The sequence below is a fragment of the Rhineura floridana genome, chromosome 3, assembly GCF_030035675.1.
Source record: "Rhineura floridana isolate rRhiFlo1 chromosome 3, rRhiFlo1.hap2, whole genome shotgun sequence".
In the NCBI taxonomy this organism is placed as follows: domain Eukaryota; kingdom Metazoa; phylum Chordata; class Lepidosauria; order Squamata; family Rhineuridae; genus Rhineura; species Rhineura floridana.
The window spans coordinates 107,361,017-108,514,449 of NC_084482.1; the positions used below are offsets into that span (position 1 = coordinate 107,361,017).

The 1,153,433-nt window shown below is 41.7% G+C and overlaps 9 protein-coding genes and 2 long non-coding RNA genes across 61 annotated transcripts; 4 read left to right on the forward strand and 7 right to left on the reverse strand.

Annotated features, from left to right (window-relative positions):
- The first annotated feature begins 1,814 nt into the window (after window positions 1-1,814).
- On the forward strand, window positions 1,815-67,301 carry PKD2L2 (polycystin 2 like 2, transient receptor potential cation channel). Of its 3 annotated transcripts, XM_061617236.1 has the most exons (15): window positions 1,815-2,324; window positions 4,967-5,068; window positions 6,508-6,641; window positions 9,813-10,069; window positions 12,155-12,376; window positions 16,099-16,327; window positions 17,424-17,594; window positions 25,041-25,222; window positions 27,101-27,221; window positions 34,757-34,858; window positions 37,508-37,584; window positions 39,706-39,760; window positions 52,566-52,639; window positions 58,884-58,997; window positions 67,239-67,301. In XM_061617236.1, the coding sequence occupies exons 1-14, from the start codon at window positions 2,261-2,263 to the stop codon at window positions 58,984-58,986; spliced, it is 1,893 nt and encodes a 630-aa protein (XP_061473220.1). In that variant the 5' UTR covers window positions 1,815-2,260; the 3' UTR covers window positions 58,987-58,997; window positions 67,239-67,301. The 3 variants fall into 3 exon arrangements, with proteins under 3 accessions (XP_061473220.1, XP_061473219.1, XP_061473221.1); XM_061617235.1 differs by lacking the exons at window positions 58,884-58,997; window positions 67,239-67,301 and having other exon boundaries at window positions 52,566-53,100; XM_061617237.1 differs by lacking the exons at window positions 1,815-2,324; window positions 58,884-58,997; window positions 67,239-67,301 and having other exon boundaries at window positions 4,988-5,068; window positions 6,480-6,641; window positions 52,566-54,078.
- Window positions 67,302-83,386: 16,085 nt separating this feature from the next.
- Window positions 83,387-183,230, reverse strand: FAM13B (family with sequence similarity 13 member B). Of its 4 annotated transcripts, none has more exons than XM_061617238.1 (24): window positions 182,880-183,230; window positions 171,736-171,902; window positions 168,555-168,744; window positions 165,337-165,549; window positions 148,304-148,478; window positions 147,076-147,217; window positions 145,487-145,644; window positions 135,262-135,303; window positions 132,395-132,544; window positions 131,260-131,386; window positions 126,901-126,965; window positions 125,897-125,951; window positions 125,321-125,468; window positions 122,538-122,603; window positions 120,982-121,189; window positions 112,193-112,325; window positions 104,637-104,718; window positions 104,139-104,368; window positions 102,197-102,280; window positions 96,482-96,577; window positions 95,644-95,727; window positions 94,840-95,012; window positions 87,633-87,734; window positions 83,387-85,749 (listed from the first exon to the last, which is right to left on the reverse strand). In XM_061617238.1, exons 3-24 carry the CDS (start codon window positions 168,709-168,711, stop codon window positions 85,632-85,634), a joined length of 2,808 nt encoding a protein of 935 aa, XP_061473222.1. In that variant the 5' UTR covers window positions 168,712-168,744; window positions 171,736-171,902; window positions 182,880-183,230; the 3' UTR covers window positions 83,387-85,631. The 4 variants fall into 4 exon arrangements, with proteins under 4 accessions (XP_061473222.1, XP_061473224.1, XP_061473223.1 ...); XM_061617240.1 differs by lacking the exon at window positions 182,880-183,230 and adding an exon at window positions 182,644-182,738; XM_061617239.1 differs by lacking the exon at window positions 182,880-183,230 and adding an exon at window positions 182,397-182,614.
- A 70,621-nt stretch (window positions 183,231-253,851) lies between these two features.
- WNT8A (Wnt family member 8A) lies at window positions 253,852-261,083 on the forward strand. The gene is made up of 6 exons (XM_061621929.1): window positions 253,852-254,016; window positions 254,137-254,170; window positions 254,383-254,521; window positions 256,819-256,944; window positions 257,266-257,408; window positions 259,655-261,083. Exons 1-6 carry the CDS (start codon window positions 253,946-253,948, stop codon window positions 260,222-260,224), a joined length of 1,083 nt encoding a protein of 360 aa, XP_061477913.1. The 5' UTR covers window positions 253,852-253,945; the 3' UTR covers window positions 260,225-261,083.
- Window positions 261,084-268,899: 7,816 nt separating this feature from the next.
- On the reverse strand, window positions 268,900-274,427 carry LOC133382246 (uncharacterized). Of its 4 annotated transcripts, none has more exons than XR_009761870.1 (4): window positions 274,338-274,427; window positions 270,865-271,058; window positions 270,408-270,542; window positions 268,900-269,202 (listed from the first exon to the last, which is right to left on the reverse strand). It is a non-coding gene; the product is annotated as an uncharacterized LOC133382246 (long non-coding RNA). The 4 variants fall into 4 exon arrangements; XR_009761872.1 differs by lacking the exon at window positions 274,338-274,427 and adding an exon at window positions 271,630-271,766 and having other exon boundaries at window positions 270,865-271,054; XR_009761871.1 differs by lacking the exon at window positions 274,338-274,427 and adding an exon at window positions 271,630-271,766.
- A 7,105-nt stretch (window positions 274,428-281,532) lies between these two features.
- NME5 (NME/NM23 family member 5) lies at window positions 281,533-301,419 on the reverse strand. Of its 2 annotated transcripts, none has more exons than XM_061621931.1 (6): window positions 301,292-301,419; window positions 300,517-300,676; window positions 297,901-298,106; window positions 296,563-296,663; window positions 291,067-291,185; window positions 281,533-281,710 (listed from the first exon to the last, which is right to left on the reverse strand). In XM_061621931.1, exons 2-6 carry the CDS (start codon window positions 300,643-300,645, stop codon window positions 281,630-281,632), a joined length of 636 nt encoding a protein of 211 aa, XP_061477915.1. In that variant the 5' UTR covers window positions 300,646-300,676; window positions 301,292-301,419; the 3' UTR covers window positions 281,533-281,629. The 2 variants fall into 2 exon arrangements, with proteins under 2 accessions (XP_061477915.1, XP_061477916.1); XM_061621932.1 differs by having other exon boundaries at window positions 281,635-281,710; window positions 291,093-291,185.
- Window positions 301,420-317,426: 16,007 nt separating this feature from the next.
- On the forward strand, window positions 317,427-335,810 carry HNRNPAB (heterogeneous nuclear ribonucleoprotein A/B). Of its 5 annotated transcripts, none has more exons than XM_061617272.1 (9): window positions 317,707-318,137; window positions 318,278-318,610; window positions 321,087-321,255; window positions 321,342-321,500; window positions 322,942-323,073; window positions 325,975-326,062; window positions 326,156-326,308; window positions 326,387-326,473; window positions 330,023-335,810. In XM_061617272.1, exons 2-8 carry the CDS (start codon window positions 318,303-318,305, stop codon window positions 326,455-326,457), a joined length of 1,080 nt encoding a protein of 359 aa, XP_061473256.1. In that variant the 5' UTR covers window positions 317,707-318,137; window positions 318,278-318,302; the 3' UTR covers window positions 326,458-326,473; window positions 330,023-335,810. The 5 variants fall into 5 exon arrangements, with proteins under 5 accessions (XP_061473258.1, XP_061473256.1, XP_061473257.1 ...); XM_061617273.1 differs by lacking the exon at window positions 330,023-335,810 and adding an exon at window positions 328,614-328,944; XM_061617274.1 differs by lacking the exons at window positions 317,707-318,137; window positions 330,023-335,810 and adding an exon at window positions 317,427-317,663 and having other exon boundaries at window positions 326,387-327,031.
- On the reverse strand, window positions 329,060-345,880 carry PHYKPL (5-phosphohydroxy-L-lysine phospho-lyase). Of its 5 annotated transcripts, XM_061617270.1 has the most exons (13): window positions 345,164-345,507; window positions 337,014-337,132; window positions 336,098-336,257; window positions 335,367-335,441; window positions 334,654-334,741; window positions 334,441-334,557; window positions 334,001-334,083; window positions 333,427-333,652; window positions 333,074-333,228; window positions 332,801-332,890; window positions 330,849-330,979; window positions 330,108-330,158; window positions 329,060-329,880 (listed from the first exon to the last, which is right to left on the reverse strand). In XM_061617270.1, exons 1-12 carry the CDS (start codon window positions 345,346-345,348, stop codon window positions 330,136-330,138), a joined length of 1,452 nt encoding a protein of 483 aa, XP_061473254.1. In that variant the 5' UTR covers window positions 345,349-345,507; the 3' UTR covers window positions 329,060-329,880; window positions 330,108-330,135. The 5 variants fall into 5 exon arrangements, 2 of the variants coding, with proteins under 2 accessions (XP_061473254.1, XP_061473253.1); XR_009761399.1 differs by lacking the exon at window positions 345,164-345,507 and adding an exon at window positions 345,516-345,880 and having other exon boundaries at window positions 330,108-330,979; XR_009761398.1 differs by having other exon boundaries at window positions 330,108-330,979.
- On the forward strand, window positions 344,871-359,583 carry LOC133380281 (uncharacterized). Of its 6 annotated transcripts, XR_009761403.1 has the most exons (6): window positions 345,117-345,455; window positions 345,978-346,090; window positions 347,445-347,471; window positions 350,370-350,458; window positions 352,681-358,906; window positions 359,224-359,583. It is a non-coding gene; the product is annotated as an uncharacterized LOC133380281 (long non-coding RNA). The 6 variants fall into 6 exon arrangements; XR_009761405.1 differs by lacking the exon at window positions 345,117-345,455 and adding an exon at window positions 344,871-345,077 and having other exon boundaries at window positions 352,681-359,583; XR_009761404.1 differs by lacking the exon at window positions 345,117-345,455 and adding an exon at window positions 344,871-345,072 and having other exon boundaries at window positions 352,681-359,583.
- Window positions 355,656-941,755, reverse strand: COL23A1 (collagen type XXIII alpha 1 chain). 24 transcript variants are annotated; one of them, XM_061617248.1, is made up of 39 exons: window positions 708,136-708,228; window positions 541,952-541,996; window positions 433,162-433,188; window positions 431,862-431,888; window positions 431,036-431,062; window positions 422,015-422,083; window positions 418,138-418,254; window positions 417,210-417,245; window positions 415,551-415,577; window positions 413,083-413,145; window positions 412,777-412,839; window positions 410,935-410,997; window positions 410,780-410,842; window positions 410,631-410,693; window positions 410,477-410,539; window positions 410,323-410,385; window positions 410,169-410,231; window positions 410,015-410,077; window positions 409,861-409,923; window positions 409,709-409,771; window positions 402,356-402,400; window positions 399,073-399,150; window positions 396,442-396,465; window positions 394,691-394,744; window positions 392,937-392,981; window positions 391,927-392,016; window positions 390,346-390,435; window positions 384,658-384,708; window positions 382,997-383,053; window positions 381,359-381,385; window positions 379,743-379,769; window positions 376,591-376,662; window positions 376,348-376,401; window positions 371,783-371,809; window positions 370,570-370,623; window positions 365,664-365,750; window positions 360,075-360,137; window positions 358,572-358,610; window positions 355,656-356,588 (listed from the first exon to the last, which is right to left on the reverse strand). In XM_061617248.1, the coding sequence occupies exons 1-39, from the start codon at window positions 708,136-708,138 to the stop codon at window positions 356,586-356,588; spliced, it is 2,058 nt and encodes a 685-aa protein (XP_061473232.1). In that variant the 5' UTR covers window positions 708,139-708,228; the 3' UTR covers window positions 355,656-356,585. The 24 variants fall into 24 exon arrangements, with proteins under 24 accessions (XP_061473232.1, XP_061473227.1, XP_061473231.1 ...); XM_061617243.1 differs by having other exon boundaries at window positions 355,656-356,225; window positions 708,136-708,226; XM_061617247.1 differs by lacking the exon at window positions 415,551-415,577 and having other exon boundaries at window positions 355,656-356,225; window positions 708,136-708,227.
- Window positions 941,756-951,241: 9,486 nt separating this feature from the next.
- On the reverse strand, window positions 951,242-972,988 carry CLK4 (CDC like kinase 4). Of its 6 annotated transcripts, none has more exons than XM_061617277.1 (13): window positions 972,911-972,988; window positions 968,670-968,821; window positions 966,832-967,051; window positions 958,906-958,996; window positions 958,463-958,529; window positions 955,732-955,845; window positions 955,470-955,636; window positions 955,282-955,376; window positions 954,360-954,489; window positions 953,877-953,959; window positions 953,374-953,453; window positions 952,769-952,856; window positions 951,242-952,692 (listed from the first exon to the last, which is right to left on the reverse strand). In XM_061617277.1, the coding sequence occupies exons 1-13, from the start codon at window positions 972,977-972,979 to the stop codon at window positions 952,546-952,548; spliced, it is 1,503 nt and encodes a 500-aa protein (XP_061473261.1). In that variant the 5' UTR covers window positions 972,980-972,988; the 3' UTR covers window positions 951,242-952,545. The 6 variants fall into 6 exon arrangements, 5 of the variants coding, with proteins under 5 accessions (XP_061473261.1, XP_061473262.1, XP_061473263.1 ...); XM_061617278.1 differs by having other exon boundaries at window positions 972,854-972,981; XM_061617279.1 differs by lacking the exons at window positions 966,832-967,051; window positions 968,670-968,821; window positions 972,911-972,988 and adding an exon at window positions 959,718-961,204.
- Window positions 972,989-998,818: 25,830 nt separating this feature from the next.
- RASGEF1C (RasGEF domain family member 1C) lies at window positions 998,819-1,145,028 on the reverse strand. The gene is made up of 14 exons (XM_061617282.1): window positions 1,144,770-1,145,028; window positions 1,056,229-1,056,414; window positions 1,047,782-1,047,904; window positions 1,044,849-1,044,986; window positions 1,033,285-1,033,497; window positions 1,031,376-1,031,450; window positions 1,016,017-1,016,112; window positions 1,014,224-1,014,326; window positions 1,014,049-1,014,128; window positions 1,011,358-1,011,453; window positions 1,004,351-1,004,446; window positions 1,003,235-1,003,358; window positions 1,001,256-1,001,328; window positions 998,819-1,000,095 (listed from the first exon to the last, which is right to left on the reverse strand). Exons 2-14 carry the CDS (start codon window positions 1,056,406-1,056,408, stop codon window positions 1,000,071-1,000,073), a joined length of 1,422 nt encoding a protein of 473 aa, XP_061473266.1. The 5' UTR covers window positions 1,056,409-1,056,414; window positions 1,144,770-1,145,028; the 3' UTR covers window positions 998,819-1,000,070.
- Between the last annotated feature and the right edge of the window lie 8,405 nt (window positions 1,145,029-1,153,433).

Here is a 1,153,433-nt window from a genome sequence, read left to right on the forward strand (position 1 = left end):
TTTTTTTGTATTTCTGCATACCTTTGGGTTAACCTGAGTCTACCAGTACTCTTCTCTTGTGTTGCGTGTAGTTTTGGCTACATAAGCATGAACACAGGAATATTCAAATTAGTATGTCAGTTAAGGTATATACTGTACATAACATACTACATAACCATATAATAAAAACCTTTCTAAAAAAATACAACCAATGCTTAAAGCAAAACTTAGCAACAAGAGTAAAAGATGTCAAACATTAAAACTTGCAATAATGATGATAGGTATTACACATTAAAAGCTCAACAAAATGTGTATTATGCTTTTAAAATTTATAAACTGTATAAAGTGGGATTGTACATACCATAATAGGATAGGGCAATAATTCCATTCTAGTGAGAATGTTTGAAAAAAATTGAGCTAACTGTGAACTGTTTAATTTATTGACTGAACACTACGTAAGTTCTGTGTGTGTTCTCTGAGTGCCTCTCTCACACCCAAGAGCATAATATGTAATTGTGTGTCTAAGAATATGTAATTGTGTGTCTAAGGCTGCAATCCAACACATGCCTACTCAGAAATAAACTTTATTATCCCAGGTAAGTGTGTGTTGAATTGCAGCCTACATCATGCCATCTGAATTCTCAAAGTACAGAAACAATGTGTATCTGAAGCCATGTGCCAAATAAGGTGGAGTGACAAAATGAATATGCTGTCCAATGACTTACAATAATATAACAGACTGCCTTCAAGTCGATCCCAACTTATGGCGACCCTCTGAATAGGGTTTTCATGGTAAGCAGTATTCAGAGGGGGTTTACCATTGCCTTCCTCTGAGGCTGAGAGGCAGTGACTGGCCCAAGGTCACCCAGTGAGCTTCATGGCTGTGTGGGGATTTGAACTCTGGTCTCCCAGATCGTAGTCTGACACCTTAACCACTTTGCCACACTGGCTCTCAGTCCAATGACTTAGTTTGACACAAATTTATATAGGTGAGATAATTCTAATTTAGGTTTGTATAAGCCTGGTTCACATATAAGAAAATTTGTCACTGTGGATTGACCCAACTAGACTCAGGAATCCAACCACATGAAACAATAGCTCACATGAGCCTGAAGTCTGAGCACTAGTTTCAGACTTCATAGTTATACAATTCACTGCTGCAAAATAGCAGTTGTAATAGGATGCTGGGACTCAGATATTCCTATTTATGAGTCTGCCTCTAGGGATGCTTGGGACGTGGAGATACTTTCAAATACCTAAAGCAGCTCCATTTGCTCTCCCACCTGCCCTACTTAGGTACTTGTTATTAAAGTTAGAAGTGAGTTCAGTAAGTGATTTCTGAACGCTTAAAAATTCAGAAAGGAGAAAAACTGAACAGATGACTCAAAATTACATAATGAAAAAAGGACTTTTCAAGAAAGTAGGCATATCCTTGTTCTTACGTCTTAAAAAGATGTTAATATTTTAGAGTTAAGTGACAATCTGAGACATCCACATCAATTAACCTCACTATATTACCCTGGCAGCATGAAAATGACTTCCAACTCCAGACCTTCCCAGGATTAAATATAGCATGTCTCTGAATACCTGTTGCCGGGAGTCACAAGCAGAGCAAGGGTAACTCAGGTCCTGCTTGCTGGCTTTCCATAGGGATCTGGTTGGCTGCTATGAGGAAAGGATGCTGCTGGGTTATTGTGGGCCTTTGGCCTGATCCAGCAAGCTCCTCTGACCTTCCTAAGGCAGTCCTGGACTCCTGTAACTTTCACTGATGAGGTTGGAATTTCAGCAGGTGGAGGTGCTGCTTTAAGCGAGCAAAAGCCCCACTTATGGAAATTCCCACTTCCACACAACTCTTTATACGCAACTTCTGCGCACTTGGTGGGCTATCCTACCCCCCCATCTTTTATCAGCTGGGATATTCGCACCGCAATCTTACGCGCATCTACTCAGAAGTAAGCTCCACCGATTTCAGTGAGGCCTACTCTCCGGTATACTTTGCAGCCTTATTGTCTCACTGGAGTTAGGGGTTACAGTTCAGATTCGTGTCCTGACGCGGCGATTCCTCTTTGTGGGGAGGAATTTCGATTTGGCGTTGCTGGCTTTCCCGCCGCCGGGACACCCTAGCCGGGTGAACCGAAGGTGTGTCCCGTGGAGCAGCTGGACCCCGCCCTTCACCAAGGCAGCGGCGTGTTCGTTATTTCGAACCCAGAGAGGGGGAAGTGGCGCGGGCGGGGCGCCACAGGAAGAAGCTGCAAAGTTCGTTTCTCTTCCGAACACAGCCATGGCCGTGTCGAGTACTAAGGCCAACCAGGATTCGTCAATATTAGAGCGGCGAAGCAGTCTTGGTGTGTATGTCTGCGGGATGGAGCTAACACCTGGCGCAGCGGGGTCTAGGGCAGGCCTCGGCCGGCCGCCTTTTTGGCGGCATGGCCTAGCCCTGTCCCGTGGCTTGGCAACAGCTTAGGCCCAACTTCCCGTTCAACACACATCGCCTGTAGTATGGGCACCCCGCCCAGCAGTTTATTTCAGGGCACTGCCATTCCCATTCATTCCCGTTCTACACCGAGTTATAATTTAGGATGGCTCGAAGAAAGGGAGGACGGGGAGTCGCCTGCCAGGGTGCGCATATCTTCAAAGAGAATTTGAAGTCAAATAAACAGAAATGCTGGTGCTGTTCAAAACGTAGCTATCACTTTGACACCACGCTGCCACCATATTTCCAATCCCTTTGCTGTAGGAGTGGGTGACAAGGTGTGTTTTTAATGTATAGTTTCCAGCACCAAGTATCTGGTGCTGACTATGGCTTCCCATGTAAATGTGCTGCTGTTAAATACGTACGTAAATGTAAATAAGTTTATTTCGGTCGAAGACCAGCCAGTACAAGTGAACAGCGTACTCATATAATACATAATTACAAAAGGCAATCACCCAAAACTAATAAAAATGATAAAATCTTTAAAAAACTTTAGACCAACTTTTCCCTGCTGGCAATGGCGGCTACACAAAATTTAGCCACCATGTTAGTGACCCCTGGTTCTCGATCCTCCAGAGGTTGGTAGACAACTGGTGTCTCGAAGCCTCTACACATTTTGTACATGGGGAAATAAATGAAAGTGTCACGAAGATCTCGATAGAAGGGACAGTAGTTAATTAAATACGTACAGTAACCCTCACTTTCAGGTTTCTAACCAGAAGAATCTTTAGAGTACATATATGTTCTATGGGAAGTTCTGCTGTTGGCAATCCAAAATCTTGTACGTTACCCACTGTTCACAAGCCTTTATTTATTTATTTATTTGTTTGTTTTAAAATAAATAAATAAATCCAAAGTCTTTTACGTTACCCACTGCCCACAAGCCTTCAACAAAGGCAATGTCATTTCCATCTAGCAATCTAAAGGAATAAGGGGTGGGAATAAAAAACGCAAAAACCCACAAATCATTGATCTGTCTACATACACTACATCTATATATAATCAAGTTCATACCTTTTGTATGAGAACATAAAACAAGAAGAGACTTGTTGGGTTGCTCCAGACAGCACCTACTGGAACTCACAAGCATGACATGCTAGCAGTAGCCCTCCCTTAGTGGCACCTGGTGTTCACAGACTGCCACTGAACTGGAGGCTTCGCCCATCTAGCTACCATGGCTCTCCTCCATGAACTATCTCTCTTTTTTTAACTATTTAAATGTCTTCATTACATCTTGTGGTGGTGAATTCTGTAAAATGCAATGGCTTCTAGCTTCCAGCACAATCCTAACGATGTCTACTCAAAACTTGAAGTAAATTCTGTTGAATTCAGTGAGGCTTACTTACTCCCAGATAAATAAGTTTAGGTTTGCAGCCTTAGTTGCATTCTGTGCAGTCAGAAACTAGTTGATACATTTGGATTTACATTTGTCTTTTTCTGTGATCCACAGATAATTGAGAATTTGTTTTTCTTGCAACATAGAAGGTTACTTTTGCTTGCTTAGGTTTGATCATTCAGAAACTATGGGTGAGGATGATCTGCTCAGTCCTCCCCAGGACACAAGCACAGGGTTAGAAGAGGTCATGGAGCAGCTCAACAATTCTTTCCCAAGTACAAGAGGAAGAAATGCCCCTGGAAAGCCAGTGAGAGAGGCCACAATGTAAGGCAGCCTCTTCCACATGGCAGATGACTTGGGGCAAGCAATGGAAACCTTAGTGACCATGATGACAGACAACAATGTGTTAGAATAGCAAGATGTGTTTACTCGCATGGTTTTTATAATATCCATATGACAACAGGATTGGACTGTAAGAATTTACATGAAAACAAATCTATATTTTTGTGAAAGGTAGTGGTACTATACTGTAGATTTCAGTAGTTTCTTAAGTCTGTTATTGTTTTGTTAACAATGGCAGGTTTTACACATCTATGCAATTGTACAAAAAAAATAAGAAAACTACATGTAAAATCTTGATAGCTACATAACTTGCCATTTCTTTATATGGAATGCATTTTGAGTTATTAAAAATTTATAACCGTTATAAAGAAAGATTGTAAACAAAGTGTGCTTTATAAAAATGTTTATATAAATCCCTATTAAAAAACAAAACAAAAAAGAGGCAGTGCGTTTGTTTAGCATCACTTCAGCTCTGTAATTGTACCAGACATATATTCATGTTCTGTGTTCTTTTCTTTACCAGAGAATTTCTGCAACACCAAAATTATCAATGTACATTTCTCATTGTTTTGTTTCTGACTAGCACTGGCTTAAAAAATAATATTGTCCTGAACTTCCAGTTGAGGTAGCTTTTCCACCTCCTTCCAAGTAGAAATTAAGTCTTATAGGAATTTATCCAGTTAGTTTGATTGTAAGTCACTTTGGGTTCACTTTTGTGAAGAAAAGTGACTAATAAATTAAATAAATAATAAATAAATAAATCATTCATATCACAATATTTTAATTTGTTTTTCACATTTTCTTTGTGTTCTTTCTGAAAACCTCACATTTTATAGGTAGTGTGAAACCTCGACTGACTCATAGCAGAGAACTAGAAATGAAAACTACCCTTCAAGAGCTATTGATCTACATAATTTTCCTAACAGATCTATGTATATGTAAGTCCATGAACAAAAAGGGAATTGTTTACATGCAAACATTGATTTTTCCCTCCAGCAAACATTATTTCAAGAGATATAAAGAATTAATAACTTATTTTTCAAGCTGCATAGAGAAAACCTTGTCTGCAAACTATGATAAATGTAGGATGGGGCACAGAACCTCAGGCTTTGGGGCCTAATGTGTCCCTCAAGGCCTCTCTATCCATCCCTTTCAACTCTCCCCAGCGTACAATCCTCACTGTCCCTCCTTCACACGCTCCTTCAAAACTGTGTCCTTTCACTGTGATAATGTCTCTTGCTTGCCTAAAAGGATGATGAAGATATGTGTGTGTAGGTTGTATGTAGAAATCTCTAATCTTTAGCATAACTGAAATATAGCCTATTGTACAACACCACATCTGTTGCTCCACCCATTTTTGCCTCCAGATCTGCCTACCACTGATATTTGCTCCCTGAAAGATTGCCCATGAAGGAATGTGGCCCTCCTGCTGAAAAAGGTTCCCCACCCCGATATATGATATAAACCACCCACTGGTGTTATTCGCTATTGTTTTTCAAGTACTTCCTTGATGAAACCTTGACATTAATCAGGAAGGTGTTTGTTAATGAGATTTTGAATGTGATGAAATTCTATTCTACTTGTTCTATTTACTAGTTCTGTTTGCTATTCACTACCTGTTCTAACTATAAAAGAGTGGTTATAGTATGTGAGCAGTGGCTAGAGCAGTGTTTTCTAGACATTTGATATCAGGACACAGTTTCCCCACCTCTGACATTAAAACGCCATCCATACTTTACTCTAAACGTATATATTTGCATTTTCTTGATGAGCTCCCTGAACAATAGGCAAATATTCTCCCAACAATTGCAGAAACATAACAGCTGCCTTAAACTAGCTGTGTTGAGGCATTTGTAGTGTGGTGGTTAGATGGTGAGCAAGGTTAGTTACATGCTATCAAATTGTACCAGCTGAGTCATGACGGGATTGCTTCCAAATCTAGTTGTAGGGTAGTATGAGTCAGCGTACAGAGTAGTGAGAGAGAACTTCTCCCACCCAAGCTGGAGAGGATATTGTGATTTAAAGCTGGAAAAGCATAACTTGTGAATGCACATTAACTAAAGTGGGGTATGATTCCCAAGTGTTCATTCAAAGCATACAATATAATTTTGCCCTAACTTTCACACATGCAAAATCACTCCTTTATCCATTATGGCTGGTGGTGACATGTGGTTGTGTAAATGAGGGTTCTGTATAACACACCGCTTCAAGAGCTGCATATTTTCTACATTGGTGGGGTGATAATTGCCTTTTTGTTCTATTTGGCCTATTAATAAGACTCCAGAATTTTTATGACAGATGTGGTATTTGCTAATTTGAACAATCTTTCAATTTCTTTTTATTGCATAGGATTTCATCCTGGTTTCTTTCTTTTTAGTAACATTTGGAATGGTGAGCACAGATATGTATTATCTCAACAAAGTTATGGCGCATCTTTTTCTGGAAACTCCTGTATCTGAACAAGATACTACTGTCTTCAAGACTATGGGAAGCATTGCTGACTTTTGGCAGGTAACAATTTTTGTTTTTTTTAAGTGGAAAAGCATAACTTGTGGATAATGGTAACTGAAGTGGGATAGAAACAAGGGAGAAGGCATACTTTTAAAAAATTGCTGTTCTACAACCGTGTAGACTTTGGCCACTTTTTGTTTCCTCAGGCAATTTTATTATTGTTGTTGTTGTTATTGCTGCTGCTGCTGCTGCTGCTGCTACTACTACTACTACTACTAATAATAATAATAATAGAATTTATATCCTACCCTTCCTCCTGAAGGAGCCCAGGGTGGAAAGCAAAAACAAAACAATTGAAGAAGAAAAAGAAAAGAATACTAAAAACAGTTTAAAACATTCCAAAACATAATTACAATTAAAAATATTCCTCAACGCAGTTATAAGTATTCTAAAACACAGTTAAAAACATTCTTTCATCAGTGATCTTTGGGTTGCCAGGAACAGTTCCCTTGAGCCATTAATATTAGCATATAAAGCCCTAAATGGCTTGTGACTCAAGTATCTAAAAGAGTGACTTTCCCAGTATCAGCCACCTTGGACACTATTATTAGCATGCAAGGCCTTGTTGGTGCTGCCGCCACTGTGCTACCCAGTTGCTGCTGACTGTGACAGGGCATTTTAAGTGGTGGCTCCCCATTTGTCGAATGCCTTCCCCAGTGAAGTACATCTGTCTTCATCACTATTGACTTTCAGGAGGAATTTGAAAACATTCCTGTTTACCTAGGCATTTGATAGCTGAAGGAGACTGTTCCTGGATGAAAGTATGCTTTTAACTATAACTGTTTTTAGGATATTTTTAACTGTAATCATTTTTAGAATGTTTTTCCTTTTGTTGCTGTTAAATTGTTTTGTTGATGTGTGTGCCACCCTGGGCTCTTTCAGGAAGAAGAACGAGACACAAAGTCTAATTCTAATAAATCTAATTAATTCTAATAATAATAATAATAATAAAAATAATAATACATTTTGCCACCTAAGGCAAATGACAAGTGCCCCCTCCCATTCTATGTACAGATGCTGACTGAACTGGCAGTTGGATCTTACTTCAATACTGGCAATGGGGCAGCATCCTCCACTGTACCTGAGGGCAGCAGTTTAGTTTAGGGGATGAATGACAGGGTGTGTGGTAGAGGGGAATAGCCAGGAAGCTCAGGAGGAATGGCTGGAGAAGCTGCCATTGCTGCCTCCACTATTTACTGCCTGTGGTGATTCCCTCATTTTCCCTAAAGCAGTAGTTCCCAGTCTAGGGGTAGGAACCCCCCAGGGGGGTCACGAAGTCATCCCAGGGGGGGTGCGAAGAGCCAAGAGAATAATTATTTATTTTTAAAAAAAATTAATTAATGGCTGGTCTGTGCACTACCAACTTGCAAGCAGCCGCTTCCACCGCCCCTTCCTTCCTTCCAGTTGGCACAGTCAGTTTCTGCCACACAGAGAGCTGCACTCAAGCACCTACATCAAGAGAAGGGGCCAGCTGGGTTTACTTAAACTCCAGTGCTTCTCCCCTGCCTTTTGTCAGCAGCAGGGAGGGCAGATTGATCGAGCTGTTTGGTTATGGCTGTAGAGACAGAGGGATTCCCGGAGGGGTCTGCCTGCCAAAAAAGTAATGGGGTGGAGTTGCAGAGCGTCCCTCCATGAATTCATACCTGGGCACTCATTAAAAATTCAGTGTATAGTTAACTTATAGTACAATCAATGTATACATGTCTACTCAGAAGTAAGTCTCTTAATATTTAATGGAGCTTACTCCCAAGTAAATCAAATTGCAGTAATCAGACCAGACTAAGATTCTGCTGAAGCGCTGAAGCTGTAGTACTTTTTGGGGAGGGGACATGAGGCTTCACTGGTTAAAGGAAGTAAAAAATTATGTCTATAATACAAGGACTTAGGCTGCAGTCCTAACCAGGTCTACTCAGAAATAAGTCCTATAGAATTCAATGGAGCAACATCCGTATGGCGTAGGTTAGGCTGAGAGTTAGTGGCTGACCCAAGACAGCAAGTGAGCAAAAAGTGATGGGTAAAGTAAGTCTTAAAAATGTGAAGTTGCACACACTCAGTGTATTTTGTTGTTTATCAAGGCTTTGCATGTGTTTTTATACAGTTGTATATGTTCACTATATTTGAAAATATTTTGAAATACGTTAGCTTGCCCAAATTTTGTTGTTTTGACTTGAGTTCTTTACATGGTTTAGGGTTGGCATTAGGGGAGAGCAGGGCTTTTATGCCTTTATTATTTATTTATTTATTACATTTATATCCCGTCATTCCTCCCAGAGAGTCCCCGGTTTTAACAGCTGTGTGGCAGACAGAAATTAAATCAAAAATTGTCTTGCATAGTAATACAATTATGAGGGAAGCTTCACCTGTTGACATTCTGTCTGTTAGATATAGTATTATTATTATTGTCATATGGAGCTTCCTGAGCTGAGTGTTGAAGAGGAGGCATCGTTGTATATAGGTGGAACACTTAAAACCAGAGTCCAAATGCCCTGGCATCAACCAAACACTGCACTGGGTGGTTTATTTTATCTCCTTCCTTTCATTTCCTTCAAAAATTGTTGTTTATATTGCTATAACCTGTTCTGGGACCTTCTAGTGAATGGCAGGTAATAAATATCATCACTATCATATTTGTTTTTGTGATGAATAAAAAGTGACATTATTTAAGGATTCATAATGTATTTTTTCAATTAACAGACTAAATTACAACAATTAGCATGTAGAGGTTGCAAACATTTTTGAGGTTTCAAAAGGGGTCCTGCACTCATAAAGGTTGGGAACCACTGGCCTAAAGGTAGGGCTGGCCCTCCTTTTTGATCATGGTTTGTTTGAACAAAACAAACCTTGATCCCTGATTCAGACAACACTGAGCCAGGGATCTCAGTTTATTTCTTCTGTGGTCTAGCAAGGATGAGCAAAACAGCCCAGACTGGCGCATTCACAGTAAACCATCAACTGTGATTTACGATAATGGGGATAATGAGCCTATACCTCTTACTCTGCCAAGTGAAATCCAAACTATCAAAAAAAGGTAAATAAACATTTTACAAGGCCATTGTATCTGCTAGGTTTCTAACTATGGAATTTCAAACCATTTTTGATTCCAGGTAAATGTTTCAAAGGATGAGCTTGTTCTATTAAAACTTTAATCTCTCCTTATTTCATGTAATGTAGTTTGTAGAAGGACCACTTCTGGATGGCCTTTATTGGGACACATGGTATAATGATAATTCCACATCCACTCACAGAAACAGCAGCCATATCTACTATGAGAATTTACTGTTAGGAGTACCTCGAATTCGGCAGCTGAAAATTCGTAACAACACATGTTCTATCTATCCCTCTTTCCGGTCATTTATGAAAGTGTGCTATGGTAAATATCTCTTTGTACATGAGGATAAAGAAAGCTTTGGTCTTAAGAATGACTCTGAGTAAGTATATCGACATTTAATTTTCCTTGCTGTTCTCACTGTATCTCACGTATTTTAGCAAAATAAGATTAGCAGTAGGATTTGGCTTAGAAAGCACTGGGAAAATCCTATTAATAATGCATTTGTACTGTAAAGCAACATATGAGCTCAAGTAGTGCCATCCTGCTGATTTGCACCTGCATCAGTTTGTTCTGTATAATAGTGAACCACATAATACCCTGGTTTGGACAAGATAGGTACAAGTCTTGTGCCTGTGCTGTCTCTTCCCTTCTTGCTTGCTTCCAAAAGGAAATTTATTGTGAAAATGGTGCCACATGCTACTCATGCACTTTTTTTATTGTTTACACAATATCATAACCAAATATCAGACCATGCTTTCTCCTCATTTAATCCAGTTTTTTCACTACTGTGGGAACTCTGAAGTAAAAATAAACCAATATACACCTGCACATATTTTTGGCAGGCAGTTGGCCATGTGTTGGGTGACATTTTGTTGCTTTCCCTACATTACCACATTCCCTACTTCTGTTTGCTCCTCATCTAAGTACTACCTACTCATTTTGGTTCTGGTGGCAATGCAACCTTGCCTATTTCCACTGATTTCTGCGTGCAGAAGGCAGGTTTGCCGTACGCATTTTGGGCTCTGGATTTATTTTTAATAAGGTCTTGTGCAAAGCAATACTGCTTTGCCCAAGACCTCTGTTTTAAAAATAAAAATTGGCTTATCAGAAACTCCACTGACTAAGGCTGCAATCAAATACTCACTTACCTGGGAGTAAGTGCCATTGAATCCAATGGTCCTTACTTCTGAGAAGACATGTATTGGATTGCAGCCCAAGTCCCTTAGCCAGCTGTTTGCCACATGAGTAAAGAGCTTGAATGAGATGGTTACGGGGCCCCATGGCCACTATCAGGTGTGTGGTTCTCACGGAGACCTGCTAGCCAGCCCAAAGAATGATATGGCTGTGGCAAACTCACGGAGTTGCTGGGATCAAGTGGGGGCCAGCCTGCTTGGAACAAAGGATGGTCTGGTGCTATACTTCCTACACGTTTTCTTGGAATAAATGTTGAGCTAAGTGGCCTATAATTTTATGTTCCCTCCCAGATCCCTTAAGCATCTTTTTTTTTTTCATTTTAGGGTATAAATTTTAGAGTTTTAAATGCGTCTGGCTTGGAGAATATTAAATTAAAAGCAATGGAATGCATGATACCTAACTGAATGCTGCCACAGTAGATTGCGATAGAAATGAATCTGTGTGTGCGACAGTATCACTGCCTCCCCACTAAACCCCTACAACCCTCCCATTTGCCCGCTGTGAAAGAAGCTGGGAATATTCATGGAGTTTTTGTTGTTTTTAAAAGAAAAAGATACACAGGAACAGAATAGCTGCATGAATGCCCAGAATGGAAATGGGCAGTAGACAATGACGGGTGGAAGACCAAAAGAAAATGGATTCATTCCATCAAGCTCCACTCATTAGTGTGGATGGGAACTGGCGGAATAGCAATGAATGGATTATTATGACTGAAAAAATGGGAATGGGTGGAAGCTAATGTGCCAATCGCATATACAGAAAATTTGGGTCTGCACAACTCCCTTGCTTTTCAATTTGCCATGATTGAAGACTTCCAGGTTTAATTTATCATGATTTCCTATTACATGTAAATCAGGAAATTATGGTTACCATGATGGGAACAGATATGAACCACGGTTTCAGCTACTGTTTTATTCCAGTACTGGTAAACATTGTTTTCCACTGCCTAAAGAGTTATTTTAAATTCTCCTAAATGATGGATATTTGCTTTACGTTTTTAAATTTGCTAAATTCTGTTGGTTAACATTATTTGCAAAATTGTTTTGGCATTGTCTTAGGCTGTCATCTGCATATAAATAGATAGGTTATACATTTATTAGACAACTGATATGATATTTCCTTACATGGTATAGTGCCTGTGCACTGAGGGTTCAACAGAAAGTTATTTCTCCCCTTTTCCCCATCCCCATCATTTGCCACAATAAATAATTCAAATGGGGGAAAATGCTGTCTGTAAACTGAAGTGCCTCATTTCCCTTGTTTCCAACAGGTGGCATTATTCTACTTCTAAAACACTATCTCCATGGCATTGGGGCCTTATTGGTCTGTACAGTAGTGGAGGATTTATGTTCACCTTGCCCAAGTCAAAGACAGAAAGTGCAGAGAAACTTGCCTTTCTCAGGGACAGTAGCTGGATCACTAGAGGAACGAGGGCTGTCTTCATTGACTTTTCAATGTATAATGCCAATGTAAACCTCTTCTGTGTAGTCAGGTGAGTTCTTCTATTCTTAACATTAAATTTTCAAGGAAAATTAATTGGAATACCAGTCCTGTTGGGGCTGGCTTGGGGGAAACTCCATATAAGACTCCATTGAAAGGTCACAGCCTTACAAAACTTCCAAGCAGCGACAATCTTTGGAGGTATAGTTGGGCACTGCAGGGGCGTCACAACCGGGGTGCGGAGGGTGCGGCCCGCACCCGGGTGTCACCATGAGGGGGGTGACACCCAGAGCCGCCCCGCCCCATGCCGCCCGGCAAGGCTGCTCCAACTCCTCCTCGGAGGCGGGCGGGTGGGCGAGACCGGGAGCAGCATCGGCGGGGCAAGGGAGGCGCACCGGCGTTCCCAGACCTTCTCCAGCTGGGTGCCCCTCCGGCACGCGCCCTCCCAGGGGCATGGACGGGGTGCCTGGCCTCGAGTGTGCACGCAGTTGCGCGCGCACACAAGCCCAGCCACCTTGTCCATGCCCCTGGAAGGGCGCGCACCGGAGGTCCGCACCCCCCCGCACTCCCGCTAGTGACGCTGCTGGGGCACTGTGGTTACTTCAACCCACTTCCCTGTAGATGCCATTCCTCACTAAAAGTTACAAATGCTTCTGACACTGGAGATGCTGTGTCATCCATCTCTGTGCCTTCCTTCTTCCTCTCCCATGGGATCCAGTTCCCTCTTCGCTGTCCTTCCTATATCAGACTTGGGCTTGTACCTCCATGCACTGAGTGACTTGTGCCCAGTCATTAACCCCACTTTTCCAAACTCCACTCCTCTCTGTCTTACTCCCACTTCCCACTTTTGTCTGCTCACACTCTCCTTCCCATTCAGTGGCACACAGCCCTCCTGATCATTGGCCCCATCCTCAGGACCTCATTCTTCCTGACAGTCTTTCTGAGTCTTCTGTCCTGGGCTGTCCTCCCCTGACTGCCCACAGTATCCTTTATCAATCAAATTTCAAGTATATTTAAAGTTCAGATGCATCTTTTTTCTATGTCAGTACAACTTCTTTTCTTGTACTGTCCTGTTGATTTTTGTATTCTGGGTTTGCCTTTCACTGGAAAATCTTTTATACTTTTATTTCTTTATAAAATTTATATTCCACCCTTCATCACTCAGAAGATCTTCGTCAAAGCAAATCACATTCCAATAAAACAATACAAATACAATAAAATAATCCAATAAAACATTAAAACAAAAAAGCAGTAAATTAATCATCCCCCTACAACAAAACCTGATTGCTCGGTATCTGATCATACATACTTCCCAGTTTTTAAAATAATAGTAAAAAGCTCAAAGACAGCAAAGCCCATATTGTGCATGTTACTGTAAATCATAAACCAACAAGTACACAAGTAGATTGGTCTCACATCACTCATCCTGACTTGCACCAGGAGGAAAGAAATTATGATCCTTGGTTTTGCATTACATCTGAACCAGGGATTGTGGTTTGTTTCACTCTCAACAAAGCATGATCTAAGGCCAAAATTTGTGCTCGGCTTAGTGAACCTGGTTTGTTGAATCACAACAAAACATTGTCCCTTTTTCAGACATAACACTAAGCCAAGGATTGTTGTTTGTTTCTTCGCTTTGTGAGCATCAAGGAGTTGGGAACAGCAAAGTGGATACAATTTGGTCATGCACACAAAGCCGTGATTTGTGTCAGTGTCAGTTAACCTTTTCTGTGGCCAGTGGATCACACTGCATTGTTGAAAACCACTCCAGTGCTGCATGCCAGTGCCACCCCACACTCTTGCATACATATACACCATGCATAAAGCACATTGTATGGACACACACACCACAGCACACATGCACATCCATCACAGCATGCACACGGACAGCTTCCCTCGCAGTGATCTCCTCACTTCCTGCTCTTCACTGCTGAGCAGTGGTGAAGCTAGGGCTGTTCCTTTGGGAATGCCACTTCAAGGCTCTCCATGTACTTTCAGGCAATGATTCACAATGTTGTCAGCTTCTCTTGCCCCTTTCCTTTTCAGATGGGACAAGGGAAGCCTTATCTTACACAGTAGGACCCCACTTTTCAGCGGTCCACTTTTCAGCATTCCACTAATATGGCAGTTTTCAATTACAGTAAGGCTCCACTCATAGGTGCTTGTTCTGCTTTTATGGCATTTTTTGGGCATCGGGTGCCATTTTATTGACGGAGTTCCGTTTTTAGGCACGTTTTGCTTTTAGACGGGGGTCTGAAATATAACCTGCGTACCCATTTTGGAACCTGGAGTTAACTGGATATTCTGCATAGCCCAAGGATTTGTCCTACCAGCATGCCAGATCACTCATGCCCATGCTTGCCACGGGAGAGGGGAAGGGCCTAGCAGACTGAATTTTGTCTGGAAGTGAGCTAGAAATTTACTAAGCCCCCCCCCCCCCGCAGTCTCAGGTAATTAATCTGCAAGTTTTCAAAACATGGAGAGTTGTAAGTAAATCATGGAGGCATGGTCCAGCCTGGTCCTGCATTGGAAGCAGAGTAGGTGGAGTGGCTTCTTCCACATTGATTTTTAGCTGTGACAATGAATTTCTGTATTAAGGCACATGTCCCTTTTCAAGCCAGTAACAGATTCATGTATTGCTCTCTTTAAAATATTTAAAAAATGTAAGTGACTAACAGTCTGTCACCTCCCCTTGATTACACAAGCAGAGATGGGGATTTAAAAGGCTATTATTGTCATTATATCCAGCTGTGGTCTACATGAAAATATGTGCTCCTGCCACCAGTGTAGGATGGCTAAGGAGAGGGTGAGAGGTTAGGTCCTGTGCATTTGTGGCTGCCACGGCCAAGCAGCAGTTGAGGAGGGGGCAAGCCAAGACCAGGGGTTTGCACAACACCAGTGCTGTGCCTGTGCAGCAGTCAGGGTAGTATAATGAGATCATCTACCCTGTTGCTGAACGGATGAAACTCTTCCTCCATTGGCCACTTCAAATTGTGGTATATCCTTGGCACAAATCAAATCCCTTTTCCCTCCACTCCTTCTGGTTGCTGCAGGTTTAGCATACAAATTCTTCTATCCCTTGGTTTCTGTCTTGTTTTATAAGGCATTGAATTTAGGGTACTGCTCCTGCATGGACTGCATCTGATTTCATCTTCCTAAAAATACCACTGATGTCAGAATTTGAAATCTTAACTGAATGCTATAGAGTGGCAGCTCTTCTTGGATCCAGAAAACCAAATCATGTTCAAAACCTGTAAAGAAACAAAACCATCATAATATTTAGAGCAGGGGTGACTAGCCTTCCTTGGCTCAAGGGCCACATTTGTCTTGGTCAAGTCTCTGGGTACATACTAGCAGTGGATGTGACCAAAAGTCTGTGCAGGTGCCCCACACTCTTATATACACTCACAAACACAGGATGCATTTACGCACACAAACACACCCTCCAAATGTTTGATTGATGACCAGGGAGGGTGTGATTTGCATCCCCACCAGCACTGGACTGGGCTAAGGGATTTAAATTTCTCAGCCCACTACAGTGCCATGTCTACTTTATTTTTTTTCTTTTTCCCACCTCCTGCTACAAATGAGTGGGTCCTTGGGCCAGAAACTTTACTGGGGGGATCACATGAAACCCACAGGCTGGTAGTTAGCCACTCCTGATGTAGAGGTAATGGTGCAGGTGTCTTTGAAATTTCAGCAGGTAAACTTTATGGTTTTGGAACAGTCTGTATGTGTTACTGGACAGAATCCTTATTTACTTTCATTTCACAGGCTGGTTATGGAATTTCCTGCAACAGGTGGCACAATCCCCTCCTGGCAGTTCCACTCTGTAAAACTTCTCAGATATGTCACTTATTACGATTATTTCCTGGCCTCTTGTGAAATCATTTTTTGCCTCTTCATCTTCACTTTCATCTTCCAAGAAATTATAAAACTGAAGAAACAAAAAAAAGACTATTTTAAAGATGCCTGGAACTGGCTGGATGTGTTACTCCTCCTGGTAAGGCTCAGAATTTACAAAAAGGGAATAAATAGAGAAACCATATTTGGGGTGAGGGACAGGAAGCTATTGCTTTCTATTATGCCAAAAGAGAAAAGAGGAAATATTAGGTAGAGGGACAGATGTTCATTGGGCAAGGTAATGATGGTGTCTTATGTTAGAATCAGAGAAGGATTTTAAATGTTACATCCCTCATATGGCTTGTATGTGATTTACAGTGGGCATACTGGTTATCAGAATCATTTTGTATTTCTGCTTTCCTTAAAGTGCTTGAAAATGCTTAGTGTTTTATTATTGCATGATTACATAAGAGCCTGAATACATTGGCTGCATACACACCATTCATTTAAAGCACATTCCCCGCCCCCCCATCCTAGGAACTGTAGTTAAGAGTGTTGGGAATTGTAGTTCTGTGAGGAGTAAACAGTGCCTAGATTTTTGCGGGGGGCATGGTAGTGGTGTGTTTTAAATGTATGGTATAAACACAGTTTAAATTGATTACATTCAGTGTGGTCCCGTATGTCTGTTGAGTCCAGCAACCTCTGTTTCCCTCTCCTTCTGTTACAAGCTAACTACAGTTTAGTGTTATATCCAAAACTGTAATTTAACTGTTTTACTGAAAGAAACCAGCTTCAGACCTTGGCTTATTAAGGTGGTTTTATCTGATAAACCATGGCTAAGATCAATCATTGCTGAGAGTTCACACATAATGCTAAAATGGCTAATTGAAAAATGAAGGGAAAGCTTCCAATTCCCTCCTTGCAGTGTGCTTCTGCCCATTTAGGATTAAAGATGGAATTATATGGCAGATGTCATCTTCCTTTTGTGGGGAAGATCACTGCCTAAATTGAAGCACCGCAATGATCCAGTCTTATACCATCATGCTGAAGAACAGCATGAGTTATGGCGTTTCATAAAATAAAAAGGCTTTCTATATATATCCCCTTCTCACATACATTTCAATATATACATGACGTGCAGGCAGACATGATTTGCCTCCCATAGTCCTTTATTAAACAACTTCATTAAGGTGTGAAGAATATTTCAGATAAATCTAAATTGTAGCCTCACAACCCTTTTCTTTTTTTCTGCCCAGTTGTCTGTTTTTGCTATTGCCTTCAATGTTTACCGAACTATTGAAGTATCCAGGTTGATGGAAGATCTGCTCTCCAATTCAAATGCTTATCCAGACTTTTATTTCCTTGCATTCTGGCAGACCCGTTACAATAATATGATTTCGGTGAATGTATTCTTTGCATGGATAAAGGTATTGCTGCTCAAGTTACTAAATATACTGACAATATTGTCTTTTTATACTTCTTGGGGCAAACTTTAACCGTAGAGATAAATGCTGCAATCCTGTTTTAAATTAACTGAAGAACTTTTACATAGGTGTCTATAGATATTTCCCTCTTAACCTCTACATTCATAATATCTAAAAAGGCTAATCCTGTAGAGCAGGGGTACAGAACCTCTGGTCTGCAGGCTAAAATTAGTCCAGGAGGTCCAGTTTGGACTGCAAGGCCATTTTCCCCATGCCATGCCCACCCCATGAGCTGATGACACTGGTGACATCAGCTGATGGCAGGGAGAAAAGGGTTAAATCCTTCATTGGCTGCACACACCTCTTCCCATTGGGATAAAAGGCTCCTGCAGCCAAGGCAACCAGATTTAATCCCTGCTCTTTGGAAGATGAGTGGGGCTTAAATCAGCGATTCCCAACGTGGGCGGTAGCGCCCCCCTGGGGGGCCGTTACAGCCTTTCAGGGGGGCATTGGCGTCACTACAAACTTTAGGGGGGCGTTTGGGTTCATTAGGGGGGCGTTGATATTTGGCAGTCTGAAGTTGAAGCATTTAAGTTTGCCGTCCACAGATAGAGTAGAAAGAAGGGCAGAAGCAGAGCATCATTCTTTGCCCCACACTAACCTACCACAGCTAAAGTACTGAAACATAAGGAGGATGTAGCCAATCCAATCTAGGCTTACTTAACTGTAACTGAAGTCACATGTATGCTACTTAAGAGTAAAGCGGGTTATTTTGCCAGTAACATCGATGGTGGCTATAGATATGTTTGGGGGAATGGAGGCAAGGGTTGCCTGCGGGAGGTCTTGAGCTGTAGGGGAAAGGCCCCATGATCTGCTTATATCCCCAGAGACAAAAGAAGGGAGACTATAGGCTTGGTCTGGTAAGTACCCTACAGATTACTTTGGGCAGGGTGGAAAAAATGAGGGGGTTCTATTATTACCTTACAGTGTTGATTTTGCCCTGTGCTTTGAGGTAGGTTTCTCTCCTACGTTCTGATTTGCCCTAATTTAAGTATCCTCATACCCTCACTCCTTCTATGAGGATTTAATGAGAAGCCAGGATAAGAAGGCATTTCAAAGCTGAGAAAGCTGTGTTCTTTTGGAGGCTTGGGGTGAGGAGAAGTATGTTTATTTATCTGCTTTGCAGCTGTTTTCAAAACATCTCACCTTCTCAAGACATGTAAGCTGGGGGCTAGAACTACAGAGCTGTGAACTCATCAACATATGACGGGGTCTGAGGCAGATGGCAAGACCCTGCAGGAGCGGCATGCACCTTTGCAGTAGGAAGTTTTTGCGGTACGCAGGCTCTTGCCGCTGCAGACGCTTGCAAATCTTGCAACTCGCGCACCTCCCTCTGCCTACCTCCCAGGCTTGGTAGCACTAAGTCTAAGAAGTCGTTACTGTGTCTGACTGACAAGGCGTTATTTGCCCAGGCTGTTGTAATTCTGTCTGTATCATTGTGCTCTGTTTGTGGCAGTGAAGAGACACGGTGCTTGCTTTGCTTGTGTTAGCAGGTCTTTCCTTGCCCCCGCGTGGATTTTTCTTCCCGGTAAAGGCCTTATATGTGTTCAGGTGTCTCTAGGTCAGCGATTCCCAATGCTGAATAGCGGCCAATGTCATAAGTGTGGACTTAATTAGTTTTTCCTTATGTTTTTAGGATTTGTGAAATAAGAAACAACAAGAATAGGAAGCATTGGCATATAGTTAATCTGAGGGGGGCGTTGGGCACAAAAAGATTTTGCAAAGTGGCGTTGGGTTGAAAAAGGTTGGGTAACGCTGGCTTAAATCCTGCCCAGTTCAAGCAGCCCAGCATTCCTGTTTGAGCCTCTAGTGTTCAGAGGCTCAAACAGGGGTTGGGGTTGGGGTGGGGAATGTCTAGAAGCCTTTTGCAAAAGTGCTTTTAATAAGGCTATGCATAGACACACACACACCCCGCAGCATGCAGCATGCAGGGACTTAGGGGGACTTCAATGCTGCAGGGCTGCTTTTTAAGATCTGCAGAGTGCTGCTTTTTATGACAAGCAGCACCTGCAGAATTGAAGCCCCCTGCTCTCAGTTTGGGGGTGGGTGGGAAGGAGCATTTATATATGGCTACCATTCATCTTTACATCAATACCCCTGATCGCTTGTTTAATCCAAGTTTAAAACCCTGATTAAACATGCCATCAAAAGGGGATAGGAGAAGCTTTCAAGCAGCCCAGCATTACTGTTTGAGCCTCTGAAATGCCCCTTTCAGTGGACAATTCTGATGCACACCTATCCCTGAATCCTGTTGTTGTATGCCTTCAAGTCTATTTTGACTTAGGGTGACCCTATGAATCAGCGACCTCCAATAGCATCTGTTATAAACCACCCTGTTCAAATCTTGTAAGTTCAGGTCTATGGCTTCCTTTATGGAATCCATCTCTTGTTTGGTCTTCTTTTTCTACTCCCTTCTGTTTTTCCCAGCATTGTCTTTTCTACTGAATCATGTCTTCTCATTATGTGTCCAAAGTATGATAACCTCAGTTTCATCATTTTAGCTTCTAGTGATAGTTCTGGTTTAATTTGTTCTAACACCCAATTTGTCTTTTTCATGGTCCATGATATCTGTAAACCTCTCCTCCAACACCACATTTCAAATGAATTGATTTTTCTCTTATCCCCTTTTTTCACTGTCCAACTTTCACATCCATACATAGAGATTGGGAATACCATGGTCTAAATGATCCTGATTTTAGTGTTCAATGATACTTCTTTGCATTTCTAGTTCACTCATAGTTACCCTCCTCAGTCCTAGCCTTCTTCTAATTTCTTGACAATTATCTCCATTTTGGTTAATGACTGTGCCAAGGTATTGATAACCTTTGACAAATTCAATGTCCTTATTGTCAACTTTAACTTTACGTTAACTTTATGTTAATCTTCTGTTGTCATTACTTTAGTCTTCTTGACGTTCAGCTGTAGTCCTGCTTTTGTGCTTTCCTCTTTAACTTTCATCAGCATTTGTTTCAAATCATTACTGGTTTCTGCTAGTGTTATAGTATCGTCTGCATATCTTAAATTATTGATATTTCTCCCTCCATTTTTCAAACCTTCATCTTGGTCCAATCCCGCTTTCCATATGATATGCTCTGTGTATAGATTAAACAAATAGGGTGATAAAATACACCCCTGTCTCACACCCTTTCCTATTGGGAATCAATTGGTTTCTCCATATTCTGTCCTTACAGTAGCCCCTTTCCCAGAGTATAGGTTGCACATCAGGACACTCAGATGCTGTGGCACCCCATTTCTTTTAAGCATTCCGTAGTGTTTCATGATCTACACAGTCAAAGGCTTTGCTGTAATCTATAAAGCACAGGGTGATTTTCTTCTGAAATTCCTTGGTCTATTCCATTATCCAACGTATGTTCACAATATGATCCCTTTCTAAATCCAGCTTGGACGTCTGGCATTTCTTGCTCCATATATGGTAAGAGCCTTTGTTGTAGAATCTTGAGCATTACTTTATTTGCATGGGATATTAAGGCAATAGTTTGATAATTACTGCGTTCCCTGGGATCCCCTTTCTTTGGCATTGGGATGTATATTGGCCGCTTCCAGTCTGTGGGCCATTGTTTTATTTTTCATATTTCTTGACAAATTTTTGTCAAAATTTGGACAGATTCAGTCTCAGTAACTTGTAGCAACTGTATTGGTATGCCATCTGTTCCTGGTGATTTGTCTCTTCCAAGTATTTTAAGAGCCAGTTTTATCTCACATTCTAAAATTTCTGGTTCTTCATCATATGGTTCCTCCGTGAATGAATCTGTTATCCTTACATCTCTTTTATAGAGTTCTTCGGTGTATTGCTTCCATCTTCCTTTTATTTTATCTCAGCCAGTCAGTGTGCTCCCCTGCTGATTATTCAACATCCCTAGTCTTGGTTTCAATTTCCCTTTAATTTCTCTAATCTTTTGGAATAGGGCTCTTATTCTACCTTTTTTGTTGTCTTCTATTTCTATACAACTATTATAATAGTTCTCTTTGTCACTACATACTAGTCACTGCATAGTTGCCCTTAGTGTTCTGACCATGTTTCTGTCTCATTTTGCTTTTGCTTTCCTTCTCTATTTAACTATTTTAAGAGTTTCATCAGTCATCTATTGAGGTCTTTTCTCTGTTTTTAACTGGAGGTATTGTCTTTTTGCATTCTTCCCTGATAATGTCTATGACTTCAGTCCATACTTCTTCTGGTTCTCTATCAACTAAGTTTAAAACCTCAAATCTGTTCCTTATTTGATCTTTATATTCTTCTGGGACGTTATTTAAATTGTATTTTGGCGTTATGATTGCTTTGTTGTTTTTCTTTAGCTTTACTCTGATTTTCGATATTACCAGTTCATGATCTGCAATCTGCTCCTGGTCTTGTTTTCGCAGAAAGTATAGAACTTCACCATCATCTACTGCCAATTATGTAATCAATTTGATTCCTATGTTGACCATTTGGTAATGTCCATGTGTACAGTTGTCTTTTTGGTTGCTTAAAAAATGTGTTTGCAAGAAAAAAAAAATTGGCTTCACAGAATTCAATAACTTCTGTTTCATTTCTATCTCGTAAGTCTCATTTCCCCACAATTTCTGATTCTTCTCTGACTTGGATAGATGATTATGTTAATAGGTTTCCCGTTAAATCTCATTGATACCACTCGCTCAGACCTTGCGTTATAGCTCCTAATTGCTTTTCCTACATCACTTCTCACTATTAAAGCAAGCCTGTTTCTTCTTAATTTCTCATTTTCTGCATAAAATATTTTGTAGTTGCCTGGTTGAAAATTTCCCATTCCCGTCCATTTTAATTCACTCACTCCAAGTATTGTAATGTTGATGTCCATTTCTTGCTTGACAATTTTTAACTTCCCCTGGTTCATGCTTCTCACATTGCATGTTTCTGTTGTGTATGTTGTACAACTCTGTACTCTCCTTTTGCATCTGTGCACATCAGCCTCTGGGCTTCCATTCTGCTTTGATCCAGTGGCATCATTAACCACAGTGCATTAGTCACAGCCACAGATGACTGAGTGCCATCAGACCTGTGCGTCTCATCTTCCAGCACTATCTTTTGTTGCATTTTGGATACTCTGTTCATAGGGTTTTCATGGTAAGAGGTATTCAGAGGTGGTTTACCACTGCCTTCCTCTGAGTTTGGATGCATCTTAGTCTGGTGTTTCAGCTTTGACCATTCCGCCCTGGGTGACTCTGCTAGGAGTCTAGCCTCTTGGTCTAGACCAGCCTTTCCCAACTAGTGGGCCATCAGATGTTGTTGGACCACAACTCCCATCAGCCTCAGCCAGCATTGCCAATGGTCAGGAAAGATGGGAATTGTGGTCCAACAACACCTGGTGGCCCACTAGTTGGGAAAGGCTGGTCTAGACTCCTGATGTCATTGCTGTCATCTTCTTTGACACTCTGAACCCCTCTTTCCACATTAAGGTGTGCATCCTAGAGGAGACTGAATCCTGTTAAAAGGGTAATCTTTCCCATGTTTTAGCAAGGGATTCCCATGCTAAAAAATGGAAAAACCTCTCATTTAACAGCACCTTGCAAGATGCTTTAAAGTCCGATGTCATGTGATTAACAGATGGGTGTCTCTGCCCACCTAGCAAATTTGGCCTGCAAGGCTAATCTTGATAAGGATCTGACCTGTACAGCCAAAACAGTTCCCCATTCCTTGCTGTATAGGCCAACAGGCACTCAGTAGATATGATTTCTGCCACATTAGCAACATGATGTACATTCACTATTATGTTCTTTGTCATCTTCCCCTCCTGAAAGTTCTTTTAGCCACAGAAGGGAAAGCATACTGACCTAGTATAGGTGCTGTATATTTTCCCCACAGCAGCTAACAGCACCTTTGTGCTTGCACTGAGGAATCAACATGGGAGGAAGACATAACCTCCTCCTCTTGTGCCTTAGCTGTAATCCAGATTGGCAACCCCCATGGCTGCTTTTAGCACAAGAAAAAACATTAGGAGATCCATTCACAGATCTCCCACTTTAAGTCTTTTTTGTTCCTTCTGTAGGGAATTGGCCTTCAAACATCCTTTGCTCATTGTCTCTCTCTGTAACAGTCTTCCCCAACCTGGAGCCCTTCAGTTATTTTGGACTACAACACCCATCACCCCCAGCCATCATGCGCAGTGGTCAAAGATGATGGAGTTATGGTCCAACAACATCCATCTGGAGGGCATCAGCTTGGGGAAAGCTGTTCTTGTAGTATTATGAGCTGCTAATGTCACAATGACATAACTTTTGCATTGATTTAAAAATTATCATAAAGTGAATTTTTCAAGATTGGTCACACAGTCACACTAGCTCAAATAGTGTTTGTCCACTGCATGTTACCTACAGTCAGCAACAATTGGTGCATGGATAACTAATACTACTACATTTCCTACTTCTAGGTTATATGAAAAGGAAGAATTTGCACATCTCCCTAAGTCCCCACTGATAATGAGATGTGGAAGCCCCAAACATGTGGAACTCATGGAATCTCACCAGAAGAAAAATATGCAATATATGTGACAACAGGAATATTTGCCGATCTGATGTCACTGCTTTGCCATAAAATCTGAAGAATATAATAGGCATTACACAACTTATTTTTCAGCACTTATGAAGCCTAAATCATGTGATCTAATTCTGTAAATGATCTCAACTTTTGTAAGAACAGAATTACACCTTCAGATGCTGTCTCCTGCTCTTTTAGATCGCTTGCAATCATTGTGTGTTATGCACTGTCCCCATGACAGCCATTTTGCGACTAGCACCCATGGCACTTACTTAAAATTCAAAATGTGCCTGTTGGCCCCAAAAGGTTGAAGCCCCCTGTTCTAACATAATGTTTGGAAGGGAATTTCTATGGACAGAATGTCATGTTCTAGATGAATTAAGAGCTTGTGCATTTCCCACATGTATTTTCCCTCTTGAATTTTATGCTGGAAGCACTACAAGAAAGTGTCTATCTCTTGCTCTTTCCTTGCAGCTTAGTTAGGTTACCTGAGTGGCTTGGGATCTCACCCCACAGAGCCAATAATGTTTGTAACTGGGCCTAAAGGTCCACCAAGTTCAGTACTACTTATATAGATTAACATAGCTCTTTAGAATCTCTAGCAGAAATCCTTATTCTACAAAAGGAGGTTAAAGTATTAGCCACTGTGAGTGGCGTAAGCACTAGTGGGATCGGATGGGATATAAATCTTCATATAAATTAAAATAATAAATATTTGTGTGGAGAACTTTGTTTCTCCAGTTATTTTGGGGGGCCCACCTGAATCTTCATGCAGTTTAATATTGATTTCCTGACAAATTTAAGCAGGTAATTTTAAGCCTTTACTGTTGACTTGGTCTTCGTCCTATCACAATGTAACCTGTTCTGTTCTCTTCCAGATATTTAAATACATAAGCTTTAACAAGACCATGACCCAGCTGTCTTCCACTCTGTCCCGCTGTGCTAAAGATATCATCGGATTTGCTATTATGTTCTTTATCATCTTCTTTGCATATGCACAGTTGGGTTACCTGGTCTTCGGATCTCAAGTGGATGAATTTTCCACTTTTCAGAATTGCATGTATGGAGCCTTCCAAATTGTCTAATACAGTTTTTTCATTAGTTAGAGTAGTATTTCCTTAACTGGAGCGCTAGAGGGTATGAGATGTTTGATGGTGTGTTGTGGGAGATCTACCTGGTAAAAGTGTATGGGTGGAATGGACAATGGCAATGCATAAATTGCTGCCTGGGCTCCTGCTGGGAGGAAGGGCAGGATATAAATCTAATAATGATGATGACGATGATGATGATGATGATAATAATAATAAAAAAATGAGAGGCAGGAGAGGAAAGCTGATCCTGGTGGAGTGGGCAAAGTGTCCCATTTACTCACAACAATGTGTCTCATGGGATATGCTTTGAAATTCAAAGCACATTACCTGATGCTAATCATATTACTATATACTCCAGGGGTGATTCAGTCCTTTTGCTCTTTCCCTCCTTCCAATGCAGAATATCAGTGAACCTTCCCACTTCAGATCACATCCAGGCACAGGGAGGTGTGATGGCTGTGTGAGAACATTGCTGCATGCAGGGCACAAAGTGGATCATGCTCTGAGACAGCCTTCCTCAGCCTGGGGCCCTCCAGATGTTTTGAAGTATAACTCTCATAAGCCCCAGCCAGCATGACCAATGGTCAAGGATGGTGGGAGCTGTAATCCAAATCATCTGGATTGGGGAAATCATCAGGTTGGGGAAGGTTGCTCTAATCTTTTTCAAAGTATATCTAAATGTCTGGATTTGCCATTATACTGCTTTAGGAGCTCTTAAGGCCCCTCCAGACATCCTTTCCATTGTGCATTCAGGTTGATTGGTGCTCTTTAACATTATCGGGGTGGTCACACATGCTCCTGCATTCAAGTTATGCCCTCAAAACCTTTGGAACTATCACATGGCATGAATGGCAACTTATACATGGTCTGTAACTTCCAGAAAATATCCTGAAACTTTTCATACTAGAAATGTTCTAGGTTTGCTTTACTGCCATCTTTGGTGCACTATGGCACCATGGCAATGTGCCAAATTGAAGTTGCTTCTTTGTGACGTAGCCACTCCCACATACTTCCTGAAAACAAGTGAAGGCTTGGTACAGCAATCACAGACTGAAAACTGTAAAAATGAAGTTATTGATGTCATGGTGTCATAACACCTAATAATTTGTGCTTAAATAAAAAAAGGGAGGAGATAAAATCGCTGCACACCTACTCTCTTTTGCTGCATGGCACTGGCCTTACTTGCATTTGGAGGATCAAAGGGAAACTTTGCAGCTGGAGACTGAGAAGGTAGGGTGGTGTGTGTGTCGGTGGAGGTACAGAGGTAACTAAGTAGCAGGGACCAGGTGGGTCTCTCTCCTTCCTTTTCTCCTCCTTTCCCTCCATGCCCACCGGCACGGTGCAGGAGGAAGGGAGAAGAGCCTGGATTTCTTGCTGCAGACAAAGGAGAGAGAAGAGCAGTAACCATGCTGCTTATGCCAATGCCAGCTGCAAGGGCTGGGGGAAAGAGCAGAATGCATTGTGGCATGGCATTATGCACAACCAACTTATGTCGGGGGGGGAGTGGGGGAAGGGCAGACAGCAGGGGAGAAAACAGTGGCCTTGAAAGAGTCAAAGACGTATCAAATAACTTTTATGTAGTGGGAGGAGGAGCAGATGGTTCAGTATAAATCCATTATAAATCCACAATGAAAGTGTAAAACACCAGCAATAAAATGACTGTCTGGAGATGCTCGTCGTCAAAATCATGTCAGATAATTTCAACATAATTAGATATGGAAGCTCAGAATAATCTATTGGAAGTCAGAAATTAATATTTTTAAATTAAATATAAACTGTATCATATAACAATATAAATTGTAGAAGAACATTGTATATTGACTGTTTCTATATTTTTGCTTCTTAAGCTTTACCCAATTCCGCATTGTGCTTGGAGATTTTAACTTTGCCAATATAGAGCACGCAAATCGAATTCTTGGACCAATTTATTTCATCACATTTGTATTCTTTGTATTCTTTGTACTGCTGGTGAGTGGTATTTTAGATAATTCATATAAAATACAAAGAATTAAAACAAAAAGTAATTCAATCTCCCTAATTTTGGGCTGTCTCAAAAATATTAAAATAATTTGTTCATGGTTTTCTATGACCACATTTAAATGGTCATATCTCTGCTTCATCTGCTGATATATGAATGAGCCTTCTGTCAGCGCAGTCAGCTTTACTTCTCCATTTATGGTGCAAACAAATAAACCAGGAAAGCTTCAGTCAACCATAGTTTCTCATTTTGTCTGAACCATGATTTGAAGTAATGTGAAATACTGTGATTTCCCCCAAAGGTGGTAACCATAGTTTCCTGCTTTAGATGAAATAGGTAATTATGGTTAATTAGAAGCTTTCTTCATTAATCACGGCATGTGCAAAGGGAGGAGTGAAAGAGCCCCATGTGCAAGCAAAGGTCTTGTTCATATCTTTGGTTACTAAGTTGAGAGACAATTGTCTAAACTCTTCTGTTATTTGGTTTGTAGATTATATCGGTCATATTTCAGTAAATTTGTCATATTTTAATGCAAACCATAGGTACCAGAAAACCAAATTTAAAAATTAACAGTGCAATTCTTTGCATGACTATTTAGCGGTAAGTCCTATTGAGTTCAGTGAGGCTCCCAGATATAGCAGGAGCTAGAGATCTGTGGCCCTCCAAGTGTTGTTGGAATCCAACTCTCTTCAGCTCAAGCCAACATGGTGAATAGTTAGGGGTAATAGGAGTTATAATCCAGCAATATCTGGAGGGGGCCAGGTTACAGCTGCTGCATAGGAGCCTAAGAAAATGGAGGATGTTTTCAGCTGCACAGTCATATAAATGTATTAATGTTAGTCAGTCTCCCAACACATAAGAATATAAAAAATTCTCTGAATGTTGTAATATTTATTAAAAGTTGTCAGTGTTTTGTTAAAGAACTATGGAATATTCTTCCTGAAGAGATACGCCTGGCGCCAACATTATTATCTTTTCGGCGTCAGATAAAAACCTTCCTCCCAGGCATTTTCAGCATTTTAGTAGTATTTAATATGCATTTTAGTGTGTGTTTAATTATGTTTTAATTCTTGATATTTTAACTTATTTTTAAATTGCTTAATATGAGGTTTTAATTGTATGTCAGATGTTTTTTTACCTGTTGTAAACCGCCCAGAGAACTTCGGCTATGGGGCGGTATATAAATTGAATTAATAAATAAATATAAATATAAATAAATAAAGAGAGACATCCCCATACAACAGATTCTTGTGAATATTCAAGATTCTGGTGTTTTATCAAGTCTGAACAGCTTGGGTCCAGGATACCTTAAGACTACCTGAGCCCTCATATCCCAGCACACTCACTGAGATCATCCGGAGGACCACTGTAAGTTATCCCTCATGTTACAGAGACCCAACTGACCTCAACTAAACGTAGGCTATTTGCCAGTCCCATGCTGTAGAACCCTCTTCCAGCAGAAATTTGGCAGGTATTCTCACTTTTGACATTCTGGTGTCTCTTGAAGCCTTTTTTATGCTGACAGGCCTATGCAGTAGTTTAGAATTTTCTTGAGTAGCCACTCATTTTATGATTGTTCTGTATTGTTTTTAAAGTTTTTTTTTAATGTTGTACACCACCATGATGTTTTGTAAGAAAGCAGTATATAATTAGTTTTACAAATAAATAAATGTAGAAGCTGCAGTGCACAACAGTCCCCCACCTTCAAAGGCTTCTCATTCACTTGAGGGCCAGCTGTGCATACACAAAGATGGGAGAAATGCATTGTGACGTTGATTACTGAAGTGAACTGCTGAGAGAGCTGCCTCTGGAGAACTAACACCCCAAAAAGTTGGCAGGCATGGAGGCTGTCTTTCAGGTATTTGCAGCCTAAGTCCTTTAGGGCTTTAAACACTAATGTGAGTACCTTGAATTCATCCCAGAAATAACTGAGAACCAGTGCAACTGCTTTCAAATGGGGGTTATATGAACTCTCAATTGAACCTCAGCTAGCAGTCCAATTGCTGCATTTTGGACAAGTCGAAATTTCCAAATAGATTTCAAGAGAAGCCCCATGTAGAGTGCATTGCAATAATCCAGTCCGGAGGATACCAGAGCTCAGAGTACAGTGGCTAAGTCATCTCTGTCCAGCCGGCTGTAAGCTGATGAACCAGCTGGTAACAGGCACTCCCAGCCACCAAGACCAGCTGAGTCCCAGTGACAGAGTTGAATCCAGGACCACGCCCAAACTGTGGTCCTGTTCCTTCCAGGGGATTGCAGCCCTGTACAGAACAGATCATCTCCCCACTTCTTGGACTCAAGAACTCGGAACATATAACACCTCTGTCTTTTCAGGATTCAGCTTTATTTTATTGGCCTATATCCATCCCATCAGTGTCTTCAAGCAGTGGTCTAACACTTCAACCTTCTGTTCTGATTCAGATGGAACAGAGAGAAAGAGTTGGGTGTCATCTGTGTATTGGTGAATCCTCACTCCAAATCTCCTGATGACAGATCCCAGCGGTTTTCACATCAGAGCTCTGTTTACACATTAGAACATACCCAAAACTCCAGGAGCATTAAAATTATTACTTCAATCCTACTGTGGTGTGGTATAATGCCTCTGCAAGTTTACATGTGCAGATCCTCAGCTGGATAAGGAACCATGTACAGAGATAGCTGCCACACATGTGATTCTTAACTCAGTCCAGCAATTTGGATTATACATGTGTAGTGTCAATCAGAAAATTGATGATAATACCTGTCCAAGAGGAAGAAAGAATTGAGAGCTAGATTTAGTTTGTCCTACTGTTTCCATCTCCCCTTGCATAACTCATTGTAACTAATTTTCTGACTGGATAGTGGGTATGGGTGTAGCTGGATTGGGGTGTCGCCTTTCTGATTCTTCACCTTTAAGGACATGACATGGGTCATGTTAGATTTGAAAATCTCCCATTCCAGAAGTATAACTTCATTAAAGTGAAATCCTATGTACAACTGGTGGAATTTACTTCCAAGGCTGTAGGATTGGGCTGAGAGCACCCTCCCTATCTACAGCAGTGCAGTGCAGATTAGAATTAGGCCTACCTTTTGATTGAATTTCTCTTGAGAGAGACATTTGTGAAGCAGTATCTGTGGCATTAAATTATTCTGTTGCTGAAGCATTCAGGCCTGACTTCTGTTTCAGCAGTCATTGCAGTGCAAGATTAGTAATGGTTTGTTAATGACTGAGGGAAAAAGGAGAAGTGGCAAGGAATCAGGGATGCAGTAAGAGGGAGAGGAGGTGTGTAGGGCAAGGATCTAAGTTTAGAAAGGCTTATCATTCTTATTTGTCTATTCCCTCAGGTTCAGAAAGTGAAATTAGAGGATTGGGGGTGGGGTATGAGTGTTCTTTTTAAATACTTTGTTTTGATTATGTAGCCCCATCAATTTACGTAGATGAGCCTTAATATGCTTGCAGGGAATAGCAAAGCCAAATTGCTTATTTAAAAGTAGACATGATTATAAAATGTAGATGTAACTTTTGTTAATTGTCACTGAGACTTTAGAACAGCCTTTCCCAACCGGTGTGCCTCCAGATGTTGTTGGACCACAACTCCCATCAGCCTCAGCCATTGGCAATGCTGGCTGAGGCTGATGGGAGTTGTGGTCCAACAACATCTGGAGGCACACTGGTTGGGAAAGGCTGCCTTAGAAGATGAGACAACCAAATCAAGTCAGGCATCCCAGCCTTATTTTCTCCAAACAGAGGTGTAGACATGGCAAGTATTTCTTAAGGCTGCTGTCCTATGAATACTTACTTGGTAGTAGTAAGCCCCATTGAATTGCACTGTAAGGCTCTGTTTACATCAGTGTTGTGTTACTTTTCTATTAGCTTTTTCAGTCTGGCCTATCCCCTTTCCTGTTCCAGTACATACTTGGGATGTTTGCAAATTGATTCACTAACAGGCAAAAAACCTTGCGGTTTAAGAATGTACCTATAGCCCACAGATATTTCTGTCAAACAAAGCAGGGGAATTCGGCAGCTATAGTGAATGCACCAGGGGAGCAGGAGACCTGAACCTCCTCTCTGAGATACTGGACTGCCCTACAAATTTGTCAAAATGCAAACACAATTTAGGTTGGTCTTTCCCAGGCCAATCCACTTCCTGTGTAGCTTGGAAGAATTTGGTAACATGTGCCTCTGAGCATATGGTGAGTGGTGGCAACACCTGCCATCTCCAAAGATGGAGAATTATATTTTTGTATGTTTGTTGGTGTTCTTCTTACTTTGCTTCTTTCCTGCGTTACTAATGTTTCTACAGAGAATCTAATTAAGAAAATTTTATTTCCCTCATTATTCATCCTAGAAATCTGTGTCAAATTTATTTTTATTAATTTCAAAGCCTTTTTATTGGTCAATATCATATGATTATGAAGACAGGCTTATTTGTTTCAAATTGGAGATTATGTTCTATTTCTATTTTGGGTGCATTAACAATTGAATCTGAAACTGCAGTTTGATGTAAAATCAGACACGTTGCAATATGTTGATATTTTAGCAATGACTCTAGCTGTTGGAAAAAAGAGGATGCATGTTTTCAACCTGCGATGTTTAAACCACTTCATTTAAGGCAAGGTGGGCACGGTCAATTAAAATCATAGGGCACACCTAGAATTTTGCTAGAATATATTTCACTTCCCACTGTTTCATCTTGTGCAAATTGAGACACTCCTGATGTCCACTGGAGACTATACTGCAGAATAGTCAGTGCCAATTATTCCACAATTATTTTTGGAGTTTTTTTAGTGTAAATTTTGCAAAGTGTTGTTGTACTTCACATATTCACAGAAATAGAAACAAAAGAAAATGATTTCCTATAGGAAACTTCACTAAAATTACAAAGTAAATGAGACATATTTAAAGTGACCATCTGAACTATGTCTTAATAATATTGCTTCCTCCCTGCTAAAACAAGATCAGCACAGCACATGTCTTGTTTCTATTATTTGGGCTGATTGCAGGTTTTGCCACCACTCCGCATATGCTCAGAGGCACATGGTACCAAATTCTTCCAAGCTACACAGGAAGTGGATTGGACTACGAAAGACCAACCCAAATGGTGTTTGCATTTTGACCAATTTGTAGGGCAGTCCAATGTCTCAGAGAGGACCCCTGGTACATTCATTATAGCCATTGAATTCCCTTGCTTTTTAAAGTTTGATAGAAATATCTGTGGGCTATAAGTACATTCTTAAACCGCAAGGTGGGTTTTTTTGCCTATTAAGTGTTTTTCTTTGATTTTTAATCCAGGAGGTAAAAAATGGGATCCTGTGCAAGTTTATTCAAAATGGACTGATCATTTGCATGCTTATTGAGTTCAGTGGGATTTACTCCCCTGCAATCATACTTAGGATAGGTGAAACTGACCACAGGGGATGAGGAGGGGAGGAGGAGGAGGAAGAGGAGGGGGAGGGGAGCAGGCAGGAGGGGGAGGGGAGGACAGGCATGATCATTTGCATGTTTATTGAGTTCGGTGGGAATTACTTCTATGTAATCATGCTTAGGATAGGTAAAACTGACCTGGGCCGGGAGGGAGGGAGGGCTGGAGTGGGCAGGGGATGAGGAAGAAGAAAGAGAGGAGGGGAAGAGGAAGGGAGAGAGGAAGGGAGGGAGAGGAAAGGCAGGTCTGATCATTTGCATGCTTATTGAGTTGAGTGGAATTTACTCCTATGCAACCATGATTAGGATAGGTGAAACTGACCATGGGGGAGGGAGAAGGGAAAGGAGTAGATTGGAGGGGGGCAAAGGAAGGGGGAGGGAAGGAGCAAGAGGGAGGGGATAGGAGGGAGGAGAAGGGTGGGTGGGTTTGAACATTTGCATACTTTTTCAGTACAATGGGATTTATTTCTGTGCAATCATGCTTGAAAATGGAAATAGACTGCCTTCAAGTTGATCCTGACTTATAGCGACCCTAGGAATAGGGTTTTCATGGTAAACGGTATTCAGAGGTGCTTTTACCATTGTTTCCTCTGAGGCTGAGAGGCAATGACTGGCCCAAGGTCATCCAGTGAGCTTCATGGCTGTGTGGGGATTCAAACCCTGGTCTCCCAGGTCGTAGTCCAACACTGACCTGGGGGAGGGGCAGGGAGGGGAGGAGGAGGGGGAGGGGAGGAGATTGGATGGGTGGGCACTGGGCAGAGGGGAAGCCCCTTTCCTTTCCAAAAGGAAAACACTGTGAACAGTATCATTGCTTTTCAGTGTTTCCTTCACCTTTTTATTCTACAACAGGCACATGTAGCCTTCCACCCAAATTTCAACCAAAGCTGTCCCTGGCCACATCCACACCAGACCTTTATTTCACTTTGGACAGTCATGGCTTCTCTCAAAGAATCCTGGGAAGTATAGTTAGTGAAGGGTGTTGAGAATTGCTTTTATATGCCCTGTTCCCCTCACAGACCTTAAATCAGAGAGGCTGACTGTTAAACCAGTCTGGCCACTGGAGCTCTGTCAGTAGAATAGAAGTCTCCTCTCAGCACCCTTCACAAACTACACTTCCCAGGATTATGTGGGGGAAACCATGACTCTCACGAGAAATCAAGGTCTGCTGTGGGTGTGGCCCCCTGATTAGCCAATCCCAGGAGCTGTGAGTCTGGCTTTTAGACAGTTGGTTCTTATTGAGCATGCCCGACACTATCATTGGGTTCAAGCCAAAATTTCTTAAATTGATTAAAAATTAGCCAGGCATTTTTTTAACTTTTAAACTGCAGAAGATGGTCAGAGTATGGGCAAGGTCAGTAATAGGATTACAGGTACTCTGTGAACATGGCTGATTTTTAATTAATTTCAACAGATTATGAGAACTCTTGACGGAAAAAAGTCCAAAAGGGGTCTGGGTTTTCTCTCTCTCTTTTTAGACTTTGAACTCTCGATTCTCTCTGACTGTTTTTTGTATCACCATGAAAATTTACAGGGTTGTTAAGCAAGCGTTTCTGAGTTCAGGACTGTAAGTTTTGTAAGGTTTTGTTTTGAAATGAGCTTATGGGAAGCATCAGAATGGTATGGGGGGTATTTTCAATTTAACATTGCGAAATGTGAAAAATCCACGCTGGCTACAGTATACAGCCACTCTTGTGGCTGTGTTATACCATAGAACTTTCCATGTAAGCCAAAGTGAAATCAACCAGCAATTGTTGTGTTGCCCTGACACACAACCAGGGAGCAATTATAGTGCACAGTCAGCATACTAATAAGGCAACACTGGAAGGAGCTGTCAGCCAGTTATAAATGTCTTGAAAAATAATAAAAACTAGTTCATGGTAAATATTAGCCAGGTATCCTGAGGGCTGGTCTAGCTCTCTTCTACGATTAATGTAATTCTAATATGAATGCACTGTTTTTTTCTTGTTCACTACCTCTTACAGATAATTGACTCTAATTGTTGTGCTGCTCTATTATATTGACTAACCTGGCAGCATTGCGTTTGACTGCAATGGATCACAGACCCTTGCCTGTGAAGTCAGTCTCTGATTCCTTGAAGACTCAACATTCTTTCTTTTTGCACAGAACATGTTCTTGGCTATCATTAATGACACATACTCTGAAGTGAAAGCTGATTTTTCAGTTATCCCAAGTAGAGAATTTGAGATCAGTGATCTTATTAGACAGGTAAGCATCTGAAGGTGTCTTGTTCATATAAACATCCTCAGCAAGAAAATAATGGCTGTTTGGAAGATCATGTGTCAGCTTAATATGCTGATATATGAAGATGTTGTATACTGTGCATGCAGCCGCTTTGCTTCTCCTTTGTGCCAGCGAACAAATAAGTCAGGAAATCTTCTGTTAACTGTATCTCCCATTTTGTCCAGACAGGGAAATTGTAGTTAACAACTTCAAAACAAACAAATATATTAATGGTTTGGTGTTGGTTTAATATCCTGGCTTGTTCCATCGCCATTCTTCAGACAAAATGGAGAATTATAATTAAAGGAAGACTTCCTGGCTTGTTTCCTGCTTGTGTGAAGGATGGAGTGAAGCAGCTAAGTGTATTGCCATAAGGCTTGCTCATATCTCAATAATGTGACCAATGATTATTTTAGGTAAAATGAGTAGTTACTATCTGCTTAGTCTTTCTGAATATTTTATTTTAAAAGTCATTTAAAGGACCATCTCAATGAATACCTCCTATAATTCCAAAGGATTAAGATGCAATTCATTTGGCTTCAGTAGGTCTATGGCTGCATAGATAATGAATGGGGTTTTGTCACCACATGGTATGGTTGCATCTCATAATATGAGTAGTCATTTTGGTTGGCTGTACCTGTGAGGTAAAGAAAAACTGCACATGTTTAAAAATATTGTCAAAAGGAAGCCATGGACAGTGTGGAGATAGGCAGGGTGCTTTCACAAGTCACAAAATGTACACCACATTATCCCAATGTAGGGATGGTCAAGACCATGTTTTTAAACATGTTACTAGCAGTTGCCCATTCGGTTGTGCAGAGCCTCACACACAAGACAGAAACATGTTTCATATGGCTGATGAACATGCAAATCTATCTTTAGTGGCACAAAGAACTCTAGTTTCATTAAAAATCTCATCTGGTTATTTAAGAGCAGGTGGTGGTGTTTCCAAGCCTCGAGAGTGACTGTTTTATCAGCCTCGAGAGTGACTGCTGTTTATTGTCCATATGCAATCCTTACATGTTCAAAAACTACAAACGCTTTCTGCCTCATACTTCTCTCTCTACTCAAAGACTGATTAAGCCCAAACTCACATAATATGATCTTCTAAAGATGGGATCACATGTCTTCCAACTGCTAGATAGTACCAATTTGGTTCCTGTTGACTTTTTTCTTGTTGAATTTTGAAGAAAGGCTGCATTGTTTTAAACAGTTGATCCCTGAGGAGACAAATGATAGAATACATTGATAAAAAATTATGTAAGTCATTCCAGCAATTGGACATTCCAGTAACAGGTATTATAATTTTTAACTTCTTGAAAGAAGATCATTCCCTCATTTTAAATCTGAAAGGTTGCTTATTGCTCAGATATGATCATGAACTAAAAATGAGAGACTCCTTTTTAAGAGACATCATAGGCATTTCTGTTACATAGAAATCCACCCACATTCTTTAGAGATTTCACAGCTCAACCTCTACAGATGACCCCTCAAATAATAATTTTTCCTTGATAAATACACACAAAATTGAGGTCTACAAGTCATGACAATTGCAAGAATGATTGCAAACGTTTTTCTGACGTTGCTTCGGTTGACTTTTTTTAACCTAGTACTTCATCTAAAATTAACTTCCAGAATCACTAACTTGGGGGTGGTATTCAACTAATGTTTTGTGCTAGCTTGTGGGCTAACACTAGCAAAACAGGATCCCCCTCCTTCCCTCTATGCATGCCCTGCACCATCTGCTCTGGCACGTGGGGCAGAAGCGGGGATGATGGTTCCATTGCATAAAGAAACATCCTTGCACTAATGGCATGATCTACTTAGCACTGTGTTGAATACAACCCATGAAGACATATTTTTTTTACTTCTGCTTTCTGCCTTACAAGAGACTTGTGTGTTCTAATTTGTTCTGGAGACAGACCTGAGTGCTACAGTTTTTAAATATAAGAGCCAAAGATGGTGTATACTGAAATTGTTTTGCATCTCCCAGAGACTCATCCAATTAATGGTGTAATCCTATGGTTCCTGGCCTGGAGGGGCATCCCACAGGCCATAGGATTTTGTAGCTTACCTTCTGCCCAGGTAGAGCAGGAAATCTGCACACAGAAGTCTGTTGCTGTAGCCATGGAATCCTCCATAGCTATCCCTCCCCCAACAGCAGTACAGGGGGGAAGGGGTATGTGGAGCATGGGGGGTGGATCCAAAGCCCTCCTGTTTCTCCTACTACACCCCCAGAATGGGGAAACAAGTATGTCAGCCCAAGAGCTAGTATCCTATGTTTCTCTCCAGCCAGTCCCCTTACTTCTGGCCTGCCAGCACAACACAGGCAGGGCTCAAGATTTGATGAGTATACTTCCTCAACTCACATTGGTTCCCTCTGCCAGTCTGCTTAACTCTTCAGCGTTCCATCTTAAGGCTCATACAAACTGCAGGCTTTGGGGCGTCAACATAATGTCCAGTTTTTTCTCTTTCCCCACCCTGTTTTGCTTAATATACAGACTGAAGAAGAGTTCCGGCAAAGCCCTCAGAAGCTTGCTCAGTATTTTGTGATATTTTAGTGAAGCATAGTATTGCTCTGCTATAGCTTTTGGATATTTTCACTTAACAGTACTGTCTTCATCTTATACTTAGAGTTACAATAAAGCTCTAGTCAAACTCAAACTGAAGAGACAGACATCACAAACAGAAGACCTGTACGGCATAGGCAGGTAGGAAATGAATTTCAGGCATGAGGCTGCTTTTGTTTAACTTTCTACTCGTATGATAACAGGGCTAAACCAGCTGGAGCTATATTATTTAGATATAAAGATGACTCACAAGACAATTGTGTTGCTATTGCTGTGGGTGGAATCCATGCTCTGTTGAATTCAAATGATAAAACATCTACTGATTTCAGTGGTGCCAGATTGCATGTTACTGTTTTAACAGAAGGGGGGAAATCCACCCCTGTCCCTGTTCCGGGTAGATTAAATGTCAAACTAGATGTTTCCTGAAATTTATAGCCATTGCCAATCTAAGGCTGTTCTTATATCTTGGCAATATTTAGTTGAAGCAGATACGCAGTGTGATTTAGTGTTTTCCTATCACCCCCCACTTCATTGGCTCCTCTGTGTAACAGGTAGGAAAATGCTAGATGCTATGATACCATGCCATGCATCTGCTTTGACTAAACATAACTGGCAGAGGAACAGATGTGCATTAGTAGTGACCACAACCTTTTAAGTAATATCTGGTGTGGGCCCCAAGTTTATGGATTTTTGGTTAGTCATCTTACAGAAATCAACTGATTCAGTCATTTTAAGGGTTTTGTTTTTTTGGGGGGGGAACTTCCTCTTTTCACACAAAATAAGAGCTACATTTCACCTGAGGTTCCATTTTGTAGTTTGCCAACATTTCTTCTACTCAGGGCTGTATCACATTAGTGGGGAACCTCCACCTGCAAATCAGATTAGGCCTGGCAGTCTGTTTTCAGCCAGTGTTGCCCACTTGTCACTCATTTGAAGTTATTATTTATTTATTATTTAATTAATATCCCGCCTTTCCTCCCAGCAGGAGCCCAGGGCAGCAAACAAAAGCAGTAAAACATTTTAAAACATAAAAACAGACTTTAAAATACATTAAAACAAAACAACTTTGAAAACATTCTTTAAAAAGATTTAAAAACATTTTAAATAAAAAGGGTTAAAAAATATTGTTTAGAAAAAAAATGTTTTAAAAAAAACATACTAAAAGCAATTCCAACACAGATGCAGTCTGGGATAGGTCTTAATTTAAAAGGCTTGTTGAAAGAGGAAAGTCTTCAATAGGCACCAGGCCTGGCAACCAAGAGGTCTTCTGTATCTTTAAAAGGTGTGCAGGAGGAAGGGAGAATTCCACCTTGTGGTTTTTCACATTACAGTGTTGCAAGAACACCTGCACTTGGCTGACTTTCTCTTCTCGTAAAGATACAAGATCAGTCTCAGGCCATGAACCTGGCAACCCTACGCCGAAAAGATAACAGAGATGGTGCCTGCCTAATATTTAAGGGGAGGGAATTCCACAGGGTAGGTGCCACCACACTAAAGGTCTATTTCCTATGTTGTGCAGAATGGACCTCCTGATAAGATGGTATCTGCAGGAGGCCCTCACCTGCAGAGCGCAGTGATCAACTGGGTATATAAAGGGTAAGATAGTCTTTCAGGTATCCTGGTCGCAAGCTGTATAGGGCTTTGTACACCAGAACTAGAACCTTGAACTTGGCCCGGTAGCAAATGGGCAGCCAGAGCAATTCTTTCAGCAGCAGGGTGACATGTTGCCGATACCCTGCCCCAGTGAGCAGTCTTGCAGCCACATTTTGCACCAGCTGCAACTTCCGGACCAACCTCAAAGACAGCCCCACATACAGCGCATTACAGTAATCCAGCCTGGAGGTTACCAGTGCGTGGAGACAACAGTGGTCAGGCTATCCTGGTCCAGAAACGGCCGCAGCTGTCTTATCAGCCAAAGCTGGTAAAAGGCACTCCTAGCCATGGAGGTCACCTGAGCCTCTAGCGACAAAGTTATATGGCATCAGGAGTGGGACAGGGAAAGCTACGGCTGCCAAGGAATAATCAGAGTACACACTAAGCTGTGCTTTCCTGATTGCTTCTATTTGTTGGGCTTGCATTTGGCACTTTCAGCAGGGACCTGATCCACCTGATATCCTGGATGTCTGTTGATTGGCATGTGGAGAGTTGGCCACTTTTTGATCTCGCCCACTGGGCAAAAGTGGTTCTCCACTCCTACTGTATCAAGAAGTTGTACTTACATGGATTATTGTTGTGTATTGTGTTTTCTTGCATGACCATTAGACCCTCCAGAACAGATATGGCAAAGAATGTCTCCAGAGTCAGTAGTTTGGATAAGGTAAGATGCTTCTTTTTTCCACTGGAAAACTTGGTTCATTTAGCAAGACGGCAAGAAAACAACATGGATTGGCTACGTGCTGTAAGATAGAGATGAGGAACTATGACCCTCCATATGTTTTCCCATCAGCCCCAGCCACCATGGCCAATGGTCAGGAATGATGGGTGTTATTGTTCAGCAACATTTGGAGGGCAATAAACTTCCCATCACTACCATAAGGTGAAAACAGCAATGGTGTAATTTTTTTGTATCCCATGGGTAATCTCATAGTTTCAACATAATAAAAAGATATTGGTCCTTTTCCTCTATAGCAAAATTTTCTTCTACAGAATATTTGAAGTGCTCACAATTTGTAATTGTTAAGTTAAATACCTGCATAGTGGCATTTTAAAATTGGAATAACTCATGCCTTCTGCCCCAAAACTGAACCTGCACAGGAATCCCATCTGTTTTTTTCCCCTTGCCAATACAGAAGCTTTAAAAAGTGTTGAGGAAGGGAAAGACAAGAGATAAAGCTTTGGCCAGTTAGCTCTCTAGCTTTCTTCTCAAAGTGGCTCTTCAGCCATTATCATTACTAATCATGGCTTTCAAAATTTCACATTTTAGCTGTAACCCTGCTCAGAAAAAATCTTCACATATTGAATCAGCTTACGATTGAAGAGCAAGACTGCCCCAACTAGGCCCACCTAGGTGCTCATACTGTATGCACAAAGTCATCCATCTGATTAGGGACCCTGCACAGCTGTACATGCAAAGGCTTTCTCCCTTGTGTATTGGGTATCTCCAAGTGTATTTAAGCTCCTCCTGTCACTTGAAGGCAGGAAACCCAACAACTTTAGAGGAAATTGTAAGCCCTCCCTTGCTTTTGAAGTTCCAGACTCGCTTGAGCATAGCTCTCCATTTGTCTTCTCCTACTCATCTCTCAGACCTGTATTATCCTTCCTTTCTTCCTCTCTTTCACTCTTTACAGCATCCTTTATTTTTGAAAAAAAACCCACCTCTTTATATTTATTTATTTATTTATTTTATTTTATTTATATACCGCCCTAAGCCAAAAAGGCTCTCTGGGTGGTGTACATAAGAGATAAAACAAGCACAATATATAAATACAATAAGTATAACAAAATCAAAGATCAAAACAAACAATAACAAAGAACCAACAACGTCAAAATACAACAGTAATGAAAATACTGATAAAATACACTATAAAATACAATTTAAAATACACTTTAAAATGCCTGGGAGTATAAAAAGGTTTTCACCTGGAGCCGAAAGGATAGCAGCATCAGCGCCAGGCGTACCTCATTGGGGAGACTATTCCACAGTTCGGGGACCACTGCCGAAAAGGCCCTAGTTCTAGTCACAACCCTCCGGGCTTCTCGATGGGATGGCACCTGGAGGAGGGCCTTAGATGTTGAGCGCAGTGTACGGGTAGGTTCATATTGGGAGAGGCGTTCCACCAGGTATTGCGGTCCCATGCCGTGTAGGGCTTTATAGGTCAAAACCAGCACTTTGAATTAAGCCCAGAAACAAATAGGAAGCCAGTGCAGACGAGCCAGAACAGGTGTTATATGAGCAGACCTTCTGGTCCGCGTCAGTAATCTGGCCACTGCATTCTGGACTAGCTGTAGTTTCCAAACTATCTTCAAGGGCAGCCCAACGTAGAGCGCATTGCAGTAGTCCAGCCTAGAAGTTACCAGAGCGTGAACAACTGAGGCGAGGTCGTCACTGTCCAGATAGGGACGTAGCTGGGCTACCAGTCGAAGATGGTAGAAAGCATTCCGTGCTGCCGAGGCCACCTGGGTCTCGAGAGACAAGGAAGGATCGAAAAGAACTCCCAAGCTACGAACCTGTTCCTTCAAGGGGAGTGTAACCCCATCAAGAACAGGATGAACATCCTTCATCTGGGCAGTGAAGGCACTCACCAACAGCGTCTCGGTCTTGTCAGGATTGAGCTTCAGTTTGTTAGCCCCCATCCAGTCCATTATCGCGGCCAGGCAACGGTTCAGCACGTTAACAGACTCACCTGAAGAGGATGAAAAGGAGAAATAGAGTTGCATGTCATCAGCATACTGATGACAACACACCCCAAAACTCCTGATGACCGCACCCAGCGGCTGCATGTAGATGTTAAAAAGCATGGGGGACAGTACCGATCCCTGCGGGACTCCACAATGGAGAGTCCAGGGTGTCGAGCAATGTTCCCCAAGCACTACCTTCTGGTGACGACCCACCAAGTAGGAGCGGAGCCACTGCCAAGCAGTACCCCCAACTCCCAACTCCGTGAGTCTTCCCAGAAGGATACCATGGTCGATGGTATCAAAAGCAGCTGAGAGATCAAGGAGAATCAACAGAGTCACACTCCCCCTGTCCCTCTCCCGACAGAGGTCATCATACAGGGCGACCAAGGCTGTTTCAGTGCCAAAACCAGGCCTAAAACCGGATTGAAATGGATCAAGATAATCAGTGTCATCCAAGAGCCCCTGGAGCTGGCCGGCAACCACCCGCTCCAGGATCTTGCCCAGGAACGGAACATTCGCCACAGGTCTATAGTTGTTCAAGTTGTCTGGGTCCAAGGAGGGTTTCTTCAGGAGTGGTCTCACCACCGCCTCTTTTAGGCAGTCAGGGACCACTCCCTCTCTTAAAGAGGCATTTATTTGTTGGGCTGTTGACCCATAGGCATTACTGTCTCTAGTTGTTTTCCATAAAGCCTGCAAGTTTGGAGAAGTAACTGTTATCTCCTGGCCTGAGAGAGAGCAGATATCCAAGGCCAGCGGTTGTCATGGTAACATGAGATAGCAACTGGGAAAGTTCTAACAGAGTTTGTAAGTTGTGTCTTCTGTATTTTGCCTCTGAACTGAGAGGGTGTCTTCTGTATATTGCCTCTGAACTGAGAGATTGTCTTCTGTGTACCTTTGGAGAGAGATGTACCGGGGGGGGGGGTGACTGAAGAAACTCTACATGTATTTACTCTTAAGCCTGTTGGCCCTAATGTCTTAATAAAGACTCTTAACCTGATCTAATGCATCTGAGAAGTTTCTTGCTCAACTTAACTCCAAAGTAACATATGCTGTGTCACGCAAGAACCGCCACCATCAACAGGGTTATGGGCCCAGATCCACAGCGCATTACACAAGAGTAAGTTGCTGGTCTGAACGGCAGACGGAGTTCCAGAGAGGGCAGCGTGATTGATTGTGCCAGACAGAGGTGAGCAGGATGGCTGTAAACATGTCTGGAGGCTTGCCGATGGAACGACTTAATGAAAAGAATTATGGCAGTTGGAGGCCAAGGATGCGTGCTTTGTTGATAAAAGAGGATTTATGGGAAGTTATAGAAGGTTCCGGTCCTGCCAGCTTTCACCAGCCAAGAGGGGCAAGGATCCAGTACAGACGTGGTCGCCCGCACCAGTCCAAGGATCCTGTCAACATCCTCAAGCTGCACAGACTGAAACTCATCCAATAAATGAGGACAAGACCGTGATCTGGATACTTCATTAGGTCCAACTGCTATAATATTGGAGTCTAAGTCCTGGCGAATATTCCTTCCTGGCCCATTTTCCTGCCTTTTCTGCTGACACACATCCCCCAACAGCTTTGCCTCTACCTTTCTCATCACAGATCACATTTCAGTGGGGGGAAAGGGCAAGAAACAGACTGCTGCACCTGCAAGCCATCCATATGAACCACAGCAACAAATACTAGGTGATATACCACAGCAACAGGCTAATTCTCAACATCTCACAAAGTGACAAAAAATCCTCCACTAAACAGCACATGGAGCACTCAGATGCCCATTACTCTGAGCACTGCAGTAGCCACAGTCCCAGCAGCTTCTCCCATGCTCAGCTACAGGCCCCCTCACAGGATGGTGGACATGGAGGAACTGGCCAACTCAGTATCTTCCCTCCTCCATCAGTGCTGTTCTTGAAAGAAAGGGACTTGCCTCAGCACTGTATCTTGCCAGGATGAGATACTAGTGTCCCTCTCACCATCCCACTTTGGCCCACGCTCATTTCCTATCACACCTTTTGTCTTGAATAAGCCCATTATTAAACAGGTAAAGGAAGCATTATCGGCATACATCCTTTCTGAAGTGAATCTAACAAAGCATTCTAAATGTCACAGGTCCACATCTTCCTCTCCCCATAACCTAGAGGGATTACCAGCCAGACATATGGGGAATCTTGAGGTAGAGCTTATGGCCAAACATCCTTTAGTGATTCAGCCCTTCTCTTCAGCTGATGAGGGAGACGAATCAGCAGATCTTTATGTAGCAGCTAAAAGCTCCAGCTCAAACAATCCAGGCTATGATCGCATTAATCCCTAATTGACCCCATTGGATATACAACCTGCCTACCTGCACAAGCTGGAGCAGAGTGAGTTGGAGGAAGGCTCTGAATTAGATGACCATATTGCTACTAGACTATTCCACAAGTCTCATTTTCTGCTTTAATTGTGTAAAGCTGTTAGATCTGGCCTCCAAACCTCAAGAACCAGCCACTATGGCATCTGGGAGGGTAACTGTCCTACTCAAGCCCAAGCGCTCAACCAGAACAGTTCCCATCCCCGTCCCATTAATATCTATGGTAAAATCTGAATTGGATACACCACCAGAATGTTAAAAAGCCATTAACATCACCAACAGGTTTTATGTTTTAGTAAAACATGTCATGGATATGCTGAAATTGCTGGTTGTGTATTGTCCCATTGCTGCTCTGATTTTGCAAGCTTTGCTTCCTCAGGGTGGGGATGCCCAGCTAAAGTATCCTACAAAATGCAGACCCAACCTGGTACTCAAGCACATGCATGAGGCAACCACTCTGTTTCTTCTGCTCTGCTTCCATTTTTTAGAGGATCCCTGCTCTTAGTAAATAATCTTTTAGACCACCATGGACTCCACCTAATTCTCAGCAAGAGTTACAGCAGCAGAAGTGATTGCCAGGAGAAACATATACTACATCCAAATCCAACCTGGCCTTGGTTCCTTATTCAGACTCCAAACTACTTGGTGATGTCATGTCCTACTTCAGGTGGCACACAGAGTAGCTGTAAACTTAACTAGTCCCAGAATCAGAGCCTTACAGCACTCTGAAGTAAAAATACAGGGGCAGTATAAGAAACAAGGTACTAACAGCAGGAGGGGTTAGTCCAGTGACCAGCTAGGTAGCAGAGAAACACCAGTGAGGATACCACACAAAAATGTTGCTCCAGACTCTGTGCCTGGAACTGAAGGCTTTTGAACGTGAGCCTTCAGAACCCACCCAAAACACAGCTGCAAGCCATCCGTGTTGCTTGCAGACTTAATCTACTCTTGGCTTACTCAAGAGTATTCCTTTACTCCTGAGGAGTCCTTTTTCTTGAGGTGGGCACTTTGGCATCTGACAACTGATTAAGCCTGACCTTTAGGCGTTTGCACTCCCTAGGACTCAGGGGCCACTTGAATTCCTCCTCTAATTCCATGAAGTGGCTATTTGTGTCTTGAGGAGGAGCGTGGTTTTCTGTGACCCCTAAGGGCTCCAAATCCCTTTGGTTTCCCTCATGGTCTCTTAACATGGGCTGCTCCTCTGTGATATCTGCCTTGTGGAGCTCCAGGTTATCTTCCAAAGAGGATTCCTCTTGGGGGGCATGACTTGATGACTTAAAGGAAGTGTTAATGGAATCAAGAGATAAGCACAAAACCATGCTGTCAATGCCCTAACCAGGTAAGAAATGCCAGATCTGGTCTACATTTTCATCCTACCAGTCTTTTTGGACCAACAGATATGCCAGCCTCAACAGAGACTTCATTCTGAAACAAAACACACTTCTCCAAAGGCCAGTACTTCCCCTCTGCTGAGACAACCACCACTCATTCATTCATTGGCGATCACTCGTGGCCAAGTAAGATTGTCTTCCAAGATAAGGTATTTAACAGTGGGTCCATAAGTGACTGTGGAGGCCAATTCTGGATCCACATAGGCTCCCACAGTGAGGACATAGGTTTCCAGATGGAAGATGGTCACGATGAGGATTTGCTTGACGTGCCTTCCGCTTAGCTCATTTGTCCCTTTCGCCCTGTACTCGTGCTTCTTCAAAGTCCATAGCACCTTTGATAATAGCCGACCTCCAACTGGGACGCTCATGGGCCAGGGCTTCCCAGTTCTCAATGCTTATGCTACATTTTTTTAGATTCACTTTAAGAACATGTTTAAATGTCTTTTGCTGTCCACCGATATTCCATTTTCCATCCTTAAGTTGGGAGTAAAGTAGCTGCTTTGGAAGACGGTGATCAGGCATTCAAACAACATGGCCGGTCCAGCGAAGTTGATGTTGGAGGATCATTGTTTCAACACTGGTGGTCTTTGCTTCTTCCAATACGCTAACATTAGTCCACCTATCTTCCCAAGTAATGTGCAGAATTTTCCAGACGCAGCGTTGGTGGAATCTTTCAAGAAGTTGGGAGTGGCATTTATAGATGGTCCATGTTTCACAGGCGTACAGTAAGGTCGCTAGTACAATGGCTTTGTAAATAAGCATTTTGGTCTCCCTGCGAATATCCCGATCCTCGAACACTCTACGCTTCATTCGGGAGAATGCGGCACTCGCAGAGCTCAGACGATGCTGAATTTCAGCGTCGATGTCAGCTTTTACAGAGAGATGGCTGCCAAGATAAGGAAAGTGATCGACATTCTCCAGCGTCGCACCATTAAGCTGGATTGATGGCGCTACAGAGGGATTAGTTCGCACTTGCTGATGAAGCACTTTGGTTTTTTTGATGTTAAGCGAGAGGCCAAGCTTTTCATATGCTTCTGCAAAGACATTTAGGATAGTTTGACGATCTTCCTCTGAATGTGCGGAGACTACATTATCATCAGCATATTGAAGTTCTATGACAGAGGGTTGTAATTACCTTACTTTTTGCTGTCAGCCTACTGAGATTAAAAAGCTTTCCATCTGTTCGATATGTGATTTCCACGACAGTGGGAAGTTTCCCCTCAACAAGGTGTAGAATCATGGCAATGAAAATAGCAAATAAGGTTGGAGCAATGACACATCCCTGTTTGACACCTGATCCCACTTTGAATGGATGACTTTGAGAGCCATTGTTATCCAAAATTGTTGCCATCATGTTGTCATGGAGGAGTCGTAAAATATTCACAAATTCATCAGGACATCCAGTTTTCAGAAGGATGGTCCAGAGAGCAGTTCGATTTACAGTATCAAAGGCCTTAGTCAGATCAATAAACGCTATGTAGAGAGGTTGGTTTTGCTCCTTGCATTTTTCTTGAAGCTGTTGTGCAGTGAAGATCATGTGCACTGTCCCCCTGGATGGGCAGAAACCATTTTTGGATTCAGGGAGGATGTCTTCTGAGATAGGTAGGAGGCGATTTGTGAGGATCCTTGCAAGGATTTTACCTGTGGTAGCAAGAAGAGAGATGCCTCAGTAGTTCCCACAATCTGTTCTATCACCCTTCTTGAAAAGAGTGATAATTATGACATCCCTAAAGTCTTCCAGGATCTCCTCCCTCATCCAGATTTTTTCAATGAGCTTATGAAGTTGTTGTGTAAGTTCAGGCCCACCTTTAAAGACTTCAGCAGGAATCCCATCAGGTCCACTAGCTTTGTTATTCTTCATTTGATTAATGGCTTTACTGACTTCATCCAAATTAGGGGATACTGCAAGCTCACCTCTAATTTGTTGTTGTGGGATTTGCAAGAAGACCTCATCAGCCACATAAGAGTTACAATTAAGGAGGTCGTGGTAATGCTCTTTCCAATGCAGTGCAATAGACTCTTTGTCCTTTAGAAGTTTGGTACCATCCACTGAACATAACGGATTTGTACATAATTTGTTGGTCCGTAGATGGCCTTTGTGGCATTAAAAAAGCCCTGTGCATCATGAGCATCTGCAAAATGCTGGATTTCTTGAGCTTTCTTTATCCACCAGGCATTCTTAAGTTCTCTAGTTCTTCTTTGGACCTCAGCCTTTGCACTAGCATAGATTCTTTTCTTAGCAGCACAGTTAATGTCTTTTTGCCATATCTGGAACGCTTTCCTTTTCTTGTCAATGATACGTTCAATCTCACTATCATTCTCATCAAACCAGTCCTGATGTTTCTTAGTTTGGTATCCAATAGTTTGTTCACATGCTGCAATAATGGAAGTCTTCAGTTTAATCCAGTGTTCCTCAACGTTTTCAGGGAGTTCCGTAGGTAGATGTTTCTTGAGAGTTGTTGAAAGCAAGCTCGCTTAATAGGATCTTGAAGGGCGTGGATGTTCATTTTACACCTTTGTTTTCTTCCTTGGAGCCTACGTTGAGGAACAATATTAATGGCCATAGTGGATCGAATTAATGGGTGATCTGTCCAGCAGTCATCAGCACTCGTCATGGCCCTGGTAAGGAGTACATCATGATGATCTCTGGCACAGACAATTATGTAATCCAGGAGATGCCAGTGCTTCGACCGAGGGTGCTTCCATAATGTTTTAAATTTATCTTTCTGGCAAAAGAGTGTGTTTGTCATAACAAGATTATGTTCTGTACATTTAGTCAGAAGTAGAATTCCATTTAGGTTGCTATTGCCAACTCCTTTCCCAATCGTTTCTGGCCATAAATCAAAATCACACCCAACTCTTGCATTGAAATCGCCCAGGAGGATAGTTTTATCTTCTTTAGGTATCTCTGATAAAATGGTGTCCAGCTGGGTATAAAAATTTCCCTTGATGTCTTCATCAGCATCTAATGTTGGTGCATAAGCACTTTGAATAGTTGCCTGCTGGTTTTTGGCGAGTTTTAATCAGAGAGTTGTTCATTAATGCCAGTAGGAACTTCTGACAAGAGCTTCACAAGATCATTTTTAATAGCAAAGCCTATTCCATGTATTCGTCGTTCTTGTTCAGGCAGTCCTTTCCAGAAGAAGGTGTAACCTCCTTTTTCTTCCTTCAGTTGTCTCTCTCCTGCTCTTCGAGTTTCTTGGAGTGCTGCTATGTCAATATTAAAACTTCTCAACTCCCTCGTGATGATGGCAGTCCTGCGTTCAGGACATTCACTATCTGTATTGTCCAGCAATGTCCATATATTCCACATTCCAAAGTTCATTTGTCTTTTGCGACCGCTAAGTGGTGTCCCCGCTGGATGCGGTGGTTCAGTCAGGGAGAGAGAAGAGGCAGACTATGTTTAGGGCACCTTTTCTACCCCCTCCCCATATGGGGTGAGCAGAGTGGATCCTGAATAGGACTGCTCAGTTGTGGATACAGCTGCTGAACTACTCAACTGCCTCGGTCCTTGAGCCAGGACGACTGAGTCTGTATCCACCGCCCATGTGCCGGTCCATGACTAAGGGCTTCCAGATTTCACAGTCCTGCCCCCGTTGCCATTTGCCGATCATCATGGGACTTTTAGTTTAGTTTGGTTTGGTTGGAAGATGCCTGTGCATGAATTTGTTTTATGTGGGGAGATCGGTGTACAATGATCAACACACAATCTTGACAGAAAAAGGCTTTGATCCAATGGCATGGATACCACGATGATTGGAAGCCTTTTATCTGCTGCAGCCTTCATCCATCTTCACAGCCATTGTAACATACACATTGTTATCTTCCGCCCGTTCTGCCGTTGAGGACTTTCTTGGATCGTTATTTTCTGGTTCCTCTCCCTTCACGTTATCGCCATGGGTGACCCTGCTGGGAGTACATGACTCCTGATGGCATCGCTCACAGGGTTCATTGGAAAACGCAAGCCCACTCACCACGGCAAGGTGACGATCCAGCGAGGGGAACCACCACTACCAGCACCCTGACCAAAAACTTAAGGCAGCAGCATTTCTGATGCCCATCCTCCTCCAGGTGGGCCCGGTAGGCCACATCAAACCACTAGGCCTTATATACCATACAAGATGGCTACCTAATAGAACTCCAGTTGACTCCTCCCAGCAGGTTTGTTCCACCTTTGGCCTTGCATTCCACTGTTAAGATGCAAGCAATGTTAAGCCAAGCAGTGTTAGAGATAGGAGCATAAGAAGGTGCCTTATACTGAGTCAGACCTTTAGCCCATCTGTCCCAGTATTGTTCACTCTGGCAGTGGCTGTCCAGGCTTTCAGACGGAATATTTTCCAGCCTTACCTGGAGATGGCAGGAATTGAAACTAGGACTTTCTGCATGCAGACCAGCAGCTTTGCCACTGAGCAATATATATATATATATATATAAATGTACTGCCTTCAACAAAGCCAGTGTGGTGTAGTGGTTCAGGTGTTGGACTATTACCTGGAGACCAGGGTTCGAATCCCCACACAGCCATGAAGCTCACTGGGTGACCTTGGGCCAGTCACTGCCTCTCAGCCTCAGAGGAAGGCAATGGTAAACCACCTCTGAATACCGCTTACCATGAAAACCCTATTCATAGGCCCATAAGTTGGAATTGACTTGAAGGCAGTCCATTTTTCCCCACTGCCTTCAAGTCAATTCCAATTTATGGCGACCCTATGAATAGGTTTTCATGAGGCTGAGAGGCAGTGACTGGCCCAAGGGCACTCAGTGAGCTTCGTGGCTATGTGGGGATTCGAATCCTGGTCTCCCAGGTCATAGTCCAACACCTTAACCACTACACCATATATCAAAACCATAGAGGTTGGGCTCCCAGGGGAGTTCTTCTGCAGCAGCTTTTTGTTCCATTGTTCCAGACACTTCAATAACCTACAAGAAGTTCAGGAGAGAAACACTTGCATCCATCAGAGGCACTAGTCAGATCTTATTGCCCCCATAGATCTTACGGAAGCTTATTTACACATGCCAATACAGATGTTTTCTGTGCTTCTCCTACAACAATCAGCTCTACCAGTACCGGGTCCTGCCCTTCAGGCTGGCAGAATCTTTGCAAAGATAATGATCTTGCTAGTTGCTCACCTCAACCTGCAGGGCATACACATCTAGCCATATTTACACAATATTCTCATCCGCTATCTATCACTGCCTCAAGCTCAGCAAGACATTCAGTTTACTTTAAAATGTCTAAAAGACCACAGCTTCCAAGTAAACAGAACAAATAAACACCTATCATGATGCCTACAATACCGAGGAGCACTGAAAAATACCACCTGACAGACAATCTCCTGCCACAAGAATGGATAAAAAAAAAAATCAGTTTAGTGGTTTATACTCTCCACAAAGTCTACAGATAATCATGATTTTTGCCCATGTACTCAGCATTATGTCATGAACACATCACCACTCCACTCCACTGGGCTTTGTTGCGAGTCAGTCCAATATCACACAGTGGTAACATCACCAAATTCTTCTAACTGGCCCTCTGCTGGTAAGCATCCACCTGCAACCTGGGCAAGGCTTTCCCTTAAGAGACCGAACATGAGTGACCCTAACTGCAGATGCCCATATGCCCCAATGGGGAGCCCACTGTAAAAGTCAGTTCATCCATAGTTGATGGTCCTGGAGAGAAACACATCAAAGTATCAACTGTCTGGAACTACATGTAGCACCCCTGGCTCTATGGTACTTTCCCCCAGCAGTCAGACATCTGTGTAACTTTATTGGGATGAACAATAACCATCACCAAGGCCCACATCAAATGCAAGGTGAGCACCCACTTGATGTTCCTGCAGCTTGAAACAGCGACACTGCTGGACTGGGTGGAACCATATCTGCTCCCTCACAGCAGAACACATAAGTGGCAACCTGAATATGCAATCCAATTGGCATCATGCCCCATTAATGGCTTTCCTACTTACCACAAGCTTGACCTTATGCCTCTGTCTAGCATCCAGGGTTACCAGACACTGGACTCTACTGATTTCTGCTCTGTCCTCCTGTGCATGTTAGGGTTTAAGTTAGCTTGGCCACAGAATGGAACTGAGGTTTCAACAGGGAGGGCTTACAACCTCTTCTGAAGTCACTGGGTTTCCTTCCTTCAAATGATAAGAGGAGCTTAAGCCCAGGACACCCAAGGACACAGACTTTTCAAGGTAATACCAATGGTTCCTTCTCACTGGATGTCATGGGTGATGTAAACCACCATACATGATGTTGGGGGCAGGTTTAGTTGGCATGGCCCTACTCACATTTTGATTCAATCCATGAATGTTTCTTCTGAATAGACTGTGTTCATGTGTGTTCATACACTAGATTCATTTAGAAAATTAGTTTACTCATTCATGGTGAGCAAGAGTTTCTCTGAGAATTCCTCACCCCATTTCAAGGCAGACTTTTCCAGCTCTAAAACTCTCTACCCAGGCTGTTCAGATTTTATGTAGAAAAGTTGAATTCTACAACCCGTATAAATTATGTAAATTGAGAAAATCTCTGTAACCTCCCTTAGTTTATTACTTTCCCCTGCAATTTAACCTTCTTTATTTGGGCCCACCACCCCAAATCTGATAGCACCACATCTCTGGTTTTGGTTTCATAGCCCACACAGTTTGAAGCCCTTCTTTGAAGCAAATATGGTGACAAATGCAGTTTTAAAAACTGGTGAGCTTTTCAGGAAGCTGAATTCTGCACCCAATACTACAGTCCATTTCTCTCACTCTCTGTCTCTGTACATGTGTTGTTATGGAATCATATTATTCACCCGCCCTGCATATACTCTTTTCTTCAAGTAGTGTTTGCATGGCTCAATAATCTTGTTTTAAGGGCAGAAAATGGCTTTAGCAGAAAATGTCTTACCATTTCAGCTATTTCATTCTTCCTCTATTTCTTTATACATGTGTACTTTGTATAATAGGATTGCTTGAGCATATGTGTGATGCAGCATGTGTACACGGGGCTTAATGATGGCCATTTTTCTTTTTGTAAACAATACTGTGTCTCTACAGGATTTCACCAGGAAGCGGAAAACTACCTCATCCTCAGGATTTCACAGTGCAGTTTCTTACAATGAATTTCAAAAGTATGGTGCTACAGAGTGTCGTAGTCACAGTTGTCTTCAACCTTTCAGACCAGGATTCATCTTTAGGCCAGACATGTATTCAGGGACCCACTTCTCAATTTTTGACTGTGGTAGTGCTGCTGCTGTGACCCAACTTAGGCTAGGCTGTGACCCAGCAGTGGGGCCCTGATAATACCAGTTGAAAACCAATTCATGATAAGAGAATGTGGCCCTAAGCTTGGGACAATTTTCCACCCTAAACATCCCTTTTATTTATTTGTTTTTAAAAGGTTGCTCCTGATTATTCCTTTGCAAGCAAGGCTTGCTTCAGTTGCACCATGGTATTGGAACTCGAGCACAGTGATCCTTGCCCAGCCAATCAACTCAGTGTTGCTTACAGCAAGCCCCACAGGGAAATGCTTCCTTTGACTATGTGTTTTGATTTCAAACCTTGAATTAGTCATTGAATTTGTCATTGTAATGTCAGGTGCTTAAAAGATGGGCAACCCACTGGCTGGATTCAGTTCCATATCCCTGTTTCAGATTGGCAAGGTTTGAGGGAATCTCCTTGCAATTCCCCTAGAACACTCTGGGGGTCCAGATAACTATAGTCTGACACACCAAATAACCAGAGTTTCCAGCACATTTTGCAGCAGCTACACAACACAAAACACTATTTGATCATACCTCTAGATACTTAGGGTTGGATGACAAGGAGGAAGGAGATTCATTACTTCCTCTGGTGGCTTTTGCATCATGAGTCGAGTGATTCACTGACTGTTCCAAATCCCTGATTAGCATCTGTTTTAACCAACTCAACAACTTGGTGAAGGGAATGAGCATCAGCCACAAGGGCGGAAAAAGGAAACTAGGCTTATTTGTGAAAGAGATCTTACTGCTTGGCTCCACTTGCCATTTCACACATCAATATAGTGACTGAATTGATGCTGCACCAAAATGGACACCGTGCTAGGCCAGCTTTTCCTGTGCAGCTTCTACTGAAGCATCAGCCTGCTAACAACCAGAGTAAATACCCAAGTTGGGAATTTCCTTCTTGACAGAACTAGACTGGGAGCTATGCCCCTCTTACCAGATACAGCTGGTTTCTCTACTGTACTGGAGAATATGGGCTGAGAGTACATCATCTGTTAGGCCCAGAGCTGATGGGAAGAATAGGAAATTTCCTGTTCCTTTCCCTGACAGTCCTGGTGGCTCAGTAAAGTCCCATATGTGCTTAAGAAGAGGAGAAGGGAATGGTGATGGAGCATCCCACCTTTTCTTGTGCTGCACCTCAGGGAAAACCAGGCATCTGTCGCTGATTCTGCCCCACAACCTTGATCATGACCTGCTAAACCCAGTGCCAGACTATGGCCTGTAGAGCAGTGTCATCATAATGGATGTGGAAAAGACTCCAGTGGATTAATGCCACCCAACATTCCCTTCACCTTTGCTGCCTTGGCCTTGGACACACCACACTAAGCATAATGGGCAGATTATATGCTTGTCCACAATGACTGCCCAGCACCATTCAGGCAACTGCAGCTGTAGCTGCAGTGAGCAACAAAGTGCCCTCCAATCACTCCCAAGTCTAACTGAGGCTCTGAAGGGGCAAGGCACAAACCTGAAAGTGTTCCTCATTGTGTTGGGCTGGTTCAGGGTAAAACCCGGTGACAAGTGTAAGGGCCCCCCATTTCTGCTGCTTTCTGGGGCTACATCTCTCATCCTCACATTCCTGCTGCTTTCTGGGGCTACAACTCTCATCCAAATTTGTCACACTGGCAAAACTCTGGGTATAATCTTGGGTGAAGTAAAGAATGCTTAGATAAGCTTCCACATGTAACACCACTTACCACTGCAATCTCCACCACCAAAGATACTTTCAAGATCGGGAGGGGAGAACTGGTGCCCACCAACAACAGCCCTCCGCCACAAGAGTTCTGGGTTATCTGGCAATTTATGTGATGGCATGAGTGGGTCAGAGGCCAATGAAGGGATTGTTCTGCCTAACCAGGTGAGCAGCCAAAAGCTTAAACCCTGCCAGTACCAGGTTCAAAAATCTCTCTTGAGGCTCCTCTAAAGAGACTGGGGAATGGGCTTTGTCCCTAGATGTGAAGGCAAATGCCTAACTCTGATCTCCTCTCCTATGCATGTAAGATGCTTTCAGGTGGGATGTGAGCTCCCCTTACTGCTTGATGGCAGGATTGTTCTATTGCTTCAAAGGAAGTTAACCATCTGTCTCCCACTGAAGCACTAGTTTTTAGTTTCTGCCTGACTTGAGCAGTTGCTGAAGCTAGTTCTCTTCTTCTTTTGTATTGTGTGTATTGTCTGCTGTGGATGTGTTTGATGTGGGGAGGTTTCCGTGAGGCCCTTTGAATGTTTGGTGAGTAAAGAATTTTCCCCTTGGTGTTTCCCTCAGCGTGTTTATGGTTTGGGGGTTAAGGTATTCTTGTTTTTGACTGGTGATTTATTTTGAATCATAGTCATCCTTAGTCCAGCCCATTTTCCTCTGTGTGTCTTCCTAGCAGAAAACAAATGATAAAAAAGTCACTTTGTGTCTGTCCTGTCTCCACAGTATCTGCAATCCTATTTCCAAGTGCCCCTATAGTCTGGTCTTTCTGTTCCTTCCCAGTTCCCTTACTGTTTAATGGGAAAAATAATTAGAGTTCCTCAGTGCCTACAACAGTGGCATGGGAGGCAGTGAGAGATCAACACTGCTCAGTAGACCTGCCAGTAGCCACAGCTAGCACAATGGGTAACCACTGCCATTATGCAGATCTCTTAGGTTGGCAACACCTGCAATTCAGAGACAATTAGAGGTGTAAATGGCACTGTTCAAGCTGGCAGAGCCATGGCTTGGGGGTTCTCAGAACTTAATTAGATCATCCCAGGTCAGCAGTAGCTGCACTTTGGACTCAGTAGAGGAAAGCATAGTTTTACCACTCATACCAGTCATCCAGTTTCAACATAGCCTTAGGCCAAGACAGAGATTTTGGGGCCCTGCACCACTCCTGGAATAGGCGATGATTCCAAATGCAAGGATAGCAGCAGAGTTCATCACGTTTCACCAGTCCAAATCAGACCAAAAGAAGCGAACAAGCATGACTTGGAAAATACCTCCAGTAGGGGGAAGATGTATTTGTTTCTTCAAAAGTTAGAAGAGAACCATGTCAGACTGTTGAACTTTGTGCTATGGTCTGTGGTTGGAGCTTCAGATGCAACCCCCTCACTGATTTCTGCTGTCTCCAATCTCAGCCAGAGTGGAGAAGAGAGCAATAGAGCAATAGAGTTAGTGGCAATTCAGCATCTTCTAGATATCTCAGCAATCGAGGTAGTGCCACTAGGAGAATCTATTCAATTTACTTTGTCATTTTTTAAAAAATGGCTCCTGGAAGACAGTACTTGAGTTAAAGCATCTAAAACAGTTCCTAATATACAGGAAATTCTACATGGAGACCTTATTGTCAATCAAGGAAGCTCTCTGGTGTCACAATTATCTGTCATTGATTGGTTTAACATGTACCCATTCATAAGTGCCACCTGAGGTTCAGCTACACAGGGGCACACTACCAGTACAAAACCATGCCTTTCAGGTTGGCGTCTGACACCAAGAGTATTTACAAAGATTGCAGTGGTGCTGGTAGCACATCTTCACCAAAAAGCCATCCATATTTACCCTTATTTGTATGACTTCTTAATTTGTTCAATATCTGTAGTTCAAGCATGGGAGGACATCCAAGTGACTCTGGCGTGTCTGAAGAATGTAGATCATTGTAGCTAAAAGCCACTTAACTCCATCAAGACGTTTAAAATATTTTGGAGCTCTTAATAGACACTGAATAGGAAACCATGGCTTTAGTCGTCGATCATATTTTGAAGATCAAAAAGTTAGTAAGTGCATTATTAGCATCTATGGACATAATGGAGTTTAGCTCAGGTTCTAGACATGATGAATTCAGCTATCCAGGTGACACTTTAGGCACATCATCATCCTTGCCGTACAGGGGGCTCTTTCCATGGCAGAATGCCATAGCAACAAGGCATTGTGTTTTGCATGTGACTGGCTGTCTTTTCGATGGCAATGTCAGGAGGCTCATCTCACAAAGGAAGTTCCTCTACAACAGATGTGGGGAACCTTTGGTCCTCCAGATGTTGCTGAACCACAACTCCCATCATACCTGGCCTTTGGCCATGCTTGCTAGCTGATGAGAGTTGTAATTCAGCAATAACAAGTGACATCTGCCCATAAGACCCAACATGCAATCTCAGGGACTGCTGCTACATCACAATCTATCTTGGTTGAACCTGACTGTGTGGAAGTTGAGCAGAAGTCTTTGTTGAAGGAAGGTCTGTCATGGGATGTAGTAAATGTGATTCTAACATTAAGGCAGCCATCAACAATCCATATTTGTCAATTTGGAGACAGCAGAAAATGGACTATTTTTCTGTTTTGGTGCAAGGGAAATCAAGTGCAACCAAATTAAGGTGGGTCGTAAACATACCCTGTCCTTTCTGCAGAGTGGACTTTTAAAAGGCTTGCATCCAAATACCTTGCACAGATAGGTGTCACTATTGTCTTCAGTATTGACTAAGCGACAAAAGATTCCCCAAGGAGCACATTCTTTCCTAAAGAGATTTCTGCGAGGTTCCACAAGGTTGAACCCACCTGTTCAACATATCTATTGCAGTCTTCATATGGTTATAAAGGTTCTGCAAAACCCACATTTGAACCACTAAAGCCAGTGCTTCCCCATCTTTTCATATAAATTTTTATCCCTTGTCACCATTAAGTCAGCAAGAAGAATTTCTGAACTGAATGCTTTGTCTGCAGCCAAATGTGTGTTTTTCATTGAGACTGGATGGTTTTAAGAGCCAATCCTTCTTTCATTCCAGTTTCAGCAACAGGAAGTCATTCTCTTTTCCCTTCCCTGTCTGATCCATCTGAAAAGGCATGGTATTCACTGGACATGTGAAGGGCTTTAAAAGTTGATGCTGCACATACAGAGTGACTGAGATGGTCAGAGTTCAATTGTTTGTGTTTTTCCATCCAAACACTGTGGGGAAGAGAGTCAAACTCCACTCTAGGGAGGTGGGTTAGGGCCTGTATTAATCTGGCACATAGTGTGTTGCACTTGAAAGTGCCATCTAAATGCATAGCTCACTCCTAGGGCAGCAGCCACTACAGCATTTTCTTTAAAGGCTCCTCTCCAGGAAGTATGTCACACTGACATGGGCAAATCCATGTCCATTCATTAAACACTATGAAGACTTACATGCTTCAACCAAGGAAGCTTTTGGGAAAATGCTGCAGCACGTGCTCCTGGAACAGTAGTTAGCCATTATCCACCATATATGCAGAGATTGGAAAAGTTACTTTTTTGAACTACAACTCCCATCAGCCCAATCCAGTGGCCATGCTGGCTGGGGCTGATGGGAGTTGTAGTTCAAAAAATAACTTTTCCAAGCTCTGCATATATGGGTAAACATTTGGACATTTAAGTGCATGGGAGAAGATACTGTTGTTCTTATATGAAATATATTTTTGCATGCCTGGAAAGATACTCTCAGGAGCACACCCTGTATTAAAAAGAAAAGAAAAAAGGCTGCCTTCTGAAGTGTAGTTTGGGATCAGTGATAGATACAGGTTTCAGGTTCTTGACATGTTCAGTTGAAGGCATTTGCCTAGAGTTTATGTTGATTGGTGTTGTTTGTTTTCTCTGTGCATTCCTTTTCTGCTCTTTAGCTTTATCATGCACAAAAACTGGTGCTTCAGAGGAAGAGAGATGATTAACTTCCTTTGAAGCAATACAGTGATCCTCTTATTGACCACTAGGGGGAGCTTGTCTCACCTGAAAGCATATTTAAATGCATATAGAAATAACTTTCAGATATGATCAACATTGCTTCCCCCCTTCCTCCCCTGCCTTAAAGGTATCCAAGGACTTAAATTAGATGGAATGCTGATAGAGCAGTAGAGGGCTTTGATGCTTGGAAGACATCAAAAGATATAACCTGAACAGCAATGCAAGAGACCCAATAAAGCAAGAATGGGAACCTGTGGTCTTCCAGATGTTATTGAACTACAACGTGGCCAATGATCACAGTTGATGGAAATTGTCCAGCATCTGATCGACTACAGGTCCCCAATCCTATGGCAAAGGAAAGGGACCACTGGAGCTACCCTCAATAAAAACAAGGATTACAGGGCCCCACAAATGGCTTATATGCATGTACCTTTTGGTGGGCTATTATTTTTTCCTTGTTCTAGGCTTTCCAGATATACAGTAGAACTGGAGAGACAACTGAAAGATGTGAACTTTAAGCTCAACATGCTTGTGAAAACTATTCCTGGAGCCATGGAGAAAAGCTAAAACAGGGAGAGGTAAGACGAGGGGGGTAATTTTACAATTGGGGCATATGATGCTGTCAGAGCATCAGGATACATCTTTCCCTTAGTGCTGCTGCTACATCAGCATTCTTCCATTTCTGTTGTGCCACACAAAGTATTTGTTGGAGTAAACTAACAGTGCAATTCTAACCATTCTATTCAGAAATAAGTTTCACTGAATTCAATGGGTTTTACTCCTGGCTAAGTAGAATTAGGATTGCAGCCAAAATCTATTCAGCCAGAGGCATTATTGTGCCATAGTAAATTTGTAATTGTGTTTGGAGTATTTTTGACACAAATGGTGCAAAGGACACATTAATTCATTACCACCATACCGATTATTCCAGTGGCTTTCATTGTAGCTACATCAACTAGATAAAATCAGATTGAGATGCACAGTTAGGTGTATTTCTAATGTGTATCTGGAAAAAATCTAGTGACCACTAATCAGTTCTAAGTATGCCATTATCTCAGTATTTTATTTTAATTAATAGGCTATCTGCAGATTTCTGTATTGGCTCAAAGGCTTCTGCAATTAACATATAAACAGCTATTCGTGGTCTTTTTTCTTCAAATGCCTTTGGCACATGCTTTAGCCTATGGGGCTTTGGCCTTTTTGAATTGCTGTCATGTGTATTGAATGCTCGCTGCCTAATTTTACCCCACAATGATCATAAAATATTTTCACACCCCCTCCTGTAGAATCATTTGTTCTCTGGTGGTTACTAGGACACACCTTAATTGGTCATATGTTCCTCCTGTTGCTTGAGGCAGGAAAACATTGTCCCTCCACAGAAAGCTCTCTGGTACCTGTCAGTTCATTTTTGTGCTCCACTTGAAGCAGTTCTACATTTACCTTGCTCTTGCATTCTGGTCTGTGATTTTTAAATTGTCCATGTAACTAGTCTTCATTTTATGTTCAGTAAATTTTGTCCATCTGTTGGTGCAATTGAGAGAGACTGCTGGTTTGTGAAATTAATTCTGAAGATGTCTAATGTGTGTAAGTCTGTTGGTTTCCATTTTCTCTGTTGGCCCTGAATGTCAGTTATTCTCCTTAGTGTGTCCTATTTACCAAGGTGTGTCTCCCTTATCAATTATCTTCAATGTTACTCTTAACTATTTAATTACTGATTTGCCCTTAATTTTGATCATGATTCTCTCAGAAACTGTTTTTAAAAAGGATCTTTCATGTTTCCTAGCTCTGCCACTTCGCCTTTCCTGCTTTCTGTCCATAGTTTCTCAGCTATTTGGGCTCCTGCTGGTGTCAAAATGCCAAAAGCTGTCACCTTGGAAGAGGCATGAGTGGTGGTGACAACTACAGTGGGTGACAACTACCGCAGGTGTAGTAGTGCTGACAGCCTGTTCTGGAAGGGAAAATGCATTAGCAGTTTGAAACAACTCTGGCATGTTCAGTGATGGCTGCCATTTTGAGAAATGAAGCTGCATGAAGATTGCAAAGCATAGCCTGATTGGCTCCGTAGCAGAGATGGTGGGCACGCAGAACATGCAAAGCCCAATTGGGCTCATATTTTGCTAATACGTTTTATCTTCTAGACCCTGAGTTTATGGAACAGCTCAGGGATCCAGCTATTGATACTTCAATTTCAGCGTTAGTCTCCAGAAATGTTCTGTCAAAGAATGGAGATGCATAGCTTAGAGATCTTATGGAATGTAAGCTGGATCTAGCCTTAATTATGATGAGGCTACTGCACTGGTTGTGTGCACCTCTAGGGCAGCTCTTCTCTGGACATGATATTCTGGATGATCCAACTCAGTATCCAGATAGGCTCCAGAAGATTGCAGTAAAGATTTCCCAAGTGGCATCTTTCATTGCTGCTGATGCTACAGTGGATACAATGCAATTTGCATCCAGGGGGGCAGAAGTGGTGGCTAGATGCACTTTGTGTCTTCACTATTGAGACATGCAGATTCCCATTTGATTTTGGCAACAGAACTTTAAGTTAAGAAATTTGGTGAAGAGGCTTAAAAAATATGTTAGTGGAAACAAAGAATAAGAAGGCAATGCCAGCAACAATTCAAAGAGAGGACCAGCACTCATTTTGTCGATTCCAGCCACACCAGCTTTTTCTTGCCTTTAAATTCAGAGATTGAGATTTTCAACCCAATTTATCTAATTAGGGATGTTGCAGATTTCAGTCAAGAGGTCAACAGCATTTCAGTTCAAGATTTTTTAATTCTGCAACTGCCAGATACGGCAAACAGCAGAGGCAGTTCTGACAACCCACAGGCACCAGTGGGTGGCAGGTTGGTACAATTGGCTCCAAGATGGGAAGCAACAACGTCCAACTGCTGGGTGAAGGATACAGTATGTCACAGAATTTCAGATTCCAAGCCACTTCATAGCATCTCCAGTTCCTTTGAATTCAGAGAAGCACAGACTAGCTCAGGACCATGTTGTTCAGATAGCTACAATAGAACCAGTGATGTCAGAGCAGAGATTATCTGGTATTTATTCTTGCCTATTCATCATTCTAAAGAAAGTGGGTATATTGGTGACAGTATTGGATCTGATGTTGTTGAACAGATTCATGAAGTACCACAAATTTCATATAGAGAAGTTGACTTCCATTTGGGAGCTGCCGCAAATCTCAAGATTATCTGGCATCAATAGATCTAATTGAAGATTATCTGGCATCAATAGATCTAACTGAAGCTTATCTTCATGTGCTAACACACCCAGAGCACTGCAGGTTCTTGTGTTTTGCCTATGCAAGTCAACACTATCAGTATAGAGTGATGCCTTTCGGCCTAGCATCAGCCCCAAGGGTCTTCACAAATATCATGGTGACCCTTGTGGCTCATCTACTACGTCAGAAAGGTATACACTTATACCCCCATCTAGAGAACTTGCTGATTCATTCAGTGAGTCAGCATATCAAGATATATAGGTGACCTTAGCAGCCCTGAGTCAAGACAAGAAACTATGGGTCTGTCAGAGGAAAGAGTGAGCAAACTTAAGGTGGCTATCACTCTCCTACTCTGGAAAACATTGGAGGACCTCATGCTACAGTTGGAAAAATCTTAGGGATGTTGGTGTGTGTTGTTCAGGTGACACCATAGACCAGATTCCACACATGTTCTCTTCAGTTGGTGTTTCTGTATCAATTGCAGACTGAAAACTCAGCACATACAAGTTCATCTGACCAGACAGTTTCAAGTATCCTTGTGGTGGTGGATGAAAGATTGCAACCTATATAAGGGTCTGCCCCTGTAGGAGCCCCCAAGGGAAATGGTGATTATGGATGCAAGTCGGGTGGGTGGGGCACACACTGCAAAAGGCAAATAGGGCAAGGAACTGGTTGCCAAAAGAAGCAAGTCAAAGCATAAATTGGCTAGAGCTGAGAGCTGCACAGCTAGCCCTACACCACTTTGTGCCAGTGCTTAGGTTGAGGAAGGGGATATTGAGGACAGACAGCTTCCCTACAAAGGCTCATAAATTCTGCAGGGAAACATGCAATTCTGTGTCCTACTTTTCTGTTAGCTTGGGAGGAGAAGCATTTGAAGTCCTTAGAGGTGGAGCACTTCAAGGTGTGCACAGCGTGCAAGCCAACTGTCTATTTCACTGTGTCATTGCTTAAAGTACTCTTTCTGGTAGCCATAACATCAGTAAGGACCATTTCACAGCTGGGCCATGTTTGTCACAAAACACTTGGGTGTTTCACAAGGACAGAACTGTACTTTGGACTGATGCAATCTTTGTGCCAAAAGTAAATCCAGCTTTTCACCACCAGCAGGAGTTGGTATTACCTACTTTCTGGCCTTCACCATCCTATCATAAACAATGTGCATGGCACTCTTGATGTCTGCAGGACGCTGAAAGAATATATAAACAGGTCAAAGCCATTCTGACAAACATATTGTTAGTTTTCCATCCAGCTTTTTTAGAGAGAAAGATTTCAACATCTACTCTTAACTAGATGGATTAAAGATTAGAGTTTTTTCATGTACAATTCCCTTCATTGAGTTACCAACTGGTATTGTGACATACTCAATAAGAGCACTTGCTGTAACTGCAGCATTTTCTACAAACACGCCTCTTCGAGAGGTTTGTTGGGTAGCCACTGGGCTACTCCAAGTACATTTACCAGACACTACAAAATTGACATCGGTGCTTCCACAGAAACAGCATTTCGGAGGTGTGCCCTTCAACACATTCTTAATATTCATTAAGCAGCCATTACCCACCCACATACTTGGTCAGTTATAGAATATCCCAGTTGGGGTGTCCTAGTGCCCACTAGAGAAGGGATCATTGGACTCACCTGAAGGATATTTCCCAGGGGGCACTAGGACATCACTAAGGTCTGCTCCGGGCTGCATGACATAGTTACTTAAAGATGGGTTACAAGTGGATAGGCCAGAGACTGACTGTGCAAGTGATGGAGAATTTTTCTCCATTGGGATCTTTTGCTGGGGGTCCTTAAAGAAAATATTTTAGGACACAGGCTTGAAGCAAAAAGGTAGGCCTTTATTCTTTACAAGCATATGCAGGGTCACCCTTCCAGAAACATCCAGGAGAGACTGCACTGAGGCACTGTGTGCAAGCTCTTTTATAGAGTACAGTTACAGCATGTGACAGTGATTCACGAATCTCATGAGCTCTTGCCCACGTAACATCACAGTTCCTCCTCTCTACATTCGTTCCAAACCAATCAGAAAGCATTAGGTAACTCCAGTGGTGATTCCAAGATTCTGTCAATCTCATTAATGTCTCCATTGTCCTACTGTCTTTTCAAGACTAATGAATTTTGGGACTAGTTGGAACAGTTACTAATGTGAATATGCTTTCAAGCATACCTTGGTACATTCCATATGCCATTGTTTCCTGATCAGTCAGGCTGACCCAGGCACACCTGAAATATTTGGACAAGTTCCCTGAGTTAAGTTTGCCTCAGGGTGTTTGGGAATGTATGAGCACCCTCAGTTCTATTCCTTTGCCATAGGGGTTCTTATGTCCTTATACCTTCTCAGAAATCCCATTCCCTTACTTATGAAATACATAGCTCAAGAGAGGGAATTATATTTAAAACACTTGAGCTCATTTTGAAGCCACACAGACAAAGGAAAGGACTGGTTAACTCTGGCTAACTAGTATTTTTCAACCTCTGATATATAGAGGAGACAGGCGACCCAGAATACCCTTTTCTTCATAAAAAACACACTTAGAAAGTTATAGATATAACACACTGGATTGTTTTTAAAATCATTATAAAATCTTTCTATTTCCCTTCATTAAACCCTTTGATTATGCTGTAAGGCTTTTTCCTCTCCAGATGGGGCTCTTGTTTTACACAAGAAATTATTTTCTTGGAACAGAATAGTAAATTATTAATCATACCTTCACAAGTAAATTACTTACTTGAATGAAAGACAATAGAGTAATCAATCTCTGACAGTCACACACTGGCTGAATCTGGCAAGGAGCCAAGAGTTCAAACTCTTTGCCTGCTTTTCTCACAGGCCTGCACACAACTTCTAATATCTGGTTTTCTGGGGGTCCCATGGGATGATCTTAGGGTCCCTAAACAGGCCAGTGGGCTGTTTGTTTAGTTCTTTATGATTCTAAAACATCGTTCTTCTATGATTATGTATGTATGGATATATAAAATTCCCCATTATAAGTATGCTATGTTGTTGTTAGATGTGTGTTATTTTCTTGGTCATTGCTCTGCCATCAGAGGTTTCAGGGGTGGTGGCCCAAGAGAGGACATTTTCTGTGGTGGCTCTTGGGTTGGGGAATTCCCTCGCCACAGAGATGCATCTGGCATCATTATGTAGTTTCCGGCATATGCTGAAAGTGCACCTCTTTACCTTGGCCTTTGACACTTGAGAAACAGGTTTTCAGGACCCACCCTATTCCAGTGACTCTAATTTGTTTTAACTGTTGTTAATATTGAATTTTAAATTGTTGTAGCCCACCCTGGAACCTGCTGGTGAAGGGTGGGTAATAAATAAATTTAATGGTACTAGTAGAAGTAGTAGTAGTAATTGTTGACTGTTTAAATAGTAGATAATTACAAGCTTGGCCAGATAGTGAACTGACATTTCAAGGGAGGGGTACAAAAGAGTTTCCTATGGAGTAACATTTTTATGCCTCAAACAATGGGAGGAACACATTACCCACCTGTTCTAGTGCCCCCTGAGAAGAAGCGAACCCTTCAGGTATGTCCCTTCCAAACTGGATGCTCCTCAGCTCCCCATACCCACCCCTGGCAATAATTTTTAAAGCTGCTCTTCCACCCTTTTGTTGTTCCAACAATCTTGTTCCATCCTAGATACAGTGGAGCCTATTGCTTTTGTGCAGGCCAGGCTTGTCCCAAAACATGCCCCACTGTCTAAAAATTCTTATCACCTCCTGCCAATCCCACCACCTCATCCACATTGAGACTACTCAGCTGTACCTGTCTAACTAGTACTGCACATGGAATTGATAACATTTCAGATAAAGCTATTTTGAAGGTCCTGGTTTTCAACATCCTACCTAGCAACCTAAAATTTCACTTCACAACTACATTTCCCCATGTCATTGGTGCCAACATATGCCACAACCACCAATTCCCCAGTTTATGTATTCCCACACCACTTGCTGAACACCACATGAAGTTTTTTTTAAAAGGTCTAGTCAACCATCTACAAGTCTAAAGATGGGACTGCCCAGGCACTATGATCCCTTGCCTCTTGCTACTAAATCTAAGGCAGAATATCTTCTTTTGACTTAACTATTTTTATCAGTAACTGCTTAAAAGGTAGTTACAGCAGGCATATGGCATGTTTTAAGGGATAGAAAAATGAGGCCATGAATGTGCTTTGAACACCTCCACCTAGTGTTTTATTACGTGGCTATTCAAAGTTATTGTGATAGGCTGGAGCACTGGGCTGAAAACAACAGAATGAAATTTAACAGAGGTAAGTACAAAGTTCTGCACCTAAAAAAAAGAAACCAAATGCAGTTCTAAGATGGGGAATACTTGCCTCAGCAATATTACAGGTGAGAAGGATCATGGAATTGTTGTTAATCACAATCTCAATATGAGCAAATGGTGCAATATAGCTACAAAAAAAGGCAAATGCTACATTAGGCTGCATTAACAGAAGTATAATTTCCAAATCACAAACTACTAGTTCCCTTCTATTCAGCACTGGTTAGGCCTCATCCTGAGTACTGTGTCTAGTTCTGGACACTGCACTTTAAGAAGGATGCAGAAAACGAACAGATTCAGAGGAGGGCAACAAGGACGATCAGGGAACTGGAAACAAAGCCCTATGAGGAGAGACTGACAGCACTGGGCATGTTTAGCCTTGAGAAGAGAAGACTGAGGGGAGATATGATAGCACTGCTCAAGTACTTGAAGGATTGTCACACAGAGGAGGGCCAGGATCTCTTCCCAATCATCCCAGAGTGCAGAACATGGAATAATGGGCTCAAGTTACAGGAAGCCAGATTTCAGCTGAACATCAGAAAAAACTTCCTAACAGGGCTGTGGAGTTGGAGTCGTGGAGTCGGAGTCGGAAGCAATTGTGGGTGGAGTTGGAGTCGGTAGAAATGTACTGACTCCGACTTCAAAATAAAATCAATATTTTAATATTAATATTAATTTATTAATATTAATACGTTAATATACATTTGCCATTTATGAAGGAGTCAGAGTTGGAGTCAGTCAGTAGAAAAATTAATATACACTTGCCATTTATGAAGGAGTCGGAGTCGGACAGTAGAAAAATAGAGTTGGAGTGGAAGGTTTGACGTACCAACTCCGCAGCCCTGCTTCCTAACTGTTAAAGTAGTATAACAATGGAACCAATTACCTAGGGAGGCGGTGGGCTCTCCAACATTGGAGGCATTTAGGAGACAGCTGGACAGCCACCTGCCTGATATGCTTTAACTTGGATTCCATTGAGCAGGGGGTTGGACTTGATCACCAACTCTACTATTCTGATTCAATAAAGTTCAGTGCCACCAAATATGTTTCAGCCATGGAAAAACAGGTAATAGCAATGTTATGCAATATAGATTACTACTTATTATGTACCCATGAGACAAAATTGTGTACATATAATTGGTAGTTGTCCTCCCATTGTTTTGTGGGGTTGCTTTTGTTTTTTGTATTTGCTGCTTTTGTTTCTTTTACATATGCATAAAACCCAACAAAATACAAAAAAAATAGAAATGTTTAAAACGAGAAAAAGTGTGTTAATTTTTTTTTCATTCTTTAGCACAGGATAAAAGGGGCAAAGAATAAATGTTTCATTTTGGAATGACTGGGAGCTGGCATCCATTCATCGATACCAAAGAAATGTTTTGCAATGAAAGTTTGGCTATGCTAGCAACACATTAAGCTGTCAAATGTTACTGGAAACTAAATAAAGTTATTTAGTTTTTTATCTGTTAAGTTAGTAAAATGTATTCCAATCCAGGGAAGGCAATTCAGAGTAGCTGGTTCCACATGCAATCAGAAATTGTGGGTATACCTTAGAATCTCCCAGGATCAGATGAAAGTATCATTCAACAGGGCACACATTCAGTACACAATGCCATCCCTGTGTGAATGGTACTGTGTGTTTCTGTCTGACTACCACTGAAAGTAATGCAGTACTCTCTCATTAACTGTGTATGTGTGTATGCACATGTTTCCCACTGGTGAAGCAATCTGATTTACACTCCCAACTCATGAATGTGTGATCTCTGCCAGATTAGGGTCAAAGGGACCAATGTCCTTACCTGAAAGGTGTTTCTCAGAGGTGTTGAACACATGACATGGTGGGTTACATCACCTTCCCATGGCCAGAGATAGGCAACACAAACTGGTCTTTGTCCATTAGGCACCCACCCAGTCCATTTCATGGTAAAGAGAAGGAGCAACCTCTTAAAACACTCACACAAGGCAGGAACACTGTTCAAATAACAAACCCTCAAAAGCTAACCTGAACAACAGCATCTCTTTACTACCCTCTCTCCACCTTGTCATGGGAGGGCCCAAGTCTTATGTTCAACACCTCTGAGAAACACCTTTCAGGTAAGAACCATGATCTCTTCTCCAGAATTGACAGCTTGTGTTTCCTGTCTTTGGCCACAAGAGGGCAGTGTAACCCACCATGTCATGTATTCAACACATCTGGAAAACTGGGGAGGTCAATTGCTAGAGACAATGGTGATTGTCTTTAACTCAGGATATTTAAAAGTAGGTATTTTCAGACAACATTTAGAATATCTTCCTATTTACTGCAGTAACCATATGCCACCTGAAAAATGATGCCTCCAGATAACGTTTAGGTTTGACATTTGATCCCCAGGGAAAGTTTCACAGCTATAATACCCTTCTTTGTTCCTTTTTCCAGCAGTGGTAAAAGGATACTCTCAGGTTCTTGTAATTGCTGCAGGAGGTTATAATCACGAAACAATATATTTTTCACTAAAAAAAGGGTAGGACCACCCATCTCCTGTGACTTGTATAGATTAAAGAAATGCACAAACACATAACTCCTTGGAATTTATTCTTCTCCTACGAGTCATGAGGATGATCAGAGCTATGGAGGTGAGAGACTAGAGCATCAAGGCCATATTGCATCAGATACTTGTTTCCAGCAGCCATCTCCCAAGTATATTCTGTTCATATAAAAGGACTTTGTTCTAACAACTAGGTCCCATTTGTGCACAAGATCTTGAGAAAACGAGCAAGTCAATAGTTTATAAAAAAATTAAACACACAAATCATCTTCACCAAGAAATTTAGACCCACATGGGGCTAATCAGGTGGCTGGGCTAAGTTTGATGAACGTTTTAAAAACTGATCAGCTGAATCACCATGCAAATATACATAGGTGGGGCCCCTCATTTTAGCAGGTACTGCTAAATTCTAAGTCATGCCAAAGTCCTGCCTTTGGTTCTTGACAGATTTATTTGATTTCTTGCCACTGTAACATCACTTGAGATAGATGGAGTAAGAATGAATAAATGGGATCCCTATGGACCTTGTGGCAAGGTGTATTGCCATCTTTGCTGCACAGTCAGCCATTTAATTGCTTTTAATCCCAGCAATACCAGACACACGCCTCCACATACACAAAGTTTATCTGCAGGAGCTGGAGATAAATGAACTAGAAAGAACTCCAGTGTGCATATTGAGGTCACCAACCTGGCACCAGCAAAGGCTTTCAGTGATGCCCCTGGCAGGTGGCCCAAACTCTGAGCTTTAATTTTTGAAAAGTAAGTCTCTTTCTAGTCCTCCTAGAAAGTTATAAAACAAACCATAAAGGTATCCTTCTAAGAAATTTCTGTGAAATGAGCCAGCCTGGCTGCTCCCACCTGTCAGCATTATTAGCCAGTCAGTGAAGTCACTGATAAGTTGTTTGACACCAGGCAATAGGGATCTGTAGCAGCTGGGATGCATCTTTCCTGTGACAGGTTCACCTGAGATAAGGTAGTGCCCAGAAATTACCACATAGTAGTATTTGCAGAAAGTAAGTGTGGGTGAATGTTAAAGAATTCCCCTTACCCCAAAAGGCAAATGTGAAAACTACAAAGAGGCTTAGGCATATCACTTTCTAATACTAGAACTCGTGGACATTCAAAGAAGCTGAATGTTGGAAGATTCAGGACAGACAAAAGGAAGTACTTCTTTACTCAGCGTATAGTTAAACTATGGAATTTGCTCCCACAAGATGCAGTAATGGCCACCAGCTTGGATGGCTTTAAAAGAAGATTAGACAAATTCATGGAGGACAGGGCTATTGATGGCTACTAGCCATGATGGCTGTGCTCTGCCACCCTAGTCAGAGGCAGCATGCTTCTGAAAACCAGTTGCCGGAAGCCTCAGGAGGGGAGAGTGTTCTTGCACTCAGATCCTGCTTGCGGGCTTCCCCCAGGCACCTGGTTGGCCGCTCTGAGAACAGGATGCTGGACTAGATGGGCCACTGGCCTGATCCAGCAGGCTCTTCTTATGTTCTTATGTTCTTTGCAGCAGATAAATAGCAGGAACTCATTAAAAATTCACTATATAGTTAACTTACACCCCATACAGAGCAGAGTGGATCCTGAATAGGACTGCTCAGTTGTGGATATAGCTGCCGAACTACTCAACAGCCTCAGTCCTTGAGCCAGGACGACTGAGTCTGTATTCACTGCCCACTTGCCCGTCCATGACTAGGGGCTTCCGGATTTCACAGTCCTGCCCCAGTCACCATTTGTAGATCGCCATAGGACTTTTGGTTTGGTTTGGTTGGAAGATGCCTGTGCGTGAATTTGTTTTATGTGGAGAGATCGGCACACAACGATCAACAATCTTGACAGACAAAGGCTTTGATCCAATGGCATGGATCTTTTACCTGCTGCAGCCTTCATCCGCCTTCACAGCCGTTGTAAGATACACATTGTTATCCTCCACCTGTTCTTCCATTGAGGACATTCTTGGATCGTTCTTTGTCTGGTTCCTCTCCCTTGACCTTACTGCCATGGATGACCCTGCTGGGAGTACATGACTCCCGATGGCATTGCTCATAGGGTTCATTGGAACACACAAGCCCACTCACCACTACAAGGTGACAATCCAGCACGGTGACACTCAGTGACTCACTCAATCTGCACAAGTTCCTGCCTCAAAGTGCTGGCAAACACCAGAGAAAGAGACACTCGAATCCGACTAGCTTCCCCACTCCCCCATGGACCACCACCAGGGCCAGAGGAGGCAGAAGCCATCGATGCCACTACACAAACCTTCCTGCACAACCAGGGGTGGGGAGCAGCCAGCCACATGAGAACACTACCCACATGCGGCTCAACACCCCAGGAACCCCATGGCCGAGGATGCTGAAAGGGCAAGAGACCAAAGCTCAAAGTCATGTCAATTGATGATGCAGGGAGTTGTGAGCAATCAAGCAATCCTGCAGGGATCTGGTATGCTCAAATGCTTGACCAATGGATGTTTGGGGCAAACCTTAGGCATGAAAAGATGTATCAGATTACACCACCACCTTAACAGGATGGAAAAAACAAAACACAAGCTATGCATGGGAAGGCATGACCTCTAACACTAAGAACCTTCTGGCAGACATTTATTGCCACCAGAAATACCATCTTAAGGGACAGAATTTACTGATTGTGGCCATCAAAACAATGATGACACAGTTCAAACCTCAAGACAGAAATTGGTGTGCCCCTGGAGAGAAACCAGGGCCAAACATTTCATGAGATGTTTCTAGAAGAGGTGTAAAAACAAGGTTGGATCGCCTAAACTGGCTAGAACACTGCTTAAAATGGCTGCCTGTATTTTAATAGTGCTGTAGCCCAGCCCCTTATTGACCCCTGTCCTGGAGAAAAAAACCCAACACATTCTTAACATCTGGAGCTGTTGGATCAGCCACAGAAGAGAAAACACCTCCAAGTGGAGCTGGACACCTAGTTGCTTGAGACCCACTTTGAGGCAGGCAGAGTATCTAAAACTTTGGGTCAACAGACAGGCACCCTGAACATCCAAAGCCAAGGACTTCAGCTCCAGGTAAATGACCTGAAACCCTAGGCTACTGACCCCAGGGTGACTACCTGGATGGGAAGAGCACCCCAACTGAACAGGCTGGCATCTGTAGTCAGGATCAGTCCCCACAGCTCGTCCCACTCCATTAATTGAACAACTACCACTGTAGCTCCCTCAACTCCAGGTCTGGAATACACACTTGAATTCTCACCTTTGCTGGAATAAGATCTTGGGATGGAAGCAGAAACTGCTGAAAGAACAAACAGGAACCACAACCATCAGACCAGGTTATCACCCGAGACCATCAAGTGTTGAGACGCCAAGTCCCATCCTGCAATCAGCTGAGAAAGAACACGTCTAATGCCTACCAGTAAATTTAGCTACTATACTCCAGAACCGTTTGACATCAGCCAAAACTGAGAAAGAAGCTTCTCCAGCTAGATAAAGCTTCTCAAACATACGTGTGCTGTCAGAAATATGCCATGCCATGGAACCTGTGCAGCACCAAGTATCCCAATAATCAATCCTTTGTTTAAAGGGATATAAAGGACTAGAAGTGTTGGGGCTGCTTTTCCTCTTAATTAGACAATATAGAAACAAGCATCTTCTCCTTGATTCCAATAAAAATATCCTCAGAAAGGGATTATTTGTGGGGGGGAAAGGAATAAGGAAAATTTATTTTATATTTATAACATACACTTTAAAACAGAACTGCCAAGCTTTAGGCAGAAAAAACAGAACATCACCTGAGACTGTGTACACCATGTGCAAGCCAAGTTACACATATTGTACACAAAACAGCTCTACTGGTGTATACCTTAAGCCAGTATATTGAAACCCTCATAAAATAACCATTGAAAAGGCACAGTTGCCCCTAGGAAAGAACTTCATGAAACTAGAAAAAAGGACAAACCCATATCTGTGTTTCATCCACCAGATTAGCTAACCACCATCCTCTATGGAAGGCACTCAAACTCCTCATGGACTCATGAGGTAATCATCATAATTTATTACAAACTGTAGCTATTGAAAAGAGCCAACTGCTCTTGTTAATACATCCATATATACGTATTGCATGGCCTTTCCTAGGGGTCAGGGTAATAATCCTCATAGAGCAGTGGTTCCCAACCTTTAGGAGTACGGGACCCCCTTTTTAAACTCAAAACATTTTGTGACCCCCATGCGCTAATTGTTGTAATTTTAGTGTCTGTTAATTGAAAAAAAAATACATAATGAAGTGTTAAATAATGTCATTTTTGTTCATCTCAATAACAAATATGATATTTATTATCTGCCCTTCACCTGAAACCTATAAAAAACTGATGTAGTGGCCACCAAAATACTGTCGTATAAGTCAAGTTGTTCAGAAGGCAGGTGGCCATAGGGTCTAAGAGTGAGCCTGCTAGTGCCAACAACATCCAGTTTAGGTTCCAGGTTGAAAACCTGTGAACCGTCTGTGAAGAAACAAGAACCACCCCTTTAAGGAAATGCTTAGAGCAAGTGGTTTGAACCCAGACTAGAGGACATACTACTGAGGGAAACTGCCTGGCACCTGAGGATAGTTGCACTAAACCCTTTGTCCAAACCTGGGTGTAAAAAACCCAGGAAGACCTGAATGCTTTAGGACAATGGATCCACCGAGATTTTTGAGCACCAGCTCAAAAATACCCTCCAGGTGAGAGAGAAACCCCTATTGGTTGACTGTTTACGTGAGGCCAATAATACATCCAGGGCTTTCCCCAAAAAAACCTTGTCCCTCGACCTGATCCACTTAGCCTCCAAGCTGTCCATCATATACTCCATTAATTGGAGAGAAACAACTGCCACTGTAGCTCCCTCTGAGGCACGTCTGGAATGGACGCCTGCATTCTCCCCTTTGCTGGAATGGGATCTTGGAATGGAGGCAGAAGCTACTGAAAGGGCTGGGGGACGAGCGTCACCCATCAGATTATAGCCCGACACCCCCCTCTGATTAAGTCAGAAAGAGCATGCCCAAAGAACACTTGCAAAGGTTGTTATTTATGTGTCAGAATGGTTTGACCTTATACCCAACTCTAAGGCAAAAGCTTCTGCAGCTAGATGCAGCTTCTCACACTTGTGTGTGGTGGCAGATACTGGCAATGTCACATAGAACTGTGCAGCGCCAACCATCCCCATAATCAAACTGTGATTAAAGGGACATAAAAGAGTAGAGGGATAGGGGCTGCTTTTCCTCTTGATTAGACAATATAGCGGCAAGCATCTTCTGCTCCCTGATTCTATTAAAACAATCCTTGGACATGGATTATCTGTGAAAGAGACGTATAAAGAAATTTATGTTACGTTTAACACATAAAAGGAAGTGGACTGCCTCCAAGCCGGTTCCGACTTGTAGCGACCCCATGAAAACTTTGGTTGAGTTCATAGGGTTTCTGTGGTAAGCGCTACTCAGAGGTGGCCTACCACCATCTTCCTCTGAGGCTGAGAGGCAGTGACTGGCCCAAGGTCACCCAATGATCCCCACGGCCGTATGGGGATGTGAACCATGGGCTCCCATGTCATAGCTGAACACTCCAGCCACTGCCCCACACTTAAAGTATTAATTAAAACATACATTTTAATACTGAACTGCCAAGGCTCAGACAGAAAAACCAGAGTAGTCTCTGAGGTGTGCAGACCAAGTTACACCTGTGGTATAGAAACTGAGCTCTTCTGAAGCTGTGTATACCGTAAGCCAGTATACTGAAACCCTGACAACACAGAGGCAAGTGGAACTTTTTCAATGTCTAGGGATATAGCCTCATCAAACTAGAAAAAGAGACAAGCCCATCTTTCAGTTTCATCCACCAGGACACTTAACCACCATCCTCTGGGGGGGGGGGCGCTCAGACTCCACAAGGATTCCTAAGGTCGAAGGGGATTGCCTTCAAGTCGATTCGGACCCATGACGACTCCATGAATAGGGCCTCATGGCAAGCGGCACTCAGAGGAGGCCCACCATTGCCTTCCTCTGAGGCTGGCAGGCAGTGACTGTCCCTACACCACACTGGCTCTTTATGAAGTAATAATCTGAATTTATTCCAAACTGTGGCTATTGAGATAAGCCAACTGTTCTTGCAAATACTACCACATGTAAGGGTTGTGGGCCTTCTCCTGGGGGGAGGGGTGTAATAACTTTTTGAATCCTCAAGAAAAACTTTGAGGGTTTTCCATTTATATACTTTCCAACTGTGGCCCCCTAGAGGAGTCAACGGGCTCCTCTGTTGTTGTCCCGGCAACGCTCCCTGGGTCTACCTTTTCAGGCCTTTAAGAGAGAGAATCAGCTCTCTAAATGTCTCAGCCCAGATTATTCATGTCCCTGTCTGTTCTGAGGAGAAAAATCTAATGTTTCCACAGGAACAAACCTGCAATACATAAGATTTCTTCAGATATTTCACCCCTTATGTTTCTGAGGGAGAAGGGAACAGACATAGCCAACCTGAAGGTTGACTAGGTTTAAGGGAGTCACTTTGTGTAACCCTTCTACATAAAGGGAACACACTAGGCCTTCGGATGACCACCATCTGACATGATCTATAACCTTTCTCCAGTGAGTACAATACACATATCCACTGCCCCACGCCTTGACCTAAGCACCTGGCATCAGGGCTAGAACACAAGGAAGAGGGAATACCTTGTCACCAAAGCTTAGGCATCCCCAATCCCCAACAAGATAGGTACCCCTTTCTCCTCATCCATGTGGGCACGAACGACACAGCCAGAAACACCTTGGAACAGATCACCTCAGACTATGAGGCTCTGGGTAGGAAGGTCAAGGATCTGGGGGCGCAGGTGGTCTTCTCGTCAATTCTTCCCGTGAAGGATAGACGACTACAAAGGGAAAGGAAGATACTGCAGGTCAACGACTGGTTACACAGATGGTGTCGACAGGAGAGGTTTGGATTCTGGGACCATGGTCTAAGCTTCTTGGAGGAGGGACTGTTGGCAAGAGATGGGCTGCACCTCACGAGGACTGGGAAGAATCTCTTTGGCAGAAGTATGGCAAAACTCATCAAGAGAGCTTTAAACGTAGAGATCAACCTCAAAAGCCTGTTTTTGTTGGGAGGACTGGATTTCATTAATTTATGAGACAAGGTCCAGCCAACAATGCCGGACGGACTTCCTAACAAGCTCTATCTGCTTAAGCGATACGTTTATCTTTTCTTGAAAGAGAGAACGGACTAACAGGCAAGCACCCTTCTTTCTATTATTTTTTTTACTTGGTTTAAATTGTTGCAGCAAAAGGAGATTTGTCAGATTGATCGGCTTTGGACAACTTCTGGGTGAGATATAGCTCTTCTCTGTTATTCACGAAATTAACAGCTTATCTCTGTTTCTGTCGCAAAAAGCTGTCCTGGAAGTGCATTCTAAAGATAATAAACAGAAGAGGGATTTCTATTCCTGATTTCTATTCCGAGGAATATTATATTGTCTGGGACTATTCTCTTTTTGGTCTATTTTATTTTGACGAATCTGCTTCTTCACGACGCCACTAACTGTTCTGATGCTGGGAACTAAATTTGTTTTGCATTCTTGAACATAGAGAGATAAGGCAGGTTGCTCTGTTTATACTGTGATGTCATCAAGCCTGGAATATTAACCCAATTGTTGCTGAAATAAGAAGTGGTTCTTCTTTATTTTTGTTTTGCTTTGTTTTCGTGGTTTTAAAAATGGCAATCAAGAAAGTGGCTGAGAATCTGGAAGTAATTATGTTTCAGAAAATAATGGATGAGATTGAGATAACGAAACAAACCATGCGACAGGGTAGTAAGGAGCTGAAAATTGAACTGAGCAAAATGACGCAGGAGCTTAAAGAAATAGGGGATCCTGTGAGAGAGGAGAATGAGATCAGAGATGAGAAAAGAAAAAATAAAGGGAAGATACAAGCCCTGGAGATTGGAACAAATGTGGAATTGGAAAAAGATCTGGAGTTTATGGATTTTAGAAATAAAATCTACTGTTTGGAATTTAACGTTATCTCTGAAGAAATTAATGAAGATATTAGAGATAAAGTTATCAATGGCTTGGATAATCTTCTGGACTGGAATGATGTGATGGAGCTTGATATAGAGAAAATCTATGGAATTAACTGCAGCCATGTGACAATGGAAAAACTCTTAAGAGATGAGCCAGTGCATTTTCTAAAAAAGAAGAACACAGATATGACTTTACAACAGTATTTCAGCAACTTATTCAGAATGGATGGCAAGAAAATATTTGGGATAGAGGAAATTCCCATCAGACTCTTATTATATGACTATGGCTACAACAGCAAGATTATTATGGAATACTGATAATGGAAGATTGGACACTGAAATTACTGGACTTAACAGGACTATTGAAGATGGAAGATGGAACTAATAGGGATAATGGAATAATGGCTATTGAAATTATTGGACCTAACAGATTCTGATGAGATGGATTAATCGAAATGTTTATTTGGACTATGGTTATGACAATAAGATTATTATAATTATTAACGAGATGGATTAATTGGCATGTTTATTTGGAGAAAAATTGATAGATATATTTCTTAAAGAATTGAAACCTCTCTTTGACTTTTTGTGGAAAGAATAAAGTAATGTTTATGAGATTTGATGATTAATTAAGATAACTACTGGAGGAAAGTGATTTTATAATATGATTTAAGAGACAGGATTGTTATATATTGTAGACCTATAACTGATTTGATCTGTGACAAATGGGAAGTCAATATTTTATTTTATTTTGTTTAATCATTTTTGTTTTGTTTTGTTTTTTGTCTTTGAATGTTTTATGATTTTGTTTTCTATGTTTTATGAAAATTTGAATAAAAATTATTGTAAAAAAAAAAAGAGAGCTTTAAACTAAAGCCTCTGGGGGATGGAGATGATAGCTTAAATACCGATCCCAAGACAGCGGGTTGTAAACGCAACGATTTGAAGGGTACGGGAGACGCTGGGAGAGAGAAAGGGATGCACGGCAAAGCTCACAGTATATTAACAGAGGAATCCAATCAGGACAAAAGAGACTTCTGGTGTCTATATACTAACGCGCGGAGCTTGGGAAACAAGCAAGGGGAGCTTGAAGTCTTAGTGCATCAAGGCAAATATGACTTCATAGGGATAACAGAGACTTGGTGGGACAACTCCCATGATTGGAATATAGCCATTCAAGGATATAAACTCTACAGAAAGAATAGAAGCAACAGAAAAAGAGGGGGGGTAGCGTTATACATCAAAGACAAATACACCTCTATGGAAATCCAAGAGAGCGAACAAAGGGGTCCGGTAGAGACCATTTGGGTAAAAATAAATGGAGAAACAAAACCGACATGGTAGTAGGTGTCTACTACAGACCCCCTGGCCAAGAAGAGGTGGTAGACAAGGCTTTTCTCAAACAAATCTCTGAAATCTCAAGGAGGCAAGAAGTAGTAGTGATGGGGGACTTCAACTACCCGGATATCTGCTGGGAGACAAACTCTGCGAAGCACAAAGCCTCCAACAAATTCCTGATGGGCCTTGCTGATAATTTCCTCTTTCAAAAAGTAGAAGAAGGAACAAGGGGATCGGTAATCCTGGACCTGATCTTAACTAACACGGACGAATTGGTCACGGGAATTAAAGCGGTCAGTACCTTGGGGGAAAGTGACCACGTAATGCTGGAATTCATGATTCTGGGGAAAGCCAAAGAAGAATATAGTCAAACATGGACCTTGGATTTCAGGAAAGCCAATTTTAGCAAGCTCAGGGAAATGATGGGTAGGATCCCGTGGCTAGATAGACTAAAGAAAAAAGGAGCCCAAGAAGGGTGGGAGTTCATGAAGAAGGTATTACAAAAAGCGCAATCGCAAACAATTCCAAAGAGGAAGAAAAACAGAAGACATCGGAAAAAGCCAATGTGGCTACACGGAAGACTGGTGGAGGAGGTAAAAGTAAAAAAGAGCATGTATAAAGAATGGAAGGAAGGACGCATCACCAAGGAAGAGTACCGACGAGCGGCTCCGGCTTGCAGGAATAGCGTAAGGAAAGCTAAAACCCAGAATGAGCTGAGGCTGGCGAGGGAAGCGAGGAACAACAAAAAGGGTTTTTTTTTTCAGATATGTTCGAAGCAAGAGAAAGACCAAGGAAACAGTGGGACTGCTGCTCAATGAGGATGGGAAAATGTTGACAGATAACAAGGAAAAGGCAGAACTGCTCAACACCTATTTTGCCTCCGTTTTCTCCCAAAAAGGGAACAGTGTGCAACCTTGCATCGGTAGCAATCTCAGTAAGGGGTCGGGATTGCAGTTCGAGATTGATAAGGAGATAGTCAGGGAACACCTAGTTAACCTAAATGAGTTCAAATCTCCAGGGCCTGATGAACTGGATCCCAGAGTATTGAAGGAACTTGCAGATGTACTCTCGGAACCTCTTGCCATCATCTTTGAGAAATCCTGGAGAACAGGAGAGGTGCCGGAGGATTGGAGACGGGCAAACGTCGTCCCGCTCTTTAAAAAAGGGTAAAAAAGAAGATCTGGGGAATTACAGGCCGGTCAGTCTGACTTCAATACCGGGAAAGATATTAGAACGGATAATAAAAGAGTCCATTGGCAACTATCTAGATGACAATGGACTGGATGAGAACTAACAAACTGAGACTCAATCCTGACAAGACTGAGATGCTGTTGGTGGATGGTTTCTCTGATCGGATGGTGGATATATACCCTGTCCTGGATGGGGTTACACTCCCCCTAAAGGAACAGGTGCGTAGTCTGGGAGTCATCTTAGACTCTTCCCTCACACTTGAGGCTCATGTAGCCTCGGTGGCCCGGAATGCGTTCTACCAACTTCGGTTGGTAGCCCAGCTATGTCCCTATCTGAGTAAGGAGGACCTCACATCAGAGGTACATGCTATGGTAACCTTGCGTCTGGACTACTGCAATGCGCTTTATGTAGGGCTACCTTTGAAGACGGTTTGGAAGCTACAGCTAGTGCAAAATGCGGCGGCCAGACTGCTAACAAGAACCAAGCGGTCTGAGCATATAACACCTGTGCTAGCTCGCCTGCACTGGCTTCCAATATGCTTCCGGGCCAGATTCAAAGTGTTGGCACTTACCTATAAAGCCTTATATGGCGCGGGACCACAATATCTGTCGGAACGCCTCTCCCGATATGAACCGGCCCGTACACTACGGTCTACTACGAAGGCCCTCCTCCGGGTTCCGACCCATAGGGAAGCCCGGAGGGTGGTGACAAGATCTAGGGCCTTCTCAGTGGTGGCCCCCGAACTATGGAATAGTCTCCCCAAGGAGGTGCGCTTGGCGCCGACACTATCATCTTTTCGGTGCCAAGTTAAAACCTTTCTCTTCTCTGAGGCATTTTAATTCATGTTAATTTTAAACTATTATAATCTGATTTTAGACTGTACAGTTTTGCATTGCGTTATATTATATTGTGTTATCTTTTATTGTATTTTTAATGTTCACCGCCCAGAGAGCTGTTGCTAGTCGGGCGGTATATAAGCTTAATTAATTAAATAAATAAATAAATTAGTAGGAGCCAGCATGGGTTTGTCAAGAAAAAATCCTGTCAAACTAATCTCATCTCTTTTTTTGACCGGGTCACTAGCTTAGTAGATAGTGGAAATGCTGTAGATGTCATCTATCTAGATTTCAGCAAAGCGTTTGACAAAGTCCCCCACGACCTTTTGATTACCAAACTGGTCAAATGCGGACTACATGGAAATACTGTCAGGTGGATTCACAACTGGTTGGAAAACCGTACTCAAAGAGTGGTCGTCGGTGGCTCTGCTTCGGACTGGAAGGAGGTTTCGAGTGGAGTGCCACAGGGTTCTGTCCTGGGGCCGATACTCTTCAACATTTTTATCAATGACTTAGATGATGGGGTGGAGGAAAGCCTTATGAAGTTTGCGGATGATACGAAACTGGGAGGGATAGCTAACACAATGGAAGACAGGAATAAAATCCAAAGGGACCTGGATAGACTAGAAAATTGGGCTGAAATTAATAAAATGACAGTCAATAAAGACAAATGCAGGATTCTGCATTTAGGCCACAAAAACAAAATGCACGGGTACAGGATGGGAAATACCCGGCTTAGCAATAGTGCGTGTGAGAAGGACCTTGGAATTGTAGTGGATCGCAAGTTGAACATGACCCAGCAGTGTGATGCTGTGGCAAAAAAGGCAAACGCGGTTTGGGGCTGCATAAACAGAGCTATAGTTTCCAGGTCAAGGGAAGTAATAGTCCCACTATATTCTGCATTAGTCAGGCCTCATCTGGAATACTGTGTTCAGTTCTGGGCGCCTCATTTTAAGAAAGATATAGACAAGTTAGAGCGGGTTCAGAAGAGGGCGACGAGGATGATAGCCGGTATGGAGAACAAGTCTTATGAGGAAAGGTTGAAGGAACTTGGCATGTTCAGTCTGGTGAAGAGAAAGCTGAGGGGTGACATGATTACACTCTTTAAGTACCTGAAGGGCTGTCACATAGAGGAGGGTACAGATTTGTTCTCTGCTGCCCCAGAGGGTAGGACTAGGTCTAATGGTTTTAAGTTGCAGGAGCGTAGATTCAGATTGGACATTAGAAGGAACTTCTTGACAGTAAGGGCAGTTCGGCAATGGAACCGACTGCCTAGGGAGGTGGTGGGATCCCCTTCGCTGGATGTCTTCAAGCAGAGGCTGGACAGCTATCTGCGGGAGATGCTCTAGCTGTGGATTTCCTGCTGTGAGCAAGGGGTTGGACTCGATGGCCTACAAGGCCCCTTCCAACTCTATGATTCTATGACTCTAATCCCCCCAAAAATCTTGATAAGCACCCTTTGTTCCAGCTGACAACCTCTGGGTAAAGGGGCCTCACATCAACCATCAAGGCAGAAACCAGGGAAAGCTAGACCAATTCAAAAACATCATGAAGAGAACCCACTCAGCCCTCCAGACAGTACTGAAGGGGTGTAGGAAAATAAACCACCACTGCGGGCTGTTTGGCAGGAGCAAAATGGAACATTTTAATTTTATTTTATGCCCTGTGGCCAGGAACTGGGACAAGGGCTTGGGTTTTACCGGGAAAACTGCCTGGCCAGAGCCAAGGAGCCAGGGTAAAATATCAGGTGCTGATTCCAATTCATCCCCCGAAAACTTAGAACACAAGCAGCCTCAGATTTCTGGTTCCATGAAAACTGGGTGCAAACTGCTGGAGGAGCTCAAAGGGTGAGATCTCACAAAATGGCTCCCAAAAGAAGATCTGTTGGATTTTCTCCAAATATAGCTTGTAGCTCCGAGTATCCCTGGCTTGTATGTCTCCTTCATGTAGGATATCTCCCCCAGGGGGAGGCCCCTTAATATCCTGGGAATATATATAACATCTAACCAAGACAGACTAAGATCCTTGCTGCAAACATGAAATGCTTCTTTGTTTATTTAGCAGGCAGCTCTGATTTACATGGGAACGCCCATTCTGCATCCCACACATCATCGAAAGCCTGACAATAACCAGCTTCCAACCAATCGATGGAAAGCCTTTTTAGCTCCCGCTGAATTCGACTGGGCATGGGCATCGCCTCCCCCTTCAGTTTCTGAGAACTGCAGCACTCTGTACGCCTTCAGAAGAAGGGGTTGAAAAACCTCTAGGGCAAAGAGCCTACGTTGCGCCTGGGTCACCTCTAGATCCTTTCCCGACGACTCCCCCTCTTCCCTGTCAGGTTCAGGGGAATCATCCAAATCAGACAATGCCCCCTGTTGGTCATAGACCACTTGGGCAACTGTCCTTGTATCTGCAACCCCTGGACAATAGTGGGTGTGGGGTATGTGTGTGTCTGAGCATCTGATCAGTCCTGTTAACTCATAGCGCCCTTTACCAGTCCACTGCATCCAGTGAGATCCTTGTCCATGGGCACTACCTGAACCCCCTCCCCCACTGCACAATATGACAGGGAATGGGAGTATGTCACCCAGGCTGATGTCAGGGGATGTACCACCCCGGCTGATAGCTAGGGTAGAATGAGAGGGGGATCTGGTATAGCTGTAGCACTATGGCAAACTGCTATATCTCCTCTCCCTGCGTGAGTCGCTAGAGTGACATCTATGCCTCCGCTTTCCCTTATAGGCTCGCCTGCTTGAGAGCCTGCCCCGCTTACTTTTAAGAGCATGGTGAATGGGGCCACTGATTTCAAAGAAGATAAACTCCTTGACCCCAGACACGAACTTGAGAAACTGAGAATGGGGGGGGGAACATCCATACCTTCATCAGGAATACTCATTCCCCCGCTGCCCCCGCTTGGGGTTGGGGAGAGTGCAGGCTGATAGCTTGTTGAGCCTTGCGCTGGTAGCTCACGAGAATCCATCACATCTCCTGTGTGACAGAAGTCTTGGTGGGGGAACGAGGAAGAGTCAGGCGAAGCCATAAAGTGGCGGCTACAGCTGTTCTGCACTTAGGAAAAAAGTGCAGGAAACCGCTGCAATGGCATACCGCCATAGCGGGCGCAGCTCAAACCCCTGCTGCCGTGCACAATCCAATTTTGGGGTAGATACCCCCAGGCAACACACCTTACTGGTTCTTCTCCTTGGAAAGGGCGGGAGCCGGATCCCGCGATCCCGCTCAGCACGAGTGTGGCAAAAAAGCAGCTCCACGGAGCAAGAAGTGAGTCTCCCTTCAAAAGTGGCTGCCGCTGTTGCAGAAGCACTGCGGCTAGCCACACTCCGTTGCTCTGAAGAGAGGAGACTAAAGTTTCTAGACCCTGCTTGTCACGACCAGTAGGAGGAGCCATCCCTAATCAGGAATGTCCTCCAGCCCTATCTAGCAAAAAAAACAAACCCCAAACCAACACTGTTAGGATCTTGTTTAAAAGCCTTAGCCGATTAGAAGCGGAAAATGACACACACAACACAAACACAATAGAGTATGACAATAAAAGATCCTTTTATTATAAAAATCTATACAATGAAATGCCAGACATAGCAATCATTTATATCTGGTTTATTTATATATATTTATATATCTATATATCCACATATATAGTTTTTACTTATACCAAAGTAAAACTATGTTATATCACAAAATGTCTAACGCTACCATTTATTGCTCAATAAGGATGGCACAACACACAGTCTTAGCATAACTGATGCCATGCTAGCTACGATACTGAACAAACAGCCAAACACTGCATAACACACACAAGCAGCTGTTATTCTGAAGTGGAACCAGTCTGATCACTCACTTTATAAAAATATTGGAATCATATAGATTTAAGCATTATAAAGGAGGAATATATTATTTAAAACATTTAAATAGTGCATATTGACATTTTGCATGTGGTATATAAAACATTCATGTACAACACTATACAGTACACATAAGTTTCAATATTTGGATGCACCTGTGTCTGCAGATAGAAAAGAAACTGAAATGAACATTGCACAATGAAGCCAAAAAAAGCCACAGATTATCTCCAGATTAATTTCCAACCTTGCAATTTCACTACGGTCCACTAAAAACCTAGTTGTATAAAAAAAGCAAAGCATCAGAATATAAACTCATCTCAGCGCTCTTGGGTTCCAAAATTACATGCCTATAATAGCCGTAAGAACAGAGACAGAGCAAACGGGCAAGTATGGAATATTGAAAACATATTTTCTATCTATTCCATGTTCACACACCAACCCGATGAATTTACATGCTAGCCACTTACTTCACATACATTTGTTTTTTGGTCTTTCAGAAAGCAATGAGAATCAATACCTGGTGTTGATGTTAGCTTTTCATAACACATGCAGCAAATAAGCACATATAAAAACATGGCCACAGCACAAAATTTGGGTACAAAAGGCACCCAAATCCCGCCAATTTCAACATTTAGGACTCAGTCTGGCTGTGCCACAGGTGCAGCACCCACGTGCAAAGGAATTCCGTAACAGAGCCCTCTTCCTCCCCATTCAGTGTTCTCACACTGAGACACAATTCATCAAGCTGTCTGTAAAGGTCTGGGATACAGTGCTAGACACATGCCATAAAGACAGGTAGTGAAAAAGGAGGCTCTGACCTTTGGTGATTCCTCTACGTGCACATACTATGCCCGTGGAAGGCCTGGACAAAGCCTTTCAGAATATGCAAATCTATTGAGGGGGGACCATTAAAGACTAATGCCATATATACTGGGCAAAGTGTACATCACCAAAAATGTTTCAATTCTGAAGCTTCATCATGCAAGAACCATTTGATATCTGCTGAATGCAACAAATATTAAGTCACTTTTCCTTCCATTTCTACAATAGCGACATAGCAGAGAAGCTTCTTTCAAAGTTGGCTCTGTCCACCTTAAGTCCATCACATTAATGATTTTATTTTAGCCCTTTATAAGAAATGCTTATTTCAGATACAGCAGCGTTATATAAATGACATAAGCCTTCTGAGTTTTACGCATCCGTGCACTGACACTCTCCCCTAAAAGGTAAGATGCAATATCCAATTCAGATTACACACTAAATCACCATTAGCAGATAAATTGATAGATGTTAACAGTAGTATAAGTCTCATAGGCAATATGTGATATAAATGTTCAGATTTTTCCAAGTTTTAAAAATACAACAAGCAAGGTCACTTTCTGGTTTGTCCATTGTCATCTGAAACTGAAGCGCAAGGAGCTTTAAAGTTGCAATATCTACAGACTATAAACTATTCTCTTACATGACAAATGTCATTTGAAAAACAAAGTTATTCCATAGCAGTCCTTTGAAAGGCATTTCACTTCAGTTTGGTGTTTAAGAACATGCTTGTGTTCTTCAGATTTGCTGCCATTGTTCCCCATCATAAAAAGGCAACAGAGGAGTTCAATATAACACTAACAAATATGCAGATGAAACGAAGTTAGCAGGTCCAGAGTTTTTGAATGATTCTGGTTCTACAGTCTTTTGGGAAGAAGATTCATTTTAAATTAAAAACAAGAACGAAAATGTTTGCTAAAGTTGGACAGAGCAGTCATTTTTTTTCATTAGCTTTCTAGATAGGACCTACTTGCCTTTCAAATGTGGCACCATAGAGTATACAAAAACTGCATTCTTTCAACAGCGCAACACAAAGGTGAACACCTAACAGTACTATGAATAGCACAGGAAAACAACCTTTCACTGTTATGAAGAAAAATTATATTTATTTTGAAGAATCTTGTTTGCTGATAAGGACTTCAAGAAGCCGCAGTTTGGCTTTAACTTTCTTGTACTCTCTGTACTCATCAAGCATGGGAGCACGATCTTCTTTCTGAACATTTCTGGAAAAAATAAAGCCCATGCAACATTTAAAAATCCTGACCAACTTTGCTAGTTTGAAATAGATTGGGGATGCACACAAGCTACTGGTTTTTCATGTTATATTGGTGAACTTGTGAGGTGGTGCAGTCCACACCACATTCTGTAATTCTTGACCCAGTGCTTCATTCTAAACATTTTCATGCAAAAGCTTGTACCTCATGAAAGAGGTACAAACTTCCAAATCCTGGAAGGCACCTGGTGATCAGAGGTATATTGCTTCTGGAAATGTAAGGTCCATTCAGCTATAATAGGTAATAGCTGTTTATTGCATGGATTAATCCTATTTGAAGAGGCAACAAGAAAATATATCTGTAGCACTTTACTCCTAACAGTCTGCCGTTCATTTTACCGTAGGGCCCTGCTTCTTGGTGCCCTGCTTCTCTGCGTTCCGCTAATACGGCGCCAGCGACGTGATCAGCTGGAGGGGGGCCTGGAGCTCACTACAGCTGATCTTCTCCTCTTTTGGCGTGATCAGACTCCCCTGCTCGAGCTAATCGTGCCGGAAGAGGGGAAGATCTGATCTTCTCCTCCTCTGGTGCAATCAGCAGGTTTGGTTCCAGATCCCCGTGCTACAGCTGATCCACTTTCTGGAGGTTTTTGCTTTTCGGCGGGGGTCTGGAATCTAACCTGCCGTATGAGTGGGGCCCTACTGTATTCTTCATAAGGTTGTACAAATTGATTATAAAAAAATTAACCCATTTAAATGTAAGAGTGGCATAGGACACTATCCACATTCCAGTGAAATCAATGTAAAAATATCACAGTGTTTACCAAGGTGCTCGAAGTGGTGTATATGGTTCTCCCCCTCCTCATTAAATCCCCACAACAACCCTGTGAGGTAGGTTAGGCTGAGAGGCAGTTCCTGGCCCAAGGTCACCCAGTGAGCTTCATGGCTGAGTGGGGATTCGAAACCTGGTCTTCCAAGTCCTACTCAAACCCTCTAACTAGGGCTGTGGAGTCGGTACGCCAGACCTTTGACTCCCACTCCTATTTTTCTACTGTCCGACTCCAACTCCGACTCCTTCATAAATGGCAAATGTATATTAACTAGTACTAACAAATTTACTGTAGTAAAATGGTAGCACAAGGCATTTCATCACCACCATGTGAATCCAGAGCTTGGAAAAGTTACTTTTTTAAACTACAACTCCCATCAGCCCCAGGGATTGCCTCTAACCACTATGTCATAAATCCCAGGCCTCCTTCAGCCTCTTACAGAGAATCTATTTCTTGCTGAATTGGAATAAATGGCTAGAAATGAATGGAAAACATTTTAATTGGCTATTTTTATTTAAATGAATTTTAGTTGAAATAACTATTAGAATGGTTGCTGATTCTAACAAAATATATAGTCTGTGGCTGCATTCACACATCAAATCTGGGAACTGCTGCTTTCCATTATGAGCAAACTTGGAAATGGCTTTGTCCAACTTTAGCAAACATTTTTCTCCCTTTCTGAATTAAATTAACATATGGTTAATGGCTTCCAAACAAGCTATGATATAAAGCCACGGTTCAAAGTTGACTTATTAATCCTGGCTTGTTTGGAAGCCATTAACCATAGTTCCAAGTTTGCACATAATGGGAAGCTATGATTAGCTGCCGTTTCCAGGTTCCCCATCCCCCTTGCACAAAGGGAGAAGAGAAGGAGGAGGGACGGGGCTGTGTGTGAGCACACAGAGCATACATATCCTCGCTTAGTAAAGTTCATGTGAATCAGTCACTGTCATGTTGTGTGTTTTAATTAGTATCACATAGCACATTACTAGCATTACTGCCTTCATCAACACACATGTACCTTTTTTGTCTCATTATTTCCATTAACAGTGTATATTCAACTAACCTTCCATTCTGCTGATAAAATCCTTCTTCAAATTCCCTTAGAGTTTTGCGCAATTTCTTTTTTTCAGCTCTGGCTTTCCAAAGTTGCTCCAATAATTCAGGCCTATAACATTGTAAAAAATGCACTGGGTCATCAAAACCATCATGGATATTCCCTCCATTAATGAAGCAGTAACACTGGGAAGATAATAAATGTTTACTCAGAAATTTGTCTGGGTGCTTTATCAAGCAAGTGCTTTAGCTGTTGCCTCTTGCAGTTGATGTACACAGACCAGGGGTGAGGAACCTTTCTGGCCTCATAGGCCAGATCATTATCTGTCCCCAGCCTACCTGTTGTTACCTGATGCCATTATGACACTGGATAAATAATAGGAGGGCTGTCACACCCATCTGTCAAAGTCCCTTTCTCAGTGCTTCCCAAATACCCAAGAGCCAGCAGGTTGTTGGGTGCTTGGTAATCACAGCACAAAGAGCTGCCAGCCCTGAGCTTGACAAAGCAGCAAGCACAGGGCTCACAAAACTGCTTTCTGCAGGGATTGGACCATTGGTCTCACCTGAAGGGTGATTTTCATAGGAGGAATGCCATCATGCGGGTTATAGCTCGACCTATCGTCCGAAGGCAAGAATGTTTCTGAAGTCAAGACTAGGGGCGTCAGGCCCCTCCCACTCTCCAGTTCATTCGCAGCGAGTCCAGAGAGATATCTAAAAGTGCAGGAAAAAGGGCCAACTGGCCTACCAGCAAAGACATAATACAATAACAGTATTCAGAATAACATGACTCTAACATAGTGATATAACATTAATAGCAGTCTCGACTTCACTAGTGAATGTAATAAAATAGCGTAACAGGAATATATAAAAACCGTAGAAAAGAAATCTAGGTATCCTCCAACTAGGCATCCAAATTTCCTCCAACTGGGAGGGTCGTGATGGCATTCCTCCTATGAAAATCACAGGTGAGACCAATGGTCCATTTTCCATAGGAGGAATGCCATCATGCAGGATGTACCAAAGCAACCCATAACAGGGAGGGACCACCCACATCCTAATCATCATTAAGAACCTGTTGCAACACTCGCCTGCCAAAAGAGGCATCAGCAGAGGCATAACGGTCTATTTTATAATGCCTTATAAACGAGTGTGGGTAGACCAAACAGCAGCTCTGCAAATATCAGCAACAGGAGCGTTGGTAGCAAAAGCAGCCGTAGTGGCCGCTGACCTCCTGGAATGAGCTATTATACTAGCTGGAACCGGAAGCTTAAGAGACTCATAAGCTAAAGTAATACATGCACGCAACCAGCGGGATAAGGAGAAATTAGCTACTTTATGCCCCATAGACCTTGGATGAAAGGATACAAACAAAGACTCGGTTCGTCGAATCTCCTGGGTCCTGGACAGGTAGGTCTTGAGAGCCCTCCGGACATCCAACGAACGCCAAGCCTTCTCGAGAGGATGGGTAGGATTCGGACAAAATGAAGGAATAACAATGTCCTGGTTGCAGTGGAAAACTGAATTGACCTTGGGACGGAAGAAAGGATCAGTTTTCAGCACAACAGAGTCCTTGTGAAAGACACAAAGATGGCGAGCAGAAGACAATGCGCCCAGTTCCGAAACTCGTCTAGCAGAAGTGATCGCGATCAGGAACAGGACCTTGAATAACAACAAATGTAAAGGCACAGTCCTGAGGGGCTCAAACGGAGGGCGTTGTAAAGCCTGCAGCACCTTTGACAAACTCCATGAGGGAAAACGGTGAACTACAGCCGGTGAATGTAGGGTAGTGCCTCTGAGGCAGCATTTGATGAATGGATGTGAGGCAATAGGGGCACCAGTGAAGGGCACTGAGAGAATGGACAACAGAGTGGACGCATGTCGACGCCATGTGTTGGATCTGAGTCCCATCATGAGGCCCCTATGAAGATATTGCAGCACCTGTGTATTGTAGCCTGTGAAGGATCGAGGTGCTGAGTCTGACACCACCTGGAAAATGCCACCCAAGTATGTTGATAAATACCAGCAGTGGATGGTCTTCTCGAGGGCAAAATAATGTCAATTACAGCATCAGACAGGCCAGCCGATCTCAAATGTCCCCGTTCAAAAGCCACGCTGCTAGCTTGAGCCAATTGAGATCCTGATGCAATATTGGACCCTGGGATAAGAGGTCTGGCCTGACCGGGAGTGTCCATGGATCCATTACTGACATGGCAAGGAGATCCGAGAACCACGGTCGACGGGGCCAATATGGAGCTATCAGAACCAGTTTGGCCCTCTCGCACCGCGCCTTCCTCAAGGTTCTGGCTAACAGTGGTATTGGAGGGAAGGCGTACAATAGGCCATTCGGCCACGGTTAGCGATAGGGCATCCACCGCTTCCACTGTCGTGTCCAGGTATCGCGCGAAGTACCTGGGTAGCTGGCAATTGCGACTGGAGGCAAAGAGGTCGACTGAGAAGGCGCCAAAACGACGCTGGAGAAGATGGAAAACGGTCGGATGAAGCTTCCATTCTCCCGGAAAGACCTGTTGTCTGCTAAGCCAGTCTGCTGTCACATTCCAAATTCCTCTTAGCTGTTCTGCTTGCAAGGATTGCAGATGTTGTTCTGCCCCGTCGAATATGAAGGAAGACAGGTTCTGCAGGTCGGGACCTGGTGCCTCCCTGTCTGTTTAAATGAGATTTGGCACACGTGTTGTCCATTCGAATGAGGACATGGTCCAAGTGGAAGAGAGACTGAAAATGAAGTAGAGCTAAGTGGACAGCCTTTAGTTCCAGCCAACTGATGCTTCGAGTTTGCTCTGCTGTGTTTCAAACTCCCTGAACTAACTGGGAGTTGCAGTGGGCTCCCCAGCCAAAGAGTCTGGCATCTGTGGTAATGACAGTCCTGTGGGGTTCTCTGAATGGAGTGCCCTGGGTGAGATGTTGTACCCTTGTCCACCAGCGGAATGACAAGCGCCATGTGGGACTCAAGGGGATTGCTCGAGATTTGAGCTGGCAATGTCGTGTTGGAACGGTAGTAAGGCCCACTGTAGCTGGTGAGTATGAGCTCGAGAGCATGGCACAATATGGATGGTGGACACCAACATTCCGAGAGCCCTGGCGAGAAGCATGACGTCTGCAGATGTTTTGTGCATCAGAGATCTTGTGATGTCTGTGATAGCCGTTATGTGATCTGGTGACAGGAGCACAGTCGCTTGCAGGGTGTCCAACATTGCACCTAGATGCTGAAGACGTTGGGTTGGTTGTAGATGGCTTTTGTCGAAGTTAACTAGCCAACCGTGGGCCTCTACCCTGGAAATGTCTATTCCAGCCTCCTCTGGAGGAGCAGAAATCATATGTTGGGAACTCGCGGCCTCGTCCCCCAGGCCGCGTTCCTCGAAGGGGCTGAGACGTGCAGTACGAAGCGAAACGTCTAAAAGGTCTGCGCTCGATGTTTCTGACGGTGGCCAAGACAGGTTTTCGAGTGTCCTTAGGGTCAACAAGCACTGCCTTTAGTGCCTCCTCGCCGAAAAGTAATGACCCGGGGCATAAGGTGCCCATGATAAATTAACTCTGGCAGTAAAGTCGGCCTGCCAGTGACGAAGCCAGAGGGTCCATCGGGCAACAACTTGAGCCGCCATGGCGCGTGCTCCTAGCTGATTCGCGTCCAAGGTGGCGTCAGCCACGAAAGCAGCTGTTTTGCACAATTTTATAAGCGATCTGCACAGAAAAACAGGATCTGGATTAGAATCCTCGATGAGGTCATCCAACCACATCATCGCTGCCCTGGCGAAAATAGAGGCTGATGTAGATGCACGCATAGGAAAGGCGGTGGCCTATGAGTCTTGCGTAAGGCCAAGTCCAGTCTCCGCTCAGTGGCATCCTTTAAATGAGATTCTCCTTCCCTTGGCAAGAGGGATCTGGAAACTAAGCTGGAAATTGGCTCGTCTCTGCCAGGGACGGCCCGTTTGGTAGTAAAGTCCGGGGCCAAAGGATAAAGTCTGTCCGCAATGTTATTAAATCGGCGTGCTTGTAGAGGGTGAGACCATTCGTCCTTGGCCAGTTTAGCGATGGGATCTGGCACGGGTGTTCAGCACTCTGTACGCAAGAGGTTGGTAATCTGAGGCATCGAAGAGGCGATACGATGTATCCTGCTCATGTTCCGAATGGTCACTCCAGTCGTCTCCTTCGTCTTGCAGCGCAAATGCGGACTCCTCCGCACAAGAGACGTCATCAACAAACCTGCCCCTGGCAATGTCAAACGGATTTGGAGAACATGAAGGATTCGTCTCACTGTGTACAAATTGGTCCCCACTGTGTTGAGGGATAGCGGGAACTTGTGATGGTGACTGTCTCTGAGCGAGAAACAACAGCACGCCCTAGAAGGTGTGAAATGAACTCATGGGACAGCTGCAGTCCTGGAGATGTAGACAGTTGCTCTTGGATAGGCAGAAGTGCGGACGGCCCTACAGGTAGTGAAGAAGAGTAAGCCCCGGGTTGGGTGACTGTTGGCTGTTCAGGAAAACCCGGAAAGTCCTCCTCATGAAAGGAAGCGGCAGGAGAATGAAAGAGGGTAGTTAGCTGTGCACGGGTTGACCCCTCTGGAACTGGAACAGAGACATAGCGAGGCTGCTTGGTTGTGCTGTGGCTGGAAAGATGTTTAGTTTTGGCAACCGCTTTAGCATGCTTATGTTTGACCGCCTTAGGTGGTTTAGGCTTGGTCGTCTGGTTTGTCTCTGGCTGTTGTTTCAGCATGGTTGCCTGGGTTGTCTCTGGCTGTTTTGCCATCATATATATATTAAGGGTAGCAGTACACTGCCACAATGGGGCAGAATGCACTGTTCCGCCATCTTATATTTTCTATGGGTATCAGTACACTGCCACGATGGGGCAGAATGTACAGACCCGAACAGGCTCAGTACACGGCACACGACTGGGGCAGAATGCACTGGCTGATGGCTAAGTACACTGCCACGATGGGGCAGAATGTACACTATGAACAGTCTTAGTACATAACCAGAATGCACGTCCAGATATCTTGGCACAGTATCTGCAGGTGTGGTACAGTATGGAGCAGAATGTAATATTTGCACAGCTTTGCACAGCATCAACAGCCTGGTACACGACCACGGATGGGGCAGAATGTACAGTTCAAACGGCTTTGTATATTATCAATAGCCTTGGTACACAGCCACAGATGGGGCAGAATGTACAGTTCAAACAGCCTAGTATAGTATCAACAGCCTTGGTACATGGCCACGGATGGGGCAGAATGTACAGTTCAAACAGCTTTGCATAATATCAACCGCCTTGGTACACGGCCACGGATGGGGCAGAATGTACAGTTCAAACAGCCTTGTATGGTATCAACAGCCTTGGTACATGGCCACGGATGGGGCAGAATGTACAGTTCAAACAGCTTTGCATAATATCAACCGCCTTGGTACACGGCCACGGATGGGGCAGAATGTACAGTTCAAACAGCCTTGTATGGTATCAACAGCCTTGGTACACGGCCACGGATGGGGCAGAATGTACAGATCAAACAGCCTGGTGCACAGCAAGTGCAGTAGCAATAGTCTTGATGAAACGGTCACAGTGAGATTGTACTGGCTCAGATAGTTGCAGTAATCAAACAGTTGCCAGAGCCAGCAGCAGTAGCAGATTTAATAAAGGAATCTTGTATAGTAGCAAGAGCCTCTGCACACTAAGATTGATCAGCCTGGTGCACAGTCAGTGTAGTATTAATAGTCTTAATGAAACAGTCACAGGTGCACAGTCAGTGGAGAGAAGAGATTATACTGGTTCAGATAGTAGCAGTAATCGAATAGTTGCCAGGGCCAGCAGCAGTAGCAGATTTAATGGAGGAACCTGTGAAGACTATAGGATCCTATCTGGAACACACACACAAAGGGCAGGTCACACAGTGGGAGCTGACAGAAGGCCTGGGCTCTGCTATCCATAGCCCGTGGAATAGAGACCCCCCTTTGCAATACTAATGGGCTAGCAGAAGGAGCGGGAAAAATTGACCAATCAGAGAAGGCTTGTGGAGATGAAGAAGCAATGGCGGTCCCCTGGGAGCACCAGCGAACGAAAAAACGGCCTCCAATTTAAAAAGGAGACGCTCTGGAGCCGCGGGGCTGAAAGGCTCGATCGCGGCTGTAAAAGCCAGGGAAAAGAGTCTGCCAGAGAGGCAAGACAGCCAGGAGAATCCCCTAGTGATTGTAGGCTTAGGGAGACTGAGTCAGCCGCAGCCGCAGCCTGCGGGCGACTGGCGCGGCGAGATTTAAAACTGCTGCAGAGCGAGCTGGGGGAGGCGGGGCAGTGATAGTATGAGGAGCCGCAGCTGCAGGCTCTAGGCATAAACCGCCGCGACGGAAAAAGGCGTGGTCGTACCGGGAAGGCGGCGACCCAGACGGCCAGGAACAAAAGATAAAAGGAAGCCTCAAGGGCAGGCTCCTGTGGGGGACGTGACTTCGAACGGGCACGAAAACAAGCGGTGTGGAGAGGCCGGGAGCTGCAGCCGCAAGCTCCCGCCTGAGAGAAGAGAAAACCGCGGCCGCGGTCTCTCTGAGAGCCGAAAAAGGCAGAAAAACGGCCCGGGCAAGGGAGAACCCCCCCCAAGGATTCCCCAGGAAAACGAAACAAACGATGTGAAAAACAAGACAGAGGGAAGGGAAGTGTGAAACACACAGACAACAAAACTTCCACACCCTGTCAGACAAATACACAAATGACTTAGCTAGAAGCTACGCTATCAATATCAAACTTGTTCGGTATGAAGGCAAGAATGAACTGGAGAGTGGGAGGGGCCTGACACCCCTAGTCTTGACTTCAGAAACATTCTTGCCTTCGGACGATAGGTCAAGCTATAACCCGCATGATGGCATTCCTCCTATGGAAAATGGCTGTGTGATGTGCAGCTGATCTATTCACATCTCTATCAGACCCGCACCTAATATCACTTACAATGAGTGTGGGGCAGATTGGCATGCTTTGGGGAAAACAGGCTTGCAGGCCAAATTTGGCCCATAGGCTCCACACTCCTGAAATAAGCTTGGCAAGTAGAACAATTTGGCTGAACTGATACACTGACACATTACATGAAAATACCTCCCTTTCATGCACCACCTCACACCCCACACCATCTGCAAATATTTGTTTAAAAAGTATCAAACCACTACTTTGATTACAAAATTCTACATTTGTTGTTTGGTGCAGACATGGTCATGTTTACATACATGGAAGCTGCACGAGTACCAGACAGACGGAGCTCTCGAGTTAAGTTCTCTTGACTCTCTTCAGCATCAGATTCTGAGTTTTCAACTGGACTAGCAATAACAGACTGCATTTGGGTATTAGATTTTAAGAGATCTGTGAACTCTGATGACAGATCAACTTCCTCCTCCTCTTCCTGAAAAATAAAATAGTTGTTAAAACAAACATTAAGTATTCCAACTACCTACCCGTAGTCCCACTAGAATAGACATTGATTCTGCACACACATTATAGCTTACATTTTTGTTACAATTTGAGGTGTGGAGATGTGTGGACATTAACGTGATACTTAGTGGTTTGATATGAACCTGCCCGTACACTACGCTCATCATCAAAGACCCTCCTCCGAGTTCCTACGTATAGGGAAGCTTGGAGGGTGGCAACGCGGAAAAGGGCTTTTTCTGTGGTGGCCCCCAAACTGTGGAACGACCTCCCAGAGGAGATACGCCTGGCGCCAACGTTACTATCTTTTCGGTGACAGGTTAAAACTTTCCTCTTTGCCCAGGCATTTTAATATGTTTAGTATGCACTGACATTGTTTTAATCTTTTTAACATTTTAAATTTTTAATGTGTTTTATATTGTTACATTTTTATTGTATTTTTTTGATGTTTTCTTGTTCTTGTGAACCGCCCAGAGAGCTTCGGCTATGGGGCGGTCTATAAGTTTAATGAAATAAATAAATAAATACACTGCAATGACGTTCAAGTGTACATGCTCTATTCACTCATAGATAGGACCACTGTTGTCTTTGGATAGGCAAAATACCTTAATTTCTTCAAAAAAGTGGGCTGTCTCTCCTTCTATGATAGGTTGTAACATCTGACTGCGTCTTTTGGTTGATGGTGACCCCTAAAATATGCATGACAAGATGGTAAATATACAAGAAATACATTGCTTTCAATTTAGTTCAACTTATCTTTAGGACATGGATGCAGTTTCATTTTATATGCCTTTCTATATTGGCAAAACAGCACACTGGAACCTAGACAACATCTGTCTTCAGGCTTTTTGTTCCCAGCAAACAAGTGATAACACTAAATCTTACATGCCACCAATGTCCTAGTGCCAGCTATTGCAAATGGAATGAAGTTGCTGGTCTAGTTTTACAAAGTAAAGACTATTGCTTTAAAAAAAATGATAGTCACTTCAAACAAAGGTTGATATAACAAATATTGATGAATGCAGGCAAAGGAATACATTTAGCATTTGCTGTAGCTAACAAGTTAAATAATCTCTTCAGAACTCTTGAGAGTTGGAGCTAATTCAGTCACATAAGTACGACTACAACCACTATTATTGTTATTTCCCACCCTTCCTCCCGAAGGCGCCCAAGCAGCAAACACCAAAAACTGCTCCAACAATACTATTAAAATGTATAAAAACAAAAGCCTCTAAAAATATTAAGATCAAAATCAAGGGACCATATAAAGATAGGGTTACGGGTAAAAAACAATCACTACCTAGCCTTGAAACAACTATCTTTAGCATAAGAACTAGCAAATGTCTCCAGAAGGGAAACATAGAGCAAGGCATATTCTTATTTTTAGGGGCAAGTAAACATCAATCAGTTAGAAAATGTATGAAAAACAGATCGTCTACTCACAAGAATAGGAGTAATGCTCGCTCGAGCTAACATTTGTTTCACAAGTCTGTATCTGTCATAGAGGGGTTTAACAATATGCCTTTCTTCTTTGGAGACCTGAGAGAAAAAAGTAATGGGTTATTCAACACTGAAAATAAAAAGTATCTTCAACAATGAGAAAAAGGATCACATTATGTCAGAGTCATTGCCTATGAGTTGTCCAAGGTAATGCTAAACCATGGTTTAGTACTATGTGGCCAGGTTTCCAAAAGCCTGAGCAAAGTGTTGTAAGTTTGTATGCTTTCCTTTCCTGCCCCCATGTGGCTGGGAGTAGGACATTGCCAAGTTTAGTTTCACTTCAAACCATCTTGAATGTAAATCATTTTGGGTCACTTCTATATGAGAAAAGTGACTAATAAATATAATAAAAAATAAATAAACCTTGGCTTACCATTAGGTCTGATCCTGGTTTAAAACAAAGGCTGTGTTCACACAAAACAGTAAGTCAGACCGCCCCCCGCACTATCAGCTGTGTTTTAAATTTGAAGTTGTAGTGAGGTGTTTTTATATTTAAATTGAATTTGTTTTATTTTCTATTTAAATTATTTTTTTACTTATTTATTTTAAGCAACCCAGAGAAATCCCATATTATGGGGTGGCATAGAACTGTCACCAATAAAATAAACGTCTGACTGCTCCTACTTGCCTCCCTGGCATAAATGGGATAGCAGACCAGAAGGACTTGACTTTCTATTATGTTTGAACATGGGATTGTGGTTCATTGCTCCCTACCAAATCAAATAATAATAAATAAATTGCTAGCTAGCCTCAAGCCATGATTAGCTGTTTGCTTGCTGTTTGTGGCTTGTTAGTGAGCAACAAACAATGATGTCTGGTTTGGATGTACCTAGAACCCAGGACTTTTCATTTGTTTATCCTGCCCTTATCAGGGAAGAAGCAAAACAGGAGTGATTACATAGCATGTACGAGCACACTGCTCATTAACAAAATTCATAGTGAGTCAGAAAGTCTGGCTGATGAGCAAATGTAACCAATGGTTAGTTGCTGAACAAGCCAACTTTGAGCCATGGGTTATGAAGCTGGCTTTTTAAAATATTGTTTATTTTAAATTAGGGTCTCTGGTTCACACACTATGCTAAGCAAAGGTTGTTTTAAAGTGAAAGTAAACTCAGCACAAGTTTTCCTCCCAGCTGCATGGGAGGAATCACAGAATAGTAGAGTTGGAAGGAACCTGTAAGGCCATCAAGCACACAAGGAGCACGTGACCCCAACACTTGAACTCAGGTTAATGGAGGGTCATTTTCATAGTGCTAAACCATGGTTTGGCATTACATGTAAACATGACCGTGCTCTGGTGACACTCTAAACAGATGGAGCATATCAAAACTATACAAGTTCAGAATTTAGGAGTGGAAAAGAATCACAGAAAAATAAACCTTCCCAAAAAAGGAAATCTTATATCCTCTCATAAAGAACAAAAAAAGTACCAACAATGCAATGAAGAACACTGCACCTGAAAGCCACATCTGTAGGAAGTACAAGTTTTTTAATGTTTAATAAAAGAATGTAGAGGGGCCTAAATCACCTACTACTACTAACATCCTCCCAGGATGCTCTAGTTTAAATGTTGCCAACCCAGCACCACAGGTGCACCTGCCAAGGCCTTCCCTGGGACTCCTCAGAGGGCCTTCCTCCCCCCGCTGCAATAAGGCTTGGGAAAAGCCATCTACTGTAGCCAATAGAAGGCTTATTTCAAATCGTAGGGACATAGGAAGCTGCTCTATACTGAGTCAGACCATTGGTCTATCTGGCTAAGTGTTGTCTACCCTGACTGGCAGCGGTTCTCTGGCATTTCAGGCAAGGAATTTCTCCCAACCTTACCTGGAGATGCTGGGAATTGAGCCTAGCGCCTTCTACATGCAAACCAGATGCTCTACCACTGAGCTATGGTCCTTCCCCAAAGTCTAAAATGTGTGGAGACTCAATACATTATGTTCCTTGGTATCCTTACATGTGCGTAAGCAGCTAAGCAGAAATCCTTAATTTCACAGTTTCTGCCCCAAGTAGATACAGATTTTCTAGTGCAAAAGGCATGGGTACTGCCCAACAGATTTTGGATGACATTCACAGGGAGTGCAAGCAACATAAATGCTACTGAATCAGAGCCTCTGCAGGATGAAATTGACTTGGAAAGAGCAGCTGTTTGACTCTCAGTCCTCACAGATAACAATGGCTCTCAGTCCAAGAGAAAATAAAGTTTCCAGAAAAGGTTTGGGACAAAAAAGGTCCAGCCAGTAAAGAATGCCTGCTGCCTTCTGCTGAGGTAGCAGATGAATGGGTGACTTCAAGAAGGGGTGGAGTACTCCTAGAAGCTCCCCCCCCCATGACTTTATTAGCTGTGGGCCGTAACCCATCTGCCTGAAATATCACCACAGATCATCTGACAAATAAGATGAGCAAAGTAAAAGATGTGGGGTATGTTTGAGCAGCAAGAAACAGTAGAGGTAACATAGATGGCCTTCTGGGAATTAAGTGAAAATCAGACAGTGAGTCTGATGAGAGTAAGTTACAAACACCCAGCATCAGACATATAAAAAGGTGACAGTCAATGGATCTCAAGATTTATAGACAGCAAACTGAACTAGGAAGTGTGAAACAGAAGTAGATCTTTTTTCATTTAGCAATACAACTTATGAATAAAACAACAAAAATATAGCTGTGCCTCTTCCACTTATTAGTGAGCATGAGGCACCAATTTAAGCCTGGGATAAAAATCGGCAGCAACTTTATTCCAGAACATATGGCATCAACACCACTTGATAATTAGAGGGGAGGGAGCCAAGCATTAGCACCATCCAACCCCTCTGCAAAGCAGAGAACAGGATGGGAATGGAACAAGATAAAGCCTAAGACATATTGATTACTGATGCCTCGGCCCAGAAGTGGGTGATCTTTTTTCTGTCAAGGACTGCATTATCTTGGGGTAATCTGTAAGGGGTTGCACATCAGTGGTAGGCAAAGCCAGCCACAAAAATATTTTGGATTAGCTAATTCAGAACAAGCACCACCCCTGCTTCAATCTTTACCATGGCTACCTTAGATTAGAACTTCCAATCCTATGCAGATCTATTAAAAAGCAAGCTCCACTGGGGTTGATGTGGCTATTCTCAACTAAGAATCCTGGAGAAGGGATGTTAGTACAACAACGTTCTAGACACATATACATAACAGAAGCCTTACATTTTGTTTTCTGACAGCTGAGGTAAAAACTTCTTTTCATTTAGCAATACAACAACCAGGAATAAAATACTGTCCCTTCCAATTGTTTTGAAATGGGGGGGCGGGCTTTCTTCCCTTGCAGCATATGAAAGTGCTACTTTTATTCAGAGGCACAAAACATAAATACTCTTGAGATCTGGGAACTCTACTTGGAGCTGTTTGCATGATCAGTACACCATGTGGGGGAGCCTATTCCCTCCCTTCTACTTCCCTTCCAACCCCTTCCCTCCCAATCTATTTCTTTTATTTTTTTCTTTCTTCTCTCTCTTTAAAAACTTATGTCTGATTTTCTTAGCGGTATTATAACTTGACATATTTTGCTGCTATTTTCCTCCTTTTATTATTCATGCTTGTTGCGAGTCATGTATTGTTATTGAAAAAAATTGAAAAACCAATAAACCATACATAAAAAAGCAAGGACAAATCAGGAAATGAACAGGAAGGAAGGAACTCTGATAGAAGAATGGAGTAGCTTTAGGAGATCTCTGGGATCACATAAAATTAGGTTGAGGTCAAATGCAGCAGGTGTCCCACGTGGGCCTTAGGCATTCACCTGGAGCTTTGATTCTTGCCCTTCCTGGTTGTGAGACTAATTCAGGTGCTTAAAACCTCAACAGGCTTCTCAAGGACTACCTCTTTTGGAGATTCATGTTTCTAATTCTTCACCCTATTTCGTCTATACATGTCCCTGCCCAGTATACAAATTGGGTCAAAACTGACATGTTCCATAATTTTCTCATCACCCCTCCCCCACGGAACACATGGAATCACAAAAATCTGACAGTAAGCCTAGAATTCAAGTAAAAATTCCTTTCTGGCGTGGTTGACTAGTGGCCGGCATTTACTCACAGTGACCTTGTTCAGCGTAACATAGGATAGGACAAGGCAATATTACTGTTAAGGCCCCAGACCCCTCCCCTTAAGTGCTCCATCCCAGAGTCCTTGAGTAAAAGTTTAAAAAACACTATAGGACAGAATATCAGCAGAATTCAGAGTTGCACTTTGCTCCTTCTCAAACTAACTTTTCAATAGTTTCTGAATTCAGATGCTGTAACTACATACAGTAGGGCCCCGCTTTTCGGCATTCCGCTTCTTGGTGTTTCACTAATACGGCGGTTGTCCCCAGGTAGCATGTGTATGTGCGAGAGAGTGTGTATTGGGACTGGGGCTGCCGCTGTTGGTCCTCTGTACCCAGCTTCTTTGAATTCCCCTCCCTCCTCTTTCACCTTTAGTGTTTTCTGCTTTTTTGGTTGGGTTGTTTCAGGGGTGGTTTTCAGTTGGTGCTCCCCCCCCTTTTTTCCTTCTACCAGGCTGTTTCTCTGCCTGTCCTCCTCGTTTTTGGGGACAGCAGAGGCTGCTACGGCCACCTTTGCTTTAGCGACAGCACCACCACCCCGTCCTTAGCTGGTTGAAGCGGCGAGTCAGAAGCTCGCAGCGCCGCTTCTGATCTCCCCCCACCAGGCGCTCAGCGGCAGCTCCTCCCCCCGCGGCTCACTACTCCATTGGCGCTCGCCAGCTACTGAAGCAGACCTCACGGAGGCGGCTCTCTGTCTAGAGCTTGCGGCAGCGGCTTTCCGGAGCTTGCGGCAGCGGCTCCCTTTCTTTCACTCCTGGTGGCAGTGTCTGTGGGGGTGGTTGTCTGTTTCCGCTCTCCCCCACCCCAGCTGGACTTGGTTTGGTGGCTGCTTTTTCCAGCCGCTTGGCTCCGAGAGAGAGAAACGCCGCACTGCCTTCTCCCCTAGCTAGTGCTGTGCACAGCATGCGCCTTCCCTCGGAGCCGCAGCGACGCTCTGTTGATAGTTTAATGGAGCTCAGCAGATCACAGGTTCCCTGGCCAGAAGAGGTGGAGACTTGGAAGGTGGCGGGGGGGTTGAGGGTGTCCCGGCTCCACACGTTTCGTACACGCCCAGCTCCTCACTCGGGCAGCCTTCACCGAGCTGCTGGAGCTGGATGTGGCAGTGCAAGAAGAAATGGGAGGAAGACAAGTTCAATAAGGAGTACGGTAGGCCCCGCTTTTCAGCGCTTTTCACTTTTTGTCAGGGGTCTGGAACCTAACCTGCCGTATAAGTGGGGCCCTATTGTATTGATTAAGTCCCTGTCCTTCCAAAATAAAATTTCAATACCACAATGCTGAGCTCATTCTTGGAGGAAGGGCAGGATATAAATTTAATAATAAATAAATGTGAGTTTGAGAAAGAAACAGTTTAATCATCTGAACTCTCTGCTGAAGTGTTTAAAGGGCTGCCCTTTGAATAATATTTTGCAGCTCATTCTTTGGGCCTCAACATGGCACACATTCAATCAACATGCTATTTTAAGACTCATTTGGGAATCAAAAGATATGAGAACTATTTGGGGCAGGTGTGTGATGATCTTTCATAGCCAAATTAACTATTTTAAATAATTGCAGGCTGGAAGGAAAGTAAGAAATATTACCGGTCGTCCATGCTGATTTTCATAGTATAGGAGACTTTTTTGGAGTGAAGTTTTTTCTTCTGCCAGATGGTCTTTCGTCATTTTCTATAATGAGAGAGAAATACAAGTGTCTTATCCTAAATCCAGTGTAAGCTTGCTTCTGAAGTTAAACCCGTAAGAGACTAGAAGGCTATATGGAATAGGTTATATACATATAGCCCAAAAAGCTCCAAAGAGTTCCAGCCCAGATAGTTGCTCCTGCTGCATGAGGCTTCCTGCATCACTTCACTGACTGGTAGCATTTCATGTTCCTCAACACCAAAGGGAATGACAACTCTTACTTGTGCATAACTCATGGTGGCGAAGCAGTTGCAAGTGCATTTGGAGGAAGCTGATTATCTGGATCCATTTCAATCAGGCTTCAGGCCTGGACATGGGACTGAAACGGCCTTGGTCGCCTTGGTGGATGATATGAGGAGGGCGTTGGATAGGGGCGAATGCACCTTCCTTGTCCTCCTGGATCTCTCAGCGGCTTTTGATACCGTTGACCACGCTATCCTCTTGGACCGCCTGCAGAGCTTAGGCATAGGGGGCACTGTATTGCAGTGGTTCCGTTCCTTCCTCTCTGGTAGGTACCAGAGAGTTGGCATTGGGGGATGAGGTTTTGGATCCTTGGCCTCTCACTTGTGGGGTGCCACAGGGCTCCATCCTCTCCCCGATGCTGTTCAACATCTATATAAAGCCGCTGGGGGCTATCATCAGAAGATTTGGGCTGCAGTGTCACCAGTATGTGGATGACACGCAGCTCTATCTCTCATTCAAATCTTCACTGAGGTTGGCTGTAGAAACCCTGTCCAAGTGCCTGGAGTCGGAGAGTGGCTGGATGGGAAGGAATAAGTTGAAGCTGAGCCCTGACAAAACCGAGGTACTGTCTGTGAGAGACAAGGGAAGGTTGGGGGATGTTGACCTGGTGCTCAATGGGGTACAATTGCCCCTGAAAGACCAGGTCCGCAGCCTGGGGGTCATTCTTGACTCCCAGCTGTCCATGAAGGTTCAGGCTCAGCTGTGAGCAGGGCGTGCTGTATCAACTCCATCTGATACGGAGGCTGCGCCCCTACCTTCCCAACCATCTGCTCCCATCTGTGGTACATGCCCTGGTCTCCTTTCGCCTAGACTACTGTAATGCGCTCTACGTGGGGTTACCCTTGAAAACGGTCCGGAAGCTGCAACTGGTACAGAATGTGGCAGCTTGCCTGATTAAGGGCAGCCGCCAGCAAGATCACATCACTCCAGTGCTGAAGGAGTTGCACTGGTTGCCGGTTGTTTTCCGGGCCCAATTCAAGGTGTTGGTTCTGACCTTTAAAACCCTATACGGTTTCGGCCCAGTCTATCTAAAGGAGTGCCTCCAACATCATCAGGGATGCCACTCAACAAGATCAGTCTCAAAAGGCCTTCTCTCTATCCCACCAGTTAAAACAGCTAGACTGGTGAGAACTAGGGAGAGGGCTTTTTCAATTATGGCCCCCACTTTGTGGAATTCCCTCCCAAATGATCTCTGCCATGCCCCCTCTATGATGAGCTTCCGCCAGGCTCTTCAAGCAGGCTTTTGGGGTGGGTTAGGTTTTATTATTATTGTTGAGATTTTTAATGTTTTAATGCATCTGTATGTTTTTATTTTGTATGTCGCCCAGAGTGGCTGGACAGCCAGCCAAATGGGCAACTAATAAATTTAATAAATAATAATAAATAATAATAAATAATAAACAATTATGCACATTTGAGACTCTGCATCAGAGCAACAGTTTGTAAAAGTTTCTGCTTACAAAATTAATATACAATGGAAGATTATTATTAACCAGTGTTGCATGATATATTGGGAAATTTAGAAGTGTCATCAAATAATCTTGACAGGTGTATTTCTCTCTTCTCTTCAAGTGCAACAATACTAACTGGGCACACTTACCTTTATATCTTCTGGTAGGCATCTTTCAATTCGTTTTTCCTTCAGCCTTTTAAAAATAAATTCAACTGTGACCTCCTTGGTAGGCTTCTTCTCTTTCTGTGCAACACGCAGATCATCTTCATTTTCTTCATCTTCATGATCCAGAGATGAGCCAAAGCTTTTTGGGAGAGTGTTACTTCGTGGACGTGTCTGAGGTATGAATTCTCCATCTGAACTTTTGTGCTTTGCATCTATAGTCCAAGAAACAAATACGTAAGTAAAAGTCACTCTGTAATTATTGTTCAATCATCTGTCAAAATAGAAGTGAGAAGGATTCGTGTATGTGAGTGAGTGTGTGAGTGTGTAAGTGAGAGAGAGAGAGAGAGAGAGAGAGAGAGAGAGAGAGAGTCACACTTGTATTTGGAATGTGGGTCAATATTCACAGTTCTTTCCAATAAGGTCAAATGAAAGATTCAAAACTTTCAAAGCTGTTTATCTTCTCAGATGCAAACATCTTACCTTTTATTTGCTTTTTCAGTTTGGTAAGCTCTGTCATCCACTTTAAAACCTTTGGATTTGCTGCAATATCAGAATATGATGGCTGCAATGAGAGAGAGAGAGAATGTTTGTTATGCTCAGAAATCAAATATACACTGAACTTAATAGCTTAACCATTGGAAGAGAGTTTTCCATGCCCCATGCCTGACAAAATCACTAACTCAAGCAAAATCTGGCCCTTTTTTCTTTTTCATATATCCTAGCATACAGCTTCGCTGGCAACAAACTAAACGTAAGAACCACCAAGTTGGAATAGGCCAAAGACCCATCTAGTCTAGCATCCTATTCTCACAGCAACCAGCCAAATGTCTATGGGAGCCCACAAGCAGGATCTGAGTGCAATAGCACTCTTCTCACTTGTCAGTCCAAGCAACTGGTATTCAGAGGCATACTGTCAACACAGTCATCATGGCTAGTAATCTTATCCTCCATCTTGTGGGAGCTAAGGTTTAACTATGCACTGTGTGAAGAAGTACTTTTTTGTGTGTGTCATAAATTTCCCACCCTTTGGCTTCATCAGATGATCCCAGGTTCTAGATTTGTGAAAGAGGGAGAAAAACCTCTATCTACTTTCTCCACACCATGCATAATTGGTATACACGCTGGGCCCTATGGTTTATAATAACTATGATGAGGGGAGAGAGACTCTGTTGCCATCAGGGGAGGCCGTTTCCACCTGCCTTGCCCCACCCTCCAGCCTTCAAATGCAGCTTCTTTAGGAGGACTTTCTGATCTTTGGGTTGGGCTGTGTGGGTTGGGGGATAGCTTCTACTTTGTTGTTTAGTTTTATTGCTTGCTTTTTGATGTTTATATACTTTTATGTTTGATGTTTATATGCTTTATTTAGTACGTCACTCAGAGTGGCTGGGTTTCCAGCCAGATGGGCGACTAATAAATTGAATAAAATAAAATAAATAAATACCGCCTGGTTGTGAATACTCTCTTTTGGGTAAGGTGGTGAAACAGCTGCAGGAGTTTGTGGAGGATGGAAATTATCTGAATCCATTTCAAACTAGGTTCAGGCATGGTTCGGGACTAAACCAGCCTTGGTCACCCTGATGGATGCTGACCTGTATTGAGAGCGGGACAGAAGAGTATGACTCTGCTTCTCAATCTCTCAGCAGCATTGACCATGGTATCTTCCTGGATGAGTTTTGTGGGATGGGGACTGGAGGCAGTGTTTCCACTCCTATCTAAATGGCTGTGTCCAAACAATATTTGGAGATTTTGTTTTGGCCCTGTGGTCATTGTGCTACAGTGTACCACAGGGCACAATCTTGTTCCTAATGCTGTACAGTATCTATATGAAGCCATTGGGAGCAGTCATTAGGAGTCTTTGGGGCAAAGTATAATCAGTATGATGATGCCACACAGCTCTATTTCTCCATAACATCTGAGTCAAGAGAGGCTGTGCATGGTCTGGGTGCAGCAGTGGACTAGATGAGGGCCAATAAACTGAGCTGGAAGACAAAACCACTGTGGGCGAGTGGCTCCAAGAGTCTGTCGAGTTGCCTGCTCTGGACGGTGCTGCATTCCCTCAGAAAGAACAGGTTTATAGTTTGGGGGTGTTCCTAGAGTCATCTTTGTCACTGGAGGCTCAGACAGCCTCAGTGGCTAGGAGTGCCTTTTACCAGCTACATCTGGTACACCAAACACAGCCATCCTTAGACAGAGATAAAAGCTTGCACTGGCTGTCCATATGTTACTGGACCAAGTTCAAGGTTCTTCAGAACTTATATGGCCCATAACAACTTGGGTGCAGGATATTTTAAGGAATGCTGCCTTGTTTCTTATATCCCTGCCTGATCACTGAGATTTTTGGGAGAATTGCTGTTAATGGTCCTCTATAGCTCAGATGCACCAGGACCTATGCTTTCAATACTGTGGGCCCAATTCTTTTTTTTTTTTTTCAATAATTTTTATTCAGATTTTCATAAAACATACAAGACAAAATCATAAAACATTCAAAGACAAAAAACAAAATCAAAAATAGTTAAACAAAAAGAAAAAAAGAAAAAAAAAACAAAAATAAAAAATAAAGAGTAAAATATTGACTTCCCATTTGTCAAAGATCAAATCAGTTATAAGTCTATAATATATAACAATCCTGTCTCTTAAGTCATATTATAAAATCACTTTCCTCCAGTAGTTATCTTACTTAATCATCAAATCTCATAAACATTACTTTATTCTTTCCACAAAAAGTCAAAGAGAGGTTTCAATTCTTTAAGAAATATATCTATCAATTTTTTTTTCCAGATAAGCATATCAATTAATCCATCTCATTACTAATTATGATAATCTTGTTGTCATAACCATAGTCAAAATAAACATTTCAATTAATCCATCACATCAGAATCTGTTAGGTTCAGTAATTTCAGTAGCCATTGTTCTATTATCCCTATTAGTTCCATTTTCCATCTTCCATCTTCAGTAGTCTTGTTAAGTCCAGTAATTTCAGTATCCAATCTTCCATTATCAGTATTCCATAATAATCTTGCTGTCAAAGCCATAGTCATATAGTAAGAGTCTGATGGGAATTACCTCTATCCCAAATATTTTCTTGCCATCCATTCTGAATAGGTTGCTGAAATACTGCTGTAAAATCATATCTCTGTTCTTTTTTTCAAAATACACTGGGTCATCTCTTGAAAGTTTTTCCATTGTCACATGGCTGCAGTTAATTCCATAGATTTTCTCTATATTGGGCTCCATCACATCATTCCAGTCCAGAAGATTATCCATGCCATTAATAACTTTATCTCTAGAATCTTCATTAATTTCTTCAGAGATAACATTGAGTTCCAAACAATAGATTTTATTTCTAAAGTCCATAGACTCCAAATCTTGTTCCTGTTCCACGTTTGTTCCAATCTCCGGGATCTCCTCTCTCACAGGGACCCCTGTTCCAGTCTCCAGGGTCTCCTCTCTCACAGGGACCCCTGTTCCAGTCTCCAGGGTCTCCTCTCTCTGTGGGCCCAATTCTGTGGAACTTCCTCCTGACTGAGATCAGACAGGCCCCCATCCCTGTTGAACTTCAGATGTTTGATCAAGACTTTTCAGCAGTCATTTTGAGCAAATTTCTAATGTTATGATTAACTGATTTTATCTTTTGTAATCTCATTGTACACAGCTTAGAAACCAGTGTTAAGCAGTATATAAACTGGTGATAAATACATGCATTCTACCATGTTCGCTTACTCTCCTTTTTTCTGAACTAGAACTTCCAAATGTTAGAACCTTTGCTCATAGGAGTCACTCCAGCCTTGTGATCATTTTAAGTTCTGCTTTTTTTAACCTTTCCCAGCTCTACAAAATCCTTTTTGAAGTGATGTGACTGGAACTGTATACAATATTCTAAATATAGTTGCACTATACATTCGTATAATGGCATTATGATATTGGCATTTTCTTTTCAATACCTCGCCTAATCCCTAACATGGAATTCACTTCTTTCTTGGCTACCACACACTAGGTCAAAATCTTCACTGAGCTTTCTCCCTAAAAAGTCAGTTGCCAAAATTTATGGAAGAGATTGACACAGATGAAGCTGCTCATTTTGTGAAATGTACAAGAGTAGTTATGCTTCCTCTAGCAGTGTGTAGATGACATCATGGGTAAAGTTAAAAGGACACTACAACGGATGGGCTCAAATACTATAAGTGCTGCCTCTTTCTACAGCAGTGGTTCCCAAACTTTGTCCCCTAAAGACCACTTGAAAATTGCTGGTGATCTTGGCAGGCCACTTAATGATTTTTCTGCCTGTAGTAGCAGTTGTCATGCTGTGTGATAGATTATTCTCAATTGTATTTTTATTGCTTCTTTGTTTCTTATACTGTATTTTACTGTATTAAAAATGCATTCTATGGAATTCAAATGGTAATACAATAAAATACAATATAAGAAACCAAAGAAGCAATAAAGATACAGTTAAATCAATATGAATATTTAATGTGGATATCCAAAGGACCACGGGGTGGATCTGAGGGGGAAGATTCCAGAGTTACATCTGTGGGGAGAGCTTTGAAAAAAGAAAAACCAGAAAGAGCCAGTTTGATGTAGAAGATAATGTTATATTTCCTGCATAATCATGAGCCTAACTAGAGGACCTTGGGCCAGTCAGTCATTCCCATGTTCTAATAATGCTGAACACCCTTCCTCATACCTAAGCAGCTATTATCCACTAGCACCCTTATTTGTCCCATCATTCTTTCCCTTTTTACAATTGTAATAATAATAATAATAATAAAACTTTATTTTTACCCCGCCCTTCTCCAATAGGACTCAGAGCGGCTTACAACTAAAAACAACATCATTAAAACATACAGAGTATATTATTAAAAAAAAATTAAACTATAAGGGAAAATTAAAACTATAAGATATAGGTTAAAACAGCGAAGAATTTAAAATAATAAAATCATATAATATGATCACCAAGCCTAAAAGACATTAATCTTGGTCATTCTCTGTCCCAAATGCCCGCTGAAATAAAACTGTCTTTACTTGTCGCTGAAAAGACGGCAAGGAGGGAGCTGATTGTACCTCACTCAGGAGGGAGTTCCACAGCCTAGGGGCGACCACCGAAAAGGTGCTTGCGAAGGTGTAGGGAGCACAAGAAGGGCCTCACCTAAAGATCTCAAGTCCCGGGCAGGTTCATGTAGGGAGATACGATCTGTCAAATAGTCTGGACCTGAGCCGTATAGGGCTTTGTAGGTCAAAACCAGCACTTTGAATTGTGACCGGAAACAAATTGGCAGCCAGTGGAGCTGTTGTAACAGGGCAGTTGTATGGTCCCTGTAACCAGCCCCAGTTAGTACTCTGGCTGCAGCTCTTTGTACCAATTTAAGTTTCCGAACAGTCTTCAAAGGCAGCCCCACGTAGAGCGCGTTACAATAGTCTAAGTGGGATGTAACCAAGGCATGCATCACCCTGGTCAGATCAGGCAGGTCCAGGAACGGGCGCAGCTGGCGCACCAGTTTTAATTGGGTAAATGCGCTCCTGGATACTGCCACAATCTGGGCCTCCAAATTCAAAGCTGAGTCCAGGAGTACACCCAAACTGCGAACCTGAGACTTCAGGGGGAGTGCGACCCCATCCAGCATCAGTTGAACCCCAATTCCCTGATCTGCCCTCCAGCTGACCAGGAGTACCTCTGTTTTGTCAGGATTTAATCTCAACTTGTTTACCCTCATCCAGTCCATCACTGATGCCAGACACTGGTTTAGGGTCTGTACGGCTCCCTTGGCTTCAGGTGGAAAAGAGAAATAGAGTTGAGTGTCATCAGCATACTGATGGCACCGAACACCAAAACCGCAGACAACCTCTCCCAGTGGTTTCATGTAGATGTTAAATAACATGGGGGACAAAACAGAACCCTGAGGGACCCCATAGGTGAATGGCCAAGGGGTCGAGCAGGAGTCCCCCAGTACCACCTTCTGGGTTCGATCCTCCAGGAAGGATTGGAGCCACTGTAAAACAGTGCTCCCAAGTCCCATCTCGGCAAGGCGGCCCAGAAGGATACCATGATCGATGGTATTGAAAGCCGCTGAGAGGTCCAGTAGAACCAGCAGAGACACACTCCCCCTGTCCAGTTCTCTGCATAGGTCATCCACCAAGGCGACCAAAGCCGTCTCTGTCCCATAGCCAGGCCTATATAGTCATTCTACACACCTTGGCTTACTAGCCAAACCCTGAAAATAATGTTGTCTCTCCTTTCTCTGCCAGTTCATTTCTAGGCTCCATCCAATGTGCTCATATTAGCGTTTAAAGTCCTAAATGACTTAGGCCCCAAATAACTGAAAGATTGCCTCCTTCCGTACTGACCCTCTCTGATGTTAAGATCAGCAGAGGGAGCCTTCTTGGCAGTTTCTCCACCCTCAGAAGCTCAGGGTGGTGGACATTCTCTGTGGCAATCCCTAGGTTGTAGAATTCCTTCCCCACAGTGATGCATTCATTATGTAGTTTCCATCATATGCTGAAGATACTCCTCTTGAGATATATATATATATATTTAGGGCCCACCCTATTCACTAGTGTGTAATTTATTGTAAACTGATATTAATATTGTATTTTTAAATTGCTGTAACTGGCCCTCAGACCTTATGGTGAAGGGCTGCTAAGAAATCAAATAAATAATATCTGTGTCACATACAGTGAATGCAGGTAAGGGAGGGCTGGTTGTACTGGATTCTTACTGCCGCTGCCTCCACAAAAGCATAACAGGAGGGTGGGACTACTGCTCACTTCTTTTACGTAGAGCTTGGGGGTGAGGTGATCTCTCTCCCGTGAGTTGTCCTTTTGCAGAAAGAACCAGCAATGCATCACTAACGCTGCCTCTACAAAACCCAAAGGAAAAGAGGGAGTGTCACCCCTCTCCCTCACCCCAAACAGAGAAAGGGAGCTGTTTCTTTCTGTTTCAGCTGGGATTTCACAGAAGCAGCACTGAGTTGCAGTTGGGTTTTTTTTCCTCCCAAAAAACCAGCTTGCAGTACAGAAAGCTACTCTCCTATCCTTTCAGTTGTTTGTGGAGGAAGAGAGGGGTTTTTTTCCCCTTGAGAGCTGAATTCTTGGAGAAAGCACCACCCCACTGCTTTCTTTCTGCCTACAAATTGGCAGCTTAATTCACTCTGAAACAGCTTCTGTGCCTGTAAATTTCAATTCAGCAGAATTCTTGCTCATCTCCACTCAGAATGCAGTAATGTCCTTTTACTATCCAAACAAGTTTGGATACAAATCATCTTCCATTGAAGTTGGTGAAATAATATTCACTAGGGGTGTACATTGGCTCTATGTGTTCTCCAGGTTCTGTACCACTCTGTGTAAAATGAAGCTTGGTGTTCCCCATTCACTCTTATGGGAAGTCTAAAAATGGCTATAACTTTTCCCCTTTTGGCAAAGTGGGTGAAATTATCATTATTTTTCAAAATATTGCTATTTTCTTTCATTTATCAATATTTTGAAAAAGTATCAGCATTTTGAAATAAAATACCAGTATTCATGTCAATATATTGGAGAGGGGGGAAATCAGAACAGTAAAAGGAGCTGCACAAAGAACGAACTCGAACTGATACTGCCTGTTAGGTTGACAGAATGCTTTTGAAGCAGCACCAGCTAGCAGATCCCATCCCTAGTTCTGAGTAATGAAAAGTTCATGAATAAATGTGCACCACTTTTATTAGCATAATTAGGTTTTTCAAGGTAAACTTCAAGGTTGCTTTCCTGGTCATCAAACAAGAACATGTGTTTTTCTTATTTACGCTTTATATAATCTATAAGCCCTAGCTGTTTGCGTTGCTGTCATCTGCTACAAAGAAAAAAAGATGTGCGGATCAACAGGAAGTATCAGCCTAGCAAGAATTCAATTAAGGAAAAGAATTTTTAGAAACACTGAGGGTAGAGAATGAATGAGAATGGACTGGTGAACAGTACAAATGCTGAGACTGAGAGCACTTTTCTTAAAAACATGATCAAATATTTTGGGAGTGCTAGCTAGCTATCAATGTGTAATAGCAGCTTACCTTGAAATTTTTGTCTTTTTCAAACTGCTCCTCAAATTGCCTTATTTTTTTCTGCAACTTTTTGACTAGCTGATAAGGAGTCTTGTCTTCCCTTCTGTCATCCTTAGAACTATTATATGATGCTCTTCGAGTTCTGGATTTAAAGAGAAGGGGCAAGATTTTAGATACAGAATACAGATATTGTAAAACACACACACTGAAAAACAGCAAGAGAATATGCATTTGTATTTCCATCACAAAGTCCATGGAGCAAACGGAACAAAAATAGTCTCACCTGTTAACTTCTCTCACACAATATTGTCACTAATCCTCACTATAAAGTTGTATTTTGCTCAGATGAGAACATGGCAAGTGAAAAAGCAGTCAGTCAAGTGCTTGAGTCACTGATAAGAGCCAACCCTTCCTCTCGCCACAAGATGATTGATATCTTCCAAAAGCTGTAAACCATAACATCTAAAAAGCTATTAAACCATTGCAAACCTTTCTCTATGGGAGAAGCACAGCTTTTTCACACCACAGCTTAAAAGGAATCTGGCTGGTAAAGGCAACAGACAATGATGCATCATCTCTCTCTGAAACCATTATCAATCCCCTTAATACAAAACTGTATAAAACTGTATAAAATTAATGGTACAAAAGCATGAAAGCTCATTTCTACCATTATATTCACAATAGTATTTTTACTTAGTTCATCTGAATAAAGGCTAAACATTCAGATTTAAGGCCAACAACTCCTATAATGTTGGTGATGCATTCTACTCATGTTTCTAGTTCTCTGGCTTTGAAAGCATCAGAGGAAGAACTGCAAATCAAACTGGAGCATGACCAGAATATTCCTGACACAGCTTCAAAACTCTCCCATTCTCCATGTATTGTGTTCCTTCCTTCCTTCCTTCCTTGTAGTGATTTGACTTGCAATAGTTTCCCCATTTTAAAGAGCATATCTAAGCAAGCACTAAGTGTAAAGATTCTTTGTCAACCTCGCTCTATAAATTCTGCTTCAGTATATATCTTTTTACTCCGAGATTTGCAAACGTCCCAAAGTTTCAAGTTTTCTATAAACTGCATATTCAGAATATATAATAAAAACAATTCCAGTTAAGAAATTGTCCCCATTTTCACCACTACTTCTATGATTCTAGCAACGTTTTATTTTTCTTATTACAAATGGAGATCATTTGATATGTCAGCACTCAGGGTAGTATTCAACTAAATCACTGTGCATGTAGAACTTCCCTCACCTCCCCCTGCACATGCCCCATGCCATCTCCAAACCTGTTCTGGAGAATTGGGTGAACCCCTAGAACAGTTTAAGGGGCCACACAAGGAAGAGGAGAATATTCCATCACACAAGGACAAACCCTTGCACTGATGGAACATTCACCTTAACACTATGTTGGATACAATCCTCAGTAAGAAGCCCTCACATCTGAATCCCCTTTGCAGCTGAATTTCTATATATTTGAAAGGGGAATTGTCTCAACTAGTTACAAATTTCACCTCAGTGTTATCAACAATTCACTCTTCCTACTTTGCCTACTTTTAAACTATTTTACTCTCTGAATAATACTTTGATCAAGATACCAAAAAAGTTAATCTCTTTTCAGTCTCCAATTCTACTGAAAAGTGAAGACACTGGAGGCTCATAAAAACAGGAGGAGACAGCAAGACTGGAGAGCAAAAAAACAGTCAACAAATAGCGATAAAAATAAATACCACTTATCTACCTGGAGAGCCAGTGTGGTGTAGTGGTTAAGGTGTTGGACTATGACCTGGTTGACCAGAATTCGAGTCCCCACACAGCCATGAAGCTCACTGGGTGATCTTGGGCCAGTCACTGCCTCTCAGCCTCAGAGGAAGGCAATGGTAAACCCCCTCTGAATACCGCTTACCATGACAATCCTATTCATAGGGTTGCCTTAAGTCGCAATCGACTTGAGGGCAGGCCATTTCCATTTAAGAACTGTGAAGATATGCATCCAAATATATAAACCACTTTGTCATTGGATATCCTGAAAACTGATTTTTTTTACTCTCTAGAATATGTGGCTGCCATGTATCTTTGACATAATGTCTCCCCTACAAGCCTTAAGGTGCACTGGAGACAATTTTCTTAACTACTAATTCTTTTATCTGCACAGGTCTTGCCCATTCTGGTGTATATTTACTCCTTATGATACTATGCTGAAGTATTATGATTGTTATAAGAATTCAGTGTTTCAGTTTTGCACAAACATCTTCTAGACTTTCTTCTATTTTATTGTCCATCTGCCTCAGAGAAATAATTGACATAGAAAACTTCACCTATAAAACAGCTGAAAATAAAAATGGGCAGTAGTATAGTCCCGTCAGCATAGTTCTATGAACAGCAGATAAAGATCAACTACCACCTCCCACCACACATCTGAGGCCAGGCAAGTGTAAAACAAACCTAAAATAGTTACAACAGCTGCAGAGGGAAACTGTCCAGCACGTATCTTCATATTATCCTGTGTACACTAATGCTCTCCTTTACATCACAAGCTTTAATGAGATACCTTACTTCAATAAACAAAGAAACAGAACATATTTAAAAAGCCTTTTCAGGTTAGTGTGGTATACCACAGTGATGGGGGAAGGGAGGTATGATCCAGCTGATGCCAGTGCTGCTTAGACATGATTACCATATTCAGATCAAAATCTCTCTACTCAACGTAAGAGCAGAACAGCACCTCCATTTTACATAACAGTAAAACCCCTTCCCCATCTTCCCCAGAGACTAGTTATGAATCCTGTTATACAACTGAGGCAGGTATTATTTTACCTAAACAAGAGAAAACAGGATTCATACAGAGGGGAGACTGTGTTCGCCATCAGGCAACAGTTATTTCCACTGCCTTGTCCACCTTCCAGCCCTGAGAGTCTTCATAAGGGAGCTGCTTCCAGAATATAAGAGCCTGCTGGATCAGGCCAATGGCCCATCAAGTTCTGCATCCTGTTCTCACAGTGGCTAACCAGATGGTTATGGGAAGCCTGCAAGCAGGACCTGAATGCAAAAACACTCTCCCTTCCTGTGGTTTCCAGCAAATGATATTCAGAAGCATACTGTCTCTGTGGAGGCAGAACATAGTCATCATGGCTAGTAGCCACTGACAGCACCTTCCATGAGTTAGTCTAATCCTCTTTTAAGGCCATCCTAGTTGGTGGCCATCACTGCCTCTTGTGGGAGCAAATTCCATGGTTTAACTATGTGCTGTGTGAAGGAGTACTTTCTTTTGTCTATCCTGAATCTTCCAACATTCACTTAATTGGATGAACAGGAGTTCTAGTGTTATGAGAGAGGGAGAAAAGCTTTTCTCTATCCACTTTCTCCATGTTATGCATAATTTTATATATTTCTATGAAGTCACCTCTCACTTGCTTTTTATTTTAACTAAAAAGCCTCCAAAGCTGCATCTTTCTTCACAGAAGAGTTGCTCCATCCTATTTATCATTTTGGTTGCCCTTTTCTGAACCTTTTCCAATTGTACAATATCCTTTTTGAGGTGATTTGACTAAAACTATACACAGTATTCTGCATACAGAAGAACTTTCTCTGATGGGACTTTCTGGCTTTTGGCTTGAGGCATAAACCATGACGGAGGGTTGCTAGATACCAATGCAGGTGTGGGGATCCTTTGGCCTTCCAGATGTTGCTGAACTAGAACTCCCATCAGCCCGCAACAGCATAGCCAATGGCCAGGGATGATGGGAGTTGTAGTTCAGAAACACCTGGAGGGCAAAAGACTCCCCACACCTGTACTAATGTCATTAGCTATTTTTGAATGTGATGCTATTGGGTATTGTTACTTAATATATTGGTGAGCTTTATACTCACTCACATTTTGATGCAAGTTAAATGAAGTGTCAAATGACTATTGATTGTTTTTACTTTGTTACTTTGTTACTTTACATATACTTTGTTATGCATTGTTATTGTACAACTGTATTTAGAATGTTTTTATGTGAACTGCTTTGAGCACAGATATATTGGTGGAAAATGCAGTATATAAATAAAATGACTATGATTAAAATTGTCTCTAGCAAGTGGTGAGAATCTGATAGAAGCCAATTGTCCTAAGGGGTCCAAAATATTGTGAGTGCTCAACTGCTAACTACAGAAAATCTCACATACTGGACCCTTTCAGTCAAACTCCCCCTCCTCCCCTGAATATAGCCGCTTGGAAGATGAAAGTCATTATATATTAAGAGGAAACTGACTACATGAATGCATCAAAATGTCTAGATTAACAGAATAGCCACTATCACCATGTCAAATTGGAATCTTGAGTTGAAAAAGCAAGCATGATTTGGCAGAAAAATTAGATTGGTTGCTCTCTATGATAGGATAGAGTAACATTATAGATATGGAATGGGAAAAAGCAGGCTACTTACCTATAACTGGTGTTCTTCCAGGTGTATGTAATCACACATACATGCTCTGTGCTTGTACAGAACTATCAGAAATGTCTACATTTCAAACCTGGAAGCTGGTGCCCAGGCTAGTCTGTCTAGAAGGAAGATTTTGCCTTGTGTGCATGCCCTGAAAAGGTAGAGCAAGCCCTTTTCTGTTCAGTACATTCATGTCTGCCACAAAAAAAAGCCCTCAAGAAGGAGACATCTGAAGCATGGAAGGAGGACTGCACAGATAGCCACTTGAAGAACACCAGTTTGGTTTTTTTTAGAAAAGTAGCCTGTTTTTCTTCTTCACAGTCTATTTGCAAGCATAAATGTGAGCAAGTAGACAACTCCAGGAGACGATGCTGGTACCCTCAAGACAATAGACTATTGAAAACTTTTCTACTGCAGGCTACATATAACCTTGCTCCAACATTTTAGAGATTTATAGCAGAAGGCTAAAACATCCCTGCCCTGCAGAGCTGGGGGAGACAAATTCCTCTGTAGAAAGCAGAAGATGCTACACTGTCTCTGGTGGAATGCCCTCTGATTATATCTCAGTGAGATTGCTATGTTAACCCATAGCATAACGATGGTAAAGACAATCTAGTAGGAAAGATGCAGAGAGGAAACCAGCTAGCCTATGTTAGATTTACAGTAGCAAAGAAAAAGGTTGGTACTCATGTAGAATTAAGCTATGGAAAGTGAGGAATGTAGTCCACTATCATCACTGGCACCTAGCCCAGGCCCATTTGTGCAGCAGCCAGGCCTTCCAGAGAGATAAGGAGAGGGAATCTCTCACAGAGAGAGACAGTTTCCCCAAGGTCACGCAGGTGGGAGAAAAGACAGTTACAACTTGAGAAATTATCCTCTTGTCCCAGGAGAAGCCCTCCCTTGCTTCAAAGACTTGAAAGTACTAGCTCATTCAAGTGGAGTGCTTGCCCGAGAAAGCCTTGTTGCGACAACTCTCCATTGCTTCCGCAGCATAGTGCATCTGCTGATGTCCTGTATCTTGATTCATGCCTAGTATGTTTTGATGCTAGGTTCCTGTACTAACCTCTGGAATAAAACTGTGCAAAACCCAGTCTTCCCACCTCTCTGGTCAGGAGCCAGGATACAAAGTGCCAGTACAGAGAAGGGGGAGGAGATCACCAAAGACGTTATGGAAATTAACTTTATGAAACTGCAGACATTCTGAAAGGTTTGATACAGGTCAAACATCTTTTTTCTTCGGAAGTATCAGTAGCAGAATTACTAGAGACATTGTGATGGGGTGGGGAGAGAAACAAGAGAAAACTAACTGAATGAGTATAGCATGATAAACTGGCTAAGACGGAATTGTAACTCTCTGGTATATCTCACCTGGACAGTTGTCAGACTGTAGTGTGTCCGAAATGGTAGTGGAGACTCTGCTTTTGGATCATGAAGTGGAAGATTTAGACTTAGATTAAGGATAGGTTTTCTTAGGACTGCACCATCTGAGGAAATCTGATTAAGTTGGGATCAAAAAAGTGTACACTGCTGAAAGAACTGATGTGTGAAGATGGTGATGATTTTAAGTGTGCCAAGCACTGACCCAACACCGACAACATAGAATGAAACAGGATTTTCTGGAGCCAAGGACAGGAAAATCCAGGGGAGTAAAATTAAATTGCTGCTTTGGAAAACAAGTCACAAATTTGGACAACGAAAGACATGCTGTGATCTAGGTAGATTAAGGAGTTATTTCCTACTGAACAGCTTATGGTACACAACTTATGGTACACAGCTACCACACTATGTACCAAGGTACCATAAGAGACATAAAACCTTCAGTATGACACAACTGCCATTGTTTGAGTCAAAGCTGACACAGAGGGTGCAGTCAGATGTCAGTTGTCCTTGAAATGCTGTCTTTTCTGACTCAGAGAGAGTTAGGATCTCCAGATGCGTTCAAAAACCTCAACCTTTAGGTAGTTCAGAAGCATTGAGAGTGGAGCTTCAAAAACCAGTGCTGTACCCACAGTACACTTATGGTAACAATGGTCTCAGAAGCAAACTTGGCATCAGGTAAAAAGCAAAAGCAGGCAGCAGAGGAACAGACGTACAGCACCAGAGTGCATCATTATGCAACACCTCAGGAGCTTGGATATCCAGTAGCGCCTGCTTCCAAAAATAAGTTCTCCAATTCGCCAAAGATTTTCTCAGACCTCTACCACTCTGAGGCAAAAAAGCTCATTTTGGTTTTAATTAAAGCCTAAGCCTTATTGCTGTTAACATCAAGATGTAGGCTTACAAATCAATCATCTGCACAGCTCTTATCAAAGGTGCTTGAAGAACAGTGTGAAGAATGGTAGTCAAACATACAAGAACCCAGGCAAATAAAGCCAGAGAGCAATGAACAATTTAGTTAAAACACTGGGGGGGGGAACTGTTGATGTGTTAGGTAATAAACAATGCTCCCTAAGTTCACACCAAAGGTTGTATCTAACTTCCCCTCTGCAGCAGATTTTGGGGGTGCACAGAGGGAGGAGGAGAAGGGGAAGTCCCAGTATTTGAGTGGAAGTCTGTTCCATTCATGTAACAGCAGTGCTGGACACAACCTTAATAGCTTTTTTGCAGCTATAAATATATTTACAAGAACTAAAGGCAGTGATAGAATTATGGCACTTTTAAACTGTCCATTATGGAGAAAGCTTGTGGCAAGAGCTGGTTTAGGCCCACATGAGGATTGAAGCCTTGATTGAGTACGCTTTTCACACATTTTCTGAAGTAGAGGAACAAACTTGAAGCTACGTTGTAGTGACAGTGGTTGGTTTATATATATCCCTCATAACCAGAAAAGTATTCTTGAACAAAGCCCAAGAACTAAAATTAGCCAGAACTCAATGCAAGGCAAATCTCCACTATAAAAATGTTGTAACTTTTTACCTTTCACAGGCAGGTCTAGCATATCATAGAATGCCTCTCTCTACGCCCACACTGTTAAATTTGCTTTACATTAACTGGAAAGGGGTGGGGGGAATGTCTATATACTTAAAGTCAGACTAGATAGTATCATAAGAACTCCCATGTAATTCAAGAGTAACTTGATTAGATCCAGACTTAGTCATTAATACAAGATCAGCCCTGCTGGATTATGTCAGAGCCTATCCAGTTTAGCATCCTGCTCTCACAGTGGCCAACCAGGCGCCTATGAGAAGCAGGACTAAAGTGAAGCAGCACTCTCCGCACTTGTGGTTCTCAGCAACTGGTATTCAGCAGCATAATGCCTCTGACAATGGAGGGAGAACAAAGTCATCATGGTTAGTAGCCTTATCCTCCGTAAATTTGTCTAATCCCCTTTTAAAACCATCCAGGTTTGCAGCCATCACTACATCATGGCGCAAATGCCATAGTTTAACTTTGTGCTGTACGAAGAAATAAGTCCTTCTGTCTGGATGAATGGCCCAGGATCCGGCATTGTTAGGGAGGGACAAAAAACTTCTTCCTATCTACTTTCCCCACACCATATGTCTTATACACCTCTATCATGTCCCACCTTACTTTCTTTTTTTCTTAACTAAAAAGACTGAAATGTTGAAACATTTACAGCTATGAGTAGACACACTCAATCCAATGGGACTTAAGTTAGTCATAACAAGATTTCAAAGAGCCCACTCTAAGCATAACTGTCTGGCTCCCAATTAAAATCAGGTTTGAAATTTCTACAGACTAGATACAGAAGTCTGCCAGCATGCTCAGTTTTTACTCCAAAAAGCACCTTTCCTAAACAGAACTTACTCCACACTTCAGAACTTGAGATATGCAAAACTTCTCTTGGTAAGGCAAATCCTCTTAAGCTGAACCTTTTGGGTTGTGTCCAATCATGTCCTTTCACTGACACAAGGCTCATTGATCCACTGGAGGCTTCTCTAACTGGAAAGGGCAGGAAGGAGGAAGAGGCAATTTTCACCAATTTCCCCTTACTATTTGCAGCCCCCTGTGCCTCCCATTTGCCCCAGAGGCTTGGGGAACCCTTTGGAACAGTGTGGTGGGTAGTGTAGGAAACTGTAGGAAAAAGTGTGCATTTACAGAAAAGTCACTTCCACCACGCCCACTGTGACTCATGGAAGCCTCCACTGGATAAATGAGTTTTCTGTCAGTGGAGGAACACAGCTGGGTACAATCCTATCTGCATTTCTTCATTCATGCTTTCAGGTGGGTATTATATAGAACCAAAAATGTTTCACAAAGCAATTTTATAGAAAAGGGTTACAGGATTAGCTGCACACCATACCATGGCACTCATGATTTTAGTTTACAGACGAAGATGAGATGAAGAATTCTAGATCCTAACACATGCAATTGGAAGAATTTGTGTAGTTTATTTGTGAAAAACATTAACTACCAACCTAATAAAAGAAAGCGCTTTAGATGAAGAATCTACTTTTTCTGGATCATGCAGAAAACGCTGGCTTTGCCCAAAATCCAAACTCCGATGTGACAATATAGGATGACTGTCTTCTTCCAAAGGATGATTCATTCTTCCAGCTTGTGGAGAAAGCTGAGCCTCTCCAGATTCATTCTCTTCCTGCCAAGATTTAAAAGCCGGAAATGGCTCTACAGAAGACAACAGAATAAAAAAACAAATGGCACTGAGATATTAGAGGGTCACAGGGAAAGGCAAGTATGCATTAAATAGTATCTGTTCTAACAAAATGAATAGTGAAATGCACTGGAAAGCTACATGTCATAAAGCAAAAAAAAAATCAAAATACATATACAACAACCTTCATGAGTATATACCACTTATGCATTTGATTGGATAATCAATATGTATGAAGATGTACAAATTTGCATGCTAAACTATTAATTTATTCATTAAATCTATATCCTGCCCTTCCTCCCAGAAGGAGGAATTATGTACAGTGTGCATTTTATATAATTGAAAAAGGCAGTGTAGATGTTTAAGCCATCAACCAAGATACTTTTATGTATGCAGAAGGCACACTGAAACAGTTCAAGTTCAACAAGTGCATTGATCTGTCTGCATAAATGTTTAAATAATTAAGAAAATGTTTTACAACTCTTAGGCTGCAATCCTATACACACTTAACAGAGTAAGCCCAATTAAACTCAATAGGGATTACTTTTGAGTAACCATGTGCAGTACTACACAGTTAAAACAAAACATTTATGTTGCAGTATATAAAGAGTTCTGACCTCCATGTGCTGATATATAGAAATAGCTGACTTTCTAGAGTGATGCTGAAGGAGCATAATTGTTTTCAAACATGGAAGAAAATAAGAACCAAATAAAATTTCAAATCAGAAAAAAACCTATTTGTTGAAATGTTTCCTAAAATAATTTGACTTCTATAGAAACTGAAAGGTTAATTAGGGGAATCCAGGAATAAAAATCATTGCTCATGTCCCTTAACATTTTATATCTACATCTATGTTAAAGGCTTGTTAGCTGTTTGTTTAGATGCTATCAGAATAAATATGGTTACTAGAATTTCCAGTGCAATTCTTACATTTAAATGTTAGGTTCAAATAATACAGAATGACAACACAACAAAATGTCAACTGACCCACTTGTACCTGCTTGCCACTGAGTACAAAAATGCCTTTGAGGAATCGCTTGCTTAAAGCAAAAGACATTGGGTTTAAAAAACACAAACCAAGCATCTTCTCATGGTGTGAACATATGAAGCTGCCCTATACAGAGTCAGACCACTGGTCCATCTATCTAACTGACAGCAGCTCTCCAAAGTCTCAAGCAGAGGTCTTTCCCAGCTCTGCTGGTTGGGATTCTTTCAGTGAACCTGGCACCTTATGCATGCAACACATATGCTCTATAAGGAAGTTATGGCCTTTCAGAAGGCAGCAGGTAAAGGAGTAAGCTGAAAGCAAAAAGAAACCATGAAAAAGGCATATAACTAAACGTATGGCGAACCATACTTACCCTCCCCTTCTGTCTGTAGATGCATTGTTTTGAAATCAATGAGGGGAAAAGTGATAGGGCATGGCGCTAATAAATGAAAAAATGGCAAAAAATACTGAAGTGAACACATCGCACAGTTAGAACAAACCATACATAACACATAGGAACTACAGCACAAGGAAAGTCTTCCAACTGACTGGGCCACGTGTGAACACTCATTTCTTAATGATGTGGGACAGTTGAAGGTGCCCAGCACGTCAAGATTAGGCCCTTTATTAATTAAAAGCCTTTCCAGAAGTGTTGGATCAGAGGTGACACACAAAAAGCCACATGATTTCTAATGTTTTAGCAAAACATGTTTTAAACACAGAGGATTCACACACAAGACAGTTTTTGCTTGCATTTTAAAAATGCAGGGAAAGTTCACAACACTAAGGGTTAGATTATTTGTGCACTCAACACATGCATTTGTTTAATTAGAACAGTAAATATTAAGATAAATACTGGTTGGAGCAGATTTTTAATTATAATATACTGAACAGGCCTCGCTCTGCAAACTATTGATCTAGACCAGGATTACATAAGCTTACAAAGGAAATCCAACTAGTCTAACGTAAAAAGCTTAGCATACAAGAATTCTGACTGATTTAGAATTAGAATTGATTTCAACAGGAGAATAGAGAATGACAAGATCTAGTCCAGGATCCAAAGGACCACACAAAATCTTCCAAGAGCATTCAGGAGGCTTTCAGCTTCTGTGCTCCAAAAGAAAGCACTAATGCCCCCTCCCTCAGGGGATTTTCCGGGGCAGCATTCCAACATGCACCAGAAGAGAAAAATGGGAACCTCTCCCCCAATCCCAATGCACATCTCTGGATCCTGGCCCTAGAGTATAGCAGCAAACAGAGCAAGAGGTCTTACTTGTCACAATCTTTCTGCTAAAAGCAATGTGAGACACTGACATTCTTACCATCTAAACAAAGGGCTGGTTTTTAAAGCAGATACATAGGTACAAGGTACATCTCTTATGCTTAGATTCAGGATAAATTTAGGATGGAAACTATCACCTATTTGGAAATTAATTTCAAATCAAGGTAAATATTAGTACTCATCAACACACTGGTTCAGCTACATGGTTTGGGTGCATGCACTTTCCTCCATTCTCCCTTTGTACTAAGTAGTTACTTTCTAGTTTTCAGCAAAATATAGTTTACCTTTACATCCAAACCAGTAAACAATGGTTTGTGTTTGTCCTGCAAATACATGTGCAAATCATAGTTTGCCATCCTCCAAACTATGGTTTGCTAAAAATATGGAAGTGCCTTCCAGGCTCATTCTTATAGTACCAAATTATGGCTTAGTATTATATCTAAATTAAGCCATTAGATGCTTAATATTGTGCAACAGTGGACATTAATTACTAGAAGAGTATATTTTATTCAAGCATCCATAATTAAAATATGACCACCATTTCATTATTCAAAAAAATTAACAGATGACTGAAAGTTTAATATCTTTGTATTTCTGGTGTACAGTTATCCATCTTTGCCTTCTACAAGAAATTCTAAGCATTTTTGCTTTTGCCATCAGGGTAAAAATAATAGCCCAAATACCTGATACTACATATTATCACCAATATTATTTTAAGATTATAACTTAGGGTACAAAACAAGGTTACGGCAAAGTTTAGTTAATATTTACTTTAGATGGATATTTAGCTGATGTTAGCTGAATGAGTTTCCAGTTTTGTTTGTTATATAACATGGAAGTACTTTCTTTGTCAAGCATGCATTAACACTATCTGCCATTGCATACAGGAGTGCACAATGTTTGATTGGTCTTTGTAGGCAAGTTAAAAAATGTGATTGCCAAGCCCTTGCTGATATGATTATTATGTGGCTGAGGGGCTCCTTTCCTGTAGGAAAGGGAAGAAGAGAGGTGTGCATACTGCTTGGCCAAGGGAATCTGGACACTTCAGCTGTACAATGTGCAAGAAAGCCCAGCTGCCTCACCTCCCTTTCCAATAGTAAAAGGCAAGGAGTGTGTTGTTTTGGCTGCTGCTTGGCTCAGGTGCTCCAGGCACTTCAGCTACAGAGTGGTCTGGGAAACCCATTCCATTCCTGCTTGTTCTGCTCAGGAGAGTGGTGTTATGCTCAGGTCCTGCTTGTGGGTTTCACACAGGCACCTGGTTGGCCACTGTGAGAACAGAATGCTGGACTAGATGGGCCTTTGGCTTGATCCAGCAGGACTCTTATTATGTTCTCATGCTCCAGGGCAAGAAATGATTGGGAGGGGGTGCTGGTTTGGCCCTGCCAACTTGGCACAGACAACCGCCAGTCTTAGTCCTAATCCTGGAGGAACTGGGAAGGTGGGATGGATCACTGCACAACTGCTGGATGATCCCCACCTACCTCATAGCTCAAAGGTTGGATTTACCAGAGGCACATTCAGCAGCACACTCACCATGCCAACTATATACAGAGTCCTGTATATTATATGTACTTTTAAAAAGGTAACTTACTTACTATAAGTACATGCATTTTGTGCACAAATATTAATAGGGTATGAATGCTTGTTTAGAGCTTGAATAAGCATTCATGATTTTTTTTGTTATGGCTATCAAAAATATAGCTATCATTCTAGCCATCTCTTTTCCTGTCATATTTACTTCAAACAGCTCTCTATTAGTCCATTTCCCAAAGTGCTCTATGAGATAAACTAAAATTAAAGAGAAACAAATGCAAACTTCTGAAAAGTTTCAGAATTACTTTGTTCTTCAAAAGCGTCAAGGGAGTCAGAATTACCTTCCCATTTGTCACCACCATTCACATTCTTCAAATCAAGATGTGGTACAGGGACAGACAGTGTTGCTTCAGGAGCATTGTTATTTTTGTTTTTCAGTTCTTCCAATTCATTTTTGATATTTGGATCACAAACTTTGCTAATAAAACCCTGTAAATAAGCAGCAAAGTTATTTTAATCACTCTACTGTGGAATCAACAAGTTTCAGTCCCCAGCAATCTTTTCTATGCACTCTAACTTCACTGTAAATGCATCAGCCTTTGAAGGTAGAGCAATAGTGATATCTAAAACTATGGTTTGTCAATTCAGATGTCCTGCCAAACCATAAATTAGCAAAACCAATGGTCAGATATTGAATGTCTATAATTGAATGTGAATATAACTAAGCATTATGCCATTTAAATTCTATATACATAAACAACCACCTCCTACACACATAAACAAACACTGACACAAAATCAAACCCTTATGAATAAAGAGCAAACACACACTTAGGTGAAAGTGCAAATTTAAGCATGCATGCATGTTTAACATTAAGGCCTAAGTATAGAAGGAAAAATAAAGAAGCAGTTTCTCACCAGAATCACATGTGAAGTCATTTTGTCGCCATCATCAAATGATGTACAATCTTGCCTATAAACAGAGTCTTATTATTGTTTGAGCAGATTATTACTTCAAAGCATCTGTGAAGACAATTTATTCTTTTATACCACACATATAGGCTCAATTCAGACATCACAGTAAACCACGGTTTGTACCAATCATAATTTAGTACCCCAAAGTACAGTTTAAGCTTCCAAACAATCTGGCAAATCATCAATTTGAGATATTCGTTTGCTTTCATTTTTCATCTGCCCAGCACTCCCATCTCTAGATGCAGCAGTCTTTGAAGGTGGAGCAATAGTGATATCTGTAATTATGGTGTGTCAATTCAGATGTCATGCCAAACCATAAATTAGCAAAAACCATTGGTCAGAAACCCAGAAAAATTGTTATCAGTTCTGGTTTGTCAGCTGATTGCAAACCATGGCTTGTCAATTCAGACATCATCCCAAACCATAGTTAAACTTCCTTAACCATGATTTATCTGAATTGAGCCAGAATGTATAGCAGGAATCTGGACAGACTGGACACTTGCAGTAAGAGCCACAAGATCTCCTAATAAATCAATTCTTCTATTTTCAATTATTAACATAACAGAAAGGGGGCAGGTTGCTAGGACAGATAAAAGGTTTTATATTAAATTATTATCACTTTGCTTGGATTTTCCATTCCCCTACTCTAATAAAATACTTAAATCACAAGACTCTGGAAACTTAAGGAGCCCACTTCTAAGCTATAACAGAAAATAAGAGTGACAACAACACCGCTTCTAAACGCACATGACTTCCAACTCTATGCTTAAACACAATAACTAACCATTTTCTCCACTGTTCTGACAACAAACAGAAGTTCTCATGCTGGGAAAATAATTTCTAGAGGATGACTTTTTAAAAATTATCTGATATTCAAAAAGTTGGAATTAGGAATGAAAATGGTCACAACTCTCCCAAATGTTCAAATATATACTAAAAATACATACTTGTCTCCAACAGACACTTCAGCTTCTCCTGTTCCATCACATGGCTTCAACAATATGCCTGCTTCCTATTAAGGAAAAAACCCACACACACTTAGCATGATACTTCAAAGTCTGAAACTTTTACCTTTAAAAAAAAAGAAAGAAACCAAACCAAATCAAGTATTTCGTGTGTGGCTCTAGGTCAACCCAAACCAGTTAAAATAAACATGTTCCTTAAATTTGTAAAAACATGGCCAAAACACAACATATTGGAGAACATTACCATGGAACAAAATATATTCTTCATTTTTAGCTCATTTCTATGTTTCTAGGGAACAGATTTTTGAAATGGGCTACTGACACATACAAATGGTAGATCAAATTTGAAGCCTAGAGATATGAACAAAATAATAATGACAAACATAATGGGGACTTGTCCTCAGCTTATGTAAAATGAATCATCTGTTGGACATACTAAAAGGTACAATTAATCCTTGTTGCTAAATAAAGCAGCAACAAGGATAGGATGAGATGCAAAACTGCTGGCAGCAAGTACTCATACTATGTAAAGCAACAACAGAGGAACACACAATTTTGTTCATTAGTTAAAAGATCAGATTACAGAAGTGAATCTGCCTACTTAGTAATAATTTTACTAACAAAAGATCTAGTTCCCCTACAATGCATTTTGTGACCTCCCTGATTGTAATTACATACAGCTAGTTGGAAGCTGCAAAAAATCATGAACTATTGAGCAGGTGGCAGAACTATAGCCACTAGTAGCCTATATTAAACTTATTACAGCGTGGCCAGCCCCTTGTTGACAGCTTGGAGAGAAAGGTGACAAAGGAATTCATAAAGCTGCCTACCAAATTCAGTGCCAAGCAGCTGTCTAGATTGTTAATATAGTCTCCCACTGCAGCCCTCAAATCCTTTCAGGGGAGCTACACAGACTTCAGGTTGTTTACATTCAACCGTTCTGCTACTTTTGACCCTAGCATCCATTCCCTTCCCTCTGCTGACTCCCTTGTGTCGGTGTCTACACTGCAAGCCCTTACATCTAGAACCTGTTCTCTCATTCTTTGTCAAGTGCCATATATATTGATGACACAACAACAACAACAACAACCAGTCATCAGAATTTGTTTCTCCAGGTTTAACATTATGGGTTCTGGAGTACCACCACTTATATCATAGAGCCTAGTTACAAAAAAGGCCAAATTACTGCGCTGCCAGATGGTAGTTGTGTGCACACAAAAGGCTGCAAGTCTCCCAGAGATGGAGTGAATGGAACACTTTCCCATGTGACCCCAGAATGCAAGTGAGGAAGTCCCAAAGAAGTCCACAGAGCAGGAGCAGCCAACAAAGTACCCTTCTTCCAAGCTACACAGGAAGTGGATTGCACTGTGAAAGACCAACCCAAAATGCGTTTGCATTTTGACAAATTTCTAGGGCAGTACAATATCTCAGAGAGGAGGTCAGCTCTCCTGCTCCCCTGGTGCATTCACTGAAAAAATGGACTGCCTTCAAGTCGATTCCGACTTATGGTGACCCTATGAATAGGATTTTCATGGTAAGCGGTATTCAGAGGGTTTACCATTGCCTTCCTCTGAGGCTGAGAGGCAGTGACTGGCCCAAGGGCACCCAGTGAGCTTCATGACTATGTGGGGATTCGAACACTCCAACACCTTAACCACTACACCACACTAGCTCTCACTTAATTCCTGGAAGGTTTAGAAATAGATGTTTCCCTGCTTTTTAAAGTTTGAAAGAAATATTTGTTAGCTATAGGTACGTTCTTAAACCGCAATATTTTTTTTGCCTATTAGTGAATTTATCTGCTTTTTAATCCAGGAGGTAAGAAATGGGATCCTGCACAAGTTTGCTGAGAATGAATTATTTGCATGCTCATTGAGTTCAGTGGGATTTATTCTCCTGCAATCATGCTTAGGACAGGTGAAACTGACCACAGGGGATGGGGAGGGGAAGAGGGAGGGAGGAAGGGCAGAGGGGAGGAGGGGGATAGGAGCAGGCAGAAGGGAGAAGGCAGGATGATCAAGGGGAGGGGAGGAGGGCAGCAGGGAGGAGGAGGGCAGGTTTGATCATTTGCATGCTTTTTGAGTTCAGTGGGATTTACGCCCCTGCAATCATGCTAAGGATAGGTAAAACTGACCAGGGGGGGGGGGAAGAGGGAGGGAGGGCTGGAATGGGCAGGAGAGGAGGAAGAAGATAGAGGGGAGGGGAAAGGCAGGTTTGATCATTTGCATGCTTTTTGAGTTCACAATCATGCTTAGGATAGGTGAAACTGAGCTGGGGAAAGACAGGGAGGAGAGGAAGGGGGAGGGGAAGCCCCTTTCCTTTCCAAAAGGAAAACACTGTGAACAGTATCATTCGTTTTCAGCGTTTCCCCCACCTTTTCATTCTATAGCAGGCACATGTACTCTCCCACCCAAATTTAAACCAAAGCTGTCCCTGGCCACATCCACACCAGACCTTGATTTCACTTTGGACAGTCATGGCTTCCAACAAAGAATCCTGGGAAGTGTAGTTAGTGAAGGGTGCTGAGAGTTGCTAGGAGATGCCCTGGTCCCCTTCACAGACCTTCAATCAGAGTGGTTGAGTGTTAAACCACTCTGGCCACTCAAACTCTGTCATGGGAATAGGAGTCTTCTCTCAGCATCCTTCACAAACTACGCTTCCTAGGATTCTTTGGAGGAAGGCACAACTGTCTCAAGTGAAATCAAAGTCTGGTGTGGGTGTGGCTCCCTGATTAGCCAAGTCCAACAGCTGTGATTCTGGCTTTTAGAACACTGACAGTTGGTTCTTACTGAGGATGCCTGGGCTTATCATTGACTCCAATGCTAAATTTCTTAAATTAATTAAAAATCAGCCAGGCATTTTTTTTAACTTTTAAACTGCAGAAGATGAAGGTCAGAGTATGGGGCAAGATCAGCAATAAAATTACAGGTACTTTGTGAACATGGTTGATTTTTAATTAATTTCAACCAATTATGAGAACACTGACAGAAGAAAGTCCAACAGGGTCTGGGTCCCCTCCCTTTTTACTTTGAACTCTTGATTCTCTCTGAATGTTTTATCGCCATGAAAACTTACAGGGTTGTTAAGCAAGCATTTCTGAGTTCAGGACTGTAAGTTTTGTAAGGTTTTGTTTTGAAACGAGCTTATGGGAAGCATCAGAATGGCATGGGGGGTATTTTCAATTTAGCATTGCAGAATGCAAAAAATCCATGCTGGCTATAGTATACAGGCACTCTTGTGGCTGTATAATATAGTACAACCTCCCTTGTTATGCTTACTCTGCAAGCCTCCACTTCCTTCCTTAAGATGTAGTGTGCAGTGTTCCAGTCAATCAGCAAAAACAATGGTGACTGCTGATACCTGACAAGAGGGAAGAAAAATCTGGCTAATTTTGCCAAGGCAAGATGCAGGCATGAATAGAAGCAGTGGGCCGACTGGTGAAAGTAGCAGTGGCAGCAACAAGTAAAAAAGCAACAGGCAAGTGGGTGGCTATGGTGGGTAGGCCCCAATCCACTGCTCCTCCTGATCTGTCTAACAAAGGTCTCTCCCTAGTTCATGAGAGGGACAGGCTACAGGCCTGTGCAGATGGCAAAGCATTGGTTTAATAGGATTGTATCAGCAAGTCCCATTTAATCTTGCTGCCCTATTTTGGACCAGTTGAGGTTTCTGGGTTGCGTTAAAGGGAATACACACACTCCCAAGTATGCATGCATAGGAATGCAACTTAAGATTAAGATACATACCTTTGTAAAGAACTCTTACTACTCAAGGGAAGTTTGGAATGAAAGATGAACTAGATTCCTAGATAATAAATGCTTATTTGGGTGAACTGATGGCCTAGTCCTGTGCTGTGATAGTTTAAACTTTAGAACCTGAATATCACATTATTCTAAATTTTCTAATACATCTTTGCTACACGTTTTACCAGATATGAGGTAGATTTTATAATAATCATTTTTAGGTGTTATCACTTTCCCGTTATCCTTAATTATTTCATAATAACTCCTACAATTTTCTAAATTCTATGATGTTTCTTTACCGTAATATGTATGGTTGTAAACTACCCAGAGCAGAGATTAAAAGAACATTTTCTCAGCTGTCAAAAAACCAATATACTAGGTAGCAATCTGCACTTTAAGCTGCATAAGGTAAGTTTGTTTTTACATATATCTAGATCACTGACAGCACAACACTATACATCTTAATTCTGAAGTGCAACTGTATGCTATGGGGCTTACGTCCAACTAAGTAAGCCTAGGATTGCACCCAAATATTTTCAAATTACAGCCACAGAAAATAGTATTCTAATATGCACCAAGCACACCTCTGTGCTACTCTTACCTGACCATTTTCTTTTTCCTCAGACACAGGCTGAATAACTTCACTGTCTAAATTAGTGCAATCCACAGTTTTAGAGCAGTCTCCAAGATTCTCACCATCTTTAGTAATATTCTTTTCAGTATCATCCCTAATAAGATGAACAAGGTGCAAAAAAGCTATCGATATTCAACACACATTTCAAAAAATATGCTGCAAATTACTAGCTGTTAAGATTTAAGAACATAAGTACGTAAGAAGAGCCTGCTGGATCAGGCCAGTGGCCCATCTAGTCCAGCATCCTGTTCTCACAGTGGCCAACCAGGTGCCTGGGGGAAGCCCGCAAGCAGGACCCGAGTGCAAGAACACTCTTCCCTCCTGAGGCTTCCGGCAACTGGTTTTCAGAAGCATGCTGCCTCTGACTGTCTAAGCATAAAAGAATTTTTTGCAGTGAGAATATCCTGGGACATAATTCATTAAGTCAGAATAGGTTTATAAAGTAAGTCCAACGACTTTCAGAAAAGAAAAAGGTTATTTAAGGAATATAGATACTCTCAAATTGTCTGTTCTAGGACAACTCTTCATTTGGCATTATTTACAGCTGTACTCTTGGAAAAGACCTGTATTGCTCCTACAAAGTACACCTAAAAGCTGCAGATAATGGAATGGCCTTCTAGGTGTGGTTTTACACAGTAATTAGGGAGATCCAGCTAGTAAGCAGTTTGGACCAAAAGTGGCAATACTAGCTTATGGTAAAATTAACTGGGTGACATCATTATCTTTATGAAGTATCCACATAACCATCTGAAATAGCAGGTTATCATAAACAAGTCTACCACCCTCCTACACCCTAAGGTTCCTTGAAGTTTACTGTGATTCTAGCAGTCAAACAGGAATATTATAAATTAGGGACATAGGAAGCTGTTTTATACTGAGTAAAACTACTGGCCCATCTAGCTCAGTATTACACATACTAACTGGAAGCAGCTCTCTGGGGTTTCCAGATGGGAGTCTTTCCCAGCGCTACATCAAGATTCCAGAGATGAAACCCAACTCCGACTCCACCCAAAATTGCTCCCGACTCTGACTCCACGACTCCAACTCCACAGCACTGTTTACCACTGAGTTATGGCCCTCTCATAGTAAAATAAAATCTTACTTGTTGTTAGATCCTTCTTCACCCTCCTTAGTATTTGCTTCTTGGCACACCATTTGGTGGTGTTGTAAATTCTTGAGATCTTCATCTATGCTGCTCTGCAGATCAAACAGATGTTGTTCTACAGCTGCTCTAATTGTTCTTTCTAAAATGCTGTAAGGAAAGAGGTTATGTTTTAGTAGTAATCTAATTTATCAATATGGTTTACTCTCATTTCCAAATTTTGTACCAAGCATGCAGAGGGTATTAGTGCAAAACAGAAAGCAGACTTGATAACTAGACCACTCAATACATACATAGGCATATTCATATTTCAATTAACTATAATCTACTTACTTAAACTCTATTAATTTGCCTTTTTCCTAGCCCACTCATCCAAAGTGACTGGGGAAGTAACATACATAATTGTCAAAGACGTAATCCAAACTATATTTTCATATATTGTTCATCAGATTGACAAGAGGATATTTACTACCACATTGTGGTGTCATTTGGGTATCTTAAGTCACATGAAGATGCTACTCTACTAGACATTTAAGAGAGCCTGCAAAAAAACACAGTATAAACTACATTTTTGGGCAAGATCTTGGAACGAGTGGTTGCTGACCAGCTCCAGGCGCTATTGGATGAAACCAATTATCTAGATCCATTTCAATCGGGTTTCAGGCCCGGCTTTGGCACTGAGACGGCCTTGGTCGCCCTGTTTGATGATCTATGTCGGGAGAGAGACAGAGGGAGTGTAACTCTGTTGATTCTACTTGATCTCTCAGCGGCTTTTGATACCATCGACTATGGTATCCTTCTGGAGAGGCTTGCAGACTTGGGAGTTGGAGGCACTGCGTGGCAGTGGTTCCACTCCTACTTGGCGGGCCGTCTCCAGAAGATAGTGCTTGGGGAACACTGCTCGATGCCGTGGGTACTCCAATGTGGGGTCCCGCAGGGCTCGGTTTTGTCTCCCATGCTTTTCAACATCTATATGAAGCCGTTGGGTGCGATCATCAGGAGTTTTGAAGTGCGTTGTCACCAGTACGCTGATGACACGCAACTCTACTCCTTTTCATCTTCTGCAGGTGAGGCGGTCGATGTGCTAAACCGTTGCCTGGACGCGACAATGGTTTGGATGAGAACTAACAAACTGAGACTCAATCCTGATAAGACTGAGATGCTGTTGGTGGATGGATTTTCCAATCAGGTGGTGGATACATATCCTGTCCTGGATGGGATTACACTCCCCCAGAAGGAACAGGTTCGTAGTCTGGGAGTCGTTCTAGACTCTTCCCTGTCACTCGAGGCTCATGTAGCCGTGGTGGCACGGAATGCGTTCTACCAACTTCGATTGGTAGCCCAGCTACGTCCCTATCTGAGTAGGGAGGACCTTACATCAGTAGTACATGCTCTGGTAACCTCACGTTTGGATTACTGTAATGCGCTCTACGTAGGGCTACCTCTGAAGACGGTTCGGAAGCTACAGCTGGTGCAAAATGCGGCGGCCAGACTGCTAACAAGAACGAAGCGGTCTGATCATATAACACCTGTCTTGGCCCGCTTGCACTGGCTCCCTAAATATGCTTCCGGGCCAAATTCAAAGTGTTGGTATTAACCTATAAAGCCTTATACGGCGCGGGACCTCGATATCTGTCGGAACGCCTCTCCCGCTATGAACCGGCTCGTACACTACGGTCTGCTACAAAGGCCCTCCTCCGGGTTCCGACTCACGGGGAGGCCCGGAGGGTGGTGACAAGATCAAGGGTCTTCTCAGTGGTGGCCCCCGAACTGTGGAATAGTCTCCCTGAGGAGGTCCGCCTGGCGCCGACACTGTCATCCTTTCGGCGCCAGGTTAAAACCTTCCTTTATTCCCAGGCATTTTAATTTTAATTTTTAATTTTAATTTCTGTTAATGTATTGTAATGTCTGAAACTTGATTCTGAGCCTTTGCTGTTTTAGACTGTGATATTTGATTTTAGACTGTGATTTTTTTTGTACCATACTGTATTTTATTGTATCTATGTTCACCGCTCAGAGAGCTATTGCTAGTCGGGCGGTATATAAGTTTTAAAAATAAATAAATATAAATAAATAATTAAATCTCCTATGTGTTAGATATGTAATAGGTTAGTTTCTAAGTTTCTGCCAGGCTGGGCTTGCTAAAATGTGTAGGAGCCTGCTTGTTTCAGGGATTTTTCTAATGCTATTTGTAAAATTAGCAACATGGGCCCAAGTACACCTCAAATAACTCTGAATGTGAAGCTACTGCCTATCATCAGAAACCATCTTGGTCACTGGCTCAGTTGCCGTGAAATCATGAAATCTTCTGATGCTCAAAGTAAAGGTACCAGCAATATAATATTGGCAAACAGTGCAGTTTATAAAACAGAATGGTTCGTTAGGCAAGAGGAAATGTTTCAGTAGGGTACATGGAAATTCAAGGCTGACAAGGAAAAGAGAAAGCAGAGGCAGAAGAGCTGATAAGTGAAGTCAGAAGCAGACACAGGCCAGCATAGCTGAAGATGGCAATGAGGCTGAGAAATAGGGGCATAAATAAAGTATTGTGGCATATATGCTTGAGGGAAAGGAGTGCAACAGTGTAAGAGGAAAGGAAGACTGAAGGCAAAAATTCACTCAAAGGCTACATGCTGTTAGATAAGCTAATGAATAAGTAGTGTTACCTGGAATATCAGAAAATATGGGATACAAAGGGGGTTAATTTTACATATCTCTTAACTAGCCACTCCAGTCTTAGCTAAGGGTGTCTGGTTATATCAAAATCAGCCAGTATTTATCAATCCAAAGCTCAAACAGTACAATACTTTCATAACAAAACACAGTTCAATTATGAGTAGCTTCTATTCCTATGGGGAATTTATACTTACTCTGCAGAGGCTGGCAAGATGCTTAAGGGGGAGAGATGAGCACTGCAATGAAAGAGAAATAATGGTTTCCGTTTGCCAAAGAACATTTCAATATCAAACAAGGGTTCTATATTAAATCTAATGGCATTTTTAATAATGGTACATATCCCTACCTTAAAGAATATAGATCAGCTGTTGCCGATCTTTATGGGTTTATGGACACATTTGGTGTTTGTGCCATGGGTGCTTCTCTCTCCCCTGCCCCAGGTCACTCCTCCACCCAGCAGAGAAAAAGCACATCTACATGAAACCGCTGGGTGAGGTTGTCCGGGGGTTGGGGTTCGGTGTCATCAGTATGCGGATGACACCCGACTCTATTTCTCCTTTCCACCTAAAGCCAAGGAAGTTGTCCTGGTCCTAAACCAGTGCCTGGCATCAGTGATGGACTGGATGAGGGCAAACAAATTGAAATTAAATTCAGACAAGACAGAGGTGCTCCTGGTTAGTCGAAAGGCAAATCAGGGAATAGGGATTCAGCCTGTGCTGGATGGGGTTACACTCCCCCTGAAGACACAGGTTCGCAGTTCGGGTGTGCTCCTGGACTCAGCTTTGAACTTGGAGGCCCAGGCCTCTGCAGTGGCCAGGAGTGCTTTTGCCCAGCTAAGACTGGTGCGGCAGTTGCGCCCATTCCTGGAGACGCCTGATTTGAGTATGGTGATGCATCCCTTAGTTACATCCGGTTTAGATTACTGTAACACGCTCTACGTGGGGCTGCCTTTGAAGACTGTTCGGAAACTTAAACTGGTACAAAGAGCTGCAGCCAGAGAGTGCTAACTGGGGCTGGTTACAGGGACCATACAACCCCCTTGTTACGACAGCTCTACTGGCTGCCAGTTTGTTTCTGGTTACAATTCAAAGTGCTGGTTTTGACCTATAAAGCTCTATACGGCCTAGGTCCAGGCTATTTGTCACACCGTATCTCCCTATATGAGCCTGCCCGGGCATTGAGATCCTCAGGAGAGGCCCTTCTCTCAGTCCCAACACCTTCGCAAGCACGATTGGTGGGGACGCGAGATAGGGCCTTCTCGGTGGCTGCCCCCAGGTTCTGGAACTCTCTTCCTAGGAAAGCACGAATGGCCCCTTCCTTGCTATCCTTCCGTTGGTAGACAAAGACTTTTTTATTCCGACAGGCTTTTGGACCAGAAGATGTTTAAGATAGGGCCTCATAAGGTCTGTTGTATTGTTCTATTGTCCTATTCTTAATGTTTTAAATTGTCTTAGTATCTTCAGTGTATGTTTTATGGTTTTAATGTCGCGAATAGTTTAATTCTATTTTAATGGTATATTTCTGTATGTTTTTTTACCTATGTGTAGTTTTTATTTGTAAGCCGCCCTGAATTCCAGTTTTGGAAAAAGGCCGGGGTAAAAATAAAGATTCATTCATTCATTCACCTGTACATGTACATACAAACACTTTGCTTCTCCACGGGGTCTGAGCAAAAGTCAGATCCAGGAGAATTAAAATATAGTCTTGAATTTGTATGATTTTACAACAGGGCCTCAAAATACCATCGTCTAATTAAAACTTACAATGGTAGATTGCACTGTAAAAGATATAGGTCCAATGCTTCCCAGCACCATAAAAACATTTATTAAAAGGTACAGATCCTCATGGCTTTTACATAGGGTGACAATAAAATTACCAACAAATCACAGAACACAACTGTGGACACAGCTGACCTATGATTTGATGGTGTCTTTGAGGGGATCCCTTGTAAAAATTACGAGGGCCCATTAAAGGTAGATAATTTTGTTTGGTCTGTGATTTTAAGCAAATTGACCTAATGTCCAAATCCCAGACTAATATATGGATCAGAATATGATTATCCCCACAGCTTGGAAGTAATTCATTACAAGTAACTAATTACTTGTAATTCATTACTTTTTTGAGTAACGAGTGGGTAATTCCCTTACATTTTGATTGTAATACAACTGGGAGTAATTTTATCACTTTTGTGGAGTAATTGTAATGTTTCCAGCATTACTTTTGGGCATTACTTGGGAGGGGGAGCAGGGGAAAGTCTTCTACTCCTCTGATTTGTGGATGAAAATCATGTGCCTCAAGCTGGGCTTCTGTGCAGCGTCGCTCTTCCCTCATGCTCTGTGGGTGGGTAGGAGGCAACGAAGGAGGTGGAGAGTGAGACGGGGTGGAGTGGAGAAAACAATTGTTTAAAAAAATGGACGGCGGTGGTAAAGAATGGAGTGGAGGAAGAAAGGAGCTGGAGGGCAAGAACATGGATAAAGGAGGAGAAGGAGGAAGCAGCAGAATGGAGATAAAGAACTGTGGAGATAAAAGATGAAGACGTGTGTGTGTGTATACTGTGTTTACACTTGGCACACAAAGTGGCCTCCACCACCCTCTCTGGCTGCTGTGCTGCATTTGCAGTATTTTAACTTTTTTGAATCTCAGGGGAAAATGTTTGCTTGGGAGAACGTCCCTTAGTTGGTGGCAGGGCAGGGTCCGGGAGGTGGTTAAGTGAAAGAGATTATGCTCGCTGGCGGGGGGTGGGGGTGGCACTTGGTTTGACATCCAAAGATCTGAGTAGTGGCCTCTGCCTCCCTCCCCATCTCCTTTACCAGCAGAGAGACCACCACTGCTATCTTATGGATAAAAAGAATTATTCTACTACTTCTGTATGTTTGTGTTTATTTTTAATGTTATAGGCGACTTAGTGTGCAGCAGCCAAGGCCAGCACTTTGTAGGCGTTTTTTAAAAAAAGTAACTTAAATGTAATTGTAGTTATTACTTTTGAGAAAAGTAAAATAATCCGTTACTTTCAGAGCAATTGTAATTGTAACAGTAATTACTACCTTTTTTGGCCATGTAATTGCAACTGTAATTTATTACTTTTTAAAAGTAATCTTCCAAGCTCTGATTATCCCTTGGATTTCACACTTCCCCAAATTTTGAGATACAGTTCTCCACTGGAAAAAACATACCAAAATGTGTGAAAAATCGGGGCTTCTTTTAGGAAAAGATGCATTTAGAAATGTGTACATTGAGATGAAATATTCATTTAAAGTACTATTTAAATATATATTTTCTCGGCACTCTATTATTTTTTCTTACACCCATGACACCCCCATTTTCCTCCTCCAAATCCACAGAAGTATAGCTGCTCATGTGCCAATTTGAGCCTTGGAAAGCACATAGAGATAAAAGAGGAAGTAAGAGCATATTGTTTTCTCCTTCAGCTTTATGTACTTTTCAAGAGGGAAAGGTAATCACTCTCGCCAGCATAAGGCTTTGCAGGTGCTGGGGAAGCCCTCAAGGGCACCACTGCACCCACAGTCAGCATGATGGTGAGCCTAGATACAGAACAATACATGTAAGCCAATTTGCAACCATGATACTTCAACTAAACTCTTGGAGTGGTATCCAACACTAGCCCTACACAGGGTAGACCCACTGAAGTTAATAGACATGACTAACCTAGGTTCATTAATTTCAGTGGGCCTACTGTGAGCAGGACTTGGTTGAATACAAGCCTTAGCAAAAAGCCACACAGGAACCATGCATGACAGTACCAGAATAAGATAATTAATATTTATATAAAGCACTGTCAGAATATAAAGGTTACATGCAACTAGGTTTTATTCAAAGTAGACCCACCGAAATTAATGGACCCATCCGTCTTGCTCATTAATTTCAATGGGTCTACTCTGAATAGGACTAGCATTCTAAGATTTTCCCAAGAAAGTCCTTTCAACAACATTTAAACCCCATACCTTCATGACAAAAAAAATGTGTAGAGGTAGTCTTAGCTGTTGATGAGTTGGGAATTCCATAATAAATGTGGAATGCAATCCCCCCAAGACACTAGCCAAAGCATCAAGATTTTTCTATGAACACAGCTAGACCTTCTTCTCAAGCTCATAGCTACAAATTGATAAAGATAATTTTACATATTTTTGCAGGAAATCCACAATAAGCAGCAAGTAGCTTTATTTGGTAACTTTAAAACAAGAGGATTATTTATGCTGCTTGTGTTGCTGCTAAAACCATTATACAATATCCAAATAAATAAATGATCCTAATATAAGATATATTATTGTCAGCAGGCTTCTCAGCTCAATGAAAGCTTACATATGTTTGCATGCTGAGCACAGGGAACTCATTATGACACCCTACGCAAAACTCTCCTGACTTATGGACAAACTGAAATTTTAATAGGAGGCAAGATTAATAGATTCATAAATCCTGTCTTAAACAGGAAACAGAAAGTTGAGTTACTTAACTATATTACAGAGGTATTGAGCATTTTCAATTAGTGGCGGCATGGAGGTATCATAATTCCAGTACTGATAGTTGTATAAGAAACTACAGGTTCTGCTGATAAAATTGTGAAGTAAATAGCAATATACTACTCGACACGTAAACATTTCCAGGAAGACTGAAGCCACGGAACTCCACCATCACTACTGTGCCCCATTACATGGAGCTGTGTGTACTGTCTATGGGTTGTATCCAATGAACCTGTCCCATTAGAGCAGGGGTGGGGAACATTTTCAGCCTGAACAGAACAAGATCTTTATCTTCACAAACCTGTCCCCTCCAGGCCACATTTGACTGTTGGGTGGGGCCACTCACCTGATGTTACAATGACATCTGGTGACAACGCCTTTCAAGTATGCACTTCAGAGTGCCTCACTTCAAAGTGCCTCCAGTGCAGATTAGGGAGGGGCTGGGAGAAAAAATCCCATTGCACAGATGTAGTCCTTGTGCTAATGAGACAACCCTGGGTATTCCCCATGTGTTTAGTAGGGTGAAGGGGGGTGTTACCAAGGAACTGGCAGTGTCCTCAATTTGGTTAATCTTGCACATCAGCAAATGAGGTAATGATTAAAATTCAACTATGTAGTACAGAGATGTTTATTGCTTATCTTGCATCCCTCCCTGCCTCTTTCTCCCTAGCATAATCGTATGCATGTTCACTTAGAAGTCAATCCCACCAAATTTAATAGAGTTTACTCTCACGGGCTCAGTTTGCAGAAATGTTGCACCTAAGAAGTGTTACAACTGAAATAAAGAGGATGGAAATCTGTTGTAACAGATTTTACTCAATATTCTTAAAAATACAACTGTTTGGGGAATAATGATGGATGGATACAGTATGCCAAGGATCTGGATTTATCAGGAATCCTAAATGAAGCTCAGCATATTGCTTTTCCAAATAGAGAAAGCTTCGCCGAGCTTGAAAAACTGCATCCAAAATGCAGATTCATGCCAGAATGGTTAAGATGCCTGAAAGTCCTTCACTTTTGTAATAAAAATGTCTTAAGACAGGGAAATTAAAAATATGTATCTCATGCACTAAAACCCATATTTTCCCAACATGTGTAGTTTTCTATCAGAAAATGTAAATGTTATATAAATATTTGAACTTTTAATAAAAGATCAGGAAGTCAAAACTTCAGTGTCTTACCCTCAACTAAGCCATTAGAAACCAAATTTTTACAAGGGTTTTCAAAAAACAGCGATTTTGAACGTTCTCTTTCAGTTATTTACTGTGCACTTTTCCTACAGCATCATTATGTAAACTGAAGCAAGTTACCAGAAAGAATGCCACACACCTTCCTGCACTAAGTAAACATGTTAGGAGAAAAGAAAATGGCAAGGAGCAGGAAACCACTTTTACAGGGAATGAATCAAGGAGCAGTGGACGTATACAGTACAGTTAAACTCTGGCACCTGGCAAAAAACCAGAGCAACTGAGAGAAGGGAAAAGACTCAAAATTGTTTAGGAACCTGACAAAGTGAAAAGAATGGGAGATTACCTTCTGGGCGACAAAAGGGAGGCTTAAAGCCTCAGTATGAAAGTATACAGTCAGAGGATAGTTCTTGTGGGGGGAAGCTCTGATCAGACCTAAGTATATGACAGCACACCATGAGGCCTAACAAGGGAGAGGGATCACTGTATGAAAGCATTATCAACTCAGTAACCTAACAGTAAGTGCCTAGGGTTATAGTCCATTCTACTCACAGGAGACCCACTGAAATTAATGAAACTAAGTTAGTAGTGTATTAACTAACTGGCTCTTTGTTGTATTTACATCGGGGGAATGAACATGAAGATTTTCTGCTCTATTCCCTACAAAGTGGCTAGGAATGTCAGTAGCTTTTCAATATCATTAATATACCATTGTGTTCTCTATCAAGTATTTCTTGCACATACTAACATACTTACAATTTCACAACTATTTTTATTCCTTAGAGTTTGTACAAATTATTGTTATTGTGACTAAGGCCATCAAGCCCAGTGTTCCATTTGTTTTTTAGTTCAGCTTATCAAAAAAAATATCCCTTTTTACGACTTACCTTGGTTCTAAGTTAACCTATTCTGCTTTTGATAACCAGCTGTGAGTTTCAGGAAGGAACATTTAGAGTAGCTGATGTTACATTTCATTTATTGCATTTGTAATATGAACAACCCTTAACCCACAAAATGCTTTAGTTTATTGCAGTTTTTTTCTTCAATTAAGTAACTGCACAGCATGCTAGGTTTCATATTAGCTATTGGTACATGGGACCAAAATGAAAGAGTAAAATGCTTAGGCAAAACATGAAGGGAACATTAAAAGTAACAAATTCTAAATGAAAACTTTAATATTAAACAATATGGCATTTATTTAAAATACTACTATATAATATGCACTCAGCCACTGATACTATGTATTACAAATGCTATAATATTATACAAAAGTGCTAAATTGACATAACTGAGGATAAGGGACTAGGCAAAATTTAGTGTTCTTACTGAAGGCACCGCTTTAAGGCAGACATTCAAGAAGCACACAGAAAACAAACTGAATCAAAATAAAAAACAATCCTTACTTGTAGGAATTTTGATTTTGTGTTCTAAAATGTCCAAGTCATGCCAGACATGGTGCTAGACTACTCAACATTAGAACTAAACGTTCTACAGTCTTCTTTCTCCCTCCCTCCCCCCACAACTCTACCTCTTCAATGCAGTTAAGGTTCTAAGAAAAACAAGTGTATTAAACCAGCACTATTTCATAGTTAAAAGTCTCTCTAATCAGTTTAACAGATTTTGATAAGATGCCATGCAGCTTCAGTTCAAAAAAGTAACAAATGATTCTATCTCTTATCAGTGCCCTTCCAAACATTTGTATCATTTTGGTGGTCTGCTGATGCAGGATGACACAGCAAGATACCAGGATAAACATTTTAATGGAAATGCATTGTAGATTCTCTCACGCACTGTTATTTTCAGTATCAAAAATAAGCAATTAGGGAAACATTCACATGCTTGCTTTTCTTAATTTGGACAGCTTATCACTGCATGCAAGTAGTTTTACATTGCAGGTACACCTTCAAACACATTTAGTTTGGCTTTTAAAAAGTTATTCCATTCTTTTCAGCTATCCTTTTAAGTTGATTTACCTGTGCAGTAGAACTTTGTAAGCCATTCTAATTATTTTTGCTATTCCAAATGAGCATTTCATGTAAAAACACTTCATTTGAACAGCTATACAGAATGGCAGTCTCTGTTGACTATTCATTCTCCTTGCTTGATTTCAATAGCTGCCTGTAAGATGGCACTTTTGGAGTGCTGCACTAAGCCCTGCAGTCTACATAGAAATAGACTGCAACATGAGGTCACTACTGACAATAAGCTGCCCAATCAACATTTTAGCTCTAGTATACTTTTCATCCTACTTCTTGGTGCAAGATGGAGGATCATACAGACTTCTGACCAGATTGCAATCCATTCACCCACTTTGCTCACCACATTTAAGAGAAACCAGATAATATTCAGAGGAAATATGATATGGGATAGATATGAACATATAATAAGAAACTGAATAGTTATCCTATTTTCAGGTATTCCCCACCATTATTTGTGAAAGAGTCCTTGTGATGCAGCTGCAAAGAATAGTGGGAGAATAACAGCCTCAAATTGCAATAGAGCCAGCTTTAGTTAACACAAGAAAAGTTCTTAACAGTAAGTAGTGGACTATGAAACAGATTTATTTCAAGCATCGCAGATCTTCTAGCTCTCAAATGTTTTAAGGGGGGATGAACACCTGTACAGAAGTATTTAGGTATAGAAAATCCTGTTCATGCAGGATTTAGATACTAGTTGAAATGAACATGAACTGCCTTCAAGTCAATCATGACTTATGGCGACCCTATGAGTAGGGTTTTCATGGTAAGCAGCATTCAGAGGGGGGTTACCATTGCCTCCCTCTGAGGCTAGTCCTCCCCAGCTGGCTAGGGCCTGCTCAGATTGCCACAGCTGCACAAGCCAGCCCCTTCCTTGTCCACAACTGGGCTCCTTGGAACTATGCAGCTTGCCCACGGCTGCACAGGTGGCAGGGCTCGTAACCCCTGAGCCACTCACTGTGGGGGTGATCTTTAGCTGGCCTTGACACCCAGGAGACACGAGCGGGGATTTGAACTCACAGACTCTGGACTCCCAACCAGGCTCTCCTCCCCATTGTGCTATACCAGCTTCTCAGACACTAGTTAGGTGCAGGGAATTCTGCCGGTACATAAGAATTCAGATTCTGTCTCATTTTTTTGTTAAACCAGTAACAGCATCAGCAAAGGAAGTGATTATTTAATTCAGCCATGATTTTTACAGTACATAAAACTATTTAGGCTGTGAAAACGAGATTTCAAGGAGACCATGAACCACTGCCAAAAAGAATTGCAAAGCATCCATGCTTTCTAAAAAAACCAAATGATTAAATTATAATTCTTATAGAAAATGGGTGAAGCTATATTGTTATACAGATGTTAACCAAGCGTCTTTATGCCATGAGTAAAACACTCATGGATTCTGGTAACTGAAACACTGACCCAGTTCAAGAAGTAATGACCAGACCACAGCTGGACATCAGGACCAGGCCTCTGGTATGTATGCTCATTCCTCTCCATGTATGCTCTCATTCCCTGACTTCTCAGTTCATGACAAACAAGTTTGTTGTTACATTTAAACCAGGAAAGCTACAGTACATGAAAGCCATATTTTGCCTTCAAGCCAGAATTTTAAAAAAAAGTTGAAGTGGCTTCTAACCTGGAGCTCCCCTATTTTAAAATTTTGAGCAATTACGGATGTCAAAAAACTTGAGCAAGTACAAGGGCCAAATGTGGAACAAATATGGGTTGTACTGATACAGCAATATATGGAAAGGATTGTGGAATGGTATAGAGCTAGATAGAATTAGATAAGTTACCCATCTTGCTTTGTGGAATACTACATAACAAAAGTGTATAGACCAGTGGAAAGGACAAACTGATGAAACCCAGTAGGTGATCTGAAAGTTGGGTATTATTTTGACTTCACCTTATGTTTGTGTGTTTCCAGTACCCATCTCCCAATTTTTTTTAAAAAAAACTTCCTCTATTATCATGAAGCCCCACTATATGCATCTTGAAACATCTACACCTCAGACAGTACAAGTGTTCATACCCATGAAGTCAGAAATTAAAATCTATGATCATTTTTATATTATTTTCCTTCCAGTGTATATAGTATAATGCCCATTTCATCTCAACAAAATTAGTTTTTAAAGACATATAGGACACAATCCAGACAAAGTTGAGCATTGTTAAGTTCCAATCATTTAATGAAGGAGATTGAAGCACGTTTAATTGTAACTTAAATCAATGGAATATAGAACTGCTAGATTGGGCCACGCCCACTGAATTCTTCAGTACTGATAGAATCAAAAGCAGAATAACATGTAAAATTACTTTGTAATAGATTCTTTGAACTCCTCGTAGACAAGGCATTGACGTAGTCAATACAATATAATTGTCATTTTTGCTGTGAAACATGAAACTGAATTATTTTCATATACAATACCATGACAGTTAGTGACAAAAGCACTTTGGGTTTGAATGTGGGAAACTCAAGATTCAAGTCACTCCTCAAATGTTTAAGAGCTCACTGTGTGGCCTTGGATATGTTACTGTCTCTCAATCTGACTTCTCTAACAGGATGGTTTAAAAGCTAAATTGTTCCTGTGAGCTCCATAGAGGAAGAGTGGGATACAAGATGTAATAAATAAATTCTGAAGAGCTATTTTCAAAATGTTGCACAACTGAAAATATAAACAAATCTCAAAAGCCAAAAGGGAAAACATAAGCAGCTATACTGAGACAGTCAGGAAGTAGCACATCTAGTGATGTTGTCTATACTAAGAATTCTTGTACCTTGTTGATGCTGAAATGCTACATGACTCCAAGATGCTCTCCATCATATCTTGAGGCTCTATCTCTTGCCTGTATTCTGGGTCCTCCATGTTTTCTTCTTCTGGCAGTTCTTCAGACTGTTCAAGCTTTATTTCTTCTTCATCCAAGATATCATTTATCTTTTTTAAACACACACACAAACACCAGAGCAGTAAGATCATGATTTCTTAAAAAGCCAGGCTATTAAATTTCAAAACTGGAAAACTGTGTTCTAAAAATAAAGTTGCTTAAAATGTATAGACAATCAGCACTTTGTGACTTAGATCTCAGCCCTAACATAGGATATAAAAACCAGCTACCAAATATATTTTCTAAACATTTTCCACAAAGCCACATCACCTGTCCTCATAGCCCAGATATAAGATATTGTAAATCAGCTATGATATTCAATTTTAAGCCAGCACACAGATGGAGAAAAAACCAACTCCCTTTCATGGAGCTAAAACCACCAGGACATCTAATCCAGGGATCTCCATGTTCTCACACAAAAGTATTTCCAGCTACCAAGTTTTTAACTGGTAAGGCCAGGGAATCAACCGAGGACCTTCCTAGGTTCCTTGCTTTACCACCAAGGAATGGTATCTCCCTCCACACTTCTTTTGATGCAGAGGTCACTGCAGTTTCTGAAAGAGATACACTTCTTGCACAACTGAACAGCAGCTTCTTCAGCAGTGGGAACCCTATATATAAAATAACCTAAGATTTTTTGTTGCCACATCACTACTGTAGCAGCCAAATTCAATTCCTAATTTATAACAAAATAACTTAAGTAGTTAAATAGAACCACCAAATAACTTATTTGTGAAACTCCTTTCTTCAGGTTTCACGCATGAATAAAGAGCAAGAACAAACTGCAGACAGGTGGAACTTGCATTGATGCCCATGCTGCAGAAATTGTCACTGAAACAGCAGTAAGTTGCCATTCAGTCTTAAAGAGACTCTTAGCATCAAATGAAACATTGTCTGCTCAAGTGTAATTTTGGCTCTGAATACCACTTCTTTAGAAACTAGTTCATAACACTAATTTATTAACTTTTCCATAGAAATAGCTTTGTTGCCTAATTTCTGAGCCATAAACACAATTACAGTTCCTTATAACAGTATACAACAAAGGTAGCCAACGTGATGGCCTCCAAATGGATTACAGCTTCTGGCATCCCTAGCCGTTGGCTATGCCGGTTGGGGCTAATGAGAGTTGAGAGTCTGGAGGGCACCACGTTGGCTACTCCAATATACAACAGTTAAGTATCCACAAACTTGTCTGGTAGGGTCAAGTTACTCTGGTGAACAGAATACAGAACATATCTCTGTTCCCCAGAGCTCTCGTTTGCATTTCAGTCTTGAAAATATCAACCATCTCTTCCCCAGGTTCTCTGCAAATACCAGAGGGATTTGGGAGGAGTGTGTTGGGTGTAACCTCAAATAAAGAGACTGACTGGTAAGTCAAGTCACTATTAGTAGACTCACTCCTCCTGTTAACATATAATTAAAATTATTCCATTTTTGACAGCAAATTATTTTATTAAACTGAGAGTATACAAGATTCTTACCTGCTCAGTTATTGAACTTAAATCATTAGATGAGAAATCTTCCTCTTCATTTTCAAAGAGTTCATCATAATTCTCCAGCAGTCCTGCCATTATTCTGCTAACAAGTTCTTGCTCTTTCTGATCCTCCACATCTGTGTAGATGCTAGGAAGAAAGGTAAAAACTAAATTTATGATTTATGAAACTATTTAATTCCTCAAAAGTGTATTGAAATGTTCCTACTAGAGAGATGTAAGGGGCTTTGGGGAAGAGACAGGGATGGGTGATGAGCACTCCCTCGACACCCCCCAATGAAAAGGCCAGGTAGGGGACCATGTGCTATCAGTCACTAGTGCCTGAAGACCCTTAATGCTTTCTGCTAAGCCTTTCCCAAGGGAATGGCTAGATGGGCCAGAGTATGCCTTTTGGCATCAGTGCCTAAAGGTGTCAGAACAGCCCCGTTTGTCACAGGTTCTTCCATCATCTTGGCCGCACAGCTACTATATAATCCTTAGCCTTCCTCGCAACTTGCAGCACCCAAATAATACCCGCCCTCTTCTGCAGCTTCAAAGTTGGAGGGCTAGCCACATGTCATGCTCATCAGAGGGACGCATCACACTTGCTGTGACATGGTGAGTCGATGTATTGAGTATCCAATGCAACAGGAAGAACTACACACAAAAGCACAAACGGCCATATGCCCAATATATGGATGTAAGCACCAGAATCTTGGGATAGCAACCACAAATAAAATTTATTTTTTGTGAAAAAAAAGTCTGCCTTTTAGAGTTTTGTACAAAAATTTGCATTTCGCAATACACAAGACTACAATTAGTACTATAAATATTGAACTGATTAAAACTGGGCTCTTGCTGGGAGGAAGGGCAGGATATAAAGTTGTAAGTCGCCCAGAGTGGCAGATTAACCTCTGCCAGATGGGCATCTTACAAATCTCATAAATAAATAAATAAAATAATAAATAAATAAATAATAACAATCAAGCAGGCTGTTAAATCACCATAATTTTTTGTTTTGTTTTAGATTCAATAGGTGAATTTGGAAATTTACAAGGAACCATGCAAACTTTGGTTTAACCATTTTCACTTGTTATAGCGGTCAGTACAGGAATAAAAAATAGTGGAAATAAGCGTTGAAATTAGTGATGTAATTGCTAAATTGTGAACAAAACTGCAAGCTTACTGCAAAGTCACATTAAAAGCAGGCAGAAAATGTTTGCAGTATCTGACTTACTGAAAGACATCAGGACCAAAAACTGCAGCTAAAGAACTTGCAGACCAAATCTCTTCATGATGCGCTGCTACATTAGCTAAAAATCTACACAGAAACTTTAACAAACTGTAATTAAGAGGTGGAAGCTGCTGCAAGAGGAACCTCAACTTTCTTCCAAATTCATCTTCATTAAAATCTGTAAAGTGTGATAGAAGAATAATCAGTATTGAAGTATCTTTCAATATTTAACAAGACAATTTTCACTTCAGCAGTATGAATATGTAACTAGTATAATTAAAATCCTACCTGTTCCTTTGAAAATTCTCAGTTTAGGACTTCCGGGAAGGGTGACTTCGCTTGTACCTGCTTTTGGGACGGGCTCCCGCCTCAAAAGAAGCTTATTCAGATATAAATCAGTCAGAACATTTTTTTTTTTGACTGATGAAATTTCTCCCGGGCAGGGAGAAACGTAGAGATCAACCTCAAAAGCCTGTTTTTGTTGGGAGGACTGGATTTCATTAATTTATGAGATAAGGTCCAGCCAACAATGCCGGACGGACTTTCTAACAAGCTCTATCTGCTTAAGCGATACGTTTATCTTTTCTTTAAAGAGAGGACTAACAGGCAAGCACCCTTCTTTCTATTATTTTTTTTACTTGGTTTAAATTGTTACAGCAAAAGGAGATTTGTCAGATTGATCGGCTTTGGACAACTTCTGGGTGAGATATAACTCTTTTCTGTTATTCACGAAATTAACAGCTTATCTCTGTTTCTGTCGCAAAAAGCTGTCCTGGAAGTGCATTCTAAAGATAATAAACAGAAGAGGGATTTCTATTCCTGATTTCTATTCCGAGGAATATTATATTGTCTGGGACTATTCTCTTTTTGGTCTATTTTATTTTGACGAATCTGCTTCTTCACGATGCCACTAACTGTTTTGATGCTGGCAACTAAATTTGTTTTGCATTCTTGAACATAGAGAGATAAGGCAGGTTGCTCTGTTTATACTGTGATGTCATCAAGCCTGGAATATTAACCCAATTGTTGCTGAAATAAGAAGTGGTTCTTCTTTATTTTTATTTTGCTTTGTTTTCGTGGTTTTAAAAATGGCAATCAAGAAAGTGGCTGAGAATCTGGAAGTAACTATGTTTCAGAAAATAATGGATGAGATTGAGATAACGAAACAAACCATGCGACAGGGTAGTAAGGAGCTGAAAATTGAACTGAGCAAAATGACGCAGGAGCTTAAAGAAATAGGGGATCCTGTGAGAGAGGAGAATGAGATCAGAGATGAGAAAAGAAAAAATAAAGGGAAGATACAAGCCCTGGAGATTGGAACAAATGTGGAATTGGAAAAAGATCTGGAGTTTATGGATTTTAGAAATAAAATCTACTGTTTGGAATTTAACGTTATCTCTGAAGAAATTAATGAAGATATTAGAGATAAAGTTATCAATGGCTTGGGTAATCTTCTGGACTGGAATGATGTGATGGAGCTTGATATAGAGAAAATCTATGGAATTAACTGCAGCCATGTGACAATGGAAAAACTCTTAAGAGATGAGCCAGTGCATTTTGTAAAAAAGAAGAACACAGATATGACTTTACAACAGTATTTCAGCAACTTATTCAGAATGGATGGCAAGAAAATATTTGGGATAGAGGAAATTCCCATCAGACTCTTATTATATGACTATGGTTACAACAGCAAGATTATTATGGAATACTGATAATGGAAGATTGGACACTGAAATTACTGGACTTAACAGGACTATTGAAGATGGAAGATGGAACTAATAGGGATAATGGAATAATGGCTATTGAAATTATTGGACCTAACAGATTCTGATGAGATGGATTAATCGAAATGTTTATTTGGACTATGGTTATGACAATAAGATTATTATAATTATTAACGAGATGGATTAATTGACATGTTTATTTGGAGAAAAATTGATAGATATATTTCTTAAAGAATTGAAACCTCTCTTTGACTTTTTGTGGAAAGAATAAAGTAATGTTTATGAGATTTGATGATTAATTAAGATAACTACTGGAGGAAAGTGATTTTATAATATGATTTAAGAGACAGGATTGTTATATATTGTAGACCTATAACTGATTTGATATGTGACAAATGGGAAGTCAACATTTTATTTTTTTTGTTTAATCATTTTTGTTTTGTTTTGTTTTTTGTCTTTGAATGTTTTATGATTTTGTTTTCTCTGTTTTATGAAAATTTGAATAAAAATTATTGTAAAAAAAAAAAAGAAAATTCTCAGTTTAGTTTTGTTTGTTTCCTAACCTGAACAGTATTCAGCACTTACAAATTTCATATTAAAAACACTTTCCCCCTTACTTTTTGTCTTCTCAGTCCATCTGATATTCCAGCAAGCCCTTATACATCCATGCACTTATTCTTTGTGAAATTCCAGTAGTATTCTTTGACCCAGTTCACACATAACACTAAGACAAACCATGATTTAGGAATGAGAAGACAAGTGGGTTCTTGGAGAGAAGACTGTTGCGGCTTTGTTCCACTTCCAGGTCTACTGCTGCTGTGAGTAAGCCATGGTTTGGGGCATAGCAATATGTTCAAATTCAGGCTCATGGTTCATCTCACTCAAGAAAAACCACAAGTTATAGCTGAGGTTCTTCCTATATCATACCACTTGTGATTTGTCTGGGGAAGATAAACCATGAACCTGAGTTCAGACATAATGCTTGGCCAAACCATGGCTTAGCTCACAGCAGCAGCAGGACCAGAGGAGCAGCAAAGCAGCCACAATCTTCTCTCAGGAAGCCCACAAGTTTGTGTCATTGTTTGGCTTAGCATTGTGTGTGAATTGGATCTTTGACAAATACTACTATAGTGGCTATTAAATGAATGCATACAACAGTCTTGGAAAAAAGATTTATTCTGTTCAGATACGCACATAACGTTTTAAATTCCCCATCACCCCCCCCCAAGTTTCAACCATTCCATATACAAAATTTACTTTTCAAGTTGTTACTATAATTTAGTAATTTAATTTTTTTAATGAAAATGTATATTCCACTTATCTGCCCAACAACAAGCTTCACAGCCAGCTGACAACAAACAAAAACACATTATACAAAGCTGTCAGTTATAACCAGGACACTATAACCAGCAGAAGTAGATAATTTGGACTAATAAACTACACTTTTCTTTTAAAGGAAATGTACTAGAAGCATATAATGTCAGCTTTAAAAACATTAGGAGGATATGATGTTTTCTCCACAACTAAACCAAATTTTCAAGTAACAAAGTTTTAATGTATAAAGCAACAGCCAAGCAATTTCAGCCATATTCCTAGGCCACATTAAGTTAAAAGGAAAAAAAATTGCACAGACATTTGGACTTCTGTAATGCACAGCATACAGGCCTCCCTTCAGTTCAAAAGCTACAGCTGACACAAAACTGTACAGCCACCAGAAGTTTTGTGGGGTAAAAACCTACCCCAGAAGCAGTTCTCACTGTGTAATTTACACTTTAGGAGACCTATAGGATAGTCTTTCTAAGACATTGTCACAAGTTGTCACCCATACTACGTCCCCAAATTTCAGCCAGTTACCACTTACCTTTTCCTTTTGGACACAAAAACTAACGAGGCCATAAAATGCCCCAGAATTGCATTCAATTTTGCCATAGGGTGTATTTATACCCCAGCCAATGTTAGGGGATTGAGGTAGTAAAGCACTCCATTCTTTTTAACCTTGATATTACTATCTGCCTCATTAGTACAAGACGTAAAACTGCACTATTCTGTGACGGATGTGTCCTTTTGTTTTCTAGCATTTGCAAACTTCACATTTTGTGTAAGTTTTTCTATTATTATTATTTATTTATTTACATCAATAAAACAATACAATTTACAAAAGGTAAGTTTGCCAAAGGCCCTCAAGGTGGCTTACAAAAAACACAAATACAAAAATACAATATACATTTCTTTGAAGCCCTATAGTACTCAAGTGTTCATTCATTCATTCATGCATACATTCATTCAATTTATATCCCACCCTTCCTCCCAGAAGGAGCCCAGGAGAACAAACAAAAAAGCACTTTAAAACATCTAAAAAACAAAACACTTTAAAACATATTAAAACAAAACATCTTTAAAAATGTTAGAACAAAATATCATAAAAACAACTTTAAAAACATCTTAAAAAGCAATTCCAGCACAGACGCCGACTGGGATAAGGCATCTACTTACACAGCTTGTTGAAAGAGGAAGGTCTTTAATAAGCACCAAAGATAACAGAGATGGCGCTTGCCTAATATTTAAGGGGAGGGAATTCCAAAGTGTCAGTGCCACAACACTAACTATGCTTCCTATGTTGTGCAGAACGGACCTCCTGATAAGATGGTATGTGCAGGAGGCCTTCACCTGCAGAGTGCAGTGATCGACTGGGTATATAAGGGATAAGATGATCTTTCAGGTTATCCAGGTCCCAACCCGTGCAGGGCTTTGTACACCAAAACTAGAACCTTGAACTTGGCCTGGAAGCTATTGGGCAGCCAATGCAATTCTTTCAGCAGCGGGGCACCAGCTGCAACTTCCGGACCAACCTCAAGTGCAGTCCCACTTAGACCGCATTACAGTAATCCAGCCTACAGGTTAACAGTGCATGTACAACAATGGTCAGGCTATCCCAGTCCAGAAATGGACGCAGCTGTCTTACCAGTGGAGGCACTCCTAGCCACTGAGGTCACCTAGGCCTCTAGCAACAAAGATGGATCCAGGAACACCCCCAGACTACGAACCTGCCCTTTCAGAGGGAGTACAACCCCATCCAAAGCAGGCAACTGACCAACTATCCAAACTCAGGAACCACCAACCCACAGCACCTCTGTCTTGCTATGATTCAGACTCAGTTTATTGGTCCTCATTCACGTCACCACTGATTCCAGGCACCGGTCCAGGGCTTGCACGGCCTCCCCAATTCAGATGTTACAGAGAAATAGAGCTGGGTATCATCAGCATACTGCTGACACGTCACCCCAAACCCCTGATGACTGCTCAAGGGCTTCATATAGATGTTATATAGCACTGGGGACAAGATGGTACCCTGCAGCACCCCACAGCACAACTGCCAACGGTCCAAAAGACAACCACCCAATGCTATTCGCTGAATATGACCCTGGAGATAGGATTGGAAGCAGTTTAAAACAATGCCTCCGATATCCATCTCTCCAAGATGTTTAGAAAGAAACCATGGTCAATAATATCAAAAGCGGCCAAGATATCAAGTAAGAATAACAGGGTTGCACTCCCCTTATCCTTCTCCCAATAAAGGTCATCCATCAGAGATACCCAGGCTGATTCAGTCCCATAACTGGGCCTGAATGCAGATTGGAATGGGTCAAGATAATCTGATTCATCCACGAGTACTTGTAATTGCTGAGCCACAACCCTCTCAAATCACCTTCCCTAAAAAGGAAGTATTTGCGACCAGGTGATAGTTGTCACAAACCAATGGGTCCAGAGTGGGCTTTCTCAGTTGTCGGATCATCGCCCCTTTCAAGGCGGCTGGGATCACTGTTTCTCAGAAAAATGCACTGACCACACCCTGGATCCACTCAGTCATACCCCCTCAGCAAACTTTTATAAGCCAAGAAGGGCAAGGGTTGAGAAATCTTTTTCGCATTGGATGGGAACCAAGAGACTCAGAATCTGGTACTTTCACAATCGAGGATAAGTTCGATGCTTGCCTCTTTAATATATTGGGATGCAGGCCCATTTGTAGACCACACGCCAGGTTCCGTCCTTCTTCCCCAACAAGATGATGACTGAGTAAAGCCCTGAGAACAATTCTTCTGAAGCTTGTTGTTTTGCAATGGATTTGGAGATGAGAGAAGGAAGAAACCTGGTGAGCAAGTACTCCATCATTTCTATCTTGTACCCCTCCTTGACTACCTTCAGTACCCACTTGTCCTGAGTAGTGTCCTGCCACCGGTGGAAAAACCTGCTTAGTCTTCCCCCCACCGGTGGCAATGCAACTGAGTCAGAACTGGTGCTGATGCTGGTGTCCCTGATTGGATGGATGTCAGGCATAAGAGACTTGTTGGAGTTTATTATTATTATTTATTATATTTGTATACCACCCCATAATCGAAGCTCTCTGGGCGGTTTACAACAATTAAAAATATTAAAAACAAATAAACAAATTTAAAAACACTTTTTAAAAAAACAATTTAAAAATACATGCTAAAATGCCTGGGAGAAGAGGAAAGTCTCCCACAACAATATGCTGACGACACTTTATGCTGGAATCTTGGTCGACTGCATGAGGGATGGCCACTTCTGAAATAATCACCACTTCCTGTGGATCTGGACCTACAAAAGGACGGGTAGGATGTGGACTGGTAGGGTGTGGATGGGCGCCTGTAGAAACATTTATCCTCTTGCTTCTATGAGGGCATCTTCTTCTTATCCTTCGATTCCACTAAGACATCTTTTAGTGCCACATCAGCTAATAACTTAGATCCAAAAAAAGGAACCAAAGCCAAATCAGAGCATGAAGCATCCACATCCCAGTGGATAACCCATAGGTGTCTGCAGGCAACCACTGCTACCACCATAGCTCTGCATGAAAATTGGCAGAGTCCATAGTAGCATCTGCTATCAACGTTAGGGACTTTGATACCTTTTAGCAGAGTCTTCCAGACTCTAGCAGGATCCTGATTAGGATTGTCCAACAGATCTCCACCCACAGCAGGGCTGCACTAGCAAAAACAAAGCCTGGCATGGAGGCATGTATTGACAGGGCATCCACATCTTGATAACACTTGACGGCCAAATCTGACCTGCATAGATTGGGGTCTCTCAGCTGTGCGTCTCCATCCTGGGGGAGAAGGGCATGGGAAAGTAGGGCCGAAACAGGACCATCCACTGCTGGAGTTTTAAGTTGCTCCATGATATCAGCATCTAAAACCTAGAACTTATTTGCATAGTTAATACCCTTTTTACACTGAAGTGGTGAATCCCACTCTGACTTCATTATTTCCTTAAAGGGAGCTGGTAATGGAATATACTTACTTAACATTTTTGGAACAGGCAGAAGCAGGGCACTTTTGCAAGGTGGTTCCTGCTGTTGCTGCATTGAAGTTAAATTCAGCTACTACTTTGCAAAATAAAGGAGGATAACATACCTCTACAAATAGCCTAGATGAAATTAACTCATCCACTCCCAAGCCATCACTCCATTCTCCTTCCTCTATGCCATCCTGATTGTTAGGCTCAGACTGAGTATCATACCCAGCCTGCAGTTGTTGTCTAGACATTGTAAGAGAGCCTTGCCCTCTAGAGGTTCTAAAGGGATTGGGAGAAGACAACATTTCTTGGTGCTCTACCCCTATGCGCCTCTTTGACAATGGGGAATCTGTTCCCCTATCACCCTGAGAAGGAGTTAGAATTCATTTTGCTGGCCCTCCCTTAGCCAACTCAGTTGCTAGATCCCCAATCATGGCATCTTTAAGTTGTTGGAGCACCTCAAGCAAAAAGAGATTAGGCAACAGGACCTGTTGTGGCTGTTGTTATGCTATTGAAAGGGTTGAGATGGGAGGGGCAGCCTGTTGATCCATTACATGGCCAGACTGACTGTGTGGCAATACCATCCCTTCCTCATCCAAGGACAGCGACTCTTGCTCCCTAGCCATACTTGGCAACAGATACGGAGGATCTGGAGAACGTGGATGCCATGCATTGTCAGGGCAGAAATGCATGGATGAGCATAAGCTACTGCTCTGCTGTGTGCAGAAATGGCAGGCGAAATGGCGGTCACAGCTGCTTCAGAAAAGGCGGGTAAAATGGCGGTTGCGGCTGCTCCACTATGACTCAAAAGGGCAGGCAAAATGGTGGTCAAGGCCATCCCACTCCTCTCCAAAATGGCAGGCACTGCTGCTTTGGGCGCCAATGCTTGCCTCAACCCCTCAGATCTTTGGATCACCTCTGTGGACTCACCGACCAGGGATACATTCAAGCCCTGGCAATTTCTTACAAGCCACAAGCTAGATCCAGATGAAGTTCCCTCACCGGGATTAGCAGGACCCAGATTTGGCGCCTGCTGCAAAGTGGCAGAAGCAGCTGTGCATGAAGCAGCTGGGCATTGATGGCAGCTACCACCGAGCGCTGCCCAAGCCTTTTAAAATGCCTTTTCTTTGTAGACTACATTTTGCTTTTCTCCATCTTATTTCTTTCCATCAGTAATTTACGGGAGTACAGATAAAAGAAAGGTTGTTGTTTTTTTAAAAGACAAATGGAGGTAAATATAGAGAGACAAACGAAGATAAATATAGACAAGAGGTATAAGGGCGTAAGAAACACATATAAATATAGACAAGAACTCAGTAAGGAGATAGAGATCACCAATAGGATGTACTTGGAGCTGAGACAGGAAACAAACTGAGCCTCAACAAGAGGAGAGGGGCAAAGTGTTAGCAGAAGTGTTTCCTGTCTCTTAACTGTAGGAGGAGCTACACTACCTACCGTATATTCCGGCGTATAAGACGACTTTTTAACCCAAAAAAATCCTCTCAAAAGTTGGGGGTCGTCTTATACGCCCAGTCGTCTTATACGCCGGAATATTTCTCCTGCTCGCAGCCTGGCCCGGCATCCCCTCCCCTGAGGGGAATCCCCATTGCTCCTCTGTCCCCGCCATCTCCGCCTCCTCCACTGCGGCGAAGGCGGCGCCCTGCGCGGCCTCCTCCGCCTCCTCCTCCTCGCAAAATGGCGGCCGGGGTGGGGAGCAGCAACAGCAGCAGCCTCCCCGCGTCCTTCTCCTCCGTGGCGGCCTCGCCTGCGCCGCCTCCCGCCGCTGCTGCTGCTCCTCCGCCCGCGGCTGCTCAGGCGAGCGAGGGGGCCGCGGCGGCCACGGCTGCTCCTCCTCGGGCGGCCAACGGCGGGCCGCTTTTGCTGCCTCCACTGACGCACAACCACCGGGCGGTGGCAGCAGCAGCAGCAGGAGGCGGCGGAGGCGGGAACCCGCTGCCGACAGCTGCCCCTGCGGCCGCCGCCTCCGGCCCGCTGGCGCCATAGGAGCCGGCCTACAACTGGCAGGCGACAAAGCCAACGGTGCAGGAGCGCTTCGCCTTCCTCTTCAACAACGAGGTGCTCAGCGACGTCCACTTCTTGGGGGGCAAAGGCCGCGCCGGGGCGCAGCGCATCCCTGCCCACAGGTCGGTGCAGGCTATGGGGCGAGGGGGCGCTGGCCACGCAGGGAAGAAAGGGGAGAGGGACGCTGGCTTTTTAAACGGGGATCAGGGTCAAAAGTTGGGGGTCGTCTTATACGCCCAGTCGTCTTATACGCCGGAATATACGGTACTTGGATACTTCTGTCATCCATGAGAGAACTGGGCCTTCTTCACCACCCTCACCACCACACAGTAGACGTGTATATGATATTTTACTTGTGCCCGATCAGCCTCATAAAACGTCTTTTGCCACTTGCACTCTAGATGTTTCATTATTCTTAGTTCGCTGGTGTACCAAGGTGCAATCTGGGCTCCACAATGCCAGAGAGGGTGCTCAGGGGCAACAGTGTTAAGAGCTCGACGTGCCTCGTTATTCCACAGCATAACAAGGACTTCAACACCATCACCTGCTCTATCTATTGGAAACTCCCCCAGGGCGTTCAGGAATCCAGTGGATCCCATTAATCAGGGACAGACCATCTTAATCTGTCCACCACCCCTACAGGGGAAGATTGGAGCCATAAGTCTAAACTTCACCAGGAAGTGGTCTGACCACGACCATAGGGTGACATCTACCACCACCCCATCTCCAGACCACCCTTTCCTCCATCTGGAGCAAAAGCCAAATCAAGGGTGTGCCCTGCCCTATCTGTTGGAACCGTGAGAACTTAAGACAGTCCCATAGTCATCATGGAGGCCATGAAGTCCCAAGCTGGAATACTAGAGGCAGTCTCAGCATGGACACTGAAATCACCCAGGACTATTGTTATGGGCTCCTCCAATACCACAGCTGAGACGGCCTCTGCCATCAGAGTCAGAGAAGCTGCTGGGCAGCAGGGTGGATGGTACACCAGCAGCAATCCCAGTTTACTGTCTGCTTGGTTCAACACCAGTCGCAGGCCCTCACAGACAGCTCTAAGTCAGAGTGGTTTCCTGGTGACAGAGATGGAAGTTCTGTAAACCACGGCAACCCCTCCCCACCTCTGTCTCTGAAGACTGTGCTGGTGTTGCACCAAGTATCAAGGTGGGCAAAGCTGGGTCAGGTCAGGTCAACTCCTCCCAAGTCACCCACTCAGGTCTCAGTAATGCACACCAAATAGGCACCCTCATTCATGATCAAGTCATGGATGAGTGTGGTCTTATTGCGTAACCAATCTGGCATTAAACAACAGCACACGCAGGGCGGTGGGCACAACAGATGAGCAACCAGGAACCCATCCGTGGAACAGACTGACACCTCATTAGAGCAGCAGTGAAAGAAATGCAACAATGTTTTTCACATGACCTGAATTTAGTTATCTTGACATGAATTATCTCAAAGAAGAAAAGTTCAGCTTTTAAGATAACCACTGTTCCCAAATTCCTACACCATATCAAGGAAGAAAAGCCACTGAAAACTGTGCCTAACATTACTAGTTTTAGAGATAGCATCCCATATCAGCCTATAAATAAATCCATGGTGAATTCTGCAATTACATTTTGTATAAATGTCAAATTCCCAGTCTGAATGAACACAAACACTATATGCTAAGGGAGAGCAGGAAGTACTAACCCCACCCACCGAACATTCCCGTATTTTCCCTAGACCTGCCAGTCGTATACATAGAATCATAGAATAGTAAAGTTAGAAAGGATCTATAAGGCCATCAGGTTCAACCCCCTTATCAATGCAGGAATTCATGTGGCCATAACATTCTGTATATCTAGTGAATTTAAATCAAACACACACACACACACACACACACTAAAATTACATGGTTATTAACCTGCATAAAACCCAGTAATAAACTATATACAAGCAAGCCAGCTCTCAGAGTATGAGTGAACGGAGCCAGCAAACAGCAGTTTGGCAGTGGAAGTGTAGGGAGGAAGAGACGAAGGCAAAGAGGCGAGTGTGTTCTGATTGTGTGCTTAGCTGTTTTGAGTCACTGTGTACTCAGTAGGGTAGGTGGAAAGGCTGAAGGGCTCAACAGCAGCTTGAGTGGAAGAGGTTTGTCCTGATAGCTGTTGACTGAAAAGGCGTAGCCTGATAACTGCTGAGTGCAACTTGCAGCGGCTGTGTGTGCTGGGAAGTTCATTCTGTTTGACTCCTAACTGAGCAGAGCAGAGCTGTTTCAGCTAGTCTGGAGGATATAAAAGCGAGCCAGCTCTCAGAGAGTGACTGAACAAGGAGAGCTAGCAAGTATAGCAGTGGAGTTCAGTGGCGAGGTCCATGAAAAAAAATTCTTGTAGCACACACCACATACCAGTGGGACTCTTCTGTTTATCCTGAAGGAGGACAGGACAAAGCACAGGCCATTCCAATACAAGCGGAAAGAAAAAAACAAAAGGTAAGAGAGACTACGGATGGAAAGAACACTGCAGTGGTGGTGATCTGCAAAGGTGTGTGCAATGTCTGTTTTCTTGCCTGAGAACAACATGGCATACACATGCAACAAATGCAAGCTAGTGACACCATTGGAAGAAAAATAGAGAGGCCTGGAGCTGTGGGTGCCCACACTGAACGGAATAAGATATGACCAAGAGTTCTTAGACAGAACACTGGAACAGCAACAGCAAAGAAAAGTACAGAAGGTGGAAGCAAAACAGCATGTTGCAGCAGAAGAGGAGAGTATTGTGGAGAGGAACAATGAAGAGGAGGAAACTCTGTGGAAAAGGGTGAAAAAAGAGGTCGAAGACAGCCTTCACCAGAGGAACTATGGAACCGCTTTCAAGCACTTGAGGATGAGATTGGAGGACAGCCTGCAGAGGAAGAAATTCAGGAGACCCCATGCGACAGCGAGCAACAGGCTGAAGCTCAGTTAAGTAGAGGCAATGAAACCATGCTCCACAACAATATGCTGATGACACTCAGCTCTATCTCTCCCTATCACCTGATTGCAGGGAGGGAGTGCTCATCCTAAACCAGTGCCTGGAGACTGTGAAGGGCTGGATGCGGGCTAACAAACTGAAACTTAATCCAGACAAGATGGAAGTACTGCTGGCCAAGGGACAAACTGCACCAGGGATGGGGTTGCAACCTGTTCTGGATGGGGTTGCACTCCCCTTGAAGGAGCAGGTCTGCAGTTTGGGAGTCCTCCTGGATCCTGCCCTGCTGCTTGAATATCAGGTGGCTGCAGTAGCCAGGAGTGCTTTTGGCCAACTCAAAGTGGTCTACCAGCTGCATCCGTTCCTGGAGGCAGTTGACTTGGCCACAGTGACACATGCACTGGTGACATCGAGGCTTGATTACTGTAACACACTCTATGCGGGGCTGCCTTTGAAAATGGTTCAGAAATTACAGTTGGTTCAAAATGCAGCAGACAGAAGGTTAACTGCAGCATGGCGCAGGGAGCATATCACCCCTGTGCTTTATCGACTCCACTGGCTCCCAATGTGCTTCCGGGCCAAATTCAAAGTGCTGGTTCTGACCTTTAAAGCCCTAAACGGCCTTGGACCAATGTACCTGAGGGACCGCTTACACCCATATGTACCTGCCCAGGATTTAAGATAATCTGCCTGTGGTCTCCTCTGCATGCCTGGAGTGAAAGATGTTAGATTGACAGGCACACAGGAGAGCTTTTTCAGCTGTGGCCCCCACGCTCTGGAATACCCTACCCTGAGAGGTCCGCTCTGCTCCCTCCGTGATGGTTATCCGGAGACTTCTGAAAACCATCTTGTTCTGGAGAGCCTTTGGGAGGGACTGAAGGCAGAGCCTGACACTGATTTGATGTCTTCTACGTTACATTTTACCCTTATATATTTATGTATTATTTAATTTGTATCCTGCCCTTCCTCCCAGCAGGAGCCCAGGGCAGCAAACAAAGTGCTAAAAACACTTTAAAACATCATAAAAACAGATCTTAAAATACATTCAAACAAAACAGTGTTAAAAACATTTTTTAAAAAACTTTAAAAAAGGGTTAAAAACATTATTAAAAAACATATTAAGCAATTCTAACACAGACTAAAAGGCTTGTTGAAAGAGGAAGTGCCCTTTAGTCCCACTCCCTGTGTGTGTGTGTATTGTATTTTATGTATTTTAAGTATTTTAATTTATTTTAATGTTTCTGTTATTCTGTTGTTTACAATTTTATTTTGTACGTGCTTGACTTTATTTTTGTAAGCCCCCCTGAGTGCCCTATTATAGGACAGAAGAGTGGGATAGAAATATTTTAAATAAAATAAACAAACAACAAAAAAAGTAGCAATACTGGGAGATTCCCCTACTGAAACCCAAATATGCCATGACCACTCATGGACTCGCCAGGTATGTTATCTCGCTGGAGGAGATGTGACTGAAGGGTTGCCATCACTCATAAAGCCCACTTACACATATCGCTTTCTTCTCATTCATGTGGGAATGAATGATACTGCCAAGTGGAGCTACAAAGAAATCACATCAGACTTTGAAGCTCCATGAAGGAAACTCAAGGACTTTGGGGCCCAGATAGTTTTCTCATACATCCTTCCAGTACTAAGAAGAGGAGTAGAAAGGGGGAAATGACTGACTATGAAGATGGTGCTGGTGTGAGAGATTTGGATTCTGGGACCACAAGCTATACTTCCTAGAAGATGGACTACTGGCAAATAACGGGTTGCACCTCAAAAGGACTGAGTAGAATGTGTTTGGCCACAGCATGGAAAACATCAGGAAAACTTTAAACTGAATCCTAAGGGGGAGGGAGATGTAAACTTGGAGGTAACAACTGATGAATGCTTATACACAATAACAGGAACTGAGAGAATGGTTCTAATGGGGCTCGATAATAGTCTTCATAAAAATGTAGGAAGGAAGTCACACTGTAAATCACATGGTCTTCAATGTCTGTATGCTGCCTAGAGTATGGGGAACAAACTGGATGAACTTGAACCCTTAATACAGGAGAGTAAATACAACTCAACAGGTATTATTGAACCTTGGTAGGATGACTCCCATGATTGGAGTACAGCAACTGAAGAATATAACTTGTTCAAAAAGAACAGGAGAAATAGAAAGGGAGATGGAGTCACTTTGAAAGTTAAAAATATATATGTTGCACAGTAATACAGGAGAATGAGCTTGGTAGGCCCACCAAGAGTATATGGATTAAAATAAATGGGACAAGGAATAAAAGGAACATGGCGATTGGTGTCTACTACCGACCACCCAATCAAGGAGAAGATGAGGATGAAACTTTGGAAAAGGAAATTGCCAGTAATGGGGGACTTCAATTACTCTGATATCTGTTGGGAGACAAATTCCACCAAACACAACCTCTCCAAGAAATTCCTGGCTTGTGTTGAAGATAACTTTCTCCTGCACAACGCGGAGGAAGAAAGTAGCAGACCAGTTATACTTGAGTTGATTCTAATCAGCAGAGATGACTTAGTGGATGACGTGGCAGTTACAGGAACTCTGGGGGGAAAGTGAACATGTTATAGAGTTTTTTATTTTAAGGAAGCAAAAGCTTAGGGTAGCCATATCCATACCCTGGATTTCAAGAAAGCCCATTTTAATAAACTCAGAACAATGATAGGTTCCATGGCAAGCAACACTAATGAGAAAAGGAGCCCAAGATGGGTGGGAGTTTCTAAAAAACAAAGTTCTAAGGACACAATGGCAAACAATTCCAACAAAAAAAGGGGGGAAGACAGCAGCAGAAGCCATGGTGGCATCACAGAAAGTTTAGAGATGACCTGAAAATAAAAGGACGCATACAGGAAGTGGAAGGAAGGCCAGGACACAAAGGAAGAGTACAGACAGGTAGCATGGAATTGCAGGGATGGCATCAGGAAGGCTAAAACTGAGAATGAGCTGAGGTTGGCAAGAGATGTCAAAAGCAACAAAAGCTTTCTTGAGGTACATCCACAGTAAAAGACAGAAAAGAAATGGTGGTACAGCTACTCAATGAGGATGGCAAAATGACAGCAAATGACAAAAGGAAGAAGTGCTCAATTCCTACTGTGGCTCAGTCTTCCCACAAAAGAGGGTCTATGACCCTTCTGGGAAACATGAAGTTGAAGGGGGAGGATTGCAATTTAAGATTATAGACAAATGGTCAAGGAATGCCTAATTACTTTGAACAAGTTCAAATCTCCAAGGCCCAATGAAATGCATCCTAGAGTATTAAAAGAATTGGCTGAAGAACTCTCTGAACCACTTTCTATTATCTTTCTGAAATTGTGGCAGATGGGTGAAGTGCTGGATGACTGGAGGAGAGCTAATGTTGTCCCTATCTTCAAAAAAGGCCAAAAAGGAGGAACCTGGTAACTACAGGCCAGTCAGCCTGACATCAATCCCTGGGAAAATTCTGGAGCAGATTATAAAGCGGTCAATCTGTAAGCACCTTGAAAACAATCCAGTGATTACTAGAATCCAACATGGATTTATCAAGAACAAATCCTGCCAGACTATTCTTATCTCATTTTTTGATCAGGTAGCCTCCCTGGTAGACTGTGAAATGCTGTGGACATAATAAATCTCCACTTCAGCAAAGCTTCTGACAAAGTGCTCCATGATATTCTGATTAGCAAGCCAGCTAAATGTGGGCTGGATGGAACAACTATCAGGCGGATCCAGTTGGCTACAGAATTGTACTCAAGGAGTATTTATCAAGGGTTCCTTCTCAAACTGGATGGCGGTAATGAGCGGGGTACCACAGGGCTGAGTCCTGGGGCCTGTACTCTTCAACATTTTTATTAATGACTTGGATGAGGAGGTGCAGGGAATGCTCATCAAATTTGCAGATGATATAAAATCGGGATAGCTAATACCTTGGAAGACAGAAACAAAATTCAAAGTAATCTTGATAGGCTGAGACCAGCAGAATGAAATTTAACAGGGATAAATGCAAAGGTCTACACTTAGGAAAAAGAAACCAAATACAGAGTTATAAAATGGAGGATACGTGACTAAGCAGCACTACATGCAACATGGATCTTGGAACTCTTGTTGCTCACAAGCTGAATATAAGACAACAGTGAGATGCGGCTGCGAAAAACGCAAATGCTATTTTAGGCCGCATTAATAGAAGTATAGTTTCCAAATCACGTAAATATTGGTTTCCCTCTATTTTGCACTGGTTGGGCCTCATCTTGAATATTGTGTACAGTTCTGGACACCGCATTTAAGAAGGATGCAGATAAACTGGAACAGGTTAAGAGGAGGGCAACAAGAATGATCAGGGGACTGGAAACAAAGCCCTATGAAGAGAGACTGAAAGAACTGGGCATGTTTAACCTTGAGAAGAGAAAATTGAAGGGAGATATGATAGCACTCTTCAAGTACTTGAAAGGCTGTCACATAGAGGAGGGACATGAGCTCTTCCCGATCATCTCAGAGTGAAGGACACGGAATAAGGGGCTCAACTTACAGGAAGAATGATTTCAGCTGAACATAAAGAAAAACTTCCTAACTGTTAGAGTGGTGTGACAATGGAATCAATTACTTAGGGAGCTGGTGGGCTCTCCAACATTGGAGGCATTCAAGAGGCAGCTAGACAGCCATCTGTCAGGTGTGCTTTAATTTGGATTCTTGCATCAAGCAGGGGGTTGGACTCGATGGCCTTATAGGCCTCTTCCAACTCTATTATTCCATGATTCTATGATATGATTCAGGGCACTGAATGTTCGATTATACTTTAGGCCCTAGCAAATGTTCTGTTCAGACATGGATAATTGGTGGACCCAGAAGTGGAACAAGTGAATGGTGGTGAGCTGGTATTGTTTCCTGACCGTATCTGCCTTCAAAGTTTGGGAACTCCATCTGGTTTGGACAATCATCTTCAAACAAGCATGGGGTTTCATAGAAAAGAAAACCCATAGCCATTTTAAATTATTTCTCGGAGCTATTTAACCCTTAATAAAAGTATTCCAATACCTTGAGAAAGTTGTATCAAATGCATACGCAGAGTGCCAGGAATAACTGGTTCTGGAAGTGCTTGAAGAAAAAATCTAAGAAGGCTAATAGCTGAAGGTACATCCGCTTCTTTAACCAAATCCACCTCTTCTCCATTATCATATCTTTGCCGAAGCCACTCCACTGCTTCTGCATTCCCATTGACTTGAAAAAGTCCTTCTTGCTCTAGACCTCCTTAAGTTAGAATGAAAATAAAAAGTTCAGTACTCCTGCTTATTTTAAAACTAAAGGTGTAATTCTTAAAGCACTATATATTTTGATCCTTTGAGAAAGAGGGAACACAGACATTCAAATTTTTCTTTAAAAATAATATAGTGCTCCTACAATTATACTACTGATTCACTCAGGCAAAAAAACTTGCGGTTTAAAGAACGTACCTATAGCCTACAGATATTTCTATCAAACTTTAAAAAGCAGGGAAATTGGGCAGCTGAGATATTGTACTGCCCTACAAATTTGTCAAAATCAAACACAATTTGTGTTGATCTTTCACAGTCCAATCCATTTCCTGTGTAGCTTGGAAGAATTTGGTAACATGTGCGTTTGAGCGTATGGGGAGTGGTGGCAACACCTGCCATCTTCAAAGATGGAGAATTATATTTTTGTATGTTTGCTGGTTTCTTTATGTTCTTAAACCACAAGGTTTTTTGCCTATTAGTGAATTTCTCTGCTTTTTAATCTGGGAGGTAAGAAATGGGATCCTGTGCAAGTTTGCTGAGAATGAATTGATCATTTGCATGATCAATTCAAACCAGTAGGATTTACTCCCCTGCAATCATGCTTAGGATAGGTGAAACTGACCACAGGGGATGGGGAAGGGAGGAGGAAGAGAGGAAGGGAGGAGGAAGAGAGGAAGGGAGGAGGAAGAGAGGAAGGGAGGAGGGGAGGAGGGGGATGGGAGCAGGCAGGAGGACAGTTCTGTGGGATTTACTCCTATGCAATCATGCTTAGAAAGAATAGGTAAAACTGACCGAGAGGGAGGGCTGGAGTGGGCAGGGGAGGAGGAAGTAGGGAGAGGAGAGGGGAAGAGGAGAGGGGAAGGAAAGGAAAGGAAAGGCAAGTCTCATCATTGGCATGCTTATTGAGTTCAATGGGATTTACTCCTATGCAATCATGGTTGGGATAGGAAAAACTGACCGGGGGGGGGAGGGGAGGGAGCTGATTGGAGGGGGGCAAAGGAAGGGGGAGGGGAGGGCAGCTTTTGCATGCTTATAGAGTTCAATGGTATTTACTCCTGTGTAATCATGCTTAAGATAGGTAAAACTGACCATTGGGAGGAGGAAGGGGAGGGGGAGGGAAGGGGCAAGATGGAGGAGATAGGAGGGAGGAGAAGGGAGGGTGGGTACGATCATTTGCAAACCTTTTGAGTTCAATGGGATTTATGTCTGTGCAATCGTGTTTGAAAATGGAAATGGACTGCCTTCAAATCGATCCCAACTTATGGCGACCCTTTGAATAGGGTTTTCATGGTAAACGGTATTCAGAGGTGGTCTGAGGCCGAGAGGCAGTGAGTGGCCCAAGGTGACCCAGTGAGCTTCATGGCTGTGTGGGGATTTGAACCCGGGTCTGACCTCGGGGAAGAGCAGGGAGGGTAGAAGGAGGGGAGGCCCCTTTCATTTCCACAAAGAAAGCATTGTGAACAGTATCATTCTTTTCAGGGTTTCCCCCACCTTTTTATTCTACAGCAGGCACATGTAGCCTTCCACACAAATTTAAAGCAAAGCTGTCCCTGGCCACATCCACACCAGGCCTTGATTTCACTTTGGAGAGTCGTGGCATCCCCCAGAGTCCTGGAAAGTGTAGTTAGTGAAGGGGGCTGAGAGTTGCTAGGAGATGCCCTGGTCCCCTCACAGACCTTCAATCAGAGCGGCTGACTGTTAAACCAGTCTGGCCACTGGAGCTCTCTCAGTGGAACAGGAATCTCCTCTCAGCACCCTTCACAAACTACACTTCCCAGGATTCTCTGAGGGAAGCCATGACTGTCTCAAGTGAAATCAAAGTCTGGTGTGGGTGTGGACCCAATTAGCCAAACCCAACAGGCTATGGTCTGAAGACACATGAAGCCAGCACCCTGCTGAAGCTAAGCAGAGTCGGGTCTGGTCAGTGCCTGGATGGGGGACCACCTGGGAACCATAAGTAAGCTGCCTTGGGTTTCTATCATGAAAAGAAAGGCGGGGTATAAATGTAATAAATAAATAATAAATAAACAGCTGTGAGTCTGGCTTTTAGAACACTGACAGTTGGTTCTTACTGAGCATCTCCAACACTATCATTCAGTTCAATCAATGCAAAATCAGCAAGGCTTTTTTTAACTTTTAAACTGCAGAAGATGAAGGTCAGAGTATGGGCAAGGTCAGTAATAGGATTACAGGTACTCTGTGAAGATGGCTGATTTTAATAAATTCCAACAGATTATGAGAACTGACAGAAAAAAGTCCAAAAGGGATCTAGGGTTTTTTTCTCTCTTTTTAGACTTTGAACTCTCGATTCTCTCTGACTCTTTTGCATATCGCCATGAAAATTTAGAGGGTTGTTAAGCAAGCGTTTTGAGTTCAGGACTATAAATTTTGTAAGGTTTTATTCTGAAATGAGCTTATGGAAAGCATCAGAATGGTATGGGGGTATTTTCAATTTAACATTGCAGAATGTGAAAAATCCATGCTGGCTATAGTATACAGCCACTCTCGTCACTGTATAATATACAATCTCTGATATAGCTACTACCTCCCTATTTAGCTGATTATTCACTTTCAGAATACCATAAAGTTCCACATACTTCTGACTGTGCTGTCGCACCTTATTTACAGATATGAACAACTTCTATATGAAGACAGGCCAATTTTCAGACAGAACCTGGGAAACTAGATTAACACACCATTGTCTTTACAGTGCTTCATCTTTAACTCATTTCTCATATGACCTATGAATGCAACTGCATACAAAAACAGATTAAGAGATATTACTCCAGCCATCACCCTAAAAGTACTCTTTTAATGTTAGTAAGAATGTATTTTTTTGGAACCAAAGCAGAGCTGCAGGACAGGATAAGTTACCATTCACTTTCACAAAGCATAATGAGAGAAATCAACATTCATAAACTCAAGACAAGATTACAAGTGAAAAATTTGATATTTCCAGACTTTAAGTTTGTAGTAAAGACACAGAATGAAAACACATACCATGTTCCTCAATATAGTCCACAACATGGCGGACTATGAATGGAACTTCACTGCCTGGCTGTCCTTCCCGCTGGAGTTCATCAAGTGGAATTCCAAATATTTTGTTAGTGAGAACAGAGTTGCAGTTACTCAAAGAAGGGGAGGAGCTCTTCCTCATATCTTTATGCAGCCCAGTATCAAAGCTGTCTTTCTATAAAATAAAATGGTCAGATTCAACTCTTTTAATATATACTGATTCACATAAACATTCATCAATTGATGAATAAATGTTAATTAGAAATCAGATCCCACATTAAAGATCTTCCTTTTAAAAAATAAGAATTTACTGTAAGCCTAGAATGTGAGAAAACTGAATAAGAATAATCACAATTATGCCCAACTCCTCCAAAACTAATAACTTATTATTGCAAATAAGCAAATTTAAGCACATGCAGTGGCTCTGTTAAAAGCCCAAGAATATTGATGTGCCAACTGTATGAACCTATACTGTATTTATTGGTTACTGCCACATTAGATTACACTAGACATTGGAAAATGGGTTTTACCCCTAAACAAGAATGGTTGAAGAGACTGTGGAAAACATTGTCCAGGTTTGCACATCACATTAAACCACAGTTAAATAAATTATGGTTTAAAGTGAGCAAGCAACATGGTTGTGCATACTGCTGAAATCATGGGTGCTTTGCTCTTCCCTTGCTTCTGCCGCCCTGCCAAGTAACAAGCCACAGTACAGCTTACCATGTCATCCAAACCCAAGCTTGTGGTTTCTTTCACCCAAACAAACTATGAGCAGCAAACCAACAACCTTGCCTTCCCGTTTATAATATGTTTGGAGAGAAACAAACCATGAGCCCTGGTTCAGATGACACAATACACCGGATCACTGCTTGTTTCGCAGTAGCAGTAAGAGCAGGAAAAAAGCAAAATACTTGCTATTTCAATAGCATCCAGCAGCAGTCGACTTGCTCACATTAAACTATAGCTTATTTTTACTATGATTTTATGTGACATGTGAAGCAGGCCATTGATTGGACTAATAATCTCAATAGAAATAAAGATGGAGCCCTGAAGAGTTCTCTCCATGTCTCAAGATAACTTTGAATGGCTTAATCCAAATAATCTTAACTGTTGTATTTCTTAAGTCATATATTACAAAAATATTTTGGTAACTTTATTATTTATGATAATATTCATCATGTGATGAAAGAATCTTCAAAGTGGCAGTTTGTATATATGAATAAGCCATCACAGTTCAACACCAGATGAGAGTCTATCGCCTCAAGCATAAAGATTTTCAAAGGAGTCAGTTCACACATTCAGCTGCAAATCTTTCATCAAGTAATGTGAAATTACATGTGTGAACTTGCCCTATATTATGAAAATATTACTACCTGCTCTAAAATATTCAGTATTTGAAATTAAGTAAAAGTGAGCTACAAATGAACAGCACTGTTTCTATGATACTTCCATACATAAAAATCTTAACTGCTTTCTAGATGTTGACAGGATTATGATGCAACATTTGGCTTCTTGTTTTGGCTTTGCATCTTGCTGCCTAATTTTACAACAGAGCCTTTGGGTAATCACCAAAAACCTGGCAGTGGCACCTTCTGTGAGAAGTACAAGAGGCTTGGAGGATTGCAAAGCAGAGGATGTGGAAAAGGTTCCCTTTGCCAACCCCCTTCCACTGGTGCTTCTCAAGATCCAAGTTAAAGTGTTGTTACATTGTTTAAGCATCAAATGGTCAGAATGTAATTTTAAATACAACATTCTAGCATTTCAAAACAAACAGCACTTTATGGATACTAGCTAGAGTTGAATCCAATGTTGCCTGCGTGTGAATGGAACAGACTTTCACTCTTGCAATGGGACTTCACTTTCCTCTCCTCTCAGTTGCAGCACTCCACAGACCCTCAGAATTTGCTCCAGGGGATTGGGGAAACCTTGAGATCAGATTCTGGAGGCATGCGGGTGAACAGAGAGGAAAGTGAAGTACTGTTGACTGAGTGGCCTGCTCATGCAATGTTGGGTTCTGCCCCAAGTATAAGAGAAGCTATGTTCCCACAACAATTAAATGACCCAGCTCCTAATAGCTGCTCTGGGTGTATGACCTTCCAGCTTTTATTATAAGAGGTAGGTCAGTGTTGTAGTCCTTAACTAGTTACACCACCAATATTTTCAGTCCTTCACAATCTAAAGCACACTATGGACCAAGTTAATGATCATCTGGATTATAACTATGGAGTGTTCGGGAAGCAGGACATGGGCTGACACACTGCCTGTCTCTGGCAATCTTTCCCTGTATAATTTAACTGATCCAGAAAGATCCTATATCTACCCAAATGTGGGGTTGTCCTGACCCAGCAAGTTAGAACACCTAATAAAACAGGGCCTATCCAATAGAGTCAAGGAAATGCCACATTCAAAATGTGGGATTGCTCTAGTTTATGTTGTAGAGAAACAGGAAAGAAATGCAAGGAGGGCATGATGCAACCTTGTGAGCCTCAAATCCACTTCCAAATCTTCAATGAGCACAATTCTGAAGACCGAGATTCAACAGACTAGGATCTACAGCTCTAGAATAGATATACCTCAGTACTATGAAGAACGATCTTTACTAAAATCCCCTATTTTTACAATAAACTGCATTGTTAAATATCTCTAATATCTTAAAGTTAAAAGAAAATCTAAAAATACTGTGGCTTAAGCACTTTTTCTAAGTGTAGGAGAGTTTACATCAATTTTACATTCCAGTCACCAGAATTAGAAAAAAGGGGTTCAGGCTACCCATGCTTGCAATTCATAATGTATATTACCAAATTATTGTAAAATGCCTTCAATTGTGCTCCTGTTTTGTAGGAATAATACAACTGAGAAAAAATAGTTTTGGATCACAGGGCTGTGGAGTCGGAGTCGTGGAGTCGGGAGCAATTTTGGGTGGAGTCAGAGTCGGGAGCAATTTTGGGTGGAGTCAGAGTCAGTAGAAATGTACCGACTCTGACTTCCAAATAAATTTTAATTGACAAGAAGCAATTTTGGGTGGAGTCGGAGTCGGACAGTAGAAAAATAGAGGAGTCGGAGTTGGAGTCGAAGGTTTGGCGTACAGACTCCACAGCCCTGTTGGATCACCATACCCTCAAATAATAATTTTGTAAAAGAAAAAAAGTTGAGAAAAACCTACCTCAGAGCGCTTAAACACCTATGTTTACAAAATATTTTCTATGCCAGCTACCTTTACTGACCAAGCATCCTTTTGTCATTTATGGTTGCTTAAGGTTATGGCAGAAGATCAGCCTGTAGTTCCTCATTGAAGAAGAGCAGAACTCGATCAGTACCTCAGCTGTTAATCTGAAAAACATACAGAAGCATTTGAGTACCCTAAATTTTGTGAGTATTTAACACAGCAGTCCATGGAAGTTGGGGGGGGGGGAGAAGAATCCATGAGGAAGTTACCGGCACTTCCTATGCCCTGCTTGGCTTGATGCAGTGAGGGCAGGAGATGGGGAGTAGATTTTCCTATTCTCCCCTCCTACTGACCACAATTTATTTACTTCCATTCATGAATTGCTTTCTATAAGATATCTTGAAGCAATTTAAGAATGAAAACATCAACAGCAAAACAATTACAACAATTTCACATACAAAACAGTCAAAGGAATTAATTATACCATCTCCAGGACTGGGATACTTCGGGAACATATCAGTGGAACAAGGGGGCTAAGGATTCTGTGGATCAAAAGCTACTGTCGACATGCCCAATTTTGTCCCCCAGCACCGGCAGAGAGTGAATGCTTTCTGCCACACTTGGAGGCAAAAGGCCTACTATCATGCTAGCAGGCCTCCCTCACCATTGGCAGAACACCACTTTGGCTACATCTAATGGCCCCTAAGCCACTCTCCTAAGGAGTATACAATTGTCCCTAGGTTATCTGAATATTTTATTTAAAAGAGTCTCAGAACCAAATTTAAAACAAGAATACCAAATCATATTATGTGTTTCCCTAATAGAAATTAGTCTGACATTAGCTGTGGGCATCACAGAGAGACCCTTTGAAGTCTTTGCAGAGGGGAAAATGCTCCTAAAAACAGAGTATTTCCCTCTCTGTATACAAAGCAATTTTGATTCAACGCACTTCTTCCTCCAGCACTTTGAATCCAAACTGCTTCCTCTAGCCCTCTTAGTTGCAATAGGAAGTTTCCAATGGGGAAATTCCTAGTGCAATCCTGGCTGATTGTCAGGACTGCACTCTGCTGTCAGCTGTACAGTGCTCTCTTTAACCCCAACAATTAGCTGACTTTACCTGCCTCACACCCGATGTCTTATGAAGGGCAGGCCAACTGGGGAGGGAGTCCCCACCCCTGGTGTAGACAATATTGAGCTAGATGAACCGATGGTCTGACTAAGTACAGGAATACCCCGCTACACGGACCTTCACTTAACGTACACTTGCTTTTACGGACATACTCCATACTCCACCTTGCCCGTTTACGTACACTTGCTTCACACTTACGGACACTTAACGGTGCGTGGGGGTGGAAATAGATGTGATTGCGCCACTGCAAATCAGCTGGGAGGTGAGATCGCAATCAGCTGAGATGTGCGGCAGCGCAACAGCAGAGGCTTTAGTGCGGGGCTTTGAGGCTCCGCATTAAAGAGAGGTAAAAAAAGCTTTAAAAGGTAGTGCTTCACTTTAAGGAGATTTTCGGTTTACGTACTCGCTCTGGTCCCACTGAGTACGTTAATGCAAGGTATTCCTATATAAAGAAGCTTTCTATGTTCCTACGCAGGAGAATTCCCTCCCTCGCCTCCCATAATTGGGATGGCTCAGGCTTCAAAGCATGCACAGGAAAAGGGACTGTGCATAACTATGAACTCTTCACAAATTAAGAAAATACAGATCTATCTACCAACTAAGTAACATGGATGTGTCTTTCCCCATCACATGAAAAATACTGCTCTGCTCAAAACCTACTAGCACATGTTTAGGAAAGCTCTAGCACACAATCACCAAGACACATACAGAATTTAAGCCTCCGCATGTATGTATACAATAGAAAAAACAAATCTATACATTTTGGGTTGTATCCAATGCTGTGTGAACAGACTTCCACTCGTGCAAGGGGCCTTCAATCTTCTCTCCTCCCTCCATACACGCCCAAAATCTGCTCGAGAAGGTCCCTGAACTGATTTTGAGTATGTGCAGGGGGCTAGAAAGCCAGGAAATTAAGAGAAAGTTCCACTGTTAGCACAGAAGTCCATTGTGCGAGTGGAGCTGCAGTGCTGGATACAGACCAATATCTTTATTTCAAAATATGTTAGTGTATGTAATTAGTTTACCATCCTAATGTAATTTGACAGAAATCCTGAGTAAAACTTATTTCATTTATTTAATAACCTACCTAGAGATGTATAATTTCTGAAAATTCTGAAGCCATGAAAAACGGTGGGTCCCCCCCCCAGGTTTTTTTGGGGGGAGGGGATTGGAATTGGTGGGAAATTGAAAAATATGCAGTACTTATTAGCATTTTTTACATATCAAAAGTCACTTTGTTATTTTAGGAACATAGAATGTACCATGGATAACTTAGCTTGTCATTAAATTATCATGTATGGTATACTGAAAGTACAGTTTTTTCAGACAACTACAAATTCAATTTACTTTTTTAAAAAACATTAACATTTTGTTGCAAAGGAAGCTACAAGCTGCTGCTGAAATGCAAAGACCCTAACATCTCTTTCATTTTGCCAGTTTATGAGGAATAGGCAAAAAACAATAAAAACAGGAGAAACTATCAGTGTTATGGTAGAAGAAGAAATGATGGATTCTGGAAACTATTATGTCTTCCCTAGTCCTCAATAGTGTCAAGCAGACATAAACCACTCATTTCCATAAAAAGAGCTGAGAAAAAGGGGAGAAAACTAAGGCTCATTAACTACTACATGAAATTTAATCAGTCTCATTTTTTCTGCTGCTTTTTTCATATTTGTAATCATATTTATCATGGACTTCTAAAACCTGAAGGTTTGCCCAGATTTAAAGACACTTCTATACCTTTTCACATGTCATAGTCCATTTTTTTTCATTTTTTCAAATTTTTCAAAAACACAAAGACAAAAAAGAATTTGAAAAAAATGGGGATCTTTTTCTGTTTTTTTCCAGGCCTTCCCATCTCTAATGCTACCTTTCAGGATACAAATCCTTTCAAGGCAACTTACAAGAATCAGTAAACCTTATTTTTAAAGTTATTAAATAAGCAGTGTACCAATGGTTGGCAATTTCTCCAGCACCAACAACAAGATACTAGGGTTTTGTTGTTATGTGACCTTAAGTCGATCACAACTTATGGCGACCCTATGAATCAACGACCTCCAAGAGCATCTGCCATGAACCACCCTGTTCAGATCTGGTAAGTTCAGGTCTGTGGCTTCCTTTATGGAATCAACCCATCTCTTGTTTGGCCTTCCTCTTTTTCTACTCCCTTCTGTTTTCCCCAGCATTATTGTCTTTTCTAGGGAATCATGTCTTCTCATGATGTGTCCAAAGTATGATAACCTCAGTTTCATCATTTTAGCTTCTAGTGATAGTTCTAGTTAACACCCAATTATTTGTCTTTTTTGCAATCCATGGTATGCACAAAGCTCTCCTCCAACACCACAGTTTAGTTTTCCATATTTGTTGAGATGCTAGGGTTACCAGGAGCAAATTTAGACCATTCAACTCCCATCTAGAGAGAAAACCCAACTTTGATTATAATCTTCCCAATAACAACATTCTGCCTCAATCCTAACAGCTAACAGACGATACGCAATTAAAAAAGGTTATTCTGTATAACAGCTTATTGTATGTATATGGGCACAAATACTTCTGCTGCTGTCACAAAGTTAATAAAATGTGCATATTTGAACACAAAGTCAATAAGCCTATGCAATATGATATCCTGAAAACAGAAAAGTTTAACATTTATTACAACAGGCTAGTTTTCAGATGGTTCTTCCACTGTTTTCACGATTACCACCACCAAAAAAGCAATCATGACACCTACTTAAGAGTTGCTCTAATGCTCATTAGTTTCCTATCACGATCAAACACAGTTCCTAAAACTTCACCACCATGTGCTATATGTGCGTATTCCATCACAATTATTGTGGGGAGCAGTATTCAAGAAATCTGAATACTTATTCTAATTATGATCATTTACAGCACACTTCTATGCATGTTTACTTGGAAGACATCCTACTATGTTCAATGGAGTTTACTCCCTAATAAGTGCATTTAAGATCACAGCCAGACTACTGGAAATCAATCTGCATATTTCTTAATGAAAATTCCAGTACAATATTCAAAGAAGCCATCAGCTAAGCAAATTGGTGATCACTGTAATCAGTGAACAGTTTCCTTTTTACACTTAGCCTGTAATAGGAGGAAAAATACTATACAATTAAGGGAGGAGAGAAAGTCAGTGAAAACGAACCTAGTAGCAGTAACCCACAGCTTTTATTTTTAACTCACCTTCTTTATATTGCCCTTTTATTAATTATCCAGAGTCCAATGCAGTTTAAAAATGTGGACTGTGTGGTATTTGTATTTGAAGGGCTAAAGAGCTTGTCAAAAGGGATAGGTTGCAGGATCAGAACCAAAGTATTCCAACGCTCATTCCTTCCAAAGCCTTATTTCTAAAAATACATACATTAGTAATTGCTGGATGTTTAATCATGTTTTCAAAGTAATAGCAAATCTATTTCTTATATTGAACAGCTCCTCCTGCAGGCCACAGGGCCCACATATGGAACCTTGCAGCATCACCCTACGTCCATATCACCATTCTCCAAGCACTTTGTTAGAATAAGCAAACTTGCATGTTCCCTTTAAGGGATATTTGGGAAATATCCCATGTACCTCTTTACCAGTGATGTAACTTCCTAAAGTGTGGGGTTACCTGGCTTTCTCTTCCTCCTCCTTTGTCTGGGATTCTCGCATATTCTCCATTAAGCTTGAGGTGAGAGAAGCGTCTACTTGCTTCTCTTCCAAGATGACCATTACTATGGACTGAGACGCCTTTTATTTCATCTAAGCTAGAGCCTATGTTTCCTGAACATATGAAAGGTCATGAGTAAACATTCTTTATGTTTTACTTAAGAAGATTGTGTCTGTAATTATTTGTGTCTGAGGGAAAGGGTGGACTAGTTGATTCTCATCCCGCTGCTTGCATTTATATCTCTGCTAAGAAATAGGACCATGACAGTATTCCTATTTCACATATATTTTTAAAATACCAAACACACTTTGCCTATAACAAAAGCAATGGCTTGCCATTCTTCGTAGGTCTGTTTGCACTTCCCGTAACTGTAAAAGCACTTCTTAAGAATCTGAGCAACACATATTCACTAAAAGGAGAAATCAAATGATCACTGCATTGAAGAGACTGAGTTAAAGTTCAGTATACTAAGAATCCTAATAAAATATTAATCCCAAACATGAATTAGTAGGCTAATTTCCTACTAGCATTTTCATTATACCAAAAAGCAGCACTAACATATAAGAATAGAAAGTTGTCCTTGATGGGAAAAAGGACTTTTGGATTAAAAGCAACACATAAATAATAACCTAGCATAACATAAATCGGGCACACAGTTTGTAAAGTCTTACACAGTAAAACACAATAATCTAAAAACATTTCCATGTCAATCTAAATTCAACCCAGAAAATGTCTTAATATTCAGTAAAATGCTATAATCTTATTTCACTATCACAAAAGCTTCCAACAGAAACACTGAGAAAGAAGATACTGCCCATTTACAATATTTGGATAAATTATTGATGCTTTTGTCTGGAATAATAAGAAAGCCAGGGTCAATTTTAAAACCATGCCAAATTGTACTGATAAAGGTCTTGCATTTCCAGATATCAGTCAGTATTACCAAGCTGCTATTCTTGCAAAAATGACACACTGGTTTGATTCTGATGGCTCGAAAGTATTGGAAGAAGAAATATTTTCCGTAGACCTGAAAAATATGTTATGGTATACTGCTCAAGTGGATAAGAATCTTTTAAAATCTAACCCGTGTGTCAGAGCCATCTTTATCATCTGGAATAAATTTAGAACTAAATCAAGTCTGGATTTATCCCCATTAACAGCCTTGACCTATAATGAAGAAATAACTATCATGCTTTGGGGAATATTGATTTATGGGGAAAGATTCACTTAGGGCTCAATCCAACTTGTAGGAAGCTGGCAGCAGCACAGCAGGCATAAGGGGCCATCACATCCAACCTCTGTTCAGATGCCACTGGGAGGGGATGACACTGGCTGTGGCAGCATGGCACACCAGAAGGAAACACAGTGCATGTTTCCTTTCACCACCCCTTTTCCTGACATACCAATTGCCAGGACAAAGGGCCAGAGGACTGAGCCAAACAGGCTCAGGCTGCGGCAGAAGTACCGCTCTCCTTGGTTCCACACCCTCAGAACACCCCTTTTTCAAGTCTACTGCTTGCTCCACTTGTGCAGGTCACAGCTAAGCCAGCTGGGTCCTGGCTGCACCTGGGTGGTGGAAGAGTTCCGTGGCTGCTCCACAGCTGTACCTGGATGTGGAACTTCTGCCAGCAGAGCCCAGCGCCACCAACACCTTTCCTCCTCCTCCACAGCTCAGCCACTTCCTTATGCCCCTAAGCCATATCTACCAGGTAGCTTGCACCCAAAATCTGGTTTAAAAACAGTCTGGATGGTGTAGTAAAATCATATTCTATCAAAATGCAAGGAGCTCATCCTTATTTCTTTCAGTACCTCCAATTTAGAAACATTATATATAAGTTGCAAAATAAATATGGTAACCTAAGAGATCCAACTGAGTTTGAACTTATTTCTACTCACAAACCCACAAAAGTGCTAAATAAAATATGTAAGATTCTCCTTTCTACCAGTTTAAGATCCAGTATATACCAAACTAAATGGGGGAGAGGTGCAGGTTATCAGATCTCTTTAGAAACGTAGAAGTGGATTTGGAGATATATACCAGATTTCACAATCAGTGTAAAGGAAAACCTCTACAAAATCACGTTTAGATGGTATCAGACCCCTAAAAGACTTGGTCATATTTATAACTCAACACTGGATGTTTGCTGAAGATGCAAAGCTAACAATGCAAGATTACTCCATATTCTATGGTCCTGCCATAAAATCAAAACATTTTTTGTCATGCAGATAAAAGATATAACTGGGTATGATCTTCCTATGGGTCCTCTAATCTTACTTTTTTAGTTATAGAATCAAGGAATCATAGAACAGTAGAGTTGGAAGGGGCCTATAAGGCCATAAAGTCCAACCCCCTGCTCAATGCAGGAATCCAAATCAAAGCATTCCCGACAAATGGCTGTCCAGCTGCCTCTTGAATGCCTCCAGGGTCGGAGAGCCCACTACCCCCCTAGGTAATTGGTTCCATTGTCGTATGGCTCTAACAGTTAGAAAGTTTATCCTGATGTCCAGTCAAAATCTGGCTTTCCGCAACTTGAACCCCTTATTCCGTGTCCTGCGCTCTGGGAAAATCAAGAAGAGATCCCGGCCCTCCTCCATGTGACAGTCTTTCAAGTACTTGAAGAGTGCTATCATATCTCCCTTCAGTTTTCTCTTTTCAAGGCTAAACATGCCCAGTTCTTTCAGTCTCTCCTCATAGGGCTTTGTTTCCAGTCCCCTGATCATCCTTGTTGCCCTCCTCTGAAATTATCTTAAGGATGCTATCCCATCTGATGATAGAGACATGATTAAACACTTTCTAACAGCAGCCAGATTGACTACAACCAAAAACTGGAAAAAATCAAGCACTCCAATTCATGACCAGATTATCAAAGTATAGAATACAGTCAATCTCATAAAATTTACCAATACAGTTAGAAAAGGGGACAACAATCATAAGACTTATATGGAAATGCAGTTATATGTAATGTAATACAATGCCACCCTAGGCTCCTTTTGGGAGGAAGGGCAGGATAGAAATAATAATAATAATAATAATAATAATAAGGCTCATGATAATATTAATTCTTCTAAGATCCTAGAAACTCTTTGAACAGATGTAATAAACCATATCTTCTCCTAATTCCTTTTCTTGTTTCAAACCATAAAGTATTTGTTAATCAAGTATACTGTTTTATATATATATAATATAATTGAATATATATTTATATCTGATTATTATTTCCTTTCTCTCTTGTTCTTTTTCGTAAAACTTTTGTTGGCCATGACAGTTTTGTTGATCTGTTGTTACTTTTGTATTTGATTTTATTTGTAAATAATTTAAAAACCTAATGACACCCAAGTGGAATGACTTCTGCTCATGCAAATGAACTTCCATCACCTTCCCACCCAACGACCCAGTACTCTCATAAGCCTGCTCTGGGTTTCCCCCAAATCCTCTGGAGCAGATTTGGGGTGCAGAAGCATGCAGAGGAAGAAGTGGGAGAGGGAACACTGTTGCATTAACAGAAGTTGTTCCTCTCATGCAGAAATTTTGTTGGATTCAACCCTAGGATATTTTAAAAGAGACAATACAACTGACAGTTAAAACACCTTTTTTTAAAAAATGGTTTTTATTATTCACCCAGGAAAAAGTTATTTTCTCATCAATAATTAATATTAATAAAATAATTTGGTTTGGTGATTAGGGAGTTGAGCTGAGATGCAGAGAACCATGTATGCCATCTTGACCACTTGAAGGAAAGGCAGAACAGAAATTCAATAAATAAAATAAATGAATGTCAAAGCCAGGGTCAATTCCCCACCCAGCTATGAAGCTCTTGGCGTGGAATTTTGAGCACATAACTGTGGCAGGCACAACTGCTGCAGGTATATGGTGTTATGCTGGTGGCTCTTGCAGAAAACATTTCAAGTACAGATTCACTCATGCGTCTCTAAATATGCATTATTACTTACATGGCATAGCCAGACAAATGCCAAGCTCCAGGGGCTTCAGACAATTTATGAGGGTTGATGTAGGCATCCTTTTATTTATTAATTTATTTTTAGCCTAGCACTGATAAAATAAAGAGGTGGATGAGGTGGTTGTAACTGCCCTCTTCTACACTAACCCCAACAACGTATCCCATTGATCCTCAACTGGTGGGTTGAAACCCACTACCAGGTCACACTTATTTTTTGTAAACCTCTTAGAGGTTCTATTTACAATCAGGCAGTATATAAATTTTGTTAAATAAAATAAATTAAAGGCCTGATCTAACAGCAGTACTACCACAAAAAAGGGTAAACAATTAAGAAATGAGTCCTCACATGCATGTTTGTTTAAAGTGGATCGCAGATCTCAAAACTTAAAGACCACTACCCTACCCACAAAGCTGTTACAGATTTTTTGTGTAAATACCTTGCCTGTTAATACCGATAGTTGAAAAAATAAAGACTTAAGGTTTATAACTAAAAAGAGGTAAAGTCATACATGCTGAAGCAGCCATGTGTCCTGGATTCAGGGAGCCATCACCAACTATCTAAGAACAAAAACAGGAAGAGAGGGGACAAAGGGGGGGGAGCAAAGCCTGCAAAACCAGCAAACACTTTAGAGAAGGAATCAACAGCAGGAAGAATAGACTGCCTTTCTGTCTACTGTCCACCACTGGTTCAGGTCACATGCATTGGTGTTTTACTTCCAACAAAAATACACTATATCCAATCTTAGAGGCATTCTGGGGAAATGAAGACGATGGCAATTACAGTAGCCAACTTGCCTAGCACTCCTCCACTCAGAGCTAGGCTGAGGTAGTACCAGGCAGCTGGAGTTGCACTGCACTCATCCCCACTACAGACCACTCATCATCCCTCCATGCCCTAGTAAGTGTACTTTGGGGATGGGATCAAGGTGGCACTTGATGGATCCTGGAGGAAACCTGGCACTAGATCCCTTATTTGAGCAGGTAATTTTGTTCATGTCATTCACACTTTATATGTTTGCTGCTTGAAACACATGTCGGTCTAATTTAACTGGATTTGGAGAAAGACAAATGAACAACTCGCACGTACATGCTTTCCTTGGTGGAAGAGAAAAATACAAGTGTAACAGCTGTAATATTGACAGCAGGGATATCTAGTGGATTGATTTTGCCCATAGAAGGGGTCAAAGTAGCTTAAGCTTCCATGCTCAGGTTAGTCTCACATTAATATGTTTGCTACAGAAATCATTCTGCTTTTATCATGGAACCTTTATGCATTGCAGAGGACTGGGATACATTCTTGAGGACACAGTTCAAGTATTGTACTAGCCACCTTGCTTAGTCTCACTGACTTAATTCAGCCTGACAGCGCACCCTAGAACATATCCTATACTTCCCTACAGAAAAAGATCAATAGTGGTAGAAAAACTGGTACACCTTTACTGGCATCATTGGGAAACTCCAGAAAAACCCTCATGGATCCTCAAGCTTCACAAGAACATAACAAATTTATCTTATGATCTGTGCACTGTGAAGTTTTCTGGTATGTCAGATTGACAAGCCACCCAGGGGATGGGTGCCTTCATTTGTAACATGTGACTTGCCTTCCAGTGAGTCACACAGGGCTATTTTGTTCTGAGGAAATATTTCTGTACTGCACCTGCTCTCTGTTTATGACACCTGATCTGAATTACAAAGTTTAATCTGCAGAGTCTGATAAGACTAAACCGTGCATGGGGTTTCGATGCTTAACTAAATGGGAGCTTTGATTCTACCAATTCTATTATTCTAATTCCAGAAAGAGACGACTGCTTTAACGGTCCTATTTCTGGTGTTGGAGATCTCCGGGAGCATATCAAAACAACGCTAGGAACTCCACATACCAAATGCTAGCGGTGAATTTAATTACCTTTCTGGCAAATACATCCAACTGTTTCAATGCCCCTTCAGAGTGTCCGGGTTTACCACGTTTACTGGAACCAATCTCCCTTTTAAAGGGATGCAACGCCACCCATACCCATAAGTTATACACAGTTACACTTTGACCAAATACGGTTTCGGGGGGGCGGGTGTTCCCATTTCCTCGATAGCCTAAACATCGACCACCCCTCACCCTGAAAAGTATAATCTCTACTCCTGGCTGTATAGCCCCGTACCGTTCCCTGCCTTCTCCAAGGCCAGTCACGATCTGCTCTACCGACAATCTACCTTCCCGAGCTCGCCGCCTTTTCCAGTATCGAGCCCTCAACCCCACCCGTCCAGCTGGATCCCTCCTCATATGCCGAGTTCCAACCCAAATGAGTGCTTTTCCTTTACCCACAACACCCCATCCCTTAACCACCACCCCGCAAGCCACTACCCTAACGCGCATGCGTGGTGGCAGCTTCCTCACCGTTGCCGGGTGATTCTCCCCTCGGCCCTCAGTTTCAGCAGCAGGTTCCGCCGACTCTTTCCGTTCGGGGGGCCGGCTCGGCTGGGCCTCGTTCGGCTCTTCAGGGCTGGCGCTCCAACGACGACAGCTGAGGTTAACGAATGTGAAGCTGCCGTCCCGGTCCCGGTCCCGCCCCTTGAGGCCAGACAAATACACAGTATCTGGCGCGCGCGTAAGATAACCTCAGTCTCCGTAGCTGCAGCTTCTCCGCTGAAGGTTTCTTCAACGGTAATAGCAAAAACGAGCAGGATAGGAAAGGAAATGACGTGTTCCTGACTGACATGGGATAACGTGTAGGCATCGCCCCTCCATTTATTCCCTGCCCCCTCGGCAGGAAATGACGCAATATAATAAGGGAGGTGCTCATAAAGGAGCTAGCTGCAAGAGAGGCTGTTGAAAGTTGTGTGGTGGATAGGATGGGAAGAGGTTAGTGAACAGCGCTTATAAACCCTGTATATGTTATACATCTAAACCCACTCTTTGGCCTGACAAACAAATCCAACAGGTGCAGCTTTCCCTGAGATTATGAGGAAGGCGTCACCTGCTCAATTAACAGAAGCCCATCTGGAGCAAAACGACTTTATTTATATAGCAGTTTATGTCGTTATATTCTGCAGTAATTATAACAAATCTGGCCTTTCCTAGCTGTGTATTCAAAGCTGTTAATGGGGATTAGATTTTCCACTAAGTTTCTAAAAAATATCAAAAAGTCTACTTATGACCACTGTGATCTTGAGGATGGATCAAATGTTATTTATTTATAACTATTTTGAACTCTGCTCTTTCGGACAAAAGGCTCCCAAAGCGGCTTACACATCAGCACAAAGCACAAGATGGCCCATGTCTTCAGTTTTACAATCTAAAAAACATGATACAAGGGTAGAAAAGCAGGCTCCAATATTTAATATTAAAAAGTCTTTAAAACAACCAGGTGGGATGGAAACAATTAAAAGAGAGGAGATCTCTCAGCAGAGCCCACAGGAACATAGGAAGCTGTCTTATACTGAGTCAAACCATTGCTCCATCTAGCTCAGTATTGTCTACACTGATTGGCAGCAGCTATCCAGGAGTTCAGATAGGATTCTCTCCTAGTCCTCCCTGGAGGTGCTCCAGATTGAACCTCGGACCTTCTGCAAGCAAGGCAGATGCTCTACCACTGAGCTACAGACCTTCCCCTAATGGAGTGGCCTGTCTTCCCTTCTCTCGTTCTACTGTAGCCTGTTGAAGTGATTACTACACAGTGACAGTTCATGGAGAGCCAAGGGAGATGAAGAATTACACCCTACAATAACTTAGTACCTGCCAAGTGATAGGTGCTTGCACCTGATATGCCTCTCTGGGGTCTCCCCTAGATACTAATACTACCACTGTCCACAACTATCTGGTGGTTCTACTGCTGAACACCAGGTCGGTCAGTAGTAAAACCATGCTGATCCATGATTTGATCATGGATGAATGGGCTGACCTGGTGTGTATCACTGAGACCTGGGTAGGGGAGCTGGGCAGCCCAGATCTGACTCTGATATGCTCACCTGGGTACTCAGTATGACATCAGCCTGGGCTGGTGGAAGGTGTTGCTGTTCACCCTCTATCACCGGGAAACCCATCTCTCTTGCAGAGGGACTGGAGGACCTGCATGTGATGTTGGACCAAAGAGACAGATTAGGGATACTGTTGGTGTACTGCCCATCTTGCTGCTCAACAGCCTCCCTGACCGAGCTGGCTGAGGTTGTCTTGGGTGTAGTGTTGGAGGAACCCAGAATTGCTTTTTAATATGTTTTTAAACCTTTTAAAATATATGTGTGTGTGTGTGTGTGTGTTTAAAGCTTTTAAAAAAAATTTAAATATGTTTTGTTTTAATATGTTTGTAATGGTGGTTTTGTTTTAATATATTTTAAAGTCTGTTTTTATGATGTGTTAAAGTGTTTTAGTGCTTTTGTTTGCTGCCGTGGGCTCCTACTGAAATAAAGGGTGGGAGATAGATAACAACAACAACAACAATAATAATAATAATAATTTTAAAAAAGTGATTTGGGTGACTTCAGCATCCATGCTGAGGCCGTCTCAGGTCTAGCTCCGGAGTTCATGGCCTCCATGGCAGCTATGGGCCTGTCTCAAATGGTCATCAGTCCAACACACAGAGCAGGGCATACCCTCGATCTAGTCTTTGCTCCAGGTGAGGAGAGTGGTGATGTGGAAATTGGTGGGATGGCTATCAACCCACTGTCATGTTCAGACCACTTCCTGGTGAGGTTTAGTCTTGCAGTGGCAATTGTCCCCTTCAGGGATGGGGGACCACTTAGGATGGTCTACCCCCAGAGACCGACTGATAGATTCCTGAACACTTTGGGGGATTTTCCAGTGGATAGAGCAGGTGATCCTGTTGAGGCCTCAGTCTCACTATGGAATGGTGAATCTCTTAAGCCATTGACACAATTGCTCTTGAGAACCCTCTCTGGTGCTGTGGAGCCCGCTTTGCTCCTTGGTATACTGAGGAGCGGCGGTTGATGAAACAGGCCGGGCGAGGGCTAGAGCATAAGTTGCGCAGATCTTGTTCCGGAGCAGACCAAGTATGTGCTCGGGCTCACAGTCGGGCCTACCATATGGCAGTGGGGGCAGCTAAGAGATCCTAAGTGGTTCCCATGTCCAGGAGATAGGCAGGTTATCTTTTCTGTATGGGGTTACGCTCCCTCTGAAGGACCAGGAATGTAGCCTTGGAGTACTCCTGGATTCATCTTTGTCACTAGAAGCCCAAGTATCCTCTGTGGCTAGGAGCACCTTTTACCAGCACTGTCTGGTTTGTCAGCTATGGCTGTTCTTGACAGGGATAGCTTGGCCTCTGTAGTCCATGTGTCAGAAACCTCGAGGCTGGATTGCTGCAATGCACTCTATGTGGGGCTGCCCTTGGCTCTGGTTCAGAAGCTTCATCTGGTGCAAAATGTGATGGCCAGATTGCTGATGGGAGCATAGGGCTGACAACATGTGACACCACTTTTAAAACATCTGCACTGGCTGCCCATCTGCTACTGAGCCAGGTTCAAGGTCATTGTATGAATTTACAAAGCTCTAAGCAACTTAGGTCCAGGGTATCTTAGGGACCACCTGAACCCATATATCCCCGCTCGATCACTGAGATCTTCTGCAGGAGCGGCTTTGGTTGTCCCCCAAGTTGGCGAGGCTCATTTAACATTGACATGAAATCAAGTCTTCAATGTCATTGCCCCAGTTCTACCAACAGAGATTCAGCAGGAGTCTTCTGTTTTAACTTTTAAGCACCTGCTGAAAACCTTTCTGTTTTATCAGGCTTATGCAGGCAATTAAGAACATGCTGTTTTGCAACAATTGACCTTCGTTTTTTTTATATTTTTTATTTTATGGTTACTGTTTTAAACATGTTTTCAACCGCTTTGATGTTTTTAACAAAATAGTGGTATACAAATATTTTTGTAAATAAATAATAAAGTGTCTATCCATAAGAGGTTAACTCTGTCACATTTTCCAGCAGTATCAGGCTGTGGGCCCTCTTTAAATTTTAGGATATGAACAAAACCCAGAGATCTCCTGAGTTAACCTGGAAGAGCATATTTATTTCTGATCCCTGGGATCTATCTATCTGGCAAGAAATCACTGATTTGCTTGTGAAGCAGTCTAGCCCCAACTGTAGTCTCATGCTGGCCAAGGTCATTGTCTTCAGCACACTCCATTGCCTAATCTCACCTGGAAAGGATTAGAATAGGGTTGCCAGGTGTCTGGTTTTTGCCCAGAGACTCCAGTTTTGGGGGGTCCTATCTGGGTCTCCACGTGAGTCATCTTAATCTCTGGACTCTTAGCTTTCATTTTTTAAAAAAATTAAGTTTCTAGGTAGTCTGGTTCAAAACATACAAACCAAAATATCAGCCACAGCCCCCTGCAACTTCTGTTAGTAACGGCTGCTCTAATCCTTGCCCTTTCAGGTTTTTAGCCAATAAGTGAAGTCAGGGTTCTGATTGACAATAGCAATAGCTAAACCCCATTTCAAGTTCTGAAAACAGTTTCCTTTTCCTGTTTGTCTCACATCAGCAATTTAGTAAATATATAGCTTCCAGCAGCATAAAGAATACTTTCTCTGTACAGGATTGGGACTTGCTTCTGAGTAAACATGCATAGGATTGCACTACAACAAAAGATCACAACAGGTTCTTGGTAGGCATAAAAATGTACACGCAGGTTTTTTTAATTACTTGCAAAAATGGCATATTTTAACTTTCCAATAATTTTTGAACAGAAGTTTTAAAAAGTGTACATGCTGCAGTGTTATACTTTTCTAATTAAGGAGTCAGTTTAAAATTTACTGTGCTGTTGAAGGGGGCAGTTTATTTGTCTTATTCATAACCTGTTTTGAAAACCTTCCCAATATGTAACTTTTCTGGGAGTAAAGCTGCAATGCTAATTCCACATACATAGGAGTTAACCCCATTGAATTCAGTCAGACTTACTTTTGAGTAGACATGGGTAGGATTGTGCTGAAAATCAACAGGACATTTGAGTGAACATAGAAAAGGATTGCATTCTAAATCTTTATCTTCCTTTCTGATCCTTTTTTTTTAAGCAGTTAGGCAGGGTTTACAGTGACAGTTTTTATTTGACAGGAAACTAATACTTTTTTTAATGTTCTGCAGTAGCCAACTGGTTTTGACAATATACTATTATATGGAGTTTATGTATTTTTATATCTTGAGAGTGTGTGTATATGTAGTCTTTCCAACAACACTGTGAGGTAGGATTGGAAACCAAGGCAGCTCACAACAAGAAATAAAGCCATTAAAAATCCAATAACCATAAAACAAATATAAAACAGTTGCAAAACAGCTTAAGTGGCATGATGCTGAATTTTGGATTGGGTGAAGTTCCTTATCATTGAATTGCAGTCCTGTGCATGTTTTCCTGTCTAAGTAAGCCCCACTGAATGCATTTGGATTTGCTTCTGAGTAAACATGCATAGGATTGCACTATAAATATCTTTACAGGTTGTGTAAATAATAAACATCTTTGACATTCATGCTTATGTAAATATTTCTTCATACTACGTCTTTATATGCCTCTTACCGATCTCAGAGGATGTCCTCCCAGAATCTCAAAATGGTTTCTGCCCTGCCAGGGGGACAGTGGACATGATCTTCACTGCACAACAGCTTCAAGAAAAATGCCAGGAGCTGAATCAACCTTTATATATGGTGTTTGTTGACCTGACTAAGGCCTTTGATACTGTGAATTGAACCGCTCTCTGGACCATCCTTCTGAAAACTGGCTGCCCTGATAAATTTGTGAATATTTTGCGACCCTTCATGACAACATGACAGCAACAGTTTTGCTCCTACCTTATTTGCTATCTTCATTGCTATGATTCTACACCTTATTGAGGGGAAACTTCCTACTGGTGTGGAAATCATATATCGAAGAGATGGAAAGCTTTTTAATCTCAGTAGGCTGAAAGCAAAAAGTAAGGTAATGTCAACCTCTGTCGTAGAACTTCAATATGCCGATGATAATGTGGTCTCTGTACATTCAGAGAAAGATCTTCAAACTATCCTAAATGTCTTTGCAGAAGCATATGGAAAGCTTGGGCTCTCACTAAATATTAAAATGCTTAATCAACAGGTGCAAACTAGTCCCTCTGTAGCACCATCAATCCAGCTTAATGGTGTGACGCTGGAGAACGTTGATCACTTCCCCTATCTTGGCAGCCACCTCTCTGTAAAAGCTGACATCGATGCTGAAATTCAACATCATCTGAGCCATGCGAGTGCTGCATTCTCCCGAATGAAACATAGAGTGTTCGAGGATCGGGATATTCACAGGGAGACCAAAATGCTTATTTACAAAGCTGTTGTACTACCGACCTTACTGTATGCCTGTGAAACATGGACCATCTATAAATGCCACTCCCAACTTCTTGAAAGATTCCACCAACGCTGCCTCCGGAAAATTCTGCAAATTACTTGGGAAGACAGACGGACTAATGTTAGCATTTGGGAAGAAGCAAAGACTACCAGTGTTGAAACAATGATCCTTCAACATCAACTTCGCTGGACTGACCATGTTGTTCGATCACCGTCTTCCAAAGCAGCTACTTTACTCCCAACTTAAGGATGGAAAATGGAGTATTGGTGGACAGCAAAAGAGGTTTAAATATGTTTCTTAAAGTGAATCTTTAAAAATGTAACATGAACATCCAATTCAATTCAATTCATTGTGCGGTCACAGACCCAATAAAGCAAATCATCAGATAAAAGAAAACAGTCTATAAAACATTTAAAATATACAATAAAGTATAAATATAGATATGACTTTAAAATGGATTGTTACAGTTTGAAAAAGAGGACCATCTTACATGTTCTTTGAACAAAAAAGGAACTTAGGTACTAGCTCTGTGGTCACCTTGTTGGTATCAGCCAAAAGATGTTTCAAATACCAGTCCAAAGACCTACCAGGAAAATTTTCCATATTAGGACCAAGGAATCTAGTAAGTTCTTCCTTATAAAAATTACAAGCAAAAAAGACATGAGCCAGGGATTCAGCATCTGCATCGCTACAGGAACATAACCGATTTTCATAAGGCACACCTTGATAACGTCCTTCTAGTATTGCTGAGGGGAAACAATTAAATCTGGCTCTGGAAAAAGCATGTCGATATTTTGGGATGGTCAGATTATCCAAATATGTAGCGTGTTTAGGAAATTCAAAGCTCAGATCTAAATACAAAGGTGAACAGGTTTTACAAGCATTTGACATATATTGGAAATCAGTATCTTTAGTCCATTTTTCTATAACCAATTTTACTGTCTTAAACTCTTGTGTAGAAAGAAAATCCATAGAGAAAGCTAACAGATGCAGTTTATCAAGAAAGGTTTTAGACCATGAGCTAATAAAAACATCCTTCCAAAGAAGGTTTAAGTAACCTAGGGAAGGGCCAGCATAAACCACTTTAAGCCAATATCTAAAGGCTAGGGACCAAGCAGTACATTCAGTCGATGTGAGGGCAGCCTCAAGTCGGAGGGCTGCAATAGAAACACACCTTGGCATTCCGAAAATAGATCTTAAAAAGTTTGAAAGGACGTTTTCCACATTTGAATGAAAACCTTGTACCCAAATTGGAACTCCATACAGCAGTTGAGACAGGATCTTAGACTTAAATATCTGAATAGCAGCAGGTATATAGTGGCCTCCCTTAACGTAAAAAAAATGAATAATGGCCCTAGTGGTGTTCTGTGCTGTCTGGGCGGCAGACTGTATATGGGTAGCCCAAGAAAGTGTGGAATAAAACATAACACCCAAATATCTGAACTGCTTGACTTGGTCTATACATTGTCCATTGACTATCCACTTTTTCACTGATGTACGCCGTGAGAAGACATAATGTTTGTTTTACTAAAATTGATGGTAAGTAGGTTGTCTTTGCAATAGGTCAGAAAAGCACTAAGTAGGCGTTTAAGGCCTATTTTTGACAAAGACATGAGAACAGCATCATCAGTGTATAACAGTAATGGGCATTTGATCTCAACCACTTTAGGTGGATGAAAATCTGCAGCTAACAGTGGCGTCACTAGCGGGAGTGCGGGGGGGGTGCGGACCTCTGGTGCGTGCCCTCCCAGGGGCATGGATGAGGTGGCTGGGCTTGTGCGTGCGTGCGTGCTTGCGTGCGTGCACTCGAGCCCAGCCACCCTGTCTATGCCACTGGGAGGACGCGCGCCGGAGGGGCACCCAGCCGCAGAAGGCCTGGGAACGCCGGCACGCCTCCCTCGCCCTGCCGACACTGCTCCTGCTCTCGTCCGCCCGCCCGCCTCTGAGGAGGAGTCGGCGCAGCCTTGCCGGGCAACGGTGCGGGGTGGGGTGGCTCTGGGTGTCACCCCCCTCATGGTGACACCCGGGTGCGGGCTGCACCCTCTGCACCCCGGTAGGGATGCCCCTGGCAGCTAAACAATTTCTGCTCAAATTGTTTAAATAAAGATTGAATAATGTAGGGGCTAGTATGCAGCCCTGCCAAACCCCTTTGGTGGCAGGAATAGATTTTGTCAGACTTCCACATCTTACACGGAGCGTTGTACGCTGATAGAGACATTTAATGAGATAAAGCAGTCTCTTATACATAGAAGAGTGGGATAGCTTAACCCATAATTTGTCTCTCGGGATAGAGTCAAAGGCAGATTTCAGATCTATAAAGGCAACAAACAGGCCATTTCCAAAAGAGCTCGTACATTTTTTAGCTAGATGGTTTAGCACTATACAATGGTCAATCGTAGATCTGCCCTTTCTGAAACCTGCCTGTTCCTTGCCGAAAATGTTTTCATCCTCTAACCAGGAGACCAATCTTGTATTTAAATAGCTGGCATACAGCTTTCCCACTACTGACAATAAGCCAATACGTCTATAGTTTGAGGGATCTTCTCTGTCCCCTTTCTTAAAGACTGGTATCACAATGGCCTCAAGCCAAGCCAAACGAAATTTGCCAGAATAATTAATCTGTGTAAATAGATTTGCCAATAGGGGGACCCACCAATCTATATGAACCTTCAACATTTCGGGGGGTGTAGCATCAATTCCCGGCACCTTACCAGACTTAAGACGACTAATCAGAGACTTTATCTCAGATTGTGTGACAGGAGGCCAAGGTAGAAGAACATTTAGATCTACAGTGGGTAGGCTGTTCGATGGATACTCTCTTATGTCCGCGAACAATTCAGAAAAGTGATGTTCCCAAATACCAGCAGAGATATTACAACAAACTGAGCTTGAGGAACCTAAAGCATCAGTGACTAGTGACCAAAAGAGTTTTAAATTACTATTTATAGAGGAATCTATCAGGACCTTCCACCCGTTTTGAACTGCTTGTCTCTTTTTATTAGCTAGAAGTTATTTATACTTTTTTTAAATTGTATAATATTCTTGGGGTAAAACATTGGAATTTTCCTTTCTATATTAATTATATACCATTCTCAGTTGCGTCTTGACTGCATAACATTCCTTATCAAATCATCTAGGATCACTCTGTTTTATTGAAGGCCTTAAATTAGTAATCCAATTAGACAAGAATTGAGAAATCAGTACATAATCAACCACACGGCTTCCATGCCCAGAAACATAAGTGAATTCTGCACAGTTGTCAAGATATTTATGTCCATTCAAAATCAAAAGATCAAGGTGGTCCACCATTTGTGTCAGGCATATTCCACCGTAATTCACCTTAAGATCCTTTGAACTTCTATCGTATCTAAAAATATAGTTCTCGATGTCTGCTGCCCCCCATAGACCAGATGAAAAAAGTATATTATTAGGGCCAATTTTTGCATTAAAGGCTCCCATTATAATTAAATATACTCTGCAGGGCTGGATTAAGCTGAGGAGGGCCCCTAGGCAGATTCTGAGCCGCCCCCCCATCCCATCCCATCCCCCCCGCTTCACCTACCTTTCCGCTTTTTTGCGGCTGCGCGCACTGCACGCACAGGTTTGCCATTAATCAAGATGGTGGCCGAGGTTTCAGCCCCTTAGGGAAACCTCGGCTGCCATCTTGATTGATGGCAAACTGCAAAAAACAGCGGAGAAAAAGGTAAGTGAAGCGGGGGGATGGTGGGCAGTTCGAAAGCTCTTGTCTCGTGATCCGCGGCTCCTGTCCTGCTTCCGCGGATCGCGGGCCCCTAAGAGCTCCAGGCCCCTAGGCTTCAGCCTACTAAACCTAATGGATAATCCGGCCCTGATACTCTGGGATATGTAGATTCTAGATCTATTATATATTTCTCCAAATCATCCCAGGCCTGTTTTATACCATTCGTTGAAGGGAGGGCAGATGGATATGAACATTAATCAACAAAAAGGACATAATTCTGAACTCCAGTAAGCCAGCCACTGCGATTTTTCCACATGGGCCAAGCCACTTAATATTTGATTGAAGAGATGTAGGTATGAATATTGCCAAGCCTGTTTTAGGTCTACCTTTTTGTTTGCTGGGCTCAGCCAATACATCGTTTACCAAGAACCCATTCAGATAATTTTTTTTAGTAGACCAGGTTTCCTGGATAAAAATCACATCATAATCTCTTAAAAAGTTCAGAACCTCAGGACGATTTTGCTTGAAGGCCCATCCAGCTACATTCCATGTGAGTGTTTTAAACTGGTCGTTTGCTGTATCTGTAGCTTTCTGATTAACCCATGGGCAGACATCTGATTGAGAATTAAGGGTTCTAGTTAAGGGACCGTCTTGATAAGGTGCTTGTCAGTTTAACTCAATGATCTGGTTCAGCTCCCCAGTCTTGTCCACAAAGACAGAGCCAATTACCAAGCACCTTTTCGACCGTTGCACTTGATGGTATAATTGTAGATATGTATCCCAATTCATCTGGGTAAAGATACCTTCTTTGTAACCATTCTGTACTAGTCATTGAAGCCCTCACAGGGGCATTGAGATTATATTCCTTGGGAGGAGGAAAGTTCTCTCCAGATCTATTGTTCGATTATTGTTGACAGTCCTCCTCCTCTCTTTTCCTGTAGTCTGCTCTTATTTGACGGCAGGTTGTCTCAGTGCCCCATATCTGGGACTTCACATCTTTATCCGGCATCATGGAATGGGTATCTCTTAAAAATGAAAGTCTGGCAATTATTTCCTCCTGTGACTGAGATGGCAAAGATAAAAATGAATTTAAAAGTTCTTTTTCTTCTGGAACAAGGCTGATTTTGGACTCATATGGTGTTTGATGAGGTATCCATTTTGCACTGTGTCTGGGACTCTTACAATGATCATTATGCTGAGATCTTCCAAGTTAATGAGTACACCGGTCCCATTATCTTTTTTGGTAAAACCTGGCTCTTTGTGGAATAGGTCAATGGGATTTTTGTTCTCAAATAACCTAGTTATTATCAGTCCCGCATTATAAAATTTATTTTTTTTCTCATATAATAATTTTGCAATTGCCCAGCTCCCAAATGTCACTACAGATCGATCACGCTGGTAATCGTAAAATAAATACTCAATATCAAGAATATCGTCAATACTGAGGACCTGTGGGGCAATTTTGCCCACCAGTTCCAAAAACTGAACTTTACGTTAGAAAAGAGAAAGCATGCCTTTAGGTTTCGGAAAGTTAGAGAAAACTAGCTTTTGGCAGTTTAGATTCAACTCCCATTTTTGCTCTATTTTAGGCTTTAATGCATTTTTCACTGTCTCCTGATCCTTGGTCATAATTTCTGGCCCCACATCAAGTACGTATTGCCATGGATCTGGTATTATATCTGCTGTGGCCATTAATTCAGTTTTACCCTTTGGCACTACCTTTACGGTGTCTGTAAGTTTTGTTTTCCCAATAGGAGATTGAGGTGACTTAAAGTGGTTCTAGCTCTCTTTGAGTGGTGTACTCCTCATTGATCAGTTGTGATGCCTTACTTTTCTTAGAATTTTTAATTGATGCCCTTAGTGGGTCCTCCAACAAGTTAAAAAGCTTTTTAGAATTCATTACCTTACATTGTTTAGTCGTTTCTTGGCCCTTCCCTTTAGACTTGATGTTTTTACTCTTTTTCTGTGCTACTTCCTTTTGCTTTTCTTTACCGAGTTTTTTCCTTACTACACCCTTTTTATGTCTTTCCTTCACATCCTCTTTGGTCTCAACTGTGATCTTGGCATCATTTCTTTCTGAATATACTCTCTTTTATGTAATTTAGCTATAATAACTAGCAGACCATAACATTCTGACAGAAATTTCTTGATTGAATCCAGTTCTTTAGTCATTAGCTCCAAATGCACCTTCACTTTGGATGAAGCTAAATTATCCTGGCTTGAAATGATATCTCGTCTATCTGAGAAGGAACAAACAGTTGGGTTTATGTCCTTAATAATCTTGGGTTCCTCAGGAGGTTTTAGGTCCTTGCATTAATTCTGGATCAGTTCAGTGGTTATAATCCCCCCATACTGGATATGGGAGCTATCTAGGTCTGGATCAGGTACAGCTGCTTGTGAAGAGGTGTCAAGACTTCTCCAAGCCCCAGGGGATGGACTCACTAATGATTCCGCTTGGGCAATTTCAGTTGCCAGTTCTAACCCTTGTGAAGTCCTCTCTATCAGATATGAAGGCCATTCTTTGCATAGTCCACAGACCAATCAAGGTTAGTGGGATGAAGATTTGGTACTTCTTTCTTACATTCCTCTTTCAAAGGGAAATAGGAAAGGATTTTGGTTTCTCTCTTCCTTGTCTTTTTTGGAAGGTCTAACACTGGGGGTAAGGAGGCCCTAAGGTCTTACTTGCTTGGCATGTAAGAACCATAATTAAAAAACTCCTTGCAGCCTTAAGTTCATCTACAGTAGACTTAGTTTGCTTCTTTCTACTGCCGAATACCCCCAGCACAATTTAAAACTTGATTGTATAAAATATATACCAACTTCTTACTCAATCGTAGCTCCTTGACCTTTTCTCTCCAGAGGCAGAGGGAGGTTTCCTTGGTGTCTTTAATGTCTGTGGGCAGGAAGGGGTTCTTTCTTTGCTATTATCTCCTTCAACCTTCAGCCTTCCTCCCATCTCCGCTGAACAAGAGAAATAAACAAGTTTCCAGAGCTGTTTTGGTTTAATTTAAGTTGTTGTATTGTGACTGGAGCTCACCAAATGAGATTAAAAGCCCAATAATGACCTAGAGCTGTTCCAAACACTGCCGATACAGCCGCCATCTTTCTCAGCAACATGAAAATCAAGAACTGGGAAGTCTTGGCCCATGAATGTCCCAAATGGAGGTCGGCTATTATCAAAGGTGCTATGGACTTCGATGAAGCACGAATACAGGGCAAACGGGACAAATGAGCCAAGCAGAAGACACGTCAAACAAATCCTCATCGCGACCATCTTCCATCTGGAAACCTATGTCCTCACTGTGGGAGGCTGTGTGGATCCAGAATTGGCCTCCACAGTCACTGTTAAAGACCTTATCTTGAAAGACAATCTTACTTGGCCACGAGTGATCGCCAATGAATGAATGATGTGATTTTACACTATGGTTGTAAATTATTATTTAGAAATGATTATTTCCTCTACATTTTAAGTGTGCCCTTCTTCCTTCGGGTGGTCATGGTCCCCCTCTGTTGTTTTCATCCAGTGCAGCAGATTAGGCTGAGAGATTATGCGTAGCCCATGATTACCCAGTAAACATTGTAGCTTATTTCCATTTTAAAATTTAATTAAAATTATTTATATGCAGGCAAAGTTTATGAAGTAATGCAGATCCACACAATACATTTAAAGCACATCCAACTCGCATTTAAAGCACAGGACTTCCCCCAAAGAATCCTGGGAAGTGTCGTTTCCCTCTCACAGTTATAGTTCCCACCACCCTTAACAAATGACAGTTCCCAGGATCCTGTAGCGGGATTCATGTGCTTCAAATATTTGTTCAGTGTGCTTTAAATGCATGGTGTGAATCTGCCCTAGTATGCTGTGCATTCATTAATGAACTGAAAAGAACAATTTTAAAAGATATGTTTTTAAACAGTGCTGTAGCTCACTAGTAGGGCACATGCTTTGCATGCAAATGTCCAGAGTTCAGTATCTGGAAGAGACTATTGTCTGGAATCCTGGAGAGCCAATGCTAGTCCATGTCATCAGTACTGAGCTAGATGGTACCAAATAGCCTGACTCAGTACAAAAGAGGAAAGAGACCCAAGGGGCACAGTAATTCCAAAATTTATTTATGTATTTTATTTACAACATTATATACTGCTTTATTGTAAATACATCAAAACAGTTTATAGAAGGAATTAAAACAATAAAATTATTGGCAAAAACAGTTAAAGACGGGTATTTAAAAACATTCAAAATAATAAAACTAACAATGAGTTAAAAAGAGATAAAAAACGTAATCACTCCTACATGGCTGGGTAGGCTTGCCTAAACAAAAATGTTTTTGCAGGTGCCAAAATGAGTTCAATGAAGGCATCTGCCTAATCTCAGTAGGCAGGGAGTTCCAAAGCATAGGTACTGCCTCTTACAAGAGCAGAACAAGTACTATATGGAACCCCTAACATGGAAAGCACACCTTGAACTTGGCCTGGTAGCAAATTGACAACCAGTGCAGATTTCAGAGCAGAGGTTTTATGTGCTGATAGAGTCTCATATATGTCAGTGATCGTGCCACAGCATCAGAGCTTGGAAGATTACTTTTAAAAAGTAATCAGTTACAGTTACAGTTACATGGCCCAAAAAAGTAGTAATTATGGTTACGATTGCAATTGCTCTGAAAGTAACTGATTACTTTTTCTCAAAGGTAATCACTACAGTTACATTTCAGTTACTTTTTTAAAAAAAGTCTGCAAGGTGCTGGCCTTGGCTGCTGCACATCTAAATAGCCTAAAACAACATTAAAAATAAACACACACACATACAGATGGAGTAGAATAATTCTTTTTATAGCAATGGTGGTCTCTCCACTGGTAAGGGAGGGAGGCAGAGGCCACTACTCAGATCTTTGCATGTAAAATCAAGTGCAACCCCCCCCCCCACTCAGCCAGCAAGCATAATCTCTCTCACTTAACCACCTCCTGGACCCAAGCAAACATTTTCCCCTGAGATGCAAAAATGTTAAAATACTGCAAATGCAGCACAGTAGCCAGAGAGGGTGGTGGAGGCCACTTTGTGTACCAAGTGCAAACACACACATGTCATCTTTCACTTCCACAGTTCTTTATCTCCATTCTGCTGCTGCCTCCTTCTCCTCCTTTATCCATGTCTGGCTCCTTTTCCCCTCCACTCCATTTTTTTAAACAATTGTTTTCTCCACTCCACCCTGTCTCATTCTGCACCTCCTCCCTTGTCGCCTCCTACCCGCCCACAGACCATGATGATAATTAAAGTTAAAGAGTAAAGCACAAAAGCAGGACTACAGCTCAACGTCAAGAAGACTAAAATAATGACAACAGAAGATTTATGTAACTTTAAAGTTGACAGTGAGGACATTGAACTTGTCAAGGATTATTATCAATACCTCGGCACAGTCATTAACCAAACTGGATATAATAGTCAAGAAATCAGAAGGCTAGGAGGGCAGCTATGAGAGAACTAGAAAATATCCTCAAACACAAAGATGCATCACTGAACACAAAAGTCAGGATCATTCAGACCATGGTATTCCCAATCTCTAGGTATGGATGTGAAAGTTGGACAGTGAAAAAAGAGGGTAAGAGAAACATCAACTCATTTGAAATGTGGTGTTGGAGAAGAGCTTTGCACATACCTTGGAGTGCGAAAAAGACAAATAATTGGGTGTTAGAACAAATTAAACCAGAACTGTCACTAGAAACTAAAATGATGAAACTGAGGTTATCATACTTTGGACACATCATGATTCACTAGAAAAGACCATAATGCTGGGAAAAACAGAAGGGAGTGGGAAAAGAGGAAGACCAAACAAGAGATGGATTGATTCCATAAAGGAAGCCACAGACTTGAACTTACAAGATCTGAACAGGGTGGTTCATGACAGATGCTCTTGGAGGTCACTGATTCGTAGGGTTGCCATAAGTTGTAGTCAACTTGGAGACACATAACAACAACAAATATCTCCCAAATGTGTCCCTTGCTTCTGATTGCATGGGACAAGAGAGTATGTGACCTATAGCTGTTCATTCACACAATATGCCACCATGGTTTAGCATTACATCTGAACATAACTACTCTGTCTTCAACAGCAGCCAAACAAATTACTTCAAATGCCCATAAGCAAATCAGGATGTGCCAACCAGAAGTATACAGCCTCTGAATGTAGATTCCATTTAGCTATCATGTGCTTGATACACATAATCCTTCATAGATGCATCTTTTTTTTTAAGCTATCCAAATTAGTGGCCATCCAGCCCTGAATTCCTTAACTTGATTGCATGTTGTACAAAAAGACACTTTATTTTCTTTCTACTTCTAACCAGAGATGTAGTCATCCAGGGTTGTGGGGGGGTCATAGACCCCTAACTTTTTTGGGACCAGGGTCCCAGCCAGATTCCTATATATGTGTCAATCAGCATGAAAGGGGGGACATTAGCCACTGAATCGAGTCATTGTCCTTTTATGATGATTGGAGCCAACAGAGTGAAAGAAAGTGAGCCAGGCCCTGAGAAGACTCTTCTCAATGGCTAACATGCAGCCCCCCTTATTAGCTCCAAGTGACATCTATTGTAGTGAAGTGCGGACTTGGAGATGACAAGGAGAACAAGGAAGATGAGAGAAGATGGAAAGTGGGCATAGCTGTGAGAGGGCATGGAGTCACTATTATGAATAGACCCTGCACTTTTGAATTTGCCACTATTTGCTAAGACTCAGGCCACATTCACACCAGACATTTAATTCACTATTAAACTGCTACATCAGACAATAATTTGCATTAATTAACTTATTTTGTAGAACCCAAACTTTCTTGTAGACCTGTAGGAGTTTCATAGGCACTAATGCAGGGGCCTAGTGGGTAATCCAGCCCTGCACACAAGTATGCCACAATGCTGCTGGAGGAGCCCTGTTGGATCAGAGTAAAGGCCCTTCATGTCACAAGCTATATGGCTCTGTGTACCATTTGCTGGGAATCACAAGTGGGGACAGCGCTGCTGCACTCGGGTCCTGCTTGTGAGCTTCCCACAGGCATCTTGGTGGTCACTGTGCAAACAAGATGCTGGACTAAATGGGCCTTTGGCTGATCCAGCAGGGCTCTCCTTATATTCTTCAAACCCAGCATCCAACCCTGGCCAGTCAAACGCATCCTGTAAGCTCACAACCAGACAGCAAGACAATAGACCAGGGGTTTCCAAACTCACCACCACCACTACTTGAACATTACTGAGGGTCTTGGCAGACCACTTAATGACTTTTTTTGCTTGCTGAAGCAATTGAATGGTTTTTAATTGCATCAAGATGAAACGTCTTATAAAAGATTATACAAAATAAGAATCTTTTATAAAAGATAATAATGCTTGGGAAAATAGCAGGGAGTAGAAAAAGAGGAAGGCCAAACAAGACATGGATTGATTCCATAAAGGAAGCCATATGATTCCATAAAGGCATGCCTACCAAGATCCTGCTGTGCATGCTTCTTGGATGTTCTGGACCTCGTCCCGGCTATCTACAGCAAGATAAAGGTGGAGGGACAGGCACATCAGCTCTGAGAATTGTTCAGCCCACAGCCGCCGCCCCTCTCTCTGAGGTTATGCAGCCCATTGCTCTCTCTGCCCCCCCTCATTTATTTATTGCTACATTTATTGTAGCATGATGAACAGAGGCCCCCTGCTTTAGAGTCACAGAGAGGCCAAAAGGCCAAGAACAGGACTCTTGTTTTTCCTTCAAGACACTAACACACATACCACTCTGAAGCTAGTCACTTATAAGTGCATCCAAAACAGCATCTTCAGTCTAGTTTGGTACTAAGAAGCATGCGAGTTGGTCAAAGCAGCCCACATTGCACTCCACAATTCCCATTTACTACTACAGTTAGGCAGTTTTTACACAATAACAGGTTCAAGTTATCAAAGGTACAGTGAGAAAATTGATTAAAAAAGAAATGCGAACATATAAATCTGCTTCTACTGAGCTAGACCACTGATCCATGTAATCCATCCAGTATCATTTACTCTGACAGGCAGCTAGCTGCTTCTCAAGATCTCAGGCATGACTTTCTCCCAGCTCTGCTAGCAAAGATCCTTTAAAACTGGAGATGCATGAACTTAGAGACTCCTTCATGAAAAACACATGCTCTATAGCTGAGCAACAGCTCCTCCACAAGATTCAAATTTGGACCTTCCTGATTCAAAGTGAAGACTGTCACCCTGCTTTTCAACATATGGCATTTCACTTACTAGTTGGCATGCAGGTGCAACTGGGCAAGTTCAGTTTTAGTGCATGCAGTTTCTGGAAGCAAGGATTTAGAAAGAGTCTAAATTCTGCCTTGGGCTCCTTTAGAAAGAAGGCTGGGATATAAATTTAATAAATTTTAAAAAATTAGTAGGGGAGAATGTGAAGTGGTACAAAAAACAATGCTAACTGCACACTGAGAAGTTCTATCCATCATTTGCATATTTATTTATTATAAATATTTTATTTCACCCTTAAATTATATTACCAGGACAGTTTATCCTCAGCAAACTATTCGACATTACATTTCTAAAAAGATTTTGACAGAAGACACTGATTTCCCAGCAACCAGCAGCCAGATAAGATTTGCCTGCCAGTAAAAAAAAAGAAAAAGCCCCCACTCACACACCTAGTAAAAGAAATATGTTCTTGTTAAGGGGGTATTCCTAAACTTCTAGGTACATAAAACTCCTGAGGATAGGAAACCACCCATTCTCCTGTGAAGGGGATTTCCATTTTTCAGGAGGTGGCAGCTCCCAAACAAGGAATAAGAACTGTCTATGGCTGAGGGAGGAGATAAGGTGATGATATGAATAGATAAAATTTCATTCAAGGTTCAAAGAACACTAAAGGCTCAGCTAGCCCTAATGGGGTGGAAGACACTTCAGTAAATGCAACTGGAGAATTTCTCATTATGAGAATGCAGGGATCTCATGTTCCCCAGCCCTCCCCTGCACCAGGGGTTGGTTAAGAGCTGTGTACAAATAAAGACAATGGTTTCCTGTCACACTGCAGGTAAGGGGTCTCTCCCTCTCTCTCTCTCTCTCTCTGGTTTCCTGTCCCATTGCAGGTAAGGGGTCTCTTTCTCTTTCTCTCTCTCTCTCTCTCTCTCTCTCTGGTTTCCTGTCCCACTGCAGGTAAGGGGTCTCTCTCTCTCTCTCTCTCTCTCTCTCTCTCTCTCTCTCTCTCTCTCTCTCTCTGGTTTCCTGTCCCACTGCAGGTAAGGGCTCTCTCTCTCTCTCTCTCTCTCTCTCTCTCTCTCTCTCTCTCTCTCTCTCTCTCTCTCTCTCTGGTTTCCTGTCCCACTGCAGTTAAGAGCTCTCTCTCTCTCTCTCTCTCTCTCTCTCTCTCTCTCTCTCTCTCTCTCTCTCTCTCTGGTTTCCTGTCCCACTGCAGGTAAGGGGTCTCTCTCTCTCTCTCTCTCTCTGGTTTCCTGTCCCATTGCAGGTAAGGGGTCTCTCTCTCTCTCTCTCTCTCTCTCTCTCTCTGGTTTCCTGTCCCACTGCAGGTAAGGGGTCTCTCTCTCTCTCTCTCTCTCTCTCTCTCTCTCTCTGGTTTCCTGTCCCACTGCAGATAAGGGGTCTCTCTCTCTCTCTCTCTCTCTCTCTCTCTGTGCATGACACCGCCCCATCGGTGACGATGATGGGCGGTGTCAGTGATCAGAGGTGCCAGGGGGATGGGCAGCATTGGCGATCGGAGGTGCAGGGGGGATGGGAGGAGGCGGCAATCGGCAGCAGCGGGGGGGATGGGCGGCGGTAGCGATCGACAGTGGTGGCAGGAGGATGGGCAGCGGGGGGGATGGGTGGCAGCGGCAATCGGCAGCGGTGGGGGGATGGGTGGGGGCGGCAATGGGGGCCAGCAGGACACACGAGGGGGACGACAGGAGGTGCGGGGAGCACAAGGGGGGTGACGAGCGGGGGGTTGGCAGGACGCGCGGGAGGCACACACTCACACACACACACCATCATCACTTACCTCCACAGCTCTTCACCTGCATTCTGCTGCTGCCTTCTCCACCACCGTCCATTTTTTTCTCTCCAGAGCTCCACGATTCCCTGCCTCTTCACCTCCTCCCTCGTGCCTCCTAACACAGAGCACGAGGGAAGAGAGAGGCTGCGCAAAAGCTCAGTGTGAGGCACATGTCTTGTGTCCACCAGCCACAGGAGCTGAAGACATGCGGTTGATCCCACCCCCAAGTAACGTCCAAACGTAACGCTGGAAACGTTAAAATGGTGGTTGAAAAGTAGGGAAATTACTAGTCGTTCTATTACTTACAAAATGTAACGGAATTACCCATTCGTTAGTTAGAAAAGTAATAAATTACAAGTAACTCGTTATTTTTAACAAGTTACTTCCAAGCTCTGCACAGCATTTTGCACTGACTGCAGCCCCCGGGTCAGGTTGTGCTGCATGGGGATTTCTGTGACCTTGGCTGACTGGCTGCTAGGATTTATTTAGTTTTGGTTAGGAATCCTGACTGTTTGTGGGATGCTGAGTTTTCTGCCTTACTCATAGGAATTTTGTTGTGGTTGGTATGGTATTGCGTTTAGGAAATCATCACTGTCTTTTTCTATTTGCATTTCATTTACCTCTGACCTTGCTCCCTTACATCCATAGAAGCAACAACAGTGGTTCCATGGGGTCAGCTCAGCCTCCTTAAGCCCACTGATGATGCACCCTGTTGTTTTCATGATGGTCTGATTCTTGCCCAATAGTGTTAAAAGAGAATTGACATACTGGAAAGTGTGTCTTCAATTGCTGTTGTTCCCAAGCTGCTGCCTGTGAAGGTAGACCAAACCATATGTGTTTTCTCTCTGTCAATTATTACTCACTGGAATTGGGTTGGCTGTCAAAGTGAGTTTATAGCAGCCCACAGAGTAGGCAGGAAAGAATAGAGAATCTTACTCATTTCTCAAATCACTCTCTGTAGTAAAGTGGCAACTCTGTGAAGAAGTTTGGAGCAGCCATGTTAAAAGGCAGGCAGGGCATTCCAGGCAGGGGTTGCCAAGCCTGCTTGGATATGGATATTGTTGCAGAGGATCCCTAGTCAAGCCTTACCAACAACACAATCCTAACAATATCTACTCAGAAATTTCCTGTTCAGTTCTATGGGGCTTAGTCCCTTAGTAATTGTGATTAGAATTGCAGCCTGCAGGAGCATCCATCTTTACTCCTGAGTGCTCCTGTCTAACATCTCCACAACACTAGGCTCCCTTCTTCTTACAATGGCTTTCTGGTGGCTGGCCTGAGGGCACTTAAACCCTTCTTGCCAGAAGCAAGTCGGCTAGATTAAATGTTCGTTAGCCAAGTTGTGTAAGCAGGTGAAAAGGAATCATCCCGTCACTTCAGCTGGACCTAGAAACTAAGATTCTATCTTACCTAAGATTTCTATCTTAATTTCCAATCTGTTTTTTTTTTTAGTGGTATGCTCCAAGTAACTGTGGTTGATGTTTTATAACGTCACTAGGGTACCCCCTATGATGTCACTGGGACTCAGCCCCATGGCATCACTAGGGCCTGCCCCTGAAATCTCAGGGTTTGGGATGCTTCTGACCTGGCAACCCTACCTAGGAATGACAAGGGGAGTGAAGATCACAGGCTAAGCTACTCAATCCTCTTCTATATCCTTCCCTCCCTCTGTTGCAGCTTTGCATTCCAATGAAGAGCACCCACCCCAATCATCCCCAGCCACCAAGCCTTCCCTGTGGCTGGCTGTCAGGGCTACACAGCAGATTTGTTGGTTTGTTATCTGTGATTTTTCTTTGCAAGAAAAAGTTGAATGTTTTCCTTGGTTGTGTCAGCGAGTATGTAACCTTTCTGAGGTTCTTCTAATTCTTGAAAGCTTAGTATAGTCACTTGTTATTCAGATTTTGATCTGGCATCTTAAACAGGAAATGGAAAGCAGTGATGAAGGTTCTCTTGAAAATATTGAATCAAAATATGATTGGTATTGAATCCATTCATTATGCTACCCATTAATTTATGAAACTGTGCATTTTTAGAAATGGATTTTAGATTTTTTTTTCTTTGAAAAAATAAAGAAGCACAAAATGTTCCATACCACATCACTCCTGGAAAATGATCTGAGGAAGTGATGAGAAGGAAGAAAGTAATTTACAGCCCTATCCTAAAAACATTTACTTGAAAATAAATTCCATTCGTGTCCATGGAGTTTACTTCCAAGTAACAATTTGGGTATATTGGCAATTAATACTTTTTTACTTAATTAATACTATGTGACTTGTCCTAGTCCACAGATCTGTATTGAACCATATGTTGTGGTTTCATCTTCTTGTGTGTGTTTATAGAAAGGGCCATCTTGTTGCTATAGGCAACCCCCAAGAGCATTTCAGTTCTAGAGCAAACATTTCCAGGGAGCCAGTACAACTTTTTTTATTCATTTGTTTGCTGCATTTATACCCTTCCTTTCTGCTAAGGTAGTCAATGCTGTTTACATTTTAAAATATTACGACAAAACACAAAAAAGATACAAAACAAACGACAGAATTGTCTTGTGCCATTGGTGATCTCTTTGAGACCCTCGGCTTCTGTTTTGCTCCTCTTCAGGTCTTGTAATATGATGATAACAGTGAGAGGTTCGCTGATAAGTGCCAGACATCTTCTGGGATATTCAGTCTCTAAGGGCCACACATGACACACAGCCTGCCTGTGCCTGTAAGGAAAACTCAGTTCAAAACATTTGTTTGCTGCAGCCACATACTACACATTTGTCTGGTGGACATGTAAAACCTGTGGCCTTAACTTGTCTTCTGAATAAGGTATAGGAAAGTTCTCCGGCATGGCACAGTTTGGGGTCTCTAGGGAAAACTGACTGACTTGTACGGTAAGAATAAGTAGCCTTGTTTGTTGTGTTTTTTTATGTCTAGCTTATAGGTTTTTCACATTATAACCCTCCCTTCCCATTTCCTTGACCTCTCTTTACCCTCATGCCCTTTTCATTTTCTTTACATATGTTTTCATTTCTGGGGTTCAGTTGTCTGATATGTTATGCAGTGTTCAGCTTCATATGCTCAGATGTATTGCTCTTATGTAAGCCACTCCAGGAGCTTTTTTGGCTGGGTAAAATTTATTGAAATAAGTCGGGTAGCAAATGTAAGATTTATTCGTTGTTGCTAATCTCTTATTGTTTCTCACTAGGATATGGGATAAACCTCACAGTGTTCTTCTTTTACTTTTGAATTTAGCACATCCTAGTTTTATTCTCTTTTAAATTTCTGATTGCTTTCTGATTTGCCTTTAAACATCAAATGAGCGCCTCAGCCATTGGGCTGCAGAAGTAAGAAAAATACAATGGTACTAGCTACATCCTTCCTTTGTTTTCTGTACCGCAAAAAAAAAACCATGCACCTCAGTTATATCAGGCTAGATGGACTGAGGGTGGGGTGGACTTTGATTTGACTTAAGGATGACTGCCAGAGACAAGCAGCCATCTGCGTTAGGGCTTCCGCCTCAAGACAAAGGCTCTACTGTTTTAACTCAAGCAAATCCAGATTGGTAGTGGCAAGAACAGGAACTAGAAGACAAAGGTCAGCAACATGGGGCAACATGACCCACATGCTGCCTCTTCTACACACCCATGATTCATTGTCTTCTTGTCTGGGAACCTGTTTCTGTTCTCAAGATGAGATATTTTTTCTGGCAACAAAAGAGAACAAAAGACACAAGAAGAAATAAGATCCTTTCTTGGAAGATGGTCTTGTTCTGTTTTTCTTGTCTCCATGTAGAAACCTTATTAAGCAAGCTAGCAATAAATGCAGGCATGACAGGAGTTCAGTGTATCCAGGAGATACTGAGACCTTTTTGTTTTCTGTGTAAATTAAGCAATACAGACTTTTGATTCATTAGTCCCATTTTTTTATTTTTGAAGATACACATTTCCGTAGGAAAATACCATACTCATTGTGAGTGTAAAATGCTTTTTTATCAAATGGGAGTGTTATTCCAAGGCAGCATTAATGTGATTACAAAATAACTTGTATCAGCTTATTGGTTCAAGTGCTTTGATGATCTATCAGAGTGACTGGCTAAAAACCTCATTGAAAGACTTTGTCCCCTGCTTTTCCTCTGCTAGAAATACTAGCAATCTGATGCATGTAGTTCTATCCCTCCTTTCCTTCTTTTACATCCATTATCTATAATACTTATAAAAGGACCTATCCTTTTTGCCTTCTCACTATTTATTTATGTTATTTAATAAATTGCTATCACACAGGAACCTGATAGGCACAACATGGAGAGAGAGAGATGAATACAATATTGTGCAGGACTACCGACAGCTGTACTGAATTACTGAAGTGCTCTTAATTTTCTATTGAGAAAAAAAGACCAAAAAATCCACTAGGCTCAATGCTAAAATGCGTCATATTTCTGAGACCAATCCTCTCCTTAATTGCCCGTGGATGAATCTGCTTCCTTGATGCCCTTCAAAACCTTCCCCTCACCCTTGTTTTTGTAAGCTGATATTTTTCCTCTTTGTTTCACACAAAGCATTTCCTCATGATTATCAGCACAATCATATGATTTATATTGATTGCATAATGCCTAGCCATGTGATAATAAAAGCTGGTGGTCAAGGACATATCCCATTTTAACTTAGCTGTACCTATGGGTATCTCATGATATGGGGCCTTTTGACTAGCTCCCCAGTGTGATGGTTGCAGATATTAGATGGCTGCTGATAACACAAGTCAGCATTAAAACTACCAGAAAAAATGATGCAACACTCTATTAAGCTTTATTTTGTTTCTTAGGAACCACAGAGTCAAATCTTTGGTTGACTGACTTTGACCTTCATCCCTCTGAAGCAGATCAATTAGTAATGCACTTTTTTCTGTTCAGGAGAATATCTTTCAGAGCTGCTGTTTAGATAATGTTATCTTTGTGACTATAAAATACCGCTGCAGTTAATCTTTCTATAAGGACTTTCTATAAGGAGCTGCTGTAGAGAGACTAAATAATCCATAAATGTTTCCATTGTTTTGTATCTTAGGTTTTAAATTGTTTTTATGATTTTAACTGTGAACCACCTTGAGAGGGCTGTTGGCTCTGAAAGGGTGTATAAAAATACCTATATTATATAAAATAATAAATACTGCTATACTAGATTGTCAGCTTTGACAGCAGGTCTTGCAGCTAACGAGAGGTTTTCCGACTTCCTAATTTTGTATGTAAAGTCATTTCACTTAAAGCTTTTTTTAAACTCACAGAAACAGTAGTTGTCACCTGCCAAATAGGCCTTAATATTTAATAATACTTTTCTCTCTGTCAACTAAGCATTTGTGGGCAGTTCAGCTCCTCATATAAAACTAAAATATCCATTTGCCAGTAGCTTGTAGCACAGCAAAACGTTTTAGCACATAGATAGGAATAGGACATCAAAGCCACAGATACATTAATTTCAGTATATAAACATAGATTTATTATTAGGAAAAAAGTCTCTTGGTCTCTTGGGATTAAAAATGTAAAGGGAAAGAGGATATTTTAAAATCTGGCTAAAAACAACAACTTTCTCTGCCTTATGATTGCACAAAGGACAAGGCAATTGCATGTTTGAGTTACCCAGGCTATTTCAAAGTGGCTGTGTCTATATGCATACTAGGCTACTCCTGTTGTGCAGCAATTTCAGTCAAGCCATGTACCTTCTAAGCAGGCCTCAAGAAAGATGTGAAACCAAAGAAAAAAATTCCTGCCTCCATTGCCCCCACCTTTTGTTAAAACTTAATTTGAGGACATTGACTAAGTAGCTTAAAAAATGGCAAGAGGCAAAGAATCATAGGATCATAGAGTTGGAAGAGGCCTATAAAGCCATCGAGTCCAACCCCCTGCTTGATGCAAGAATCCAAATTAAAGCACACCTGACAGATGGCTGTCTAGCTGCCTCTTGAATGCCTCCAGTGTTGGAGAGCCCACCAGCTCCCTAAGTAATTGATTCCATTGTCGTACCGCTCTAACAGTTAGGAAGTTTTTCTTTATGTTCAGCAGAAATCATTCTTCCTGTAAGTTGAGCCCCTTATTCCGTGTCCTGCACTCTGAGATGATCGGGAAGAGATGCTGGCCCTTCTCTGTGTAACAACTTTTCGAGTACTTGAAGAGTGCTGTCATCTCTCTCCTTAATCTTCTCTTCTCAAGGCTAAACATGCCCAGTTCTTTCAGTCTCTCATCATAGGGCTTTGTTTCCAGTCCCCTGATCATCCTTGTTGCCTTCCTCTGAACCCGTCCCAGTTTGTCTGCATCCTTCTTAAAGTGCAATGTCCAGAACTGGATGCAATACTCAAGATGAGGCCTAACCAGTGTTGAATAGAGGGAAACCAATATTTACATGATTTGGAAACTATACTTCTGTTAATGCAGCCTAAAATAGCATTTGCCTTTTTTTGTAGCCACATCACTGTTGGCTCATATTTAGCTTGTGATCAACTACAATCCCAAGATCCTTCTCACATGCTGTATGGCTGAGCCAAGTATCCCCCAACTTATAACTGTGCACCTGGTTTCTTTTTCCTAGGTGTAGAACTTTGCACTTATCCCTGTTAAGTTTAATTCTGTTGTTTTCAGCCCAATGCTCCAGCCTATCAAGATCCCTTTGAATTTTGTTTCTCTCTTCCAAGGTATTAGCTCTTCCTCCCAATTTTGTATCATCAACAAATTTGATGAGCATTCCCTGCACCTCCTCATCCAATTCATTAACATTGAACAACACTGGTCCCAGGACTGAGCCCGGCAGTACGCAGCTCGTTACCTCCCCTCAGTTTGAGAAGGAACCCTTGATAAGCACTCTTTGAATACCATTCTGTAGCCAACTGTGGATCCACCTGTTAGTTGTTCCATCCAGCCCACATTTAGCTAGCTTGCCAATCAAAATATCATGGGGCACTTTGTCAAAAGCTTTGCTGAAGTCGAGATATATTATGTTCGCAGCATTCCCACAATCTACTAGGGAAGTTACCCGATTAAAAAATGATATAGGATTAGTCTGGCAGGATTTGTTCTTGATAATATACGCTAAAGACAGATTTCAATTTCTCATGAAAATTAAGAATAATGTGAATTTAAAGTGTTATGGGTTGACTCCATGATTAATGTACATAATTTTCCCCTCTAAGACTTTTTAAGATATATGTATTAATTCTAATGCATAGAATATTACACATCCAGGTATGCAGACCTCCTCATACAGTATACAGTCAAGCCTTAGAAATTGAAACTGGATAAAGTTTTTTGTCCCCCCCCCTTTGTTTACTTCTGGGCAGTCTCTTGCTTGTATAAACAAAGGAGATAACAGCTTCTGTGAGCTGGACCACAAAAGGAAGCTTCTTATATGATGTTGGCAACACCTGCCTCTAACTATCTTATCAGTATCTGCCATCAGTGATGGACTGTAAATGATGCAGCTCAGAACATACAGCTGTTCAGCAAGATCACAGCCTGAATATACTCCTATATAAGGAGTAGGTTTGCCAAGTCAAAAGCATCCCAAACCCTGAGATTTCAGGGACTGTCCCTAGTGCAATCATGGGATCAGGCTCTAGTGATGTTATTAAGGATGATACATTAAACATTAACCACAGTTGCCTGGAGCAAACAATTCAAACAAAAACGTTTCTCTGACTGGAAATAAACATAGAAATCTTAGCGAAAAGATGAAGCCTGAGTAGGAAACATTTAATCTAGCCAACTCGCTTCTGGCAAAAAGGGTTTAAGTTCCCTCAGGCCAGGCCAGTCACCAGAAGGCCATTGTAAGAAGAAAGGAGCCTAGTGTTGTAGAGATGTTAGATGGGAGCACTCAGGAGTAAAGATGGATGCCCCCAAAAGCTGCATTTCTAAACATACTAAGGGACTAAGCTCCATAGTATTCAACAGGACTTACTTATTAAGAACATATAAGAACATAAGAAGTGCCTGCTGGATCAGGCCAGTGGCCCATCTAGTCCAGCATCCTGTTCTCACAGTGGCCAACCAGGTGCCTGGGGGAAGCCCACAAGCAGGACCCGAGTGCAAGAACACTCTCCCCTCCTGAGGCTTCCGGCAACTGGTTTTCAGAAGCATGCTGCCTCTGACTAGGGTGGCACAGCACAACCATCACGGCTAGTAGCCATTGATAGCCCTGTCCTCCATGAATTTGTCTAATCTTCTTTTAAAGCCGTCCAAGCTGGTGGCCATTACTGCATCTTGTGGGAGCAAATTCCATAGTTTAACTATGCGCTGAGTAAAGAAGTACTTCCTTTTGTCTGTCCTGAATCTTCCAACATTCAGCTTCTTTGAATGTCCACGAGTTCTAGTATTATGAGAGAGGGAGAAGAACTTTTCTCTATCCACTTTCTCAATGCCATGCATAATTTTATACACTTCTATCATGTCTCCTCTGACCCGCCTTTTCTCTAAACTAAAAAGCCCCAAATGTTGCAACCTTTCCTCATAAGGGAGTCGCTCCATCCCCTTGATCATTCTGGTTGCCCTCTTCTGAACCTTTTCCAACTCTAGAATATCCTTTTTGAGATGAGGCGACCAGAACTGTACACAGTATTCCAAATGCGGCCGCACCATAGATTTATACAATGGCATTATGATATTGGCTGTTTTATTTTCAATACCTTTCCTAATTATCGCTAGCATGGAATTTGCCTTTTTCACAGCTGCCGCACACTGGGTCGACATTTTCATCGTGCTGTCCACTACAACCCCGAGGTCTCTCTCCTGGTTGGTCACCGCCAGTTCAGACCCCATGAGCGTACATGTGAAATTAAGATTTTTTGCTCCAATATGCATAATTTTACACTTGTTTATATTGAATTGCATTTGCCATTTTTCCGCCCATTCACTCAGTTTGGAGAGGTCTTTTTGGAGCTCTTCGCAATCCCTTTTTGTTTTAACAATCCTGAACAATTTAGTGTCGTCAGCAAACTTGGCCACTTCACTGCTCACTCCTAATTCTAGGTCATTAATGAACAAGTTGAAAAGTACAGGTCCCAATACCGATCCTTGAGGGACTCCACTTTCTACAGCCCTCCATTGGGAGAACTGTGTGTTTATTCCTACTCTCTGCTTTCTGCTTCTTAACCAATTCCTTATCCACAAGAGGACCTCTCCTCTTATTCCATGACTGCTAAGCTTCCTCAGAAGTCTTTCGTGAGGTACCTTGTCAACCGCTTTTTGAAAGTCTAAGTACACTATGTCCACTGGATCACCTCTATCTATATGCTTGTTGACACTCTCAAAGAATTCTAATAGGTTACTGAGACAGGACTTTCCCTTGCAGAAGCCATGCTGGCTCTGCTTCAGCAAGGCTTGTTCTTCTATGTGCTTAGTTAATCTAGCTTTAATAATACTTTCTACCAGTTTTCCAGGGACAGAAGTTAAGCCCTATATCTTCCACTGTGAAGATAGATGCAAAGAATTCATTTAGCTTCTCTGCAATCTCCTTATCGTTGTTTAGTACACCTTTGACTCCCTTATCATCCAAGGGTCCAATCGCCTCCCTAGATGGTCTCCTGCTTTGAATGTATTTATAGAATTTTTTGTTGTTGGTTTTTATGTTCTTAGCAATGTGCTCCTCAAATTCTTTTTTAGCATCCCTTATTGTCTTCTTGCATTTCTTTTGCCAGAGTTTGTGTTCTTTTTTATTTTCTTCATTCGGGCAAGACTTCCATTTTCTGAAGGAAGACTTTTTGCCTCTAAGAGCTTCCTTGACTTTGCTCGTTAACCATGCTGGCATCTTCTTGGCCCTGGTGGTACCTTTTCTGATTTGCGGTATGCACTCCAGTTGAGCTTCTAATATAGTGTTTTTAAACAACTTCCAAGCATTTTTGAGTGATGTGACCCTCTGGACTTTGTTTTTCAGCTTTCTTTTTACCAATCCCCTCATTTTTGTGAAGTTTCCTCTTTTGAAGTCAAATGTGACCGTGTTGGATTTTCTTGGCAATTGGCCATTTACATGTATGTTTAATTTAATAGCACTGTGGTCACTGCTCCCAATCGGTTCAACAACACTTACATCTCACACCAGGTCCCAGTCCCCACTGAGGATTAAGTCCAGGGTTGCCGTCCCTCTGGTCGGTTCCATGACCAACTGGTCTAGGGAATAGTCATTTAGAATATCTAGAAACTTTGCTTCTTTGTCATGACTGGAACACATATGCAGCCAGTCTATGTCCGGGTAGTTGAAGTCACCCATTACTACCACATTTCCTAGTTTGGATGTTTCCTCAATTTCATATCTCATCTCAAGGTCTCCCTGAGCATTTTGATCAGGGGGACGATAGATCGTTCCCAGTATTAAGTCCCTCCTGGGGCATGGTATCACCACCCACAATGATTCTGTGGAGGAGTCCGCCGCTTTGGGGTTTCAAGCTTGCTGGATTCAATGCCTTCTTTCACGTATAGAGCGACTCCGCCACCAATACATCCTTCCCTGTCTTTCCGATATAGTTTATATCCAGGGATAACCGTATCCCACTGGTTTTCTCCATTCCACCAGGTCTCCGTTATGCTCACTATATCAATGCTCTCCTCTAAGACCAAGCACTCCAATTCTCCCATCTTGGTTTGGAGGCTCCTAGCATTAGTGTACAGGCACTTGTAAGCAGTGTCTCTCTTCAAGTGTCTTTGGCACTTGTGGTTTGGCCTGTGGTAATTTTGCTCTTCTGAATTTATATCCTGTGCCCTCTACTTCTGAGTAGATATAGTTTGGATTGTGCTGTTGGTAACTCCTGACTAGGGATCCTCTGCAAAGATATCCATATCCAAGCAGGCTTGGCAACCCCTGCCTGGAATTCTCTGCCCCTACCTTTTAACATGGCTGCTCCACACTCCTTTACAGATTTGACCCTTCAATTCAGAAAGAGGTCCGAGAAATTAGTAAGAGTAAAAAGATTCTCTACCCTTTCTTGTCTACCCTGTGGGCTGCTATAAACTCACTTTGACAGCTAACCCAGTTCCTGTAAGTAATAATTGACAGAGAGAAAACATACATGATTTGGTCTACCTTCACAGGCAGCAGCTTGGGAACAACAGCAATTGAAGCCACACTTTCCAGTATGTGAATTCTCTTTTAACACTATTGGGCAAGCAACAAACCATCATGCAACCAACAAGGTGCATCATCAGGGCATTTAAGGGGGTTGAGCTGACCCCATGGAACCACTGTTGTTGCTTCTATGAATGTAAGGGAGTGAGGTTAAAGGTAAATGAAATGCAAGTAGAAAAAGAAAAAAGACAATGATGATTTCCTAAATGCAATACCATACCAGTCACAACATGATTCCTACAAGTAAGGCAGAAAACTCAGCATCCCACAACCAGTCAGGATTCCTAACCAAAAACCAAAACTAAATAAATCCTAGCAGCCAGTCAGCCAAGGTCACAGAAATCCCTATGCAGCACAACCTGATCTGGGGGCTGCAGTTAGTGCAGAATGCTGTGCCATGATTGCTGACATGAGTGAGACCCTATCAGCACATAAAACCTCTGCTCTGAAATCTGCAGTGATTGCTGACTTGCTACTAGGCCAAGTTCAAGGTGTGCTTTCCATATTATGGGTGCCACATAGCACTTGTTCTGTCGGAACGCCTCTCCCGATATGAACCAGCCCGTACACTACGTTTTGCTACGAAGGCCCTCCTCCGGGTTCCAACTCATAGGGAGGCCTGGAGGATGGTGACAAGATCTAGGGCCTTCTCAGTGGTGGCCCCCGAACTATGGAACAGTGTCCCCGAGGAAGTGCGCTTGGCGCCGACACTGTTTTCTTTTCGGCGCCAAGTTAAAACCTTCCTATTCTCTGAAGCATTTTAATTTAAGTTAATTTAATCCTAAAATTTTGTTGTATTGATTTTAGACTGTTTTTATGTTTTATTGTTCATATTGTGTCATTTATTGTATTTCCTATGTTCACCGCCCAGAGAGCTATTGCTAGTCGGGCGGTATATAAGTTTAATAAATAATAATAATAATAATTATTATTATTATTATTATTATAAGAAATCAGTGCTTTAGTGTGGTAGTACCTACGCTTTGGAACTCCCTGCCTATTGACATTTAGGCAGATGCCTTCATTGTACTCTTTTCAGCACCTGCTAAAAACATTGAGGGGGAAACTACACTTCCCAGGATTCTTTAGGGGAAGTCATGTGCTTTAAATGCAAGTTGAATGTGCTTTAAATGTATTGTGTAGATCTAAATGTATTGTGTAGATCTACTTAATAAACTTTGCCTGCATATAAATCATTTTAATTATTTTTTCAAATGGAAATGAGCTATAAAGTTTACTGGGTGAGCATGGGCTACACACAATCTTTTAACCTAATCTGCCCCTCAGGATGAAAATAACAGAGGGGAACCATGAACAGCCCAAGAAAGAAGGGTACACTTAAAATGTAGAGGAAATAATAATGTACAACCATAGTGTGAAATCAGATACTTATGAGGACAGTATGAAGAAATATTTATAAACATGACTATAAAAGATGTTTACTATTTATACAACCTGTAAATATATTTATAGTGCAATCCTATGTTTGTCTACTCAGAAGCAAGTCCAAATTATATTACATGGGGCTTACTCAAATGGAAGCTTGCAAGAACTGCAACCTCAAGTGATAAGGAATGTCATTCACCCAACCCAAAATTCAGAATTATGTCACTTTAAGCTGTTTCGCAACTGTTTATACTTGTTTTTATGGTTACTGGATTTTAAAGGGATTTATTTCTTCTTGTGAACTGCTTGGTTTCCACTTGGTAACCCTACCTCACAGGGTTGTTGGAAAGACTCCTTATATACACACACACTGGAGATGTAAAAATATATACACCCCATATAATAGTTGATTGTGAAAACTAGTTGGTTGGTGCAGAACATTTTCAAAAAATAAAATCAGTATTTGTTTCCTGCATAATAAAAGCAGTGATACCTAAGTAAACTCTACCTAATTGCTTTAAAAATAGGATTGGAGAGGGAAAGATTTACAACACAAACACAATCCTTTGCTATATTCACTCAAAAGTCCCATTAATTTACAGCACAATCCTAACGATGCCTACTCAAAAGTAAGTCATATTGAATTCAATGGGGTTTACTCCGGGTATGTGGGATTAGCATTGCAGCTTCACTCCCAGAACAGTGAGTATTGAATTAAAGCTTCATATTGAGAACTTTCAAGACACTGCCCTCTTTAACAGCCCTGGAAATTTAAAGTTGTTTGACTCCTGCACACAAGAGAGAAAAAGACTGAAAGCTATATACTTACCCAATTTATGAGCGTTTCAGATAAGTAGGAAAAAACAGTTTTCTGGCCTTACAATGGTGTCTAGCTACTGCCTGTAGGTCAACAAATCCCTTGTAAATCACAGCCCTGATTTCACTTATTGGCTACAAACCTGAAAGGGTGGAATTAAAGCAGCAACTACAAGCTCATTTAACAGAAGTTGTGGGGGTTGGTTGATATTTTGGTGTATATCTCATGAACCAGACCACCTAGAAACTTTTTTTTAATGAAAGGTGAGAGTCCAGAGATTAAGGCAACTCACCTGGAGACCCAGAGAGGACCCAAAAAATTCAGTGTCAGTGGGCAAAAACTGGAGACCTGGCAACCCTAATAAGGAGAGAGTTACACAGTAAGTGACCAGTCTCTTGAGAGATCTGGTGGAATACATTACTGGTCTGCTTGCTGCTGGGAGTCCAAGGTGTGGTTTGACTTGGTTCACTTTGGGTGAAAAATCATACTAATTCTTTTCTGTATGTGTTAAGATACCTAGACTGTGTACTTTGCTAATACTGAATAGTATACTGAATTATTGCATTTATTTATTTATTATCCTTTCCTCCCGGCAGGAGCCCAGGGCAGCAAACAAAAGCACTAAAAACTTTAAAACATAATAAAAACAAACTTTAAAGCACATTAAAACAAAACAGCTTTAAAAACGTTTCTTAAAAAAAGCTTTCAAAACATTGTCTAAGATTAAAAACATTTTTTAAAAAGAAGGTTTAAGAACATATTAACAGCTTAGTGTAATTTTATTGAAGAAGGCACTGCATTCTAGCCTTATTTTATATTGTATTCAGTGATTCTGATTTACTGGCCAGCTATATGTGTAACTTGTATAAATAAAATACAAATGTGTATGAAATAAATAACATAGATTATATAACATAGAGCTGTTGAAGCCTCATTATTTTCTTGATACATCCTAAGGAATTCTTGGGTGGGATTTCCAGTCATAGCCCACCTATCCCAGACTACTACTGTTGGAGACAGGGCAAGCTTAGCCAAACACATCTGACATCATAAGGTATCAGGATAGCTCATGGGTAATGGGGAGAACATAGGAACTGTCAATCCTGTGCATTTGCAAGAAAGATGCCATCCAGAAGGTTTCAAAATGTTTAATCATTTAGTAGACCAGGAAAGAGATATTTTTTGCTTGAAACTTCTCTTTCTGCAGTACATAGTTTAACTGTGGAATTCACTTCCACAAGGCATAGTGATGGCCACCAACTTGGATAGCTTTAAAAGAGAATTGGCCAAATTCATGGAGGATGAGGCTTTAAGTGGCTACTGGCCGTGATGTTCTGTTCTGCCGACACTGTTGGTGGCAGCATGCCTCTCAGTAGCAGTTGCTGGGAATCACAAGCAGGTAGAGTACAGTTGCACTCAGATCTTGCTTGTGGGCTTCATGTAGGCAACTGGTTGGACACTCTGAGAACAGGATGCTGGACTAGATGGGCCTGATTAGGAATTAGAAACTTCCTTAAAACAATTCAGAACATTTAAAGGGATTGACTTTCCAAAAGGGTACCCAAATTTGTATGTTGCCACAACAATGACTAAATGTCTTACAGCACCTTAAAGTCTAACAGATTTATTATGGCATAAACTTTGATGGACTAGCATCCATATGTATTACACAGTGGAAAGAAAGATGGAGAGATAGCTTTTGCACTCTGAGCAAAAGACTGAGGAATTTGCAAAAGGAAGAGAACAGGCTCATGATGATTCTCCAGGTGTGAGTGTTGCTCTTTTAAAAATGGAGGCTAGTCATGTCAAGCTGTCAAGTATAAACCCAGATCATCACAGGTCTCACAATAAGTTTTTCAGGTAAAGATCCTTTGGGTGATTTTTTCAGTGGGGATGTTAGGGAACAAACCTGGGAAAATGATATACATAAAAAGTATGATTTCTCTTACTATGTCATGAATTATTTCTATAGATAAATGTTCCCATTTAGTGTTGGTTTTGGATTTGTTTTTCCCTTTGTAATCGGAGGTAATCACTTCTTTGTTCCAAATCTGCAATCTTTTTACTCATTATGATTACTCAAAATTTAATGAAATTGTTTTATTATCAAATGGATATTTTGCTTTATTAATGATGGTTTAATTAATCAATTAGTGATATTCCCTGCAATTTTAATATATTTTTAAAAGCTCATATAAAGTTGAGGAAGAAAGAAAAATCTAGACTATGGAACAGACTTCAAAACCATGTAAAACACAAATGTAGTTTTCTTCTTCCATTGTAGACAGCTAATCCACGAAACAAGATGTTCATGGAGAAGTTGAAACTGTGCAAAAAACTATTTTATTCACATATGACTTTGGGTTAGTTATTCAAATTGTATTATTCTGTTTTCGTTAACTCTCCCCAAGACCTAATAATGAGGGGTGAATAATAAATCCAATCAATAAATAACCCTTGCATATTTCAAATGACATGTTAAATTGCCAAAATTGGCACACTGACATATCCTGAAGAGTGTCCTATATATATATATATTCTATTTCAATGCTTGGTTTCTAAGCAGTTCTGATCCTTGGATGCCTATATACTCCCCACTGACTTCAGTGGCTAAATATTCTGTGAATAAAAAGCTGTGATTTGACCATCAGCTACTGTATAATCCCCCCTTTAGGATGCACACCTTAACATGGTGAAGGGGTTTGAGAGTGTTGAAGAAGTGGAGAGCAATGCTATCAGGAGTCTAGACCAAGAGGCTAGACTCCTAGCAGGGGCACCCAAGGCGGAATGGTCAAAGCTGAGACACCAGACTAAGATGCATCCAAACTCAGAGGAAGGCAATGGTAAACCACCTCTGAATACCTCTTACCACGAAAACCCTATGAACAGAGTATCCAAAATGCAATACGAGATAGTGCTGGAAGATGAGACCCCCAGGTCAGAAGGCACTCACCGAGCTACTGGGGAAGAACAAAGGACAAGTACGAGTAACACTGTGACCAATGATGCAGCTGGGTCAAAGCCGAAAGAAAGCCCAGAGGCTGATGTGCACAGATGCCAAAAGAGAGTCTGGAGTTGTACGACGCACACAGTAGGAACATGGAATGTGAGAAGCATGAACCAGAGAAAGTTAGAAATTGTCAAGCAAGAAATGGAGCATATCAACATTACAATACTTGGCGTGAGTGAATTAAAATGGACTGGAATGGGACATTTTCAATCAGGCAACTACAAAATATTTTATGCAGGAAATGAAAAATCAAGAAGAAATGGGGTTGCTTTAATAGTGAGAAGTGATGTAAGCAAAAGCAATATGGAGCTACAATGCAAGGTCTGAGTGACTGATATCAATTAGATTAAACGGGAAACCTATTAACATAACCATCATCCAAGTCTACGCTCCAACGTCAAACGCAGAAAAAGAAGAATTGGAGAGATTTTATGCAGAAGTACAGGAGGAAATTGATCACACACCAAAACAAGATATGATGATAATCATGGGGGACTGGAATGCAAAAGTAGGGAACAGAGAAGAACTAGAAATTGTGGGGAAATGGGGCCTAGGAGACAGAAATGAAACAGGAGAAAGACTTATTGAATTCTGTGAAGCCAATAATTTGTTTCTTGCCAACACATTTTTTGAGCAACCAGAAAGATGACTGTACAGATGGACATCACCAGATGGTAATTATAGGAATCAAACTGATTATATAATTGGAAACGGAAGATGGAGAAGTTCCATACTTTCTGCAAAAACGAGACCAGGAGCAAACTGCGGTACAGATCATGAACTGGTCGTATCGAAAATCAGAGTAAAGCTAAAGAAGAAGAACAAAGCAATCATAATGCCAAAATACAATTTAAATAACATCCCAGAAGCATATAAAGAATATAAGGAACAGGTTTGAGGCTTTAAACTTAGTTGACAGAGAGCCAGAAGAACTATGGAATGAAGTCAGAGACATTATCAGGGAAGAATGCAAAAAGACAATACCTCTCGTTAAAAAGAGAGAAAGACTTTAATGGATGAAACTCTTAAAATGGTTAAAGAGAGGAGGAAAGCAAAAGCAAAAGGAGATAGAAACATGGTCAGAACCCTAAATGCAACAATACAGTGACTAGTACGTAGGGACAAAGAGAACTATTACAATAGTTATTGTATAGAAATAGAAGAGGACAACAAAAAGGGAACAACCAGAGCCCTATTCCAAAAGAGTAGAGAAATTAAAGGGAAATTTAAACCATGAGTAGGGATGTTGAATAATCAACAGGGGAACACACTGACTGACCGAGATGAAATAAAAGGAAGATGGAAGCAATACACTGAAGAACTCTATAAAAGAGATGACAGGATGACAGATTCATTCACGGAGGAACCATATGATGAAGAACTAGAAATCTTAGAAGGTGAGGTCAAAGCTGCTCTTAAAATACGTGGAAGAAACAAATCACCAGGAACAGATGGCATATCAATAGAGTTTCTACAAGCTACTGAGACTGCCCAAATTTTGACAAACATTTGTCAACAAATATGAAAAACTAAACAATGGCCCACAGACTGGAAGCGTTCAATATATATCCCACTTCCAAAGAAAGGGGATCACAGGGAATACAGTAATTATTGAACTATTGCCAGAGCTTGGAAAAGTTACTTTTTTGAACTATGCTGGCTGGGGCTGATGGGAGTTGTAGTTCAAAAAAGTAACTTATTGCCTTAATATCCCATGCAAGTAAAGTAATGCTCAAGATTCTACAACAAAGGCTCTTACCATATATGGAGCAAGAAATGCCAGACGTCCAAGCTGGATTTAGAAATGGAAGAGGCACCAGAGATCATATCGCAAGCATATGTTGGAAAATGGAATGGAGCAAGGAATTTCAGAAGAAAATCACCCTGTGCTTTCAAAGCCTTTGACTGTAGAGATCATGAAAAACTATGGAATGCTTTAAAAGAAATGGGGGTACCACAGCATCTGACTGTCCTGATGCACAACTTATACTCTGGACAAGAGGCTACTGTAAGGACAGAATATGGAGAAACTGATTGGTTCCCAATAGAAAAGGGTGTGAGACAGGGGTGTATTTTATCACCCTATTTGTTTAATCTGTACGCAGAACATATCATACGGAAAGCGGGATTGGACCAAGGCGGAGGAGGTGTGAAAACTGGAGGGAGAAATATCAATAATTTAAGATATGCAGACAATACCATACTCTTAGCAGAAACCAGTAATGGTTTGAAACAAATGCTGATGAAAGTTAAAAAGGAAAGCACAAAAGCAGGACTACAGCTGAACATCAAAAAGACTAAAGTAATGACAACAAAAGATTTATGTAACTTTAAAGTTGACAATGAGGACATTGAACTTGTCAGGGATTATCAATACCTTGGCACAGTCATTAACCAAAATAGAGACAATAGTCAAGAAATCAGAAGAAGGCTAGTACTAGGGAGGGCAGCTGTGAGAGAACGAGAAAAGGTCCTCAAATGCAAAGATGTATCACTGAACACTAAAGTCAGGATCATTCAGACCATGGTATTCCCGATCTCTATATATGGATGTGAAAGTTGGACAGTGAAAAAGGTGGAAAAGAGAAAAATCAACTCATTTGAAATGTGGTGCTAAAGGAGAGCTTTTCGCATACATGGACTGCGAAAAAGACAAATAATTGCGTGTTAGAATAAATTAAACCAGAACTATCACTAGAAGCTAAAATGATGAAACTGAGGTTATCATACTTTGCACACATGAGAAGACATGATTCCCTAGAAAAGACAATAATGCTGGGGAAAACAGAAGGGAGTAGAAAAAGAGGAAGGCCAAACAAGAGATGGATTGATTCAGTAAAGGAAGCCACAGACCTGAACTTACAAGATCTGAACAGGGTGCTTCATGACAGATGCTCTTGGAGGTCACTGATTCATAGGGTCACCATAAATCGTAATCAACTTGAAGGCACATAACAACAACAACATTCTGTATAATCATTTCAGCTAGCTTCTGGAGGTAAAACCCACTCTCACTCATCTTTATTTGTCTGAGTAGTGGAGGTCTAGGAAGAAACTGATATAATGTATGTGTTTGGATTTTTTATTATGTATATGTGTTGTTTGGTATGTATTAATTTACCTTGTTTTTACTATGTTTTGCTGAAAAAGATAAATATCAAGTACTTCTCAGAAGAAGATTAACAGGTAGGCAGAGAATACATTCCCATACTTCTACCCAGACCATTGCTGGCAAATAAATAAATAAATAAATAAATGTAAAGCTAGTTCTTGAAACATCCCCCTGTACAAGCAGTTCATGCACCACAAAATGTGGAATCCATTTGTGGAACCATAGAAGGTAGGCTTTGGGAAGGATGTATTACAGTTATCTATCCTCAAGATTGCCAAAGCATGAATGACAGTCAGACAACATTAGCGCAGCCAGCTCAGTTCCAATATCTGCATTAAATTACCATGGTACTTTTTGCTACCCAGAGGCATATTGCTTTAATGTTTTTAAAAAGTTCCTAGCCCTGATGGTTACAAGAGAAAACATAAGAAAGCAAAACCAGTATTAATGACAAGCCTTGAAATAGACAGCAAATGCAAGAATTCCTCATTATATTTATGTCTTCAGATCTAACTATTACAGTCTTCAAACCTAACTATACATCATATGCAAATACCTGTCACAACAGCCTGTAGGCTATTTACCCTGTTTGTATGTGGGTGTCCATGTATTTAACCTTTCCCCTCCCCACTGCTTATCTGCTGCTTTTACCCATAGTGGATTCCAAATGCATATTTGCCTCTTCAAAAAGCGTTTGCAGTTCTGTAACTTGGGGGCAGTTTGGAGCAGAAAAGCAGCAGGCACTTAAAGAGTTAAACACCCCTCCTCTCCATTACATTTCCAGTTCAAACTGCCTCCCCAAAAGTACTTTTAGCTACGAAAAGCAGCTCTCAGTTTTTTGTTACGAGTATGCATGTAACTTCTATGTCTACCCTTTGGCTCATTATTTTGAGATATTAATATATAATTTTGCTCACAGAAGCTTCTGGAAATGCTAGCTCACTGTGAATGGGAACGCTGTGCTAGGAAAAGGAATTATATACTGAGGATGGAATCCATACAAATCTCATTTCCACCTGCCGCTGCATAAGATGAAATATATTTACTTGGTTCAAATTCTATGATATATTTAACAAAATTTATATACTGCTTGATTGTAATAAAACCTCTAAGCGGTTTACAAGAACAAGAATTCTACTTATGTTAATGTGTATAACTTTGCAACATGCCTTTGCAGAAAATCAACAGTTTTCTGGCTTAATATAACCTAGGAAACAACCTAGATTGGTGCTATTTATGTCATATAGCGGAGAAAATCAGATGTCTCCTTCCAGCTCATTATATGTATGTGATTAACAGTTTAATTATTAATTTCTGAATAGATTCTAGGTAGATTACAAATCCCTGTGCCATCTCTGTCTACTGAAATGACACTATCAAAGGACCCAATAACATTGGGGATTAATTCACCTGTGCATCCTCTAATGTGATATATGCCATCATGTGCTAACAATCCCCTTCTATGTTTTATATAGGGCAAGCCAGATAATATTTGCACAAAAATAAATGGACACAGACATAAAAAATGGTAATATCCAGAAACCAACAGAATAGCATTCAACTATCCTAGACATTCTTTAACAGACTTGAAAGTAACATGCTCCAACAAAGCAGTTTCATCAAAGGGAAAGTCCAGTATGAAGCTGCAGAGTTGGAATTCTTGTGTAGATTTGACACTATCATACTTGGCCTCAATCAAGATGGGGAGTCGCTAGCTGAATAGATCAGGTAACTTTCTCTCTTTAGGTGTATATACTGTTCTGCTGTTCATTTGCAGTTGCCAATTTATTACTTGCTGGGAGTGGCTCTACCATTCTGATAGGATGTTTTACTCCTTTGAATGGATGTTATTTGCATCAGTGCTCTCTGCATAGTAACAATATACCCCTGGATTGCTGAGCCTTCTGGCTCATTGGTAATAACATTCTCTTCACACATCCACCCCCTGATCTGTCTGATTTGGAGGACAAGTGCAAACCATAGTTTTCCCTTTTTATATTTTGCTGTGAAAGGGAAAAAGACAAGTGAACAAGGGAAGAAAGGAGGATATACTGTGTTAAATGCCAAAATGGTGTGGCATTACATAAAATACATTTATCTTGTTAGCTTTAAACCTAAAAAATGTGTTAAAAAACATATATGGTCTCACCGGTGGGTCATCAGAATGTGGATACAGTCATGTATTCCTTTCAAATTCTAACAATGGCAACCCAGGACCTATAAAATTTACTGGATTTTTGTACAAGTCTGTTCACTTGTAAAATTGTTACAAGCATCTATAAATTTTTCCACTGTAGTGACTTGCCATACTTTGTCTTTCCACATCACACACTGCAGGATGGCAATGCATTACAGTAACATCCTTTTCATTAGCAGATGGTGTGACAGTAATGGTTCTACCTATCTACTACCACTTTAGAAGCCTAAAGCGAGAGGGGGCTTATGAATGATTGCTTGCTACCAAAAATGTGGTTCCTGTGATCCACCCTTCCTTTCCATAAGATGGACTTCATCATTTCCATATTACAACCAGAAAGCAAGAGCAAAATATGCTAGAGGGCACCTTTTTGCCAGGTTTTATTGTCTTAAATCAAGACCATTTACATCAGTAACCAGGGAAAAGGCCAGTTTAAACCATGGATTTAAATCAAACCTCCCATTTTCAGATTCAATGATTTCATTTCTAGCTTATAAATTCAACAGCAGAAGAGGAGCTGAGCAGTGACTAAGATGGGGTACATTGTGGTGTGATTCTACAAACATAAAAAGTGTACCACACATAAGGCATATTGCACCAAGAGAGTAATGTCCAGTTAATGAGTACTGGCTTTCCTACAAAAAAATGAAAAAGGAGTTGGGAACCAGCATTAGCATATATTTGTGGTCTATGCAAGTTACTCTCAGTACGTTCAGGTACAAATAATATTTTCCTATCTATGTAGGAACGGCTCCCAAATGTGTTAGGCTTAGCGCAGTCCTTAGGCTTAGCGCTGACTAGCAACTCTCCTTATGACAGAGAGGAATACTGTGTATTGTGAGGAAACCTCATCTACTAGAGCTACAAACAGCAAGAGCCTTTCTACCAGCTCTGCGATTCCCCACTCAGCAGTAGGAGGTGTGTGTGTCTTATTTCTCCCAGAAAGGACTACTCTTCTGAGTAGCATTAGCAACTTTGTACTTTCTGTTTCCTGCAGTGTACTGAACTTTCCACTTGGGAATCAGATCTTTATTAGTTACGTGGAGAGGGCAATTCTCCCTGTTCTGTACCACCACTCATATTTCTACTGGGCTGGTTGTTGTTTTACTTTTATTTGCCTCCCACTCTTTCATAACATTTATACTATTTCTGGATCATCCCATTGCAGGAGCCTAAATTTGGACTTAAATGACTTGTTTTTGCAAAGCCCATGGTTAAATCCATCCCTAGGCCATTAAATGCTTCCCTATGAAATGTATATGGGAACCAGCTCCAGGAATGAACTTGAGGCCTCCATACGGAGGTAGGGATCTGAATCTTCTGTATAAGAAAAGAGGTCCCAAAATTGGGTATTTATTTATTTCATTTATATCCCACCTTTCCTCCAATGAACTTAACGCAGCATGCATGATCCCTCCTTTTATTCTCACAACAACCCTGTAAGATAGGCTAGGCTGAGACTTGGTGATTGGTCCAGGGTCATCTAGTAAGCTTCATGTCTGAGTGGAAATTTGAATCTGGGGCCGCATACATGCCATATATTTAATGTTGGAATATGTGGTTCAACTTGAAATGGTGGGTTGGGACTGCATGGGATTAAACAGGGTAGCTAGACAGGAGACCTCCTGATTGCTAGGCTAATACCTATCCCTTGATCTCCTGCTGACTCTCCCTGCTAGACTGATATGCTTAGGATGTTGACCACATATTTCGGTCTCCTTCCTTCTTCTTTCTCTTGAGAGGGAGAGCAGACATCTCTTTGTCTCTCCCTCTCCTCCGAGCATGAGAGCAAACACTAGGCTTAGTGTTTGCATCTCCAGCTTAGCTAGTTAGCTAGATGTAGAATTCTTTCCTATCAAGTATGTACTTCCAAAATGAGGTAGTTATTTCTTATTTTAAAGCTTAAAGTCTCTGTGTGACTAATTCGCAGGGAAGGTGTAATCTTTAGCAAAGATTCAAATACACAAAGCTCACTCAGACGCTCAAGTACCTAATTTCGCTTGTTGTTGTTGTTGTTATATGCCTTCAAGTTGATTATGACTAGAGTTACCAGGTCTCCGGTTTTTGGCCAGAGTCTCCAGTTTTTGGGGTGGCCCTCCGGCTCTCTGGCTAGCACCCCTTAATTTCCGGACTCAGCTTCAATTTAAAAAACAATTAAGTTTCTAGGTGGTCTGGTTTCCGAGATATACACCAAAACATCAGCCGCCCCCCCGCAACTGTTTAATCTATTTAAATGATACGACGCTGAAGTTGGTTCCTAGTTCCCAGTTCCTTATTTGATTGAAAGTTCAAAACACTAAAAAAGAAGAGTTGACAACTACAGCAACTTCAAACCAAACTTAACATGTCTCTGAACCCCAAAATATATGTTGGGGTACCCTGTATGATATATCACTGTGATCAGGGGACTCTCCCCATCAAGAATAACAATACATTTATGCAATCAAAATAATCAGGCTTCTGATATTATCATAAATACATAATGATGTCATAAAATCATAAAAAATAAGTAACTGGGGGTGCCCACCCCAAAATTTGCTCTGGGCCAGGACAAATCATACACCCCATGAAAGGGGAGGGTGTCCTCTACGAGATGCCACTGCGTCCTGCCTGGGCCAGAGCTTCTGCTGAGCGCAGGGCACGGAGGAGGGCATCTGTGCAAAATCAAAGCAGACCAAAACATACAGGAAAAAATAAGTAACTGGGGGTGCCCACCCCGAAATCTGCTCTAGGACAGCACAAATCATATACCCCAGAAAAGGGGAGGGTGTCCTCTATGAGATGCCACTGTGTCCCGCCTGGCCCAGAGCTTCTGCTCAGCGCAGGGGAAGGATGAGGGCATCTATGCAGACAGAAAGGGTAGAGAATCTTCTTACTCTTACTCATTTCTCAGACCTCTTTCTGAAGTGAAGGGTCAAATCTGTAAAGAAGTTTGGAGCAGCCACATTAAAAGATAAGGGCAGGGCATTCCAGGCAGGGGGTTGCCAACCCTACTTGGATATGGATGTCTTTGCAGAGGATCCCTAGTCAAGCTTTACCAACAGCACAATTCAAATTCTACTCAGAAGTAAGTCCTGTTGAGTTCTATGGGGGCTTAGTCCCTTAGTACGTGTGTTTAGAATTGCAGCCTTCAGGGGCATCCATCTTTACTCCCGAATGCTCCCATCTAACATCTCCATGACACTAGGCTCCTTTCTTCCTACAGTGACCTTCTGGTGACTGGCCTGGCCTGAAGGCACTTAAACCCTTCTTGCCAAAAGCAAGTAGGCTAGATTAAATGTTCCCTACCCAGGCTCCATCTTTTAGCTATGATGTCTAGCTTAATTTCCAGTCAGATTTTTTTTTAATTGTACGCTCCAAGCAACTGTGATTGATGCTTAATGTATCATGCTTAATGACATCACTCGGGCCAGCCCCGTGACATCACTCGGGCCCGCCCCGTGACATCACTTGGGCCTGCCCATAACATCATTAAACACTTTACCTCTTTCAGCTTCCTTTGTGCTAATTGCGGGTGGTTTTCTCTTATAGAAACAAAGGACACAACACAGCCTGGGGGTATGGATGTTTCAACCAGGAATGAATTTGACCCAAATATTACCAACAAAACCTGCTCTTTCATACCAATAGTGAAAGGTGACATGTTATTTTCCCTATAGAATGCTGGGAAAGGTGGTTTATCACTCACAGACCTACAATTTCCAGCAATCTTTAAAAAACTACAGTTCCCTTGGGGAAAATAACATGCTTTAAATGTTGCAGAGTAGACAATAATGCTGGGAAAAACAGAACGGAGTAGAAAAAGAGGAAGGCCAAAGAAGAGATGGATTGATTCCATAAAGGAAGCCACAGACCTGAACTTACAAGATCTGAACAGGGTGGTTCATGACAGATGCTCTTGGAGGTCGCTGATTCATAGGGTCACCATAAGTCGTAATTAGGGTTTAACCCGGGACTAGCTGTTAAGATATAGTTTCAGTACATGGAAAAATCAAGATAAAACATGACTTTCTGCTTTTTCATTATGCAGGCTGATATCCCCATCACTGTTCCCACCTCTGGCTATTCCCAGTCTGCTCTGTGAAATAATAAATTATCATTTGCTGAGCTTATCAATATTAATTGAGGTGGGCTGAGATAGGGAGGAGGGATTAGTATGACCTTTTCACACCCATGCTGGCTCAGACGGTCAAAAAGCAGCTGAGGAGAGAGAAGCAGGGCAGGTAATGGCATGTGGCTTTAGCATCTTTTCTGCCATCGCAATCCAAACCAGAAATTAAATCATGTCACCTTTCACTATTGGTATGAAAGAGCAGGTTTTGTTGGTAATATTTGGGTCAAATTCATTCCTGGTTGAAACATGCATACCCCCAGGCTGTGTTGTGTCCTTTGTTTCTATAAGAGAAAACCACCCGCAATTAGCACAAAGGAAGCTGAAAGAGGTAAAGTGTTTAATGATAGAATGTTTACTTAATCCAAATCATTCTGCATGAAGTGTGGTGAACAGTGAAGAGGGTGAGAGAGAACAAAGCAGTCCACATCTGTCATTCTATTGTTGAGCACAGTTGTTCACAGTAGCTCATCCAGGCGTTTATTTTGTGGTTTTACTTTTTTTAAAAGAACCTGGGATGTTTTGATCTTACTACAAACAACATCCTTTGAATAGGTTTGTAACATTATTGTTGATTGCTAGAGGATATTCTAGAAAAGAACTAAGGATGTCAGAAATCTGATTACTGTGCATTAGCGTAATGCTTTTCATTTAATTTTTCTAAAAAAGTATTTTTGTCTCTTTGTTTTCTCCAAGAAAAAATATAATAGCTGTCTTCCCTTATTCTTTGTTTTTTATTGCTGTTTAAATAAATAAATAATCTCTGATGTATTATGATGTAAAACCTTTATTGCATGGTGGATTTAACAACAACAAAGATCCAAAGATATTTACAAGTATTCTGTGTATGGTCTGTAATGTGCAGTAGCTAACAAAGCCTAGGGTGTGTTTCTCCTCTCTTTGTCAGGATCCATCATGTCTGACAAACCAGATTTTACAGAAATTGAAACATTTGATAAGACCAAGCTGAAAAAAACTGAAACCAGAGAGAAAAATCCACTGCCCACTAAGGAAAGTAAGTAACTCTAATTCAATCTGGATGTACAATTAATATTTTTCTCAATATGGATGTACAAATAATACTTTGCTGATAATTAATAAATACTCAGGAAACACATGGTCCCTAAGGAATATATTCTTAATAGCACTTTTAAACAATTTTTATGTTGATTTATTATTTATATGTATGCAGCTATAATTTATCTTTGTCAATTAAATTATATATTGTGACTTTTAAACTGCACTCACAGTTTGCTAAGAGAGATAATGTAACATGGACTTTCAACAAGTTATTTCACCAGTATGTCCAGAAGCGTGGATTATATACTTGAATTTCAGATCTAAGTTCCTCTAATAAATACCAGAGAGGTAGACATGTTATATTATTACATCTCTCACACACAAAGAATGTTGTGAAACAATATAGACTGACAAATTTATTGTAGCGTAAAGGCTTATACAAACAGTCCTCAAATACTTATGCTACAATAAATCTCTGCTAGTTTTTAAAGTGATACAAGACTCTTATTTTTGTATTTAACAATAAATAGGACATAATATTCCTTATTACCATATGAGATACTTACACTCCATCATTCCCAAGATTGCTTAGTGCTGCCCTCTTCTGGATTGTGTCTCTCAAATCAAATAGATATAGCATCGAATGAAATAAACCCCTGTGCTACAATCAGTCTTTAAGGGGCTACAAGACTCTTTGTTGTACTTGTACTTTGTTGTACTTGTACTTGTTGCAGTGGAGTAACAGCAGAGCTACTCTTCTAGAATTAAACCAGTGTAGCATTAATCATGTTATATATTATCTCTATTTTACTAGCCTAAAAATTAGAAGTTTAATTTTATTCTGCAGTAGCTGTCAACAATTTTATAGTCCCAGCCTTCTGAGCTGCTCACATAACATTTAGAAGAAAACTGATCTAATCTCTACTTAGAATAGGCTTCAAAAAAAATCGGACAAATGGTCTAGATTGCTCACTCTTATGTAGCTAAAAATGTCTCTTACAATGTGCTCGGAAGCTACTATGTTTGGGAAAGTTGCTATCATTCTTGAGCACAGATCCGCACTAGATCTGCCCTTTACAATGGGGGAAGGGGAACTTGTGGCCCTTGTTGGCCATGGAAGTTCACTTTGTCTAGAACAATGCTTATTTTCCTGGTCCAGGAGTGAGGCACCTGCCATCATCCAGATATTGTTGGACTCCAGCTTCCTTCAGCCCCAGCCAGCATGGCCAATTATCAGTGATGAAGGGAGCTGTAATCCAGCAACATTTCGAGGGCCACAGGTCACCCACTCCTGCTTCACAAGCATGCAACAGGGTAACCCCATGTTGTCATATGGTAGAAATAGAAGACTACTTCCAGCAACCAAATTCCTCAGTACACTCAGTGTATGCAATCATCTAGAAAGAGACTGGGGCAAACTGGTTATACAATTGGGAGAACCAGCAGCCATTTTTATTATGATGACTACTGGGGACAGCTTAGTTGTCGCCAAAACAGCAATGGCAGCTAGCTTTCCAATAGCTTTTCTGTGCACATCAGGGCATCCAAATTCATGATCATGTGGAGAAAACTGTGTGAAGTAGCCTATTTCCTACTTAGAGTAGACACATTGAAATTAATAAACCTTACTTAGTCATGTCTATTAACTTCAATAGATATATTCTGGGTATGACTAGCATTGAATGCCACCGAAGGATCATAAACAATGTTTGCTATCAGTTGTAGAAGATACTGACATGAAGGATTGGTGAACAATGAAATGACTTGTGCTGTCGACATGCGTCAAAGCCTTTCTGATTTTGGGATCTTTATTTTTCTGAATCTAAAACAAAAAAACCAGGAAATTATAATCATTAGAACAAGTTATAATTTTGTTTTTTTTGTTTTTTGGATAAAATTCTGAAGACGGGAAGGAATGAAGACAAACAAATATGATTTGTGCATGACTTTTACACACTCCTGTGGAAGGCAAGAGTTGTTGATATAAAGAAATGTACAATGTGCTGTTTTTTGATCCCTCGTGCAGAGCTTGGAAAAGTTACTTTTTTGAACTACAACTCCCATCAGCCCAATCCAGTGGCCATGCTGGCTGGGGCTGATGGGAGTTGTAGTTTAAAAAAGTAACTTTTCCAAGCTCTGCTCATGTGTCCTTACATCTGTCTAACACCTTCCATAGTTGTTGTTGTTATGTGCCTTCAAGTCGATTACGACTTATGGCGACCCTATGAATCAGTGACCTCCAAGAGCATGTGTCATGAACCACCCTGTTCAGATCTTGTAAGTTCAGGTCTGTGGCTTCCTTTACGGAATCAATCCATCTCTTGTTTGGCCTTCCTCTTTTTCTACTCCTTTCTGTTTTTCCCAGCATTATTGTCTTTTCTAGTGAATCATGTCTTCTCATGATGTGTGCAAAGTATGATAACCTCAGTTTCATCATTTTAGCTTCTAATGACAGTTCTGGTTTAATTTGTTCTAACACCCAATTATTTGTCTTTCTCGCAGTCCATTGTATACGCAAAGCTCTCCTCCAGCACCACATTTCAGATGAGTTGATTTTTCTCTTATCTGCCTTTTTCACTGTCCAACTTTCACATCTGCATATCTTAAATTATTGATGTTTCTCCCTCCAATTTTCACACCTCCTTCATCTTGGTCCAATCCCACTTTCCGTCTGATATGATCTGCATACAGATTAAACAAATAGGGTGATAAAATACATCCCTGTCTCACACCCTTTCTGATGGAGAACCAATCGGTTTCTCCATATTCTGTCCTTACAGTAGCCTCTTGTGCAGAGTATAGGTTGCGCATCAGGACAATCAAATGCTGTGGCACCCCCGTTTCTTTTAAAGCATTCCATAGTTTTTCATGATCTACACAGTCAAAGGCTTTGCTGTAGTCTATAAAGCACAGGGCAATTTTCTTCTGAAATTCCTTGGTCCATTCCATTATCCAACGTATGTTTGCGATATGATCTCTGGTGCCTCTTCCCTTTCTAAATCCAACTTGGACGTCTGGCATTTCTCGCTCCATATATGGTAAGAGCCTTTGTTGCAGAATCTTGAGCATTACTTTACTTGCATGGGATATTAAGGCAATAGTTCGGTAATTACTGCATTCTCTGGGATCCCCTTTCTTTGGAAGTGGGATATATATTGAACTCTTCCAGTCTGTGGGCCATGGTTTAGTTTTCCATATTTCTTGACAATTTTTTGTCAAAATTTGGACAGACTCAGTCTCAGTAGCTTGTAGCAACTCTATTGGTATGCCATCTATTCCTGGTGATTTGTTTCTTCCAAGTATTTTAAGAGCAGCTTTCACCTCACATTCTAAAATTTCTGGTTCTTCATCATATGGTTCCTCTGTGAATGAATCTGCCATCCTGTCATCTCTTTTATAGAGTTCTTCAGTGTATTGCTTCCATCTTCCTTTTATTTCATCTTGGTCAGTCAGTGTGTTCCCCTGTTGATTATTCAACATCCCTACTCGTGGTTTAAATTTCCCTTTCATTTCTCTAATCTTTTGGAATAAGGCTCTTGTTCTTCCCATTTTGTTGTCCTTTTCTATTTCTATACAATAACTATTGTAATAGTTTTCTTTGTCCCTACGTACTAGTCGTTGTATAGTTGCATTTAGGGTTCTGACCGTGTTTCTATCTCCTTTTGCTTTTGCTTTCCTTCTCTCTTTAATCATTTTAAGAGTTTCTTCAGTCATCCATTGAGGTCTTTCTTTTTAAAAAGAGGTATTGTCTTTTTGCATTCTTCCCTGATAATGTCTCTGACTTCAGTCCATAGTTCTTCTGGTTCTGTGTCAGCTAAGTGTAAAGCCTCAAATCTGTTCCTTATTTTATCTTTATATTCTTCTGGGATGTTATTTAAATTGCATTTTGGCATTATGATTGCTTTGTTCTTCTTCTTTAGCTTTGATTTTCGATACGATCAGTTCATGATCTGTACCGCACTCTGCTCCAGGTGTTGTTTTTGCAGAAAGTATGGAACTTCTCCATCTTCTGTTTCCAATTATATAATCAATTTGATTCCTATAAAGACCATCTGGTGATGTCCATGTGTACAGTCATCTTTTTGGTTGCTCAAAAAATGTGTTGGCAAGAAACAAATTATTGGCTTCACAGAATTCAATAAGTCTTTCTCCTGCTTCATTTCTGTCTCCTAAGCCCCATTTCCCCACAATTCCTAGTTCTTCTCTGTTCCCTACTTTTGCATTCCAGTCCCCCATGATTATCATCATATCTTGTTTTGGTGTGTGACCAATTTCCTCCTGTACTTCTGCATAAAATCTCTCCAATTCTTCTTCTTTTGCGTTTGACGTTGGAGTGTAGACTTGGATGATGGTTATGTTAATAGGTTTCCCGTTTAATCTAATTGATATCACTCGCTCAGACCTTGTGTTGTAGCTCCTAATTGCTCTTGCTACATCACTCCTCACTATTAAAGCAATGTTTCTTCTTGATTTCTCATTTCCTGCATAAAATATTTTGTAGTTGCCTGATTGAAAATGTCCCATTCCAGTCCATTTTAATTCACTCACGCCAAGTATTGTTATGTTGATACGCTCCATTTCTTGCTTGACAATTTCTAACTTTCCCTGGTTCATGCTTCTCACATTCCATGTTCCTATTGTGTGCGTTGTACAACTCCAGACTCTCCTTTCGCATCTGTGTACATCAGCCTCTGGGCTTCCTTTCGGCTTTGACCCGCTGCGTCATTAGTCACAGCGCTACTTGTCCTTTGTTCTTCCCCAGTAGCTCGGTGAGTGCCTTCTGACCTGGGGGGGCTCATCTTCCAGCACTATCTCGTGTTGCATTTTGGATACTCTGTTCATAGGGTTTTTGTGGTAAGAGGTATTCACAGGTGGTTTACCATTGCCTTCCTCTGAGTTTGGATGCATCTTAGTCTGGTGTCTCAGCTTTGACCATTCCGCCTTGGGTGCAACTGGTAGGAGTCTAGTCTCTTGGTCTACACTCCTGACGGCATTGCTCTCAACTTCTTCAGCACTCTCAAACCCCCTCACCACGTTAAAGTGTGCATCCTAAAGGGTGACCTTCCATAGACTACTAGGTAAAACTAGATTCATTAGAAGATCACTGGAACTATAGTGTTGTACAAGCACTTCCTTGCGGTGGCATTACTGGGCATAAGCCCAGACCTAATTCATAAAAATGACTACATATATACACACATGATTTTGTTTAGGCCACTAAGCTAGGCTGTGGAAGCATATTTATGTATGCCATATCAGATGATATTAGCTCCTGGTTATTCATGCAAGGTTGGCAACCTTGCTTCTTTATTCTAATGCAGAAAAATAAGAAGAGGTCAGGCACAAAAGATGTTTGTGATGCATGGAAACTACTTCTAACACCTCCCAATATAAGATAAAGCCTTACTGCATTACCCACCCAGTCTGTGACTTTAGGGCAGAAGTTCAGTGTCCCAGTTAGCAGAATGAGCTGGAGGGCCCACAAAGGCTGACTTACCACCTTTTTGAAGTAAGTGATGTAATCTATATTGCTATCTAAAGAAGGCCTCCAGGGAAGATCATTGTCAGAGTCTAAAACTTACCTAACTACACCACTGCTACCTGTGCAATTACTTGGGGTAGTGACATGGTGAAGCAGAGACTATTCTTCATCCCATGGTATAAGCCATTTATCCTCACAACAAGACTGTGAGGAAGGTAAGTGTGAAAAGGGCCTTTTTCCAGTAGGCCAAAATCAGCCACTGTTTCTCTAACTATATAGGATTCTGTTTTCTCCAAATTTACAGAGATTCCCTGTGCTAGTCCCAGAGCAATCTATAGTGGGCTAGCAGTAACATGTGGTTCAGTAGAGAGTAGGAAATTATGAATGACAGCTGATTGAGAATGGCAGGCACATGACACTTCAGCTACATTTGTTTTGACAAACTAATGCTAATAATTAGAAAATAAGATTATTTTTTATAAGTGCTTATAAAAAACAAGGTGCTGTACCAGTGTCAGATGTTGACAAATGGTTTTTCTCTTGTTTTCTTGGCAGCCATTGAACAGGAAAAGCAAAGCAAAAACACACCCTGAAGTTGGACCAGAAGATATGGCTAACATCTCATCTCCTGCTATGGGGTTTTCAGTTCTACGTTTTTAAACTTTGCTATTAGATGATTTGGCTCTCCTTTTTTTGCTTTCTTGGTGCACCAGGAATCTTGTTCAGCAAATGCTCTGAAATCAGTCAAATCCATTTTTTTATAAATTCCCCAAAGAGATTACAATCCTGTGTCCAATATACATCTGAAAATTTGCCAAAAAGGTATACTTTTGTTTTCTGCCAATAGAAAATTTTTTTCATAAGTATCTGTAGAATCTCACAATAAACCACTTTTATCTTTATTTTCTATTGAAAGATGCTGATACAAAAAGAGTTTTGCAGATCCCAAAAGCATAAGCTCTCAGAAAAAGTTTATAACTTTTGGGCCACAGTTAAATATGAATTTGACTGTGTAGAGGTATGTTTATATTCCCAAAAAAGTTTCACCTTTGGAAATTGGAAGTGATAGATATGTCACACATACTGTAGCAAGTGATCATAAAAAGAAAAATGAATTAAGGTTAGTTTATTTATGAAAAAAAATGGAAATGGACTGCCTTTAAGTTGATTCTGACTTATGGTGACCCTATGAATAGGGTTTTCATGGTAAGCGGTATTCAGAGGGGGGTTACCATTGCCTTCCTCTGAGGCTGAGAGGCAGTGATTGGCCCAAGGTCACCCAGTGAGCTTCATGGCTGTGTGGGGATTCAAACCCTGGTCTACCAGATCGCAGTCCAGCACCTTAACCACTACACCACACTGGCTTTCAGTTTATTTATAGAGCAATCCAATTCAGGGGAAACCAGTGTAAATGCAGCTGGCACAAGAGAAGCTGGTGTAAAGTCCTGCCACATCCAATTGCTGTTCAGGAGCCTCTGGGTTGGCTAAACACCAACTAGCTAGGAGCTGCACGCAGGGGCCAGAAAGTAAAATCCTGCACTCACAAATACCCCTACCTGGGAGTAAGTCCTCTCCATTGACTTCTATTGTATTTATTTTCTTAGACCAAGCTTTTCCCCAGTGTAACTTTTGCCTGAGTTGGAACCTGCAGGAGCACTCCAAACAAGAGTTGGGTGTGGCCTAAGTCCGATCATCTCAGCCCCTACTCCGACATGCCCACAGAATGCCCCTTTTTGGGAGGCTTGCTCTAGCTTCTCTTATGCTGGTTTCATCTGCGCTGGCTGAGTCCCAGCTGAGCCCCAGCTGAGCAGGGACACAGCGAGCTCAGCTGGACATCAACTGCACCCAACTCCTCTCAGCCTGGTGTAAATGCGAGTTCAGGGGTATAGTCATCCAGGGCCTCAGGGGATCTTAGACCTTTTACTTTTTTAGGAGCAGGGTCCCTGTATCTTGAGCATGCTACAAGCCAATCAGCATGATAGGGGAGTGAGTTAGCCACTGAGAAGAGTCTTCTAACATGCTTCCTTATTTTTCTTGCTGATTAGAGCCAAACAGAGTGAAAGGAGGTGAGTCAGCTACTGAGAAGACTCTTCTCAGTAGCTAACACTCCTATTTCCTGCTTATTGGCTTCTAGGAGTGTCTGTTGTGGGAAAAGGCATTAACAAGGATCCCATTCTCAACCCCACAGCAAAAAAGGGAGAAGGGTATGTAGCTGTGACTAACATGAAGGGACCCTGCACTTCTGAATTTGCCACTATGCTACTATGCAAGTTGGATTGCGCCAACTCTACAATATCTTTTTTGAGGTGAGGTGACCAGAACTGTACACAGTATTCCAAATGCGGCCGCACCATAGATTTATACAACTGCATTATTTATTTATTATTTTATTACATTTCTCTCTCTCCCTTCCTCCTAGAAGGAGCCCAGGAAGGCATCAGCAGTTTTATTTTCAGTACCTGTCCTAATGATCCCTAGCATGGAATTTGCCTTTTTCATAGCTGCCACATACTGGGTCAAAATCTTCTTTGCGCTATCCACTATGAACCCACAGTCTCATTTCTGGTCAGTCATCACCAGTTCAGACCCCATGATCATATATGTGAAATTAAGATTTTTTGATCCAATATGCATAACTTAATACTTGTTTACATTGAATTTCATTTGCCATTTTCCCACCCATTCACTCAGTTTGGAGAGGTCCTTTCAGAGCTCTTTGAAATCCGTTTTTGTTTTTAACAACCCTGAACAATTTAGTATCTCAGCAAACTTGACCACCTCACTGTTCACTTTACCTCACTTTAGACCATTTGTGAACAAGTTAAAAAGCACTGGTCCCAATTCCAATCCTCGGGGGACTCCATTTTCTACAGCCCTCCACTGGGAGAACTGTCAATTTATTCCTACTCTCTGTTTCCTGCTGCTTAACCGATAACTGATCCACAAAAGGACCTCTCCTCTTATTCTGTGACTGCTAAGCTTACTCAATCATCTTTGGTGAGGTACCTTGCTGAAAGCTTTTTGAAAGTCTAAGTACACTGTGTCCACTGGATCACCTCTATTTATATGCTTGTTTCTATCTCCCACATAGTCAGATTCATACTTAACTATGAACCAGGTGATTTTACTTTCTGATAAATTATCACAGAAGCTAAACATAATTCATATTTTATTATTCTTTTGTTAAATGGGAAATGAAAAACTATCGTCTGATACTTTCTGATTATCTCTACTCTTAGAACCTAGGGTCATTCAATGAAGCTGAATGGTGGGATATTCACAAAAGGAAGTACTTCTTCACACAGCCCATAATTAACTTACGGAATTCATTGTCACAAGATGTGATGACCACCAACTTTTTAAAAAGCTTATTAGAATAATAAGGCTATCAATGGCTAGAAGTCATGTTGGCTATATATATATAGCCTCCTGTATTGGAGGCAGTACGAATGAATGAATTAATGAAAGAAAAAATACTACCTCCAATATCAGAGGCAGTATGAATCCCAGTTGCTGGGGATCACAAGCAGGAGACTGCTATTATGCTCATGTCCTGCTTGCAGGCTTCCTAATGGTATCTGGTTGACCACTTTGAGAAAAGAATACTGGACTAGAAGAGGCTTTGGTCTGACCCAGCTTTTCTTATGTTCCTATGTACCTACAATTCACTTTTTAGATTTTTTCCATTCTAAAGCATAAATGGTCCCTGCTATAAAAGTATATGTGACATTGCCTTAGAAATACATATACAAGTTTCCATTATCTCAGTATCCTGCATAACACAACAGATTTTCTAAAATTGTCCGTCCATTTTAATGGCTTAGCCACAAAGGCGGGGGAGGCAATGTAGTATGACATTGTTCCACTAGGGGGTGGTTTGTTATCATCATAGGAGATGTTTCTGAAAGGTCTTTTAGAAACTAAAAATAGGGAAAATAAATTCTAAACCTAGAGTGAGTATTGGATTCTGTTAATAGGTGGGGGAATACTCCTGGCTTGGCAGACCATGACCATTCATCAAAAATAAAACCTGTATTGAATCAAGAAAGTAGAATCCAGTTTTTAAAAAATTAAATAGTATTCTTTGTAAAACAATTCATACTAAAATAAATCACATAACTTCTTTGGCCTAACATGTTTTTCAACATGTGGATATGGAACTCCAGGGTTCTTAATTACTCTGACTGAGTTGCAACAGCAGAGATTATCATCTACACATAGTTCAGAGCAACTGCTTGTATGCAGAAGGCTCCAGATTCAATCCCTGGCAACTCCAAGTAGCGCTGGGAAAGGCCCCTATGTAACTTTGGGGAGACACTACCAGTCACTGTTCACAGTACTGAGCTGGATTGTTCAATGGTCTGACATGGTATAAGATAGCTTCCTATGTTCCACAACCACACTTTCCTGGATTTATGCAACACATTTTTAGCATAGTATTGAGTGAGTCGTGGCACTTATGTTCTCTTTTCTAAGCAAACATTATTAAATATAAAGCTACCACCATGCTGAAAAGCACATCCAACTACCAATAATCACACATACTTACAGTAATAGTAGCATTCCTCTTATAAGTTGTCACAATTGAGGCTTCTAGACATGAAAATTGAGTTTGGCAGAGAAGCACTCTAACAAATACATTTTATATGACTGGGGTTCCCAAACTGTGGTCCGTGCGATTCATTGAGGTGGTATGCGACATGTCTAAAAATACAATTAAAAATCATATAGCATCTAGCACAGTGTATTACAAATGGTACAGCAGGCAAAAAAAATAATATTAATGATGCAGTCTGTCAAGACCCTCAGTAATTTTCAAGCAGTCCATAGGAGGGAAAGTTTGTGAACCATTGTTATAAGACATGTCAGTGTTGTTCTGCTAAGGCTGCAGTCCTATGCACATTTACACAGGAGTAAGTGAACACAGTGGGACTTGCTTCTGAGCACACATACAGGTTTGTGGAGCATGTTTATTTTTGCTCTGGTACTACGAAGGTAGGTTCAGTTCAAACCTTTATTTATTTTAGTTTATGCATAAAATTTTTAGACTGCTTTTAACCAAGGGTCCCAAAAAGCACTTTCCAATAGGGAGAGAAATACAAATTAACACAAAATACAATTAAAATCAGATCATATAGTATAAATACACAACAGAGCAAACTAAAAATCTCAAAGGAAGCTAGAGAACTCCTCCAAAAACCTGGGGAAAAAAAGATAGGTCTTGACTAGACAATGGAAAGCCATCCATGATTCTCGAGGGAGAAAGTTCCAAAGTTGGGGTGCAATCATGCCAAGTCAAGGAAAGCAAGACCCCAAATTAGTTCCACATCTGCTCTGATACATGAAATGGGAGTAGTGGATCCCACCTGTCATCATACTGTTTCATGGGTTACTTACCCCCACACACACACAAGTTGCAGTGATGGTCAAGCAAAGCCATGCTACAAAGAGATGCAAAAGGACTGGGATGGATTTTTCTTCTGGTTCTCTGTTGTTGTTATGTGCCTTCAAGTCAATTACAACTTACGGCGACTGTATGAATCAGCAACCTCCAATAGCATCTGTCGTGAACCACCCTGTTCAGATCTTGTAAGTTCATCATGTTAGCTTCTAACTATAGTTTTGGTTTAATTTGTCCTAACACCCAATTATTTGTCTTTTTCGCAGTCCATGGTATGCACAAAGCTCTCCTCCAACACCACATTTCAAATGAGTTAATTTTTCTCTTATCTGCTTTTTTCATTGTCCAACTTTCACATCCATACATAGAGATCGGGAATACCGTGGTCTGAATTATCCTGACTTTAGTGTTCAGTGATACATCTTTGCATTTGAGGACCTTTTCTAGTTCTCTCATAGCTGCTCTCTCCAGTCCTAGCCTTCTACTATCGTCTCCATTTTGGTTAATGACTATGGCAAGGTATTGACAATCCTTGACAAGTTCAATGTCCTCATTGTCAACTTTAAAGTTACATAAATCTTCTGTTGTCATTACTTTAGTCTTCTTGGATGTTCAGCTGTAGTCCTGCTTTTGTGCTTTCCTCTTTAACTTTCATCAGCATTCGTTTCAAATCATTACTGGGTTCTCTAGTCACAGCTTTCTGCATGATATAACAGATGAAGGTAAATGGGTGGTAAAAAATAACAGACCATTTCACTTTTGAAATTTTGCTCTAGTGGATATACTTTAAAAAAAATAAAAATTAAAATGGAAACCTTGTTAATTTTAAGGAGATAATATCAACTTGCTTTTATAACTTTCCCCTCAAACCATCCATAAATTAAGGCTCTTCTAAAATTAGGAGAATATTCACTAATAGGCAAAAAACCTTGCGGTTTAAGAATGTACCTATAGCCCACAGATATTTCTATCAAACTTTAAAAAGCAGGGAAATTGTGCAGCTATAGTAAATGCACCAGGGGAGCAGGAGACCTGACCTCCTCTCTGAGATATTGGACTGCCCTACAAATTTGTCAAAATGCAAACACAATTTGGGTTGGTCTTTCACAGTCCAATCCACTTGTTGTGTAGCTTGGAAGAATTTGGTAACATGTGCCTCTGACCCGGGGGAGGGGAGGGGGAGGGGGAGGGGAGGAGATTGGGTGGGTGGGCACTGGGCAGAGGGAAAAACCCTTTCCTTTCCAAAAGGAAAACATTGTGAACAGTATCATTGCTTTTTGGCGTTTCCCTCACCTTTTTATTCTGCAGTAGGCAGATGTAGCCTCCCACCCAAATTTAAAGCAAAGCTGTCCCTGGCCACATCCACACCAGGCCTTTAGTTCACTTTGGGCAGTCATGGCTTCTCTCAAAGAATCCTGGTAAGTGTAGTTAGTGAAGGGTGCTGAGAGTTGCTAGGAGACACCCTGTTCCCCTCACAGACCTTCAATCAGAGTGGCTGACGGTTAAACCAGTCTGGCCACTGGAGCTCTGTCAGTGGAACAGGAGTCTCCTCTCAGCATCCTTCACAAACTACACTTCCCAGGATTCTCTGAGGGAAGCCATGACTGTCTCAAGTGAAATTAAAGTCTGGTGTGGGTGTGGCCCCTTGATTAGCCAAGACAAGCTGCTGTGAGGCTTTTAGAACACTGACAGTTGGTTCTTACTGAGCATTCCTGGGCTTATCATTGGCTTCCAGCCAAAATTTCTTAAATTAATTAAAAATCAGCCAGGCATTTTTTTAACTTTTAAACTGCAGAAGATGAGGGTCAGAGTATGGGGCAAGGTCAGTCATAGGATTACAGGTACTCTGTGAACATGGCTGATTTTTAATGAATTTCAACAGATTATGAGAACTCTCAGGGGGGAAAGTCCAAAAGGGCTCTGGGGTTTTTTCTCTCTCTTTTTAGACTTTGAACTCTCTGTTCTCTCTGACTGTTTTGTGTATCGCCATGAAAATTGAGAGGGTTGTTAAGCAACGCTTCTGAGTTCAGGACTATAAGTTTTGTAAGGTTTTGTTCTGAAATGAGCTTATGGGAAGCATCAGAATGGTATGGAGGATATTTTCAATTTAACATTGCGGAATGTGAAAAATCCACGCTGGACTCAGATGTTGTTATAGGACATGCAGAAGTCCCATGTTCAATCTCCAGGTATGGCTGAGAAAGATTCCAGCCGAAAACCCCGGAGCCACACTGCCAGGCAGGATAGACGGTACTGAGCTACACTCTCACCTCCTCCTTCAGAAAAGGCCCAAAGAGCAAACAGGGTTCCCCCCCATTTTAGCCAAGATATAAAGTTATTAAGATAACTGTAGAGAAGGGGGAGGTAAGCTGTATTGGCCCAAGGGCCACATTCTCCATTGGCCAACCCTCCAGAGGCTGTATGTCAGTGGTGGGTATAGCTGCCCCGCACATTCTCACGTGCCTCTCTCCCTCACACACACAAAATGAGACACACACAGTACACAACTATCATTCCTCAGATGATCTATGCAGATCACCTAAGATGTGGCGGGGAATTGTGTTATTGCCCCTTCCCCACTCATCAAATAATCAATCTGGTGCCTGGGAAGGGTGCAGTTGGCATCACCTTCAGAGGGCTAGTCTGGGTGGAGGCAGGGCCGGCGCCAGGCACGACTGGGCTCTTCACCAGGCCCTCAGCGCTGTACTGACACACCCACCCACCCACCCGATAGAGGCGGTTTGGGACCTAAGCCGGTCAGCCCACCCTACCTACCTGTCACGTCAAAACATCAGTGTGCATGCTGTGCACGCACACCTGCCATCACCCAAGATGGCAGCAGGCACATCAACCTCTTAGGGACTCCCCCACTACCATTTTGGGTGATGGCAGACATGCACATGCAGCCTGGGGGCATGAACACTGACATGAAGGTGGGGTGGGTGGGCTTATTTAAGCCTCCTGCTGCCTGTATTGGGGGTGGGGGTCCCTTGGAGCTCCTTCAAGCTCCCACTTTGCTATCCATGGCAGCACTGGGTCGCTGAGTCCCACAACCCAATGCTGACATGGATGGCAAATGGGAGCTTCATCCTCCCATCATAAGGAGGAGCCCCTCTGGGCTGCAGGAGGCCTCGGCCAGGGTCCAACTTGGCCACATGCTGGTGCTGGGCCTATGTGGACAGGTTTAAACCTGTCCACCAAGTATAGCTCCACCATGGTAATGCAAATAATCTTCTCCTTGTTCATCAGATTGATGAATGGGACAGGTGGCAATTTGTATGGCTCATCAGGAAGCTGGGCTGTGTCTGCCTTTAATTTTTTTCCTTTTTGCCACTGCCTACATTGGTGGGGTTTTGAGATAATCTGAAAAAAATCACTGGGGGTCTCATTAGACCCTGGGCTCCTGGTTAGCCACTGCTGCTGTAGAGCAAACTTTTCCCCCCACAGACCACTTGAAAATGGCTAAAAGTCTTGGTGGACTACTTAATTATTTTTCTGCCTATTGCAGCAATTGTGATTCCATAGAATTCAGTTGTGATACAATCAAATACAAGAAATAAAATAAACAATATTTGAAATAAAAATCAATATGAATATTTTTTTCTTGTTGATATACAGTTAGGGGATATACACCAAATAATAATTGTTTTCACTATTACATTGCAGAGCCACTCATCTAGTATTAACAGTTGAACAAGATCAATAGAGAGCAATTTTTATAAATCAGTTATGATGTCCAAATTTTCATGCATATATAATGCCATGGATATGCCATCTCCCAACTTGTGGAACAGCTTCTGTAGAGGAAATTTGGTAAAGATGGGGCAAGTGACTTTCCCCTGGAATTTCACCCAAATGTTGCTGGGGTAGCAGCACTGCAGAGGAATGTGGGCAGATTTGATCAAGGAGGCCACTTATCTGCTTATTGCAACTATCAAGGGAAAATAGAGGATGTTCATTTTTCCTTTGTACGGAGAAGGGAAAGTAAACGGAATGAAGAGTATGAGCAGCTTTGGAGTGTAGAGCCAATATATATATATGAAAGAAAGAAGTGCAAAAAATAGTTTCAGTTGGGAAAAGCATAGAAGAGATGCCTGTCAGATTTTTATTTTGTCATTGAAAGGGATATCCTTCACCTTATTGGAACAAGGGTGTTATTGGGCTTAACATTAGCAATGTCCTACCTAGGCTGATGGCTATCTGGCCTTAGGCTATAGACTACCACCCATCACGTGCCTTAGGATGATGAATGTTTAACATAATTCAGTTTGCACACTAGATACATCTTATCACAAAGCTTCAGTCCATCTCACAAAGTTCAGCCCAAAGCTGCAGATTCCTGTAGATAACATTTCTATAGAATACATCTTCAGGGACAGCGTATATTATCCCCTAAGACAGCCAGGACAAAGACAAGTCCTGTGTTACTCATGTCAAAGAATTAGACATTTCATTGTACAAATACAGTAAATAATTGTGGAGAAAAACATGGTCAATTTCATTTTTGCATCAGATGTATGGTGGTTTTAAAGGATACTTATTTGGAAGGGTATAGTAGTTATTTTAGGAATCTGTTTTTTTCCTATTGGCTTTGCCAGCAGCACCAGTATTCTCCCACACTATGCATCTAGACAGCAACTGTATTTGATTTAACGCTGTACTGTAGTATGATGCTGGGATTGGAGAGAAAAAGGCACCTTAACTAGTATTGTAGTCTTGAACTGCATCTGCTGTTTTAGACCATTGTGCTATCTGCAGTGACTCTGACAGTCTCAGGTCTGCTGTTTGGACTGCAAGAGAGCAGCATGGGAATCAGCACTGATTCAAAAATCCCAATATCTGGGAGCACTTGGAGTCATCTGGAAGCTGTATATCCTAGTGCCAGTAAAATTAATCAAAGGATAATATCTTGGGAGTGATTGCATTAAAAGTATTATGTGCAACTAAAGATTTGTCAGACTTGAAGTCCAGCCTCCTGAAAAATCCTTTTGTCATAATGTTTTGAATTTGAAGTTTGATCCTTGGAGATATTCTGAAGGGTGTATACAAGTGAAAACATTTCATGTGAAATGCTCATCTATATACCCTGCTGCCAGATCAGGGGTGGGGAGCCTGTGGCCCTCCAACGTTGTTGGACTACAACTCCCATCGTCCCTGACCATTGACCATGCTGGCTGGGGCTGATGGGTGCTGAAGTCCAACAACATGTGGAGGGCCAAAGGCTCCCTGCCCCTGTCTTAGATGATCCTCTGAGACTAGATTTCTGGAGGGATTCCATCCATGAAACTATATGCTAACCAGTTGTGTTCAAATGTTCAATTCAGCAAAGCAATTTCATCTATAAACACCCAGTGGGAATCTCTCAGCCATAAGTTTATTTAAAAAAAAACAACCACCATACTCACTAAGAACAAAATATTTAATTGTGCCAAAGAGCCATGTTTAGATTACAGCAAAGAGAAAAAAAGAGCAGGTAATCACTCTTTGTGTAAAATTAGATATTCTAACATGTTTCAAGATAGTGGTCTTCCTCAGGGTCAGGATCTATAAAATAATACCTTGTCAATAAAATTATATTTTACAAGTGAAAATCAACAGATAATGTTAAAATGGTTGTGCTGAAAGTAGAGATAATTATAGTGCAATCCTATATTACCACCCAGAGGTAAGTCCCACTGAGCTCACTGGATTTTTTTCCAGGTTAGAAGTATGGTATTGTAGCATAAGCACCTTTAAATGGGAAGAGCACACATTGCTCCTAAATGTCATAAGATGGTCTGCTCCAGTTATGTGTCATTACAAGTGGTTAAGCTGAAAACAAACAGCACTAGGAAATGAGTCATCCAAGATACCCCCTTCCCAGTTATGAGTCTTTGTATACAAATAAAGTATATGGCATCACATATGGGATGTACTCTGGCTTCCCATGGAGAGCAATGCAGATGAACACAATAAAAGCAGGCCTTGTTATAGAACGGGTGAATCTTGCTAATTATCCTGCTGGTGTTTATTATTATTGTTATTATTGTTGTTATTATTGTTATTGTGAAATTTTACAATGCAGGATCTGATGCCAGGCAAGGAAGGAAAGGTCAGATTTTTTTGAAGATGTCACTTGCTATATTTATTTTTCAAATGTTCCTTTCCACTTTTCACACATTGGTACCATATGACTGGCCTATAATAGGGTGCTAAATAATGGAACAATTGTAATACAATTACGTTTTTGCCAACTATATCCCTATATCTCTGCCAGACTGAGGCTGCAATCTTGTACAAGCTTACCTGGGAGTACATCCCATTGGAATCATTGGGACTTACTTCTGAGTAAACCTTGAAAGACTCTGATTTCTCATGGCTAGCTGCAGTGTCACCACCTTCTATGGACTTTGGGTAAAAGTGAGCATAGATAGATTAGATTGATCGATTGATCGATAATGTGGAATGCACCACACATAGAATTCATTGCCCAGGTGATGGCTACTGGCTTCATTCATTTATTAATGTAGTCAGTTAACAGTATTTATGTGCCATCTGATAACAACACTGGCTTACAATACCAATAAAACCATTAAAATACAATTATGAAACGGCTTTAGAAGGGGATGAGGAACTCACAGAAGCAACTCTATCAAAAGGTATTAGCCATGATAACTCAGAATGCCATATTCTGAGAACAAACAGGGATGTTGCCTCTGTGTCCTGCATTCCAGGATCCGGGCTGGCCACCGTTGGAAACAGAATTTTGGGTTCTTGCTCTGATCCAGCATGACTCTTTTTTATAATCTTAGATTTTGTCTAGTTCTGCTACATAAAATCTTCAAGCTGCATGTTCACTTTCAGGAATTGTTTTTATGCCTTTACCTTTTTTACTAGCATCAGCCAAACTCAGGACCACAGTTAAGGAAATAAAAACACAGTAGCAGCAGGTGCTTTTGTTGTATTTTTGGAGACTGTAAAGCAGGGGTGGGGAACATGCATCCCCACAGATGTTGTTGGGCATGGAGTCTTCATTTGACTAGAACAATACCATTATTGCCCTAGTCTAGGGATGGGAAACCGTATGATGTTGTGCTCCACACACACCCCAGTCCCCCCTAGCCAGCATGGCCAATGATGCTGCAGTCCAGCATCATTTGGAAGACCACAGGTTCCCCACTCTTGCCCTAGTCAATAGGCTGCGTTCAGTAGATCCTGTTGTGCTATCAGTATGCCATAGAGAGAGACATATCTTTGTATCAAAAGGTATTGCTTCCTGTGCATAAACACATTTACTTGGAGGTAAAATACTTGAATGGAACTTCCTTCCCAGTGAACATACTTATAAGGCTGTTTTTCACAATCTGCCACAAGCATGGTAACTGCTGCTCACAATTCATCCCGAGAGAGGTGTGTGTGTAAACTGCCAGTCTGCACAGAATTTTGTGGGCACGATGCAGTGTCATGCATTCTGCTGAATACCACAATCAGAAGCTAGCAGAAGATGCTGTTGCACTAGCCAGTCATGAGAAGTGGTCGTAAGTGTCAAAGACCTGACTTGCAAAACCCTAAAGTGAGTAAGATACATTAATAATTAAAAATAAAATTAAAGACATGTATCAGAGTTCATAAAATATATCACGGCAGTTTGCAAATTTAAAACATGATAACAATAAAACAGTATTTCATTTAAACCAGAAAAAAAAGAAAAAGCCTTAAAACATAGGATACAACAGTCATTTTCAATTTTTGCAGGCCAGTTGAAATAAATAGGCTTTTGTTTGCCTGGAAAAAAAAACAGCAGGGAAGAGGCAGCACAAAAACCTTCTTGGAAGGCAGCTCCATAGTGTTGGGGACACAACAGCAAAGGCCCAGTTCCTGATGAAGACAAGTTTATTCACCCTATATGATGGAATCCAGAAGAGGACCCCATCAGAAGACTGTAAGTGCTAGAGAGGCTCATACTGTGAGGAAATGTTTCCTGAGATAATCAGGACCCAAGTTATGTAGTGTTTGAACTAGGTAAAGAAAATGATATATAAGTCAGATACTTCTTTAAAAAGCCATTACAATTTCTAAACAAAATTATATTGTATGTTTTTCAGAAGTTCCTGTGATTACAAGGTCCACAGTTCACTTCTTTTCAGCGCAGACGTGGGGTCTGTAAACAACGTGTTGCACTGTTCCTTGGTACAGAACATAGCCATTGCTCCTCTGCTATGTGATAAGGAGAGACCCACTGTGATCTGAGCTGATAAATGTTTTAATAGGCAATTTGAGAACATTATAGCATATCAGTTTCCCCCTTCCCTGCCCAGGCCCCTCGCTTGGCAATGGGCCACCTTAGGATCTAGCAGATCCTAAACCAGCCCCGCCATGCTCCCCAAATACCCCATTTCCTGGTCTTGCACCAGCTACTGCTGGCAGGCCCACACCTTCAGCATGTGCAACTGGCACTTCTGCTGTGGACGATTCTGCCTAATCCAAACCACATCCAGGAGTGCAGAGCAAGATTTAGGATTGCTCCCCTAAAGAAGCAACCTTATAATCCTGTTGCCATTTTAGTTCACCATTTTCCTCAAAGTGTTTCTCCCTGTCCTCTAACAGCAGAGCAGGATTACCAGAATGAAATGTAGCAACTCTCTTTGCTACCAAAACCAAAAAACCCTCCCCCTCCCTGGCTTCCCATTGGTGCTAATTACTTCATCACCGGAGGGCTGTGAAAAGCCTAGATTGCAACTAGATTAACTCACCAAAAACAGTTAGCATTTTTATCAGAGGAGTCAGCTACATTCCACTGAAAGTCTCTGCAATCAATATCAATGGGTTTTCAATTCCAATTAAGGCTGACCACAAAACCTACCTGGCTTCAGGCTAAAAGGAATGTCTGCAAGGCTAGTCTTCAGTTAATTTATTTATTTATGACATTTATATCCTGTCTTGCTTCAATAATGGAACTCAAGGCAGCATACCTGGTATACCCTGGTAGTCACCCATCGAGCCATTGATCAGACCCAAACATGCTTAGCTTCAGTGAAATTACACGAAGCTTCATCATGTGACTTCAGAGGACCCCTGAGTCCTTGCTCTTACACAGAATTGAAGAATATGTGCCACTTTGGCCATGCTGATTGGGGCTGATGGAAGTTGGGGTCCGTCAACATCTTGAGGTCCACAGGTTCCCATCTCTGCTCTAGCAGGACAATTACATTTGCCCTGAGTACAGCAATGTTTCCCACAATAAACCCATGACATGTGAACAACAGACAGTGGTACAGTTAGGTAATTTTAGTCTTTAGATTTAATGGTCCTAGACTGCCACCACACCCTCCTCTTCTTTAAATAGTTAAATGGTTACTTCAAAATGTGGTCTACATTTGGACCGCTTATTACTCATTTTGCTGAGTGAGATCCTAGAATTCTCCTGCAACATTCTGACCTGATGACACCAATGACATCAGCGTGGCACTATTAAACACCTGTGTGAACACATACCTGGTAGCAAATGATTGGGCCATGGTCCCACAACATGTCATTAAGGACATGTTGATGTGTTTGCCATGGAAAACACCAGTGTACACGAGATGGATTGATTCCTCTTTCAACAAGCCTTTTAAGTTGAGACCTATCCCAGTCTGCATCTGTGTCAGAATTGTTTAATATGTTTTTTAATAATGTTTTAACCCTTTTTTAAAGTTGTTTTTTAAAAAAATGTTTTTAATGCTGTTTTGTTTTAATGTGTTTTAGGATCTGTTTTTATGATGTTTTAAAGTGTTTTACTGCTTTGATTGCCGCCCTGGGCTCCTGCTGGGAGGGGCAGGATAAAAATTAATTAAATAAATAAATAATTCCATAAAGGAAGCCACAGACCTGAACATACAAGATCTCAACAAATGCTATTGGAGGTCACTGCTTCATAGAATCGCCATAAGTTGTAATTGACTTGAAGGCACATAATACACACACAGTGATTTAATAATTGCTAATGAAACTGTGCATGGCATGGATGTGGGACTACTATATATATTTTAGACAAGAAAAAATAGTCTGGGAAACTTTGAAGTCTCATGGAAAACTTTGAAGTAAATAGACCACACATGCTTAACTGTATGTGCAGACTTCTACTGGGAGCTCATAGACTTGCAAAGCAAAATATCTTTATTAGTTCAGAGCACACAATGATCTCCACCATATAGATTTCAAATATTAGAAACCACAGCTACTTGGTTTTTATTTGGTCCCCCTCTCACACACACCCAAAGGTGGGGGTAAGGACATATATAACTTAGTGATAGAACACATGCTTTGCATGCAGGTTCAAGATTCAGTCGCTGGTATCTCCAGGTAGAGCTGGGAAAGACTTATCTTACCTCTGAAACTATAGAAAGTGGTTGCCAATCAGTAGTAGACGATACTAAGACAGATGAACCAATGGGTTTGACATAGTGTTGGGAAGCTTCCTATGCCCAAAGTCTTAAGTCTTAACAGAAATACATATTTTGAAATACATTTGCAGTGATTAATTTCTGACACAATTATTCAAGTACTACTGATTAGAAAATTGTTTGGGGCAAAATCTCATTAATGAACTCAGATATAGCCTATATAAGATAGATAATATCAAGATTTCAGACACAGACACAAAAATTTGTTTAGAAGGAACTAAATCATGACTTCTACATGAAAACTTTTTTCGGGTTCTCAGTCATGATCCCATCAAGCTCTTTATTGTAAACAGAGGTCTTTTCCCTGGCTCTCTGGAAGGAGTGCTATCTTCCCAGGATGTTAATGATTAAGAGAGTGACTCTGGGCAGAGTTTTGTCTTCCCTGCAGGAATAAATTCACTTTGTGAAAGCTCTGTGGTCATTAAGAGGTATTTTGCATTCATTACATTCTCACTAACCCACCATTTTAATCCTCTGGTTGCAAATGTTTGTTTGCAGCTTTGCCAGACTGGCTCCAGGTTTCCCTTTCACATGATCTTGGGGGATGATAAGTTCCCTCTATTGCTTGCTAATAAACTCGGAGTCAAGGGGAAATTGTATTTCACATGGAAGGGACCTTGGGCCTGCCCTGGCCATGCAGCGTCTGCTGTGATATGGAACTGGGCTGGCTACCAAAATGGTTAAATGTTTCACTGTTACTGTGTTTTATAGGCAAGGAATAAGCCATTTTATGATCTACACATTATGAGAAGTAGTCTCTTCTCTTTAACTACAGTTGTATCTTTTTTACAGAGAGTCCCCTTGGAAGCAAGTTTAATTGCAGATACACCACTTTTTCTGGAGTTATTTAATGGAGGTCAATTAGGTTATTATGGAGTAAGTTATTTTAGGAGTTCAGCCAAGTGGTGTTAGTCCTGGGTTCCAGTCCCAGCTGTAATTAGCTTAATAGGTGATCTCTGACAAATCATCCTGTCTCATTTTCTCATCTGTAAAATTGGAATAATAGTCTTCTGCCTCATAGGTTTATTAAGAAAATAAATGGGGGAAAGAAAATGTTATTTATTTAAAATAAATAAGTAAATTTAAATGAATGAATTAATATTGCCCAGTATCAACCTTAAATATAGGGTGGTTTTTGGCATCAAATAGTGTCAAATCAAATCAATCAAATCAAATCCACTTTATTACGGTCATAGACCCAAATACGGAAAAGGAAATGATACACATGTTAAAACAAATATACATGGGAGATCAAAGGTTAAAATATAGAACAATTACCAAATGCATTACAATACGATAGGAAATACTTCTAATCATCCGAAAGAACAGTAGAAGAACAACCTCTACGAATTTGTTGGGCGATAAAAATGAATTTAGCTACCGGTAAGGTTATATCTTTAATAGAACCATATAGTAGGAAAGCAAGTAAATATTTATCTGATTTATGGGGAAATTTATTAATTATTGGGGTAATAAGCTTAGTACGTTCCTCATATAATACGCAATTGAAAATAACATGATAAAGAGTTTCGATCGCATCAGCTTTGCAGGGACAGATTCGATTGTTAAAAGGGATACCTAGAAATCTCCCATCAAGCAGGGCCGAGGCTAGACAATTAAATTCAGGCATCAAATAGTGTCTGAAATAATCTTAAGGACAGAGATGAACTTTATCATGGTTATACTGGGCTAAGACAGCCTGTGCGGTGTAGTGGTCAGAGTGTTGGACTATGACCGGTAGACCAGGGTTCGAATCCCCACACAGCCATGAAGCTCACTGGGTGACTTTGGGCCAGTCACTGACTCTCAACCTCAGAGGCAATAGTAAACTACCTCTGAATACTACTTACCATGAAAACCCTATTCATAGGATCCCCATAAGTCAGGATTAACTTGAAGGCAGTCCATTTCCATTTCCATACTGGGCTAATTAATTACTGAGCTATCAATAGAATACTACCATAGTGACCCCCCAAAAAGGGATTTATCCTGCAAAATACCCAGAAAAGCAGATAGCCTTAAGCTTTACATAAATAGCCTTTACAGAATAAACTAATGCTGCAACCCTGTACACATCTACTTAGGAGTAAGCTCCACTGAACAAAGGGTATTTGCTTTGTGTAGACTTGCACTTCCCCCCCCCACCAGTGCCAAATGGTGCCCCCAGTCACAGCCTTCCATAGGCGCAGAATACAGTGTCCTGTAACACTTTGAAGACTAATCTGTTGCACGATGAGCAGAATAAACCATTTCTTTTTGAATATGCTGGAGAAAAGTCAACCGATGATTTCTTATTTTCTTTTGCTTTAGATGTTTGTGTGCAAGGGAAGATTTTTTGACTGCCTGGGTCTCTATGCTGCTCACTTAAGAAAGCCTAGTTAGTTACTGAATGGGGAGGGGGTACTTTTGCTGCAATCCTTACAACTGCCCACTTTTTTTTTCCTGAAAGGAATCCAAGGACTGCATGCCAAGCAGAAATTAATCAGGTAAAACTAGGATTGCCAGAGATCCTGGGAGACCAGGGTTCAAATCCCCACTCAGCCATGAAGCTCGCTGGGTGACCTTGGGCCAGTCACTGTCTCTCAGCCTAACCTACCTCACAAGGTTGTTGTGAGGATAAAATTGGGAGGAGGAGAACTATTTCTGTATGCCACCTTGAGCTCCTTGGACAAAAGATGGGATATAAATGTAATAAATAAAAAAAAATAAACTTCCTAAAGCATTGAGTGAAGATGTGGCTGCTTGTTTTGTTTCGTTCCAGCTGAAATTTAAAGGCTGTGGCTAAATCTACAGCACACTAACTCTGGAGTAGCTTCCCACAAACAATGCCTATTGGGCCTTAATTGGAATGAACAGTTTTTAATTGTCAAATAGTGTACCCATTTTTTTCCAGACAGTTAAAAAAAAGTGGGGTGAAAGAAAGAGAACCTGATTGTTGGAGAACAGCAGGAGAGCTGAAGTGGTGAGAGACCTTGACTAAGGGAGGGTGTGTGTGTTTGTTTGCTTTAAAGGAGAAAGCAAGTGCACCTCTGCTAAAGTCAAAGAGCTCCCTTAATTGAATTAAAAGTTCTCTATTGTTAGGCAAGTTTGCCCTTCATCAGGATCACTACAGAGATTCAGATGGCCACTGCCTCCCTGCCTTTTGAAGTGCACCATCAGGCGGTTCCTTTCGCTATCTTGTCAAGCATTGGATCAGAAGCTCTTTTATCATTGGTCAGCAAATGAACGCCCTTCAGGAGTTCAGGTTATAAGTAACTGGAGATTTGGGTTGCTGTAACTTTCCTTATTCTGGATTATTTGGCATAGAAAAAGAAGGAACAGAACTGTGTTCCCCCCCCCTCAAATCTAGAAAAAACCTATGGGATGTGTGTGTGTGGGAGAAGCTTTTAGGTCAGCTAGTGGAACACAGAGTCATCATGAAGAGGGACATCTTTGCCATCCTTACCATTCTTGGGATATACAGTGCAATTTTCAACATATCCGCATGGTAGGAACTCAAGACTCATTATCACTAGGTGGTTCCCACACACACACCTTAAATGTGATGGCCTTAAAATTATGTTCAGTATGGTATTTTATTGTTTTTTTGTTTTTTCTTTTCCTTCAGGTCAGTCAACAACTTTCTGATGACAGGAACCCAGGTATTTCCCCCCCTTTTCAATATTGTGAGTTTAAACAGCTTTCAGCATAGCCTGCTTTAAATTACATCCACAGATTCACTTATGAAGCTACGACTTCTTGTGCAGAATGCAAGGAACTATATATAAATGGGCTGTTTCAAGGGTTTTTTTTTTGATGGTTTGAGATAAAATAAATACTTTTTATTTTATTTTCTTATTTTGGTCTATTCAAGGCATATCTGACATACTCGTCCAGTGTTGCTGCCGGTGCCCTACGTGGGATTGAAGAATGCAAGCACCAGTTTGCCTGGGAACGCTGGAATTGTCCTGAAAGCACACTGCAGCTCTCCACTCACAATAAACGTAGAAGTGGTAAGTGGATTTCAACATGTCCTTTCCTATTGACCATTTGGGTTCTACGATGAGCAACTTCTAATGAGGAAATGTGGAAGCGATACATGCAACCTACACCCAAGGCTTAACTTGTGTCAGGGCCTCATCAGGATTGTGCCCAGGCTTCAATTTCCAATGTCTGGGCTTGATTTTGGAATCTGTGGAGAGAGGAACCAATGAAAAAACTCTTCAATTGATTCAGAGGGCATTTTTCTAAAAAAAATCATTATTTATCAACCTGTCCTTCCACTAAGGGACTCATGGTGGCACACAAAGTTCTCCTAGTCCCCTTTTATCTTCAGAACAATAACCCTGTGAGGTAGGTTGGACTGAAAGATAGTAACTGGCCAAAGGTTACCTAGTGAGCTTCAAGGATGAGGAGGGATTTGAAGTAAGGTTTCCCTAGCCCTTGACTGATATTGTAGCCTCTACACACCAAGCTGGCACTCATTTCCTTCACCACTGGGAAAATAAAAGGAACTGCCACACACTAGGGAACAGGGGAAGTGCTTCCAGATCACAGGGTGTTATCTCCAGATAGCCTTGACCCCCTGTAGCCCCCCCTCATTAACTACTGTTTTCATCCAAGGACTGTATTTATTTATTTAAAAATATAACCTTTTGTTCTGTTTATTTCATTTCAAAAAACCTTCAAAATACCTTACAAAATACAAGCAAAGCTATGCAATCTCCAGAATAATAAGAGCATAATAAATAAAATAAAGAACATCCCTTTCAGTGAAATCCAATGCAAGTTTTTATGTTGTTGTACACCACTCTGATGTCTTGTGGGAGGGTGGTATACAAATAATTTTATAAATGTAAATAAAATAAATAATTAAGTTCCGTTAAGTTCCATGGGATGTGCTTCTGAGAAGTAGGAATAGGATTGCAGCTTCAACTGTAATACATGAACTGCTCAGAGTACCACATGCTGGGCATTTAATGTTGCAGCTCCAGCCCTTTAGAATCGGTTGCCAACAGAAATTAGACAAGTGCCTAGCATCTTGATATTTAGGTGGCTACTAAACATGTTTTTGTTTACGAAGGCTTTCCCTGAAGTGTGACTCACTCATTTTATAGAATGTTAGCTGTGCAATTTTAGAAATTGTTTTTAGTTCATTGAGTCTGTATATTTTGTATTTTATCGTTTCGTATGGTACACCAGTTCAATAGCTATAAGCTAAAAGCTTATAAAATGGTATATAAATGTGCACAATAAATAAATATTGGCACTAGCTGTTTCCTTCCCCAAGAACTTTTTAAATAGTACTTTCTACTTACCATTCAAAACAAGGCATGCCAACATTGTAAGCTCTCGCCCTAAAGCAAGACAGTATTACTAACCAAATAGTTGGGGTGGGATGCTACAGTCATGGACTTCTTTTGTTTTTCTGTTAAATGATCATTTGTTGATATGTATATATTCCATGATACTCCATTGCTAGTAATACACCATCCACATCTTGTGCAGGAAAATAAAATCTGATCTAATGCTTACTGCTAAATATTATATATTAATGCTTGTGTTGCAGTGGATTTGTAAAAGGGATCTAGAGACCAGAAGTAGAAGATGGACAAACAGATAAACATTAAGCATGCATACTTGGAAGCATGTAAACTCTATACTTGGAAGCAAGTCCCCAAAGGATTTACTCCCTAGTGAAGTTTACATAAGAATTGCAGCCTCAGTCTCACAAATTAACAGAGAATTTGGCAGGATATTTGAATGTCAGCTGCCAGTGTTTTCACCAAGGACCCTATCTGGACTGTCTGTGTCATTATATACTCCAAGCCCAGACGTAGGACATTGATACAGGACTATGTGATCAGGGAAGCAATTGTAGACGTTTTTTGTGTATTTTGTTAAAAGCACAGTCTCTGACAGAAATTTTTTTGTAAATAATTCAGCACATTTTAAAATAACTAAAAAATCAGAAACTGGGGGGGAATCTACAACATATTTTTATAATGAGACAAAACATTGGCAACACATCCACTGTCAATATTTTGTGTCCTTCCTCTCAAACTTATCCCATCTTACTAATGTTCCGAAAGAGAAAACCCAAATATCTGTACTGTGATCTTCTGCCTTTTTTTTATTATGCTCCCTTGTTACATTCCCTAACATTTTTGCAGTGCCTCATCTCGGGGATGAGCTGGCTTATGCAGAGCTATATTAACTTATATTAGGGAGTTTAGAAAGGAAGAAATGTAGTGGAGGGTTTGGCGTGGTTATTTTGCTCCTGATGGTGACAGGTCCTCCTTTCTTCCAGCTACCAAGGAGACGTCTTTTGTTCATGCCATTAGCTCAGCTGGTGTAATGTACACTCTTACCAGGAACTGCAGCATGGGGGAGTTTGAAAACTGTGGTTGTGATAACTCAAGAAAGGGGCGCGCAGGTGAGACAAAATCCTGGTGGGAGAAAGGCATCATTCTCCATTGAGTTGATTATAGCCTTCACGCTTCTAGACAGCAGAATGGCTATTTACACATTCTGCGCTATCTGTTTCTGGTTGCCAGTCTGGCTTCCCAGTAGCATGAGGCACAACTGAAACTAAATTACAACTAAAATATATTTCTTAGTTCTCTCTCTCTCCCTTCTGCCAGTCCAAACTTGTCTACTCTGCCTTTCCTTTTCTTCTGTGATATCTCCCTGTGCTCAAATCCATCTCTGTTCTAAGATTCAGACCAGAACAATTTGCTATTTTTCTCCCCTCCAGGTGGAAAAGGATGGGTTTGGGGAGGATGCAGTGACAATGTGGAATTTGGTGAAAGAATTTCCAAAACATTTGTGGATGCTTTGGAGACAGCACATGATACCAGAGCTTTAATGAATTTGCACAATAATGAGGCAGGAAGACTGGTAAGTGAGAAAATATGTAGTCTTAATTTGAAATATATTTCTTTTAGAATGGGTATATGGGCAGAGAAAAGAGAGACCTCAGAATTGCCCCTTCAGGCTGTGCTTTTCTGAATGAGCTGTCTCCGCTGACTTTATGGGCTGGGGCTGCTCAACTTGAACAAGGGCAGACTTACCTTATCAGGCTCTCAGGAAGAATTCATGATTATTTTAACCTACCTCTTCTTTTCAGAAATAGAGATTAGGTGTAACTGATTGTTTTAAACAGGATGGTGTCTCCTAACTGCTTTGAAATACTGCCTTCAGTCTGCTACTTTTGGGGAAAAAAACTTTCAATTAGATTCATTTTGATTCAGTTACAACACAAGAAGGAGAGAGCAATAACAAATGAAATTAAAAATTACAAAACACCTACACTTTTCTTTGCTACTAGCCATACGGCTACCAGAGCCTTAAGCCACTGAGCAAAATTGTTCCCTCTTCTCCCTTAGGACCCAGACAGCAGGATCTGTTTTCTAGTCCTGGCTCTCTGATGGTTCAATGAGTAGCCTTGGGCAAGTCTCATCATGCCTCCTTCTCAGTCTGTTTCAAAACAAGATAATGTTTCTATACAAGGGGTAATCAGTTCTGTTTGATTAGTGTTACACAAGTGAAATTTTGAAAAAGCCATCTGATCTAATCTTTGTTTATTGATTACATAGGTTTTAACAATTGGCTATGTTAAGCACATTTTTGGTGTCACTTTAGACTTAATCTCTGAATGCACAAAAGGGAAAAGGAAAAGCTGGGGAAGAATTAGTGCCATTGTGGGTAACAGGCAATGACAGTGTGCTGTGTACCCTTTTCACCATCAATTGAAAGGATGTTGTCTGTGAGGCATACAGGTACTTTATATATCAGCCTTGGTCATGTCAGTGTGAGACATAGGTCAGGTTGAGCCAGTGTGGTATAGTGGTTAAAGTGCTGGACCTGGACTAGGACCAGGGACTGGATTCAAATCCCCGCCCAGCCGTGAAGCTCACTGAGTGCCTTTGGGAAGGGCATTTTTAAAGGAATTATTTCTGGGTATCAGTTTTTTCATTCAAATGGCTTGCACATGGAAGCCTCTCTACCATGTATAAGCCCTGGCATTGGACTAAGGCAAAAATGGTTCAGACTGAAAAAGGGAGTGAAAACAGCCTTGCAAATGCGTTTCCATAAGTTACTAGCCTAGCAAAATTCTCACTAGCCTGCCTACCCACCAGTAAATACATGAATTAAACTGTTGGTTAAAAACACAACTGTTCTGGTATTAATAAAAATATATATTTGGGGATTATTTTTATTTTTGTTTTGCAGTAACTTAAAGAAGGTGTTAACCACAGAGCACACAATAAAAACTAAAAACACTGACTGTTCTAATGCCAGAACTTTAAGAAGAATTTGTCTGGGATTAGACAAGACTGAAAAGAAAGTGTTTGTTATTTCATGTTTATATTTTGTAATAAAATTTATTTATATTTATTATTTATTTATTTAAAATATTTCTATCCTACCCTTCTACCCTATAATAGGGCACTCAGGGCGGCTTACAATAAAATCGAACACATACATAATAAAATTGTACACAATAAAGATCACAAAAACATTAAAATAAATTAAAATATATAAAATACAATACACACACACATATAGAGGAGTGGTAGTGAAGGGACTAAAGAGGTAAAATTAAAATAGAAGGCTAAAATCAGAGCCTTGTTTTACCTTTAAAAAAGAGCAATGCCTTACCTTTCTCCAAAGGAGGTTTTCTCTCTCCTCCCCCCACCCCCCAACATCTGTTTAGAATCCAATCTGAATTTGTTCTTGGTTCATTGATTCAATTTTAAGTGTTCATTTGTGTCTACTGGATGTCCAAAAACTAGGACGGGGGTCCATTTTGACACATAACTACGTAAAAAATGCTTTGCCCTTGGACTAATCACTGTCAGCCTAACCTACTTCACAGGGCTGTTGTGAGGATAAAATGGAGAGGAAGAGAACCATGTATGCCACCTTGAGCTCCTTAAACAAAGGTGGATATACATGTAATAATAAAAGTTATGGACAGATCCTGTATCATAAACTGTGTATGTGGCTAGGTGGCAACTCTTACCAACCTTCAAGGAGTGAATTTAAGTTCAGCTGCCTTTTCTCAACAGTCTTCTATGATGTTTAATCGAAGTGCTGTAATTTTCTGGTGTTCCTAATTTTTCTCCTGTCTCTCACCCAAGGCTGTAAAAGCAACCATGCAGAAGGCTTGCAAGTGTCATGGAGTCTCCGGGAGCTGTAGCATCCAAACCTGCTGGCTTCAGCTTTCAGATTTTAGAGAAATTGGAAATTACCTGAAGATCAAATACCGCCAAGCTCAGAAGCTGGAGACGGACAAGAAGAGGATGAGAGCAGCAAACAGTGCAGACAGTCGTGGAGCCATCCCCGAGAGCTTCAGTGCTTTGCTAGCCAGTGATCTTGTTTACTTGGAGGACTCTCCAAACTACTGCATCAGAAACATGAGCTTGGGCCTCCATGGCACCGATGGACGGGAGTGCCTGCAGGGTGGCAAGAACCTGTCCCAGTGGGAAAAGAGGAGCTGTAAGAGGCTCTGTGTGGAGTGTGGGCTGAAAACAGAGCCCAGAGAGACAGAAATTGTCACCAACTGCAACTGCAAGTTCATCTGGTGTTGCACGGTGAAATGTGAACAATGCAAAGAAGTGGCCACCAAACATTACTGCTCCAGAAGAGACGGCTCTTCTTCCAATAACACCCGGAGGCGGAACAAGGGACAGAAACCAGTGACTCTTTAACCACTGCCTATGTCTGTCTTCCAGCAGACTGATTCAAAGGGTCTTCTGAGTGGTTCATTTGTTAAGTTTGTTAACTAAGTGCCATATTTCAGGCATTTTCCCCCCATCGGAGTATCCAGAAAAGCTTAATATACCTAGATCATGTTCACCCAAGTCCTTTTTATTCTATTCTGGACACATCTTCAATATTCTGGTCCAAAAAGGTACTCATTCTGAGTATCTCCCATATAAAATTTTATACCTCATACCACCTCTACTCCAGATGCCTTATTTCCACACCATTTAGACAAATATTCTGCCCTACAAGATGTCCTTATATGGGGGTCTATGGTTCAGACTGTAGCCTTGGATTTTGAGGGTTTCACTTTTTTCTGCTGCTTCTGAGGGACAGGCTGTTAGGATAAGAAAGCCACATATCCCATTCTTTCAATGTAATGTGATCTTTAAGCTTAGATTGTAGACTTCCATGGCTTCATCCTTAGTTGTAAGCAGCAGCCCAACACACACGTACACACTTTTGTCACTTTATTTTGTATTTCTGGTTGAAAAACCTTTATTTTTGGAAGTACCAGATGCAAAGGTCTGCAGGCCAGATTTCAGTGTTGTTGAAGCTAAATTTGTAAAATTAATTTTCCCTCATTGCCCCGGGCTGGTTTACAAAGTCAGTGTCCCCATTAAATCCATTAAAATTCCACCAAAATACCACCACTTGACGGGAAAATATTGGTTGTCTGAATCCTTACAACATAAGCTATTTTTATTTTGGAATGTATCCTATAAAATTTACAGGAATTCTGGGAATCAGAATTTGGATGGCTTACAAATTCTGTACAAAGTGTAAAGAGGAAGCTTGTTTGTAATGCTGCATATGCATGGATTGTAAATATATTTTTTAAAATGTGAAACATATGCACTTTTGAAGAATTTAGAAGAATTTAGTTTCACTAGTTCTTACTAAGGTGATAAAATATGTGTCTGGGCTGTACCACTTTGAACTGAATGTGTGCGTGAGGCCCACATGATGGAATGACTCTCCATACCAAACACAACAGCATTTAATTTCATATAGAAAACAATTATAGAAAAAGTTTCTTTATAGCCTTCTTTCAGCATGCAGGGTGTGTTTTTGTATGGAGAAATGTTAAATAATGGGAGCTTCTACTTGGTACAGCCAAGACACAGTTTTACCATCTCAGGCCCTGCCCACATTGTATATTTAGAGTTCCCGGGGAAGGTGGATTGTTTAAACCACTCTGACAACTGTAGCTCTGTGACAGTAATAGGGGTTTCCTAACAACTCTTAACACACTACAGTTTATTTATTATTTATTTTGGGGAAACCATAACTAGTTACAGTGGTATGATACTACTTTAGGTCTATAGCACAGATGGGGCCTCAGTCAGAACTAGGCCATATTTTCCCCTACTTTCCCTCACCACTGCGACCACAAGAATGGCTTTGTGGGCAATATTTATTAATGCTTCATCCCCACTGCATTTTAAGTGTACTTTTTACAAAGGCATTTGTATAAGATAACTAAGCAACTTTAATTCTCTGTACTGGGGAGAAACGGTGTGGGTTTTGGTGCTCTTTTGTAGCTGATCAACATGTACTGATTTGAAGATATTGTTATGAGACAAGCAGAGCTGAGGCTTATTTTGGATGTTATTTTGCAATAAACCCTTTTTAATAAAATGACTTATTTTTAAAGCTGATAAAAGTCTGTGTCTGTACCATGGGCACATACATACACACAATTATGCTACCTTTAAAAAGGGGGAGAAGAGAGTTGCTGTGGGCTTGATCACAGCCCACAAAATAAGCTAGAGACTGACTTTAACGGTCTTTTTTTCTTGAGGATATAAACTGAGCAGAATACTAGATTGCAAACATTGGCCTGGTAAAAGTAAATTTCCCTTGTCACTTTAATTTGTCTATTGTCTAATGTTCTTCAAACAATGCAAGCTCCAATTGTGTTTGATGTGGTAAATATCAGGGCTTGTTGCAACATTCTTTATTCTAAAGAACAAGATTAACCCTTTGAACTAAAGAGTATAAGCGAAACCTTGGAGGCAGTTGTGAATGTATCTGTGGGCTCCCTGCTGTGGGCTCCTATAAACAACCTGATGACATGCATGCCTGGAAGGGCAAAAGGAGACACTGGCTTCAGCCAAACTGGCTTCTTGCTGAAATGTGTATTCCAAATCTTATCCTGGGTTCAGCTGATTACTTTTCTGCTTTTACAGGCTATTTTTCTACCAGGTTTATTAGCCATTCACCATGTTAGATATTTGCTAGATGACCTATGTCAAGGAGCAACCAGTTGCTCTAACCTGTCTAGTTCTAAAAACCTCCCTTTGGGCTCTCAGATTCCATTTATATTAAGGTATGTCTGAGCGTCACAGCTCCAAAGAAGAATAACCAATGGGTCCCATCCATTACTGGTTCCAGTATATTGTATATAATGTTTGGTGTATATTCCTAAAATGTTAATCCAGTGAAAGGTTGTCACCTAACTTAGTATTTAACCAGCTTGTTTTTCTGCCTCTTGGATGGTTCCACACCCCCTTCCCCCTCTTTGCCTTCAGTGTTAGCCAGTGGGCAACTATGAAGGCAAATATACAAGCATTCAAAATGTGCATGATTCTCCCCATCACCCACTGAATCTGGGAGAAATGGCAGCTTTAATTTTAAAGTAATATTTACTGTATGAATGGAAATGGACTGCCTTCACGTCGATTCCAACTTATGGTGACCCTAGGAACAGGGTTTTCATGGTAAACAGTATTCAGAGTGGGTTTACCATTGCCTTCCTCTGAGGCTAAGAGGCAGTGACTTGCCCACGGTCACCCAGTGAGCTTCATAGCTGTGTGGGGATTCGAACCCTGGTCTCCTAGGTCATAGCAACACCTTACCCACTACACCACACACTGGCTTTCATTTACTGTATAGCAAAAGCCTTCCCCTAGCAAAGCAACTTTTATTTAATAATGATTTTCCAGTGAACCATTCTTTCTCCAGATGGGGTTAGCATTCCCTAACGAATTTCCTCCCAAGTGTATGAGAAAACATTTGTATGTCATACCAGGAGGAAGTTTTTGCTCCAGCTTGGAGGTGATGTACCATCTACTACTGCACACCCCAGGTGTGACTGAGTTCTGCTTGTCTATTTCCCCTTTCTATCTATAGTCATTACTTAACAGAGATTTGCTCTTTTCTTTTCCTCCTTTTCCTTTCTTTTTGGCCTCTGTACTCCACAGCTTTAGACTTGGAGTCCTTTAGCTCCAGTTCCTCATATCAAAGGCAGGAGAGTACACAGGCAAGTAGACCAGAACACACAGCCCTCCCCAGAAGAGATATGACAACCCTCTTTTCTAAAATTCCTTTTTATTTCTTTATGTCTGTCCCATCTTTCTTCTGTCATGGAACCAAAGGTGGTGCACATGCGGTTGCCAGGTGGTGGCCTATGGAGGTACAAACCAGGTTCAGACCTGCTTCGCTTCAGCAAGATGGTGGCCTCATGTACCTTGGGACCCTCTGTTATTGTTTAGTAATTAAGAGTGGAATTAAACAATAGAAGAGACACTGAGCCCCATGATTCTTTTCCTTCCCTCCTACATGGTAATGGCTAGTGCAACAGTGAGGAACCCTTTTCAGTCAGAGGGTCACATTTCCTCCCGAGCAACCTCCTAAGGGCTGCATAGCTGAGGCAGGTGGGGCCAGTGGCAAAAGTGGGTGGAGCTATGGATGTGACATTTACCTTTGTACAGTACATTCCAGCCATGCAAAAATCAGATATATCTCAATGGAAAAATAAATATTACCATTCTTTGTATTGTAAAAGGGAGCCAGACGTGTTCTCGGGCTTTCAGTAAGAACAGACACAGCTACTTACTAAGGCTGCAATCCAGTACGTGTCTACTCAGAAGTAAGCTCCATTGAGTTCAATGGGACTTACTCCCAGGTAAGTGTGTATTGGATTGCAGCCTAAATGAATGTATTTTAGTATAAAACAACTGAGCTGTCTTCAGTCAGCTGTCTTAACAGTAACAATGATGGGTTCTTCACAAGCTCCCTTTGCAAGGCAGATAGTCCAATTTACAATGACTAGCTCTTCCCCTCACCACAGTACCATTGCATGCACTTTTCCACACTTTGGATTCCAGTGTCCTGTTGTCATTTCCAGGAACAATCAGCCCAAGTACATCCTAAGTGTTTGTGGCTTCAAGCTTCAGAGAAGGTAGGAAAAAATTGTGCCACTGACTTCAAAGTGACTGGTTGTCAGTAACGGAACTATAACTTGAAAGGGATACAAACTAAGTCTGTAACCATATTGATCAAGTGGAGATAACAGGACCCCTATGGGATCAGGAATAGACCCAGCATCACAGCCACTTTCCTGGGCTGGAATGGTTGTGTCATGTTACACAACCAAGCCTACCCTAATGAATGTTATCCCAGGTTAATTGTTCAGACCAACACATGGATGATTTTTATAAAATATAGTCTAGGTTATGTTACTGTTCAGGGTTAAACCAAAGGTGGAACCTTAATTTTCATCTTACCCATGTGAGCAAGAGTGGGCATATATTACATTAAAGGTTTATAATATCAGGGGAAGTGACTCCAGGAATATTCCCTCAGGATATCTGTGATATTTGCAAATGAGCATAGGGGACTATTGCCACTATTTACATAAGAAGGTTAGGCAGGCAGACAGGCTGAATGTACAGTGACCACTGCTTCTTCTCTTATATTCACACCCATTAAAATGGGCCCTTTGTTGTGGGGAAGATAACTATAATACGTGATTAACAATCCACAGTTTAACTAAAGAAATGCCAGAAGATTAATTTCTGCTGTCAGCAAGTATCCTGTTATATTCATTTGATATTTGTTCCTTGATGCCAATGACCCACTCATGATGGGTGCCTTTTTTTAAGAACAGAGACAGAAGAATGTATTTATTTTTACACCATTCATTTCCTGCATTTCCACATGGGGTTGGCAATTGTATGAAGTGAATATTATGGCTCCCAATGCAAAGGCTTTCCATCACTCAAGGTGACATCTCCTCTCTCGAAGAGAATAACGAATCTTTTCATATGCAGCTTAACTGGCCAGTCACACTGCAACTAAATTAGGAAAAGCCATGGGTCACATCAATTCTTGGAGGCCTTAAAAACAAAAGTGAGGGTTCTTTTCAACTTGCAAAAATCTTCCTTAACATTACAAAGTTAAAGGGTCCTAATGGCCATTTCTGATGGCCTCTTTTCCTCAGTGTGTCAGAGGCAGGTGGACCACACAAAATGGTGGCCAGGGAATGGTTATCCACTGTGCAGGGTTTTCAGATAAAAGTTCAATGATGCCCAACATTGAAATCACACTCATGAGGATGTAGTGAAGGCTGACCGGATCACTGGGCTAAAAAGAGGATGATAAATGAGTCCCTTTCAGATGAGTTTAAGAAAGAAAGAAAGAAATTTCACTCCACAAAAGTAGAAGGAGTAGTGGGATTTAGGCACAAGCCCTGCCACACCCTTCTCCAGTCCAGCTGATGGTTGGAAGAGAGCTTCACACCTATACAATTATATGCATTTAGCTTGTCTTCTTTGTCAATGACTGTCCTTAAGAAGCAGTGTTACCAGTTGTGGAGAGAGCCTTATAGTAGGTTCTGTTCTGCCTTCCAGCTGAAAATACGTAGATCAAGGCAGGGACATTAAACACCAAGAATAGGAAACCTCAAGTCTGGATCCCAGGCCTCTGTATTTGGCCCTTGGGATTCTCCATGGGCTGCACCCCTCTCCCTTAGCCATCCCTCTCACTAGTCCTGCTCTGCACACTCCTTGAGTGCTTTAGTCTTGTTGGCATGTGTCCTTGGATTGTGCTAATGCCTCTTGCCTTGCCTGGATGGAGAGAGATGTTTGTTTGTGTAATCCTCCAACTTTTGCATGGCTGTTCTCTGCTCACTTTTGCCTCTAGCCCCATCCACCACTGGCCTGTGGTCCCTGGAAGTTACCTGTGATGGAACGTGGCCCTCAGGCTACCCATCCCTAGTATACACAATTCCTCTCCTCCCTATTCATGTTCATATTCTGAAGGCTTGAATCATGGAGATGCCTTGTGCACACTTGCATGGTCAGGGTGGCTCTGAATCTGGATCTCTGCAGGGTTAGGCCTTTTTTTCTTTCACTTAGCTGATTGGATGCTTTTCCGTCCAAGGAAGAAGACAGATTGTAGGTCAGAGTGGCCAAGCTAAGGTCTATTCTCCAAAAGTCAGCGAAGACGTGTAAAGCAAGTATGGAAAGATAAGGAGATAGTAGGAGGACTAGCAGGACTAAGGAGCGAAGAAAATATTTGCAGTGTCAGGAAGCAAGCTAGGAACAGGCAGGGACAACTCAGATAGGTTCTTTGGACAATAAAGTTTGCTAGTATATTGATCTTCAGTTGATAGACCTACTGGCGGGTCGTAGCCTGAACTAAACCAACTTGCAGCAACAACACTACCACCCTACAAATATGTAGGGTAAAATTAAAAAGTGTGTCCCCAAATGCATGTTTGGGCTAAGGATGCCCTGGTTTGAAAAGGCTGAGGACTGTTGCTAGCAGAAATATAAGTCTACACAAGGACAAGAAATGGCAGTAAGCAATGACAATGGGGGGGGGGCAAGGAAAGCAGCCAATAAAGCTACTTGCATCTTGGGTGGGTAGGTGTTCCATAACCTCCCACAAAAATACTAGGGTTTTCAGAACTTCTTAGAGGCTTTAAGATTAAGCAGTACTTAAAGTTTTCTAGAGAGAGCCAGTGTAGTGTAGTGGTTAGTTAAGGTGTTGAACTACGACCTGGGAGACCACGGTTCAAAATCCCTACACAGCCATGAAACTCACTGGGTGACCTTGGGCCAGTCACTGCCTCTCAGCCTCAGAGGAAGGCAATGGTAAACCCTCTCTGAATAATGCTTACCATGAAAACGCTATTCATAGGGTCACCATAAGTCAGAATCAACTTGAAGGCAGGCCATTTCCATTTTCAACGTTTTCTAAAGAAATAAACAACATAATGGCTCAGTTTAGAAGCAGGGGTTGAACCTAGCTTCTTGAAGACTTGTGGTTTTCCATCTGTGGCTAGATGACCCTAACAGAGAACAGCAAAGAATATCTACCTAACCATTTATGATTGGTTGGAAAAGAGTGTCCTAATTTTTTAACTGTGCAAAATTTCTACCAGTAGCCAGGAGGAGCTATTAAGGAACAGATCATTCTATAACTGCCATATTTTTACATCCTTCCAACACATATGAAACACTGGATACTGGAGGTAAGACCCTAGTTACAGTGCTGGAGAACTGAAGTAAATAATTGTCTGGAGAACCTACATAACTATATGGGCGAGTCATGCATTCCATGTCCTGCTAACACTGATTGTTCAAGTATAACAGGTGTGGTAATTAGACTCCTCATACCTTAAGAAGTACTTAAATCATTTGTGAAATGGCCTTTAGTCCAGACTTTTAGTAGAAAAGGCTGTGTACTGGTCTTATTCCCTTCTTAGTCATTTTGGTACCTCAGGTGGAACAGTAAAACATCAGGCTTTGAGGTTAAAGCGTTTGCAGTTTTCAGCCAGTAAATGTGTCTCAGTGGTGTTCCTAAAGAACAATATGTGGGTCTTATGTGTCCACCCTCAGCTAGGTTGAGATGAGAAAGTGTAGGAATAAAGCAACCAGTTCAAAAATGTACCAATGGGTATAGATAGGCAAACCTAAGACTAGGCTCAAACTTAGAAACCATTCATTGACATCACTGGGTTTTGTCTGTCTTTCCAGGGTTTGCTCCATTTTCCTCTTGCACCATGTTCTGTTTCCTTGTGGTGGTATACATTAATATTAATTGATAGTGTAAGCCAATACATGTCTCTCAGAAGGCCCACAGCTTTCAAGTGGGGCTTACTCCCAGGAAAGTGTATATTGCAGTAGTGGGGTGAGGTGGGGCTGTGCTGCTTACCTGGCTTCCCAATGCTGGGGTTGCTGCCATTTACTGAGAGGGACAAGGTGACAAGAGTTCAGTGCTGCTGCAATGGCAAAGCAAGTCTGATGTTCCTGCCATTGAACCTGCTCCTTCAGGGGAAGTACGACCCTGTCCAAAGCAGACAATTAATCAATTATCCAGACTTGGAAACCATTCATCCACAGTGCCTCCATCTTGTCAGGATTCACACTCAGATTTTTTGCCCTCATCCACCACTGAACTCAGGTATAGTCCAGGGTTTGCACGACATCTTCCAGTTCATATGTAACACAGAAATACAGCTGGATATGATCAGTGTACTGATGATACCTTACCACAAATCTCCTAATGACTGCTCCATACAGCTTAATGTAGATGATTAATTGCATTGGGAATAGGATAGTACCCTGCCCTAGAGATGTGAAGGCCTGGAAAAAAAACTAGGAAAGGGGGGGGGGAAATGGGTCAGAAAAAACATGACTTGTAACCACCATCAATACACAGACTTTTATGGAGGGATGCAATGAGATAAACCCATCAGGGGGACTCTTGATGAACAAATGAAGAATACAAAGCAAATAAGCCTTGTATTACTATTGAAAATGGGTGTCTAGCTGAAACCGTGATAATGTGCTGATGATTTAGTATCTCACATATTGTTCTTTGTTATGTTTTATTGTAACCTGAAAATAAACAAACACAATTTTAAAAAAAGGTTTGGAAGGAACCAATCAGATTCAAGATAAATCTTCACTGCTATATTTTAAATGTGCAGCTGTCAGCTGATAGGATGTGTGCTAACTCCCAGTGTTTGTAATCAGGAGCAAGAAAGAGACCAAGAGATATACTGTAGCTTTATCTCATTATATCACCAGAGAGCCACCACAAATCACTGCATAATTCCTTCTCTGACAGTTGGAACCACTAAACTGTTATCCAGAACTCCCCATATTTATAAATACAGGACAGAAACCTGAAAGAGAAAGATAGTGTAAATCAGTCTAGAGGACAACTACCAAATCCGTAAGGCTTCCTGGCCTGTAATAATAATAATAATAATAATAATAATAAAGGGACACAATGAAGAATCTAGTGTAGGCCATTACAGCACCCTTCTGGGAGAGATTGCCCAAGACAAGGGGATTTTACTTAATTTTCCTGAACTCTGGCAGCATTGAGGCAACCATGCTAGTACCAAATATCAGAATTAAAAATGGTTTTAAAATACTAAAGTAATCTATAGCTTTATTTTGCATGGAGGTGCATTCTGGTATGTAATACCTCTCCAGCAGTCTGCAGTGGTACAGCTAAGACACAGGTTTACCCCTTTGATGAGAACTGGGACTAACCAACTTTAAAAAGCCCATTCTGCTTCTCTCTTTTTTCAGATTATAGCCTAAAAATAACACAAGGAGGAGGAATTGCTGTGGTGGTGGCAGGCCCTGCCCCTTCTGTAAATCCAACAATCATATGTTTTATCATAATGTTTGTACTTTTGCATTAACCATGGTTACCTTTAACTTCTGCTGTGGGCAAATATTTAAAGTCCAGTATTTAATCTAGGGTTGCCAGGTCCATGGCCTGTGACTGATCCTGTATCTTTAGGAGAAGAGGTCAGCCAAGTGCAGGTGTTCTTGCAACTCTGTAATGGGAAAAACCACAAGGTAGAATTCTCTCTCCCCCTCCCCAACTTTTAAAGATACAGAAGACCTCTTGGAGGCCGTGTCTGGCAACCAAGAGGTCTTCTGTATCTTTAAAAGTTCTGGAGGGGGGAGGGAGAATTCCACCTTGTGGTTTTTCCCATTACAGAGTTGCAAGAACACCTGCACTTGGCTGACTTTCTCTTCTCCTAAAGATACAGGATCAGTCTCAGACCAAGAACCTGGCAACCCTAATTTAATCTCTCTGTGAATCAGCCCAGTTTTAGCAGTATGTTAGCATTCCTTGCAACACATTATGCTGAATTAATCTCTAACAGGTCTGGGTTGATATTCACTGAGTGCAGAAGCAGGTTTCTCTGGTTGGGCAGTATGTTTCATTAGTTTTTTAAAAACAAACAAAACATATAAATTACTTCAGAACTATCAGGCTGATTCTAAATGCATTACCATAAACAACAATATGATTAGGTATCATTTACATGCATAGGAAATTGAATGAAATTTCATTTCCCTCTACCTTTTGTGCTGTTTCAGAATTGAGATGATGGTGCTATTCAAACTAAACAGCAAGGTGCTTGTTCACTATTTGCAACACAACGCCGTGGATGGTCAAAACTCTGTTGGTCATTTTCACATATTTACATAGAGAAACCTAGAGAAAAACATACCATGGGATGTCCTAGTTAAGCATAGCTCTTTAAGAAATGAATTAGCCTGCAGAAACCTAACAGATTTGCAGGGTTACCAGGCACAATTTTTTTAAAGTCATCAGGCGAATAAGGAGGCCACCTTTTCTTTAGCTTTACTCCTGTACCTTTAACAACAGCCTGATACACTGACATTTATCAGGTAAAGTTTTTTTCTTATGTTCTCTATAAAAGCAGATATGGCAAACCTATCTAGAGTTAAGGGGAAACATTTTTTAAACAAAGATTCCAGTACCGTACATGAGAAATGACTGAAGAACTAAGTACCAGCATAGAGGTATCAGTATAGAGGTCCAAGGTGTCAAGTTCTGGGCCATGGACAAGGGAGCCTTGAGCCTGAAGACTCTTCCTTGGACCACTCATCCCCATCACTCCCAAAGGCTCATTACTTTGTGTTATGTTCCAGGTGCACCACTTTTCTGCTTTCTGATAAGTACTGGGTGATACCATTCTCCTCCTCACTGTGGTGTTGAAAAACAATTAATTAAATAAATAATAATAAATACATGCAAAAGTTCCTAAAAGCAACCATTTCATCCACCTAAAACTCACAAAAGTTTCCCTATAATCCTTCAATCCCCTCCTAGCCCCTCATAGAACAAAAGTTAACCCATCACACCCTAGCAGAGGAAGCTTTTAATGAGGGAAACCAAGCAAACAAAGGGACCTCAGCTTTTAATGGCCCTTATCACTGCCCCAAGAGATACGAGCTATTTTAAAAAATGATATTCCACAGAATGGGATTTTTCTCTAATATCAGCACGTTTATTTTAAAATTACTGCAGCTTTTTAAAGATTCCTGCCTGGCTAATCTGAACTACAATAGAGAGCATTTCAGTACAAGGAAACACTCGATTCCATTTTAAGATTTTTTAAAACTGTAATCCTTTGTTCTTAAACTGCAGGGAAATACAGTCTTGCAGAAACACTTATCCTTGTACAGATATGCTAGGGAATCTCAGAGAGGAACGGCTGAGAAAATCATACTGGAAGTACTTTCAGAAAACCCACACTAAAAAAATTAAAACACACCTCCCTTTTAATTCCTTCCCTAACTTCAGACATGCTTTGCCTGTCAAAATGACACTGGATTTCCCCTTGTATTACAGAAGCATCCCCCTATTGCTGCTTTAGGCAAGAATCAGATTCACTTGGAAGCAACCAGAAGTTGCTGATCACTGCTGAGTGGGTCTGATCCCTGCCAAAAGCAGTATGACAGAAAAGGGTGCAAAGCTCAAACAGCATCAAAGTTAAGCTGCATCTGCAGCTTTAGAATGTGTTGCTGATTGTCCTTTTGCAGCCACAGCTTTACTTTTCCCATGCTTGATGACTTACAACATCAGAGGATTGACAGGTGGGTGTGGTTAGCCCAAAACAATTTGTAAGCCAAATTGAGAGGCTTGGCAGGCTTAATTAGTCCTATGGGCCAGAGGATCTTCACCACTGGAGTAGCCAACCATTCCAGTGGTGTTTTGTCTACATTTTCTTTTCTTCCTCAGAAGAGGAGTGATGGTAGGCTATGCCTTTTGGTCCCTATTGTCTCAACAGTGTTGCAAAGGAACAATGGTATCTATAGCACCAGAAAACAAGAGTGAAGTGCAGCAGGAACAATGCAACTCTTTCATGGGAACAACTTTCAGAGGAGTAGCCATGTTAGTTATGCGCCATCTGCACTATATATTTAAAATAGTATCATACTACATTAAATAGCCATGGCTTTCCCCAAAGAATCCTGGGAAGTGTAGTTTGTGAAGGGTGCTGAGAGTTGTTAGGAGACCTCTATTCCCCTCACAGAGCTACAATCGTCAGAGTTCACTGGGAAGAGGGTTTGAATTGTTAAATCACTCCGAAATTTGTAGCTCTGTGATGAATAGGGATCTCCTAACAACTATCAGCACCCTTCACAAACTACCCAGAATTCATTGAGAGAAGCCATACTACTTTAATTAAACAGTAATTATACTGCTTTAAAGGTATAGTGCAGATGGGGCCTAAGTTATAGTACAAGAACAACTAGCAGCCTCATAGCACCCTATTTATTTATTTATTTATTATATTTATATCCCACCCTTTCTCCCAGGAGTTCTCTGTAAAGATTAATACATTTAGAGTCCACTTCATTAGATGCAAGTTTTATTTACAGGAGTGTAAATTACTCTGAAACTGGTGGAATTTACTTCCAAGTAAACATGGGTAAGATAAGGCTACATGGAGTGGCAAGGCCTGGATGCTATACCTGGTTAGGCAATTGGCTGTTTGGTACTGAGCATCTGAGGTTGGAAAAGTTAATTTTAAGTATTAGAATCCACATTTAGTTATCATTACTTTTTCTACAAAGTATATAGTACTGATTTTTGACATGCTACCTAAACATATCATGGATTTTACATTTATAACCCACTTCATACGAAAGCAGAGCACTCAAGAAGACTGCAGAAAATTGGTTGAGAAAGGAAAACAGCAAAAAGATTCTCTTCCTTTTTTATTAATAAAAAAGTCTCTGATAAGAAACAAAGAAGTGAGGGCCAGGACTGATGTCAGTTTGTTTAGCCTTAATATTATATAAAATGTTGGTTTCTGGTCATACTAGAACATTGAACAAGATAGCCAAATCCCATGGTAGCCAGATTGATTGTCTCCTAGCCTTGGTTTATTCTGATTCAGAATAAGGAACATGCACTTATATTCCTTGGGCCTCTGAAGTTCTAGAACATGGCAGTCTTTTAAAATAAGGCACTCCCCCATAAAAGATGGGGCATCAAGGCTCCGTATGGGAAAGAAATTGGTTTTCAACAGAATAACTGTGATCCCAACGTTTTTGCACAAGCAATGAATATCTGCTGAAATGTTCCTTCTTTTAAGAGTGTTTATGCAAGAATAGCCCTGGTATATGCATGCCTTACTCATGTACGTATTAGTGGAGACTGATGGCAATTTCTCCATAATTCAGGGACTGTACAGTACTGTAGTTGGCCCTAAACCAAGTGTGACCAAACCAACAGACTGCAATCCTATGCACACTTGCTTGAAAGTAAGCCATACTGAATGCAGTGGGACATATTTCTGTGTAAACATGCATTGGACTGAGTAGTGAAATGCCAGTAGAAGTAATTCTACAGTTGTGCTGATTATTTTCTTAGCAACATAGTGAAAGTGACATAGCAAATCTAAATTACAGACAGGTGGTATTAAGTGCAGAAACAGGCCTTGTGCATTTTAGCAGTTTGTTTTGTGGCTACGGCTTTTCACAGTTCATTTGCTAAATTAGGTATTATAAAAATAGTTGGTGTGATTGAGAGGATGCGTTAATCTCAGTGGCTTTACCATTTCCCTGTAATAACTGTTTTATGTTGGGTACATGGTAAAATGTTTTAAGGAGCAAGCAGGAGATTTATCCACATATATATGTTAAAGACTCTTTGGAATGTTCTCACATACAGAGGAAAGAGCCCCCAACACAGAAACTAGATACATTCAAAATGTTGCTGTCATTTGTACTCCCAACACAAATGCCACCCAGTAAGAAGAGACTTTTACAACCCATAAAGAAGGAAAGAAATGTCGGCAAGCCCAAATAAATGCTGCTTTAGTATTTATTTACTTATTTGCACAATTTATATTGCTCCTTCCTTCCAATTGTTCAGGGTAGAATAATAAAAACAAATAATTCTTTCTGCTCAAAGAAAGCATAACTAGAAATATCTGAATTGAAAATAAAAAGGAAGGCACAAGTAACGTACTATTTTCAAATGGTCAAGAACTGAATTCACTGTGTAGCAGATGTCCCGCAACTATTCAGATCAGCTGGGGTTTTGATACTGACATCAGTGGCAGAGCTTCTTTGCCTTCAGAGAAGGGGGGATTTCAACAGGTGAAGCTTTCCCCATCATTACCTAGCTGTTGCAGGTACAGGAGATGTTAAAGGGGGTATAGGAGGAAATTACAAATCTATTTCAACTGTTTTTAAAACCTCTGGATCTGTTTAAATCATGAGGTCATAAACAAAATAATTTGAAGAGATGGCATATTGATTTCTGGCATACCATTTAGAAAGAAATGGTGTGAAGCCACAGATACAGACTTCACTACATCATTATGCCTTTTTAACAATAGCTTTTCAAAACAGTGTAATTCATATACCTAGGGCTAGACTAGTTTGTGCGTGTTTAGCTTATCACTAAATGATGCTGAGTGAGATAATCTGAAAATGGAAATAAATACATTGAGGGAAGGGAGGGTCAATATCTGGATGTATTCGTATCCTTCAGGTAATATATATGATTCCAAATGGTTCAGGTGAGTTTACCCAAGCCAAACCTTGTGTGATACAAGGTATATAATCTGAGCTATGTATGACTCTGAGTCTTATGTATATTTACTCATCCATGGGGTTTACATCATGTGTTTATGAGAGTACATCTTAACAGCACAATCTTATGTCTACTCAGAAGTAAGTCAGTGGGATTACTCCCAGGTAAGTAGGTATAGAATGGCAGCTGTCTCTTGTTTTTCTTTGGGTTCAGTGTAGCAACCACTCATGAAATTATGTTCCGTGAGATCTTCTAAAGAATGTTATACGCTGCCATTCTACAAAGGGGAAATTAATGCGATAAAACTGAAGACATTCTCAGCCCTTTAATGTTTTCATGATGAGTACTATCATTCTCCCATTTGTCTGCAAGCTGTTCTTCCCGCCCACTTGCCATTAACTGCTGTCACAATGCTGAGAAGAACAACAAAGGACTTCCCTCTGAGTTGATCGTAGTGTCACTCCATCATGAGCTAGCAGGGAGTGGGACCGCAGCAATTTAGTTAGCAGCCATTCTGTAGGGCACAATACTTATCAATCAAGTCTCTGACATGTTTGGGTCTCCAGGGGGCTGGATACTTGAAGGCTGAGACTTTTCTGAGCAAGAGGCAGAAATTGAGAGTTTAGAACATTGGAGAAAGGGAGAACAGAGAAACCACTCTACATATGCACATATAAGGGCACAATATGTAGCACCGTGACCTTGTTTCAAGGCAGGTTTTTCACTTTCCATAAACAGAACAATAAGGAAGAAGACCCCATTTTCTGAATTTCTCCATCTCTCTGACTCCTTGCCGGTAACATTTTGTGAACTAATTGAGATCGCATTGTCGTGTCTGTATGCTCTATGTTTTTGGGCTGACACTTGCAAATAAACATCTGGTAACTGCAAAAATGCTCCAAGGCGATTTTCTAATTCATTCACATACTGCAGATGCAATGCCAGCCATTTTTTTTAAGGAAAGGAGGGTGCATTTCATTTTTGAAATGTTTAAGGATGTTCAAGGCCTAAAACTAGTAGGCAGACACTTCTGCCCTGTTTGTAGCCAAAGGAGTCTCCTTCTAGAGATTGTACCCCCACTTCTCTAGGCCTTCCATCTATCACTAGAATTAAGGGCTCATCTTCATTGCTCTGGAACAGCAAGTTGAATGAAACTTAATTATGTATTTGTCTCTAGATAACATCAGCTATTCAAATCTTGACTTAAAGAGCAAGTAAGTTGATGTATTTAATTTGGTCCTTTCATGTCAGCTACTTTAATCTATTTATTATCAATACAGTAGTCAATTTAGGATTATAATTTCTAAAGGATGGTCAAGATTAGCCAATTTAGGATTGTAATTTCTAAAGGGGGTCAAGATTAATGATTACAATACTGGGAGAGATAGGTGATATTAAGTGAGGCAATAGATCTAAATCTTTCTCTGGAGAGTTGTTGATAATCATAGCCTAAGAATTAAATTTCCTGAGTTTGGCTTCTTTGCACAGGTTGGGAATAAAATGTATAGCACTTTTGAGCCCCTCAGAGGGCACAGATAAATGAATGAATGATTAAATAAATAAATGTAATATAATTAACAGGCATAGCCAGCAGGTGCAGACCTTGAGAAGGCTCCTTAATCTTTAGAAGACAGAATTTAATCAGGTGTAGATTTTCCCATCATGGTGCAATAGTGACAGATGTCACACCTGGAGGCATTTTCCCTTGTTGCATCACTTGAAGGTATTGGATACCTATGAGGGTCATGGCTTAGTACTCCTATTATCCTAGACTGAGATGAACGTTTAATGTAAGCTGCAATTGTGCATTATTTTTTTTGGTTCACTGCATTCTTATCATTTGGTGTTTTTATTATAGTATTAGATAAACACATAGAGAGGGCAGTGGACATAACTACTAATGGAAGGGAGATGGGTGACCATTTTTACAGATTCCTCATCAGCTCCAGATAGGTGGGGGACCTCCTTATATCTAGGGCTATTCATAAACATAGAAACTTTAAAGGTGACACAGATGGCTGCAGGGGGAAGGAGGAATTGGTGAAAATATCACCATCCCTCCCCCTTTCATTAGCAGAGGTGTCTGCTAGATCATTAGCAATTCAGTGAATGGAAGGGCTGGATTCCACTCATATTGCTGGACTGTTTTAAATAAAGAAGGAGCTTTTGTAGGAAACAAAGCAATTAGAGTATATATATTTAAGGTCTACTGTATTGTTGTTGTATTTCAATATTTAAGAAATATGTTTTTAGACAAAAAGTCTAAAGAGTTTAAAAAGAGCATCTATGGTCTTCCGTCCTTGGAGGAATAGTTCTCTCTTTGGGTAACAGAAAATGGATTGTTTTCCACTTATGCCATTCCTGAAGCCAGAGTTAAACAGAGGAACTACTTGGAATGGAAAGAGAACATAAGTAGAGCTCTTCTGCATCAAATCCAAGGGTCCATCTAGCCCAGATTCCTGTTTTCTGCAGTGACCAACCAGATGCCTCCAGGTAACCCACAAACTGGACATGAGGGCAATAGCCTTACTCTGTTATTTCTTTGAAGAAACTGGTTTTAACAGCATACTGTCTCTGAACATGAAGGTTCCATTAAATAATTGCAATCTACATCTGTTGAAATACCTATCCTTCATGAATATGTCAAATTCCCTATATATATAGTGGCTATCACATCTTGTGGCACTGAATTCTATAAATTAACTATGCATAATGTACTTCTCTCTGTCTTGAATCTATTGTGAAACCATTTTATTGGGTGATTCAAGTTCCAGTATTATGCGATAGAATATTCCCTTTGTTTCTGATATTCAGGTGTGAGTGCCGTTGCTTATGTAGCTAAAATGGCATACATGGGAGAGACATCAGTAAGCCTGGATGAACTCCCAAGTTTTGCAGAAGCAGAGCTTGGAAAAGTTACTTTTTTAAACTACAACGCCCATCAGCCCCAGCCAGCATGGCCACTGGGTTGGGCTGATGGGAGTTGTAGTTCAAAAAAGTAACTTTTCCGACTTCCGGGAAGGGTGACTTAGCCTGTGCCTGCTTTTGAGACGGGCTCCTGCCTCAAAAGAAGCTTATTCAGATATATCAGTCAGTTTTTTCTTTTTTTTTTGACTGATTAAACTTCTCCCGGGTAGGGAGAAACGAAGAGATTAACCTCAAAGCCTATTTTTGTTGGGACGACCAGATCTCATTAATTTATGGGACGAGGTCCAGCCGACGAAGGTGGGACGGATTTTCAACAGCAAGCTCTATCTGTTAAAGCGAACGTTCATCTTATCTTCTAAGAGAGAACGCACTAACAGGCAAGCACCCTTCTTTCTATATTTTTCTTTTACTTGACTTAAATTGTTGCTGTTTAAAAGAGATTTGCCAGATTGATCGGTTTTTGACATCTCACTGGGGAGCCGTAACTTCTCTCTGCTACGCACTAATTAATAGCTTATCTCTGTTTTTGTTGCAAAAAGCTGTCCTGGATTTGCATTCTAAAGATACACACAGAAGAGGGATTTCTATTCCAGATTTTTATTTTGAAAAATATTATACTGTTTTGAGACTACTCTCTTTTTGGTCTATTTTATTTTGACGAATCTGTTTCTTGACGATTGCCATTAATTGCTTCGATCCTGGGAACTGCATTTTGTTTACTTAACTATTGGAGAGATAAGGCTGTCTGCTCTGTTTATACTGTGATGTCACCAAGTTTGGAGTATTAACCCAATTGTTGCTGAAATAAGAAGTGGTTTTCCTATATTTTTCTTTTAAAATGGCAATTAAGAAAGTGGCTGAGAATCTGGAAATAACTATGTTTCAGAGAATAATGAATGAGATTGAGATAACGAAAATTGAATTGAGTAAAATGAAGCAGGAGATTAAAGATATAAGGGTCCCTGTGAGAGAGGTGACCCTGGAAGGGGTCCCTGTGAGAGAGGAGACCCCGGAGATTGGAATAGGGGTCCCTGTGAGAGAGGACACCCTGGAGACTGGAATAGGGGTCCCTGTGAGAGAGGAGATCCCGGAGATTGGAACAAACGTGGAACAGGAACAAGATTTGGAGTCTATGGACTTTAGAAATAAAATCTATTGTTTGGAACTCAATGTTATCTCTGAAGAAATTAATGAAGATTCTAGAGATAAAGTTATCAATGGCATGGATTATCTTCTGGACTGGAATGATGTGATGGAGCCCAATATAGAGAAAATCTATGGAATTAACTGCAGCCATGTGACAATGGAAAAACTTTTAAGAGATGACCCAGTGTATTTTGAAAAAAAGAACAGAGATATGATTTTACAGCAGTATTTCAGCAACTTATTCAGAATGGATGGCAAGAAAATATTTGGGACAGAGGTAATTCCCATCAGACTCTTATTATATGACTATGGCTTTGACAGCAAGATTATTATGGAATACTGATAATGGAAGATTGGATATTGAAATTACTGGACTTAACAAGACTACTGAAGATGGAAGATGGAAAATGGAACTAATAGAGATAATAGAACAATGGCTACTGAAATTACTGAACCTAACAGATTCTGAGGTGATGGATTAATTGAAATGTTTATTTTGACTATGGTTATGACAATAAGATTATCATAATTAGTAATGAGATGGATTAATCGATATGCTTATCTGGAAAAAAAAATTGATAGATATATTTCTTAAAGAATTGAAACCTCTCTTTGACTTTTTGTGGAAAGAATAAAGTAATGTTTATGAGATTTGATGATTAAGTAAGATAACTACTGGAGGAAAGTGATTTTATAATATGACTTAAGAGACAGGATTGCTATATATTATAGACTTATAACTGATTTGATCTTTGACAAATGGGAAGTCAATATTTTACTCTTTATTTTTTTTTTTTTTCTTCTTTTCTTTTTTTCTTTTTGTTTGACTATTTTTGATTTTGTTTTTTGTCTTTGAATGTTTTATGATTTTGTCTTGTATGTTTTATGAAAATCTGAATAAAAATTATTGAAAAAAAAAAAAAAAAGTAACTTTTCCAAGCTCGAAGTATAACTTCCCCCAAGACCTGGACCACTTGAAAACTGCTGAGGGTCTTGGCAGACCACTTTATGATTTTTCTATCTGTTGGGGCAATTGTGATGCACTGTACTAGATGCTGTATGATTTTTAATTGTATTCTTATTGCTTCTTTTTTTAAATCTATTGTATTACACAGACCTCAACTCTCTTAAGAGCTGGATTCTCCAGGGAATCATCTATCATGCAAACTCTTACTGTACAGAAAAACGAAAGCTTCCCTGTAAAAGGGTACCTTAGTGGGATAGGGTTAAATTCCTAATTTTGTTTATGTATTAACTGAATTTATACATTGTGTTACATCTTGGTTTCATCTGTTCATTTGCTGTCTACTAATCTTATAGCATCCAAACCACAAGGAAAAAACTAGGTTAAAGTTCACTGAAATTCATATGATTAAGCAGCAATAGGATCTACTGGCATTCCTCATGACTAAATTAGTTTTACAAAGTAATATCTGTGAAAAATACATGTTGGTTTAGAGGAGCTGAGTGCAGAAAAGAGAAGTGAGGTTCCTGAAGGGAAGTACAATATTCAGTAAGAGGACAAATTTGTATCTGTGACTCAGGAGATACTGAAGACACGCCTCCTTATTTATTTAATAGTATACCCATACAACTTGGCTTGAAAAGTGTTATTGCTCTTGGTTGTTGAAGGAGCTGTGCGGGGCAATAGCTCAGAAAACATATTTCTGTTAGTGTCAATGAGAATATATTTAGGAAGAGGGCAGAATTCACTTGACAAAAGCATTTTTGATGTAGTTTAGTATACTGTGTAAGAGTTGTGTATTTTTAATACCATACTGTAAAAAAGCTTCTAACAATGGCAAACGTTTGCTGAAAGTTTCCTGTTTGTAAAGCATTTTTTCCACTTTGTATTGCTGTATCACATAGCTAACACATTTTATTATTTTGACTATTTCGAAACTGAATCTTGAGGACATCCACGAAACAGTACACTTTTTATGTTTTTAGAAAAGTCTGACTTTGAGTAGATGCTGTGGCTCAATATTATATTGCACAGCTATAGATCAAATGTGACATTTGTAAAGAGCTGTACAAATTAATTAAGAACATAAGAAGAGCCTGCTGGATCAGGCCAGTGGCCCATCCAGTCCAGCATTCTGTTTTCACTCACAGTGGCCAAGCAGATCCCTATGATAAGTACACAGCTCTCCCCTCCTATGTTTTCCAGCAACTGCCTCCAACAGTGGAGGTAGAAAATAGCCATAGTTGTGATGTTAATAGCCATTGATAGCCAAATCCTCTTTGAATTTGTCTAATCCTCTTTTAAAGCAATCTAGGTTGGTGGCCATCACTCCCTCTTGTGGGAGTAAATTCCCTGGTTTTATTGTGTGCTGAGTGAAATAACTATTGATTTACAACAGTATAAATGAAAAGCAGTAACCTCTCAGCTGACAGCAAACCCAAAAGCATTAAAGGGCACCGTACTTCAACCCATCTTTTATATATTATTTGGCGTCCATTACTTACAACTAATGGTTCTTTATTTGAGTTCCAAAAACAGCTTCATTTACAAATGATTTTAAAACTACTATTTCATTTTAATATTAGTAAGAAATGCAAGAGACAGACAGTGAAATCAAAATCATTAGATTTTTAACTGAAAGTTTTTCCATGAGTGTTAACATCTTGCAACTGAGTTTTCCTCTTTAAGGTTCCTCTACAATCACATTATGCCGCAATCTAGGCGTGTTGGGATTATGTTCAATTAGCCAATCAGCCAGCCAACTCTATAGAACAAAAGAAAGATAGAAACAGGTCATCTTCAATTTCATTTTCACATGAACATAAGATTTGCTGATAGGAGCATTCAAACATTGCATCCTTGCATATAGAACCTCACTCAGAATGAACCCTATTTCTCTTAATAAGAAAATTAACCAAACAATAACGAATTTAATAATAAGAATGAACCAATTTTCTCTTAATAATTCCAATTTCCTCAACTGATATTTAAAAGGGAAATGCTTCTTAAAACTAATAAACTTTGCTTGCAATGATTCTCACCTTTTGCTTTTGAAAATGTACCTGCTTGTCTGAGTAGTCGATGGGGAAGGAGGCAATCAGTATAGATTAAGAACATAAGAAGAGCCTGCTGGATCAGGCCAGTGGCCCATCTAGTCCAGCATCCTGTTCTCACAGTGGCCAACCAGGTGCCTGGGGGAAGCCCGCAAGCAGGACCCGAGTGCAAGAACACTCTCCCCTTCTGAGGCTTCCGGCAACTGGTTTTCAGAAGCATGCTGCCTCTGACTAGGGTGGCAGAGCACAGCCATCATGGCTAGTAGCCATTGATAGCCCTGTCCTCCATGAATTTGTCTAGTCTTCTTTTAAAGCCGTCCAAGCTGGTGGCCATTACTGCATCTTGTGGGAGCAAATTCCATAGTTTAACTATGCGCTGAGTAAAGAAGTACTTCCTTTTGTCTGTCCTGAATCTTCCAACATTCAGCTTCTTTGAATGTCCACGAGTTCTAGTATTATGAGAGAGGGAGAAGAACTTTTCTCTATCCACTTTCTCAATGCCATGCATAATTTTATACACTTCTATCATGTCTCCTCTGACCCGCCTTTTCTCTAAACTAAAAAGCCCCAAATGCTGCAACCTTTCCTCGTAAGGGAGTCGCTCCATCCCCTTGATCATTCTGGTTGCCCTCTTCTGAACCTTTTCCAACTCTATCATATCCTTTTTGAGATGAGGCGACCAGAACTGTACACAGTATTCCAAATGCGGCCGCACCATAGATTTATACAACGGCATTATGATATCGGCTGTTTTATTTTCAATACCTTTCCTAATTATCGCTAGCATGGAATTTGCCTTTTTCACAGCTGCCGCACACTGGGTCGACATTTTCATCGTGCTGTCCACTACAACCCCGAGGTCTCTCTCCTGGTCGGTCACCGCCAGTTCAGACCCCATGAGCGTATATGTGAAATTCAAATTTTTTGCCCCAATATGCATAATTTTACACTTGTTTATATTGAATTGCATTTGCCATTTTTCTGCCCATTTACTCAGTTTGGAGAGGTCTTTTTGGAGCTCTTCGCAATCCCTTTTTGTTTTAACAACCCTGAACAATTTAGTGTCATCAGCAAACTTGGCCACTTCACTGCTCACTCCTAATTCTAGGTCATTAATGAACAAGTTGAAAAGTACAGGTCCCAATACCGATCCTTGAGGGACTCCACTTTCTACAGCCCTCCATTGGGAGAACTGTCCGTTTATTCCTACTCTCTGCTTTCTGCTTCTTAACCAATTTCTTATCCACAAGAGGACCTCTCCTCTTATTCCATGACTGCTAAGCTTCCTCAGAAGCCTTTGGTGAGGTACCTTGTCAACCGCTTTTTGAAAGTCTAAGTACACTATGTCCACTGGATCACCTCTATCTATATGCTTGTTGACACTCTCAAAGAATTCTAATAGGTTACTGAGACAGGACTTTCCCTTGCAGAAGCCATGCTGGCTCTGCTTCAGCAAGGCTTGTTCTTCTATGTGCTTAGTTAATCTAGCTTTAATCATACTTTCTACCAGTTTTCCAGGGACAGAAGTTAAGCTAACTGGCCTGTAATTTCCGGGATCCCCTCTGGATCCCTTTTTGAAGATTGGTGTTGCATTTGCCACTTTCCAGTCCTCAGGCACGGAGGAGGACCCAAGGGACAAGTTACATATTTTAGTTAGCAGATCAGCAATTTCACATTTGAGTTCTTTGAGAACTCTCGGGTGGATGCCATCCGGGCCCGGTGATTTGTCAGTTTTTATATTGTCCATTAAGCTTAGAACTTCCTCTCTCGTTACCACTATTTGTCTCAGTTCCTCAGAATCCCTTCCTGCAAATGTTAGTTCAGGTTCAGGGATCTGCCCTATATCTTCCACTGTGAAGACAGATGCAAAGAATTCATTTAGCTTCTCTGCAATCTCCTTATCGTTCTTTAGGACACCTTTGACTCCCTTATCATCCAAGGGTCCAATTGTCTCCCTAGATGGTCTCCTGCTTTGAATGTATTTATAGAATTTTTTGTTGTTGGTTTTTATGTTCTGAGCAATGTGCTCTTCAAATTCTTTTTTAGCATCCCTTATTGTCTTCTTGCATTTCTTTTGCCAGAGTTTGTGTTCTTTTTTATTTTCTTCATTTGGACAAGACTTCCATTTTCTGAAGGAAGACTTTTTGCCTCTAAGAGCTTCCTTGACTTTGCTCGTTAACCATGCTGGCATCTTCTTGGCCCTGGCGGTACCTTTTCTGATCTGCGGTATGCACTCCAGTTGAGCTTCTAATATAGTGTTTTTAAACAACTTCCAAGCATTTTCAAGTGATGTGACCCTCTGGACTTTGTTTTTCAGCTTTCTTTTTACCAATCCCCTCATTTTTGTGAAGTTTCCTCTTTTGAAGTCAAATGTGACCGTGTTGGATTTTCTTGGCAATTGGCCAGTTACATGTATGTTTAATTTAATAGCACTGTGGTCACTGCTCCCAATTGGTTCAACAACACTCACATCTCGCACCAGGTCCCAGTCCCCACTGAGGATTAAGTCCAGGGTTGCCGTCCCTCTGGTCGGTTTCATGACCAACTGGTCTAGGGAATAGTCATTTAGAATATCTAGAAACTTTGCTTCTTTGTCATGACTGGAACACATATGCAGCCAGTCTATGTCCGGGTAGTTGAAGTCACCCATTACTACCACATTGCCTAGTTTGGATGCTTCCTCAATTTCATATCTCATCTCAAGGTATCCCTGAGCATTTTGATCAGGGGGACGATAGATCGTTCCCAGTATTAAGTCCCTCCTGGGGCATGGTATCACCACCCACAACGATTCTGTGGAGGAGTCTGCCTCTTTTGGGGTTTCGAGCTTGCTGGATTCAATGCCTTCTTTCACATATAGAGCGACTCCGCCACCAATACGTCCTTCCCTGTCCTTCCGATATAGTTTATATCCAGGGATAACCGTATCCCACTGGTTTTCTCTATTCCACCAGGTCTCCGTTATGCTCACTATATCAATGCTCTCCACTAAGACCAAGCACTCCAGTTCTCCCATCTTGGTTCGCAGGCTCCTAGCATTAGCGTACAGGCACTTGTAAGCAGTGTCTCTCTTCAAGTGTCTTTGGCACTTGTGGTTAGGCCTGTGGTAATTTTGCTCTTCTGAATTTATATCCTGTGCCCCTGCTCTCACAATGCCTACTTCTAGGCCTACCCCTTTTAAAATTTCATCATTTCTTTGTTTTTTATCCCAGGGGGGAGGTTTATTCCGAACCGGACCTTTCTCAGCTCCTGTCGGGTTTCCCCCCAGTCAGTTTAAAAGCTGCTCTGCCACCTTTTTAATTTTAAGTGCCAGCAGTCTGGTTCCATTCTGGTTCAAGTGGAGCCCGTCCCTTTTGTACAGGCCTGGCTTGTCCCAAAATGTTCCCCAGTGCCTAACAAATCCAAACTCTTCCACCCGACACCATCGTCTCATCCATGCATTGAGACTGCGAAGCTGGGCCTGTCTGGCTGGTCCTGCGCGTGGAACTGGTAGCATTTCAGAGAAAACCACCTTGGAAGTCCTGGCTTTCAGCATCCTACCTAGCAACCTAAATTTTGCTTCCAGGACCTCACGGCTGCATTTCCCCATGTTGTTGGTGCCAACGTGCACCACGACCACTGACTCCTTCCCAGCACTGTCTACCAAACTATCTAAACGACGGGCGATATCCGCAACCTTCGCACCAGGCAGGCATAACACCTTGCGGTCTACACGCCCATCACATACCCCACTGTCTATGTTCCTAATGATCGAATCACCCACTACAAGGATCCCTCCCCCCCTGGAGATATATCCTCGGCACGAGAGGATAGCTGCTCATCCCCCAAGGAATGGGTCCCTTCTAAGGGATCGTTTCCCTCATCCTCAGCTGGATGTTCTCCTTCCCCGAGACCATCGTTGTCCATGATAGCAGGAGAGCTATCATCGTTGGAGTGGGACACAGCTATAACGTCCCTGAAGGCCTCTGAAGATTGCTCCTGATGTACAAAGAATAATTGATTATGGGTATTCTAGCTTAATTGAGCCAAACTAAATATACAGATAAAGAAGTACTGGTCTTATCAGCCGTTAATTTTTCCTTTGCATTACCATTCTTGATACTGTTATGGGCTGAGTGCCCTATATTTTCCTATTGTTGGCCATCACGAGCTATCTACAGTCATTATAGAACTCAGACAGCACCCTGGTACTCACCACGGCTGCGGGGTCTGAGACAGGAGGTGAGACGACTAGAGCGCCGGTGGCGGAAATCTCGCTCTGAAGACGATCGGATACTGGTCAGAGCAACAATAGCTGCCACCAGGTGACAACAAAGGCAACGAAGAGAGAATTCTTTGCTGCCTCTATTGCGTCTGCAGAGTGTTGTCCCAGGAGGTTGTTCCAAGTGGTCTGAAGCCTGGTCGGTCCAGTTGCTCAGGAACCCATGGAATACTCTAAAGCCTCCTGTGACATATTTGCTAAACACTTTGCCGATAAAATCGAGCGCCTGAAAAGCATGATTCTGTGCGCCGTGGATACAGGAAGTGAGCTAGAGTCGGCCAGTTGCATTCCGGTCCGCTGGGATCGATTTCAGCCTCTTCCCTCTGAGGAAGTGGACAAGGTGCTCTCTACGGTGAAGCCAACCACTTGTCTTCTAGATCCTTGCCCATCATGGCTCATTATGAACTGTAAAGAGAGGCTGAGCGAAAGGATCAAGGCAGTGGTAAATGCATCCTTGGAAGAGGGTGCAATGCCATCAGCCCTCAAAGAGGCAATAATAAATCCCATCTTGAAAAAGTCCTCCTTGGATCCTCAAGAGCTAAATAACTTCCGCCCAGTCTCTAACTTACCATTCTTGGGCAAGGTGATTGAACGAGTGGTGGCCAAACAGTTGCAGACACACTTGGATGAAGCAAATTATTTGGATCCATTCCAATCGGGCTTCAGGACTGGACATGGAACTGAAACAGCCTTGGTCGCCTTGGTAGATGATATGAGGAGGGCGTTGGATAGGGGAGAACATACCCTCCTCGTCCTCCTGGATCTCTCAGCGGCTTTTGATACTGTTGACCACGGTATCCTTTTAGACCGCCTGGAGGGATTAGGAATAGGGGGCACCGTTTTGCGGTGGCTTCGTTCCTATCTTTCTGACAGGCATCAGCGGGTGGCATTGGGGGATGAGGTTTCAGACCCTTGGCCTCTCAATTGTGTAGTGCCACAGGGTTCTATCCTCTCCCCCATGCTATTCAACATCTATGTAAAGCCGCTGGGGGCCATCATCAGGAGATTTGGGCTGCAGTGTCACCAATATGCGGATGACACTCAGCTCTATCTCTCGTTTAAGTCCTCCCCAAGGTTGGCTGTGGATACCATGTCCAAGTGCCTGGAATCTGTTAGTGAATGGATGGGAAGGAATAGGCTGAAGCTTAACCCTGATAAGACTGAGGTGTTGCTCGTGGGAGACAAGAGTAAGTTGGGAGATATAGACCTGGTGATTAATGGAGTAAAATTGCCCCTGAAAGACCAGGTCCGTAGCCTCGGGGTCATTCTCGACTCCCAACTGTCCATGGAGGCTCAGGTTTTGGCAGTGGGTCAGGCAGCTTGGTATCAACTTCATCTGATACGGAAGCTGCAACCCTACCTTCCTGTTCATCTGCTCCCACAAGTAGTACATGCCCTTGTCTCCTCTCGCTTAGACTACTGTAATGCGCTCTACGTGGGGCTGCCCTTGAAAACGACTCGGAAACTACAGCTGATACAAAATGCGGCGGCATGTTTAATTAGTAACTGCCATCGCCGTGATCACATCACGCCAGTGTTAGTAGATCTACACTGGTTACCAGTTGTTTACCGGGCCCAATTCAAGGTGCTGGTACTGACCTTTAAAGCCCTGTACGGTGTTGGCCCAGTTTATCTGAAGGAGCGCCTCCAGCATCACCAATTAGGCCGCCTAACTAGATCAGCCGCACAAGGCCTTCTCTCGATTCCGCCAGTTGAAACAGCTAGGCTGGTACGAACCAGAGAGAGGGCATTTTCGATTGTGGCCCCCACCCTCTGGAACTCCCTTCCTTTCAATCTTCGCCATGCCCCCTCCTTGATAGGCTTTCGCCGAGCCTTAAAGACCTGGCTATTCAGGCAGGCCTATGAGAATTCTGGGGTATGTTAGTTTTTAATTACCTGAAAGAGGTGTTTTAGTTTTTAATATTAGTATGTTTGTATTGGTTTTACACTGTATTTTGTTGTGCATGTGCATCGCCTGGAGTGGCCGTTGGCTCTGCCAGATGGGCGACTCACGGGTGAACTTTTGTTATTATTATTACTATTATTATTATTATTATTATTATTATGGGATTGGGGTAGATTAGTTTTATGATGTTAAATTGGTTGGTTTTAGTCTGTTTTTGATTGCTGCTGATATGTATACTATGTTTTTATATTGTTGTACGTCGCCTAGAGTGTCCGTTAACTCGGACAGATAGGCGACACAGAAATAAAATTTATTATTATTATTATATCTCTCATCTATCGTCTCTCGTCTCTCATCTCTCTAATGTCTCATCTATCTAATCTATCATCTATCTATCTAATCTATCATCCATCTATCTATCTATCTGTCTAATCATCTATCTATCTAATCTATCATCTATGAGAAAAAATAAGTGGTGTTAAGATATAGTTAAAATTCACTAATAGGCAAAAAAAACTTGTGGTTTATGAACGTACCTATAGCCAACAGATATTTCTATCAAACTTTAAAAAGCAGAGAAATTGGGCAGCTATAGTGAATGCACCAGGGGAGCAGGAGACCTGACCTCCTCTCTGAGATATTGTACTGCCCTACAAATTTGAAAAAATGCAAACACAATTTGGGTTGGTCTTTCACAGTCCAATCTACTTCCTGTGTAGCTTGGAAGAATTTGGAATTTGGAGGGGGAGGGAGGGGCAAAGGATGGGAGAGGGAATGGGCAAGAGGAAGGGGATAGGAGGGAGGAGGAGGGGAGGTTTGATCATTTGCATGCTTTTTGAGTTCAGTGGGATTTACTCCTGTGCAATCATGCTTAGGATAGGTGAAACTAACCTGGGGGAGGTATAGGAGAGAGGGGAGGGGAGGAAATTGGGTGGGTGGACACGGGGCAGAGGGGAAGCCCCTTTCCTTTCCAAAAGGAAAACATTGTGAACAGTATCATTGCTCTTCAGGCTTTCCCCCACCTTTTTATTCTACAGCAGGCACATGTAGCCTCCCACCCAAATTTAAACCAAAGCTGTCCCTGGCCACATCCACACCAGACCTTTATTTCACTTTAGACAGTCATGGCTTCCCCCAAAGAATCCTGGGAAGTGCAGTTAGTAAAGGGTGCAGAGAGTTGCTAGGAGACACCCTGTTCCCCTCACAGAGCTTCAATCAGGGTGGCTGTCTGTTAAACCACTCTGGCCACTGGAGCTCTGTCAGGGGAATAGCAGTCTCCTCTTAGAACCCTTCACAAACTACATTTCCCAGGATTCTCTGAGGGAAGCCATGACAGTCTAAAGTGAAATAAAGGTCTGGTGTGGGTGTGGCCCCCTGATTAGCCTAGCCAAGCCAAGCAGCTGTGACTCTGGCTTTTAGAACACTGAGAGTTGGTTCTTACTGAGCATTCCTGGGCTTATCATTGACTATAATGCTAAATTTCTTAAATTAATTAAAAATCAGATAACTTTTAAACTGCAGAAGAGGAAGATCAGGGTATTGGGAAAGGTCAGTAATAGGATTACAGGTATTCTGTGAAGATGGCTGATTTTTAATGTATTTCAACAGATTTGAGAACTCTGACAGAAAACAGTACAAAAGGGGTCTGTTTTTTCTCTTTTTACACTTTGAACTCTCAATTCTCTGTTTTGTGTATCACCTTGGTTGTTAAGCAAGCATTTCTGAGTTCAGGACTATAGGTTTTGTAAGGTTTTGTTTTGAAATGAGCTTATGGGAAGCATCAGAATGGATGGGGTATTTTCAATTTAACATTGTGGAATGTGAGAAATCCATGCTGGTTATAGTATACAGTCACTCTTGTGGCTGTATAATACAAGCTGGATTTGGTGCTTTACTGTTTACCCACCTTAAATTCTCAATTTCTGGACAGACAGTCAATGTGTCTTTGGGTAGTACACAAAGAGATAAGACAACCTTAGTTTCATTTTATGACTGCAGCTGCCCATTGCAGATTGCAGTAGTGTGTTGAGACCTCCGAGGGAATGAAGTAGCAGACAGAGTTCACGTCATATCAAATGTTAGTTAACAGATAGAAGCAGTGCCTAGACTGAGATAAGCAAATGCTATAAAAATCAGATAGCCATAGCGATTGGAGTCAGTTGTCTCTGACACTGACTGAAGACAGAAGAGAACATCTGCTCTGAGTGTTGAGGTCCATGAACACCATGGGTGAGAATACTCTTTTACTGAGATGAAGTGATGTATGCTATACCTTGAAATGTAACTTATTAGTGTACATTCCCTGTGTTTGTAATGTGTAAGATTGTTGTTCCGGTATAAAGTTGTTCACTTGCAGCTGTGAATATATATCTTATATGTTTATAATAAATAGAAATCTATGAGAATTTCCATTATTGTTCTTTCCATTTTTTTTACCTGAGACATCCTTAGACTTGAGAAGGCTCTCAAGTGGGATCTCTGCCTACCTGGTTCACCTGATCAGATCTAACTGATGGCAAAAACTGTGGAAGCTTAGATGACGACAATGTTTGTCATGGAAGTTACCTGGGTAGATTCGGACCGAGGGGAGATGCAAGAATCCTCAATATTGTGCACATCTTCACAGACGAAGATGGTTGAAGCCCATCTCAATACAAAAGGGTCAATTGTATTGGTTTTATGGTATTCTGTGTTCCATTGTATTTACATAAATTGCTATACACAACTTTATATTTTAAATGGGTAGGCAGTTTATATTTTTATATTTTTCATAAATAAACATTTTCAGAGGCAGTGCGGCTGGAATTAGGTCCCCAAACCAACAACAAGTTCTCCGTTGTTCTCTCACATTAGCATTAGGACCCTAACGCTTTGATGCTGGCAGTCATTGTGATACATACGAAAGGATCTGCTGGTTTCCTCTTACACAGTTCTGTAAGTCCTTTCAGCAGTGTAGGAGTGACATAAAGGTTCAGGTAATCTTTAGCAGCTTGTCCAACAGGGATAGGTTCAATAATCACTAGAAAAAGGAATTACACATTTTTAATGTAATTCTATTTCTTTAAAACTAATCCATTACCTTCAAATGTTGAACATACTCTGTGCTTGTTTTCAAGGTTGAGAATGGGAACACACACACATTGCATAGAATGTAATGTCTGAACTAGAAGGCACCATCTTAAGAATGTAAGAAGAGTCCTGTTGGATCAGAAAAGTACCATCTAGTCCAGCATCCTGTTCTCACAGTGGCCAACCAGATGCCTATGGGAAGCCTGCAAGCAGGACCTGATGCAATAGCATTTTCCCTACTTGTGATTCCCTGCAACTGGTATTCAGAGCACTACCGCCTTCGATAGTGGAGGTAGATAGCAACTATGGCTAGCAGCCATTGACAGCCTTATCCTCCAGGAATTTGTCCTCTTTTGAAAGCTTTCCAGGTTGGTGGCCATTGCTCTGTCTTGTGGGAGCAAACTCCATAGTTTAAAAGTTGTGCTGTGCAAATAAGTACTTTATTTTGTTTGTCACAAGTCTTCCAATTTTAAGCTTCTCTGGATGGCCCCGAGTTCTAGTATTATGAGAGAGGGAGAAAAACTTCTGTCAGCTTACCAACCTTTTTTCTAAACTAAAAATTCCCAAAGTTATAATCTTCCTAGTGTCTTGATAATTTTGGTTGCCCTTTTCTGAAACTTTTCCAACTCTACACTATCCTTTTTGAGGTAAGGCAGCCATAACTATACAAGTGTGGTCACACTATAGAGTGTATAGTGGTATTATGATATTGACAATTTTATTTTTAATACCTTTCCTAATAATCCCTAACTTGGAATTTGCCTCTTTCACAGCTGCTGCACACTGGGTCAACATCTCCATTGAGCTATCTACTATGTTCCCAAGGTCTTGTTCCTGGTGTGACCTCGCCAGTTCAGACCCAATAAGCATGTATGTGATTTATTTATTTATTGTTCCAATGTGCATTGTTTTACACTTGCTTACATTGAATTTCATTTGCCATTTTGCTGCCCATTCACCCAGTTTGGAGAAATTCTTTTGAAGCTCCTTGCAATCCATTTTTTTTAACCACCTTGAACAATTTTAAAGTGTTTTTAGCGTTTCTGTTTGCTGCCCTAGGCTCCTGCTGGGAAGAAGGGCGGGATATAAATAAAATAATAAATAAAATAAAATAAATTTAGTAACACCAGCAAACCTGGCTGTCTCACTGCTTGCCCCTAATTTCAGATCATTTATGAACAAGTTAAAAAGCACAGGTCCCAATACAGATCCTTGTGGGGATTCCACTTACAAGATCTGAACAGGGTGGTTTGTTACAGATGCTGTTGGAGGTCACTGATTTATAGGGTTGCCATAAGTTGTAATCGATTTGAAGGCACATAACAACAACCACTGGGAAAACTTTCCATTTATTCCTGTTCTCTGCTTCCTGTTCTTTAACCAGTTACTGATCTATAAGAGGGCCTCTCCTCTTATTCTGTGACAGCTAAGCTTACTCAGGAGTCTTCCGTGAGGTACTTTATCAAAAGTTCTTTGAAAGTCTAAGTATACAATGTTGACTGAATGGCCTATATCTAAATGCTTATTGACAGCCTCAAAGAACTCACATGTATCCAGTCTGTGGGAGGATATCTTATTTAAATGAGCAATCTCTCTGACTCTGCCAACCAAACTCTGTGGGGTCTGGATCACGGGTCCACAAATACATAATAATTTGGGTGTGTGTCTCTGTATTATGTTCTCCAAGTGATTAAAGGCAGGGAAGATGTGCACATGCATGAGCCCACAGTTCATTTGTCATGTTACTATAGAGAGAAATATTGAGGCACACTCAAATTGCTTTTGTTATGCGGTATTGCATTTATTTTACATTTATAGAACAATGTTTTGGAAAATCTGTTACTCTTTCCCCAGCAATCAATGTTAATTCCTACAGTTTGGTTGTGCAAATTATCATGGATGCTACTGAATAGGGTGCCCCACATATTTATGGCATTTTACATCATGCCTTCTTTTGTGACTAAAAAAATCTGGTTACTACAAAAATTATGCCCTCTGCAGCTGTGCGATCAGATTCTATGCAAAAACAGTATTAAAGTGTGCAATTGGCATTACCTTTTCTAAACACATAAAAGTTCTAACAGCAGTAATGTCTCCACGCTACTGTGTCACTTCAGGACCCTGAATATACTTTTCTTGTTGAATGTGCACTGAACTGCAAATCTGGTGGTTAACATTAATTTAAACAAAGACAACCCAGCCCAGCATAGCGCTCTCTCCTGCAATAAAGTCTCTCCTCCCCACACCTTGCATTTCATTATATTGGAATGAGATATTATACTATTAGCTTGGGATCTCAAGTAGCGTGACCACAGTACATGAATAAACCCTAGACATATTTCTAGAAAGACCTTAAGGTTAAAAGGAGCCATGAGGTTGATTCTTCAGCACACTACTGATACAGGGTAAAACTGATTTGGGGTTATCTCCTGTGGAATTTGTATCAAAGGGGAGGATTAATATATAATCTATACAATTTATAAGAGAAAACATATATTATCTCCAGGGGAATGTAGCTGGCGTCAGCCACGTTAAAGTTTTGTACTATTATTTTGATCATGTTTAAAAATGGCCTGAATTATAAAAATTGTCCAATACAGACAAACTGTACCAACTTTGAGTGTTTATAGAAGCTCAAACCTCCTCTAGGATGCACACCTTAACATGGTGAAGGGGTTTGAGAGTACTGAAGAAGCTGAGAGCAATGCCGTCAGGAGTCTAGACCAGGAGGCTAGACTCCTAGCAGGGTCACCCAAGGTGGAATGGTCAAAGCTGAGACACCAGACTAAGATGCATCCAAACTCAGAGGAAAGCAATGGTAAACCACTTCTGAATACCTCTTACCATGAAAACCCTATGAACAGAGTATCCAAAATGCAATATGAGATAGTGCTGGAAGATGAGACCCCCAGGTCAGATGGCACTCAGCAAGCTACTGGGGAAGAGCGAGTAGCGCTATGACTAATGATGCCACTGGGTCAAAGCTGAATGGAAGCCCAGAGGCTGATGTGTACAGATGTGAGAGTCCAGAGCTGAATTTATTTTTAGAAGCAGGTTCCTTCAAATTCAATTGAACTTATTCCTAGGTAAGGTTTCTTGTTTTTAGCTGATTTGAGAGACCAGGTGGGCTAGTTTAAATCTTTAAATAAATATATGTATTTTATTTACCTGTGAATGCTTCAATAAATCTACTAGGTCTACATGACTTTTATTGTAATGACAACCCAATATCATATAAACAATTTAGGGTAGATTTATGTGGCCCAGGGTTGGGCTGGCTACAGGTCCACCAACTGAATTACTTTTTAACAAACCTAAATATGTGAATATATACTGCTAGAAACCTTACTAAATGTGAACTGCTACTATTGAACCAGGATAATATGGGAAGGACCTGGTGTCAGCTATTTATAGAGAATTGTTGGATATCTCAACTGGACGTCTTCTAACAGGTCTCAAAAATCTCTGTGAAACAGATATGATCCTGACATAACTGAATCTAGATGGAAAAATCTTTGGACCTCTGAACCGTATAAATCTGTGTCCACCTATGTGAGAGAAAGTTCTTAAAAGATTTCCCATAGATGATACTGCACACTAGTGCAGCTATCCCATATGACCTTAGGTTTGGCACCCGATTGCTGCTGTGGGTGTGTGCCAGGGTCACATACTTCTATTTATGTTGGGAGTGCCCACTTGTTCACAACTTTTGGACCAAGGTTTATCACAAAATCACTAAGATTATCTGGGACCCTATTCAGATGACTCCACAGTTATCATTGTTAAATATGCTGGACAATCAAACTTCAGGCATTCATTTGAAATAACTATTAACGTGTCTACTGGTAGGTGCTCAACTTTCTATTGCTCAGAAATAGTAAGTATTACAACGTTTACATCTTTCTCTGTAGTATAACAGTGTCTCAAATCTGGTAAAGTCTGAGAAAATAACTCACAGCTTAAAAGCCCTGAAAAGATCTGAAGACCCAGAAACTTTCTAAACCATTTGTGGGAATTTGTTACTTATATCACTGCAAATAACTCACAACATTCTTTTCCTGTACCAGTGTGTGAAATTTGAAACTCATAACTATGATCTATGCAAATTATTTTCCTGTACTGATCTTACTCAGCTGTTAAAATTGTGTAAGTGGCCCTGAGATGGAATAGTCAAATATTCCCCTTCTTTGTTTTTGTTCTTGTTTTCTACTTAAATAAAAAAGTTTTTTTAAAAATCTAGGAGTAACATGGAAATTGTTTACTTTGGCAGCAGCCCTCCATGATCACAGGCAGAGAGGGGTCCTTCCCATTGCAAGCTACTTGATCCTTTTTTTTTTTACTTGAGATGCCAGGGAATGAATTTAGGACCTTCTGCATGCAAAACATGTGATCTCTTACTAAGCTGTGGCCCCATCTCTAAAATGGCAGTCGTCTTTGTGTTTCTGATAAATTAATAAAATGCCCTTCCTCCAAAGCAGCACAGGGCAATGTACAGCAAACATAAGCATAGCATCATAGCACTAAAAGAAATGTTTGTAACTCAGTAAAACACTGATTTAAATATTCCTGCTGAGGATTAAACATCCCATCATCAAGCCACAGAAGTCTATGCAATTAAAAATGTCTTCAGTTGATGCCTGAAGACTAACACTGAGGGTGACAGAGGTACTTCTGCTGGGAGATCATGACAGAGTTGGGGACCCACCACAGAGATGGTCCTGCTATACATCATTTTTCCTCTTCCCCCACTGAGTCCTGATGGGGACCATGAGTAGAACTCCCCCCAGCCAATCATAAGGATTGAGTTGGCTGGTAATGGAGGCTGTGCTACTGCACATATTTGAGTAGTGAACTGTTTATAGCTCTCTGGCTGTATAGACTACTGCCCTACTTCCTAAACCACTAAGAGTTGGTAACAGTGCAAACGTCTACCCAGAAATAAGTCTCGCTGAGTTCAGTGGGACTTACTCGGGTATTATTATTATTATTTTATTATTATTAATTTTTTATCCTACCCCTTCCTCCCAGGAGCCCAAGGCGGCAAACAAAAGGTAAGAGGGAAAAGGTTTGCAACTTAAGAATCTCCAAATATCAGAAACTGTAAATATGAAGAATATCTGGCAGACAAGGAAGTAATAATGTCCTAGACAAAACTCGATTGTTCTTTAAAACAGATTTTGATCACACAGGATCAATATACTGTTAAATATGGGGTTTGACCTATATACCAAACTGAAAGCTAGACAATATCTGAATAGGGTAGGTGTGGAGGGAGGAAGGGAACAGACAATGTTTCTCAAAGTAATGTAAAGGCAATAATTATGTACCTTCAGGAAACATGAACCGGATCTCCCTTTCAGCTGAGGAAAAGTTAATACTGCCATGAAGTCCATTTCTTAGATCATCTGTTCCATAGATTGCTCTTAAGCTACAAACCATAGTGACATGTTAGCGTGCTTAGTCACTGATACAACAATAAACTTCTAATTAACCTATTTGGTCACATGGACAACATAAAGGCTGCTGTTCTGCCACCTCAACTTTCATCCAGACAACTCTGTTCCTTTCTCCAAGAACAACCAACCTCATAGATTGAAGACGTATAGGGTGGCACAGGCTAGTGGGCCTGATACTGCATCTAGGCCTTAGATGCCTGCACTGTGATTTGCTAAACTTGCTTGATCTGCTGGTCCAGAGGGGTTAGGATACAGTGTAATCAGGAGGGCCACTGAAAGGGAGGCATACCATTGGAACATCACCTCCTCCCTACCAGCAGAAACCCTGCCAATTTGCCTGACAGAAAGCCCCCAAAAGGGATATGGCAGGGCAGAAAAGAGGTATGCCTGGCCACCACATCAAAGCCCCCCTTGGACCATGGCCACACCCTCACAGCCACGTGGATCCTATGCCAACAAAATGGCTGATGAAAGTGGGACATATCCCATAAGCAGCAACAGGCAGACTTGAACTTAGAATGAGACTGCTCCCCTCTCTGTCCATGCTGTGCCAGTGTGGGAGTGCTCCAGATGCAGCAGAGCCCCATATCCAATTGATGCACAGCACCAGAAGTAGGTTCTAAACCCTGCATGTGCCAAATATAGCCCTGCATGCATTCAAATACAAGCAGAGGTGGGTGGGGTGGCAGCAAGGACTGTGATGACTGTGCACTTGGAATGTGGCTGTGGCAACGTACATTTGCTTATGGTGTCGCCCTGAAGCAAATGAATTCTGTGTGTGGCTTCATGTGTGTTTGGATGAGGAGGGCATGCCTGCTGGGTGGTGTGTTTGGTTGGCTGCTGGTGGTGGAATTTCTATTGATGCCATGGGCGTGTCTTTGTGGCATGTGCTGGGCTTTTTCTCCAGCTGTGTTCCCCTCCAGCTGTGTTCCCCTCCAGCCACTGAGTGGGGTTTGGATGTAGTGGTTTTTGCACTGACGATTGCCAGCGATTGCACCACCTGATGGATTCCCATGATTTGGTTTGCTCAGTAAACCTTAAAAATGAACTTGTGTTAAGTTGGGCTTATGTATTATTTTAAATTGCACTGTCGCAATCCAATACCCATTTTGTGAAAGGAAGGTTGTAACATCAAAAATATTACTTTCATTAACTTCAGCTGGGCTATTTGGTGGTGGGTGATTCTTAAGTACAATGAACAGACGTTACCTGTCAGGATACGTTTCCTTAGCTACTATGCTACTTGAGGGTCCAAGCAGCTCCTTCCAGTATGAGATAGCTTTATGCCGAGCAAGAACCATCGCAACTAAAGGCCCAGAACTCATATAAGCTGTCAAGTTAGGAAAGAACATTTTTCCATACTGTTCTACATAGAAGTTACTACACTGCTCTGGGCTTAGTTGGAGCTTTCGTTTCTATTAAAAGAGAGAGAAAAAAACTTCTTAAAACCATTGTTCCAGGATAACCAAATACCGCAGTTAGCATTGACATATCACATTACAGATACATAGCACTTTATTTTCCAGCAATCTCTTTCTCAGGGCTGGCTCTAACATTAGGCAAGGTGAAGAGACCACCAGAGGCAGTAGGTGCAGGGGGGCAGCAGCGGCCCCCTGGCTGTTCATCCCAAGCCTCCCCCCATTTCCTTCCATTGTATCACAGAGCTGTGTGTGCTACACAGCCAGTTGTGGGCTCCCTAAACTAGCCTCTGCCTCATGTGTAGTGGAAGATACCATCCCTTCACAATAGTTAAAGTAAGATCCAACTGCTGGTCCAGTCAGCTTCTGTAGATGGAATGGGGAGTGGGTGCCTTCTTGTCTTTGCCCCAGACAGCAAAGGTATTGTGCAGGCTCCCCTTCTTCCAATGTTTAGATAGCACAGCCTGATGCCTTCTGTGCTCAAAGCTGCAGTGGGGAGAACTATACAGACCAGACTGCACTAGAGACCTTGATCAATGATCTCCACCTAGAGTTCAGTGCAGGAATTACCAATTATCCAGTTTTGTGGCCTTTGATATTGCTGATGTTAACCATGGGGTGCTGGGGACATAAACTGAAGATCAGACATGTATTGTTCTTCAGGTACCTAAGCAACCCTAGCAGAAGAATTGGATTATTCCCATCTGTCCCTCACCATGGGGCCTGTTGGCAACTGGGTAAGACTGTTTGGAAACACGGAGTCTGATGCCACCAGAAATCTGATACCCAGAATCTTTCCCTGTCTTTCCTTTTCAAGGTAGAGCACATGCTTTCCACATGGAAAATCCCAGGTTCAATCCCCGGCATTGCCTGGTGGGGCTAGGAAAGACTCCCCAGACTGAAACCCTGGAGAGCCACTGCCACTCAGTGTAGAAAATCCTGAGCTAGATGGGCCAATGGTCTGACTTGGTATAAGGTAACTTCTTATGTCTAATCGGGGATCATAGGAAGGCCTGTCGCAGCACTTGAGGTTGGAGTTTGTAAGAAGTGACATCCTCAATGTTCACACAAACTGTTACAAATCAAACATATTAAATATCAACTCAGTTCGCTCCACTCTCTCATGCCAAGTTTTCTTTATCAGGATCCTTAAAAAAATAGCCTATATTTGTAGAAAAGCATATTACCATTCAAATTTGATGCTAGTACTTTAATAACTGAAATGTGCTCAGAAGAGATAATTTGGGAAGAACAATGATTACCTACTTGTTTGCAAAAGTGGAATGGCATTTTTTTTTAAAAAACACACAAGAGGCTATAGCTGTGCAGTAGCGACATCAAGTGGTCATTTTCAATCAGTTCTTCATCATTGCAATACTTTCTCCAGAACTGCAAAACTGACATGGTTATGGAAGCATCATTCTGCTTTAGCAGTCTAGCCAACAGCAAACATTAGCAAACATGTCTGAACATCAAAAATATTTGTTATGGTGGTGTGCGGATGATGGCATATAATGAGTGTGAACTAATGTTCACCTATTAGATTTTATTTTCAGTATTGTTAGATAAGAATGTTATTTTGACAAGGAGGGTGCTTATTGTGGTATAGGTGCTGCAAGTGTTTGCAGCAAATGTACAAGATACCTGTAGCATCAAAGTGCTAGCCCATACTTCCCACCACTCATTTAATTTGGACTTATCTTTTCTTTGAAAAAAAAAAAACCATGTTAAAAAAACCTGTTGCCCATGACCTATTTGTGATATCTGAACAACCTGTTTTTAATATTGAACAAATGGAAATGGACTGCCTTCAAGCTGATTCCAACTTATGGCGACCCTATGAATAGGGTTTTCATGGTAAGCGGTATTCAGAAGTGGTTTACCATTGCCTTTCTCTGAGGCTGAGAGGCAATGACTGGCCCAAGGTCACCCAGTGAGCTTCATGGCTTTGTGGAGAACCCTGGTCTCCCAGGTCGTAGTCCAACACTCTAACCACCATGCCACACAACCAGATATTGGGGGAGGTGGGGAAAACACTAGGCACTGGCTTCAGCAGGACAGGGCTATCTGCCACTATCTGCCCTGTGGGAAGTATCCTGACTTTTGATATTTTTATTGTTTTATTAATGTATGTACATTGATGTTATTTGTAAGTTGCTTTGGAAAGATATGTCCTGTAAGGGAGGATATAAACAATGTAATAAATGAATAAACAGAAGCATATTGTATAAGTGTTTTACTTGAAGACAAGAACAAAGAGGTTATAAAAGTTGCTGGGTTAGGCCAGCAGGTCAAAAGTATATTAGCATTATTCTGAAGATGGGCAACTATAATTATATTATTTGCTAGTTTTAAACACAGTTCAATTTGCTGCTGATTACGTAAAACGTAATGCTTTTCAGGTTACCTGAACAATGGTGAATCCTGATCTGAGAATGACATCTTCTATTTCTACTTCTTTGTTGATGATATCTGGTTTAATGATTGCCAGGGTTCTTTCAACATAAATCTGTGGACTGGGCATTAACATCAGCATTTTGGCAGTTAAAATTCGTCCTCTTCTCTCACTGAAATGATAAATTTGTTATCCCATTCCAATTTACTCTCTGGTTAGTAGAGTGGATGAACTTTAATCGGGTTCTTCAGAGTTATTACTCCAAGATTTTTTTTTTTGGCCAATGTGGGTTAACACACAACCTGATCCTATGTATATATTTACTTGGAAGTATGTCCTGTTGAATCCCAGGGAAATATGTTTAGGATTGTTGCGTTTATGCTGACACCTTTGTATGGTTATGTTTCTTGAGCAGCTGTTTAACAGCCAGATATCAACCAGTGACCCTTGCTTAGTTACAGAGCTAGAAAAAGCGTCATCTGCTGATCCCTACCTCTTAGCTGCTTGCCCATAAAAAGCACCCCAATCCTATTCACTATAAAGTAAGTCTGGCTATGTCTGGGGTTGTGTGTGCGTTACTCCTTGGTTATCGTGCACAGGATTACACAGCCTTAAACATCACTCTCCTTCTTTGCTCCCCCTTCCCCAGGCCAGTCTCTTCCATTTTTACTTCTGCAAGCTGCCCTTATGAGAATGAGGGGTGTCGGTCGCTACCGTTCAATGGCAATCTGCCTCGCCTCGGATCATCTTGCCCCGAAGGCCACGCTGGGCAACTTTATGATCTTACCCAGTTAGGAGATCCCAGAGTTCTTTCTCCTTCCCCGCCGCCACACAGACATCACTCCGACCCGCGAGGAGTCTTATCTACAAACCTGCTAACGAGGCCACCAAACCCCATATACGGTTGCCTGGCAACTAGGGAAACTGAGATTAAAGCCGGCCCTACGGCAGCCGGCAAGGTCAGTTTTCGTCGTTCTACCTCGGGTCGGCTTGACTGCAGAGCGGTTGAGCTGGGTGAGAGAGTCTTGGATGGTTTTCTGCTCCTACAGCCGCAATGAATAGAAAGATGTGACTGGGCATGTGTCATCATCAGTACTTTACTACAACTGCAACAAAAAACCAGAGGAAAGACCATGACTCTGTGGTAGCGCATATGCTTTGTATGCAGAAGATCCTTGGTACAACCGGGGGTGTCTCCAGCCACGGCTGGAAAATACTCCTGTCTGAAACCCTAGAGAGCCACTGTCAGTGTAGATAAAACTGAGGGAGATGAACCAGTGGTCTGAATCAGTATAAGGCAAATTCCTATAATCCAAAGAGAAACAGTAATTCAGGTACGAACATGAGCTTTACCAACAATGAGAGCAGAGAACCTTGCCTCCAGAGTTAGAGGCTTACAATCTACAAGAGAGACAACAAAAGAACTGGTGGGATGCTTAATCAATTTTTTGTAACTGTTTATTTTATTTATTTACATTTCAGTTTAAGCATATAGCGGGAGAAGGACTTGATTTTAGGAGACAATGTGACTGAGAACCCAGCCTCTGGCTTCATTCATGGTTGAAACCACAAGTAAAGGCGGGGAGGGGGATGATTTTTGTAACATGTGGAAACAATCTATCCCTTCTTTAATAATAAGTTGAAGCCCAAGATGTGAACAACTCCAACATAATTTATCTTTATTTATTTAGTAGTAAATGTGTACCCTACCCTTCCTCCCAAAGGAGCCCAAATGGCAATCTTAAGACTTCTGTTTTAATATAAACCCTGTTGAAGACCTTGTCATGCTGTGGAACAGCAAGGCATGTTGGGCTCTTGACATGGTTGCCCCAGAGCACCCTCTCCAGCATTGTGGAGCCCAGTTTGCACCCTGGTACACCAGGGAGTTGGCAGTTAAAGAGGCTGGACGATGGCTAGAGCGCAAGTGGCAAAATACGTGCTGTGAGGCTGATTGGGCACGAATAAAACATCAAAACCGTGCCTACTGTGTGACGGTGAGGACGCCACCATCGCATCCTCAAGTAGCTGTCCAGTGGAGCTTTGTTGTATTGTCAGGGGTCTGTTAACATCAACTCCAGGAAATGGAGTTTTAGACCCTTTGAAGGCTCACTGTGAATTGTTTGCAAGGCACTTTGAGGGTAAAGTTGCTCACCTCCATAGCAGTGCATCATCCACATCTCCTGTAGCCCTCAGTGAGGTGTCCAGTGCAACGTCTGCTGCAAATTCTTGGGAACAGTTTCAGTTGATGCGGCCTGATCACATGGACAAGGTGCTTGCGACAATACAGCCAACAACGTATCCTCTTGACCCTTGCCCTTCTTGGCTTATTAAGGCTTGCTGAGGAGGATTGATCAAGTGGATCCAGGGTGTGGTTAATGCATTGTTGTGGGAGGGAGTGGTTCCAGCTGCCACCCTGAAAGAGGCAGTGACCGCTGCTGAAAAAGCCCACCCTCGGCTTGGACCCATTGGCTTGTGACAACTACCAACTGGTCGCAAATACCCCTCTTAGGGAAAGTGATTGAGAGGGTTGTGGTGCAGCAATTGCAAGGACTCTTGGATGAAACAGATTATCTTGACCCATTCCAGTCTGGGTTCAGGCCTGGTTATGGGACTGAATGGGCCTTGGTCACCCTGATGGATGACCTTTTTTGGGAGAAGGATGGGGGAATGCTACCCTTTTATTCTTACTTGATCTCTCAGTGCTTTTGATACTATTGACCATGGTATCCTTCTGGGCTGACTTGGTGAAATGGGTACTGGAGGCATTGTTTTACAGTGATGCTGATCCTATCTCCAGCGTCATTTTCAGATAATAGCATTCGGTGATTGTATTTCGGCCCCTGGCAGTTGTGCTGTGGGGTGCCGCAGAGTACCATCTTGTCCCCCATGCTGTTTATATGAAGCCCTTGGGAGAGGTCATCACAAGATTTGGGACAAGGTGTTAGCAGTATGCTGATGATACCCAGCTCTATTTCTCTGTAACGTGAATCAGGAGAGGTCATGCAAGCCCTGGACTGGTGCCTGGACTCTGTGATGGGCTGGTTCAGGGCCAATAAACTGACTCTCAGTCCTAGCAAGATGCAGACGCTGTGGCTTGGTGGTTCCTGAGTTCGGATAATTGGTCAGTTGCCTGCTTTGGATGAGGGCGTACTCCCTCTGAAAGAGCAGGTCCGAAGTCTGGGGGTGCTCCTGGATCCATCTTTGTCACTAGAGGCCCAGGTGACCTCTGTGGCTAGGAGTGCCTTTCACCAGCTTCGTATGGTAAGATAGCTGTGCCGTTTCTGTACAGGGATAGCCTGACCACTGTTGTCCATACACTGGTAACCTCCAGGCTGAATTACTGTAATTCGCTCTATGTGGGGCTACCCTTGAGGTTGGTCCGTAAGCTGCAGCTGGTGCAGTAGTGAGACTGCTCACTGGAGCAGGTTATTACCAACATGTAATTCTGCTACTGAAAGAATTGCACTGGCTACCTATTAGCCACCGACCTAAGTTCAAGGTTCTAGTTTTGGTGTACAAAGCCCTACATAGCTTGGGACCAGGATACATGAAAGACTGTCTTATACCTTGTATACCCAGTCAATCACTGTGCTGTGCAGGTGAGGGCCTTCTGCAGATACCATCTTATCAGGACATCTATTCCACGCAACATAGGAAATGGATCTTTAGTGTAGTGGCAATAACCCTTTGGAATTCCCTCTCCTTAAATATTAGACGGGCACCATTATTATTATTATTATTATTATTTATTAAACTTATATACCACCCGACTAGCAATAGCTCTCTGGGCGGTGAACAACAAAAAATATAATAAAATTACACAGTAATACAACAGAGCATATAAAAAGTACAAAATCTAAAATCAGATTACAACACATTTAAAACTAAAATTAAATTAACTTAAATTAAAATGCCTCGGAGAAGAGGAAGGTTTTAACTTGGGGCCGGAAAGATAATAATGTCGGCGCCAAGCGCACCTCCTCGGTGAGACTATTCCACAGTTCGGGGGCCACCACTGAGAAGGCCCTAGATCTTGTCGCCACCCTCCGGGCCTCCCTATGAGTCGGAACCCGGAGGAGGGCCTTTGTAATAGACTGTAGTGTTCGGGCGGGTTCATATCGGGAGAGGCGATCCAACAGGTATCGTGGTCCCGCGCCGTATAAGGCTTTATAGGTTAATACCAACACTTTGAATCTGGCCCGGAAGCATATTGGAAGCCAGTGCAGGCGAGCCAGAACAGGTGTTATATGCTCGGACCGCTTGGTCCTTGTTAGCAATCTGGCCGCCGCATTTTGCACTAGCTGAAGCTTCCGAACTGTCTTCAAAGGTAACCCTACGTAGAGCGCATTGCAGTAGTCCAAACACGAGGTTACCAGAGCATGTACCACTGATGTGAGGTCCTCCTTACTCAAATAGGGACGTAGTTGGGCTACCAACCGAAGTTGGTAGAACGCATTCCGGGCCACCGAGGCTACATGAGCCTCAAGTGAGAGGGAAGAGTCTAAAACGACTCCCAAACTACGAACCTGCTCCTTTAGGGGGAGTGTAACCCCATCCAGGACAGGATATATATCCACCATCCGATCAGAGAAACCATCTCGTTCTTGTCAGGATTGAGCCTCAGTTTGTTAGTCTCATCCAGTCCATTGTCGCGGCCAGGCAACGGTTCAGCACATCAACAGCCTCACCTGAAGAAGATGAAAAGGAGAAGTAGAGTTGCGTGTCATCAGCGTACTGATGACAACGCACTCCAAAACTCCTAATGACTGTGCCTAACGGCTTCATGTAGATGTTAAAAAGCATGGGAGACAAAACCGAACCCTGCGGGACCCCACATTGGAGAACCCACGGTGTCGAGCAGTGTTCCCCAAGCACTACCTTCTGGAGACGGCCCGCCAAGTAGGAGCGGAACCACTGCCAAGCAGTGCCTCCAACTCCCAACTCCGCGAGCCTCTCCAGAAGGATACCATGGTCGATGGTATCAAAAGCCGCTGAGAGATCGAGGAGAATCAACAGAGTTATACTCCCTCTGTCTCTCTCCCGACATAGGTCATCAAACAGGGCGACCAAGGCCGTCTCAGTGCCAAAACCAGGCCTGAAACCCGATTGAAATGGATCTAGATAATCGGTTTCATCCAATAGCGCCTGGAGCTGGCTAGCAACCACTAGTTCCAAGATCTTGCCCAGGAATGGAACATTTGCCACTGGTCTGTAGCTGTTGAAGTTTTCTGGGTCCAAGGAAGGTTTTTTCAGAAGTGGTTGCACTGCCGCCTCTTTCAGACAGCCAGGGACCACTCCCTCTTGTAAAGAGGCATTTATCACTTCCTTGGCCCAGCCAACTGTTCCATCCCTGCTAGTTTTTATTAGCCAAGAGGGGCAAGGGTCCAGTACCGAAGTGGTTGCACCATCTCTGTTATCTTTTCGGTGCCTACTGAAGACCTTCCTCTTTCAACAAGCCTTTTAAGTAGAGACCTTATCCCAGTCTGCATCTGTGTTGGAATTGCTTTTTAATATATTTTTAAACCTTTAAAAATGTTTTTAAAGCTTCTTTAAAAATGTTTTTAAAGATATCTTGTTTTAATATGTTTTTAATGGCTGTTGTGTTTTAATATATTTTAAAGTCTGTGTTTATGATGTTTTAAAGTGTTGTTAGTGCTTTTGTTTGCCGCCCTGGGCTCCTACTGGGAGAAAGTGCGGGATAGAAACAAACAAACAAACAAACAAATAAATAGGGATGCCTTTTCTGAGTGACCACAAACTACTTCCATTGTTACTCAGAAATCTGTATTTTTATTCTATGGCATTGGATTTCCTTCTTGCCTTTCTCTTTACACTGCCAAGGAATTTGCAGTGCTGTGGCTTCAGTAGAAATGAGGTGCAGACATCGAAGCTGAGCAATGCTCCCCCTCCCTGATGTAGTTATTTTAAAGCCAATAACGATTTGAGGTTACCAAAGTTTTGCCACAGCATAAAACTCCAACAATTAGTATATCAGAGAGAGCAGTTCATAAATCTGAGGATCTTTCTAACATGATATTTTCCAGTGCACAGTGACCTTTTCTTTTTCACTGGGGAGCATGAACATACCCCCACTGCAGCCTGAAGATAACCATTAAAAAAAAAATAGTGTTTGCACTTGATTCTGCAGATGATATAATTTCATTTGCTATGGAATAGTTGAAACTGCCCAACAATACAGTGATAGATTGGTATACCCCCAATACATTTCAGGTTAAAGTTTAATTTTATAAGTGCAGCAGATGAAGAACTATTACTCTGGATTGGACTGGTCATCTGGTTTTTGCATGTGCTATCTCTCTCTCCCCTCCAGCTGTAGCCTAGACCTATGTGTCTGTGGGAAGCTCATAAACAGACCATGAGGGTGATGGATAGGATATCCCATGTTGTCTGTCCCCATCAGCATTTAGCAATCAGTGATATGTGGCCTCTGATAATGGAGGTTCCATTCTTAGCACCCATGGATCAAGTTTGGTTCCTCATACTGTGTTGAAAGGGCAATGGTACATAAAATAAAACAGCCGATATCATAATGCCGTTGTATAAATCTATGGTGTGGCCGCATTTGGAATACTGTGTACAGTTCTGGTTGTCTCATCTCAAAAAGGATATTATAGAGTTGGAAAAGGTTCAGAAGAGGGCAACCAGAATGATCAAGGGGATGGAGCGACTCCCTTACGAGGAAAGGTTGCAGCATTTGGGGCTTTTTAGTTTAGAGAAAAGGCGGGTCAGAGGAGACATGATAGAAGTGTATAAAATTATGCATGGCATTGAGAAAGTGGATAGAGAAAAGTTTTTCTCCCTCATAATACTAGAACTCGTGGACATTCAAAGAAGCTGAATGTTGGAAGATTCAGGACAGACAAAAGGAAGTACTTCTTTACTCAGCGCATAGTTAAACTATGGAATTTGCTCCCACAAGATGCAGTAATGGCCACCAGCTTGGATGGCTTTAAAAGAAGACTAGACAAATTCATGGAGGACAGGGCTATTGGTGGCTACTAGACATGATGGCTGTTCTCTGCCACCCTAGTCAGAGGCAGTATGTTTCTGAAAACCAGTTGCCGGAAGCCTCAGGAGGGGAGAGTGTTCTTGCACTCAGGTCCTGCTTGTGGGCTTCCCCAGGCACCTGGTTGGCCACTGTGAGAACAGGATGCTGGACTAGATGGGCCACTGGCCTGATCCAGCAGGCTTTTCTTATGTTCTTAAGTATCCCAGGTTAAGCCAGCCTGGAAGGTATGTTACCTACTTCTGAAGTTTTTACCTCTAATTGTAAATGTGTTAGTAGTTCTGGGTATTAAATGGTGAGGAAAAGGTGCTCTGTGTATACTCCATAGCATTATCATCTTTACAGCTGAGCTTTCTGTGATCAAGTTAATTTTCTTAGTTTTAGGTTTGATTTCTGTATTTTGTTTGTTTAGTATATGTTGTGATGGTATTTTATGGATTCTGTTTTAATTGCTTTAAACTGGGGTGGTGGTGGTAAACTGTGGCCCTCTAGATATTGCTGGAGTACAACTCCCATAATCCCTAACCATTGGCTTTGCTGGCTGGGGTTCATGGGACCTGGAGTCCAACAACAGCTGGGGGGCCACAGGTTAGCCGCTGTTTTAAATAGCTTAATTGTTGTATCTTGCCCAGAAAACCCAGATTATTGGGCAACTAACAAATGCATAACTTAACATGATCAAAGCTCAGCTTCACTTTTGAAGCACCCTGAGGTGCTTACTCAGCTTACATGCTGGCTTTATGTAATGAGTCCAGGGCTGGTCTGTGTGTAGATAAAGGGCAGGACGATGCCCCCCATCCTATTGAAAGCTGCCTGGCCTGGCCATTGTACCTTAGTTCAACATTTCACCTGAAGGTAGCAGGCTAGCTTAAGAGGCTCAGGGCAGGCCATGTGACACTCAAAGCTTGGTCCTCTAACTTTGCTGTGGCCCCCCACTCCCAGCACCTGGCACCTGATGTGGCTGCTCCATCCTATCTAATGGTAGCCCTGGAACTGGATGAGACTGTGGTTGCCTTTTCACTTGAGAAGTGGAAACTCACATATTAGTGTTTGAGACAAGATGGCATTTTAAAACAGGCATTTTGGCAGCTATACCTTTATCTATGTAAAGGTTATTTTAAACCCGGCTCATCAGCTGGAAAAAAAAGGCTCCCAGAAATGTTATTTTTATTTAATGTGTTCATATACCCTTTTTCATCACCAAGTGACTTCAAAGTGGTTTACATAAAAAATAGTAATTTTAGTAATGAGCCCCTACCTTCAATCCTACAGTCTAAAAACACATGACACAAAAGGAAAAGGAACTGAAAGGTGTCCGGGGGTGGGGGGAGCAAACTGAGGCACTAATTCTCAGTTATAGAATGATGGTGACCATCAAGGGCAATCCTCTATTTGAAGGTGTCTTTTAATTGAAGCCGTGTCTGGACCAAGTCCAGTTCAAAGATAAAAAAACTAAGAAGTGAGATCAGGGGCCTTTACCACTTGGACAGCAGACTGAGTAAGCATACTGATCACCTGGCACACAGACAGGGGTGTAGGTGTCTGGGTCTTGGGGCAGGATCATAGACCTCTTACTTTTTTGGGCACAAGGTGCCAGCCAGGTCCCTATGTATGTGCCAATCAGGATGAAAGGGGAGCATGTTGGCCACTAAGAAGAATCCTTGTCCTTTTGTGTGTATTGGAGCCAGCCAGAGTGAAAGGAGACTCTTCTCAGTAGCTAACACATAGCCTTCCCTTCCATGCTTATTGGCTGCTAGGGACTAGGAGACGCTCGTGGACTAGGAGATGACACAGATCACAAGGGAGATGTGGGAAAGTGGAAAAGGAGGCATGGCTGTGAGGGGGCATGGTGTGACTAGGGGTGGTGTGTGACTATCATGAAGGGACCCTGCACTTCTGAATTTGCCTACACTACACTACTGCAAACAGATCACTTAAACTTACACACCATACATGTATAGCCCCCCCCAATCCTTGGAAATGTAGTTTACCTCCTCACAGAGCTACATTTCCCAGTACCCTTAACAAACTACAGTTCCCAGGATTCTATGGGCGAGAAATGTGCTGTAGATGTATGGTGTGTACGGAGGTGAGGCGTACTGTGCTTCTATTTAAATTACAGTCATTATTTCTAAATTTGCATCTATGTGCATAAATTAGTATATTCTTTATGCAAACTTATGTCCCTCTTTTGTCCTCTTCTCTTCCCTTTTTCTTTCCTCCTGGATTCAATCCCTGTCATCTCCAGGCAAGACTGGGAAAAGCTCCTGCCTGAAACCCTGGTGAGCTGTTCCCAGTCAGAGTACTCAGCTAGATGGACCAGTAGTTTGATACGGTATCTTATGTAGAGTTCTTGCAGAGACTAGCAGGAATGCAAAGAACTCAAGGAAAGGTGGAGCCAAAAGGAGATACAGTATGGGATGTAAATGTAGTCTAGTGATAACTGAATAACCGCATTGCAGTGAATGAGTCTTTTGGTTCGGTTTCAGTTGGGTTCTGGCTTATGTGGGAAATCTTAAGAATGAGGTGGCAGATCAGACGGCTAGGAAAACTTTGAGACATAGGGACACTGACTTTATGTGTTGCCACTATCTTTTTTTGGAAGTTAACAGTTGGGTTAAATAGCAATTGTTAGGTGAGTGGCAAAGGCAGTGGGAGGTGGGTAGGAGGGTATTCTCCTTTTGTCCATCACTGGAGGATTTTTAACTTTTTAAACTGAAAGGGCAGCAGAGACAGTATGTTCAGAGTTTTGATGGGGCATTGTGCTCTTCAGAGTGGTTTGTGCAGGGTTAGAAGAATTAACTCGAGGTGTTGTGAAGTTTTTGGGGTGAAGGAAATAGTTGTTCATATTATTTGGGATTGTTTGTAGTATCCAAACGATCTCTCCTTTGTAGTTTTAATGATTTGGGTCTTACAACTTTATCTGTGGGGGCTGAGCTTTGGAACAAGAATCTCTAGGGCTCAGCATTGGTGATTTTATGGAGATTTGTGAAATATATGAGGCTTTCGGAAAGGCTGTGAGTGAAGTGTGATAATATTGCTGCTGGTAGGTGGTAGTAATAGTGTTGGGAGTAAAGCACCAATGCCTGAACCAGTGCAGGGAGAGACAGAAAGGCAGCCTATTCTTCCCTTGCTGATTTCCTCTTTAAATTACTAGTTTGTTTTTCCCATCTTTTCATCCTCCATTCTCTTCTTGTCTAGTCAACCAGAGATAGTGCCTGGGAGTACAAGCTTCAAGGCTCCATAATGGCTGCAACAGCATCTATGATTTTATTTCTTTGTAATAATAAGTTCAGGGCTGGCACCAGGTGTGACTGCGCCCTTGGGCACCAGCCTGCCCCAGACCTGGAGTGCCCACCCGCACGCCCCACCTATCTCTTCAATTGCTTCATGTAAATGTAGTGCACTGCGTGCGCATGCCTACCATCAACCAAGATGGGGGGGCTTCCCTAAGGGGCTGATCCCTTCGTCACCATCTTGGTTGATTGAACGCATGCACGCTACGCTATACGAGTGCACATGCTTGCCATCAACCAAGATTAAGCTTTTAGTTTGTTACACATTTCTTTGTGAGAGCAACACTGAGAGTACTGAGGCGAGAAAGACGGACAAAAGTTTTCATTCAACTAAGGCCTATTCTGAGAAGACCTATTGAAATTAATGAGCCCAAGTCAGGGCACATCCAACTGCTATTTATGCCGGCCTGAGGGGAGTTGGATATGGCAGATCCCCGGCTAAGCTGACTGGTTCCTGGCTCAGCTGGGCTATGCTGGCAAAAGCCCCTCATCCTGGCTCAGCCATGTCTGCCAGGGAAGCCTAGCCCAGCATAAGGGGAGCTGGCAGAAGCCAGTGGAAGGCCTGAAAAAGAGGAGTTATGGGGGCGTGTCTGCCAGGGAAGCCTAGCCCAGCATAAGGGGAGCTGGCAGAAGCCAGTGGAAGGCCTGAAAAAGAGGAGTTATGGGGGCGTGTTAGAGGAGGGATCAAGGGAGGGACTTATGCAATATCCAGGTCCTGTTCAGCTCCCTCCTACAGCCCTCTGTTGCAGCAGCAGGTACACTGGTAAAAGGGGTGGCAGAAGGAAAAAGGTATTTTCTTTCCTTACACCACACCTTCCTCCAGCTGTGCATACACCAGCTTCACTCCTGCTGGCCTCCAATAAGTTGGATTGCTCTGTTAGTCATGTGTATTAACTTTAATGGGTCTACTCTGAGTAGGACTAGCATTGAATACCACCCAAGGTATTGATTTTTTTAGGCTGCATTCCTTAGCACACTAACTTGGGAACTGAGGTCAGTGGGACTTACTCCTGAGTGACTTACAGTGCAGTCCTATATCGGTTTACTTAGATGTACGTCCCAGTGAGTTTCAAGGGACTTACTCCCAGGCACGTGGCATAGGACTGCAGCTTAGGTGAGCATATATGGTTAGACCAGCCTTTCCCAACCAGTGTGCCTCCAGATGTTGTTGGACCACAACTCCCATCAGCCTCAGCCAGCATTGCCAATAGTCAGGAAAGATGGGAATAGTGGTCCAACAACATCTGGAGGCACACTGGTTGGGAAAGGCTGGGTTAGACTATTACAGGCCAACACCTATACATGCTTACCTGAAAATAAGTTATATTAAGAACAATGGAACCTACTCCTTAGTAAGTGTGCATAAGCTATTGTAGCCTTCAGAATGTTTCTATGCAAGTTTAAGTAGAAGTAAATCCAAGTTCAATGTGCAATTGAACTTACTTCTAAGTTGGCCACTTCCTGTTTCTTCTTATCACAGGAGAACTTGTATAAATATTCTTTGTGCGGTAAATGTTACTCCCACTTATAATGAGATGTACATTTACATGATTTTCAACTGTTATGTAAATACTACTAGTTAAATAACTGAGGCTGCATTCCTATGCTTGGTTAGGACATCTCTGCTCTGTACTGATCTGTCAAATACCTTTAATTTGTGCAAACCTGATATCCACTTGACTGTACGGAGTGTACCAGTGGAGGCTGGTTCACTGGGGCTACTGGGCGGCAGCCCTACTGCTGATAATATCAAACAATTAAAAAAAATCTGCAAAATCTCAAAGCTTCACACTCTTTCTTGTTCTACACACATTTTATAATTTGTTGAAATTACATAGGCTTGTGAAGGCCTTCCTGTCAATCTTTTTTTTGTCTGGCCAATCAGCTCTTTGTATCACTCAGCCAATCCTAATCCAGGAGTGTAGCTATGGCAAAGAGGTCCTTCCCAGGGCTGCCTGTTTTTCAGCCCTACTGTGAAGGTTTATGAGAGCCGGTGTGGTGTAGTGGTTAAGGGTTCGAATCCCCACACAGCCATGAAGTGCACTGGGTGACCTTGGGCCAGTCACTGCCTCTCAGCCTCATGAAAACCCTATTCATAGGGTTGCCATAAGTCAAAATCGACTTGAAGGTAGTACACACACACACACACACACATGAAGGTTTATACTCCATTTGTTGGTATGAAGCTTATCCAGCACAGCCAGTATAGTAGATTAAGGAGGAGTCAGGCCTGCTTCAAGTACAGCCTGATGTGGTAGCCTTAGCTTGGTTTTGGGTGTGCTCAGAGATGTTTCCCTGAAGGCCAGATCTTTTTATAGGCAACCAGAGAAGCAACAGGGAGTGTTTCCTATTTTGAGGAGCTTTTTTTGTTTAGCTTAGTATTTTGTGAGTGACCTTGACTTCTAAAGAGAGTGCTTATAAGCAAGCAAACAACAGTGAGTCTCTATAATAAATGTCACTTTTTATATAATCATTTTACATTTATGTTAGTGAATTGGGAGAAGAAATAGTGGATGGCTTGTGTATGTGTTGCAACAACCTCTGTGTTAATTATTTCCCTGCATTCACTCATTAAAAGCTGGGTGGAGCAGGGCAGGTTGATATGAACCACATGCAATTCCAGAGTATATTCCAGAGTATTTCCAGAAAATGTGTGTGGATCTGCTTCCAACAAACCCCTCCTTTAGGTTCAGTTTAGAATATCTTGAATGTAGAGGGAAATGCATGGTGCTATTATTTCTAGCTTTTTGGTGAGTTTTGTCAGTAATTTCTAAAATGACATTTGGGCTCTATGCCCTTCTGGATATGACTGCATCCTTCCCCAAACCTGGAAAATATTTCCCCTAATCTCAGACATAACAGAGGGTGATTACTCAGGTGTGATGTACTCTGCAGATGAGCAGAGATTATTATTTCACATTTTCAGGACTGAGCAAGTATGTTTTGCTCTCCTCTGATACACCTTGGCTCAAATGAATGCTTTATTCTTTAATTTAGAGAAAAATATTTTGGATAATGAAAAGTTAAATTGATTTTTTGGGGGGGAAGAAAACTGCATGCAACTGGAAGCAAGTGTTCTTCACATTTTAAAAGTTTTTTTTTAAAAAAAGTTTAGTTTTTTGGCAATGGATGTGTAGGTGTAATCAATACATGAAATAAAAAACTTTTATTTAAAAATAAAAAACATATGGTATGGCTTAATTTTTAAATAAGATGGGTGGAGTTGATCTTGTCTGAAAATCATACTTGGCCCTCTTACATGGAAGTTCTTCCATTATCCATTGATGTGCGGATAACTGATATTTTTAGTGAGGAGACAGTGGCACTCTGCACATGTGTAATGGCACACTTTCCTAAATAAGTGCTGTACAATCCTGTTGTAATGAAAACAGCAATGTTACAAATTGCAGCAGCCCTACCAGGTCAAAATGTTACCAGCCACCACTGTGTATGCCATACACAAATCCAAATTATGTTTACTCAGCAGTAAGCATTATTGATTTCAGTGGGGCTTAAGTCCCAGTAAGTAAGTTTTGGATTGCTCCATCAGCCACAGATCTCTGAAATATGGGAGTAATTTGAGATACTATGTGTTACTGGCAAAGTACTCATCATAATGCCAAGCTCAATTTAAGTCAAAGGGAGCCATTGGCATCTAGGAGAGAAAGTAAAGCAACTGCAATCAAGGTCACGGTTCAGGTGGGAACAAAATTTGTCCATTGTCCCAAAACTGGTATCACTAGAGAGCCAGTTACGTTTGTGGAAGCTGAGTAACCTCGGTTATAATTTTGACAGGTTGGTAAAGTAATACCCTTATAGCTGACAATTTAACTGAGCAAACTCATGTTGCACAAACATTCTGAGTGCCACTGCACTTATACATATTCTAGAATAGGCTCAGAGGAATACGTCTTCAAAATACTATTCTTGCTGAACCCACCTTCTCCATATCCATTGTTCTTTTCTTCCCTCCCAGTTCTACAGCTCTACAGACTTCATGTATCTAGTTAGCAAGCAAAGATAGATTTGGTCACAGGATACCTGCCTGTGAAGACGTGGAAGAGAGAAATGTTTTGCTGACTGGGCTGATGGCTGCAGTTGCTGATGTCTGGAGCAGGGACCAGCTCCCAGTGCTAGGATGAAGAAACCCTGAGCAATTTCATGCTGTTTGGAGACGATGTTGTGAGAAAGATTTCAGGCATAAAGCAAAGAATTAAGAGTAGAAAGGAAGGGCTGAGCAGGGCATGTAATGGACTATGAGGTGTAAAGAAAATGACCAGGGATAAAAATGGCTCTTCTGAGGTGGAACAGTATGTATTTGTTTATTTAGATTAGATTTAATATTTATATCCTGCTTTTCTATTACAGAAATACTCAAAGCAGCTTACAATATAAAACAAAAACATAATATAAATACAGAATACGTAAAATATAAGATGCAATATAAAATATTAAAATTACATATTGAAAAAATAACAATAACAATTATATTCCAAATGCTGTTTCTCTTGATATCTTTAGTGGAACAGAGGATCCAAGATTCCATTCCAGATCCACTACAACACTTCTTCAAAATGCTGTCTTCCCCCCTGTATCCAACCAAAGGCAGCCATCCAAGGCACTAGCCTTTAGAAAACTAAATCTCAAGGCTATTAACAAACCACGTTTTGTACAAACATCTCATGTGGGAAGGCATTTTCTTTATGTAACATTTTTATCCTGCTTCCACATTTCTATGTGGAATTGTCATTCTTTGTTCATTTTATTTTACCAGAGAATCCAGATGTTGTAAAATAATTGTTATTCAGTGTTTTTGTATTGTTCTCCCTGTGTTTCAGATGAGATTTGTGGTTATATTTTGTCTGTTGAGGCCTTCAGTTTCCCCATTGTAGCTCCTCCCTTTTTTATTGCTTCCTGTTGATCAGAGGTGATGGATTAGTGATATAGATCACAGCAGAACCTTTTTGTCTGCCACCTGGTTGCTATGCATGGCCTTTTCCTCCATGCACCCTCTTCCATGAGAAGTATGTTAACAACACACGATATAGTCATAACTGTTGAGTGGTATTCCTGCATCCAGGTTGGATTATTGCCATATCCTCTATATGGGGCTACCTTTGCAAAGTTTCTAGAAGCTTCAGCTGGTCCATAATGCAGCTTACAAGGATGTTGGTGGGCACATGCCCATAGGATCATGTTACACCAATTCTGCAACAGCTGCTCTAGTGCCAATTTGGTCCTGAGCCCAATTCATCATGTTGGTGATGACCTTTAGAACCCTAAATGGCTTAAGTTCAGGATACTTTATGGACTACTTCTTTCTGTATCGTCCTGCCCACTCCCTAAGATCGTAAGGAGAGGCCCTTCTGTTCCATATATGGTGGAAGCATGTTTGAGTGGAATAACAGAGAATGCCTTTTAAATGTTAAGTGCACTGAGTGGTGCTTTTTACACCAGAAGCGCAGGATATAAATAGTTCCCATAATAACCCCGTTATTTCATTGTCTTTGAAAACGTGTTTCATATCTACAGATTATGTAAGAAACAACTCTTTTTTTTGTAGGGGGGAGGTAGCTGTTGGGGAAAAAACCCATACATTTTCTGATGACTACCAGGGTACAAGATAGGAAAAGCAATCTTAACTGTGGACATGGAGCAGTGGGGTAAAATAGAGTGGTGCAGCCACAGCCACAAATGATGCCCTGTCCAAAATAGGTGTGTTATCTCCACATTTTCAACATTTTTTGGCTGTGCCAGCTGTAGACTGGTGCAACTGAGGCCCAAATTGGGGCCCTCTCCAGTGTATCTTTGGCTGACCCAGCTCTGCCTTCACAATGTCATAGTTTGGGGCCTTGCACTGGCCACGGTGTGTGGGAAACTGGCATCTGCAGTGGAGGCCTCTGCAGCAGTGGGACCCCCCCCCAAGCTTTGAAATAACTTTTTAAAAACAACCACTGAATTGTGGGAGCCGAGTTAGTCATTTGAAGTTGGGAAAGCGTGGGATGAACAGTTACTAAAATTGCACATGTACAAAAATATATTTTGATAGCAGTGAGTGAAATAGTGTATAACGATGACAAAGAGGAAATTTCCAGAATAAAGAGACACTCCTTATACCTGGATTTTAATTTTGTGGGTGTTACAGAAATTATTTTCAGAAGAGAGACAGCTGTGCTAGCTGAGATTGGATCTCCCCCATAGTTTATTTGGATGGTTTAATTGTTTTAATTTACGGTGTGTGGCTTTAAATTGTGGTATAATGCCCCTTTAGTTGCAGAGAAATTTTAAAAATAATTGGAATAGCCCCATAAGCACAGCCTACCAAGAGAAGGTAAAGGAAGGCACCCTTGAACACCACCATCTCTATTTACGTTAAAGTATTTCGTCACAGGATATAAAATGAAGTCCCATGACAGCTACTTCTTGCAGCTACCTCAGCTGTAAGAATTAAGTCTGCTGCTTCCACTCACTTGCTCTCTCTCTGTCAAGACAGCAGTGGACCAATCCTCGCAGCTATATGGGTGACAGCTGCAGCTCCTTTACAGCACCTCCACTGATCGGTCATCTGGTGTTTCTAGGCGCTGTAGCGGGCCTAATTCCCACCTCCATGCTATCCAGAAAACGAACATAGCTGACGTAGCAGTTGTAGCTCCTGCTATTTGGGTGGCCGACACATGGAGCAGCGCTAGTCGCTTACCCTCCCGGCTCTGGGTGGTGAAGTGTGTACAACTTGGCCTGCTGGGGGAGACTTCAGTGGAGACAATTGAGGAGAAAGGGGCAACACTCAGGGCATGTTGCTGACGGTGCCCCAGAGCAACCAGCTCTGGTCATTGAGGGTATTTATGTTACGAGACTAATAGTGTGTCCTCCCTCATGGGAGCTGGTGATTTCAAGGGGAAAAGCTATTTTCCTCTCAGTTCGCCTTTCACAAAAAGGCCTCTAGGTTTCGGTTTCTGCATTCCCGCGGTAGCAGCAGGCCAGGCCAGGCCGCTCAGGGGGTGGGAGATGGCATGGGCCTGCTCTTAACGAATGAGGAACGCGTTTCTATGTGAATGACTAGTGCATTCGGCCAATAAACGGCAGGCTTGTAGCATGGTGGCCGCGCGGCCCCGTGCAGTTTATAAAAGGAGGCCGCGCGGGAGCGTGCTTTTCCCCTTCGGGTAGCGCCGAACCGCCTTGTCTGCTGGTCTGTGCGCGGGAGGGGCGGAGCAGGTGCTGACGACTACCACGACAGCGGCAGAAACTGATTACAGGGGCTTCTGGAACTGGGTTCCGTCTGGCCTGAGATCGTGACAGGAACGGCGTTTAACGTGAGTGACGAAACCGGGAAGGGGGAGAAGGAAAAGAGGGAGGCGGCGGCGGTGTTGGCGGCGCCGAGAGAGGCGCCTTCCCTTCCCTTGGTAGGCCCCGCTGACGGGAGGGGGGGACTTCCGTTGTGTCGCTCACGTAGGTTCGAGGCAGCGGCAGGATCAACCATGGCTGAGGTGGAGCACCAATTGGGCGCCACCCAAAACGGACACGAGGCGGCGGCGGCGGCGGCCGAGGGTTCCGCTGGTGGCGGCGAGGAGGAGCAGCAACCGGAGCAGCAGTTGGAGGAGGAGGAAGAAGAGGAGCTGGCGGCGGTGGCCGTGGCCGAGGAAGGAGACGGGGTGGAGGAGGAAGAAGAAGAAGAAGAACCAGCAGAAGAAGCGGGGCAGTCGGCGGCTTCAGCCGAGGCCACTGGCAGTCAGAACGGAGCCGAAGGCGACCAGATCAATGCCAGCAAGAACGAGGAGGATGCAGGGTAAGCATAGGGGCCTCTTTATCTTCCTCTAGCGGCCGGCGCCATTTACGGCAAGCTGGGAATGACAGGCCTGAGGCCGCCGCGCTTTTTTTCTGGCCTGCCGGGGCTTTGGGAGTTGAGTAAAGGATGGCTGCTGCGCAGCAATGTAGCGCGCATCGCCTCCATTCTGACCCTGCTTTTGGAGCTGAAACAGACAATGAGCCCGGCCTGGGCTGCGGCAGCGGGACCTTCTCCTTTGTTCTGGAGCTGCCTTTTGTTGGCGCCATGTGGTGGTGGGGGAGGGGCTGGGAGCATTTTTGTTTCCTGAAACGGCAGCGAGTTTTTATTTCCTCGCTTCCTTGGCGCGATCTGTTGGTGCTGTATAGCGACAGCTTATTAGGGCTGCGTATCTATACATTTGACAAGGTAATCTTTCCCCTCCCTCGGTTCCCTGCTTTCCCTGAAATTCGCCAACTCGCTTCCTCTTACCACTTGACAGAAGTCAGCAGTAGTTGGGTCAAGGGCAGAAAACTAGGTATTGCTTCCCGCAATTACTAGGTAACAGGATGCCTGATCTTAACTTATACAGATACTTGATCCTGATAATTTCTGTATGCTTTTATTTTTTAATGCCTCATTATAATGGTTTCAGTTAAGAGAAACTACTGGTCTTGAAGCATGTGAAACTGGACTTGGCTCCTTGTTATTTTATTGGCTTTGCAGGAACTGATATGGTTTTGAAGCCTTCATTAAATAGGCATCTCCTTTTTAGTGAAGCAGGAGTGGTGGATTTATAATTAAAACTTGCTCAATGCCATTTAATCTGTTTTCAGATGCATAGGTCATTTCTATATTAATCTCTTTAGTTTTTGTTATGCATTTGCTAGGGAAGGTTGCTTACAAACACTTATGCTTTTGTAACTCCTTTTTAATTCCAGAGTGCCAAAATATTTCTTGCTGCTGCCAAGTAACATGTTTCCTTCATTCTAGAATAGAATAAATATAATTTTCTGATACAAACAATATTCAAGACAGCTTAGTATATGTCAAATAGAATTTCACATGGTTTCTGTTACCTGAACTGTATAAGTAATAAACACTGCATTGTAAAAGAATCAGTTTACATTTTTTAATTCCATAAGACTGTTTATTATTTCTTTTACTTTTGCTCTAACTTCTTGTTTGAACAGCATTCTTGTGACCAGAGATTAGAAATGTTTAGGAAATGTGCTATCACTTGCATGGGAAACTGCATTCCTTATGCATGCTTGTGAGCATGCTGATTCCCAGTATTTAGCTTAATACAGTTCTCTTCCCCCCCCCCCACGGCCTACTTGAAAACTGCTTGGCAGACCACTTAATGATTTTTTTTCGTATTGGAGCAATTGGAATGTGCTGTGCTAGATGCTGCATATTTTTAATTGTATTTTTATTGCTGCTTTTATTTCTTATATTGTATTTTAATGTATTACAATTTGTATTAATAACATTCCATAGAACTCAAATTATAATACTTTAAGATATAAATAAGAAATAAAAGAAGCAATAAAAATATAATGAAAAGTCAATACTCATTTAATGCAGGAATGTGACGGTCTACCTGAATGAAGTTTGCGGACCAATGGTGGTCCACAGTTTGGGAACCCTTGGTTTAATGATACTGATGAGAATAAGATTCTATTTCTGTTCTGTCAGTAACTCATTAAAACATTTAAACCAACTTTGGGAGGCCTCTTTTGTGTGCCTTTTTGTTTTTTTGAAATGTCAGCGAGTATGAAGCGTGTTCTTAGTTATGATTGGACCATATGTATCAAAGTCCTGAGCATGAGATAGTCTAATATAAACAGGTATAAATGAATTACTTATTCATGTAATGTAATACTGTTCTGTTTCACTTTCATATGACTATAATGCTATAAACCGCCCAGAGAGCTTCGGCTATGGGGCGGTCAAATACAACTAATCAATCAATCAATCAATCAATAGAAATGTCAATAGGGCAGAGTTTGGAGAAGTTACTTTTTTTAAACTACAACTCCCATCAGCCCCAGGCAGCATGGCCACTGGATTGGGCTGAGGGGAGTTGAAGTTCAAAAAAGTAACTTTTCCAAGCTCTGCAATAGGGGTAGCAATAATTCATTTTCCTGTCTGACTTACAATATTAATGTGTAGCATGCATAGTATTTTAGCTGTACCCTTGTATTTAGTTTTTATTTCAGGTAGCTGAAGCCTGAAATCAAATGATTCAGGGATAAAATAGAGCTGCTAATGTAATACCACATATGACTGTGTTTCTACTTGTTTTCTGGTACTTAAATGGAAACAAATATTTGGGAAGTGAGATTATAGGTCACAATTTAACGGAAATTAATGATAGCAGTTGCGCATTTACATTGACACGTTAAGATGACATATTGACTGTAATAACTGTATCCACCTTACTTAGGCTATACTATATTGTTGTTGCCCCAAAGTTAACTTTTAAAAATTGTTTCAGGAAAATGTTTGTTGGTGGTCTCAGCTGGGATACAAGCAAAAAAGACTTGAAAGACTACTTCACAAAATTTGGTGAAGTGACTGACTGCACAATAAAGATGGATCCCAATACAGGCAGATCAAGAGGTTTTGGATTCATTCTCTTCAAAGAGGCAGGAAGTGTTGATAAAGTGAGTTTGAAGGATTAAATCCTTAACATTTTAATATTCTTGTATGTCCTGCCAGTTTCATCCTGATTTTTTAAACTGCTTTGTAGGTTTTGGAGCAGAAGGAACACAAGTTAGATGGCCGAGTGATTGATCCTAAAAAGGCAATGGCAATGAAAAAGGATCCTGTGAAGAAAATATTTGTTGGTGGACTTAACCCAGAAGCAGCAGAAGACAAAATCAGAGAATATTTTGGAGAGTTTGGAGAGGTGTGTAATCTGGGGTAGAGTTTAAATAGAATTGGAACTTAAGAAAATAAGAGCCCTGTTGGATCAGACCAAAGGCCCATCTAGTCCAGCATCCTGTTCTCATGGTAGAATAAGAACTTATTATTATTTATTATTATTTATTATTTATTAAACTTATATACCGCCCGACTAGCAATAGCTCTCTGGGCGGTGAACATATGAAATACAATAAATCACAATATGATACAATAAAACATAAAGACAGTCTAAAAACGATTACAGCAAGATTTTAAAATTAAATTAACATTAAATTAAAATGCTTCAGAGAAGAGGAAGGTTTTAACTTGGCGCCGAAAAGAAAGTGTCGGCGCCAAGCGCACTTCCTCGGGGAGACTGTTCCATAGTTCGGGGGCCACCACTGAGAAGGCCCTAGATCTTGTCACCACCCTCCGGGCCTCTCTGTGAGTTGGAACCCGGAGGAGGGCCTTCATAGTAGAAAGTAGTGTACGGGCCGGTTCATATCGGGAGAGGCGTTCCAACAGGTATTGTGGTCCCGCACCGTATAAGGCTTTATAGGTTAATACCAACACTTTGAATCTAGCCCGGAAGCATATTGGCAGCCATTGCAAGCGGGCCAGAACAGGTGTTATATGCTCGGACCGCTTAGTTCTTGTTAGCAGTCTGGCTGCCGCATTTTGCACTAGCTGTAGCTTCCGAACTGTCTTCAGAGGTAGCCCTACGTAGAGCGCATTGCAGTAATCCAAACGCGAGGTTACCAGAGCATGTACCACTGATGTGAGGTCCTCTTTACTCAAATAGGGACGTAGCTGGGCTACCAACCGAAGTTGGTAGAACGCATTCCTTGCCACCGAGGCTACTTGAGCCTCAAGTGACAGAGAAGAGTCTAAAAAGACTCCCAGACTATGAACCTGCTCCTTTAGGGGGAGTGTAACCCCGTCCAGGACAGGGTATATATCCACCATCCGATCAGAGAAACCATCCACCAACAGCATCTCAGTCTTGTCTGGATTGAGCCTCAGTTTGTTAACTCTCCAAAACAGCATAATTAGAAATATGCAGTATGCATTGGGGTCCTGTGTTGGAAAGATCATGGGAATTGGGCATACCCCTGACAGTGCTGCATAGCCCCATGCACCACAGTGTATACAGTAGCTAGATCTAACACTGAATTGATTAGTGACTTGTAGAATCTTAAATGAATCTTGGAAGTAATAATTTAACAAGTCAGTATACAAAACACCACATTATAGTTTCATGGAGCGCTAAACATTTGCTTATGTGACACTTGCTCTGTGACTTGTTACATTATTCCAAGAAAATCCAGAAACATGACACTTAATTCAGCTTATTTTAACCTGGGGCTTGTTTGATGGAGTTACTAAGTAAATTAATGCAGTGGATTAATGTAATGAGACACTGAATGTAAATTATGTTTCATCAGATTGAGGCAATTGAACTTCCGATGGATCCAAAGACCAATAAAAGAAGGGGATTTGTGTTCATCACATTTAAGGAAGAAGATCCAGTGAAGAAGATCTTGGAGAAAAAATTCCACAATGTCAGTGGTAGCAAGGTAAGAATTCATGTTGTAATGAACTGACTAACTTTAAGTCTTACTTTTTTGGGGAGCAGTTGGGCTTTGTGGTTAATCTGATCTTTATGTAAAACTACAGTTGGAGAAGTTACCCTTGTATAATATTGCATAGTTCATTTGTTCAGAGCTGAAAACGCTCTTGCTCCACTACATAATAAAATCTTGGTAATTTAAATACCTGATATAAGTCATCAAGAAAAAGGACTGGTTTTAAATCAGGTTTCCTATGTTAACATTAATATTTCCTGAACAACCATGAATATTTCCTGAACAACCATGCCTTTTAATGGGTTCTCATAACAATGGTTGACCTAGTCAGGGAATCCCATAGGACACATGAGCTTGTTTTTCTGTCTCCCATCTTTATGGACAATCACTGCCTCAATATATGGTAGGCACACAGAGCCCTCAGTTCCTGTAATGCCCTTGTATGGTGCCTGCGTACATGATGTGTAGGGCTGAGAAAAACTGTTGTGTCATGCGAGGGTCTTTTGACATGTGGAGGCTACACCCACAGTTGAGTAGATTGAGTTGATAGGTATACATCTTAATAGTGCAACTTTTATACAGCCTTTCAGCCATGCAGCCCTCATAACATCTGCACTACACAATTATATCTTAAGAGACGGTGCAGATTTGTTTGGATGTCTGTACACATTTAAGGAATCGAAAGTAAGGTTACTCACTTGAAAGCTAAGGCTTCAATACTACAAAAACTTATTTGAAAGCTTTCTGAGTAAACGTACATGGCATCAGACTTTAAAATGTCCAGAGTTTTCCAGGAATGAGCTGATAGTTGCTTGGCAATAATACTTGATATTACAGAAAGTAACATAGCAATACTTTTCAGTTGCTAGTATCAGTTTGAGGAATGCCATTTTGTTCGGCTAGTTGAAGGATATAAAATAAGCTAAGGACATCCATATAGTTCCATCGATAATCCTGGTGAGTGAGAGTCATTTGATGTGTAACATCAAATCGCGATGGCAAGTGCTCCCTCCCTACACACTGGCCTTTAATGAGTTGCTGTCATGGAAACAAGTTGGCTGTTCCAATTCAGGCTATCATTGTTCAGCCTTTCCCGTGTGCCTCCAGATGTTGTTGGACCACAACTCCCATCAGGCTCAGCCAGCATTGCCAATGGTCAGGAAAGATGGGAATTGTGGTCCAACAACATCTGGAGGCACATTGGTTGGGAAAGGCTGTGTGAGAGTCCTTCAGACTAGTGTTACAAATGACTATTTGACCTTGATTTGCAGGGGTCATACAAAACATAGTTTGCTGATTTGGATGCAGTGGCAGACTATGGTTTCTGTGAAAATTAAAATAACTCATTTGAGCCTGTAGGGAGGGAGGATGGTGCATATAAAAATACAGGGCTCTTTTATGGTATATATTGGTTTGGTGGTGTCATGTGAACTGACAGTAGAGGATAGTATTTCCTATATCTAGCACCTATCCTAATTTGCTAATCCCTGGGTCTAGTTAGGAAGTCAATAAAAATATACTACAGTAGGGCCCTGCTTTACAGTGCTTCGCTTTACAGCGTTCCGCTAATACAGCGGTTGTGAATTGTAGAAAGGCCCCGCTTTACAGTGCTTGTTTCACTTTTACGGCGTTTTTTTGCCGCCGGGCGCCATTTTGGTCAATGTAAGTCAACGAGATCCACTTTACAGCGGTTTTCGCTTTACAGTGGGGGTCTGGAACATAACCCGCTGTATGAGCAGGGCCCTACTGTATAGTTCTTAACCACAGAAGTTGGTTCTTAATCATTGTTAAATTTTAAGAGGCTATTGTGGGCTTTAATCTGTGGGTTTTCAGATTTCTTTTAAAATCGGATTTAAAAGACATTACATCAGAGTTTTAAGGACATTTGCTTGAACGCATGAAAGTTCACAAAATGGTTTCCCATCTTGTCCTGCCCCTGAAAACCCTGTCTGGAGGGGGGGGGAAGGGGGAGATCAGCCAAAACCAGGCAGAATGAAACTCAATTCACAGAAGATGCCTCTGCCCGACTAGTATGAACTTACTTTTTTTTAGAATAAGCAACTGGCTTAAATTTTTAAAAATGATTTAAATAATAGAAAAAATCCCTGTATAGAGATGATTATTATAGGAATATTTAAGCCAAAACTAGGTAGTTTAGGATAGACATTGCTATAGCAAATAATTTTAAAGGATGTTGCCTAATTAATTGGGAATGGACTGTTCCAAATGCAAGTGTACAGTAGAAAACAAATAGCAGTGCAAGGTCAAGACAAGGGACAAGTGCCTAAGCAGAGGGTACAGCCACTGCGAGAGTATTATATATATATATATATTATTACTTTAAAAGGAAAATTGCTTGTCTGTTTACTTAGAACCCTAGGACAACTGGTTGACATGCATAGCATTCTAAGAGGGCTAGTGTGTGTAATAGCTACTTGAAAAATGTGTATGAATGGGTGTTTTATTCTCTTGATCATTTCTACAATAAGGAGTTTTTCAGTGGACATGTTACATACGCACTTGTATTCAAATTGTACTGAAGTTCAAAATGTAGTATGAAAACATGTTCTACTTAATGCTATTAACTGGTTATAAATGAAGCAGCTAAAGTATAGAGGTTACCATCCATTTTAAATCATTATACTTTCTAGTGACTGAATCTGTTTAAGATGCACACTGAATATGACAAGCATTTAAGAGTGCTGCAATCTTGTCTCTTTCTATACTTCCATCCAGTAGCTAGTAATTCAGATGAAAACTTGAATCTGCTCTGAGCCTAATATGTGTTCATAACCTATTTTGTAGTTCTCTTCAAAGTAAAATTTACAGTATTTCAATCATAAGATACAAGTTAGAAGTATGCATTTGTAACATAAACCTTGATCTTTTCAGTGTGAGATAAAGGTTGCGCAGCCGAAAGAAGTTTATCAGCAACAACAGTTTGGATCTGGGGGTGGCCGAGGAAGAGGTGGAAGAAGAGGTACGTATTGTACACGCTGCGTTAGTATGGACACATTCTGAAACAAACTTCTATACTAAAATGGGATTTTGTGGATGGTTTTCCTTTCTATAGCTCAAAGTCAAAATTGGAGTCAGAGTTATGGCAATTACTGGAACCAGGGTTATGGGAGTCAAGGATACGGCTATCAGCAAGGTTATGGTGGCTATGGAGGCTATGATTATTCAGGATATGGGTATTTTGGATATGGACCGGGCTATGATTACAGTAAGTAAAGAGAACTGTATTGGGTATATGCAAACATAACTAATTAGCAGTTTAATGCATTTGATTTCTTATTTATAGGTCAAGGCAGTTCAAATTATGGGAAGGCTCCAAGGCGTGGTGGTCATCAGAATAACTACAAGCCATATTGATCAAAAAGGTATTCAGGTATGCAGTGGCACGCTGAAATGCAGAAAATGACTGCATAGGTTTTGTACTCAATGCTGTAGATGGACATTACAATTATGTACCAAAATTAACTTTACAATACATTTCTATGGCCTGTTATGTGTATCTGAAGAGCTCCCTGGAAATGTCTTCGTTTAATATTTACAGATAATAGTTGTCTAGACAGTGTGGTGTGTAAATTTCAGCCTTGCTGAAGATTAATGATTTTATTGATAGGTTAAATTGAAACTGATTTTGATGGTCTGCTTAAAGTTGCAGTTCTGCATCTAGGGACTGCATCTTTGGAGTTAACTATGAACTACATTATTCCAGTTGTACAGAATGAGATGCATCTTAGGGAACCAGTGTCACTTTCCATCTTTTTATTTTGTATTGGTTTTGTGTCATACATTTCCTCTAACGGAAGTGTTAATTTTACTGTACTTTTTGGTACCTTTTGGAATCTAATGTATTGTAAGGTATTTTACATGTGTTCTGATTCACCATGACATGGATATTGATGCTATCTTAGCTTTTGAATAAAAAAGCATAATCCAGTATCCTGTGCCATTATTCCAGCTATCCTATTGTAGTTCAGGGGAAACAAGTCCTAGAATTTCAATAGAAATGTTGGTGGCTGGTGCATAAATTTCAGAGTTTGGATTTGGAACATGTTCTAACTCTAAAATTGATGAACGATCAGCAAAGATTAGATAAACAGTTAAGGATTCAAAGTAGTCTGTCTTGCAAAGCTAAGAAAAAAATGGTAATCAGAATGGGTGTTGAGATGCTTTAAGGCAAATGTGTGGACTTCTCAGATAACTGCATCTGATTGGCTTGTGTTGTAGGAATTAGGGTTCAGGAATCTGTTTGTAAAATTAGACATTTAAGCTAATGTGAAGCTCAAGGCTGTATTTACACCCACAAGACAATGTTAGACATGTTTACCACATCAAAGTCTGATCTTGTATATATGAGCTCAGCTGCTATTGGAAATCCGGAAACTTACTTAATACCATATATACAAAACCTCAGAATCTAATGTACATGCATTATGTCTGAAGCCACCCAGTAGGCTTAAGTGGATAAATCACTGACCACATTTAAAACTGTCAATCTGCCTGGCTTTGTGCTCTTGTGTGTTTTACTAACTATTGTTTAGAATTTAAACATTTAATGCTAAAATGCTAATATTAAAGCTGTCTAAAAAGTTGGGTTTTCAGTACTACCTTTGTTTCCAAATTCTGTCCTATAGTTGCTTCCGAGTGTTGCTTTTTTCAAGCAAAATTAGATAAACTAGTGATTTGGACTTCGTAGACGGGGAAAAAACCTTTTAACGTTGTACACAGTATACTGTGCTAAGTTGCCTCAACACTTGCAGTATTTAAAATATGCAGTATTGAATGCAAACAGACATGGGCCTGAGGCACATTTAATGTAGCCTGCTGCACAATCATAGTTAAAGGAATCTTCTTGTTAAAATGTTGTGTTGATGCATTTGCCGCCCTAGGCTCCTGGGAAGGGCGGCGGGATACAAATTCAATAAATAGACAAAATAAAATAAACAGCTCTGGGAGATTGTGCATTTTCTGAGTGCAAATACTTCCCCTTTCACCATTAAACATATTTAATGTTAACCTTGGTTCTGACATCAGTTTCAACTTCTGGTTAGCATTAATGAGGATTTAAAGAATGTGCCAACTATGATTAAGATCAGGGGCTTTGGAGACCATTTTGTGCTAAAGAAGGGAGTGGTAGGCTATGTAACAGCTGCATAGACTGTAAGCTGATTTTATTTTCATAGTGCAGACCCAAATTAGACCTGAATATTAATACTCACGGCTACTGAATGTAGTCTTCCTCCAGTGACTTGCTTTTTGACCATTTTCATAGACACCCATGGTTGGTTGTCAAAAGTATGAGTAGTTGCAGTGAACAGGGCTTGAAAACTAAGACCCCAATTTAGTTTATCTTTGATAGCTAAGTGTAGTCTGCTCATTTCTAAAATGTACCAAGAGAAATTAAAGGTTCCTCTAAGCACACCCTACCCACCCCCAAAGGGGCTGGTCCACTTGTGATTCAATTGTTCTGGGCTTATCTTCCAGTTAATCTCCATTGTGTGTGTGTCTCTGTATATCAGGTTTGCTGTCTGCATCAGATGCGAATATGGATTGTTCCACACTTTCATTCACTGAAATTTTTATGGGGCATCTTCATGAAGCCAGATTGTTGCCATCCTGTGGCTTTTTCTCTTGCCTTTTTGTGTGCAAAGAATGGAAGAGAAGCACAGTTGCTATATGTATGAGTCACTGCTACTTGCCTTTTTTTGAGACAGAGGTGTGGTCTTGACACACAATGGGCAAGTGAACCTATTGCCATGCACTTATGGTTCAGCACATTTATTACTACAATTCTGGTCAGTACTGTTTTATCGTATTAGTGCAAATTAAAAGTTAAGTTGAATTTTAAAACGCTTTTTAGCCTACTCTTTTTTAAAACTGAAATTTGTGTAATAGCAAAAGTGTGCTCAAAATAGTCATTCCCTTCTCCCCATTCCACTAGGAGGGATAGAACATATACGTGTGCTCACAGAAAAAGCACTTTACTCACTGTAATAAACTTCACATGTACAGCGGAAAGGCAATGGTTAGATACCACTAGGAGTCAGCAGTCTGAAGATACACTGTGATATAGGGTCATTGCTCACAAAATCACAAACAAGTTCTGTGTAATATGGGGTGGGTGGTTCTTAAATGTGTGTGCTCTAAAAGTAAACCTTTTTTGGGAGTAAGCTGTCAAATTTATTACATTTTTGATAAATATCAGCATAGCCAAATCTGCCAGCTGTTGTAACTAGAGACATTCATACCACCCTCTGATCCTGAATGAAAAATAAAAGGTGGATTTGATAGTAGCTGAATACTTTCCATGTAAAATCGCTTGACAATGTTACTGAAAGCTTTTGAAAAAAAAACTTCTGTGAGGTGCTAGTCCCTGTAAAACTTAAGGTTCCCATGCATTACTGCATAATTTAAATGCTGATATGTTTACATAAAAGTATTGCTAAATTACCTTATGGTTAGGAAGAAGAAAACATACCCATATATGACTGGAAGGTGCTAATTTTATAAGCAGAAATTAGTATAAATTGTTGTTTTGGTTCTGTAACCAGTAAAGCACAAGCAAAACAGCTTATGTTTTCTGGATAAATCGTTTGGTTTCTACCATACTGCATGAAGAATTGGATTGATAGATAACAGCTATAGAACTTTGAACTTCTGTACTATCAGTATTACAACAAATACAAAAATTTAATAATTGTAGTTGGGAAAAGGTGGTATTTTTGGTATTGTAGCTTAAGTAATACATATTAGAAACATGGTAGAATTCAGCACCATGTCTGTAACCTGTAAGAGATGGAATGAAAGAATTAAATATTAACATTTTAAAGCCAGTGAATGACAGTTTTCCTTAATACTTCGTAATAATATGCTAATTATAGATTATCCATTGCTGGAATATAATTGTGTATGTTCATTGTGTATTTAGATTAATGAATGGAATGGATTCCTTCATGGAGAATTAGACTTTGTTTCTTATCAGATTACCTGAATGCAGTTACCTGAATACTTACCCTTTGAAGGTAACGAAAATGAACTTCTCTAAGCTTCTTTTTTCTCTAACTCTGTAGATTATTCAAGAGCATTAATTAGTTTATCACTGTACATTATTTTATAGCAAAGAGCAATATTACTCTGTTTTCCAGCAATGCAAAGTTTATTCCTGTTTCTGAAGATACTAAAGCAGATTCTTTGAGCACTTCTTGCCATGACACACTGTTCTCTCCCTCCCCCATGTGCCTTTTCTATTCCTTCGCTGCTGAGCTAGGCTCAGAAGTGTGCCCCTAGCTGTTTCAGTTGTTGTCTTCCTTGCATCAGACTTTACACGGGATGGGAAGAAGATAATTTAGTCCAAAAGTGGCCACATCTCAAAATCACATTCTATATGTGAAGTCACACAGCAAAGAACAAAAGGGTCATGGCTGGTAGTGTTTTCATACAACTGTACTTACCTCTTTTCCCCTTCTTGGAGAGAGGTAGCTGCATGAGAATACTTTGATGTCAGGAATAGCATGCTGGAATAAGTCCATGGGGTGGGCAAGTCTTGGGGCCTTAGTGCACATGTATATACATAAGCTGATTTAATTGCTTCCAGGGACTTTAAAGATCAATGCACAGCAAGCCAGCCACTCTTAGCCTTGATATGCAGAGAATAACTGGCAATGAACAAGTAAAACCTGCGTCTAAATTATTCAGCCAATCTTTTTTTCTGTGCAATTGCAGGATTTGTTTCTCAGCAGGCTTCCCTTTCTTACCTGTTAATATCTTATCAAGTTTGTCCACAACTAGCTTCGCGTCTTTTGCATTGAAACAGAGTGGTGGCTTGAACTTGAGCACGTTTCTGCCTGGACCATCTGTACTCAACATAATGAATTCTTCCTTTAATCTAGATGTTTTAAAATAAATAAATAAAATGGGTAATTGAAGTAACTAGTAAAATCACAACTCAGCTACTCCATCACTGCTGCAGTATGAGTCTCCTCTAAAAGCATACTGGCAAGCTATCAGTATTCACATGGAAGCTTTGCCCTATGAAGTGGAATAGGATTGGTTCCCAGAGCTAGTGGCTTTCTGCATACATCTGTAGGTTGTTTCCAACTGTGTTCTACTCAGAGCACACTCAGTGAAGTTAATGAACCCAAGTTAGTCATGCCTATTAGTTTCAGTGGGTCTACTGTGAATATGAGTAACATTAACTACAACCCACTGTGTCAACTTTGAAACTGACATTTAAAAAAAGTTCCAAGATGTCCCTGGTGAAGTTTGCACCAGGCAGTTGGATAGCAGGAGTTCCCTGCGTGAGCAGGAGGATTCAGAGTTCATGGGCAGAGAAACCACACAATCCCTCACTGAGTCTCCTGCGAGGGTGGGAGAAATCTTGTTTGAGGGTGATCAGACCCTCATTATTGTCCTTGGAAAATGTTGACCCCATTCATCCCTCTATCATTTATTTATTATTTGTATTTATGGCCCACCCTTCACCAAATGGTTCCCAGGCATGTTACAAAAATGTCACAATTAAAACAAGTACATAATAATGTAAAATAATGGAAAATCCGCCTAAAGACATTTTCTAAAAGCCGTTTCTGCTACTGCATGTCTCAGACTACATCACTGATGGGGAACCCTTTTGGCTAGGTTGGCCAGATCTTACCTGTGCCCACCACCACAGGCCAACTTTGACAGGTGCATTCCCACCCACCTGTCAAGAGTCCCTTGTGAAGTGCTTCCAAAGTATCTTGACAGGCAGCTGGTTGTTGGGAACCGCTATGCAAAGCACTTCCCAAGCACCAAAAATAAGGCTGGCAAAGCTGTTTTCTGCAGGGACTGACTGTACGATCAAAGTTCTCTGTGGAAAACTGTCACACAGCTGCGGGCTTGAAGTCACCACTTATCACCTGATGGACACTATTTCAACCCAGCTTTCTGCAGGGATTGTCTGTGTAATGGAGTTCCCCACCGAGAACCTGGTTGTGAGAACCTGGTTGCGCAGTTGATCCAGCCATGTCTCTACCTGCCCCACATCTAATGTCAGGTGTGGGGCAGGTGGGTGTGGTTTGGGGAAGACAACCTTGCAGGCCAAAGTGGGACCTGTGCTGGACCCAATTTGGCTCATGGCTTGCTGGTTCCCCATCTTTGGAGTATATTCTTGATAGTCATAATAACTGGAAGGCTCTACCAAAAGGATGATTGTTGTTTAAACTGCGAAGAAAGGGACACAAGAACCCCTTAACTTGGATACAGTTTACTTGAAAGTGAGTCAGTGAGCACAAATGGTGAATGGAGAGAGCAGTGAGGATTGCTTTTCCCTTTTTTCTCTTTCCTGCTATAGGTTGGGAGTGTGTGGCTCTTCAGATATTCTTGGACTGTAACTCTCATTTCTAGTTGGGTGTTGATAGGTTTCTAATATTTGCAGGGCCACAGGTTCCTCACTCCTGCCATAGGTTCTCTGCCAATAGTTCAGTAGAGAGAGGTCTTGGAGCCACTGCTCGCAGACCCTTGTGGAGGATTGGAAGGAAAGGGCAAAGGGAGGAATGGAAAAAGCTTGTTCTTCAATCACCAATTATCACATATCCTCACTTTAATGTTCATAATAGTCAAATGACCAGCTCTTGTATGCGCAGAGGTACTTCATCATCTTTTGGGGGGTGGGGTGGTAGGGGAAGAATGGATTAGTGGTGACTGGGGATGTGGAAGCCACACATACCTTGTTATGATGAGCTCTGCTTCTTCGGTAGCAGGTGATCTTTTATCTCGATCTTGTACCAAATCTACTCCAATGAACAACCCAACACCCCTTTAAAAGAAAGGAATATCAGCAAGAAGGCAATAACTTTCAATACATAAATGTTTAAGTTGATTTTTTCCATATAATGTCCCATTAAAAAAGTTAGAAGGTTGCAGTACAGAAGGCACTTATCTTTATTAAGAGGTTGTGCTAGTTATACCACATAATATTTGATTGTTAAGAAATTAATACCTGACATCACCAATTAGAGGATGTTTTGCTTTTTGCTGATTGAGTAGTTCCACAAGGAAGTTGCCCACTTGGAGAGCATGGACTTGAAGCTGTTCCTTCTCAATCACATCTAAGACTGCTATACCTATTGCACAGGACACAGGATTTCCTCCAAACTGAGCCCATGCAGAAAAATCACAAAGTAGAGATAAGCTTTCTGCATTTAATGGTGTGCTAATCTGAATTTAAGCAAATTATAAAAGTAGCCCCGTACACACATTCATATAAAAGCATATTAAACTGAACAGACATTAAGCTGGGACAAATTCATAGGTAGTTTGTGATCACACAGTAAGGATTTAGAGGTTACTTACTGTGTTAAAATATTCTACTCCTGTTGCTGAAAACGCCTCTGCAACTTCCTTTGTTGTTGCTACACAAGAGACAGGATGCCCATTGCCAATCGGTTTTCCCATGGTAACAATATCGGGAATAAAATCCTCTCCCTGAAGTTGAAATGCCCAAAAATGTTTGCCAACCCTTCCAAAGCCAACTTGAATTTCATCAGCAATGAATACACCTCCTGCCTCATATATATACCTATTAAGAGAGCCAAATCACAGCTATAGTTATAACAATATAAAGATAGATTTAAAAACCAATAAATCCATAATTTTGAACAAATTTAGTAGCTGATTCTTATTTTTAATGTTGGAGTATTTGCATGTTTTGAAATGTTAAAATCCTTAACATTAAAAAGGTGATAAGCATAATAAAACTATAGACTATCTAAAACCAAAACAGTTACGAGCTGACAAAATCAAGCAGTAGCAACTAAGGGCATAATCCCACTAAAAAAAATTATGCACTAACAACAGCACCAGAAGTCCTTAGCGGAAAGTCCAAACAAAACAGTTTATGTAAGACAAGTTAAGACGAAATACTTACTCTGCTGCCTTCTGGAAATAACCAGGTGGTGGAATGATTTGTCCAGCAACACTTGGTAAAGATTCCATAAAAAATGCAGCAAACTGAAAAGATATTTAATGACAGTGAAGCTAGTAGTGGGATACATGCCAAATGTTTAAAGCTGAATCAGCATTTTGGAAAAAGACTGGTTCGTGCTTCCAATCCTGAAATGTTTTCATGCAGTAGCAGGTTATCTGCCTCGCACAAGGAACTCTAGTCCACTGATCAGACAATAGTGTGCAGATCCAGAAAAAAAAACCCTCTGAAAACTTTTATGGATACAGTCACTCCACTGGGACAAAATGTATGTATTCCATGTGATTCCCCCCCCCCCCCCAAAAAAAAATACAGTCAGCTAGGGTTGACATAATATGACTGGCAGATGTAAGGTTATATTCCACTTAATTCCTTTATTTTACCTTTCTGCTTTTTTGGTGTGCTTGGTCAATTATTTTTTTCACTTCATTGGCATATGCTGTGGCTGGATCCTTATGGTCTTCTCTATATAATCCTCGGTACGTGTCAGGAAGAGGAGCCTGTCCAAAGAAAGTGTAATTGTTATTCAGGTCACCAGGGCTTAGATGAATTAGAAATCAATGGAAAATGGTCAAAGTAGTCTGTCTCTTGCATACCACGTGGACCCATTCCTTTTGGCCTTCTAGATTTCTGAATTTATATGGACTTATGTCAATCAAGGATGTCAGATGTCCATGATAAGCACTTAAAAAAAACAAAACAGCAGAACTACATAGTCAATTCTAGACTGATTCACTAGAACTACTACAGATTTTACAGCATTCAGACTGCCAAACTGAAGCAGCAGCTCTATTTATGGGCACTTTACATACTCCTTCAGCTTCCTATTCTTTGCAAAAGCAAGCTGCTGCCATGAAGACAAATGTTCTGCTTCTTCAAAGCCCTTGTCTAATGTTAGTATAAATCATGATTTAGTCAAGAAGCACAGAGATAATTCCAGTAGCATTGTTTATAATCTCCTGCAAGGCTGTATGTATTGTACCTTGATGCTGACAACATGCAACCTGGGGTCTAGAAAGTGGACTTAAGGAACTTGTACTTCTGGCTCTGAAACAGAAGCAGGTCTAGGCTTGACCAGTACCTGGATGATAAATTAGCTCATGTACCCTGATCTTGGAAGAAGGGTGGGATTCAAATGTAAAAAATAGGTAAGAATTATGAGCTTTAAGACACTCCCGGTGCTGATCAACCAACTTCTTGCCTGATACCAAACAAATCCCTATATTAACTTTTTTCTTTAGAAGTTTATAAAATGAGATTTCATGGCTTTGCTACATAATACTTCATTAAAAATGTTTTATATACTTACTGGTCCACCACAACAATGTCCTCATGCTTTGTATACTGCCGTGCCAATCTCAAGGCAAGATCATTGGCTTCTGATCTACAATGGAAAGTTTTGCAGCTTTCTCATTGTGCATATTCAGACAAGTAATGTCCTCTCTGGCTTTACAGTTTTATATCTATAGTTTGCAGAACTGAGCAAGCAATTTTCAGATGCATGAATTATACAACAAAATGAGGGAATGTACAACAAGAGAATGCACAGTGAACATTAGTTTTTGACCCAGCTGATGTATACATTTGTTAATTGTTTCATTGTAATTGCATGGTGTGAGCTTTTTGCTCTGAGAAAGGAATGACTGGAAATGTTCATTTTTCTCTAAAGGAGTGAAATAATATGTATATTTGTTCTGATTAGAGGAGCATATATCAAAGTACAAATAAATACCAGGCATTTGGTTTAATCAAAGCAGTATGGTTTTCCCAATAAATGGGTTTTTTTTGCTGGGGGGGGATTATAATCTACAGTGTTAATAATAGAGATGACTGTAGGATCTAAATAGCTGTCATTTATTTCCAATGTTTAACTTCTAGCTTGATTATTTTAAAGTAGGTTAATTGCCTGATCTTACATGTATTTACTCAGAACGAAATCTTGCTGTGTTCAGTTTGTATTCACTCCCAAGTAAGTATGCACAGGATTGCAGCCTTAGGGGAACTACAACTTGCCCTACTAGCAAAGTGTCAAAAACTTACCCTGAATTCAAAAAATAGAAAGTACACAGCTTTTTAGGCAGTGTATTAGAAAGTCTTTGTGCGTAGTCCACCAAATTGTCATGCAGATATCGAGAGTTTGTATTTAGCACCAAATTTTGTTGATGTGCTGCTCTGATCACTTCAGAGTGACAGTGTCCAACTGAAAAATAAGGAAGATGCATGGTGAGAGAATGTCCATTTCAGTGTCCATTAATACATTATTTTAAGACAATGTACATGGGCTCTTAGCCTTTCTCTTTATATACTACTCAGTCCTGAAAGTGGGAAAGGGAAGGCCATAGGAGCCAAAGGCTCATCCTGTTCTGATAGTGGCTAACCAGATGTCTACAGGAAGCCCCAAAGCAGAGCTAAGTGTAACAGAACTCTCCCCGTTTGTGAAGCCCAGCAACTGGTATTCAGAGGCATACTGCCTCTGTTAATGGAGATTTCCTTCTATCAGCTCAGGTGGCTTGGCTTATTGACTAGTCATGCAGTACCACAAAGGCTGTACAGAGGCATAATAGTCGCCTTCCCACCACTTCATACCAGCCTGTCCAGACACTTGGCATAAGACATAGCTTTCCTTTATCTGGCTTTTCCTTATTCTGCCCTAAAGCCACTGTTCTGGCACTGCTGGCTATTGTGTTGCAGTGCTGTTTGTGAGGGAAAATAAACACTTGCCACATGGGAAAAGCTGCTGAGTGTTGGTATACATGATATGGAGCAGGTAAATTGCAGGAATGGGATTATGTGTACACACTTAAACTCCTACAGTTTTTCCAATCCAGACTGCACCGACCAGAACCAGTTTTTTTCAGTTCCAATTGGGCCATCAGGTTACCATTACATGTATTTGCACATAACTTTAGTTGAGGCCTGACCGTGCGTATTAACATGAATGTGGTTTCACACTTGCCATGAGCAACATTATTGATACAGTCAAGGTACTTGTTTCCATTTTCATCATACATATACTGGCCCTTTGCCCGGATAATCTTCACTGGGTCTTCTGGGAAAAAAAGCTTGCAAGAGGATCTAAATTTAAAAAAAAGTAAAAATTTAGTTAAAACAAGAATCTAACATCCTAATTTAATTTTCTTTTTTTAGCATTTTCAATAAAGCAATGTTTCAAAATAATAGTTTTAATTAATGCCCTTCTCTCTAATAACTAATACAATATTTAAAAAAATGGCTGTGAAATTAATGGTGGGCTAATCTGGGTAGGTTCATATAGATGTAGGCAGTTCTTCAAATGACCAGATCCCAAACCATTCGGGACTTAAAACATTTGTACTAGTTTTTCAGATTGAGCCTACAAAGAAATGGATGACCAATGCAATGGATGCAAAATTTGTGTGATACATCTAACTGCCTAGCCACAAGCCTTCTGGTGTCTGATTTTTGCATCTGAAGTTTTGAGTCTTTAAAATTGGAGGGAGAAATATCAATAATTATAAGATACGCAGATGATACCATACTACTACTACTACTACTAATAAATTTAATTTCTTCGTCGCCTATCTGGCCAATGGCCACTCTAGGCGACTTACAAAATTATTAAAATACAATTAATAAAATACAGTAATACAATAAAAACAATAGATCTACAACAACAATATTAAAACTGGGTAGGAGGCATTACAATTATATCGATTAACCCTCCCCGGATACCCCGAAGGCCTGCTGAAAAAGCCAGGTCTTTAAGGCTTTCCGAAATACATTTAGGGAAGAGGCATGCCGGAGATCTTGTGGGAGGGAGTTCTAAAGAGTGGGGGCCACCACTGAGAATGCCCTCTCTCTTGTACCCGCCAATCTGGCTGTTTTTGTTGGCGGGATTGAGAGAAGGCCCTGTGTGGCCGATCTTGACGGGCGGCATAATTGGTGGCGTTGAAGGCGCTCCGTGAGATAAACTGGGCCGAAACCGTATAGGGATTTAAAGGTCAATACCAACACCTTGAATTGGGCTCGGAAAACAACTGGAAGCCAGTGTAGGTCGAACAACACTGGTGTGATGTGATCTCGGCGGCGACTATTCGTAAGTAGTCGAGCCGCCGCATTTTGTATCAGTTGTAATTTCCGGACTGTTTTCAAGGGTAACCCCACGTAGAGCGCATTACAGTAGTCCAAACGAGAGGTGATCAGGGCGTGTACCACCAGTGGGAGCTGATGAACAGGAAGGTAGGGTTGCAGCCTTCGTATGAGGTGTAGTTGGTACCAGGCTGCCCGGCTCACTGCCGAAATCTGAGCCTCCATGGACAGCCTGGAATCAAGCACAACCCCAAGGCTGCGGACCTGGTCCTTTAGGGGTAAACTCACCCCATTGAACTTCAGGTCAATGTCACCCAACCTTCTCTTGTCCCCCACAAGTAGTACCTCGGTTTTATCAGGGTTCAACTTCAGCTTGTTCCTTCCCATCCATCCACTCACGGATTCCAGGCAGTTGGACAATGCTGATGAAAGTTAGAGGAAAACACAAAAGCAGGACTACAGCTGAACGTCAAGAAGACTAAAGTAAGGACGAGAAGATTTATGTAACTTAAAGTTGTCAACAAGGACACTATACCTTGGCACAGTCATTAACCAAAATGGAGACAATAGTCAAGAAATCAGAAGAAGGCTAGGACTGGGGAGGGCAGCTATGAGAGCTAGAAAAGGTCCTCAAATGCAAAGATGTATCACTGAACACTAAAGTCAGGATCATTCAGACCATGGTATTCCTGATCTCTGTATAGATGTAAAGGTTGAACAGTGAAAAAAGTGGTTAAGAGAAAAATCAACTCATTTGAAATGTGGTGTTGGAGGAGAGGTTTGCAGATACCATGGACTGCAAAAAAAAGAAATAATTGGATGTTAGAACAAATTAAACCAGAACTATCGCTAGAAGCTAAAATGATGAAACTGCGGTTCTCATACTTTGGATGCATAATGAGAAGACAAGATTCACTAGAAAAGACAATAATGCTGGGAAAAACAGAAGGGAGTAGAAAAAGAGGAAGGCCAAACAAGAAATGGATTGATTCCATAAAGGAAGCCATAGACCTGAACTTACAAGTTCTGAACAGGGTGGTTTACAAATGATGCTACAGGAGGTCACCGATTCATAGGGTTGCCAAAAGTCATAATCGACTTGAAGGCACATAACAACAAAAACAGAACATTACAGATGTTTAGTCTGGATGTATCCTCTCTCCGTCTGTGTGTGTGTGTGTGTGTGTGTGTGTGTGTATGTATGTGTGTTAATAACTTAAACCAGGTCCACTTTCTCCAAATTGAGTTACAGTTGATGAACCAGCCCAAGATACTAAAACCATTGAGGTCACCTCCACTTCCATAGATAACATTCCAGTAATACTTCCAAAGTATGTGCCTGATTCTTTAGGGAAAATCTAAAACCCATTCAAAAACGTTTGTAAACCTCTATCCAAGTCAAGAGACATCCCAAACAACAGAACTACCATCCTGATTAAGTTTGTTTGTTTGCCCTTATCTATTCCAGAACTACCTCCAGATACCTTTAGGTTTCCAGTGCATCCTGGAGATTATAGATGGGAACAAGAGGTAGAGTTCTGTGCTGTCTGGATATTGTAGTATCTCAGTTCAAACCTCCAGATGACCTCTCCCACTGGTTTCATATAGATGTCAAAAAGAATGGGAGACAGGCTGGAACCCCAAGACACTACAAAGGCGAACAGCCACAGGCAGATAGTAGGTCCCCAACACTACCTGGACTTGCCCCTCTGGAAAGGATTGGACTCACCATAACACTGCCTCCAAGCCCTACTCTGGCAAGGCAATCCACAAAGTGTAATGAAAGCCACTGAAAGTGCTAGGAGAACCAACAGAGTTCCCTATCTGTATCCTAGCAAAGGTCATCTACAAGACAGCCTAAATCAGTTTCAGTCCCATAGCATGCTAGAAGACAGACTGAAATGGACCCAAATATTCGGAGAAGGAGTAAATTGAGCCAGCAGTTTAGAGACATTCTTAACCCACCAAGATTGCTCCTTCTCCAGACAAGTGGAAAAAGGTAAATTTGGGCTTACTTGTGAATTCTTGTTCCCAACAATTTTCAAGGTATGGCAGTTTATCATGTTGAGGTGACAATGCATTTGCTATGAAGCCCCTGATAACAGTCATAAGCCAGATCAAGTCTGATGCAATACCTTTTTCTATCCTTAAATTTTTATATGATGCTAGTAGTTAATTCACTTGTCCTTTGAACACTGGTTATAGCTGGGCTATAGGGATTTTTCACACTCCAGGCACAATGGGTATTATCTGCAAGAAGATCATGGACGGTGAGAGATGGTGTCCCAGAACTAAAGATGATCTCATCCTGGAACCACAGACCACAAATTCACAAGTAAGTCCAAATTTTCTTTTTTGATGGTGGTGTTATTTTGGGGCTGGTATTGTAGCTTACTAGGGGAGGGCATGCTTGCATACAGAAGATCCCAGCTAAAGAAAAAATTCTGGCCAAGACTAGAGCCACTACTATTTATTTAGACATTTATATTCTCCCATTCTTGTCTGAGGATAACTCATGACATCTAAAAATCCATTATAAAATAACCATTGTTTCACAAACAGAACAAAGTTCAAATCTCCACAAGCAAATCAATAAAATAAAACTCTGATAAGGATCCAGCAATCAGCACAATCAATTAAAAAACTTAAGACAGTCTATAAAAGCCAGGTTTTTGCCAGCTGTCAAAAACTGAAAAGTGTTTGAGCCCAGTAGGCTTCCCTAGGGAAGGCATTATGCAGTAGCTCCCTTCACACATTAATTACATAACAGGGTTCTGTCTGTACCAAGGGACAACGAAGTGTAGCAATGCAAAACCTCAACACTCTTCTCTATTCAGAACCTCTCCATCTGATCAAAATGTGCAAAGCATGTACACACTTGGGATATGAGTGGGAAAGCAGAGAGGGAGGCACCCTCAATGCACCACAGACAAGGAGAAGGGAACCCTCGAAGTGCTGAGCCAGCAACCAGCCAAAATGAAAATACTAATGGTTTATTGCAGCCCTATGCATTTTGGGTATCGAAAGACCCTTTATCAAGGGCAATCTTGTGCAAGTAACGCACTATTATCTCATAGGTGTAAAAAGCTAACTAAGGGTCTTTTGATATCCAAAATGCAGTGGGCTGCAATAAACAATTATTTTTATTTTGGCTGGTTCCTGGCTCGGCACTTCAAGGGTTCTCCTCTCCTTGTCTGCGGCACCCTTGAGCTAACACACAAGACAAAGTTGTCTAGCTCTGGGAATGGGGTATGGTGCTTTGATTCTAGCATTCTCTTCCTGCAAAGTCACAAGCGTCTGCCAGTATACAAGGTGATATTTGCCCCTTATCCAAGAGGAACTCAAGAAGGACATCTCAAATTACATCTTCCCTTGTGAAAAAAACGTAGCAAACAGCCATCTTCATCGAAAGACAGACACACCCCACATTCTTTTGCTACCTTTTGATGGAACATTTCTCCTGTACCAACATGGGGTGGTTTTGAGTACATTTCATTTTGCCTGGGGAAATTTCACCTGCTCACTTCCAGAATGGAACCTATCTCATTAGCATGAAAAATGGTATACTTTTATAAGTTACTGGAACTAATTTTAAGATCTGTATCAAGTGTAATAGCTAGTTTGAATACTAACGAACTATTTTCTCTCACTTTATCATATAACTTTAATAAAAGGTTTGAAGTTGATTCAAGTTAAAGTATTTTGCTAGCTCTGGTCTTGCATATTGCCTAACTGCTTGTCTATGCTATAAGTGGTAAAGAGAAAGGAGCAGAAATGGCCCCTCATCTGGTCAGACCAGAGGGCTTGCTAAAAATGCGTCCTTGTAGGAAATCCTGTAGCTCTGAAGTACTGCTGACAGAGATGATGGCAGCAGTTGTTTTATTCAAGGGGTGCATCTCAGCTTAGAGTGTTTACTTTTTCATTACACAATTTCATTCAGTCGTGGTCATTTGTTCTATATGTGTCCATAATTTTATATTTTAATGATTTAACTGAACACCACTGTTGAGGCTATTTTTAGCACCCGCCAAAGCGGTGTGCTGCTCACCTCAATTCCCGGGTGGAAGTGCGAGCTGAGGAGAACCTGATTGACTGCTGGGATTTCAGCCAGGTACCAAGTAAAGGCACACACAACTTCTTGATCAAAAAGTGGCCTCAGTCTCAACACAGGCACAGCAGCCTGGCAAGAATGAAGACCCCGTTTATTATCTACTGTGCCAATATATAGGTTTCAGGAGTGAAGCAGCAATAAACAAACTAACATAACCATCAGTGACAACATCAGAGACAAGTAACAGGCCCCTGCTACATTTCAAAAAGTCAGGACGTTCCTCCCTGAATCTTTGAGGCCCTGAGCAATACATTGTGAGATAAGTGTAGGGATGAGGTGAGTAACTGACACTTCTGGGGGTCATAAACATAGGAACATATACACAAGAAGATACATGTGGCCCTGAGAAGCCCTCTTATCAATGAAGCTACGAGATTCTATTACTAAACCTCTGAGGGAGTACCCAAAAGGAATTTTGGAGAGAAATACAAAACCTTAATTATACATAGAAGATACATGGGTGTAAATACACATCGCGTACTGCAAGAATAAAACAGTCAAGGACAGCTCAGTTTATTATCTTCTCAAAACATTATTGCTGACTTAAAGGCACCTCCGAGGTCAACTTCCCATGAAGAAACAAAACTTACATTGCGTGTGTGTGCGCCTGTGATGTTCCTGTATTAATGTAAATATGGTAAGTGCTGTTTGTATAGAAGATATATGGTAAGTGGAGTGAAAGAGGAGGGGGGAGTAGATGAGCAGTAGAATGCTGGATGATTGGCTGAGCATTTGAATCTGGGTGGATGTTGTAGGAGGTGGATGTTGTGAGGAGGTGGAAGTTTGGTAGTGGATGTTAGGAGAGTGTGGAGAAAGGGAACTGGAGTTCTAGTTAATAAGTCAAGTATCACAGGAATAGATGAAACCATATGCTTATGTACTATTATAAAAGTAATCTTGTTATTTCTGATATTTAATAAATACTATTTTGGTTTACCGAAGGCCTGATCCTTGGCTGGGGTTTCACAGACCAGAAGGGAGGGCAAGGTAATGACCAAGGCTGAAGGGAAACAGTAACGAATGGTGGCAGCGGTGAAGAGAAGAATAATAACATTACAAGTATCCAGCGCAACCCAGAGTTATATGAGTTATCTACATAGATACAAAGGGGTTGGGAACAGCATAAGCACGCAGTCACAAAAATAACCAGATAGAGACTCAGGCAAAGTCTCTGGGAACATTGGTTATAGGATGTGACTGGTGGTGATGCCTAGCAGAGGGATCTAGTGAGATCTGTGCTAGAGCGGAGAGAGAAACCATAAAAAAGGGCAGTCTGGACTGGTGGAGTCTCTGGTGGTGCCTAGTGAAAGGTAGTAGCCACAAGCAGGTAGGAACCTGACAGGGAGAGCCGGGGAAGGGCGTCACAGTGCCCCCTCCCACCTGTGTTCCATCGTGCTTTGTAACTGGTTCATTGGTGTATTTCCTAGGCTCAGGGTTTCCTTCCTAACACCACCATGATCTTTTTATGCGTTGTGATTTATAGATAAACAACAGAAGTGTGTCATTGGCCCTGCCTTCAACTTTGTGTGCCTTCCTTATCCTCAAATGCATCCATGTTGAGAGCCAGTGTGGCGTAGTGGTTAGTGTGTTGGACTATGACCCAGGAGACCAAGGTTCAAATCCCCACACAGTCATGAAGCTCACTGGGTGACCTTGGGCCATTCACTGCCTCTCGGCCTCAGTGGGAGGCAATGGTAAACCCCCTCTGAATACAGCTTACCATGAAAATCCTATTCATAGGGTCCCCATAAGTCGGAACTGATTTGAAGGCAGTCCATTTCCATTTTGCATAGGTGGGGCCAGTAAGTTGTACAACCGTGTCTCTTTGTTTATGGAGCCCCTTTATGTGATTCATATCAAATATCAAAATACCAATATCAAAAAGGCCCTGCTCCTAGTACATGCCCATTGTTTATTGAAGCACCTTTAACAACAGGCAAAGCCTATATGTGAAAGACGGTAGTCTCTTGGGTTGCCTGATCCCAACCTATTTAGGGCTTTAAAGGCTGAAGTATGATGTAGTGGTTAGAGTGTCAGACTAGGACCTGGGAGACTTCAAGTCTTCACTCAGCCATGAAGCTTAGTGTCTCTCTCAGCCTAACCTACCTCACAGAGTTGTGAAAATAAAAAAAGGGGGGGGGGAGGGAGAACTATGTATGCTGCCTTAAACTCCTTGGAGCACAGGTGAGATATGTACAAAGTAAACAAACAATAAATTGAGGCAAACAACAGATACCTATTGCATAGCAAACATTCAGCTAGATATTAGGTTTTCGAGCTGAAAGGCAAGGAAAAAATATTTTTCAATAAAGGCCTTACTCAGTATAAGATACCTTTATATTCTCAAATGAGTCTTAACAATTAAATCTCTTGGCCAGAAAAAATGTATGTAAAATTTAAGTGTCCCTGAACATTTCAGCAAACAGCAAATTATAGCTCAGTACTTTTTTTAAAAAAAGCAAAGCACACATCTAGCAACTGTACTTTAAGCATTTTGCTACGTCTAGGCGCCTTTCTGTCGTAACTCTTGAGAATGAAAAATACAAAATAGGCAACGTGAGGCAGCCGGATCCTACGCATAGACGCTCTTTAACTAGATGGGAGTGGATGTTACGATGGGGGTACATTGCGAATTTCTCTGGCGCATCAACAAAGCAACAGCTGCGCTGCCGAATGATATCCGAGGTCCGCCGTCTCTGACCACAAAGTGCCAAGAGAAACATGCTTCAGAGGGGACCTGCTTTTCTGCCGTACTGAGGCCACGCTCAGAGACACGTGAACAGCTCACACACGTGGACAACCCAAAGACTGACGCCTCGAGGGAAAGCGGGGCGGGGTGAGGTGAAAATTTGCCCTTTCAATTCCAGGAAGGGTGCTCCCTCCCCACAAACCCCTTCCTTTTTTCCTTCAGCAGCACCAAGACCTACCCGATCAGCTGCTTTCGCAAAGCCAGAGTCTCCTGGCGGCTGCGTGGCTCGGCGCTCATGGCTGTTCCGAGATACGGAAGAGAAACCACAGAGATAGGATAAGGGTAGAGTGGTAATCTAATTGTTTGGAGCAATGCCTTCCGGATTCCTTTTTTTCCACTCAGGCGGAAGTGAGAGCTGCCCATAGAAAACGATGGAGAAGTCCAGCCTTTTAGCGTACAGTACTGCTAAAATATATGACAGGGCAGCCGCGTCTCCACCCCGGAACAAAAAGGCAGCAGTAAATAGAAATGTAAAAAAATGTGATTTTTGTTTTTGCGTTCTTAATATATATATTTTAAAATACCAATACCGTCTATTTTCTCAGTGTTGCAGGTTGGGGAGCAGTGCCTGAGAGTGGCTTACGGTAGCTCTGCATTGCAGTCCACTTGCGCTAGAGGCGGGGATGAGGCTAGATTGAGTTTGCAGTCCAAAAGGACAGTTCCTCATGCAAAATACCGATTAGGTTGCAGCAAAAGCCAAGCCGCTTAAACTGCCTCCTCCGCTCCCGCACTCCAACCCAAAAGCAGCCCGCAGATAAGGCCGGAGTTCGAGCATGAACATTTTGCAGCTATATTTTTGGCCCGGTGTCGGGAACTGCCAAGCTTAAATCTAAATTCACAGCTAATCTAAAATCTTGGATTTCTCCATTGCTTATTTTAGGCAGATGTTATTTCCGGCTTGAGTCCGCCCAAAAATGCCGTTTAAAGTCAACTTGCAGCGCGAAACTGTGAAGGTTGTTTTTTTTAAAGTAAATTTATTGGCTCGTCCTCAGGCACGCGCAGCGGCGAGGAGCTGGCGTTTGATCCTGGACTGCCTAGCCCCCCCTGGTTGACGCCGCGTGGAACTTCTTCAACTTTTACATACGACGAAGTCCCGAGAGGAAAGGTTCTGCTCCGTGGCTCTTTATTAGTGGGGACAGTTTTATACTGTGGCAATTTTATGCTTGTTTGAACTAAGTTAAGATCCTTGGACTAAGACAGTTGTCTCTGCTGGTCACTCAGGCTGCGGGCTGTTTATTTGGTAGGGCTCCCCTGTGCCTTTTACGACCTCATGATAGGGCGCGATTCAGTTGGCAATGCCTTCCTCATTAGCTTTTGCGTGTCTCAAAACGCTTCAATTGTTAATTAGTATTATATATACTTATTAACTCAACAGGTGAAACTTTTTCTGAAAAGTAGACACTGATAGTGGGGAAAGTTTTCTGAAAAGCAGACTGATAGAAAGGACTGGGAAAAGGATTGTTCAGGCGCAGGACTTCGATGACTTTGTGCTACGGTTTTTGTCACTGTAACGATTCATCCCTGAGTTAAGGCCGCTAATTCCCCCCTCCCGTTAAAAGAACAATACTTTTGTATAGTACACGTGTTCTCTTTTAGTTGTAATCCTTTCAATAGCTTAAGGCAACACAGGAAAGTATTCTTATACTTCCAGTTGCGGGGGGGGGGGGTGAGAGAGAGAGTCGGTAGCTTGACTAACAATATATTGTTGTAAACCACCTAGAGAGCTTCTGCTATGGGGTGGTATACAAATGCAATCAATCAATCTAGTGAGTTTATGGCAAGGTACTCAGCCTGCCTGGGAGACCATCTGAAACCCTACTGAAAGCTGCTCTGAGGTCTGGATAGTAAGGATGGAGAAGGTATGCACACCCTCACCCCCATGCTGGACTCACAACTCCTATCACCAGCCAGCATGGCCAATGGTCAGAAATGATGGGAGTCCAATAATATCAGAAGGGCCACAGCTTCCACCCCTGCTTTGGATGCAGCATGGGTATTTTTTTCCAGTTGGAAAGTTTTTTCCAGCTCTTATTATTCTGTGCAGATGGTATTATTTGTAAGTTGGGTACTCATACCATGGAATGGTAGCTTCAGTTGTACAGACTCCATGCGTCAATTCCAGTGAACAAATCTGGGACTTAGGTCCACCATTCTGCCAGTGACAGGCATCCAGTGCCAAAGCGGTGGTGAAGCTAGTATTAATCACAGGACAGGATACTATACCATATCAATATAGCCTAAATAATATTAAGGACATTGTCCTTAACAGCTGTAATTTCCTGAAATTTTGGAGCTTTAGTTGACATGGAAAATCCTTAGTATAACATATTAAACTGATTTTTTTTGTTAATTGAATGTGGATGTCCCCTTGTTAAATGCTTCATATCTGTCCTTGTCAAATATATTTTCTGCAAAGCTTTTGAATTTATTGATATATTTCTTTATACAATCCTATCTAGGTCTACTTGGGAGTAAGCCTAAATACAGTAAGAATTACATTTATTTCAAAGTAACAGTAAGATGAGACTATTTTACAGTAAGAAAATATACTTTTTATAGTGCTTATCATCCATTGTTTGTAACAGGACTGTTTCTAAGTAACTGATTTGAAAATTCAATAATAGACAAAAAAACCTTGCAATTTAAGAATGGACTATAGCCAACAGATATTTCTATAAAACTTGAAAAAGCAGTGAAATTGGGCAGCTAGGAGAGCAGGAGACCTGACCTCTTTGAGATATTGTACTGCCCTACAAATTTGTCAAAATGCGAACACAATTTGGGTTGGTCTTCCACAGTCCAATCCACTTCCTGTGTAGCTTGGAAGAATTTGGTAACGTGCCTTTGAGCAGATGTGTGGGTGGGCACTGGGCAAAAGGGAAAGCTCCTTTCCTTTTCAAAAGGAAAACATTGTTAACAGTATCATTATTTTTCAGGGTTTCCCCCACCTTTTTATTCTATAGAAGACACATGTAGTCTCCCACCCAATTTAAAGCTATCCCTGGCCACATCCATACCAGACATTTATTCCACTTTAAACAGTCATGGCTTCCCCCAAAGAATCCTGGGAAGTGAATTTATGAAGGGTGCTGAGAGTGTTAAGAAACACCCTATTCCCCTCACAAAGCTACAGTCCCCAGAAGAAGGGCTGTCTGTTAAACCACTCTGCCTACTGGAGCTCTGTCAGGGGAAAAGGAGTCTCCTAACAACTCTCAGCACCCTTCACAAACTACACTTCCCGGGATTCTTTGGGGGAAGCCATGAGTGTTTGAAGTGGAAAAAATGTCTGGTGTAGGTGTGGCCCCCTGATTAGCCAAGCCAAACAGCTGTTAGACTGGCTTTTAGAATATTGACGGTTGGTTCTTACTGAGCATGCCTGCACTATCATAGACTCCAATGTTAAATTTCTTAAATTAATTAAAAATCAACTATGCATTTTTAAAATATTTAAACTGCAGAATATGAAGGTCAGAGTATGGGCCAATATCAGTAATAGGATCACAGGTACTCTGTGAACATGGCTGATTTTTAATTAATTTCAACAAATTATGAGACCACTGACAAAAAAATCCAACAGGTGTCTGGATTCCCCCCCCCGTTTGTTTTACACTTTGAACTCTAGATTCTCTCTGAGTGTTTTGTATATCACCGTGAAAAGTTAAGAGGATTGTTAATCAAGCATTTCTGAGTTCAGGACTATAAGTTTCATAAGATCTTGTTTTGAAATGAGCTTATGGGAAGCAACAGCATGGCATGGGGGTATTTTCAATTCATCGTGGGATGCGAAAAATCCATGCTTACTATAGTATACAGCCACTATTATGGCTGTATAATTGTTTGTCTGATTAGTACAACCTACTTTGATAGAAGAAATAATAAAATGCCTTGATGGCTTTATAGTTCTGGTTAGGAATGGTGCAGGATACATACTTCACATCTTAGTAAAAATAACCTGTACAAGAAGCATTTTATTTTAAAACTGTTCAAATATCAAATCTTATTACAGATTAAAGCACAAAACACTGGGAACACTGCCTAATTGTGCAGTGCCAATTATAAAATTTACAAACAGAATTGATCAGTACAAGTCTATATTTTTATTCAGTAATTCATAATACTGTATTAATGCCTTCATTTTAAAAATAGTTGTTCCCCCACGTTACAACTAAATATAGCAGTTGTTTTGGCATGTATGTGTTAGTCATTTTTCAGAAAGTTGTAACCAGTAACAACTAAACATGTCTATTGCATAAAATACTCTTTTCTAACTTTAAGCTATAAGTTTTACTGAAGCTCAGACGTTTTTCAATATAAACATGTAAATATATTCCACAAAATTCTTCATAAAAGAGGCATAATCCTTAAAGCCCTTGTTACTTAATGTAATGGGATTGCTCCCATGCAAAGGAGGCATATGGGCAGTTTGTTATATCAGACGCCACCATAGGTAAAAATGTATTGTGTCAACATCTTCATTAATCTGCACATTCATACAGCTTCTATGTACTTCTTGAATAAGAGTTTTACTGATATAAAATACAAGTTGTATCATGTTGATCTTTACTGAGAATTGCACTTAAAAAGTAGAGGACATTGCAGTCCAACTGCTTTGTTGGATTGACTTGTGCTCCCACTTGAATTCAAGGGTTTTGAATTTGAATTGGGTTTTGAATTTTAAATTACTAGGTCTCATTCTAACATACTGTTATTGTAGCTGCTCAGCACACTGTAGAATAAGGTACAGTAAGTGAAGGCATCTGAGCCAAATCCAGGCCAGATAGATACTGCCTGGTGATCTAGATGCCAATGTAGAGCTGAAAGATGGAAAAGTGGCATCTCAGGTTGCTTTAAGATATGTTGGAGGTGCTAGTGCATCACCTTTCATTCCCCACTCAAAGTGACCTCTGGGAGACCTGCTGGCCAGGGCTGTAGCATCACGTCCTAGTTTTTCAAAGGCAGAGAAGCTAATTAGCAAAACCTTACTATATATTCAGAAGCCAATTACTTTTGTTTACTTCTGTTTGTGCAATGAGTAGCAGTCGTTATTATTAAAACAGATAACGGGTACCTGTGGGTTTAGGATACGTGTATTGCACACTTTTAGAGCAAGACGCCAAATTTAAAGGTAGGCTGAGCCAAACCATATTTACAGTTGTAGCAATACATATTCAAAATGCCAACTTATAAGTAGACTGAAAATGTTGACAAGTATTGCTTAGTTTTGAGTTTAAAAATCAGGTATGAGTTTTCAGTTCTGTGACATAGTGTTCTATTGAGATAAACAGCGTGATACAGCAAAGATGAAATCCTTTCAAGTCTCATTTCTTTTAATGGAGATTTATGTGTGTGCATTATGCTGAGCTCTGTTGTTTAATTTTGGCCAGGTTATGTGTACTGACTATATTTGGAGTATAATTTCATCTGGTCAGAACTGTGCTCTTTGCAGCCCACCTAAAATGTACAGTAAAATCAGGTCAGTTATCTAATACAGGGTATGCTTTCCTATACAACTGCCTGCTTTTCTATATGAATATTTGTGAGTGTAGTTTATTCAGCATGCAAAAACACATTACTTAGGAGGCAGCAGTGAATAAATGTTCAATTACTGTTTCCTAATATTGATCAATCACTTTGCTGGATATTACATTGGAAATGAAGCTCACCTAGAAAATGAAAATTAGCAGTCTGAAATCAAATTATAGATGGGTTTTAGTACCATATAGTGCAAACCGTAACTTTTTGCAAGGTAACGTGATCAATTACAAAATTAAAAATCTGAAAACATAAAATATAGTCGAAATCTTGAATTTCACATACTGAACAGATTTATCCTTTTTAAAGTATATCAGTGGTCTCATATATGAAGAAGCCACATGTTTATAATCTTTAGCATTTTAAAAGAAATGCCCTACTTGCTTTACTACAGATGGTTAGTAATGATTTGGTATCTTAACTCCACCTATGCACAATAAATAGGGCATTTCTATTAAAAAGGAATTACTTCATTCCTTTCAGTGTTTTAAGCTGTATTTCCCACAATGTGACATGAATAAGCATTTTAAATGTATCAAAAGTGTCTCATTAACTGAATAGCAATGGATCAAACCAACTAGGTGTCAGCTTGCAGAAATTGGCACCAGATGGGGAGCACGTTTAAAACTGTTCTTCCTGGTATCTCTGTTCACAAAGTAAGCCATTCATATGCAATGGCTGCCATAGAGAGTGAAATATCTTTTCTACACTATATATAAAAAAGGAGGGGTTGCCAAAGGCTTGCAATGATGTAGCGCACCATTGCAAAGAAACAGCTTGTTATGTGGTGGTGTTTGACCGTTAACAGTGGGTAAGTGTGTTCTGGAGTGTATCCAGTAGCTGAAGAGAAAATGTTAGTTTACAGGTATTTTGGGTTAAGAGTGACCTTATTTGCATGTCACAGTAAGGCAAACTATGGGTTACTGGGACTGCACAAACATGTAGGTTCCTGGAGAGAAACTTTTAGCTGCTTTACTCCTCTCGTCTTTTTTGTTTTTGCAATGCAGCACTAAAAAAGACCGGGGAGGGTACAGATGACATAGTTTGGCTTTCCATGACATGTGAACTAGGCCTGATGTGAACTAGGCCACTGTGATTCTCATTCTGTAATAAATTCAGAAGGAGCAGGGAGGAAATAAAAGAGCTATAGTCAGATTGACATGTTCGGACATGCTAAACAACAATTGCTCACCATTCTCTTCTGGCATACTGATGAGTTCAGAAGTTTTAGCTTCCGGTTTCAATTAGTTTTCTATCTGAACTCTAAACAGTGGTTAATCTTGACTATGGTTTGTTAAAACAAGTAAGCGTGGTTTGAAGTTAGGTTATTTCAAATTGTGGTTAAGATTAACCACAGTTTGTTGGGTTCAGACAACATGACTAGAAGTAGTTAATTAAATAGGGAAGTAAAAGCCTCTGAATTTTCCTTGCAGCCATGTTGAATAGGGGAGAAAGGTAGTGTGACTTTTGAACTGGGCCAATATCTTTTGCCCCCACCATGATAAACTCATAGTAACCTAACTACAGAGTTTTGAGGCATCCCATACAGGGCCCTTCACTGCTAATATATTCAATGAATACCCACCAATATAAATTCCATGAGGTATAGCGGATAGTCTTAGGTTTAAACATCAGAAACTTGTGTTCAAATGCCTGTTTAACTATGAAGCTTAGGAGTAGTTCTTGGGCAAGTCTCTGTCCCTTAACTTACCCCACAGAATTGTTGTGTGCAGTGAATGAGATAATCCTATGTATTGGTTTATTACTTATAATTGATATTTCTAAATCATTTAGTGCTCCTTGGAGGAAGGGAAATATAAAAATGCAGTTATTAACCATAAATAATGTAGTGTCACTTTTTATAAAGGAGTTTCACTTTTGATGGTGTTTACATTTCAGGAGACTTTTGTTGCAGCAAGTTGTTTTCTCTTTACAAATATATTGTCATCAAACACATTTTGCCAAGGACTTGCAATTGAAAAGGGGTTTAATGCATTAATAAGCAAGGTATCTATCTCCACTTGTGTGTGACTCCTCCTTATATATATATATATATATACACACTTTCTTGTGCTACAAAATGAGTTTTTAAAAATGTGTTATAAAAGTGATGTCAAAAATCAAAAGTATTTCTAAATATTTATTCTGAATTTGTTTTTCTAGTGCTGTCATTGACTGCTGTTGATACAAGAGAATGATGAAGAGCTACTTGGATCTTTTCCTACAAAAAAGAATAGTTTAGTGTATATTATCATGCTTATAAATTGAACTAATTTTATAAGCAGTGATCTAGAAGGGCATGGATGCAACTGACTTTAGTGTTTCCTCACAGAAACATCAGCACTCCCAAACATACACAAAGCCAGCAAATTACTTATTAAACTGTCTAAATTTGAAAAGCAATGAGGGGATTTGGCACAGACTTTTTAAAGGAAAGGTGGGGGATTTAAAGCAGTAGGTCTACCTGCATCCCTCTTGACTGGAGCCATAATTGTGGAGGATATCCATTACCAAATATGTCTATTCTATGCTGTGAATGTGGGCCTTGAAGTTTGTTTCCTGCGTCTTCAAGGTATTGCCACACTACCACACATATGGTCCAGTCTTTTATTTCCTTTCCTTCTGCTAAGGATGCCCCTAAGATAATGGCAGTTAGATAGATGTATAACAAGCTAACACTACAGACTGGAGTGAAGGATTTTGCTTGGAGATAATATTTGAGGAAATGATATGCAGTAGAGCAGCCTTTTCTTACCTTTGGGTTGCTGGATGTTGCTGAACTACAACTTCCATCAGCCCCAGCCAGCATGGCTAATGGTTAGGAATTATGGGAACTGTAGTCCAGTAACGTCTGGGGACCCAAAGGTTGGGAAAGGCTGCTGAAGAGGAAGAAAAGAGATGATTTTGTTGTCCAGAGACTAGTGAGCTTTGTAAGTGATTTTTGCCATCTGTAAAAGAGCATAACATGCAGAAGACAGAGCTACGCGCACAACTGTTTGACTTTCAAGAAGGCCTTGAAAGCTAGTCTCTTATATGGAAGGTAACAACATTTTGATTGACAATTTAAATACTTAACTTCCTTTTCGTAAGTCATTGTCGTTTATCTTCATTTACATAACAAGTTTAATATCATTACAGAGCAAACTGTCATAGAGGCCTCAGAAGTCATAAAATAAAGCTAACATATATAACCCAAATAGTTAACAAATGAAGCAATGTTAACTTTATAGTTTCACTTTTTGTGTATAGTATGCATCTTCTACCATGAAGATTTGTACACTGTTTTAAGGCATTAATTTTAGTTTGTGTAGAAGGCATGTACAAGCAGTAATAATAGAAATGATACACGTTATTGCTAAAGATCTACAAGATAGCAATCCAGAACCTCTCTTCTACCTACACGAATGGAGATAATCATGACATCCTTACAGAAATGAATTTTGATTAGTAATGTGAACCAGCATTTTGGAATATGCTTGAATCTGTCTCTGGGAATGAGGGCTTAATTTTGAATTAGGATGAAGCCAATTAGCACCAATATAAAAGGGGGAGGGAAATCCACACTTTCTAGATTTTGTTAAAACCGTGAAGTAGTATGTTCCTTGGTTCCTGTAAACATGTGGATGTTCATCATAGCTTTGTGATTAGTTGATCATTGTCACTGCTGGTGTTCAGACAAATAGGCTGGTGTTCAAGTAGGCGGATGATGAACAGTAAGAAAATTGCTGTAAGGCCTTAGCTAAAAGTTCAGAGGTCAAAGGGTTCAAATGCTCCTATGAAGCAGTAACCCCTATTCTGCAAGTCAACCTTGCTCAGTCAGTTCTGCAGCTTCCAACTATCTTTGCTAATTCTTGACTCGTAGAGAGCTGCTATTCTTTTAACTGCTGTGTAACGGAGAGAAGACTAGTATGAACAGCTTCTGCTATTACAGCATGAGACAAGCAGGACCATATTAACTTTTCTTGCTCTATAGCTATTAAGGGCATTGGCCCTCTTCAGAGCCAGGAGTCACCAACTCTACCTCCAATGTTCTTCCTATTTTCCCCACTCCCTTCTACACATTATGTATCTACCCAACATGTTTTGTAGCCATTACCTCATAGGCAGTATGGTTCCTGGATGCTATGTCTCCTCTAAGATTCAGCAAGCCAAGTATCCACATTTTTCTGTCTAGCATTATTTCTAAAGCTTTCTATATTCATTATGGACCTTGTGAAACCTATTAGTTAGCATGGCCTTGACAGCTGAACACCTTTTAAGACTGTGGCTGTTCAGCATTTTTCAATAAAAGATTCAATAATCAAAACCTAGAGTCTGAAGAAAGTTTTGTCAGTGTGATGTTTGTCTCATAGAGGAAGTAAACAAGGGGTGGCTAACTTGTGACCCTTCATCTGTTGTTGGACTCCAGCTCCCATCAGCTCCAGCCAGGACGATGGCAGTTGTAGTCCAGCAACTTTTGAAGACTATAGGCTCCTCATCCCTAAAGTAAACAAAGAGCATGTACATGATCCCGTTAACAGCGCAGCCATACTGGGTATATAGCTGCATAAACCGGTGAACACTGTTGGCAGTGAGGTTAGAAATGAAATGACTTCTTGCTACAAATATAGGTTTGACACAGGATGAGTGTGAATATGCTTAGTTTCTTGGAATTACTAACATATAATTCAATTCTAGCAATGATAAATATCATAGCCCATATATGGGATGTTTTCCTCCACTAGTAGTAGTATGTCTTTGTATTTGTGCTCATATCCACAATGCATTAGAGCTAGCTACAGTTCTGTGAATTGCTAGAGCAGCTCTGTGCTTTATACCAGAAGTCCCAGGTATATTTAAAGGAAGGTGGCTGCTCACACTGTTTTGCTGCAGGGTTCACTAATGTAAGTGGTGTGCCTGTGACAAATGCGATTGCTGCATAAAATATGAAGCTTCCCCTAGAACCTTTACTGTGGAGAACCAGAACTCAAAGAGCTGATTCCATTACCAAATTACTATACAATCACTGATGCTGTTATTGAACTCCTGAATATCTGACTATAGGTAAGTTTTATGTGGGAAGTGCTTACACACCAATGAAAATACTACCATTCAAGGTATGTGCTTGGTTGTGTATATGGGAGAGAGAAAGCACAGTACAAAAATAGAGATCCAGTTTATCAGTGTTGATATAACAAGCCCTGCCAATCCAGGGAAGTAAGAATTGGACTTCATACAGGAATCACTTCCAATTTTACAAACAAGTTGACACTCAACAGACTGATGCCATGGAAGAGGCTTTAAGCAGAATTCATGTCTTGCTCCAAATCTGTAAACTGAGATGAATGTCTTATTGTCTCCTGTGTGTGTGTTTTAAAAAAACTGTTTGGTAAGTGAGGCACCCCAAATTTTCCAATTCTGCAGTAATAAAGTTCCACAAGAGAATCAATCCACCTTAAGTCACAGATTGCAGAATGCTAAATGGAGGTTTTTCCAGCAATAAAGTTTTCTTCATATGGAGAAGCAGCCACGGATGATAGAGTTGATCATAATGACCGAGAACGAAACTATTTTCTTCAAGGTGGAGGTATGTAGCAGCATGTGTGGTTACATTTGGGTTATTTATCCAGGGTGGAAGTTCCTCCTACATTCATCCATAAACCATTGTCTCATTTCTAAGGGTGTGTCTTTTTTTTCTTTTTTGTTTTCTCCCCCGCTTGCATCTGTGTCTATGTGCAATAGAATTGCAGAGTTGAAAGCCAACGTTTAGAAGAGAGAAGTTTCTTCATGCAATAAGGCACACTAGGCAAATTTTCTCAGTGCTGTTAGTCCACACAGCAAGTAACAATCATTCCCAATGATTTCAGAGTGTCCCGTTATAAAATGGTAGCTATTATGTATGCTTCTCCTATGAGCTTTGGAAATGTTTATATCTTTGAAATCCATACATGACAGCATACAGTATAAAAAGATCAATATATTACTGTTGAAGACATTGTTTTTTGTGACTTTCTCCCCTCTCTTTTTTATAAAAATTAGAAAAGATAAAATATATCACGCTATTATTTACATAATTCATGCTTGTAGGATCACTGAAAAAGAACACAAACATGTTTTAAAACACAGGCATAGCATGCTTCTCTCATCCACCATGAAGTAGTTGTACTTTGTTAATAAGGTAGTTACAGTAGTCACCTTCTAGGCCCTGTCCACATTATATTTTAACAGTATTTGCACATATGTGATGAAATGGTTGACTTCTCTCATAGCTTGCTTGTCATTCATTGCATAACTTAAGCTCACTAAGAGTGCAATCTTAAATGAGGATGTGAAAGGAGTCAGGAAGACAGTCTGCCATTTCCAAAGATGTACTGGGGTGGTGGTGGTGGATGACATATGGCTTCAATCTAGCCCTGATGATTCTTTTGTTTGTTTGCTTAATTCTCTCCATTTAAAACAATGGGGGGCCCTTCAGGCTGGTGTAAGTAATGGCCCAATCCTGGGGCCTCTTGAGGAAGTGGATGGGCTTTGGATTCAGTGGGTTGAAGGCTGCATCTGCCCTGCCTCTGCTGAGTCCACTCTGTCCCTAGAATGGCCTGTTTGGGGGCATAACACTGGCTACTGCTGGTGGAAATGCCACTTGCAATAGATCTAAGATCTATGCTTGTAGAGATTTCTGTGGGCATAGTGGTGACATCCACAGTGGACATTCCTCCCTCACTGGTGGAAAGGCACCTCCATCCCATCCTGACCCTCTAGCCAGTAGCTCTGGGAGTTAAGATTGCTCTGCCCTTGCTAAATTTGATAATCCCCGTTCAAAGGAAACAAGTGTGATTGGTTGCTTTCAATATGGCTCGTGCAATCCTTCAGTTTTCTTCTCTACACAGCCCAATCATTTGTTGTCTTTCTCTGTATGTAGCCTGGACACCAAAACACTACAAGGAAGATACACAGACTCTGAACATATGACTGAACATATGTAGATCTACAATAAAGAAGGGAAAAAACACTGGGTGGTTTTGTTTTTGCCTCTCAAAACGAGCCGAGCTAAAATAATGAACTGGCTTTTGTATATGGTTTTATTCCCCTTGGGAAGTGCCATTCTTTTTGGTGGGGGAGGAATGAGAGTAGCATAAAATATTTGCAGAAAGAGTCCCCACTGCCAGGGCAGCACAATCAATACCCCTTATTTAGCTGCACTGTACCAAAATCCTTGCAGAGCAGCAAAATGAGGAGCATTGACTTGATTGCCTTAGCAACATGGAGCATTCTTCCATTTAAGAGTGAGGGCAATGAGACGGCTTCATTTGCCCTGAGTCATGCCATCCTGTAGCCAAATGTGTATGACATAACCACACCATGCGATCCCTGAACAAATGGGATAATAAAGAGAAGAGCAAGAATCTCTGGTTTTAAAAAACGCCAAGAGAGAGGCACAGAGGGATAGCACAGTGGCTATGGCCACCCATTAAAATGCACAGTATGTTTGAGTTTTTTGGGGAGGCACTTCCCAAAACTAATGCAGCTCTAACATAATAACCTGGCTCATAGGAAAAAAGGGGGATGGGTTAAGACCCCTCTCTTCCTACTTCACTGGTAGAAATCACTTCTTGCCACAATTTTACCACTGTGTGACCATGGCTTGCATTCAAGGAGATGGGCATGCCACCATCCAGAGCAGTTCCACCCTAAATTTACACTAATTTATAACAAAATGTAAAAATTTCTTGTATGACGACATAAAAGCAAGATGCAAAGTCAGCATTAAAACTGAAGTAAAGCCAGATTTCTGTGCCATGCATAGAACAAAGAAGGAAGAACCTTACTGAACAGGATTAAGTTTCTTGGCAAATTATTTCTAGTTATAACTTCATATATAAAATACTGAGTTTCTTGTCTTTTTGGTTCACTCCCTCTCAGGGCACATTTAGCATGGCTATCTGGATTTGCCTCAATCCATTCCCTGCACACACACACACACACCCCTCTAGAATGTACTGGTTCCATGTTATGACTCTTGCTAAACAACAATTTAAATTCACTCCAAAGAGAAAATCCAAGATAAGGTACGATACCTTGTGCCAACATCCTGGTACTGGTAATCCATCTGGGCCCTGTAAAAGTAAGTAAACATTTTGTACTATTGGAAAGCATCAAGTAAATCTTTAAAAAGTTAAAATGTTTTGGTTTATACAATAATAGGAGTTTGATTTGGGGAGGGGGAGGGCTATACAAGTATAAACTCTATTACAATCTAAATGAAATTATTTTAGGCAGTCTCTCAGACATCTCTGAGCTCAACTCTACAAGTGACACATGAGGCCTACTGGTGAATGGCTGTATGTCTCAAAATGGGAAGCACATGGCCAATGGCAAGCAAAGGCACGAACATCTTCCTTGCCTATCCTAGGTAAGGAAGATTTGTCTGTTATCCATAGTGTTTCTGATTCTGTTTTTTCCTTGTTTGGAAAGCATTTTCTTTGTTGCTCTTGGGGGGAGGGGGAAGAATAAGCTCATGACATCGGAATCAGAATACTTCCAGCATATGGGATCAACAATGTGATCATGTATGCAAGTTATTTATTTATACAAAAGTTAAAGACAACTAAGGCTGCCTTTGATAACAAATGTTAGAATCGTCTGTGGCATCAGACACATAAATAGCCATAGTTACCTTGTCTATTTCAATCTGTGTACTCTGAAACCATTCATTCAATTTGCACAAAGGTTTCAACACCTCATGGCACCCAGGAAAGTGTGAATGAATCTCTCTCTCTCTCTCTGAGCCAGAAGGACTGACACACCTTTTGATACAAAGCCTGACTCAAATGTGATTCAAATGTCAGAACTAAATATATATAACCTTGTATTGTAATATCTTTTGTATTTGCTAGATACCCTGAATTTCTAATGTTCAAAATTTTTCTTGATTCCCTGCTTCACCATGTGTTCAGATTTGTATTAGACATATGTGAATTATATAAAAGTATTGTGAATGATAGTGTGACATATGCGGATGATGACTAACTTCTCTTTGCTTCCATGTATTGCTTCTCTTAAATATTTCATATGCTCCCAGCTCTTCCCTCTTCCTTTATTAACCTCTTTTGGTTTATTACATGTATGTATATTCTTGAATTATTTTATATTTTACTTATGAAATTTGGATATTCTATGTTTATTATCTCTTATTATTTATGTATCAAGAAAACATACAATAAATTACTTTTTTTAAAAAAAACTAAACATTTATAAGCATTTCTTTCATTACTTAGCATGAATCTGTGTATCCTGGTTTGTGAAATGTTAGTACCTTCATGTGTCTCTACAATGTTTGGTCTTTCACAGGTCAAATAAACATGTGATACATTCTGGAAATTATTTCACACAAAAGCTTTTTCAGCTATCTGTATATTATCATCCACACCTCTATGTAAAAGTATATGTACTGTCTTTCATAGTTATGATTCATCCATTGTGAAGGGGATTTGCAGGTTCCAGAGAGAGAGAGAGAATGTAGAAAAAGTCTAAGCAGAAGAAGTCATGCAAGAGAGGAAAGAAAGCAGGAGATACTATACCAAAGGGCAGAGCATATCCACACCATCCAGTTGAGGTAAACCTGGCTCCCCTTTAAAAATGAACTGTTAATTGAAAATGGAGAAATGCACAGAAAAGTTAATAAGAAAAGGGAAAGAAGGAACAGAAAAAAGTAAATATTTTATAAGCCTACAGAAGCCTTATTGTATGGGTGGGGACCTCAGACTCAGGGGCCGAATATGCCCCTCCAGGCCTTTCTATCCAGCACTTGGGGGGGGCTCTTCCCAGGCCACACTCGTCACTGGCCCTGTTCCAAACCCTTCTTGACAATTTTTGCCTGTGTCTTTCAACTGTGATAATGCCTCTTGCTTGCCTGGATAGAGGATGTAGAGGTGTGTTTGGGATGGCTTTTCATGGCTGGAATACAACCTACTGTTAAGAGTCACATCCATTGCTCCACCAAATTTTGCCTCTGAGCAGACCCACTGGCATGTGGCTCCCGGAAAGTTACCCATGAGGGAATGTTGACCGGGCTGAAAAATATCCCCCACCCTCTGGACTTACTGATTTGGGTGTGTTTTGTGCACTAAAACCTAGAACAGCCCTAACCCTAACCTGATGCCCTCCAGATGTTTTGGACATCGCCCATCAGCCTCAATTACCATGGCCAATAGTCAAGGATGATGGGAGTTATAGTTCACAACATCTGGAGGTTAGGGGACTTATGCTTCTCCTTTTGCCAATTGTCCGTTCTTCGATGAACCAAACAACTATGGGTAGAGCTTAGGATTCAAGCTGAGATAAAAAACCAAAATATCCTATCAGTCTGAGAGGCTTGTTCTTGTTAATGAAAAGTTAGTATTTCTCAGTTAGGGGTTAAGAGTGTAGATCTAATATGCAGTTTTGATTTTCAATCAACTCTTAAAAATTAGCAGTAGGTTTTAGAGGTCTATCACCCTGGCAAGAAAACAGTGTTATCCCACACATAAAACTTAAAAATGCTGGCCTGCCATAGTAATAGCAAAAGCAACAACACAGAAACAAATGCCAACTTTTCAAACTTTTACCATTTGTTTTGATGGCATAATAATGCACAGAAGTATGACTGCAAAAATGTATTATATATTAACAGGCAAAAAACCTTGCAGTTTAAGAACGTACCTATAGCCCACAGATATTTCTATCAAACTTTAAAAAGCAGGGAAACTGGGCAACTATAGTGAATGCTCCAGGGGAGCAGGAGATCTGACCTCCTCTGAGATATTGTACTGCCTTACAAATGTGTCAAAATGCAAACACCATTTGGGTTGGACTTTCACAGTCCAATCTACTTCCTGTGTAGCTTGGAAGAATTTGGTAATGTGCCTCTGAGCATATGGTGAGTGGTGGTAATAACTGCCATCTGCAAAGATGGAGAATTACATTTTTGTATGGTGGTTAGTGTTCTTACTTTGCTTCTTTCCTGTGTAACTAATGTTTCTACAGAGAATCTAATCTAGAAATTTTTATTTCCCTGATTTCATCCTAGAAATCAATGTCAATTTTATTTTTATTAATTTCAAAGCTTTTGCATTGGTTAATATCATATGATTGTGAAGACAGCCTTTTCTGTTTCAGATTGGAGGTTATGTTCTATTTCTATTTTGGGTGCATTAACAGTTGAATCTGAAACTGCAGTCTGATGTAAAATCAGACTGATTACAATATGTTGCTACTTAAGCAATGACTCTTAGCTATTGGAAAAAAGAGGATGCATGTTTAAACCACTTCATTTAAGGCAAGGTGGACACGGTCAATTAAAAACATAGAGGACACCTAGAATTTTCCTAGAATATATTTCACCTCCCACTGTTTTATCTTGTGCAAACTGAGACACTCCTGATGTCCACTGGAGACTTCTGCAGAATAGTCAGTGCCATTATTCCACAATTATTTTTGGAGGTTTTTTAGTGTAAATTTTGCAAAGTGTTGCTGTACTTCACAGATTCACAGAAATAGAAACAAAAGAAAATGATTTCCTGTAGGAAACTTCACTAAAATTGCAAAGTAAATCAGACATATTTTAAGTGCCCATTTGAACTATATCAACTGTCTTAATAATGTTGCTTCCTCTCTGCTAAAACAAGATCAGCACAGCATGTCTTCTTTCTATTATTTGGGCTGATTGCAGGTGTTGCCACCACTCACCATATGCTCAGAGGCACGTTACCAAATTCTTCCAAGCTACACAGCAAGTGGATTGGATTGTGAAAGACCAACCCAATTGATATTTGCATTTTGACCAATTTGTAGGGCAGTCCAATATCTCAGACAGGAGGTCAGATCTCCTGCTCCCCTGGTGCATTCACTGGCTGCCCAATTTCCCTGCTTTTTAAAGTTTGATAGAAATATCTGTGGGCTATAGGTAGGTTCTTAAACTGCAAGGTTTTTTGCCTATTGGTGAATCTCTCTGCTTTCCAATCCAATGTAAGAAGTGGGATCCTGTGCAAGCTTGCTGAGAATGGATTGATTATTTGCATGCTTATTGAGTTCAGTGGGATTTACTCCTCTGTAATCATGCTTAGGAGAGGTGAAACTGACCACAGGGGATGGGAGGAGGGGGAGGAGGAGGGAGGGCAGAGGGGAGGAGAGGAGAAGGACAGGTTTGATCATTTGCATGTTTATTGAGTTCACTGGGATTTACTCCCATGCAATCATGCTTAGGATAGGTAAAACTGACCGGAGGGGAGGGAGGGAGGGAGGGCTGGAGTGGGCAGGGGAGGAGGAAGAAGTTAGAGGGGAGGGGAGGAGGAAGGGAGAGGAGAGGGGAAGGAGGGGAAAGGCAGGTCTGATCATTGGCATGCTTATTGAGTTCAATGGGATTTCCTCCTATGCAATCATGATTAGGATAGGTAAAACTGACCATGGGGGAGCAGGAGGGGGAGGGGGAAAGGAGAAGGAGCGTATTGGAGGGGGGCAAAGGAAGCGGGAGGGGAGGGCAGGTTTGATCATTTGCATGCTTATAGAGTGCAATGGTATTTACTCTCATGCAATCATGCTTAAGATAGGTAAAACTGACCATGGGGAGGAGGAAGGTGAGGGGGGAGGAGGAAGGAAGGGATTGGAAGGGGATGGGAATGGGGAGAGAGGGGCAAAGGAAGGGGGAGGGAAGGGCAAGAGGGAGGGAATAGGGAGGAGAAGGGAGGATGGGTTTTATCATTTGCATACTTTTTGAGTACAATGGGATTTATTTCTGTGCAATCATGTTTGAAAATGGAAATGGACTGCCATCAAGGTGATCCCAACTTACGGCAACCCCATGAATAGGGTTTTCATGGTAAACGGTATGCAGAGGTGGTTTACCATTGCCTTCCTCTGAGGCTGAGAGGCAGTGACTGGCCCAAAGTCACCCAGTGAGCTTCATGGCTATGTGAGGATTCGAACCCTGGTCTCCCAGGTTGTAGTCCAACACTGACCCGGGGGAGGGGCAGGGAGGGGAGGAGGAGATTGGTTGGGTGGGCACTGGGCAGAGGGGAAGCCCCTTTCCTTTCCAAAAGGAAAACATTGTGAACAGTATCATTGCTCTTCAGGGTTTCTCCCACCTTTTTATTCTACAGCAGGCACCTGTAGCCTCCCACCCAAATTTAAACCAAAGCTGTCCCTGGCCACATCCACACCACACCTTTATTTCACTTTGGACAGTCATGGCTTTTCTCAAAGAATCCTGGGAAGTGTAGTTAGTGAAGGGTGGTGAGAGTTGCTAGGACAAAGCTACAATCCCCAGAAGAGGGGCTGACTGTTAAACCAGTCTGGCCACTGGAACTCTGTCAGGGGAATAGGAGTCTTGTCTCAGCACCCTTCACAAGCTACACTTCCCAGGATTCTTTGGAGGAAGTGAAATCAAAGTCTGGTGTGGGTGTGGCTCCCTGATTAGGCAAGCCCAGGAGCTGTGAGTCTGGCTTTTAGAACAGTGACAGCTGGTTCTTACTAAGCATGCCCAACACTACCATTCAGTTCAATGCAAAATTTCTTAAATTAATTAAAAATCAGCCAGGCATTTTTTTAACTTTTAAACTGCAGAAGATGGAGGGCAGAGTATGGGGCAAGGTCAGTAATGGTATTACAGGTGCTCTGCTAACATGGCTGATTTTTAATGAATTTCAACAGATTATGAGAACTCTCAGGGGGGAAAGTCCAAAAGGGCTCTGGGGTTTTCTCTCTCTCTTTTTAGACTTTGGACACTCTGTTCTCTCTGACTGTTTTGTGTATCGCCATGAAAATTGAGAGGGTTGTTAAGCAAGCGTTTCTGAGTTTAGGACTATTAAGTTTTGTAAGGTTTTGTTTTGAAATGAGCTTATGGGAAGCATCAGAATGGCATGGGGGTATTTTCAATGTAACATTGCGGAATGTGAAAAATCCATGTTGGCTATAGTATACAGCCAGTCTCGTGGCTGTATAATAAAAGCTACTGTAAAGAAAGCTAAAATCTCTGTGGCCAAGATCCTTTAACAATGAGTCTGGTAAGCTTTTTTTAAAAAAGCAGGTTTCTAGCCTCCGTACTTGCAATGACAAAATATGAGAACATGTAGACATTTTCTGTTAAATATTCTTAACGTTTTAATCTGTTACAGAATAAAAGGTTGGATAATTATGCCTCCTTATTGTAAGAAAAAATGTAGGTGATAAAAGCAGAAACACGCGTCCTAGCATTGTCTAAACCAGAACCAAAAACCTGTATAATTATTACTAATTTCGTATGTTTTAGACTATCAAATGGAGCTTGTCATTTGGCATTGGTTATAATCTCACATAAAGCATCAGAAATAATACCTACGTCAATGGCAATTTACCTCATCATGATACGTAAGTGAAAGACCTGTAACAGCATGTGTGCAGCACAGCCCGTGCAAAACTTCCATTTGCTTGATGCAGTTGCTGTATGTTTTTTCCCCATGAAAAATATTACCTTCCTTATCACATCCCACATTCTAAGTTCTGATTTCCACACTGTTCTATGGAGTGATGTCAACAATTCTAATTATAGAGTCTGCTGCTTGCTGGCTATGATATATAGAATACCTCATTAGTAACTTTGAATTATGAAGCCATTTACTTTACATGTCTCTCCTAAGGAAGAAACAGGATACTGAATTAAATTTCCTGTTCAGCGCCACAAAAGTAATACTTATATTTTGAGTACTTACATAATCTGCTCCTTTCTACAATTATCACTCAATTCTATCCAAGTAAAAGTAATACTCAGGAGATATACAGGAAATAAGCCAAAACTGGGTTGAAGAATTAACCTTCTGTCTATGCCTATCATGTACTTAAAACCATGTGTTGTTACACTAAGTCAGGTTATTCTTTTTTTGTGGCTTCCCTTCTTTGATGTTAAAAGTTGCCAGCCTGGGCTCCTGCTGGGAGGAAGGGGAGGATATAAATAAAATAATAAATAAATAAAATAAAATAAAATAAAAGTTACTTTCTAATGACACAATAGAAGAAAGGCCAATAAAATGGAACTATGAGCATTCTGTTGTCACCTAAGTTCAATACAGCTTGCCTCCAGAAATCTTTTCTTGTGTTTCTATTATAGTTGTCAGAATGTTTTAAAGGGAACATATATTCCCAGCAAGATCAAACCATACCACTGGACAAGGCTGATCCAATCCAGGAGGCCCTGGTTCTCCTTTTTGTCCTTTTGCTCCTTTTCTTCCTGGCAGTCCTCTTTCTCCCTGTGGATACAATAGAAAAAACAAAATTCTTAGGAGAGAGAGAAATACCACCTTTTAAAGTCCTGACCTTCAGCCTCCACGCAGTTGCATCATGTTGGACTTTGTTGGCATTAGATAATTTGATTGCTGTGAATTTCCATCAGAGCATCAACACTGCTGAAAAAACCTAATGTATAAAAACTAGGTTCATGCATTCTTAACGGTGAATTTGATCTAGGAAACTATTTGTGTAACTCTAAAACCCCCCACAAACAACAACATTGATATTTTATTTATTTAAAAATATTTCTATCCCACCCTTCTACCCTATAATACAGAGGGCTTGTTTATTTATGACATTGGCCTTGTCCATATAGTCACTTTGAATCATAGTTAAACTAAACTATGTTTTAAAGGTGAACATGAAGCATGCTGGTGCACACTACTGAAGTGGCAGGCATTTTGCTCTTCTCCCACTCCTGATGTTGCCATGTTCCAGGAGCTAAACCATGGTCTGGCTTAGTGTTACATCTAAACCTGAGCTTGCGGTTTATTTTCCCCAAACAAACTATGAGTGGTAAGTCAAGAACAAACCTTGGTTACCGCTTGTGGTTCATTTGGAGTGGAATAAACTACAAGCCCAGCTCTGGATGTAATTCAAAGCCAGACCATGGCTTAGCTCTTGGCAGTGTAGTGGGCAGCATAAGGAACAGGGAAGAAGGAAAGAGGTAAGCCAAGAACACACCTTGGTTACCACTCATAACATTCTATACTTTCCCTAGCGGTTCCTGGAGGGCATTCTGCAGCTTGGGAGGCGCCTCCCCCAGGCATGCGATAGACAGGGTCCAGTCTTCAGATTATCTCACCCAGGGGGAGGGGCCATCCAGCTCTCTCCCAGACCTGTCCTGCCTACTGTCATGGATGGTCAGGGTCCAGCTAGGCTCCCTAAGAGCCAGCTAGCTTCTAGTTTTTCATTCACCCAAAAATCTCATTTTTCTCTCCACCTTTTCTACACTCTCTTGTCTCTCTCTCGCCGATACTTTATTTCTAATAAAATATCCACTCCTCCCCTGCTACCTAGCTCAGGATGGGGCAGGGTGACACTTTGAGGGCCATCTGGCACACAGCAAGGGAGTGGAGCGTCAGATAGTGTTTTGCACCTGCTCGATTGAAAGAGAGGCGTGACTGCATGCAGCATGTACAGCCACAGTCCCTTTCCTTGCCGCTTCAGCACTCATCTGATTGGCAGAGGAGAAAGGCGGTGGCAGTGGCAGCAAGGAGGTTCTCTTGGCCTTTGGCGGCTATCAGGCCCTCCCCACCTCCACCTTAGGGTCGGCTGGGCTCTGAATTACAAGCGGAGACATTACCACATTCTCAGAAGGGGAGCAGAGCAATCTCATGCAGCAGCAGGTTTTACCACGCTCCCAGCAGTCGGGAGAGACACCTGAGTGCCATGTGGAAGGGATGAGCAGAGGCTGTTCGGTAGACTCTTTCCCCAAATTCCTATCATGGGTTAGGGGAAGTCAGGAACTTCCCCAAACCCCGTTGCTAAGGAAGTCAGGAACTCAGGGGTACAGGTGAGGGCAGAGCCCAGTTTAAGATCTAATCGCCATAAGAGGATGTGCGCGTCCACATCTGGACATAAGAAAAGAAGGTGCATCTTGTCTTCCCCAAGCAGCACCTCCCCTTCTCCCCCCCATCCTCAGGCTCCTCCTCCTCCTCCCCTTCTCCTGTTCGCCAAAGCAATCATGGGAAGAGGCAGAAGGAGAAACAGAAGCACAACTCTAAAGGCATGTACTCCTCTCACCACCCTAGAAGTAAGCAAGGGGATAAGAGGGTGATGAGTCAACAGGCAGCTACAGCCTTGGGACTACTGTCAGACTCGGACTGCTCTTCCCCTTCAGAAGGCAGAGAGGAGGGAGAGCTCACGGAGGAAGAAGTGGAAGCACCTCCTCCTAAGGGGAGACTTTTTCAGGCAGAGTTTTTTCTTGCTGTGCTAGCAAAGGCTAGACCGGTTTTGGAACTTTCTGAGGAACAGCCCAAGGGGGAGGAGCTGGGCACCTCCACTGCATCAAAAGGCTCCAGGGCAGCCTTCCCAGAGGGCCAGCTGAAGATGGATATTCTGCCTTTCCCAGACTCATTCCAGGCTCTGTGGAATGCAGAATGGGCCAACCCAGCCAAACCCAAACCAGTGCATAAGCTGGTTAGTAAACACTATTCCTTTGCACCCCTGATCATGGGACAGCTAAAAACCCCGGCAGTGGACTCGGCAGTGGTTGCTCTCTCTTCTTCGGCTGCTATTCCCACTGAAGGGGAAGGGGGACCAAAGGACGTCTGTGATAAAAGGGTGGAGGCTGCGCTGCGTAGGGATTTTGAGGCACAAGGCGCACCTTTCAGGGCTTCAACTGCAGCATCAGTGTTTGCACGAACATGTTGTGGGCAAATGAACTGGCAGTCAGGGATGACATTCCGAAGCAAGTGAAGGATGGGCTGAGGAAGATATCTCTGGCAGCAGCCTTCCAGGCAGATGTTCAATGCCTGGGAAATGGCTTCTGGCACAGTGGCTAGGTGGAATCTATGGCACAAACACTGGGAAGTGGATCCTGGCTTACAAAGCCATTTTGCGAACTCTCCCTTGGGGGGAGGCAAGCTATTTGGAGACCCTCTGGAGAAAGTTTTAGTGGAGACAAGGGACAAGCAGAAGGCTCTTCCCATGGCAAAAAAGGACGTGTGCAAGACAAAACAACAGCAGTCCTTTCAGAGCTCCAGCCACTTTCAGCGTCAATATACATCTGGGTATAAATCTTGATGGGGAAAGTCAGACAGGATCCCCAACACCAACAGGTCCAGCCAACAGTCTGCCTCTCCTTTCCCCTCCACTTCAAAGTTCCAGAAAATGTTAAAGAAGGGGCAAGCTTCCTGACGCCAGGCCAGGAGCTCTGCATGGAGCCATAGGGGGTCGTTTGCTACACTTGGCATGGGCAATGACCACATCAGACCACTGGGTTCTTTCCACAGTGTTGTCCGGTTACTCCTTGGAATTTTCCAGTCTTCCAAGGGAAAAGTTCATTGCAACCCCAACGTCCAGGAGACCAGGAAAACGTCAGGCTTTTCTCAAGGCCATAGGTCACCTGCTGGACATACATGCAGTGGAACCAGTACCTGTTCGAGAGTGGGCTCAGGGTGTATACTCAATTTTCTTCCTGGTTTTGAAGAAAAATGGGAGTATCCGGGCTATACTTGACCTTAAGTGGCTGAATCGAAGGGTGTCTTACAAGAAGTTCAAAATGGAGACCAAGGTCTATATCGGAGGCCATAGATCGAGAGGACTGGATGGCATCAATAGACCTTTCCAAGGCCTATCTCCATATCCCAATTTGCCGGCGACACAGGAAATATCTTTGCTTCTGTTATGCCAATCAGCATCATCAGTACAAGGCACTGCCCTTTGGTCTGACCTCAGCTCCAGAGTGTTCACCAAGGTACTAGTAGCTCTGATGGCCCTCTGAGGACCTTGGGGGTGAGTCTTCACCCCTACCTCGATGACATCTTGGTCAGGGCTCCCTCCAGGAATCAGTGTGCCAGGGATGTACAGACAACATTGGATTGTCTCACCGACCATGGTTTTGTGGTCAAGTACGAGAAGAGCACCCTAGAACCCACTCAGACCATCACTCATCTAGGGGTTCAGATAAACTCAGCCCTTTTCAACATGAAGCTCACTGAGGAGCGGGTAAACAAGATTCAGGACCTTAGAGCAAAAGTGATTGCTTCAGAGTCAGTAGACCTGATGGATCTAGCCAAGTTGCAGGGAATGCTAGTTTCCTGCCAGGACTTGGTGAACTGGGCCCGGTTTCATTCTCGTCCCCTGATGCAGGTGCTATTGCCTTTCTAGCATCAGATAGCAGAGTCACGCAGGTTGAGGATTCCAATCAGTCCAAGTCTGCATGTGGAGTTGGGATGGTGGTTGGCCCCTCAGAAGCTGCTGAGAAGGGTAAGCCTAGAATCACCAGTGAGGAAGATTCTGACCACAGATGCCAGTCTCTACGGATGGGGGGGGCAAATCTGGTTGCTCATGTGACAGAGGGAGTATGGAAGGACAGCGAAAGGTGACACAGTATCAACTGGTTGGAGATACGGGCTGTGCGTCTGGCACTCCAGGAGTTCATATCACAGGTCTCAGGGGCTCACATTTTGGTGAGAACCGACAACACCGTTACCAAGGCATACATTAATCATCAAGGAGGAACGAGATTGGCTGCTCTGGCAAAGGAGGCCCGGAGGTTGTTGAGTTGGGCAGAAACTCATATCCTGACCCTGAGAGCAGAACACGTGGAGGGAGTCCAGAAAGTAAGTGCGGATTGGCTGAGCAGGACCTCCCTTTCAGATATGGAGTGGCGTCTTCATCCTCAGGTCTTCCAACAAATCATCAAGATCTTTGGAGTTCCACAGGTGGATCTTTTTGCAATGTATCAGAATGCTCAGCTCCATAGGTTTTTCTCCTGTTTCCACCACCCGGAAGCCCAGGGACTGGATGCACTGGTGATGGACTGGCCAGCAGGTCTCCTCTACACCTTTCCTCCCATCCCTCTCATTCTACAGATAGTCAGATGCATCAAGCATCTGAAAGCCGAGGTGATTCTGATAGCTCCATGCTGGCCGAAGAGGGCATGGTTTCCAGGGTTACTACACCTCTAGAGATTATCTAGGGATTTCCTTGTACCATTTAGACGAGGGCCATAATTTATTTTAGGGGATGCTGTCAGGGAGTACAGCGATATTTTGTGGACAGCTGAGGTAGAGCAAGCATTTAATTCAGGGAATTAGAAGTAGTACAGACCTTCTCTCCTCTTTCACTTTTTTCTCCTTTTTCTCCTCTTAGGCCTGGGAAACCCTGTAAGAGCAACATGGAAAAAAGTACATTTGATCTTAATAGTCTGGTAATAAAGAAAAGCTAATGAAGAAAGGAAAACACAAGAACTTCTTTTTAAAGCCATCGTTATTAATTACGATAATGAAACATTCTCAGGAAACAAAATGTGCATGTTATTTACTAGTACTACTTCTTTCATTTTTGTATTCCACTCTTCCTCATACAGAGCCCAGAACAGCCAACATCATTGATACAAGGCAACATTAAAAATAAAGCTAAGACCATAAAATACAACAACAGCACTGTTTCACAGTCCTTTAAATAAACAGGACCACTCCCACAATGTGTTGAAGGGCTGCATAAATAGGAAGGTCTTCAGCTATTGCCTAACTTACTATTTGGGGGGGGGGAGATTATCTATACTTTAGATTGGAGCATTGTTAAATTTTGATATCACTCTTGAAAAATATCTTGAAATTTCTCAAAAAGCCACTGTGGCATGCAGGTGAGATTCATAGAATGTGAAAAGACATAGAGTGAGGCGTGGTGATAGAAGGGATCCTTCTGTTATGACTTTATAATGTAGACAAACTTAATCAGTTAAATAACACCATTTAAAAAAAATAGGTGTTAACACATTTCATTTTTCAAATGATTAACAAAGAATGATTCTCACTGTAGCCCACTGTGAGACCTCGCTTTGAGCATCATGCTGCCTTCCAGCCTCAGTTTCTTATCTGTAAAATGAGACTGATAGCGACCTACCCTGCAGGGTTTCTCCAAGGATCAATATAATAAAAGTGGAAAACACTGCTAAAGGGCAAAGTATATAATAGCCATGAATAGGTTGCTGATTGGTGGCGTAAGAATACAGGGAACTGGTGTATATACCAAAGCAGGCGGCTGGTCCATCTTGGTAGTACTAGTATCCAAGATGACTGCAAGTGACTCCCCAGGGTTATAGGAAGAGGTTGTATTTATCCCTGAGACTCTTCCACTGGAAATGCCAGAGACTGCATCTGGGACCTAAGCATGTGACTTCCTACTCAGTTATGGCCGTCCCTCTCTGGAATTTGAATAACAATCATGTATAAAATATGAACAATTCTGTTGAATTTACTTCTTCCATTGTTTGCTGGCATACTGATGATGCAGTATAGATAGTATACCCATAACTTACATCTAATCCTGGTTCCCCTGGCTTTCCCTGGGATTAAGATAAAGAAATAGAGAAAAGTGAAGAAGAGAGAGTGGGAAGCCATGTTAAGCGGGTTACATTCATGTAAGCTTGTAACATTTTGGTTAAATATGGATATGAATCCAGACAAACACAACATTTAAGCTTGATGGGAGAGAGATGTATATACCTAGCTCTCTTCCGCTGAAATAAATAGTACTAAAAGTGCTTTACTGACTGGGTTGTGACCACTGTGTACATTGTTTGGATAACACACATATTTTTGTTTTAGCAGAACTTCTTTCATTTTACTAGTACAATACAACCAAAAAGGGAAGGCAATTACTGTTCATTTTCCATACACTATATATTTTTTACAAATAAAATAACAATCCTCTTCTCTCCCTGCCCTTTTCCCCTTCTGTGATGTTTTTAGATTGTAAGGGCTGCAGGCAGGGATGGACTTGTATTAATTGACTATATGTAAGCCACTCTGGGAGCCTTTCTGGCTGAAGAGTGGGGTACAAATACAATAAACAAACAAATAAATAGAACTTGTAGAATTTCACCAGTGGCTCATATTACATTTAGTTTGGATAAGCTAATCATATAAACTTTCACTGTGAGCAGACAATCAGAATTGTCGCTGATGCAACTCTCTGCAATATTGACAGGAAGTTTCTGAAAAACATAGATGCACGCGTAATAATGATGAAGTTTTGAACAGCTGTTCCAAAGTTATTCTAAATGTCTATACAGGGACCAGCAACTATGCTGATCAGATTCTCTCCAGTTACAAGAATACTTAGAAAACAATTTTGTTTGCCTGAAGGAGACTTCTATGTAACTCTGCGGCTTGCTATCTCATTAACAAGCTGAGCATTGCTGCTGTTTCTGGGGGCTGCCTTTGGGTACAACACAACTGCAAAGGTGTTGTCCCCCTGATAATTGTATTTTTGCTGGCTCTTGCCATTGTTTCCTTTCTCTCTTTTTTTTAATGGAAGAAATGTGTGAAGTTCTATGGCCATGTTGTGTATTAATTTGGAGATACTGATTGCTATCTCTTCCTGTGGCAAGAACCTGATACTTCTATAGCTTTTGGTCCCTTGGATGGAAGATAATGAAAGTGGCTGGTGTTTATGGGAGGCACTCATGTTTATAGTATTTTTTCTCCTTTTCTTTTTAGAGTGGAGGGGTTGTAGGGGCAAATAAATCCACCAGACATCTATAGTAGGGCCTCACTTATACAGCAGGTTAGGGACCAGACCACCGCCGTAAAGTGAATATCGCCGAAAAGCGGAACATCAATCAGCTGTAGTGCAGGGAGCTCAAGCTGACAGCGCTTGGCCCCTGAAGCTCCCTCCGCAACAGCTGATCGATGTTCCGCTTTTCCGTGCATCGCTCTTCCCCCCTCCCTCACTCGTCCTCGTTATGGTGGGGGAGTAGTGCTCCCCTTCCACGGCAGGGCCTGCTGCGGATCGTAGGGAGGGTGCTGCCCACTCACCCACACCTGCTCGTTTGCCCTCTGCTGCCTCCCTGGCTCGTTCCCCCTTGCCCGCTGGCTCACTCGCTCATCCCCGCTTGCCCGCTTGCCCTCCCCCCTGACAATTTGCACACTCTCTCTCTGCCACCTCCCTCACTCATCCCCCCTTGCCTGCTCGCTCTCCCCCGCCTGTTTGTGCACTCACTTGCCCTCCACCGCCTTCCTTGCTCGTCCCCCCTTGCCCACTCGCTCTCTCCCCTGCCTGTTCGTGTGCTCATTTGCCCTCCACTGCCTCCCTCGCTCGTCCCCCCTTGCCCGCTCGCTCTCCCCCCTGCCTGTTCACTCGCACACTCATTCGCTCTCTGCTGCCTCCCTCAACAATAAAATGGCACTGGACGCCCTTCTCCGACTCAGCTGCTGATCACGTCATCAGAGCTTGGAAACGTTTCTTTTTTGAACTACAACTCCCATCAGCCCAACTGTAGTTTAAAAAATGAATGTTTCCAAGCTCTGATGACACGTTCAGGGCGTCGGGCGTGATCACAATGTGCTCAGGGCATCGGGCGCCATCAATTCACGTCATGCCACAAAATTGCCGTAAAAATGGAACAAGCGCCAAACATATGGGACATGGACACAATTCAAAACTGCCGTATTAGCGAAGTGCCGTAAAGCGGGGCCCTACTGTACATGTACTGAGGTGGTTTAGAGTAGCATACCCATTCCCCCAACCCATATTCTTGTCTCACACTTCTGTTTTTCCTGATGTTTAGGGTTGTTTGTTGCTTGCTTGGGCTGCTTGCATGGTATAATAGTCTGAAAAAGCTCTGTTTAGGACAGTAAGCTCAAATTGCAGCCTTTGTCACTCTGCATATATTGACAAAAAGCTGGGAAGAAGTCTTTACTCTGCCTATGCTGAAAACAAAAGCTGGGAAAGGCTGTTTAATTAGCCAAAACAAACAGGGAATGAGCTTCACAGCTGTATTCCCAGCCCTGACTGCACAAATCCAAGGCTGCTGAGGGATAAACAAAGGGCAGAGACGTAAGATTCAAGTAAACTGGCCACTGGGAATGATAAAAATCTCACAGGTATAGATGCCACCTGTGCTCGCTCCCAGAGAGTCTTTTTGGTATAAATAAAAGGCCCTAGATCTGCGAAGATAAGCCTCCACACCGGCCTGAAGAGAAGTTCAGCACAGTGTAACTCCAAACACGGGGCCATAAAGGGGATTTCTTCACTGTTGCTGAGGCTTCCAACAGGAAAAAGAACGTAAGATCTGTGCTCATCGTTAGCTGCTTTAAGTGTTTTAGTGCCTGCTAGCCAAAAAACAACAGCTTTGCCTCAATAAAGCACTAAATTTTCCTTCTTCACAAGTGTTTCATGGTCTTTGAGATCCCGAACTTTCTTGCCTCTGGCAGAACTATCTTTGGCAAAATGGGTGGGAGGGAGAACAGGTGAAGTGTCATTGCTTCATCTGTCAGAAAGTTGAAGAAAGTGGTTTCTATAGCCTCCAGGGTGAGAGTCTGCTATTGAGGTATAATTCTGCTATTGAGGTATAATCCCTACCCCCCACCCTGAGTAATAGACAAGGAGCAGTGCTTGGTATGCATGTTTTATTTAGAGGGTGTGTGTGTATCTGTATTGTTGTTTGCTTATTAGTCAGTATTTGTTTAGGTTTGTCTGGGTCTCATAGTGTAGACGTGCGTGGGTTGTTAACTGAGACTGAATTATGTGAGTGCTTGCAGAGTGTGATTTAAGGGTGTAAGGGTGTAATTAGTAAATCTGAGTATATCAGTTTAGAGCAGGAGTTTCACAGATTGTAGTCCCTGGACCACCAAGGGTACATGCTTTTCATTCAGGTGGTCTGTGGATTTGTGGTTAAAGAAGGGATACAGCACATCCATTGCATTAAATATTCATATTGATTTTTAATTGTATTTTATTGCTGTTATTTTTTATATTATTTTTGTTGTATTACAATTTGAATTCAATACAATATTTAAGAAATAAAGGTAGCAATAAAAATACAGTGAAAATCATATAGCATCTAGCATAGTACATTACAATTGCTACAACAAGCAGAAAAAACATTAAGTGATCTGAGGGGAAAACATTTGGAGTACTGATATGTTTGCTTGATATAGGTGTGTTGATTATATAAAGATGTACTGAATGGAATGCATTTTTAGCTGTAGGATTAAGTTGTGTTTATTGTTGTATAGGGATCTGGGAATTTAATTGGACTGGTTTGTTTAATTATGATTCATTGGTGAATGCGGGTTAGCAAGGGTCAGTTGATTTTCTTTTGCTTAACTGTCAAGCACACTATAAAATGTGGAATTTGTATTTTTTTGGTTGATTTTCATTGGCAATATTTTATTTCCTGAAGTTTATAGGCTATTTTGTTTAGTGGTTTACTATGAATTTTTCTTGTATTTTTGTAGCTGATGTTTATGTGCAATGTTTATTTTAATGCTGAAGAGGATGCTCTATTTAGTTGTTAATTAACAACTATCTAAGATGTTTTAACCTATGTTGTAGACCACTTAAAGTTTTGTTTAAATATAAGATGCATATAAATTATCCAAATAAATAAAATTAAAATGTAGTACTTTCAGATAAAAAGGTAAGTAGCCAATGAAGCTGAATATTAGAAGACCCAGGACAGACAAAAGGAAGGACTTCTTCACACAGTGCACAGTTAACTATGTCATTCGCTCCCACAAGAGCCAGTGATGGCCGCTGACTTGGATGGCTTTAAAAGATGATTAGATAAATTCCTGTGGGATAAGGTTATCAATGGCTACTAGCCATGCTGGCTATACTCTGCCTCCAGAGTCAGAGGCGGTATGCTTTGAAATACCAGTTGCTGGAAACTGCAGGAGGGAGAGTGCGCTTGTGCTGAGGTCCTGCTTGCAGGATTCCTGTAGGCATCTGGCTGACCACTGTGAGAACAGGATGCTGGACCAGATGGGCTACTGGCCTGATCCAGAAGGCTCTTCTTATCCCTTTTGAGGGTTGTAGTGGATAAAAACATTAACCATTTCCTATAACATATCTACCTTTTTTCATTCAAGTTCTTACCTTCTCTCCTTTGGTGCCTGGTAATCCAATAAGCCCAGGAGTACCAGCAGGACCCTACAGAGAAAACAAAATTGTTAGAGAGACTTGGGATATGACTATTAAAGCATTATCTTTTTGTACACCGCCCAGAGAGCCTTCGGGCTTAGGGCGGTATATAAATTAAACTAAATAAAATAAATAAATAATCTTCTGATGAAGCACAAGGCCACTGGATGTTGTAGATTTTATACTACTAATACTCACATGTGGTCCAGGGGCACCTTTTTCGCCTTTATGACCACTTTCACCTTTTGCACCCTTTGCACCATCTGAGCCCTACACAAAACAAGTATTTTTATCAGAATTTTAACCAGTTCAATGATTTTTATTACTTGTTCTATGTCCATTGCTCAATTAAGTTAAAATAAAGTTGCATGTTATGAAAACCTCACCAAGCTACCTTTTAAAGATACTGAAGGGAATGCAAGGCAATGTACAATTTCACAAAACATAACACTCCCTTTTACAGCAACACATAGTAACAAGAGTGCAGAATACCAAACTTGGTACCTGTTTACAGAGGAACAAGAGATGGGGGAAGGGGGATGGAGCTAGTAGAAAAAGTGAAACACTCATTTTAGTAACAGCAGCAGCAGATTATGTGGAAAAGGGCCAGGGTAAACATACCCTTTCTTTGTTTATGTAAAGTTATATAAGCATTTTGTTTTACAGATTACATGCGAAAATTTCATCGAATCATAGAATAATAGAGTTGGAAGAGGCCTATAAGGCCATCAAGTCCAACCCCCTGCTCAGTGCAGGAATCCAGATCAAAGCATTCCTGTCAGATGGCTGTCCAGCTGCCTCTTGAATGCCTCCAGTGTCAGAGAGCCCACTACCTCGCTAGGTAATTGGTTCCATTGTCATATGGCTCTAACAGTTAGGAAGTTTTTCCTGATGTCCAGTCAAAATCTGGTTTCCTGCAACTTGAGCCCATTATCCCGTGTCCTGCACTCTGGGATGATTGAGAAGAGATCCCGGCCCTCCTCTGTGTGACAACCTTTCATGTACTTGAAGAGTGCTATCATATCTCCCTTCAGTCTTCTCTTCTCCAGGCTAAACATGCCCAGTTCTTTCAGTCTCTCCTCATAAGACTTTGTTGCCAATCCCCTGATCATCTTTGTTGCCCTGCTCTGAACCTGTTCCAGTTTGTCTGCATCCTTCTTGAAGTGCGGAGACCAGAACTGGACGCAGTATTCAAGATGAGGCCTAACCAGTGCTGAATAGAGGGGAACTAATACTTCATGCGATTTGGAAACTATACTTCTGTTAATGCAGCCTAATATAGCGTTTGCCTTTTTTGCAGCCACATCACACTGTTGACTCATATTCAGCTTGTGATCAACGACAATTCCACGATCCTTCTCACATGCCATATGGCTGAGCCAAGTAGCCCCCATCTTATAACTGTGCATTTGGTTTCTTTTTCCTAAGTGCAGAACTTTGCATTTATCCCTGTTGAATTTCATTCTGTTGTTTTCAATCCAATGCTCCAGCCTATCAAGGTCCCTTTGAATTTTGTTTCTGTCTTCCACAGTATTAGCTATGCCCCCCAATTTTGTATCATCTGCAAATTTGATAAGCATGCTCTGTATCTCCTCATCCAAGTCGTTAATAAAAATGTTGAAGAGCACTGGGCCCAGGACCGAGCCCTGTGGTACCCCACTTGTTACTTCTGTCCAGTTTGAGAAGGAACCATTGATAAGCACTCTTTGAGTACGATTCTGGAGCCAACTGTGGATCCACCTGATAGTTGTTCCATCCAGCCCACATTTAGCTACCTTGCTAATCAGAGTATTTTGTCAAAAGCTTTGCTGAAGTCGAGATATATTATGTCCACAGCATTCCCACAGTCTACAAGGGAGGTTGCCCGATCAAAAAATGAGATAAGATTAGTTTGGCAGGATTTGTTCTTCATAAATCCGTGTTGGCTCCTAGTATTCACTGCATTGTTTTCAAGGTGCTTACATATTGACTGCTTTCTAATCTGCTCCAGAGTTTTTTGAGGGATTGATGTTAGGCTGACTGGTCTGTAGTTCCCCGGTTCCTCCTTTTTGCCCTTTTTGAAGATAGGGATAACATTAGCTCTCCTCCAGTCATCCGGCACTTCACCAGTCCTCCACAATTTCACAAAGATAATAGACAGCGGTTCTGAGAGTTCTTCAGCCAGTTCCTTCAATACTCTAGGATGCGGTTTATCGGGCCCTGTCAATTTGAACTCATTCAAAGTGATTAGGTATTCCTTGACCATATGTCTGTCAAGCTCAAGCACCAATCCTGCCCCTTCCACTTCATGTTTCCCGGGAGGGTCATAGACTCTTTTTTGGGAGAAGACTGAGCCAAAGTAGGAATTGAGCACTTCTGCCTTTTCTTTGTCATCTATTTTCATTTTGCCTTCCTCATTGAGTAGCTGTGCCACCATTTCTTTTCTCTGTGTTTTACTATGGATGTACCTGAAGAAAGCTTTTTGTTGCTTTTAGCATCCCTTGCTAACCTCAGCTCATTCTCAGCTTTAGCCTTCCTGACACCATCCCTGCAATTCCATGATACCTGCCTGTACTCTTCCTTTGTGGCCTGGCCTTCTTTCCACTTCCTGTATGTGTCTTTTTTTGTTTTCAGGTCATCTCTAAGCTTTTTGTGAAGCCACATTGGCTTCTTCTGCTGTTTCCCCCTCTTTTTCCTTGTTGGAATTGCTTGCCATTGCGCTTTTAGAATTTCCTTTTTTAGAAGCTGATAGTGTGAGATATGAACGCCATAATTTCATTTCAGAATTCTTTAGCTTCTGAAATGCATGTTTTGAATAAGTAAGAGATTTTACTTATGTTGGATTGGGCAATGACCTGGAGATCTCAACATATATTGGATTCTTCCAATATGGACTACACATGTAAAATTACTGGAAAAATCATCTCACAAAGGAAGCATTATTAGTGTGCTCTAGCTCCGGGCCAGCTCAAGAAATTTTGTTTCCTGAGATGAAGAACAAGATTGCATTCCACCCCCCATTCCACATACAGACACTGACTGGACTTGCAGTTGAATCTTACTTCAGTACTGACAAAAGGATAAGCTAATTATTGGGGAGCAGGACAGGCTGTGTGGCACACACAGCTCTGTCCCCCAACAGAAGGGTACGGTGAGGGAGTTCAGGAGAAAGAGCCATGGGAGGTGCCCCTGCTGCTTCCTAGAATTTGCTTACTGAGTGAAGTGGTTGCTTCACTGCCAAATTGTAGGGCACGACCTGCTCCAAGTGAACCTGTGTCTTCAGGGATCAAAGGGATTTGTCCTCAGTGGTTTGTCCTTGTGCTCAGTACCGCTGCAATTTATAAAACATGTCTGCAATCTGGGTAACTCACCTTTTGGCCTTGAATTCCTTGAGGACCCTGCAAGAAACCAATGGTGCATTTGACAAAAGAGGTTTTGGGGAAGGTTGCTCTATAATTCAAGCCTTTGTCCCCAAATATTTATGCTTGTACCATTACATCTATTTTTCTGACATTTTCTTTGAATGTAGAGATAAATAGAAGCACAGATAGATACTGCTGAGCAAAACTGTTGCCACGTGAAAATACTTCTGCACAATTCAGAAGATGTGGCTACAATCTAGATTAAATTACCCTGACTGAATATTGTTGATTTTTAAGAATTCTATCAATATGGTACAGGTAAGCCTATAGCCCAAACAGAACCTCAAAATGCAGCTGTTCTAAATGAAATTTTAGAGATTGGCATACATCTTTTAAGTTGAACCATTTATTTTTCATTATAAAAATCTTGTTTTAACATTAAACTCAAATGCATTTTTTTCTTTTAGAAATCAACATTATATTTTAATATGAAAGGGGACTATGAGCATGAAAACATTTCTTTAAGACAGAAATGTGAAGTCTTAGGGCTAAACTAGACATTCCAGGGGCAGCTATGTTTGCTCATGTCTAAAGTGGAAGGGGGGAGGTTTGTATTTTTTATTTCAAAACTGGTTGGTTGGTAAAGGCATTTGAACCTCCCTCCCCAGGCTTACATCACTGCACTGGAAGATAAGGGGGTGAGGTGGAGGGCAGAGGGCTCCATTCAGCTCAGCTCATCCATGTGAAAATTACATTCTACCTCATTCCATTCTTTAAATATGAACAGGACAAGTGAAGAAAGGATGTGGTTTCTCCCTTCATCATGTCCAATTTGGCCCACACATTTCAGCAGTGAGTGCACTAAAAACAGTGTCTATAAATGGCAACTCTAAAGGGGGGTTTCATGGTGAACAGTGAGAAGGCGACTGACATGGTGGAGGGCATAAAATCATGGAAGGGGTGGGACAGAGGGAAGGGGAAATATCTTAGCATGTTGCTCCTCATTTAGTTAACGGACAACTTCTAGCTTGCCTAATTGCTGAAGCATTTGATGCAACATTTTAAATTGTTTGTTTTAAATTGTTTTTTTTAAAAAATTAAATTGTTTTTAAATTGTTTTTGTGTTTTAAAATTTGTATATTTGTTTTTAATGTTTTTAATTGCTGTAAACCACCCAGAGAACTTTGGCAATGGAGCAGGATATAAATGTAATAAATAAATAAATAAATAAAATTTTGGCCAACATTCAGAAGCATTAAATCCAACAATATGTCTTCCTGTTAAAAAAAAAAGTATACTAAAAATGGCTCATAATCACAAGAGAAAAGGATACCAAGTGCCATTAATGGACTAATGCAGATGTTAAAAGATATCTGCCTTCACATTAGAACTAACTGAAAAGTCTAATTGAAGGAAATGATTACATTTCCCAACTCCCTGAAAATCTAGAGGGATGGGCTCAGGTGTGCCCTCCTTTGGCAACAATATAATTAAACATGAATAAATTATATATACTAAGGAGTAAAACAGCACAATTTCAAGCAAAGGCACATATTACTATATCATCCTGTCAATACTGATATTTAATATCATTTGGAAATAGCATTTACATTTTAGGGACTCACCTTATGGCCCTGTATTCCTTGAGGACCCTAAAGAGAGCAACAGTTAATTTGTAAAAGGTGGTTTCAAGTATCCCAGCACACAATCCTTCATGCCCAGCCTTTCATGCTCCAACTCTCTCACAAAGCTGAAATTGTATACACAGCGATCAGAGTTCAAAACTTTTCTCTCAAATTTACTATAAAGGTTCATATAACACTTAGAAACCAAACAAAAACAAAAAAGACTGCCTCTGACTGATCAAACAACATATAAGAAGTTTTCAGGGATTCTCAAATCGTATAAGATTGTTCCCTGCCAAATATCCATAAATATTTTTCCAATGCCAGTCTGCATCCTTTTGTGGAAAATGTCTCATAAATCTGTGATCACCAATATATGTGTTACTACAAAGGAATCCATATTGAAACAGTTTAATGTTTTCAATTTTAAAATTAGTTCTCTTAGTTAAACTTTGTATATTGGTCACTCTACATTCAAAATGGATCCCAAATTCCCCTTCCCCAGATTATGTGCTGAAATGATGACAGAACGCTCTTACAATTCACTTATGTCCCTCGAGTCAATGCTCTGGTATGGGTTTGCTATCTGCTGCAAGGTTTAGGATCTGATGTAATGGCTAATTATAGCAAATGAAATGTTTATCTATCTGGATCTCTCTTATATATAGTCAATGGGATCAACCTTCCTGTCAAACAACTAGTCAGCAGAAAAATGCTTGCTGAACATATGGACAGTATGATAACCTCTGTTTCATCATTTTAGCTTCTAGTGATAGTTCTGGTTTAATTTGTTCTAACACCCAATTATTTGTCTTTTTTGCAGTCCATGGTATCCGCAAAGCTCTCCTCCAACACAACATTTCAAATGAGTTGATTTTTCTCTTATCAGTTTTTTTCACTGTTCAACTTTCACATCCATACATAGAGATCGGAAATACCATGGTCTGAATGATCCTGACTTTAGTGTTCAGTGATACATCTTTACATTTGAGGACCTTTTCTAGTTCTCTCACCTGCCCTCCCCAGTCCTAGCCTTCTTCTGATTTCTTGACTATTGTCTCCATTTTGGTTAATGTTTGTGCCAAGGTATTGATAATCCTTGACAAGTTCAATGTCCTCATTGTCAACTGTAAAGTTGCATAAATCTTCTGTTGTCATTACTTTAGTCTGTTTGATGTTCAGCTGTAGTCCTGCTTTTGTGCTTTCCTCTTTAACTATCATCAGCATTCATTTCAAATCATTACTGGTTTCTGCTAGTAGTATGCTATCGTCTGCATATCTTAAATTATTGCTATTTCTCCCTCCAATATTCACACCTCCTTCTTGGTCCAATCCTGCTTTCTGTATGATATGTTCTGTGTATAGATTAAATATATAGGGTGATAAAATACACCCCTGTCTCACACCCTTTCCGATGGGGAACCAATCAGTTTCTCCATATTCTATCCTTACATAACTGAACTACTAACTTGGTTTTAGTGCAACAACTCTGTGATTTGTTTATGTATTTCAAATGTTTGCACTGATCATCAAAGGTTGATGGTCTGAAGAAACATCTCCTCAGACAGGCTAGGTCCACATAGACTGTAACTTGATATATATCACAGTCTGTTCTGACTATTAAAACAGAAGACTTACCGTAGGACCTGGTTGACCTGGTAAGCCAGGAGGTCCTGGTTCAGGTATAATCTGCACCTGTGGATTTTGTTACATATAGTAAAGTGACTTGATGTAATACAGACTTGTGAAGCCATATAATAAAAAAACCTAAACATATTTAGAATGAAAAATAATTATTGGTGAATAAAAATCTTAACAAAAATAGAGAATACAGCAATTTATAAAGAGAATTTTTTTCCAAAAGAGTATTATATATATAATTCTTTAAAAATCCTTTAAATAGTTACTGTAACACATAGTACGCATATTTCAGTTTATTGTGCGTGCAGTACACACATGCAATCAATACCCATAGGCTTAATAGTGCTCTGTTTTCCCCACTGCACTGCCCATGGGTCTGTGTACTGGTGGCATGGCAGACTATTCAGGGGAATGGTCAGGATCCTTCTTGTCTTGATGCATTCACTTTAACCAAATAATTTGGATCATGAATGAGTGCATTAAATTAAAGAAATACATAATGTTCCTATTCAGAAAGTGCTAACATGAAATGTTGAGTGGCTTGGTAGAGAAGAAACATCTACGTAAGCTAGAACGCAGAGGAAGTGCCTTTTGCGAAATGTCTTTGGGTAAGGTATTTGATAAAAATGCATCTGACAGTGTACTTTCATGAATAAAGTTTCCATCAGGCACAAGTATGAAAGTGACTCACTTGGCCATTTCTGATGCTGCTCATCTGACCTTTCCATTTTTGTCTTTTACTGAGCAACTTAAATTAAAGTCAGGGCTCCCTTACATGTGATTATTTTTCACCCTGGAACATGCACAACCCTGGACTAAAGACAATTACATATAAGAATTACATATGAGCTGTGAGTAGTCTGTATACAGATGGTTCATGCAGCCAACAGTAGGCATGTGACAATCTACATATATATTTAATACACTTTCTGTTGAAGAAAGTTCCTTGCTGTAGGAAAATCATTAAGATGAGAAGTAGCCATTGGCAATTAATTTTCCTCGAAATCAATGGGATTTATTTCCAAATATAAGTGTTTTGGTTTGGGATCTGAAAACACTCTTCTTCAGTGTCACAACATGAATTAATTCAGTTGCAAAATTCAGGAGCCTGTAATGTGGATTTTTTTTAAGTGAAAGCAAAAGTCATGTTTCTTATTAAAAAGTGACTATGGTGTGCAATACCTGAGGGGTGGTGACCCAGGCAAGGGCCTTGTCAGTGGTGGCATCCTCCTCGTTGCCTCTGGAGGTGTGCCATGTGTCATGCTTAAGAAATACTTCTTCACCCAGGCGCTCCTGATATCATTTGTACTTAGATCTTTGGACCTTTCATATGTTGTGCAGCCCATAGGACTTTTACCTTGCTGCTGGTTTGTGTGATGTAATGGATTTTGGAATTTTAAAGTAAGTTTTATGCAGAGCTTGGAAAAGTTACTTTTTTGAACTACAACTCCCATCAGCCCAATCCAGTGACCATGCTGGCTGGGGCTGATGGGAGTTATAGTTCAAAAAAGTAACTTTTCCAAGCTCTGGTTTTATGTTTGTGTTTATATTGTGAGGTATATAAAAGAAAAAGAATAAACAAATAAATAAAATATGTAACATTGCTCTCAGTATACCCTGACATTTGATGAGGATATATGCATTTGTTAATAACTTACGAGATCCTGCTCACAGGGTACACCAGGTTCTCCTTTTGGCCCATCAATTCCCTAAATGATAAAAAGAAAGAGTCTGGCAAGGACGTATTTTCAGATAAAGAAAAATATATTCCCTGTTCATATACTGAATACTTTATTTAAATATTTGATGGGAGTTTTTCATTGCAAGACTGATCTCCTCTTGGTTCTGATACTGTGCCAGTTACAGGCATATGAAAAGCATGTTGCTTTCCCTATGACTGGTGATTCCAGCTGAGCTGTGCAGCATGCAGCACTATAAATGACTATATATAGGGCCGGTTCTAAAGGGAGGCCAGGTTGGGCACTGGCCAGATGACCCCTGGAGCTACAGGAGGCCCCTCAGCTGCCCCTCCGCTCCCCTTCCATGATCTGTGGCCCCCCCACGTCTCCCCACTTACCTGTCTGCTGTCTTTTACCGTTGCGCTTAACAAAGATGGCGGCTGTGGTTTCCCTAAGGTACAGAAGCCCCTGCCGCCATCTTAGTTGATAGCACTGATGCGCGCACGTAGCATGCATGTGTGTCATCAACAAAGATGGCGGTGGAGGCTTCATCCCCTTAGGGAAACCGTGGCTGCCATCTTGGTTAATGGCAATAGTAAAAGACAGGAGACAGGTAGGTGGGGTGGGATGGGCTGCACACACGCACGAGCGCAAACGCGAATGCAAACACATGCTGGGGCCCAGGGCAAGCTGATGCCCAAGGGCCCAGGCATTCCTGGAGCTGGCCCTGACTATATAGGATGTGTTTGTTACTGTTCACGTTTCTTATAGAAATTCCTATTATTATTATTATTATTATTATTATTATTGTTGTTGTTGTTGTTGTTATTATTTACCTGCCCTTCACCCAGAGGTCCCAGGGTGAGTTCCAACAATTTTAAAACAGTTAAAATACAACCTAAACAACATTGCAAAAAATAGGATGAACCCTAAAAATATACATCTCAGGTGTTGAAGCCCAGGTGTTGAAGCCCAGAGGTGCATCTTTAGCATTTGCCAAAAGTCGTACAATGAAGTTACCAGATACAGCTCAGTGGGGAAGGAGTTCTACAGCTTAGGAGCTGTCATAGAGAATGCCTTCTCCAAGGCCACCCCTCCTGAGCTTCTGAGGATAACAGAACTACCAAAAGGGCCCCCTCTGCTGATCTCAACACCCGAGAGGGTCTGTAGGGAAGGAGGCGGTCTTTCAGATATTTGGGACTTCAGTCATTTAGGGCTTTCAACACTAACATGAGCACATTGAACTGGGCCTGGAAGCAAACTGGAAAACAATGCAGTTGTTTTAAAACAGAGGTTATATAAGTTCTAAAGGGAACCCCAGCCAGTAATCTGGCTGCTGCATTTTGGACCAGTTGAAGTTTCCAAGTCTTCAAGGGCAGCCCCTCATAGAGCACACTGCAATAATCCAGTCTGGAAGTTATCAGAGCATGGAGCACTGTGGCCAAGTCTTTGCTGTCCAAAAGGAACCGAAGCTGGCGAACCAGCTGGAGCTGGAAAAAGGCACTCCTGGCCATTGAGGCCACCTGAACCTCAAATGACAGTGTTGGATCAAGGAGTACCCCCAGGCTGCAGACCTGCTCCTTCAAGGAAAGAGCAACCCCATCCAGAACAGGCCATCTTCCCACCTCCTGGACATGAGAACTCTGGACACATAACACCTCTGTCTTCTCAGGATTCAATCTCAATTTATTGGCCTGCATCCAGTCCATCACTGCTTCCAAGCACTGGTTCAACACCTCAACTTCCTCTCCTGATTCAGATGGAATAGAGAGGTAGAGCTGGATGTCATCTGCATATTGATGGCACCTCACTCCAAATTTTCTGATGAAAGTTCCCAGTGGCTTCATATAGATGTTAAATAACATGGGGGATAAAATGGAACCCTGCGGAACATCACAGGATAATTCCCATGGTGCTGAACAGAAGCCTCCCTTAACTACTTTTTGGAAGTGGCTCTGGAGGTATGAGCAGAACCAGTGAAGAACAGTGCCCCAAACCCCCACCTCCTTGAGATGCTCCAGAAGGATACTGTGGTCAATAGTATTAAAGCCCACTCAGAAATCAAAGAAAACATTCCCCCCCTCTCTCCCAATAGATGTCATTGACTAGGGTTACCAAGGCAGTTTCAGGGCTGTGGCCAGGCCTGGAGCCAGACTGGAACAGATCCAAGTAATCAGTTTGCTCCAAGCATGCTTGAAGCTGGACCACCACCACCTTCTCAAGCACTTTGCCCAAAAAGGGGAAATTTGCCACTGGGTGATAGTTGTTCTGGGTCCAGGGAGGTCCTCTTAAGATCCTCTTATAAACCAGTATTAGCATGGGAGCAACTTCTCATGCTGATGTATATGCATCTGCAACCCATGTCTGTGGGGCCAATCACATTGTTCCTTCACACCCAGTTGCAACTCTCATTCCCAGAAAGGACTCAAACAATCAGCCTTTGAAATTTGACTCCAGTATTCATATTCATACCACAGCCATCTGGTATCTCATTGTAGGAAAATGGTTCCTATCCTGCTAGCATTACATATGAGTAAGTGCCTTTAAAGCCTAAAATGACTTGAGACAACATTATCTAAAGCAAGCATTCCCAAACTGTGGTCTGCGAGATTCATTCAGGTAGTCTGTGGTGCATCTGTTACATAACTACACATACAGTTTGAATTCTGTAAATGGAATTCAAATTATAATACAATTAAATACTATGTAAGGGACTTCCCAGGAGGATCCCTCCGCCTGTGCTGCCTCTGAGACGGGCTCCCGTCTTGGATGAAACTTATCCAGTTTTAAATTCAGTCAGAAGGGTTTTTTCTGACTGGGGATGATTTCTTCCGGATAAGGAAGAAGCGTGAGATCTGCCACATAGTTTTGTTTTGATTGTTGGAGCCTGGAATTCGTCAGAATTGTCTGTCTTCCAGCAGTTCAGACAGAGCGAGGATTTTATGCTAGCTCAGCTGGATAAGTGACCCGTGTTTTTTTAACGGACTAGCAGGCAAACCTCCTGTCTACATTTATCATTTTCTTATCTATATAGCTAAAGAGATTTGTCAAAGTAACAGCAATTAAGATAACCTAGATGAGGTAAGACTTTCTTTCTTTATTTACGGAACTAAGGGGGAAGAAAATATAAATAGCTTATCTTTTTTTTTAATTTATTGCAAAAAGCTGACATGGAAAATTGCGTTTTAAAGATTACAACGGATGAGAGCTTTCTGATTGGGAGAGATAAGAAATCTTTTTGATTTACAAGACTTTTGTGTAATATATATAAGGGACTATTTTTTCTGATCTACTTTTTTTTTTTTTTGTTGACGAATCTGCTCATTCTCTCTGCTACTAGTTATTTGAACGCTGTGAACTAAAAGCTGTTTTTGCACTTCTGGACATTTAAGAGATAAGGACTGTCTAGCGTGTGACGTTAGTTGGTTGGAAAGATTAACTCCTTTGTAACTGGATAAAGAAATAAACTGCTCTTTGCTTGGGACATTGAAAATTGAAGGAGTTTTGTTCTTTTGGTTTTAAGAATGGCAATTAAGAAGATCATGGATGTACAAGAAGGGACTTTATTTCTAGACATGCTTCAGAAAATAATGGATGGGATTAACTCAATAAAACAAGAACTGAGAAATAATAGACAAGTGTGGAGAACTGAATTTCATGAAATGAGACAGGAACTGAAAGAAACTCAGGATTCTATGAGAAAGGAGAATAAAGATAGATCTGGAAAACAAAAAAAGGATGAAAGAGAAATTAAAGGCAAGGTTCAATCTATGGAGATTGGCTTAAACATGGACATGAAAAAAGATTTGGATTTCCTGGTTGTGACGGATCCTGGAGATAAATATTACAGTTTGGAATACAGCGCTGTCTCTGAAGGAATTGAAGAGATTGGAGATAAAGATATTATCGGTTCAAAAAAATTCCTGGACTGGAAGGATTTGATGGAACTTGAAATGGAGAAAGTTAATAAAATTAATCCCTGTTTTGTGTCAATGGAAAAACCTTCAAGAAATGTACTAGTGTATCATGTGGAAAAGAGGAGCAGAGATGCGGCTTTGAAACAATACTTCAGTGTTACGTTTGGATTTGATGGTAAGAACATATCTGTGATGGAGGAAATTCCTATCAGACTTTTATTATATGACTATGACAGCAAGATTTTTGGGTGCGTAAAGATGGAAGATGGACCCAATATGGATAATGACAGAAGAGCGATTTGAAACTACTGGACTCAGTAGATTTGATGAGTTGGATTAATTGACATGTTTATTTAGAAAAAAAAATTGATTGACATATATCTCAAGGATTGGAAACTTCTCTTTGACTTTTTGTGGAAGATTAAAATGATATGATGTTAATGAGATTTGAAACCAACTAAGATAACTGCTGGAGGAAGGTGATTTTATAATCTATTAAGAGATAGGTCTGTTATATATTATAGATTTATAGTTGAATTATAGTGTTTTGAAATTACTGGATTTAGTAGATTTGATGAGCTGGATTAATTGGCATGTTTATTTAGAAAAAAAAATGATTGATATATATCTCAAGGATTGGAAACTTCTCTTTGACTTTTTGTGGAATATTAAAATGATATGATGTTAATGAGATTTGAAACCAACTAAGATAACCGCTGGAGGAAGGTGATTTTATAATCTATTAAGAGATAGGTTTGTTATATATTATAGATTTATAGCTGAACTATGACAAATCGGAAGTCAATATTTTTATATATATGTATTTTTTTTGTATTGTATTAGTTATTGATTTGTGTTGTTTTCTTTTTGTATTATTTTGGTTTTGAAAATTAGAATATAAATTAATTGAAAAAAATAAAATAAAATACTATGTAAGAAATAAAAAAGCAATAAAAATACAATTAAAACTCATACAGCATCTAGCACAGCGTAGATGTGCTATTGCTATAATAGGCAGAAAAATCATGAAGTGGTCCACCAAAACCCTCAGCAATTTTCAAGTGGTCCATGGGGAAAAAAAGTTTGGGAACCACTAATCTTAAGTGTTTCCTTTATCTACATGAGTTAGATAAAATATTTGCTTTGGAGGTTAAGAGCCATTAGGCTTCTGGGTACTGAGGATAAGGCTCACTACATGCTGGCCCCACACCTTTGGAAGTCCTTCCCCAGGGAGATAAGTATGACTTCATCACTACTGGTCTTTTAAAAACCTCTGAAGACCAACGTATTCAAGTCTGTGTTTGGCTGAACTTTGCTGTACTTCTTCACACAGCACATAGTTAAACTATGAAATTGGCTCCCACAAGAGGAAGTGATGGCCACCAACTTGAATGGTTTTAAAAGAGGATTAGAATAACTCATGAAGGACAAAGCTATCAGTGGCTACTAGCCATGATGGCTATGCTCTACCTCCACTGTCAGAGGCAGTATGCCTCCAAATACCAGTTGCTGGGAATCACAAGCAAGAACAGCCTGTTTCACTTAGGTCCTGCTTGCCTGCTTCCCATAAATGTCTGGTTGGTCACTGTGAGAACAGTGGCCTGATCCAGCAAGGTTTATGTTTATCTTTCTTATATTTTTCAGTTCCTGACATATAGCACACACCTGTGAAAATTAATGTTTTCTAACATCGAGTAATTAGCATCCATGGCAACCTTCTAATCCTAAATTATATTGAAGTCAGACATACCGGTGGACCAGACAACCCCATTTCTCCTATCTCTCCTTTCTCTCCCATTAATCCAGGGCTTCCTTGGTCTCCTTTCAATCCTCTAGGACCCTACAATTTAAAGAAACATTTTAATCACCAGCATGCTTTATTTTGTATCACCAGATGATTCACAGATATAAGCACACACATTATTCATATGTCCCCAGGTTTTTACCTCCAAAGTAGCTCTCCATAGGTCTCTCAAAGTCCTCTTTAAACCCAACACAAGTTTGAAAAGCAGTTGGGAGATTTAGCATAGGAGCTTTTGAAGAGGAAAATCAGGTCACAATAACACACACACACATTGATGGAAGTTGCCAATACAACCAACTAGAAAATATTTACCAGCCCACAAAGCCTATGCAACAGTGGGTCTTGAGTGGAGATACTGGAAAGCTCCTTTGTTAAAATAATTTATACTCAAAGTGGATGAGCAGGCAACTTGGAAAAGTTACTTTTTTAAACTACAACTCCCATCAGCCCCAGGCAGCATGGCCACTGGATTGGGCTGATGGGAGTTGTAGTTCAAAAAAGTAACTTTTCCAAGCTCTGCATGTAGCTGTTCATCTTATAGTCTATATCAGTCTTTCCCAACCAGTGTGCCTCCAGATGTTGTTGGACCACAATTCCCATCAGCCTCAGCCAGCATTGCCAATGGTCAGAAAAGATGGGAGTTGTGGTCCAACAACATCTGGAGGCACACTGGTTGGGAAAGGCTGGTCTATATATATCACTCACCCCCCTCACAATCACCCTCTTCCTTGCTGTATGTGGATGCCCTATTAGGCCATATTCTGGGATCACAGAAATAACAAATGCAGAATTAAATTAAATTAAAGGACAGAATACATTGATTTGGGGGTAAAGTTGTTTTGCCAAAAGGAGTCACAGAAATTTGGAATAGTAAAAACTTGGAATGAACGCAGGCTGCATGTTACCTATCAGACTGCACATCTTGTCCAGCCACTAGATGAGTAGTGTAATGTGCAAAAACCTGGAGTGCCAAAATAGAACGGAAAGAAGAGACAGGCTGGACACAAATTCTGCTAGTGAGCAAAAGCTGAGAACAGCAGCAGCTGATGCAACCCTGACAGGGGGCAAAGGGCACATTGGCCGTTCCAAGTTGTAGCCAATAAGTGTCTCACCAGGGCCTATAGTTCCCTTCAAAGTGCATTGCATGGCTCTCTCAGAGGCCTTTGGCAGGGAGTCTCTACTTAGGAATCTAGCTTTGTTTGCAAACAGCTTTATGAATTCTTTTAGGAATCTCCCCACTCCTCAGATTATCAGAGGTACTACAACAGTTGCTGGATGTTCCACCTTCCTTGACACCCTCTCTCTCTCTCTCTCTCTCTCTCTCTCTCTCTCTCTCACACACACACACACACACACACACACACACACACACACACACACACACACACACACACACACACACACACACACACACACACACACACACAAAATTTTCCATGGCGCGTGTGAATGTACTACACCTTGTATACCAAACAATTGTATCTGTGGAAAACAGTATTTAGTGAAAGTTATAACAAACAAACATACTGGTGGGCCAATCATGCCAATTTCTCCTCTCTCTCCTTTTAGTCCTATTAGCCCAGGGCTTCCTTGGTCTCCTTTTGAACCTTTGTGACCCTGCAATTTAAGTAAAAAAAAAAAGTTGCAAGGTAATTGAGCTTTAATTAACAGGATTCATTTCCCCCCCAGCACTACTGCATTAGAATATTATAAGTTTTATTTTATTTATTTATTTACTTGATTTATATCCTGCCTTTCCTCCCAGTAGGAGCCCAGGGCTGCAAACAAAAGACTTTTAAATATATATATATATAAAGAGTTTTAAAAGAAAACCAAAAAGTTTTGTTTAAAACAAAAAGTTAAATTAAAAGTTAAATTAAATTTAAAAAGTTTTGATTGTGTTAGAGGAACTGCTTAACATTGAATACTGATTACGAAGTGGAATAGAATTTAATAGACCAGGTGAATGTGACTATTTCAAAGCCTATGATATTTATATAAAGCTTCTAATGTGCACAGACTAATCCTGAACACAACAATCTGAGCTATTTATTTTGAATTAAATGTAAATTCAATTCTTGACTACAATAATTTGGTCATGTATCTTGGACAGATGTTTAATAAAGGCTTGGATGGGCAGATTGGCTATATTGCCACTGCATTCTCTCTCCATGCTGAGGAATGATGGGGGAGTTTTGGTTGCTTGAGCAGCTTGTTTGGCAAATGGCTATCGTGTGAACCTCACAACGTTAGAGACAAATTCATATTCAAATTAGCAAAGCTTTTACAAGTACACATTTTGCTCTCTGTATTTTTATCAACTATTTATATTCAGAACACCATGTAGAACAAAAATTAGGTCAGCAGACAGAAGAATTGCAGACAGAAACTGTTATACAATTTGCCTGTATTTGTCTTTGAAGACTTCATGTATTCTGAACACTTTAGTAATTCCTAAACATTTAATAGTCGGTTCCTGCCTATTAAGAAATGTTATCCGCATCATTTAATATTATAGTATTAATACCCATACACACCTTCTCTCCATCGACTCCAGGTGGACCAGGCAATCCAAGCTCCCCCTGAAGAAGAGTGAAAAAAGGGATAAATCAGAGCAACAAGTGTACCATGAATCTAACCAATAAAAATCAAATTCATCGAAAGACCTATATATGGCAGTGATCAGTATTTTAAAGGTGCATGATTAGCCTCAGATATTTCAAGTGCAGTGTCAGATTTATTTAGACTGCAGTCCTATGCAGCACACTTGTCTGGGAGCTACAGTGGCTCATTGGGGGAGGGAAGAAGCCTGTTGCGTCCTCCTGGGGGTGACTGCGCTGCACTTATCAGGATGGGGTGAGGTGGTATGGTTAGGAGAGCTCCAGTTTGGTGTTAATGGCCTTAGATGTGGGGCTGCTGCTGCTCCAGGACTCCCCTAACCCTGTCCTGATGGGGTAGGACACCACTGCCTCTATCATGAGTCAGCTCTGCCTGGGAGTAGGTCTCACTGAGTAGGCTCAACTGCTCATTTGGGCACTATATCACTAATTTATTAAGCTGTTGTTGAAAGAATTGCACTAGCTGCCAATTAGCTATTGGTGGGGCCCAGTGTTAGTGCTGGTGTACAAAGCCCTATACAGCTTGGGACCAGGATATCTAGAAGACTGTCAAATCCCTTATATACTCAACCAATCATGGCTCTCTTCAGGAGAGGGTATCCCACAGATACCATCTTATCAGGAGATCCATTCTGCATGATGTTGGGATCAAGCCTTTAGTCTCATGGCAAATACTCTTCAGCACTCCCTCCCATTACAGATAGACACCATCTGTATTGTCTTTTTGGCTTCTGTTGAATACTTTCCTATTTCAACCTCCAAGTGGATATTTTTATGCCAGTCAGTATCTATGTTTGATTTGAATTTTTTATATATAATTTTTGTTTTTATATATGCAATTGTTTTATATATGTTTTTATTTTATTGTGAAATTGCTTTGAGACGTTTCATAGGAAATGATTCATGAGTACCAAGTAATTTTAAAGATTGTTCTGTACTGCTTTTAATTTTTTAATTTTTTTATATTGCTGTATATCTCCATGATATTTTATAAGATGGTGGTATATAAATACTTGTATGAATAAATAAATACACAAATTAATAAAATAAATTAATAATATTCATAATATTCAGTGGGACTGATGTGCACAGGATTGCATCATCAGTCAATTAGAACTGGGTTGTACCACAGAAAATATACTAAATGAGAAGAAATAAAATATTCAAAACATTCATTCTTAATTTAAACAACTGAAACTAAAATGATCATGAAATTCTACCTTTGAGTTCTGAACAAGTTGTACCTTTGAGGGTACAAGAGAAGAATGAAAAAGAAAGTGTGTGCACATGAAAATATAAAATTCTCTTGCACCCCCAAAGGCCTGTGGCATTTGCTATATTCACAATACAGCTGTTAAATACTTTTAGCAGTTATTGGCAAGGTAAAAGGAAATCAACTAAGAAAATCGAGTCGATACAATGTAATAATTGATCATGAGATGAATTAAACAATTAAAGAAACAAATGATTTGGATACATATTATAATAATTCTTCTCTTGCTAATCTTCAAAACTATGGTCTTGCTACCCACTACTCTAATTCCCCAAAGTTCTTCAAGGGGAGATGCTATTAACGGAAGATTCACATATCAATCAACAGTAGTGTTGCCAAGTAGGTGTTGTATACAGTACAGAACAAAATACATTTTGTGTAGAAGCAGGTGAAATCCAACCTTTGGTCCGGGGGCTCCTTGAGGGCCCGGTGGCCCTTGAGGACCTGGAGGGCCCTGGAACAAAAGACAGCAAGTTGCCAGTTAATAACTGTTTTAAATATAAACATTTTGAATTAATAATGTATTGAATATCTCCTGGAGATCAAAAACAGTGTAAGAAACAACTGACAATACAGTCTATATTTACATAAATGTCTTTAATGGGAACAATCTAATTTCCAACAACTTAAGATCATCTTCCACAATGCAGGAAAGCTCATTAAAAAGATCTCCAGTTAAATTAATTTTGCTTTGTTAATTCTGCATCACACATAATATCAGATGGCAAAAGCTTCTTGTCTTACAGAGATGATAAACAAAATTCCAACTTGTTACTCCATGGCAGCTTTGCTTTCCAACCTTCTCAAGCTTTCCCACTAGCTATCAGTGAGCCCATATAGATTTCTAAACTACCTACCTTGGCATGGCTCATTCACCTTGTGAGGGAACTTGATCATCAGCATCATCCCACTGATTGGTGAGGAACATTTGGTTGCATACCTACTGTCAATATATATTAATTTATGTGGTAGAATGTGAACTAAAATGGTATTCTGTATGGCCTTAACAACAGGCAGAGAGAGACACTTTCATCAAATTCCATAATTTTAATTTAAGACACAATTTGCCAGGGCAATCAAAATCTCCACTTCCCAATTCAGTACAGCCTTTCTGTAAAGTTGAGTTGAGCAGCAATAACCATCATCCCCCCCTTATTTAGCTCTTATGACAAAGGGATGGATCCACAGGTTCCCTTTACTTGCTGGAGTAAGCCTCCTTTCATTAGAGGAAGGGAAACTTTGGATCCAACCCAAACAATTTAAACTTGTTTTGATAGGGGAGGTATTTTGAGTCTTCCCTCCCCTCCCTTTTAATGGAATAGTACTTAAAATGCTAAATCTCTATCTACATTTAAAAAATAAAAACTGTACTATTCTGAAATGCTAGGTGTCAATTTAATCATGTTCAACTTGAGAGACAAAGGGTTGTATCCGATTAAGGCACTGCATGAGCAGAATGATTTGTGCTTGTGTAACAGAACTGTCTTGCCCGCCCACCCCCATCTGCTCTGGGAGTTCCTGCAGTCCTTCAGAGCAGATTTGGAGGTGATGTAAGAGGCATGCAGAGGGAGGACAAGTTCCACTGCATGAGTGGAAGTTGTTTCACTTGTGCAATGTCTTAGTTGCATACAATCCAAATACTTTCTAAAATATTTGTTAAATAAAGTAAGAGTGTAGGATGAACTGTGGTCAAAGAACACTGGTAGGACTGGACTGCATAGCTGTACCTGACTATTTGTCACATGATGAGAGCAGCTTATAGCTAGGATGGAGGACAACACTCCTTGGCAGTTCCACTATCTTAATGTAACAATGAGGGCATGGTGAGCTAAACTTAAGCACTTTTAAATCCCATTGATTTCAGTGGGAAAGTTAGGCATGTTCTTAAAACAATGCCCAATGAGTTTACGAAGAAGATAATTGTAGCATTAATAAGCCAGAAACAAAGCAAACATATTCATGACTTGATTATCACTGTGCTTGACAGCCATCCATCATGCAGCCAATGATACAAACTCAGGGATTAGAAACCAAATGTTTGGTAGAATCTTTCTAATGATCATGTTCCCAAAAATCTCAAGCACAAAAGCCACATGCTGGGCCATTCCAAAAAAACCCAATCCAGGCAGGCATCTGGCACACAGTAATTACCGTCAATTTGAGCTTCCCTCCAGCCTGTTATAAAACAATTACGTTGGTTTTCAAATGTATTTAGAACTTATGCTACTCAAATATTTTGACATTAGTTAAATGGTAGTATAGAATGGTAGTTCTAAAGCATGACTTTTCCCTGTGGAAAAGGATATTGTCTAAACAATTTTGTTTGTTGGGAATGTTATTATACATATATTTTCCCCCTGCTGATTTGAAGGGCAAACTGAAATTCCACCCCAGTACTTTGATCAGTGTTCTAGTAGTCTTTATTCATAGATGGAAGTTACAACCTGCTAAGTAACAAATTGCTGTTAATTTCATTTGTAAGTCACTTGGAGGAGCGGTTTGTCCACATCACATGTAGCCATAACTGAAACCTGATTCTCCCTTCAAAACTCCTTGGCTTTCACCAGATGTGACTGAATGTGCCTGCAGCTGTATCTAGAGGTTGCTAAAGACAGTTTTGGTGATCACCATACTGAATAGTGAATGCATCTTTGTCAGGGATGGAAGGATCTGTCAATTTGGGTTCTCTCAGTTTCTCATTTTCCAGTCTTAAATTCAGTTTGTCACATTTCTGCCGCAATTTGTAATTTTGAAAAAACTGCTCATGAAAATTCTTCAGCATTTTAGTGCCAATTTCTCCTAATAAACACATTTTTGCATGCAGTTTTGACTAATGCAGGTTTTTCCAAGCATTTTCCCCTAATGCATTTTGGTATGTTTTTTCACTAATATATTCATATTTATGCACTTTTCCTTTATATATGTATTTTTGTAAATATTGGTTAGTTGGAGAACTATCGCAAAATTTTGATAAGTATGAATTTCAATGGATGGCTTTGTTTCATTTCTCATATTGTTTCAGAAAATGTGAATTTAATAGACTCGGCTTTAAATGTGAATTGAATCAAATTTGTCACCCATCTCTAGTCTTTGCTCAGCTGGTTTTCACCCATTCAGAAACAACATAGGGACCAAGACTGGGGGACACCACACTAGCCCTGCAGGACCACTACCAGAAAGTAGCACTATGAGATTGTTGCTTGTCTCCATGGCTTTTCGGCTGTAGGACCCACAAAGTTCTATTCTGTCTCCTATGAAACAACTGGGAGCTGTCATCCAGGGATTTGGAGCATGGTGTGTACAGTATGCTGATGATATGCAGCTCTATCCCATCTGAATCAGGAGAGGGTGTGAAGGTGTTGGACAAGTGTCTGGAGACAGTGATGGGCTGGATAGGGGCCAACGAACAGAGGCTGTGGGTGGGTGGTTCCCATATTCAGGAATTAGGATATGACATGTTCTAGGAGGGGTTGTACTCCCCCTGAAGGAAGAGGTTTGTAGTCTGGGAGTACTCCTGGATTCCAACTTCTCACTAGAGTCCCAAGTGGCTTCTGTGGCTAAGACTACTTATGTCCAGTTCAGGCTGATTTGCCACTATGGCCATTCCCAGGCTGGGATAGCCTGGCCTCAGTTGTCCATGGTCTGGTGACTTCCCGTCTGGACTACTGTAGTGTGCTGTATGTGGGGCTGCCCTTGAAGACTGTCTGGAGGCTGCAGCTACTGTAGAATGCGACGGCTAGACTGATAAATGGGGCACCCCAATGGAACCACATATCACTAGTTCAGAAAGTGATGAACTTGCTGCCAGTGAGCTACCGAGCCCAATTTAAAAGGTGGTAGCACTAGCGTATAAAGCCCTAACTGGCTTGGAACCTAAGCATCTAAAAGAGCACTTCCCCCATTATCAACCACCTGGGACCCTGTGATTGGCAGGTGACACCACTGAGTGCTGTCCAGTTGGTGCTGATCCATGACAGGGCCTTTTCAGTGGTGGCTTCCTGTTGGTGGAATGCTCTCACCAAGTGAGATACATCTGTCTCCATCACTGATGACTTTCAGGAGGAATTCAGGAGGAATTTCAGTTTACCCAGGCATTTGATGGCTGAAGGGGACTGTTCATGGTAACCCAAAGATCATTGATGAAAGAATGTTGTTAACTGTGGTGTAGAATGTTTTAAATTGTAATTATATTTTGGAATTTTTAAAAATGTTTTTAGAGTGCTTTTCTTTTTCTTGTTAAATTGTTTTGTTTATGCTTGTGGCCCTGGCTCCTTCGGGAGGAAGGGTAGGACATAAATTCAATAAATAAATAACAGAAGTCAAACACAAATAATTGCACTAGCTTGGTATAAACAGTATAAAGGATTCCATATTTGACTTCACTTCCAGCCAGACATTTTAGTTCTGTCATAACATTTTCAAGGTCCTTTCCTCTTGATTGTCCCTTATTTTTGACAACAGATTTGGCTGTGTAGTTGTAGTAAAAAGCTCTACTATATGGGCAGTTCCCTTATGTGCAGAGATAAAGGCTTCTGTAAACTATTGGCTAATTTCTGAAACTGGCTTATATGGCCTTCTTGATTCTAATAGGGAAGTGTCAGTCTTGCCCTTATGTCCTTCTTTGTGGGCTTCCCACAGATGTCTGGCTGACCACTATGGCAAACAGTATGCTGAGCAAAATCACCCTTTGGCCTGATCCAGCAAGGCTCACATTCCTAAAACTTAGTGCCATTTCCTGTTGAAGGGAATTGTTAAACTTTTGCATTATGTCCTAAACGTTACCTTGAGAGCTTCCAAGATTCTACCATCATAGTCAATTATTACTGTATCACCCTGTTCTCCTTTCAGGCCTGGAGGACCCTGAAAAGAAAAGAAAGTATGAATCTCATGATAAAAGACATAATTTTCTGATTTTCACATACTATCAAGAAGCCATAGTAAATTCTCCTTTAGCACTTAAATACTTAAGTACTTTGAGGACTTCAATCTTGGGGTTGTTTTATCAATTAACTTCAGTGGTCTACTCTTGTGTTGGAGAATTCTTCTCCTTAGGATCTTTGCTGGGGGTCCTTGAATAAAAATAACTGAAGACACAGGCTTGGAGCAAAAAGGTAGGCCTTTATTCTTACAAGCATATGCAGGGCCAGCCTCCCAGGAACATCCAGGAAGGACTGCACTGAGGCACTGTGTGCAAGCTTCCTTTATAGAGTACAGTTACAACATGTGACAATGATTTCACCAATCTTATGAGTCCTTGCCCACACAACATCATTCCAAACCAATCAGAAAGCATTAGCTAACACCAGCGGTGATTTCAAAATTCTGTCCATATCATAAATGTTACCATTGTCCTACTGTCTCTTCAAGACTAATGAATTTTGGTACTAGTTGGAACAGTTACTACTGTGAATGCTTTTGAGCATACCCAGTGCATTCTATATGCCATTGTTTCATTGTTTCTGATCAGTCAGGCTGACCCTGGTACATCTGGAAATATTTTGGACAAGTTCCCCGAGTTAAATTTGGGAACTTAACTCAGAGCGTTTGTAAATGTATGAGCACCCCCAGTTCTATTCCTTTGCCATAGGGGTTCTTATGTCCTTATACTTTCTCAGAAAACCCATTTCCTTCCTTGCAAAATACATAGCTCAAGAGAGGGAATCATTTAAACACACTGAGCTTCAATCCTTAAAGAACACACAAACTCAGGAAAAACTGGGTGTCTCTGGTTAATTAATATTTTTCCACCTCAGAAATATAGACGCAGGCAGGCCACCCCAGATGTACCTTTTTCCTAATGAAAACACACTTATAAAGTTATAAATATTGTTTTAAAACATTATAAAATCTAACTATTTTCTTTTCATTAAAAGATTAGGTTATGCTATAAAACTTTTCTCCTTTAGATGGCATTCAAGAATCAAACATTGGCAATTCCTACTAATCACAGCTTCCTGAAACGCTCCTTGATTCTGGACAATAGGGTAATTAATCATGCATGAGCCGGATCTTGGCACCGGCCGAATTTGGCAAAGAAACAGGAGAGCTGTGACCTGTTGCCAATGGCAACAGGTTTTACCTACAAGTCTAAATTAAATATTAAGATTCAGAGTGCCCTATAAGCATGAATCTCAGGACCCCAATAGGCCTGAATTTCAATATTTAACTCCTTATGATTATAAAACATATACCCTTTTTTAAATAGCTATGATCATACATATATGGATATATAAAATTCCCCATTACTTGAGTAGGACTAGTGTTCAATACAACTCCTAAATAATTACTATCCACTGGAGGAAAATGACATACATCACCTATGCTGCTACAATCCCATTAAGACCCATTAGGTCTCTGGCCCATTATTAGTTAAGATAACATTGGCAGATATCAGGCACAGAGCCTTTTCAGCAGTAGCAACAACACAAGTGTGGAATCTTTCACCTCCAAGCACACTTTTCACTGCCAAGACTGTGAAAATCTTTTCCCTCAAGGCTTTTAATAATTGGCAGCACAATCCTATGTGTGTCTGCTCAGAAGTAAAACAGAACTCAGATTTCAGTGGAGATTACTCAAAGAAAAGCAGTATGGGATTGCAGCCAAACAGTGCAATGAGACAGACATCCAAGTGTGTCTAGGGCTGGAGTCTAAATCTCACTGCCTTGACAATGACTTTTAGATTCTGTTTTAAAGTTTTTCATGCTGATGTAGTTATGATGTTCTTTTTCATTATTTTTATTATTGTTTTAATTGTTGTAATGTTGTAAGTCACGCTGGAAAGATTTCATTTTGAAAGGTAGGGTATAAACGAAAAAAAACTGCGGGCATGTTTGCAATTCATGATAGAGGTCCTGGTGCATAAACATTTGGGGAGCCTCCAGATGGGCCATTTACTGAAGGTGTATTCTCGCATTAATAGTGAATTAGAGGCAAATTTATATTGAACCATCTTCCCTTCATACCACTGCATTATTTGTTTTGTGATGCTTCCCTAATGTGCCCACATTATTCCTCCAAATGACCAGTACAGGTTTCAGAGAAGGAGGGTCACATTAGTTGCAGAGCTTTCAAAAAAGACAAAGGATTGCACCCTTCCCCCCTCTAAATAAGAGGCATTATTTAGAGGCTTGTGAGGTCTTCCCGCCTTGTCCCCGTCTGATTCTCACTCCGTCCCTGTGCCTGATTGGGAAGGTTGGAACCCTGCATTGGACTGTTTTCTCTCCCTTGCTCCTGTGAATAGTCAGTGTGCCTGCCTGAAAGAGACATTCATACAATTACTGCACACTCCCCCCCTTTTCAAGCTGGAAGGGAGTTGCATGCCTGATGCCAGAGAGCAGGACCCACAGAATGACTCTGAGAGCAGCATGGAGAGGGGAGGAAAGTGGGTAAAACAAGCAGATAGCGAAAAGCAAATATATACAGGGAGAAAAGCAAGAAAATGACTTGGGGTAAAGTGTGCTAGTCAGCATAGACTGATAGATGGAAAAGTGGGCAGTGGGAGGAGACAAGTGGAGCCTCTGTGTGTGCGCGCACATGTGCCTCCTATTGTGTTTTTTTCTTTACAAAAAACCCTCAAGAAGGGATTTTAACTCAGTAAAGGAAGGACATAACAAAGAAGCAAAGTTCATTTGGCATAGTTCATTTGCTATATATAGTGCAACAAATGGGAGAAAAAAATGGAACATTTGTGGTTTGAAAAGTTACGATTTTTGTCCAAAAAGTTAACAACCATGCACAGATTGCTACAGGTGCTGTGTGACCATCCAGAAAGTTGAGGGCACAAATCGACTGGAATATGGGATGACCTATACAAGTCAAAACTAGTATCCATCCCCACTTATATGTTCACACACAAATGTCAAAATTCAATGAAACAATTTTCTACTCCAGAATATTTATATTGATGATATTGGTAGCTGAGCTGGTGCCACAGATGAGACAAGAAAAAAAATCTAGCTTTTGTATAGTTCAGTTATCTTACATAAATATCACAGCATATGCTTCTCTCAGCTTGAGGATCTATTTTAGGAAGTTAAAGAATAAATGAAAGAAAATAAATTCATACCCTTGGCCCAATGTGTCCATCTCCTCCTCTTTCACCAGGTTCACCCTGAAAATAAACAATGTTTGTTACTCTAAAAAATATTAATACAGAGACAAGACACATTACATATTAATGTGTCTTGAGGAACACAACACAAGCAATAGCAGGCTTAAAAGACCTTTAACACATTTTAGCTGCAAAACAAACCAGCTGGATCACTAAGACCTCCTTGCGCCATACTGCTGCAAAACCAAGCAACTTTTAAACAAGAATTTAATGTGGCATATAAGATTAATCACATTATGATTATCCATATATTTTCACATATTATAGTTTGTGCTTGTGTTGATTACATTGTCTAATAATTCTTCTTGTAATCTCTGTAATTTATGAAAAATTAACCTGGCAAACAGTAAAAAGACAAGATGCTGTTTTACAAACAGTAAAAAGACAGTCTGGCATATCAAATGTTACCAATTAAGGCTGTTGCCACATCATGGCATTCTGAAACACTTTCTTCATTTCTGAAGCAGAAAAAAGGCCATAAGCCATTACAGGGTAATATAAATTTGATCCAGACTTCATGAAACACAAACCAGCTCAAAAAGAAAAGCAAATTGGCTAAATGGACCTTGTATAAACAAAACAAATGCTTCCTTTTTCCTACTTCAAGATGAAGACTTGTGAAAAATTACATAATCAATGTACAATAAAAAGAACATTCCCAATCGAGTCAACAGACAAGCACACCACACTTAAAACTTTTTCACTTAGAGTATAGTAAACATTCTGTCCAAATCAGACCAACAAGACAGAATTTTTATTATATTTTAAGTGGAAAAGTTTTAAGTGTAGCTTAATAGTTGTTTTTATAAATTACAATATTATAATAACTGATGGTTAATTGTTGTATTATTATACAGCCACGAGAGTGGCTGTATACTATAATCAGCATGGATTTTTCACATTCCGTCATGTTAAATTGAAAATACCCCCATGCCATTCACTGCTTCCCATAAGCTCATTTCAAAACAAAATCTTATAAAACTTATAGTCCTGAACTCAGAAATGCTTGCTTAACAACCCTCTAAGTTTTCATGATGATACACAAAACACTCAGAGAAAATCTAGAGTTCAAATTGTAAAATGAGAAAATAAATCGAGACCTCTGTTGGACTTTTTTTTCTATCGGTGGTCTCATAATTTGTTGAAATTAATTAAATATCTTTTTTCCCTGCAGAGTACCTGTAATCCTTTTATTGACCTTGCCTCGTGCTCTGACCATCATTCTCTGCAGGTTAAAAGCTAAAAAAATGCATGGCTGATTTTTAATTAAGAAATTTAACATTGGAGTCTATGATAGTGCAGGCATGCTCAATAAGAACCAACTGTCAGTGTTCTAAAAGCCAGACTCACAGCTGTTTGGCTTGGCTAATCGGGGCCACACCCATGCCAGATATTTATTCCACTTTAAACCGTCATGGCTTCCCCCAAAAAATCCTGGGAAGAGTAGTTTGTGAAGACCCCTGAGAGTTGTGAGGAGACTCCTATTTCTCTGACAGTGCTCTAGTGACCAGAGTGGTTTAACAGTCAGCCCCTCTTCTGATGATTGTAGGTCTGTGAGCGGAACAGGGAGTCTCCTAACAACTCTCAGTAGCTTTCACAAACTATACTTCCCAGGATTTTTTGGGGAAAGCTGTGGCTGTTTAAAGTGGAATAAATGTCTCTTGTAAATGTGGCCAAGGACAGTTTTGGTTTAAATTTGGGTGGGAGACTACACATGTCTGCTGTAGAATAAAATGATGGGGGAAACCATCATTTGGAATACTGTGTACAGTTCTGGTCGCCTCATCTCAAAAAGGATATTATAGAGTTGGAAAAGGTTCAGAAGAGGGCAACCAGAATGATCAAGGGGATGGAGCGACTCCCTTACGAGGAAAGGTTGCAGCATTTGGGGCTTTTTAGTTTAGAGAAAAGGCGGGTCAGAGGAGACATGATAGAAGTGTATAAAATTATGCATGGCATGGAGAAAGTGGATAGAGAAAAGTTCTTCTCCCTCTCTCATAATACTAGAACTCGTGGACATTCAAAGAAGCTGAATGTTGGAAGATTCAGGACAGACAAAAGGAAGTACTTCTTTACTCAGCGCATAGTTAAACTATGGAATTTGCTCCCACAAGATGCAGTAATGGCCACCAGCTTGGACGGCTTTAAAAGAAGATTAGACAAATTCATGGAGGACAGGGCTATCAATGGCTACTAGCCATGATGGCTGTGCTCTGCCACCCTAGTCAGAGGCAGCATGCGTCTGAAAACCAGTTGCCGGAAGCCTCAGGAGGGGAGAGTGTTCTTGCACTCGGGTCCTCCTTGCGGGCTTCCCCCAGGCACCTGGTTGGCCACTGTGAGAACAGGATGCTGGACTAGATGGGCCACTGGCCTGATCCAGCAGGCTCTTCTTATGTTCTTATGTTCTTAACCCTCCCAAAATGATACTGTTAACAATATTTTCCTTTCTGTCTAATGCCCACCCACCCAATCTCCTCCTCTCCCTCCCCATACTCCTCCCCTCCCCCTCCCCTAGGCCAGTTTCAACTATCCTAAGCGTGACTGTACAGGAATAAATCCCCCTGAACTCAATAAGCATGCATATGATCAAACCTACCCTACCCTCTTCCTCCCTCTTATTCCTCCACTTCCCCTCCTGCCCTCTCCCCCTCCTCTTTCAATCCCCCTCCACCTCCCTTCTCATCTGCCTACCCTTCATCCTCTCCTCTCCTCCTCCTGTGGTCAGCTTCACCCATCCTAGGTTTGACTGCACAGGAGTAAATCCCATTTAACACAATAAGCATCTAAATGATCAGACCTGCCTTTCCCCTTTCCTCTCCCCCTCCCCTTCTTCCTTGCCCACTTTAGTCCTCCCTCCCTCTCCTGTAGCCAGTTTCATCTATCCTAGCATGATTGCACAGGAGTAAATCCCACTGAACTCAATAAGCATGCAAATGATCAAACCTGTACTCCTCCTCCACTCCCCCTCCTCCCCTCTCCTGCCAAAATCTTCCAAGCTACACAGGAAGTGGATTGGACTGTGAAAGACCAACCCAAATTGTATTTGCATTTTGACAAATTTAGAGGGCCATACAATATCTCAGAGAGGAGGTCAGGTCTCCTGCTCCCCTGGTGCATTCACTATAGCTGCCCAATTTCCCTGCTTTTTAAAGTTTGATAGAATAGCTGTAGGCTACAGGTATGTTCTTAAACCACAAGAGGGTTTTTTTGCCTATTAGTGAATTATTTTAAAGTTAAGTCCTTGACAAAGGTCATTTGGCTGAAACACATTGGATGATTTGTAAAAATAATTAATTTATTTTTTGGCATCTTTGAGAATTAGATCTCCTTTTGGCTCATCAGTCATTGGTTTTGGTGTGTTTACTAAAACAAAATTGTAAAGATACGTTTAACTCAAGCCTAGCTTGGCCCTTAGTGTTTCTTTCTTAAATAAATTATGGCCATAGGATTCACTTCCATCTCCTCTATAGGATTTTCCATTCATTTTGCTTTGAGCCTGATATTCAGAATAGAACAGGGGTCACCAGCCTTTTGGGGTCTGTGGACACATTTGCAAGCAGAAGAAAGTTTTCACTTTCCTTCCCAAACCAATTTTTGGGTCGGGGTTCTTTGGGAGTTCTACGGGTGATCTTACTGGATAATGCAGCTGGAGTGGCAAGAGCTGCAATATCCAGAAAGGTCATTCCTCCCCCCCGGAAAAAAACATTTATTGTTGTAAGAAACTTTCTACCGCAGTCAACAGAAATCTTTTTTTCCATGTCTAATTGTAGTGAGAGTGGGTAGGAGATTGCAACTGGGGAAGGAAGGGTTTTAATCCTTTCTTCCCCAGTTGCGATCCAAAAATTGCTCCTCCCTTGCAATTAGATTTGAAAAAAGCTTTCTAGTTTTCTCAGTTTTCCTTGGGGTACAAACAAGGATATTTACAAGATCTTATATTCCCTCCTGCTTTCACAAGGCAGTATTTCCAAACTAACCCATCTGCTTTTCTTGATAACAAATTCACAAAACACAAGCAGGCTAACAAAAACAAAACAAAAAGTCCTTGAGTAACCTGTGTTTATTGAGTATGTCATACATTATTTATTTTACTGTCCATTATATGATGACCCAAGAGCTAGATTTCTGATTAAGCTCTTAGAGCCTTTTATTGAGTTTCTGTTAAGGTTTGCTTCCTGTTATCAGAACTAGATAAATATGTCACCTATAAAAAAACTTTATTTGCTGTATAAAATTTGATATAAATTTGTCCACTCTGTTGTCACTTCCTGTACTGGTAATCAAATAACTGAATTACTATGCATTAATTTAACTAATAGATGTTTTTGCAAAATGGAGGACAAAGCTCCCTGAATGGAGGACAAAGCTCCCCGAATGGAGGACAAAGCATTTAAAGAGCCAAGGTTTGAAGTGACTGCTAGGTATGGGAAGTTGGATGTGCAGCACTAGAAGCAAGAGCAGAGCAAAGCCCTGCTAACACATTAGCAATTTCTGATAGCCATTTGCCAATTCCAGCCCAAGCTCATTCCACTGCCATCCTTCCATGTCAAATTTCAAGTGCACACAGCTCTGAAAACCACACCAGGTGCCCTACATTTTGGCAGTTGCCATCACATAGAGAAAAGTGCTAAAGCTCTCTCAGCAATTCAGTAGGAAATTGAATTTCATACGAACCTGGGCCTCACCATTTCACAGTAAGCATGCAAATGCCCTGCCCCCTTCGCATCTTGTGCGTGTGCCAAAGGCATACCTCTAGAATCACATGGGAGGGGAAGACGTAGCTTGGGAGGGGAAGGTGTTACATCAGAAAAGAGGCAGCTTGTGGACAGATTAAGCTCACCCCCACCCCCTGCCTTTCCCAACAACTTCTCTGATCCAAAATTGTCACCTCTCAGATGCTTTTCTGGAAAAAAAATGACTGTCTGCATTTTGTTCTGTACATTGGAATACCATGTTTTATTCAGCAGGGATTTCACTAGTCTTGGTCTATGGTCCGTTGGGGTGATTTTTCAATTACAAAGGTTTCCTGCAAACCCCACATAAACTGCCCTTGAATATTGGAGTATTGCAGAGAAGCGTTCCATTCTCAGTGAGGGGATGCTGCCACAAGAGCAAATTGCAATTTCATTCTGAATGAATTGAAGTATTTTGCATGTGTGCCTGGGCCATCTCCCTATATCCAGATTTTATCATCTTTTCCCATGCACTGCTTATATTTGGCCCTGGCAGTCCATCTATCCCTTTTGCTCCCATTGGGCCATTGCTTCCTGGTTCTCCCTGCAATGTCTGAAAGAGATGTAATGGAAACCGCTTAAGTTTCTGAGCAGGGTATGCACCAATCTTACTATCCTTCCCATGCACTGCTCACCTTTGGTCCTGATAGACCATCTTTGCCTCTTTTTCCCATTGGGACAATGCTTCCTGGTTCTCTCTGCAGTATTTGTCACCAGTAATGTGTCCTCTCGACGCTTGCCCTTCTTGGCTTATTAAAGTTTGCAGAGCGGGGTTGACCAAGTGGATCCAGGGTGTGGTCAACACAACGTTGCAGGAGGCAGTGGTTTCAGCCTCCCTGAAAAGGCAGTGATCCAGTCGCTCCTGAAAAAGGCCATCCTGGACCCACTGGTTTGCAACAACTACTGCCTGGTTGCAAATACCCCTTTTAGAGAAGGTGATTGACATGGTTGTGGTGCAGCAATTGCAAGTACTCTTGGATGAAACAGATTATCTTGACCCATCCCAGTCTGGGTTCAGGCCTGGTTATGAGACTGAATCAGCCTTGGTCGCCCTGATGGGTGACCTTTTTTGGGAGAAGGACAGGGGGAGTGCGACCCTGTTATTCTTACTTGATCTCTCGGTGGCTTTTGATGCCATTGACCATGGTATCCTTCTGGGCCGACTTGGTGAGATGGATATTTTACAGTGCCTCTGATCTTATCTTCAGGATTGTTTTCAGAGAACAAAATTAGGTGATTGTCTTTCCCCCCCTGGCAGTTGTGCTGTGGGGTGCCGCAGGGTACCAACTTGTCCCCCATGCTGTTTAACATCTATATGAAGCCCTTGGGAGCTGATGATGACCGCATCAGGAGATTTGGGATGAGGTGTCAGCAGTATGCTGATGATACCCAACTATCTATTTCTCTGTAACATCCGAATCGGGAGACGCCATGCAAGCCCTGGACCACTGCCTGGACTCGGTGGTGGGCTGGATGAGGGCCAATAAATTGACTCTGAATCCTAGCAAGACGGAGACACTGTGGGTTGGTGGTTCCCGAGCTTGGATAATTGGTTAGTTGCCTGCTTTGGATGGGGTCGTACACCCTCTGAAAGAGAAGTTCCATAGTCTGGGGATGCTCCTGGATCCATCTTTGTTGCTAGAGGCCCAGGTGATCTCAGTGGCTAGGAGTGCCTTTTACCAGATTTGGCTGGTAAGACAGCTGCAGCCGTTTCTGGACTGGGATAGCTTGACCACTGTTGTCCATGTGCTGGTAACCTCCAGGCTGGATTATTGGAATGTGCTATATGTGGGGCTCCCCTTGAGGTTGGTCTGGAAGCTGCAGCTGGTGCAAAATGCAGTGGCGAGACTGCTCACTGGGGCAGGGTATCACCAACATGTCACCCTGCTGCTGAAAGAATTGCACTGGCTGCCTCTTAGCTACCAAAGTTCAAGGTTCTAGTTTTGGTGTACAAAGCCCTATACAGCTTGGGACCAGGATACCTTAAAGACCGTCTTATCCCTTATATTACCTAGTCGATTACTGCACTGTGCAGGTGAGGGCCTCTTGCAGATACCACCTTATCAGGGGATTCTGCACAACATAGGAAACGGACCTTTAATGTGGTGGCACCTACCCTTTGGAATTCCCTCCCCTTAAATATTAGACAGGCACCATCTCTGCTATCTTTTCGGCACCTACTGGAGACCTTCCTCTTTCAACAAGCCTTTTAAGTAGAGACCTTATCCCAGTCTGCGTCTGTGTTGGAATTGCTATTTAATATGTTTAAAAAATACAAGTCATGTTTTTAATCATTTTTTTAAAAATATATGTTTTTAAATTTTTAAAAATGTTTTAAAAGATTTTTGTTTTAATATGTTTTTAATGATTGTTTTGTTTTAATATAGTTTTAATGTCTGTTTTTATGATGTGTTAAAGTGTTTAGTGCTTTTGTTTGCTGCCCTGGGCTCCTGCTGGGAGAAAGGTCAGGATATAAATCTAATAAATAAATAATATTTGAAAGAGGTGCAGTGGAAACCTCTCAGTTTCTAAGCAGGGCATGTGCTAATCTTAGCATTCTTTCCCATGCGCTGCTTACCTTTGGCCCTGGTAGACCATCTGTGCCTCTTTCTCCCATTGGGCCAATGTTTCCTGGTTCTCCCTGTAATGTTTGAAAGAGGTGTAAAGGAACGCTCAGTTTCTGAGCTGGGCATGTGCCAACCTTAATCTGCTTTCACATGCACTGCTTACCTTTGGCCCTGGTAGACCATCTGTGCCTTTGTCTCCCGTTGGGCCAATGTTTCCTGCTTCTCCCTGTATTGTTTGAAAGTGGTGTAATGGACAACTCTCAGTTTCTAAGCAGGGCATGTGCTAGTCTTAGCATTCTTTCCCATGCACTGCTTACCTTTGGCCCTGGTAGACCATCTATGCCTTTGTCTCCCACTGGGCCAGTGCTTCCTGGTTCTCCCTGTAATGTTTGAAGGTGGTGCAGTGGAAAACTCTCAGTTTCTAAGCAGGGCATGTGCTAGTCTTAGCATTCTTTCCCATGCAAAGCTTACCTTTGGCCCTGGTAGACCATCTATGCCTTTGTCTCCCATTGGGCCAGTGCTTCCTGGTTCTCCCTGTAATGTTTGAAAGTTGTGCAGTGGAAAACTCTCAGTTTCTAAGCGGGGCATGTGCTAGTCTTAGCATTCTTTCCCATGCAAAGCTTACCTTTGGCCCTGGTAGACCATCTGTGCCTTTGTCTCCCATTGGGCCAATGTTTCCTGCTTCTCCCTGTATTGTTTGAAAGTGGTGTAATGGACAACTCTCAGTTTCTATGCAGGGCACGTGCTATTCTTAGCATTCTTTCCCATGCAAAGCTTACCTTTGGCCCTGGTAGACCATCTATGCCTTTGTCTCCCATTGGGCCAGTGCTTCCTGGTTCTCCCTGTAATGTTTGAAAGTGGTGCAGTGGAAAACTCTCAGTTTCTAAGCAGGGCATGTACTAGTCTTAGCATTCTTTCCCATGCAAAGCTTACCTTTGGCCCTGGTAGACCATCTGTGCCTTTGTCTCCCATTGGGCCAATGTTTCCTGGTTCTCCCTGTAATGTTTGAAAGAGGTGTAATGGAAGACTCTCAGTTTCTGAGCAGGGCATGTGCTACCTCTGCTTTCCCATGCACTGCTTACCTTTGGTCCTGATAGACCATCTATACCTCTTTCTCCCATTGGCCCAGTGCTTCCTGGTTCTCCCTGTAAATGTCAAAATAGGTATAATGGAAAACTGTTCAGTGTCTAAGGAGGGCATGCGCTAATGTTACTATCCTTTCCCATATGTTGCTTACCTTTGGCCCTGGTGGCCCATCTCTGCCTCTTTCTCCTACTGGGCCAATGCTTCCTGGTTTTCCCTATAATGTTTGAGAGAGATGCAATAGTACTATATTTCTCTGCAGGGCATATGTAATTTCTAAGCAGGGCAGTAAAGCCATTACTACCAGCAAGAACTTCTGTGAAGCTGGGCAAGAGAACTTGTGATGTACCTGTATATATAAATATGGTAAGTGCGGGTTTATTAGAGTAAATGAGGTAAGTGGACTGAGTGAGAGGGGGGAGTATATGGGTTGGAATGTTGATGAGTGTTGTATGATGATTGGCTGAGCGTTTGAGTGTCTGAAGGTATAAATGAGAGGCTGACAGTTGAGAGGGAGTTCGTTTTTCTGGGGCGGTTCGTTCAGTTGGTTCGTTCTGTGGGTTTTGGAGGGTTGGTTGGTTTTGGAGAGGGTTGTTGGGTGGATTGGATTAGGCTGGTAGTGAGGCAGGATATTGATGACTAAGAAACATAAAGAGAAACGCATCTTATGAAGCCACACGCTTATTGACTAAACCTTTAAGTAATCTTGTTATTCCCTGTATATATAAATAAATAGTTCTTGGTTTACCAAAATGCCTGATCCTTGGCTGGGCTTTCACAGACCAGAAGGGTGGGCAGGGCATATACCAAGGTTGGGAAACAGTATCAATGGTGGCAGCAGTGAAGAGATAGTGTAACATCATCAGGTATCCAGAGCAACCCAGGGCTGTAATCTTTATAGGCACAAAGATACAGGGGGGCGAGGCTTGTAAGTGCACCAAGACACAACGTAGCAATAAGCCAGGAGGAGACGAAGGCACAGTCTCAAGGCAATATTGTTTACAGAGAGTGTCAGGTGGTGCAGCCTAGCAGTGGGATCTTGAGAGATCTTTGCTAGAGCTGGTGAGACAACTGTTTTGGGAGCAGGACCCTGAGGTGGGACCGCAACAAGGCGGTGACCACACAGGTGGGAACCTGACAGAACTCACCATCATTTCCTCCTCAGCAGATCCCTTTTGCTGCTGTCAGCTTCTTCAGTTGTGAATCAACTAGCTCACTGAAAACAGCTCTTTCCTGCTGAACTATATATATTTATTTATTATCTGTTAACTTTCATTTTGCTCTGTATTTATGTAGTAAGTCTAGAGTATTTCTTTGTAATACTGAATTTATTTTATGTTTGTTGAATTGTTGATTTGTCCCATTTGAATTTATTGATATGATGTATGAACTGGTTTCTCCCCACGCAACATTTTGCATTTTGATAGGATGTGGGCATTTCTTGTAAACTGATATAGGAAGAACACACTGTGGAAAGGTGGCATATGCATAAACATAAATGAACTAAAACTAATCTAAACTTACTATCCTTTCCCACGCACTGCTTACCTTTGGCCCTGGTAGACCATCTATGCCCCTCGCCCATTGGGCCAATGCTTCCTGAGTCTCCCTACAATGTTTGAAAGAGGTGCAGTGGAAAACTCTCCATTTGTAAGCAGGGCCCATGCTAATCTTAATATCTTTTCCCATGTGCTCCTTACTTTTGGCCCTGGTAACCCATTTATGCTTTTTGCTCCCATTGGGCCAGTGCTTCCTGGCTGTCCCTGCAATGTTTGAAAGAGGTGCAGTGGAAAACTCTAAGTTTCATACAGGCATGTGCTAGACTTACTATCCTTTCCCATATGATACTTACCTTTGGCCCTGGCAGCCCATCTATGCTTCTTTCCCCCATTGCGTCCTGGTTCTCCCCATAGTATTTAAAAGAGGTGCAATAAAAACTCTCAGTTTCTAAGCAGGGGCCCTGCAAGTCTTTTATCTCTTCCCATGTACCGCTTACCTTTGGCCCTGGTAGACCATCTATGCCTTTGTCTCCCATTGGGCCAGTGCTTCCTGGTTCTCCCTGTAGTATTTGAAAGAGGTGCAATGGAAAATTATCAGTTTCTAAGTAGGGTATGTGCTAGTCTTTTTATTCTTCACCATGCACTGCTTATCTTTGGCCCTGGTAGGCCATATATGCCTCAGTTCCCCATTGGGCCAATGCTTCCTTGTTTTCCCTGTAGCATTTGAAAGAAGTGCAAAGGGAGACTCATTTTTGAAGAAGGACATTTGTCAGTTTTACTGTGCTGTTCAAGGAGATGCTCACCTTTGGCCCTGGCAGCCCTTCATTGCCTTTCTCTCCTATGGGCCCAATACTGCCTTGTTCTCCCTGAAATTAATACAAATTATGATGAACTCAACATTAATTCTTATCTTGTAGAATCATTTTTTAATTGAAGCACTCTTTTAATTGCTCCTCTTTTAATTGCTACAATCTTGCTTTCACTCCAAAATCCAAATGCTGAGCATCCTTAGAACAGAATTCAAACTCTAAATGACAGTTTCAAACATGGTCCAGTGGTTGCTAATCAAGCTATTCTACAAGAATGGGTGAGCCTCATAAGACCAGTGAAAAATATAAGAATCTTCAATTCCTGATTCAGTTTGCTTTATCATAAAGGGTCTATAGATGAAGAAGATTACCTTGTTTTATGACTCTGAATCTCCAAATATATTTAGGATCAAAATTTAACACAATTAGCTTGTATGCCAACAGTCTGTATTGATTCTGTTCTGTTGCCCATACAACATGTAATTAGTGAATAAAAAAGCAGCTACAAAAATAAATTGTCAAATTATGTTCCCTGGTTCTCCTGGGATTCCAGCATCACCCTGAAGAAACAGAACACACATAGGTGACACTGAAATACAAAAGTGCATTATGTTTGCCGAGGTCAATGCTGGCAGAGGCTTAGCTGTTCACACTAAGCCCAACCAGAAAAGTATATAGTTTTGATTCAGAAGTTGGGGCTTAAATTATATCCGATTTCTCATTGTTAAGAAGAGATATTTCATTTGTTAGCTCAGAGTTGCCTCATCTGCAATGTGTATAAATCAATAAGACATTGTTCATTATCTGCGGAACACAATGAAATTGAATCTTTAAATGTGTTCCCTAAAAATATTGTAGCCAAAGTGTCTTCCAACTACTTGGTGGCCTTTCTAAGGTCCATAATATGGGAAAGGATCTTTAACTAGCGAACACAGCCCAAAATAAACATATACATCCCTTGGCTTTGACTTGGACAAGTATGTACAAAGACGTGCTTCTTATATTCAGATACCGGTAAAGCACTCTATATGGACAATTTCCAAAGGGATAGTTGTGTTAGTCTCTTGAAGCAAAAATGATGGTCTTGTGGCACCTTAAAAACTGATATACTTATTATGGCATAAGCTTTTGCAGACTGGATCAGCCCCATGTGATTAGTCCTGCTCACACTGCAATAGCCAACACAACTCCTTAGATGTTGCGGATGCTGGTGAATGCTGCTCAAATCTTAAGCACCTTGCCACTCCCCTGATCATGCTACTGCTGTGCTAGGCAGGAAACAAGACACAGTCTGACTTGGTGTTATACCTGAATCTGGGCTCATGAAACTACACCAGAAGCCAAGGTTTGTTCTTGGCTTACTGCTTGTGGCTTGTTGGGAGAAACAAACCACAAGCCTGGATTCCAATGTAATGACACGCCAAACTGTGGCTTGTTTCTTCCTGGCATGGGAGGAGCAGGAGTGGGGGAGGAGCAAAGTGCCTGCAATTTGAACAGAATGCACTAGTACTCTATTTGTTCACATTAAACCATAATTCATTTAAGCTGTGGTTTAATGTGACGTGAACCAGGCTGTTGTTGACTAGCTTGTTAAGGTGTTCAAATTTGTTTTCCCTTTTCAGTTTAGAGATTAACACCACCAAGCATTACCAATGCTATTTTTATTATGAGACACATATGCTTTATAAATAAAAAATAGCATAACAAAAATTAGCAGAATAGAAAAGCAACTAGTTTAACAAGAGCTGAGGCAATTCAGAATATCCACCAAACATAAAAACAAAACAGAACAAGACTATCATAACAACTGAAGGTATAATTTGGAACACTTAACAATACAAATCACAACCTAAAATATTACTTAATTTTTGGCAACTCATCCAGTGGCCTGGTTCAATGGCCCAGAGGCAGTGGTGGCTACATCATTGATGAGCATCCAGCACCTGTTCAAACCACAATAGTTCATACAGACTTTTTGGAGAATTTGGTTAAAGTGTTTTGGATCACAGGATGGCCTTGTGCTACAGTATTGCTGCTATTGTTCAGTTGATGATGATTTTAATTGTTTTGTAGCTTTAAACACCATGTTATTTTACTACTGTGTTGGAGACTGTTTTGTGACTATGTTGTGGTGATCGTAGGGAGTTCCACAATCAGGGTGCATCTGTAGAGAAAGCCGTGTCCTACATCTCCACACTGTGAGCAAGACTCACCAGGAGTAGGGTAGTGGCAAATTCAGAAGTGCAGGGTCCCTTCATGTTAGTCACAGCCACACTCCACCCCTTTTTTTCTTTTTTTTTGCTGCTGGGTTGAGAATGAGATTCTTGCTAATTCCTTCTCCCACAACAGGTTGTGGTGAAAACTGGTTTATTAATAGTATAAATAAATAAAATGTCCTGTGACTGGAAGCATGACATCTAAATGCAGACAGCTTTTGAAAGATAGGAAAATCAATAACTTACTTTTTTTCCTGGAATACCAGGCTCACCCTTCAAAATAAATAAATGAATGTTATGTAATGAAATAAATAAATAAATAATGTTATTTTTAAAATGTAAACAATAGGAATGAAAACATTTGTTGGACTTTTAGAAAATAGTTACCCACAAAATTGTACAATTTACAAAATGCATGCACACCAAAACCCATTAACCTATTGGGCGGCCAACCTTTTTGGGCTCATGGGCATATTTGGAATTTGGAGAAAGGGTCATGGGCATCACCATAAAAAGGCTGTTGGGTATAACCAGTCACAGAATGTAAATACAATGACGGTACTTGGGGTCATCCACAGCAGGTGCATGTTGGAAGTTTCAAAAGAGACAAAAGCAAGTACTTTTTCATACTGTGGCATACACTATCACAAATTGTGATGGCCACCAACTTGGATGGCTTAAAAAAGAAATTAGATAAATTCATGGAGGATAAGATACTAATTGCTATTAGTCATGATTGCTGTATACTACGACCAGTAGTGGAGACAGTATGCCTCTGAATGCTAGTTGCGGGGAGAATGCTGTTGTGCTGGTATCCTGCCTGCAGGCTTTCCGTAGGCAACTGGTTGGCTACTGAGAGAACAGAATGCTGGATTAGATGGGCCTTTAGTCTGATCCAGGGGGGCTCTTTTAATGTTCTTAGACTTAGACCCAAGGCCAAAAGAAGTTATATCAAAATACCATACGGAAAATGAAAAAGCAAGTATTGGTGGTCAAGAATGCTTAACAGGCTATACAAAACAGAAATGTTATGTTTTAGACTAACAGTTGTTAGTTTAACCAACAAGACACATGTAGGAGGCAGTGCTTTATGGCATTTATCCTGTTACTCTTTCAGTCAACTTCTTAGAATATGTAACAATCTAACCAGAATCTTTTCACTCACGGTCTGTGATCTTTTATGTCAAGATGCTGTGTAAATACAGTAGCCCTTGAAAGGCCTCTGAAAGGGCAGTGCGTCATTCATGCAGCAGCAATGGAGACACACACAGGATACAGAAGTGGGGGTGGGCATTTCTTATCTGATTACATACTTGGGAGTTAGCTTTGGTAGCATAATGTCTTTGTTATCAAACTTCTGACAGTTAAAAAGAGATCAGTGAGTCTTTTGATGCTCTAGTTTTGGCATTGGTAGTTTTCATTCATTACAGTCTACTCACATAGCAATTTAAAAAATTACAAACTTGATTTAAAGAAATAACCTAAATAAGTCCCGACTATCCAAAATGCATGGAGAATACAAAATGTGTGAAATGTAGGGCAGCAAAAGACAGAAGAGAACAAAAAAGTGCTTTTGGGAAAGAGGCTCACTTTATTTCTTCTGACGGTGCAGTACAGAAAGCTGACTCGCCAAAACAGTTCAGAGTGATTGTTTGATCGTCCTGGACAATGTTTTAAGCCTGACATTCTACACTCAACTTCACACAGAAGGTGGTAATGTGCTTTGGGGTAGTGATTACAAAGCAAAGCTTGAGTCAAGGAAAACAGCTGCTTAAGGTTATTATAGGCAAGCAGGGCACAAGGAAGAAGAAGAGGAAATGGTACATACTAGGCGAGCATCTCAGGCTTAAAATGTGAAAATAAATTTATTTGTGTAGGTTTTAATGTCATAGACTGCATACTAACCACAATACCAGGTTCTCCAGGCTGTCCTTTCTCACCCTAAAGAAACACAAATGTAAATTATTTAAATGAAATAATATTCCTAAAATGAAAGATATTTCTTAAATTTCTTCTCCAAGTCTCCCCTCCCACGTAAAAACACAATAGTGAATAAGTGTAAGGAGATTGCTTCAATCATGTATATATTTTCCATGACAAGATTTTAGTTATTCCATTGACTTAGGGAACACAAAAAATGTTGTGATGTCTTGATGCTTTAGTGTTATTAATACATTCACTGAAAATACATAGATATATACCTTGGATAATTGGACTTGTATTGAGCAGTAAGGCTATACTTCAATTATCTTTGCTCAATAAATAATGACTGTGAACCTGCAATTCTTCCAATTCAATTATAGGGCATTTCACAATTTACTCCAAAAAGAACAGAGAGAGTATGAATGATTAGTTAATAAAAAGCCACTGTGAAGATATTTTCTCTCACATAACTATCACTTGTCCTTCAGAACAATCCATGGAAATAGCTTTTAGGTTGACACTGGTGATTGGTGCTGTAGCAACGTAAACTCAGATATTGATGAACCCTGAAGCCGGTCATGTTGCTAGAATCTACAAGTGGTTAGCACTGCCAAAGGTCACTGCAATATGCAAGATACCACTTAAGGGCAAGCTACCACAAAATGTAATTAATTAGATGTCTTTCCTGTAAAATATAATCAGTTTGAAGATGAGTTAAGCCTCTGACTTCAACATATTGAAGCATGATCTCCCTTAATTCTCTCCTTCTACTAGATCCTTGATATATTAAAGGCCAAATCTGAGATCTAGGCTCAGGAACTTATAGGTGAAATGCATCATGAGGAGGATATCCCTGCAAAACATGCATTTTAATTTTTCAAAATGATCTTTGCTAATAACTACGCCTTACAGGAAGGCCTTGGGGTCCCCTTGGGCCATCTTTTCCTGTGTCTCCAGGGGGCCCTCTTGCACCCGGCTGTCCAGGAGGACCTGGTGGACCAGCAGCGCCATCATTACCTTGATCTCCCTATAAGAAGTTTAGACAAAACATCATAATGTGAAAATATAAAGTACTAATGGATGGACTGTGGCTGCAAACTCACTGTATAGCAAACTGAGAAAAACAATAGGATACATTATAAACGAATCAGTATGTGAGTAAAATAATAAAACCTTTAGCCTGAAAACTGACCACCCTTTGCATGGTATGAAATACTAAAGAAATTAAAGAAATGCATGCCTAAGATTTCTTGTGTTTTTTTCTATAACAAACAATTAATATAATAAATATTGGGGGCTAGCATTTCTAGCCCGTAAGTGCCCAATTTGTGTGTATGCATGGCACAGAATGGTGCATTCTGTTTCTGGCTGCAAACACTGGACTCTGATACTACCTAGTTTTAAGAAGTTATTAGTGAAAGCTCTTTCCTCTTCCAATGAGAAACAGGCTAAACAACTACAGAATGAACTCCAGTTCTTTAGAATTCCACAACACTGTCATGGGAAAGTGAAGAACAAAACTACTGCCCAAATTATGCTTGTAGGACACATTTTGCATCACAGATAATTCAGCTATCTAGATTTAAGAGAAACTTGTTTTAAATATTTTTTTAATGGCATGGAGGTTCCTCCTTTTCAGAGGAATAAATAAGACAGATAGGAGTCAAGTCTAGCATTTGCAAAAACTGGATGCTCTATCTGAGTGCATACAATAAAGCAAATTTTAAAAATATCAAAATGCTAAGCCTCAAGGAGCATTCTAGTTCATTTTTATATGGATAGCTCAGAGTTCTAGCATCTGGAAAACCTATATATAAGTAATTATTACATTATATTCTGCCTTTCTTTAATGGACATCAATTTTTTTACATAGGGTTCCCAGGCAGTCTTCTATCCAGGTATTGACCTAAACCAGGCCTGTTTAGCTTCAGCAAGTTTGCTGCATCATGTGCCTTTAGACCATTCCTAATTAACTGATGTCTAGGAAAAACATCTATTAACCTGCTGAAATGTTAACAAAATCTGTAAAAAACAAAGCATTGACTAAAAAGGAGAAAGGGTTGGATGTCACAGCAAAAATACACACAGATCTATAATGCTAGCATACATTGCACACCATGCTCATGGCACGTGTAGGTTTACTGTCAAAATCTAGTGAACACAAGAGAAGACTTAAAACAGATTATAATGACCCTTGTATAATAAGTATACTGATAATGTAATAAGTGCACTGGTAATGTGGCCACAATCCAGAGAATTATGTCATTAACTGTATGTGGGGAGCAGAGCTTTTTATTTCACATTTTCAAATAACAGCCTCTTGTTCTTAAATGCCAAGCTCTTTTTTTAAATGTTACAGTTTCAAAAAAGGTTGCAACATAGAATAGGTAAATAATCAATCTCAGAATAATCAATTCTATACTTAAAATTTGTTTAATGTACAAAATGGTTTATGGTCCTTATGGCTATCATACAGACTCTTCTGAAGCAGGCCACACTTATTTCCATTTTACAGAAGCTGAGAGAATTTATTATTTATTTATTTATTTTTAAAACTTATATACCGCCCGACTAGCAATAGCTCTCTGGGCGGTGAACATAGATACAAACATAGAATTGTTTGCTCCAGTGAACTTCTGACTAAGTAGAGAATTTAAACCAGGTTTCCAAGATCTATCATTTGGATTACCATGGCTGCTTACTACCTTTATTTTATCTGGGGTTATGATCTACTGATACAAACAAGAGGTCAGCATCTAGAGTAGGTCTGCTTCAACATATGGAACCAGCATTGAAACCCCCCATGAAAAGGGTGGATTATAAAACTCTTTATAACATCTGGGCAGGATGTCCCCAGTGACAGACTTGTACTTAATGTCATCCTGCCATAAATCAGAAACCTAACAGTAAAAGCCATATAACATTTTTTCAATGTTCCAGTTCAGAAAATTGAACAATGATATAAGTGCAAGATAAAAACAAATGGATCCAGTTCTATTAAATTTTGCAGCATATTATTATTCATTATTATCTCATATGTATTCTACCCTTGTTATTCACAAAACAGGTAGGTATACTATGGCCATAATATTGAAAACTTTTAGCCTACAACGTGTTCATAAATTAAGCACTTTTTAAAATGGTAATTTTTTCAAGGACCATACTTTCTGGTTTACTGAATGATGAGAGATTGAAGATTTGACTCTGATTTTGAAATGCCCTATTTTGGGTGAGAATGAGAGGGCCATATTATACACACACACACTCAGCCTGTGCATGGCATTTTTTACATACCCTATAGTAGTGAACCTAAATAGGTCACTCTAGCTGACTGGAAAAAGTGATTGGAACATTAAGTGAATGTGATTTTTCTGAAGTTCATGTAGATCAGGCTAAGCCCTGCTCATGTTAAAATCACAGATCAGAAATAGATTTAGGATGTAAAAAATGCTATTAGTCTTAGCTAATATAGAACCCTCAAATGTTCATCATATTTGCTTTGCTTTAAGGAAGAGTTCAGACAAGGATTCTGGCAGTTCTAGATCAGAGGTACCTCAGGACACTTATGAGGTACAATTAGGACATAGTTTTCATAAATAGCAGTTGAGGCATCAAGTATGTTGGGACTGTTCCACTACAGACTGAAAGTGGTGACTCATATAATACCATGATCTTCTATGCAAAAATTCCTAGCACATAGAAAACTAGATGTCAGGTAGAAGGGCTCTAGCCTAGCCTTGTGCCTGATATGCCAGTTTTCTGTTAGCAGGGAGATTTTTTTGGTATGGAGTCATGCAAGTCATGACTTGTAGTCTGAAGTAGTACACTGTAACTTTTAATATGAGCCCTCTTACCTGAAGAGGGAACACTAACAGGGCGGCAAGGATGATGTGTGTTTAGTCCCACCCCTGAAGCTACATGACACCTCTGGCCCTTTGTGTGCTTATGGTGAACTTTTCCAGTGGGGAGCCTTATGAATCTGTAGAGGCTCCCTGCACAAGTGAGAAGATCAGGCTTCCCACGTGCATGGGGAGTCTTTAAATACACAGGGCTCCCTGCTGCAGTGGCTAGATTCCAGAAGAGTTGTGTGGCTCTGGAGGCACGGCTAAAGGCACTTCCCTGCATCCCAACACTTATCCGTGTTCCCTTTGCAAGCAATAACATGATAACAACACCCGAAGAGGGCTCTGCAGTTTGTGAGAACTAGTCTTTTGTTCTTGCAATTTGAAGGAGAAAAATACACTGGACCATTTTCTGTTTACATGCCTTTTGTTTAAGGATTTCAGGCACCCTGGCTCAATATTGTTATTGAGAGAATGCAATTTTCCAGTGGAAAAATAGATTTAACATTTTATCTCTGGGAAAGTGTACCAGTCAAGACATTCAGCATGGCTTAGATTGTGAACATGAAAAAGAATGTTAGATCTGCTTTCATGAAAGCAGATGTTGAATTCTGTCAACATGATGAGGCTGAGTAATTTGTTTAAAGTTAATGGGATGACTGTTTAAAATTGTCCGGTTGGGTGATGTTTACCTGTGAATATTAATATTATTATTATTATTGGTGCTTTTGCGATGGAAAACAATTCTGATTTTGTTGTCATGACACTTGCTCCATTTTGTTTACAATATAAAGAGGCTTTGTTAGAATGTGAAAGAACAGGACAGGAGAACAAAAGAGTGGAAATGAAGGAGGCATTATCAGAACATAAATTAGAAACTTTTTTTTAAAAAAAAGCAACCTCACAAGAAAACACAGCAAGCCAGAAGATTAAAAGCTATTCTACCTTAAGGATACGTCGGCTAAAAATATGCTGGTCAGAGAGAAATCCATGACTGAGGCGAGGAAAAGCCATCTAGTCAATGTGTGGCAGGAAAGACAAAGAGGTCAAGACAAATGTTATGATGATAGAGAAAAATGGTAAAGGTTCAATCAGCACAATATATGAGAGGGAGTCCAGCATGGAACAAACAATTTGAATCATAAGGCGAAGTGATTTATGGAACAGCAACAATCGATTTAAGACTCATTATTCACTAGACTTATGGGTGGCATCAGAATGTACAGCTTTCCATTAGTTCAATACAGCTAAGACTTCAGAACTACAACATTTTTTTAAAATTAAGGGAATCTTACTCAATCCTCAGCTTTGTAGGTTACAGTGTAATATATTTTACAACATTTCTTTAAGGGATAAGGATCGCTATATTATTTCAGCAACCATGATTTTATAGTAATATTTGTTCCTTGGCAATTAATATATGTCCACTGAGGGATAATCCAGACTAATTTCAGCTTTCTAATGTTGGAGTACAATAACCATTTGAGAGTTCATGTTACCCATTTTGAACAGAGATGTTTAAATATTTGATTTTCAAACTGTTCAAGTAAATTTAGTTGAGTAACTTTGGAATCAAATATGATCTTTCTAGTAACTACAGTGTCTTGGGCTATGTATGTATCAAATAGTAGCCTTCGAGGTCACATGGAAGTACTCAACAGATGATTATTCAAAAGTGTGCCAGTCCCAAGTCTACCTCAAGCACATTAATATATATTTGTGTCTTTAACACATGAAGAACAGTTGCTCTGTAGTAGAGCTCATAATTGGCACATACAAGGTCCCAGATTCAGTTCTCTGCATCTCTACCCAGGTAGGGCTGGGAAAGATCCCTGTCTCAAATCTGGAAGAGCTGCTGCCAGTCAGTGTAGACAATACTGAATTAGATGGTCTGACTCGGTATATGACAGCTTTGAATTTCCCATATAAATAGAAATATAGGGGAAGAAAGCCTCAGAATATACATCAAGCTCAACTGAAGCTTTAAACAAATCTCATACTAGGATTTTGAAAGCGACATGAGTGTCTGGGCCCATCTATATGTTTAATTAAATGAAGACACAATTCTAAATACACTTGCTAAAAAGTAAGCCCCACTGAATACAGTGGGACTTACTTCAGAGTGAGCATGCCTAGAATTGCACTACATGACCCTTGGATTTGAGCTAAACAGTAAAACTGTTCAGGGGGCTGTATGCCAATCTGTCAGCCACAGTAAATCTCATTTATATGCAAATATGTTAACCCTAAAATAAAGTGTAACCTGAGTTACTGTACATACCTATCAGTGGTTTAAATATAGAAAAACATGAGCCTGACTGCTTTGCCAGTCAAACCCTTCAGATAAGGCTAATGTCCAACAGCCAAGTAAACTTAATTCATCTGCCTGGCATACTAGAAAGGGAAATAATTTCTGTATATGGTCATGGATGCTTTCTATAAAGCTCATTTTTCTCATAAAAGAAAGAAAAAATAAATGGGATGAAAAAATCTAATGCATATGGTATCATTACATGCACCAAATGTTAAATCCCCCCCCTTCCCAAAGTGCACAAATAAATATCCTGGAATCAAGGAATTTAGCACTAAAGTGTAATCAAGTTCAATGTAGAATATGGATTTAGAAACAAAGAAGCATTGATCCTGTGTTTGACGAAAGGATGGTAAAAATGGTCTATTATCATGGAAGAACTACCAGTTGCTTTCATGGATTTGGTTGAGAATGTCTGTAAAGTCATAAGTAGCATGTAGCATCTGCAACACAGATGAAATGTTTTTATAGCCTCATCCCCTAAATGCTGTCCTCAGGCAAACCTCATTGAAGAAAACATAAATTATTTTAGTAGAGTACACGAATGATTCAAATCTTAGTGAAGGACAAATCAACATGCCAGGTCTGCATGTTTGTTTTGGTATTACTGCTAGCAACACCAAAGAAGGAGCACCTCTTAAAAAAAAAAAAAGCAGGAAGAATTAAGTTCTTTAGTAGAAAACAACTCATGTGGCCCAGGGCTTAGCAAAGACAGGCCACTTAGAAACAAATTGTTATGATTTTATGTAATAAGGTTGGATAACTTAATGAGAATAGATCCCACTGCCCTTCCATGTCTAATTTCTATCTACTTTGACAACAGAGAGGTCTCTCACATCTTGGCAGCATTACGACCTCTTTACCTGAAGCTTGATTTGGTTCTTGTTTTGAGCAGCACTAAAATAAAGGTGGGTATCATTTGCTTTATTCTATAGCAGCTTTCCTCAACCTGGTGCCCTCCAGATGTTGTGGACTCCTACTTCCTACAGCCCCAGCCAGTATGGTTAATGACCAGACACAATGGGGGGGTGTAGTCCACAACCATCTGGAGAGCACCAGGTTGGGGGAGGATGCTCTAGAGACGTTGGGGAAGGAATCTGAAACAGCCAGTGCTTGACACATTGCTGAGTTTTTGGAAATACATGAGCTGTGGGTTACAAATACTTTATGGTTCCTTTTTAAGAGGATTTTTACATACACAGGTATTTTGTTTCCTAGACTGTAAATATCAGTTACGTTCAATTTGATTTGACTTAGTAGATAACTAACAATGATAGCATTGCTATTTTTATAGCCACATTATACAGTTTTTCCAGTTTTTATAGCTACACTATACAGTTTTCTATAGTATCAGCTCCTTATTTTTCTGTGTGTAGAGTCAGCATTTTAAAAAATTCAGTATAAGGTAATCAGAAAAAGGATCAATTGTGGCACTTGATAGAGTTCTATACAACATCTGGAACACTTCTATCCAGAAAAAAAGTCTTTTGTTGCAAATGCTGAATGCTTCAACCAGAATTCAGTTTCATAAAAAAGCCCTATCCAATTTTATCAGAAAACTTTGGATTTCATGTTCTGAAGCAGTATGGCCTCTGTTCTGCATGCCAATCAGAGGAGAGTTATTGCTTTCATTTCCTGCTTGTGGACTTCTCAGAAGCATCTGGTTGGACACTATGGGAACACAGATGCGGGATTAAATGGACCACTGGTCTAATCCAGCAGGGAATATTTATTGTTCTGGCCTTTGAGTTTTTCTGTTTTTGATGCAGTTAAGTCACTTTATTTTTGATTTTTGCTTATGTGTTTTAATAATGGCATATTGTTATTTTTTGTGTTTTATATGCTGTTGTGTACTTTGAGCAACTCCATCATGATGGGAAAGGTGGGCTATAATTTTTTTGTATAAATGAAAATAAATAAATAAAAGATAATGTTGTCCTTCACCAGTGTCTTCTTGATAATTTATGAACCCAAGCATTTTTGTTTTGCTTTGAAAGCAACTGATATGCTTGGGGAATTGCATGTAAATAGATTACCCAAACTACATGATTGATGAATCTGATACAAATATAACTGTTTCAGTTTTAGTTAAATTAAAAGAAAATATTTTGGGAAACTCTGAAGTGAAAAAAATGTAACTGTAATTTTGAACAGAGAAAAAAAATACTGATATAATGTTTTCCCATGAGAAAGATTTTGTCAGACAGAATAGATTAATTACTACTACTACTAAAGTTACTAATTACTAAATTACTAATACTACTAAAGTTCTGCCCAAGATAGCATAGTTTCAGTTCATGATGTGCTCAAAGAAAATTACACAATTTCCATTTTAATTAAATTATTACCATCTCTAAAAAATGATCTCTTTAGAAAACTAGTTCTCTCAGAGGCATTAACAGCTACTAATTGCTGTTTCTTTACTGTCACCACAGAACTTGTAATCTGAAATAACACATCCTTCCATGTAAACCAGGAAACAACTTTGGGAAATAAAGTCTACCACTTAAGCCAAAGAAAAGATCCTGCTCAAGTTAAGGAAGTAAAAATAATTGAGGCCAGATGGTATCCCAGGAATTGGAAAAAGGAACAGAAGGATTGAGGAGCCAATTAAATGTCCTAAAAATCTAGAAGCATTAATGTGTGTGCATGTGTGTGTGAGACAGAGAATCACAAACTGTTAGCACCATAATCTGATTACTTAAGAGTCCTGCTGAGAGACCAGAACAACACATTTGAGAAACTGGGGCATGAGCATATTGCATAACATGAATGTTTCTAAATGCAGACTTCTTGTATGCATAACTGATAGAATCTGGGGACTGTTTTTGACATTTCCCTTCCTTTTTAAAATGGAAGACATTTCTGAATAATCCCCATTCAATGGGTTATGTTTAATGGTGACATCTCTCCTTTGAGAATAGATCAGGCACCACCTTTCACTAAACACCTTTTCTTTACTACTTTTCCAGGTATGAGCTTGTCTCATGTCCTTATATTGATATAGTTTTCTTCATGAAGTAGCATGAAGTTTCCTATATACTGTAGAAAGTTTGTGGATCATAATGCAAGACAGATGAAAGCCTTTAACCCTTTTTTATGAGGTGCATCCAGATATAAGTTGGACAGTGAAACAGAGCAATATCATAGTATAAAGTGAGCTGTCCTACTCTTCTGATGAAGCACTGGGAACACTTCCCCTACAGCCTATATTTCACAGTAGTTTGTATCACAGTGAGATTATTGTGTAATTTGGAAAATTAATTCCCATTTTCTTCAAAGTTGTTATATTAGCTTAAAAAGACCACGGAGAAATATACTTCCTATAATGGGGGGTATAAAATTTTGAATGATAAAACAAGAAGGTTCTAGAATCTAATCAGAACAGTACTATGTAATACTTAGGCCTTTTTTGTTAACCAAAAGTTAAACTGGGTCCAGTTCTTTCTGTGAGGGCTGCCATATGGTTGAGAAATCCAGGAACGTGTTAGACACTAGATCAGCCTTTGCCAACCTGGTGCCCTCCAGATGTTTTGGACTACAACTCTTATCAGCTCCAGCCAACATTGTTCTGGCTGGGGCTGATGGGAGTTGCAGTCCAAAACATCTGGAGGGCACCAGGTTGGCAAAGGCTGCACTAGATAATCTACATGGTACTTAAGAAATCTAACACATACTCTGAAATGCTGCTTAAGCCTATGCGTAGAGGCAATGTTCTCAATTTTAAATGTGAGAGGCCACATGATGCAGAAGATTGTAGTTATTCGGTGGAGAGGAAAAGGCACCCTGCACATATTCAGAAGCACTTTAATCCCCATATTCTTGGCTCTGAGCTGAATCCTGGTGAGATGTTCTACAAATTAAGTTTGGGGGGGAATAGGAAAATAGAGTTTGATTTTAAGAAGAAAGAGAGATGTGGGGGATAAACTTGTTTTTATGAATAGCTGTTGGAAGGAGGAGGGGAAATGATGAATGGATTGTTGTGTGGAGAGTAGGGATGGGATTCATTGAATGGTGCCACTTTGAAAGCATTCCATCAACCTAAGAGACAGTGTCAATTTGAGTTTGTTCTTTGTCTGCTATGCAATGCTTTTACTGTCCAATTTTTTCCTCTCCAAATATTGATATTAATATCAATATTTTAAAAGAATATTTTCCAAGCAGGAGGAAGCAAGGCAAGTCTCACCCATGTTAAGGACTCTAGGCTTGCTGAGGAGGAGATGGGGGGCACTGCAAGCTGCTTTCCTCCTTTCCCTTCCAAAAGGAAAACAGCCGGTCTTTGTTTGCTAATGTGAAAACTGACCAGTGTCAATCACAGTAGAGGAGGCGGTGGCAGCAAAGTAGTTTTCCTTTACTTTATCAATATTTCATTAATATTTTGAAAGAGAATATTGATAATTTTAAAGAAAATATTGGTAAAAGGAAAGTGGCTTTGCTTCCTCCTCCTTCTCTGTGACTGCAGTTGGTCAGTTTTCATGTTAGCAAGCAGAATTTGGCTGTTTTTCTTTTGGAAAGGAAAGGAGGAAAGCAGCTTGCAGTGCCCCCCCTCATTCTAGGCAAGCCTTGAGTCCTTAACATGAGTAAGACTTGGCTTGCTTCCTCCCACTTGGAGCTTTGATTATTTGATTGGAGGGGGTGGCATATAGAAAAAGACAGAGAAACCTGTACTGCTGTGCTGTGCAGTGAGTAAAATAAATAAAAGAACAATATATTTGAGGGAATACTGAAGGGGAAAAAATCCAGTGTTGGGGGAAAGCCATTAAAGTTTGGAGCAAACAGGATCACTCTGCAAAGATAGAGAATAAGTGGACCACTGAAAAATCCAGTGCTAAATCCGAATTTAGCAAAATTCTCACCCATACCTAGTAGAGGGTAACAGATGATGTGTAAGCTCTGATTATAAGATTGTAGCTTGCAAGAAAAAAGGGGCAGTGCTTTAATTTCTAAAGAGTGTTGCTAAGCCTTTAGTCTGTGTAGGTCTTGTAGGAGATATGCCATTGTTCTGTAAACCCTGTTGCTTAATGCTAGTATATAGGAAAGGATGAAGCTGAAGTTGTAAGCAGTGCGGGAACAGCACAATGCATTTGCTCAGAGACAGTCTAGGATTGTTTAATTGTTATTTTGTGCTTAAGAACTGTGACCACACAGGGAAATAAAGAGGCAAGACACAAAGTTGGGGTGAACTAGGCCATAATTATTTATTTTAACACAACAAAACTGATTTTGGGGGAAATGGCACAGGATGGTAACTATTCATAACAAACTGTGAGTAAGCCAACCACTCCAAGGGAGAGGAGTATCATTTCATCTACTCTTTCTCAAGTCTCACCTTTTCAGGTTAGTAGGGAGGCCTTCCTGCATCACCTCCTCATGGGGCCCCACAACTCCGGGCAGGTGTTACAGTTTTGGCTCCAAACGTGCTTCCTACTATGCCAGAAAGTCCTACATCCTTGAAGGCAAGTCTTGGGACTACACCCTTCACCCTTAAAGGTGCCTAAGGCTGCTCACCAAAACATAGCTGCCTGATAACTTCCTGTACCCAACTACCAATGTGGCCAATTAACTTATTTAGCTGCTACCTGCTTCCAATTACACAAACCACCTAAGTACAGAGTAGGTGGGGGGAAAACACCAGCAATGAGCAAACAATTCCTATTCTGCTGTAAATGGCAACCAGCAATGCTGGTACTGACTAAAGGATAGGAGGGTGTGTGGCCCTCAAGATGAAGACGCTGAAGGAGGGGCAGACCAGGTCTAAATACCATATCAGCCCCACTCCCCCAACATTAGTACAGCATGCATGTGCACGCTGAAGCTAAACACCAGCCTCCTGCTCCCTAAGCTGCCCCAAAGGCCACTTCAGGTGCAACAGCAGGGGGATTCTGTGCCTTGAATTTACTGACCAATATTCTTCAGCTGTAAACTGGGAACAGTGTTCCCTAAATCAAATAAATGCAACATTGTGCATATAAGTGCATGTGTAGTGTGTAGCTCAGAGCTTGGAAAAGTTACTTTTTTAAACTACAACTCCCATCAGCCCCAGCCAGCATGGCCACCGGATTGGGCTGATGGGAGTTGTAGTTCAAAAAAGTAACTTTTCCAAGCTCTGGTGTAGCTTTTATTACTTGGAGTAACTTGCATTGAGTTTCATTTCCACTTTCTATATGTGCTACATCTGAGTCTGGATTATGTTTATTTGACTGAAAATTTGTACCCTACCCCTGTGTTAAAAAATACCAACCAGTATCGCTTACAATGTTTAACATTGCAATTTCATTAAAACAAAACAATATCATAATATAACAAGTTTTTAAAAAGCATAAATAGTGGGGGGAAACTTCCAGCAATAAAATAATTGCTGTTTTATAATTATAAAAGCCTGGGGAAAATTGTAAAACAGTACTTTTGCTGACGTTTCACCTCTGCCAGACCCTGCCCCAAGCCCCATCCACAGAAACATCCCTATTTCACTTTTGAAAAGGTGCGCTATGGATAAGTTACTGTGAATTTTACTATTCCAAAATTTTAATCCTCAAAATACCAAAATTCAAACAATTAATCTGGACTCCTCTTTCTATTTACGTGGTTGTTGCCACCACATTTTCCAACAAATGTCCTTGTTCATAGAGGCTAGAAACTTATTTTAAAACAGATGCTGAGATCCTCATAATTCTACCTGGCGCCTTCAGATATAGGGTTGACCCATATATTTGCTAAACCTGGACAGCCAATTTTGTATTTTCCGACAGCAGCTTTCATTATTTCTCTTGCTATAAAAACAGACCTGTTATGAGAAAGGGCCTGGTCATATTTATCAATTGACTTCTGATCCATTACTTCATTTCTCTCAAGATTAAAAACAATATTCTTTAAGGCAATTTTTAGAACACTTCATTCATTTTTGTTTTATTTTGTCTTTTAATGCGCAGCTCCTCATACAAATCCATGCAAAGGCACTTAATAAAGTTGACTGCAAATCCCTGAGAGGATGAGAAAAATAACCATGTTTGCCTAGAAACAAAAAAGTGCATCTTTTCAGTTCACTGAAGATAGAAATCCTGTTGTGGACATGTATATCTTTCAACTGAAGTCAATCCCACTTCAGTAAAATAAAGCAGAATGAAAATGAGTTAGAGTAAGGATGTCCATATGACTCTAAGAAAACTTTATTAAATTCTTACTTTTATAGTGTAATGAGGCAATCCTCCATATGGATGAGGATCAAGACAAGATGAAATGAGTTCACCATCAGCTTTCCCATTGCTCTGTGTTGCTTTCCTTCCTTTTTAATTTTTTTTTATCCAGCTAAAGATCATGTAATTTCAAATACGTGCAAAAGATTTAAGGCACTGAATTTCAACTTGAATTATCATCATCTTGTTGTTGTTTATTATTGTTATTATCAGCAATGTACATCATTAGACAGCTTTGTAAACTGACAATAAGGTTCTGAAGCTACAGTGAAACAGCGAGGAAGGACAAAAGAGGGGATAAAGGGAGGGACAAGGCTGGTATGGGATTAATGTGATCAAATGCAGTTATGATTTTACTTTTTCACCTTGTTTTTTATTCATATGTACATGCAGCTTTCTGTGCTTATCACAGCCACTTTCATGTGAGCTTCAAAAATGTTCATCGTTATTAACACTGCTTACCCTTGGCCCGATCTCTCCTTGATCACCCTACAAAACAGAAAAATCATTATAAATTCTTCTTTCCCTCATTTCATTTATTTGCTGTTTCAGTGTTGCTTCAATGAGAGAATCCATTTCTTCCACATACAATAGAAAGGGTGACCAACTGAATTTAGGAAGAATGCTCACAAATTAACACTTGACCAAGCTCTTAGTATTTTGACATCCTGGCGGACCTTTACACATTTCATGCATATAAGGCCTCAGCCTTTCCAGTTAAGGGGCTGCTGATCTGATGACAAAACAAAACAAAACAAAAAACTCTGTGAAGGGTATATACATGGAATTCATGAAACATCCGTGGGATTGTGAAATCAGGATGGGGCATAGACAAAAGATCTGTGCCATTCTTCAATAAAAATCATGACCAAGTCAGAGGAAGCAGACATACACTAGGGCAGCAACAGGCAACCTGTAGCCCTCCACATGTTGTTGGACTCTGTCCACCCCAACCAGCAGAGCCAATGGTCAGGAATGATGTGAGCTGTAGTCCTATAACATCTGGAAGGTCACAAATTCTCCATCCTGCTCTAATGGAAAGCAAAAGAAATATGTCCTAGTGTGTTGCAAAAACGCAAATTCTCAGTAGCAATTTCAGGACACAGACATAGATACAGAAACCTTGTGCATGGATGAGCAAATTGCTAACAGTGCACACAGGAAACAGTATGACCCCCAAAGGCAAAAAGGAGGATTATTTGAAAAAAAGAATGGAACTGTTCTTTCTAGAATGTTTAGGAACCTTCATAAGGAATTTTAGAAGAATTTTCTGAGTTAATCATCTTACCTTTTCCCCTTTTGCTCCTGGAGGCCCCTGTGGAGATCACAAGAGGACAGTAAGCAAGTAGCTGATTAATCTACATTTCAGCTTCCTCTTTCTACCTTTTACTTAAACAAATCGTTTCAAAGAATAAGATGCACTATTTACATGTCACATAGGGATGAGAAACCGGTGACACTCCAGATGTTGCTAGACTACAGCTCCCATCATACCCTGACAACTGAAGAGCTGCTGATTCCCCACACCTGATCTGAACTTCTATCCCCACCCTGTCTTTCTTTGTGGGTGTTTAGGCTAGACCAGCGCTTCCCAACCTTTATGAGTATGGGACCCCCTTTCTAAGCTCAAAACATTTCGTGACCTCCTCCATGCTCATTGTAATTTTAGTCATGTCTCTCAGGTGTGGGTTTTGTTCTTCCTCTATTACAAAATGTTATTCTTAAGTAAAATTCACAAGGTTTTCCTAAGCATGATTCAGGGTGAAACATTTTCCTCACAAAGTGCACTGGAGAGGTTTGGAGAGAAAGGCTTCCTACAGGAAGCAGCTGAAAAGGTTCATGTGCAGTGTTCTTGGGCCAGGTGAGGGGAGCACAAGAGAGGGAAGAGACTTGAATGAAGGCTTTGGTGACGTTTCCCCCAGTTCCATTTCCTGAGCAAGGCTAGCATAAGAGACCTACCACATTTTGAACGGAAAGTCCTATCTTGTACACATTCGTTTATAAATCATCTGGAGCTTTAAAAAGTTTTGAAGTGTATTATAAGCATGGAAAGAAATGCACAGCTAGTGCTTGAAGAGAGGGTAAACAGAATTCCTTTTGTGAAACAGTTATTACAAGTGACACCTACAATAAAATGTTGAACATGTAACTTATTCATGTCTCAAACCATTCTATTTCATTCCCCTTTCCCCAGGTTTGCAATCTCCCTCTCCAACAGTCAGTCAGCATTCTGGGTCCACTGAGCACGCTCAGTCCTCATTTGGTTGTCTCCCCCCCCACATAATTAGGGTTCTTCTCCTAAAGATTTCAGTGCTCCTGCAAACAGTGCAGTTACCCCAAGTTTATTGATATTACTCTTCAGCTTCTCAGAATACTTTCATGAACTCTATGCTTGTTAGTACAATCTAACTGGCTTCACAGAGTTAAATCAATGATTTTCAGAAATCACAGAGCAGCACCATGCAGCAACCTCTCATTATACTTTTGGAAATAGCTGAATAAAGACTCATTTAATTCATCTATGTTCTGCAGAGCAGCAGGTCACGAACTAACACTACACTGCATGTGTTACTTAGAGCTCTACTTACTGGCTTGCCATCCAGTCCAAGAGGGCCCTAAAATAAAAGAAGACAACAATGTGTTATAAAGGGAGATTATTTTGTAGTTCAGTAAATTCTGCCTTCCCGCTACAGAGGGTTTTTCCACATGATTGGTGAAAGTATGTCCCAAGGACATCATAGTCTTTGCACAGTAATTCTGAAAGCCTTTGTCACTGCCAATACAATAGTGCAAGACTGACATATAACAAATGTGGAAAGGAATAGCCCCGATATGGGGGATGATTGTGCTCCTTCCTTACAAATATTTCTTAACATATCAGCATAGGAGAGGGCATTATGACATATCAAAGCTGAATAACAAAACTAACACTATTTTTGAAAAGACGGTGTTAAAAGCAGGATTGCCATATTTCCCAGAAATCCAAGTATTATCTAGATTCAAGGAATTGCAGATGGTGCCTGGGTAATTCATCACCTGGTTTATATTCAAGGCTTTTATGTTAATAAAACATGCCTAGTTGAAGAGAAAACCAGGAAAATGTGCCAATCACCTGGTACTTAGTGAAAAGTTATTTTTCTCTCTTCCCGGCCTTCGTTCTGGGCAATGACTCCTAGCCTTAAGCTATTCTTTAAGCTTCACTTGTGAATGAAAAAGGGTGGCTAAAGTGGCCCAAGTGGTTACCGTACTAAGTGTGACTAGAAACTCTAAGGATCTAACTTAATATTTGCTGGATACCTAACTTCTCCCTTGACTGCTTTATAACTGTGAAGGTAGCAGTGGTGAAAAGTTTTTCTGCCCCTTTTTATTTCCCATTCTGGGTGATGGGAGTACCATTGCATTTCTCTTTTCTGCTTGTGTATGCATAAGCTTAGAAGGTAGAAGGGGCAGTGTCTCAAATTCTTTCTTTTCAAATGAAAAGCAATGATAAAAGAAAGATTCATATGCATGATGCCGATGAGCATGAGGGCTTGCAGATCAAAATCCGTTATCATGCTGGACAGCAGAGAGTGAATGATTATTGGGTGTTATGGAGCTGGGGTATTTTCCAGTTAGAAATTGGTTTTGACATTGGTTAAACATTGGGCTGAATTAGATGAACATTCTAGTCTTATAAGGTTATGATTCATGGATTTGCTACATCACGTGTAAGAAGAAAGGATGCCCATACTCATCTGGTTGCTGAAGCAGTGGCATGGCTAGTAAGACAGATCCACAGAACTGTTTGGGGGGGGTTGCAGGGGGGGGAAGAATAGCACAAAGGAGAAGATATTTGTAAAAAAAAAAAAAACCTTTCAAAACATATGAACATAAGGCCTAAAGGTCCATTTAGACCAGCATTCTGTTCTCACAGTGGCCAGCCAAGATGCCCATGGGAAGCCTGCAAGCAGGAAGAGAGTGATGCAATTTTCAACAATGGTATTCACAGGCGTACTTGCCATCAACAGTGGAGGCAGAAGATAGTCATTATGGCTACTATCCACTGACAGCCTTATCCTTCATTAATTTGTATAATCATCTTTTAAAGCAACCCAAGTTGGTGGCCCACACTGCCTCTTGAGGTAGCAAATTCCATAGTTTAACTATGTGCTGTGTGAAGTACTGTCTTTCTTCTGTCCCAAATCATCCAACATTCAAGGCACCATATTATGTACGAGGGGAAAAACCTCTCCACTCCATGCATAAGTTTTACACATCTCTTTCATCTCTCCTCTTACTTGCCAATTTGGATACTTCTCTGTTTTGGGGGCTGGGCTGGGGTGAGGTAGGTATTATACTTTATTAGTGATGTCTATGGGCCATTTTATATAGAACACATGTTCTACTGAACTAATTTTATTCATTTGTAGGACAATGTACAAAATGGCATCAACTGAGGTGGCCATGGACAGCTACCACTGGGAGACATAGTCCATTTCCATTCTGTGCTTCACAGAGCAATCCAACTCCATTATGCTAGGCTGGGGTGCTTGGGGCAGCTGGAATGAGCCCTTTTCCCCACCTTGCCAGAATCCTGCTGACTGTATGGAGCATGCCCAAGCTTCTCACTGCTGCTGTGTGACATCCAGGCTGGTGCAGCAATCTGACTGACTCCCCTCACCTTCTGCCCTGGCTCCATATGTTGCAGGGCTGTGGATACAGTGGTGGCCCTGCTACTCCGTAAGTTCCCACCAGTGGGCATGGGGAAGGTTAGGATTGTAGCCTTACTCTTGTAAATCATTATTTAATGTGGTGTTGTTGCATTAATATGCTTGTCAGCTGCAGCGAATAGTTTTTCTCCAGCTTTCTTGTTGCTAGTATCTTAAATTATGCATATTGGACTCACAATCTGAGAAGTAACTATTCTGCAGTTTAATACATTTGAATCCATAGACGAGAAAGCAGGTTGCTCTTTCAGTCCTATGCGAAATCTTGTGCCCTTGGCACAAAAGGACAAGAAGCATGCTCTCTGATTGGAATATGGTAAAACTCCACATGTGGACTGTTTTTCCTGCTGTAAGTACTATATAACTGTGTTACATTATTGTATCATTTTCTGAAGTATCCCATTCTGTCTCCTCATGATGCATTTACATCTAGGCAGTATACCAGCTTTGGCCGCTTAAAATTATTGGGCAACTTTGTGGAAGTCCTTCCAGCTGAGACTAGCCAGGCGCCCTTCCCTGTTGAACATCAGGTCCCTGAGAGAAGACCTTTTTATTTGAGCAGGCATCTTAAGTCATTTCTAATTTCCTAGTTAGTTTGTAATTTGTTTTATCTCTGTTTGTTAAGTTTGTTGTACACTGCTTAGAGACAACTATAATTAAGGGGTATATAAATCATCGAAACAAACAAACAAACAAACAAATAATGCTATGAAAATTAAATCTCTGTAGAATGGAGGTTGCCTTTCATTTTTTGCATTGGGGGAAGGCCTGTGGCTCAAGAGTAGAACATCTTCTTTGCATGCAAAAGACCCCAGGGCCAATCCCTGGCATCTTCAGGGAGAATGTCCCCTATCTGAAACCCTGGAGAATAGCTGCCAGTTAGTGCAGATAATACTGAGCTACAGGGACCAGTAGCCTGACTCAGTGTAATGCAGCTTCCTATGTTCCTACTGATTAGCAGAGAAATATAATTTGTATTATTTTGATTTCAGAGACTGACATCACAGTCCTGTGTATGTCTACTCAGAAGAAGGTCAATGGAACTTACTCCCAAGTAAGTGCACATAGGATTGCAGACTGAACATTTTTTTAGGAGTAGAAGATCCTGCTCACCAGCATATAACGTGGGAGCAATTTTGTGGCTCTACTTTCCCTTTTCTCATGTTTTGATAGGACACATTCAAAGTACAGGTAATGGGTGAACTATTTGCCCAAAACCACTCAACTATTTGAATGGAAATGCTGTTTGCTAAGAAAAAGAACAGATATCATTTCTGGAAATTTGCCATGAGTGCTCTCAAGCCCATGGTTGCATGCCTAGGTGCCACGACTTGGCCTTTCTGGTCACCTGTTTTCATCCATAGTTCACAAAAGACGGTTTGTTCTTGTTCTGAGATGTTTGGATTAGGTAGGAGTGCCCTGAATCCCTGAATAAACAAACATGCCATAAAACTTTTTATCATTTCCCTTTAAAATTATGGAATCAGAAGAGAATTATCTAGAATTGTAACTTAGCACAAATGCAGCACATTTGAAGTACACATCACCTAGTTATTTGATAGTCTTTACAACTGCTCTTTAAGTCAGCCCAGTATTACAGACAAGTAGCTAAGGTTGAAAGAACACCAATCATCCAATAGGTAGTGATAGGGTGCGTAAATGAGAGTGCCCCCACAACCACCCCTTTCTAACTGGGCTTATGTATTCATACTATCTTCCCTAGCACTGTAAAATGACCAGACACCCAGGAGCCTTTCCACAGGCTCTTTTGTCACTGCTCAGTTACTTCGCTGCTAGAGAGATAAAAATCGATAGAAATCACACAATGAAGTATGATCGTCCAGCCACCTCCAATTTGCCTGGTAACGATTTGCTGCTCAGATTTCTGTGGCTATGATATGGCAACCCTGTGTAACAGTAGTGCTTTTTAAAGGTATTTATTTATAAAAATATAATGACAATAAGAATCAGCAATCACTGCATGTGATATGTTTTAAAAGAATGTCAAAGGAAATAGAAGAATTATTGATTTGTAGCAAGATGGCAAGATGGAGAAGGCCGGTAGAGTTGATAGCAAAAGATATAGAACACGAATCCCTAAATATTTTCTAAGGCATTGATAGAAGCAGCAGCAAAAGCAATGGAAGCACATGCTTGATCAAATCTTACTGACTGAACAGAAGTATTCATTTGTTTAAAATATTAACAATATTGTAAGGTTGCCTTTAAATAATAAATGCCAGCAGATCATAATCAGGCTCAAAAACATTAAAATCCAATACCTAAATGCTGCTAAAACCCACTAGCAGTTCAACAGAACACAAGGAAAAGAAACGGGTCTTTCAGACTTTGCTAAAGGCCTGTAACAATGGGGCCTGACAGACTGCAGACGGTAACACACTCCAAAGATTTGGAACCACTACAGAAAAGCCTCTGTCCCTAGTGCCCATCAACCTAACTGCTCTCTGATGTGGGCAGGTGAGAAGGGTTCCTTTTGCTGCAAGTAACCAGGATAACTAGTACATCACAAAGAACTGTAAGTACTCATAGAAGCTAGGTAAGTGGAAAAAGAGGAGCATTTGGCAATGTCAGCTGATGCTCTTTACAATAGCACACCCATGAAATGACACAAAATTAAAAAAAAATACAGTCTTCATATAAAATAACATGAAGTATGCTGAATTATAGTGCTCACCAAATGGCTGAAGTCTGCATTTATAAACATTTTCGACATCTCATAACCTCTTGGAATAACTGCTTTGTATATAGAGAATCATCTTGCATATGGAAAACCACCCTGTCTCTGGTATGCAATTAAACTTTATTTTGTAAAGTACTGACAAAGCTAGATCAGTTCATGAGCATTTAAACAACCATAATTTCACATATCACGTATGCAGTGTGATCCTGTGTATGTTTACTATTTTAAATAATGTTTTTATTGGTTTTGAGTAGAACAGAATACAAAACAAGAATAACTTATACAACAATGAGAGAAAATAGTGCAATTGACAATAGGAGTTATTGTACCTATAATGCTCTAGGGAGGTAAGCAGACATATCAAATGGTTACTGTCCTGAATTGTTTTCCAGATAATTATCCCAATGTGGACCGCCAAATCTGACCATGCGAGGCTGGAGGCTTGCAAGCCCCATCACATTGACTAACAAAAACAATAAAGCTATACCATAGTTCATAGAACTTGTCTGCATCTGTTCCTTGTCTCATTGCTTTTGAACTATGTGTTAGTTTTTCCATAAGTGCTAATTTCCATATTTCCTGATACCATTTATGAATCATATGTGGGTCAAGTGTTTTCCAGGAAGCAGCTATCACCAGTCCTGCTGCTATAAGAAGAAAGTTTGTCAAGGTTTTGTGTATGATTTTATTGTTGGCTTCATCAGTGATAAGTAACAGAACCAGAGATGGGTCTAGATGAAGGGATTGATTGGTAATCATGATGATTTCATTAAATACTTTCTCCCAAAAGCCTTTTAAGTTGAGACCTATCCCAGTCTGCATCTGTGTCAGAATTGTCTAATATGTTTTTTAATAATGTTTTTAACCCTTTTAAAAGTTTTTTTTAAATGTTTTTAATGCTGTTTTTTTTAAATGTATTTTAAGATCTGTTTTTATGATGTTTTAAAGTGTTTTAGCCATTTGTTTGCCGCCCTGGGCTCCTGCTGGGAGGAAGGGCGGGATACAAATTAAATAAATAATAATAATAATAAAAAGGGAACAATCAGCATGCAAGTCCACCACATATAATAAAACGTACCTTGCTCCTCACACCCTCTCCAACACAAGGGGGAGAGCTTGTTATTGATTCTATGTAGGGTGTGGGAAATGAGGTACCATCTGAAAATCAGCTTCAGTGCATTTTCATGGATCTTAGAAGAAATAGATTTGAAAAGGGTTCTAGTCCAAATACCATTCTAGTCAGATTCACTGATGTTTTGACTAAAGTCTTTGTCCCAAGGGGCTTTATGGTTTATAGAGGAACCTACTGTTGTCTCTAGTAATATGCCATATATTCTTGATAACGCCCCCTTGCCATTTCCCCAAGGTTGAGCAAGGAAAGATTCAAAGGGGGTAAGGGGTCTTGTCACTTGCTGGATGATAACTGGCATTATGATGAAATGGTGAATTTGGTGAAGTTGAAACCAGGATGTTGTAATTTCCTTGAGCTGAGATTTTAGTTGGTCAGGTGTTTGGGGATGGCTACCTAAGTAAACAACCGAAAAGACGACTATACATGTGGACATCACCAAATGATCAATATAGGAATCAAATTGATTATATAATTGGTAGCAGAAGGTGGAGAAGTTCCATACTTTCTGCAAAAACAAGACCAGGAGCAGACTGCGGTACAGTTCATGAACTGGTCGTATCGAAAATCAGAGTAAAGATAAAGAAGACCAACAAAGCAATCATAATGCCAAAATACAATTTAAATAACATCCCAGAAGAATATAAAGATCAAATAAGGAACAGGTTTGAGGCTTTAAACTTAGCTGACAGAGAACCAGAAGAATTATGGAATGAAGTCAGAGACGTTATCAGAGAAGAATGCAAAAAGACAATACCTCTAGTTAAAAAGAGAGAAAGGCCCCAATGGATGACTGAAGAAACTCTTCAAATGGTTAAAGAGAGAAGGAAAGCAAAAGCAAAAGGAGACAGAAACACAGTCAGAACCCTAAATGCAACAATACAACGACTAGTACGTAGGGACAAAGAGAACTATTACAATACTTACTGTATAGAAATAGAAGAGGAAAACAAAAAGGGTAGAACAAGAGCCCTGTTCCAAAAGATTAGAGAAATTAAAGGGAAATTGAAACCAAGAGTAGGGATATTGAATAATCAGCAGGGGAACACACTGAATGACCAAGATGAAATAAAAGGAAGATGGAAGCAATACACTGAAGAACTCTATAAAAGAGATGACAGGATGACAGATTCATTCACAGAGGAACCATAAGATGAAGAACCAGAAATTTTAGAATGTGAGGTGAAAGCTGCTCTTAAAATACTTGGAAGAAACAAATCACCAGGAATAGATGGCATACCAATAGAGTTGCTACAAGCTACTGAGACTGAATCAGTCCAAATTTTGACTAAAATCTGTCAAGAAATATGGAAAACTAAACAATGGCCCACAGACTGGAAGCGTTCCATATACATCCCAATTCCAAAGGAAGGGGATCCCAGGGAATGCAGTAAGTATCGAACTATTGCCTTAATACCCCATGCAAGTAAAGTAATGCTCAAGATTCTACAACAAAGGCTCTTGAACTATATGGAGCGAGAAATGCCAGATGTCCAAGCTGGATTTAGAAAGGGAAGAGATCATATCGCAAACATACGTTGGATAATGGAATGGACCAAGGAATTTCAGAAGAAAATCACCCTGTGCTTTATAGATTACAGCAAAGCCTTTGACTGTGTAGATCATGAAAAACTATGGAATGCTTTAAAAGAAATGGGGGTGCCACAGCATTTGATTGTCCTGATGCGCAACCTATACTCTGCACAAGAGGCTACTGTAAGGACAGAATATGGAGAAACCGATTAGTTCCCCATCGGAAAGGGTGTGAGACTGGGGTGTATTTTATCACCCTATTTATTTAATCTACATGCAGAACATATCATATGGAAAGCAGGATTGGACCAAGAAGGAGGTGTGAAAATTGGAGGGAGAAATATCAATAATTTAAGATATGCAGACGATACCATACTACTAGCAGAAACCAGTAATGATTTGAAACGAATGCTGATGATAGTTAAAGAGGAAAGCACAAAAGCAGGACTACAGCTGAACGTCAAAAAGACTAAAGTAATGACAACAGAAGATTTATGCAACTTTACAGTTGACAATGAGGACATTGAACTTGTCAAGGATTATCAATACCTTGGCACAAACATTAACCAAAATGGAGACAATAGTCAAGAAATCAGAAGAAGGCTAGGACTGGGGAGGGTAGCTGTGAGAGAACTAGAAAAGGTCCTCAAATGTAAAGATGTATCACTGAACACTAAAGTCAGGATCATTCAGACCATGGTATTTCTGATCTCTATGTATGGATGTGAAAGTTGGACAGTGAAAAAAGCTGATAAGAGAAGAATCAACTCATTTTGAAATGTGGTGTTGGAGAAGAGCTTTGCGGATACCATGGACTGCGAAAAATACAAATAATTGGGTGTTAGAACAAATTAAACCAGAACTATCACTAGAAGCTAAAATGATGAAACTGAGGATATCATACTTTGGACACATAATGAGAAGACATGATTCATTAGAAAAGATAATAATGCTTGGAAAAACAGAAGGAAGTAGAAAAAGAGGAAGGCCAAAAATTATGGATTGATTCCATAAAGGAAGCCACAGACCTGAACTTACAAGACCTGAACAGGGTGGTTCATGACAGATGCTCTTGGAGGTCACTGATTCATAGGGTCGCCATAAGTCGTAGTCGACTTGGAGGCACATAACAACAACAACAAACCTAAGTAAATGTCTCTAATGCGGTAAAGATCCACCTTGTGCCAATCTTTAAACTGCTGAAATTTATTCCTTGCATAAAACATGGTCTGTTGACTTCTGAATAAACAATCGCAATCGAGAACAGGGGTCAAAGGTGAAAATGGGGGGGGGTAATTTTGAGTGCCAGTTTTCCCAAATTGTTAAATTGTTTTTCAAACATGGGTTAGTTATAGCATCTATTTTTTTCTTCATATGAATCACAAATGGGAGACCTCTGGATTCTTGTGAAGAAGTGCCCACTCTTTCCATGCCAGTCCAAGATTTGTTTGTAGATTCCTGCAGTAGAGATATTGTGCTTTTTAGGTGAGATGCATCATGATAAAGTTACAGGTTTGGTATGCCCAGACTGCCTTTCTTGGGTTGTGTATGTTTACTTGAAACTAAGTCCCCAAGTTCAATGGACTTTCTCCCAAGTAAACATACATATGATTGGGCAGAAAACCTAGTCATTTAATTGCAAATTTCAAAAAGTATTTTTATAAATACTGTGTGATTTATGTAGCATATACAGTATGCAGGTTAGCATCCAAGTAATAAAAGTATCAACCAAGTCTATGTATAGCACCCGGTGCCCTTGTAAATGGCTGTGGTAAGACATCAAAATAAAGTTTCAATCATTTGTTGATGCCAGGCCATGTCTGTATTCTGAGTGGCTGCATATGTGCAGCAGAGAGCTGAAAAAATGTAAAGTCAGGGGAAGTTGTACCACCACTGAATATCCTCAAATAATCTGGCAATTGCTTGGGCAGTTTATCATACTGTCATTTTGTATGGAAAGGCTGGATTGGGAGAAATCATTCAGAGTAGTAGCATGGTGAGGGATGCACTGACATCATTCTTGCTTAGTTGCAGATCTTTCTTGCTATAATCAATCCCACAATACCCATCTGCAGTGCAGATGGAAGCAGATTTTTTTTGAGTTTTAATATGGACACCAAGGACCAGATATACCCTTGAGTGGATTCAGTGAGGATCCCATTTCAGAATTTGAGCATTTTAGGATGAATTTAGATTCATGCAAATCGCATGGTAGCAACATTGAAACTTTACTGTGTGGTGCCTGAACACAGTGAGACGCAGTTGTTTGTAGCCTTTGATCATCCAGTTAAGCCCAGCATTACCACCTCTTTGAAGCTTCTTGGATATCTGGGGAAGTGGACGGATGTCAATGCTGGGCTTAACTGCATAATCAAACTACTGCCTCCTTATGTCATACAAGTACTAACTATGTAGTAAGCGTTAAGCAATGACCTGCGATTCCCAGTTATCTGAATCTGGCAGTTCCAGATCAGGAGCAAACTTATCATCTCCTATCACTTCATCATCATATTGTTTTATTTACTAGACAGATCATAAAGTTGCCCTGGAAGCTATACCCAGATCACTCACATCACACTAAAGTATGGGCAGAAGATAAAATACTGTTGTGACATTTATCTTGTAAAGGACAAGGTTCAGGTCCCTGAGAGGCAGCAATATCAAAATAGTAATTCTTACAATGCCTTAAACATTATAAAGCTCAGCAACTATTTTCTGTAGAGGCAAGGTTACAAAGGCTTGAACTGGAAATCTATCCTTAAATTAGGCACACGCTCAAGCACTGCAATATATAAATATAATATTTTAGCTTTATTTTACACAATGATATTTTAAAAGAGTAAGTACTCTTATAGGAAAGAAGTCCTGACTCATGCTTGTATAAGACCATAAGGAGTGGTGCAGGGTCAGCCTAATTATCCATGCTGCTCAGTATCCTCTTTTGACTGAGACTAATAAAAAATGCTTCACTTGCAGGATGGGAAATCAGGCTATTCATCTCCTTTGTTCAGTTGCAGTCAGTGCTGGAGGAAGGTACATTCTAGTTTTAAGGTGAACCTTATTATTAGGCCTTGCACATCTCTGACCTATGCTTTCACCCAATGCCTTCAGGGGCATCCATCTTTACTCCTGAGTGCTCCCATCTAACATCTCCACAACACTAGGCTCCCTTTTTCCTACAATGGCCTGGTGAATGGCCCGGCCCGAGGGCACTTAAAACCTTCTTGTCAGAAGCAAGTCGGCTACAGTAAATGTTCCTTACCCAGGTTCCCTAAGCAGATGAGAAGGAATGAACCCATCACTTCAGCTGGACCTGGGAACACCTTCATTTAGCTAAGATTTCTATCTTAATTTCCAAACAGAGAATTTTTTTTGCTCGAGTGGTATGCTCCAAGCAACTGTGGTTGATGCTTAGTGACATCACTAAGACCCACCCCTGTGATATCACTAGGGCCTGCCCACAAAACCTCAGGGTTTGGGATGCTTTAGATCTGGCAACCCTAATAATTACATACATAATTTTCCCATATAGATGCACCAGCCTTCATTAGGAAATTAAACTTTACAAGAATTAGAAAGAGTTGCAGTATAAAGATCTAGCATCTGTACACTGCAACTTCATGAAAAAGGGAGGTAGGAAAGCTGGCAAGAGCTACAGAGCACTGGTATCTGCAGCTCTCTATTTGGGGAAAGGGAAGTTCCTATTGTATATGAAAGCAAGTTGTTTTTTCTTTTCTTTTCTTTTCTTTTCTTTTTAAAAAACATGATTAGCAGCAAATTAGATAATTAGTAAAAAAATAAGGGTTGCATCCAACATAGCTGTCCTGTTAATGAAAAGACTTCCACCTGCTCAATGGGACTTCCTCCCCTTGTCCTCAGTGTGCTTCAGAGAGTTGGGGAGCCTCCCAAAATTGTTTTTTGGGGGGACTCGGGGCACATGGGGAGAGGAGTGGGAGAGCAAGTCCAGTTACACGGGTGGAAGTCTTTGCACTAACACCCTTCGGAGGATACAACCCTAAGAAAGTAGTTAAGCCTATGTATGTACACTCATCAGTCTCATTGAGTTCAATGTGGTTTACCCAGGGCTGGCCCCAGGCATGCCGGTGCCCTTAGGCATCAGCTTCCCCTGGGCCCTGGTGTGTGCGTGCATGGCCCCCCCACACCCCGTCGCCTGTCTTTTAGCATTGCCATTAACTAAGATGGCAGCCACGGTTTTCCTAAGGGGATGAAGCCTCTGCCGCCATGTTGGTTGATGGCACGCGTATGTGCTACATGCGCGTATCTCTGCCATCAACCAAGATGGCAGCAGGGGCTTCAGCACCTTAGGGAAACCTCAGCTGCCATCTTCATTAAGGGCAATGCTAAAAGGCAGGAGACAAGTAGGTGGGGCAAGGGAATAGCAGGCAGGCAGAAGCTCCTGCCCTGCGATTCGTGGCTGCTGCTGTGGATCACAGAAGGTGAGCGGAGGGGCCTGTCAGGGGCCTCTGTAGCTCCAGGGACCCTCGGCCAGTGTCCCGCCTGGCCGCCCTTTAGAACCAGCCCTGGGTTTACCCTCAATTAAGTGATGGATTGCATAAAGTTGCATTCTAATTATACAGCCGCAAGAGTGGCTGTATACTATAGCCAGCGTGGATTTTTCACATTCAGCAATGTTAAATTGAAAATATCCTCCATACCATTCTGATGCTTCCCATAAGCTCATTTCAAAACAAAACCTTACAAAACTTATAGTGCTGAACTCAGAAGCGCTTGCTTAACAACCCTGTAAATTTTCATGGCAATACACAAAACAGTCAGAGAGAATAGAGAGTTCAAAGTGTAAAAAAAGACAAAAAACAACAACCCAGCTCTCTTCTGGACTTTTTTCTGTCAGAGTTGTCATAATCTGTTGAAATTCATTAACAATCTGCCATATTCACAGAGTATGTGTAATCCTATTACTGACCTTGCCCTGTACTCTGACCTTCATCTTCTGCAGTTTAAAAGTTAAAAAAATGCCTGGCTGATTTTTAATTAATTTAAGAAATTTTGCATTGAACTGAATGATAGTGTCGGGTATGCTCAGTAAGAACCAACTGTCAGTGTTCTAAAAGCCAGTCTTATAGCTGCTGAGCTTGCCTAATCAGGGGGCCACACCCACACCAGACTTTGATTTCACTTAAGACAATCATGGCTTCCTCCAAAGCATCCTGGGAAGTGTAGTTTGTGAAGGGTGCTGAGAGGAGACTCCTGTTCCACTGAGAGAGCTCCAGTGGCCAGACTGGTTTAACAGTCAGCCCCTCTTTTGGGGATTGTAGCGCTGTGAGGGTAATAGGGCATCTCCTAGCAGCTCTCACCGCCCTTCACTAACTACACTTCCTAGGATTCTTTGGGAGAAGGGATGACTGTCCAAAGTGAACTAAAGGCCTGGTGTGGATGTGGCCAGGGACAGCTTTGGTTTAAATTTGGGTGGAAGGCTACATATGCCTGCTGTAGAATAAAAAGGTGGGGGAAATGCTGAAAAGCAATGATACTGTTCACAATGTTTTCCTTTTTGAAAGGAAAGGGGCTTCCTCTCTGCCCAATGCCCACCCACCCAATCTCCTCCCCTTCCCCTCCTCCTACCCTCCCTGCCCCTCCCCTGGGTCAGTGTTGGACTATGACCTGGGAGACCAGGGTTTGAATCCCCACACTGCCATGAAGCTCACTGGGTGACCTTGGGCCAGTCACTGCCTCTCAGCCACAGAGGAAGGCAATGGTAAAACCACCTCTGAATACTGTTTACCATGAAAATCCTATTCATAGGGTCAACATTAGTCGGGATCGACTTGAAAGCAGTCCATTTCCATTCTCATACATGATTGCACAGAAATAAATCAGATTGTACTCAAAAAGTATGCAAATGTTCAAACCCACCCTTCCCTTCTCCTCCCTCCTATCTCCTCCCTCTTGCCCCTCCCCTCCCCCTTCCTTTCCCCCTCCCTCCCCCTCCCCCTCCCCTTCCAATCCCCTCATTCCCCTCCTTTTCTTACTCTCCCCTTCTCCCACCTCCCCATGGTCAGTTTTACCTATCTTAAGCATGATTGCATGGGAGTAAATACCACTGAACTCACTAAGCATGCAAATGATCAAACCTGCCCTCCCCTCCCACTTCCTTTGCCCCCTCCAATCTGCTCTTTCGCCTTCCCCCTCCCCCTCCTACTTCCCCATGATCAGTTTTACCCATCTTAACCATGACTGCATAGGAGTAAATACCATTGAACTCAATAAGCATGCAAATGATCAGACCTGCCTGTCCCCTCCTTCCCCTTCTCTCCCTTCCTCCTCCCCTCTCCTCTACCTTCTTCCTCCTCACCTGCCCACTCCAGCCCTCCCTCCCTCCCCCCGGTCAGTTTTACCTATCCTAAGCATGATTGCATGGGAGTAAATCGCACTTAACTCAATAAACATGCAAATGATCAAACCTGTCATTCTCCTTCCCTCCTGCCTGCTCCCATCCCCCTCCTCCCCTCTGCCCTTCCTTTCCTCCTCCTCTTCCCCTCCCCATCCACTGTGGTCAGTTTCACCTATCCTAAGCATGATTGCAGAGGAGTAGATCCCACTGAACTCAATAAGCATGCAAATGATCGATGCATTCTCAGGAAACTTGCACAGGAACCCATTTCTTTCCTCCTGGATTAAAAAGCAGAGAAATTCACTTATATGCAAAAAAACCCTTGTGGTTTAAGAAGGTACCTATATCCCACAGATATTTCTATCAAACTTTAAAAAGCAGGGAAATTGGGCAGCTATAGTGAATGTACAAGGGGAGCAGGAGATCTGACCTCCTGTCTGAGATATTGGACTGCCCTACAAATTTGTCAAAATGCAAACACAATTTGAGTTGGTCTTTCACAGTCCAATCCACCTCCTGTGGAGCTTGGAAGAATTTGGTAACATGTGCCTCTGAGCATATGGTGAGTGGTGGCAACACCTGCTATTAGCCCAAATAATAGAAATAAGACATGTGCTGATCTTGTTTTAGCAGGGAGGAAGCAACATTATTAAGACAGTTGATATAGTTCAGGTGGTCACTTTAAATATGTCTGATTTACTTTGCAATTATGGTGAAGTGTCCTATAGGAAATCATTTTTTGTTTCTAGTTTTGTGAATATGTGAAGTACAGCAACACTTTGCAAAATTTACACTAAAAAAACTCCAAAAATAATTGTGGAATAATGGCACTGACTATTCTGCAGAATAGTCTCCAGTGGACATGAGGAGTGTCTCAGTTTGCACAAGATAAAACAGTGGGAGGTGAAATATATTCTAGTAAAATTCTTTTGTTGTTGTTATGTGCCTTCAAGTTGATTATGACTTATGGCGACCGTATGAATCAGTGACCTCCAAGAGCATCTGTTTTTAATTGACCATGCCCACCTTGCCTTAAATGAAGTGGTTTAAACATAGCAGGCTGAAAACATGCATCCTCTTTTTTCCAACATCTAGAGACACTGCTGAAGTAGCAATATACTGTAATGCATCTGATTTTACATCATATTGCAATTTCAGATTCCACTGTTAATGCACCCAAAATAGAAATAGAACATAAACGTCCAATCTGAAACAAAAAAGGCTATCTTCACCATCATATGACATTGACCAATAAAAAGGCTTTGAAATTAATAAAAATAAAATTGACACAGATTTCTGGGATGAATAATGAGGGAAATAAAATTTTCTAGTTTAGATTCTCTGTAGAAACATTAGCAACACAGGAAAGAAACAAAGTAAGAAGAACACCAATAAACATACAAAAATATAATTCTCCATCTTTGGAGATGGCAGTTGTTGCCACCACTCACCATATGCTCAGAAGCACATGTTACCAAATTCTTCCAAGCTACACAGCAAGTGGATTGGACTGTGACAGACCAACCCAAATGGTGTTTGCATTTTGACAAATTTCTAGGGAAGAGGAAGAGGAGGTCAGGTCTCCTGCTCCCCTGGTGCATTCACTATAATTGTGCAATTTCCCTGCTTTTTAAAGTTTGATAGAAGTATCTGTGGGCTATAAGTATGTTCTTAAACCGCAAGGTTTTTTTGTCCATTAGTGAATAGTTATTAAACAATAGGTTAACCATGAAGTAATTTAGTTAACAGTAGTAAACAATAGTAAACAAACATGAAGTCTATTTTTAAGACTTCATGAAAGCTCTCACAATTAGTGTTAATCTGGTGGTAAAAGTGGCAAGCCATATTAAAGTAACAGGCTTGATTTCATCTTCTCCCATCATCAAACCATTCTTCATCCTCTTCTACTGCTCTGAGGCTGGATGCAGAAATCCTCTGCTTCCATGGCGCCTTAATTTCAACTGAAAGCATGTTTCCAGGGTTCCTTTTCTGGTCTGAGTGCAGCTTCCAGGAAACATCAGACACAGAAAAGAACTAATCCACAGGACATGCCAACATAACTCTTTTAGAGTTGAACTGTTGGCAACAACAAGTAGGAAATGTTGCTAAATGAAGCAAGGCATGTCTGGCTGCCACATGGGAGTTGGAAACAACACCCTGGATTTGCTTGTACCGGGATTTCATGATCTGCCATAGGCAACAAACCACCTGAAGGCAGCACACATGCTGCATCAAAGTACTAATACATACAAGGGTTTATTTATAGACTAATTTACAGCAGTAAAATATCTCAAAAGTTGTGGAAAAAACATGTAAGCTTTGAGCAGTTTTAATTTTTTTTTTAAAAAAAGGGTTGTAAATGGGTTGTAGGCATGCCATTTTATTTTTAGAGTAAATTCTTATATTCAGGAATATTTAGGTTTAGGATAAAAATTGAATTCTGGAAACAAGATTTATTTGATGGGAAATTCACAGTGAACCAATCATGCCCTCTGGTGCAGAGCAGTTATGATGGCTACAGACTATGGGCACAATCCTCCTGGTAGTTATGTCGGGCTGAGGAAATTCAGGATACGGCACATCTGTGGCAGAGGAATTCTCTACCCAGGCACAGCTGGAGAACTCTGCCACCACCTGGGCGCAGCTCAGGCTTGGCATGAAAAAGGGGCATTTCAGGGGTGTGTCGGGAGCTAAAATGAGAGGAGAGGACTTACCTGCATCCTGGCCCTGTTTGGCTCCATGGTGCAGCCCCCAGTCCCAGCAGATGCTATGCAGGAAGAAAGGGTGGCAGAAGGAAACATACTGTACCTTTATTTTCCTTCACTCAGCTCTACCGACACAGCAAGCCTGCTCCCTCCCTGGGCTCGTGAATGGAGTCCCTTCTGCTGGCTCCACTCCCGCTGGCCTCCTCGTTGCTGGATTGCACTCTGCATCAGCAGTAAGGAACCTTTTTCAACTTGAGGGTCACATTCCCTTCTGGCCAACCTTCTGGGGGCCACATGCCTCTGGTCAGTGGGGCCAGAGCCAAAAAGGAGTAGAACCACAAGTGTGATTTTTTCCTTTTGGACAGTAGATTACTTTCTTCACACTTGCACATCCTTCTCTATCCTCAATCCAGGCATGCAAGAGGCATTTTCAGAGTTCAAGGGCACATTTGACAGGCAGAAACACCCAAGTAGGGGCAAAACAGGGCTGGTGAGATGTGTGGCTCACAAAGACGTGTGGCTTGGGGAGAGTCCTGAGGGCCACAGAAAGAGTTCTGGAGGGGCCACATTTAGCCCCCAGGCCTGAGGTTTCCTATTCCTGGACTACATTAAACACATTCACCTCCCAGTCTCCAGCACAGTGTCTGTCTATCATCTTCTTTCACATGGGCTGCACTGACCAGCAAAAGTAATTAGTAAACTGCCCATTTTATTCCCTTTTGTTGTATATAAATGCTTCTGGATTTGGCTTTGTTCTAGGAGCTTGTTGCAGCAATTGAGAAATATTCTAAGAGAAAAATATGTCCAACAGTGTCTGTGTCAACAACTGAGAGGACTATCTCCAGTATCTTGATTTATTAATGACAACAGCCACTAAAATATAATATACCCGAGACAATGGCTATTAGCCAGGATAGTTCAATAGAACCTCAATGGGCAGGGGCAGTACACATTAGCACCAGTAGCTGGATGCAAATAACAGAGAAGGCCATAATCGTCATGCCTTAGTTGAATTTGTATAGCGACATTAAACTAGCCTTCATTGAAAAACAATGGTGGACTAGATGGACCTTGATGTGATTCAGTACTGTATAGTATTTTATGTTGTGTGCCTACCAAATTAACAGAAAATACAACCCTGGTCAATATAACATCAGAAACAAGAAATGATTTTCAGAACGCATCACAGACAATCTGTTTGGAATGCCTGCTTATCCCTCCCTTCCCCCCACCAATTCACTACCTATAGCAGGGATTCCAAAACACCAGGTAGTCGTCTTTCTTTTTGGGGTATGTGTATGAGAATCTCACCTCTAGATTCAGCAGTGTAAACTTCCATCCAGAGGTTTTTCTTAGGTCACCTGATTTTCAGGGGAGAAAGCTCAGCATCTCTAAACTTAATGTTCAAGAAACAGATTTGTCCCAATTAGTTTTCTTATTCTCACACCATGCTGAGCGCTGTGGGTGGTTCCTGAGTTTGGAAAATTGGTCCATTGCCTGCTTTGGATAGGGTCATACTCCCCATGAAAGAGCAGGTTCATAGACTGGGGCAGGTCTTGGATCCATTTTTGTTGCTAAAGGCCCACCTTCATCTGGTAAGACAGATATGACTGTTTCTGGATCGGGATAGCCTGACTACTGTTGGCCATGCACTGGTGACTTTCAGGCTGTATTATTGCAAAGAACTCTATGTTGGGCTGCCCTTGAGGTTGGTCTGAAGGCTGCAAAATGTGGCAGAGAGACTGGTCACTGGGACAGGATATTGCCAACATGTTATCCCACTGTTAAAAAAATTGTACTGGCTGCCAATTAGCTACTGGGCTAAGTTAAGATGCTGGTTTTGGTGCATAAAGCCCAAACAGCTTGGGACCAGAATTCCTGAAAGACTGTCTCACCCCTTATATGCCCAACCAATCACTGCACTCTGCAGGTGAGGGCCTCCAGCAGATGCCATCTTATCAGGAGGTCCATTCTGCACAAGATAGGAATTGGGCCTTTAGTGTTGTGGTAGCTACCCTGTGGAATTCTCTCCCCTTAAATAATAGACAGGTTGTCCTGTTCTGTGCAGGATCCACGAGACTGAGATGCTGGTGCAATTAAATTGTGTTTTATTAAAGTAATGGATACATCAAAAGCAGTGCGTTTCGTAGAAACCCCTAAGCTATCTCACTAGAATTCCCCAACTGCACTCTAGGCATGCTCTGCAACGTTGAAAGAAAGTTGGCTCAGCAGCTCCAACCCGGAAGCAGCAGGCTTAAATAGGCAGGGTCTTGGAGCGTACTCTCTGGCTCCTGCGCAATTCTTGCCTTTGGCCTGTCCGTTTCTCCCTGCGTTGAGAGCGTGGTGAAGGGGGGCGTGCTTCCAACACCTCGTCCGAAGGAACCTGCTCCTTAGCCAGAGATTTGAGATCAGGTGGCAGAGAAGTGTTGGACTCATCCCACGAGCCACTGGGTAAAGGGGGAGTTAACGCCTGCTCCGGCTCATCGTCTAGCTGCCCCTCTGACATGTCTGGGGGCGGTGCGCTGTCCCCGGCTGGGACAGCGCCATCCGTGGGAACTGGCCTGAAATCCTCCTTACTCCCTCTCTCAAGGTCTTGCGGAGTCTCAACAACTCCTGGGCCATCCTCGCCCTCTGACAGCTGAGAAGCCTGAAACTCATATCCCCCCCTCCAGGCCCTCGCAAGAGGGCTGGGGCTCGACACAGGTGTTGTCTCTGTTATCTTTTTGGTACCTAGTGAAGACCTTCTTTTTCCAACAAGACTTTTCAGCAGAAATCTTTCCCAGACTGCATCTGTATTGGAACTGTTTTTAAGATGCTTTTATTGTTTGATCACTTGTTTGCCACCCTGAGCTCCTTTTGGAGTAAGGGTGGGAAATACAGGCAGGCATGTGGTCAAGTGTGTACACATACACACAAATAACCAGTAAAGTACTTGTCATTGTTACCATTCTTTTCTCTCCTATACACAATGTAGCGTGGTTGGGAACTACACTACACTTCTATTTAAACATATATATTTTTATTAAGCTGAACAGCACCACACTGTAATAATTATGTGACAATCCCAAATAGTAGCATTTTAAGTTACTGATTAGCTTTGTAAAATAAGAATGTTCTGGAGAGAAGTGTATATAGGCTTGACCACACTTCAATTGGAGGCAGTGTTTAAACATGATTATTGCTAAGACAAATTCCAAGTCCCTGATGGGTTTTTAAAAAAACTCATCGTTTGCCATGTGCATAATAAGAGAAAATTGACACATCATAAGAACAAGACTTATAGTAAAGGATGACAGTCTGTTCTATAATACTAGTAAAAAAATTCGGTCATGGTCAGTAAATATCATTGAAAAGCGTGATTAGATAGGCACCAACAAATGCAATTGTATAAAGTTGTAGCTGTTGCATCAGCCCTGTAGCTGGCCTTTTTTGTTAAGTGGGGCAGCCACATTTCTAGGTGGGACATTTGGGGCAGCAAGACACATAGCACCAGCCAATGCCCCCCCCACTGATGGAGAGGATTTGAGAGCCAGGCCACAAAAAGGGAAAGGGAGTGACCTTCCCCATCACTCTTCCTCCATCCAGACAGTGTGTTAACTTACATGAATGAAGTTTAATCTGTTGAATTGGCTCACCCTTTTTTGAGAGATCCCAGGAATACCAGACTCAAAAGCTTGACTTTGAATATAGCTACAGTCCCCTTTCACCTGTGGTCTGTCCTTGTGATCTGTTTCTTCATGAACACAACTACTTTGGTAAAGACAGTGAGCTCCTGAGTTTGGCTTTGATGCTGCATTCGGTATCTCTTTTACATTCCACCAGAAAAACAAACTTGCCCTTATTACAAGTTTAGATAAAGACAGAGAGAAAATAAATTCTATAGAGTGTGTTTGTTAACTCCTCCTTGAGAGTCTTTTCTTCCAGTCTTATTCCTGGCATTTAGATTTTTCTTCCTGTTGGACAATCAAGGGAAAACTTTTTAACGGGCTGCTATATAAAGGATGAACTAAACAACTGGAAACTAATTGTGGAAAGCAACTGGATTTTTTTTACTGGTTGCTGGGTTGATTTTTCTGTCCAGAAGCCCTGAAAAGGTCTCATGCTGTGCTACACATATTGGGAAAATCAGAAATTACGTCTGAGTTACAGCCCAGGTGTCCTGCCAGCCAGCTAGCAAACTAGTGTACACAGCAATATTTCTATTCCTCTAGGGCAGTGGCTCCCAACCTGGGGGCTGGGACCCCCAGGAGGGCAGTGAAGTAATCCAGAGGGGGCCGTGAACAGTAAAGAAATGAATTATTTATTATTTTTTTAAAAAAGTCTTCACTCCTTCTACGCTGTCTACTTTCCACTGCCTCTGCAGATGACACCTCCCCCTTGCTCCAAACGAGAAGGGAGGCCTTTTGCTGAAGCGCCAGAGCGTCTTTCAGGTGTACTAAGGGCAGGCATCTGCCTATAAAATACATGACAGATGCCAAAGGAGGCTGAGGGTGGAGCTACCAGGAAGAAGAGGGGATTACTATCACTGATTCCTGTCTCCTTGCACTGCCGCTACTGGCAACGCCCTTGCTTAGAATGAGAAGAGAGGGCTTTTTGTGAAGCAAAAAGAAGGCTGCAAAGAAAGGCTGCTTTCCCCCTTCCTTCCTGGCAGCCAGCCTGCCTCCCTGGGGGGAGAGGGTCACAAAAAATATTCAGCTTATAAAGGGGGTCCTGTGCTCATAAAGGTTGGGAACCACTGCTCTAGGGCTGTTTTCATCCTTTGCCATCAAGTAATCAAGAAAAAGAAGAGGCATAACATTCTGATTTATTTTTAAGGTCACTGCATAAGTGTGAAACCAAGCAAGGAAAATTCATCCCAACAAGCACTGTGATGAACATGCTCATGAAAACCTTGCTTATTCAGAGAGGCATGAGATATGTATCAAAAATGTATCAGCACAAACCACATTTATAAAGTAAAAAAGCATTGCTATATATATGTCCTTTTTCAACTTACTATTCTGTTGTGAGCATTGGCAGAAAAGGTAGTACCATTCTGAATATTCTCCAGTCTTGGAGCTGCTGATTCCTGGGGTTAGCATTGTCAGAAGCATGTGACTTGGTCAACTCTGGTAAATTTGGCCATTTCCTCATCATATCAGGAGGGAGGTGTTCTGAGACTGCATGTTTAGTTGGCATGAAGATTCAAAAAACATATTTTGGGTTACAGAGCAAAGTGTTGGTTGAGAAAAACCTTTCAACAACTAGATGCTTGCTCATCCAAAGCCATCCTTCTTGTTTTCCAATAGGACCCCTCTGCACAATCACCAGATTGCACACGTAGTGTTCATGTTTCTCATTTGTTGCTTGCAGTGCTCATCCCTTCCCCTCAATACTGTATTTCTGTTGCTATGATAATGCATTTCAGAGGGCTCAAAATGCAATGCTTTGCACTTGGAGGAACACAATATTTTGCCCAGATAGCACATTCATGGATATTCTGTGGGACATGAACATCATTGCAATCTACTGGATTTTTGTGTGTGATATGGAGTTAATGAGAAATGACACAACACTTCTTGCTTCATGTCTATACTATTTTGTACAATTTTTTTATATAAGTTTTGTTCTTCTAATGAAAATATATAATCTATCCCCAAGATCACCTTCCATGCCTACGGACTCAAAAGTGGCCAATATAACCCTAATTTTTAAAAAGGGATCTAGAGAGGAATCCAGGAAATTACAGACCATTTAGCTTAACATCTAGAAAATTAGTGGAAACATTATTAAATAATGAATTTTCATTTATTTATTAAACTGATATCCCATCCTTTCTTCCAAATGAGCCTGAGGCAGCAAACATCAAACTGTTAAAATAATGCAATTTAAAATAAAATAAAATATATTTAAAACAATCAGAACCATCTTAAATATTTAAAAACAATTTAAAAAGTCACCTTAAAAACATTTAAACAACTATCACATACTCCACAGTTACTAATTTTAAGGTTGCCATGGCCAATATCTGTAAGGCATCAAAATGCCTGAGTAAACAGGCCTCTTTTTAAATTTCTCCTGAAAGTCAGGAGTGAGGGAGACACATGCACCTCACAAGGATGCATTCCACAGATAGGGAGCCATTAAGCATATGGATACAGGTGATCCAGTAAACATTAGGTATTTAGACTTTTAAAGAGATTGCAATAAAGTCCCTAATCAGAGACTTCTGAGTAAGCTTAGCAGTCATGGGATAAGAGAACAGGTCTTTTATGGATCAGTAACTGGTAAGAGTAGGAATAAATGAACAGTTCTCACAAAGCCCCCCTCCCCCCAAGGATCCATACTGGGACCTGAGCTTTTTAATTTGTCTGTAAATGTCCTGGAATTTGGGGTGAGCAGCAAAGACACCAAATTGCAGATGGCATCTAATAAGAACAAAAAGGGATTGCAAGAAACAATCCAAAAGGATGTCTCCAAACTAGGTGAATGAGCATTAAAATGGCAAATGCAATTCAATGTTAAGCAAGTATAAACTGATGCACATTGGGACAAAAAAACCAACCTAACTTTACATAAGGGGGTCTGAACTGGTGTTGATTGACTCAATTAAAATACTGATCCGGCATGCTGCGGCTGTGAACAAGCAAATCCTATGTTATGGATCAATACGAATGGGTTTGAAAATAAAACTGCCAGTATCACAATGTCATAATAAAAATATATTATGTAAAAATACTGGAATACTGTGCAAAATTCTACTCCCTTCTATTCCCCTCTCCTGGGATAAGTTCAAAAAAGTAGAGATGGGAAAAGATCAGAAAAGGTCAACCGAAATAATCAATTGGCTAGAAAACTCCTCCATGAGGAAAAGTTCAGAGCTTGGAAGATTACTTTTAAAAAGTAATAAATTACAGTTACAATTACATAGCCCAAAAAAGTAGAAATTACTGTTACAATTGCAATTGCTCTAAAAGTAACTGATTACTTTTTCTCAAAAGTAAAATTCACTACAATTACATTTCAGTTACTTTTAAAAAAAAAAACACCTACAAGGTGCTGGCCTTGGCTGCTGCACATCTAAGTAGTCTAAAACAACATTAAAAATAAACACACACATACAGAGGGAGTAGAATAATTCTTTTTATCCATAAGACAGCAATGGTCTCTCCACTAGTAAGGGAGGTGGGGAGGGAGGCAGAGGCCACTACTCACATTTTGGCACGTCAAACCAAGTGCCGCCACCCCCACTCAGCCAGCCAGCATAATCTCTCTCACTTAACCACCTCCCAGACCCCGCCCTGCCACCAACTAAGGGAAACTCACTGAAGCAAACATTTTCCCCTGAGATGCAAAAAAAATACTGCGAATGCAGCACAGTAGCCAGAGAGGGTGGTGGAGGCCACTTTATGTGCCAAGTGCAAACACAGTATTCTCCTCTCTCTCTCTCTCTCTCTCTCTCTCTCTCTCTCTCTCTCTCTCTCTCTCTCACACACACACACACACACACACACACACACACACACACACACACACACACACACACACACACACACACACACACACACACGTCATCTTTCACCTCTACAGTTCTTTATCTCCATTCTGTTGCTGCCTCCTTCTCCTCCTTTATCCATGTTCTTGCCCTCTGGCTCCTTTTTCCTTCCACTCCATTCTTCACCACCACCATCCATGTTTTAAAACAATTATTTTCTCCACTCCATCCTGTCTTACTCTCCACCTCTTCCCTCGTCACCTCCTATCCACCCACAGAGCACGAGGGAAGAGCAATGCTGCACAGAAGCCCAGTTGAGGCACATGATTTTCATCCACAAATCAGAGGAGCAGAAGACTTCCCCTGCTTCCTCTGCCAAAGTAATGCCCAAAAGTAATGCTGGAAACATTACAATCACTCCACAAAAGTAATAAAATTATCCCTACTTCTATTACAATCAAAATGAATGGAATTACCCACTCGTTCCTCAAAAAAGTAATGAATTACGAGTGATTTGTTACTTATAACTAATTACTTCCAAGTTCCGGAAAAGTTACAACATTTGGGACTTCTCAGTTTAGAAAAAATGTGAAAGGAAGGATATGAGAAAGGTGCAATGCAATTATGCATGGTGTTGAGAAACTAGATAGAGGAAAGTTTTTCTTCCACATAATAATACTAGAACCCAGGGCTATCCAATGAAGCAGGGCAGACAGAAGAAAGTACTTTTCCACACAGTGCATAATTAAGCTACGGAATGTGAGAGCACAAGATACAGTGTTCAGCACCAAGTTGGATTGCTTTAAAAGGGGTTTAGACAAAATCACGGTGCATAAGGCTATCAATGGCTACTTGTCATGATGGCTATATATTATCTCAATATCTCAATACCAGCTGATGGGGAGCTCAAGTGGGGAGAGTGCTATTTGTGTCCAGGTCCTGCTTGTGGGCTTTCCATAGGCATCTGTTTGGCCATTGTAAGAGCTGGATGCTGGACTAGATGAGCCTTTGGTCTGATGCAGCAGGGCTCGTCTTATGTTCTCTTTCTCCCCAAGGTTTTTTTTCTTTTTTGCCAGCTGTGGAGTTCCTTGATTTGCATTTCTGACCCAGATGGGCTGAAGTCACTGTGTTTTGTTCCAAGCAGTGGTACGTCAGCACACTGTTTCTCTACAGTAGTACCTTGCATTTTGTGGGCATTTGGCTCCAAGAAACCTAGCCAAAAGGAACAGTTGTGGTCCAACAACATCTGGAGGCACACCGGTTGGGAAAGGCTGCTCTAGGCTCAACATACCCAACTCCTTCAACATTTTCTTCATAGGATTTGATCTCTGTCACCTCCACCTCTGGACATATTCCAGTTTGGTGATATCCTCCTTAAACGGTGATGCCCAGAACTGGACACAGTACTCCAGATGACGTTTGACCAAGGAAGAATAGAGCAGCACCATTACTTCTCATGTTCTGAACACCACACTTCAGTTGATGCAACCCAGAACTGCAGTTGCTATTTGTTTGCCACCATATCACACTGCTGACTACACTTGATTTGGAGTTTTATTTTATGTAGAAACTTGGTTCAAGGTTTTGAGTATTGGGCTCATTCCTGAATGTTTTCTGTACTGATCGGGTCTGAATCCTCCACTTTGTTGCTGAGCAACTCTCAATTTTCATTGTGCAGCAAACAGCATACCAAAACTGACACCAAATACTAAGTCACTAACTTCTCAGAAACCAGATAACAAGGCGACAAGGAATGGCTGCACACTGGAGCTCTAGCACCAGCAAAGACAAAATTCCAGAAAAAACAACCATGTCAGCTATTGTCTCTAATGGTTTCTAGTTGCAGGAGCGTAGATTCAGATTGGACATTAGAAGGAACTTCTTGACAGTAAGGGCAGTTTGGCAATGGAACCAACTGCCTAGGGAGGTGGTGGGATCCCCTTCGCTGGATGTCTTCAAGCAGAGGCTGGACAGCTATCTGCGGGAGATGCTCTAGCTGTGGATTTCCTGCTGTGAGCAGGGGGTTGGACTCGATGGCCTACAAGGCCCCTTCCAACTCTATCATTCTATGATTCTATGAAAGTGACCACGCTATACTTAGGTTCTTGATTTTAAAGGAAGCAAAAGCTGAGAGTAGCCATACGCATACCTTGGATTTTAGGAAAGCCAATTTTGATAAAACCAGAACAGTAAGTAAGGGGCAAGCGACCCTAATGAGACAAGGAGCCCAAGATGGATGGGAGTTTCTAAAAGAGGAAATTCTAAAGGCACAATGGAAAACAATTCTGTCAAGGAAAACAGGGAGAGACAGCAGATGAAGCCAAAGTGGCTTCACAAGCAGCTTAAAGATTACCTGAAAACAAAAAAGGACACATACAGGAAGTGGAAGGAAGGCCAGACCACAAAGGAAGAGTACAGACAGGTAGCACAGAATTGCAGGGATGGCGTCAGGAAGGATAAACCTGAGAATGAGATGAGGTTAGCGAGAGATGCCAAAAGTAACAAAAAAGCTTTCTTCAGGTACATCCCTAGTAAAAGACAGAGAAAAGAAATGGTAGTACAGCTACTCAATGAGGATGGCAAAATGATAACAGATGAGAAAGAAAAGGCAGAAAAGGCTCAGTCTTCTCCCAAAAGAGGGTCTGTGACCATCCTGGGAAATGTGATTTGAAGGAGGAGGATTGCAGTTTGAGATTGATAGACAAATAGTCAAGGAATACCTAATCACAGGGCTGGATGAACTGCACCCTAGAGTATTGAAAGAACTGGCTAAAGAATTCTACGAACCATTGTCTATTACCTTTGTGAAATCATGGAGGATGGGTGAAGTGCCTGATGACTGGAAGAGGGCTATTGTTGTCCCTATCTTCAAAAAGGGCAAAAGGGAGGAATCTGGGAAGTACAGACAAGCCAACCTGACACTGATCCCTAGGAAAATTCTGGAGCAGATTATAAAGCAGTCAATCTGTTAGCACCTAGAAAACAATGCAGTGATTACTAGAAGCCAACATGGATTTATCAAAAACAAATCCTGCCAGACTAATCTGATCTCATTTTTTGATTGGGTAACCTCCCTGGTAGACTGTGGGAATGCTGTGGACATAATACCGTATATTCCGGCGTATAAGACGACTGGGCGTATAAGACGACCCCCAACTTTTCCAGTTAAAATATAGAGTTTGGGATATACTCGCCGTATAAGACTACCCCTGCTTATGACATGCAGGTACTTAGCAGGAAAACTGTCACTTATAAACTTATAAATATTAATATTTGGATTGTCCAGTTGTTTTGTTTTTGTGCCTAGGAATTACCACCAAAAACTGGGGAAAGATGTGAGAAATCTTTTTTTTAAAAGCAACATTAAATGCCTAGACTCTAGTTTCCAACACTATGGAGTATTTATTGATTGATTAAGAGAATTTATATCCTGCCCTTTTGCTGTTAAAAACAGAGCTCAGCACAGCTTACAAATATAGTAAAAACAATAAAAATACACAATCAGAGAAAAACAAGCCAAAATGTTAGGAAAAGGAGTCTTTCACACCACATGCTCAGTTCTAAATACTGTTGCAGCAAGTTTTACAAGTTCCTCCAGTATTCCACTGGTGCAGGCACTCAGACATTCAAAGTACTGTATGTTTCTTAGGTTTTATAAAAGCAGAGCTTTGCTTAACTCAAAATTTCTTCTCCCTTTGATAACCACATCTACACAGGTTCCACCTCCATACTCAAAATGAAACTGAGCCTGGAAGTGTACAACAACCCCACACATACCTTGCTAATTCGATTATCAATGCCAGGATGTCTGTCTTATCGACTACTCTCCTGCTCCCCCCCACACACACACACCGGGCATCATGAAAGACCCAGTCCTGGGCTCAGAAAGAAAATAAATATCTGGTCCTCTTCAAAGTATTGATAAGCCTCTTGTTTTAATTGAAATAATAATGATAAATTCTTGTTCTTATCACTAATGGGAGTTAATTATCTTGCATATGCTGCTGTTGCTTCTATGGCTGTAACGGAGTGAGGTTAAAGATAAGTGAAATGCAAATAGGAAAAAAAAATACAGAAGGCAGTAACACTTTCCTAAATGTAATACCATACCAACCACAACAAGATTCCTATAAGGCAAAAAACTAAGCATCTCACAACCAGTCAGGATTCCTAACCAAAAACCAAAAATATGATAAATGAAGAAATATTTATATAAGCATAACTATCAAATATATTTATTATTTACACAAACTGTAAAGATATTTATAGTGCAATCCTAAATTTATTTATTCAGAAGCAAGTCCCAGCGTATTCAATGGGGCTTACTCAAACAGGGACAGAAATACAACCTCAAGTGATAAGCAACTTCATTCACACAACCCAAAATTCCGAATCATGCCACTTTACACTGTTTTGCAACTGTTTATACTTGTTTTTATGGTTATTGGATTTTAAATGGCTTTATTTCTTGTTGTGAGCTGCCTTGGTTTCCAACCCTACCTCACAGGGGTGTTGGAAAGACTCCATACACACACACACACACTGCAGATGTATAAATACATACAGCCCATATAATAGTTTATTATCAAACCAATTGGTCATTGCAGAAAAATCAGTATTAGTTTTTTAAAAATCAGTATTAGTTTCCTACAGAATAAAAACTGCAATACCTAAGTAAGCCCTGCCTACTTGCTTTAAAATAGGACTGGGGGGGGCAGAAAGAGAACACAAACACAATTCTTTTTTACATTCACTCCAAAGTCCCATGGATTTTCAGCACATTCATAATTATGTCTACTCAAAAGTAATTTCTACTGAATTCAATAGGATTTACTCTGGACATATGGGATTAGCACTGTTTTTACCCCCAAAAGCAACTATTGGGAAGGTTTTCAAAACACTGCCCAGGATCTGACTCCTACACACAACAGGGGGAAAAACTGAAATGTATATACCTACCCAATTTATGAGATTTTCAGATAAACAGGAGGGGAAACCACCATTTTCTGGCCTCGCAATGAGGTTTTGCAGACACTGCCACCAAACAAACACTTCACTGATTGGCTGAAATCCTGAACGGGCGGGGTTAAAGCTACGAAGTGCTATACAGTAGTTTAAAAAAAGATTTAACCGGGGGGGGTGCCTGACGTTTTTATATATATCTCGAGAACCGCACCACCTAGAAACTTAATTTTTTTTTTTAAATGAAAGCTGAGAATCCGGGCCACCTAAGAGGCTAGCCGGGCGCCGGGTGGCATGCTTAGAATTCGGGTAAAACCCGGCTATCCGGGCAATATGGCAACCCTAATAAGACGACACCCGGCGTGTAAGACGACCCCCGACTTTGGAGAAGATTTTCCAGGGTTAAAAAGTCATCTTATACGCCGGAATATACGGTATATCTCAACTTCAGCGAAGCTTTTGACAAAGTGCCCCACGATATTCTGATTAGCAAGCTAGGTAAATGTGGGCTGGATGGAACAACTATCAGGTGGATCCATATTTGAATATAGAATCATACTCAAAGAGTGCTTATCAATGGTTTCTTCTCAAACTGGGGGGAACATAAGAACATAAGAAGAGCCTGCTGGGTCAGGCCAGTGGCCCATCTAGTCCAGCATCCTGTTCTCACAGTGGCCAACCAGGTGCCTGGGGGAAGCCCGCAAGCAGGACCCGAGTGCAAGAACACTCTCCCCTCCTGAGGCTTCCGGCAACTGGTTTTCAGAAGCATGCTGCCTCTGACTAGGGTGGCACAGCACAGCCATCATGGCTAGTAGCCATTGATAGCCCTGTCCTCCATGAATTTGTCTAATCTTCTTTTAAAGCCATCCAAGCTGGTGGCCATTACTGCATCTTGTGGGAGCAAATTCCATAGTTTAACTATGCGCTGAGTAAAGAAGTACTTCCTTTTGTCTGTCCTGAATCTTCCAACATTCAGCTTCTTTGAATGTCCACGAGTTCTAGTATTATGAGAGAGGGAGAAGAACTTTTCTCTATCCACTTTCTCAATGCCATGCATAATTTTATACACTTCTATCATGTCTCCTCTGACCCGCCTTTTCTCTAAACTAAAAAGCCCCAAATGCTGCAACCTTTCCTCGTAAGGGAGTCGCTCCATCCCCTTGATCATTCTGGTTGCCCTCTTCTGAACCTTTTCCAACTCTATAATATCCTTTTTGAGATGAGGTGACCAGAACTGTACACAGTATTCCAAATGCGGCCGCACCATAGATTTATACAACGGCATGATGATATCGGCTGTTTTATTTTCAATACCTTTCCTAATTATCGCTAGCATGGAATTTGCCTTTTTCACAGCTGCCGCACACTGGGTCGACATTTTCATCGTGCTGTCCACTACAACCCCGAGGTCTCTCTCCTGGTCGGTCACCGCCAGTTCAGACCCCATGAGCGTATATGTGAAATTAAGATTGTTTGCTCCAATATGCATAATTTTACACTTGTTTATATTGAATTGCATTTGCCATTTTTCTGCCCATTCACTCAGTTTGGAGAGGTCTTTTTGGAGCTCTTCGCAATCCCTTTTTGTTTTAACAACCCTGAACAATTTAGTGTCGTCAGCAAACTTGGCCACTTCACTGCTCACTCCTAATTCTAGGTCATTAATGAACAAGTTGAAAAGTACAGGTCCCAATACCGATCCTTGAGGGACTCCACTTTCTACAGCCCTCCATTGGGAGAACTGTCCGTTTATTCCTACTCTCTGCTTTCTGCTTCTTAACCAATTTCTTATCCACAAGAGGACCTCTCCTCTTATTCCATGACTGCTAAGCTTCCTCAGAAGCCTTTGGTGAGGTACCTTGTCAAACGCTTTTTGAAAGTCTAAGTACACTATGTCCACTGGATCACCTCTCTCTATATGCTTGTTGACACTCTCAAAGAATTCTAATAGGTTACTGAGACAGGACTTTCCCTTGCAGAAGCCATGCTGGCTCTGCTTCAGCAAGGCTTGTTCTTCTATGTGCTTGGTTAATCTAGCTTTAATAATACTTTCTACCAGTTTTCCAGGGACAGAAGTTAAGCTAACTGGCCTGTAATTTCCGGGATCCCCTCTGGATCCCTTTTTGAAGATTGGTGTTACATTTGCCACTTTCCAGTCCTCAGGCACGGAGGAGGACCCGAGGGACAAGTTACATATTTTAGTTAGCAGATCAGCAATTTCACCTTTGAGTTCTTTGAGAACTCTCGGGTGGATGCCATCCGGGCCCGGTGATTTGTCAGTTTTTATATTGTCCATTAAGCTTAGAACTTCCTCTCTCGTTACCACTATTTGTCTTAGTTCCTCCGAATCCCTTCCTGCAAATGTTAGTTCAGGTTCAGGGATCTGCCCTATATCTTCCACTGTGAAGACAGATGCAAAGAATTCATTTAGCTTCTCTGCAATCTCCTTATTGTTCTTTAGTACACCTTTGACTCCCTTATCATCCAAGGGTCCAATTGTCTCCCTAGATGGTCTCCTGCTTTGAATGTATTTATAGAATTTTTTGTTGTTGGTTTTTATGTTCTTAGCAATGTGCTCCTCAAATTCTTTTTTAGCATCCCTTATTGTCTTCTTGCATTTCTTTTGCCAGAGTTTGTGTTCTTTTTTATTTTCTTCATTTGGACAAGACTTCCATTTTCTGAAGGAAGACTTTTTGCCTCTAAGAGCTTCCTTGACTTTGCTCGTTAACCATGCTGGCATCTTCTTGGCCCTGGCGGTACCTTTTCTGATCTGCGGTATGCACTCCAGTTGAGCTTCTAATATAGTGTTTTTAAACAACTTCCAAGCATTTTCGAGTGATGTGACCCTCTGGACTTTGTTTTTCAGCTTTCTTTTTACCAATCCCCTCATTTTTGTGAAGTTTCCTCTTTTGAAGTCAAATGTGACCGTGTTGGATTTTCTTGGCAATTGGCCAGTTACATGTATGTTTAATTTAATAGCACTGTGGTCACTGCTCCCAATCGGTTCAACAACACTTACATCTCGCACCAGGTCCCGGTCCCCACTGAGGATTAAGTCCAGGGTTGCCGTCCCTCTGGTCGGTTCCATGACCAACTGATCTAGGGAATAGTCATTTAGAATATCTAGAAACTTTGCTTCTTTGTCATGACTGGAACACATATGCAGCCAGTCTATGTCCGGGTAGTTGAAGTCACCCATTACTACCACATTTCCTAGTTTGGATGCTTCCTCAATTTCATATCTCATCTCCAGGTCTCCCTGAGCATTTTGATCAGGGGGACGATAGATCGTTCCCAGTATTAAGTCCCTCCTGGGGCACGGTATCACCACCCACAACGATTCTGTGGAGGAGTCTGCCTCTTTTGGGGTTTCGAGCTTGCTGGATTCAATGCCTTCTTTCACGTATAGAGCGACTCCGCCACCAATACGTCCTTCCCTGTCCTTCCGATATAGTTTATATCCAGGGATAACCGTAATGAGGTTACGGTAATGAGCGGGGTACCGCAGGGCTCAGTCCTGGGCCCACTGCTCTTCAAAATTTTTATTAATGACTTGGATGAGAAGGTGCAGGGAATGCGTATCAAATTTGCAGATGATACAAAATTGGGGGGAATAGCTAATACTTTGGAAGACAGAAACAAAATTCAAAGAGATTTTGAAAGGCTGGATCATTGGGCTGAAAACAACAGAATGAAATTTAACAGGAGTAAGTGCAAAGCTGTACATCTAGGAAAAAGAAACTGAATGAACAGTTATAAGATGGGGATACTTGGCTCAGCAATACAACATGTGAGAAGGATCTTGGATTTGTTGGGGATCACAAATGGAATATGAGCCAACAGTGTGATGTGGCTGCAAAAAAAGGCAAATGCTATTTTAGGCTGCATTAACAGAAGTATAGTTTCCAAATTGCATGAAGCATTGGTTCCCCTCTATTTGGCACTGGTTAGGCCTCATCTTGAATACTGGTCCATTCTGGACACCACACTTTAAGAAGGATGAAGACAAACTGGAACGGGGTCAGAGGAGGGCAACAAGGATGATCAGGAGACTAGAAACAAAGTCCTCTGAGGAGTGACTGAAAGTATTAGGCATGTTTAGCCTTGAGAAGACTGAGGGGAGATATGATAGCACTGTTCAAGTGCTTAAAAGGTTGCCATACAGAGGAGGGCCGGGATTTCTTCTCAATCGTCCCAGAGCGCAGAACACAGAATAATGGGCTCAAGTTACAGGAAGCCAGATTTCAACTGAACATCAGGAAAAACTTCCTAACTGTTGGAGTGATATGACAATGGAACCAATTACCTAGGGAGGTGGTGAGCTCTGCAACACTGGAGGCATTCAGGAAGCAGTTGGACAGCCGTTCGTCGGGAATGCTTTAATTTGGATTCCTTCATTGAGCAGGAGGTTAGACTTGATGGTCTTATAGGCCCCTTCCAGCTCTACAATTCTGTGATTCTATAACAACATTCACAATATAAAACCTGTCCAATAATAAATTCCTATAAAGGTCTGAAATAGGTCTTCAACTGATGCTGAAAACTCTTAAAAACTGGCAACAAGTTGGGGAGGGGAGGAGATTTCCTTGGTTGGAGATTTCACAGGTTTCTGTTTGTATGTGCATATTTCCTTCAAGGAGCTTAAGATGTCATATATAGTTCTCCTTCCCATTTTATCCTCATGGGAGTCCTATGAGGTAGGCTAGGCGAGAGACAGTAGCTGGCCTAGTACTACCCAATGAGCTTCATGGCTGAGTGGAGATTTGAGCCTGGGTTTATCCAGTTCCTAGACACTTGATTCACTATACCATGCAAGCTCTCCAGCGAAACAGAAATATGCTTTATAAACTCTAGAAATCCACTTTTACAATGCTATATTTATCCCGCCCTTTCTTCAAAAACCTCCCATTTTATCCCCACAAGAATAATCTTAGAGGCTGAGAGAGAATGGGACTGACTGTTGCCCAATGAGCTTCATGGCTGAGTCAAATTTGCATTGGAATCTTTATCCTCTATGCTACACTGGATTTTTATGGAAATCCCAGTTCAATGTATTCCCTGACATCTAAAATACGACTTTGTGCAAACTGATTTAATTTATCCAAACTACAGCCCAACAAAAAAAAAAGTTTTTTTTGTTGCCAAGGATGTTTGAATGACTTTAGGGTATTTTGGGGGTGCTAAATCCAAAAATGACATTAGTTTTGCCGAATTGGCTCTAGTTTTTGAGATAATGGATACCCCTCAAATGACAATTGTACCCCAATACGACCTGTAGCTACTGACATATGCAGCAGGGTTTGGTCTGTCTTTTTACTCTTGAACATTGTTTTGCAAGTTTATCCACTGCATATAATATCATATAGATACTTTTTTTTTTTTGAAGAGGAATATGAGTTTGTCATGAAGAGGCTGCTTAAACAATCCTAATGCATTCTGCTACATTTGTGGCGAATACACTCTGCAAAAACAAAGAAAAAACCTCACTGACTTTGTAAAACAAGCATATCTTGCTTATTTTGGAGTGAAGCTTGGAGATCAAGATAAGTCTTGGGCTCCCCATAAGGTTTGCAAAACCTGTGTAGAGTGCCTATGACAGTGGAAAATGGAGAAAGGAAACGTTTAAACTTTGGTGTGCCTATGGAGAGAGCTGCAAAACCATCACGATGATTGTTATTTTTGTGTTGTGAATGTGAAAGGCTTCAATCGCTACAAGAAACATAAGTGGGAGTATCCTGATTTGGACTCAGCAAGGCAACCTGTGCCACACAGCGAAGACGTTCCCATACCAGTGTTTACCTCACTGCCTGACCTTCCGTTGTCAGATGTTGAAGAAATGCTGGATGTGGAGTGTAGCACAGGTGGTAGCCCTGGAAGTGGATATGAAGAAAGCTTTTCAACACCTGAGCAGTTCTCCCAAAAAGAACTCAATGATCTGATATGAGACCTCAGTCTGTCAAAGCAAGCATCTGAACTTTTAGCATCCAGGCTAATGGAAAAGAACTGTCTACAGCCGGAAGCTAACATAACAGCTTATCGGACAAGAGAGGAGGGACTTCTTCCATACTTCAGCCAAGATGAAGAATTTGTATACTGCAATAACATTCCTGGACTTCTTCTCCAAATGGGACTACCGGAATAGCGACCAGAAGATTGGCGGCTTTTTATAGACAGCTCCACCAGAAGCTTGAAATGTGTTTTATTGTACAATGGTAACCGCTATGCATCTCTTCCAATTGCTCACTCAACAAAACTTAAAGAAGAATATGAAAATATCAAAATGGTCTTGCAGAAGGTCTGCTATCATGAGCACCAGTGCTATTTATGTTGATCTAAAGATGGTGAACTTCTTGCTTGGGCAGCAAAGTAGATACACAAAGTACCCTTGTTTCATCTGCTTGTGGGATAGTAGCGCAAAGCGAGATCACTGGAAAAAAGTGATATGGCCTTCAAGGGAACACATGACTGTAGGTGCAGCGAACATCATTAACAACCCATTGGTTGACAGAGAAAAAATCATTCTCCCACCACTTCATATCAAGCTTGGACTGATGAAGCAATTTGTTAAGGCCTTGGACAAAGATGGTGATTGCTTCAAATACATTTGTAGATCGTTCCTTGGACTATGGAAAAACTAAAAGCAGGAATCTTTGATGGTCCTAAAATTCGTAAACTCATCAATGATTTGAATTTCACTAAATTTATGAATGATGTTGAAGCTTCTGCCTGGTGCAGTTATGTCTCAGTTGTCAAGAACTTCTTGGGTAACCACAAAGCAGACAATTATGAAGAATTGGTGCAAAACATGCTCGCTAACTTTAAACATTTGGGTACTAATATGAGCATAAAGGTACACTATCTCCATAGCCACTTAAGACAGATTTCCGGATAATCTTGGTGATTTTAGTGAAGAACAAGGGGAGAGGTTCCATCAGGATATAAAGGTGATGGAGGAAAGGTATCAAGGCAGATGGGACAGACACATGATGGCAGACTACTGCTGGAGCCTCCAATGTGATTGTCCTGATGCCCCACATAAAAGAAAATCGTACACATAGCGTTTTTCTATGCATTAATTGTGATTATCTGAATAAAAATCCTATAAATTCTGAAACCTAATAATTATTGGTTGTGATGCTTTTAGTAGCAGCTGTTGGTTGCATGTACACAAGAACCAGTCATAAAACTGAGAACATAGCCTGATTTAGGTAGGGGCTTGATTTTCAATTTTAAACTTACGTTTAATGCTAACTATCTAGTTGCTACACTGCTGTAAAAATAAGTCTGAGTATAGATGGTAAGTCCGCAGGAGCAACAATAGAGCTTCCTCCCTTAGTGTTCTTGGCTCTCAAGTACTGACCTTGCACTGTTAATAGGATAACTAGTCAGATGAAATTTATTATTGTTGTTGTTGTTTAAATTTATATCTTGCCCTTCCTCCCAGTAGGAGCCCAGGGCAGCAAACAAAAACACTAAAAGCACTTTAAAACATCATAAAAACAGACATTAAAATAAATTAAAATAAAACATGTTTAAAAACATATTGAAACAAAACATCTTTAAAAACATCTTTTTTTAAAAAAAGCTTTAAAAACATCTTAAAAAGCAATTCCAACACAGACGCAGACTGGGATAAGGTCTCTACTTTCTTGTACACCATCTTTCTTTCTTGTACACCAGGGATAGCAGCATACAGGTTGTGATCTACTGGTAGACCTCTGTGCAATTTGAAGCAGATCAGCAAGGATTTCTGACTCCCAACTGTTTAACAATAGTAACAACAAAATGATGCTGACCCCCCCCCATTGTACAAATAAAAGGAAGAAAGCTGATGCAGGCAAAATAGTAACCAGGAGTGGATTTTTGTGTGGAAGGGCTGTGAGCTCCGTTCAGCTCTGGTACTCCAAATTTCTGTGCTCTCAATTCTTTATTTCCAAGTGTGTATCTTTTGCACCAAGTTCTGTTTTGTTAAAAAAAACCAAAGTAGATCCCACAAGTCTGAAGTCTACCCACTCCTGCTGAATACAGGGAGAAATACTCATTAACTCTTCTCTTTTTTTATAATTTTAAATCAGGGGATGTGTGCATAAACATACATCCTGCAAAGAACAAAACAACTGGCCTTCCCCAACCTAGTACCTCCAGATGTTTTGGACTACAATTCACATTTATGCAAGTTGCAATCTAAACATCTGGAGGGCACCAGGTTGGGAAAGGCTGGCATAGGGCATGGCTTCAGGGAAGGGCGCAACCATTCTTGAGACCCCAACTTTTAAAGAGCTACGTAAGGGCTAAAACAGTGCAGATCACCCTAAGAAATGATTTTAAAATGTTTAAAAGCAAATGAAACCAAACCTCTCATCTTTTTAAAAATGTGGAAAATATCATGAGCAGCAGGTGGGTGGGTGGGAACATGTTCCTTTGTCATCAGTTACTTTCTGGGCACTATCCAGTCAGGTCTGCATGACAGCTGTGGAGCCATCTACCACACACAAAGAAATCCCATGACACCTAGGAGCTAGCTGAAAGGAGAACTGAATTTAGGTAGTGACATCAAATTCTCCTGATCCAAGTGCTAAGAAAACAATAAGGAGTCATGGCATGGATGGAAAGTGTTCATACGCCTGAAACATTTGAGTTGTGGAAATATCCTCATTCCTTACAAGAAGAGTTGCTTGCGTGTGGCTTGCCTTGCTTCCATGTTCCCCCCTCCCCTCAAATGTATTATAGCTATTTTTTGTGGAATGCATGATGAGAACAATAGTTATAACTTGCTCCAACCCAAAATTACAAATTGGAATAACTGAAATCCTGCTACACATGTGGGGCAATAAAAAAGTTGCTAATGTAGCAAGGAAATCTCATAAAGATTGGAGTAAACTTTGTTTTTCCATAACCAACATTCTACAGTTTTCAAGCAATCCTTCCTAATAGAGAAGCAATCTGTCAGTTTCTCACATTGGCCATGCTCACTTCATAATATATAATTCAACATAAAATATTACAATTAAATCCTTCAAATTTTGTATAAAATCTTTGTACTGGAAATCTATGGAAATATTTAATTTACAGAAATGTTCCTCACCAGCACAGTGAGCCCCTGGGCATGTTGAAAGTCAAGGCAATATTTTCCTTAAAAAATAAGTTAAACTTCAGGTTTAGTTTCTGAGTTACCAAAACGTGGGCATATTAAGAGGTAGTTTTATTTTTCCTGCTAATGATAGAAATGATTATACACTGAATATGAGTTTGAGCATTGAATCAAAGCAACATCTGCTGAATAGCTTTGTAAAGAAGAGGGTGATGCACCAATTATTCTATAAGGAGGTGAGGGGATGTGCACAATTCTAATGAAGAAAGAAGAAACACTTACCAATTCACAGTGTTCCAGCTTGTATTGAGACTTTGAAAGCCAAAGTGATAAATAATGATTAAACGTAATTTTGTGAGATTCAACTTGGCTACTGATAAGAGTGAATTTCTAGAGCTGTTGAACATAGGAAACTGCCTTAGATAGTCAAGAGTGTCTGTCCATCTAGACCAGTATTATCTAGCAGCTACTGCTGTTAACTGGCAGGATCTCTCTGGGGTCCCAGACCAAAGGTCTGTTTTTCTCAGCACCTTCTACTTCAGATCTTTTTAAATGGAGATGCTTGTGTTTGAACCTGGGACCTTCTGTGTGCAAAGCATGTGTTCTACCACTAAGCTATAGTCCCTCCCTGAAAAGCATAAAGTGATGTTTTCACTCCTTCAGTTCTTTCTTACCTGTGCTCATCACATGTACCTGGCTCTTCAACATGCTGTCGAGCAGACCAGCTAATCAAAAGTTCACAAATTTTTTACAATTTCTTCTGCCCAATCCCCAAAGCACTGTATATTTTACTGGCATTGCTAAAATAATCAGGTCATCACTGCTTATTCTTTCTAAATAATTTGAACCTTTAAATGGCAACATAATGGGAAGATCTGGTTGTATTTATGCGTTAACTGAAAAGGTCTACTTTCAGTATTTGCACTTGCATCTGTTTTTCATTTTCTTTCTTTTTGCTTTCTTCCAGATGCAGCCATCTACTGTGCTAATATAAGCACAAAGAACTATTCTAGCTTTTGTTTAGACCAATCTCCCTCTTTATAATATATTGATGGTGTAGCTTTATGAGGATAAACACGCAACAGCAGGCTGACCCAAGACTGGGCAGCTTATACAACCAAAATTAATGAGCCAATGTCTGAGGACCTTCTAGCAAGCCATTAAATCAAGGACAACTGAAGTATGTGGAGAGTGGAAAATAGAGTAGATTTTGCTTTATCTTGAACCTCAATAATTTATTACTCCCTTACCACCCCACTGACTTCAACAGAACTACTTTCACAGCAAGTGCTATATGTGACTTACTGTAAGGGTGATACAAACTGGACTTACACATGCTAACATTTTGGTGAACATGAAAGCAGATCCTGATGTTCTGTGTTCTCATCCCTTTTGTTTTCAAGTTCAATGTGTCAGTGTTTATTCTTACAAATACTGGTGGGAAACAACAAAACAAATGTTAGCACTGAAGCTTTTTTTTTTAACTTAACGGCATATGGTTTAGCAGAAGGAAAAGACATCCTGAATTTTATAGTTAATGTAATTCAAAGAAAATTGTAGTGTGCATGTCCCAGGCAACATATCAGGCTGAAGTCATAAAGCCATGTTGATAACTCCCCCCCCCAACTGAAGGTTTACTCAGTATACTGAACCTCTTTCCATAGGTACTCTCCCTCCTGAATACTCTGTCACAATATACTTCCAAGTACTTTAAGAGTATAAAAATACATAATTAATACAGACCAGTAAGAGAAATGATTCACAAACTTGTCATTATGAAGAGATGCTGACCAAGTGGGATAACCCCTGCATGTACTTCCTTGATCCCCTTGGAAGAAAGACAAGCAAGACAGACAAGCAAATGTCTTCAGCAGTAACATACTCAGAAATGCCACTGTTATTTCATGTCAGAAGACAGGGATGAATGTTGCCCCAAAATGGAGAAACTTTAAAACTCAGTCCTAGGTTTATTATGTATTAAATCAACTATGCATGCCAGAGATAGACAACATCTGCAGACAAGCAAGCATTTGCTTTGGGCCTCTCTTATGTCCTTGGCCCAGACACTGGACCCAGAGGCATCAACATCAGGAACCTACACTCTTTTGAAACAGTAGCTTCATCTGAAGGAGAAGGAGAACACAGAGCTCCGTACAGAAGACATGCTGTGTATAACTGGACTCTGAAGCCTATACCTCAGATGATCTGATTGAGCAATCCAAGTCCTCTGGTGAATCAAATTTGTTTGAGGCATCCATGCACCTGTGCAAGAAGATATAAAGCACTGCAGATATGTAGAGCTGCAGCCAGAATATGCTTCTTTTGGGTGTTGTTTAGTCTCTGCTAATACGTGATGTTAATAGGACTCAAATATAAGAGTTCTGCAGCTCATAGAAATAACTTGCCTGCCTCTTAAGGCTTGGAACTGTCCATGGTGTAGGGTTCTGCTTTTAACACTCCAGGCTCAAGTATTCACCTCACCATTCTTTGTAGGTATAGTGTCTACCAGGTGCTACAGGTAGTTAGAATGAGATCTTTTTAGGTTCTCACTTCCATGTTCTTATATAGCACATGTAGCATCTAGTTTTCTGCTATCTGTCCCCTAACTGCACAATCTCTTGGTTCATGCAAACATACAAGATGTCACAGCAGATTGAAAGAAAATGTGTGAAAAGGTCTGGAAACTATCCTGGTTAACAGATGGAGATTTAAAATTGGAACACTCGCTCCACAGTAATGATTATCCAGCAGTCTAGGCCTTCAAGTTATGTGGGGCAGACATTAGTACTATTCGTATGAGCAATTTCATTGTTGTTCAAGCAATTATGTGTTAGTGCAACACTGAAAGTTAAGGATCTTGATGACAGAATGCAATTAAATCCCCCCCCATTAGAGTAAGTGCTACTTTTACTGAGGTGAGAATGGGGCTTTGAATTTCTTAGTCTGATATTTGCTTAATATTTATTACAATAATATAAATATTTTAATCATGTTTACTGTTTGTTAAATGGAGCCTTTACCATATACAGCTGAGAAACTGACAAAAAATAGGTGAGGGAGATCCTGCAGGGTCCTCTAGACTTTATTTTTTAAAAAACTTTTTATTTTCAAACAGAACAAAATTACAAAAAATAAATCACATTGAAAGGATGATAATGAAATTCCATCAATAATTGCTTATACAGCTTTCTACATCTTTATAATATAAATATAAAATCAAATCTAAATCCCCAAAATAAAATAAAATCTTAACACCTATTCCCTCCCGAGCTCTTAGAGGAGCCTGTTATATATACAGAAAATAAAAGCCTTGTCAAAATACAGATATAAACAGAAAGTGGGCTTAAAATGGTTTACAGTGGGGATAGATGATGAAGAATAGAACTCTTATTAATGTTACATAATATTATTGTCACTGCCTCTCAGCCTCAGAGAAGGCAACAGTAAACCCCCTCTGAATACCACTTACCATGAAAACTTTATTCGTAGGGTCGCTATAAGTTGGGATTGACTTGAAGGCAGTCTATTTCCATTTCGTTGATTATATTATAATCATTAACCCTTATGTTGTATTTTTCCCATTAGGACCGGAGTCTTTCTGGATCCCTGAGTTCAGGATGTGTAAACTTCTATCTTTTATCATCCAAAGCTGTTTATACGGTGAAAGTGGTTGCCTACCTGGATGTTGTTTACTTATAAATACAATAAAATCATGCCATATCTAGGTAAAAGTGACTTTTGTTTTTTGTCCAATAGCCAATTTCCTTTTTTCTGTTAGTTTTTCCAGGAGGGCTTGCTGCAGTGAGAAGATGGCATACTAGTTCTTTATTCTTAAATCCTTTATTCTGATGGGTGAACATGGCAAGGAGGGCTAGATGTGGTCTTGTTTCTATTGCCTGTCTTATGACGAGTTATGCTTCTTTGAAGACTGATTTCCAGAAATCCTGATCCTGGGGACATAACCACCACATGTGAGTTCCTACTGGGAGGAAGGGCAGGGTATAAATCTAATAAAGAAATTGAAAATAAAGGCCTTTGTTTCCACAGCCTCGTCAGCATAAATTTGGTAGAGTTCTATTTATTTGAGACACTTTAGTGGGGTCATGCACCACTGGTGAGTCAATTTTAAATTTTGTCTCCTGATTTCAGCAGATGATGATTTAAACAGTGGTTTGTTCCATTATGGCGTCCCATTGATCTTCTTCAAGGTGACACTCAAAGTCTTTTTCCCACTGGATTTTGAGCGTGGCAGTGGTGCCAGTGTCTATTTCTATCAATGTTTTATATAGAAGAGAGACTTGTCCTTTATTACTTGGTTGTTCTATTGTCAGATTGGTCTCCCACTTCGTCACGTCTTGCAACGCTATGTTTTTTATGTTTTCCTTATGCAAAAAGGACACCATTTGTCTCCATTTTAACCAGGGGATCTGTGCATTTTGAAGTTGCACCATTACACCATTTACACCACCTTGCTGTAATAGTGGCCTACCATCTTTATAGAAATCTTTTAGTCTGTATAAGTTCTTATCTTTCCATTCTTTCAAATCTTAAGTTCTGGCTGTATTTACAAAGGATGGATGGAATAAGAGTGGAATTAATGGGGATATACTGGGGGCTAATGCTCCTTTTCTCGTCCTCCAGATTTGGAACATTAATTTGATAAATCTATTTTCTAATTGTTGGAGTTGGGAAGTTTTAAAGTGGGATAGAGGGGCACCAGAAAGTGGTGTACCCATTATAGTTGCCCTCTGGTCTTTTGACATTTACAGTCCCAAACAATGTGTCACTCTGTTGTCATTTGGTTCAGTCTCCAAATACGCCCCAATTTTATCAATAAAATTATGTTGCAAGTTGATCTGCATAATATATTGAGGTTACCATATTACTTGCCTGGGAATCTTGCAGTACATTTTCTGATGGTCCTGCACTCCTCTCCATATTATTTGTTTATAAAAATATTTGTATACCACCATTCATAAAAAATCAAAGCAGTTTACAACAATCAATCAATCAGTCAGTCTGTCTGTCTATCTACCAACCTACGTATATAGAAAGTAAAACCATGTAAAATCAGAAATCATTGACTAGCTATTGCAGAAAAATATCTTCTCAATTGCCTGAATAAGCCTGGCAACATAGAAAAGGCTGTTGCTGGAAACTGCAGGAGGGGAGAGTGTTTTTTGCACTCAGGTCCTGCTGGCAGGCCTGGATAAATGGTTGGCCATTGTGAGAACAGGATGCTGGACTAGATGGGCCATTAGCCTTATTCAGCAGGCTCTTCTTATGTTCCTAAAAGTTTTCAGTAGGTGTTTGAAAGTCAAAACAGAAGGCACCTGCTGAATCTCTAGTGGCAGAGGATTCCAGAGGGCTAGGCCGATGACACTAAAGGTTTAATTTCTTGTTGTCAAATGAGACTTGCGAACTCAGGGATGATGCTCCTGCAGCTGATCTCAGAAACTGAGTAAAGATCTAAGAGTTCAAGTGGCCCCCAAGGAACCCCGGATTTAAGTTGTTAAGTGCTTTGTACATTAATACAAGGATATTGAACCTGACTTGGTAACAGATATGCAGCAAGTGCATGGTGTCACATATTGTCGGCCATGTGCCCCCATCAGTGTTCTGGCTGCTGCATTCTGCACCAGCTGAACTTTCTGAACCAGGCCCAAGAACAGCCCCACATAGAGCGTGTTGTAGTAATACAGCCTTGAGATTACCAATTGGCCCTCATCTAGTCCATCACTGCATTGAGACACTGATCCAAGATTGCCAATGCATGGATGACAGTGGCCAGTCTATCTGTCCATGAATGGCTGTAGCTGGTGGACCAAACAAAAAAGAACCCCAAGTCACAGAGGACACTTGAGCCTCTAGTAACGGATGATGTATCCAGGAACACTCCCAAGCTACGCACCTGTTCATTTAGTGGGAGTGTGACTCCATTCTGAATGGGTCCAAATGGGTCCTATCCAAACAGCCTCCATCTTCCCAGGATTCAAGCACAGTTTATTGGCCCTCATCCAGTCCACCACTGCATTCAGACACTGATCCAGAACTTTCACATCTGTTCAGATGTTATGGAGAAATACAGTTGTGTGTCATCAGTATACCTTCCTCCAAAACTCCTAATGACCACTCCCAACAGCTTCATATAGATGTTAAATAGCACTGGGAAAAGGATAGTACCCTGCTGAACCCCATAACACAAATGCCAGGGGCCAAGGAGTACTCACTCAGTGCTACTCTCTGAACATGGCCCTGCAGGTAAGAATGGAACCATCATAATATGATGCCCTGATACCCATCCCACTGAATTGGTTCAGGAGGATAACATGGTCAATGGTATGAAAAGCTGCTGTGAGATTGAGCAGAAGTACAAGGTTGCACTTCCCCTGTCTCTCACACAATACAGGTAATCCATCAGGGAGACTAAGGCTGATTCAGGTCCGAAACCAGGTCTGAACCAAGATTGTGGTGGATCTAGATAATCAGTATCATCCAGGAATGCCTGCAGTTGCTCCACAACTACCCTCTCCACCTTTGTCAGGAAAGGGGTGTTGGCAATGCCCTCCCTGCCCTTCCACTCTTCCACTGCTATTGACAGATTTGCTTGGTTTTACAAAAGAGTTTTACATGTAGAGCTGTCAGGCTCTCTATGGCTGGCACAGAGCTTGGAAAAGTTACTTTTTTGAACTACAACTCCCATCAGCCCAATCCAGTGGCCATGCTGGCTGGGGCTGATGGGAGTTGTAGTTCAAAAAAGTAACTTTTTCAAGCTCTGGGCTGGCATCAACTTACTCTTGATGAAATGGAAGAGGCGGGTTAGGTGGTTAGATGCTAAGGGATTCCTGGGTTATATTGAAAACCTAAGGTAGCTGGTATACTCATCTTAAGTTAAACCCTTCCATCTTTGTGTCTATATAATGCAGTTTCTTAAAATGTGTCCCCATTTTATTCGGAAAACAGTATAAAAATATGAGGACCGATCAAAAGTAGAAAACAACCCATGTCTGACTTAAGCTGTTCTAGCCACTGTTTATTTCTAAAGTAGTTTATATTTTTTGCACCTGCCCCTTTACCAGTCTACCCCTTTTTGCCCCTGGGCAGTGAGAAGAGCTTACCCATAGTGTTGTTTGTGGAACTGGGTGGTGCCCATCTACCACACAGCTGATTCTAGTGTTCCTGTTGTTTCTGCATCTGCTTGATATTTCCACTGTGGTTGAATACTGCATCTAGTTACAGATCAGTACAAAGGCAGGGAATAATTATATTTTCAAGTAATCACTTGCCCGAAAGAACAGGACATAAAAAGACTGTTCTATCTGCAGCCTGAAAAGCACTAGAGGGCGCTTTTAACCTGAGGAAAAACGTGCAAGGAGCAAAAAATAAGAAAGGAGTAGAAACACAAATCAAGTTTTGATTCAAGACAGGATAACTGATTTGTTTCGTAAGGCCATCATTAAAAATATAGCATGGCCAATTCCACAAATAAGCTATATCGCACCAGGAGAGTAGTGCCCATTTAGTGGGATACTGGCTTTCTCATAAAAATATGAAAATGGAGTTGGGGGAAGATATTAGAATATTCTTGTGGTCTATACAAGTTATTCTCAGTACATATGGACAGAGCTGGTGCCAGAGGGTGGCCAGTTCGGGCCCTAACTGAGGGCCCCTGTGGCCCAGAGAGGCCTCTGAAGGGCCCCTCCTTAGGGTGGGAGGGTAGTGCTTCTGTTCGGCAATCTGCAGCAGTGGTGGCTCCCGACCCTCCCACGGATGGAAAAGAGGGAGCTCCCAGACACCCTCCCATACAGACAGCATGAGTTTCAATAAGCCCACACGTACGCCCCTCCTATCTCTTCCATCACTGTGAATGTCATGTACACTGTGCACACACGTCTGCCACCAGCTAAGATGGGGGCAGGGGCTTCTCTAAGGGGCTAATGCCCCAGCCACCATCTTGGTTTATGGTAGGCATGCGCGCACAGCATACATGTCACTTACGGAGACAGGAGAGGTAGGTGGGATGCGTGCATGGACACCGCAGGCTTGGGGCAGTCTGGTGCCCAAGGGCCCAGTCATGCCTGACGCCGGCCCTGCATACAGATACAAATAGTATTTCCCTTTCTAGAAGCTGATTAGTCCTAAGCCTGTGGACTGAGCTAAGCCTAAACACTAACAACTCTCAATATGAAGGAGAGGAATACTGTGAATTATAAGGAAGCCTCATCTACCAGGGCTATGGATCACAAGAGTCTTATCTACCAGCTCTGAGATTCCCTGCTGCAATAAGAGGTGTCTTGTTTCTCCTAGACTGTTCTGAGTGGCACTAGGAACATTGTACTCTGTGTTTCCAGCACAGAGTGCTGAGCTTTCCACTGGGGATCTTTATCAGTTACAGCAGGCAATCCCCCAAAATATATACTTAAGCTCTACTTATGTCAGTGGGATTTAAACCATGTACTTGAATTCTTATTCCTGAATATTAGGAGCTAGGAGCTGCAAATGTCTTCCAAATATAGAGTTAGATTCTGTCACTTTTATTATGCTGATGTGTACTTCGTTACTCAAATAGTTCAATGGGGTTGCTCCAAGATGGTAAAAGGTTAAGTAAGGTTAGAGAGGGTATCACATTCTAGTCCTTAAAGAGACTGACCTATCCCCTTCTGGCCTTACAAGCAATCCAAAGAAAACACTTTCAAAGCTACTTTTTTGAGACAAAGCACAAGACATAACAGCAAGTGCAAGAATTCTTCCTCTTCCCTTCTGTCACTTGATCATTACCATATAACCAGAATACTTCCACTCACCCCACACTGCTACACGTTATTTTTAATACTGCACTTGAGCTCAATATGAATTCTGATTCTGCAATCTGTTGGGATGGGCTTTTCTAGATGTCCATAGAACTGTAGATCAGCTAAGATCATCTGTTCCCCAAGAATCATGGAACCAACGGAGTTCTAGAACTCTCTGAGAGCCAGTGTGGTATAGTTAAAGTGTCAGGTAGGGTTCTGGGAGACCACAGTTCAAATCCCCACTCAGCCATGATCCTCACTGTGTGATCTTGGGCCAGTCACTGCCTCTCAGCTAACCTACCTCACAGGGTTGTTGTGAAGATAAAATTGGGAGGGAGAAAACCATATTTGTTCACCACCTTGAGCTCCTTGGAAGACAGATGGGATATAAATGTAATAAATAAAAAATAAATAAATGCACAATCGTCTAGGGGCATACAGTATCTGTCAATGGCTTGATAGATCTTGGAATAAGAAGTTGAAACATTTGAACCTGTTTTACTCTAATGTTTTTTAAAAATGAATTACTAGGGATAACAAGACAATAATTACAATATGTAATGTGCATTATATAGAATATATACATTTTTAAAATCACAATGTGCTAGCACTACATGGAATTTCAAACCTTAAGCAAAGTCTCAAATTCTGATGATTTGTGGGAGAAAAATCTATAACAGTTTATCTACCTCATAGTTCATGAGTAACTTTTTCCTTTTAAACATATTATGGAATTATTCATCCCAGGAGGTGCAATCCCTATACCTAAAGGAACTATGTTTTCTCCATATTTGGCATATGCCTACACAAGTAACTTATGCTGAGCAGAGAGGAAGAGTTGGATAAGAATAAAGGAAGGCATGCCCTAAAACCTCCCTTGTACATGCAGATTCTTTTGTGCATGCCAACTTAGATGGGATTGGGGAAATCTGGTTCTGGTGAGCCCTATAGAAATCTCTCTGCATGTGGGTGCTGGGTTGTACTTGAACTTATCTAGTGATTTTGCCCATGATTAAATAATTGAACATTAAGCAACTGGTGATGCAAGGATTGTATTTTAGGACTGAGGTCACACAGTTTGCATAGATAGAATATGCTGTCTAACAACAACAGCAATAAAACCCTTGTTATGTCTTCCCTGTGAAGTTGTTTAGTTCTTCGAGACTAAGACTGAATACGCAAAACAAATTGTTATTGGTTTTTATTACATTTTCTAGGAGAAAACACACAAAAGTTTACCACTTGCTAAGTCTACCCAGGCTCAGACAAAACTGCTTACGTTCAACCTAGTTATGAGTTTGCTTCCTCGCCAGGATTTAATGTCCATTTCACTATAAAAACAGAGTGGTTGTTTCTAAAAAAAAAGTTTATGTTCAGTGCACCATCTTATATGTTTAGTGTTTTAACTTACTACAGAAATAATGTGCTGATATAAAATAAAAAATAAAAGTTTCATTTTACCTATAGGAATACATCAGATTTTGAATGTAGTCTGGCAAATTATTCAGCATGTTGGCTAGAGTCACTCTGCTGGGAGTACAAAATCGGGTCTCCACTCAGCCTAGGTTGCATATATATTCTGAGGCTGAGAGACTGCTGGAAGAAGGAATTCCTCCCAATCAAAAGGTCAGTGAGAGGATAAAGAAACCCCAGTAGCACTGACTGAGCTTCAAACCGTATTCAAGAAAAGGACCTCAAGATATCTGAAGGTAGTCCTCAAGATACCACGGAAGCTTCTCCACCTACCCCCTCAATTAAAAGAAATCAAATCCAGGGAGATCAAGATAATGGCTTCTGTTTCTCATACATTCAAGGATCAATAAATGAACTCTCTCGACTAAGAAGAATTTCTTGAACTGTAGTCTCAAATGTTAACTGCTATAAGATAACAGAATGAGATTTTTAAGGCAAGTTTGCATCATAAGAATTCATTGTTAAGAAGACAGCTGCTTGCTGCTTCTGTCCTTTTCTTCTTTCTAGGGGGATTTGTGCTCCCTCTCCTGAGAGGGTACAGCTAGCTGGCAAACGAGCACGAGAGAGAGAGAGAGAGAGAGAGAGAGAGAGAGATCCTCCATTCTGTCCATTTGAAGAATTGGGGTACTCTAATCAGTAGGATATTGGCCAACACAGGGACAGATAATATTATTGCCCATCATTTCTAGTAAACATGGGAACTGCATGTCCTCCACTTATTTTTTTAAAAATAAGTTTTATTTGACAAGGTGCAGTGGCTATGGCATTGGGACAAGATGTGACAAGCCCAGGTATAAGTCCCAGTCCATTCAAATAACTTTCCCATCCCTGGGCCCAATGAATTCCTGTAGCATGCCTTTCTTTGTAGGCAAAAACCCTTGTTTGTCAGTTTCCTTTTTTGTCCCCCAGAACATCAGGATCTACCATTGCATCCTGTTGCTCCTGAATATCAGAAACATGTGCATTAAGTTGGCTGTTGCAGAACCCCAACACCCAGGACATCTCTACTCACACTGAGCCACATACTATTGGTATAGGAAAGATTTTGTCTAATTGTCTTTTATCTTATGTCCAGCAAAAAAAACTCTATATAAATTTTGAAGCCTTTGTTATGTGTCATCCTACAGACTCTTCTTTCAGCCAGTTTCTTCAGCCTTTCCTCATACTGGAAATCATGCTCTGTTTGTTAACAGCTGCATTGACATGCCATTACCATCCCCTGCACACATGAGATCCAATGATAGCCTGCATTCTGAAATTGTTTTTTTTAGCTTTTGCTGAGAAGCTTTAATGTAAATTTAATGGCCACTCAAATCTGTTCTCATACTGCAATGATATTTTGAGTCCCCATATTTCCCAAATGTGCATGACCTAAGTGAAGTTCCTGAAGAATTGCCTTGACAGACTTTAGACACAGAGGCACTGTTTAAAGGTCACCAGTGTGTGCATGGATGCCAGAAAGCAGTGAATTAACCTCAAATGGTTTTCATTCTCCAGGGCTCAGAGAGGAGCAAGCAAGGTCACTAACCTCCTAACCCCATTCCCTGTAATTAAAATCCAATCAGACCATTAGACTGATTCAAAGTGCTTCTTAGTGAGTCCCTGGAGGATTCAGGGATGCAAGACATAAGCAAAACACCTTTTGCTTCTCAGCAGTTGCAAGAACATTGGAAGACAAAAACTTGTGATACATTTGGCAATAGGCAATGGACAAAGGGAGGAAGCAGAATAAGTTTACTCTGTTTGACAAAAGCTGTTATCATAAATAATAGTTACAAGAGGAAGCACAGTTGGTTGCTGCTTACTCTTCAAGGCTTTTGCACAGTTTTCCAGTTTTAAACCAAATTGCAGGGCAAAAACTAAACAAAACCAAAATAACAACAAAAAACACTTAGAGAAACAAACAAAAAACTAAGACACAAATAAAAAAGAGAACACCAATTAAAAAGAAAACCCACCACAAGTAGGAATGGTACTGTCTTATACTACTATCTTTTTTTTTAAAATCCGACTCTTTAAAACTCAGAATTGTCTCAATGTTGACCTGAAACAATTTTGCACTGGAAATGCTATTTTGTTCTGCAAAGTGAAGAGTTAGCCAGTTTTTGAATTATTTGGTTGGTTGCTAATGAGCATATTGATTTATTTACAAATGGATAGCTAATGTTTCTAGGGCTACTTGAAGATGCTTGCTCATTAGCTTTAGAAATTTCATGACTGGACATAGATGTTTGGGGGTTACTATTTAGGACACACCGAAGCCAAGATACTTAAGTGTAGACTGGAAAAAAGACAACTGGGCAGGGCCAGCTCAAGACATTTTGCTGCCTGAGATAGCAGGCCATGCACAGAAGCCAATCAGACTTGCAAGTGATTCTTTCTTCAGCCACGATGAAGGATGACACAGTCTGTAGGATGACACTGCACCTGAGGACAGCAGGCTAATTTTTGGTGTACAGGGCAGGCCACATGGCACTCATAGCACTGCCTGAGCTCCACCCCTCAGCATCTGCAGCCTGAGGTGATCACCTCGCTCTGTCTAACGGCAGGGCCAGAGATGCAATGTGGCCGGCTATGGAGACAGGCATGTGAATTTTGCAGTTAATTAGAAGGAAGAAGCCTAGTGCATGTATGTGCATTCCAAATGGATACACTTTACTTTTTATTGAACTTATGCTGCTTTATAGACCAGACTAGTCTGTCTAAGTGCTTCCCAGTTCACTCATGTTTAATGCTGATATTTGCAATCAAACATATATCTGAAAAATAATTTAAATCTTCAGTTCACTTCTTCTTATAAAGAAATACTTTAGTGGCTGCATCTGAAAATTCCTACTGCTGGTGAAGAAGAAAGCTGCGTGCACAAAATATTATTTCTCTTTTCCCCATAGCTGTTTACTGTAGATTTTTACACAATATATGAATCCAAAAACGTACATTCATTCACTCATACATACATACAAAGTGTCCATGAAACCTGGTCTGCAGACTACTAAAATGCTGAAAATTCAGCACTCAGAGAGGTGTTTTTCTTTCTTCAGGATGCTTATTATTCTGCACTGCAGGGGACATAGTTCTAGCCAACCCATATGTCAGGGGAAATAAGTACTGTCTGCTAAATATGTTGATAATGACTAGAAACTGGCAAAAATAACATTAAATGAGAAAAAGATAATAAAAATTAATGAAACATAAATCGCTAGCTGTTTTACTATAAAACACCCAAATGGATTTTAATTGGAAAAACAACTTGTTTATTTCTGTCTTTGCTACATGATGCAATTTTTGCCAGAAGATGTAATGGGAAGGTCCTGCTTGAGTTAGTAGAATCCCAGAGCAGTGAAATCTGTGTTTATTTATTTATTTTATTTATTTAATTATATTTCTAGACCGCCCTATAGCAGAAAGCTCTCAGGGCGGTGTACAACAGATAAAATCACAATTAAAATATGAGCAAGTGTGAAAAATATAGTACAATTATAAAAACATTAAACATGATAAAAATCTGAAATAGAATTGCCATTGAGTTTATAAATTAAGATCCATATTAAGTTTAAAATATTTTCTTGTTGATTGTATTTGTTAGGGGAAACTACTATGGATCTACCACAGTTTGGTACTGGCAAGGGAACAAGGATTAAGTTTTAAAATGACCACCTTGAATTGGGCACAGAAGTAAATTGGAAAGTAGGTCAGATCTTTTGGGATTGATATATGTCTGGCTAGTGATGCCCATTAGCATCCTAGCTGTTGCATCCTGTATCAGTTGCAGCTGCATTGTGAACTGTCTACAAGGGTAGCCCTATGAAAGGTGCATTACCATTGTTCAAACTGAAAGTTACCAGAGCATGTGCTACTATGGGCAGGTTTTCCCTATCCAGGAAGAACCATGGCTGGTGAACCAGTCATACCTGGAAACAGGCACTACTAGGCACCAAAGTCACCTAGCTTCAAGTGACAACTCTAGATCCAGGACGGTGAAGATCCCTTCCTCCCCTGAAAAGTCTGCTTAAGTGTTGAAATTTCTTTTTAATATGTTTTTAAAACCAATGTTTTTAACCTTTTTTAAAAAAAAGTCTTGAAAGCTTTAAAAATGTTTTTAAAAATGTTTTAATGCATTTTAAAGTCTGTTTTTATGATGTTTAAAGTGTTTTTAGTGCTTTTGTTTGCTGCCCTGGGCTCCTGCTGGGAGGAAGGGTGGGATATAAATAAATAAATAAATAAATAAATAAAAGTTCCTGTTATGGATCAGCCCGCACACCTATGCCTGCTATTTACAGTTAAAAAAACAAAAAACAAAAACAACTTAATGCAATTACTAATTGCATGAAAAGGGTCATATTTACTTTGGCTCTCAGCTGTAGTTCCCTTTTGACTCCCTAAAATAATAACAATTATGACTGCTAGGAAAAGGTGACCTGAATGCAATCTACACTAAATGAGCAGCTTAGCAGGCATCCATGCATGACTACAAACCAACCTTCCCCTTTCCAAAATATCCTTCTGCCATAACACCACCTGTCCTTGAACACAAAAGGGTAACTTTTGTTGTCTAACTGTTGAAGCCTTGGACAATGTAGATTTTAAAGAAACCCATACGCCCAACTTACAGGTCAACTTTACTTGAGGAAAGCAGCTGCATTGATCACATCATCAAGCATCCCCCACCAGTACACCATAAACGCATCAGAGAGTGTCCTCAGTTGTCATTATTATCAAGAGAAAATAAACACAAGAGAAAATTATTTCTTGTTATTATTGTCAAGAGAAAATACACAGCCATAGACACACTCTGGTGACAAAAAAGAATCAAGTTAGTATGCTACACCTTAATTTTAGAAAAACTTAATGAACAATGAATTTGTTTGAGAACTCCAGCCATCTCACAGTGAAAGGCTAAATAATTAGACCAGTCTGACTTAACAACTAGAGGTTGCAGACATCATAAGCTACTTTTACTCATCGTGGAACACTGCTGCCACTTTTCATTTAATCCATTTCCTTTCTTCTTTGAAGGACACTGTGCAATTGCATACATGTTTTGGCCTCAATAACCAGTACTGTACTTTTAATAGCTATTTGAAGGCTGAAGCCAATCAATATCAGTTACACTAGTGCTGGCAAGGATTATGACAGCACCAGGATTAAGCAGGCTGAAGAGAACTGAAACACCTGGCAAGGCAGCCAATGGGCAGTATTATTGGAATGAGAACATGTAAAACATCAGTTCCACCAAAGAAAATAATAGTGTCATACTGACAGAAGTCACCACTGCAATACTTTCTATGCCATGCTCTCATACACCTTAAGTTGCCCTACCCAAGTACAGTGCTCAGATTACACAGCGGCAAGAGGCATTGCTGGATTGTATTCAACTAAGCCTTACTCAGAATAGAGCAACTGAAATTATTGAACCTAAGTTCAATGGGTCTACTCTGAGTAGGAATAGCATTGACCACCACCCTCTGGTCCCTTAACACTATTTCTACAAGGAAGGCACAATTTGGGGCAGCGTTTGTGGATTTCATTAAGGGAACCTCCCTACCTTTTCTCCCACATAGTTTGAACACCATCCAATTTTACAGGTTTTTCTAAGGGCAGATTTTACTTGGTTGGCTTTGCAACCACTTTTCTCTGTAGAGACAAAGCAGGGCAACTTGTACTGTAAGAGTACAGTGAGATAAACGTTGGGCTTTCTCTTCGGCATGGAAGCAATTTGTGTGCAGTACAATCTTATCTTGAACAAGGCACAAGCAAACTCTCTACATTGGGGGTGAGGAACCTTTTTTAACAAGAGGGCCATGTTCTTCCTGAAATGTGTTAGGGGCCAAAGTGGGTTTAGTCAAAGCTCAAAGTGGACATGGTCACCCCACAATCTCATACACACATTACCCCATCCATCTTTTCACACTTGCACACAAGAAGAACCCATTCATCATCCATTCTCTCTTTTAGTTGGTTCACACATAACGCTAAGCCAGACCACAGTTTTCTGTATGGTCAGAAGGCACATGAGGTCACCACTTTGCTGGAACCTTGCCTGGATGGAAGACCACCTGGGAACTACATGTATGCCACCTTGAGTTCCTTGATGAAAGAAAGGTGGGATATAAATGTAAGGAAATAAATTAAATTAAATTTAAAAAGGACCACTATTTCAACGGGTCCTTTTTTGGCAATGCCAATTGCAAGCACCGGAGCCCGATCTGGATTGGGGCCTTGGTGGTGTTTTGGGGGGGGTGTCATAGGGGCATTAACTCCCCCCCGCTCCCATTTTGATCAGGCCCCCGGCACCTGTAATTTGGATTTGAAACAGGATCTGTTCATTTTATGTGAACAGGGTCATAACAGGGTCGTCAACACCAGAGTCCTGATCAAGATCAAGCACCAATGCCTGCAAGTTGCTGCTTTCCCCTTGCCTCCACAGGCAGCACAGAAGTTGTACAGAGTAGAGGGCAGGGCTGAGGAGGAGAGGCCTCTGGGACTGGATGGGGAACTTCTAAGGGCTGCATCTGGCAAGACCAGAGGCTCCCTATGCCTGCTCTGATGGTATGATCTGAGGTGAAAAGGAGCATAGAGATGACTATACCATGTTAGTAACTGAATGTTTGAACTGGCCCTCAGTGTTACTAAAAGGCAGGGAGTATTATGGACAGATCCAGTATCTAAGCCATCCTGTTAGTAGTACTGTGACCTTGTGTCCTACTTTGCAAAGAACTATCCTCTGTTTGAAGCAATGTCAGAGGCAGTCCTCTATTTGAAGGGCTGTGTGGTCCAAGTATGGTTCAAAAATAAGGAGCCTTGAAATTGCCATCAGCAGTTAGCACCTAGAAAGCAGACTCAGCAGGCACACAGATCAGCGGGTCACAATCTTCTCCTCTATGGTGAGATGTATTATATTTCTATTTAAATTATAGTAATTGTTTCTAAATTTATATGCATACACAGATAAAATTAGCATATGAAAATACTATACAAATCTGTACCCTCTTTTTGAGTGATTCATTTCCTTCTCCCTTCTTTTTGTTCTGGCAACATGTAAGTGGTCATCCAACCAATCAATACAGTGTCTCCTAATAGTCCCCATCAGCAGAACTGTAGCCTCTATGGAAAATACCACAAGGAAACATGCCTTTACACCTCATCCTTACCATCATTCCTTGCATGAAACATGGCTACAAGATTTGGGGAATAAGCCCACAAGAAGTGTTGCTTTTTATACAAACATACACGTACACAGAAGACATCAATATCTTGTAGTCACATTGAAAATTATACTAGAAATGGAGTCTTGAGATGGAGTTTCTCAACTGTGCTCATGTAGTACTGCATGTTCGTTTGACTCCAGGGGAAGTGATCTGATGCTTGCCAAGGACAATAATGGATTATTTGCCTCTGGAACAAAGGGTGAGTGGGAATGAATTCTAATGTGCCAGTATCCAGGCAGGCCATGAACTGCTTCCTCCCCTCTAAGGACAGATTATAAACTTATCACTGACCAATGGTATGTGACTATAGGGGTTTAGTACATTCCAGCATTTCCTGTTTGCAGGGGATTGTGACTAAAAGTAGAGCTAGAGCTGCAAGAAATAAAGTTTTTTATTATTATTAAAGATTAGAGTAGGCGGCAAGAATATTTCTAAGGCCCTTATTTCATAAATGAACATTCAAATTCCTAGTGACTGTATGTAAGCAGACCATTTAGAACAAGCCTTGCTTGCCTAATCTTTAATAAATTCAATTCTCAATGTTTTAAAGCCACTTAGGTTTTTACATAGGTTGATCTTTTTTTGCTTTTGTCACTGGCAAAACTAAGGGATGTGGTGGCTTCAGCTCCTCCTAGTATGTAGATCTTTATTACTTGTATAGCTGTTCCTGCTTTTCACTTGTCCTGATGGCTCACTTATGCCCTCTATTTGTCTATAAGGAGTTAAAACAGACATCACTAAAAGTATTTTTCCTCTTAGGACCACACATACACAACTCAAATTATCTTTAATGAATGACACTTCATTGCTTGTAATGCTATTCCAATGTAATGAATGGGAAGAACAACCAGGATCATACCATTTGGAGATTTTATAAAAAAAGCACCAAAGTATTTGTACACAGTGGTGTAAACAGAGGAGGAGTGCACCACCTTCTAATTTTAACCTTAAAAATGACATGCAGAAGGTTTGTGAAAAGGAGGGGCTTTGCTTTGAGGGTCAGAAAGAAGTGTTACTAATGTTTTGCTTTCCTCCCTCTTCTTTTTTTAAAAGGCTACATGTTGTTGTCATACTGGAGTACTAAAATGATAGACCTGTCAATCTCTAAAAACGTAATCCTATAATCTACTCAGAGGTAAGTCACATTGAGTTAACCTTGCATTACTTCCAGGTTAACGTGCACAGGGACTGCATCCTAAAGCATGAAAAAGTAAAACTGAACAAACTGTCACAAAATGACACAGGTATTTGGGAAGGTCACCTCTTACCATCTGTATCACAGCAGTCTCAAACAGGTGCTCATGATAACTGTACAACCATATTCCACACAGCAAACACAACAGCAATATGTGTGTGGTCGGGGAAACAAACTACCTTTCCCCAGATACAATTACAGTGCATTACATGCTGAGAATCTGTAATGTCAATAATAATGTTCCAAGCAACAGAAGCACAGATTTGAGAGTATATGTCTGGAAAGCACACAATAAATGGGTAACAACTGGCCTTCTGGGAAGACAGATTTGAGGGACTAGTCCTAACACATATTAGGGATGGGATCCATTGGCAGGTGCCAATTCAAAAGTATTTTGTCAGCCTAAAGGGCCAGTATCAATTCGAGTTTGTTTTGCTCGCTAGCTGCTTCTTCTACGGATCCATTTTTTCTCCTCACAAAAAATACTGAGATTAATATCAATATTTTAAATGAAATATTGATATTTTAAATGAAATATTGATAAAATATTGTTTTAATATCAATATTTTAGAGGTGGATTTTTTTAAAAACAACAACAGTTTTTGACAATAACAGCAGAAAATTACTATGTAAAAATTTGATCCACAACAATAAATAACAGAATTAATGGAAAAGTTGTCACCAAATCCAAATTGGGTGGAATTCTAGCACATCCCTAACACACATTTATGCAAATGACTTAAAGGAAATAACAGCTGGGGAGTTCTAACAGCCAGATAAATGATGGCTCATTTACTGTATAGTAATCATCCATAGATCATTACTAAACATAAGCCTTTCTAGAAGTAGTTAGCCAAGCAATTAAGCGAATGCTGAGATATCTGCTCAACATCAGCCTTCTTAAAAACAAACAAACCCAAATAAACCAGCCTTGAGGGGCCTTTCATACGACTGGGGCATATATAACCCCTTTGTGAGCAAAGTCTTCTCCATTCGGGAGCCCCTTAAAATGTATATTCTGTTGCATGCACAGACCTGCCCCTTAACTGGAAAGAATGGGGATGCCTATGCAAGTGGGACTTTCATGTACAAACCATGCAACTTTGGATTAGATCAGTGGTTCCCATCCTGGGGTCCAGGACCCCTAGGGGGGCTGCGAAGTAATCCAGAGGGGGCCGTGAACAGTAAAGAAATGAATTATTTATTAATTTTTGTAAAAGTCTTCACTCCTTCTACACTGTTTGCTTTCCACTGCTGCTGCAGATGACACCTCCCCCTTGCTCCAAACGAGAAGGGAGGCCTTTTCCTGAAGCGCCAGAGTGTCTTTCAAGTGCACTAAGGGCAGGCATCTGCCTATAAAATACATGACAGATGCCAAAGGAGGCTGAGGGTGGAGCTACCAGGAAGAAGAGGGGATTACTATCACTGATTCCTGTCTCCTTGCACTGCCGCTACTGGCAACACCCTTGCTTAGAATGAGAGGAGAGGGCTTTTTGTGAAGCAAAAAGAAGCAAGGCTGCAAAGAAAGGCTGCTTTCCCCTTTCCTTCCTGGCAGCCAGCCTGCCTTCCTGGGGGGAGGGGGTCACAAAAAATGTTCAGCTTATAAAGAGGGTCCCGTGCTCATAAAGGTTGGGAACCACTGGATTAGATTGAAGACTGCCAACTTGCATTATAATTGCTCATCCGCTAATACCAATTAAGTCAACCAAATTGCAAATTGAAACAGCTCTTCAAAAATGTAATATTAAATCCTTTGAACTATGATAAGGAGCAAGAGGGAGACAGATACAGAGTAAGAAGGCTATGAAGTTGAGAAGTTTGGAGAAAAGATTGCAAAATAAAGGGAAAGGGAAAGTTACCGGGTAACCATCTCGTCCTGACTGCCCCTGTGATATTAAATAAGGAAAACAATAAGATCAGTCAGTTGCACTGAACAGCAGCAAGACATCACAGAATATAAAAAGTCAGTGTTGATCTGGAAGAGGACAGAAGCTCTGTAGGTTTTATCTGCTCTCCACTCCCTAGGCAATAGGAGAGCAGAAGAGAGCTCGTGGCAGGGCACAGTATATCCTAATCTCATTTTATCCTCACTACAACCCTTTGAAGAAGGTTAGGTTGAGAGACTGCAGTTCATCCTCAAAGCATTATGGCTCAGCAAAGATTTAAATTCTGATTCCTCAGTCTTAAACCCCACACTGCATTGAAAAGCATTAACCCATATATAACAGCTTTTTATAACAGGCATTTTTCCCACTAAAAGGTGCAATTTCATATATCTAAGAACTAAACACAGTCTAAAGATCTAAAATTGAGTTGAAAGGTAATCTTCAAACATGTTTGTTAGTTAATGCAAGCTTCACTTTCCCCACACACATCTTCATGATCCCGTTTGATTTTGTAGTCTGCAACGCATCACTGTGTAAGTCACTGTGATGGCATGTAATCTCCTTCATTGTTAAAACATACTAAATTATATTCCAATGTTTAATTCCTTGGCTCTATCCTAATGTTATTCAAGTACAGAGTACTCCATAATTGGTAAGCTTTTTTTCTAGCTTTTTGTTTTGATCACCATCTCCCCACTTTTTGTTCTTTGTGCTACGAGTTGGCAGCAACATTAGTAACTGAGAGGTGATACATGCTTCTTAGAGGGAGAGGGAAAATGGCTTGGTTCTTTAACCTTTTACTTTGCCCTAGATTGGCCCATGGCCTAATGCTGCTTCCCATAGTGTAGATTCTTTGGTGCAAATGTGAGGCTGCAAGGACTGCACCTGGTAGAGCAAGGTCAGGTTTGGCTATTCAGTACATACATACAGTAGAGGCATATATACATTATACATACATTCAGTAGTGGGATAATTATTAGCCAATACATACTGTACTTTTTGTTTTATGGAACTCTATGCTACAAATTTCATACATCTTCTATTACAGCTCTTGAGAAGGTCATAGGCTGAAGGGAAATATGTGAGTATTTTTTACAGGCATCAGTTTAATATTAATTTGGCATCTTGATCACTGAATGGTATCTGGACCACTGTGATTCAATTTACACCTTCAAATAAATGCTCTTCCCATTTTCAGATTCTGTCTGGTTCCATAACTTAACATACTTAACAACAACCCCTTTTAGTAATGGAACCCTTTGACCATTCAAAATTCTCCTAAAAGCAAAGAGATCCATTACAATGATTTTGTTTAGCAAAATAAAAAATCAGAATTAAATATAGGGTCAGCTCTGGATATTTGAAGGTTACCTGGGGCAAAGGCAATCAATGGACTCCTCCTACCTTTACAACTGGCTCACTCCTTGTTACAATGGGTGGCTATCAGATTAGAGGAACTCCTCACAAAAAAGGAAGGTTTATCAATGGTAATTGCAAGATGAGGTGTTTAATAAACCCTTTCCAGTTATTTTATCTTTTCTTCCCTGCCTTTCTCAGGTCACCTTTAAATTAGAGATGTATGTCTATCTGTCACTCTCAGAGGGGCGCTCACGATTTGGTGTGCTTAGGACCATGGGCCAATAGTCCTATTCACATGGATAATAATAAAAACAACCCAATAATATTTATTTATTAATTATTTGATTTATATCCCACCCTTCCTCCCAGTAGAAGCCCAGGGCGGCAAACAAAAGCACTAAAAACATGTTAAAACATCATAAAAACAGACTTGAAAATACATTTTAAAAATCCTTAAAAACATTTTTTTTAAGTTTTCAAGACATTTTTTTAAAAAAAGGTTAAAAACATTGTTTTTTCTTAAACAAAAAGGTTTAAAAACATTAAAAAGCAATTCCAATGCTGATGCAGACTGCGATAAGGTCTCTACTTAAAAGGCTTGTTGAAAGACGAAGGTCTTCAAAAGGCACCAAAAAGATAACAGAGATGGTGCCTGTCTAATATTTAAGGGGAGGGAATTCCAAAGGGTAGGTACTGCCACACTAAAGGTCTGTTTCCTATGTTGTGCGTAACAGACCTCCTGATAAGATGGTATCTGAAGGAGGCCCTCACCTGCAGAGCGCAGTGATCGACTGGTATACAAGGGGTAAGACGGTCTTTCAGGTATCCTGGTCCTAAGCTGTATAGGGCTTTGTACACCAAAACTAGGACCTTGAACTTGGCCCAGTAGCAAATGGGTGGCAAGTGCAATTCTTTTAGCTGTGTGGTGACATGTTGGTGATACCCTGCCCCACTGAGCAATTTTGCAGCCGCATTTTGCACCAGCTGCAGCTTCTGGACCAACTTCAAGGGGAGCCCCACATACAAAGTGTTACAGTAATGCAGCCTGGAGGTTACCAGTGCATGGACAACAGTGGTTAGGCTATCCTGGTCCAGCAGTCTTACCAGCCAAAGCTGGTAAAAGGCACTCCTAGCCACTGAGGTCACCTGGGCCTCTAGCAACAAAGATAGATCCAGGAGCACCCCCAGACTATGGACCTGCTCTTTCAGAGGGAGTATGACCCCATCCAAAGGAGGCAACTGACCAATTATCTGAGCTCGGGAACCACCAACCTACAGCACCTCCATCTTGCTAGGATTCAGACTCAGTTTATTGGCCCTCATCCAGCCCACCACCAAGTCCAGGCAGCAGTCCAGGGCTTGCACAGCCTCTCCCGATTCAGATGTTACAGAGAAATAGAGCTGGATATCATCAGCATACTGCTGACACCTCACCCCAAAGCTCCTGATGATCTCTCCCAAGGGCTTCATATAGATGTTAAACAGCTTGGGGGACAAGATGGTACCCTGAGGCACCCCACAGCACAACTGCCAGGGGGCTAAAAGACAATCACCCAATGCTATTCTCTGAAAATGACCTTGGAGATAGGATCGCAACCACAGTGCCTCCAATACCCAGCTCACCAAGTCGGCCCAGAAGGATACCATGGTCAGTTGTATCAAAAGCTGCTGAGAGATCAAGTAAGAATAACAGGGTTGCACTCCCCCTGTCCTTCTCCTGATAAAGGTCATCCATCAGGGTGACCAAGGCCAATTCAGTCCCATAACCAGACCTGAACCCAGACTGGGATGGGTCAAGATAATCTGTTTCATCCAAGAGTACTTGCAATTGCTCTGCCACAACCCTCTTAATCACCTTTCCTAAAAAGGGGGTATTTGCGACCGGTCGGTAATTGTCGTAGAACAATGGGTCCAGGGCGGGCATTTTCAGGAGCGGTTGGATCACCGCCTCCTTCAGGGCGACTGGAACTATTCCCTCCCACAATGATGCATTGACCACACCCTGGATCCACTTGGTCAAACCCCCTCGGCAAGCTTTAATAAGCCAAGAAGGGCAAGGGTCGAGAGGACACGTTGCTGTCCGCATCATCTCAAGCACCTTGTCTACATCATCAGGCCGCATCAACTGAAACTATTCCCAAGAAGTTGCAGAAGACATTGCACTGGACACCTCATTGGGGATGACAGTAGATGTGGATGGGGCATTGTGATGTTCCTGTATTAGTGTATATATGGTAAGTGCTGTTTGAATAGAAGATACATGGTAAGTGGAATGAAAGAGGAGGGGGGAGTAAATGGGCAGTAGAATGCTGGATGATTGGCTGAGTGTTTGGATGGCTGGAGAGTATAAATGGAAGGATGACAGTTAAATTTGGGTGGATGTTAGTGGGTTGTTTTGGTGGGTTTTTTAGAGGAGATTGTGTGGAGAGTTGGTGGATGTGAGGAGAGTGTGGAGTTCGGATTAATACTAAGACCAGTACCTCAGGGATAGATGAAACCATATGCCTAAGTGCCTTTATAAAGAAATCTTGTTATCTCTGTTATTTAATAAATATATTTGGTTTACCAAAGGCCTGATCCTTGGCTGGGGTTCCACAGACCAGAAGGGAGGGTAAGGTAAATACCAAGGCTGAAGGGTAACAAATGGTGGCAGCGGTGAAGAGAATAACACCACAAGTATTCAGAGCAAACCAGGATTATCTGCATTGATACAAAGGGATTGGGACAGCTTAAGCACGCAGTCACAGAGGTAACCTGATACAGAGACTCAGGCAGAGTCTCTGGGAATACGGGTTATAGGACGTGACCGGTGGTGCTGCCTAGCAGGGGGATCTGGTGAGGTCTATGCTAGAGCAGGGAGAGAAACCATAAAAAAGGACAGTTCGGACTGGTGGAGTCCCTGGTGGTGCCTAGTGACAGGCAGTAACCACGAGCAGGTAGGAACCTGACAGGGAGAGCCAGGGAAGGGCATCACAGGCATCAAGACTGCTATGGAGGCAAGCAACGTTACCCTAAAAGTGCCATGCAAACAATTCACAGTGGGCCTCCGAAGGGTCTAAGACTCCATTTCCTGTTGATGTCAACAGACCCCTGACAATACAGAAAAGCTCCACTGGACGGCTACTTGAGGATGCAATGGAGGCAGAGAACTGGGCCTTCTTTGCCACCCTCACTGCCACATAGTAGACATGGTTATGATGTTTTACTCATGCCCAATGAGCCTCACAGCACGTCTTTCGCCACTTGAGCTCTAGTAGTTGTCCAGCCTGTTTCATTGCCCTTAGCTCACTGGTGTGCCAAGGTGCAAACCGGGCTCCACAGTGCCAGAGAGGGTGCTCAGGAGCAATCGTGTCAAGTGCCCGACGCGCCTCGCTGTTTGTCGATTCCCAGCTCTCTCAGGAGGATCAAGGATGGGGGCTGGATAAGCATCAGAGCCGGCTGCTAGAGCAAGGGGAAGAATCAGATGGTGTTATGGCTAGTGAGGACGAGGCAGAAGGGGGGGTGTTTGACACTGTGCCAGTTCCCATGGACAGTTCTTCTGCCGAAGAAGACTGCGCTCAGCTTCCAGACGCCCCCAGGGAGCCGTTGGGGGATGTCTTGGCGCGGACGCCAACTACATCCCCCTGAGCTCCCCCCTTGGCACCTCAAGTGCTTCCCCACCTCTCGAAGCTGAGTCAGCACATATCGAGGCTGTATTGCCGGATGAGCTGCAGAGGCACACCCCCTTTTGCCCCGTGCCAGATGCCGGGAGAAGCGCTTTGGTTAGAGGGAGGTTCTTCGAAGGAGTCAGAGATTAAGGGTGAAGACCTTTCCTATTTAAGCCTGCTCCCCCCTGACCAGGGTGCTGACTCAACTTCCTTCACATGCTGCAGAGTTTACCTAGTTGGCTTAGTTAAGGATTGCAGTGAGCTAACATATTGTACCTATGAAACGTATTGCCTTCGATGTTACTTTAATAAAACAGGGATTCCATCCTCGTCTCTGTCTCGTGAGTCTCGCTATGGGCAGGACAGCTTGAGTCAGCCACCATTCCTCTTCAGAGACGTTCCCATGACTGAGAACATGGAGGCGAGCGGCAGCGCAGAAGAGGGAATCCCAGTCACAGTCGAGACCTTGTACGCCGAGATCCAGAACCTCAGAGCAGTTACCCAGAAACTGCAAATCGAGAATCAAAACCTCCGTGCCTTGATCGCCCAGAGAACTGCAGCGTCAACTCCAGTCAAGTCTCCCGTGGGGCTACCTTCCTGTTATGGTGGCCAGAGTGACCAGTTCACCACGTTCTTAGCCCAGTGCGAATTGTATATTTGCGTACGTCAAGCTGAGTTTCCGACTGATGATGCGAAGGTGGCATTCATCATTAGTCTCCTAGAAGGAGAGGCGGCCAAATGGGCCACCCTGTACCTGATCAAGAACGACCCTGTTTTGCAACAGTATACAGCTTGCATGACTGTCATGTGTGAAATGTTCCATGATCCCCAACAGAAGGAGACGGTTTCCTGCCAACTGGGGACCTTGAAGCAAGGAAAAGGTTCTGTGGGGGTGTATACCAACGCATTCCGGGTCTTATCCCAAGAAGTGGATTACAATGACCCAGCCTTGATGTACTTTTACAGGAATGGATTTAGTTCGGAAGTACTGAACGAGTTAGCGCGCTCCACTCCGCCAAACACCTGAAAGGCTTGATCCAATTGTGTATGCAAATAGACAGTTGGCTTGAAGGATGGCGGTTGGAGTGTAGAACGGAAACCTCCCATACCCAGACAGCAGTACTTCTCCCCCGCGTGCGCTATCCGCCTAGCGTGGGAACTTCGACTCTGTTGGGGGAGGAGCCCATGCAAATTGGCGCGGCCAGACCACGTTTGTCGGAGGAGGAGAGGAAGAAGCGCAGAAGGGATGGATTATGTCTATATTGCGGGAAAAATGGGCACCTGGCCCAGGGCTGCCCTGCCAAGGCAGGGAAGCCTCAGCTGCCAGAAAACTACAAATCCCATCTCTCATAGAGGCTGGAGAGTTGTGAGAGAAGGAGACAACTCGGCCTCTGCTGCAACCCCTTCTGTCCCAAGGTGCTCTACTGCTGCCCATCCAAATTACTTTGTCCTCAGGGCAGAGCTTTCAAGCCAAGGCTATGATTGACAGTGGGGCCTCATCGAGTTTCATGGACAGTGGTTTCGTCCGAGAGCATGGCATTCAGATCCGAGAACTGGAAAAACCGCTGGCAGTAGAAACCATAGATGGACGGCCTTTAAAGTCGGGGAAGGTGAACAGAGCAACAGAGAGATTAGAAGTGGAGATTCCTGGGCATCGTGAAGAACTGTCTTTTTATGTGGCATCCTTGCCTCGTTTCCCGGTAGTGTTGGGAATGCCCTGGTTGGTCCAGCACAATCCAACTATTTTCTGGGAAGAGGCAGTGGTGGTATTCACCTCAAAATACTGTCATCAAAGCTGCCAGCCATCCAAGGAGCTCGAGCCAGAGGTGGTGGCTGGATTGCTTCCTCAAGAGGAAGCATCCTTGCCCACTAAGTATGAGGAGTTTTGAGATGTGTTTGATAAGAAAGAGGCAGATCAACTGCCCCCCCCCAGCCATACGACTGTGCCATAAACTTGATGCCAGGGGCGCGTATTCCCATGGGACTGTCGGAAGGCAGAGCTGGGGTCCCAATCCCGGGGAGCTGGATCCCGGAGAGTTGGGAGAAGAGTATTCGGATGGATGGCAGAGGGAAGGGGGAGGAACTTCCCCCCTTTGGAGCGAAGACGAAACAGAGGAACTGCCAGTGATAAGGTCGCTTAGCAACGGGGAGCCTGAGCCCTCCCTGGACATTCTCACGCCTCCCCCTCTTTCAGGCTCAGAGCAAGAGGGGAAAGAGGGAGGGCTGCTCACAGCCGAAAAGCGGGGAGTCAGTTTACCATCAGCCCCTCCCCTATCCCCCATCCTGGAATCGGAAACTTCAGAAGAGGAGGGGGTGATGCTTCCCCACTCACCGCGCACACGCAGACAGCTGAAAAGACAGGAGAGAAGGGGGGAAGGCGGGCAGTACCTGAGGGGCAGTTAAGGAGGAGCGAAAGATTGCGTGCCCGTTTGGCCCCTTCTTAAAGAACAGGCGGGAAGAAGTCCCTTGCTCTGTCAACTTTCTCCCAATGCCGCAGGACCTGTATCCCTGTATTGCTTCATGAGAAAACGCAGTCTTTGTTTGGACATTACCCTAATAAAACACGAATTAACTACAGCCGTTGGTCTGGTTCCTGAGTCACATCCTGGGCCTGACAGGGACAGATCTACTCCTTGTCGGAATCAGAGTTGGCAGCACTGAGAGAATTTTTGGACACCAACCTGAAGAAAGGCTTTATCCGCCCCTCCCAGTCCCCTGCTGGGGCACCTCTGCTGTTTGTCAAAAAGAAAGATGGAGAATTACACACGTGTAATGACTATAGAGGATTAAATCAGATCACCATCCCCAACAGCTACCCTTTGCCTCTCATCAAGGAGATGTTGGAGCGGTTGCGATCTGCCAACATATACACCAAGCTGGCCCTGAGGGGGGCTTATAACTTGGTGCGGATGAAGGAGGGGGATGAGTGGAAAACTGTGTTTAAGGCATGCTATGGACAGTACGAGTACCTAGTAATGCCATTCGGATTGTCCAGCGCTTGGAGTCTTCCAAAGTTTCATGAATGACATCTTCAGAGACTATGTGGATCGCTTTATGATTGTGTATTTAGATGATATTCTGGTTTACTCTGACTCCTTTGAGAAGCATGAAGCACATGTGCAAGCTGTATTGCAGAGGCTGCAAGAGCACCGTCTCTACGCCAAGCTGGAAAAGTGTGGTTTTGATCTGACCATGTTGGACTTTTTGGGGCACCACATTTCCCCAGCAGGGGTGGAGATGGACCCTGGGAAGGTTCATTGCGTCCTCACGTGGCAGCCCCCCCAAACCAAGAAGGACCTACAATGTTTCCTGGGGTTTGCCGATTACTACCATCACTTCATAGCTAATTACTCCGACCACAGATTGCCTGAAGGGCTTGGGTCCTTTCCGTTGGACAGAAGTCACACAACAAGCCTTTGAAGAGCTGAAACTGCGGTTTGCTTCAGAGCCCACCTTGTAACATGCCGACCCCACGCGTCCTTTCGTGGTTGAGACAGACGTGTCAGACATAGCCATCGGTGGAGTTCTTTTGCAACCAGCGCAGAGAGGGGGAGGTTTGAGACCCTGTGCTTACTTCTCACAGAAATTGACTGATTCTGAGCAAAATTACACAGTGTGGGAAAAGGAATTGCTGGCCATCCGAGATTCCTTTGAAACTTGGCGACATTATTCGGAGGGTGTGCAGCATGAGATTGAGGTTCGCACAGACCATCGGAATTTGGAGAGCCTCCACACTGCCCAAAAGCTTAACCAGAGACAGGTGCGCAGGGTGCAGTTTTTCGCACGCTTCCATTTAAAAATCCATTATATTCCCCAAGCCCAGAATAAGAGGGCCGATGCTCTATCCTGCCAACCAGAGTACTTGGATAATCCCACCCCGAAGTTGCTGCAGTTTATTATTCCCCCCGAGAGGATGGTAGTTGGGGCATGTCAAGATTCATGGGTGTCTGAATTAAGTGCAGCTCAAGAACAGGACTCATTTGTCAAGGATAAGCTCTCTGACTTAGCCACGCAGTCTGGTGCAGCGCAGGAGGACTTTACTTTGAATGAAGGGGTGTTATATCACAAGGATGCCATTTATGTGCCCCCTGGAGAAATGCGAGAGTCCTGCGTCAGTGCCATGACTCCCCTACTGTCAGGCATTTTGGGGTCTTTAAGACTTTACAAGCGGTAACCAGGGAGTTTTGGTGGCCCCACATGAAGAAGGAAGTGGAGCACTATGTTCGATCTTGCCCCACCTGCACATGGGCCAAATATGCCACGGGACGGCCGACGGGGCTTTTAGAACCACTCCCCACTCCACACGGCCCTTGGCGGATGGTCACCATGGACTTTGTCACAGATCTCCCTGCCTCACAGGGGAAAACCACCGTGTTGGTAGTAGTGGATGCTTTCATGAAAACGGCTCATTTCATTCCATGTACTGGGCTCCCCAATGCCCAAGAAACAGCCCGCTTGTATGTGCAGCATGTGTACAGGTTATACGGTCTGCCGGACAGTCTAGTCTCCGATCGAGGGACGCAATTTACAGCATGGTTCTGGCGAGTGATGTGGCAACTACTACAGAGTGAGCTGAGACTGTCTTCGGCTCATCACCCCTAGACGGATGGGCAAACGGAGAAAGTGAATGCGGTCCTGGAGCAATATTTACGTTATGTCAATTATCAGCAAGATAATTGGGTCTCCTGTTTACCCTTGGTGGAGTTCGCTTACAATGCCATGCAAGCTCACACTCAACAGACTCCTTTCTTTGCCAACCTAGGGTACCACCCTCAAGCCTTTGCTGTCCCTCAACTCAACCCATCCATCCTGGCGGTGGAGGAGTTTGTACAAGAACTTCAAGCCATGCAGAAGTTATTGATGGAGCAGTTGGATAGGGCCAAGAAGGACTATAAGAGAGCCGCTGACCAGCATCATCAAGAGGGCCCCCCCATCCAAGTGGGTGACAGAGTATGGCTGTCTACGCGCTATTTGCCTACACTAGGTCACTGCCACAAGTTGCAGAACAGGAGAGTGGGACCTTTTGAGGTGGAAATGCAAATCAACCCGGTGGCCTTCTGGCTGAACTACCCCCCACTTTCAAAATACACCCCGTGTTTTGTCACTCTCTGTTGATGTTGAAATATCCTTCTGACCCACATCAAGCTCAAGTGGAGCCATCTCCCCCTCTCTCAGTGAATGGGCAGGAGGAGTACAAAGTGGAGCGGATCCTAGACTCAAAGAAGCGTCGGGGGCGCCGCCAGTATCTTATACACTGGAAGGGGTATGATCCATCGGAATGTTCATGGGAAACAACGGAGGATGTTCACACCCCGGACTTGGTGAAAGACTTCCATGAAGCTTATCCGAATAAGCCCAGACCTCGGGGGTGGGTGGAAATGGTGCATGGAGGGGGGGATGATGTCGAGCCCCAGCTCTCTCAGGAGGATCAAGAAGGGGGGGCTGGATGAGCATCAGAGCCAGCTGCTAGAGCAAGGGGAAGAATCAGATGGTGTTATGGCTAGCGAGGACAAGGCGGGAGGGGGTGTGTTTGACACTGTGCCAGTTCCCATGGACAGTTCTCCTGCCAAAGAAGACGGCGCTCAGCTTCCAGACACCCCCAGGGAGCCGTTGGGGGATGTCTTGGCGCGGGCACCAACTCCACCCCCCGAGCTCCCCCCTTGGCACCTCAAGTGCTTCCCCACCTCTCGAAGCCGAGTCAGCACCTATCGAGGCTGTATTGCCGGATGAGCCGGTGGAGGCACGCCCCCTTTCACCCCATGCCAGACGCCAGGAGAAGTGCTTCGGTCAGAGGGAGGTTCTTCAAAGGAGTCAGAGATTAAGGGCAAAGACCTTTCCTATTTAAGCCTGCTCCTGCCTGACTGGGGTGCTGACTCAACTTCCTTCACACGCTGCAGAGTTTACCTAGGTAGCTTAGTTAGGGATTGCAGTGAGCTAGCACAGAGCTTGGAAGTAACTCGTTATTTTTAACGAGTTACTTGTAATTAATTACAATTTTAAATAACGAGTGGGTAATTCCATTACATTTGGCAAGTAATGGAACGACTAGTAATTTCCCTACTTTTCAGCTGCAACTTTAACGTTTCCACGTTAGGTTGCACGTTACTTGGGGGTGGGAACAACAAGGGGAAGTCAGCTCCTGGCTGTGATCGGTTAACACAAGACATGTGCCTCACACTGATTGGACCTCTGCGCAAACTCTCTCTTCCCTCGTGATCTGTGTTAGGAGGCACGAGGGAAGAGGTGAATAGGCAGGGCCTGCTAGCATCTGAGAGGAAAAAATGGATGCCGGAGGAAAAAGCCAGGGCAAGGACAACGGAGAAGGCAGCAGCAGAATGGCGAAGAGCTGTGGAGGTGAGTGACGATGATTTGTGTGTGTGTGTGCCCCCCGCAGCCCCTTCCACCCCCTGTGGCATTTTTGCCCCCCTGCCCCCCTGCGGCCCCTTCTGCCCCCCCACTTCCTCTCCTTGCCTTGCTGCCACCCCCCCATCAATCACAAGGCACTTCTGAAACTTCAGCCTACAGTCAGAGCTTGGAAAAGTTACTTTTTTGAACTACAACTCCCATCAGCCCTAGGCAACATGGCCACTGGATTAGGCCGATGGGAGCTGTAGTTCAAAAAAGTAACTTTTCCAAGCTCTGGCCTACTTCTCTTCCTTCCCCCCCTTTTTGAACTCTCCCCCTTGTTCCTATGCATACCTGTGTGCTGTATTTATCCAGACAGAGCACTCCTACCTTTTAAAATGCCGGCTAGCTTTTTATTGTATATTTATTTGAACTCCATCTTTCTTTTTATTTGTATTTTTGTCCTGTTTAATCACAAGACTGAATTGTATGTGGGACAAAAACTGTCTCAGTAATAATAATAATAATAATAATAATAATAATAATAATAATAATAATAATAATAATATCATTAGGCATATAATAAATGGCTTAAGGCTGATTTTTTTGTTCTTGGCAGAGATGAGGTGAGAAGTAGGGTCCTTGCAGCTCCTTCTCTCAGTCCCCCAGCTCTCAAACTCATGTTCTGTGAGAAAGAGAGAGATTCCCAGTCCCAGAGAGAGACAGACTGTTGACAATCTCTGCTAATATCTATACAAATGTACATAACATGCATCACCTGAACTCACATGATCTAGAGTTACCTTAGATCTTGCAAGATTTGCAAATGAGAAGCAATAGGGTTTTATATTAGTTCTGATTGTCTATTGGGCTATCATAGGTTATATGTTTTTTTCATTTTCTACGGCAAAAACTCCAACTTCAGTGGAATTTATGTGATGTGTTCTAATCATTTGAATTTGGCTAATGAATGCTTTATTCTTTCATCAGAACTTTAGCAGTAGTACTAAAATATTAATAAAAAAGAAAAGGGAAAGAAAAAATACTTTACATACATCATTCAGCTGTATTGCTAATTATAGATATAGATATAAAAGATAAACAGCATTTTGTCAAAAGTATTTTTGTCTACATTTTATACCTCATCCTTGGTTTTCCAAGCTTGGCATGGAATGCTTCTCATACAGAATTAATTTGAAATGCTGCATATTTATTATCATCATCATCATATTCAAAATAAAAAATATATGTACCGCCTTCAAGTTGATTCCAACTTATGGTGACCCTATGAATAGGGTTTTCATGAGGCTGAGAGGCAGTGACTGGCCCAAGGTCACCCAGTGAGCTTCATGGCTATGTGGGGATTTCAACCCTAGTCTCATTTTGTTCTCACAACAACCCTGTGAGATAGTAGGTTAGACTGGCCCAGGCAGGGTTATTCAGTGAGCAAAAATGATGCAAATAGGATCTCTTTTAATTGTGCCATCGACCTGCTTACTTCCACTCTGACTGGGGCATCTTGCAGCATGGGGAAGAGATGGGGGCACATCACAGCTGAAGTTCACCCATATAGGAGCATTATCTCTTGTTTATTACAGAGACGCCTGTTGCAGGTTTTGCTGCTGACAGCAGCAGTCAGTTAGTGCGGCCACTTGAGTCACAGCTTGTTGATCCTGAGGAGGCAAAACTAGAAAGTGAGGTTCAGAAAGGAGGCCCTGTGCACGAGGAGGAGGAGGGCATGAAGCAGTGCCAGTTGCCCACAGCCACATCTGCAGAACAGCAAGTACCATGGTTTGGCTTTGAGAAAGCTTGTACATTTGTGAGCCAGAGTGGGAAAAATGTTGTTGTACGATGCAATTACTGCCTTCCAAGGATCAAAAATCTGAGATCAGCTGTTTCCTCCTCATCCAATGTGAAGAAACATTTTGAGGTAAGCCTTTGCCATGCTGGTCCTCAAAGAGTGTCCATTGTCTATTTATGTTTAAATTGTGAAGTTCCTCTTCCATTTTTTCTTGGATTCATGCTTTGTTCTTCTTCCTCAGAGGGCTCACCCTGAGAAGCTGAGAGCAATTGAAGAAGCAATAAAGGCAAGGAGACGTGGCCTTCCTGAACCAATGCATGACACCCCTCCTCCCAAAATGCTGAAGCAGCAGCAGACAACCCTTGAGAGGTGGAGATCTGGCAGGGAGCCTGTCACCCAGAGCAATCTCGACAGGAGAATCATTGATTTCATTGTAGAGGAGACATTACCACTTCAGACTGTGGACAAACCATCATTCATTAATCTGGTTCGCATTGGACTCCCCAAAGATCTCACCATCATATGTGCCAAGACTCTGAGAGACAGAATTGAGAAGAGAGCATGCCACATGAGAGAAACTCTTGCAAACCGAATGGGTGCTGTGGCATATATAGCAACCACTGCAGATTGTTGGACCAATGGCAAGAAGAGTTACTTTGGGGTAACAGCCCACTGGATCAACCCAACTACCCTGAAACGTGAGGTCGGGGCCTTGGCTTGTAAGCGTCTGAAGGGGCGCCATACATACGATGTCCTTTCAAAAGCACTGCATGATGTACATGTGCAGTACAGGATCCACAACAAAGTTATGTGCACTACTACAGACAATGGCTCCAACTTTGTGAAAGCGTTCAGAGTTTTCATGGCCAAAGAACCAGTGGAAGCTGCAGGCACCAGTGACGATGATGGTGATAACCAGGAGGAGGAGGAGGCTGAGGTGGAGTTTGTGCCTATCTGTGAGATCCTGGACACAGGACCTGAGGCAGAGGAAGAAGCTGCAGACTCAGGAGAGGATTTTGTTTTACCACCACACCAGAGATGTGCTAGCCACACCCTCAACCTTGTGGCAACACAAGACATAGAGGCCATGCTTTCTGACTCCTCCAAAAGTAGTCTTCTTGGTCCTTTCAAGAAACAGTTTCGTTCCTTGATGGGAAAGTGCAGCAAGTTGTGGTCCAAGCAGAACTAGTCAGCCCAGATTGCTGAGTATATCCATGCGCAATGTGGTGTGTATCTGAAGGTACCGAATAAGACCAGGTGGAATTCCACCTCTGATGCGTTGAAGCAACTACATGAGCTCCTGTCAACTGTGCCACTAAAAATGCATGCCATAATGGACCGCTGCTCCTTGTCCAGGATCACAGCTGCTGAGATTGAAGTGGTACAGGAATACACAGAGATTATGGAGCCACTAGCCCAGTCCCTAGATATCCTGCAATGGGAGAACGGCATGTTCATGGGGTATTTGCTACCAACGCTCTGCAATCTGGACCGCAAGTTAGAAGGACTGGAAAACAAACCAGAGAGGTACACATACTGTTTTCAGCTGCTGAGAGGTGTGCGCGAAGCCCTAAGAAAGCGGTTTGCAGCTATCTGGGAGGACAAGAGGCTTCTTCTGGCAGCCTGCCTACACCCTCGCTTCAAACTAGATTGGCTGGAATCGTGTCAGGCCGCCACCCATACCAACAAGTAAGAACATTAGGGAAGCCCTTTGGGTGGATTACTCCAAGGGAAATGTTGTCTCAAGGGAGGCATCAGAGGGCTTAAGGTGGTAGGCAGGGGCTGGGCCTTTTCTTCCTGGGGCTCCTCATCACAACCTTGGGTTGCTGCAGGTAATCCTTAAGGGTCTGCTGTGCTGCCCCATGAGTGTGGTGACTTGGTCACCTTCCTATCTTCCATGTCATCATCCACAGGCTCAGGCTGGACCCTGAACCAGGGGACATGACAAGCATCAGGAAATGAAGAGCAGATGATGGTTTCCTAACATATATGTGTTAACATATCTTCTCTCTTTCTTAGATACACAATGGAAGCCTAGTTGAAAGCTGAAATAAAGATGGGTGTACTTAATGAGGACAGTGATCAGTCTTCAGATAAAGACCAGGAAGGAGATGACTTAGCAGATGACTTCTTTAACTTTCTGCCCCAGGGCAAGAAGTCAGCAGTGGACACTGCTGAGGAGGAACTGGTGAGGTACCTGAGGTCTCCCAGCAGGGAAGTGTCATCACTCCATGGCTTTCCACGCGTGCTGCGGTGTTTTTTGCAGCACAACACAGGCATGCCTTCAAGCGCCGCAGTAGAACGCCTGTTCAGTACTTGTGGCAACGTAATGACTGTAAAAAGACATTCCTTGTCTGACATGCTCTTTGAGCATCTTGTTCTTTTGAGACATAACAGAAACATATTATAAAAGCATTTCAAGTGTAAAATTTGATTTCGAGAGTTGGGGTATCTTCATTGCTTGGGGGGATGTGAGATTCTGTTATGCCATTATGTTAATCTTATGGATAATTTTTTTTATTCTACTACCCCCTGTGTGTGTGTGTTTATTTTTAATATTGTTTTAGGCTTCTTAGATGTGCAGCAGCCAAGGCCAGCACCTTGTAGGAGTTTTTTTTAAAAAGTAACTGAAATGTAATTGTAGTGATTACTTTTGAGAAAAAGTAAAGTAATCAGTTACTTTCAGAGCAATTGTAATTGTAACGGTAATTACTACTTTTTGGGGCCAAGTAATTGTAACTGTAATTTATTACTTTTTAAAAGTAATCTTCCAAGCTCTGAGCTAGCATAGTGTGCCTATGAAACGTATTGCCTTCGATGTTACTTTAATAAAACAGGAATTGATTCCATCCTCGTCTCCGTCTCGTGAGTCTCACTCTGGGTAGAACACTGTTCTACAGCATGACAAGGGCTTCAACAGGGTCACCTGCTCTATCTACTGGGAACTCCCCCAGGGCATTTAGGAATCCAGTGGATTTCATTAGTCTCCGGGGTGGACCATCTTAATCTGTCCACCACCCCTGCAGGGAAGGATTGGAACCATAAGTCTAAACTTCACTAGGAAGTGGTCTGACCATGACAATGGGGTGACTTCACCCCCTATCTCCCGACTACCCCTTCCTCCATCTGAAGCAAAAACCAAGTCGAGGGTGTGCCCTGCCCTATGCATCGTGCCAGTGACAACTTGAGACAGCCCCATGGTCGTCATGGAGGCCATGAAGTCCCGAGCTGGAACACTAGAGGCAGCCTCAGCACGGACATTGAAATCACCAAGGACTATATTTCTGGGCTCCTCCAATACCACAGCCAAGATAATAATGTACTAAGAATGGACTATGCACTTCAGAACCATCCTGTGTCACTGAGCCTCCATAATCTTTGTCTTCCCACAGGGGGTGTTTTATAATATTTGGTATGGTTAGTGCTAAATTATAACAACATGGTAAATATATCCTTCCGGTTTCAGAAATTACCTACTCAGGATGTGACTTTAATATCATCTGTAACCAGCTCTTTTGAAGCACTTTTGAACAGCACACTCATTCTGCAGACAGGATGGTCAGTCATCTACCAGCCATAAATACTGTACCACAAAGTCCAACATTTAATATGCAAACTCAATTTATGACAACAAAAAAGTAACAAGCAAGAATGGCATAGGAAGTGGAGAATGGATTTTTAGCATAATATGATGCTATGTGGTACATGCAGCAGTTAATTTCTTACGACTGAAAAAAAGAAAAGAAGGAGGGAGACTCAGCAGAAACTAATAGTCTTAAACCTAACATTATCCACATATAATAATATTGGGGACAGTATCTGGAGTTTAAAAGAACTTTGTCGTTGTAGCTAAAACTCAAAAAGAAAACGTGCTTTGCAACTTAAAAAAAACCCTGTAAGGAGGTAAATGAAAACCTTGTATTGGTGAAAAATGCATCTTTGCAATTCAGTCACAGTACAGCAATTCCAAGTGCAACTGTTTGGGTGCAAAAATGGAATCAAACTGAACAGTCAAATTTAGAAAGTAAACATATTGCATAGTGGGAAGGAATATAAGAGCCTGGTCCTGCAACTAATGATGGCTGCAATCTAAAGCCAACAAATAGAGTCCTTAGAACTGCTATGCAGCTCCAAGTGGAAACATACCATGGCACTTCACAAGTGTTATTGGCAGCTAAAGTGGAACACAATAAAGTTACAAGTATAATATTATGAGGTATGGCAAGCTACCCCATTTAATTTCTTCTATAATAATAATAATAATAATACATTTTATTTCTAGGCCGCCTATCTGGCCGTGTCAGCGGCCACTCTAGGCGGCGTACAAAATCAAGTAAAATACAACATATAAAATACACATATAACCCAAGAACTTTAATATAAAATTAAACTAAAACCACCTACAGCTATAGTCGATGAAATTAGGCTACCCCAGGGATCTTGTAGGCCTGCCTGAATAGCCAGGTTTTCAAGGCTTGGCGAAAACTTGGCAGGGAGGGGGCATGGCGAAGATCATAAGGGAGAGAGTTCCAGAGGGTGGGGGCCACAATTGAAAATGCCCTCTCTCTGGTCCGCACCAGCCTGGCTGTTTTCACTGGTGGGACCGAGAGATGGTCTTGAGTGGCTGATCTCGTCAGGCGGCATATTTGTTGATGCTGGAGGCGCTCCTTCAGATAAGCTGGGCCGAGACCGTTTAGGGCTTTAAAGGTTAATACCAACACCTTGAATTGGGCCCGGTAAACAACTGGTAACCAGTGTAGATCTTCTAACACCGGAGTGATGTGATCACGGCAACGGCTGTTCTTAATTAGACGTGCCGCCGCATTCTGTACCAGCTGTAACTTCCGGACCGTTTTCAAGGGTAACCCAACGTAGAATTACAGTAGTCTAAGTGAGAGGAGACCAGGGCATGCACCACCCGTGGGAGAAGATGGACAGGAAGGTAGGGTCGCAGCCTCTGTATAAGATGTAATTGATACCAAGCTGCCCGGCTCACTGCCAAAACCTGAGCCTCCATGGACAGCTGGGAGTCAAGGATGACCCCGAGGCTGTGGACCTGGTCCTTCAGGGGCAGTTTTACCCCATTGAGCACCAGGTCTATATCTCCCAACCTTCTCCTATCTCCCACGAGCAGCACCTCGGTCTTGTCAGGGTTTAGTTTCAGCCTATTTCCTCCCATCCATTCACTTACTGACTTCAGGCACTTGGAAATGGTCTCCACAGCCAACTCTGGTGAGGACTTAAACGAGAGATAGAGCTTTCTATGATTAGAAAAAACAACTGAAAAGCTACTATAAATGATTTGGCTGTTCTTTGTGAACTATGTTTATCTCATGAATCAATGAGCACATATTGCACCTTCTATTGTAGCAGTTCCTGCAAAACTGGCTAAAATACACTAGTCTGAATGCCAATCAGATGTCATACACAGTAGCATAGATCTCTAGTGCAGGGGTTTTAAATGAGCTTTGAGGCTGGAGCTGACTATGCTGATAGAGCTCCCACCACCATAGCCAAATCCACCTACAAATTACCAGTGACCTACAAATTCCGTGAAACCAATATCTATATTTGCCAGGCTCAGGGCCTGAGACTGATCCTGTATCTTTAGGAGAAGAGAAAGTCAGCCAAGTGCAGGTGTTCTTGAAACACTCTAATGGGAAAAACCACAAGGTGGAATTCTCCCTTCCCCCTGCACAACTTTTAAAGATACAGAAGACCTCTTGGTTGCCAGGCCCAGCCTCCAAGAGGTCTTCTGTAATGCAGTAATGCAGATCCACGTTAGTTACTGTAAACCGCCCAGAGAGCTTCGGCTATGGGGCGGTATATGAATAAAATAAATAAATGAATAAATAAATAATACATTTAAAGCACATCCAACTTGCATTTAAAGTGTATGACTCCCCCCAAAGAATCCTGGGAACTGTAGTTTCCCCCTCACAGTTATAGTTCCCACCACCCTTAACAAACAACAGTTCCCAGAATTCTGTGGTGGGATTAATGTGCTTCAAATGTATGTTGAATGCGCTTTACATGCATGGTGTGGCTCTGCCCTAGTATGCTGTGCATTCATTAGTGAACTGAAATGAACAATTTTACAAGATACTTCTTTAAACATGGCTGTAGCTTAGTGGCAGGGCACATGCTTTGCATGCAAAGGTCCAAAATTCAATATCTGGAAGAGACTATTGCCTGGAATCTTGGAGAGCCAATGCTAGTCCATGTCATCAGTACTGAGCTAGATGGTACCAAATGGCCTGACTCAGTATAAAAGAGGAAAGAGACCCAAGGGCCACAGTGACTCTGAAATTTATTTATGTAATTTATTTACAACATTTATATATTGCTTTATAGAAAGGGTTATTGAAGGAATTAAAAAAAATTATTGGCAAAAACAGTTAAAGACAGGTATTTAAAAATATTCAAAATAATAAAACCAACAATGAGTTACAAACAGATAAAAAACATAGTAGCTTCTACATGCCTGGGCACACTTGCCTAAACAAAAATGTTTTTAGCAAGTGCCAAAATGAGTACAATGAAGGCTCCTACTTAATGTCAATAGGAAGGGAGTTCCAAAGCGTAGGTACTGATACACTAAAGGATCAATTTCTTACAAGGGCAGAACAAGTACTATGTGGTACCCATAACATGGAGAACCCATTAAGGGGTCCTGGCCCCAAACAATTTGGGCCCTTGAAAACTGATAAAGGAGAAATGGATTTCTTTCCCTTAGTCACACACAACAGGCATTAAAAGCAGGCCTGCGTGTACGGAAAGCAGAAAAAGGGTTAAGCTCACTTTGCTGCAAATTCCTTAGCATCTCTCTGTGCCAAGAATGGCTAAAGCATGACCGCAGATCATTAATCTGGTATTGTTTTACTATTTGATCTTGGGAATGAGGTTTCTGATCTCTTCTACTATAGAACAATGGCTGCACCTAAGGGGAAGCTTTATAACAGAATCCAGGTAGAAATGAGATAAAATTTTAGTTTGATATTGATTTTTTATAATAGCATGATAGGTATAATTTTATTCCATAAATGTAATAAGTGTGTGGGCCACCTCCTTCACCCCTCTGTGTTTGATAGAGAGTGGCTGGTTCATGTTTGCCCTTTTCCTTTTTGTGTGTGTTCCCTAATCATTTTTTTAGTATTATGTGGCTTTCAGCTATAATATGGTGATTTGAAATTAATCCTTTTCTATAGCAGTATATAGAATTTCCAGTCCTTAAGGGGAACCAAAATTGGCTTTGCATCATGGTATTGTCTAAAGTACAGGCTGTTATGTCCCAGGCCAGCTTGGCTGATCAGAAGCCATGATAGAATGGAATGGAATGGTACATATTGGTTTCAGAACAGTACAAGATCATCAGTAACGACTTATGACAGTAGAATAGGGGTAATATCAGTCAAGGGAACAGATTCACATCGATCTAAGAAGACATGAACACAATGAGATGGGAGGTATCTGTAAAACTATGAATATACATGTATTCATTTTAATAAAGTTATCTGGTTTGTTGGAAATATTTCAAGAGGGAAGAACTGTTACAAAGAACATAGGGGATTGGTAAATTACTGTCACATGTTGTAATTGTACTGTTTAAAAGGAGCTTGCATACAGTGCCTCTTTACAGTACCTTCCAGACTTTCTGGGGGACTGTCCCTGCATATGCTTGTATACCAAATAAAGGCCTACCTTTTTGCATTAAGCCTGTGTCATAGATTATTTAAAGGACCCCCAGCAAAGATCCCACAGGAGAAAATAAAAATTTCTCAATCAAAAACACACCTTGAACTTGGCCTGGTAGCAAATTAGCAACTAGTGCAGATTTCAGAGCAAAGGTATTATGTGCTGATAGGGTCTCACTCAAGTCAGCAATCATGCCGCAGCATTCTACACTGACTGCATCCCCTGGGTCAGGTTGTGCTGCATGAGAATTTCTGTGACCCTGGCTGACTGGCTACCAGGATTTTTATAGTTTTGTTGAGGAACCCTGACTGGTTGTGGGATGCTGAGTTTTCTGCCTTACTTACAGAAATCTTGTTGTGGTTGGTATGATATTGCATATAGGAAATCATCACTGTCTTTTCTTTTTCTATTTGCATTTCATTTACCTCTGATCTTACTCTCTTACATCTATAGAAGCAACAACAGTGGTTCCATGTGGTCAGCTCAACCCCCTTAAACCCACTGATGATGCACCCTGTTGTTTGCATTATGGTTTGTTTCCTCCCCAATAGTGGTAAAAGAGAATTCACATACTGGGAAGTGTGGCTTCAATTGCTGTTGTTCCCAAGCTACTGCCTGTGAAGGTAGACCAAACCATGTGTTTTTTCTCTGTCAATTATTACTCACTGGTATTGGGTTGGCTGTTAAAGTAGCATATATAGCAACCCACAGGGTAGACAGAAAAGGGTAGAGAATCTTCTTAACTTTCACTCATTTCTCAAACCTCTCTGCCAGACACTAAACCAGACACTAAATAAATTTAATATTTATTTGTATTTACTTTTGCTCTACTATTTGAGTGAGCTTATTAATTTGAAGCTCTATATAGCTTTTACTGTGCCTAACATGAAAAAGGTTAGCAGATGAAAGCACAGAAAGCAAAATTATAAAAAGCAACTATGCAGGTTTTATTTATTTATTTATTATTTGATTTATATCTCGCCCTTCCTCTCAGCAGGAGTCCAGGTTGAAAAATATTAATTCTATTTGTTTCTCCAGAAGTCTGCAAGAACCTGACATAAAGTTTCCTTCTGACCCTTTGAAAGATCACATCCATCCCAGCTTAATAGGTAAATATGAAATGCTGAGTAAGTTAACCCTAGGAGGAGGAGAAAGACACTCTGGAATTTTGTTGGGAGGCTGGAAAAAGGGTTTAAATGTGCTTTGTAATTAGGCTGTTGTTCGGTTGTCTGTGGCAGTGACAAGTAAGAACTGCAGGCAACCAGGCAAGGCACACCTTCCCTCCTCTTCTCTCAGACTACCCCTCGTGCACTTGCCTTTTGTGTTGCTACAGTGTGCTTGCTGCAAGCCAGGATAATCCACAGCAGCACTATGATGACTTCTGGTCTCTTCTCATTTATACCCTGTTACTAATGCTATGACAGTGCATGTGAGGGTGAAGAATAGATATATAATGGTAAGTGGACCTAGGGGATTTGGCGATCATCCCATTAAAACACATTTACAATGCTGGTTTAAAACATTCTTTGAATAATTTCTATGCCTGCAATGTATACAACTTTCTGAATAACCTCAGCTGCACAACTCTCCAACCCCGATGTTGTACATTCAGTCACAGCTTTGTGCAGTCAGCATCACTAGTAATTACCTCTCAGGCATGAAAGAGGATGATGCAGAGTAGTGAGACAATTAACATTTGCTATAAATAACACAAGCCTAAAACAGGCACATTATTTATTTATTTTTAAATTGAGGGAAACTAAAAGAGTTTTGAACGAAAAATAAAAATGCTTTTACTAGATTTTAAATGGTCACAAAACCACTTAGGCAAAGAAGAAAAAACATTTCCCAAATATTTTTCAAACAAACAGTCAGAGGGAAAATAGCATCTGGTACCAATTTATGCCCCAGACACACCTCTACCAAAAGGGCTGTTCCCGTGAAAAGACACAGAAAGGAAAATAAATGCCTTAACTTTGTTGACTCATGATCAAGAGTAACATCCATGTACTTACTGGAGGACCTGAAAAACACAACACAAAACATTTAGCATAAATTAACAGAGAACAAAAAGTATGTTCCTGTAATATAAAATGTCTGAGGATGATAACTTGTATGAGAACTGCCCTCTTCCGAATCATCAGTAGCACAACCAACAGGCATTTCAGGAAAGGTGGAATCACCAAAAACACACTATAGCATCATTTCTTACTGTAATATCATGTAGACTTAACATATTTAGTAGATTAGAAAAGAAAAGAAAAATTTACCCATCAAAAACACTTAAAGCAAATAAAATGGTAAGGCAACTTCAAAGTATGTGTCCTGGACCAATACAAAAGTCAGAGCAAATTTGACCCCTGAGGCTGAGGTTAAAAGAATGGCATGGGATCCAAAAAGTGCACTTTTGGGGCCAGATTAGAAAAGGTAGGTCAGCACCCTATTTCTAAGTTGGTTAAATTCCCAACTTGCATTCCACAAGAGCTCCCCATATATACCCTTACCAGGACAGTGCAGAGGAAAGTGACTGAATGCTTTTTCCTGCACCATACAGAAGGAAAAGCTAAATTGGAATAAGCTCCCAGTTTATAAAAGGGTATTGAAAATGACTATTGCCTAGACGAAAGGAATCCACCACCAGCTTCCCTACTATGTTTGACGGGTAACAGAATGACCAGAGAAACCCAATCTAAAATATTTATTTATTTATTTTCTGGATTTGACTTGAAAGATCTCTAGCAAGTGTCTAGAGTAGAGACACAGTTATTGTTCTGTTGGTACCAGTGTGTCTCCACCTTTTTTATATGTTGCTAGTCAAACCCACCCCTTTTTACTGTACAACCTGGTGGGATCAGCTCAACAGCATTTTTTTTTAAAAAAATCAGCTTCAAAGAGATTTCACAACTGATAAGCAGATGAACCCGTTGCCCCTCCAAGTGTGGCCAATGGAAACACTTTGCTATAGGTGACAAGTGTGCTCACAGCCTATGTTTCTGATCAATTAGTTGTCAAATCAAATCAAATCAAATTTTATTATACAATTGATATACAATTGATTATTCAAAAGAAATTAAAACAAGTAAGACAGGACAGTACAGGATCAACAATTATAGAACGTTGTTCTAGTATAGTCAGTCTAAGATAAAATTGCCTTTTTACGTGAACTCTGAGCTACATTTAAGAACTGAGCAACTGATTCAGTGATATGTTTATCACTGTCAGACATAAGATGGATCAGGAGCGACTTTGTAGAACTACCAGAAAAAGCTTCAATACGTGGAGAAATAAATCTAGCACGAGCATCTTTATATAAATCTGGCCCTGGTAAACAGATGATGGAAACCCAGAATGGTCAGGTTAACAAGATAGGCCGCACAATAAGGGAAGGGAGAGCTAAGACCAAAGTGGAAAAGGGAACAGGTTTTGCGAGCACTGGCTATTGTATATTGGAGGGCCATATCTTTGATACGCTGACCAATGATAAAGTTAGCTGATTCAAGATTCATGGAAGAAAGTAGGTCCAATGATAAGCCAAGAAGCTTTACTTTCTCATTAAATTTTCTGGACCATAAGCTGGAATAGGGGTCTTTCCAAATTAGATTTAAGTAGCCTAAGGACGGACCAGCATAGGCTACTTTAGTCCAGAATCTAAAAGCTTGCAACCAAGCAGAGCATTCAATAGAGTTTAGTCTGGTTTCAAGTCGGAGGCCAGCTGCCGAGGCACAACGAGGCATTCCAAGTATGGAACACAAGAAGCTCGACAGTATCGATTCCACTTTTGCGTTGAAGCTAGGAGCCCATAATGGAACACCATATAAAAGCTGTGGGAGGATTTTAACTTTAAAGATTTGAAGGGCAGCCGGGATGTACTGGCCACCTTGGGTAAAGAAAAATCGAAGAGTGGCCTTGGAGGTGTGAAAAGCAGTTTGAATTGCGGCCCGTATATGTGCAGACCATGAGAGTGTCGAGCAGAACAGAATCCCCAGATACCTGTACTGCTTGACCTGATTAATCCTATGGTCATTTATTATCCAAGGGGGTGATACAGAACGCTGGGAGAAGACCATAATTTTTGACTTATCAAAGTTGATGGTAAGAGAGTTTTTGATACAGTAAGACATGAAGGCTCTCAAGAGGCATTTAAGGCTGATTTTCGAGAAGGACATTAATACCGCATTGTCTGTATACAGCAGTAGAGGGCACTCAATATCAGCCAATTTGGGAGGATGGAAATTTTCAGCAAGACAATAGCTGTTCAAATCATTGAGACAAAGATTGAATAGAGCAGGAGCCAGGACACAACCCTGTCGTACCCCTTTTGTGGCGGAGATGGGGTTAGTCAGACAGCCATCCACGCCACACCGTACACGAAGTGTTGTGTTCAATTAGTTGTCCATACACATCATCCTGGACCTCCCTCATTGTACAATTTTTGGCAAATGCTGAAGATGCACCTCTTTACCTTGGCCTTTGACACCTGAGATATTTTTAGGGCCCACATGTTTCTATGTTTTTAGGTTGTTTTTTTACTGGTTTTGATTATGTGTTTTAAAATTGTTGTAACCCATCCTGGGACCTTTGGATGAAGGATGGGTTGTTTTTATTGTTGTTGTTGTTGTTGTTGTCAACAACAACAACAACAACAACAACAATGCATAGAGTACAGAAGAAAGCCCCTGTATTTTTTATTATTATGCTTCTATCCTGATGTTTCTTTAAAAAGTTCAAAATATGTTATGTTCTCAGTAATTTCACATTAAGAACCAACGAGATCCATGCCTATTTACCTTGTTTGTTTTTGGTTTTTGATTTTATTATATTTATTGTAATTATATATTGTGCTGTTTTTATCTCTTATGTACACTGCCCAGAGAGCCGTCAGGCTTAGGGCGGTATATAAATGAAATAAAATAAAATAAATAAATAAATAATAATGCTATAGTATTGGGTGCCCAGTCACGTTATGCACACTTTAGCATACAACTACCACCCTTACAACACAATCTTATTATATCTACTCAGATGCAAATACTGCTGAGTTCAACAGCTCTCACTCCTAGGTAAGTGTGTTTAGGATTGTAGCCAGTGTCTTTTATGCACAGTACCACTACATGGTACAGTTGGTGGGTCACATGTTTGGATTGAAGCTAATATATCAAATGGAATGGTTTCAGCCTAGGCTTTTCTCTCATGCCAGTGATTCCCCATTTGAAGTCTAAAGTGGTACAGCATAAGAAAGACTTTACTATGAACTATTTTCAGTATATTGGCTCTCCATCAAGCACAATGAAGTGAAACTTCTGGTGTTCTAATATTTGTTTCCCTAATAAGGACAAGCTCTTCATTCAACACATTTTGCTATATCCTGAAAAGACCCCTGCCCGCCACAGAGGTGGGCATTTGGTTTGAAGAGACTAATGGAATCAATGTTTCACTCCTATTTAAAAGAGGCATCTTTACACTTTTTAAAAAACTTCTTCATGCTCCATTTCCTACATGATCAAAACCAGAAGGATTAATGGGGAGGAAATGTGGGAAAAATTAAAGAAAAACTGACCTCTCTGAAAAACACTATGAAATGAGAAACATGCTTTTGTTTGTTTATGAAAGTTCAAACACTAAACCTATTTTAAAGCCTGTTTAATGCCAGCTGAGACAATGTATCATCAATCTGAATAATGGAATTAATAATCACAGAGATGTTACGGAATCCACTGACTTCACTGTCCCTTACTGTCTGATCCTCAGATCATGTACTCTGCTGCTACGCATGGTGTGGTAGTCCTGGTGTGGGAAAGCAGCCTCAGTTAAATAGCCTTTTATTAATGGGTTGGATGAAAACTCCTTCAGTTCACAAAAGGAATTCTGATCCAGCAGAGGTTTCTGCTGAAGGAAGGGGGAGGGATGCAATTTCCACCAATTTTCCCTATCACCAATTCCCATGCACCTCCAGAAAGTTCCCAATCTTCTAGAACAGCTTTTCAGGGGGAATTGACAAAAATGGCCCACTTGTGCTTCCCAAGGGCAGAACTCTATTCATGATTAGTCTGCATTCAACCCTTTATGTTTACGCATCACAAAAACTGTGCCATACATTTTGTATGTGGGAGATTACTGGACATCGTGTTGCTGGACATTTTCCTGGACTTGTTATGAAACACTTGTGATCAAATAAAGACAATCTGAATTATTTTTTACAAAGTAATTTGGTATGTGTACAATATTATCCTCATACGTACACCAGTGTTTAATGTTTAATGCCCTCAGTATAATAGGAGTCAGTTGTGAGTGGCGTGAGTAAGGAATGAATGTTCAGTTTAGAAAAGAGCACTTTGTTACCTGGAAAGAAACAATTGTTCACTTCGTCTCAAAATCTCGTGTTGCAACTCTTTAAAGCAAAACTGCCCAAAGATGCATGTCTAAGCCTCAGATGCCTAATCTCTTCAGGACAATAAGAAACAACATTTAGCCAGGCCCCTGTGAATGTGACCTCAGTCCGGAAGAACAAGATTAGCGCATATCCAGTTACTGGTATTACAGGACTAAGATTTCTCTGACCATGCAATGGATCCCCTAACAGCTGGGGGAAAGGGTTTAAGAGCTGGGGCAGAAGGCAACATCTTTTGGGGGCAAGAACTCTACCCCCGCCAGGAACAACATGATGCATCTGGCACTACACCCCAATCCTTCTTACTCCTCGTACCTCTTCGTCACTCTGAACTAGTCAGGTCATTTAGCAATCACAATGCTTATCCTGGGTAACTATACCCCTGCAGAGTATGTGTTAATATGTATGTGTGTGTTATGGCTGTGTGTGTATGTTCGTGTGAACATATGTTAAGGGGTGTATATCAGAGGTTTCACATATAAACATGGGATTTTGCCCTTTTCTACATATAACACTCTCACTAAATTATTTCAGGTTGGGTATAGATTGACAGCAGCCCAAAAACCCGTGTGTATCAACCTGGAAATGCACAATAAGAATGCTCTGTCTGATCTTCTTAAGCACTTTATGCAGAGTATTGTGGTTCCTGAGCCTGCTATATCTGAAAGGGTGACTTCAGAGGCTGGTAGGTCTGTGTCCTGGAGTCACAAAGCATTTGTCAGTCAGGAAAATCAGCAATTATTTTATGGCTGAGATTCTAATCCAAGGCAAAGAAGGTCTGGGAACTTATAAAGCTTGCTTCTTCTTTGAAGTAAACTTTTATGAGACGCAAAGTGAATCTCCAAGCTCACTTTCAGAGAACTTTATCAGCATCTCTAGTTCTAATGAAAGAATCTTAGAAACATTTCATAAACTTATATTTCATGAATTTCTTATTACAAAATAAATTATTTCATAGGAATATTACAGAAAGCAATAGGTGAAGGCAAAAGACTAAGGATACAGGATCTTCCCTGTGGTGATGTCACATCTCTGGAACACCTTCCTGAATGAAATCCACCAGGTTCCCTCTCTGTGTATCTTCTTTAAGTAACTGCTGTTTTTAGCTGCTGCCTTTGAAAATATTAACTGTATCTGATGTTTTATATTACTCCTTTGGTGGTTTTGGCAAACGCGGTTTTGGGCTGCATAAACAGAGCTATAGTTTCCAGGTCGAGGGAAGTAATAGTCCCACTATATTCTGCATTAGTCAGGCCTCATCTGGAATACTGCGTTCAGTTCTGGGTGCCTCATTTTAAGAAAGATATAGACAAGTTAGAGCGGGTTCAGAAGAGGGCGACGAGGATGATAGCCGGTATGGAGAACAAGTCTTATGAGGAAAGGTTGAAGGAACTTGGCATGTTCAGTCTGGTGAAGAGAAAGCTGAGGGGTGACATGATTGCACTCTTTAAGTACCTGAAGGGCTGTCACATAGAGGAGGGTACAGATTTGTTCTCTGCTGCCCCAGAGGGTAGGACTAGGTCTAATGACTTTAAGTTGCAGGAGCGTAGATTCAGATTGGACATTAGAAGGAACTTCTTGACAGTAAGGGCAGTTCGGCAATGGAACCGACTGCCTAGGGAGGTGGTGGGATCCCCTTTGCTGGATGTCTTCAAGCAGAGGCTGGACAGCTATCTGCGGGAGATGCTCTAGCTGTGGATTTCCTGCTGTGAGCAGGGGGTTGGACTCGATGGCCTACAAGGCCCCTTCCAACTCTATGATTCTATGGTTCTATGATTTTCTTATATTTTATCACATTGCATTTCTTATTTTTTATGTATTAGTTGTAAGTTATTCTGGGTGCAAGCATGTGGGATAAAAATATTAAACTATTATTGATATTGGTAATAGAGCCTATGTATTTTCTAATTAATGCCCCTGCAATCAACACAGCTTAAGAAACATGCCATTACTGTCCAAACTCTGCAGCCATTTGTATTGCCAACATTAAAGCAACCCCTCCAACAGTTACCATTTATTTATTTATATATATCCCGTCCTTCCTCCAGTAGGAGCCCTAATGAGAAATGTAGTGCACCAGCAGGCATATCACATTTTAAAATGTACAAAAAAACTGGGCAAACAAAAACACTAAAAATATTAAAACATCATAAAAACAAACTCTAAAAAACATTAAAACAAAACATCTTCAAAAACGTTCCTTTAAAAAACCTATCAAAACATCTTCTAAGATTAAAAACATTTTAAAAAAGCAAGTTTAAGAACATATTAAAAAGCAATTCCAACACAGATGCAGACTGTGGCAGGTGGAGGTGGTTTGGGGAAAACTCAGCCATGAAACTTCCTGGGTACTACTGGGCCAATTACTATGTCCCAGGCTACAAAGGGTTGCTGAGAGTATAAATTGGGGAGGAGGAACTCCTGGAGGAAAGAGGGGCCAGCAATGTAAGAAATAAACATTACTAGTCTTCTAATTAAGGAACTCTCTACAGGCATACCCCGTTTAACGTCGCTTCACTTAAAGTCACCTTGCTATAACGTACATGCTCCATACGTCCCCATATCCCGCTTAACGTTTGCGCGCTTTGCAATAACGTACACTTTATTGGCATGATGCCACTGCCATCTAGTGGTGATTGTGTGCAGTACAAGTGAAGACAATTGCTTCACTTAAAAGTTTATTTTCACTTAAAGTATACTCTCCGGTCCCATTGCGAACGTTAAAGCAGGGTATGCCTGTATAAGGTTTCAAAGAATCCCAGTGTTCTGCAGGATACAGTTTGAAACAGTTTGAAAACCAATAAAGACCATTTGTTGTTATGTGCCTTCAAGTCGACTACGACATATGGCGACCCTATGAATCAGCGATCTCCAACAGCATCTGTCGTGAACCACCCTGTTCAGATCTTGTAACTTCACGTCTGTGGCTTCCTTTATGGAATCAATCCATCTCTTGTTTGCCCTTCTTCTTTTTCTACTCCCTTCTGTTTTTCCCAGCATTATTGTCTTTTCTAGTGAATCATGTCTTCTCATGATGTGTCCAAAGTATGATAACCTCAGTTTCACCATTTTCGCTTCTAATGGTAGTTCTGGTTTAATTTGTTCTAACACCCAATTATTTGTCTTTTCCGCAGTCCATGGTATGCACAAAGCTCTCCTCAAACACCACATTTCAATATAGACTATACAAAAGCCATTTTGAGAGCATTAGTGAGCTGTTGCTAGGTCAAGCAAGGAAATTACTTTCATGGAGAGGCACACTGCAAAAAAGCTGGACAAGACCATGTTTTTCAAATAGTCATTTGAATGGGTCATAACCCCATTGTAAAATCAATTTATTTTAAAGAGCAGCCTCTTTCAAAAGATGCTACCCCATAAAGCCCATTAACAAAGTGAACTCTGCAGTTTTCTAGCCAATACCATGAAGCACACATTACAGTGACTGCTCTTGTGAGACAGCCATAATGGGGAATTTTATATATGCACACATATATAATTATAGATATTAAGAAGGTATATGTTTTATAATCATAAGGAGTTAAGCATAGGCTTGTAGGCCTATTAAGACCTGAGATTCAGGCTCAGAGAGCACCCTAAATTTCCATAGACCTCGATCAGATCTGTAAGCAAAACCTGTTGCAACAGCAGCGATCACAGGGACCTTCTGTTTCTTTGCCAAGACCCGGCTGATGCATGACTGACAGATCTATTACCCTATTGTTTGGAATCAAGGAGCGTTTAAACTGTGAAAAAAGCTGTGATTGATATAATATGTAGGAATCGCCAATGTTTGATTCTTGGGTAAAGCTATATTACCACCTAGGGGAAAAGTCTGTAATAATTATTAAATGTTTAATGAGGAGAAATAGTGAGATGTAATAATTAAAAATAACCCAGTGTGTTATATTGTATTTACAACTTTATAAGTGTGTTTTCATTAAGAAAAGGGTGCTCTGGGGTGGCCTGCCTCCTCTATACTTCTGAGGCTGAAAAACACTAGTTAGCCAGAGTTACCCAGGCTTTTCCTGAGTCTGTGGGGTTTTAAAATGATTTAAATATAATCTCCTCTCTTGGGCTATGTATTTTATAAGTAAGGAAATGGGATTTCTGAGAAAGTATAAAGACATAAGAACCCCTATGGCGAGGAATATAACTGAGGGGTGCTCATACATTCCCAAACACCCTAAGTTGAGGCAAATGTAACTCAAGGAACTTGTCCAAATATTTCCAGGTGTACCTGGGTCAGCCTGACTGATCAGGAACAATGGCATATGGAATGTACTAGGTATGCTTGAAGGCGCATTCAATATGGTACCGGCCTGAAAATTCATTAGTCTTTTAAGAGAGTAGGACAATGGAGACATTAATGGGATGGACAGAATCTTGGATCACCACTGGAGTTTCCTAATGCTTTCTGATTGGTTTGGAATGATTGTAGAGAGGAGGAACTGTGATGTTATGTGGGCAAGAACTCATGAGATTGGTGAAATCATTGTCACATGCTGTAATTGTACTCTATAAAAGAGCTTGCACATAGTGCCTCAGTGCAGTCTCTCCTAGATGTTTCTGGGGAGCTGATCCTGCATACGCTTGTAGAAAATAAAGGCCTACCTTTTGCTCCAAGCCTGTGTCTTCCAATTTATTCAAGGACCCCCAGCAAAAGATCCTAAGGAGAAGAATTCTCCAGCACCCATGTGGAATCAATTAAATGAAGCAACCAAATTACTACCAGAAATACATAAAATGGATCATGTAGAATCAAGTCTCAATATATTCAGTTTCTTACTATATATACAGGGGGGGGAGAAATACCTTCAAAATCAAAGCACTTTTCCTGTTTAAAAATGAAGGTCAAAGACATGATGAAAATACAAACAGAAAGAAATATGTTGGGCCTAAAGAAATTCCCAATGTCTGAATTTATAATATATTATAGAAAAAGTCAATATTTTAGGGCTAATTTAAATCAGGAGATTATTTCATTCAGGAGATTTTGAGATTATTCTTGTTAGCAAAATAATTGAAGTATTAAAATAAGACAAAAGATACAAGAAATCTGATGTCACAATTATGTCTGGCACAAAATGGCTGGTAACAGACAGCTTTCAGTTCAATCTTGGCCACATTTACTTGGAAGTAAGTTTCATTCCGGTCAACCATTCAGGTGATGAAGTTCCTACCTCATCAGGTAACTTATTCTTATAGTGACAGGATTGGGCCCTGCCTCTCTTCACTCCACTTCAGACAGGATTCTAAGAGGGAGGTGGGACCTAGCCTTGAAAGAACATAAGATGAGGCAGCTACTTTCTTCTGCATGATGGTAGGCACCATGAAAAGGTACAGGTTTTTTCTTCAGCCGGCTGGCTATCCTTTCTTGGCTGGCAACAGGATAAAGAAAGCTCCCAGCAAAAGCTAATATGAAGGCTGCCTTTCCATATTTGCTGCACATTGCAGAGATGCAGACAGGAGATAAATCTTTCAATTTTGTTGAGGAATCTGTGCTGCTGCTTCCTCCTCTCTTCCATGAGCTCTGCACCAAGTGACGGGTTCATTGTCTTCCCTCTTCTTCTCTATACCATGCAACAGCTTGGGTGAGGGTGACAATCCTGTCCCTTTCACTTTGCACAGGGTAGCCTCCTGCCTTCCCAGGCACTATGCACCAAATGAAAAGATCAGCACTGAAGAAAATGGAAGAAAATCTTCATGCATTTCCACAATTTTGTCCATTTCTTCACATAATAATTTTATGGGCCTTTTTTTAAATTATCCCACACAGATGAGTATTTTCTCTTCATACGAATGATGTTTAAATTCTAATGCTCTGGTAAATTATTCTGGGGAAACCAAACTAACAAAAATATTATATTACCTCTGGGACTGGGGAGGGACATGTAAATGGGATTTTTATTCACTTCACTGCACTTTTTATGCAAACAGGAAAGCTTTCAATGAAGGTCATCACCAAAGGCTTCTGGTTTAATGTTAGCATTCATGAGATAAGAGAGCAGGTCTTCCTAGGGATGAGTATCTGGTTAAACAATAGGAAGCAAAAAAGACTAAATGGACAGTTTTCACAATGGAGGAAAGTAAGTAGTAGTACCCCTGCCCTCAAGGATCTGTATTGAGGCTAGGGATGGGGGAGAATATCTGACAAAATCAAACCTGGTGCCGGATCCTGACTGAGTTAGCTAGTTCACTATCCATTCGGAGTAGCGCCAATCTCTTGCAGCAGGCCATGGCTGTAATTGGCACGGATTTTGTGGCTGCGACTGCAGTTGGCAAGAACTTTTCCCCTGAAATCCCCCTCCTATTTTACGTATTTTTTTTCATAATTAAGATATTGTGTCAACCACAGGATTTTTATTTGTCCATTATATATTATGAAAAAAATTGTTATTATCACAATATAGTGCAAAACAATTGGCTATATATGTCTTCAGTGTTAATTGTCAAATCATCCTGCAATCTCATGTTTTTCAAACAAGATATCTCGGAGCATTCTGAATTTCTTGTGTGGGAAACATTATGACAATGAGACTGACCCACGTTACCTGCCTTGCCCCACCCCTCTTTTGTTGCTGCTGTCTTGAGCTAACCAACGGCTGTCTCTCTCTGTGCATGCTAAATGTGGGACTGTGTGTGTTTCATTGTGTGACTGAAAAAAACAAAAACTCATGTGAAACATTGTGATCATCCATTCACGGCAGCTACCTAAAAATTACACAATGCTTTTCTCTGCCACCAAAAAAACTACACGGAATGCTGTCATTTACATAAGCATCTACAAAAACAATTGCGTAATTTTCGCAACCCGAAAAAACCCACCTGCAGATCAAATCACCCCAAAACACATGCAGCTGATCGAATCAGCAAGTGCCAGAGAAAGCGGGAACAAAAAAAGGACAGACCAGTAAAGAAACATCGGACTATCAAAATGCATGAAGACTGGAACCATGCAGCAAACCCCATTCCTAATTGAGACTAGTGCTATTTGCCTTTTTCATAGATCATCTGAAGTTAGGGGTAAGCAGTGAGGTAGCTAAGTTTGCTGATGACACCAAATTATTCAGAATAGTGAAAATGCACCTGGACCAGTGAAGAGCTCCAAATGGATCTCTCCCAACTGGCCATGAGATTCTTTTATAAAACCTAAAACACAATGTCATGTTGCACAGAGGATGGCACAGACAAGGGCCTGAAGACCTCATCAGAGAACACTGGCCTATAAAAATATGTTATATCAAAAAAGGGAAAGAACTGGATAGGGTCAATAAAGAAAGAGTGATAACAGCTCTTACACAATTAAATGTGGTATAGAAAAAACCCTATCAAATCCTATGTAAATGCCTTAACCAGATTCAAGGGCAGCAGCAGTAATAATACAATGGAAAACTAAAAAAACAATAATAATAGAAATTAATTAATTACTGTTCAGAATTAATTATTGCCTGGACTGTCAAGAGGCAATATGCTGCTGAATACCAGTTGCTGGAAACTGCAGGATGGGAGAGTGTTATTGTGCTTGGGGACTTGTGGATTTTCCAGAGGTATATGGTTGGCCACTGTGAGAACAGGATGCTGGACTAGTTGGGCCACTGGCCTGATCCAGTAGGCTCTCTCTTCTTGTGATCTTATTGATTCAGTTACTTGTGCTGTGACTATTGTACAGTTTCTGTTAAGTACTGTTGGCCCCTACACAACAAGATAGAATTCAGGCCACATCAGGGATCTGCTATGCCCTAGTTACAAATGCCCAACATTCAAATAAACAAATAAATGTTCAAGAATCTATATTACATAATAGATAAGCTCCAGTCCTGGACTATCTGCTAGTGACCTATGGCCAGAAAAGCCAACATCTCCCTCCCTTTCTTCTTCCTTTCATTCCTGTTCTCCTTGCTGTCCTTTGCTCTGCCACACATAGCCTCCATGAACACTCAACTTCAGCATTATGCGACCTCTACATAAACGGATGCTAGTTCTCTATGTAAACTAATGCTAGCTTGTAGGTTCATCATGACCACATCCTTTAATTGTTGACATAACTCTTAATAGACTGACTCTATGCTGAAAATATACAGCACTAGTCAGTCATGGATAGCTGTATCCATGTTATATCCATCCATATAAAGGAGTGCATATATGCAAGACCAAGATATTGGAAAGTCCAGCCACTTTAAGAAGTGAACAACTGTAGCAAAGCCATTGTCTCTTCACTGTCTCAGAATGAGGTTCCCACCTTAAGGTGGGGGCGTGTTTGTTTTCACCCCATATGAGTGAGAAGGCTCGGGAGGTCTGCTCCCGATTGGGTGAGGGAGTAGGGTGAGGCCACGTCACGCCTCAATGGGGGGGAGGGGAGGGGTAGTATTTAATGCTGCTCCCCCTCCCTAACTCTTCTCCTCGTGTTCATTCGCGCCCTCCCTCCCTCCCTATGGCAGAATGGGCTTTGCCGGTCGCCAGTGGGGCTGAGTAGGAATTTTTTGGTTGGGCCCCGCTTTTAGGAGCCCTTCATGTTTTGCCTACTTTATACTGTGGGGATAATTCGTTTGGCTTTCAGGGAGTGGTGTGGTGACGGCCAGTTTTGGCATTGAGTTCGGGCAGGTGAGGAATTTGATGGAGAGAGAGGTAGGTATCCAATTTTGGGTAAGGACGCCCCTCAGGAATCTTGCAGGACTTCGGTCTGCGGATAACTGGTGGGTGCCCCTGTGGATTGTCATGCGCATTGGGGTGAACGTGGGTACAGCGGGGCCAGGATGCGCATGGCAGACCGCTCCCAAGGTTCACTGGGCAAGGAGGGAGTCTTGGCCCATATCCTTGCATCAGAGCCCACAGCTACCAGCTGTGATACATGCCCAGGAGACTGGGGGGATTCCATCCCCACCAGAATAGTGCGATTCCTCACCTGCCCGGGGGTTATAAGCAGTTATTAATTATGATTGGATATGTTTGAATTTGGATTCAGATTATGTTATATTTAATAAATATAACATTTAAACCAATGCCACGTCTCACGAATCTTCTTTGGCGGGTGTGGGGGCAAAGCAGCTTTGCTAAGACCAGGAGCTAGGAATTTCCTTTATGCCACCCTTTCATGTATTACAATAAACCTTTCTTATCTTTTATGATCCTGTTAGTCAGAATAATGAAGATGGGATAAAGAGAGAGAAAGAGGGGAGGAGACATTCCTTTTATAATTAAATATTTAGTGCTTGATAGGTAATAAGTGCTCCACACCCAATAGGTTAGAATTAGCTATGGTTAGCAACTCTACTACATGTCTGATTGGTTAGGGTTATATCTCAACGTGATTTTGCAGACAAAAAAGAAGAAAATAATCACTGAAAAAAGCAGAAATATTTTTGTCACTTGTCCAACAGTACCACACTTCAGAGATCTGATCCAAGAGTATCACAGTTCAGAAATTATTTTACAAAGCAAATGAGTTAAGTAATAGTCCAACAGATTATGAATTGGCTTAATTATGACAATATTAATAACTCAGATGCTGTCCTGTGCTGAAGTTGGCAAAATGTCCTCGCTTGAAAGTGCTGTAGTGAAGTCTTCACTATATAGGTATTTTCTTTCTTTCTTTCTTTCTTTCTGGTAGGTATTTTCTTTTTCTTTTTTCACATTTTCATTTCAATAGGCAACACAAAGCTGCGTTGAGCAAGTCAAACTACTGTTGAGCCTTTGGCTCTATGCCAGGCCAGCTTTTGTCTGGGAGCTGTGAAGTTGTAACCACATACAAGCCTCTAGGGAAGGATGCTATCATACAAAGCAAATTAAAATTTACTTCCATTTATCAGCTGTGGCAAAGGAGCAAGGGCCTGGTTTCTGTGTGGTAAATCTCTGAAACAAATATACAAATATATATCCAAGCTATCTATGATAAGAAACATTCAGCAGCTAAGCCAAAACCGATATACCAAAAGCAATCTGCTCTTTGGTTAGGCTGTATTACAGATGTCAAGCATTCCCTGGCACAACATTATAGAGCCCTTGTCTAACCAAAACACTGCATTTCAGTTTTGCATTGTGTTTGCCTCTATTTTTATATATGCCTTCCCCCTACTCCAGGAGAATACATCAATATAACCATCTGTTTTAAAAAAATACAGTGCACAGGATTCTTTGCCAAGGACAACCTAAATCACTTCTTAGTTTTCTTCCCCAATTAAAGAAAAATCTAAATAGACATTGTTGAGTCATATTAATTCTTTATAATGCCTAGTTTTCTGGCGGTGTTTGTAATCTGATCCCAGGGCAGCCTTTTACTGCTACAGATGAACAGTAATTGTGTAGTTAAAGCAATGAATCAAAATATGTGAAACTTATGTTTAATGCTCTGCCCTGTGTAATCCTATGTAATCTTTGGTCCCCAAGGCAGAATTCTGGAAAAGCGCTGGAGTAGAAAAGAAACAATGCTGTGGAAAGTAAATGATCAGAAATGAGACCCAGAGATAAGTGTATATAACACATTAAATAATCAAGGTAATTAAAGTCTATGATTAATTAGTACACTCATTTCTAAAATGTATATTAGCATGGCATTCAATTATGCAATTCAAATATTCAGATGTTTTAGACAATATTTGTTAGGACAATTTTTTTGGGGGGGAGTCCCTCTCTTTTAAATCTGAAGTGATTAATAGTGAGGTTCTTGCTCCAGGAAAGGCCAAGGAGTTCCTCACTAAAATATAAGAGGAGTTTCTCATTAAAATAGAAAGGCTTATACATTTCATTCTTCTCTTTTGTGTGTGCCCATATTCAAACAGTTTATTTTTATTTTATTTTACAAAATCTATATATCACTTGATTGTAACAAAACCTCTTAGGGGTTTACAAGAAATATTTAAATTATCAATAAAAAAAACTTAAAAACAAGTAAAAAGGGATTAAAACACATCAGTATCTATGTGTCTAGATAGGCTGGCCCTGAACAGAAAAGGCATTTGGTCTTACCGTAAAACGGTTTTCTCTGTGCATGTCAAAAGCTGATCTCAGGTGGGTAGCTAGCTCCACCTAGGTAGAAGAGTGCTAAGGAAGTTTTTTTTTACAAGGACTTCCTGCTCTGCACAGCTCCTTATTTCAGTTTTTGATAACAAGCCAACCAACAGGAGGAAAGGACGAAGAGAAATAATAGGAACTATCATGAAACAGGAGACAACAGCACTTATACGCTCTCTGCTGTAGGCCTAAGATGAAAAAGACAGTGATGGCAGCCCAGCTCACCTAGGGTGTAGCCCTGAGACCAGCTTTTGACATGCACAGAGAAAACCGTTTTACGATAAGACCAAATGTCTTTTCTCCTGTGCATGGAAAAGCTGGTCTCAGGTGGGGCACAGACGCGCCTGAGAAATGAGGCTGGTGGGAGGGGCAGAATCCAATGAAGAAGACAGTGGTCTCGCAGCCGAAGAGGTGGGGCAGCTGCTTTGTGGTCGGCTCAGCACCACCGCGAAGGCTCGGGGGGGAGAAACATAAAATGACAACCCCCCCTTTTTTGTTTTAAACAAGACACACGTAGGAAACAGTAAAGGAAGGAAAAAGTACAGACACATAATAGGAAAAAAAAACCAAACGGTACAGGCCTGAATGCAGAGAGGAGCTACATCAACCGTTCTTGGTGGAAGGCAGAAGAGAAACTGAAATAAGGAGCTGTGCAGAGCAGGAAGTCCTTGTTAAAAACAAACAAACCTCTTTAGCACTCTTCTGCCTTCGACCGCTAGGTGGAGCTAGCTATCCACCTGAGACCAGCTTTTCCATGCACAGGAGAAATATTTTAAGCAGGTGTTGAAAAGAAAATAGTAAAGGTGTCTGCCTGATGTCAATAGGCAGAGAACTCCAAAGTGTAGGTGCTGTCACACTAAAAGAACAATTTCTTACAAGTGCAGAATGAGTATTGTGTGGCACCTGTAACAGGGCCAGTTCTGCAGATCGAAGCAGTCCAGTGGGCACATATGGGGTAAAGCAGTAAGGCAAGTAAACTGTTTGTCACCTCATTTCTCCCTCTACAGCATAACAAAATCCAGCCTTTACTCTCTGTCCCCTTAAATAAAACTGATTCATGATTATGCCATCTCCTTCCTCAACCACTGCAACCTTCTTTCACACCTCTGTTCACCTCACCTCTTGCTCAGATCATGCTACACAGTCCCAAGATATTTACCATTTTCATTGTCTTCCCATCCACCTACACACACAACACAAACTCTTTGCCCTTAACTTTAAAACTTCCCATCGCTTTGACCCTATGTTTTGACCCTCATTTTCTGTTATGTCTCTCTGCTCCTCCAACTATTCCTAAAAACCTCTTGCTTTCAATTACAACTCCACACAATTTCCTTTCTGCCCTTTATGCATGGAACTCCATCCTTGCAGTTGCTACCTCTCACATCCTTCAAGACCCCACTTCAAAATCCAACTTTTCTTCATGGCCTTTGGATTCACTCCTTAAATCTAATTCCCAACTGAATACATATAACTGCACGTGGCCACAATTAGTATTCCTCCCTGACTTTGTCTCTTCTTCCTCTGATGTTTTCCCCATTGTCTCTTGTAAGTTCCTTGTCTGTTTTTGCATATGGAGCTTTATAAAGCACAATAGTGTTGTATGTATGTATATACAAATCAAAGTCACCAGTACTCTGTAAATTATTCCTCACATTAGCAGAACTAGTTACTATTTATAGCTTTCAATTTGACAGGGTACAAACATGCAAGTGATTTTTATCTATGATGTCATTGGCTGCCTGCCATCACTACCATGAAGCTATTTACATAAACTGGCATTGTATATAATTAAAACACTGTTTCTTTTGAGAAAACCTTGGCTTGTCATGAAAATATAATTATATGAAAGATAAATATAATGGCCAATTCAAAAACATAATGTTTCAGAGTCTAATTCATAAAGTGAATAACCATATCTCAGTGGTAGAGCATGTGCTCTGCATGCAGAAAGTCCCATGAATGAAAGAATCTGGACAGCTCAGTAGCAAAACTAACCCTTCATATATATTAATAATTATTTAATTATTTTACTATCCCAGTCTCCTCCCCCCCTTAGGAGGCACAGGGTAGCTAACAACAAATATTGTTACTGCATATTTTTATAATTAAAAACAACAACACCAACAATAAAACACAATGCAGTAGACAGCACCACTTGGATTACTAAATTCCAAAGACTTGAATAAACAAATATACTTTAAGTTGTCACTTAAATGACAATAGCTGATCCAGAACAGGTTGTGTTCCTAATTCCTGGATACAGCAACCATCTAACCATAGCATCTCTGTCTTATCGACATTCAGCCACAGTTTATTGGCCCTCATCCAGCCCATCACTGCTTCCAGATACTGATCCAGCACTGAAATAGCCTCTCCTGATTCAAGTAGAATTTTGTTTTAAGATGTTTTTAAAGATATTTTGTTTTAAAGTCTTTTGCTTTTAAGATATTTTAAAGTGCTTTTAATGTTTTGTTTGCCACCCTGGGCTCCTTCTGTGAGGAACAACGGGATAGAAATTTAATAAAATAAATAAATAATTGAGAGATAAGAGCTGGGTGTCATCTATATATTGGCCTCTAAATCCCTGGATAACTTCTTCCAGTGGTTTTATATAGATATTAAATAGCATGGGACCTAACTGCCATGGGGCCAAGCAGAAGCCCCATCAGTGCTATTTCTCTCTTACATCCGAGTCAGGAGAGGCCATGTATGACCTGACCCACCATCTGGATGAAGTAATGGGTTGGATGAGGGCCAAGGGATATTTGTGACTGGGCAGTGAGCTTTACTTCCTCTCATAATGAGGCACTCCCCCAGTCAATCCCTCCCTGATAGATTTTACAAACCAAACTGGGCAAGGATCAAGAAGGAAGGTGGTCATGCTAAGCCTTGCAAATGTCCTATCCACATCCTCAGGCTGCAATAATTGAACCTGATCCCATAGACAGTGCTCTAGACACCTCTACAACTTGCAGTGAAGGGTGGTTCATTAGGGCTATTGCAGCACAGCCCTTGCACCATAAAATGTCAAGCAATTTTTAAAAAAGAATCCGCCCCCCAAAATCTCAAAGCCACACACTCTTTCCTGTCCCACGGACATTGTATACTTCTATGAACTTCCAGAGGCTTGGGGAGGCATTTTTGTCAATCTCCTGTTCTCTGGCCACTCTGCTAATCCAAATCCAAAAGTATAGCTATGGCAAAGAGGTCCCTCCCGTATGTGTCTAAGTAGAAAAGCCATGTGATCTGGGGGTACTGCCTGTATTCCAGACTCTGTTGGAAAGGTTTCCACACCATCTGTTGTTATGAGGGTTATACAGCAGCCTTAGTACTTAGTAGGGTTGCCTTGAGAAATGGTGAATGGCTTCTGTGCATGTTGCAACTTTCAACACTTGTGTGTGTCTCTAGATTTAGAAGTCTGGAGGTTTTGCATTCCTGTTTTTCTTTAGGATTAAAAAATGCTCTGTGTTTGTGTGTTTGGTTGGCTACTTGAGAACAGGATGACCCTTTGGCCTGATTCAGTAGACTCTTCTACTGTGGTGATTATAAGATGTGCTATACAAAGAGTACCTGTTGATTTGATTTGGATTCCTGCACTGAGCAGGGGGTTGGACTTGATGGCCTTAAAGGCCCCTTCCATCTCTATGATTTTATGAATCACTTTAATAAATACAAATAGAGATGCCTAATTGGTGAGGCAGGTATACACTGTACAAGCTCATGCATTTATTTCTGAGGTTTATATAGTTCCTAATCATATCTCCTCTGCTCAAGTCTGTGAGAGGAGGGTGTGGTTTGTGAGGAAGAATTTGTGATGTTAAGCCACTTAGGCTACATCACACTTTGATTGGGTAGAATACTGCCTGCACATTTTCCTTTTCAGTAAGCCAACTGGCAAAAATCACCTTGTCTTTATTCCTTTAAAAAACAACCACATTGGAGGATTTGGAGACTTAACTTTCAAATCCTCCTTTCTGTCACTGGCTCATTGTGTGTTGCTGGATACATTATGCTGGCATCCTTTCAATCAAGGTGATAGCCAACTAGCCATGGCTTATAACAGAAATTAAACAATAGTCAAGTGGCACTTTAGAGGCTGGCAAATATACTATTCCAAAAGCTTGCATAGATAACCAAGAATGATGCATCTGGTGAAGTGGACTTTAGCCCCCAAAACCTTATCCTACAATAAATTTGTTAGTCTTTAAGGTACTAGTACTGCTTTTTGTTGTTTTGCTAAACTGCACTATGATCTACTTTATAGGGTCGTTGTGAGGATAAAAAGACTATAAAACATTTTGGCAAACTGAAAATGTTATTACAAAAAGCAGAAAGGTACAGAAGGTGACTTCAACTACCCTGACATAGACTGGCTACATATGTGTTCCAGTCACAACAAAAAAGGAAAATTTCTAGATACCCTAAATGACTGTGCCCTAGAATAGTTGGTCATGGAACTGACCAGAGGGACGGTGACCTTGGACTTTATCTTAAGTGGCACCCAGGACCTAGTGCAAGATGTAAGAGTTGTTGAACCAATCAGGAACAGTGACCATAGTGCTATTAAATTAAACCTATATGTAAGTGGTCAATTGCCAAGAAAATCCAACACAGTCACATTTGACTTCAAAAGAGGGAACTTCCAAAAATGAGGGGATTGGTAAAAAGAAAACTGAAAGATAAAGTCCAGAAGGTAAATCACTCCAAAATGCTTGGGAGTTGTTTAAAAACACAATAGAAGCTCAGCTGGAATGTATACCATAGATCAGGAATGGTACCATGAGGCTCAAAAGGATGCCAGCATCATTAAGAAGCAGAGTCAAAGAAGTTATCAGAGGTAAGAAGGTTTCCTTCAAAAAATGGAAGTCTTGTCCGAATGAGGAAAATAAAAAGGAACACACATTCTGGCAAAACAAATGCAAGAAGACAATAAAGGATGCTAAAAAAGAAGTTGAAGAGCACATTAACAGCACATTGCTAAGAACATAAAAACCAACAACAAAAAATTCTTTAAATACATTCAAAGCAGAAGACTGTCTAGGGAGGTGATTGGACCATTGGATAACAAGGGAGTCAAAGATGTGCTAAAGCAGGATAAAGAGATTGCAGAGAAGCTAAATGAATTTTTTGGCATTGGTCTTCACAGTAGAGGATATAAGGCAGATCCCTGAACCTGAACAAACATTTGAAGGAAGGGAGTCTGAGTAAATGAGGCAAACAGTGGTGACGAGAGATGAAGATCTAGGCTTAATAGACAAAATAAAAATGGACAAATCACCAGATGGCATCTACCCAAGAGTTCTCAAAGAGCTCAAACATGAAATTGCTGATCTTCTAACAAAATTATGTAGTTTCTCCCTCAGATCTGCTTCAATACCTGAAGACTGGAAAGTGGTCAATATAATGCCAATCTTTAAAAAAGGATCTGGGGGGAGGGGATCCCAGAAATTACAGTCTGGTTAGCTTATTGTTTACTCCAGGAAAACTTGTAGAAAGCATTATTAAAAACACATTAACCAAACATATAGAAGAACAAGTCCTGGTAAAGCAGAATCACCATGGCTTCTATAAGGGAAAGTCCTGTCTCACTAACCTATTAAAATTCTTTGAAATGTCAGCAATAAGCATATAGGTAAAGGTGATCCAGTGGACATAGTATACTTAGACTTTCAAAAAGCTTTCAGCAAGGTACCTCACCCAAAGACTCCTGAGTAAGCTTAGCAGTCATGGAATAAGGAGAGGTCCTTTTGTGGATCAGGAATTGATTAAGTAGCAGGAAGCAGAGAGTAGGAATAAACAGACAGTTCTCCCAATGGAGGACTGTAGGAAGTGGAGTCCCCCAAGGATTGGTATGGGGACTTGTGCTTTTTAACTTGTTCTCAATGATCTAGAGTTAGGGGTGACCACTGAGGTGGCCAAGTTTGCTGATGTTACTAAATTGTTCAGGGTTTTTAAAATAAAAAAGGATTGCAAAGAGCTCCAAAAGGATTTCTCCAAATTGAGTGAATAGACATCAATTTGGCAAATGAAATTAAATGTAAACAAGTGTAAAGTTATGCATATTGGAGCAAAAAAAAGCTTAATTTCACATACGCTCATGGGTTCTAAACTGGTGGTGACTGACCAGGAATGAGATTGGGGTTGTAATGGATAGCTTTATTTATTTATTTATTTAAAAAGTTTATATCCCACTTCAGTTCCAAAGAATTCTAAGCGGCCAAAACAATAACATAGTGCAAACACATTATATAATATACAATATATATATAATATATATATATATATATAAATTATCTCTCACATTACAATTCAAAAGCTAACCGAAATAAAAAGGTCTTAACTTGGCGACGAAAACTAATTAAAGAGGGGGAAGAACGAATTTCCTGCAGAAGAGAATTCCAAAGAGTTGGTGCTACCACTGAAAACGATCTATTCCTAATACCAGTCCGATGAATTTGGGAAAAAGAAGGAATATTAAGGCCGGGGTCTAATGAAGATCTTAAAGAACGAGCAGGCTCATAAAACGAAATACGATTTGATAGATAACTAGGGCCTGAACCAGATAAAGCTCTAAACGTTAAAACCAGGATTTTAAACTGAACTCGATAAGAAATTGGAAGCCAGTGTAGTTGTTTTAGGAGCGGAGTAGTGTGAACTAGCCAACCTGCTCCTATTAACATCCTGGCAGCCGCTCTTTGGACTAATTTCAGTTGACGAAGTATTTTAAGGGGAAGTCCAGTATAAAGCGAGTTACAATAGTCTAACTTAGACGTAACCAAGGCATGGGTAACCGTGGTTAGGTCAGAGAGTTCCAGAAAAGGGCGCAATTGGGGAACCAATTTTAGGCGGGCAAAGGCACTTCTGGAAGTTGCTAAGACATGGGCCTCCAAAGTCAAGGCCGAATCCAGAAGGACACCCAAACTACGAACCTGGGTCTTTAAAGGGAGTAAAACTCCGTCTAATAACGGTACATTCCTTATTTCCAACTTGGTTCGGTGCCCAACCACCAGCACCTCTGTTTCATCTGGGTTCAATTTCAGCTTATTCTGTGTCATCCAGGTCTTAACTGCTGTTAGACAATTATTTAAAGGAAGGATGGCATCTTCCATATCCGGAGGGAAGGAAAAATAAAGCTGGGTGTCATCAGCATATTGGTGAAACCGAATTCCAAACCTCCGGATGATCTCTCCCAGCGGTTTCATGTAAATGTTAAACAGCATCGGTGAAAGCACCGAGCCTTGTGGTACTCCGCATGACAACGGCCAGGGATCAGAGCTAAAATCCCCAAATAGTACTCTCTGTGATCTGCCCTCCAAGAAAGAGCGGAGCCACTGAAAAACAGTGCCTCGTAAGCCCATCTTGGAGAGGCGGCCCAAGAGAATGTCATGGTCGATCGTGTCAAACTTGATGAAGGTATTGACCCAGTGCACAGCAGATGTGAAAAAGGCAAATTCCAGTCTACAGGACCTGCCTGAATTGAGGCAACCAGTTTGGTATAGATGCAAGTGTTCATTATTCCTTCACATCTTCATGTATAGAAGGTTAAATAATAGGGCTGGGGCTCTATCTGATATTCTGTATAACAGTTTTTATTGAGGATTGTGAATGAGTTTTTAGCTCCCCAAAGTGGGGATTTATGAGTGCTGATGTTTCTTTCAGAGCTGCTTGACTTGTATATACCCCTCCCTCACTGCATTAAGGATGATTATACAGCCACAAGAGTGGCTCTTTACTATAGCCAGTGTGGATTTTTCATATTCCGCTGTGTTAAACTGAAAATACCCCCATGCCATTCTAATGCTTCCCATAAGCTCATTTCAAAACAAAACCTTACAAAACCTACAGTCCTGAACTCAGAAATGCTTGCTTACCCTTCTAAATTTTCATGGCGATACACAAAACAGTAAGAGAGAATAGAGAGTTCAAAGTCTAAAAAGAGCGGGGAAAAACCCAGAGCCCTTTTGGACTTTTTTCTCATAATCTGTTGAAATTCATTAAAAATCAGCCATGTTCACAGAGTACCTGTAATCCTGTTAATGACCTTGCCCCATACTCTGACTTTCATCTTCTGCAGTTTAAAAGTTAAAAAAAATGTGTGGCTGATTTTTAATTAATTTAAGAAAGTTTGGCTGGAACCCAGTTATAACATCGGGCATGCTCAGTAAGAACCAACTGTCAGTGTTCTAAAGCCAGACTCACAGCTGCTGGGCTTGCCTAATCAGGGGGCCACACCCCCGCCAGACTTTGATTTCATGTGAGACAGTCATGGCTTCCCTCAGAGAATGCTGGGAAGTGTAGTTTGTCAAGAGTGTTGAGAGGAGATTCCTGTTCCATTGACAGAGCTCCAGTCAGCCACTCTGATTGAAGGTCTGTGAGAAGAACATGGCATCTCCTAGCAACTCTCAGCACCCTTCACTAACTACACTTTCCAGAACTAAAGGCCTGGTATGGATGTGGCCAGGGACAGCTTTGGTTTAAATTTGGGTGGGAGGCTACATGTGCCTGCTGTAGAATAAAAAGGTGGGGAAACGCTGAGAAGCAATGAACTGTTCACAATGTTTTCCTTTTGGAAAGGAAAGGGGCTTCCTTTCTGCCCAGTGCTCACCCACCCAATCTCTCCCCTCCCCCAGGTCAGTGTTGGATTACGACCTGGGAGACCAGGGTTCGAATCCCCACACAGCCATAAAGCTCACTGGGTGACCTTGGGCCAGTCACTGCCTCTCAGCCTCAGAGGAAGGCAATGATAAAACCACCTCTGAATACCATTTAGCATGAAAACCCTATTCAAAGGGTCATCGTAAGTCCAGTCGACTTGAAGGCAGTCCATTTCCATTTTCAAACATGATTGCACAGAAATAAATCCCACTCTACTCAAAAAGTATACAAATGGTCAAACTCACCCTCCCTTCTCCCTCCTATCCCCTCCCTCTTGCCCCTCCCCTCCCCCTTCCTTTATCCCTCCCTTCCCCATCCCCTTCCAATCCCCTCCTTCCCCTCCCCCCTCCCCTTCCTCCTTCCCATAGTTAGTTTTACCTATCTTAAGCATGACTGCACAGAAGTAAATACCAATGAACTCTATAATCATGCAAATAATCAAACCTCCCCTCCCCTCCCCCTCCCTTTGCCCCCCTCCAATATGCTCCTTCCCTTTCCCTTCCCCCTCCTTCTCCGCCATGGTCAATTTTTCCTATCCTAACCATGATTGCATAGAAGTAAATCCCATTGAACTCAATAAGCATGCAAATGATGAGACCTGCTTTCCCCCCTTTCCCTCTCCTCTCCCTTCCTCCTCCCCTCGCCTCTTCCTTCTTCCTCCTCCCCTGCCCACTCCAGCCCTCCCTCCCTCCCTCCTGGTCAGTTTTACCTATCCTAAGCATGACTGCACAGGAGTAATTCGCACTGAACTCAATAAACATGCAAATGATCAAACCTGTCCTCCTCCCCTCCTGCCTGCTCCCACCCCAGTCCTCCTCTTTGCCTTTCCTCCCCTCCCTCCTCCCCCTCCCCTCTCCATCCCCTGTGGTCAGTTTCACCTATCCTAAGCATGATTGCAGCGGAGTAAATACCACTGAACTCAATAAGCATGCAAATGATCAGTCCATTCTGAGCAAACTTGGACAGGACCCATTTCATACCTCCTGGATTAAAAAGCAGGGAAATTTACTAATAGGCAAAAAAAGCACCTTGCGGTTTAAGAATGTACCTATAGCCCACAGCTACTTCTATCAAACTTTAAAAAGCAGGGAAATTGGGCAGCTATAGTGAATGCACCAGGGGAGCAGGAGACCTGACCTCTTCTCTGAGATATTGGACTGCCCTACAAATTTGTCAAAATGGAAACACAATTTGAGTTGGTCTTTCACAGTCAAATCCACTTCCTGTGTAGCTTGAAAGAATTTGGTGCCCCTGGAGTGGTGGCAAAACCTGCAATCAGCCCAAATAATAGAAATAAGACGTGCTGTGCCGATCCTGTTTTAGCAGGGAGGAAGCAACATTATTAAGACGATATAGTTCAGATGGTCACTTTAAATATGTCTGATTTACTTTGCAATTTTAGTGAAGTTTCCTATAGGAAATCATTTTCTTTTGTTTCTAGTTCTGTGAATATGTGAAGTACGGCAACACTTTGCAAAATTTACACTAAAAAAACTCCAAAAATAATTGTGGAATAATGGCACTGACTTCTGCAGAATAATATCCAGTGGACATCAGGAGTGTCTCAATTTGCACAAGATAAAACAGTGGGAGGTGAAATATATTCTAGCAAAATTCTAGATGTGCTCTATGTTTTTAAATGACCGTGCACAGGGCTGTGGAGTCAGAGTCGGAAGCAATTTTGGGTGGAGTCGGAGTCGGTAGAAATGTACCGACTCCGACTTCAAAATAAATTTTGATTGACAAATTTTTTAAAATATAAATTCAAAATGTCAAAGAAGCTTCCCATGAAGTCAGCTGTAGTTGAGCATTTCACCATAACTCAAGATGGAAAACATTTTGTGTGTCAGTGTATGACACAGGACCCAGATGAAGACAAATGCTGTGATGCCAAGATCAGTGCATATTCAGGCAGCGATAAAAATGCTCCTATGAGAGCTTCCAATTTAAAAAGACATTTACAGCCCTTTCCAGGGCTGTGGAGTTGGAAGCAATTTTGGGTGGAGTCAGAGTCAGAGTTGGACAGTAGAAAACTAGAGGAGTCGGAGTCAAAGGTTTGACGTACTGACTCCACAGCCCTGCGTGCCCACCTTGCCTTAAATGAAGTGGTTTAAACATAACAGGCTGAAAACATGCATCCTCTTTTTTCCAACCGCTAGAGTTTGCTGAAGTAGCAACATATTGTAATCAGTCTGATTTTACATCAAACTGCAGCTTCAGATTCAACTGTTAATGCACCCAAAATAGAAATAGAACATAATCTCCAATTTGAAACATAGAAGGCTGTCTTCACCATCATATGACATTGACCAATAAAAAGGCTTTAAAATTAATAAAAATAAATTTGACACAGATTTCTGGGATGAATAATGAGGGAAATAAAATTTTCTAGATTAGATTCTCTGTAGAAACATTAGTAACACAGGAAAGAAGCAAAGTAAGAAGAACACCAAAAAAACATACAAAAATATAATTCTGTATCTTTGGAGATGGCAGGTGTTGCCACCACTCACCATATGCTCAGAGGCACATGTTACCAAATTCTTGCAAGCTACACAGGAAGTGGATTGGACTGTGAAAGACCAACCTAAATTGTGTTTGCATTTTGACCAATTTGTAGGGCAGTCCAATATCTCAAAGAGGAGGTCAGGTCTCCTGCTCCCCTGGTGCATTCACTACGGCGGCCCAATTTCCCTGCTTTTAAAAGTTTGATAGAAATAGCTGTGGGCTATAGGTACATTCTTAAACCACATTTTTTTGCCTATTAGTAAATATATTTATAACAGGGATAGGAAACTTCCAGCTCCTGGGCCAAATTGGGCCTGTGAAGCCATCTCCCCCTGGCTACACCCACCTGTCCTGTAGTTGTGGGGCAGTTAAACCTGCAGCTGCAAAGGAACACTCTGGAGCCTTAAAACGTGCTCCTGATTGTTCCTTGACAATCAAACCTTGCATTTTGTATCAATTGCAAGTTATATTGGGATGGGATTCATAGTTTTACTCTTGAAACAAAGAAAGAAAGAAAGAAAAGAAAGAAATGGCTGAATGCCTTAGTATTTATTAGGCAGACAGTAACTTAGTAGGCTGCCCCTGTAAAATACAAAAATAAAAAGGTTTTCACAATCAGAGGTGACCTATTATGTATGAAAATCAGAATGCAACTTTTCAAGGGACAACTTGTCAGACAATATTAATCTCTTATTTCACATATACAATTACTAGCATTATTTCACAAGATATAGGGGCTTACCTGGATCTCCTCGTCGTCCAGGCTTTCCTCGCCTTCCAGGTGGACCTGTGCAGGGAAAAAAAAATTGTTTAACTTGCATCCCACTTATATACCTTTCAGAAAGCTTAAAACAGTTTACATGGGAATCCTAAACAAGCAGTCTTCCATTTAGTCACTGACCAGGCTGAGAGATTTCCTTGGCTGAGGAACTTTCAGCCTTGATACAGCCCTCTAATTTCATTCAGCAGCAGGCAGCATCCACCTTCTTGAAGCTGTTACCCACTCTTGCCCCTATGGACTACCCCTCAAGTACCCTAATATACTTTGGTGAACTCTGAGGGATGAGGAGGGGGGATGTCTGAAAAAAAGGTTGAAATGACCCCACTGACTTTAATGGAAACAGCAGGGTGGTAAGAACATGCACATGGAGAAATGGCTAGAGACAGAAAGAAAGTGGGAAGGACAGAGAGATGATGGGAGGGGGAAAAGCCAAAACCAGGGTATGGTCTGAAGGCACATGAAGCCACCACCTTCCAGAAGCTAAGCAGGTCTTGGGCTGGTCAGTGCCCAGATGCATGATTGCTGCCTACAATAAATAAGGAATTGAAAAAGGCTGAAATGGCCCCACTACCTTGAATTGTAGTATGGGTGTGTGTGAGGATGGGGGAATGTTTGAATAACCTTACTGTTTTGCACTGAGCCTTGGGGAGGGGCAGAGAGAGAGGAGGAGAGCAGGAAGGGTGGAGAGGAGTAGGAGCTGAAATAAAAAGCTAAAATGGGTCTGCTGCCTTGCAGAGGTTGGGTAGCACAGGCAAAGGGTCATATGTCTGTAGCTGGTGGTCTTGCTTACTTAGCAGGAAAGAGAGCCCTTGCCATCAGCACCAGGTGAGAAATATGATAGCAGTACCACCTTGAAAGAAAGACACAAAGAGTTTTCCATCTGTAACACTGTATTTGCAGCTTTTGCAATACTGCCTGTTTACATCATCTGCATTATTGTATAAACACTTCAGTTAGTGGAAACCATATAAAACGATCTAGACTATTACTCATTCCCAGTCTATGAAATAATTGTTGAATTGCCAAAAATAGTTTCTTTCTATGTACATAAAAGTTATTAGTCAAGATCTGAAGATCCCATTTTTACTACAAACAACACTTGTTAATAGAGTCTGCTTGCATTGCAATAGTCTCATGAGCCCTAAGGGGGAATTCCACATACATAGGCTGCAGACACACTAGCTGCTTCAAAAGCAGTCTGAACAGTTTCTATGGCTTCAAGTTGAAACATGTTTATAATGTGGTTGCCCATGGCTGGACACATCTCCCTTCCCTATTGCTGATTAGGACTGTCCACAGTGAAGTATTAGGCCAATCGTTGTGTCTGCCTGAGTCTCCAGAAAAGTGTTTTCATTGGAAACACCTGGAGTGAAAATGGATTTGATGGCCAATCAGTTTTGAAGCCTGTGTGACACTGACCTCAAGATAAAACAATCTGGAACTGCAACTTCCAAGGTTATGGAGTGAAAGGGAGCAGAGTTTTACTAGAGTCATGTGTCCCTGCATTCAGAAAATTGAGGGGAAGATGCACTGAAGCCAGCAAAACTGTAATTGTGTCTGCACCCACAGACCAAGAGGGAGAACAAGCTTAATACTACAATCTTGGGAAAATCCCATAAGTCCCTGAAGATGGAAAAGTATCTTTATAGTGCAGCAATATAAGCACAGTAAAGAGGCTGCATAGCACAGAGGTCAGGATACTCATAGTAGTCTTCTTCTAAACCTTAATCATGCGGCAAACTGACCCACTGAAAATATTTCTGATATGCACTGCAGATTAATTTCCTTTCTGGGTACTGTATCAGCTTTCCTGTATCAGCAACCCAGTGGTTGCTGCAATGCCAAAGCACCAGCATAATTCACACATTGGATGTCATAATGTAATCAGGCCAGCAGCTCATATGATTGGGATATGAATTTCCCAAGAACTCAATTCATTAATTTTATTTACTATACATGGAATTATTGGAGGGCTTTGTGTTTCTAGCTGGTTTAATCTCCAAGTGAACTTCTACTAGATTTGTGTTGAGCCTCTAATTTTGACTAATCCAAAATTAGTATGGTTGTGGGAAGTAGATGAAAAGAATGCAAGAATATTCACACACAACCTTATTATTCAAAACAGCTCAGTTTTTGACAGATATGCAGCATCAAAATTTTGGAAAAGACATGTGCTTCCCTTTCCCTAATGCCATTTATAAAACAGTTGGATGAAGCAGAAGTACTCCTTCCTCATAACTGAATCCACATGAAAGACGTCTGTTTTAAATGGAGAGTCATAAAGCTGCCAGTTGATCCAGGCTCTTCCACAGGGATCTCCATACAGAGCACTGGCTGGTTGTTTGGGAGAGAAAATGGGGGCAGTGGGTGGGCCGTTTGGAGCCAAAGATCATAGATAAAGTTTGGGGAAGATTTTGGCTGGAGGTTTATAAAGATGGATGTGTACACAACGCATATGGATAGCTGGGAATTTGGGAAGTAGGAAAGAGCAGCACCAGGAAAATAGCACTTAGACCCACCCCAGTTTGTATACAGTTACGTATACCCTGCGTTGTCCAGATCTTTGGTTCACCATTCCTTTTCCAAGTTGAGCACTGAGATATTAAAGTTGGTACATGGCTCAGGATATCATTCCACATTGAGTACAAACTCCAGCTTGACACTTAAACCTATTTTCAAGGGCAGTGGGCAGGAAAGAAGCGAAAACAAAACACAATGTGATTTTTGAAGATGGCTCTCAGAGGACCTTGGGAAGCTTGTTCGTGGGGTTCTTAGGAGTCCATGCGATCTCCCATATTATTTAATATTTGCTTGAGAACAGTGGGAGAGGTACAGAACTATTTGTTTTACACCTGATCACTTTCTTTGCTGGGCATCTGTCTGGTGTTTGTAATGAACTGGATGAGAGTGAATAAACTGAAATTCAATCCACTATGGAGTTGCTCATGGTGGACAGGCTTTACTTCCAGTGGAGTGGTGGAAATATCTACCTTTGGATGGAGTGCCATTTGCCCAAAATATCAGGATTTGAGAAAGCTCTTGGATCTTGGTCTCATCCTTGATATCCAGGTTGGGCTTACATTATATCACTTCCAGGAAAAGAAAGACCTTAGCACTGCTGTGCATGCCTTGGTGGCCTTTGTGTAGATAACTATAATGCATGCTAGAAGATTGTTTGTAAACTGCAACTAATCCAAAAATGCAGCAGCCACATTAATATCTGGTACTAGCTGCATATAACACCTGTTATAAGCTCCACATTAGTTGGGAATTTGTTTTGGAGATAATTACAATGCTAGTGCTCAGCTTTAAAACCCTTTTCAGTCTGGACCAAAACTTGCAACCTGAATAGTTCGAGATTCAGGAAAGACAAGAGGAAGTGCTTCTTCATGCAGCCCACATTAAAAATTATGGAATTCACTACCACAACATGTGGAGATGGCCACCAACTCAGGCAGGTTTAAAGAGGGATTAGTTACATTCATGGAGCATAAGGCTATCAATGGCTACTAGTCATGATGGCTATTTAATCCTTCCAGCATCTGATGCAGCATGCTTCTGAATACCAGTTGCTGGGCAACAACAGAATGGGAGGATTGCCTTTATACATTAGTTGTATGGTTTCATAGAATCATAGAATAGTAGAATTGGAAGGGGCCTATAAGGCTGTCACGTCCAATCCCCTGCTCAATGCAGGAATCCAAATCAAAGCATTCCCGACAGATGGCTGTCCAGCTGCCTCTTGAATGCCTCCAGTGTCGGAGAGTCCACTACCTCTCTAGGTAATTAGTTCCATTGTCGTATGGCTGTAACAGTTAGGAAGTTTTTCCTGATGATCAGTCGAAATCTGGCTTCCTGCAACTTGAGCCCATTATTCCATGTCCTGCACTCTGGGACGATCAAGAAGAGATCCCGGCCCTCCTCTGTGTGACAACCTTTCATGTACTTGAAGAGTGCTATCATGTCTCCCTTCAGTCTTCTCTTCTCCAGGCTAAACATGCCCAGTTCTTTCAGTCTCTCCTCATAGGGCTGATCATCCTTGTTGCCCTCCTCTGAACCTGTTCCAGTCTGCATCCTTGAAGTGCGGAGACCAAAACTAGACACAGTACTCAAGATAAGGCCTAATCAGTGCTGAATAGAGGGGAACTAATACTCTACGCGATTTGGAAACTATACTTCTGTTAATGCAGCCTAATATAGCATTTACCTTTTTTGCAGTGACATCACACAGTTGGCTCATATTCAGCTTGTGATCAACGACAATTCCAAGATCCTTCTCACATGTCGTATTGTTGACCCACGCATCCCCCGTCTTATAACTGTGCATTTGTTTTCTTTTTCCTAAGTGTAGAACTTTGCATTTATCCCTGTTGAAATTCATTATATTGTTTTCAGCTCAATACTCCAGCCTATCAAGGTCCCTGCTGAATTTCATTCTGTTGTTTTCAGCCCAATATTCCAGCCTATCAAGGTCCCTTTGAATTTTGTTCTGTTGTTTTCAGCTCAGTGTCAAGATCCTATCAAGATCCCTTTGACAGTATTAGCTGTACCCTCCAATTTTGTATCATCTGCAAATTTGATAAGCATGCTTTGTACCTCCTCATCTAAGTCATTAATAAAAAATGTTGAAGAGCACTGGGCCCAGGACCGAGCCCTGTGGTACTCCACTCGTTACTTCCACCCAGTTTGAGAAGGAACCATTGATAAGCACTGGAGCCAAATGTAGATCCACCTGATACTTGCTCCATCCAGCCCAAATTTAGCTACCTTACTAATCAGAATATCATGGGGCACTTTGTCAAAAGCTTTGCTGAAGTCGGGATATATTATGTCCACAGCATTCCCACAGTCTACAAGGGAGATTACCCGATCAAAAAATGGGATAAGATTAGTTTGGCAGGATTTGTTCTTCATAAATCTGTGTTGGCTCCTAGTAATCACTGCATTGTTTTCAGGGTGCTTACATATTGACTGCTTTCTAATCTGCTCCAGAGTTTTTCCAGGGATTGATGTTAGGCTGACTGGTCTGTAGTTTTCCGGTTCCTCCTTTTTGCCCCCTGTGAATATAGGGACAACATCAGCTCTCCTCCAGTCATCTGGCACTCCACCAGTCCTCCATGATTTCACAAAGATAATGGATAGCGGTTCTGAGAGTTCAGCCAGTTCCTTCAATACTCTAGGATCCGGTTCATCAGGCACTGGAGATCTGAACTCGTTCAAAGTAACTAGGTATTCCATGACCATTTCTCTATTAATCTCAAGCTGAAATCCTGCTCCTTAAACTTCACATTTGCCAGAAGGATGCAGTTTATTGGGCGCTGCTGATTTCAACTCATTCAAAGTGATTAGGTATTCCTTGACCATTTGTCTATCAATCTCAAGCTCCAATCCTGCCCCTTCTACTTCATGTTTCCCAGTAGGGTCATAGACCCTTTTTGGGCAGAAGACTGAGCCAAAGTAGGAATTGAGCACTTCTGCCTTTTCTTTGTCATCTGTTATCATTTTGCCACCTTAATTGAGTAGCTGTGCCACCATTTCTTTTCTCTGTCTTTTACTATGGACTTACCAGAAGAAAGCTTTTTTGTTGCTTTTAGCATCTCTCGCTAGCCTCAGTTCATTCTCAGCTTTAGCCTTCCTGACACCATCCCTGCAATTCCATGATACCTGCCTGTACTCTTCCTTTGTGGCCTGGCCTTCTTTCCACTTCAGGTCATCTCTAAGCTTTTTGTGAAGCCACATTGGCTTCTTCTGCTGTTTCCCCCCTTTTTTCCTTGTTGGAATTGCTTGCCATTGCACTTTTAGAATTTCCTTTTTTAGAAACTCCCACCCATTTTGGACTCCTTTTCTCATTAGGGTCACTTGCCATGGAACTGTACTTACAATTGTTCTGAGTTTATTAAAATAAGCTTTCCTGAAGTCCAGGGTGCACGTATGGCTACTCTCAGCTTTCGCTTTTGTTAACGTCAAGAATTCAAGTATGGTGCGATCACTTTCTCCCAGAGTTTCCATAACTGCCACTTCATCCACCAAGTCATCCCTATTGGTTAGAATCAAGTCCAGGATAGCTGATCCTCTGGTTTCTTCCTCCACTTTCTGTTGGAGAAAGTTATCTCCAGCACAAGTCAGAAATTTCTTGGAGGAGCCGTGTTTGGCAGAGTTTGTCTCCCAACAGATATTGGGATAATTGAAGTCCCCCATTACTATTTTATTTATTTATTATTTGATTTATATCCCGTCCTTCCTCCCAGCAAGAGCCCAGGGCAGCAAACAAAAGCACTAAAAACACTTTAAACATAATAAAAACAGACTTTAAAATACATTAAAACAAAACATCTTTGAAAATATTTTTAAAAAAAGCTGTCAAGACTTTTTTTAAAAAAAGGTTAAAAACATTGGGGTTTTTTTTAAAAAAAGTTTTAAAAACATATTAAAAAGCAATTCCAACACAGATGCAGACTGGGATAAAATCTACTACTTCATGCCTCCTTGAAACATTGGCAATTTGCTTTTCAAAAGTTACATTCTTGTCTTCTCCTTGATTGGGTGGTCAGTAGTAGACTCCAAGCACCACATTCCTTTTATTATTTGCCCCATTAATTTTATTCCAGATACTCTAGGTAAAGCTACCAAGCTCAGCTTCCTGTATTTCCGTGCAGGGATATATATTTTTAACATATAGTGTGACTCCACCTCCTTTTTTATTCTTTCTGTTCTTTTTGAACAAGTTATATCCTTCAATTGCTGTATTCCAGTCATGGGAGTCATCCCACTAAGTTTCAGTTATACCTATCAAGTCGTAATTGCCCTCCTGTATTAAGAGTTCAAGTTTGTCCTGCTTGTTTCTCATGCTCTGCGCATTAGTATACAGACATCAAAGACCATGTGATTTATGGCTTGGCTTCCTTACTACTTTTTTCTGAGGACTGTTACTGGGCCCTATCAGAGCCGATCTCTCTGTTCCCATTACTGTGCACAAGCCTTCATCAGTTGTTACCACCAAGTTTACGTCTCCCTCCCCCTTAGGATTCAGTTTAAAGCCCTCCTGATGAACTTCATGCTGTGGCTAAACATATTCTTCCCAGTCCTTGTGAGATGCAACCCATCACCTAACAGCAGTCCATCTTCCAGGAAGCATAGCCCGTGGTCCCAGAATCCAAATCTCCCATGTCGGCACCACCTTCATAGCCATTCATCTACACAGAGTATTTTTCTTTCCCTTTCTACTCCTCTTCTAAGTACTGGAAGGATGGATGAAAAAACTATCTGGGCTCCAAAGTCCTTGAGTTTCCTTCCTGGAGCTTCAAAGTCTGATGTGATTTCTTCATAGCTCCATTTGGCAGTATCATTTGTTCCCACATGGATGAGGAGTAAGGGATACCTGTTGGTGGGCTTGATGAGTGATGGCAACCCTTCCGTCATATCTCTAATCCGTCCTCCTGGTAGACAGCATACCTGGCGAATCCACAGATCTTCTCGGCATGCTTGGGTTTTGATCCCACTCAGTAGGGTGTCTCCCACTACTAGTGCTCTTCTCTTCTTGTTTATTTTATTTTATTTATTTATTTATTCTGCCTCTTGCTCATTGTCGCATGGGGTCTCCTGTAATTCTTCCACCACAGGCTGTCCTCCAGTCTCATCCTTGAGTGGTTGAAAGCGGTTCCATAGTTCCACTGGTGAAGGGTGTCTTCTAGCTCTTCTGCTCCTAACTGTCACTCTTTCCCATGGAGTTTACTCTACTTCATTGTTCCTCTCCACAGCAGTCTCCTCTTCTGCTACCACATGCTGTTGTTCTTCTACCTCCACTTCTCTTTGCTGCTGTTGTTCCCCTGTTCTGTCTAAGAACTCTTCATCTTCTCTTATAGTCTGTCATGCCCCCCTCAGAGGACTCATCTGAGGAGGAAGAGGAATGGGAGACCACAGACCCAGGAGAGGGGACAAGTAAGGAGACAGCTCAGGATCCTTTGCCAGACCAGGGGCAAGCCCCTGAGGGAGCCCGCCTGTCAGAGTCAGGAAGCGACCAGGAGGCTGACCATTCCCCAGCAGAGAGAAGACACCAACAGCGTTGTAGCAACGAAGGCAACCAGCTCGATTAAGGAGCAGGAGAGCTCGCAAGAACACAGGCTGATTGTAAGCACCTGGCCTCAAACGCCAAGCACAAAAGACTGGAAGGAAAGGGAGACTGCTTGCTACAGTCAACGTGAAGCCTTGCTGCAGACATTGCTTCAGCTCCCCTGTTGACCCGTGCCTTGGACCCTGCCCTGCCTGATTGGATCTCTTGGTTTCTGGATCTTTGGCCTACCTTAAGGACTCGACTTCCCTGCATTCTCCTTCGGTGCTTCCCAAGTGGTAAACACGCTGGGTTGCCCCTGGTTCCTCCTGCCTAGTAGATTTATTGTCTGGGCAGTGTCTGTTATCTGTTAATTAAGTGCTGGCCGCTGTGAACCCACTGTGTTTGACATAGTCCTCAGTGTGGCCACCTGCCATTCCAGGCCTCTCACTTTTTCTTTCAACAGTACCACGAGCTTACACTTGTTGCAGGTGTACGCCATGTTGTTCTCAAGCAAGAAAACAAACATGGCACACACCTTGCAGGTCACAACCACTGGAGAATCCTTCCCGTTCATATTCTCTTCTACCTTTTGTTTCTTTCTAACTACTTGTTTTGGAGTGGTCTGTGCTTTGTCCTGTCCTACTTCAGGGTAAACTTGAGAGTCCCACTGGTATGCGGTGCACCGTGCAAGAATTATTATTTATTTATTTATTTATATACCGCCCCATAGCCGAAGCTCTCTGGGCAGTTTACACTATCTATCTATCTGTCTGTCTGTCTGTCTGTCTGTCTGTCTGTCTGTCTGTCTGTCTGTCTGTCTGTCTGTCTGTCTGTCTGTCTGAGGGACCTCCCTTGTCAAACTCCTTTGTCAAACTCCTGTTGGCTCTCCCTGTTCTCTCGCTCTCTGAAAGCTGGCTTGCTTGTATCTCCTCTCCTGTGAACCAGCTGAGACAGCTCCCTCTGCCCCTGCTTGACTGAGCTATCCATAGGCAACTGGTTGGACACTGTGGGATGCTGGACTTTGGGATCAATCTTTGTCTGATCCAGCAGGGCTCTTCTTATGTTCCTTCCCAACCTTTAAAGATCTGCAGATGAGAATCTTTCAGTGGTTCCACCATCTGTTACACTGGCGGTCAATACTAAAAGTATCTTTTTCTTTTAGTGACAATGCCTAAACTTTTAGAATCAGCTTCCCAACCCAGTGTGACATATATGGGAGTTTGCCCTTTTAAGCAGGCAATTAAAGCCTTCCCCATGATCTTGACAGCTTATTATTAGTGGGAGTTGATTTGGGCTTTTAATTTTTTTTAATGCTGGCTCTGATCTTACCTTGTCTCTTTTCTTTTTTATTATTGTATCTGATTTATTCTTATATTATATTATTATTGTTTTATTATTATATCTGTATTGCTGAATTTTAAACACTATGTGGCAATGGGAATCATTATAATTTAAAAACAGATTAAAAATAACCTGCAAATAAGGATGGATTTGCATCAAGGTGTTTAGAATAAGAGGGTTGCAGTGCAAGTCTGAGCAACAGGGAAACAGTCCTGTTCCAACTTTCATGAGAGGAGCAATTCAACTGTCGCCATTTACTGCAGGGAAGGAATATGTACCGTTTTTCATTTTTATAGTTTCTTGTAGTCTATGTTGAGTGCTAACACAAGTCTCATTTTAATGCCTTGTTTGCTAGCCATTCAACAGTGAATATAAAGAAACCTCAGCACCAACTAGCAAACTGGACTGATTATCACTTGTTATCAGAAGGCAGCTATTTTATGGTGCATATTAACTATTCCTCATAATGTTTCTAGATTATGAAATGTTTCATGTTTTGTTCTGTTGTTGCTAATAAGTTTAGTATTACTATAGAATGAGATTGTTTACCTGGAATGTGACAAGCATAATGTGACTATGTGTGGAAAACTTGGTTTTGTACTAAACATGAACCAAAGAGCTGTAGTAAGCTGATACCATAATAACACTACATTAAGCTCCTCCAGAAGTATTCTATCAAAAGGCATGAAAGGATTGAACAAGCAGGGTGTCTAAAATGAATCCTCCCATGGCATTCACAAGCAATCAAGAGAGGAAACACATTTTGGAACCACTTTATTCTTAATATTGTTTGCCAACAGGTCAAGCATATCAATTACCGAACTGGCCTTCTCTAAGCACCAAGACAGGAGCTAGATTAGTTTTAATTGCTCAGCTAACATTTGCCCTCTACACGTGAAAAAAACAAAGTAACTCCCTGGCTAGTTTCCCATCCAATTAAACCTACACTTTTACCTTTAAAGATTACACATTCACTATTGTGTATAGTACGGCAAATAATTATGTATGTATTTTCAGTCTGGAAGTTGATTGAATCAGTATGAAGCAAACTTTCATATTCATTTTTCTCACACACAACTACAGTACAAGAATGCTAAAAAATTTTTTGATATGGCTCAATACAGTCCAGTACGAGTGATATTTTGATGGGCCTCAATTGAGTGAAGGGAGACAAAACATGTAGAGTAAGGGCTGGCAATCAGATTACTGCAGAGGATCCAGGGCAGACAGCAGCACTGTTCAAATCTTCTCCTACATCTCTTCCAACCCACCTGTGATTTCCTTAACAAATTGTTACCAAGCATCTGCAGTTGGGGTGTATGGGTGGGAGTGAGGACATACAACCCCTCACCACTTTGCAAAGAAAAGGCAGTTGATTTACCACTGTTGTCTTGTTCACCATCACAACAATCCTTGCAACAATCCTGTGTGATAGGTCACTATTGTTTGTAATATATGGATGGGATATTGAAGCCATACTATGAGGCTATGCAGAGTAGGGTTGCCAGGTCAGAAGCATCCCAAACCCTGAAATCTTGGGGGCGGGCCCGAGTAATGTCATGGGGCAGGTCCAAGTGATGTCATGGGGCAGGTCCAAGTGATGTTATAGGGCTGGTCCAAGTGATGTCACGGGGTGAGTCCAAGTGATGTCATGGGGCAGGTCCAAGTGATATCATTAAGCATGATACATTAAGCATCAATCACAGTTGCTTGGCGCATACAATTCATAGAAAAACATCTATCTGACTGGAAATTAAGATAGAAATCTTAGCTAAAAGATACAGCATGGGTAGGGAACATTTAATCTAGCCAATTTGCTTCTGGCAAAAAGGGTTCAAGTGCCCTCAGGTCAGGCCAGTCAGCAGAAGGCCATTGTAGGAAGAAAGGAGCCTAGTGTTGTGGTATGTTAGATGGGAGCACTCAGGAGTAAAGATGGATGCCCCCAAAGAGCTGCAATTCTAAACACACTTAGTAAGGGACTAAGCTCCATAGAACTCAATAGGACTTACTTCTCAGTAGATATGGATTGTGTTGTTGGTAAAGCTTGACTAGGGATCCTCTGCAAAGATATCCATATCCAAGTAGAGTTAGCAACCCCCTGCCTGGAATGCTCTGCCCTTATCTTTTAACACCCAAATTTCTTTACAGATTTGACCCTTCAGAAAGAGGTCTGAGTAATGAGTAAGAAGATCCTCTACCCTTTTCTGTCTCCCCTGTGGGCTGCTATAAACCCACTTTATCAGCCAACCCAATTCAAGTGAATATAATTGACAGAGAGAAAGCACACTTGATTTGGTCTACCTTCATAGGCCCTAGCTGGGGAACAACAACAATTGCAGCCACGCTGCCCAGTATGTGAATTCTCTTTTACACTATTGGACAAGAAACAAACAAGGTGCATCATCAGTGGGTTTAAGAAAGTTGAGGGGAGCGCATGGAACCACTGTTGTTGCTTCCATGGATGAAAGGGAGTGAGGATAAAGGTAAATGAAATGCAAAAAGAACAAGAACAAAAGACAATGGTGATTTCTTAAATGCAATACCATACCAACCACAAGATTCCTACGAATAAGGCAGAAAACTAAGCATCTCACAACCAGTCAGGATTCCTAACCAAAAAACAAAAATATGAAAAATGAAGAAATATTTGTATAAGCATTATGAAATATATTTATTATTGACACAACCTGTAAAGATATTTATAGTGCAATCCTATGTTTATTTATTCAGAGGCAAGTCCCAATGTACTCAGTGGGGCTTACTGAAACGGACAGAACTGCAACCTCAAGTGATAAGCAACTTCATTCACGCAACCCAAAATTCAGAATCATGCCACTTTAAGCTGTTTTGCAACTGTTTATACTTGTTTTTATGGTTATTGGATTTTAAAGGGATTTATTTCTTATTGTAAGCTGCCTTGATTTCCAGACTTCAACCTACCTCACAGGGTTGTTGGAAAGATTCCCATACACACACACACACACATTGGAGATGTAAAAATACATACACCCCATATAATAGTTTACTGTCAAAACCAGTTGATCATTGCAGAACATTAAAAAAATAAAATCAGTATTAGTTTCCTAAATAATAAAAACAGTGACACCTAAGTAAGCCCTGCCTAATTGCTTTAAAAATAGGATTGGAGGGGGAGAGAAAGATATACAACACAAGCACAATTCTTTCCTATGTTCACTCAAAAGTCCCATCAATTTACAGCACAATCCTAACCATGTATGCTCAAAAGGAAGTCCTATTGAATTCAATGGGGTTTACTCTGGGTATGTTTACTCTGGAAAAACAAGTACTAGATTAAAGCTTCAATTTGGGAAGTTTGCAAAACACTGCCCTCTTCAAAATTTAAACCTGTCTGACTTTTTCACACAAGAGAGAAAAAGACTGAAAGCTTACTTATTCAATCTGTGAGATGTTCAGAAAAGCAGGAAAAAGCATGTTTACTGAGCCTTGAGCCAGTCATTGCCTCTCAGCCTCAGAGGGATGCAGTGGTAAACCCTCTCTGAATACCACTTACCATGAAAACACTGTTCATAGGGTCGCCATAAATTGGAATCGACTTGAAGGCAGACAATTGAATTTGGCTCTATAATTCCTTGTCAATCACAACCCTGATTTCTTATTGGCTAAAAATCTGAAAGGACAGGGATTAGAGCAGAATTTTGAGCAACTAAGAACTTGTGGGGGGCCACTGACATTTTGATGTATATCTCTGGAACCAAACTACCTAGAAACTTAATTCTTTTAAATGAAAGCTGAAAGTCCAGAGATTAAAGTGAGTCACTCGGAGACCCAGAGGTGACCCCCAAAAACCGGAGTCACCGGCTGAAAAATGGAGGTCTGGTAACCCTAATTCAGAGGCTGCATTTGATTGAAGGCCTCAGATTGAAGTCAGAACTCACCACTCAGATTATCTTTGTAAGAGGTTTTACCCAATTTTCCATGTAAATCAAAGCTTATGACAACAGAATCAGTGGAAGAGTAAGGGCGAATTCATATGAATATTTTCTAGCAGCAGTTATTTACTCATACATATATTCAACAGTAATGTACTGCACTTCAGTATTATTTACAGAATGCTATTCCCACATGGTCATCACCTCTCATTGCTGGCTGAATTAGTCAACATAGAAAAGAATAAATAGCTCCCCACATTATACCCTGTACAAAATACTTGCATTTGAGAACAATGTAGTAGATAGACAATGTCTGTGGCAGATGAAATAAGTAAACACTGAGAACAAATGGTCTTGAAAGGCAGAAAGTACAGTCTATTACAATTCTCTATACTTATTAAAGCTTTACACAGAATTGTCACAGACTGTATTGTGTATGAGAATCCCCATCCCTCACTGTCTGTGTTCTGCACTAGAAGAACAGAGCCTGCTGCTTCTTCCTGCCTCCAAAGCAAGCAGCAGAGAGCTTAATTTGGTTTATCACCTCATTATCAGCTAACCATGTGGACTGGCTTTTAGATTCTTGAAAATGTAAGCTATATGTTAAGAAGGGACACAAACCCCACAAAGATACTTTTAGCTGCTCATTTTTCTCAGTTGCTGCTGCTTTTATCCTTGCCATTTTCTGATCACACCCTGGCATTGCTGCCACTACCCTTGTAGAGGGGTGAGCATGACTGAATTTATGACATGAACACTCACTTTATATATACACTTTTCTAACAGAGAATACTTTTTTTTTTGCAGTGGTATGTGCTTCCATATGTTTGGAGGAGGGGAAATAAAACCGTTCAAGGCCAGATTTCTATTTCTAACATATGTTCTGAGTAGTTACTTGAGTTAAGATTTCAAGAAAAAAAAGTCAAGAAAACCTGAAGAGAGAGAGAGAGAGAGAGAGAGAGATTAAAAAGTAAAAGTCTCTCCCAAACATAAAACATATGCATATGTTCTCATTCTTTTCATTCCCAGAATATTGGCCACCACATGTATCTTATTTATCAGACACGTGTACTCCATAGGTATTGTCAATTTAACCTCATGTTAATTAAGGCCTACAATGTTTGTTAGCAGGACCACAGTCAAGCATGACTGGGCCCTTGGGCACCAGCCTGCCCTGGGCCCATATAGCCCAAAACCCCAATACAGGTGGCGTGGGACTAATAAGCCCTCCTGTGTGCCCCATCTATCTCTTGTGTTATGTGAATGTTGTGAATGCATGGTGCCCATGCCTGCTATCAACCAAGATGGCGATGGGGACATCAGCCCCATAGGGAAGCCTCTGCTGCCATCTTGGGTGATGGCAGGCATGTGTGCACAGCACACACAGCATTCACACTGATGAGAGAGGTAGGTGGGGCGTCCGTGCGGGCTTACTGAAACCCATGCTTTCTGTATTGGGGATGTGTGCCTGTAAACTCCCTCTCCACGAGTTGGGTTGCAGGACTGAACACTGCTGTGGATCACAGAATATGAGTGCCACCCTCTCACTCTATAGACAGACCATGTTTGTTAGCAACACTTAACTACCTTGAAAATCAGAGTGAAGGCAAAACATTAAATTAAGGTCACTGACTATGATGTAACATAGACTTAAGCACCCTTGCAACTGAAATAAATGGGCTTAATTAAGCAGTCTTAACAGGCCCAGTGTCAGCAGCTGGCCACTTAGCTCAGAAGGGCCCCTGCATCAAGGAGGGTGGAGCTACTGCTTCACAATCCATGACAGCAAACCCTTATCCCAGACCGCATATCACACCCCGTGGCCTGACACTAGTGCAGATCATGGAGTGGGAGCTCCACCCTCTCAGGAAACACCCCCAAGCAGCCGGTGTGGGTTTAAATAGGCCCAGCCACTCCACCTCCCACATCAACGTGCTGCGTGTGCACACCTGTCATTGTGGCGATGGAAGCATCAGCACCCAAGGGCCCACTGAAGTTTGGTGCTGGCCCTCATTCATAACTCTGCACTGGTTTGCAGCCAATCACAATGTGTCAGTCTAACCTATATCTTACCTAGCCTATATTATTATTGCAAGGATAAAATGGGAAACAATCATATAACAGACCAATGAGGTGTGAGCATGCTCAGTAAGCACGGCATCCTGTCTGACTGTTGCAGGAGGAGGAGAGAATGGAAAATGTGGAAGGTGAATGGAATGGATTACATGCAATTCTGAACAATGACTCTATACTGAAATATTTTGTTGAAGGCCCCATTTGCAAAAAACAATCCTTTGCAAAAAAGAAGAAGCTCTAATCCAGATTGTTACGACCCAGTCACCTTGCAGTGCATGGCTGAGGACTTGGGGTGAAGAACCAACAGAACCTTATTTAGATACAGAGGACACAGCCCTGCCACCATCTTCTGACTTAGAGGATAAGTCACCTGAAATACCTCTTTCTCTCTAACCTTGATAACCAAAGGTTATAAAATAAAGTGTAACGAGCTAGTCAGCCAGTTCCTCCAAGGAGGCAGAGTCTGCAGGCCTGGTCAGCCTATACATATTGGTTCAGTGGGCTCTAGTTCCCTGTACATCTCTTGTAGCTGATTTGGCAGAGGTCCATGGAGCTGTCTAAGGTCCTGTATGCTGTCTGCCAGATTTGTCACTGGACACTGCCTGCTTCCCCTGTGAGTCTTAAGCATCAACAGAGCTGAACACACATTACAAGTGCTCTAAGAATAAGTGATAAATGAAAGTTAATCACAATAAAAAACATAATTTTGGATGGGAGTTGTGGAGTCTAGTCATATATTTAGGTGTTGGGGATGCAGGCCATATTTATTTAACCCTGAAATAAAGCATTTAAAATATCTCCTTTAAAAAGCATAATTTTGGATGGCACTCGTGGAGACTAGTAATTTATTTAGGTTTTGAAGATGCAGTCCATTTATTTATTTAACCCTGAAATATAGCATTAAAAAATCTCCAGTCTGGTGAAGGAAAAGGAAATCAATTAGCAATAAAGCACAGTTTAATGAAAACCCAGATTTTGTTAAAACACTAGTGTTTTTTTTTTTTTTTAAAGCCTGAGTGAGTAAAATGCCTATATGTTACTGGGACCAATTCAAAGTGTATAAAGGAAATGAACGATTTGGGAGCCTCTTCCAATAACAACCTGCCCATGTATTAAGATCTGCAGAAGACCATCTGGTGGTCGTGCTGACAGGAGAAGCTTTTTCTGATGGGTGACCCAGGACAGGCCCTCCTCTGTGGTGGCCACTCATCTATGGCTCTCTCTCCATTCTGAGATACTATTGCAACAATCATTGTTTGGCCAATTAAAAACATGTTTATTTACTCAGACTTTTGCTGAGGCTTGAAAAGTTGCTGTATGTAAACCAACTTGTGAATCTGCTGTATTATTGTATTGTTGCTGTATTTTGATTTTTTAAATTCAGTTTTACTATTTTGTAACCCACCCTGGGATCATTGAAAAATACTAAATAAAGAAGGTCTTCACCTGGAACCAGAAATACTATAAAGATTGTACCAGATGACCCTCTTTGGGGAGGGGTTTTCAAGAACATAGCAACATACACTGATTGGACTTTTGTTAGAAATATATGCTGCAGTTCAGGAACATGACAAAAATGTATAGAAGTAATTGTCGAGCCCCAGCTCCCTCAGGGGAATCAAGGAAGGGGGCTGGATGAGATGCAGATCCCTCAGCTAGAGCAAGCGGAAGAACCAGGGGGTGTAGACATTTTTGAGGACCATGGGGGAGGGGGTGTGGTTGACTCTGTGCCAGTTCCCACGGACAGTTCTCCCACCAAGGAAGACTTCGTGCCACCTCCAGATGCCTCGACAGAGCCGTTGGAGGATGTCCTGGCGCGCATGCCAACTCTAACCCCCCCTGAGCTCCCCTCCTGAAACTTCAAACGCATCCCTGCCTCCTGAAGCCAAGCCGGCACCTATCGAGCATGTATTGTCAGATGAGCCAGCAGTGAGAGATGTCACAAGAAGCGCCTTGGCCAGAGGTCTTCGAAGGAGTCAGAGATTACGGGCAAAGACCTTTCCTACTTAAGGCAGCGCCCCCCTGATCTGGGTGCTGAGTCAACTTTCTTCACACGCTGCAGGGTATGCTTAGGTAGCTTAGGGATAGTAGTGACTTAGCATAGCAAGGTCTACGAAGCGTGCTGCCTTTGATGTCTCAATTACTCTAATAAAACAAGTATTAATTTCATCCTCATCTCCATCTCGTGACTCGCACTCTGGGCAGGACAGTAATTGACAAGAATATTATTCTCCCTTGAACAGTTCCAGCAGCTGCAAGGCAATTCTACATTAGCAAGAAAATAAAATTACTGTTATTGCATTGTTCCTCCAGTGTAAATAAGGAACTGTACTTAAACTAAAACACACTTAAAACTAAAGACTGATTCAAAGAAAACCTTTTCAGCATTATTCCTGGCTCAGCCTCATGAACGCAATGGTTATATGAAGCCAAGATCTCTATCCAAAATAATGTGGGAAATATTCCCAACAACAGGAAGTTATTCACGCTTCATACAGGCAAGCATACTAGATTAGATTTATTAGATTAGATTAGTCACTGGCCACATCAAGTACAATACATGTAAAATACAAATGCAGTATAATACATATATATATATAACAGAAAATGACACACAAAAGAATTTGATCATCATAAGAAAACCAGAAGTCTGACAAAACCTCAACAGCTATATTAGAGTGCTCATATTTCTAACAATCAGATCAACAAAGGGTCAAATTCCTTTAATGATCTCACCTTATATTTATTTATTTATTTATTGTTTTTATATACCGCCCCATAGCCGAAGCTCTCTGGGCGGTTTACAATAACTAAAAACATTAAAAACAAATATAGAAATTTAAAACACATCTTTTAAAAACAATTTAAAACACAATTTAAAACAATTTAAAACACATGCTAAAATGCCTGGGAGAAGAGGAAAGTCTTGACCTGGCTCTGAAAAGACCTTGACCAGGCGCACCTCATCAGCGAGATCATTCCATAATTTGGGGGGCACCACTGAGAAGGCCCTCTCCCTTGTTGACATCCTCCGAGCTTCCCTCGGAGTAGGTACCGGGAGGAGGGCCTTTGATGTTGAGCGTAGTGTACTTTTTATACTTTTTATCATCCAATGTTACATTTGGGGAAAAATGTTTTTGCTTACGTGATATTAGTATCTTCACAATATGTAGAAATTATGAAGATTATTGGGATTTATTTAGAGTGATCATGATGCACAGCTGCAACCCCACACACAGAAGGAACTATATTTCATCAAATTCAGTGGGGCTTACTTCAGAGTAAACATGCTTAAGATTGTGCTGGAAGGGGATTAATGACTTCTTGTAGTCCTAAGTGATCCACAGTCAAAATAAAGCATTCCTGGCACACAGCAACGGATCCTAATAACAAAGAATTGGGGCATAAAAATTTATATGATGAATTGGTATATGTAAGAAATGTGGTAACTAGGCTAACAACAGGATGTTCAGAATTAATATCTGGTGATTGTTTCATATGCTTGCTTTCATATTTTAATGAAATATGGCAAGCCTATTTGGTAAGCTGCTTGCTTGCACCAATCATGATTGTTTATCCATGGGCATTACAACTTAGTTGTAACAATTGGCACATATAAGCAAAGTGTCCTGTACAGCAAAACATCTCTATGGCCAAATCACATCTTCCATAAAAATTAAACAAAGAACATATTATCAACAAATATACTAGAATTATTATACCATTGTACCAAAAGTTGACAAAGCAATTATCACAATGATTACAGATCAGTTTGTTTGATTGACATAGTCTCTAATATTTATATATTTGTCTAAAACTGTTGTTCAAACGTAGAAATGTGGCAAAAGAAACAGTTATTGGTTCTACTACTCTCTCTCTATAAATTCACTAATACGCAAAAAAACCTCTGCGGTTCAAGAATATACCTATAGCCAACAGATACTTCCATCAAATGTTAAAAACTAGGGAAATTGGGCCACTATCCTGCATGCACCAGGGGAGCAGGAGACCCGACCTCCTCTCTGAGACACCGGACCGCCCCCCAAATCTGCCAAAATGCAAACACAACCTGGGTTGGTCTCTCACAATCCAATCCACTTCCCGTGCAGCTTGCAAGAACCTGGCAACATGTGCCCCTGACCATATGGTGAGTGGTGGCAACAACTGCCATCTCCAAAGATGGAAAATTACATTTTTGAATGTTTGTTGGTGTTCTTATTTTGCTTCTTTAATGTGTTACTATTGTTTCTACAGAGAATCTAATCTAGAAAATTTTATTTCCCTCATTATTCATCCTAGAAACCTGTATCAAATTTATTTTTATTAATTTCAAAGCCTTTTTATTGGTCAATGTCATATGATGGTGAAGGCAGCCTTTTGTGTTTCAAACTAGAGGTCATGTTCTATTTGTATTTTGGCTGCATTAACAGTTGGATCTGAAACTCCAGTTTGATGTAAAATTAGATTGATTACAATATGTTGCTATTTAAACAATGAATCAAGCTGTTGGAAAAAACAAACTTGACCTGCCCAAGATGCATGTTTTCAGCCTGCTATACTTAAACCACTCTATTTAAGGAAAGGTGGGCATGGTCAATTAAAAACATAGAGCACATCTAGAATTTTGCTAGAATATATTTCACCTCTCATTGTTTTATCTTGTGCAAACTGATACATTCCTCATGTCCACTGGAATCTATTCTGCAGAATAGTCAATGCCATTATTTCACAATTGTTTTTGGAATTTTTTTAATGTTGCAAAGTGTTGCTGTACTTCACATATTCACAGAAACAGAAGCAAAAGAAAATGATTTACTATAGAAAACTTTACTAAAATTGCAAAGTAAATCAAACATATATCAACTGTCTAATAATGTTGCTTCCTCCTTGCTAAAACAACATCAGTACAGCACATGTCTTGTTTCTGTTATTTGGGCTGATTGCAGGTGTTGCCACCACTCCCCATATGCTCACAGGCACACATTACCAAATTCTTCCAAGCTACATAGGAAGTAGACCGGACTGTGAAAGAACAACCCAAATGGTCTTTGCATTTTGACAAATTTGTAGGGCAGTACAATATCTCAGAGAGGAGGTCAGATCTCATGCTCCCCTGGTGCATTCACTAGCTGCTCAATTTCATCACCTTGTAGTGGTGAATGGGCTTGAGTGTTCCAATGAACCCTCTGAGTGACGCCATTGGGAGTCATGTACTCCCAGCAGGGTCACCCATGGCGGTAAGGTCAAGGGAACCAGACAAAGAACAATCCAAGAATGTCCTCAACAGCAGAACAGGAGGAGGATAACAATGTGTATGTTATGTGTATGAAGGCAGATGAAGGCTGCAGCAGATAAAAGACTTCCAGTCGTTGTGGCATCCATGCCATTGGATCAAAGCCTTTTTCTGTCAAGATTGTGTGTTGATCGTTGTGCACCGATCTCCCCACATAAAACAAATTCATGCACAGATGTTAATTTCCCTGCTTTTTAGAGTTTGATAGAAATATCTGTTGGCTATAGGTACATTCTTAAACTGCAAGGGTTTTTTTGCCTATTGGTGAATATGTATGGAGAGTCTGCAACATGTACTCACTAAAATGAAATTGTCTCAAATTGTGTATCTAGAAAGAACTGTTTATTAAATAGGAAGATAATGAAGCTTACTATAATTTCAAAGAAGAATGTGATTTGAAACAGTGTGTCTATTATAATTTTAAGCTTTTACTACAGATACAGAGCCTTTGTTGAGAGTGACTGCTTTCAATAAGGGTGCATGAATTGGTTAAGAATTTTAGGAGTTGCATGTAATAATGCTTATTATTTTCTGGGAAGATTATTTCTCTGATTCCACTTGCTCTTTGGTATTTTTAAACAGTAATGTCTCATTCATTTTATCAGAAAATTAGCTTCATTCTGTGATAACTAGCTTAAAACTAGTGGGACTTCAGTTTTCCTCCCCCTACAGCCCCTCATATCCCACAAAAATCTGCTCCAGAGAGTCTTGCCCTTCAAGTCTATGCAAATAGGCATGCCGCCCTGGGCTCCTGCTAGGAGGAAGGGCAGGATATACATCAAATAACTAATCAATCAATCAATCAGGCATCAAGGCCCCAGGCATCAAGTTGATGGCGCAATCATAGGGCCAGTGGGGGGAGGGTAGCTGATCTGCTTCCTTCTTGTCAAATACATCTCGAAACTCCCCATACTTAGCAGGTAAGATTATTTCCTCTGGGGGAAACATTCCTGCCACCACCTCTGGACCTGGCTGCTTCGAGGGCTGGCAATGTTTATGACAATACTTGGAGGTGAACACCACCACTGCTTCATCCCAGAAGATTGTGGGGTTGTGCTGGACCAGCCAAGGCATCCCCAGCACCACCGGGAAACGAGGTAAGGTTGCCACATAAAACGACAGCCCTTCTCAATGCCCAGGAATTTTCACCTCCAATTTCTCCGTCGCTCTGGTCACCCCGCCTGACTTCAAAGGTCACCCATCTATGGTTTCCACTGCCAGTGGCTGATTCAGTTCTCGGGTTGGGATGGCATGTTTATGCGCAAAGTCAATGTCCATGAAACAAGAGGAGGCTCCGCTGTCAATCATAGCCTTGGCCTGGAAGCTCTGCCCCGAGGGCAGGGTGACTCGGATAGGTAACAGAAGAGTGCCTTGGGACAGAAGGGGTTGTTGCAGAGGCCTAGTGACTGCATTACCCCCCAACTCTTTGGCCTCTACGAGAGCTGGGATGTGTAGTTTTCCGGCAGCTGGGTTTTCCCGGCCTTGGCTGGGCACCCTCGGGCCAGATGGCCCAATTTCCTGCAGTACAGGCAGGATCCTTCCCTCCTGCATTTCTCCTTCTCTTCCCCTGTTAAGTGCGGCCTGGCCCTGCCAATCTGCATGGGCTCTTCCCCAGATGGAGTCGGGGCTCCCACGCTGGATGAATGGCACACATGGGGAAGAGGGGCAGGTGCCTGCATACTAGAGGTTTCCATCCATCGTTCTAGCCTCCTTCCTTCCAGGCGGCTGTCTATTTGCATATACAACTGGATCAAGCCCCTTAGCGTGTCTGGTGGTGTGGAGCGCGCCAGCTCATCCAAGACTTCCAAACTAACACCATTTCTGTAGAAATACATCAAGGCTGGGTCATTGTAATCCATTTCCTGGGATAAAACGCGAAAGGCATTGGTATACGCCCCCACTGAGCCCCTTCCCTGCCTTAGGGTTCCCAGTTGGTGGGCAACCGTCTCCTTCCTCTGTGGGTCACGGAACATTTCGGACATCACGTTCTTACAGGCATCAAACTGTCACAGGACAGGGTCATTACAAATCAAGTACGGGGTGGCCCATTTGGCTGCCTCTCCTTCCAGGAGGCTAATGATAAACGCCACCTTCACATAATCTGTCAGGAACTCAGCTAGTCGCACATGAATGTACAATTCACACTGGGCTAGGTACATAATGAACTGGTCACTCTGGCCCCCGTAATGAGCGGGTAGCCCCACCGGAGACTTAACTGGGCAACCAGGGTTCGGAGATTCTGATTATCAACTTGCAGGGCCTGAGTGGCTATTTGGAGATTCTGGAGATCGGCATACAAGGTTTCCACGGTGACTGGAATTCCCCCTGCTGGACCGTTCGCTTCCATGTCGTCCGCCATGGGAACAGAGGCGAAGTGGGATTGTGGCTGAGTCAAACTGTCCCATTCAGAGTGGGAGCCACAAGACTGAGATGCAGGTGCAAGTAATTCTTGTTTTATTAAAGTAATGGATACATCAAAGGCAGTGAGCTTCATAGGATTCCCCTTGCCAGCTTACTACAATTCCCCAACTAAACTCTACACATGCTCTGCAACGTATGAAGGAAGTTGACTCAGCGCCCTAATCAAAAAGTGGCAGCCTTAAATAGGGAAAGTCTTGGATCATAATCTCTGGCTCCTGCGCACACTCTCCCTCTGCCCTGTCCGTTTCTCATGGCATTGAGAGCAAGGCGAAGGGGGGCGTGCTTCCAGCGGCTCATCTGAAAGAACTGGTTCCTTGTCGACAGGCTCAAGGTCAGGGGGCGGAGAAGCGTCTGAAGCATCCCCAAAGCCGCTTGGTAAAGGCTCTACTGGCATGTCCGGGGGCTGCGCGTTGTCCTCTTCAGAGTCAGCATTGTCCGTGGGAACTGGCATGACATCAAACTCACTCCCTTCCCCAAGGTCTTGAGAAGACTCAACAACTACTGGCTCCTCCGTGCCTTCTAACTGCTGGGGAACCTGAAACTCATGCCTTTCCCCTCCCTGGGCCTCGTGAGAGAGCTGGGGCTCAACAGTGATGCTGGTATGGGAAGTAGGTAGATTATTTAAACGACCCATGCATTTGAATCTTCTGGAGATTACTTGTCATTGTCATGAACCTGTAATGGTCATGAATTATTAAAAATCTAATAACAATACTTTGGCTCCTGTAAGGGACTCTGGGAAATGGTTTCAGCTAGAAAAGACAAGCCTTTGCCAATTTGCAAAGTTGAGTTTCACTTCCCCAGCTGAAGACGGTTAGAAGAAGCCTTAACAAGCTGCACCTGTTTATCTTTGCTGATTAGCAAGTGCCTGGTACCCAAGGTCATCCTTGGCATGTACAGTTGGAAAACACAGTTGGGAGGGGGGCCTGAAGGCGCGAAAATGTGAGAAACATCGAGAAGAAAGTTACATCAGCCAATTCCTGATTGGTCAATTAATCTTGGACCGTTAGGATCTTTTTCCTTTAAGTATAGGGCTAGAGACCCATAGCCTTTGTTCTCTGTTCTCTGCCTATGCTGACTGGCACCAGAGTTCCAAACCTTTCTGCCTTATGGTTCCAGGGGTTGCTTAGGGGAAGGCAACCTATGTCTGGTTCCATTGCTTTATGTTGAACATCCATCTCTCTTAGGAGAGGTGCCACGCAACCAACTACCTCGTATGTAAGTAGTTAGGTGAGTTAGTTTATTATTTTCTTGTTGTGTGTATGAATTCTCTTGTAAGAACCTAAACCCCTGTTGGGTGAATGGTCTTAAAGGATTACTTGCTGCTATTTTGTAACGTGCACTTATATATCTTAATAAAGCTACTTCTATTTAACCTGGTGTGTTCATTTGAGAGAAGGAGTGGTTCTGAATTCAGTAACTTGACCAATCTCAGTCACTAACTACCAAAGAGGGTTAAGAAGTTAAAAGCTTGGATTTTAAGTGTTAAACCAGAGGTGCCTGGCAAGGAGTGTAACTGTGACTCTTGCCTTTTAGGACCTTGGTTTTATATACCTTTTGGGCTCAGAGATCCCCTGGCTCTGAGCGGACCAGTATACAGGGGTGGTGGCAGCCTACCTTCTACCTTGCAGGGTTGTTGTGAGCGTACACAGCCTTGGCAAGGGTGAAGTAATAGCTTTTTGGTTCCAGTCTCATTTCCCTAAGGGTGGGGGTTTGAGTCTGATGCATGAACCTTGAGGGTCAGGGGGGCATGACAGTCATGACCCCGATTCCAGCAGCAAACAAGACTTGGAGTTAGAGGCTGCAGAATCTCCAGCTAAGAAGATGGACAAGGAGCCAGACCAAGTTCAGGGCTCTTAGCCTGCTGCTGGTGATCAGGAGAGGCTGTCAGACAAGAGCCCCGGAAGAACCTTGTGTACCACCAGGGCCTGTAGGGCCAGAGCCAGGACCCTCAAGGGCACCTTCCCCTGAGGCTGATGAACCAAATGCCTCATAACAGTATTTTACCAATCTAATGATGCGGGGACTATACTAGGCAGGATACTATGGAACTGAGGAGGAGTGCCCGTCTTCAGGCCAGAGGGTTGGTCCTTGAAGTTCTCCACATGAAAATAGTCTGGGGGCAGAGGCTTAAAATGGCTCAGTCTGCTTTCAGCCTCAATCAGAGCAAGTTGCTCACTTACGTGACCTGCCTTGCCACGTGGGATCTGGCATCAGACGAGAACATAACATTAGTGATGTCATTAGGAATCTTACCACATTTTTGGTACCTTCCATAATGCATTGTTAACATATAAATTGTGCCAAGTTCACTATAGAACCTGAGGAAGCATTGCTTCTGTATCTTCTTATTTGCCTGTGAGGTGAAATTTGCAGGGATGCAAGCGATCAGTTATGAGCTGAACACATGCACATCCTTCCTGGGGGAAGTTCAGGTCATCTAAGAGGAATTTGGGTTTTGTCCTGCATAAGACATCAGCTTTATCCAGTGAACCAACAAACTCATCCCAATTCTGAGCTGTAAGAGACATTATTAAACAATGTTAATCCTTTCCTGTAGCCATGAAGGCAAGAAGTTTTTCAAAGCAAGTTGAGGATTCTAGGAATTTTAATTTTTTTCTTGGAAAATATAGGATACATTTCATCACAGTTATGCACCTTTATATCATATTGATTTAATGAGAGCCAACTTTGACTGTATCATCCTAAGCATTATATGAAATTTCCTCACTATGAAGAGTACAACACATAACACATATTTTATCTATTTTTAAAATTACATTGAAAATTACTGCTTTTAGTGCTGGAACAAACATACTTTTCCACAATTCACAGATTTATAGTATTTATTTAAGTGACTGATGTTTTAAATTTTTGCAATGAGAGGTGGTGAAATTTAATCAAATCCAGATTGTTTTAGTTTCTGTATCTGGTTATTTGTCATGGCTTCATCAGAAATCATGGGCTGCTCATCATGTCATTTCTTAATTAAGTTCTCGTATCTACTGCAGTGATCTGACTACTGATTCTCAAAATGAATATTTTTGTGCCGAGCCTATGGCCTTAGGAATGTGACAGTATCAAATGAAAGAAATTAGGTCAAATTTATCTTGGGTTACAAATTACTGTACCTTGAGAATAGTACAACATACTTAACAGTTCATGTTCTACGACAGCATGATATTGCTGAATAAGCTTCCTTAAAGTATATAAAAAAAGTATTTGGAATCAGGCTTCATTCAGAATCAGACTTCAAGACCCCTTACTCTTAAGTCAGCTGGTATCCTTAAAATCATCTCTCTGTGGTGTTTCAACTGCAATTGGCAGCAATTTTGTCCTAGTGTCATGTTTTCATTGTACACATTGCTATTATGCATACATAGCATTATTTTATATTTCTATACCAAGAATTAATATTCATTGTCCAAATAAAATAGGCACTGTTAGAAAAGGAAAAGTCCAAGGAAAATCCATGGGTGAGATCCAACACTCACACAATGGGGGTTCTCCTTCCCACCTCCCCGCACTGCACAAAACCTGGGGAGTTACTCTAGAGCAGATGTTAGGGTCACATGGGTATTGCACAGAGGAGGAGATAAATCAGAAGTCCCATTGTGCAAGTGGATTTCTGTATGCAAGTGAGCAGGCATCATTTGATGCCACCCACTGAATGCATTTTAAGGACGCCAAAGGAATTTTTGATTTCAAGAGGCAATGCTTCTTTTGTAACAAAGTTGATGTATAGAAGAGTAATGGTCTTTACAAAAAAGACAACTATATGACATTAAACAATATTGCAGCACTAGCTACATCCTTTTTGCGGTCCGAAATGGCCTTGAATGCCAAATCTTACTTTAATACATGTGGCTGCAAGTCTCACTCTTTAACAAAAGTGAGTATCTCTGGTCATTATTAGACTTTTCTGGTTTAGACTAAAGTTGGTCCCAAATTAATGAAATCAAATGCTGATGTAAAAGCCAAAATTGTAACAAATATAATTCAGTGTTATTTCACAAACTACACTTCCCAGGATTCTTTGGGGGACTGCCATGCCATGACTGTCTAAAATGAAATAAAGGTCTGGTGTGGGTGTGGCCCTGATTAGCCAAGCCCAGCAGCTGTGAATCTGGCTTTTAGAACACTGAAGTTGGTTCTTACTGAGCATGTCCGGCCTTATCATTGAGTTCAATGCTAAATTTCTTAAATTAATTAAAAATCAGCCAGGCATTTTTTTTAACTTTTAAACTGCAGAAGATGAAGGTCAGAGTATGGGCAAGGTCAGTAATAGGAGTATGGGTACTCTGTGAACACGGCTGATTTTTAATTAATTTCAACAAATTATGAGAACTCAGAGAAAAAAGTCCAAAAGGAGTCTGGTTTCTCTCTCTTTCTTTTTACACTCTGAACTCTCGATTCTGACTGTTTTGTGTATCACCATGAAAATTTAGAAGGTTGTTAAGCAAGCATTTCTGAGTTCAGGACTATAGGTTTTGTAAGGTTATGTTTTGAAATGAGCTTATGGGAAGCATCAGAATGGCATGGGGGATATTTTCAATTTAACAACGCAAAAAATCCATGCTGACTATAGTATATAGCCATTTTCATGGCTGTATAATTTACTGAAGCTGTTGATATTTTAAGTGACTACACATCTTTTTTTTCTTTTTAATAAACTAAAGGCACACACTGAGGGAAGCTGCAGCTAATTATGGTTTCCCCCTCCCTGCAAGAGTGAACACATAGTTTCAAAGGCATATGTAACAAAATCTGAATCTTTACATGAACAGCAATATAATCCCTTATTGACTGATTGTGTTAAAATCTTAACAATGTCATCCCTTTTATCTATGTTTGTAAGTGTGGCATTTTCATCCCCAGTTTCAAAGGGTAGCAAACATAAGGGATCCCCCCCATAATTTGACACTTTACATCAAAATTATAAAGGCAGAAAAGGGTTCTTGAGCACCATATAGGATATTGTATTATTAACACAAGTGTGAGATTAAGAAAAAATTAAGGACAAATGTCTACAGGATCCCACTACAGATGTTCAGTAAGAATTTATTATTAAGTGACTAAGTATAGTACTCCATCAAATATAAACCAGGATTTTATAGATGGTATCTAACTCCCAGATACCTGAGAAAGGCACACAGTACAAATAAAAGATGCTGGATGCATTGAAGTGATGGTGCAGACTTCATTTACTGTTGGTTGAACTGTGTTAATATCTGTGAAGTCGGTCACTGACCTTATCCGGAACATAAGAGGCTATAACTTACCTCTGAACCATACTCTACTGTAGATGAAGTATCTAGAAGTTTGTATGCTTGACAATTATCTACAAAAGGTATTTAGTATCCAAGTACTTGTTAGAATAGAAAAAGCAGCAAGATGTAAGATGCCACTTATTCTAAGTGAAAAGGAATTTATGCTGGATTTGGTATGGAATGGAGATTACTACACTGAAGAAACTTGCAAGGATTTGAAATGGGCAAAGAGGAATTAATAGCTTTAAAATAAGATGGGACTCTTTATTGTTTATTTTACTTATTGCTTAAAAAAGAGTGCCAAAGCAACTTGCAACAAATTAAAAATACAAAAACATAATAAAATAGTCAAAACAGTAAATATATACATAGTGCTAAAAATGTGCTCATCCACAATCAATCCATCAACAAAGAAAAATATCCCACCAACCAAAAGATTAACATGCTAGATGATCAAACTACACCAAGGTCCAAATACCAGAGAGAATATGAATGTCTTTACCTGGTGCCTAAAAGCTGACAATTTTGGTGCCAGACAAACCTCCCTGAGGAGAGTGTTCCATAGCCAAGGGACCACCACTGAAAAGACCCATTCTCTTTTGTCAAATTCCATACTTTCCTCAGAGAAGACACATAGAGAAGGATCTCTAATGACTATCATAGAGTCCAGAAAAATTTGAATGATTAGAGGTAGTCCTTGAGGTACTGCGATCCTGAGCCGTTTAAGACTTAATAGATTAAGTAAGCACTCTGAATTGGGCCTAGACCAACTAGCAGCCAATACAACTGGAGGTACAAAGAGGGGAAAAAGCATCGAGTGATGATCAAAAAGAGAAGAAACAGGCTTTGGTGCTATGCATATGATTTACTTGAGTGCTCTATGAGTTTTACAGAATATATCTCCTTTCTCAGGAGCTAAAACACAAACATTCAAATAGACAAAATTAATGTCTTGGAGACAACCTAGTGGTCATTGCTACATTTGATATTAAAAGTGAAATTTTACAAACCCGTTTTACTTTGATTATAAGTGGTTGCACCCATAATCACAACATTAAAGTAAAATATTACTATGCATAGCTACTTGAAAAACTCCTACCCCCAAACACAGACAGACATCATCCTATACTGACCTGTGGAGCTGTATATTTCCTTTGTTCTGTCCAAACAATAAAAACCTTTTGCTGAAGCTCCACACTGAAGACAATTTTAAAAGCATCGAACTCTCCTATATTATACAATATCTAAGTTGCTGATATTCGTGCCAAGTGTTTTAGATCTAAATGGCTCAGCTTGTGACTGGTAAACTTGTGAAATCTACTGATTCTGCTAAAACCTACAGTCAATAGCTCACATAGACAGTTCTCATATACAGTAAACCAATTCTCATATAAAAACCCATGTTCCTTCTTGTATCTATTTACACCCAGACAAATCCAAAGCCTCATTTAACCCTAGAGGTCCCAAACTTTTCAGAGAGATGATCCCTCTTGCTGAGTAATCTGTCATAATGCATTGCTGTAATCTAACCTAGCTGTCACCAGGGCATAGACAATCTTATTTATTTATTTGAGTTATATCCCGCCCTTCCTCCCAGCAGGACCTCAGGGCGGCTTAAATTAAATTAAAGCTAGGGCCACAGGTTCACGATAGTGTCACAGCTGTGCCACCAGCCAAAATTAATGAAAGGCACTCCATACCATGGCAGCAGCTTATGTGACCAGTGATAGTGATGGATTCCAGAATACCCCTAAACTGCACACCTGCTCCTTCAGGGAGAGTGCAATCCCATTCAGAACAGGTTGCACCTCACCCATCCACTCTGAGGAACCACTCACTAACAATATCTCTGTCTTATCTAGATGTGGTTCTCATCCAGTCCATTACTGTGGCCAGTCACCAGTTCATTGCACCTCACTCCACAACTGCTTGGGATGTAAAGGAGAAATAGAGCTGCGTGTCATTAGGATACTGATGACAGCACACTCTGTATCTGCAGACAACCCCACTCAGCAATTTCATGTTGCCGCCCTGGGCTCCGGCTGAAAGGGTGGGATATAAATCAAATAATAAATAAAAACAAATAAATAAATAAATATAGATTTTAAATGACATTAGAGATAAAACTGAAGAATGTAGAAACCCATAACTGAGGTTCCACCCCCCAAGCTGAACAACACCCCCACAAGCATCACCTTCTGGATTCAGCCATTCAAACACCACATTCTGGAGCTGGTCATTTAGTCCTATTCAAATAGGACTGAAACCACTAAAAGCTTCTCAGGTCATTTTGAAAAACAATTTTTTTGCATTTCAGCAGACTGTTAAATTATTGTGACATCTAAGAGATAGCTCTTAGGAGTGTCCTGACAATCTTTGTACTCTCAGCATGTTCTTAAATTATTAAAATAATAAAAGGTTACGCAGCTTTTCCAAACTGTCAGTTTTAGCTGCTGCGCATTATAGCTTTACCTGTTAAACATGCGATTTGTAAGCATGCAATTTGTAATTTGCCCTTAGTTTCAAATGAGGGGTGGCTGCCTCCTCAAATACTTCCTGCTCAAAATAGGCTTTCAAAAATGTATCATAGTGAAACTCTGCAAGTCGAAAAAACAACACTCAAGTATCCCTAAAATCAGTTTCCATGGCTGAACTGTCATGATGTTAATTTTGAGTTCAATAGGTTAAGAAATGTTTGGGCTGTACTGAGGAACATAAGAACATAAGAACATAAGAAGAGCCTGCTGGATCAGGCCAGTGGCCCATCTAGTCCAGCATCCTGTTCTCACAGTGGCCAACCAGGTGCCTGGGGGAAGCCCACAAGCAGGACCCGAGTGCAAGAACACTCTCCCCTCCTGAGGCTTCCGGCAACTGGTTTTCAGAAGCATGCTGCCTCTGACTAGGGTGGCAGAGCACAGCCATCATGGCTAGTAGCCATTGATAGCCCTGTCCTCCATGAATTTGTCTAATCTTCTTTTAAAGCCATCCAAGCTGGTGGCCATTACTGCATCTTGTGGGAGCAAATTCCATAGTTTAACTATGCGCTGAGTAAAGAAGTACTTCCTTTTGTCTGTCCTGAATCTTCCAACATTCAGCTTCTTTGAATGTCCACGAGTTCTAGTATTATGAGAGAGGGAGAAGAACTTTTCTCTATCCACTTTCTCAATGCCATGCATAATTTTATACACTTCTATCATGTCTCCTCTGACCCGCCTTTTCTCTAAACTAAAAAGCCCCAAATGCTGCAACCTTTCCTCGTAAGGGAGTCGCTCCATCCCCTTGATCATTCTGGTTGCCCTCTTCTGAACCTTTTCCAACTCTAGAATATCCTTTTTGAGATGAGGCAACCAGAACTGTACACAGTATTCCAAATGTGGCCGCACCATAGATTTATACAACGGCATTATGATATCGGCTGTTTTATTTTCAATAACTTTCCTAATTATTGCTAGCATGGAATTTGCCTTTTTCACAGCTGCCGCACACTGGGTCGACGTTTTCATCGTGCTGTCCACTACAACCCCGAGGTCTCTCTCCTGGTCGGTCACCGCCAGTTCAGACCCCATGAGCGTATATGTGAAATTAAGATTTTTTGCTCCAATATGCATAATTTTACACTTGTTTATATTGAATTGCATTTGCCATTTTTCCGCCCATTCACTCAGTTTGGAGAGGTCTTTTTGGAGCTCTTCGCAATCCCTTTTTGTTTTAACAACCCTGAACAATTTAGTGTCGTCAGCAAACTTGGCCACTTCACTGCTCACTCCTAATTCTAGGTCATTAATGAACAAGTTGAAAAGTACAGGTCCCAATACCGATCCTTGAGGGACTCCACTTTCTACAGCCCTCCATTGGGAGAACTGTCCGTTTATTCCTACTCTCTGCTTTCTGCTTCTTAACCAATTCCTTATCCACAAGAGGACCTCTCCTCTTATTCCATGACTGCTAAGCTTCCTCAGAAGTCTTTGGTGAGGTACCTTGTCAAACGCTTTTTGAAAGTCTAAGTACACTATGTCCACTGGATCACCTCTATCTATATGCTTGTTGACACTCTCAAAGAATTCTAATAGGTTACTGAGACAGGACTTTCCCTTGCAGAAGCCATGCTGGCTCTGCTTCAGCAAGGCTTGTTCTTCTATGTGCTTGGTTAATCTAGCTTTAATAATACTTTCTACCAGTTTTCCAGGGACAGAAGTTAAGCTAACTGGCCTGTAATTTCCAGGATCCCCTCTGGATCCCTTTTTGAAGATTGGCGTTACATTTGCCACTTTCCAGTCCTCAGGCACGGAGGAGGACCCGAGGGACAAGTTACATATTTTAGTTAGCAGATCAGCAATTTCACCTTTGAGTTCTTTGAGAACTCTCGGGTGGATGCCATCCGGGCCCGGTGATTTGTCAGTTTTTATATTGTCCATTAAGCTTAGAACTTCCTCTCTCGTTACCACTATTTGTCTTAGTTCCTCAGAATCCCTTCCTGCAAATGTTAGTTCAGGTTCAGGGATCTGCCCTATATCTTCGACTGTGAAGACAGATGCAAAGAATTCATTTAGCTTCTCTGCAATCTCCTTATCGTTCTTTAGTACACCTTTGACTCCCTTATCATCCAAGGGTCCAATTGTCTCCCTAGATGGTCTTCTGCTTTGAATGTATTTATAGAATTTTTTGTTGTTGGTTTTTATGTTCTTAGCAATGTGCTCCTCAAATTGTTTTTTAGCATCCCTTATTGTCTTCTTGCATTTCTTTTGCCAGAGTTTGTGTTCTTTTTTATTTTCTTCATTCGGACAAGACTTCCATTTTCTGAAGGAAGACTTTTTGCCTCTAAGAGCTTCCTTGACTTTGCTCGTTAACCATGCTGGCATCTTCTTGGCCCTGGCGGTACCTTTTCTGATCTGCGGTATGCACTCCAGTTGAGCTTCTAATATAGTGTTTTTAAACAACTTCCAAGCATTTTCGAGTGATGTGACCCTCTGGACTTTGTTTTTCAGCTTTGTTTTTACCAATCCCCTCATTTTTGTGAAGTTTCCTCTTTTGAAGTCAAATGTGACCGTGTTGGATTTTCTTGGCAATTGGCCAGTTACATGTATGTTTAATTTAATAGCACTGTGGTCACTGCTCCCAATCGGTTCAACAACACTTACATCTCGCACCAGGTCCCGGTCCCCACTGAGGATTAAGTCCAGGGTTGCCGTCCCTCTGGTCGGTTCCATGACCAACTGGTCTAGGGAATAGTCATTTAGAATATCTAGAAACTTTGCTTCTTTGTCATGACTGGAACACATATGCAGCCAGTCTATGTCCGGGTAGTTGAAGTCACCCATTACTACCACATTTCCTAGTTTGGATGCTTCCTCAATTTCATATCTCATCTCAAGGTCTCCCTGAGCATTTTGATCAGGGGGACGATAGATCGTTCCCAGTATTAAGTCCCTCCTGGGGCACGGTATCACCACCCACAACGATTCTGTGGAGGAGTCTGCCTCTTTTGGGGTTTCCAGTTTGCTGGATTCAATGCCTTCTTTCACGTATAGTGCGACTCCGCCACCAATACGTCCTTCCCTGTCCTTCTGATATAGTTTATATCCAGGGATAACTGTATCCCACTGGTTTTCTCCATTCCACCAGGTCTCGGTTATGCTCACTATATCAATGCTCTTCTCTAACACCAAGCATTCCAGTTCTCCCATCTTGGTTCGGAGGCTCCTAGCATTAGCGTACAGGCACTTGTAAGCAGTGTCTCTCTTCAAGTGTCTTCGGCACTTGTGGTTAGGCCTGTGGTAATTTTGCTCTTCTGAATTTATATCATGTGCCCCTGCTCTCACAATGCCTACTTGTAGGCCTACCCCTTTTAAAATTTCATCATTTCTTTGGTTTTTATCCCAGGGGGGAGGTTTATTCCGAACCGGACCTTTCTCAGCTCCTGTCGGGTTTCCCCCCTCAGTCAGTTTAAAAGCTGCTCTGCTACCTTTTTAATTTTAAGTGCCAGCAGTCTGGTTCCATTCTGGTTCAAGTGGAGCCCGTCCCTTTTGTACAGGCCCGGCTTGTCCCAAAATGTTCCCCAGTGCCTAACAAATCCGAACCCTTCCACCCGACACCATCGTCTCATCCACGCATTGAGACTGCGAAGCTGGGCCTGTCTGGCTGGTCCTGCGCGTGGAACCGGTAGCATTTCAGAGAAAGCCACCTTGGAGGTCCTGGCTTTCAGCATCCTACCTAGCAACCTAAATTTTGCTTCCAGGACCTCACGGCTGCATTTCCCCATGTCGTTGGTGCCAACGTGCACCACGACCACTGACTCCTTCCCAGCACTGTCTACCAAACTATCTAAACGACGGGCGATATCCGCAACCTTCGCACCAGGCAGGCAAAACACCTTGCGGTCTACACGCCCATCACACACCCCACTGTCTATGTTCCTAATGATCGAATCACCCACTACAAGGATCCCTCCACCCCCTGGAGATATATCCTCGGCACGAGAGGATAGCTGCTCATCCCCCAAGAAATGGGTCCCTTCTAAGGGATCGTTTCCCTCTTCCTCAGCTGGATGCTCTCCTTCCCCAAGACCATCGTTCTCCATGATAGCAGGAGAGCTAACATCGTTGGAGTGGGACACAGCTATAACGTCCCTGAAGGCCTCCTCCACACACCTCTCTGCCTCTCTCAGCTTTTCCAGGTCCGCCACCTTGGCCTCAAGGAAATGAAGTCGTTCCCGGAGAGCCAGGAGCTCATTGCACCGAGAGCACACCCACGACTTCTGTCCAACAGGCAGATAGTCGTACATGCTGCAGGCGGTGCAAAACACTGGAAAGCCCCCACACCCCTGCTGGCTTCTTACCTGCATAGTTTTGTTTAAGGTTTATTATGTCAATGGGTTGGAGACTGCGGTTTAGTTGAGGTCAGGGAACAGATGGGCAGAGTGGGGGGCTCTGGCCTCCTCGCCCTGCTGCCGAACTCGCTCTGCTTCGAAGCCTTTCGAATGGTTCATACTAAACCTATAATTCAATTTTTCCTTATTTCATCTGAGTGGGAAATGTTCAATGCCCATGAACCATCATGTGACAGATGAGAGATGCAAAACAGATAATTCAGAGTTAAGTCTTTAATCAGTTTTTTCGAAGGTACAGCAGCTTCACTAACCCGAGTTACCTCACTGGGCAAGAAATATTTGAGTGTCTCTTTACCTGGAAGGCATGTTTTAGCATACCCAACACAATTTCTGTCAAGCTCCATCTTTGACCAAAGGCACAAGCCTCTCCTCTTCGTAGGGATGGATGAATCTGGCAATGTTGGTTTCTCATTTCTTCAATCTTATGTTCAGTTACCCACATTTCTGCATGAGTTTGTGCGTGTGGGTTTTTTTTAAAATGGTAATCAAAATTTCTACACATTTTTGTGGGCATTTAACTCAGTGTACACATTTTTAATGCAAATTTGCCCAATATATGAATGTTTGCAAGTAATTTTATCTAATATAATTATTTTTGTATAGTAATTTAACCAATATAAGAATTTCTGTGCACTTTCCTCTAATATATGCTTTTTATATGTTTTCTTTTGGTTGGAATGCAAAATTTGCAGGAGTGCAAATTTTGAAGTACAGCTGCTGTTTTGGTTCACATATTTCTTCAGGATGTGCAGATTAGGTAGGATCTGCATTAAAATGTGAACCTGACAATTTTCTCCCCTATCTCTATACCTTGTTGGCCATATTCTTCAGTCAAGAACCAGCTACGTCAAAATTGGCCTAAGTTCTCTACTGGCATTAGCATGGAAATCTCTAGGTCCATTCATCTGGTTCAGGGAGCTTCTGATGGGCCCCCGTCTGCTCAGACAGGCCTCAAACAGTCAAGGAATTTCCCCTTACTGCACAATTCACCCTGTTCTAAGCCAAAGCCTCCATACCTCCTGCAAAGATGTGAGACTGTTCTGTGTGCTCTGTCTAATCTCCCTAAAGGAAAAAAAAAGTAGACATTCCTTTTACTATTTTCTCATCATTTAAAATGTGATTCTGTTTTTAGAGAGGTTGCCTTACTATCAAGTTTCTTGAACACCTCTGCAGGGTTTTTTTTTTAAGAAAGCAGATTTTACAACTGTACAAATTTCCCATCAGACACCCCACAGTAAATAATAATGCTGAATGAACACAAAACGTGCTTTGCTCCATGCTTACGCCGTATATTAGTGGCCATTTCTCCACAGTAGTTCTTATTTACTATTCAGTCTGAATCTGCCTTAGTTCTGTAACTGGCACAAGAAAAGGACTACATTAAGGGTATTTACAAGGATGTGAAGCGTTATCTGCTTGGAGGTGAAGGTGAAGAAGAGAAGGTTCTGACCAAAAAAAGTAAGTATTTTAATATGGCGTGGACTACCCCTATATACAAGTTATTTGTGTACATGCTGTCCCTGACACTGCCTGTCCTAATGTATATACACTTAAAACATACACCTGACATGTTTAATTCCCCCCTCCATTTTCCAAAAAGTATCTCAGCTCCACATTTTGTATCTATCTGCAAAACATTTTTTAAAAAAAGTTGCACTTCTGATGACTAAATAAAAAACAAGAAGAAAAAAACCATTGGAATGGTTTGAGAAATTTATCTCCATCTTATCTGACTGGTGTAGAGGGTTAGAGAGAGAAAAATGTAATGCCCATCCCCAACACAATACCTGAACATTACCCCTTCATGCAATGTGATCCTATGCATGTTTACTCAGAAGTAAATCCCACAGAGGTCAATGGATCTTCTTCTGAAGTGTACCTAGAACTACAACCTTAACTTAGAGCAAACTAAAAGCGCTTGTAGATCTTCTCCAAAAAGATTTGAGGTCATAAGTGCCAATGACTTTCATTTGCATAAAGCTCACATACATGCAATTTTGGCACTATGTATGCCCCAAAAATGTAAACAGAATTCACCCAAGGCACACTGGTTTTCTTAAGGCTGTAACAGAAATGGAAATTTAAACTTGCAGTTTAAAGGCCTGACCTATCATTCCTAGCAGAGGATCATCCTTAAGTGCACCATGAACAAGATAGTATGTTCATTGACAACATGTTATAGTTACTGGGATGGGATTATAGTGGAATTGCAAGGAAGTGGAATTTATTTATTATTTATTAATTAAATTTATTAGTTGCCCATCTGGCTGGCTGTCCAGCCACTCTGGGCGACGTACAAAATAAAAACATACAAATACATTAAAACATTAAAAATCTCAACAATAATAATAAAACCTAGCCCACCGCAAAAGTCTGCCTGAAGCCTGGAATAAAATGGAGGAGTTCACATACTGAGGTTTATGTTACATAGAAATAAAAAAAAAGTTAATCCATTGACCTACAGAAAATGTTGTCCCAACGTGCTTTGTTGTCACAAATTGGGACCAGGTAACCTGGCACACAGTGTAGGGCACAGCAGTCACTCATCTCAAATTGGAGAGCAGGGCAATTGCATTAGACGTCTTAGTCAAACCTAAGCTACAAGCAGCTGTTTGTCTTTCATTTCATAGAAAAGCTTACACAGTAAAAGGAATTCTGGCTCAAACTCAACAGTTACATTTGTGCCTAAGTGGCATGCTCATTTTATTCTTGATGATGGAATGAAATCCACAATGAAAAAATCTGAATAACAAACATTAGGAGAAAAACCTTCTCCACAGACTTTTCTTTAAGATGGAATTCTCACGTTCTGGAGTTCAAAACTAGTTCTTGAATTTTCAATGTGTTTAACAACTTTTTAGCCACAATTTAACAACAGTTTAAACTTTTTTACATACATTTTACTCCATGCTTAAGCAGTTCAATTCATTATCTTGTATGCTTCTAATGAAGAAATACATGGATCAGGACATGGCTATATGAAACTGTACCTAGAGTTAATATGTAAAAACCAAATTATTCAGCACCCACTGTAACAACTAAAGACTACCTCATGGACATAGATTAAACACTATGGATTGTATCCAACGTAGCGCTGTGTGAATGTTCCATCAGCCCAAGGATTTCTGCTTGCACAATGGAACATTATCTGCCTCTTCCCCCCCCCAACATCCTCCAAATCTGTCCTAGGGGTTCTCCCCAACTCTCTGGAGCAGATTTGGAGAGGGTGTGGGATGCATATCTAAGGAGAAGGTAAAGGTGTCCCTGCACTTGTAGTGCAAGTTGTTTCTGACTCTTAGGGTGACGACGTTTACTAGGCAGACCGTATATATGGGGTGGGATTGCCAGTTCCTTCCCCGGCCTTTCTTCACCCCCCAGCATATGCCAGGTACTCATTTTACCGACCACGGATGGATGGAAGGCTGAGTGGACCTCGACCCCTTTTACCGGAGATTCGACTTCCTCCTTCCGTTGGAATCGAACTCCGTCCGTGTGCAGAGCTTCGGCTGCGTTACCGCTGCTCATCACGGAGGGTCATCTAAGGAGAAGGGAAAATCCCATTTTGCAACCAGAAATCCTTATGCAGATGGAATGCATTAGTCCTACAGGTACAGATTCATGGGAAACTGTGGCCCTTCTGATGTTATGTTATGTTTTATTTCTAGGCCACCTTTTGGCCAAAAAGGCCCCTAAGGTGGCTTACACACAAATAGAAAAACACAAATACAAAGTATAAATAAAAACAATACAATTTACAAAAATTCAAGCCAACAAAATCCTAGCATTTCTAAAAAGCAATGACAGCTAAAAACCAAAAGCATTCATCTTCCTGATAAAGGACAGTTCCCAGAAACATGTCACTAAGAGCAGGGGTGAGGAGGCAAGGCATGTGGAAAAACTTGCCCCTTGATGGTCCAGCACAGTCTCATCCCTGCAGCAGTTGCTGCCCCTAATGTTGCCAAATACAACTCCCATCAGCCCAACCAGCATGGTTAGCAGTCAGGGATGATAGTAAAAGCAGTTCTGCAACTTCTGGAGAGCCACAAGTTCCCTATGCCTGTATTATACCTTTCAAATATAAGATTAGGTCTCCCACCATTATGACAAATTAATTGCATGAACTTTTGTTGGAAGTAGATAACTGCTATTGATAATTTAATGCATAATAAGAGACCAAAGTCACTACTTTACCAAAGTTACATAATAAGACACACAAAGTCACTGCTACTGGAAAGTAAAGTACTGCAGCTACTGGAGGCAATTCAGAGTACAGTATTTTAAAACTGTTGTTGAATATTATTATTATTATTTATTAAATTTATATACCGCCCGACTAGCAATAGCTCTCTGGGCGGTGAACATAGAAATACAATAACATAGGAAATACAATAAATGACACAATATAATACAAAATAATACAGTCTAAAATCAATACAATAACATTTTTAAAATTAAATCAATTTAAATTAAAATGCTTCAGAGAATAGGAAGGTTTTAACCTGGCGCCGAAAAGAAAGCAGAGTCGGCGCCAGGCGCACTTCCTCGGGAAGACTGTTCCATAGTTCGGGGGCCACCACTGAGAAGGCCCTAGATCTTGTCACCACCCTCCGGGCCTCCCTGTGAGTTGGAACCCAGAGGAGGGCCTTCGTAGTAGAACGTAGTGTACGGGCCGGTTCATATCGGAAGAGGCGTTCCGCAAGGTATCATGGTCCCGCACCGTATAAGGCTTTATAGGTTAATACCAACACTTTGAATCTGGCCCGGAAACATATTGGCAGCCAGTGCAAGCGGGCCAGAACAGGTGTTATATGCTCGGACATCTTGGTCCTTGTTAGCAGTCTGGCTGCCGCATTTTGCACTAGCTGTAGCTTCCAAACTGTCTTCAGAGGTAGCCCTACATAGAGCGCATTGCAGTAATCCAAATGCGAGGTTACCAGAGCATGTACCACTGATGTAAGGTCCTCTTTACTCAAATAGGGACGTAGCTGGGCTACCAACCGAAGTTGGTAAAACGCATTCCTTGCCACCGAGGCTACTTGAGCCTCAAGTGAGAGGGAAGAGTCTAAAAAGACTCTCAGACTACGAACCCGCTCCTTTAGGGGGAGTGTAACCCCGTCCAGGACAGGGTATATATCCACCATCCGATCAGAGAACCCGTCCACCAACAGCATCTCAGTCTTGTCTGGATTGAGCTTCAGTTTGTTAACTCTCATCCAGTCCATTGTTGCGGCCAGGCAACGGTTCAGCACATCGACAGCCTCACATGAGGAAGATGAAAAGGAGAAGTAGAGCTGCGTGTCATCAGCATACTGATGACAACGCACTCCAAAACTCCTGATGACCTCTCCCAACGGCTTCATGTAGATATTAAAAAGCAGGGGGGACAAAACTGACCCCTGCGGGACTCCATATTGAAGAACCCACGGTGTCGAGCAATGTTCCCCGAGCACTACCTTCTGGAGACGACCCGCCAAGTAGGAGCGGAACCACTGCCAAGCAGTACCTCCAACTCCCAACTCCGCGAGCCTCTCCAGATGGATACCATGGTCGATGGTATCAAAAGCCGCTGAGAGATCAAGGAGAATCAACAGAGTTACACTCCCTCTGTCTCTCTCCCGACATAGGTCATCATACAGGGCGACCAAGGCCGTCTCAGTGCCAAAACCGGGCCTAAAACCCGACTGAAATGGATCTAGATAATCAGTTTCATCCAATAGCGCCTGGAGCTGGCCAGCAACCACTCGTTCCAAGACCTTGCCCAGGAATGGAACATTCGCCACTGGCCTGTAGCTGTTAAAATTGTCTGGGTCCAAGGAAGGCTTTTTCAGAAGTGGTCTCACCACTGCCCCTTTCGGACAGCCAGGGACCACTCCCTCTCGTAAGGAAGCATTTATCACTTCCTTGGCCCAGCTACCTGTTCCATCCCTGCTAGTTTTTATTAGCCAAGAGTGGCAAGGATCCAGTACCGAAGTGGTTGCACGTACCTGTCCAAGCACCTTGTCCACGACCTCGAGCTGAACCAACTGGAACTCATCCAACAAAACATGACAAGACTGTGCTCCGGACACCTCACTAGGATCAACTGCTATAACTTGAGAGTCTAAGTCCCGGCGGATGCATGAGATCTTATTCTGGAAGTGATCAGCAAACTGATTGCAGCGGGCCTCCGATGATTCCACCGTGTCCGGAGGGTTTGAATGAAGAAGCCCCCGGACAACTCGAAAGAGCTCCGCTGAGCGGCAGAGAGATGATTTAATAGTGGCAGCAAAATGATGTTTTTTAGCTGCCTTCACCGCTCCTACATACAGCTTAGTCGAAACACTAACCAGCGCATAATTGTATCTGTCGGGAGTTCGCCTCCATCTCCGCTCAAGCCGCCTCCTATCTTGCTTCATCGCTCTCAGCTCCGGAGTATACCATAGAGCTGTATGAGCTCTACACAGGAGAGGGCGTGCAGGAGCGATCGTGTCAACAGCCCGGGTCATCTCCATATTCCACAGAGCGACCAGGGCTTCAACAGGAGCGCCAGTCCTATCAGCCGGAAAATCCCCCAGAGCCCTTTGAAAACCTTCAGGATCCATTAGTCTCCGGGGGCGGACCAATTTAATAGGTCCCCCACCCTTGCAGAGGGAAGAGGCTACTGAAAGTCTAAACTTCAGCAAGCAGTGATCTGTCCATGACAAAGGGAGTGTTGTAAGACTCCCCACATCCAGATCACTATCCCCATGTTCAGTAGCAAAAACAAGGTCTAGAGTGTGCCCCGATACATGCGTTGGACCACTAACATATTGAGACAGCCCCATGGCTGTCATGGAAGCCATGAAGTCCTGAGCCGCACCAGACAAAGTAGTCTCGGCATGAATGTTAAAATCCCCCAGTACTAATAGTCTGGGGGATTTCAACAATATCTCCGAGACCACTTCCGCCAGCTCAGTTAGGGAAGCCGTTGGGCAGCAAGGTGGGCGGTACACCAAAAGGATTCCCAGCCTGTCCCTCTGGCCCAACACAAGGTGCAGACACTCCAGGCCAGTAACTGCATGAACCATGGTGCTTGGTGAGTGAGATGGAACTCTTATAGACGACAGCAACCCCACCTCCCCGACCCTCAGATCTACCATGATGCTGAACCAAGTACCCCGGTGGGCAGAGCTGAGAGAGACCAACTCCTCCCTGCTCACCCACCCAGGTCTCGGTTATACATGCCAGATCGGCTGCCTCATCCACAATCAAATCGTGGACGAGGGAGGTTTTATTATATACCGATCTGGCATTTAAGAGCAGCAACTGGAGATCTGAGAGTTGGGTGAGAGGACTACCAACGACCTTGCGGGTGTGGGAAGGACCAGAACAAGGCACAGCCACAACATGTCTGGGCCGCGTTCCCCTTACCTGGCACGTCCTTCTCACAGTATCTGCATACTACTTAAATTTTCAGAAACAACAAACACAGGTATGCTATTTGAAGTGCTAAACAAATACTCCACATTTTTTTGAGTAAAATGTTTTCATGCAAAACTTTTGTAACATGGTATTATTATTATTATTGTTGAGATTTTTAATGTTTTAATGTATTTGTATGTTTTTATTTTGTACGTCGCCCAGAGTGGCTGGACAGCCAGCCAGATGGGCGACTAATAAATTTAATAAATAAATAAATAATACTAATACTGGAGGTTTTTTTTAATTCCCACAAACAAGGGCAGTGACATGAGACATCATCTTTTACTGATGTGGTGCCAGTCTCCATGCGTCTCTGAATTTTAAATAAACTCAAAGTAACACTGAATGCTTCTTTTGCAACACAACAATCTGAATTCTGCTTCTGGTTAAACCCAAAATAAAACTTGTGACAGACACACAGTCTGCAAGGCTTTGTATCTGGCACTAGTCAGCCCATACCAAAGGACAAGAGAAAAGATTTCACTACAATAGCTAGTTAAGGTCCAATGAAACAATGTCTAGACACTCTGTCATATGACTCCTCAAAGTCTTCTACCAACAAACGACCCTGTAACACAAACTAAGCGGCATTTTGAAGACCTGGGTTTCAAGGAAAATAATTCAAAAAGCATGTTCCTTTTTGCTTAGGGAAAGATTTAATTCCTGGGTCTGCATAATTCAGGCATACATGAATTAATGGTACATGGGTCTAACTTGCTGATACATTCACATGCTCTAGGTTTACACTTTTCTATATGTGCCTTAGAAATTTGGGGGTCCAGCATCTGACAAAAAAAGAGAGAGGAATATCTTACTTGGTCTTCATTTTTGCAGTCAGTCTTACTTTTTGCTTCTCAACTTCTACAATTAAACACATTTCTGCATTAATGTGGCAACCAGAAAGTGGGGGTTCTTTGTTGTGGCACCCTAAGTATGTAATTTTCTTTCCAGAGAAGCTTGCCTGGTGCCTATTTTGTCACAAATATGGGATCAGGTGAGGTTGTATTTTATATACGAGTTTTATCTTTGACAGTGTTTTGCTGGCTTTCGCTACTATTTTAGTTTTGTAAGTATTTTTTTCAGTATCTTATAATTGTGTCATTGTTTTAATTAGGTTGCCATCCTGGGGGAAATTTAGAATGATGGTTTATACATTTCAGATAAATATATAATAGTTTGATTGCTTCCCCATTTCAAAACCAAAAACCAAAAACTGTCTAAAAATACTTACCATGTGAGACAGAAGGGTATATGACCCTTGCCCTTTATCTGCTAGCTTTCTAGATGCAGGCAGTTTTGATGTGGATTGCCATTCATACATACAGTTCTAAAGTGATATGGTCCAGACAGGCTGTACCAAAGGGTGCTTATGAAAGTTTAAACCTAACACCTACATGACCTTGGAGCTGATTTTCCTGCACAAGTATAATTTTTTTTCAAAGAGAGAACCTTGTAATTTTATTTAACAGTAAAATGTAAGAGTGTGGGTCTCAGTCTGAGGAACCTGTGATGCCCTTCCCTGGCTCTCCCTGTCAGGTTCCTACCTGCTCGTGGCTACTGCCTTTCACTAGGCACCACCAGGGACTCCACCAGTCCGGACTGTCCTTTTTTATGGTTTCTCTCTCCGCTCTAGCACAGATCTCAATAGATCCCCCTGCTAGGCAGCACCACCAGTCACGTTCTACAACCAATGTTCCCAGAGACCTTGCCTGAGTCTCTCTATCTGGTTACATTCGTGACTGCGTGCCTATGCTGTTCCCAACCCCCTTGTATCAATGCAGATAACTCATAACTCGGGGTTGCTCTGGATACTTATAATGTTATCTTCTCCTCTTTACCGCTGCCACCATTTGTTACTGTTTCCCTTCAGCCTTGGTTATTACCTTACCGTCCCTTCTGGTCTGTGAAACCCCAGCCAAGGATCAGGCCTTCGGTAAACCAAAATAGTATTTATTAAGTAACATTAATAACAAGATAACTTTGATAATGATCTACAAGCTTATGGTTTCATCTATTACTGTGATATTTGACTTATTACTAATCCGAACTCCACCTCCCTCTTTCTCCACACTCTCCTGACATACACCAACTCACACCCACCTCCAAACTCCACCAAAACAACCCACTCACGTCCACCCAGATTCAACTGTCATCCTTCCATTTATACTCTCAGCCATCCAAACACTCAGCCAATCATCCAGCATTCTACTGCTCATTTACTCCCCCCTCCTCTTTCATTCCACTTACCACATATCTTCTATACAAACAGCACTTACCATATATACATTAATAGGAACATCACAGAACCCTGCCTACCCCAAAACCCGAAAACATGCTGCAAGTTAAGCTCTCAGTCATGGACTATGAAGCCACACAGTGATATCAAATTTTATTTTCTAAAGTAGCACTTCATTTAGCCAATGAGCACGATGCATCTTATATTATTACTCCTTGTTTAAATATATACACTGGATTAATAATAATCTTTAAAAGATCCCAACACCCTGTGACATGTTTAGAGCATTATTGCATGTAACATAACCAGTGTGCCCGTCAAATGCAGGTTGTGTGTACTTTAATAGAAATCAGGAGGAATCTGTGGTGACAGAAGGAAGCGTTCAGTGAATAGTTTTTATGTTTATGCAAATATTTCTCCCATTAAGATCTGTAAAATGTTTATTATATAAATCTTGGAACTATGTATAAAAACGCTGGATTTCTGTGGCAAGAGAATTTTAATAAATGGTGATGTTTTTAAGGGTCTGAAATTATATTCCTCAAAATGCTGCTGAAAGTTCTATGTCTGTTATCAGAAATACAAAGATTAGTGTAGAAATTCCAATGAAATCTTTCTGCCAAGAATGACACAACTATATAAATACAGACTGAAGAGAATTGCCAGTTTCTTTCACACTTCTCTGTGCTCTCTAAGCAGGTGTCATCAAAGCAGCAGAGCTGATGGAAACAATTGACAAATCCAATTGCTGACCCAATAGAAAAGCTGCTCCATAAACTATAGTATCGTATTTAAACCATGCTGTATCTGACATTCAGAACTATGCTAACGTAGTGAGGATGTAAAACTAATCTAGCAGACTTTTAAATCCTATACTTTCACTGTATGAATGCTCACAATTTTGTGTGCAATGAAATTGGCATTATGAATAATCAGGAAGTAGTTCTGATCCAGAGATAAGTATCTGCACTTCTGAAGAAAATAGCTGCAATGTGCCTTTCGGAAAATAAAAATTAAGAGTAGGTTAAATTCTTACTTCTGAACAAGTTTTTTTAAAATACACGTTTTCCCCATGACAGGAAATGTTGGTCTGCATAAGGGATACTGCACCCAAACGTTTGATAATACTATATAAGTGAAGGATCATGGCTCAGCAGCAGAGCACACCTTTTGCATGCAGAAGAGCTCAACTTCAGACCTTGGCATCTGCAGTTATGGCTAGGAATGATTCCTGTCTGAAATTATGGAGAGCCACTACCAGTCAGGGTACATAATACTTAGCTAGATAGACCAATATTCTGACCCAGAACAAAAAAGGTTCCTTATGATTATCTTCTACTATTTCTGTAATCAGTGCCAGCTCTGGGTTTTTTAGGCCCATTGACATGATTTCCTCAGTGATCCTCCCTCTCTGAATGAGCCCACCTTTTCCTTGCCAGTGTCACCATGGCCCATTCAATTGCCCTCTCCTTTTGGCCCAGCCTTTACAACCTCCCAGAAGAAGTATGCTACGCATGAAGAGAATGTTCCTCTATTATCTAGATCAGGGTGGGGAACACCAGGTCATAGAATCACAGAATGGTAGAGTTGGAAGGCGACTATGAGGCCATCGAGTCCAACCCCCTGCTCAATTCAGGAATCCAAGTTAAAGCATACCTAACAGGTGGCTGTCCATCTGCCTCTTGAAGGCCTCCAGTGCTGGAGAGCCCACCACCTCCCTAGCTAATTGGTTCCATTGTCATACCACTCTAACAGTTAGAAGTTTTTTCTGATGTTCAGTTGAAATCTGACTTCTTGTAGCTTGAGCCTATTATTCCTTGTCCTACACTCTGAGATGATTGAGAAGAGATCCTGGCCCTCCTCTGTGTGACAACCTTTCAGGTACAAAAGGGCCCCACTAATATGGCAGGTTACCTTCCAGGCCCATGCCGAAAAGCAAAACCTGCCAAAAAGCGGAACACCATCAATAAAATGGTGCCTGACACCTGAAAAACACCGTAAAAATGGAACAAGCGCCATATGAGTGGGGCCTTACTCTAATTGAAAGCCACCGTATTAGTGGAACGCTGAAAAGCAGGCCGCTGAGAAGCACAGCCCTACTGTATTTGAACACTGCTATCATATTTCCCCTCAGTCTTCTCTTCTCAAGGCTAAGCATGCCCAGTTCTTTCAGTCTCTCCTCACAGGGCTTTGTTTTCAGTCCCCTGGTCATCCTTGTTGCCCTCCTCTGAACCTGTTACAGTTTGCTTCCTTCTTAAAGTGTGGTGTCCAGAACTGGACACAGTACTCAAGATAAGGCCTAACCAGTGCCGAATAGAGGGAGACCAATAATTTACACAATTTGGAAACTATACTTCTGCTAATGCAGCCTAAAATATTTGCCTTTTTTTGCAACCACAACACACTGTTGGCTCATATTCAGCTTGCAATCAACAACAATCCCAAGATCCTTCTAGCATGTAGTATTGCTGAGCCAAGTATCCCCCATCTTATAACTGTACATTTGGTTTCTTTTTCCTAGGTGTAGAACTTTGTATTTATCCCTGTTAAATTTCATTCTGTTGTTTTCAATTAAATGTCAAGATCCTATCAAGATCCCTTTGAATTTTGTTTCTGTCTTCCAAGGTATTAACTATTCCTCCCAATTTTGTATCATCTGCACATTTGATAAGCATTCCCTGCACCTCCTCATCCAGTCATTAATAAAAACATTGAAGAGCACTGGACCCAGGACTGAACCCTGTGGTACCCCACTCGTTACCTCCCCCTAGTTTGAGAAGGAACCATTGATAAGCACTCTTTGAATGCGATCCTGTAGCTAACTGTGGATCCACTTGATAGTTGTTCCATCCAGCCCACATTTAGCTAGCTTGCTAATCAGAATATCACAGGGCACTTTGTCAAAAGCTTCGCTGAAGTTGAGATATATTATGTCCACAGCATTCCCACAGTCTACCAGGGAGGTTACCCAATCAAAAAATGAGATAAGATTAGTCTGGCAGGATTTAAATCCATGTTGGCTTCTAGTAATCACTGCATTGTTTTCTAGGTGCTAACAGATTGACTGCTTTATAATCTGCTCCAGAATTTTCCTAGGGATCCATGTCAGGTTGACTGGTCTGTACTTCCCAGATTCCTCCTTTTGCCCTTTTTGAACATAGGGACAACAATAGCCCTCTTCCAGTCATCAGGCACTTCACCCATCCTCCATGATTTCACAAAGGTAATAGACAATGGTTCGTAGAATTCTTTAGCCAGTTCTTTCAATACTCTAGGGTGCAGTTCATCCGGCCCTGTGATTAGGTATTCCTTGACTATTTGTCTATCAATCTCAAACCGCAATCGTCCTCCTTCACCTTCATATTTGTCAGTAGTAGGCTTGCCAGGTCGGAAGCATCCCAAAACCTGAGATGTCATGGGGCGGGCCCTAGTGACATCATGGGGTGGGCCCTAGTGACATGATAAAGCATGATACATTGAGTATCAAACACGGTTGCTTGGAGCATACAATTCAAACAAAAAAAAAAGCCTTTCCTGTCCAAAACACCTTCTCTCGACTTCTGTGCAAGAACCCAGTAAATTCTTTGCAAACTTCAAGAGATAGACACCTAGGGATATTGGGAGGGGTGTGTGGAGAGAGAGAGAGAGAGAGAGGTTCTCTCAAGGACAGATCTGTCCTGTTTACTGGCCGCCCTGGGCTCCTGCTGGGAGGAAGGGCAGGATATTATAATAATAATAACAATAACAAAAGCAACAACAATAATAAATAATGAACATTAACACTAGCTCCACCAAATAATATAAATTAATGAATTGTTTAAATCACTCATTGCATCTTAGAGGAATACAGGAGCATGAAATATGGTCTATCCAGATAATAAATCCAATCTCTTGCACAAATACCTAGAAGTTCAGATTTGATGAAGATCAAAATACTGCAGGAATTATTTTCGGTAACTGTGATAATCCTTAGGAGAAATAGTTCTTCCACTATACACACCACATTGTACATTCCCATTACCCTCTGCTTAAGCCAATAACATTTTTCTAAATCCCGTGATGTTAAAATCTAAAGTTCTCCTATAAAATTTTACTACATTTTATAAATGATATATTATAGATTAATTACAGAACTTCTGAAATATATTTTCCTTATGCTGGAAGCACTAGTAGTCTCATTTAAAAATCCCTCCACTTTTTACATTTTCTAGGTTTATTCACTCTCCCACACGTTTCTTATTTTAAAATGTGTTGTCCTGGAGTGCTCCAAGCACTAGAGGCCTAAACCCAAGTATGGAACACATCTCTTCTAGTCTAGCACCGGAAAGCACACCAGGGCAGTTGTTCCACAGAGTCTACAAACCTATAATAATTATAGATATGCCATGCATTAATTAGTGCATGGGGTGTGCACACCACCAGCGGCATCTTAAGGCAAAAGGAGGGGCCATGTACCTGAGGCTCAGTGTATGAGGTGCAGTCAATGAAGGGGGGGGGCAAAGGGAACTGCCTGCCACCAAGTCAAACCATTGGGTACATCTATCTCTGTACTGCCTACACTGACTGGCAGCAGCTCTCCTGCATTTCAGGCAGGGAGTCTTCCCAAGCCCCACCTGGAGATGAACCTGGGACCTTCTACATGTGAAGCAGGTGCTCTGCCCACTCAGCCACAGTCCTTCCCCAGGGAGTGTGGGGAGTTCCGGAGGGAGGAGAGGATGCCAGGGGTGGCTCAAGGCATGTTTGAGGGAGAAGGGAAACTGGGGGAAGGTGGGCTCTTTTGGCAGGAGCCCAAACTGAAGTCAACCTGCAAGAAGGTGTGGCATGAGGGAGTGCCCACCTGCATTGACCCAAGTGTGCAAGGAGGGTTTGGTTCAGTTTTGTTTTTTGGGACGGGAGACTATTAGAGGGTGGTTAATCCAGGCAGCACCCTATCAGTCCTGGGGAGGGAGCAGCACCAGGGATCAAGGGTGGCTCTCTAGTCCTCATGGAGGATGGTGGGTTAAGAACCTAAGAAGAGCCTTGGAGCGCTGGATCAGGCCAATGTGGGCTCATCCAGTCCAGCACATCCTTTTCTCTCAGTGGCTGACCAGCTGCAGGGCCCCTGCGCTCCTCTTCCGCAATCCACGGCAGGATAGCAGGGCAGGAGCTTCAGAGCCACCCACCATTCCCCTCTTCACCTACCTTTCTCTCTAATGTCTTTTGCAGCGCCCACAGGTTTGCCATCAATTAAGATGGCAGCCGAGGTTTCCCTAAGGGGCTGAAGCCTCTGCCGCCATCTTGGTTGATGGCAGCAACACGAGCGTGTAGCACACATGCATGCCATCCACCAAGATGGCAAACCTGTGCGTGCTGCAAAAAACAGCAAAGAGAAAGGTAAGTAGAGCGGGGGAATGGCGGGGGGCTTGGGATCTCCTGCGGTGCGGCCAGCCCTGCTGGGTGGCCACGCCACAGCATGCCAAAAACCGGAGATCCAGGGACAGGGTGTGTGGTCTGGCCGGGGAGCCAGAAAACACCCCCGAAGCCGGAGACTCAGGATGAAAACCGGAGATCTTGTAACTCTAGTCAGGAGGGTCATATTTGTCAGGAAGGTCACTTTCCTTTGGGAGAAGACTGAGCCAAAGTAGGAATTGAGCACTTCTGCCTTTTCTTTGTCATCTGTTATTATTTTGCCATCCTCACTGAGTAGCTGTACCACCATTTCTCTTCTCTGTCTTTTACTATGGACATACCTGAAGAAAGCTTTTTTGTTGCTTTCATCATCTCTCGCTAACCTCAGCTCGTTTTCAGCTTAGCCTTCCTGACGCCATCCGTGCAATTCCATGCTACCTGATTTTATTTATTTATTTTATTTATTTATTTATTGTTTTTATATACTGCCCCATAGCCGAAGCTCTCTGGGTGGTTTACAATAACTAAAAACATTAAAAACAAATATAGAAATTTAAAACACATCTTTTAAAAACAATTTAAAACACAATTTAAAACAATTTAAAATACATGCTAAAATGCCTGGGAGAAGAGGAAAGTCTTGACCTGGCTCTGAAAAGACCTTGACCAGGCGCACCTCATCAGAGAGACCATTCCATAATTTGGGGGGCACCACTGAGAAGGCCCTCTCCCTTGTTGACATCCTCCGAGCTTCCCTCGGAGTAGGTACCGGGAGGAGGGCCTTTGATGTTGAGCGTAGTGTACTTTTTATACTTTTTATCATCCAATGTTACATTTGGGGAAAAATGTTTTTGCTTACGTGATATTAGTATCTTCACAATATGTAGAAATTATGAAGATTATTGGGATTTATTTAGAGTGATCATGATGCACAGCTGCAACCCCACACACAGAAGGAACTATATTTCATCAAATTCAGTGGGGCTTACTTCAGAGTAAACATGCTTAAGATTGTGCTGGAAGGGGATTAATGACTTCTTGTAGTCCTAAGTGATCCACAGTCAAAATAAAGCATTCCTGGCACACAGCAACGGATCCTAATAACAAAGAATTGGGGCATAAAAATTTATATGATGAATTGGTATATGTAAGAAATGTGGTAACTAGGCTAACAACAGGATGTTCAGAATTAATATTTGGTGATTGTTTCATATGCTTGCTTTCATATTTTAATGAAATATGGCAAGCCTATTTGGTAAGCTGCTTGCTTGCACCAATCATGATTGTTTATCCATGGGCATTACAACTTAGTTGTAACAATTGGCACATATAAGCAAAGTGTCCTGTACAGCAAAACAACTCTATGGCCAAATCACATCTTCCATAAAAATTAAACAAAGAACATATTATCAACAAATATACTAGAATTATTATACCATTGTACCAAAAGTTGACAAAGCAATTATCACAATGATTACAGATCAGTTTGTTTGATTGACATAGTCTCTAATATTTATATATTTGTCTAAAACTGTTGTTTAAACGTAGAAATGTGGCAAAAGAAACAGTTATTGGTTCTACTACTCTCTCTCTATAAATTCACTAATACGCAAAAAAACCTCTGCGGTTCAAGAATATACCTATAGCCAACAGATACTTCCATCAAATGTTAAAAACTAGGGAAATTGGGCCACTATCCTGCATGCACCAGGGGAGCAGGAGACCCGACCTCCTCTCTGAGACACCGGACCGCCCCCCAAATCTGCCAAAATGCAAACACAACCTGGGTTGGTCTCTCACAGTCCAATCCACTTCCCGTGCAGCTTGCAAGAACCTGGCAACATGTGCCCCTGACCATATGGTGAGTGGTGGCAACAACTGCCATCTCCAAAGATGGAAAATTACATTTTTGAATGTTTGTTGGTGTTCTTATTTTGCTTCTTTAATGTGTTACTATTGTTTCTACAGAGAATCTAATCTAGAAAATTTTATTTCCCTCATTATTCATCCTAGAAACCTGTATCAAATTTATTTTTATTAATTTCAAAGCCTTTTTATTGGTCAATGTCATATGATGGTGAAGGCAGCCTTTTGTGTTTCAAACTAGAGGTCATGTTCTATTTGTATTTTGGCTGCATTAACAGTTGGATCTGAAACTCCAGTTTGATGTAAAATTAGATTGATTACAATATGTTGCTATTTAAACAATGAATCAAGCTGTTGGAAAAAACAAACTTGACCTGCCCAAGATGCATGTTTTCAGCCTGCTATACTTAAACCACTCTATTTAAGGAAAGGTGGGCATGGTCAATTAAAAACATAGAGCACATCTAGAATTTTGCTAGAATATATTTCACCTCTCATTGTTTTATCTTGTGCAAACTGATACATTCCTCATGTCCACTGGAATCTGTTCTGCAGAATAGTCAATGCCATTATTTCACAATTGTTTTTGGAATTTTTTTAATGTTGCAAAGTGTTGCTGTACTTCACATATTCACAGAAACAGAAGCAAAAGAAAATGATTTACTATAGAAAACTTTACTAAAATTGCAAAGTAAATCAAACATATATCAACTGTCTAATAATGTTGCTTCCTCCTTGCTAAAACAACATCAGTACAGCACATGTCTTGTTTCTGTTATTTGGGCTGATTGCAGGTGTTGCCACCACTCCCCATATGCTCACAGGCACACATTACCAAATTCTTCCAAGCTACACAGGAAGTAGACCGGACTGTGAAAGAACAACCCAAATGGTCTTTGCATTTTGACAAATTTGTAGGGCAGTACAATATCTCAGAGAGGAGGTCAGATCTCATGCTCCCCTGGTGCATTCACTAGCTGCCCAATTTCATCACCTTGTAGTGGTGAATGGGCTTGAGTGTTCCAATGAACCCTCTGAGTGACGCCATTGGGAGTCATGTACTCCCAGCAGGGTCACCCATGGCGGTAAGGTCAAGGGAACCAGACAAAGAACAATCCAAGAATGTCCTCAACAGCAGAACAGGAGGAGGATAACAATGTGTATGTTATGTGTATGAAGGCAGATGAAGGCTGCAGCAGATAAAAGACTTCCAGTCGTTGTGGCATCCATGCCATTGGATCAAAGCCTTTTTCTGTCAAGATTGTGTGTTGATTGTTGTGCGCCGATCTCCCCGTATAAAACAAATTCATGCACAGATGTACTCTTCTTTGTGGTCTGGCCTTCCTTCCACTTTCTGTATATGTCCTTTTTAGTTTTCAGGTCATCTCTAAGCTTTCTGTGCAGCCACTTTGACTTCTTCTGGTGTCTTCCCTCTTTTTTCCTTGATGGAATTGTTTCCCATTGTGCCTTGAGAATTTCCGCTTTTAGAAACTCCCACCCATCTTGGACTCCTTTTCTCATTAGGGTGGCTTGCCATGGAACTTTACTTACCATTGTTCTGAGTTCATTAAAATTGGCTTTCCTGAAGTCCAGAGAAAGTGTATGGCTACTCTCAGCTTTTGCTTCCTTTAAAATCAAGAACTCTTTAGCGTAGTGTGGTCACTTTCCCCCAGAGTTCCCGTAACTGCCACTTCATCCACTAAGTCATCTCTGTTGGTTAGAATCAAGTCAAGGATAGCTGATCCTCTAGTTGCTTCCTCCACTTTCTGTAGAAGAAAGTTATCTCCAACACAAATCAGGAATTTCTTGGAGGGGCCATGTTTGGCAGAATTTGTCTCCCAACAGATATTGGGGTAATTTAAGTACCCCATTACTACTACATCATGCTTCCTTGAAACAATGGCAATTTGCTTTGTAAGGTTTCATCCTCGTCTCCTCCTTGATTGGGTGGTCGGTAGTGGACTCCAACCACCATGTTCCTTTTATTCCTAGTCCCTTTAATTTTAATCCAGATACTCTCGGTGGAGCTACCAAGCTCATCCTCCTGTATTTCTGTGCAGGAATATATTTTTTTAACATATAGCGTGACTCCGCCTCCTTTTCTATTCCTTCTGTTCTTTTTGAACAAGTTATATCCTTCAATCACTGTATTCCAGTCATGGGAGTTATCCCACCAAATTTCAGGCCTATCTGGTTTCTGGAACTCAACTCAGGTGACACCCCTGACTGGCCCTGCTTTGCATCCTGAGGGTTTCTGCCTAGCTGGAATGTGTTTTTAAGCTCTGATAATGCCTCTTGCTTCTCTGAATGGAGGATAGAGGCGGGTGTATATAAGCTGACCTAGTGTATAAAAGTAAAAATTATATTTGTTGCTTCACCCATTTTGCCTTGCCTGTCCTCGTCATGTGGGCCCCAGAAGGTTTCCCAGAAGAGAATGTGGCTCTCAGGCTGAAAAGGGTTCCCCACTCCAATCTACACTCATCACTGTTTGGTGAAGAGAAAACACCACCAAGCACAAGGATCTGGCCCAGGAGGTGTGGATCCCAGCAGGAGGCCAATAATGCTAAATGCTGATGCTGGTTCTGTATATAATGCACTTCATTGTTGTAACTATCAGGACTTTGAACATAGTTGTGTCATTGGGAGTTAGAAAATCAAGATTTTAGTTATAGAAATTAAATATAACATAGTTTGACTCCAGATACTGTATTCTTTCACTCCAGATACTGAATATGTAGTTCAGTCAGAGATTTGCCCTGACTGATATCTCAGACCAGGAAGCCATTCTTGAAGCAGGCCATGCTACTGCATCATTTTTGCCATCAAGTTTCCTACAAACAAAGGGTCAGTTTTCGAGTTAAGAAAGTTATGCTGCCTGGATTCCATGCTGTTGTCTTCTGCCAGGGGGCAGGATTAGAGGCAGTATGCTGGTGATCACAGGCAGGCAAGTGATTTTGCACTCACCTCTTGCTTGTGGGCTTCCCATCAGCATCAGCATCAGCATCATCAGCATTGTAGTTGTATTTATTACTTGAGCTTCACCAGGGCAGGTTACAACAATGTAAAATAGAGCATTAAAACAGTTTAAAACAGTCCTAATATATATATATTTCAAGTGTCAAAGACCAGCATAAAAAGGTGTATCTTTTGATTTCTGATTGATCACAATTGCCTTTCTCTATGGATCCTCTATAGCACCTATAGCCATGTAAGATAGAAGTGGGTATCATGTCAGCTAGGGCAAATATTAGATGCTAGGACCAAAATTTTGTCCTATGTATTTCCTTGACTACAATTCTATGTTTTTCATAGAATAGGAACATCTTATTCTACCAAATGTTAAATAAACTAGAGAGCTCTGATCTGGGGGACTTCTCTTAAACTTCTCAGTTGAGTTTATGAGGAAGTACACATCAACCTTCTAGGGGAGTTGGGTGGCTAGAGACTAGAAACTGATTCAGCTGACTACTTTTAGTGGATCTCTCCCCCTTAATACAGCGCTGCTGCTCTTTAATCTATTAGGTATCAGCTACTAAATTCTTTGTGTATTTTAGGGTGGATTTAGCCCCTATGGTAAAGCTGGAACAATTAGACACCCGTATAATCTGATAAATCAAGTGTTCCTCACTCCCCTGGCTGCCAGGATAAAGAAGAGACTCCCCAGTAGCTCCCACGAATGTCACAATATAAAGCATCTTATGTATATGTCCAGGAACATTCCTTAACATTCCTTGAAATAGTGGCACATCTTCAGGGTTGTTGTTATATCAAAATCAATGCATATAAATCTGACTGCACAGGCAGTAAGCTACCTCTAAATTATACATTTCCTACTTGGAAAGCACTTTCAGAAAATTGATATGTGATTATATCACATGCATCTACTTTTTGGCACTCTCATGGATCTTGCCTTTGAACTAAGAAAAGGTACTGGAGAGACAAACATTCTCATAGTAATACAATGTAACTGTGTGATAGGAACATAGGAAGCTGCCTTTTACTGAATCAGACCATTGGTCTATCTTCTAGCTCATCATTGTCTACACTGACTGGCAGCAGCTTCCATGGTTTTAAGGCAGGGTTGTCTCCCAGCGCTACCTGGGAATGCCGGGGACTGAAGCAGTAACCTTCTGCATGTAAGGCAGATGCTCTACCACTGAGCTACTGCCTGAAGTGATGTAATCAATGTAAGTCAAAGTATGCATAATTGAAATAATCACATATTTCCCCCTGCCTACTTATGTCTCCATTTCCTCCCTTCTTGTACCGTTTCCCCATGTTTCTGCATAGATGGTGCTAACTAAAAACAATAAAGAATAGATTAACACTTTTTTTGGTGCTGTCAGTTGGATCTATCTAAAATTGATTCTATCCAAATGTTGCTTCCTTTGTTAAATGATGAATATATTTAGTGAATTACCTATAAAAGTATGTGGCTGGGCTTCATTTGATACGATTATTTCCCCCCCGCCCTTCTTGGAATAAATCACTACATGATGCATTACAGCAAAGTCCATGCTAGAAAAACTGTTGACCTCAACAGGAAACTGTTTAAAAACTGAAATAAGCTGAACATTTGACAGAATAATTAGAATGCATTTAGACTAAAATATCCAGCTGTCCAAAACAGACAGATAGTTGCCAGAGGTGCATCTTAAATTGCTGGAACTGCAAAATAAACAGAAGAGTATATGGACTTACAATATTCTTGTCATTTGCACAATTCATAAAGCTCTCTTAGTCCAGGGTTACTGTAAGTGGTGTTTGGAAAAAGTGGTCCTGCTCAAGCAGAGTAATTACTCACACTGAAGCAAGTAATTGAGAATTTAAGCATATTATAAAATTGTACATTCATAAAACCTTCTCCAATTACTCTGTCTTAATCTCTCTTCCCCACCATCTGTAATTAAATCAATTGCCAGAACAAGCAGACCCAATTCTGAAAAAACAAACATGAATTGGATATATAGTTGTTGTTGCTATGTGCCTCCAAGTCAGTCACGACTTATGGAGACCCTATGAATCAGTGACCTCTAAGAGAGTCTGTCATGAACCACCCTGTTCAGATCTTAGTCGCTGTACTGTTGCATTTAGGGTTCTGACTATGTTTCTATCTCCTTTTGCTTTTGCTTTCCTTCTCTCTTTAACCATTTTAAGAATTTCTTCAGTCATCCATTGGGGTCTTTCTCTCTTTTTAACTAGAGGGATTGTCTTTTTGCATTCTTCCCTGATAATGTGACTTCACTCCATAGTTCTTCTGGTTCTCTATCAACTAAGTTTAAAGCCTCAAACCTATTCCTTATTTGATCCTTATATTCTTCTGGGATGTTATTTAAATTGTATTTTGGCATTATAATTGCTTTGTTCTTCTTCTTTAGCTTTACTCTGATTTTCGATACAACCAGTTCATGATCTGTACTGCAGTCTGCTCCTGGTCTTGTTTTTGCAGAAAGTATGGAACTTCTCCATCTTCTGCTACCAATTATATAATCAATTTGATTCCTATATTGACCATCTGGTGATGTCCACGTGTACAGTTGTCTTTTCTGTTGCTCAAAAAATATGTTCACAAGAAACAAATTATTGGCTTCACAGGATTCAATAACTCTTTCTCCTGCTCCTAAGCCCATTTCCCCATAATTCCTAGTTCTTCTCTGTTCCCTACTTTTGCATTCCAGTCCCCCATGATTATCAGCACATCTTGTTTTGGTGTGTGATCAATTTCCTCCAGTACTTCTGCATAAAATCTCTCATTCTTCTTCTGTGTCTGCCATTGGAGCGTAGACTTGGATGATGGTTATGTTAATAAATTCCCTGTTTAATCTGACTGATATCACTCGCTCAGACCTTGCGTTATAGCTCCTAATTGCTTTTGCTACATCACTTCTCACTATTAAAGCAATCCAATTTCTTCTTAATTTCTCATGTCCTGCATAATATATTTTGTAGTTCCTTGATTGAAAATGTCCCATTCCCATCCATTTTAATTCACTCACGCCAAGTATTGTAATGTTGATACGTTCCATTTCTTGCTTGACAATTTCTAACTTTCCCTGGTTCATGCTTCTCACATTCCATGTTCCTATTGTGTGCCTCATACAACTCTGGACTCTCCTTTTGCATCTGTGCATATTAGCCTCTGGGCTTCCTTTTGGCTTTGACCCAGCTGCGTCATTAGTCACAGCACTACTCCTACTTGTCCTTTGTTCTTCCCCAGTAGCTCGGTGAGTGCCTTCTGACCTGGGGGTCTCATCTTCCAGCACTATGTCGTGTTGCTCTGTTCATAGGGTTTGCGTGGTAAGAGATATTCAGAGGTGGTTTACCATTGCCTTCCTCTGAGTTTGGATGCGTCTTAGTCTGGTGTCTCAGCTTTGACCATTCCGCCTTGGATGACCCTGCTAGGAGGTCTAGACTCCTGATGGCATTGCTCTCAGCTTCTTCAACACTCTCAAACCTCCTCACCACGTTAAGGTGTGCATCCTAGAGGGGGGATGTAGGTATATTTGCCTGGAATAAAACCTTTCAGCCTCACTAGGCAGTCATCATGGCTTTTGCAATAATTCTTTGTTTCTGAGAACATCTACCTCTGCCTTTCCCAATTAGCCCAATGTCGACTCAGAAGGCAGCAAGATCTAATCCTTTTCCTTAAACATTTCCAACAGATCTTTTTTGCTGCCAAGAGAAAGAGTCTGCATTCCTTTGTTTCTAACACCCTCTGCCATATAGCTTGCCAGCTTCCATTATCCAATTGTAAATATAAGTGTTTTAGAAATATACCCTCTGGAGAGAAGCTTTGCATTGTTTAACAGAATAAATCCAAACGGTCACCAAACCTACATCATAGAAGAATGGATGCATGATATATTAGTGCTAATTTCATGTATATTTGTTTTACAAAAGTAGGGGAGTTTTCTCCAGCCACATTTGATGCACTAGGGATTAATTTTGTCTGAACAGCAGGAGATATCAACATTAAACTATGATGATTTTAAACAAAAACACACCTAAAACTTTTTGCAATCTGATGATTCATATCTAGTATATTTTTAGAGAGAGGTTACCATCTAGGATAGACTAGAGCCCCTTTCAGATGTTTTCAAATGAATGCAGGGGGTGGGGAATCATAGAGACAAGCCCCACTTCTGATCCATGCACATTCATTTGAAGGTCTGAAGAGAGCCCCATATGTTCATGCATACATGTACAGGACTGTAATTGGGACCCCTATTTTTCTTATAAATATCATATTTTATTAATAGTATTTTATCTTGATTCTGTAAACTACTCTGCAGTCTCCTGTATAAACCTCTTAAATAAAATAAATATATATTATATTTACAATAAGCACTTCAGGAAGAACATTTATCTCCACTCCACCTCCAGTACTTCTGTCCTGATTTTACTAAAGAAATTTCTGAATTGTTCAGAACATACATTTCAGAAGGCTGGGCTGTTTTTAATAAATTGATGACTCGGTCAAATCTGATTCATAGATTTCAACTATAAATCAACACTCCATTCATTCTATTTCTTTTTTCTTTTTGCAAAGAAAGGCACAGAAGTTGTCAATGGCTTGCTTTGAAAATGCCTCTAGGACATATGACATTTTATCTTTTTGTTTGTGCAATGTGAGAATCTGATTACCCCATGATACCCCGAAAAGGCAACCAATGATATTTTTAGAGAAAGAATGTAGTCACATTCAGAATGTTAGCATGATCCTAAGAACTGAACCTGAAACAAATGATTGGAAGTGATATAATATGCATAACCAGTGGAGTGGCAAGACTCATCATTTTTTCTTAGAAAACTGTTGAAGTACAAATATGTAGATTTGTCAATTGTAGCACATAATGGGGATGAGAACCTTTGTAGTGTCAGAAAATAGGATGCTGAATGCAGAGAGGTAGGTTCTCCTCTGTAGTCCTTGCTAAAGCAGGTGGCATGTAGTTACCTAACTTTGGACAGCTAGTTCTATAACAAATATAAGTCCAGTTTTTCAAATAATGGGGATGTTCACTTCTTCTAGATGGCTCTACCCTTTCCATGCGTGGTGGATATCTGAAACTGTATTGTCTACCCTGACTGGCAAATGATCTCTAAAGTCTCAGGCAGATTTCTTACCAACCTTATTACCTGACAGCCTTTAAAGGAGAGATTATAGGGATTGAACCCGGAACTTCCTGCATACAAAGCATATGCTCTGTCACGAAGCCCATGGCCCCTCCCTTTGTAGTATATGATAAATTTTAACACAGATATTACTTACAAAAAGGAAATTGTATGAGCCCTGCATGTACACAACCACATACCCCCTGTATAACTGTGAATCTCTGTTACAGTGGAAGCAAGGCAAATGCCTACCCATTCAGCAAATCTGATGGTGTATACTTTTTCTATTTTAAAATTATACACGTGTTGAAAATTATACACATGAAAATTATACACAAAGGGTACAGCAGCCCTCAAAATACTGTTCATTTTCTTACACATCTAGATCTATGTCACGTATCTCCAACACAATCCTCCATTTTGTTTTGGGTTGTTCCAGAAGCTCCAATATCAGCAAAGGCTATCAGCCCTCCTGAAAACTTTCTGAATGTTATAAGTCATTCTTGAATGGTTCTGTCAGTGACAACGCAGTACATACAGCATAAAAAGCAATAAGCAGCCATTCAGCACTAGACGTTAAGAAGTCTCTTTGGGGTTTCCAAAACAAATGTGAAAGTGCTTTAAGTTATTTTAATGACACTGCAGATTATGTATTCTTTCTATGATGTGCTCTTTTTCTTTGTGATGCATGCAACAAAACTGGGAGATGGAGTGGGAATGGAGTCAAACTGACAACTCTAATCCTCTTCTAGATATAGTTCTTTTCTCCCCATCAATGTAATATACTTCATTCTGTTGTGACACCTTAACAAGACAGTAAAATGACTTTGGCTGATCTGCACATATTTCAACTGCTAAGTTCCTTATGGTACAGTTCTTATTTAAAGATTGCCAAAAACAATTTGATGCGGTTTGAACAGCCTTGATCAAAGATCTAAGACCAGATGTGCCATCTTCATGGTTGCCAGCCATTCAAAAACTCCTGAACCAAGTTTTTAAAATATACAACACTTTTTTTAAAAAAGGAAAAAATATGGAGTTCCTTTTGTCTGAGTTCTACAGTTACAGGGCACCATGCCATGTTACTTTAAAGCTTCTCACTATCAATTGTAAATTAAAATTTTTATTGACATTTTGATTATAATTAATGTCTATTTATTTCCATTTATTATGAATCACTTCCCATGATACATCTCAAAGAGATTTTACAATAAAAATATAAAGAATAAAAACATATATAAAACAATTTCATATGCTTTAAAAAGCTTGTTAAAAAAGGACACTCTTCAATAGGTGCAGAAAAGACAACAGAGACACCTGACTGATATGTAACAGGAGGGAGTTGCATAGGTAGGCACTGTCCCACTAAAGGTTCAATTTCTGTATCATATGGAACAGACCTCCTAAGCTGTTTTCTGGGGAGTGCAGTGATTTATAGAGATTTATACACCAGTATTAGCACCTTGAATTTAACCCAGTAACTAACTGGCAGCCAGTGTAATTCTTTCAGCAGCAGTGTAACATGATTATGATAGTGTGCCACAGTGAGCAGTTGAGCCATTTCATTTTGCTAGCTGCAGTTTTGGGCCAACCTCAGGAGCAGCCCCATGTAGAGTGCATTGCACTAGTCCAATCTGAGGTTGGCACGAATAATGAATAGCTTCAGTAATTAGATTTTAGCAACACACATAGTTCATTATAAAGCTAAAACCTAATAAACAGTTTTGAAAAATGGAAATGGACTACCTTCAAGTCAATCCTGACTTATGGCGATCCTATGAATAGGGTTTTCATGGTAAGCGGTATTCAGAGGTGGTTTACCATTGCCTTCCTCCGAGGCTGAGAGGCAGTGACTGGCCCAAGGTCACCCAGTGAGCTTCATGGCTGTGTGAAGATTCAAACCCTGGTCTCCCAGGTCATAGTCCAACACTCTAACCCAGCCTTTCCCAACCAGTGTGCCTCCAGATGCTATTGGACCACAACTCCCATCAGCCTCAGCCATCATCACCAATGGCCAGGAAAGATGGGAATTGTGGTCCAACAACATCTGGAGGCACACTGGTTGGGAAAGGCTGCTCTAACCACTATATCTCACTGGCTCTCAATAAACAGCTTTACTTACTGTCAAATATTTTATATCCACCATGAAAACATAAAAATTGTATTGATTGCATACAAGCTGTTAGCTCCAACTGGGCATTCTGTTATTTTTTATATTGCCCTCCAGTCTATGCATTTAAAACTGCTTTTTTGTTTTGTATATCTGTTAGGAACTGATGAAAACTTAGTATCTATTACTATGCATTGATTGGTTATTGCCATTTATTAAAAAGTAATAAATTACAGTTACATGGCCCGAAAAAGTAGTAATTATCATTACAATTGCTCTGAAAGTAACTGATTACTTTACTGTTTCTCAAAAGTAATCACTACAATTACATTTCAGTTACTTTTTTAAAAAAAGCCTACAAGGTGCTTGTGACGCCCTTCCCTGGCTCTCCCTGTCAGGTTCCTACCTGCTCGTGGTTACTTCCTGTCTCTAGGCACCACCAGGGACTCCACCAGTCCAGACTGTCCTTTTTTATGGTTTCTCTCCCCGCTCTAGCACAGATCTCAACAGATCCCCCTGATAGGCAGCACCACCAGTCACGTCCTATAACCAGTAGTCCCAGAGACTCGGCCTGAGTCTCCCTCAATTAGGTTACCTCTGTGACTGTGTGCTTAAGCTGTCCCAATCCCTTTGATTTACTCAGACTGCTTGTGGTGTTATTCTACCCTTCCCCGCTGCCACCATTTGTTATCCTTCAGCCTTGGTATTTACCTTACCCTCCCTTCTGGTCTGTGAAACCCCAGCCAAGGATCAGGCCTTTGGTAAACCAAAATAAGTATTTATTAAATAACACAGATAACAAGATTTCTTTAAAAGGCACATAAGCACATGGTTACATCTATTCCTGAGGTACTGGTCTTAGTATTAATCCGAACTCCCCCCTCTCCTCACATCCACCAACTCTCCACACAATCTCCTCTCAAAACCCACCAAAACAACCCTCTCAAGTCCACCAACGTCCACCCAGATTTACCTGTCATTCTTCCTTTTATACTGTCAGCCATTTTAAACATTCAGCCAATCATCCAGCATTCTACTGCCCATTCACTCCCCCTTCCTCTTTCATTCTACTTACCATGTATCTCCTATACAAACAGCACTTACCCTATTTACACTACTACAGGAACATCACAGTGCTGGCCTTGGCTGGCGCAAATCTAATTAGCCCAAAACAACATTAAAAATAAACACACACATACAGAGATAATAGAATAATTCTTTTTATCCATAAGACAGCAATGGTGGTCTCCCCACTGGTAAGGTAGGTGGGGAGGGAGGCAGAGGCCACTACTCAGATCTTTGCACATCAGACCCACTCAGCCAGCAAGCATAATCTCTCTCACTTAACCACCTGAGATGCAAAGAAGTTAAAATACTGCAAATGCAGCACAGTAGCCAGAGAGGGTGGTGGAGGCCACGTTGTGTGCCAAGTGCAAACACAGAGTTCTCACACACACACAGACACGTCATCTTTCACCTCCGCAGTTCTTTCTCTCCATTCTGCTGCTGCCTCCTCCTTTATCCATGTTCTTGCCCTCTGGCTCCTTTCCCCTCCACTCCATTCTTCACCACCACCACCAATTTTTTTAAACAATTTTTTCTCCACTCCACCCCATCTCTCTCTCCACCACCTTCCTTGTCACCTCCTACCCACCCACAGATTTATTATCTTGTGTCCAGATTTTTAATTATTGTATCTGTATGCTTATTTTGTACGTCGCCCAGAGTGGCTGGATAGCCAGCCAGATGGGAGACTAAGAAATTCAATAAATAAATCAATAAATTTATAAATAAATATTTAATTCAGCACTATGGTCACTGTTCCCAATCAGTTTGACCACACACACAAGGTCCTTAAGTCTAAGCATGTGTTTTATATTGTTTTAAATTTTTAAATTGTGTTTTAAATTGTGTTTTAAAAGATGTATCTTAAATTGTATTTGTTTTTTATTGCTGTAAACTGCTCAGAGAGCTTCGGCTATGGGGCAGTATACAGGTATAATAAATAAATAAATAAATAAATAAATAAAGGTCGCAGCTTCTCTGGTTGGTTCCATGACCAACTGTTCTAGGGCACAGTCATTTAGTGTAACTAGAAATGTTACCACTTTGTCAAGACTGGAACATGCATGTACCCAGTCTATGACAGAGTAATTGAAGTCACCTATTACTATAGCATTTCCACTTTTCAGTGCCTGCTTAGATTTAAAGATGTGCTGTGACAAATAATTCACGGGTCTAAAATCATAATGTGGTAGATTTTAATATGTATATGCACCTCACAAATGCATGCTTATACTAAGGATCCAAGACTAGATTGGCAGTGTTTGAGTTTATCTTAAAAATATAAATGCAGTTTAAAAGGTTACCACATTCTTTTAATTGGTGTAAAAAAGGGAGATTGTCTGTGCAGCTTCACTTTAATACTAAGAAAGAAAAACCTCCATTTGCTGAAAAGCTCCACACACAACTATAAGATGCCCTTCACTAAATCTGGCAGTCCTACCTCCTTTTTTGGCATTTTCAGACATTTTAGATTTGCAGGTGTGGAGCCATAAAGACTCCGTGTGAGTGAGTCTCTGGAAATAAGCAGTATGTTGACAAAACAATGAAAGTTTAAAAGAGCAGCCACAAAATTAAAAGATATAGCTGTAAGCAAAGCATAAAAGAATTGGCCACACTTTAATTGATAGAAGAAAATTCTGAGGATTATGACTTACTGTTTTCAAATACAGAATGGTAAATCAATAGTTCTTTGCAATTATTGAGAGTAAACAAGCCTTAAGGAAAGGACTAAATACTGCTACTAAATAAATATTTAGTTTAAAATTGAGGATGAATTTTCTGCTTGTAAGGGCTCATTCACATGGCGAGTTAATATGAGATTGGTGCTACTTGCATCTCCATTTAATTCACAGGGTTCACATGGCATTGCAGGCAAAGAGAAGCTAGGACACAGTTTTTCCCTTTAAATCTGCATTAAACCAGTCCAGGGATAATGCAAATAGTGAAGGAAAAACCATCTCCACTTTGCAGCGTTACTCTCATGTAGGTGCTTTGCTCTGATGTTTTTTGCTGGGGGGGTAGATCGTCACTTTCAGATACTCCCCTTTCTCCGCCCACTAAACTCTCCATGAATTCCATTTTGTTTCCATCAGCTTAACAAGCAATTTCCGTCTGACTGCTCCTGAACTGCTGCAGCCCTCCTTTCTTTTGCCGCTATCTCCCCCAGTAAACTGCCTTCTTTCTTTCTTTCTTTCTTTCTTTCTTTCTTTCTTTCTTTCTTTCTTTCTTTCTTTCTTTCTTAAACTTCAGCATGGTTCGAACTCTTTCCACCCAAACTCGCTCAGGCTTTGCAAAAGTGAGGCTGAACTATCCCTGTGACTTTCCCGCACAGCGCCGCCAATCTGCAGGAAGGGAATGTTGGGCTGCGAAGCGTGTGGCATTGTCGTTGTCTATGCCTTGGTGCAATAGAAATGAGGCAGCCCAGAGTGCACAATGTGTTCCGCTGAAAGAGCTTTTATGACCCAGGCTAACTGTGATGTCCCTGTATATATATAATACTGTAAATATGGTAAGTGCGGGTTTATTAGAGTATATGTGGTAAGTAGACTGAGTGAGAGGGGGAGTACATGGGTTGGAATGTTGATGAGTGTTGTATTATGATTGGCTGAGTGCTTGAGTATCTGAAGGTATAAATGAGGGGTTCTGTCGGTTCTGGGTTGGTTCTGAGGGTTGGAGGGTGGATTGGATTAGGTGGGTAGTGAGGCAGGTTACTGATGACTAAGAAACATAAAGAGTAACGCATCTTATGAAGCCACAAGTTTGTTGACTAAACCTTTAAGTAATCTTGTTATTCCCTGTGTATATAAATAAATATTTCTTGGTTTACCAAAACACCTGATCCTTGGCTGGGCTTTCACAGACCAGAAGGGTGGGCAGGGCATATACCAAGGTTGGGAAACAGTATCAATGGTGGCAGCAGTGAAGAGATAGTGTAACATCATCAGGTATCCAGAGCAACCCAGGGCTGTAATCTTTAGAGACACAAAGATACAGGGGGGTTGAGGCCTGTAAGTGTACTCAGACACAAAGTAGCATTAAGCCGGAGGAGACGAAGGCACAGTCTCAAGGCATTATTGTTTACAGAGAGTGTCTGGTGGTGCAGCCTAGCAGTGAGATCTTGTGAGATCTTTGCTAGAGCCGGTGAGAGAACTGTTTTGAGAGCAGGACCCTGAGGTGGGACCATGACAAGGTGGTGACCACAGGAGGGGGCCTGACACTAACAACTTTGACAGCTGCACATGAGATGCTGCTTTTCCCTTCTTGTTTGCTGCGCGCCACCCCAGCCGAGGGGGAAAGGAGCAACTCCGGGGTAGTCTGAGCCACCTCCACGTCTCCCCAAAACCTACCTGCCAATTACCAGTGATATGACAGCAGGCACAGTCTCTCTCTGTCTCTCTCTCTCTCACACACACAAAACCTGTCTCCGACTAGCTAATTAAAAAAAAAGGAAGGGTTTTTACTAGGAATAGGTGTGTGTGGGGGTCTTGTCAGTGTCATGTCAATTTCACGCTGAGGCGCTCTCCCAGCTTCAGCTTTGAAGTCCGAACAATCATGGGGATTACAAATTGTTTTTTCAAGGCAAGGGGGGAAATTTACTCTGAAAAAAAGGGACCTCAGAAAAATGGGGGGGCAGATGACCCCCGTTCTTTTCAACTGCCAAACTTCCGGAAGCAGCTGGGGGTGGGAGGTAGTTCAAATATTGCACAGGTGAAGAATTTTTGCACATGCCCAGTAACTGAGCAACCAGAGGGAGTACACATGTAAAATCAGATGGTGGGGCTAAAAGGAAACAGTGATACTAAACTTTTCCAGATGAACGCGAACTAGTGTGAATGCAAAACAGTGGATTGGAAGGTAGGAAGGTTGGAAGTGTGTGAACCTTGCAAATCTATTGCGATGGAAAAAGCTGCATCTTTAATCCTAAATTCAGCTCCTATGTGAACCAGCCCTAAGAAAATTAAAGAAACTGAAGATACACAAAAGAGGTTTGTGAAGAAGTTGCTGTTATTGGTGTTTTGTTCTTGTTTACAAGACAGGTACCATGGCCAAAGAACTACTTTAGGTGCAATTAAGGGTTTGGCCATGCCCAATGAGATTTTTTATTTAATTTATTACTGGCAGGTGCCCATGCTGTATTGAATATTCTTTTAATAACAGTATAAACAGTGCCTCTATATCCATCTCACCAAGTTGGCCCAGAAGGATACCATGGTCAATGGTATCAAAAGCCACCAAGATATCAAGAAAGAACAACAGGGTCACACTCCCGCTGTCCTCCTGATAAAGGTCATCCCTCAGGGTGACCAAGGCTGATTCAGTCCCATAACCAGGCCTGAACTCAGACTGGAATGGGTCAAGATAATCTGTTTCATCCAAGAGTACTTGCAATTGCTGTGCCACGGCCCTCTTAATCACCTTCCCTAAAAGGGGGGTATTTGCGACCGGGTGGTAGTTGTCACAAACCAATGGGTCCAGGGTGGGCTTTTTCAGCAGAGGTCAGATCACCACCTCTTTCAGGATGACTGGGACCACTCCCTCCCACAATGACACATTGACCACACTCTGGATCCACTCAGTCATACCCCCTTCGGCAAACTTTAATAAGCCAAGAAAAGCAAGTTTCAAGAGGACATGTTGCTAGCTGTATAGTCACAAGCACCTTGTCTACATCATCAGGCTGCATTAAAAGAGGCGGTGGTGAGACCACTCCTGAAGAAACCCTCCTTGGACCCAGATAACCTGAACAACTATAGACCTGTGGCGAATGTTCTGTTCCTGGGCAAGGTCCTGGAACGGGTGGTTGCCGGCCAGCTCCAGGGGCTCTTGGATGACACTGATTATCTTGATCCATTTCAATCCGGTTTTAGGCCCGGTTTTGGCACCGAAACAGCCTTGGTCGCTCTGTATGATGACCTCTGTCGGGAGAGAGACAGAGGGAGTGTAACTCTGTTGATTCTCCTTGATCTCTCAGCTGCTTTTGATACCATCGACCATGGTATCCTTCTGGGAAGACTCACGGAGTTGGGAGTCGGGGGTACTGCTTGGCAGTGGCTCTGCTCCTACTTGATGGGTCGTCACCAGAAGGTAGTGCTTGGGGAACATTGCTCGACACCCTGGACTCTCCGTTGTGGAGTCCCGCAGGGATCGGTACTGTCCCCCATGCTTTTCAACATCTACATGCAGCCGCTGGGTACGGTCATCAGGAGTTCTGGGGTGCGTTGTCATCAGTATGCTGATGACACGCAGCTCTATTTCTCCTTTTCATCCTCTTCAGGTGAGGCTGTTAACGTACTAAACCGTTGCCTGACCGCGATAATGGACTGGATGGGGGCTAATAAACTGAAGCTCAATCCAGACAAGACCGAGACGCTGCTGGTGAGTGCCTTCACTGCCCAGATGGAGGATGTTCATCCTGTTCTTGATGGGGTTACACTCCCCTTGAAGGAACAGGTTCGTAGCTTGGGAGTTCTTTTCGATCCTTCCTTGTCTCTCGAGGCCCAGGCGGCCTCGGTGGCACGGAATGCTTTCTACCATCTTTGATTGGTAGCCCAGCTACGTCCCTATCTGGACAGTGATGACCTCGCCTCAGTTGTTCACGCTCTGGTAACTTCTAGGTTGGACTACTGCAATGCGCTCTACGTTGGGCTGCCCTTGAAGATAGTTCAGAAACTACAGTTAGTCCAGAATGCAGCGGCCAGACTACTGACGCGGACCAGACGGTCCGCTCATATAACACCTGTTCTGGCCCGTCTGCACTGGCTTCCTATTTGTTTCCGGGCTTAATTCAAAGTGCTGGTTTTGACCTATAAAGCCCTACATGGCATGGGACCGCAATACCTGGTGGAACGCCTCTCCCAATATGAAACTACCCGTACACTGCGCTCGACATCTAAGGCCCTCCTCCGGGTGCCATCACATCGAGAAGCTCGGAGGGCGGTGACTAGATCCAGGGCCTTTTCGGTGGTGGCCCCCAAATTGTGGAATAGTCTCCCTGATGAGGTACGCCTGGCGCCGACGCTGCTATCTTTTCAGCGCCAGGTGAAAAGCTTTTTATACTCCCAGGCATTTTAAAAATTTTAAATATTCTATTTTAAAAAATTGTTTTATAGTGTATTTTAAAACAGTATTTCATTACTGGTATATTCTGATGTTGTTTGGTTTTTGTTCTTTGTTTGTTTTGCTTTTTGATTTTCTTATATTTGTTCTATTCATATATATCCTTGTTTATCCTCTATGTACACCGCCCAGAGAGCCTTTTTGGCTTAGGGCGGTATATAAATTAAAATAAATAAATAAATAAATAAACTGAAACTGATCCCAAGAAGTTGCAGCAGATGCTGCACTGGACACTTCACTGGGGACTACAGTAGACTGCAACCCTTTATGGCTGCAGTGTAGTTCAGTAATTGAGCACATGCTTTGCATTACATTTTAAAGGATTTTAGGTAGTGGGGCTAAAAATTAAGGGGCTGTTCTTATGGTACATCACTGAAAGCTTCAGCTTGCGCAGAATGCTGTGGCTAGTCTGGTGACAGGAACAGACTACTGCCAACACATGACACCAGTGTTAAAATTATTATTAATAGTAAAAATAATAATTTAATTTCTTACCTGCACTTCACCCTGAGGTCCCAGGCCAGATTATAACAATTAAAAATACATCCTTAAAAACAATTGAACATGACTTACAACTGCAAAAATAGGGTCGGCCCTATAATATACATCTCGGGTGTGAAAGGTCAAGGTAAAGAGGTGTGTCTTCAGCATTCACTGAAAACTGTACACTGAAGTTGTCAGCTACACCTCTGTGGACAGGTGGTTCCACAACTTAGGGTCTGCAACAAAAATGTCCTCTCGTGCTCCCCCACCCGAGGTTCTGAAGGCAGTGGGATTACCAAGAAGGACCCCTCTGTTGATCTTAACATCTGAGAGGATCTGTAGGGAAGGAGTTGGTCTTCTGGAAGCCAGAAAACACCCTCAAAGCCAGAGACTCCAGCCAAAAGCCGGAGATCTGGTAACGCTAATCAGGATGGTTAGACTTCAGCTTTTTGGTATTTATTATTATTGTTGTTATTATTATTACTACTACAACTACTACCACCAAAATGCAAGATCCACCAACCTGAGCAAGCCACAAAATATATACACTTAGAATTAAATAATTCTTAGCCCAGGGATTTGTTTTTAAGAATAGCAGGCAATGAAAAATGTAATATTTTAATAGCTATAATTATGATAGCTACAGAAGTTGGTATTTTCTTTTTAAAAGTTGTTGTTTTAATTTTAAAAGTTAAGAATTTTCAGGAAAATTGAAAAGAGTAAAATTACATAGCCCTTTCTGTCAAAACTCTTTCTATTGAATGTAAGCCTTGACAGGAAACAGTTTCAGGAAGTATAACAGACCCACAATGCCTTGCCTTGTGGCTAGTAAAAGGGAATTGTTTCAATGGCGCATTTAATAAGTGTCATTGAAGCCATTTTCTTTTCCTGGCATCAAATGTGTACATAATGGTGATTGTACACTCGTTGAATATTACATGTGAACAACTGTACGAGTGTACAGCTCAACTACTTGTGTACCCAGGTACATAGACTGCACACTCGCTGAATGTTACTTGTGAACAGGGCCTAATTTACTCTGACTACTTCCTGGGTCAGCTGCCAGCTTAGTGGCTTGCATTTGGATTCTCCTGTTATAGCCTGCCAAATAGAAGTTTTATGTGCTTAAATTATTTCATTTGCTAAATTGTTTGGCTATCTAATCACCAAACATTTGTACGCGGTTTCTTGCCTTAAAGTCAGGACTTTGGTTTATGCTTAGAGTAGTTTATACTTAAATGTTTACGTCTGCAATAAGTGCTTACCATGATTAACTAAACTAAACACCTGATGTGATTTATGGGAAGTGCTATTGCTCATCTGATTGTAGATGCAGCATTCATGTATTCTTTCAACATCCTAATACCAGTCTACCTCTGCAGTCTATATTTTTGCATCCTTATAATTTAAGGGACATGATACGAGTTGCCCTAGTGTTTCTTATTTTAAGGATCACTGCTTCTTCCAAGAAATATCCATTATTTCAGAAAATCCCTGCTCTTCAGAGAATAATAAAAGTTATTATTTCATACTGATCATACTTCCATCCGACATCAGCTTCAAAAGAAGTGTTCTCTATTTGTGAAATTTCTAACTGGCAACTCTATCCTAGTCACTGACTGTAACTAAGTTTCAGAAAGTTGGCCTTGAAATTTCTTTTTGTGTGTTACAGTGTTTGCTTTATGGGAAAATGTTCTAACTGTGTTTGTTGGCTGAGTCTGAGGGTCATGGGGTTTATAGCAGCCTTTTCCTTAACAATTAAAGAATACTTTATAGAACAACATTCCTGTAATTTTAAAAAGTCAATCACATAAATGTCTCTGCATCCATGGACATACTGTTTTGTCTACTCTCGTTCTGTTCACACCCTATTTAATTCTTTATTACGATTTCTGTTTACCATTCTTGAGTTGTCCCAGTTGCATTACTCCATTTATTCTAATATAATTTCAGTATCATTTGAGAGCAGTCAACACTTCATTGACTAGTGCAGTCACTCATTTGCCTTGGCCTACCTGTTGGTACTCCTGCTGCGCATGTTCGTGCAGAAGTTGGTTGGCCTTCAGCCCAGGCCAGAATACAGGTTTATCTCCTAAACTTTCACAACAGAATATTAGCTTTATCACCCTCCTGCCTGGTCTCTATAGCTTATGCTGCTTTATATGCACTTGTTGGAGAATTTGATACTGAGCTGACTGAGATTCAGTTACTGTCTAAAGTACAGTTAAAGCTGTTTGTGCACAGGAGAGCTTCTTTAGCTGATATGCTAACTATCCATTCTTCAAGATTCTCCAGGCTGTATCCATGCTTTAAAACAGACCATCAGAAAGCTAATTACTTAGAGGTAATTACTTTAGCTCCACGCAGAATTGATTTTACTGAGTTAAGGTTTAATGTCATGCCTTCTGCCTTTATCGATGGTTGTTATAAAAAACTTCCGTTAGAACATCAGTTTTGTGTGTTTTGTAGAACAGCTATAGAGGATGTTGTTCATTATGTTACCCAGTGTCCTTTATATAAGATCCTCATGAGAAATATTTGTCTGAATTTAGCTGTAGGAAAAATTTTGTTTCACCAAGTGAGTTTGTGTGTTTTTTGTTATTGGACAAAGAAATACATCTCTCATTGCTTGTTTCCTTATTTGCTCTGGTAGCTAGGAATTCAAGAGCTAAATTTGTGTCTCAGCTTTGAATGATCTATGCTTATAATTGCATATTGCTAAACAAATAAAACGATTATGGTGCCATTGGCCACAAGAACTTGTACCTTAGGAATGGCTACTAATTTTCAGAACACATTGTTATAAACAAATGAAAATGTCATATACTGAGTCAGATATACTGCAGCTGGCAGCAGCTCTCCAAGGTCTCAGGCAAAATTTACAAATTTTAAAACATAAATTAACCTTCAAAATGAACACCTCAGAAATTAAATTTTTCAAAAATTAACCAAAAAAATCAGAGAAGCATTCAGGATGAAACTCCTCTTGAAATAAAACTGTTTTAACCAGGCATCTGAAACTCAGTAGGGATGGTGAGGGAGGGAGTTCCATAGCGGCAGGCCTACAACATTGAAGGCATGACTCCCCATTGACAGGACTCATGCTTCTGGCCCATGGAAGACCACTAATAGTGCCCCCCCAGATGATCTCAGTGATCGACTTGGGACATACAGGGCAAGGTGGTCCCTATGCTATCTTGAGCTAAATTATTCAGGGCTTTGTACACTAGTATTAGAATCTTGAACCTGGCCAAGTAGCAAACATGAAGCCACTGCAGCTGTTTCTTGATGGGATTTCACTCCCCTGGAAGGAGCAGGTCTGCAGCTTGGGGTTGCTCCTGGATTCAATACTGTCAGTGGAGGTTCAGGTGGTTCCAATGGCTAAGGGTATCTTTTTCCAGCTTCAGATGGATTGCCAGCTATGACCCCTTTTGGACAGAGATGACTTGGACATTGTACTTTATGTTCTGATAACTTCCACATTGAATTAATGCAATGCACTCTACATGGGGCTGCCCTTGAAGACGACTCGGAAACTTCAATTGGTCCAAAATGCATTTGCCACATTATTGGCTGAAGTTCTCTTTAGAATTCATGTAACCCCACTTTAAAACAGCTGCATTGGTTGCCAGTTCATTTCTGGGCCCAATTCAAGATGCTCGTGTTCAAGATGTGTTTTAAATTTCTATATTTGTTTTTAATGCTTTTAGTTATTGTAAACCACCCAGAGAGCTTCGGCTATGGGGCAGTATATAAAAACAATAAATAAATAAATAAAATAAATAAATAAAATCAGGTAGCATGGAATTGCACGGATGGCGTCAGGAAGGCTAAGCTGAAAACGAGCTGAGGTTAGCGAGAGATGATGAAAGCAACAAAAAAGCTTTCTTCAGGTATGTCCATAGTAAAAGACAGAGAAGAGAAATGGTGGTACAGCTACTCAGTGAGGATGGCAAAATAATAACAGATGACAAAGAAAAGGCAGAAGTGCTCAATTCCTACTTTGGCTCAGTCTTCTCCCAAAGGAAAGTGACCTTCCTGACAAATATGACCCTCCTGACTAGAGTTACAAGATCTCCGGTTTTCATCCTGAGTCTCCGGCTTCGGGGGTGTTTTCTGGCTCCCCGGCCAGACCACACACCCTGTCCCTGGATCTCCGGTTTTTGGCATGGTGTGGCATGGCCGCCCAGCAGGGCTGGCCGCAGGGCAGGAGATCCCAAGCCCCCTGCCATTCCCCTGCTCTACTTACCTTTCTCTCTGCTGTTTTTTGCAGCATGCACAGGTTTGCCATCAATCAAGATGACAGCTGAGGTTTCCCTAAGGGGCTGAAGCCTCTGCTGCCATCTTGGTTGATGGCATGCATGTGTGCTACACACCCGCATTGCTGCCATCAACCAGGATGGCAGCAGAGGCTTCAGCCCCTTAAGGAAAGCTCGGCCGCCATCTTAATTGATGGCAAACCTGCGCGCACTGCAAAAAACAGCAGAGAGAAAGGTAGGTGAAGAGGGGAATGGTGGGTGGCTCTGATGCTCCTGCCCTGCTATCGTGCTGCGGATTGCGGAAGGGGAGTGCAGGCGTTGCGCTGGTCAGCCACTGTGAGAAGAGGATGTGCTGGACTGGATGAGCCCACATTGGTCTGATCCAGCACTGCAGGGCTCTTCTTAGGTTCTTAACCCACCATCCTCCATGAGGACTAGAGAGCCACCCTTGATCCCTGGTGCTGCTCCCTCCCCAGGACTGATAGGGAGCTGCCTGGATTAACCACCATCTAATAGTTTCCTGCCCCCCCGTCCCAAAAAATAAAACTGAACCAAACCCTCCTCGCACACTTGGGTCAATGCAGGTGGGCACCCCCTCATGCCACACCTTCTTGCAGGTTGACTTCAGTTTGGGCTCCTGCCAAAAGAGCCCACCTTCCCCCAGTTTCCCTTCTCCCATAAACATGTCTTGAGCCACCCCTGGCATCCTCCCCTCCCTCCGGAACTCCCCACACTCCCTGGCGAAGGACTATGGCTGAGTGGGCAGAGCACCTGCTTCACATGTAGAAGGTCCCAGGTTCATCTTCAGGTGGGGCTTGGGAAGACTCCCTGCCTGAAATGCAAGAGAGCTGCTGCCATTCAGTGTAGGTAGTACAGAGATAGATGTACCCAATGGTTTGACTTGGTGGCAGGGAGCTCCCTATGTCCCCCCCCTTCATTGACTGCACCTCATACACTGAGCCTCAGGTACATGGCCCCTCCTTTTGCCTTAAGATGCCGCTGGTGATGTGCACACCCCATGCACTAATTAATGCATGGCATATCTATAATTATTATAGGTTTGTAGACTCTGTGGAACAACTGCCCTGGTGTGCTTTCCGGTGCTAGACTAGAAGAGATGTGTTCCATACTTGGGTTTAGGCCTCTAGTGCTTGGAGCACTCCAGGACATTTTAAAATAAGAAGCATGTGTGGGAGAGTGAATAAACCTAGAAAATGTAAAAAGTGGAGAGATTTTTAAATGAGACTACTAATGCTTCCAGCATAAGGAAAATATATTTCAGAAGTTCTGTAATTAATCTATAATATATCATTTATAAAATGTAGTAAAATTTTATAGGAGAGCTTTAGATTTTAACATCACGGGATTTAGAAAAATGTTATTGGCTTAAGCAGAGGGTAATGGGAATGTACAATGTGGTGTGTATAGTGGAAGAACTATTTCTCCTAAGGATTATCACAGTTACCGAAAATAATTCCTGCAGTATTTTGATCTTCATCAAATCTGAACTTCTAGGTATTTGTGCAAGAGATTGGATTTATTATCTGGATAGACCATATTTCATGCTCCTGTATTCCTCTAAGATGCAATGAGTGATTTAAACAATTCATTAATTTATATTATTTGGTGGAGCTAGTGTTAATGTTCATTATTTATTATTATCAGAGCTTGGAAAAGTTACTTTTTTGAACTACAACTCCCATCAGCCCCAGCCAGCATGGCCACTGGATTGGGTTGATGGGAGTTATAGTTCAAAAAAGTAACTTTTCCAAGCTCTGATTATTATTATTATTATTATTATTATTATTATTATTATTATTATATCCTGCCCTTCGTCCCAGCAGGAGCCCAGGGCAGCAAGTAAACAGGACAGATCTGTCCTTGAGAGAACCTCTCTCTCTCTCTCTCTCTCTCTCTCTCTCCACACACCCCTCCCAATATCCCTAGGTGTCCATCTCTTGAAGTTTGCAAAGAATTTACTGGGTTCTTGCACAGAAGTTGAGAGAAGGTGTTTTGGACAGGAAAGGCATTCATTTCTTTGTTTGAATGGTATGCTGTAAGCAACTGTGGTTGATACTTAATGTATCATGCTTATGATGTTACTAGTGCCCACCCCGTGATGTCACTAGGACCTGCCCCATGTTGTCATTAGGGGCTACCCCGTGACATCACTAGGGCCCACCCCATGACATCTCAGGTTTTGGGATGCTTCTGACCTGGCAACCCTAATCCTGATCTAGAGTATTACAACCTACAAGGCAGGTTTGTTATCATAAAATCATGTGATGCAGCTCTGTCTAGTAGCAGTTTCTAATGGAGGCAGCCATTATGTGTTAGACCATCAAGTGTGTCTAATTTTGATGCATGACACTTGATGCATAAGGTGAGAGCTGCACTGAGATGGGCAAATCCACAATTGTTTTCTTCTCAGTTTCTGGGTACACAGTAGAAAGATGACACTACTTTTTTGAGAATGCCTTCTTTGGCAATGTTGTGAAGTCTTACCTTTGCCACTGTAGTTTCTTTCTTGCAAGCACTCCTTTGAACTCCTTACAACAACCCTGTAAGGTAGGTCTGTGCCCACACAAATGATTTAGTGCAAAGGTGGCCAGAGGTAGATTGTAATCTATTGGTAGATCCCTGGGAGATTTGTAGTCAATTGGCAAGAGCTTCTGGCTTCCAGTTGTTTAACAATGGCAACAAAAGGACACACACCTGTCCAGAAACTTGACAAGTGAAATTAAAAATGCTTGTGGAAATGAGGATCAACTAGGATGTGTGGAAAATATTGTGAGACTGTCATCTCAGTTTTGATAATCTTGTGCTCAGCAACTTCACAGAGACACCATGTTCTTTCATACTAGAAGCATGTCTTTTGCAGCTAGCTGTAGTTGGTGGCTCTTGGGGTTCTAGTAAAACAGAGGATAGATCCCAGACTCTGCAGTAGCAGTGCTCTCCTGGTGCTGGCAGAAGTGCCACTCACTGAATGGGGATGGGGCAAAGTGCTTGCAAGTTCAGGGTAGGTGGCATTGCCCTCCTGCAACATGTGAACACACACCTGCAGCCTGCTGCTGCCTTCCACCAAAGTATCCCCAACCTTGCCATCTCAGTGCCACTGCCATTCTGCCCACCCCCCATGTGTCACTGCTGACATATGCCATCAAATTATTGGAAGAGTACTGGCTATATTTCTCTCTCTTGACCTTTAGGAGGAAATGTAAAGCACACAACAGAATTTACATTGCTATTGATTTCAATAGGTTTTAAAAGAGCAAGGAAGAAAAGTATAGTGCAGTAATTTATATTGTGCTTTATAGAGGAATTGTAGTGTACAGGTTCTGCAAAAGTCAGTGCGGTGCAATGATAAGACTGTTGGGGTAGGGCCTGGGAGGCCTGGGTTCAAATCCTCATTCAGCCAAGAAACTCACTGGGTGACTGTTGGGCTAGTTACCTTCTCAGACTAAGCTACCAGATAGAGTTACTCTGAGTATATACTGGGGAGGTGCAGAATCACGTATGCCACATTGAGCTGTTTGCAGGGAAGTTGAAATAAAGGAAACAAGGCATAAAATAAAATTAAGGCTGCAATCCTGTGCACATTTACTTGAGAGTAAGCACTAGTGAACAGTGAAAGTTATTTTTGAGTAAACCTGCTTGGCGTTAAGTTGTTAAGATGCAAGGGATAACTATTACCCAAAGTTTCTCTCATTTATTGATAACTATCATTTCTGAGCAATATGTTACTTAGCCATTAAGTTATTTTATTATTTTATTATTGCAGTTGTGACTGCAGCCATTATTCACTACATGCCACAGGAATTTGGAGCAAGTTTAAAGCAAACTTTTGGGGATCTATTTGTGGCACAATCCTGAAGAGTAGCTGTGCTACTCCATAGCAAGCAACAACAAGAGTCACATGATGACACATTGAACATTTAACAGACTTATTATAAATATTCTAGTATTTAAAAGAAATAATTGAATTTAGATGTTGAAGGCTGCAATTCTATGTTCACTTTCACTTCAGGAGTAAGCCCCAATAAACTCAGTGGAACTTACTTCTGAATAGACATGGTTACGATTGCACTGTGACTTCAGATTCCTAGTCTTTCTCCCCATCCCCTTTACTAGATTACTGGTACATCCTCCCACCTTGTCTCAAGATAGCAGTTTTCATTTGTCTGAGCCCACAGGGGCCACACAACCTCTACTTCAGAGTCTTAGAGTCCTCCCCTCAGCTTTTCTCTCTTCATTACCTCTCTGCTATCCTTTCACCTCTTCCTACATTCCCCTCAAAGTGATGCTGATGTCCTATCCCAACCCCACTTACCTGGGAGTACTTCTGAGTAAACATGTCTGGGATTGTACTGTGAGGAGAGACATAGACAGTATATCTCCTCTCCCTTTCTCTGCCCCCAAACTGTTTCTTCTATGGGGCTGGAATCCTAACCCTTCTTACCTGGGAGTAAGTCCCATTGAACTGAATGGTATTTACCTTAGAATAGGCATGGTTAGGAATTCATTGTGAATGTAAACCAAACTTAAAAAAAAAAGCCTACAAATTTGGACAGTCCATGTCTAACTCTAGCTTCCCTGACAGAGATCACTCTTTTTTTAGGCAATCATAACTCCCCTTACCTGTGAGTAAGCCCCACTGAAGGAAGTCGGACGTACTTCTGAGTAGACATTTTCAGAATTTCAGTGTGAGCCCTCAGAAGCTGCCCCCCTTCTCCCCTCACTAGGTTTCTGCTTCCCTGCCTCCTTTTGCCTTCTCTCAGGACAGTAATTTTCACTTGTCTGAAACCACAAGAGGCTTGGACTCCATTTAAATTTGTAAAACAAAGTAAAAATTTTTAGAATTAACAATTTAGACAGTCCATTCCTAGCTCTAGCTTCCCTGACAGTCTCTTACATGTTTAGGCACTCCTAATTCCACTTTCATATGTGACAGATGTACTTCTGCCCAACTACCATGTAGTTTCTGAATTTACTTTTAAAAAATAAGCAATTACCAGCTAGCTTGATATTTTTTGAAAGGGATGCTTCCAGAATCTCTTAAAGTGCTTCTGTACAGAAAAGGACAAGTCACACCTACTTCTTTGTGTTAATTATGACAGAAGTCTTTTGAACCAAGATTCTTACCAAGCTTCTGCATTTTTAAAGGATAGCATTGCAGTGAAGGTTTTCTTCTGATTACTTTGAAGGCAAATATCCTTAGAAAGGTATTCACAGCTTTGTAATATCAGATTTATAGTCTATGCCTTTGTGGTCTGGTATTGCAAATCTGTATTTCTCTGCAGCTAGGACACCTGAGAACTTTCCCCATAATCTATGCATTTTTGACACTTTTATAAAATTAAATTAAAAAGCAGGAAGGGAGTTACTGGTGTGGATTCTGAAGAGAGTCACTCACAAACAACAAAGGCACGTTAACAATACAAAAGCTGAACATTTGTGAGTGTGGTCTCTGCCAAAATATGCTGAAGTACATGCAAGAAGTACAGTCTGCTCTAGGAATTGCAGTCCATTATAACGTCTTGTCACCTGTGTTTCAGTCTGTTTCATTTTACTCACACCTCTATGTCATAAGATTGGATTTTTTTATCATCATGATGATGTTATGGTCTAGAGCACCCGTTCCCAACCAGTGTGCCTCCAGATGTTGTTGGACCACAATTCCCATCTTTCCTGACTATTGGCAATGCTTGCTGAGGCTGATGGGAGTTGTGGTCCAACAACATCTGGAGGCACACTGGTTGGGAAAGTCTGGTCTAGAGCCTGAAGAGTTACTAAACTCTAGGTGTTAAAAAGCATTGTATGCCTAGAACATCTCATCTCTCTGTTTGCTTTCCCTTTGACCAAGTATGACATCAATGAAAAGCAATCTCCAAGAAAAGTAAGAGCATGCCGACCACTCACTCACCGCATGTATACATCTCATATTTTTGCAATTTATAGAGATTAATTCTTTAAATAAAATCAGAGAAGCATGACTGTGTATTAAAATGTTCTAATAGGCAGAACCCATTGAACTAATGTCTGAAGTCAAGCCGTCAAGCTGTTTTTTAAAACAATAAGCCTCCACATCTTTGCACACAGTAACTAAGATGGACAATGACAAACAGCTACTTTCATTTAAAGATGCATCTCTGGAAATAATCAGCTCTCATTGTCAGGCCACTGCAGAATGACACAGACATTGCTTACTGCAAACTTTTCCTTTTACCTTGGTTAAGTGGCATACCTTCCTCTTTTAAGTAAAAAACATTGGGATACAGGCTTCTCTGCCCAGCCAATTATTTGTTTCTTTTAACTTCTACCAACTCCTGTTTTTACTCAAGCAAAATAAATTACTGTATACTGCTATGCAACTGAGGTCCTTTCTTACACATGATAATAAAAGAGCCAAGCAATGCACATTTCCATTGCCTGATGTCTGCAGTAAATCAGGCTGCACTAACTTCACAACATCTTGTTGGTAATCAAGCTATTTTCCACCACAGCTATGGGAGCCTAGTTAATTCGTTACAGACTATGAAGACTATGCTGCCAATTATGAAAAAGGGCTATGTCTGAATTTGCACATCACATCTAGGACCAGCAAATGCAAATGTATAAGATTCTCATGATTGCCTATAAACTCTGATCTAGTCAGTTTCACAGCCAGCATCTGATTCTTGTACTTTCACAGTTGGTTAAAATGTTTAATTTGTTTAGGCCATACTCAATTTGTTTGACCTGATTTGTATAAACAGTGGCAAGCAACTGAATAGAGTTTCCATATGCAGCAAGATATTTACTTGCAGGGCAGTGTAGATCCAGAATACCTCTATATGGCACTGCAAACTGCCACATGACTGTACTGCATTTGATGCAATCATCTTCAACTGTTTGAAAGGCTTGCTTGTGGTCTTTAGAATCCCAGAATGTATTTGGCTATTATTCACTAATACGCAAAAAACCTTGCGGTTTAAGAATGTACCTACAGCCCACAGATATCTCTATCAAACTTTAAAAAGCAGGGAAATGGGGCAGCTAAATTGGGTTGGTCTTTCACAGTCCAAACAACTTGCTGTGTAGCTTGCAAGAATTTGGTAACATGTGCCTCTGAGCATATGGTGAGTGGTGGCAACACCTGCCATCTCCAAAGACAGAGAATTATATTTTTGTATGTTTGTTGGTGTTCTTCTTACTTTGCTTCTTTCCTGTGTTACTGTTTCTACAGAGAATCTAAACTAGAAAATCTTATTTCCCTCATTATTCATCCTAGAAATCTGTGTCAAATTTATTTTATTAATTTCAAAGCCTTTTTATTGGTCAATGTCATATGATGGTGAAGACAACCTTTTGTGTTTCAAATTGGAGGTTATGTTCTATTTCTATTTTGGGTACATTAACAGTTGAATCTGAACCTGCAGTTTGATGTAAAATCAGACTGATTACAATATGTTGCTACTTCAGCAAACTCTAGCAGTTGGAAAAAAGAGGATGCATGTTTTCAGCCTGTTATGTTTAAACCACTTTTTTAATTCAAGGTGGGCATGGTTAATTAAAAACATAGAGCACCAGACTTATGGCAACCCTTTGAATAGGGTTTTCATGGTAAACAGTATTCAGTGTTGGTTTTACCATTGCCTTCCTCTGAGGCTGAGAGGCAGTGACTGGCCCAAGGTCACCCAGTCAGCTTCATGGGTGTGTGGGGATTCGAACCCTGATCTCCCAGGTTGTAGTCCAACACTGCCCCAGGGGAGGGGTGAAGGACAGGGAGGGGAGGAGATTGGGTGGGTGGGCACTGGGCAGAGGGGAAGCCCCTTTCCAAAAGGAAAACATTGTGAACAGTAGCACTGCTTTCCAGCGTTTCCCTCACCTTTTTATTCTACAGCAGGCACATGGAGCCTCCCACCCAAATTTAAACCAAAGCTGTCCCTGGCCACATCCACACCAGGCCTTTAGTTCATTTTGGACAGTCATGGCTTCTCTCAAAGAATCCTGGGAAGTGTAGTTAGTGAAGGGAGAGTAGCTAGGAGATGCCCTGTTCTCATCACAGACCTTCAATCACAGTGGCTGACTGTTAAACCAGTCTGGCCACTGGAGCTCTGTCAGTGGAACAGGAGTCTCCTCTCAGCACCCTTCACAAACTACACTTCCCAGGATTCTTTGAGGGAAGCCAGACTGTCTCAAGTGAAATCAAAGTCTGGTGTGGGTGTGGCCCCGATTAGCCAAGCCAAGCAGCTGTGAGGCTTTTAGAACACTGACAGTTGGTTCTTACTGAACATGCCCGATGTTATAATTGGGTTCCAGCCAAAATTTCTTAATTAAAAATCAGCCAGGCATTTTTTTAACTTTTAAATTGCAGGAGATGAAGGTCAGAGTATGGGGCAAGGTCAGTATTAGGATTACAGGTACTCTGTGAACATGGCTGATTTTCAATGAATTTCAACAGATTATGAGAACTCTGAGAGAAAAAAGTCCAAAAGGGCTCTGGGGTTTTTTTCTCTCTTTTTAGACTTTGAACTCTTGATTCTCTCTGACTGTTTTGTGTATCGCCATGAAAATTGAAAGGGTTGTTAAGCAAGCATTTCTGAGTTCAGGACTATAAGTATTGTCAGGTTTTGTTTTGAAATGAGCTTATGGGAAACATCAGAATGGCATGCGGGGGTATTTTCAATTTAACATTGTAGAATGTGAAAAATCCATGCTGGCTATAATTTGTAGGAGAGTCACTATAAAGCTTTCTTACAATGGCCACAGTGACCAACTTCCTTTAAAAGCCTTTTTTTTGACTGGCAATAGGAAGGAGCTCTCATTCTCAAACCATCTGCATTCGAACCAGAAGGTTCTACCTTTGGGCTTTATAGTCAGGTGACTGATATTAAGTAGGAACAGTTCTTTGAGAGTGACAATCATGGCTTCTTTCAATGTAATTGTCCACAGCCACCAGCAGTCTAGACTCTGAACTTTTGCCTCTGTCAGAATTTGAAATGGTATCTAAGCACCTGCATCATTTCTAATCCTATGTTCTAATCTCCAGTCTGATATATGACAGCTCAACATACCTCTCTCAAATGGATACTGTTGTTTTGTACTGTGTTATTTAAATAATTTAGCATTTCAAGAAGAGCACAGCTGGAGAACAGCAGTCTTCCCAGCATATGCAGACCAGCGTTGCTGCTAGTAATTTTTTAAAAAGTTGGTTCATTTTTTCTTTTTTAGAAGCAAAAGAAAAAAGCCTCAGTGATCGAATAGTACTGTAGGAATGAAGTACTGTAGGAATGAAGAGCTCTCAAAAGTAATTTAATAGCTCACACCAGTGCAGGATATTTCATACTCAACATTCCTAATGAATTATCCCATATAACAAAAGGCAACCACCTATTTAATCATCCGAGAGCCAGTGTGGTGTAGTGGTTAGAGTGTTGGACTACAACCTGGGAGACTAGGGTTCGAATCCCCACACAGCTATGAAGCTCACTGGGTGACCTTGGGCCAGTCACTACCTCTCAGCCTCAGAGGAAGGCAATGGTAAACCACCTCTGAATACCGCTTACCATGAAAACCCTATTCATAGGGTCGCCATAAGTCAGGATCAACTTGAAGGCAGTCCATTTCCATTTTTCACTTAATCAATCAGCTTCTAGTGTGCAATAAATGGGAAGCAAGATAGACTAAGGTGAGGGCTCAGTAAGCAAACCATACTACTAGCTAATCTGATCTAAAAGTAAAATTCTTCCTGATAATTTGGTTAGTGAGACGTGGAGCAAAGAAAATTGCCCATCAAACTGGACAGAAAAAAACTTATTTAGCTCTCTTGTACTACTTTATTTCTTTCCAGTTGCCCATATGTGGCTGAGGCTACCTCTGATTCCTCAGTGAAAATTAAAAATAACCACAGAAGCAGCATCAAATTAATAATCACAGCAATACACCCGAATTTATCCAGCTACAGTTCAAAACAAAGCATCTCTGTTCCAATTACTTTTCTTCAGTAGTGACCAACTTTAAGATGTTATTATTGATGTACATTCTACATAAATTAACACCGCATGAAGTATCTTTCTGACAAGTACTTATTACAAAATGAAATGGGCACCCCGCACATAAATAATTACATGTAGAGATTTGGCCACAAATTCCTTTGCAAAACTCAAATTAGCTCATTAACAATATTAATAAAATATGCAAGACTTTCTTTCATACAGGCCTTGACCTAGCTCCTAGAGAGGGCAACAACAGTGCCAGATTCTCAGCTTTCATTTAAAACATTTGAAATGTCCATTGTTATGATGGGATGTTCATGTTTATATAAGGGAAGGTTCCAAAGGAGGGAGCACAAGATGTCTCTATATGCTGTGCGCTACACAGAGAAACGTGAGGCCCTGTTCTTGGCAGCATCAACGATGGTGGACAGGTTTACTCTCATGTTCCCATGTACAGCTTAGGGACTAATCCTCCCTTACCCGGATGACCCCAGATGCTCTCAACTGCATACAAAATTATCATCAACATACTTTGCTCTCCAGAAATCAGTGGGAGCCACATACTAGTGAACTGAGCCAGACATTGTCACAGGTAAAGCTATACCCAAATTAGCAATGGGCATATTTATAAGGGCACCATTTTGTTGAAAATAATGCATCACATGTTGCCTTTTTAACCTCTGCATCTGCAATACAATAATCACTAGAAACAAAATCCAGTAGACATATTCTACTATTAGGCATTGCTTGGTTCAGAATATGTGTGTAGCCTGAGGGATAACAGCATAAATATTTCACAAGAACATCAGGGATGTCCTTAGGTTTAAAAGCTAACTGGTGTCATTTAGGAAACATCCCTGTTTCAGACACAGGTTAATTTCTGTATAGTGAGGTGGGAATGAAGAATGAAAATGGAGCTGTATCCACCTACCACCCAGGGTTCTGGATTTCAAATGCTACTGAGGATACTTCTCAGAATTCCTCAATACTTTGGAACAGGCATGAGACTATGTTGGTCCTGGTTTATCCCTTCTCATTTGTATAGTACATAACAATTTTGGAATACTTCCAGTGTTTCTATATAAAAAAAAGAGCCACAATAATAATATATACTCCAACAATCAGGTTTTTCCTTAAACTGTGAGATACTTTTAAAATTAAAAAAGTCTGTTTCTTTTAAAAGTATTTCATAGTTCAGGGAAAAAATGAGAATAGAATTTGCCTCTTTTTTATGTTAATAGTACTGAATTACTTTGGCAGCAATGTATATTTTTCAAATACCCAACACTTTGCTAACCAGAAGAATGTGCAACTGAAATATGTGCAAATCTGCAAATAATACAAAAGAGGTCAAAACCATGGACTGAAGTGCTTTCCAAGATTTCCTTTCTGTCTTAGCATTTTTTCTGCTTTAGGGAGAGGTGTATGGAGTAATGTGTAAACTTGTAAAAAAAAAAGCTTAAACTATACAGAATAAACTTGTCAAAGGACCTTATATTCTATTTGGCAAAGGAGACACTTACGTGGGCATAAAAAAATACAAAAAAGCCTATCTTTTCTGTTAACATTTATTTGCGGCAGAATATTACTTGATTTACTGGCAACCTCTATGACTTCCTAGAGAATTCTGGTCTTGTTTAAGTCTACTGCTTCCAAAAATAAGATAAATAAAGATACAGTATGCTGAATTCCAAGTATGCTGTATTGTTTAATGCTACTACTGTGCAGTTTGCTTGTGTGAACACGCTTGTGTTGACCATTGAACCGCACTGTCACTGAGTTTGTTTTCCATCAAGTCTGAAAAACTGTAACTAGGGGGAGTTATGTCTTTGCCCAGTCTGGGAACGGACTGCCAAGGCCGTTGCTATGGTAGCCATCGCAATAAACTGGGAAAAGTTCTAGCAGCTATCTGTGTTAAGCTGAGTCTTCTGTGTATTGCCTCTGAACTGAGAGGTTCTCTTCTGTGTTTACCTTTGAAGAGAGATGTACCAGAAGGGGGGTGACTGAAGAAACTCTACATGTATTTACTCTTAAGCCTTTGGCCATCATGTCTTAATAAAGACTCTTAACATGCTCTAATGCTCTGAAGAAGTTTCTTGCTCAACTTAACTCCAACGTAATGTATGCTGTTTCACGCAACAACGCACACACGTCAACAGCTTGTAGGTAAAGCAACCACAAAGCTACCTTTCAACAGCTCACCCTGGGCTGAGGCAAGTTAACTGTTTGAGCAGCAGCAGTTAGGAAAACCCCCAACCGCAGGGCTTTGTGAGGTGACCACCACATTTGGTACCAGCTGATCATGGTGGGAGAAGTGGAAGGTGGGGGGCAGGACAATTGGGCCCAATTCCAGCCAGTGGTAGCTTTGAGACTAAGCTGGGATCCAGTGGGTCCTGGGCCAGCTGACCCCATCTCCTCCTCCTTGGAACACAGTTTCAATGTTTTCCACTGGCCCTGGTAGCAAGGATACCACCAGAGGGCCTCCTGCCCATATGGGAAAGCAAGCACAGAGATGCCTCAGCTCAATCCAACCCCCCCACAGCCTAGCGATAAAGGGTGTTGGATTGCTCTGCCCATTAGCAAAATCCATGGTTTCTTCTGGTTCCTTCCAAAAAACAGCTTTAAAAAGATTTAGATTTTCCTCAGGGTTGACTAAAGCTCATTTCTCAAGCCAGACAAAGGTAGGCATTGACTTTTCTAACGGGCGTTAGTTTGAATCAATGGTTGAATACTAGGGTAAGACATCATGACCTGTTATCTAAACAACTCATAAAAAAGTCTGGATGCATTTTGGCCCAAAGCTTGATCACAGAATCATAGAATAGTAGAGTTGGAAGGGGCCTATAGGCCATCAAGTCCAACCCCCTGCTCAATGCAGGAATCCAAATCAAAGCATTCCCGACAGATGGCTGATCCAGGTAAAGTTACACCAAGAAAAAAGTCAGTCTAAGAAAATTATTATTATGAAAGTCTATGGAGAGCACTTACTTGCTCGTAGGGATATTCATGAGAGCTGGCTTTTTCATTTGCATTCATGTGTGCAACTCCAGCTGAGCCAATGTTCCACCAGCCCAGTGGCTCCTAAACGGCAACTCCCAAGCGGCTCCTGGTGAGAAGGAACTTCTCACCAGTTCCTCCTGTGCAAGCACTCCTTCCGCCAGCTTCCCCTGAATTGGATTGCTCTGTTAATCATTACAGTGGCCATTTGCATCTATCTTTTATTGATTTAGATTTCTTACCTGCACTTTACTACAAGGTCCCAGGGTGGGTTACAACAATAAAATCTTAAAATATTCCTAAAACTGGGAAAATGTTTTCAATCTGAACAGATTATTAGTGAGTTAAATACAAGAGCAAATATTTATTTTTTAAAAAAACTTTTGTGTGCATCTATGGGAAATAAATTGAAATCTTTTACTTTCAGTTTTAAATAAATCCTTTTGATGTATGAACTGGGAAACTGGTTTGTTTAAACCATGGTTAGTGAGAACAAGTCAGAACTAATGTGTTGTTTCAGATCTTGTCTTGTTTTGAAACTGTAGCTCCCTGAGTTCAGCAGACCAAAGAGGTGTTGTGACCCAGGACAGGGAGGAGGACTCTGACTTTGATCACTTGACTAAGTGTTTGAGGGAGGAGGGCTTGCAGTGTCCCCAACTTCCCACTCTCCCTGTGGAAGTGCAGAGAGAGCTGTCAGAGGTCGCTGCCAAAAGCACGCCCCCTTCTCCACTGGCGCAGGAACCATCTGACCAACTGGTAGATTCCCAGCCGGATGCCCAGCAGATTCCCACACCTGCCCAGGCTACCAGCCCCCATCAGTCGGAGGGGGAAGTCAAGGTCCAGCACATCTCCCCTGCTCTCACAGAATCCAGAGGCAAGAAGAGCAACGGCCAGTGGTTTGAAGGAGCAAACGTTTGCGTGCGAAAGAGAAACCTACTTAAGTGGGTGGTGACAAGGAGGGGGTGCAGAGTCAGTGCCAGTCAGGGAAATAGTTCCTAGAAAAAGTAGTTAGTTGAATGAGTCGAAAGGCTTTTAAGTTTGATGTAACTTGAATAAAATGAGAAAAACTTACTGAACTGTGTGTGCCTGCATTCCTTGGCTCCGAACAGGACAAGAGGAAAGGAGAGGAAACAGTGTGAATCTGAGGCTCATTTACAGGGCCACAGTATTCTCAGGGAAATCATGGTAAGTAGGTAACAAAGGAAAAAGAGGATGGGAAAATTTGGTGCTATTGTAGCTTCAGTAACAATATTTAAGCTGTATGGAAGAAGAGCAATGGACAAAAGTGGAAGGATAGCAACACCTCATACAACTCAGGCAGAGCGAGGTGGCCATCTCATGCAGTGTATGCTTGGGGGGGTGGACAGCTGCAGTTGCAAGTTGATGGAATTCGCTACCTACCTTCTTTTTCTTGCTGAATTCTGGCGGCGCGGCGGTTGAGTTGTGGCAATGATGATCGGAGCTACAAGGCGCAGAAATTGAGGCCGGGGATGAGGGCGGCCTCCTACCTCCTTGGCTATCTGTTGCGTCCCTGCGTCTCTAGTCGTCGCCGCCGTCGCTGCTGCTGTGCGCCTCGTTGCCGCTGCTGCTTGCTCTGTGTTTGGATTCGTTGGCGGCTGGAGTCGTTTTGCTGCCGTTGGTGCTGTGATCTATGCCTCTTTGGGCGGCGTATGCTCTCTTCATCGGCGCTCCGTCGCTGCCGCTGTTTTTCCGCTGTTGCTCCCCGCTGTGGTCTGTGCCTCTTCCGTCGCTGTCGTATGGCTGGGTGTTGCGGTCTGTTTCGTTTGGCTGCTGTGCTTTGCATTCCCTTCGGAGCTTGTGCTAGCCGCCGCCATTGGGGCCCTGTGCTTCTCCGCTGTGGTTCGTATTCCTCTGTCGCTGTTCCAGCTTTTGCGTTGCGGCTTGCGCTTCTTCGTCGCTGCCGTTGTCGGGCATCTTGGGCGTCTCCGGCTTCGCTTCAGATCAAGAGAGATACGAGTAACTTGTGGGGGAGCCTGGTTCCTGATGATGGCGGCGCTACTGCGCCGAAGAGGCTAGCTGACACAGCTGATACATCTGACACACCTTTAATCATCTTTAGTGTTGTCTGACGACGAGGCCCTTTCGTTCGAAGAAGCAGGGCTTTGGCATCAGTACCTGTTGTACTGTGTGTGGGAGTGTGTGGATGTGCTTGGCTATGAATGAAGTTTGAATGTATATATGTATGTTTGGTCCTTGATATGCATATGTAAGTGCGTTTGATGTGTATGAGAGTGTGTGTTTGTATATAGTGTCATTTTATTGTTTACAAGTTTATGGTATTTAAGTTTTATCATGTGCCTAGGAAAGAGGTTTTCTCACACATCGGGGGGACTGGAGGGGGCCCCAATTAGTGTAGTGACGGGCAGAGGGAGGTATGGCGTTGTGAGAAGGACGTGCCAGGTAAGGGGAATGCGGCCCAGACATGTAATGGCTGTGCCTTGTTCTGGTCCTTCTCACACCCGCAGGGTTGTCGGTTGTCCTATCAGCCAACTCTCGGATCTCCAGTTCCTGCTTTTAAATGCCAGATCGGTACAAAATAAATCTTCCCTCGTCCATGATTTGATTGTGGATGAGGCAGCCGATCTGGCATGCATAACCGAGACCTGGGTGGGTGAGCAGGGAGGAGTTGGTCTCTTTCAGCTTTGCCCACCAGGGTACTTGGTTCAGCATCATGGTAGATCCGAGGGTCGGGGAGGTGGGGTTGCTGTGGTCTATAAGAGTTCCATCTCACTCATCAAGCACCATGTCCATGCAGTTACTGGCCTGAAGTGTTTGCACCTAGTGTTGGGTCAGAGGGACAGATTGGGAATCTTGTTGGTGTACCGCCCACCTTGCTGCCCAACGGCTTCCCTAACTGAGCTGACGGAAGTGGTCTCGGAGGTGCTGTTGAGATCCCCCAGACTACTGGTACTGGGGGATCTCAACATCCACGCTGAGGCTACTTTATCCGGGGCGGCTCAGGACTTCATGGCTTCCAATGTCCCAATATGTCAGCGGCCCAACACATGTGTCGGGGCATACTCTAGATCTCGTCTTTGCAACTGGACATGGGGATGGTGATCTGGATGTGGGGAGTTTTACATCTCTCCCGTTGTCATGGACAGATCACCACTTGCTGAAGTTTAGACTTACAGTGGCTTTTCCCCTCTGCAAGGGTGGGGGACCTATTAAAATGGTCCGCCCCCGCAGACTAATGAATCCTGAAGGTTTTCAAAGGGCTCTGGGGGATTTTCTGGCTGATAAGACTGGCGCTCCTGTCGAAGCCCTGGTTGAACTGTGGAATGCGGAGATGACTCGGGCTGTTGATACGATCGCTCCTGCGTGCCCTCTCCTGTGTAGAGCTCATACAGCTCCGTGGTTTACCCCTGAGCTGAGAGCGATGAAAGAAGATAGGAGACGGCTTGAGCGGAAGTGGAGACAAACTCCCGGTGGATGCAATCATGCGCTGGTAAGTGTTTCTACTAAGCAGTATTTAGAAGCGGTGAGGGTGGCGAAAAAACAATATTTCGCTGCCACTATTAGGTCATCTCTTTCCCGCCCAGTGGAGCTGTTCAGAGTTGTCCGAGGGTTACTCTATACTAGCCCTCAGCACATGGTAGGGTCATCGATGGTCCGCTGCAATGAGTTCGCTGGAAACTTCCAGAATAAGATCTTATGCATCTGCCGGGACTTAAGACTCCCAGTTTATAGCAGATGATTCGAATGAGGCGTCCGGAGCGCAGTCTTGTCATGTTTTATTGGATGAGTTTCAGTTGGTTCAGCTCGAGGACGTGGACAAGGTGCTTGGACAGGTACGTGCAACCACATTGGTACTAGATCCTTGCCCCTCTTGGCTAATAAAAGCTAGCAGGGATGGAACATCTGGCTGGGCCAGGGAAGTGATAAATGCCTCTTTACGAGAGGGAGTGGTCCCTGGCTGTCTGAAGGAGGCGGCAGTAAGACCAGTCCTGAAAAAACCTTCATTGGACCCGGAAAATTTCAACAGCTACAGACCAGTAGCAAATGTTCCATTCCTGGGCAAGATCTTGGAACGAGTGGTTGCTGGCCAGCTCCAGGCGCTATTGGATGAAACTGATTATCTAGATCCGTTTCAATCGGGGTTTAGGCCCGGTTTCGGCACTGAGACGGCCTTGGTCGCCCTGTATGATGACCTATGTCGGGAGAGAGACAGAGGGAGTGTAACTCTGTTGATCCTCCTTGATCTCTCGGCGGCTTTTGATACCATCGACCATGGTATCCTTCTGGAGAGGCTTGCGGAATTGGGAGTTGGAGGCACTGCTTGGCAGTGGTTCCGCTCCTACTTAGCGGGTCGTCTCCAGAAGATAGTGCTTGGGGAACATTGCTCGACACCGTGGGTTCTCCAATGTGGGGTCCCTCAGGGTTCGGTTCTGTCTCCCATGCTTTTCAACATCTATATGAAGCCGTTGAGTGCAGTCATCAGGAGCTATGGAGTGCGTTGCTACCAGTACGCTGATGACATGCAGCTCTATTTCTCCTTTTCATCCTCTTCAGGTGAGGCTGTCAATGTGCTGAACCATTGCCTGGCTGCGATAATGGACTGGATGAGAGCTAACAAACTGAAGCTCAATCCAGACAAGACTGAGATGCTGCTGGTGAACGGCTTCCCTGATCGGATGGTGGATATACACCCTGTTCTGGATGGGGTTACACTCCCCCTAAAGGACCGGGTTCGTAGTCTGGGAGTCTTTTTAGATCCTTCCCTGTCACTTGAGGCCCAAGTGGCATCGGTGGCACGGAACGCTTTCTACCAGCTTCAGCTGGTAGCCCAGCTACGTCCCTATCTGAGCAGGGAGGACCTAACATCAGTCGTACATGCTCTGGTAACCTCGCGACTGGATTACTGCAATGCGCTCTACGTAGGGCTACCTTTGAAGACAGTTCGGAAGCTACAGCTTGTCCAAAATGCGGCGGCCAGATTAATAACGGGGACCAGGCGGTCGGAACACATAACACCTGTTCTGGCTCGCTTGCACTGGCTGCCAATATGCTTCCGGGCTAGATTCAAAGTGTTGGTTCTAACCTATAAAGCCCTATATGGTGCGGGACCACAATACTTGTCGGAACGCCTCTCCCGATATGAACCTGCCCGTACACTACGCTCTACATCGAAGGCCCTCCTCCGAGTTCTGTCTCATAGGGAGGCTCGGAGGGCGGTGACAAGATCTAGGGCCTTCTCAGTGGTGGCCCCCGAATTGTGGAACAGTCTCCCCAAAGAGGTGCGTATGGCGCCGACATTGTTGTCCTTTTGGCGCCAGGTTAAGACCTTCCTCTTTGCTATGGCGTTTTAATATGTAACTTGTTTTAGTTTTAAATTTTGTTGTAATTGTTTTCTGATTCCTTGTTTTTATATATGTTTATGCTGTATTTATTATGAGATTTTGAGATGTTTTGTATTTTTATATTTTGTTGTACACCGCCCAGAGAGCTAATGCTAGTTGGGCGGTATAAAAAAATCTAATAAAATAAATAAATAAATAAATAAACTGATGCAAGAGTGAGGAAGGCCCACTCCTACATTACGTAGGAGAGACACAGCCAACACCAGGGAACCAAGTTGTGCAAAAACTGGAGTGTCTCTTTTCTCTGGTGCTTGGCTGCTATATCTTCTCTTTCATTATTGTTAGGCAGTCAAATGGACAGAGTGATTGTGCTGTCAGGAGTTATCTATGGGATGACAAATAATCTGGAGAAGAGTTCACTCTTGGATTGAGAGGCTGAATGTGACACGAGAAGCCACATTTGTTAATTGCTGGATTTCCCTAGGGATGGAGAACAGAATGGAAAGCACACAGTGGCTTCTGCCATTGGCCAGGGAGCCAAAAGTCACTGGGATGTTGCATCCCCTTTCTCCCAGGAAGAACATAGCAGATGGGAGACCAATCTGCCCCCATCCACTCGCCTTTTGTGAAGTACAGTTCACTTCATCAGATGCATCAGATTAAGTTGCCCTTTATCTCAGTGTCCAGCAATGTCTTAAAAAATTACCTGCCATCCTGAACTGTAAATGTACTGTAACTCTACTAGAAGGCAGCCTATCCCCATATGATAGGTGCTCTTCCTGCATTCACCCGTCAAAAATTGCAGCTTTAATAAACTTCACTAATTCCTACATACATTTTATGCCAATGGGTACAGGAAGATGTTTTGTAGATGCAAGCACACTTTTTGTAGCATACCAATAAAGGTTTGTAAAAAGTGCCAAAACAATATGTTGTATTGGCCAATGGTATTAATCTGAAGGTTTCATTTATGCAATATCTTCTTTTCTTTCTCTCTCTTTGACACCATTTTAGTCCCAGAGTGGTTTATTCAGCTACAAGAATTTCTACATTCTCCATTCAAAACAAAACAAAATAAAAATAAGATGTTCAAAAATAAAAATAATTTTAATGTACTCTGTTAGTCTTTGTAGCAGCTTGGGGAAATGTAAGAAACAGGTCCAGTGTATACATACATACATGGAGATAGACAGACAGAGTACAACATAGCATCTGGAAAATAAGATTTTGGACAAAATCAATGCATATCAGATCAATGCATATCCGTGCCAAGAAGCGATAAATGGTCTTTGCATATAATTTTTTCCCTCTCTACTAGATTACCGTTGTCATTATGGCTAGAGTTTAAGCTTTCAAACACGCAAATAGTGAAACAGAAACAAAATTAAATAGCAGCTAAACTGGGATAAGCAACAATTGTGATTTTGCCCTAGTGTGGTCATCTCTTGAGATCATGAGCAGAGTTATCTATTTTTTAAGACGGTACTACTGGTGAGTAAAGGGCATGCAACCATCATGTCAATGTAATTTACTAGTTTTCTGCTGAATCACATCTAGACTTTTATCCCTTCTCCAGTTTTTGGCAAGGTTGTCTTTTCCTGAATCAGCTGACTATATGTTCCTAAGTGACCATTCTCCTGACACATTCTCCTGTGCTTCATACTTTTGTGTTCTTTGCTTGCTTTGAATTCCTTCTGTAAATGTATTGGTCATGACTCACGTCTGTTCCTCCTCTATAAATTTATGTGGTTGTATTTCATGCCTTTTCCACCCTCTGCCCTTCTTATCTTCCCCTTTGTCAAGCTTTATACTGCAAGAATGTGGAAGCCAAAAACAAATGGTGTGAGACACATGAATTAAAATGCAGCATTTTGAAAATGCTGCTCCACACAGCCACTTTTTTCTCATTTATAAGTCTGTCAGATATAATTTTCAAAAGTTCAACATATTAATGTTCCAACCAAGATTAAAAACAGTATTTGAATAGGCGATTCCTGTGAGTTAGACATTTGTTAAAAAAAAAAAAGTAACACGCTGAACCTACTTGAAAATTCTTTATTATAAAGAAAATATTTGGTGAAACTGTCACACTTTTCTGGTATCATTATCAACACAGCTATCTCAGCTGCAATTGGAAAAATAGATCAAAACACTGAGGAAGTCACCTTGAAGGGACAAAATTTCACAGCCGAGTGATGGACGTAAAAGTATATTATGAGGTTAAGGTGTCACTTCACTAATACTACATATTTGTCAGCTCTCTTTCAAAGGGATTCCATTTCTACTTTAGCATTCCACTTAATAGTGAAAGGAGCATACTGGGAGAAATGACACTGGATTTAAGCCAATTATAGCAGCTATAATTAGATTATACAATAGTGAGTTCAAAGATCAGAAGCTTGTTTATGATCCAGCACCAACCAGTTTGATATTATTTTGCACTAACTGTTACCTGTCTCCAACAGTAGTATTTTCTGATTTAATAATAGTATTAGTTTTTTTGTTTTTTAAGGTGGTGTGGTTACTGGTTTCTCTCCACTGTTCAACTGTCTTTTTCACTGCTTTGGTGTTGTGGTTTTATTATATATTATCTTGGATATCATGCAAGAGATTATCAGTATTTGTTGTTCATCGACTATGACTTATGGCGACCCTATGAATCAGTGACCTCCAAGAGCATCTGTCGTGAACCTCCCTGTTCAGATCTTGTAAGTTCAGGTCTGTGGCTTCTTTTATGGAATCAATTCATCTCTTGTTTGGCCTTCCTCTTTTTCTACTCCCTTCTGTTTTTCCAAGCAATATTATCTTTTCTAATGAATCATGTCTTCTCATTATGTGTCCAAAGTACAATAACCTTAGTTTCATCATTTTAGCTTCTAGTGACAATTCTGGTTTAATTTGTTCTAACACCCAATTATTTGTCTTTTTTGCAGTCCACACATAATAGTGTGATAGAAATTATTACCAGATTTCTTTAGCAAGTTTGCAAGGATAAATCACATAATTATTTTTTGCCTCTAACCGTAGAATATGCACAAAATATTTATAATCAATGCTAATTCATTTTTATTGCTATGAGTTGACATATATCCCATTGAGTCATCATTGTTTAAATGGGGAAAAGGCAACATTCTAGGACAGTTTCACTCCATGTCAGCTTGTTTTTAAAACTGTTTTAAAAGTCTCTGGAAGTATAGTTGGTAGCATGGTAATTGGTAAGTCCATTATTAAGTCAGCCAGATTAATTTGTTCTAACACCCAATTATTTGTCTTTTTCACAGTCCATGGTATCCGCAAAGCTCTTCTCCAACACCACATTTCAATGAGTTGATTTTTTTCTTATCCGCTTTTAGAAATAAATAAAAATACATAGGTTGAACACAGCCCTGTCCACTTTGGGTTCAGACAGTGTGGTTTTAACCATGTGGTACTATTGCATTGTGTACGTGGGGAGGACTTTCTTATATTCCGTGGACATACCTCTGCAGACAGGTGCTGTGTCCTAGATCAAGTACTCAGAACTGCAATCCTTTTATATCAATTGTGCTTGGTTCCTAGTTTCACAGGTTTACAAAAGCGGTATCAAATCCACACAGTGCAAATAAATTATGCTGAAATAAGGATTGAATTGTTTCAAATAAAACTTTTGCACAGTTTTATTAAAGTGAACAGAGTTATGTAGTAAAACCAGGATGAGGGAACCTCGGGTCTGCCAGGCCTCTCGAACCAGCCTTCGGGAATCTCTCTAGGCCACAATCCCTGCCTAATCCACACAGCTCACCAGCCCTGCTCCATGTCCTGCTTTACTGCTTTCACCTGGCTGGAGTGTGTCCTTCAACTGTGATAGTGCCTCTTGCTTGCATCCCTAGTGTGCAGTAGTTCAGCATTATTAGGGAAGCCAGGCTTGAAGGGGGACATGGGATATTTATGTTAGCTAAAAGAGGGCATGGGTTGAAAAGGGCTGAGAAACACTGATTTACAGAATGCCTGAGTGTCAAAACACAGTTCTGGCAGATGTAACTCAGATCTACAGAAATATGTGTGAACATTTGTGATATATACATTCATCACTGTATGAAGCTGTAAAATTCTCTGACTCCAAGTGACAGGACACCAGGAGAGTATTTTTGCAACAGAGCAATCACTTTGCCAAAGCTTGTTATCTACAGTAAACTGCAGCTCCTTAAATCAGATTCATGCAAATACATGAACAGAATATATGGCTAATGAGAGGAAGCTTGCCCACTTCTTAAATGTGGATGTGAGAGCAGGGCTGGCCCAAGTCATTTTGCTGCCTGGGCAGAGCAGCAAATGGGAGAGGAGATGCTATGTCAACATGTTATTTATTTATTTATTTATTTTATTTTATTTCATTTTTAAACCGCCCATAGCGAATAGCTCTCTGGGCGGTGTACAAAAGATTAAAAGTACAGAAATACAAAATATCACAATAAATAAACTGAAACAAAGAGATTTAAAATTGTAACATTAAACGCTTTAAAATGCCTGGGAGCATAGCCAGGTCTTAACCTGGCGCCGAAAAGATAGAAGTGTTGGCGCCAGGCGTATTTCTTCGGGGAGGCTATTCCACAATTCGGGGGCCACTACAGAAAAGGCCCTAGATCGAGTAACTGTCCTCCGGGCTTCCCGATGGGTTGGTACCCGGAGGAGGGCGTTAGACGCTGAGCGAAGTGACCGGGTCGGTTCATAGTGGGAGAGGCGTTCCACAAGATACTGCGGTCCCACGCCGTGTAAGGCTTTATAGGTCAAAACCAGCACCTTGAATCTGGCTCGGAAGCAAATAGGTAGCCAGTGCAAACGGGCCAGAACAGGTGTTATATGCGCTGACCGGCTGGTCCTCGTCAGCAGTCTGGCTGCTGCATTTTGCACTAGCTGAAGCTTCTGAACGGTCTTCAAGGGCAGCCCTACGTAGAGCGCATTACAGTAATCCAACCTAGAAGTTACCAGAGCATGAACAACTGAGGCGAGGTCATCCCTGTCCAGATAGGGGCGTAGCTGGGCTACCAACCGAAGGTGGTAGAATGCATTCCTTGCCACCGTGGCCACTTGCGCCTCCAGAGACAAGGAAGGATCGAAAAGAACCCCAAGACTACGAACCTGTTCCTTCAAGGGGAGTGTAACCCCATCTAGAACAGGGTAAGCATCCACCATCTGGGCAGGGAAGGCATTCACCAACAGTGTCTCAGTCTTGTCTGGATTGAGTCTCAGTTTATTAGCTCTCATCCAGTCCATTATCGCGGTCAGGCAGTGATTCAGCACATTCACAGACTCACCTGTAGAAGATGAAAAGGAGAAATAGAGCTGCGTGTCATCAGCGTACTGGTGGCAACGCACTCCAAAACTCCTGATGACGGCACCCAGAGGCTGCATGTAGATGTTAAAAAGCATGGGGGACAAAACCGACCCCTGAGGGACTCCACAATGGAGAGTCCAAGGAGTCGAGCAATGTTCCCCAAGTACTACCTTCTGACGACGATCCGCCAAGTAGGAGCGGAACCACTGCCAAGCAGTGCCTCCAACTCCCAACTCTGCGAGTCTCCCCAGAAGGTCGATGGTATCAAACGCCGCTGAGAGATCAAGGAGAATCAACAGAGTCACACTCCCCCTGTCCCTCTCCCGACAAAGGTCATCATACAGGGCGACCAAGGCTGTTTCAGTGCCAAAACCAGGCCTAAAACCGGATTGAAACGGATCCAGATAATCGGTCTCATCCAAGAGCACCTGGAGCTGACCGGCAACCACCCGCTCCAGGACCTTGCCCCAAAAGGGGACATTCGCCACCGGTCTATAGTTGTTCAGGTCATCTGGGTCTAAGGAAGGTTTCTTTAAGAGAGGTCTTACTACTGCCTCCTTGAGGCTACTAGGGACTACTCCCTCACTCAAGGAGGCATTTATCACTTCCTTGGCCCAGCCGGTGGTAGTAGTCCTGCTAGCCTTCACTAGCCAAGATGGACAAGGATCTAGAGCAGACGTGGTCGCCCACACCAATCCAAGTACCTTGTCCACTTCCTCAAGCTGCACCAGCTGAAACTCATCCAATAATGAAAGACAAGACCGTGTTCTGGACACTTCAATGGATTCGTCTGTCATAACATCGGAGTCTAGGTCCCTACGGATGCATGCGATTTTATTTTGGAAGTGCCCTGCGATGTCGTTACAGCGAGCTTCAGATGTTTCAATAGTATCACAGTACTAAAGGCCAGTAGAGTTATTTTGGTACCAGAGATGGAAAACCCCAGCACTAAAAATGCAACAGCAATCAATGAAACAACAGACAATTTGTTGTCACCTTTATAATACCCAAGGCAGCCGCCTCATGGTGCTTAATGGTAGGGCCATTGGTGTGTGTGATGTTCCTATATTAATGTATATATGGTAAGTGTTGTTGTTTTAGAAGATACATGGTAAGTGGAGTGAAAGAGGGGGAGTGAATGGGCAGTAGAATGCGAGATGATTGGCTGAGTGTTTAAAATGGCTGAATGTATAAAAGGAAGAGTGAGAGTGGAATAGGGGGGAGAAGAGAAAGAGTGGATTGCTTGGTGGGGTTTAGAGAGTTGTTTACCAGGAGGGAGGTGGAGTTTGGATTAGTATTGAGTAAAACCATATGCTTATGTGCCTTAAGAAGAAATCTTGTTAATCTTGTTAGCTTTGTTATCTTTAATAAATACTTAATTTGGTTTACCAAAGGCCTGATCCTTGGCTGGGGTTTCACAGACCAGAAGGGAGGGTAAAGTAATGACCAAGGCTGAAGGGGAACTGTAACAAATGGTGGCAGCGGTGAAGAGAATAACAATACCAGTATTCAGAGTCTCTGGGAATACTAGTATTAGGACGTGACTGGTGGTTGCCTAGCAGGGGGATCTGTTGAGATCTGTGCTAGAGCGGATAGGTAAACCATAAGAGAGTGCGGTCCGGACTGGTGGAGTCCCTGGTGGTGCCTAGTGACAGGCTGTAGCCACGCGCAGGTAGGAACCTGACAGGGAGAGCCAGGGAAGGACGCATCACAGTGTGCTAAAGTGAAACAAAGTGAAGCAACACAGACAACCATGTCCCTCTTTGTCTTATTCTGTGGTTGCTGTAGCTGCACCCTTAGTTACTGATTTATTCTGTTGCTCTGGAGCAAAGACATATCAAACTATGCACTGCTGCACTACTGTGTCACAACTTCCTGCTTCACTGTTTAGGAAAGTAGATGGTTAAGGTCTTCTCACAGTCTTAAACATTTCTTCACACTAGGGCTGCCAGGTCAGAAGCATCCCAAACCCTGAGATTTCAGGGGTGGGCCCTAGTGATGTCATTAAGCATCAATGACAGTTGTTTGGAGCATATCACACTTTGTATCACACTTTGTAGCTGATTTCAATCTTAAAAATTAATTAAAATGATTTATATACAGGCAAAATTTATGAAGTAATGCAGATCCACATAATACATTTAAAATACATCCAACCACATTTAAAGTGCATGACTTCCCCCAAAGAATCCTGGGAAGTGTAGTTTCCTCCTCACAGTTATAGTTCCCAGCACTCTTAAAAACAATTCCCATGATTCTGTGGTGGGATCCATATGCTTCAAATGTGTGTTGAACGGGGCTGTAATATTTATCCACTAAGTTATGGGGTGGGTCAGTGTATCTTTCACTCGGGAGAGGAAATTTTATTTGAAATGTAGTCCTGTTGTCCCTTTATTTAGATTACTGTAACACGCTCTACGTGGGGCTGCCTCTGAAGACGGTTCGGAAACTTCAGTTGGTACAACGTGCTGCAGCCAGAATGTTAACTGGGGCTGATTACAGGGACCATACTACCCCCCTGTTAAAAAAGCTCCACTGGTTGCCAGTCTGTTTCCAGACACAATTCAAAGTGCTAGTGATGACCTATAAAGCCCTATACGGCTTAGGTCCAGGCTATTTATCAGACCATATCTCCCTGTATGAGCCTGCCCGGGCCCTGAGATCCTTAGGAGAGGCCCTTCTCTCAATACCCACATCATTTCAAGTACGACAAGTGGGGACGTGTGAGAGGGCCTTCTCGGTGGCTGCCCCTAGGGTTTGGAATTCCCTTCCTAGGGAGGTAAGAATGACCCCCTCCTTGCAGTCCTTCCGCCAACAAGCAAAGACCTTCTTATTCCAACAAGCCTTTGGAATTGAAGGCTGTTAAGGATAGGGCGTGAAGGGTGATGCATTGCTAATGTCTACTATATTATTTTTAAACAAGTTTGAACTCTTTTAGCTATATGTGTGTATGGTTTTAATATTGGAAATAGTTTAATCTTATTTTAATTGAGACTTTGTATGTTTTTAATTATATGTATTTTTATCTGGAAGCTGCCGTGAGTTCCAGTTTTGGAAAAATGGCAGGGTATAAATAAAGACAATAATAATAATAATTACTGTATGCTGTTGAACTGTGTTTGTTGAACTATGACTTGTATTTTAATATGTTTTTCCCTTTTAATTGTGATGAATTGTGGTAGCCTATGGCTATGAGCAATAAAGATTCATTTCATTTTCATTTCAGTATACCTAGGGCAGATCCACACCATTCATTTAAAGCACATTCAACACACAGCTTCAAAGTTTACTAGGTGACCATGGGCTACTCACCATCTCTCAGCCTAACTGGCCCCTCAGAGTGAAAACAATAGAGGGGGACCATGACCACCACCCCAAGGAAGAAGGGCACACTTAAAATGTGGAGGAAATAATAATGTACAACCATAGTGTGAAATCAGATACATATCGAGTCACAGTATGAAGAAATATTTTGAAATATTTTGACAGCATGACTGTCAAAAATGTTTATTATTTATACAACCTGTAAAGATATGTATAGTGCAATCCTATGCATGTTTACCCAGAAGAACATTCCAATGTATTCAATGGGGCTTACTCAAACAGAGGAGCATACACAGGATTGCAATCTCAAATGCTAAGGAACTTCACTCACCCAACCCAAAATTCAGAATCGTGCCACTTTAAGCTGTCCTCTAACACACTGTAGTTATCTGACCATTATGGAATTAAACTTAAAGCCTCTTTATTATGCAACAAGACTTTGCCCCTTTTCTCTCAGTTGCTGTACAATGTATTCTAGGAATAAAACTATTTTTTCTTAGTCTGCAATAATGTCAGCCTGACATCAATCCTTGGGAAAATTCTGGAGCCTAATTTAAAGTGGTCAGTCTGTAAGCACCTTGAAAATAATGCAGTGATTACTAGAAGCCAACATGGATTTATCAAGAACAAATCCTGCCAGATTAATCTTATCTCATTTTTTGATTGGGTAACTTCCCTCGTAGACTGTGGGAATGTGGTGCACATAATATATCTTGATTTTATCATGTTTTTTTAAAATAAATATTTTATATATCTAAAAGTCACAGCCAACATCAATGTAAGCAGTTCTTTTGTATGAAACCTTGTCATCTGGGGGTCCCATAGGTTCAACACAGACAGTTGTGGGGTAACTGAAATATTTGTCTGAAATATTTTTGAAATTTCTTGATATACTTCCACCCAGAAATAGTGTACAGGAGGACACTCCCACAGAAGATGTATGAATGTCCCCCTGGACCCACATCCAAGTCAGCAAGCTGGGGATAAAGCTGACAATATTTGAGATAGTTGCACAGGTGTGTGGTGCCATCTGTGTACCACATTCATAGAGCATTCTCTGACATATGCTGAGACAGATCTGTAAGGTTTGGACAACCACATTTGCTTCCATCTAACACCACTAATCTCCATATACATATCTCCTTCCCAAAGAGCTTTAAACCCCTCAAGGGGACCAGTAAATATATCCAGTAACAGGCTATGTAACTCAGAAACTAACCCCTTCACGGAAGTCCCGTGATTCAGTATCATAGTCTCAAACCCACTGAGAGGCTGACTAGCATGCGATTTAATATTTGGACCTGCCAACACATGCTTAATTTGACATTCTCAAAACTATGACAGATTAGAGACCTCTGTAGTAATCTTGATTTGCTCTATAGAAATGGGGTTGTTGTTAATATAAAAATCCTTCAGCCTAAATAAACCTTTTTTCTCCCAGGAGAAAATCAGCAAACAGAGTCCCTCATCATCCAGTTGTGGATTGTTACTTAATGGTAGTAAAGGCGAGCAAATAGGAGAAAGCTTATTCTACCATTTCTTCCAATCTTGAAATGTGCATATAGTGAAAGGATTATGAATAGTTTGCAATAGAGCTGGGGTGAGGTGAAAAGGCAATGCCCAGAGCACAACATGTTGTGTCATGTGCTACTCTAATTTAATCCAGTATTCATCTGCCTTAGCAATACCAAAATGCAGCTGCCAAAGTTGAAAACCTTCATAACAGAGTCCCAAATTAGGTAATCCCTATCCCCTTCCATCCAGCTTCTCATAATAATTTTTCATGGCCAATCTGGAAGCTTTATTATTTTCCAGAATAATTTTCTGTCAGTGTGATAATTTATTTGGATGGAGAAGGATGGGGAGCACTGTGACACCCTTCCCTGGCTCTCCCTGTCAGGTTCCTACCTGCTCGTGGTTACTGCCTGTCTCTAGGCACCACCAGTGACTCCACCAGTCCGGACTGTCCTTTATTTTATTTTTTCTCTCCCCGCTCTAGCACAGATCTCAACAGATCCCCCTGCTAGGCAACCACCAGTCACGTCCTAATACTAGTATTCCCAGAGACTCTGAATACTGGTATTGTTATTCTCTTCACCGCTGCCACCATTTGTTACAGTTCCCCTTCAGCCTTGGTCATTACCTTACCCTCCCTTCTGGTCTGTGAAACCCCAGCCAAGGATCAGGCCTTTGGTAAACCAAATTAAGTATTTATTAAAGATAACAAAGCTAACAAGATTAACAAGATTTCTTCTTAAGGCACATAAGCATATGGTTTTACTCAATACTAATCCGAACTCCACCCCCCTCCTTCTCCACTCTCTCCTGGCAAACAACTCTCTCAAACCCCACCAAGCAACCCACTCTTTCTCTTCTCCCCCCAGATTCCACTCTCACTCTTCCTTTTATATGTTCAGCCATTTTAAACACTCAGCCAATCATCTAGCATTCTACTGCCCATTCACTCCCCCTCCTCTTTCACTCCACTTACCATGTATCTTCTAAACAACCAACACTTACCATATATACATTAATATAGGAACATCACAAGCACCTAGAAAAGATACAGAAAGTTTGGAATGACCATCATTCGTATGGCAGCTATTTGACCCAATACAGATAATTGAGACTTTTCCCACCTAGTTATATCTCGTTGCACTTTCCTCACCAAGGGAAGAGAAATTTAGAAAGCAAAGTCTGTTCAAGTTTTTGGAAATGTACATGTAGGAAAAAGGAACTAAATGCACAGTTATAAGATGAGGGATACTTGGCTCAGCAATACTACATGAAAGAAGGATCTTCGGATTGTTGTTGATCACAAACTGAATATGAGTGAACAGTGTGATGAGGCCGCAAAAAAGGCAAATGCTATTTTAGGCTGCATTAACAGAAGTGTAGCTTCCAAATCACGTGAAGTATTGGTTTCCCTCTATTTGGCACTCATTAGGCCTCATCTTGAGTACTGCGTCCAGTTCTGGACACAATACTTTAAGAAGGATGCAGACAAACTGGAACAGGTTCAGAGAAGGGCAACAAGGATGATCAGGAGACTAGAAACAAAGCCCTATGAGGAGAGACAGAAAGAACTTGGTATGTTTAGCCTTGAGAAGAGAAGACTGAGGGAAGATATGATAGCACAATTCAAGTACTTGAAAGGTTGTCATACAGAGGAGGGCCAGGATCTCTTCTTGATCATCCTAGAGTCCAGGCAACTGGACAGACACCTGTCAGGTATTCTTTAATTTGGACTCCTGCATTGAATAGGGGGTTGGACTCGATGGCCTTACAGTCCCCTTCCAACTCTATGATTCTATAAGTTGTATTAATATAGTAAAATGTGTTCTTATTAGCACACTGCAACATTTAAGTAAATATTAAAAAATAACTTCAAACAAGCTACAACCATTAATTTTTTTCAAAATATATAAGCACTTGGATTTGAAATCTGAAAACCATGGAGAGTTAAAATAAAAAGAAATAAAAAGCAGCTGTTCCTTAAAATATAATTCCAGCTATGAAACACTATATTTCAGGGGAAGGACCTTCCATACTTGATGCTACCTGTCATGGATTGCTAATACAGATAATTTACCAGACTGTTACCGTGAGCAAGTCTTACTAGTTGATTAGGCCCCCAGCCTGAATTACCTAACTCTACCCTAGGGGTCTCTAACCACACTACCTTCACACAACCCCTTGACACACAATACAAACACTGAGCTTTGAGCTTTTGTAGTAGCTTGGTTTGGTGGGGGGAACTGCCTGTTTTGCAAGGGGGATTGTTGACTGCTTTTTTGTTGTGTGGGTGTATAGATGTTTTGCCTGTGTGTGTGTGTGCGTGTCTGAGCACTGCCAACTTTTCTTTTCTGAAATGTCTATTTTGTGGTGCCTGTAACAGTTTCTTAATTTCCAAATGTGTTCTAGGGCACAAAAAGGTGGGGGACCCCTGTTTTATCCAGGTAAAATTAAATCCAGCGCCACCTAGTGTCTAAATTATGGCACACATAATGCTAACCCAAATCATGTTTTAGTGCAAATGAACAGAGATATGGGTTCCTGGAGAGAATATTGTGGCTGCTTTGCATCCCCTCCACTCATTCTGTAAGCTAAGCATTGTTTGAACCCAGGCTCATGGTTTATCTTCCCCAGACGAACTGCTAGTAGTAACATGGCTACAACTCTTAATTCTAACCATACAAGAAAAAGCAGCTTTCTTTTTGTAATTCTGGTTTGTCCCCATTAAGTCATGCAAACTAGTCACAGACTTAAAATGACAAAATTGCAAGCTTGGTGTGATTATATTCAACAACAAAAGAGTGACACGCATAACTAAGGAGTCCATTATCTTGCATTCAGAATTGCATGCAGTCTCTTGGATAAAGTTAGTTACTAACATTGTCTAAAGCTATAATTTGATGAGTATGTTAAATTTATATTTAATTCAAAACATTGCGCTTTATCATTAACATGTTTGGGAATATTACTATGGTGGTTTTCAGATTAATAGGGTGGCTACATTGTTACAAAGGTCTTTATAAGGATTTAATTCCAACCATTTCAGATATTCAAGGAACCAAATATAAGCTTGTCTTGCTACTTTAACAGCACTAACCCTTTTGTTTTGTGACTAGGTGATTATTAATATGCAGGAGACTCGTTCCTTTTCACAGCTCTAGACAGCCAGGAACAGGAGCCTTCTAGTTCCCAGGAAGGAGTTATTTTCAAGAGCAGGGATAGGATAAAGAACACTGGTTTTTCTCTTATCTTCCTACACCACCACCCCTCTGAGCTATATAGCACTAGAAAGCTGTCAGTCCCATACCTAAGCATTTTAAAACTATGTATCAGAGGCAAGGAGAGCCATGAAACACTATACTTCAGGCGAAGTACCTTCCACACTTGATGCTGGTCGACAGGGCATTATTAGAAGGGGTTTTCTGTACACTGGCCAGAGAACTTTTATTGATAGATGGTATAAAAATGTTGCAAATAAATACATTAAAATTACAGATGATATGGTTTACACTGGAAGGTAATATGGGGCATGGAGAAGGTCACCTGAAACCTAAAATATAGCAGATTATATTTTCTTTTAAGAAAAACACATTAAACATAATTGTTTTGCATCTCAGCATTCTACCACCAATTATAGGTGGTAACTGAAAGAAATCTGAATACATATTATAATCTGAATATTATAATTATTCATAGTGATTTCTTATCACACTTTCCTCACTACTGAATCTACTTTAATTTCAACAAAAGGTGTCACAGGTATCACTGCTGTGTTCAGAGCAGAGACTGTTCTCCAGGCTTTGTTCAAGCTTTCAGAAAAATAACCAAAGGGGGGGAAAAGCAAGGCAACTAATCCCAGCAGCAACGCCATGGAAGGAAAACCCATAAATTTACCCATTAGTTAGCACAACGTCCCCACATTGCCTCCAGAAAAGAGCACGGGTCTGATGCAGTTGTTTAATAGGCAGCAATAAGTTTCATAAGGTAAAGGGTGTGGAGCACGCACCCTTCCTCAAACACAGCTAAAATAGCCTGTCATGTGGGGACTCCCTGCACAGAATAGAACATGCAACCAGTTTGAGTGATGTGGTTCCCCCTCCTAAAAACATTACAAGGGAATCATGTATACAAACCTGGTTGTCGACCATGTGAATTGAATGTTATTTTAGGTGTGTTAGGGAGTGGAGTTTGTACCAGTCCTCCATTATGAGAACCCTGTCAGTCTTTGATAAATAACTGAACTATGCCATGAATTGATTCAACACTCTGCCTTGCTATCTGTTGAACTGATACACAGAGCATGTGAAAGAGGTTTTGGTCTTGTTGTACGCCTTCCCAGGGCTGGCCCCAGACATGACGGGGCCCTTGGGCAAAAGCCTGCCCCAGGCCCCAGCGCTCCCCTTCCGCGATTTGTGCACGGCGAGAGCTTCGGGACTTCGCCATTCCCTTCCTTAACTTACCTTGTTCTGCGGTTGCACACACAGCGGTGCCCTTACGAAAGATGGCGGCTGAGGTTTCCCTAAGGAGCTGAAGCCTCTGCTGCCATCTTGGTTCATGGCAGGGATGCAAGCACACAGCACGCATGTGTGCCATCAGCCAAGATGGCGGTAGAAGCTTCAGCGCCTTAGGAAAACCTCAGTCGCCATCTTTCTTAAGGGCACCGCTGCATGTGCAGCCGCAGAACAAGGTAAGTTAAGGAAGGGAATGGCGGCGCTCCAAAGCTCTCGACCTGCGATCCGCGGCAGCGATCCTGCAGCGAATCATGGAAGGGGAGCAGAGGGGCCCCCCAGGGGCTCCTGTAGCCTCAGGGGCCCTCGGGCCAGTGCCCCACCTGGCCGCCCCTTGGAACCAGCCCTGCATCTTCCCTCTGTCACTCACAGCCCCCTTAGCCAGAAGATACTAACTTTAAAAAAAAAAAAAGGGATCTTCCTCCCAAATGCAGCCCATGAGGCACGGAGAGAAAAGAGGACTATTTGTTCAATACCTACCCCTAGTCTCTCCATGCTTAGAGGTTTGCATGAATCATGTCTGAACAGACTGACAAGATATACAGAAAACCAGGGGTGGCTGGCATGCATGTGGAAAAGCATGTGCATGTCAGAGAGAAGCAACAAATCACTTTGGATATGCTCCTCACCCTTTGAAATGCATGCCATTAGAGATAAACGTATAATTGAAAATTCGGCACTTGAACACAGGAGCGCAACCTCTGAAGTTGGGCTTGAATTCTAATGTTGATTATTACAACCAGCCCTTTAAAACAATTTATTTCTACTACAAAGTGTTTTATATTTATTTGCCGCATCATCAAAGTAATATGTATGAATGTCAGCAGCTGCTCAATTTTTTCATCCCCTCCCTGTATCACCACATTTTAGTAGTAGCCATCTAATCTGAGTCTCTGCCATTTGTAAAGTGCTTAAGATGAAAGGCACCATATAAATGCTATGTAGCCATGGTATTTCCAAGACCCTCAGTTCAATCCCACCAGCTGTGCTTGAACAATCATCATATGAAGCCTTGGCTTGCATTGACATTTAATGACAGGAACTTATTACACTGCTGAAGCAAATAACTTAAACTGGTTGTGAACTTCATGGCATCTTCATTCCTTTCCTGGACTCAACATTTAAAAGAAAAAAAAATACATTTTTTGGAAGTGTGTGCTACATGTGTACTATAAAAAATGATTTAGCAAAGCCATTTTCATATATTAAAAAAACACACCCTATCTGCAGGCAAAAGTGTACATAACACTGATGTGTTCCTGATTGTTCTGCAACTTATTAGGTATAGTTGAATTAAAGGGAAAATCATGTCTTTTGGATCAGAATACAAAGCATTATTTGATGTTAAACATTAAAAACCTTTCTCAGCTCTAACATCTTACTCTCACATCAAAGCTTTTCACTCTATTATTTCATGGCTATAATGCCATTCCAATACATAGGAAGATTCCACTCAGGTTATTATTATTATTATTATTGTTATTGTTATTTACTTATTTATTTATTAGATTTATATCCCACCCTTCCTCCCAGTAGGAGCTCAGGGCAGCAAACAAAAGCACCAAATACACACTAAAACATCATAAAAATACTTCAAAATATATTACAACAAAACATACTTAAAAACATATTAAAACAAAACATCTTGAAAGAATCTTTTTAAAAAAGCTTTAAGAACATATTAAAAAGCAATTCCAACACAGACATAGACTGGGATAGGTCTCTACTTAAAAGGCTTTTTGAAAGAGGAAGGTCTTCAGTAGACACCGAAAAGATAACAGAGATGGTGCCTGTCTAATATTTAAGGGAATGGAATTCCAAAGGGTAGATGCCACTACACTAAAGGTCCACTTCCTATGTTGTGCGGAATGGACCTCCTAATAAGATGATATCTGCAAGAAGCCCTCACCTGGAGAGAACAGTGATCGACTGGGTATATAAGGGATAAGATGGTCTTTCAGGTATCCTGGTCCCAAGCTGTATAGGGCTTTGTACACCAAAACCAGAACCTTGAACTTAGGCTGGTACCTAATGGGCAGCCAGTGCAATTCTTTCAGCAGTGAGGTGACATGTTGGTGATACCCTGTCCCAGTGAGCAGTCACGCCACCGTATTTTGCACCAGCTGCAGCTTCCGGACCAACCTCAAGGGCAGCCCCACATACAGCGCATTACAGTAATCCAGCCTGGAGGCTACCAGTGCATGGACAACAGTGGTCAGGCTATCCCGGTCTAGAAATGGCTGAAGCTGGTAAAAGGCACTCCTAGTCACTGAGGTCACTTGGGCCTCTAGCGACAAAGATGGATCCAGGAGCACCCCCAGAATATGGACCTGCTCTTTCAAAGGGAGTACGATCCCATTCAAAACAGGCAACTGACCAATTATCCAAACATGAGAACCACCAACCCACAGCACCTCCGTCTTGTGAGGATTCAGACTCAGTTTATTGACCCTCATCCAACTCACCACCGAGTCCAGGCAGCGGTCCAAGGCTTGCATGGCCTCTCTTGATTCAGATGTTACAGAGAAATAGAGCTGAGTATAGTCAGCGTACTGCTGACACTTTGCCCCAAAGCTCCTGATAACTGCTCCCTAGGGATTCATATAGATGTTAAACAGCATGGGGGACAAGATGGTACCCTGTGGCACCCCACAGCACAACTGCCAGGGGGCCGAAAGACAGTCACCCAATGCTATTATCTGAAAATGACCCTGGAAATAGGATCGGAACCACTGTAAAACAGTGCCTCCAATACCCATCTCACCAAGTCAGCCCAGAAGGATGGTTAATGGTATCAAAAGCCACTGACAGATCAAGTAAGAATAACAGGGTCCCACTCTGTCCCCCAGTGCTGCATCTGATACATCATTGGCTTTCATGGGCTCACCCAGTTATCAGTTAAATGTTGAAGTTCCTCTGCATTCCAGTAAGATCTGAATAAATGAGACAAGAACAGTTTCCCCTGAACTAAATACTGTAGTCAGTGTACGTGTGCATGCATCTGCACACATGCACGCATGCATGCACGCACACACCAACAAATTGTTTAAAGTGCCATAACTATATTTGCTCATTTCCAAACCCAACAGGGGGTGGGAGGGAATTATGGAGCTCAGGCTCACAAGTGACTGGATAATTCAATTTAATCAAGTAAATAAACAGCAGTAAGAAAATCACTATCATCACCATCTTACTGAAGTTTTTATTTACTTGGTTAAAACTGAACACACACACACACACACACACAAACAAACAAGTGACTTGAGGTGACTCAGAATAATAGCACAAGGAGCTAATGATGCAGTGTATAGCACCTCTAGATCACTTCCAAATCTCTTAGCCAATGTGTGAAGAGAATGAAATAAAAAATGCAGTCTCAACAAAACTGTTAATTCATAGACTCTCCTTTTCAGTTTGAACAATATACTTAGTTATACACATACATACATACATACATGGCCAAAATAAAATTTCTTTAATTAATGGAGAGAAAGGTTCAGGGGAAAGGATCCAGATTTAAAAAAAAGTTGAAAGACACATCCAACATGATTATAAATACTATTAGTAAGTTTGGTGAGTTTTATTATTATTGTTTGAGATTTTTAATGCTCTAATGTAATTTGTATGCATGGAACTGAAACAGCCTTGGTCGCTCTGGTGGATGATATGAGGAGGGCGCTGGATAGGGGAGAATATACCTTCCTCGTCCTCCTAGATCTCTCAGCGGCTTTCGATACCGTTGACCACGGTATCCTTTTGGATCGCCTTGAGGGATTGGGAATGGGGGGCACTGTTTTACAGTGGTTCCATTCCTATCTCTCAAATAGGCACCAGAGGGTAGCTTTGGGAGATGAGGTTTCAGACCCTTGGTCTCTTAATTGTGGAGTACCACAGGGCTCTATCCTCTCTCCCATGCTGTTTAACATCTATGTGAAACCGCTGGGGGCAATCATCAGGAGTTTTGGGCTGAAGTGTCACCAATATGCGGATGACACTCAGCTCTATCTCTCATTTAAGTCCTCACCAGAGTTGGCTGTAGATACCATGTCCAAGTGCCTGGAATCCGTAAGTGGATGGATGGGAGAGAACAGGCTGAAGCTGAATCCTGACAAGACCGAGGTGTTGCTTGTGGGAGACAAAGGGAGGCTGGGTATTACAGACCTGATGCTTGATGGGGTGAGATTACCCCTGAAAGACCAGGTCCGCAGCTTTGGGGTCATTCTTGACTCCCAGCTGTCCATGGAGGCTCAGGTGTCAGCAGTGAGTCGGGCAGCTTGGTATCAATTAAGTCTGATACAAAGGCTGCGTCCCTACCTTCCTGTTCATCTGCTCCCACAAGTGATACATGCCCTGGTCTCCTCTCGCTTGGACTACTGTAATGCGCTCTACGTGGGGTTACCCTTGAAAATGGTCCAGAAGTTACAGCTGGTACAGAATGTGGCGGCGCGCTTGATCAAGCACAGCCGTCGCCGTGATCACATCACTCCAGTGTTAATGGATCTTCACTGGCTACCAGTTGTCTACCGGGCCCAATTCAAGGTGTTGGTATTGACCTTTAAAACCCTAAACGGTTTCAGCCCAGTTTATCTGAAGGAGCGCCTCCAGAGTCACCAATTATGCCACCTGACAAGATCAGCCTCACAAGACCTTGATTCGGTCCCACCGGTTAAAATAGCTAGGCTGGTGCGGACCAGAGAGAGGGCTTTCTCAATTGTGGCCCCCACCCTCTGGAACTCCCTTCCTCTTGATCTTCGACATACTCCCTCCCTGACAGGTTTTCGCCGAGCCTTAAAAACCTGGCTATTCAGGCAGGCCTATGGGATTGGGCAGGGTTAGTTTTATGATGTTTTAATTGGAAACTGATTTTAAATTGACTATGACTGTGTTTTATTTTGTATATTGTATATGATGTATTGTTTTTTATTGTAAGTCGCCTAGAGTGTCCATTAACCTGGACAGATAGGCGACCAATAAATAAAATTATTATTATTTATTATTTATGTTGTACGTTGCCCAGAGTGGCTGGATAACCAGCCAGATGGGCGACTAATTAATTAATTAATTAATTAATTAATTAAAGCCCTTTAAGCACTAATCTGGGCCTAGTTAAAATAATCACTACTGTCCTCTTTTCAGTAGTAGTAGTCTTTGAGCTACTACTTTGGGTACTTTTTTTGTCTTCAGGTGCAGACAGACGCATACAATATCCACATGTCTTGCCTCTCTTGTGAACACTCATGCACATTTAAATTACAATTTTTTCCCCTGGGAAAACATACAGGAGTTTTGGAAAATTGATCAGCCCTGCTTCTAGTATTTTGCAATTAATTGGACATCCATACACTATTCAAAACTGACATGAGGCATGTGTATTTTGTATTTGGCTATGTCAGCGTTACCCAACCTTTTTCGACCCAATGCCCCTTTGCAAAATCTTTTTGTGCCCACCCCTTCAGATTAAGTATATGCCAATGCTTCCTATTCTTCCCTTACAATATGAGTAATGCATAAAAGGTATTTTCAATTATTATTATTGATAATTTTTATCATGCCTTTTTATTGCACTTAGATTACACATTGAATTCTTAGTATGATTTATTAATATACATACATAGTTATAGAAAAGTAAATATCACAGAAACAACGGGTAGCGAGTGTGTCCCATTCCTGAAGAAAACCAGCGAATAACTGACTGTCTGCATCACCCATTTGCACATGGCACTCATCCATTGGAAGAATGCGCCCTCCACCAATACACCCAGCTTATCAAACACTCTCTCATGATTGGTTCCAACATCCCTCAAGACAACATTGGAACATTACCTAGTGCCAGGGCGTGGCTAATATCCCCATTCCTTGGTATGACACTGCCCGCTATTCAGAATTTTTTTACTAAAGAGCACACCCTTTTTATAGTGTTATTTCCATGAATTGAGACTATTAAATACATTCTAACTGGGGACAAAAGAGTTTAAAAATTAATGATTTGTGTATTAAATAAAATTAAACTTAAATGCTTCAACTGTCGTATCAGACCGCCAAATGTCAACGCCCCCCTAATGAACCCAAACACCCCCCTAAAGTTTGTAGTCACGCCAATGCCCACCTGAAAGGCTGTAACGCCCCCCAGGGGGGCGCTACCGCCCACATTGGGAATCGCTGTGCTATCTGTACCCATGTATTATGAGAAGCAGTCCTTTGATTCATGAGCCTGGTTGCAGGTCAGTATAATAAAGCCTCGACTTCTTCAGCTCCTCTCTGCTTGGCTTGTAGTGGGGTCTCACAGCTGGATAAAGGCAGCTGTGGATCAGACCAAGTTGTTCCCTGTCTTGGCTACAGGAAGCACTGATTTGCTGTGGGGTCTTCCCCCAGATGCAGGTGGGTGAACAGGGCTTTGTTGGCTTCTTTCAGGGTCAATCCAAAAATTGCAGCCCACACGTGACAGCTACTGAAAATTACTATCACATGGCTAGGCTCCACATGGGGGCTATACGTTACTAAGCTCTTAACATGTATGCTTGCTAACAACCAGAAATGGGAGTCCAACAATACAGATGAGACTGAACTAAAATTACAGAGCTGCTTGAATAATCAGTTGGCTCAAATGTTGGTTATAACATCCAAACAACTAGGGAAGGGGGTGCAAGGTAGACAAGGTAGGTATTTTACAGTGCAATGCTAACCATGTCTAATCAAAAGTAAGTCCTAGTGAATTCAGTGGGGCTTATTCCTATGTAAGTGGGCATAGGATTGCAGCCTCAGGTATCAGTTGGAGGCCCTGCCTGACTTACAATGCTGTGAGTGTTGGACATATCTATGACATTATCTAAAACTTCCTGATGCTTTGTTTTCAGCCACAATGGGCCAGGCCGGTGGCAGAGGGAGGCAGGTGGGGCACTGACTGAGGTCCCACGAGTTCTGAGGGGCCCACTAGTCTGTCCCTGCTGCATAGTTCTCACTCACCAACTATACTTCTCACCAGCTGCCAACCAGGAGCCTGGGCCGTTTAACGCGTGGGCAGATAGGTGACAGTTTTGAACTGGAGCAGTTCAGTTCCTGTGTGGAGCAGCTGCCTGGTGTAAAATTACTCAGTATCCCATGGCCCCTTGGGGGTCATTGTTAGGTAATTGCATGGTGGGTGGCTGCAGCAAAAGGTGCCAAATCACTCCAATTCAAGCTACATCTAGCTATCTTTTTGTGCCACTGCTTTGAGTAACAGCAGATAATTGTGTTTCTATGGATTCAGCATGGAATATTATAATTATTATTTGTTAGATTCATTAGTCGTTTGATACCCGAAGGTCTCAAAGCAACTTACAACAATATTAAAAACAAAACAAAAACAGTATATCATACTATAAAAACAAAACAATAAAACAACAACACTTACATACAGCCACAGGAAGCTTTGGCAGCATACTAATAACAAACATCATCACCTCAGTCTATCAAATGCCTGGGAGAAAAGTTAAGTCTTTATCTAGTGCAGAAAAGATGTCAATGAAGGCACCAGGTGGATCTCAGTGGGAAGTGTACATCCCATAAATGAGGAGAAACAACAGAAAAGGCCCTCTTCCTTGTCACCATTCTCCGAGCCTCCCTCACAGGAAGGACATGGAAAAGTGCCTCAGAAGAAGATTGAAGGGTCTAGGTAGATTCATATTAGGAGAGGCGTTCCAGAAGATATTGGGTCCTGAGCCGCAAAGGTCAAAATCATTTATAGGTCAAAACCAGCACTTTGCATTGGTCTCAGAAGCATATGGGCAGCCTGTGTATCTGAAACAGGATATATGTTATATCTTCTGTTCCCCTTGAAACCATCAATAATTGAGCAGCCACATTCTGGACTAATTGAAGCTCCTGAACTGATTTCGAAGTAGCCCTACATAACGCATATTGCAATAATCCAACCTGGAGTTTACCAGAGCATAGATTGTTGTAGCCAGGTTATTCCTGTCCAGATAGGGTCACAGTTGGGCCACTTGCCTATGCTGATGGAAGGCACTCTGCGTCACTGAGGCCCCTTATGCCTCAAACAACAGCAATGGATCCAGGAGAACCCCAAACTATGAACCCACTCTTTTAGAGGGGAATGTGATTCCATCTAGAACAGGCCACACAACACTCAGCCAGTCAGACGAACCACCCACCACCACCATCTCAGTCTTATCTGTCTTAAGTTTCAGTAGGCTCAGACATGAGCACCTACCATTGTTTGATTCATTGAGAGTTTTCCTCCACCTGCCCTCAAGCCATTTCCCTTCTTGCTTCACTGCTCTTAGCTCTAGAGTATACCATGGAGCTTTCTGAGCTCTGTCAGTTGGAAGAGGATGTTCAGGTGCAACTGTGTCAATTGTGCGGGTCATCTCTATATTCCACAATTCAACCAGGGCTTCAACAGAAGAGTCACCCATGCCAACCTGAAACCCCCCCAGAGAGCTTTGAAAGCCAATAGGATGCATCAGTCTCTGAGGCAGACCATCTTAATAGGTCCCCCACTCCTGCAGAGGGAGAAGGCCACTGTAAGTCTAAAGCTCACCAACAGGTGATCTGACCATGACATGTTTTTATGTCCTCCACCTTCAGATCACTCTCGCCCTGTCTGACTGAGAAAATCAAATCCAGATTGTGCCCTGCTACATGCGTTAACCTGATGACATGTTGGGACTGCCCTATGGTTGTCATGGAGACCATGAAGTACTGAGCTGCCCCAGACAGAGCAGACTCAGCACGAATGTTGATATCTCCCAAATTAACATGGATGGAGGGTACCTCTAGAGTATGATTACAGAAAACATGCCTTCTTATATATATGGACAGATCAGTCAATTTCTGATGCATGTCAGAACAGGGGAACAGCTGCAGCACTAGGGGATTGAAGAAAACCTGCCCTGGGAATGAGTATCTGAGCATCTAGGTGCTTGCTGCTCGCTCCTTGGGGTTGCTGTCTCTCAAGACAGCTGAAGTCCCTAGTAAGTGCTGCAAGGACTGGGACCCCTGCCTGACCCTGGCTCCAGAGAGAGGCTGCAGTTAATCTTGCAGCCTCTTGCATTAGCTGCTGGCTGGAGCAGGAGGCATAAAAGCCCAGCTGCCCTTGGACGGCAGGGTTGCCACCAAAGGGGTGACATCTAAGGGGGTTTCCCCTTGGGGAGTCCCAAGGGCGAGGATGCTACCCCCCTTCTATTACCTTTTCTTTTTTTAATTTGTTTTCTGTTAAACCAATCTAGAGGAGATTGGTGGTGGGGAGGGCATGTGGTGCATCTGTAGTTCCTGCAAGGGTGAGAGCCTGTGCAGTGAACTGAATGACAGGAGAAAGTCACCAGATGCCTTCAGAGTGACAGTCTGTAACTGGCAGAAGGCTGGCCCTCCCTGGGTGTGAGTCAGGAGGGGGAGTAGATGGGCCCTGTGTGAAAAGGTATGAATGGGTATGACTGTTCCCAATCCTTGCAGAGGCCTACTGGGATAATTTGCTCCAGCAGGTTTTGTTGGTGGGCTCATCTTGGGTCCATATCAGGAGTTTAGGAGGAGCCTTAGTATGGAGGAACATGGGTGATGCCACCCCAATTTCAGTGATTACAGGCAGAAGGAAATATAACCATGGGGATGTTGTGAATTACCACAGAAGATGAGGGCAAGGTTATCTGTGCCTTGTTCCTTGTTGCCACTCCTCGCATGGATGGGTTCCTCATTACACATCTGCTGTGCCCACTGGCCTATGCGTGTTGTTGTTTAACGTCACATCGGTACACAATAAGACCACTCTCATCCATGATATGATTGTGGATGAAGGTGCCAATTTGGTGTGCATGACCAAGACCTGGGTGGGTGAGCTTGAAGGAGTTGATTTGACCCAACTTTGCCCACCTGGATACCCAGTGGAACACCAGCACAGGCTGCAGGACAGGGGGAGGAGTTGCTGTGGTCTACAGAACTTCCATCTCTGTCACCAGGAAACCACTCTGTCTTGGAGCTGGCTGTGAGGGCCTGCACCTGGTGTCGGGCTGAGGAGACAGTAAACTAGGGTTGCTGCTGATGTATCATCCACTCTGCTGTCTTGCAGTTTCTCTAACCGAGCTGGCAGAGGCCATCTCGGCTGTGGTGCTGGAGGAGCCCAGAACGATAGTGCTGGGTGATTTCAATGTCCATGCTGAGGCTGCCTCTAGTGTTCCGGCTTGGGATTTCATGGCCTCCATGATGACCATGGGGCTGTCTCAAGTTGTTACTGGACCAACACATAGGGCAGGGCACACCCTCAACTTGAGTTTTGCTCCAGATGGAGGAAGCGGTGGTCTGGAGATATGGGGGGTGGATGGCACCCCATTGTCATGGTCAAATCACTTCCTGGTGAGGTTTAGACTTATAGCTCCAATCCTTCCCTGCAGGGGCGGTGGAAAGATTAAGATGGTCCACCCCTGGAGCCTAATGGAATCCACAGGATTCCTGAGTGCTCTGGGGGAGTTCCCAATAGATAGAGCAGGTGACCCTGTTGAAGCCCTTGCCACACTGTGGAACAGCGAGGTGCGTCAGGCTCTTGACACGGTTGCCCCCGAGTGCCCTCCCTGGCATTCTGGAGCCCGGCTTGCACCTTGTTACACCAGTGAGTTAAGGGCAAAGAAACAGGCTGCACAACAGCTAGAGCGCAAGTGGCGAAAGACGTGCTGTGAGGCTGATCGGGCACAAGTAAAACATCATAACCGTGCCTACTGTGTGGCAGTGAGGGTGGCAAAGAAGGCCCACTTCTCTGCCTCCATCGCATCCTCAAGTAGCTGTCTGGTGGAGCTTTTCCGTATTGTCAGGGGTCTGTTGACATCAACTCCAGGAAATGGGAGGTTTAGATCCTTCGGAGACCCACTGTGAATTGTTTGCAAGGCACTTTCAGGGTAAAGATGCTCACCTCCATAGCATTCTTGATGCCCCATCCACATCTACTGTAGTCCCCAATGAGGTGTCCAGTGCAATGTCTGCTGCAACTTCTTGGGAACACTTTCAGTTGATGCGGCCTGATGATGCAGACAAGGTGCTTGCGATGATATGGCCAGCAACGTGTCCTCTCGACCCTTGCCCTTCTTGGCTTATTAAAGCTTGCCGAGGGGGTCTGACCGAGTGGATCCAGGGTGTGGTCAATGCATCATTGTGGGAGGGAGTGGTTTCAGCCGTCTTGAAAGAGAAGGTGATCCGATCACTCCTGAAAAAGCCCACCCTGGACACATTGGTTTGTGACACTACCAACTTGTTGCAAATGGCTTCTTTTTAGGGAAGGTGATTGAGAGGGTTGCGGCGCAGCAATTGCAAGTACTCTTGGATGAAACAGATTATCTTGACCCATTCCAGTCTGGGTTCAGGCCTGGTTATGGGACTGAATCGACCTTGGTTGCCCTGATGGATGAACTTTATCGGGAGAAGGACAGGGGGAGTGTGACCCTGTTATTCTTACTTGATCTCTCAGCGGCTTTTGATACCATTGATCATGGTATCCTTCTGGGCCAACTTGGTGAGATGGGTATAGGAGGCACTGTTTTACAATGGTTCCGATCCTATATCCAGGGTCATGTTCAGAGAACAGCATTGGGTGACTGTCTTTCGGCCCCCTGGCAGTTGTGCTGTGGGGTGCCGCAGGGTACCATCTTGTTCCCCATGCTGTTTAACACCTATATGAAGCCTTTCGGAGCAGTCATCAGGAGCTTTGGGGCAAGGCGTCAGCAGTATGCTGATGATACCCAGCTCTATTTCTCCGTAACATATGAATCAGGAGTGGCCATGAAAGCCCTGGACCGCTGCCTGGACTTGGTAGGCCAGATGAGGGCCAATAAACTGAGTCTGAATCCTAGCAAGATGGAGGCACTGTGGGTTGGTGGTTCCCGAGTTCGGATAATTGATCAGTTGCCTGCTCTGGATGGGGTCGTCCTCCCTCTGAAAGAGCAAGTCCGTAGTCTGGGGGTGCTCCTGGATCCATCCTTGTTGCTAGAGGCCCAGGTGACCTCTGTGGCTATAGTGCCTCTTACGAGCTTCGGCTGGTAAGACAGCTGCAGCTGTTTTTGGACCGGGAGAGCCTGACCACTGTTGTCCATGCAACTGTAACCTCCAGGCTGGATTACTGTAATGCGCTCTATGTGGGGCTGCCCTTGAGGTTGGTCCGGAAGCTGCAGCTGGTGCAAAATGCGGCAGCAAGACTGATCTCTGGGGCAGGGTATCGCCAACATGTCACCCCGCTGCTGAAAGAATTGCACTGGCTGCCCATTTGCTATCGGGCCAAGTTCAAGGTTCTAGTTTTGGTGTACAAAGCCCTATACAGCTTGGGACCAGGATACCTGAAAGACCGTCTTATCCCTTATATACCCAGTTGATCACTGCACTCTGTAGGTGAGGGCCTCCTGCAGATACCATCTTATCAGGAGGTTCGTTCTGCACAATATAGGAAATGGACCTTTAGTGTGGCGGCACCTACCCTGCGGAATTCCCTGCTGTTGAATATTAGGCAGGAACCATCTCTGCTATATTTTTGGCACCTTTTGAAGACTTTCCTCTTTCAACAAGTTTTTTAAGTTGAGACCTATCCCTGTCTGTGTCTGTGTTAGAATTGCTTGTTAATACATTTTTTTAAAACAATGTTTTTAACCCTTTTTTAAAAGATGTTTTTAAAGCTTTTTTAAAAAATGTTTTAAACATTGTTTTGTTTTAATGTATTTTAAGGGCTGTTTTTATGATGTATTAAAGTGTTTTTAGTGCTTTTGTTTGCCACCCTGGGCTCCTGCTGGGAGGATGGGTGGTATATAAATCAAATAATAAATAAATAAATAAATAAATGTCGGTGTTACATGTGTTCATTCATAAATTCATTCCATTTCCACATTATGATTTTAAAAATATCAGCATGAAAGTTTGTACGTAAATATGCATTTTAATATATTTTTTCACAAAAATGCATGTTTCTAAATGCATTTTATTTTGGCATAGGTATTTCAAATAATATTTTATCCCCCCAAAATATGTGTAGATATACTTTGGTACATTTATTTAGCAGTGAACTGAATTGCAAGATTCAGAAAAGTGCAAAATTGAAAGACAACTGTGTTCTGATCTATAAATTAGTCTTTATGGTGAAGAAGAGGTAAATTCAAACTAGAATTCTCGAAAATTGAATTCCTCAAGCATCCCAAGCTGCCGATATTGAAAGAGGAGGAATAATTTGGCTTTGAGTGTTCTGGAAATTTGGAAAGTCAAATGATACAGTGTTATTTTGTTATTTTTATTGGTACTCCTTGTTGTGTATTCCTATATTAAGCCTTCTAACAAAATGTTATATTAATCGATTATATAACTGTGCTCATTTGGTTTAACTGCCTGCCGGTCTATTCCCATACTACTCTTTTTAGTTTGAGTGCTGAGGAAAGTAATAGATATAGAAGCACTTAAACATGTCTATGAAACTGCTTGGATTTCACCCTAGGTACTTGATTCTAGCCTAATTGTTAAACTATGGAATTTGCTCCCACAAGATGCAGTAATGGCCACCAGCTTGGACGGCTTTAAAAGAAGATTAGACAAATTCATGGAGGACAGGGCTATCAATGGCTACTAGCCGTGATGGCTATGCTGTGCCACCCTAGTCAGAGGCAGCATGCTTCTGAAAACCAGCTGCCGGAAGCCTCAGGAGGGGAGAGTGTTCTTGCACTCGGGTCCTCCTTGCGGGCTTCCCCCAGGCACCTGGTTGGCCACTGAGAACAGGATGCTGGACCAGATGGGCCACTGGCCTGATCCAGCAGGCTCTTCTTATGTTCTTATGTTTGAATTTCTTCTGAAGAGAGGAATTAGAAGCCCAAATCTTTTATTCCATAAGAAGAAAAGCAGGTTAGGAGATGGTGATTTTAACTTTTAGGAAAACTCTGGGAAACAAATTACAGTTGGCTTAAAACTATGTGTGCATTCAGAAACATAAGATGAACAGGACAATCAGCATTTATTAATCAATCTAATACAGTCCTTAAATCTGATGCATTAGAATCTGATGGGGAATATAATATACCCAATAAAGACTTGCACTGAGCAAACAAGTAATAGATTGCAGTTGCAGTCTTATTTTTTACTCTGTTTGGATCACACTTAGAGCTGGTTTAGATGTTACCTTATCCATGACCCTTGCTATTTCATGCCAGCAAGTTTCCATCACTGCATTGTAAAGGTATACAAATGCCACGTTACAACATTATTATGTTGTGTGTTTCACTGCCACCTCCCCTCAGTAGTCCATCATTGTGAGGATAGAACACAGAAACTTGCATCATGACAACTTTTTCCTAGCTGATGTCAAACCAGCTAAGATTGTAAGAGGCCAGAAACCCTGCCCCTCAAATATAAACATTTGATAACTTCTTTAATCTCTTCAAACTTTATTTCATTCCTAAGGATAAGTACAACAGCCTTAGTATGTATAAACACCATGTAAATTTTAAAATACTTTTTAAAAAAGACATTTTTTCAAGTATTATACAAAGAACACAAAAGATTTCCTCTCTGTATTTCTTTCCCTATGTGCTCCTTTTTACTTTCAGACATTCCTGGTTAAAGGGCATTTTGCTCCATAATTTCCACAAATTCAGTACTGCAGTTTGGAAGTGAAGTACCCTTTTACTGCATTCATTTTCTTAAACATGACTAAAAACCATGCAGTATGCTTAATTAGCTGAAATGGGACTGTTTTTAGAAACCAAACAGAATATTGAGAGCAAAATATCTCCTGAGGGCAAAAGTGACTGTAAATTATATCCACATGACACTGTCATCCACAAATCAGAGCTGCTCTTGTTCGGAATGCGTCAAAAACTGCTTTTCATTTGGCTTGCCATCATCTATATACCAGTCAAATGTCATCACAGTTACCCAGCACAAATGGACAGCAGATGTTGACATCTTAATAGAGAGAACAGAATTACTATCACTGAGGTCGCAGGAAGATATATACATCCCTGGTCAGGAGAAAATGGTTTTACTCATTAGGAAAGGTACTGAAAAAACTGCTGATATCGTAATGCCATTGTATAAATCTATGGTGTGTAAGCATTTGGAATACCGTGTACAGTTCTGGTCACCTCATCTCAAAAATAATACTGTAGAGTTGGAAAAGGTTCAGAAAAGAGCAACCAGAGTGATCTAGGGGATGGAGCGACTCACCTATGAGGAAAGAATGCAACGTTTGGGGCTTTTTAGCTTAGAGAAAAGGCAAGTCAGAGAGGTGACATGATAGAAGTATATAAAATTATGCATAGCATGGAAAAAGTGGATGGAGAATTTTTCTCTCTCTCTCTCATAACCCTAGAACTCATGAAGATGCAATAAAGATGAATGTTGGAATATTCAGGACAGACAAAAGAAAGTAGTTTTTCACACAGCACATAAACTGTGGAATTTGCTCCCACAAGGGGCAGTGATGGCCACCAACTTGGTTGGCCTTAAAAGATTAAACAAATTCATGGATGATAAGGCTACCAATGGCTACTAGCCATGATGGTTGTGCTCTGCCACCATAGTCAGAGGCAGTATGCTTCTGAAAAACAGTTGCTGGTAGCCACAGGAGGGGAGAGCGCTCTTGCACTCAGGTCCTGCTTGTGGGCTTCCCCTGGGCCTCTGGTTGGCCACTGTGAGAACAGGAGGCTGGACAGGCTGGGCCCCTGGCCTTATCCACCAACCTCATGTTCTTAGTACCATGACCAAAAATTTGAGCAAAATGCAAGCATTGTTATGGCAATTATTCAAGTGCAACCAAAGATGGATAAAATGTACCGTATATTCCGGCGTATAAGACGACTTTTTAACCCAGGAAAATCTTCACAAAAGTTGGGGGTCGTCTTATACGCCGGGTGTCGTCTTATACGCCGGAATATAGATTTCTCCTGCTTGCAGCCTGGCCCGGCGTCCCCTCCCCTGAGGGGAATCCCCATTGCTCCTCCGTCCCCACCATCTCCTGCGCGGCCTCCTCCGCCGCAAAATGGCGGCCGGGGTGGGCAGCAACAGCAGCAGCCTCCCCGCGTCCTTCTCCTCCATGGCGGCTTCGCCTGCGCCGCCGCTGCTGCTGCTGCTCCTCCGCCCGCGGCTGCTCAGGCGAGCGACGGGGCCGCGGCGGCAGCGGCTGCTCCTCCTCGGGCGGCCAACGGCGGGCCGCTTTTGCTGCTCTCGCCGCCGCAGCCCGCGCCGGCACCTCCACTGACACACAACCACCGTGCGGCGGCGGCAGCGGCGGCAGCGGCGGCAGCGGCGGCAGCAGCAGCAGCAGCCTCCCCACGTCCTTCTCCTCCGTGGTGGCCTCGCCTGTGCCGCCTCCCACCGCTGCTGCTGCTGCTGCTGCTGCTCCACCCACTGCTGCTCAGGCGAGCGACGGGGCCGCGGTGGCTGCTCCTCCTCGGGCGGCCAACGGCGGGCCGCTTTCGCTGCTCTCGCCGCCGCAGGCCGCGCCGGTGCCTCCGCTGACGCACAACCACCGGGCGGCGGCAGCAGCAGTGGGAGGCGGCGGAGGTGGGAACCCGCTGCCGACAGCTGCCCCTGCGGCCTCCTCCTCGCCGCCTGCCGCCGCCTCCGGCCTGCTGGTGCCGCGGGAGCCGGCCTACAACTGGCAGGCGACGAAGCCGACGGTGCAGGAGCGCTTCGCCTTCCTCTTCAAGAACGAGGTGCTCAGCGACATCCACTTCTTGGTGGGCAAAGGTCGGTGCGGGCTATGGGGCGAGGGGGCGCTGGCCACGCAGGGAAGAAAGGGGAGAGGGACGCTGGCTTTTTAAATGGGGATCAGGGTCTTTCTTGTGGCTGGGGGCGGGTTGCTATGGGGGCAAGCGGGTTGAAGAGTTGTGGCTGTGGTTGGGGGGCTGTTATTCTGGCATATAAAATGACTTTTAACCCAGGAAAATCTTCTCAAAAGTTGGGGGTCGTCTTATACACCCAGTCATCTTATACGCCGGGATATACAGTAGTTAATTTCACTTTAGGGCTACAGTCTGGCTTTTGCTTTTCAACGCCTTATCTGTTTAAAAATCCTCTGTATACTTTGAAGCACTCACAAAATGACTATCACAGCTGCTTCAAATGTTATGAAATTTCTACATGGAAAGGGTTTCTGTGTAGGACAGAGGGTGCAAATTTGCATTCAAGTTTGTACATAGGCTACAGCACACAAACACATTTTGATGTGCATTTAAAGGATTTGCCAGAGCTTCCCAAGCACATATACATAAAAGAAAATGTATGTGATCTTCACATGTTGCAAGAAACATGTGGCTTGCATGCTAATTCTTATACAGAAGTACCTTCCAGTAGGAATTTTGTAATGCTTAGCTTTGAGTCTCTTGGGAATGGAGACTTATAGTGAATCTGTGTCTTCAGTGACAGTGGCAAGAGCAGGAGCAAGAGCATCTTTTCTTTGTTCATACCAAACAGCTGACAATGACTCAGCTTTAGGGATTCGATAGAGATCAGATCCTCATTTATTATGCAGGTTCATGAGCAGAGATTAAATTAAAAGTTTCCTGGTTTGAACATAATGGGAAACTCAGGCTTAATGTAAGCCAGGAATGAAGTGCCAAAGCCACCACAAAAGGATAGGAAGGGACAAGTTTATGAAGCAAAGAAAGATAGTCTGAACCTGGCAAAAACAAAAATAACCTAAGGTGTAATAGTAATATATACTGTTGTACACCTTAAGGACATTGGAAACTTAGATTAAAGGGTGTCCTCATTCAGCCAGGTATAAAGAGAAAAAGGGGAGATGCCTGTCTGACCAGGATAGAAAAGTGGATTCCACTTTGATGTAAATTACTGAGCAGGTGTTCGCATGAGTGATATGGAGGGGGAGGTGGATGACTGGGGCATTATTAGGTTATAGTACTAGACTTTAAAATAAATTTGTCTCTGGTATGAGCTCCCTGGTTGCCTTCAGGAGTCAGCAGCTTTCTACTTCATTGTTCCTTTCCATAAAATAGCTGTTTTGGAAAGTTTTTAAAAGGGTGGTGGTGGTCATGGAGACTAACAATTTACATTCATTGTCCCTACTTACATTGGCTCTTATAGAATAATAGAATAATAGAGTTGGAAGGGGCCTATAAGGCCATCGAGTCCAACCCCCTGCTCAATGCAGGAATCCAAATCAAAGCATTCCCGACAGATGGCTGTCCAGCTGCCTCTTGAATGCCTCCAGTGTCGGAGAGCCCACTACCTCTCCAGGTAATTGGTTCCATTGTCATATGGCTGTAACAGTTAGGAAGTTTTTCCTGATGTCCAGTCGAAATCTGGCTTCCTGCAACTTGAGCCCATTATCCCGTGTCGTGCACTCTGGGACGATCGAGAAGAGATCCTGGCCCTCCTCTATGTGACAACCTTTCATGTACTTGAAGAGTGCTATCATATCTCCCTTCAGTCTTCTCTTCTCCAGGCTAAAAATGCCAATTTCTTTCAGTCTCTCCTCATAGGGCTTTGTTTCCAGTCCCCTTATCTTTGGCTGCATACTGACAATAAGAATACTACTGTGAATAAAAAGGACATTTGGTCAACTTTTCTTCAGACTTGTGCCCTGTCATCTCCTGTTTAGTCCACATTACTTTACTCCCTTTAACTGACCTCAAACACCCACCACAGCTTCTTCTCTTTTATCTACCTCACTGACTGTATCATTGTCAATACTGTATTGGTTTTTCTCCTAGTGATAACTGAAGGGGATAAAAAAGTAGAAAAGCAGGATGGGCATCAAAGCAATACATTAATATGTATATAAAAAAAGATAAATTTAACTGAATAGAAACAAGAACTGGACTGCAGTGCAAATCAATGAGAACAGGGAACATATACCAAAAGTTAAATGATAAAAGATAGATAACTTAAAGCACCAAAGAACTGAACACAAGTTAAGTTTGGATAAATAATTTTATGATAAGTCAACTATATGCCAGCATCATTCTAGTCTTGAATTTCATAATTAACCTTGTGGTGACTAGAGGATCACTGCATGGAACAATCTTTTGCCACAAAACAGCTTTACATGGAAAAGCAACTGTGATATAGTCATTAACTTAGCAAATTTCACTCAGAGTATGAGTCATCAGAATGAACAGCTGGCTTCTGACAGCTCTTCCAGCACTGTTCGCCTATACTCTTAAGCCGACTTTTGCAAATTGTCAAAGTGCTAGCATGTAAAGCACAAATATTGAGCTTGCCAGTAACTGTAACTTTTCCAGTATTACTGACCACAGCAAGATGTGTGGTTCCTTCCCAATGCTACTGTTGGAAAAAAACCTCTGTTTTGTTCACTAAAATGTGCTTTTTAAATATTAGCTATAACAAATATCAGAAAAGACACTCATCCCTACCTTTATACTGCATTATCATATCATCATCATCTCTCTTACACGAGAGAGAGAGAGAGAGAGAGAGAGAGAGAGAGAGAGAGTGAGTGAGTGAGTGAGAGAGAGAGAGAGAGTGTGTGTGTGTGTGTGTGTGTGTGTGTGTGTGTGACATTTCTGACCTAAACAGCAGAAGAGGAAATTTTGCAAAGGTTGTCCTGCCCAGAGGTGATGGATTCAGACTGAGGTGAGGTGATGTCTTTTACTCTTTTTATTAAAGTTATAGATACATCCAAAGCGGTGCACTTCATAAACCTGTCTACTTTGACTCACTACTTTCCCTATCCTAGCTAAGCAGTCTCTGCAGAATTTGAGGAGAGTTGACTCAGCACTTGTGCCTTGCCAGACACAGGCTTAAATAGGGAAGGTTTTGGCTCGTAGACGGCAGCTCTGCCTGAGTTTCACCCTCTGAAAGTCTCTCTTCTTGCACCTCTGCACACGGGGCAAGGGGGGTGAGTCTCAGAAGACCCATCTGACAGCAGGTCTTCACTAGGTGACAGCGTGGTCTCTGGAAGTGGGATGCTGATTGGCTGAGAAGTGCCTGGCAGAGATTCATGCCCGGGAGTAGATGGCACAGGTGGAGAGTCACTTCTCAACTGCTCAGGCGTTGGATGCGCAGGCGGGGCAGCAGCTTCCTCAGTGGAAATGCCAGGAAGGGGAGTTTGGGGGCTGCCAGAACCCTCCCCACTCATCTCCCTTTCTTCAGCTCCCCAAGAAGTCTCATCCTCAGCTGACTCCCCTCCCTGATCTAACTCTCCCTTCATCTGGGACACAACAATGGTGAGAAATGGAGCTTAAGCAGCCTATGTAAGCCTTTCCCTCATCACACGACCAGCAGAATCAGAATACATTATGCAAAGTTAGGCAAATGTGCTTCCTTGTTTTTGTACAGGTCACAAAATCCAACTTTCCTTGGGACACAATAATATATTCTTGGCATATAAAGTCCTTAACATAGATTGACAGGATAACACACCATACTCTCTTTTGTCTGGCCTAGCGTCTTTAAATTGGTGACATAAGCAGCAGTCTTATGCAGTAGTGTAGTGGCAGGATCTCTTCATGATAGTCACTACATGCCCACTTTCCCATGCCTCCCTTGCTCTCAGTCTTCTCTCCAATTCCAAACTTCACTACAACAGTCATCCCTAGGAGCCAATCAACATGAAAGGGGAGACTATGTGTTAGCTACTGAAAAGAGTGTACTCAGCTGTTGACTCACCTCTTTTCAGTCTGGATTGGCTCCAATCAGCATGAAAGGACAAGGATTTTTAGTGACTAGCACACTCCCCTTTCATGTTCATTGGCTCATACACAGGGCCGTTGCTGGGACCCTGCTTCCAAAACAATAAGAGGTCTACACAGGCATTCATAGGAATATTGCATCCCTGATCCTCTGGCCAGATAATGGCAGGGGGGGGGAGAGAGGATTTTGTGGCAGAACAATCACTATAGTGCCTTTTCTCAGCTCCAGTTGGTTCACCAGCTTTGGCCTCTTTTGAACATAAATGACTTGGCCATTGTTCCCAATGCTTTGCTAAGTTCCAGATTGGATTATTGCATTGTGCTCTATGTGGGGCCACCCTTGAAGATGAATCAAAAACTTCAAGTGGTCCTAAACACAGCAGCGATCCTACTGCCTGGGGTTTCCTTTTAGATCTCATACAACTCCTGTTTTAAAACAGCTGCATTGGTTGCCAGTTCATGGTGCCTACACTTGTGTTTAAAGGCCTTAATTCTCATATATCTGAAAAACTGCCTCCTTCCCTACATACCCTGTCAGGTGTTGAGATTGGCAGAAGGGGTCCTCTTGGTAGTTCCACCACCCCCAGAAGTTTGGAGTGGCGGTGGTGGTGACCCGGGAGAGAGCATTCTAGTGGCTCTCAGTTATGGAATTGCCTCTGGTACCTTCACTCTACAGGTTTTGTCGTATGCTGAAGACATACCTCATTACCCTGGCTTTTGACTAATGATCCTCTCCATTTGTGAATGTAATTTTTTTAAAAAAAATTCTAAATGATCTTTAATTATGTATTTTATATTGTTGTGACTCTTGTACTTATACACCTTGGACAAATTATTAATTAGTTCTCCCTTAAGCTGATTTTCAACTTGGTGAATTATGGTGTAATATCACATGATCTGACAAACAAGATAATGAGAGGACACATACACCGGTACAGAAGACATAAGCATGTAACAGCAAATTATCTTACCACCCCTTGTAACATCAACCAACCTTACCTTAGTACAGCTGAATGTCAAAAAGACTAAAGTAATGACAACAGAAGGTTTTTGTAACTTTACAGTTGACAATGAGGACATTGAACTTGTCAAGGATTATCAATACCTTGGCACAGTCATTAACCAAAATGGAGACAATAGTCAAGAAATCAGAAGGCGGCTAGGCCTGGGGAGGGCTGCTATGAGAGAACTAGAAAAGGTCCTCAAATGCAAACATGCATCACTGAACACTAAAGTCAGGATCATTCAGACCATGGTATTCCCGATCTCTACGTGTGGATGTGAAAGTTGGACAGTGAAAAAAGCGGATAAGAGAAAAATCAACTCCTTTGAAATGTGTTGGAGGAGAGCTTTGCGGATACCATGGACTGCGAAAAAGACAAATAATTGGGTATTAGAACAAATTAAACCAGAACTATCACTAGAAGCTAAAATGATGAAACTGAGGTTATCATACTTTGCACACATCATGAGAAGACATGATTCATTAGAAAAGATAATAATGCTGGGGAAAACAGAATGGAGTAGAAAAAGAGGAATGCCAAGAGATGGATTGATTCCATCAAGGAAGCCACAGACCTGAACTTACAAGATCTGAACAGGGTGGTTCATGACAGATGCTCTTGGAGGTCACTGATTCATAGGGTCGCCATAAGTCATAATCGATTTGGAGGCACATAACAAAATGAGAAGCAAACTTATGAGGCTCATGAACTCAGAGATTCCTCAGTTATTAAATCTGCTGAATATGCCATGCAAGTATGCCACCTTCAGTTAAAAATCCTGCTCTGGTATTCCTGACCTTGATAGGATAAGTGGTAATAACAACAACAGCAACAATAATAATTTTATTTTTATTGTCTGCCTCTCACCTGAATGCAGGTCCCGAGGTGGATTACATAGCTTAAAAATAAAAGCCATACATAAAACCATACATTAATACATAAAATCCTTAAAGACATCAGTACAGTGGCTTAAAGGAGTAAACATTTCACCAAATACTTGCATAAAAAGATGAGTCTTCAGCCTCTCTGCCCTACTTGCTCTTTTCTGCCCCCATTCCCTTCTGACAGAGAAAGACTGGAAGCCAGATTCACTAAGGAGGGGTCATTTCCAACTTCTACATGAAGTGTACAATTTCTGTCATACCACAGTCTGCATGGTGGGATATATGGCAGAACACAACTATTAATAACAGAAGGAAAACAACAACCAAAAAAGGCATTTTAACTACTCTCCTATGAAGTTATTTAACTACTTGTCTTGGTATGAATAAATTTCTATTTCTTAAATTCATGCCTACAACAGCTCTTAACTCAATTTTTGTGCTGACAGGTATTTATCCGCAGCACAATATTGTTCCTTCTAAATGCCATGATTTCCCCTGCCTTCCATATACTACATGAAAGTTTCAAACGGTAACATTCATTTTGCTATATAAAGCAATGAATGTTATTACTGCAGTATACCTTGAAATCAATGTAACTGGTATAAATCCTGCTCTACAGATGGAACAGCAGAGGGACATGTACAACTGTGCATTTTTTTTTTGGCACACAGATGAATCGAGTTGTATTTGAAAGCTGGCTACCCAGAAAATGGAGCACAGGGGGAAAGGTTGTGTGTGCATTGGGGAGAGAAAAGAAATCACCCCCGATGTTCCATAGGAGATGACACAGAGAATGTTTCACTCTTTTGAAAAAAATACAACTGTCAACAAAGACTCTTGGATGAGGCTATATTGTCAAAGGTGCATATTTCTTGCCACAGATGTAGAGTCAAAGGAAGATTTCCCACAGTGAAATTGGGTATTGTTGAACGTCAGGGAGAAAACATGACTTCCGCCAAAACTAGAGGATAGCGTGGCTAGCATACATAAAGCAGGTTAGAATGGACAGCATTACAATCCCATTGGTGCTAACAAGGATAACCTTCAATTTTAATGCCTCTTTGGGTGGTTGTAGATCTGCTTATTGTCTCGCCAGCCTGCATGGTGCTATAAAATCATACACATTATATCACTTACTGACAAATTATTTTCATGGGGAAGGTCCACAAACAACAGGTTAAGTTTTTCCAGCTCATATTTCTGACACATTCCTAACACATGTTCTTCACTGTTGTCAGCCTCTTCCAGTTATTTCAAATTGTGATGTTTCAGTTCATATAAACTGTTATGGACTTAAATTTTACAGCAAGTAGACAGGAACTCACAGTCTGGAAGCCACCTACTTGGGCTTCAAATAGGTAAGATCTGCCTGAAGCAGAGATTCAAGTAGCAAGCAATTGCATTTGCAGGTTAGCTCTGCTTGCTGTAGCTCAGAGTTGGGCAGAAAGTTGATTAGGATCTACTGGTATATTGATCATTAGGCAATTTGCAGTGGATCAGCAAGAACTTTGAATATTAGTTAAAACATTACTAAGAAAATTGTTAAGTAAAAAACAAATCTGCAATGTCTGGCTGTGTACTAATCACTTGTTTGCCTTTGACCAGGTCTTTGTGCAGCTAGCCAATGTAGTGTTAGAACCCCTTATATGTAGTAATTCAGCAGAAAATGTGTACTTGTACATCTAGGTCATATATTATTATTTCTTATACTTCTTTCTCTTATCACTGAAAATTCAAAACACAAAATGAAACACCAAGAACATCAGAAGGCCTTACAGTTCAGTGTATTGGAGATGCTGGGAACTGAACCTGGGATCTTCTGCATACATAGCAAGTGTTCTACCACTGAGCTATGCCCCTTCTGCATGTTGGTATAAAAACACAATGTAAAAAATCAATATAATATAACACATAATTAAAAAATCCCTTCTAAGCAGGAAACAAACAATAATTAATAGCCCCAGTAATATATAATAAAAATGGCATCAAATACAACAGATCAACCCTAACGTAGCAAGATCAGGTTAATCCAAAGACTTTCTGGAAGAGTCAGTTTTGTCCAGTTACCTGAAAAAGTACAGAGTTTGGGCCAGGTGGATCTCTCTGAGGGAGGTATTTGAATGTTGGTGCCCCCAATGAAACAGTCCTGCTCCTATTTGACACCCACCAACCTTCATTCATTAGTGGAACCCAGAGAAGGCCTCTGATATTGAACAGAGTATAATAGGAAGCATAGACATTTGGCAGTCCTTAAGATACCCAGGTTCCAGGCTATTTAGATTAGTGTATGGCTCAAAGAGTGCAATAGAGTGTCTTCCCTGAGCCACCATCTTATACACAGAGCTTGGAAGATTACTTTTAAAAAGTAATAAACTACAGTTACAGTTACATGGCCCAAAAGTAGTAATTACCGTTACAATTACAATTGCTCTAAAAGTAACTGATTACTTTACTTTTCCTCCAAAGTAATCACTACAATTACATTTCAGTTACTTAAAAAAACACCTACAAGGTGCTGGCCTTGGCTGCTGCACATCTAAGTAGCCTAAAACAACATTAAAAATAAACACACACATAAAGAGGTAGTAGAATAATTATTTTTATTCATAAGATAGCAATGGTGGTCTCTTCGTTGGTAAGGGTGGTGGGGAGGGAGGCTGAGGCCACTACTCAGATCTTTGCATGTCAAACCAAGTGCACCCCCCACTCAGCCAGCAAACAAAATCTCTCTCACTTAACCACCTCCCAGACCCTGCCCTGCCACCAACTAAGGGACACTCACTCAAGCAAACATTTTCCCTTGAGATGCAAAAAAGTTAAAATACTGCAAATGCAGCATGGTAGCCAGAGATGGTGGTGGAGGCCACTTTGTGTGCCAAGTGCAAACACACACACACACACGTTGTCATCTTTCACCTCCATAGTTCTTTATCTCCATTCTGCTGCTGCCTCCTTCTCCTCCTTTATCCATGTACTTGACCTCTGGATCCTTTCCCCCTCCACTCCATTCTTCACCACCACTATCCGTTTTTTTAAATAATTGTTTTCTCCACTCCACCCCGTCTCACTCTCCGCCTCCTCCCTTGTCACCTCCTACCCATCCACAGAGCATGAGGAAAGAGCGACACTACACAGAAGCCCAGTTTGAGGCACATGATTTTCATCCACAAATCAGAGGAGCAGAAGACTTCCCCTGCTCCCCCCCCAAGTAATGCCCAAAAGTAATTCTGGAAATGTTACAATTACTCCACAAAAGTAGTAAAATTACTCCTAGTTCTATTACAATCAAAATGTAAAGGAATTACCCACTCGTTACTCAAAAAAGTAATGAATTAGAAGTAATTCGTTACTTGTAACTAGTTACTTCCAAGCTCTGCTTATACATCTGGCTCCTCCACCCAGCCACTATGTTGCACCCGCCTCTCGTTGGTAGCAGAGCTTGGAAAAGTTACTTTTTTGAACTACAACTCCCATCAGCCCCAGCCAGCATGGCCACTGGACTGGGCTGATGGGAGTTGTAGTTCAAAAAAGTAACTTTTCCAAGCTCTGGTTGGTAGACCTTGGTCTACCTACCTGTGCTATACCTTTCAGATCTATCCTGTAAAAGACTGAACCGGCTGTTGCATAGAAGAGCAGTGGTGGTGCCCTCATTTTACCTTTATTGGGTTGTTTTCAAAGTATACCCCTGTACTCTCTAAATCTGTTCTAGGGGTTCCCCCAACTCTCCAGAGCAGATTTGGGAAGGGCAGGGAAGAAGAGGGGGAAAGTCCCATTGCGCTAGTGGTAATCTTTGCACTGACAGGATACATTAGCTGAATACCACTCTTCACTCCCTTTTCATTACATCATATTAGGACTCTCATCCAATAATTTATCTTCTCTAAAAATTACCATGGATCACTTTAACTAGAACCATGGAACTACTACATAAGAAATACACAAAAAAGATGATAATCTGGCTTACTTAATAATGGACTTACCAATTACCATGCTACCAACTATACTTCCAGAGTCTTTTAAAACAGTTTTAAAAACAAGCTGACATGGAGTGAAACTGTCCTAAAATGTTGCCTTTTCCCCATTTAAACAATGATGACTCAATGGGATATATGTCAACTCATAGCAATAAAAATGAATTAGCATTGATTATAAATATTTTGTGCATATTCTACGGTTAGAGGCAAAAATAATTATGTGATTTATCCTTGCAAACTTGCTAAAGAAATCTGGTAATAATTTCTATCACACTATTATGTGTGGACTGCAAAAAAGACAAATAATTGGGTGTTAGAACAAATTAAACCAGAATTGTCACTAGAAGCTAAAATGATGAAACTAAGGTTATCATACTTTGGACACATATCATTCTATTTCTGGACCATGTAAATTTTGCATGTGTTGTTATTCAATAAGTCTGTTCCATATTATTTTCACATTAACCTGTGATTTAAAAAAAACCCACATCAAAATTTGTATTTAAATAACCCAATGCACACATTTCTAAACCAATTTCATCCCCAAAAACATTCTTCACATATTTTGGTTCTTTTTTTTTTTACCTGAGGAATGTATTGCAAAATTCAGAAAACAATGGAATCCAAAGAATAATTACATTCCAATCAATGTATTCTTTTAAAAACATATTTATAGATAATTTAATAGCATAAAGCCATCAAAGTTCTGTACAAAAAAAAAGAATAAAACCCAAAACACAAGTTCTAAGAACTAATAGTCAGGGAGGTGCAAATTAGATCCCCTTAAAAATGTAGACCAAACGATTCTCTCCAACTCTTAACATAAACACAGACTGAATAGCTGTAGCTTCACTAAATCTGGGGCTACCGTGAAAATCTAGTTAATCTATAAAACTCAGGAATATTTTCTTCACTCTAGAGATGTTTTAAGAATGAGTCTATGGGTCCATCAGAGCCATATGGTTCCAGATATTACGCTAATGGACCCATAGACTCATCTTCTACAACATGGTACTGTAAAATCTATGGAGATTTTTACACCGGCATTATAGGAACTAGAAAGATTAGGTGCCCCATTGTAAAACCTGTTTAAATATAATGATACTGAATATGTAACATGAAGAAGAATCTTGTGGCACCTTTTCGGCTAAGACCTTTCTTGTGGCAAGACCTTTCATACATAAGAGATGAAATCAGACAATTAAGTAGGCTCTTGCTTACAAAAGCTTATGACACAGTAAGTGTGTCCTGAAGATGCCACATGAATCATTGTGTTTGCTGCAATCTACTAACATGGTCACTCTTCTACAGTTTATCCTTATGAATGTCAAAGCAGTGGAAGCAACTGCTCTCCTAACAGATAAAATACAAGTTGCAACTCAAATAAGAATTCAATGGGCAAAATAATGAGCTGTGAAGAATTAATTCCATAAACAATTGCAATCTTGGAATAAGTTATTGTAAGGAAATAAGTAGTTAGACTAAAAAAATAGCTCATCATTATTACTAGAGGCAATAGATTATTGTAAAAAAAAATTATGTGCCTAATGCATATTTTAAAAGAAGAATGATCCTGTGTGTATTAAAATATCTCAGGTAGGTCATTAATCTTCAGATACTGAATTTCTCTGAACACTCTTCTGGCAAACTTACAGGAAGTGACCTGGTGGCCTGAACACCCCAGTTGTTTCTCCTTTGAAGTCATGGAGTCTTCTTAAAGAGTCTGGACAGCACCATCTCTAACAACTCTAACAACTTTCCTCTGAACACCAGATTGTGACCTTTCATGTCCACAAGGACTTTGTGACTCTTGCCCCAAATTACAAGAGGAAATGGTTTCCATTTTTATAGAATTAGATAAGTAATGCAGAATTAGATAAGTAATGGCATAATGACTTTTACTCGCCTGATAGTGTTATTTCTGATCATGCTCAAATCAATTTTAATTAAAACAGGTCCAACAAATCAACTAGCGCATCATTATACAGCCATGAGAGTGGCTGTATACTATAGCCAGTGTGGATATTTCATATTCTGCAATGTTAAATTGAAAATACCCCCCATGCCATTCTGATGCTTCCCATAAGCTCATTTCAAAACAAAACCTTACAAAACGTATAGTTCTGAACTCAGAAACGCTTGCTTAACAACTGTCTCAATTTTCATGGCGATACACAAAACAGTCAGAGAGAATAGAGAGTTCAAAGTCTAAACAGAGAGACAAAAAACCCAGAGCCCTTTTGGACTTTTCTCTCTCAAAGTTCTCATAATCTGTTGAAATTCATTAAAAATCAGCCATAGTCACAGAGTACCTGTAATCCTATTACTGACCTTGCCCCATACGCTGACCTTCATCTTCTGCAGTTTAAAAGTTAAAAAAATGTCTGGCTGAACTCAATGATAATGCATTGAACTCAATGATAATGTCGGTCATGCTCAGTAAGAACCAACTGTCAGTGTTCTAAAAGCCAGACTCACAGCTGCTGGGCTTGCCTAATAAGGGGGCCACACCCACACCAGACTTTGATTTCATGTGAGACAGTCATGGCTTCCCTCAGAGAATCCTCGGAAGTGTAGTTTGTGAAGGGTGCTGAGAGGAGACTCCTATTCCACTGACAGAGCTCCAGTGGCCAAAGTGGTTTAACGGTCAGCTGCTCTGATTGAAGCTCTATGAGGGGAACAGGGCGTCTCCTAGCAACTCTCAGCACCCTTCACTAACTACACTTTCCAGGATTCTTAGAGAGAAGCCATGACTGTCCAAAGTGAAATAAAGGTCTGGTGTGGATATGGGCAGGGACAGCTTTGGTTTAAAGTTTGGTGGGAGGCTACATGTGCCTGCTGTAGAATAAAAGGTGGGGGAAACCCTGAAAAGCAATGATACTGTTCACAATGTTTTCCTATTGGAAAGAAAAGGGGCTTCCCCTCTGCCCAGTGCCCACTCACCCAATCTCCTCCCCTCCCCCTCTTTCTACCCGCCCTGCCCCTCCCCCAGGGTTCGAATCCCCACACAGCCTTGAAGTGCACTGGGTGACCTTGGGCCAGTCACTGCCTCTCAGCCTCAGAGGAAGGCAATGGTAAGGCCACCTCTGAATACCGTTTACCGTGAAAACCTTATTCATAGGGTTACCGTAAGCTGGGATCGACTTGAAGGCAGTCCATTTCCATTTTCAAACATGATTGCACAGAAATAAATCCCATTGAACTCAAGAAGTATGCAACTGATCAAACCCCCCTCCCTTCTCCTCCTTCCTATATCCTCCCTCTTGCCCCTTCTTTCCCCTCCAATCCCCTCCCCCCAACCCCCTCCTTCCCCCCTCCCTCCCCTCCCCTCCTCCTCCTCCTCCTCCCCATGATCAGTTTTACCTATCTTAAGCATGACTGCACAGGAGTAAATACCATTGAACTCAATAAGCATGCAAATGATCAAACCTGCCCTCCCCTGCCCCTTCCTTTCCCCCTCCCCTTCCAATCCCCTCCTTCCCAATCTATCCTAACCATGATTACATAGGAGTAAATCCCATTGAACTCAATAAGCAAGCAAATGATCAGATCTGGCTTTCCCCTCCTTCCTGCTCCTCTCCCTTCCTCCTCCGCTCCCCTCTTCCTTCTTCTTCATGATTGCATGGGAGTAAATCGCACTCAACTCAATAAACATGCAAATGATCAAACCTGTCCTCCTCCCCGTCCCCTCCTGCCTGCTCCCATCCCCCTCCTCCCCTCCACTCTTCCTTCCCTTCGTCCTCCCCCCCATCCCGTGGTCAGTTTCACTTATCCTAAGCATGATTGCAGGGGAGTAAATCCCACTGAAAATAAGCATGCAAATGATCAATCCATCAGCAAGCTTACACAGGATCCCATTTCTTACCTCCCAGATTAACAAGCAGAGAAATTCACTAATAGGCAAAAAACCTTGCAGTTTAAGAACGTACCTATAGCCCACAGATATTTCTATCAAACTTTAAAAAGCAAGGAAATTGGGCAGCTATAGTGAATGCACCAAGGGGGCAGAAGACCTGACCTCCTCTCTGAGATATTGGACTGCCCTACAAATTTGTCAAAATGTAAACACAATTTGAGTTGGTCTTTCACAGTCCAATCCACTTCTGTGTAGCTTGGAAGAATTTGGTAACATGTGCCTCTGAGCATATGGTGAGTGGTGGCAACACCTGCAATCTGCCCAAATGACAGAAAGAAGACATGTGCTGTGCTGATCTTGTTTTAGCAACATTATTAACAGTTTACATAGTTCAGATAGTCACTTTACATATGTCTGATTTACTTTGCAATTTCAGTGAAGTTTCCTATAGGAAATCATTTTCTTTTGCTTCTGTTTCTGTGAATATGTGAAGTACAGCAATACTTTGCAAAATTTACACTAAAAAGACTCCAAAAATAATTATGGAATAATGGCACTGACTATTCTGCAGAACAGTCTCCAGTCACACTCAGGGTAAACCCACTGAAATTAACAAGTTTCTTAAGTCTACTGGGTTGTATTCAATGCAGCACTAAGAGATTGTTTCATCAATGCAATCATTTCTGCTTGCCTGATGGAACAATCTCCTCCCTCCCACCTACCGTGCAAAATCCTGTTGCACTAGCAGAAATCCTTATGCTGGCTTCCACCACTGCAACAAGTTAGTGGAATATAACTCACTGATTTTAATAAGATTACACTGAGTACAACTAACACACTGGACCTTGTCCTACAGTCATATTTATTAAAATATTTAGCAATTTTTTGCTGGAGTTATTATGGTCAATCATCTATTAATACAAAATCCATAAAAATTATTATAAAGAGTGACAATCTAAGAATGGTAATCGTAACAGGTATGAGAAATATAATAATGTTTAAATATCTTATTTATTTATTTAATTGATTTATATCCTACCCTTTCTCTTAATAGGAGCCCAGGGTGGCATTTGCTTAGTGATAAAGATACTGGAGATCTCAAGAAAAATACTCTAGAAGGTTCAGTTCTAATGCAAGTGTGAGACCTAGCCTACACAAGTTGTAGAATGAAATGGAATGCTGAAGTGGTAGAATGGGGTGATTGGGAAGGGGAATACTTTTCTGAATGCTCCTCCATATCAAAAACCAAAAACACTGCACATAAAAAGCTAGCACATCAGGAAGAAAGGTTCTCAACCAACTTGCTCATTGTTGGACTTTTGTTCATTTACATTCAAGAGGTTTTTCCACATGAAGGAATGTTCAAAATTGTGAACCCTCATAGGAAGTCCATTGTACCATCTTAAGCAGTTGCAAATGTGGACCAGGAGTGCACCAGATTTCCTGATGCAACAACATTGAATGGAACATAATTCTTCTGAATAAAATGCATTGTAGTTTCTCTCCAGGCAGACGCCATACATCATCCTTAGTCATCCTCAATAGCATCTGTGCAGAATATTTAAAAAGGATATAACTCTAGCCAGAAAGTTCACAATGACCTGATTTGCACATAACTCTAAACCATGGTTTAGTGTTATGTGTGAACTCGTCAGCAACTTAATTTACCACCACCAAACCAAAGCTACGGTTTGTTGTTGGCTTACAAATCTTGGTTTGTTTAACTATGGTTTGGCATTATGTGTGAATCCGCAACAATACACCAAGGCAGCAATTGTACAGAAGTCCAATGAAACAAATGTGATAACGCACACAACCACATACATAATACGGTGACAAATAATATATATATTGAGGAAAACAAAATAATATCTCAGCTTCTGAATATAGCATTTTGCCATTTTATCTCTATTTCTGTAGGCAGCATTTTGCTAATTTGTTTCTAATATAGTGTAGATGGCATTGAGTGTTTGTAATTTACAAGCTGCATTGCAATTAGGATTGCTTAGTTGAATTAGTTCAATTGTATTAGTATTGTCCTTGTTATCCACCCATCCTTTCCCCATTATTTTGTTTTCCTCAATATATATATAGTTTGTCATTGTATTATTTATGCAGTTGTGTGCTTTATAGCATTTGTTTCATTACGTGTGAACCCAGCACTCTTTGAGCCATGGTTTGTTTGGTGAGCATCTGGGCTGGGGTAGCCAAATTACAAAGGCACAAGGTAAGAGCAGCTGGAAAACAGGCCATAGTCATAGCTAACTTGTGGTTTGTAAAACAAGGCATGGGTTAGCATTGTGTGCAAACTAGGCTAATCTAAGGTGAAATGCAAGAGGAAGGAAAGCAGGGATGACAGCAAGAGATACCAGAATGTGTCAGGTGTTTCTACTATGTACAAAGCAGGCTGCCTTCATAATACTGAACAAAGTTAGATATGAGATTTTTTTTGTTTTTATCATGAAAAAACAAAGTTGCAGGTATACTCAGCAACTAGCTATTAGTATAGATGCCAATCCACAGGAGCAACTCTTCAGCTGAACTGCAAACATTCACTCACCTGGGTGCATACCTCCCTGATGCTTTATGTATATTGGTACCCTTAAGTGTTTGTGTACATATGCAGGTGATTTGCAAAGGATTAAACAGATACATTTGCCAAAGCATGGGAGCACTGCAGCGTGAAACAAACAGAGGCCCTAAATTTTAGAAGAACCACCATTTGTTTAAATGACTAAAGCTATGTCTAAACAAAGAAAAGTAAAAAGAGGAAGTTTGCAGAGTCAAAAGGTAGCAGCAGTGTAGGTCTTATCACAATACCCAGGAAAATCACTCTTCACAGAGTTTCTGATTTCATTCTGTTCACAGGCTCAAAAAACAAAACAACCATCACCACCAAACATGATTAACCAAACATCTTCTCTGGATTAAAAGTATGCATCAAACTGACTCCAAGAGCAAACATCTCCAGATTGCTGAAAATAATATTAGCAATACACAAGTTGAGTTAATCATAATTGTAGTGTTACATCCAGACTTGCTCTTCTGTAAAAGAAGGGCTCCTTCTATTCATGGAAGGGCCTTTGCTCCAGTGGACCTTTCCAGTGAAGGAAAGGGGGTCCTTTATTGTTGTTAAACAACTAAACTAAACTATAACTACAACTGATTTTCAGCTATTTTTCTTTTTCCTTGCAGTCCCCACTTCTAATGCTGTTCTGTAAGGCAGTGAGGAGGAGGAGGAATCAGTGTAATTTCACCAACCTGTTTCCCACAATGGTTAGCCAGGTGCTTCTAGCAAGCTCACAGGCAGGTCTTGAAGGCAAGAGCCTTTCTCTGCTGTTCCCCCAAAGCAACTAGAATTCAGAGACATACTGCCTCAGGGCATGAGGTACCATTTAGCTATCTTGGCGAATAGCAGCTTATAGAGCTATCCACCGTGAATTTGTCCAATTCCTGTTTAAAGCCATCTAGGCCAGATGGATTGTGTGTGTGTCGGTGAGCATGTGAGTGTTTAAATTACAAATAAACAATGACTTAACATGGGGAAAAAATATAAACCTAGCTAACTGTATTTAACTGACAGAGGTCAGGTTTAATTAGAGATCTTGATAGGGTATTTTCAGACTCATAACCATGAGTGAGGCAGTCACCTTTTATTAATTTCCATTAGGATAATTGGGTTCTACCTGGTGACAGATAAAGGAAAGCAGTGTAAATCCTTTCCATAATCCACAGTAGCCAAGAATTTCAATGCTGACAGTCAGGAACATAAAGTGCAAGATGCCTGACAGCTGAAGATGATTCATTAGTTACACCCTTAAATGCTAAAACACAGATACTGGTTTCAGGCACTGTACATAACACAGGGCCTTGCCTTCCTACTTCATCCTACAAATCCCATATTTCTGAAGAAATAGCAAGTGAATATTGACCTCTAACACAGAGCAAGGTTTACTTTTTAATGTATTTATTCTTGCAGGCTTCAAGAAATACGTTCTCTGTTAACACAGAAGGGCCATAAAAGGTCTTTTTCTCCATTAAAGATGCTTGCTAGTAACTCTAGCTTTTAATAAATAAATACATAAATACATAAAATGATACACTCCATTTTTTTTTGCATTTATATCTCATGCATTTGCTAGGGTAGTTCTTTTCCATGACCTTGCTGTTAATAGCAAATTTCTCTCCTGAGTCCCATCTGCTGCATAGTCAACACTGGCTCTTCCGAGTGGTTATGGACGCATAACACAGTGAAATGCACAAGTATTTGAAATATGAGAGAGGACAAATGACTGAGAGCAAAACAGCCACCCCATGATCTCATAGCAAAAACCTAAAATATGGAATGTATTAAAATGTTTGCTTAAGGAATACAATACCACAGTGTCATCTTCAAAGAAGATTGGTTTTATTATTTAAAAGAAATGCACATAAGCAATGTAAAATAAACTGTGTCTCTCACAACCCTATGGGTTGGATCTTTTTTGTTTTTTTGGAGTCACAGATTAAACATGCAGCTTTGGTTTAAAATCTCCCATTAACATCTGCAATGACGGAAATGAGAAAAAACAACCACTACCACTGGTCATGCTGGCAAAGTCATTTTTACCAGAAGACAAGTTTCTCTGGTCTAGAGCAACCAACAGTCTGGACACAGAGCAGCAGGGCTGGAATCTCCATTACAAAGTTTGGCAGAACTTAGAACCCTTTCCAGAAGCCCCCATCTTCTTAATTTTTACTGGTGGAAGCCCCCACCTGGCCCAATATAGGCCACTGGTATTACAAATTGAGATGGTAGCAAGCAATGAGATTTAGCTTACCACAGCCGGCATGTTTGCAAGGTCATGGTAAACCTCAACACCTAAGAGTACTGTATATGCCATCAACCATTACATCGATTGCTCCTTTCATTGATGATACCACTGTCCCCCTGACACAAATTGACTTGTGTTTATATGTACAAGCTTTGGAGTTTTGATAATATTACAACATGATTTAAGCCGCAAGAATAATTTGGTATAAATCTTGGTATAAATCTTCAAATACATAACCTTAACTACCTTACAAGATCAGTCCCATCTACCAATTTTGGCCAGCAGATGCCTCTAGAAGGTTGTAAGTATGGAAGGAAGTTAATGACTTCCCTCTATTCCCAGTATCTGGTACTTAAAACAGTGAATTAAAACAGTACACCCCAATTGTGCTTGCAGTGGGGAATAGAAGGAGAAATACAAAGCCAGCTGTGGTGGTGGGGGAGGGAATGCCAGAACCCTGCTGGATAACTATCTTCCAACAGTTTTGTAATTAGGAAAGTAGGGACAATGGTGTCAGAGCGCCAAGCCCAACAGCTAGGTAAAACTTAGGAAAGACAAATGGTGCAAAGCAGAAAACAACAGGAGACCTGCAATCCATAGTCATCCTCCCTTAGGCTGTGGTTGTTAACCCATCCTTGTCACTAGATGGCTCAAGCCAAGTGGGACATTATGATTAGAGACAGAACAATGTGGTTTGAAGTCATGTCCTACTGCTTGCACTGCACTTGTTCCCTCTCCATTCGACAGCACAGAGGGGCCTTCAGCTGAGGGTCTAGAAATTGCCAATTGGGAATCATTTTTTTATTGCTTGAAGGTATAATGTTGACAGTGAATTATTAAAAACATTAGTAATTTAATTATACCAAATTTCAAGTGCAATGACTCTTTATAGCATACTTTATAGAACATCATATTCTCATTCTTAAAACCAGGTGTGGGGAATCATTGACCCTCTAGATGATGTGAAACTACAACTCCCATCATGCCTGGTCATTGGCCATCCTTCTTAGGGCTGATGGGAGTTGTAGTTCAGCAAAATCTGAAAGGCCAAAGGTTCCCTGCTTAAAGCATTGGCTGATAAAATGTACTGATAAACACATACAATATATTTGCAGCTATGACATGCAAATATCTCAGAATCTTCAGGCAAGTTAACTATTACTCTGGGCAACATTGATAACTTTAGGAAGCTTACATGAGTAAAGAAGAATGTTTTACAGAATCTTTCCTGCTTGGGATATTTTTAAAAAAAAATGCTGTCCAGGTTTAGACAGAATCTCTGATGTGTCCTTATTGTAAATCCCAGGGCTGGTACTGAAAAATCCCAGGCAGGGTCAGGAGGTCATGCGATGCTTACATGGAAAGGGAAACCAGGCCCAAGTGTGGCCCTGGATGAAACCTTTGTAAAAGAGCATGTTTTCTTTCCCCAAGATCAGTTCCTGGGAAATTGTTTATTGGTCCAAAAGTAGCCTTCCTCTGAAACTCGACACACAACTCAGTATTATTCCACTGAGATTAAATGACGTTCACAACATAGCTGTTTTGATTTACATTTAAATCTGATGTGGAACAGCAAAAAATAAATAAGTGGGTCTAGTACAATACAATGCTGGGAGAAAGCAGAAAAACAAGATAAGGCAAACCATGCAATATCATCATCTGGCACAGGGAGGGTCTAAAATGAGGGGAAAAACATCCCCCCAATTTTATTATCTTCCACTGTGCTGTGTGCATTTTATGCTTGGAAGCACATTATTCCTGGACATTCTCTAGAATGTTAGATGCATAGTTTATCTCAAAGTAGTGGTGCATCCTGAGACCTCCACAAATTGTTCTGGCACTGACTATGTGTGTGCATGCGCGTGTGTAAGCAATAAGAACCAGACCCACCCTGGGTGGTACTGAGAAGTGTATGCTCATCAAGTACCATACAAGACATTGTTTTATTTTATGCCAAAGAGGAAAGGGGAGGGGAGGGGAAAGGGGTGCTTTGCATTCATTTCTTCCCTTTCTTGCATTTGCCTCTCAGCTATGATAGAGCCATTTTTTCTTATGCCCTTCGCTGCAAAGGGGGTCTCCATGGCCTCCTGGATATATGTTTCAGGTCTTTAGAAAAATACTGCCAGATCCAATTTAAAACAAAGCAGCAGTCTGTTTTGTTCTATTCCAGTTATGGGCTGCACCAAATGGGTTAACCATGGTAATTACAGATCTTATGAAATCTTCTTGCAGTCCTTAAAAAAGGGAGGATGACTACTACTACCAACTTCAGGAAAACACAGAGAACTGAAAACAGAAAGGTATATTAGTGCCCAAGATCTAAAATTAGCCAATCAGTAAAAGTGCATAGATGTTGGTGTGACAGTGTGGAGCAATTTAATATTTTTATTTCACCAATGTTGTCTGGGATTCCATTTTCAGATTCAGCATTTTTCCTCATTAATGTTAAATGGCAGTGGTTCCACTCCTACTTGGCGGGTCAGCTCCAGAAGGTGGTGCTTGGGAAACATTGCTCAGCCCCGTGGATTCTCCAGTATGGGGTTCCTCAGGGGTCAGTTCTGTCCCCCATGCTGTTCAAAATCACATGAAACCATTGGGTGTGGTCATCCAGAATTTTGGAGTGCATTGCTATTTCTCCTTCTCATCCTCTTCAGGTGAGGCTGTCAATGTTGCTGAACCAGTGCCTGGCTGCAACAATGGACTGGATGTGGGCTAATAAACTGAGGCTCAATCCAGACAAGACTGAGATGCTGTTAGTGTGTGGTTCATCTGACCAGATGGTAGATGTCCAACAAGTCCAGGATGGGGTTGCACTCTCCCTGAAAGAGCAGGTTCGTAGCTTGGGGGTTCTCCTAGAACCATCTCTGTCACTTGTGGCTCAGGTAGCCTCGGTGGCACTGAGTGCCTTCTACCAACTCCAGTTAATGGCCCAGCTATGCCCCTATCTGGACAGGGATAACCTGGCTTCAGTTGTCAAGTTAGATTACTGCAATGCGCTCTGTGTGGGGCTGCTTTTGAAGAAGGTTCAGAAACTGCAGCTTGTGCAAAATGCAGCAGCCAGATTGGTAACAGGGACCAGATGGTTCGAACATATAAAACCAATTCTGGCCCACTTGCATTGGCTGCCTGTATGTTTCCGAGCTCGATTCAAGGTGCTGGTTTTAACCTATAAAGCCTTACATGGCTTAGGACCACAATACCTGATGGAACAACATGAACCCACCTGTACACTACACTCAACATCAAAGGTCCTCCTCCAGGTGCCTACTCTGAGGGAAGCTCAGAGGATGACAACAAGGAAGAGGGCCTTTTCAGTGGTGGCCCCCAAATTATGGAAGGATCTCCCTGATGAGGTGCACCTGGCACCAACACTGTTATCTTTTCGGCACCAGGTCAAGACTTTCCTCTTCTCCCAGGCATTTTTTAACAGCATTTAAATAGCACGTTTTTAACTTGCCTATTGGTTTTTATGGGTTTTAATTTGGTATGGTTTTAAATTTGTATACTTGTTTTTAATTGTTGTAAACCGCCCGGAGAGCTTCAGCTACGAGGCGGTATATAAATGCAATAAATAAATATAAATAATAAATCAGATTTCATAGAATCTGATTTGTCAATTGAACAATATAGACACAGTGGAATTCTTCTAATGATACACTCCGGTAAAATCACTACTAAATATTTATTATCATCATCAACAAAATTGTACTGTAGTGAGTCCAGTTCCACTTTTATCATTCTCGTTAGGGAACAATACCCTGCACACTTCATAAATTCTTCTTCAGTTTCGAAGAAAGCAACTAGAAGTCTCTACTGGCAGAAAAGAGCCACGCATGATATGCTAGCAGCAACATGTCTGCAAAAAGAACAAAATAAAGGAAAAGCAAATCATCGCCCCTAAGAATGTTACAGGTAAAAAAAGAACTAAATTTAAGATAGTATATGACTATTTCACAAGGAAGAGATGAAATGTTGGAACTGTATGGTGGAAACAAAATGCTCAATATTTAGGATGCATAATAATAGAAGTAAAGTGATATGTCAGTAACATTGGAAGACAAATTTGTCAGCAACTAGATTTGATCTATCAATTCTCGAGCGGCTCATCCCAAAGTCATTAGGGTATATATCTTCCTCAAGATACAATGCTGGCAATTATGAGACTGCAATGTCTTGAGGCCCCTTCTGTATATTAGGTATGAATAGTAGGCGTTCAGAGAGTTGCTCAGAAGGTGGGGGGGAAAGAGTTCTAGAGGTAGGAGCCAAATACAAAAGTAACTAATCAAAGATACACTTCCTAATACAAGTGATGTAGCACTAGAGATGTGAAGGCCCGGAAAAAATAATGGAAAAATTCAAGGGAGAAACAGGGTTTTTTTTTCTATTTGTTTTTCCAAATTTTCCATGTTGTTTTTTTCCTCCTGGGCCTTCACACCTCTATGTAACACTCAGATGTGGAAATTTAAGGGCCATGGACATTGGCCATAGAACTCCTATTGCTTATATTTATCATTTCCTAAAACCCTCCTCCCCCACAGCCTCTTTTTCAACCTGAAGAAGAAATTGCAAACAAATTAAAAGCAAAACTTTGATTCAACAGCAACTAATTTTGGCCACATTTTATTCCATCCTTCCACTATCCCCAAGCTTTAAAAAAACTGCTATGGTTTCATGAAAGCAACATGTGAACTTAATGAGATGACTGCAGACTGGTCTAAGCATCCATATTTAGCCAATCAGTGTTATATAAGACTTGCTGAGATTTACAATAAAGCTCTGCTACATTGCTCCAGAAGAGGGACAGCAGTGTCACAAGGGCTCTGCTTGAACCTGACCAGAGCTTGGAAGTAACTAGTTACAAGTAACGAATTACTTGTAATTTATTACTTTTTTGAGTAACGAGTGGGTAACTTCATTACATTTTGCTGGTAATAGAACGAGTAGTAACTTCATTACTTTTCAGGAGTAATTGTAATGTTTCCAACGTTACTTTTGTGCATTACTTGGGGGGGGAGCAGGGGAAGTCTTCTGCTCCTTTGATTTGTGAATAAAAACCATGTGCTTCAAATTGGGCTTCTGTGCAGCTTTGTTCTTCCTTCATGCTCTATGGGTGCTTAGGAGGCAACGAGGGAGGAGGTGGAGAACGAGACTGCGTGGAGAAATCAATTGTTTAAAAATTGACAGGAGTGGAAGGAGAAAAGAGCTGGAGGCTATATATATACAAAAATATGTGTGTTGGGTTATGGGGGTGGGGTGAGGGGATGTGAGATTCTGTTATGCCATTCTGTTAATCTTATGGATAAAAAAAATTATTCTACTACCCTCTGTGTGGTGTGTGCTTATTTTTAATGTTGTTTTAGGCTACTTAGATGTGCAGCAGCCAAGGCCAGCACCTTGTAGGCAATTGTTTTTTTTTAAAGTAACTAAAATGTAATTGTAGCAATTACTTTTGAGTAAAAGTAAAGTAATCAGTTACTTTCAGAGCCATTGTAATTGTAACGGTAATTACTACTTTTGGGGGGCCATGTAACTGTAACTCTAATTTATTACTTTTTTAAAGTAATCTTCCAAGCTCTGAACCTGACCACAAACAAAACTGAAAATACAAAGGAATTTAATTTGACTGGACACGTAGGAGACACATGAGATTAAATTCTCTGCAGAAGAATAGATGTTTATGACTGTGTTGTTAACATCCAATATTGAACAGTATTAGGAGTTGCAAATTTTGTCAGTTCAGTCAATTATGTGGAAGACTACTGAGCTATTGAAGTTATAAGCCTGACTCTTATCCTTTCAAGGGCTCATCACATGAAAACTGCTCTGCATACAGACTTGTCTCTGCCACAGTGAGAGTTATTTTGTATTGCTTCTGCCTCCTGTCCTACTTCCATATCATGTGAAGGCACATCTATGCCCATTTACTTCCTTCTAGGAATATATTGTGCCGGTGGGCATCAACTGTAATGCAATGCGAGAGAGCAGCACTACATGTGACAATTAAAGCAGGGGATTGGATGTATTGGCCTTTTCCAATAGTTTCTGCATGATGCCCATAATGTGCATGCTTTCTGCTAAAACAATGAAAGTAACAAATGTTAATTCACAGACATGTAACTTTTTGTGAAAAGGAACAGTATAATGCCAATGCAACAATTTAGCATTTTAATGCTATGTAGCATTGAACCTTGAGGTAGGAGTACATGCTCCATTTGTACACAATTAAACAAGATACTGGGAATAGAGAAAATGTAACATTCTGAACATGTGTTTGCAGAATTCCACATACCTAAATCAATGGTGAAACGAGGCCAAGTAGCAAACATTAACTACCAAGAGGTCACAGACAATTGGCTCAAGACAACATCATAATTGACATTTACAGTTACTGCCATTCTCAATTTGCAAATTTAGGCACTTGCAAAATAACTTACTGTGTTTCTATTATGCACATACACACAGCTTTTACCTAAAGTGATTCAACTGAGCAATAATTGAAGTCACGTTCAGAGTCCTGACAGTCTACATAGGGACTGACAACATGGGAGAAAGTGTAACACATGTGATTTAAGCAGCAGCAACAACAAAAATCCACAATTGAGAAGTTGTGGTACCTTTTTGTTCTGCTTTTGACAGGCACTAGTATAAAGACACAGTTTCCAGGATAATAAGGACAACAGTTTATGAGGTTGGGGCACAAAGTCACTTTGGCATGAGAAGATATACTGGAAATGGAACCAGTTTGTTAAACAAAACCAGACATAACTCTTTCATTAGCCTGACTTGCTTTCTAGTTTCATGGAAACAACAGTCAGAAAGGGACAAACTCTTTTTATTTTCAAAGTGAAAAATCTAATGCTTTAAAAAAAAGTCTCCAGAGATTTCCCCTTATGTAACTACAACTGGGTAGTGTGATCATTCATGATGGAGAGAAAGGATAGGATATACCTGCACATGCTCCCTCTATCCACTATGAGTGCCATGCACATCTACACTCTCACATGCATGCATACATGGACAACGTAAAAAGTAATTAGGGGCTTCCACACATACATGATGCAAGCACATACACTATGTAATACACACAAGCATAAATGGTTCCTGAAAGAAAGAGGGTAGAGAGGGAAGTAACTTTGTCTTACAACACATACAGCCATCCACATGTGCAATAGGTAGTAGCAAAAGGTCCTTATTTCAGGATGGTGAAATCCAGTCTAGAGCTCCTACAAAGAACTCCAAAAGGATTTCCCAAACTGGGTGAATGGGCAACAAACAGCAAATGAGGATCAATGCATGTAAAGTAATGTACATATAAGCAAATAAATCTTAACTTCACAACTACAGAGACAGAGATTGAAGTGGCAGTGTGAAGTTGTGGTGGATAGCTCAATAAAAAAATACACTTAATGCATGATTGCAGTAAAGGGCGGGAGATCCATGTGACAGACTATTAGAAAATGCTACTAGCCAGGGCCTGCTTCAGGCATGCCGGGGCCCTTGGGCCCTTGCCCTGGGCCCCAAAGCGCACGCCCCACCTACATGTCTCTCCTGTCTTTTGCAGCTGCGTGCTGGGCTGCCATTAACCAAGATGGCAGCCAAGGTTTCCCTAAGGGGCTAAAGCCTCTGTCACCATCTTGGTTGATGGCACACAAGCGTGCTATGTGCGTGCATCCCTGCCATCAATCAAGATGGCGGCAGGGGCATCAGCACCTTAGGGAAACCTCGGTGGCCATCTTGGTTAATGGCATCCCTGTGTGCGCAGCCCACGCAGCTGCAAAAGACAGAAGAGACAAGTAGGTGGAGACAATGAATGGGTGGACGGCTAGGAAGCTCTCTCCCTGTGATCCACTGCAGTACTCTGCCGCAGATCGTGGAAGGGGAGCGCTACTCCTCCCTCACCCTGTCGAGGGGCCCAGTAGCTCAAAAGAGCATTGTAGATTATCTTGGTTGCAAAACAATGGGACAACTAAAAGATCTAGGGGTAGAGAAGTTCCTTGCAAGAAAAATATAAAGCATTTGGGACTTAACAGTTTAGAAAACAGACACCTGAGGGGGAAATGATGGAGGTTTACAAGATTATGTATGATATGCAAAAAGTGGAGACACCTTGATGCTGAGCCCCAGCTCCCCCAGGAGGAGCAGGGAGGGGAGTTGGTCAAGCCCCAGCTTCTCTGGATAGATCAGGAAGAGGAGCCAGAGATGGATGAGGCTTTTGAGGGCATTGAGGGGTGTGTGTGAAGTCGACAGCCTGCCAGTTCCCACAGACAGTCCTCCCGCCAACACACAGCTCGCTCCACCTACAAGTGCCCCAACAGAGCCGCTGGGGGAAGACCTTGTGCGTGTGCCAACTGCACCCCCCCAGGACTCCCCACCTGGCACTTCAAATGCTTCCCCACCAGTGTGTGCCTCAACCCCTGAAGTCGAGCCGACACCTAGCGAGCCTGTACTGTCAGATGAGTAGACGGAGGCTCACCCCCCCTTGACCCGTGTGAGACGCCGTGAGAAAGTTGGTCAGAAGGTGGACCTTCAGAGGAGTCAGAGATTAAAGGCGAAGACCTTTCCTACTTAAAGCAGCGCCCCTGACTGGGGTGCTGAGTCAACTTATTCCACACACTGCAGAGAATGTCTAGGTAGCTTAGGTTCAGTAGCGAGTCAGTATAGATAGATCTATGAAGCGCACTGTTCTTGATGTAACCATTACTCTAATAAAGCAAGAATTAATTCCAGTCTCGTCTCTTGGACTCTGGGCAGGACACTTTTATCCCTCTCTCATAAACAGAACACGGGGATCACCCAAGGAAACAAACTAGAATGGTAGTAGATACAGGATGAACATAATACTTCTTCACACAATGCATAATTAATATATGGTATCCAATATTAAATAATATCAGAATGGCCGCTGGCTTGGAAGCTTTTAAAAGCAGGTTGCACAAAACTGACAGAAGTTGTCTGTTCATGGCTATTAATCATATGGGGTGGTTATATGAAACTTCCATGTTCAGAGGGAGAGGGCTATTGCCTTCATATCTTGTTTGTGTGCTTCCTGGAAGCATCTGGTTGAACACTACAAGAAGCAGGATGCCAGAATAGATGGAACTTTAGTCAGATTCAGCAGGGCTCTCATTGTATCACATTCTTATGAAGCAGAAATGTTGTAACTTTGTAAACTCTTAACATGTTTAAGGCTGCATAGCTAAAAATACCACTATGATCTAGTCCCAAGCAAACAGATGCCTCTGTGCATGTGAATTAATTTTTTATTAAATTGAAGCTGGATTTTAGAAATCTCAGATGGATACACTTGATATCACAATGCATAACATTATTCTGCAGTCTGCTGCCATATAGTAAGCTAGAATTCCTGGTTTTAATTTATCAGGTGTGCTGTAAGTGCCAAGTGTTGCAGAATTGTTCTCAAGTTTAGGAACCAAATTCCACAGCTATATACTTTGTGTTATTACTTATTTCCTTAGAGGAAGTGCCAAGTGCTTTCATTGGAATTCTGCCTCATCAGCCCACAAAGACTGTTGTCCTTGAACAGACAGGTGCATGGACATAATTATCCAAGCATGAAACAGAACAAGATTAATGTCATATAATGGTAACAGTTTAAGATTAAATACCATGTTTTCCCTATCTTTGGTGGGTCAGTTTGAACCCAAATCTTTGCTTGTCTATAGAAACAGAGCCTTCAAAACAAAACGTCAGATATTTAGTGAACAATATCACACTGGACATGTCACAGGATGGCCAGAAAGAGATTAGGACCATTTACCCTCAATTTGGAGCTTTAACCTTTTAGTCTTTAAAACACTGTTTGTCCAAACATACATACTTTTTTTAAAAAATACAAGAATTAAAAAGCCCTAAAGATGTAGACCTCTCTCTCTCTCTCCCCCCCCCCCCGACATACACAAGCCAGTTTGGAGTAGAAGGCCTCAGAGAGCTCTTCCACTGTTCCAGTCTGCCTTTCTCTTTCCCTTGTGGGATAAGGTAGCCTTTTATAGGCATGCTTGAAATCTTTCCCGCAGCTTCAGATGGTTTACATTATCTATAAAACCCACAGAGACAAAGGACATGAAGTACTTTGATATTTTCCTAGCAAAGGATTCACACAAATACTTACTATTAAAATTATGACAGCTACACTCTTCACAGCATCAAAACCTTGCATGTACTGACCATATCTATCATGATCAAGTGAAATCTCCAAAACAAATGTAAATAGCAAAGAAAGACTCCCCCCCATAATACCCCCTGAAAACTGACAGCAAGCTATTCAATATTACCTGAGTCAAGAGACTGTTGCTTGTGTACAAAATATATCATATTGTTAGAGGAGGTAGTGTGTGTAAATTGTTAACACACATTTGTTCTTCTTCCGGCTGGAGAGTTATTTTTTTAGAAAACAAACAAACTCAAATCTGTTCCATATTCTGGAATACACACATTAATTTAAAACTGGTTTAATATCAAGAACAAGAATACACACTGCACACACACTAGTTGCTTCAAAAGCAGCTAGACCGTTTTCTCTGGCTCTGTTTGGAAATGACTCTGCCCTTGGCATCTCCCTTCCCCACTGCTGACTAGGACCGCCCATAGCAAAGCATTGGGCCAATCTCTGTGTCTGCCTGAGTCTACAGCAAAGCGTTTTCACTGAACACACCTGGAGTGGCAAAAGGGTTGATGGCCAATACACTTTGAAGTCTGTGTGAAGCTGACTTCAAGTAAACCACCTTGCAGCGGCAACTTCTGAGGTTTTGGAGTAAAAGGGGGCAGGGTTTGCCTAGCACTGTTTGTCTCTGGCTTCAGAAAACAGAGCTGGAGATGCATTGAAGCCAGCACAACTGTAAGTGTATCTCTGCCCCAAGATTATGCTTGAGTATACTTACATACAAAATGCTACATAATGCAGATATCTTTGGTTTCAGAGTACTACACGTATGTTAGCAATACTGATTTGTTTCCAAAATAAGACAAATGCTTCAGTCTCAAACAGGAGTGGGGGACCTGTGGCTCAAGGGGTGATTGTGGCCCTAAACCTAATTTCATGCATATGGCAAGGAGGGGAAAAACAGGGGAGAAGATGGTGACATGCCTATTTTTGGCTCTGGCCCTGCCCACTATTGGCATGTGACACTCCCCCCCAATACACACACATATTACTTCCAAAGGAATACAACTCTCAGCAGGTTACCCACCCCAGTTGAAAAAAATTAATAGATTTTTAAATATGTGGGAAATGGCCTTGTTTTTATTAACAGAAATTAATTCAGATTTTTACACATTGTAAAAGCGGCTAATGTTATAGAATTATGATAGTGACAAATAGACTATGGCTGCAATCTTAACCCCATTCTCCTGGAAATAAGCCCCACTGAATTAAATAGTACTTACTTTTGATTAGACGGGGAGGATTGCAGCCTCAGGGTTGTATCCAACAAAGTCGTCCTATTTGGGTATGAATTTCTGCTTGTGCAACAGAAGTTCTCCTCCATCTCCTCTTCCCACATGCCCCCTAATCTATCCTGGGAGTTTCCACAAACCTCTGGAGCAAATTTGGGGTGCAGAAGGGCAAGGAGAAGAGATGGAGGGGAATTTCCATAAGTGCAAACCCTTGTGTAAATGGGACAACTTCATTGGATACAACCCTTACAGTGCAATACTAACCGTGTCTACTCAGAAGTAAGTCCAATGAAATTCAATGGGGCATACTCCCAAGTAACTGGAAATAAGACTGCAGCGTAACAGAGTTTCCTGGGCAAAATCCAGAAAAGGATAAAAATATTAAATCACACTAAACTCTTGTTGAAGTTTGAGCACAGAGCTTCTGTGATTTCAATGGAACTTGATGTGTCTTACATTTTCCTGGATTGTACTACTAATTGCAATCCCAAGAACGTTAGCCACGGGATTCCATCTTCTCTGACTATAGAAGGACAAATTTACAGTGTTTTTGGAGGTAATAGTTCACATGACTCCAAAAAGCTTATTTTAAGCATCTTGCTGCACAAAAAAAAAAGTATATATTTCCATCTTTAGAATGGTGAATGCTGTGAACAAACACAAAAATGTACAAACAGGAAGTGGCGCTTATGTCCTGGGATGACCCCATCAAAACCTTTTAAGTAGCCAAAAAAATCAGGGCATACATGCAATGGAGAAAGTCATCTCCTTCTCTTTCAAGCTCTTGCAAGTTACTATGAAATGAAATTATTAATATTAAATAATTGTGACAGTTGTGTTAATAAGATCCTTGCCATAATCCATTGATGTGGCTTACCATGTTCTCACAAGAAGAAAACATGGAGCCCTTTATGACAAAACTTTATTTGCTGCGGAAACCATATGACAATATACAAGAAATGGCATTGTGAAACAGCACCTGTTAATCATTTAACATCATATGACATAGACTATGAAAGAAACAAGCAAGACGTGGATGAATTTAACAAAATGACTCAGTGATCAACTAAAGGCAATAACACTCCCCCCTACTCCATACTTCCCAAGCCCCTCAGGCAGAAACTTTGCTTGCGCAGCCACAATCTCTCCCTTGCAGACCAAGGCATTTTGGTGGATCCAAAAGAGATAAAGACCTCAATGGATGACTGAAGAAACTCTTAAAATGGTTAAAGAGAGAAGGAAAGCAAAAACAAAAGAGGATAGAAACACAGTCAGAACCCTAAATGCAACAATACAGTGACTAGTATGTAGGGACAAAGAGAACTATTACATTAGTTACTGTATAGAAATAGAAAAGGACAACAAAAAGAGAAGAACAGGAGCCCTATTCCAAAAGTTTAGAGAAATGAAAGGAAAATTTAGACCACGAGTAGGGATGTTGAACAATCAGCAGGGGAATACACTGGCTGACCGAGATGAAATAAAAGGAAGATGGAAGCAATACCCTGAAGAACTTTATAAAAGAGATGCCAGGATGACATCATGGAGGAACCGTATGATGAAGAACCAGATATTTTAGAATGTGAGGTGAATGCTGCTCTTAAAATACTTGGAAGAAACAAATCAGCAGGAACAGATGGCATACCAATAGAGATGCTACAAGTTACTGAGACTGAATCTGTCCAAATTTTGACAAAAATTTGTCAACAAATACAGAAAACTAAACAATGGCCCACAGACTGGAAGCGTTCCATATACATCCCAATTCCAAAGAAAGGCGTTCCCAGGGAATGCAGTAATTATCGAACTATTGCCTTAATATCCCATGCAAGTAAAATAATGCTCAAGATTCTACAACAAAGGGCTGTTACCATATATGGAGCGAGAAATGCCAGATGTCCAAGCTGGATTTAGAAAGAGAAGAGGCACCAGATATCATATTGCAAAGATACGTTGGATAATGGAACGGCCCAAGGAATTTCAGAAGAAAATCACCCTGTGCGTTATAGATTACAGCAAAGTCTTTGATTGTGTAGATCAGGAAAAACTATGGAATGCTTTAAAAGAAATGGGGGTGCCAGAGCATCTGATTGTCCTGATGCGCAACCTATGCTCTGGACAAGAGGCTACTGTAAGGACAGAATATGGGGAAACCGATCGGAAAGGTGTGAGACAGGGGTGTATTTTATTACCCTATTTATTTAATCTATACACAGAACATATCATGCGTAAAGCAGAATTGGACCAAGATGAAGGAGGTGTGAAAATTGGAGGGGAAAATATCAATAATTTAAGATACGCAGACGATACCATACTACTAGCAGAAACCAGTAACGATTTGTAATGAATGCTGATGTAAGTTAAAGAGGAAAGCACAAAAGCAGGACTACAGCTGAATGTCAAAAAGACTAAAGTAATGACAACAGAAGATTTATATAACTTTAATGTTGACAATAAGGACATTGAACTTGTCAAGGATTATCAATACCTTGGCACAGTCATTAACCAAAATGGAGACAATAGTCAAGAAATCAGAAGAAGGCTAGGACTGGGGAGGGCAACTATGAGAGAACTAGAAAAGGTCCTCCAATGCAAAGATGTATCACTGAACACTAAAGTCAGGATCATTCAGACCATGGTATTCCCGATCTCTATGTAGGGATGTGAAAGTTGGACAGTGAAAGAATGATTCACTAGAAAAGACAATAATGCTCTTGGACGTCGCTGATTCACAGGGTCGCCATAAGTCGTAATCGACTTGAAGGCACATAACAACAACAAATTCCTCCCCTAATGACTGGCCCCAGCTTATGTTTGTCCCTGCATAATTTCTTCCCACCTGCATTCTCTTTGCAACAAGCTCATTCTAAAAACGCTGCTACCCAAACTCTATTTCCAATTTTACCCTTGCTTCAGACTCAGTGGCGTCACTAGGGTTGGTGTCACCAAGTGCGGTAACTCATGGTGTCACCCACATGGACCTCCTCCCATACCAGACCATACAGAATCCTTAGTAATGTTTTTTGTACTAATGTTACTCGTAAATCGTAATTCCCGTATATCACTGAATGTAATGGCAATAGTAGTGACATAAACAACTAGCAAAATTAAAATTACACCTTTAAATCACAATATCATACGCACAGCCTAAATGTATTTACATTTACATAGTTCCATGTGGTTAAAGTGAAATTCGGTAAGAAAACAATAGAATTCGAAGTAAAAACGTTTAAGAACTACATCAAAATTGATAATATCGCAAGATTGGAAAGTCTTGGCTGTCCCATGGTAGATCGCAAATAGTTCTTTATAAGTTTCAGCTTTGAAAAGCTCCTCCCTCCCTCTCCCTCTCCCTCTCCCCCCTCCCCCTCCCTCCCTCCCTCTCTCTCCCTCCCTCCCTCTCCCTCCCTCTCCCTCTCCCTCCCTCCCTCTCCCTCCCTCTCCCTCTCCCTCTCCCTCTCCCTCTCTCTCTCTCTCTCTCTCTCACACACACACACACACACAAATAATAATAATAAATTTTATTTTTAAGTCGCCTATCTGGCCGTGACAACGGCCACTCTAGGCGACGTACATAAAAAGATAAAAGGATAAAAATACAACATTTAACCAGAACAACAGTCGATGAAAATCTAAAACCGCCCATCTATACAGCTAACCCTAGTCCACCCCAGCAATCCTGTATGCCTGCCTGAATAGCCAGGCGCACACACACACACACACACACACACACACACACACACACACACACACACACACAAGTTTATTGTCAAACCGGTTGGTCATCGCAGAACTACCTAATTGTTTTGTTTACTCAGAAGTCCCATTAATTTACAGCACAATCCTAACCATGTCTACTCAAAAGTAAGTCCTAATGAATTCAATGGGGTTTACGCCAGGTACATGGGATCAGCATTCCTTTACTCCCAGAAAAACAAGTATTGGATTAAAGCTTTCATATTGGAAAGGTTTTCAAAGCACTGCCCTCTCCAACAGCCCAGGGTCTGACTGCGTGCTACACACAAGAGAAAAAAACTTTAACCCATATTCTTACTTACTCAAACTGAAGACCTCAAGACCACCATTTTGACGTTATAATGAAGCCTAAGTACTGCCTGGGTCAACAGATCACTAGCCTGGCTCTCCTTATTGGCTACAATCCTGAAAGGGCGGGATTACAACTCCCATCAACCCAATCTAGTGGCCATGCTGGCTGGGGCTGATGGGACCTGTAGTTTAAAAAAGTAACTTTTCCAAGCTCTGGCTAAACACTGCTATACAGATCGGGTAAAAAACAGATTAAACAGTCGCGGGGGAGCTGACGTTTTGGTGTATATCTCGGGAACCAGATGACCTAGAAACTTAGGGTTTTTTTTAAATTGAAGCTGAGAGTCCGGAGATTAAGGTAAGTTAGCTAGGGCTCAGAGGGGACCCCCCCCAAAACTGGAAACTCCAGCCGAAAATCAGACACCTGGTAACCCTACTCCTGGGAAGCCACTCAGGCACGCAGCCCAAGAGCAGGCAGGGGATTCAAACCTCCTGCCTAAAATTCACAGCTGACGAGCGGGCAGGCCAGGCAGGATGGGGGAAAAAACTGCTCTGCAGTCGAAGAGCGGGAAATTCCCCAAGAGGGAAGTGGCTGGCGAGATGGCCGCTGCATGGCTTTCCGGTGCCTAGGGGCAGCTCTGGGTGCCACCCCCTCTGATGGTGTCACCTGGTGCAGTCCACACCCCACTAGTGATGCCGCTGTTCAGACTGAATGCCCTTTCCCCATATTATTATGGACATAGCATCAGGGTTTCTCACAAAGTATTTGTTTCTTTGGTGACCCCAAATGCTTGTATATTGAAGACTATTCTGGGCAAATGAGGGCTGGTTCAAACATGCATGGTGACTGTACTAAGAGGTTACACCTTCTGTGAACTAATCGCCACAGACCAAACCCCACTGATAAAAACTTTTTATCACCTCCTCTCAAGTGCATTAATGGAGACAGTTCAGGTATTTAGTCATAAAACATTTGAGTTGAGTGATCAAGCCTCTCTTCAGGAATTCTACAATCATGTTAAGTAGACATATGAGGGGCGCAGTGAGGATGAGCATGCTAGCTTTGCTCTTCTCCCCCACTCCCATCCCAGCCACCATTCTGACTGCCCTCCACAAACTGCAAAGTGATATTCTGAAATGGGGAGCCTCCTGAAACCTGGGAAATCAAGATGCTAAAATGTGTGGGGAGTCTTATTTATTATTATCTTCACGAGTATAGGATGCTCCCCACTTCAGACAGAGCTGCCCTTCAGTTCATGGAGAGCAGCAAGAATGGTTATGGGGCAGAGGTAATGCAGTCACCCCACTTCCCCCCCCTTGGGTGTTTTGTTGTTGTTATGTGCCTCCAAGTCGACTACGACTTATGACAACCCTATGAATCAGTGACCTCCAAGAGCATCTGTCATGAACCACCCTGTTCAGATGTTGTAAGTTCAGGTCTGTGGCTTCCTTTATGGAATCAATCCATCTCTTGTTTGGTCTTCCTCTTTTTCTACTCCCTTCTGTTTTTCCCAGCATTACTGTCTTTTCTAGTGAATCATGTCTTCTCATTATGTGTCCAAAGTATGATAACCTCAGTTTCTTCATCTTAGCTTCTAGTGATAGTTCTGGTTTAATTTGTTCTAACACCCAATTTTTTGTCTTTTTCGCAATCCATGGTATCCGCAAATCTCTCCAACACCACATTTCAAATGAGTTGATTTTTCTCTTATCCGCTTTTTTCACTGTCCAACTTTCACATCCATACATAGAGATTGGAAATACCATGGTCTGAATGATCCTGACTTTAGTGTTAATGCTTAATATGTAACACCTGAAAAGAGCTCAAGTGACGATAGAAGTAATGTGTATGTGCTTTTCAAAGAGTCATAACTAACCTTAGGCCAATTAGATAAGAGTCTGGGGTCTAACTCTGGTAATTAATATTATTATTTGTTATTTACTGTTATTTAGTACTGAATTTCTTACCTTGGACCACCATAAGGTTCCTGGGCAGGTTACAATAATATAAAAACACATTAATAAAGTAAATTAAAACAATTTACAAATTGGAAGGATAGGATGGGCCCTATATATATATATATATATATATATATCAGATGTCAAAGATCAGGGTCACCACACTATCCCTATTTATATCTAGGCAGGTAGCCCCAGGCATTATGCAATGCTCCTCTAAGAAGAAACAGGTTCCTGTCACCCACAACATTGGAGCTTCTGACTGTATACCCTTGTCTTGGACAGATATGAGATGGCTCGTATAAAATGAGGAGGGGTCCCCACAGAAGGCAACCGCCCCCACGAGATATCCATCTAACTTCTCACAACCAACGCTATCAAACGTAAGCAGGCTCGATCCAATGCTGGACAAAATAGTCTGCTGGGAGAAGGAGACCAACCTGCCAGACACAACAGATACAAGGCAGAACCTACTGCCCCGCCAACCTGCCCCCCCTTGACAAAGAACCAACCAGCCCACTCCACATTTACTGATCCTCTCATGGAACATTTCAGGCTGGAGAAATAAAGTATCTGATCCATCTTTCTTGGAATACCTCATAAAACATGATATTATTTTTCTCCAAGAGACCTGGCTTAGAGCGGAACTAGGCCTAAATGGCTATACAACCCATTTACTAGAAGCTACACCTAGTACTAAGGGGGAGCGCTCTAAGGGTGGATTATGCACGCTAATCTCTACGAAACTACGCGCCTCTATCATCAAGCCAGACCCCCTCATGGCCCTTGCCAGCTCCACAATTATTAGATTTCCATGGGCGTCTTTACTACTCATCAATGTTTACTCCCCTCCATGCCGCCACAAAAAATCAGGTAAGGCAAACATGACAAGACTGGAAGAATATGTGGCCAAATTGGCATCACTCTACCCTGAAGCTCTGGTGATTCTAGCGGGGGACTTCAACGCCAGAATTGGCTCGAGCGACGAAGCCCTCTATTCGAGCTTCCAGATGCCGTTTCCACAAGTGGATGGGCCCTTTAATGTTCCAGCTAGATGTTCAAAAGATAATGGCGCTAATTACACCGGTTTATGTCTTATGCAAATGTTGACTAACCTGAATTTAATATTGGCAAATGGACGGGCGAAAGGGGATGCTAATGGCGAATTTACCTACTTATCTGGCCTGGGAGCGTCAACTATTGATTTTTTCATCGTCTCCCAGGAGTTATTTAGGGCAGTGTCCTCATGTATGGTTGAGGACCGCCCCGAAAGTAACCACCTCCCCTTAGTCCTCTCTCTGGACTGTGGCAACCAACCTATTTATGCGGACCAAGAACTTATTCCAGGTGCAGATCTTGAAATACGTCCATCTCGTATTAAGTGGTTGCCCAATGTAGAAAATGATTTAAAAGAGACATTAAATTCCCAGTGGTGCCTCTCTCTCTGAGAGCATGTACTTACAGCGACCTCAGCAACAATGGCACTCTGGTCCTTCCAACAATTGATTATGGCTTTGCAAAATGTCCTGCTTCCTAAATCCAAGAATAAGCCTTTGAGTATCGTATCCAAATCTAAACCTTGGTTCGATTATGAATGTGTAGTGCAAAAAACACAACTAATTGCAACATACAAAGCTTATAGAATCAATAACTCCCAACTCCTATTTTTAGAATACCTTGAGCTGAAGAAATGATATAAACACCTAATTACCCGGAAAAAGAAGCAAACGCTAAGAGAAAATTGGCAACGCCTGTTGAAAGCCTCCAGATTAAAGGACTCTACCCCATTCTGGAAGATGGTGGCTCAGGGATGGCCAAAAGTCCCTTCCAATCTAGAATGCTATATCACAGTGAATACCTTGGAGAAGTATTTCACCAAAATTTAAGCAAGAGAGCAACGATATCAATATAAGTCCAAATTTGACATGAATGACCTGCCCAATTGGCCATCAGTGTCTGTTAAGGAAATCTCTAATCTTATAGCAAAAATGAAATTGAATAAAGCCCCTGGGGCGGATAATATCTCAGCTGAGGCCTTCAAATCAAATGTAGACTGGTGGGCCCTGATATTAGCCACCCTATTTCCATATATAGACCACTCCATTCAGATTCCAGAAGACTGGGGCCTTGCGATAATCATTCCCATCTACAAAAAAGGTTCTAGATATGATCCCTCTAATTACAGGCCTATCAGCCTTCTAAACACTGTTAGCAAATTATATGCTAGCCACCTGCATGAGAAGCTGAAAGATTGGAGCGAACAAGAAAACATACTCGCAGACGAACAGGCCGGTTTTAGAGCTGAACGCTCCACCATGGACCATGCTCTTATCTTACAACACCTGGTGGATAAATATTCAGCCAATCCCAGTGGAGCCCTCTAGACAGCTTTTATTGATTTTAAATCAGCTTTTGATTCGATCTCTAGGGATAGACTATGGGAGAAACTCGAGGCTACTAATATCGATAAGCGCCTCTTATCACTAATACGTGGTCTATATGATAACACTTATTTACGTATTAGATGTAACAACGCAGGGCATTTAACTAGGCCCATCCCCACTTTTAACGGTGTTAAGCAGGGATGTATATTAGCTCCCCTCCTGTTTAACTTCTATATTAATTCTCTAGTTGAAAGCTTATTGCCGATATGCTCGCATCCACCTAGACTATCTAAGAGGCCTTTGTCCATCCTTATGTATGCAGACGATATAGCTCTTTTATCGTTGTCGTGTATTGGCTTAAGGCGCTTGCTGAGCGCACTTGCCAATTATTGCAGAACTGAATTTCTACTAATCAACTATAGTAAGTCAAAAGTCTTAGTCTTTTCCAATAAAAGGTCAAAGCATCGCTGGCGGATAAATGACTATCCAATTGATCAGGTAGCCTCCTTTAGATATTTGGGGCTGACCTTCCATTCAACGGGACCGTGGCAACCCCAAGTAAAGGCTGCTATTGCCAATGCTCAAAGAACTACGAAGGTGCTTCTCTCCTTCTATTACAGTAAAGGAGGTCAATATCTTCCGGCAGCTATACAAGTTTTTGTGGCAAAAATCATTCCACAGCTGCTGTACGGTGCACACGTTTGTACCTATGAGAAGTATTCCTCCTTTGAAACAGTTCAAAATAAATTTCTACGATCCATACTGGCCGTTCCATGCTGTGTCCCCAACCATATCCTCCGACTAGAGGTTGGGCTCCCCTCAATAGAATCCCGTATCTGGATTTGCAGAATTAAATCATGGCTAAAAATGATCTTTGCGCCAATAGGCTTGGCCCCTTACAGTCTATCAGATGCTTTCCAGTCCTAATGGAGAGTTGATAAATACCAAACTACTAAGCTTAGGGTTCTCTATTCCCATGATTCTTAATCTGGGGCATGCAAAAGCCAAAGAGATTATTCTCCAATGGATTTTTGATATTGATTATCAAGGCCATCTGATGCTGGTTACAAAATCTAGATTTAATGCAAGGCCATTCCTACCTGCTCCTTACTTAGCGACTCTGACTACTCCCAAATTTCGAAAAGCCTTTACACTGGCCAGGTTCAACCCTCGGCACTTCTGGAGGGCAGATATAAAAAAATACCTTATGATGAGAGAATATGTCCATGTGGTGACGGGGCAGTAGAATCGGTGGAATATGTGTTGCTACACTGTCTATTCTATCAAGACCTTAGACTCCAGCTAATTATCCCAATCTTATTAAACATCCCCGGTAGAAATGAGGCTTTTTATGTAGATTATCTACTATCTGATCAGTCCCCACAGATATCAGCTAAGATAGCTAGTTTTTGCTCCGCTGCTATATGCTGTAGAAGAACTCTGTTAAGTTGAGGGTTATGTGTTGATGTAGATCTGGTTTTAATGAAATTTTGATTGTTTCATGTTGTTTTATTGGAAATTTTTATCCTCTTTTATTGATGTATATATTAATGTTGGTCTATGACTGCAATAAACTCATTCATTCATATCTAGGCAGGTACAGGCATATGTACATACACAGGCAAGAGTTAGGACTATGGGTGGTACTCAACTAAATGAAAACACTAGGACCAGGATTATCACTAGTGCAATAGGATGTCTCCCCTCTCCTCCCCTACACCATCCCAAAATTTGCTCAGGAGAGTTGGGAGAAACCCCAGCACAGATTTAGGGAGAAATCCTTGCGCTGATGGAACGTTTGCCATAGCACTACATGGAATACAACCCTATGGAAACAACTCTAGTTTCTTACAAGTGACTTGCAATAAGTTTCCTGCATTTGGGCAATACTTTGTGGACTGAAGAAAACTTTAACAACATGGAAAAAAGTGTAATATCAGCCTTATATCACAAAATAACCTTAAAGCTTACTGCTCTCATTCAGACTGTAAATAGTTCATATTTTGTTTTCTAGCTTAAAGGATACAGAATGATATCCTAATCACCTAGTCCATGTTACCTAGATTTGTCTCCCAAACCACCAGAGGTTACTACAAGCATGGTGTATCTAATGAAGCTGGCCAATGAACAACAATGACCAGGGATCTGACAGGCCTTTCTCCCTAACAAGGAAGAATCATGACTTTGAAACTCTTTTAAGCTAAAACACCATTAGACGTTTTGAACTCCTGCCTAACAATAAATATTTACATAAGGATTTAGTACGGAAGCTTTCCAAGCAAAGTGAAATTAAGTTTTAAGAAACGCATTGACACAATAAGTCATCATTCCTGTGATTATTAATCAAGACAGAACAAACAGAAATACTCAGATTAGAGAAGACTTGTGACTCAAATATTTTGAGTCACTATTGGACTAAGTCAGTTTAAACCTAGATTCAAATCTTCACTAAACAGTATTTGTGTGATCTTTGGATAGACAGTTAATGGACATGACTATCTTCGGTTCATTAATTTCAATTGCTTTAATCTCAGTACGACTTAATTGAATACCACCCATAACTTCCAAAGGCGTAGCAGTGTCAAGTCTATTGCAGCAACAAAACACTTATGTTAATTTAAGTACATATAGTAGGAGTAGCTAGTCACATCTAAACAAATAATGGCACAAAATATTAAGGACTTTATCAATATCGTTTTGGTCACAGATAAAATATGAAGAATCTAAAAAGAGCTGAGGAAATGTTTTATAGTTCTCCTTTTGTGATCCTTAACAACTGAACTTGTAGCCTGAAAAATGACTTGTATTCTGATGTAATGAGTCTGTTCAAGAAAACTTGAAAAAACTTAGAAAAAATCTCTGGGCCATGCTAGATATTATGTGGGAGACATGTGGAACAAACTCAGAACAGTTTCTCTTAAAGGAAGACAACTGTAAGAAAGGCCGTGACAGGGACTTGCTCAAGCCTTTTTGCTCCAGCCATTTTTAGGCTCACTGTTGATAGCCTCTCCCACCCAGCCACCCATTTTTTTTCCACTCACAGGTGAAAAAGCAGCTTAGGTTAATTTGAAACACAAAAGCAGCCAAAAGCAAAAGGGTTAAGCAGTTTATCCTCCTTCCTCCAAAAAGGGTGTGGTAGTATAATGACTAGTTTGTTTCTCTCTCCTCCAAAATGATTGATATGCCAAATACCATATTTATAAGAAGTAAACCTGCCACACAAGCAGAGGACAATCAAACCCAAACCCAGGGAACTAAGCAACTTTATACTAGAATTAGCATTTTGTGCTAATTCACATGTAATATGAAGGCACACTATGGCTTAACATGAATATGCAAGCATGAGGCTTCCCAGAGAGGAGATAGTGGCTGCTGCACTCCTCCGATGCTTTGCCATGAGCTAAGTCATCATTTGGCTTAGTGTGCTCAAAGAAAGAAAAGAAAAGAAAAAAAGAGTTAAGGTACATATTTAATGCACTGAATTAAAAGTAGAACATAATTTAATGTAAATATTCTAAAGAATCATAACACCATCATAAACTCAGCAGTAAACGTCCACATACAACTGCAAATCAACACCCATACATACTAAAATACAAAATATGGCCAAACACGTTTCGACAGATGTCTTCCTCAGTGGGCTTGTGAATGATAAGAATACACTATAGAGGGCAAAAACGAAAACCTATTCAGACATTATACACTCATGGCTGTTGCCTCTGAGTTTCATAAATCAGCTGTTTAGGAAGGATATTATAACGCCACTTACCCATTTATATTTCTTTCATAAATGGGGCCTGATAATTTTGAAATTCAAAGAATTAAAATCCCTGCGTAGAATAATTTATAATAAAATTTTAATATAATGCAATAATAACAACAATAAAGTAAGGATTTCTCCATTATTACCCACCATTTCTTCTTATTGGCATATTTTGGAAATAATGAGTTTGCACCAATATTACATTATCCTCATAGGCATACTGCTGTATTTTCAATGCCTTTTCAGTTACATTAATAGAGGTGTTTTCATGACTAAGCCTAGAGATCAAAACCAGCTGTGGAATTTACTCCTCCAACCGCTAAACAAATAACCTCCCACAGCTGAGATTGCTTGATGGTTTGGATTAACCCTTAGTAGTCAAAAAGAGGCACGTCACCATAGAGCAGTGTTTCTCAACCAGTGTGCCTCCAGATGTTGTTGGACCACAATTCCCATCCTTCCTGACCATTGGCAATGCTGGCTGAGGCTGATGGGAGTTGTGGTCCAACAACATCTGGAGGCACACCGGTTGAGAAACACTGCCAGAGAGAAAATGACATTACAATTAGTGTGTCACCTAAACCTGGTCTCATGATTTGTCTCCTCCAGATAAACTGTGAGCTGAAACCCAAGAATAAACATTGGTTACAGCTTGTGGTTGGTCTGCAGTAAGACAAACCATGAGCACAAGTTCAGACAATATACCAAGTCAAACCATGGCTTTGCTCATGCTAGTTCAGCAGCAGCAGAATGGAAGAAGTGCTAAGAGGCAGGTTTGGCTTAGCATTACATGTCAGCTAACTCTGCTTGTGATTAGTTCCAAACAGAGAAATCCTTACTGCTTTGCCTGCCAGGTTGGCAAAGGCTGTGATAAGGCATATAGAGCTACTGCAGATGTCCCAACTCCACAGTATCTTAACCATGGTGCAAGGCTACAAGGAGATCGCAGGACTGTGCACTCCACTCCATCACCCTGACCTTTCCCCTCTTTCATGAGAATCCCCCTTGCTCTGCCATAACTGTGGTTTTATGTTACACCAACATTAATGGTGACAACAGTTACTGCTAATGAGTTTCCCTCTTAACTATGGAAGCAGCCTCAGATCTTGGTTACAAATCTTGGCTAAGAGAAAACCTTGGTTAAGGCTGCCAAGGAGAAGAGGAGAGTGTAGTCCAGTGGCTCCCAATCTTCTATTGTGTGATCTGTTTTTAAAACTTCTGCTTGCTTGTTTTTAGCTGATGTTGGTTTTGCCTGTTACTTTGTTTTTGGTTTTAGGTTGCATTTTGTCTTGTTTTTAGGTTGCACTTTTTTCAATTTTGTACTGTGTCAATTCTGTGTAAGCTATTTTGTAAATTTTACTAGAAAGGCAAAGCATAAATTCATATATAAATTTATTTATTTATTTATTTATTCTTGGATTTATTAGTCGCCCATCTGGCTGGTTACCCAGCCACTCTGGGCGACGTACAAAACAGAATAATACATTAAACATTAGGCATACATTAAGCATTAAAATTATTAAAACATACAGTAAAAGTTTCAACCCATCCCAAAAGCCTGCCTGAAGAGACAGGTCTTTAAAATCTGGCGGAAGCTCATCATAGAGGGGGCATGTCGGAGATCATTTGGGAGGGAGTTCCATAGGGTGGGGGCCACTTTTGAGAAAGCCCTCTCTCTGGTCCTCACCAGCCTAGCTGATTTAACCGGTGGGATCGAGAGAAGGTCTTGTGAGGCTGATCTTGTCGAGCGGCATCCCTGACGATGCTGGAGGCGCTCCTTCAGATAAACTGCGCCCAAACCGTATAGGGTTTTAAAGGTCAAAACCAACACCTTGAATTGGGCCCGGTAAACAACCGGTAACCAATGTAACTCCTATAAATAAATTCTGCATACTGTATTACCATGATTTCTTTGAAGAGACACTGGCATGTTCAAGATGTGTGAAGCACATATTTAAACACATGCAAATAGAAAATTTGGTTAAAATACACGCCCCCAAAACTGTGTATTCCCAACCATTCAAAATTTCCCTTCCTATGTTCCATATGATTGCACTAATGTTAATGTTAACCATGACTAATTTTGATCCAGAATTTAGTAAGGTCATCTGTGTCAGGCCCAGGATGTGACTCAGGAACCAGACCAACGATTGTAGTTAATTCGTGTTTTATTAGGGTAATGTCCAAACAAAGACTGCGTTTTCTCATGAATCAATACAGGGATACAGGTCCTGCGGCATTGGGAGAAAGTTGACAGAGCAAGGGACTTCTTCCCGCCTGTTCTTTAAGAAGGGGCCAAACGGGCGCGCAATCTTTCGCTCCTCCTTAACTGCCCCTCAGGTACTGCCCGCCTTCCCCCCCTTCTCTCCTGTCTTTTCAGCTGTCTGCGTGTGCGCGGTGAGGGGAGAAACATCACCCCCTCCTCTTCTGAAGTTTCCGATTCCAGGATGGGGGATAGGGGAGGAGCTGATGGTAACCTGCCTCCCCGCTTTTCGGCTGTGAGCAGCCCTCCCGCTTCCCCCTCTTGCTCTGAGCCTGAAAGAGGGGGAGGCGTGAGAATGTCCAGGGAGGGCTCAGGCTCCCCGTTGCTAAGCGACCTTATCACTGGCTGTTCCTCTGTTTCGTCTTCGCTCCAAAGGGGGGAAGTTCCTCCCCCTTCCCTCTGCCATCCATCCGAATACTCTTCTCCCAACTCTCCGGGATCCAGCTCCCCGGGATTGGGACCCCAGCTCTGCCTTCCGACACCATCCCCCCTCCCAGGCTGTGTCCCCCTCACCTTGTCTGGCTTGGGACGGTGGGGAAAACGTTGATGGAAAAGTTTTACCAATTCTGGAGCATGCACATCAGCTGCATCTTCCCATGAACTGTCAGCCACCCCATAGCCTTTCCAGTGAATCAAGTACTGCAGCTTGTGGCGTCTGATCCTGGAATCTAAGATCTCCTCAACTTCAAACTCAAGCTGCTCATTTACCAGGAGTGGAGCTCCGGGAGGTTCCTCCGGCCGTAACTCACTGGGAGGGGCGGCTTTCGTTAAGAGGGATCGATGGAACACAGGATGTATTTTAAACGTGTCAGGCAGCTTCAGTCGGTACGCCACGGGATTGATTTGAGTTTCTATTTCGAAAGGACCCACCCTCTTGTTTTGCAATTTTCTACATTTGCCCGGCATCTGGAGGAAGCGGGTGGACAGCCATACCTGGTCTCCCGGTTGAAGGGGGGGGGCTCCTTCCTGTGCAGGTCAGCAACTCGCTTGTACTCCGTTTTGGCTTCGTTTAACTGCTGTTTCAGTGTCTGTTGCGCCGCTTGCAATTCCTTAAGGAAGTTCTCAGCTGCCGGTACCAGCATTCCTTCTGAGCTGCTTGGAAAGACTTTAGGATGGAATCCATAATTAGCGAAGAACGGGGTTTGTTGAGTGCTGGAGTGCAGAGAATTGTTGTAGGCGAACTCTGCAAAATGCAAATATGATACCCAGTCAGTCTGTTGATAGGACACATAACTTCGTAAATATCTTTCCAAAACGGCGTCCAAGCGTTCCGTCTGCCCATCTGTCTGGGGGTGATGGGCGGAGGAGAGTTTTAATTCCGTCTGCAACTGTTTCCACATTGCTCTCCAAAATTTGGCTGTGAACTGAGTTCCTCGGTCTGAGACTACGCTGTTTGGCAATCCATGCAGCCGGTAGACTTCTTTGATGAATAACTTGGCCGTTTCTTTAGCCTCTAAGGCCCCTGCACAAGGAAGAAAATGCGCCATTTTAGTAAGTAGATCTACCACTACTAAGATGGCTGTCATTCCTTGGGACTTGGGTAAATCAGTTATAAAATCCATGGAGAGGTCCTTCCAGGGTTCGTGTGGGACAGGTAACGGTTGTAACAGTCCTGCTGGTTTTCCTGTTTGTGTTTTTGTCCGCAGACAGAGAGAGCAGGACTTTACATAGCTTTCAATATCCCGACGCATTTTAGGCCACCAGAAGTCCTTGGCCACGTTCTGAATGGTCTTGTAAATCCCAAAGTGTCCCGCTGTGATGGAATCATGACACTGGCGTAGGATTCTGAGCCTTAATTCCCCTTCTGGCACATATCTGGCAGTTTTGAACCATAACAGTTCATTTCTCCAGTGAAAGGTTACTTCTGAGTCTTGACCTTGTCCCGTCTCCTGCTGATATTTTAGCAGGTCTGCATCTTCTTGTTGTGCCTTTTTGAGTTCCTCTTCCCATGAAGGCTGGCATACTCCCAACGTTAATTTCTCTGGCGGGATTACGTACTGAGGCTGGTCCTCAGATTCACTTTCTTTGTATTGTGGCTGTCTGGATAAGGCATCCGCTCTCTGGTTTTTGGCTTGGGCATGGTAAGTAATCTGGAAGTTAAACCTAGTGAAGAACTGGGACCATCTTATCTGTCTCTGGTTCAGCTTTCTGGCTGTTTGGAGGCTTTCAAGATTCTTGAGCGCACTTCAATTCGATGAGAGGTCCCCTCTAGGTATTGTCTCCAGTTTTCAAAAGAGTCCTTGATGGCCAGCAGCTCCTTCTCCCAAACTGTGTAGTTCTTCTCTGCAGGCTTTAACTTCCGAGAGAAGTACGCACAGGGGTGCAGCTCCTTCCCTTCTTGGTCTAATTGTAGCAGGACCCCCCCGATGGCAAAATCTGAAGCATCTGCTTCCACTACGAAAGGGCAGTTCGGATCAGCAAAGCGCAGAATGGGCTCAGTAGCAAACCTTCTCTTCAGCTCCTCAAAGGCCTCGGTGGCGTTCTCTGTCCATTGAAACTTCTTCTTCCCCCTTAAACAGTCAGTCAGAGGAGCTGTTAATTTGGAAAACCCTGGAATGAACTTTCTGTAATAATTGGCAAACCCCAAAAACCGTTGTACATCCTTTTTGGTGACAGGTTGGCCCCAGTCCAATATGCAGCTTACTTTCCCTGGGTCCATCTCCACGCCTTCCGCTGAGATTCGATATCCAAGGAAGTCTAGAGACTTGAGGTCAAATCCACATTTCTCTAATTTAGCATACAGGTGATTTTCTCTCAGTCTCTTCAACACCGTCTTCACATGCTGGCCGTGGTCTTCCTGGTTCTTTGAGAACACCAGGATATCATCTAAGTAACAGATTACATACATGTCAAACAAGTCTCTAAACACGTCGTTCATGAATTTTTGAAAAATTCCTGGTCTTCCACAAAGCCCGAACGGCATGACCAGGTATTCATACTGTCCGTAAGCGGTCAAGAATCCTGTTTTCCATTCATCTCCCTCCTTCATTCTGATCAGATTGTACGCTCCTCTCAAATCCAACTTCGTGAAGATTTTTGCAGAGCGCAGTCGGTCCAGCAACTCTGAGATCAGGGGCAGCGGGTAGCTGTTGGGGATGGTGATCTGGTTCAATGTGCGATAGTCGTTACAGGGTCTGAGTTCCCTCCCCTTCTTTTTCACAAACAATAGTGGCGCTCCAGCAGGGGATTGTGAGGGGCGTATGAATCCTCGCCTCAGGTTTTTATCCAGGAATTCCTTCAGGGCCTCCCTCTCATTCTCTGTGAGAGAGTAGATTCTCCCTGATGGGATGCTGGCTCCTGGCACTAGGTCAATCGCACAGTCGTAAGGGCAGTGGGGGGGTAAAGTCTCTGCCTCTTTTTCATCAAACACATCTTTGAATTCTTCATACTTTGGCGGCAGGGTCACTTGCTCGATCTCTTGCACTGCCCCCGCTAAGGTGTTCTTGATTCCTTCAGGTTGACAGTTCTCCTGGCAATACTGTGAGGTGAACCACACCACCGCCTCCTTCCAACTTATTTTGGGTTCATGCTTTACTAGCCAGGGCATTCCTAGAATCACCTCAAAGTTCGAGAGATCTGACACGTATAGCGAAATGAACTCTTCGTGCCCAGGGATTTGAAGTTTCACTTCCTCCGTGGCTTGTGTCACCCCTCCTGACTTCAGGGGTCTCCCATCGATAGTCTCCACAGCTAGGGGAGCGTCCAGTTTCCACCGGGAAATTCCATGACGCTTGACTAACTTTGCATCAATAAAATTTGTGGAGGCTCCACTGTCAATTAAGGCAGTGGAATTAAACACCACTCCTCTGGAAGTTGTAATCCGAATAGGCAAGACCAACACCCCCTTTGAGGGAGGTTGGATCGTTGGGGGGCCTTTATACAATGCTGCCCCCAGTCCACCAGCCTGCACGTGGACTGGGTGTTCTAGTTTCCCAACGGCTCGGCTTTCCCCCCTTTCAGTCCACAGTCTCTGGCCACATGGCCCGGCTTTGAACAATAAAAGTATAAACGTTCCCGGCGTCGTCTTTCCTTTTCTTCTTCCGACAGTCTTGGCCTAGCCCCTCCCTGTCCCTCAGTTGCATTACCTGCCATCCCTGCAGTGGGAAGGGTCTTGTTGCGGGATGCCGAGGCTGAGTATCTCGGGACCTCCTGCTTCCTTTCCAGGCGCCTTCCTTCCATCCGGTGATCTATCTGTAGGCATAGCCGGATGAGCCCTGGTAGGTCAGCGGGGGGGGGGAGGTCCTGGCCAACTCATCCAGGATTTCAGCATTTAATCCACTCCGGTACATAAACATCAGGGCGGCGTCATTGTAACCAGTTTCCTGGGACAGAATTTTAAAAGCGTTAGTGTACTCGGAAACAGTCCCTTTAGCTTGCTTCAGAGCGCCTAGTTGCCGCGCTACTGTTTCAGCCCTTTGCGGGTCTTGAAACATCTCAGTCATCTCCTGTATAAATCCTCTGTACCTTCCTAAGACAGTATCCTTTCTCATGAGATACGGAGTCACCCATTTTGCAGCTTCTCCCTCCAGGAGGCTAATCACGAAAGCTACTTTAGCCCCATCGTCTGGAAATTCCGTGTGCCTGAGATCCAGATATAACTCACATTGAGCCACGAAGGTTGCCAACTGATCACTTTGTCCTGCGTATTTTGGGGGCAATCCAATGGGAACCTTTACTACGGCAGCTGGAGGGGCTGTTCGCATCTGGTCTATCGTGGCCTTCAAGGTTTGATTATCCGTCTTCAGCGCCTTGACTGCTGCTAGCAGGGCTTGAACATCCATCTGCAAATCAGCTACCTTAGTCCTCTGGAGTTCCACTTCTTCCGTCTCAGAAGTGGGGTTCGTCCCCCCCGCTGCTCCCTTTGACATCTTGTCCCAGTCAAGTGAAGAGAGCGTTGAGGGTGATTTAGGTGGCTCTGTCAAGCTGTCAGGCCCAGGATGTGACTCAGGAACCAGACCAACGATTGTAGTTAATTCGTGTTTTATTAGGGTAATGTCCAAACAAAGACTGCGTTTTCTCATGAAGCAATACAGGGATACAGGTCCTGCGGCATTGGGAGAAAGTTGACAGAGCAAGGGACTTCTTCCCGCCTGTTCTTTAAGAAGGGGCCAAACGGGTGCGCAATCTTTCGCTCCTCCTTAACTGCCCCTCAGGTACTGCCCGCCTTCCCCCCCTTCTCTCCTGTCTTTTCAGCTGTCTGCGTGTGCGCGGTGAGGGGGGAAGCATCACACCCTCCTCTTCTGAAGTTTCCGATTCCAGGATGGGGGATAGGGGAGGGGCTGATGGTAAACTGCCTCCCCGCTTTTCGGCTGTGAGCAGCCCTCCCTCTTCCCCCTCTTGCTCTGAGCCTGAAAGAGGGGGAGGCGTGAGAATGTCCAGGGAGGGCTCAGGCTCCCCGTTGCTAAGCGACCTTATCACTGGCAGTTCCTCTGTTTCGTCTTCGCTCCAAAGGGGGGAAGTTCCTCCCCCTTCCCTCTGCCATCCATCCGAATACTCTTCTCCCAACTCTCCAGGATCCAGCTCCCTGGGATTGGGACCCCAGCTCTGCCTTCCGACAATCTGGAAGGTAGCCATTTTGGTAAGGTCATATGGAGGGTAGCCATTTTGGTAAGGTCTTCAGGAGGGTGGCCATTTTTGGTAGGGTCTTCTGGAGGGTGACCATTTTGGTAAGGTCATCTGTAGGGTGGCCATTCTGGTAAGGTCATCTGGAGGGTGGCCATTTTGGTAGGGTCTTCTGGAGGGTGGCCATTTTGGTAAGGTCATCTGGAGGATGGCCATTTTGATAAGGTCTTACGCAGACAGCCATTTTGGTAAGGTAATTTTTAGGTAGTAGCCATCTGGGTTTTGGACCATGCTTCCTAAGAAGGGTGGGGGTGGCCCTAGGGAGAAGGGCAAGGCCCCAAATTGGCCTGCTCAGCGGCGGCCTCCTTCACCTCAGGACATGTCATCCTCTGTGGATTAGAGCCCTGATGGATTACAGCCTATCAGTGATGCTTGTAGATAGGTTGGGGGGGCGTGGACACTCCTGCTGCAGGGGCCTACCTCACTGCTGACTTGTTGTCTTCTGTCCAGGTTGATGCAGTTCCATTTGGGGAGACGTTAGCTCCTCTGGGGGCCCATTTGCTGTTGGCAACAAGGGAGCGTATTTGGAAGGGAGAATGTGTTTTCCCTGTTATAAAAAGGATAAGCAGGAGGAGAGAGACAATGAGAAATTTAAAAGGAAATGGTGGATAGGACCTGGGGTAAATGGATGACAGGAATTTTAATTTATATGGGAGTGGTGATTCAGCACCAGCCTATGAGGGCAGCAGCTTTGATGAAATACCTGGACATAATATTTAGGGCGCACATGGAATTCATGGGGTCAGCATGGCTGGCCTATGATGAATTTTTTAGGATGAGAGGGGCAGTGGATATAAACCTACAGTAGGACAGAAAGGACCCGGGTTGTGGTTGCAGTTCATGACTGCAGCTCGACCCGTGCAAGCGGATAAGGCAGATAGTGGGCATTTACTGGGTCAGTCTGCCACTGTAGTGCCTTCCTGTGGGTCCACGGGGCAGGGGATGCAACCCCACCTGCTCTGTTGGGAGTTCAGTGCTAAGGATTTTTCAACAGGAACCTGTGTAAATTTAGACATGAGTGTTCTATCTGCACTGGCTCCCATCCTTTTACCAGCTGCTCTACAGCTGAGGGGTTTAAGGGTTTTCAGAAGGGGAAAAACCCCGGATCTGGAGGGCAGCCTTCAGGTAAGGGGTCCCACCCTGATTAATATTCGTGGGTTTTGCCTTTGCTCCATCAGTATCCAGGCGGATGCACTCTAAGCTCAACATCAAAGGCCATCCTCCGGGTGCCTACTCCAAGGGAAGCTCAGAGGATGGCAACAAGGGAGAGGACCTTCTCAGTGGTGGCCCCAAATTATGGAATGAGTTATGTGATGAGGTGTGCCTGGCAACACTGTTGTCTTTCCGGTGTCAGGTTAAGACTTTCCTCTTCTCCCAGGCATTTTAGCATGCGTTTTTAAATTGCTTTTTAAAGATGTGTTTTTTAATTTGTATATTTGTTTTTAATGTTTTTAATTGTTGTAAACCACCTAGAGAGCTTCAGCTATGGGGTGGTATACAAATGCAATAAATAAATAAATAAAGTGATGGTTTAAAACAGAAACAGCAGAAAACAGAGGAATTTGTATGGAAGGGAGGGATGAACCTGATTGTTAATCATCGATAAGAGACTGGGAAACATTACAGCTGTGCCAAGCCTCACGCTAGCAAAGTATAATTGGCAAGTAAGGCATAGGCAGATACGTGAGGAGAGAGTAAGTACCACCCATTTATTTATTTATTAAATGTATTAAAACATTACCTAAAACAGTAACAAGGGCACAACAAAGATGTGTGCCAGGAGTTCAATTCCAGTTGAATAATCCTGTAAAAATTTATAGCTGAAGAGCTGAATCTTAGGGGTGATCAGCCTGTAGAAAGTTAGTTTTCTGCTCTGCCCTAGCAGGACGGCCTTAAGGGGCTACACCAAATCAAAACAAGAAAGCTAGACTAAATCCTATTTTGACAGAGGGGGTAAAAAATCCTAATATGTAGTTCCACACAATACAGACCTATCTAATACACAAAGCCTTCTGCTGGGAGGAAGGGCGGGATAAATCAAATAACAAATAAAATAAACAAATAAATAAAACAGCATTTAAGAAGTGTAGGTTTAGTTTTCAGCTCAAGTTCAGTGTAGGATTAGGTTTTAGTTTATAAAGGGCAGCATATAAACTAAAAACACAACATCCTGTCCTAATCCCCCCTTTAAGATTTCTGTTCACTGGAATTTTGTGCAACCCAGTAGTTGAGTCACAACTTGTGATTGTAAAAGAAGACTCTCCTGAACTAATTGGCTGCAACAGTAACTTAGGGAACCCAGCCAGAGTCATAAATTTAGGGCAAGCTCTGTTATGAAGTGGGGAGCCCCAGCTGACTCAGTAGCTGGCTCCAGGGCTTATCCACAAGGGAGCATAACTTCATGCTAAAGATGCTATTTTTACCTCCATTTTCTGTTTGCACCGTCCACAGTAGTGGCTCAATGCCAGCTGCAAACACAGTGTTTTCTAGTCAGACTTGAGGGGAAGTATCAATCACAGTTTCCTAAAAACCATGCCCTCTAATTTAACATTTCCACTCCCTTTGGTTACCTGGCAACCAAACATGCTCAGTTTGTTCTACCAGTAAGTTTCATTTTAAAAACAACAACCTGGAAGTGTAATTATTTGTATTTTCACTGGTACAATACAGCTGAAACACAAATCTTTGTTTGAGCAGTGTTATGCTTTTGCACACAAGTCAGAGTGAAAAGAAAACAAAGGCACCATTTGCAGCAACATAAAAAAAGGCTTGCAGAACGGGAGAGAGAAGCGGAATTTTCTCTTCAGCCTACAGGAAATGAAATGAAAGAAGGGAGGAGGGTGGGCATGGAGAGGGGAACGATTGACACACCCAACTAAAAGCATCAGAGCAAAGTGTCTGCAAGCCTTAGAGATACGGAGTGAAGATTTTTCAGATTCCCTTTTCAGATTATCAGAGGATTGGGTTAGTATGGATTTACAGGGGGAAAACTGTGTGATAGCTTCTGTTTGCCAGTAATGTTATGTGAACCATGTGAATTAAAAAGGGATGCAAGTAGCACCAAACACACACTCAAGATCACTAGGAGACCTACCAGCTGTCATGCGCTTTGGTTGAGCCTGGAGGCCTCCTGGCCAACACAGAACGTACTTGTGATACATGAACAGTTGGCTAGTCCAGGTGTTTCCTCTTCTGTTTGCATGATATGTGAATTGGAAATTCAAGAGAAGAGTTGGCAGAATGGAAGAGCTGAGGGACAGTCAGCCCAATATGTCAAGACCTCTGATCACTAGGTCCCCTGCATCTCCTTTGAACAATCAAGGCATCCGCAAGGCATCCGCAAGCCAGCACAGCTCACAAAATCCAATGCACTGGTACATATTGATGTGGGTGGGCACACGTGTAACAGCAGCCTGGCCACACTTACTAAATATCCTGATTCAAGAATTGGGAGGCTTTTTGATGGCACAGAGCCAATTGTTTTGGACAGTCTGAAGCAGCACTACTTCATTGACAGAGATGGCCAAATGTTCAGCTATATCCTGAATTTTCTGCAAACATCAAAACTCCTCATACCAGATGATTTAAAGCCTTCCCTGGCAGCCTGGCTGCTGTTGGAAACAGGATACAGGCCAAGATGGACTCTCCTGCCTAATCTAGCAGGACTCAAGAATGCAGTCAAAACCTCATCACTTCCAGACAACCTGTTTTTTGAGCATTCATCATTATTTGTTTGCACAAAGTTTGTGGAGAGGTTATATAACTCCCGCTGTTTATTGAGCATGCATTGTGATTTGTTTGTATCATGTCTTCTCTTCTTCCAGGCATTTTAGGATGTATTTTTAAAAATTTTTTAAAGTGTTTTTAAATTTGTATATTTGTTTTTAATGTTTTTAATTGTTGTAAACTGCCCAGAGAGCTTCGGCTATGGGGCGGTATACAAATGTAATAAATAAATAAATAAATAAATAATAAACTGCTGTGTAGATGAGCCCTCAGTGACAAAGCATCAAGGTAACAAGCGAGTTTGGCAGCTGTGCAGGTTTGACAGCAGGCCTGGGAAGCCAGGGCAGATGACACTCCCTGCCTTTTGACCTAACAGTCATAAACTCCAAGATGAATTAATTTTGTAATAATGAGTGACTTTTATCGTCCTCACACAGACTGGGTAAATGCATGTTTCAGTCACAACAAAGAAATAAAATGTATAGATAAACTAAATCACGTTGTCTTCGAATAGTTATTCATGGAACTCATGACTTAACCTTCAGTGGTGCCCAGAATCTGGTGCAAGATGCAAAAGTTGAATTTTGGGATCTATGACCACAATGATATCAGATCCAACATATGTGTAAGGAGAGAACTGCCATGGAAGTCCAACAATCACATTTGACTACAAGAGTGGGGAGTGGTTTTTAAAAAAATGAAACTGAAACAGAAAGGGAAGAGGATCTGATCTATCCAGAATGTGCAAAGGTTATTTAAAAGCACCACAACAGAAGCTCAGCTACAATGTATACCACTGATGAGAAAAGATATCACTTAGGCCAAGAGGATGCTGTGTAGTTAACAAGTAGAGACAAGGAAGCTGTTAGACAGGGTATATCTGCTATTTTGAACAATAAATATATAATTTACTTCTGGATTTTTTTCTCCTCCCATGGCCACTGGAAGCATGATGGAATTGGTTTAACTGTGCAATTGTAAGCTGCACGAGCCTGTATCAAATTAAACATCAGGACGAACAAGTTAGTCTACCTAACAAGTTATGCCAACATCTGAAGCAAAGTGAGTTCTTCGCCATTCCAGTTTTTGTTGTTGTTGTGTTGCTGTTATGTGCCTCCAAGTCGACTGCGACTTATGGCGACCCTATGAATCAGCGACCTCCAAGAGCATCTGTTGTGAACCACCCTGTTCAGATCTTGTAAGTTCAGGTCTGTGGCTTCCTTTATGGAATCAATCCATCTCTTGTTTGGCCTTCCTCTTTTTCTACTCCCTTCTGTTTGTCCCAGCATTATTGCCTTTTCTAGTGAATCATGTCTTCTCATTATGTGTCCAAAGTAGGATAACCTCAGTTTCATCATTTTAGCTTCTAGTGATAGTTCTGGTTTAATTTGTTCTAACACCCTATCATTGGTCTTTTTTGCAGTCCATGGTATCCTCAAAGCTCTCCTCCAACACAACATTTCAAATGAGTTGATTTTTCTCTTGTCCGCTTTTTCACTGTCCAACTTTCACATCCATAGATAGAGATTGGAAATACCATGGTCTGAATGATCCTGACTTTAGTGTTCAGTGATACATCTTTGCATTTGAGGACCTTTTCTAGTTCTCTCACAGCTGCTCTCCCTAGTCCTAGCCTTCTTCTGATTTCTTGACTATTGTCTCCAGTTTGGTTAATGACTGTGCAAAGGTATTGATAATCCTTGACAAGTTCGATTTCCTCATTGTCAACTGTAAAGTTACATAAATCTTCTGTTGTCATTACTTTAGTCTTCTTGACGTTCAGCTGTAGTCCTGCTTTTGTGCTTTCCTCTTTCACTTACATCAGCATTTGTTTCAAATCATTACTGGTTTCTGCTAGTAGTATGGTATCGTCTGCATATCTTAAATTATTGATATTTCTCCCTCCAATTTTCACACCTCCTTCATCTTGGTCCAGTCCTGCTTTCCGTATGATATGTTCTGCGTATAGATTAAATAAATAGGGTGATAAAATACACCCCTGTCACACCCTTTCCGATGGGGAACCAGTCAGTTTCCCCATATTCCTTCCTTACAGTAGCCTCTTGTGCAGAGTATAGGTTGCGCATCAGGACAATCAGATGCTGTGGCACCCCCATTTCTTTTAAAGCCATTCCAGTTTAGTGGTAGACAATTGTTTCCCATTTTCAAAATATTCATTCTATGGTGGTAGAACTGTCCATACAAGTTGCTTAGGTTCATATTATATGCATTGTACGAAATAAAATGATGCTTTGAACTGATGTCAGCCATCATTTTGACAGTTGTGTTGTTCCCTTGTTTTCTGTTATTCATTAAATATGCTGGGAACATTATTTAAATAGTTGATTTCTGTTTCACAGCATGCACTAATTTAAACACTGATCAAGAGGGAGTGTAAAGATGAGAGGAAGTCAAAGGGGAATTAAAGAAATAATAAAAAACTATAGATGAGAATAGAAAACAGGAGGTATATGAAACACACCAGAACTGTTAGGGGCAAAGAGACTGTTATTAAAATGTCCATCAGTCTTCTTAACACAGTTACAGCAAGGAACTAAAAGAGCAGATATCGGATCAATTCAAGGGGGCAGTCCTCAATGCCGCCATTTGTGCTTGTGATCTGTCGATACAAAGTGCTTTGGAAAAAGAGGCTTGTAGCATGGAAACAAGGAATGACACAAAGAAATAACCTTGTGGTACAATTCTTCAGCAACAAAACATCAACAGCCCACCTATGTCATGCAAGATTATCACTACTGCTTCATTATGCTACAGGCTACTAAGTAGAAATGTACCCTGACATTCCTTTATAGCTTGGTTCATGTGTGGTGTAGTGGTTAAGGTGCTGGACTACAACCTGGGAGACCAGAGTTCGAATCCCCACACAGCCATGAAGCACTCTGGGTGACCTTGGGCCAGTCACTGCCTCTCAGCCTCAGAGGAAGGCAATGGTAAACCCCCTCTGAATACCGCTTACCATGAAAACCCTATTTATAGGGTCACCATAAGTTGGAATCGACTTGAAGGCAGTCCATTTACATTTTTTATTTTTCATGCTGTTCACTTTGCAGTCTGAGTTTCTGAAGATAGCTGAAGAAGAAAGGATACAGGTCCTACTCACTGCATTTCCCCAAGTCTCTAGAATCATCTGGGTGAAAATAAAAACTCACATAGAGGCAGAGAAAACTCTCAACCAGTCCAACAGCTTGTCACGGTGACAGTTTTGTAACACAGATTTTAACTGCTGTGATATACTTTTTTCATGTACACAGTACATGGAAAGTATGTATATTTTATCTATTTTTATTAATTTTTCATTACAGATATAACAAAGAAACAATAGATATGGGATGAGACATGTCAGTATAAAGAAAAATATACACTTCAAGACCAATTCAAGGGTTCCAAATTTCCTGGGAGGTGGATGAAAGTTGCTGTTGTAACTGATGCTCTGAAGAGTACAAAATAAAGTTCCACCAAACAATATAAAATGCATCCAGTTTAGCTTGTCCTTGAAGTGAACACAGAGAGTTCATGATTTCTTCCAGAATAGCAATATTCCATGTGCTTTTATACCACAGGGAAAGGTTTAGTTTTTCCAACTGTTTCCACGTCTGGGCTATAGAAAGCTGTGCTGCTGCAAAGAAATGTATCACTGGGTCTTTACATTTTATATCCATACTACAATAGTCAAAGATCGAGAATACAGCTAATTGAGGTAGGACCTCCACTTTGTGATAAATAATTTATTAAACACCTCCAACCAAAAATATTTTACTTGAGGACAATCTCACCACAGAAGTACCATGGGAAATATATTTTTAAGGTGCATTCAGAAACTGCAAATCACAATAAATTATTCTGTGATATATCCAGTTTCAGCCTTCTTGAAATAAAGCTTTGCAGATGCTTAGTGTGTTCTATATTACTTGTGGTGTTTTGGTTAGAACACTGCACTAGGATCTGGCAGACTAGGGTTCAAATTCCCACTCAGTCATGAAGCTTACTGGGTGGCCTTGAACCAGTCACCATCTCTCAAGCCTAACCTGCCTCACAGAATTGTTGTGAAGATAAAACAAGGAGAAGAAGGCCCATGTAAGCCACCTTGAGCTCTCTATAGGGAAGGGGAGATATAGATGTAATTATATAATTACTTTAATTGATACATAATCCTGAACGTGGAAATTTGAAGTAATAGTAGCAGCAGCAGTAGTAGTAGTAGTTGAGGAATTTACCAGTTATTATACCCTCACTCCTGATGGCAGTCTTGGCATGTAGTTAAATAAGTTAATGAATGAACTGAATTATACAGCCACAAGGGTGGCTGTATACTATAGTCAGCATGGATTTTTTGCATTCCACAATGTGAAACTGAAAATTCCCCCCATGCCATTCTGATGCTTCCCATAAACTCATTTCAAAACAAAACCTTACAAAACTTATAGTGCTGAACTCAGAAGTGCTTGCTTAATAACCTTGTAAATTTTCATGGTATACACAAAGCAGTCAGAGAGTTCAAAGTGTAAAAAGAGAGAGAGAGAAAAGCAGATCCTTTTTGGATTTTTTACTGTCAGAGTTCTCATAATCTGTTGAAATTCATTAAAAATCAGCCATGTTCACAGAGTACCCGTAATCCTATTACTGACCTGGCCCCATACTCTGACCTTAATCTTCTGCAGTTTAAAAGTTTTAAAAGTGCTTGGCCAATTTTTAATTAATTTCAGAGATTTTTGCATTGAACTCAATGATAATGTCAGGCATGCTCAGTAAGAACCAACTGTCAGTGTTCTAAAAGCCAGACTCACAGCTGCTGGGCTTGCCTAATCAGGGGGCCACACACACACTAGAACTTTATTTCACTTTAGATAGTCATGGCTTCCCCCAAAGAATCCTGGGGAGTGTAGTTTGTGAAGGGGGCTGAGAGGAGACTCCTATTCCCCTAACACAGCTCCAGTGGCCAGAGTGGTTTAACAGTCAGTCGCTCTGAATGAAGCTATGTGAGGGGAACAGGACATCTCCTAGAAACTCTCACCTATCCTAAGCATGATTGCAGGGGAGTAAATTCCACTGAACTCAATAAGCATGCAAATGATCGATCCATTCTCAGTAAGTTGCACAGGATCCCATTTCTTACCTCCCAGATTAAAAAGCAGAGAAATTCACTAAGAGGCAAAACCCCTTGCGGTTTAACAATGTACCTATAGCCAACAGATATTTCTATCAAACTTTAAAAAGCAGGGAAATTGGGCAGCTATAGTGAATGTACCAGGGGAGCAGGAGACCTGACCTCATCTCTGACATATTGTACTGCCCCACAAATTTGTAAAAATGCAAACACCATTTCGGTTGGTCTTTCATAGGCCGATCCACTTGCTGTGTAGCTTGGAAGAATTGGATAGCATGTGCTTCTGAGCATATGGGGAGTGTTGGCAACACCTGCAATCAGCCCAAATAACAGAAACAAGACATGTGCTGTGCTGATCTTGTTTTAGCAGGGAGGAAGCAACAATATTAAAACAGTTGATATAGGTCAGATAGTCACTTTAAATATGCTTGATTTACTTTTCAATTTTGGTGAGATTTTCTATAGTTAAATCATTTTCTTTTGCTTCTGTTTCTGTGAATATGTGAAGTATAGGATCACTTTGCAACACTAAAAAAAGCTCTAAAATAATTGTGGAATAATAGCAGTGACTGTTCTGCAGAATAGTTTTCAATGGACATGAGGAGTGTCTCAGTTTGCACAAGATAAAACAGTGGTAGGTGAAATATATTCTAGCAAAATTCTAGGTGTCCTCTCTGTTTTTAATTGACCATGCCCACCTTTCCTTAAGTGGAGTGGTTTAAACATAGCAGGCTAAAAACATGCATCTTGGACAGGCCACGTTTGTTTTTTCCAATAGCTAGAGTCATTGCTGAAGTAGCAACATATTGTGATCAGTCTGATTTTACATCAAACTGCAATTTCAGATTCAACTGTTAATGTGCCCAAAATAGAAATAGAGCATAACCTCCAGTTTGAAACACAAAAGGCTATCTTCACAATAATATGTCATTAACCAATAAAAAGGCTTTGAAATTAATAAAAATAAATTTGACACAGATTTCTAGGATGAATAATGAGAGAAATATAATTTTCTAGGTTAGATTCTCTGTAGAAACATTAGTAACACAGAAAAGAAGCAAAGTAAGAAGAACACCAACAAACATATAAAAATGTAATTCCCCATTTTATTAGTAGTTCCTACCTCCCCCCCAAAAACCCCTTCATCCCAGACAAATGATGTTGGTAGTCCCACAGTGTCCACCCCTCACTGTTGAGTGCAACTGATCTCTAATCACAATCAGTGCAAAGAAGCAGCAGCATTACTTACACTATGGAGAAACCAAATGGTTTGGAAATGGAACCTCTAAAGGATCACCTATTCCCACATCATTCTTTGCATATGCTGAAATCATCTTCAGAGGTCCTCCCTCTGGGTACTTCCATCTGTTGAGTTATGGTGGGTGGCAACTGAGGAGAGGGCCTTCTTGGCTGTAGAACACTCTCCCACAAAGAGGCTTGACAGCCACTTTGTCAAAAAAAATTAAAATTTTTAAAATTAAATTACAGATTTACATTAGCATACTATAAGTGCTCACAAATACAGCCAAAAGGAGAAATGTGAAGGTAACAAAAATACAAAAAAAATAAAAGAAAATTGATTTATCTGCCACAATTTGTGTTACAAAAACACAAAACATTTGGGGGAGGGGGAAGGTTAAAAAATGGAATAAAGAAAAAAACATTTGAAAGGAAAAAATCTCTTATACACATTTGCATTTTTAAAAATAGTGCTAAATTACTGTATTAAACAATGAATTAAATGGGTCTACTTCGTCATCTTATTATTCCAAAATTGTATAAACAAGGCCCATCTCTCTAAAAACTTATTTTGATGTGTAGGCCATGGGCAATTATATAATCATTGTAATGCAATTATATAGCAGCCTTAGGAATGGAGATTTGTAAATGGAAGCTTGTATTGCTTCCTTCTTAGGCTTTAGCACGTGCAATAAATTTAGCCTTTTAGTGTCCCCCTGGCAGCTTGACAAGATAGGTCAAGAACCAGTCAATGTGTAACTCCGCCTGTAGTTCACCTGGTGTTTATCTGAGATTAACAAGTTAGCTGTAGTGGGGAGGGGTGTGACCGTTTGATGCATTGCCAAGAAGAGCAGCTCTAAGCCTTACCTAAGAGGCCTAATGTGCTAAGGCTGCCAAGTACAGTAGCTCTAAGAGGTCAATATGATCTGTTTGCTAATAGTCTTAATTAGCGCAATCTCTTTCACTTTGAATGTGTAATCAGTGAAGTGCCTTGATGCTTCAGATCAAATGCTGTGATGCTTTGAAGATGGTAGTCATAATCTATTATCCATAGAATTGCTTTGATGGCTAGCCTGATATAGAATAATTAATCATGTATCCTGTCAAGAAGTGATGATCTGATGTAAGATAGCAACTAATCATGTATTTGTCACCATTGTGCCTTTCCAAAGATTTTGCTATATAAGTCACGCTTGTTGCTCAGTTCAGTGTTCAGACTGATCAACGTTCTATGCAGGGACCTTGCAGTCTGATCCATTGGGTATGGATGCTTGTTATTACTCAATAAGCTCTCCTTGTTAGTAAGCATGAGTCTGTCATATTGATTCCTTGGTATTCTCTTAAACCTGAAAGCCCAGGGCCCGGGCAAAACATGATAGTTATGGTATTTATTTATTTATAATAATTATACCCCGCCCTACTTCCGTAGAACTCAGGGCGGCTTACAATTAAAAACCATAAACAATTAAAACAGTAATCATACAGATTAAGACGTTTAAAATTACTAAAAATCAAGGGGAAAAAATCAATTTCAATTAAAAGCTCGTCTAAATAAAACAGTTTCACCTGGGCACGAAAAGACAAAAGTGAAGGGGCCAATCGAACCTCACTGGGGAGGGAGTTCCACAATCTGGGGGCAGCCAGCGAAAAAGCCCTATTCTGTGTTTTCGCAAGAAGAACTTGCGGAAAAGATGGAATAGTGACTAAGGTCTCACCAGATGATCTTAGAGTCCGGATAGGTTCATAGAGGGAGACACGATCTAACAGATAACCTGGACCTAAGCCGTATAAGGCTTTATAGGTCAAAACCAGCACTTTGAATTGTGCCCGGAAACAAATTGGCAGCCAGTGGAGCTGGTATAACAGAGGAGTTGTATGTTCTCGGGGCCCAGCTCCAGTTAACATTCTGGCAGCAGCTCTTTGTACCAATTGAAGTTTCTGAGCAGTCTTCAAGGGCAGCCCCACGTAGAGAGTGTTACAGTAATCTAATCGGGATGTAACTAAGGCATGTGTCACCGTAGTCAAGTCTGGCACGTCAAGGAACGGGCGCAACTGGCGAACTAATCTCAGTTGAGCAAAAGCACTCCCGGCCACAGCAGAGACCTGGGCCTCCAGGCTCAAAGCCGAGTCCAGGAGTACTCCCAGGAGTACACAGCATTTACAGTGCCTTGCAAAAGTAATCAGACCCCTGACCAATGCTCTCATATTACTGAATTACAAATGGTACATTGCAATTTCATTCTGTATGATATTTTATTTTGAAACAATGAAACTCAAAATCAATTATTATAAGGTGAGATTGGTTTTATGTTGGGAAATATTTGTAAGAAACATAAAAATCTGAAACATGTTGCGTGCAAAAGTCTTCAACCCTCATACATTAATATTTGGTAGAGCCACCTTTCACTGCTATAACAGCTTTACGTCTTTTGGGGTAGATACGTACCAGCTTTGCACACAACGTTGGAGGGATTTTGGCCCACTTTTCTTGGCAGATTTGCTCCAGGTCATTCAGGATGGTTGGACATTGCTTGGGGACAGCAATTAATTTTTTCGTGGCCAAGGGTGTGACTCATCTTTTATATGGAGCAGCAACTGGATATAATCCAAACCAAGTTCCTGGGTCTGCTTCTGCCCGTAGCACATAGTACACCTGGCGCATTGTTAAGGTGTGAAGTAGGTCTCCCTTCTTTAAAAGAACGCATACATAAATCCATTATATTGTATTGGAAAAAGTTATCAGCGATGCCAGAACACCATTTAGCAAAATTATGCTTCTTAAAACTACAGAACTGAGAAGGTTGGGTACAATCCTGCAGATGCCTGATCCTGAGTTCTTCAATCTCCTCAGCTATGACAATGCAGGATGCATCCGAATGTAAGATCCGGGACTCAGCTTTTGGCAAAGATGCCCAAAAAGATCTTGAATATATAAAGAATTGTAACTCTGTCATTTGGTATGCTAAAATCAAATCAGACTACGAAAGTGCTACTTATTTGCAAGAGTTAATTCCCCCCCCCAATAAGGCGTGCTTTCACTTAGCTCAGATTTCAGCTGATGCCCACTGAATGTCACCTATAGGGTAGCCTTGTTTGCATTAGCTGCAACAAAGATCAGAATGGCCTCCCTGAAATACACCAGCATTAAAAGCTAATGGAAGCTCAATTGAGTGTGCTCCTAATCTAAACAAATGTAGCAAATTCTTATTACTCTCTTTCGTAGTTTCAGGGTTTTATCCATGTTTTATCGGTTTGAAATTTAATGTTTCATAAACATTTTACAAATACGCCCTTTTGTATGTTTTTTATATTGTAATGGCTATTGGCTAAAAACAAGAACAATAAAGTTATTATATATATGTGAGTTGTCACTGCAATAACAGCTTTAAGTCTTTTGGGGTAGGTATGTACCAGCTTTGCAGACAGAGTCGGAAGGATTTTGACCCATTCTTCCTGGCAGAATCACTCCAGGTCATTCAGGCTGATTGGACATCGCTTGTGCACAGCAACTTTCAATTGGATTGAGATCAGGACTTTGAATGAGCCACTGTAGGGCATTCATCTTTTTGTTCTTGAGACACTCCAATATTGCTTTGGCCTTGTGCTTGGGATCATTGTCCTGCTGCAAAGTTAATTTCATCCCAAGCTTCAGTTTTTAGTGGACTGAAGCAGGTTCTCTTGCAGTATTTCCCTATATTTTGCTCCATCCATTCTTCCTTCAGTTTTAACAAGATGTCAGTCCCTGCTGATGAAAAGCAACCCCACAGCATGATGCTGCCACCACCATACTTCACTGTAGGGATGGTGTGTCTTGAGGCAAAGGCAGTGTTAGGTTTGCGGCTGCATCAGCACTTTGAGTTTTGGCCAAAAAGCTCTATCTTGGTCTCATCTCACCACAAAACCTTTTCGCACATCGCAGCTGGGGCACTCTCATGCTTTCTGGCAAACTCCAGGCGTGCTTTCAGATGGTACTTTTTGAGTAACAGCTTCTTTCTTGTCACTCTTCCATACAGGCCAGTGTTATGCAGAGCTCTTCATATTGTTGACTGGTGCACTATCACTCCACTCCCAGCCATTGAACTCTGTAACTCCTTCAAAGTGATTGTTGTCTCTCTGTGACTTCTCTCACAAGCCTCCTTCTTGTTTGAGCGCTGAGTGTTGACAGCCTTTTCTTGGCAGTGCCTGGGTGGTGTGATGCAGCTTCCACTTCCTGATTATTGATCCAACAGTGCTCACTGAGATATCCAAAAACTTGAATATTATTTTGTACCCTTTTCCGGACCTAGGTGCCGATTTGGTGTGCATTACCGAGACCTGGGTGGGTGAGCTGGGAGGAGTTGATATGACCCAGCTTTGCCCACCTGGATACTCAGTGCAACACCAACACGGGCTGCAAGGATGGGGGGGAGGAGTTGCTGTAGTCTACAGAACTTCCATCTCTGTCACCAGGAAACCACTATGTCTTGGAGCTGGCTATGAGGCCCTGCACCCTGGTGTCAGGCCAAGCAGACAGTAAACTAGGGTTGCTGCTGGTGTACCGTCCACCCTGCTGCCCGGCAGCTTCTCTGACTCAGATGACAGAGGCCATTTCGGCTGTGGTATTGGAAGAGTCCAGAATGATAGTCCTGGGTGATTTCAACGTCCATGCTAAGGCTACCTCTAGTGTTCCGGCTCAGAACTTCATGGCCTCCAAGACAACCATGGGGCTGTCAAAGTCATCACAAGCGTGACGCATAGAGCAGGGCACACCCTCAACTTGGTTTTTGCTCCAGATGGAGGAAGGGGTGGTCTGGAGACAGGGGGGATGGATTTGACCCCATTGTCATGGTCAGACCACTTCCTAGTGAAGTTTAGACTTATGGCTCTGATCCTTCCCTGCAGGGGTGGTGGACAGATGAAGATGGTCCGCCCCCAGAGACTAATGAAAACCACTAGATTCCTAAATGCCCTGAGGGAGTTCCCAGTAGATAGAGCAGGTGACCCTGTTGAAGCCCTTGTCATGCTGTGGAACAGCGAGGTGTGTCGGGTTCTTGACACAGTTGCCCCCGAGTGCCCTCCCCGGCATTGTGGAGCCCGGTCTGCACCTTGTTACACCAGTAAGCTAAGGGCAATAAAACAGTCTGCACAATGGCTAGGGCACAAGTGGCAAAAGACGTGCTATGAGGCTGATCGGGCATGAGTAAAACATCATAACCATGCCTACTGTGTGGCGGTGAGGGCGACAAAGAAGGCCCACTTCTCTGCCTCTATTGCATTCTCAAGTAGCCACCCATATAGTCAGGGGTCTGTTGACATCAACTCCATTCTTCCTAAATGGAGTTTTAGACCCTTTGGAGGCCCACTGTAAATTGTTTGCAAGGCACTTTGAGGGTAAAGTTGCTCACCTCCTTAGCAGTCTTGATACCCCATCCACATCTACCATAGTCCCCAATGAGGTGTCCAGTGCAACATCTGCTGCAAATTCCTGGGAATGGTTTCAGTTGATGCGGCCTGATGACGTAGACAAGGTGCTTGCAACGATGCGGCCTGCAACGTGTCCTCTTGACCCTTGCCCTTCTTGGCCTATTAAAGCTTGCCGAGGGAGTTTGACCAAATGGATCCAGGGTATGGCCAATGCATACTTCCAGGAGGGAGTGGTTCCAGCTGCCCCGAAAGAGGCAGTGATCTGACTGCTCCTGAAAAAGCCCACCCTGGACCCAACTGGTCTGTGACAATTACCGACTGGTCACAAATACCCCCTTCTTAGGGAAGGTGATCGAGAGGGTTGTGGCACAGCAATTGCAAGTACTCTTGGATGAAACAGATTATCTTGACCCATCCCACTCTGGGTTCAGGCCTGGTTATGGGACTGAATTGGCCTTGGTTTCCCTGGTGGATGACCTTTAACGGGAGAAGGACAGGGGGAGTGCAACCCTATTATTCTTACTTGATCTCTCAGTGGCTTTTGATACCATTGATCAAGGTATCCTTCTGGGCCAACTTGGTGAGATGGGTATTGGAGGCACTGTTTTACAGTGCCTCTGATCCTATCGTCAGGATTGTTTTCAGAGAACAGCATTGGATGATTGCCTTTTGGCCCCCTGGCAGTTGTGCTGTGGGGTGCCGCACTGTACCATCTTGTCCCCCGTGTTGTTTAACATCTATATGAAGCCCTTGGGAGCGGTCATCAGGAGATTTGGGGTGAGATTTGGGCAGTATGCTGACGATACCCAGCTCTATTTCTCTGTAACATCTGAATCGGGAGAGGCCATGCAAGCCCTGGACTGCTGCCTGGACTCAGTAGTGGGCTGGATGAGGGCCAATCAACTGAGTCTGGATCCTAACAAAATGGAGGCACTGTGGGTTGGTGGTTTCCGAGTTCAGATATTTGGTCAGTTGCCTGCTCTGGATGGGGTCGTACTCCCTCTGAAAGAGCAGGTCCATAGTCTAGGGGTGCTCCTGGATCCATCTTTATTGTTAGAGGCCCAGGTGACCTCAGTGGCTAGGAGTGCATTTTACCAGCTTCAGCTGGTAAGATAGATGTGGCCGTTTCTGGATAGCCTAACTACTGTTGTCCATGCACTGGTAACCTCCAGGCTGGATTACTGTAATACGCTCTGTGATGTTCCTATAGTTTGATAACTGTAAATATGGTAAGTGTGGGTTTATTAAGTGATATATGGTAAGTGACTGAGTGAGAGGGGGGAGTACATGGGCTGGAATGCTGGAGAATGCTGTATGATGATTGGCTGAGCGTTTGAGTGGCTGAAGGTATAAATGAGAGGATGACAGTTGAGAGAAGGTTGGTTGGTTGTGGAGTGTGGATTAGAGTTGGTTGTGGGTTGGATTATATTTGGCTGGTATTTAGGCAGAATATATAAGACTGGAAAGATAAAGAATGACACTAAATGAAACCATACGCTTGTTGAACATTTCTAAATGTTATTTCTTGGTGTTTATAAATAAATATTATTCTTGGTTTACCAAAAGCCTGATCCTTGGCTGGGGCTTGGACAGACCAGAAGGGTGGGAAGGGTATTTACCAAGGCGGAGAAAGAGTATCAAATGGTGGCAGCGGTGAAGAGATAGTGTATCATCAAGTATCCAGGGCAACCCAGGGCTGTATGCTTTATAGGCACAAAGATACAGGGGGGTTGTGGCCTGCAAGGGCACCCAGACACAGAGTAACAATAAGAACATAAGAACATAAGAAGAGCCTGCTGGATCAGGCCAGTGGCCCATCTAGTCCAGCATCCTGTTCTCACAGTGGCCAACCAGGTGCCTGGGGGAAGCCTGCAAACAGGACCCGAGTGCAAGAACACTCTCCCCTCCTGAGGCTTCCGGCAACTGGTTTTCAGAAGCATGCTGCCTCTGACTAGGGTGGCAGAGCACAGCCATCGTGGCTAGTAGCCATTGATAGCCCTGTCCTCCATGAATTTGTCTAATCTTCTTTTAAAGCCATCCAAGCTGGTGGCCATTACTGCATCTTGTGGGAGCAAATTCCATAGTTTAACTATGCGCTGAGTAAAGAAGTACTTCCTTTTGTCTGTCCTGAATCTTCCAACATTCAGCTTCTTTGAATGTCCACGAGTTCTAGTATTATGAGAGAGGGAGAAGAACTTTTCTCTATCCACTTTCTCAATGCCATGCATAATTTTATACACTTCTATCATGTCTCCTCTGACCCGCCTTTTCTCTAAACTAAAAAGCCCCAAATGCTGCAACCTTTCCTCGTAAGGGAGTCGCTCCATCCCCTTGATCATTCTGGTTGCCCTCTTCTGAACCTTTTCCAACTCTATCATATCCTTTTTGAGATGAGGCGACCAGAACTGTACACAGTATTCCAAATGCGGCCGCACCATAGATTTATACAACGGCATTATGATATCGGCTGTTTTATTTTCAATACCTTTCCTAATTATTGCTAGCATGGAATTTGCCTTTTTCACAGCTGCCGCACACTGGGTCGACATTTTCATCGTGCTGTCCACTACAACCCCGAGGTCTCTCTCCTGGTTGGTCACCGCCAGTTCAGACCCCATGAGCGTATATGTGAAATTCAGGTTTTTTGCTCCAATATGCATAATTTTACACTTGTTTATATTGAATTGCATTTGCCATTTTTCCGCCCATTCACTCAGTTTGGAGAGGTCTTTTTGGAGCTCTTCGCAATCCCTTTTTGTTTTAACAACCCTGAACAATTTAGTGTCGTCAGCAAAATTGGCCACTTCACTGCTCACTCCTAATTCTAGGTCATTAATGAACAAGTTGAAAAGTACAGGTCCCAATACCGATCCTTGAGGGACTCCACTTTCTACAGCCCTCCATTGGGAGAACTGTCCGTTTATTCCTACTCTCTGCTTTCTACTTCTTAACCAATTCCATATCCACAAGAGGACCTCTCCTCTTATTCCATGACTGCTAAGCTTCCTCAGAAGCCTTTGGTGAGGTACCTTGTCAAACGCTTTTTGAAAGTCTAAGTACACTGGATCACCTCTATCCACTGGATCACCTCTATCTATATGCTTGTTGACACTCTCAAAGAATTCTAATAGGTTACTGAGACAGGACTTTCCCTTGCAGAAGCCATGCTGGCTCTGCTTCAGCAAGGCTTGTTCTCCTATGTGCTTGGTTAATCTAGCTTTAATAATACTTTCTACCAGTTTTCCAGGGACAGAAGTTAAGCTAACTGGCCTGTAATTTCCGGGATCCCCTCTGGATCCCTTTTTGAAGATTGGTGTTACATTTGCCACTTTCCAGTCCTCAGGCACGGAGGAGGACCCGAGGGACAAGTTACATATTTTAGTTAGCAGATCAGCAATTTCACCTTTGAGTTCTTTGAGAACTCTCGGGTGGATGCCATCTGGGCCCGGTGATTTGTCAGTTTTTATATTGTCCATTAAGCTTAGAACTTCCTCTCTCGTTACCACTATTTGTCTCAGTTCCTCAGAATCCCTTCCTGCAAATGTTAGTTCAGGTTCAGGGATCTGCCCTATATCTTCCACTGTGAAGACAGATGCAAAGAATTCATTTAGCTTCTCTGCAATCTCCTTATCGTTCTTTAGGACACCTTTGACTCCCTTATCATCCAAGGGTCCAATTGTCTCCCTAGATGGTCTCCTGCTTTGAATGTATTTATAGAATTTTTTGTTGTTGGTTTTTATGTTCTTAGCAATGTGCTCCTCAAATTCTTTTTTAGCATCCCTTATTGTCTTCTTGCATTTCTTTTGCCAGAGTTTGTGTTCTTTTTTATTTTCTTCATTCGGACAAGACTTCCATTTTCTGAAGGAAGACTTTTTGCCTCTAAGAGCTTCCTTGACTTTGCTTGTTAACCATGCTGGCATCTTCTTGGCCCTGGCGGTACCTTTTCTGATCTGCGGTATGCACTCCAGTTGACCTTCTAATATAGTGTTTTTAAACAACTTCCAAGCATTTTTGAGTGATGTGACCCTCTGGACTTTGTTTTTCAGCTTTCTTTTTACCAATCCCCTCATTTTTGTGAAGTTTCCTCTTTTGAAGTCAAATGTGACCGTGTTGGATTTTCTTGGCAATTGGCCAGTTACATGTATGTTTAATTTAATAGCACTGTGGTCACTGCTCCCAATCGGTTCAACAACACTTACATCTCGCACCAGGTCCCGGTCCCCACTGAGGATTAAGTCCAGGGTTGCCGTCCCTCTGGTCGGTTCCATGACCAACTGATCTAGGGAATAGTCATTTAGAATATCTAGAAACTTTGCTTCTTTGTCATGACTGGAACACATATGCGGCCAGTCTATGTCCGGGTAGTTGAAGTCACCCATTACTACCACATTTCCTAGTTTGGATGCTTCCTCAATTTCATATCTCATCTCAAGGTCTCCCTGAGCATTTTGATCAGGGGGACGATAGATCGTTCCCAGTATTAAGTCCCTCCTGGGGCATGGTATCACCACCCACAACGATTCTGTGGAGGAGTCTGCCTCTACAGGCTTGTTCTTCTATGTGCTTAGTTAATCTAGCTTTAAGAATACTTTCTACCAGTTTTCCAGGGACAGAAGTTAAGCTAACTGGCCTGTAATTTCCAGGATCCCCTCTGGATCCCTTTTTGAAGATTGGCGTTACATTTGCCACTTTCCAGTCCTCAGGCACAGAGGAGGACCCGAGGGACAAGTTACATATTTTAGTTAGCAGATCAGCAATTTCACCTTTGAGTTCTTTGAGAACTCTCGGGTGGATGCCATCCGGACCCGGTGATTTGTCAGTTTTTATATTGTCCATTAAGCCTAGAACTTCCTCTCTCGTTACCACTATTTGTCTCAGTTCCTCAGAATCCCTTCCTGCAAATGTTAGTTCAGGTTCAGGGATCTGCCCTATACTGTGAAGACAGATGCAAAGAATTCATTTAGCTTCTCTGCAATCTCCTTATCGTTCGGAAGGAGACTAAGGCAAAGTCCTAAGGCAATATTGTGAAACAGGGAGTGGCTGGTGGTGCTGCCTAGCAGTGGGATCTTGCGAGATCTGTGCTAGAGCCAGTGAGAGAACAAATAAAAACGAGGATCCTGACTGCAGGGACCTGACAGGAGGAGGTCTGAGGTGGGATCCTCACACGCTATATGTGGGGATGCCCTTGAGGTTTGTCCGGAAGGTGCAGCTGGTGCAAAATGTGACAGCAAGACTGCTCACTGGGGTAGGGTATTGCCAACATGTCAACCCACTGCCAAAAGAGTTGCACTGGCTGCCCATTTGCTACCGGGCCTAGTTCGAGGTTCTAGTTTTGGTGTACAAAACCCTATACAGCTTGGGATCAGGATACCTGAAAGACCATCTTATCTCTTATATACCCAGTAGATCACTGCACTCTGCAGGTGAGTGCCTCCTGCAGATACCATCTTAACCGGAGGTCCGTTCTGCACAACATAGGAAATGGACCTTTAATGTGGCGACACCTACCCTGTGCAATTCCCTCCCCTGAAATGTTAGACAGGTGCCATCTCTGTTATCTTTTCGGTGCCTATTGAAGACCTTCCTCTTTCAACAAGCCTTTTAAGTTGAGACCTTATCCCAGACTGCGACTGTGTTGGAGTTGCTTTTTAATATGTTTTTAACTTTAAAACAAAAAAGATATCTTGAAACCTTTAAAAAAATGTTTTAAACATTGTTGGTTTTTTTAATGTATTTTAAGGTCTGTTTTTATGATGTTTTAAAGTGTTTTAGTGCTTTTGTTTGCCACCCTGGGCTCCTGTTGGGAGGAAGGACGGGATATAAATCAAATAATAAATAAATTATACATTTATATTACATTATCTCTCACTTCTGCTCTTTGGTCTTCATTGTCCTTCAGATCCACAGCCTGGCCAATTATCCTTCAATAGTGTTTGAGCGCTGAGTTTTGAGGGACGGCCTTTTCTTGGCAGTGCCTGGGTGGTGTGATGCACCTTCCACTTCCTGATTATTGATCCAACTGTGCTCACTGGGATATCCAAACACTTGGATATTAGTGTGTACCCTTTTCCTAATCTATGCATTTGTATTACATTATCTCTCACTTCTGTAGAATGCTCTTTGGTCTTCATTGTCCTTCAGATCCACAGCCTGACCAATGATCCTTCAACAGTGGGGTTTTTATCCTGACAATGTGACAGCAACTTTAAAAAAAATTTTTATGTACACCGCCCAGAGAGCCTTCGGGCTTCAGGCGGTATATAAATTAAATAAAATAAAATAAATAAATAAATAGTCCACAGGTGGAGGCCAATGGTAAGGTAACTGGGTCCTCAATAGGGCAATTTCTTTCATCTGTTTAAACTGGAAGCTTCCACAGCACAGGGGCTGAATACTAATGCAAGCAACATGTTTCAGTTTTTTATGTTTCTTACAAACATTTCCCAACATAAAACCAATGTCACCTTACAATAATTGATTTTGAGTTTCAGTGTTTCAAAATAAAATATCACACAGAACAAAATTACAATGTACCATTTGTAATTCAGTAATATGAGAGTTCTGGTCAGGGTTCTGATTACTTTTGCAAGGCACTGTATGCTATATGTCATTTTTATCATTAGTACTGTTTCCCAAGTGTTTCTCAGTCATTCTTTCAATGTTGGGGGTTTATGGTTTTACCATTTTTGAGCAATACATCATTTCATCACTGTAAGCAAAGTTGCTACTAATTGGGAGTCCACATTTGTAAGTTCCCCACAGAATATGTAAATAGTACCTGGTGAAAACATGTTATTTACTTTAATAAGTGCTTTCAAGAAAAAAATTGAAACTCCTGATTGGTTTTCACTGCTTTTATCTGTTGTCTGTATTTCCTGTTTTCACTTGTATTTTTTAATTTTAATGTTAGTACGCCATTGGTTTTAATCTGCTTGTAAGCCATCCTGGAAGAAAATATTTTTGAAGGGTGGGGTAAAAATTCATTAAATAAATTGAATAAACTCTGAGCCTGAGACACTTTTCTGGACGTGTCTCTTTGCAATCAGGAGAAATGCTCAGAGCACTGTCTCAATGCCGAGACAGAGAGTGCATTAGTCACTTCTGCACCTTGGATTATCGGTCCCCCTTTTCTTTCCTGAGTCAAGGCACGTACAATCAAACAAGCCACAGAATGCTCCAAAAGATATTATCTCAAAGTAATTGGGGGGGGGGGAGAAAGCCACTTTGGGGTTTTTTTGGTCAAAACAAGGGTACAGTGTTTTTTTTAAAAAAATGAAGTGATACCCTTCCAGTAAAATGTCTTACTCAGCTTTACATTTTAGCACATATATGGAAATCATCTTGAGAATTTATTGAAAGGTGATGTAGAAGCTATGTTCTAGATCAGTGTTTCTCAAACGTTTTTGGTTCGAGGCGCACTGTAAAACATATAAAAATTTTCTGGCGCACTTAGTGTACAAAATTAAAAATAATATATTTTAAACTATGAATAAAAATAACTTAAACTATAGAAAACTATTACTTACCCTATACAAATGGGTTTCTTCTCATTTTTAAAATATACTTTCATAATATTTGAGGCACACCTAGCCACCTCTTAGGGCGCACCAGTGTGCCTGGGTGCACCATTTGAGAATCACTGTTCTAGATCAATATAAAGCTTAAATCCTAAACATATTTATCTAAATGTAAATCTCACTAAAATCAATTGTACTTACTACTATGTAGGGATGGTTAGGGTAATCTTGCAAATTGTGGAGCTTTTGTAGTAGACTCAGAAAAAATGATTGTGCTTCTCTGATCCACATGGTCTGAACAAATAAAGCTGTTCAGCATGGGATATTGCTTCTACTAGCTGCTAAGACGTAAGGGTGGGTGGGTGGCCCCCAAGTGTTTGATGCTAAACATATTTTTGTCTCCCCAATAGTTTGCACTTGCAGTAAAAAGGCAGGCCCTTTTCCCTTCATTCCCAAAGTTCTATTACATTCCGCTTTTGAAACATTTTTGTTTCAAAAATAACTCTTCATGCAACATCGTGTGTGGCTACCATTCAAGAAACATTTCCAAAGCCCAATTGGACCAAAGCTGTTATTTGTATCCTGGCTTGTGAATTTTTAAGAACTATTAGACAAATATATACAAACTGAATGTTTAAAGAATATGACTTTGGAAGCAATATATCTTTTCTTATATTCAAAGAAGATATCTGTGGTTTATGCAGCTCAAATGAATTTGCCCATGTAGTTTATTATAAGCAGTGAATTAAGTTTACTGTATTGTGTTTCACTGCAATAGATTCAAGCTTAAATGGCAAAATAATAAAAAATAAATAAAACCACCAGTGTATTTTTCAAAATATTGAGATTATTCTTCATACTCCATAACTATAGAAATGTTATCAATGCAGGACAGTCACACCCCTTTTTTAAGCAGAGATTTGTGCTTTTGTCATGCATGCCTGTATGTAGGGCAGTTTCATTGTTCAAACAGTCATAAGGATTAGACTCCTCCACAGAATATGCTCTTTTGCTTTCCCTAATCAAAACGAAATTCTTGAGATGGAGAATGAAATCAGAGAGACATCTAAATGAGATAGTGTTCCAGTAATGGATTACTACAATTACCCCAACATAACCTAGGTAAATGTATGTCCTTGTCATAATAAAGAGGTTAAACTTCTAGATGGTCATTTCTGTCTAGTAAAGATATATTTGGTCCTTATTGATTTTCCGTGTGTATCTACAGTGCATGAGATTGGCCTAGTTTTAATATGCATGAGGATTACCTTCCCTATGTTTCGTTCCATGATGTATTGGTTCTAGTGTACAGTCATTTCAGATATCAAAAAATGATCAAAAGACTTCTAGTCACTTATTAGAATATACTGGCTATGTTTGCATGCAACATTAAGCCACAGTTTAAAATAGACTACGGCTTAATGTGCTCCTCTCCCACTATTAGGGGTAAGAAATAAGGCAAAGTCTGGCATGTTGTGATTTGTGAACCAAGCCATTTAGTTTGTTTCCTCCAAAGCAGAACAGTCCTTGGCTTCTGCTTATAGTCTGTGTGGAGAGAAACAAACAAACTTGGGTTCCAACATCTTGACAAACCAGACTCTGGTTTGTTTCCTTCCCCATGTGACACAGTCAAGGGTGGGGGAGGAGCACAGTGCTCAACTGCATTAAAAACCAGGCCAGTCTCATGCACTATAGATATACAGGAAAAACCAATAAAGGCAAATGTCCCTTTTAATACACAGAGAACTGAACACTGCTTTTAGGTTGCAGTGAGTACATACCACCCCTGACATGAAATTGCAAGCCGATTCTCAGATCTGTGACAGAATCCAGTGAGCTGCTGCCATCCTAATTTGCAGTCATTTGTGAAAACCATCACCATTTGGATGACAGAAGACACACAATCCATTACAAAACTATTATGTATGTTCATGGGCCCACACACTGCATTAGAAACCACCTGCCAGCCTAACAAAAACTGTAGCAAGGAAACCCAGGCAAGTTCTTATTTGGGGCAGAGCTTTTAATTTGGTAACAAAGTAGCATGATGTAGAACAATATTATCAGAGCCAATAGGCAGTGGGGAAATAAGGTAGTGAAGATGAATTTGCATTTGTTGGAAGGAAAGGCTCAACAGCTTCACCCCTAACCTTCACCTCTACTAGTATCTGTGATTTTAGACTCAAGATCCCAAAGGATCAAACAACAGGAGCGCCAGAGTCAGATATGATTCATGGTTGCCTGGTTCCTCTTCATTTCATGACTGACAAAGCAAAATAAATTAAAACCAACTGACTAGAACAAGCCAAAAAAATCAAGAATGAACCTGGAGAATCAAAAACTTATGACAACATTAGCAGGAAAGCCAGCTTCTGCATGCAAACAGCCCTCACTGTGTAAATGGCCAATTAATTTATGAGAGGCAGATGTTCTTGTATACTGGAGATGAACCTTTCTGCGAGGCTCTTTGATGGACTGATAGATGTCACCATGTTACAGCAGCAGGGAAGTAGCAGAACTTACAAAATTTTTAAAATCAGCCCAATTCAAACTTTTTACATGTCAGTAATAGCCCCCCATACTTCCGCCCGTCTATTTGCAGAATATGGGTTATGACAAGTACCAGTAACTAAAACAAATACACACTTACTTTGAACAAATCCCATCAAAAACAAAAGTTAGGAGTGAATCGCCACACGAGAACTATTTTCTTCCCTCCCTTCAGTGTTAAACGCATATCTTAAAAACTTTTTTGTTCAAATAAATCTCACTAAATAAACACCCCAGTATTAAAAAATATATAAACATGACATGAAAATATCAAATTAAAAACAATTATGCCAAGTACTAAGGGCATTAAGAAGAGCTCTGCTGGATCTGCCATCTTATCTCCCACACTGGCCAGCCACTTGGCTCTAGCAGGGCATGGAGGAAACATCTTTCTCCATTATACTTCTTCTAAGCATGGCTAATGACTTATCATTCATGAATTCTTTCTAATCCCATTTCAAAGCCAGCTAAGGGAACAATCAGTCCCACATCTTGTGGTGAATTCTCTAGGGTCATTATGCACACTACTAAATAGTAATTTATATTGTCTGTTTTGAACCTACTGCTGATCAACTTCATTACGTGAACCTTAGCATTATGAGAGGAGGAAAAATCTGTTCATTTTCTCTGTACTGGGAGTGGGGAACCATTTTTGCCTGGCATACTGGGTCCAAAACAGGCCACCCCTGTGTGGACCACTTTTGACAGGGGGAGCAGATCCACTCACCTGTCAATCAATCTATGTCATGGTGTCAGGTGGATCTGAGACTGCGAGACAAAAGCAGTAGGTCTTGTATGCAGTGCTGAATTAAATGGCACCGAATGCAAGTCCCAACACAAATGAACAATCGGGAACACTCTCTAAGTGATGCACTTCCAATTGTTCATTGGCAGTGAGGTTTGCATTTAAATTCAACTGAAGCTCTTGAGTGGAACCAATCCTAGCAGAACTTGCATTTAGTGCTGAATTGACAACTTCAGTTGCTTGACAACTGCAACTGTCCTGAACAGGCTTTACCTGAACCGTACCTAATCTGACAGGTGGGCATAGCTGGCTGAAAATGGTTGTGCAAGCCAAATTTGGCCCATGAGGGTTCCCCACTCTTGCTCTATGCCATTAAATAATGCTACAAATCTTTAGCAAGTTCTCCCTTAGTTGACTTTTTAAATTTATTAAATTTATTGTTATTACATTTCTTCCAAGATACTCAAAGTAGCATACATGGTTTCCCCCTCCTGCCCCATTTTACTTTTACAACGATCGTGTGAGATATGTTGAACTGAGAGGTAGTGGCCACTGTCACTCAATGAGCTCCATGGCTCTCTATATGGCCCTCAAGACTCTTCCCAGATATACACCCTTCCAGCCACAACACCTACTGGTACCGCTCACAACTCCTTGAGTGTTTTTGCCTGGCTGGAATGTGTCCTTGGATTGATGATGCTTTTACTTGCCTGGATTGAGTGGAGCGGTCAAAGTGGAGTGTGCAAATATAGAGCTACTCTACAGTACAAAGGTAAAATCAGGGCCGGTGCTAAAGGGTGGTTAGTTCAGGCCCTGGCCGAGGGCCCCTGGTGCCACAGGGGCCCCTTGATAGGGTGGGGGAGGAGTAGTGCTCCCCTTCTGCAATCTGCGGGTAGCTGCTGCGGATTGCAGGGACGGAGCTTGCAAGCCACCCACCTGTTCACTAGCTCCACCTACCTGTATTTCCTGTCTTTTGCAGCTGCACGCACAGGGCTACCATTAACCAAGATGGCAGTCAAGGGTTCCTTAAGGTGCTGATGCCCCTGCTGCCATCTTGGTTGATGGCAGGGTTGCATGCGCGCAGCACCATCTTGACAACCATCACGTTAATGGTAGCCCTGCGCATGCAGTGCACGCAGCCACAAAAGACAGGAGAGACAGGTAGGGTGTGCATGCACGTGCATGTGTGTGTGCCGGGGCCCAGGGCAATCTGGTGCCCAAGGGCCCCGGCAAGCTTGGCGCTGGCCCTGGTAAAATAATAAGGCGGTGCTCTGTATTTCAATGAAGTCCACAGAATGGACTGAATCAGGCTTCTCTGGCACTGATTTGTGATGAAACAGATCAGAGCGAGTCTGCCTCATACAGGGTGGAGAACACATTTCTGGATATTCTTTAACAAATAAAGCTCATTCAGAGTTTTAAAAAGCAAGTGCTCACGTTTTGACATCTTTGTTTGGCTGGCTGCAATACATCCAATCCACCACATGCGCATACACAACACTGAGACATTAACAGTGCGGAGGGGGAGAGACACTGCATTTTATTGACAGCTCTTCCAGCCATTAATGTCTGCCTGATCTGCTCAATTGTTCCTCTTCCATCTTGGGTTGCCATGATGCCGAGTGTCCTCCTTCCCTTACTCAGTGTTTACATCCAGAGTTGGAGGAGGAAGAGGAGTTGGAGACTCAGAACCAGGGAAAGGCTCCGGCAGCTATCGCAAGCTTGTGCTGCTGCTGCCGCCCCTCCTCCTCTTGAATAAGTTGCCTGTCTTGAGCTGTGGGGAGAGCCCACAAGCACCAGCATGTAGGTGAGCAGGGCATGCACCTCCTACTCCTTTGGACTGAGGAGCAGGGGTTTACTCTTTTCTATCCACTGGAGTCAGGGCAGAGGCCAGCAAAGAGGGGAGTGCTGGAGTCTGGAGGTAAACAATCACTTGGGGAATATATCTTGGGCACTGAAAACAACTATAAAAATTCTGCCAGACCCATACATTTTTATTGAAATGCACATACAGAGGGAAAAAACAAACTTTAAAAGGTGGCTAGCATGAAATTCCCTGGAGCTACTGTCTGAAATTTAGCAGGTTTAGTCCTCTCCATAGAGGCTACCATATTCCCATATTTAATGTCCCAATGTCAAAACAAGAAAGCTATAGCCATTTTTGTTTAGCAGTGCAAGTTAACAGAATTTCTGGATATTTGTAATATCCAGTTTTGGATCTGGATTGGGTCAGGATGGATACAAATATGTCTGGACCAGATTGGGCCAAATCTGTAGTTACAAACTGAAACCACAAATCAGGTTGGGGGGATGTCTATGCACAACTCTATCAAATAAGTAGTGGCTGGCAGTGTGTGTGGGGTTGCATTGCTCTCCTGGATTTGCTCTCCTTGAGTTGCTCTCAACTCTGCATGTCACTCCTGCTTACCAAAAGGAGGAGAGACAAGGTGCAGAGAACTCAGTGCGGTGTGGCATACAGGAGAAGCACTTTACAGTACGCCACACTGCACTGAGCTCCCTGTGCCTCCCTCTTCCCCCCTCAGCAGGAATGGGGGAGAATATTCAAAACAATTGAACCTGGTACCACATCGCAACTGAATTCGCTAGTTCGCTATTCCTTCGGAGCAGCACTGATCTCTTGCAGTGGGTCGCGGCTGTAATCAGCATGGATTTTGCAGCCGCGACTGCAATCATCAAGATTTTTTTTTAAAATCCTCCCCCAATTTTATGTAATTTTTTTTGTAACTAAGATATTGTGTCAACCACAGGATTTCCACGTGTCCATTATATATTACGAAAAAATCATTATGATCACATTATCGTTATTATCTCTTCTCCCAAAGGGTTCTTCAGGACCCCTTTTCTTTTGTAAAAAATAGATTATTATGAACAACACACATACACACTGTGCTGTCCACCAACCACTCAGTTCGGTGGAAGTAGCAATCAATCATTCATCCCAGGAAAGGGGTGGGTGAACTGTCCTCTCCTCTATGAGATATCAGTGCTTCCAAACTGGCACAGACCATATCCAAAAGAGAGTAAGCCTGAGGCAAGACAGACTCAAAGGTGATTATCTGCCTCATTGATATGTAAAAATAGGAAAAAACACCATGTGGAATGCTGTGATCTTCATTCACGTAAGCAATCTAAAAATTATGCAATGTTTTCCCTGCTGCCGAAAAACCACATGGAACACCACATTCATTCACGGCAGCGACCTAAAAATTACGCAATGTTTTTCCTGCCGCCAAAAAACCCACATGGAACAGTGTAATCTGATCATTCATTCAGGGCAGTTACCTAAAAATTATGCAATTTTTTCCCAAAGCAAAAAACCACATGGAACACTGTGATCATTCATTCACGTCAGCAACCTGAAAATTATACAATGTTTTTCTCCGCCGCCAGAAAACTACGTGGAATGCTGCCATTTGCATAAGTATCTACAAAAATAATTACGTAATTTTTGCAACCCCCCCCCCCAAACCCTGCGGATTGAATTGCCGAAAAACGTGAGATTGAATTGGCAACCACCAGAGAAAGCAGAAACAAAAAAAGGACGGACCAGTAAAGAAACGACAGACTATCAAACTTCATGAGGATCTGCACCATGCAGAGAACCCCATCCCTGCCCCTCAGTAAGCAGTAGTGATACACAGTGCTGGGAAGCCAGAAGAGCAATGAAGCCCCACCCACACCATCTTGCCAGGCAGTACTGGGTAAATTTTAAATTAAAGGTTTTGCCCATTTTAGTGGCCCTATGCACCACTGGCATATAGCCGTTGGAAGGTTGCCCGTAACGGAGTGTGGCCCAAAGGTTTAAAATCTTTCCTTACCCCTGCTCTAATCTCTACACCACATTGACCCTCCTAATGTTTTTCATAACTAAAACCTACCAAACATTTGAGACTTTCCTAACGGAGAACTTTCCCCAACCCCTATATTAATATCATTAAGCAAAACAAAACAACTATTTGTAATATTCTAGGCAATACACTTTTTGTCATGATTTTGGAATAATTTTCTGTCTCATTGTACATGTGGTAAACATTAAACCAAAACTGAAAAATCCCCTAGACCTTTTCGGACAAGTCTCTGTGCAGGAAACAGGAAGACATTTTGTTTCCTGCTTATAGATTCCCCAAGGAGTTAATATGAATTTTCTCTTCTGATGTTCTCCATACATACTCTTTTGCTAAATTTGCTAACCTATTCTGCAAAATTTGGAACTTGAGAAAAATGTCAGTTGGTTGTATCCAACACAGCACTAAATTAAAAGAGTTAGCATTGAAATTATTTTACTAGCAGATTGTGTTCCACTAGCAGGACATCTTGCACAAGCAGATCTTTTTGTGCAAGAGTTCCACAAGTGGACACCTTATACTGTATATAAAATTTGCAGAGAATATGAAAATAAAAGGTAGATTCACAATATTTCTGCTAGCACAAATTCTTGCACAACAGTTCTGCTAGCAGACCTGTTGCATTGGGTTCCTCTGTCGCACAACATTAAGAAATAGACCACTGCAAATGCAAAGGCCCTTGCAATAGAGGACTGACAGCACTGGATAAAACCCAAGATGTATAAATATTGTTGAGACACCTTCAGTTTTAACTCCAAAGCAGGCAAAGAAAAAGTGAAGCACTTCCTGTAATCCTTTACTCAGTAAATACCAAACCAACCACAGAGCATTCCAAGCATCCACTATAGGATAGATGATCTCACTAGGGAATCTTGTGATAGAGCGTTCAAACAGTTTAGAGAAAATATTAAGACCTGAAATAGAATTAGCAATCTCATATATTAACAGAAAAGCAAGACTCCACTCCACTCATGCTGAAGCACTTACAAAACCAGCAGGATACATTGTCATTGAAACGCAGTATGGAAAGTTAACACAAACACTTTACATTAATAATCCTTGTGCCCATATTACCCACATGGCCTATTTATAATTAAAAGCATCCTATGACTCCTAATGCAAATAAAAGTGTGTTACATTCTGCCTGTACTTTGCTCATTTACTATAGAAACAATACAAAACAGAAAAAATGAATATTACACATAACAAGACTCCGTTTAGTTATCTCCATTCACCAAATATATTTATTCAGTAGGGGCTCTGCCACTGCTTGCTTCCTTGCCAACCCCACCCACACAGGTTGCCAAAGCTCCATCCTTCCCCCGCCCCCATGGGTTGCCAAAGTTCCCTCTTCTCTCACCCAGGTCACCAAAGCTCCCCCCCCACCTCCCACAGGTTGCCAAAGCTACCCCTTTCTTCTCCACGAGAAGTGCCATACCTGCCGGCCAGCCTAATCCCAGGCCCAGCCTATCTCCCAGCCCATGTTTGGATATGGCCACTAGTGTAGCCACCATGTAGTTCACTGGCTCACCCCGCCCCCACTGTCATGTTGCGATATTGTGATGGCTTACATTTTTATATAGATCGATATTAAAGTAAAAAAAAATCAAGGGATGTTGATATTATTGTTTATCCTTGGCATTGATAGAGAGCCATTGTGAGAAAGGGCTGATGGTAGTGGGCCAAGGCCTAAACCTAATTTCCAAATGCAGCATAATTTGAGCCTTGATGTCACTCACTCCACAGCCCCCTTTTATTATTCAAGGAGGCCAGAAAGAGGGGCAGATATTTGCTCCTGGATTAGCCATTTGAATATGCAAAAGCTACTATTTAGGTGAAATATACATTTATTATTATTTTGACTCCACATATAGTTTTTAAATATATGGATAAGATTAAGTAATTCAGTAACACTGAAAATCATACGTGTATATGTACTTTTTAATCCACAGTATCATCATCCACATCCAGCAGCCCGTCTCTGACAACCCCCATCTATATAGCCTGCTTCTTCACCACAACTTTGGTTGCAGCGTTATCCTTCCTGTTTCTTCTGCAACAGGCTTCACATGGATTCTCTTCAGCAATGACATATAGATAAGTATGTCAGGTGTGTTTTTTTATTCAGTCAGTCAGTCTTTATTGTTCTGACCATGACTCACTGGGGACCATGAGACAAACCCAAGGCCAGGGACATTCTCTACTGAACCACTGCTTTTGCAAGAACACAGTTGAGAATTTTAGTATGTTTCTTAACTCTTGCAAAGGCAGGGACAGATAATAGCAGTGGAAAAAAAGAATCTATTTTTCCCCCCACGGTGGGAGGAAAGGACACCCACAGGACTCAGAATATGTTACAAGTGCCCAGTATTCCAAGGCTGCTGCTTCTCTCAGCTTTGTCTTTACCACAGTTTAGCTGCCCAGCACTACAAAGCCAGCTAACAAGCTCAAGTGCCTTCCTGAGGGTAGCCCTCTTTTCTCTGCCAAATGTGAATATGCTGCCTAGTTCCATACCTAGGGTTGCCATATTGCCCGGTTAGCCGGGTTTTACCTGGATTCTATGCATGCCACCCGGCGCCCGGCTAGCCCCTTAGGTGGCCCGGATTCTCAGCTTTAATTCAAAAAAAGAATTAAGTTTCTAGGTGATCCGGTTCTCGAGATATGCATAAAAACGTCAGCCGCCCCCCCCCGACTGTTAAATCTTTCTTTAAACAGTACTGTACTACAGCACTTCCTAGCTTTAACCCCGCCTGTTCAGGATTGCAGCCAATCAGGGATTGTGTTTCAGTTTCACTGACCTGAGGCAGTGTCTAGAAAACAAAATGGTGGTTTCACCCCGTTTATCTGAAAATCTCATAAATTCGGTAAGTATATACATTTCAGTTTTTTTTCCTCTTGTGTGCAGGAGTCAGATCTTGGGCAGTGTTTTGAAAACCTTCCCAATGCTTGCTTTTTGTAAAAGCAATGCTAATCCCATATGCCCAGAGTAAATCCCATTGAATTCAATAGGACTTACTTTTGAGTAGACATGGTTATGAATGTGCTCAAAATCAATGGGACTTTGGAGTGAATGTAAAAAAGAATTGTGTTTGTGTTCTAACTCTTTCTGCCCCCTTCTTCAGTCCTATTTTAAAGCAAGTAGGCAGGGCTTACTTAGGTATTACAGTTTTTATTCTGTAGGAAATTAATACTGATTTTTAAAAAACTAATACTGATTTTTCTGCAATGACCAACTGGTTTGACAATAAATTATTATATGGGCTGTATGTATTTATACATCTGCAGTGTGTGCGTGTGTGTGTATGGAGTCTTTCCAACACTCCTGTGAGGTAGGGTTGGAAACCAAGACAGCTCACAACAAGAAATAAAGCCATTTAAAATCCAATAACCATAAAAACAAGTATAAACAGTTGCAAAACAGCGTAAAGTGGCATGATTCGGAATTTTGGGTTGTGTGAATGAAGTTGCTTATCACTTGAGGTTGCATTTCTGTCCCTGTTTGAGTAAGCCCCACTGAATACACTGGGACTTGCTTCTGAATAAATAAACCTAGGATTGCACTATAAATATCTTTACAGTTTGTGTAAATAATAAATATATTTGATAGTCATGCTTATATAAATATTTCTTCATTTATCATATTTTTGGTTTTTGGTTAGGAATCCTGACTGGTTGTGAGATGCTTAGTTTTTTGCCTTACTCATAGGAATCTTGTTGTGGTTGGTATGGTATTACATTTAGGAAAGTGTTACTGCATTCTGTGTTTTTTTTCCTATTTGCATTTCACTTATCTTTAACCTCACTCCGTTACAGCCATAGAAGCAACAGCAGCATATGCAAGATAATTATTATTATTTATTATTATTATTTGTTAGATTTTTATACCACCCGACTAGCATAGCTCTCTGGGCGGTTTACAGCAAATACAGATACATATAATAAGAACCCATTAACTCCCATTAGTGATAAGAACAAGAATTTATAATTATTATTTCAATTAAAACAAGAGGCTTATCAATACTTTGAAGAGGACCAGATATTTATTTTCTTTCTGAGCCCAGGACTGGGTCTTTCATGATGCCCGGGGGGGGGGAGCAGGAAAGTAGTCGATAAGACAGACATCCTGGCATTGATAATCTAATTAGCAAGGTATGTGTGGGGTTGTTGCACACTTCCAGGCCCAGTTTCATTTTGAGTAGGGAGGTGGAACCTGTGTAGATGTGGTTGATCAAAGGGAGAAGAAATTTTGAGTTAAGCAAAGCGCTGCTTTTATAAAACCTAAGAAACATACAGATACTTTGAATGTCTGAGTGCCTGCACCAGTGGAATATTGGAGGAACTTGTAAAACTTGCTGCAATAGTATTTAGAACTGAGCATGTGGTGTGAAAGACTCCTTTTCCTTTTTTTTTTTTTTTTTTTTTTCCAATAATTTTTATTCAGATTTTCATAAAACATACAAGACAAAATCATAAAACATTCAAAGACAAAAAACAAAATCAAAAATAGTTAAACAAAAAGAAAAAAAAGAAAAAAAAAAAAAACAAAAATAAAAAATAAAGAGTAAAATATTGACTTCCCATTTGTCAAAGATCAAATCAGTTATAAGTCTATAATATATAACAATCCTGTCTCTTAAGTCATATTATAAAATCACTTTCCTCCAGTAGTTATCTTACTTAATCATCAAATCTCATAAACATTACTTTATTCTTTCCACAAAAAGTCAAAGAGAGGTTTCAATTCTTTAAGAAATATATCTATCAATTTTTTTTTCCAGATAAGCATATCGATTAATCCATCTCATTACTAATTATGATAATCTTATTGTCATAACCATAGTCAAAATAAACATTTCAATTAATCCATCACATCAGAATCTGTTAGGTTCAATAATTTCAGTAGCCATTGTTCTATTATCTCTATTAGTTCCATTTTCCATCTTCCATCTTCAGTAGTCTTGTTAAGTCCAGTAATTTCAATATCCAATCTTCCATTATCAGTATTCCATAATAATCTTGCTGTCAAAGCCATAGTCATATAGTAAGAGTCTGATGGGAATTACCTCTATCCCAAATATTTTCTTGCCATCCATTCTGAATAGGTTGCTGAAATACTGCTGTAAAATCATATCTCTGTTCTTTTTTTCAAAATACACTGGGTCATCTCTTAAAAGTTTTTCCATTGTCACATGGCTGCAGTTAATTCCATAGATTTTCTCTATATTGGGCTCTATCACATCATTCCAGTCCAGAAGATTATCCATGCCATTGATAACTTTATCTCTAGAATCTTCATTCATTTCTTCAGAGATAACATTGAGTTCCAAACAATAGATTTTATTTCTAAAGTCCATAGACTCCAAATCTTGTTCCTGTTCCACGTTGGTTCCAATCTCCGGGATCTCCTCTCTCACAGGGACCCCTATTCCAGTCTCCAGGGTCTCCTCTCTCACAGGGACCCCTGTTCCAATCTCCGGGGTCTCCTCTCTCACAGGGACCCCTTCCAGGGTCACCTCTCTCACAGGGACCCTTATATCTTTAATCTCCTGCTTCATTTTACTCAATTCAATTTTCGTTATCTCAATCTCATCCATTATTTTCTGAAACATAGTTATTTCCAGATTTTCAGCCACTTTCTTAATTGCCATTTTAAAAGAAAAATATAGGAAAACCACTTCTTATTTCAGCAACAATTGGGTTAATACTCCAAACTTGGTGACATCACAGTATAAACAGAGCAGACAGCCTTATCTCTCCAATAGTTAAGTAAACAAAATACAGTTCCCAGGATCGAAACAATTAATGGCAATCGTCAAAAAACAGATTCGTCAAAATAAAATAGACCAAAAAGAGAGTAGTCTCAAAACAGTATAATATTTTTCAAAATAAAAATCTGGAATAGAAATCCCTCTTCTGTGTATATCTTTAGAATGCAAATCCAGGACAGCTTTTTGCAACAAAAACAGAGATAAGCTATTAATTAGTGCGTAGCAGAGAGAAGTTATGGCTCCCCAGTGAGATGTCAAAAACTGATCAATCTGGCAAATCTCTTTTAAACAGCAACAATTTAAGTCAAGTAAAAGAAAAATATAGAAAGAAGGGTGCTTGCCTGTTAGTGCGTTCTCTCTTAGAAGATAAGATGAACGTTCGCTTTAACAGATAGAGCTTGCTGTTGAAAATCCGTCCCACCTTCGTCGGCTGGACCTCGTCCCATAAATTAATGAGATCTGGTCGTCCCAACAAAAATAGGCTTTGAGGTTAATCTCTTCGTTTCTCCCTACCCGGGAGAAGTTTAATCAGTCAAAAAAAAAAGAAAAAACTGACTGATATATCTGAATAAGCTTCTTTTGAGGCAGGAGCCCGTCTCAAAAGCAGGCACAGGCTAAGTCACCCTTCCCGGAAGTCGTGAAAGACTCCTTTTCCTAACATTTTGGCTTCTTGTTTTTCTCCACCCATCACATCTTTGAAATATATCGTATATGGTTAACCGTACTGCTGCCCTGACTTACTTTATGTTTGTTGCTATTTTGTGTTTTTATTATGTTTTTATATTGATTGTGTATTTTTATTGTTTTTATTATATTTGTAAGCTGTGCTGAGCTCTGTTTTTAACAGCAAAAGGGCAGGATATAAATTCTCTTAATCAATCAATAAATACTCCATAGTGTTGGAAACTAGAATCTAGGCATTTAATGCTGAAAATGTTGCTTTTAAAAAAAAGATTTCTCACATCTTTCCCCAGCTTTTGGTGGTAATTCCTAGGCACAAAAACAAAACAACTGGACAATCCAAATATTAATATGCAGATATTTGCATAATATGCAAATACTTTACATAATATGCAAATTTACCTGCCCGGATTTGTGGAACTGGAATATGGCAACCCTATCCATACCACAACTCTTGCCATGCCTACTTTAACCCTTGAGGGAAAAAAATTCTCTTTCTTAGTCATTTTTAATTATAGTGCTATTTCCTTAAGTATAATAATGAAAAATTATTAGAATGCGAGATGATTGGCTGAGTGTTTAAAATGGCTGAACGTATAAAAGGAAGAGTGAGAGTGGAATCTGGGGGGAGAAGAGAAAGAGTGGATTGCTTGGTGGGGTTTAGAGAGTTGTTTACCAGGAGGGAGGTGGAGTTCGGATTAGTATTGAGTAAAACCATATGCTTATGTGCCTTAAGAAGAAATCTTGTTAATCTTGTTAGCTTTGTTATCTGTAATAAATACTTAATTTGGTTTACCAAAGGCCTGATCCTTGGCTGGGGTTTCACAGACCAGAAGGGAGGGTAAGGTAATGACCAAGGCTGAAGGGGAACTGTAACAAATGGTGGCAGCGGTGAAGAGAATAACAATACCAGTATTCAGAGTCTCTGGGAATACTAAGAACATAAGAAGAGCCTGCTGGATCAGGCCAGTGGCCCATCTAGTCCAGCATCCTGTTCTCACAGTGGCCAACCAGGTGCCTGGGGGAAGCCCGCAAGCAGGACCCGAGTGCAAGAACACTCTCCCCTCCTGAGGCTTCCGGCAACTGGTTTTCAGAAGCATGCTGCCTCTGACTAGGGTGGCAGAGCACAGCCATCATGGCTAGTAGCCATTGATAGCCCTGTCCTCCATGAATTTGTCTAATCTTCTTTTAAAGCCATCCAAGCTGGTGGCCATCACTGCATCTTGTGGGAGCAAATTCCATAGTTTAACTATGCGCTGAGTAAAGAAGTACTTCCTTTTGTCTGTCCTGAATCTTCCAACATTCAGCTTCTTTGAATGTCCACGAGTTCTAGTATTATGAGAAAGGGAGAAGAACTTTTCTCTATCCACTTTCTCAATGCCATGCATAATTTTATACACTTCTATCATGTCTCCTCTGACCCGCCTTTTCTCTAAACTAAAAAGCCCCAAATGCTGCAACCTTTCCTCGTAAGGGAGTCGCTCCATCCCCTTGATCATTCTGGTTGCCCTCTCCTGAACCTTTTCCAACTCTAGAATATCCTTTTTGAGATGAGGCGACCAGAACTGTACACAGTATTCCAAATGCGGCCGCACCATAGATTTATACAACGGCATTATGATATCGGCTGTTTTATTTTCAATACCTTTCCTAATTATCGCTAGCATGGAATTTGCCTTTTTCACAGCTGCCGCACACTGGGTCGACATTTTCATCGTGCTGTCCACTACAACCCCGAGGTCTCTCTCCTGGTCGGTCACCGCCAGTTCAGACCCCATGAGCGTATATGTGAAATTCAGATTTTTTGCTCCAATATGCATAATTTTACACTTGTTTATATTGAATTGCATTTGCCATTTTTCCGCCCATTCACTCAGTTTGGAGAGGACTTTTTGGAGCTCTTCGCAATCCCTTTTTGTTTTAACTACCCTGAACAATTTAGTGTCGTCAGCAAACTTGGCCACTTCACTGCTCACTCCTAATTCTAGGTCATTACTAACTATACATTACTAGTATTGGGACGTTACTGGTGGTTGCCTAGCAGGGGGATCTGTTGAGATCTGTGCTAGAGCGGATAGGTAAACCATAAGAGAGTGCGGTCTGGACTGGTGGAGTCCCTGGTGGTGCCTAGAGACAGGCAGTAACCACGAGCAGGTAGGAACCTGACAGGGAGAGCCAGGGAAGGACGCATCACATGTTCTTTGCAGTTGTTGGGCATTTGGAATAAAGAGATCAAAATGGACTGTATAGAACCAAGTGTTAACCTGGTCGTGTAAATAATGTGCCCCACAGCTGTCTAATTGCACATGTATGCAGAATCAAGAGAAAACTAAGAACATCAACAGGCATAAAAAGTAAACTGTACTTTTTGTAAATCAGCTATTAGAACTACATACCTCTGAGAATTTCCTCTGTCAAAGTCCACTATTCCAAAGACACAGTTGAATGTTTTACGGAGATGACATTTTGACAACTGGGTGAAATAGGGGTGGAGGGATTCTTACCACAAGAACTAATTCAAAATTGTAAGGCAAGTGTCAAGTTAAGATTTAGGATTAATCTGAAGAAGTCCATACACTTTCCATTTCAGTCTTTGTAATATCAGAAGGCTAAATCTCAGTCATACTGAACTGAGTGATACCTGCTCTTAAGAACCAATAAAAGCAGCTCCCAGTGTTGAGATAAGCAAGCCATCTAAGGCTATCTTTATTAACACAAATGTCATACAGCTATATGAAAAACCTAAAAATACGGTAATAATAAATATTTTTATTTAGTGTATGGGATGACAGCTTTCCAGCTCTGGTTAAATAAAATTCTGTTCAGAAACAACAGACAGCCCATTCTTTTACTACTGTGTCAGCGGGGTGGGGGATTCTAGACAAATGTAATGCAGAACTGAAATACAAATTACTTGCCCAGTTCGGATGACTCCAAAGAACAATACAAATGGATTTCTCCTTTTTGTATTATGGAAAATTCAGAATCTCATTACCATGGTTTAGGAGATTGGTCAGGTTTGCATCTGCTCTGAGATGAACTAAAGATGCACTGTAGTCCAAGCCCAATTAGATTTCATATTTCTCCTTTACACCGCAGTCCATACTTGTTTTGTCATGCAGGAATTGCCATGCCAGTGAGGGTCCCTGTCCCAAAAGCTGATATTTACAGTTATTCCCAACACATCTTGGGGGTTGGAGTTGCCATTGCTATATTCTCATGCATTATTGTGGACCTGTGCACATCAAAATGCAATAGGGAAACGTACAATCAAAAGTTCATAGTAATACTGAAATGATCCAAATCAATTTGTGACATCAAACAATTGCAGTTAAAGTTAGAAGTTGACACATACTTTAAAGAGAAAGTATAATTATTACTAACCTAAAGAAACTAGCATAAGGGCTTCCACAGGCTATCAGCAAAACTTCAGTGGTGGGCCCTTTATCCAACATATTAAAATAACAAACACATAAAACCATGTGATGCAGCTGCTTCTAGTAGCAGTTGCAAATGGAGGCAGCCATTATCATGTGTTTGACCATCAGGTGTGTCTAATTTTGATGCCTGGCACTTGACACATAAGGCGAGAGGTGCACAGACATGAGCAAATCCACAATTGTTTTCTTCTCAGTTTCTGGGTACACAGTAGAAAGGTGACACTACTTTTTTGAGAACGTTTTTAGTTATTGTAAACCGCTCAGAGAGCTTCGGCTATGGGGCAGTATATAAATACAATCAATAAATAATGTATTCTCTGGCAATGTTTTGAAGTCTTACGTTTGCCATTGTAGTTTCATTCTTGCAAGCACTCCTTTGAACCATGCTGCAACCCTGTAAGGTAGGTCTGTGTCCATACAAATGATTTAGTGCAGGGGTGGCCAGAAGGTAGATTGTAATCTATTGGTAGATCCCTGGGAGATTTGTAGTCCATTGGCAAGAGCTTCTGGCTTCCAGTTGTTTAACAATAGCAACAAAAGGACACACACCTGTTCGGAAACTTGAGAAATTAAGAATGCTTGTGGAAACTAGGAATAGATCTATGTGTGGAAAGACTGTGACCTCATCTCAGTTCTGATAACCGTGTGCTCAGCATTTTCTCAGAGACACCATATTCTTTCATACTAGACATATGTTTTTTGCAACTGGCTGTAGTTGGTGGCTCTTGGGGTTCTAGCAAAACAGAGGATAGATGCCAGACTCTGTAATAGCAGTGCTCTCCTCATGATGGCAGCTGTGCCACTCACTGAATAGGGATGGGGCAAGTTGCCTGCAAGTTCAGGGTTGGTGACACCACCATCCTGCAGCACGAGTGCACACCTGCAGGCTGCTGCTGCCTTCCACCAAAGTATGCCCATTCCTGCTATCTCAGTGTCACTGCCATTCTGCCCACCCCCCATGTGTCACTGCTGACCCCCCATGTGTCACTGCTGACCTATGTCATTAAATTACTGGAATAGTACTGGCTATATTTCTCTCTCTTGACCTTTAGGAAGAAATGTAAAGCACAGAACAGAATGTACACTGCTATTGATTTCAATATGTTTTAAAAGAGCAAGAAAGAAAAGTATAGTGCAGTAATATATATTGTGCTTTATAGAGGTACTGAAGTGTGCAGGTTCTGCAAAGGCCAGTGTGGTGCAATGAAAAGACTGTTGGGGTAGGGCCTGGGAGACCTGGGTTCAAATCCTCATTCAGACATGAAACTCACTGGGTGACTTTTGGGCTAGTCACCTTCTCAGCCTGAACTACCTCATAGGGTTATTCTGAGGATACAGGACTATGTATGTCATACTGAGCTCTTTGCAAGAAAGTTGAAATATAAAGGGAAAAAAGGCATTAAATAAAATTAAAGCTGCAATCCTATGCATATTTACTTGAGAGTAAGCACCACTGAACAGTGAAAGTACTTTTGAGTAAACCTGCTTGGGATTATGTTGTTAAGACACAAGAGGTAACTATTACCTAAGGTTTCTCTCATTTATTGATAACTATCATTTCTGAGCAATCTGTTACTTAGCCATTAAGTTATTTTATTATTGTGGTTGTGACTGCAGCTATTATTCATTATGCCACAGGAATTTGGAGCAAGTTTAAAGCAGACTTTTGGGGATCTATTTGTGGCACAATCCTGAAGAGTAGCTGTGCTACTCCATCACAAGCAACAACAAGAGTCGTATGATGACACATTGAACATTAACAGACTTATTATAAATATTCTAATGTTCATTGATAAATCACCTAGTATTGAAAGGAAATAATTGAATTTAGATGTTAAAGGTTACAAATCTATGTTGACTTTCACTTCAGGAGTAAGCCCCATTAAACTCAGTGGAACTTACTTCTGAGTAGACATGGTTAGGACTGCACTGTGACTTCAGATTCCTAGTCTTTCCCACCATCCCCTTTACTAGATTACTGGCACATCCGTCCACCTTCTTTCAAGATAGCAATTCACTTGTCTGAGCCCACAGGGGCCACACAAGCTCTGTTTCAAAGCCTTACCCCCCCGTTTTTGCCTCCTTTCTTCCTTGAAGCTCATTCATTGCCAGGACACAGGAGCTCTGTTTCAGGCTGGTCTTCTTTCCCTCTTTCTTGCCCTTACCTCCATTTTAGCCTTATTCCCCTTTCTGCTCTGAAGCTCCAGTAACTGATGTTTCCTTGAACTCACTGCTGATTGGCAGCAGCAGCTGCTGCTGCTAAAACAAAGCCTCAGGCTCTGCCCAGGGAGGAAAACTAATTGCTCATGATCAACTCCATGTGGACAGCATGCAGGGAGAGTCAACACATGAACAAAATACCTCTTTCTTCAGGAGACTGGTACATGTGGTGATTTGAGAAATCACCACGTGTAGACTTTCTCAAGAGCAGCTGAACCCATGTACAGAGGGCTTGTACAGAGTAATGTATGCAGAGCAATGTGACATGAAACAAATGCAGTGAGAATGGAAAGAGAACTGCAGTAGCAAAGTCAGATACTGACTCCTTAAGAACATAAGAAGAGCCTGCTGGATTAGGCCAGTGGCCCATCTAGTCCAGCATCCTGTTCTCACAGTGGCCAACCAGGTGCCTGGGGAAAGCCCGCAAGCAGGACCCGAGTGCAAGAACACTCTCCCCTCCTGAGGCTTCCGGCAACTGGTTTTCAGAAGCATGCTGCCTCTGACTAGGGTGGCAGAGCACAGCCATCATGGCTAGTAGCCATTGATAGCCCTGTCCTCCATGAATTTGTCTAATCTTCTTTTAAAGCCGTCCAAGCTGGTGGCCATTACTGCATCTTGTGGGAGCAAATTCCATAGTTTAACTATGCGCTGAGTAAAGAAGTACTTCCTTTTGTCTGTCCTGAATCTTCCAACATTCAGCTTCTTTGAATGTCCACGAGTTCTAGTATTATGAGAGAGGGAGAAGAACTTTTCTCTATCCACTTTCTCAATGCCATGCATAATTTTATACACTTCTATCATGTCTCCTCTGACCCGCCTTTTCTCTAAACTAAAAAGCCCCAAATGCTGCAACCTTTCCTCATAAGGGAGTCACTCCATCCCCTTGATCATTCTGGTTGCCCTCTTCTGAACCTTTTCCAACTCTATCATATCCTTTTTGAGATGAGGCGACCAGAACTGTACACAGTATTCCGAATGCGGCTACACCATAGCTTTATACAACGGCATTATGATATCGACTGTTTTATTTTCAATACCTTTCCTAATTATTGCTAGCATGGAATTTGCCTTTTTCACAGCTGCCGCACACTGGGTCGACATTTTCATCGTGCTGTCCACTACAACCCCAAAGTCTCTCTCCTGGTCGGTCACCGCCAGTTCAGACCCCATGAGCTTATATGTGAAATTCAGATTTTTTGCTCCAATATGCATAATTTTACACTTGTTTATATTGAATTGCATTTGCCATTTTTCCGCCCGTTCACTCAGTTTGGAGAGGTCTTTTTGGAGCTCTTCGCAATCCCTTTTTGTTTTAACAACCCTGAACAATTTAGTGTCGTCAGCAAACTTGGCCACTTCACTGTTCACTCCTAATTCTAGGTCATTAATGAACAAGTTGAAAAGTACAGGTCCCAATACCGATCCTTGAGGGACTCCACTTTCTACAGCCCTCCATTGGGAGAACTGTCCGTTTATTCCTACTCTCTGCTTTCTGCTTCTTAACCAATTCCTTATCCACAAGGGAACCTCTCCTCTTATTCCAGACTGCTAAGCTTCCTCAGCAGTCTTTGGTGTGGTACCTTGTTAAAAGCTTTTTGAAAGTCTAAGTACACTATGTCCACTTAGTGCATCCAGACTTAGTACCTGGCCATTCTTACATAACTGAGTAGTAATTACTCATTTAAAACTATAAAAATAACATATATGATAATATCTTGCTAGAAGGCATACTACGAGTAAGATTACAGTATGGCTAAGACACCCAGCTTTGATGTGCTGGATGAATGCAAGTGACATTTATAAAAATATCATAATCTGAGGCTGACATTTGTCCGGTCATGGCCTTGCAGAGTTTATTTGTGGCCAAGGGCAGTAAGCCCACATATCTTTTTTCCCCACAATAATGGTTCACCCCTTACCAAATGTCAGTTCTGTTAAAATTTCTAGGATGGCCTTGGTTGGTCTGGGTTTGGATCCTTGTTCCTTTGGTATTTACTCATTATGGATTGGGACAGCCTCCATGGCAGCCTGTGATGTCCTTCCCCAGCACCACCAGTGAAGCTCTCACTTGTGGCTACCAGCAGACAGGATCGTCAGGTTTTCCTCTTACCCTTTTCAGCTCTAGCACAGATTCAACTAATCCCACTGCTAGGCAGCACTACCAGTCACTTTCTGTAACCCAAACTCCCAGAGACTTTGCCTAAGTCTCTCTGTAGCTTGTTACTTTGTGACTGTGTGCCTATGCTGTTCCCAACCCCCTTGTATCTTTATTTTTAAAGCATACAACTCTGGGTTGCTCTGGATATGTGACTTGTTACAATCTCTCCCTTCACCGCTGCCACCATTAGATACTGTTTCTGTTCAGCCTTGGTAATTACCTTGCCCTCCCTTCTGGTCTGTATATTTCCCCAGCCAAGGATCAGGCCTTTGGTAAACCAAATAAGTATTTATTAAATATCAGAAATAACAAGATTACTTAAGGAATGTTTCACAAGCGTATGGTTTCATCTATATTCTATTAGGTACTTGGCTTTTTACTAATTGCCTCAGAACTCCGACTCACTTTCAAACACCACCTAACAATTCACCACTAAATACCACCTCAACCTCTCTCTCCATCTCTCAATTCACCACCCCCCTTCATCACCTCCCAAACACCTTCTAAACACCCTCCTAGATTCAACTGTCATTCTTCCATTTATACTCCCAGCCATTCAAACGCTCAGCCAATCATCCAGCACTCTACTGCTCATGTACTCCCCCTCCTCTTTCACTCTACTTACCATATATCTTCTATATAAACAGCACTTACCATATTTACAATATAATCAGGAACATCACACAGCCCATTTAGGTTTTTCTGATGAAAGGCACTGGGCAGTGGGCAGATGGCATTCAGGTCCTTTTAAAACATAGATATAGCCTCTCAGCATGTCAGAGGGCTCGGACACTTAACCATTTCACAAGTTTGTTTCGTTTTGACAGGTTGCTGGACAGCGTCAGAGCGAGTTCATATCCTATTCTGTGGCCATAGCACAATCTTCTGGGCCAGTTGCAGAGCGGCAAAAACATGCTTTGGCACCCAATTGGGCCTCAGTCAGCAGGCCACATGCAGTGGCTAGGATGCATTGGGATCAGCTCCTTCCTGCATTGTTCGTGCAAGGTTTGGTGCAGGAGATCTTGCACATTCTCATCAATCTCCTTGGTGAGAATGACTTAGGGTTGTTGAAGGGCAAAGCCCTTAAGTTTGCCAGCCTGCCAGGATTTTATGGTTATCCTGCAGCATTGACCTTTGGTCAGCATTGTTTGGTCAGACAGGTTCTGAGGAGACCAGCAAGGATTATCAGGTGACTGGAAACAAAGCCCTATGAAGAGAGAATGAAAAAACTGGGCATGTTTAGCCTGGAGAAGACTGAGGGGAGATATGCTAGCACTCTTCAAGTACTTGAAAGGTTGCCATAGAGGAGGGCCAGGATCTCTTCTCAATTGTTCCAGAGTGCAGAATAAGGAATAATGCGCTCAAGCTGCAGGAAGCCAAATTTAAATAAACTTCTGAAAAAACTTCCTGTTAGAGCAGTATGAACATGGTCTTATAGGACCCTTCCAACTCTACAATTCTATAATTCTATAACATTTTACCTTCCAGTGTTGGTATTGTGAGAGTGATCTCAGGGGCATCAACCGGGCTCAGTAAAAGGTTAACCAGGGAATTTGGCTGGCCCTACTTGAGAAGAATAGTTTGGTGGTTCACCACCCGGATTTTTATGCATTCTAGGGTTGAGCTATATCAGCCTGATGGCTTTCTATGTGACCTGCAGATGTGCCTGTGATATATTGTTCTTGACAATGGGGGAAAGAGGAACTACAGGAATACCCCGCTATAGGGACCTTCACTTTAAGGACACTCGCGAGTACAGACATACTTAAAGTAGCACCATTCCCCTGTTTATGTACGCTTGCTTCGCCAGAACAGACACTTAACCTTTGGTTGTGGCCTGTTCTTTTGGTGTGTGGGGGTGGTGGAAAGAGACGCGACCGCGCATCAGCTGGGAGGCGCAATCGCGATCAGCTGGGAGGCACAGAGGCGCAGAAGCAGAGGCACCGCAGCGCAGCAGCAGAGGCTTTAGTGCGGGGCTTTGAGGCTCCGCGTGAAGGAGAGGTGGCACAGTGGTGGTGCAAGTGAAAAAAGGTAGTGCTTCACTTTAAATACATTTTCGGTTTACGTACTCGCTCTGGACCCATTGCGTATGTTAATGCAGGGTATTCCTGTAAACTGAGATTGTCCTTCTTTGGTGGCAGGAAGGTGCAGGAAAGGAAACAGGTAAGGTCAGGTGGAATCCTAAGGCACATTTGAGGATGATGAGGCCTGCAGCTTAGGGTTATAGATACTGGGAGCAGGATACAGACCACATTGGGGGCTAACTTTTCTCATTTGTTTTACTTGGGTGTTTAAACTACAGATTTAAATTAGTTTAACACTAATTGCCTCTCACCAAGGATCCCTGGGGCTGTAGTTATATGAAGGAAGTGTGCACCTCTAACAAAGAATTCTTAGCACTTTCAGCAAACTACAGTTCCCAGGAATTCTTCAGAGAAGTCACGACACTTCAAGTGGAATAAAAAAGGTTTTTTTTGTAATATAGAAGTCTTACAGTAGCTACCCTTACAATAGTGAACACAAATTCATTTTACAGGTACCTCTAAGCACAGGATACTTTGGATTTCCATCATTTAGAGCAATAGCATTACTAGCTTCTCTCTTTCCTAAACAGGAATGAGGGTGTCAGATTGTGTTTCAGAGTGTGTCTGCTGAGAGATATCATAAGAACATAAGAAGAGCCTGCTGGATCAGGCCAGTGGCCCATCTAGTCCAGCATCCTGTTCTCACAGTGGCCAACCAGGTGCCTGGGGGAAGCCCGCAAGCAGGACCCGAGTGCAAGAACACTCTCCCCTCCTGAGGCTTCCGGCAACTGGTTTTCAGAAGCATGCTGCCTCTGACTAGGGTGGCAGAGCACAGCCATCACGGCTAGTAGCCATTGATAGCCCTGTCCTCCATGAATTTGTCTAATCTCCTTTTAAAGCCATCCAAGCTGGTGGCCATTACCGCATCTTGTGGGAGCAAATTCCATAGTTTAACTATGCGCTGAGTAAAGAAGTACTTCCTTTTGTCTGTCCTGAATCTTCCAACATTCAGCTTCTTTGAATGTCCACGAGTTCTAGTATTATGAGAGAGGGAGAAGAACTTTTCTCTATCCACTTTCTCAATGCCATGCATAATTTTATACACTTCTATCATGTCTCCTCTGACCCGCCTTTTCTCTAAACTAAAAAGCCCCAAATGCTGCAACCTTTCCTCGTAAGGGAGTCGCTCCATCCCCTTGATCATTCTGGTTGCCCTCTTCTGAACCTTTTCCAACTCTATAATGTCCTTTTTGAGATGAGGCGGTTTAACAGGTTTCTGTTAAACCCAACAGAACTTGGAAATGACACTCATTCACTCCCTCCAGCTGGGAGGGAGGGAGAGAGAGAGAGTGTAAAAGAGAAAAGAAACAGGTTTGGGGACAGAGAGAAAGATAGAGACAAGGAAAAAGAGAAAAGTAAGTTTTTCAGTTGAAGGAACCTAGTGGGGTGCAGATACCTCTCTCGTGCAATCTGATTGTTACTTCTCGATTGAGCTGCCAATTGCTCTACTTGTAAAAATAAAATAAACCAGGTATCACAAAATGCTGCAAACTTCCAGTAATCTTTCCACTAAAGCAGGAACTTAAGCACCTTCAGATGTTGTTGGACTAAATTCCCCTCACCTTTGACAATTGGTCATTCTGGTTGGAGTTGGTTCCCAACAATATCCACTATGTTCCTCACTCCTGTACTAAAGGAAGCCAGATCAAGGTAAGCACGGCCTGTGGAATCACTGCTTGGGGAAGTGGGGAGCATGAGAGTTTTATTTCACAGAATACATTCATGTTGCTGATCAAACATTCCAGCCTCTTTAATGGATGGAGCAGGAAGGGAGAAGGAAGGCTTGGTGAAATTATTTTTTCCACAAGACATTCACCTGCAATTGCAGGATGTAACATCTGTGGGCTTAATGGTACCAAATGGTACTAAAAGCCATATATTAAGTATATGCACTGTGACCATTATCTTCAAACTGCATTGTAAAACTTTCTGAACAGCCTCACAGCGTAATTGATCTGATCATTTATTGTAACAGAAACACAAATATTAATTTATTCTGAAACAAGAGGAGCTAGCAAGCTAATGAACTTTACAAGCTGAAGCAATGTCAAAATGAAATTTAGTTCTCGGAAGTCAGCGGAAAAGATTACTGGGAGATTTTAATGGAAAAGTCACGGAAGCTTGCTTTTCGAACTCGAGTAGAAAGGAGATCTATTACTCAGAATAGACTTTGTTGTCACCTGGAAGTTGCAACATTACTGAAACCAACTAAATTAAAAGAAGTTACTAAGCAGTAGAGATGTACAATAAAAGAGAAAGAGTTGCAAACAGGCACTAATCATTTTTACATACTCTCTTAATTAGAGATGTATACAAGCTTAAAATACTTGATATACCTGAGTAAAGATATATTTAAAGATATCATGGGAAAATTGACATCCAACTCACCAGAGGGGGCAATCAGAAATATGTGGGGGGGGGAGCAAATCTGTATTAGCAATGCAGTAATTAACACAGTTCATTTAAGGGAGTATCATATGTGCACTTCCAGAGGTTGCTGTCCACCCATATCCATAAACTTACATATTGATTCCGGAACCACACCAAATACTACACATATTTAAAAGAGCAGATAAACATTGTAAGTATACATCTGAAGACAACCTCTCAGGCAGTAGCACACTTTTTAAAAAAAGCACCACATATGCACACACAGTGTTGACACCAATTCTGAAATGAAAATATGTAGTGACATTACAATAGCATAGCTTATTCTGCTGTAAAGCTTTATTGTGTTTTGCACATATTTTAAATAAAATAATAAAATATAACTGTATTTATTAAAATATTTCATGGTGATGGGCAAAAGTATGACTAAAAGTCACCCAACATAGAAATCCAATCAAGATACCCAAACTATCAGCAATAAATAGTGCTCCACCCTTCCCCTCCCCTCCCCATTTTTTTTCTTTTTTGACTAGGCCTAATTCTCTTTTCCATATCCTCTTTGAATTACTTGGTAGGGTTGCCAGGTCCATGGCCTGAGACTGATCCTGTATCTTTAGGAGAAGAGAAAGTCAGCCAAGTGCAGGTGTTCTTGCAACTCTGTAATAGGAAAAACCACAAGGTGGAATTCTCCCTTCCCCTTGCACAACTTTTAAAGATACAGAAGTCCTCTTGGAGGCCGGGCCTGGCAACCAAGAAGTCTTCTGTCTCTTTAAAAGTTGTGCAAGGGGAAGGGAGAATTCCACCTTGTGGTTTTTCCTATTACAAAGTTGCAAGAACACCTGCACTTGGCTGACTTTCTCTTCTCCTAAAGATACAGGATCAGTCTCAGGCCATGAACCTGGCAACCCTATTACTTGGGTATGTGTTTGCATTCTGCTGTGCATTTGGTTGTTTCGGTTTATTGCTTTATTTTTTGTGATATTCCACAGTTGCTCCACAAGTATGGGAAAAGACAATGCAGCCCATTCCATGAGTAAACACGAGGAGATATTTAACTAAAATCAATTCATTCACTAGGCAGCTCCTGGGCTTGCTATCCAACATAATCAAAGACTACCAACAGCTGACCATCAAGTTCAAGCACACACAAGATTACAACGTAAGGGATTCTGTTCCTCCAAATAATACCTGACCAACTGTTTGGCAGAACAGTTCCTAAGAAATTGGCATGCCACATTACTTGTACTGAGATACAGTTAGAGCATACATACACAGCATGACATAAATCACAACTGAAGTTCTTTGGTCATCCATGTGTAGGACAAAATGGCCTCCAGGGGTTAGTAGAACTATGCCAAGTTGTATCCTAAGTAATTATCAGCAATATAAGGAAGGAATGTAAGAAGCAACAAAAAAGACTAAATTTGACAGCTGAGGGCAAATGTTTAGAAACATAATTCTCAGAATTATTTTGCCTAACTTTAAATGGGCTTGTGAATTTTTTATAACATAAAAACTAATTGGTGTAACAATAGAAGAGTGTGACTGTGTTTGTGTGTGTGTGTACACAAAGCACTTATAAAACCTGTGTCTGCTCATATTTTTTAAGGAACAAGATGCAAAGGTCAGTTCTTGACTCTTTTATTCAGAGGGTGCAAGAGGAGAAACTCTACATTTCCATTTGCAACAGTAATACCCAACAAAGTGGGATGAAGAGAAATAGAAGGAAATTACTTTTCTAAACCTGCTTGATGTCTGTAGTGCTAGGAGTAAGAAACAAAGAAAAACATAATCCCTTGGTTTCAGCAACAACTGAAATTGGCAGACATATTTATTGCTTATAATATATACACATAATATCTATAACGAGATTATTTATCATTTTCCAAAATTAATCCACAAAGTAATTTACACTATTAAAACAACTAAAACCAACAAGCAATAGACATGTCACCAGTTTATCAGATGGCCTCAAGCACTATACTAAAAACATAAGGGTTTTTTTTTTCAGTTTCCAAAAGAACCAATCGGTGATGGGTAAAATGCATTGTTAGAGCAACTCTTCCAGTGAACGCTAAAGTGAGAGGCAGGCATAATATATCAGTTTGCTCAGTACTCCCCAAGATATGCAAGAAAAGAAACTGTATATACAGTCTTTGTCAAATTCCTGCCCACACAGCAGCTTTGATATGTTGGCTTAGTGAACGCAAAAAATTTTAAAAAAACATTTTACTCTGCTATTTAGCCAAAAGGGGGGGGGAGGGCTGTCAGAGCAGCTTTCATACCAGTAAAACCAGACAGTCCCTGTCCTCAGGCTTATAATTTAAAAGACAGAACACAAAAAGAAAATTGAAGGAAAAGGAAACAATAAACACAGGTGCCAGTTCTTAGTTATGAGATCTTCTAATGACCAGCTGTGATGTAAACAGTTCAAGGAGATTAGAAACCAAAAGTTGGAATCTGGGCATAATCCTCCCCTCAAAAACTCAAGTAATCAGTGATAATAGATTATTGTACCTATTAGTTAGAAGCTTCCCATACAGAAATACTCAGAGGGAATGGCTTACCAGAAGATTACACAATTATGTCAGCAGCGACTCAAGAGGTGGGTTCAGAAACATTTGTGCAAAGCAGCATGAGTGACTCTCACTTATTCCATTGTATCACCACTTCCAGGCTTCCTGTGAAAGAGCATGGAACTGTATACCATCTCTGTAAAGATACATGAAAGGGAGAATATGCATCATGTCATGAGAGATGTGCACATCTCCCTCCCATCACACAAGACCAGAAAATGGTAGTGCAAGCATGCATTGTTTATACTTCATTTTGTCAGTTCTTCAGGTAAACATCTACAACCACCTAAAGAGTCAGAGTAATAAGAAGGGCTAAAGAAGATCCACCTTTTGAACAACACCAACACCACAAAATTTACTAGCAAATGCAAAGACCAGATTTGGATGAGATTGTTTATAACAAGAGACCTGTCATACTTTGGAAAGATACCATCATTAGCCAACTTGCAGTTCTGGTGCCAAGTCCATTACGAAGATTGTGGGATTATAACAATTATTTCCTCTTTGTCAAGCAGCTGGCCTACTGTGATATGTACTGGAAAAATAAATCTGTATTCTGTTTGAAGCCTGAGATTTCCCCCCTCCAATTTTCGCAGAGTTACAGGGACAGAATACAGACTTGTCAAAAGAAATTATCTGGGAAGAGTGGAGACGAATAGAAATTCATAGAAATTACTACCAATCAAATGTGTGGTCTGTGTAATAGACAGCTATCCAACCAAAAAAGGTAACAGTATTAAGGAGTATTTTTTTCCAACATTGGCATTAACTTTGATAATAGCCATTTGTGTGCCTGTCTTATATGGTGTTTAGTTACAACAGTGACAATAACTGGTATTTAAAAGGAGGGTGGAGGGAGAGAGTCAAGTTTCTTTCTGCATACATTCTTACCTCCATCTCTTCTTCAGCACTCTCCAGCAATAAAGTATGCACTATTTTTAGAGAATATGAATGGTAATGAGCCAAACAGGTGCTGAACAACAACACAAAAATGGTGTGTGCGCAAAATCCTTAGGCCTACATAAGATGCACACATGTACATAAACACAGAGACACATACAGTTCACTGCTGCAGAGAATCAGTGTTCATACATTTGGCAAGCAAATGAGAAAGAACTGGAAGCAATCAAACCTGGCAAAGAAAATCACAGAGTATAAACTAAAATATCAAAATTACTTAACAAAAGAGGGATTTAGCCTTTAATCTCCAGCCCGTAATGGTAATTATGCAAAGCTGCTAATGTTTGATGCGTCATCACAGTCCCATGTGCTATATTACTACATCAGCTCATGGAGCAAATCACTGGTAATTACACCCCTGATTACTACTTTAAGTCTACCAAGGCTTGTGAAATGTGTATCTTTCAAGAGCTTGGCATTCACAACTTAATGTTAAGCTTTAATATGCAAAATCACCCTGACATAAAAACAAATAGCTAGCTATTCCAGTGCTCTTGGCCAGTAGCAAGCGATCTAAAGAGAAAATTCTACACTACACTATATTTTTAGTAAGTCATATACCTTACAATGTGTCTATTTAATCCATGTTAAAAAAAAAGACACACCCAACTTCCAGTAAAAAGGTACAGATATAAGGTGTCATGGCTCTATCAGACTGGGAGGATGTCTTTACACACACATGCTTCTAGGCAGGATATCCGCCACTGAAAGCACTATGTTGGGTTAATAACAATAGCTAGATACACTGAAGAAAGCCATAGCAAAATCAAAAGAGGTGGGTACTTTAGTAGGGAAAGGGCCTTCTCAGTAGTAGAGCCCTGGTTATGGAATGCCCTCCCAGAGATTCTCACCTGCCACCTCAGGGAAGCTTAATGGTAGTGCATCTGCCTTGCATGCAGAACGTCCCAGGTTCAATCCCCAGCATCTCCAGGTAGGGCTGGGAGAGACTCCTGCCTGAAACCCTGGAGAGCCACTGCCAGTCAGTGTAGACAATACTGAGCTACATGGACCACTGGTCTAATTCCTATGTTAAGATATTTTTGACTCCATGTGAAGACCTTTTTATTCTCTCATGCCTTTAATACACATAGTTTTAGAGTACACTTCATTTCTTGGAACAACTATGTTTCCTCCCTTTGCTGTGTTTTAGTACTGTTTTACTGTTCCTGATTTTATGCTGCCCCATAGGGTTGCCTGGTTCTTGGCCTGAGACTGATCCTGTATCTTTAGGAGAAGAGAAAGTCAGCCAAGTGCAGGTTGGAGGCCGGGCCTGCCAACCAAGAGGTCTTCTGTATCTTTAAAAGTTGTGCAGGGGGAAGGGAGAATTCCACCTTGTGGTTTTTCCCATTACAGCTTTGCAAGAAAACCTGCACTTGGCTGACTTTCTCTTCTCCTAAAGATACAGGATCAGTCTCAGGCCAAGAACCTGGCAACCCTACTGCCCCATGATGGCTTTCTGCTGGATACTGTGCTGGTTTACTTTTTGTATTGACTATTTTTAATTTTGATTGTAGCTGTATTTAACTGATTTTGAAATCTGTAAACTGCCCAGATAGCATGGATAATTGGGCAATGTATAAATGCCAAAAAATAAAGGTAATGGTAATAACATTCTATTGTACATATAGACCTGAACTTTCAAAGTGTCAGTATCATGGTATGAAGTGATTGTCACTGTCTCTAACCCTAATCCTAACCCCACTACAGAAACATGAGCACCGACCAGAGATGGGGAATCTCTGGTCCTCTAGATTTTATTAGACTATAACTCATTATCCTAGACCATTAGATATGTTCGTTGGGGTTGAAGGGAGATGAAGTTCAATGACATCTGGAAGGTCACAAGTTCCCCATCGCTGGCATAGAATTTTTGTCTACCCCTTATCTCTTCTGCATTTCCAGGTTGGCATGGTTTCTGTCGTGGTTGAAGATGAGATCAGAAGAGAGTCAGGTGGTCTTTCATACTCCAGTGGTGGGATGTGGGCTTGAAAAGATCTATCAGCTACAGTTACGATCTTTAGAGCTTTGGACCACTTTAACTGATGAAGTTTTATAGAGATGTTAGGCCAAATTACGTTACATAAAATGCATTTGTACGTTTAACATTATTATTATTTTTCCAAAAAGGACACATATATAGGGTAATCAGGTCATGGACTGCAATAAGCAGGGAGAGGAACTTTAATCTTTTCCCTCCCTAGTGTGATCCCAAAGTAAACATCCCTCCAGCTGCTATTGCATTGGAAATACAGGGAGCTTTTCCCCAAGCCTGAGGTGGTCTCGGATTCAGCATTGAGGACCCCAAGAATGCCTTGACTGGTGTTGCTGAGGATTTCAAGTCCATCAAAACCAAAGGCCTGCCCCAATATGTCACTGGCCCAACAAACAGAGCAGGACACACTCCAACCTGGTTCAATTGACTGGGCAGGAGAAAGTGGTAGGAGACTCTTTTCCCATGGTCTGATCATCTGCTGGTGTGGTTAAGGAAGCAACAATTCCCCTTTGAAGGAATTAGTCTGTCTCGAAAGGGCTGTAGAAGAGTAATAAATGAAACTCAATCCATGTAAGACAGTTAGTGTTCATTGGTGGTTCAAGGACTTCAGGTGGCGACATTTCACCAACTCTGAATGAGGCTGACTTCCATAAAGACTTGATTCACAGGGGTGCGTTAAGATTCAGGTTTAAGTAGCATGACAACTAAGAGCAATATCAACACTTAGCATTCAGGAAGTAAGTTAAAACCTATTTGGTTTTTGGGTAATTGTCTACTATGATAAAGAGGTTTTTATTGTTTTAACAAATTCATTAAGGGTTTTAGATTTATTTACCCTGCTGCCTTTTAAAAATTCTTTTGTATGCTGCTTAAATATTTTAACAGAAAAGTGGCTTATAAATATTTTAAGCATAAATAAATCCAGCATTTTTGCATTCATCATAAATTTAGGATTATAATCTAAACTTCACACTCATACAAGAATTAGTTATAATTTTCCTGACTTCACTTTTATCTAGAAGTAGATGCAGGTTATGAAGCCTAAAATGTTCTTTTGGGGTTTTGAAAATGTTGCCAGGCATGTACAGTTGGGGAGTTCACATATGATGCACATGCTAAGAACATATACCACTGGGATATATAATACTGCCATAGACCATTCTCTCTTTATCATGGCAATTACCCAATAAGCAAAAGCAAGCTGGGAGGTTAGAAATTTAAAACCTATTTCTTATGTCTTTTTTTTAATGCATTTTGAGGACAAGGAATAAGGAGCCTGACACAATTAAACAGGCCATCCAAGAAATATGGTTTGTAGAGCTAGCTAATAAGACCAGAGCTGAAGTAAGACGCTCAACTGGAATGGCATGGAAAACAACCAAAGATGTACATAACTCAGCTTAACTGATGAATTACAGAGAGGGGAAGATTTCCCATTGGAGACATCCACAATTTGCAGTGTTTGCATCACATCTTCACTATCAGAAAAGCAGCATTCTCATTTGTGAGCTGTTCCCAGCTCCTCAATTGCCCTACCACCCCCCATTTCATTGAGATAGCTCTCCTGTATGATCCAGGCCCAAACCTGTCTACAACACAAGGCCTTTTTCCTTGCTCTCCCTCTTCACTCAGACTTCCTCACACTATTCTCTGGAGGCAGTTTCTGCAAAGAGACAGTGAACCTTACTCTAGCATTTTCAATACTTTGACAGCTGTGCCATGAGGGTCTAAACAAACCCCTGCCTGACAATCCAAACCTTTCCCTAACCCAAACACTCTGTTGCTCAAAGACGGGATAGGCATATCCCAGACATCTCCCCACCCTCCTAATATACAATAGCAGCTTTTCTTTAGTTAAATCTGTCTGACAGAAACCCAAGAGGAGATCCTTTGATCTTGGACACATGAAGATGTCTAGCAATTCCAGTGAAGTGTCTATACAACTTAAAACATAGCCTTAAGTAACTCCTGAGGGCATTTACTCCTAAATGTTAAAAAAAGTTTTCCCTAACTGTGCCAATAGAATCAATTTGTTACACTGCTCATTCCCCTTAGCAGTTTGGCAGAAACAATTCTAGGGAAATTTATTGTTAACAGATTAGTGTTAGAGATGTAACAGAAAACATAACTCTTCTCCAGATTTAGAAAGACTACATTTCTGGTACTTCTCTTGCATTCTTCCAGTGTAACTATTTATGGTACAAAGCAAAAACAGCCCCTCACAAAATAATGTATAAGCTATAACTATTTTATTTTTCCTGCACCTGTTACCCAAAATATACACAAGTAACTGAGCTGTGCCACTCAGGATGCATGCTTTGTCAGCAACAATACTGTTTTTTTAATGAATAGTTAGAAAACTCAACATGTACAACCTGCACTGTTGTGCGTATGCAGAGTAATTCAGTGGTCTGAGCTGCGTGTGCCAGTATGTGTATTTATCTAAAAAGCAGGCTTTTACCCTGTGTTCAAATCAATGAGACTTAAGGCTTAGTAAAAGCCTTTATTTATTTATTTGTTTGTTTATTTATTTATTTAAATACATAGTAGATAGTAAAGTCATACCTAGTTCTAACTAACTAACCAAGTTGGAGGAGCCATGCCCAGACTTGGGTGTTGCCCTCATGGCTCAGGAGAGAGAACAGACAGATACGTCTCTTCCTTGGACAGTTGGAAGAAGACGAAGTAGATGCAGGTCAGCTTCCCTAAGCATATCAGTTTACAATGGAAGGAAGTTACGTAGAGAAGAGCACAGGTAAAGGTAGGCAAGCCTAGCCAGCTGGAGGACCCAAACTCTATCTCCTTCTGGAATACAAACAAAAGAACCCAAACAGGAGTTGCTGTTGTCCCACTTCCAACACATACAAGCCTGATCTTTTAAACCTGTTTCATTTGCTACCATCAGATCAAAGATAACTGGCCAGAGATGTCACCTAGGGAAAACTGTTTTCTTCTACAAATAGAGAGGGCAAGGAGACAATAAATGTCTTAATATTCATTAACAACTGTAAAATAAATCTTAAATTTAGTTATGAATGCATGAACACTGATGGGACAAGGATATTTTTAGAAATGCTATAAAATGGTAAAACATATTTTTCACTACCTCATCAAACATAAACATAAGAGATTGCAGAGAAAATGAGCCAATCAGAACGTAGGCTGTAGGGATACTAGCGGAATTTCACTGGCAGATAAGCATCTGAAAAAAAACAATCACTTGGGTCACAAGTCAACTGATGTCATGCAAAATGATCTAGCAAATGGCTCTGCTTTTGAAGAAAGCAATGCAAGGAGGACACTAGAAACAATTCTTGTGAAAAGGTTGCACATTCTTCCAAACAAGTCTCAGATGACACTTTGTAATCTGTTAGAAAATATGTCAGACAATATCTTAATCACATAGCAATTAAAAACCACAACATGAACACTACAAATAATAGAAAAGGAAAAAAGACTGGAGAAATTTTTAAAGTTTCATTTTTATTCCCAGCTCACTGTGGAAAACCGACTACAGTACTTCAGTAATTATGACGTGAGCAGAAGTCACCATTTTTCATACAACCTTCTAAATATAGGTTGAGAAGTGGCAGGCACAATTGTCAGTTTTACTCATAATGAGTATAATTCAGACAACCTATTCCTCACAAAGAGGATCACATACTCAACCAAACCTTAGCTATTAGTTACATCTAAGGTCTGGACTGTATGTAATACTGCAAATATGATTTGTCTGTTTTTATATCCATATTCAGATACTGTCCTCCGTTCATAAGGCTGACCTCTGGTACTATACCCATGCAGGTTTCCCTACTCCCCCCCCCCAATATGTTGAGCGTGGCTGTCTGAAAAGAGGTGGCTATGCACAAGCAATTAGGAACATGGCCTGCAAGGGAAGCAACATCAGGGTATAGGGAAGGAAATGTAGCCCTGGCCCATCCTCCTTCTTGTAAATGCAGAAAATGTGTTTGAATGCATTGCTTTGCTTCTCTCAACTCATCTTCAAGTGACCCAGTTTCTCTCCACCAAATAGTGCCAGAGAAGTTACTACACAACCAGGGGAAACGGTTATCAAAATCCTCCTCTTAGTCTTTACCTGAAGTATAAATACAGCTCTTCTAAGCAACTGTCAATTAAATTCAGAGAAGCTGAGCGTTCCACCAGGTGTGGACCAGATCCTTGTATGTGGACAAGTTTGGCAATCTTTACAACACAGCATCTGAAAGCACTGAATTCACTGTCAAGAAATCCTCTGGTTCTTGTTACTACAGTGTTTTAACTGTACTACACAAAACTGAGTTTCAACATTTTACCTAGCATTTCCTTTCTTTCATTAATATTTGAAGGTAAATAAGAATTTTAAAGAATGCCTATAAAAAACAGAGAAGGTACCTTCAAATGAGAATGAACTGAAGACAGTGAACTATAATAACTATAATTAGCAGAGGGAAAGTAATCTGAAACACATAATCACACAATATTAAGTAGGGGGAACAATATCACCCCTTCTCCCTGATACGTGCGTATAGGACTGCAGCCTAAATAATCCAAGTACTAAGCTTCCCATGGCATCTGGATATATGCACAATCTACATTTGCCTTACTATACATATTAGGGGGAAATGGGTAATTCCAGAATATGTAAAAATCAACTATGTTGAGTGATAAAATGTTCATGCTTTAACTAATGTGAAATAAGTTACTACAGATATAAAGATCAGATCTAATGAATCCTTACACAAAAAGATTGCTTTTCTTCCAACTGTGCAAAACAAGTAACTTTTTGAATATTACTTTACCACATTGAAAGGCAGACTGATGTGGGGGTGAGAATGGGGAACCAAACAACTGGGAACTATTTTTAGCATGACTGAGTTATAGGAGCTGCTTTCAGTCTTGTATCACTTGTATTACTCTGCTTTATCATGCTTAATCTACTTTCTAATGAGATATTTGCTTTAACCTGTAATTGATTTTTTGACTGACCAATTACAAAAGAAAAGAGTAAATGAACTGTTGACAAAGACAAGAGAACTGATAGCATACTAGATCTGTGCTTTGCATTTGTCTGTTAGAGCAATGAAACGTCAACAAGAATGGAATTGATCAGCCTAGAGATATGAGATAGGAGCTGGTATCTCTTCAATTATGCTATAGCTAGCACAAGAGAAATCACCATCCAAGACTGTTTAACCACCCACTAGTAATTTCAATTTACCCTGTTTGATATATTTACAGAAATAGGGTTTCTTGAAGTGTATTTACCATTATTTAAAGTCTTCTGTAGTCACAGATAATTTTTTATCAAGGATTACCATATAGTTATTATATGTAACCTCCAACTCTGCCTATTTTTTTTAATTTGCATACAGTAATTGCTCTGAGGTTCTGGATCTCGGCGTACAAGTTGTTGACTGTGACTGGGATTCCCCCTTCTGCGCCACCGCTCGCCTCCATGTTCTCAGTCATGGGAATGTCGGTGAAAAGGGATGGTGGCTGACTCAAGCTGTCCTGCCCAGAGTCAGACTCATGAGACGGAGACGAGGATGGAATCAATTCCTGTTTTATTAAAGTAGCATCAAAGGCAATACGTTTCATAGGCATACTATACTAGCTCGCTGCAATCCCTAACTAGGCTACCTAAGTAAACTCTGCAGCGTGTGAAGGAAGTTGAGTCAGCACCCCGGTCAGGGGGGAGTAGGCTTAAGTAGGAAAGGTCTTAATCTCTGACTCCTTCGAAGAATCTCCCTCTGGCCAAAGCGCTTCTCCCGGTGTCTGGTGCGGGGCAAAAGGGGGCGTGCCTCTGCTGGCTCCTCCGGCAATACAGCCTCGATAGGTACCAACTCGGCTTGAAGAGTTGGGGAAGTGCTTGACGTGCCAAGGGGGGAGCTCAGGGGGGTGGAGTTGGCGCACGCACTAAGATATCCCCCAACAGCTCTATGGGGGCATTTGGAAGCTGAGCTCTGTCTTCTTTGGCGGGAGAACTGTCCGTGGGAACTGGCACAGTGTCAAACACACACCCTCCCGCCTTGTCCTTGAAAGTCACAACACCATCTGATTCTTCCGCTTGCCTTAGCAGCTGGCTCTGACGCTCATCCAGCCCCCCTCCTTGATCCTCCTGAGAGAGCTGGGGCTTGACACCATTGGTCCATCAGCTAAGTAATGTCTACAATGACTGGCAGCTGCTCTACAGGAAAGCAGTCCCACCTGGAGATGCTGGGGATTGAACCTGGGACCTTTGGTATGCAAAACAGATGCTCTACCACCAAGGCAGGGCCCTTCCCCATACAATGAAAACTGATTAATGAAGGTGCCAGTGAACCTCTGTGGGAAGAGAATTCCGCAACTTAGGGACCACCACAGAGAATGCCCTCTCCTGGGCTCCCCCACCCCCGCAAATTCTGAGAGTAGTAGAACTACCTCCTCCCTCTGCCAATCTTTATACGCAAGAGGTTCTATAGGGAAAGGGATGGTCTTTCAGATATTTGGGGCCTAGGTTGGTTAGGTCCTTAAACATTAATATGAACACTAATGTGAATTGGGCCTGAAAATGAACTTACAACCAATGCAGCTTTTTCAAAATAAAGTTTTTAAATCTGATTGCTGCATTTTGGACCAGTTGAGGATTCCAAGGTGTCTTCAAGGACAGCCCAACATAGAGTACATTGCAATAACAGAGCCTCAAATTTAATTACCAGAGCATTGAGTACTGTGGTCAAGTCACCTCTGTCCGAAGGGGCCGTAGCTGGACATAGGCACCTAGCCACTGAGGCCACCTGAGCTTCCAGTAACTGTACTGGATCCAGGAGTACCTCCAAACTATAGATCTGCACTTCTCATTTACAGTTATATCTTGACCTAATCAAGATTGATTCAGCAGATGTTACAAACTGGGCTGAGAAGGCCTTGAATTTCAAAAGTTAAGGAGGAACCTAATTCAAATCTGTTGAGAAAGCTCTGTTGGTCTATCCAGGAAGTGGTCATGCTCAGAGCTAAATGAATTCAACAAAAGAGAAGTGAATCCAAACTCAGACTTTGGGAGTCAGCTGCCTATGCAGTCCAAGATGGAAGATGGGGTTCAAAATGATACCCAACAGATTTGTGCTCATGTTTCTAGCAAAACCCAGAATAACAGGCCAAAAATGAATGAGTCTAGGCCAGGGGAACCTGTGGTCCTTCAGATGTTGCTGGAACTACAACTCCTATCCATACGTGACCATTGGCCATGCTGTCTGAGGCCAAACAACATCAGTATGTAGTCCAACAACATCAGTATGGGCTATAGGTTCCCCATCCCTGGATTAGACTAGATACTAGGCTGGCTCACGACATTTTGCTGCCTGAATCAGAGCCCAAATTGCACTCACCCACCCCTGCTATGGCCAACACTTTTAAAAGGTCTTGCTGTACCTTCAGACATCAAGTTTCTTCACTATAGCTAAACTATGGATCATGGCTTGTACAGCAGGGCTGGGGAACCTCCAGCCTCCAGGCCAAGAATGGCCCCCATGGTGTTCCATTTTCCCCCGAGTCCATTTTTCCCAAACCATGCCTACCCTCCCACCAGGTGATTTCATTAGTGACATCAGCTGATGGGTGGGAGGATAGGGTTTAATCCTACCTTGGCTGTGTGATCTTGTTCCCAGCAGCCCTGTGCAGATGTGCCCTTTGAAGCGGCTTGCGTGTACAGTACGGCCCCGCTTTCTGACGCTCGGCTTCCCAGCGTTCCGCTAATGCAGCGGCTTTCATTCCCCATTTTAAAGCCGCTTTTGCGGCATTTTGTGGCATTTTCGCACAACGCGCCCCATTATACTCAATGGGGTTCCGCTTTACGGCGATTTCCGCTTTACGGCAGGGGTCCAGAATGGAACCTGCTGTATAAGCGGGGCCTGTCTGTACAAGGTACTCTAGAGGCTTTTGCAAAGGCTTTCAGACAGTTCCTGTGCTCCCCTCTGCTCAAAGGGGACAGCAGAGGCTGTCTTAAAGCCTTTTCCAAGTCTCCGCCTCCCCCTTTAATTCCTCAAGTCATGGAGCATTAAAAGGGAAGTGCAGGGAGACTTGGAAAAGGCTTTTCCAAGTCTCCCCCTCCCCTTCACATCCCTGAACACAGAGACTTAAGGGGAGCACAAGGAATTTTGGCAGATGGCACACTGCATGCCCAACAATATGTGATGTTATAATGACATAATGTAATTGACATCTGCACCCACCTGTCAAATTTGGCCTGTGAGGCAGATTCTGATAAGAATCTGACTTATGGAGCCAAAAAAGATTTCCCATCCCTTTTATACAGAATATAGATTATAATTTATACATACAGAACACAACTATTTCTCAATTGAAAGCACATTCACACCAAAAGGTTTATAACCTGGCAACTGTACAAGCATTCAAGAAGCTTGTTGGATCCTCCAAGAAGATGTTAACTGCAATATGGGACATTTTACTGTATTGGATTATGTCCTAGGGTATGTATGAGTAATTTGAACAAGCTCACACAAAGTAGGGAGGAAAATGCACATGGAGAATAGACAGAATGCAGTCTTACGTAAAAAGCATTTACACTTTATTGAAATAAAATCTATTTACACCACCATAAATTATTGTCCCTATTCATTTAAGTAGTAGAATTAGTGTAAATGTGACCAATCTATCATTTATTCTCTCTCAGACAGTCACATTTCCACCCATCCATAAAGCATGAGGTATTTCATTAATCATGTTCAAGGTTTGTCATGCATGCTTTGCAAACTAATCAAAGAGGGGTCTGGCTCACTGGGGTTTAGAGAGGACCCTGAAAGGACCACCAAACTTAGATCACTTGGCAAAACAATCCAACTGCTATGCCCAGCAGGATAATGGAATGGAATGAACAACTTCACTTGCTTCACACTCCACTCTTATTTGCTCAGGTGTCAAAATGATTACAAAAGCAATGACTAACCAGGATTCAATGGCATTAGCAGATGCTCTGGTATGAAATGCTGCCGATTATCAGCAGTCCCATCCATCGAGTTCAGCAGGAAGCTGAAGCTACACAGCACTTTTCGAAGATGTTTCTGGGCTGGAAAATTATATTTCCTTAAACAAACATAGCACTCAACATGCTCAACAGCATCCCATCCAGAATCAAATATAGGGGTTATCTTCATCAGATTTGTATAGTAATCTTTGTATTATAAAAAGAGATGTACTTGGAACCCACACGGCTATTAAAGTTGAGTCTTTGATCTGCTTCCCAGTAATTTATTGAGATTATCCATAGTACCCTCAGAGAGTAGTAAAAGTGTATGAATCAGTGGGAGAAGGCAGATTTTACATTTTACTGAGTGTAAAAAGGGAGGGGGGAACCATCTGTATTTTGACCATGATAACATGTGCCAAACAGTGCTGAAAATCACAACACTCCTTTATTACATCTGAAGTTAACATATTCCCTTAAAGAAAAATCAGCATGGTCTATTATCCTCAAATATTCCTGAATATTTCAGTATAATCTTTCACACATTGGACTAAACCTGAAGGCAAAATAGAAATTCACTGCTTACAGCTCACTTAAATTACTTTTACTGATCACCAACCACCACCATCCGCAGACCTTACACTTAAGCTATAAGAGGATCATAAAAGGGCATTATCTCTTCTGTTAGTTCCAACTCTAATTTAACATATTATACAAACAGCACAGAAGGGAGAATGAGAAGAGAAAGGCCTCCCCCCCACATACATATGTATTAACATAACAGACCATCCGCAGTTTCAAAAGAGGTTCTAGAGAATGCAGTTCACATATGTGTCCAATTAAGGTCTAAATCAGAAACAATTGCTATCTCTTGTTTTTCTGCAAAGAGAAGCTTTGAAGTACACAAACTGACAAACTACTAAGGTAGCATATATGAAAATATTGATCACATATAAGGGTTCCAGTTTATCCTATAGATCAGGGATTCTCAAACTGTGGTCCACAAGCTTTATTCAGGTGACCCATGGAATGTCTGTGGATTGGTGGTTGAAGATGGCACATCCATAACATTAAACATTCATATTGCTTTTTAACTATATTTTAATTGCTTCTTTTATTTTTATGTTGTATTTTATTGAATCCATTTGAATTCTATGGAATACAGTAAAATTCAATATACAAGAAATAAAAGCAATCAAATACAATTAAAAATCATACAGCATCTAGCACAGCACATTGCAATTGCTACAACCAGGTGAGAAATCATTAAGTGGTCTACAAAGACCCTCAGCAATTTTCATGTGGCCCATGGGGGGAAAAGTTGGGAAATCACTGCTGTAGATCCTTTGTGAGTAACAGAGAGAGCTAAACAAACAAACAAACCAGAAATAAAATACCAAGTCCCTTTCCCATAAGATGTAAGCATGGTGATGGCCAGGACCAGAGGGGAAACCTGTTTCTCATGTGAGCTTAATGTTGACTGATGTGAAAAATAAAATCAAGGGACTAGTTCTCAGGGCAGAAGATTTCTGAAAAGCAGTTTCTTGATTAGGAAAACAGGAAGGGCCTTATACCACGTAAAGCTTATACAAAGTAAAGAGAGAGAGGGAGAGAGAGAAATGGACTGCTATGCCATCGTGATTGGTGGGATACCAAAGGCGGGGCTGTGCAGCTGACAAGCATCACCGCCACTTTCCAAGAGAGGGAGGGGTGACGTACAAGGAGCACAGGGCAGTGTAGGCGTTGAGGCAGCACAGCAGCAGGGGTGCTGGATTGGATCTGTGACCAGGCTCACACCGTGCTGTGCTCCCCATGTTTTGCCCCTCCCCCCTAAGTAAATAGCTGTGATGCTTGACATTCAGAAGCCAGCCATGCAGCTCCGCCCCATCAACCGCTAGTGCTGCTAGATTTATGCATATGTTCACTATACAAGAATATAATGTATAATGTATAATGTTTGCAGTTGTCAGTTTTGTATTTGCTTGTTCTCTCTACCAAATGTATTTTCTACACTGACTGGCAGCAGCTCTCCAGAGTTTCAGAACAGAATCATTCCAAGCTCTACATGGAGATGCCAGAGATTGAACCTGGGATCTTTGCATGCAAAGCATGTGCTCTACCACTGCACTACAGTTCTTCACTGCCTTTTGAATTTCCCACACTATTTTTCAGTGCTTTTTTTTCTGGAGATGGTACTCATTGGTGCAGTTCTTTTTTTGCTGCCCATGGCAGCCATTTTCTGCTGGCATCCATGGCATCAGTACAAATAATAACAATTAGTAATTTTTAAAACAAAAAACCCTCTGCTCAGATCCTCACATTCAGTTCTCCCTCCTTCTCTCTCCTATATATTCACAAATATCTTCATGTGGTATCTAACTGAAACATCTAATTTTGTGGCAAGTTAGAGAAGCGTTAAAAATCCATAGTTATAAATACACACCCAGTTTATATATTATTGCAGGGGCACGCTTAATACTGGCTGCTGCACCTTATGCCACTCTGATATTTGGATGACTAAAATCAGGACAAGAGTACCACCACACCCAAGTCCATCACATGCATTCCAGTTTGGGCTGCTAAAGCTTGCACGGATAGCATTCATGTGATTATGACAACCCGATGAGATTCAGCTATGCAAGGTGAAATGGTATCCAGACATCAGGAGGCAACCAGAGCTTGGAAGATTACTTTTAAAAAGTAATAAATTACAGTTACATGATCCAAAAAGTAGTAATTACCATTATAATTACAACTGCTCTGAAAGTAAATGATTACTTTTTCTCAAAAGTAATCACTACAATTACATTTCAGTTATTTTTTTTAAAAAAAAAACACCTACAAGGGGCTGGTCTTGGCTGCTGCACATCTAAGTAGCCTGAAACAACATTAAAAACAAACACACACATACAGATGTAGTAGAATAATTCTTTTTATCCATAAGATAGCAATGGTGGTCTCTCCGCTGATAAGAGAGGTGGGGAGGGAGGCAGAGGCCACTACTCAGATCTTTCCACGTCAAACCAAGTGCACCCCCCCACTCAGCCAGCAAGCATAATCTCTCTCACTTAACCACCTCCCAGGCCCTGCCCTGCCACCAACTAAGGGACACTCACTCAAGCAAACATTTTCCCCTGAGATGCAAAAAAGTTAAAATACTACAAATGCAGCACAGTAGCCAGAGAGGGTGGTGGAGGCCACTTTGTGTGCCAAGTGCAAACACAGTATTCTCTCTCTCTCTCTCTCTCTCTCTCTCTCTCTCTCACACACACACACACACACACACACACACACACGTCACCTTTCACCTCCAGTTCTTTATCTCCATTCTGCTGCTGCCTCCTTCTCCTCATTAATTCACGTTCTTGCCCTCCAGCTCCTTTTCCCCCCTACTCCATTCTTCACCACCACCATCCATTCTTTAAAGTATTGTTTTCTCTACTCCATCCTGTCTCACTCTCCACCTCCTCCCTCATCGCCTCCTACCCACCCACAGAGCATGAGGGAAGAGCAACACTGCGAATTACTTCCATGCTCTAGAAGCAACTACAACAATGCTCTGGTACTGTTTTAGAAGTAAGCCTCAGAATGCTGCTAGGTAACAAATATGGCCTAAGGGCAGTGGTGTGCTGGAGCCGGCTCGTACGGGCTCACGAGAGCCAATCGTTAAAGTTTTGAGAATTTTGCGAGCCGTTTGTTAACAGAGGGAGCAGGGGAAGTCTTCTGCTCCTCTGATTGGTGGACGAAAGACATGAGCCAGAAGGATGGGCTTCTGGGCAGAGCTTAGAAAAGTTACTTGTTTGAACTGCAACTCCCATTAGCCCAATCCAGTGGCCATGCTGGCTGGAGCTGATGGGAGTTGTAGTTAGGGTTGCCATATTGCCCAGTTAGCCGGGGTTTACCTGGATTCTTTGCATGCCACCTGGTGCCCGTTTAGCCCCTTAGGTGGCCCGGATTCTCAGCTTTAATTTTAAAAAAATTAAGTTTCTAAGTGGTCCGGTTCTCGAGATATACATAAAAAAGTTAGCCACCCCCCCGATTGTTAAATCTTTTTTTAAAACAAATCTGTCCAGTATAGCACTTCGTAGCTCAGTCTAACCCCGCCCGTTCAGGATTGCAGCCAATCAGTGTGAAGCCAGTTTGGTTGACCTGGGCAGTGTCTAGAAAACCTCACTGCAATGCCAGAAAATGGTGGTCCCCCCCCCGTTTATCTGAAAATCTCATAAATTGGGTAAGTATATACATTTCAGGGTTTTTTCCTCTTGTGTGCAGGAGTCAGTTCCTGGGCAGTGTTTTCAAAATCTTCCTAATACTTGCTTTTGTGGGGGTAAAAGCATGCTAATCCCATATGCCCAGAGTAAATCCCATTGAATTCAATAGGACTTACTTTTGAGTAGGCATGGTTATGAATGTGCTGTAAATTAATGGGACTTTTGAGTGAATGTAAAAACGAATTGTGTTTGTGTTCTAACTCTTTTCCTCTCCAGTCCTATTTTAAAGCAAGTAGGCAGGTATTACAGTTTTTATTCTGTAGGAAACAAATACTTATTTTTTTAAAACTAATACTGATTTTTCTGCAATGACGAACTGGTTTGACAATAAACTATTATATGGGCTCTATGTATTTATACATATGCTGTGTGTGTATGGAGTCTTTCCAGCAACCCTGTGAGGTAGGGTTGGGAAACCAAGGCAACTCACAATAAGAAACAAATTGCTTTAAAATCCAATAACCATAAAGCAAGAATAAACAGTTGGAAAACAGCCTAAAGAGGCATGATTCTGAATTTTGGGTTGGGTGAATAAAGTTTATTTATTTATTATTTGATTTATATCCCGCCCTTCCTCCCAGTAGGAACCCAGGGCGGCAAACAAAAGCACTAAAAGCACTTTAAAACATCATAAAAAACAGACTTTAAAATATATTAAAACATCTTTGAAAATATTTTTAAAAGCTTTAAAAAAAACTTTTTTTTAAAAAAGGCTTAAAAACATATTAAAAAGCTATTCCAACACAGACTCAGACTGAGATAAGGTCTCAACTTAAAAGAACAAGTTGAAAGAACAAGTTCCTTATCATATGAGGCTGTAGTTCTCTGCACACTTCCCAGTTTGAGTAAGCCCCACTGAATACATTGGGACTTGCTTCTGAGTAAACAAACATCGGATTGCACTATAAATATATTTACAGATTGTGTAATTCATAAACATATTTGAAAGTCATGTTTATATAAATATTTATTCATACTGTGTTCCAATAAGTATTTGATTTCACACTATGGTTGTAGATTATTTTTTCCTCTACATTTTAAGTGTGCCCTTCTTCCTGGGGGTGGTCATGGTTCTCCGTTGTTTTCATCCTGAGGGGAGGATAGGCTGAGAGATGGTGAGTAGCACATTTAAGGTCTCTTCACCTCCACCCCCCTTTTTTATTTCTATTTATTTTATATTTCTCCAATATCTGCCCCTGGCTGTTTTTATGTATTTTAAATATTTTTAGATTAAATAAATAGGAAATCATAATTGTGAAGCTCCCTAAAAGCAATTTACCTATCCTTATGTTTTGGCAAAGTGATGTTGTGAAGGCATGCTGGTAGAACAAGAGACCATGTTTGAGGCATGTTACAAGGTATTTGAGGATTTTGTCACACATTACTTTTTGAGACCTGTAGATTCATGTTGGAAAGAACACGTGCATGTTTTGAATGGTGGCTTGGGTGCTGTTTTTTCAGTCTACGCTGCATGCGTAGGGAAGGTGATACATCATCTGGCAGCTAGCTTCATAACGTGAGAATGAATAACATTTGGATCACCATTCACTTGTTTACTTTTCTCACTATTGAGACCACTTCATATATTACTTTTTCATACACAGAAATTTAATCTTTGTATAGGAAAAAGTATTTTGTAAAATATGAAGGACAGTGGCTGCCCAGTCAGCATAACCACTGTACAAGATCTACTCAGCCACTGTAATTACCTTTTTGTTTTGAGTGCCCTGTTGTCTGGGTCTTGGTTCAGGTGTGTATCCAACTTTGATGTGCTTATGGAAGGAGTGTGCAAGTAGTGCCCCCCCCAAGTGTGGAGGCTTGGACAAACATTGTGTTATGGAAAACCAAAGTCTGTGTGAAAGTACGTATTTGGGAATGCCATCAGTGTAATCCTAAGCACACTTAATAAATAATATCGAACTTGCACGTCACAAAATATATTACGGTCATGTCCATAAGCACCAGGAGGGTAGTCGCCCAGGGGGTCTTAGTCCCTCTGCTTTTTAGGGAGCAGGGTCCCTAGGTCTCCAAGCATCCTACAATCAGCATGAAAAGGGAGTGTGTTAGTCACTGAGAAGAGTCTTCTAACATGCTTCCTTGCCTTTCCTGCTGATTGGAGCCAATCAGAGTGAAAGGATGTGAGTCAGCCACTGAGAAGACTCTTCTCAGTTGCTAACGCTCTCCACTTACATGCTGATTGGCTCCTAGAGATGTTTGTTGTTGTAAGAGAATGCATTAACAAAGATCTCATTCTTAATCCAGGAGCAAAAAAGGGTGTATGTGGCTGCAACTATAATGAACGGACTCTGCACTTCTGAATTTTCTACTAAACAACTGATAAATACCTATGTAACTTTGTGTCTGGAGACTTATTACTAAGAATCACTTTCCATAATTGTAAGGAGGTGTGTCCACACGCAAGCATCCCAGGCACCTAAATGAGGGGTGAGAGCAGCATAGGGACATAAGCAGATGTCTTAGACCAGGGGTTCCCAAACTTTTCTTCTACATAGACCACTTGGAAATTGCTGAGGGTCTGAAAGTATCTGAAAATTTACTATGGGCATATGCAAGATAATTAACTCCCATTAGTGATAAGAGCAAGAATTTATAATTATTATTTTAATTAAAACAAGAGGCTTATCAGTACTTTGAAGAGGTTGTTGTTATGTGCTTCCAAGTCAATTATGACTTATAGCAACCCTATGAATCAGTGACCTCCAAGAGCATCTGTCATGTACCACCCTGTTCAGATCTTGTAAGTTCAGGTCTGTGGCTTCCTTTATGGAATCAATCCATCTCTTGTTTGGCCTTCCTCTTTTTCTACTCCCTTCTGTTTTTCCCAGCATTATTGTCTTTTTTAGTGAATCATGTCTTCTCATTATGTGTCCAAAGTATGACAACCTCAGTTTCATCATTTTAGCTTCTAGTGATAGTTCCGGTTTAATTTGTTCTCCCAATTATTTCTCTTTTTTGCAGTCCATGGTATGCACAAAGCACTCCTCCAACACCACATTTCAAAGGAGTTGATTTTTCTCTTATCCGCTTTTTTCACTGTCCAGCTTTCACATCCACACATAGAGATTGGGAATACCATGGTCTGAATGATCCTGACTTTAGTGTTCAGTGATACATCTTTGCATTTGAGGACCTTTTCTAGTTCTCTCATAACTGCCCTCCCCAGTCCTAGCCTTCTTCTGATTTCTTGACTATTGTCTCCCTTTTGATTAATGACTGTGCCAAGGTATTGATAATCCTTGACAAGTTCAATGTCCTCATTATCAACTGTAAAGTTACATAAATCTTCTGTTATCATTACTTTAGTCTTCTTGACGTTCAGCTGTAGTCCTGCTTTTGTGCTTTCCTCTTTAACTTTCATCAGCATTCGTTTCAGATCATTACTGGTTTCTGCTAAGAGTATGGTATCATCTACATATCTTAAATTACTGATATTTCTCAATTTTCACACCTCCTCACCTTGGCCAATCTCACTTTCCATATGATGTGTTCTGCATATAGATTAAACAGACAGGATGATAAAAAACACCCGTCTCACACCCTTTCCGATGGGGAACCAATCGGTTTCTCCATATTCTGTCCTTACACTAGCCTCTTTTCCAGAGTATAGGTTGTTCATCAGAACAGTGAGATACTGTGGTGCCCCCATTTCTTTTAAAACCGTTCCATAGTTTTTTGTTATCTACACAATCAAATACTTTGCTGTAATCTGTAAAGCACAGGGTGATTTTCTTCTGAAATACCTTGGTCCATTCCAGTATCCAGCGTATACTTGCAATATGATCTCTGGTGCCTCTTCCCTTTCTAAATCCAGCTTGGATTTTTTTTCCGGAGAGCCGGTTGTTAAATATTTCCCAGCACACCACTGCCTAAGGGTGGCAACTACACAGCATTACCACCATTTTGTTAACTGTTTCTCACTGTAGTGTATGTAATTGTTTCTCCCTGAGTAGAAAAAGCACAAATCTATGCCAACTTGCAGTTGCACAAATGCCTGAACAATTTTTACCATGAATCCTTTTTCTTACAAAAGCAAATATGTGATTGGCCTGCTATAACTGTTAGCAAATGTAAGTAAATTTTGGCATGACCTCTGGGAATGCATGAGTGCAAGGAAATTCCTCAACGACAAACAGCTTTGATATTAAGCAGATTAAATTAACATCCAGACAATTAGCATAAATAACTGAAGTACATCATTTAGAAGGCAATCATGTGCTTTGATACAGAGTAAACATGATGTCTGAAACTGCTGCTGGGGGAAATGTTCTAGGCTTAATTTTCTCAGTTTATAGAACAGTTTACACTGTCAAAGATTTCCTCTGTAATAGTAACTAACAATTTTTAAAAAAAAATATTTAAAATGATAAATGAAAAATATGTTTGCCAACTATTCTCTCCAAATACTGCTCTGAGTTCCCAAGGCAATGCAATTCTAAGTTGTGAAACATTGTATGATGATATATAATGATATATAATGTACTGTGGTTTAGTATTAGAATTCCTTTTCACCTGTATGCTGGCTATTTATAACACAATATGAAATGCTTTACAGTAAAATAGAACAGACAACATTTATATAGTAGTTTTCAATACAGTAGAACCCCGCCTCAGTGCACCTGACTTCAGGTAACTTTTTGCCTACAGGGGTCTTCAGAAGCCCCTTTTAAAGTGTTACCTGTGTAGCGCTTTGAAAGCGGCTTCTAAAGATCCATCAAATTAGCTGATTGTTAGATCTTCAAAAAATCTTTTCAAAGCTCTGTGAAAAGTAGTGTTTTGAAAAGGGCTTTTGAACACCCTTGCAGGCAACAAAAAGATCACCTAACATAATTATGTCAGGTGATTGACATGTGGGTGGCTCCGCGAGGGGTAGGGGAGATAACGGTCTAACCTGGTAGGCTAAAATGGTTCCCCACCCCTGTCCCAAATGATAAATAAAACTATGGTGCTTACTGAAACCCAAGTTCTATGTTGGAGATAGGGAATATTTTTTCAGCCTGAGGGCCACATTCCCTCATGGCGTAGTTTCTGGGACCACAGACCAGTGACGGGTGGGAGCAGAAGCAAACGTGGGTGGAGCCAGAGACAAAAACAGGCAGAGCAATGGATGTGACTCTTACTTTTGTACTCTGAAATACATTCCAGCTGTATAAGTCACAGGTTTCCACACAAACCCGTATCTCTACAGCCTCCATCCAGGCAGGCAAGCGACACCATCAAGGGCACATTCCAGCCAGGGAAAAACACTCAAAGGGGTTGTGGAACAGGGACAGTGACAGGGTACGACCTGGGGAGGGGGCATAGCCTAAGAAGAATCCTGAGGGCTTGGCAAAGTGACCTGGAAAGCTGTATTCAGCCCCAGGCCTCAGGTTGCCCAACCTTGTTCTATGTTACTTCATTCTATGTTTGTAATAAACACCTGTCGGTTGAAGAGAGGTATAGCCTTCCAGAACATGCCAAATCCTTACTTTAGTTTAAACAAATTTCCTAGTATTTCTCAGTATAGTATCAACTTTGTTTTTGCACTCCATAGCAGAATGAAAAAACACAACAGATTCTCTAATTTATGCAATTCAAACATTGGTGTGGTTCTCATGTGTTTTGCAAATATTTATTTTTTTATTATTTATTATTTGATTTATAGCCCCTCCTTTTTGAAGCAGGAACCCAGGGAGGCAAACAAAAGCACTAAAAACACTTTAAAACATCATAAAAACAGCATTAAAATACATTAAAACAAAACATCTTTAAAAACATTTTTTTAAAAAGCTTCCAAGACATCTTCAAAACAAAGTTAAAAACATATTGTTTAAAAAGAAGAAAGGTTTAAAAACATATTAAAAAGCAATTCCAACACAGACGCAGACTGAGAAAAGGTCTCAAATTAAAAGGTTTGTTAAAAGAGGAAGGTCTTCAATAGGCACCAAAAAGATAATAGAGATGGTGCCTGTCTAATATTTAAGTGGAGGGAATTCCACAGGGTAGGTGTCGCCACACTAAAGGTCCGTTTCCTATGTTGTGCAGAACGGACCTCCTGATAAGATATCTGCAGGAGGCCCTCACCTTCAGAGCGCAGTGATTGACTGGGTATATAAGGGATAAGATGGTATTTCAGGTATCCTGGTCCCAAGCTGTATAAGGTGTTGTACACCAAAACTAGAACCTTGAACTTGGCCCGGTAGCGAATGGGCAGCCAGTGCAATTCTTTCGGCAGTGGGGTGAAATGTTGGTGATACCTGCCCCAGTGAGCAGTCACGCTGCCGCATTTTGCACCAGCTGCAACTTCCAGACCAACCTCAAGGGCAGCCCCACATAGAGCGCATTACAGTAATCCAGCCTGGAGGTTACCAGTGTGTGGACAACAGTGGACAGGCTATCCTGGGCCAGAAATGGCCACAGCTATCTTACCAGCCGAAGCTGGTAGAAGGCACTCCTAGCCACTAAGGTGGCCTCCAGCAACACAGATGGATCCAGGAGCACCCCCAGTCTACAGACCTGCTCTTTCAGAGGGAGTACGACCCCATCCAAAGCAGGCAACTGACCAATTATCTGAACTCGGGAACCACCAATCCACAACACCTCTGTCTTGCTAGGATTCAGACTCAGTTTATTGGCCCTCATCCAGCCCACCACTGAGTCTAGGGCTTGCACGGCCTCTCCCAGTTCAGATGTTACAGAGAAATAGAGCTGGGTATCATCAGCATGCTGCTGACACCTCACCCCAAATCTCCTGATGACCGCTCCCAAGGGATTCATACAGATGTTAAACAGCATGGGGGACAAGATGGTACCCTGCGGCACCCCACAGCACAACTGCCAGGGGACTGAAAGATAATCACCCAATGCTATTCTCTAAAAACAATCCTGGAGATAGGATCAGAACCACTGTAAAATAGTGCCTCCAATACCCATCTCAACAAGTCAGCCCAGAAGGATACCATGGTCAATGGTATCAAAAGCTACTGAGAGATCAAGTAAGAGTAACAGGGTCACACTCCCCCTGTCCTTCTCCCGATAAAGGTCATCCATCAGGGCGACCAAGACTGACCAGGCCTGAACCTAGATTGAAATGGGTCAAGATAATCTGTTTCATCCAAGAGTACTTGCAATTGCTGTGCCACAACCCTTTCAAACACTTTCCCTAAGAAGGGGGTATTTGCGACCGGTCAGTAATTGTCACAGACCAATGGGTCTGGGGTGGGCTTTTTCAGGAGCAGTCAAATCACCACTTCTTTCAGGGCAGCTGGAGCCACTTCCTCCCAGAAGGATGCATTGACCACACCCTGGAACCACTTGGTCAAACCCCCTCAGCAAGCTTTAATAAGCTAAGAAGGGCAAGGGTCAAGAGGCCATGTTGCTGGCAGCAGCATCGCAAGCACCTTGTCTACGTCATCAGGCCGCATCAACTGAAACCGTTCCCAAGAAGTTGCAGCAGACATTGAACTGGACACCTCACTGGGGACTACGGTAGATGTGGATGGGGCATCAAGACTGCTACGGAGGCGAGCATCTTTACCCTGAAAGTGCCTTGCAAACAATTCACAGTGGGCCTCTGAAGGGTCTAAAACTCCATTTCCTCCATTTCAACAGACCCCTGATGATTGATTGATTACATTTATACCCCACCTTTCTTTTCATGATAGAAACCCAAGGCGGCTTACATATGGTTCCCAGGTGGTCTCCCATCCAGGCACTGACCAGACCTGACGCTGCTTAGCTTCAGCAGGGAGCTGGCCTTATGTGCCTTAGACCATAGCCTGATACAGAAAAGCTCCACTGGATGGCTACTTGAGGATGTGATGGAGGCAGAGAAGTGGGCCTTCTTTGCTGCCCTCACTGCCACACAGTAGTCAAGTATCTGTTGATTTTAAAGCATATTTATACAAGCAGACTCATATATAGGTGAATCACACCCAAGTAAAAAATGTGGGAACTTTAGATGGCAAGGACAATCTGGCTGTTTTCAAATGGCACGAATGCTGCAGACTCTTTAAAGGAAAAATATTATTTATTTAAAATAGGTTTTTTGGTAACTGGCTTCCAGTATCTATTATCCTGCCAAATAATATAAATAATACTGAGATCTTATTAACAATTGGGCCATTGAATAAATTCTACATGTTTTCTACATGGTATGGAACAGAAACTACTGCAAAGGACATCTTTGATATGTCGGGGGGGGGACAAAGAAAGGACAGGGTGGACAAAGCTAACTTCCAATGGATTTGATTTTAAGAAAGAAAGCTCTATTAATATGCATCTCACTAATGATATCTGAAGTTCACATGACATTTGCAGTATTCTACAGTAATTCACTGCTACTTTTGGCATCAACCATGTAGATTTGGGAATGAAGCTGAAACAGTGGCATCTCACACATTAGACCAACTCAGGAACAAGCAGGTTCCACAGTATACAGCTCAACGACCTAACATATTTCCTAAAATATTTTGGAAAAGTGAGGCAAGTCTATCTTGTCATATTCCCTTACAGTACCTTATATTATATTATATTATATTATATTATATTATATTATATTATATTATATTATATTATATTATATTCTGCTTTTCTGGATAAATGTTGGCTGCAGGGGTGAGACTGTGCTGGGACAATCAAGGGGCAAGCTTTCTATCTGCCTTGCCCCTTGTCCCTGCTCTTTCTGACATCTTTCTGGGGACTGCCCTTTGCCAGGAAGATGAATGTATTCGGCTTTCAGGTTTGTTTGTTTTTTTTTTAAAAAAACAAACTTAAATGTATTTTGCATTTGTGTGTATTCTTCGTGAACTGCCTTGGGGGCCTTTATGCCCAAAAGGCAGTATAGAAATAAACGGTAATATAACCTAACAAATGTCTATCCAAAGCCACTTGATAGGAAAGCAAAACATAAACATGGTACAAAATTTAAAACTTTAAAACACTATAAATCAACACTTAACATAAAAAATACAGAACCAGAGAGAACAAAACTGAGTCAAGATTGTCACCCAGCAAGCATAATAAAGAAAGGCCACTTGAAAAATATGACTTCAGTGCCATCCAAAAAGTCTGCAGCAGAGAGATTTGGTGTATATCTAATGGGAGGGAGTTCCATAGAGGTGGGGCCTCCATAAAGGATCTCTCCCTCAGCTACCCATCTTGCCAACTTCAGAGGTGGGCACAGCAGGAGAGCATCTGAAGCACATCTTAAGGTGCAGGCTGGCTGAATAGCATGGGTGCGGGCAGTTCAGTAAATATATTTGGCCCAAACATGTTAGGGCTTTAAAGGTCAAAACCAGCACTTTGAATTGGGCTGAGGAACATACTGCTAACTAGCACAATTAATGTAATAAAGGTGACCACCTCACCCACTCAGAGACTGCCTCAGGACTCTGGCAGCTGCATTCTGAACCAAATGAAGTTTCCAAACAGTCTTCAAAGGTAGTTCCATGTGGAGTGCATTATAGTACTATAGCTGCCCTGGACATAATCAGAACATGGATCACTGTAGGAAGGTAAGCCCTCTCCAGATAGGGACACAGCTGACATACCAGCTGGAGCTGGTAAAAAGCACTCTTGGTCACTGATGCACTCTGAGCTTCCCCAGTCAGCACTGAATCCAGGAGCACTCCCAAACTGCATACTTGGGTTTTCAGGGGGAGTGCTCTGCACTATCCAATATCAGCCGTAAACCACTTCTGAAGCTGAGGATCTCTTCACCCATAGCATCTTCATCTTGCTCAGATTCAACCTTAGCTTGTTTGCCTGCATCTATCCCAGAAGTGCCATCAGCAGTTTCATGTAGATGTTGAACAGCACAGGGGGCAAAATGGACCCCATGGAAACCTGAAAGCCAATGGCCACAGTGTGGAGCAAAAGTCCCTCAGCAACCCCTTCTGGGAACAACCATCCAAGAAGGACCTGAACCACTGTTATTCACTACCTCCTAAAACTAATCCAGATTGTCAATCCAGAAAGATACCATGATTACTGGTACTGAAAGCCACTTCTAATCCCTTTATAAAAAGGTAACTACCCAATATTGGCTACTGGCCTACAGAGTTGAACTAATATATCTGGCTCTATCACAACCAAAAGGTCTGTAATAATTGACATGGGAGTTACCCACAATTGCCCCCCCCAACTGACACACACCCTATTCCATGCCATAAATGGCTTTGTATAATAGGTGTGTATAATAGGGAATGGTGGTGACTGCAAGTCTAGAGGCACTGATTCATTTTGCAATACTGGGGACAAGAATGAAAGGTGATATTGCAGGATTTTATGAGATTACAGGACCAAGGTGCTGAATTTTCGCATAAACCAGTTTTTATTAGCATTACTTTGATTATAATTTGAGTATAATTACTCAGAAGGCAGGAGGGAAGTTTTTTCATCTTTTAATTTGAGCGGGGGGGGGTTACCTATGCAGATTTTGATTTTGTTGTGATGTTCATGATCTTGAAAGCATGTAAACCAAAAACTTAAAAATTAAAAAGCTGCCACACAAGGACTCCAGGTGAAAAAACACACCATCTAAACATAGTTATACTCATGTCTCAGTTTTTCAGTTTCTAAGGGAATCTCAAATATATAATGGAAAGATGATCCCCCCATATTTACAAAAATGAAATAGCTTAGAGGTGGTCTCAACATTCAAACTGCTTTTCTGACCTTGGAATTAGAAGATGAGAGAGATAATAAATATGGAACTTGGAAATGTGAGGATACAGCAGAATTTTTAAACCCCACACACCCTCTGTTCTGAACCAGTAGTATGAACACAACTGATAAATAATGAATTGACCCCACATATTGTTATTATTAGCTCATCTACAAGGCTTTCTACACCAGGATTTACGAAGCATCCTCTATTACCCCTCTCTCCTTCACTAGATTACCTGCGCTAGTCTGACACTTGAGGTGCTCTTAAGTCTTTATAAAATGTTCTGTGTTGCTATTATGTATAATTGGCAGAAGTATCTACCTAAAGATAGGTTCTAGTTTTAAAGGCCTTAACTTCTTTCCAAACAACTAAAGAATACTAGCTATGTTGAAGCAAAATATAGAAGAACTACCACACAATGCAACTAACTAGTTTCCAAGAGCACTTCTGAACTAGGCCGACTATCTCAGTTCTTCAAGGGCTAGTTTCTCTAGAATTGCACTTCTCAACATCTTAATCTTGCCATGTTAAGAGTAAGGAGGTGGTTAACATAAATGGGGATTTAAAAGTAACTTTAAAAACAGACAATTGTTCAAAAGGAGAGAGAACCCTGCCTTAAGGGGAAAATGAGTAAATAAATGAGTAATGAATGACACATTTGCAACTGACCTATACATAAGTAGAAGAGAGGAAAGATACACGGTGGCTTAGACAGTGTTTTTCTTTTCCATTACATGCTCCTGAGAATTTCCAGGTAGCTTCAGGCGCTCATCTGCTATTTCATCATGAAAATAGAAAACATTTAGTGAAATAAAACTGACCCTCCACTTCTGAAATTCATTGTAATTTAAAATGACAACATTCTTCTTGGAAACGACTCTTAATTAAGAATACGAATTATTAAACTACTTAACACTTGTGCATATTAATAGTACACATGAAAATGACAACAGCTGCCCAGAGGAAACACTGGGACAATGGTGTCTAATCATTGCAAACCTGTGGAATAATTTTTTTTCCAAAACAAGAGACAGAAGGAGAAGACAACCAATTTTATGTAAAAACGAAGAGCACTTTATCATCACTTTTGTCTCTGAAAAGCCATCCAGTTCCTTTACTTGAAAAAAAGTATAGCATGACAAAAGAGAACATGTTTGTGGTGGCTTTCAAGGACACATGTGCATCCTCAAATGTAGCTGACAAACCATAAAAACCGATCACAAAATCAGGGATTGCGAAACACTTTCAGATTACAACTGGTTTGTTTCTTTGGAGTACTGACACATGCATTGTCTTAACAAGTCAACAGGACTTAACAGGAACAAAAAGTGAACTGTCAAACAATAGCAAAACTGGTAACATACACATACCCATTTACTTAATATTATGATTTTATAAGTCATTATGTACCAAGCCCCTCAAATCTCTGTTATTCACCATCAGACCACTATGCAAAGAGCTCCTCTTTTTTTAGACTTGCCTTCCTTAAGATTCTGAATGAAGGGCTGCTCTGTATTAACAAAGCAGTCCCAAGAAGAGTCTCAATAAAAATGTTGGGCAAATGCTAAGATTATAAATTAATTACTTAAGCTGCTATTGCTAACCCATAACAGATTTAATAACTGTTTTTCTCTCCAGCTTTACATAAGGAAACTTTGAGAAAGGACCATCAAGTCTCTCCTTTAAAATAAAAAAGTGAGTTGTACCTCTGTTCAACATGTAATTTTTGACAGAGGCAGCTTCAGAAACTGGACAAGGGCAAAGCTTTCTCAGCCAGAACAACCCTTCAGGAGCAGAAAAGGGAGAACACAAGGCAGAGGCACCCTCAAATCCCAAGCCTTCCAGGACTCATGACAGCAGAGCAAAAAGTGAGAGAAGGGCTGTTTTTTCTCCCCCTCCGCTTGTTTTTGTTTTAGATTTTTTAACTATTGGTCTCACTGGGAGACAAAATAAGTATGCCAGCTCTGGAGCTAGTTTACTCTTTTCTCCATTCTGGGTTAGGAACTCAGGATCCCGCTTCCCCGAATACCCCTTTTGCCAGTGCTTCCATTGGAGCACTAGATGATAGAGCAGCAAAGGTTTCTATAGATCAGTTCTATTCTGTGGCCCTGGGATGCCATCCCAGGGACATTAGATTATAACGTAAATGTTCCAAAATGGACACAGGAATATGTAAATTGGTTAGGGGACAAATAAGAGTCTAGTCAGAAGTCATGTATCTGCATGTGGTTGTAGAATAACGACACAAGGGGTGTTATTCAATGTTAGTCTTATTCAGCGCAGACCCACTGAAGTTAATAGCCATGACTTAGGTTCAATAATCTGAGTAGGACATAGTCCATATCTTTGGTTGTATTCAACTATCTTCTTCTCATTCCTTTTGTAAGTAAGGATCACTCCATATCAGTGGAGGCCTCTCACTAAGGGCAAGTGGGGCACTGCCCACCCTAAATCCCAATTCCCCCAAGAGCTATAGCCCAGTCCCTTCTCTGTTCCTTACACTGATATTCAATACATTATGTTACATTTAGAGACACTCTGGACTTGTTTCTGTCCATCTCCTGTGCTTTCCAATCATTTTTGGACAGCACAGCCAATCACAATCATCCCTATGATCCCACTTCTGCCTTCAAGGGTAAAAAAAAAAAGGTTTTAATAACAAATTCCAGTAGGAGTGCAGGGGACCTTTCTGGCTCTCCGTTTTAATTTTATTTATGCTGGAATAAACTCTAGTCAATCAGGAGTTCCTTTGAAATGTATTGAAAGTTCCATAGTGATAGTGTAGGACTATGAAGAGGGTCCCCAAGCACTCAGAGGCATGCGTTTCAATCTGAGCCAGTCAGATGCATGAATTTGCAAGCTGCTTCTTGCTCTTCTATGATGCTGAGATACTTTTCTCTCCTTTTGCAAGCACCAGGTTAATGCAGCAGCAAGCACATTTTTTACACCCCAAAAGCATGTTTGGCTGGCATGGGAGTGGGATGGGGAGGGGTGAGGTGGAATGTGGTTTCTTCATAGGCTGTACTGGGACCTATTTATTGTTGGGGGTGAAGAAAATGATTCTTGGTGACAAACAGCCCCTAAAATGTTTGGCTGGCATCATGGGGTAGAGGAGAATCTGGTCAATTAATTTACCAGTTACTAAAGATTCAAGGTTGATAAATTCTATCTAGATAAAAATATTTCCCTGGTTCTTAAGATGTCTTAGAGACTTGTGTCAATTGAAAAGGCTAACTGCATTCTAAACATTCTCTAACAGGAAGGCAGAACTAAAAAAAATCCTAAAGTTAAATGCACAATCTTAAAAGTTTCCAAGCTATTATAAATTTTAATTTATTACCTAAAACAGTTAAATATTAAATGCTACTATAAACATTTGAAAAGCTCTCACCAAATACCTATTTAAATCCAAAGCAATAAGTAAATTAAAGGGGAAAGGAAAATAGGTAACCCTCAAGAATTTTAGGCATATCTAATATCAGAGGGGGGAAATCATTCTTTCTTTAAACCATCCACACAGCAGAAAAATCATTACTCTTTTTAACAGGCATATAAGAGACATTGCCAATGGCTTTAGGCACTTAACAATAACATATGTTTTTCGACAAGCATGATAGTATCTAAGGACAAGTATGTCTTTATACCTAAGCCAACTTCCAAAAGGTAGCAGAATACTAAGGTTGCAAATTGTTCTACAGAAACCAAATCCAGACAGCAGTGATTTGCATAAAATTTGTTTTATGTTTACTTAGGAAAAATGGTACACATTCAAAATGTTGCAAATTGGGGGAGGGGGTTGTGGGGTGGGGAGAAATTCCAACCTTATGTTTTCAAGAACATAGAACCCCTATCTATTTAACATTTATACCCTGCTTTTTCCCTCTAGCAATCACCATAATAATAAATATAAAATACAGTAATTGGAACCAAATACAATCTAGACAGCGTTGGAACTTGTCCCATTAAAATCCATCCAAACCAGAAGAATAAACAACTCTCACTTGGTGCCTGACCTATGTGAAAGCAGGCACCTGGTAAATGCTAGGTACCATGACAGAGACAAAAACTTTGTCTCTGGGTAACTTGTCTATTGGTTACAAAGATAAGCTTTAAAAGGTGCCTGAAAGATCTACTAAAGGCTGATACACCATTCCAACAAGGAAAATCGGTACTGATAATCTGGTCAGCAGAAAAAGCTAGTGCATGCAGAAGTGGGCACATAGCCCATCATTATGTTCAAGGTTCTATAGATCAAGGTCTATTGGGGAGCTGGAAATGCTTTGAACAACAAAAGCAAGAGGTTTTTCAGTTTTATACCTCACCATCTTTCCAGTGGCATAATTAGTAAGCTCAAGTGTGGACTGTGCACATTCACAGTAGGGGAAGGATCATCTACAGAGAGGAAAACTTTCCTTTCCTTCATCTTCATTCTCTCTCATCTTCAACCCATCTGGGCACATTCTCCCTCCTCCTGCTGCTCCTGTGTGCCTACTTCTAATGACAGAAGGGAAAGTAACTTTTAGACAGCAGTGAGTGGATCTCCTAGAATTATTCATCTACAAAAGCACCATTTCCAAGTTGATGTAACTGAAAAACCAGTCAGTCACTTTGAAGGTGCTTTACCTATATAACAGGAACTAGAAGGAAGGCCACAATCCATTCACTCCCCCATAAGGTCCTTTCTGCTTGCTGGCTCTACATTGATGGCAGGCTGAATGACACAGTGGTTAGCACCTCTGCTGTCTTGCAGAATCTTGTGACAGAAGAAAAGTATTGCAGAAGGTCCCAGCAGTTGTTGTTGCCACTTAGTTCCAGGATGATGATGATTTATATTTATAAGTTGCTTTCCTGGCAAAAGCGACCCAAAGTGTCTTATAACAATAAAACCAATAATGAGATTTATTACTTGCCCTTCACCAGAAGGTCCCAAGGCAGGTCACAGAAATATGAAATACAACATTAAATCCCAAGATGGAGCAGCTCTGTGCCAGTGGCAACTTTGTCCACTACTGACAAGGCAGGTACAGGGAGAAAGTAAGCAAGAGGAAAAGAACACAGGCCACCCACTTTGCCCTCCCTTCTAACCTCCCCAACTCTTTGGACGCTGGAGAAAATACTAGCATTTTTGGGCTACTACACTCATGCTAGAATGGAATAGCTATGGGGGATTATCTCTGAGCATAACTAGAAGATTTCTACTAATGGTAGAACATAATTTATTCTAGTGTTCGAGCTGGCTTTTTTGAATGCAGAAAGTTTTTTGACATGTAGAAAATGAAGATCCCCTAAGGAAAAAATACTGGTTTTCTTTATACATGCAAATATATAAAATGTAAACATATAAAAAACATGCAATCATGCATCCAGGCCAAGGAAAGGAGCTGACTGACTTAACACATGACACCTGGTACTCTAAATCCATGAACTGACACAGAAACCTGTGCAGTTATTATGGAAATTCATAAATGAAGATGGAACATGCCCACAGCCCAAAACAAAATGAGGTCTGAAGCGGCAGCCTTTTGATACATCATATGAAGAAGAAATATATTCAGATTTACAAACTTCGGGTTGTTTATACTGAATTACAAAGACCCAGTATGTGATGGGTCATGGCTTAGTAAGCATTTAAGAAGAACACAAGGACTAGGGAAACAGGGGTGACCAATTTCCCAGATGTGTCTTTCATAGCTCCCTGCCTTCTTTAATTAGGTCCAAATGTGCCTTTATCTGACTTTTCTAGTCCTCAGGGCCAAAATTTAATACCAGCAAGAGGCACAGTCTTCCTCTGACCTTTTAGTCTGCTGCTGATTCATGTTAAGTTGTAAACAACTGCAACTAATTGTACACACATACACATTTGTTCTTTCTTGTCTGCCATCTTCACTCCTATTTCCTGTGCACTCACTACGTTTCCTTCAACCAACATGGCCACCTAACTGCATATTTCTCTCCTAGCAAATTGTCCCTCATATCAGGTATAGAGTTGCCAGGTCCATGGCCTGAGACTGATCCTGTATCTTTAGGAGAAGAGAAAGTCAGCCAAGTGCAGGTTTTCTTGCAACTCTGTAATGAGAAAAACCACAAGGTGGAATTCTCCCTCCCCCCTGCACAACTTTTAAAGATACAGAAGACCTCTTGGAGGCCAGGCTGCAGATACTCAAAAAATGGGCAACCAAACATATTCTTAGTATAAAACATCTCTCTCTCTTGGAAGAACGACTTCAATCATCCTAATTCTTTCCTCTGTGAATACAAAAAGGCATACTACACCAGCTAAATAGGATTTGGGAGACTATAATGTTCCCTTTCCTTACAGTACTTTTATTTGCATATAAATTAAAAAAAGAAAGCATACATGCTTTTTTCGCGTTTTACCTATACATGACGTATCATTTCAGAAGCAGCATTTCCTTCTGTGTGATAGGGGTAGGGATAAGGAAATGTTTCTTCTAAGAGCAAGTAGAAGCCATCTGCAGGTTTATACATACTTGTGTATAAAAATGCATTTTTTTAAAAAAAATCTGCTGCTCATTTAATCAGGGGTGCATTTTTAGCCAAAAAAGGTTTTAATTGGTATTGCACCCCTTATCAGATGAATTTGACACTAGTAGCAGAAGGTTAGATACTTCCACCCCACCTTAAACTTCTAAATTTAAGATTATCACTCTTCTGCTTCTAGCACCAGTACACTCACATCTCCACATGGGGTGGTTTCACGAGACAAGGTGGCATTTAGGGTGGCCAGGTGAAAAAGAGGAGAGAACTCCTGCACCTTTAATAGTTATGTAGAAGAGGGCATTTCAGCAGATGTAGCATTTCATGTACACTACACCTGCTGAAATCCCCTTTTCTACACAACTATTAAAGGTGCATGTACCTGGAACTAAGAACCCCTGAACACTAAAAAGTAAACACACATAAGATCTCTTTGTATATATCAGTTTGGACACGTGTGTTGTGTGTGTGTGTGAGTGATTCTCTGTTTTTTAAAGTCAGAATAGCAAATTACTTTTAAGAATATAAGTTTAACAGATTTATTTTAAAAAAACTTAACAGTTTTAATATACATATGTGTAGATAGTAAAAAGCTACCAAAACATTTGAGGGATAGTAATTTTTGTAGACTTATTTGTAAAGCTACCTTTTGATATTTTGGTTACTACCAAAAACTTACAACCAAATCAAAGATTCAAATACTATGGGTGTCTCTTCTCTGTCTATGCAAATTTTCTTTTCTTTTTTTTACATTTTAATGCAGATTTTGTATCAATAATTTCAGGTAATTTCATTTAGATGTATTTTGGTTGCAAAGACTGCTACATAAATAAATGCTTGTAAACAGTACCTCCACATGTTCCATACAATCTTTGTAAAAAGTTGCTTCTGCTGAAAACAGATAAAATGAAAAGTAAAGTAAGCCATAGGTAATTTTTTAATATCATCACTAAAGGCCATCAAATAATAAGATTATTTCAGTCTAACCATGGCACTGCATTGCTTCATTTCTTTATCATTAAAGTTTTGCTTCCAGTCCAGCTACCTTAAAAAAATTAGCAAAGCAAAGCAAAAAGTATAGGTATAATTTATACTTCTTTAAACTCAATTTAAAGAATAACAATTAATAATCTGTCAATTCAGTCAGAGTAATGTCACAGAAGTCGCACTGAATCTATAGAATAACAGACTACTGCTCGACTAATAAAAATACATTCACAGGCGACAGAACAAATAGATCTGAGAGGAAAAGGTTTGACTCTCATTTGTGCTACAATATCAGTATTATTGAGTGCATTTAGTGACCTACAGTGCAATCCAATACATGTCTCCTCAGAAGTAAGCTCCACTGAATTCAATGGGACTAACTTCCAAGTATGTGTGTATTGGATTGCAGCCTTAAACATTTCTAATAAAAATAAAATGTGTAATAAAAACCTGAGAAATGAGAAAAAATTGTAGTTTTTCGCTTTGTTACTAATGTGCTTTCTGATTGTTACATTCAACAGGACACAATGTAATGATGAGTGATAATAAACATCATATGCGCTGACATACTTGAACATAATTAACATTCATTGAGGCAGAAGTGGAATAGACAACAGTCACAACAGAAGTAGCAATAAACTAAACTACTTGACGTTGCCTCTCTGTTTACAACATTGTTCTAGCAAGACATGAATAGAAGATTTCTTTCAGATGTGTGCAATGAATGTGAATACAACTGTACGAGCATTTTGGACACTTCAAGGCCACAGTATAAAATGATGGATCTTTTATGACTGATACTGTCATTTGCATGCAAAATTAAAATCTGAAGCCATAACATGTAGTCTGCAATGTGTTACAGTATCTTAATTTAAAAAGACAAATGTATATTCATTTCTAAATTGAGAAGCGTAGAAAATTTAAGACAAACATACTGATTGCAAGGAATTAAGGGGGGGAACCCTTCATTTTAGATTTTCTTCCCCATGCCTCATCCCCTTCACAAACCTGACTATGGAAAATCAAATAAATGTGCTCTATTTAAGGAATGAGACAGGATGAAATCTATAAGCCACCAAGGGAACATGTTACATAATAGGAACAAAGGGCAACATTTTGTTCTAAGATCCATATGGCAGATCTGGGTTTGGATACTCAGTGTTCCCTACAGAAGGGGAACTCCCAAGGAGAATGGTATATCTGAGTCAAGATCTCAGACTTTCCCTTAGTTCTCTCCATTTCAAGTTTTTATGGAGCAAGATAGCTCTCTGCTTACTGCAGTCTACGCTAACCAAAAAGCACCCTCTCCAGCAACAGTTATGCCAGACTAGAAAGAAATTAGAATTCTATAGGAATCATTTCAGAGGTTTTTAAATATCTTCATCAATAATAGCAGTAGCAGCTTCTATTCTTTACTTAAATTACTTCTATCCAATCTTTCTGCCTCAATATAAGTACTAATAGCAGTAGTTTTTATAACCATAGAAGCGGTAAATATAGTAACTGAAAAGTATTGTGAAGAAAAAGGCCACACAGAGGATCTACAACAAGAAGAACTTTACTAATGATATGAAGAGAACAAGACCACAACATGGTGCTGCTTGTAAGGCAGGACTGGGAATTGAAACTGCTATAGCCTGGGGCTGACTCAGCAGTTCCTGGTATGGCAAGCCTGAAGGTCCAATATACTACACTCCCCCCCCCCCAGCTCTCATAGTCCTGATGATACTTGGGACAAACCCTAGTGTGGGTCGATCAATGACAATTTTGCACCGAAGCTGATAGTGCATCACCTAGTTCCCCATTTGGCTCTGGTTCATGCTGGTCCACTTCAGGGTCCTGGCGCGACTGCTCTTGTCTGGAGTCTGGAGCAGCCACTGGCTCATTGTCTCTTCCCACTTGAGTATTCCCAGCACTCTCAGAGAGAACTGGTGGAGCTGGGCTTCGTCCTCTCATCTGGTCCACGTATTGATGTCACACATGGCCATCTGGTGTTTGAGCCCTGTAGGACAATGGTCCCATAGCTTGGGTCATAGTGGCAGGAATACCATGAAAACACTATTCACAGGGTCGCCATAAGTCGGGATCGACTTGAAGGCAGTCCATTTCCATTTTCAAATCAGCATAAAAACAAATATTTATATATCTGTATCTAAACATGCACACATATAAATACAAAAGGCCTGGGAAAATAAAAAACAGTTTGTCTGGCTCCTAAAGATAAGGGAGGGATTTCCATAAATGGGACACCATCACAACTAAAAACTCACTTTTCCAGGTCATCACCTTAATGATGCAGGGATCTGAAGTAAGACACCGGCAGATGATCTTAACATTTGGGCAGGTTAATATTGAGTATCTTTAAATATGTTTGACCCAAGCTATTTAGGTCAACCCCTGAATCTTGAATATGGCTCTGAAACAGGCAGGTAATGAAGTTTTTAAAAAGAAAAAAATACTGGCAAAACATATTCCTGGTGAGTTGCCCCTTGACATATTTTGCAGCCACTTTCTGTATTAATTTGTTTCTGAACCGTCATCAAGGGCAGTTCTGAATATAATACACTGCAGTATCAAGAAGTTATCAGGAGATGGATAGCTGTGGCCAGGCTATCACTGTCCAAGAGTGACTGCAGTTGGCATACAAGACTCATCTGTTAAAAGACACTCCACACCTCGAAGGTCTTCCGTGACAAAGCTAGGTCAGGGAGGATCCCCAAAGTACAAATGTGTAAACCTGATCTTTCTGGGAGAGTGCAGCTCCATCCAGAACAGACTTCCTAACACCACCCTCCAAAAAACACCCATGTACAGTACCTCTGTCTTACTGGTATTTGGTTTCAGTTTATTAACCCTCATCCAACCCATTACCAATTCCAGGCTTGACCTGATTTAGGGCTAAGGATGCTTTCCCAGTGAGTTGCCCCAACAAGAGTTTTGCAGCCACATTCTGTATTAGCTTCAGTTTCTGAACCATCATCAAGGACAGCCCTGCATATAACACACTGCAGTATCAAGAGATTATTAGTATTTAGGGCCAAAGCTGCTTTGTTCAAAACTGAAAGTAGATACAGCCGATATCTTGACACAGTATCATTTTCTTCCACTTCAATTAAGGGAGTTTATCTACAATTCCCATCATTTCCAGCTACTGGCCTCAAGGGGTCAAATTCCTTTGAATGGGCCCAATTCTTTTTCAGAGAAGCACCAGTTCATGTACCTGTAACACCAGTGTTTCACAGACGTAAGGCATGCCTTCAACAGTGCAGCTGGAAAGCGGGACTGCCAAACGCAATACATAGTCTCTGGTTGAGTTTTAATGACTCTGATCTATCTAACAGCACAACGGTTTTACTTGAAAAACAAAGTGAAGATCACCACACTCGTTCACACTGATGATGAAAAACAGCTACTAGAGCATTTCAGAAGAACTTATTCAGGTGAGATTCTATGGTTAAAATGTTGTTAATTAAGATTTTTAAAAGATCTTCTAAAGACCTTTCTAAGATTTCAAATTTAAAATCTGTAGAAAATGCTATGGGAAAATATTTTGAGAAAAGCAGACCAAAGCTTTCATATGCCTGTTCTTTGACATTTTTTCTCTCCCAACATTATAGTGTAATTTCCTCTCAAAGGTATTCTTTATCACTGGAGATTAAAGACACATTCTGGTGCTGTTTGATTTGGCCTTTGCTCAGATAAACAAGTAAACTGCAGGACTGCAGAAGTCAACAATTAAGGATCAAGCAAACTGACAGCCCCCAAGATAAAAATAAGCAGGTCACAGTCTGCTTTATTTCATTTTCTTACAAATCCTGGAGCACAGCCACAAAATTTATTTATGCACCACAGTTTTGTAGAGAAGGGGTACATCAAGCACCTCAGTGAAGGGAACAAGTGAACATAAAAAGGCACTATTTTATCTTGCCCAAATAGACTTCATCAGTGACAGAAAAAGGAATACTGCAGGCTTCCACAAATGCACTCAGCAGCTCACCATTGGTGAGGAGGAATCTCTTCCTGATTATGCTTTATTTCATCATCATTGGTTGACAATAAAATGAACAATCCTTCTCTTCTTGAACTTGGAGGGGGAAGGATTCTCTTTCTGTCTGCCCAGGGGGGGGAGAGAGAGAGAGAGGTGGATCTTGCCCTTCTCATTTCCCTGTCTTCTGGCATGAGTAGAGTGTTTGAATATATGGGGTTCAACTGCAACTTGTGGGTTGAGGCTGCATGGGGCTAAAGGCGCAGCTAGAGAGGAGACCTCTTAGTTGCTAGGCTATACCTGTCCTTTGATCTCCGGCTGTCTCTTCCTTCCTGCTAGACTGATATGCAAAGAATGTTGATCCCTGTTCCTTCCCGCCTTCCACCAGTCTTTCTTTCTCTCGAGAGGGGAGCAGACATCTTTCCTTTGTCTCTCCTCTCCACCAGCATGAGGGCGAGTACTGGGCGCAGTGCTTGCTGCTCCAACATAGCTAGTTAGCTAGATATAGAACTCTTTTCTATCAAGTATGTACTTCCAGAATAAAGTAGTTATTTCTTATTTTAAAGCTTAAAGTCTCTGTCTGACTAATTTGCATGGAAGGTAGAATCTTAGCAAAGATTCAAACACACACACACCAGCTCGCTCAAAACTCTCCGTTCCACTACGCAACTCTCTGCAGGGTCCTACAGGACATTGGGCCCAACGTCCTATATAGAGCACTTGGGAGAGGAGGATGGAGTCAGCCTCTCAACTTGCATCAGACTAGAACTAGATCAGTGTTCTTCTTACTGCTTCAGAGTGTCTCCAAAATATGGCACAATATAAGAAGCTTCCTCTCTCAAGTGAGGGGCAGCACAGTTCACTCATATGACACTCATATGCAGCAAGAGTCTCTCGCCACACTTCTGAATGTGTCTCAGGCAATGTGAGTAAACAACCCCATCTTTCCAGATAACTAGAACAAGGAAGGGATCAGCCTTTCACATTGTTCTAGGTTGCATGTCTGACCATGTGTCTGCCACTTTGTATGCCAACGCACTGAGTAGAAGCAAAGAATGTGAAAGTAGGCAGGTGATCACAAAGAGTGATCTTGCTACTAAATGCCAGCCAAAACTTGTAAACTCAAGGAAAAACAGGAGTTCCAAACTCCTTTTCTTCCTTTCTAAAACATATGCAACCAAAAAAATGAAATTTTTGATGTGCTCATATGGATTGGACTGGAAAATGGGCTGCATTTTACAATCATTATACATCTGGAAAACTGCCATTGGAACATCCAAAGAAGTGTTTCATTAGGAACCAGTTGCTACATATATTAGGAGCCAATTCCCATGTATGTTCAAAATTACTCCAGTGGTCATATACAAATGAAAATGTTTCAACAGAATGATTCACCCATGTAGCCTGTTTTAAGACAGTCCCATCAGTTTATTTATTAAGAATCCAAGACCTAAACCTGAGATCATTCTTGAACAGGTGTCACAGATGATGATAAACCATGTTTTATTTTGTTTTATTTTATTTATAATATCATTTATGTGCTGCCTTTTTGGACACAGCCGCCACGGATGGCTTTCAATATCATAAAAGCAATGCAGTCTAAAAACTAACAATGGCAGCAGTATTGACAATAATATAAAACATAGGCCAGTTAAAAACAATACCAAACATCAATATAAATAACAGAACTATGCCTTCTAAAGAAATAAAGTCATTTCTTAAGGAAGAAAAAATGACCTGGAAAAGATGGGTTTATAAGACCTGTTTAAAAATCTGTGGCCCTGAGGCCATCTACACCTCTGTGGAACGGGAGTTCCACAGTGTGGGGCCACCCATATTAAAGCCAGTTATGTAGAAACAGTGTGATGCACAGAAGCTGTAGGGTGCTTCAGGCTTGCACACTACATCAGCAAAGCCTGGAGGAGTTAGGAAGGATTTGCTTCTCCATATCAGATTCCCTGCACTTTGAGACCATCATCTGAAACCCTAGTCACATGCTCACCTCTGAGAGCAACTAGATTAGTGGGCACAAGAAAGAGGTTTTTCAGTAGTGCCCACAAATTTCCCAATAGAGTATGCAACACCCATCATTGCAGGCCTCTGAAAAGGCCCTAAAGCAGAGGTGGGTAACCTTTTTTTTAACCAATAGGGCTACACTGAGGGCTGGTCATCCCTCCAGGAGCCTCATTTGTAAGGTGGTTGTGATCAAAGTGGCCATGGCCAACACACACTACACTTAGAGAACACGTACATACATACAGACTACACAAGGACAGGCAGTCACACACATGCACACACTTAGTAGAGTGGGGGGATATAAAGGCAGATGGGAAACCCCATACACACTCAGCAGAGGGGAACAGAGACACACAGACAGACACAGATAAACAATGAACTAGGCAGCAGGCAGCCCAGAAGAAGAGCTCTCTTCTTATCCCAGTGTTGTAATGGGGAAGAAAAACAAATTAATTCAAAGGTCTTCTTACCTTGCAAAGGTAATGCTTAATTGCTGCATACTAATTCTATATCTGTAATTTGAAAGCTGTTGGGCTTGACATCTTATTTCAAACACACCAGCCCCACTGATATTTTGACCTCTGAGTACTGCTATATTGACAATTGATCCTGCACAGCACTTTTCCAGGTGTAAACACAACCTTGGGTAGACATGAAGTAATGCAGGATCAGAAGCAGTTCCTATCAGGATGTCAGCTTATCAGTTGTTTAAGAACTATTCTCACCATCTTTCATTATTATTTAGACACTAGCATGAAAAATACCCCCAATACCCCAAATCTTGCTTCAAGGAAAAATATTTTCCTCTCCAAAGAAACAACACTTGAAGGTAGGCAAGAACTTCTACAAGATTTAGCCATTTCCATTTGCTGCTCCTCTGGGAAAAGAAGCAGCCACATCCACCCACCCAAAGGAACTCTAACACCTTTGTCCCATTTACGACCTTACTGTCCACAAATGGAAAAACCTGATTCCATGCTTGCTTCTACATCCTGGGGGTGGGAGATATTCCCTGGGTCCATGCAGACTCCTCCTCTACAGCAGACACCACATCAGCAGCAACTAGATCAGTTGTGAGCAGGAAAATTAATTTTGGACTATAAAATAATCAAAGGAGTCTCTCAAAGGAATAATACCAATAAGGAAAATAGGGGACTAGATCTTAGTGTATTGCTTGGCAGCCTGTTGGCCTTATGATATATTAGTACATTAGTTAGTTCAACATGTTATTTTATTTGTTAAATATTGATGTTATTGAAATGTTTTATATTGATTCATTCATTTATTATTATGAATTTGGTATGGTGTTGAGCTGCTTAATTTATTTAGATATATATTTTATTATATTGATATTGCTTATAATCTTGATATATTTTATTGATTTATGTAAAACTTATTGCCAGGTGCTTTGGATTTCCTTTTGGAAAGAAAAGCAGGGTGCAAATAGTAAATGAAATTAAAACAATTCCTGAGATTTTTCACTAATCAGTATTTCTGCTCTGCTCCTACTGCTTGTTGTTCTAACAACAGTCTGAGTAAAAAGGACATTAATACAGATCATTTCAAACAGAAATGTTGCCCAGTTACAATGCTTTCTACATTATTTCCATCAATCTCAGGTATTTTCAAGCACCTGATTGCCACACATCTTCTAACAAAACTTTTAAAACTTTATGTTTTAAAACATTAAAATGTCTGACCCTTCCTTTCCATTTTATCATACTGAGATGGGTTCTTACAACACATCCTGAACCATTTTAGCAATCCTGTTATACAGATACACTATAAAATGTTGTGACATCAGAATTAGGAATGTCTGTTTTATTCATCCACATTCTTAAAAAACAAAACTAAGTCACTCCCTTAATAAAGCAGAGCTTCAATTTGTCTTCAGATCATGTTAAAGCAACGTATGCTTTTAAAGTCCATCACCCTGGCAAAATATCAGAAGGGTAACTGGTACTTAAAGGTTAGCACCTCATAAATGTTTCTGACAGTTACTTAATAGGAATCCCATTCTTACTATTTATCTGTTGCAAGTAAGCAGTATGATTCTGTAGCCTAAAGTAACAGAACTTCCTTTTAGTGCTAAAATACACAGAGATAGAGGTAAGATACATAAGCCTGTAAGATAGACATGGTTTATTCTTGAAAGACGCAAAATACATAAGCCTGCAAGATAGACAGCATTTATTCTTGAAAGAACATTAAACAAGAAAGAGGCCAAGTATTACATATTGACCACATCTGAACCCAGTCATGCAGTGGTTTGATATTACATGTACAGCCTCAGGCTTATGCACTCCCCACCCTCCTCTCATGCAGACTGACTCCTCCCTTCCCCTTTCATCCAAACCTGATTAACAATGGCTCGCTGCAAAAAATGCAAAAGAAGAAAACAGTATGTGAACCCAAGGTTTGTTCATGTAATGCCAAATCATGATTTGGTTATGTGTGAACCAAGCTATTAAGTACTAGCTTGAGCAGAATAATTTTCATTACTATGTAGGAGTACAATAATGGAGAAAGAATGTAGGCCACTTCTAGTTTTACAGGAATATACGCATGGTTTGACATCAGACCATGCCTGCTAGATAGAAAGGTTAGAAAAATAGCAACTGCAAAGGGTTTGGTTTCTCATGTCTATCAGTTATCTCCAGACTTCAACAAGTAAACCAGAATGTGATTTAAGCCTCCAGCAAAACCATATTATTTATTATTTCATCTTGAGTATCCAGGCTAAACATAATCACAGAAACTTTAAAGAATCAGTAATGATCTCCACCTAAAAAACCCAACTACTTGTTTATTGAAGGAACTATAACTATGCATTTTTAAAACTTCAGCCTGTTGTCAATTCATATTTTACTTCTTAGAGCTCATAACAGTATACGCTAAATTGTTAATATGACCCACTAGACTTCATTGTTTTCGAATTGGAAAAGTAATGGTCTATGCCAAGAAGTAAAGTTTACACAGGAACTCTAGCATATTTAGCTTAACACACCTTGAACCAAACTCTCTCCCAATATAACTGTATCAATTAATTTAGGATGAATTTACATCGTTGCCCATTTTTATGTGCAAAAGCATCTATTAAAACCCTCAGAATTAAACACAAAAATAAAACACCAATCTGCAACTTAAGGTATATATTTTTTAAAAGTTAATTTAAACACACTCAAACGCACACACACACACACACACACACACACACGAGAGAGAGAGAGAGAGAGAGAGAGAGAGAGAGAGAGAGAGAGAGAGAGAGAGATTATACTACAGCAAAAATGCAATTAAAGGAGAAAAAGTCACTGAAGGCACAAAAGAACAGGGCAGACTTTGTTTGGCACCAGAAACACAAACCAAAAATGTGCCAGGTGAACATATCTGAGGAAATATTTCTACGGTACGGACTTTACCACATTCTCTGGATGCCTTTCCCTGGTAGGTACCCACCTAACCTCCAAAGGCAGAGGCATCCAGAGAAGGACTGCAATTAGGCACACAGATTTGTATGGGAGGTGGTCCTTTACATATGAACGTCCCAGGCCCATTTAGAACTTTAAGAGTCAAAACTAGCACTTTGAATTGTGTTCATAAAAAAATAGTGGAGATCTTTTAACAGTGGTATATGTTCTCAGCAGTCAATCCCAGATAATGAAGACTGCATCAGCTGGAAGTTCCTGAATGCATTTCAGAGACAACCCCTATACAACGGCATTCATCTAGCCTAGATGTTACCCCACATACAACACATGACAGTAATTTAGCCTCATAATCTAACACAGATAACTGTGGCTAAACTATCCATCTCCAAGAAGAGACTGGTGGCACAAGTTGAATCTCACGAAAGACCTTACAAGTTTTGGAAGCCACAGCAACACCCACGATAAAAATACCCGCAAGCACCAAGCCTGATCCTTAGAATTCAATTTTAAAATAGAGACCCTTACATAAATTTCTGTTTTTGTCTTGCCACATTGCATATTTGCCACTCTAAAGAGCATCTCTTTTTAAATTTAGACCACTCAACCTTTTTGCAGATTGTAGGAAAGTCCTTACTCATTTTGAATCTACATATCATATCATGTTCCAGGATTCTTGTATGTACACAGCCTCCAAACATGTAGGTGCTGTCCAAACTTACCTTGATAATCCATGTTTTCCATATTCCCTTTGTCATCGGAGAGTCCCTCCCAGCTGTTTGTTCGCAGTTTTCCATATCAACAAAGTCACTGTTTTTGCGCCCAGACGTAAAATACCATTCATTCCGTTTTTTCACAATGCTCTGCCTGTAATTCTGCCCATATGAGCCAAATGGAAATGGACTGCCTTCAAGTCGATTCTGACTTATGGTGATCCTATGAATAGGGTTTTCATGGTAAGCGGTATTCAGAGGGGGTTTACCATTGCCTTCCTCTGAGGCTCAGAGGCAATGACTGGCCTAAGGTCACCCAGTGAGTGTAGCCCAGCATAAATCTCTCACCAAACTCCTTCCCAGGTGGGCAGCTACCATATCATGCAACACGCCCTCAAAACACTTTTCTCTCTCCTCTTTCCATGTATTCTTTCTCTCCCCCCCCCCTTGCTCCTGGAGTGAATCTTCCTGGGAGATCAAGTTATTCTTTCTTTCATTTGGGGGCAATTTTTTTTTTTTAAGGAAGGGAAGGAGAAATCCCAAGCAGCAGCAATGGCGGATCTGTGCACCTCCCACTCCCTTGAAGTCACAAGAGCTGTCCAATAATTCTTCACCTCAGTGGGGGGAACAAATGCCGGGGAATTGTTTGCTGACACAATGAGAGGCGCTCTCCCACAGGGCTTGCCCTTTCCCAGGTGTGTGTGTGGGGGTGGACAGGAGCCGCGCCATTGCGGGGGTGGGGTGGAGTTCCACTGAGTGCACGGCTGAGTGAACCTTCCAAAACTCACGGACAACTGACCTGCTGAATGCGAGTCTGAATGCGCTGCCAAATTCCAGCAGAGCCCCTTACAATCAATCCATACGAGCTCTGCTGCTTTCCTCACATGCATGCGCTAGTCTGTGAACACGCTATTGGCTGGGAAGGGGAGAAGGAATATGATGGGGAAATGCCCCTGGAACACCTATCAAGGTAAACTCCGCAACATTGCGTCTGAGCTCCATGAGGCAATGCGATTGATTTCCGCTTTAGGAAGTCATCTCAGCTTTTTCCAGGAATCGCTAATGCAGATTTGTGAGAGCAAAAATCCACAACAGCTTGTATGGACCACGGCAAATTAATCACTACACAAAAGCAATTACATTCCAGATTATACAATTGTTTGGACGGGCCTGCCATATGTGTCCATGAGGACTGCCTGCCCCACACACAGAAAGCCAACATTCCACTAACTGGAGTAGCAGCAGAAACGTGGCTACAAAACAGCATCAAAAAGAGGTAAATATTCTATCAAGGGATTTCCTCTCCCACTGAAAATATTTCCATTTTCTCCTTCCAAGCAATGCTATTTGAACCAACACTGAAATGAGATAACTTTTGGATACATCTGTGTTTTTAATGTATACTTCAAATTGTATAATTTCTTAAAGCTAATGGACATTAGGAAGGCTGCAAAAAGGATCTTAAAATGTCTTCAAGAAAGGGATGGATTGGGGGTGATTCACCCATTCAGTAGGGATGGAACTGGCAGTGGCCACTCAGATGGAGAAAGTTCCAAATCGAATCTGAAGAGGTGGAGAGAGTGCACTACAAGCTGTGTTGATTCACTACCTGCTACAGCCTCACTTTTTCACAAACACAAGAACATGAAAAGCAAAACTAGCTTTTTTGTCATACAAATTTCCACTCAGTGCACAAATAGTCCAATACATTTTATCCGGTATCGAATTTCTAAAGTTAAAAAGTCACAGATATGCTTACACTTGTCTTCTCTGCCTGAGCAATTTCCTATACAGTAGGGCCCCGCTTTACGGTGCTTCGCTTTATGGCGCTTCGCTAATGCAGCAGTCTCAATTAGACACAATTAGACTAAAGCCTAATTACGGCGCTTGTTCCACTTTTACGGCAGTTTTTGGGCGTCGCGCGCCATTCTATTCAATGAGTTCTGCTTTTCAGCGGTTTTTGCTCTTCAACAGGGGTCTGGAATGTAACCTGCCGTATGAGTGGGGCCCTACTATAGTATTTGACGATAGGCCAGCAGCCTGCTTGCAGACATTAAATAGAGTCACACTTTCTCTCTGAACTTGCTTGACCTTGGAAAGATGCTGTTGGGCTACTGAGACAATTCAGCCAAAATGTATTCCAATTTTTTAAAACCCCGATCTAGCAAGCAGCTCTTTGAAAAATATCATAAAACAGTGTGATAGAAATTAAAAGACCTGACATAGGTACCAAGATAGACAATAAACTTAAAAAGGCTTGGGGATACAATTGTGATGGATTGTGGTATGAACACTGTGCTTTATAAGGATCTTGCAGAACAGAGCCTCCTAAAAACGTTACGTTTCTGCAGTTCCAGGTCTGGTATGATACCTGCCATTAAGGCAAAATAGCTCACAGATGATTGTATGATTCCATACACACAAACATATTTAAACAACCTAGCATCCAACAGGATTAAAAAACCTAACTGAACACAGAGTGATACACGCTGATATATTTGGCCATTAAAGACAAGCCCAAATTGAAATTATTTTACAGCACAGAATCCAATCCTAGTTGCAGATGCAGGCCTGTAATTACAGGGATGCATACATTTTGTTTCTGTTCAGAGAAGCAGCAGAGCATTATAACTGCCAGCTATATGTATGCCTCCCAGAAACTGTATCTGGTCTCAGATAAGAATATTTTGAAGCAGCAATTTTGAAGCTCCATGACATTAGGGTACTCAAAAAAGTTACATCAGAAAAGGCAGTGAAAGAGTTTAAGATCACTTCCTTGAAAAGCCCCTAGCTTAGTGCACTGTGACTAGGGATCACACAAGCCTAGGCTAAAAGGTCTCTGTGTGCAATTGTCTGTTAAGAATTCATATAAGGCTCTTACACAAATCTAAATGCTGAGACTCTTTAAACATAACACGCAATATGAGTTTATAAGAGATTCCATGTGCGCTTATAATTGACTTTTAAAAGTGCATGACTGATATACTGAATAAAGAACTACAATGATGAATTAGCCTAATTCAATTATGTGAGCACTTCCAGAAAACTTCTAATTAAGTTATGAAGTCACTAAAATAAGAGCCCATGTGTTTTTCAAAATTAAAATGTTTTCCATTATTAACATGGTAAAATCCAGCACATTGTTTCAGAGGCAACCTACAAGCTAGTTAAGATACACAATTATATGTGAAATTGCTTTGTTATATAAATCTCAAGATTTGCAAGAAACCCCTGATACAACTGTTACAAGAAACCTTTTCCCTCACATGCACAATTGTTATAATCAGGCAATGCAAAAGGGAAGCTCATCCATATATGGTCTTAATATACTTAAATATTTTTACCATTTACAAATTTAACAACTCAGTTACAAGACCTATGATTTCCCTTTAGTAGTAAGTTTGAAACTCAAGCATCATCCTTGAACTGTACTTGTACCAGAGACCATCACTGATATAAACTTCTACCATTTCTGAACAACTGCATCACCTCAGAGCTGCCTGAGATTTACCCTAGCTTACACTGCAGTTCTCTCTTTTGTGTAATTGCTCTACATTTGCTCTATCAAATGGAACAGACATTCTAGGCAGTGAACTTAACACATGCATTTGTCTGTTCTTGGCTTTCTTAAACACATGTAATATGCAAAATGTACTTTAAAAATGACCTAGAAGAACGGGTATGTCAGCATATTTTCCCTATTCATTGTTTAAATGGTTTGGAGATCACTGATCAATACAGGAGTTTCCCTGGGCCATTTTGAAAGCTGCTGTGACAAGCGTTTGAGACACTTTGCAAGTAAAGTTTCTTGGCTTCCTAGCAATCTTGATGCCATAGTCAATGCAGAACCATGCGAAGTGTCCAATGGCACATCCAACTGGGTTTTATGGGACCAATTTCAGTAGCTGCAGCCTGAGCATGTTTCCAAGGTACTTACAGCTATTGTCTGACAACGTGAACTGTTGATCCCTGCCCCCATGGTTAATAAAAACTAGTAGGCAGGGCATGACAGGATGGGTCCAGAGTCTGGTGAATGTGTTGTTACATGATGGGGTGGTGCCCACTGCTTTGAAAGTAGCAGTGGTGTTCCTTCTTCTTAAAAAAACCCACCATGGACCCACTAGTCCATGATAGTTAACAACCAGTTGCCAATGCATCTTTTCTTGGAAGGGGATTGAGAAGATAATGGTGGAAGAGCTGCAGGCATTTTTGGATGACACTGATATCTAGATCCATTTCTGTCTGGGTTCACACCTTGGTCACCTGATGGATGACTTTTATGAGAGGGACAAGGAAAGTGAGACATACAGTTCTCAACATTGTATTAGGAGCCAATACAAAATAATCAGTATAGTTTGGATGAGATTGTTCACCTAGGTGCATACCAACATTGTAACTTGCATCTGATGCATGCAATCCCAATAAACACTGTACAATGTAGATGAAGATACATCTCTTCATCCATCCTGTGATGCAAATTGAAATACACATCTGATAACAAAGCATAATATCCAGCTAAGTCATACTCAAAGTAAACCTACTGAAATGAGTGGATATATATCCACTGAATTTAGTAGTATTGTTCTAAGTATGACTGGCATTGGATATCACATAGTGATCCCAGTTGCAGATGCATTACTAGTCTTTGTTGCATAGAATAATCTTCGGATACCATGTTTGGAGAAAGTGTCACCCTGAACATCAATAGTGACAGTATAAAGGCTAAAACTAGATAAACAGAACCATTAAGCTTGCTTTATGTTCTCAATGTCAAAGACTTTTTTTTCACCTCTACAGAAAGTCTTCATAATTGATGGCCATGTGTTATGTAAAATGAAAAGTAATTGTCTATAATTTGAACATATGATACTTAAAGCATTTGAACATCAAGCATTTGTCAATGCTCTCCAACCAAACACATTTAACAATAATTCTAACGGCAGGGCATAAGTGCTGCAGCTTATCACAACATGAGACAGTAGCTTTGGGAAATCCTTACCTAGATTCTTTAATTTTGCCAATTGCAGGTGTTGCCACCACTCACCATATGCTCAGAGGCACGTTACCAAATTCTTCCAAGCTACACAGAACGTGGACTGGACTGTGAAAGACCAACCCAAATTGTGTTTGCATTTTGACCAATTTGTAGGGCGGTACAGTATCTCAGAGAGGAGTTCAGGTCTCTTGCTCCCCTGGTGCATTCACTCTAGCTGCCCAATTTCCCTGCTTTTTAAAGTTTGATAGAAATATCTGTTGGCTGTAGATACATTCTTAAACCACAAGGATGTTTGGCTATTAGTGAATACAATATCAATATCTAGCAGTCAATGAAGCAAATATACTTCAGAAGGCACCCCGTGGACACCACATGCCACCTTTGCTGATATAGCTGCACTGGCTGCCAATATGTTACTGCACACAGTTCATAGTTTTGCATTTAGTATTTAAAGCCCTAAACAACTTGGGGCCAGGTTACCTAACTCACCCAATATACCCCTGCTCAGCAATTGCACTCTTCAGATGGGGCACTGCAGAGAATACTGCATGTACCAGAGGTATGCTGATTTTGTACTAAAAAAAGGATTTTTAGTGTTGCAATTCCAGCCCTCTTAAATCAGTTACCAGCTGAAATTATTGGTAAGCTAAAAATTTCTACATGCTACATTAAGAGATTTTGAGAAGAATGGCTTCTTTCATACAACTCTTCATTTTAGGATAAATACCCATCTTCCTGTGTCCACGTTTTGGGTGCTCATTCAGAGACTTTAAATGGTTGCAAGATTTTTTTAAAAAAAATTGTGAATAATTTACTGATAATTAGGGCACTGCAAGAAAGGCTTTAACCATGGAGCAAAAAAGCGAATCAGCAAAGATATTGGTTACTTTCTGGAAAAACAAGGCTGACTTTCACATTGACTGCAATTGTCTCAAAAAGAACATTCTCACTGGACAACACAAAAGTGGAAGGCATGAAAACTCTAGATTCCCTGGGGCCTCAGTGACATCTTTTTCTCCATCTGTTCTGTCACCCTAGCATGATCTTTATAAGCAATGCAAAAGCTTTGCTAAGGCTGGAGATGACATTTAACAACTGTTTGTCACAAAATCTACTATCTACATTTGGGCATCCTCAAATGTCAGAAGGAAAATGCATCAAGGTGGCCTTGTTACAGTATGTTTGGATCATACTTCCCCAACATCCATTAATAAATGGCTTATAAGAAGCTGGTAGACTATGATTCAGGGAGCTACAGAAGCTGCTTCCTCATTATTCAAAAAGATTTTGGCTGCAGCAACCTAGAGAAAGATTTGGGTTCAGTCATCTTTGAGGTCTGCGACACAAACCGCATGGGAACACTGTACAACTTTTCATGCTCAGGCTTTTCCTGACAATAAGGCTGGATCCTGGTTTATATGTATGAATCTTCTGAATCTCTGTTTTATTTGCTTGTATAGGTTTTATTGGTTTTAGTATGTATTTTTGTTTAATGGATATTGTTTTTATATTGTATATAGTGTACACTGCTCAGAGATGTTTAAAATATGAAGCAGTTTAGAGATGCTTTTAAATGAATAAATAAACTAATAAATGGGGAATGTATTATGCCACATAGCTGGTTATACTTTATTTAAGATAAACCTCCCTTTCAATTTATTTCCTATTATGTACACCAGTATTTGTGATCTACCTAACATGTACGGCTGCACAAATCACATATTATCTAATTTTCTGTAACCATTTTCAGTTTTTGAGACCTGAGAATTTGGACAAAGTGCTTGTAGCTGTTCGACTGAGCATTTACCATTATGTCTACTGTCCATTATGATAGCTGATAGGGGTTGACTGGGTGTCTAGGATGTAGCAAATGCATTTTTATGACAAGGAAGTGCCATCCAACACTTCGAAAGAGGTGCTCCTATGATTGCTGTTTAAGAAACCCACTTTGGATTCTGAGGTACTTAATAACTAAATACCCCCCTTTTTTGGTTTAGGTGATCAAGATAATGGTGACATCCCAATTTCAGGCATGTTTGAAAGAAGCTGATTATCTTGATCTGTTTCAGTTTGGGTTCAGGCCCATCTTTGATTATATTTTGGCACCTCCTTAAACATACTTACTGAACCAGACCTTTATAGATGTATAATTCCAGTTTTAGTATTTTTCTGCCAGTTGCAGCTGCATTTTATTCTGTATATTGTTGTGCTTTTAAAATATTTAATAATCTTTACTTTGTATATTATTGCGTTGTTTAATGTGTTCACTGCCTCAAGACTTTCTTGAAGAGGTGGTATAGATATGTTTTAAATATTTAAAGCATACACATACATTGCAAAAACAAACCAGGGGGAGTTTGGGAATGTTTTTCCTGGGTTGAAATATTCATGGACACAAATACATGCCCCTCTGCTTTCATTATTGCCTAGATGCTGGTTATTCTTTCTGTTTTTTCCCTCCTGCAGAGAGAGAGGGAGAGAGTTTTTATGCTTTTACTTGCTATGCTACAGCAGCAAGAACATGCATGTTTTCTGATGTGGTAGGCTCCCAGTCACTCAGACGTTAGCCAAGTACCAATCAAAGGCAGCCAGTTGCCTATATAGCATCAGCCAAATGCTTCATACATTCATCAGCTCAACTGAAAACCTTGAGAGCATGTGTAAGGCTGAATGCTCAGAGTGCTACTTTTGAAGCAGCAGTGCTGGACAACTCCCCTCTCCCAACTCTTCAGACATGCAAGCAAAAGCTGAGAGTAGCCATATGCATACCCTGGACTTCAGGAAAGCTGATTTTAATAAACTCAGCACAATGGTAAGTAAGGTTCCATTGCAATCAACCCTAATGGGAAAAGGAGTCCAAGATGGGTGAGAGTTTTGTAAAAAAAGGAAATTCTAAAGGCTCAATGGCAAACAATTCCATCAAGAAAAAAAGGGGAAAAACAGCAGAGGTGGCTTCACAAAAGGCTAGAGATAACCTGATCACAAAAAAGGACACATACAGGAAGTGGAAGGAAGGCCAGACCACAAAGAAGAGTACATCAGGTAGCATGGAATTGCAGGGATGGCGTCAGGAAGGCTAAGCTGAAAATGAGCTGAGGTTAGTGAGAGATGATAAAAGCAACAAAAAGCTTTCTTCAGGTACATCCATAGTAAAAGCCAAAGAAAAGTAATGGTGGTACAGCTACTCAATGAGGATGGCAAAATGGTAACAGATGACAAAGAAAAGGCAGAAGTGTTTAATTTCTCTTTGGGCTGAGTCTTCTCCCAGAAGAGGGTCTATGCCTGTCCTGGGAAATATGAAGCTGAAGGGGCAGGACTGCAGCTTGAAACTGATAGGCAATGGTCAACGAATACTTAATCACTTTGAATAAATTCAAATCTGCAGGGCCCAATGAACTGCATCCTAGAATATTGAAGGAACTGGCTGAAGAACTCTTGGAACCACTGTCTAACTCTTTGTAAAATTGTGGATTATAGGTGAAGTGCCGCATGACTGGAGGAGGGCTAATCCCTATCCTCAAAAACAGCAAAAAGGAGGAACCTGGGAACTACAGACCAGTCAGCCTGACATCAATCCCTGGGAAAATCCTGAAGCAGATTATAAAGTGGTCGGTCTGTAAGCACCTTGAAAACAATTCAGTGATTACTAGAAGCCAACATGGGTATCAAGAACAATTCCTACCATCTAATCTTATCTCATTTTTTGATCGGGTAACCTCCCTGGCAGACTGTGACTGACTGACTAACTGCCTGACTGTCTGTCTGTCTGTCTATCTTCCTCCCTTCCTCCCAGTAGAAGCCCAGAGCAGCAGTTATCAGGTAGATCCACAGTTGGCTACAGAATCATACTCAAAGCATACTTATCAATGGTTCCTTTTCAAGCTGTGGGGGAGGTAACGAGTCGGGTATCACAGGACTCGGTCTGGGCCCACTGGTCTTCAACATTTTCATTAATGACTTGGATGAGGAGGTGCAGGAAATGCTTATCAGATTTGCAGATTATACAGCATTGGGAAGGATAGCAAATACCTTGGAACACAGAAAAAAAATTCAAAGGGATCTTGATAGGCTGGAGCATTAGACTGGAAACAACAATGAAATTTAACAGGGATAAGTCTAAAGGTCTACACCTAGGAGAAGAAGCCAAATGCACAGTTATAACATGGGGGATACTTGGCTCAGCAATACTACCTGAGAGAAGGATCTTGGGATTGTTGTTGATCTCAAGCTGAATATGAGCCAACAATGTGATGTGGCTGCAAAAAAAGGCAAATACTATTTTAGGTTGCATTAAAAAAGTATAGTTTCCAAATTGCATGAAGTATTAGTTTACCTCTATTTGGCAATGGTTAGACCTCATCCTGAGTACTACGGCCATTTCTAGACATTTCACTTTAAGAAGGATGCAGACAAACTGGAATGTGTTCAGAGGAGGGCAACAAGGATGATCAGGGGACTAGAAACAAAGCCCTAGGAGAAGAGACTGAAAGAAAGAACTGGACGTGTTTAGCCTTGAGAAGAGAAGACTGATATGATCGCACTCTTAAAGTACTTGAAAGCTTGCCACACAGAGGAGGGCCAGGATCTCTTCTTGATCATCCTAGAGTGCAGGACACAGAATAATGAGCTCAAGTTGGAGGAAGCCAGATTTTGACTGAACATCAGGAAAAACTTTTACCTAGGGAGGTGGTGGGCTCTCCAGCACTGGAGGCATTCAAGGAGCAGCTGGACAGACACCTCTCAGGTATGCTTTAATTTTGATTCCTGCATTGAGAAGAGGGTTGGACTCGATGGGCTTATAGGCCCCTTCCAACTCTACTATTCTATGATTCTATGATTCTAAGGTGGGATTGGGTGAAACAGAAGATAGTGAGGATGAGGTGGACTGGAGGAGAGAGAGAGTGGCAAGAAAGATGCAAGAGAAAGTTTCAGGTCTTAACACCACTCACATACACACATGCCCAAACTAACATCATTGTTCCCTCAGTACCTCCACCAACCTTCTCCATCAAAAATATGAAGAGCCAGGAGCCACTTATGCCATGTGACAGATAAAGCCTACAAGGCTGAAAGAAAAGTACACAAGCAATTCTAGTGAAAACTTAAGTCAACCTCTTTTTTTGTTGAAAGGCAATATATATTCTAAGTATTTCTGGCTCCGTTGGGCTTGTACTCCCACTGAAGGATCAGTACTGACATTATGCGGGTGGTGATGAATCCATATTCATAAAGGCCCAAGTGACCTCAGTGACAGTGCCTATCACCAGCTAAGACTGATGTGCCAGCTACTAACCCTCCTGGACAGAGATAGCTGAGCCACAGTTATTCAGTCACTGGAAAAGTATGGTGAAATTAGAATTGTTGTTATTGAATAGATTATACATTTTCCTAATTGACATAGATTCGGTTTTATCAACAAGCACATACAAAATACTGCTTCTAGTTTTCTGGGCTCTTCTAGATGTACCATACCATTTATTCTGATCTTTTTTGGTGCAAAATTGTAATGATCTTCCATACCACCTTTCACATATTGGTGTTGCTTAGAGGGCAATAATGCTATTTCCCTTTCACACCAATGATGAAATGTGTTCAGATTGAAAAATGGTCTGTGGTTACTGTCACATCCCTTCCATTCCCGTTTCTTCTACCAGGAAAAACAAAGACTGATGATCTAAATATTGTGGAATAGTGATGAAACAATAACAGTGTCATTTGGAAGTATGAAAAAAATCTAGAAAAACTGTAGTGCTAAAAATGCTACATCTGGAAAGAGGTGTTGGTTTTTGAAATTGCATGTTTTTTATCAAGCAAAATTGATAATGTTCTCAGCGAATTTAAAAATTAATCTAGAAACACGGTTGATAACTGCACTAGCCTATGATAAGATTGGAAGGAGGGAGGGGAAAATTCATATAAATTTATATATTTATTATTTAATTATTATTTAATTTGTATCCCGCCCTTTCTCCCAGCAGGAGCCCAGGGGAGCAAACAAAGCACCATAAACACTCTAAAACATAATAGAAACAGATCTTAAAATACATTAAAACAAAACAGTGTTAAAAACATTTTAAAAAACAACTTTAAAAAAGGGTTAAAAACATTATTAAAAAACATATTAAGCAATTCTAACACAGACGCAGACTGTCTTGAACTAGCCTGGCCAGAGAGGCACAGGAAGAAAAAGAACACAAAAGACTGTGGTCAAAAGGTTACAAATGTGAGCCATAATCCAAAGAAATTATACACACAGCAACTTTAATTGCCACATTGTTAATTTTTTTAAGTATTTTGCTCTTTTGGAAGTAGGTGCTGCCGCTGCAGCAGCAAATTCCAAACAAACCTCCTGCTGCATTCATGGTCCCTGTCATATACATATGAAATATCACACCTTTTGATTGTGGTTGTGTCCATAATCAACACACATATCTGAAGCAAAGTAACTTGAAATATACCCCTCTTCAAGCTGGTATTCTTTTCATAATAGTAAACATGTAAAGGTTGCCCAGATGTTGTGTAATTTGCAAACTGTTCAATATTAATTACAATTGCCTTAAATGTACACTAATCCAAAGTTTTAAAATTAAAAACCTAGCACAGATATCATCATACTGGCCCAGTTCACACATAATGCTAAGCCAAATCATGTCTTGCCACAAATATGTGGGCTCCAGGAGGGAAGATTGAGGCTGCTCTGCTGCTCTCATGTCATTTCGCTGCTGCACTAAGCCACGGTCTGCTTGTCCTGGACAAACCATGAGCCATATCCAAGAACAAACCTTAGTTACAGTTTGTTATTAGTCTGAAGAGAGCTAAACCACAAACCTTGGTTTGGATGACAAGCTAAGCCAGGCCATGGCTTAGCACAGCACAGCAGCAGAACAACCAAGAGAAACAACCAGTACAGAGCAAAGTAGCTGCAACTTCCTTCCTATGAATACAAACATTTGCTCATTCACACAAACCATGGTCTGTTTTAGCATTACATATGAACAAGGGCAGTGGTAGCACCAGCTAAGGCTTTAATTCCTCATTTTCTAAGCAGTGTCTACTCTGGTAAACTTTCCATTTGTACTACCTGTAAATAAGGTATATGCTTCCTGTAAAAAATGACAGATATCAGTGAGCACCATAGTTCAAACCAGATAGGAGACAGTTAAATATATCTGCATACACACACTTACCTGGCATTAAACTTTCAAGCCAAATATATTGTTGCATGAGCACTACAGCTGTACTTACACATAATTCAATGGTGATCTACAATGATGGGACTTAAATTACATTATAATGTATTTTCAAATACAGCACAAGCGATAGAGCATTTCAGAAACTTGGAAGGGACTTATAAGTTAAGAACACACCAGTAAGTGGGGCTAAGAGATTATCTTCAAAGATACAGACCTCAGGGGCATTTCAGGAAAACAGAGATGGCCTAGGAGACGTCCTGGTATAGTACTTAAGAATTTCAAAGAAAAAAAGAAACAGCCTCACTTTAACATGCTTTAAAAATCAAGATAAATGTTCTACATTTAAATATTTATTTTGAGCAAAACCACTTGGAAGTAAGCTAACTGTGCATGAATTCTCTGAAGACTAGGATCTGTCATCACAATTTAAACTCCTTGGAGGAAAAGTGGGGTAATAATAAATAAAAAATGAAATGAAATGAAAATATAGTATATGTATATGTATGAACCTCTAGAAAACCCAGGGTAAGGCAGGGGAGAGAGTCCCTTTCAATATATCCCAGACTCATTCCTATATCATGCCTATAACCCCAATATAGATGAGAATATTTGCCCTTCAGAACTAAAAAGGAAATTTTCAGCAGTTTTATGTGGGGATGGGGACCATGTCAGAGAATAGTGGGAAACTTAAACATTTAATATTAATATTTAATTTAATTAATATTTATTTTACTATTATAGAACTTAGATACCACAGTAGTCAGAAGTTGAGGTTGTGACATGTAGCATCCAATATGGGTTGTAATGCCAAATGCAGGAGCTGTCTCCAAAACCTGAGCATCTATGGAGACAAATTCAAAGAGGAAATAATTTTACTGCAACAAACTAGGGCAAGGCTAAAATCCGCCCTGATACAACTATTATTTACACACATTCACATACGTACCACTAGCATAACACTGACTAGTTGTGGATATTTTTTAGTCCCATTTACACGAAATCAGAAGGCGGCTAGGACTGGGGAGGGCAGCTGTGAGAGAACTAGAAAAGGTCCTCAAATGCAAAGATGTATCACTGAACACTACTAAAGTCAGGATCATTCAGACTATGGTATTCCCGATCTCTATGTATGGATGTGAAAGTTGGACAGTGAAAAAAGCGAGTAAGAGAAAAATCAACTCATTTGAAATGTGGTGTTGGAGGACAACTTTGCGGATTCCATGGACTGCGAAAAAGACAAATAATTGGAACAAATTAAACTAGAACTATCACTAGAAGCTAAAATGATGAAACTGAGGTTATCACACTTTGGAATTGCTTTTAATATTTTTTTTATTTTAAACAATATGCTTTTAACTCTTTTTCAAAGATTTTTTAAAGCTTTTTAAAAAAATGTTTTTAAAGTTGTTTTGTTTTAGCGTATTTCAAGGTCTATTTTTATGATGTGTTGATGTGTCTTTAGCGCTTTTGTTTGCCACCCTGGACTCCTGCTGGGAGGAAGGGCGGGATATAAATAAAATAAATAAATAAATACTTTGGACACATAATGAGAAGACATGATTCACTAGAAAAGACAATAATACTGGGAAAAACAGGAGTCGAAAAGGAGGAAGACCAAACAAGAGATGGATTGATTCCATAAAGGAAGCCACAGACCTGAACTTACAAGATCTGAACAGGGTGGTTCATGACAGATGCTGTTGGAGATCGCTGATTCATAGGGTCGCCATAAGTCGTAGTTGACTTGAAGGCACATAACAACAAACCCATTTACAAGGTAATTAGAAGGGCTAGTTAAACATATTTCTATACTACCTTTCCTAGGCTCAATAAAGTTTATATAAAAAGATCATATTAAATATAATTAATAATTTTTATTTATTTTATTTATTTCGTTTCATTTATAAACCGCCCATAGCTAATAGCTCTCTGGGCGGTGTACAAAACAGGATAAAATACAGGAATATTACAATAAAATCAGATAACAAATAATTAACACAATCAACAAAATACAACATAGAATATAAACATTAAAACATTAAAACATTAAAATGCCTGGGAGCATAACCAGGTCTTAACCTGGCGCCTAAAAGAAAGCAGCGTAGGCGCCAGGCATATCTCTTCAGGGAGGCTATTCCACAATTCGGGGGCCACCACAGAAAAGGCCCTAGATCTAGTAATGGTCCTCCGGGCTTCACAATAAGTTGGTACCCGGAGAAGGGCCTTATTTACTAAGCGAAGTGTACGGGTAGGTTCATAGCAGGAGAGGCGTTCCACAAGGTATTGCGGTCCCACACCGTGTAAGGCTTTGTAGGTCATACAAAGTGATATGTTTATGTAGTGTGCCATATGGATTAAATCATTCATATGGAAAGTTCCCAAGATAGCACTTGTCAGGGATATATCACGCTAGTGTGGAGACTTTCCACAAGAAAAGGTCACTCCACATGGCAAGTAGCTTAAATATATTCATAGCTTCAATATGGAATAGCCAATAAGCCAGGTGTCTGCAAGGTGAATGCAGCTCATGAGTTATGTACAGTGGCCCGCCAGATGATAAATAAATTTCTTCTCTTTTTAATATTTTTTGTATTGCTGCCTGTCTGGGGTTGTAAACACAAAAGGATTACAGACCCAATATTGAATTGCTGGGCTGCATGTTGTGTAGACCTGCACCAAACATTTACCACATTAATTTGGTTTTAGTCATTTCCAGAAGTTAATAATATGGTATAATGTGTCGATAATATGTGGTGTTTTTGTTACTGTTAGTCTACCCTTATCCCACTTTTTTTAGTGTTAGTCTATCCTTTTCCCACTTTTTAAAAAAATTCTAAGTGTAGCAACCATCAAAGAAGTCCAGTACATCGTAGCAGACACACAGAGGCTTTCACATTCAGTACTCAAAGCAGTACTGCTTTAACAGCTTCAGAATTCAAGATGTGGTGCGAATGACTGAGAATCATATAGGTGTGTCCAACCATTTAGTCCAACCGCCTGTTTAATTCAAGAAATCCAGAGTTAGAGCAACCCTAACAGATGGCTGTCCAACCTCTGCTTAAAGACCTCTAGCAAGGGAGAGACCACCCCTTGGGTAATTGGTTCCATTGTCAAACTGTTCTTACCATCAAGAGGTTTCTCATAATGTTCAACTAAATCCTACTCTCCTTTAACTTAAGGCCATACATAGCAGATGGATCCGTCTGGCTAGCTCCTTCTGCTTTTGCTGACCACCTCTGTTTTTATAATGAAAGAAAAAACTGGCATGGCTTTAGCTTCACCAAACAATAAAAAGCAGTATTTTAAATACAATCTATAAATTTACAGTAGACATTTAAAAGATAAGAACTTGAGAATATAAGAGCCTGCTGAATCAGGCCAATGGCCCATCTTATCCAGCATCTTGTTCTCACAGTGGCCAACCAGTTGCCTCTGGGAAGCCCACAAGCACTCTCCCCTCCTGTGGTTTCCAGCAACTAGCATTCACAAGCCATCACTGCCTCCTAGATTCTCTTTTGTATAAAAAAGGAAAACGTTTGCCTAGTTCCTTTTAATCATCAAACAATAAAGAGCAGAAAAGTGCTTGTGGCTGCCTGTATTAAATCATTTTAAATGGCTGACATTTAATATTTCTGTAAGCAAACATTATGCTAAAGGCCCCAATAAATTATGAACACTGCACTTGAAATTGCTGAACAGTTGTTCTTACTTGTAATGTGCCATTAGGATACAGACACACACGAGCACGCTAATGGTCATAGCTAATGACTAAGTAAATAACAAGAGTCAAACATAAGTAAATATAAATGGTTTCTCTCATGGCACTGAGATTTTTTTGTCAAATATATGCAACTGCTCATGATTTATGATTTCAAGTTTTAAAAAACACAATTAAAATACTTGAAGACCCATTGTGCACAATCTCATGTGAGGCTCCATGATTCATTTTCCAGACTTCAGCTAGAACACGAGATGTTCAACTTCAATTTCCATGTCAGAGCTGAAATTTATATCCTGAGTAAAACTAAATGAAATATCAAGAAAAGTAGAAATATTGTGTTCGATTAAACGACTGTTAATGTGTAGTCTCATTCCCTGCCCCCAAAGCAGGAGAAACTGTCAACAGAATGGGAGCCAGATGACTTTCCACCTGACCTACTCAACCCAACTCAAGTGGGGAGAGTGAAAGAGGGGGCAGAGCCTAAATCCATGCTAGCCAACATGGAGTCCAAAAACCTCTGGACTGTGCTAACTCCCATCAGTAACAGCCAGCATGGCCAATGGCCAGAAATCATGGAAGGTGGGGCAGAATGTTATCTGGAGGGCACCACGTTTGCTACCCATGACCTAAACAGATAATTCACCAGAAACATGTAGTGATTCAGGCTGCTTTCCCCCCTCCCCAAGTCAAAGAACCATGTCAAAACCACCCCAAGTTAGATCAGCCCCCCCTCAACACCTCCTGTTGTTCTGTTGTTTTTGTACCACATAGCTCTACATTTTCCTATAACACTGCTTCTTTAGGTCAATGAACTTAGTAGGAAGTAAGGCTGTCCGTAAATGTCGCCTGTGAACCACTGAAGAGCTCTGCATTTATTTATTTTTGTTAAAGCACAACAGCACAGTTTTTTTTAAAAGGTTAAAATCTTCATTTAAGATTTTTTTCAAAAGACTACATTGCTCTGTTTTAATAAAAAAGACCCAGAGCTCTTCAGAACTCCACCAGCAATATTTCAGATAGTGTCACACTGTAAGGCCTATCAAAGAACACAAACAAGCACTGGAAAGGTCCATGAGAAGCTGCAATTTTTTTTAAAAAAAATGCACAAGCAAGAATATATACCATTTTGCCACCTCTTAATTATTTTAAGATAATACCAAGAGACAAACCCTCATTTCTCTGCCCTCCAAAAATATTAAACTAATATGGATTTTGTAGTTTTAGTTGGCCTAATAAAGCTATTGCCCTAATGTGGATTATGCAGGAAAGTGAATCCCTTTTACTTTCTCCACAAAAAGTCTCTGGATTGTATTTGCCTGTAATTTGACAGACTTAATCCATTCTAGAGGGTCTCCTGTGCCTGTAAATTTTATCCACATTTGTCAACAAGGGAAAAATTATAGCTGTTTTTAGATTTCCCCATTATAATGAATGGGGAAAACAGGTTTACTTTATACAGTGACTCATAACTCAAATTACAGATTGAAGGAGGGAGAACACATATTGGAATTAAAAAAAAACAACAAATACAGATACAGAATCAAAGCAAATCTTGTGGCTAGTGCACACCACATTTTCTCTGTACATTCAAAAGCACAGCACAGTGGACATTTAAACATAAGAGTTATAATCCAACCACAGCTGAACATATGCATTTCTTGTAATAGATCAAATTTTATTAATGTGCTGAAGTACTTGCCAGACAGCATAATTAGGACAGCAGAAATCATTAACCAGAGAATTTGTACTTCAGGATAAAATACGTTTACTGCCTCCATATTTATAAGGCTTGAATTCTGTGATCTTAAGACCCATTTCAAAAGCTATGATCCCCAAAGAAGACAGCTTAATGCCTAGTATCACTACATAACTCTCAGGTAGCAGGCCTGGGGAAAGCCCTGTGTTTGAAGCCTTGAAGATCCACTGCCAGTGGAAAGAGACACCACCAGGCTAGATGATCAATAGTCTGGCCCAGTATAAGGTAGCTTCATTGGTAAAACACTCTTGTCAGTGGAAAGACGATACACAGAGGCATACAACTGCCTGAAGGCTTCAGATCAACAAGGCAACTTAAATAAAAGTTAGAGAAAAAACAGTCCTGTGAAAGATAGCTCCTCTGTAGGCTACTGAAAAACTTACATATACCTGGGATAACACCAAGGACTTTGTTGAGAAGATGCTAGTTTCCATAAAAATGATTCTCTATTCATACAAGAAGTAAAACAAGGGATGAGCCATTTGCAGCTTCTTCCTCAAAAAATATGCAGTGTGTAGGTATTAATGTAATCAACAGAATGCAATCCAGTGGATACAAAATGTTATAAATGCCACCAGTAGCATAATTCTTAGCATAACTGTAGGCCATTCCAGGAAAAAAGCAGAACACTATTTTCCTCTCCATTTCAGCTATTGTTGCGCCCCAGGCACGAAGGGAGTTAGATAAGGGAGAGGAGCCAGATGAGGACGAGGTCCCTGGTGGCGTTGAAGGAGGAAGGGATTCTGTCAGCCCGCAGACTTCCTTGGCCAGCACCCCTATTGAGGCAGGTCCCACCCCTCCTGTGAGCTCCCTGCCTAAACTGTTGGGAAACGACCCTTCACGCATGCCACCCCCCCCGCACATGAATCCCCACCCGGCATTCCAAACGCTTACCCGCCAACCAACTTCCTGCTCCCTGAGGTGCACCGTCACCTAGCAAAGCCCCGCTGTCAGATGGGCCATCCGAGGCTCACCCCCCCTCGCTCTGCGCAAGAAGAGAGACTTTCAGAGGGTGGAACTTTGGAGGAGCCGTCATTTACGTGCGCACACCTTACCTTCTTAAGCAAGTTCCCACCCAGGCTCTAGTGCTGAGTCAACTCTCCCCACACGCAGCAGAGACTGTTTAGGTAGGCTAGTTAGGGAAAGTAGTGAGTCAGAGTAGACAGGTTTGTGAAGCGCACCACTTTGGATGTAACTATCACACTAATAAAATGAGAATTAGACCAAACCTCGCCTCCGTCTCGTGTCTCGAACTCTGGGCAGGACAGCTATATTTTCTCATCCATCTGGATGCACTCCTGATAGAAGAAATGTATGAATGAATGTTCTCTCCTCCTGTGATGGAAATTTATACTTCCTCATCATACATAAAATAAGTCACATGTTTTGGAATAAGCAGTAACCTACAACAATATTAGCAAATAGAAAAAAGAAACAACTAAAGCCAAAAAATGTCATTATTGATCTGGATCACATGTGCCATTGTATTTATATAACCTTAACTGCGACAGTCTGCAATATGGAATCTCCAGATTTTATTTCAAGCAACCTGTAAGAAACAAATGCATGAAGCAACTGAACATTGACATGATTCATCAGCCTAATAAGAACTGGCCTACGGAGCAGCACACCACAGTCCAAAGACATGTGGGCAGATTTCAGCGAATGAACTGGGTTTGTACCTGAACATCTCCCTCTTTAAATATCTACTTTTACAGTGTAAGCTGTCATGCTCCCCAAGCTGCTGTCTCCAGTCTTTCCTAACGAGCTTTTCTTCTCCAGTTAGGGAGAAGAAAGATAGGGACTATCTTAAGAGCCTGCTGCCTTTTAAAATATAAATTTTAAAGTATCTATCTGAGTAAGGAGGACCTCACATCAGTGGTACATGCTATGGTAACCTCGTGTCTGGACTACTGCAATGCGTTTTATGTAGGGCTACCTTTGAAGACGATTCGGAAGCTACAGCTAGAGCAAAATGTGGCGGCCAGACTGCTAACAAGAACTAAGCGGTCTGAGCATATAACACCTGTGCTAGCCCGTTTGCACTGGCTTCCAATATGCTTCCGGGCCAGATTCAAAGTGTTGGTACTTACCTATAAAGCCTTATACGGCGCGGGACCATGATATCTGTCGGAACGCCTCTCCCGATATGAACCGGCCCGTACACTACGGTCTACTACGAAGGCCCTCCTCCGGGTTCCGACTCATAGGGAAGCCCGGAGAGTGGTGACAAGATCTAGGGCCTTCTCAGTGGTGGCCCCCGAACTATGGAATGGTTTCCCTGAGGAGGTGCGCCTGGCGCCGATACTGTCATATTTTCGGCGCCAGGTTAAAACCTTTCTCTTCTCTGAGGCATTTTAATTCCTGTTAATTCTAAATTATTATATTTTGATTTTAGACTGTACAGTTTTTTGTACAGTTTTATTGTGATATACTGTATTGTGTTATTTTTATTGTATTTTTAATGTTCACCGCCCAGAGAGCTGTTGCTAGTCGGGCGGTATATAAGCTTAATTAATTAATTAATTAAATAAAGAATTGAACAAATGATAAAATTCAAGGTGGGAGTGAAGAGATATGAGCAAAGCTATCTAAAACAACTAAAACACAGCAAACAAGGAAGGCTTGCTTGGTACCCGATTATCTTTTGTACGTAGTAACATGGGCAAGTGTAACAAATAAACTATAAGGTAAAGTAGGGGTGGGGAACCTCCAGAGTCCAGGCCAATTATGGCCCTTCAGGACGTTCAGGCCATTTCCCCTGAATCACACCCACCCGCTCTAGTTGATGTCACTATTGCCATCAGCTGATGGGCAAGAGAACAGGGTTTAATCCTGCCTTGGCTGTGCAATCCTTTTCCCAGGAAAAAAAAAAGATCATGCAACCAATGCAGGTTTTTATCCCCGCTCATCAGATGAACAGAGATTAAAGTGCTATGCAAAAGCATCCTTTGAAGTAGCACATACATTATTTCAAATAGGCTTTTGCAAATGCTTCAAGACAGCTCCAGTGCTCTTATTTGCTTAAGCAGGAGAGTGGGGGCTGTTTTAAAGACTTTTCCAAGCTTCCCCATGACCTAAGGGAAGCACAAGGGATTTTGATAGGGGATGCCCCCACCTGCCTGCCAAACATGTGACATAATGATGTTGTGTAATTGACAGGTGGGTGGTCCTGCCCACCTGTCAAATTTGGCCCATGAGGCAGATCCTGATAAGGATCTGGATCCATGGAGCCAAAAAGGTTTCACACCCCTGACGTAAACAGAAGAACAGAGAATCTGTCTGACCCAAAATAAGAGAAATTTTAGTACAAAATTTAACTGAGTAGATTAAAGCAGGATTGCAAGCCATAAGCAATGCCAGCATGCTTATAGACAATATAACTGCTTGGATAAGGGTATGAATTTTTATTTGTTCTCTAAAGATTATGCTTAACTACAGTATTGTGTAAGATATGAAACCATGTAAAACCATGTAAAATAGTTAAAAGATGGTGACCAAAAGAAAACACACTAGCAGCAACACACAAATAATGATAAAGATCAGTTTAAAAAACATCTGCTAGTGACTGAATTTGAAAAACAAAACAGGAAGCATACACTTATTTAAAACAATCTTTCCCTTACATGTCACTACAACTAAATGAATTATGGTCAATGAATTTATATAAAAGTTGCAGTCTTTTAGAGATGTGAAACAGCATTGAAAAATAAGGAGAGATTATAGTTATAATAATGTTCCAGCTCTCTGAAAAAATTATCTATGGTATGAATGTTCATATTTTTTGGTCCAATATGCTCTTTAGTGACCTTGCTTTGCTTGTATCTTGGAAATATTGGTACTAGTGTGCAGAAGCAGCAGCATTGCTACCAAAGACGTATGTACATTTTGGTGAAATAATACCACAAAAGGTGAGTTAATGCAAGGATAGCCAACATGTTGACTTCCAGATCTTGCTGGACTACTCCTATCACCCCTGACCACGGGCCATGTTGGGTAGAGATAATGGGAGTCCAACAACATCTGGAGGGTGTCATGCTGACTATGTCTGAGTTAACATTAAACATTATATTAAGACATTATCTATGCACTTAGGATCATGAATTAGTCATACATACATAGATATGCAAGCAGTGAAGCCTACTTTCATCAATCCACCACCACAAAGGTGGTGAGGGTCAAGAAGGAAAGATAATAGAATTTGGGTATTAAAATGCTACTTCCTATGTGTAATAGCAGACAAACAGTATAAGCTTGAGCACATCCTGCCTCTTTGACCAAGCATGCAAACAATCCCAAAGATGATCCTAGCTGATTTGTTCTTTCACAAGAATGGAAGTAGCAACAGTAACACCATGTTTGCATTAGACCTTGTGGAAGGTCTTAAGGGAAAAGAGCTCGCTCGCACACACACACAAACACACTGCAACAACAAGAAACTTCAGTAGCCCCATTTTTCTGAAGCTTTACAAGTAGAGACTATGTATGGATTTCCTTTCTTGTGGGGCATTTTCACAGTTCCAGCATCAATCAGAAGAAAATATATTTAAGAATTGCTTATTAGATTTCTTATCATTATTTCAGCACTTCCACTGTCTCTTTTTTTTAGATCACAATTGCTTTAGAATAGGAATTGGCTTTTAAGGATGTATAAGGCTGTCCTCTCACCTGGAGGCCTGAGGCACAACTGCAAACCAAGTTAATAAATATGGTAATCAGAGATGCTCATAAGATATGTGACATGAACCAATTCTAAATCAACATTTATAGAATGTGACACTCTTCGTGATCATGGTTGCTTGCAGTGACTCATCTGTCCTTGTTTTCATAATAGTTGACATTAGCAGTGAATGTTCTTCTGTCAACAAATTCTCTCTCAAAAGCGTCCTGCTTTGGAAAAACATCACCAACATAACAAATTAGATCCTCAAGGCAATGACAATATCTTTCCTAATCTGAGCAGTAATAACGAAGGAAAGTAATTTGGAGCTGAAACATTTATGGTAAATACAGGCATCGGTGATAAACTTGCAAACATAATTAATGTACAGTTAGCTGCTCAATAAACATTTAATTACTGTGTTTTTTCAAACTTTAGAAATGTAAAACCACATGACTTTCTGTTAGAAGAAAGTCCAGGGACAGCCATAAACACGGAGGACACCATAAACAAATCTAAATTAGTTTGGTAAATAAACAGGACATTGATATATATATCCAGGCAATGTTTAGCCTTGCAAATTAACAGGTTTGAGTCATGCATTCAAAGTCAAACAAATACAAGTTTTGCATGTAAAGCTACATATTTTTCTCCTTAAACCTTTTGGTTTTTTAAAAAAAATATCTGTACAGTTCATTCATACAACTTAAAGAAAACAATGATCAGTTCTCTAAACAAATCTGTAATTCAGAGAAGGTCTTTTAAATTCAACTTGGCTCAAAATTAGAGCTCCCAGTTCAAACCTAATGGAGCCAAGTCAGACCGCCAACTGGAGAAACCCATGTTCAACCTTCGTCTCTTCCCCTCCTTTGTAGATTTTATAGGGATTGAAATCTAATTTCAGGGATTTACTCTGACATGTGATGTGAAATGCATACACATGGATCTTACTAAAGGAGATAGCTATGGGTTCCATTTCAGTCATTAACATAGAAAACAGAAGCAACCCTCATTAATGAGTCTGTTTTTCCTGAGTCTATGTAACATGTTAATAGGCCCTGAAGCTCCAAGAATGTGCATTTTATCTGAATTATTCCATATATAGCACCATGCACTACAAACCAATCATATAGGTCACTAAACTATCAAGTCATTTTTGAAATATGAAATTATCCAAGATTATTACAGAGAAATCCAAAATTGCCACAGGAATGTCAAAATATTTCACAGCAGGGCAGGAAACCTGTGATTTGTTGTACTACATCTCACATTGTCCCTAGCCACTGGTCATGCTGGCTGGACCTGATGGAAGCTCAGTCCAACAACATCTGGAGGGCTGCAGATTCCCAACCTGTTATACAGCAACATGGAGATACCATTTCCTAACATTTGATGATGGCTCAGTGAATGAAATACACTAAAATGAAATTATTTATATCTCAGCAGTTCGGTCACAGGTACTAAGATGTGATTAGCAACAAGAGTGCATTATTCCGTTATCATGGGCCAAACAATTATTGAAAAGTGTCATAATATTCTATCCTTGCTCATCCCGCCTGGAGCAGTCCATTAAAATGTGTCTTTCTCAGAAGCACAAAAAGGATTCAAGAGGTTACTTACTAGTAATTGATGAAACCAAATTGTAGTTAAGGAAATCAAGGCCTGGTTCACATGTCACACTAAGCCAAACCATGGCCTACTGAGACTGCACACTCTTGGCCTGCTAGACAAGAGTTTGCTGCTGCTTTATATTTCTAACTTCTGTTCCATGCTAAGCCAAGATTTGGTTTAGCGTGTTATCTAAACCTGGGTGCATGCTTATGTTCTCTCCTTGCTAACCACAACCTGTCGCCAAGAATAAGCCCAAGCCAAATGCAAGCTCAGGGCAGTGTAGGAGTAGAAAAAGACTAGGGACAAGCAAAGCTCTCTCTGGGAGCCTGCACATTCACACAGTCCAAATAAATTATAGTTTGGCTTACAATGATGTGCAAACCAGGCCAGTGTAAACCTTCTCAGTGTAAGCCTCCTCACAAAGACACAAGCCAATGCCTAATGATTCCTAGGATAGAGGTCTATTTGATACAATGAAATAGCCTGCATAAAATATAACCAGGTTTTTAGAAAACAGAAACACATAGCCACTTTTTCTCAGCAAGTGGGTTAGTATTTTCTTTGGCTTTCTGGTCTGGTGTTAATACACCATTTAGGAAAACCACAACAACATAAAGGTGAAAAGGACAATTCAGTATAGATGCAGTTTAGTATACTCAGCAAATGGTTAAAGTAGTTGCAGACTGGCAGGAATCCCCAAAGCACTATGCCAACCTTCTAGAAATTAAATGTGATGTTCAGCAACTTGCATTTCCATCACTTTCTCCAAATTAATGTAATATTTTCCCCTCTAAAGGATTGTTCTTTAAACAACACATAAACATGATACTTCAGCAATTTCTCTGTTCATTGCAATTGTTTTACCCTAAAAAGTTCAAATTTAGACGCAAAGCACATTTTTCCAAACTCGTTGGCATTTGGTCCTAGTGGAAAGAAACGAGAGATATAAGCATGTAACTTTTAAGATATTTTTTTTCAAAATGTCCCTGTGCAGTTTCGAAGTTCTTTAATAGTGTTTATATGCCAGCATGGGAATAACAGCATAGAGTTAATCCACTTCCTGTTCAATTTTTATCATCTCCATAGCACTTTTAGCACACAAAGTGTTTTCAATTGCTTACCTTTTACTAAACCTTGCAAATAATGAAGTAGGTGATTACTTTTCCTATTTTGTACAACAGGAATTGATACTAAGAGATAACAACTTGCCAACATCCTCTCAGACCATTACTGAGATGAGATGCATAACGTTGCAGAATGAACTGTTTAAATCAAACTGCTTTGCTAATCTCTTCTACTTTTCAGATAAAAGCAGAACATGCAGTCAGTGCAGAAGTTAAGTCTGCTGCCAGTGACAGTGTATGTGCTAACAACACAAGCATTGGTTTATGTTGGGAGTTCACAAAATTTTGAATAAATGAACCTATCAGTGTTGAAGGGGGGGGATATCACAAGGACAATTTATTTCTTAATCTTACAAAGTAAGGGAGTTTGAGTTTATAATATGGAAAGTCATTTATTATGTTCTCTTTTACTAAAATACATGAGAAAATATATTAACATGGATAAAAAGGGGAATAACAATGTTTATCAGCTTGGAAAAGGTTTTTAAAAATCTAATGTCTTGATCTGCAGCTGGCCTTTATAAAACCAAATGATACATTTGCTTGAATTTGCGTGATCAATAAGAATATCTCCATCTCCATGAGACAAAATCTCAGCACGGCATGACAAAGTCTGTTTTATGGACTGTGTTTACAAAGCCTTTTCTGGAGATTTGTTCAATTATATTCTGCTTTCAGGTGAGAGGCTACATTCACAACAAATTCTTTAGCACATGTTGGAGTCACAGTTCATGCAAAGAGTAAAGGTAGCCATCTTGATCCATAAAAAGTATTCTAAAGTCCGTATTAGGGCAATATATGTGTTAGATCAACCAAAACATCACAAAATAGTAATCTAGCTTTCAATTTTTCCACAACTGTTCATCAGGCTAGATGTCAAAATAATGCAAGTGGGGTGGGGAGAAGGATAAATGCCTGTTGTGGTTATTCAAGCCATCCATGAAGTTATCAGATGGTCTTCATGCACCCTACACCAGGGATGGGGACCTTTTAGGCTCCAAGGGCCAGATCCTTATCAGGATCTGTCGCATGTGCCAAATCTGACAGGTGGGCAGGGCCCTCACTTGTCAATCACATGGCATCATTATGACATAACATAATTGCAAGGCAGGCAGTGGCACCCCCTGTCAAAATCCCTTACATCACCCCTATGTCTCCAGGATCAGGAAGTTAAAGGGAGAAAGGAGAGAGAGTTTAAAAAGCAGCTTCCAAGACTCCCCATGCTTCCCTTTACATTTTCCACAATCAGGGACTTAAAGGAGGAGAGGGAAAACTAGAGATGTGAAGGCCTGGAAAAAACTGGGGGAAATCCCCCCCCCATTTTCCCCATTTTTTGGGAGTTGGGGGTGGCTGAAATGCTTCAGGGGAAAAACGTTTTCTGTCCAAATTATCCATTCCCCCCCCCAGGCCTTCATATCTCTAGGGGAGTCTTGGAAGAGGCTTTTCCAAGCCCCCCCCTTTAAGTCCCTGATCGTGGAGACTTAAAGGTAGCATGGAAAGGAGACTTTAAGACAGCCCCCACACTCCTGTTTGAGTAAACAAGAGTGCAGAAGCTGTCTTAAAGCCTTTGAAAAATCCTCTTTGAAGTAGCTCATGCATGAGAGCTGTTTCAAAGGGTGCTTTGCAAAAGCTTTAATCCCTATTCAGTTGGTGAGCGCAGATGAAATCCTGCTGCCTTGGCTGCACGATCTTGTTTCCCTGCTGGGAACAGAATTCAACAGCCAAGACAGGATTAAACCCTGTCACTAGTGGCATCAGCTGGTGGGCATGGTTTGGAGAAATGACATTATGGACCAAATTGGATGCCTTGGGGAGGCATGATTGGCCCAGAGGCTAGAGGTTCTCCACCCCTGCCCTATACCATTCCAAAGGATACATCTTGCCCCAGTATACATTGGCAAAATGCAATTTTTTAGTGCAGAGGGGACTAACCGACTAGCCTTCGGTCATATCCACCATTTTGGTGGACCCCCAAGACCTCCCCAAATTGTGGGTTTTTTTACTGAATTTACTACAACTTGTTGCACTGAATGCTGTTCTTCAGGGTCTTCCAATGTTTTCATGGGGGTACTACAGTCTGCAGTGCGAAGGTGGGTGAAAAAGCCTTGGTTTGTGCAGAACACTACACTCTTGGCTCTCAGCCTATGAAACTAACTGGTTTTCCAGTGTTCACAAATCCCTGGACAGCCATTAAAATATATTTCTAGAGCAGATACTGGTGCACCAGGTCTTCAGGGGCACAGCCCTGGCAAGAAGAATTGCAAGAAAAAAATTAGTTTATTAAAAAAAAAACCCTCAAAGCCAAACTCATTCCTCACACACACACACAAAACTTAGAGAGACTTCTGAAAATATTCTGTTAATGTCCCATTCTCTGGCCAATCATTTCTCTGCACCACTTAGCCAATCCCAACCCAAAACTATTGCTATGGCCAGAAGGTCTCTCCCATCCATCTCTAGGCAGAAAAACCATGTGAAAAATTAGCATTTTACAAGTGCTTTAAGCACCTAAGAACTGACACTTTGGAAGGTTCCCCCCCCGCCTTTGTCTTGATGGCAATCCAGGATAGGAATTAGCATACAGCCACTGAAGAACATTAATAAGGCTGTGACCATGGTAGACCAACTAACCTGCTAGGCCTATCAGAATCATTTATATGTTCTGTGCTGTTTCTTTGAAGGTGGCAGGTACACAGTAGCATAACATAATGTGGGAACCAGGCAGGAGTGTTCACTTCTCTGAGCAGCCTTGCTGTTTGCTTATTTTATTTCATTTTATTTCACTGATCTGCCATTTTGTGTGAGTGACCACCACTCCAGATAATGTGAATCTCTTGTTGGCAAAATATGTTTCCCCCTTATAACATTTTTGTTCTTTTTTTTATGGATGGGCCATGGGTAATAAGAGGACTTAAATTATTATTTTTTAAATGTGTTTGCCATTAATGCTGCAGTTTACTCTCATTCAAAGCTGATGGAATTAAAAGGGAAATTTAAACCAAGAGTAGGGATGTTGAATAATCAACAGGGGAACACAATGACTGACCGAGATGAAATAAAAGGAAGATGGAAGCAATACACTGAAGAACTCTAAAAAAGAGATGCCAGGATGACAGATTCATTCATGGAGGAACCGTATGATGAAGAACCAGAAATTTTAGAATGCGAGGTGAAAGCTGCTCTTAAAATACTTGGAAGAAACAAATCACCAGGAATAGATGGCATACCAATAGAGATGCTACAAGCTACTGAGACTGAATCTGTCCAAATTTTGACATAAATCTGTCAAGAAATATGGAAAATTAAACAATGGCCCACAGACTGGAAGCGTTCCATATACATCCCAATTCCAAAGAAAGGGGATTCCAGGGAATGCAGTAATCATCGAACGATTGCCTTAATATCCCATGCAAGTGAAGTAATGCTCAAGATTCTACAACAAAGGCTCTTACCATATATGGAGTGAGAAATGCCAGACGTCCAAGCTGGATTTAGAAAGGGAAGAGGCACCAGAGATCATATCGCAAACATACGTTGGATAATGGAACGGCCCAAGGAATTTCAGAAGAAAATCACCTGGTACTTTATAGATTACAGCAAAGCCTTTGACTGTGTAGATCACGAAAAACTATGGAATACTTTAAAAGAAACGGGGGTGCCACAGCATTTGATTGTCCTGATGCGCAACCTATACTCTGGACAAGAGGCTACTGTAAGGACAGAATATGGAGAAACCGATTGGTTCCCCATCAGAAAGGGAGTGAGACAGGGGTGTATTTTATCACCCTATTTATTTAATCTATACGCAGAACATATCATACGGAAAGCGAGACTGGACCAAGATGAAGGTGTGAAAATTGGAGGGAGAAATATTAATAATTTAAAATATGCACACGATACCATACTACTAGCAGAAACCAGTAGTGATTTGAAATGAATGCTGATGAAAGTTGAAGAAGAAAGCACAAAAGCTGGACTACAGCTGAACGTCAAAAAGACTAAAGTAATGACAACAGAAGCTTTTTGTAACTTTACAAATGAGGACATTGAACTTGTCAAGGATTATCAATACCTTGGCACAGTCATTAACCAAAATGGAGACAATAGTCAAGAAATCAGAAGAAGGCTAGGACTGGGGAGGGCAGCTGTGAGAAAACTAGAAAAGGTCCTCATATGCAAAGATGTATCACTAAACACTAAAGTCAGGATCATTCAGACCATGGTATTCCCGATCTCTATGTATGGATGTGAAAGTTGGACAGTGAAAACAGTGGATAAGAGAAAAATCAACTTCTTTGAAATGTGGTGTTGGAGGACAGGTTTGCGCATACAATGGACTGAGAAAAAGACAAATAATTGGGTGTTAGAACAAATTAAACCAGAACTATCACTAGAAGCTAAAATGATGAAACTGAGGTTATCATACCTTGGACACATAATGAAAAGACATGAGTCATTAGAAAAGATAATAATGTTGGGAAAAGCAGAAGGGAGTAGAAAAAGGGGAAGGCCAAACAACAGATGGATTGATTCCATAAAGGAAGCCACAGACCTGAACTTACAAGATCTGAACAGGGTGGTTCATGACAGATGCTCTTGGAGGTCACTGATTCATAGGGTCGCCATAAGTCGTAGTCCACTTGGAGGCACATAACAACAGAGGGTATTTTTTCAGAAAATGAAGAACAGGGGTCTGGGGAGACATTCTTCACAGACATACTGGGCTTTTATTTCTTTTAGGTCAGTTATGGATGTCGTGAGCCTGGCAATCTGTTGCATCCAGATGGATGGTAATAGTTTTCTCAGTTATCTTACTTGAGATAAGTATTTTCTGTATTAGGCATAAATAGGTTTCCCGTTTTGATTTGGGAAGAGGGGACTGGGGAGTAGAAAAAGAATTAACATCAGTTATGCAAGCTATTTGAAACAATTAAAGCTGATAGGGGGCATCTTAAAGGCTAAGGCTGCAATCCAATACAAGCTTACTTGGGAGTAAGCCCCAATGTACCCAATGGAGCTTACTTCTGAGTAGAGGCATATTGGATTGCAGCCCAAACAATAAATTTTCATGGATTACCAAGAATGATGCACCTGATGAAGTGGACATTAGCCCAAAACAGTCTATGCCATAATAAATGTATTAGCCTTTAAGGTGCTACTGCTGTTCTTTCTGTTGTTTTGTTAAAATTGCACTATTGTCTACTTGACAGGGTTGTTGTGAAGATAAAAAAACTATAAAACACATTCGTAAATTTAAAATAATATTACAAAAAGTAGGATGGCATAAGGGGCATTTCAGATAAGAACTCAGTAGCCTATGTATAGTTTGGGAGCATGGATTGCACCCTGCCTGCACACCCTGTCCAGGCAAACCTATCCCAGCAGACAGCTACACATTGGATATGTTGAGGAGCTACATGTAAAATGCAATGTCTGTAGGTCTGAATGTCCTGGATGTGTCCCAGATTCTTTTTTCTTTGATTTTTAGCTTGGATTTTTTCATAATTCCAAATCTGGCCACATACACACATACATCTCCCCCAGTTCAAAATCAGGGGCAGGCAGGCTAGAAGGAGACTTTATATTTTTATTCTATACTATTATTCAGTACAGTAGGGCCCCGCTTTACGGCGTTCTGTTTTCTGGTGTTCCGCTGATGCGGTGGCTTTCAATTAGGGGAAATTCCCCGTTTTAAAGCTGATTTTAAGGCAGTTTGGGGTCATTTTCACGCAACACAACCCGTTATAGTCAATACGTTCTGCTTTACGGCGATTTCCACTTTACGGCGGGGGCCTGGTCCCTAACCCGCCGTATAAGCGAGGCCCTACTGTATCTTGTTTGTATTCATTTTCCCTTTCTTCCAAGGAGCTCAAGGTGGCATTCATGAGTCTCCTTTTTCCCATGCTATTTGCACAACAGGTAGATTAGGCTGAGAGATGGTGACTGGTCCAAAATCACAGAGTGAGTTTCATGGCTGAGTGGTGATTTTAACCCTGGTCTCCCAGGTCCTAGTCCATAATACCCTTCCACCTTATTCCACATTCTGGAAAGAAGATGTAGACATTTATTCATAAGCTGGAGAAGGGGAACAATCTTTTTCTGTAGGTCTGAAGATTTATGGGGTCCCTTGTGACACTTTAAGGCTAACCAATTCAGGCTGCAATCCTATACAGGATCATCTATACCAGATTATCAAGGCACAATCCCAATATAATTTAGTGGGTCTTGCTTTTGAGTAATGTACAGCTATTGTGGCATGAACCCACACCAGAAAGGAAAGACACTTAGTTACATATATGTACAACTGCAATGTTTAAATGTCCACTGTTTCTTTGCAATGAAGGAGGATAGGATGAGAACCAGCACAGGTAGGAACCACACCATTTTCCTCCCAACAGAGAAGCAATTATGATTGTAGGGACCACTGCTAAACCAAAGTAAGACACTTTTGCATTAGGTTAGGTGCTATATATTTGTACAACTGCAGTGCTTAAGTGTCCACAGTATCTCCACAAGGGAGGAAGATGAAAAGAAAACCAGAATAACTTTGTCAGCCTCCAGGACCTCCTAGCAGCCCTACCAGGTCTGCTGTTCACTAGCTGCCACCACTAAGGCCTTTGTATTCCCATCTGTCAGTATCTCTTTAAATGATAACCATTCTATCAGGGGGGAAAACTATCGCTGCAAATTCAAAAACATTTATAATAATGACCGTAGAAAACATGTTTAAAAGCTGCTCTCTATTTTCTAATCAAGTTAATTAATGACAAGATAAATTTTTCATTCTTACTCTTTTTTCCATAATATGCAAATATATATAGCCTCCAGTATCCATGCAGTCTTCTAATTGCAAAAGGCAATAATATAGAATCTGATTAACACCAACGAACAGCCCTTTGATGTAACAGGGTCTGCTGGAATACTGTGGGAAAATGTTCTTTGCTAGGAATCACTGCATAAACATCCTGTGGCTGAACATGTTCACAGGCTGATTCAAGAGACTAGCTATGCCAGCACTTAAGTCCTAAGAATGGAACATACCAGTTGTCACACTAGTGCACCAACATTACATATCAATATACTGAAGCAAAATGTTTAGAATCAGAGTATTTGGAAATTTTAAAAGCTACACAGGGTATCTTAATCATCATTGGAAATTTGTAAAGAGACAGAACAACAAGTACCAGCCTCTCACACATTCTCTATGTTCCTCTCACAGAATTTAATGGTTCAATGTAAGAAGTTGCTACACCAATTTTGGGTACTCTTGTGGCTGAAACATTCAGGTTATCTGAAGCTAAGGTAGCTTCTGTTCCCATATGGGAAATAAACATATGGCCATCCACTGGCACTCAAGAGCCATCCCTGGCTACTTCCTCAGTTTCCAAGAGCTCAGCCCAGCTAAACAGGGATGGGTTGTAAAGTCATAATTTATCAACTAGAAGCCTTCCTCTGTGGCACTGGCTTTTTCTGGAGGGCTATTCATGGATAGCTTTCTTCTTTTCATTCTGTTTCCCGACTTCTAACAGAGCAGAGCAGAGGGAGCTGTCTCAGTTGGTCTACAGGTGAGGAGATATAAGCAAGCCAGCTTTCAGAGAGCGAGCAAACAGAACGAGCGAACAGGGAGAGCACACAGGAGTTTGACAAAGGAGTTCGACAGGGGAGGTCAAGGGGGAGGTCCCTAAAAAAAAGAAAAAAGAAAAATTACTAATTCCCCTTGTACAGTGCAGCACATACCAGTGGGACTCTCAAGTTTACCCTGAAGTAGGACAGGACAAAGCACAGGCCACTCCAAAACAAGTAGTTAGAAAGAAACATAAGGTAGAAGAGAGAATGGAAGGATGCTCCAGTGGTTGTGACCTGCAAGGTGTGTGCCATGTTTGTTTTCTTGCCTGAAAACAACATGGCGTACACCTGCAACAAGTGCAAGCTTGTGGCATTGTTGGAAGAAAAAGTGAGAGGCCTGGAATGGAGGGTGGCCACACTGAGGACTATAAGAGAAGATGAGGAGTTGTTACACAGAACGCTGGAACAACAGCAGCAAAGAGAAGTGGAGGTGGAAGAGCAACGGCATGAGGTAGCAGAAGAGGAGACTGCTTTGGAGAGGAGCAATGAAGTGGAGAAAACTCCGTGGGAAATGGTGACTGTTAGGAACAAAAGAGCTAGAAGACATTCTTCACCAGTGGAACTATGGAACCGCTTTCAACCACTCGAGGATGAGACTGGAGGACAGCCTGTGGTGGAAGAATTACAGGAGACCCCGTGCGACAATGAGCGAGAGGCTGAAGCTCAATCAAGAAGGGCCAATGAAACCACGCCCCACAACAAGAAGAGAAGAGTACTAGTAGTAGGAGACTCCCTATTGCGTGAGATCGAAACCAAAGTATGCAGAGAAGATCCGTGGACTCGCCAGGTATGCTGTCTACGAGGAGGACGGATCAGAGATGTGATGGAAGGGTTGCCATCACTTATCAAGCCCACCGACAGGTATCCCTTACTCCTCATCCATGTGGGAACAAATGATATTGCCAAATGGAGCTATGAAGAAATCACAGCAGACTATGAAGCTCTGGGAAGGACTTTGGAGCCCAGACAGTTTTTTCATCCATCCTTCCTGTACTTAGGAGTAGAAAGGGAAAGAAAAATACTCCATGTGAATGAATGGCTACGAAGGTGGTGCCAACGTGAGAGATTTGGATTCTGGGACCACGGGCTATACCTGTCATGAACCTGTAGTGTTCATGAGTTATTAAAAATTTAATAGCAATACTTTGGCTCCAGCAAGGGACTCTGGGAGATGGTTACAGTTAGAAAAGACAAGCCTTTGCCAATTTGCAATTCTGAGTTTCACTTCCCAGCTGAAGATGGTTAGAGAAGTCTTAACAAGCTGCACCTGTTTATCTTTGCTGATTAGCAAGTGCCTGGTACCCAAGGTCATCCTTGGCCTGTACAGTTGGAAAACACAGTTGGGAGGGAGGCCCGCAAGGCGCGAAAATGTGAGAAACATCGAGAAGAACATTACATCAGCCAATTCCTGATTGGTCAATTAAACGTGGACCGTTAGGATCTTTTTCCTTTAAGTATAGGGCTAGAGACCCATAGCCGTTGTTCTCTGTTCTCTGCCTATGCTGACTTGGCACCAGAGTTCCAAACCTTCTGCCTTATGGTTCCAGGGGTTGCTTATGGGAAGGCAACCTATGTCTGGTTCCATTGCTTTATGTTGAACATCCATCTCTTTTAGGAGAGGTGTCACGCAATCACCTACCTCGTGTGTAAGTAGTTAGGTGAGTTTAGTTTGTTATTTTCTTGTTGTGTGTATGAATTCTCTTGTAAGAACCTAAACCCCTGTTGGGTGAATGGTCTTAAACGATTACTTGCTGCTATATTTTGTGTGCATTTATATATCTTAATAAAGCTACTTCTATTTAACCTGGTGTGTTCATTGAGAGAAAGGGTGGTTCTGGATTCAGTACCTTGACCAATCTCAGTCACTAACTACCAAAGAGGGTTAAGAAGTTAAAGGCTTGGATTTTAAGTGTTAAACCAGAGGTGCCTGGCAAGGAGTGTAACTGTGACTCTTGCCTTTTAGGACCTTGGTTTTATATATCTTCTGGGCTCAGAGATCCCCTGGCTCTGAGTGGACCAGTATACAGGGGTGGTGGCAGCCTACCTTCTACCTTGCAGGGTTGTTGTGAGCGTACACAGCCTTGGCAAGGGTGAAGTAATAGCTTTTTGGTTCCAGTCTCATTTCCCTAAGGGTGGGGGTCTGAGTCTGATGCATGAACCCAGTACCTTGGTGGTCCGGGGGTCATGACAATACCTCCTGGAAGATGGACTGCTGGCAAGTGATGGGTTGCATCTCACAAGGATTGGGAAGAATGTGTTTGGCCACAGCATGGAGAAGTTCATCAGGAGGGCTTTAAACTGAATCCTATGGGGGAGGGAGACATAAACTTAGTAGTAACGACTGATGAAGGCTTGTGCACAGTAATGGGAACAGAGAGATCAGCTCTAATAGGGCCCAGTAACAGTCCTCAGAAAAAAGAAGTAACGAAGCCAAGCCACAAATCACATGGTCTTCGATGTCTGTATACTAATGCGCAGAGCATCGGAAACAAGCAGGATGAACTTGAACTCTTAATACAGGAGGGGAATTACGACTTGATAGGTATAACTGAAACTTGGTGGGATGACTCCCGTGACTGGAATACAGCAATTGAAGGATATAACTTGTTCAAAAAGAACAGAAGGAATAAAAACAGAGGTGGAGTTGCCCTATATGTTGAAAATATATATCCCTGCACAGAAATTCAGGAAGATGAGCTTGGTAGCTCCACCAACAGTATCTGGATTAAAACTAATGGGGCAAGTAATAAAAGGAATGTGGTGCTTGGAGTCTACTACTGACCACCCAATCAAAGAGAAGATGAGAATATAACTTTTGAAAAGCAAATTGCCAATGTTTCGAGGAGGCATGATGTAGCAGAAATGGGGGGCTTCAATTATCCCGATATGTTGGGAGACAAATTCTGCCAAACACGGCCCCTCCAAGAAATTTCTGACTTGTGTTGGAGATAACTTTCTCCTACAGAAAGTGGAGGAAGCAACCAGAGGATCAGCTATTCTGGACTTGATTCTAACCAATAGAGATGATTTGGTGGATGAAGTGGCAGTTATACATCCTGCACTTCATCGACCTCCAGAGTGAAAACCCCTGGGACAACAAGGCCGTCTACATGCTCTATACAGAGCTCTTCACAGGTACCTCTCTGGGGACTCTTTCTCTGTGTTCCCGTACAGTGCTGAGATTGGCTTCCCATCGCCCCCTGCCCATCCATCTTCATTCTGACCCCTCCCAGCATGCTCCAGCTGACCAGCCAGACGTTCTTCCGCTCCCCTCACCGAACCTCTTCATCCTCCCTCCCTGGATGGCTAAACCGGACTCTCTCGTTGGGCACCATTCCTTCTCTGGCCAGAACCGATTCTGGCTATCTGTTCAGCGGAAGCCATTCCCTGTCCCAGACCTCTCATTGCAAGGAGTCTCCTACACCAGAGAGAGCATGCCATGTGGCCTCTCTCAGTGGTAGAAGATCAGCAATGGAGATTATTGGTCTATTGGATTATAGAGCTCTACCTACAGGAAAGATAGCATCACCTGCACAACGTTTAATGGAGAGTTATTTGAGAACCATGCTGCCTGTCTCAGTACCATTGTTACAACCTCAGCAGAACCAGGTGACATACGGGCACACCTGAAGAGAAGAAAAAAAAACACTCAGAAATATTACTGTGATAAAAGTGAAAAGCCTTTACCGCCTTGCAGGTGGTTGGCTTAGTTGATATTCATCAAAATGGAATGTGGAAACCTTCAAGAGTGACTGGCAGTACTACATTTTAAGGACATATCTCCAAGCCTGTAAAGAACCTTGTTTTCTTAACAATGTTAATATTTTGTTATTTAAATTTTTCTGCACTGTATTTTTTTCCTGATGTGTATTTTCTATTTGTGTTTAGTTTTTTTCTTTTGTGAGCCGCCTTGAGGGCCTTTGGGCCAAAAGGTGGTATAGAAATAGAAGAAATAAATAAATAAAATTATGGGAACTCTGGGGGAAAGTGACCACAACATACTTGAATTCTTGATTTTAACAGAAGCAAAAGCTGAGAGTAGCCATACACGTCCCCTGGACTTCAGGAAAGCTGATTTCAATAAGAACAATAGTAAATATGGTTCCATGGCAAGCGACCCTAATGAGAAAAGATGGGTGGGAGTTTTTAAAAAAGGAAATTCTAAAAGCGCAATGGCAAGCAATTCCAACAAGGACAAAAGGGGGGAAACAGCAGAAACCAATGTGGCTTCACAAAAAGCTTAGAGAGGACCTGAAAACAAAAAAAGACACATACAGGAAGTGGAAAGAAGGCCAGGCCACAAAGGAAGAGTACAGGCAGGTATCATGGAATTGCAGGGATGGTGTCAGGAAGGCTAAAGCTGAGAATGAGCTGAGGTTAGCGAGGGATGCTAAAAGCAACAAAAAGCTTTCTTCAGGTACATCCATAGTAAAAGACAGAGAAAAGAAATGGTGGCACAGCTACTCAATGAGGAAAGCAAAATGATAACAGATGACAAAGAAAAGGCAAAAGTGCTCAATTCCTACTTTGGTTCAGTCTTCTCCCAAAAAAGGGTCTATGACCCTCCCAGGAAACATGAAGTAGAAGGGGCAGGACTGGAGCTTGAGCTTGACAGACAAATGGTCGAGGAATACCTAATCACTTTGAACGAGTTCAAATCGGCAGGGCCCGATAAACTGCATCCTAGAGTATTGAAGGAACTGGCTGAAGAACTCTCAGAACCGCTGTCTATTATCTTTGCGAAATCGTGGAGGACTGGTGAAGTGTCGGATGACTGGAGGAGAGCTAATGTTGTCCCTATCTTCAAAAAGGGCAAGAAGGAGGAACCAGGGAACTACAGACCAGTCAGCCTAACATCAATCCCTGGAAAAACTCTGGAGCAGATTATAAAGCAGTCATTCTGTGAGCACCTTGAAAACAAAGCAGTGATTAATTACTAGGAGCCAACACAGATTTATGAAGAACAAATCCTGCCAAACTAATCTTATCTCATTTTTTGATTGGGCAACCTTCCTTGTAGACTGTGGGAATGCTGTGGACATAATATATCTCGACTTCAGCAATGCTTTTGACAAAGTGCCCCATGATATTCTGATTAGCAAGCTAGCTAAATGTGGGCAGGATGGAACAACTATCAGGTGGATCCACAACTGGCTCCAGAATCGTACTCAAAGAGTGCTTATCAATGGTTCCTTCTCAAACTGGGTGGAAGTAACGAGTCAGATACCACAGGGCTTGGTCCTGGGCCCAGTGCTCTTCAACATTTTTATTAACGACTTGGATGAGGAGGTACAGAGCATGCTTATCAAATTTGCAGATGATACAAAATTGGGAGGAATAGCCTGGAAGACAGAAACAAAATTCAAAGTGATCTTGATAGGTTGGAGCATTGGGCTGAAAACAACAGAATGAAATTCAACAGGGATAAAGTTCTACACTTTGGGAAAAGAAACCAAATGCACAGTTATAAGATGGGGGATACCTGGCTCAGCAATACAACATGTGAGAAGGTTCTTGGAATTATTGTTGATCACAAGCTAAATATGGGTCAACAGTGCGATGTGGCTGCAAAAAAGGCAAACGCTATATTAGGCTGCATTAACAGAAGTATAGTTTCCAAATCGCGTGAAGTATTAGTTCCCCTCTATTCAGCACTGGTTAGGTCTCATCTTGAATACTGCATCCAGTTCAAATACTCCGCACTTCAAGAAAGATGCAGACAAACTGGAACAGGTTCAGAGGAGGGCAACAAGGATGATCAGGGAACTGGAAACAAAGCCCTATGAGGAGACACTGAAAGAACTGGGCATGCTTAGCCTGGAGAAGAGAAGACTGAGGGGAGATATGATCGCACTCTTCAAGTATATGAAACGTTGTCACACAGCGGGGGGCCAGGATCTCTTCTCAATCATCCCAGAGTGCAGGACACGGAATAATGGGCTCAAGTTACAGGAAGCCAGATTTCAACTGGACATCAGGAAAAACTTAGTAACTTTTAGAGCCATACGACAATGGAACCAATTACCTAGAGAGGTAGTGGGCTCTCCGACACTGGAGGTATTCAAGAGGCAGCTGGACAGCCATCTGTAGAGAATGCTTTCATTTGGATTCCTGCATTGAGCAGGGGCTTGGACTTGATGGCCTTATAGGCCCCTTCCAATTCTACTATTCTATGATTCTCTCACACAAGATATCCCTTCTCTTTTGGTTTAGTTCCATAAATATTTCTTCAAGATGAAGACCAGCCAACCCCAAAGTTCATATGCTATATATGAGGTGGTCATCTTTAGGATATTTACTCAAAACTTTCTTTAAAAATTCTAACTTCACCTTCTACAAAGAAAAAATTATATTGGATTGTATCCAGCAAAGTCATCCCTTTACTGTACTACAAGGACTTCTTCCTGTGCAATGGGACTTCCTCCCTCTCTACTCTCTCTGCACCCCCCCCAAATCTGCTCTGGAGGGTTGGGTAAACCCCCAAAACAGATTTGGGGATGCATAGGGAGAGGAAGTCCTGTTGTGCATATGGAAGCCCTTGCACTAATGGAACAACTTTATCGGATAGAACCCATAAATTGCACACACTTCAGTTAACATTGTAGAATGCAACAACAGACTTAAAACACGCGTTTCTCTAATGAAAGGGAAGGTTACCAATAATTAAAGCTCATTCAGGACACTCACTACCCATAACCAGCAGTGCTACTGCCCAACAGCTTTGAAGGCAAATCTTTGCCACGGATATCATTAAGATTTCTAGTTACAATAAGTTATTTATTCCGTTATTAAAATTCAGTTCACTCTTTAGCCACTCAACACATCTGAAATCTATAGTGTAACTTAGGAAACATTTAACTACAACTATGGAAACAATTTTTTAAAAAGGCAAACTTTAAAAAAATGAAATCAATCACATGTGCCTACAACATTTTTTCAGATAAACTTAACTTGAATATTAAACTATTCAGCATCTTTTTGGAAACAGTATTATTTGAGCTAATGGTGCAAGTAATTACAATTTTAAATTGAGCCACCATAAACTTGTGAATTCTCCATTAAATGAGATAGTTCAGTTCAATTTCCCTGTTCAAAACCTGCAAGGTATCTATTATCCAGAAATATGAATTTTAACTTCTTCTAGATGATCTGAAACAAAGCACTTCTATCTGTATAAGTTCAAATCCAGTTTTCTTTGCCGCTTCTGCATACCATGCAATTTTGTGTGACATACTTGTCTTGATGTGACAATAACAAATTATACCTACCTCCTCTATATAGGCTGTTCACCCTATTTGAAGATAGTGGCTGCTAAAGCTTTCCTCAAAGAGTAAAATGTTAGATTTGGAAGCAGAATGCTTAGAATGGACTGTTTTAAAGAAGAAAACCATTGTAAAAACCAGTATTATAAGGCAAAGCAAGGCCTTGAAAGTAATGATGAAGTGCTTGCACTGACTATGGGAACAGATAGTGTAGCAATTTATTATTGACATAAAGGGAGAAGTCTTCCTTCTGCAATATAACATACCAGTGAATAAATGTCAAAATCAGCACTTTGGAGAGGGGCCCTAGAGCACATGCTTTGAATAGAAAAGGGTGCAAGTCCAGTGCCCAGTATCTTCATGTAGGGCAGGTGTAGGGAACTGGATGTTGCTGGCAGGCCACCCCCTTCACTCCCTGTAAGCCAATTTGACAGGTGGGAAGGACTATGTAGAATGACAAAAAAGGGCACAAAATTAAAAGGCGTTTTAGCTGAACAAAACAAAACAAAACAGGGATGCACTTAGAGAATGTTCCCAATTCTTCCTTTAGTCACAGTCATATATGACATCAGGCCTGGCAACGATAGGCATGGTCATCCCAAAACAGCCTGGCGGGCCAAACTTCAAGGCCTGATGGGCCTAATTAGACCCACTGGTTGGAAGTTCCCCACCACCGGTATGAGACTAGGAAAAGAAAATCTGAAACTCTTGAAAGCCACTCTCAGTCAGTGAAAACATGGGCCTGCTCTCTTCCTCCATGTAATTGTGGTCGAATGGAAGATAACCCTTCTGGACACCACTCTGGGACAGGGGAAGTTAAGGCAAACATAGGTCTGAAAGTTGGTCTTTGTTATAACTTTTCTTCTTTTGTAGAGGAAAGTGGGAATTGTGATGGCAGGTAGGATCTTCTTTGTAGAATGCAAGCTATATTTGTGTGTGCATATGTACTCACACACAACCATTTTCTTTTTTCAGCTATATTAATCATTTTCAGCAATCCAAAGAGGCTGGGCAGGGAGAACTCAAGATGGAAGAACCATCAAATCCAAAGTCCTGCTAGGCTGTGTCTTCTCTTCCCCCACCCTTTTTCAGTCTTGTTCTTGCTGAATTAAGATTTTTACACAAGCTGAAGGATAGATGTGCCAAGTGAATTTTTGATATTATGCAGAATATGACATAATTATATTTAACATTCTTTTGAAAGCAGTTTTCCTAAAATAGTACTTGCCTTTTTTTGCAGCCACATCGCACTGTTGGCTTATATTCAGCTTGTGATCAACAACAATCCCAAGATCCTTCTTGCATGTAGTATTGCTGAGCCAAGTATCCTCCATCTTATAACTGTGCATATGGTTTCTTTTTCCTAGGTGTAGAACTGTGCACTTATCCCTGTTAAATTTCATTCTGTTGTTTTCAGCCCAATGCTCCAGCCTATCAAGATCACTTTGCATTTTGTTTCTGTCTTCCAGGCTATTCCTCCCAATTTTGTATCATCTGCAAATTTGATAAGCATAGCAAGCACCTCAGCATCAAGTCATCAATAAAAATTTTGAAGAGTAGGCCCAGGACCAAGCCCTGAGGTATCCCGCTCATTACCTTTCCCTCCAGTTTGAGAAGGAACCACTGATAAGCACTCTTTGAGTACGATTCTGTAGCCAAATATATATCCACCTGATAGTTGTTCTATCTAATCCACATTTAACTAGCTTGCTAATCAGAATATCATGCACTGAGAAAAGCTTTGCTGGAGTTGAGCTATATTATGTCCACAGCATTCCCACAGTCCACCGGGGAGGTTACCCAACCAAAAAACGAGATAAGATTAGTCTGGCAGGATTGGTTCTTGATAAATCCATGTTGGCTTCTAATAACTGCTGCATTGTTTTCAGGGTGCTTACAGACTGACTAGTAGTATTAATTCCCAGAAAATATTTCATCTAATTAAAACTCATTAATTTGCATGGATTAAAAGTGCACTGCTGCTTTTCATGCTTATATAAATTTGCCTGTAATTTGTCATAATATGACTCGTGGAAAAGCACAAACTGTGAATGCCTCTCCAACTCCTATCAAGGTTTGGGCCCATATAGCTGATAGAGATAAGATTATTTTGTGGCCCACAAGATTTCAGACTTTCCTTCAATGTGCTGGCAACTGTAAGAGGAAAATAATGTATTTTCTTATATTGTTATCTTGGACTGTGCTAATCTCTTGGATAATATGCTTTCCCAGAGCTTTTATACATACACAGTAAGACTGCATTTCTTTTAAATCACAACACAGCACTCAATGTAACAGAGATTATGGTTTCCAGTAGAATACTCTGTGTATTGTATAAAAATCTTTACATGGCCAGGCACAACTCTGAATGAGCCCAGGTCTGCAAAGAAAAGCACTAAAAACTCTCTAAAGCATAATAAAAACAGACTTTAAAATATATTACAACAAAACATCCTTAAAAACAAATTAAAACAAAACATCTTTAAAAACATCTTTTTTTAAAAAAAGCACTAAAAACATTTTTAAAAGCAATTCCAACACAGATGCAGACTGGGATAAGGTTTCTACTTAAAAGGTTTGTTGAAAGATGAAGGTCTTCAGTAGGTGCCAAAAAGATAACAGGGATGGTGCCTATCTAAAAGGTCCACACTAAAGGTCCGTTTCCTATGTTGTGTGGAATGGACCTCTTGATAAGATGGTGTCTGCAGGAGGCCCTCACCTGCAGAGCGCAGTGATCAACTGGGTATATAAAGGATAAGATGGTCTTTCAGGTATCCTGGTCCCAAGCTGTATCGGGCTTTGTACACCAAAACCAGAACCTTGAAGTTGGCCTGGTAGGAAATGGATAGCCAGTGCAATTCTTTCAGCAGCGGAGTGACATGTTGGCAATACCCTGCCCCAGTGAGTAGTCTCTCTGTCACATTTTGCACCAGCTGCAGCTTCCGGACCAACCTCAAGGATAGCCCCCCATAGAGCACATTACAGTAATCCAGCCTGGAGCTTACCAGTGCGTGGACAACAGTGGTCAGGCTATCCCGGTCCAGAAATAGCTGTAGCTGTCTTACCAGCCAAAGCTGGTAAAAGGCACTCCTAGCCATTGAGGTCACCTGGGTCTCTAGCGACAAAGGTGGATCCAGGAACATCCCCAGACTATGGACCTGCTCTTTCAGATTGAGTATGACTCCATCCAGAGTAGGCAACTGACCAATTATCTGAACAAGCCTTTTTAGTTGAGACCTATTCCCAGTCTGCGTCTGTGTTGGAATTGCTTTTTAATATGTTTTTTTAAAAAATAATGTTTTTTAACCCTTTTAAAAAGATATTTTAAAAGCTTTTTTTTTTTTTAAAAAGTTTTTAAAGTTGTTTTGTTTTGGTGTATTTTAGGGTCTGTTTTTATAATGTTTTGATGTGTTTTTAGCGCTTCTGTTTGCCACACTGGGCTCTGCTGGGAGGAAGGGTGGGATATAAATCAAATAATAAATAAATAAATAAAATAAAACTTTTACTAGAGAAACCTGTGCTGAAAACCTTCATCAGACAGGAAGCTCACTGAATGACTTTTAATCAGTCACACTTTCCCCATCTAATCTACTCCACCAGGTTGTTTTGAGGGAAAAACAGGATATATCCAATTATACCATTATGGACTCCCTGAAAGAAGGGAAAATGCAAATATTAGCTGATATCAAAATAAAAACTCCTGTTCGTTTATATGAATCCATATGGTGGAGTGCACGGATCCTAAAGAAAGGAAAGACAGATTACATATGTTAAAATAAAGTTATCAGTGTTAGAGATGGTTTCTAGTTCTCAAATAGTAATAAGACATTTAAAATCAATATTTTGTAGTTTCTTTTTTAATCTGCTTTTAGAACTATTCAGTTTTTTAAATCAGCCAGCGTGAGATAGCTTCTTTTATTTCTTCCTGTTTATGGTCTTTGTATTATCTCTTATTCCTCTTTCAGAGTTCAGGGACTCCACACAGAGAAGTTGAAGTTGTTAAACCATATTTCATTGTGAGTAAAAGGAATCCTGGCAATGTTCCATTACTGGTAACAAGTGGTTCAAAAAGGTTACAATTTATTTATTTATTACGTACTTGATTTATATCCTGCCCTTCCTCCAGCGGGAGGCCAGGGAGGCAAACAAAAGTGCTAAAAACAATTTAAAACATCATAAAAACAATGAAACATCTACTATTGTGGTTTCTACACAGTATCAGTAGGCATTAGTGCAAATCCACAGTGAAAATGCAGTAATGGCTCTAGCTCAGAGGCAGGGGAGGCTCCAGGAATGCGGGGGCCCTTGGGCATTAGCCTGCCCCGGGCCCCTCTGCTTCCCTTCCGCAATCCCGCGGATCGCAAGATGAGCTTCAGTCCCTTACAGAAACCTCGGCCGCCATCTTTATTGATGGCAACCCTGCGCAAACAGCAGAGAAAGGTAGGTGAAGTGCGGGGGATGGGGGGCGGCTCAGAAGCTTGTCTTGCGATCCGTGGGATTGCGGAAGGGGAGTGGAGGGCCCCTCAGGGGCCCCTCAGGGGCTCCTAGAGCTGTGGGGCCCTCGGGCCAGTGCCCAACCTGGCCGCCCTTTGGAACCGGCCCTGCTCAGAGGTTCCTAAACTGTGGTCCATGAGCTTCATTCAGGTGGTCTGTGCCGTGCCCACATTAAATATGCATATTTTAATTGTATTTTATTGCTTCTTAATTTCTTACATTGTATTTTATTGTCAGACAATAAAATACAATATAAGAAATAAAAGTAATAAAAATACAATTAAAAATCATACAGCATCTAGCACAGTGCATTACAACTGCTACAACAGGAAGAAAAACCATTAAGTGGTCTGCTAAGACCCTCAGCAATTTTCAAGTGGTCCATGGGGGGGAGATTTTGGGAACCACTGCTCTAGCTGAATAAATATTTTTTAAAAACCCTGGTCTCTCAGAAAGCTTCTTTATGTCTCTTAAAGTATAAAACAATTGGCTGCTATAATGTTAAAAAGAAACATAGTAACTACTGACTAATTATGTTTCAGAATAAAATTAAATGAGTAGGGAGTGTCATCAGCACAAATATAATGAAGATTCTGAAAATCAGGCTAGATGGGTTTGCTTCAGCAGGGAGTCCTATAGAGAGGGTGCCTTTATGGCAGGGAAGAGAAACACATGACCCTCCTGATGTTGCTGGACCAACTGACAATCAGACTCAACCATAGGGTTGCCAGGAAAGAAGCATCCCAAAACCTGAGGTTTTAGGTGCAAGCCCAAGTGATGTCACAGGGCGGGCCCAAGTGATGTCATTAAGCATGATACATTAAGCATCAATCACAGTTGCTTGGAGCATACAATTAAAAAAATATCCAATTGGAAATTAAGCTAATAATAATAATAATAATAATAATAATAATAATAATAATAATAATAATAATAAAATTTTATGGAGCATACAATTAAAAAAATATCCAATTGGAAATTAAGCTAGAAATCTTAGCTAAAAGATGGAGCCTGGGTAGGGAACATTTAATCTAGCCTACTTGCTTTTGGCAAGAAGGGTTTAAGTGCCTTCAGGCCAGGCCAGTCACCAGAAGGCCACTGTAGGAAGAAAGGAGCCAAGTGTTGTAGAGATGTTAGATGGGAGCATTTGGGAGTAAAGATGGATGCCCCTGAAGGCTGCAATTCTAAACACACTTACTAAGGGACTAAGCCCCATAGAACCCAACAGGACTTACTTCTGAGTAGATACAGTTTGGTAAAGTGCTGTTGGTAAAGCACCAAGTGCTGTTGGTAAACCTTAACTACGGATTCTCTGCAAAGACATCCATATCCAAGCAGGGTTGGCAACCCCCTGCCTGGAATGCCCTGCCTGTATCTTTTAATGTGGCTGCTCCAAACTTCTTTACAGACTTGACCCTTCACTGCAGAAAGAGGTCTGAGAAATGAGTAAGAGTAAGAAGATTCTCTACCCTTTCTGTCTACCCTGTGGGCTGCTATAAACTCACTTTGATAGCCAACCCAATTCTAGTGAGTAATAATTGACAAGAGAGAAAAAACACATGGTTTGGCCTACCTTCACAGGCGGCAGCTTGGGAACAACAACTGCAGCCACACTCTCAAATATGTGAACTCTCTTTTACCACTACTGGGTAAGAAACAAACTGCCATGCAACCAACAAGGTGCATCATCAGTGGGTTTTAGGGGGTTGAGCTGAGCACATGCAACCACTGCTGTTGCTTCTATGGATGTAAGGGAGTGAGGTTAAAGGGAAATGAAATACAAACAGAAAATGAAAAACAAAAGACAGTGATGCTTTCCTAAATGCAATACCATACCAACCACAACAAGATGCCTATGAGTAAGGCAGACAACTTAGCATCCCACAACCAGTCAGGATTTATAACCGAAAACCAAACCTAAAAAAATCCTTGCAGCCAGTCAGTTAATGCAGAATGCTGTGGCATGATTGCTGACATGAGTGAGATCCTATCAGCATACAATACCTCTGCTCTGAAATCTGCATTGGTTGCTGATTTGCTACCAGGCCAAGTTCAAGCTGTGTTTTCCATGTTATGGGTGCCACATAGTACTTGTTCTGCTCCTGTAAGAAATCAGTCCTGTAATGTGGCAACACCTACGCTTTGAAACTCCTTGCCTATTCACATTAGGCAGACGCCTTTTTTCAGCACCTGCTAAAATCATTTTTGTTTAGGCAAGCCTATCCAGGCATGTAGAAGGTATTGTGTTTTTAAATCTGTTTTTAACTCATGGTTGGTTTTATTAATTTGAATGTTTTTCAGTACATGTCTGTTTTTGCCAATAATTTTACTGTTTTAATTCTTTCTGTAAACCGCTTTGAGATTTTTTACAATAAACAAGTATATAACTGTTGTACATAAAGTACATATATAAATTTTGGAGTCACAGCTTTTAAAAATGTTTTTAAAGATGTTTTGTTTAAATATATTTTAAAGTCTGTTTTTATGATTTTTAAAGTGTTTTTAGTGCTTTTGTTTGCCGCCCTGGGCTCCTACTGAGAGGAAGGGCGGGATATACATCAAATAATAAATAAAAATAAATAAATAAACTTCATTCACCCAACCCAAAATTCAGAATCGTGCCACTTTAAGCTGTTTTGCAACTGTTTATACTTGTTTTATGGTTATTCGTTTTTAAAGGGATTTATTTCTTATTGTGAGCTGCCTTGGTTTCCAATCACCAACCCTACCTCACAGGGTTGTTGGAAAGACTCCACACACACACACACACACACACACACACACACACACACACACACACACACACACACTTGTAAAAATACACCCCATATAATAGTTTATTGTCAAACCAGTTGGTCAGTGCAGAACATTTTAAAAAAAACAGTATTAGTTTCCTACATAATAAAAATGTGATACCTAGGTAAACCCTGCCTAATTGCTTTAAAAATAGGATTGCAGGGGGAGGGAAAGATTTATAACACAAACACAATTCTTTGTTATGTTTACTCAAAAGTCCCATTAATTTACAGCACAATCCTAACCATGTCTACTCAAAAGTAAGTCCTAATGAATTCAATGGGGTTTACTCCAGGTACATGGGATTAGCATTGCTTTACTCCCAGAAAAGCAAGTATTGGATTAAATACTTTCATATTGCCAAGGTTTTCAAAGCACTGCCCTCCCCAACAGCCCAGGGTCTGACTCTTGCACACAAGAGAAAAAAAACTTTAAGCCATATTCTTTCTTACTCAAATTGAAGATCTCAAACCCACCATTTCCTGATGTTGCAATGAACTCTAGGCACTGCCTGGGTCAACAAATGACAACCCTGGCTTCACTTATTGGCTACAATCCTGAAAGGGTGGGGTAGCTAGGAGCTGCTATAACAGATCTGTAAAACAGATTTAACGGTAGCGGGCAGTGGCTGACATTTTGGTGTATATCTCGGGAACCAGACCACCTAGAATTTTTTTTTAATTGAAGCTGAGAGTCCGGAGATTAAGGGGAGTTAGCCGGAGACCCGGAGGGGACCCCCAAAAACCAGAAACTCCAGCCGAAAACAGGACACCTGATGACCCTACTCAACCTGCATGGCCAACAGCCAGGGATGATGAGAGCTGTAGTTCAACAATATATCACTATCCTGTTTAAGGATCACTTCTTATTTGATTGTTTGAGGTGTGGCTTCCACATATTATTTTGCATATGATAATTATAATATGTGTACTGTGTGTGTTTCTTTAAGATAAAAAATACAAGATACATTTTCCTTATATTAAAAATAAATTTGCTGTAAGTTTTGATGCTTGTGCACTACTGACATTTGGCCCTCCTCACTATCTCTCCTGCCCTCCCCCCCATACTTTACAAAGCAAAAGCAAAAAAAAAAAAAAAAAGCTTAGTTGTCTTCATAGCAATGTCAGATCTGATTCTCTTGTTTGTTCTTATATTTCTCACAATAACAGCATGTTTGTTAGTGGGATTTCAGTGCTGGGTCCTGGCTAATGTCAGATATTCAGAACTGTGAACCAAGAAAATGCTGAGTCTGCAAGTACTGCTTTATCCATAATGTTAAAAATAATTGTACACAGGCGGTTGTAATCAGAAACAATGCATTTCTAGCTTATTTTAAAGTTTTTACTCAGCTTTCATTCCACAAAAGCCCAAGTCAGTGAACAACTGATCCAATCAAATGTCATATAATGCACTCATAAGCCTACAGCAAACGCAGAAAGTTGCAGACTCTTCCAATGTATCTAATATGCTTCCTGGTAGAGATCTGCAGCGTTAGGGCTCTTCCTGACTACTGTTTTATTACAGATGTAATAAGACATTTGCATTCTGAACTCCACATTCTGCACAGTACCAACTTGTCCCTAATTAGAAAAGTTGCCCTGATCCAACAGTCTTGAATACATACAAGGTGGCTAAAAATACACTGGCTTGCAGCTACTGGCCACTGGCCATGTGGCACATAACTGCCCCCTCCTAAATGCTGATTCCCAACACTAAAACTTGAAAGGATAAAACTCATTCGCTTCCCTTACGGTCTTCAATATCTCATGAGCCAAACTCCAAATACTTCTTTCTGCTATGTCCCTCCACATGTTCCATATATGGGTTTGTCAAGACACTAACCTTAAAGTTTAAGCTGCCTTGAGCACCATCCTTACCTCAGTCAACCCTCCACATAACTGGATATGGAAAGTAGAACTGTCAAAACTGCTGGAAGACCTGTGCAGCAAGGTAAAGATTAAGTCTGGGGTCCCCAACAGAGCACCACCACACCTCAGACACCTCCTTGGTATATGCCAAGGTCCTCTGCCCTTCCAATTTTAAATTATTTTTTAAAAATGAGGGGGGTGTTCTTGGGGGGGTACCTTTTCTTACGGTATTGCCTGCTTTTTTATGGGGGTGGGCTATAGGTGTTTTGCCTGTTTTGGGTAGTCTGAGGATTGCCGTTTTCTTCTTCAAAACTGGTATTTTGTTGTATCCACAATGTTCCCCTGAGCCCAAAAAGGTTGGGGACCCTTGGAATAAGGAAATTGTTGGAGTGAATGTCAAAGGTCCCCCACTTAAGCTGTTGGGCAAGGACAGGATGTGGCAGCACTGATGCAAGCAGCCTCTGTTTTTAAAATTCACCTTCAATTTTGAAGGGCTGATGTATAAGCTAGGCTTTACAACTTTTAAAGATAATACTGTCTGGCAGTTTTGAAACACCCTTTTCTCTAAACATGCAACTACCTGGATTACTGTAAGGCTTGAGAGGTATGTTTAACTCAACAATATTGTAAGAATGATTTCCTGACAGTGATGACATGTATTATATACAGTGGTTAATAGCACAATAGTAATAAGCAACAGATTATGTTACATGGATGCCCAAATTCCAAAGTGGCAACCTCAAAAACACATAGAATTCTAGTGAAGCATCCATTTAAAAGATAATAAAAGCAAATTGTCAACAATAATTGGCCTAAATCAAAAGCCAGAAAAAACCTCAATAAAAGGACATAAAAGTTTATTCATTGGGGCAAAAAGGAATGTGGCTGGTGGTCTCTCTGCTCCTTTGTTTTTAGTTCATTTTCTTCTGCTCATTTTACTCTAATCAGGCCTAATGAGTTCCCCTTTCCAGGGTTCCTGCATTACCAAAGAGAGCCTTGAACTCCTCTCGCAAGTACACAGAAGCAGTTCTTAAAATGCTTGGTTCAGTATTATTCAGTACTAAATGATGCTATTTGCAAAGCAGTGAATAGACAACTGACCACTCCAATTCATTTAGAAACCCAAGAATCATTAAAGACAGGCAGCTGAAACTAAACATAGCTTTAGTTCAACTACTGTTTTTGATCAAGCCTACCTCTTGTCAACTGATGCAGCAAGAGCCATTGCGGCAGAAAATAACTGTGAAATAAATATGTTCAAAAGTACTCAAGGCTAATGCTCAAATGCACATATGAAGATTACAACCGGGCTTAACTTACCACCAAAAAAGAAAGCTATTTTTTAAAAGGTGTGCTTCCCAACATAAAGCCGTAACAAGCAATGTGTGTTAATAGCACCCACATGTAGTAAACAGTGATGAACGTGAAAGCAAGGAGTCCCTAATTAATGGAACTTTTTGCCAAAACTGAAGTAGCTGTTTTATTGCAAGCATGGTGGCCTTTGGCCTCTCCCACAATCTTTCAGTACAGAGCAAGAGAACAATAGAACTGGTTTATATTAGATGCTTAGAACCAAATTACAGTGTCAATAAACAAGGTGATGTAAGCCAGAAAGACTGTGATATGACCTCCTCAGAGAAGGAAAGAGACCTCCAGTCATACTGAAGCTTTGCTGTCCCTTGGATAAGCCTGGAGCGAGAACCACCAAGGGCAATGTGTAACACACTGAATTTAAAAAGGTACTAGTCACTAATACCAAGGTAAATGAACCTTATATTGGGCTTAAAACTGAGGATTTTTAAGATGGGGCTCTACTAATACATATGTGTTCATCCATTACAATTAACTTGAATTGTATTTAAAAATCCAGAGGGATGAAGTTACTTGCTCTAATTGCTTCTGAAAAGTCAGCACTATAAAAACTCAGATATAAACCAGACATCAACACCAAAGTTCCCATTTAACATGAACTGCACATCATCCAACCAATTACCAGAGCTCTGACAAAAACAGTCACTGGTCATATATATATATATGTGTGTGTGTATAAACGCACCAGTAGGACACAATTCATTCCAAGCAAGAAACCATTCTTTTCTCAAGCATAAGGCAGTATTCATTCATGTAAAACATATATAGCCTTTTATCAATGAAGGTTAATGCTTCCCTCCCCAGCTACACACTCCAGGAAGAGCCCCCAGCCCCCCCCCAGCAATTAGGCTTTTCCAAACCCAAATGCAGCATGGGGGCATTTTTAGGGGGGTTGCAGGTTTACCCTTCAGCTGTGATCCCCTTAAAATACCTACAGTACTGTACCAAATTTAGGCTTGAAAACAGCTTTTATTGGCTCTAATGGACTGCTTTTTTCAAGCCTAACTGCACCAGGGTAGCAGGACAAGGCAAGGAGGGAATGATGATGGCTGGATGGGGAAGCCCTAGATGCCAAGTCTGATCTGCAGGCCATCACTTTACCAGTCCTGCATCATAGTAATTAGACAGGAGGTTACCAGAGGATGGATCATTGTAGCCAAACTATCCCTGTTCAAGAATGGCCACAGCAGGTCAACCATACCTAGGGTACCTGGGCCTTCAGTGACAAAGCTGAATTGAGGACCATCCCCTAAATGGCAAATCTTTCTCTTTAGATTTGTTCATTTGTATCTGGCCATCAGACTAACAAGAAGCAAGAGTTTTCCATTTGAAAATGAAAACTCGCACAAATAAAATAAATTGACACAGATCCATATAAAACTATACAAAACATAAACACATTTAAAATTCTGAACCTCCTTAGCCTCTCCTTTAAACCCCCTAGTTTAACAAATATTAAAATAAATAAAATTAACACAATCCTAAATAAAATTATGTAACACCTGAAGAAGATAAAAACAGGAACAAATGTAACATCAATCTTTGTCCTTCAGGTGCCCCCTCCCTGCCAGGAACAGATTGAGCACTATCTCCCACCACCACCACAAGAACCATCTATCCACAGTGCCTCCATCTTGTCAGAATTCAGTTTCAGTTTACTGGCTGAGTAACCTAATTTATGAATGGATAGCCTGTCTTTCTTGTTTATTTTGTCAGGGAGTGTTTAAAGACACAAGGTGCTTCAGCTCAAACCTGTCTGAATGTCACACTGACTGTCACAGTTCCTCACCCTCAGACTTGGAAGGTATTCTCCCAAAGCATAACCACTCTGTAGTTAAATGCACTCAGCACATAGTTAGAGGCTGTAAGTCCGTATTTCTAAGCTTAAGTCACAGCACTGAAATCAGGTTCTGGTTCTTAGACCTTGCTCTTTGTCTATATATCTAAAAGAATCCGTGTCTGTTTGTTGTTGTTAGAGGAAGAACTGGTCTTTAAAAGTTAGAAATGGAGTACCTTCTGCCTTGTAAAAAAATTGCATTTAATTGGGAGCAAGTAGTCTTGACCTGTTAAAACGCTTTGGTGTGTTTATTATTCAGTTTTTGGCAATACAGGGTTGTGTATTCCCTTTTTTAAACACATGCAGAATAGCTTCAAGGACATATATCATGTGGAATGCTGTGCTTTTAAATGAAAGGTGCTGGACTGGAAGCAGTGTCTGGAAGCCATTTCCAAATAGTAGTTGTCCCTTTAGAAATGAGTGAGTGGGAAATGGGTGAGGCTTCTCAGTGGAGAGACCATGGCATCCTTTCTATTTTTTCAAGCACACTCCTTTATTAGTGCTGTACAAATCCCTGAGTTTGTGTTAAACACCGGCAAATCCATTCCTAGAGTCAGGAGCCATGACTTTTCAGTGCTTTTCAAAACTTTCTACCATCAAGGAACTTCTTCCAAAAGGATGTATATGCTTTGAAATCCCTACACATTATAGGGGCACCTGGAGAACATTCTAAGGTGCATAAGTAGTTCTCATGGAGCACTCACAAGGCCACCTGGGCCTGTTGCCTCTGCTGAGGACACAACCTTGAGCACCTGCAACAATATCTTGTAGCAACATTTCACAAAGGAAGATTAGTATTGGTAGACAACCTGTCTTTCAGGGGAGCCTGCCCATCATTACTGCCCCTTTTAATTGAGGAACCCCTAAAAATCTTCCAAAGAACTCCTAGAGTGAAAACACACTGAGCTACAGCATTAGCGTTCTTTATGCTATATGGATAGCTTCCACTGCTCATGAGAAGTGAAACATTACGGCCTGTGCAGCCATACTGTGCTTTTGTGACATGCAACAGACCAATGCCAGCTGCTGCCATTAAAATGCCACCATATTAGGATCATTTAACAGAGTTAAATTAGAAAAACAATATTTGTGTTCTTACCTCCATTGATCAATATGCAAAAACAGAAACTTTGTTTAAATGCCTTTATATATTGGTGATGCTGCTTTGCTTATCTTGTATTGTACCATTTGACTTGGGACCAACATTTTAATTGTTTTTTTTGGGGGGGGGGGGAGAAATGGTTTATTGAAAGTACAAACACAATATAAGATTGTACTGGAAGAACTCTAGATGACAGTTCTCAGAGTATTATACAGCCACAAGAGTGGCTGTATACTATAGCCAGCGTGGATTTTTCACATTCCACAATGTTAAATTGAAAATACCCCCCATGCCATTCTGATGCTTCCCATAAGCTCATTTCAAAACAAAACCTTACAAAACTTATAGTCCTGAACTCAGAAACGCTTGCTTAACAACCCTCTCAATTTTCATGGTGATACACAAAACAGTCAGAGAGAATAGAAAGTTCAAAGTCTAAAAAGAGCGGGGGGAAACACGGAGCCCTTTTGGACTTTTTTCTGTCAGAGTTCTCATAATCTGTTGAAATTCATTAAAAATCAGCCATGTTCACAGAGTACCTGTCATCCTGTTAACGACCTTCCCCTTACTCTGACCTTCATCTTCTGCAGTTTAAAAGTTAAAAAATTGCCTGGCTGATTTTTAATTAATTTAAGGAATTTTGACTTGAACCCAATTATAATGTCGGGCATGCTCAGTAAGAACCAACTGTCAGTGTTCTAAAGGCCAGACTCACATCTGCTTGGCTTGCCTAATCAGGGGGCCACACCCACACCAGACTTTGATTTCACTTGAGACAGTCATGGCTTCCCTCAAAGAATCCTGGAAAGTGTAGTTTGTGAAGGGTGCTGAGAGGAGACTCCTATTCCACTGAGAGAGCTCCAGTGGCCAGAGTGGTTTAACAGTCAGCCACTCTGATTGAAGCTCTGTGAGAGGAACAGGGCATCTCCTAGCAACTCTCAGCACCCTTCACTAACTACACTTCCCAGGATTTTTTTAGAGAAGCCATGACTGTCCAAAGTGAAATAAAGGCCTGGTGTGGATGTGGCCAGGGACAGCTTTGCTTTAAATTTGTGTGGGAGGCTACATGTGTCTGCTGTAGAATATAAAGGTGGGGGAACACTGAAAAGCAATGATACTGTTCACAATGTTTTCCTTTTGGAAAGGAAAGGGGCTTCCTTTCTGCCAGTGCCCACCAACCCAATCTCTCCCCTCCCCCAGGTCAGTGTTGGACTATGACCTGGGAGACCAGGGTTCGAATCCCCACACACCCATGAAGCTCACTGGGTGACCTTGGACTAGTCACTGCCTCTCAGTCTCAGAGAAAGGCAATGGTAAAACCACTTCTGAATACCATTTACCATGAAAACCCTATTCAAAGGATCGCCATAAGTCCAGTCACCTTGAAGGCAGTCCATTTCCATTTTCAAACATGACGGCACAGAAATAAATACCATTGAACTCAAAAAGTATGCAAATGATCAAACCCACCCTCCCTTCTCCTCCCTCCTATCACCTCCCTCTTGCACCTTCCCTCCCCCTTCCTTTGCCCCTCCTTCCCCATCCCCATGCCCTTCCAATCCCCTCCTTCCCCCTCCCCTTCCTCCTCCCCATGGTCAGTTTTACCTATCTTAAGCATGATTGCACAGAAGTAAATACCACTGAACTCTATAAGCATGCAAATGAGCAAACCTGTCCTCTCCTCCCCCTGCCTTTCCCCACTCCAATATGCCCCTTCCGTTTCCCCCTCCTCCCCCCCATGGTCAGTTTTTCCTAGCCTAACCATGATTGCATATTTATTTATTTTATTTATTTATTTCGTTTCATTTATAAACCGCCCATAGCTAATAGCTCTCTGGGCGGTGTACAAAACAGGATAAAATACAGGAATATTACAATAAAATCAGATAACAAATAATTAACACAATCAACAAAATACAACATAGAATATAAACATTAAAACATTAAAATGCCTGGGAGCATAACCAGGTCTTAACCTGGCGCCTAAAAGAAAGCAGCGTAGGCGCCAGGCGTATCTCTTCAGGGAGGCTATTCCACAATTCGGGGGCCACCACAGAAAAGGCCCTAGATCTAGTAACGGTCCTCCGGGCTTCACAATAAGTTGGTACCCGGAGGAGGGCCTTATTTACTGAGCGAAGTGTACGGGTAGGTTCATAGCAGGAGAGGCGTTCCACAAGGTATTGCGGTCCCACACCGTGTAAGGCTTTGTAGGTCATACAAAGTGATGTGTTTATGTAGTGTGCCATATGGATTAAATCATTCATATGGAAAGTTCCCAAGATAGCACTTGTCAGGGATATATCACGCTAGTGTGGAGACTTTCCACAAGAAAAGGTCACTCCACATGGCAAGTAGCTTAAATATATTCATAGCTTCAATATGGAATAGCCAATAAGCCAGGTGTCTGCATATAGGAGTAAATCCCATTGAACTCAATAAGCATGCAAATAATCAGACCTGCTTTTCCCCTCCTTCTCCTCTCCCTTCCTCCTCCCCTCCACTCTTCCTTTTTCTTCCTCCCCTCCACTCTTCCTTTTTCTTCCTCCCCTGCCCACTCCAGCCCTCTCTTCCTCCCCTCCGGTCAGTTTTACCTATCCTAAACATGATTGCACGGGAGTAAATCACACTGAACTCAATAAACATGCAAATGATCAAACCTGTCCTTCTCCCCTTCCCCTCCTGCCTGCTCCCATCCCAGTCATTCCCTCTGCCTTTCCTCCCCTCCCTCCTCCTCCTCCTCCTCCTCCCCTCTCCATCCCCTGTGGTCAGTTTCACCTATCCTAAGCATGAGTGCATGGGAATAAATCCCATTGAACTCAATAAGCATGCAAATGATCATTCTCAGCAAACTTGGACAGGATCCCATTTCTTACCTCCCGGATTAAAAAGCAGGGAAATTCACTAATAGGCAAAAAGCCTTGCGGTTAAGAATGTACCTATAGCCCACAGATATTTCTATCAAACTTTAAAAAGCAGGGAAATTGGGCAGCTATAGTGAATGCACCAGGGGAGCAGGAGACCTGACTTCGTCTCTGAGATATTGTAGTGCCCTACAAATTTGTCAGAATGCAAACACATTGGGTTGGTCTTTCATAGTCCAATCCACTTCCTGTGTAGTTTGCAAGAATTTGGTAACATGTGCCTCTGAGCATATGGTGAGTGGTGGCAACACCTGCAATCAGCCCAAATAATATAAAGAAGACATGTGGTATGCTGATCTTGTTTTAGCAGGGAGAAAGCAACATTATTAAGACAGTTGGTATAGTTCAGATGGTCACTTTAAATATATCTGATTTCCTTTGCAATTTTAGTGAAGTTTCCTATGGGAAATCATTTTCTTTTGTTTCTATTTCTGTGAATATGTGAAGTACAGCAACACTTTGCAAAATTTATATTAAAAAAACTCCAAACACAATTGTGGAATAATGGCACTTCTGCAGAATATTCTCCAGTGGACCTCAGGAGTGTCTCAATTTGCACAAGATAAAACAGTGGGAGGTAAAATATATTCTAGCAAAATTCTACATGTGCTCTGTTTTTAATTGACCATGCCCACCTTGACTTAAATGAAGTGGTTTAAACATAGCAGGCTGAAAACATGCACCGTCTTTTTTCAAATAGCTAGAGTCATTGCTGAAGTAGCAACATATTGTAATCAGTCTGATTTTACATCAGACTGCAATTTCAGATTCAACTGTTAATGCACCCAAAATAGAAATAGAACATTATCTCCAATTTGAAACACAAGAGGCTGTCTTCACAATCATATGATATTGACCAATAAAAAGGCTTTGAAATTAAAAAAATGAATTTGACACAGATTTCTAGGGTGAATAATGAGGGAAATAAAATTTTCTAGTTTAGATTCTCTGTAGAAACATTAGTAACACAGGAAAGAAGCAAAGTAAGAAGAACACCAACAAACATTCAAAAATATAATTCTCCATCTTTGGAGATGGCAGGTGTTGCCACCACTGACTATATGCTCAGAGGCACATGTTACCAAATTCTTCCAAGCTACACAGCAAGTGGATTGGATTGTAAAAGACCAACCCAAATTGTGTTTGCATTTTGACCAATTTGTAGGGCAGTACAAATCTCAGAGAGGAGGCCAGGTCTCCTGCTCCCATGGTACATTCACTATGGCTGCCCAGTTTCCCTGCTTTTTAAAGTTTAATAGAAATATCTGTAGGCTATAGGTACTTTCTTAAACTGCAAGGTTTTTTGCCTATTAGTGAATACTATATCAAGCAGCAGCATAATACAGTCTGGCCCATACTGAAACTAGGATATGCTGCAGGACTGAGTAGATTGCTGCTTTCTGTACTTTTAACAGTTTTCTGAGCATCTTCCTTCAAAGGAAAGCTGCATCTGGCTTATTTTGGAAGATGCTGAAGATAGAGCCTCTGTTGGGCAGTTAATGTATAGGCATCCCATTCGGCCATGCCCCCCCCAGTTCTGCAGCACCGCTGAGATAGAAGATCTGATACTACACTTGCAGAACATGGTTGCCAGACATGGACATGTTTCCCTGAGTATGATCACCTGTTTTCTGAAAACAAGAAATACAACACTCAAAATACAACCTAAAACATTCAGCTTGGACCTCAGGAAGAGGTTTCTTATGCAAGGATTATGGAGCACTGAGCAGGCTTCCTAGCAGTACTGTATGTCCAGCCTGATCCTTAATGTTCTACAGTGATGATGCCACCACATTTGGTTGTATTGTTTTAAATTTATTTGATCCATGAGTGATAGCTGATCATTTCCATTCCTTTGACTAAAAATATCTGTCCCTGGGGGTGAGAAAAGAAAGAATTTGTTTCTGCCACCAATATTTTTATGCTGCTGTCACAGATTGACCTTGCTGATATATAGCTATTCTCAAACAATTTTTTTATTATTTTAAAAAGCTACAAAAAGTTACCAACAGATCCTTTTTTCTATGAAGAACAGAGATGGCCTAAGAGAACCTATTTAATATAATCTCTGGGTGCAGTGAACTCAGTGACACTCTTCAGTCATTCTAATCAGCAGAGCTTTGCATACTGTATAGATTCCCCTGTTACAATAACCTGTCATGTTGCCATTCCATTGCAAGGAGTGCTAGGAAGAGGCATATGGTCAGAGTATGTAAGGCAATTTCAAAGGGAACAATAATGAAATATTTGCCCAGGAAGAAAAGAATCTTCAAAACATGGCATTGTTTCATTACTCTGGTCATTAGAAACAGAAATAAGACAGTTGGAAAGTCTACATAATTTTCATTTCATAAAATCTTAATTTCTTTGAACCTGAGAGGGTGTGGATGGAAGTTGGTTTACTGTAGTTTTCTGAAGTGGTGCTTCAGTCCCAAAAGTTCTATTCCTCAAGTTATCCAAAGGGACAAGGTCAACTCTTATGGGTGTCTTTACTGAGCATCATCAATGGGAATATTTTAGAAAAGTACATCAAATGGATCCCAGTCTTTTCTCAGGGACACACTGTGGCTGCAGTTTGAAACAATGGGAAACTATTCTGCCAAATCTACATGACACCACCACAGTGGATTGGATCCAGACTAAGTTAGTTATGACTTAAATTTTCACATTTATGGTGCTTAAGTGCAACTAAAATCTCTTCACAAGGACAACTGTATTAGTCTGTTGCACCAAAACCAAAACAGTCTTGTGGCACCTTAAAGACTAACAAACTGATTATGGCATTCATTTTTGTGGACTACAATTCACTTCATCTGATGAATGAAGTTTTATCCTGAGTTGCAGGATTTACATACATAGTGGTGGTGATGGTGGATTGTAAACAGTGAGGTCAGAAATGCAGAAAAGTACAGATCGTGACAATTACGTTATTGACAATGACCATTCACAAAAAAAGTTGTTGATAAACACACACATCCTGTCATTGGTAGCGGGATAAAAATCCATTGTTCCAATTCCATCCAAAAGTGCATTGAACCTTTTGATGAATTGTAATTTGAAGTTCTCTTGTTCACCACCTTATGGTCAGTTACACAGTGTCTTGAGAGTCTGAAATATTCTCCCACTGGTTTTCTTAATTCTTTTGCAATCTGTTGGGGTTCTGCTGTCAACATCTATCTTACTCACAAACCCTGAACCCCAAGAGTTTTGAGCAAAGAAGTGTGCTAAGTCAAACAGGAACCTGTATCTCCAGGTTCTTATCAGCCATCATGAGCAACATTTTTACTATAATTTCAAAATAAACCTACAGTTCAGAAATTTCAAACATTAAAAGACAATTTCTACCAACAAAAATATAAGCTGCAATTCTGCACTGCCTAACAGAGGTTCTTTATCTAACAGCAATTCTGTAGAGACTTAATCAGCTAATCTAAAGTGCACTGAATCAATTGAAAACCAGCTGTTGGTACTGCTGGCCAAATATAAAAGGATAACGCTTTGCATTCAAGATTTTAGTCAGATTTGTGTTCTGGTCTTGGGAACTCCAAACCAGTTACAAATTCTGCATAAAGAACAAGCTGCCATCGACACAACCCTTGCAAGGGACAAAAGGAGGGGCCAGCAGGAATGGCTCAATAAATCTGTCTTGAATAGGAGTAGAGCAAATTCTCTCTCTGTCCATGGCATGGCTAACTGCCATACCTCAGAAAAGCCTTCAGACTATCCCTGAAACTAAGATGTCCAAGTACACATACATCTGACACGGTGGCTCCATCAATGGACACTGTGATAACTGAAATTGCTTGTACCTGAGTGTGTACTACCAGCTCACACACTCTTTCCTCTCATACCCCATATGACTGTGGGTGTGCACACATGCCTCAGAATGCCTTCATAGAGAAGGTTGCTGCGGGGGCAAACTGGTCCTCCTCACTGCACCAAAGATACCTCTGACTAAGGCACAAAGTGCAAGAAACAACCAGACTGAAAGGTGTCTTTGAAGAATGGCCTTCTCTCCCTTGGTACTGGTGATGTCACAAGGTGCATGATGGAGTACAAGGGACATGTGACAGCATCTTCAACAGAAAGGGAGCTAAACTTCAGCCTGTGCCCTGACCCGAATACACATCATCAGGCTAATCCAGACAAGCACTGGTTCACCACTTCCAGTAAGGCTCTCTTTTTGTAAGTTTCACAACTGACAACTATTTTTCTCCTTTGCGTTTTGTATCTTACCCATCACCGCCACCTCCTTAACATCTTTAACCTGTCCTGGTTTTAAGAGAAAATCACACAGAAACATGCACATAAAGGGGGGAAATTGTTTCTGGGAACATCTTTTCTTTGTAATGGCTGTCAGAAGAGGAATGGGAAAGGAAACTCTTAATGACAGCGACTCAATTGAGCCACATAATACTACTACAAAAAAAGAACAGAGTAAGAATTCGCAGCAGAAAAATATTCCTACATGATAAGGTGATCTGATAACATTACTGCTAGTCTAGTTATTACTTAAATATGTTCAATCCTTTCAATCTCTTGAATTCCTAAAACTAAAGTCACCCCAGGTGGGTTTTAAGATATGGTCTTTCAAGTTGGGAATTACCCATTACAACACTTCTCCTTTTGTGTTAAATGTGCAGCTGAATACTTACATACTTGCATGTTCCATAATGGAGGAATTCTTTTCCCATCCCAGCGTGAATATTTTCTAGATAAACTGCAAGGCCTTCTGTTTCAGATTATTTTATTTATTTTATTTTATTTATTTATTATTTGATTTGTATCCCACCCTTCCTCCCAGCAGGAGCCAGGGCAGCAAATTTTTAAGACTTGAATTAAGCTACTATGCAGTAATTTAATGCTACATTATATCCAACATTCAGTAGGCTTTTTATTTAAGTTTATTGCATCATCCCAACACTGTTGTTACCCGTGACCAGCCCACAGTGTGCACAGATGCACACTATTTCACTTGAAGTAATGTTTTGAAAAGCCACAGTTTTCTTTCTGCAAGCTACAGAATCGCAGCTTAGTATAATCAGATAAATATGCCTCACCTCATGAACTGCTGCAGAGGGAAGGGATATACAGTGGCTTGCAAAAATGATCAGACCTCTGACCAATGCTCTCATTTTATTGAATTACAAATGGTACATGGTAATTTCGTTGTGTATGATATTTTATTTTGAAACACTGAAACTCAAAATCAATTATTGTAAGGTGACATTCATTTTATGTTAGAAATATAACAAACTGAAACATGTTGCTTGCATAAGTATTCAACCCCCACACATTAATATTTGGTAGAGCCACCTTTCCCTGCAATAACAGCTTTAAGTCTTTTGGGGTAGGTATGTACCAGCTTTGCACACAGCGTTGGAGGGATTTTGGCCCATTCTTCTTGGCAGATTCGCTCCAGATCATTCAGGTAGGTTGGATGTCGCTTGTGGACTGCAATTTTCAAAGAGCGCCACATATTCTCAATGGGATTGAGATCAGGACTTTGACTGGTTCATTCTAGGACATTCACCTTTTTGTTCTGAACCACTCCAATGTTGCTTTGGCTTTGTGCTTGGGATCACTGTTCTGCTGAAAAGTGAATTTCCTCCCAAGCTTCAGTTTTTTTAGTGGACTGAAGCAGATTCTCTTGCAGTATTTCCCTGTATTTTGCTACATCCATTCTTCCTTCAATTTTAACAAGTTGTCCAGTCCCTGCTGATGAGAAGCATCCCCACAGCATGATGTTGCCACCACCATACTTCATTGTAGGGATGGTGTGTCTTGAGGCATGGGCAGTATTAGGTTTGCGCCACACATAGTGCTTTGAGTTTTGGCCAAAAAATCTTGGTCTCATCTGACCACAAAACCTTTTTCCCACATCACAGCTTGGGCACTGTCATGCTTTCTGGCAAACTCCAGATGTGCTTTCTGATGGTACTTTTTGAGTAACAATTTCTTTCTTGCCACTCTCTCATACAGGCCAATCTTATAGAGAGCTCTTTATATGGTTGACTGGTGCATCATTACTCCACTCCCAGCCTCTGTAGCTCCTTCAAAGTGATTATTGGCCTCTCTGTGGCTTCTCTCACAAGTCTCGTTTGAGCGCTGAGTTTTGAGGGACGGCCTTTTCTTGGCAGTGCCTGGCTGGTGTGATGCAGCTTCCACTTCCTGATTACTGATCTAACTGTGCTCACTGGGATATCCAAACACTTGGATATTAGTGTGTACCCTTTTCCTAATCTATGCATTTGTATTACATTATCTCTCACTTCTGTAGAATGCTCTTTGATCTTCATTTTCCTTCAGATCCACAGCCTGACCAATGATCCTTCAACAGTGAGGTTTTTATCCTGACAATTGATTGATTTTGATTGATTTTAATATTTCTACCCCACCTTTTGGTCAAAAGGCCCTCAAGGCGGCTTACAAAAGAGCACAAATATGAAGATACATCAATAAAACATCAATAATATATCGGTAGAACATCAGTAACATCAATAAAACAATAAAAACAATACAATTTGCAAAAATTAAATAGTTAACCATTAGATATTGATGGTGGAAATCATACAAATAGCACATACCGACCTTAAAAAAGCAGCCATGCGAGCATCTTTTTACAGTTTATGACTCAGCTAAACAGCAAGTCATCCTGAGGTTTTCTGCTGGTTCTGAAGAAAGTACAATTGCTATGCCCTTCAAAGTCTCCAGAGTCTCAGGTTCCAGAATGGTAGCCATCTCAAGTCTGCTGCCTCTTGGGGAATCTGCCCACACACCTGGGGCGCTCCTTTTCCCACGGCCGCCCTCCTCGTCCCGGTGCCTTGCAGAGCAGCAAAAGCCGCAGCCACGTCCTGCTGAGTTCACGGCCCGGGCTGTGACTGTAGCATTCCTGGAAGGACTCAGTAAGGATGGTCCTCTGCGTCGCTGCTGGAAGGGCATCCAGCAAGCCTGGGAGCTGCTCCGGAGTGGTGGAGGTGGCGGCTCCCGGGGTAGTGGAGGAGGAGGCTTCTCGCCAGGGCTCATGGCGAGAGAAGGTCGAGGAGGCAGGCGGTGGGAAGGCGGTGACAAGCTGGTGGAGTGTTCGCTTCAAGCTTGCTCTTCACACTGCCTAGCAAGTTTGGCTGGGTTTTTTCATTTATTTATTTATTAAATGTATTAGTTGCCCATCTGGCTGGATGTCCAGCCACTCTGGGTGACGTACAAAATAAAAACATACAAATACATTAAAACATTAAAAATCTCAATAATAATAATAAAACCTAACCCACCCCAAAAGCCTGCCTGAACAGCCAGGTCTTCAAGGCCCGGTGGAAGCTCATCATAGAGGGGGCATGGCGGAGATAATTTGGGAGGGAATTCCACAAAGTGGGGGCCACAATTGAAAAAGCCCTCTCCCTAGTTTCTGCCTGGCCGCCGCCCTGGTGTGTTCCCATAGAGCCTTTAGCTGCTCCTTTAGCCTCAGAGCCTCCTCCTGCAGCCCTCCAGGAGCGGCTGCCATCTTAGAATCTAAGAGTGGCACTGGACTTAATTGTGTCTCTGTAGAGTAGGAATTAGTTTCCTGTGGCTGTTCTGTTCTTGCTTCAAGAGGGACAGTAAAGTTTTTGTTTGGCTTCCTGATTGGTATGGCCTGAAAGTCTTCCATGACAATGCTGGAGCAGGCCTAGTACTGGGGTAGTGGTAAAGACATATAGATCCTGTTGCTCTAGATAAATAGTCTACATTCAGCTAAACGCTCAGTTTCTTCTTGTACTTATAATTATGTTGAGATGATCCTAGCAGTCAAAACCACATATTTCCTGTTGCTGGAGTCAGGAGAGGGGATGGCGGGGAGGACTGTTGCCTTCATACCCTGGAGGGATTTGGCTGCCACTTCAAAAAACAGTGCTAGGCTACATGGACTCTTAAGCCTCAGCCATTTGGCTTTTCTCATGTATTTCTTGTCACAGCAACTTTAATGGTCCACAGGTGGAGGCCAATGGTAAGGTAACTGGGTCATCGATAGAGCAATTTCTTTCATCTGTGTAAACCAGGGGCATCACTACCAGGGTGTGGAGGGTGCAGCCCGCACCCGGGTGTCACCATGAGGGGGGTGACACCCAGAGCCGCCCCGCCCTGCGCCGTTGCCCGGCAAGGCTGCTCCAGCTCCTCCTCGGAGGTGGGCGGGCGGGCGAGACCGGGAGCAGCATTGGCGGGGCAAGGGAAGCGTGCCGGTGTTCCCAGGCCTTCTCCGGCTGGGTGTCCCTCTGGCGCATGCCCTCTCAGGGGCATGGACGGGGTGGCCAGCCTTGAGTGTGCGCATATGCGCACGCGCACGCAAGCCCAGCCACCTCATCCATGCCCCTGGGAGGGCACGCACCGGGGGTCCGCACCCCCCCGCACTCCCGCTAGTGATGCCACTGGTGTAAACTGGGAGCTTCCACAGCACAGAGGTTGAATATTTATGCAAGCAACATGTTTCAGGTTTTAATGTTATTCAGAAACATTTCGCAACATAAAACCAATGTCACCTTACAATAACTGATTTTGAGTTTCAGTGTTTCAAAATAAAATATCATACAGAACAAAATTACAATGTACCATTTGTAATTCAGTAACACGAGAGCATTGGTCAGAGGTCTGTTCATTTTTGCAATGCACTGTATGTTTTAAACTGCAGGTAGACAAAATATACAAGATCAGGGGCGTCACTACCGGGGTGCAGAGGGTGCGGCCCGCACCCGGGTGTCACCATGAGGGGGGTGACACCCAGAGCCGCCCTGCCCTGTGCCATTGTCCGGCAAGGCTGCTCCAACTCCTCCTCGGAGGCGGGCGGGCGAGACCGGGAGCAGCGTCGGCGGGGCGAGGGAGGCGCGCCGGCATTCCCAGGCCTTCTCCGGCTGGGTGCCCCTCCGGCGCGTGCCCTCCCAGGGGCATGGACGGGGTGGCTGGCCTCGAGTGTGCACCCGTCCATGCCCCTGGGAGGGCACGCACCGGAGGTCTGCACCCCCCCTGTACAAGATTGATACCCATCAGGGTCCAGTCCTTGTTTTGCAGTGTTTGGCAGGCAGTTCATATAAAGCTTACTGCCTCTACAGGGGATAGGGAAGAAAATTAGTACTGCAAGAGGCACATTTATTCATTTCTCATCTTTTTGTAGGTGAGAAAAACAATTGCTTCCTTTATAATATATTTAACAGTATTACTGAATGAAAATTTGAAATTAGAACTTGGAAACAAAGATCAGCCCATACAGGTCATATTTAATTTTTGAAGAGAAAACTTAACAACAGGTGTCAGCTTAATTAGACTTTCAAAATGGCAGGGTATACTAAAAGGGAAGTTAACATGGTCAGATCTCTTCAGGATTATGATAATAATAAACCATGTAAATTTCAGCATTATTAAAATAAAATATATTAAAATAAAAATTGGCTTGTGTTCAATGTAATGCTAACAGTGGTATTCAACATTAGTCATACTTACAGTAGACCCACTGAAGTTAATGGACATGACTAACTAAGGTTCATCAACTTCAATGGGACTACTCTGAGTAGGATTTAGTTGAACTTGGTAATGCATTTTATTAGCACAAAGATTTATGCTTGCACAGTATAATTCCCCCCCTTTCCCCCCTGTGCACCCCCTAAATCTATTCTGCAGCTTCCCCAAATCTCCAGAGTTGATTTGGGGAGGGCACAAGGTGTATGTGGGGAGGAAATTTGAAATTAGTGACTGGGAACAAAGATCAGCCCTCTCAGACCATACACGCAGGTCTATAAGTACACTAGAGGGCACTGGATATCGCCCATTATTATCACATTCTAGAGATGGCAGAGGAATCTGTTTCAGTTTGCATTTTAATGCAAAGCCTATACAATTCACACTTCCTTAAACAATAGGTGAACAAAAATTTATTTATTTATTTATTTATTTTTTAAAACTTATATACCGCCCGACTAGCAATAGCTCTCTGGGCGGTGAACATAGATACAATAAAATACAATATAATACAAAAATGAAGCGATTCTTCAAAATTCACCCCCGTCAGTCACCCCCAAAGGAGCAGTGTTGTTTAAATTTTGAGAAGAAGTGTTACCATTTGCAGTTTAAAGAAACCCTGTTCACAATCTATTGTTGACGTCAGGTTCCCCAGTGCACACAGAATCCCACTGATATCATTATCAAGTAGCACACACGGGTCCTTCCTTCCTTCCTGTAACACACATGGCATGGGTGCATAGTATATGATCATTAATATGGCACTTCAAAGGCAGGTAGGAAATAGCAAACTCCAACAGCTGAACATAACAGACACTTAATAAAATGTTAACTCATATTTGCAACCCAGTGCAAACTGTATTGTACAACAGAAGTGCCAACTTTGGTTAGAAACATTAAAGCATAATGGCTTAAATGGCCTTAAGGCACAAGCAACTAATATGCTTTGCATAAAAATTTCAAACATCAGCTAGACTATAAAGCAACAAAAATGTATTAATGAGTGTTCCTAGTGATAGTATCACTCTTATACCTTTAATCCAGCTAGGAAGAAGCTTTACAATGTGGCACAAGAACAGTCCACTGAAGGATGCAGAAACAGATTTATTTGGAACTTTAGGAAAGACTACAGGCCAATACATTTCAGGCCACAGATAGCTCCCGTATTAGGAAAATTGTGTGTGTTAAGAAGAAACATCTTTCAACAAAGCAGGAAAGCTGTTGTCTGTCACAGTGGGCTAAATGGGCCAATGGTCTGACACAGATTCATGTTACTACTGCCCATCCCCTCCCTCTGCCTATATTCTTCTAAGCCAAATACTGTGTTCAGTGTACAACTTGTCCACACCAATGAATCGGGAATATTGGCAATATTCCAGTGTGAACTTAACTCCACCATGAAGCTCACTGGGTGACCTTGGACTAGTCACGGTCTCTCAGCCTAACCTACCTCACAAGGTTGTTGTGAGGATGAAATGGGGAGATTATGCCATCTTGAGCTCATTGGAGGAAAGGTGGAATATAAATGTAATAAATAAATAAATAAATAAAACTAGAGGTAATCACTTGCCTCTTACAAGAGTAGCCCATCTCAGTATGACAGAAGACTCCCACATCAACTCTATTGCCACCGTGGAAAAAATGCTTATGTGGAGGCATTAGGGAATTAAAATGAACTATTATGTGAACATGTTCAAGAAACAAAGAGAAGGCACTTGCAACACTTTAAAGCTACAGGACACTACAAAACTGGAATTAACAGAATAGTACTTTGGTCTAATGTACATGTGTCCCTTTTCCCTAGAGTCACCAACATATATTTGATGAATTACCGTGCAAAATAACAGCAGAAGAGACAAAAATGTAGCCGATAGGACTGTAAACTTTGATTATGAGCCACTTTGGATGTGCATTTGCCCAGAAAAACAGCCTAAATGTAGTTTAAATTTAAAATGTCAGGTTGCAGTCAATTAACTGACTTGCTTTGAATTTTTTAACATGTTAATAAATTAAAATGATGAAATTTCTGGCATGCACAAAGGCACCTTTAAGTTGCCCTCTCCCCATTCCACTCCCTGCCTAATTCATCATGAAGAGGAAAGAGTGGTTACCTTTTTTCCTCATGAAAAGTACACAGAGCTAAAGGAGAAAGTTTGACACTCTTTCCCATTTCCTCTTTGGTGGGGGACAGAACATGTGTGGGCTGCAGAGAGAATGATGGAAGGTCAGGGTTGCCCAGCTAGAGACAGAAAGAGAGAGGAGTGTTTTTATACACATCACACACGTACAGTATACGCACAGTGGATCCAGAATAGATCTCCTTGAAATTGTATATTTTTTCATGGCTTTCCTCACTATGTATGTCAGATTATACCTGTCTCTTGACTGAATAATTAAAATAGCAGATCAGGTGTTTTCCAGCATTACTGTGGCACAAAAATATGGATCCAAGGCATTATTTTTGCCTTCATTTTGGTCTTCATTATTTTTACAAGTGATCCCCTCACAGTTTACTCTGTATCTACAGATGTGTTCCATGAGTTTTTTATGGTTTTGTTGTCATCCTATATAAAAGTCATGAAGATCCATGACATGGATCAATGTTTTTGTGGTGCTGGCAAACGCCAGACTTGTGATTTTTACTGTGTAATCTACCAATGTAAGCTTTAATTTGTTATTTTTGGGGGGACCCACTGTAAAATAGTTCAAGTTCAAAATGGTCTTGCAGACTTTAGTCAGATCCCATGGGAAAGCAGTATGTTTATTTATTATTTATTTATTTGTTAAATTTATACCCTGCCTTTCTTTCATCATAGAACCCATGATGGCATACATGTGGTTCCCCAGCAGTCTCCCATCTAGGCACTGACCAGACCCAAATCTGCTTAGCTTCTGCAAGGTGGTGGCCTCATGTGCCTTCAAACCATAACCTGGGACCTGTATGTGTGTACACACAGAGAGACTATCTCTTTCTAGCTGCTGGGGAAGGGGCATGGAGGGAGAGTGAGCATGTGGGAAAGAATGAACCAAAAGGGGTGGTGCCCACAGCACTCTATCAAAATGCCAAATGTGCCTATGGGTCCAAAACTTTGGTGACCCCTGCCAACAACCTCAGAGTTGTTGATAAAAAGAGACAAACCCATGCACACTACCCAGGGCTCCTAGGAAGAAGAGCATAATCCAAATGTTACATATAAATAAGAGTTCTCCTGAAATAAAATATAATGTAGTTGTATGTCAGATGTTAGGTGAGATAGAATACAAGATATCTGGTGGGAAAATTCAAAAGCAAATTCAAGCACACAACTACACTACTTTAAAGTTGCAGTTTCTTAACAGCTGTGCAAGGTGGGGCTGGAAATCAAGCAATTATCTGCTGGGACCATGGGTATGAAAAGAATGAAGCCTAAAGTATATTTCTTTCAAGCATATCTGCTGTAAGGGTAAATTTAAAGCGATGCACTGTATTTCTGAACACTGCCAAATTTTAATATGAGGAGAAAACACTGGCCCCCTTCTCGCGCAAGGAAAGGTTTGCCTGTGACAGGCAGAGATCTTACAACAACAGGTGTCAGCTTAATTAGACTTTCAAAATAGTTCACTACTCACCCAATATATCCAACAAAGCAATCTAGGAAGATATTGTCATCTGCAAGCTACTCTATGCAGTGGTCTCAGGGAAACATAAGTTGGGATAAGAGGCATATTCACACACACACAAATATTCTAGTTCTGACCAGAAACATTCTACCATTTGAATGCCTCTGAAGGGGGATGGATTCATGAGAATAAAGCGAACGAGGAGGAGGACTTGGAGTTTGAGGGCTGAGGGCTGAGCAGAGAGTTGGACTCAGAAGGCACCCAGCTCTAGACTTTGACAGTTCAACCCCAGAAGCTCCAGATATCCCTGTGCAGAGTCAACCTGACCAGCTAGTTGTTTCCCAGCCTGACACTTCCCTTCCCCCTGCGCCCGTGTCACCCGCAGACAGCCCTCCTCCCTCTGAGGGGGAACACAGGACAGTGATAGAGGCTCCGCCTTTGCCTCACGCCAGAAGGCAAATGCGGTGGGAAATTCAACAGACATAGTTGAGGTAGAGTCTTCACCTGTGTGCGCACTCCCAACAGTGACAGTTAGCACACACAAGCAGGTTGCCCACCCAGCCTTACTTAAGCTGAGTGGGGGGGGGAGTAGTTTCTGAGTCAACATCTTAGTACAGCGAAGTTGTACCTAGTTAGACCTAGAGAGATGCTGACTTCTGATTAAGCTGTAGGTAGATTTGTGAAGAGCACAGGATTGAAACTTTCTCTTACTACAATAAAAGAAAAACTACAGCCATGACTGAGTTCTTCAAGTTTGGGCAGGACAGTTTGACTCAGCCATCACTTCCTCCATCCGACAACCCCGAGATGGAAGCAAGCAGCAGGACAGGGGAGGACTATCAGAGAGCCTTTGAGCCTTTGATTCATGGTGGAATCAGATGTCTCGGATGTGGCCATCAGAGTGGTATTGTTACAACCCACTGAAAAGGGGGGTGGACTGCTTCCCGGCACATTTTTCTCCTGAAAACTGACTAGTTCGGAGCAGAACTATACTGTCTGGAAGAAGGAACTATTAGTCATACTGTCTGGAAGAAGGAACTATTAGCCTGACAACACCTCTTGGAAGGAGCCTGGCATGAGGTGGAGATCTACACTGACCACTGAAACACTGACAGCCTACAAATGGCCCGTAAGCTGAACCAATGGCAAGTGTGCTGGGCCCAGTTGTTTGACAGGTTTTATTGCCACCACAACTAAGTTCCCTAGGCACAAAACTGCAGGGCCGATGCACTTTCACACAAGCCTGAGTACAAGGAAACCTGGCCTGAGCCCCCACTATGCCACATTGTACCCTTAGACAAGCTAGTGGCGGCAGCCTGTCTCAATCCATAGATCAAGGAGTTACGCGCTGCTCAGGAACAAGACCCTTTCGCTCAGAAGCGGATGCAACAGCTAAAGCAGCCCCTCAGGACCGGACTCCGAGCTTCTCCCGGGGGTGTTGCTCTACCATTATGAGGCCCTGTATGTGCCGCCCAGGGAGTTCCAAGCCAAAGTCCTCTGGCAATGCCACAACACCCTGACCGCGGGGCATTTTGGGGTGTTCAAAATGCTGCAGGCCACCACACATGATTTCTGGTGGCCAAGAATAAAGCATGATGTTGAGAGATATGGTCAATCTTTCCCCACATGCATGAAAGCCAAGCACGCCTCTGGGTGACAGACCGGGCTATTGAAGCCACTCCCCACACCTGAGGGACCCTGGTAGATGGAAACCCTGGACTTTATCACAGACCTAACTACCTCTCAGGGAAAAACTACTGTTCTGGTGGTCGTGGATGCTGTCAGCAAGATGGTCCATTTCATTCTGTGTGCTGACGTACCGATAGCCTGAGAGACTGTGCAGTTGTTTGTTCAACACATTTTCTGGGTGCATGGGCTCGCAACCAGTCTGATCTTGAATCGGGGGGCCCAGTTCACTGCCCAGTTCTGCCATGCCCTGTTGCAGCTGCTACAGATTGAATTATGACTGTCTTTGTTGCACCATCCCCAGACGGATGGGCAGACAGAGAAACTTAACGCCACCCTGGAGCAGTATCTCTGCTGTTATGTTAATTATCAGCAGGATAACTGAGTGTCTTTATTGCCCCTGGAGTTTGCCTACAATAATTCTATGCATGCCTCTCTACCCAGCAGACTCCCTTCTTCGCCAATCTTGGCTACCACCCTTGCACTTTCCCCACTCCTAACTCCACCCAGGCAGTTCCTGCAGCGGCAGAATTTGTGCAAGAGCTGCAGACTGGGAAAAGCAGACAGACCTAGCCAATAGTAAAAGAAGTTCATTTGCACTTAGCATTGAGCCATTGTGGATGAAAATTCAGAGGGGAAAGTGCAATCAGCAACTGTATTTTAAAATATTGTTTTAAGACAATTACATTGCCTGCCTTGGTGAAAACTTACAGTTATGTAATTAACTGCAGCTTTTGGTTTCACTATAGAAAGGTAAATGATTTAAAGAGTAGATATTTACACAAAAGTTTACTACTTGGCTCCTTTGCAATGCCTACTCACTGGGCTTTAGTTTGACTAACAGTGGCATGTATAGTACAAGGCGTGGGGGAAAACTTTAATATTAGGGTGACTAGAGGGTGGAGATTCCTCTGAGATGAAAGTTAAACCAGCAGCTGCAAACTATCAAAAGAAAATAACTCTGTGCTTATTCTTTTTTTTTTTTAATAAAGCAAAGCAAACACAAGTAATCACTAATTAAGCTTGTTTGTGCTATAACTAATCACTTCTTAAAGATAAGTAAGAAATTTAGGCTAGGAGTGGTTTTGGTGTGTGATTTTGTAATGACAAAAGGTAAAAATACACAATAAGATAATTCCTTGTCTAAATTTCTTACCTAAGAGCTAACTCTTGGAAAATGTCAAGTAATATTGCTTCTGATTTTTAAGAAATTCTGCTTTTCTCCAAAACTTAATTAACTGCTTTCTTTCAGTTGCTCTAATGTATAAATAATATCGATGGCACTAAGTTATCTCTATCTTGGGTAACGAAGTATGATTGAGGCCTAAATGATGGGAGAATATTGCTCAAGGATTAATTTCCCTTTTCTTCAGCAGATTTCGGTGTGTTATTAACATGTTATTAGCATAACCTTTTACCACAAATGCAAAGTGACTGCATTAATTACAAAACCTACACAGTAACTAAAAAATGGAACACAGATTCCTTATTGCCAGTGATGTGGATTTTCCAGAAAAGTTTTAATTGGATTTTTTTCTGTAAAATTTTATTATGCAGATAAGGGTAATTTGCATTGGAAAAGCTTCTGATGCCTGAAAGAGTGATCTAATTTAGCATGCTTAGTTTACTTAGTAGACAAAGTAAAAACTAAACATTTTGAAAGTGCCAAGCCTTCCTAATATATTTGCAGTTGATATCCATTCTTTTTTAATAATGAGCTTAAGAAATTGAAACATTTCCATAACGCATTTTCCACAGAAAAATAAAGCAAGAGTAGTTCCCTCCACCCTCCACTCCCCAGGTAAGTGGGTATAAGATTGCAGCCTAAACAAGGCTCTCTTTTATGTAGGGCCTGTGAAATATTTTTCATGGAGCAATACAGAGAGTCATCTGCCTCAGGATGATCACATGATTGGAAGGGGGCACTGCTCACCAGCTCATGAAGTACTCATACATCACGGTATGAAGATGTTCTATCTATATGCTTAAAGTCAGCCACTTGCAAAAAGGCAAATAAGCCATTTTGCCACAGCTGATTTATTGAGATGGTGCAGATAGCACTGGAATAAACTGGACTAAAATACTCTCAATAATGGACTGCAAAACCAGTATCCATGTATAAACAGATTAATAGTCTCAATAAGGAAAGCATCACAAAATGAAACAAAGAAAACTGAAATTGCCTCAAATGATTCCATCATGAGTTTTTTGGGAACCCACAACATACACAGTGTTACCACAAGATAATCTGTCTAACACATAACAAGTATAAATTCACACATAATTTCGTAGGAAAACGCTAACATGACATGCAACAGAGTTTTCTTGTTCCAATTTTTTTTTCCAGCAGCTTCACCACATGAACCCAATGAACTACATTTTAACAACAACCATGCTCAACCAAGTTTACACAGCAGTTCAGAAGGCTGCCTCAATCAATGCTGAACAATAAACCAACAGGAAAATTCAAGTACTGAAACAGCAGTGCCGCTAGCACACAAATTACCACAGTCACCATGTTTCGTATTCTAGTTTGTTTCATCTCAGAATGAATTTGGTAACATCAGAGAATTTGACTTCTTTTTCCTGATACTTGACCAGCTCTGAGTTTTTTTATCTTGTTATCTTGGAAAATTAATAAGAATAGGTATGATGGAAGGCTTCATTTTAGCATCTCTATTTTCGTTGTTGTTTTAAAAAGCTAAGAACTGGACAGAAATATTTGTCTTCTCCATTATGCTCCACCATGATACAAATATATACATACATTGTCATGAGGGTAAGGAAAACACTTAAGTGCAAATCATGAAAGTGTCATGTGGGCAGTTAAAATGGTTCCATTTATGTTTGTGAGTCTTTTAAGTTAGGTTTTGAGGGCTAAACTACACCTTATATTAAATGCATAGTATGCAGGTAAATTGGAATGTTTTTCTTTGTTTAGGTGCAGGGTTCCCCAATATCAGTGGGACCACAGCACGTGTAGAGATGAAATTTCTCCCCCCTCCCACTGCTATTCCAAAGAAAACTGGGATCCTCTATACACAGCTTTGAGGTTTCAAAAAAGTTCCCACTACACCAGTGAAAGCCCACACACATACACACACACCTGTAATGATAGAAAAAAAGTAAGACGGGCTACTCATTTAGCATAACGAGTTTGGCCCTACATGTAGCCTTTTAAAAGAACCATATAAAAGACACACACATACACACAAACTGTATTCATTAGCCAATTAGAATTAAAACTGCCATCCCACATTCTTTTACATGATATTTCAGTGTTTGGAATTTTGGAGCACAGTATGGCATTCATTCCATGGTGAAGCAATTTGAGTCACTCAGCATTATGATGCTAATGGTTAGACACAGGTATTTTCAGCTGGAAATAATGCTGCAATTCCCAAATATCTAAGAGCAGCATTGGTAACTAATTGACCCTTTAAGAAAACAAGTTCTATGATTCTGTATCTATAATATACTTTTGCTGTTAACAGGTTCATTTTCATGAAAGCAACAGTGCAAATATATTAGAAAACAACAAAAGTTACAGAAGAAAGATACAAACCCCTCATAGCAGGTAATGATAAGGCTGAAATGTTCAAATTTGATCTATTGATTCATGTCTCTAACCAGGTCTCTGGAAATGCATCTTTTAAGTTAACACATCTTCAACATGCAGCAGTCAACACCAAAAACTTTGATCACCAAATAATCACACCTGAATGGAACTGAGACTAATAGAGCAATCCAATTTGTAGGAGGCTGGTGGCAGCAGAGCTGGTGGAAGGGGTCACCACATCCAACCTCGTTTCAGGCACTGCTGGGAGGAAGGATGCTGGCTGTGCCAGCAGGCTGCAGCGGAAATAAACTAAATGCATATTTCCTTCTGCCACCCCTCTTCCCAGTATATTAGCTGCCGGGATGGAGGACTGAACTGAATGGGCTCAGGATGCAGCGGAACTCCACCTTCTCTCGGTTCTACCCCCAACACACACCCAGAATGCCCCTATTTTGAGCCTTCCACCAGCTCCACTTGAGCCAGTCTTGCGACGGGGTGGTAGTGGAGTACCCTGGCTGGACTGCATCTGCATCTCGGGGGGGGGGGCTTAGAATCATAGAATAGTAGAGTTGGAAAGGGCCTATTAAGGCCATCAAGTCCAATCCCCTGCTCAACGCAGGAACTGAAATCAAAACATTCCTGACAGATGGCTGTCCAGCTGTCTCTTCAATGCCTTCAGTGTCGGAGAGCCCACTACCTCTCTAAGTAATTGGTTCCATTGTCATATTAGGAAGTTTTTCCTGATGTTCAGTCAAAATCTGGCTTCCTGCAGCTTGAGCCCATTATTCCCTGTCCTGCACTCTGGGACAATCGAGAAGCGATCCTGACCCTCCGGTGTGTGGCAACCTTTCATGTACTTGAAGAGTGCTATTGTATCTACCACAGTCTTCTCTTCTCCAGGCTAAACATGCCCAGTTCTTTCAATCTCTCCTCACAGGGCTTTGTTTCCAGTCCCCTGATCATCCTTGTTGCCCTCCTCTGAACCTGTTCCCGTTTGTCTGCATCTTTCTTGAAGTGCAGAGACCAGAACTGGACGCAGTACTCAAGATGAGGCCTAACCAGTGCTGAATAGAGGGGAACTAATACTTCACGTGATTTGGAAACTATACTTCTGTTAATGCAGCCTAATATAGCATTTGCCTTTTTTGCAACCACATTGCACTGTTGGTTCATATTCAGCTTGTGATCAACAACAATTCCAAGATCCTTCTCACATGTCATATTGCTGAGCCAAGTATCCCCCATCTTATAACTGGTTCTTCCAGCAAATTAATAATTGCTTCTGCCAGCAAAGCCTTGCAGCGCCAACACCCTTCCTCCTCCTCCTCCGCTCTGTCATATCCTGAAGCCCCCCAGCCTAGGATATCTACCAGGTGGATTGCACCCTTATTTGGATACATTACAAAAAAATCTGGCTTTGTCAATTACAATAACAATTCTATTTTGTTTTGATTCATCTCTGCACTACTAGGAATTGTGAGAGGCTTGCATAAAACTAAACACTAAAAATTGTTTACTTTTTGAACACTTTATTTCTACTTCTATTGCATTATCTACATAAGAATGTAATTCACTAACAGGCAAAAAAACCCTTGCTGTTTAAGAACGTACCTATAGCCTACTGATATTTCTATCAAACTTTAAAAAGCAGGGAAATTGGGCAGCTAGAGTGGATGCACCAGGGGAGCAGGAGACCTGACCTCCACTGTGAGATACTGGACTGCCCTACAAATTTGAAAACACAATTTTCTTGGACTTTCACAGTCCAACCCACTTCTTGTGTAGCTTGGAAGAATTTGGTAACATGGGCCTCTGAACATATGGTGAGCGGTGGCAACACCTGCCATCTTCAAAGATGGCAAATTACACTTTTGTATGTTTGCTCTTCTTACTTTGCTTCTTTTCTGTGTTACTACTGTTTCTACAGAGAATCTAACCTAGAAAATTACTGTGAATCAGTGACCTCCAATAGCATCTATTATATCTGTTCAGATCTTGTAAGTTCAGGTGGCTGCCTTTATGGAATCAATCCATCTCGTTTGGTCTTCCTCTTTTTAAGATAGATGAAACATGGGGATGGGGATGGGAGGAGAAAAAAGGGCAGGGGGAGGGGAGGAGGAGGAGGAGGGAGGGGATGAGAAAGGGCAGAGAGGAGGAGGTGGGAGTAGGACGGGAGAAAGAGGGCAGTTTTGATTACTTGCATGCTTACTGAGTTCTGTGGGATCTACTCCCCAGCAATCATGCTTAGAATAGGTGAAACTGACCATGGGGGGGAGGAGGAGGGGGAGGGGGGGAGGGAGGGAGGGCTAGAGTGGGCAGGGAAGGATGAAGAAGGTAGTGGGGAGGGGAAGGAAGGGAGAGGAGAGGGGAAGGAAGAGAGGGAAAGGAGAGGGGGGAAGGAGAGGAGAGAGGGAAAGGGGAAAGGCAAGTCTGATCATTTGTATGCTTATTGAGTTCAATGGGATTTACTCCCATGTAATCATGCTTAGAATAGGTAAAACTGACAATGGAGGAGGAGCATGAGGGGGAGGGGAGAGGGAGGGGAGGATGAGTGGATGGGCACTAGGCAGAGGGAAAGCCTCTTCCCTTTCCAAAAGGAAAACATTATGAGCAGTATTATTGTTTTTCAGAGTTTCCCCCACCTTTTTATTTTACAGTAGGCACATGTAGTCTCCCACCCAAATTTAAAGCAAAGCTGTCACTGGCCACATGCACACCAGACTGTTATTTCACTTTAGCCCATCATGACGTCCCCCAAAGAATCCTGGGAAGTGTAGCTTGTGAAGGGTGCTGAGAGTTGCTAGGAGACGCCCTATTCCCCTCACACAGACGCAATCCCCAGAAGACTGGCTGATTGTTAAACCACTCTGGCCACTGGAGCCCTGTCAGGGGAATAGGAGTCTCCCAGAAACTCTCAGCACCCTTCACAAACTACATTTCCCAGGATTCTTTGGAGGAAGCTATGACTGTCTAAAGTGAAATACAAGTCTGGTGTGGCCACCAGATTAGCCAAGCCAAACAGCTGAGAGTCTGGCTTTTAGAACGCTGACAGTTCTTACTGAGCATGCCCATGCTATAATAATTAATTCAAAATCAGCCATGCATTTTTTAAAACTTTATGTTCACAGTTTTTTAACTTTATGTTTATGGAGACATTAAGCTAATTGGCTTATAAAGGACAAGAACACTGGCCAATTCCCACTCCTTTGGTACAGAACTTTTTAATTGAGGGTTTTTGTGTAAATGCAGTTGCCTGCTTTGTCTTGTTTTGTTTTGTGGGGTGGGGGGAGAGGTGCTGCCTGCTTTGTTTTGTCTATGTTTTATTAGTTTGGGAGGGAGGTGTTTGCCTCTTGCTTTTTTGTTTGTTTTTGAGGAGGAGTGGGTTCTGAGCATCACCAGATCCTTTTCTGTGAAATAGGTATTTTGTGGTGCCCTTGACAAGTTCCTTACAGATAGAAATGCAGGGCCAAAAAGGGTGGGACCCCTGCAGTACTACAATATTTTCTCCTTTGGATGCCTTTTCATTTCATTCTCCTAATTTCATCTGCTACTACTTTGTCCCTGAAAAATGTAAGAAACCTAAGCTCTTAGGCATTGCCCAGAGAGGGGGAACTGTTTTTAATTTAATTAATGATTTCTGCTCTGAACTTCAGTGTCTTTTAATTTTTAAAAAAGGAAGAATAAGCCATTTTTACACTAAATGGCAATGAAGAATACAGCATTTAAGGGTTTACAGTGTTTTCAATTACTCGTTGTTCCAATAATATTAGTTTTAGTTGCTTAGTGTTTCTCATTTCATGTTAGGGAGTATTATTCACTATGGATTAATCATATTCTGATCACGTTCTCAGACAGTGCCAAGTCCTTTGCTCTTGAGACCCATTTCAAACATTTTTAGGACTTTGCTAAATATTGCAGGTAATTGCTTGGCAAACCGCTCTTCTACCACACCTTCAACACATATGGTACACAGATATCACTCCAGATGCCATAAACATACCGATGGAGCCAGGAAGGGCAGCCTGTCATCTTTTAGACATGAACACGGGGAAGCGCAGTGGGGACAGATCTGGCAACAGTTCTATAGCTAAATAATACTGCCAATTGTTCCTTCCTTAGACGAAATTACTAACAGATCTTTGACTGGAACATGTGATACTATAAGCGTGCCACTCTCTCTTTGTTTTTAAAAGACTGAGATCAAGTTCCCAAGTCTATGCCTAAATCTCTAAATTACTATTTGTCAATTTTAAAATGTTTGGGAGCTTAAGATTTTAGGATTTTAAAGGCTAGCCTAATGTGCAGGAAATACTCTGATTTTGTAAAAAAATTAAATTAAATCCAACTATTATTTTCTTACGGAGAAAGGTGACACAAAAAGATTAAACTCAGGTTGAGTGCCTAGAAATATTATTACCGAATATTTCAAAATACCAACTAACAATTATGCCCCTTTAGATCTATGTCCCCCCCCAATGAGGAACTGCCGACTGCTAGAAGTAACTATTCCCTCTATTAAATAATCTGTGGAGCCACTGAGCCCACTGAAATCATTTATGTTCACCTAATCATCTTCCCACAATGCACATGGCTTTCATTCTGCAGAAATGGAGCAACATGTGGCATAACAAGAATCAGTTCATTGTTTTTGTAACCAGTACATTATTGGGAAATACTTGTTCTGAATTAACTTAATGTTCCACTAACAACCTTGAATATTTTATAAAGTTATGCACAAGGACATCATTAATTTGAGAAGGAAATGTTATTTTTTAGTCCCTGAAGAGAAAAGACATTATGAATGGAGGTTTCTTTTCCAATTTTTTGCTTGTTTGAGGCTAGCTACTGTAGCACTGTTGTGAAATAGTCATGGATTTATTAGACACACAGTTATTTCACACATCAGAATAAAATTCTTCCAAGAAGGATCTTGATCTACTCAGTAGTCCTTGTTGTTGTTGTTATGTGCCTCCAAGTCGACTATGACTTATGGCGACCCTATGAATCAGCAAACTCCAGTAGCATGTGTTATAAACCACCCTGTTCAGATCTTATAAGTTCAGGTCTGTGGCTTCCTTTATGGAATCAATCCATCTCTTGTTTGGCCTTCCCCTTTTTCTACTCCCTTCTGTTTTTCCCAACATTATTATCTTTTCTAATGAATCATGTCTTCTCATTATGTGTCCAAAGTATGATCACCTCAGTTTCATCATTTTAGCTTCTAGTGATAGTTCTGGTTTAATTTGTTCTAACACCCAATCATTGGTCTTTTTTGCAGTCCATGGTATCCGCAAAGCTCTCCTCCAACACCACATTTCAAAGGAGTTGATTTTTCTCTTATCCACTGTTTTCACTGTCCAACTTTCACATCCATACATAGAGATCGGAAATACCATGGTCTGAATGATCCTGACTTTAGTTTTCAGTGATACATCTTTGCATTTGAGGACCTTTTCTAGTTCTCTCACAGCTGCCCTCCCCAGTCCTAGCCTTCTTCTGATTTCTTGACTATTGTCTCCATGACTGTGCCGAGGTATTGATAATCCTTGACAAGTTCAATGTCCTCATTGTCAGCTGTAAAGTTGCATAAATCTTCTGTTGACATTACTTTAGTCTTTTTGACGTTCAGCTGTAGTCCTGCTTTTGTGCTTTCTTCTTTGTGCTTTCCTCAGTAGTCCTAAGAAATGAGAATTGGTTTCCTTTACAAAATGGATTGCTCCTCAATACAAGACAGAGAAAATGTGCCAGAGAAAACCATTACAAGGTAAACAGGTAACCTACAACCTTGTCAGAATGTCCGCTATTGAAAGAGCCACCGTTATGTGCCTGGCCCTCAATATATTAAACTTCAAATGAAAATCTCATGGCCTACTTTTTTTAAGTTATGTTGCAATCTATTTTTGAATGAATACTTGTTTCATATCTAACAGCAACAACAACTGGCCTATATCTCTACTTTGTGAAAGGAAATCCTTTGTTACCCAAGTAAAGAAAGGTCCCATCTTATAAACTGATGGTTTATAAAACATTACAACTTGGATCCACGCCTGTGACTTTCCCATCCCCTTTTCACCCCAGCAGCACCCAAAAAAACTACACCTAATGGCAGGACTGTAGCACAAGGGATTGAGGAAAAGGAAGGGGTTGCTTAAAATAGGGCAAGAGGCACTCCTTTGTATGAGCAGGGAGTTCTGCCAGCACTTATCTGGATCCAAGCCTCGTCACACACATTTTTATTATACATACATACATACATACCACACACAGTCTGTGGGTGGGTGTGTAAAACACATACACAGAACTTGGTTTTTAGGACATAACGTTCAGCTTAAAATCAAAGTAAAAACAGGGTTTTTCAAATGTACACATAAAAGCACTGTTAGGAATGAATTCTACAACTTGAATACCTTGTAGAATATTTCACCTGTTTATATTTCTATTTAAGAACCGTCAGCTAAATTCACAGGAACGTGAGAGGAAATGCTTGCACAAAGTTCATACAGTGATATGCTCAGTAGGTTCTGTTATCATTCTTCTGCATGTGGAAAAGCCTACACAAGCATAACATTATATTTGGATTTAGTTTTGCTTTCTGCATGCAGTGTTCCATGTAAAAGTGTAAAACAGATAGAAGAAACCTTCCACCACTAGAAAAGTACCTTTGGATCCGGCACAATGTAACACATGAGATAAGAATTCCAACAGGAAGTAAAACTGGCCCACAGGTCCTTGTGTGGATCTGTGAAAAATGGTACTACCACTGTAATTCATGGGCACTGCGTCTCCTGTGCTATCCTCTCCCCCTCTCCCCAAAATCATTAAGCTAATGCTTTATAGAGCACTGCTTTTATTTTCTCTAAAGTGAATTATGTACAACAACCATATTCCTAAGATATGAACAGTGATTCTGGAAAATTATGCCTCACAATAGAGACGTAAAGCACATAACACAATCTAGATTGTAGATGAGCTATGGCACACAAGCGAAGTTCCAACTACAGCAGAGAGAGTTAAAGTTATCTAGATAACTTAATAGACAAATAACGAGAATGAATGATAAATTAACAGTTCTAGAGTATATGGGTTGCAAAGCTCTGGAGCGATTCTCCACATTGTGGAACTCATTTCAGATGCTTTATTAGAAAATGTATCTTAATGTTGCCAGTAATTTGCTTTCTATGTTATTCATGATAAATATTAGCTCCCTCTGGTGGTCAACAATTCCAAAGGCTATACACATTGACTGCTAATTGTGAGCGAGTCTCAGGAGATTAAACATTTCATGAAAACTTTTGATGTAATGTTTGTACTGATGATACTTTCCATGCAAGAATAAGATGTAAACTGCATTGAAATAAATAGGATTTAAGTTAGTTGTGGCTAAGGCTGTAAACCTGTAGACACTTGTTTGGGAGTATGTCCTATTGAGCCTGTACATTAATGAGAGATCACTAATGGGGTAGTTCTATTTTTGAAAGTTACAAAAAGTTAACCTGAGATGGAGAATTTCTCGTTACAATTGTGAGCCTGTCTCCCACTAGGAGCATATTGAAGAGACCCACATCTATTGGATCCATAAGGAAGACAGGACATAGATAAGTTCCAAACATTTATTTTATGTCACTTGTCTTGGGGTTTTAAGTCCAGAGTTTGGCCTCTCAAGTAATCGAACTGCTTAGCATCCTCTCATGGACTTGAAGGAGCATTCTTGTAGCCCCTCAACAGCAGTCCTCAGGGCATTCACCATAGCTCTTTCTCAGAGACCTCTCATACTATTTAGCAAAAGGGCTCCAGTCTGATCGTAAGCCTCTCCCAGGTGCTATCTCTGCCACTCAGGGGTTAATCAGGTTGTGACAGACCATGTCAGGTGCCTATGAACCCTGGCAGCAAGCCTTAGTCCCAAGAACCTGTCTGCTCTTTCAGTACCTTTTTCTCTTAAGGAATGCCCAGCCAAAGCACCCAATATAAGGTGTTGGTGCTTATCTTTGAAGTCCTAAACAGCCCGAGACTCAAATACATGAAAGGAGCATCTCTTCACATAGCAACCTGCCCATCTATTAAGATCTTCTGTAGAGGTCCTGCTCATATAACCCACTTAGCAGAAGCCCTTTTCTGCATTAGCACCCCAACTTCGGAATGACCTTCCCAAGCAGGTTACCTGGCATCAACATTAAAAGCTTTTCCTGTTTGACCAGTCATTTCAGATAATTTTCTGTTTTTTTAGTTTTTCAGTTTTTGTTGGCTTCTTAGCTTGTTTTTGTGTTTATTTGTAAGAAATATTTGTAATAAATAAAGGATTTCCCCTTCACCGTACTGCTGCTCCTAGGGTCTCTGTTCTCTGCCAAGAATTTGAGCATGGAGCCCTTCTTTGAAATCGGCAAGTCCCTACTGCTCTCCCCACCCTCCCTTCCTCTCACTGCCCAGGATGGACCTTGCTCCTACTGGGTGCCTTGCCTCCTTCTTCAGGCAGGTCTTTTGAGGGTATTGTCTGCTCCTTTCACTCCCTCGCTGAACCTCTTTCCACATCCTAAACGTCCATCCTCCATTCTGCTGCTCCTTCCCACTTCCCACCTTAATCTCTAATCACGCCATTTGCCCTCCCCACTGGCCATACCCCAAGACCTTGAACACAATAGCTACCAGGTAGCTCTTTGAGTGCTGGCCGTATCTAGTACCTCAAATACAGACACAGTTAAATGAGAATTTTGCCACAATGTTGGCTGTATCTCTTGTACTCAGTAATGGCCCAGTAGGAAGATCCACTAATAAATTAGTTTGTGTTTGAATAGAATCATTCTGCCAGAAGGCAACTATGCTATGCTGCTGGGATTTTTTTTCTTTCCCTTTTAAAGCAAAACTATAGAAGGACTTCCGGGAAGGGTGACTTCGCTTGTGCCTGCTTTTGGGACGGGCTCCCGCCTCAAAAGAAGCTTATTCAGATATAAATCAGTCAGAACATTTTTTTTTTGACTGATGAAATTTCTCCCGGGCAGGGAGAAACGTAGAGATCAACCTCAAAAGCCTGTTTTTGTTGGGAGGACTGGATTTCATTAATTTATGAGATAAGGTCCAGCCAACAATGCCGGACGGACTTCCTAACAAGCTCTATCTGTTTAAGCGATACGTTTATCTTTTCTTTAAAGAGAGAACGGACTAACAGGCAAGCACCCTTCTTTCTATTATTTTTTTTACTTGGTTTAAATTGTTGCAGCAAAAGGAGATTTGTCAGATTGATCGGCTTTGGACAACTTCTGGGTGAGATATAGCTCTTCTCTGTTATTCACGAAATTAACAGCTTATCTCTGTTTCTGTCGCAAAAAGCTGTCCTGGAAGTGCATTCAAAAGATAATAAACAGAAGAGGGATTTCTATTCCTGATTTCTATTCCGAGGAATATTATATTGTCTGGGACTATTCTCTTTTTGGTCTATTTTATTTTGACGAATCTGCTTCTTCACGACGCCACTAACTGTTTTGATGCTGGGAACTAAATTTGTTTTGCATTCTTGAACATAGAGAGATAAGGCAGGTTGCTCTGTTTATACTGTGATGTCATCAAGCCTGGAATATTAACCCAATTGTTGCTGAAATAAGAAGTGGTTCTTCTTTATTTTTGTTTTGCTTTGTTTTCGTGGTTTTAAAAATGGCAATCAAGAAAGTGGCTGAGAATCTGGAAGTAACTATGTTTCAGAAAATAATGGATGAGATTGAGATAACGAAACAAACCCTGCGACAGGGTAGTAAGGAGCTGAAAATTGAACTGAGCAAAATGACGCAGGAGCTTAAAGAAATAGGGGATCCTGTGAGAGAGGAGGATGAGATCAGAGATGAGAAAAGAAAAAATAAAGGGAAGATACAAGCCCTGGAGATTGGAACAAATGTGGAATTGGAAAAAGATCTGGAGTTTATGGACTTTAGAAATAAAATCTACTGTTTGGAATTTAACGTTATCTCTGAAGAAATTAATGAAGATATTAGAGATAAAGTTATCAATGGCTTGGATAATCTTCTGGACTGGAATGATGTGATGGAGCTTGATATAGAGAAAATCTATGGAATTAACTGCAGCCATGTGACAATGGAAAAACTCTTAAGAGATGAGCCAGTGCATTTTGTAAAAAAGAAGAACACAGATATGACTTTACAACAGTATTTCAGCAACTTATTCAGAATGGATGGCAAGATAATATTTGGGACAGAGGAAATTCCCATCAGACTCTTATTATATGACTATGGCTACAACAGCAAGATTATTATGGAATACTGATAATGGAAGATTGGACACTGAAATTACTGGACAACAGGACTATTGAAGATGGAAGATGGAACTAATAGGGATAATGGAATAATGGCTATTGAAATTATTGGACCTAACAGATTCTGATGAGATGGATTAATCGAAATGTTTATTTGGACTATGGTTATGACAATAAGATTATTATAATTATTAACGAGATGGATTAATTGACATGTTTATTTGGAGAAAAATTGATAGATATATTTCTTAAAGAATTGAAACCTCTCTTTGACTTTTTGTGGAAAGAATAAAGTAATGTTTATGAGATTTGATGATTAATTAAGATAACTACTGGAGGAAAGTGATTTTATAATATGATTTAAGAGACAGGATTGTTATATATTGTAGACCTATAACTGATTTGATATGTGACAAATGGGAAGTCAACATTTTTTTTTTTGTTTAATCATTTTTGTTTTGTTTTGTTTTTTGTCTTTGAATGTTTTATGATTTTGTTTTCTATGTTTTATGAAAATTTGAATAAAAATTATTGTAAAAAAAAAAAAAAAAAAAGCAAAACTATAGACATAGTAGTTGCCAACTTGAAAGCCACTGCCACATGCTTCCCTTGCAAAAGCCCTGTAGCTAGCCAGCCTGTAGGGCAGCCATATTTCTAGGTGAAAATGGGGGGGGTGTATAGCACTAGGCAAACCCCCCCACTCACTGGTGGAGAGGATGTGAGGGCCAGGCCAAGGGAAGGGAAAGGCAGGGACCTTCCACCACATTCCTCTTCATGCAGAAAGTGTGTTAACTTACACAATGGGTTATTTAAAAGTAAAGTTAACAGAAGATAATATGTTGTTCACCACTTTGGGGGTCTTTTGCCCAAAAAGTGGTATATAAATAAAATAAAATTATTATTATTGTTGTTGTTGTTATTATTATTATTAGACTTTTCAAGTGCTTTCTTCCATTCCTTGAAATCTCTTAAAGTAAAAACATCTTGTTTTGAGTTATTTGGTTGGAAATTTTGACAAGCATACAAAAAGCTGCATCAGCTGAAAAAGAATATGCTAACCATATTTTTGCAACCATTCTTGTTGGAAATTACGGCCCTCATTGTTCTTTGGATATGAACGAAGTTAAATCCATTGAATTCTCTCACCCTTTTTTGAGAGATCCCCAGGAATATCAGATTCAAAAGCTTGAATTTGCCTATAACTACAGTCCTCTTTCACCTATAGTCTTTCCCTGTTTTTTTATTTTTCATGAACTGAACTACTTTGATAATGACACGGAGCTACTGAGCTTGGCAGTGATGCTGGATTAGGTATCTCAATTTTAAATTCTACCCCAAAAAACAAACTGGTCCATACTTCAAGTTTAGGGAAGGACAGAGAGAAATTTAGGGTGTGTTTTGTTAACTCCTCCTTGAGGTCCCTTCTTCTATTCTTCCTGGCCTTTAAATTTTTCTTCCTGTTGGACAACCATGGGAAAGCTTTTTAACAGGTTTCTACATAAAGGATTAACTAAGCAATTGGGAAACAGCTGCAGCACTAGGGGACTGAAGAAGACCTGCCCTGGGAATTAGTATCTGAGCATCTGGATGCTTGCTGCTCGCTCCTTTGGGTTGCTGTCTCTCAAGACAGCTGAAGTCCCTGGTGAATGTTGCAAGGACTGGGACCCCCTGCCTGACCCTGGCTCCAGGGAGAGGCTGCAGTTAATCTTGCAGCCTCGTGCATCAGCTGCTGGCTGGGGCAGAAGGCATAAAAGCCCAGCTGCCCTTGGGCAGTGGGTCTGCCACCGGTGGGGTCACCACCAAAGGGGGTTGCCCCTTGGGGAGTCTTGAGGGCAAGGGCGCTACCCCCCCTTTTATTACCTTTTTTAAAAAAATGTTTTCAGTTAAACCAATCTAGAGGAGATTGGTGGTGAGGAGGGCGTGTGGTGCATGTGTAGTTCCTGCACAGGGTGAGAGCCTATACAGTGAACTGAATGATAGGAGAAAAGTCACCAGATGCCTTCAGAGTGACAGTCTGTAACTGGCAGAAGGCTGGCCCTCCCTGGGTGTGAGACAGGAGTAGTAGTAGATGGGCCCTGTGTGAAAAAGTCTGAATGGGTAAAAGTTTGAATGGGTATGACTCTTCCCAATCCTCGCAGAGGCATACTGGGATAATTCACTCCGGCAGGTTTTGTTGGTGGGCTTGTGTTGGGACCATATCAGGTGATCAGGAGGAGTCTTAGTATGGAGAAACATGGGTGATGCCACCCCAATTTCAGTGATCACAGGCAGAGGGAAATATAGCCATGGGGATGTGATGAATTACCATAGAAGATGAGGGCAAGGCTATCTGCGCCTTGTTCCTTGCTGCCACTCCTCTCATGAATGGGTTCCTCATTGCTCACCTGATGTGCCCACTGGCCTGTGTGTGTTGTTGTTTAACGTCAGATCAGTACAAAATAAGACTACTCTCACCCATGATTTGATTGTGGATGAAGATGCCGATTTGGTGTGCATTACCGAGACCCGGGTGGGTGAGCTTGAAGGAGTTGACCTGACCCAGCTTTGCCCACCTGGATACTCGGTGCAACACCAGCACAGGCTGCAGGGACGGGGAGGAGGAGTTGCTGTGGTCTACAGAACTTCCATCTCTGACACCAGGAAACCACTCTGTCTTGGAGCTGGCTGTGAGGGCCTGCACCTGGTGTTGGACCGAGGAGACAGTAAACTAGGGTTGCTGCTGGTATACCGTCCACCCTGCTGCCCTGCAGCTTCTCCGACAGAGCTGGTGGAGGCCGTCTTGGCTGCGGTGTTGGAGGAGCCCAGAACAATAGTGCTGGGTGATTTCAATGTGCATGCTGAGGCTGCCTCTAATGTTCCGGCTTAGGACTTTATGACCTCCATGACGACCATGGGGCTGTCTCCAGTTGTCACTGGCACAAAACATAGGGCAGGGCATACCCTCAACTTGGTTTTTGCTCCTGATGGAGGAAGGGGTGGTCTGGGGATAGCGGGGGTGGATGTCACCCCATTGTTATAGTCAGACCACTTCCTGGTGAGGTTTAGACTTATGGCTCCAATCCTTCCCTGCAGGAGGGGTGGACAGATTAAGATGGTCTGCCTCTGGAGCCTAATGGAATCCACAGGATTCCTGAATGCCCTGGGGGAGTTCCCAGTAGCTAGAGCAAGTGAGCCTGTTGAAGCCCTTGTCACGCTGTGGAACAGCGAGGTGTGTTGGGCTCTTGACTTGGTTGTCCCTGAGCTCCCTCTCTGGCATTGTGAAGCCCGGTTTGCACCTTGGTACACCAGTGAGCTAAGGGCAATGAAACAGGCTGGACGACTGCTAGAGCGCAAGTGGCGAAAGACGTGCTGTGAGGCTGATCAAGCATGAGTAAAACATCATAACTGTGCCTACTGTGTGGCGGTGAGGGTGGCGAAGAAGGCCCACTTCTCTGCCTCCATCGCTTCCTCAAGTAGCCATACAGTGGAGCTTTTCTTATAGTCAGGATTCTGTTGACATCAACTCCAGGAAATGGAGGTTTAGACCCTTTGGAGGCCCACTCATGGCCAGATTATCCATTAGGCTTAGTAGGCTGAAGCCTAGGGGCCCAGAGCTCTTGGGGGCCTCTGCATAAGCTAAAAAGAAGTATCGCGGGACAAGAGCTTCCGAACCGCCCGCCATCCGCCCGCTTCACTTACCTTCTTCTCCACTGTTTTTTGCGGTTTGCCATCAATCAAGATGGCGGCCGAGGTTTCCCTAAGGGGCTGAAGCCTCTGCCACCATCTTGATTGATGGCACGCATGCGTGCTGCATGCGTGCTACACGCGTGCATTGCTGCCATCAACCAAGATGGCGGCAGAGGTTTCAGCCCCTTAGGGAAACCTCGGCCACCATCTTGATTGATGGCAAACCTGTGCAAAAAAAAGAGGAAAGGTAGGGAGAAGAGGGCCCCAAACATGAATCAGCCTAGGGGCCCTCCTCAGCTTAATCCGACACTGGGCCCACTCTGAATTGTTTGCAAGCACTTTGAGGGTAAAGTTGCTCACCTCCATAGCAGTCTTGATGCCCCATCCACATCTACTGTAGTCCCCAATGAGGTGTCCAGTGCAATGTCTGCTCAACTTCTTGGGAACGGTTTTAGTTGATGCGGCCTGATGACGTAGGTGCTTGTGATGATGCAGCCAGCAACGTGTCCTCTCGACCCTTGCCCTTCTTAAAGCTTATTAAAGCTTGCCGAGGGGGGTTGACCAGGTGGATCCAGGGTGTGGTCAATACATCATTGTGGGAGGGAGTGGTTCCAGCTGCCTTGAAAGAGGCAGTGATCCGACCACTCCTGAAAAAGCCCATCCTGGACCCATTGGTCTGTGACAACTACCGACCAGTCGCAAATACCCCCTTTTTAGGGAAGGTGATTGAGAGGGTTGTGGCACAACAATTGCAAGTACTCTTGGATGAAACAGATTATCTTGACCCATTCCAGTCTGGGTTCAGGCCTCGTTATGGGCCTGAATTGGCCTTGGTTGCCCTGATGGATGACCTTTATTGGGAGAAGGACAGGGGGAGTGGGACCCTGTTATTCTTACATGATATCTCAGTGGCTTTTGATACCATTCACCATGGTATTCTTCTGGGCCAACTTGGTGAGATGGGTATTGGAGGCGCTGTTTTACAGTGGTTCCGATCCTATCTCCAAGGTCGCTCTCAGGGAATAGCATTGGGTGACTGTCTTTCAGTCCCCTGGCAGTTGTGCTGTGTGGTGCCCCAGGGTACCAACTTGTCCCCCATGCTGTTTAACATCTATATGAAGCCCTTGGGAGTGGTCATCAGGAGATTTGGGGCAAGGTATCAGCAGTATGCTGGCGATACTCAGCTCTATTTCTCTGTAACATCTGAATTGGGAGAGGCCGTGCAAGCCCTTGGCTGCTGCCTGGACTTGGTGGTGGGCTGGATGAGGGCCAATAAACTGAGTCTGAATGCTAGCAAGATGGAGGCACTGTGGGTTGGTGGTTCCCGAGGCTGGATAATTGGTCAGTTGCCTGCTCTGCATGGGGTCGTACTCCCTCTGAAAGAGCAGGTTCATAGTCTGGGGGTGCTCCTGGACCCATCTTTGTCGCTAGAGGCCCAGGTGACCTCAGTGGCTAGGAGTCCCTTTTACCAACTTCGGCTGGTAAGACAGCTGTGGCCATTCTGGACCGGGATAGCCTGACCACTGTTGTCCACGTAATCTCCAGGCTGGATTACTGTAATGCGCTCTATGTGGGGCTGCCCTTGAGGTTGGTCCGGAAGCTGCAGCTGGTGCAAAATGCGGTGGCGAGACTGCTCACTGGGGCAGCGTATCACCAACATGTCACCCCGCTGCTGAAAGAATTGCACTGGCTGCCCATTTGCTATTGGGCCAAGTTCAAGGTTCTAGTTTTGGTCTACAAAGCCCTATACAGCTAGGGACCAGGATACCTGAAAGACCATCTCATCCCTTATATACCCAGTTGATCACTGAGCTCTGCAGGTGAGTGCCTCCTGCAGATACCATCATATCAGGAGGTTCATTCCGCACAACATAGGAAATGGACATTTAGTATGGCGGCGCCTACCCTGTGGAATTCCCTCCCCTTAAATATTAGACAGGCACCATCTCTGTTTTCTTTTCGGCGCCGTTTGAAGACTTTCTACCTTCAACAAGCCTTTTAAGTTGAGACCTATCCCCGTCTGTGTCTGTGTTGGAATTGCTTTTTAATAGTTTTTTTAAAAACCTTTTTTTTAACACTGTTTTTTTCACCTTTTTTTAAAGATGTCTTTAAAGCTTTTTTAAAAAATGACCTGGGAGACCAAGGTTCGAATCCTCACATAGCCATGAAGCTCACTGGGTGACCTTGGGCCAGTCACTGCCTCTCAGCCTCATGAAAACCCTATTAATAGGGTTGCCAAAAGTCAGAATCGACTTGAAGGCAGTACATACATATACATACAAGGTCTGTTTTTATGATGTTCTGGGTGCTTTTGTTTGCCGCCCTGGGCTCCTGCTGGGAGGAAGGGCGGGATATAAATCAAATAATAAATAAATAAAACTAATTGTGGGAAAGCAACTGGAATTTTTTTTACTGGTTGCTGGGTTGATTGTTCTAGTATTTAACTCTTCAGAGTCATACAGGCTGGTTTTTTCAGGATCATTTAAGTAGTTATAGGGTGATTGTGAGCATGAAAAATCCACCCTGAGTCAGGGAAGCCTTGAGTGAGCAGGCTTTTGGGGGCTCTTCCAGATGAGGCTTTTGTTGCACACGCCTTATTCACTGATTTTTTTCAGAGAGTCCTATTGTTAAACTGTTCCTGCTCTTAAAACAAGCTGTCTTTCTTTAAATGGAGGTTGTCATCATTGTCATGTCACAAATTAAAAAAGACAATTTAAAAAATGTTGGGATGCGGTGCGAAGCACAGCTCTGGGGAGCATGGTGCACCCATTTGCCCCACCCTGGCTACAGGGGTTCTTTGGACCCTGCTCCCAAGTTACTAATTCAGTGGCATATGGGAACTCTCATGCCTTCCCCCAAAGCGGGAGGCAATGTAGGTAGGGAAAATGCTCTGGCAGGGAGGGATAAACGAGGGACATCTCCCTATCAAAGGGGCATGCAACCTTGCTTATCCCAACAAAATGTCCCCTCTCCAGTACTGCAGCCCTGATCCAAACCTCTCCTTATATGGGTTCTTTTAAGTTTTCTTTAAAATACTGGAGATCTGATCACAGATTTCTTATCCAGTTTGGTCCTGAAGGCAACAGAGAATTGAAGAAGGAGAGCAAAGCAAGAAGATTCCCTCTCAGGAATTAAGAAAAAGAAAAAAAAAGGCAAATATAAATAAGAAAAGGGGTTTTCCCTCTATCCTGTCTCCCATCATATTTTTAAATGTACATTTAAACCCCACCTTTCTTCTGTTAAGGATCCCAAAACAGTGTACATGTGGGTCCCAGGCAGGTTCTCCAGACACTGACCAGACTCAGACCTGGTTACCCTCAGCAAGATGGTGGCCTTATGACCTAAATGCAGGGTGAAGGAAAGGCAAGCTAGAGCCAGCTTGCAACAAGAGAATTTTCTACCTACTTTGGAATATTAAGCCATCCCAACCTCTTAAACATTAGCAGATATCCGCACCAGTTGACTACAAAATGTCAAATACAACCCAACACTCCCTCGTGTCCCCATAACTCTTCCTAGATATAACTCCAATGTTGTCACAGTCAGGAAACCTAGCTATATGTTGTTATCAAGTGTTGGAATTAACACAAAAAAGAAATCAAAGACAATCAACAACACAATCCTTAAAATTAGCCACACAAGCACTTTTGTGCTAAGGGTAAGGTCTGCCAACGGTAATACCAGCACATTGTAACAACCATGTTATATCTGCTCTGTTAGGAATCTAAACTAACCCTACAGTGGAAGCATACATGCCAATGCAATATGGACACAAAACTATAATTGGAAACTCCAATGAAAGATATTCTTCTTGCTCCAAGAACCAAAACATACATTTAAAAATTAGACAGACTTCCTGTTCTTCAAATATAACTGACATTTTGACATGCAAGAAAGGATTTTAGCCTATTTTCAAAAAAGTCAGTCTAGACTTTGAGCTTAAAGACAGCTGTCAATTTATTTGCTAGTGGTTAGCTAAGTAAGAGGACAATTATATTGTTGTGTGTAAAAGAACTGTAAGTCTAATTTTTAAAATGATTATACATAATTTAAAGATCAAAAGAAGATAATATGCTTTCCCCTTTCTCACGGTTTTCAAAGTCATGTTGAGCCAGACTTAGAAGTTTTATGTCCACTTAGGTCGGGAAAATTCCTGCATACAATTTTTTGTCTGTTACAGTTCCAAATGCTGGAGCCTGGGATGTTTTCATTACAAAATAATATTTGAACCAATGATGTGTAGGTGAACTTTGATTTCTGTACAAAACAAAGATATCCATATGGAAACATTTGACCCTAACATCTTAAAAACTGACCCTGTTCATGTAATGTGCACACATCTCTAATACAGGATACCATGCTCCATGCTATTCCAAATATTATGGGCAATATTTATTGAAAGAAACAACTGAGTATTTGCATACTTTGTTCATACTGAAGCCATTAGACACTTATTCATTCATTTGACCTCACAAAACACAGCTGTAACAAAAGCATCTCTGAATTCTTCAATGATTCATTTGACTTATTTGCTGTGATGAACAGCAATAGGTTTACAATGTGTTTGTTTAAAAGCAATCCCTACATAGACTCCCTAAGAGGAGTTACATATGATATAAAGGATACTTTTAAAAAACAAAATAAAGAGCATATGTGTATAATTTATATACAGAGCATAATTTTATAGTGTAATGAAAGCAGAGACCATAGCGATGCTAGAATCAACCACTTGTTTCTTACCATCCACAGCAGACACGTCTATCAGATTACTTTAAGAGAGTGCATCCTTTCTACATACAAAACCTCTTTGCAAATACACAGACAACTGCATGTCAGGAGAACAATTTAAAAAAAATTGTAGATAATTTTCAGATTTTTCTTTTAATAGAATACAGCTATTTGAAAAAAAAAGTGGCAACAACAAATTACTCTTTTACATACCTGGTGGGCACCTGCACTCAGATGGTACCTCTCTTGCTGTACGTAGTTTGGCTAATCCTTCACCCAGTTTCTGTTTAAAAAAGGGGGGGCAAAAGTAAAAAAAAATTACAAAAAATAAGTGTTGTGGATGTACATGCATGCAAGTGGCTCTTTAAAGTTTATTATTGCTGTTACTGATATACACATGAGACTTTGGCATCCTTTTTTTTGATTTTCAGGTGTCCCTTGAAGACTTTTTTGTGCCAACAGGCCTATGCAACTATTTAAATTGTTTTTTGAGTAGTACGTCATTATAATAATAGTTTTGCATTGATTTTAATTGTTTTTATGTTACTGTACAGCATCCAGACACGGTATATAAATAACTTTATAAATAAATAAATGTGTGCAGCTTTGGCTGGATTGTGTCCAATATCTATAGTTATCATCATCATCATCATCATCATCATCTGCCCACCCTTCACCAATAGGTGCCAGGGTGATTACAACATCTAAAATACAAAATTAAAAATAATTAAAACACATTTCAATCACAAGAACAGTTATTTATTGTTAGCATGCAAAGTGTCATTCTAACTGCCTGAAGAAGTGTTTGGCTATTATACATGTACTTTGCAGTACAATATTAAAGAGAAACTGCAGAGCAGAACTCCAAAATACTGGGTAAATGGGGAACAAACATGGATGCTGAAAAATATTTTGTCACGTTAACAAGTATCTTTGGGTTTAAGATGCATAGCGATTTCTAGGACAAACCTTTGAGTACACCTAAAAATGCTTGCCAACTGCTTGTCCATACAGTTTGAAAAAGAATAATCTTCAACTGGAAAATTAGGTTTTTAGTAGAAAAAATGAAAACGAAAAGGGTTTTGTTCATAAGAACACTTTTCAATTGCAGAAAGCACTTCGGGGGGGATCTATTTTAACCTGTGTTCCGATTTATTATTCACCTTTAAATCATTTTAATTTTGCAGAATGCAACATCACTCACAAGCAGGAGAAAGAATCAGTTCTTAGGATTCATCATTCTTTGTTCCCAGGGACACTACAGACTGGGACCCAGAGAAAGCAGTGCTACCTTCTCTATATCCTCCAGAATTAAAATTACCTTTGTAGATCCAATGTGGGTGGGTGAGATTATGCAAGTTTCACAGACCTTGCAAACGGGAACAAACCTATTAAATAACAAAGCTGCACTGCTGTCTTTTAAAGTACTTATTTCACTTCAATGCTTGGGAAGCTACTCAGCATGGCAGACTCACAGAATGCATACATTATCACCATCACTATCACTATCATATAATTACTATGGCAAGTAACAGAAGGGATCATATACTGAAAGCTAATACTGTTAGTATCTTACTGAAGCTAAAACATTCCAAATGAAGCTAAATGTTCACCCTTCCTTAGATACTCCACTGACATTTTTGCTCAGACAGTAATAACTTTTTCTGGACACTCCAAGAGTTGTATCAATTTGATGAAAGTAAGAGGGACATGACAGAGCGTTTTCAGAATTGAGATCTTGATAGAGAAAGTCAGTATAGTAGGTAACAGGAACAGCACCTTGGGCTTTAAGGATACAGAACTATTTAAACTCATAACCATGACACAGGAAGTGAGAGGGAATATCCAACATATTTTTAAGTGTGATCAGAGGAACATAGAAAGCTGCCTTATACAGTGTCAGACCATTGGTCTATCTAGCTCGCTACTGTCAACACTGATTAGCACCAACTCTATGAGGTTTCATGGCAGCAGTCTTTCCCAGCCCTACATGGAGACCTTCTTCAAGCAAAACATGCTCACACTGAGCTATGGCCCTTCCCCAAAAAATCAAAATACATTTCCTGTAATTGTTATATAATATTTCTTCCACTTATGTTTAAATATAATAAAATCTGAGGGAAGAGTATAATCAAAATACATAGCACTCCAAAATATATGGCATTGGTAGAAACTCATTAGGATGTGAAGAAGTGGTAATGGCTTATATGTAAAGATATGTTATGTCAGTCATCTCTAGGTCATATTTGATGATGATGATGATGATGATGAGTTTATATCCCACCCTTCCTCCCAGCAGGAGCCCAGGGTGGCAAACAACGGCACTAAAAACACTAAATCATTATAAAAACAAACTTTAACACACATTAAAACAAAACATCTTCAAAAATGTTACTTAAAAAAAGCTATGAAAACATCTTCTAAAGCAATTCCAACACAGATGCAGACTGGGATAGGTCTCAACCTAAAAAGCTTGTTGAAAGAGGAAAATCTTCAATAGGCGCCGAAAACATAACAGCGATGGAGCCTGTCTAATATTTAAGGGGAGGAAATTCCACAGGCTAGGTGCTGCCACACTAAAGGTCTGTTTCCTATGTTGTGCAGAACAGATGGTGTCTGCAAGAGGCCCTCACCTGCACAGCGCAGTGATCGACTGGGTATATAAAGGATAAGACAGTCTTTCAGGTATCCTGGTTCCTAGCTGTATAGGGCTTTGTACACCAAAACTAGAACCTTGAACTTGGCCTGATAGCAAATGAGCAGCCAGTGCAATTCTTTCAGCAGCGGGGTGACATGTTGTCTTACCAGTCGAAGTTGGTAAAAGGCACTCCTAGCCACTGAGGTCACTGGGGCCTCTAGCGACAAAGATGGATCCAGGAGCACCCCCAGACTACCGACCTGCTCTTTCAGAGTGAGTACGACCCCATCCAAAGGAAGCAACTGACCAATTATCCAACCTCGGGGACCACCAACCCACAGTGCCTCTGTCTTGCTAGCATTCAGACTCAGTTTATTGGCCCTCATCCAGCCCACCACCGAGTTCAGACAGTAGTCAAGGAATTGCACGGCCTCTCCCAATTCAGATGTTACAGAGAAATAGAGCTGGGTATCGTCAGCATACTGCTGACACCTTGCCCCAAATCTCCTGATGACCGCTCCCAAGGGATTCATACAGATGTTAAACAGCATGGGGGACAAGATGGTACCCTGGGGCACCACACAGCACAACTGCCAGGGGGTTGAAAGACAGTCACCCAATGCTATTCTCTGAGAGCGACCTTGGAAATAGGATCGGAACCACTGTAAAACAGCGCCTCCAATACCCATCTCACCAAGTTGGCCCAGAAGAATACCACAGTGAATGGTATCAAAAGCCACTGAGATATCAAGTAAGAATAACAGGGTCCCACTCCCCCTGTCCTTCTCCCAATAAAGGTCATCCATCAGGGCAACCAAGGCCGATTCAGGCCCGTAACCAGGCCTGACTGGGATGGTTCAATATACTCTGTTTCATCCAAGAGTACTTGCAACTGCTGTGCCACAACTCTCTCAATCACCTTCCCTAAAAAGGGGTATTTGCGACTGGTCGGTAGCTGTCACAGACCAATGGGTCCAGGATGGGCTTTTTCAGGAGTGGTCGGATCACCACCTTTTTCAAGGCGGCTGGAACCACTCCCTCCCGCAATGATGCATTGACCATACCCTTTATCCACTCGGTCAAACTCCCTCGGCAAGGTTTAATAAGCCAAGAAGGGCGAGGGTCGAGAGGACACGTTGCTGGCCGCATCACTGCAAGCAACTTGCCTACGTCATCAGGCTGCAACAACTAAAACTGTTCCCAAGAAGTTGCAGCATACACTGCACTGGACACCTCATTGGGGACTACAATAGGTGTGGATGGGGCATCAAGACTGCTATGGAGGCGAGCAACTTTACCCTCAAAGTGCTTGCAAACAATTCAGAGTGGGCCTCCGAAGGAAAAGCTCCACTGACAGCTACTTGAGGATGCAATGGAGGCAGAGAAGTGGGCCTTCTCTGCTGCCTTCACCGCCACACAGTAGGCACGGTTATGATGTATTACTCGTGCCCAATGAGCCTCACAGCACATCTTTCACCACTTGCACTCTAGCCATCGTCCAGCCCGTTTCATTACCCTTAGCTCACTGGTATACCAAGGTGCAAACCGGGCTCCACAATGCCAGAGAGGGAGCTCAGGGACAACCAAGTCAAGAGCCCAACACGCCTCGCTGTTCCACAGCGTGACAAGGGCTTCAACAGGCTCACTTGCTCTAGCTACTGGGAACTCCCCCAGGGCATTCAGGAATCCTATGGATTCCATTAGGCTCCAGAGGCAGACCATCTTAATCTGTCCACCCCTCCTGCAGGGAAGGATTGGAGCCATAAGTCTAAACCTCACCAGGAAGTGGTCTGACTATGACAATGGGTTGACATCCACCTCACCCAATCTCCAGACCACCCTTTCCTCCATCAGGAGCAACAACCAAGTCAAGGGTATGCCCTGCCCTATGTTTTGGGCCACTGACAACTGGAGACAGTCCCATGGTCGTCACGAAGTCCCGAGCCAGCACACTAGAGGCAGCCTCAGCATGCACATTGAAATCACCCAGCACTATCATTTTGGGCTCCTCCAACACCGCAGCCGAGACAGCTTCCGCCGGCTCAGTCAGAGAAGCTGCTGGGCAGCTGGGTGAACGGTACACCAGCAGCAACCCTAGTTTACTGTCTCCTCGGTCCAACACCAGGTGCAGGCCCTCACAGCCAGCTCCAAGATAGAGTGGTTTCCTGGTGACAGAGATGGAAGTTCTGTAGACCACAGCAACTCCTCCTCCCCGTCCCTGCAGCCTGTGTTGGTGTTGCACCGAGTATCCAGGTGGGCAAAGCTGGGTCAGATCAACTCCTCCAAGCTCACCCACCCAGGTCTCAGTAATGCACACCAAATTGGCACCTTCATGCACAATCAAATCATGGGTGAGAGTGGTCTTATTGTGTACCAATCTGACGTTAAACAACAACACACACAGGCCAGTGGGCACAGCAGATGAGCAACGAGGAACCCGTCCATGAGAGGAGTGGCAGCAAGGAACAAGGCACAGATAGCCTTGCCCTCGTCTTCTATGGTAATTCACCATCTCCCCATGGCTATACTCTACCCATGATCACTGAAATTGGGGTGGCGTCACCCATGTCCCTGATGATGATGGTGGCAGGGGATTTAATAGCTAAGTATCATGAATTGATTCAGAAACTAGAGAACCAAAAAACTATTTGCTCTTAGTACATTGGTGATTAGTTCTTCTTCCAGTAAGTGTTCTAGAACACTTACCCACAAATCTCCAATAAAGTAGTTTATTTTATGGTAACTACTGGAAATGCTTAAGGGATGTAACTTATACAGATTGCTAAATTCCCAACAACTGATAAAACTCACTGAACAACTCTTGATTTCATTTCACATTAGCCAATATGCACTGGACTATTTTGAACACTGGACTTCGGACACTGAAGTTATCTCATCCATAAACACACTGTCAAATTAAACCAAAGTTATAATCAAAACTAAATTGAATCATACCTCAATAAAAGTTGTTTTATTTATTTATTCTATTTCTATGCCGCCTTTTGGCCAAAGGCCCTCAAGGCGGCTCACAAAAAAATAAAATAAACACAAATACAAAATACACATCAGAAAAGAATACAGTGCAAAAAAAAATTTAAACAACAAAATATTAACATTGTTTAAAAAACAAGGTTCTTTACAGGTTCTTTTTGTTGCTGTTGTTGTATGCAGTAAGGTGCCTTATAGTGCATCAAATCCATCGGTCCATTTAGCTGGTAATGTCTACACTGACTGGCAGCAACAGTCCAGGGTTTCAGACAGGGGTCCCGGCCCTATCTGAAGACACTGGGAATCAAACCTGGGACCTTCTGCATGCAAAAGAGATGAGCTACAACCCTTCCCTCTTCTCACTAGATGACCCAAAGTGACTTACACAACCAATTAAAAACCACAGAATACATAATGCCTAAAACAACTCTGACAACTAAAAATCAAATGAAAACAAACACAATCAATTCAAATAAAGGGCTGTTATACAACTCCTGCCTTACTAAAAGAGATCATCAAGGGCCAAAAGCCTGGGTGAAGAGGAAAGTTATTGCCTATCACCTAAAGATGGATAAAGATGGCACTAGGGGCACCTCCCTTGGGAGAACATTCCACAGCCCGAGGGCCACCACTGAAAAGCTCCTTTTGCATGTTACCACCTTCCGAAGCTCACATGGAGGGGACACTCAAAGTAGGGCCTCCAGTGACAATCACAGGATTCAGGTTAGCTCATATGGGAGAGGTGGTCCTTGAAATACAGTATATAGGTCAAAAACAGGACTTTGAATTCAGCCTGGAAACTAATTGGTAGCCAGCGTAATCATATGTTGAGACCAACTTACCCTGGTCAACAATCTGGCTGCCCAACCCTGCAACAGTTAAGACTTTTGTAGGAGTCTCAAGAGTCTTTCTCAGTCACAAAACCAACTAGTTCCCTATCACTGAACAACTGCACTAATTTATTTTTCTGCAACATAAACACCACAATCATTTTGCCATGGTTTGCTCCACTGCAGGGGTCTTCCTGAAATCTTGCTTCAGTCCAGAAAGCAATGAGAATGCATTTGCTAAAATCAGGACGGGAGAGAATCAGTGGGTATAAAGAACATGTGCTTAATTCCTTCTGCACTCACCAATTCTCTCCCATAAATGCCAATACAGGCTGTTTCCCCCTCAGCCGGGCTTTCTTTGGGGGTGTGTGGAGATCAGTTAATATGGCCTGGGGGAATTTTCAAGGGAGAGAGAAGGATTACACCCACTGATTCACTCCAGCAAGTGCACCCCAGGGTCCCACGTTAACATTACAAGAAAAGCATAGTACTGGCAACCCTATCTTGTGCTAATGTCTAGCTCCACCCTTAGTTGCTGACACCTCAGATTTTAGGATTGGCTCCTAAGGTGAATATTTCAAGGCTACTATAAAACAATAGAACTATTGTGAATTAAACTTTTGTCATTTGTTTACAACTAATTATTTCTTTAATCTGCACTCATTAACATTTCTGCTACAGTATGCAAAACTATGCACTTTAAACTGAAGCCTTTATTACAGAACAAGTGGAAAGGTATCACTACATCCCAATCATGTTTTTTTTTTTTTAAATGCAGTAAATGGTACAATCAATCAATCAAAGTTTTATTGCAGGCCATAGGCCATCACAATCAACATATAAACCAATCAGTTAAACAACATCAATATAACAAATTTACAGTTACAGAATTAACTTTATAATAAAATTGATTAAAATGACATAGCAAAACTATGTGAAACTGTATAAAACTGTATAAAATAATGAACTCTAGCCGACCTGGGCACCATGTTTAACTAAATATTTAACTCTCAGGTTTTGGGCTGCGAGGGCATAGTGGGCCACTTGATAAGTGGTCCAGTAGTCTTTATCAGCTAAAAGATAATAAATATATTGGTTATCCGTACCAGGACCGATCCGGTTAGTTATTATGTCAATGAATCTAGATCTGGGGTGCTCGTAGATCGGGCAATCAAATAAGTAGTGGATCAAGTCTTCTACTTTCCCTCCTTGGCAAATACAAAGCCGCTGTTCATAGGGAATATTATGATAGCGCCCAGTTAGCATAGTGCTGGGCAAGGTTTGGAATCGCAGGGCTGTAAAGGCCTGTCTTAAGTGGACAGGTAGATGGAAAGTTAGATAGTTTGTCCGTTTGTGATCCAGTTTAAAAAGGCTATACCATCTTGAAAACTTGGAGTTACAAATTTTCAAGTCGTCCAGCCAAGCACAGTGACATGTTAGCTGCTCATGAATATTATACTTATATAGTGCTTTAATAGACATTGCTGGAATATGATATTCAGCTAGGATCGCCTGGAATTTAGAGGACCAGAAATTATCATATATAGCCACCTCAAAACAAGCCTTCGCCAAAATCTTAGAGTTTGAGTTAGATAAGGTTGTCCAGTATGACAATAGGGATTTATGTATTCGAGCACGAACTGGGAGAAAATCAGTTTCAGTTCTTAAAAAAGCGGCAGGCATGCCAGGGGGTAGGCAAAGAAGACGTCTCAAAAAGTTATTTTGGATCGTTTCTAACTGTGATAGAGAAGGAGTTATCCATCCCCAGATTGCTGCTCCATAGGTAATCCGAGGGATTACCTTGCTTTGAAAGATTTTTAAGGCAGGGGCCACGAGGTGCCCCCCCGAAGTCCTGTAGAATCTGAGGATTTTCCCTGCCTCTCTGGCAGCTGTTAATTTGGTGGCTATCAGATGTCTTGTCCAAACAAGAGTATCTTGAAAGTGTATACCTAGGTATTTGAAAGAGTGGCATTGATCTATTACATGAGATCCAGTAGACCATTTATGCGTTTGGTGTCTCTTACCAAATACCATTATTTTTGTTTTCTTATAGTTTATGAAGAGGCCTTCCTTTTTACAATAGATGTCTAAACTCGACAAAAGCCTTCTCAAGCCTATAGGGGTAAGGGAGAGGAGGGTCATATCATCGGCATAAAGGAGCATAGAGATCTTCCTGGTCCCGGCTGAAGGTGGGAAAAATTTTGGGCCCTTAAGTTCGGTAACGATGTCATTCAAGTACAGGTTAAAGAGCAAAGGTGCGAGAAGGCAACCTTGTTTAACGCCTTTATTAATCCTTATTGGGTCTGTTAGATTGTTGCCTATCCTGATTCTAAGGGAATTGTTGGAGTACAATTCTCTAATTAAATAGAGGAGGCGTTTGTCTATATTAGAACAGGCCAACTTGGTCCATAGCCGGTTTCTGTCAATAGAATCAAAAGCCGCTGCGAGATCGACAAAAGCGGCGTAAAGATGTTTAGTAGGACCCATTATTGACTGTCTAGCCAGGAAAAGTAGGGTAGCACAGTGATCTAAAGTACATTGTCCCTTTCGGAACCCTGCTTGTTCCGGGGCTATAATTGAATTTTCTGCTTCCCAGTCTTCTAATTTCGTTAATAGGAGCTTACTATATAGTTTGGCTCCTATGTCAAGTAGACTAATAGGTCTGTAGTTATTTGGATCGTTTTTTGTTCCTTTCTTAAAGACAGGTATGACTATGCTCTGTTTCCAGCCAACTGGAATGACCCGTGTTACTAATTCTTGTGAATAATTTAGCCAGGATAGGGACCCACCATTCGGGAAAGTTGGTAAAAAGCTTGGGAGGGATCATATCTTCTCCGGGAGCCTTGCCTCTTTTTAAGGAGGCAATAAGTGAACTAACCTGGGTTGGCGTAACGGGGGGCCAGGTAGTATTTTCGACCTCTTTATATAATTGGGGAAGCACATTAAAAGTTATTGGTGCTTCATAGAGTTTGGTGAAATGGTCACTCCACGTTGAAGGAGATATTTGGCTTGTGGTGTATTGTTTATAGTCACCAGTACCTCTGGCTACCAGCTCCCAAAACAAACGGTCATTGCCTTCCAACTGTGCTTGAGTGAGCCGTAGCCACTGGGCTCTGGCAAACAGATCCTTTTTTTGTCTAATTAGCTCCTTATATGAGTTTCGAAGGCATCGGACATGATCATGGTTAAATTGAGAAGGATCTCTTATCGTAATCCGTGTGTATTTAGATAACTGGCGTTTCGCTATTTTGCAGTCAAAATCAAACCAATTTTCCTTTCTATGGTGAGTGGTATTTACAGAAGCATCCTTGGTTAGTAAAGGTTTAAACAATACTATAATCTGGTGGTATGCTTCAAGGGCGTCTAACTTTGAGTCTATGACGGCTTGATGAATTCCAACAAGAAAGTTATTACTGAATAACTGGGTCGTTAAAGTATGTAAATTTAGAGACCACCGAATTCTACGTTCTGCTAACTGGAGACCGTTCAAAGATGGCAAAGCCGGTAGGGACAGAGATTGAACCAGCTGTAATACCAATAGCAAAGGAAAATTGTCACTTTCGGTTCTATCAAGAACCGAGAACCTATGAACTACAGGGGCCAGCGTGGTCGAGATCATTATATAGTCGATCACGCTGGCTCCTCGGCTGTTAAGGTAGGTAAGTGTACCATTAGAGTGGTCTAAATAAGAACCATGTAGGCACAGTAGATGATGTTCATATATTAATTCTATTAACCTCAGGCCTTGTTTATTTGTAATCTGGTCACAAGAAGATCTAGCGTTTGGAGAGGGGGAAGGAGGCGGTCCGTGATTAGTTGAAAAGTCATCTAGACAACCAGGGCCCGTCCTAGCATTAAAATCCCCGCAAAGAATCGTTTTATAGGTAGGAAATAAACATTCCAGCGTCGCTAGAAAGGCCGATAGTTGATTCCATATATTATCCGTATTTATAATCCTAGCCTTATGCGGGGGTAAATAGACATTTATAATAATAAGAGCACCTGTCACCGGACCAGTAATCCTCAGCCCCTGAACTAAATAATCACATTGATATTCACAGGTAAGTCATCAGATATAAAAATACAGAGGCCACCACTTCCTCTACCTTTGGAATTTGGTTTGTTTGCCGGTAAGGAAAAGGCTCGAAAGCCGGGAAGAGACATCTGTATATCCTTAGTTATCCAGGTTTCTTGCAAACATATTATTTTAAATTGTTGAAGAAAAGAAATAAAATCATCATCACTTATTTTGTTAAGCCATCCCATTAACATTCCATGACACTAGCATAAGTTGTCAGTTTGTATTAGATGTTAAAATCGAATTATTTGATATGTTTAAACATTTTTCCCTCCTTGGTCCAAACGATGTCTGAGCTGGTGAAGACACGTTAGGTAGAATGTTAGATACCAAAGCCGGTTGTTGAGTTAGAAACAAAGGATGGCCCATTCTCTTTTGTATTTCCTGTTTCTCAGCTTCCTCCTTTATATCCTCTGAGGAGTTGTGAGGAGACCCTTCTAAATGCTCGTGGATGACTGATAGGCGAAGAGAAAGTTGTACCAAACTATTTAAAATGTTATCCCTTTCTAGACTTGGGAGAAAGCCGAATGATTGGATTAGGGATTGTTCCTCATCCAGCGGAGGGTCAAACGGTACATCCTTCTGTCTGTTATGTGAGATTGTAGAAGTATGTCTGGAACTTAACTGAGAAGTTCCAGGGGGGTCATTCTCACGCGAGTCAACTATTTCGATCACCTCCAATTTAGGAGTCAGATTTTGTAGACTCTTTTGTATCAGAGAGACTCTTTTATGAGCATAAAAAGGGCTCTGCTCTTCTTTAATCAGACTCTGGAAATCTGTATCATTTTGGAGGGTTATTCTTTCTTCAGAATTAGGTTGAGCATTAAAAGTTATCAGAGGATCCGATGGCGTATGGTCATGTGGGAGGAATTGTCCTTGAGTAAAATAGGAATGTGTCTGTAGAGCCATGGGTGATGCTAAATTTTCGAAGAAGCGAAGGATACGAATATCCAATTTTGCTAGTGCCTCTTCGTTAGACCAAATCAGGTTGGCTTTTTCTTGAGAGTGGAAAGTAACCACCGCTCGAGCCTTAATGTTGTTAAAATAGAGATAATCGATATGGTCAATGTCCTGTATATTTATATATATATTTATTGGCCGAGGTAGCGTGTAATATAAAGTATCAATCAGATGTTGCTTTCTAGCAGTAGGCTTTATATGGCCCCAAGGCTTAGGATAATTTTCTTTTCTTTTTTTTTTTACAATAATTTTTATTCAAATTTTCATAAAACATACAAAACAAAATCATAAAACATTCAGACAAAAAACAAAACAAAACAAAAATAATTAAACAAAAATAAAATAAAATATTGACTTCCCATTTGTCACATATCAAATCAGTTATAGGTCTACAATATATAACAATCCTGTCTCTTAAATCATATTATAAAATCACTTTCCTCCAGTAGTTATCTTAATTAATCATCAAATCTCATAAACATTACTTTATTCTTTCCACAAAAAGCCAAAGAGAGGTTTCAATTCTTTAAGAAATATATCTATCAATTTTTCTCCAAATAAACATGTCGATTAATCCATCTCGTTAATAATTATAATAATCTTATTGTCATAACCATAGTCCAAATAAACATTTCGATTAATCCATCTCATCAAAATCTGTTAGGTTCAATAATTTCAATAGCCATTATTCCATTATCCCTATTAGTTCCATCTTCCATCCTCAATAGTCCTGTTAAGTCCAGTAATTTCAGTGTCCAATCTTCCATTACCAGTATTCCATAATAATCTTGCTGTCGTAGCCATAGTCATATAATAAGAGTCTGATGGGAATTTCCTCTATCCCAAATATTTTCTTGCCATCCATTCTGAATAAGTTGCTGAAATACTGTTGTAAAGTCATATCTCTGTTCTTTTTTACAAAATGCACTGGCTCATCTCTTGAGAGTTTTTCCATTGTCACATGGCTGCAGTTAATTCCATAGATTTTCTCTATATCAAACTCCATCACGTCATTCCAGTCCAAAAGATTATCCAAGCCATTGATAACTTTATCTCTAATATCTTCATTAATTTCTTCAGAGATAACGTTAAATTCCAAACAGTAGATTTTATTTCTAAAATCCATAAACTCCAGATCTTTTTCCAATTCCACATTTGTTCCAATCTCTAGGGCTTGTATCTTCCCTTTATTTTTTCTTTTCTCATCTCTGATCTCATTCTCCTCTCTCACAGGATCCCCTATTTCTTTAAGTTCCTGCGTCATTTTGCTCAGTTCAATTTTCAGCTCCTTACTACCCTGTCGCAGGGTTTGTTTCGTTATCTCAATCTCATCCATTATTTTCTGAAACATAGTTACTTCCAGATTCTCAGCCACTTTCTTGATTGCCATTTTTAAAACCACGAAAACAAAGCAAAACAAAAATAAAGAAGAACCACTTCTTATTTCAGCAACAATTGGGTTAATATTCCAGGCTTGATGACATCACAGTATAAACAGAGCAGCCTGCCTTATCTCTCTATGTTCAAGAATGCAAAACAAATTTAGTTCCCAGCATCAAAACAGTTAGTGGCGTCGTGAAGAAGCAGATTCGTCAAAATAAAATAGACCAAAAAGAGAATAGTCCCAGACAATATAATATTCCTCGGAATAGAAATCAGGAATAGAAAGGCTTAGGATAATTTTCAAGGACCAACTTATTTCTGACAAGAATAAGATTCCATTGGGACTGCAACTTTAAAGACGAATGATTTTGTTTTGACTGTGCCTCATATAAAACATCCATCCAGGGATCCTGGCAAGGGATGTAAGGCGTTGGAATAGGGAGAGGGGAAGTGTCCTGGGTCGTCTTTTTAAATTGTAATGTAACAGCTCGTGAGTCATCATCTGGAATTGTTTTAGTGCACTCCTTTTCAGTGCGTTTTGTTTGACTCTGTTTTGTTTTAGTTCGTTTCTCTTCGTCCAGATTGTCTAGTAAGTTAAAGAGTCTCTTAAAATTCATCCCATTATTGCGTGACAGTTTTTTTGATTTCATGTTTTTGGTCTTTTTTGTTTTGCAAATCGGGCGACGTCTCTTAGTCTGGGCAGTTTTCTGTTGGTTGGCAACTATGTGACCTGAAGATTTATCCATGTGCGTCTGGGTAATAGGCAAGGCTGTTTGAAGAGCTTTTTGTAAAGCGACTACCGTTGTTAAAAGTGAGTTGCATTTGTTCATATAGACTTTTATATGTTCAAGGTCTGTTGCCAACATTAGAAGCCAACCTCTCAGAGACAGGCCATTGATATCCTCCTTTAAGATTGGATAGGGTGTAGTATCATCCAAAACAAGGGTATCCTGTTGTTGCAAATTTTTGTTAGGTGGAGCTTCATTTTCCTTAGCAGGGGGTAGGGAAACAGTTGGCTCTGGATGGCACTCATATAACTTTCCCATTTTCACTTGAGAGATTGCATTCAGAAAGTTGTTTTGATAAGGAACAGCTGGGCACAACGTTTCCCCTTTAAGGGTTGTAGATGGAGTTATGGTTGTAGATGTTTGGTTGTCTGCCTGTGCTATTTCTTCAGCCAAGTTTGTTATCGGCAAATCACTTTTCAGGCTATGAGAGAAGCCTTTAAGTGGTAAAGACCAGTCCATTTGAGGATATGTGGTTTGTTGGCAAAATTGTCCAGCTCGCATTTGGGATAGAGGTATAAAATATTTGGTAATTGTTTGTTGCCCCTTAATCTTGTGGGAGGAAACTATGTTCGGATGGGATGACGAAGAGGGGATCTGTATTGTCTTATTCTTTTTCTTCTTTGGCTTTGGCTTGTCGTTTTCAGTTAAGCACTCCAAGGGAGGAGGGGGAATTAGAGTTTTCCTCACATTTCTTGTCAATACCATTACGTCGTATCTCAACTATGTTGTCTGAGAGAAGACAAGGTAATGAAGGAAATGGCAGCAAAGTGAGGCAGTTAATCGCCAAGATTCTTCTTTTATGCGTGGGCGTAAAGTAAGGAAAAGAGGTCATAAAGAGTCTTTATCTTCTAAGATGAAGAATTATAGCTTGAAAGTGCAAGTTTTAGAGTTGAAAAATATATTTAAGGAGTAAATTTACTGCCGCTACCTAGATAGAGACGAAGAGCTCACCAAACGCTGCTAACCGGAACCGGAACTTCGCATTATTCAGTAAATGGTACAAGGAACAGAGCTTGGAAGATTACTTTTAAAAAGTAATAAATCAGAGTTACAGTTACATGGCCCCCAAAAAGTAGTAATTACCGTTACAATTACAATGGCTCTGAAAGTAACTGATTACTTTACTTTTACTCAAAAGTAATTGCTACAATTACATGTTAGTTACTTTTTTTAAAAAAAAACAATTGCCTACAAGGTGCTGGACTTGGCTGCTGCACATCTAAGTAGCCTAAAACAACATTAAAAATAAGCACACACCACACAGAGGGTAGTAGAATAATTTTTTTTATCCATAAGATTAACAGAATGGCATAACAGAATCTCACATCCCCTCACCCCACCCCCATAACCCAACACACATATTTTTGTATATATATAGCCTCCAGCTCTTTTCTCCTTCCACTCCTGTCAATTTTTAAACAATTGATTTCTTCACGCAGTCTCGTTCTCCACCTCCTCCCTCGTTGCCTCCTAAGCACCCATAGAGCATGAAGGAAGAACAAAGCTGCACAGAAGCCCAATTTGAAGCACATGGTTTTTATTCACAAATCAAAGGAGCAGAAGACTTCCCCTGCTCCCCCCCAAGTAATGCACAAAAGTAACGCTGGAAACATTACAATTACTCCTGAAAAGTAATGAAGTTACTACTCGTTCTATTACCAGCAAAATGTAATGAAGTTACCCACTCGTTACTCAAAAAGTAATAAATTACAAGTAATTCGTTACTTGTAGCTAGTTACTTCCAAGCTCTGACAAGGAATCTATACAATATTTTAGTTAAAAGGCAACTTGATACCATAGTAAAGTTTACAGAGAAGCTTTTACTTTCCTCTTTACTATTTCATTTGGTTATACTTTCAAAGACTCTTTGTAAAGTGATTAAGGGCGTAATCCAACTTGCATTTATGCTGGGCTGAGGGAAGTTGGATACGGGGGAACTCTGGCTCATCCAGCTGGGCCCTGGCTCAGCTGGGCTATGCCAGCACAAATCCCTCAGCCTGGCTCAGCTGGAGTGCAGCTGGGCCAAGACAATGAGCTGTGACCCAGCCGGCTCAGCCAAGACAGGCACTACTGGAGCCAATGGAAACTGGTGGAAGGGCTGAAAAAGAGGTGTTCCAGGGGCACGATGGGGGAGGGGCCGAGGCGGGGTGCGTACACTGCATCCAATTCCCATTTGGAGCAGCCTCCAAGGTCCAAGTCAGGGAAAAGTTATGCTGGGGAAAAGGCCAATCTAAGGAAATGTATACAATGGAAGGCAATGTGGAGGGCCCAATTCCCTCTGATTTGGCCTAGCCCCAGCAGCCAGCCCCACCCTTACCTCTCCGAAACAGCCTGTTGGATATGGTGGAGTCTGCGGCCAATTAAGCGGCAACAGCAACAGAATTTAAACTGAGCATGACCCAGCCCTTCTTCACTCCACACACTCACTTGCATGGCACGGCATGTGGGAACTTTGCCCTTAGGAGAGAGGCTCAGAGCACTCAGGGAAATGGCATTTTGCTCAGGGAAAACACTCTCCAAACACTGGGCACTTTGAGCACTTTTTCCATGAAGTCCACAGCTCCTCAGATAGAGGGAGCAACCCCCCCCATGCTAACATCTCTCTCTAGTTTCCCTCCCCAACAGGTATCCACCAGCAGCAGCACTGCAGCTCCAGGCAGCCAGCACAAACAAGGTCAGTCTGGGAAGGCACTCAGCCCTGGAGAGCTCCACAACCCCCACCACGGAGGGTTGGAGGCAGCCACATCTGACAGGGGGCGTGGCCCGCTGCCGTTTAAGTGCAATAAAGTGAGTGTTCTTTTGGGGGGGCTTCAGCTGGGCAGGACATAAGAGGGCCACAGGGGAGTCTTACCAATGTGCCTGCAGACCACAACCCCCAAGAGGCTGCACTGCTGCTGCTTGGGAGTTGAGCTCTGGAGGTGGGAGGCGAGGACACCCACACACACACACCTTCACCCACATGGTGGAGGGGCGAGCATGGGCAGGGCCAAATTAACCACCCTCCCAAGGCACAGGTGGGTGGGAGAGGAGGAAAGGAAGTTAGAGATTCAGATAGATGCAGTAGGAGCATGAATCCCCCATTAGGAAAGAGGAGCACTGAAGGGCAGCCAGCAGATGGGTGAATGAGCCACCATGCCCCAAGGTTGGTCTGGCAGTAGTGACACGATGGGCAGCAACATGCTGTAGGTAACAGGCAGGGGCATGGTGTCAATGGCCAAAGAACTCCCTAGCAATGTGGTCACGTGCAACTGCTCTGAGCAGATCCACACTCAGGCTCGACCCATTAGCAGCACCCCTCCTCAGGCCCCAGACATGCCTGCATGCTGGGCTTCACATCCAGGGACAGCTGCCTTGACATGGCAACATTGTGCAGCATGACACAGCCCAGCACCATCTGGGAGACCTTCAGCGTGGTTTGCATCACCCAGCCCCGTCAGATGCAGGCAGCAAAAGCACAAGTTGAGCATCCTGAATACACACTCAATTGCCTTTCTCATGGAACAGTGAGCCTGGCTGTACCACACCATACGGCCAGGCAGGTCTGCAGGATAGGCATCATCAGGAAAAGCCACAAGGGGTAGGTGTGGTCAGCTGTGGGATGAAGACCGAAGCAGTCAGAGCAACTCCCAGTCTGGGGGCCATGCCTCCAAGGTATTCAGCAGTGCAGAGGCCTGCAGGACCAGGGCATCATGCATGCTGCTGGGCATTGTAGCATTCACATAGGTGAAGATGCAGTGGGCATCACACACTGCTGTCATGTTGATGGCATACTGGTGGTGGTGGTTCCTGTAAATGTGGGGGTTCCAGGCAGGTACAAGTATTGGGATGAAAGTATCATTGAGGGCCCCTAGGATGGCAGGCAAACCTGCCACAGGCTTGTCCCTCAGCTGCGCACACTCCTCCTCTGTCTGTGGGAAGTGTATGAACTCTTGCTCTTGGGTGACCATGCCTTCCAGCAAGGCTGACAGGCACCTGCTGGCAGAGGACTGGGAGACAGGGTGGGTGCCCCAGTCAATCTTCCACTGAAAGTCCCCCATGGCGAGATAGTGCAGCCCAAGGAGCACCTTCTGCAGCACAGGGATGTTGCTGCAGGCATGGTGCTGGGTTCCAGGTAGGAAGCTAGCATCATGCACAGCTCCTTGATGGCCACCCTATCCAGACCGAACTTGCAGCACTTCAGGTCGTTCAAGGCAATAGCCTGCCGGCATGTGGGGTGTTTTCATGCCTCCACATCCTCCGATGTGTCTGCTGGTACAAGACATAGGCCAGGAGGAATGGCAGGTAGAGGTTGAACAGGTGCAGGTGCAGAAATGAAGGCACCAGGTACAGGCAAGGTGAGATCAACGGAGGCCTTTCAGCTGGCACTGTGGATAGGGTAGAGCTGTTGCTTGCATGGTAGGACTGCACACAACCCCACAGTCACAATGGGAGCCCACACTCACCTCCACCTCAGCCTCCTGAGCCAGCCTGGCACCTATCACCCATGCAGGAGAGGCACCTGCATCCCCAGGACAGTTGGAACCAGCGCCCAGCACAGCATCAGCCCGCACCACCACGAGGAAGGAAGGTGCATTTCTTGGGGGGATCAATCAGTCACAGCCTGTGAACAGGCAGCAAGTCACATTCCTCACACACCCTAATCAGCTTTGGCCAGGCTCTGTGGCCTTCGGAGCCCTGAGGCCTCTGCTTTCTGTAACCATCTTGAAAACAATGCAGTGATTACTAGAAGCCATCATGGATTTATCTTTTTTTTTATCATTAACTTTTATTCAAATTTTCAAAGACAAAAAACAAAACAAAACAAAACAAAACAATTAAACAATAAAATTAAATGTTGACTTCCGATTTGTCGCAGATCAGTTATAGGTCTACAATATATAACAATCCTGTCTCTAAAATTATATTATAAAATCACTTTCCTCCAGTAGTTATCTTAATTAATCATCAAATCTCATAAACATCACTTTATTCTTTCCACAAAAAGTCAAAGAGAGGTGTCAATTCCTTGAGAGAGATATCTTTCAATTTTTCTCCAAATAAACATGTCGCTTAATCCATCTGATTCAAATCTGTTAGGCCCAATAATTTCAATAGCCATTCTTCCATTATCTCTTCAATAATCCTGTTAAGTCCAGTAATTTCAGTAGCCATTCTTCCATTATCAGTATCCCATAATAATCTTGTTGTCATAGCCATAGTCCAAATAAACATATTGATTAATCCATCTTGTCAAATCTGTTAGGTCCAATAATTTCCATAACCATTCTTCCATTATCAATATTAATTCCATCTTCCATCTTCAATAGTCCTGTTAAATCCAGTGGTTTCAGTATCCATTCACCCATTATCAGTATCCCATGATGATCTTGCTGCCATAGCCATAGTCATATAACAAGAGTCTGATGGGAATTTCCCCCATCACAAATATGTCCTTGCCATCAATTCTGAATATGTTGCTGAAATATTGCTGCAAAGTCATATCTCTGTTCTTTTTTACAAAATGCACTGGCTCATCTCTTAAGAGTTTCTCCACTGTCACATATCTGTAGCCAACTCCATAGATTTTTTCTATGTCAAGCTCCATCACATCATTCCAGTCCAGAAAATTATCCAAGACATTGATAACTTCACCACCAAAATCTTCATTAATTTCTTCAGAGACAACGTTGAATTCCAAACAGTAAACTTTATTTCTAACATCCATAAACTCCAAATCTTTTTCCAATTTCACATTTGTTCCAAACTCCAGGGCTTGTAGCTTCCCTTTAATTTTTCTTTTCTCATCTCTAATCTCATCAAACACCTCTCTCACAGAATCTCCTATTTCTTTAAGCTCCTGCGTCATTTTGTTAAATTCAATTTTCATCTCCTGTCTACCCTGTCTCAGGGTTTGTTTCGTTATCTCAATCTCACCCATTATTTTCTGAAACATAATTTCTTCCATGGTCTCAATCACTTTCCTGGTTGTCATTCTTAAAACCACAGAAACAAAAATTATTTCAGCCACAATTGGGTTAATATTACAGGCTTGCTGACATCAGTGTAGACAATACAGCCTGCCTTATCTTTTATGTGTTCAGGAATACAAAACAAACTTAGTTCCCAACATCAAAACAATTAGTGGAGTCATGAACAAGCAGATTCGTCAAAATGAAATAGACTAAAAAAAAAATAATTTTTCCCCCCTCCTCGAAATAGAAATCCCTGTTCCGTTGGTATCTTTAGAATGCACCTCCAGGACAGCTTTTTGCAATAAAAACAAATATAAGCTTTTTCGATTTCTTTCCTCCTTAATTTCGTGAGTGAAAGAGAAAAGCCATAACTCACCCAGAAGTTCTTCACAGCTGATTCATTGACAAATCTCTTTTTTGCTGCAACAATTTAAACCAAGTGAAAAAAGAAAATAGAAAGAAGGATGCTTATCTGCCTGTTAGAGTCCGTTTTTCTTTGAAGAAAAGATAAACGTGTCGCTGTAATCAGCTAGAGCTTGATGAAAGTCCGTCCGGCATTGCAGTTTGAACCTTCTCTCATAAATAAATGAAATCCAGTCCTCCCCACAAAAACAGGCTTTGTGGTTAATCTCTACGTTTCTCCCTGTCCGGGAGAAAATCTTTACCAGTCAAAAAGAACGTTTTGACTGATTTTAAAGCTGAAAAAGCTTCTTCTGAGACGAGAGCTCGACTCAGAGGCAGCACAGTCAAAGCAACCCTTCCCGGAAGTCAGAAGCCAACATGGATTTATCAAGAACAAATCCCACCAGTCTAATCTTGTCTCATGTTTTGATCGGGTAACCTCCCTTGTAGACTGTGGGAATGCTGTGGACATAATATATCTTGACTTCAGCAAAGCTTTTGAAGAAGTGCCCCATGATATTCGGATTAGCAAGCTAGCTAGATGTGGTCTGGATGGAACAACTACCAGGTGGATCCAGTTGGCTTCAGAACTACCCAAAGAGTGCTTATCAAGGGTGTCTCAGATGGGCCAGGTGTGTCCTGTGGATCGAGACAGTGGGGCCTGACATGGAGCAACATGGAGAGTCTGCAGCAGCATCGCCAATTCCGAGGAGCCATGAAGCACCAGAGAGCCTGGGGGGGGAGAGGGGGAACAACCATGATCATGGAGCCAACACCAGGTCTTGGACAACACCCTGGCATGGCATGAGCACTCATGGACTGGGAAGGCCTCCCCCAGATGCTGGCCACAATGTGCTACTCACATCTGGGATCAGTCCCAGCTGAAGGGATGGTCCGAAGGCGATGGCAGCTGGTGGATCCTTAGCAAGCTGCTGGGCAGCGAGTGCCTCAGTCACGAGTGCCGTAGCTTGGGCAGACGGTGCCAGTGGGAGGGGCTCTGAAGGTTCTGCTGGCATGTCCTGGCACACAGATTCCCCTTCAGGCTCTAGGGCATGGGATGCATGGTCCAACTGCTCCCCAGGGACATACGGCATCACTCGGCATATTCCGAGCCTGGAATGGTCTTCTGTGCATCACTGGGAGCTACCTTGCACTTTGTGGGAGGGGCTTGGCTCTGGCCGCTACTATTGGCAGCCATCAGCATGCACCTCTGTGGCACGTTGGACATAGGGAGCTGCAGGATGGAGAAGGGAGAGGACAGTGAGGCCTGTGCCAATGTCATGGGTGGCCTGCCATCGTGCATGCCCACCTGTTAGGGAATCCTTTCCAGTTCCACAGATGGTCTCAGTTGGCGTGATCAGGCTGAAGATTTTCTCTTAAGGAACAAGAGCCTGAGCCAGGGCTTCCTGGATGGACATGCCACTTCACATGAGCTTCCTGCCATAGCAGTGGATGCTGGAGAAGGTGTTGTTCCAGCACTTGCAGCAGGACTCTGGCACATGCACTGCCATGCCCAAGAGCACTGATCTTGGCTGGAGTGGCAGCAAACCAGTTGCGCTGCCACTCTTCTGCTGCACCCCCTCCCCGGGTGCAGAGCACAGTGGGCACATCAGTCACTGCTAGATGTTACAGGAGGAATTTTTCCTCAGCATTTCAGTTGGGCTCACACCACCTATGCTCCTCCGAGGGGGAACTGTGGCCAGATGACCCTTCCCCAGCATTAGCCATAGCAGTCTGGAGTTGGTGTGGCTGCCAGTCAAGCAATGGTCATCCACAACAGAGTGCCTGCTACCAGTAGTCCCACAACCCCGCCCATACCCAGGTCCTGCATGTCTAACCCACATCCCGTGCTTCCCACATGTAGGGCTCTAGAAGGAATTATCATACAGCCACGAGAGTGGCTGTGTACTATAGCCAGTAGGGATTTTTTGTGTTTTACCATGTTAAATGAAAATACCTCCCCACACCCCTTTCTAGTGCTTTGTATAGTCCCAATTCAAAACAAAAACTTACAAGTGTTATACTGTTGGATTCAGAATCGCTTGCTCTACAACTCTGAAAGTTTTCTTGGTGATACACAATCCCCCCACGGAGAATTCACAGGTTAAAGTGAAAAAGGGGAGAGAGAAAAACAAGAAGCCGTTTGGACTTTTTTCTTGAGCAGTTCTCATAAACTGTTGTCGTTCATTAAAACTGAGAGATGACTGTAAGGTATCTCTAATCAAATCCTTGAGCTTGCCCCAAACACAGACCTTCATCTTCAGTAGGTTTAAAGTAAAAAAAACTTTTGTTTGTTTTTAATTAATAGATTAAAAATGCATCACCGTGGGTTATAACATCACGCAGGCACAGTAGAAACCAGGGGTTCTTTTGTTTCACTCCCCCTCCCCCTCCCCCTCCCTTCCAGTTACTTGGAGGAAGCAGGGGAAGTCTTCTGCTCCTGTGATTGGTCGGCACAGACATGTGACTCACACTGGCCTTCTGCTGAGCTTGCTCTTCCCTCGTGCTCTGTGTGAGGAAGCACGAGAGAGAGAAATGGACGGTGGAGGGAGAAAGCCAGAGGGCAAGGATGACAGAGAAGGCAGCAGCAGAATGGAGGTGAGTGATGGCGATGTGTGTGTGTGTTCCCACCCCCGCTGTCTCCCACAGCCTGCTCTTTTTGCTGGCTCAATTGCCCTGCCACCCCCACTCCCTATCCTTAAATGGGTTTATAAATGACAAAAGCTCAAATACTTTTTGTTTGCAGTGTGTGTGGCTGTTTGACCTGTGCTCATAACATTGTTGTAGTTATTTTGAGATTGTATGAGACTGTTTGTAACACTTTAATCCTGAATGTAGCTCTTGGTTCTTAAATCTCTCTCTCTCTGTCTTTCACACTCACACACACACACAATCATTAGTATATGCATAGTGCAGCAGTGGGGAGGGGTGGACATAGTACTGGATAGGTTACAGCAGCCTTGCGAAGTAGCCTAGTGTGGCTGTACAGATATTGGGGGGGCTGAGAGGGAGTTGTATATGACAACCCTGAAGTGTAGTCCATTGTTGCTCAGTCCCTTGGTTTTGTGTTTTTTCTTATTTTTCGAAAAGAACTTTTAAATTGACTGTAACAGCAGCATTTATTTCTTTAATTTATTAAATTTATATCCCAACATTCCTCCTAGAAGGAGTCCAGGGCGGCAATGGGTGGAGGGATCATTGCTTTTCCACTCATGGGAGAAAAATAGAGGCTTCTTGTGTTTGGGTTGATGCTGGTGGTATAGAACATGGAAGATGGCTACAGGCGAGGGAGCTATGGTCAATGGAGCTCTTCTACTGATGGCTTTTACGGAGTAATTCTCCCCCACTGGAAGCTGCAATGTTTGTGAGTGCATGGGAAAGATGGGGGAGCCCCCCTCCCTTCTTTCCATACTTTCTATACTGCCTCCCTTGTTATTTGACCTGAATTGGACACTAGCTACCGGCATGTCCCAGAGACTTTACCTATATCAAGCCGCTGCTGCCACCTCTCACGGTGGAGAGCACCGAGCCGGACTGGACGCAGAGGCAGGCGGGAGCCGGAGACTGGCGGGTCAGGTGTTGCGGCCTGACCTTGGAAAATGCCGTTGCTGTGATAATCTTTCGGCTTCTGAGGAGTGGGAGGCGCTCCTGCGGCGGCTGTCGTTTTGCCATGCGGCCTCTGTTTTGCCTGTTATCAGTCGCGTTTACACCCTGGCTCCTCTGCCTTGGCTTCCTTGAGAACTGCCCTGTTGGTTTGGATTTTGAGGGGCCTGTTGTCCCGCCCCTCTCTTTCTTGGAGTTGCTGGATGTTAAGATCGGGGGAGGATGTTGCTTTACATCTTGCAAATGAACTATTGCCACACTGGTTCGATGCTTACACCAGGAACCTCCATCGGTAGTTACACCTCCGGACTACACAGGAGAGAAGCCCTATTATTATTGGAATTTGTTGCTTTTACGTTATTGTTAGTTTTTATTGTTAGTCTCTTAATGTTTTGATGTTTACATGTTCTGCTTTGTACGTCACTTAGAGTGGCTGACAATTCAGCCAGATAAGCGACTAATAAGTCGAATAAATAAGTCGAATAAATAAATAAATCCTTAAATGGGTTTGTAAATGACAAACGCTCAAATACTTTTTGTTTAAAGTGTGTGCGGCTGTTTGACCTGTGCTCATAACATTGTTGTAGTTATTTTGAGATTTGATGCGACTCTTTGTTTTTAACACTTTAATCTTGAATTTAGCTCTTGGTTGTTTAATCTTAAATCTCTTTCACTCACTCACTATCTGAAATTAGTCCTGTGTTGAAGCCCCCATCTGAAATTAGTGGTCTGTTGTCCACTACCTCCCACTTTTGTGAAAGCCCTTTGCTGTATAGGGAAGAGGCATTTTCCTCTTCATATTTTGCAGAGAACAGAAGGTCTTCATCAAACATTTGCAGGAGCATCAAACATTTGCAGTTAGTGTAATACCATATTACACTAATAAGGTGGCCAAGTGGTTTTTCTGTTTGTGACCAGTAGTGCAGTAGCAAATTAAAAAGTGCAGGGTCTCTTCATGATAGTCACAGCCATGCCCCTCTTTCTTTTTTTGCTGCTGGGTTGAGAATAAGATCCTTTTTAATGCCTTCTCCTATAACAATAGACATCCCTAGCTCAATACTGACTGACAAGATTTCAGATAAGGATCTCTCCCAGCCCTAATTGGAGATGCTGGGTATTGAATGTGGGGACTTTTGCATGCAAAGCATGTTCTCTGCCACTAAGCCTTGACCCTCTTGTAAAGGTAAAGGCATTCTTGATGGTAATATAACATTTAAAATACACTGCTGAACTATTTCTGTTACTGCTGGTACTAACTTGCACAGGATCCCATCTCTTACCTCCCGGATTAAAAAGCAGGGAAATTCACGAATAGGCAAAAAAACTTGCGGTTTAAGAATGTACCTATAGCCCACAGCTATTTCTACCAAACTTTAAAAAGCTGGGAAATTGGGCAGCTATAGTGAATGCACCAGGGGAGCAGGAGACCTGAACTCCTCTCTGAGATATTGGACTGCCCTACAAATTGGTCAAAATGGAAACACCATTTGGGTTGGTCTTTCACAGTCCAATCCACTTCCTGTGTAGCTTGGAAGAATTTGGTAACATGTGCCTCTGAGCATATGGTGAGTGGTGGCATCAGTTTTTCCTGATGTTTAGTCGAAATCTCACTTCCTGCAGCTTGAGCCCATTATTCCGTGTCCTGCAGCCTGTGATGATTGAGAAGAGATCCTGACCCTCCTCTGTACGACAACCTTCCAAGTATTTGAAGAGTGCTATCATATCTCCCCTCAGTCTTCTCTTCTCAAGGCTAAACATGCCCAGTTCTTTCAGTTCCTCCTCATAGGGTTTTGTTGCCAGTCCACTGATCATCCTTGTCGCCCTCCTCTGATCTCATTCTAGTTTGTCTGCACTCTTCTTAAAGTGCGGTGTCCAGTACTGGATGCCTGCCAAGAGTAATTTCTCAGAATATGTTTTGAATATGTTATTGATAATTGATAGAGAAGGGCAAGCCACCCATGGTTTGTGTCACACTGATGTGGAAATAAGATGAACTACTTCATGAAAATTTTACTCCCCCTCCCTCCCCAATAATGACTGCCATTTGTAAGGCCAACACTGGGGAAATGTTCTCAGGGGAAACTGACATTACAGCAACTTTTGGGAAAACTAAATTTTGCAGGTGCTACTGCAGCTTGTAACACAGCACAGCAGACACTGAAGAGGAATAGGAGATAGAGATTACCCCTTTCCTTTCTCTCCACCTCTCTGATGACTTGCCACGAGAGCACCACCACTCCAGCTCAGTAAGCAGAGTGGGAAGAATAACAGGTAAATTTTTAATCAAAGCTAGAAAACAGAGCCAGAGAAGAAACCCATGATGGTCCTAATCCCTTAGTCAGGTGAGCATTACAAATCCCCAAAGTGGGGGTAGCCAACCTTTTTCAGCCAAAGGGCTGCATTCAAGGTAAGCCAACCTTCTGAGGGTCACACGACTCATGCACATGTGTACATACAAAAATCACACATGCAGCACAAATTCCTACATGCAGACCACACACAAACACCATGCAGGCATGTAGTATCTTGGCACTGAAGACTGTACAGCTGATCACAACAAGCAGTATAGTATTATGTGAAACAAGCCAGCAGACACTTGCTCAATTTATCCTCCTTTCTCTGCTTCCCTGCCTTCCTATTCTCCTCCCGCCCCCATCATCCCCTTTTAGTTCCTCCATAAGAATGTGCTTGCGTGCTGGCGGATAGTGACTGCCACTGTTGTTCAACCAAGAAGAAAGGAAGGACTGCTGGCTGCATTGAGCATGCAACCTGATAGGGGTGTGCACAAAGTTGCTGGAAATCAGCCTCCCTCCACGGAGCTGTGTGCAAAGCTGGGCTTTGCCTTGGGACCCAGCAGCAGCAGCAGCAGCCCAGGAGGAGGAAGAGGAATAGCCATTCTCTTCTTTCCTTCAGTATTTCTCTCATAGTTGAGACAAAGCCCTAATAGAATGGCCACCATTACTTTGCTTCCCTTTTAAACACACAGCCAGTGCCCCAAGTTCTACTGGGAATCTAGTAAGAAGAAAGGACTGTCATGAGAGATTATATCTCTTTGGCAGTCATCAGCATTGGCAGCTACATGAAGTACTGGGCTCAAAAGTTACCAAGCGCTGGAGATGCAGTCTCAGTAAGGAAGTAGCAGGCAGTGGTGCAACTTTTTGGGACCCCAAATACATGGGAATGATTAAAGAACACATCACAAACACACTGGTCAACAACAGTGGTCAGTATACAAGGGAAAAAACCCAATACACAACACCAAAAATTTTTGGGAGGTCTTTGGAGGAACTTCCTGGATAGCTGGATATGGCCCACAAATCAGCTGCCTAATATCTCTGGGCTTGAAAAAGTACCATTGGTACTTACCTGAAAGGAGTTTCTGAGGGGCACTAGGACACCACTAAGTGGGTTATCATCCTTCAACAGCTTGAAGAGGCAGAAAAAACGTCAGCGCTCCAGGTTGCTTCTGGGAAACTCTTCCCCCTGGAGCCTCACTTCACCTTCTGGGCAAGCTTGCTTTCAACTTTAAAATTACATTCACACGTTCCCATTCACACAATCATATTAACATACAGGTTAGTATCTATTTACAGTATCCACGCATGACTCTCTCCAGAGCTCTGCAAGTATATATCATTTTTCTTTTTTGTAGTTTTGATCAGCCAGCTAAAGATGGGCCTTGGTGATGTCCTAGTACCCCTCAGAAACACCTTTCAGGTGAGTACCAACAGTGTCTTCTCGAATGCCACTAGGACACCACCAAGTGGGATATTCTAAAGCCGACCCTTCAATTCCTGGGCTGCCTGGCTGATTATCTGTCAGTTAAAACATGCTGGAGGCCCTGTTGGCTAAAGGCGGCCTCTGCTGAAACAAACATGTCTATTCCTTAGTATTTTATGAATGAACATGGGTTAGCCCATGTTGCCACACTGCATATCTCCTGCAATGGGGCATTTGTTGCCAGCGCAGCAGTTACCACTGCTGCCCTAGTCAAATGGTCCACTATCCCTACTGGGGTACATCTGTTACCTTTTGAGATGTGTATTTGGGAGGTCTTTGGAGGAATTTTCTGGATGGTTGGATACACCCCAGAAATTAGCTATCTCTGGTCTTGAAAATGTGAGTTTAGGCAAACTTTCTAGTAACAGGCAAGGTTTTCCAAAGCATAGATCCTGACCAAATAACATTGTCAGGTTTGATCCACAGAATCACACAATCATAGAGGTAGAAGAGGCCTATAAGGCCATCAAGTCCAACCCCTTGCTCTAGGCAGGAATCCACATTGAAGCATACCTGACAGGTGGCTGCCCAGCTGCCACCAGTGTTAGAGAGCCCACCACTTCCGTAGGTCATTGGTTCCACTGTCATATTGCTCTAACAGTTAGGAAGTTTTTCCTGATGTTCAGTCGAAATCTGGCTTCCTGCAACTTGAGCACATTATTACATGTCCTACACTCTGGAACTATCAAGAAGAGATTGTGGCCCTCTTCTCTGTGGCAACCTTTCAAGCAATTCTAGAGTGCTATCGTATCTACCTCAGTCTTCTCTTCTCAAGGCTAAACATGCCCAGTTCTTTCAGTCTCTCCTCATGAGGCTTTGTTTCCAGTCCCGATCATCCTCACTGCCCTCCTCTGAACCCCTCTCAGTTTATCTGCATCCTTCTTAAACTGTGGTATCCAGAACTGGACGCAGTTCTCAATATGATGCCTAGCCAGTGCTGAATAGAGGAGAACCAATACTTCATGCGATATGGAAGCTACACTTCTGTTAATGCAGCCTAAAATAGCATTTGCCTTTTTTGCAGCCGCGTCATATTGTTCACTTCTGATCAATAACAATCCCAAGATCCTTCTCACATGTAGCACTGCTGAGCCAAGTATCCCCCATCTATGCATTTGGTTTTTCTCCTGGGTGTAGAACTTTGCACTTATGCCTGTTAAATTTCATTCTGTTGTTTTCAGCCCAATCCTCCAGTCTATCAAGATCCCTTTGAATTTTGCTTCTGTCTTTCAGGGTATTAGTGTCCTGCCCAGAGCATGAATCATGAAACGGAGGCGAGACTGGAATCAATTCTTGTTTTATTAAAGTAACATCAAAGGCAAGGCGTCTCATAGAGGTCACTAACTAGCTCACTGTAATCCCTAACTGACTACTCAGGCTTACTCTGCAGCATGTAAGGGAAGTTGACTCAGCACCCATAACAGGGGGGCATGGGTTTATATAGGAAAGGTTTTCACTCGCAACCTCTGACTCCTGCGCGGTGCCTCCTTCTGACCAAGCCTCTTTTCTCGGCGTCGCGCATGGAGTGATAAAGGGCACGCACACATCTGTTCATCGGACAGTCTAGACTCCTCAGGTGCCGGCTCCATTGAAGGGGGAGGAGACGTTTCTGGTGGGGAGGCGTTCAAAGGGCCAGCCAAGGACTCCTGGGGGGGGTGGAGTTGCCAGGCGCGCGAGGTCTTGCTCCAACAGCTCTCCTGGGATGCTCGGCAAAGGAGGGGTCTCCGCGTGAGTGGGCAACATTCCCGTGGGGATCGGAGAGCGGTTGAGCATGTCTCCTCCCCCCAGATCTTCAGGAGCATCCTCCCCATCTGACATCGCTCCCATCTGTGGAGCTGGGACTGTGCACTCCCCCCCCCCAGAGTCACTCTGTGCTGGGAAGGGATCCTTGGGCTCCCCCAGGCCTGGATCCAGGCCCCCCTGGGTCCCGACAATTAGCTATCCTTCCCAATTTTATATGATCTGCAAATCTGATAAGCATTCCCTGAACCTCCTCATCCAAGATAGGAATAAAAATGTTGAAGACCACTGGGCCCAGGACGAAGTCCTGCGGTACCCCGCTCATTACCTCCCCGCAGTTTAAGAAAGAGCCATTGACAAGCACGCTTTGAGCATGATTCTGTAGCCAAATGTGGATCCACCTCATACTTGTTCCATCCTGCCATATTTGGCTAGTTTGCTAATCCGAATATCATGGGGCACTTCTGAAGTCGAGATATATTATGCCCACAGCATTCCCACAGTCTACAAGGGAGGTTGCCCGATCAAAACATGAGACAAGATTAGACTGACAGGATTTGTTCTTGATAACTGAGATAATAATGTTGTCTTCTAGTAATGACTGCATCATTTTCAAGATGCTTACAGACTGACCGCTTAATAATCTGCTCAAGTCTGACTGGTCTGTAGTTCCCAGGCTCCTCTTTTTTGCTGTTTTTGAAGACAGGGACAATATTAGCCCTCCTCCAGTCATCCAACACTTCACCCATCCTCCACAATTTCACAAGGGTAATAGACAGTTGTTCCGAGAGTTCTTCAGCCAGTTTCAACACTCTAGTATGCAGTTCATTGGGCCCTGCAGATTTGAACTCATTTAAAGTGATTAGGTATTCCTTGACCATTTGTGTATCAATTTCAAGCTACAATCCTGCCCCTTTTCCCAGGAGGGTCACAGACCTTCTTCTGGGAGAAGACTCAGCCAAAGTAGGAATCGAGCACTTCTGCCTTTTCGTTCTCATCTATTATCATTTTGCCATCCTCAATGAGTAGCTGTACCACCATTTATTTTCTCCGTCTTTTACTATGGATGTTCCTGAAGAAAGCTTTTTTTGTTGCTTTTGGCATCTCTCGTTAACCTCAGCTCATTTTCAGCTTTAGCCTTCCTGATGTCATCCCTGAAATTCTGTGCCACTTGTCTGTACTCTTCCTTTGTGGTTTGGCCTTCCTTCCACTTCCTGTATGTGTCCTTTTTTTGTTTTCAGGTAATCTCTTAAGCTTTTTGTGAAGCCACATTGGCTTCTTCTGCTGTCTTCCCCTTTTTCCTTGATGGAATTGGTGTGCCTTCAGAATTTCCTCTTTTAGAAACTCCTACCCATCTTGGACTCCTCTTCTTGTTAGGGTCACTTGCCACAGAACCTTACCATTGTTCTGAGTTTATTAAAATTGGCTTTCCTGAAGTCCAGGATACATGTAGGGCTTCTCTCAGCCAGGGGTGTAGTTGTCCAGGGTCTCGGGGGTGTCTTAGACCTCTTACTTTTTTTGAGAGCAGGGTCCCAGCAGGGCCTCTTTGTCTCCAGCATCCCATGAGCCAACAACCAGGAAAAGGGAGTATGTTGATCACTGAGAAGAGTCTTCTAACATGCTTCCTTGTCCTTTCCTGCTGATTGGAGCCAATCAGAGTGAAAGGAGGCGAGTCCGCCACTGAGAAGCTCTTCTCAGTAGCTAACACAGTTACTATCACCCTTTTCCGTGGAGTTTCCTCCACTTTGTTGTTGCTCTCCACAGCAGTTTCCTCTTCGGCTTCAACTTGCTGTTGTTCTTCCATCTCCTGTACTTCTCTTTGCTGTTGTTCCATTCTATCTAAGAATTCTTTTTCTTCTCTTCAGTGTTGTTATGGAAATCTGTATGCAGAGTAATTCAGCACTCTGAGCTGAGTGAGTGCCATTGTGTATTTACCTAAGAAGCAGGCTTTTACCCTGCATTTAAATCACTGAGACTTAAGACTTAGTAAAATAAGGAAAGCTACTTTATTTATAGAAATACATAGTAGATAAGAAAGGCATACCTAGTTCTAACTAAGTTGGAGGTGCAATGCCCAGACTTGGGTATTGCCCACATGATTCAGGAGAAAGAATAGGTAGAGAAGAGAACAGGTAAAAGTAGGCAAGCCTAGCCAGCTGGAGAACCCTAACTCTGTTTTCCTTCTGGAATACAAACAAAAGAACCCAAACAGGAGTTGCTTTTGCCCCACTTCCAACAAGTGTGGCCACCCACCATTCCAGGTCCCTTACTTTTTCTTCCAACAGCACCATCCAGACTTAGTCATGCAAAGATTAAGCCAAATGATCTCAATGGACCTGATCTAAAGCATAACAACTCTAGATCTAACCCATTGAAAACTAGGTGAAAATTTTAAGTCCCTGGTTACTGTGGGTTCAGTTACTATGGCCTCTGCCTAGGTGAGGTAGCATAGGGAGTGAACATAGAAACCAGAGGTTTCTAGAATGAGAGGATGAGGGCTGGGAGATTTAGTAAATTTAGAAACGAAACATTATTACCTTGTTTTTAAGTTTAGAAATATTTTGAAATAAACTTCTGTATCAGTGAAACAGTATGCAAACTCTGAAGTTGCTATGGAGGTAGCCAGTTTGCCCAGAAATATATATATTAAAAAAAAGTGATGTCTCTCTATTCAGCCTGCTTATTCTGTGTACTCATCATAGCTGTTTATTTCCTGACATATCCATTTGAGGCATTCTACAAGTTTCCTTTAGGACAAGGTCTGATAGGTCAGAGAGGGGGTAGACTGGGAAAATGTTCACCTTTTGATGACAAGCTGTTCTTGTTCCTAAGAATATTTCTATACAAGTTCATTTGAGATTTCCATGACTGTGTGGTTTCACCTACAGAGATACGCTTGGGACATTTTGTGCAGTGTGAGAGTGAGGTATACCACATGCTGCCATGCCCTCCTTTGGAGCTCTCTTCTTTCAGCTAGCATGCCATCACTGATCTCTCTTCAGTGGCATCTATTCCTTTCTTTGGCACTGTCCCATAACAACTAAAAATAACAAGCTGGCAATACAGAAAATAGGCAACATTATATTTGCTCCCCTTAAGAAAAATGTTTTAGCAACAAGAACTTTCATGGCTTAAGGTTGTTTTCCTCCACTGCTTTCCATCATTGTTCAGTCAACCAGTGAATTGTTTGAATCCTGAAACCATCATGTCCATTTGTGGTTTAAGAACTTGAGCAAATAGGGAAACCAGCAAGCCACCTTATAAAGTATGAGAAAGCAATTTACTGAAGAGCTGGTTCTTCATAATGTAGATTCTGAGGCTAAGAATTATCTCCTGTGTGCCATACAGATCTACAATGTTATAAAAAAGACGTAACTCACATAAGGCAGCAGATATTGTACAACCCACTTCCTTAACTTACTAGCAGTATGTTTTGAGGAGTGTTGTTAATTATAGGATCCTACTGCCAGGGTGGCCAGGTGAAAGAGAGGACAGAACTCCTGCAGCTTTAATAGCTACGTAGAGAAAGAAATTTCAGCAGGTATAGCTCCCATGAACTTCCCTCTTCTACATAACTATTAAAGGTGCAGGAGCCCTGTTTTGTTATCAGCTGGCCACCCTACTACTACCACCATAAGAATATAAATATTAATAAAGCATTCCCTAATGAACATATTAATTAACATATTATTTGTTGCATATGAATGTAAAAGGAATCTTGGTAAATGCTTTTTAAGGTACTGGCACATCTTAGAAATATAACCTTCACCAATACTTGCAAGACATTCCAGGCTGTTAATAGTGCAATTCTATATATGTCTACTGAGAAGTAAGTCCCATCGAGTTCAATGGGGCTAACTCCCAGGTAAATGTGTAAAGGATTGCAGCCTTACACTGCAAACATATGTATATATGTTTACACACACACACACACATATATGTTTACACACACCCACACACGTATATGCACACCTTAACTGGAAATAAGCTCCACTTAGTCAGAAGTCAGTCCTGTGTATACATATACAGAACTGCCCTGCCACTCACTTAAAATAAAGACAATTAAAGGAACACAGCAGGAGACCTAATAAATTTAAGATCTATACTTAGTAGTAACCCACTGATTTACCATCAATTTATTTATTTTATTGTTTATTTATTTATTAGATTTATATCCCACCCTTCCTTCCAGTAGGAGCCACGGTGGCACCTCACTACAACCAATAACCTTCAGGGAAAAAATGTTTAAATACATGTACAATTAAATATTATCCAACAGTTGGATTCCATTTTACTGAGCAAGAAACTATTTGGAATGGTATGCAAAAATTAACAATTTGCAAAAGGTATTTTGATAGGTATGAAAGTTCCAGTTAGAGCACTATGACTGTGTCACCCATTTGTATCTTGCTACTGAACAATACTGCAGCATCAATCTAAAGTCAACTTAAAGTAAATATGCTATTTATACATTATCATTCCAATAAGAGAACTCTTCCTGATATGTCAGTTCCTTTTGCTGAACTCCTACTACTCCAAAGCTGACATCCCCACACTTCCCTTCTTGTTCATCTAGACCAGCCTTCGCCAACCTGCTGCCCTCCAGATGTTTTGGACTACAACTCCCATCAGCCCTCACCAGCACGGCCATGCTGACTGAAGCTGATAAGAGCTGTAGTACAAAACATCTGGAAGACACCATGTTGAGAAAGACTGATCTAGTTATTAATAACAAACAAATAACTTTGAACTGATCATATAATCCCAGCCCAAATCCAAAAGAAATCAGAGAAATATGCCTAAGAGTTATTAGGCAATTCCCTTACATGAGTGAGCAATACAGGAGACTTAAGAATCCACATAACCGAGGGAGCCCGCCCACACCATCCAGAACTGCCCATGTTTAATGGATGACATTGGCAGCTCTGCAAGATCTGCATCCCTCAGGTCCAGCTAAAAACTCCCTGCTACTATTTCTTTGTCTGTTCATAATCAACAGTGAGTGGACTTAAAGGCAGCACATAGACATTGCTGTCAGGTTCTGCTCCTGGTGTTATTTAAACATTAAGCAATTTCATGTCAATTTCCCCAAACTGGAGATGTATCTACATGAGAAACAACATTGCTTGCCTGTCTCCTGATTGACTTAAATTTTACACAGATTGTCAGATTTTTCAAAAAGTGTCCCCAAACAAAACACTTCTGAACTGTATTTTAGATTCTAATTTCTAGATTCTAGCATGAAGACAACTAATAGAGAAGCTGTGTCTGGATCTGAAACATTTAACAATTAAAAGGTCTATTCATGGCCTTTGTAATTCTTATCAATTGACCAGAAGCTCCAAAGTCTTATGGATTACCCCCCCAAGTGTCATGAACCCCAAACTACTGGCCCCATATCCCTGTGTCCCCCAGCATGGACCTTTATACCAGTCTCCAGTGATGTAAACTAAAATGTTAGTTTATAGCAGCAAGAATAAGAATCTTGTGCACCTTGAAAACTTGCACATTTATATTGCACCAGGGAAGCTTATGCTGTAAAAAATGTGTTGGTCTTTATGGTGCCACAAATCTCTTATCTTTACATTAGTGATTCCCACAAAAACAGAATCTGCCAGAAGAGACTTTGTCACAACATACATCAAAGAAGCTGGGCAATTAGGAAGATCCTCTTCAAGAAACACAACTGACTTGGTAAGCAGGAAAATGTTTGGCACTTTGCTTCCATACAAGCCTTAGCATCAATCAAATTGCTTTTCTCTGTGCAATTAACACACAATCTCCAAGATAAGGGCCACAATTTGTAAGCCTTTACACTTCTATTCAAAAGTACTCAACAAATGCAATTACATTTCTCTTTAAACCTTATACTGAGGCATTAGTATAAGGTGACAAAAGTTACTTAAGTACCTTATTTTGCGGAATGTTGTTAACATGATGGGAATTTCCTGAGTCCAACAGAATATGATGGTTGTAATATCAAAACCTGTCAGCAATTAACAGCAGAGAACTTCAGAGCACTTTTAACTTTTAAGACTTTGATTCAGTCACCAATGCTTGATTTTGAAAATGAAAGGAGCTAGCAATCAAACTTGTCTAGAAATGTGAAAGCCTTTTCTCCCCTAATTTCAGTTGTATTGCAGCTGGTTGTAGCGTAGGGATGGAAAGCATTCTGCACATGCTCAAAGGCACTCTTTTGCTTCCCATGTTCCAGGGACTGTAGCCTAGTACTGTAATTGAAAACGTTTGGCTTGGCAGGCAGTGTCGAACTATGACGAGGGTTCCCCTACTCAAATCCCCACTCAGCCCCTTAGTTCACTGGATGACACTGGATTGGGGAGGGAGAGAGTAAAAGGAAAATGAACGCTGCTCCGGGAGTCTTAGAGGAAGGGGAGGGAATGAAGGGAGCACACAACCTAGACCAGCCCAGAAGCTTATCATTTCGAAAAGCCAGAGACTCCAGTCTGCCTTCCTTCAGCAGCTGAGAAGAAGTGGTAGCCTTATTAATCTGTTGCAGCAGAAGCGACACCAGAGTCCTAGAAAACACTTTAAAAGGCTAACTTCGGTAAGCGACAGCCGCATGAAAGCTCGTGCCACAACCCACTCATTAACCTCCTAGCCCAAGATCAGCCTCATGGGAGAGAGTTTAAGGTGCCACAGGGCTCTTGGCACATGCCAATCATAAGAAGGTTGTGGGCTGAGCCTTGGGTCAAAAAGGAGAAGAACCGAGCAGCCCTGCCCGCCTCCTATTCCATAGCTCTCCAGAAACACAGCGAGGGGGGAGAAGCCAACTCTGCCTCGAAGGTCAGCCCTAGAGACGAAGCGCGAGGTCGAGTAAGCCCCTGCCCCTCCTCACTCACCTCCTGCAGAAGCACGTCCACCTGAGGCTGCAGCAGGGCGAGCAGAGGCTCGGCGCCCAGCTGCTCTCCGGGGCTCCAAGCGCGGCTGGCCAACTCCTCCTCGAGGGCCACCAGCCGGCCCTGCAGCTTGGAGGTTTTGGCGCTGAGCAGAAAGCAGGCGCCCACCGAGAGGAGCGAGAAGAGCAGCGAGAGGAGGACGGGGGCCTTGCCAGCGCACCGGCAGCCGCCTTGGGGCGAAGCCGTTGGCGCCTTCTCCCGAGGCTCGCTCATTGCGCGCGCGCTCCGCCGGGGAAGCCTCCGCAAGCGCTCGGGTTCCCCCCCCCCCAGGGAGCGGCGGCGACTCCTGAGGCTCTCTCGTTCCTCTCACTCTGGGCGCGCTTAGAAGCAGCGGCGGCACCCCCTGGCAGCCGGCTGCTGAGAGAGTGGGGCAGGAAGTTTGGGAAGCGTGGCCTCTTTCCCTAGCATGGCCCTCCAGCTGCGCGGGGCGGGGGCGGGGAGGGGGGGAGGTAGGTGGGTGACTGACTCTCCTCCCTCATCGCTCTGGGACTGGGGAGGAGGAGACGCTCCCACAGCCCAATTCTCGCCCTCCCCGGGGATTCCAAAACGGATAACCATCCCCCAATCCCTGCTCAGTCTCCTCCCAGCGCACGCTGGAACTATGCAAATAGCCCCAGCTAAAAAAGGAGAAAGTGCGCTTCCCGGGGTAGAAATGGATAACGAGAGCCTCGACAGCTTGGCCTCGAGTCGCACCCGCAGCTGCGGAGGTGGTAGATGCGGAAGGATTCTGCGCCACCCTTTGAGAAGGGTGGTCGCCACCGTCCCATCAGTCGCTTACACTGGAAGAGACTCCTTGAAATCACCGGGACTATTTCCAAGCGCTTGGAAGCGGCTGGTCTTGTGCAGCCATTTGAGGTCTATCAAATTATATTGAAGGCAACGGGGTGGGGGCTGTACACTCCGCTGTGCGTTCTCGTCTCATTTCTCCCTTGCTCCGACTTTGTTCAACAGGGAAGGGACAGGAAAGGCCCAAGAGACCCAGCGAAGCCACCCATCTACAACCTCCAGAATGTTGCGTTTGCATTTATTTCTTATGCTTTACTTATTAAGGGGGCTCGCTGCCCTTTAAATTCCCAGGGCAGTTTTTACACACCCACCCAAATGAAGAAATACATTTTAAAACATATATATAGCAGCGTCATTAGGCTGTAACCCTACACCCAACTAGGGAGGAAGTGACATTGAATCAATGGAACTTCTCAGTAGACATGCACAGTTGTACCCTTAGTATGGGAGTAGAGGAGATGGTCTACCTATACTACTTATGGGAACTGCAGGGAAATTAACAGTGCAATCCTCATATGTTTATTCAGAAGTCAGTCCCACTGGATTCAGTGAAGTTTACTCCCAGGTAAGTAGGTATGAGATTGCAACAGAAGAGCCCAATATGACAGTCCTTATTAATTTGAGCCAGGGCAAAGAGATGGTACCCATTTCTAATGCCCTGGGCCCCCCAAATCTTTTCTTCGGCCTTTTCCTCTGCGCCACTGGTGCAGTGGCTTATGTGGGCCGTCCAGGTTAAAATTCCTGCTCAGCTGTGGTTGCAATCCTATGCATGCTCCCCTGGGGATAAGGCCCTTGTACCCTTCTGAGTAAGCATGGATAGAATTGGGGTGCACAAAGCTCACGGGATGGCCTTCATCCCCATCCCCATCTCTCAGGCTCACTTGGTTGATGTGAGGCTAAACTGAAGCACTACTTGACAGGGACCAGTCCTATTTACTAGGAATGAATTCCATTTAGTTTAAAAGTGAGAACATTCATTTACAGCTGGGCTGCAGGTGGAAAGGTGAGACAATGAACAGCAATGCAATATTATGCATGGTTGTTCAGAAGCAATTCCCGTTGTGTTTAGTGTGCATAGAATCGCAACTGAAACAACTAATACACTTTCCAGTTGGATGGACAGTATGCAGAGTGACCCCAAGCATACACAGAGTGCCTTCCCCCACCCCTACTTAGTAACCACAGCAAGTTTCTAGCCATCTAAAATTAGAGGAAAGCACCTTCAAGGTTGGAGGGTACCTGTGCTGCAACATCTCGTGTACAGTGAGCAGTACATAGGAACACAGGAAGCTACCTTGTAACTTTGTACTGAGACAGACCATTGGTACATCTGGTTTAGTACCGTCTACAATGAGTAGCAGCAGCTCCCCACAGTTTCAGGCAGTCTTTCCCAGACCTCCCTGGAAATGGTGGCGATTAAACCTGGCTGGAATCTTCTGCATGCAAAGCAGATGCTCTGCCTCTGAGATATGGCCCTTACCCATTGAGCTGCAGCCCTTTCACAATAGCCGAGTCAGTCTCCAAGTCAACTATTTCCCAGAGTGCTGAAAATAAAAGAAGTTGCTTCATTTTCTTAAATGTGAAACAAAAGTGAGGGAAGTTTTTTTTTTTAAGTAAAAATAACTGCAGTTTCCTAAGAACTATCTTCCAGGATAGCTAAGACTGAAACAGGGGAAGTGGGCATCACTGACCATTTCAGAGCAGGTCATCCTTTTTGAACTTCAGGAGCATGGCCAAGACTTTCTTGTTGCAGCAAGCATTTCAAGGTAGTTTAGTTTTATGATTTTATTGTTTATTTTATGTGTGGCTTGTTTTATATACCCCTCTTAGAAATGCATAAGCAGCATATAAATGTTTTAAATATATAAAAAACCAATAATAAAAAGGTATTTGGCAAATAGTTTGGCTCCTTGTAGCTCCTCCATGTATTTTCTCAGTAAGTTCCATTAACTTCAATGGGGCTTATTTCTTAATAGGTGTGAATAGGATTGCTGTCTCAGTGATCTGAAAAACAACAGAGTGGTTTGCTCTCCATGGGAAAGGGCTGTAGCTCAGTGGCAGTGCAACTACCTTACATGCCGAAGGTGCCAAGTTCAATCCTGACATCTCCAGGTAGAGCTGGGAGAGAACCCTGCCTGAAACCCTGGGCTGCCAGCCAGTGTGGACAATACTGAGCAAGATAGCCCAAGACTGACTTGGTATAGGGCAGCTTCCTGTGTTCCTCTGTCCACCTACTCAATAGGAAAGTAGACCTGGCTTTATGGCTGGGGTTGCGCCTATCAAGTAGAACAGCATGCCCAGGACAGGTGCTTTAGCAACCCTAATCTTAATTACTTCAGTAACAATAACCTGCCCGTCAGCTGCAGTAGTGTAGTGGTCAGAGTGTTCGGCTAGGACTGAGAAGAAACTCCCACTCACTCAGCCATGAAGTTCACTGGGTGGTCTTGGGCCAGTGTTGTATCCAACTAAGTAACTGTTTGTGTAGAATGACTTTCCCTCCCTCTCTTCTCCCCATGCACCCACCGCACTGCCCTGGAGGACTGGGGGAAAACCCAGAGCAAATTTGGAGGACCCGCAGAAGAAGGAAGTTCTGTTATACACACAAAATGGAAATTGTTTTAATTTGTATCTCAGCCATTTTAACTGCTGCTGTTTTAATGTATGCATTGCTGCTGTTTTTCTGATTTTGTTTTAACTGCTTATGTTGTAAATATTTGTAGGTATCTTAGTTGTTTATAGTGTTTTATGTTTGAAAATGTTAATATTGTGAGCCTCCTTGGGAGGGTTAATCCCTGAAAGACAACCTATTAAAAATAAGTAAGGTGTACATTTAATTGGGAATAAGCACCACTGAACTCTCAGGCTTGATTCTGAGTAAAAATACATAGGATTGACCTTCATGGGACATTGGCATAAAGAATCTCCTATGCCCCCAAATCAAAATTTGTTTATTTATTAAATGTATATTCCGCCTTTCCTCCCAGAAGTGTTTTAAAAATAGGTTCTCCCTCCATTCTTCATAGAGCGTGTTCCTGTTCTACGCAGCCTACAAAGACCATGCACTGCTACTATGGTTTGTGCAGAAAAGGCAACATATGAATGATGGCTTAATTTTCATGCCTGATATTAAACTATTATACTTCTAGTTCTGGAGCTGTTCATCCTGTGAAGATTTGCAGCTATTCCAATCTAGTCTCAACTTCCAGGATTGTAATTCTTGCATAGGTAAATGGTGCATCTGATGCCCACCTATTACAAATGTATTGGCAGGATCAGGATAGACGAAGGAAATACCAACTACCGTGCAAAATCAGCAATGGTAACAACAGCTTGTACTGTTTTTTGTAAACTGCCAAGAGAGCTTTGGCTATGGGGCGGTATATAAATGTAATAAATAAATAAATAAACAAAAACAGTTCACCAATATAACAAGGATCACTTTTATGAGGTACTTCCTGTTTCATCTCCTGGTTTGGCACTACAGTCGTAGTTTAAAGCAAACATCTGGAAGTCCCATAAATCTGAAAGTGCTTGATAGCATTCTTGGGTAGGCGTAACCATCTGAATTCACACAGTCCCCATAACATCTTCTCATTTATGGAGTTATTTCCTGTTACGCAATTCAGAAATTCCAAATATCCCTTTCTACAAACACAGGACTAGAGAAAGAAAAAGAAAATAATTCTCGGATAGTATTTTTTCCCCCCAAAATGGCCAAGGCCTATGTGCTTCTTTATTTGATTTGTTTATGACACAACAATCAATATGTTTTGAGATAATCTGCATAAATACAGGGAACTCACTGAAGCTTGAAGGAAGAGAAGCCAAGTCAAGACAAGATAAGCTGTTTTAACATTTTCCCATTACCCCACTGATGGGGAACTGGTGGCCATTGAGAGGTTGTTGGGCTATAGCTCCCATCATGCCTGTCCATTGGCCCTGTTGGCTAGGGCTGATGAGAGCTGGAGTCCAACAACTTCTGGATGGCCACAGGTCTCTCATCATCAACTGTACTTGCTCACTGGATCATCACCTCGTAGTGGTGAGTGGACTTACTTGTTCCAATGAACCCTATGAGCGATGCTGTCAGGAGTCATGTACTTCCAGCAGGGTCACCCATGGCAGTAAGGTCAAGGGAGAGGTACCAGACAAAGAATGATCCAAGAATGTCCTCAATGGCAGAACAGGCGGAGGATAACAATGTGTATATTACAACTACTGTGAAGGCGGATGAAGGCTGCAACAGATAAAAGAATTCCAATCGTCGTCGTATCCATGCCATTGGATCAAAGCCTTTTTCTGTCAAGACTGTGTGTTAATCATTGTGTGCCATCTCCCCACTTAAATCAAATTCATGCACAGGCATCTTCAAAACAAAACAGAAGTCCCATGGCAATTGGCAAATGGTGACAGGTACAGGACTATGAAATCCGGAAGCCCCTAGTCATGGACCGGCACACGGGCAGTGGATACAGACTCAATTGTTCTGGCTCAAGGATCGAGGCAGTTGAGTAGTTTGGAAGCTATAGCCACGAATGAGCTGGCCTATTCAGGATCCACTCTGCTCACCCCATATGGGGAGGGGACTAGAAAAGGTGCCCCAAACATAGTCTGCCTCATCTCTCTCCCTGACTGGATTACCGCATCCAGTGGGGTCACCACTTAGCAGTTGCAAAAGACAGTTGAATTTTGGAACATGGAATGTACAGACATTGTTGGACAATACAGATAGCGGATGTCCTGAACGCAGGACTACCATCATCATGAGGGAGTTGAGATGTTTTAATATTGACACAGCAGCACTCCAAGAAACTCAAAGACCAAGAGAAGGACAATTGAAGGAAGAAAAGGAAGGTTATCCCTTCTTCTGGAAAGGACTGCCTGAACAAGAATGATGAATACATGGAGTAGGCTTTGCTATTAAAAACAATCTTGTGAAGCTCTTGTCAGAAGTTCCTATTGAGATTAATGAAGGGCTCTCAACTCTCCAGTTAAAACTCCCCCCAAACCAGCAGGCAACTATTGTGCTTATGCGCCAACATTAGATACTGTGACATTAACTGTGCTGCTAAGAAAAAAATCTATGCCAGTGCAAAGGCTGAGGTCCAAAGAAGAACAAGAGAACTTAAGAACGCCTGGTGAATAAAGAAAGCTCAAGAAATCCAGCATTTTACAGATGCTCATGATGCACGGGGCTTTTTTGATATCTATGGACAAACAAATTATGGTACAAATCCCTTACGTTCAATGGATAGTACCAAACTTCTTAAGGATAAAGTCTATTGCACTGTGTTGGAAAGAGCATTACCACGACCTTAATCGTAACTCTATTGTGGCTGGTGAGATCTTCTCGCAAATTCCACAACAACAAACTAGAGACAAGCTTGCAGTATCCCCTGATCTGGTTGAAGTCAGTAAAGCCATTGATCAAATGAAGAATAACAAAGCTAGCAGACCTGATGGGATTCCTGCTGAAGTCTTTAAAGAAGGTGGGCCTGAACTTACACAACAACTTCATAAGCTCCTCGAAAAAATCTGGATGAGGGAGGAGATCCCAGAAGACTAGGGATGCCATAATTATCACCCCTTTTAAGAAGGATGATAGAAAAGATTGTGGGAACTATCGAGGCCTCTTTATTCTTGCTACCGCAGGTAAAATCCTTGCAAGGATGCTTGAAAATCGCCTCCTACCTATCTCAGATGTCCCCCCCGAATCCTAAATGGTTTCTGCCCTTCCAGGGGGACAGTGGACATGATCTTCACTGCACGACAGCTTCAAGAAAAATGCTGGGAGCAGAATCGACTTTTATATATGGCATTTTTTGATCTGACTAAGGCCTTTGATACTGTAAATCAAACCGCTCTCTGGACCATCCTTCTGAAAACTGGATGCCCTGATAAATTTGTGAATATTTTGTGACTCCTTCATGACGTGACAGTGAAAATTTTGGACAACAATGGCTTTCAGAGCGATCCATTCAGTCTGATCAGGTGTAAAACAGGGATGTGTCATTGCTCCAACCTAATTTGCTATCTTCATTGCTATGATTCTACACCTTATTGAAGCTTCCTACTGGTGTGCAAATCATATATCGAACAGATGGAAAGCTTTTTAATCTCAGTAAGCTGCAAGCAAAAAGTAAGGTAATGTCAACCTCTGTCATAGAACTTCAATATGCTGATGATAATGTCTCTGCACATTCAGAGAAAGATCTTCAAACTATCCTAAATGTCTTTGCAGAAGCATATGGAAAGCTTGGGCTCTCACTTAACATAAAAAAATTCAAAGTGCTTCATCAACAGGTGCGAACTAGTCCCTCTGTAGCACCATCAATCCAACTTAGTGGTGTGACGCTGGAGAATGTTGATCACTTTTCCTATCTTGGCAGCCATCTCTCTGTAAAAGCTGACATCGATGTTGAAATTCAACATCATCTGAGCTCTGCAATAGCCACATTCTCCCAAATGAAGCATAGAGGATCAGGATATTCTCAGGGAGACCAAAATGCTTATTTACAAAGCCATTGTACTACCAACCTTACTGTATGCCTGTGAAACATGGACCATTTATAAATGCCACTCCCAGCTTCTTGAAAGATCCCACCAACGCTGCCTCTGGAAAATTCTGCAAATTACTTGGGAAGACAGATCGACTAACGTTAGCGTTTTGGAAGAAGCAAAGACTACCAGTGTTGAAACAATGACCCTTCCACATCAACTTCGCTGGACTGGCCATGTTGTTCGAGTGCCTGATCACCGTCTTCCAAGCCAGCTACTTTACCCTCAACTTAAGGATGGAAAATGGAGTATCGGTGGACAGCAAAAGAGGTTTAAAGATGTTCTTAAAGCAAATTTTAAAAAATGTAACATGAGCATCGAGAACTGGGAAGCTTTGGCCCATGAGCGTCCCAATTGGGGACGCTGGCTATGATGATCATTGGCCATGATGGTTTGGGCTGATGGAAATTTGAGTCTAATAGCATCAGGAGGACCATAGGTTTCTGTTTCCTGGAATCAAGCAATACCCTCCAGCTTGCGTGTATTCACAGAGACAGACTGGAAGAAATCACAGCTGTCATTATTTACATAGCTGCACAAAACTATGATCTGAGGGCACCATAGTGGCAAAGACTGAGCATTGAGAGAGAAAGCCCTGTTCAAATCCCACAAAGGAACCATTTCTCATATGGATATCATGTTGACCTACAATAAAGGTTAATAGTAAAGATTACACTGCAATCAAACTATCAATGATGTCAATGTACTTAAGTTTTGGGTTCTTTTACATGCTGGTGGTTTATAAATTCTGTACTACTGTATTAAAGCACTAGCAAATAGTGCCCTCTAGTGGAAAAAGAATGTCCACATTGCTAAGACTTTCAAAATGTCAACAATCTTGTTGGCCTCTTATTCCACACTTATCACTCTGTGCCCTACCCTCAATTTCTGTGAGACATACCACCATGATCATAAACATATTTCTACTGGAGTGTTGACCCTCATTTTTACAACAGATATTTGTCATTTCCACTTCAAGCACCTCTAATTAAAATATCATTACTTCATTTTCTTAAAATAATTATACCACTAAAAATAAGCCTAAATAAATCTTAGTGTTCTGTTTTCCAGAGATACACCTGAAAATCTTCTTAAATGAGTGTAGTATTTCCAAATATATTCTTTAGTGGGTAAAAAAACTCAGAACATGTGTACCTTTAGTCTGTAATAATCTACCTTTTTACTTGCAGTTTTTCCACCGACCTGATGCCTCAAATTATGTTTATAAATGACTCAATTTGAAAACTTGGGGATCATAGGACCCCCCAATATCAGATTCTATCCAGATCTGCATTCAAAAGGGCATTGTACATGACTTGAAACTGTTTTGATCCTACCGAGCAGGGATGGGGAATCTGTGGTTCTCCCTAAGTAAATGGACCACAACCCCCATCATTCCTGACCACCAGACATGCTGGCTGGGGCTGATAGAGAGCCAGAGTCCAATTTCTGGAGGGCCAGAAATTCACGTGCTCTAGACTGTTAATATAAATGAAGCACGTTTTGACCAAGATGTAATGCACCCAATGTGGACTGCGAATCTACACAGACAGACCTAGAATCTGTTGTTCTTCACTATTGTAGCTGCTTCCATATGTGAAACAACTTGGCTTACTTGCTGTTCCAAGCTTCTCATGCTTAGTTTGGTATCTGCTCCTTCCATTTAGTTTTGAAATATTCTAGTAAAACAAACATTTGAACCCTTTCTGCAGGCTTCTACATTTTGGTTCCTATCCTATTTATCTCAAGCCATCTCTTTGTTTCCCATTTCCTTAGCTTAATCTCTTATCAGTGTCCATTTACCACAAGGTCATTTGCCAGAAGCAAGAAAAAACTTTTGGTATCTGAGCACTTTAATCCAATTCAACTGTGCTACCTATGGTATGTGGTAGGACACCACAACACAGATATACAAACGCTTTTCCCCATAGGTGCTTAACAGCACCTCCACTCAAGGGAGTCTTGTGTCATCCCTACCAAGCTTGTCCCAGTTTGCTAGAACTGGACATTTGATCAGGTTATCAGTTTTTTTCCAACTACCCAGTCAAGCATTTTTAAGGCATAAACTTAAATTAGGTTTTTAGCTTTCCAGCATGTATTGCCTCATTTATAGCTATCTCTCTTGTGCTTTACCAGAAGTAGTACCTTCTGTACTTTCAACACTACTGTTTTTTAAGACGAGAGCCTAACCTCTCACAGGAGCTTAGAGAGATCAATGGAAGCAGCACTCACAGATTCTTGCAGCAAGATGAAGCCACTGGCTGGACAAGGGAGTGACTTTTACGACTTCTGACTGCTTGTTTTCCTCTTTATTTGGAGTTGCCTGTAGTTATAGAAGGTGGGCAGAAGGTGATGTCTTCCTGTGCTGCTAAGTTTGCCCTTTGCTTCAGGGCTAAAGAGAAGCATTCCTCCACTCTTGGCATTTCCACAAGTCGTATCATAATGATATAAGAGATAAACTGTCACCAACCTAGCGGCATTCTTGGTTTGACACAAATCCAATGACAATCAAATTATAGCCTATTAACACTATTTGACTGGGCAGTCAACCAACCATATTTGGATCTTGGCAATATGTTTTACTTGATGTTTTGTTATAATCCCTGGGGCCAGTTACCAGCATAACCTATCTCACAGGCTTCTTGTGAGGAGAGGAAGAACCCTATGTACGCTGACCTTGGTTAAGAACAGGATATACATGTAAATAAGTACATTTATTATTTTCTTTGGGCTGAAGTCACTTTACAGAATGTTAATGTAAGCATCCTGTTACAAGGGTCATCTTATAAGTCCAAGTGATGTAACAGATCTTAAATCTAAAATTAAAGAATGTCTGGACACATGCCAGTTTTTATAATGAAAATCTGAGTAATACTTCTAGTTGTACTTTCAGGTTTCATTAGCAGATTAGAAATTAGGTCCATCTAGGAAGTTATGGCAACGGTAAAGGTGGGCTTTTTATCCACACACCCATTATTTAAGCACCAAAAACAACATCTGCCTACAAGAAACAATCACTTTCAAGTACAGTACAGTCTTCTACCTCTCTTTGAATGTATGCATATTCATAAAGATAATGGATGCAACCTAACAGCAGGAGAGTCAACTTCTGCACACCCAACTACACTACCCTTACCTTTCCCCTGTAGACCCTCTCCCCCAATATACTCCAGAGGATCACAACTCTCTGGAGCAGATTTTGAGGCATGGAGGTGGGACGAAAAAGGAAAGTCCTATACATAAGAGCTCACACATGAACACCATTGGCTTTCACCCAATTACTATGATGCTTTTAACTAAGCTTATATACTTGGCGTTACCAACCCCCACTCCAAAATTTAAGCAAGGTAGATTTTACAAATCAATGTGATTAATTCTGCAGTCTCAGCAGCACTGATGTAAGAGACCATAGTTTTTCCAGGAACTGATGGTCAAGATTCTATATATCGGTGAGATTCTCACTAAAATTCTGGAAAAATGGGGAAACAATGGAAGGTTTAAAAAGAAGTGATCGGCACTAGATGTTTACTGCCAAATACCCATTAAATAAAAATGGCTGAGGAGTATATTCTGAAATACAAAATGGCAAGCAAGCAAACTACAACTCACCTTAAATACTGTAGTATTTTAAAATGTTAATACCATTTTAAATCTGCCTTACCATGATTAGAGGAAACATGTTGAGCCTGAACAAAACACCTTTTCCAAACACTGACTTCAGTACCCAAAACACTTGGTATTAAAATAGTTCAGCAATATTTAACCATGTTACAATATTCAAAATAACAGTAGTTCAAAAAAGTGCAATCACTTGTAAAAAATGAAAAAATTTAATGTGTACATTAATGTATCCATGATCAATACTGTAACTGCTCAACAAGAACGGCATCAATAAAAAAAAAGTATGGTAGAATTTACAAAATCAATTGTACAAAATAATTTATTATTTACAACATCTCACACTAGGTTGCTGATTGACACAGTCTTTAGAGAATAAAATCAAATGAATTCATCTTTTAAGGGTTCAAAAAAAGGATGCTCCAAGGCTTCATCTAGAGTAATCCTCTTGACTGGATCATACTCCAACATTCTACGAATAAGGTCAAAAAGATTCTCATGGTCTTTATCATGGCAGTGCATGAATTCCTGAAAGAAAGAGAAACTTTATATATAATTTTGAGTTCTAGAATCAAGCAGATGGAAGAAAACAATACTCTCTTACCTTTAGAGGTTTACACCATCTCCTAACATACCGACCAGCAGAACTATGTTCATCCCAGTCCAACTGATTATGATGGAAGTAATGCTTCCTGTACACAAGAAAGGCTAAATGAAATATACTCTTTGGGCTTTATTTTTGATGTGAAGCTGTCTTATCCTTATCGAGATACTGTAATATTCCTATTGATTCTGCATCTAACCCAACTACCTCTTTAATTCCTCTCTCTTACCACTTATGTCAGTCTCCAGCTTTGGGCCACCTCCCTGACCACATCTGGTCTTTTCCAAACAATAGTCTGTTTTTAAGATTCACAAAAGTTCTTCCTCTGAACAATTTGACCACTGTCGCTTAACCACCACTGCAGCCTAATCCTATGCGTATGTTCAGAAGTATGTCCCACTGTACATTCCAAACTGTCCATAGGATATCAGTGTTAAGTCAAGCGTGTGTATCCTTGCTTTTCTTTCCAAGCTCCCCTGTGCTCTTTGCTCTCATAAGCATATTTCCTCCCATAATGCCTCTGATCTCTTCAGAGATTGGGAGCAGTGATGTGGATTTGAGGTCTTCACATTCGTTTACATTTTTTGTGCAAATTTTTTACTTACCTTGATTTTTTAATCATGTGCACAGGCAGAGGCCCTAGCATCCTCTCCATCATTGCCAGATGTTCCTTACTATCATGTGTCTGGAAAAGGGGGAAGGTAGAGAATTAAATGTATGCAATATTTATCCTACCTCATATGCATTGTCTACCTTATAATCAAAATACGCTTTGTCCATAAACACTATTTAAAAACTGGTTATACAATGGTATAGAGGGTTGTTTTTTAAAAAAAGGGGCAAGTTCCTTTGACTCAGTGTTGTTAATTAATAAGTATAACATAAATATATTAGGTTGTATCCAACAGTGTCACTGATAACTGACAGTAAAACTTCCTTCAACAGAATTGGGAGGGATGCAATTTTCAGCTATTTCCCCCTCTTCTCTTCATGCTCCAACACCCTAAATCTGCTCCTGATGGTTGGGGAACCCTCCAAAGAAGATTTTAAAGTAGTTTCAGAATTACAATTTAATGAAAAGTCCTAAATAAAAGTGACATGTTCATACCTGGAAGACTGTAAAACCAAGGTAATATTCAATCAGAATACATCCTATGCTCCAGACATCACAGGGTTGGGACCACCCAAGTGCTATAACACAATTCACAAAACGTTAGTTGACTACTCAATTCAAATTAGAAATCCATGACCTATAATTTCCTGAATAATGTTTAGCTTATTTCATAAACCATCTACCTTTCTCTTTGATCAGCCTTTCCCAACTAGTGGGCCACCAGATGCTGTTGGACCACAATTCCCATCTTTCCTGACCATTGGCAATGCTGGCTGAGGCTGATGGGAGTTGTGGTCCAACAACATCTGGTGGCCCACTAGCTGGGAAAGGCTGTCTTTGATGGATTGTTTTCTTCAACTTTTATAAAACACAGCTAAACAGTAATACTATATTTGAACATAAAAAGCAATGATTTAAAAAGGTATCGTCTTGAATTGCTTCATTTCCAGGATTATTTTTTTTTAAATCTCTACTAACCTAATATAACTTCAGGTGCTCTGTAATGTCTTGTAGACACTAAAGTGCTATGATGTTCATTGTCATATGTTGCACTTCCAAAGTCTACAACTTTAATATCTGTATTTTTTAGTGTGTGTTCATCCCGTCTCTGTAACAAAGTCAAAATGCAAATCATTTTTTAAGTTGTTTTTCTTGAATCTTTTATATTTAAAATATATAATAATCCATAAACAGAACACCTCTTCATATTGTTAACCTGCTCTCAATGCAAAGACTAAACAAACCAAGCCTTCAGTAAACTAACTGTCTTGTGTTTACTGTTCATGTACACGGAACCAGCAAAATTTAATACCCATTACCCTCTCTTAATCTATTTGGGAACTGTGGTCGGGTGTGTGTGTCTGTTTCTCACTAAATACACACTTTTTGTACTAAGAGCAATCATACAATAGCTAACGTAGATGAACTAATTTTTAAATAGAATGTGATATTCCAAAAACAATAGTTTCAGTCCCTTAGGTATACCATATCCCTATGCCTTGTGTGATTTCACATCAACATAAATTTCCAACAGTCCTCTCAGACTAACTATACAAGAAGATGTATGAGTACTGGTTGGTTTGGTTTGTCATCAACACATCTGCAGCATCTTCACATACTTTTTCTTAGGTGAAGAATAAAAGAGGATTTTCTTAGTCGAGGCCTTTACTGTAATTTATTCTATAGATTTTGGTTTCACCAGCTGCAAAGTACGTTAAGTAGAACATATAAATCCCATACACTTGAAGAAACAAAGCACTTGAATATATCTTGTGTTATGGTATAGCAAGGCTGCTTGATAAAAGCAAAACTCAAAATTGTGCATTGCATATGCAACAATCAAGAATAAGAAGGTATAAAGATAACCCACAGGGAAGAAGCCTTAAGCAAGTGAACTTACCATTTTAGAATTGTACTTTACTATATAATCAGATTCTACAAATAAAATATTTTCAGGTTTCAGATCTGTATGAGTCAATTTATTGTGATGCAAGACTGCAAAAAAAAAAGAGGTGGGAACTCAATACTTATATCAATGCCTATTACTTTAGGATATGGAGAAATTCTTAAAAAATTAAATTTACTTACAGTTTATAGATTGACAAATTTGATAAGCCATCTTCCTAATAAGTTCAATAGGAAAAGGCAAAAAGCTACTTTCTGAAATAAAGTCATAGGTACTGAGTCCCAGTAGCTCAAACACAATGCAAACATGGCCATGATGTTCAAACCATTCCAGTATCTGTACACAACGGCTAGAGAAAGGAAAGTGACCGAAACAATAATTTAATAAAACAATCAGTCATTTAATACCTTTTAATATAATGTTCTCATTCTAGTCTATACTTACGTGCTGCTGGGATCCAAGGTATTTAAATGCTCCAATACCTGAATTTCTGAACGAGCTGCTTCTCGGTATCTACCAACGCTTTTCACAATTTTTATAGCTACATGCATCCCTCTCCTATGGAATAAAGTAAAATATTGTCCGTTAACCTTGCCCAATTTCAAGCAAGTGTCAAACATTCCTTAATTTATCAGTAAATTGTGGTTATTTTTCATTTAAGAACAGTTTCAAAGCTGAAACCAAAGAATTAATCCATTCAGTTGCATACGTCAGCAATATATAGTATAAGTCAGTTGTTCCCAACCTGGGGGTCGGGACCTCCGGGGAGGGCACAAAGAGCCAAGAGAAGAATTATTAATTTTTTAAAATAATTAATGACTGGCCCCTGCACCACGAACTTGCTACACTGTATGTGCATGCTGCTGCTTCCACCTCCCCTTCCTTCCAGCCAGATCTGTCAGTTCCTGTCAAAGAGCTGAGCAGCACTCAAGTGAGTGCATCAGAAGAAAGGGCCAGCTGGGTTTATTTAAGCTCCAGCGCCTCCCCCCCCCTTTTGTCAGAGGCAGTGAGGGAAGATCAATTGAGCTGATTGGCTCTGGCTGCAGAGACAGAGGAACCCGAGAGTGGTCTGCCTGCCAAAAAATTAACGGGATGAGTCCTAGAGCATCTCACACACCTAGGTACTCATTAAAAATTCACTGTACAGGTTTATAGTACAATATATACATGTCTACTCAAAAGTAAGTCTCTTCATATTTAATGTGGCTTACTCCCAGGTAAATCAAATTGCAGTAATCGGATCAGACTATGATTCTGTTGAACCTTTGAAGCTGTACTACTTTTCTGAGGGAGGGGGAGACATGGGGCTTTACTGGTTAAAGGAAGTAAAAAATTACATCCATAATACATGGACTTAGGTTGCAATCCTAACCAGGTCTATTCAGAAATAAGTCCTATAGAATTCAGTGGAGCAACAGCCATGAGGTAGGTTAGGCTAAGTGTTAGTGGCTGACCCAAGGCATTAAGGGAACAAAAAATGATGGGTAAAGTAAGTTTAAATACAGTGAAATTACACATGCTTCGTGTATTTTTGTTACTGCTTATCAAGGCTTTGAGTGTTTTTTTATGTAGTTGTATATGTTCATTATATTTTTAAGTATTTTAAAATATGTTAAGTTGCCCAAATTTTGTTGTTTTTACTCTTAACTTCAGTAATTTGCATGGTTTAGGTTTGGCATTGGAGGACAGCAGGGCTCTTGCACCTCTAACAGTTGTGTGGCAGGCAGAAAATAAATTAAGCCTTTTCTAGTATGAAAATACAATTATGGGGAAAGCGTCAGCTGTTGACATTCTGTCTGTTAATAACAATAATATGTGCATTATTATTGTTGTTGTTGTCATATGGAGCTTTGTGAGCCGAGTGCTGAAGAGGAGGCATCGTTGTATATGGGTGAAACACTTAAAACCAGAGTCCAAATGCCCTGGCATCAACCAAACTCTGTTCAGCACTCTGGGTGGTTTACTTTTATCACCTTCATTTCCTTCAAAATTTGTTAGAAGTTGTTTATATTGCTATAACCTGCCCTGGGACTGTCTAGTGAAGGGCAGGTAATAAATATCATCATCATAATATCCGTTATTGTGATTCACTAACAGGCAAAAAACCTTGCGGTTTAAGGACGTACCTATAGTCCACAGCTGTTTCTACCAAACTTTAAAAAGCAGGGAAATTGGGCAGCTATAGTGAATGCACCAGGGGAGCAGGAGAGCTGACCTCCTCTCTGAGATATTGGACTGCCCTACAAATTTGTCAAAATGCAAACACAGTTTGGGTTGGTCTTTCACAGGCCAATCCACTTGCTGTGTAGCTCAGATTAACAAGATGTGTGGCAACGAACGTTTCTGATACTCCAAATTCCTGTCAATCTTCTCAGCTTCAGAAATGATTCGGCAATTATGAAGGCCAGACATAAATAATGTTTATTTGTATTTTTAAAGAATATATAACAAAGACTATGCTGTTTTTACATTGCAAAGGAGTTTTAGATTCAGTCTAGTATTTGCATAACTGCCTAATGCCAGTGATGTACAAATAGAAGAAAAAGCTATAAACAACATGGATTTCCATTTATAACATATATTAAGCAACAGGAGCTGGAAAAAATGTACATAATAAAAGGTACATAATAAGTACATAGTAATAGTACAAATAAAACAACTTTATCACAAATTACCAGAATTCTGGCCATGATTTAGAGGGAGCATTTTCACTCAAGCTCTCTAAGGACATCACTGCAGCAACTCTCAGCCAAAGAGTCAATACATTTTTAAAAACAAAACCATGGCTTGGCCTGCTATGATCTGTGACAGTGAAAATTATAAAGAAAGCTCCCTTATGCATGTACAATTGGTTCCTTTGAATCATGATGTGTGACTTCTGTTTTTCAAGTTAAGTTATGTAGGGGCTGTTTTTGTACTCTGTCATTTTGAGACTTTTTCGACTATGTGCTTTTTCGACTATTACACAATGTAATAAGAAAGCTAAGAACAATAAGCTTAAAATTAAAACAAAGTTTAGTGATTATAACTATATAACAACCAAAAAACTACAACTATTTAAAAAGGTTTATGTACATTCTTAATTTGTGTCAGATTAATAGCATGCACATTGGATTTGTACCTGCCAATAGAAAAAATGGTTTTGGAGATACTTTTGAAAAAATGGTATACTTACATGTGGTGATCAATGCATTCTACTACTTTTCCAAAAGCACCCTCCCCTAAAGTAGAAATAATTTCATCTAGAAAAGAGAAATAAACCACAACTATTATTGAACTAGTTGAACAAAAATTGTTATTAAACATGTTGTAATAAAAACATTAACTTAGTGTCTGCCTTTGATTGTGTTATTTTATTGGACAGGTGTCATGAAACAGCTATCTAACTATCAATCTAAACTTAAGCTTCATTTACTATTGTGGTGTTTGAATAACAATATTTAAGAATACAAAAAAGAAAAGAAATGGAAAACAACACAAAGACAAAATAAAAGACAAAGAGAGCAATGAAGGTTTCTTAGTCCCCACCCCCAGTCCTCCACTAACATACTATTCTAAACAGATTTTATTTTTTTGCTGAAAAAGTTTTTTTAAAAAGTGTTGAAAAATAGTCTATACATCTTGCTCTTAGTACGTCTCCACTTTGACAGATCAGGTGACCCTCCACATCATCCTCTACACTCCTGGGTCTTTTCCTTCGGTGACTCTTCTGGAAACGGCACCAAGATCGTCCAGCCAATCAATATATCAGAGTGAATTCAGGGTAGAATACGCAATTCATTCAGCGGGGATATTCAGGCATTCAGTTACGCACCAGGCCACGAACAGTTGGCAGGAGCATTTTCAAATTCAGTCCCCAGAAATTCACAGGGCACAGTTTATGTTACAGAAGAAAAACATGGCAAGGAACAGATTTTCAGAAAAATACTTAAAGTAGTAAGACAACAGAAACACAACACAATTTTGTCTCTCAAATTATGGACTAACTGAAGACTGAAACTAAGATCGCAATATAAATATTTACTTTTGCTATTTGACAAGATTTTGTCACTTGTGTGTCTACTTTTTCAAAGTTATAACTATGTCCAGTCACCTTGTATATCTAGCAAAGTATTTTAAAATAATAATTACAGGCGGGCCCAGCTTATATGGCAGGTTCCGTTCCGGACACCCGCCGTAAAGCGGAACCCCATTGAGTATAATGGGGCGCGTTGCACAAAAATGACACGAAAATGCTGCAAAAGCGGCTTTAAAACGGGGAATGAAAGCCGCCACATTAGTGGAACGCCGGTAAGCAAAGCGCCGGTAAGCGGAGTGCCGGTAAGCAGGGCCCTACAGTATCATTTATTAAAATAGCAGATCTTCCAAGCAATTTATATTTTTGTTCCATATTTTGAAAAGCTAAAAGGAAAATGTACCCTTGTTCTCACCTGAAAGGTGATTTTCATAGGAGGGGGCCATCACTGTGGGAAATAGTTCCACCTATCGTGCGAAGGCAAGAATGTTTTTGAAGTCAAGACTAGGGACGTCATGCCCCTCCCACTCTCCAGTTCATTCGTAGTGAGTCTAAAAAGAGATATCTAAAAATACAAGAACAAGGCCAACAGGCCCGCCAGGAAAATAACATAATAGTCACATGCATAACAACATGACTCTAACATAACTACATAACATAACAGAGGTAAAAGTCTTGACTTCACTCTTACATTTAAATATAATAGCGTAACAATAACATGTAACCCATTGATAAAAAGTCTAGTCATCCTCCAGCTGGGAGGGTCGTGATGGCCCCCTCCTATGAAAATCACCTTTCAGGTGAGAACAATGGTACATTTTCCATAGGAGGTGGGCCATCACTGTGGGATGTACCAAAGCAACCCATATAGGGAGGGACCACCCACATGTTAATCCTCATTAAGAACCTGTTGCAACACTCGTCTGCCAAAAGATGCATCAGCAGAGGCATAACGATCAATTTTATAATGCCTTATGAACGAGTGTGGGGTAGACCAGACTGCAGCCCTACAAATATCGGCAACAGGAGCATTAGTGGCAAAAGCAGCCGAGGTGGCAGCTGACCTGGTAGAATGAGCCGTTATACTAGCTGGAACTGACAGCTTCAGGGACTCATATGCTAAAGTAATGCATGCCCTTAACCAACGGGATAAGGTAGGATTGGATACTTTATGCCCCATAGACCTTGGATGAAAGGATACAAACAGAGACTCCGTTCGTCGAATCTCTTGGGTCCTAGACAGGTAGATCTTGAGAACCCTCCGGACATCCAACGAATGCCAAGCCTTCTCGAGAGGATGGGTAGGATTCGGGCAAAAGGAAGGCAAAACAATGTCCTGGTTGCAATGAAAAACTGAATCGACCTTGGGATGAAAGGAAGGGTCAGTCTTCAGCACAACAGAGTCCTTATGGAAGACGCAGAGGTGTCTAGCAGAAGACAATGCGCCCAACTCCGAAACGCGTCTGGCAGATGTGATTGCGATCAGAAACAGGACCTTGAAGGACAGTATACGTAGGGGTACAGTCCTGATGGGTTCAAACGGAGGGCGTTGCAAGGCCTGCAGAACTTTCGGCAAACTCCATGAGGGGAACCGATGGACAACAGCCGGAGAACGTAGGGCGACTCCCCTCAAAAAACGTTTGATGAACGGATGTGAGGAGATATGATCTCCAGGAGAGGACACTGAGAGAATGGATGACAGAGTAGACGCATGTCGACGTAGAGTGTTGGGTCAAAGTCCCATCATAAAGCCACTATGGAGAAATTGGAGCACCTGGTGCACATTGGCCTGGGATGGATTGTGGTGGTGGGACTGACACCACTTGGAGAAAGCCACCCAGGTATGTTGATAAATGCGAGTGGTAGATGGTCTTCTCGAGGCCAAAATAATATCAATCACAGCGTCAGACAGTCCAGCTGACCTCAAGTGTCTCCGTTCAAACGCCACGCTGTTAGATTGAGCCAAGTAGGGTCCTGGTGCAGTACTGGGCCCTGGGATAGGAGGTCTGGCGTTACTGGAAGTGTCCAAGGATCCATCATTGACATTGCCAGAAGATCTGAGAACCACGGACGGCGTGGCCAAAATGGTGCTATCAGAACCAGCTGTGCCCTTTCGGTTCGCGCCTTCCTCAAGGTTTTGGCTAACAATGGTATGGGAGGAAAGGCGTACAATAGACCGTCTGGCCACGGTGTTGTCAGAGCATCCACTGCTTCTGCTGTTGAGTCCAGGTATCGGGCAAAGTACCTTGGAAGCTGGCAATTGTGACTGGAAGCAAACAGGTCGACTGAGAGGGCGCCGAACCAACACTGGAGACGATGGAAAATGGCTGGATGAAGTTTCCATTCTCCCGGGAAGACCTGTTGTCTGCTGAGCCAGTCTGCTGTCACATTCCAAATCCCTCTGAGGTGCTCTGCTTTCAGGGATTGTAGATGTTGTTCTGCCCAGACAAAGATGAGGGAGGCTAAGTCCTGCAGAGGACGAGACCTGGTGCCCCCCTGTCTGTTCAAATGTGATTTTACACACGTGTTGTCTGTTCGAATGAGCACATGATGCAAAGGGAACAGAGACTGAAAATGACATAGAGCCAAGTGGACAGCCTTTAGTTCCAGCCAGTTGATGCTTCGAGATTGCTCTGCGTTGGGCCAAACCCCCTGAACGTACTGGGAGTTGCAGTGGGCTCCCCAACCTGTGAGGCTGGCGTCTGTGGTCACGACGGTTCTGCGGGGTTCTCTGAACGACGTGCCCTTGGAGAGATGTTGAACCTTGGTCCACCAGCGGAAGGAGAGGCGCAGAGCGGGGCTCAAACGAACTTTGCGATGGTTGGAGCTGGCAATGTCTTTTTGAAAAGGCAACAGAGTCCACTGAAGGGGCCGAGTGTGGGCTCGAGCCCAGGGCACAATGTGGATTGTGGAGATAAACATCCCGAGCGCTCTGGCGAGAAGCATGACGTCTGCGGATGTTTGTTGCATCAGGGACCTTGCGATGCTTGTGATGGCAGTGATGCGATCTGGAGCCAGGAAGACCATTGCCTGCAGTGTGTCCAACATTGCCCCAAGGTGTAGTAGGCGTTGGGTTGGTTGGAGATGGCTTTTGTCGAAGTTGACAAGCCAGCCGTAGGTCTGCAAAACATTGAGGGTGATCATTAAATGATGATGAGCCAGCTCTTCAGACTTGGACCGTATCAGCAGATCATCCAAATATGGGTAGATATGAACCCCTTGGGTCCGAAGGTAAGCCACTAGGATGAGTAGCACCTTGGTAAATACTCTTGGAGCAGAGGAGAGGCCAAATGGCATCGCTCTATATTGAAAATGTTGGTGGCCAAAGGCAAACCGAAGAAACTTTCTGTGGGCTATGCAAATGGGCACATGGAGATACGCTTCCTTAAGGTCGATGGAAGCCAGGAAGTCTCCTTCATGCAGACTCTCGGTAATGGAATGGAGAGATTCCATTTTGAACCTGCGGTATGTTACAAAACGGTTGACAAACTTGAGGTCCAATACTGCCCTCCAAGATAAATCACGTTTTGGCACAGCAAATAGGAGGGAGTACACCCCTTCCGACCTCTCAGTTGTGGGAACTGGCTCTATTGCCGCTATGTCCAAGAGGTGATGTATAGCTGTCTGCATGATGTTGTGCCTGGCTGGTGCCCTTGGGCAAGGAGACGGATAGAATCTGTCTGATGGGGTTGCCCAGAACTCTATGGTATAGCCGTAAGTGAAAAGGTCCCTGATCCAGGAGACCGTAGTAAGGCGCAGCCATCGATCTCCAAAATTAAGTAATCTGCCACCTATGGGAAGGGCGTTAATACTACTTGTGTAGGTGAGGGCCTCCCCTATATGAGGACGATGAGTTGCCCTTGCGCCCTTGGTACTGACCTCTGCCCTGGAAGAGTCAGTTCCAGGAGCCCCTGAATGCGTTGGAGTCATAGGGTCTGAAGTCGCGGCCTCGTCCTCCTGGCCGCGTTCCTCGAAAGGACTGGTTAGAACGAAAGGAGGGAAATCGCCTGAAGGGCCTGTGGTCGATGTTCTTGACTGTGGCCAGAACCGGTTTTTGGGCGTCTTTTGGATCAACCAGAACTGCCTTTAGAGCTTCCTCGCCGAAGAGTAGAGATCCGGAGTAAGGAGCCTTGGACAGGTTCAGTCTGGCCGCCGAATCAGCTTGCCAGTGGCGAAGCCAGAGGGTGCGACGAGCGACTATTTGAGTCGTCATGGCTCGTGCCCCTAATTGAGTGGCATCCAAAGTGGCATCGGCCACAAAAGCTGCTGTCTTACGTAATTTCGATAGTGCTCTTCTGAGGGCGACAGGATCAGGGTTAGCATCCTCTAGAAGGTCATCCAGCCACATCATAGAGGCTCTGGAGAATATGGAGGCTGAAGCGGAGGCACGCATGGCTAAGGCAGTGGCCTCGTGATTCTTGCGGAGGGCGAAGTCTATTCGTCGCTCAGTAGTATCTTTTAGGTGGGATTCCCCTTCCCTGGGCAAAAGAGATCTTGAAACGAGACGAGCGATTGGTTCATCTATGCCAGGGACATCTAACTTGGTGGCAAAGTCTGGGGCTAGGGCGTACAATCTGTCAGCCAGGTTTTTGAAGCGTCGGGCTTTGAGTGGATGAGCCCATTCTTCGGAGGCTAATTTGGCAATTGGGTCCGGCACCGGGATGTAGTGTTCAGTAGGTGCAGGAGATTTGAGGACCTTGGCCCCTTTGATAGCTGGGGCGGACGAAGGAAGGCGCAGTCTGGAGACCAAGGGTATGAAGTACCCTACGTGCTAGCGGTTGATAATCTGAGGTATCGAACAAGCGATACGAAGTATCCTCCTCATGATCTGAATAGTCGCTCCAGTCGTCTCCTTCAACATGGTCAGTGAAAGTTGACTCCTCCGCATACGAGGCTTCATCCGTACATCTGCCTCTGGCTACATTAAAGGGATGTGGTGAACAGGAAGGATGAGCTTCATGGAACGCACGTTGGTCCATGTTGAATGGGGGTATGGCAGGAGCTTGTGGTAGTGACTGCATTCGCGTGAAAAAAGCCAGCATGGCTTGGAGTTGGGAGAGGAAATCAGGAGACAGCTGCAGACCAGATGTGGGAGATGTATGTGCCTGGTGAACTAATGGAACAGAAGTTTGAGGCGGTAAACCAGAGGTAGGTTCGTTAGGCGAACAGTGAGTGGGAAAGCCAACAAACTCTTCCTCGTTAGAGGCAGTAGTAGGAGAATGGAAAATGTCACTTATGTGTGTCTGTGTTGTGGCGTTGGTTGGCACAGAGACATAACGAGGGCGCTTTGGTTTACTATGGCTGGAAAGATGTTTTGTCTTAGCCAGTGCTTTTGAATGTCTGGTCTTAGACGTGTTAGGATGTTGTGGCTTGGCTGATTGTGGCATGTCTGGCTGATCTGGCACCATGTGTGTTGATGGTGACATGCCTGGCTGTTCTGCCATCTTATATAAACCTGGGTGCAGTACACTGCCACGGAGGGGGCAGGATGTAAAGACCCGAACTGGCACAGCGTACTACCACGGAGGGGGTAGGATACACTGGCAGATGGCGAAATGCACTGCCACAGAGGGGGCAGAATGCACTGAGGTATCAACGTTAATATAATATAGGCTGTTTTAGAGTTGGCACACTCAGATTAGTGCTGTAGGCTGGGTTTTTGGCTTGTTCACGGCCCCAGAGGGGGCAGGATATACAATGTAAATCAGATTTAATACAAGTCAGCCACTGATATTAAAGCTCCAGCCTTGATAATGTAATCCAGCCACTAGGATTAAAGCTCCAGCCTTGATAATGTAATCCAGCCACTAGGATTAAAGCTCCAGCCTTGATAATACAATCCAGCCCACTAGCATTGGAGCTCCAGCCTTGATAATATAATTCAGCCACAAGGATTACAGCCACAGTAAAAATGTGTGTAAATCAGCCTTGTGTAAGTTTGTCAGCAGCACATATACACAAACATACAGATAGATAGCCTGCAGGGGAGGTATCTGATGCTTAATAAATGGTAACAAAAAAGGCGGGAATTTTGAATTTCAAAAAATGGCGCCCGGAAAAACGGGCGGGAAAAAACGATCAAAAGGGGGCTGAGGGAGAAGGAGCAATGGCGGCCGTCGGAAGCGAACTGGGGGAAGGGCTGCCCAGCACGGACTCGCCAAAAGCCGCAGTAGCGGCTCTGGAAAAACTCTGGAAGAAGCAGGTAGAGGAAAAAACGGCAGCCGCCGCAGAGAGAGCCGCCGTCGCGGTCTGTAAAGCCCTTCGCAGTGGGATTTAAGCTACGTAGCGAGGGCGATCTGCGGTAAAGGAGTAACGGCGGGAGCCGCAGCTGCAAGCTCCCGCTGAGATCGGATCAGCCGCAGCCGCGGCAACGATCGGGGGGGGAGGGAGGGGGATTCCCCTTCCCTCACAAGCGATCAAAGGCAATCAAAAAGAGAACCGCAGCCGCGGTCACTGAGGGAACCCCCTGGCTACGGATACGACAGAGCCAGGGGGGGAGGGGGCTTGAAACTGCCAAAATAAAGAGAGCCGCAGCCGCGGTCTCAGAGGGAGCCCCCAGTCAAGGAAATAAAAGAAATTAAATAGCCCTGAGGAAAGGGGGAAGAGAGCCGCAGCCGCGGTCTCTGAGGGGATCCTCAGAGGCTAGACACAAAAAACGGAAAAAAAGGTTTTAAAGAGAAATAGACAAACAAATACGAGACTTAGCTAAACGCTACGTGAAATTCCAATCTTGTTCGTACGAAGGCAAGAATGAACTGGAGAGTGGGAGGGGCATGACGTCCCTAGTCTTGACTTCAAAAACATTCCTGCCTTCGCACGATAGGTGGAACTATTTCCCACAGTGATGGCCCACCTCCTATGGAAAATATTATTCAGAAATCTTAAAATGCAGTCTAAAATTTAATATTCTGTCTGTATGAATGTAGAAGTACAAATACTCAGAACCTTAACAATCCTAAATTTGAATATACACCAGCAGTGTCATACTGTTTATGGAAAACCCAGACTGCTTTCCTTGCTAATAGGTAGAGTGGAAGGTTTTCTGACAGATCAGTGCATCACCAAAATTAGCATGGAGCTGAACTAAACTGCTGAACAGAAGCATGTAGAATTCATTAGACATTTTTCATATCCTAATTCCATGTAAATGAGTACCTTCAGTGTAGAGATGGGATGGAAAGAGCTGCTTCAAAAGGATATAAAACTCATTCAAATGAGAGCAGCACTTGACTGCTTCTCTTGACCAGCTGTAATTTGAAAGACGGCCTAACTAAGTAATCACCCAAGTTTTCCAAAGTCCCAGACAAATTTGCATTGGCAAAAATCTCATGTGGTTGACACCTTTCACTATAGAAACATTCCCAAATGTCTGAGTACATGGTATGTATATATTCACACAAGATTAAGTGAACCCAGGTTTAATTCTTTATTACAAATGTCTTAAAACGTTTATAATCAGCGAATCTAATACCCCATGAAGGAACTTAATACTACTAATATATTATTAGTTTTCAAAAAAGTATGCATACCGAATGTGAGCTGTAACTGGGATCATGTTTCCTATGCTTTCGTTTATGACTACTTTTTCTGCTTCGGCCAGAGGATTTGCTAAAATGATGGCGGTGACTCTTTTTATAATCTCTTTGATAATGCTTGTGGTCATCTGTGTCACAGAAGTTATTTCTATATTCCTCAACATATCTTTGGTCATGATGGTCTTCCTCATGTATAGATCCATCTTTCACATAGCTGATGAAAATACATTATTTTTCCAACTTTAAAGAAAGTTATTTAAAAAATAAGGATATGTTACATATAATCTAGCCAACCCTCAAAGTAAGTTAAATTTATACTAAAAGTTCTTATCACCTTGAACTCATCACAATAATTAAACTGTTAATGCTAGTCATACAAGGGAGTATGGTAACTCACACAAGAATGGAAGTGCTCCCAAAAGGAAACTCACCATAGCATCACAGGGTTCAGCCTCTGACTCTCAAGAAAACCATAATCAACAAACTTTCCCTTCTACTGAAAGAGCTGACTGCTCTCCCAGGACAGCAAAGGGCACCCCCCCCCATTCAGACACCTTGCACTCCATCACATTGCACCCGTACAAAGCACTACAGGAAGCAAGCCAAAGCCAAGTCAGTCCTCCCACAGAAATTTTATTTTAGTGTGTGTGTGTGTGTATACACACACACACATATACAGTAGGGCCCCACTCATATGGCAGGTTATGTTCCAGGCCCCTGCCGAAAAGCGAAAACCACCGGAAAGTGGGGCCCTACTGTATTCTAGCTGCCACACTCCAGCTGACAGTGATCAGCTGGAGCATGCGAGCTCCCTGCACTCCAGCTGGAGTGCGCAATCAGCTGTAGTGTGGGGAGCTCCAGCCACCATGCTCCAGCTGACAGCTATCAGCTGTAGTGCACTAGCTCCCCACGCTCCAGCTGATCGCCCTGCTGGAGCCACCGAATTAATGGAACGCCAAAAAGTGGGGCCCTACTGTACATATATAGACACACACACATATATAATCAAAGCACCAATATAATGAGTGTTCCAACTTTGTAAGCTCAGTTCATAGATAATTGCAGCTATCCTTGCAGTCATAGGCCCCAATGATGTCCAAACTAAGACTGGAGTTCTTAGTTCCTCAAAAGCCAGAGCAAATCCCACTGACTCTGCTAGTGGCAGGGGTAATACTGGCACAATCTGCCCTAATATTTTGAGTAGAAGAAATCTTTGGCACATCCCATTTCTTTAAGAGTCCTATACAAATACTTTGCACAGTTTCATTACTGCACACAGAAATTATGAAGAAAATAATTCTACCACCTATACACCATATTACCTTCCAGTTCTGAAAGACAAAATATCACCTTCCAGTTCTGAAAGACTGCTATGCTTCAACACAGGAGTCAAGTGAGTAAGGTATTGAAAAAGAGTTCCAATACATCTCTCACCAAGACAAAAAAGGAAAGCAGATGCTTTGCTATAAAAGTCATTAGCAGATTTTAAAAATACAAGTGTCCTTGAGAATTCTATTTAGACATAGTCCAAGAGAAAAAAATAGTAAAAACATCTTTAAATAAATCACATACATGTATAAATTACAGATATTAAGTAAAATAGTGTTTGTATACATACTTAAATAGTTCCTTTAAAGCTTTTCCTCATTCCCATACTCAAGAATGAAAGAATGAATATGACAACCATAACACCACATTATTATTCAGTTTTAAGTGAACTACTGTGGAGGAACTCAGCTTGTAACAGCAATATAAAAACAAAAAAGTGACAAATGTGAATCAGTTGAAGATTTAAGTCACATCTCGTTATAACTGAATCAAGAGTCATTCACCTGTCTGCAGTTTTAAGTGATTTATAACATTTGCCATCTCGTTCGCTGCTGTGAGACCTCTCCCTGCGCTTTTGACTATTAGTACTCCTTTCTTCATCCCAACTCTTTCTCTCATCCTGTTCAGAGTGTTGTGTTCGCTTTGAGTGCTTCATCTATCACAAGGAAATATACCAAGGCAAAAATGTTACATACCATGAGAAAATTAAGATGACATATTAACACAGATTTACTCAGAAGTAAGTCCCACTGTGTTCAATGGGGCTTATTCCTAGGTAGTTTAAAGCTACACTCTTGTACACACTGACTTCTGAGTAAACATGCAAAGATTGGATTGCAAAATACCTTAAGTCTATAAAAGGCATTAACAAATGCAAACATGAAGGACAACACTTTGGGGAAGAGAATATATTATCAACTACAGAGTATTTTCCGGGGTAGTACTGTAGTAGCAATTGCCCCATCTATTGTTCTTGTATCCTGCCCCGCTTCACCTGAACCCGGGAGGCTACATTAATCCACAAAGCAAGGAGACACAGAACAATCAAGATTAGCATATTTCCAGAGCTTGGAAAAGTTACTTTTTTGAACTACAACTCCCATCAGCCCAATCCAGTGGCCATGCTGGCTGGGGCTGATGGGAGCTGTAGTTCAAAAAAGTAACTTTTCCAAGCTCTGCATATTTCAGACTTTGCAATCACAAGGACTAGAAATATATATATATCTAAACAATGGAATAAAGTATTTAAAAACCTGAACTGCATATCATACTTAGTCTGTTTTATGAACGCAGAGAATGTAAAAATGCAAAACAATATTCTTTTCTTAATCCATTGCTAATCTGATTGATGAAAATACTATGTATGTGTCAAATAGGTTTTGAAACTCCTCCCACACGGCTAATTGGTTAAGAACCCCATTATATTATTTAAAGTTTCACAGTGCATTGGACATTTGAAGGTGGGCTGTGTAGCTTAAATCCACCTCACTGTATGACATTTCATACAAGTGAGGTGAAGGTTTAGCTAAAGAGTAGTCTCACCAAATAAAATGCAGTACTAGAATTTTTTTCTATACACACCCCAGGACTGGCCTTACCACCTCCAGCTTTAACCAAAGCAGGAAAAACTCTCCTCTAGACAATAAACGGAGTTCTTACCTCCTTTCTCCCTTCTGCAGCTGGTTCACAGAAGACTCCTGCAGTCTCCAGAATTATCTACTCTGCAGCTTCCTGCCCAATGACAAACTAGGCTTTTAACTTTCTAGTTCACTGTAACTACTGGACCCCTAAAGGAATTCAACTGATCTGCCATCTGGAAGTCTGTGCTAAAGTGTTATTAACATGCAGATGACACACAGCTCTATATCTGCTTTCTTCTTACTAGTCCCAGACGCTGCAGAAGTCTGGAGGTGGTTTTGGGAATAATCTGAAACTTAATCCAGGTAAGGTGGAAGTACTGTGGGTGGGGAAATCTGCTGATCGGGATGAAGTGTGTGATCAGTGTTGAATGAAATTGCACTTTTAAGATTTCTTATCCGCTATTCACCATAAGGTTCCAGGGAGTGTTACAACAATAGAATAAAATGATAAAACCATTATATTTATAAAACAAGTAAAGCCATTCCAAATGGAATAGAATTATCCACTGAAGGAACAGCTACGAAGAATTCTCCTGGATTCTGCAGTACCTATGGAGGCACAGGTGGCATTGGTAGCTTTTTATCAACATCAGCTGATTCACCTACTTAGAGAAAATAGGCTCTAAATAAATACTACAGTCATTCATGGCCTTTGCACATCCAGATTGGACTATTGTAATGTACTCTACATGGGGCTGCCTTTGAAGAAGGTTTGGAAGCTTCAGCAGAAGGCAGTATCTGGTAGATTACGAGGCCAAGCAATCAGAGAATATAACACTGTAACAGCTGCACTAGTTGCAGGTGTACTTCAGACCCAATTCAGAGTGCTGGTCGTTCCCTTTAAATGACTGGGGCCAAGTTATTTGAACGCCAGGAGCAGGTGGTAGGGTAGAACCACAGATTCGGCCTCTTGATGGTGGTAGAACTGCACCTTATCTGAATGATGGGGGGCAGCAGTGATGGTTTTGCCTCTTCCGCATCAGCCTGACCTCACACTTGTTCTGTCTCTGTACTCTCCTGGTAAGCTACACTGTCAGAAGACTGCCTCCACACTGCCACTTGCTTCTGTTTGAGGGACTGCTAACACCTATATGAGTTTGCCTGTATTTTAAGATTAGCTGTGGGGACCCTGCACACTGAATCATTAGTAAAATCCATCAGGCCAGTGGGCACAAAAGGTCTTCTGAATGGTGGCCCTCTCATTTTTGGACTCCCCTTCCCATGTGAAAAATGATGGGCTCTCTCACTGACAAATTTAAACTGGCTATAAAGACCTGGTTGTTTACATCCAATTTCAAAGGATAATGCTGTTATTCTACGCTCCTAAACTGTAGTTTTAACTATTGCTGCTATTTTACTGACTCTTGAAGGAATAGTTTCTAGATGGTTAACTTCGTATTTGATTTGTAACCTGTTTCATGATGATTTTGTTGCAAACCGCCTTAAGAGGACTGTTATTGGCCATGAAAAACAGTATAAAAATATTTAGAATCTCCCATCAGCTCCAGCTAGCAAGGCCAGTAGCAGGAGCTGATGGGAAATGGAATCCAACAACATCTGGAGGGCCACAGGTTCCCCACCCCTGCTCTAAAGACTGGGTCATACTTGAAAATAAATATATAAAATAAAGAATCCTCTATATGCAGTGGAGTTATTGGACTCCACTTTGCTGCTCCATGTTTATCTGAATAACCAAATTTTCATTCCCACCAGGATGAAAAATATTGACTGACATCATTCTTCTGTGCTCCTGTATTTCAGTCAGGTAGCCTCTCATTTAAATAGGCATCTCACCCTGCACTGAGGTGGGGGAGGGAACAGCTGTTGGGGTTAATTAAACATCTGAAAAATGGTATGAGTGTAAGGCAGACAGTGGTATAACAAGCCCCCAGCTATGGATTAACAGTGGTGGCAAGAGAGGTACTGATTTTCCAACTCACTTTTTATTACTAGCCTTTATTACACATCTGTTTCATAATTAGCTAGTGGATTTCTAAAATGAAAAGCAAAGTCTCAAGATCTGCCAGCTATCCCACCAATATCCAAACTAATCCCAAACATACCAAATCAGGGCCTAGACCGTATTCTATTGGGGATGCTCTGGATCCAGATTTCCTGCACTGAGTATGGGATTGGACTAGATAGCCTATAAAACAGTCCCTTACAAGTCTGTATTTCTGTGTCCATGGTTATTCAGTGTTGAACTTCAAGTAATCTGAAGTTATTACTTCATATTTCCAGGACTTAGACATGACATTTAAAGTTCTAATGTTAATCTTGGCTAATCTGTCACTCAGATTAAACCATTATATTTGTAAGTCTTTACAAAATAATTCATGCTTTCTATGGGTTGTATTCAAGTAAGTCCTACTCAGAGCAGTAGACCCACTGAAATTAATGAACCTGTTAGTCAAGTCTTTTCAATGAGCCTACTTTAAGTACTAGCATTGAATGACACTCTATATTAAGTAAATTGGAGTTGATCTGCATACAACCAGAACCAAATGCTCCCTGATATTTTAAAAGCTCAGATGCCGCAAGAGTTTCGATTTCCGGCAAGATGGTATGAATGTTTTCCCTTTTAAAAAATGTATGAATTCAAGGACTGATGCTGCGTAGCATGGCTTAATTTCTAGCCGACAAATGCTGTGATTTAACACTGTCTAGAAGTCATGCTCGTGCTCTGTCGCACGAAAGAAATCGCTCTCTACCCAATCCATGAGTACGCGGAAACAATGTCTCTTCAGAAGGGAGTCCACACAATTATGCATTTGGTAAAGGTGCTATTTCCTCCAGCTGCTCTACAAGTGCCAGGAGGAAAGGCATGGGCATTTTTTTAAAAAATGCAGCAGGACCTCTGTCCCCGAATCCTGTCTCCCCGCCTCTTTATCCTAAGCGGAGCCCCGGCACCTTTCCCTCCTCCTCGGCTCCCATCCCCCTACTTCATCCCAACTGCGGACTGAATGGTGGGTTGAGGAGGAGGAGAAGGGATCTGCTTCATCATCAAAGCTCGGCAGAGAGAAAAACCCAAGGACCTACTTTCCTACCTCTACAAACGTCTAACGGGAGAGAAACGGGCCGCTTCCAATTTCTCTGTCACTTACACTCAACGAAGAGGGGAGAAGAGAAACGTCTTCCTCAGCAAAACAAACAAAATGGCGGCTTCCTCTCATACCCCTCCCGCCCCTGTAATTGTGTAATTACGTCACACGTGCTGACGGCAGTCAAAATAGATAGACTTACGCATAATAGATAGACCACATACAATACTCAACTTCCTGGTTGGCTATGAACGCCATTTTTTTTGTCTCCCAGGATGGAAATAGCAGCTTCCCGTAGAAAAATAATGGAGAAACCAAGGGCTTTAGCATACAAAAGAACACCAACGTCTTCACTCAGAAAGTAGTATCCAGGACAAATTTTGAGCACCTTGGTTGAGCTTTATTGCATATGTGGCATATATATATATATATATTTGCCTAAGAGTATATAAGAAAACTCAAAACGGAAAAGAGAACAATTACTAAACAAGGAGAATCAACAACAAAAAATCGACTTCTTTAGATGCCAGAAGAGCCAGTGTGGTGTAGTAGTTAAGGTGTTGGACTAGGACCTGGGAGACCAGGGTTCGAATCCCACACAGTCATGAAGCTCACTGGGTGTCCTTGGGCCGGTCACTGCCTCTCAGCCACAGAGGAGTGCAATGGTAAACCGCCTCCCCTACGCGATAAGTCGGGATCGATTTGAAGGCAGTCCATTTCATGTTTTAGATGCTAGAATGCAATCAGTGTTTTCTCTTTCTCTAGTTTTGTTGTGCGTTATGTACTGTCTGTTTTACGCTGTACTGATATTTGCATACCAAAAATGAAATAAAATATTCTTGGGGGGTGGGAAAGGAGCACCCAGGAGAGTGTTTTCTGTGCTCACGTTGGATGTTGGGCTAGATGGACATTTGGCCTGATCAGGTAGGGCTTTACTTTTAATATTAAAAAAAGAAACCTTTGTCTTTGCTGCTGTCTTTTGGGGTGTTGTTGTATGAAGGGGGGAGAAACACGCTGCCGCACAATCACAACAACTTTAAAATGCTGTAGAGTATCTCCCACTTCAGACCCGGGATTTCAATCAAAACACAGCATCAAAGGCAACCAAGAAAGTTTACGTCCAGACAAGCGGGCGGTTTTCAATGTCTATATAATTAGGAATGAGAATAGATGGAAGGTTCTCCTTCAGTACAGTACAGTACTGTGCAGTATCGTCCTCAAGAGCAGAGCTTGGCAAAGTTACTTTTTTTGAACTACAACTCCCATCAGCCCTAGGCAACATGGCCACTGGATTAGGCTGATGGGAGCTGTAGTTCAAAAAAGTAACTTTTCCAAGCTCTGCAGAGTAATGGTTGAGAAGACCCCGCCCACAGCTGGACTGTAGCTGGGAAAGCAGAGAACTTTTTTGGTTGGATGGCTGATCATGATGTGGGGTGATGATGATTCTCGGTTAGTGAATGGGTGGTGAAGGCGGTGGCATTAGTTCATTCACTCAGGCGGCATTAGTAACCCTGATCCTATTTACAAGGGACGAGTAAGCCCCGCTGAATTGAGTAGGGACTTATGTCTGAGTAAACATGGCTAGGATTGCGCTGGATGTCTGGAACCACAAGCTGCTGCTTACCAGCCTATCAATTTCTTATGGTTGCAGCCTGATTTTATGCATGTTTATTCGGAAGTAAGTCCTAGCACTGGAAAAAAAGAATTGGGATGAAGTTTGGTAGGAAGTTCATTTTTGAAAGAGAAAATCTGGAGGAAATATGAATGTTTGCAGGAAATACTCGATTGGAGGGAGTTTATTTTTTTGGGGGGGGAGGAAATATAACCTTGTATTTCCATAGTCCGATTCATATGTAGGTCATAGTTGGTCGAGGCTGAACTGGGCATGCTAATAATAGTTTGGTACTTAAATAATGTGTTGTACATAATGATAATGCATAATGTAAAGCAGTCCTTTTTTGGTAAAAAAAAAAAGTGCCAGTACAGTACTTACATATTGATAAACATGCTGTGGGTGCCAAAACAAAATGGCTGCCATGGACAGCAAAAAAGAGGAGGTGGTATTTCATACGAGTGCGTAAAAGGTAATGGTAAAGGTGGCCCCGCACTTATAGTGCGAGTCATTTCCGACTCTTAGGGTGACGTCTTGCGACGTTTACTAGGCAGACCGTATATATGGGGTGGGATTGCCAGTTCCTTCCCCAGCCTTTCTTTACCCCCCAGCATATGCCGGGTACTCGGGTACTCATTTTACCGACCACGGATGGATGGAAGGCTGGGTGGACCTTGACCCCTTTTACCAGAGATTCGATGCAGAGGTTTGGCTGCGTTACCGCCGCTTACCACTCTGCACCACGGAGGATCTAGTGTCCCAAAAAAGCCCTGATGTAAATATAATCGTGAGTGTGCTTAATAAGCGCCCACATATGCTCATAAGTTACTTCGATTTCCCTGAGCTAAAGTTGTAACAATCTTAAGATGTGATTAAACAAAGGTGTTGTGTTTTTTCCCATTACCCTTCATGCTTGGGCTCGGAGAAAAAAAGTATGAGGAGTTGTGGTTTTTCTTAAGGCTCAAGTCTTCTTTCATGGGGTCGGTACTGTGGTGAATTGTGATAGATGTAGAAGCGATAGACCAAACAGATCCGATGCCAGGCAATAAACAAGTTAGCCAGAGTAACAACGCGCACACCAGGCTCTTGTAAATAGAAGCTTTTACTTAGCTCAATATGATACAAGTCTCTTTCTCCAATACAGCTCATCCCCCACACTTCTGTTCTTTTGCTCACTGCTTTTCAACACTTTCTGTTCAGGGCCAGCTGCCTTGTGCCCTTGAACAGCTCTGTACTTTATTAACCCCTTTCTATTCTTTGTGAAAACTTTCAGAGCTCACCCATCTGCAACAGCTCCCACCTTTTCACAAAGAGGTTTCACTTTACACTTCATAGTACATGTTTTACAGTTATTACATTCAGTTACAGTTTATGAGCATTTCGTTTGCACACATTCTACATACAATGTTTCCCATTTTCTTTCTTCTTCAGACCTATTATCAGTACACTGTTGATTCTCGTCTATCGGCCATTGCCTGTTGTTTGTGTTACGTGCTGTTATTGTGTTTATCTGAAAACGATCTGGAGGTTTCCCCAAGTTCGCCCTTTCAGACCTCCTGGTGTTGTTTGTGGCTCAGCGTCTTGTCTGCTGCTTTGCCCTGATTCCATAACAGCCTGTTCCTCTTCCTCTTCTTTTATATCTTGCTCTGTCTCTTTTTCGTGTGTGTTTTCTAGTTCCACATATTTTACTCCATCCCACTCCTGTTCCTGGGCTTTCACACTTCTACTTAATACTACTCTTCTTTGTTTTGGTAGCCACACCCGATAGTATTTTGAAACCCCAGCAAATACCCCTTTTCTGCTCTGGGGGCCAATTTGCCTCTCCTCTTGTTCTGTGGTATGTGCACCCAGCACTCTGCTCCAAACCTGATTATCTGTTGTAACCTGGGTTTCTGGCTGTGTAACCTTTCATATGGTGTCATGTGAAGTACTCTGTGCACCACTCTGTTTTGTATGTAACACGCATATAGCACACATTTTCCCCAAAACGCATTTGGTAAGTCTGAGTCCTATAGCATGGCTCTTGTTGCCTCCTGCAAAGACCTATTTTTTCGTTCAGCTATCCCGTTCTGAAACGGGGAAAACGGTGCAGTTAAATCATGTTTTATGCCTTTCTGCGTTAGATATTGCTCAAAGGCTTTGCTAGTGAATTCCCCACCTTGATCTGAGCAAATTCTCTTTATGTGTGTGCCTTGTTGCACCTCTACCTTGCGCACAAACATCCTCAGTTTCTTCTCTGCTTCATCCTTTGAGTTTAACAGGTAAACAGTACTGAATCTGGTAAAATCATCCACTATTACCAGATAAAATCTGGCTCCCCCCTGTGACTTCTGAAATGGCCCGGCCAGATCTACATGAATGGTTTGATAGGGTTCATTGGTTTCACTTTTAGCCTCTTTGTTTATGGGCGCTACTGTGGCTTTTGTTTGTTTACATGTGTTACAGTCTACATGCTTGCTGCACTCCTTTAATGTCATATCAGCACTATGTTTTTGCATGTCTCTTATAGTATCAAAGTTAGCATGCCCTAACTTTCTGTGCCACAAATGGATGCAATTGTCATGAGGTTTTACATTTGTCACCATTGCTGCTTTCTTTGTTGTTCCCAAATCCACATAGAACAGTGAACCCTTTATTCTCCCTTTGGAACGTACTTTGTCCTCCTTTCTTATTTCACAAACCCCATGTTTAAACAACACGTCAAAACCCATTGCATTAAGCTTTGTCACAGATAAGATATTGCTCTCCAGTCCCTTCACATATAATACATCCGTCATGATTGTTTGCAATTCACATAATTTGACAGTCCCTTTCCCTAACACAGTTCTCTGTGTACCGTCTGCTAGAAGTACACTTTCTGTGGTGGGAACCATAGTTTGAAACATGGATTGGTCTGCAACCAGGCTATGTGTTGCCCCTGAATCGACCACCCAATTCCCACAATTATTGCTTCCGCAGCTTTTGCCCACACTCACCAGCTGCACACATGACTGTTGTCTTCCTTGTGCTTTTCTTCTTCTCGACCCACAGTCTCTTTGTAGATGTGAAAAGGATCCACATATGTAGCAGGCTTTCACACCAAACACCCTGGAACCTGCTTCTTTGAAGAATGTTTTATTGTCCTTTCTGTTGCCTTTGTCCACGTGCTCTCTTTCTGCTGTCTCCTGCCGTCTCTCCCATTCCTGGATCAATTTGCCAGACACATAATCCACTGTCAAATTTTCGTCTCTCATCGCCTCGAGTGAACTTACGACAGGGTCCCAGGAAATGTCTAAAGATGATAATATAATGTATACTTTCTGAAGTTGTGTATGTTCTACATTCCTCTCCTGTAATTCGGCGAATAGCTTCTTGATGGCCAGTAAATGCTCTGACATTGATGTGCCCTCTGTTAGTCTCATTTGGTATAATTTCCTCGCCATATGGATTCGGCTACTGGCGGTTTTCCTCACATGAATGTCTCCCAGAGCAGTCCATATCAGTTTAGCTGTCGGTTTGTCATGTAAATAAATCAATTGTGAGTCATCCACTCCCAGGATCAGAAATGCGTTCGCTTTCTCCTCTCGCCTGATCCACTGCTCCGGAGGCGGCACGGCGGGGGGGGGGGTCATTAACTACAACTTCCCAAACATCTTCTTTTGTGAGAAATGCTTGCATCCGTAATCTCCAACTCATGTAATTAGTCTCTGTTAGCCTTTCCAGAGGCATTCCCGCCGAGAGTGACACTGCCATAATTTACAGCCTCTCGTCACTTTCTGCTTACCAGCCAAGCTACCTTTCTCTCTGCCACTTGCAGCTGGTCTCCTTCAGCTTCTTTCTTTCTGCCACTGGTGCTTTCAGCTGGTTCTGTTATGGCCTATTCTGGGCCCATAACCCTTGTGGTGAATTGTGATAGATGTAGAAGTGATAGACCAAACAGATCCGATGCCAGGCAATAAACAAGTTAGCCAGAATAACAACGCGCACACCAGGCTCTTGTAAATAGAAGCTTTTACTTAGCTCAATATGATACAAGTCTCTTTCTCCAATACAGCTCATCCCCCACACTTCTGTTCTTTTGCTCACTGCTTTTCAACACTTTCTGTTCAGGGCCAGCTGCCTTGTGCCCTTGAACAGCTCTGTACTTTATTAACCCCTTTCTATTCTTTGTGAAAATTTTCAGAGCTCACCCATCTGCAACAGGTACAGGTGTACAAAAGGGGCTTTTCCTATAGGAGAGACCATGTTTTGTACACAGAAAGTCCTAAGTTCATCCCTGGCATCTTTAAGAATAAGATAGTAGTGCTTAGATTTCTTCCCAAGGTCCATCTTCTATGGACAGATTTTGGAAAGAAACGGTAGGAGAAACTTTGGAGAAGCAGAGCTGAAAAGATGGTGGCTTGGCAGGGTGGATGGAATTAGTAACACCCTCTTGCTTTTGAAGGCCTGGTATCTATTACATACAGTATTTGTTTTCTCACCTCTTGTATTGGTTGCTGTAACAAATTGACTGACAAGATACTGACACAGGACTTTGTATTATCTAGCCTAATCCAATGGATGTATAGGTCTCGCTGAGTTTAATGTAGCAGATGCTGTAGTAGGTATGCATAGGTTTGCAGCCTAATTGATACTGAACCTTACAATTTTGTTATACTGAAGGTTGAAAATCCCAAGTTTTAGATGCCATAAACTTGTATTTTTGTCATAAGTCAAATTCCAAATGTGAAAATGCTTTCTGGGTGTGAGAAATATGTACTCTGAATTTTTTTAAAAAATTGAATTTTTGGAAGTGGCTTAGTTACTGCAATATTTTACTTAGTACAGTATTATGAATCTCTAAAATCTATGACTTTAACAGCTATACATTACCCGTTTGGGAATATATATGTTTCAACAGGAAGTGCTATCTGGTGCTTTTCTGTAACAGCTTACTGGCAAACTAGCAATGGTGTATTCACACACATCCTTTTAAGGTTTACATCTCTTTCTTACCCATCTGTAAAAGATATTTCTGTTCAAATTGGATTTTGGAAGTTAGGGATAGGGAAAGAGAGGGTAGAATAATTAGTATACTTCTACTCGCCCTGAGCTTTTGCGATGGGAGCGCAACAAGTAAAGAAAATAATAAATTACTCTATGGATTATAGGATTGATAAAGCTTTTTCTATTTCGTCTTCAATGATATTTCAGTTTAATAACCTGTGATGAGCCTACTTGTTGGAAGATTGTTTACCTTCATCACATTCTCTTAATTATACCGGTTTATATTAAAATGACAAAATGATGGAAATGTTATTGTTTCAAATAATTGCTTCTTGTTTTCTTGCTATTCAGCAGATGGCAATAGTGATACAGCTGTAGCCTGCTACTCATATTTCAATAAGATTTTTCCAAAAGCATATTTTCTGTGGTCATGAAAGGGTTATGCAATTTGATGACCAAAATATCCCTCATGTACTTCTTCAAAAGATAATTTCCTAGAGGATAAAGAAGTTTGTGTACTGCTGAACAGAAGTAAAGAAAAATATCATAGCTCTTTTGTTCACAAAGCTTTAGATTAACTGTAGTAAGGTAAGAACACTGGTAATTCAAAGACACTGGGATCAGGCTCATTTGCACAACGTGGTGAGAGAGACAACTATGGCTTGGTGAGACAGGCTTCTAGGAAGGAACTTGCATCCACTTTGCTCCTCCTTTTTGCTGCCCTGCTAAGCCAACCTTGGCTCACAACTTGTAGGGAGGAGAGAGCTTAACCACAAGTCCTAGTTTGAAAGCATGGTATGGCACAGCAGCCAAAAGGACTGGGAAGAAGTAAAGCAACTATGAGCTAGTCTCTGGCAGCCCATAAGCTTGCATGGTCTTGCTAAGCCATAGTTTGTTGTACCGTGTCATGCAAAGCAGGCCAATGTGAAGCAAAAAGAAAGGTTAGAGATCAGGCTTGTTGTTCCACATTTCCCTATGAGAATGAGTGGGGTAAAATAGCTGCTAAAATGAGTGGCTGCTATATAGGCACTACCTTTTTTTCAACCAAAGGTATCACCATGACTACTTAGAACAGAAATAAGGAAAAGCTCTGGGAAAACGCAATAAAAACAATCCAGGAGTTAAAGTGCCTTCTGTATAAAGAAGAGCTAAAGAAAGCTGCTTCTGTCTATTGCATAGAAAAGGACAATATTATCATGTGCGGTTAATTGTTATTGCAGACCTGTAATGGGAAAAATTGCAACTGATTTATTTCTCCTCAGCTATTAAAGTTATAAGGACTCTTTCAAGGTGTGTGCAAGGAAGTCAGACGGAAGCTATGGGTATTAGTGAATGGAACTAAACAAGCAAATCTAGAAAAGAACAAGAGGCAACTAGGCCAAGCCTTGATTAGTATGGGCCAAATGCACAATAGAATGGCATGGCAAGTAGTAGTACTGGTGACAGGCTTTGTTCTCCTTCCCTCTGTCCCTTGTAGCAACATTGCAGCTGACTGGTATAGAATGAAGAAAGTCAAAAGTCCAGACTAACCACATATCAACATTTTTAATTTTACACTCACATTACAAAATTTAGAAACCATAGACAGTTCAGGCAAACTGTTAAAACACAGTATAAATTAGGCTTGTCATACAAATTCTGTACATAGGTAAATTAGCTTGTATATGACTGACAAAAAGGTTTCATAACAATCTTACCATAGTGGTATAAAAAAGCATGGGTAGAGGCATGGGATGGTTTCATCACCAGTGGCTAATCTATTTGGGACCATGCTGTTTTGTAGTATTGATGAAAGAGGGTAAGAATATCACCATTGACATTTTGTAAAGATATGTACAATCATAGAACCATAACATCCCTCTCCCCCACCCCTGGTACCTTACTATTTGTCTGCCAATGCAGTCAAAGTATTGGTAATAATTTGAGAACTTGAAATAACAAAGCTATTTTGATGCAGGGATTCCAGCTTGACCTGAAAATGCAAATCACAAAACGAAGAGGGCAGTTTTTGAAAACACAAATTACAATTGTGGTGGGTGGGTGTATCTACACATTTAGTCCTTATATATTCAGCAAACAGCTAATGTGTTTGCATATTTTAATTGTCCAGTTGCTTATGTTCTTGGCTTTTAAAAGCGGTTGTCATAATCTCCTTTCCCATTTTTGAAGGAAATTTTTAGTGATTATCTGCTATAATTTTAGTGGGTTGGATCCAGATATAGTTGAACTTTGGTCTCAGTACGCAAGAAACTGCTTTTGAAATATTCATAGCAGTTTGTGTTATGACATGGCAGCCTACTTTTTTTTAAAGGAACCCCTCCCCCCAACAGAATGTGTCCAGAACCCTTAGGCGTGGCTAAAATAGCTCTTTGGGTCCTGGCCAATATAAAGTTTGGAATGTATTGGAGTGCTTGTAAGGCTGCAATTCTAACCCCCTGGTCCCTGTTGGATGAGGTTAAGATGTAACAGATATGTCCATCTGCTGGCTGGTGTGTGTGTGTGTGTGTGTGGCAGCAGTGTTGCCCTGGCAGGAGCCAACAAAGTTCTGAAATGGGATATGGTGTGGGACAGAGTTGAATCCTAAACCACTCCTCTTCTGGAGGCGGGCTCAATCCAGTTCCTCAGTTGTGTCAGCCTGGAGCTGGCACAGAAAAAGGTGAAAAAACTGCCCTCACCTTTTGTCCTGGGCAGCACAAGCAGACAGGGCTACTGATATGGTGGTCAATCTGTGGTTCCGCTCCACCCTGCTGCTCCCAGGCAAGGCTGAGGATCACTTTTTAAGTTCTAGCATAAATGGCAAAATTGTGGTAAAGATTTTCCTCAGCTATGCCACTTCACACTGTGATGTTTCAATGTCCCCCTGCTGCCTCTACAACAGCATGCCAGTTTGTACATGCAGGAATTTATATAAGAGAGCATACAGACATGGAATCCCCCAGCAACAGTGGTATGAACCTGGAAAAGCTTTGCCACTTGATTCTTCTGCATTTATGATCTTGTCCTAAGACAGCAATGATAGAACTGATGAAAGTTACAAAGATAAACAGAGCAGACATAACATTTGAAACTCTATGGCATGAAACCCAACACTCTTAAAATGCAGAAACTGTTCTAGAAATTTTCACATAAAGCTGTTTTTACAGAGATTTTATGCCTGTTTATTAAATTTTTGATCCATGACAAATTCGTAATGATACAGTTGTAAGAATAAGGGCACAGATCCAAAGAGCTCCTGTACAACAGTAAAGGGCAGCCCTTTGTGCTGTATTGAATGCTGCTCTGGAGAGTCCAAACTTGAGGAGCACATGTTTGGGAAACACAAGGGGCCACAGTAGAAAGCTGCTGCCCCCCCAAAAAAAATCTCCAGTGTGCAAGCAGAACGCTGCACACAGTCCTGGATTCAGGATTAATGCCCATCATCTATTTGCAGTGAACCTATGCAATTTCATAGAGGCAAGTTCAGATATTTTGTTTTTCACATGCTTAATTACTCCTGCACCATTTACTCTATATTCATGACAATATATATTTTATGTATGCTACATTTCTCTGTGTTCTTGTGTAATGCAAGATGGTTTGTAGGGAAGCAAGATATGTTTAACATACAATGAAGATTTCAAAAGGTATCAGTTATTGGAAGAATTCCATGTCTATAAAAGTAAATTAGTTCTTTCTTTTAATGGTTATACACAAATAAATAAAATGTTAGAAATTTACAAATTCATAATGGGCACATGGTGCCTGTTCTTTCTGCAAAAATCTGTCTTCTGGATTGTAGCTGTTCTTAAGCATCTCTTTCATGCCCCAGTCCTAACCACACTTATCTGGAAGGCAGTCTAACCCTAAGCGTATTTACATTTGCAAACTAAATTATATAGACTAATACCATCATCTAGACTGGAGTTTTACAGTGTGCTCTCTGCTGGACAAAATAGAAGCTGCATTTCCCATCTTAAAAAATGGTTTGTGACAAGCAGAACTGATGTAGCTACTAGCTCAAAACAATAGACATATCAATGATGTTATATTAAGACAATTTATATACCACTTACATTTAAATGAAACTCGAAGCGGTCAGTATATCAGTAGTTATTCATTTTCAATCTACTTCTGCCTCAAATATTTCAAAATATAGTTTTCATTTAGCAGAGATTTGTACCATATAGTGTACAGGTTCAAATTACAATAAAACGTGATGTTTGGCACATCATCAAGCCTTGATAGTTTTTGTAGTGGAATAAATAAGAACAACTTTCTCATTTATTCCACTACCACCACCACCCCAAAAAATCTGTCTTGCATAAATAATATGCCACTTTTTAAGTTCCTATTTGCTACTTTAAAATATTAAGGGAGCAATCCTTCAGCCATCCAAAGGTCAGCTACGGGACCTTTGAAAGTGGCATAACTGCTGCTTCTGCTGGCAGACGAGGCCGACTGGCAGGATGGCACTTCTGCCACTGAAAACCCTTGCTATGCCTGAAGAAAGGTCTGGTGTTCCAGCAGCAGTGGGCCCACTGTAGAAACCTAACATAATGTATGATTTCCTTTTTAAAAATCTCCAGATCCAGCTGCTATTAACTTTAACACATATTCTGAAATGCAATATAGTCCCTTATCCAGACTCTTGAGATAAATCTTCCATAGCCATGCAAGCCAATGGAGATTGTATGCTGCCAGTTAAGTAGATGTGAATATTAGTGTGCATTTTACTTCCTTGTTTAAAATAAAACACAACACTGGAAAGAGCTAAAGGATCCAAATTATCTGTGTTAAGAAATGTCATGCACACTCATTGTAAACTTAAACCCATGAGATCCAACTTTGAGTGAGTGGATTTCCACTTGCACAATGGCACTTCCCCTTTCTCTCCTCTCCCATTGCTCCCTAAAGAATATATTTGGGGGGTGTACAGGGACGAGAGAGAAAAAGGAAGCTCCACTGCACACATATATGGATACAACCCATTTGAGTTTTCTAGTAACTTCACTTGGTGTGTTCCTTCCATCTTCTCGCATACCTCAAAGTTATTTTCTAAGTTTTTGGTAATGCATAGTTTGCTGTTAAATCCAAAGTGACAAACTGGTTTGTGCTTGCCTGACTAGTAGAATTAAAACGTGTCTGATCCTGGTATGCAATCCTAGTTTGCAGGGTAAAGGCAAGCCACATTTTGCCAGGTCAGAATAATGGCATGTGTTTGTTACACTATAGGAAATAACTAACTACTCTGAGCGTATGAGGGAAAGAAGCACCACATAAGTATAGGGTTTGTTCCTGTAGCATCAAACCAAGGTTTGACAGGTACAGCAGCCCATAATCTAAAACAGGCTTCAGTTGGTATTTCAATAAACATCAACCCTCATACTGGAGTTTTAAAACTAAGAATAATAGCTATTTTATATACATGGATTGTCACTGGTTCACAATGAATATTAACAATAGCTAGCACAATTTTAATGTAGTCCATGCAAGCTTTGTTACAAGGTTGCACTTCATCCCCAAGAAACTTCATCTGCATACCTGAAAGCACATCCTCTGCTCCCATCCCAATGTCGGATGATGCAAATTACTTTTCAGCCTAATTGATTCTTGCTAGTATGGCAGTGTACTTAATGACAGCAGCACTGATCCAAAGCTTACAGAAAATAATATTTTCCTCATGTCTGAGATTCTGATCATCCCGTTCTCAAACATGTTAATAGTTTCTAAGCTATGTAATTATATTAACCCATGCATTTTCTTTTTATACTGTTTTGATTAGCAAGAAAACCAAAATTACCACTGACAATAATGTCAGCATTAGTCAACCTCAGCATACTTTAAAACAGAGCAGAACATGGCACTTTTAGCAACTCTCTTCTTTTACATATAAATACATGTCTTTACCTGCTACTGTGGGATAGTTTAGATAATTTTTGTTGGTTTTACAATGGGCTATAGCTCGATGGTAAAGCATCTGTTTCAATTTGTTTGCCCTCATCCAATCCATTACTGATGGCAGACACTGGTTTAGAACCAAAACCGCTTCCTTGGATTTTGGTAGAAAGGAGAAATAAAGTTGGGTGTCATCAGCACACTGGTGACACCAGAGCCCCAAACTCTGGACGACCTTTCTCAGCATTTTCATGTATATGTTAAATAACAAGGGGGACAGGATGGAACCCTGAGAGACTCCACAGGCCAATGGCCAAAATGTTGGACAGGAATCCCTCAAACATCATCTTCTGGGCTCACCCATCCAGAAAGGAATGGAGCCACTATAAAACAATACCTCCAGGTCCCATCCCAGCAAAGCCACCCAGAAGGATACCATGGTTGATGGTATCGAAAGCCACTGACAGGTCCAGCAGAACCAACAGACGCATACTCCTCCTGTCCAGTCCCTGGCGTAGGTTGTGCACCAAAGCAACCAAAGCCACCTCTGTCCCATAACCAGGCCTGAAGCCAAATTGAACGGGATCTAGCTAATCTGTCTCATCCAGAAACCCCGGGAGATTAGATGCCACCAAATGCTCCAGTACCTTGCCCAGAAATGGATCACATTCTTTTTGATTTCTTATTGATGGGAGTCCTTTTAAGATGGAACACATTGGAGAGTGGAACCTTAAATATCCTGATCTAGTTACAATATAAATTAACTGTTAACTACAGTGCCTTGCAAAAGTAAGCAGACCCCTCATATGCTCTCATATTACTGAATTACAAATGGTACGTGTAATTATTGTAAGGTGACAATGGTTTTATGTTGGGAAATGTTTGTAAGAAACATAACAAATTGAAACATGTTGCTTGCATAAGTATTCAACCCCTGTGCTGTGGAAGCTTCCAGTTTAAACAGATGAAAGAAATTGCCCTATTGAGGACCCAGTTACCTTACCATTGGCCTCCACCTGTGGACCATTAAAGTTGCTGTCACATTGTCAGGATAAAAACCCCACTGTTGAAGGATCATTGGTCAGGCTGTGGATCTGAAGGAAAATGATGACCAAAGAGCATTCTACAGAAGTGAGAGATAATGTAATACAAATGCATAGATTAGGGAAAGGGTACACACTAATATCCAAGTGTTTGGATATCCCAGTGAGCACAGTTGGATCAATAATCAGGAAGTGGAAGGTGCATCACACCACCCAGGCACTGCCAAGAAAAGGCCGTCCCTCAAAACTCAGCACTGAAACAAGGAGGAGACTTGTGAGAGAAGCCACAGAGAGGCCAACAATCATTGCGGCCTACTGCCAAAATAAAGCACAGACACCGTTTATTGGGTTGAATCATGGGCCACTTTATTAAACAGAATACAATCAGCATAATGGACCGGCAGGGGGGTAAATAAAGTGCGGGAGCATCATGATGACCCAGGCAAAGCCTGCTTGCAGCTATAGGGCGACCAAACCTTGTCTGAGCCAGGGGCTGCCCTGTGCCAGACCCCAGCTCAGGCCACACCCCGAAGATGCGTAGGGGGTCCAACCCACGTCACCGCCCCCCGGGGCCCTGAAACCCCAAGCGGATGAGGCACGTTGGCCCCAAAGGTGGCCCGTATTCTGCCCCCGGGCCATATAGCCCTGAGCTGCAGACCTCCGGACCGCCTATCACCCCCAAAGGTGCCTAAAGGTGTCACCTAGCCGCCCTTCCCTTTTAACCCTTTTCCCGCACTTCTTTGCCACAGAAGGGGGACAAGCCTCTGCTTAGTCCTCCTTCACCCCACACCGCATAAAAATTTCACGCAGGCCCACCTGCAGGTCCATTAAGAAGAAATCGTTGCCCACGTCCGTCAGATGCACACCGTCTGGCCAAAATAACTCCACCCTGTCGTGTCTAATTTCTGGATGATGAATGACCAAACCCCCAGCGTCCATAAGTGCCCTTTGAATTTGCCTGTTCACCTTCTTGCGGGCTCTTTCCATCCCCCGCGGGTCACCCGTGCACTTCCAGCTTCTGCGCGGCAGGATGTCTGACCACACCAAGTGCACCCCCGGCCAGCGACGTGCAATGGCCTGGAGGTCACTACACGCTTGCTCAATCAGGGCCTTGCCCTTCAACAGGCCCAAGTCATTACCTCCCAGGTGGATGACCAGAAACTGGGGGACCGCCCACTCCACTGCCGGCTGGAACAATGCAGGAAGGAGCCCGCCCCAACGCATCCCACGGCGGCCGAGCCAGTGCACCGAGGCCCATTGACTTAGCCCCAGCTGTGTGCCAAAATGCGACTTTGGTGCTCTGCGGCCCGCCCAGAAAACCATGCTGTGGCCGCAGAGTAGGATGCGTGCCTGCTCCATTCCTTTCCAGCGGCCTGTCAAAATAACAACGAATGTCAGGGGGCAGAGTAATAATTAGGAGCCGGCCTTCTGCAACTCCGCCAGTGGTCTAATATAAGTTTCATATGCATTTGAACGCCACCTGCCCATTGCCTGCAGTCTATCCTTTGGGAAACCTAGATGGGCAGCGGTGGAGGCTGCACCTATCCTGAAGGAGTGTGTCCCAAACTTTTGAGGGTCAACGCCCAAGTTGCGCAGCGCGGCCTTGGCCACTGTCCAAAACTGGTACTTGGTGAGGGGGTGAGTATCCCTGTGTGTGAATAGATACCCCGGGTGTGGCCTCCGAACCACTGTAAAGCGCCGCAGGGCTGCGACGGGGCAGATCTCCTTTTGCTGACAGGGCTAACACTATCAGGCGTCCCTTTCCATGTTGATCAGTCTTGGAACGTCTAAGTCGCAGGAGGGCACGCTCTGCCTCCCAGCTTAGGTCCGTGACCATAAGGGCCCAATAGGAGTCATCTGCCCTGGATCCCGCCACCACCTCCCCAATTCTAAAGGCCCCGAAAGAAAGGGTGAGGGCGACTGCGTGAAATAGCCATGCCTCAAACTGGGAAGAGCATAAATCCCTCCACTGCCCCTGCAAGCCAAACAGCAGTTCAGGGGAGATGGGGAGGCGGGCATCCTGGGTGCTTGGGCACCCCCGGGACCAGCCTTCTAGCATGCAGCGGACCCTAAAGTTGCCCGTGTGGTCCTGGAAGCCCTGGGCCTTTGCCAGGAAAGAAAGCCCTGAGAGCTTACCTCTGATAGTCCTAACTGAGAGGCCCCTCTGCTTTTCCTCCACGCAGAATGCCATAAGTTGCTTCACAGGTATGGGCCATTCCTGTGCATAGCCTCTGGACTCCCTGAAATGTGACAGCTCCCTACCTGCTCCCCGGTAGCTGGACATGGTGCTGGGTGCCACGGACAGGCTTATGGCCCTCTCTGCTTCATTCCTCCAATCTCCCATAGCGCTGGGGGAACCACCTCCGGTTGGGCTCTTGCCCACGGTGCCAGCTGGCGGAACCTCTCCATCTGGTTCCATGATAGAGCATCGACAATATTGTTATCAATACCTGGCACGTGGCGCGCCAGGAACAGGATATTATAATGCAAACATTGAAGCACGAATGCTCGCACCAGGCTCATGACGTTGGGGTTCTTTGAAGACAGGATGTTGATAACCTGTACTGTGGGGAGGTTGTCGCACCAAAAGTGGACTGTGGAGTTACATAAGTTCCTGGGCCAGAGGTGCACGGCCACCGCAATGGGAAAGAACTCCAGGAACGTCAGGTCCCGGGTTAACCCAGACTGCGTCCAGTCCTTTGGCCAGCTGCCCTGGCACCATGCGTCATTAAAAATAACCCCAAAAACACAGGAACCTGAGGCATCTGAGTGCACCTGCAGCTCGGCCTCCAGCAAGCACTCCCTCCTCCATAGGGATATCCCATTGAATTCCCATAAGAAGGTGGACCACACTGCCAGGTCGGCCCTCAGGGTGGCTGTGACCCGCGTGCGGTGTTGTGGGTGCGATAGACCAGCCATGGTGTCATATATGCGTTGCATAAATGCGCGCCTGGGTGCAACCACCCTACATGCAAAGATCATGTGACCTGCCAGCTCCTGCAGGGTGGACAGCATCACCTTCCTGGATTGGATGACCTCAGCGATTTTCCCGCTAAGTGCCACTAGCTTGTCCTGAGGGAGCCTACAGCACTGGGCTATGGTGTCTCGATGCCCAGAAAAGTGAGAGCTGTGGATGGGCCCTCGGTTTTCTCCGCTGCGAGGGGGACCCCTAGTTCCTCCGCCAGCCCTGCGAAATGGGCCATAAAGGCCTTACAGGTGCCGGCATTGGCAGGGCCGGCAAACAGGAAGTCATCCAGATAGTGCACCACAGATTGCAGGCCTGCCTTACCCCTGACTGCCCACTCCAGGAAGGAACTGAAGAGCTCAAATACCGAACATGAAATTGAGCACCCCATAGGTAATGCCCTATCCATGTAGTATTTGCCAGCAAACATAAAGCCCAGCAGTTCGAAGTCCTGTGGGTGGACCGGGAGGAGACGGAAAGCTGACTTGATGTCACATTTCCCCATGAGGGCCCCAGTCCCGCAGCTCTTAACCATCTGCACCGCTGAGACAAATGATGTGTAGCGGACAGAACATAGTTCTGGCGGGATGAGATCATTGACAGACTCGCCCTGAGGGAAAGATAGGTGGTGTATGAGGCGAAATTCGCCTGGCACCTTCTTGGGAACGAGGCCCAGTGGAGAAACTCTAAGGGAGGGCACAGGTGGCACCATGAAGGGGCCCAACACTCTGCCAGCCTTAACCTCCTTGTCTATTTTTACCTGCACAACCGATTCCATGCCCAACACTGATTTGAGATTGCGGGACATAAAGGCCCGCCTGGGGCCCAAGTAGGGAATCCTAAACCCTACAGTGAAGCCTTCCAGCAGAAACTGTGCATCTGGAATGAGTGGGTAACGACTGAGTAAATCTTGGAGCTTCGTAAGCTTAACTGGGCTGGGGCCCTTTACCTTGAGCTGTGCCAGAAGCCCCCGGCTTTCTAGAGCCAGCGGAGTCCCTTCCCCCACTCCTAAAGGGGTGGCCCCTGGGGCAGCCTGTGCAGGCGTGGGGGCCCACCACATATTGCACACTCGTGCCGGAATCTGCAACAGCTCCGACCGCAGTGGCCCCGGGAGCTAAACTCCCAACAAAGCAGGTGGGGTTGAACCCCCTGCCCCGCTGGCCCGTGGGAAGGAGCTGCGGCTAACTGCCTAGCTAGGAGGTGTCCACTGTCCGTCCTGTCCCCAGCTACAGGCTTGGAGTGGGACATAAACTGAAGCCACAGGTCCGGCTCCTTTCTGTCCCATGGGAGGGAAGTATCGAAGGCAGCCCTCATGCGGAACACCTGATCATAGGCGAGCCATGCCACCCCTTGGAACTCAGAGTAACCCCGATATATAATGTCGAGGTATTTAACAAGTACTGAGCCCTTCTGCGGATGCTTCTGCATCACCACTCCCATGTAAGTTAGGAATGCTGGGAGCCAGTTAGGCCAAGTGTGCTCTATACGTCGCCGCTTGGGTTTCTCGGGCTCCATCTCCTCCCCTTTGTCCTTGTCCCTCTTGTCTGGCTCCCTATAAAGAAGGGAGAACAGGTCCACATACTCCCCTTTCCATATTTTTTCGTTCGTGGCCGGTAGAAGGTGGAAGCCTAGAGGGACCGATGTCTCCCCAAAAGGTATAGCGTCATCCCCCACTGAGCCTAGTGGGTCATCACTCTGAGCTAGAGGGGCCAAGGGTGAGAGGGCCCCTCACTTGCCAGCGCACCCACAGGCGGCTGCCATACTTGCCCACAGGCCTCCCCCAACTGCTGCCGAGGCGTCCTATCTCCCACCCCCATGGGACGCCCTGATTGCCTGTACCCCTCCATCATAGCTGGTGGAGAAAAGGGCCAGTATGGAAATCCCCATGGGGCCCAGTTCCACTGCGGCTGACCCAGTGGTTGGGCAGAGAGAGGGGACTCACCCAGTGCGCCATCCGATGTGGGCCCTCTGGAAGTCTGGGAAGTGGGAGCTGTTCCCACCACTGCACCGGTTGTCCTCATGTCAGCCCTGCTGGGCCCAGCCTCCAGCACGTCCAGGCGGGCTAGGATGGCGGCAATAGCAGTGTTGTTAGCCCCGTTCCCGGTGCGCTGCGTTTTTGCGTGGGATCGCTTAGCCGGTGGCTCATTTGCCCTAGCAGGCCCAGCTTGTTCCCGGGGGGGCTTGGGCTGCGAGCTGCTCTGGGGCACGCTAGGCTGGCGTAAGCCGCTCTGGGGCGCATCAGGCTGGCGTGTATCGGGTTGGTGTGGGCCACGCTCCAGGGCCTCCAGCCTAGCCAGGATGGCTGCCCATGGTGGCCCATTGTCCTCTAAAGCCACGGGAGGCGGAGGCCCCCCTTCCTCTTGGAGCCTTGCCTTTTCCCTTCGGCCCACCTTGCCCCTTTTTGGGTGGCATCCTGGGCTTACAGAGGGAAGATTTGGCCCACCAAACCTAGGTGCGCCGGTGGAACTATGGCCTGATGCACCTAGGCCAATGCAGGTATTGAGCACCCCAATGAAAAATGGCCAGTGATGGAGCGGGCAATATGCTGCGGCAAGGGAGGGGGCCGGGCTAGCGCTAGCCGCTTTGAACCCGCGCCAATCGCTAGGCCGATGGGGGGGCAAACAAAGGAGCCGCAGAGCGGCCTCCCTTCACCCTTGCACGCCACAGACTGGCTGCCAGGGAGGAGAGTCCCCCTTTACGTCCCCCTCCCCGATCCGAGGAACCCTAGGCCAAAAGGCCACTTATCTGCCGCTGCTGCCACCGCTGCTGCTAGCGTTGCTATGCGCGTGAAATCCAAAGGAGCTCTTCCTCAAGGGCTCTGCCTCGTGGCTGCGACTCTTCCTGGAGCTGAAGCTGCTGCTGCTGCTGCCACCGAAATTCAAAGGAGGGCGGGAAGCCAGCAGCCCGGACTTAAATACCCTAGGCTGCCCCGCCCTCCTAGGTGCGTGCTGCGTCAGCGCTTGACGTGCATGCAGCCCCCAACATGGCGGCTCGGCATCGGCTGCGGCCGCAAAGCTCGCCCCTTTGGCCCGGTAAGTACCAGGCGCAGAGCGGGATTTTGAAGGAGCTACAGAGTTCAGTGGCTGACAGTGGAGTAATGGTGTAACCAGTCAACCATATCAAGAGCTCTGCATAACACTGGCCTGTATGTGAGGGTGGCAAGGAAGAAGCTGTTCCTCAAAAAGTACCATCTGAAAGCACATCTGAAGTTTGCCAGAAAGCATGAGAGTGCCCCAGCTGCGATGTGGGAAAAGATATTGTGGTCAGATGAAACCAAGATAGAGCTTTTTGGCCAAAACTCAAAGCGCAAACACTGCCCATGCCTCAAGACACATCATCCCTACAGTGAGGTATGGTGGTGGCAGCATCATGCTGTGGGGATGCTTCTGATCAGCAGGGACTGGGCATCTTGTTAAAATTGAAGGAAGAATGGATAGAGCAAAATACAGGGAAATACTGCAAGAGAACCTGCTTCAGGCCACTAAAAAACTGAAGCTTGGGAGGAAATTCACTTTTCAGCAGGACAGTGATCCCAAGAACAAGGCCAAAGCAACATTGGAATGTCTCAAGAACAAAAAGGTGAATGTCCTAGAGTGGCCCAGTCAAAGTCCTGATCTCAATCCCATTGAAAATCTGTGGCGCTCTTTGAAAATTGCAGTCCACAAGCGACATCCAACCAACCTGAACGACCTGAAGTGAATCTGCCAAGAAGAATGGGCCAAAATCCCTCCGACACTGTGTGCAAAGCTGGTACTTACCTACCTCAAAAGACTTAAAGCTGTTACTGCAGTGAAAAGTGGCTCTACCAAATATTAATGTGTGGTGGTTGAATACTTCTGCAAGCAACGTTTTAGTTTGTTATGTTTCTTACAAACATTTCCCAACATAAAACCAATGTCACCTTACAATAATTGATTTTGAGTTTCAGTGTTTCAAAATAAAATATACAGAACAAAATTACAATGTACCATTTGTAATTCAGTAATACGAGAGCATTGGTCAGGGGTCTGATTACTTTTGCAAGGCGCTGTATTTTTGGTTTTTTTAATGAAAATATTAGAATGCCTTTTGAATAGAAGTATTGGCCAACATCCAACACATAGGCAAGCTTAAGAATTCCTGTCTCCCTATTAAACGAGAGTATAATTGAGTGTTACTATTAAATGTAAAAGAAAAAGGGGAGCTGCAAGTCCCACCCACTCTCATGTGCTTCTAGTCCCATGCAACAAGTTATTGCAGCACAACTATAGGTAGACCAGGGCCCTTCGGTCCACTAATTAATTGGGATTTGGACCAAAATAACTGAGATTATTGCTGCCATTATAGTTGCTTCTGATAAGATCCAGGTGACGTATTTGGACTATTCCTCTCTCCCTGCCCCCTGGAATATCGTTATGTGCTTTTAACAGAATAATGTATACCAATATTTTCTGAAAGGATTTGTATAATAAATTCATATGACATTTCTGGATAATGTATTTGCTTTGCACATAGCACAAATTTCTGGATAATGTATTTGCCCTGCACATAGCACGCATGTGTGCCATCAGCCAAGATGGCGGCAGAGGCTTCAGTCCCTTAGTGAAACTCAGCCACCATCTTGGTTAAGGGCAGCGCTGCATGTGCAACCACATAACAGCTGAGAAAGATAGGTTGAAGCAAGGGAGCGGTGGGGGCTTCAGGGCTCTCACCGTGCGATCCGCAGCAGCGATCCTGCCGTGAATCGCAGAAGGGGAGTGGAGGGGCCCTAGGCCAGGGCCCCACCTGGCTGCCCTTTGGAGCTGGCCCTGCAGTTGGTATGTGGAGCTGCAGTGTGTCAATGTTGCCAAGTGCCAGTCCTGTCCCAATGGCAATGGAGAGTTTGGTACCACTTTTCTGCTATATTTACTATAGGTTACTGTATGCGTGCAGAGTCCTTGGAGGATCTGTTGTGATTGTCTGATAGTTGGTAGACATGAAAACAGTTATTATACAATTCTCTCATCCCATCGATATTCTCAGCCAAAAAAAGTTAAAATATATTTACTCAAAATAAATTAAGGAGATTAACACAGTGTATGCAGATTCGATTAGTTTTATGTTAAGAATGGTCAACTTAAGTGTTTTTTTCTAATGGTGATGTTCTGGGTTTTTTCCTGCGGTTTTAGTTGCAGGCAAAGAGTGGAGTAAGGAAAGGAAGTTGTGGGTGAATGAACATCAGAAATGCATTTTTAAACAACAACAATTTAAAAACAATATAAGTGTTTGAGAAGGCAAAAATAAATGAATCCTTTGTGTGTGGTGGTGATGGTGGGCACTTAACAAAACAAGGCACAGAAGCTCATTCCACTCTAACTGTAGAGCAGGGACGGCCCCTCTAGATCAGTGTTCTTCAACTTTGGGTCCCTAGATGTTGTAGGACTACAACTCCCATAATCCCTGATCATTGGTTATGCCGGCTGGGGCTGATCGGAGTTGGAATCCCACAACATAGAGGCAACATGTACCCTATCCCTGCTTTAGAGCCTCTAGCTGACTACACATGCATGGTTTCAAATACATTTCTACAACCATTAAAGCTAGACTTGATTGAAAGCAAAGCTCAAAACAATCCTGAAAGCTAAGTTTTTTATGAATTCAAGCTCTTCACATATATATGATATACATATACCAGACTATATGTGCTTATGATCAAGCCAAATATACTTTAATTGTTATGGTAAATGCTGGATATATAAGGATTTTTCCCTACAGAAAGCTTAGTCACATAAACAGTCTGATAAGTGCTGTGAGCCTCATGTGAATTGTCAGCTGCATTCAGTGTTAAAATAAAAAGGTGCTCAGCTACACACCTGAGAATAAGGCCACTTATTCAAATATATGGCTTTTTTGTCTCATTCTCACAATTTATAATTTTGGTTCAATTTTTACAACTATAACTTCCAGCAAGATGCCCTGATGTTGAAATTAGTTGGAGCTACAGCATTCTTTTCAGACAAGCTTATATGTAAAATACCATTGGATCATTTATAGTGGGGAATTACTACAATTCTAGGACTATCTGCGCCAGGATGAAAGTGCTTAGGATCAGGTACCTGTCAGAAAATATGACAATATGTCACTGCCTCAGGCAGATGTATCAGCACACACATTTTGGATCACAGCATAAGTAATCTTTTCAGAGTGCTGTAATTCAGATGTTGGGAATTTGGTTTTACATCATATCTGCTATGGACCGCTGAAAATAAATTAGCATTTTCATTTTTAAAAAGCAAGCCTATCACCATTTCCATATAAAATAATATCAGCCATTATAGTCATAAGCAGACAATTTAAAAGATGCATGTACTTAAAGGAATGGCCATTTAGTGAATTCACATATGGCTCTATTCATGAATTCATTATAGAACTGGTTAAAATCTACTGAATCTATACAGAAATAATTTTTGGAATGATTTCATACAGAAGGTTGCTAAGCTAAAAGGGACCTCTTTTCATCAGCATGTATTAAAATTTTAATAGCAAACTGCTTAGAAACATCAATGCTTAAGCTCTGCTTTTATCAGCCTGGTTATCACATGAGCTCCCTAAAAAAATACCTACAATTCTACAGGCCATTAATTGACCAGTTTTGTTCAAGTGCAGGAAAGTGATCCAATAGCAAATGGCTTCTTTACTAAGAAGAAAGCACTTAGCTTTCAACTTTTCGTTCCATGGCAATGTCAATGCAGCCACCTTGCTCACTGTGTAATCCTGTAACTATAGAGTACAGTTGTAATGCCCTACAAGCAGCCATAAAATTTGCTTCATAGAATTGGAAGAGAGGGGCTTGTAGGCAACCTATCTAACTTCCTGCCCCATGTAGGAAATCCAGAATTCAATCCGCCCCAAAAGATCTCGGTTTGAAGACCTTCAGCAAGGGAGAGGTCATCATTCCCCTTGGTAATTGATTCCATTGTCAAACATTTCTTACCATTAAGATAGTTCTAATGTTCAACCAAAACCTAGCATTCTGTAACTTAAGCCTATTGGTTCTAGTCCTGTCCTCCGGGGCAGCAAAAAAACAAGTCTTTGCCCTCTTCTGGGTGACAGCCACTCATATATTTGAAGAGTGCTATCACGTCTCCCTTCAGCCTTCTCTTATCCATGTTAATCATATTCCCAGTGGAGGCTGGTGTCTGACGTCAGTGAAGTAAATCCGCTCCAAGTTTTAGTCTGAACTTTCAAGGAGCTGTCCAAGATGCTTTCAGGATCTTATATTATTATTCACTGCCCCACAGCCACCAGCCTCCACTGCATATTCCGTTCCTTCAATCTGTCCTCATAGGATTTATTTTCTACACCCTTGACCACTGCGATTGCCCTCTTAACCAATTTCTCTACATCCTTTGTAAGGTAAGGTGCCCACAACAGGTCACAGTACTCCAGATGAGGCTTGACTAGTGTAAAATAAAATGAAATTATTCTTTCTCATGACTTGGAAACTGTGGGTTGTATCCAAAGGTGCACGAACAGACTCAGGCAACAAGACTTCCCCCTCCTTTCCTCCCCCCTGCAGCCCCCTGTGCACTGTCCCAAATTTGCTCTGGAGGATCCCCTAACCTTCTGGAACAGTTTGAGGGTGTGGAAGTCAACTTTTGACTGACTGCAGTCCTGAGATTCTTTTCACGTGTACTGCTGCCAAGCCATGTATCCCTCATCATATACCTGGGCATGATGCCCCCTTCCCAAGTAGAGAACTTAGCATTTTTCTTTGTCAAATTTCTTTGTCCAGGATCCCAATCTATCAAGGTAATTTTGAATTTCGTTCTTGTCTTCTGTGGTGTTAGCTATCTTTCTCAGTTTTGTGTCATCTGCACATTTGATTATTCCCTCCATCTGCATCAAGGATGGCTAACCTGTGCTCCTCCAGCTCTTGATGAACTCATACTTCATGGGCAATGGTAATGGATGATGGGAGCTGGAGTCCAGCAAGACCTGGAGAGCAAAATATCATCCACCTTGATCAAAATCATTGATAAAAATGCTGAAGAGTACTGGGTCCAAGATGGAGCACTATGGCACTCCACTTTAAACCTCTCTCCAGTTTGATGAACAGGATTGATAAGCACTCTTTGAGTAGTTTTCCATCCAGCTGTGAATCCACCTGACAGTGTTATAATCTAGCCCACAATTAACCAGTTTGCCAATCAAAATACCATGGGGAACTTTGCCAAATGCCTTATTAAATTACATCCACAGCATTTCCACAATCCATTACACCAGTCAGCCAATCAAAAAGAGTGAGGTAAGATTAATCAGGCAGGATTTATTATTGACAAATCCATGCTGTTTTCTGCTAATCACTGCACTGGCCTTATCAAGATGCTTTCAGGCTGACTGCTTTACAATCTGTTCTAGTATCTCCGCTAGTATCTAAATCAGACTGACTGGCCTGTAGTTTAGCAGATTTCCCTCCCCCCTCCTGCTTTGAAGATTAAGACAGCCTTTTCCCTTTCTCCAGGCCTGTGGCACCTCACCTGTTCCCAAAAATTTTTCAAAGTTGAGGGGCTCACAAATAAGCATAAATAATGTAGGTCTTTCACCTCCCAGTCAGATGCTGGAAACTGTTATGAATAAAGACTTCAACAGATTTAAGTGTGGGTTCAAATATTGCATCTCTCATGCAACAGCCAAACAACCAGTTTCTACATTGTGGCACTCGAGTCAGAAACTGTCAACTTTGTAAACAACTTACCACATGGTAGGACTGATCACATGAAGCAGGTTTGCTCATAGCCACTTGCCTCCTTGCCTGTGGCAAATAAGAATCTGTCTAGATGACCAGGCAAGAAACTTCCAAAAGATTTCCCCTTCTCTCTTTCTTTTGTTCCCCTTTAAGCTTCAAACAATGAGCATATATCTGGGTTGGAGGGCAAGCAAGCATATATTTTTATGAGCTTTTGTGAATTTCTTTGTAAAGCTGGCATGAAGTGTTTTCATGCTAGCACTAGCTGCCATGCTACAAGATGTCACTGTAGAACTGGAAAAACAAGAGAGTGTAAGTAGGTTTTCAAGAAGCGATAATACAGGTCCTGGTAGATACAGTCACTGAGTTGCATTTCAGAGGTTAAGATTGTCTCATTAAAGAAAGCACCAGTGTCAGTTTCTGAGCAGCTCCAGAGGGAGACTTCTGTGGGTAAACATTCAGAACTGGAAATCAACAGTCTACCTAAATTACTATTCAAACACATCCTGGTGTCTGCTTGCTGTTCAATAGAGGGCCAGTTCAGATATTGAGCATTATGCTCAATATGATGGGAGAAGTAATATGTGATAATCACCCAACTTCCATTTTCCTTCCAGCCCTTTTGGAAGATAGAGGATTAATGGAATTTGGCCTATAGAAAAGAGTGTCAAGCATCTTTTTAGACGTGATGGGCACATGCCATTTCAAAACCAAACTGATATGTAGTGTAGCTGTCGACATCTGAACTAGTGCCATCTATGATATCATCCTGCCCTTGTCACAAAACACAACCCCAATTACTCTGAAGGTTTGCACATCTCCTCCTAGCTGTTCTATATGGTGACAGGAGATATACATTTGTTTTACACATATGTAAACTATTAAAAACAGTAATGATACATCTGTTTTACATTACAGTAGAATAAGTAAGCAATTATATTATTCAGCAGCTCCCTGATCTCCATCAAACACCATGATAGACATGATAGATGGCAAACTGTTCGCAGAGATGGAAAGCTGTGACCATAGACAGAACAATGATAAGAAACCAACCTGATGAACAGTGTGTTGACTTTTTTTTAACTATAGTGCAATATTTCATAGAGTGAAAACCGTTCTCTTAAACTGGAAATAAAGAGCCCTAATGTCTAGTATTTCCCCCTCTCAAATATTATTTGCCTTGGACATGAAGATAAAATGAGCAGTAAAAGGAAAAGAAAATAACTGAGAGCCTTTAACAGGTTCATCTTCCATGAATTGTCAGTGAGGTAAGGCCCCTTGAACACTGTTCTCTCAATCACCAGCCAACAGAACTAGAGAATATGCTACATGCTTTATATAGAGGTAAGTTAGACTGAAAGCCATTTACTTAATCAGGACACCTTAGCAGTTGACTGTTAGGGAGAAAAAAATGACATACACCCCAAACATAAGGAAAAATAATGAATATTCACAGATCAAATGTTTCTGTATTTTTTTTCAAAAAAAGATAGTGTTTGCATGGATTTTTCCATACTGATGTGGCTTTGTATTAGTCTTTTATCTCTTCCTGTCAGAATATTGTTCAGCTGAAAGCTGTGGAGAAAAAACCAAGGTTCATTTTATGTACCAACTAACCAGATAATGCTGTGTTAAGCAGAATTTGCTTTTGACAGCCCTTGGAGAGTTATCGTCCAATACACCCTGCTTCAGAGATACGCACCCTGTACCTTTCCAGTGAAGACTGTTTTGTGTTTGCAGCACCATGGCTCTCCTTGCCATTTGCTCTTCCTTCAGAGACAAGGTTAGAGACATAAGGACTCTATTCTGGTTCAGCCATGAAGAAACTACCTACTGGCCTTTTGCTGTTGAGAGCAGCTAGAAAACATAATTGTGCGTGCAGTAAAAAGGCACCTCCGAGTCTAGTGGAATCCAGTTAGCCACAAATAGTCCAAAATCCACACAAAAATAAAGAATAAAATCTCCTAAATCCCAAACAGGCATCTTTGGAATCAGTAGTGCAAAGTAGTTTTGCTGTTGTTGTTTTTTTGTCCTACTGAAGTTATAGATCTTTATCTTCAAGTCTTTCCTAAGATAGTTGTCCTGCAAAGGAGAAGCATGAGAATAAGTAAAAAGCAAGAAAAGCAGTGTGGCGTAGATTAATTCAGAATTAGACTGGCTGCATTTTCTGTTCTGCATTGGGCAGATGACTGGCTATGGCAAATGCCCCAGGGAAGCAACAGGAGCAAAGGAGAAACTCAGCCAGAAGTACGAAGAAATGGGGTAGCCCCTGCCTCAGGAGAAGATGGCATACTGGGCACCGACACTACGAGGGCACAGACTGAACAAGATGTTTTGCTGACCAAGCATTAGCACTGTCACTTTCTGTGCCATCGCTTTTCTTACTCACATTAGTATTAGTATTATTAGTATTTATTAGATTTATATCCCGCCTTTTCTCCCAGTAGGAGCCCATTAGATGCATTATGTTTCTAAGACACAAAGCCACTTCCCTCCATGTATCGTGAGGACACATTTAGGAAAGAGCAATGTGGGAAGTGGCAGTAAATAGCACTGACTGTTTTTCACCTTAACATTTGTCTTACTGTAGCAGTAAAAACAGACTATATAATAAAGTCTTCTGAATGAATACTTTCTAATGTGGTCATATTAGTAGCATTGCTACCCGCCTTTTATATAAAAGGTAATAATCCTCATCCCTCAATATGGTTAACAGTATGTCAATTCTAGTATAAGTATGTCACAGCAGGGTGGCTCCCATTTAACTACGTCCTTTAAAAACTAGGCTTTCTGTGAAGTACCCTTTTCTTCTACCCTTAGGGATGAAAGCCTGCACAGCTAAGTCACCCTAATATCTTTGTGATATAAGGGACACCACCCCATTCCAATGACATAAACTAACATAACTGGTAACAATTTGGTGGAAGAGAATATATAAAGGTTCTCAAATGGCCCTGAACTGAATCTGCCATGATTGTATACTGGGTCGTTAGTGTGCTTTCAAGCAAATGTAAGAAAGTATCTTTATGGTATCACTGCTTTTGAGCCAAAATACACACACAAATGTGTATAATAGTAGTAGGTCATCCCTTCTCCAGTATCAATTGTGCTTTTCCTAAATGATTTTCCCATTAAAAGGGCTCATGCGTTACACATACGTGTTTAAAGTATAGTAGCCACCCTCTCTATGCTCATATCTAACCACTTTGGAAGATCCTGCCTCAGCATAAATGAAATAATACCTCAAGGATTTCCACCTCTCTTTTTCAGTTTGGTTTTCTGGACTTTCACTTTCATAGGAAGCCAGATATAAACCTAAGGAAAAAGTTTACAAGTCAACATTGGTTATTAAAAGAATATCAATAACCCACAAGGTAGCATTCTAATCAAACAAGGTTTGTTTTTCTTAGCTAAGGCGACAATCATCTGCACATTTAGGGGGACTTATGTCTGAGTAAACATGCATAGGATCATACTGCACATGCATGAGGTGCATAAACTGTAACTACAGTTTAAACTTAATGGGTGACAGGAGATAGCAATAGTGGAGATACAGATGTGCATCTGGATATGAATCCCTCTGTATATGTTAACTGACTGGATTGGCTGGAAGCAGTTTTTAATGAACATGGAAGTATGCATCTCCATTGGGACCCACTACTTGTTATGCAACTAGTGCTGGACCAGGACCAATGTATACATTGTCATGATGATGACCACATATGTGATGGTCTACACATGGTGTACATCATTTTTCTACACCACAATTGGGAAACTTGTGGTCCTCCAGATGTTGCTGAACTACAACTTCCATCATCACTGACCACTGGCCATGCTGGATGGGGCTGATGGGATTTGGAGTCCAACAATATATGAATGGCCCACCCCTGTTCTAATCAGAAGTGGTATCAACTTAGGAAAATAATATGTGAAGGAGTCCTGAGTTGGGGAAAGGGACTGGCCTCAAGCAGCAGCCAAGATTCTGACATAGAGCAGGAGGAACCAGCCTGGTAGTAGGAGAATCAGCACAGGCTTTGGAGGCTCCAACTCAGTGCCTGAAAGCCAAGAGCTTCTGGTGCTTTGAGATAAAATCCCATCTGCCTGGTTTGTTCCTGCTTTCTCAGTTAGTCCCAGAAAGCTTACTTGGCCTGCTTCCTCCCTGCCATGCTGTGGGCTTCACCTTCCCAGACTCAATACTTGGCAAGCAGGAGGAGATGAATTAAATTACCCATCCATATTTTGGAGTCTAATAGCAGATCTTGTGAAATGCCATTTGCCACTCTAGAAGACTCTTGAGTGCTGCTAGTCACTCTCTTTTTGTTCCCTTTTAATAGAACTGACTATAATTGAATACCGCTTACCATGAAAACCCTATTCATAGGGTCGCCATATGTCGGACTCAACTTGAAGGCAGTCCATTTCCCATTTCATAATTGCTTGTATTTTATTTTATTTTAGCTTTTGATATTCATCAAGGAGCATGGGCATAATTTTTTATTGCTGCATTCTAAATTCATGTGTGGCCAGTGATATCTCAGCTGTCAGATGCAATTAATGTGGATGAGTTTTAAAGACTGCTGTTTAAAAACCAAAAGTTCAGAAACAACCCCAAAGTCAGGCAAGCCTATGGGCATGTATAGGAAAAGCTAACAAATTCAGTCGTTATCTCTGACGATGATGATAATGAGATAGGACTGAATTAACCCATTAGGAAATGGCACAGAGTAACATGAGAGATTGGGTGGATAGGAAGAGAAGTCAGACAGAAATTAATTCGCAAACGGAAATTATTAACTGCATGATGAAAGCACTGAATTGAGAAGGTTCTCCCCCTTTAAGCACATTTTAAAAGGTAAATATATCTCTGCTGTGGCCTGAGCTCTCCTTTCCCAGCTGGCAGCCATGATAAATTTGCAGAGAGATGGACTCATTGACTATAGGGAATAGTAACTCAGTCTCAGATGCTTTCAGCAATGGCTTGACTGACATTCAGAACTGCCACTCACAGTATGACTGTCAAGGCTTGTTTCTCTGTGGGTACTGCACACAAATGATTTGCTACAAGCAAGATGCCTGGCTGAAAAGTTATGGGAAAGAAAAAGGCCCAGAGAATCATTCTTATATTGGATGGATCTGTGTTAGGGTAGATTCTGAAAACTACATTTTATCATAATGCTAGTAAAGAACCACTGTAACATTAGTCAAAATAGGAATTCCTTACCATCTTCAGTAAAGATGGGTGCAGTATGTAAATAGTGGATGATGTTATCATCTCGCTCAAATGGACATTCCACTTGTTTCCACGTTATAAATTCACCTACTTGCTTAGCTAGTTCCAGGAATTTCTGTAGAGATTGAAAAATGAAACATCTAGGTAAAAGGAAATTGTATATCATTAAAATTATTTCTGTGGCTTTAGTATTCGGCAAAAATGTTAACTGCTTAGTAAGAACACAAGAAGAGCCTGCTGGATCAGGCCAATGGCCCATCTAGACCAGCATCCTGTTCTCACAGTAGCCAGCCAGATGCCCATGGGAAGCCTGCAAGCAGGACCTGAGCACAACAGCAGTCTCCCCTCCTGCGGCTTCCAGCAATTGGTATTAATGACTCTGGTATATTATTTTTAAAAGGTAGGAGTGTGTGTGTCTATGGATTGGTTTAGCAGTTCAGCTTTCCTTGTATTTCTGTAACACACTGAAGGAAATACTACTTTGGTATTGCATATGATGCTTGGCATAGAAATATTTTAACTAATAAATAAAGTAGGCATGGGATAGAAGAGTTTGCAGTTACAACAAAATCCCCAGATCTCCAATAAGCAATGCACATGTGTCACATAATACACATAGGCCACACTTTTCCTCTGATGCTATTAAGTTGTGTTTTAAATGGCAGGCACCTCACACAACACTTGGAATTTAAAATTACAACAATTTGGGTGGTAATGAGTATAAATCAGAAGTTTAACCCCACAAATTGCTATACCTTTTAGAACATGTAAAATAAAAAAAATTACATCTCTGAAGGGGGAGAGGCTTTCTGAGTGGTTTGAGGGGCTGCAGTGGGAAGGGGAACTGAGAACCCCCTGGGGTATATGTGGTGTTTTTGCACATGAGCCTTTGGATCCTGGTCTCTAAAATTGAAGACACTTAAGTTAAAAACATCATCAATGGAGTTTTTTTTTTAAAAAAAAAGTCTCCTGGGGGTTGTTTGATTTCTGGGGTCATCATGGGAAATGATCCTGGAATGGTATTTGTTGTACTCTCCTGAAAAGTAATTGCAAGGGCTCAAAGAACCTATTGGCCAGGTACTTTATAAAGATGTTTGCTGTGCTTACTTCAAAGTTGACATGCCCATTTGGAAGGCGGTTAGCGCATCCTTCATTCAAAAAGTAAATGTCTTTGATCAATAGGCTGAAGAACGGGATCACAATCTGTGAAGAGAATGACATAATGATTATCTTTTGCAGTTCTGTTTTTTATGCATGAAAGAACAGTTCACTCACAAGAAGAAAAGAGATTAACTTTTTGGTGTTCCATATTCTAATGATGAAATACTAATACTAGTGAGGCCTAGAGGAGACAGGATACCAGAGACAACTTTGAACAACCCATAAATTAACTGCAGTGCTGAACAGATTATCTCTGTACACGCTGGCAAAATAGAATCCATTTAATCTTTGTAGAATTAAGGTTTCAGTTTATTACCTATTAATATTTCAGTTAATATTAATAACAGTTTAAAAAATGGAAATGGACTGCCTTCAAGTCGATCCTGACTTACGGCTACCCTATGATAAGGTAAGCAGTATTTTCATGGTAAGTGGTATTCGGAGGGGGTTTACCATTGCCTCCCCTGAGGCTAGTGCTCTTCAGCTTGCTAGGGCCTGCTCAGCTTGCCACAGCTGCACAAGCTAGCCCCTTCCTTGTCCGCAACTGCCCACTGGGGGGCAAATGGGCTCCTTGGGACCAGAGCTTGGAAAAGTTACTTTTTTGAACTACAACTCCCATCAGCCCAATCCAGTGGCCATGCTGTCTGGGGCTGATGGGAATTGTAGTTCAAAAAAGTAACTTTTCCAAGCTCTGCTTGGGACTATGCAGCTTGCCCACAGCTGCACAGGTGGCAGAGCACATAACCCTTGAGCCACTCACTGCAGGGGTGATCTTTAGCTGGCCATTTACACCCAGGAAACACGAGCGGGGATTTGAACTTGCAGACTCTGGACGCCCAGCCAGGCTCTCCTCCCCACTGTGCTATACCAGCTTTATAATAAGTTAATATTACTGTTAATATTTCAGTAACATCAATTTTTAAGATAGGAAAGTGTCAAAGAATACAATGAGTTTGTATGAAGAGAAAGCACTTGATTAAGTGAACATTAACAATTAAACCCAAACAAGCAAACACATGGAATAATAGATTCTTGTGACTTGGCAAAGGTTCCAATTTACGGAAGGGAAATTCCAGAGGAGAGAACAAAAGATGATATGTTATGTTGCAAAGTTGGTACCTATCTACTGGATGTTACACAATGAGCTTGATCCCCAACTGGTGTAAGTTCCACAGATATCAAACAAAGCAACATGGATTTGTACTTGGTATCTTGTCTTATATCATGTTTGGCTTCTTTTCTTCATATTCATAGGGTCACCGTAAGTCGTAATCGACTTGAAAGCACATAATAACAACAAATTATTAAGCCTATAACCTACCAATTCTGGGGTCCAATTCAAATGGAGAGTTTAGGCTGACGAGGCTCATACAGAAACAAAAATCTAGCAGGTGCAGGAGAATAATGTAAAGATCTAAGTAACAGAAATCTCAATCCAATCCCTAATGCATTTTGAGTACTAAGAACTTCATCAGAGCACAGACACAGATTTCTTTAGAAGACTAAGCCAATTACAATCACTGTTATGCACACTTGGTGCCAAAAATGCAATTGTATATGCTACACTGAAGCTTTACTTATTTCCATATAACCCAATTTACCATTTTCTAAAGGAAGACAGAATTCTGCTGCTGGGGGAGGGAAAAATCTTACAACTCAGGCAGCACAACGTCTTAGCCAGCCTTTGCTCTGTCCAAAACATCTCTACTCCAGATAAAAAATTTTTAAAAGGAATTTGCCTTCTTTTCAGCTATGCCATACTAATTTTTATTTATTTAAATTATTTTTTTAATTTGTTAGTTGCCCAATATATGCATGATGTAAACATACACAAAATTATTAAAAACAATGGTGATCCAAATTTAGCAACAAACTAAAATACTAGCTTTCACAGAAAAAACAACAAAAATTTATCGGCGACCCAGAATGATACCAAACATAAAAACTTCATACAGCCAGATCATCATTCCCAAAATTCCTGGAAGAAGAGGAACTACTTCATCTGGCATGAAAAAATGAGGACTGCCACTGCCCTCACACTAGCCTTTGTTCTAGGGTTTCCCTCTCCCTTATTTTTTCTCAGATCCTTTTTTTAGTCCAGGACAGGGCAAAGGTACATAAGCAAATCTGATGTTACCCCCAGAGGAACAGCAGTCTATTCATTTCATTATAGCTTCAACTGGACTGTAGCTCATTGCATGAAGCTCTCTTAAAAAGATTTAAATTCTGCAGGATAGTGAGTTCTTTCTCTCCTACAGGAGCTATATTTTCTATTGAGGTGAGAATGAATATGTCAGATGGGCATAACCTTCAAGTATATCTTCTGGTTCTTTCGTAAATGAACTGAACTGTAATTTGTTGAGTACATGCTAAAGAACTATAGCCTGGAGAAGAGTTAAGGCTCTAGGAAAGAGTGACAATAAAGTAGTCATTTGGTTTGCCAACAAATGTCCTCAAGTTATTTATGGTACTTGTATGCTTGAGCAGCATGTGCATCCAAAAAAGAATGGTGTTCCTGCCTTGTGCGGGGGCATGTTTGCCTCCCCCCTCCCCCACTCTTTTCAGAAGGCTCAGGAATGTTCCTGAAGGTTTTGGGTGGGATCAGGTGGGGTCTATCGACCAATTGGAAGGAGGGATTAGCGGGTTTGAAAGCCCGCTCCTCCTTCAAAACTTGCCTCTTTTCGCCTTGCAGCACCCTCCCTTCCTCGTCAGTATGGGCTTTGCTAGTTGCCAGTTGGGGCTGAGTAAGAATTTTTTTGGGGGGTCCTGATTTCAGAATCATTTTCGTTTTGCCTACTCCATACTGCTTGGGTTGATTCGATTGGCCTTTCGGGGGGGGGGCTGTGGTTGGCTTGCTTTGGCTGGCGTGGAATTCGGGCAGGTGAGGAAGTAGGGGGTATAAAACAGGAGACTGAGGCATTTGGGTAAAGGGCACTCTCTAGGGAACCATCAGTGCTGAATGCCTGGTGGGGATCTGGGCAGTGTCCTTGTGGGACCAACTTGCGCATCATAGTGAACGCCTCTACCGCAGGGCCAGGCTGCGGAGGTTGGAACCACATACCTGGCTCTACTAGCAAGGAGGAACAAGTTCTCCCACATCCTTGGCTGGGGAGTCACAGTCCGCGGTGCCTGACATGCCCAGAGGACTGGAGGGAATACTCCCTCCCAGTTAGGTTTATCCTCACCTGCCCAAAGTAGATTCAGTCTGGTTAATTAGCTGAAATTGGCTAAGGTTTAATATTTGTTATACTTAAATAAATATAACATTACTCCATAACTGTGTCACAAGTCTTCTTTGGTGTGGTGGCAATAGAAAATCCTAGGAGGGAGATTGCCCTCTCTGAAGCTAAAATGTTCAGGACACAAAAGTAAGCGTGTGATAAAAAGATGAAATAACTACTCCTCTTCTGTCATCCTACCCTGTCATAAGCCTAATCTTCATATTGAAAAATGAGTCCAAATATAGTTCCACAAGTAACAGAACTGTAACAGGATATGTGCTTCCACAAATTAGGGTAATTTGGTTAGATAATTTGCATCAGAATTTTTTTATGCCCTAGAGAGTGATCTAACTTAGAATGTTTATTTGCCTTGTATTTAGTAAACCAAGTTTGCCAAATATCTTATTTGGACGTTACATAGAAAGGTTTCTGCAGAAAAATAAACTGTGGAAAAATTTCCACTCCACATCACAGGTGCTAATGGAGTCTGAACTGATGGTGACTGACTAGGAAAGAAACCTTGGGGGTCATAGTGGACAGATTATTGAAAATGTTTACCCAGTGTGCGTCAGATGTGAAAAAGGTAGATTCCATATTAGGGATCATTAGAAAAGGGATTGAAAATTAAACTGTCCATATCATCATGCTGTTATACAAATCTATAGTGTCACTGCACTTGGAGTACTTTGTACAGTTCTGGTTGCTGCACCTTAAAAGGATACAATAGAGCTGGAAAAGGTCCAGAAAAAGCCAAACACATTGATCAAGTGGCTGAAGAACTCCCTTATGAGAAAAGTTACAACATTTGGGGCTTTTTAGTCTAGAAAAAGGTAAAGAGAGATATGATAGAGGTGTATACGATCATGCATAGTGTTGAGATGTAGTGACCAAGCCACTAACTAGGACAGTTTGAAAAGAGTTCAGACAAACTCATGGAGGATATTCATTGGCCTCCCACCAGCTTCCAACGATAGAATGAAGCCAGCATCATAGGGTTTTCTGGGGGTGGTGCTGAGCCAGCCTGAGATCTGTTAGATCCCAAGCCAGCCCTGCTGCCATCATGGGAGGCACTCAGTCCAATCACTCAATCAGCTTCTGTCTGGTGCAGTGATCTTCCTGGCCGCCACCTTTTGCCCCATCTACCATGTATGGCAAGGCTGTGGAAGTGGTGGTGGCCCCAGCACTACATAATGCCCTGCTGGGTTGAGGGGTGTGTGTGGAGGTTAGGACTGGTCCCTTACTCTGTTTATTGTATTCTAAGTATTTAGACCCCATTCTTCACTGAATATTTCAATCCCAGAGTGGGGAACAACAAAATAAAATAATAATAAAAATATAAAAAAAAACAGATAACAAAAATTACAGAATCCATAAAAAGTCCAATAAACAACATTATAAAACAAAATTGAACAGCAGTGAGGACAATTATTAGAATGTCCATTTTAACCAAATACCCAGGTAAAGAAAAGAGGATATCCAACTGACCAAAACAACCAAGTGGCCTTAGCAACAAAACCCACCTCATCTATCACCTGCGGCACAGCCCACTCACTTCCCCTGTCTCGCACAGGAAGAGGGTCCCCCTCTTTCTATCATCATCATCATTATTATTATTACTTTTTTGAGTACCCTGGAAATGTTAACATATATTGAAGGTACAGAATATAAATTATGTAAATAAATAGAAAATAACATTATTAAATAACAAAAACCAAAAAGAGGCAAAGCTTTCAATAGAGAATGTTGATACACATTGAGAGAATATCATTTTGGTTTCCATGTTCAGCTTCTGTTCTTCTATATTGCCCTAAATTAAATTCTCCACACAGTTACTTCCTGATAACAATCCATTGGAATGCATGACACACTGAATGTGTAGAACGGCAGTCACTGTGGCTGCTTGAATATGCTGAGAATTTGCAAGTCAAATCAGATAGTCAATTAAGGTCTTAAGATATTCATCCCCTTCACTAGCCTGAAAAAAATCCACTCCATGATGTTATATACAGTCACCTCCATTCAGATAGCAGGTCCTCTGTGTGTGTGTCAGTGCATGTCAGCTGCATGGACGCTTTCTACAGCAGCTCACAACTTAAAAATGAGATTGTTAACATTTGGAAAAAAAATTCAACCACTGCGCAATTAAATAAATGAAAATATTTAACCACCTCCTTTTTTATTCAAGCTTTAAAATATAAACAAAGCTGAAAGCACTATATTATAAATATACTTCAAAAGAACAAGAGAGAGCTTTGTTGTAAGACCAAAAGTGGCTAATATTTAAATGAGCAATGATTACATTACATATCAATGAATTTTATCCAGTGTCAGTAAAAATCTTAAAACGATAAGGCTTTTTTAATGAAGTAGTGCCATTAAGGCTTGGAGAAGAGAATTGCCAGCTATAGTGGCTATGAAATTTGAAAACACCTAACAATGATTAAATACTGAGCTTTGATGAATAAACACCTTCTTGGCAACTATCACATCATCATTTGGTTAAACGAGGGGGCATCTTTCTCTCTTGAATTTCTATCTGACTATTAACCTTCTGTTGCCCTTGGTTTTAAAGAGATATTTCCCTATTCCATGTAACTAACTAATGACTTCCACAGGAAATGAGATAAGTAACAGGCTTCCATGACTATACCTAAGAGACAGACTGCATAAGCATCTTAAAAATATCAACTTCTCATTCAAGTATGAATCTGGCTGTCATTTATTTCCTCATTATGTATACTCTTCCTTATTATACTACTTATCTCCCCATGGACTTATTTGTTCAGACCAGGGCAAAAGGTCCCCAGTGGTGTGTGATTTCCCCCCTTGCAGTTGAAGCAAGCATTGCGCCAAATGCTGAGTCTGCATCATCGCAAAAGCATCATTTCAGCAGAAAATTCTTGCTACATGATTTGTTGAATCTGGCAGTTATAGTAGCTTGGCTCTCCTGAACCTATAGAACATACCTCAATTTAAGAAGGAACACTTTCTACTGTTGTACAGACAGGGCTTGATCAGATTCCTGAAATCAATGAGACTTGACTGACTTAAGTCCCATTTATTTCAATGGGTTTATTCTAAGCATGATTAAGTCTTAATCCAGTCCTTAAGAATTAGACTGAACAGATCAGGAAGAGAAAGCAATTATGACCTAGGCCTTTGTGCAGCTAGATTCTATAGCACAGCTAATAAAATCCTGCTAAAACAAAACTTCATGGTTGATTCCAACTGTGTCACTCAGCTGACAGTAAGGCTTCCATCAGCAGGCGATTGTATCTCACTCTGCATTCCCTGCAAACCATCTATATCTACTCCAGAGGGTTGAGGGGTGCAGGGGGGAATGTCTTCCCTCTCTGTCCTGCTGATGGAAGGTTTACCATCAGCTGAGTGACATAGTTGGATGCCACCCTCAGAATATTACAATAATTTGCCTCTCATGCAAGGATACTGAAAACTGTAAAACCACTCAATATCTGCAACAAAAAGAAAGTTCCATGAGTACACAGCATTGATACTTCCACTGCCTAAACACCCAGTGTGGTGTTGTGATCAGAACACTGGAGTAGTCCAGGGGAAACCTAGGTTGAGTCCTTGCTTGGTCATGGAGCTCATTGGGTGACCTTGTCCAGTCACTTATCTCTTAAGTCTAATCTATTTTGCAGGATTGTTGTAAGGATAGCATGGGTGGAGAACTCCTTGGAGAAAAGGCAACGGCAACAACAACAACAATACCTTTTCCCTGTTGCTGTGTGCTGTTAGAGACCGATGGGCAGCTCCCCGCAATGCAGTTCTGTAGTTATAAAAATTACCTGTAGGGTCCATTTGATGCTAAAGGCAGAGGGGGAAAAAAGACCATCTATCAGGAAAAAAAATCTGGATTACCTTTGCATTGCAATGTTTATAACTTGATTAAAAGGGCTGTCCCCCTTGTTATGGGCTGTCCCCATATCTTCATATATTTAATGTAAATCTCTCTTCTAAGAGTCCTTAAAATGTATGTACTGTATTAACCCTAATGTATAGAATATGATATGTCCAGGTACGCAGACCTTCTCATACAGTCAAGCCTTATAAAGTTCAAAGTGGAAAAAGTTTTTCTGCTTTCCCCTCCTTTGTCTACATACTGCTGCTATCCTGCTGCCGATAGCCTGAGTTCTGCCTCCCAGAAGAGTGAGATTATTCCATGTCTTTCTGGGTAAGAGATAGAAATGTATTGAAATGTACTAACAGGGAAATGTATGATGTTAATTCCTTACAATATAACTTCACAAATATTGCAAAGTAGATTGTATAATGTATGATTCTGAACTAATAAAACGTTATACTTTGAGATACTGTATGTTAACTGTATACTACTATACTGATGTATAAACCTGATATGTAAATTTGAGCTACAAGCTTGACATCTGACTTCTGATCATAACTAATTCTACCTATTTGGTTCAGGCCTATATTGAAGATGTACCCATATGGAAGTCATACATATACACATAGTAATATACTTTGAATTGATTTTGACTCAATGGCTAAGGCCACAATATGCATTACTAGTAAAGATGTTTTATGTATACAGAATAAATATTGTAAGAATTATCAAGATAATCTGCTGTTGAACCCACATTATTTTCCTGATATCTCCCAAGCCCCAGGAAGTCTTGGGAGGGAACTTCAACTTTAGTCTGCTTGTTCTGACAACTGCTGTTGGAGAACGTGTCAGCTCAGGTGAACACTGTGTAGGACATGTAAAGACTCTGAATAGCCAATGGACAATGGAGAAAACGTAAAAACCCTCAAACTATGCATTCATATGATGACCCTCGTGCTAGTTTCAGCAACATGGTAAATAATACAGATGCTGGCGAGGAAACTATTCAGCACCTCCTTGTCAGGTCTATTCATATCATTTTATCTCCTTTCTTTCCCTCTTTTCCTTTCCTTTCTTGAGAGTAATCAGTCCATAACAGTTATGTGATGATAAAACCCTTCCGACCTCTAAGAGTACTTCTAAGAGTGTTTCCATGTGATAACCTTTTGTGGATGATCACCATCTATTTTGTTGATGTTAGGCAGTGACAATTGCACAGATCAATTGTGGCAACTGCATTCCTTATTTTATCTGACTTTTCTTTTCATTGACTAGCTGTTGCACTTTGGGGGTATTGCTCAGCTGCTTTCATTTTCTTCACTGTACTAGTGACATGATTTACCTATGGATCCACCACTCTACATGGTCAACTTACCACCTAAATAAAAAATACAGCAGCAATCATGGAGGAAACCTTTCAACTAATAATCAGAGATTAGTGTCCCCTGATCATAGTGTACTAGGAAGTAGTGCCAGTCTTAAACTCAAACTTTATACAACATATGGGAACCCCACAATCCATGGGATGTATGTGGCACTTAGTTGGCTTCCATGTGGCCCGCAAGTCCACTTCCCCCAGCAGAGGTGATTAGCCCTAGAAATAGCCGAGAAGCACTCCAATAGGAGCACTCCTCAGCTGTTCTCAAGTCAACATGTCACCCCATTGCTGAAATAATTGCACTGGCTGCCCATTTGCTACCAGGCCAAGTTCAAAGTTCTAGTTTTGGTGTACAAAGCCCTATACAGTTTGGGACCAGGATACCTGAAAGACCGTCTTATCCCTTATATACCCAGTTGATCACTGCACTCTGTAGGTGAGGGCCTTCTGCAGATACCATCTTATCAGGAGGTCCGTTCTGCACAACCCAGGAAATGGACCTTTAGTGTGGCAGCGCCTACCCTGTGGAATTCCCTCCCCTTAAATATTAGGCAGGTGCCATCTCTATTATCTTTTTGGCGCCTTTTGAAGACTTTCCTCTTTCAACAAGCCTTGTAAGTTGAGACCTATCCCAGTCTGCATCTGTGTTGGAATTGCTTTTAATATGTTTTAAAAAATAAATAAATATGTTTTTAAGCCTTTTAAAAAGATGTTTTTAAAGAAATGTTTTTAAAGTTGTTTTGTTTTAATGTATTTTAAGGTCTGTTTTTATGATGTTTTGATGTGTTTTTGGCGCTTTTGTTTGCTGCCCTGGGCTCCTGCTGGGAGGAAGAGTGGGATACAAATCAAATAATAAATATATTCTCTGGTTTCAGTGGTCACCAATCCCGGTGTGAGAATTACTATTTTAGTTAAGATAGTGTCAGAACACAGCATAGCTCTTCTCATGGCTTGAGCTAAACAAATAAGACCTTAAACATACCTTTGTCTAGACTGGAATATGTTTGCACTTCTTTGTGGACTGGGGTTTATTCCTGCCTTTTGAGACTTTTACCTTTTTTCCCATCCAGAATTTGATATGATGTGTAAAGCCCATCTTATCATTTGCCCATGAAAATTAAGTTTAAATAAATGCACAAAAAAAATATGAGTAGCAAATATGTAATTCTCAACAATTTACCTCAAGAATAAAAAATTTGGCTGTTTTCACTTTTGACCAGGTCTTCTTTAATCTGGACACTGGACTCATGTTCATACCAGCTGGAGGGAAAGAATAAGAATTGTGGAGGGCATTAGAAAACAGAAACCACTTTACGTATATATAATTTCATTCAAAAATGACAAAAAACACTCACATATGATTGCCATCAGCGAGTTAAAATTTCCTATGTTAAAGCACTCACGAGCAACATCAATGAAAAACTCAATGACTTGTGCTCTCTGCTTCTTTTTTGCAGGCTGCAAATAAACAGACAGATAAAATAGCCATGGAAGACAAATGTAAAAAAAATGTAAAAAAAGTCAAGAGTGCTGCGCCTGAGATGCCTACTCTACAGCTCAATCAATTGATTTCAAAATAGCTACAAAATTCCATTCAGGCAGTTCGATTAATGACACTCACCACTGTCAGCTTGCAGAATTAAAGTTCCTACTATAGAGAGTGACCAAAGCCTATTACACTTTTCAAAACGTCTTCAAGCAATGACCCAACATTAATTCCAGTGATACTGTGTCTGACTAGTGATAAATAAAATAACAATTACTGTTGCTTTTCTTGGGCCTGACACCAATTAGTGTAACTTTTTCTGGACTTGGTTTTAAGGGGAGGAGAGTAAAGACATCTATCTTGAAATTACAATTAATTTGCTGGATAATTTTCTTTGGCATTTCCTATGTTTCTCAATACCCTACCTCTTATTTATGATAACAAATGGAAATGGACTGCCTTCAAGTCGATTCCGACTTATGGGCGACCCTATGAATAGGGTTTTCATGGTAAGTGGTATTCAGAGGGGGTTTACCATTGCCTCCAACTGGCCCAAGGTCATCCAGTGAGCTTCATGGCTGCGTGGGGATTTGAACCCTGGTCTCCCAGGTTGGAAAGTGAAAGTCAGAATGAATGTATCATGAAAGACATTTGGTTGGATATAGATACAGTAAAAACTACCTAACGTCAATCTACTCTCTCTCTCTCTCTCTCTCTCTCTCTCTCTCTCTCTCTCTCTCTCTCTCACACACACACACACACACACACACACACACACACACAGAGCGAGAGAGCGCGAGAGCGCAAAGTTGGGAAGAAGAGAGAACTCCTTTTCACTGAAGAATTAAAAATAAAGCTTCTGCTTGGCTCTCCTAGATCAAGATTTGAAAACAACATATTCTCATTTCTTACTGTGCAATTCTGTACATGTTTACTCAGAAGTAAATTCCATTGCATTCAATGTGGCTTACTCTCTTGTATGTTTAGGATGTGGTATGTTACTTACTTCTGAGTAGACATGTGTATGATTGCACTGCTAGTTTTTTAATTCTTTTCAGAGGCTACGGGCAAAACCATAAGAGAACTCATCTTGGATCCCTAAACTGTGTTGCAACCTCAGTTTCTTTCCAGCTTTACAGTTTGAATGACAGATATGCATACCAGCAAATCAAATGCTGATTTGATACTTTCCACATGCTTTAGGCAGTGCTTTAATTTTTAAAGCACCACATTGTTTATTAATTGTTGATTTGTTGACTTTGACAGATAAAAATGAAATAAAGTGGAAACTTTTTTAAAAAAGGCACGTCTGCTCCTGGATGAAGAAAGGATGTTTCTTTGTGACATCAAAAACATGAAAGAATCAGTGTAATTTACAGCCCACTTGTGAGAAACTGTCCAAAATTCTAGAGCAAAATTACTGCACTATCATTGCATCATTAGCTTGTTTCGCTAGTTGTCATATGTTTATTTATCATACTGTTTCTGTGAAATGTGTACAAGTGTAAAAAGTTTATTTTATTTTATTTTTTAAAAGCTTAATGAACACATTGCAGTTAATACAAGAGAAACAAATTCTCCATTTTTATTTTTATTAGTAAATGGTCTCAAAGAGTTACAGTCACACATGTAGTATTCCGTGGTTGAAAATATTTTACTTACCATGCAAATTTCTGTTGCTACAAGATAGCAGAGTCTATTGAACCATTTTACATAGGCCTCAAGGTTACTAGTCTTTTTCTGTTCACTGAAGCAAGGCTGAAAAATAAAAACCTGAAATGACACATAAACTAGATTCTGCTAAGCTTTTTCAAAAATGATAATCGCATTAACTATGGAGTGTTGTTCTATCATCAGTAGCATACATGTAGCATACAAGCATCTGTGCGTACAAGCACACTAGGGATGGGATATCTTGGCCGGTGCCAGTTCAAAAGCATTCTGTCAACCTAACAGGCCAGTATCAACTCGAGTATGTTCTTTGCAAAACACTGCTTTTACTGATCCATTTTTCCCCTGGAAAAAATATTAATATTAATGTTTTTTAAAGAAATAGGAAATATTTATATTTTGAAAGGAAATATTGATAAAATTATCATTCTTAATATTGATATTTTAGAGGCAGATTTTTACAATAATAAACAGTTTTTAAAAATAGCTGTGGGAAATTGCTACATAAAAATCTGATTTGCAACTATAGAGATTAAGTTAATGGAAAATTCAGTATCAAATCCAAAGTGGGTGGAATTCTAGCACATCCTAATGCACACACATACACAAAATGGACAGAATGTGGGACTGAGCTTTAAATGTCAATGGGTGGGTAGCAGCAGATGTGTTGGATTTAACAGAGTGCAGTGCTTTTTACAAATCATATCAGTGCATAATGAACAGTTCAATTTTGCACGGGGCAATTTATTCCAATCTGCACCCACTACTATATTAGCCAGGATATCGCAGTATGCAACAAGAATCTGGAGAAAATAAAATCAGACAAGCTCGCTTCTCCATATAATATATATTTAGTTTACGTCTTTGACTCCCAATAGTTCCTACAGTTCAGCAAATGCAATTGCCCATGGTGTTGTTTTGCATGAAACAAAAATTCTGATTAAGCTGGGAGATAGTAAAGCAAAAGATGATGCAGTTACAGCACAGAATATTATTTGCCAAAAATATTATTTCCTTTACTTTCTCTTGTATTTGAGATAATAATATATCTCACTACCAATCTCTAACTCTAACCTATTTCTGTATTATTGGTTGCTGTGAAACAAGTCACTCAGATGGGAAAATTCATCAGGAAATGTCATTTTTGTGACATGTACTCTTTAGGCTGTGGTTACTAGGCAATTGCATGGGAGTCCGAGCTCCCGCTCTCCTTGAAAATGAAGGTTAGTTTGGTGTCTAAATTCTTTAGATGATTTTAATCTCCCAAACCAACCAACCCTTACTTGATGATAATCTTCCTGAGAGGACTGATGGCTCTAATTTTTTTTTTTTTGCAGCCACTAGAGGGTATCAGGAGATAAGTCAGTTTTTCTTTCATTAATGTGATAATTAAACTCTATTTTAGAGCCTAAGGATAAGATGGGCAAATTGGCAGTTTGATAAGGATGAATTTTTTATGTTGGGGAAAAGGGGCTCTCATGGGTGGGATAATATGGGAAAAGGTGTTTTAGATTTTTGGTGTTCACGATACTTGCAAATATATCTGTATGGTAGAAATGTATCCTAAGGCTAAAGAAGATTTAAAAGGGACATTGGGGAATCACAAGAAGCAAGAGGTACTTCTGAAATGCAAGCAACCCATTGCAGTATGATGTGATGTGAATTAAATATCATTCTCACAACTCTGTTTCAGTACATCACAACAGGAGAAAAAGCCTAGCCCATACTGAGTGAAAAGGGTTTCAAGTGGCGATGAATGATCAGGAAAGGGACCTTGGGGACATAGTGGATAGCTTGTTGAAAATGTTAAGCCAGCACATGGCAGCTGTGAAGAAAGCACATGGTTCCTTCTCAGACTGGGCAGAAGTAATGAGTGGGGTACCACAGGGCTCGGATGAGGAGGTACAGAGCATGCTTATCAGATTTGCAGATGATACAAAATTGGGGGGGCATAGCTAATACCCTGGAAGACAGAAACAAAATTCAAAGGGACCTTGATAGACTGGAGCATTGGGCTGAAAACAACAGGATGACATTCAACAGGGATAAATGCAAAGTTCTACACTTAGGAACAAGAAAACAAATGCAGAGTTATAAGATGGGGGATACTTGGCTCAGCAATGCGACATGTGAGAAGGATCTTGGAATTGTCGTTGATCACAAGCTGAATATGAGCCAACAGTGTGATGTGGCTACAAAAAAGGCAAATGCTATATTAGGCTGCATTAACAGAAGTATAGTTTCCAAATCGTGTGAAGTATTAGTTCCCATCTATTCAGCACTGGTTAGGCCTCATCTTGAATACTGCATCCAGTTCTGGTCTCTGCACATCAAGAAGGATGCAGACAAACTGGAACAGGTTCAGAGGAGGGCAACAAGGATGATCAGGGGACTGGAAACAAAGCCCTATGAGGAGAGACTGAAAGAAATGGGCATGCTTAGCCTGGAGAAGAGAAGACTGAGGGGAGATAGGATAGCACTCTTGAAGTACATGAAAGGTTGCCATACAGAGGAGAGGCGTGATCTCTTCTCGATTGTCCCAGAGTGCAGGACAGAGAATAATGGGCTCAAGTTGCAGGAAGCCAGATTTTGACTGGACATCAGGAAAAACTTCGTAACTCATAGAGCCATACGACAATGGAATCAATTACTTAGAGAGGTATTGGGCTCTCCAACACTGGAGGCATTCAAGAGGCAGCTGGACAGCCATCTGTCGGGAATGCTTTGATTTGGATTCCTGCATTGAGCAGGGTGTTGGACTTGATGGCCTTATAGGCCCCTTCCAACTCTACTATTCTATGATTCTATGATCCCTGGAGAGGAAATGAAATAGGGTGATTGTTGGTTAGGAGATGGCTGCCAGTCATTTTGAAGAAGGATATGTATCAAAAAATACTTTTTGGGCTTTTCTGAATTGCTAAACAGAGGCTCTGTCAGATAACAGGAATACTGTAGAGCTGGAAGAAGTCAGGCTGCATTCCAATGCAACTTTACTTGGGAGTAAGCACCATTTAACAGGGTGGGGGCAGGGGTGAAAAATGCAAATGCAGCCTTTTCTACAGAGAGGCTTGCTTTTATATTGTGCATTTGTTCAGGGAGGGGGCATTTGGAAGATTCATACCCCTTTATTCCACACTCAGTCATGGCAGACAGACTGCCCCATTGCATTCACCACTTACACACACACCCTGAGACACAGAGGCAACTGAGGTGAAGGCTGCTCTTTGCTGACTCAACTAGAAAGTCTATGGGTAAGAGGTGGAGCTTCATGTGTTGATCAAGTAAGCATGTGCAATTTTCTAAATTGCTAGATTCTGCATATGCAGAAGATAGACAGAAATCCGTGATTTCCCCAGGACAGCTGTGGTGTCCCTCATTGGCTAAGAACAATGGAAGGCAGGAATAGGCTGATTTTTCACAAAATGGGGAGAAACCTGCCTTCATATTTTGTCTTGTAACTCTGGATCCACAAGAGCTAGAGACTGCTTATTTTAAAAAAATCAGAGCCAGGAATCTGGGCCACCTAATAGGCTAAGTGGCACTGGGTAGCATGGCAAGAATCGAGGTGAAACTTGGCTAACTGGGCAATACTGCAAACCTAATCAAACAGGTATCGAAAAGTTATCAAAAAGATGTTTCCAGTGTGTGGCAGAGGACACACATGACCAGCTTAATATAGGCTGAAGTAGCTGAAACTCAACACGTGCTAGGCTCTTCTTGCCTAGGTTTTGCGTGCCAAGATGGTTGATAGAATACTGCAGGAGAATAAGGGAAGACACACATGTACTGTTGTACTGGTTCCAGTGCGTCTTCACCTCTCTTTTCTGAAAACGGGAGCACAAGATGCTAGTCAAACTCCAGCCCTTTTTGCTTTAAAATGCTGGTCGGATCAGCTTGAGTGCGCTTTTTAAAAAATAATGATAATTCAGCTTCAGGCAGATTTTGTAACTGATAGGTAGATCAATCCATTTGTCTTCCAGGTGTGACAAATGGAACCTCTTTGCTGCAGGCTCAAGCAGAGACAGTGATTGGCCCAACACTGCTGTTGGAGGTCCTGAAAGGTCTGAAGGCAGCAGTGGGAAAGGGAGGTGTGGCCAGCAGAGGGTAATATCACTTCAAAACACAGCCAGAAAAACCATTTTGACTGCTTTTGAAGTGACTGGTGTACCCACAGACTAATATAGGATAGTTCCCCTGTCACACTATACCTTTTTCATTGTACTTGTGAACACACTGTGAGGGCTGGCAAGTGCCTCTCTACCTAATATTATGCAAAAGTAATGACAAATGGCCAGCAGTCACTGCCTACAATGCTTTTAAGCTGGAGCTGATCTTGCTTCTTGGCAGTTCTACAGGCAGATCTTCATATATAATGCCAAAGCCATTTGGTTTATCCCCAATATCCCATAGCCCATGTAGCCAAATGTGGCTCTGTGACTTCATGTTCACTACAGGATCCCATACTGGCTGGGAGCATGCATATTCTCAAAGTTACAGGCAGAGGTTTCAGAAAACATTTCAGCCCCCTATGAAGGACACCTTTGCCCCCACCCCAAATGTTAGCACGTGAGCATTCATTACAGCCTTAGTCAAAACATAGCATTTTTAAGAATGTTGATCAACACTAACACCTCTAAACTGGTAATTGGTGGGATATTTCTTCCCCATAATTCTGTGAACAGAGAAAATGGAAGCCACTAGTCTGAAGTGGCCACCCTGTTGTTTATGAGGAAATGAATGTTTTGTGAACAGAACAGGATTTCCAGATGTGCATGGAGGGCTGTATATTTTACTTTAAAAGCTACCAGGGTGATAATTTATTAAAAAACAAAGATATTCACTGCATCCCTGGCTGGCCATAATCTTTTTTTTAAACTCCTTTTGGTTATTGAGCAGCAGCACCTTATCATCTAATAAACTTAACCATTCATTAAATCTTAGATGAAACAACCCATATTAGTATCTTACAGTTGAGAAAGTGGATTTAAGTTATTTTTCTGCCACTGTTCACACACTGTTCTATTCTTTCATCTCCATTTCATATTTCCTTGCATTATCCTTAATTATTCCTTGTACTTTTCTCCCTTTGCAATTATTGGATTCTTTTATATCAAAATATGCTTAATGTTACATGGCATGGAAAGCCTTTGGGCATCTATTAACATAGCACTCAACATCTCCACACCTTGTTTTTTTTTTAATCCAATTCAGTTTCACTCTAGACATCTTTTTGTTTTAACAAACATTTACTTCTGTTATCATTTAAAAAAAAATAATTTAGGAGGTAAGATCACCTATTTTCTTTGGAGCATACAAGCATATACGCATGCATGCACACACATACAGATTAGCAAATGAATATGAAGCATTTCATGCAAGGATGGCTGTAGCAGTGCAAAGATGTAAATTGTGCTATTGTACCAGCACTGTAAGTAGACTCAGTATGTGTTAACCCTACTTGTGATGGTAATATCCACTATCACCAGGTGTCATAATGGATACATAAAATGCCATTATGCAATAAAAACACACAGAGAGAATATAGACTAAATTAGATGGGAAAAGATTAATCCACACACCATTTGGCTGCTATAGGATCAATTACATTGGCACAGCCCTAAATATCTTAACATCTTTTAGTCTTATATTGGACTAAAGTTACTGATGAAAAAGAAATGCAGTCTAAATCTCTTCAGTCTAAGTCTGACAGTGCAACCCTTAAGCTGTATGTGGCATAGACCATCATCTATTGTAGGCTGCCAAGTGTTTGATAACTGTCCTAGTTTTATGGTCCCCACAGTTATTCTAGTTCAGAAAAGGCTGGCACTGTCTTTAATAAAAACAAAAGCTATGCATGAAGAAACTCCCCTGGTTCTTTAAACTATCCATGGGCTTTGGAGGGGAAATAATTTTCTCCTGTTCATCCATCTGTCCTGAAAATTCTTTTGCTATTTGGATCTGCATGTCGCACAACTCGGGTTCCTAACATAGGATATGGTCTTTGCGACTCCCGAGTTCTGATGCCTGGCTATGTAGGCGCAATCTGCCCTAGTTGTCATTTATATGGTCTCTTCTGCTTGCCAAGATCACCTGCCTTTGGAGAAAAGGGACGGTGTGTGTGTATGAGGGTTCATCTGACATCTATTTCAAACCTGACCAATTCAGTCTCTCCGAATTTAAGCCGGTCTGACAAAATGTGGCTTTGCATGTGATTTTCTATTGCAAGCTGCATGCTATCCACAAAAGGCAGCAAACCTAGAGAAAGACCAGTAGAAAAAAACTCCCAAGCCATCTTTGAAGTTGAGTGTGTGCTGGAGTTTGCATCGTGGAGTTAATTTTCAAATTAACGATACCAAAAGAACCACAATTTTTCTGAATACCTGGAGGAAAGAGGACAGCCTTTCATCATACTGGATCCTGAGAGAGGCCCTTGTCTTCATGCAACCCCAAATGAGGTCTGGAGGATGGCAACAAGAGAATGGCCCTTTTCTATAGGAGCCCCCCATTTATGAAATATTCTCCCCAGGGAAGCCCACCTGGCATCAAGCTTGTTATCATTATGGTACCAGCAAAGACATTTTTGTTTTCCTGGGCATTTGGGCAGTACAAACAATATAAAATTCACTAATAGGCAAAAAACCTTGTGGTTTAAGAATGTACCTATAGCCAACAGCTATTTTTATCAAATTTTAAAAAGCAGGGAAAATGGGCAGCTATAGTGAATGCACCAGGGGAGCAGGAGACCTGACCTCGTCTCTGAGATATTGGACTGCCTTACAAATTGGTCAAAATGCAAACACCATTTGGGTTGGTCTTTCACAGTCCAATCCACTTGCTGTGTAGCTTGGAAGAATTTGGTAACATGTGCCTCTGAGCATATGGTGAGTGGTGGCAACACCTTCAATCAGCCCAAATAATAGAAAGAAGACATGTGGTATGCTGATCTTGTATTAGCAGGGAAGAAGCAACATTATTAAGACAGTTGATATAGTTCAGATGGTCACTTTAAATATGTCTGATTTACTTTGCAATTTTAGTGAAGTTTCCTATAGGAAATCATTTCTTTTTGTTTCTAGTTCTGTGTATATGTGAAGTACAGCAACACCTTGCAAAATTTACACTAAAAAAGCTCCAAACATAATTGTGGAATAATGGCACTGACTTCTGCAGGATAGTTTCCAGTGGACCTCAGGAGTGTCTCAATTTGCACAAGAGGAGGAAGGGGAAGGATGGGATTGGAAGGGGATGGGGAGGGAGGGGCAAAGAAAGGGGGAAGGAAGGGGCAAGAGGGAAGGGATAGGAGGGAGAGGGGAGGGTGGGTTTGATTTAGGGTTGCCAGGCTCAGGACCTGAGAATGACTCTGTATCTTTAAGAGAAGAGAAAATTCAGCCAAGTGCAGGTTTTCTTGCAACATTGTAATGGGAAAAACCACAAGGTGAAATTTTCCCTTCTCCCTGCACAACTTTTAAAGATATAGAAGACCTCTTGGAGGCTGGGCCTGGCAACCCTAGTTTGATCATTTGCATACTTTTTGAGTTCAATGGGATTTATTTCTGTGCAATCATGTTTGAAAATGGAAATGGATTGCCTTCAAGTCGACCGAACTTACGGCGACCCTTTGAATAGGATTTTCATGGTAAATGGTATTCAGAGGTGGTTTTATCATTGCCTTCCTCTGAGGCTGAGAGGCAGTGACTGGCCCAAGGTCACCCAGTGACCTTCATGGCTGTGTGGGGATTCGAACCCTGGTCTCCCAGGTCATAGTCCAACACTGACCTGGGGGAGGGGAGAGATTGGGTGGGTGAGCACTGGGCAGAGGGGAAGCCCCTTTCCTTTCCAAAAGGAAAACATCGTGAACAGTATCACTGCTTTTCAGCTTTTCCCTCACCTCTTTATTCTACAGCAGGCACATGTAGCCTCCCACCCAAATTTAAACAAAACCTTTCCCTGGCCACATCCACATCAGGCCTTTATTTCATTTTGGGTAGTCATGGCTTCTCTCAAAGATAGAGTTACAGGTCTCTGGTTTTCGGCCAGAGTCTCCGGTTTTTTTGGGGGGCCTCTGGCTAGCCCCCCTTAATCTCCGGACTCTCAGCTCCAATTTTAAAAAAAAGTTTCTAGGTGGTCTGGTTCCCGAAATATACACCAAAACGTCAGCCACCCCCTGCGACTGTTAATTTCTATTTAACTGATACGACGCTGAAGTTGGTTCCTAGGTCCCAGTTCCTTATTTGCTTGAAAGTTCAAAACACTGAAAAAGAAGAAGAGTTGACAACTACAGCAACTTCAAACCAAACTGAACATGTCTCTGAACCCCAAAATATATGTTGGGGTACCCTGTATGATATATTACTGTGATCGGGGGACTCTCCCCGTCAAGAATAACAATACATTTATGCAATCAAAATCATCAGGCTTCTGATATTATCATAAATACATAATGATGTCATAAAATCATAAAAAATAAGTAACTGGGGGTGCCCACTGCATCCCGCCTGGCCCAGAGCTTCTGCTGGGTGCAGGGCACGGAGGAGGGCATCTATGCAAAATCAAAGCAGACCAAAACATACAGGAAAAAATAAGTAACTGGGGGTGCCCACTCCAAAATCTGCTCTGGGACAGGACAGATTATATACCCCAGGAAAGGGGAGGGTGTCCTCGATGAGATGCCACTGTGTCCCGCCTGGCCCAGAGCTTCTGCTGGGTGCAGGGCACAGAGGAGGGCATCTATGCAATATCAAAGCAGACCAAAACATACTGGAAAAAATAAGTAGCTGGGGGCGCCCACCCCAAAATCTGCTCTGGGACAGACAAATTGTATACCCCATGAAAGAGGAGGGTGTCCTCTACGAGATGCCAGTGCATCCCATCCGGCCCAGAGCTTCTGCTGGGCACCGGGCATGCATGGGTGCACCAATGCAAAATCAAAATGGACAAAAACACATAGAAAAAATAAGTAACTGGGGGTGCCCACCCTAAAATCTGCTCTAGGCCAGGACAAATCATACACCCCATGAAAGGGGAGGGTGTACTCTACGAGATGTCACTGCGTCCCACCTGGCCCAGAGCTTCTGCTGGGCGCAGGGCATGGAGGAGGGCATCTATGCAAAATCAAAGCAGACCAAAACATACAGGAAAAAATAAGTAGCTGGGGGTGCCCACCCCAAAATCTGCTCTGGGACAGACAAATCATATACCCCATGAAAGGGGAGAGTGTCCTCTACGAGATGCCAGTGCATCCCATCCGGCCCAGAGCTTCTGCTGGGCACCGGGCATGCATGGGTGCATCAATGCAAAATCAAAATGGACAAAAACACATAGAAAAAATAAGTAACTGGGGCTACCCAACCAAGAAATCTGCTCTGGGACAGCACAAATCATATACCCCAGGAAAGGGGAGGGTGTCCTCTACGAGATGCCACTGCGTCCCACCTGGCCCAGAGCTTCTGCTGGGCGCAGGGCACAGAGGAGGGCATCTATACAAAATCAAAGCAGAAAAAGACATACAGGAAAAATAAGTAATTGGGGGTGCCCACCCCAAAATCTGCTCTGGGCCAGGACAAATCACACACCCCATGAAAGGGGAGGGTATCCTCTATGAGATGCCACTATGTCCCGCCTGGCCCAGAGCTTCTGCTCGGCGCAGGGGAAGGATGAGGGCATCTATGCAGACAGAAAGGGTAGAGAATCTTCTTACTCTTACTCATTTCTTAGACCTCTTTCTGAAGTGAAGGGTCAAATCTGTAAAGAAGTTTGGAGCAGCCACATTAAAAGGTAAGGGCAGGGCATTCCAGGCAGGGGGTTGCCAACCCTGCCTGGATATGGATGTCTTTGCAGAGGATCCCTAGTCAAGCTTTACCAACAGCACAATTCAAACTATATCTACTCAGAATTAAGTCCTGTTGAGTTCTATGGGGGATTAGTCCCTTAGTACGTGTATTTAGAATTGCAGCCTTCAGGGGCATCCATCTTTACTCCCGAATGCTCCCATCTAACATCTCCACAACACTAGGCTCCTTTCTTCCTACAGTGACCTTCTGGTGACTGGCCTGGCCTGAAGGCACTTAAACCCTTCTTGCCGAAAGCAAGTAGGCTAGATTAAATGTTCCCTACCCAGGCTCCATCTTTTAGCTAAGATGTCTAGCCTAATTTCCAGTCAGATATTTTTTTTAATTGTACGCTCCAACCAACTGTGATTGATGCTTAATGTATCATGCTTAATGACATCACTCGGGCCCGCCCCGTGACATCACTCGGGCCCACCCCATGACATCACTCAGGCCCGCCCCATGACATCACTCGGGCCTGCCCCTAAAATCTCAGGTTTTGGGATGCTTCTGACCTGGCAACCCTACTCAAAGAATCCTAGGAAGTGTAGTTAGTGAAGGGTGCTGAGAGTTGCTTGGAGACGCCCTGTTCCCCTCACAGACCTTCAATCAGAGCAGCTGACTGTTAAACCCCTCTGGCCACTGGAACTCTGTCAGTGGAATAGGAGTTTCCTCTCAGCACCCTTCACAAACTACACTTCCCAGGATTCTCTGAGGGAAGCCATGACTGTGTCACATGAAATCAAAGTCTGGTGTGGGTGTGGCCCTCTGATTAGCCAAGCCCAGCAGCTGTGAGGCTTTTAGAACACTGAAGTTGGTTCTTACTGAGCATGCCCGCCCTTATCATTGGCTTCTAGCCAAAATTTCTTAAATTAATTAAAAATCAGCCAGGCATTTTTTTAACTTTTAAACTGCAGAAGATGAAGGTCAGAGTATGGGACAAGGTTAGTATTAGGATTACAGGTACTTTGTGAACATGGCTGATTTTTAATGAATTTCAACAGATTATGAGAACTCTCAGGGGGAAAAGTCAAAAAGGGCTCTGGAGTTTTTTCTCTCTCTTTTTAGACTTTGGACTTTGTTCTCTCTGACTGTTTTGTGTATCGCCATGAAAATTGAGAGTGTTGTTAAGCAAGCGTTTCTGAGTTCAGGACTATAGGTTTTGTTTTGAAATGAGCTTATGGGAAGCATCAGAATGGCATGGGGGGTATTTTCAATTTAACATTGCAGAATGTGAAAAATCCACGCTGGCTATAGTATACAGCCACTCTCGTGGCTGTATAATTATACAATTACATCTGTTATTAATATACTTTATGCAATCTTATTACTGCTTTTTTTTTTACTTTGGTTGTAAATTGCTTCAGAACTTCTTTAGTGGGAAGTGATGTATACATTTAATAAATCTAAACCTAAAACCTAAAATCATGTTTTATGTAATGCTATTAAAAAGGTGTATATCTAGATTTTGTTTTAACAAGAATCTCCCTCATAAACTGTTTGAATGCTGTGGACATAATATATCTCACCTTCAGCAAAGCTTTTGACAAAGTGCCCCATGATATTCGGATTAGCAAACTAGCTAAATGTGGGCTGGATGGAACAACTGTCAGCTGGATTCATCTTTGGCTACAGAATCATATCCAAAGAGTGCTTATCAAAGGCTCCTTCTCAAACTGGGTGTGTGTGTGTGTAAAAACCAGGGAACCACAGAGCTTGGTCCTAGACCCAGTGCTCTTCAAAAATTTTATTCATGACTTGGATGACGACATGCAGGGGATGCTTCTCAAATTTGCAGATGATACAAAATTGGAAGGGATAGCTAATACCCTGGAAGACAGAAAAAAAATCAAAGGGATCTTGATAGGCTGGACCATTGGGCTGAAAACAGCAGAATGAAATTTAACAAGAATAAGTGCAAAATTCTATACCTAGGAAAAAGAAACCAAATGCACAGTTATAAGTTGGGGGATACTTGGCTCAGCAATACTACATGCGAGAAGGATCTTGGGATGTTTGGTGAACACAAGCTGAATATGAGCCAAGAGTGTGATGTGGCCGCAAAAAAAAGGCAAATGCTATTTTGGGCTGCATTCACAGAAGTATAGTTTCCAAATCGCATGAATATTGGTTCCCTTCTATTCAGCACTGGTTAAGCCTCATCTTGAGTACTGTATCCAGTTCTGGACACCACACTTTAAGAAGGATGCAGACAAACTGGAATGAGTTCAGAGGAGGGCAACGAGGATGATCAAGGGACTGGAAACAAAGCCCTGTGAGGAAAGATTGAAAGAACTGGGCATGTTTAGCCTTGAGAAGAGGAGGGGAGATAATGATAGCACTCTTCAAGAACTTGAAAAGGTGCCACACAGAGGAGGGCCAGGATCATCCCAGAGTGCAAGACATGGACTAATGGGCTCAAGTTACAAGAAGCCAAATTTTGAATGAACATCAAGAAAAACCTCCTAACTGTTAGAGTGGTACAACAATGGAACCAATTATTTAGGGAGCTGTTGGGCTCTCCATCACTGGAGGCATTCAAGAGGAAGCTGGACAGGCACCTGTTGGGTATGCTTTAGGTTGGATTTTTGCATTGAGCAGGGGGTTGGACTTGATGGCCATATAGGCCCCTTCCATCTCTACTATTCAATGATTCTATGAACTCTAATTTATAGGTTTTCTTAGTTATAACCTGGAGATCTATGCTGAACCTTTACATACACAACAGAAGATGAGGTACCCGCACCATTTCTCACCTGTTCCTCCTCCAGTCCTAATTTCTGTCACTATTCCTGCCTGCTCTACTGAGTAGCACTTGATTATATGCCTAAAAAGCAATTGGTCAGAGGGAAAGATGACAGACCTATGGGAGGAAGGGAAGCCTCAAGGAATTTAAAGGCACAGTACTGATCTCTGAGTTGCAGCCCGCCAGCTGTAATAATCTACAAAGACAGATCTAAACATTATTTGGAAGTCAATGAAAGAAAAATAGTTTTCTCCTAGAGTTGCAACAAAAAATGCAGTATATCACTTCCAGCAATATAATGAGAAATGCACACCATACTCCCATTTTAAATCCCAGTGGAGAATGGTTGGCAGATGTTGCAAGACACACTGCTAACTAATTTTGAGTTATTCATTTTACAACTTATGTTGAGGCAGAAGAGTTTTGAGAAGAACCAAAACAAGAAGAGACCCCTGTCTCCTCTTATCATTGCCTCAGGTATTCAGAAATATAGAGAGAAATTATGGATGTGCTTGAATTCCACCCAATTTAGATTTGGTACCAAATTTTCAATTAATTTGCTTATTTGCTAACTTTGCAGATTGGATTTTATGTAGGGATCTTCCACAGCTATTTTCAGAAATGGATTCTTTTTTTAAAAATCCATGTTTAAAATATTGATATTAATATTTACACTTTTATCAACATTTCCTTTCAAAATATCAATATTTCCTTTCAAAATCAGTATTTTTTCTGAGTGGAAAAACAGATCAATAAATCAGTGGCTTGTGGGCAAAGAATGAACTCGAATCAATATCAGCCTGTTAGGTCAATGAAATGCTTTCAAACCAGCACTGGCCAATGGATCCCATCCCTAGGAGAGATCTTCTACTTCTTGTACATGTTGCAAGTAAACACAAGTTCCTATCCAACTAACTTTTGCTAACTTTAGCAGGAACATTATGTGAAGTTTTCTTTAACATATTTCAAGCCCAATATGCTAGCTTTATGGGCGCATCAGTCTGAGGAATACTGTCATGGCCCCGTCAGAGGACTCCTCAGATGAGGACAACTCAGGAGTAACAGCAGCAGACCCAGGAGCAGCAGGAGACATGGAGGAGCCTCCTGAGAATCCAGCTCCTTCTGCCCCTCAGCTGCAGAGCACCCCAGGGACAGCAGAGGCCCTGCAGCCAGACACAGACAGTGAACAGGATACTCCCCCCTCACCTGCAGAACGGAGACAGCGGAAGGTCAGGCAGAAGAGAGGCAGGCCTGTCTCCTTAAGGCCCAAACGCTGAGGGCTCACACCTGCTGTCCATCCTGCTCTTTATAAGGTACACCTTGGCTGCAGCTTGTTGCTGACTGCAACGTCAGGTGTGGCTTTGTGTAGACCTAGTTTCCCTGCAGCATCTCTTTGACTGACCTCCTTGGCAATTGATCCCGGACCTCCACTGATCTCGCTTCTGGACTTCTGACTCGGCAAGTACGCTTCGGATAGGCCTGGCAGATTTACAACCTGACTGCTGGCTAAGGACTTTCCTTCCCTGCCAAAGACCCAGGAATTTCCAGCCCCCTCTGACACTGCTGATGCAGTGTAGAGCTGACAAATACTTGCTTTTACCTTGTGCATCTGAGTTACTGTTATTAGATACATGCCGAAACCTGCTTTTGAAGAATTATCTGTGCACCAATAGTCCATAAGGTCATAGTTTCTTCTATTTTCTCTACTAGAGATGCTAATGGGCATGTTTCTCTTGGGCTGCTTTCAAACATGGGGCTAATAGCGCTAGTTTAACGGATTAAAAAGTTAGCGCTTCTGTCCTGATTTCTAAAATCCCTTTCACACTGCAGTACCTCTTGCGATAAGGAACAGTACTTTTTCAGCCGATATAGCGGCATTTCGAGCAACTTTCTTTCACACAGCTTGTTTCTGTCCCTCACCCATGCACACTGTTCCTCACTGAGTAGGAGGTCTAAGATCTTGTCCCGTCACCATGAAAGCCCTCTCCCTTTAGGATCTGACTTTTTAAATTGTTTTAGTTGTATCAAGACGTGTGTGGGGGAGAAATGCTGCTGCTATCTGCACTGATGCTGGAATACCGGTACAATGTTCGTCAGGCAACCACCCCCCCAAAAAACCTGCATGACTAAAGGGCGGGAACACACTGCATGCTGGGATGCCTGTCACGTGAGTGGCAGCAGCTAGCAAAAAACTCCAGGTTCCCAGCCTTGCTAACGGATCTTCCGGGTTCCCAGCCTTGCTAAAGGATTATTTCTGGTATCATTTATTGCGGAAATTAGTGCTATACTTGCACTACATTCTACCAGAATTCCGGAGCTACCCAGTATGTTGTGTGAAAGCTCAAATATAATGCGCAAATTACCAGGTAAGAAATCGTCAGAATAACTGAATAAAGTGCAGTGTGAAAGCACCTCTGATGTTAATAAGAGTGGAACTGAGTGTGCACAGGCAGAGATTAATTTCCCCTCTACTAGAATTGCAGCACAAAATATTAAAATATGCACTCTTTAATTACCAATAGAAACTATGGTTTTCTTTCTCTTTCAGTTCTTACGGATATGCAGTTTTGCCCTCAGTGGTGCACACTGGAATCATTTGAAATCCCAAAAGGACATCAGTTAGGAGATTGCTCAGTGAGCACCATGTCATAAAACCACAGCTTCATGCAAATGTAAAAACATGTTCTGTGGGCTTCCCTATAAATAAATACATACAGATTTGTAGTGTAACCCCAACCACCACACATGCCAACAACAACAACAATAGCTAGTCATACCTTTGTGCTTTCCAAAGGATCTTTATGGACAAATGCTTGAACAAATTCTTCAGGGCCTATGTGACTCAGTCTTTCCTTTTGCAAGAGATAAAGTGAGAAATAAATTGTAATATAACACACCTGGAATCACTTATTCACGTTTTAGTGCCTGAAATATAGTGCATCATTCAGACTGACAATGGATTTAAATAGGGATTTATGAAACCACTGGTTGGCTGACTAGCTCTGCCTGGTTTATTCTCCACAGGGATTACTTACAACAGGGATGGCAAACCTATGGCCCTCCAGATGTTGCTGGATCAACAGTCCCATCATCCCTGACCATTTACTATGCTGGTTGGGGCTATTGGGACTTAGAGCCTAACAACATCTGGAGGACCCACAGGCTCCTGAATTACGGAGACAGCAATTACAACACAACAGAGCTTATACTGCATAAGCAGTAAAGATTTTGCAGATGAAATAGACTAGGCAATGTGATTTGATTCTTCCATGGTTTTTCTTTCCTCCTGAACTACAAAAGTATTTTGTAGTTGCCTGATTGAAAGTGTCCCATTCCCATCCATTTTAATTCACTCATGCCAAGTACTGTAATGTTAATGCGTTCCATTTCTTGCTTGACAATTTCTAACTTTCCCTGGTTCATGCTTCTCACCTTCTATGTTCCTATTGTGTACGTCGTACAGTTCTGGACTCTGCTTTTGCATCTGTGCACATCAGCCTCTGGGCTTCCATTTGGCTTTGACCCAGCTGTGTCATGAGTCACAGCACTACTTGTCCTTGTCCTTTGTTCTTCCCCAGTAACTTGATGAGTGCCTTCTGACCTGGGGTCTCATCTTCCAGCACTATCTTGTGTTGCATTTTGGATACTCTGTTCATAGGGTTTTCATGGTAAGAGGTATTCAGAGGTGGTTTACCATTGCCTTCCTCTGAGTCTGGATGCATCTTAGTCTTGTGTCTCCGCTTTGACCATTCTGCCTTGGATGCCCCTGCTAGGAGTCTAGCCTCTTGGTCTAGACTCCTGACGGCAATGCTCTCAGGTCCTTCAACACTCTCAAACCCCCTCACTACATTAAGGCGTGCATCCTAGAGGAGGATTATTATCCTATTACACTTTTTTGTAATAGAAAAAAACTCTGATCAAAAACACCAATGGTCTCTGATAACAATAAGGGAAATATGCCATTAAAAATGATTATTATCCTATTACACTTTTTATTTTTATTTTAAATTGGCATGTTTCCCTTATTGTTATCAGAGACCATTGGTGTTTTTGATCAGAGTTTTTTTATCTGGTCAAATGATATACCTAAGGAATACACTTCTGGATCCATTTCTATTGCTGGAAGAGCAAGTGACCTCGGTGGCACAGAGTGCCTTCCATTAGCTTTGGCTGGTGGCCTAGCTGCGACCTTATCTGGACAGGGATAACCTAGCTTCACATGTCTATAGTCTAGTAACCTCTAGATTAGATTACTGAAATGTATTATACATGGGCTGCCTTTGAAGACAGTTTGGAAACTGCAGCTTGGTGCAGAATTCAGCGGCCAGATTGACTGGGACTACACTAATTCTGGCTTGCCTGCACTGACTATTGATTAGTTTCTGGGCTCAAGCCTTTTAAGTAGAGACCTTACCAGGTGGACAATTATTAGAGTGAAGGCCCGCATGATGCCCTGTGCTTGTGGCCCTGTATTCAGAAACTTATTACAACACTTTTGAGTTTTTGCCATATGGAAATCAACCCCAAGTTGTGTAAGGCAAGATTAAAGGGGCTTCAGTGGGCTCAAGTTTGATATGAAGATTTAACATTTTGTAATGTGTTTTTAAATTCTCAATGGGGATTTTTTTGGAAAATGGTTTCTTACGTAAATAAAAGATAATGCAAAAGGTCTTGTTTTCCACTTACCAGTTCCACATGTGTTAGCTGTTGGGCTAAGGTGTAGGGATCACTGCAGACACTCAACATTTCTCTTTGAATGGATGGAGGCTTACTTTTAAAATCAACCACTTTGTCTGAGACAGCTGGGTTGATCTTAACTATCCCTTCCTGTCCATGGTTAAGAGTTGCAAGCTTCTGATTCAGAGTTTGCAGAAGCTGATTCATCTTTTTCCAATAAGCCTAAGGTGAGGACAAGGGAAAGAACAGGGCAAAAAGAAAAAGAAAAAATTACAAACCATAATCTGGAAAAAAATAAAATAGGTTTGACTAAATGTTCGTATTCAAGAAATATCTATAAAGCAGTGATGGGTTAGAATTTTATTTTCAACCAAACTATTCTAGAATGTCCAGTCAGCTTAATTATAGGTCCACCCTAAGCTCCATCCTATGGATCTCAACCAACGAAACCAAAATGCATGAGTAATTGTGCTAAATGCTAGCTCAGCCCATTGACCACAATACCAGTTCAGCATGTGTGGAACACAGAAGCAGGAGGAGGAAAAAAGCAGCAGCACCAATTGGCTTTGCCCATCTCATTTAAGTTTTATGCTGTGAAGTATGGTATTTCTTTTGACTAAAAGAAACGGAACATCTTGCACAATAAGCACCAATTTAACCCTGCTACCCTTAGTCTGAACCAGATAATTGTGAAAGTGTGTGCTTATTAACAATAGATTTTGTAATGGATAGTATAGTCATGTTTTTTTCCAGATTGTAAGCCTGTGGGGCCAGTGCCGGTGGGGAGAGTTCCAAGGGCCATAGAGAGAGGCCTGGAGGGCCGCATTTCCCCCCCCCATCCTGAGATTCCTCATCCCTACTCTAAAAAAAATATGGATGGGACTGTCTTGAGAGAAAATGCATTTATTTAATAAAAATCTGGCTAAAAACATTTACCATCCCCTCTATTAATCATAAGTGCTGAAGGGCATTTAATACGGTTTGTCAGTTTGATGGGAAGTTGCTCATAAGAAAACTCTCTTCTGAATCTCTGCCTCAGACAGCTATGATTTCAGCCCTCTGCTAATCTGGACATAAGCCACTGTGAAGAAGTGAAGTCTGCAGTGAGGAAGTTGACAGCTGGGTCAACGCAACAAGTGAGCCAGGTCAAAGACATACACAAGATCCATGGATTATGTTATCCAGTCACACATCATGTAGGGCAACTGGAAGGATACTGGCATAGACATTATTTAGCTATGCATTGTTGATGTTCTGGGTGACTAAAAAAGAATGGCACGAAGAATACATCACTGCTGTCGGAAGAGGCAATGAAGTTGGCAGGTGTGAGACCTCAGCAGCTTTAAGTTAGATCCAGTTTGTCCACGGGCAAAAGGGTGAAGATGTCTGACCCCCTCTGTAACAGTTTTCTGGAAGCTAGTATAGCTGTCCTTTTTAAGAAGGCTTTTAGTCCATAGGGGATTATTTTATTTTATTGGTTTTAAAAGTCTCTGCCTCTTTGGGATCATTTTTACTGCTGGTTATTATTATTTTCCTACAGCTGCTTTTAGTGTTTTAATGATTTTGTAACAGATGTTTTAGATTGTTTATTTATGATTTGATTTTGTTGTTAACTACCTCGATCTTTTTGTGAAGGAAGGAGGGGGCACAAATGTGGCAAATAAAATAAATGAGGGTAGAGGGCCATTTCACTAAAGACAATTTATCTTGAGCTGCAGTCCGCAACAAGAATAAGTTAACCTATTCTTGAGTTGCTAGGTACAGCTCAGAGATTCTTTCTAATAATTTGTTCCAGTGAGGACTTGTCTATCCTGAAGAGGTGGCTTAGGGGAAAATGAACATCTTTGCTTCTCACATCCTCCAGGATGGTCTCTGTGGCCATATTCAGGTAGATAGATCCTGGTTTCATAACTGAGGAAGAGAATTCTATCACGAGGAGTAACTCCTACAAAGTGCATCCGTACCCATGGAAGACAAAGAGACATGGTCTATATGTAATATCTCCCATGAATAAATGGAAACAATGTTAAAATCCTGTATAAGGATTCTTTTTACAAAAGGAAATCTCAAAAAAATAATGCCAGATAGCCCTGCCAAATGACATACAACAGGTGGCTGCTGGAGAACAGTCTTTTTGGGGAGTTGCACCATCTGCAGAAAGGCTCACTAGGCACCCACTTTATAGTCCTTTTGGCAACAGATGAATATCTTTTTGTTTTCCCAGGTATTTTACATTACAGGCATACCCCGTTTAATGTCGCTTCACTTAACGTCACCTTGCTATAACGTACATGCTCCATACATCCCCATACCCCGCTTAACGTTCAAGCGCTTTGCAATAACGTACACTTTACTGGCATGACACCGCTGCCATCTAGTGGTGATTGCGTGCAGTACAAGTGAAGACAATTGCTTCACTTAAAGTTTATTTTTGCTTAAAGTATACTCTCCGGTCCCATTGTGAACATTAAAGCGGGGTATGCCTGTAATCTTTTATTGTTTTTGAATGCTGTTTTATATGATTTGCTGCTGGTGGTTTCAGCACTTCTGTTTTTATTGTGATTATTTAGTGTGGAATTAATTATTGATTATTATTCAGCATTCATTATTTGTTTGCTTGTTTTTAAGTTTTCATTATGCCTTGTAAATTGCATGGTTCACATCCCAGAGAGTACTGAGTTATTGGGTGGTATACAAAAGCTATAAACAAGCAAATAAATAAACAATACAGTCCTGAGGACTGTGGCTAAGCAAATATCTAACAAATGCAATGTGTATCTCCTGTATATCTTTTTGCTAGTAGACATATCCTCTTCATAGTTAAACTTGTAGCATCCCAATGACCACACCATTTTAATTTGTAACTTTAGTAAAAACCTCTGCTGGCAGATATTTATCTGAAAAATCCTATTTCTTCTTAAATATCCAGTTTAGTAACCAAAGAGTATTTCTGCATAATATTTAAGCAAAACATTTACTTCTCAAGCAGAAATGCATTTAAGGAAGATGGCAAGCCCAGCAGGTGACTTAGAAATTGAGAATTTTAATTAAATCTTCTCTTTCAAAATGCAAATCACAACTCTTGGCAAAAGAATGCACCGCAAGGAGCCTCCAGAAACCAGGCACGACAAAGAACACGAAAATATTACTGCAAGGAGTCATCCAAAGCTCATCTTACTAACAGAGAAAACGGACTCAATGATCCTAGGATTCTTTTGTACACTGGATTTGAACTGCACTTTTCCCTTCAGACAAGCACAGACCCCTCCATGAAACCGTGCCTCTTTCATGTGTCGCTTTCAAAAGATAACTGCATGAATAAGGCCTTATGAGTTATTTCTTTAATTAATTTCTGGTTTTGATCAGGGAAACTGGCATGCATTTTTTTCCTGGGATCCCCACCCTTCACCTAATATAGGATTTGTTTATGAAGAACTCTAGCAGTGCATAGGCCACTGGTCTAATTGAAAGCAATAGGAGCAGAGCCTGAAAGTTAAGAAGTTATTAGAACCAAATTCTCTATATGGGGCAAGTAAACATTTTTGTACTCATCAGTCCTGCATCAGTATCAAATAAATGAGATGCTTCTTTGATAACATATTCTGAAATGTGTTTTGGGTTTCTTTCCTCCCAGACGGTATGTTTTTGGCAGCTTGGATATTTTGCTCCCTTTGAACTTGCAAAATTATCTGTGCATCCTTTCTTTGTTCAGATTGCCAGATACTGAGGTAAACCTCTTGAACAGTTGGTAGTCATGGCTATCTGGACAAAAAAGAGGAAAAAAGCACCCAGGAGGAAATTGTTTTTCTAAGAAGGCCAGCCTCATGGATACAAATAAAACCACACTCCAGCCATGTGAACTGTCTGGCAATCAACCCAAAGGCCAATGACAGGTTTCCTGCAGCAACCAAGCACCCAGCATGATGTTTTTCAAAACCTGTAACCAGTGATTCTATAGACCAGGGTAGCCAATGTGACACCTTTCAGATACTGTTGAACTCCATCTCCCATCATGCTGGCTGGGACTGATAGGAGTTAAGAGCCCAACAACCTATGGATGGCACCACACTGGCGACCACTGCTGAAGACAATCCCTGCTTTCATATTTACTACCTATACCCAGCCAGTCAGACTTAGGCTATGGGCACACTGGTTGCTTGAAAAGCAGCCACAATGTTTTTTTCTGCTTGCGTTTTGAAACAACTCTGCTGTCTGCTGGCCACATCTCCCTTCCCCATAATTGTCTTCTGAATTTTCAGGAATGCCCACAGCAAATCAATTACTGTCTCTGCCTGAGCCTGCAGCAAAGCGTTTCCATTGGCCACACCTCGAAGACAAATGCGTTGAACTACCAATCAGTTGCAAAATTTGCCTGAAGCTAATTAAAAAAAATAATTCAAGCTGATCCAACCAGGGTTTTAGAGTAAAAAGGGGTGGAGTTTGAATAGCATTGTGTGCCCCCTTTTTCAGAAAAGAGAGGTGGGGATGCACTGGAACCGGCAGACGTGTGTCTCTACCCTTACAGATAGTTTAGACATAAAGGCAACCCATGGCATTATGCCGAATAAGAAGCAAGGAGCCTTGGGCTCATGAGGTGTCTCTTTTCTTTTCCTCCTCTTGTGTGTCAATTTAATCCTAGTGATTGTAATCTCAGGCAAACATTGGTGGCCATTGCACCCAAACCAGCAGAAAGCAGTTTGCTCTTACCTTGCAAAGTACGGCCAGAAATCAGGATTTAATATTTTGCCATGGTTTGGTGTTACATCATGGACAAACTTGTTTAGTTGGTTAGTTACCAAACAACTATAGACACCAGCAGCATTTGAGTTTGGTTTGTGGTTTGTGTTTAGTGTGGAGCTGGACAAAGAATTTGAACTGCCTGGATAGAGTAAAGAAAACAGATCTCCACTGGTCAGTATAGGGCATTATGTTCGCTTTTTGGGGGGAGGGAGTTTTATGTTGTAGCCGGCTAGCACAAGAATTTGCTTTGTTTGAGCTGCACACCCCAGTTTTATAAGATGTTAGTTTAATGTTAATGTCTAAGGTTACAACATAATGACAACATTTTAAAATGTATGCAAAGTGAGTTATATAGAATGTGGTCTTTAAAAGTCTGTTGTTTTTGTGTCAGACCACAGTGTTGTATCTAAGTTATTGATTTTAGTTTGTTTTAATGTTTGTAGCTCCTGAAGAAGGATAACTCCGAAACGCGTCGAGCTTACAATAAATCTACTCAGCACCAGAGCCTGTCTCTCTTTCCTGCCTTCAGTTTGGTGCTTTTCCCTTTTGTTTCTGCTAGTTACGAAACAAGCCAACTTCAAACCATGGATTTTGCAGTTACCTTGTTTATCTAACCAGTGGTGGTTCTATACTTAGGCTTCCTCGTCCATACATAATGTTAAGCCAACATTCTTTGAAACTGAAAGTAAACTCAGCCGAAGTCCTTCTGCTGGCTGAATGGGAAGATCGGGAGAGGGTGTACATTAGCCTGATGCTTTGCTCAGGCCAGCTGAGGCTTATCCACATAGTCCTAACCCACAGGATGAGAAGCCTGTGACCCTCCAGATGCTGTAATACTCCAGCGCTCATCAGCCCTACACATCATAGCCAATGGCCAGGGATGATAGGAGTTGTAGGCCGACATTGGGGGAGGGCACAGGTTCCCCATCCCTGATTTAACAAAGGCCACATTCACACCAGACATTTGTTCCACATTAAACAGTCATGGCTTCCCCCAAAGAATCCTGGGAAGTGTAGTTTGTGAAGGGTGCTGAGTGTTATTAGGAGACTCCCATTCCCCTGACAGAGCTCCAATGGCCAGAGTGGTTTAACAGTCAGCCTCGCTTCCCAGGGAATCCTGGGAATTGGAGCTTTGTGAGGGGACTAGCAGTCTCCTAACAGCTCTCAGCACCCTTCACAAACTACAGGTCCTAGGATTCTTTGGGGAAAGCCATGGCTCTTTAATGTGGAATAAATGCCTGGTGTAGATGTGGCCATAACGTGTGAAGCAGCCCACTGAATAAGAAGTGCTGGACAGGAACCAGAGGGAAATTCCAAGTGCAGATACAATGCTGACTCCTTGCAAATCATAATTTATAAATTGGGAGATGTGAATGTGCTCTCTTCCCCACTTCTTTAGCTTGAATTATTCTATTCCTTCCTTTGTTTATCTCTGAACTAAGAGCCAAACTACGATAGAGATGCATGAATGCATGTTTTAATTTATTATTTAATTTATTTATTTTGGTACTTAGCAGATGGAGCAGGGATGGAAGCGACCTAGAAGGAGCAGGATGACAGTGCGGAGTAAGGGAGAACTTAACTTTTTCTCCCACACTATTTTCCAGTTAAAATCACCATCCCCAAAGCTCCATTGTTTTTTAAAGGGTTAAATTTTATTTGCTTGTTTGCTTTTGTAATTTATATCCCAACTTTGTCTGTAGACCTTCAGGGTGGGTTATAACAATAAATGCAAACAAGCAAATATTAAATCAGTTAAAAACCACAAAGGAACTACATTCTGTAGTCCAGGCTTAGTATGCATCAAAGGCCTATTGAAAAATATGCATTTTCAGTTGGCACCTAAAACTAAGCAAACTTTGCACCAACCAAATTTCCAAGGGCAGCAGTTTCCATAACTGGGATATTATAGCTGAAAAGGCCTGCTGCAAGATACCACTTTTCAAGTTTCCTATGTACAGGTTTGCACTGTTGGTCCTAGAAAAATGCAATGTCCTCAAAACAAGAGGTTTAGAAGGTAGGGAGGTGAATTCAGAAGGGAAAAGCACATTTGTTGCATAAACACACAACTGACCCAAAGTGAAAGTAAGGTTGTCCTCAATTCTGCTGTATGAACTCTATAGGATGACTATAGAGTTCTTTATTCCAAACCACATATACACATACTTTCTTTACCGGGATCGGGAAAGAGCTAGAGCTAAAAGGGTTTACAGGAGAGGATCACCCTACAGAAAGTATTCATATCTTATTAGGGGGTTCTTAATACCAAAAGCCCTGTCTCCTTCTTCTATTGTGGTCCTATTAACTGCCAGCCAAATGAATTCAGTAGTACCAATCATCCTAGAACCAGATCTGTGGCCCCAAATCCATTCTGCTAACCAACAGTTTTCTCTCTGTTCTCATGGTTATTTTGCAGTGGCTTTGATACAATCCTTAGCCTTTTTGCCATTGGTTATATGAGTTCTGTGCCATTGTGGATACTGCTCTCTTTCTAAATTAAATTCAGTTTGAAACACACATGGTCATCATATCTCAAAAGCGTACGTGTGTTATCCTTCTTCCATCCCATTGCTGCTGCTAGCAGAGAAGTATGCTAGGTAAAGAAGGGAGTGGGGAGGTTGGAAAGAGGCAGGTAGGCAAGTAGGTAGATAGGTAAGTAGGTGGGAGAGAGATGGATGATGGTTCAGACCCTGTTGCACTCTGGATGACATCATCAGAGACATCATGAGGTATGAATGGACTTAAAATATATCTGAGCTGTTTTCCAAATTTGGGGGAAGTTCACTCTTCTTCTGGGCCAAATTCTGAGTCTGACCATGAGAGTTCATTATAGCATTACAACTATATGGGCTAGGATCCAAAGAACCAAGCATGGCCATGGGAGTGTTGGGCTTGTGTTTCTTGAACAGGAGTGTTTCCTGATACACAGCAAATCACCTTTGAAACTGAGAAGTGTTGTAAAATATGTTTGCGTTAAGGCATGGAAGGCCTTCTGTTAAATGAAAAACAAAGGAGTCTGTGGATGAAACAGGCTGGATCTCATGGTTGGGGGCCAGCTTTTAAAGACAGGTAAGCCCTTCGGCCCTTGGAAGTCTTGCAATAGCACAGAGACTCTTCAGGAATCCCATGAGACCTGGTCAGTCCTGAACTGGCCACTGCCTGCTGGGGGCTTGCCGCACAGCCTGCACAAGGCTGCCCTGTTGGGGGAAGGGCAGAGAAGGCAGAGTTGTGCATCACTGAAAGGTCCTCCTTTGAAAGCTGCATAGTTCAATATCCACTGTTTGCTAGCTGCCTAATTAGGAGGAATCTAAAATGATTCCAGCCCCTGCAGACAGTTTCATGAGTGTTTTAACTGTTTATAGCTTAAAAAGTTAACAGGCCACAAAATAAGCTAATGTTTGGGACCATTGGTTTTGCAATCTTTCATGTAAAACCTTGGGATATTAGTCGATCTGAATTAGAGACTGCATGTTTTTGTTTTTGTGAGTTTGCAATACCTCATACTTATTAGTTAGCTCAACAATTAGGTTTGGCTTTGCTAAGTGAATGTCAGAGGACAAAGGATTTTAAAAAAAGAGTAAATGGGAAGATACAAAGAAAACCAAAATGAATGTGGACTTGTGTACATATTCAGTGGGGTACAAGTGATGTAGTAGCATGGATTGTAGCACAGCAATTGAAGAATCACATTTCTGAATGCTTCCTTACAGAAAATAATTGTATACAAAACAGCTGCAGGGCTGGCCTAGAACCTTTCTTCCTGATACGTTATGTATGCTGTTGCTTGCAGAATATTTGTATATGGAGAATGATTTGGTCCAGTCCACGCTACAATGTCAAATGTTCTGTTACTGCATTCTGCTGCATGTGTCGACTAGAACAGTAAAAAGCAATTGAAGAACAGAAAATGCCTTTTCTAGAAATAATTTTATTTCTGTATCTGCCCAACAGTTTATTTAAGACATTTATATACCACTTAACCTTTCACATTTCTAAGTGGTGTACATAAAATCAAACCAGACAGAAAATGAACTAATAAAACAATAAAAATTTATCATAAAACCAAACAGTACTTTAAAATGTTTGCTGGATTCCCTCTGCCCCTGTCTTGAGAGCTGAGAGAACAGAAAGGATTATCTATCACCTTCCACACAGGCATCTCAAGGTGATCCACAATATTAAATTCACTAAGAGGCAAAAACCCTTGCGGTTTAAGAATGTACCTATGGCCCACAGATATTTCTATCAAACTTTAAGAAGTAGGGAAATTGGGCAGCTAGAGTGCATGCACCAGTGGAGCAGAAGACCTGACCTCCTCTCTGAGATATTGGACTGCCCTACAAATTTGTCAAAATGCAGACACAATTTGGGTTGGTCTTTCACAGTCCAATCTACTTCCTGTGTAGCTTGGAAGAATGGGGCAGAGGGAAAGCTTCTTTTCTTTCCAAAAGGAAAACATTTTGAACAGTATCATTCTTTTCAGGCTTTCCCCCACCTTTTTATTCTACAGCAGACATATGTAGCCTCCCACCCACATTTAAAGCAAAGCTGTCCCTGGCCACATCCACACCAGACCTTTATTTCACTTTAGACAGTCATGGCTTCTCTAAAAGAATCCTGGGAAGTGTAGTTAGTGAAGGGTGCCGAGAGTTGCTAGGAGATGCCCTGTTCCTCTCACAGAACTTCAATCAGAGTGGCTGACTGTTAAACCAGTCTGGCCACTGGAGCTCTGTCAAGGGAATAAGAGTCTCCTCTCAACACCCTTCACAAGCTACACTCTGCAGGATTCTTTGGGGGAAACCATGACTGTCTAAAGTGAAATAAAGGCCTGGCCTCGGTGTGGCCCCCTGATTAGGCAAGCCAAGCAGCTATGAGTCTGGCTTTTAGAACACTGACAGTTGGTTCTTACTGAGCATGCCCTGCCTTACTATTGAGTTCAATGCTAAATTCCTTAAATTAATTAAAAATTAGCCAAGCATATTTTTAACTTTTAAACTGCAGAAAATGAAGGTCGGTAATAGGATTACAGGTACTCTGTGAACATGGCTGATTTTTAATTAATTTCAACATATTATGAGAACTCTGAGAGAAAAAAGTCCAACAGGCATCTGGATTCTCTCTCTCTTTTTACACTTTGAACTCTCTATTCTCTCTGACTGTTTTGTGTATCACCACGAAAATTTAGAGGGTTGTTAAGCAAGCGTTTCTGAGCTCAGGACTATATGTTTTGTAAGGTTTTGTTTTGAAATGAGCTTACAGGAAGCATCAGAATAGCATGGGGAGTATTTTCAATTTCACATTGTGGAATGTGAAAAATCCATGTTGGCTATAAGAACAGCTTAAAAATAGGGCTGCACACAGAATCTCCTATTTCTCCCATGGCTTCAATCTGGATTGGGGTAGGCATCAGCTGGACCCTCCCTGAGTTAACCTGGGGACTACCCATCTCGGCTTGGAGCCAATCCCAAATAAGTTTGGGAGGCAAGACTAATGTCTAATTTGGGTTAAAAAAACCTAATTAAACATGCAGCAGGGAGGAGGAAGGAGATGTTACATATTCTCCCCCACCCCAATCAAATGTGGGATCAATTCTGCACAGGTTTGCTCCCCTGGCTCATCAGCTGTTAAGCCCAGGAAGCTTTCCTGGATGTGGTTGTTTGTAAGGCGCTTTCCTGCTGTTGAGCCCAGGGAGTGATCCGGGGGTGGGTGGGTTGCAAGGCACTTTCCTACAGGAAAGCTCCTTGCAAACGACCATGCTCAGGATCACTCCCTGGGCTCAACAGCCAACAAGCCGAGGGAACGAACCTGCGCGATACAAACTAGGACCCACAGTGACTCTCAGGCAGAAGAGAGAGATGTGGTTGCCTTTTCTCACTGCGTGATGCCCTGCCCCTGACAGCCCTGGGTCACTCTGGGTCATCCAGTCTGACCCGTAGCCATCCGTGGTTGTCAGAACCCTATTTGGCTGAGGCCCAAAAAGGTCTAAATGGGCCCAATTTGGCTTGGGATTCAGCTGATCTAGTGCACAGCCTTACTAAAAAAGCAGATATCTTTAAAGAAACAATACAAAATGAACACCTAAGGCCTCTTCCTCTTCCTCTAGCTGAGAAAGTCCATCAGCAATGATTGAGCATCACTGTTTAAGATGCACATTTGAGCTGCGCTTTCTAGGATCCTAAATTATGTAGGGTTGGATCCCAACTTACAGTGCAATCCTAATCACTTCTACAGAGAAGTCCTAGTTAATTCAATGGGGTTTACTCCTAGGTAAGATAGGATTTCGGCCTTCACCAGTCTGCTGTCTTCCAGACTCCCATTTGCCCCAGCTAGCACAATCATCCAAAACAACTGGAGGATAGTAGGTTGGTGAAGCCTGGAATAGAGCCACTGAAATGAATGGGATTTATCATAGTGACAGGACTTAAGTTCCACAGATTTCAATGGGTCTACTCAAATCTAATTTTGGATTCAACCCATAGCTCAGAAACATTTTTAAATTGAAGTTTTTGTTCCATTTAAAAAAATTAGCCAACAAATAAGTTGGGTCACCTCAGCAAACTTTTTAGTTGACCATGCAACCAGTTTTTTTGATGTTAGCTCAAAGATAAACAAACATGATTATTGGTGGCAATAAAAGGGAAATGTCTAATCTTTGTGTATGTTTCTATTGAAGACTATGTTTTTCAGACAAAGTAATTTGGAATTTGATTAGAAAAGAATTTTAATTCTTTCAGTCTCTTCAATAGTGAAGTTATTTTTTAATGTCAAAGAGCTGACTGAGCTATTTTGATGATGCAAGTTCTCAATATGTCTCTAATTATTATCATCCTCACCTCATCACATGGAGCTATCCGGTGGATAATGTCTTTTAAACAGCCAATCATCTTTTCTTCCTGGAAATCATATGGAAATGTTTCTGTCCATTCCGTCAATAGCTGTAGAATTTTGGGCCCAAATTTTCTGATTCGTGCCTGAAATTAGGAAAAAAATTGATGGAATGAAAATTTAAGAACTCCCAGCAAACAAAGCCACTGTAAGGTCTAGGTGCACTTAACCTAAAGCTGAATTTGGAGTGGTGGCACTTGCAGAACATCAGCAAAGCTCATGTCTGTACTATTGAGTTTAATACATATCACAGATGGCCTTGGATTTCCAGCCCATGACACTTTTGCATGTATTTGCTCAAAAGTTTGTTCCATCCTATATCTGCATTAATTGTGCATTTCTTTAAAATCTGCACAAAAATTGCATTTTAAATACTTATTTTCTCTCAAAACATGCATTTCTAAATGCATTTTTAATTTTTTTCCACGACAAGAGCTGTTTTAGAAAATTCAGGGGAGTGTGAACTCCAATAGCTATGCTCTGAACTGTACTTTAGCTCTGTGTGTGTGTGTGTGTGTGTGTGTGTGTGTGTGTGTGTGTGTGTGTGTGTGTCAATTCATATTGAAGTTCACCATGATAGAATTCTTCAAGCATCCCTACTTGAGATGTTTTCAATATTTGGCTGTATGTTCCTCTATTGCATATATCTACAAGCTACTTTGCCAAAGAAAACCACTTCAATTTTTCCCATTCTCTGCTTCTAATAAAGTTGGGTCAGACCTTTTATATTGTGCATTAGAGTAGTATATGCCAGATCCTTAAGGTTTTAGGAGCAATCTAAGCAGTCTATTTTCAAACAGCACATATATTCATTATATTAATAGAAACCTTGAATGAGAGCAGAGAACTTCCTTGTTTTAGCCTCTGGGCTAAAGGCACCCTCTAATACAAAAAAATTATATTGTGTGTGTTGAAGCTTCCTGCTTTTTCATCATAACTGGTCAAAGTGCCTATTTTAGCATGTGACCAAAACAGGTTTTAAAGCAATGCAACATTCATACTATTCAGTGAAAATTATAATATAGCAGTTGGGCTTATGAAATTTGATGGATGCTGTTGAGGGGGAGGCGGTGGGGAAGCTGGCAGGGGAGCCTTCATTCCCTCCTCCTATAACTTTTTTTCTGCCCATTCAAGATCATTATTCCCCAAGAATGAAGATAGATCCTTGGTTCAGGCAAGAGAAACACTAAGAAATCATTTTATGCTTCCTCCCCTTCCAAAGTTAGGCCCTCGGTGGAGACAAGCAGTTACCTGTCAGCTGTTTCTTTGTCACACTCTTAATATGGAAGTCCAGGGCTTATCAAAGAATGACAGTACTGGGTACTAGCTCTTATAGGAATGGGGAATGTGTTGGACTACAATTCCCATCATCTCAAGGATGATTGACTTTGCTGGATTGGGCTGATGGAATCTGGCATCCAACACCATCTGAGAGCCACAGAATCCCTATCACTGAACTATTACATACTAAGAGCCTTCCTTATGAGGGCTTCTGAAAATAGCCAAATATGACTGAGGAAGCAATCCTAATTCCACTTACCTGAGCGTAAACTCCATCAAATTCAATAGGACTTACTTCTGAGTAGATATGGTTAGGATTGCATCCTGAATCTTGCTCAGCTGGATAAACAGCCAATGAATAAAGAATTACACTGAGAATCAGCTGTTGACTCACAGAAGTTAGCAGCTTGAATATTTCTGGATGAATTAGTACCTTGCTGAGCCTAAATATGGGCCATTTTTACAAGATTTAGAGGCCAAGCCCAGGCCACAAACTGTCACGTAACACCAGTTTTTATTTTCAGTGACAGAACTGTCAGATGGGGGATGTATAATCTTTTCTCTGCCACCAGACTCAGCTTTGAAAAAACAAAACACAGTCCTGCTATTCATACACTGCTGACATTGTAACAAAAGTTGTGACAGCTGAGAATGGGAACTATTCTGGAAACTCTTCCAACCCAGTCTCCAGGTTGTGTCTGTAGCTGCATTTTTAAAAAAGTACTCAGTTGGCACCTGCAGAAACTAAAGATGTGAAGTAATCTGGGATGTCCATGCTGTGACCTACATAATGCAATGTAGGGAGTAGATAATGCTGAAAACTGTAAGAGTGTGTCCTACAATTACAGTTTTCAGCAATATATGGCTCAACAGGATAAGCAAATGAGACAATAGTATCTACAAAGAGACTATACTACAAATAGAAACATGGTGTTTCAGCATTCTGTTAGGTGGTCATAACCGAATTATTACACAAACACATTTGTCGATGTGTAGCTAGATATAAAGCAGTACTTTAAAGCACGGATACAGACAAGTTCTGCCATACATGCATTGGAAAGTTAACAGGAAACTGCATTCAGCCATGGGGGGGGGGGAGTTTATCAGTGACAGTTAAGCCTGGAAAGATAGGTTGCAATCTATACCTAAGGCTATGGGGAGGTGCATTAGGCAAAAGAGAGATGATATGTAAGGCTGCAGTGACATCTGTTCTTGACAGTGTACAGTTTAATTCTTCCTCTGGGGACCCTGAGGGGTTCAGTGAAACCTTCAAGAAATGAAAGGGAAAGTACCTGGGATGACTTGAGTCAGGCTGGAAAAGGAAGGTAGAAGGGAATTTGAAGTGACTGCTATACCCGGTGCCTGTAGCTTTGCTCTGGGGCACTGATGTTATCTTAGAATGCAACCATGCTAGGTATTCAGCATCAACACCCCCCACCACCGCATGAGAATGGATGCATGCAGACAGCAAGAAATCAAAAGATAAAAACATAGAGAATAAAATAAAAACATTTCTCCAGTTTGCTCGAGCCCTGTCAGTTCTTTGCAAATGCAAGCTTATCCTCAAAAAGATATCCTTCCTGCCATCAATAGTACTAACCTTATCCAGCACTGGGTCATCCAGCTGCTGCTGCTCGATGCACTTGTGACAAACTCGGGACAGAAGTTCAGGAGGCTCAATGAAGAGTCTTGAGCTCAGTAGGAATGTAAAGATATATGCCTTCTGGAAAAGGGAAATAAGCAAACTGACCTGATGATAACTGAATAGCAATACAAATATGCCAGAGGAATATTCCTATTCAAAGGAAGCCCATCGCAAGCCGTTGCAGGAAGGAGAGTCTTCTGATTAATTATAATGAAAGGACACATATGCAAGACATACAGATTTAATATAACCATTGCTCTCCTTGGGGCATGTATCACAGGAATATAAGAAGAGCCCTGCTGGATCAAACCAGATGTCTGTCTAATTCAGCATCTTGTTTCTCACAATGACCAGATACTCTGGGAAGCCCACAAGTAGGACATAAGGCACTGTTGTTTCTCAGCTATTGGTATTCAGGGGCATGCAGCTTCTGATCCTGGAGGCAGCATGTACCCACCATGACTAGTAGCCATTGACAACTTTATCCTCCCAGAATTGTCTAATCTCCCTTTAAAGCCATCTATCTTATGGAAGGAAATCCCACAGCTTAACTATGTGATATGTGGAGAACTATTTCCTTTTGTTAGTCCCGAATTTCTCACCATTCACTTCATTGGATGACTCTGGGTTCTGTTACTATGAGGAAAGAAGACAAAACTTTTATCTGTTCGCCTCCTCCATAAAATGCGAAATTTTATACAGGTTTATTATGATCTCCCCTTACTTACATTTTTTCTAAACTAAAAAGCTCTAAATTTAATAATGCCTTGTAGGAGAGTTGCTGCAGCCTAGGGATGGGTGAATCTGTCAGTTTGTCAGCTCTGCACTGAGACAGCAGTGCCGGTGGGGGCTGGAAATTCCTGGGTAGTTATCAGGGCGGGAAAGTCCTTAGCTGGCAGTCTGGTCGTAAATCTGCCAGGCTAACAAGGATGAAGCATGATAAGGGTAAATAGTGGTAACGAGAGAGGAAGTTCTAAGCTTAATGGACAATATAAAAACTGACAAATCACCGGGCCCGGATGGCATCCACCCGAGAGTTCTCAAAGAACTCAAAGGTGAAATTGCTGATCTGCTAACTAAAATATGTAACTTGTCCCTTGGGTCCTCCTCCGTGCCTGAGGACTGGAAAGTGGCAAATGTAACGCCAATCTTCAAAAAGGGATCCAGAGGGGATCCCGGAAATTACAGGCCAGTTAGCTTAACTTCTGTCCCTGGAAAACTGGTAGAAAGTATTATTAAAGCTAGATTAACTAAGCACATAGAAGAACAAGCCTTGCTGAAGCAGAGCCAGCATGGCTTCTGCAAGGGAAAGTCCTGTCTTAGTAACCTATTAGAATTCTTTGAGAGTGTCAACAAGCATATAGATAGAGGTGATCCAGTGGACATAGTGTACTTAGACTTTCAAAAAGCGTTTGACAAGGTACCTCACCAAAGGCTTCTGAGGAAGCTTAGCAGTCATGGAATAAGAGGAGAGGTCCTCTTGTGGATAAGAAATTGGTTAAGAAGCAGAAAGCAGAGAGTAGGAATCAACGGACAGTTCTCCCAATGGAGGGCTGTAGAAAGTGGAGTCCCTCAAGGATCGGTATTGGGACCTGTACTTTTCAACTTGTTCATTAATGACCTAGAATTAGGAGTGAGCAGTGAAGTGGCCAAGTTTGCTGACGACACTAAATTGTTCAGGGTTGTTAAAACAAAAAGGGATTGTGAAGAGCTCCAAAAAGACCTCTCCAAACTGAGTGAATGGGCGGAAAAATGGCAAATGCAATTCAATATAAACAAGTGTAAAATTATGCATATTGGAGCAAAAAATCTTAATTTCACATATACGCTCATGGGGTCTGAACTGGCGGTGACCAACCAGGTGAGAGACCTCGGGGTTGTAGTGGACAGCACGATGAAAATGTCGACCCAGTGTGCGGCAGCTGTGAAAAAGGCAATAATTAGGAAAGGTATTGAAAATAAAACAGCCGATATCATAATGCCGTTGTATAAATCTATGGTGCGGCCGCATTTGGAATACTGTGTACAGTTCTGGTCGCCTCATCTCAAAAAGGATATTATAGAGTTGGAAAAGGTTTAGAAGAGGGCAACCAGAATGATCAAGGGGATGGAGCGACTCCCTTACGAGGAAAGGTTGCAGCATTTGGGGCTTTTTAGTTTAGAGAAAAGGCGGGTCAGAGGAGACATGATAGAAGTGTATAAAATTATGCATGGCATGGAGAAAGTGGATAGAGAAAAGTTCTTCTCCCTCTCTCATAATACTAGAACTCGTGGACTTTCAAAGAAGCTGAATGTTGGAAGATTCAGGACAGACAAAAGGAAGTACTTCTTTACTCAGCGCATAGTTAAACTATGGAATTTGCTCCCACAAGATGCAGTAATGGCCACCAGCTTGGATGGCTTTAAAAGAAGATTAGACAAATTCATGGAGGACAGGGCTATCAATGGCTACTAGCCGTGATGGCTGTGCTCTGCCACCCTAGTCAGAGGCAGCATGCTTCTGAAAACCAGTTGCCAGAAGCCTCAGGAGGGGAGAGTGTTCTTGCACTCGGGTCCTGCTTGCGGGCTTCCCCCAGGCACCTGGTTGGCCACTGTGAGAACAGGATGCTGGACTAGATGGGCCACTGGCCTGATCCAGCAGGCTCTTCTTATGTTCTTATGTTCTTAAGGGCAAGGCCCTTCCTAAGCTTACGTGCCAAGCCAGAAGTCCAGAAGCGAGGTCAGTAGAGGTCCGGGTTCAATTGCCAAGGGGTCAGTCCAAGATAAGATTCAGGGAAACTAGAAACACACGAAGCCACGCCTGACATTGTAGTCAGCAACAAGCTGAACCCAAGGTTTGACTTTTAAGAAGCAGGTTTGTCAGCAGGTGTGAGCCCTCAGCGTTTTGGCCTTAAGTGGACAGGCCTGCCCCTCTTCTGCCTGACCTTCTGTTGTCTACGTTCTGCAGGTGAGGGGGGAATATCTTGTTCACTGACTGTGTCTGGCTGAAGGGCTTCAGCTGTGTCTGGGGTGCTCTGCAGCTGAGGGGGAGAAGGAGTGTTCTCAGGAGTTTCCTCCGTTTCTCCTTCTGGGTCTGCTGCTTCTGGGTCTGCTGCTGTTACTCCTGAGTCATCCTCATCTGATGAGTCTTCTGACGGGGCCATGACACAGTTTCGGTTTCTCTCAATCTGGACATTTCCACATCAGTTTGCAATTTTTTTAAAAAAAGGAAGTCCCCATGAAAACTCAACAGCATTTTGGTGTGAATTTCTCCTCATATGCACATTTTGTATGCAATTTTGCCTAATATACACATTTTTGCAAAGCAATGTCCCTCCAATATAATGCATTTTATGTTATTTTCACTAATAAATGCATTTTATGCACAGTTTACCTCTAATATTTGTATTTTTATACATTTACTTGGCTAGAGAACCACACTGCAAAATTTGGAGAAGTGTGAATTTTAAAGAATGGCTGTGTTTTGGTTCACCTTTATATGTAAACTGAATCAAATTTCTCCTCCATCTCTATTCCAGTCCCCAGATCAATTTGGCTGTCCTATTGCAACCCTACAATATCCTTTTTGAGATGTGACAATCAGAACTCTACACTATTTTCAGACTTTGGCTGCAATATAAATAAATAAATAAATAAATAAATAAATAAATATGGATTTGTATTATAATGTTGGCGGCTTTATTTTAGATCACTTTCTCAATGATATAAAGCATGTCATGTGCCAACATCCTCTGTGAAAGAACCTAAGGTGTGTAATTCCCTCCCCACAGATGTATGTCTGGTACCTTCATTATGCAGCTTCCGTCATATGCACACCTCTTTACCCTGGCCTTTGACACCGGGGATGTATGTTTTTGGGACCCACCCTATTCTTATAATTGTGGTTTGTTGTAGACTGTTTTGATATTGTATTTAAAATTATTATAGCCTGGCCTTGGACCTTATGGTGAAGAGCTAATAAACTGAATAGACAACAACAAAGGTATGTGTAGGATTGCATACGGCTAGCATGTCTTATGCCATTCAGCTTATGTATAGGATCACAGCCTAAATGTTTGAGATTATGTCAAATTGAACTCAACAGGATTTACTTTCAAGTAAACGTAAGCAGTTCTGAACTGTTAACCATACAGGTCTTGTTGGGATACATACAGGATAAAAACTAACAATGCTGCAGCTAATGGAATTGCACCTATGTAAAATAAGCAAGACATTGTAACACGAGAAGCTGTTATCTGTCCCTCCCTACTTACATCATCATAGTCCTCCGGTGTTACATGAAGAAAAAACCAAAAACATTAAGAAGGAACATCTGCTTCACAACCAAAAAAACAGGCAAATACATTAGATTATTTTGTCATATTTCTTCATAGGACAAAATTAAAGTACGGACATATGAAATTGAATATAGATATAGATATAGTATATCCTCCTCTAGGATGCACACCTTAATGTGGTGAGGAGATCTGAGAGTGTAGAAGTAGCTGAGAGCAATGCCATCAGGAGTCTAGACCAAGAGGCTAGACTTTGACCAGGGTCAGCCAAGCAGGGTCAGCCAAGGTAGAATTGTCAAAGCTGAGATACCAGACTAAAATGCATCCAGACTCAGAGGAACGCAATGGTAAACCACCTCTGAATACCTCTTACCATGAAAACCCCATGAACAGAGTATCAAAAATGCAACATGAGATAGTGCTGGAAGATGAAACTCCCAGGTCAGATAGTACTCAGCAAGCTACTGGGAAAGAACAATGGACAAGTGCAAGTAGCACTGTGACTAATAATGCTACTGGGTCAAAGCCGAATGGAAGCCCAGAGGCTAATGTGCACAGATGTGAAAGGAGAGTCCAGAGTTGTACAATGTACACAATAGATGAAGAACCAGAAATTTTAGAATGTGAGGTGAAAGCTGCTCTTAAAATATTGGAAGAAATAATCACCAGGAACAGACGGCATACCAATAAAGTTGCTAAAAGTTACTGAGACTGAATCTGTCCAAATTTTGACAAGAATTTGTCAACAAATATGGAAAACTAAACAACAGCCCACAGACTGAAAACATTCAATATACATCCCAATTCCAAAGAAAGAGGATCCCAGGGAATTCAGTAATTACTGAACTATTAATATCCCATGCAAGTAAAGTAATGTTTAAGATTCTACAACAAAGGCTCTTACCATATATGGAGTGAGAAATGCCAGATGTCCAAGCTGGATTTAGAAAGAAAAGAGGTACCAGAGATCATATCGAAAACATATGTTGGATAATGGAACGGACCAAGGAATTTCAGAAGGAAATCACCCTGTGCTTGATAGATTACAGCAAAGCCTTTGATTGCGTAGATCATGAAAAACTATGGAATGCTTTAAAAGAAATGGGGGTGCCACAGCATCTGATTGTCCTGATGCGCAACCTATACTCTGGACAAGAGGCGACTGTAAGGACAGAATATGGAGAAACCGATTGGTTCCCCATTGGAAAGGGTGTGAGACTGGGGTGTATTTTATCACCCTATTTGTTTAATCTGTATGCAGAACATATCATACAGAAAGCAGGATTGGACCAAGATGAAGGAGGTGTGAAAATTGGAGGGAGAAATATCAATAATTTAAGATATGCAGATGATACCATACTACTAGCAGAAACCAGTAATGATGTAAAAAGAATGCTGATGAAAGTTAGAGGAAAGCACAAAAGCAGGACTACAGCTGAATGTCAAGAAGACTAAAGTAATAACAGAAGATTTATGTAACTTAAAGTTGACAATGAGGACATTGAACTTGTCAAGGATTATCAATACCTTGGCAAAGTCATTAACCAAAATAGAAACAATAGTCAAGAAATCAGAAGAAGGCTAGGACTGAGAAGAACAGCTATGAGAGAACTAGAAAAGGTCCTTAAATGCAAAGATGTATCACTGAACACTAAAGTCAGGATCATTCAGACCATGGTATTTCCAATCTCTATGTATGAATGTGAAAGTTGGACAGTGAAAAAAGCAGATAAGAGAAAAATCAACTCATTTGAAATGTGGTGTTGGAGGAGAGCTTTGCAGATACCATGGACCATGAAAAAGACATATAATTGGATGTTAGAACAAATTAAACCAGAACTATCACTAGAAGCTAAAATGATGAAACTGAGGTTATCATACTTTGGACGCATAATGAGAAGACATGATTCACTAGAAAAGACAATAATGCTGGGAAAAACAGAAGGGAATAGAAAAAAGGAAGGCCAAACAAGTGATGGATTGAATCCATAAAGGAAGCCATAGACCTGAACTTACAAGATCTGAACAGGGTGGTTCATGACAGATGCTCTTGGAGGTCACCGATTCATAGGGTTGCCATAAGTCGAAATCAGCTTGAAGGCACATAATAACAACAAATTGATATATGTTGTGTTCATGTGATTAGGTTGCTAAAAATGACAGAATTTATTCAACTTTGCAATTAGTTGCTTTGAAGCATTAGCTTTGGTAGAGTAGTCATCTCCAGCACTATGGAGATTTTAAAAAATAGCCATTTTTTTCATTGGCTAATCTTGAGTGCTCATTTTCTTTAAAATAAGACAACTGTTTCAAACCAAAAGTTGTTAGGCTACAGAATCTCACTAATGAAGCACTTTTAGCTTACGAGATGTTGCAACAAAAGCCAGTTTTTTGGCTATTGTAATTGAGCCCTAAGTTATACATGTTTAGAAGTAACTGAACTAAATGGATCTTTTAACTGTGAGCTCAGCTGAAGGCCGCATTAGGACACAAGTATTAACAATAATAAGAACATGCCACTGATTTAGTTGGTTAGGCTGTTCTTGGTGCACAAGATTTGTTTAACATCTTTTCCTCTCTTTGGCTTTGCCCCAGTGGTTGGGAAAGCCTAGAAAGAACATTACAATTTTACAGTATCCTGCAATATTTTATCAAATATTTGCACTTATTGTCATTGAACAAGTTTCCTTTCTATTTGGAAGGATGATACAAACAACTAAGCTACTTCAGCATGAGACAGCTCTGCAAGAATCACATAATCATAAATATTTATTCTCCACCTTTCCAACGAACACAACAATTCCCAAGGTGGATTACAATAAGCATAGTTTACAATAAATAAATAAATAGATAAAACAGTTTGGGAATCACATCCAGGAAACCCAATTAAGCCCATAAATTCACACAAACAAAAAAGCATTGTAGTGCCACATACATTATCAGGGAGGAAACCAAGTGGATTTCATGGATCAGAAAGTTCCAGAGTCTGGCACTTCTACGTAGAAAGCCCATGTATCCACCAACCAAATTTCCAGCAGCAGTGAGATTCAGAGAAAGTCATCCCCCAGTCACTGAAGAGTGAATGAAGATTCATATGGGAGGAGTTGCTCCATTGGTGCCCTAATCCTAAACCATTTGGGGTTTTGAAAGTGATAATCAGTATTTGAAGTGGGCTGAATGAGAGCCAGTGATGGAGTTATAACAGAGAAGTTACATGGTGTGAATAACCAGCTCTGATCAAAACTCTTGCTGCAGTGTTTTGGACTGAAGTTTTTCTGTCATGGCAAAGCTACATCAGTGGATATGTTCTCCTGGTCACCTCACCTCCAAATGCCTTTATCAGGGACAGGCAAGGAACTGGGTGAGTGGTGGTTGGAGAGATGGGTAGGCCATTCTGCCAGCTCAGGGACACTGTGTGGCAGTGCTCAGCATAGCAGATCGACAGAATCCCAATTTACACCCACCATAAGGTACAAACACTCAACCTTGTTGGACAGAGCGTCAATTATCCATATGGGCTATTTTTAGAGAATGCGCTACATTCTAAGATCCTATATATTTGTTACATGTTGAGATTCGGCTTTGACTGAGGAAATGGCTCTCACGCAGAAAGGTTAGAACTGGGATAGCCAAAGTGGTGCCCTTCAGATATTGTTAGACCATAACTCCCATCAGCTCTAGCCAACATGGCCAATGATCATGGATAATGGGAGTCAAAGTACAGAAACATATAGGGGGCACCAGGTTGGCTACCCCTGGGTTATAATCAGCTGTTGGAGTTCAGCTTATTTACTACCCATTCAGTCATGGCAGTGTTTTCTCTTAGTCTGCCTCCAGATCTCCTGGGAACAAGGCTCTTGTTTTTAAGTGGTCCAGCCAGGGATATGTCAGTGGCCATAAGCTAGAACAAGTGTTCTGCAACCTACTTTAAAAGCAGAACAGTCCAGCCACAGAACAAAGAGACTTAGAGGAATGCATAAATATTGTACACTCCTTTAATAGTATGCTGCTTGAGAAGAAATCTTCTTAATAAAAAAAAGGGTAAAACATGCAGATAGTTTGCAAAGACAACAACAATGGTCCAGCTCATCAAAATGATCTAGCAACTTACTTCAACAAAATACTTACCTCAGGGTAGTAGTCAGTTGTTGGAACAAGATGTTGGATTAAAGCATCAAGAGATGCTGAGGTGAGGTTTCCATCTTGAAAGATCAGCCCTCCTTCATCATCTTCTTTGGATGGATGGAGGTGATGAGGGCTGAAGCCACAAGGAGTGAACATGGTGGTGGAGCTCAGTGTTTGGGGCATGCCTTCCTGTAAGGGGAGCAACATCTTAATGTAAGTAGAGAATCAAAACTCCATCCATAACCTGAAACATTGCATGACAGTGAATTAATCAAAGGAAATATTAGTATCTGCAAAATCTCACAGGATGCGTTTAGAAGAGGAGCTGCCCGTTTTCACACTTACTGGAGTAGGAATTTTGCTTCCTGCATTTATAACACAGCTCTACCCAAAAGAAAAAAATATGGCTATTAAGGGTATCACATATCCCCTCCTTTTCTCAATAAGCATTCCAACACAGAACATCAGAATATATTTTGAAGACTTGGTGATCTCAAGTCTGTGTTAATGTTAGCAAAGTCACTTAAATAAAGAGTCTGGAGTGGAAAGTCCTGATAATATTTTACTGAGAACACTGAACAAAGACAGTGTTTACTTTGAGGAGAAAGAAAGAGAAAGATTTTCAGGCTTTGTACATAGTAGGGAGACATACAACCAAACATACGGAGGAAAAACTCCCTCAGAACTACACAGCCAATCAGAGTATGTGCCAACTCAACCGAGATCATACCACTCTGCCTAGTTGCTAAGTAACACCCCTGCCTATGCCCCTCTTGGCTAGTTTCCATTAACACTAACAGAATTAACCCTTATGTTACAAACTGAATAGCCCCTGCTGTTGCACTTCCAAAAATTAAAAGCTCAATTTCCTTCCTTGGTATTCATCCCACATATTATGCTATAAATCAGAACTTGAAATAATTAGTTACAAAAAAGGAATTACTTATAATTTTTTTTTTTTTTGAGGAATGAGTAGGTAATTCCTTTACATTTTGACTGTAATAGAACGAGGAGTTATTTTATTACTTTTGAGGAGTAATTACAGTCATACCCCACTTAACATCGCTTCACTTAACGTTGCCTCGCTATAACGTACATGCTCCATATGCCTGTATTTCTCCAGAAACACAGCGCAGCAGCAGAGGCTTTAGCAATGGGGGTGGAAATAGATGCGATCGCGCCACCGCAAATCAGCTGGGAGGCGCAATCGCGATCAGCTGGGAGGCGCGGCAGCGCAGCAGCAGAGGCTTTAGCGCGGGGCTTTGAGGCTCCGCATGAAGGAGAGGTAAAAAAAGTTTTAAAAGGTAGTGCTTCACTTTAAGGACATTTTCAGTTTATGTACTCGCTCTGGTCCCATTGAGTACGTTAATGCGAGGTATTACTGTATAATATTTCCAGCATTACTTTGGGGCTTTACCTGGGGGGGGCAGGGGAAGACATCTGTTCCTCTGATTTGTGGATGAAATTATGTGCCTCAAACTGGGCATCTGTGCAGCATCGCTCTTCCCTCATGCTCTGTGGGTGGGTAGGAGGCAACAAGGGAGGAGGTGGAGAGTGAGACAGGGGTAGAGTGGAGAAAACAATTGTTTAAAAAACTGGACGGTGGTGGAGAAGAATGGAGTGGAGAGGGAAAGGAGCTGGAGGGCAAGAACATGGATAAAGGAGGAGAAGGAGGCAGCAGCAGAAAGGAGATAAAGAACTGTGGAGGTGAAAGTTGACAACGTGTCTGTGTGTGTCTGTGTGTGAATACCGTGCTTGCACTTGGCACGCAAAGCGGCCTCCACCACCCTCTCTGGTTACTTTGCTGCATTTGCAGTGTTTTAACTTTTTTGCATCTCAGGGAAAAATGTTTGCTTGGGTGGGTGTCCCTTAGTTGGTGGCAGGGCAGGGTCTGGGAGGTGGTTGAGTGAGATAGATGATGCTTGCTTGCTGAGAGTGTGTGTGTGTGTGTTGCACTTGGTATGATGTGCAAAGATCTGCGTAGAGGCCTCTGCCTCCCTGCCTGCCTCTCTTACTGGCAGAGAGACCACCATTGCTATCTTATGGATAAAAGAATTATTCTACTACCTCTGTGTGTGTGTGTGTGTGTATTTCCAATGTTGTTTTAGGTGACTTAGAGTGCAGCAGCCAAGGCCAGCACTTTGTAGGCACTCTAGTTTTTTTTAAAAGTAACTTATAGTGATTACTCTTGAGTAACAGTAAAGTAACGAATTCCTTCAGAACAACTGTAATCGTAATGGTAATTTATTCCTTTGTGGGGCCATGTAACAGTAATTGTAATTTATTCCTTTTTAAAAGTAATCTTCCAAGCTCTGCTATAAATCAAAGGATGTCAGGTTATGATTGCTATTGATTCTCTGATTGCCATTTTTGAGCACAGTTACTTAGTTTCACCCTGTAACCCACATACAATCCTGCATGAAGACTCTAGTCTCTATTTCTGCCCTTGGGCTGTCAGGGATGGGGAATATATGCCCTTCCAGATGTTTTTAGATTCCGATTTCTATCATCGCTAACAATTGGCCATGGTGGCTGAGGCTGAAGGAAGCTGGAACCCAACAACTTATGGAGAGCCACAAGTTCCCTAGCCTAGGAGAAACTCTGCAAGAGCCCTGTCAAGCAGCTGTATACCAGCCTGTTAATAAACCAGTTCAGTTTCTAACACCTGCATGAAGTCTGTATTCAGCAGTCAACATTCTGCAGATGACACAGTCAAAACAACTTGAGGACTATGTTGGTGTTTCTTATTCCTGCCAAGTGGGGATTATCAAAAGGGCAGGAAGGATGCTTCCGTCGAGCCATGCTGACAGCAATATGAATAGTGCTTCAACATTGGAAAGCCCAGACGACACCTAGTGCGGAAAACTAGACACAAAATCTCCTGCAACTAGCAACCCATGAGGCGCCTCCTGGAGGCGTGCTGGTGCTGTTGGTCACTCGACGCCGTGGCTTGAGATCGGGCCGCCAAGGAAGAGCTACGGTGGGCGGAGACTGATGGAGTTTAAAAGGACTTTTTGTTACTAGAAGAATGAGACTGTGAATAACACCATGGGTGGGGTGGTTCTAGTAGCTAAGTTGAAGTTGAAATTTTGTTACTTCTCTTCTACTTTTGCCATATTTAGTTGTGTAATAGGATTGTTACAATGTGTTATGTTATATTTATAGTGTTGGTATGGCTTTTATAACAACACAATATAATAATAATAACATCTGCCATTTGTTTTTTCTCTATTATTGTTGAATTATTTTACTTGAAATTGTTTTTGCCATTGTTTGACTTGCTGTAAGCTATTTCATATGCAGTGTGTTTTTGTTTTCCTTTTTGTACGTCGCTTTGAGTCCTATTTTTGGAAAAAAGAGACTAACAAATGCTATTAATAAATAAATAAATAAACCCATGAGGAAATTCTCCTCCATTAACTATATTAAGAAAAATCAAACTTTCAAGAGATTTGGAGTTCATTTCTGGCACTCTTTGTTGAGTAAAATACGTAAGGAAAAAGTGGGAGGCACAATGCAACACGAGGATGGACACCTCCAACTCAACAGCTGTTAATCTGGGATTCCAGCAGAACACTGACAATCATTTACCTTAACACTTATCTGAGTGTATGAACCTGAACACTAAATAACATGCCAAACAACTGAACATCAGAAGGGGGGGGGACATGACGGCAGAAGGAGGTAGAGGGGCTGGGAGGGGTGGGTGGAGAAGGAATAAGGGATTGTACAGTTTTATTGTAATAATGTGAAAACCCTAAGAGAGTATTCATTACGTAGAAACACTTGAGGACTGAAGCAATTACAAGTTTATGCCTGTTTTACATGTTTATGCTTGTTGCAACTAAAACATTAAGGTATCAAATCTTACTTGTGGGGAAAAAAATTAAGAGAGTCTGCTCTGGTATTGCCGCCTTGGGCTCCTACTGGGAGGAAGGATGGGATATAAACATAATAAATAAATAAATAAAATAGTGGGTACTGGTATCAAATTCCACATGGGGTGTATTGACTGCTGCCCTGTCTTGGCCTCAATTCTCCTTCTGCCAGAAAGCAATAAATTGATTTGGCTCACATGGTTTTTTTTTCTGAGAGTATATAAAACGAAGATAATAAGGTAACGATGATTATAATAAATAATGACTTTCTATGGATTGCAAATACAGTAGCATTCTGAGACTGGGGCAGCAGGATGAGAGTACGAGAATACTTTAAAAACACCTGTAGATGTTTCGCTTGGAATGTTGGGGGGGGCACGAGGCACATGAGAAATCTCTGCAAGAGGAAGTGGCTTCAGGATTGGCAGGACAGTTATAGAACTACTCAGCCTCTTAGATGGGAAGGAAGGATTCTTCTGCCAAAACTGGTTGGAACCCATCACTAGTCCTGTTCCTACTTCCAGAAGGCCATCCAACTATGCCATCAGTAGCAACCAGCATTCCTTCCTTACTGCAGTCCACGTAATTGCTCTGGGCAACATCTCTTGGTGCACCTAATCCACTGAAGCCCACTCTGTGGATATGAGGTAAACTACACATGGTTTGGGGCCATCTACTGGGCTCCTTCATCCAGTGGAGGCTGATGGCTCCAATGTCCGTGGGGCAGTGAATCTGCTCCAGGTTTTAGTCCAAACTTTCAAGGAGCTGTCCAAGGCACTTGGCTTCTTGAACAGCTCCTTGAAAGTTTGGACTAAACCCCAGAGTGGATTCACTGCCCCACAGACATCAGAGCCACCAGCCTCCACTGCCTTCATCATACAAGCATCTTGTAGCATTCAAAGGATAGAAAACATCACAGAGAGAGAGAGAGAGAGACAGAGAGAGTGAGAGAGGTTTTCCAGTCTATGTGGACTACTGCACAGTGATTAGAAAATGAGTTCTTCTAAATGGTGAAATCCCTAATTCAAATCTCACCTCAGCTATGAATGCAATTGAACTCAGCTATGAATGCCTTATTTTCATTCTCCGGGAGTGGGGGGTGTGGCTGACAGGGTGGGAAAACAGCACACACACATATCCCATGAGGGGCCAAGGACAGTTCCTGGCACCTCACCGGGCATTTGGCACCTGAGGCAATCTGTCCAATTGACTCACTCCTACCACTGCTACAAGGCCACCGGTGGGGCCTGGGACAGTTCCCAGCTACCCCCCTCCCACCATCGAAGACCAGGAGCTGAGGTGATAAAGAGGATGGCTGGCGTGATAGCGCTGTGAAGCCTTGCGCCTTCTTCAAAGAGCCACATGTCACCACCCCCATCTGACAGGTCAGCACCACGCCTAGGCAACAGAGGGACCTGGGACACCTCCCGGCTACCTCCCACCTGATTGCTGTTCTTACCTTCTCCTGAGGAACTGTTGTCCGCCGCCGCTAGGGAGCAAAGGAGGGGCCAGGGATGACTCCAGGCTACCTCCTGAGGTAAAGGTGATCTCTGAATAGCAAGGGAGGGGCCTGTCAGTAAGCAAAGGCTATGTTCTGCTTTACGGCAATTTTTGCTTTTCTGAGGGGGTCTGGAACCTAACCTGCCGTATGAGTGGGGCCCTACTGTATAAGTTTTGTAAGGTTTTGTTCTGAAATGAGCTTATGGGAAGCATCAGAATTAACACTGTGGAATGTGAAAAAACCACACTGGCTATAGTATACAGCCACAAGGCAGTCTACAACCATATGTGCAAAAAAACATAAAAACACCATAAAACTGTAAACAATTATCATTAAAATGAGAGTCCCATCAAAATTTTTAAAAATTTACATAGGCCTGTCTACCTGAAAAGGTCATCAAGAGACATTCAAAAATCAAAAGTGAGGATGCCTGCCGAATCTCTGCTGGAAGAGTGTTTCACAGTATAGGAACGGGGACACTAAATGCCCAACTTCTAGTACAAGCCAGTCAGGCCTTGAAACATGGAAGACAACTAGCAGTGCTCTCCTTGATAATCTTAGTGAGTGGGCTGGGATAGAAGGGCTCAGGTGGTGCTAAGGTACCATGTAGCCTAGTTGTTCAGGGCATTGTATATTAATACAAGAATCTTGAACTCAGCCTGGTAACATATGGGCAGCCAGTGCAGATGTTTTAACACCAATGTCACATGCTGTCAGCCATCTGCCCCCACCAGCAGTTTACCTCCTGCATTCTGCTGCCCCACAAAGAGTGCACTGTAGTAATCCAGAGTTTACCAGAGCATGGACTACAGTGGCCAAGTTATTTTGACACGGTCATATGGCCATAGCTGGGGTACCAGAAGAAGCTGTTAAAAGCCATTCCAAGCAACCAAGGTCACTTGGGCCTATAATGGCAAACATGCATCCAGGAGTTACCTGCAAGCTACATACCTACTCCTCTGGAGGGAGTGCAACCCCAACCAGAACAGGCAACTGGCCTATCTTCCAGACACAGCAACCACCTTCCCACAGAGCCTCCATGATTCAAACACAGTTTATTGGCCCTAATCCAGTTCACCACTGCATCCAGGCATTGGTCCAGGACTTGTACAGTCTCTCCTGATTCAGATGTTATGGAGAAATAGAGTGGTGTACCATCAGCATCCAGAAAAGGGATAGCCAATGTGATGTTGTTGGCCTCTTATCGAGCCCCAACCCTCTTGCAAGGGCCTGGAAAGGGGGGATATGAGTTTCAGGCTTCTCAGCTGTCAGAGGGCGAGGATGGCCCAGGAGTTGTTGAGACTCCGCAAGACCTTGAGCGAGGGAGTAAGGAGGATTTCAGGCCAGTTCCCACGGACAGCTGTGCCAGCTGGGGACAGCGCGCCGCCCCCAGACATGTCAGAGGAGCAGCTAGACGATGAGCCAGAGCGGGTGTTAACTCCCCCTTTACTGAATGGCTTGCGGGATGAGTCCAGTACTTTGCTGCTACCTGACCTCGAATCTCTGGCTAAGGAGCAGGTTCCTTCGCACGAGGTGTTGGAAGCACACACCCCTTCACCACGCTCTCGACGCAGGGAGAAACGGACAGGCCAAAGGCAAGAATTGCGCAGGAGCCAGACAGTACGCTCCAAGACCCTGCCTATTTAAGCCTGCCGCTTCCGGGTTGGAGCTGCTGAGCCAACTTTCTTTCAACGTTGCAGAGCATGCCTAGAGTGCAGTTGGGGAATTCTAGTGAGATAGCTTAGGGGTTTCTATGAAGTGCACTGCTTTTGATGTATCCATTACTTTAATAAAACACGATTTAATTGCACCCGCGTCTCCGTCTCATGGATCCCGCTCAGAACAGGACAGACTCTAACTCCCATCACCCCTAGGCAGCATGGCCAATGGTCAGGAATAATGGCAGTTAAGAGTCCAACAATATCTGGAGGACACCATGGTTGCTACTCTTGATCTAAATTAATATGTGAAAAATATAGGGCTTATATTAATATAATGCTTTGGGGCACACATTTTCCCCTCTCCGCTGAGAGAACCCAAGACTCAACTGCCAATGAAATATTATAAAAATAAACTCATTGAGCTAAATAAGTCGGGAAGCACCACATCCGACAGGTGTTGGGTGAAGAATAATGTTGGCACAAATCCTGAGGATATCAGAGATTATGTCATGGCCTCATGGCACAGAGGAAGACAATCTAGGCTGGAAGCAAGGTGCAGGTGTGCAGGGTAAAGAGTGACATTCTCAGTGAATAATACAGAAATGCATAGAGAGGCAGTTTTAAACTATCCATAGTTATACTGGCAGAGAGCCATTACTTGATTAGTGTTAGAACTTTGTTCTGTGCAGCGTGTGTCAACAAGAAGTATAACTCCCTGATGGGTGTCTTTTTCTGCTTAAACAGAAAAAGGTGCTTCATCCCCAGGAGGGCAGAGTTTTGGTTTAAAACAACAGAAATCAGCCACACAAGAGACGCACAAATATGTGTTGCTCACATTTAACTGAAGTTGCTGTGTGCTCATCATAACAGTATGTGCCTGTGAAACTCATTTAGGGCTGTTTTTTCTGTTAACAGCCAACTTTTGCTGAATCTACAGTTGTTATGAGCATCCAAACTGGGGGACTTGCATAGGTGAGCACTCTCAGTCAAGTAATGGTGAGCAGCACTGAGGTGGGCGCAGCTCTTTTTACCCTGCTCATAGCACTTGAGGTAATCATTTGTGAAAAAACACTTGGTCCTGCTTCACCAGCCAAAAACTGAAAAGCCCATCCCTTCCTACTTTGTGATTCAAGGGCAGCATGGAAATAACACTATTCCATCTTATTTACAGATCTTAATCAGAGGTTCTTCCCCAGGTTCCCATGCCTAATGAGATGAGGTGGGCAGTTATGCCCCTATTATGCAATGCTCTCCCCAAAAGGGCTCATCTGGTGTCTACATCGGCATCTTTGCAGCACCAGGGGAATATATGAATGTTTTCCCAGGCCTTTTAATAACTAAGGTAGTAACTAGAACTACTTTGTTTCCCCCTTTGCTGTCTTTAGTGCTGTTTGTTGTTTTTATTATCAATCTTAGGCAGCTTTGTGATGGTTTTATGCTGATTCTTGTATTAATTTGATTGTGTCCAACATTATTTCTACAAGCTGCCTTCTACTGAGTCAAACCATTGGTCCATCTAGCTCAGTATTGTCTACAGGGACCGGCAGTGACTCTCCAGGGTTTCAGGCAGGGGTCTCTTCCAGCCCTTCCTGGAGACACTGCAGATTGAACCTGGGACCTTCTGCATGCAAGGCAGATGTTCTATGCCTGAGCCATGGTCCCTTCCCACACTTTCAGAGTACTGAAAGTAATAGATCAAAGTACTCATGTCAGTTAATTTTAATGGGTCTACTCTGAGTAGAACCAATGGCAGATACCCTCATTGTCTTTAGTCTTGACAGCATTTGTATTTTATTCATTCTAATTTGTGAACCACCCAGAGGACATGGTAAATTTGGTGGTATTTTAAATACCATAAATACGTTTGTAAGAAAAGCCTGGGTGTCTTGGACAAGAACTTGTTTCAGAGTGATAAACTAATGTTTATGATAACATTATCTAGAAAAGATAATATCACTGAAAATACTTGACCAAAGGAAGTCTGAATTCTGATGTCAAAAGAGATGATCAACGCTTGCCAAGATGGTTTACACAATCCTTGAATCCCAGGTATGTAGGTGCAGGACAGCTGCCTCATTATCTTCTCATCAGATTGTTAGACGGCAGAACTATCTTCTTGTTCATGGTCAGGACAGAACATAAATATTCAAAAGATCAAGTTAAATGAATGGTAGTGTGTGTGTGTTTTAATATCTCTCTTCTTTCAGTGAATTGTGACTTGCTAGTTGCTGCTAATAACTTTCTCCTACAGAAAGTGGAGGAAGCAACTAGAAGATCAGCTATCCTTGACTTGATTCTAACCAATAGAGATCACTTGGTGGATGAAGTGGCAGTTATGGGAACTCTGGGGGAAAGTGACCACGCTATACTTGAGTTCTTGATTTTAAAAGAAGCAACAGCTGAGACTAGCCATATGCGCACCCTGGACTTCAGGAAAGCTGATTTTAATAAACTCAGAACAATGATAAGAAGGTTCCGTGGCAAGCAGCCCTAATGAGAAAGGAGTCCCAGATGGGTGGGAGTTTCTAAAAGAGGAAATTCTAAAGGCATAATGGCAAACAATTCCGTCAAGAAAAAAAGGGGAAAGTCATCAGAACAAGCCAATGTGGCTTCACAGAAAGCTTAGAGATGACCTGGAAAGAAAAAAGGGCACATACAGATAGTGGAAAGAAGACCAAACCACAAAGAAAGAGTACAGACAGGTAGCATGGAATTGCAGGAGTGCTAAAGCTGAAAATGAGCTGAGGTTAGTGAGGGATGCTAAAAGCAACAAAAAAAGCTTTCTTCAGGTACATCCATAGTAAGAGTCAGAGAAATGAAATGGTGATACACCTACTCAATGAGGATGGCAAAATGACAACAAAGAAAAGACAGAAGTGCTGAATTCCTACATTGGCTCAGTCTTCTCCCAAGAGAGGGTCTACGACCCTCCTGGGAAATGTGAAGTTGAAGGGGCAGGATTGCAGCTTGAAATTGATAGACAAATGGTCAAGGAATACCTAATCACTTCAAACAACTTCAAATCTGCAGGGCCTGGTGAACAGCATCCTAGAGTATTGATGGAACTGGCTGAAGAACTCTCGGAATGGCTGTCTATTATCTATGTGAAATCGTGGAGGATGGATGAAGTGCCGGATGACCGGAGGAGGGTTAATGTTGTCCTTATCTCCAAAAAGGGCAAAAAGGAGGAATCTGGGAACTACTAACCAGTCAGCCTGACATCGATCCTTGGGGAAATTCTGGAACAGATCATAAAACAATCAGTCTGTAAGCACCCTGAAAACAATACAGTGATTACTAGAAGCCAACATGGATTTATCAAGAATAAATACTTCCAGACTAATCTTATCTCATTTTTTGATCAGGTAACCTCACTCATAGACTGTGGGAACGCTGTGGACATAATATATCTCGACTTCAGCAAAGCTTTTGACAAAGTGCCCCATGATATTTGGATTAGCAAGCTAGCCAAATGTGGGCTGGATGGAAGAACTATCAGGTGGATCCACAGTTAGCTACAGAATTGTACTCAAAGAGTGCTTACCAAGGGTTCCTTCTCAAACTGGGGGCGGAGGGGAGATAACAAGTGGGGTACCACAGGGCTCAGTCCTGGATCCAGTGCTCTTCAAAATTTTTATTAATGACTTGGATGAGGAGGTGCAGGGAATGCTTATCAAATTTGCAGATGATACAAAATTGAGAGGGATAGCTAATGCCCTGGAAGGCAGAAGTAAAATCAAAGGGATCTTGATAGGCTGGAGCATTGGGCTGAAAACAACAGATTGAAATGTAATAGGGATAAGTGCAAAGGTCTAAGCCTAGGAAAAAGAAACTAAATGCACAGTTATAAGATGGGGGTTACTTGGCTCAGCCATATTACATGTGAGAACGATCATGGGATTGCTGGTGATCACAAGCTGAACATGAGCCAACAGTGTGATGTGGCTGCAAAAAAGGTAAATGCTATTTTAGGCTGCACTTAGTTTCCAAATTGTGTGAAGTATCGTTTTCTCTCTATTTGGCTCTGATTAGGCCTCATCTTGAGTACTGCATCTAGTTCTGGACTCTGCACTTTAAGAAGGATGCAGACGAACTGGAACAGGTTCAGAAGAGGGCAACGAGGATGATCAGGGGACTAGAAACAAACCCCTATAAGGAGAGACTGAAGGAACTGGGCATTCAGCCTTGAGAAAATTGAGGGGAGATATGATAGCACTCTTCAAGTACTTGAAAGGTTGTTACACAGAGGAGGACCAGGACCTCTTCCCAATCATCTCAGGGTGCAGGACACTGAATAAGGGGCTCAAGTTACAGGAAGCCAGATTTCAGCTGGACATAAAGAAAAGCTTCCTAACTGTTCGAATGGTATGACAATGCAACTAATTACCTAGGGAGGTGTGGTGGCCTCTCCAACACTGGAGGCTTTCAAGAGGCAGCTGGACAACCACCTGTTGGGTATGCTTTAATCTGGATTCCTGCACTGAGCAGGGGGTTGGAGTCGCTGGCTTTATAGGCCCCTTCCAACTCTACCATACTATGATACTGTCCCATCTCCCACTATAACATGTCCTATTACTCTAAACCCCTCAGTGAATTATTGTTAAGAACTACACAGCTGCTTCTGTTTACTTTAATAGCTACTGTGTTATCGGTGTCTCATTCATTAATTAGGACAGCATGAATATGAAGCCTGTTCTCCTTTTTTTAATAAGTTGCCTATTTTAAACATGTGATACAGACAGTCATTAGTTCTTGTCCAATTATCAGCAGTGCAAGCCCTGATGAAAAGCCAGCTGTGATGGCGGGAAGATAATTTGTGTCCTCAACAAAAAGAATTCATCTGGAATCACAGTTAGCTCATCCAAGTGAGTGGAGAGTGAGAATGCTGCTGTGAATCTTCCTGTTCTAATGAGCAATAAGAGCCATAAATGGCCATATTCCATAAATTTATGGATATAACTATATCCCAGGTTATTGTCTGAAGATACATGAGGCCCCTACCGTGCTGAAGCAAAGTAGGTCAGTGCCTGGATGGAAGACAACGTGGGAGCCACATTTACACTGCCTTGGGTTCTATGATGGAAGAAAAGCGGGATCCAAATGTAAGAAAATGAATGAATAAATAAAAATTATGGCTCTTTGTTATGTGCGTGAGCCCTCACTCATGTACGCTGCCTTTACCTGGCTTTCAGCAATTCTTCCCTCCCACCCAATTCCCTCCCAATTCTTCCCTCCCACAATGGCCCCCTATGTCATATCCTAGGCCTTTCCTGAAAGTCCCCTGAACTCTTTTCAGGGGCTTCAGAGGGCTGAAGTGGAGAACAGAGGAGCAAAACTGTTGCCCAAAACTGTTGTGCAAGAGGCCTCCTTGCATAACCTTGGATATTTCCCAATTTTTAACATTCTGATTTCTGGCTGCCTCTTACTTCCTTTTTATGGGGAAAAGTTCAATAGTGTTTTATGGAACTGGAATAACTAACACTGAAACCCTATGCTGTCTTATTACCAGGGAATAAATACCACAGAACTCAATGGGGCTTACTTCTGAGTAGACATATAAGGAAGTGTATCATAAGCCACACCATAAGCTGTTGGCAGAGCTGCTATAAATTGCCTTGCAGCAGTGTACATATTATTATGTATATTATGCTGAAGATGGTTGCAGATGTTGCTTTCTTTTCACCTTTTCAACAGGTCATAAAACATTCAATTTGCAGCTTGCAAAGTTGTCAAATTGCACAAGCATCATCCTATCAATCACAACAAAAAATCCTGAAGGTGCTCAAACAAGAAGCCTAATCAAACTACACAATATATTAGTTCATGTGACTTATAAATGTCTTTTTAATATCACATTCACAAAGTGAATTTGGAGACTTTTTCCTAATTATTTCTCCTCAGTAGGAAAGTGGCCATTATCTGATCAGTATCAACTGATAAGACTAGTGAGGCTAGATTATTAGGATGTCCCTTTTAAAGGGGCATCGTTGTAATGAATCACTTTTTAGCACACACCTTTATATCAGGGGTGAGGAATCTTTTTTGACAGGAGGGTCGCATTTCCTCTTGGCCAGCCCCCTGGAAGCCACATGCCAGCAGCAATCAGCACCAAAATAAGAGTGGGTATGGTCAAACTGAGCATGGCCACTCACACACTCTCACACATCAGCACACACACATCACATCACACACATAACACCACACAGTTTACTGCTACTGAGATTTTCCCAATCTGGGCCAGGGAGAGGGGCAGGGGAGATAGCTGGCTAGCTAGCTAGCTAGCTGTCCTCAGATGAGCTACTCACCCACTGCCATCAGCCAGCCCTCAATGTTTGAACAATCCTGTCATTGCCAGGCTGGTGCAAACCAATATAGACTGAAGGAAGAGCCAATAGCAGCTGCCTTTTCAGATCCTGGGCATGGGGCAATGGAGAGGGAGGAAGGCTGTGAGTATGTGTGCATGAAAGTGGGGAACGTAAGAAACAGAAAATGAGGCAGGGAATATGCAATGGGGAGATGTTTTTTAGATGCTTAATCCCTTGACCACATGACATAATGTGTATTGTGATGATTTGTATTCTGTAAAAGGGCCAAACTACACAGGGCATTAATTGTGCAGTTTGCTCTGGAGTGCAGGATTTTTATTTCACAAAGAGCCAGCATGGGCCCTGATATAATTTGGGACCCTGGCATTGGGATGAGTGTTTTAGCCATTTCCCTCCATTGTGTTTCCGATCCAGATCAAGGTCCCCTGCTATATGCATGGCGGAACAAAGCTCTTATTGAAAGTTCTTGCTTTGTGCTTGTGGCAGAATAGGACTACGTAAAGATGTTGGTCTGTTGTCATGTCTAGATGTATTGCTTGCAGGGACACAGAAAAAGCTGTACAGCTTAGACAAATGTTTTGTTTATCCTTGGACTCTTCCCCTAGGAGTACACACAGAGGAGTACATCTCTGTCCTAAGCTCTCCCCCTCATTCCCACAAGACTCTACCCTTAATGCAAGAATGTTATCTTTCAGGAGTTGACAAGTCTAGCTGGACCCCTGGAGCTTTAATAATTGTGTAGATGGCAGAATTTTAGCAGGTGCTGTTTTCTTCACCTGCCCTACTATGGCATGATAAGCCACACCTCCTCAAATTCCTTTTTCTATACAACTATTAACATTATTGACACCCTTGGCTCCTGCTGGGAGGAAGGGCAGGATATAAACCAAATAATAAATAAATAAATTATGGAAGCCTGAACCTACTGTGTCAAGTTGCCCTAGAAACCTTAGAATGTAAACATATTGGGAATTTATTACAGATTCATTTCAGAACAAAAAGATCCTAATTTAGGCACTTCTAGATTGAGTTCACTTAAATCCAATGTTTTAAGAAACAGATTCATATTACTGATAATTCTAGCACCATAACATTCAGTTATCTTAAGGACAAATGGAATAAGTTCGTAATGATTGTTCTAATTAGTGCTATATGTTAAAAATATATATCCCTGCACAGAAATACAGGAAGATGAGCTTGGTAGCTCCACCGAGAGTATCTAGATTAAAATTAATGGGGCAAGTAATAAAAGGAATGTGGTGCTTGGAGTCTATTACTGACCACCCAATCAAGGAGAAGAATGTAACTTTTGAAAAGCAAATTGCCAATGTTTCAAGGAGACATGATGTAGTAGTAATGGGGGATTTCAATTATCCCGATATCTGTTGGGAGACAAATTCTGCCAAACACAGCCCCTCCAAGAAATTTCTGACTTGTGTTGGAGGTAACTTCCTCCTACAGAAAGTGGAGGAAGCAACCAGAGGATCAGCTATCCTGGACTTGATTCTAACCAATAGAGATTATTTGGTGGATGAAGTGGCAGTTACGGGAACTCTGGGGGAAAGTCACCATACTTGAATTCTTGATTTTAACAGAAGCAAAAGCTGAGAGTAGCCATATGTGCACTCTGGACTTAGGGAAAGCTGATTTTAATAAACTCAGAACAATTGTAAGTACAGTTCCATGGCAAGCCACCCTAATGAAAAAAGGAGTCCAAGATGGTGGGAGTTTCTAAAAAAGAAAATTCTAAAAGCGCAATGGCAAGCAATTCCAACAAGGACAAAAGGGGGGAAACAACAGAAGAAGCCAATGTGGCTTCACAAAAAGCTTAGAGAGGACCTGCAAACAAAGAAGGACACATACAGGAAGTGGAAAGAAGGCCAGGACACAAAGGAAGAGTACAGGCAGGTATCATGGAATTGCAGGGATGGTATCAGGAAGGCTAAAGTTGAAAATGAGCTGTGGTTAGAGAGGGATGATAAAAGCAACAAAAAAGCTTTCTTCAGGTATGTCCATAGTAAAAGACAGAGAAAAGAAACGGTGGTACAGCTACTCAATGAGGATGGCAAAATGATAACAGATGACAAAGAAAAGGCAGAAGTCCTCAATTCCTACTCTGGCTCAGTCTTCTCCCAAAAAAGGATCTGTGACCCTCCCGGGAAACATGAAGTAGAAGGGGCAGGATTGGAGCTTGAGACTGATAGACAAACGGTCAAGGAATACCCAATCACTTTGAACGAGTTCAAATCAGCAGAGCCCGATAAACGCATCCTAGAGTATTGAAGGAACTGGCTGAAGAACTCTTGGAATCGCTGTCTATTATCTTTGTGAAATCATGGAGGACTGGTGAAGTGCCGGAAGACTGGAGGAGAGCTAATGTTATCCCTATCTTCAAAAAAGGCAAAAAGGAGGAACCAGGGAACTACAGACCAGTCAGCCTAACATCAATCCTTGGAAAAATTCTGGAGCAGATTATAAAGCAATCAATCCGTAAACACCTTGAAAACAATGCAGTGATTACTAGGAGCCAACACAGATTTATGAAGAACAAATCCTGCCAAACTAATCTTATCTCATTTTTTGATCAGGTAACCTCCCTTGTAGACTGTGGGAATGCTGTGGACATAATATATCTCGACTTCAGCAAAGCTTTTGACAAAGTGCCCCATGATATTCTGATTAGCAAGCTAGCTAAATATGGGCTGGATGGAGCAACTATCAGGTGGATAGTTGACTCCAGAATCATACTCAAAGAGTGCTTATCAATGGTTCCTTCTCAAACTGGGTGGAAGTAACGAGTGGGATACCACAGGGCTCGGTCCTGGGCCCAGTGCTCTTCAACATTTTTATTAACGACTTGGATGAGGAGGTACAGAGCATGCTTATCAAATTTGCAGAGGATACAAAATTGGGGGGCACAGCTAATACCCTGGAAGACAGAAACAAAATTCAAAGGAACCTTGACAGGCTGGAGCATTGGGTTGAAAACAACAGAATGCAATTCAACAGGTATAAATGCAAAGTTCTACACTTAGGAAAAAGAAACCAAATGCACAGTTATAAGATGGGGGATACTTCGCTCAGCAATATGACATGTGAGAAGGATCTTGGAATTGTCACTGAATATAACGCTGAATATAAGCCAATGTGGCTGCAAAAAAGGCAAATGCTATATTAGGCTGCATTAACAGAAGTATAGTTTCCAAATCGCGTGAAGCATTAGTTCCCCTCTATTCAGCACTGGTTAGGCCTCATCTAGATTAATACTGCATCCAGTTCTGGTCTCTGCACGTCAAGAAGGATGCAGACAAACTGGAACAGGTTCAGAGAAGGGCAACAAGGATGATCAGGGGACTGGAAATAAAGCCCTATGAGGAGAGACTGAAAGAACTGGGCATGTTCAGCCTGGAGAAGAGAAGACTGAAGGGAGATATGATAGCACTCTTCAAGTACATGAAAGGTTGTCACATAGAGGAGGGCCGGGATCTCTTATCAATCGTCCCAGAGTGCAGGACACGGAATAATGGGCTCAAGTTGCAGGAAGCCAGATTTCAACTGGACATCAGGAAAAACTTCCTAATTGTTAGAGCCTTACGACAATGGAATCAATTACCTAGAGAGGTAGTGGGCTCTCTGACACTGGAGGCATCCAAGAGGCAGCTGGACAGACATCTGTCGGGAATGCTTTGATTTGGATTCCTGCATTGCATAGGGGGTTGAACTTGATGGCCTTATAGGCCCCTTCCAACTCTACTATTCTGTTATTCTAATTCTTCTGGTTTTTTCCCCTGGAAACATTTTAGCAAAACAAAATATTTTCTGGCTACTCTCAATAACGTTCTAAAAATTCTATCCATCTTTATGCCCAGAACAACACCCAGTGCATAGACAAATGTGTTACATTAAAATCAATTACTAACATGCTGCTTGTGAGAGCAAGGTCACCTTCCTTGCAGAATGCTTTTGTGTATGCTCATGTCTGTAAATTTTCTTTGATAGGGAAAAATGAGTTACTGATTAGCATGAACTTGGGAGACAGTCCCAAGCAGAATATAAATCAGAAACGAAAAGATTTATGGCCAATTAAATTAAACACCAATCAAAATTCTATCCAGACAACAGCTCTCTAGAGCCTTTAATATCTTACCCCTCCACATTTTAAATATAACTTTCTTTTTATGTTAGCATCAGCAGTAAAGGAAAAGAAAAAGAAGATCTTTAATAAGAGGCAGAGTTGATAAATTATTTGATGTTAAAATGTTGTCACTCATCAGAATTAAGATGCATGACAGGCAATCACTGTGAATGACAAACCAAATAAATTGCTATCACTGCCTTGTTTGTGAGATCAATCTAATAGCACCTGTTCAGGCAACCTTGTTACTAGGATGTGTTAGGGCAAAACTACAACTTGGGATCAGGTTACCTGAAGGAATATCTCCTCCTTTAATGCCCTCCCTGGTCACTATGATTGCCTGATGAGGCCATCCTGGCTGTGACACAACCTATGATTCTTTAGTGACACCCTCTGTATGGAACGGCCTCCTCTCTGAACTTAGGCAAGCACCAACATTAATAATATTTCAGTGGGTTATGAAAAACACACTTATTCTCTCAAGCTTTTGTGGGTTGCTTAATTTCAGTGGGCTGGTTGGGATTTTAGCCCTGCCCAACACTATTAGTTGCATTTTATACATATTACAGTATTTGTGTAATACACAAATTGCGAGACCCAATTTGGGAGACAATATGAAAACATTTAAATAAATAGATATTAAGGGTTGTATTCAACTAAGTACTACTCAGACATAAATAAATAAATATTGTTGTGCGCCTCCCCCAATCTCTGAGCGGTGAGATTTCAGGGGTCCCTGCGCCCATCCGGGGTTTGGTTTCCTTTGGGAAGAAGGTCAGCGGAGACTGCGGTGTCTTTATGAAATATGGTTTGTTTATTTATTTACACACATTCCAACCTGAGCTCAAGGATGGAGGGGTTCAAGGCATCAGCAGTCCAATATCCAGCTTTTCCATCTGGGTTGTAGGAGGCACCGGCAATCCCTCTCTACCTGCCTTCCAGTTCCCAGCAATTCTCTAGACATACACAAACTAAACACAACTTTTGCTAGCTGTCAGGAGTCGGTGGGAAGCTCTCCTGTAGAGTTTAAATGACAAAAGGGGTCTTCCTGGCCCATTCTCCATTGCTAGGCAACTGACCGGTCCATTAACTTACCTGGCCAATCTATTTGGTTAACAAAAGACTAATTTGACCAGCAGAAAGTTCCTCATTCCAAGGCACAGGATTCCAAATCAGAAGCTGGAAAGGTGACTGTGATGTGTCCTTCCCTGGCTCTCCCTGTCAGGTTCCTACCTGCGCATGGCTACTGCCTGTCACTAGGCACCACCAGGGACTCCACCAGTCTGGACCGCTCTCTCTTATGGTTTCTCTCCCCGCTCTAGCACAGATCTCAACAGATCCCCCTGCTAGGCAACCACCAGTAACGTCCCAATACTAGTATTCCCAGAGACTCTGAATACTGGTATTGTTATTCTCTTCACCGCTGCCACCATTTGTTACAGTTCCCCTTCAGACTTGGTCATTACCTTACCCTCCCTTCTGGTCTGTGAAACCCCAGCCAAGGATCAGGCCTTTGGTAAACCAAATTAAGTATTTATTACAGATAACAAAGCTAACAAGATTAACAAGATTTCTTCTTAAGGCACATAAGCATATGGTTTTACTCAATACTAATCCGAACTCCACCTCCCTCCTGGCAAACAACTCTCTAAACCCCACCAAGCAACCCACTCAGTTCTCTTCTCCCCCCTGATTCCACTCTCACTCTTCCTTTTATACATTCAGCCATTTTAAACACTCAGCCAATCATCTCGCATTCTACTGCCCATTCACTCCCCCTCCTCTTTCACTCCACTTACCATGTATCTTCTAAAACAACAACACTTACCATATATACATTAATATAGGAACATCACATTTCCCCCCCCTTAAACAACAGCAGAGTATTATTCCTGTTCCAGGATTTATACGTCGCGTTAACAAATAAAAGTCTCTATGGGGAAAATGTCTTTCTTTGTTCCTCTGTCTGGTCACGTCACTGCAGTCCCAGCCACTTGCCTGGAAAGTCCATCGGCCAGTACATTGTCCTTGCCTTTTATGAACTGGAAGTCCACTTGATAGTCCTGTAGGGCCCAGGACCACCTCTGCAGCATAGTGTTATGGTTTTTCATAGTCTGCAACCATAACAAGGCCCGATGATCCGTAGTCACTGTGAATCTTCGTCCCCACACGTATGGGCGCAACTTGTTCTGTCCCCACACGACCGCTAGGCACTCCTTCTGGACCGACGAATAGTTTTTCTCCCTCGGCGTCAGCTTGCGACTCAGGTACGCCACTGGATGTCTGGTGCCTTCTCTCTCCTGTAGCAAGACGACTCCCAGCGCCAGGTCCGACGCATCTGTAGCCACGATGAATGGTTTCTCATAGTCTGGTGCTATTAATATGGGTCCTTGGCACAAGGCTTGCTTCAGTAGATCAAAAGCCTTCTGACATTCATCCGTCCATACCACACGCTCAGAACACTTCTTCTTTGTTAATTCATGCAAGGGGGTTGCTATTTCCCCAAAATTTCTCACAAACTTCCTATAAAATCCAGCCACACCCAGAAATGCCCTTACTTGTTTTTTTGTTAAGGGGATCGGCCACGCTTGTATTGCCTCCACCTTGCTCCATAAGGGGCTGATTTTCCCACTCCCCACCTTATGTCCTAAATAGATTACTTCCTTTAGTCCAAACTGGCATTTCTTAGCTTTTATTGTGAGGCCTGCTTTTCTTAAGGCCTCCAATACTGTTGTCAGGTGTTGGACATGCTCAGGCACCGACTTGCTAAAAATGGCTACGTCATCGATATAGGCCACTGCAAAATCTGACATGCCTCGCAACACAGTATTGATTAGCCTCTGAAATGAACTTGGTGAGTTCCTTAGTCCCATGGGTAAGGTCACAGACTCATATAACCCATCTGGTGTACTGAAGGCAGTTTTGGCTCTGGATTGCTCGTCTAGTTCCATTTGCCAAAATCCTTTACAGAGATCTAGTGTAGAGATAATGGTTGCTGCCCCTAATAACTCTAACATTGCGTCTACCCTAGGCATAGGATACGCATCTGGGACAGTAATTTTATTGATTAGCCGATAATCAATGCAAAACCTTGTTGTTCCATCTTTTTTCGGAACCAGGACAATACTTGAGGTCCAGGGACTGATGGATTCCCTGATCACTCCTAATTCCAGCATATCTTCCACCTCCTTTTTGATCTCATTCAAAACTTTCCCATTCACACGGTACGGAACAGATCTGATTGGGGCATGATCTCCAGTATCAATGGAATGTATAACTATACTGGTTCGGCCAGGTTTGTTGCTAAAGAGATTCCTATAGGTTTTCAAAACTCTCAGAATCTCTTCTTTTACTTCCTCCTTCACCCCCTCTGACCATTCCACTTGATCTACCCCTCCTTTGTCTTTGCTTTCCTGTACCAAATCTGGAAGTTCAGGCCCACTTCCCTCAGGGAATAAGGTAACTTGCAACACCTGTGCATCCCTGGTATGGTAAGGCTTCAACATATTTACATGAACCACTTTGCTTTTGTTTAATTGGTCTGTGGTAATTACATACGTCACTGTGTCAAGCCTTTCTCTGATGGTATATGGTCCTTCCCAGTTAGCCTGTAATTTGTCATGTTTCCTGGGTATGAACGCCATAACCATATCTCCCACATCATACACACGTTCCCTGGCTGTTCTGTCATACCAGTAACTTTGCTTCTGCTGAGCTTGACTGAGATTCTCTTTCACCACTTCCATCATTTGTTTCACTGGTTCACATTCATCCTTTCTCTCAGCAGGCATCCACAGTCTATATAAAATCCCATTCTCACACACAACTTGATTCCTCAGTTTGTCAGTGAAAGGAATCTGTTGGGTCAGAGCTTGTTCCTTTATCTGCTTCAAACTTATATCTTTATGCAGCTCTTCCCTGAATTGATCTGCTTCTTTCCCAGAGACCACTTGATACAATTTGTCTCCTTCAGCAGGCCTGCTAGTGGTTGCTATGGTGACCTGAGGCTGGTTAACAGATTCCACCCTGTTTGTTTCAGCCCCCCTTAATATGGCTTCTTTTTCTCTGCCAAGTTGCTGTCTGGTCACTACATAGATCTTTCCTTGGGCGCCCATTACATCCCTTCCCAGTATTATTGGTTCTTGTTGCTGGGCATTAATGCCTACTTTATATCGGCCCTCTCGGCCTCTCCAAGTCATATCCACCAGGGCCACAGGCAAGCTTTCTGGTTGACCCCTCACTCCTTGGATAGTCACAGTTTCCTGAGGTAATATTACCTCAGATTTTATTAAATCTGGCCTCAGTAATGTCTGAGTGGCACCAGTATCAAGCAATGCCCAATAATTTGCCCCTTGTACACTCACTTCCTCTCTCAGACTTGAATCAAGGTCTGTTACTTCTGTCCAGTTTATCTGGCAGAACTGAACCTTTTTCGCTGTTTCTAAAGCCTTGGGCTCTGTTTTCACTGCCCTTGTCTGAGCAGGATTACTAATGGGGTTGGCAACCTCACATTGAAAATGTAGGTGCCCCGGTCTACCACATTTGTAGCATAATTTCTCCTCACTTTTAGGGTACACAGATCCACTCTGGGGTGTCCTGTGCCCTTCAGATTTTAATGGAGGACTCACTCGCTGTGGTACCACATCCCTTCTGCCAGCACTATATGGTCTGGGTTTAAACTCTCTTGATGTTTTCCCCACCCAGCCAGTTCTATTGGAGGCGAAGTGATCCTCCATCTCTGCGGCCTCCTGCACAGATGTAGGGGAACGGTCTTTGACCAGGAGCCTTATTTCTGGTGGTAACTGATGGTATAATTGATCCAGTATCATGAGGCTTTTCACCTCTTCCACTGACTGAGCTTTGGCACTACTCATCCACTTTCCAAATATATCCATCAACTTTGCTCCCAGTTCCACAAAAGACCTCCCTGTCTGTATCTGGCAATTTCTGAAAAGCTTTCTAAAATGATCAGGCCCCAGTCTGAATCTTTTAAACACTGCTTCTTTGAATTCAGCATAGGTGACGGGCCTGTCTGAGGGGAAATATTGGTATACCTCAGCCAATTCCCCTTTAATCAGGTTTGATAAATACTGCATGTATTTATCTTCAGGTAGCCCCCACAACTGAGCTGCTTTTTCAAAGGTGTTGAAGTAAATTTGAGGATCTTGACCAGGCTCATAGACAGCAAAGTCCTTTGGAGTAATTTTTATTTTTGCTCCATCTCTGTCCTTTCTTGTTTCATCAGAATGAAACTTCTCTCTTTCAAATTTTAACTTTTCTACTTGTAATTCGGCATCCACTGCTGGTTGCTTCTCCCTCTCCTCAAACCCCATTCTCATTCTCTCAGTTTCCATCTTCAATCTCTCAGCTTCCAACTCTCGCTGTTTATCTTTTTCCTCAGCCTCAAAGACCCGCTGCTTTTCTTTCTCATCAGCCTCCCTCCTCAATCTCTCAGCTTCCAACTCCCTCTGCTTGTCTTTTTCCTCAGCCTCCCATCTTAACTTCTCTCTCAAGTACTCTATATAAGCGGAATTGCTTAAATATCCTTCTGGGGTCTCTTCTCTGACAGGTTGTTTTTGCTGGGCAGTTGCAAATCCTATAAGTGCTACCCTCAATTCATCTACCCCTTTACCCTCGTGAGGTAAATTGAATGTTATGCACTTCTCCACCAGCTCCTCTCTTTTCATTTTTATATATTCAGTCATGGTGTTTGAGTTCACTCACTCTTTGCCACACACTCTTTGCCAGTCACTCTCACAAGAAATCTTGTTTTGTTATTTCTGTTTGCCACACCACTGTATCTGGATTCTCTGTTGTTCGTATCCCACTGCTACTGCCACCACATGTGATGTGTCCTTCCCTGGCTCTCCCTGTCAGGTTCCTACCTGCGCGTGGCTACTGCCTGTCACTAGGCACCACCAGGGACTCCACCAGTCTGGACCGCTCTCTCTTATGGTTTCTCTCCCCGCTCTAGCACAGATCTCAACAGATCCCCCTGCTAGGCAACCACCAGTAACGTCCCAATACTAGTATTCCCAGAGACTCTGAATACTGGTATTGTTATTCTCTTCACCGCTGCCACCATTTGTTACAGTTCCCCTTCAGACTTGGTCATTACCTTACCCTCCCTTCTGGTCTGTGAAACCCCAGCCAAGGATCAGGCCTTTGGTAAACCAAATTAAGTATTTATTACAGATAACAAAGCTAACAAGATTAACAAGATTTCTTCTTAAGGCACATAAGCATATGGTTTTACTCAATACTAATCCGAACTCCACCTCCCTCCTGGCAAACAACTCTCTAAACCCCACCAAGCAACCCACTCAGTTCTCTTCTTCCCCCCTGATTCCACTCTCACTCTTCCTTTTATATATTCAGCCATTTTAAACACTCAGCCAATCATCTCGCATTCTACTGCCCATTCACTCCCCCTCCTCTTTCACTCCACTTACCATGTATCTTCTAAAACAACAACACTTACCATATATACATTAATATAGGAACATCACAGTGACCCACAGGAATCATCCATCCCAACCCCCATGCTCACAACAATATTAAGGGTTGTATTTAACTAAGTCCTATTCAGAGTAGGCCCACTCAAATTAATGAACCTAAATTAGCCATGTCTATTAACTCCAATTGGTCTAATCTGAGTAGGACTGAATATCACCCTAATCTAGTAATTCCTTTCCCACATGACTGTTTTTTTTAAAAAAAATGCAAAGTAGCCATTAATGGCTTTGAAATAACATGGAGGACCAGTGGGGCACAGGCTGCTGAACTCTTTCATTGACAGCCATTTCCCCATTAAAAATCACCCCACTGTTACTTTCCCAGCTGTAGAGGGAAAAGGTATGGGGTTCCTGAATCTTTTCCCCAAGAGGAGAGAAAGAGCTGTGGATTGGGGGAGGGATTCTGATTGGAAAACAACAACAGGCAAGCGCTTTTCTCTGTGCTGGGTTGTCAAGCTACAATAAGGGTTAGGCTTCAAGCAGGCAGGCTCCTGGACCCATGGGAACTGGCTATCAGCCCAGGGGACCATATGTAGTACAAAAACAACAGTTGAGGGTAGCAAACAACAATCAGAGGTTGGGCAGTAGTCTATGTCCAGCTTGGGCTGGGTTATTAGTTTGTGAGTGAGGCAGGGGCAGATCCCCCAAAAGAATCCACTGCAGGTTTAGGCTCACATACAATACTGGCCACATTTGTTTGCCACACTAAGCCAAACCATGGTTTAGCATGAGTGTGGTGGCTTCCAAGGAGGAGACTGAAGTCACTTTGCTCCTCCTAGGGCTTGTTAGGTCAGCTCAGTATAGCAGCTAAGCCAAGGTATGGCTTAGTGGGTCATCCAAACCGAGGATCATGGGTAAGATCTCTCCTCCTTAACCATGATCTGCGGCCAAGGTTTGTCCTATGGTTACAGAGGAGAGATCTTAATCATGATTCCTTGCCTTAGCTGCCATCCCACACTGACCTAAACAGCCCATGGGGGAACAAAGTAGGTGTGAGCTCCTCTCCAGGTGCCAGCATGTTCGCGCAGTTACAGTAAGGCACACTCTAGTTTACCCTGAAGTGCCAAATTGTAGCAAGATAATCCAGAAAGCAATGTTGTGTTCAAATCAAGACCTGCCATAAGAGATCAGATCCAAGTCAAAACATAATCCAGGGGAAGTGTCAATAAGCAGGAGCCTAGGGGTTGGCAACTGAGGAGATCTGGTAGAAAGCAGGGCAAGACAGATTAGGAGAAGGGAGCTGAATTACATACACTGTGGCAGCAGCTGGCAAATTCCAACTGAAGGCTAATGTAGCTTGGCTTCCCAGACAACACCCAACACCAGTCTGCTCTAAGTGCCCTTTTCTCTTGCCATTTCTCTCAAGGAGCTCTTTATTCTAGAATTCTGCAGCGACATTGGGCTCTCAGATGTGCACTCCATTGCCAACAAACTGCCAGGGCTTGGATCATCTGGCACTGATGCTCTCAATGGGTGGAGGATGACTTGACCTTCCCCTCTGACTTGGCCACAGGTGGATTAGAAACTCTCCCGAAGGGTTTTTCCAGGGCATCTCCTGGAGACAGGCCTGGGGAGGTCCCTCCCAGTACACCAGGGCCTTCAGCGGGGCCTTTGACTGCTCATCTGGGTCTTTGGTCATCAAGAGGTCTGGATTCTTAGTGGAGGATTCATCAGCTGAGGTTAGGTAAGGCCCGAGCGTGACAGTCAAAGCTAGACAGGGGTCAAGGTCCAACAAAGCAATCAGAAAAAAGAAACAGGGACAGGATCCTCAGCAAGGTCTGAGGCCAGGGTGGAAGAAGCACAGTGGGGGTCAGCTAACTGGAATCTTACGTAAGCTGGTACTACAGCCTCAATGGTGCCCTCCAAGCCCAAAGCTCAGTTTCAGGCTGATGGCACAAGATGTAAGGTGTTGGAGCCTGACTGCTGGAAGCCTAGATTCAAGTTCTTTCCTCCACCCATCCCCCACCCCCAGCACTTTACACAGTTCTCCACTCAGAGTTGTTTGTATTTGAAAAAGTAACCCAGAAGATTCAAGTAAGTAATTTAACCTTTAAAATTCAAATATGAGTTCATTTACAGCTAATAACGGGAAAGCGTGGGAAAATATATCACAGCACCATCCTATGCATATTTACTCAAAAGTCAAATCTCACTGAATGCTGCTTTCTTTCAGGTAAGTGTGCACAAGATTGCAATCTCAGTCTTAAAGTGTTACCTCCTGGGAAGAGTACATATTGTTTGGAATCAGACAGAATGCACGCACTTTCCAACAGTCTTGATGGCCACAGCAGAATGGAAGTGGAAGTTAGGACTTCCCTGCGCTGGCATGGTTTGGTGAAGATTTTTGGGGAACTTTCCCTCTTTTCTCCAAGACCAGAGCTTGAAATATCAGGGGAAACAAGCTAAAAATGATGAAAGCTATGGAAAACATCTATTTCAGACTGATGCTAGCCATGCCTTCTCATCAGTGGCGGCTGGTGGCTCCATGCCAGTGGGGCAGTAGAATCTGCACTGGGTTTTTGTCTGAACTTTCAAGCAGCTGTCCAAGGTGCAAAGTTCAAACTAAAACTCAAAGCAGATTCCACTGCCCAACTGACATGGAACCACCAGCAGCCTCCCTTTCATGCATTAATTCCACTCATGTCACTGGAACAGAAATCCAAATAAGGATTTTTTGATTAAATACCTTGTCTGTCCAGTGGAATGATCAAGGTGGCCAACAAAGTATGGCTAGCATTGCAGTCTTACTTTTGGGCCACAGCTCAAGGACAGTGAGGACTTTTTCTGGTCCCAACTTTTTTACAGAAGGGTAGTATGATGTCATTGTCCACTACAGTATAAGCAAATTGGCTGTGGCAAGTGGAATCCCAGCAGCATCTTAACAGTGTGGTGAGAACAGAACCACTCTTTTGTCAGCTTGATATTATCCTGACACATTGCTGCTCATCTGAATAAATGCCAAATCAATACGATCCTTTTGGAATCACAACTGCGAATGCATAAAGTAATCATTTCAAAAGAGCAACATGATACTTCACATTCATGTCTTCTTGGTTAAAACTGCCCCTGACAAGAATTATCCCACTTCCACCATTTAAATGGGCAGAGAAGAAATAGCAGGTATATCAAACAATTAGCATGTGCAACTTTCATTCCCTGCCAATTGTTTGTCACACAATTCCATGATACTGTCACAGCTTTGTAGTTTGTGCAGAAAGCTGCATGTCAGAATACCTCACGCGCAAACTCTCATTTATTAGCACTCCCTTTTACCTGTCTCCACATCAAATATCAGAGAACACTTTTGAAAACTGCCTTCGTGGTGTCTGTCAGAGAGACTTAAGAAACAATAAATCACCTTCACCAATCTATAATTCATGTCTACACACACACCACTGACAACTTTGTGTGTACTTGCATATGCACATACACGGACAGTTAAAGCATTTTTTGGACATGGCATAGCAGGTTGTGTACATTTCAAGGACTTTTCAGCTAATAAATAAAATGTAGCTGAATGGAGAAAAGGCATATTTTATAATATATAAATATTTATAACCAATCAACAGCAAAACAAGCAGAGCCAAAGGCAGCCAGTCAACTTGCCACTATGGTTCACTGAATCATGTTGCAATTAATTTTAAACATCACCCAATCAGTACCTAAATAACATTTATGACTGTGATTGGAAAATTATATGAACTTGATTTAGTCTCTGGATAGTTGCCTTGAATGTCTGGATATGTGAAAACATACAGGTATAAATGAAGAAACAGAAATATTTAAGATAGGAAGAACATCTCAACAATCACTGAAAATTGATCCATACGCCACTGTCTTAATAATGTAATCCATGGGATAAAAACCACAGTTGCTGGAGTTGGCAGATCCAGGAAGGGAACAGAGATTATTTTTCTGGCAACTTTTTCAGGCAGCCCTGAGCTTGATGTCACGCATTCCCTCACCAAAAAGGGACATATCTGGGACAGAAGTAAACAGTTAACTGTGCAATCCTATACATGTATACTCAGAAATAACTCCCACTGAATTAATTGAAACTTACTCCTAGGTAAGTGGGCATACAATTGTAACCTTATCCTAAAGGAGGGCAACTGGTTCCAACCCAAGTTTCTTTCATACATTATTTCCCTTTTTCTATGAATCAGCTTTCCTGATCAGAGAAGGAAAGGAAAAAGCTAAGGTGAAACATACAGAAAGCCAATGTGGTATAGTGGTTAGAGAAGAAGAAACCAGCAGGCAGAGTGGAGTGGGGCCACATTTTCACCTGGCTTCCCAATGCAGTTGGGAACTGAGAATTGGAGGACAGTGGAGAGGTTGGTGTGCTGTGGGCCAGGGCTGTGGAGTCGATACGTCAAACCGTTGACTCCGACTCCAGTTCCGACTCCTCTATTTTTCTACTGTCTGACTCTGACTCCACCCCAAATTGCCTCCAACTCCACAGCCCTGGAAAGGGCTGTAAATGTCTTTTTAAATTGGAAGCTCTCATAGGAGCATTTTTATCGCTGCCTGAATATGGACTGATCTTGGCATCACAGCATTTGTCTTCATCTGGGTCCTGTGTCATACACTAACACAAAAAATGTTTTCTATCTTGAGTTATGGTGAACTGCTCACAGCTGACTTCATGGGAAGCTTCTTTGACATTTTGAATTTATATTTTAAAAAATTTGTCAATCAAAATTTATTTTGAAGTCGGAGTCGGTACATTTCTACCGACTCCGACTCCACCCAAAATTGCTTCCGACTCCGACTCCACGACTCCAACTCCACAGCCCTGCCATGGGCACAGTGGCAGGAGCATCAGATTGGCTCCACACTGGCCACTCTGCTGCTACATCCCTCTTGGTTACTGGCAGTGACTTACCCACTGGGAAGCCAAGTGAGCAACGCATTGCTCTGCCTCGCTGGCTGCTACTGGGTTAGAGTGTTGACCTAGGACCTCGGAGACTAGAATTCAAATCTTCACTCAGCCATGAAGCTCACTGGGTGATCTTGAACTAGTTACTGTCTCTCAGTCTAACCAACCTCACAGGGTTGTTGTGAGGATAAAAGGAGAGTGGGAGAACTATGAATGCCACTTTGAGCTCCCTGGAAGATATCAATTTAATAATTATACAGCAATGAGAGTGGCTGTATACTATAACCAGCATGGATTTTTCGTATTCCACAATGTTAAATTGAAAATACCCCCCATGCCATTCTGCTGCTCATTTCAGAACAAAACCTCACAAAACCTATAGTCCTGAACTCAGAAATGCTTGTTAACAACCCCCTAAGTTTTCATGGTGATACACAGAACAGTCAGACAGAATCAAGAGTTCAACGTGTAAAACAAGAGAAAAAAAATCCAGACTCCTGTTGGACTTTTTTCTGTCAGTGGTCTCATAATTGGTGGAAATTAATTAAAAATCAGCCATGTTCACAGAGTACCTGTAATCCTATTACTGACCTTGCCCCATATACTGAACTTCATCTTCTGCAGTTTAAAAGTTTATTTTATTTATTTATGAATTTATTATTTGATTTATATTCCATCCTTCCTCCCAGTAGGAGCTCAGGGTAGCAAACAAAAACACTAAAAACACTTTAAAACATCATAAAAACAGATTTTAAAATATATTAAAACAAAACATCTTTAAAAACATTTTTTAAAAGGTTTAAAAACATCTATTTTTTAAAACACAGAGCTCTAGTGGCCAGAGTGGTTTAACAGTCAGCCCCTTTTCTGGGGATTGTAGCTCTGTGAGGGGAATAGGGCATCTCCTAGCAACTCTCGGCACCGTTCACAAACTACACTTCCCAGGATTCTTTGGGCGAGGCCATGATTGTCTCAAGTGAAATAAAGGTCTGGTGTAGATGTGGCTAGGGACAGCTTTGCTTTAAATTTGGGTGGGAGGCTACATATGTCTGCTGTAGAACAAAAAGGTGGGGAAAACCCTGAAAAACAATGATACTCTTCACAATGTTTTCCTTTTGGAAAGGAAAAGGGCTTTCCCTCTGCCCAGTGCCCACCCACTCAATCACCTTGCCTCCCCCTCCCCTTCATCCCCTTCTCTCCCTCTTCCCCCTCCTTCCCACTCCCTGCCCCTCCCCCAGGTCAGTTTCACCTTTCCTAAGCATGATTGTACAGGCGTAAATCCCGTTAAACTAAAAAAGCATGCAAATGATCAAACCTCCCCTCCCCTCCTCCTCCCTCCTACTCACCCCCTCTTGCCCCTTCCCTCCCCCTTCCTATGCCCCTGCCACCCCTCCCCTTCCAATCCCCTCACCTCTCCTTTCCCCTCCCCTGCCCCTTCTCCTCCTCCCTCATGGTCAGTTTTACCTATCCTAACCATGATTGCACAGGAGTAAATCCCACTGAACTCAATAAGCATGCAAATGATCAAATCTGCCCTCCCCCTTCCCTTGCTCCTTCTCCTCTCTCACTTCTCTGTGGTCAGTTTCACCTATCCTAAGCATGATTGCAGGAGAGTAAATTCCACTGAACTCAATAAGCATGCAGTGATCAATCCCTTCTCAGCAAATTTGCACAGGATCCCATTTCTTACCTCCTGGATTAAAAAGCAAAGAAATTCACTAATAGGGGGAAAAAACCCTTGCAGTTTAGGAATGTACCTATAGCCAACAGATATTTCTATCAAACTTTAAAAAACAGAGAAATTGGGCAGCTTTAATGAATGCACCAGGAGCAGGAGACCTGACCTCCTCTCTCAGATACTGTACTGCTCTACACATTTGTAAAAATGCAAACACAATTTGGGATGGTCTTTCACAGTCCAACCCACTTCCTGTGTAGCTTGGAAGAATTTGGTAACATGTGCCTCTGATTATATGGTGAGTGGTGGCAACACCTACAATTAGCCCACATAACAGAAACAAGCCATGTGCTGTGCTGATCCTGTTTTAGCAGGGAGGAAACAACAATATCAAGACAGTTGATATAGTTCAGATGGTCACTTTAAATATGTTTGATTTACTTTGCAATTTTAGCGAAGCTTTCTATAGTAAACCATTTTCTTTTGCTTCTGTTTCTGTGAATATGTGAAGTACAGCAACACTTTGCATAATTTACACTAAAAAACTCTAAAAATAATTGTGGAATAATGGCACTGACTATTCTGCAGAATAGTCTGCAATTGACACAAGGAGTGTCTCAGTTTGCACAAGATAAAACAGTGGGAGGTCAAATATATTCTAGCAAATTTCTAGGTGTGCTATATGTTTTTAATTGACCATGCCCACCCTTCCTTAAATGGAATGGTTTAAGATCAGAGGAAGTGGTTTGGGCTGTGAAAGGCCAACCCAAATTTTGTTTGCATATTACAGTGTTTAAGTCAAATATAAGAGTTCATCAAGCCAATCACAGTCTGGTAAAGGGTTAGGGTACTTGGCAACGATTTTCCTCCTGAGATGTAAATTCAATAATGGGCATCCATTGGTCTGTGAAAGTGTCTTTCTTCTTAGTGCCTGCTGCTAGTTTCAAGTTTTGTGTCAGCTTCACCAGCAAAGCAAGTTCCCATAATTTTCTATACCATCAGTCCAGTGATAGTCCATCTAAGTTTTTCCAGCACCTAGCAATCAAATGACGGGCAGCTATCAGCATAAATCCTATTAATTTTTTATACTGTAAATCTGAGTTTTTGTTAATAAAAAGATTTAATAAAGCAAGTTCCGGTGAATTGTATTGTTTGTGTAGTTATTTTGCTTATTTTCCTTTGTACCCCCTTCCAAAATTTCTGAACATTCTTGCAATCCCACCACATATGGCTGTAAGAGCCGAGAGCACCACAACCTCTCCAGCACAGTCTAGATCTAAGCTCTTCTTTTAATTTCTTCCATTATAAATCTACAAAGACCACAAAATGACACATTACATTCTAAAATTCATCCAGCGTAGGGAGGGCTAGAATTCTGCCTAATTCGGATCTGGTACTGAATTTTCTGTTAATTCATTTTCTATAATCATTTTTGAAGAAAATATCAATACTTTGAAAGAAAACATTGACATTTTGAAACAAAACATTGATAATTTGAAAGAAAATATTGATAAAGGAAAGGAAAGCAGCTTTGCTGTTACCGCCTCCTCTGCTGTGACTGAGATTGGTTAGTTTTCATGTTAGCAGAGACTGGCTGTTTTCCTTCTGGAAAGTAAAGGAGAAAAGCAGCTTTCAGTGTCCCCCTTCCTCCTTGGAAGCCCTGAATTCTTAACATAGGTGAGACTTGGCTTGCTTGCTTCTGCTTGGAGCTTGGGATTATTCAAGTGAATGGGGGTGGCAGAGAGGGAGACAGAGAGAAATCTGTACTGTTGTGCTATGAGTAAAATTTAAAAAAGAATAACATATTTGAGGGAATATTTAAGGGGGGTAATTGGTGTTGAGAGAAAGCCGCTGAAGTTCAGAGCATACAGGTTCACTCTGCAAAGATGGAGAATATACAGACCATTGAAAAATCCAGTGCTAAATCCAAATTCAGCGGAATTCTCACCCATCCCTACTTATGAGAGCTTTGCCCTAAAAGGCTACCTTGAAATATTTTTAAAAGTACATAATCTAAAACATATAGCCACTTGAGGAGAAACATTATTTAAGCATGCTCACACACATACACAGACACACAACCAGTGAGTGTGCCACAAGTTTTGAAAGGCTCACAGACCTCTGGATTACAGAGAGATCAAAGTAGATACACAAATAGGAAATGGTGGCAACTTCATACAAACATAAATGTAGTATGACTTTAAATTTTAATTTTAAAGAGCTTCAGAAAAATTGTATGGTAAGCCTACAGCTATACGCATTTCAAATCACTGAAGCTGAAACTTTAAAAGAACAAGCCTGAATTTTAAGTTTAAGCTTTGTTGCCTTATCACTTGCAAGTCGCTGCTAACTGGAGAGTCTGCCAAATTTAAGTATTAGCTGTTCTTTTTATATTTTCCTGTTTGTCGTAGAATTACAGAATTATAGAGTCAGAGGGGATCAAAAGGCCATTTATGCTGCCTTTCTGCAGACTGAAGCATTCATTCCTTCTATACAGTAGTTTGTTTTTGAAAACCTGGCAGCCCTACCAATGGAAGGGAGAGTGGGAAAACCAGAGATGTCAAGGTTGGGGGAGCAAGTTTCAGCAAAGTTCAATGGTCCTCTCTTGCATGCATTCAAGCTTACATTTTAAGAGCGCTTGTGACTATTTTCTTCGTTATATTTCTTAATAGCTATACAAATCATATGAATTATCTTTTTTTTAAAAGCAAAGGGGTTTCTTTGTATTTCCAGCATGCAAACATAGTAACGTGAGGTGGGGGTGTTCTGCCCATTCCCTGAATAGTGAAGCAAGCAACTTTACATCCTTAGAATCCTTGATATATCCTGTCTCCAGTTGTGATTTCTGTATCGCTGTTCCCTGAAGGTCCTGATACTGCTTGGGATACACCATCAGCAAAACAAATTGCTTCCCCAGCAAAGTCAGCTTAGTTTAATTTTAACTTCCTCCCTCATAAATATGCTAAATCTTATTTGGGTTGGGTGGAGCAGAAATGCTGCATTACAAATAAAAAAAAGCGAGACCTTTTTGGGTTGCCCAGAAATACTTCTGAAGGAGGACTAAGGATCAGCAAAATAAAAAAGTGATAATTAAGATCTGCAATTTGGAGGCTATGGAAAGGGGTTCTCTCTCCCTTCCAGGCTTAGCACATCTTCAATAACAGTGTCCCCTGCTCCACTTCTGTGCCAACAATTTTGCCCTTTCCTGTCCTCTACAGCAAAGTAAGAGTTGTGTTGGCTATAGTAGGCAGGGGGAGAAGGTTGGGCAAAAGGACCAGTAAAAGACTAAAGCAGTACATGCTGTGTCTTGCTCACTGTCTTGGAGCTGTAAGCTCTGTCTTCACGAGAGGACTGTGCAATCTCATCCATACACCAGCACTGCAGTAAAAAATAAAATAAAATGGCACTCCGGAAGGTAATGATACTTCCAGCTTTAGATCCACTTGTTGGATCTAAGTCTAGTGCACAGCTTAGAAACTGCAGCTTTCTTTAGCTTTTCTTCTTTTTCTTTACAGAGTTAGTGTGCATAGGTAACAGGTCTGGGAGAAAGAAAAAGTATGGCATAAAAATCAACACTTTGAAGGGCTGTTTGTTTCTTCCAATGAACATCTGATGACTCCAGGAGAGGAGCTGGAACAAGGAGGTAATACTAGTCATGGAATGCTGGGGAATCTTGACTGACACATGGCAGGTAGGAGTCACTGGATTTAAAAGGGAGCATGGAATAGTTTGCCAGGCACCTAGAACTGATATGAAGAGTCTGGAGATGGACACAGGGAGCTGTCCAGCAAGACCCAGGGAGCTGTCCATTTCCAAGTTAAGAAGTCTGGTGCTGAGCAATAGGCTTCTACTAAACTAAGCAGCAAACTATGTTTACTTACATATTAACATATTTTTAAACTGTCCTTTACCAATTAGGTATCATGGTAGTGTACAAAGTATGACCAAAAACACAATATTTTTATACAAAAACCATACAATATTTTTTAAAAATATAAAGCTGAGAAAGAGCTAAGCTAAGAGCAAGAGATGCCAAAAGCAACAAAAAAACTTTTTTCAGATACATCCATAGTAAAAGTCAGAAAAAATAAATGGTGGTACAGCTACTCAATGAGGATGGCAAAATGACAGCAAATGACAAAAGGAAGAAGTGCTCAATTCCTACTTTGGCTCAGTCTTCTCCCAAGAGAGGGTCTATGACCCTCCTGAGAAATGTGTTGAAGAGGCAGGATTGCAGCTTGAAACTGATAGACAAATGGTCAAATGGAAATAGACTGCCTTCAAGTCAATTCCGACTTATGGGGACCCTATAAATAGGGTTTTCCTGGTAAGCAGTATTCAGAGAGGGTTTACCATTGCCTTCCTCTGAGGCTGAGAGGCAGTGACTGGCCCAAGGTCACCCAGTCAGCTTCATGGCTGTGTGAGGATTTGAACCCTGGGCTCCCAGGTTGTAGTCCAGCACCTTAACCACTACACCACACTGGCTCTCAAGAAATACCTAATTACTTTGAATAAATTCAAATCTGCAGGGCTTGATGAACTGCATCCTAGAGTAATGAAGGAACTGGCTGAAGAACTTTAGGAACCATAGTCTATTATCTTTGCAAAACCATGGAGGATGGGTGAAGTGCCGGACAACGGCAGGAGAGCTAATGTTGTCCCTATCTTCAAAAATAGCAAAAAGGAGGGAACTATAGACCAGTCAGCCTGACACTGAAAATCAAAGGGACCATGATAGGCTGGAGCATTGGGCTGAAAACAACAGAATAAAATTTAACAGGGATAAGTGCAAAGTTCTACACCTAGGACAAAGAAACCAAATGATAGGGGATACTTGGCTCTGCAATACTACATGTGAAAATGACCTTGGGATTGTTGTTGAAAATGAGTCAACAGTGTGATGTGGCTGCAAAAAAGGTAACTGCTATTTCAGGCTGCATTCACAAAAGTATCATTTCCAAATTGTGTGAAGTATTGGTTCCCCTCTATTTGGCAATGGTTAGGCCACATCTTCAGTACTGCATCCAGTTCTGGACACCACACTTTAAGAAGGATGCAGACAAACTGGAATGGGTTCAGAGGAGGGCAATAAGGATGATCAGGGGACTAGAAACAAAGCCCTAACAAGGAAAGAATTAGGCATGTTTAGCCTTGAGAAGAGAAGACTGAGAGGAGATATGATAGCAGTCTTCAAGTACTTGAAGGTTGCCACACAGAAGAAGGCCAGGATCTCTTCTCAATCGTCCCAGAGTGCAGGACACGGAATAATGGGCTCAAGTTACAGGAAGCCAGATGTTGAATGAACATCAGGAAAAGCAACCTAACTGTTAGAGCATTACCACAATGGAACCAATTACCTAGAGAGGTGGTGGCCATTCCAACGCTAGAGGCATTGAAGAGGCAGTTGGACAGCCACCTATTGGATATGCCTTAATTTGGATTCCTGCATTGAGCGGGAAGTTAGACTTGATGGCTTTATAGACCCCTTCCAATGCTATGATTCTATAATATGAAAATGCAATCAAAACAACTTTAAACTACAACAGGACAAAGAAACCAGTAAAAAGTCCAGGCAAATGAAAAAGTTTTGACTTGGTGGCAAAAGGTTAGAGTCAGCTGATGTTGTACTAGGAACAGTCAGGTCTTTTATGTTTGGGTGTCAGATGTGTCCCTCACCTGCCTCTTCCTGGAGAAATGATGAGGGGCCACATATGCAGATACTTAGGCCTCCTCTTTGCTAGAACTATACTTTCTGGAGATTTTCCAAGTAGCTGTGTAATGTGTACTGTGCTTCCTGGCAGTTGCCTCAGCCCAAGCCCTCCGCCTTCATGATAATCCCTTCAGAAAGCAGTCCAATATTAAACAAGATGCACATAATGGAAACATATATTGCCAGGACTCTCAAAGCGTGAAATGGATTCCTATAGAACCACGAGGAGATGCGGGTACTCCCAACATCCCATGCACCCCAGTGAGTATGTATGCCTCACTGGAGCAGAGAGGCAGAGTGCTGAGCTGCACTCCTAATGCACAGTCAGAGGTAGAAACTGGTGGGAAACATCTTGCTTTGTTGCATCAACTAACATTGCTTGGGTCAAACACAGCAAACACACAGGGTTTTTGCAATGAATTTTGACCCCAAGAAGGCATAGTTAGCTTTGATTCATGTGCTCCACACTTATTCGTTTGTGGGTTGGACCACATGTACGCTAATCCTATTTATATACACTCTCTATTTAAACACAGGGACAATTCACATGCTGTAATAAAACCACTGAAGTAACTAATCTGATAGTGGAGTAAACTTGATATAACAACTCTTATTACAATGAGCTGATTTACAAATGTCTAGTATGTACAACACCTTTTATATAATGCAATGTGTGACATAAGATGATGTGATTCCCTGTCTCTTTTTCGAGGAAAATGATTGAGAATTGAGCATATACACACCATATCTTATGTGATATGGGAGAGTGCGTGCTCTGGCCACCTATCCCATCACTTCTACAATATTCCTGGGATTCAGAATTGAACACTGACCATTTGACACAAGTGTTATAGGAACGTTAAATCACGTCTCACCTGCACTTTCCTACCAAGTCAAAACTATGCAACAGCCTCTGAGAAGCTTCCAACAGCTTTGCCATTTTTTGCAAAATGTTCCCACACTGGAATCAGTAGAAGCGACACATTATTATTATTATTATTATTATCATCATCATCATCATCATCATCATCATCATCATCATCATCATTATCATTATCATTATTATTTTACCTGCCCTTCACCCAGAGGTCCCAGGGCAGGTTACAACAATTTTAAAACATAATTAAAACAGTTAAAAACAACCTAAACAACATCACAGAAAACAGGGTGGGTCCTAAAAATATACATCAAACCATCATATGATTTTCAGTGTTAGCTTCTTCACCTAAACTTCCTTCCCTAATATATATAATTATTCTATGACTCTTTCCTTTTAAAACTGCCTTTGGAGCAGTTAATTAAAAAAAACCTTCTTGGATAGCATGCATGAATGTTGATTGTGAAAATAATTTGGAAAACAATTTTTTTAAAAGAAAGACTTAACAATGAAGAAGGAGTTGGCAGAATTCCAAATAGGTCCATATTAAGCCTTTAGTTCCCTGGGATGTAAATTCCTATCTATTTAAAGTTATGCTGGTTGGCTGGACTAGCACACTGCCCCCAACTAGATTTATCTATATTTGTCTATCTATCTATCTCAGAGGCAGCCAGTGTGATGCTCTCCAAAATGTTGTTGAAGTACCATTCTGACCAGCCACAGTAAGTGTGGCCAATGGTCAGGGATGATAGAAGTTGTAGTCCAACATCTGAACAGTGCCACATCGGCTATGGGGGCTTAGGAACGGTTTAGGAACGGATGGCATCGGCAGCTCCCTGGCTAAGCTCTTCTCTTTGATGAGTATTTACTTTCCCTGGGGCTATCACTTTGGCATAATATAGCTATATTGCCCCACCTTGTTTAATCTTTCTATGGCTGACTGATAAGTGTTTGTATACTGGTGAAGAACGTTCTCCGTTTGATAGCTTGGAGTTTCACCTCTGTACTTCCTCCCACTCCTCTCGGCCAGCTTCTCAGCCTCCTGTCTTATGAGATGCCCTTCATAGAACAGGAATTCGAAAAGCAAACAAGAAAGAAGATAAGGAAACAAGATAACTTTAGGGGCTAGCAGGAGTTTATCTATCCAGAGGCTGTTAAATACATAAGGAAGAAAATACACTCCAGTGTTTGTGAATGGGGTGCTCATAGTTCCTTCGTTTCCCCCTAATTGTCAGGACCAGAGTCCTGCTTCAAGAACTTGTCAAAAGACACTTTACTAAAAGAGTTATCAACAAGATATGGTTCTTACCAGAACTGGGTACAAGGCTTTGGGAATTTCCCCCCTCTCCCAGTATGGCTCTCCACAAGAGAAAGTCATTCAGATGAAGATTACTCAGTTTTTTGCAGAGATGCAGCCAGTAAAGAGCATGGAAAACACAGAGGAGGAACAATGTATAGGACATGAATGGACTCTTGGCTGGAAGAGTGAATTCCTTGATTTAAAGGGCAATAACAACACCCCCAGTCTGGCTTGTGAGCTTTCTCAAGCAGAAGCGGCCAGCTTGCCTGCAATGTACATCGCCTACTGGCTGATCAGGACCACCGAATCACTGCGAAGGTCGCCTCATTCTGCACAGCCATTATAGCTCACAGGAGAAATTTCATGGGTTCTGCGTAATGAATTTTAAGATGTAAATTACTTGAGTCTTGCCTAATTTCTTGAAACTTGTGATGTAGACCTAATTTTTTAACTTTTGTATTCATTGCTTTTTATTATTCTTGTTGTCATTTTCCCTATACCTTGTTGCACCGTTGTGCCCAGTCTGGTCGTGGACCGAAATAAACTTTCTTTCATTCATTCATTCACATCAGCTATGCCTGAAAGATGCAGGCAGCTGATTGAGAAGCTGGGAGCTGTTGGAAAATACATAAACAAACTCCATTCCATTTAAGGGCATCCTCTAAAACATTAGTCTTTAGCTGCTGAACTGGTACACACAAGTGGGCCACACACATAGTGGATCTCTACAGTGGCACTACCATTATTTTCTTTTTGTTTGCTCACTTGAAACTCTTTTTAAGTGAGGCAGGAGGACAGAAGGGTGACCAGATGCAAAGTAGAACAGAGTTCCTTTATCTCTAAAGATGACTGTAATGGACCTGACTTTATATTGGCTTTAAAAGTGCTTATAATTGCTGTTATTACTTACATAATTTGCTTATAATATGCATAATTTGCAAAATGTTCTTTAAAAGGGTTTCTTTGCCCCCCTCCTGTGTAAGGTGTTCTGGTTTTTTTGGTGGTTGTGAGAGACATTGCAACCAGAACCACCAGAGTAGCCTACATGCTGATACGGAAGCATATAAAAAGCTGAGCCACATTATGCACAGGAGCCATGTCCATCTGAAGATGTGGTCGAAGGTCTGCAGGAATGAAGTATGCCATCTATGTCATCTGATGGGTGAGATGTATTGTGACATGTATTTCCATGTACTTTGTACCTTTGGCTCTGTAACAAGACTTTGAATTTTAACTCAGTCCTTTCATATATTGTAACCTAAGTAGGTTTGCATCTTCAAGGACTTATACTTTGATGTCAAATTAGTATATACAGCAACCTCTTTCTTGCCAATTTGTATTCTTCTTTTCTGTTTCTACAATGATGACTAAAACCACTTAGAATGCATTTAAAAGTTGTGGTGTACAAGATATGAATAAATAGCATATGTTAGGAAGGATATTCTGCTGTCTGAAGTCTGACTCCCAATTAAAATATTTCTGGTACCTCCCAAGACCCAAGAATCCTTGGGTGGGACCTGTATCTATAATCCACCTACTCTTGACGATTGCTGTTGGAAACCTGTGAGCTTAGGTGAACCAACATTCAGCATATAAGGATTCTGAGTGCATACAGGTAAAGGGAGAAAGCAAGAATCCTCGACCCTGTGCATTCAAAAGAAGAGGGCCAGCCTTGCTGGTATCATGAGATTTTGGTATTTCAGGCTTTTGCAGATTTGAATGGCAAGGTATCCCAACAACATTTTCACCTTCTGTACTATGAAAATATAGGACCCCTGTTCTATGTATCTAGGCAATTTAAAGAGAGAAGAAAAAGCAGTATGTCACGCATTTGGGATTAAAGGTATGTTCTGGATCTGAAAAGATTGAAAACTAACACTATAAAGAATATACACACCTCTTTCATCAGGCTCATTGGTGCAATCTAATTTTGAGTAGCAAGGGCTATTTCAAACACTTCATTTTCTACAAAGGAAGCATTCTACTACATGGAAAGAAAAAAGTATGGAATTAGCATGCAGAGTAGTGTACATGCTGATATGAAAGCCATTTGGGAGGTGGATGGTGTGTGCTCAGCAATCAATGGCAAAAACTGGCCTTCGTCCCATAGGATCCTTTAACCAAACCTACCACATGCCTGAATTCTTTCTCCCAACCCAGCCTGTTTCTTTCTGCCAAGTTTAACTATGGAATCTGCTACCACAAGATTTGTTCCCATAACCACGGCCATCAACTTGGATGGGGTCCAAAAGGGATTAGACAAATTCATGGAGGATAAGGCTATTAATGGCTAGTAGACATGATCCAGGATCAAAGGCAGCATGCCACTATCTGTTGCTGGGATTCTCAAGTTAAACGAGTGCTACGGCACTCTGGTTGGCCACTGTGGGAACAGGATGCTAAGCTAGATGGGCCTTGGTTTTGATCCAGCAGAGCTCTTCTCTTTTTATGTTCTTACTCCTCTAGAAGTGCAAGGCTATTAACGTTCTTTTTAAAAGATTTGGATGCTCGAGGGGTATTGATTTAAACTCCATTGACTTCTGTTTTTCTTCTCTTACACTCAGGTGGCTTTGCTTGCTCTATTTTTTCATGGTGACTGTGAAACATGGCTGATTTATAGCCTAGAGGTGAATATAGATGAAGCGAATCAGGTTTTAACCTCCAGTCCAACATCTCTCTTAAAAATGTACTAAATGCTTACAGTGGAAGTAAAAGTACTTACACCATGATGATATATTGAGTGGGGCTGCTTTCACACTGCGCTTTATTCCATCATTCTGACAATTTCTTATCTTGTAATTTGCATATTATATTTGATCTTTCACATATGAACAAGCTAGTTTTAGAATTCTAGTGGAATATAGGGCAAGTTTAGTGCAGATTTTCATGATCAATTATACCAGAAATATTCCATTTGCAAGTTCGAGAAGCCAGAAAGTCATGGGTGTTTTTCACTAGCTGCAGCTGTTCACATGACAGGCATCCCAGCATGCAGTGTGTTCGCGCCCTTTAGGTGCACTTTTTTGCCTGATGAAAATTGTACCAGTATTCCAGCGTAGGTGCGGGTAGCAGCAGCATTTCCCACACACTCCCCTGTGGCTGTACAACTAATTGTTGTTGTTATGTGCCTTCAGGTCAATTTCCACTTATGGTGACCCTATGAATCAGTAACCCCCAATAGCATCTGTTGTAAACCACCCTGTTCAGATCTTGTAAATTCAGATTAGCATTGCAGCTTCACTCCCAGAAAAGCGAGTATTGGATTAAAGCTTCATACTCTTCAACACCCCAGGAAAATTTAAAACTTGTTTGACTTCTGCACACAAGAGAGAAAAAGACTGAAAGCTATTGTTCTTGTTCTTGTCTGCCTTCAAGTCAATTTCAAGTCAATTTCGACTTATGGCCACCCTATGAATCAGCGACCTCCAAGAGCATCTGTCATGAACCACCCTGTTCAGATCTGTAAGTTCAGGTCTGTGCCTTTCTTTATGCAACCAATCCATCTCTTGCTTGGCCTTCCTCTTTTTCTAGTCCCTTCTGTTTTTTCCACCATTACAGTATTTTCTAGTGAATCATGTCTTCTCATGATGTGTCCAAAGTATGATAAGTGTCATGTCCCCTTCAGATGAGTCCTCAGAGGAGGAAGAGGAGGAAGACTGGAGGGCAGCAGCAGCAGACCCAGGAGAAGGAACAAGCAGAATCTCCAAGGGCGCAGCTCCAGCTCTCCCTCAGCTGGAGAGTGTTCAGCTGAAGCCCCTCAGTCAGTTTCAGGGAGTGAACAGGAGGCTCCCTTCCCCCCTGCGGAGCGATGACACTGGCAAGTAATGCAACAATGCAGCCACTCTGGCCATTTAAGACAGCAAGCACCTGTCTTAGGGAGTGGGATTTAGAAGGCAGTTCTTGAGTTCAGTGGGCTGCTGACTACAATGTCGGTTGTGACCTCCACGCTAGACCCAGATTCTAGAACCCAGATCCTTGGACTGATCTCTTAGCTAACAGGTAGATCAACTGATTGCAGCTGTTCAAGCCTCGCAAGCTCAGCCAGGAGCAGACCCACCCACCACACCGATGGTGAGAGTCAAATGCCCTGTGGCAGTCCCAGAGAAATTTACTGGGGCTCCTGACCAGCTCACATTTCTGGCCGAGATCCAACTCTTCATGGAATTGAGACCAGAGGCCTTCCCTGATGATAAGACCCGAGTTGGGTTCCTGATTAGCCTGTGCACCAGAGCCGCAGCTAGGTGGGCCACACCCCTGCTCCTTGAGCATAGTCCAGTGCTAAATGATCTGGCGGCCTTCACCACAGAGCTGTGGGCTATGTTTGAGGACCCGGTAAGATCGGCCACTGCCAACCGCTGCATTATTGTCTCCATTTTGGTTAATGACTGTGCCGAGGTATTGATAATCCTTGACAAGTTCAATGTCCTCATTGTCAACTTTAAAGTTACATAAATCTTCTGTTATTACTTTAGTCTTCTTGACGTTCAACTGTAGTCCTGCTTTTGTGCTTTCCTCTTTAACTTTCATCAGCATCCATTTCAAATCATTACTGGTTTCTGCTAGTAGTATGGTATTATCTGCATAAATTATTGATATTTCTCTTTCACACCTGCTTCATCTTGGTTGATATATATACAACTATATAGATATAGATACAGATATAGATATAGATGTGTGTGTGTGTCAGATGCTAAAGGGAGAGGGGTTGCATAGTGACGGGAAGAGATCTTAGACCTCCTACACAATGGAGAACTATAGTGCGCATGTGTATAACATGTGAGGGATGAAAACAAGACGTTATTCATTGTAGCTGTGTGAAAGACATTTGTGCGAAATGCCGGTATATCAGCTGAAAAAGCTACTGTTCCTTAATGCAATAAATATTGCAATGTGAAAGGAATTTTAGAAATCAGTGCAGAAGCACCACCATTTTAATCCGTTAAACTAATGCAATAAGCCCCATGTCTGAAAACAGCGTGGATCTTTCCTACTCTGTTTCCTACAGCTGCCCCTGAGAAAAGGGATTCCTTCCTGAGCAGCTTGTCTGGTGGATCAAACTCTGAGCAGCTGAACAATTGTGTATCTCTGACTGGTTAGGAAAAGGAATTTCCTTCTTTCTTTTTAGTTTTATTTTTGTATGTTTTCTTTTTCTTTCATATAAAAATTGTGTGAAAATGTTTTCTATTTCAATGAAAGCATAGTTTCAACAAAATGTGCTGAAGCAGCAGCAGCAGCCCATATACCTTCAGTTGTTAGACTATATCCATGAGTATGATTGTTCAAATATAAGAAAATATATTATATCTATCCCTACAGATGCCAATACGTTACAATAATAGAAAAACATGCCCTGTGTCTTGGAACACAAGAATGTTATTTAGATCTAGGTGATGTAAATCAAAGAAAACCAAAATCCATCTAAACCTATTTCGGGATTGTATTCTTAAGCGCATTTCCATTTCAATTTCCCATTATGGTGCATGATGCTTAAAGGAAATCTCCATAATTTGCATGAGACACAGCCTCAGAATTGGTACAGCAGCCAGAAAATGTATCAAACAGGCTCCACAACTGTATCATTTTGCTTATCTTCAGAGCTGACAGATTCTTGAACCATAGTAGGTTCGTACTAATATACTAAGAATAACTACTGTTTTCAGATGTATCACAGCATGTTGCATAAAGTTCTTAGGAGGCACAAAAACTGGGCATGACAGGAGATGAGTCAGTTATCACCATGTCAAAGCAATTACTGATGCAAAGCTACATGAAAGCATGATGCAAAACCTTGAAAGAGGCGGTGATCCAACCACTCCTGAAAAAGCCCACCCTGGACCCATTGGTTTGTGACAACTACCAACTGGTTGCAAATACCCCCTTTTTAGGGAAGGTGATTGAGAGGGTTGTGGTGCAGCAGTTGCAAGTACTCTTGGATGAAACAGATTATCTTGACCCATCCCAGTCTGGGTTCAGGCCTGGTTATGGGACTGAATTGGCCTTGGTCGCCCTGATGGATGACCTTTATAGGGAGAAGGACAGGGGGAGTGCGACCCTGTTATTCTTACTTGATCTCTCAGCGGCTTTTGATACCATTGACCATGGTATCCTTCTGGGCCGACTTGGTGAGATGGGTATTGGAGGCACTGTTTTACAGTGGTTCTGATCCTATCTCCAGGGTCACTCTCAGAGAATAGCATTGGGTGACTGTGTTTTTGCCCCCTGGCAGTTATGCTATGGGGTGCCACAGGGTACCATCTTGTCCCCCATGCTGTTTAACATCTATATGAAGCTCTTGGGAGCAGTCATCAGGAGATTTGGGGTGAGGTGTCAGCAGTATGCTGATGATACCCAGCTCTATTTCTCCGTAACATCTGAATCAGGAGAGGCTGTGCAAGCCCTTGATGGCTGCCTGGACTCGGTGGTGGGCTGGATGAGGGCCAATAAACTGAGTCTGAATCCTTGCAAGACGGAAGCACTGTAGGTTGGTGGTTCCCAAGTTTGGATAATTGGTCAGTTGCCTGCTTTGGATGGGGTCGTACTCCCTCTGAAAGAGCAGCTCGGTAGTCTGGAGGTGCTCCTAGATCCATCTTCATTGCTAGAGGCCCAGGTGACCTCAGTGGCTAGGCGTGCAGCTAGTACCAGCTTCCGTTGATAAGACAGCTGTGGGCGTTTCTGGACTGGGATAGCCTGACCACTGTTGTCCACACACTGGTAACCTCCAGGCTGGATTACTGTAATGTGCTCTACGTGGAGCTGCCCTTGAGGTTGGTCTGGAAGTTGGTCTGGTGCAAAATGGGGCGGCGAGACTGCTCACTGGGGCAGAATATTGCCAACATGTCACCCTGCTGCTGAAAGAATTGCACTGGCTGCCCATTTGCTACCAGGCTAAGTTCAAGGTTCTAGTTTTGGTGTACAAAGCCCTATACAGCTTGGCGCCAGGATACCTGAAAGACCGTCTTATTCCTTATATACCCACTAGATCACTGTGCTCTGCAGGTGAGGGCCTCCTGCAGATACCATCTTATCACGAGGTCCGTTCTGCACAACATAGGAAACGGACCGTTAGTGTGGCAGCACCTACCCTGTGGAATTCCCTCCCTCTCTGTTATCTTTTCGGTGCCTTTTGAATACTTTCCTTTTTCAACAAGCCTTTTAAGTTGAGACCTATCCCAGTCTGCATCTGTGTTGGAATTGCTTTTAATATGTTTTCTTTTTTTAAAAAACAACATTTTTAACCCTTTTAAAAGATGTTCTTAAAGCTTTATAAAAAATATATATTTAAAGTTGTTTTGTTTTAATGTATTTTAAGGTCTGTTTTTATGATGTTTTTATGTGTTTTTAGCACTTTTGTTTGCTGCCCTGGGCTCCTGCTGGGAGGAAGGGTGGGATATAAATCAAATAAATAAATAACAAAAACATGCAAATATGGAAATGCAGCTAACAACCAGGATAGTAAGATGGACAAACCCCACTTGCCTCATAGAAGTGGCTGCCCTAGCTGCATCAGTATCCGTCATTTTTTAATTTATTTCAGGGTACATTGGAGGGGGGGAGAGAGTGTACGGACCGATTATGTCTGCCACATAGCTTTGGGTCCCTATGCCTTTTCAACGCAAATGCCAGAACAGTGTATATGTGCAGTCTCAGTTTGGGCTACTTTGAGATCCCACTACCCTACAGGCACATATTTGGCTAACAAAGAATCTGTTCCTATGAAGTTGCTATGACTGTTGTTGTTTTTACTTTATGCTACCCGACCAACTTCAAGGTTCTGGTGTACAAAGCCCCATGCAGCTTGGAACCAGGATACCTGAAATATCATCTTACCCCTTTTATACGCCGTCAGTCACTGCACTCTACAGGTAAAGGCCTCCTGCAGATAGCATCTTATCAGAAGGTCTATTCCACACAACATAGGAAGTGAACCTTTAGTGTTGTGGCATCTACCCTTTGGAATTCCCACCCCTTAAATATTAGACAGGTGCCATCTTTGTTATCTACTGAAGACCTTCCTCTTTCAACAAGCCTTTTAAGTAGAGACCTTGTCCCAATCTGGGTCTGTGTTGGAATTACTTGTTTACATGTTTTTAAAGCTTTTTAAAAAATATGTTTTTAAAGATTAAAAAATGTTAAATGTACTGCCTTCAAGTCGATTCCAACTTATGGCGACCCTATGAATAGGGTTTTCATGAGGCAGAGAGGCAGCGACTGGCCCAAGGTCACCCAGTGAGCTCCATGGCTGTGTGGGGATTCGATCCCTGGTCTCCCAGGTGATAAGTTCAACTCCTTAACCACTACACCACACTGGCTCTCATGTTTTTAACTACTTTATTCTAATATTTTAATGATGTTTTGTTTTAATATGTTTGAAAGACTTTTTGTTTTTAATATGTTTTAGAGCGGTTTTTAGAGTTTTTGTTTGCCACACTGGCCTCCTTCTGGGAGGAAGGGCAGGATATAAATTTAATAAATAAGTAGCTCCTTCTGAGTGGATAAAGCCTGCCAAATTTCAGACAAATCAGTGCAGGGATTTTTGTGCTGAACATCTTTACATTTAGATTTTTTAAAAAACAAAGAACCTTCTATAACTTGTTTATTTTATTTTTATTTTTTTGGCAGAATTTGAGTTAATTTTCAGGTTTGATAGTCCATTCCAAGAGGATAAATACTGCTGCATTTCATAAGTATAGTGCCAGTGGTTTTCCTGAAAAGGCAGCCTTTACACATTGGGTGGGGGGCTTAAAAAGTATTTCCCCTTATTGTTCTGTGGTCAAATTTCAGGAGGCCAGATACAGAGGTTCTGTACTAGGCACATTTAACACTGATTTTGGGGGAGGAAGGATTTGCTTTCCTCCTTGTGCTTTTGTGGGCAACAATTTTACATTTTAGCATGAAAATGGCATATATTGTAGAGGTGCCTCTAGGAAAGTGGCTTGCAAGATTTCAAAAGGAAGGATGGATGCAGGGGGTAGGGAGTTGTGATGAATTGCCAGGGGGACAGTTTTAGTCTTTTATCCTGCTCAATAGGCACTCCAAATCACTGACACTATTAAACTAAGTGCAAATCTGATTTAACAGGCACAGATGTTTGGGCAGGAGGTAGAGGCAAAAGGGCTTGAATGTCCAGCATTATCCAAGCAAGCACCTTTAGAGAACTTGTGAAGACCACAGAAGAGACAACAGCAGGTTGTTCTATCACTTCCCTTCCAGAAAGCATTGTTATTGGAGAGCGCTGGTAAAATAAAAGGAACATAAATGCTTCTATGCTTCTAAAATTATGAAAAATAAATGAACTATTCCTACCATCAAAGTGAAAACTGGAGCAATTGTTACTGCATTATTATACAGCCAAGCGAGTGGCTGTATACTATAGTCAGTAGGGATTTTTTTCGTTCTACCACGTTAAATGAAAATACCTCCCCACACACCTTTCTGGTGCTTTCTATAGTCTCAATTCAAAACAAAAACTTACAAGTCTTATACTGTTGGATTCAGAATCGCTCGCTCTACAACTCTGAAAGTTTTCTTGGTGATACACAACCCCCCCACAGAGAATTCACAGGTTAAAGTGAAAAAGGGGAGAGAGAAAAACAAGAAGCCGTTTGGACTTTTTTCTTGAGCAGTTCTCATAATCTGTTGTTGTTCATTAAAACTCAGAGATGACTGTAAGGTATCTCTAATCAAATCCTTGAGCTTGCCCCAAACACAGACCTTCATCTTCAGTAGGTTTAAAGTAAAAAAAGGCATGGTTTGTTTTTAATTAATAGATTAAAAAATGCATCACCGTGGGTTATAACATCACGCAGGCACAGTAGAAACCAGGAGTTCTTTTGTTTCACTCCCCCTCCCTCCTCCCCTTCCCTTCCAGTTACTTGGAGGAAGCAGGGGAAGTCTTCTGCTCCTGTGATTGGTCAGCAACAGACATGTGACTCACACTGGCCTTCTGCTGAGCTTGCTCTTCCCTCGTGCTCTGTGTGAGGAAGCACGAGAGAAAAAAATGGATGGTGGAGGGAGAAAGCCAGAGGGCAAGGATGACAGAGAAGGCAGCAGCAGAATGGAGGTGAGTGACGGTGATGTGTGTGTGTGTTCCCACCCCCACTGTCTCCCACAGCCTGCTCTTTCTGCTGGCTCAATCGCCCTGCCACCCCCCACCCCTATCCTTAAATGGATTTATAAATGACAAATGCTCAAATACTGTGTACAGTTCTGGTCGCCTCATCTCAAAAAGGATATTATAGAGTTGGAAAAGGTTCAGAAGAGGGTAACCAGAATGATCAAGGGGATGGAGCGACTCCCTTACGAGGTAAGGTTGCAGCATTTGGGGCTTTTAGTTTAGAGAAAAGACAGGTCAGAGGAGACATGATAGAAGTGTATAAAATTATGCATGGCATTGAGAAAGTGGACAGAGAAAAGTTCTTCTCCCTCTCTCATAATACTAGAACTCGTGGACATTCAAAGAAGCTGAATGTTGGAAGATTCAGGACAGACAAAAGGAAGTACTTCTTTACTCAGCGCATAGTTAAACTATGGAATTTGCTCCCACAAGATGCAGTAATGGCCACCAGCTTGGATGGCTTTAAAAGAAGATTAGACAAATTCATGGAGGACAGGGCTATCAATGGCTGTGTTGAAGCCCCCATCTGAAATTAGTGCTGTGTTGGTCACTGCCTCCCACTTTTGTGAAAGCCTTTGCTGTATAGAGAAGAGGCATTTTCCTCTTCATCTTTTGCAGAGAACAGAAGGTCTTCATCAAACATTTGCAGGGGCATCAAACATTTGCAGTTAGTGTAATACCATATTACACTAATGAGGTGGCCAAGTGGTTTTCTGTTTGTGACCAGTAGAGCAGTAGCAAATTAAAAAGTCAGGTTTAAGAATCTCAGAACACACAGTTGCTTCTTAAGTGTATAATCTGTCACAGTGAGCCCTATGGCTGGCATTCAGAGATTAAAGCAGAAGAGATAGTAACTGCTGATACTTTGCAAAGTAATATAGATTGTAAGATGCACAATGTTTAAAGAAAGGGTCTCAAGCATATTTCTTTGTGTATCCTCTGTAGAGTATAGGAAACATAGGAAGCTGCTTTATACCAAGTCGGACCATTGTCCATCTAGCTCAGTACTGACTGACAAGGTTTCAGATAAGGACTCTCCCAGCCCTAATTGGAGATGCTGGGTATTGAATGTGGGGACTTCTCTGCCACTAAGCCATGACCCTCTTGTAAAAGTAAAGGCATTCTTGATGGTAATATAACATTTAAAATACACTGCTGAACTATTTCTGTTACTGCTGGTGCTAACTTTCACAGGATCCCATCTCTTACCTCCCAGATTAAAAAGCAGGGAAGAATTTGGTAACATGTGCCTCTGAGCATATGGTGAGTGGTGGCAACACCTGCAATCAGCCCAAAGAATATAAAGAAGACATGTGCTGTGCTGATCTTGTTTTAGCAGGGAGGAAGCAACATTATTAAGACAGTTGATATAGTTCAGATGGTCACTTTGAATATGTCTGATTTCCTTTGCAATTTTAGTGAAGTTTCCTATAGGAAATCATTTTCTTTTGTTCCTATTTCTGCGAATATGTGAAGTACAGCAACACTTTGCAAATTTACACTAAAAAAACTCCAAACATAATAATGGCACTCAGGGCCGGTTCTAAAGGGCGGCCAGGTTGGGCACTGGCCTGAGGGCCCTGGAGCTACAGGAGCCCCTGAGGGGCCCTCTGCTCCCCTTCTGTGATCCGCACCCCCCACGCCCCCCCACTTACCTGTCAGCCAGCTTTTTGCATTGTGCAAAAAGATGTGCGCGCATAGCACGCACATGTGCCATCAACAAAGATGGCGGCGGAGGCTTCATTCCCCTTAGGGAAACTGCAGCTGCCATCTTCATTAAGGGCAATGGTAAAGACTAGACAGGTAGGGGGGCCGTGGGGGTCTGTGTGGGGAGCCGTGCATGTGTGCGTATGCACATGTGCACACCCACACCCACACCGGGGGGCCAGGGCAAGCTGATGCCCAAGGGCCCCCGCATGCCTGGAGCCAGCCCTGATGGCACTGACTTCTGCAGAATAGTCTCCAGTGGAACTCAGTAGTGTCTCAATTTGCACAAGATAAAACAGTGGGAGGTGAAATATATTCTAGCAAAATGCTAGGTGTGCTCTATGTTTTTAATTGACCGTGCCCACCTTGCCATAAATGAAGTGGTTTAAACACTGCAGGCTGAAAACATGCATCCTCTTTTCCCCAACAGCTAGAGTCATTGCTGAAGGAGCAACATATTGGAATCATACATCAAACTACAGTTTCAGATTCCACTGTTAATGCACCCTAAATAGAAATAGAACCTCCAATTTGAAACACAAAAGGCTGTCTTCACCATCATATCACAATGACCAATAAAAAGGCTTTGAAATTAATAAAAATAAATTTGACACAGATTTCTGGGATGAATAATGAGGAAAATAAAATTTTCTAGTGTAGATTCTCTGTAGAAACATTAGTAAGACAGGAAAAAAGCAAAGTAAGAAGAACACCAACAAACATACAAAAATATAATTCTCTATCTTTGGAGATGGCAGGTGTTGCCACCACTGACTATATGCTCAGAGGCACATGTTACCAAATTCTTGCAAGCTACACAGCAAGTGGATTGGACTGTGAAAGACCAACCCAAATTGTGTTTGCATTTTGACAACTTTGTAGGGCAGTACAATATCTCAAAGAGGAGTTCAGGTCTCCTGCTCCCCTGGTGCATTCACTATAGCTGCCCAATTTCCCTGCTTTTTAAAGTTTGATAGAAATAGCTGTGGGCTATAGGTACATTCTTAAACTGCAAGGTTTTTTGCCTATTAGTGAATATAGAATCATAGATTTGGAAGAGATTTAGCAGTTAATCAAATTTAATGCAATTGTGCATCTGTGGCAAATGGCTAACAAATCCCTCCTTAAATACCTTCCACAAAGGAGATCCCACCATCTCCTAAAGCAGTCTGTTCCATTGTTGAATATTTCTTACTACTGACATTTCTCCTAGTGTTTAGATGAAATCTACATCCCTGCTCTTTCTGCCCGTTGGTTCGAGTCCTGCCCTCTGGAGCAAATGGAGAACAAGTGTGCTTCATGTTCTGTATGGCAGTTCTTCAGCTATCTGAACACCACTACCATTTCCTTCATTAATCTTTCCTTCTCCAGGCTCAACATCAGCAACTCTTTCAGCTCATCCTTATAGGATTTGGCTTCCAGAACCCTCACCATCCTGGTCAGCCTTCCCTGGACATGCTCTACTTGATCAATGTCCTTCTTAAATTGTAACATCCACAATGGAACACAGTACTGCTGCACTCTTCTCCCCTGTGCATATCCTGCACCCTCCCCAAATCTGCTCCAGAGAGTTGGGGAAACCCCTAGAACAGATTTAGGCGGTGCGCAGGGGAAGGGGGGAAAGTCCCATTGTGCAAGTGGAAATCCTTGCACTACTGGAGCCATGATGTAGTGCTACATTGGATACAACCCTCTATGCCACAAAGGACACAGTTGCATCATGCGTCTCCCTGTTCCACTGATGCCACTTCCTTTTAATCACCTCTCTTGCCTCTGGATTAGCACTTGGCAAAGGCAGGCAGTATTCTTTCCTATGGATTTAGCCAAGCAACCTCCAGTTGCTGATCCCTAGTTTGTTTACCTTAGTAATGCAACAGACTCCTTGATGTTAACCCAGACAATCAAATAAAGCAAGTGGAGCATTAAACTGTACTGAAGCACTCAGAGAATGCTCAATACTTCTCAGTCTACTCTCCTCAAAACAGCATCATAAGTATGTTTGATAAAGCATGGCTTAGCAGGTCAGACAACTTTGGATTCATACCTTTTATGTATTGTTATTATTTATAAAATTTATATTCAGCCCTTCCTCCCAAAGAGAGCCCTGACATATTGATCTGATGTATTTATCCCTGGTAAACTTTGTTGTTTCTGAAGCTGCTGGAAAGCATTGGCTTAGTACAACCAAATTAGTAACTTGATTGTTGAGTTTATCAACAATTTTCACAGATTACCGCAGATGAGTCACCTGTCATACATAACTGTGAGCCCATACTCATCACTGAAAAAGTAGTGACAATTCTGATTCTCCTTCAGTCATTTCATCTTGACAAAACAGATAAATACTATATTTAGTATATGTCACTATATGTCTTAAGCAAATGTCCATACAGTAGAATCTCCACTGTAATTAACAAATACAGGCATACCCCGCTTAATGTCGCTTCACTTAACGTCGCCTTGCTATAACGTACATGCTCCATATGTCCCCATACCCTGCTTAACGTTTGCGCGCTTCGCAATAACGTACACTTTACCTTGACCGCTGCCATCTAGTGGTGATTGCATGCAGTACAAGTGAAGACAATTCCTTCACTTAAAGTTTATTTTCGCTTAAAGTATACCCTCCGGTCCCATTGTGAACGTTAAAGCGGGGTATGCCTGTACACAGAATCCTCTTCTTATACATATGCAGTCTCCAACCTCCATTCGTGACTTTTTTTCTTCCTTCCCCCCAACCCTAGTACAGAGATTGTTGCTGTAACAGCATTGCTGGCAATATGGATATTTTCCCCAGAGTGCTCAAATGTTATCATCCTGGGAAAGTTGTTGTTGCTGTTGTTAATAATAATAATTGATTAATTAAATAAATTTATATGCCACTCTTCTGCCCAAAGTTACACCTCCTAGGCTTCTGGGTACCATGAACATAAACACAGCAGCACTCCAGGTTATCAGGAAGCAAGAGGACAGAGAAAAAAAGACCCTACTGTTGCCACCAGCACAGGCCAAGTAAGTTGGTGAATGGGAGAGGATAAGTGCCGCCACACTAAAGGTCTGTTTCCTATGTTGTACAGAATGGACCCCCTGATAAGATGGTATCTGCAGGAGGCCCTCACCTGCAGAGTGCAGTGATAAAATGGGTATATGGGATAAGACAGTCTTTCAGGTATCCTGGTCCCAAGCTGTATAGGGCTTTGTACACCAAAACTAGACCCTTGAACTTGACCCGGCAGCAAATGGGCAGTTCAGAAATGCTGCAATTCTTTCAGCATCGGAGTGACATGTTGGTGATACCCTGCCCCAGTGGCCAGTCTTGTCACCGCATTTTGCACCAGCTGCAGCATCCAGACCAACCTCAAGGGCAGCCACACATAGAGCTCATTACGGTAATCCAGCCTGGAGGTTACCAGTGCATGGACAACAGTGGACAGGCTATCCTGGGCTAGAAATGGCCACAGCTGTCTTACCAGTCGAAGCTGGTACTAGCTGCACTCCTAGCCACTGAGGTCACCTGGGCCTGTAGTGACAAAGATAGATCCAGGAGCACCCCCAGACTACCGAGCTGCTCTTTCAGAGGGAGTACAACCCCATCCAAAGCAGGCAACTGACCTGAAGTCAGGAACCACCAGCCCACAGCACCTCCGTCTTGCTAGGATTCAGACTCAGATTATTGGCCCTCATCCAGCCCACCATCGAGTCTAGGCAGCAGTCAAGGGCTTGCACGGCCTCTCCTGATTCAGATGTTACAGAGATATAGAGCTGGGTATCATCAGCATACTGCTGATACCTCACCCCAAATCTCCTGATGACTGCTCCCAAGAGCTTCATATAGATGTTAAACAGCATGGGGGACAAGATGGTACCCTGTGGCATCCCATAGCACAACTGCCAGGGGGCCAAAATACAGTCACCCAATGCTATTCTCTGAACACGACCCTGGAGATAGGATCGTAACCACTGTAAAACAGTGCCTCCAATACCCATCTCACCAAGTTGGCCCAGAAGGATACCATGGTCAATGGTATCAAAAGCCGCTGAGAGATCAAGTAAGAATAACAGGGTCGCACTCCCCCTGTCCTGCTCCCGATAAAGGTCATCCATCAGGGCGACCAAGGCTGATTCAGTCCCATAACCAGCCCTGAACCCAGACTGGAATGGGTCAAGATAATAATAATAATTATTATTTATTGAATTTATTAGTCGCCCATCTGGCTGGCTGTCCAGCCACTCTGGGCAACGTACAACATTGGCATACAATACGTAGGCATTAAAAATCTAAAAACAATGAAGATAAAATCTAACCCACCCCAAAAGCCTGCCTGAAGAGCCAGGTCTTCAAGGCCCGGTGGAAGCTCATCATAGAAGGGGCACGGCAGAGATCATTTAGGAGGGAGTTCCACAGGGTGGGGGCCACAATTGAAAAAGCCCTCTCTCTAGTCCTCACCAGTTTGGCTGTTTAGACTGTTGTTTCATCCAAGAGTACTTGCAATTGCTGTGCCACAGCCCTCTCAATCACCTTCCCTAAGAAGGGGATATTGACCGGTCAGCAATTGTTGCAAACCAATGGGTTCAGAGTGGGCTTTTTCAGGAGCGGTCAGATCACCGCTTCTTTCAGGACGGCTAGAACCACTCCCTCCCACAATGAGGCATTAACCACACCGTGGATCCACTTGTTCAAACCCCCTCAGCAAGCTTAATAACCCAAGAAGGGCAAGGGTCGAGAGGACACGTTGCTGGCTGCATCATCTCAAGTACCTTGTCTACATCATCAGGCTGCATCAACTTAAACTGTTCCCAAGAAGTTTCAGCAGACGTTGACTGGACACTTCATTGGGGACTATGGTAGATGTGGATGGGGCTATGGAGGCGAGCAACTTTACCCTCAAAGTGCTTGCAAACCATTCATAGTGGGCCTCCAAAGAGTCTAAACCTCAATTTCCTGAAGCTGATGTCAACAGACCCTTGACAATACAGAAAAGCTCCACTGGATGGCTACTTGAGGATGCAATGGAGGCAGCGGGCCTTCTTCACTGCTCTCACCACCACACAGTAGGCATGGTTATGATGTTTTACTCGTGCCCGATCAGCTTCACAGGAAGTCTTTCACCACTTGCGCTCTAGCCGTCATCCAGCTTGCTTCTCTCACTGTTTGCTCACTGCTGTACCAAGGTGGAAACTGGGCTCCACAATGCCAGAGAGTGTGCTCGGGGGCAACCGTGTCAAGAGCCGGACATGCCTCGCTGTTCCACAGCATGACAAGGGCTTCAACAGGGTCACCTGCTCTATCTACTAGGAACTTCCCCAGGGCATTCAGGAATCCAGTGGATTCCATTAGTCTCCAGGGGTGGAGAATCTTAATCTGTCCAGCAGAATTGCATTAAATTTGTAGGCAAATCACCCCTTCTGAGGGCAAGAATCTTGCCAAATTGCAAAAGGTCAGGTGCAGTGGTTTTCTTGCAAGGGTAGCCATTACAATTTTAGAGTGGGTAAAAATGAATTGATTTCCCATAATGTTCTGTGGTCAATTGGTCTGAAAATTGCAGACATGAGAGATGTGCCCCTGGATAAGAAACTGCCAAATTGCAGAGAAATTGGTCAAACGGGTTTTGATGTCTGCAATTTGGCTTTTGTGCTAGGCACCTCTAAAGTTGATTTTGGGGTGGGAAGAACTAAAAGCGATTCACTTTCTGGGTAACATCATTCCCTCTGATTACAAGACTGACCCATCAATCAGACTGGAGCTTTCTCTCCACTCTCTCCTTTACCCCATCATCCCACCCTGGCATGATAGAAAGTTTAGAAACATTACTTTCACTTTCTGCAGATGTTTGTCTGTAGCATTTTTAAAGTGTCGGATAGCGGAGGCACCATGAAGCACTTCTGAGTCCTTGCTTTGACTCATGCTGGCTCATACAGATTCCACTTCACCTCTGACAAACTCAAAATCCCTCCAAAGCACCCTGCTTCATCTGAATGCAGTGCACCCACCCACCACAAAATTACTAATTCGGACTGAATGGTGGGGACATATTTATTTATTTAAAACATTTATATATTACATAACCATTTAAACTTCTAAGTGGTGCATGTAAAAACAAACCATACATAAGATAAACAACAAAACAATAAAATAAACATAAAACCAAACACTACCTTCAAATGCCTGCTGGAACAAGAAAGACTTATTTATCATGCGCCTGAAGTTCTCACACAGCTTCACTGGCTGCTAGACTACTTCAAAGTCCTGGTGTTTGCCTTTAAAGAATTATACAGCTGTGGGACCTGAAGGAGCACCATCCCCCTCCATGGCTACTAAGAGCCATGAGAGAAAAGCTCCCTGATGAACATCACACACGCATACCCTCCATGCAAGTTCAAGTGATGCACTGAAGTGTCTATCTAATTTGGCCCTCAGAAACATAAGAATGCTGTAAACAGGATAAAATGGTACTAGTCCATAAATATCTTCTCACAATCCAAAATAACTAAACCCAATGTGATTCTTTTACCAAGATCTATATTTTTTGGGGGTGTGTGTACGATGAGGACATTTACGTTTCAGTACCTGCTAGATTACTATGAAGGCCTCACACTTAGGAACTCACCAATGTGTGGTTGGTATCCCCCTCCCATGCCATTAAACACGAGTCAATTTAAGGTGATAAAATGCCACTGAAGTCCCCCTCCCACTTTAAAATGAAATGTTGGCTGTGCCAACCTGTGCTATATTATGCATGTTGAACAAAACCATTCAGCTCCACTCTGCATTAGCATGCTGCAACACAACTTTCTCTTGCTGCCTCAAAGAACAGCCCCTGCTTCACATAAATCTTTCATGAAATGCTCTGCCTCAAGCACTAGCTCCTAAGCACAAAAGGCAGCATTGAAGGAAAACATAGCTCTTGCCTCCAAAAACACAGTTAGTTCTACAGATGTAAATGTACTTTTTATGTGGTGTGTATTCACAGAATCCCAGGGACTCCATTAAAGGGGAATTACAACATTAACAGATGTGGGCTGTTGGGAATAATTGAAAGGACTTTTTGGGTGAGGAGAGAAAAGTAATTTAAACTGTTGTGCATGTTATAACACGGAATAAATTTTCTGATGTATGTTTCAAGTCAAAATATGCAATGCATTTATTTCATTTCCCGTTGATCTCTCTATTTTCTCTTCCCCTCCCCAATCATGCGGACAGATCTGTTTATTTCCAGTCTGTGTTAATTTTGCATGTGTTCATTCACAACCCTATTCCAACCTGTTTCCTCATTTTTTTAAAAAAATCTGTATGAAAATTCATATTTATATATGCATTTTATCATGAAATACATGTTTAAACACTGGTTTATCTCAACATACACATTTCTAAACACAGAAATGTTTAGAATGTGCTTAAATTGCTGTAAACTGCCCAGAGAGCTTATATTACATATAAATATAATAAATAAATAAAATAAATAAATAAAAATGTTTTTTAAAATTATGTATTTTTGAACCTACATCACAAAATTCAGTAAAGTGTGAAAGATAAATACATGTAGGGATTCCTGGAAGTGCACATTAGGTCCGTTTGCTTAAAAATGTGAACCAAACAAAATTCTCCTCCATCCCTAGTGTAATATATGCCTACAGTACCAATATAGGTTTGCAGTTCATGTGTCTGATAGTGGACTCTAGTCTATGAAAGCTTATACAAAATTAATTAGCCTTTAAGATGCCACAAATCTTTTTGTTTGTTTGTTTTGCAACAATAGACTAACATAGCTACTTCTCTGGAAATCCTTTTATGATGTTACATCAAGCTGACACAATTTTAAGCCCACTTGTCCAAATCCAGCTCACTAGCTACATGTTTCGGCCTGTCAGATGCTTTCAATACTCCAGTTTTTGCATTTCCAAGCATGCAACAAAAACAGAAGCTCCAGATGCGATATACTACATGTGGCCTCCTCGACTCATGAAGGCTCCCCATGTGACTGTGATCCTGCACAGTCAGGGTTCTACATTGTGTGGGGAGCCTCCACAATTTATTGTTGTTATTTATTTAATGTCCTATATAATGTCTAGGCACAAGGATGAGAGGTCTGCAACCAACATTATACTTGGCAAATTTTGTACAAACCACCATCTTCCACCTGCCCAGTTAGTATACTCTGAGATAATCTCTCTCCTTCTTTTCATACTTTCTCTGATGCATGCTTTCTCTCTTACTCATCACTTTCTCTCCAGTTTAGCCACCTTCTCTTTCCTTTCCAGTATCTCTCTCTCCCTCCCTCCCATATTTCATCCATTCCCTGGCACTATTTATGGTGAGGATTCACTGCTACAAACAACAATATAAGATATCTCTATCTCCATCTCCATTTGTATCACTGTCTAAAATAAATGATTATTCAACACGGTCCCAGGACTTTAGCTAGCATGCATGATTGTGTTTCAGAAGGAGCTGTTATTAGCAGAGCAGCAGGAAGCAACGTTATTAAGCAGAAAAAGAGAGCGCGCAAGTGACCCTGAAATTATAAATGGAAGACAAGGGGCAAAAATGAGTGACATGGCAGCAACATTAGCATCGTTATCTAGATAATGGACACCAAGAACAATGCATGTTAGGTTAGGAAATGCAGAGCTTGTGCTATCTCTTGCTCAGGTGACGGCTTTGCAGACTGGCTGCCTGATGACTGATCTGAAGCCACTCCAACAGCAGTGAAGGAAATACCTTGCACTGTACTGGTCTGGACAACAAGTAAATCTACAACCCCATGTTAATGATCTTAGTGTAAAATTCTACTACCTATTTTATATGCTGGATTAAATATCATAGCTAAATTTAACAGATAAAAAGCAGCCATGTGGGCCCATATAAATGCACTACAGGTTGATTTTTGGAGGTTTTAGAACTGCTGTTTTATGCATAATCACTGTATATCCCCACAAGTGCTTGGCTATTTGGAAAAGAGCCACATAGGAAGCTGCATTTAGATCTTGTAATATGCATTAATGTATTATTACAGCTATTTTCATAGCAGGATGTTGTCATACTGAAATACAATGCACAGTCAGAGCAAAGCTACCAACAGTGATAAAAGGCTCCAGCCTTACAACAAGATCATCAGACAACGTCTGGGGGAACGTAATCATTTTGAATGACACTAACTGTTGAATGACCAGTTGGAAGCAGCTCTCTGTGCAGGCATTACTAAATGAATTAGCAAAGTGTTTGTCATATGCAGGGCCCTTCTAAGTCAAAGCTGGCCATTTTTTGAGTGCTGTAATGGGAGGAGTGAAATATTTTGCAGCCAAATTCCTTCCCTTTCTGTTTCTTCTAGCAAGACACACCTTCAGAAATGATCACAACGGTCCTTTCCAGTTTTATCACACAAAAAAGGGGGAGGCAACCAATTTTACCGATAGGTCCAACATGACTGCTAGATGTAAACACATATTCAGGCAGTGGCAGTTTGCAAAAGTTACTGGAGAGTTACCAGCTTCTGCAGCTGAGTATTGCTGCTATGTGTGGGAGGTAGGCCAAATGCCCTTACAGGAGGGCCCTGGAAAGCGGCAGAGGCTCTTGGGTTAGCACCATTAAGGTGTGCAGCAGAAGTCATGGTTTGTACCAGTCCTGGATGCTGCTAGCATGCGCTACACGCGTGCAATGCTGCCATCAACAAAGATGGCAGCAGAGGCTTCAGCCCCTTAGGGAAACCTTGGCCGCCATCTTGATTGATGGCAAACCTGCACGCGCCACAAAAAACAACGGAAAGGTAGGTGAAGCATGGGGATAGCGGGGGGATGGCGGGCAGCACGGAAGCTCCTGTCTTGCGGTCCGTGGATGCTTAAGCTGCACATCGCAGAGGGGGGAGCAGAGTGGCCCAGGGCAGGCTGGTACCCAAGGGCCCCTGCATGCCTGGGGCCGGCCCTGAATGGACAGGTTTCGCTTTTACAGCTGCATTGCTCTAGCTGCAGCATTTTACTGTTCCCCAGCGGACTGAAGTATAACCATTCAGTTACACTGAATTTTTTATAAAACTTAAAACATGTACGATACACTTTTGGTTTCATTTTTTTCTATTAAAAATTAAAAGCATGCACTCAAGAGACACCACTGGGCTAAACATGCCTGACTCTGGCAATCCTTATGCCAGAAGCAAGTTCTGCCTGCTTTAAACTATGTCTCAGGTTGTGGCCCGCTGACTTTTATCTCACCAAAGTCAAAGGGAAAACCAAGACATCGTCTATCAATAGCTCTTTCCTTTGGATCTGCTTCTTCGTCACACTTGAGTATGACATGGAATGATGGGAAGGAAGAACAAAACTTGGCAGACTTGTTGATAAATAGAGAAGTAGACCTGGAAGGGCATATTTTGTGGGTGTGTGAGTGAGAGAGAGAGAAACAAAGAGGCCAAAACATTGCAGCAATTCATTCTGTCCCTAAATACTACCACCTATGTATTTTATGAGCAACTCAGAGACCTACTGGAATGTGCCAGGTGTGGGCCTGAATGTCATTTGTAAATGGACTTAATTTCAAAGCTGATGAATTGAAATGGCTTTTAGGAAATAAAATTGTAAATCTGGCTTGACAGGCCATGATGAAAAAAAAGCATGACCTCCATGAGACTCCATTAAATGCTCAACTCCATTTATTTTCTAGCTTTCAGTAAAATGACAAACAGGAACCTAACATGTTGATGTGATGGTTTCAGATTTCACTATGGAACTTAAAAGATTTCAGCTGCACCCTAGCAGATACCATGGTAGGGGAATTACTTCAATTATTCACTCTGTTCCACAGTTGCAAGACTAGTTCATTGGAGGCTTAATGGTTAGGAACATTGCTTGCAGAGGAAGGGAGCTCCAGGCCTGCTCTTCAAAGTGCTGCAGTTACGCTACTTCACATGGTAGCAACTCAGCACAGATCAGGTGACACAATGAATGGCCAATAGAATTCTATCTGGCCCTATAAGGCTGCATTACGAGGTGTTCACAGAGGCAGTGGTGAACAATGCAAAGGTTATTTCTAGTGTCTGATGGCCCATATGGACTAACTGTACATTACACACTGACAACTGTTCTGCATTAGTTCCAAATAGGGTGCCGGTGGCTGTGCTCAAAAGATGGCATCTGGAGGAAGTACTACCTGGTGAAGCAGTTCCCCCAGCTGCAAAGGGGGCACCTCTAACTGCTGAAGAGGCAGTGAAAGCTTCCAGATCACTGCAGCTGGTGGACTTCATCTACTACCATACTAATGGAGGGAAATTTCCTAATTATTGGCACTATCTTCAGTGCTCCTCCCCTGTGAGATGTCACCTTCCCTATCTTCTACCTCTGTATAAATGCCTAGACCAGCCTTCCCCAACCTTTGGGTCCCCAGATGTTGTTGTGCAACAACTCCCAAAAGCCTTAGCCAGCATGGTTAATTGATGGGAATTGTAGTCCAGCAACATCTGGGGACCCAAAGGTTGGGAAAGGCTGGTCTAGGCTGCTGGTCATTCTGCCCAGGTGGTCCTGATCCCTCCCAGCCAATTTAATGTTCTTCTCTTCCCCGTCCCCAGGTTGCTAAGTTTTCATCAACATTCCCTCGTATTAATTGTTAGTACATGGCTGCTATTTTGTAAGAGTTGTAGTAAGGCAGCCCCTGTGCAATCCTACTGCCAGGATTATCAGGCATAAAGTTAGTAGCATCAGTGCCCTCTGCCCCAATACCCAGGCAAATGAATGGATAGCAGCTGGTTGAGAAGGGCTTTGGCATATATACTATACATGTGCACTGGTATTTCTAAATATACACATATGCATGTTTATATATGACATACATTGTATACTTCAAGAGTTTGAGTCAGATTTTACTGTGAAGTATCTAGTTGTGTTCAAATTGCACCCAAACTGAATCCATTTGTCACTTCCCGAGTACCATCTGCTCCTTAGAACAAATGCCATTTTAATGAGAGCAGTTGCTAAAATCTCTTCAGTTACAGCCATCTAAAATTACTTTAAATGTATGCATTCTTCTGTCCATGTATAGATAAAAAACTATGTGGCCTGTGAGAAGACTAACTACTTCCCCTTTCAAATAACTAGACTTTCCTATTATTCTAATCACAGAACGTTGTAATTTTTACTACCTTTGAAATCTGCAAACATAAGAACTTAAGGATCCTTACTGGATCAGGCCAGTGACCCATCTATTACATCTTCCTATTCTCACAGTGGCCAACCAGATGGCCATAGGAAGCCCACAAGCAGGATCTGAGTGCAACAGCACTCTCCCCCAACCCCTGCAGTTTACAGCAACTGGTGTTCAGAAGCATACTCTCCTGTCATGGATGGACAGCATAGCCAAAATGGCTAGTAGCCATTGATAGCCTTCTCCTCCATGAATTTGTCTAACATTCCTTTAAAACCATCCAAGTTGGTGCCCATCACTGCCTCTCATGGGAGTGAATTCCATAGTTTAATTGCACAATGCGCGAAGAGCTTCTTTCTTTTGTTTGTCCTGAATCTTCCAGAATTCAGTCTCATTGCATTCCACAAGTTCTAGTGTTATGTGACAGGGAGAAAAAAAATTCTCTATCTACTTTCTCCAAGCTATGCATAATTTTATCATGTCACTTCTTACTGGCCTTTTCTCTAAACTAACAAGCTCCAAATGCTGCAACCTTTCCTCGTAGGGGAGTCACTCCATCCTCTTGATCATTTTGGTTGCTCTTTCTGAACCTTTTCCAACTCTACAGTGTTCTATTTGAGATGAGGCACACAGTATTCCACATGCAGCCACACCATGGATTTGTATAACGGAATTATGATATTGGCAGTTTTATTTTTAATACTGTTCCTAATGATCCCTTGCATGGAATTTGCCTTTTTCACAGCTGCCACACATTGGGATGACATCTTTATCGAGCTATCCACTATAACCCCAAGGTCTCATTCCTGGTCAGTCACCGCCCATGAATGTATACGTGAAATTAAGCTTTTTTGCTCCAATATGCATAACTTTACACTTGTTTACATGGAATTACATTTGTCATTTTACCACCCATTCACTCAAAAGAGGTCCTTTTGGAGCTTTTTGCAATTCCTTTTTGTTTTAATGACCTTGAACAATTTAGTATCATTAGCAAACTTGGCCGCCTCACTGCTCACCCCTAACTTTAGATCATTTAAGAACTAGTAAAAAGCACACGTTCTACTACCAATCCTTGGGGGACTCCACTTTCTACATCCATCTATTAGCAGAACTGTCCATTTATTCATACTCTCTGCTTTCTGTTTCCTAGCCAGCTCCTGATCACAAGAGGACCTCTCCTTTTATTCCATGACTGCTAAGCTTACTCAGGAGACTTAGATGAGGTACCTTGTCAAAAGCTTTTTGAAAGTCCAAGTACACTATGTCACCTGGACCACTTCTATCTATCTCCTTATTGACACGCTAAAAATACTCTAATAGGTTACTGAGACAGGACGTACCCTTGCAGAAGCCATACTGGTTCTGCTTCAGAAAGACTTTTTCTTTTATATGCTTGGTTATTTTGTCTTTCCCAGGACAGACGTTAAGCTAACCAGCCTGTAATTTCTGGGATCCCCCCTGGATCCCTTTTTAAAGATTGGTGTTACATTGGACACTTTTCAGTCCTCAGGTATGGAGATGGATCTGAGGGACAAGTTACATATTTTTGTTAGAAGATCAGCAATTTCACATTCACTTTGAGAACTCTCAAGTGGATGCCATCTGGACCTGGCAATTTGTCAGTTTTTATTTTGTCTATTAAGCCTAGAACTTCATCTCTTGTCACCACCTCATTCTTCCTTCCTGCAAATGTTAGTTCAGGTTCAGGGATCTGCCCTATGTCCTCCACTGTGAAAACAGATGCAAAGAATTCATTTAGATTCCCTGCAGTCTCCTTATCCTGCTTTAGCACACCTATGACTCCCTTGTCATCCAAGGGTCCACCCACCTCCCTAGCCGATCTCCTGCTTTTAATGTATCTAAAGATTCTTTTGTTGCTGGTCTTTATTTTTTTTAGCAATATGCTCCTCAGATTCCTTTTTAGCATACCTTATCGTCTTGCATTTATTTTACCAAAGTGTGTGTTCCCTTTTATTTTCCTCATTCAGACAAGTCTTCCATTTTTTGAAGGAAGCCTTCTTGCCTCTAATTGTTTCTTTGACTGTGCTCATTAACCACGCCAGCATCCTCTTAGCCATGATGGTACCTTTCCTGATCTGTGGTATGCACTTCAGTTGGGCTTCTAATATTGTATTTTTAAACAACTCTCCAGTGTTTTGGAATGATCTGACCCTCTGCACTTTGCCTTTCAACTTGCTTTTTATCAATCCCTTCATTTTTGGGAAGTTTCCTCTTTTGAAGTCAAATGTGTCCATGTTGGATTTTCTTGGCAATTGGCCATTTACATTTACATGAATGTTTAATTTAATAGCATTATGGTCACTGCTCCCAATCAGTTCAACAATACATCTAGTGCCAGGTCCTGAGCACCACTTAAGATTAAATCCAGGGTTGCAACCCCTCTGGTCAGTTCCATAACCAACTGTTCCAGGGCACAGTCATTTAGCATATTCAGAAATATTTGTTGTGACTGGAACACACATATAGCCTGTCAGGGAAGTTGACGTCATCCATTATTACAACATTTCCTAGTTTGGTTGGTTCCTTGAATTCATTTTTCATCTCAAGACCTCTCTGAGCATTTTGATCAGGGGGTCCACGGGACATCCCCAGTACTAAAGTACTGGTATCACGACCCACATCTGTGCTGCTCCACGAGCTAGAGGGAGCCCCAGCGTCAAGCGCCCAGCTGACAAAGCGTCAAGGCGAGTTAAGCAGCAGAGCGAGTTCGGCAGCAGGGCGAGGAGGCCAGGGCCCCCCACTCTGCCCATCTGTTCCCTGACCTCAACTAAACCGCAGTCTCCAACCCATTGACGTAATAAACCTTAAACAAAACTATGCAGGTAAGAAGCCAGCAGGGGTGTGGGGGCTTTCCAGTGTTTTGCACTGCCTGCAGCATGTACGACTATCTGCCTGTTGAACAGAAGTCGTGGGTGTGCTCTCGGTGCAATGAGCTCCTGGCTCTCCGGGAACGACTTCATTTCCTTGAGGCCAAGGTGGCGGACCTGGAAAAGCTGAGAGAGGCAGAGAGGTGTGTGGAGGAGGACTTCAGGGACGTTATAGCTGTGTCCCACTCCAACGATGATAGCTCTCCTGCTATCATGGAGAACGATGGTCTCGGGGAAGGAGAGCATCCAGCTGAGGAAGAGGGAAACGATCCCTTAGAAGGGACCCATTCCTTGGGGGATGAGCAGCTATCCTCTCGTGCCGAGGATATATCTCCAGGGGGTGGAGGGATCCTTGTAGTGGGTGATTCGATCATTAGGAACATAGACAGTGGGGTGTGTGATGGGCGTGTAGACCGCAAGGTGTTTTGCCTGCCTGGTGCGAAGGTTGCGGATATCGCCCGTCGTTTAGATAGTTTGGTAGACAGTGCTGGGGAGGAGTCAGTGGTCGTGGTGCACGTTGGCACCAACGACATGGGGAAATGCAGCCGTGAGGTCCTGGAAGCAAAATTTAGGTTGCTAGGTAGGATGCTGAAAGCCAGGACCTCCAAGGTGGCTTTCTCTGAAATGCTACCGGTTCCACGTGCAGGACCAGCCAGACAGGCCCAGCTTTGCAGTCTCAATGCGTGGATGAGACGATGGTGTCGGGTGGAAGGGTTTGGATTTGTTAGGCACTGGGGAACATTTTGGGACAAGCCGGGCCTGTACAAAAGGGACGGGCTCCACTTGAACCAGAATGGAACCAGACTGCTGGCACTTAACATTAAAAAGGTAGCAGAGCAGCTTTTAAACTGACTGAGGGGGGAAACCCGACAGGAGCTGAGAAAGGTCCAGTTCGGAATAAACCTCCCCCCTGGGATAAAAACCAAAGAAATGATGAAATTTTAAAAGGGATAGGCCTAGAAGTAGGTATTGTGAGAGCAGGGGCACAGGATATAAATTCAGAAGAGCAAAATTACCACAGGCCAAACCACAAGTGCCAAAGACACTTGAAGAGAGACACTGCTTACAAGTGCCTGTACGCTAATGCTAGGAGCCTCCGAACCAAGATGGGAGAACTGGAGTGCTTGGTCTTAGAGGAGAGCATTGATATAGTGAGCATAACGGAGACCTGGTGGAATGGAGAAAACCAGTGGGATACGGTTATCCCTGGATATAAACTATATCGGAAGGACAGGGAAGGACGTATTGGTGGCAGAGTCGCTCTATACGTGAAAGAAGGCATTGAATCCAGCAAGCTGGAAACCCCAAAAGAGGCGGACTCCTCCACAGAATCGTTGTGGGTGGTGATACCATGCCCCAGGAGGGACTTAATACTGGGAACGATCTATCGTCCCCCTGATCAAAATGCTCAGGGAGACCTTGAGATGAGATATGAAATTGAGGAAGCATCCATACTAGGAAATGTGGTAGTAATGGGTGACTTCAACTACCTGGACATAGACTGGCCGCATATGTGTTCCAGTCATGACAAAGTAGCAAAGTTTCTAGATATTCTAAATGACTATTCCCTAGACCAGTTGGTCATGGAACCGACCAGAGGGTCGGCAACCCTGGACTTAATCCTCAGTGGGGACCGGGACCTGGTGCGAGATGTAAGTGTTGTCGAACCGATTGGGAGCAGTGACCACAGTGCTATTAAATTAAACATACATGTAACTGGCCAATTGCCAAGAAAATCCAACACGGTCACATTTGACTTCAAAAGAGGAAACTTCACAAAAATGAGGGGATTGGTAAAAAGAAAGCTGAAAAACAAAGTCCAGAGGGTCACATCACTCGAAAATGCTTGGAAGTTGTTTAAAAACACTATATTAGAAGCTCAATTGGAGTGCATACCACAGATCAGAAAAGGTACCGCCAGGGCCAAGAAGATGCCAGCATGGTTAACGAGCAAAGTCAAGGAAGCTCTTAGAGGCAAAAAGTCTTCCTTCAGAAAATGGAAGTCTTGTCCGAATGAAGAAAATAAAAAAGAACACAAACTCTGGCAAAAGAAATGCAAGAAGACAATAAGGGATGCTAAAAAAGAATTTGAGGAGCACATTGCTAAGAACATAAAAACCAACAACAAAAAATTCTATAAATACATTCAAAGCAGGAGACCATCTAGGGAGGCGATTGGACCCTTGGATGATAAGGGAGTCAAAGGTGTCCTAAAGAACGATAAGGAGATTGCAGAGAAGCTAAATGAATTCTTTGCATCTGTCTTCACAGTGGAAGATATAGGGCAGATCCCTGAACCTGAACTAACATTTGCAGGAAGGGATTCTGAGGAACTGAGACAAATAGTGGTAACGAGAGAGGAAGTTCTAGGCTTAATGGACAATATAAAAACTGACAAATCACCGGGCCCGGATGGCATCCACCCGAGAGTTCTCAAAGAACTCAAATGTGAAATTGCTGATCTGCTAACTAAAATATGTAACTTGTCCCTCGGGTCCTCCTCCGTGCCTGAGGACTGGAAAGTGGCAAATGTAACGCCAATCTTCAAAAAGGGATCCAGAGGGGATCCCAGAAATTACAGGCCAGTTAGCTTAATTTCTGTCCCTGGAAAACTGGTAGAAAGTATTATTAAAGCTAGATTAACTAAGCACATAGAAGAACAAGCCTTGCTGAGGCAGAGCCAGCATGGCTTCTGCAGGGGAAAGACCTGTCTCAGTAACCTATTAGAATTCTTTGAGAGTGTCAATAAGCATATAGATAGAGGTGATCCCGTGGACATAGTGTACTTAGACTTTCAAAAAGTGTTTGACAAGGTACCTCACCAAAGACTTCTGAGGAAGCTTAGCAGTCATGGAATAAGAGGAGAGGTCCTCTTGTGGATAAGGAATTGGTTAAGAAGCAGAAAGCAGAGAGTAGGAATCAACAGACAGTTCTCCCAATGGAGGGCTGTAGAAAGTGGAGTCCCTCAAGGATCGGTATTGGGACCTGTACTTTTCAACTTGTTCATTAATGACCTAGAATTAGGAGTGAGCAGTGAAGTGGCCAAGTTTGCTGACGACACTAAATTGTTCAGGGTTGTTAAAACAAAAAGGGATTGCGAAGAGCTCCAAAAAGACCTCTCCAAACTGAGTGAATGGGCGGAAAAATGGCAAATGCAATTCAATATAAACAAGTGTAAAATTATGCATATTGGAGCAAAAAATCTGAATTTCACATATACGCTCATGGGGTCTGAACTGGCGGTGACCGACCAGGAGAGAGACCTCGGGGTTGTAGTGGACAGCACGATGAAAATGTCGACCCAGTGTGCGGCAACTGTGAAAAAGGCAAATTCCATGCTAGCGATAATTAGGAAAGCTATTGAAAATAAAACAGCCGATATCATAATACCGTTGTATAAATCTATGGTGCGGCCGCATTTGGAATACTGTGTACAGTTCTGGTCGCCTCATCTCAAAAAGGATATTATAGAGTTGGAAAAGGTTCAGAAGAGGGCAACCAGAATGATCAAGGGGATGGAGCGACTCCCTTACGAGGAAAGGTTGCAGCATTTGGGGCTTTTTAGTTTAGAGAAAAAGCGGGTCAGAGGAGACATGATAGAAGTGTATAAAATTATGCATGGCATTGAGAAAGTGGATAGAGAAAAGTTCTTCTCCCTCTCTCATAATACTAGAACTCGTGGACATTCAAAGAAGCTGAATGTTGGAAGATTCAGGACAGACAAAAGGAAATACTTCTTTACTCAGCGCATAGTTAAACTATGGAATTTGCTCCCACAAGATGCGGTAATGGCCACCAGTTTGGATGGCTTTAAAAGAAGATTAGACAAGTTCATGGAGGACAGGGCTATCAATGGCTACTAGCCGTGATGGCTGTGCTCTGCCACCCTAGTCAGAGGCAGCATGCTTCTGAAAACCAGTTGCCGGAAGCCTCAGGAGGGGAGAGTGTTCTTGCACTCGGGTCCTGCTTGCGGGCTTCCCCCAGGCACCTGTTTGGCCACTGTGAGAACAGGATGCTGGACTAGATGGGCCACTGGCCTGATCCAGCAGGCTCTTCTTATGTTCTTATGTTCTTATGAAGGAGCCTGCCTCTTTTTACAGCATCAGCTTGAGTTACATCTGCATCCCCTTCTTGAATTCAAGTTACATCAGCAAAGGAAGTATTGGAAGTGCTCGTCAGAAAGTCAGCACTTTTTGAATTTGCTGACTTTTTTCTGTTGCCATCTGGATTCTTCTTCTTTATAGCTGCAGCTTGAGCTTTCTTGTGTCTGACCTCATATATGATGGGCTGGAGGTTATCTACCAATGCTTTATGGGAAGAACCAGGACAATTCTTAAAACCACATTTAAAGCATTTTGCCATCACATATTCACATTTATCCTGATAGCGACTACAAAATTAAGGGTGAGATCCACTCTAGCACTATGTACAGGTGTCAGCCTATGCAGCAAGGCTTCTTCTTCCTCTCCTCTCCCCCCAGTTCCTTGCATACCCCCCAGAATGTACTCCATAAGGCTGGGGGTCCTTTGAAGCAGATTTTGGGGGTGCCAGGGGGAGAGAAGAGAAACCCATTGTGTGAGTGGGTTTCCGATGTACAAGCGGGAAGACATCATTGGATGTTGCTATATAATTCTTAAAATCAGAGTATGTACTACTTAATGCCTTGTAAGCAAGGACAAATGTGTATAGAGGGAGATGAGCAATGAAATATGTAAGTGGCAAGAAAAGCAACAGTTTAGAATTCAAATGAGATTCTTTGGAAATTCAGTAAGCTATTTTTAATAGGTCAGAAATGCATACAGCAGATGTAATTATCACCCTACAGGACAAAACACAGAAGCCTCGAGGAAGCTAATCTGTAGGATGAGAGCTGCTGTCACGTTTCACAATCTCGGGTTAAAGTTTTTGTCATGGATGACACCCAGAGGAAATAGGCAGTGAATCAGAGCTTGGAAAAGTTACTTTTTTGAACTACAACTCCCATCAGCCCAATCCAGTGGCCATACTGGCTGGGGCTGATGGGAGTTGTAGTTCAAAAAAGTAACTTTTCCAAGCTCTGGTGAAGATGCATGTGGGTAAGCACACATGCCATGTCCAATAGAAGAACGTGCATCTTAGAAAAGATTGCTGTCTAGTAATCAGGTTCTAATGTGAAGTATCTTGGTAATAATGAGAAGGGGGAATAGACTACATTTTGAAACTGACAGACAGTCTTGGCTATGGGAGGTGGGGCAGGTGAGGAACCAAGAACCCATTCAGTGCAAATAATGAGCGATGAATATCAAGATTCTATGAATTTAAAAGCCTGTTAATGGAGAAAACCGACAGATTAATCTCTAATTCAGAATGCAATACATACTTAGGTCCTACTCAACTAAACTTGAGGCTCATGCTTAGGCATCTTTCCCCAATGGGGCTGTTTTGTTGAAGATACATAGAGAAAATCACAACCCCTCAAAGTATATTGAATACATTTCTCCGTGGTGACAGGCAAAGCAGCAGACAGTTCTAAAACGTGAGCTGCTGGTCCACAAGCAAGGTAGTCACCTTCTTTTAAACAACATTTCGGTTTTCATCAGATGTAGAGAGAAATCCATGCCTGAAATCAGCTATGGGGGTTCTCCTGAAGTGTTAGGAGAAGGGGAAGGGGTGTTTCTATAAGGAGAATGAATTTGCCATGGTTTCTAACAAGCAAAGCAACAAAGCTAAAGATATAAACTTTCCATGGATGAAGAACATGTCAAACATTCCCCATGCTACTAACATAGTACTGAGCAAGGACTCCCTGAAGTCTTGTGGAATGGTGAAGACAATGGAGAATTTACAGAGCAATACTGAAAAAAAGAAGAAAGTTAGAAAAACTGGATCATTTGTACAGAAGGATTAGCTTTCCCCGGACTTAACGAACGACAACAAGAAAGTGCTCTAAAAAAGGTGCTCTGCTCTCGCACAGATAGCTCTTCCTCAGCTGCATAGCTGATGCAAGCATGATGTAGCTCTGTATGCTACAAACAAGCAAAATCACAGCTAGAAAACAATTTCTTGGCTGCTAAAATTGGTAGCTCTGTGTGGATGCTTCAAGATAAAAGATCCCAGTACTAAGGACTCTAACTTAGCACATTTGATATGCCAATCTATATGGTAGCATTGCTAAACTCCAAGGAATACCCTGCTGGTCCAAATGGCAGGCTACGGATGGATGGGCTGTAACGCAGTGGTAGAGCACATGCTTTGTGGAAAATCCCTTTGGGTTCAATCCTCAACATCTCTGGGTGGGTCTGGAAAATGTCCCCTGTCTGGAACCCTGGAGAGCCACCACCAGTATAGAAAATATTAAGCTAGACGGAGCAATGGTCCGACTTAGGAATATAGGGAGCTACCTTAAACTATGATCCTTGAAGAAAGCCAGCAAAGGGAAGCAGATTCAAGTACTTTGAAACCTGCAAGAGTTCCCAGTGAAGGCAGAAGCTGCTTTAAAAATGGCCAGAGCCCAACTCAGGCCTGTTTCAGAATGCAAATGCAGTTTTACATGAACTGAATGCTCCTCCATAAAACAGCAACATCCCTACAAAGTGAACTAGCATGTCAGGGAAAGGTCTAGGCTAGAACCTCACATTGCTTTGTATGGAGCGGCATTCAGTCATGTGAGCTCCTGCCATGTGGTACATCCCAGGTACTGGCTTACAGCCTCAGTGAATAATAAAACAGATTCTTAAGTAGGGATGCTGCGCTAACGCCAGCTTCCCTTCGAGGGTGAACAGAAGCTTAGGAGAGGAGGGGAACTGATTTTCATCAAGATCCACAGTGTAGGGGGAAGAGTTAACCTCCCTTTCCCTGAATGCCACGTGCCTAGTTTGGCCCTGAAAGCAAGCAAACCCTGTCCAGAACAGTCAGGAAGCCCTAACTTTGCTACAAGCAGTGTGAGAAAAATGCCAGCTAGATAGATCTGCATTTAAATTTTAGCCAGTCTCTATTTATATACAGTTTGGAATGTGCTAAAATAAAAGCTAAACAAAACCGGGCAGAAAAGGCAACATCTGAGTCACAAACGACATTAGTTAAATGTCAGAAATTTGAAACAATTATGACTTGCCTACTAGCTGTTGGCTCAATATTGTGTTATGTTTAATATGTAGATGTAATGTTGTCTACAAATGGTATTCAGCACCAACTAGCCTGAAGCAGGCCTAGACTCCCCAGCACATTTTTTAAATCCCCTTCACAGGGAGCATTTTCTGCCTGCTTCAGTGCCTGCCATTCTCAAGGACAGCACACAGGGCAATGTTGAGATCAGACAGACGACATGGCTGAATGAATATCCATTAGATCCAGGCCTTTGCTACCATAAGGTTTACTTGCATCATCAGCTCCAAAGACACACATGCTGCTGCACGTGCATGCATGCGTGCGTGCGTGCGTCTTCTAACGTTGCACCACTGTATCCAAGATGGAAAGTAGGGTCTTGATATAGTACCGATCTATGATTAATAAGTTAAACAGGGAGGCACGAAGAAACCTTGTCACATCACAGTACCACCACAGGCATTAACTCTGCATCACACCAGTAAAGACTATGTGCAAGGCAGGTTGTGTACCATGTTATTTCTTTGTTTTGCTACTGCCTTCTGCTTCTAGTAGGAGGTAATCTTAGATTTTGTGAGTTTAACCTGGGAGGAAAGTAGTGGCTGGTGTGACCGGGTGGAGCCACTTTTGTTGCACTGGCTGTAGCTCATCCGGATACTGGCACTGGAGAGGGGAGGGTGGTTGTCAGATTGGGGCTGTGCAAATGCTCCAGTGGGGCCAAGTCAGCACTCCTGCTGGGGCATCTGTGCAACCCCAACCTCCCTACTACCCTGCCCCATCCCAGCACCATACAGGTACACTGCAGTGCTGCCAGTGTCAGGAGGACAGCTCTGCCCCACCACAGTGGCCAGCTACGGCTGCTGCTTAGTTAATTTAGTTTGTTATGCTCATTCAGTGCTTTCCACAGCCAAAGGAAGTCCCCTCCAACCAAAGTAAAATGTTAAAATACAGTCTACAAGAATATACCCATTAAAACTGTACAAATGAACTAAAACATTACATTAAAAAAATAACTTGAACAGAGAGGTCCACCCCCACCCAGCTGTCAACAAACTCCACAGATGCTGCTGTGGGAGGTTTATACTGAATTCCCTTTCCCTTCCCATAAACCAGTGTGTAGTTCAAGCGATCAGCCACATGGGAGATTGCTCCTTGGGTCTTAACAGAGGCAGCCAACTCCAGAATCCAACTTACAGAGCGATCTAACTCATGCGGCGGAACGGGGTTGGCAGAGGAGGAGCTGGCCGGAAGGTCTGTGGCATCCTTTTCATGTTTGGGAGCTGCCAGGCTGGCTGAATGCAGGCTCAGCTGGGAGCTATGTGCAGGGACCAGAAAGTAAAAGCTGGCTCTCACGAACACCCCTACTGGGGAGTAAGCACTCTCCATAGACTTCCATTATAATTCTTACACCAGCCTTTTTCCTGATGTAACTTTGGCCCAGATTGGAACCCTCAGGAGTGCTCTGAATGGGAGTTGGATGTTGCATACGTCCCTCCCTCAGCCCGTCCTCCAACATGCCCCCAGAATGCCCCTTTTTGGGGCCTTACACCAGCTTCCGCTGGCACCCCTACCACCAGGCTGGTTGTCCCTGGCAGACCTCCGCCTGGGCCAGCAGGGTCCCAACTCTGTCATGCCTGAGCCAGCGTGAGGGTCTTCTGCCAGCAAAGCCTGGCAGAGCCCAGCTGAGCCGAGACCCTGCTGGCTTAGCAGGGGGTCCGCCACATCCACCGCCCCTCAGCCTGGAGTAAATACGAGTTGGATTGTGCCCTTAAAAAGGTTTTATTGAACTTGTAGGGAAAAGGGGATCAAAGGCAGAAATCAAGTAAGGCAGGATCAAAGCAAATAAAATAAAAGTTCTTCATAACCTAAACTAGGGAAACTTACACGCTAATCATCACAGCCCCCCTCCCTCCCATGGGTGTCCAGGGTAAGACAATTGACATGACCACAGTAAAACCACCCCATCTTTATTCTTGTGCTGTGCTATTCTGGCTGATCTATTTTCAGCCAGCTGGGGAGTGGGTGGGAAAGAAATGCATCCAAAGAGACGAGAAGGGGAGAAATTTTAATGGCAGTGGTGGTTTCCACTTAGTTATCTTCAGATGCCGTGGCCGAGATGAGATGTTGTAACTTTTGTTTTTAAAGCATCACTGTGGCTCCTGAGCTAGCACCACTCTGCTCTCCCTCCTTGCTTTCTTGCCTGCTGCAGATGGGTAGAGATGGCTCATCTTTTCAAGAAAAGTGGGCAAAGGGGAGGTTTCTTCAGTCTTTCTTTCTAGCTTAAAAGAAGCAGGTTGCACTTCCTCCCTCCAAGCCTACACAATGATCTCCACTTCCTCCCCTCAGCTTCTGGGTCCAGGGACAAAGCACAGAGCATAGTGGAGGTTGCAGCACCCCACCCACCCCCAAGCTTACCTTTTAAAGCCACCTCCCCCCCAAAAGCCTTGGGGACAATCTCACCCATCTCCTGATCATGTGTATGTGGGAAAATAATACCACAAAAGAACGAGGTGATTTTTCAGTACAGCACTGCTTTATTCTGCATAGTTAGGAGGAGGAGGGTTGACGGCTACAGGGTAATCCCACCAATCAGGAGCCAGTGTACGCATCACATAAACTGAGGTGCTTAAGAGATGGCTGATTAAGGTTACTAAGCACTTTTTAATTTTTCTTCATTTTTCCTCCCTCTTTGTTATTGACACTTTATTTTTATTTTTTTAAAGTTACTAAGCACTGGACTGGAAAGGCAGGAAGAAGAGGTGAGAAATGGGATGCCATATCCTTTTTGCCAGGACTGGACAGATTTAGCACCCAAAGCCTGTGTCTTGTGGGAAAAGAATGGGGAACAAGGTCCTCACCCACTCCCCCATAATGGAGAAGCAAGTCTCTGGGCAGAGACAGGAGTTCTTAAAAGCAACTCAGCTGTTATGTAAGCAGGCTTTGTCCATTTATTTTTATTTATTACATTTATATACCGCCCCATAGCCGTAGCTCTCTGGGTGGTTTACAGCAATTAAAAACATTAAAAACAAATATACAAATTTTAAAACACAAAAAACAATTTAAAAACACAATTTAAAAAATGTAAAAACAATTTAAAAACACATGCTAAAATGCCTGGGAGAAGAGGAAAGTATTGACCTGGCGCCGAAAAGATAACAGAGTTGGCACCAGACGCACCTCATCAGGGAGATCATTCCATAATTTGGGGGCCACCACTGAGAAGGCCCTCTCCCTTGTTGCCAGAATCCCAGCTTCCCTCCGAGTAGGCACCCGGAGGAGGGCCTTGGATGTTGAGCGTAGTGTACGGGTGGGTTCATGTCGGGAGAGGCGTTCCATCAGGTATTGTGGTCCCAAGCCGTGTAAGGCTTTATAGGTTAAAACCAGCACCTTGAATTGAGCTCGGAAACATACAGGCAGCCAATGCAAGCGGGCCAGAATCAGTTTTATATGTTCAAACCATCTGGTCCCTCTTACTAATCTGGCCACTGCATTTTGCACAAGCTGCAGCTTCCGAACCGTCTTCAAAGGCAGCCCCACGTAGAGTGCATTGCAGTAATCTAATTTGGAGGTTACCAGAGCATGGACAACTGAAGCCAGGTTATCCCTGTCCAGATAGAGCTGTAGCTGGGCCACCAACCAAAGTTGATAGAAGGCACTCCGTACCACCGAGGCCCTGGCATGCAATAAAACAACCTGAAGAAAATGTAAGGCTTATTTATTTATTCCAAAAGTCAGAGCCTCAAAACAGGATTGAAAAAATGCACCACCTCTTTGGCCAAAAAAACACCACAACACCAAAATCCAAAATAACAATATCTCTCTATGAAAGCCATTTGCTAGTGTATGATACATCTCACACGAAAACAAGAATAGCCACTCTAGTGCCTTCCAGATGGTGTGGACTACAACTTCCATCAGCCCTAGCCAGCATGGCCAATTTTCAAGACTGATGAGAGTTGTAGTCCAAAACATACAGAGCACCAGGTTGGCTACCCTTGCTTTAATATGATCAAGAGACTGAACTCAGGATGCAACTCTGAAATTAAGATTGATTTTCAATGGTTGGGACCACTGAGATCCCCAGAGACCAATTTATTTATCCCATCCCTCATCCAGTGCATAGAGGCTTGATGTAGTATGTGAATTTTCTGAGGGGTTTTGTGTGTGTGTGTATCTTAAACAATAACAAAACTGTTTCTGTAACATAATGCTATCACACTACAGAAACACAATAAAATCACGCGGTTAAAAATAATGGAGAAAGTCAGTTATGGCAGCAGCAAACATCGGACCCCTTTAAAAGATAACTTTACTGTTAGAACAAAGAGCCCAACAGAAAACAATCGGGGTTACATGAACCCACAGCATGAAATGAGGTGCTTGAGTAAATTGCTTCCCCATTGATAACCAGCACTTTGATCTCTGGCCCAGTCAAGGAACAACCTGGGAGAAGTCACTCCAGGCCTTTAAAACGGGATTAGATAAATTCATGGAGAATAAGCAGCTACTTAGACAAGGACGTCTGGGTGTTTTCTCCACAATCAGAGCGGCATGTCTCTGAATAGGAGTTGCTGGGAAATAAAAGGAGCAGAGGGCTATTTCCCTCATGTCCTGCTTGCAGGCGTTGTAGAGACAGATCATTGCCACTATCAGAAACATTTTTTTTCTCATATTCTCTAAGGTCTGCTCTCCTAAAATCAGCCTGGATAACCGTTCTCATGTAGATTCTTGTTGCACTCGGAATCCAGGATGGCGTGCTCTTCAAGACAGAAAGAATTCTCTCCACAGGCTGCATTGTCCCATTAATGTTCTGTGCATGGAGATCTTGCAGCAACAAAGCCCCGGAGGTCTACATGGAATGTCATGAAAACCAATGAAAGCTAGAAATCATCAGGATGAAGCCTGCAGTCCTCAGCAGAGCTTGGAAAAGTTACTTTTTTTGAACTACAACTCCCATCAGCCCAATCCAGTGGCCATGCTGGCTGGGGCTGATGGGAGTTGTAGTTCAAAAAAGTAACTTTTCCAAGCTCTGGTCCTCAGATATAAAAAACAAAGCCTTCTACTATATTTAACCAAGAGAGTGTTTAATATAAACATTTTATATTACCTCTGCATGCATTAGTAATCCCTCTCCTAATTAACATTAAATGCCTTTCATCTGCAAAATGTTGTGCAAACAGTCATTAGGCTTCACATTAACCCTGAGAGTTGCATAAGCTGTTATTAGTCCCATTATCCAGAATGAGAAATTGAGACTCCAAGTGTTGACATGATTAAATTTGCCAAGCCAAGCCCCTGAAGCAGTCCAGTAGTACATATCCAGGTGTAAAACGGTGCTGATCTCAGTAACTCACCATTCATTGTGTGCAAATGAAATGTCACTGCAGAGTCAAATGAAAAGCCCAGAGAATTAAAGTAAGGGGAACGCTACCATTTAACTGGCAGAAATCCCCTTTTCTCTGGGACATCAGGAATTTCCACAACTATGTGAAATAATCCCAGGAAATTCCAGTGAATGATCCTCAGAGCCTGATTGCTCACTGTATACAGAGATGGACAGACATCAGGCTTGAAGGGACTACTTCGTTGTCATTTTTACTAAAACCCTGAGATTCACTAGGAGAGCTTGGCGTAAAAGAATTAAAGAATTCTGAGCCCTAGAATTTGTTCTGAGTAGCAGAACTGAATGGAGTTCACAGTCCATCCACGATTCCTGGTTATCCCAATGGCCATGCTCTCTGGGGTTGATGGAAGTTGTAGTTGAAAACATCTGGAGGGCATCAGGTTAGGGGAGGCTGGATTAGCCCAATGCTTCATCCAGTTCATAACATCATTGCCAAAAGGTTCTCCATCTTTAAAACAGGTAAAATGTTTTCTAGGATTTTTTCTGCAGACTCCTACTGGAAAGTAGGGCGGGATATAAATCAAATATAAATCAATCATAAATTATTGACCATATAATGCATGTGTGTGACTTGATTCAACTATACATGGCTTGTCTCATTCTTTACCTCTTCTGCCGCTCATTTTATTAGTTCCTTCTTCCAACTTGCCAGCCAGAAGAGAACTATGCCCTTTTCTTGCTATGTTTAATCTCCTTGTTGTGAGGTTAGTCAATCTGACAATAAACAATGTAGTATATTTTCCTAATAGTAGTTCTGTAATTTTACATATGCTCCCTGCCCCGAGGACTGTAGCCAGATCCTGGGTGGGACTCATAGTATCCTCCTCAACATTCTCTTTCCTCAGTGGACAGAGTAATCCAAACTATAGGAAGCCAGCATAATTTATGCCTTTATTCCAAATTCCTTTCAGAAGCAGGTCTACTGCTGGCTGAGCCAGCCCCAGCCTGGCAGCAGGAAAATAAGCCTTTAAAATAGTTTGACTTCAACCACCCTTTTTACCAGTGTAACTTCCATTGGGTTATTAGGTCATGTGATCAAGCTGAATGGCGTTTGGAATGGGGTAAGTCTCCCTCTGCCCCGCCATGCCCCCACCACTCCCCTGGCTGAGCCAGGATGGAGGAGTTACACCAGCATTTCTCTGGCTGAGCCAGGATGAGGGACTGCAGCTGGCTGAGCCCCAACTCAGCCAGAGATCTGTGTATTTCACTTATGCAGGCAGATCTTGGGCTTGGATTGCTCCCTAATATTCATAACTGTCAGCCTTCTACCTCACATGCCCACTGCCTCCTTCCTTCATGCTTGAAGACGACTCGGAAACTTCAGCTGGTCCAAAATGCAGCAGTCAGATTACTGGCCGGGGTGCCATGTAGATCTCATATAGCCCCTGTTTAAAAACAGCTGCATTGGTTGCGAGTTCGTTTCTGGGCCCACTTTAAGATGCTCACATTAGTGTTTAAAGCCCTAAACAACTTAGGCCCCAAAGATCTCAAAGATCGCTTCCTTCCATCCAGAATCTCTCTGGTGTTGAGTAAGATCAGCAGAGGTGACTCTATTGGTAGTTCTGCCACCCTCTGACATTTGGGTGGTGGCAGCCTGGGAAAGGGTATTCTGTGTTGCAGCCCCTAAGTTGTGGAACTTCCTGCCCACACAGGTGCATCTGGCAACTTCACTGTGCAGTTTTCGGTGAATGCTGAAGATGCACTTTTTTCCATTGGCCTTTAACACCTGAGATGCATATTTTTTAGGACCCACCCTATTTTTCATGATGTTGTGAATGTAACTTGTTTATCATTGTTTTTAAAGATGTGTTTTAAACTGTTGCAACCTGTCCTGGGACCTCAGAGTGAATAATAATACACTGATATTCTTTAATACAATGGAACTACTGCAGTTATCTGCCATTATGGGGAACTTCTGGAAACCAGTGGATTATTTTTTTCTGCACATTTAGCCCAGGTGCGCTTTCATTTATGCATTGAAACAATTCTATGTGACATTGGCAAGCATGTTATGTCTACCCTGCAACTATTGGCTCAACTGTAGTATATGGAAAATATTTAATATTAAAAACTGAAAACATTTTTGTTAGCCTGCATTTTTGTTAATAAGGCACACAGGGTAATTGTGTACTCTATTTTTTAAAAAAAACAACTTTTACTATCAGAGCAGTCTTATTTGGTTAAGCAACACTCCTTGTCAGATCAGTATTAACAATTCAGACAGAAAAATGGCTTCAGTTATGGCTATAGAGAGGTATCGCTTAAAAATGCATACATATCCAGAAAACCTGTGGCAATCAATGGACCACAGAAAAAAGCTTGATTTCAGTAAGTTTTATAAACATTACATAACGTAATCTGTGAATAACTAAAAAGATGGAATATCACTCAACAGAGTGAATTATCCAGAATTTTAACCAACACTGTTTAATTATTCCCAAGGGCTTTTAAAGAAAGCAACCTTTTGATAATTACGTTTTCTGAATTTGACTCAAACTACTTTCAACAGGTCATTAAGGAAATTTGGTTTTATGAAATAATGTAATGTAATGTCTTTAAAATTTCCATTAATAGCACCTCTTTAGTAAAATGCAGTACGCATGAGCATGACACCACTGATATACTGGAGTGCCTGTGTTTACCAGACTCACAGAAAGGTTAACTCAAAGGAGGTTATGAGCATAGCTTTCTTTTATCTGGTCAGATTACAATATTATAATCCACTGCAATTTACAGATAGATAGACTACAATTTTGGCCTAATTATTCTCTACCTTGTACCAAAGTTCTTGGAGGCAAGGACCGAATAAAAGCAATGTTCTCTAGTTGTTTGTCTAAGTGAGCACAAAGCCAAGGGGGAATAAAAGAGTATTTGAGCCTCCGCAAGGTTAATAACACAAAGACTGGAAGTTCAGTAGACCTTTTTCAGTTTGTCATATCCCTGAGGACGGCATACCAAAAGAAAAGAAAAAAGCAATCTTGCAGCAACAGAAAAGGGTAGTAGGAGATTTGATCAACATTAATATCCGTTTTGTTTGTACTGTGGACTCCTGTCTATGTTGTGGACTACAAAACAGCCATGATATAAAGATGGATATGAAAAAGAAGAGAGAGAGAGAGAGAGAGAGAAAGTGTGTGTGTGTTTGTGTGTGTGTGTGTGTGTGTGTGTGTGTGTGAGTGAGTGAGTGAGTGAGTGAGTGAGTGAGTGAGTGAGTGAGTGAGAGAGAGAGAGAGAGAGAGAGAGAGAGAGAGAGAGGATAACTAGAGTCTCCATACTACCATTATAGCTATCATAATTTTTCAGACCTTCCTACAATTTGACAGGCAATGCTTTACGATCTTCTTGCAATATGCCTGCAAAATAGAAGTATGTGGAAACCCCATTGGCCCCTAGCACCTCTGGATGTCTCAACAGCGAGTAGATGAGCACACAGTCATCACTGCATCAACAGTGATTCAGTTGACAAGCACGCACACACACACACACCAACCAAGCTAGAGAAGGAAGACAAGCAAGATTAAGAAGCTGCATTGCATCAGGTCAGTTAGCCCACTGGTGTCTGGGAGTGTCTCCCCAGGTTCTCAGGACTTCCCATCTCCTGGTCCTCTTGTCTGGAAATACCAGGGATTGAACCTGGGAACTTTTGTACTCGATATACGTGCTCCATCACTGAACTATGGTCCCTCTCTAAATCTAGTAACTGCTTTCTTTAGGGAAGATTGCTTATGGGGGTGATCACAAACTGATATTGGGGAAGTGGTGAGGTTAGGTAATTTAGGACATAATGGTCTTATGGGGGATCCCCATTTAGATAGCCACATCTATTTTAACTGTGAAACAATAGTGGCCAATGGGCAGCGTTGCTCACCTGGCTTCCCAAGACAGAACTCACCACCAGTAACTGAGAGGAGAGGAGAGGCAGCAGGGAAGTCAGATTGGTTCTGCTGCTGCACCCACACTGATATTCCTGCTGCTGTGCCCTCACTGTGCTGATCTCCCTGCTGCTTTGCCCCTCTCCCTCTCAGTTACTGGCAGTGACCTCCAGCCTTCCTGTGGAAAAGCAAACAATTAACCCAGGAGTGGGAAACCTGTGGCTCTCCAGATGTTGCTGAACTACAATGCCCATAATCCCTGGCAACTGGCCATACTTGCTTGGGCTAATGAGAGTTGTAGTTCCTCAATGTCTAGAGGCCCACACCTGAGTTAACATTCCCCACACACATACATTTTGTTGTAGAAAAGGACACAAATAATGGATGAATACTTGTAGCCATGTACATGCCTAGCCAGTTGCCCCAAACTCTACAATGTTTTAAATAAGAAAAAAACAGATGCTGTGGTGACTGGAATTAGTCTATGTAGGCCCCAACAGGTCCATCTGCCACTGTCTGGGTGGGCATTTGTGGGCCACTAGACTGTGAGGCCCTGGTCTTCAGCCTTGAGGTTCAGCCCTAAATGTACCCCTGTCTCAGGGAGATAGCTCTCTCCTGCATACAGAGTGAGACCTTAACTATGATGTGCCACCAAACATATACTAAAAACAACAAAGAGTGTTGTGACACATTAAAGACTAACAGATGTATATTCTGGCTACAGACTAACACAGCTATCCCTCCAGAAGTTATCACCATGGCAAACACATATTGGAATCAATAAACAGAGGATGTCTAGAGAGACCTGTTATGCCACCAGGCCTTTATTATATTGCTACCTAAGGTGTCCACATGTCCCCCTCTCTCTCACACCCACTCACATACCCACCCACCCACACATATATAAACGTAACAAATATTCCAAGTGGAAGGTGACTATAACCATGGGCACAAGGCAGGTGGTTACAATGAGTAATTGGCTGAGGTCTATTCTTTGACACTGGTAGCCCCAGGACCAGGGGGTAGTCAATGTGGTAGCCTCTAAAAGTTGTTGAAACTGCAACTCCCATCAGTCAAGTCAGCGGTCAACGATAGTAAGAGCTGTAGTTCAATATCATATGGAGGACATCCTGTTGGCAACCTCTGCTGTCCTAAACCATACTACTACTAACCCTTTCATCGTGTGGAACTTGGGAGTGGTATTTTAAGGCATAAGACATGCTGGACCTAAGGCATGCACAGTGAGAAAAATAAGCTAATTTGCTGACTATGTTAACAAAGAAAACCAATATACAGACACATTAATTATAGCATCAGAAAAAAGAAAAGCAACCGGGCCCGGTTCAAAGTGCTGGTTCTAACCTTCAAAGCCTTACACGGCACAGGACCACAATACCTGATGGAACGCCTCCCCCGATATGAACCTACCCGTACACTACGCTCAACATCGAAGACCCTCCTCCGAGTGCCTACTCATAGGGAAGCTCGGAGGGTGGCAACAAGAAAAAGGGCTTTTTCAGTGGTGGCCCCCGATTTATGGAACAATCTCCCTGAGGAGATACGCCTGGAGCCAACACTTCTATCTTTCCGGTGCCAGGTTAAAACTTTCCTCTTCGTCCAGGCATTTTAATATGTTTTCGCATGTGTTGGAACTGTTTTTACCTTTTTAAATTTTTTAAAACTTTTTAATGTGTTTTAAATTGTTAATATGTGTTTATTGTATTTTGATGTTGGTCTTGTGAACCGCCCAGAGAGCTTCGGCTATGGGGCGGTATATAAGTTTAATAAATAAATAAAATAAATAAACCTGGCTAAACCGACTAGCAGGGCTTGCCTCAAGGTAGGGAAGCCTTAGATTGCGCTTGGTATAATATGACACATTCTGAAAGTTCAGAAATCATGGTCAGAAAGTGGCTATGGACCTGCAGTTTCAAGCCACAGCATGACTGCAAACTCCATCATAGACTAATTGCAACATCAAGCTCAGTCCACCCCACACAGACCTAGGCTGTGAGTACACTAGTCACCCACAACAATGTGTTTCCATTGGCCACATCTGGAGGGGGAATGGGTTGATCTGCTCATCAGCTGTAAAATTTCTTTGAAGCTGATTTTTAAAAAAACCACTCAAGCTGATCCCACCCTGTTTTACAGTAAAAAGGGGTGGGGTTTGACTATCATCATCTACGGTTTTCAGAAGAGAGAGGTGGAGATGCACTGGAACCAGCAGAATAGTGAGTGTGTTCATACCCTTAGTCTCAAGTGCTTCCCTGGCTGATCCTACCTTTCATAGGAAAAGGTTTCCTATTAACATGAAAAGTAGGTTGATGATTGGGAGAATGGATAGCCTTTCACTGTCTACAACGTGACTGAGCGGAAGCCGTGCAAATCATAATGGGGGATTCAAATCATAAGGGAGGATTCCGATGGTACCCCTCAAATGTGCAGGCTAAGTGTAAACTGGGCAAACAAGACGTCATTATGCCAAGAAGAAGAAGAATGAAAGTGACTGGGAGTGACTGTTTCTTTCTCCCTTGCAGAGAGCCCCTCTGTCAGTAGGCATCAAGGAGAGAGATGCTTACTTGTGCATATAAACGTATAGATTGCCACATCATGTGTGGATGACTTTTTGTTACATTCTTTGGGTTATCCACACATTTTCTAAAAAACTGCACTGACAATTTTTTTTTGTTTTACAAATGAAATTCTCATGTGGAGGAATATCTGGAAGACAGAAGTTTGCTTAGCCAGTAATATGCTCAGAGGGCACATCCATATTGTGGTTTAATGTGGATAGTGAGCTCCTTGTACACCCCTTAATTCTCCATCATCCATATGACATTTGCTTACAACCACTGCTTTCCCACACTTTATCATCCTAATATCTGATTTTCCCCTACTCTGCTTTAATCTAAATAGGGGAGAAAATGCATGTAAAGCACTGCTTGAAAGGGAACTCCGCATGCTTTACCCTGGGTTTTCAGAAGTGGGTGGTTAAGCACTGCCTTCAGCCTCCTCCCTGCCTACTTCTATCTCTTTATTCTTCATTTGTACTTCTGGTTGCAATTTCACCTACTTCCTGTTGGCTGTCAGCTGCTTTTGGCTTTCTCTCTTGATGCCACTTTTTAATTTTTAAAAAACCTCTTTTGCAATGTGTGTGGGCTTTGGAAGGGAGGGGAAGATATGTATATTCATTGTAATGTACACTCATTGTACTTTGAAACTTTTTTTGTTTTTGCAAACCTCAAACAATCCTGCCCCTTCTGTTGGGCTGTGACTTCTTTGTTTACCAGACTTACGCAGTGCCACCTACTTCCTGAGAGGGCTCACCTTTTCTAACAGTTGAACTTGTAGGGTTACTCCCCTTCATTGAGCCAGCTATGTCCCCAAATTTAATGTCCCTACACACACGTGTTGCTGCTGCTGCTGCCAGCCCATGCCCAGCATGTCAGGTTCATATCTTTTTAAAAACTTTAAAAAACAACAACCATGGACCAGCAGGGCAATTGCAGGATCAGTTGAATGTGCCTGATTGAGCCCCTGGATGCCATTTTATTATTATTATTATTATTATTATTATTTGATGTTAGGCAAGTTTGCAGTCAGGTAGCGCCTCAGCAGGGCAACTGCAGGATGAGTTGAATTGGCCTGATTGAGCACTGGAGTCTGGGCTGTTGCAAGAAAGCAACAAGTTAAGATGAACTTGTAGAAGCTGAACAAAATCAACATACTCCATTTTAGAATCCTACCCTCCCCTAACCCAAAATGGAGACCATGCAGTAAAAAAAAAAAGTTGCACATGCTCCGTTGATAGAGAAAGGAAGGGTAGAGACAGAGGTGGTCTCAAAGATGGGAAAGCAGGAAAGGCAAATTATTGAAAATAAGGACACACTTCCAATGCATGGACAGGAAAGACCAGATTTTTTTGGGGGGGGCACAAAGACAAGCCACTGGAATATGGTCTATCAGGGGCTAACAGAATAGGCAAAACTTTATGTGGCAGTATGGATAAATCCAGAATTGGTGTTGGTTGTCTCCTATATAACAGCACACTCTTATGCATGGGGTGGTGAAAGCAGGCCGGAGCTGCATATCTGGCTTCCAAATAGCAAGCGCCGAGACTTCAACGCAGGCACGGTGATGGCACCAATCTAATGCTCTTTCTGACGCTATGTCTGCACTGTGCTGAGCTCTCCATACCTCACCCCTCATTTACCACCTCACGATCAAGGGACAGTGAGGGGGCGTGCTGAGACAATTTGCAGGCATCAGGGGAAGACTTCAAGGGCACCTTCATGCTCATGGGCGCCACATTGGCAATCCCTGGTAAAACCATCAAAAAGCATACATGTAAACAGGCAATAAAACATAAGGGTCAAATTCCACTTGATGTTTGTTACATGGAGAGAAATGTACTGCCTTCAAGTCAATTCTGACTTATGGCAACCCTATGAATAGGGTTTTCACGAGGCTGAGAAGGAGTGACTGGCCCAAGGTCACCCAGTGAGCTTCATGGTTATGTGGGGATTCAAACCCTGGTCTCCCAGGTTGTAGTCCAACACCTTAACCGCTACACCACACTGGCTCTCATAGATAAGATTTAAAGTAGCCAATAAAATTACATGACAGTTTATTTATTTATTACATTTATATACTGCCCTATAGCAGATGCTTTCTGGGTGGTTTACAGCAATTAAAAACATTAAAAACAAATACACAAATTTTAAAACACAAAAAAATTTAAAAACACAATTTAAAAATTAAAAAAAAACCAATTTAAAAACACATGCTAAAATGCCTGGGAGAAGAGGAAAGTCTTGACCTGGCACCGAAAAGATAACAGTGTTGGTGCCAGGTGCACCTCGTCAGGTAGATCATTCCATAATTTGGGGGACACCACTGAGAAGGCCCTCTCCCTTATTGCCATTCTCCGGGCTTCCCTCAGAGTAGGCACCCGGAGGAGGGCCTTGGATGTTGAGGATGTTGGCCCTTTGCAGTATTAATTACTATACCTGCTCATACTGTTAAGTTGTTCTCTACAGAATAGCATGTATAGAATTCATACTATACCAAACAATTATGAAAATGTATTGGGGGGGATATTCACATTATGATACATAATGAAACCAGGAATTTAGAAGCATGTATCTAGAGGTTTGTTTTCAAAATATTATGTGCATATTTTGAAGACATTCTCTCAAAAACATGAGATTATTCTATTGATTAATATCTGATAAAATGTCATTTTTAGGAACATATATTTAGCTGTCTCCAAACAAGAGGCAAAATATCCTATTGTTTTCTGACAATAATTGAGTCAGTTTTAGATCAAATTTTGTTTCTGGAAAAGTACACCTAATCTGACATTGTGCATGCCATGACTTATCTTAAAACAAATGTTTCAAAGCTGAATTATACGCTCTGTAACTGTGGTTTACAGTGGAAATAACGAGAGCATTTTAATCAGAGCAAACCTACAACGTGTTCTCTTAATGCATCATATAAAAAGGGCTTGCACACTCAGGCTGTGATAATACCTGCCCCTGATCTTTTTTTATAAGCTAAATGTCCTTTAATGCATAACTTTGTTGTGGCCTCATTTCCCCCGTTGAACCAGCGATTGGATTTGCTTCTCTCATACACCTGTCTGAAACACACTACCTGAAAGCAAGTCCCTGTGATTTCATTGTGTTTACTTCCGCATTATACAGCTAGAAGCAGGGTGCCAAACAGGTGTTAGAGAATCAGAGAAAGGCACAAGTATTGTTTATACAAGCAGTTATGTGGGTGCAAGCCATAATGAACCCAGTGGATCTTACTCCCAAGGAAGCATGCAAAGAATCGGGCGGGATGTTCGGCAGATGAACGTTTCAAAACTAAAGAACACTGTGGGGCTATCCAGCCAGACTGATGGGAAGTGCAGCATTTTGAAATTAGGAGTCGTGCATTATATTAGAGCACAGCACGTCATAATAGCCTTTAAAAGGGGGCGCGGAGGGCTCTTCAGCTTTTAATTCTACACAGCAATGAGAGTATGCAACCTAGTCTAGCAACTCGGAGATCGATTCCCTCCCTCTTGGATTTAACTTAATTCAGTAAACATCGCGGATTTCCCAGTCCCCCTCCCATACCGTTCAGAAGTTCCTATCACCTTTCTTCGAGAAGGCCCAGGAGGTCAGCCTCATCAATCTCCGATCGCCGCCCACCAATCTCGGCTAGAAATGCAAACAATCGCTTTGGCTCGCTTTTTAGAATCCACTTCGGGCTGCAAGCCCCAAATATGGATGGGGAAGGGCATTATTAAATGAAAAGTTTTTGCCGTGGAGTAACGCCAGAAGGTGAAATGGGCCACCACGTTTCTAAGCTGCGCCCCCTCCCTCGCCTCGCCGAGTACACAACAACCGCGGTTTTGGCGTGCGCCCGGTTTCCGCGTCGTCAACTGGCTTGCGATCAAACGCTTCGAAAAGGCAGGTATGCCCCCACCGAATGGCTACTCAGACTCGCTCATTCCCTGCAAGGTGTGTTCCCTACAGAAGCACGCGGCGACGCCACACCGGCCACCCACCATGGCTAAAACGGGAAGCCAACGCAACACCCCGATTCTGTAAACATTTTTCATTTTTTTTTAAAGAGGAGTAGGAGAGAAGCGTGCGGCAGAAAAGTCTCGTTGAAACGTTTACAGATGCTTGGCGACGGAGTTTTACAACGGCATTACCTAGAATGATGTGCATAGGAGCGGAAGGAAAGGGACGTGTGTGCGTGTTTGGTTTTAAGAAGCATGCATTTAATGTGCACTCGTGCATACATTGGCTCCCCCACTTTCTGCACCTAAGGCATACCAACGAGGAAGAAGTCAAAAGCTGGAGAAGCCGCCAGCACTCACCGGCGCTACGCGCTCATCATCCTGCCGTTCCAAGCCATCGAGTAATATATCCCAGATCGGGTTAAATCCTTGGCAGCAATGCCGCTTCACACGATCCCCGGAACCTTCCTTCTCCTGCCAGGTGCCCAGAAGCTCGGTCCTCTTTTCAGGGGCCTGCCCTGCCCTGTTACTATTACACCTGCTTCCACGGCGCGCAGCCTGCTGCTGCTGTACGAAGCTGCGCTTCTCCCCTCGCTTGCCGCACCTCGCGGGTCAGAGAAGCTGAGAGCGGAGCGAAAGAGCGCACAGCGCCGCCTGGCCGCCACGCGCGGGAAGGCTCCGAATGGGGCCCCTCCGGGCTTCTAAACACACCTCAGCTGAACGAAAGGGGAAGCGTGCCGCTTGCTCGGGGGCACGTGGTGAGTTGGAAGGCTGCAGCCAATGGAGTGGAGAGCGGGTGGCTGAGCGGACAGGTGCGGGCCGCACAAAGCAGTGGCTTCCAATCCCCGGCTCAGCCTGCTGCCCCCGTCCCTTCCTTGTTTGTCCTATTTACGCAGAGCTGTGGCTGCATTTCGCTCTGCTTGTGCCTTTGGGGCAGGCGCTGACTAGATGCCTCATGAAAGCCCTGTCACAGTCATCTGAGAGGAGAAGCATGTGTGCAGGTGCCGTTTTCTTCCGGAGTGGGCAGAAGAGCGGAAAGGGATACGGTTGCCCAGGACGCATTCCTGATTGCATTCCGAATGGTTCCATGGATCAGTGGCTCTAAAATAAACAACACCCATTTATGAGAGTGTATGTAGGGGGGTTGCACGTAGTCTGCCATTCAGGAACTAGCAAGACCCAGACCTGCTTACCTACTTTCATGCACACTCAACCTCTCTGGCTCTGTAAAACACCTGATGTGGTGCCATTTAATGTATAATTTTGATGGAGCAGGAATATGTTAACCTGGAAAATGCAGATTACAATATACACCTCAGTTGCCATACATTTTGTGGTCAGAGGGCCTGCAACTTTACAGTGTGTGTATCAATGCAGAACAGCTAGAACCTAAGTACAGGTAGCTCAATAGGGTGAAACTTTTTAATTTTTCTTACAAATCAATAAAAATTATATAAAATATTTAAACATCAATTTTCTTAGTGTCCTTACACTTATTGGCAAGGCCACAACACAGGGAACTGGGAGCAGGTATGTTTCTTACAAAGCAATTTACTTTCAGGTTTGAAAGTCTAGAACCCTTTCCCTCCTCCCCTTGAAACTTAGTGTGAGGTCTCAAATATCCATAAGAGCACAAGGCCTCCACAGGCTTCCCTAATCATATAACTTTGTACTCTTGTAGTTTGGCATATTAACAATGTAGGGAATTTTACCATGAAAATGAGAAAGTAACATTGCTCAAGATCAAGAGGCAAATTACAGAAAGGTAACTGTGTAAGTCTATAGCAGCAAACTCAAAAAGTGTCCTGCAACATCTTTAAAAGTTTTTGCAAGGAGGATCATACTTAACCTTAATTCAGGCATGAGATGGTTGGGAAAACTGGGAATATGCCATTGGCTTACATACTCTCTCTTTTGGACAGAAAGAGAGGAATTTATCTTGAGTGTAGTTTGTTGTGATCAGTGCCGGTGCCAGGCATGCCAGAGGCCTTCGGCACCAGCCTGCCCCAGCACACGCCCCACCTACCTGTCTCTCTTGTCTTTTGTGGCTGTGCTTGCTGCGTGCACAGGGCTGCCATTAACCAAGATGGCAGCCAAGGTTTCCCTAAGGGGCTGAAGCCTCCACCACCATCTTGGTTGATGGCATGCATACATGCTACGCACATGCATCCCTACCATCAACCAAGATGGCAGCAGGGGCATCAGCCCTGTAGGGAAACCTTGGCCACCATCTTGGTTAATGGCAGCCCTGCGTGTGCAGCATGCGCAGCAGCAAAAGACAGGAGAGACAGGTAGGTGGAGCCAGTGAATGGGCAGGCGGCTTGGAAGTCCCCCCCCCCTGCGCAGATCGCGGAAAGGGAGCACGACTTCTCCCCTCAGGGGTAAACTATAGTTAGTACGAACCATTGTTTGCCTTTTAACTATGATCTGAAATAGGATTGCCAGGTCAGAAGCATCCCAAACCCTGAGATTTCAGGGGTGGGTCTGAGTGATGTCACGGGGTGGGCCCGAGTGATGTCATTAAGCATTATGTATAAAGCATCAACCACAGTTGCTTGGAGCATACAATTCAAACAAAAACATTTCTGTGATTGGAAGTTAAGAAATCTTAGCTAAAAGATGGAGTCTGGGTAGCGAACATTTAATCTAGCCTACTTGCTTCTGGCAAGAAGGGTTTAAGTGCCCTCAGGCCAAGCCAGTCACCAGAAGGACATTGTAGGAAGAAAGGAGCCTAGCGTGGTGGAGGTGTTAGATGGGAGCACTCAAAGAGTAAAGATGGATGCTTCTGAAGGCTGGAATTCTAAACATGCTTACTAACCCCAAATAACTCAATAGGACTTTCTTCTGAGTAGATTTGGTTTAGATAGTGCTGTTGGTAAAGCTTGACTAGGGATCTTCTGCAAAGATACCCATATGCAAGCAGGGTTGGCAACCCCTGCCTAGAATGCCCTGCCCCTGCCTGGTAACATGGCTGCTCCAAACTTCTTTATAGATTTTACCCTTCACTTCAGAAAGAGGTTTGAGAAATGAGTAAGAGTAAGAAGTTTCTCTACCCTTTTATGTGGCTGCTATAAATTCACTTTGGCAGCCAACTCAATTCCAATGAGTAATAATTAACAGAGAGAAAACACACATGGTTTGGTCTACCTTCACAGGCAGCAGCTTAGGAACAACAACAATTGCAGCCACACTTCCCAATACATGAATTCTCTTTTACCACTAATGGGCAAGAAACAAACAACAAAGTGCATCATCAGTGGGTTTAAGGGGCTTGAACTGAGCTCATGGAACCACTGTTGTTGCTTCTATGGATGTAAGGGAATGAGGTTAAAGGTAAAAGAAATGCAAATAGAAAAAACAAAACAAAATACAGTGATGATTTCCTAAATGCAATACCATACCAACCACAACAAAATTCCTATGAGTAAAGGAGAACACTCAGCATCCCACAACCAGTCAGAATTCCTAACCAAAAACCAAATCTAAAAAAATCTGACTGACCGGCAGCCAGTCAGCCAACATAGAAATCCCCATGCAGTACAATCTGACCTGGGGGCTGCAGTTAGTGCAGAATGCTGTGGCATGGTTGCTGACATGAGTTGGACGCTGTCAGCACATAATACCAGAGCTTGGAAAAGTTACTTTTTTGAAGTACAACTCCCATCAGCCCAATCCAGTGGCCATGCTGGCTGGGGCTGATGGGAGTTGTCGTTCAAAAAAGTAACTTTTCCAAGCTCTGCATAATACCTCTGCTCTGAAATCAGCACTGGTTGGCTATTTGCTACCAGGCCAATCAAGGTGTGCTTTCCATGTTATGGGTGCCACACACAGTACTTGTTCAGCTCTTGTAAGAAACCAATCCTTTAGTGTGGCAGCACCTATGCTTTGGAACTCCCTGCCTATTGACATTAGACAGACGCCTTCATTGTACTCTTCTCAGCACCTGCTAAAAACATTTTTGTTTAGGCAATACCCAGGCATGTAGAAGCTACTGTGTTTTTTTATCTGTTTTTAACTCATTGTTGGTTTTATTATTTTGAATGTTTTTAAATACCTGTCTTTAACTGTTTTTGCCAATAATTTTGTTTTAATTTTCTGTAAACCATTTTGAGAATTTTTTATAATAAAACAGTATATAAATGTAATTAAAACACATAAATAAATTTCGGAGTCACTGTGGCCCTTGGGTCTCTTTCCTCTTTTAGGAACAATCTGCCTTATACCATCTCAGGCCATTTGGTACCATCTAGTTCAGTACTGATGACATGGACTAGCATTGGCTTTCCATGATTCCAGGTAATAGTCTTTTCCAGAGATTGAATGTTGGACCTTTGCATGCAAAACATGTGTCCCATCACTGAACTACAGCCCTTTCCCAGTTTAAAAAAGTATCATTTAAAATTATTCTTTTCAATTCACTAATGAATGCACAGCATACTAGGGCAGATCCACACTATGTATTTAAAGCACATTCAGCACACATTTGAAGTATATGAATCCCACCACAGAATCATGGGAACTGTAGTTTGTTAAGGGTGATAGGAACTATAACTGTGAGGGGGAAACTACACTTCCCAGGATTCTTTAGGGAAAGTCATGTGCTTTAAATGAAGAAATAGTTATATAAGCATGACTGTCAAATATGTTTATTATTTACACAACCTGTAAAGATATTTGTAGTGCAATCCTATGTTTGTTTACTCAGAAGCAAGTCCCAATGTATTCAATGGGGCTTATTCCAAAAGGGAAGCGTGCACAGAACTGCAATATCAAGTGATAAGAACTTCACTCACCCGTCCTAAAATTCAGAATCATGCCACTTTAAACTGCTTTGCAACTGTTTATACTTGTTTTTATGGTTATTGGATTTTAAAGGGATTTATTTCTTGTTGTAAGCTGCCTTGGTTTCCAATCACCAACCCTACCTCACAGGGTTGTTGGGAAGACCACACACACACGCTGCAAAACTTTAAAAAAAATACAATCAGTATTAGTTTCCTACATAATAAAAGCGGTGGTACCCATGTAAGCCTTGCCTAATTGCTTTAAAAATAGGATTGGAGGGGAAGACAGATTTACAACACAAAGACAATTCTTTGCTATGCTCACTCAAAAGTCCCATTAATTTATAGCACAAGCCTAACCATGTCTACTCAAAAGTAAATCCTATTGATATTCAATGGGGTTTACTCCGGGCTTGTGGGATTAGCATTGCAGCTTTACTCCCAGAAAAATGAATATTGGATTAAAGCTTCATATTGGGAAGGTTTTCAAAACCCTGCCCTCTTCAACAGCCCAGGAAAATTGACTTCTGCACACAGCGGCGTCACTAACGGGAGTGTGGGGGGTTGCAGACCTCTGGTGTGTGCCCTGCCAGGGGCATGGACAAGGTGGCTGGGCTTGTGTGTGCGCGTGTGTGCTCGTGCACTCGAGGCCAGCCTACCGTCCATGCCCCTGGGAGGGCGCGTGCCGGAGGGGCACCCAGCTGGAGAAGGCCTGGGAATGCCGGCGCGCCTCCCTCGACCCGCCGACGCTGCTCCCGGTCTCCCCCGCCCGCCCGCCCGCCCATCCGCCTCCGAGGAGGAGTTGGAGTAGCCTTGCCGGGCAACGGCTCGGGGCGGGGCAGCTCTGGGTGTCACCCCCCTCATGGTGACACCCGGGTGCGGGCCGCACCCTCCGCACCCTGGTAGTGACGCCCCTGTCTGCACACAAGACAGAAAAAGACTGAAAACTATATACTTACTCAATTTTTGAAACAACAGTTTTCAGGCTTTGCAGTGTGGTCTTGGTACTGCCTGGAGGTCAACACTTACTGGCTACAAACCTGAAAGGGTGGGTTTAGAGCAGCCAGCTATGAGCTCATTTAACAGATGTTGAGGGGGTGCAGCTGATGTTTTGGTATATATCTTGAGAACCAGATCACCTAGAAACTTATATTTTTTAAAAAAATGAAAGCTGAGAGTCTGGAGATTAAGGTGACTTACCCAGAGACCCAGAGAGGACCGCAAAATCCCAAGTCTCTGGACAAAAACCGGACACCTGGCAACCCTAATCTGAAACCATGGTTTGACATAGGCTTGCAAACCGCTTTCAATATGTAATATCTGAAGAGGGCAATTGTCCTACCAAAGAGCATGACAGATAATTAAAAATTTACAGAGACTTTGCATATCTCTGAATTCTGGGGCAATTTACAGATACTGGGGGCAAAGAATGAAGAAGAATTCATTACAGCTGGTGAGCTTCCTGGAAGCTTTCTGGAAGCATCTGGGTAGCCTCTCTTGAAAGCAGAATGATGAACTAGATGTACCTTTGGTCTGATCCAAAAGAACAGTTCTTATGTTCTTAAATGGAAAATGAAGAAAGAAGGGAACGACCAATAGGATTTTTAAAAGTTTTTAATATATGAAAACTTTTCCTGTTTTCTCAATTTCTGCATAATCTGGAATCAGTATTCAAATACAGCTTTCAGCAATTATTGTTCACTACAAAGCACATAATTTGAAAGGAATGTATTCCATTTCATTTCCGACATCCATACAGTGACTGCATTATGCTAGTGCTATGAACATTGCTTTCCTCACATTTTTTTTATGCCAGTTTAAAATAAAACCCTAGATTTACCATCCTGTATTTTTAAAACTTAATTTCAGATTGTCATTAAGCTTTATGGCTGCAATTTCAAAATTTCAGTTGTGTGCAGAAAAAAAGAACAAATGCAACACATATATATCCACATGGGTAACATAAAATATTTACAGATTAATGAGCTGAAATGGAACATAAAGCTTCCTCTGTTCACAAACATATGTGCCTCAGTACATAAGATCTAGTTGCTAATCTATTTATCAATCACTCTTGTATATTATAATGCCACAATTATGTCTGGCCTGATGCAGTTGTGGGAATGGGGGATATTCTAAAGATAATATACTGTGGAAACTGATTCGTATTTAGAAATGTAATTGCATATAATCCTGTCTGCATTCCCCAAGCTTGCCATGACATCCATACAAAAGGGATCTGTCCTACCTGCCATTGGAGAGCTCCTGATATGCTCTCTAAAAAAAATCTGTATTTGTAAGTTATTTGTTGATGGTTTTATGATGAGTGGAAATGGTAGTAGTTACTATGGGAAGATGGATCCAGAACACAACTGTACAGATGTTGAGAGGTACTCACTCATGGAAACACATGACACCAACCTTCCTGCAGTTGTTGCACTGATTGCCAATTTGCTTCTGCGCCCAGTTCAAAGTATTAGTGATTACCTTTAAATCCCTAAATGGCTTACTTCCAGGACACCTTTAGGTCCTGGCAGAAGGAGAGGCCCTTGTCTGTGTTCTACCTGACATCTGAATGGTCCAGCAAGTCTTTTTAAAGTGCTTTATCTAGCAGAGGGGGGCCATTTGGGTTCTGCTTTAGGGAGTAAAATGCCATTGGTTCCCATTCCTATTAATGGGGCATCAGCAAGATAACTTCCTGTTGAGCCCCAGTTCTCCCTCAAAGGGCAGGGAGGGGAAGGCATGAGTTGCAGGCGCCTCAACTGCCCGAAGGCACAGAAGATCCAGCTGTTGTTGTGTCTATTCCAGACCTTGAGGAAGAGCGCGATTTAGTCATCCTGCCAATTCCCACGGATGGCCCAGCCCCCCTTGGGGACAATGCTCAGCCTTCAAGCACCCCCACAGAGTTGTTAGGGGAGGATTCCGAGAGAGCAGTAACTCCTTCACCAAGACGTGAATTAGCAGTAACTCCCCCTTCGACCCACAGTAACTTAGAGATGCCTGATGCTTTCCAGCCCTCTACTTCCTTATCTGTTGATAAGGACCCTGTTTCGTCAGATGAGCCCGTGGAGGCTCGCCGCCCTCATTGTGCTCCCGATGGCGGGAAAAGCGTACTGGGCAGAGGGCGGGGGTGCGAAGGAGTGAGAGATTGTGCTCCAAGACTTTCCTTATTTAAGTCTGCTGCGTTTGAGGGGGGGCGTTGAGTCAACTTTCCTTTTACATTGCAGAGCATGTCTAGAGAATAGTTAGGGATTTCTAGTGAGTTATTGTAGGGTTTTCTATGAAGCGCACTTCTTTTGATGTTTCTGTTACTTTAATAAAACGAGATTTAATTGCACCCGTGTCTCAGTTTCGTGGTTCCGACTCTGGACGGGACACTTCCCAGTGAGTTGTCTTCCAAGTGTATGACTCCACTGGTGTCCCTTGCTTCAGGTCTTCATATTTCTAGGATGCTAGACATCCAGACCCAGCTGGATTTAAAGAGATACTATATTTTCCAGTTGTGGGAATATTGTTACCTCTTTAATGATGCACTAACTTTCATGCAAATAAAATAATAAGTGGAGTGCTGGTCAGGGGCAGAATTTGAGATGACTAGATTCTGCGAGCTCTTTGCAGGTATGTTCATGTTTGTGTAGTTCCAAAAAACCCCAACACAAAACATCAACAACAACAACAAACAAACAAACACCTCTTGGACAGATATCCTCTAATGCAATAGCGGCCAATAGGCTTGAAGTATGAGATGATGTTGCTCCAGTGTCTCTTAAAGCCTGTTAGTATTGTATGTTTGTTTAAAATTTCTCAGTGAATGATATGAAACTGTTGTGCTATTTTAACTGGGTACACTTTTCTGATGCCATGTGTCACTTTGAGCATGTTTACCATGGAAAAGCAGCATGCAAATACTGATGATGATGGTGATGATGATAGGTGAGAAAAGAGAGAGGGCCTTCTCAGAGGCTGCCCCTAGATTATGAAACACCTTGTCTTATGAAGTGGAATTGGTCCCCTCACTTGCTTTTTTGTTGTTTATTGAAGACCTTTTTATTGGGGTGAGCTTTCATTTTATGAGGCAAAGTTTTTATGATTTTTAACTGCTGATCCTGTCTCTTTTTTGCAACTGTTTTAGATTTACACTAGAAGGATGCGATATAAATGCTCAAATAAAGTAAAATAAATAGATTAAAATATATTTTTCTTTTATATTTTTAATAGTAGTCTGACAATGCATATTAAA

Coding starts and splice junctions, on each gene's coding strand:
- PKD2L2 (XM_061617235.1), top strand. CDS start 2,261: ATGGCCGTGTCGAGTACTAAGGCCAACCAGGATTCGTCAATATTAGAG. Junction 37,585..39,705: donor GACCTGTACGGCATAGGCAG/GTAGGAAATGAA, acceptor CATGACCATTAG/ACCCTCCAGAACAGATATGG. Junction 39,761..52,565: donor GAGTCAGTAGTTTGGATAAG/GTAAGATGCTTC, acceptor GTGTCTCTACAG/GATTTCACCAGGAAGCGGAA.
- FAM13B (XM_061617238.1), bottom strand. CDS start 168,711: ATGAGGAAGAGCTCCTCCCCTTCTTTGAGTAACTGCAACTCTGTTCTC. Junction 95,728..96,481: donor CGAGCATTACTCCTATTCTT/GTGAGTAGACGA, acceptor TGCATATTTTAG/GGGTCACCATCAACCAAAAG. Junction 85,750..87,632: donor TTTTATCAGCAGAATGGAAG/GTTAGTTGAATA, acceptor TATTTTTTCCAG/AAATGTTCAGAAAGAAGATC.
- WNT8A (XM_061621929.1), top strand. CDS start 253,946: ATGAAGAGGGACATCTTTGCCATCCTTACCATTCTTGGGATATACAGT. Junction 254,522..256,818: donor TCACAATAAACGTAGAAGTG/GTAAGTGGATTT, acceptor CCTTTCTTCCAG/CTACCAAGGAGACGTCTTTT. Junction 257,409..259,654: donor ATAATGAGGCAGGAAGACTG/GTAAGTGAGAAA, acceptor CTCTCACCCAAG/GCTGTAAAAGCAACCATGCA.
- NME5 (XM_061621931.1), bottom strand. CDS start 300,645: ATGCTGATGTTAATGCCCAGTCCACAGATTTATGTTGAAAGAACCCTG. Junction 298,107..300,516: donor CAGGATTCACCATTGTTCAG/GTAACCTGAAAA, acceptor CTCTTTTAATAG/AAACGAAAGCTCCAACTAAG. Junction 291,186..296,562: donor CCGGTTCATGTTTCCTGAAG/GTACATAATTAT, acceptor TCCTTTTTCTAG/TGATTATTGAACCTATCCCT.
- HNRNPAB (XM_061617274.1), top strand. CDS start 318,303: ATGGCTGAGGTGGAGCACCAATTGGGCGCCACCCAAAACGGACACGAG. Junction 318,611..321,086: donor AAGAACGAGGAGGATGCAGG/GTAAGCATAGGG, acceptor AAATTGTTTCAG/GAAAATGTTTGTTGGTGGTC. Junction 321,501..322,941: donor ATTTTGGAGAGTTTGGAGAG/GTGTGTAATCTG, acceptor ATGTTTCATCAG/ATTGAGGCAATTGAACTTCC.
- PHYKPL (XM_061617269.1), bottom strand. CDS start 345,348: ATGGGCAGCTCTCACTTCCGCCTGAGTGGAAAAAAAGGAATCCGGAAG. Junction 334,742..335,366: donor GACATTGTTGTGGTGGACCA/GTAAGTATATAA, acceptor GTTTTTTTTAAG/TGCTTATCATGGACATCTGA. Junction 330,980..332,800: donor GCAGAGCTCATCATAACAAG/GTATGTGTGGCT, acceptor TAAAACATCTAG/ATTAAAGGAAGAATTCATTA.
- COL23A1 (XM_061617243.1), bottom strand. Junction 415,578..417,209: donor CTGGAGAACCTGGTATTGTG/GTTAGTATGCAG, acceptor TTTATTTTGAAG/GGTGAGCCTGGTATTCCAGG. Junction 410,540..410,630: donor ATGGTCTACCAGGGCCAAAG/GTAAGCTTTGCA, acceptor CAAACATTACAG/GGAGAACCAGGAAGCACTGG.
- CLK4 (XM_061617277.1), bottom strand. CDS start 972,979: ATGAGAGGAAGCCGCCATTTTGTTTGTTTTGCTGAGGAAGACGTTTCT. Junction 967,052..968,669: donor TCACTTAAAACTGCAGACAG/GTGAATGACTCT, acceptor TATTTTCATCAG/CTATGTGAAAGATGGATCTA. Junction 953,960..954,359: donor AGCACCTGAAGTTATATTAG/GTTAGTAGAGAT, acceptor ATTGTGTTATAG/CACTTGGGTGGTCCCAACCC.
- RASGEF1C (XM_061617282.1), bottom strand. CDS start 1,056,408: ATGCCCCAAACACTGAGCTCCACCACCATGTTCACTCCTTGTGGCTTC. Junction 1,014,129..1,014,223: donor CTCGCTGATGGCAATCATAT/GTGAGTGTTTTT, acceptor CTTTCCCTCCAG/CTGGTATGAACATGAGTCCA. Junction 1,004,447..1,011,357: donor CACACAGCAACAGGGAAAAG/GTATTGTTGTTG, acceptor TTCTCTTCACAG/ATTGTGATCCCGTTCTTCAG.